This window comes from Ambystoma mexicanum, chromosome 8 (assembly GCF_040938575.1).
Source record: "Ambystoma mexicanum isolate Mex_15411 chromosome 8, UKY_AmexF1_1, whole genome shotgun sequence".
Taxonomy (NCBI): Eukaryota; Metazoa; Chordata; class Amphibia; order Caudata; family Ambystomatidae; genus Ambystoma; species Ambystoma mexicanum.
The window spans coordinates 327,465,789-328,593,829 of NC_090929.1; the positions used below are offsets into that span (position 1 = coordinate 327,465,789).

General features: G+C 46.7%; 2 protein-coding genes across 2 annotated transcripts; one reads left to right on the forward strand and one right to left on the reverse strand.

The window, feature by feature from the left end:
- Nucleotides 1-138,214: 138,214 nt before the first annotated feature.
- Nucleotides 138,215-231,801, forward strand: EDF1 (endothelial differentiation related factor 1). The gene is made up of 5 exons (XM_069609752.1): nucleotides 138,215-138,424; nucleotides 161,036-161,087; nucleotides 198,723-198,883; nucleotides 201,797-201,890; nucleotides 231,280-231,801. Exons 1-5 carry the CDS (start codon nucleotides 138,347-138,349, stop codon nucleotides 231,339-231,341), a joined length of 447 nt encoding a protein of 148 aa, XP_069465853.1. The 5' UTR covers nucleotides 138,215-138,346; the 3' UTR covers nucleotides 231,342-231,801.
- A 231,034-nt stretch (nucleotides 231,802-462,835) lies between these two features.
- Nucleotides 462,836-961,211, reverse strand: MAMDC4 (MAM domain containing 4). The gene is made up of 31 exons (XM_069609267.1): nucleotides 961,208-961,211; nucleotides 961,022-961,120; nucleotides 953,963-954,136; nucleotides 913,617-913,742; nucleotides 901,238-901,383; nucleotides 894,033-894,117; nucleotides 892,544-892,660; nucleotides 887,220-887,336; nucleotides 881,646-881,743; nucleotides 880,151-880,315; nucleotides 831,322-831,412; nucleotides 757,581-757,736; nucleotides 700,592-700,663; nucleotides 694,914-695,045; nucleotides 680,878-681,008; nucleotides 667,490-667,668; nucleotides 659,718-659,925; nucleotides 658,008-658,260; nucleotides 655,578-655,721; nucleotides 653,615-653,749; nucleotides 607,075-607,202; nucleotides 602,879-603,098; nucleotides 585,705-585,842; nucleotides 571,953-572,071; nucleotides 570,051-570,141; nucleotides 531,916-532,062; nucleotides 510,273-510,407; nucleotides 496,154-496,281; nucleotides 476,361-476,478; nucleotides 472,198-472,373; nucleotides 462,836-466,584 (listed from the first exon to the last, which is right to left on the reverse strand). Exons 1-31 carry the CDS (start codon nucleotides 961,209-961,211, stop codon nucleotides 466,555-466,557), a joined length of 4,062 nt encoding a protein of 1,353 aa, XP_069465368.1. The 3' UTR covers nucleotides 462,836-466,554.
- Nucleotides 961,212-1,128,041: the final 166,830 nt, after the last annotated feature.

Genomic DNA, 1,128,041 nt, shown 5'->3' on the forward strand with positions numbered 1-1,128,041 from the left:
CAGAAGAATTCTACAACATTTGAAGTAAGGAATTACTGCTCAATGGGGTGGAAAGATTGAGAGTGCCGATGGGGGGTGAAAGGAATGAAAGCGCGAGGTGGTTGAAGGAATGAGAGCATCAGGGAGGTGGAAAGAATGAGAGCGCCAGGGGGCTCGAATGAATGATATGGCATTTTGAAGAAATCTGAGGCACGGTAAGTGTAACCAGCTTTATTCTGGACCCAGAGCAGGCAACCACAACAAGCCGCACTGAAGGAAAAACTAACTGGCCTGTGTGGAATGTTGATCCATCAACAAGGAACAGCATTCCACACGCGCCAGCCAACAAGATATCTTCTCCCCTTAACCCCCCAAACACACCATAAGTTCAAACATATAACAGTAGATAAGGAAAACATAATTAGGAAAGAAACAAAAATTAGCGATGCAACAAACTGTAAATACTACATTAAAGTGACCCAGCAAGGGCAATGCGGAAGCAAATACAATGCACTGACTACAATAAAACAAATTACCATATAATGCAATGATAACAACTAAGGCGTCAGTTATCACTTACTCTGACACTCGCTAACGCACATAGGGCCTCATTACGAGGCTTGCGCTGACGGAATGAAGGGGGCCGGTACGGGACTGGCCCCCTTCATTCCGTCAGGGCTGATTTCAAGCTTCCCATCGCGGGACCCGGATCGGACGTCTGGAAAAACCAGGCATCCTTTCCGGGTCCTGCGAGGGGAAGAGGGAGGTAACAATGGGACACTTATAATGTGCCCGTTGTTACCTCCATCCCCATTCCCATTGAGCCCTATGGGGGCTCGAATGGGGAATGGTTCCTGCAAGGAGGACCTATCGGGTCCTCCTATGTCAGAGTGACCCGGTAAATCCCCATTGCAGGAACCCGGAAAAGGACCCCGGTTTGGAGGCCTATAGTCTCTGAGTTTAACAGGAGGCCCACAGCTCCTAACCGGACGTCCCACGTCCCCACCACTCTCCTCAGACAGGTCACATCCTTTTCCTACCTGCATGCCATCCACAAACTAATCTCCACCCACAACTTCCCCCTCCAAATCATGAGCAGCAGCAACATCTCTCAGCCGCACACCATTCTTCTCCAAAACACGAGCTTGCTGAAATTTGTGTGCAAAATCTAACACATCGCCATCATCATCACAACCAGACATGGCACCCTTATCCACCCCAGTTTTACTGCAATCTAGGACCACAATACGCCTTTTGCTCCACTTTGAGCCATCCTCCAACTGTACATATCCCTTTCCACATTTCACTACCCTCATGGAAGGCAAAAATGCACTACCTCCTTTCGGAACAAATCTGGGATTCTTTACACAGACTACATCCCCCACCTTGACCTGCAACTCCTTTCTATCCTTTTGATTCATCTTCACAGCCACCTGGCGTGCCAATACTCTCAGTTTGTCATGCCGCCGTCCTTTGGTGGCCGCTGGCGGTTATGGAAGGCTTGGCGTTGGCGGCGCCATTAGTTGTTCCGTGTGTTTTTTCTTTTCACTTCCTGGTTTGGCGGTCTAGTCTTTTTCTTCTGTGTTATTTTTCCTTCCGCTTCCGGTTTATCGGTCTAGCCTTTTCTCTTGTTTCCGTATTTAACCACGCCCCTCTCTGGGCTCTGTGCGTTGCAACTTGTTTATTTCGCTTGTTGCCGTGCTACTGTGTTTCCTTTACTACTCCTAATACTTGGTTCTTTCAGTAACTAAAAGCAGTGTGTACTATTTACTGCTTCTTCCCTTCCTTTTTTATCCTGTTTACTCCGTTCTAAAGCTTCCCGTGCCTTTCGGGGCTCTTCTATTCCTCCCTGTTCTCCGGATCTCGTTCCGGTATCTGGCAGTGGTGTTTATTCCTCCATCCCGGGTTTTCCCGGCTTCTCATGCTACAACTTCAAATACGACAGCTTGACTGCTTCGGAAAGACTTTCCTGCCTATCACCTGCATTCCGGACTCTCCAGTCAACTCCTCCAGCACACATCGGTTATCAACAACATCCGGCGAGAGGTTTTTTAAGCGGCTGCTTTTTTCCTCTCTTCCTGGCGTCTTCGGGACGGGGCCGGCTGTTTTCCTGTTTATCAGGGAATCAGGGTGGCTTCTTCCCGCGGACGACCTTATCTCTTCACAAAGAAGAAAAGACCAAAGAACAAGACCTACAGACGGGGTGATCTTCTGGAAGAAACAGGTGAGGAGAAAGGGGAGGAGGACATAGACATATCTGATTTGGAGGAATCTCCGTTACATCCCATCACCTGTGACACAGTTGTACACCATTTAGATCCAACTCACATGGTCCACCACTGTCCAATACCAAGGTCCTCAATCTAGATCCAGGCTTCCTTCTCCTCATCAATTCAAAAGGTGTCCTACCCGTGCTTACAGACGGGGTCCTGCGATAAGACTGAATGGCGTCCCTGGAATCCTCCTTTTCAGTGACAATTTGCACACTCGCTCTGGATGCCTCTATGGCCCTGGCGATCTCCATGACCTTGTCCAATGGCGGGTCGCTTTCAATCCAAAGTCTTTCCATAATCTTCTGACTGCTAGTCTTCATCATAATTTGTTCTCTTATGTATTCATCAAGAATCCCCGAAAATCTACAAGTGGCCATTAATGCCCACAAGGCCATAACATATGCATCAATAGACTCGCCCGACCATTGCTCTCTGGAGAAAAACTTGTAGCGATCCAGGACTAAGTTGATTCTCCTACCAAAACGACCTTCCAGCTTTTTTAAAGCAGTCTCATATGCGCTCACCACTCTTTCGCCTTCACCACTACCAGGAACCGTCACTTCCTCTCGTGGCAAATGGCGAAAAATTCGCAAACCCTCAGTGCCAATGCAGTTTAAAAGCGCTGCTTCCTTTTCATCGTCGCTAAATTTTGCACCCCCAGCTGCCCTCAAGTACACTTGAAAGAGTGAATCCATAGGTCCCATGGGGACACCGGTTCACCAGGAGCTGGTAAAAATGCAGGAGGGGGTCTGGCAGCAGTGTGAAACATGATGATGGCACACGCAAATGATACAGTTGATGTGGGAGGAACACCTTAGCCACACTTGCCCTTTGTGAAAGACAAAAAATAAAAACACTTAGCCAGAACCAATGGACTCTCCCCCAGGCCGACTTTGAGCAATTTAGTATAGTTGCGTGCCAACTGTCACCATACCTTAACTGCAAGGGATCTCGCAGATGAAAACCAAGCCGGGGATGACAACGCCGAGAATGTACCAAGGATGGACACATGAATAGAATGACACTGTGTGCCTATTCACCAAACACACATGCAATCCATAGATGCAGGGTACTGCAATGCCCCCTCCAATTCAAACTCGGCTCGTGTGACGTTCGCGTGGACGGGGCTGGGAACACTCCTCCAATGTGCGTCCCGCCCCCACAGCTTACTTGGACCAAGCGGGACACAGAAACGCCTGCGGAGCGTGTCTATGCCACTTTTCGCTCAGCCAGCTTCAGCCACGCTTCCCAGGGCGGATGCACCCGGACCGCCCGCGAGACTGTAGAGGTGCCTGCAATGCCACCCGAACTCCCACGGGCGTCAGGCACTGGTCCGTGACAATGGTACCTCCTACTGCTGTCAAGCTGCAGACGACAGCCGCTCCTTCAACTTCTTCCGCTGCTGGGATGGGCCCCACGGCGACAGCCCCTCCTTCGGCTGCCCCCACCGATACAGCAAACCTCGGCCCCCAGAGCTTGCGGCAGAGCCTCCGCACGCCTCCACAATCGAAGGCAGCACCAATTTGGCCCTGGTCCCGCAATGTAGCTCACTCCTCGGCTCACGTTGCAGGCTGCTGCGAGGCCCAGCCCTGATGCGGCCTGCGGCTCCTGCTCCCGCTGTCTTGGGCCAAGACTGCCCTCCACAGCAGACAAGGGAACGGCAGGACGTGACAGCAGTCCCCGCACACGTGGATGGTTACAGGGTCCAGATTTCCTCAGTCGCCAGTGAAGAAATCTGAGGCACGGTAAGTGTAAACAGCTTTATTCTGGACCCAGAGCAGGCAACCGCAACAAGCCGCACTGAAGGAAAAACTAACTGGCCGTGTGGAATGTTGATCCATGAACAAGGAACAGCATTCCACACGCGCCAGCCAACAAGATACAACACATTTGTAATGAGCCTATACACAAGTGTATCAAGGCGCAACGAGTCAAGGAAGGGGGAACAGAGGGAACACAGAGACAACGATCTTACTAGGCCAAATGACATTGAGATCGCAGGGGAGGGGAAATATGCAAGGGGAAAGGGGAGGGGGCAGTGCTGTACATGGGATCAAAACAATAATAAGATGTGCGGCCAGCAGGTGGCAGGTGCAAGGGTAAGTGCAGACAGCAGGTGTCCAAAAGTGCAGGTAGGGGGACTATAGAGTTACAGATACAGGCCCAAGTGCAAGGGTTGCCGGGGAGGCAGTCCGGGTGTGCAACTGGACATGCAGGGATCTCTGCCCAAAATCAGAGGGCAGCTAGGGGACCAGTGCAGTATCAGACAGGAAATCAGCAGGGGAGAGGAAGAGAGAAGGCAGAAGCAAAGGGGAGGTCTTGAGGTGCTTCCGGAACCGGAGATGGTTCTCATCAGAGAGGCAGGGAGGCTGTTCCAGAGGGAGGCCCCAGCTGAAGAAAGAGATCTACCACCAACTCGTTGCTTGGAGAAGCAACTGACCCTGAGGGAGGTGGAGGTGGAGGAGTGAAGAGCTCAAGTAGGAAGGTATTTACGAAGAGAGAGTTGGAGGTATTGAGGACCCAGGCACCAGATGGCCTTGTGGACAATGCAGAGGGTCTTGAACTTAATCCTTGCAGCCACTGGGTGCCAATGCAAAGATTTCAATACTGGAGAGATACAATACCTGGGCTTGAGGCCAAGGACAAGTCTTGCAGTCCTGTTCTGGATGAGTTGCAGAGGGCAGAGTGTAGAAGCAGGCAGATTTAGAAAGAGGCTATTGCAGTAGTCCAGCCTAGAGAGAACCAGAGCTCTAGAGACAGTGAGCTTCTGTGTAGGAAAGGAGGAATACCTCTGAGAAGGTGCAGTTGGCAGTTTGACTTCTTAGAGCCGTCAGAGATGTGAGGAGAAAAGGAGAGTGGAGTCGAAGATGATCCTGAGGTTCTTAGCCTCACACGTGGGAGCAGGAAGAGGGCCAAGGGAGGCCGGCCAGAGAGTGACAGGAAAGGATGGTGCAGGTGTGCCGATGAGGAGAATCTCTGTCTTACTGGCATTGAGGCAGAGATCGTTGGCGGCACACCACTCCTGGATAGCAGACAGACAGTCATAGATGAGAGAAGGAGAAGAGATGGCAGGGAGGAGCCTACAAACAAGCTGAGTGCCATCCGCATTGCACTGAAAGTTGGAGCAGAGAGCGGCAATGCAACAGATTCAGTGTGAAGATTAAGCTGGGAGATGACCAGCTTTTCCAGAAGTTTGCCCAAGAAAGTGGTGATGAGATTGGGCGATAGTTAGCCGGGCAGGAGGGGTCAGCTAAGGATTTCTTGAGAAGAGGGTGCACAAGAGAGTGCTTCAGGGGGGAGGGCAAGGTTTCAGTGGCAAAGGAGTGGTTGCAGAAGTCAGCCAGGGCAGGAGCGAGGGTGTCAATGTGGTCCTTGATGGTTTTGGAATAACCTGTTTTGATGAGACTTTCATAGATCAGACTTGTCTAGAAACCTCATCAGGGGAGAACGGAGGAAAGGAATGAGGGAGGAGAGAATAGAGAGAGGATGAGAGGGTGAGCAGGATGCCCTGGGATTTTGAGATGAAATGAGAAGCCAGGGCCGTGCAGAGGACCTGATAGGGGTCAGGAGAGGTAGAGACTGCAGCAGGATTGGCCAGCTCCTTGCAGATTTTAAAGAGTTTGGCCGAGTTGTTAGATGCTGTAGAGACGCAGGCTTGGATGAGGGCTCTCTTCTTAGTGTGGACAGAGAGCCAGTATTGCCTTTGGAGCAGGCGGCAGGCCAGTTTGTCAGAGGATGCGCAAGAAGCTCGCCATGTCCTCTCAGCCACCCTGCACTTGCGTTTAAGGGTGACAAGGCCAGAGTTATACCAGGAGTTGAACTTGGCTTTGGGCTTTGGGCTTCAAGCGGATCCTTATGACAGGGACAAACACATCAAGAGTATCAGAGATAGAAGAGTGGAGCATGGAAAGGGCTGTGTCAGGATGTGAGTCAGCCAGAGGAGGAGGAGGGGGAGGAAAAGTGGCGGCGAAAGTCTCAACTGACACATGCTTCATGGGTCGAATGACCGTGAAGGTAGGTGGCAGTGCTGGAGTTGGCTTGGCCTGAGGGGTAGAGAGGGAGAGATGGGAGGAAAGGAAAAAGTGATCACTCCAGAAGAGTGGAGTGGTGAGGGGGCTAGAGAGGGGGAGGTCAGAGGAGATGAGAACATCCAGAGTGTGCCCTGCAGAGTGAGTCGGGCCAGAGGGGAGAATAGAAAGAGAGAGAGTTGAAGAGGTCGCAAAAGAGTCCAGAGGAGGGACAGGAAGCATCCAGGTGGATGTTAAAGTCTCCAAGAAGGAGGGGTTGAGTGGTTGAGGCCAGGAGGGAGGAGGAGCGGTCCGCCCACTCAGAGAGGAAGGAGGTGATATGACCAGGTGACCGATAAATAGTAACCACGGGAAGAGAGTGGGCAGGAAAGAGAGAGAGCCTGCAGACAAGACATTCGAAAGAGGGGTAGGCCTGCATAGGAAAGACAGAGGCAGGAATGCACCCCGATAAGATCAAGGCTAAGGCTACAACCCCTACAGAACGATTGGATCTGGGTGCAGAGAGGATCTTGTAGCCATCAGGGAGGAGAGTGTCAAAGCTTGTAACAGAGCTGGCCGTGAACCATGTCTCGGTGAGACCGAGCACATTGAGATCAAGTTCTTTCAGGAGGCGGCAGATGTCAGAGGAGTGTTTGACTGCTGAGCGAGATTTGAGAGTGGCACTATGGAGAAGGTTGCCAATCTTGAAAGACTTCCGGGGAGGGGTACAAATCAGAGGTATGACCTGCGGATGTGTAGAAGGAGCCTGAGGGGTAGAGAGGATGGGAGAGGGACAGGAGAGGGAGGAGGAGAGCGCAAGGTAGCCAAGGAGGAGGCAGAGGGGGGATGCAAGGAAGCCAAAGAAGGGAGAGAAGGGACAGCAGGAGAAGAAAGGAAATTGATGAGGCGCGGGAATCGTCTATCAAAGAGGAGAAGGTTGGCCTTGAGGCCTTGGACCAAGTCTGTGCCATTGAGGTAAAAATTAAAGATGACCTTTGAGGAGTGGAAGGGGGCCACCCACCGGGTGCCACCATTAATGGGAGAAGAAGAGAAAGGAGAGAGCACAGACACCATATGAAGAGTCTGTAGGTCTGATTAGGGAACGACAAAGAGAATGTCAGTGAGGGTCTGTCTGGAGGAAACACTGGTATAGGTGTCAGCGATAGGGAGGCCTGGGTTGGAGACCAGGATATCCTTATTGAACTTCTTCCTACCAGACTTAGTGAGGAGAGCAGGAAAGTCGATAGAGAAGCAGTTTGAAAAGATAGGAGAAACAGAGAGCACCATAGGGTAGGTGGGGGAAGAGAAGAGAGGAAGAGGGGTGAATGGGAAAGGTTGGGGGGAGACACTAGGGGAGGACACAAGGATGGGTGCAAGCAGACGAGACAAAAGGGACAAGACAATAGTGGACGATTGACTAATTAGATAAGAACTCAGATGGAAGAACAGGCAGAAAACAAGGCAGTCCGGTAAGCAAATCAGGTTACCTGGGCATCAGGAACAGAGCAGTCATTAAAAAGAGAACCTAGAGGAGGGTGGAGTGCAGCAGAACACAGAACAATATGCAAAAGAACAAAGCAGTCGATAAATGTAAACCTAGAAGAAGGAAGAATGCAGCAGAACACAAAGCAATACAATGCAAAACAGGGCAGTCACTGAGGAAGAGCAAAGGGGGCGCATGGGTGCAGGAGGCTGGAGAAGGGGGGGTGCGAGGCACATCCGATAGGGAGTTGCCAAGGAACACACAGTCATGGAGGCGCCGCTACGAGCGAACCGCACACACATGCTGCGGCGCGAGAATAACACTTTTACAAATGCACAACTTAATGTGCCACTGACCACCTGTCCTCTCCCCGTTACCGGAGATGTTGATGTTGCTGTTGCCTGATGATGGTGGGAATGGCCTGTGGGGACAGAGGGAGTAAACACATGTTGGTGCATACTTACCTGCTGTGTGAGGTTTGTGCCCTGGGTCCAAACAGGAGTTGCCCTTTTCTTCATCTGCCCTTTGCTTCAGAAGCCCGGGTGAGAGACACCCTTGAACTAAGAGTTAAGAGTAGAAAGGAAGAGGCACAGCTAAGAAGGTGGAGGCCAGGTGACCTAGATCCACTTGCACCTGCTCCCCAATGAGAGTGCCAGGGGGCTGGAAGGAAGGAGAGTGCCAGGTGTGAGAAACCTGAAGGTACTCTCACAACCACTCCCTATGAGAACTTGAGGGTATCTTTGAAATAGAGCTTAAGGGTATTTCGCCAGCATGTGCAGCCCCGGGGTGTAGGCCTTTCCCCCCGGGTAAAGAACCACTCAGACAAAGGTCCATCGTCTTTGGGCGCGCACTAACTCTGTGTGCGGCAATGCCCCTTTTATTGTTAAGCGTGCAACGGCTTAACATTGCTGTTGCACTGTCACATGACTGCATAACATCCCTCCTTTTTCGTAGGAAACAATTAAAAACACATTATATAATGGTTGTTAACATAAACTCAGTGCTAGCTGGTCCAACGTGGGCAAAAGAACATGACATGGCTACAAACATGGCAGTATACAGTGGCTTACAACAGTGCATTCCCCCGAGTATTCGACTTCCGGATGATCTCAGTCCACTACTCAGACATTACAGAGTCCGCGAAATGTGTTGGACACCTCCGGTTTTCCCGACTGGGATATCATCCTCCTCCGCCCTCCCCCACTGCCCGGTCACTTACCAGGGTTGGGGCGTCACACTCCCAGGTGTCCTCTGGTTCCTCATTTCTTGCAGGGTTCGGTGGTCTCTCCCTTACCTCATCCGGCATTTCATCATTTCCCCCCACCCTTTTAAAGAAAATCGAATTGCATGTCACCGTCCCTCTCGCATCTGCTGCAGTAACAATGAATCCCTTTACTTGGATGATGTCCATGGGACAGTGTTTATATGTGAGGGAAGGTTTCCCCTCATGATGTCTGTTTTTGACCAGTACTGTGTCTCCTACTGCTAGGTCAGGTAGTCTCAGATGTCTCTGCAGGTTCTCTCTTTCACTGTGTACTCTTCTATCTTCGAATACTCTTTCATAGTCGATGCCCCAGGGCCCGAACTTCCACCTCTGGAATGAGAACTCGAGGGTATCTTTGAAATAGAGCTTCAGCCAGTGCTACTCCCGTAGTACTGTGCAGCGTGGATCGGTACTCACGCAGGAACTGGTACAATGTCCTCTTGAGAGAGTTCCCTTGACCTTGTGCAATGCAGAACACTTTATTTAGAGTGTGCATGAAGCGTTCAGCCTCCCCATTGGCATGCGGGCAGACCAGTGTTTTCTTATGATGTGTGATCTCACACTCCTCCAAGAATTCAGCAAAGCACTCCCCTTGGAACAGGGGACCATTGTCTGAACATATGATCCTTGGAAAACCGTGCGTTGCAAAAATCTTTTGCATCACCTTGGACACCTGTTCAAACGCTGTGGACTCCACCAGTTCCACTTCTGGATACCTTGACCACTGGTCAATCATTACAAGAAAGTGTGTCCCGCGGCCTGTAGAACCAAAGTCCATGTGTACCACATCCCATGGCTAGGCGCTGTGGGGCATGAATTGGATTTGTGTTTGTCTATTGGCAGGTGCTGCTGCTTGGCACCACACGCACCTGCTGATGAATTAATGGACACTCCCTTCCAGGTTGGGAAACTACACCTTCAGGCGTAGCCTCGATTTTGTTTTTGCTGCCCCTTGATGTCCACTATGCGCCAGTACAATCACCCTTGTTACCAATGCCAACGGAATCACCAGCTTGCTTCCTCGTGGCAGGAGTCCTTCCTCAGTTGACGAGAGTTCATGTCGTACCTTCCATAGCTGTTCCATTTCTAGCTGGGCTTCTTGGACCCTCCGGTGTAAGTTTGTCAGTACGGTTTTCGAGTCGCCACTTGCCATGGCCGCCTTCACCAGGTCAAAACACTCATCCCGGTTTGACGCTTCTGCCACTTTCTGGATCGACAGTGCCACCAGTTTGGCCACCTCAACCACTACCTGGACGTGGTCTTCCACTTCCTCATTCTCCCTGGGATGTCGTGAGATGTAGTTTGCAGGGTTGTGAGACCCAGACCTGTACACCAACTGTACTCGATTCTCAGGGGTGGCTTCGATGACGAGCCCACCATGATTGGCAATAGCAGCTTGTGATCTGTGACTACTGTCACAGGTTTGCCCAGGACTTAGATAAGGATGTGACGGCACCCCCATAGGACCATCAGCGCTTCCCTTTCAATTTGGGAGTACCGTGTCCTCTGCTGGACAGGGCCTTGCTTGCATATGCCACCGGTCTCACATGTCCTTGCGAGTCTAGTTGTGACAGGACTGCCCCCAATCCTACCGGACTGGCGTCTACCACAATTTCAGACTCCTTCTGTGGGTCGAAAAAAGCCATGGTTTTGGTACCAGTGAGTGCCTGGTTTATGGTTTCAAAAGCTTCTTGCTCTTTCTACATCCATTCCCACACCTTGTCCTTTCTGGTGAGTAGTGGGAGGGCTTCAGATATGATGGCGAGATTCGGGATAAAACACCCACAATATGTGACCATTCCTAGAAAGCTTCTGATTTCTGACATACTTCCTGGTGGACTCGCTTCTTGAATGTCCTGAACCTTGCGTGGGTCGGGCAATATGTGTTGTGCGTTGAGAGTCGTGAAGATATAGGAGACCTCCGTCCCCAAGTGCCGCACAGGGAGAGTCACTTATCACTCCCTGTGCAACCTTTGAGGCCACAGGTGGAGAAGATCCGAAGCCGGAACTGAAGTACTAGGAACCCCAAGGTAGCTGTGGAAAAAGGCAATGATTACAATCCAAGCAAGCAGGGCATAACGAGTAATTAAACAAAGAACTAGCAGGGTCTTACCGGGGACTTGATGGAAAGGACGTAGAACCTGAAAGGGAGGATGGTTCCAGGACTCACTCAGGCAAATTATCGGATAGGACCAGATGTAAATCGTCAGTCTCCACCTGGAGAAAGTTGTACCGAAGTACGGGTCCCAACAGTTGGATTGCAACCACCACTAGGGAGATGTGACCCAGCGTGCAGCGAGGCGATCTGGAAAATCCAAGAGAAGTCCGTTGAGCAGAAAAGATGGGTCTGAAGCCAGGAAGAGCCGTCCGTGGAAGAACAAAGAGCAAGATCCAGAGGGAGTCCGTGATTCAGTCCGAGGTCAAAGAACCGTGTTAAACAGAGGAGCCGGTGTCGCCGTAGCCAAACGTGATCCGTAGGAAGTCCAAATAACAAGAGCAAGGTTTCAGGAGGCCGGGTAAGTAGCACGAGTAAGTTCGCCAGTCAGGGTCTCCAAGGAAATCAGCTGTGAAGCGTGGAGTACAGGTACTGCCTGGTTTATATACGTTCACTTCCTGGTCACGTGACGATGACTGGAGTCACGTGACCGTGAACCCGGGGCACATGACCGTATGGAAGAGTCACGTGACCGGGCCAACACGGTACGAGGGATCAAGCGGCTACCTAATCTCCATGGCAACTGCCAATGGAGAAACGGCCGCAAGCGTGACTGAACAGCGTGCGGCGATTGTTTCGTCAGCGCGCGAGCCACACCGGGTTGCCTGTGTGAGCCCTGGGGGACAGGTGGAGGAGAGTGAGCGCTGGATAACGGGGCATGGCCGGAGGTATGGGCATGCGGGGCATGGCCGGAGGTATGGGCATGGCCGGAGGTACGAACCGAAAACATGACAGAGCCCCCCCCCAAAGGCCCACGACCCCGTGGGAACGAAGGATGCTCCCGGTGAAACCGAGCAACCAACCGGGGGGCCTGGACATCCGAGGCAGAGACCCAGGAACGTTCCTCCGGACCATAACCCAACCAATCGACCAGGTACTGCAGGTGACCCCTAAGATAACGGGACCCTAAAATGTCCGAGACTTCGAAAACATCAGGCACCTCCAGGGAAACAGGGGCAGGAGAGGGGCGGAGACGGGTCGAGGAGGGACAGGGCTTGAGGAGGGAGGTATGGAATACAGGATGAACCCGCCAAGAGGAAGGGAGAACCAGGCGATAGGCCACCGGGTTGATGACCCGGGAAACGACATAAGGACCCACGAAACGGGGCAACAGCTTGCGACAACCTTGTAAGTGGAGATGACGGGAAGACAACCAAACCCGAGAACCAACGGGATACAAGGGCGCCACGGTACGCCTAGCGTCCGAGGAGGCCTTCATGGAAGCCTGCGCCTCCTGCAGATGAGCGAGGACCTGGGCATGGAGGGACGTCATATCCCGAATGCAGGCAGCGGCGGCAGGGTTCTCAGAGGGTGATATGTCAGGGACAGGGAGGAAACGGGGAGGCTGACCATACATGGCATAGAACGGAGAGAAACCCGTGGAAGAGTGCGTAGCGTTGTTGTAGGCAAACTCAGCATAACGGATGTTCCGTAACCAGGTTGTCTGTTGCTGCAGCATCAAACAACGCAGATACTGCTCCATGGACTGGTTTGTTCTTTCCGTCTGACCATCGGTCTCCGGGTGGTAAGCGGAGGAGAACCGTGCATCGATACCTAGCAGAGCGGTCAAGGCACGCCAGAAACGGGAAGTGAACTGAGAACCACGATCGGATACCAGGACAGACGGAAGGCCGTATAGGCAGAAAACGGAATCAAAGAATAGTTTGGCCAAGGCAGGGGCAGAAGGGATACCATGACAAGGGACGAAACGAGCCATTTTGGTGAAGACATCGACCACCACCCACACGGTGTCATAACCCTGAATCCTGGGTAAATCGGTCACGAAGTCCATGCTCAGAGTGTGCCAAGGCTTTGGTGGCACGGGTAATGGGCGTAATAGTCCCAACGGACGGCCCCTACGATGCTTGCCCTGAGCACAGACTGAGCACGAGTCGACGTAACAGCCCACGTCCCGTCTCATGGAGGGCCACCAACACCAGCGTTTTAAGAGATCCAAGGTGCGGGCCTGGCCTGGGTGACCATTGACCGGGGCATCATGTGACCACTCCAGGGCTAGGTTTCTGGTGTCAGCGGTAGGGAGGACTAGACGGTCCTGTACATACGGTAGACCGTTATGAAAGGAGGGATCCCATTCTGACAAATGATCGGGGTGATTTTTTACCCAAGAGCGGATCTCCTCGAGCAGAGGTAGAGGAGGAGTACAAGTACAGATGACATGTCCCCGGGGCAAAAGTGTGTCAGGAAATACTGGTAACGAAACCCCCCCAGGGGAGCGAGACAAAGCGTCTGCCTTACTATGCTCAGAACCAGAGCGATGTTTAATCTGAAAGTCAAAAGCGGCGAAGAACAGGTGCCACCTGACCTGTCTACTGTTTACGCATTTCAGGGCTGCCAGGTCTTGCAAGTTTCTGTGGTCGGTGTATACCGTGACCTTATGTTTGGCCCCCAACAGGTGGTGACGCCAGGTACGAAAAGCGTCCATCACCGCCAACAACTCTTTTTCTGTGACGGTATAATGGGTTTCTGCAGGGTTAAACTTGCGTGAATGAAAGGCCACAGGATGAAGCCGACCTGTATTGGGACAGGCTTGTGACAGGATAGCTCCCAGTGCGAAGGAAGAGGCGTCAGCCTCAACTACGTACGGCTGGTCAGGGTCGGGGTGCTGGAGCACAGGGGCAGTGGTGAAGGCGTTCTTTAACGCGTCAAAGGCCTGCTGGTGCATCACCTCCCAGTTGAACGGGACAAGAGGACTGGTAAGGGAAGTGACAGGAGACACAAGAGAAGAAAACCCAGAAATAAAACGCCGATAGAAATTGGCGAAACCCAAGAAAGATTGTAGGGATTTCAGGGTTTTTGGTGTTGGCCAGTCAAGGACCGCCCGGACTTTGGCATGATTCATGGCCAGACCACCAGGTGTAATGTTGAACCCCAAAAACTCCACGTTAGTTACATGGAACAAGCATTTTTCGGGTTTCACAAACAACGAGTGGTGTCGCAGCCGGGACAACACTTCTCGTACATGTTGGACATGTTCCGTCAATGTGTGAGAATAAATGAGTATGTCATCAAGATACACCACCACAAATATGTCCAAGATGTCCGAGAAAATGTCATTCATGAAATGTTGAAAGGTGGCCGGGGCGTTGCATAGGCCGAAGGGCATGACCGTATACTCGTAAAGGCCATACCGCGTACAGAAGGCGGTCTTCCACTCGTCTCCCTTTCGGATGCGGACGAGATTATAGGCCCCCCGCAAATCCAACTTGGTATACATGGAGGCATGGGTTAACCGGTCTAGCAGAGGAGAGATGAGTGGAATCGGGTACCGGTTCTTGATAGTGATGGCATTGAGCCGACGGTAATCCACACAGGGGCGGAGGTCGCCCTCTTTTTTGGGCACGAAAAATATGGGGCTGGCTGCAGAGGATCTAGACGGTCGTATGTGACCCAGGTGCAGCGCCTTGTCGATGTACTCTTTAAGAGTCAGATCCTCCGACACGGACAAAGAATAAATGCGGCCCGAGGGTACTACAGTCCCGGGAACCAGGTCAATCGGGCAATCATATGGGCGGTGAGGAGGGAGTACTTCGGAGGAGCCCTGATCAAATAGCATGCTGTAATCCTGATAAACCACAGGAATGTGATTGGTGACTAAACCCACTATGTGGGAGGCAGGGGGGATAACATCGCCCAGTAATGATAGTTGGGCAACCGCACCAAGAGCCCCTGCCGGGGTGTCAGTCTCTATGTCTGTAGGTAGACAGAAGTTCTGACAGAGCTCGGATTCGAAATGTATTTGTCCTGTTCCCCAATCGATATGCGGGTTGTGCTCTCATAACCATGGTATGCCTATGATGATACCGAACTGGGGCATGGATATTAAATCAAAGTGGAGGGTTTCTCTATGGGTCGATTGGATGGTCAGGACGAGGGGAGCTGTCTGTTGCTTGATGGGACCAGAAACAAGCTCAGTCCCGTCGACTGCTTGAACCGGTTCGGGTCGGTGTTTGTTGATCAAAGGAAGATTCAGTGTCTGGGCTAGGGTGATATCGATATAGTTCCCGGAGGCCCCGGAATCTATGGTGATCTGTACGGGGTGAGTGATACCAGGGGCAGGCTGTATGGTAGCTTCTACCTGGATGGGCCTGATTCGACCAAACGACGGAGTGTGACTCGGGGAAGGGCGTGGAGAACTCGATCCTACCCCCGTATCTAGGATCGAGCTGGACGAAAATCCGGTTTCTTGGATTTGGGTTTTCGAGGACACTCCTTGACTAAATGCCCCCCCAATCCACAGTAAAAGCAGGCGTTCTCGGCCCTTCTGCGCTCTCTTTCCCTTGAGGTGATGGGACTCCTAACACCCCCTATTTGCATAGGCTCACTGGTGGGTTCAGTGTAGGACGATGAGACGGCAGAGCCGGCAGACCGGGAGAATCCGGCCTCAGCCCTGCGTTCAGAGCGCCGTGCGTCCACTTGGAGTGCCAAATCCACCAGAGCCGGGAACTGAACAGGTAGGGACGGGACCATGGCCAGAGCGTCCTTCATAGGGTTGTTTAGACCTCTATAGAATACTACCGATTTTTTGCTTTCGGGCCATGAGGTCTCAGCTGCTAGTTGATTGAACCGTGTGATGTACTCAATGAGGGAGCTCTTACCCTGTGATAAATCCAGTAATTCTAGATCATGGGATTGCGCTTTGTATCTGGTGTCAAACACCCTGGACATTTCTGTTATTAACTGGTCAAAATCATAGAGGGCAGGATGATTGTTTTCTAACAGCGGGTTTGCCCAAGCAGCGGCCGTGCCGGCTAGGTGAGATAGAGCGAATGCCGCCTTGGTGGTGGGGTCAGGAAAAACAAGGGGCCGACACAGAAAGTGTAATTTACACTGGTTAAGGAAGGTCCTAAACTTCCTCGGGTCCCCCTGGAACTTTTCTGGGGCAGCCAAAGGAAAGGGAGAGGGCAGGACCACCGGAACAGGAGCCGAGGGAGCCGGGAATGGGTGTGCAAGGGGTACAGAAGCTGGAGCGGCGTCACCCAGCTCTGGGTCTGCGGGCAGGGGATGTTGGGCACTCTGTAATAGGTCGAGACGCTGATGGACTGCTGCATTAGCAGCCACCATGTCGGCCCGTAGTACCGTAAGTGCTTGGATTACAGCGGCCAGGGGGTCTTCAGCGGCGCCCTCCATATCTCACACGACTAGGCTTCACAGTCTGTTGTGCGTTGAGAGTCGTGAAGATATAGGAGACCTCCGTCCCCAAGTGCCGCACAGGGAGAGTCACTTATCACTCCCTGTGCAACCTTTGAGGCCACAGGTGGAGAAGATCCGAAGCCGGAACTGAAGTACTAGGAACCCCAAGGTAGCTGTGGAAAAAGGCAATGATTACAATCCAAGCAAGCAGGGCATAACGAGTAATTAAACAAAGAACTAGCAGGGTCTTACCGGGGACTTGATGGAAAGGACGTAGAACCTGAAAGGGAGGATGGTTCCAGGACTCACTCAGGCAAATTATCGGATAGGACCAGATGTAAATCGTCAGTCTCCACCTGGAGAAAGTTGTACCGAAGTACTGGTCCCAACAGTTGGATTGCAACCACCACTAGGGAGATGTGACCCAGCGTGCAGCGAGGCGATCTGGAAAATCCAAGAGAAGTCCGTTGAGCAGAAAAGATGGGTCTGAAGCCAGGAAGAGCCGTCCGTGGAAGAACAAAGAGCAAGATCCAGAGGGAGTCCGTGATTCAGTCCGAGGTCAAAGAACCGTGTTAAACAGAGGAGCCGGTGTCGCCGTAGCCAAACGTGATCCGTAGGAAGTCCAAATAACAAGAGCAAGGTTTCAGGAGGCCGGGTAAGTAGCACGAGTAAGTTCGCCAGTCAGGGTCTCCAAGGAAATCAGCTGTGAAGCGTGGAGTACAGGTACTGCCTGGTTTATATACGTTCACTTCCTGGTCACGTGACGATGACTGGAGTCACGTGACCGTGAACCCGGGGCACATGACCGTATGGAAGAGTCACGTGACCGGGCCAACACGGTACGAGGGATCAAGCGGCTACCTAATCTCCATGGCAACTGCCAATGGAGAAACGGCCGCAAGCGTGACTGAACAGCGTGCGGCGATTGTTTCGCCAGCGCGCGAGCCACACCGGGTTGCCTGTGTGAGCCCTGGGGGACAGGTGGAGGAGAGTGAGCGCTGGATAACGGGGCATGGCCGGAGGTATGGGCATGCGGGGCATGGCCGGAGGTATGGGCATGGCCGGAGGTACGAACCGAAAACATGACAATATGCCTCCTTCATGGAAAATTAACCTAAAGAATTCTAAGCGTTGTGGCAAAAATTTGCATTTCTTCCTGTGTAGGGTAAGGCCCAGTTGTTGAATCCTTTCCATCGTTTTTTCTAGTCTGTTCATGTGTTTTGCCTTCGAAGCCGCAAATACAAGTATGTTGTCACTAAGATTAATGATGCCCTCCAGCCCCGCCAAGGCCCCTCAAATAACGTTCTGAAACACCTCAGCCACTGAGGATACTCCAAAGCTGAGGCGCTTGTACTGATATAGGCCTCAGTGGGTTGTAAATGTTGTGATATAGCGGAAGTCCAGGTGGTGCTCCAGCTGGTGGTAGCCAGACCTCAGATCTTATTTTGAGAATACAGAGGCTCCTTGCAGCTCTCCAACCACATTGTCCAACGTCGGGGTTAAATGTCTCTCTTGATACCTATGTTGGGAAGCCTCATATCTACACATATTTGCACCGATCTCGGCTGCTTTGTCTTCTGCGCTACTACTATGGGGGAGACCCATGGGGTCGGTCCCTCCACTCTCTCGATAATATCTAAATTTACTAGGTTATCAAGTTCTTGTTCCACCCTTCCTCTGAGGTGGAAAGGTATCTGACGATGATTAAGGACTGTTGGGAAGACTGACTTGTCGATATGTAGTTTGATTGGCTCACCCTGCAGTTTTCCAACACCCGACGAACCCATCCTTGAACTTCTCCAGGACTCCATTAATTTCTTCGACGTATACTCCTAATGCGAAGTGCACAATCCCCAAAGCCTCCGCTGCTGCACAGCTCAGCAGGGAGTGTTTGCTAATGTCCCTGATGAACAATTTTGCTTTGATCTGTCGTCCCTCATGAGCCACTATGGTAGCGAAAACACCCTTGAGAGGAATGGGTTGCATGCCTCTGAACGTTAAGATTCTTGCTTTTGCCTTGGTTAGGGGTGGCAGCCCCGGTAGTGCTTAATAGTGTTGAAACGCCATTACACACACCGACGCCCCTGTGTCCACTAGTACTGGCGTCTCTGTCCCTTCTATGGTTACCATGCAGATAGACTGTCTCCTTTTCTTGTTTTGCAGTGAGTCAATGCTTGAGATGAAGAGTTTCTCCTCCTCATCTTCTTCCTCAGCCAGGTCCCGCTCTTCCACTTCTTGTTCTACCACAGCCACCTGTCGCTGTCGTCTCAAGGCATCGACTGACATCTGACTCGGTCCTCTGGGAATTGCCACCGGAGTGGGGGCCTTGCACATTCTGGTGAAGTGTCTCATCACTCCGCATTGGCCACACACTCGCCCTTTTGCTGAGCATTCTCCTGCATTTGGGAGGTCATATCCGCACTTCACGCAGTGTGCAGGGTTCTCTCCTCTCTCCCTCGTAGGGTTCCACCGTGGCTTCCCCGCTGTGGCACCTTGCTGCAGGCCCACTGCACAGACATCCTCCAGCTTGAGCGACTTGATGGCCGCGTCCATCTTGGTGGCACGCACCTCCGCCAGTTCGTATGACCTGCCCATCTCTAGTATGCAGGCTAGTGTGAGTGCAGGCTCACATAGTACCTGGCATTGCAATTTTCCTGAGGCACAGCCCTGTATTAGCTGATTCTGGACCATCCCCTCTTCGTTTTCCCAAGCACATATTGTCGCTAAGGGTCTGAGGCGTCCATAGAACTTGTCCAGGACTCTTCCTCTTTCTGTTTGGCAGCACACATGACAAACCTCTCGTAGTCTTGGTTTGCCAGAGGCAGGAAATGCTCTCACAGGCAGTCTGCTTCCCTGCTACGCAGAAGGTGAGCGAGGGCAACAGGAGCAGCCGCTGTGAAAACGCAAAGTGCCGTTGAGCGTCAGAAGACAGAGAGAGACCAGAGCGCTTCCAGGACCGCAGGCAAGTGATGGTCCAAGTGAATGTGAACTATATTGAATACCGAACTGAATTGAAACTACTCATTGAACATATTGAACACCGAACTGAAATGAAACTACTAATTGAGTATATTGAACACCGAACTGAAAGGAAAGTGATATTTAAATAAGATCACAGCATACTAAACACTGACTGAGAATTTGAAGTTAAACAGACACACTGAATGTCAGACTGTATTTAACAATCATTTAAGTATTCTAAAGAACAGTGTAAGAAAGGCCCATACATCTATGTTAAAGCAAATACAGATGCAGAAGAGTGTTACAGTAACCAAAGTGAATACATGTGTGAGAAGTCAGGAGCCAGAGACAGAAAAGCCGGGGAAGGGCCCAAACAAAGTTAAGGGAACTCATGATTGCGCCACCTGTTGTGGGCGGACCCTGTGGTCTGACAACTACGCCTAGACCAGGAAGCTCTCACTGTGAAGATCACCAACATTGCAAATCAAGTCAATAAGAAGCTTAGGGTTCCTGGTTGCATGACCTGTAGTGGGTGGACCGTGTGGTCTGTCAACTGCGCCTAGACCAGAGAGGCCTAAATGATGACAAGCAAAGGACATTGGAAATGATTCCTGAAGAACTGTGAACCAATTGGTAAAGCAAGTTAGAAGGTGGATCAAGTAGACATATTATTTTCTTGTATTGAACATTGAGTGAATGAAAGCAGTACAAGTGCTGCCGTGAAATCTTGGGGAAGGGAACCCTGAGAGTTGAAAGAATTATGAAATGCTGTCTTGGGCAAGGGAACCACAAAACATCCTTGGGCTAAGAACAGCTGAGACTTTACTTTTAAATTCTATTCTGTTGGCTAAAGCCCCACACCACGTTTTCTCTAGATGTGAGGATAAGCATAGACTTTTGACACAGACAGACTTTTGATTTGGACTTACAGACACAGACTTCCCTTAGTTTTATTTAGGCAGCAGAAATCCCTAACTTAGCTGTAGGAGGTGTTAGGCCTTACACCATCATGATATTTGAAATAAAACATTCTTTGAAAGTTGAAATCTGTTGTCTGTGTCATCTCTTGATGCCATGCCTATCTCACAAGGGGGTGGAAAGAATGAGAGCGCCAGGAGGTGGAAGGAATGAGAGTGTCAGGGGAGGTAAGGAATGAGAGTACCAGGGGAAGGAATGAAAGCACCAGGGGGTAAGGAATGAGAGTCACAGGAGGGTAAGGAATGAAAGTGCAAGGAGGGGGAGGAGGGGGGAGGAATGACAGCACAAGAAGGTGGAGGAATGATAAGTCAAATGATAGGGTAACCCGAAAATCTGCTTTTGCTGGAACTTTCCCGGAATTGGGCCCTTTTTTTCCCCCGTTCTGAATTTCAGGAGAGTAGCTACTGGGGCGGAGCGCAGTGGAGAGTAGCTCGAGTAGAAGCAGTCTGTGCAGGCTACCCTTGGTCTGTTGTTTCTGCTTACTATTTTTGGAGGCGGACCCTAACCATTTCACAAAAACTCAGCTACTTGCGGAGCGCAGCAGAGAGTAGCGCAAGTAGAAGCAGTCTGTGTGGGCTACCCTTGGTCTGTTGTTGTTGCTTACTGTTTTTGGAGGCAGCCCCTAACCATTCCACAAAAACTCAGCTACTGGCAGAGCGCAGCGGAGAGTAGCACAAGTAGAAGCAGTCAGTGCGGACATGTTGGCGTGTTGAGGCTGGAGTACGTCTCGACTGACTGTGCAGTTACGGAGTACGGCCCCAGAAAACATTAGTTGTCACTTGTGTGACATACATCCTAGTGAGTACGTTGTTCTCAATGCAAATCATGAAGCTAGGTTTAGCAGATCACTGCAAGACCGTCAGAGGACACAGAACCCAACCGGGAACGGATGCTATCCAGCTGACCCTTACCAACACCTAAATCAGAGACCCACACGAGATATCCGAATACAATCAACTGCCTTGAGAAAAACCATTGGTTGAAACACGTGTCGGCATTTAAAAATCCTAAGCATGTAGGTTCATGATTTGCATTGAGAACAACGTATGCACTAGGATGTATGTCACACAAGTGACAACCAATGTTAACCAACGAACGTGTGTGAACAACTGACATAATAAAATTCAATATTTTGTCAAAGCCTAAAAGGTGTACAATATTATTGAAGAATAACCTAACGTACTGTCAATTGAAAACGGGTCATTACCCGATCCAGCGCCAATGTACAAGAGGGTTCCAATCCCAGCAAAAAACATATGCAGAAAGATCTAGACAAAATATCTACATTGGAATTACTGAACTCATTGTCACTGGTTTATACTACACTATCCAGTGAAGATTTTTTTCTTACTGGAACAAAAATTATGGAAGATTGTGAAGCGGAACCCGAAATGGAAGGGGTAGCGGGACTTCACGGCCTTGTGGCAGTCGGCCGCGAGACAGAAAGGGTATCTCCATCCCGCATATCCTTACCTGACTTCGCCGGCTCCGGCGTCGAGGGCTATGGCATGGGGTCCGGGCTGGTGGCAGCGAGCCTGCAGGAGACGCGGGCAGCCACGGAGCGCAGACCCACGCTCGGCGAGGCGGCCTGCTCTGAAGGGGCCGGGATGTGTTGGCCCATGTGGAGAGAGGGAGGAGAGTGGCCGGGGTCTTCCAAGGCGGGGGGGCCTCACGGAGCGACCAGAACTGGGAGCGGATTTCCCCTGACAAGCGGGAGAACCAGGTGTTAGGGAAGCCGACAGCAGCCTTTAATGGAGGCGGGACATGGCTGAATCAACCAATGGGAAGCCCAATAGACAGGGAAGGTTTCCATTGGGGGGGGAAACAAGTCAATCACATCAAATAAAAGCCCGGGAACTGTTCTACAGTTTGTTGTTGCTTTTTCTAGTCATACGGAGAGGACGAGGAGAGAAGGAACGACTGGTGGGCCTATCCAGACACAAAGGAAATTTAGGAGTGCTAAGTTACATCCCTGGAAGGCTACCTGAGAGTGAAGTAACTTTCAAGGAGTTAATGGACTATGATTTCTTTTGGTTACACTTTATTTGAATAAAGCCTTATTACAGCAAAAAAAAAACAATCTGGTCCGAGTCTTGATTTCTACATTGGTGACGAAGGTGGGATCTCCGACAACGCGATGGAGACCCTAATTAAAGCCCTGACGGATGATCAACAACAGTTGCAGCAACTAATACAGCTGCAAACACAACAAGCGGCGGCGGACCGCCAGGCATTCCAGCAAGCCATCCAAATGCAGGGCACCTTACAGACCACGGCCCAGGACAAACAACACAAGACCATTACCAGACTCACAGATGCTGTGGCCAGCACAAGGGACTAACCCATGGTGCCGTCCACCCTACTCCAGAAGTATAAGGAAGGGGAAGATCCGTCCTTCTTTTTCACTAGTTTTGAAAGAATTGCAAGAAATGCGCAATGGCCACCTGAGCGTTGGGGATATATGTCGCTCCCCTGCTGTCCGGAGTAATGCAGGGAGCATATCAGGCGGTGAACCCGAATGGCAATACTCCATATGGGAAAATCAAGGCGGCCGTACTGGATCGTTTAGGCCTGAATGAGGAGGCCTACCGCATCCATCTAAGGGACACCAAGTTAAAAAGCGGAGAGAGTCCCAGGCAGTTATATTAGCGCATCAAAGATCTGACGGAGAAGTGGATGCAGTCACCCACACCAGCTAACCAACCCCTCCTGGACAAAATAATACTAGAACAATTCATTGAAGCCTTGCCAGGCCCGATGCAAAGATGGGTTAGGCAACATCACAGGCCTACATTGGCGGAAGCCGTGGACATTGCGTCGGCTTACCAAAAGGCCGGATATAGTCGCTTTCCCACCACTAGTATACCAGGAAGGATGACCTCATCTAGCATTGAACATCCGGTACAAAGGGCCCCAAGAGTGACACACACCAGATGGAGGCCATTAGAGGAAACTTTAAGGAAGCCAGAAGAAAGGAAGATTGGAAATGAGGAAAAACAGTCTCCTATCTCGCCGGGTTTTGACAGCCCCAATGCTCTGAATGCAGTGAATGGGGCCACATTGCCCGATTCTGTCCCAGAAGGAAGACTGCCAAGCCTATGGAGATTGGCTATATGAAGCCTCAGCCAGAAGAACGCCGACCGGGGACATACATCGTGGATATAAGGGTGGATGGAAGGCCAACTCGGGCACTGCTGGACAGCTGGAGCCGACAAACAGCCATATCTCCAACCGTGAGTAATACACCTAATTTACCTAACATTTCTATACCGATAAGGTGCATACATGGGGATGTAAAATCGTACCCGGTGAAGGAGATACAGATAGAGATGAACCATGAAACCACTCAGTTAAAGGCTGTCGTTCCTCCTGCCCTACCCACCCCGGTGGTCCTAGGAACAGATCTACCTCATTTTGATAAAGCACTAAAGGCCCTAGATGAGGAAAGAGGGATGGGGTACAACAACAACACCACAAAGTTAGGTGACCCCAGAAACCCTCCCGGACATAAAAGACGGAATAGACTAGAGTGGTGCCAAGCCAGTTACATGACCCGACCCATCGACTGGAAACCCGAAGATCATGAAGATTCCTTGAGGGGGGAAACCCTGACATATGCCACCGTTCGGGTAGCACGTGAGAGAGCGGCTAATGAGAAAGATCCAGACGTGACGAAGGGACCTGGCTTCCTATTCCATCATGTACCGTAAATTCAAGGCGGATGATGGGGATGTAAAGGAACAACTGGTATTACCTAAACCACATAGGATGGTCATAATGCAGCTAGCACATAACCACCCCTGTGGTAGACACATGGCATCCCTGAAAACACAGCAGAACATTCTGAGAAGGTTCTACTGGCCAGGCATATATGGTGAAGTAGCTTGGTTCTGTAAGGCTTGCCCCACTTGCCAGCTAACCAGTGGCGTTTTACCCTCAAAGGCCCCTTTGCAGAAGATGCCCCTTATTAATGTTCCTTTCCAACGGATATGTATGGACATCGTTGGACCAATAGAACCCACTTCTCGAGGATACAACTATCTACTAGTCATTGTCGACTATGCTACGTGGTATCCGCAGGCATTCCCCTTGAAGGGAACATCAGCCCGACAACTATGCGATCAGCTCATTCCCTTCTTCGCAAGAGTGGTATTACCCTCAGAAGTTATTACCGACCAAGGGACCAATTTTATGTCCACCTTACTTCGGCAGGTATGCGAGAGACTGCAGATTCATCAGTTACGCACCTCGGTATACCATCCCCAGACCGATCGCCTTGTCGAGAGATACAACAAGACGATAATGAAGATGATACGGAGAGTAACCGGACCAGATGGGAAAAACTGGGAACGCATATTGCCCTTGGTCTTGATGGTATTAGGGGACACCCCACAGTCGTCTACCGGCTTTTCTCCATTTGAGCTCTTCTTCGGAAGACAACCCCGTACCATATTAGATCTTGTAAAGGCGGAATGGGAGACTTTGAATGAGATCACATTAACGGAGTACACCGAAGAGCTAAAAGAACATCTGACAGCACTCCGTTCAATGGCCGAGACAAATCTAGGACAAGCACAATTAATCCAAGAGAAAAACTACAATAAAGGAAGTCGGATGAGAACATTTCAAATGGGGGATCAAGTACTAATCCTACTACCCACCAGCTCTAACAAACTGTTGGCCAGATGGAGAGGTCCTTATGAAGTTAAGGAAGGTCTCAGCCCGGTGACATATCGGATCCACCAGCCCGATCGAACCACACCAGACAAGGTATATCATGTGAACTTGCTAAAGGCATGGACCACGCCTGTATTAGCAGCAACAATGGACACCAGTGAAGATGCCTCAGAACAGAACGTGAATCGTAAACGAGGCAAGCTGGAGGATGTTCAATGGGGACCATTTTGACACCTTCCATGAAGTCCGAACTTTTGACCAGACTGGCACCCTTTAAAGAAACATTCTCAGCCTTACCAGGAATAACGGGTATAATCGAACATGAGATCAAAACTGATCCCGGACAGACTGTCAGGCTAAGACCCTATCGTATTCCAGAAGCAAGAAGGCTAGTTATCAAAAACAAGGTGGAAGATATGCTCCGCATGGATATAATCGAACCGTCAGCCAGCTCATGGTCCTCCCCGATAGTACTGGTACCAAAGCCGGACGGTACAATTAGGTTTTGTATGGATTACCGACAACTGAATTTGATTTCCAGTTACGAAGCATATCCTATGCCACGGATGGACGAGCTGTTGGAAAGGCTCGGATCCGCCAACTACCTAAGTACGTTAGACCTAACCAAGGGCTATTAGCAGATTCCCCTGAAATCCAGAGACTTGGAGAAGACTGCCTTTAAAACACCCCAAGGTCTATATCAATTTAAGGTTTTACCATTTGGTTTACACGGAGCCCCGGCTACCTTCCAGAGACTGATGGACGTCATACTACGTCCCCATGAGAACTATGCTGGGGCTTACTTGGACGACATCGTCGTGTATAGCACCACCTGGAGAGACCATCTACATCACTTAGAACAGGTGATGACTGAGTTATATAAAGCTGGCCTACACATCAATCCAAAGAAAAATTTATTGGGGGCGCACGAAACGAAGTATCTGGGACACCTAGTAGGCGGAGGCACCTTACGACCCCAATTCTCAAAGATCAAAGCCATTCATGAGATTCCAACACCTACTACAAGAAAACAAATTCAAGCCTTTTTGGGTTTCATCGGCTACTACCGAAGGTTTATTCCTGATTTCTCCACGGTGGCAGCTCCCTTAACCGATGCTTTAAGAAATAAAGGATCTCCTGATCTAACAAATAATACTGCTGCTTTGGAACCTATCGATGTCCTGAAACGAAGGATCACTTCGAACACAGTACTTCGGTGCCCCGACTTCCGTAACCATTTCTTTCTTCAGACAGACGCATCGAACCACGGACTTGGAGCGGTGCTTTCGCAGGAACAGGATGGTGAACTTCAACCGGTCTGTTTTGTAAGCAGGAAACTCATACCTCACGAGGAGGCCTATTCCACTATTGAGAAAGAGTGTTTGGCCATCAAATGGGCGGTGGAAACCCTCAAATATTATCTTTTAGGTCACTGCTTTACGTTGTATACGGACCATGCACCCCTACAGTGGCTCGCAAGACATAAGGACAGCAACCAGCGTGTACTCAGATGGTTCCTGTCTTTGCAACCGTTCAATTTCCTTACCTTACACAAACCTGCTGGATTCCAACTGGTGGCCGACTATCTGTCCAGGAATGGTCCCTTGCCCGATCGGCCAGGATTTGTGATGGGGAGATGTGAAGCGGAACCCGAAGTCGAAGGGGTAACGGGACTTCACGGCCTCGTGGCAGTCGGCCGCGAGACGGAAAGGGCATCTCCATCCCGCATATCCTTACCTGACTTCGCCGGCTCTGGCGTCGAGGGCTATGGCATGGGGTCCGGGCTGGTGGCGGCGAGCCTGCAGGAGATGCGGGCAGCCGCGGAGCGCAGACCCACGCGGCCCGCCTAGCTCCTCTCGCCCTCAGGGGAGACGCGGAGGGAGAGATGGCTTGCTCGGCGAGGCGGCCCGCTCTGCAGGGGCCGGGATGTGTTGGCCCATGTGGAGGGAGGGAGGCGAGTGGCCGGGGTCTTCCGGGGGGGGGGCCTCACGGAGCGACCAGAACTGCGAGCGGATTTCCCCTGACAAGCAGGAGAACCAGGTGTTAGGGAAGCCGACGGCAGCCTTTAATGGAGGCGGGACAAGCCTGAAACAACCAATGGGAAGCCCAATAGACAGGGAAGGTTTCCATTGGGGGGAAACAAGTCAATCACATCAAATAAAAATCCGGGAGCTGATCTACAGTTTGTTCTTGCTTTATCTAGTCATACCGAGAGGACGAGGAGAGAAGGAACGACTGGTGGGCCTATCGGGACACAAAGGAAACTTAGGAGTGCTAAGTTACATCCCTGGAAGGCTACCTGAGAGTGAAGTAACTTTCAAGGAGTTAATGGACTATAATTTCTTTTGGTTACACTTTATTTGAATAAAGCCTTATTACAGCAAAAAAAACGAGTCTTGATTTCTACAAGATATATGTTCTAGAGCAGCACCAAAAAAAGCTACTCAGAAAAGGATCTCAAAGCCCTGGTATACACCAGACTTGTTACCATTACGTAAACAAGTCAATCGGACAGGACATAACTGGCAAAGATATCGAACGGAAGAAAATAGTGCTAAAGCTAAAATAGCCCTGATGAACTACAAAAAGGCTATGTTTGAGGCAAAACGAAATTTCCTCCATAAAGAAATCTGTGAAGCTGAAAATCACTCGAGAGAACTTTTTGCAATTATTTCCGAATTCCATCACCCAACTAGTAATAATCTGTCGATCAATTCATCATTGATTCAGGCCAATGCCTTTAATAGCTTCTTTGTAGATATAATTGCTACAATCAAGAGCAATACTGCAGCCTTGAACCCTACTCCTTTCGTCCCAGTGCATTTGAGCACAAATTTAGACATGGGAGATCATGAGCAAGTGGTTCATCGTGTAAAACAATTTAATTTTCACCACGTGACAGTAGACAATATACACGTAATGTTAAAAAAGTGGAAACCTACTAATGACTGCCTATTTCCCCTAGCAGCAGTTGCGGCAAAGCATATGGCTGAGGAAATTGCCACCTTTGTCACTACTTTTGTAAATAAATCACTAGATCAAGGATCAGTGCCAGATGTATTCAAATATACTACACTGACCCCTCTCTTAAAAAAATCCAACTTGGATCCACTGGTTCTCCAAAATTATAACCAGATTGCCGGTATTCCATGACCGGGGAAGATATTGGAGAAAGTAGTGACTCAACAACTGCAAGCATTTGTTGAAGAGGAACTTCTTCTAGACTCCTTGCAGTCAGGGGTTCGTCCAAAGTTCGGTACAGAGACAGCTCTGTTGGCAGTATATGATGAACCTTTGAAGGTGGCTGATCAGGGCAAGCTTTCACTTTTGGTAATGCTTGACCTGTCAGCCGCCTTTGATAAAGTCAACCATACAATTCTCTTAGAGAGGTTGAGGACAGTTGGGAGGGTCTCTGAGCATGCCATTCGATGGTTCAGATCCTTTCTTCAAAATCGGCAACAATGTGTTAGATTAGGATGCTTTATGTCGTACCCATGTATTGTGAACTTTAGTGTTCCACAGGGCTCATCATTATCGCCACTTCTCTTCAACCTATATCTTTGTTTGATTATGGAAATTTTGATACGTCATGGAAAACATTTCCAATCATATGCTGACTGCACTCACATTTTTATTACAGTTGATAAAATTGAGGAATCTCTTGCTAAGATTGGTGATTGCCTTCAGGAGATTAGCGAATGGATGGCTTCCAATCAATTGCAATTGAATGCAGCCAAGACAGAATTTATTCTGTTTGGCCCTGAGCATCGCTCAATTATTATAAAAAAATCAGCCACTCCCTAAACTATTGGGAGTTGAACTTAAATTCTCAACCAAAGTTAAGAATTTAGGCTGCATTTGGCAGGAAAATCTTGGAAGTGAGAGTCAGGTGGGATCCAAGGTGAAAGCTATCTTTTATTCCTTGAGACTCGTCCGACAAACTCTCCCATATATTCCAGAAGGCGATCATGCTATGGTGGTGGGAGCCCTTACAAATGTCCGACTAGATTAATGTAACAGCCAATTGGTGGGCATCCCAAAAAACCTGCTTAGTAGACTGCAAAGGGCACAAAATGCAGCGGTTAGGTTGGTTTGTGGGTTAAGCAAATCCTCTCGTGTATCATCATCACGCCGTTCGCTTCATTGGCTATCGGTTGACGACCGCATCAAGTTGAAGACAGCCTGTATGGTTGTAACAATTATGGACAGGAGACTATGCTTGTTTTGCAATAATCTTTATTATTGCCGTATGGATGATCCGGGAAAAGACAATAACTGAGGTGTGGTACATAAACAACAAACTGAAAGTTCTGGCGGTTGCTTCACCGTGGGGTTTTTCCTTCCCCACTCGCCCTTGTGATAAGGCTGTGGTCCTCTAACTCGGGTTATCTGGGTAGGCCCACCACTCGGGGTTGCCTGCTTGCTCCTCGGTGTCCTGTGAAAATAACAGACAGCCTTGTTTAGAAAAGGCGGGCCTTTATATACTTCCCTTGGTTCAAATCCCCACCAATGAGCAGACGTCTTGCCTAGCTCGTTTGTTATTGGTTGGGAAGGATTGGCCCCGCCCCCCTTAAAACCGGGTTTCCCTGCCGTCCGTTTTGCCTGCCCCTGCAGCATGGAGACTGCTCCTGAAGTGCTTGCATCGGCGGCATCCATGCGGCGCCGGGACTTGGGCACATAGGGGTGTCCTCTGATGTCGGGATTCTTGCTCCTCCTCGGCCGGGGGCCGCGGTCTGCATCCTGACAAGGTTCCCGCCCCCTTCCCAGTCCGGGTCGGCGACTCCAGTAAGGTGAGTAGCTAACCCCACCGTAGCGTTCGGCGGGGCCAGTTCCGCTCCTGTCAGGACCGCCGAGTTCGACCGATGTGTGCGAATCGGTGGCTTTTCCCAAGGCCGCTTCCGGCACCTCTTCACACATACTCACCCCGGGATCTGGCCGATCGGGCCAGTGGGAGCATCTGGACAGGTAGTCCGCCACCAGCTGAAACCTGCCTGGCCTATGCAGAGTCAGAAAGTCAAAGGGTTGTAGGGAGAGGAACCAGCGAAGAACCCTCTGGTTGGTATCCTTGTGTCGGGCAAGCCATTGGAGAGGGGCATGGTCCGAGAACAACGTGAACCGACGACCAACCAGATAGTACTTGAGGGATTCAATCGCCCATTTTATGGCCAGGCATTCTTTCTCAATCGTGGAGTACGCCGACTCATGTGGTAGCAATTTACGGCTGATGAAGCAAATGGGCCGCAGTTCCGATTCTTGTTCCTGAGACAGGACTGCGCCCAAGCCCTGGTCCGAGGCATCGGTCTGGAGGAAGAACTGCTTCTGAAAGTCGGGACAACATAATACCGGATCAGATGTGATCCTCTCCTTTAGCAGGTCTATGGCCTTTAGGGCGTCTTTGTTATTGGTCAGGTTTGGGTTCCCTTTGAGTCTTAGCGCATCGGTGAGTGGCGCGGCTATGGCAGAGAAATCGGGAATAAACCTCCTATAATAACCAACGAGCCCCAGAAAAGCCCGTATTTGCTTCCTGTTCACAGGTGTTGGGATGCGATGAATGGCCTCAGTTTTGGACATCTGTGGTTTCAGCATTCCACCCCCGACCATGTGGCCGAGGTACTTTGTTTCGTGAGTTCCCATCGTGGTCTTACTGGGATTGATGTGAAGGCCGGCTACGTGTAGGTCGGCTACCACCTTTTCCAAATGGTTCAGATGATCCTCCCAGGTTTTGCTGTATACGATGATATCGTCAAGGTAGGCCGCTGCATATCCCTCATGCGGTCTTAGGATGATGTCCATAAGTTTTTGGAAGGTGGCTGGTGCCCCATGTAGGCCAAAAGGAAGAACCTTAAACTGATACAGTCCCCTTGGTGTGGAAAAGGCGGTTTTTTCTTTATCCTTGGGTCGCAAAGGGATCTGCCAGTATCCCTTTGTTAGGTCTAGCGTACTCAGGTACCGGGCAGCCCCGAGTCCCTCTAACAACTCGTCCATCCGTGGCATGGGGTATGCTTCGTAACTGGACACGCTGTTCAGCTGCCTGTAGTCCATGCAGAAGCGGATTGAGCCATCAGGTTTAGGGACCAGAACGATGGGCGACGACCAAGCGCTGACTGAAGGCTCAATGATGTCTAGTTGCAACATTTCATCCACCTCCGTGTTTATGATTTGTCTCCGGGCTTCGGGTATCCGGTAGGGTCTGAGCCGTACTACTTGTCCGGGCTCTGTTTTTATCTCATGCTCAAGTAAATTGGTTCTCCCTGGTAGGGTGGAAAAGGATTCTCTGTAGGGTAGTAGCCTATGCATCAGCTCCCTTCTCATGTGTGGCGATAGGGCGTTCCCCCACTGGACGCGGTCCAGCGAACCGGGGTCTGGGTTCGCGGTTTCCAATGTTTCTATGTCTCCGATGGTTCCTAGTGCTGATACCCGGGGTTCATTCCACTCCTTCAACAAGTTAATGTGGTATATTTGATCCGGGTTGGTTCGGTCAGGTTGGTGCACCCTATAGGTCACGGGACTGAGAACATCCGTGATCTCGTACGGGCCTTTCCATCTGGCCAGTAATTTGTTGGCGCTGGTAGGTAAGAGAACGAGTACCTTGTCTCCTGGGCTGAACCTTCTCATTCTGCTCCCTTTATTGTAGTTTTTCTCTTGTATGTTCTGGGCATGAGAAAGGTTGGCTTCCGCCAAAGCACGCAGTGCGCTTAAGTGTTCCTTCAGTTCCTCGGTATATTCGGTTAGGGTCGTTTCTTCGGAGGCTTCCCATTCTTCCTTAACCAGGTCTAGGATAGTTCGGGGTTGTCTCCCGAACAGGAGTTCGAAGGGGGAAAACCCCGTGGAGGATTGGGGTGTGTCTCGAAGGACCATCAGAACAAGAGGTATCGCCCTATCCCAGTTCTGGGCACCTGGTCCTGTCACCCTTTTCAACATTTTCTTTATCGTTTTGTTATATCTTTCGACTAAGCCGTCGGTTTGGGGATGATACACGGATGTTCTTAGCTGCTTGATGTGTAGGCGTTCACACACTTGTCGCAGTAAAGTCGACATGAAATTCGTCCCTTGGTCAGTGATGATTTCTGAGGGTAAGCCAACTCGGGCAAAGAAGGGTATGAGTTGATCACATAGTTGTCTGGCTGACGTCCCTTTAAGGGGAAATGCTTCAGGATAACGTGTAGCGTAGTCGACTATGACCAGCATGTATTTATACCCTCGACTGGCTGGTTCTAATGGACCGACAATGTCCATGCCGATCCTCTGGAATGGTACTGTTATAAGGGGCATTTTTTGTAGAGGAGCTTTGGCTGGTTTTACTCCGCTCGTTAGCTGACAGGTAGGGCATCTTTTGCAGAACTGAGCCACCTCGCCATAAATTCCCGGCCAATAAAACCGTTTGAGTATATTTTGCTGTGTTTTCAGCGAAGCCATGTGGCCTCCACAAGGATGGTTGTGGGCTAATTGCAGCACTATGGGGCGTTGTTTCTTGGGTAAAACCAACTGTTCCTTAACAGTCCCATCATCTGTCTTGTATCTTCGGTACAGTAGACCCTGATGAAGCACAAATCCTGGTCCCCTGGAAAGATCCGGATCCCCTTCCTGTGTAGCCCTCTCCCGGGCTACCTTGAGGGTGTTGTCCGTTAGGGTTTCTGTCCTGATGCTGTCTTCATTATCCTCTAGTCTCCAGTCGATTGCTCTAGTCGTATAACAAGCCTGACACCAGTCCATACGGTTTCGTCTCTTTTTATTGAGGGTTCTTGGACTAGGCATGCCCCTTCCCGGTTCTGACTCGGGACATACTTCCCTTCTCCCCTCCATCATCAGTGCCTGGTCAAAGTTAGGTAAATCAGTCCCTATGACTACCGGGGCAGGCAGAGAAGGTAGGACGGCAGCCCTCACGGGTGACAACTCCCCATTAATTTCGATAGCCACATTTTTCATCGGATAAAGTTTTATATCTCCATGAATACATTTAATAGGTATGGACACGTTAAGTAAGTTGGGTTTGCTACTTACATTAGGTGATATGGCGGTTTGCCGGCTGCCGCTGTCAAGTAGACCGCGTGTGGGTCTGCCGTCCACTCGTATGTCCACGATGTAAGGACCGGCTATGCTCTCTTCTTGTAGCGCGTGCAGGTACCCGATATCCATTGGTTCAGCGGATCTTTTCCTGGGACAGAACCGGGCTATGTGGCCCCATTCGTTGCACTCAAAGCACTGCGGTTGCCGATATCCCGGACTGGTCCCAGCGGACTTGTCTTCAATTCCCGACCTCTTCTCGTCTGGCCTCCGAACCGCCTCCTCGGGTTGTCTCCATCTCAACTGTTGTGGTCTGACCCCTTTGGTCAGCGGGGCATCAGTCGTTGGTACTGCTATGCGGGCTGTTATCCCTGTGGGTGGAAACCTGTGGTACCCAGCTTTTTGATATGCAGAGGCAATGTCCACCGCTTCAGTTAGGGAGGGTCTGTGATGTTGCCTCACCCACCTCTGCATTTGTCCTGGTAGGGCTTCTATGAACTGCTCAAGGATAATCTTTTCAAGTATCGGTTGAGTTACGACCGTCGGAGCTGACAGCCATTTTTCCACCAGGTCTTTTATTCGATAATACAGCTGCCGTGGATTTTCCCCAGGTCGTAACTTGGTGTCCCTTAGTTGGATTCGATAGGCCTCTTCATCAAGGCCAAGACGATCCAGTACAGCCGCCTTTATTTCACCATAGGGAGTATTCCCGGTGGGGTTTGCCGCCTGGTAGGCTCCTTGCATGACACCTGACAACAAGGGGGCGACATATTGTCCCCATCGTTCGGGGGGCCACTGTGCGTTCCTGGCTATTCTTTCGAAGCTTGTAAAAAAGAAGGCAGGGTCCTCGCCGTCTTTGTACTTCTGTAGTAATGCGGATGGGACCATAGGTTGTGTCCTAGAGCTAGCCACCAGCTCGGTTAGCTTCGATATAGTGTCATGATGTTTGTCCTGTGCAGTAGTTTGCACCGTGCTTTGTACCTGCAATGCCTGCTGGAAGGCTTGGCGGTCGGCAGCTGCTTGTTGGTTTTGTATCTGAACCAACTGCTGCAGTTGCTGCTGTCCTTCCGACAGCGTTTTTATCAATGCCTCCATCGCGCCGTCGATATCCCACCTTCGTCGCCAGTGTAACAATTATGGACAGGAGACTATGCTTGTTTTGCAATAATCTTTATTATTGCCGTATGGATGATCCGGGAAAAGACAATAACTGAGGTGTGGTACATAAACAACAAACTGAAAGTTCTGGCGGTTGCTTCACCGTGGGGTTTTTCCTTCCCCACTCGCCCTTGTGATAAGGCTGTGGTCCTCTAACTCGGGTTATCTGGGTAGGCCCACCACTCGGGGTTGCCTGCTTGCTCCTCGGTGTCCTGTGAAAATAACAGACAGCCTTGTTTAGAAAAGGCGGGCCTTTATATACTTCCCTTGGTTCAAATCCCCACCAATGAGCAGACGTCTTGCCTAGCTCGTTTGTTATTGGTTGGGAAGGATTGGCCCCGCCCCCCTTAAAACCGGGTTTCCCTGCCGTCCGTTTTGCCTGCCCCTGCAGCATGGAGACTGCTCCTGAAGTGCTTGCATCGGCGGCATCCATGCGGCGCCGGGACTTGGGCACATAGGGGTGACCTCTGATGTCGGGATTCTTGCTCCTCCTCGGCCGGGGGCCGCGGTCTGCATCCTGACAAGGTTCCCGCCCCCTTCCCAGTCCGGGTCGGCGACTCCAGTAAGGTGAGTAGCTAACCCCACCGTAGCGTTCGGCGGGGCCAGTTCCGCTCCTGTCAGGACCGCCGAGTTCGACCGATGTGTGCGAATCGGTGGCTTTTCCCAAGGCCGCTTCCGGCACCTCTTCACAATGGTATTCAAATTTTTGAATGACTCAGCACCAGACTACTTAAAAGACAAACTGGAGCTGTACCAACCGTCTAGATGCTTACAATCTAAGGACCAGGCTCTCCTAGTCATCCCCTCCTCTTCATTTGTTCCAAGAGGGGACAGAAGATTCTCAGTCTTTGGTCCTAGACTTTGGAACAGCCTACTGAGGGAACTTAGGACTATGGAGTCCCTGTGTCTTTTTCGTAAAGCCTTGAACATTTATTTATTTAAATAAGTCTAGCCAGCCCCTGAAAATGATTGTGTCCTACAGATATAATTATCCTACACCTATGGATGGAATGTGATACTATTACAATTCTAGATACGTTCAGTAAAAAGTCATCTGCGCCATTATACGGTTTATTCTGTTTCGAGCGCGTTACAAATACCCAAATCAAATCAAATAAAATATGCTTATGTCAGTAGCATTGACCAATGGACATCAGTAACATTTTGTGGTTAATACACTGCTATAAATATTGCAATTCACAAAAAAACTGCTTGGCTCCCAGTGTTTGTACAGTTTGCTCTGATTAAATGATTAATCATTTGCCCCTTTAAAGAGAATTTGTCTAAATCTGGGGGTGTGGAGACTGGTCTACTTTGCTTCTAGATCACGACAAAGTAAATATTTGGTTTTGGTAGTAGACGGTCTCCTGGGCCATTTTGGGGGATCCTACATACCATATCAAGTGGAGGAGTGCAACATTAATAATGCCTGGTAGGGGGGGCGTGGCCAGCAACGGGACGATGAGGACGTGTGTTCCTGGCGCTCCGACGGCCGCAGCAAACAGCCTGAATAAATAGCCTGCTACGAGTGACAAATCCTCCGAAAACACATACCCTCCTGAAGGCAAGTGCCCCTAGCACACTCAGAGAAAATTCCAGGCCGAAACGCACCGTTTTGAGCGAGTTCGGAGCGGCGGGAAGGAGGCGCTGCGCTCGCGGCATCGCACGATCAAGATGGCCGCGCTCACCAGAGTGAAGCGGGACGGCGGGAAGGCGCTTTGAGGGAGAACCGCGACTATCCACCGCGGACCGCACAGCAAAACGACCTGTTTGCTACGCCTACATAAATCAACAAAGCTGCTGGGCGGCAGCCCCCGTGTGGTCTGTGGAGAGGCTCTGGCCGGTGAGGGCGAGAAACTTACCGCATGCCCCACACGGCACGGCAGGGCCAAGGTCGGTGGAGAGGGGCCCGTGAACTGGCTGGGGAGGCGAACTGGTTGCCCACCACACACCGCGGCGAACAAGGAGAAACGGCTCCACCGAGTGGGGCACAGAGGACTGCCCCGGTGCTGAGACTGGTGAAAAGTATTGCCGCCACCCCTCTACAGCAGTCCGGACTGCGATACACATTGGCATTCGACATGGGCAAAGACAAGTCCAGAAGACTGATATCCCAGAGCAGGATAGATCAATTTACTATGCCGACAGCTAACGGCCAGCCAGAACAAGAATATGACCAAGCAGACGCCATGGTGGGAACAGAGGGCACAATATCCCTAAAGGACATCATGGCGGCCATAGCCGACTCGCGTGCCTCCATGGAGCAGAAAATGGATGGCATCAGCATGGACGTTTCCCTCCTGCGACACGACCTCCAGAAGCTGACATCGCGCACCGGCGAGGCAGAACAACGCATCTATGGTGCGGAAGATGGAATAAGGAACATAGAACAGCAGTTAGCTAGAGTCACAACACGATTAAAAACCATGGAGGAGCGAGTGGATGAGAGCGAGGGCAGATCCAGGCGTAATAACGTAAGGATCCTGGGGCTGCCGGAGAAAGCGGAAGGCCCACATATGGAGCTATTTCTGGAACAGTGGCTTACAGACATGTTTGAAGACAACACGTTCTCCAATTTCTTTTCCATTGAACGAGCCCACCGAGTGCCGACGGGTCGTCCAATTCCGGGCGCCCCGCCTCGCACAGTGATTGCCAAACTTTTGAACTATCGTGATCGTGATGCGCTGATCCAGTCCGCAAGGGCGAAAGGCACCCTCACCTATAACGGATCCAAAATAGCATTCTTCCCAGATTACACCAGGGAAGTGCAAAAGGCTAGACACTCGTTTTACCCATTGAAAAAACAACTACAATCCCTCAAAGTGAAATATGGCCTGATGTTCCCTGCCCAACTTAAAATTTACCATTGAGGCACAACAGTCCACTTCACCGACCCGGGAGAGGCGAGGAGATGGGCAGAACAACACATCAAGGGAGACTGGACGGCAACGAGGGGCAACAGAAACAGAAACAGAACACCCCGTGCCCGGCCGGGTCCTGAACCGCCAGATCAACAACCGCCTGCACCGGGAATCGCACCACAGCTGCAGGGATGACAGCACCAACTCCCGGAAAAGATGCGAACAGAAACACTCGAGACCCGACTGTGCGGGGCTTAAGGTACTTTATAACAACCTTATACTGAACATGTATACAGACTAGCTGCGAAGAGGCACACAGCTAAGCGGCCAGCCCAGATGGAAGCCCCCCCCCTTCCCCTGGTGTGACACCGCACCGGGACACGACCGGAGCCTACACATAGAGACACAACCCCGAATAGTTTATTTGTTCATTTGTTAGCGGGCGCACTCAGCCACGGTTAGCTGAGGTTTGTTTCGTTGAATGTTCGGGCGACAGATGCTTCGAGTTAGAAGGAGTATAGGGTGGGGGATGCGAAGTTTGTTTAATAACGGTTTTGTTCAGAAAAGGGTCCAAAGTTCAAATCTAGAACGCTATGCCACAACACTATCAGCAAACGACATGTGCTCATGGTGCTATCAGCCAGTGATCAACCCGCACTCTTTACCAAATGGCCTCCACTAACACTGATACCAGGACCCTACGACTCCTAACCTGGAATGTTAATGGGATGGGAGGTGGAATCAAGAGACGACTTATCACACAACTCCTAAATCGGCACATACCAGACATAGGGGGTCATTCCGAGGTTGGAGGTAAGGGATTACCGGCGCCTGTAAGGGCACCGATGGCGGTAATCCCTTACCTCCGTATTCCGAGTTCCCTTTGCGGGTCCCTCTTTACCTCCTGCTTTTAGCAGGAGTAAATTACGGGACCCGCAAAGTGACCTTGGAGTAAATTACGGCACCGTAATTTACGGTGCCATAATTACCTCTTTCCCCATTCCCATTGAGCCCTATGTGGGCAGAAATGGGGATGGGGAAGGGCTATGGTGAATGGGGAATTACCGGTCCATCCAACCTTGGAATGGACCGGAAATTACTCCATTCACCATGCCGGTATTCCATGGAGTAAATAGCTCCATGGTTGCCAACCATGGAGCTATTTACTCCATGGTGTAGTCCTAACTCGGAATGAGGCCCATAGCCTTCCTAACTGAAAACCACTTAGCAGGCACTACATGTACCCTATTCAAACGCACCAACTACAGAATTGCAATACATGCTGGGTTCACCACAGGCTCCCGTGGGGTGCTTATATTAATACACAAACGATTACCCCTGACCATGACACGGGTGACCCAAGACACTGGCGGCAGGTACACACTTATTACTGGAACACTATGGAACCAGACGATAGCCCTACTTGGGGTCTACTCGCCACGACACTGCTCACCACCCTGCTACAGGACATAACACCTCTGATCTCGGGAGATAACTCAGACCTACTGATAATTGGGGGTGACTTCAACAAAGTCATGGAGGTGGGGATGGACCGCTCACACTTGAGAGGAAGAAACACCACTGTTCGAACCAAATTAGCAGCGTTCACCACAGCTATGGGACTGCAGGACGTGTGGCGCGACCTACACCCAGACACAAGGGAATACTCCTTCCACTCAGGGGTACACGCCTCCTTATCGCAATTAGACTACTTCTTTCTGCCCGGGCTGGAGGCTCACAGGGCCACAAAAGCAACTCTACTGCCGCGCGGCATATCAGATCACTCCCCCCTGCTAATCGAGCTTAACATGGCTAGACGACGTCCGCCCCCCTCCTGGCGCTTAAATAACTATTACTTAGGCCTCCCAGATTTTCTGGAGCAAGTACAACAAACGACAAAAACTTACTTTGAGTTAAACACAGGATCAGTAGATGATCCGGAAACCCTGTGGGAGGCACTTAAACCGGTGCTGAGGGGTGAGATCTTAGCATGGTCTGCTGCACACCGAAAGAAACACCAACAGAAATTGGTAGAAGCCGAAGCACAAGTGACCCAGGCTGAACTAAACCACCTAGCACTAGACCAACCAGGAACAAATCGAGCACTAACACTTGCCCAAAAACGTTTACAGAATGTTGCGTTAGACAACGCTAGGCAGGCACATATGACGACGAGAGCTATAATATATGAGACCGGCGATAAAGCCGGCAAAATGCTGGCATGGCTAGAGAAACGTGAAATAGGCAGCGGCCAGGTCAGGGCGTTAAGATCACAAGGAGCTGAAGCCTTACTGACCGACCGTGACATAGCCGAGGGCTTCGCAGCCTAATATACGGAGCTTTACAGGCCGCCCACATCGCCTATCAATAGATCGGTACTAGATGACACAGCCCTCCCCACTCTAAGCGCTGAACAGCAGGCTCTACTTGAGAAAGATATCACAGAGGAGGAACTGATAGCGGCCATGTCGGAACTCCAGACGGGAAAGACACCAGGGCCAAATGGCTTCCCGATTGAGATGTGGCGTAAACTCGGGACAAATGAAATTGCCCCCCACCTACTGCGAATGTTCCTACAGTGCAAGGAGAGAGGACGCCTACCGACGGACCTCCGGAAAGCCACGTTAATAGTGATTCCTAAAGCAGACAAACCGCCAGACCTCTGTAGCTCATATCGAGCAATCTCACTTATCAATAGTGAGACCAAAATACTAGCAAAAGTACTGGCCAACCGCTTACAAAAGGTCATCACAACACTAATTCACCCCAACCAGTGCGGATTTATGCCGAAATGGTCGACCCGCATGAACATTCATAGACTACTCACTGTAATAGAGAATGCACACACCACCCGAGGCCCCCTGGCTGTACTAGCGATTGACTTCGAAAAGGCTTTCGACTCGGTGTACTGGGAGGCAATTTGGGAAATAATGGGCCGGATGGGGTTTGGTCCCCAGTTTTTGAGCTGGGTGCAACTCCTATGTGAATCCCCCGAGGCACAAATGAGAGTGAATGGGTGGCCATCGCACACCTTTAAGCTCGGGAAGGGAACTAGACAGGGATGCCCATTATCCGCCATGATATTTGCCCTGACTGTGGAACCGTTAGCAGAGGCACTGAGAACGTCACCGGCCTGGTGTGGTATTCAGTGGGAAGACGGGCGTGAGGATAGGGTCTCCCTGTACGCGGATGACTTGCTTCTTTACTTAAAAGACCCACACCAAGCCTGCTCCATGATTGTAGCTATACTGGACAGCTACAGTACATTCAGCGGGCTAAGAGTAAACTGGCCCAAATCAATACTGTTCCCAATAGGCACCACAACTTTTATACCACCATCCAACTGTCCCTTCTGCTTAGAAACCGAGCAGTTTAAATACCTTGGTATACAAATCACTAACGACCTGAGCAGTTACGTGGCCAACAACCTCCACCCGATAACAACCAGATTCATAGAAGATGCTAGGCACTGGGTCTCCCTCCCATTGACCCTACTGGGAAGGGCAGCATTGTTCAAAATGATGGCTCTTCCGCGCTTCCTATACATTCTACAAAATGCCCCACTACACATCCCGGCGAAAGAATTTAAAAAGATAGACAACACACTGAGGAAGCTCCTCTGGAACAACGGACATACCCGTATTGCGCTGGGTACTCTGCAATGCTCGATTTGGGAAGGAGGGATAGGGCTCCCCCGCCTACAGTCCTACTACTGGGCTAGTCAAATGGCAGTGGTCAACGACTTGCTGCATGGGGACACCACGTTGCCACACAATAGACTGGGGAGTGTCAGAGAACGCGCTAGACCTCAAACTGAACTCCTTTACAAAGCGATTCGTAACTCAGCCCCACAATCTATGCTATCGCACATTGCCTGAGTATGGACAGACGCGCACACGTTCCTGGGATGGGAGGGGAAGATCACTCCACTACAGCCTCTGTGGAACAACAGGAATCTACCCGAGGTAAACAAGCTGCCGAGATGGCGTACAGGGTCACAACGTGATATCAGTACATTGGGCGATATCGTAGAAGGGGGCAAATTGGTGTCCTTTGAAACCGTAGAGTCCAGATTTCACCTCCCAGGCACTGAACGGTTCCAATATGCGCAGATGCAACATGCCCTACAAGCCCACCTCCCGGCACTTGAAGACATGGCTGAAAGCACTCCCCTCGAAAGAAACATAGTTGAGGCAAGCATAGAGGCCAATGTAACGTCCACCATGTATAATGTCATCACTTCCTTTGCCACCACTGAACTAACCAGCCTAAAGGGCAAATGGGAAAGAGACTTAGGACTCATACAACCAGAGGACTGGGTTGGGGCCCTCATGTACCCTCGGGAGGTGGCCATTTCGGGCAGACATAGACTTGTCCAACTGAAAATTCTGCATAGGATTTACTACCCCAGGGTGGCATTATATCGATGGGGGAAAACATCCGACCCACATTGTCTCCGATGCAAGAGGGAGGAGGGAACCTTCTTTCACATACTATGGGACTGCAACCATATACGACAATACTGGCGATGAACTCTCACGGGTACTGGGGAGAACGATACACAGAGACCCAAAGCTACTCCTGCTCGGGATAGAGGAGGAGGGAGAGGTATCTAAATACGAGAAGTTGCTTTTATCGACGGCCTCGGCAATAATTAAAAGGAACATTGCACAACTATGGGGTTCGGAAACTACGCCACAGTACGAACAATGGGTGATGGACGTCAACATATGCATTGCGATGGAAAGGAGAGTATATGCAGCCAGGGAATGCCCGAGGAAAGCAGATACGATATGGAACAAATGGGAGGAAGCCCAGTGACTGCACCAACCTGAGCAATGGATGGTGGGGCACAATGTGCAATGTGCAAAAGTACTCTAATCTGGCATGTAGTGTGAAAAACAACAGACACTGCAAGACCCGTTTTTCTCTTTCTTTTTCTTTTTCTTCCTTTTCTTCTCTCTCTTCTTTTCTTTCTCGTTTTCTTTTTACCTGACCAGGGACTGTTCCACTGGTCATACAGGTTGTATGTTTATAAGAAGAATGTATGTTTTATGATGTTAAATCGGAAAATACAATAAAATGTGTTATCAAAAAAAAAATAATGCCTGGTAAAGCATCTACTAAGCCCAGGAACCAGAAACAGCAAACCCTACGTAAAACAACCATAAAGATGCAGTGAAAAAGAATATAACGAGACCTGTTCCGCTGCTGCCGAGAATGGTGCGGCTCAAAACAACAGTGCAGCCACAGGCAGAATTAGCACTTACTTCCAAGCGGTCGACACCCAAGGCAAATCTGGGGGACCACAGGAGGCTGTTGGAACACTGTGCCCCTGGATAACACGAATAGCGACTATGGGGACATAGACAACAACTCATTACTAGCAGTGTGCAAAAAATGTACTGGAACAGTGGCCAGATGTGTAACACCAATTGCGGCTACTGAAGGATTGCTACCTCCTGTTGAGATAAATGAGGTTACTAAAGCACTAGTACAAGTAGATGCCACAGAGTCAGTTACCACTCTGAAAAGCCCTGAGAATGCGATAGCTGTTGCTCCTGAGGTCATATTATGAAGCCCCTGGACTATTCTGTCCAATTAGCAGCGACTATCTATGTAACCAAACCTATTTCCGGAAACCATTAAAGTCACGGTCGATGAAGGGGCTGCTACAAAAAACTAGACGTGCCACAGTAGCATGCCCGATCCCAGCAATAACACTAGCGCTGCAGATGGTGTACTAAACTTTGCAGTCAAGGTCCTGCTTAAAGTGTGTGGGGTTATCCTGGGGGAAGTGAAAAAACAGGGAGAGGGTCTGGGGCAATTGAACAACAGCCCTTTAAGTAAGTGCAGGTGCATAAATGGTATTGACCAGATTGAACCAGGTATAACAAATGCATCTGGACAAGTTAACGTAGAACAAAAAATAATTTGAATACCCACAGACATACATACGCAGGATGAAGTTGATGAGGTCAACAACCTCTCTATGTACAAAACCTGTAAGGAAAGGCACCTGGCTAAACGGGCCAAAATTAGAAGACAAGCTGCTACTAGGAAAACCTTGACAAGGGCCCAAACAGTAACTGCAGAGCCACTAAACTCCACTTCTATTATGCCGGAGCAAGCACAAAATAAGAAACACAGGCAGACCCTTAACCAAAGAAGGGCCATCGTGCAGAAGCCACTTGGCACATTGACAAGTTGGTTATTGGCTGATGAGTCACAAGCCATAAGAATCGATATTGTAGTTAGGACAAGAGGTGAACTGACCTGCTTGCTCGCGACCATGATCTTTTGGGCCCAGAGACTGCATGCTTGCATGCACCTGGTACAACAGGGCCCACGTCAAGTGTGCAAGCCGCACCCAGTTACTTTGGGCGGAGGCCCTCTGACATTTACGGGCAATCGAACCAATAGAACCGATCTGCCCAAAGTTTGTAAAAGTATACCTGCATTGAGAGTTTTATCATCAGCAGATTTTAGTTTTGTCGAACCTGTGAAATTCAATGGAGGCAATTTTGTAAGAGTTCATTGTGTTACAACTGAGGTATCATCATTGGTACGCAGTTATCAACAATCCATCCTGAACGTAGAATATGTGGTAGATTGCCCAACACATGTACCCACCCCACAGGTGGTAACCGAGAAACCATTTCAGATCTCTGTCTCAACGCCTGTAAAACTGAGATCCTTCCCATTGGTACCACTTCTTCCTCTTTCTTCCCTTCACTCTGGCCTTCCTCCTTGGCTTCTCCCCCCGCTCCTTCAACTGAAGCCAGAAACCTTGGAGTCATCTTTGACTCCTCTCTCTCCTTCCTCTCTCACACTCAGGATATTGCCAAGAAGTCCCACTACCAGCTCTTCCTTCTCAAAGGAATTCCACCTTTTCTCACTTTTCCGCAGAGGCTCAATGTGACCCAAGCCCTAGTTCTCTCGAGACTTGACTACTGTAATAGCCTTCTGAATCTTCCTTCCTCCACTCTGTGACCCCTTCAGCTTATCCAGAATGGAGCAGTGAGACTTATCCGTGCTCTTAAGCCCAGAGGCCGCATCTCTCCTGCTCTTAAAAGTCTTCACTGGCTCCCGGTTGCTGCACGGATTAAATTCAAATCCCTCTGCATCATCCACAAGGCTGTCTGGGTCCAAGGACAACACTATCTTCAACTTTATCTCACTAAATACTCTCCCACTAGACCTGTTTGCTCCTCTGGCACCAACTATTTGTGTGTGAAGTATTTTGCTAAAAAGAGGGCATGGGGTTGCTCACTTTCCTCTGTGGACTCCCTCCTTTGGAATAGCCTCCCTCTGCCCCTCCGCGATGAGCAGGACTTTCTCAGAAGCTTCTTAAGACTTTCCTCTTTTCCTCCTCCTTCCCACATTCTCTCCTCTACTAGTCCCACAGTTGCTGAATCAGTGTCCTTGGCCATTATGCATCTTCGGGGCCTTGACCTCCTTCACCAATTACTCCCAGCTCCTGTCTATCCACAGCACTTTGCATCTGCACACCCTCCGCTCTAGAGACTCGCACTTACACCTCCCGCGGCTCTGGCCATGTAGCACTCAACATTCCTAGCACTTCCTCCATGGCTCTCCCACGAGCTCAGAATCCCCAGCACTTACCCCCTCTTCCCTCTTCCTTTCTACACTCGCACATTCTGAATACTCACAAGGCATAGTAGGTTTGTCCCTCTTCCTCTTCCCCTCAGCTCTTAATATTGTGTTGTAATGTACCCTCCCCCCCTCCCTGCCCTGCGGGCGCCTTGAAACAGTATATTCTTATTGTATAAGCGCCTAACAAGCAAACAAATAAAATAAATAAATAAATAGCCATGCCCAAAGGTGAGGATAAAGGGAAAGGAGGCGGTACTGGAAGATGCCATGGATGGGAATGGTTCAAGATATTTTTAATGCATCAACTGTCTTAAACTAAGTGAAAATTAAAGGTTGCTAGTTGGAATAATAGGGGGCACACCCACTTCATGGATCCAACAGGCTCCCTTCCCTTTCTCAGTGAATTCAATGTCATCTTTCTGCAAGAAACCTGGATTACAGCCACGATCCACTTAGTGTGAAACTGTAAATGTAATTGCATAGCCCGAATAGTATGTATAGTATGTTGGCCAGAAGCAAATCGCATCATGTGACAAACATTGCAAACTATGAAACCTGAATGTGACCATTGGGGGTCCATTTTGTAAATGCCTGCCATTTTCTTTTCTGTAACTCTTTGCAAACATATTCTGTGCGTCAGACCACACACGGTGCGAGGCCATAGCTTGAACTCTGAATGCTAACGTAGACAGGAATGTGAAACCATGCAGAAATACATTGTTTTCTTATTCGGTAAAGCCTTGAAGCTGTACAAAAGCAGCGGCTAATCAGAACCCCAGGTGCCAGCCTGTATTGCAAGCGCTGTTGTAACAGGCAGTTAAATGAGAATTATATGCAACTAACGGTGCTCCTTCACGGAGGATGGTATTTCTCTGCTTCAGAACTGTCTGACCTTTAGCCCATGAGCGCAGCGAACAGATAACGTTGGTTGGAATGTCTTCCTGCTAGAACATGATATCCTTCCTTGTGCCGATGCCCCGTGTTTCCCATAACAGAAAACTGTCTCTGCAGCCTCGGCTAGAAATACTAATGTTTAGACTGAATGACGTAACGTGCATAACTGTCAATTACCGAACCCTAGCTTGTATGTCACGTATAGGGGCGGACCGAATAATACTGTAGAATGATGATGTATTATGTATATATATGACTGCTCTATCGCGGCTCGCTCTCTCTCCTCTCACGGTGTCTGGGAACACACGCCGTGAGGCGTTGAGACCCGGTCGGCCGTCTGAGATACTCTGAAAATAAACCAGACCTGTTTGGGAAATGAACCTCATGACTGGCGTGTCATTAGTATATGGTTATTGTGCCTTTATTCCATATATGGTCTTACAAAAATGGCGCTCGAACAGGCACCATCCGTGTGATGCTCCATCGCGTACGTTGAAGGCAAGGACTAGTGGAGGATGAAGCTGTCGGACCAGGATCGGAAGGTGTTCGGGGTGCCCCTGCAGAAGTGATTAGAGACTCCTTTGCAGATCTGTACACAGCCGAACCCTGATCGACGAGCGGCGCCCAGAGAGCATCAAGGCGAGGGTCCTGGAAGCGAGGCAAATTGTGCCAGACACGTGGTTGTGCCGATTCTTGATTGCGCCTGTATACGGGCGAATTGCATCCTGAGAGACTAATTGATTGATCAGGTGAGTCATGCCCCGATTCTTAAACGTCCTGATATTGGTTGAGTGTTGCACTTGCAAGTACAAACGCCCAGGTGAAAGAGCTAACCATGCCTGGGACATTGTCTTCCTATCTAGTGAGATTTTTTCACTGCGGTAGACAGTCTTTGGAAACTGGCCAGGCCGCGCCACCCGAGGGGTCACCAGCATACGATATGTACATTAAATACGGTATAGGAGCAATAGTGTTTAATGCGATTTGGCATAGGCAGACCAGACGTGTATCAGACCTTCAGTGGCCGAATAATGGGAGCTTCGAACTAGCACGTATAGAACATTTGGAATCAGTTTCGCTACAGAAAAAGGCCAGACCGGCAGCGTTCGACGCTGTAAGGGACTGGAGGAAGGAAGCGAATCGACACTTGAAGAGTAGAGAGAAACACAAACGTAGACACATGTCAAACATAGAGAAAGCGCTAGAGCATGATCAACAGAAGCAGACAGAAGCCATTAGGAACATGGATGGGGCCTTCCAATTAGACATACAGAAAATATATCCTTCACAAGATTTGTACACATCAGACGAATTGATAAATAAGATACCAAATGAGTGAAGAAATGATCATCCAAGTACTGACCCAGTTGCACCGCCTCCCTATGTATCTCCTCCTGTTGCTATTCCCACGCTTCCATCTGCACCTGCAGTAACCATCCCATCTTTGCCCATGACATCATTTCCTCCACCTCCTACAGAGCATGAGTTATACGCTTTAGCTGGCAGTTCTGCACCAATGGGGCCTGAAAGAGGAAGTATTAGAACGACAGGTAGTACGATAAGCAAGGAACGAAAAGACGAACTAAAACAGTGGGCTGAGACGTATATTGATGATGGCAATGAAGTGGCTGTGCAAAGTTCCATATCTGATCATAGAGGCCCTGGTGAACAACAGGTATTGTTAGAATATATGGGAGATTATCTTGTTGATGTATGGAGTGACAGTGGTACCGCAAGAGTTGCGTGATGTGATGGTCCTTTCAAATTCGCAAGATATTGCAGCGAAAATACGAGAACATGTAAGGCGAACATTTATGTTTAAGCGAGAACTTGATCAATTGCATAAAGATATAATGAGTAAGCATGAACCGCATATGTCATATGCCCAGAAACTATTTCTTCCGCCATTGAAGCCTGTTAGTGAAGCGATGCGAATTTGTATGCGAGATGCGCTTCGATGGATTATGGATGTTGCTATTTCCCCGATTGAAGTGCATGATACGTTTAGTCAATACATACCAGAAATGCAGAGAAAGGTGTTACAGGTTATGGTGGAATATTTACAGGATGAATGCATGAAGAAGAAAGTTTGTTGTCCTGCCGATTTGATGATGATTTATAAAAGAGCATTTTTGCCTCACACCGGAACGGCTGCTTTTTCCCTTGATTTGGTTTTGCTGCTTAATAGATGCACAGATGTAGAATCCCCTACTTTGCAATTACCTATGAGGGAGGTGCCTCCCACGTTTGTCCCGAAAGTAGAAGTTGCTGCCATAGGACAAATTCCAGCGCGAACTATAGAAGCCCATTATATTGCACAATGTGTATATGTCCCCTTTTCTAGGCAAGAAGTGAACACTATAAAACAGACGGTCCCTGACATTAGGAAAAATCCTGCTGGTTTTTATAAGGAAATTGAATCCGTTTTAAATTCATCTGTTTTTACACTGAGTGACATTGATTTATTGTTCCCTGTGATTCTTCCTGCTGACATATGGAAGCAAATTAGAAGTATAAATGATGTGTCGGTGCTAGGCGATACATGGGAAACTTTGATCAGAGTTGATAGTGAGAGAAAGGCTGGGGAGAAACCTCCACAAGTAATTTTAACTTTGCCCTCACAAATAGTAGCACAATTGAAAAGTTTAGTGCCTGAAAAAAGAATAGTTTGGGATAAATTGACTGCTTGTCTACAAGGCAAATCGGAAGGAGATGTATTTGCAGATTTTAGTGGTCAAGATCTAAGTACCGAACCTGGGAAGAGATTATTTGTTGATAAATTTGTGCAAGGATTGTTACCGGAAATTTAGACATTACTAATGACATCTGAAAGCGCATGGCAAGCAAAATCACAAAGTGAAGTATTACATATGGCCCAATATTATGAGAACCGAGTATCTTCGGAAAAGGATAAGGAAATAAGGAAGAAAGGAGATTTGAAAACAAGAGTGCTACTGCAGCAGGTAGCCAAAGGTAATAGAGGTGGTGGAAATGCACTGTCTAGACTGCAATTTGCATTATCATCCAACATGCAAGGGGTTCCGATAGGTATAAATCAATGTGCCTATTGCAGACAAGAAGGCCATTGTCGAGCACAGTGCCCGCAATTACAGAGGTTAAATGGGACTATTTCGAGAAGATCGTTTAGAGGTCGTCCCGGAATAGCGGGCCAGAACCGAAGTCAGATGCAGTCACAATTTCAGGATAATCAGGTTAATCAGAATCAACAACAGAACACCATGAATGGGACACATGTTTTTGATAATCCCTCTAATGCATATTACTCTGGGACTTTACATCTGATGATGCACTGTTCCAGTAGGACAGCCCGAAGCAGGGTTTGCAACCAGTGCCTATTCCCCTTGATCAGAAAGGGCCCTACGTAGAAATGAAGGTTGGGAATAGGGAGCACATTTTTCTAGTCGACACAGATGCACAGAAATGTTCGATCGACCATCAGCGGGTTCCAAATATGCCACTGTCAGGGCATAGAAATGTTTCAGTAGGGTTCTCAGGTACACCAGTAATTAGTCCAGTTTCACAACCAGTGCCAATCCGACTAGGTCCATTCACTGAATCTTGTCCATTTCTTTTGATGACAAACTGTGGTGAAAATTTGTTGGGATTGAATGTATTGAAGAAATTGAATGCAGTAAGTTATTGTTTTCCTGATGGAGTGTACTTGACGATTTCACCACAACAAACTCCAGTATCGCAATTTGTGTCTCTGCCATTCCCGACTGAATTGAGGGAAGTACCAACTCGTATATGGGCAGTAAATGATAATGATGTAGGATGTTTAAAAGTAGAACCAGTAAAAATTATTTTGAAAGAAGGAATTACGTTACCGAGTATTCCGCAATACAAAATCTCGATTGAAGGTGAAAAAGCTTTGAAATGCATTGGGCCTCATTCCGAGGTTGGAGGTAAGGTACAAACCATGCCGGTAATGATTTACCAGCATGGATTTCCGCTCCATGCCATTCCGACCCTTCAGACCGTAAATTACGGCACCGCAAACAACAATGCCGTAATTTACGGTCTTGGGTCGCGCGCGCACACCACCATGGCGTAATCAACGGCATGGCGTAAACCGGAGCTGATCGCAAGTTAGGAGCACACGTAAATAACGGTCTCCTTAAGGCCGTAAAGTACCTTACCGGCATGGAGTACATACAGGCATCTCAGAGAAGGAGTTAAGAACACACAGCAGTGGTTTCCACAGCCACAGGTGCACACAATCAGCACAGGTGTAGCCAATGGAGTCTAGCACAGCACAAAATGAGCATACCCACACACCACACCCTCTCCCACACCAAGATGATACCAATAGTAGTGGCACAACTGGAGCTGGAGGCCTTGCTTGCAAGGCAGTAACAACAACAACCACAGCCCCAACCACAGAGGACACACAGGAGGAGACGGAGGGTGAGACAGGCCCAGCATGCACCACCAGTGCATCCACCGTTACCACGCCGGCAGCCCCCAATCCCTCGCATCTGAGCCACCTCCTTCAACCTAACACCACATCAGATCCACACCCTGTACGGGCTTGACCATGACACCATCACCACCATAGTGGACCTGATACATGACGACATAGTGAGTTTCATTGAATAAAGCTCTGCCATCCCCCCTCCACTGAAGGTAGTGACTGTGCTCCACTTCCTTGCCACAGGCACCTACTGGCACACAGTGGGGCACATGCATGGTATATCACAACCCTTAATTACCCGGATACTGAACCAAGTGCTGGATGCCCTCCTCAAGCACACAAGGGACTACATATACCTACCACGGACTCCCCAGGATGCAAATGTTGCCTTCCATGCACTGTGAGACATCAAATGACACCTGCGCAATGATCAATGTCCACTCCGTTTTACATTATGAACAACCAGTGTATTGAATAATTGTCATGAAACGTGTACAACAAAACCTCCACCACCCTCCCCCTCCCCCCAACTCCCAAACACACCCTCACTCCCCTCCCCCTCACCCACAACAACCCCAGAATAGTGCCATAAGGCCAACATAGGCCACATGTGTGTGCCAGCATGTTCAAGGCGTGCCCCCAGAGCCAGGGGGATCCATGTTGGGCCGGCGCAATGTACGCAATGAGCGTCAGAGCGGGCTGGTCTGGGTGGAGGAGCACTGTGACGGTGTGTCCTCCTGCTGGGGCTGTCGTGTGGGAGGTGCAGCCTCCAGGGCATCCGCGATGCGTCCCAGGACCGCACACAAGCTATTGCTGCTGTCAGTGACCGCCTGACGCATCTGCCTTAGCTCATCCAACCACTCCACCCTGCCCTGGCGGGTGTCCTCCATGAACACATTGATGAGGTCCGTCAGCTGATGTGCATGTGGTTCATCAATGTATGTAGGTACATTCCTGGTGGGTCTTGGGCCTACCTGCCCTGGCATGGCCTCAACTGGTGGAATAGGTCCAGGATCTGCCGGAGCACTATGGCCAGGTGTTTCCTGCTCCACAGAGTCACTGCTTGATGGCAGGGGGACATTGGTGGGCTCCGGGGTGTGGACTGTGGGGTAAAAGTCCTCCTCAGTGGCACCACAGATCGATAAGGGGCTGTCCACATTCTCCTGGGTGGCCGTAGCTGCCGACTCCCCAGCTATGCTTGATTCTGCCGAACTTGGGGTGTCTAATGTGGCAGGTGCCGAGGCAGGGAGGGATTGTGGTGGTGCATCCTCCACTGGTGTTTGTGGTGCCTGGGTGGTTTTCTTATTCCGTGCGGGAATGCTCCGGGACCGGCCTCTGCACGTGGAGGTGGATGGACGGGTCGTCTGGGTATCCCCGCTGTCATGATCGGTGCCTGTGGGGGTAGAGGAGAGGGACAACATGAGTGATTGTATGATGCGCTAATTGCATAGATCGCTGCATTCACATTTCTGTAATTTGGGGTTTGTGGCCCTCTGGGCGTTGCAACAGTACTAGTACATATGAATGTGAATTGAATGTACGCATGTGTGCGCATGTGTCGGAGTGACTCATCCTGCCATAGTAATGTGCAGTCTGGCTCACACACTGCCGAACCTGATGCACAATGTGCATGATGGAATGTGCAAGTTACTGCACTATGGCTGATGTGTGTTATGTACTTGCACTTGGCCCTTGATTGCGTTGCAGTTGACTCTGCATTAGTTGGATGGGGGGGTGGCTACATGACAAGGTGCCTTTTATGGCCCTTGGGGGAGTCTACATCATGCAATTGCCATTGGCAGTGTTGACTTTGGACACTCACCTCCATCGGCAGACGACGTTGCCCCGCAGTCCATTTCACCGATGCCCTCTATGCATTCCGTGCCAATCATTGCGGCGCATGTCTCCTCCCATGCCTCAAGTCGCACAGGGGAACTTGGGCCCCCTCCAGTCTGCATGGCCTGACTCCTGTTGGCAGTGAGGAGTCCCCGCACCCGCACCCGCAAGTCATCCCACCGCTTGCGGCAGTCCTTGGGGGTGCGAGGGGTGGAGCCTACAGCGCTCACCCTTTGGGCGGTTTCTGCCCAGATGTTCTTTTTGCGGATAGTGGACTCCCTCCGCAAGTCTGGGCTGAACACCACGTCAGCGTGTTCTGCCAGGTAGTCCACCATGACCTGGAGCTCATCAGGGCAGAATCGCTTCTTGCGGAGCCGGTCCGCAGACTTCTTAGGTGCTTTAGGCATAGTTCCTGGGTTCCTGATGCTTTCCCCAACTTCGGATTGCTCTCAAGGGTGCTGCCTGATGAGGATGGCAATGGATTGTGTTTTTAAAGATGGCCGCCGCGCTCCTTCCCGTTCCTGTGCGATGACGTAATTTCCGGTTCCGTTGTTTTGCGGTGACCGTAATTTACGGGATCCGTAAATTACGGTCCCCGTTATTTACTGTCGCTGCTGCTTCCATGGCGGTGTTGTAATGTACGTGTCGCAGCAGGCCGGTAGGGGTTTTTCGGGGGTTTTTGCGGCATGCCGCTAGGTACTTTTCCGGCATGGCGAAAAGCGCGTGTCCGCGAGGTCGGAATGGGACGCAATTAGCGGTCTGTCACCTTGCCGGAGTCGTACTTTACGCCATGCCGGAAACGACCGGTACTTACCTCCAACCTCGGAATGAGGCCCATTGTGTCTGACTTCATTTCCAGAAATGTAATTGAGGAGATTTCTGGTAGTATTTGCAATAGTCCGATTCTTCCAGTTTACAAGAAAGGAGGTAATGAAATCCCTTACCGTTTTATAATTGATTTACGCGCAGTGAACAAAATTGTTGCTCCACAATTTCCGCTGGTCCCCGATGTCACTACAATTTTAACTATGATCCCAGCTTCTGCATCACACTTTAGTTTCATTGATTTGAAAAACACATTTTTTAGTATTCCCGTTCATCCAGACAGTAGATATTTGTTTGCATTTACGTTAGGAGGCCGTTCATTCACATTCACACGTATTCCACAGGGTTACACTGAAAGTCCAAGTATTGACAGTAGAGCATTAAAGGAATAGCTAGATATGCTTGAGTTACCGACAGGCAGCATATTATTGCAGTATATTGATGATCTGCTTATAGCAGCAGATTCAGAAGACATTTGCAAAGAAAGCACTGTCTTACTATTGGCACATTTAGTGGCACACGGTCATAAGCCATCATTGAAGAAATTCCAGTATTGTCGAGAGGAGGTGGGATAGGAGGTGGCCTATTTGGGCTACCTCCCATCGAAGGAGGGAAGAAGATTGACACCAGAACGTATAGAATGCATCTCTGATATGCCTACTCCAAATATGCAAAAGGAAGCCAGGCTTTAATTGGCATGGCTTCATATTGTAGGCATTGGATTCCCATTTTTTCTATGATTGTGTCATAAAGTGATGAATGTCACAATGATCTTACAATTTAAACAACTGGCAGGTTAGTGGAAAAATGGATATATGAGATATATAGGTATGGTGATTACCCTTAAACAGGAACGAAATATGGGAAAAGGTGCCAGCCAGAGACTTCAGAGGACTTCTGAGAGAGTAAGGAAGGTTTTGATGAGAACAAGTAAGATAACTAAAACTGAATAGTGGAAAGCCACTGGGAAGTCTTTACCTGAGAGGAATGGAGGGCGGAGCTAGGAGTTGTTTCGATAGAACAGAGTTTTGCACGGGCGGTCTCAATACCGGGGTAACATAAGCCTGTAGCTATACGAAGGAAAAGAGATCAGTAAGTCGGGAAAGGAAGAGAAAACGGGCATTTGATATGTCAGAGAATTCCGAAATAAGCTTACCGCCCTCCGAAACGAGACCGGTAGGCAAACTTTGGTGAGAAGGAGATGGAGTCCGTGGAGTCGGGAGACAGAGAGGCAGTGGAAAATGCACTGAAATTCAGACAGAGCAGAACAGATTAGAATGCTGAAAGGTAGTGTTTAGCAAGCCGTATCAGGATTCCTAGATGCGAACTTACGTAGCGTTGTTGAAGCAGAGTAGCAACGCAATTGTGTGCTGATCACAGGAACAGATATACCTACACTCGGGTAGGGAGACAGCACTTCCTGGAAACCGAGTCGTGCAGAATCTAGACCCGCAACTCCAGTTACGGCGGCCATCTTACTAGGAAAAATGGCCGCCACCTGTCGTCCAACGGTCCATCGATGCCACAAGGACCACCGCCTTCGAAGGGGCGTGACAGTATGCCCCCTCAAATGCCCCGGGCCACCCGGTTTATACGGATGGGACCGAAAAAACCGGCGGACCAGAGCCGGAGCATGTACAGCCGATGCAGGTTCCCAAGAACGATCAGCCGGAGAATACCCCTTCCAGTCAATCAAGAACTGCAGACGGCCCCGAAAGAGACGAGAATCACAAATACCAGCCACTTCGTATTCGGGACCCATCGGGGTGATGACAGGAGGGGGTGCACCCATCCGTACTCGGGAAAAACGATCCACCACGTCCTTCTTCAATTGCGACACATGGAAAACAGGATGAATCCTGGACCAAGACGGAGGGAGCTTGAGCTTGTACGCAGACGACCCCATTCGTTGCAAAACAGGAAAGGGACCGAAGTATCTCGGGGACAATTTGGACGGCACCAGATGACGAGGCAAAAATCGGGAAGCCAACCAAACCAAATCTCCTGGCACCATTTTTGGAGCTGGAGTGCGATGTTTATCAGCAGAGCGTTTGACACGGGCCTGGGCATCCAGAAGAGAGGATCTGGCTGTTCGATGTCCCAGCTGAATAGTATTGATGAGATTGTCTACATTGGGAAATCTAGATGCGGAGACTGGACCGCTGGGAAAGCACTGAGGGTGGTATCCGTAGGAACAAAAGAAAGGGCTGAACCCCAAGGCTGAGTGTCGAGAGTTATTATATGCAAATTCTGCCAAAGGTAACAAAGAACACCAGTTGTCTTGCGATGAAGAGATGTAACAACGCAGATAACCTTCAAGGGTCTGATTTAGACGTTCCGTCTGACCATTTGTCTGCGGGTGGAATCCTGAACTCAATGCTCGGGAAATATGCAAACTCTTGCATACCTGCTGCCAATAACGAGATGTGTATTGGGAACCTCGATCAGAAACAATGGTCTCAGGAAGTCCGTGAAAAGAGAAAATCCGTGAAAGAAAGACTTTTGCCATCTGGGATGCGGTAGGAATCCGCGGAAGTGGAACAAAATGTGCCAATTTCGTGAAGTAATCTATTGTGACCATGATTACTGTGCAACCGTCCGAGAGTGGCAGATCGACAATAAAATCTGTTGAGATCATTTGCCAAGGACGGTTAGGAACTGGCATTACTGAAAGGAGGCCCGAAGGGGCAGATCGCGGGCATTTAGATTGCAAGCAGACGGCACAAGCGGAAACATAATCTAGGATGTCTCGATTCATTTCCGGCCACCAGAAATTACGCCGGATCAATTCTTTAGTATTATCCACACCTCTGTGACCAGCTAGGTAGGAGTCATGACAAAGATTTAGAACCGTTCTTCGTAGTTCACTCGAAGGGAGGAAAAGCCTTTTGTTATTATAAGCACATCCTTGGACCAAAATGAGTTTCCAGGTTGTCAGAAAATATGGATTCAACTGGATAAATTGCAAAGTTGAGTTAGCCACGTTTTGCAGAAATGTGGTAACTACGTGCACGAATGTGGCTCTGGGAAACAGAGGCTCTGTTCGGAAAGGCGTAGGGGAGTTATAATCCTTTCTAGACAAAGCATCTGCCTTGAGATTGGCTCTTCCGGGAATAAAGGTAAAAACAATCTCATACGGTGAAAAGAAGTGTGCCCAACGTGCCTGTCGGCTATTTCGGGTCTGAGCATATTGTAGAACACGTAAATTACTGTGATCAGTTCTGACCTCAACTGGGTGTCTTGCCCCCAACAGCAGGTGTCTCCATTCTTCAAATGCCCTCTTTATGGCTAGTAGTTCTTTTTCAAGCACTGAATAATTTATTTCAGAGGGAGACAGAGTCTTAGAAAGATAGGCTACAGGACATTCCATTCCTTGATCATTTTCTTGGAGCAGAACTGCACCAAGGGCCTGATGAGACGCGTCAGATTCAACAATGAATCTCTTGGTTTGATCTGGAGTAATCAGAATGGGTCCTGTGAGGAAATGCTCCTTCAGTCTCTCAAATGCCAGTTGAGCCTCCTCTGACCAAAAAAATCTTTCATTCTTTTTAAGAAGAGCTGTCAGTGGGAGAATTTCTTGCGAATAATGTGGGATGAAACCTCTATAAAAATTTGTAAATCCCAGAAATCTCTGTAGATCTTTGATGCACGTCGGTATAGGCCAATCAGTAATAGCTGAAACTTTCCTAGGGTCCATGGCTATCCCATTTGCAGAAATTATGTATCCTAGGTAGGCAACCTGGTTCCTGTGAAACTCACATTTCTCTAGTTTGCAATAGAGATGATTGTTAAACAGTCTCCGTAGGACTTCCTTTACGTGCTGACAGTGATCCGATGGGGATGTAGAGAACACCAGAATATGATCTAAGTAGACAATTACTGAATGAAGAAGAATGTCTGAAAATAGGTGGTCCATAAAGCGTTGGAAGACAGCGGGGGCATTGGACAAGCCGAACGGCATTACTTTATATTCATAATGTCCCAAAGGAGTACGGAAAGCCGCCTTCCACTCATCGCCAGCTCGTATACGGATGAGATGGTAAGCCCCGCGGAGATCTAGTTTTGTGAAAATGGTAGCTCCTTTAACGGCTTCGAGTATATCGGGTATGAGAGGCATTGGATAGCGATCAGGGATTGTGATCTTATTCAATCCCCGATAATCTATACACGGTCTGAGTTCCGTAGATTCTTTCTTGGGGATGAAGAATAAGGAAGCACCAGCTGGTGAGGTGGATTCTTGAATAAGTCCATTGTGAAGATTCTTTTGAAGATATTCCTTAAGAATTTCACGTTCTCGTCCTGATAGGACGTACATGCGACCGAAAGGAATCGGTGCATCAGGAACTAGTTCCAAGGCACAGTCATCTCTCCGATGTGGGGGTAGTTCGGCATATTCTGAATCAGAAAATACTGTCTGAAATTGCTTGTATTCGAGGGGTAATTCCTGAATATGGTTCAACATAGAGATGGAACCCGTATTTTCCAACAAGGAAACAGTAGGACGAAACCCAACAGCTCCGTCCAAGAGACAGTGCGTCAAACAATGTTCGGAACCCAGAAAAACAGTGCCCGCCTTCCAATTGATATAAGGATTATGGGTACGAAGCCAAGGTAACCCTAAAATTACTGGATAGTGTGCTGTACGGATTACATCAAAGACAACAGATTCTTGATGGGAGGAAATATTCATCCGCAAAGGTATTGTTTGTTCCTTTATGGGTCCTGAAGTTAACGGACTACCATCCACCGACTCAACTGGTATTGCCAAGGTCTTAACTGAACACGGTATATTATGAGCGGTCTTCCAGAGGGTATCAACAAAATTCCCCGCGGCCCCACAATCTATTAAGGCCGTGACCAGAATGGGAACAGAATCTCCCCATTTGATTTGGACTTGCAAAGCCATCATAGTAAGATCGGGGATCTCTGTTACTTGAGATGATGGTATCATAGAGGATGAGGAACCTGTTACTGATTCCCTAGCCGCGGTTCCCCTTGCGGTTGGGAAATGGCGTTTCCCTGTCTCTTGACTGGGATTAGAAGACAATCTTGAATAGTGTGTTCCTTGGAACCACAATACATACATAGCCCCTTGACTCGACGTCTATTGCGCTCTTCTGGAGTAAGACGACCTCTGGTAGTTCCTATCTGCATAGGTTCTTCCGTCTGAGATTTTCCTAAATTAGGGTAGTATGTAACAGGTTGTCTCACGGGACGGCCGCGACGTCGTTCCTTTATTCTTTCTTGCAATCTGTAGTCCATCTGCATGACCATGGTGATTAATTCTGCCAGATTTGGAGGTCTGGGTACTCGGGAGATCTCATCTTTTAACTCCTCATTTAACCCCCTGCGGAATATAGTGATCAGAGCATCGTCAGCCCAAGACGTGCCAGCTGCTAACTGCTTAAAATTGGTGATGTAGGACAACAGATCTTGAGATCCTTGTTTGAAATCCAATAACTGTTCTTGGGCTGAAACCGTGATTTCTTGACGGCTAAACATGGCTCTTAGACTATTCAAAAAGGCAGGGTAAGAATCTAGCAAGGCATTATTTGTAGTAACAAGAGGCGTGGCCCATGCTAAAGCAGGACCTGTTAAATTTGCAATCATGTGTCCTACTTTATCACGGTCACTATGAAAAAAGGCGGTCTTGAATGAGAACTGAACTGTACAAGCTTCAATAAAGGCCTTGAGTTTATGAGGATTACCGTCGTATAAGCCACCCGGAATTGGGCTAGGAGGTATCTCAGAACAACTAGGGACTCTGCCTACCTGTTGTCGGAGATAGGCATTCTCCTGTTTTAGAGCCTGCACTTCGGCCGTCAACGCTTGTACAGCGGTGATTATTTGTTGTTGTTGGGATGCGTCCATATTTCCTTGTAACCCTGAACCCCTGAGATAACCTGCTCAGAATTTCTGAAAGCTCAGTTTAAATTTCGAATCTCAATAATATCTTCTTTAAAGTGGGCGTTGCTAACTGTCATAAAGTGATGAATGTCACAATGATCTTACAATTTAAACAACTGGCAGGTTAGTGGAAAAATGGATATATGAGATATATAGGTATGGTGATTACCCTTAAACAGGAACGAAATATGGGAAAAGGTGCCAGCCAGAGACTTCAGAGGACTTCTGAGAGAGTAAGGAAGGTTTTGATGAGAACAAGTAAGATAACTAAAACTGAATAGTGGAAAGCCACTGGGAAGTCTTTACCTGAGAGGAATGGAGGGCGGAGCTAGGAGTTGTTTCGATAGAACAGAGTTTTGCACGGGCGGTCTCAATACCGGGGTAACATAAGCCTGTAGCTATACGAAGGAAAAGAGATCAGTAAGTCGGGAAAGGAAGAGAAAACGGGCATTTGATATGTCGGAGAATTCCGAAATAAGCTTACCGCCCTCCGAAACGAGACCGGTAGGCAAACTTTGGTGAGAAGGAGATGGAGTCCGTGGAGTCGGGAGACAGAGAGGCAGTGGAAAATGCACTGAAATTCAGACGGAGCAGAACAGATTAGAATGCTGAAAGGTAGTGTTTAGCAAGCCGTATCAGGATTCCTAGATGCGAACTTACGTAGCGTTGTTGAAGCAGAGTAGCAACGCAATTGTGTGCTGATCACAGGAACAGATATACCTACACTCGGGTAGGGAGACAGCACTTCCTGGAAACCGAGTCGTGCAGAATCTAGACCCGCAACTCCAGTTACGGCGGCCATTTTACTAGGAAAAATGGCCGCCACCTGTCGTCCAACGGTCCATCGATGCCACAAGGACCACCGCCTTCGAAGGGGCGTGACAGATTGTGAAACCCATAGTGGCATTGACAAGGAAGGATGTTACCTTACCTTTGCCATGGAACATGGAGTGTCAAAAAGCTTTTGACCTGCTCAGAGCTGCGTTATGCTCAGCTCCACTTTGGGCAAGCCAAATTATGAGAAGTGTTTTATGTTGTTTGTACATGAAACTAATGGATGTGCTTTGGCTGTTTTGACTCAGGAACACGGGGGCAGAAATAGACCATGCGGTTATTTCTCTTCCACGTTGGATCCTGTTGCATGTGCTTTGCCATGTTGCTTGTGAGCTGTTGCTGCTGCTGCCGCGTCAGTAAAACAAACTGAGGGGATGGTTTTTGGTCACTCTTTAACCGTGATGGTACCCCATTCGGTAGACGTTCTTTTAAATAGAACGCAGACGCAACATTTCACATTGCCCGACTAACAAGGTATGAATTAATCCTATTTGCACCGCATATTCAAATTAAGAGATGTTGCTCTTTGAATCCGGCCGAGTTATTGCCCCCTGCAAGTGAAAAAGGGAGTGAGAAACAATTATCACATGATTGCTTAATTATTACTGAGCAAGAGACAAAAGGAAGAATTGATTTAACTGATTTACCCCTGAAAGAGCCAGATGGAGAATTGTTTTTTGATGGCTCCTGTTTTAAATTACCGAAAGGCATATCAACTGCTGCTTATGCCATTACTACACTGAAAACTATTGTAGAGGGCAAAATAATCCCACATAACTCAGCACATGCTGCGGAAATAATAGCTTTAGCCAGAGCATGTGAAATTTCTGAAAACCTTAGTGGAACATATACACTGACAGTCAATACGCCTTCGGGGTGGTCCACAACTTTGGCCGATTATGGGCTGAAAGGGGTTTTCTGACGTCACATGGAACTAAGATTCAATATGGCACTTTAATAGTGAGACTGTTGTCAGCACTTGCACTTCCCAAGCGATTAGCAATAATGAAATGCAATGCCCATAAAAAGATAACGTGTAACGTAAGAAAGGGAAACGCATTTGCAGACAGAATCGCGAAACAAACTGCCACTGATTTTCACACAAAAATGTATGTTGAGAGGGTGTCCTGCATGATAGAGGATGGAATTGAAATACAAGCCGAAGCCACTCCTGAGGAAATAAAACAATGGTCCGAGGGTCCAGTAGAATTAGATCCCGAGGGTTGTTGGGTAGACAAAGAAAACAGTAGATGGATGTTGCCGAATGCATATGTTATGGCAATGGTTACTATGTCCCATGGTCCAACACATATATGTGCGAAAAAGATTTATCAGCACCTTGATTCTGTATGGTACAATGACAACATTATGAAAACTGTTGAGGGATTGGTTAAAAATTGCATGACTTGTTTGCAACATAACATTGGAAAAGGAACAGTGACACCAGTAGGAAGCTTTGGTCCTCCCTCAATGCCTTTTGAGGTCATTCATTTTGACTTCATAGAAATGGAGAGATGCCACAACTTTAAATATGTCCTTGTGTCATGTTCTCTGTCATGTCCAATCGTTCACCTGCTACTGTTCCAAGTTCCCACATGCACTCCCAACAGCAGCGACAGCAGCAGCGGCACAGCCGCAGAGGTTTCCCGGCTGGTGGACCAGTGTCTTTGCGCCCCTTTCCACAGTGGCGGTTGCCATGGCGACTCCTTCACGCTCCGCAGCGAAACAAGGGCGTATGGAAACCCACGTGTCACATGCCCGGAAGACGCCCGCAACACCAATCCCTGTCTGTGTTGCATTCCAAGTGACACACAGCTGCGGTCACATGCGTCACATGAGCACGCTCGTATTTGAAAAAGGGCGAGCAAACATGGAAACATTGCTTCACAGCTTCTTCACAGAGAAGTGCTTGGCGTTTTGGATTACTCTTGTTATTCACATACTACCTCGATCACGGAACGTTTGCTTGGACTCTTTTTGGATTTTCCCTACCTAGATTTTGGCGTGCTCTCTGATCACCTGGATTTTGACCACTGGCTTGGATACTGGACTTGGTACTTGGAATTCCCTGTCTCCAGTTCTGTCTTTTGGCTCCTGACCTCGGATTGTGTTTTGGATTGATCACGGATTACGTTCTTGTTCCATACCTAACTCAGGTGTCTCCCGGAGTGCCATTAGAACACCTCAGCCTGCCGCTGCTGTCAGCATACTACCTGCCTACGCCTACAACTTCCCACCTGCCCACTATAGGTAAGCTGCTGTTACATTGTCACTACTGTCCCTACCATTGTTGTCAATTATCACTGCTTAACATAACGCTTCATTGCCTTACAGTGGTCAGGGGGTTCTTCCTGCGTTCCCGGTTCCAGGTTGACGACACTCTACACCTGTGGCCTCAAAGATTGCTCGAGTAGTGTTTTTGCTCTTACTCGTGTGGTACTTGGGGACGGAGGTATTAGTTATCTACACGACCATCAAGTCAGAACAGACTGTGAAGCCTTGTGGTCGTCCAGATAATGGACACCTCAGCTTGGGACCCTGTGACTGCTCTAATGCAAGCAGTTACAACACTCAGGACTGACATGGCCGCCGCCACCATTGCACTCAGGACTGACATGGCCGCCACTACTACTGCTATACATCACCACCTTGACACCCTACAAAGTTCCCATCATCCTCTGCCTGCAGATTCCGAATTTGGGGATCCTTCCCCATCACAGAACCCGACTCCTGCCACGCCACCCCCTACATCAGCTGTCCCTGTGGTTATTCCAACACCATTTCCTCTTGCAGCCCCCGAAATATATCAGGGAGACCCCAGAAAGTATCGCACTTTTCTAAACCAATGTAAACTCCACTTTTTGTGCCGACCTCAGGCATTCCCTGACTCAGTAACTAAGGCTGCATTTCTGCTTTCCCAATTATCAGGTGTGGCAGCCACTTGGGCTAACCCTCTGTTAGAGAGTGGTCATCCTGCCCTTTACGATTTCGATCTATTAGTCAGTGAAATGGCCAAGGTTTTCGATACTAGGTACAAGGCGCAGTCCCGGGATATGGAATTGTTGGACCTCACCCAGGGCAGACAGTCGCTCATAGAATACATTACTCGGTTTAACCAACTCTCTGCTGAAACCTCTTGGCCCGAAAACAAAAAGGCAGTAGTGTTTTATTGCGGTCTGCGTAACACTATGAAAGATGCATTGTCAATTGTACCGTCTCTCCCATCCGTCTATGCCGACCTGGTTGACTTGGTATTACAGTTGGACACGAGACGGACCGAATGCAGGGCGGAAACAGGACTGTCACACCTCCCACCATCACCCACACCGGATCCTACTTGTGAACCCATGCAGATAGGTGGGGTACGCAGTCCCATTACCCAGGCCGAACGAGAACATAGGAGAACAGACAATGCCTGTTTCTACTGCAATCTCAACGGTCATTTCATTAAGGAGTGTCCCCGTCGCCCAAAAAATAAGAGTCTGGGTTTTCAGAAGACTCGCCCTTGAGATCAGGGGTTGGGGCGAGTCCTTCACAAAACCCCTTTGACCTTGCCTTTGGTCCTGTCCGGCCCGTGATGGTCCAGGCTTCATTGAATCCTACCACAGGCAACACGCATCCAGTGCACATAGTGATTGATTCAGGGGCTATAGGATGCTTCATAGACATCGCACTAGCCAGCTTCTTCACGGAGAACTGCTTGGCGTTTTGGATTACTCTTGTTATTCACATACTACCTCGATCACGGAACGTTTGCTTGGACTGTTTTTGGGTTTTCCCTACCTAGATTTTGGCGTGCTCTCTGATCACCTGGATTTTGACCACTGGCTTGGATACTGGACTTGGTACTTGGAATTCCCTGTCTCCAGTTCTGTCTTTTGGCTCCTGACCTCGGATTGTGTTTTGGATTGATCACAGATTACGTTCTTGTTCCATACCTAACTCAGGTGTCTCCCGGATTGCCATCAGAACACCTCAGCCTGCCGCTGCTGTCAGCATACTACCTGCCTACGCCTACAACTTCCCAACTGCCCACTATAGGTAAGCTGCTGTTACATTATCACTACTGTCCCTACCATTGTTGTCAGTTATCACTGCTTAACATAACCCTTCATTGCCTTACAGTGGTCAGGGGGATCTTCCGGCATTCCCAGTTCCAGGCTGACGACACTCTACACCTGTGGCCTCAAAGATTGCTTGAGTAGTGTTTTTGCTCTTACTCGTGTGGTACTTGGGGACGGAGGTATTATTTATCTACACGACCATCAAGTCAGAACACCTTGTAGTGGTCTGTGCATTTAGCAAATGGATAGAGGCCTATCCCCTGAAAGATTGTTCAGCTATGTCAACAGCGAAATCCATGTTAAAGGAATATTTTCCGAGGTTTGGGCTACCCCGTGTCATATGGTCAGACAATGGCCCACATTTTATAGAGGCCATGATATTACAGATTTGTGCAGGCCTCCAAATTGATAAACAATTCCATTCAGCCAGACACCCGATGAGTGCCGGTCTTGTGGAACGGCAAAACGGTATCTTGAAAAATAAGCTGCCAAAAATATGCGCCAAAAGTAATTTGAAATGGCCCAATGCATTACCCCTAGCCTTATTGTCCATGCGCACGCCTGTTCAAGCAAGGACTGGTCTCTCCCCCTATGAGATAATCATGGGAAGACCAGCCGATGTATCGAATGTGCCACGTCCAAAAAGATTGAAGGGTGTAGAATATCCACTACTTACTGAATATTGTAAACAGTTGACTCAAAACTTGCATTTGATTCATCAGCAGGTGCAGGAGGCTCTTCCTGTCAGATACACAGGCCCAGGACATTGTCTGTAACCGGGGGAATCAGTCCTAGTGAAGAACTTTGAGAGAAAATCTTCACTTGCACCACAATGGAAGGGACCTTACCAGATACTACTGGCCACACAGACTGCAGTTCGAGTAAACAGTTGAAAGCACTGGATTCATGCAACACACGAAAATAATTCTGTTTCCTTTGCCACATGAGAAAGAGACCGATGATCCTGACTTACAGAGTAAACCAGCCTTGATTGATCACAAAGACATCGCCGAAATTCAGCCGGAACTACTTCCTGAGCCCGAGACGGGGCCTGGGGAGATTATAACGAAAATTGAAACATCAGTGTTACCTCAACATTGTTCAGCTGCTGCCTCATCATCACCAATTGATTCGCCAATTGGCAATGTTTCGCCATCTTCTGCAAACAACGATAGTGCGTCATTCATTGATCACATTGTACCTGGAGCTTTAAGGTACAATCTGTGTCCACAAATTCGGAAGTAATTGCAAACAGCCTTTGTTTCTGGCTCACGGACGGAGCTGGAAATGCAGGCCTAGGGAAAGGGAGCGTATGAGCTGTATCAGATGAGAGCTCTGACACGAGATTTCCTGGTGCTATCATTGAAAGTGAAGGGCTTTTCAACCTAGCGTGAACAAGCAGGGGCAAAGGTACCAACACTATGAAAAATTGATATTGATACTTGCTCCTGCCTTTCAGAGCCTTTGAGGTAAACACCAGCTTGCTGCCATCTCAAGCAGGCTAATCTGAACTTGCTTGAACTCTGCTGATTAAACGTGTGTTGCCCTGGGAGACTTTTTCGACGGAAACGGAGAAACTTGTGAAATAAGTCCTTATAGATCATGCCTGTATTCGCTCCTGCTGCCCCCTGCGCTGATGAAGACACTAATGGAACTATAGACATTGACATTGAATCTGGTTCGAGAAAGACTTGGTCCACGAAGAGTAAACTGCTCCTGGTTATCATATCTATCTGTATTGTATCTACACTAATTATAATGTTTTGGTACTTAGAAATTATACATCCCATGAACACCCTATTGCCCACTGTCAATGCTCCCACCATGAAGATCCCAGCTCATGTGCTTTCTTACACTCTTCCTCCACGAGATGTTAAACACAGAAAAGGTTACAATAACAATACTGATTATGTATATGACAGATGCTATCCTAAATCAATCTAATTGTTGGGTGTGTTCGCATTTACCCCAGGATGGGTAAAGAGGAATGGGTTGGTATATACATCCTCTACCCCTCAGTACTGCCTGTTATGCATCATTAAGAGCTCTAATTTTTGGGAGATGCAATGATAGTGTCACTGAAAACTTTAATGGAACGAGCATAAATGAATTTGAAAGATTGGTATTGACACCTTTGGGTTGTTCCGTGTTTACAAATAGAAGCAAAATGAACACTATATCGACCAGTCCCATTGATAGACTCCCTAGGCCTTACCAGTCCCTAATTACTTTCAAAATGGCTCCGGTTGGAAACAAAGATGCCATGCCTCCCTCCTATACTATTAACCATAGTCCACATTCTGTTCCATTTTGTTTGCGGAAAAAAGGTTCCCATATGGTGGAAACATTTACCAGATGTATGAATACTGCTGTACTTGAGCACGAAGATAAACCATTATATATAGGTGGGTCTGTCTATTTCGTGTGCGGGGACCAAGCTTATCCATGGTTACCAAGAAACTGGGAAGGTACCTGTTATTTACGGATACTTTTAACTGGTGTATTTCTCGCTGCAACCTCTGAAATAGCAAAAATATCCAGATCCTGACCACGACGAGATCATACTGCTGGGCAAATTTTTGGGGACATAGCTAAATCATTTATACCTTTTTGGGGACAGGCAATAAACTCATGAACTATTAGAAAACTGTCCAGGGTGTTAGAAGAAACTATTAATTGAACCACTGACATACTGTACAACATGACACTGGAACAAAAAGTAATTAGGCTAGTTGCACTTCAGAATAGAATGGTTCTTGATATTATTTTGGCTGACTGTGGAGGTGTATGCAAATGAGTGGGATCAGCGTGCTGTGTTTTTGTTAGTGACTCCTCCCCTACAATATTTGAAGCGATTAAGAAATTACACGTTGTAAATTCTGAAATCCATGTTCCCACAGGTGGCTGGAATTTAAATTTGAGTACATGGTTCTGGGAACTGTTACGATCCTGAGGATGGAAACTAGTTGCAATTTTGGTTATGACATTTAGTATCCTCACATTCTGCTGTTGTTGCATACAATGTTTGCCAGCCATTTGCTCTATGATTACAAATGAATGTGCACAGATAATTAGTACAAAGATTGTTAAGCCCACACCTCATATGATAAATGGTGATCTCAAATGTTAGGGAGAATTCTCTGTTTAGGCTGAATTTCCTAACCTAGTGAGTCCCCCAGCAGCTTTGCTGGATTTTCGGGGTTTATTTTTTTCTCCTGCCAAGAGTGAGACTCTTTTACCCTCACTCTTGGGCATGATGTGAGTGTGTTTCTTTGAATCTAGATGTGTTTAATGGGCTATGGGGTCTTTTACTCCATAGGGCTTCATGTGTTTTTTTGATGTGTGTTACACAGCACCCTCAGTGCAGTAACACAGGGGTGTCATAGTGACCCCCAGTATAGACTCCATACCCTGGAACTGCCTACTGTCTCCCAGGGCATGTAAAGTCACCATTGACTTTTTTAATTATTTACGGTAGCCTCGAACATACCGCCCGTTTATTTAATTAATATTAATTCTCCGGTTGGTATTTTTTGCCAAAACTTGATTCTAAAATGGCGTTTGTGTTCTCTTCTGTGACTCCAACCCAAGTCGAGCCCTTTGTTCCACTTCTTGGCGGGCTTCTCCACAGAAGCCCTCCAAAGTGGTGCCACTCTGTCTGGGGTACTTAGGAGGGGTGGAGGGGGATTTAGGCACCCTGGACTGAGTTGCCTAGTCAACTCAAGTCGCACTCCGTCCTGATTGGCCCAAGTGGTGAGCCGGCCGGCTCACCACTTAGCATGTTTGAGTGACAGCTAGGCTGAGTGAATGGGGGTTTTCTGCATAAAAGCAGGGCTTTGGGGACTGGAACTTCAGAAGTCGCCACAGGACTTAAGAATCTGACGAGGGAGAAGCTGAGCCGACCTGCCACGATGCCACCGCCGGTGGAGCCCTGCTGGACCGCCTCACCACTTTTCCCAACGACAGAGGAGATCTCCCGCCGGAGAGTCCTCTTCCTTTGACTGGTGTGGATAACCAGTTTCACCGTCTTTTCGCCTTCCCGACGTACCTCGTGGCCGCCTTGCATGTGCCAAGCACCCCGGCAACCAGGATACCACGTTTTACCACGACCGCGAACAAAGGTACCACCTTTAACTGGAAAACTCTGCGGCTGGTTTCTTCCCTGGTAGTGCAACGACCTTCATCTTTCCTCCAAGTCGAGATCTTCTCTTCCCCGGGACGACGACGCGACTTGCACCCACTGCCAGGAACAACTGCCACCGCTGGAGGATCCTTCCCACTTAAGGTACCGTGTCCCGCCAGGCTTCCCTTGCTACCGACTGTACGGGGTAGATTTAGCCCCCGGCTTTCGAACCTGGGTTAGCCTGGGACACCCTGGCTAAACTTTCCCAAACCTCTCTAAACTCTTTTTGAACTCTCTGCAAGACTTTCTAAGCCTAGTGTAACTGTGTGATCTTGGGCGCATTTGTGCTCTGCTCTCTCTAAGAGTGGGCCCAGCCTTTGGACTTTGGCTCAGCAGTGACTTTTGCTCTTCTGCCTTGCTAACAGTGTTCCTAAATCTTAGAGTGGTGTACCTTTCCATATTCTGTCTTTTTCCCTCCCTTTCTCACAAACTTATTGGAGTGCCATCTAGTTAAGCGCTCACCTCTGTATGAAAATAAGTGGTGTTTTACTGAGACTTATCTGATAAGGAAAAAGGAGTGTATATATTACAATAGTAACTGTGTTTAGAGAGTGCTGGAGTGTTTCAAACAGTGGCCCTCATTACGACCCTGGCGGAAATCGAAAAACGATGGCGGAAATGCAATACCGCCATCGAATAGCGCTCGGTGCGATCATGACCCGTCACCATAAAGTACGATGCCATTAGCGACACCGTAGTGAACGCCAACGCTAACTGCACCAAGTACGCGCACGCGCGCCATGCCAAACCGTAATTACCACCATGGCGCAACGGTACGCGAATTCTGACCCTAGCGGACATGCACCTAACGCCATCAAGCATGGCGGAAAGTACCATTCCGCCATGGTGAGAAGTACGGCATCGCGAACCAACCGTAAACGGCCCTACTGAGTGCCTGTACACCACTCCCTGGCCACATTGCACAACTCCTCGTAGGTGCAATGAAGTCACACAATGCAACCAGTGAAATGTACATGTCACCCATGCCTGCCAACGAACAAATGAACCTCAAGAGGGGCCAACGGGAGCTGCAGGGCACAGATGGCACGAATACAGAAGCTACACAAATGGACATGACCTCAGTCTCCCTCCAAGAAACGCACGCAAACACAGGCACCTGTGACCAGCCATATTCTGATAATCACATCATACCACCAATCCACCTGGCTGACCGGCATCTGTTACACAAAAGCTAATCCCCCGCCCCTGAGCATGACATCATTAAAACAGTCGTAATGGCAGCCCTAATCCCTGACCTCACTGGGCTCCGTAGGCAAACGCGCCCAGCACAGTACCACGCAACTATACTCCGAAGCTGGAACCCAATGCAGATCTCCTCACAATACATCGCTCCCCAAATAGGAATATGCCACATCACTTGCAAAGAAGAACGCTACACGGTTCATATCAGAATAGAAATTTAATGCACAACAAATTCACCAAGCCCATACAGCCATTAGGCCATGAACCCCAAAATATAATTCACCATTGTGGGCTGCATCCGCAATAAATGACCAGCTACTTCTTGTGTGACGCCCTGTTCCCTCATGGTACACAGGGGCTACATTCTCGTACGAAAAGGCAACATGGAAGCGCCTCGAACCGCAGGGCCGTCCCATTAGGGAGGCACTAGTCCAGCTGAAAGGCCGAAATGTTGCTCCTAGCCACTAGTACTGCGTAAGGGCATGTGGCCCATTGGCGATCGTCCCATAAGATCGTAATGGTGCTCCACTGATTAACACGAAGCAGCAGGTGCCGGGAGTAAAATCCATCTGCAGGAGTGGCATACAGATGGCAGTGGCAAAAGGGGAGGAGATACCTGTCACCCAAATGAAATGAAAAAGAATAGTATGGGCATCAGAACTGCATTTGAATTACTCACTTCAATGATCACACAAAATCCACAGCCATATGCATGCTAGCCCACTCCAAGGGATCATCACCACCCAAAAACCACTTGCGAATCATAACTATCTATATCGAGGTGAAAACACTATTACAAACGAGTGTTACTGTGCATGCGTCTGTCAAAACAGAATCCATCAGATGGGATTAGTAACGTGCATAGACACAAGTGTCTGAAGGCGCGTCGAGACAGGGAGGGTTCAACAAGGCCAGATAGACGATGGTCCCACTATGGCAGCCCTGCATCACATAGCGCAGGGGAGGTGGATAGATTCCAAGAAGCCCCGTACATGGCAAACTCTGTATGAAATCATCTGTCCATGCATCCATACATCATTCCCTCATCCCGTAATGAAAACGCCTGATTTCATACTCACATAACATGTGAAATTTCCATTGAGTCTGTGCGTTATGCAGCCTGCAAAATCCACTGTGCTCCAGCCCGTAATTCCAGTGTTGTGAAGTAACATGTATTTGGGAACGTCCGGCCTCATCGTCCACTACGCTATTGCGCATCCCATACCATTCATATCAATCATTGCATTCTCGCCATGGCCCCTGTCCCAAGGACATTGAACAATAGAACGTTATATTTGCAGTCAGACCTGTGGGCGTCTCCTCGCCGCTAGCTGAAAACCGAAAGCGCTGTCCTTCGAATTCCTCATTTGCAACATCACGTCGAAAAGGCATCTGTGGCCGCTTGCAATCACAAATTAATCCATCTAGTGCGGCTGTGTGTGAAAATGGCAACTGGCTTCACTCACAAATGGGACTCCCCGCCCGTCGGTGAACCTCGGTAAAGTGCTGCATGAGGGTCCACCGTAACTCGAGTACTACGTTCCACTGACCCTTCAAAAGTCTGTTCGCGACTGCAAAGATAGTATGTGAACCAATGGGACCATAGCAGAATGAACATATGAACCAATATTACACTGCCATCGGGAACAAATACATGATTGTAATAGCAAGATGCCATTCGTCGAATTGCAGCGTTGTGTGCGGGACGTGCTCGCCCAAAGGGGATTGCAGCTTGCACAGGTGGAATGAATCACCACAGGTGGAGGCTATACAGCCTGAAAACACATAAATTGCACACCCAACCCCCTCACACAACCACACCCACTCAGAAATGCTACCGGCAGGACTAGCGATGTTGGCCCTGGGGGACCTGATAGCACTGCAAGTACTCCAACTTCAAGAAGAAGACGAACCCCAACTACTACAACAACCGGCCGCACGGAGGAGACGCAGGAGGAGGAGGAGGGCAAGGCAGGGCCAGCAAGGGCCGCCTGCACAGCCACTACCACCACGCAGGCAGCCCGCAATCCCACGCCTCCGAGCACATCCGTTCGACCTCACTGATGAGCAGATCCACACCCTCTACCGTTTGGACCGGGACACCATAACCGCCATTGTGGACATGACACAGGCTGACCTTGCCAGCATGATAGATAGCCCAACCGCCATCCCACCCCTACCGAAGGTGGTGTCTGTACTCCACTTCCTGGCCACAGGCACCTACCAGCACACAGTCGGACAGTTGCATGGCATTTCACAGCCACTGTTCTCACGGGCACTATTGCAAGTGCTCGATGCCCTCCTGAGGCACGCAGACGACTACATCTCTCTACCGCGCTCGGAGCAGGAAATTACGAACACAAAAGTGGGATTCCATGCACTTGGCGGCATACCGGGTTGCATTGGTGCCATCGACTGCACCCATGTGGAATTGGTCGTCCCACATGCCATGGAGGCCCAGTACCGCAACCGAAAACAATTTCATTCTCTGAATGTACAAATGGTGTGTGACTCCAACAGGATCATTACACATTGTTGTGCCCGATTCCCTGGATCAACCCATGATTCTATGGTCTTGAGGAACTCTACAATACCACGCTACATGGAGCGACACGCAGGGAACAGATCCTGGCTACTCGGTGAGTCTCATTTCAAGCATGATAATGTGGGGTATGTGATGCGCCAATGACCTAGCAGGAAGGGGGGGGGGTGCGTACGTAGCAATGTCATTCCTCAAACATCCTTTATTGTCCACATACAGGTGATGCTGGGTATCCACTGAAGAGATGGCTCCTTACACCACTCCGGAACCCACAGGACCAGCCTGAGGAGGACTACAACCATGCCCACTCACGTACCCATGTAGTCATAGAACAGGCATTCGGCCTACTGAAGACTCGTTTGCGCTGCCTCAGCAGGTCTGGCGGGGCACTCCTGTACCGCCATGAGAAGGTTGCAAAGATGGTCATGGCATGTGTCATGCTACACAACATGTGCGTACGTAGAAATGTGCCCATGCCCCCTGACGCAGAACTGCAAGCACCTGAAGATGGTCATGATGAGGGTGGGGATGTGGCAGCACCTCAAGGAGTCTGCGAGGCACAGGAGGGCCGTGACATTCGTCAGCATATCATAGATGCATGCTTCTAGCACTCACGCCTGGTGGCTGATACATGGACACGGGACTTGTGGCACTGTGTGTGTCCGGAACATGCACAATAGGGACTGTACGCCTATAATGGCCTCGTACACAAAGATCAATGTCCACACATCTCATTGGATGATCGTGCATTGTTTATGGCATATGTGAAATCATGTTACACACCCCATCGACCCGCCACCCAAGTGAGCCCAACACACCCCCTCCACCCTCCTACCTCCCCCCCGAACACCAGTGTCCAGAGATGCTCATTGTCAGTGGGCAGTCGCTATTGCAAGCCCCCTCTCCGGGTATCAGGGGCACCCCTGCCTGTGGAGCGCAGGTTCCTCCCTGATCTACGTTGGGGGCTGCCCTGGACGGAACTTGCAACGGATGATGTCTCTGCCTGCTCACGTCCATGCATGTCCCTAAGGGTTTGTGAGAGCTCAGTGAGCACACGGCGCACAGCGGCAAGTTCGGCACATACGTCTTTGGACGTCGCATGCAGTTCCCCCCTCAGGCTCTCGGTGCTTCTCTCCATTTGTACTCTCAGGCTCTCGGTGCTTCTCTCCATTTCTAGTCTCAGGCTCTCGGTGCTACTCTCCATTTGTGCCCTTAGTGTCTCTGTACTTCTCTCCATTTCTGCCCTAAGTGTCTCAGTTGATGTTTCTATGGCTGCCTTAGTGCCCCCACATTCATCGGCATGGTCCTTGAGGAGCGTGGCCAGTTGCTGCTGTTGCACGATTACCTGGTCGAGGGACTGTTGCCTCTGCTGTGCCATGGCCATTTGCGGTGGTGTCACAGAGGGGCTGGTCACCTCATGTTGCCTTGCCACAGGGCTTGTGGGGGATGGCCAGTCGTCGTCTTGTGGGTGCCCCTGCGTGGTATCCTCATGGTGTACGGGATGGAACAGACAGGGGGATTGAGACAGGTCATGGATGGATCTGACTTCGACATCCCCGTTTTCTGTGTCGGAGCATGCTGCCATTAATGCAGTGTCACCTATGGTGCTGCTGCCACCAGAAGCAGTGCCTACTGTGGCATCCATTGGGGGTACCTGTGGTGGTGCTGTTGTGGGCATGCTGGGTGCTGGGGTGCCTGTTGGAGTTCCCTCCTGTGTGCTGCCACTTGATTTGTCCTGCTGCCGTGTCTTGATGCGTGCAGCTGAGGTGGAGGGTCTTTGGCCGTTGGTCTTGGCCCTCTTTGCAGGTGTGCTGGTAGGGGTGTCCTGGAGCTCGTCGTTTGAATCGGACCCTGTGGTGGAGTAGAAGAGGGCGAGCGTTATTGATGGGTCTGTGGGAATTGGAATGGCAATGTATCACATGCATTGGGGTGGTACCTGAGGGTGATTTGGGTTGGGGCTTTGGAGGTGGTTTCTTTTTTGTGTGGAGTGAGGGTGCAGTTGTTTCGCAGCCTGCAGTTAGGGTGTGCCTGCTGCACGTGTAGAGGGTGTTTTTAGGATTTTTAATTATTTATGTATTTAATGTGAGTTTTAAAGTGTGCTATCGGGCCTATGTATGTGGACGTTCTCCTGGACATGTGTTACTGTTGCACTATGTGGACACGTGGTAATTCACATGATTGGACATTGTGGTTTTAGCATTGTTTTATTTGGGACACCTACCTGATTCTTCGGATGTCTGCACTCCTTTCTCCATCCCTCCGACTCCCTCTATACTCTCCATTCCAATGGTGGAGGCACAGATTTCTTCCCAGGGGGTCAGCTTGATGGGTGATTCCGATCCTCCCCCGGTAGCTGTGGCAATGTTGCGGTTGGCAGAAAGTATGCCACGGACGCGGATCCGCAGGTCGTCCCATCGCTTTCTGCATTGCTGTGGGTTGCGGTCCCCACCGCACTTACCCGCTGTGCCACCAGGGACCATATGGCCTTCTTGTTCGCAAGTGCCGTCCTGGTCATTTGCGTGGAGAAGACGACGGCAGCATTCTCCTGGAGGGTCTCTGTGAGCATGGTGAGTTCCTCACGGGAGAAGTGGACCTGCCGCTTGCGGTCGCACGCTTTCTTCGCTACTTTTCCCATTTTTCTTGGTTTCACTAGGGTGGATGTCGGGTTGGGATGTGTCTCAGGGTAGTATTTTTAATGGTTGTGTGGAAATAGTGTTTTTATAGGTGTACGGCGTGATGTTTCCCGTTCCGGGACCATGTTTTTACTTCCGTTTCCGTATATTTACGGTCACCGTACTTTCCGATTGCCGCTCATTGCGGTGACCGCTAAGAGGGGTGGCGGAATTGCACCTAGGGCGCCGTACGGCGGCGGTGTGGGCCGTTTTGGGGTCATTTCCGCCATCGCGGACTTTGCACTTCCGCCATGGCGTGGTGCTCATGCCCGATGGGTCGGAATGAGCCGCACTTTGCTCCGTCGTGCAATGACGGAAACGCTATTTACGCTATGGCGGTCCGGTCGGTTGCTTTCCGCCAGGGTCGTAATGAGGGCCAGTGTGTTTTTAAATAAATAATTATATACTTTGATACCAAAGCTCTGGTCAGTGTTTGCTTGTATTGGTGTGTCTGAGTGCCTATTGTGTATAGTTTGCATACTGCCTAACTCTTTTTGAGAGAAGTCTGACTGCTCAGCCACAGCTACCAGGTAAATCTGGGTGGTACAGACTGCTACCAAGTGGGTTTACTGCTAACACCTGTAGTCCTAAATCTTTTGCAGTGTTCCCTAAGGGAACTGCACAGGTTTCTGCCTAACATCAAACATGAAAATGAAATAATCAAAGAGTTTATGGAAATCAATATCTCTGATAATGATTATGATAGCGACATGGGTAGTTCGGAAAGTGACACTTGGTCTGATGAGGACGCAATGTTCGGATGATGATGCTATTGGCTTAAGGCCAAAAGGAGGGTTTGTGAAACTGTAAATGTAATCGCATAGCCCGAATAGTATGAATAGTATGTTGGCCAGAAGCAAATCGCATCATGTGACAAACATTGCAAACTATGAAACCTGAATGTGACCATTGGGAGTCCATTTTGTAAATGCCTGCATTTTCTTTTCTGTAACGCTTTGCAAACATATTCTGTGCTTCAGACCCACACACGGTGCAAGGCCATAGCTTGAACTTGAACTCTGTCTAACGTAGACAGGAATATGAAACCCTGCAGAAATACATTGTTTTCTTATTCGGTAAAGCCTTGAAGCTGTACAAAAGCAGCGGCTAATCGGAACCCTAGGTGCCAGTCTGTCTTACAAGCGCTGTTGTAAAAGGCAGTTAAATGAGAATTATATGCAACTAACGGTGCTCCTTCACGGAGGATGGTATTTCTCTGCTTGAGAACTGCCTGACCCTTAGCCCATGAGTGCAGCGAACAGATAACGTTGGTTGGAATGTCTTCCTGCTAGAACATGATATCCTTCCTTGTGCCGATGCCCCGTGTTCCCCATAACAGAAAACTCTGGCTCTGCAGCCTCGGCTAGAAATACTAATGTTTAGACTGAATGACGTAACGTGCATAACTGTCATTTACCGAACCCTAGCTTGTATGTCACGTATAGGGGCGGACCGAATAATACTGTAGAATGATGATGTATTATGTATATATATGACTGCTTTACCGTGGCTCGCGCTCTCTCCTCTCACGGTGTCTGGGAACACATGTCATGAGGCATTGAGACCCGGTCGGCCGACTGAGATACTCTGAAAATAAAACAACTGTTTGGGAAACGAACCTTCCAACTGGCGTGTCATTAATTGTGAAGAGGTGCCGGAAGCGGCCTTGGGAAAAGCCACCGATTCGCACACATCGGTCGAACTCGGCGGTCCTGACAGGAGCGGAACTGGCCCCGCCGAACGCTACGGTGGGGTTAGCTACTCACCTTACTGGAGTCGCCGACCCGGACTGGGAAGGGGGCGGGAACCTTGTCAGGATGCAGACCGCGGCCCCCGGCCGAGGAGGAGCAAGAATCCCGACATCAGAGGTCACCCCTATGTGCCCAAGTCCCGGCGCCGCATGGATGCCGCCGATGGAAGCACTTCAGGAGCAGTCTCCATGCTGCAGGGGCAGGCAAAACGGACGGCAGGGAAACCCGGTTTTAAGGGGGGCGGGGCCAATCCTTCCCAACCAATAACAAACGAGCTAGGCAAGACGTCTGCTCATTGGTGGGGATTTGAACCAAGGGAAGTATATAAAGGCCCGCCTTTTCTAAACAAGGCTGTCTGTTATTTTCACAGGACACCGAGGAGCAAGCAGGCAACCCCGAGTGGTGGGCCTACCCAGATAACCCGAGTTAGAGGACCACAGCCTTATCACAAGGGCGAGTGGGGAAGGAAAAACCCCACGGTGAAGCAACCGCCAGAACTTTCAGTTTGTTGTTTATGTACCACACCTCAGTTATTGTCTTTTCCCGGATCATCCATACGGCAATAATAAAGATTATTGCAAAACGAGCATAGTCTCCTGTCCATAATTGTTACACTGGCGACGAAGGTGGGATATCGACGGCGCGATGGAGGCATTGATAAAAACGCTGTCGGAAGGACAGCAGCAACTGCAGCAGTTGGTTCAGATACAAAACCAACAAGCAGCTGCCGACCGCCAAGCCTTCCAGCAGGCATTGCAGGTACAAAGCACGGTGCAAACTACTGCACAGGACAAACATCATGACACTATATCGAAGCTAACCGAGCTGGTGGCTAGCTCTAGGACACAACCAATGGTCCCATCCGCATTACTACAGAAGTACAAAGACGGCGAGGACCCTGCCTTCTTTTTTACAAGCTTCGAAAGAATAGCCAGGAACGCACAGTGGCCCCCCGAACGATGGGGACAATATGTCGCCCCCTTGTTGTCAGGTGTCATGCAAGGAGCCTACCAGGCGGCAAACCCCACCGGGAATACTCCCTATGGTGAAATAAAGGCGGCTGTACTGGATCGTCTTGGCCTTGATGAAGAGGCCTATCGAATCCAACTAAGGGACACCAAGTTACGACCTGGGGAAAATCCACGGCAGCTGTATTATCGAATAAAAGACCTGGTGGAAAAATGGCTGTCAACTCCGACGGTCGTAACTCAACCGATACTTGAAAAGATTATCCTTGAGCAGTTCATAGAAGCCCTACCAGGACAAATGCAGAGGTAGGTGAGGCAACATCACAGACCCTCCCTAACTGAAGCGGTGGACATTGCCTCTGCATATCAAAAAGCTGGGTACCACAGGTTTCCACCCACAGGGATAACAGCCCGCATAGCAGTACCAACGACTGATGCCCCGCTGACCAAAGGGGTCAGACCACAACAGTTGAGATGGAGACAACCCGAGGAGGCGGTTCGGAGGCCAGACGAGAAGAGGTCGGGAATTGAAGACAAGTCCGCTGGGACCAGTCCGGGATATCGGCAACCGCAGTGCTTTGAGTGCAACGAATGGGGCCACATAGCCCGGTTCTGTCCCAGGAAAAGATCCGCTGAACCAATGGATATCGGGTACCTGCACGCGCTACAAGAAGAGAGCATAGCCGGTCCTTACATCGTGGACATACGAGTGGACGGCAGACCCACACGCGGTCTACTTGACAGCGGCAGCCGGCAAACCGCCATATCACCTAATGTAAGTAGCAAACCCAACTTACTTAACGTGTCCGTACCTATTAAATGTATTCATGGAGATATAAAACTTTATCCGATGAAAAATGTGGCTATCGAAATTAATGGGGAGTTGTCACCCGTGAGGGCTGCCGTCCTACCTTCTCTGCCTGCCCCGGTAGTCATAGGGACTGATTTACCTAACTTTGACCAGGCACTGATGATGGAGGGGAGAAGGGAAGTATGTCCCGAGTCAGAACCGGGAAGGGGCATGCCTAGTCCAAGAACCCTCAATAAAAAGAGACGAAACCGTATGGACTGGTGTCAGGCTTGTTATACGACTAGAGCAATCGACTGGAGACTAGAGGATAATGAAGATAGCATCAGGACAGAAACCCTAACGGACAACACCCTCAAGGTAGCCCGGGAGAGGGCTACACAGGAAGGGGATCCGGATCTTTCCAGGGGACCAGGATTTGTGCTTCATCAGGGTCTACTGTACCGAAGATACAAGACAGATGATGGGACTGTTAAGGAACAGTTGGTTTTACCCAAGAAACAACGCCCCATAGTGCTGCAATTAGCCCACAACCATCCTTGTGGAGGCCACATGGCTTCGCTGAAAACACAGCAAAATATACTCAAACGGTTTTATTGGCCGGGAATTTATGGCGAGGTGGCTCAGTTCTGCAAAAGATGCCCTACCTGTCAGCTAACGAGCGGAGTAAAACCAGCCAAAGCTCCTCTACAAAAAATGCCCCTTATAACAGTACCATTCCAGAGGATCGGCATGGACATTGTCGGTCCATTAGAACCAGCCAGTCGAGGGTATAAATACATGCTGGTCATAGTCGACTACGCTACACGTTATCCTGAAGCATTTCCCCTTAAAGGGACGTCAGCCAGACAACTATGTGATCAACTCATACCCTTCTTTGCCCGAGTTGGCTTACCCTCAGAAATCATCACTGACCAAGGGACGAATTTCATGTCGACTTTACTGCGACAAGTGTGTGAACGCCTACACATCAAGCAGCTAAGAACATCCGTGTATCATCCCCAAACCGACGGCTTAGTCGAAAGATATAACAAAACGATAAAGAAAATGTTGAAAAGGGTGACAGGACCAGGTGCCCAGAACTGGGATAGGGCGATACCTCTTGTTCTGATGGTCCTTCGAGACACACCCCAATCCTCCACGGGGTTTTCCCCCTTCGAACTCCTGTTCGGGAGACAACCCCGAACTATCCTAGACCTGGTTAAGGAAGAATGGGAAGCCTCCGAAGAAACGACCCTAACCGAATATACCGAGGAACTGAAGGAACACTTAAGCGCACTGCGTGCTTTGGCGGAAGCCAACCTTTCTCATGCCCAGAACATACAAGAGAAAAACTACAATAAAGGGAGCAGAATGAGAAGGTTTAGCCCAGGAGACAAGGTACTCGTTCTCTTACCTACCAGCGCCAACAAATTACTGGCCAGATGGAAAGGCCCGTACGAGATCACGGATGTTCTCAGTCCCGTGACCTATAGGGTGCACCAACCTGACCGAACCAACCCGGATCAAATATACCACATTAACTTGTTGAAGGAGTGGAATGAACCCCGGGTATCAGCACTAGGAACCATCGGAGACATAGAAACATTGGAAACCGCGAACCCAGACCCCGGTTCGCTGGACCGCGTCCAGTGGGGGAACGCCCTATCGCCACACATGAGAAGGGAGCTGATGCATAGGCTACTACCCTACAGAGAATCCTTTTCCACCCTACCAGGGAGAACCAATTTACTTGAGCATGAGATAAAAACAGAGCCCGGACAAGTAGTACGGCTCAGACCCTACCGGATACCCGAAGCCCGGAGACAAATCATAAACACGGAGGTGGATGAAATGTTGCAACTAGACATCATTGAGCCTTCAGTCAGCGCTTGGTCGTCGCCCATCGTTCTGGTCCCTAAACCTGATGGCTCAATCCGCTTCTGCATGGACTACAGGCAGCTGAACAGCGTGTCCAGTTACGAAGCATACCCAATGCCACGGATGGACGAGTTGTTAGAGGGACTCGGGGCTGCCCGGTACCTGAGTACGCTAGACCTAACAAAGGGATACTGGCAGATCCCTTTGCGACCCAAGGATAAAGAAAAAACCGCCTTTTCCACACCAAGGGGACTGTATCAGTTTAGGGTTCTTCCTTTTGGCCTACATGGGGCACCAGCCTCCTTCCAAAAACTTATGGACATCATCCTAAGACCGCATGAGGGATATGCAGCGGCCTACCTTGACGATATCATCGTATACAGCAAAACCTGGGAGGATCATCTGAACCATTTGGAAAAGGTGGTAGCCGACCTACACGTAGCCGGCCTTCACATCAATCCCAGTAAGACCACGATGGGAACTCACGAAACAAAGTACCTCGGCCACATGGTCGGGGGTGGAATGCTGAAACCACAGATCTCCAAAACTGAGGCCATTCATCGCATCCCAACACCTGTGAACAGGAAGCAAATACGGGCTTTTCTGGGGCTCGTTGGTTATTATAGGAGGTTTATTCCCGATTTCTCTGCCATAGCCGCGCCACTCACCGATGCGCTAAGACTCAAAGGGAACCCAAACCTGACCAATAACAAAGACGCCCTAAAGGCCATAGACCTGCTAAAGGAGAGGATCACATCTGATCCGGTATTATGTTGTCCCGACTTTCAGAAGCAGTTCTTCCTCCAGACCGATGCCTCGGACCAGGGCTTGGGCGCAGTCCTGTCTCAGGAACAAGAATCGGAACTGCGGCCCATTTGCTTCATCAGCCGTAAATTGCTACCACATGAGTCGGCGTACTCCACGATTGAGAAAGAATGCCTGGCCATAAAATGGGCGATTGAATCCCTCAAGTACTATCTGGTTGGTCGTCGGTTCACGTTGTTCTCGGACCATGCCCCTCTCCAATGGCTTGCCCGACACAAGGATACCAACCAGAGGGTTCTTCGCTGGTTCCTCTCCCTACAACCCTTTGACTTTCTGACTCTGCATAGGCCAGGCAGATTTCAGCTGGTGGCGGACTACCTGTCCAGATGCTCCCACTGGCCCGATCGGCCAGATCCCGGGGTGAGTATGTGTGAAGAGGTGCCGGAAGCGGCCTTGGGAAAAGCCACCGATTCGCACACATCGGTCGAACTCGGCGGTCCTGACAGGAGCGGAACTGGCCCCGCCGAACGCTACGGTGGGGTTAGCTACTCACCTTACTGGAGTCGCCGACCCGGACTGGGAAGGGGGCGGGAACCTTGTCAGGATGCAGACCGCGGCCCCCGGCCGAGGAGGAGCAAGAATCCCGACATCAGAGGTCACCCCTATGTGCCCAAGTCCCGGCGCCGCATGGATGCCGCCGATGGAAGCACTTCAGGAGCAGTCTCCATGCTGCAGGGGCAGGCAAAACGGACGGCAGGGAAACCCGGTTTTAAGGGGGGCGGGGCCAATCCTTCCCAACCAATAACAAACGAGCTAGGCAAGACGTCTGCTCATTGGTGGGGATTTGAACCAAGGGAAGTATATAAAGGCCCGCCTTTTCTAAACAAGGCTGTCTGTTATTTTCACAGGACACCGAGGAGCAAGCAGGCAACCCCGAGTGGTGGGCCTACCCAGATAACCCGAGTTAGAGGACCACAGCCTTATCACAAGGGCGAGTGGGGAAGGAAAAACCCCACGGTGAAGCAACCGCCAGAACTTTCAGTTTGTTGTTTATGTACCACACCTCAGTTATTGTCTTTTCCCGGATCATCCATACGGCAATAATAAAGATTATTGCAAAACGAGCATAGTCTCCTGTCCATAATTGTTACACTAATATATCGTTATTGTGCCTTTATTCCTTTTATGGTCTTACATTAGAGGGTTACATACTAGGCCAGCAAACTGTAGCAAAGGGCCCTAAAGGTCGACCTTATGGTGGCCTGATCATAGGTATTAAACAAGGAGTCCCCTTGAATAGCATAACCGTGGCCACAAATTCCAAGAATGTATTGGCTTGGAGAGGCAGTAGTAAATGGGGTAAATGAGCCTACAGTGGTACTGTTTATTAACATCTATGCACGTCCGAATATTGAGAATCTTGACGAGATTCATGTGATCATTGAACAAACATGTTCGAGTTGGGCTATGGTGGGTGTAAGGAACTCCTGGTGACAACAGTAAAGATAGACACAAGTGATCACAGATCAAGGGTGTTTATTGAACAATAAATTCAGTGTGGAAAAATGCCGAAACTAAAACTAAGATGGGAGAAAGCGTCAACCATCAAATAAAAATAAGGCAGTCCTTGTGGCACTGTGTCAAAATAAAAGGCCTGTACTAACAAAACCTATTACCAGTTTCCTACGCTAAATACAAAAGAGTATGGGATAGGGTTTCCAATAAAGAAAGAAGTGTTCTCAAATCATAAGTCAGGATGTGGTTGCCAGGGTTCTCCCTTCACCACGTTTTCAGCACAGGACAAGATGGATTTCCTGAGCACAGCACACACTCGAGCTTTTCCCCAGAACGAGCCGACAGTAGCACACACTCGAGCGTTCCCAGCACAAGCCGACAGTTCCGCTCCAGCTATCAGGTTCTCAGATGGCTTAAAGTCTCTTTCCAATAAAAAGTGTCTTGCCCTCGAGAGCCTGACAGTTCACAACAACAAACACACAAAGTTCTAGTCCACGTATGGCTTTGGGTGATGGCTTCACCCTTGTGTCCCCCTCTTCCGGGTGCAGACCTCTCACAGTCTTTTTTGACTACTTCTGCAAATGCTTCTGGGTGACGGATTCACCCCTGGGTGCCCCTCTTCTGGGCGCAGACCTCTCAGACACTGTAGTTGACGACTTCACCTCTGGGTGCCCCTCTTCCGGGCGCAGACCTCTCACAGTCTTACTTGATTATTTCAACAATGTCTTTACTCAATGTACTTTGGGTGCTGACTTTTCACCCCTGAATCTCCCTCGGCCGGGCTCAGATCGAATGTTAGCCTTCTTCCGCCGGGTTTACTATGGCTTTCCTCTACCAACATTTATTAGCAGCATTCACAATAGTTCACCGTGGACAACTCTCTTCTGGTCGTACTCTTTGGTGTCTTACTTTTCACCCTCCTTCATAAGCTTTCAGCCTGCTTCACATTCATCAAATACAACATTCATTTTACTTTATCACTCTTTGGGACTCACTCTTCTTAGCTTTCCTTTGGCATCCCTTCATCAGGTTCACATTTGCCTTTCCACAATATTCACAGTCTTATTAGAAAGCGGGACTCCCTTCCTCTAGCTTTCTCTCAGCATCCCTCTTTCGGGTTCGTACTTGCCACAGTTCATAAGACAGTCTCTTGGTTGCACTATGTCAAAGCCTTTTGAATGTACAAGGGGTTTGGCTCAACCTTCGTATATCCCCTTCTGCCACTTCACTCTGGCCTTCTCAAAGCTTCTTGGTACTTGCAATTTCAAAAAAGGATTTGGTCAGAGTATTTCGAATAAGGGTCAACGTAGCGCCAGACCACTCTGCACCTGGATCTTCGCTGCTTTCCCCTTTTTAACTCAAGCACACAAGTCCTTTATTCATAGTTCACTTGTTGCTGTTTGCAACCTTGAGCTTCCCCGATTTACTGGCTGTGTTGTACCCGCTGGCGTCTCTCATCACTGGAGGATACTTTTACGATAGTCAGCTTGCCTGACTGCCTGGGTTATCAGCTCGGGAGGCCTTGTATACCGTTGACATCCACTGCACCACACGTCCATTGTTGTCGCCCCTTCTAGTCTCTTTGCCTTGCGTCTCCATTTGAATTGGCGGTTCTGTATAGCTGTTCCCTCATGCGGTTGGCCTTGCTCATAGTGTGCTCTCTTGCTCCACCTTTTTTCCCTGTGGGGAAAGGAGAGGGCCGGCAGGTGTGTGCGAATAAGGTTAAGGTCAATTGCCTGACTTTGCCTGACCCTGGCGTTGGGACATGTCAGGTAAACAGTTTTAACATTACTTTTATCACTGTATAAGATAGTGTTTGGGCCTCATGCTAACCTTGCTGGTCCGGAAACAACGGTGCTGGTAAGCTTACCGGCAAGCTTACCGACAGTGTTGTTCCCGGACCGGCAAAGTACAAGTCTGGTGGGCGGATGCCATCCCGCCCGGCAGGTCTTACTTGCCGGGCGGACCAGCACCCGCCCACAGACTTTCACAGAAGCACTGTTATTACCAGTGCTGGTGTTTCCGTGGTCCCCATTCTCATAGAGCCCATTTGGACTCTATGGGAATGGGGAATAACCTATTACCGGCACCTGACTTTCTGGCCGCCGAGGTTGTAAGACCCTGGTGTTACTGGCAAGTCAGGCGCCAGTAACTGTTTAAGGGTCCAGCGACTACCTGCCTGTTTTACTGGGCAATGGACACAGATGTTCACAGTGCTCTGTAGCAAAAAAGCTACATCGATCTGGCAAATTCTTTCCAAAGCCAAGGGAGACACTCAGGGTTATATCATAAATCCTATACCAGAGTGTAAATGGAGAGTATACATCAGGTCTAAATTTGTCACAATAGCAGACAGTGGGACAAAAATAAAGCAAGAGGGGTTTTTGCAACTGAATCTAAACTTTAATGATATCTACTCTGCTATAATAAAGTTAAAGGTATCTAGAGCTCCAGGGCCAAATGGGCTGTCCAATGCTGTACTAAAAGCTGACCCAAGTGCATGGGCATATGTGCTGAATATCCTTTCCGAAAAGGTGTGCAAAGAAGAAGTTGGCTAAGTGCTACGTTACAGCCAATATAAAAAAGGGGGATAGAGTCTTCCCGGAGACTTACACACTCCTATCACTATTAGATGTGATGGGCAAACTGTTCAGCACATTTGTACTGCACGCTCTACAGATTTGGGTAGACGAAAACAATGTATTGGACTTTCTCAAACCGGCTTCCACCCTGGCACCGGAACTACACATAATATTAGGTTTCTTGATATTCTTATAGGTGACACGGCAGCAAAGGGGAACCCTGCACTCTATCTGATATGGGTGGACTGTAGCGATGCATTTGACACTGAACAGAGCGTGGCTATGGCAAAAGCTATGCACATGGGGTTGTCCTGAATGGTTGTTGGAGGCACTTAGTCAACTAGATGCAAGGAATAGCGTTCATGTGTGTCTGGACAACCTAGGATCCAAAACGGCATCCATTTTTCTAAATAGGGGGGGTCAGACAAGGGTGTGTACTGGCCCCTCTATTATTCTGCCCCTACCTGGCCTATTTGCCGCTAAGGTTACTGGCGGGGCAAGGTTAAGATAGGCTCTCAACACATCGCTAGCTTATTGTACGCTGACGATCTTGTCTTGCTCGATCGCACAATAAGGGGTGTAAAAAACACATTTACAGGGTAATTCATAGAATTTCACACAAAAGTGGCGCACGCGGCTGGCACACAGTGTCCCCGTGCGATACACTGCGCCAGCCGCGTGCGATAAAATCCATTTCATCGCACAGCGTATTCATGGATTTTAGCCTCCAAAACCAGCCGTGGCGCAGAGTGGCGCAGCGACCCTGCAGCAGAGCCAGTTACGCCCCCAAGAATGCCCTTGCGCAAGGAAAAGCCATCAAAATCCCCAATTCATCGCAAATGTCTGCGCTAACCCTGGACCAGTTCACAGGGCTGCCAAACAGCAAACGCCAAGCGGGAAACGTGTATTTCAGGGGTGCGCAGGAAGTTTCACACACAAATTCAGCAGGGTACGTGTATTTCAGGGGTGGGCGGGAAGTTTCACACGCAAATTCAGCAGGGTATGTGTATTTCAGGGGTGCGAGGGAAGTTTCACACGCGATTCCATCAGGGTACGTGTATTTCAGGGGTGCGCGGGAAGTTCCACACGCGAATATCCTGTGTACGTGTATTTCGGGGTGCGCGGGAAGTTTCACACGCAAATTCAGCAGGGTACGTGTATTTCAGGGGTGCGCAGGAAGTTCCACACGCAATTGTCCTGGGTAAGTGTATTCCTGGGGTGTGCAGGAAGTTTCACACGCAAATTCAGCAGGGTACGTGTATTTCAGGGGTTCTGGGGAGTACTACACGTGAATTGGCCATGTGGGTCCTCCCAGGTGTTCGCTCTACAACCTCCACGGCCCCTGCAGGCAGCCCACACCACGGGGGACTACCCTGCACCCCTGCTCATGTCCCGCAGGCAGCCCATCCACCATGGGCATGCCCCCGAGCCAAGCCACATGTCACCTTGTACTACTGATCAACAACGCATGTCCCCAGCACCCCCACCCCCCAGCAGTGCAGGGCACCCTCCACCATGCCCCCACACATGTCTCCCAGCACCCCCACCCCCCAGCATCCAGGGGCATCCTCCACCAGGCCCCCACTCATGTCCAACTCATGTCCCCCTGCACCCCCGCCCCCCAGCAGTCAGGGGCACCTGCCAGCAGGCCCCCACACATGTCTCCCAGCACTCCGCCCTCCAGCACTGCAGGGCACCCTCCACCAGGCCCCCACTCATGTCCAACTCATGTCCCCCTGCACCCCCACCCCCCAGCACTGTGGGGCACCTGCCAGCAGGCCCCCACTCATGTCCCACTCATGTCCCCCTGCGCCCCCACCCCCCAGCAGTCATGGGCACCCTCCACCAGGCCCCCACACATGTCTCCCAGCACCCCCACCCCCCAGCATCCAGGGACACCCTCCACCAGGCCCACACTCATGTCTCCCAGCACCCCCACCCCCCAGCAGTGCAGGGCACCCTCCACCAGGCCCCCACACATGTCTCCCAGCACCCCCACCCCCCAGCAGTGCAGGGCACCCTCCACCAGGCCCCCACTCATGTCCAACTCATGTCCCCCTGCACCCCCACCCCCCAGCACTGTGGGGCACCTGCCAGCAGGCCCCCACTCATGTCCGACTCATGTCCTCCTGCACCCCCACCCCCCAGCAGTCATGGGCACCCTCCACCAGGCCCCCACACATGTCTCCCAGCGCCCCCACCCCCCGCATCCAGGGGCACCCTCCACCAGGCCCACACTCATGTCTCCCTGCACCCCCACCCCCCAACAGTGCAGGGCACCCTCCACCAGGCCCCCACACATGTCTCCCAGCATCCCCACCCCCCAGCAGTGCAGGGCACCCTCCACCAGGCCCCCACTCCTGTCTCCCTGCACCCCCACCCCCACCAGTCAGGGGCACCCTGCACCAGGCCCACACTCATGTCTCCCTGCACCCCCACCCACCAGCAGTGCAGGGCACCCTCCACCAGGCCCCCACACATGTCTCCCAGCACCCCCACCCCCCAGCAGTGCAGGGCACCCTCCACCAGGCCCCCACACATGTCTCCCAGCATCCCCACCCCTCAGCAGTGCAGGGCACCCTCCACCAGGCCCCCACACATGTCTCCCAGCACCCCCACCCCCAGCAGTACAGGGCACCCTCCACCATGCCCCCAGACATGTCTCCCAGCACCCCCATCCCCCAGCAGTGCAGGGCACCCTCCACCAGGCCCCCACTCCTGTCTCCCTGCACCCCCACCCCCACCAGTCAGGGGCACCCTCCACCAGGCCCACACTCATGTCTCCCTGCACCCCCACCCACCAGCAGTGCAGGGCACCCTCCACCAGGCCCCCAGACATGTCTCCCAGCACCCCCAGCCCCCAGCAGTGCAGGGCACCCTCCACCAGGCCCCCACTCCTGTCTCCCTGCACCCCCACCCCCACCAGTAAGGGGCACCCTCCACCAGGCCCACACTCATGTCTCCCTGCACCCCCACCCACCAGCAGTGCAGGGCACCCTCCACCAGGCCCCCACACATGTCTCCCAGCACCCCCACCCCCCAGCAGTGCAGGGCACCCTCCACCAGGCCCCCACACATGTCTCCCAGCATCCCCACCCCTCAGCAGTGCAGGGCACCCTCCACCAGGCCCCCACACATGTCTCCCAGCACCCCCACCCCCCAGCAGTACAGGGCACCCTCCACCAGGCCCCCAGACATGTCTCCCAGCACCCCCACCCCCCAGCAGTGCAGGGCACCCTCCACCAGGCCCCCACACATGTCTCCCAGCACCCCCACCCCCCAGCAGTGCAGGGCACCCTCCACCAGGCCCCCACTCATGTCCAACTCATGTCCCCCTGCACCCCCACCCCCAGCACTGTGGGGCACCTGCCAGCAGGCCCCCACTCATGTCCCACTCATGTCCCCCTGAACCCCCACCCCCCAGCAGTCATGGGCACCATCCACCAGGCCCCCACACATGTCTCCCAGCCCCCCCACCCCCCAGCATCCAGGGGCACCTTCCACCAGGCCCACACTCATGTCACCCAGCACCCCCACCCCCCACCAGTCAGGGCCACCTACCAGCAGGCCCCCACACATGTCCCCCAGCCAACATGTCATCACAATCTAGATCCCTGGGCCTAATGGGCAGCCTCCAAATGCCAAACACCCACCCGAGTATTGCATCCACCCACTTAGAAATGGCAATTACATGATACAACCCCAATGGCAAGTTTGTAAATGAACACATGTCCCTCACATACACACAATAGGTGTCAGTGAATGTCAAAACCCATATCATGATATGCATGAAACCAACAAGATGATACTACACATTGAAGTTTGAAGAAAAAATATGTATTAAAAGCAACATAAATTGAATCAAAAATAAACAAACGAAAATGGGAATTAAAAAAAGAAAGCAGCATGTCCGTAAAATAATGTAAAACCACAAATCATAATCCAAAGGAAAGGTGTCCAAAGTCACAGTTCACAAAAGTAAATTTTCCAATGGAAAATTTAAATCGAAAACAATTGCTCTATGGGTAAATCATAAAAAAAAAAATAGAAAATCCAACAGTCAACTATATACAGATAAACAATCCAGGGTCCATGATCCCAACAGAAGAAATGAAACCTATCTAATAACACTACCTAATAAAAAAAACTATATAAAAAAATGTGGCCCAGTGTCCAAAAGGTCCAACAAAAATGCAAAACCAAAGGAAATCTAACACTAACTACAGAACTATTTACAAGGGCAGCGGGCCAGTCCGACGGCTCACTTGGGGATGTTCCGGGCCAGGGCATCATCGAACTCCTGCTCAATGACCCGGAGGCGGTCCTCCTCCATGGCCCCGAGGGTCCGCAGGGCCGTCGACATGTTCACCTCCAACTCCCTGCGGATTGCCTCGAGGCACTCGGCCCGCCTCAGGGCCCTACGCATGGAGTTCTCCGCCCTGACCATTGTGAGCCGTGCCTCTTCTGCCCGCTGCCGCTCCGCATCTATGGCGTGGCCCAACCGCTGCCAAACGGAAGACACTTCCCGTCCTGGGTCCTCCTGCCCTCCGGCCGATGCCTGCCCCTCCGATGTCGAAGGCCCCGAGCCATCATGGCTCCCACCTCGTTGCTGCTGCTGCTGTGCCTCTGCCCGTGCCCTGGCTCCTGCTGCCTGCACATCCTCCACCGGCTGGGGTGCAGTCGTTGATGTGGCCACCCCTGCTGGACGTCCGACTCCCGACTGTGGCAGGGATGCCTCCTCCACCAGCCTGGCTGCACCGTCAGAGGCAGCTCCACAGGGCACCCAGGTGACTAATGGGTGGGAAGATGGCACGGAGGACGACTGGCGCATAGGGGGTTCAGTTGAGGAGGGGGTCTGAGCAAGCCCATCAAACGGAGGAATCCGGCCTGGGTGACCTGTCCCAGTAGGCCGACGCGGTCAATGAGCCATTCGAGATGACGTGCAGTCTCCTCATGAAAAGACTGCAGGTCACCTCGCATGGCCCGTTGACGCAACGCCACACCAGTCAGGACAAGCTCAACTCGGACCCGGATAGCCACGTCCGCAGGCAGAGGAAGGCAAGTTGTTGTGAGCTCATCCCCTGCCTGAAAACGGGTCTGGACGTAGGCATCCTTGCTGGTGCAAGATGATGCAGTGACAGGATCAGGGACAGGATTGCACACAGGCACCTCCGCGGCAGCCTGTGCTGCCTCCTGTCCCTGGTCCTGCACTGCACCACTAGCACCAGTGGAATCCCCACCTCCAGACCCTGTCTCTGTTGCTTGCACGGCCTCCTCCTCCACCAAACCCCCAACCAACCTGGATGACTCCGTGCCATCTTCCCCCGTTGGGCCCTGTGGGGTCCCAGCTGCCCCTTCTGCTGCCGAGGAGTCCAACTCCGACCTCCGCCTCTTGGACCTCCCCCCGGCAGCTGCGGCCTGGGACGCGGCACCGGACTCCTCACTCCCCGACGAGATCACAACCTGGGAGGGGAGCCGGGCCTTGCGTCTCCGGCTGGCGGTGCGATCCCCGCCGCTGTGCTCCACAGCACCTTCTCCTCCCTCTTCATCAGTTGACGCTGCAGACAGGGAGAAATAAAACACAGGCATGACAGTTGTACATGAGTGGCATTGGTAAACCTCAGACATGGCATCACAATCGCCAACACACAGGTCATTTCAACTTGCACACATGAGACATACCACAGCCACATCGCAACTGCCAGCACCATCCATACACATACAACAGCATGAGCAGGCAAAGGTGAGCCAGACATCACATGCAACACAGGGAGAGCACTACACATGTACACACACCACCACACTTGCATGCATGTGTACACCTCTGCCAACTGTCGCAGTGTTCAGATCGGCATCCATGTCACATCTGCCAATCAGGCTTCCACATCCCGCTGTCACATGCATCCATGTTGCATCACTGTTGCACCCTTGTCAAATACACACACATGCACATGTACACAGTGCTGATACATGCAGCTGAAAACAACATCCATGTGTGACATCACGAACATGCCTACTTACATACACATTCATCCAAACATGTGTGCCCACACAACTGTATTTGGCATGCAAGCCTACACACACAAGCACCATCCATGTCTCACACATGACAGCCCTCGCATTTGTTAGCCTCACGGCCCTGTGCACTCCCACCCATACTTGGCCCCATACAAACACATGTGCAACCTGCACACTACTGGCACATCACCACACGCACAGCTTACAATCATGATGCATGTACACTTACCGCTCGACTCCAGACGGGTCTGCCTCTCAAGGACCTGGACGTGGAGCGCTGCGGATATGCGTTCCAGGACCCTCATCTGATAGTCCGACAAGTGGCCCCGGCGCACCTTAGCATCCGCTGCCTTCAAGAGGCGCCGGGCCTTGTTGAGGGTCCTGGACCTGAAGTCCTCCCAACGCTTCTTGACATGTTGGAAGTTGCGGACTGCCACCCCCTCCGCGTTGATGGCAGTCACGATGTCCGTCCAGATCCGAGTCCGTCCTTCCTTGTCGGCGCGCAAACTTCCGAAGAGGGCATCATACTGCCCCAGGACTTGCTCCACCAGGACACCAACTTCGGTGGCAGTGAAGCTGGTGCCCCTCTGCCTCTCTGGCCGGGGGTTGTCAGTGGTGCCAGATGTTGAAGTGCCCGACATGACAACCCCAGAGGCAGGAGTGGGTGGGCAACTGGGTCCTGGGGCTGGGCTGTGTAGCGATGGAATCCCAGTCGGGAGTCTTCGGTTCCAGCAGGGGTGGTCACAGCAACAGCACCCCTGGCTGATGTGCAGGCACCAAATGGCAGGGCACGTGGGCAGCAGGCAATCAGGCAGCAGCAGATGGCAGGTGGGAGCGTGCTCGGGGCTCTGGGGGGCAGTAATTCGGCCTTCTGGGCAGGAGCGTGGTCTTCCGTGTGCTTACGCTTGGCCAGCTTGATACGGAGTGATTTGGCACGTGAAAATCCAGCACGTCTGTGTGTAATTCGAGGAAAGGGCCTTAGCGCGTAAGCGCGTCAGCACACGTACGCAAATTCATTGGCCCAAAGGCCCCCAGCGTGAAGGCGCGTCTATGAGGTTACGCGCACGTGCGTTTTCCATGGCGCGTAGAAAAAATAAGCACGTCAGAGTGTCATAGCGTGTAATTGGTGGAAAGGGCATCAGCGCGTATGCGCGTCTGTGACGTGCGTGGGTGGGCATTTCCCTGTACACGGGTGCATGTTACACGTCCAATGACTGCACGTCAGAGTGTCAGCTCGTGTGATTGGAGGATGGGGCCTTAGCGCGTACACGCGGAAGTGACACTGGACGTGTGGGCATCTTGAAAAGGTACGTGCAGAACGCCATTTCCTTGTACGTGCTTTTCGTGGAGCGCGAGTGGGTGAAATCTGTACTTCTTGTCGGTTCACACGTGATTTACTTCACGGCGTTCCAAGTTCGTACTCGCTGTTACCTCTGACAGCTTTTTCTCTTCTTGTCTTTTTCCTGGGCCTGTTTCCTCAAACAGCGTTCACTTCTCCTGTTGTCCTGTCTCCTCAGACAGCGTACAATTCTTCTTTTGGCGGGGGTGTTGCCAACGCGCTCACACGCAAATTTTTCACGCGATATTTCCTGGCAGACGGTGAGTCGCGCACGTATTTGACATCTGTGCTTGCCCCGTGTGTTGCCTACCCCTTCATAGGTCAGTCTAGGTTGCGTGTGACACGCATACGTTAATTTTTGTGTTTCTGGGTGCCACAGCATAGTGCAGGTTTTTTTTTCCATGCACGTGGTCTAGGAGGGGTTGCGTGCACATTATCTCTCTTTTTCGGGGTGCCTGTGCGTTGCGTGACCCGTCATCTTTCCCCAGGGGTCACATACAGCCTTGCTAGAGCACTAGGGTACAAATTCCATCTAGTACCCTACCCCTTTGACCACCAATTGCCCAGGACAATAGTTTACTGCAACTCCCATACGCACAACAACATCAGTGCCATGGTTGGGAGGCCAGTAGGCGGTAAGGGTGACAAAGGTGGGCGAGACACAAGAGGTGGCCGTGGTGGATATGGTAGGGGACGTGGCCAGGACTTGCAGGGTGCCCCTAGCCCCCCATGTGTGGGTGACCAGTCAGGGACACCCATGTCCCCCCCCCTCTGGTTGAGGGTAACGTGGCTGACACCATCCCTGCTCAGCCCTTGTTGGACCAGCCCATTGTGGCACCAGACCTGGCATTGGGTGACTCCATGGCTGACTTCCAGGTCAGCAGGTCTAGGCCAAGTGTGGCGGTCCACGTTGGTGTCACCAGCCCACGTGGATCAGGGGCAGCCATGTCAACTGCTGCCCCGAGTAGGCAGGGTGGGGAGGCTGCAGGGGCAGCTGCGGCTCCATCCACCCCAGCTCTGAGTGTCCCAGCCAGGACAGTGTTGGTCCTAGTCCATCCTGCTGACGTTCCCCCTGACTACATCACACTTCAGCTAATGCCTGCACCAAGTACCATGGTGAGTGTTCATTCCCACTCTCCTAGTCCACAGTCCACCGGGGCTCCTGCCCCTAGTGTCCAGAGCGGCGTAGGACACTCAGTATCACCACCACCTTCCAAGCGGAAGAGGAAGAGTGCTCGTCCAGTACAGGCTGATGCCCCAGACACGGCTACACAGTCCGGCCCACCAAGGAAGTCCAGCTTCAATCAGGTCGAACTTGATGCACTTGTGGAGTATGTGTCCACACATGACAGCGAAATGGTGATTACTGCAGGATGCAAGACCACACCTGCACAACGTCAGGCACACTGGCAGACCATTGCGGAACTCATAAGTGCCCTTGGATTCGTGAGGCGCACAGCTAATGATTGCTACATGCGCTGGAATGACCTTAAGCGCAGGGCAAAGAAAAATTTGGCCTCAAGTCATGCCGCAACTCTAGTGACTGGAGGTGGGTCTCCGGCAGAGGACATAGAACTCACTCCACATGAGTATGTTGCTGGGACCTACGTCACGGAGGAACAGATCAAAGGCGTGGGAGACCTGCCAGATTACGAGGCATTGTCCGGTGAGTGCACATGCATGTGTGTGTCATCCATGTGCATGGCGTGTGTGTGAGTGCTTCTGATTGAGTGCCAGGTGAGGGGGTGTGTGCCTGAGTGGTTTGGGTCACCCATGTGCTTCATCCAATACATTCTGTGCACCAGGATTTGGGTGTTGTAGTATCCCTTCTGGCAACAGTAGACATTCAGCCCAACCTGACGCCAGTTGCCCTTGAATTGTCATTTTGCCACAACATAGTTGCATGTTATTCTGTGTTCATTCAGGCTGATTGTCTGCATTCCACCACTTTCACTAGGCATTTCTCAGTCCTATTGTCACATGTGTGACATGGCTAGGGTACATGCCATCTGTGTGATGGCATGTGTCATGTATGTGTATTGGACATGCCAATCACAGGCCAATGTGTGATGGCACTGCTAGGCAGCATGCAGCAAATGTGTTGGTCTTCCATCTTGGTGTCATCAATGTGTGCCATTTGCCTCCCCTTTATACGTAGTGACAGTGCATGCATGGGAGGGTTGTAGTCATGTGGTACATGTGTCAATGAAGTACTGTTTCTGTTGCTTCTCAGCCCGAAGTGTGTTCCATGGTGCTAATGCCTGTTCCCATTTCTTTTCTTTCATGTCTTTGCAGGGGATGACGCACTTGATACTGCTGGGGTTGTTGAGATGGTGCAGACCCAGGAGGGGTCTCAGGCCTGAGCGGGCACCAGTGAGGGACGTGGTGTGGTGGTGGGTGAGAACCCACACTTGCTGCAGGCTGTCATCTCAAGGGGTGTCTCTGGGTGCACCTCCCCCGAGCTCTATTCAGGTGTCGATTCGGATGATGAGACCTATGTGCCGTCGCAGGTAAGTGTTTCTGGGAGGGATTCTGTACTGTCCAACCCACCTGCACCAGGGGTAGAACCCTCAATGGGGATGCCAGTGTTGGTAGGTCCGCCTTTGGTGGTTACGGATGCAGGGTCACACTCCGCTACATCTGATCCTGTTCCTGGGCCAGCAGATCAGAGGGGGAATGCAGTCCTGAAGCCTCAGGCAGTGCCAGCACAGCAAGGCGCAGTTTGCCTTGCCCCAGACAGGTGTGGTGCCCGCCGATGCGGTGGCCGTACACCACCTGGCAATACTGCATGGGAGCAATCCATATACGGTATGGCAAACCAACAGGCAGCATCAACTGAGATGATGGCTCAGGCCATGGATAGGGTGGCCCCTTCCATTGTCCCCCAACAAAGGCTAATTGAACAACTACAGCAGGCAACAGACTCCATTAGCCATTCACAAAGGGAGGACATGTTGGCGTCCAACAGGGACAGGCGGGCGGCACTGAGACTCTGCGGGAAGCCATTTCTATTGAGTCCCAGGGCCACAGTGAAGCCCTGAGGGTGGAACTCCGTCAGCTCAGGGCAACTCTGGTTGAGCTTGAGGCTTCAGCTAACACAAGGACAGAACAGCAGCTCGAGCGGCTCACATGTACGCTCTCAGCTGAGATGCAGGCAACTAGGGCGGAGGTCCGGGCATCCCGTGAGTTGTTGCATGGGGACCTACGCACAATTATCCTCCAGAACCAGACCTTCCACACCCGCATGCTTGCTGCCATGGAGGACCAGACTAGGGCTTTGCGTGGGCTGCCTCCCATAGTGCCACCACCTCCTGATGCAGCTGCAGAGGGTGAGGAGAGCAACAGCAGCAATTCTCCCACAATAGGGTAGCCGTGCAGGCCATGAGCCCATGGAGGTGTTTTTTTTTCCGCAAGATTCACACAGGTGGGTTTTGGTGTGCACCCTGTCCTTGTACCTCCTGGGTGGCCTCCCCCCCCCGGGCCCATTCATGGCCATTTCTGATTTTTGATTTTTGATTTTTTTTGTTTTTGAATCTTGATTTTTTTGACAGTGTGTTGCCTTGTGTGGCTCCCGTGGGCATACGCTGTATTGTGACTGGGCACATGCAGGCTTGTCCTGAATTTGGGTCAGATGCTTGGGTTTGTGTGACACACCCCTCCTGCTTCCCGTTTCCATGGACTTGCAAAGGGTGTGCCCAAGTGACATTGACTTACACAGTGACGTTGGACTCCCATATGATGCGTGACCAGTCTGAAGTCAATACTGTGTATACATTCCTAGTGCATATTGTGGTTGTATTGTACACTGTATGGTGTATTGATATGTGCCTCTGCATCCTTCTCATCCTCCTGATTTGCAGGTCCATTTCTCATGTCTTCACAAGGCGGTCTACTTTGGAACTGGAGTCCATGTTGTAAGCAGTGCACCTACACTCTTGTGTGGCGCTAACAATGTATAGTTGGAAGTGTTCGAAGTGCTGGTATTATCAGGTAGTGAGGCTACCAATTTTTTAAGTCCGTACTGTCATGTTTATGGTAGGTTGGAGGTTGTGGAGGCGATTGGTATTATTGGTAAGTATTTGCTAATGTGTGTTGTTGGTCCTGCATTACTGTGAGCATTTCATGTGTGGCCAGTTTCCATTAGGGACACTGTAGTTGGTGGCACTTTGGTCATGTTGTGGGGATTAATTTGTTTGCTCTCACATTGCATGACATGCCAGGGTGTGTTGTGTGGCCATGCCGGGGAGGGGTTGGGTGACATGGCACTGTTCTCATGTTGTATTTTGCAAGTGGGTATTCATTTTTGCTGCATGGAAGTGTGTCTTTTGATGACACTGCATTGGTGGTGTTTGTGTAGGTAGGGATGCACACATTGTGACACTTCCAGGTGAACAATCTCAGGCTGCTATGGTTCTGACAGTTGACTGTCCCTTGATTCATCAGAATTGTCAGATTGAGTTATCATTGATTGTCAGATGGTATGTGCCAGGGCTGTGTGCACTCCACAGGGGTGTGCTTTCTATGTGAAGTAATTAGCCACCAACTGCGTACGGGCTGCCTCACCCCGTGCCCTTTCCCCTCCCATGCGCAGCGGGCGTGCATGTGGTTGGGGATGTGGGGCTACCACCATGTCCACAGCCAGGCCCCGGCGTGTTGCAACATTGTGCAGGACACATGCTGCCACTATGATCCTGCACACTACTGGGGGAGCGTATAACAGCTGCCCACCAGAACGGTCAAGGGAGCGAAAGCGTTACTTGAGCACTCCGAATGTGCGCTCCACTATGCCCCGTGTTGCAATATGGGCTGTGTTGTATCTTACCTCGGGAGGCGTGATGGGGTTCCGAATTGGCGTCATCATGTGTGTGCTCAGAAGGTAGGCACTGTCCCCTGGGGAGGTGGTGATGGGGATCATTAGTGGGGTATTGGCATTACTCTGTATCTTTCATGCATGCGTGTGCTGTGGCATTTCTACTCACCAAGCAGCCATGCATCGCCATGCCGCCCAGCTTCCATGTCCTGTAAATGCCATGATAAATTCCCTCACGTTTAAATAATGTGTTCATGGTGTTAAACACACTATGCCTTCATCAGTGAAGGAGATTGTCATATTCAGTTTTGCCATAAAATCTTGGCCTAGTATATTAACTGGTGTCTGTCTCAAATACAATAATGGGATGCACATATCACATTCTCCTATAGAGACTGGCAATTTCTCAGTAAAAGGAACTCTACTTGTAGATCCTTAGAACCCTTCAGCATTCATGGCATTACCCGATAATGAAAATGTTCGCTGCCATATACATGAGCGAGTTTCACCCGTGTCTACTAAAAAAGAAAAGGATTAGCATCCTATAGTGACGTCAACCCTCTGTTCCTCTTGAGGATTAGGCATCACAGATAGTACAGAACACATCAAGTAACCCAGTGAGCTGTCCGATTGTGGATACATGCTTATCCCTGTACCCGTAAAAGGATTCCCACCCTCAACAGTGACACCCCCTATTCTAGGAGTCAGTAACTGCCCTGTGTTTGCATTCTGCAGTATCTGCATGGGTGCATGCTGAGACTGCCCTTGTGGCGGATTCAATGGTGTTTGTGCTTGATACACTGTCTGATCTTGGCCAACCCCGTCCCTATTTTGTGACCTATAATCAGACAGATAAGCTGTCCCCCCTCTTGAGAACTGCCCATTCTGTACATACCCTTGGCTGCCACATGTTCGCGCAATGTGCCCTGTCATTCCACATGCCCAACATACAGGAGGGAGTCTCCTAATTTGCCCTCCTTGCATGCCCTGGTTATCATTCTGCATGTTCTGAAACTCACCTTGGTTATTCTGAAAGTTTCCCTGATTATTCTGGAAGCCCATTCCGCAGAAGCCTCCCCTACCTCTTGGTATAAATCCATTATTGCTCTGATCCATCTGCCTTTGGTTATTCACCTGTGGCAAACATGCTGTTTGCTGCACTCCTGGGCTGGCCCTTCTCCACTAGTTAACATTGCCCCTTCTATAGCATATTTCGACAGCTTCTTCTGCACTAATTTTGCTTCCTCGATCTTCCTCGGTTCTGGTTGTGGGTACAACATCTCCCCATCTGTTCTGGATCGCAGATTTTTGGCCGACTTCCTGTCCCGGTTCAATCGGTTTGGAATTTGGGGGTTAGAATCTCTGCCTCCCTTGCCCTGGATGACTAGGTGGCTTCAGTGTGCAAGGCTGGTCATTATAAGCTTTGCACTCTGCGTAAGGCTCTGCCCTTTATTCCTGGCGAATGTCAGGCTCCGGTGGTGGCTGTGTTGGTTTTGAGCCCTCTCAACTACTGCAATTCCCTGTATTTAGCTTAGCCGTATTATTTGATTAACAGACTCCAGCTACTGCAGAATGCCGCTGCCAGATCCATACATCGCCCCCCGATAGGATCCCGTATGTCCCCTCTGCTGAAGAAATTGCACTAGTTCCCTTTTGCTGCTCGGATCTTCTTTAAGTCCATGTGCATTGTGCACCATGCTTTCTATGGCCTAGGAGCTGAATACTTGCAGGCCAAATTTGCACATTATGTGCCGACTTGCCCCCTGAGATCTCAATCTGCTCTTCTTGTAACAGTTCCCTGGTTCCGACTGTCATGTAAGGGGGGCGAGCCGGAAAGGCCTGGAATGATCTTCCGTTGGCCTACGGAGACCGGTGGATCTTTTTTCTTTCTGCAGATTACTGAAAACTACCTTGTTTTAGATTTGCCCTGGAGTCTGCTATATTAAAACTCTGCTACTCATGCGATAGCGCCAAGATGCCCCCGGGTGTACGTGCGTTTTACCAAGTTCACTTAATAATAATAATAATAACTCCTAGCATCGTCTCTCCTGCAACAGGTGGCAATGATGTGCAATAGTCAACTGTATTTCTGGCCATGGTTTTGCCTCCATTCCCACCAATTTGTTTAGCTGTCTCTGTACTTTGTCTGGCAACCCCTGACATAATATATGATGGAATACAGGTATAGATTTTCCCCACGCCTCTTGAGTTTCCAAAGTCCACTCCTCTTGAAAATTCTGAATGTAAGCAAGAGGATCCTTCCCTTCCTGCATCTTTCGTGCCATTATAGCTACCATATCTGACGTATCAGGATATTGTACTTGACGCGCTTTCCAGACTGCTGCTCTACAATTATTAAATGGTGCTCCATCATGAGCTGTATTTTGTGCAGTGACACTCGCGTATCTTGCTCTCGACCAAATGTCATCAGCCCTCTCTCCAAGTATAGTGGCTAGAAGACCCTTAATGTCCCCTATAGCTAACGTATTTCTTCCTGTCATTTTCTCTAATTCATATATCCATTTCCCGGCACCAGAGGTCAAGCTCAGTAGTTTACATCTTAAGTTATTCTTATCCATCTGAGGCCGCGGTATATATATTGAGGTCTGGCTCCTCCTTTTTCTAGAAAGGGAAACTGCGAAATCCCAAACTTGCAACTGTTTCCCATCGTCTGCCTGTCCATAGCAGGGAAAATGGCCCTGCATCGTCTTCTTCCAGGTAATGACCTTAACCTGCTCACATAGGGTGGCGAGTCCCCCCTCTCGCTGAGAGATCGCCTCACGGGTTGACCTGGCCGTGCCATAAGCTCTGGCGTCCTCGATTTAGGTAGGTCCAGATCTGACCATCTCACTTCCTTGTCTATCTTAGAACACTCCTCAGGACCACATGCACCAGCGCCCTCTTCCCCACAGAGGTTTTTCCTTTCTTCATCTGACATGTCTTGCCCCCAACTAGTGTGGCTATCATCTTTTTTATCTCTGTTTAACGTTAGCCTGTCCAAAGACAAGGCTTTGTGCTCGAGGCTGAACAGACCCCCTTATTTGCTTCGTGACTAAGCACCTTCAAATCTATCATCTTTCCCTTTATTTCTCAATTCACTGTTTGTACTCATTTTGTGATAAACCATGTCGATTTTGTCCCCAATGCTTCTCATATCAAAATGTTCCTCCAAATCTACTCTAGAGGATCCTGGCAATGGTTATTGTGCTGGGAAGAACTTCTCTTTGTTCTCTCATGCCACTACTGGATTGGGTTCCATTAACTCCTTCTCCATGCGATTGATGTTGCGTTCTCTCTGCCTTCTCTTTCGTTCCATTTCCTCATCGCACTCTCTTTGTTTCTTTGCTTCCTCCCTAACACTTTCTTCTTCCTGTCTTTTCACTTCCCTTCTTTCATTTGCCCTACACACTTTGTCTTTGCATTCTTTTATCTCTTAATTTCTGTTCTTCCCCTTCTTCCCTTTTCTTTTCTATTGCCTCGTTCTTCGAGTGCTCTTTGCCTGTTGTCATACTTTCTTTGCTTCTCTGCTCTCTCCTGTTCTTTCAACTGTTCATCTTGATACAGTTGTTCCTGCCTTTCTCTACTCTTTCTTTTATCCTCGTCCTCTTTCATTCGTTCATTCTTTTTTCTCGTTCTCTATCTTTTTTTATCTTGCTCGTCTTGATCTTCCCCAATATCTGACCGCCCATCCATTCGTTCTGTATGAGCGCTACCTCGTCAGTTTTGTCTTTCTCTCTTTTCCATCTCTTTATTTCTCGTCCTATTTCCAAAGACATACCCGGTCGGTTACTTCTCTCCTTGTCCCTTCTGGAATCTCATCAGTGCTACACGCAGGCAACTCATATGTTGGATTGCAATACCCTGTCGCTGCCTTGAGCTCTCTTAATGGATATATTCTGTCTTCTTTCGTACTATCACCATTTACTTCAGGCATGGCAGGGGGAGCAGAAGGCTCAACATCCACTTCTTTACACTGGTTAAACATCCAGTCTTCAGGAGGCAGGACTTCCCGTTCCTCCTGGTACATCTTCCAAAGCTCTAAGCTTGTCAGGTATTGGCAACATTCAAATGGGTTGTGCCGCAATAAGGATAAAGCTGTTACTAAACGTGGGTGTACTGACTCTCGTGTATGCAAAGGATCCGTGGTTACTGTTCCTTTAAGACTTCGGCTGCCGGGAGCTTGGTGGTTGGCATGGAAACGTTGGCGCCCTGCCGGTACTTCCTGGTTTCGCCTAGCACGCTGAGGAGCGTGGCACACATCATTTGACCGCTTATTTAATCCCCGCTTTACATCATACCGGCGCTTCTGAATCTTGTATTCTGACGGCGTTGCCTTTGTCCCTAATATTCTTGCTTCTGTCCCTTGTTTCTCCTGTTTCTTTGGCTCTCCCATTGTTGACCTGGACTGCTCTACGGCTTGCTTTTGGAATCCCCGTCATTCTGTTGATCTTTCCGGCTTTGTCGACCACGGATCACTATTGGAATTGCCTCTCCTTGCCCCTTGTACTTTTGCTGTCCACATTGCTGCTCGACCACGGACCGCTATTGGAATTGCCTCGCCTTGCCCCTTGTATTTTTGCTGCTCGCATTGCTGCTCGACCACGGAACGTTTTGGATTGCTAAATCACTCGCCCTGTTTACAGCGGAACCCTCACGAACCTCCGGCTCTGCCGTTGCACGCATCCTTTCTTGGACTCTGCTGCCTGTTTTGCAATACTTCATGACTTTGGATTGCTAGTGTTCTTGCACACTCCGGTACACGGAGTAGAGACTGCTTTGGTGTACCATTTAGGCGTCCGCGTGCCATCGGGTTAGGTTTGTGGATTTTGGACCTTTTAAGAACCTTTTGGATTTTCTCTTGTTCTTCCTGTTTATTCATCTGGTGTACACTGTTTGTGTCTGGACTGCCTCGAAGTTACTTACCCGGTTTCTACAGCCTTCCGGTGTCTCGTGATACTGAACAGATTAGTGATTGGTTTTGTTCTTGTTAATCAAGTACTGCTATGAATTGCATTGTTCTTATCATTGCTCTTCTTGCAGTTGCCTGGGGTCTTCACCTGTGCTCCTGGGATACATCTTGTCACAGTATCCTGTTCCCTGTTGTTCCGGGTTCGTCGTTGGTACTCCATCTTTTCGCCAATCCGCTGTTCTGGTTGTTCAGTTCATCAACCAGTTTGGTAGATTGGCTAGAAGAATTCCTCGGCTACACTACGAGGGCAAGAGCACGTCTGACATATTCAGAAGCCTTTTATAATGGATGCCAACGACTCCTTGGCAGCCATCATGCAAATGGTGGCTGAATTGCGTACTGAAATGGCCAACGTTCACGCTGCCACCGAAAGACGCATGAATGAGCTGCAGGCAGGAATCCAGTCTACTGGTGCGGGGGCGTCCTCCCCCGCGGTTGCATCTGGGTCTGGATTACCTCCTGCCAGTCATGATTCCGGACCCGTGTACATGACCGCTCAGTTTCCCCTGGCTCCGCCAGAGCGGTTTACAGGGGACCCCAAGACATACCGTACCTTCTTAAATCAGTGTAGGTTGCACTTTCTGTGTAGGCCGGCCTCATTTCCGGATTCTACCACAAAGGCGGCCTTTTTGTTGTCGCACTTGGGTGGCACGGCAGCGGCATGGGCTAACCCGCTACTGGAAGGTAGCCATCTCTTGTATAATTGTGACGCATTGATTGATGCTATGAGTCGGGTTTTTGATACGCGGTATGCCACGCAAGCTACCGACTTGCAGTTGCTGGGGTTACAGCAGGGAAACACCCCTCTTTTGGCATATTTGGTCAAGTTTAACCAGTTGGTTGCCGAAACTAATTGGCCAGAGGAAAAGAAAACATCCTTGTTCTATAGAGGGTTGTCTGATTCCCTCAAGGATACTCTCTCCGCGGTACCTGTGATCCCTACTGCCTTTCCTGAGTTGCTCGATCTAGTATTACAAATTGATTCTAGACAAGCAGAGAGAAAGGCGGAAAGAAGACCACCTCCTCCACTTATGAATACCGCTTCAATACCCGTAGCTGGACCCTATGAACCTATGCAAATAGGAGCATTGAGAGGTCCTTTGTCAGCTGAAATCAGGGAACACAGGAAAAAGAATGGTCTTTGTTTCTATTGTGGATCATCAGAACATTTATTGCGCTCATGTCCAAAGAAGCCTGTCAAGAAACAGGGAAACGCGAAAGCCCGGCAATAAAAGGGGTACAGTTGCCGGGTGGTTTTCGTAGTGACCCCATCATGTCTACTCCTTACTGTTTATCCGTTACCCTTGCTTCCGCCTCTCTTGGTAAGCGGGTGGTTCCAGTTGTTTTGGATTCCGGTGCCACAGGCAATTATATTGACACTGCTTATGCCCGGGAGTTGGGCATACAGGTTGTTCCCAAAGACTGCCTAGAGGTCATGAATGCGGTTGATGGCTCATCCCTTGTTTCTGGTCCAGTGACTGAACTTACTTCAGAATTGGTCATGAGGACGGACTGCGGTCACACAGAAAAAATCACTTTTGATCTCATTTCTGCCCCACAGTTAAAAGTAATCCTTGGGCTTCCATGGTTGAAACTACACAACCCGGTTGTGGATTGGCACTCTGGGGAAGTGAGTTTCTTTTCGGACCATTGTGATCGGCTCTGCTTGACACCAGGTCAGAAATCCTCCAGCCCTAGCGATGCACTTATGGATTCAGCCTCCACTATCGGGGCTGTTGTTAACACTCAATTACCTCCGGAGTATCAGGAGTATCAGGATGTGTTTGACGCAGGTGGGTCAGAAATCCTCCCTCCTCACAGGCCATATGATTGTCCGATAGAACTGGTTCCTGGGGCCAAGATACCATCAGGCCGGATTTATTCATTAACACCTAAAGAAGACATCATTCTTAAGGAATATATTGACAAATCCTTAAAGTCGGGCTTCATTCGGCCTTCACGTTCTCCTGCAGCTTCCCCTTTGTTCTTTGTCCCGAAGAAGGAGGGGGGACCTTCGCCCTTGCATTGATTATCGGGCCTTGAATGCTGTTACAGTCAGGAATCAATATCCGATTCCCCTAATATCGGTTTTGCTCGATCAACTTGGCTCGGCCAAGAGGTTCACTAAACTGGATTTACGTGGGGCGTATAACCTGGTACGCATACGTGATGGGGATGAATAGAAGACCGCTTTTAAGACTAAGTACGGTCTGTATGAATACACTGTAATGCCGTTTGGTCTACGTAATGCCCCGGCCACTTTCCAGTATTTTATTAATGAAGTATTTCATGATATGCTGGATCAGTTTTTGATCGTTTACCTGGATGACATCCTGATTTATTCTCCCACCTACGACACTCATGTTGTTCATGTTAGCAGGGTTCTACGTCTACGTGACAACCATCTTTATGCTAAACTGGAGAAGTGCATGTTACATGTGCAAGAGGTGGAATTCCTAGGTTATAGCATCACCAACAAAGGAGTTCAAATGAGCAGATCCAAGGTCTCTGCCATTTTGGATTGGCCAGTTCCCAACAATCTGAAGGCGTTGCAATCTTTTCTGGGATTTGCAAATTTTTATAGGTGATTTGTTCAGGACTTTTCAGCCATTGTATGTTCACTTACGGCCTTGATGAGTTCTAAAACTTCCTTTCACTGGAGTCAGGAAGCACAACATGCCTTTGACTGTCTGAAATCTGCTTTCACCTCAGCACCAGTACTCCAACATCCCGATCCGACCCAACCATTCATTGTAGAGGCAGATGCATCGGATGTTGCTTTGGGTGCTATCCTTTCTCAACATTGCCCGGATGATACTGGTCTACATCCAGTAGCCTTTCATTCAAGGAAGCTTACGTCTTATGAAAGGAATTATACGATCACAGAGCGTGAATTGTTGGCTATCCGGGACGCCTTTTTGGTATGGAGGCATCATTTGTTGGGTTCCCATTTACCAGTTCAGGTATTCACCGATCATAGAAATCTATTGGCTCTTCAATCAGTTAAATGCACAACTGCGCGTCATGCACGTTGGCAGGAATTCTTTTCGATGTTTGATTTTACTATTTCCTATCGCCCTGGTTTTCAGAATTCTAAGGTGGATGCTCTATCTCATCTTCATGGACCCGCAGAATCCTCTCACATCGCCGGTGCACCTGTGTTACCCACCCAGGTGGTGTGTGGATGCTCCTTTCGACCGTCACTTAAGTGCAGGCTTCAGGAGTGGCTTCGAACCGATCCGCCAGAAGTGGCCGAATACAGTTTGGAAATAGTGCATTCACTGCCCTATAGACAGGGTAAGATATTTTTGCCGAATCTGGAAACGCGACGCACTGCCATACAATGGTGTCATGATTCCTCGTTGGCTGCACATCCTAGTATCAGGGAGACTGCGGATCTATTGAAAAGGTGGTGTTGGTGGCCATCTCTGCTTCAGGACGTTACTGAGTTTATTGCCACGTGTTCTGTTTGCGCTCAGTGCAACTCCTCACATAGCAAACCGGTTGGTCTCTTACAACCGATGCCTCTTCCAGATCATCCTTGGTTGTTCATTTCCATGGATTTTGTGGTGGAACTACCTGTGGTGGAAGGTTTTGACACGATTTGGGTGGTCATTGATTACTTCACAAAGATCGTAGTATTTGTACCTTGTCAGGGGATCCCGACAGCTCCCAAACTGGGGGATCTCTTTTTACGGAACATATTCAGGTTGTTTGGTCTACCTTCTCTTATAATCTCTGACCGTGGTCCTCAATTCACCTCACGCTTCTGGAAGGCCTTGACTGCCGCCTTGGGTATTGAGGCTCGGTTTTCTAGTGCTTATCATCCTCAGACGGATGGTCAGACTGAGCGCCTGAATGCCACTATGGAACAGTACATAAGATGTCTCATTTTTCAGCGCCAGGAATATTGGGTTTCTGTTTTGTCCTTGGCTGAATTTGCCTATAACAATTCCCTTCACACAGCAACGCAGGTTTCTCCTTTCTTTGCCCTTTATGGTCAGCATCCGCGTTCCTTGCCTCTTGTTCCAGACCTGCCGATACATAATCCTGCTGCCCTTGCCTGTGTTAGGGACATCTCCGACACTCATGTCAATGTGAAACGGCATCTGATGGTTGATCAAAAAAGGGCCAAGGTTTATGCGGACCGACATCGTTCCCCTGCTCCTGTCTATCAACCAGGCATGAGAGTGTGGTTGTCTACACGTAATTTGCGCTTGCCGGGTCGGAAGACTTTGCTCCCACGCTTCATTGGTCCTTATGCCATATCGCATGTCATTAACCCGGCTGTAGTGCATTTGGTTCTTCCGCAATCATGGAAACTTCATCTAGTGTTTCACCTGTCTCTGATTAAACCATGCCATCCCGCTACCCGCCTACCGTCTCATCCCCTGCCTGTCAGGGTACAGGGTGCAGTGGAGTACGAGGTATCAGCGATCTTGGATACCAAGGTGCGGAATGGAAAGAGGCTCTACTATGTTGACTGGAAGGGTTACGGTCCGGAGGATCGTACCTGGGAACCGGCAGAGAATGTTCATGCCCCATTGTTGTTATCTCGTTTTTGGAAGGCTCGGAGGGTAGGAGCATCTTTGGTGAAGGAAACTGTCAGGTATTGGCAACATTCAACTGTGTTGGGCAGCAGTAAGGATAAAGCTGTTACTAAACGTGGGTGTACTGACTCTTGTGTATGCAAAGGATCCGTGGTTACTGTTCCTTTAAGACTTCGGCTGCCGGGAGCTTGGAGGTTGGCATGGAAACGGTGGCATCCTGCCGGTACTTCCTGGTTTCGCCTAGCACGCTGAGGAGCGTTGCACACATCATGTGACCGCTTATTTAAGCCCCGCCTGTACATCATATTGGCGCTTCTGAATCTTGTATTCTGACACCGTTGCCTTTGTCCCTAATATTCTTGCTTCTGTCCCTTGTTTCCCTGTTTCTTTGGCTCTCCCATTGTTGACCTGGACTGCTCTACGGCTTGCTTTTGGAATCCCCGTCATTCTGTTGATCTTTCTGGTTTTGTCGACCACAGACCACTATTGGAATTGCCTCGCCTTGCCCCTTGTACTTTTGCTGCCCACATTGCTGCTCGACCACGGACCGCTATTGGAATTGCCTCGCCCCTTGTACTTTTGCTGCTTGCATTACTGCTCGACCACGGAACGTTTTGGATTGCTAAATCACTCGCCCTGTTTACAGCGGAACCCTCACGAACCTCCGGCTCTGCCGTTGCACGCATCCTTTCTTGGACTCTGCTGCCTGTTTTGGAATACTTCATGACTTTGTATTGCTAGAGTGTTCTTGCACACTCCGGTACACGGACTAGAGGCTGCCTTGGTGTACCATTTAGGGGTCCGCGTGCTATCGGGTTAGGTTTGTGGATTTTGGACCTTTTAAGAACCTTTTGGATTTTCTCTTGTTCTTCCTGTTTATTCATCTGGTGTACACTGTTTGTGTCTGGACTGCCTCGAAGTTACTTACCCGGTTTCTACAGCCTTCCGGTGTCTCGCGATACTGAACAGGTTAGTGATTGGTTTTGTTCTTGTTAATCAAGTACTGCTACGAATTGCATTGTTCTTATCATTACTCTTCTTGCAGTTGCCTGGGGTCTTCACCTGTGCTCCTGGGATACATTTTGTCGCAGTATCCTGTTCCCTGTTGTTCCGGGTTCGTTGTTGTTACTCCATCTTTTCGCCAATCCGCTGTTCTGGTTGTTCAGTTCATCAACCAGTTTGGTAGATTGGCTAGAAGAATTCCTCGGCTACACTACGAGGGCAAGAGCGCGTCTGACAAAGCTAGCTATCCTCTATTCTAGCTTCTTTCCAGTGTACGCTGCTTGCAAGTATGTCATCATATGTGGCAAAACTGCTTTGGAAAGTGATCCCACTTGTGGCCATGGCATGAACATTTTATCTGCCGTGCCCTTATCTCATTCTTCACTGTATTGCTTAAGCTTGGGCGCGTGTTTTGGCAGCTGTGTGCACAGGTGTATGAGCAGTGTAATATCTTCCATCGTGACTCGTCACAATTGACTGTCAATACTTACCGTTCTTTTACACAGAAAAATACTTTTCAGAAAATAATACAATATGAGCGTGCACCAATTGTCGCAGCTCAAAGCCTCTATGTCATGTTTTATTTCAGTCTACATATTCAATGAACACCATCAATCAATTACATAAATAAATAATTAATTTTCAAATCTGAGTGCTTCCACCACAGTCTATTACTTTTCGTTTTTCAATATTTCATCATTTCTTTACCACATAAAACATATAAATCAAACAAACAGACAGACTGGCCGGCCCCAACATAAATCGCTGCATGGGCTTCTCGTGGCTTATTCTCTCTGCCCCTAAATTACTCCGATCGGAGTGTGAATTGTTCTCTTTAATGATCCTCGATCATTCATAGTATAGGTACGTCCACTTGAACTCTAAAACAACTCCTTCTAGATGTCCTTGACTTAGGATTCTGGGTTTATCATATGGATCGCTCCTCGTCCGTATACCTTAAACTATGACGCTCTATGTCTTAAACAAAAATACCTAACCAACCCTCCATTACTGTTTTCCTGTTATCACTCTTCCCACTCAGTGCTCATTCATTGTTCGCCACCTCTCTCAGCCTACTCACCATTTGCGTTTTCAGCTTCTAACCCTCTGGATCGCATCCTCCTCAACCAGCCGCTTCAGCCTTTGGTCCGCTCAGCTTCCTGTAGAAATTGGGAGGGGGATTTTGTGAAAGAGGGACCCGTCCCACCTATCTTTTAGTGACTTTGTCATGACCACTGTTAGGGGGCACAAGCTGTGCCACAAGCAGGCTCCCACCAGAACCCTGAGGGCCTAGAAAACCACTGCAAAAGGGCTCCTGGAGCCAGTACTGGCTCCTTTGGGACCAGGCTCATATGTGGTAAGGTGGGACTGTTCAAACTAGGTCCCATTTATGTACATGGGCCTTTAAATCCAACATGGAAGCAACCGCATGGCTCAGTTCCTGTGAACCAAACCATGCGGTCTAGTGTCTTGGGTGTGGCTTGGGCCTGGAACTACTTTACCTGGTACTATTTTACATGGGCCATATAAACCACACTCAGGCTGCAGAACACGCTTCCCGTTATTCTGCATCTAGCAGCGTGACGCTCGACGTGTCCAGCTCCTGGTCTTCAGCATCCTGTAAACCTGCAAGAACAAGATTACTTGTTTTACGTGCATCCTGTGGAAACCGAGAGAAGAAGAACATCACCTGTGAGTACTAGCTTGAGGTATCACAGCATCCCGCAGCCACAGCTCCCGTTCGAACTTCGCGACCTGCAAAGCAAGAAAGGGAAAAACAATATAGAACGCGCGTGCTTTCAAAACATCGAATGCCATCATTCTTACCTGAATTCCATCGCGCTATGCAGCGCTTCCATCCGGAACTCCACGGCAACACCCTGCAAGAGAAAGGGGAGAAGTTCAGATTCGCCTTCAATATTGAACATCGGCAAAGCGCTTAACTTACCTTGACGGATCCCTGGGGTCAGTTTTCAACGTGCTCTCATCCACTCGAGTACCGCAGCAGCCTGTGAGGAGATGAAGAGGAGAACACAGGTTAGCTACAAAAGACAATAAAGAACACCACGCTTCGCGCTGCTCCTTACCTTAAAACTTGCCTCTTCATCCGGTCCCATGTCATTCCATCACCCGTCTTTCTTTTGCAGGATTTTTTGCTGCAGATTTTTTGCCACAGGATTTTTTGTGGGGGGTTACCCCCTAAACCCCCCTTCAAACCTATTTAGAATCTAGCACCCCAAACCCCCAGAAACATTATATCCCTCTACCCACCCCCCATATTTTTCAATGTTTTTTTTCGCGTCAAAAAATGCAGCAGAAAAAAAACGGCGATGAAAGGACGTCGTACCCTTCATCCAGCATGACAGCATCAAGTATTCGCACCTGAAAAGAAGACGATAAAGACATTAAGGGGATTCCATCATAAAACAGAACTAAGACTTACAATTCACCAACCTACCTGCCTACCAGCAGAGTCGGGGTCACAGCAGGCCTGGACCCGGAAAAAGGCACACTGCACCAGTAAAGCAACTCGGGCAGATCGCCAACAAACGTCAAGCGCCCCTGCACCAGACGCAGGACGGATAGCTCACCCTACAAACAATTAAGGAGAGAAAGGCTCAGTGGGAGAGGGGTCGGTCAGAGGGAGGTGGGAGATTCACCCGCTAGAGACAGTTATCACAAATCCTCCCTTCTGTGATTGCAGATTCGTTATTCCGCGCTGAGCAACTATGTATCCAGGGTTCCAGATCCCAGAGCCTTCCAGACGCCCCCGGGGATATCAGGTGAGCGTTACAGACTTGCACGTTTTACAGGGAGCTTCACGTTCCTCTAGCTAAATGACAGAGGACATCTGAGATTTCCGAGACCCTTAAAAGCCTACTAAGGTCGATGGGTCAGAACCATCATCTCTGCTACAATGTGAACCTGTGTACCCAACACAAGGCCCTTTAAGACGAGATAGCAATACTTTGAGATAGATGGGAATTACTCAAACATCAATAATCAAACCAACTCAGGAAGTTGGCAAAGTAAGTCTGTTTTAATTTCAATTTTCTAAACCAGGGAGTTACAACAGACATCAACGACGTACCTTCAATTTCGCTCACAGTTTTCATAAAAAACATGACTTTTATAGTAAAAGCTCATCATCAATGACATCAACCTACATGGCAAACTACAAAACCCTACTTGGGAAAGTGATAGGCTTAGAGGGAACATCTAGGTATACGTTCCATACTTGTCCGGGAAAGTGATTGGGTCTCTAACATCAGGTGGGCAACTAAGCCCTCCTCTAGTACATGTCATCTATTTTGTGACAAATTACACAACGATTAATTGGCTCTCAAACTATAGGGTTCTTTGGTACATGGCCCTCTATAATTGCTTGGCACCCTCACACCCACCTGTAATATTCCACACGCAAGCAGCACGCAGGCTTATACCCCAGGTGCTCGTGGGCTGGTCTTGACCATAGCTTCCCACCTAATTAGCCTGCCATCTATGATCACTCTTGCCATCTGCCAGTCAATTAGCCTTTGAACGTGGCCTTGATTTTGTACTCTGGGCCTGAGAATTGTCATATTGTCGTGAATGCCTGTGTGGCTTCCTCAATAGGTACCTTACTTCCATGATTCTTTGCGGTATAGGTATCTTCACTGGTACTGCACGTGTCTCACACTCTGGCTCCCAACAAATAGGCAGCATGGTAGTGGAGCTTGAGATGGGGGTACTTGGCTCCTTCTCTACAGTTTCTTCGGTTCTTCTTCTGGGCCATGTATCTGGTGGGAGGGGGAGCCCGGGTAGGATTCAACCATCCCTCTTCAGTTAACCGTCACTGAGACAGGACCGCACCATAGAATCCAAATTCCTGATCTCCGTATGAGAAGTGTAACAATTGCTGAGCTGGCCAGGCAAAGGGAAGCGCGTGCTATCGAGAAGGTAAAACCGGGTAGAGGGACGGATGGTTACGTCCCCGAGTTAAGCAAATTCCGGAAGCCAAAGGGGCTTGACTAAAGTGAGCGAGACAGGAAGCTGGGAAAGCCAAAAGGGCTACGGGAGCCTGGGAAACCAGATTGCTCGACACGGGCAGACGCCGAAGAGACACTCTGCTGAGTTGAGCAAATCAGAAGGCTTTGGGGAGCCCAAGAAAAATAAGTAACAATTTTCAATACTTGGAAAACAGGGAACCTGGAGGGTTCAATTACTTGCTCCTCAATCAAGAACTATTTGAAAGACATTGGGGGTCATTACAAGTTGGGCGGTAAGGGATATCGGGCACCGGTAAGGAGACCGGTGCCGGTAATCCCTTACCGCCCAATTCCGAGGTCCCTTAGCGGGAGCCTCAAAGAACGTGTGGTCAGACCACATGTCGTTTACAGGTCCCGCTAAGGGACCAGGGCGCTAATAACGGTACTGCAAATTGCGGTACCGTTATTAGCTACTTCCCCATTCCCATTGAGCCCCATTGAGGCTCAATGGGAATGGGGAATGGCATTTGGAATGGGGACTTACTGGGTCCGCCTAGGGCGGAATGTCCCGGTAAGTCCCCACTCCACCAGACCGGACCCAGACACGATTTTAGAGGCAGCTAATAGCACCATGGCTACCTTCAAAGTCGTAATGAGGCCCAATATCCAAGCTGGTGGAATCGGTAACGTGATTTTAATGAATGACAAAACAACAATTTCATTTTTAACGAAGCAAAAACATCTAGAAAAATCATCCTACCACCCCCACCCCTTTTTTTATTTCTTACTTTCACCTCCACCACCCAAACTACTATTTCCATTCCCAACCACATATATATAGTTTGAAAAATTGTTTTTTTTTTTCATTGTTTTGGGTTAGCTGAAAATTCCATTCGTTGTTTTCAATTCGTTAAAATCACTGCATACCGGTGGAATTGCAAGAGAATGATTTCTCCTTTGAAGGAACTGGAACCACTGGATGTGCATAAAGACTTAAAACTTGTTATAAGGAACCTGAAGAGAGGACTGAAAACCTTGCTTTGATAAACTATTGAAAACCCATTTTAGACTGATGAAAAGTACTTCGGAGCAACCCTGTTTTGACTTGAGTGTCGTGTAGACCGTTGAGACCTCTGTCCCCAAGTGACGCACAGGGGAACCAAAAGAAACCCGCTGTGCGACCTTTGGGACCACAGGTGGGAGATGTTACTTCCCGGATCCACGGAACCTCTGGAACACCGATGCTGCTGCAAAAAGAACGAGGTTAAGTACCAGGCAAATACAATAGATCACAAGAACTAAAGGATCTGAATAGTCTTACCTATCCGATGTTTGGAAAACCAGGGAAACCTAGGAGGGAGGTTCGAGACTCAGATGAGAGGCGGTCCCCAGAACAAGAGGGAATGCGGACAAGCGTGGATACAGGATAAGCCACCTGTAGAGCTGAAGGCGTAACTTAAATTCCCAAACGGGCAATGGCGTAGAAGTCCAACAAAGTACGAAGGGATGATCCGAAGGCAGGTGGGGGTCGTGTCGAGATTCAGCAATAGGTAAGTAGTTCCAAGCAAAGGTACAAAAGGATAATCCGAGGGAGTCCAAGTGAGAGTTCCAAGATCAAGGTAAACCAATAGTGTTATCAAACGTAGCGCCAAACAGGGTCTGAAGACAGCTGAGAAGCGATGAGTGCTCCGTGCATTAGGCTTTATATACTGTGCGCTTCGGGGTCATGTGACGTCCACCAAGGTCACGTGGGAAACGCCGCTCTGAATCACGTGAGCAAATGAACGATCGACGCGGAGGTGTTCCACCGCCCCTTCTGCTGTATGTTCTCCATGGCAACTGCCAATGCAGGAAGGGCTGCAACCGAGCCCGTAAATTGTACCTGGTACGGAACTTTCGGTCCTTTGGGTAAACCAAATCACATGAGTCTCGAACCCTGGAGGGAGTCATGTGGGAAACCGAGGAAGGTGTTGTGGAGATGTTAGCAGTGTTCTGGTGTGCAGAGGATCTTCTAACATAGCCCCTCCCCAACGGCCCACGACCCCGTGGGCAGGACGGGTGATCCCTATGGAACCGGGCTACCAACCGAGGAGCGTTAAGATCCAAGGTGGAAACCCAAGAACGCTCCTCCGGTCCATAACCCTTCCAATCCACCAAATACTGGAGCCTACCCCTAAACCAACGGGAACCCAAAATAGTTGACACTTCAAAAACATCAGGGGAGGCCAGGGACACAGGGGCTGCTGGGGCCCGAAGGCGGGAAGAATCAGGACATGGCTTGAGGAGAGAGACATGAAAAACAGGATGGCTTCGCCAAGAACTCGGGAGAACCAGACGAAAAGCCACTGGATTCACAACCTGAGAGATCACATACGGGCCAACAAAGCGAGGCAGAAGTTTCCGACACCCCACCAGGCGAAGGTGACGGGAAGACAACCACACCCTGGAACCCACAGCAAGGGGAGGAGCAGCCAAGCGCTTGCTGTCAACACGGGACTTCATAGAGGCCTTTGCTTCAGTAAGATGGACCAAAGTACTAGCATGAACAGCAGACAGATCCCTAAGACAGGCGAGCCGCAGGATTCAAAGAGACAGAGGCGTCAGAGACAGGCAAGACCTTGGGGTGTTGGCCATAGAGGGCGTAGAAAGGAGAAAAACCTGTAGCAGAGTGAGCCGCATTATTGTATGCGAACTCGGCAAGCCGTAAAGCACTCAACCAGGAGGACTGCTGCTGCAGGATAAGACACCGAAGATACTGCTCCATAGATTGATTCGTCCTTTCAGTTTGCCCATCAGTCTCAGGGTGATAGGCCGAAGAATACCTCGTATCGATACCAAGTAGTTTAGTCAAAGATCTCCAAAAACGAGAGGTGAACTGCGACCCACGATCGGAAACAATGACAGAAGGAAGCCCAAACAACATGAACACAGATTCAAAAAACAACTCAGCCAGGACCGGGCCGAAGGGATCCCCTTACAAGGAACAAAGCGAGCCATTTTTGTGAATGTGTGCACCACCACCCAGATGGTGTCAAAACCCCATACCTTGGGGAGATCGGTCACGAAATCCATCGTCAGTGTATGCCACGGTCTTGGGGGTACCGGAAGCGGAAGCAACAGGCCAATTGGACGACCTCTTCGATGTTTGGCCTGAGCGCAAACAGAGCAAGAGTTGACATAGCATTCCACGTCGCGCTTCATAGAGGGCCACCAGCACCAGCGCTTTAGGAGATCCATAGTACGCTCCTGGCCGGGATGGGCATTAAAGGGGGCATCATGAGACCATTCAAGGGCCAGGTTACGGGTGTCAGGCGTGGGAAGGAACAGGCGATCGTGCACGAAAGGCAAACCATCACAATATACGGGATCCCACTCCTGCAGTTGGTCAGAATGATTGCTCGTCCATGCTCGCACAGAATCCAACAGTGACAGAAAGGGAGTGCAGAGACAAATCACATGACTCTTACCAAGAACAGTATCGGGGAAGGTTGGCAACTCGACTCCACCCGGAGAGCGTGACAAGGCATCCGCTTTTCCATGAGTGATTCCAGGACGATGAGTAATGTGAAAATCAAAGGCGGAAAAGAAGAGATGCCATCGGACCTGTCTGCTATTGATGCACTTTAAGGAGGCCAGATCCTGTAAATTCCGATGATCGGAGTAGACAGTGATTGGATGCTTAGCCCCCAGGAGATGATGGCGCCAGACACGAAAGGCGTCCATGACAGCCAGAAGTTCCTTCTCCGTTACAGTATAATGGGTCTCAGTATTGGAAAACTTGCGGGAGTGGTATGCCACCGGGTGCAACTTGCCTGTCGTAGGACATGTCTGAGACAACACCGCACCGAGGGCAAAAGAAGAGGCATCCGCCTCGACTATGAATGGAAGATCGGGATTGGGGTGCCAGAGAATCGGTGCGGTGGTGAAAGCGGTTTTCAAAGCCTCAAAAGATTCCTGATGTTCCTTTTGCCACCGATAGGGTACTTGAGGGCTGGTCAGAGCCGTAAGTGGGGCCACAATTGTGGAAAAGGATGAAATAAAGCGCCTGTAAAAATTGGCGAAGCCCAAAAAGGCCTGCAAGGTCTTGAGTGTCTGAGGAACTGGCCAATCTAGGACTGCCTTAACCTTGGATTCGTTCATGGATAGTGCCCCAGGGGTAATGTGGAAGCCCAGAAACTCAACAGACGTTTTATGGAATTGACATTTCTCGGGTTTGGCAAATAGGGAATGTTCCCTCAGACGGGATAAAACCTCCCGAACATGCTTTACATGGTCATCAAGATTCCGTGAAAAGATCAAGATGTCGTCCAAATAAACAACCATGTATATGTCCAGAATGTCCCTGAATATGTCATTCATAAAACGCTGGAATGTTGCCTGGGCATTGCATAGACCGAAGGGCATGACTAGATATTCATACAAGCCGTAACGGGTGCAAAAGGCAGTTTTCCACTCATCACCCTCGCGAACACGCACTAGATTGTATGCGCCGCAAAGATCCAGCTTGGTGAAAATGGAGGCATGGGATAAGTGGTCCAGAAGAAGGGTGATCAAAGGAATTGGATACCTATCCTTTTTCGTGATGGCGTTAAGACGCCGGTAATCCACACAGGGACGTTGTCAGGTTTCGTGGGATTTGGATGAATGAGGTGAAATGGGGATATGATTAACATAAAGTATGGTTTGGGCCTTAACTTTCTGTGCAGAGTGTGGAGAGCTTCCCAAGTCAAAATGGAGAATTCCAAAAGGATCAGTGATTGGCCAGAAGTAAAAGAAAGGCATTGTTGGAACATTCTAAACCGCCTTTCATTGTCAGAAGCCCAGCTGGAAGGTCTTATGTTTGGAGCTCTTAAGTTTTAGAAAACTTTAGTTAGGCCCTTGTGCCTAATATTAGTTATTTGGACCAGGAAAGTGTTGGAGATTTAAAAAGAAACTTAGAAAACGTTCCGGTGAAAGAAAGAAGCAAGCTAAGTGATTTCATTATCTTTTATGGAATTTTATGATTATCAAGCAGGAGTTAAATATCAAAACTATTAATTAACTTGTTCCTGTTTTTCTTAGTTTTTGTTTATATAGTAGTTCTTTTTGTTCTTTCAAGAATTTATTTTTGAACTTCTAGAACTGTATTTAAATTAATTGAACTGCGTCACATTATTTTTGCACCTGGCAAATTGGAGTGTGGAGGTCTGTTATTCATTTTAGCGTCGTGTGTTTTTTCGGCCGTATAGAAGTTTATTGAGTACTGTACCTTTTGTCGGTAACAGTGCTTTTCTTAGCGTCGGACTAGCGTTAGAAATCTTACACTGTCTGCGCAAGTGACAGTGTGGTAGCCACGCGACTCCGAGGCGTTATGTTTAATTTACTAACATTCTAACCTGGCGCGTGATCTTCACTGGGCTGCCTCTTCAAGGATTAGTCTCCGGAACTGAGGAATTTCTCCTTTCCTGTTTGAGCAATTCATATTAAGAAGAGTGGAAGACTATTCCTTTACGCATGCGCCCAAGCCAGTTTCATTTTTGAACTCAATTCCTTGTTCATGTGCGCTTCCATTTTAGAAGGAGTAAACAATATCTTCACGCATGCGCATATTCTGGTAAAAGGAACGCTTCTTTTACGAGCGATCTTCTTTGCAAGCAAAAGATCCAATTAATGAACACTTTTACACATTCAGAAAACAAACAATTTTAAATTGAATAGTTAGAGTGTCATTCTTGGAATTTGTGTTGAAGCTAGACACCAATACAAACTACATGTATAATATTTCCAGCGGGTGGTTTGGGCAAAAGACAGTTGAACTGCTTGAAGACAAACTCCTTAAACTGAGAGAGATTAGCAGTTTTTTGCAAAACCGAATTGAAGAAATCAGTAAGAGCATCTAAGACTCTATTTTTATGTTTTCTTCAGTAGAATTCATACACGTCCTCTACGTTATTCACAGAGGATAATCAGGTATGGTGGCGTGTTTATTTACTTAAATTTATAAAGAGAAGTCAGAGCCAAGGAATTCAAAGGTTAGTGACTAAAGTGAATTGTTGTTATTTTCACCAACAGGTTGGCAGATAAAGAAGCTGAGCAACACCTGAAGTTTATTATTTTGTCCCATTTTCCCCCTTTCCCTTGGGGGTGCTCTCAACTGAACTGTTTGATACCAGTTAAGAGGTTAGCATCCAAAGGGGACTGCGGGGGTTCAGCAGCTTCCGGGGACAACATCAGATTTGAGAAAGCCTGACAGTATGAAAGGCCAGAAAAAATAGTCCTCCTAAGCTGTCATGAACCCCGAGTTCTCAATGGAAGCGTTAAGTGTTTTAGTGAGGGAATTACAGGAGGAATTAAAGGTGGCATATCAAGAGAATAAAAAATTAGGACAACGAGTAGATGAGTTAAGTGAAAAGGTGGCACAGACGCAGGGAATTGGGAGAGAAGAATTTCCCCCTGAATTGGTAAGGGCTGGTGAGGAGAGAGGTGTGGGTAGAGGTGATGGGGCAGAGGGAGGTTTTAGGGCATTAGTTATGCCAGTACCTTTGGCAGCTCCAGAGCGTTACTATGGAGATTCAAGTAAATATCAGACATTTGTAACCCAATGTGAGTTGCACTTTCTTAGTAGGCCCGAACTATTTCCCTCTGATGCTTCCAGAGTTACTTTTATGATGTCTTATTTATCTGGAGAGGCTTCTACTTGGGCAGGTTTATTGGTCAGGCAAAAGAGTTCATCTTTAAAAAATGTTTCTCTTTTTATGGAAGAATTTAAGAAAATGTTTGATAAAAGACAAATGTCCTTAGAAGTTGATGGGGAATTATTAGATTTGCGTCAAGGAAACAGAGACTTGGTCACATATATCACACAGTTTAGGTCTCTGGTTTTAGAATCCCAGTGGCCAGCAGAGAAGAGGTCTTCTCTTTTTTATAGAGGTCTCAAGGAGGAATTGAAGGATGCCTTGTCCAGTGTAGCCCAACGCCCTTCTTCTTGTGAGGAATTGATTGATTTAGTAGTTCAGTTGGACTATCGTATAAGTGAAAGAAAAGCAGAAAGGCGTCGTTGTACTCAGGGGGAGGTGAGGTCAGTCACTAGAGGAGATCGTTCAAGGCTTGAGGTGGGTAGTAAAGAAGTGAAACCAAGGTTAAATGATCAACAAAGTAGAATAAAAGGTCCTTTATCAAAGGAGGAAAAGACTAGGAGGCGTGAGAATAATTTGTGTTTATATTGTGGTAGGGGCGGTCATTTTTTAGGAAATTGTCCCTTTACACCCAAAAAATTTTCATCAGCCGGAGGAAAAGGACAGCAAGTTGCAAATACAGTTCAGTCAGCGGTTCCACACATAACTGTAAATGTATCCTTGTATTTGAAGGAGGAAAGGAAAGGGTATGGACCGGTAGTGATTGATTCAGGGGCCACCGGGAACTTTATGGATTGGGGAGTAGCTAAGGCATTGGGAATACCACTTGTGAGGAAGGAAGTTGTGGAACAGGTTCGGGCTGTAGATGGAACTTCTCTTTCATCAGGTCCTATAACTCATGAAACTGGTGTTTTGGTTATGGAATTACTTGGAGGTCATAGAGAAGAAATTTCATTTGATTTAATTGATACACCAATTTTGAAAATAATTTTAGGCATGCCATGGCTAACCTTGCATAATCCTCAAATTGATTGGAGTAGGCGAGTGGTAGAATTACAGTCTAGTTTCTGTTTAGAAAATTGCCTTTTGAAAGGTAATCCTGGGAGGGAAGAAACACAAGGTTTGGTTTCCTTTTTTCTAACTGATGCAGGTATTACAGGACATAATATAGGAGCGGTGTTAGGACATCTTCCGGAGTGTTATCAAGGGTACAAGGAGGTTTTTAATGAAAAGGAGGCAGGAGAATTACCTCCACATAGGAGTTTTGACTGTAAAATTGATTTGGAGCCCGGGGCGGTTTTACCAAGTAGTCGAGTGTATGCATTAACTGAAAAGGAGAATGATTATCTTAAAGAGTACCTTGCAGAAAATTTGGCTAAGGGTTTTATTCGTCATTCTCAATCTCCAGCCGCATCTCCATTATTTTTTGTACCAAAACCAGATGGGTCTCTCAGAACATGCATTGATTATAGAGCTGTGAATAGGATTACGATCAAAAACAAGTATCCTCTCCCTCTAATTTCGGAAATCTTGAATCAGGTCCAGGGAGCCACAATTTTTTCCAAACTAGATTTACGTGGTGCCTATCATCTGGTGAGAGTCCAGGAGGGTGATGAGTGGAAAACGGCATTCAAAACCCGATTTGGGCTTTATGAGTACTTGGTAATGCCTTTCGGTTTATGTAATGCACCAGCTGCCTTTCAATTCTTTATGGATGAAATTTTAAGAGATTTTTTAGACATATTCGTAGTAGTATATATTGATATTTTGATTTATTCTCAGGATTTAGAGTCTCATAAAATTCATGTGGGAAAGGTTCTACAAAGACTCAGAGAGAATCATTTGTTTGCTAAATTAGAAAAATCCCAGTTTCACACTAATTCTGTGGAATTTTTAGGATACATTGTTTCTCCCAAGGGATTGGAGATGAATCCGAACAAAGTTCAAGCCATCACGGATTGGCCAGCACCAACGAAAGTAAAAGAAATTCAAAGCTTTTTAGGTTTTGCAAATTTTTACAGAAGATTTATTGAAGGATTTTCTCGGTTGATTACTCCCATAACAAAACTCTTAAAGAAAGGTGCCAAATTTGTGTGGTCGACAGAGGCAGAGGAGGCATTTCAAGAATTAAAGAAAAGGTTCAGTTCGGCCCCTATTTTAATTCATCCAGATCCATCTCAGCCTTTTTATGTAGAAGCGGATGCATCGAATCTTGCCATGGGGGCTGTTCTTTCTCAGAGACATCGAGAGACAGGACAACTTCATCCAGTGGCGTACTATTCTAAAAAAATTTCTATGGCAGAACAAAATTATACCATCTCAGATCGAGAATTATTGGCAATCAAGTTTGCTTTTGAAGAGTGGAGGCATTTTTTAAAGGGAGCAAGACATACTGTGACTGTGTTAACAGACCATAGAAATCTGCTTTTTTTGAAATCAGCTAAGACTCTCACACCAAGGCAGTTAAGATGGTCATTGTTCTTTGCTGATTATGATTTTGTAGTGACATTTAAGCCAGGTAGGCTTAATGGAAAGGCTGATGCTTTATCACGTCAATTTCCTGGAAGTGAGATGGAATCAGAAAAGGAGATGATATCTATTATCGATCCATGCTGTTTTATTTCTGCCGGAATACAGAAAATTGAGGATGTTAAGGAAGAAGTTCGAAAGTCCATGTCAATTGCACAAATGGAGGAATGGGTTCGAAAGGATCCGGTTCGAAAAATTGAAAAAGGATAGCCGTTTTTTGAAAATAAACTTTACTTACCTATTTTGGAATTGCGAGAGAGAGTAATAAGAGACTGTCATGAATCTATGCTGTCCGGACACCCAGGTTTTAGAAAGACGCTGGAATTGGTCAGGAGAAGCTTCTGGTGGGAAAAAATGCGTCAGGACATCTTAAATTTTGTAAAAACCTGTGCTATTTGCGCTCAAATGAAGAATCAAACCGGAAAACCAGTCGGTTGTTGGAGCCGTTGCCTATTCCACCTCGTCCTTGGCATACAATCTCCCTGGACTTCATTACAGATCTTCCTTGTGACAAGGGTTGTACATCTATTCTAGTTGTGGTGGACCTCTTGTCAAAAGAGGCTCACTTTGTTCCAATGGAGGGAGAGGTTACTGCAGACGTTTTGGCCAAAGTCTTTTTGCGAGAAATAGTTAGACTGCATGGTCTTCCTAATCAAATTATCTCAGATAGAGGTCCTCAATTCATTTCTAGATTTTGGAGGGTTTTTTGTAAGGATTTGGGTGTGGAAGTCAGTTTATCATCAGGTTATCATCCCGAGACCAATGGACAAGTAGAAAGGGTAAATCAAGAACTGGAGAAATATCTGAGGTGTTATCTACAGGCAGGGGAAGAATGGGTGGATTTGATTTGGCTTGCCGAATTTGCTTATAATAATTGTGCTAAAGATTCAACTAACATGTCTCCGTTTTACCTTGGAAGAGGTTTTCACCCACGGTTTTTAAGTTTTGAAATTACTGAAGAGTCAGAGAATCCTGGAGTTGAGGTTCGATTAAAAACTATGAGAAAGAATTTGGAAAGAGCAAAAAGGGTACTTTTCGATAGTAAACAGAAGTACAAAAGATTTGCAGATCAAAAAAGGAGGTTGGGTCCTAAATATGAGGTTGGTGACTTGGTTTGGCTTTCGACTAGACATTTGAGAATTAAGGGCAAAAACAAATTTACTCCACGTTTTGTAGGTCCATTTAAAGTAGAAAAGGTGATCAATCCAGTGTCAGTACGGTTAAAATTACCTACTTCCTTGAAAATTCATTCCACCTTTCACATTAGTCTATTAAAACCTGTTATTCAGGGGACTAGAGTTGTACATCCACCTTCACCAGTTCAGTTAGAGAATTCATCTGAAGAGTTTGTAGTGAAAAGAATTGTAGATTCCAGGAGGTTAAGAGGGAAATTACAATATTTAATAGACTGGGAAGGTTTCGGACCTGAGGAACGTACATGGGAGGATGAGGTGAATGTGCATGCACCACAATTAGTCGCAAAATTTCATAGAAAGTATCCTTCTAAAGTTGGCCCTGGGACAGGGCATTAAGGGGGGGGTACTGTCAGGTTTCGTGGGATTTGGATGAATGAGGTGAAATGGGGATATGATTAACATAAAGTATGGTTTGGGCCTTAACTTTCTGTGCAGAGTGTGGAGAGCTTCCCAAGTCAAAATGGAGAATTCCAAAAGGATCAGTGATTGGCCAGAAGTAAAAGAAAGGCATTGTTGGAACATTCTAAACCGCCTTTCATTGTCAGAAGCCCAGCTGGAAGGTCTTATGTTTGGAGCTCTTAAGTTTTAGAAAACTTTAGTTAGGCCCTTGTGCCTAATATTAGTTATTTGGACCAGGAAAGTGTTGGAGATTTAAAAAGAAACTTAGAAAACGTTCCGGTGAAAGAAAGAAGCAAGCTAAGTGATTTCATTATCTTTTATGGAATTTTATGATTATCAAGCAGGAGTTAAATATCAAAACTATTAATTAACTTGTTCCTGTTTTTCTTAGTTTTTGTTTATATAGTAGTTCTTTTTGTTCTTTCAAGAATTTATTTTTGAACTTCTAGAACTGTATTTAAATTAATTGAACTGCGTCACATTATTTTTGCACCTGGCAAATTGGAGTGTGGAGGTCTGTTATTCATTTTAGCGTTGTGTGTTTTTTCGGCCGTATAGAAGTTTATTGAGTACTGTACCTTTTGTCGGTAACAGTGCTTTTCTTAGCGTCGGACTAGCGTTAGAAATCTTACACTGTCTGCGCAAGTGACAGTGTGGTAGCCACGCGACTCCGAGGCGTTATGTTTAATTTACTAACATTCTAACCTGGCGCGTGATCTTCACTGGGCTGCCTCTTCAAGGATTAGTCTCCGGAACTGAGGAATTTCTCCTTTCCTGTTTGAGCAATTCATATTAAGAAGAGTGGAAGACTATTCCTTTACGCATGCGCCCAAGCCAGTTTCATTTTTGAACTCAATTCCTTGTTCATGTGCGCTTCCATTTTAGAAGGAGTAAACAATATCTTCACGCATGCGCATATTCTGGTAAAAGGAACGCTTCTTTTACGAGCGATCTTCTTTGCAAGCAAAAGATCCAATTAATGAACACTTTTACACATTCAGAAAACAAACAATTTTAAATTGAATAGTTAGAGTGTCATTCTTGGAATTTGTGTTGAAGCTAGACACCAATACAAACTACATGTATAATATTTCCAGCGGGTGGTTTGGGCAAAAGACAGTTGAACTGCTTGAAGACAAACTCCTTAAACTGAGAGAGATTAGCAGTTTTTTGCAAAACCGAATTGAAGAAATCAGTAAGAGCATCTAAGACTCTATTTTTATGTTTTCTTCAGTAGAATTCATACACGTCCTCTACGTTATTCACAGAGGATAATCAGGTATGGTGGCGTGTTTATTTACTTAAATTTATAAAGAGAAGTCAGAGCCAAGGAATTCAAAGGTTAGTGACTAAAGTGAATTGTTGTTATTTTCACCAACAGGTTGGCAGATAAAGAAGCTGAGCAACACCTGAAGTTTATTATTTTGTCTCATTTTCCCCCTTTCCCTTGGGGGTGCTCTCAACTGAACTGTTTGATACCAGTTAAGAGGTTAGCATCCAAAGGGGACTGCGGGGGTTCAGCAGCTTCCGGGGACAACATCAAATTTGAGAAAGCCTGACAGACGTAAGTCCCCCTCTTTCTTAGGTACAAAGAAAATGGTACTTGCAGCTGGTGAAGTAGAGGGGCGGATGTGTCCTAGTCGTAGGGCGTTCTGTACATACTGTTTCAAAGCTTGTTCTTCCGAGGGGGAAAGAGAATAAATCCTGCCCGAAGGAATGGTAGAATCCTGGATTAGTTCAATCGGGCAGTCATATGGTCTGTGTGGAGGAAGCACCTCGGAAGAACCGCGATCGAAAACTGACTCGAATGCTTTGTGCTCAGAGGGAATCCCGGTAACTACCCCTCCGACGGTGTGGGAATTCACAACCTCTGATCCACCATCATTCAATGTGAGTTGAGCAAGAGCTCCCAAGGCCCGTGAAGGAGTATCTGTTTCTTGATGGGTTGGGAGACAATAGTTCTGACAGATATCACCGTGCCTGTTTGCCAATTAATCAGAGGATTGTGTTCACGCAACCATGGTATTCCTAATATGATACCGAATTGAGGTGTGGTGATCAAGTCAAAACTTAGCGTCTCTGTGTGAATGTCTTGTATGGTCAATAATAGAGGAGCAGTTTGGTGTCTAACGGGACCAGAGACTAGTGCAGTGCCATCTACGGCCTGAACCGGTTCAGGTCGGGTTTTTACCACTAAAGGTAGATTGAGAGAATGGGCTAAAGCAATGTCTATGTAGTTCCCAGTGGCACCAGAGTCAATGATGATTGTGACTGCGTGAGAGATACCCATAGAGGGACAAAGAGTGGCCTGTACAAAGATGGGCTGGACACGAGCAAAAGCAAGAGTGGTACCCGGAGATGAGGACTGGAAACTCGACCTGGTCTCCGGATCTAAGGTCGAGTTGTCTGAAAAACCTGAGACTTCTTGGGACGTCGAGGGCATTTCTTAACATAATGTCCCGTGGTGCCACAATAAAAGCATGCATTATCCACCCTCCTACGTTCTCTCTCGGATGTCGTGATAGGGCTACGTAAACCTCCCACTTGCATAGGTTCCTCAGTGCTGGAAGCAGGGGTACTGACAACTGTAGGATGAGAAAGACCCAACTCAGCTCTGCGCTCTGATCGACGTGCATCTACCTGCAGGGCAAGATCCACTAGTTCCTGATACTGAGTGGGCACGGAAGGAATCACTGCTAAGGCATCTTTCATTGAGTTATTCAACCCCCTATAGAATATGACCGCCGCTTGCTTTCTGGCCATGATGTCTCGGCGACCAATTGGTTGAAACGGGTGATGTAATCTATCAAGGTCCCTCTACCCTGGGTTAGCTCTAACAACTCCAGATCCCTAGACTGTGCCTTGTGTCGGGTGTCGAAGACTCGAGACATCTCTAAAACTAACAAATCAAAGTCATAGAGAACCGGGCTATTGTTCTCCAGTAAAGGATTAGCCCAAGCGGCAGCTGTTCCGGCCAGGTGGGAAAGGGCAAAGGCCGCTTTAGCAGTGGAATTAGGAAAGGCCAGAGGTCTACACAGGAAGTGTAACTTGCACTGATTGATGAAAGTCCTGAACTTCTTGGTTTCGTCTTGATAACGTTCAGGAGCGGCCAAAGGAGAAGGGGTTGGGAGAACCACCGGAGTTGGAGCTGGGGTACTTGCCAACGGAGGAGGTGTGGTTGAAGTGGCAGCATCCCCAAATTCAGAGTCTGCAGGAAGGGAATGCTGAACACTCTGTATGGAATCTACCCTTTGGTGAATCACTGTGTTAGCGGCGGCCATATCTGCCCTTAATACTGTAATTGCCTGAACTAAAGCAGCTATGGGTTCTTCCGTGGACCCCTGCATTATCTAACACGACTATATGGCTTCTCAGTCTGTTCTGACTTGAGTGTCGTGTAGACTGTTGAGACCTCCGTCCCCAAGTGACGCACAGGGGAACCAAAAGAAACCCGCTGTGCGACCTTTGGGGCCACAGGTGGGAGATGTTACTTCCCGGATCCACGGAACCTCTGGAACACCGATGCTGCTGCAAAAAGAACGAGGTTAAGTACCTGGCAAATACAATAGATCACAAGAACCAAAGGATCTGAATAGTCTTACCTATCCGATGTTTGGAAAACCCGGGAAACCTAGGAGGGAGGTTCGAGACTCAGATGAGAGGCGGTCCCTAGAACAAGAGGGAACGCAGACAAGCGTGGATACAGGATAAGCCACCTGTAGAGCTGAAGGCGTAACTTGAATTCCCAAACGGGCAATGGCGTAGAAGTCCAACAAAGTACCAAGGGATGATCCGAAGGCAGGTGGGGGTTGTGTCGAGATTCAGCAATAGGTAAGCAGTTCCAAGCAAACGTACAAAAGGATAATCCGACGGAGTCCAAGTGAGAGTTCCAAGATCAAGGTAAACCAATAGTGTTATCAAACGTAGCGCCAAACAGGGTCTGAAGACAGCTGAGAAGCGATGAGTGCTCCGTGCATCAGGCTTTATATACTGTGCGCTTCGGGGTCATGTGACGTCCACCAAGGTCACGTGGGAAACGCCGCTCTGAATCACGTGAGCAAATGAACGATCGACGCGGAGGTGTTCCGCCACTCCTTCTGCTGTATGTTCTCCATGGCAACTGCCAATGCAGGAAGGGCTGCAACCGAGCCCGTAAATTGTACCTAGTACGGAACTTTCGGTCCTTGGGTAAACCAAATCACATGAGTCTCGAACCCTGGAGGGAGTCATGTGGGAAACCGAGGAAGGTGTTGTGGAGATGTTAGCAGTGTTCTGGTGTTTAGAGGATCGTCTAACAAACCCAAAGGGAAAGGCTACTGCTCTGGCTAGTTTTTATGTTACGTTTTTTCTAATAGTGTTAGGGCCAGATAGGAATTAGGTTTTGGACTGAGGACTATTTTGATTTGGACAATTGACAAGCACCCTTTGTTTAGTTTTTAGGCAGGGAAAACCCCTTAATAGCAGTAGTGACAGGTAGGCATTTTTTCTTTATTTCAAATAAACACCCTTGACATGTTAAGCTCTAGCCCGATTCCTTCTTCTGGTTCGCCACAATGGTTACAGTAGCTTGTGCGTAAAGTTCTGCATCTCCGTGCACAGATGATTTGGGATAGGGTTCCAGGGTGGTGTTCTCTGGACTGATCAGGTTGGCTGGATTGCCGTCCGTTCACCAAATTAATCCAGTGGTGCTCTGGCCCAGATTCTCAGAACTTTTAACGGGAGCTGAATTTTGGGGTCGGTCTCTCTGGTGGTGTAAACGGTTCAATGGGGCCAGGGGAGGTTCCGGTTCGTCTTCTTCGATAAAATGATTGGCTAGATACTGCAGGTCAGTTATTTTCACTCAATAATATAGCGGGACATCATCAGGATTAGTTGACACTCTGTGGTTCATAAGTGCAATCTTCATAGTTTCATCATTAGGTTGCTTGGGACAGAACCTGGAAATGGGCCCTTTCAACACCTCACTATCTCTGGGTGTGGTGCAGCCCAGTCTTCCACCAAAGTTGGTGCAGAAGGCCTTGCCTCGGATTCGGATGTTGCTGGCGTGAGGACTGTTCTGCTTAGGGCTTTGCATTGCCGTTTCTTCAGGTCCCCCAAAGGGCTCCCTAGAATACATGGCTCTTTGATGTGCGTTGGCCATTTGAATTGCTTCCTTCAGCATGTAGGGGAGATGGTCAGGAATCAACAAACTGCTCCAAAACCAACATGTCTTTGACTTTGTCAAACGCTTTGTTTTTTAACCATTTATTAAGTAAATCCCTTACTCTATATGACATCTGGCATGGCATTTCATCTTGACTCAGTCATACATGTTTCAGGTATTTGCAGTAGTGTTCTCGATCTTGCCCCAACCTTTCTGGAATACCCTGCTTTAGTTCTTCATAGGGAATCCCCTGTAAGGGTTGAGTGCTTGAAAGGCCTGCTGTTTTCTGCTGTGAGTAGCAGAGCAGTATATCAGGTCTGGCAATCTTGATGCCAACCTTTGGTCTCGAATACCCGCTCAAGATTTAGAAAGAAATGCAGCAAGAACCTCTCCAGCAACCACATTTTTAAGGATTGCAGCTGTTCTCATCTTTTGGTGATGACTGCCCTGCAGGGCTGTAAGAGTTTCCTGATGTTGGGGGCTAATAGCCAGTTGACCTTCCACCAGGGCCTTTAACGGGTGTTGGGTTTTTTCCCTGACACAGGGGTCTTCCTCTGATGGAATACGTTTCTTCTCTTCATCCTCGTCTGAGGGTTTTCTCCACTGGTGGAATGCGGAGCTACTTGCAAGGCTTGACAATCTGCATCTACTGGCTGGAGCCTATCTTAGTTGACAAGTCTTTTCCGGGGCCTCTCATTTATGGTCCAAGAGCTATTACTTGGCTCTGCGGCCAGGGTGAGGACATTTTCTTGCAGGATCGGCATGTGTTGGATTGGTGTCAGAACTGGCTGACTCCGTGGAGTCTTGTGATTCTTCAGGTAGGGGACCAAGACTTAGGAACAAAGGTTCCGGGACGATAGCTCAGGGGCAACGCATGGGTTTTGGAAGCAAGACAATGCATAGCAATAGAGATTTGAATCCCGGGCACACGCTTAGAAACCGGTCAGTATTAGAAAGTTATAAAACAACAATTATAGTTATAAATGAACAATTATGATTATCTCCCAGACTTCTATGTCCCAATGCTTGGTACTGGCGGTTGCCCAAGACTCTCCTGTCTCAGATTTCTCATCCATTTTCCCCTTATATGGTCCCTGCTCTAATGTCCCCAAAGTTATGGATGTTGTGACATTCAGAACCTACTTGGTTCTATTCTTACACTATCCCCATTTCTAGCTGTCACTCTCGCTTGCCTCCTCCTAATCTACTCCCTCCTATTCAACCCGCTGTCTCTCCGCTCTCCCTGAGAATTTCTGCAGTCTGTCTCTAGAAACTACCCCTGCCCTGATATGACATGGCATTTATAATGCACCAATACACAAGTGTCCCCCTCTGCTGTTACTCCATACTAGACTCCTTGTCTCCTCCCCACCTCTACTCTCCCCTTTCCTCCATTCTAGTATGACACACTACTCCCTTCTCCACACTACTTCTCGTCCAATCTCCACACTACTCCTCCTCCCCTCTACACTTCTACTCCCTTCTCCATGCTACAATTCCCCCCGGCATGCTACTACTACTCCCCTCTCCATGCTTCTACTCTCTCCATCCACACCTTCTCTGAGTCACCAACCAATACCCCACCTTGTACACTCCAACAGTTCTGCTCTATACTCCTCTGCTCTGTCCTTCATCCGCCTGTACCCATGGTTCTACTGCTCCTCTGTTGACTTTACACAAAAACCCACCCGCTCCAGTTTCCTGTCCTCCCTTTTATCTTCTCCCCTGCCCCTCTGTTGGCTCTGTCCCACTGTTCATTCCCTGGGCCAACTCCTGTTTGCCCTCTTCCCCAGGGAGGTGTTGCAATCATGCAAAATTCAAAGGGGGTTTTAAGCCTCATCCATTTTCCATTTGCAGGACTGCCTGTCTCCAGCAATGGCCATCCACAACAGTTAATGAACCAGTTCATTTGGGGATCTCTCGGCTAAGTACGAATGCCGGCTTGGTAATCGTACCACTTTGCGGTCCCCCTACAGGTGAGCGTAATGTCTTTGATCATGTGAATGCCACCAGGTGCTCCACACCGTGACTCACACTTGTGTTGTCCGGGCTGGGGTCGCTGTCTCAGCGTGGGTGGATTTGGATGTAGTGCGCCACTCTCAGGCTTGCTGTGATATTCCAGCTGAGGTGGGTCACGTAGTAGCTTACTTTTTTCAGGCTTGGTCTCTCTCTGGGTACTCGCTGGCTGTCCTGTTACGACTACTGATGCTTAAAACCTACAAGACAAAGAGAAAGACACTGGACAGAATGGTGCTGTGCAGGCATGGTGTGATTTAGTGGCACTGTTATCATGCATTCAGGCACATGGGGGAAGGGATAGGGACTGGGCCCTCCCAACTCCCACACTCCGGCTCTGGGGTAGGACTGGCTCTGGCATAAACCCTGGTATGCCTCCCACTCCAGGCTGAGTGCGGTCCTTACCCTCACCTGACAGGGACACAGCTGTGGCCCTGTCACAAAGGTTCCAGTACATTCCAAGTCTGGTCACCATTCCATTCCATTCCGATGGTTTATGGTTGGGGTTTTCCGCGTTGCGTTAAGGTGCATTCTGCGACTCGCAGTTCAGTTATCCTGCTACCTTGTCTGTCTTAAGTAAGACTGAGATCCTCCTCATTGGAACACCAGCTCCCTACTTTCCTATCTCTCTCTGGCCGCCCACTCTGGGCCCTCTCCCTGCTACTACCTGTGAGGCTAGGAACCTTGGGGTCATCTTCGACTCCAACCTCTCCTTCTCTCCTCACATCTCTGACGTCTCTAAGAAGTCAAACTATCAGCTGCACCTCCTCAGAGGTATTCTTCCTTTCCTCACTTTCCCTCAAAAGCTCACTGTTGCAAGAGCGCTGGTCCTCTCTAAGCTGGACTACTGCAACAGCCTCTTTCTAAATCTTCCTGCCTCTACTCTCTGACCTCTACAACTTATCCAGAAAAGGACTGCAAGGCTTGTCCTTGGCCTCTAGCCCAGGGATCGTATCTCTCCAGCTCTGAAGTCTCTTCATTGGCTTCCAGTGGTGGCAAGGATTACGTTCAGGACCCTCTGCATTGTCCACAAGGCTTTCTGGGGCCTGATGCCACACTATCTCCAACTCTCTTTACCTAAACATCTCTGTTCTTGAACTCTCCGCTCATCCACCTCCAACTCTCTGCAGGTCAGTCGCTTTTCCAAGCAGAGAGTTGGGGGCAGATCTGTATCTTTGGCTGGGGCCTCCCTGTGGAACAGTCTCCATGCCTCTCTTAAACTTGAGCAGAACCACCTCCAGTTCCGGAAGCAACTCAAGACCTTCCTATTCACTTACGCCACTTTCTCTTTTCCACTCCCCTGTTGACCTGATTGCTCCATGCACTGATCACCTGGCTATCCTCTGAACTTGGGCCAATGCTCCTGCATGTCCAGTTGCACTTCACACTGCCTCCCTGCTCCCCTAGCACTTGTGGTCTGTATCTGCAACCCTACAGTCTCTTCTCTCCGCACTTATGAGCCACTCGTCGACTGTACTTTTTGAGTTACCTGCACTTAGCCACACTTGATTTTCCTGCACTTCTCCCTCTCCACCCCCCCGCACTTCTCCACTTCCACTTCCCTTCACTTGCGCAATCTGAATGACAGAGCGCTAGTAAGATCGTTGTTTTGTCCTCCCTATGTTCCCCCTCCTTGTCTTGTCCGCCTAGTGTACAGGCATGTTATAAATGTCATATCATATCTTGTTTCCTTGCCTCTGGAATTCCTGTTAGGCTTTGCCAGGGTTAGGTGTTCACAGGGCATCTTGTGTTCTGAAAAAGAAGAAAAAGAGTCTGATCGGTAAAGAGATAGAGTCAGTGGTGCTAATATTGCTAATATCCCTGCCCATATTCAAGTATTCTGGGAGCCAGGAACTGTGATCCCTCTCACATCCACCCACCCCTGAGGTAGAACCGCCATTGCACCATGGCTGCGCCTTGATGCACTGAGTCTCACTGATAGTATCAATAAAACGAATCAAGTAAGGTTGCCAAGAAAACACACAAGTCTGTTCATAACAATATAACTGAGTTAATTAGCGCTGGGAAATAAGTCCTACAGCTATACAAAACACCTGCATATATCACAGACTACAGGACTAGCAGTATTCCCAAAATCTGATCCTAACCGTCCTAAACCGCCTCAACGATTTAAATTCATCCAAGTATCCTCCCTCGAAGTGGAAAACATTATAGCCTAACTTAAACCCTCCAATTGCCAAGGAGATTCTTGCCCAGCATCTACCATTAAAGAAGCTGCTAGTGAACTAGCCCCCTTTATCACCACGCTTATCAACGCATCCTTCCACACATGTACCGTCCCCACCAATCTGAAAAACTCATGGGTACTACCGCTTCTAAAGAAACCCTCTCTAGATCTGAGTATCCGCACCAACTTTTGACCTATCACGACAGTCCCCTTTCTAGTAAAGATCATCGACAAAGCGGCCGATATCTTACTTAGAGACTAATACCTTACTAGGACTCCGACAATCTGGCTTCAGACCCCAACATGGCACAGAAACAGCCTTGATTGACCTGAAGATCCAGATTGACGACTGAAAAGACAAAGGTAAATCTGCCCTCCTGCTTCTGTTGGATCTGTCAGCGCTTTTGACATAGTTGATCATAAGGTGCTTTGCAAACATCTATCATCAGCGGCCCATTTCTCAACAGAGGCGACTGCATGGAATCCTTCGTAAACAATAGATCGATGAGAGTTTTTTCACCCTCAGCAGCTGCCGATCCTATCCCCATAACTTGAGTACCAATTTCAGTTGGGTGATATTGTAAGTAAATATGTGCTCTGTAAAGCGCTTTGGATTAAGGTGCTATATAAATAACACATCATTATCATTATAACTTGTGGAGTCCTGCAAGGATCATGTGTTTCACCCACAATGTATAAAGTGTTCACCAAACCATTGTTTGATGACCTAGACCATCTGGGTGTCACCTACACTAACTATGCAGATGACACCCAGATCCTTATACCTCTGACAGGCGACTACAAGAAAGATCTAGCATTGGTTAACAAAATATATTTCATCATTCAGGCTTGGATGGCACTACCCTTCCAAGCCTATCGGAAGCCGGCAGGCATAAGACGGCCCTTCCTGGAAAGGCCCTGAGGGTAAGGCTGACAACTGTCCAGAGACTGTCCCGAGCTGACCAGAGCCCAGGGCCATACCCCCTGTTCGTATTCCCTGAGACTGTGAGTAGCCTATGACTGCCTAAATTTACTGCATTTGCAAAGCTACAATGCACAAACTCAACTTAGTTGCCCCATTACTTTAAGGCTAATACTGAGTGCCATTCAGCGATAGCCTCTATCTCACAGCCTGACTCCTGATGCACCCTCAACTGTGCACTCTGCATTCTACTGTACATGTACTTTTACACTTTATTCATTCCTCATTGCCAATTTGAATCTATGTGATCTATTGTTTGCGTACTTTGAACTATTGCCTTTCTGGCTCCTACTACAAACACTTCTGTGGTATCTGCTTAGCCCCCACAGTATATAGCGCCTGGCTCTTATGCGACTCCACCAGAATTGCTAGACTCACGTTGCCAAATATGCTAATTGCCAGTAGCCCTACACTACAGAACCCCAATGTTTGCACATGCTTCTCTAGCCCTAGTGTGAATTCTGTATCTAGGTGAACCCTGTTTGCACATGCTTTTCTAGCCCTAGTGTGAACTCTGTATCTAGGTGAACCCTGTTTGCACATGCTTCTCTAGCCCTAGTGTGAATTCTGTATCTAGGTGAACCCTGTTTGCACATGCTTCTCTAGCCCTAGTGTGAATTCTGTATCTAGGTGAACCCTGTTTGCACATGCTTTTCTAGCCCTAGTGTGAACTCTGTATCTAGGTGAACCCTGTTTGCACATGCTTCTCTAGCCCTAGTGTGAATTCTGTATCTAGGTGAACCCTGTTTGCACATGCTTTTCTAGCCCTAGTGTGAACTCTGAATCTAGGTGAACCCTGCTCTTTTATGCCTCCTCTAGCTTAGCGTGAACTCTAAACCTAGGCGAATCCTTTACTCAATTGTATCTGCTCACACATGCATCCTTAACTGTTGCGTTAACTCTGAATCTAGGCAAACCCTTTTGACTAATCGCTTATGTACTCGCTATCACTCACCCCTGCCTATTACAGTAACTGACTTGTAAGTGCCTGTATCTGTCCACTAGCCTCCAGCCCACCTACTCCTGCCTGCTCCCTGCGCCCTGCAAACGTGCATCTAGCGTGCCTGTTTTAGTAATGTGCGCTTAGGTTGCTCGACCTACACTAGGCTACTATTATGTATCTACCGCTACTCTAGCTTCACTCTAGATACTGTTTTAGCTTACAACATGCTGGATAACTGCTTATCTGAGCCTGACTGCTTATGATGAATACCCACTTGGCATCAGAGGTCAATACCGCCTGATAGCACCCTGCCTTAGACTATCCCAATTGCCACCTTTCAGCCTACCATCCGTCCTTATTCTGAACATAAATCCATTTCCTACATCTAGCCCTCACACCCCTCCTAAGCGCCAGACCACCTACCTTAGGAATACACCCTGCTACAACTAACTAGCATGTCTCCCCTGCTCAGTAGTTGGCTTGCCTCCTCCCTGCTCCTCTTAATCACCATAGTACTGTCCAACATGCCGCCTCAACATCCAACTACCATGTGTGCGACCTTACCTAACTCCAATTCAACTAACAGCTCACCGCTAATGATAATTGAGGCATCTCTAGTGCTACCGACTAGCGTCCCTTGCACCACTATAGACAGGAAAACAAGACTCAGAGCTAGACTAGCCAAAATCCACAAGCCACTCGCCCGTTCCATGCCTACCACAAAGAGACCTAGCTCCACTCCCACCAGCCCAAACAACCTCAAACTTAAATTATCTCTGAACCACCATAATAAATCTCTACTCTATCCCACTAACTAGAGAAGTACTAAATCCACACAGAAATTGTCGGCCTCTACTACCACTACACCCATAGTGAGCCCCCAAATCAAGGGAGCTCTAATCAACGCTAGATCACTAGTAGCTCATGCAACTGAAATTGTAGACCTAATTATCAATGAAGACCTGGACCTCCTTGCTATCACAGAGACCTGGCTCCATCCGGCAGCTGGCCCCATGCTTATGTTAGCAGTCCCTGATAATTACACCATCCTGAGACAAGACCGACCTAACTCTAGAGGAGGTGGTGTTGACAGCATTCATCAATGTAGCCTTCCTATAAGAGTAGGTACCACCATTAGTGTCCTTTCGTGCAAACTACTCTCAGTCAAAGTTCCCATTACCAATGCCCAAACCCTCAACATCCATGTGATCTATCGCCCGCCAGGCCCATTAGGCACATTCGATGAGGATTTTAACACTATCCTATCCACCAACCTAAAAAACGCCACAAAGGTGCTCGCCCTTGGAGACTTTAACATGGGTTTCAACGACCCCGAAGACCAAGCCGCCATCACCACGCTTAACACCCTCACCGAATTAGGATTTACTCAAAGAAGCCTGAAACCCACCCATGGCAAGGGCAGAATACTTGACTGGGTGGCTGACTACAACTGCTTAGCTAACATCACTGACATCTCACCACTAGCCTGGACCGACCACCACCTGGTATCGTTCTCGCTGTCCACCACTAGACCTCTCCTCCTATGCAGTCCAGTAGGGCCCCACCCACACTCACGAGAAACAAAAAGAGCATCACGGTGGAGAGACTTATCCCCAACCTACTCCCCACACTCAACACACTCCCTGACAACCTGGATCCTGAGACCCTGGTTGAGGAATAAAATAAAATTATGTCCACTTCCCTGGACTTAATCGCCCCTCTCAAACTCAGGCCAAGCAAGCCCAAAACACACTTGAACAAATGGTACACACCATTCCTCAAAAACTTAAGACAGCAAAAAAGAAACTGTGAAACCACCTGGAAAAGAGACCCATCAGTAGCTAATAAAATCAAACTCACCAAACTAGCGGCCCTGTATAAAAAAGAAATCCTCCTAGCAAAACGTACCTCCTTTGACTCCCGTATCTCCCAAGCCAGTTCAAACATGAAGGAACTATTCTCTATTGTGAAAGAAGTAGAAACCCCCATAGAACCACCAGACACTTGCATTAAAGACAAGAACTGGTGCACCCAAATCCAAAATGCCTTAGCCAACAAAATCGCTACTCTACAAAATAAAATCTCCTGTAAAAAAGCATCCTTGAACAACCCTGTCTTGTCCAAGCCACCCGAGAAGCAGAATACTAGCGAATATACCCGATTCAATTTCACCAAAGTGACCATCTTCGAAGTTGAAAAAATTATCCTGTCCTTGAAGCCCTCTAATTGCCAGGGAGACCTGTGTCCAGCACAGCTCATAAAAGACGCTGCCCGCGACCTCTCCCCATTTATCACGAAGCTAATTAATGCCTCCTTCACCACTGGATCTATCCCAACTAATCTAAAACAATCCTGGGTATTACCATTACTAAAAAAACCTACACTTGACCCAGCTACCCCTACTAATTATAGGCCCATAACAACTGTACCATTCCTCCTAAAAATCCTGGACAAGGTCGCCTATGTTCAAATACAGAAGCACTTGGAAGAACACCACCTGTTAGGAGCCAGACAATCAGGCTTCCGACCCCAACATGGCACTGAGACAGCTCTTATCAACCTTAAAACACAGATCGATCTGCTCAGAGACAATGGCCAAGCAGCCTTACTCCTCCTCCTCGACCTCTCTGCAGCATTTGACCTGGTCGACCACTCGGTCCTATGCACTCACCTACACACGGCCGCTCACTTCTCCCCCGAGGCCATTACATGGATTAGTTCTTTCTTCGATGGCAGAACCATGAGGGTTTTTTCGCCTACAGATGCTGCAAACCCCATACCCATCACCTGTGGCATACCACAGGGTTCTTGTGTCTCCCCTACACTGTATAACATATTTACCAAGCCCCTTTTCGATGATCTGGATCATCTCGGTATCACCTACACTAACTATGCAGATGATACCCAGATCCTCCTTCCGCTTTCTGGAGATTATGGAAAGGATTTGGCCTTGGTGAATAGGGTTTACATCATCATCCAGGCTTGGATGGCCACTCATGGACTATGCCTGAATGATGATAAAACTGAACTCATCACCTTGGGTACCACTGCCAGCCTAAAGAAATTAAGCCCAGCCTACTCATCCTTCATGATCGATGGCAACATTATCAGAGTGGGACACGAAGTCAAAACTTTGGGCTTCTACCTGGATTCCACCTTCTCCTTTAACAGACAGGTGAACTCACTAGCCTCCTCCACGGCTTACACGTGTAAATTGATCCGTGCAGCCAAACCCTTTCTATCCGATACCAGCTGCCTGACCCTGGCCAGAGCCCTCATACTATCCCGCTTAGACTACTGTAACGCGCTTTATCTTGGGTCCGCCAAAGCCACCACCAACAAATTACAAATCCTCCAGAATAACGCACTCAGAGAGGCCCTGGGCATCTCCAGAGGAGACCACATCACAGCACACAGTCAACAGAACTGGACCCCTATCACAGACAAAATCTCTGTAAAAACTGCTTCACTCACCCACAAGTCCCTCAATAACACGGCTCCTATCTACCTATCGACAGATTTCACAGACCGACATCCTTGAGACCGACAAGGACAGCATACAGAGACTGCCTCTCCGTCTCTAACTACAAACGCTCCACCATAGGAGGTAACAGCTTCCCAGTGAAAGGCGGGTAAACTGTGAAACTCCCTACCACCCACTCTTAGAACGGACTTACCCTACCAAAATTTCCGTTCCAAGATGATGTCGTTGTCTAAACATACTGAGCCATGATCTGCTTCTCCCTCTTGTCACTTGGACATACCGTGTACACAATTGTTAACTGTATAGATGTATATACTCCTTTCTTTTCTTTTATTATTATTGTGCATATGCTATGTATATATTTTGCTTGCAACTAAGCTTAGCAAATTCCTGTATCTGCTGCGCCTTCTTACCCTAGGGTATTCCGGCGCATTACAAATAATAAACAAACAAACAAACACATTGTCTGTGCCTGAACGAAGAGAAGACTGAGCTGCTACTCATAGCCACCCCTTCCAATCAGAAGAAACTGAGTAAGCAATATCTCTCCATCATTGATGGCAATGACATTAAGGTGGCCAGAGAGGTAAAAACCTTGGGTTTCTACTTAGACTCCTCCCTGAGTCTTTGTAAACAAGTTAGTGCCACAGTGTCGGCGACAGCTTACACTTGTAAGCTGATCCACGCCTGTAAACCCGTTCTCTCCACAGCAAGTTGCATCACGTTGGCTAGAGCTCTCAGCTTGTCTAAAATCGACTACTGCAATGCACTATACCAAGGTAGCAGCAAATATATCGTTAATAAACTCCAGATCCTCCAAAAAAATGCACTTAGAACAGCCCTAGGCATCTCCAGAAGACAGCACATCTCTGGGTTTAGACGTGACAACAATTGGTTATCCATTAAGGACAGAATACAACTCAAAACAGCCTCCCTGACCCACAAGTCTCAATAACTTAGCCCCCCCCACTACCTCAATGAAAAATTCACAAAGAACAACTCTTCACGCCCCACAAAGACCATCAATACTGGCTGCCTAAGAGTCCCCAGGTTTAAATTGAAAAATGCAGGTGGCAGCAGCTTTCCTGTCATGGCGGCCCAACTTTGGAATTCCCTATCCACCACCCTTACAGCTGACCAATCCTTCTATAACTTCAGGAAAAACACAAAACTCTGGCTCACCTCCAAAGACTTGCCAAATTTTTAGATGTCCTCAACTAGGACTCCACTAAACTCGTGCCATTTCTGTATGTTATATATTTGCCTTGTACAATCAATGTTTGCCGTATGTCTACAAACGGTGTCTACTATGTATCATATTGTAATATATTGTACTGTACTATAACTGGTAACTCCTTTGTATTGTAACTAAGAAAATGCACATTGTTGTAACGCTACCCGAGGGTGAGTAGCGCTTTATAAATAAACAAACAAACAAATAAGGCAGATCAGCACAGGACAAAGTCTGTGCAGCAATCTACTCCACTAATATACCTGGAACGAACCGTGTGGCCCAGACCCGTTAGAACTCTTCGTAGCTGCTTAAATAACATAACCGATGATGATCACGTAAGAGTCGAATTACATACAACGCTTTATTCCGATAATTTGGTTCGATCAAGCTACTGAACACGAAAAACAGATATTTTGAGTTGCTATGTTTAGATAACCAATCAAACGTCAAGAATCTGAAAACAATATGTCGTCTCCTTACACCAATCAGCGCCCAGCATCTTGGATTCGTAGTTGTTAGTATTGACCAATAAAACGTTTCTAGGGTGTGACGGACATCTGCTTGGCCCCATCATATTTCAGAGGTGGGATTTCCGGTAAAGACGCTTGCGCACGCGCGTTGACAGAAGAAGCCATTCTGTAGTTGGTAACGATCGCACGCAACCCTTGAACGCCACCGTACAGCAAAGCTATGGCAGACAGTGATTGGGATACCGTGACCGTACTCAGAAAGAAGGGTCCAACCGCTGCGCAGTCCAAATCCAAGCATGTGAGAGTGGGGTTTGGGAGGGGGCACGCATGTGATCTTTTACTGGGTCAGGTACAGAGCTGGGCCAAGTGCCTGAATGCAGGATTCGGGCTGAGCCACGCGGGGACGTTTCGTTGTTAAGAGATGCTTTGTCGATTTAAACATATTCCGAAATTATTTACTAGGCACCGTTCATATCCTGCATTGAATACCGACATCCCAGCACTGTTGATGGTGCACTGTGCTGAGGGCCCGACACTAGAAACTTCTGGAAGACTTTCTACTTAGGCCAGCGCTAGGATTAAACGGCACATGAGATCAGGTTATGTGGCAGCTGTAAAGGATTTGTATGGATGCTGTACCGCCAGTATTTTTCAAAGCTTTGTTGAACGCTATTTGTTCCCGCAGCGCGAGGGTGTGGTTACTTAATACCGTGTTCCCAGTTATAGCGTTGACGTATTTTATTGATGCTGATATGTATGCCGTCAGCGCTTGGGGATTTTCTTCCTTCCGGAAGCTAATGTAATCGCGTTTGCTTGTCTGCTTTCTTTGGTAAACCCGTGCTACAACTCTCAGAAAATATCCCTTCGCCAGCGACTTAAATCAGCATGGTGTCTGATCGTTTGATCAACATATTAGGAGGTGCGCGATGTACTGCAAATTTAGGAGTAGGTGTGGGAGTTGACGAGTGCGAAACGTGGTGTGTGCATGTGAAGAACTGAGGGGGCAGGTGTCTAGTAGCTTGTAACATGACGTTTTTACCACTTTCCCTGATATGTTGAGTGGCGATGCGTAGTTTGGCTGTGAGGGGAACACACATCCACTGCCCCTAGTAGGCATCCTTGACCAGAGATGGCTAAGCTGAGGCACAGAATCGGAGATCTGATTGGGGGGGGGTGGAGGGGCAATGGATGGCGTAGAGCTCTTCCAGGTGGTGGAGGTGGCGTGTCCCGTTTCCTTTCCAGCGCATTTTCCCTGTTGGGCAGCGCGGTGCTGCTAGAGGAAACTGTTATAAGCTGTGCTTCCGGAGGCCCAGCATGAGGGGCTGGCTCCGGTCCAGGAGGCCACGCGGCCTTGAGCGCGGCGTGGGCAGGAGCGCTGAATAAACACACGCACACGCTGATCTTCATTCGCCCGGAACTGCCTCCCACTCCAGGGGGTGGGGCTTTTATTTAGCTGCCCTACGTCACCGCGCTGCGGGACGTAGGGCGGGTATAACATTCCTCCTTTATTTCAAACCAACCTAACAAACAACATGCTCAACTATAAACTCCTGCCACTGTTCTTGTCTTAGCATACATAGTCATTGAGCCTTGCAGGCGGTCTCGTGGTCTTTCTCAGACTGTACCGCTTCGCTTGGGGGCTGTCCCCACTCGGTTCATAAGTCTGCTCACCTTCGCTGCATGTGTCCTCACTGCTGGGCGGTCTCGGTGATTGCCAGCTGCGATCCCCTGCGGATTCTTCCTCGGGGTCTTGCGCTGGCACGTCGCTCGTTGTCGTCGTGAGGCCCCTCGCAATCCGTCCAGAGATGCTGGGGCACGGGCTTGAACCAGGAGGCGTTCCTTGTTACTTTCCGACCTCCCCGGGTGACAGTTATCATGGTCCCGCGCCGGTTGCTGATAGTCCATGGCAGTTCCTCGTACCTGGTGTCTAGCTTGGATTTCGTGGGGTTTCGCAACATGATTACTTGGTCACCCACTCTGTGGTTTGAGGGCCTTGCTCTTCTCTTGGCGCTCATGTGAGCGTTGGCACGTGTTCTCCTCGTTTCCACGCGTGCATTGTCGACGTCGTCAGGGGTCCTGCTTGGATGATGGGGAATCGATGAGTTGATGATAGTTCCAAACATAAGGTCAGCAGGTGGTATGCCCGTGGTGCTGTGGGGGGTGACCCGATAGTTCCTTAGGAACCGGAATAGGTCGATCCTCCACGGGCTGGCGTTTGCCTTTGATACTCTGAGTACCTTGTTGATGGTCCTCATGAATCGCTCGGCGTCCCCATTAGCTTGTGGCCACCTTGGAATGATGTGGTGGTATTTAATGCCCAGTTCCTGTAGGTATGACCTGAATTCCTCCCCTGTGAACGGGGGTCCATTGTCACTCTTAATGGTCGTGGGCAGACCATGGGTGGCAAACATCTTTTCTATCACCGGGATGACCACTTCCGCGGCGGTGGACTCCAGTATCTCGACCTCTGGATAGCGTGAGTGGTCATTGATTGCCACCAGTAGATGTAGACCCTCTCTGATTTTGCAAAAGTCAATGCTGATCGCTTCCCATCGTGCCCGGCCACGCTCGGCCGATAGGATTGGTTCTGGGTCTGGTGGCCCACTCGTTATTTGGCAGGGTAGACATGTGTTCACTAGGTCCTCGACACGATCGTCGATGTGAGGGAACCATACCCTGTGTCTGACCCAAGCCTTTGTTCTTGCGAGCCCTTGGTGTCCTTCATGCGCTAGGGCAACTATCCTGTCTTGCAGCCTTGGGGGTATGATGATGCGGTCACCCCTTAGCAGGAGCCCTCCCTCAGTGATTGAGAGGTCTTGTCGAACCGTGAACATGCCTGCTGGGAACTCCTTGGCCCCCTCGGTTCTGTTGCGTGTGTGCGACATGAATTCTTTCCAGTTGCCTGACATGATGGCATCTTTTACCAGATCGCAACAGGGGTCATTTTCGGTTTCTGTTGCAATGTCCTCAATGTTTATCGCTTTGGGCCTCATGGTGTGGACTACTTGACAAATGTGTTCCTCCGTTTCTTCGGCGACTAGCACTTCCTGCTGGGTGGCTGGTCGTGGGTGTCTCGACAGGAAGTCCGCGGGGTTGCCACTGCCCGGTTGGTAGACAAGTTCGAAGTTGTACTGCTGGAGGTGTGGCAGCCACTTGGTGATTCTGGCTGGTGGGTGCGCCGATGACCCAATGAAGATTGGTAGTAGGGGCTTGTGGTCAGTGATCGCCGTGAACTTGCGCCCATATAGGTACATGTGGAAGTGTCGACACCCCCATAGAACGGCGATTGCCTCCTTTTCTATATGGGAATACCTTTGTTCCGTTGCTGTGAGCGCCCTGGATGCATATGCAATCGACCTTTTTGTGCCCTCTTTTGTGACTTGCATCAGGATTGCTCCAAGTCCCACTGGGCTGGCATCCACAAATAGTTCTGTCGGGAGGTCCGTGTCGTAGTAGGCCATCTTGGTATCAGTTGATAGGGAGTCTTTTATGCTCTCAAATGCTTTCTGGCATTCGGGCCCCCAGTCCCACTTGGTACTGGCCTTTGTTAGCTCCCGCAGCGGTTCGGATAGGGTTGCTAGGTTCCGAATGAATCTGCCACAGTAGGTGGCCATTCTCAGAAAACTGCGCACCTCGGTGGGAGACGTTGGGGGACTGGCAGCTTGGATGTCCGCCACTTTCTGGGGGTCTGGTGATATCCCGGTGCGGTCGAACCTGTATCCAAAAAGTTATTTCTGGTTTTAGGAACTCGCACTTCTCTCGATGAATTGTGAGTCCGGCGTTTTCCAACCTGCCCAGTAGTGTCTTGACTCTCGTGATGTGTTCCTTGGTGTCCGGTGCATGTATTAGGATGTCATCGCTCACGTTCAATACCCCTGGTATGCCTCTGATGACCTCCTGGATGGTCTGTTGAAAAACCTCGGCGGCCGATGATATGCCGAAGCTCAGGCGCTTGTACCTCCTCAGACCTAGGTGGGTTGAGAAACTGGTGATATAGCGCGACTCTGTGGAGCTTAAGCTGGTGGTACCCCGCCTTTAGGTCTACCTTCGAGAACACACACGATCCAGTGAGGTCGTTGATGATTTCATCAATTGTGGGTGTTATGTGTCGGTCTCTTTTTATGGCTGCATTGGGCAGGCGCATGTCAATGCAGATCCGGGCTGTTTGGGCTTCCTGGTGACCACCATCGGGGAGACCCACGGTGTTGGTCCCGTGACTTCTTCAATAATGCCAGCGGCTTCGAGTGACTAACTCCTTCTCAACCTGTTCCCTCATGTGGAACGGTGTCCTTCGGTGTCTTACCGCACGTGGTTGCACTGATTGATCAATGTGTAGTTTGATGGTCTTTCCCTTGAGACAGCCTATCCCCTTCTGTAGCTTGGGGTGTTGCCTGAGGAATTTCTCGACCTCGGACGTGTCGTCAATGTGGCATATGAATTTGACCACGCCCAGGTCTTCAGCCGCATCTCCACTCGGCAGGCTTTCAATTCCCGCCTTGACAACATAGATCTTCGACCACAACTTCTGTTTGCCATGCTCAAGAGTGGTGCGGAACCTCCCGATGACTGGTAAGGGTCTCCGACTGCCGTAGGCAAATAACCGAGTGTCTGTGGATTTTAGCTCGGGTGGTGGTACGAGGGTTTGGAAGACGGTGGTTGGCATGACGTTTACCGAGGCCCCCGTGTCAATGGTCATCTGTATGTCCTGGCCTTGTATGTTGACCATGCATTTTCGTCGCCTGGCGGTTCTTTTCGACGGTGCTGGCCCTTGGTTCAGTGTCGATACTAGGTATACCTTTCGGCCCTTTCCTTCGTTCTCCGTGCCTGCTGTTTGTCGTAGGGCTGAGAGGTCATCCCCTTCCTCTTCCGTCGAGGAGTTGACTACCGCAACCCTCCTCGCGCTGGCTTGTTTCTTTTTTTCGATGACCCTTTTTCCTGCGGAGGCTGTAGTGGCGTGTTCGCTGATCTGCACACTTTCGCATAGTGATCCTTCCTGCCACATGCTCTGCACGTGGTGCCTTGCGCCGGGCAGTTTCGCCTTCCGTGCCTTTGACCCCCACACCATCCACATTCTGTTGGTCCTGGTGCTCGAGGCTGCCACCTGTTCTGGGTGTAGCCGCTGCCACTTTCGCTTCTCGTTGATTGTCTGTCCGAGATTTGAGCGACCATCGCTGTGGAGAGTGACGGCTGGAGTTTTTGTAGGGTCGCTTCCATGTTGGCGGCCCTGGAGTGGGCAAGCTCCCTCTGTCGACCCAATTCCAGGATGCGTTGTAGAGGGATGCCCTTTTCACTGAGCACGAGACGCCTCAGCTTCTCCGAGTGAATTCCATTTATGATTTGCCTCCTAATCTCCCTTTCAGTGTTCGTAAACTCACACGACATGGCCAGCTTCCTCAGCCTTGTGTGGTAGGCGTCGAGAGTCTCATCGGTGGCCTGGATGGTCGTGCAAAAGATAAAAGTTTCATAGTCTGGATTGAGTTGCGGGAGAAAATGTGCTGTTAGCGCGTCCTTTGCACTCCGGTATGCGTCTTGGCCGTCATCCACATCCAGGGAGTTGAAGATGCGCAGCACCTCGTCGCCCACGCTGAGGAGTAGATGCGCTTTCATATTTCTGGATGACGTGATGTCCTTACATTCCATGGCCATCTCAAACTTTTGTAGCCATAGTTGCCATCTGGGCCCACTGGATGATGGGTCGAATGGTTGGATCAACGTCGATGAACTCCCCTGCGTGCGAGGCGGTGGCGACGCCATTGACAGGTTTGCCGCCATCCTGGACGGTGTTGAGGGTCCAGGGGTAGGTGACCCAGTCGCCATGGTGTTGCGTGCGCTTGGTCAACGATTCTCCGCCCTCTGGGTTCGTGCGCACCCTGTGGTGAGGCAGTGTCCCACGTGGTGACAGTTCCTACCGGCACTTGTGTTCCGATTGATTTGCGCTTCGTGGCCTGTGTGCCATGCAGGAGACGTTGTGCAGGTGATGACCGGGAGAAAACAAGAGAAAAAAAAAAGTCACCCCCTGAGGATGAGGTGTGGGAGGGGAATGAAGAGAAATTTTTTTTTTTTTGGGGGGGGGGGGGTCACGTGATCGTGGGGGCCCCCACCGGGTGTCCAAAAATGTACACGGAGCGTCCGTGTGGCATCCGCGTGTGAAATGGTGGTGGAGCGCGTGGATGCTCGCTCACTTCCTCGTCGCCATTGTTATAAGCTGTGCTCCCGGAGGCCCAGCACGAGGGGCTGGCTCCGGTCCAGGAGGCCGCGCGGCCTTGAGCGCGGCGTGGGCAGGAGCGCTGAATAAACACACGCACACGCTGATCTGCATTCGCCCGGAACTGCCTCCCACTCCAGGGGACGGGGCTTTTATTTAGCTGCCCTACGTCACCGCGCTGCGGGACGTAGGGCGGATATAACAGAAACGTACAGTGCCTGGCCACGACAAAAACCTGACGCTCATATATGGCATACATGCCCAATTTAATTCAGGAAATATTAGTCCATCCTTGGTTTTAACTTTGTATTCTGGGATTTGTAGTCCTAGGCTAGTAATGGGGAAACCCAGGACTGACTTCAAGTCCCAGAATCCAAAGTTAAATCCTGGACTATCTCTCAAATGGAATGGGGCACTGTTGGCATGTATGTATCTGCATATGGGAAGCTAGTGTGTGATTTCTCCGTGACTGTCTGGACGGCTACGCAAAATGTACTGCATGTGACTAGTGATGTTTCCGTGCAATAACATCAGAGTACATCACGTGTCTTCTGACGAACCACCCGACAGGGAGGCGAGGAAATCGAACGATAAAAGGGCATCCAGTGGCTTTCAGCAGGTGTGGTAGGGTGAGACCTGCACCCCATTTTACTCTGGTCACCCCTCCCTGGAGTTTACACTGATAACCTATTGGTTTTCTCCCCCATGTCTTCGATTGTGCTTCAAGGTTTGACCATGTACGCGTTGCCTCTTCATTAAACTTCCTTGCTTTTAATTAATTGTACGAATGTTATATGTATTTGGGGAAAGGAACTACTGGTCTAAAAATTAGGGCGTGGCTTTACTTGGTACAATTGGAGTTGAAATTCTGCCTTGGAGTTTACTTGCAAAATAGACAAATTGCTGCACTGAAAGCATAACCTGATAAGATGAAACAATTACTGTAGTTTTATTTTTAAACCTGCTCAAAGAACATGTCATAATGTGCATAAAGCAAACCTCCCTATCCACCATGTCAAGCTAGTAGACATCATGAGTATAAATGAATCTTTAAAAGGGGACTCTCATATATTCACTTTAACTGATTTGTACATTGTTTTTAGTTAACTGTGGTCTTTCCATTCAGGGAGATTCCATCCAGGATTGAGATGGATCTAGGAACTGCCCGTGACCTCCGACAACGTTACTTTGCGTATATAAGCACTGTCCTTTGGGCATCCATTCGCCCTGGCTTCCAGAGCAAAGGGAAAACTAAGCTATGGGTTGCTACTATATCCTTTTTTTCTGTTCCCTTTTTGCTATGGCTTGCCCCACATGCGTTGCTTACAGTGCACAAACATTAATCCAACTTCAACACACCTACAACTATTTGCACGCACCTGCGAGTAATCCTGGCTTCCCAATTATTGTATTGTCTCTCCGATAATCCTCTCCCCCGCCCTCCAGTACTGAGCTACTCTTCAAAATGCTAGCTTGCTGCTAGCGCTGGCTTCTTCTGAACTCTTTAAAGCAATCTGCTGCCTACGGTCCAGGTTCACGCTATACACAAATATATAATGCATTCACTCCTGCTGCTCCTCCTTTTCGCCTCTCCAATCACGCTGCCAACTTCCTCCTTCCTATCCCTGTTATAAATCGCTGTACTCCACCTTCTCCTAGCCAAGCAAGCTAACCACGCCTCCTCTGTAAACCTATCCACCTCACCCCTCTTCCTGAGACTCAACTTGTATATTATTCCTTACCTAATCAACTGAACATTGCACTGCTCACACTGTATGCACCACAACTTTCTTTATCACAGACTACTTTAACTCCAGCTCTTTCTTGCTATCACTGAAACCTGGATTTCTCCATCTGAAACTGACTGTCGGCCCTGCACGACGACTCCAAACTATCCTTCAGTGACACTCCTCAACTGACTGCTAGAGGTCGAAGCATCGGACAACTACTCTTCCTGCCTCAATCCCTCACAAATCTCCACCCTCTTTTTGAATTCACCATCTCCACAATTGCTCTGCCTTACTCGGTTCACATCATATTCATCTGTCGCCTTGTCCCACTGGACCATTCTGTGTTCTTTAGCAACTCCTTTATTATTTCCACTAAACACGACATTTTCTTAGGTGACTTTAACCCTGGCTCTCCAACCACTTCTCAGAAATCTTAACTTGTCTTTACTTGGTGATCACGCTCTCCACTCTATCCATAACGTAACTCTTTGGATCTCATAATCAGCCCCTAATACTGTTGCACCATCCATATCTGAATTGGTTCCACCACATTCTCCTTTCCTCACCACTTGCTTCAACCTTTACCAAAAGGAAATCTAAACCTTCTGCTGTCCCCCCACCCTCATTTCTCTCCAACCTACAGTTCTTGCTCTCATCACACACAATGCCTCTTCCACCAACACTGCCTTCTCCAGTTTCCAATCCCTACTATGATTGATTCTCCTCTCGCCCCTTCAGCATTCTCAGCCATGGGTCACCCCACTCAGACGTGCGTTGGCTGCTGCGCAAATGGGAGGCCAACCCACTCGCACGAGGACCTGCAACTCTACTTCTCTGCCCTGAACTCTCTCAAGTCCACTCTTGATAAAGCGAAAATGGAATTCAACCTAACCCTCACTCGCTGTCGCTCAAACCATCCTCTCCGGCAACAGGGCACCCTAAACTCACTCCTCCTAAGTCTGTGATCAGTTCCACTCCTACAGCTAATGACTTAGATGAATACTTTGCTGCAAAAATGTCCAGAATTTGAATCTCCTGACCTCCTCGCACGCACTTCTACTCTACCATCATCCTCTGCCTCGATCTTCATAGTCACACTAATATGATTAAGTGCCATCTCTACTGATGTCCCCGATCAGACCCTCTTACTCCTCAGCTCATCAAGCCTATTGCTCCTTCTCTTGCTTAGCTAAACTCTTCAACCTGTCCATCGATGCTTTACATCTGTTTTCAAAACGGCCACTGTTGACTTGTGCCTACTGGCTTTTCGACCCGTGTCTCTCCTTACGCACTAATTTAAAGTGCTCGATGGTTGTGTTCAACAGTCTTACGAGTTTCGTAGACATCCACAACCTTCAAGACCCCCTACAAGGAGGTTTCCATTCAGTCACTCCACAGTAACTGCTGTGTCCAACTTCATGACCACTGCTAAGCACTCCCACTTCCTAATTCTCCTTGATCTGTTTGCTGCCTTTGACACTGTTAACTCCGACCTCCTTAATACTTTCTTCTTGGGATTCGCGATCGAGCCCTTGCCTGCCTGGATTCTGTCTCCTGGAGCAACACCTCTCACCTTGTTCCTCTAACTAGTGGTGTTCCACAAGGCTTTTGTCTTGGGTCTGCTCCTCTTTACACTTTACACCTATTCTCTTGGGGCACCCATCTCCTCCTTTGGGTTCTCGTACAAAGTCTTTGCAGTGGATACCCAAATCTTCTTTTCCTGAACTCTCCTAATCTCCATCAATTTCAAACCGTCTCTCCCATTAAATATTTCATGGCTTCACACTGTCTGTTTAACTCTAAGACAGAGATGCTCTTCTTCCCTGCCAAAAGCTCTTGTGTCTCTTCCTATCCATTTCCCAACCGACTCTCTTCTACTCATCAGCTAGAAACCTGAGCATCATCTGACCTTTCTTCTCGTAATCTCAGCTCTACCTCCTCAACTGCTCATTTCCCCATCCCATGCTTCCTCTCTTCAGCTCTTTCCTTCTTGCTCCACTTTCATGGCATTCTCTTACCCTGCACATCCGAGAAACAGTCTGCATGAATTTGTTCAAAACCAAACTAAAAGCCACTCCTTGCTTCAGTTACCCTGTTAACCTAACTCTCGTCTGCCTGCTAGCTGACATGTTTCCCCACATTCTCTGCCTCCACTCTTGCACTTCACCCATCATGGTCGCATCCCAAGCACAGCTGGCCGTACTGCCTCCCTGCACTTGTCCTTAATCCATTTGTCCCCGGTGACCAATCTGATTTCTTATCTATCAAAAGAGCATTGTTCCTCTATAAATTGTTAGTAAGCTTATTAAGAGGATCCTACTGCAGCCCTCAACCTCTCTGCGTGTGTCTGTCAGGCCAGGAGCAAACATTTCTTTTTCATAGTTTTGGTGCGCAAGCTAGCCCAAAAATCCCCAAACCTGAACATTTCAGCACAAATGGGTTTTATTAGCACAATCGGGCAACCCTGATAATGATGCTGGGCGGTGTGGTAACTATGGAAGTGGCTCCCCTAAGTAGATGGAGCTACACAATCTCTGCCCCCCACCACCCCCAAGAAGTGCTTTGTGGCGCTGCACAGTGAACCTTGACTGCACAGAAGAAGGTACTCTTGCAGTGGGTTTGGACTGGTGCCTTATTTGTGGCATCGCACTGGGGAAGATTTGTGCAATTTCTGGCCGGCCATCTGGGAGTTTGTTCTTGGCCTCCTGTTTCTGAAGATAGACATTAGTGCTGCAGGCAAAGGAAGCCTAACCATGCACTGTTCATCTTCGTTTTATGCTGTGCTGGTTTCATTGCTATGCTCACTGCTCCAGATAAGATTTGGAGTTTATTTTAATTCGAAAGTAAATGCCAATTCATGAGAAAATGTGAAGTGAAGTATTTCATCTATTGAACAGGTGAATAAAGTTGTGTAGCCCCACATATGGTGTGGCTGTCGCGGGGTCCATAAATTACCTGACGCAGTGGCCCTCATCCTCATGGTTATAATTAGTGCCTCGTTAGCTCTGTTTAGCTCAACATATGGGAATCTGTACATTATTCATCCCGGCCATATAATTTGAATTAAGCTCAAGTTGTGCTGTTATATTGTTAGCTTTTGCATTACAACTGACAGGCTGAAAGCAATTCTTAAATTGATTTATACCCTCTGGCTGGTACCCCCTCGGAAGTCCCACCCTCCTTTTTTTACTGTAGGACCTGCCAACCTTCCCCACTACTAGTCTGAAGAATTTGCAAGACTAGTATTAAAAGGAAACTCTCACTATGAAATGTTCTGCTCACCTTTCCACATTGGTACTTCCAGAGCGCTCATCCTTTAAGTGGGGGTCCTGCTCTTTTATAGTACCCCATATGCACTTGGACAACTATCCGTTTGACTTGGTGCACATTAATGCTGGATGGGGAAGCATTAATTAACCTGCAATAAGTTGTAATCACAATATGCAGACACGAAAAAAGTAAATGCATGAAAAATTCAGTGGTTTGTCCTTGATCAATACTGCAAGAGAAAGTCAGACTGTGGCATCCTGTCTGTTTCTATTCTCCGAAAAAAAGGAGTACCAATGAACTACTGCTGCCAGGTGACTCTAGGACACATCAGCGCAACGTTGTACTTGAGACAACCAAGTCTTCGTATTTGCGGGCCATAGATTGTGGCAAAGGGTATGAGGAGTTCCTGCACCTTCAGACTCTGGCTTATTTGAGGAGCTGCTACAATTAAATTAGTCAAAACAGACCCTCTTCGTGGGATTACATTTTTGGTACAAAGCATAATGATCTAAAATACATCCTCATAGAAAACACTGGACTAAAACGTGTCCAGTGCATACAAAGGCACAGGATGCAAAATGTGCACTGAGCACTAGCTAGACTCTCGGTTAAGAAATTGTTGCCAGGAGACGTTTGCTTTTGCTTCCCAACCAGTACACATCGGGACGAAAAAACATGTTCTTTGGTCTAAATCTATTTATGAATCTGGTTTATGTTAATGATGCTCCCTGATCGTGGCATGACGTAACTGGGATTAGAATGCAATGTGATCAACCTCCAGTTTATTATATTTTGTGACTGTTCTTCTAATACAATTCAGAAATTGTCTGATTTGTTAGTTATGTTCCCAATCTTAGTGAGTGATGGAGACTCCCTAGCCTTTTCCCAGGCAGAGGGAACAGCTCAGAGCTGCAGCCTAAATGAATACTTGCACTACAGAAAAGCTGAAAAAATATATTTTTCGAGGAACAAGTTTGGCAGAGGTGGAATGGGCTCTACATTGGAACCAACTTTCATTTGAGAGCACGTTGTATGGTAAACGTTCCTTTCTTTTACACTGAGCAAAAGAGGTCATAAAAATGCAGGAGAGACCCTCACTACCCCCATCCCCCTACATGTAGACCCACAGGTCCTGCGGCAGCAGCCCTTTAGTTATGGTTAAGCTACTCAACTCATGGAAAGGGCATTTTTTGGTCAGCTTATAACTTCGGCCCCAGCTCCCCAGAATGAATCCTCACAGAACTAAGTAATTTATAGACCCCAAAGGTTAAAGCGATTTTTGTCCAGGGAAGCAAAGTTATAGGATGTCCCAAAATATGTGGAAATCATAGATGCATGGAAATGTGCCTACCTCTACAGTCCAACCTGCTGGATGGATTTTCACCAAATTTGCACCAGGGGCGGCGGCTTGGTTCTGAAGTGTGCTTTTGTAAATTTGGTGTCAAATCTGTTTTAACATTTTTTAAATTGTCAAAGTAGATATGGGTCCGGTCCACAGGCTCACTGAAGACACACCTGGGCCAATCTGGTCCAGTGTGATGTCCATGGACGACATATGCACCCTCTGATTGTATGGTTAAACACGACCGGCATCATATTTTTGGATATAACCACCATGTTTGATCCACGACAACCGCCATTGTCTGCTGTCAATAGAGCAGCAAGGAACAAGTGTGGAAAAGACATGTGGGGTATTTGTTGGCTTTAATGGGGACGGGCAACGGAATGAAGTTGATATGGAGCTGTTTTTCAAAGTGAAAAATGATTCCGCCGACAATTCTTACTGTCTGCGGACATTATGAGGATGACGGGGGGCGGGGGGGGCAGAGGGGGTTCTGGGTGAGTTTTGTTATTTAAAGGTGTATTGTACTATTGTGGTGGTTGTGGCTAGATTCTTGGGGGCATGGCAACAGTCTAGTATAGTAATTATAGGTAATGGGAGTATACAGTTGTATTGATTTTATATGCGATTTGATTGTAGCAGTACAATTGAGGCTAGTGCTCCTTGATGTCTCTTCTGCCTTTGACACAGAACCAAGAGTTACATGATATCTTTAGCGCCATGGACCGGGCACTGGACTGGCTGATCTTTGATTTCCGTGGGGTAATGAGGAAAAAAGAATCCTTCGGGACAAAGAATCCTTCGGGACAGAAGGATACGAACGTCTGAATATACACGCTCACCAAGACTGATCCACTAGGACAGCACTTCAACACAACCCTGACCGTGAACCACCCAATGCATTAACCGACCAGGGTCACACTAGATCACCTGAGAATAGATATGTATGTCCCAGTCCCACACCTGAAGATTGGGTTCAGACGCACCCACCAATCCAAACTATACTCAATGGGATACAGTTGGATCAGCGCAACACCACCAAGCTGAGTTGGCCCACGAGGAACCAGCAACATCCGAATCCACTGGTATGCAACTCTAACGGAATCATAAGTACCTAAACCAGGATACAGACCACTAACCCAACCTTCAATCTTCTGAATACTTAAACCCACGCAAAACCACACAACCCTCTCCCAGCAATCCGCACGCACTTTACCGCACCAACAACACAAACTGCACCCACAGCTCTCGAGGCCTTCTTCGGTTCCGATACTAGCACCAAAGCCCAGCACTCGGTGTATACCGAGCTGAAGCTGCCAACAGCGCACCACTTCTTCCTCTCTCCTCCCCTCCTCCCGACTAACCCTACCCACCCTTCCTGTTTCAGATCCGCCAGAACGCCTGGGGACCAATTCCGTTGGTGACAGTGCGCTATACAAGTACCACTAACATAACATTAACTACCCTTCCCAGCTGCAACGGACCGCTTGCAGGTAAACGGTAAGGTGGTGTACAGAGTACCCCAGGGTTTTATCCTATGATTGTGTTCTTCCGTACCTATTTCGTACCTCTGGCTCACCTGATGTCCTTAATGAGACACAGCTTTGCTTAAACTTCCCTGGACTAACTTGTTCTCCTCGTTTTTTATCCCTGATTGTCTGACCCCCATCAAGGCGTTGTGTGCAGCTAACATTATGTACAGCTAACAATCTGTCTTAATGCCAGTTTGACAGATCTTTCCTATTTTGACACCTGTGCCATGTTTATCTCCTACTCTCAACATCCTGTGAGGCCAAAAACCATGGTCTTGTCCTCATGCGTGTTTTTATTTTTCCACCTTACATTTTGCAGCTTTGTAAAGAAGGCCCATGCTTTCACCTTGACCTCCTTAGGCATTGTACAGTTCCTTGTTGCCCCCTGCACCCCAGAAGCTTAATGTTTGTAGGGCCCTGGTCCTGTATAGGCTGGACTACTGCAACAGCCTCTTCTTTATGCCCCCTTTGGCTAATCTAAAATAGGGCTGCAGGACTTATTCTTGGCCTCAAGCCCAGGGATCGTATCGCTGCAGCCCGAAAATGTGTACATTGGCTCCTGCTAATTGCATGGATGAAATTCAAGATCTGTATGCTTGACGAGGCTTTGTGGGGCCTGGGACTACATGTCCAGCTTTGTTTTCCTAAATACTACCTGGCTAGTTCCCTCAGCTACTGTAACTCTACTATGCTTGTCGAATGCTTTTTAAAACCGAGAGCAGGGGGCATGTATGTATTTGGCGTGTGCCTCTTTGGAACAGCCTTGCTGCTCTTATGCTCGAGCTGGACTTTGGAAGTTCTGTAAACTTCTGACTGTTTTGCGTTACTGTATACAGTACAGTTGTCTTGGAAAGATGGGGTCAACTGCCTCTTTTATGGCTTGCAAGGTAGTTGGTGGGAATTTTCTGCCTCACAGGAGTAGCCTGTGTGGTGGCAGTATTGGTTGAAGATGAGGTAGAGGAAAACAGTACTAGTTCCTGCATGGCGGCGGTCCCGCAGGAGTACTGCCCAGGTTGTCAGTGAGGGAGTAAAACACAGTGCATTTCACATTGGTAGCCTTGGGTACACCCCCCCCCCCCCCCCCCACAACAGCAAAGAACTGCCACACCCGGGATTCTCTCTGGGTGCTAGAGGTAGGAATTTCCTCTACCTCATCTTCCTGGTCCTCCTGATGTGTTTTGCATCATTGTGCTTTTTCTGTTGTCTAGGCCCTCCAGCTGGTGGTGGCGGTTCCTGCGGAAGATGGATGTCAATGGCTGATGCCATTTTTGACTTTGCGGGGGTGTCTGGGTAATAAATTCTGTGCCGATTTGCGCAAATCACACCTCTGCCTATTCCCACGGGTATCCTCTTTTCGGAAATGCATGGGGTTCCCTGTTTTCCTTGGTGGCCTGGACACCCGAGGCCCATATCTGTATGGTGTGCCCATCTGGAAAAATCGTGAAATTCAGATGTCTGAAAAGACTTGGTTAGGGTTCAGCTCTGCCCTTGTTGCCCAGGGAGGTGCACCCACACATGAGGTAACGTTTTCATCGGTACACGTGTGGGAATGCGGGAAGGTAAATTTGTTGTGGTTTTCATAACCCTCACAACATTGGTTTTCCCAATTTACACATGCTAAGTGTATCTGTTCAGGACATGAGCATACAACTCCTGTGTACCATGGCTCGGTGTTTGGCTTGTGATGTTGCTAACAATACAAAAAATGCGTGCTTTCCTAACGGCAAGAGTCGGGAATGTAGCGGAGCATTGCTTTTCTCAAAATTCATGGAAGGCCTTGCTGTACCATGTCTAACGCATACCTTTTTTCGGTCATTTTCTTGCTTTTGCCCCTACCTAGTTGTTGCCTGACCTACGCAAATCACCCCTTCCTAAACTTGGAATTTTGTCTACTTTTCAGAAATATGCCTTTCTGTCCTCCAATTCGGCTTTCCTACCCCGTCCATGCATGTCCAATTGGGCAAAATCGCCTACCTCTCAAAACGGTTGCTAACCACATCAAAAATGTTTTTACGTTTTCAACCTGTTCTTGAAAGCCAGGAAATTGGGGAATTCAGCAAAGCAAACCATTTGTTCCTAGCTCTTACAAGGAAAAACCACGGGCTTCTTTGTACATTTTATTCGCATTTTCTGAAATGAAAACACATTTTCGCCCTTTTTGGTTATTTTCTCTCACCCCCCCCCTTGCAGCAACCTAGGATTCATGTGTGGCGTTACGACCGCCTACACGTGGGGGGGGGGGGGTTATATATGTGCACTGTGAGCTGAAATCAAATCCTAAAGGATAGAATTTTAGACTTTTCACTAAACAAAACTGCCTTGCCCTAAATGTTAGTCAACAAACCAGTGGCCCAAATATGACGTGATCCATGACATTTGTGATATTTTTTTTGTTCAGGGTGTTGGCAGTGCACACTGGTGGCACAAGTTACGGTTGCTTAGCTGGGGTGTTTCGGTTTTACTTGTAATCGTAACGTCCATTTAACAAAGTTTATTCACGGAGATGCATCTTTCAAAGTTATGCTGAGTTTAATAAGGCTTTAGGAAAAATCTTTCACCTGAAATGGGGAAAATCCATTTGAGCCAAGTTGCACATTCCAAAACACAACCTAGTAGCCATCACTGGAAGTTCACTTCTAGTTCTGAGCCACAACAAGGCATTGTGGGTATGCTAATTAGCACAAATGCAAACCTCTCTCCAGGAAAGTTTTTGTCGAAGTGGGCAGTGCTACTTTATATATGGTTTATCAACCCATTATACATGGCTTAATCCACCCAAGACAGACCTTTGCAGAGGTTGATATGTATAAAAGTAGCACTACCATCTTGGTCAAAGACTATATATGTGTATGTATTACAGGGCCTGCAGTAGTGGCCCTGTAGCTAGGGTTAAGTTGCTCAGCCCATAGCAAGTGCACTTTTTGGGCATCTCATTAACTTTGCCCCCCACCCCAGGACCAATTCTCAGTTTTCGAGACAGGGGCTCAAGTTGTGGGGGTTCCCAAGAGGCTTTTTTTCCTCTAGGACGCAATGGAAAGAGTTTGCGTCTACGGCCTAAGGATTTTTAACAAATTTGCGGCAGGAGGGACGGCTTGGTCCTGAAAGTGTAAATTTGGTGTAAAGCCGTCCAGTTTTATTTTATTCAAAAGTTGGTTAAAAGTTGATCTGGGTTCGGTCCCCAGACTCGCTCCGATTGGCCAAGAGGGCAACATGATCACGGACATGAAGTGTCAGATTTTTGGAAGCATCTGCCATGTTGGATTCAGACATCCGCCAGTGTCCATGAACATCGCGCTAAAAACCTATTGAAAAATGACTCTTCAAACAATCTATGGGGAGATATGCGGGGTGGGGGCAGGGGTTGATGAGGCTGGGATATGGCTGTAAGAAGCCAGAAAACTGTTTCTCAGCCTCAAAGTCTCTTAACAGTCCAGATGTTTTTTTTTTTTAATTGAAGGTTCTTTTGTTTTTATTGCAGGAGAGGTTAGAACATATGGTGGGGAGGGAAGAGGCACCACTAATATGCAGGGGCAGGTGGACAGGGGAAGATGTTGCGCATGTGTTCTAAGGTAGGGGGTAGTGTTTCTCATGCTCCTTGATTACAGGTTCAAAAGCACTTTAAGATTCCCCGCCACCCCCTGGAGTGGTGTGTTGCAGTACATGCAGAGGACTGTTGTCTTTGAAAGATATGGATCAACAGCCTCTTATTGCTTGCAGGGTAGCTGGTGGGATTTTGTGTCCCACAGAAGTAGGCTGTGGTTACAGTATTGGTTGGGGAAAATGAGGTGGAGGAAGACTGCCTACTACTTGCTAAGAAAGGAACAACCAAGAGCATTGCAGTGGATGGATTTGGTGTGGCGGTGCATGGAGGTGGTCCTGTGGGAGTATTGTCCAATTAGTCTGCGACTGATTACTAAGTTGCACTCTGCATTTCACTTTGGTAGCTTTAGCCTTTGGTACGTTCCCAACATTGGTAAAGAACTGCCCCACCCATGATTCTCTTTGGGTGCTAGATGTAGGCACTTCCTTAGCTTCTTGGTCCTGTTTTTGTTGTGTAGGTCCTGCAACTGGTGGTGGCTCTTAGGGAGGAGGGATGGCAATAGCCGATGGCTTATTTTCTTAAAGATAAAGAGCAGTTTTGCTAATCTACTTCCAAGTATGTGCTTTGTATTCATTTAATGGATAATGAGTAAGAATGTGTAGGAGCTGTGCATGGGTACTTTTGAGTTTCTAGATCAGTAGAAAATGCAGTAACTGTCCTCGATGCACAGACCCAATTGTGGAGTGTGGACGCCTTCACAGACATATCGATGCGCGCATGGTCACATGGCACTGGCCATAATGTTAAGCCTTTTGCTGATGTCGATGGATACTAAAACAGTGGAAGAAGTTGCTGAATTGTTAATGATGCTAGAAGGTGGGGAAATGGCATTTTAAGGTGAAACTTTGTAAATTTGACATGTTGCTATATTGGAGCAAGTGTGATAATTTGTAGGAAAATAGCATCCACTGGTAAAAACCCATGATTCACTGAAACTTTCTTGGGGACGTTATGGTTAAGTTGCACTAATAAACCTATGAAATTCACTAAAATAAACTTAAGTCGCCAGTTATGGTAAGCTAAGCAACAATAGCTTGCGCCACCACTGTCGGACCACCCAGCTTAAGGCGATTTTTGCGATTTGCAAAAAAAAGGCAAAATTTGCCTTTTCCCGCTATGGCGGCTATAAATCATTAAATGAGTGCAAAAAAGACACATTAGCTTTATGTATCTTTTTCACGCTCATTTAATGATTTATAGCATCCACAGAGGGGTTGCCAATTGCTGCAGCTCAAAGGTTAACAACTCCACTGAGCAAAAAGCAAATAAACCGAGGGGATTCAGTTCAAAGGTGTGAACCAGGGTTGACACCACTGAATTCAAGCCCCTCCATGGAGCTGATCGAGCTGTAGCCCTCTCCCCCCTCCACACCCCAAAATGTTAGGCTGTGGTGACTCAGCCTGGCTGTCCTAAAGAGCGTGGCCAGACAGAACGGGACACAAATGACAAAGGCCTTGCAATTAATTACCATAGCAGCAGCTGGCAATTCCTATACACAGTTATGTTAAAATCAAGTCAATACTGTTGGATTTGCAAATGCTTGTTTTTAGCAGGACTTCAGTGAAGGACACTCATAGAAATTATCTTGGGGAAGGAACCCACGTTTTGTGTTTGGCAGAGGTACTGGACCTGATTATGTGTAAGTTATTCTAGGCAGGGTCTGCACTGACACCAAGCTTGCCGAGACCAAGCTTCGGCAACAGCAGTATCCCATATCCTCTTCACATGGCAGCAAGCTCCTGTAAAGCGTATTGCTGCCACAGCTGTGCTGTGACCCTCACCAGTGATGTGGCCTGTCCACCGCACTAAATGACTTAAAGGATTTAAGGTGCCAGGAAACCTGGCAGGATTACTGGCGAGCGCTTACTGGATCCCTTGAGCTTAAGAAGCATCTTGAGGGGCCCCTTCCCCAAATAACTGTTACTGTGGAGGATTAAGGCTTTGGGAGCAACTCGCAGAACACTAGTAGCGATGGACCGACTGTGGGAGCACCTCAGAGTGTTATGCGGTTTTGAGTGCTTCCAGAGGAGCAGGCAGTGAATCTGGTAGAAAGCTGGAATAGGAACTGGGAAGGAGGTGATTTTCAGACGCAGGTGACCCACAGTGAAGACTAAGAGCTAAAGGAATTACATAAATGCCCTGATTTATGCAAAACCATTCTAGCAGTGCGCAGCAACGGACTGGGAGTATAGATCTGGGGGACGAATGCTGGCGAGGGAAGTGCCTTCAGCCTTGGAGGCAAGCCAGATGGCCTGCAGAGGATGCTCCTGTCCTCCGCTGAAGGGAGGATTCTCATGCCTCATTTGGATGGGAGACTGAGTCTTTTTGAGATTATCGTATCGACGTTGTCATCTTTAAGATACACCTTCCATTTACTTTTATAGGGATCCCACCACCCCCATGCCATCTTTGGATTTCCTCTTTCTTCACTGCACTCACCCACTATCTATACCCAACGCTTCATCCCCAGTCTTTTAAAATGTTTGATTTTGGTACTTATCTGCCAATTTAGGCTTTGAGGGTGTTTAGCTCCACTTCAATGTCATTGTTTTGAAATGTGTGGACCTAACCCCGGAGGACTCCCCGTACACATTGGGTTCACATGCCATGACTAAAGAGTGGTAGTGAAGCAATGATGGGCTTCCAGAAATGGACCATAAGGGTTACCTTAACTAGGGACAGGTGTGCCTGGACGCACCTGTGTGAGAGGATCTCAGTAGGGGGATAGCAGAAGGGGCGCATTTTAGAATTTAGGTAGATCAGCAGAGCTGTGTGTGCCTGTATGTGGCTACATCCCAGTACTGAAAATGCAGGGGTTATAGCTGGGCAGCATTATGAAGGTACCAAAGCAGGAGTTGCGTAGAGTGCTGAAAGTCAGGACTGAGGTCGACTGGTAGCTATATTTAGGCACCCACAGAATAAAAGAGGAGTTGCAAGTCAGGACTGATGTGATTAGGGGAGATGGGATTGAGACCAAGTACTGAAACTGATGTAGCTCAGGAATGGACAGGGGTGCTCGGAAAGCTATGCAATCAGTGCCATTATAGTGCTTATAAATCAAGTGGCAGAAGGCATTAACTCAGACTGCTTTGAAAAAACAATGACTGGCATTTCAGGCTCACAGTTTGATGCTATTGCTTGATAAAGTTAGCTCAAAGGTTTGTTAAAGGATCTCCATCACCTCAAACATTCCTGTTTCAATGTGCAACACTCTGTACTGTTCAAGTTCTCTGTTTTTGGATAAAAAAGATGTTAAATGATGTATTTTTCAACAAATAATGGCGCAAAAAATGCAGTTGTGTGCTGCAATTTTTTTTTTTTGTGCCGCAAAATTTTCCATTTCATGCCGCAATATCCTGGAGGGTCTGCACTGTGCACTGCAAGACTAACACCAGGACAGCAATGATTACATCACCTGTAATTGACCTCACTGACCTCACATGTCCTTACAAGCGGTTGTGTTCATAATGTTAACAAGATGTCGGGTGTGATCAACAGACCATGAACAATCTTGTATTGGGAGTGTTAATACAGGAACCTAATCATACATAAACGTAGGCAATGGCTGCAGCATGCACCATAGAATTACAAGATTTAATCTTATAATTTTGGGTAGTACAATAATGAATGCTACGTATCAGTTTTGAGTAATGTTAACATGAAATAACTAGCTAACAATTGAAGACTTAATACACACTTGTGCTAGTACAAACAATACATATGAAGACAGAAGCACATACAGGGAAAGTAAGGAAGAAAGAAAACGCATCATCAGAAAATGGTAACATCAAGTTTATCTTCATGTATAAAAATGAATTGTTTGAGGCCTGCTTATGTCCCCATGTGTGTTCACCATGAGCTGAGACCAAACCCTAAGGAAAGTACTTTAAGAACAAATTACAAGGTTATGGTCTAGATGTATAGCATGAATTTTAATATTCTGACTGAACAAAACCACCTGGCCCAGATATGTGATGTCATCTCTGATGTCGTGGGTGTGTTTTAGCAGTGCACGGTGGTGGTGCGAGTTATGGTTGCTTAGCTTACCATAAGTGGTGAACTTGTAACCATAACGTTCCTTTAACAAAGTTATTTCTGTGTAAAATATATATATTTTGTGGTCACAGTAATGGTATGCCTATTTCTGCTAATGCACGTTTTTAGTACAGCTTGTGAACCATCTTCCCCTTGTACCCGCTCTACAAATCAGACTGCAGAGCTCTCATCTGATTTCTTTTTAAGATGTTGGCCCATATGCGCTGCATACGCTCTGCCTTAATCTTAGTCCTTTTTACGATCATGCTTCCGCATGAGGTAGTATCCCTTGTGGCAAGCGTCGACTCCCCAACACCCCTGCAGTTCCCTCCCTTTTTGGTTTCCTCCCTGCAAAGACCAAAATCGATAACGTCGACTTGCTGCTCCCCGTGATCTAGCGTGTAGGGGTCTTCTCTCTCTGGCTAAGTCAGGTTTTTGCGGGAGAAAGTTGAGCCTGTAAATCTTGGGACTATCGCAATTCTGTTTTAATGTGCTTGCTGTCTTATGTTAGAAATCAATATTTCCCCGTTAATTTTCAACAGTCTACATTTGTTCTACCTGTAAAAAGGTTGATGCATGAAATTGAACTGTTTTTTTAAAACCTCGTCAACGAACGTTTCCAATAATGGCCACTCCTGCAAATGTTCTCTATTTACTGTCACTTGAGTGACCTTTTGAACTGCCACAAATTAGTGATTTAAAGTCCGGGAAGCGACAAGTTACCTGGCAGTGTGGGTTACTCCTGGAATTCCCAGCTGTTGATGTTCTCCACCGAAACTTGTATAAAGATGCAGTTTGTTTTTCGTAATATCTCAACTTTCCTATTGCAGGTTGAAAGATAGTAATTTGGTGTTGTATGAAATTTAAACAGATGTTTAGTAAACTGGTGTACGGTTGGCTACAAATCCCTATTGGTGTTAACCCCATAACCCGCTTTGTACGGAGCTGCCCTCCTGCTGGCATGCCATCGCAAGTCTAGTGCATAACTATTTTGTTCCCATCGATCTGTATGGGAACATCTGGAGCTTTGAAAACGCTTGGCAATTTGCCCCATTGCAATTAAAAAAAAAAGCACAATGTAAGGGATTCTTGAGGCCATATACATAACCTGTTTAAACCGAGCATCTGACAACATGACTGCTATGTGTATATTTGCAATTCAATGTTGACGTTTTTTATTTTTTTGCCATTCAGGCAATTGCCTCTGCACAGAGAAGAGGGGAGGAGGTGGAGACTTCCAAAAAATGTGAGTAGCTTTTTTTAGGTTCATATATTGGTGTTTGTTTCTTAACGGTCGGTGGCAGCCACAGGCATCTTTTACTCTTCTGTGAACTACTGATGTGTACCACATGATTTCTTAGCAGTAAATGTACATTTATTTAATTCCGAAAATTGACAGTTTTTATATAAAATGTCTAAGCAGTAGATCCAAATGGTCAGGAAGACAAAGACTATATTCTCCAGCATGGGGTCTGGCATGGATTTGCATGCTCATGAATATTCTCAGTCAGGCTGGGAATCCTCAGTAAAGAAAAAATCAGTTTCAGTTTAATTTCTTCTGCGGGATGTTTTACCCATGCATCCAAGCCCTACCTCAAAAACTGTGCAGTACTGGCATTGAAAACATCATGATGGCCAGAGATTCCCAGAAAATGCCCAGGGAAATGCATGAAGAATAGGCTGCCACTCATTTTTGCCGATGTTATGGGCACAGAAGGGCACTGCCTAAAACCACCATTGGACTACCCACACAGTAGTCTGAAAACATTGGGAATGGCAATGCTGATTGCCAAAAGCAACCTAGAATTGTGGGGAATTCATTTTCTTAAATCCCAAAAAAGGGTGCAGTACCAGTACTCACCACTATCAGAAAGCCGGCGTTTAAAACTGAATAAATGAACCCAAGGCAAGCCAAAGAAAGACTTACTGAGAGGTGGATACAATCTAAAGTTATATTCTGAAGTGACTTGAAGGTTTATAACAAGACTGGCTGAGCTGTGGATTTCAGCAGTTTAAGTAAATTTGGACTGAAGGACACTAAAAACCTAAATGTTTAAAAGAAATGAGTGACCTACTTTTGAGTGTCACATAGGTTGCAATTGTTTAAATGTCATAGTTTTAAACTTGGAATCAGCATCCTTGCTGCATATGTAAAAAATTGTCTTGACTTTGGGGAACAAAAGTGACATTAGCTGGGGCCTGGCTTAAGGAACTGAATTCTGCCCACCAGCTACCCCCGACAGGAGTTGAGACTTGCACAACAGCTGTGTTCCCAGGCCTATCTGCCTTTTGCTGCTCCCACCAAAAGGGATATGACACTTCCCTGATTGAATTACCTGGGCTCTGCAGGAAATTGAACAAAGCCCTGTCCTGACTCAGGCAAATGTTTTATTATGGGGGCCGTAAAAAGTGGCTTCCTCCTGGAAGTGAAGGGGAGGAGCACTGCCTGTGAGAGCAAGCTGGCTTGGCAGAACTGGAAAAACCAGAAATTCGACCTTGTGCTGGGGGGAAACCACACCCCTGTAGCCAGAATATGGTTTTAGAAAAAGATGAATAACTCATAGAGCGGACTTGCGAAAATTATTTAAATGATACCATAATTCTTGTGATGTTTCTGCCCACATTTTAAGAGGTTTTTAGAACCGGTGGCATGATCTGGGGGCAAGCTAGCAGTTAAGAGGGTGTTACTTAAAATGTATGCATGTTAAAAATCTGACACTTCATCAAGTAATGTCCATACTCCTTGCGCACATGTGTATACATTTGGGGTAATGTCTGATATTGGTAACTTGACCAAAAAGTGAAATATGTTGCCATTTCTGAATGCAAGCTCCCAGGAAGAGCAGATTTGGACAGGGTATACCTCCTGTGATATGTGATGGGTGCATGTAATTTTAAACAAATGTGTACCTGTGGAAATATGTCTTTTTGATCAAATATAGATTGTGTGTAATTTGACTGGGGTGGGTTCTCTGTATCATAAAAAGACCTCATCATGATGACACTTCATTCCCCCAATCAAGGGGAAGAGGATGAAGTGGCCAATGACAAGTGGAGAGGGGTAGAGCCTAGTGATACTGCACACACCCATTTTCAAAACACATAAAAGCAGACAGCCAGGACAGATGGGGACATTCAATTCCATTTGCTGCAACGCGCTCTGCCGGACCATACCACATCCAGAGATCCAGACTTTACCTCCATCAATCTCTAGATAAAGCTGTACAGAAAGATCCAGACTTCAAATCTATCAATATCCAGAACCAGAGACCCAGACCAGCAGACCAGCGCTGACCCAGACCACTGTTAGCAGAACCAGAGAGCTGACCCAGATCACTGTGAAGTGCAGAGACAAGACCAGAGTCCAGTCTAAAACCTGACCAGATCCGTGGCGAGGCCCATTTAATTCAAGAATATAGTGTGAGTACCTAGCAGAACTGTGCAGAACCAATCTCTTAGTTAAAATAATCTAATGCAAGCTATTTTAACTTGAGTAAAGCTGTCACCTGTCATTTGTAAAGCTGTCACCTGTCATTTTCTAGTTGCAAGCTGCACTTGTCACTTTGAATTTTAACCTTCCAAATCCGAAAAACTACCTTTATTTAATCGCTCATATCTCCGTGACCGTTTGTCCTAGAGACTTGCAGTAACTTTCATCTGGAAGCTGAGATCCTAGGCTGTCCTAGGACCCCAAAATGATAGTGCTAGTCCTTGTAGTTCCTCTGTAATCGCGAAAAACGCACTTGCGAATTTGCCGCGATTTGCAAATTTCTCAACGTGTGAAAACAGCAGTTTTCTTGCTTTCAGTTGCCAAAAATTCGTTTAACCTGCTAGTTACTCCTAGATCCTTGCTAAAGTGAGCCTGGACTAATATTAACTTGATACCACTCACCCTGAACCTCTAGAGGGAATTAAAAGCATTTTAGCATATTTTTCACTTCATTGCCAGCACATATAAAAGCATTTTGGGCCTGTGTTTCCAACTTCTGTAGTCTAAGCTTGCTGGGGTGAACTGAATTACAGTTGATTGCATTTCTGAGAACTGTGTGCTTTCCTTCCATTTCCTTGCATTGCATAAAGGGGGGAGGGGATTGCCAGAGAAAAGTGATTACATTGTTTTGTTGAATGCATATTGAGTATTTTCTGTACTGCATTTTCATTCCACCTTGCATCCGTTTGAAACCATAAAGTATTGTTGCTATCTTATCCATCCTATAACCACTCATTGATTATAAAGAAGTGTGCTAGTGCCAGACTATCCATTATTTATTACTGCTCAGATTCAGTGTGATATTCAATTATTAAATTATTATAAAGTGTGATATATCTATTGTTTAAATTATCAAATAAACCTTTTAACTTGCAAAACAGAACTACTTCTTGGGTCAGGGGGATTCCTAGAGAGGGGTGTTATATAGGGGTAGTCATCCAGAACGCATGAACTGGACATAAAGATATATCAATAAGGGTTTCCATTCAGTATCCCAGACTAGGCATTGACTTAGCTGTAGTGTTGAATTGAATCCTCTTACAAATTGGGGGCTCGTGCCGGACGTTTGGATTAGATCTATCACTTGTGCAGATTAATACAGCGTGCCAGCTGACCAGATACACATATCCGGTCGGAGCACACGCTGTGTTACGCTGTAAAGCACTCCTCAAAGGAATGCTCTAAGGAAAAGGTCTGTTTTGCAAAAATATAATATAAACTTCTCCAGCATTGGATCTTTCATGGATTCACATGCTTTGAATATTCCCCGTCGTCAGGCTGGGAATCCCCGGTACATTATATAGACCCTTTCCCGTAGGAAAACTTTTTCGACGCTTATGCGTCCCATCCACCTCGTTTTGTATCATGCGTGCCCGTACCGTCAGGATGTCATGATATAAATACAGGCCCCGCCCCCACGCTCCCTCAGATTTCAACCGTCTTTCAAAGTAGTGGGATCCTCGTGTTTACTACTAGTGAAAACTAGGTTGTTTTGTCTGTTTCGCTTCGGCGAAGTTCAAATTCTGGAGAATTATGTCTGGAAAGGCGTTATTTCGCCCGTGTGCAACCTGTGGCCTCAAAAAGGTTTATGAAGGAGACGGCCACATGGACTGTATCTACTGTCTCCACCCGCACCACACGGCGGATACATGTGAGATATGCAAGGGTTTCTCCCAAAAAACCCTTACGGACCGTAAAAGAAGGCTGGTCGACTGGCTTAATGACGGAGCAGGTGCCTACCCGGCTTCGGAAGTTGGCTCCACGGCCTCCAGGAGCAAGTCGGAGCCTCCATCGAAGAAGGTACGGCCAGCAGAAATTCGCGCTGAGGACAAGCATAAGGGGAAACATGCTGGATCCTCCTCACATAAAAAGCCCTCCTCCTCCTCCTCATCTAAGACGGAGAGGCTAGCGCTGTCAAAATCCTCCTCAGGGGACCGTCCCAGGTCTTCCATGAGTCGAGAAGCTTCAGCCGGGAAGTCGGCATCGAAATCGACGACGAAGTCTAAGGGCTCGACGACGACGACTGGCTCGTCGACCTCGGTGTCATTGACGATGCCTATTACCGTTCAAGCAGCAGCGGTTGGGATTCCCTCGTCGACGGAGACTCAGTCTATGGCTTGGCTGCCTGAGGTCTATGACCCGATCCCCCCTGAGGTCTTACTGCAGCCAGACACGGCCTGCTCGGCGGAAGGTGAAGGTGACATGGTTGTGCAGCCATCGGATTTAGGCTTACGGCCTTCCACGTCGACGAGTGCGAGCGGGGGTATGGTACCTATATCATCCACGTTACTGACCCCCCCAGACGGTTTTGTCTCTGGATGTGCTTAATACTCTTCAGAAGCTCCTGCAGCGGCTGGATACGCAGTTCCCTCAACCTGGGACGTCATCGTCACTTGTGTCTGTACCTTCCGTCGACGAGCAAACGTGTACGGCTCGCTCGACGGCGAAACACCCATCGGCTCCCCAGGCGGTGAAAGATCGTCCTCGAGCTCAGGAGGAGGGTGAGTTGTCGGAGTCCGACTCTATCCTGGATGACTCGGGGTCAGACATCTCCCTGTCACCTTCGAGGGACCCAACATGGAATTCGGATGTAGAGTTGGAGTCTTCGAGGAGCCAGACACAGCCATCTCCCCCTGATGATGTGGGAGCCTTCCATGCAATGATGGGGAAAGCTTGTTCCGAATTCGGCTTGATTCCTGAGGAACAGAAGAAAGACGGTTTCCTTTTTGACCATATGGGTCAAAGGAGAAAATCTGTATTTGCCATCCCAATCCTTGACCACGTGTGGCAAGAAGGTCTCAAGACGATGCGCCATCCGTTCTCTGAGCCAGCCATAAAGGGACGGATCGAGAAAAAGTTTAAAGCTCCGGAGTCCACTCCAAAATGTCTAACATCACAGCCTCTGTCTGACTCGGTGGTGTCGGCGGCAGCGGCTAGGAAGGCCAGGGTCCAGCAAAAATGTTCAACGCCACCGGAAAGCGAGGCTAGGAGGCAGGACGCCTTTGGAAAGAAGGTGCTCTCGGTTGGAGCGACGAAAGTAAGAGCAGCCAATTCCTTAGCGATCGTGTCACGATATGATAGGGAAATGTGGCACAAACTAGCCCCTATCCTAGAACACCTGCCAGACGAACACCGGAAAGCAGCTATGTTACTGGTGCGGGATGGCGAAGAGGCCTCGAACCACGCTATTAATATCGCAGTTGACCTAGCAGAGTCTGGCTTCAAACAAATCAACCATGGAGTAGTGCTTCGTCGACAAGCGTGGCTCAACCTTTTAACTTGCAAAACAGAACTACTTCTTGGGTCAGGGGGATTCCTAGAGAGGGGTGTTATATAGGGGTAGTCATCCAGAACGCATGAACTGGACATAAAGATATATCAATAAGGGTTTCCATTCAGTATCCCAGACTAGGCATTGACTTAGCTGTAGTGTTGAATTGAATCCTCTTACAAATTGGGGGCTCGTGCCGGACGTTTGGATTAGATCTATCACTTGTGCAGATTAATACAGCGTGCCAGAATGTACTACTTTCCGCCCTGAAGTACAGTACAAAGTCCTGGACATGCCATGCAAAGGGGAACACCTGTTTGGCGAAAAGGTTGATTAAGCGCTGAAAGGGATGAAAGAAGACACGGATACTGCTAGGTCCCTCGGCGCCCTTCAAACGGGTAGAAATTTTCGCTCTTTTCGCCCCTTCAGGGGTGCTTCTGGAAACTCCCGCTTTGGAGCCTCGAGGGACCGTGGATTTAACAGGCCCTCGTACTCTTCACAAGGGTTTAGACGAGCGTCCCAGTCGGCACGTAGAAGCAGGGACTATCAGGCCTCCAGGCGGCGAGGCTCAGGTCCGTCGTCAACGAAGAACAAGCAAACCAGCAACCAATGACGGCCTTTGGAACGTCCTGGGGGGGTCGAGTCTCATCACTTCGACCGACCGATGGAAATGCATCACCACAGATCGATGGGTCCTAGACACGATTCGCATGGGTCATGCGCTGCAATTCAAAGACAAGCCTCCGCGTCTTCCTCCTTTATTCTCGACACAGCCCCACCTCCGAATCCTACGACAAGAGGCGGCGCTTATGTTGCGAAAAGGGGCGGTAGAGAGAGTTCCTGTGGCACAGGAAGGACAAGGAGTTTATTCCAGGTTCTTTGTGGTCAAAAAGCCAAACGGCAAATGGAGGCCCATTCTCGACCTGAGGGTACTCAACAAGTGGCTAAAGAGCCTAAAATTCAAAATGCTAAAGCTCCAAGAGGTTATCAGGTCGGTGCAACCCATGGATTATCTATCATCACTAGACCTTCAAGATGCTTATTTTCACATCCCAATACGCCCACGACACAGGAGATATTTAAGAGTCGTCGTCGGGAGAAAGCATTTTCAGTTCAAGGTCCTCCCGTTCGGGCTCAAGTCCTCCCCCGGGACGTTCACCAAGTGCTTGGCCCCTATAGCGGCCCATTTAAGGAAGGATGGTCATCATGTCTATCCATATCTAGACGACTGGCTGGTCAGAGGTTCATCCAAGGAACAAACACGAGACAGTCTACGAGCCACAATGTCCATTTTACAGGAACTGGGCTTCGCAATAAACTTCAACAAGTCCTCCGTAGAGCCTTCGAGGACCTTGGTCTTTCTAGGAGCGGAGTTTCATACACACACAAGCCTGGTGAAACCATCCAGCGAAAGAATTCAGAAACTTCAAAACAAGGCGTCGGAATGGAGAGGCGGTACCAAGGTCTCAGTGCGCAAGTACATGTCCCTGCTAGGGACCATGTCGTCCTGCATTCCGTTGATAAACAACTGCCGTCTGTTTGAGGCCTTGCCAGGAATTTCTAGCGGACCGTTGGGCGCAGAGCAGAGGTCGCTGGTCCGACAGACTGGTCGTCGACGAACAACTAGTTCAAGCACTCGGCTGGTGGAGAGTGTCTACTCATCTAACGAAAGGGATGCCTCTACTGGAACCAGAGTTCCAAAAGACGGTGGTGACGGATGCATCGCTGAGCGGATGGGGCGCTCATCTGGATACGTTACAGGTACAAGGCCAGTGGTCTTTGCAGGAGTCCTCCCTGCATATCAACCTGCTAGAACTGAGAGCAGTGCGATGGGCTCTGAAGTCTTTTCTTCCTCAACTGAGGGACTCGGTGGTGCGTGTCATGACGGACAACACCACTACGATGTTCTACTTGAGGAAACAAGGAGGGACACGTTCCAGGTCCCTATCGACGGAGGCACAGAAAATCTGGCATTGGGCCCTGCAACACAACATGCAAATCTTAGCGTTCCACCTACCAGGAGTGAGAAACGTGGAAGCCGATGCCCTCAGCAGAGAAATGAACGAAGTTCACGAATGGGTGCTGAACGACCAACAACTTCAACAAGTATTCAAGGAATGGGGACACCCTTCCATAGACCTGTTTGCAACGAAGAACAACAAAAAATGCCATCAGTACGCAAGCAGATGGCCTCAGCAGGGCTCACTGGGGGATGCGTTCTCATTCCCATGGACGAACAAATTCCTGTACGCATTCCCTCCATTTCCCCTTGTCCGGAGGACGTTGCAATGGATCCTCAGGTACCCATGTCGGGTAATTCTGGTGGCCCCATACTGGGCCAGACAGGTGTGGTTTTCAGACCTACTACACTTAGCGGCGGCGGAACCGATGAGATTCCAGAAGACCCCCGACCTGTCTCGACAGGAGGGTGCCGTTTGGCATCACGACCCGGACAGCCTCAAGTTGACGGCCTGGCTCCTGACTTCGCCGAATTTGGTTGGCTAACGATTCCGGAGGACTGTCGGCGTATCCTGCAAGAGCACCTTCCACAAACGCCTCATACGCGTACAAATGGAAAAGTTTCTGTCAATGGTGTGAGGATCAACCAGGTTTGGACCCGCAATCGATTAAGCCGGAACAGCTCCTTCCATACTTGCTGTTCTTAGCTCAAAAGGGCCTGTCGGTGTCGTCCATAAAAGTACACCTAGCAGCCATTTCCAGGTTTACTCGTCGACGGCACTCGGCACCATTGTTCAGCGACCGCCTGATTAAGCACTTCCTTAAAGGCCTCTTTCGGAGTTTCCCTCCAGAGAAGAAATTTCCGCCGGAGTGGAGCCTCAATCTGGTCTTAACGTCTCTTATGAAGCCTCCTTTTGAGCCAATGTCATCATCGTCTCTAAAGTTTCTGTCGTGGAAATTGGCCTTTCTGGTGGCCATCACTTCAGCCCGACGTATTTCAGACGTTCAGGCTCTAATGGTAGACCCACCATACTTACGATTTTTTAAAACCAAGGTAGTCCTAGCCACTAACCCAGAGTTCATACCAAAAGCTCCTTCGGTGTTCCATAAACACTCCTATTGTGTTGCCTACGTTTTTTCCGGAGCCATGCTCGGGAGCGGAGCGCATGCTACACACATTGGATGTAAAAAGGGCTCTCAAGTTTTATCTTCATCGTACGCAACCGTTCAGAGAAACGAGACAGCTGTTCGTGGCCTATGGTTTGGGGGCTAGAGGAAATGCCATTTCAAAGCAAGGACTATCAAGATGGGTGTCATCTACCATTTCGTACTGCCATTCCAGGGCAGGGAAGCCTCTTCTACGACGGCCAAGAGCTCATTCAACTAGAGCAACAGCATCGTCGACGGCACTGTGGGCCGGAGTCCCTCTAGGGGACATCTGCATGGCGGCTACCTGGGCGGCTACACACCTTAACCCGCCATTACTGCCTGTCGCAGCAACATGCCGAAGACACCCGGATGGGACAGGCGGTGCTTCGACACCTATTCCAATAAGGTAAGCCCCGGCTGCGGGGTTGCATCCTGTGGAATTTATGACTGTATGTGGTTCGTTTTTCCTATGTTAACTATTACTGATGTATACATGATCATAGGGAACGGCCTTTGGGAAGAAAGTATATGGGTTTGCATGCACGCCTCCTCTTGGGGGTGGTACTGCTATGTAATCTATTCAAAGCATGTGAATCCATGAAAGATCCAATGCTGGAGAAGGGAATAGTTTCTTACCTGTAACTCCATTTCTCCAGCATTGGTATCTTTCATGGATTCACATGCGCCCACCTGCCTCCCCTGAACATGCAAACCGGTTCCCCCACTACTTTGGGGGCCGAAATCTGAGGGAGTGCGGGGGCGGGGCCTGTATTTATATCATGACGTCCTGACGGTACGGGCACGCATGATACAAAACGAGGTGGATGGGACGCATAAGCGTCGAAAAAGTTTTCCTACGGGAAAGGGTCTATATAATGTACCGGGGATTCCCAGCCTGACGACGGGGAATATTCAAAGCATGTGAATCCATGAAAGATACCAATGCTGGAGAAATGGAGTTACAGGTAAGAAACTATTCCCTTCTGTAAGTCAGGAAGGAACTAAAATTCCAGAATGACGACCTTGGTAGATATGAAAATAGCCAGAGAGCACTTCTTACATAAGTTATTTGTGAGAGGTGAGTGGACTCACCAGGACCGCATGGTCTGGTTGCAGGCCATCACGCAACAGGTCACGGAAACAGGGTCAGATATATGGAGAGATCAGGGTCCCTTACATGTGGCCCTGAGTGAACTATACATGGCTCCTAAAGCTAAGGATGAACAAGACAAGATGGTTAGGATAGCGGCATACCTGTACCTATATATGGGAGACATGCAGGATAAATGTACTGAAAGCCAAGATCTGGCGAATAAGCGACAGATGGCGTTAGAGAAGGTCCAATCTGACCTGGTCTCTTCTGAGCAGAGGCTGCAGGGGAGCCAGGAGTCAGAAAATGAGTAGACAGCACATCATTAAAATAAAGAGGGATATGGACATTCTGAAACAGGAAAAGGCTGACCAGGATACCAGATTTCTGGCCTTGCAGGAGGAGTACCAAGAAGGTTTGGACTCCCTACTGCAGAGCCAGAAAAAGCTGGAGCAACAGTTAGACTTCAATAGGGCATGTGCTGAGCAGGTAGTCACCCTGCAAAGCCACCTAGATAGGGAGAAGGCAGAGAGCAATAAAGTGATTCTGAAAGACCTGGATACCCAGGCAGAGTTTGATCAGGAGCGCCAGAAAGCTGGTGCCTTCCAAAGGCAAAGGGACGACCTGGCGGCACAGATGCAGGCTCTTTGTCAGGAAAGGGATACCTTAGGCCAGGAAGTCTGCCACTTAAATGGAAGAAAATCACCTGGCCCTCCAGGGACTGGGTGACCTCCAAAAAGAACACCAGAACTTGTTAGAGCACACCAGGAAGGTGGAGGATGCTCTGGCAAGAAAGGAGCAGGCCAATAGGGACACAGCTCAGGAGGTAACCCTCCTGCAGCAAAGACTGGCCCAGTGCTCCAGGACCAATCAGGAAACGCAGAGAGAGAATGAGGCTCTCTGCCAGCACAATGATAGGCTCCAACAACAGGTAGCGATGCAGGAGAGACTGATAGTCTAGTAAGGCCTTAACTGAGGAACTGAAGGCGCAGGCTCTTGCATTGCAACAGGGAGCAGGGGCGGATAGAGATGAGGTTCACTGGGAAAGAGAAACTCCTGAGCATAATCCCAGGAGCCCTAGTACCAGAGGCCTTTATTTCTCTCAGTCCCTGGACTCTGCCTCCCCCATGTCCCCTGGCGCACATGAGCACAGGGCCACAGGGATGGCAGATTACTATCCAGCCAGAAGCAGGGGGCTCATAGGCAAGTACCACCCAGGAATGGAGGGGCGGGCATCCGGGTATGGGCACCCAAGCACAGTGCAATTTGATGGGGAACCCCAGGAGAGTAGGCCCATTAAGGGCATCCGGAAAACCTCTGCCCAGTTAGGTCAGTGGGGGGGTACCCACCAAATCCTGGCAGCAAGGAGGGATCTGAAGACTCCTCTGAGGGGTACAGGACACAGGAGACCAGGTCCCCACATTCTGCCAGCCATTCCCAGGCTTGCAGAATCCGGGAAAATCTGGAAGAACAGACGGGAACCTCTGGGAGCAGTGCCTCTGAGTCAGAAGATGAATGGACCAGGGTTACCCGAACCAAAAAGGCCAATCAGGCAAAAAGGGCCTTGATTAAGGACCCATTGAAACAGATTAAGGCAATCAGGAGTGTCATCAAATCATAAGAACGCCAAGTACTCTGTTTGGGAACACTTGGAGCTCTATGAGCAAATGATGGAGACTTCATTTGAAGGACAGCCAAAGCTGTATCCAATATGTAAAGTGGACATTCTCCCCAGAGTACTCCAGTTTCTTTGCAGGGCTGGAGGACCAAAATCATTTAAGATGGTCCACCTATAAGGCGGCCATCTTGAAACATTTTTCTACTCATAGAAATCCTCAAGAGGCTCGCAAGGCAGCCTACAATTTACAATGTGGGGAGGATCAGGCCCCACAAGAATTTGTGCAGGAGTTAAAGCGTGCTTTTGCACAGACCACAAGAAGGGTGCGCACGGATAGCAGAGAATTTATTAATACGTTTTTCCATGCCTTGCCCAAATATATAATGACCCAGCTCGTGAGAGATTTTCATGAGAAAAGATCTTTAGACTGGGTCATTGAACAGGCTACCCGGATCTATGAGGTGCAGAAGTCCATAGAAAATAAAAGCAATACCCAGAAAAATCCCAAAACCAACAGCACCCCTGCTGCTGCCAAGGTGGCAGAGGTAAAGGTCACCCCCGTTTTGGATTTGGAGATAGGGGGGGCCTAAAAACCTACCAGCACCTAATAATGCTAGGCCCAGAAGGTCCTCGGGCCAGTCACAGACAGGGAGCCAAGGAGGCAGCCCCACAAATGGGGTCCCTCGCTCTCCTGATTATGTAAGTCCCCGTTACAAGGGAAATCGACCCATCCTGGGTTATGTGTGGACTCCTCCAGCCCAAGGGGGGGGAATCCAGCCAAGCACCTAACCCAGGGAACTTCCCTCCTAACTTCCCACTGGAGGGCAGAAATTCTCCAAATCCTGGGCAGAACTTTTTCCCCAGGTATCCACCCAACTTCCAGCCCCAAAATCCTACACCCTTCTTTCCCCAATTCCCTGAGCCCAGACAACCGAATCCGGGAGAGGGGAGGCTAAGGGTGGAGGGGTATCCAAATCCTCCCAACCAGGGGTACGTACCAAAGAAGGGATTGCTACCCTTCCCGGGATCAGCCCAGGGGAGAAAACAGGGCCCCGTATCAGCCTGAGCGGGTTTCCCAGATAGAGTGCCAGGTCCAAAATATGGCACGGGATCTGGGTCACATACTGAGGGCGCAGCAGAACCCTCAGATGGGCATGCCGGCAGGGAACGCACCCAACTCTGGACCTGGTGCCCCAGAACAATGACGGGGGCAGCACCCCGATAACTCACCGGTTCCCAGGGAGGAGGCACAAAGGGAAGGGGGGTGTAAAGCCTTGGAGGAAGCTTCCTTCCTCACTTGTAAACAGCCCCTGGAAACCCAGGAACAGGAAACAAAATCTCTTGCCCCTGAAAGTCTGCCTCCTAAGGAGCAGAGGGGGGGGTAGGAGAAACAAAAGACCCAAACGGACTCAGTTTGAGGAGGAGGTACAGATCTTCCAATTTGAGGGAGAGGGATCCTCAGAGGATCCTGGGAAAAGGATCTTCTCCTTCAGATATGGGGGAACTCCTCCCAAAGAAAAATAGGTCCCAAGGGATTCCAATCCAGACTGGGGAGATATGGAGACTGAGCTACCGCCGCCCATCATCTCATCCCAGAACCCACAATACCAAAATCCCCTGGTTCAAACCCATCCTGATGACTGCCTCCAAAAAGGGGGGGGCGGCCCGGAACCGGAGCCAGGGGAACCCACAATGGCTCTGATCTCCAGTTGCCAACTTTTTCTTTCAGATTCCCAAGGCTCTCCACAGAATTCTGCCCAAATCTCTTCGCTAGCGATGTCCAAAACTAGAAAGTTAGCCCACCAGTTGTCCAAAAATGTGCATTATCTGTGCCCCCTTGAGGAGAAGGAGGGAAGATATTATGCCCCGGTAAAAGTACAGGGGCAGGGTACGATTTCAGCGCTGGTGGACACGGGATCTCAAGCTACCCTTCTGTCCAGAAGGGCCTTTGATGAACTGAATGCAGGAAGGGGAGGGAATTACCAAATTCCTCTCACCCCTCTTCCTGGACAACTGCAGAACTTTGACGGGAAGGAAATTCCCGTTGAGGGGACTGCAGACTTGGACATTAAAATTGGGCGACACAAGTTGAAACACCCAGTCATAGTTGTGACTCCAGAGGGCACCCCTGGTTTACTGGGGAATGACCTCCTGAGGAGGTTGTCACCCTTAATAGATTGCGTAAACAAGGTCCTCTGGACCTAGACTAGCCGACCAATAAAATTAAAACAGAGTGTCAACCATGTTAGTTTAAACGGCACCTGCCACATGGTTGAAAAAAAATCTGACCAAGTAGAATTTCACTTCCAGAATAGTCAAATTCCAGACGTGACAGTAATAGCAGTAGGACAACAGACTGGTGATGGAGGGTCCTCTCTATTTCTGAAAATCAACCTTCCTTCCAGTCTAAAGTGGTACTCCACGCTGGAAGGGAACACTAATCCACAATTAGAAACTCCCACTCCTAGAGTCCAGAAAGATGTGAAATCAGCTCAGAGCCTGGCTGATATTCAGCAAATTGGAGAGCAGTTGTTCATCCCTGTTCAGTTAAATGATGGGAAGGACTCTGTTCTCGCTCGAGTGTGTGTGAACAATGGTAAGAGCTTCATCAGCGAAGCCATGTTTCGCCAACTCCCAAAAGATCCAGCCATTCCCACCTTCAAACTGATAGACAAATGGGAAATGGACCTGGAAGCACCTAATTCCAAACATCTCCTGCCAAGCAGGTGTATGCTCAAATCTCCATTGGCAACAAGAGCATAGTCCACAATTGTTGGGTCGTGCGAGACGTCCATGCCGCCTTTTACTTAGGCAGTGACATTCTCAATCGCTTTGCCATTAGTTTGGACCTAATAAACTTCAAAGCTTGGTCCCGATTAGCGTATAATCCCATGGGCTTTGATGATCCAGAAAAAGCATTTAGGTCAGCTCAATTGCTACCTTATGCAGTTGAAATTCAGATCAAAGAGGAAGTCACCATCCCTGAAAGGACCCGACAATTCTCCCTGGAAGTGAAAGTTAAAAAGAGGACAATATTTGCAAAACCCTGATGCTTACATACATCTAAATGCTTCTCTCCAACAGCAAGGGTTAGGGGTAAACCCAACTCCATTAGTCAACATAGAACATGACACCATTCTAATAGAGGTGGATAACAGCGACTTAAAGAGGGTATCCAGTCATAATTTCGAATACAATATATTCGAATACAAAAATGTCGAAAATATTTAGTCGAAAAACAAAAATGTCGAATTACAAAAATGTCGAATTTTTTTCGATTTTTTTTTCGATTTTTCGAATGAAGTTAATACAAGGTAAGTGTTTAAATGTGTTTTATTATTTATTATTATTTCTAAACATCTTTTACTTAGTTTTCTTTAATAGTAATAGCATTAAAAATCTTGAATAAAAATAGTAAATAGCATGTACTATGTAATATTTTAAATAAAATAGTAGTTAAATAAATATATATATTTAATGTAAACTGCAATTATAAATAAATAATTAACAATTGCAAACTGTAACGTTAAACATTTAGTATATTTTTTCGTCAATAGATGGCGCTATTGTTTTACAAATGAGAGATTGTCCATTTGTGTACATATGGTAATAGCATGCTACGTGAGGTTGCGTTGCACTACGTATACGTAGGCGCCATTTTTAAAGTTCATTCTCGCCGCGGTTTCATCGTGTTCGGGTCTCCCTGCGTTCCTGTGGATTTTTTTTTGGATCTTCGATTTTTTTTTACCCCTTCAAATGGATGCAATGTGGTTTTTTTTTTTCTGGATTCGATGGATGTTCAGCTTGGATCGAGGATTTTTTCGCAAGGACTTTCTTGGGACGTTTATATTTTACTTTCTGGATTCGATGGATGTTTCGGTCGGATCTTGGATTTTTTCGCAAGGATTTTCTTGGGACGTTTATATTTTACTTTCCTGGATTTCACTCTTTTGGATCGCAATCGTGGATTTATCTTTGGATGGTGTTTTTCATTGTGTTACTTTTTGCATTTTGGGTTCCTTGGATGTTGCTTCGTGGTGATTTTTACGGGTTTTCCCTGGAATTCTCATGGGGCAGTGGATATTTCGCAAAAAAACGTGAGTATTTTTAACATTTTAAATTGTAAGCTATTGAATCAAGGTAATTGTCTTTGTCATTTTCATTAAAATTTCGTACTATTTGCTCTAGGCGTTGTTCATAGTCTCTGTATTTTTTCTTTTTTAACTCTGTGTTTGCTAGTGAAATTGCTTGACAGATTCGAAACTCCTGATGTGATTGTTCATGATTTAATTCCTTCAAAAAATGCCACAAATTGGGATTACTTGTGTTGAACGTTTTGTTGGCTGTGCCATCCCTCAAGTGCATTGTTCGTCCTAGGTCGTCCTTCCAAGGTTGCCTCGTAACAATTCCACAAGTTTATAGTGTATTTTGGTCTTCTTCTGGTTCCATTTCTTGTTAGTTGTCCAATCCATGTATTTTCCATGTAATCTAACAGGTCTGCATTTTCTTCTTCATGATTTTTAAAATAGTCAGTGTCAATCAAATGTTCATAGAAATTTATAACCTGATTTTCTTTCACAAATGCCAATCCGAATATTTTTTTTACGTGATGTTGAAATATGCTGTCCTCTGTGTATTTGCTACTTAGTCCAATTTTTTGTAGTTTTTTCCATATCGACTGAGTAAAATGAAAGAAGCAGCCTTGTATGTTAGAATCAGGGTAAATTGAAGAAAATGCCTTAATCTGCGCTAATTCAAAATCCATGATTATGTTTTTTGGTTTAGAATTGGGTACAGTGTCCTTGATTTTGTTTAACATGATTCTGTAGCTTTCCTCATTTTTTTTGGGCATTAAAACATAAACAAGTGGAATCAGTTTATTATTTATTGTTCCATGTATCGAATATAATTGTTGGAAGGGGTTTGGGCAGGCTTTGAAAGTTGCATCACCTTGCCACTGGGCACTTTCACTCAGATGCTTTAAATTGGTTTCAGTAGAAAATATCAACATTTTTTCGTCTCGTATATCAACTGTGGAATGGTGGAACTGTTCTCCTTTAGCTGTCACTGCAAACACTTCTGGTATGTCTATTTCATTGTACGTTGTAGGTGCCGGTGGTAGATTTTCTTTTTGCTGCTTTGTGCGATTTACTGTGCGTTGCATATCTTTTTCGCTAGGCATCTGTGCAGATATGTGTGTGGGTAACGTGTCACATACCGTCGATATGACCAAACCGCTTGCTTGACCGGGGTTTTCTGTTGCCTTTCTTTTGAGCTCTTGGAGAGTCTGTTTTATTTCTATTTTTGTTTTGTCCGGTAGATGATTGTGTTCCCCCTTTATATTCGTATTGGCACTGGCAACTATAACACGCGCGGCACATTTTGACCGCCCATATTCGATGCACTTCCAGTACGAGCGGTCATTTTTCTCCAATTCTTTATTATAAATGTATCCGTTCCATATCAGCTGTTTTCCGCCTTTTTGTGAGGCTATGTACTCAACCCTTTCTGTCATGTTCAATCTAAAGTAATAGAAAAAACCGATTTACTATCTTTTCCATACACTAATAATAATATATTTTACAATTTAAATATCGTGTCACATAATTTTTTTTTTATATTACCTTATTGTTTGCCTGACGTAGCCGAATCGAATATACTTCAGTTCGCTCTGACTCTGGTTCTGTCAGCTAATGACAGTTGTCCACAACCGTCATCTGTCCCTTTGGTGTTTAGGCAAGGTTCTTTACTCGTGGGTGTCACACATTGGTTTAACCCCTATGACCCTTGATTCTATGTGGTATTCGTTAGTCATAATGTACTTTATTTTCAGATTGGCAAACTGTTATGTTTGGTGGTGGAGAGGGTGGTGGGAGAGTTTCGGCGTAGAGGTAACGGGGGGCTGGGGGGGGGTAACCCCCCCCATAAAAATGGACGATTAGTATCACCTCACTTCGCTCTGTTAGCATTATCGTTCGACTTTTTTTTCGACATTTTTGTTTCGACTATTTGACATTTCCCATTATATATATATATATATATATATAATTTCGACATTTTTGTTTTCGACATTTTATTTTTGTATTTCGGTATTATTTTTTCGACATTATGACTATGAACCCTTAAAGAGTATTACTCTAGCCGCAGGCACCATTATTGGAATGGCGGTTGATGACCAACATTTTTCCATAGATTTAGGTAATGAACTGTTAGGGCCAATCCCCAAGGACTGCTTTGACAGTGATGACCATACAACACCAGACAGGATTTTTACCCGGCATGGGGGGGGGAACTATGGTGTACACTTCCTGCCCTTATGGTAAGGAAGATTTGACTTGTGACTTCAGGAGGGATGAGGTGATTTTCCAAGTCCATGAGGGCTGCCTTTCCCACCTGAAGCCTCCAGTCCAAATCAGCACTCTGACCAGGGACTTCTCCACCCAGCTGGAGGAGGCCGCGGAGATAGCCAAACCAGAAGTCTTCCCAGGCTTCAGGCAGATGGTGGAAGAGAGAGTCAACCTAGCTGGTGCCTGTGTGACTCTGGAACAAAAGCAAAAGTTGAAACAAGTTTTCTTGGATTTCCAAGATCTTTGCGGTAGACTCATATGACTGTGGTCGCACTGACATCCACACAACAACAATCCCCACGGACCCTGGCATGACTCCAGTGTTTGTGAAGCAATATCGCTTGCCTCTCGCATCAATGGAGTCCCTTACTGAAATAATTAAGAACCTTGAGTCCCGGGGAATAATCCGTCCAGTCCACAGCACCTTCAATAATCCGGTGCTGGGAATATTGAAGCCAAACGGCCAGTGGAGACTCTGCGCTGACCTCAGGGAGCTCAACAAACGGGTCCATACTTCCCGATGGCCTCTGCCCTACATTGACCAAGGGCTGGCCCAGATCCAGGGGTCACAGGTATTCACTGCAATAGACCTGACCAATGGATACTGGAGCGTGCCGGTCAGTAGGGAGGACCAATACAAGCTGGCTTTTACCTTTGGGGGCCAGCAGTATACATGGACCCGGACTCCCTTCGGATACCTTAACTCCGGTAATGAGTTCAATATTTTCCTACATAAGGCCATGCCCGACCTGGGTGCGAGGGGTAACCTGGCTTATGTAGATGATGTCCTCATCAAAAGTTCATCTGTGGAGGAACACATAGCGGAGATCCGTTATGTTCTGACCCAGTTGAGGGCCGCCGGAGCAAAGCTTTCCTTTCAGAAAGCACAGTGGTGTAGAACCCGTGTTAATTTCTTGGGGCATGAGATTACTCCTCAGGAAAAGAAAGTGGAAGCACTTCAGAAACTGAAAGACCCCACAACTCTGCGGGAACTAAGGAGCCTCCTTGGACTGACTAATTACAGCAGAAAGTTCATTGAGGGCTACACAGAGATCACCAGACCCCTGATTCATCCCCTGAAGGGGGGGGGGGGTCAAGTGGGAATGGGGTCCAGAACAAGCCGAGGCAGTAAGACAACTCCTCTCACAAGCGCCTTGCCTCGCTTACCCTGTCGGAAACAAGGAGTTCTTCCTGGAGACGGGGTTCTCTAATACGTGCTTGACGGCAGTATTATACCAAAAGCATGACAAGGTCAATAAAGTAATCTCCTATGCGAGCAAAACTTTATCCTCTGTGGAGGAAAAATTCAACGATTGTGAGAAGGCACTCCTGGCAACGGTGTGGGCATTGAAGAATTACCGCCCGTTTATCCAGGGGGAACACATCATAGTGGATACTCCACACCAGCCTCTGCAATATCCGGGCCGGAAATGTGAGTAATTCCCGAATTACTTCCTGGATTCTTGTCAATGCAAGGCTTTCCTGTGGAGGTCAGATATGGCCAAAACAAGAAGTGTCCCCTCGCGCAAGGTCTGGCTGACTTGCATGATTGTGCCAGAGAAAACTGTCTCGAGGACGAAAGTCTAAAAATAAAGGACAACATGGAGGCATACCTTAATTCCCCACACAAAGTCTTTGAAGAAGACAAGTGTGAGGGAATGCCCACTGTCTATGTGGATGGATGCTCTTACCATGTTGACAACAACGGGGAGAAAGAACTGGTGGCTGGCGTAGGGAATGCATGGGTGAAGGAGTTCCCAGAACCCTCCGCTGGATACAAAATTGGTCCCCGAAGTAGTCAGGTGGCAGAATTGATGGCTGTGCATCAGGCCATCCTCACTGCTGTCCAGCATCAACTCCACGAACTGGTCATAATCACAGATTCGGATTATGTATGGAACGGGTTCGTGGAGCACCTGGTTAATTGGAAAACCAGAGGCATGTTATGTGCTAACAACAAACCCTTGAACATGGGAAGTTGATCCAAAACATTGATGATCTGGTCACCTCGAATGAGATGACCATCTATTGGAAAAAGATCAAGGGTCATTCCAAAGTAGAGGGACCAGACAAAACTGGAAATGACTTAGCTGATCAGCTGGCCAAAACCGGGGCCATCCAAGGGGATAGCTGGCCAAAACCGGGGCCATCCAAGGGGATCTAATTGAGATTGAGTCCCTGTTGGGGGAAATCCAGGTCACTGCTATAACTAGGTCCCAGACAAATGCTCACAACGACCTTTCAATTGCACAATGGAGTAAGGAGACCCCTGATGCTGATTTGATTACAGCTCAGAAGGGGGATCCAATAATTGGTAAATTTTACCAGCAAGTTGAGGACCCTGAGAACTTTCCCCTGACGGATACTGATTACATTGGGAAAGAGGACCTAAAGAGTGTTGATGAAATGTCCAAAAATGTTCCGAATCCAAGACTGTTTGCTGGTAAGGAAATCCAAAGCTGGCCACGATCAGTGGGTGGTTCCTACCTCATTCCGAAGCCTGATGTTAAGTCACGCCCATGATGCGGCCACCGCCGGTCATAGGGGGTTTCACACAACACTGGAAATCTTAAGAGAGGTTGCATACTGGCCACACATGGGGCAGGACCTTGACCAATACTTGAAGGGGTGTCTTGTGTGTGCACAATTTCAGCCATCATCCCTTACGGGATGACACTGCCATGGTCAGATTTACAAATCGACTTTGTAGGCCCCGTGATTCGCTCTGCTAGAGGGAATAAGTACATGTTGACTGTGACATGCTTGTTTACCAAGTGGGTGGAATGTCTCCCAGCCCCAAATTGCAAGGCAGAAACTGCAGCTGCCCTGATGATTAACCACATCTTTTCCCGTTTCGGTCTACCTCAAAGGATGGAGTCAGACAGAGGTAGCCACTTCACTAGTGAAGTAATGACAAAGATGTGGGAGATACTGGGGGTCAAAAGGAAGTTGCATATTGCTTACCGGCCAGCTTCTTCTGGGGCAGTAGAGAGATATAACCGAACCATTGTGAGCATATTAAAGAAGTTTGTGGCAGATTCTGGGCCAAGTTGGGATATCCGATTACCTCTGGTCCTAATGGCCATCCGATCTACCCCTTCATCTGCAACCAAAATGTCACCATTCGAGTTGATGACTGGACGCAAGATGGTGCTTCCTCAGCATTTGCTCTACAAGACCAAAGAGCAGACACTGATAAATGCCTCCACAACTCATGAGTATGTGGAGAATTTAAGGAAACGCCTTCAACATGCTTTTGCTTATGCTCAGCGAAATCTAGAAAGATCAGCTGATAGCATGAAGACCCACTATGACCTGAAGACTTCCAGGAAGGAATATCAGGTGGGGGACCGGGTCTATCTATACAATTTCCAAAGGAACCAGGCCAAACGGCGAACATTTTTGCCTACATGGAAGGGACCCTTTGAGAGTATAGATAAAATCTCCCCTGTGGCCTACAAGATCCGCATCCCCAAAGGCGGTTTGGCAGAGGGGGAAGTGGGTCCACATTAACCAGTTGAAGTGTTGCCATCCCAGGCACACTCTGGAATCCTAGAGGGTACTGTCTCAGATTAATTCAGTTCGAACTTAAAATATCCTACATATCGCCTATCAAATTCTGAGTTTCTCAATGTGGGTGTTTTTGTTTTTGAATACAAAAAGAAATGTGCATGTTCATATGTTTTGACTATAAACTTATATGCCACCCCACTATATCAATGGTGGGGGAGAAATGTCCATGAATAGGTATTGCCGCTCTTCCTTTGTCGTCCTAGGAGAAAGAAAACCTGGAGACGGGCCAAGGAGGACGATCCGGAGACCGGGAGCAGAGACGCGCGGGGCTCAGTGTACCGCCCAATACTACCATCAGGACCGGCGAGGAGAACTGATCGATCAGTACCGGATGGAGGAAAAGATGCTGAACTGTGCCATCTATTGGAAGAAGATGAGGAAACATCCCAGGTCTTGCGAATCCCATTAGTGAAATAGAATGGCCATCGCAAGAGGGGGGCTTGTGGGATGTTTTTACCCATGCATCCAAGCCCTACCTCAAAAACTGTGCAGTACTGGCATTGAAAAGATCATGATGGCCAGAGATTCCCAGAAAATGCCCAGGGAAATGCATGAAGAATAGGCTGCCACTCATTTTTGCCGATGTTATGGGCACAGCCTAAAACCACCATTGGACTACCCACACAGTAGTCTGAAACCATTGGGAATGGCAATGCTGATTGCCAAAAGCAACCTAGAATTGTGGGGAATTCATTTTCTTAAATCCCAAAAAGGGGTGCAGTACCAGTACTCACCACTATCAGAAAGGCGGCGTTTTAAAACCACCAGATTTTGTTTAAAACTGAATAAATGAACCCAAGGCAAGCCAAAGAAAGACTTACTGAGAGGTGGATACAATCTAAAGTTATATTCTGAAGTGACTTGAAGGTTTATAACCAGACTGGCTGAGCTCTGGATTTCAGCAGTTTAAGTAAATTTGGACTGAAAGACACTAAAAACCTAAATGTTTAAAAGAAATGAGTGACCTACTTTTGAGTGTCACATAGGTTGCAATTGTTTAAATGTCATAGTTTTAAACTTAGAATCAGCATCCTTGCTGCATATGTAAAAAATTGGCTTGACTTAAACTGGGGAACAAAAGTGACATTAGCTGGGGCCTGGCTTAAGGAACTGAATTCTGCCCACCAGCTACCCCCGACAGGGGTTGAGACTTGCACAACAGCTGTGTTCCCAGGCCTAACTGCCTTTTGCTGCTCCCACCAAAAGGGATATGACACTTCCCTGATTGAATTACCTGGGCTCTGCAGGAAATTGAACAAAGCCCTGTCCTGATTCAGGCAAATGTTTTATTATGGGGGCCGTAAAAAGTGGCTTCCTCCTGGAAGTAAAGGGGAGGAGCACTGCCTGTGAGAGCAAGCTGGCTTGGCAGAACTGGAAAAACCAGAAATTCGACCTTGTGCTGGGGGGGAAACCACACCCCTGTAGCCAGAATATGGTTTTAGAAAAAGATGAATAACTCATAGAGCGGACCTGTGAAAATTATTTAAATGATACCATAATTCTTGTGATGTTTCTGCCCACATTTTAAGAGGTTTTTAGAACCGGTGGCATGATCTGGGGGCAAGCTAGCAGTTAAGAGGGTATTACTTAAAATGTATGCATGTTAAAAATCTGACACTTCATCAAGTAATGTCCATACTCCTTGCACACATGTGTATACATTTGGGGTAATGTCTGATATTGGTAACTTGACCAAAAAGTGAAATATGTTGCCATTTCTGAATGCAAGCTCCCAGGAAGAGCAGATTTGGACAGGGTATACCTCCTGTGATATGTGATGGGTGCATGTAATTTTAAACAAATGTGTACCTGTGGAAATATGTCTTTTTGATCAAATATAGATTGTGTGTAATTTGACAGGGGTGGGTTCTCTGTATCATAAAAAGAGCTCATCAGGATGACACTTCATTTCATTCCCCCAATCAAGGGGAAGAGGATGAAGTGGCCAATGACAAGTGGAGAGGGGTAGAGCCTAGTGATGCTGCGCACACACACACACCCATTTTCAAAACACATAAAAGCAGACAGCCAGGACAGATAGGGACATTCAATTCCATTTGCTGCAACGCGCTCTGCCGGACCATACCACATCCAGAGATCCAGACTTTACCTCCATCAATCGCTAGAGAAAGCTGTGCAGAAAGATCCAGACTTCAAATCTATCAATATCCAGAACCAGAGACCCAGACCAGCAGAGCAGAGCTGACCCAGACCACTGTTAGCAGAACCAGAGAGCTGACCCAGATCACTGTGAAGTGCAGAGACCAGACCAGAGTCCAGTCTAAAACCTGACCAGATCCGTGGCGAGGCCCATTTAATTCAAGAATATAGTGTGAGTACCTAGCAGAACTGTGCAGAACCAATCTCTTAGTTAAAATAATCTAATGCAAGCTATTTTAACTTGAGTAAAGCTGTCACCTGTCATTTTCTAGTTGCAAGCTGCACTTGTCACTTTGAATTTTAACCTTCCAAATCCGAAAAACTACCTTTATTTAATCGCTCATATCTCCGTGACCGTTTGTCCTAGAGACTTGCAGTAACTCATCTGGGAGCTGAGATCCTAGGCTGTCCTAGGACCCCAAAACGATAGTGCTTGTCCTTGTAGTTCCTCTGTAATCGCGAAAAACGCACTCGCGAATTTGCCGCGATTTGTAAATTTCTCAACGTGTGAAAACAGCAGTTTTCTTGCTTTCAGTTGCCAAAAATTCGTTTAACCTGCTAGTTACTCCTAGATCCTTGCTAAAGTGAGCCTGAACTAATATTAACTTGATACCACTCACCCTGAACCTCTAGAGGGAATTAAAAGCATTTTAGCATATTTTTCACTTCATTGCCAGCACATATAAAAGCATTTTGGGCCTGTGTTTCCAACTTCTGTAGTCTAAGCTTGCTGGGGTGAACTGAATTACAGTTGATTGCATTTCTGAGAACTGTGTGCTTTCCTTCCATTTCCTTGCATTGCATAAAGGGGGGAAGGGATTGCCAGAGAAAAGTGATTACATTGTTTTGTTGAATGCATATTGAGTATTTTCTGTACTGCATTTTCATTCCACCTTGCATCCATTTGAAACCATAAAGTATTGTTGCTATCTTATCCATCCTATAACCACTCATCATTGATTATAAAGAAGTGTGCTAGTGCCAGACTATCCATTATTGATTACTGCTAAGATTCAGTGTGATATTCAATTATTAAATTATTATAAAGTGTGATATATATCTATTGTTTAAATTATCAAATAAACCTTTTAACTTGCAAAACAGAACTACTTCTTGGCTCAGTGGGGTCAGGGGGATTCCTAGAGAGGGGTGTTATATAGGGGTAGTCATCCAGAACGCATGAACTGGACATAAAGATATATCAATAAGGGTTTCCATTCAGTATCCCAGACTAGGCATTGACTTAGCTGTAGTGTTGAATTGAATCCTCTTACACTTCTAACAACAATCACTGAGCTCTAGGTCATACTGCCGCCAGCCAATGACTGCCCTCTACCTAAACCCCTCCTCTAGCAGGCATCTTCAGATTTTTACTGCACATTCAAGTGTTGGGAGTCCTCGTGTTTAGCTTTCGAGCTTTAACTGTGTTTTTGGAAAGGGTGTACAATCGGGCCTTGTGCTCCATCTATTAACTGGGACCAGTTTTTGGATTCTTCGGGGCCCCTCAAGGGCGGATTTCGTAGTTTCTCTTCGTGGAGGCTTCCAGAAGTTTCTCAGGCCTATGCCACGTGCACCATGTCGGAGAAAAAGGATTCAACTCCCCTGGATTAGCTCCAGATGTGGCTTGTGGCATGTATTTTTGGACAAGCATTCAGAGTGCCTTTACTGCCTGTACCCGGCGCACAAGGAGGAGGGTGTGCTTTTTGCCAGGAGATATCCCCCGCAAGATGAAGGATCGGCATAGGTGGCTGAACAAGTGGCTACAGGCCAAGGACCCTGCTCTGGGTGGGTCCCAACAGCATGCCTCCCCCAGTAAGGCTGAGCGTGCTTCAAGTCCCTCCCGCAGGGGTCCAAAAGCAGTCCACTGCCACAAGGTGCGCGGTTGCGACGGGCTCCCCAGCAGCCAGGGCGCATTAGTCTCCAGCCTTCACCTGTCAACGATCAAGATCTTCGGCCAAGAGTAAATCGGATCTGGGCAAGCTCAAGAGAGGCCCAAGTCCGCCCTACTGTGAAGTCCAAGGGGGAGCGGGGCTTGGACTACTCAATTCTCCCCCCAAACCCCCCCCCCCCCCCCCACACAAACGCAGGCCAAACGGGACAAGGCTCCAGCCCTGACCGAGAGGGCCCAGGTGCACCGGGCGAAGGCCCAGCCTTCCATCGAGGGCCGCCTACGGTCCCACAGGACGTGACCCCCCCCCCCTTTAAGGCCAGGGTGTCCCTGCTCCCCAGGAGGGAAGTTGCTTTCCGGCCCATAGAGAAGAAGATGCCCGTCATCTCCCAGAGACCTTCACCACTGTAAGCAAATGGGGTGGGGGGTGCGGAGGCCCTCCAGGGTACAGACATCTTCTCTGAGGAGCAGCTCACCGTCTGCAAACCATCCAGGAGGAGGGTAACGTAGGGAGCAGGCCCAATATACCTTTCAGCCAAAAGGATTTGTTTTGCATTTAATGCAATCCCTTAAGTCATATCATCTGACATTTTGTATGTATTTACAAGCCCCCTTCCCCCTGGATCACAGCATAGCCTCCTGCCTCGTTTGTCCTTCGGTACGCCTAACCAGGCACCCTTAAGGTTCATAACTGGACTTTTCTTCATCCGCAGAAATCCTTTGTTCAGTCCGGCAACCGTTTCATTTTTGTTATCTGAAGAACGTTTGGATACATGGTACAGTTCTCGGGCCAACTCCCACCTCCTTCTCAAAGCATCTCTTGTGTACCATCACAATCATCCCACTTGGGACAACAAGCAAGTTGACAAAGGCTTTTTCGGGGGGGGGAGATCTTCAAAGCTGGACACACCCTACACCCTATTTACCATTTCAAAGCAGGAGGGTCTCGCTTGCCACCAAGTGCTGGAACTGCCTCCCTGCCTTGAGCGGAAGAATCATACTAGATCTTCAGCAAAGGCCTGAGAACTTGGATGTTCACTTAATCTGATCCTCCTCCCATTTCACTCCTGTCTTGTTTCTAACAATGCACGATGATTGTGAGCTCATGGCAACACGTGTACTTATGCTTTGGTAGCCATAATTATTAACCTATGCCTACGCCTTAAACATGGGCCCCATGTAACTGGTGAAGTGCCCTGATGCCAATGGGTTTGCACGCACTCTACAAATGAAAAAATGTACTTAACGGTACTGGTTCCAGCACACATTAATATACAAGTTCACTCCAATATTATAGTTGATGCCAGAGGCAACAGGCCTAGTTCAAGGGGCACTGCCTTGACGGGACTTTATGTAGTTCATCCTAAGGTGCATCACCATATATAGCCTTCTAACCATTTAGCCCACTGTCACGTTCTGAAGTTTAACATAAGCAATGCTAGCCAGTAATTTCTGTTTATACAAGGAGACATGCCACTGAGACTGTATCAATCGCGTGATGCAAAGTTATTAATGAGGCAGCCGCCTTCGTATGTCTTTAAAACTTTTCTCTGGTTTCCCTTTTTCCGTGCAGATATGAAAACGCAAGTAATAGTTTTTTGTTTATATGCCAATTTCTTAGGCTAATTCTCTAGACTGCTGTCCTCTTGTTGCCAAACATCAAACTTTGGTTTAGACATATTGACCATCAGGCCTTTATTTAATAACTCACTTAATACCAAGCTCTGTTTCTAAGCGCGGATGTGGGATTCAATCGTCAGTTGCTCTGCATGGTCTTGCTTCAAGACCGGCACGTTGCCCCTGTGCTATCCTCCGTTACTTTACTGCTGCATACTCCATGTTTGCCAGTGCACTTGTAGTGATGCCAATGAACATGGAATCAAAAACGAGATAGTCATAGGCAAGAAAAAGGTGATGTTGCCTAGCGAGGTAGAACATTACCCTTATCCCCAGCTCCGCTTATATCCTCCATAAACAGATTAAATAGAACAGGAGTGAGCACACACCCCTGTTTCACGCCCCTCTGAAACGAAACTGTGGCTGATGGCTCGCTCTGTCCCATCGGTCTTACCCTGGCCACGTTGTTTGTCGTGCAGCAATTGGCAGGCACCGAGTAAATGCTTTGACATATAAAGCAGTTCTAATTTGGCCCAGGTTTCACCCGCTCTATAACCTCAGAGGCAAAATCAACAAACCACATATGCAGGGGCAACCGATTTTACTCTTGCCTGCTGAATCAGGCTGTTAACCAACCGGATGTTTGCTGTTGACATACCTTTTCTAAACCCTGTTTGACAGTAGCTCAGAATTTGATTGTCCTCCACTTAATATTTTGTAGGACCAGAGTCATTCTTATTTGCAACAAAAAGTGACAGCCTATAGTCGCCAGTCTTATCTACCAGGTTGATGTGACTGCGTCCAAGAGCAACGGATGCTATTACTTTCAATCACCAAGTGGAATAACTGATCTAAGATGGCTGCACATCTTTCAGGGTTTGCCCACATTATTCTAATCTATGATCAAGGATAGGCGTCCCAACCACGTAGACCCATGGGAGTAATGGAACAAGCAGCCAAAGGGAGTGATGTCACGTGGGATAAGTCGCTAGAAAAATCAAGCGAAGTAAATAACTAAGAGCCCAATGAGGGGATAGGCCAGGTCGAGCATAGTATAAAATCAGATTATCTTTATTATTCACATATTAAATCACATAACACGTAGTACTGAATCCATGGTAAAACAGCATAAAAACACACAATGTTGAATATGTACAAATAAAGTGCATAACTGCTCCCATCCCGTATTGCAGGCTGATTATTTGGTAGTGTGAAACCCCCTGGGAAAGGGGGGGGGGGAATTTAGGAGGATCCCCCTATGGGGCCCCATTATCCCCAGTTGCAAATTGAATTTAAGAATGATCAGACCAGCTTATAGTGCAGAAATGATAAATTGCTAACTGCCGCACTTGTCACCATTTCGACCTAAACGGTCACATTATCCTATTCGACACCCCCATCTGGGCATGGTGCCTGAGATGTTTTAAGGCCATGTATAATCTCTGCAAGATCATCCTCAGTAAATTCTAATTTCATTAGAGCTGGCCATTTGCTTTACTGGGGCAGGTTCCTTCATTTTCTTGCATAGGTACTCCACCCAAGCCTCGCAAGTGCCCTGATGGCTTGCTGTTAGGCAAGATTGTATGCAGTACCCATAGGGATGCAAGATTGTATGCAGTACCCATAGGGATGCAAGATTGTATGCAGTACCCATAGGGATGCACTATAACAACCCTGAGCGCCTGGCAGTAGTAACTCAACGTTTGTAAGTCTGTACTACACAGGTTGGTAGTGTGGACGAGTAGCCAGGCTTATCTCAAGAGGGGTCGGTGTGAGCTGTAGGGGATTTAGAGGTTCGCAATGACAAGTATTCAAGCAGACACTTACACAGGGTTTCTTGATGATAAAATTATTTTATTTACCGCCAGTTAATATAAGCCTTCAGAAGGGAGCAATGTAAAACACCACACAAATACTTCAAAATTATACATTCTCTTACGTTAAGCATCGGTAAATACCCACTTGGGATGGCATACAGCAGAGACCTACACCCTCAGGTGACTTCAATTGCTAGGGTGTTGTTGACATTAATGTATAACTGTTGGCATTCAAATTTTAAGAACAAGCAAAAAGGGAAACTATTAGAGCAAAGAATATACCACAAATATTTCTTAAGCCGGTAAGTCATTCAGTTAAAACGGGCGATGCCAAAGTCAATGGGCCAGACTCTATATGGGCTGAAGTGCTTCTTTGAAGGTAATTAGAAAAGTCTTTGCACAATGTTTCGTAAGTCTTTGAATCAATGTAGGCCCGCATGCTGTTAGACTTGAGTAGGAGAAGATGCAAGCAACTCTACAGCCAGAGATGGTCTCTTAGACTTTGTACAGTACCTTGAAAATAAAGATGCAGCAGATGAATCCTGTTCCTGTGCAGCTCAATGTTCCTGGGCCTCAGTTGTGGGGACAAGAGGGAGGATGTCGGGTGACTCCTGCGCTGGGACGGTCAATACTTGCAACCGGCAAACTTCACTTTCAGTGGGTGTTCAGTATTTCAGCTCCTCACGTCTACCGCAAATGGCAACACTGCGTTTCTTGGCTGTCGAGATGGACTTTCCTTGCTTCTGCGGTCCTGAGTCCTGCTTCCTGGGAGTCCGGAGGATCTTCCTGGAGCTCTTTGCCATCTTAAAAGCAATGCACACAAACTGGTGGTCCTCTCCCTGGCTCTACGGTTTCCAGCAACAACTCTGTAGAAATTCAACCAGCTCAGATGGATGTCCAGGTGGCTTACTTTGGAGTTGATTGGTCCTTGCCGGGGCTTCTGTCAATACAAACTTGGCATTTTGGCACTGCAGCAGAGCTTCACCAGGCAAACGGTCCTGGAGTTGCAGCAGGTGTCCTCTTCAAGCTCTTCTTCGGTTCCTTCGTCCAGTGGTCGACTCTGCCTTCCAAGCCAAAAGACTTGGCTTTTTATACAGTTTGCTCCCTTTCGTTCCAGCCTAGTTGTCAATCACCCAGCAGGGTGGCTGTCCTTGCCATTTGGGTGTCCTAGGGGACTAAGCACGGAGTTTCGGGCACCTCCCTCACTGCCTACCCCCAGACACCCTGGAGCCAGAGGTGGGCTTGATTTGTGAATCCCACCAAAGGCAAAATGAACAAAGGGACGGAACGCGGTTTGGCGCGCAGAGAATCTCAAGAAGGACCTTGCCACAAAGAAATGGGGGAAAGACGGGCCATTTTGACAAAAAATGGCACCCTTGGATGCTTTACTGCAGCTGCGAACGTAGCCCGCGGTAAATGCACACACAGTAGTACAAAACCACTGCCACCAGCCATTCAATGAGGAAAGGGTAACATATGAGAAGTTAGACAAAGGGGTACTAGGTAACCCCTCCAGCACCCTATTGTAAGATGAAAAATGTAAGTAAAGTCAATTTCACTTTACTGCTTTCCCTAGAAGGTATTTAAACCTTGGGGAAATCTAAGACTTCCTGTGTCACTGCACTAAAGGGGCTGTGTGCCACAATGTGAAAGATGCCTTTGGAGTTTGTCCAGGTCCACAACCAAAAGTTGCTAAGGTAGAGGGAATTGGCACATTTCTGAAAATGCAAACATTTACCATCCCCCTTCTTAATGACCTATATATTTGCCAAGCCTTATTTCTGGTGGACATGCTATAGCTTTTCAGCCAGTTTCGACTTCACCTCTTTCAGACATCCAACGAATAGCATTGGCTCTCCTTATAGCCTGGCGCAGAGCTCTCCCATAATCCATACAGGGGGGGGGGGGGGGGGGGGTTTGTCAAGGTTTCTGGCGCACAGAAATGTGGTGTTGATCGAGGTTAACCATTCCACCAACTCAACTGCCAAATTTAAGCCTTCAAGATCTATCCCGTTATTAGCCATACATTTAGTAATTCCCCCTCAAGTCTTCTGACCAACCCATCCTATTGAGGCCATTTGCCCCTGTACTGCCCCATCATGTCCTTTCTACTTTTGTGGGTCATGTTAAAGAGGCAGTCAGAATTGCATGGTTGCTATATTTCACAAAGACACAAAGGAATAACCTTGAACCGTTTTTCCTAGTTCTTAACTTAAGATGGTTTGGGGTCTTTTATCCAAAAGTCACTAGTTCCAAAGATTTACTTTTCCAGGTAGGTTTATTAAGAGATTAGGGTCCAAAATATAGCTAGAGTTGCGTGAATTCACAAACGCTAGGTTAGCCCTCGGAAGGGATCCTTGACTATGCCTCCAAGTGAGGATTTTATGACTTGGACAGAACTTTCTCTTACGCCAATGTAACACTATGGAGGGCAGAGGTAGAAATGGGTATCTTAACTTGCCCTCACTGAGTCACTTTTCCAGAGACCACTGATGTGGCTGCATATTCTGTTGGGGAAACAGTCTTCTGTGCTTGGTCCTGTAGGAAGGCTTGTGCCACTGGTGCAGAAGGCCATTCCGGATGCAGGATTTAGTTTCTGCCGGTTGTACTGTTTGGTATTTTGTTCCAGATGCCTCCCAGTAGAACGCCCAAATAAGATTGGTCTCCCGTTGTTTCCGCAAAGTAAATTACTTTGTGGGAATTGCTTTGAAATTGGGTATGCATTTGTCTGGGAAATTTTGTTCTAACATGGGCGAGCTAGGAAGGCAAGTCTAACCGCGACAAGGGAATCACTTTGTGTCACCGTGCATCAGTGGCTGCCGTCTGAAAATACCTGTGTCCATTCTTGTCGTGAGCGGGGCCCTGCATAGAGGTCTGCTGCTTTCTTCAACTGGGAGACCTTTCACCAGCATTCGACACTGACTGGAGTGCCGCTCGAACCTCCAACCCCTCGGAATCGAGGGCTGAGGCTGACAGCAGGAAAAGGCAGGTTGGTTCAAGGTGGCAAGTCTCATGAAGAATCGGAGTACGGGGGTAGCGGGCGTTGTAGCAATAATTACCTGACACCTAAATTCCCTTTTAGAAGCTTGGTAACTTTTAGAAACATATGTCTTACTTGTCTTGCCATTGCTTGTTCACACACCCCCCTCAAGTTGGGATATGTTTGTTAGCTAGTTTAGCTCGTCCCCTAACCATTGCATCGGTTCACTGCACTATTATTTCCAGCCTCATAAACTATGTGGAAATTGAACTTATGGGGATTTCTGAAGTTAGGATTGAATCTCTGTGGACTAGTAATGCTAATGATGTGTTCCATTTATGTTTTTGCCCATCTCCAGTAATTGTATATATGCATTTGGCCAGAAGTAGTGTATTTAAGTGTGTTCCTTGACTGCTTTACTGTGTGCTCCTGTGGACCCCATACAAGCTCACCACTTCTTGTTTGGCTTCATCTTTAGTTGTCCCTGTCACAATATAGGTTGGCCTTCTATACTTCTGTTACCAGTCTGGCCTGCTCAATGAAACACAGCTCACCCTTCATTCCTTTTGTCAGGGCTCTACTCTTTTCTCTGTTCACTGCAAGTTCAAAGGGACTAATGGGGAGAGTGCATCAGTAATAATCGATCCACTCGAAGACCTGTGTGCGCTAGCCAAGGAATGTTGTTTTTCAAATAACTGCAAACAAGAATTAATCAGGATGACTTTGCGAATTATTTTGGGCAAAGACCCGTTTTGTTTTTTTATAGGGCATTCTTGCAATTACATTCCTAAAGTTACATGATGCACTATTACCATACTACTACTGCAAAAGACTGCTTGTCTCCTTGTTTTTCAGTAAGGTGTAGTCTAAATCTGACAACTAGATTATTTTTGAAGAGGCAGGTGCATCTCATAGACGGTGAACCCTTTTGAAAATGTAGATCACATGGCCAAATGCTTTAGATGACAGACCCAGTTCTGAGATGTTGGTTGCATACATCTGCAACTGGTGCTCAACCCATGAACGGATTTCGCCCCAACTCCCTATTTTGGCACCCTATTTATACCAGCTACCCTAAAAGTGAGATGTCTGCAAATTGCAATATTCTGTCGAGTTTCTCTGCCTGCTTTGCCATCCACTTAGCTTAGTCTTGCTTTCCTTTTTTTCATTTTTTTAAAAAAAACTTTTTCCAACATGTTTTACTTAGTTTTAGTTTTTACGGTATAATCAGAAAACAAAAAGAATTGGGGTAGTTGCATTCATTTTTATGATGTGTATTTTACCCCACAAACTATTCCATTTCAACCTTACAAAATACAAACGCCACAAGTGAGCAACATATTTTCTAGATAAATAATCAACAGCATAAATAAAAACCAACCCTACAAATGAAGGAAAGTAAAGAGAAAGGAAAATAAGAGAAGGAAAACCGAAAAGCAATTGGCCAATGGAACCACAAGTGCAAAATCAATGAAACCTCGAATCAATAGATCATATGTACAAATTAACATTTCAAGCGCATTTTCCAACTACAGAAATGTTCCATTGCGTACAGAAAATTAAATTCAGCCGTAAACCTCCAGGAACCTATTCCAAATGTCCCAGAATTTCTCAGCATCATCCGCATTCTTGTAAATTGCCTTTTCATAAGTTGAAACAGTCAAAAGTTCGTCTTGCTTTCCTCTTAATGAATACACTGTTAACTAGATGCTTGAGCAAAGTAGTATTCAATACTTCATTCAATGCATAGGCACAGCCCTACTGCATTACCATACACTGTAGTTAGCCGCTCGAGCTCTGTTCTACGATTATGATTGCAGATGGCTACTAGCCAGCCATACACGCTACTTGTCACCCCAATTCTGTACATACACCAACCACACAATTTCTTACTCGCCAAGTCAAATGTCACTAGCTAGTGTTGAGTGCCCATGGTGAACCCTGATTGCATTATATAAGTACTTGTGGAAGTTTCCCAACCCAGAGGCTGGGAACGCAAGAGGAAGCCGCATGTAGCTGCCTGCATTTCGGGGCAGCCTGCTGGGCCTCTGCCCAGGCTGAATCTCCAACGAAGTGGAACTCCTTCGGGGCCCCCACCCACTGTCGCCCACACTAATGAACTGCACATGCCTCCCTAATTACAGGTCTTTAAAATGGTTGTTTCCAATTATGGACCTACATGTAGTTCTTTTTAATTGAAGCTGAAATTATGCAAAGCGTGGCTTTCTGTGTTGTATTATTGGTGTCCATTATGTCGGCTGAAGTAAAAGTCACTTTCGTGGGTGCACAGGGCTGGAATGCTTTTTGGCCATGGCTAGTTTGGCTTGAGGGCTATTACGGTCCTCCCTTCCACCAAAAGTGATATTTAACACTAAGTTGATATCTATAACCGGCAAGGGCCAGCTTGTCCACGTAGTTGACAATAACACTGCCTGATGCAACACATACTATAACATTGAACATTCTCCTTGCATAACATGTGCTGGGGTAAGCATACAAGCTATTGCCCTGTGAAATCAGCTGCACAGAGCCCTTTACTGAAGTGCCTTTTTTATGAGAGCTATTTCGTGCAGCTAACCTTTTTTAGACTCGTCACACACACTAGTACACACATGCTGTACTGTTCATTTTAGATCTTGGGTACAAGTACATTCTGAGGATTAACCATATTGTTTCAACATTTCAAATACTTTCGATGACTTTAATTGGCAATCAATTTTTGAAAACTTATTTATGCCTTGGCTTTACTTCAAAGACTAGGGTTCTAGGACATAAATATGCTGGGAGTGGAAGGGGGGCAGCTCCATGAAATCTATAGTGGGAAGACTGCAAAAAGAAATGTCCCTATTATCGGTGAACAGATGGGATTGCTGCTCTGCCACTCAGCTTTGGTAGCCTGATTCTTGAGCACTTGACAAGGCTACTGAGGACATTGCCTCATACAGGTGGAGAGGGAATGGTACTCTGAAGCAACACTACAGCAAATGGAAATCTAATCCCCCCCCCTCACACCGCCCTAAATGCCAAGCTGGATACAGTCCGATCTGTTATATTCTCTTTCACTAAATTGAGATTGCAAGTGGGCACTTACTGTACCTACATTGCTGCTCTTGAGTAATTTCTGAAATTTGAAGACCAGTCTTTCTTGGTTGACAAACCCTGTGGCTACATGGCATCAGGAAGGACTTTCAAATCTCTTCCATCCTGCTAAAGAGACTCTCAATTCTGTGGCTATAGCTCATTAGCAGTTGGGCAACTGCAATTTCTGTTGGTTACGCTTGCAAGGCTTCAGGTGCTGCTTTGCCATTCTGAGCCCTACCCAGTTTCTTTCAGAGTTGTGCTTTGCACTCTTCCTTTCTGCCTGAAGTTCACACAGCTTTTCATAGCAAGAGATTTCCTATGGACTTCCTATACCACTGCACGGATTCAGACACTTAATAACCTAGACTTTGCAAGGCACTTCAGTTGTACCTAGATATGGCCATTTGGGCGTGACATATGTTTGTAGAGCACACCAAACAATTGGGCATCAGGGCGCAGGTTGCTAGCAAACGGTACATCATACAAAGAGATGTGGGGAAGCTCGAAGGCAGGTAAAACTGCCTGAAAAACTTCGATTGACAGATCAATTGATACCGAAAGGCTTTCACTTATCCAATTGGACTTATGGTGTCTTAAGTAGATTTTTACCGACATGAGCCAATTGCCAACATTTTTTAGCTTATTTTTTTGCTTTCTCCCCATAGGCACTCTTTCAATGCTCGCGAAAGGACTAGTAGGCACAGCTAGCAGTTGTGGCATGTTTGGATAGTCCTTTGTCCCAGGCAAGCATGCTGGTTCTTTGGTAAACTTTTTCTTATGGGGTGGCCATGATGTGACTGCATAGTGTATTTGTTGTCCTAGCACTAATTGATTGTTAGCAGATCCATTGTAAGGTTTTTAAATTTCTCATGCTGTCACTGAGCACTAATAGTTTTCATAACTCGAGGTGATTCATTAACCTTGCAAGTGGACGCTTGCCCTGAGCGCTTAACTAGTCAGCTAGCTACTTGCTCACAGTAGCATATGGGCAATGTAAAAGGTGCTGTTTTTACTATCTGGCAAAAAATGAACATAACTTTTTAATCATGCTGCTCCAATAGTAGTACTACCTGTATTGCCATTACTGTAGAACTAAAAAGGCTGACGAATGGTACTTACGTTTAGGAGTCGGTGGTGGTGGTAGTACTATAAGTGATGCATGCAGTACTAACGGCACTCTGGCCAGCAGTAGTACTACCACTAGCCAAATCGGCTATCTTTCCCTGTCCAAGAAACAATTATGGAATGTTCCTGGAGAATGCTCGCTTCCCTATCCTTGTTTCTGCTTCATCTATTTTGCCTTTCTCGCTTCCAACTCTTGGCTTTATCGCCTGATATTTGTCCTGGCAGATCTTGTATCAAGTAAATAACGGTGCACCTGTTGCCTCTTCCTTTGACCTACTTACCAATGGGGTAGCTCCGAACACTTCTCAGGGCACCACGCATCATTTGCCACTAATAATGCTGACTCCCTCTTTGATCACATCGGAATTCGAGCTTGTCACATATCTGCATTCGACTTCATTTTTTTTGCTCCGTTTTATCTCCTTTGCAATGTCTTCACCACCTTCAGGGTTCTATATCTAAAATGTGACGAGGGCGTAGTGCTGCGAGGCTGCTACTGTTGTGATTGGCGCAGTATAAAAGTGATTAATATAACTAGTAGTATTAACTTTAGTAATGTCAGTGCTGGTTAGATTACTTTTTTTTTACGGGGGACGGGGGCATTCTTGTCTTGGTTTTCAGTTTGGGATTGCTGCAAGATTGGCGAGTATTTTCCTGTGGGTTTGGTGAAAGACAGGATCGCGAAGTACAATGTATGTACCCTGGTGACAGGAGGAGCAGAGGGATGTTGTAACGAGAGGGGCTAAATGATCAGATATACTTGGTGCAAAGTAAAACATTTTGTCTTTACTTAACATCTTGGCTGCTGTAATGGCGCGAAGACTGCACCTCTCTAACTTTGTTTGCAAGGTGAAAATGCTTAGTCATCCACATGATTACAGAAATGGTGAAGATAACTTGGATGACATTGGCTGATCGGACGCCCCTTCAATGTGCATACTGTTTTTGACTGCTTTTGCTGGTTGTAGATGTTACTTGTTGCAGAAGTTATCTGTTGTATGTGCATGGACAAGGAGTCTTGGTAATGTTGATTACAATTTTGCACCTTGTTTGCCTGCTTTGGTTTCTACCCTTTTCTAAAATGTGATTACATTTTTTGTTTTTAAATGCTCCGTAGCATGGCCTAAACATATTGGCTTGCTTTCGTACAGGTCATTAAAGATTGTTTCGTACAGGGTTGTGCAATGTTTTTTTCTCCTGATTTTGAAGTGCCAATGCCTTGCCCAGTCCAAAGGCTGAGGTAAACTGCAGCTGATGCAAGAGCAAGTGAACAGTGCGCCTTTGTATATTCTATTTTCAGTAATCTTGATGATTATCTTCCTTGCAAGAAATATAAGGTGGGTATTGCCATGCAAAATGAGGTGCTGAGCTAGTTTATTTGGCTCCTGTTTTTGCTCGTTTATTAGAACCTTATGACCAGGTTACCCTTTGGAATCATGCTATATTCAGTTCCACAGTTGATGCTCTCCTTTGTTCCCCTTTCCCTCTGACTTTTACTAATCCATCTGGCAGTGAGACTCTTCTCCCCCCGCCCCCCTCCAGAGGGGTCGTGGCCAACTTTTGTTCTAGGTTGCAAGTATCCAGAGCTTGATTTTTGGGTCGAGTTTAATGGATTATGCGTGTTTGGTGTGATCAAATACCTTATTGGTAGATCATTTGAGAGAGTTGGACAAATGCTGCCTCTGCCAATAATGATGAATTTTTATTTGATTGTAGGGTCTGCGGGCCAGAACAAGCAGCACACAATAACTAAGAACACTGCTAAACTAGACCGTGAAACTGAGGAGCTTCATCATGAAAGAGTTCCTTTGGAGGTCGGCAAGGTGATCCAGCAAGGCCGGCAGACTAAAGGGCTCACACAAAAGGACCTCGCCACAGTAAGTCTTGGTTGGGCTTATTATGCTACTTCTTACTTGGACGGGCCTCCCTAAATAGCTTGACTTGTACCCCAATTCAGCAGTTATTCCTGAAGTGGAACATAGCATGATATTTTTTCTTGGTATTGACAGTGGTGGATGTACCAGTTTGTGTTTTGCTAGGCATGCTTATTTTCTAAAGGTTGCTCACGCATGCATTGTTCTATAAGAATACTTTGTCAAGGCAAGCAGCAGGTCCATCAACCCATAACATGGGTGTTTGCAGCGTTATGGCTTAAGCCAGCATTTGTAGCTGCTGCTGGCTCATGCTCTGTTGCCTTCCCATGGTTTTCAATGGAGAATTCACTAGGTCACAACTTGCGCTATTTAGGAATGTGGTGATATAACCTGAAATGTTCACCCTGTGTTTTCCCGTACTGTGAACTGCCAATTTGTGCAGTCGCTTTAAAGCTTTAGCAATGCTCTGCACACTCGACCCACATGTGCATACCATGCACATTTTAATTGGAGCACAACACTTTGGAGGTCGGGAACAGTTTAGTAGTGGTTCGCCTGCCTTCTGTCAGCTTGACAGGCTTGGGAGCTTTTTGTTCTTATTCATTTTTCCAAGTCTTTGTCAAAACTTTCTCCGTACACTGCTACAGTAGTTTTGCAAATTCAGCCCTAAGCATGCCATACGTAACCAATTCAAGAGATTTATTGGTTGGGGTGGCATTTGTCTGTGGCTGACCTCCCCCGCCCCTCACTAACTGCCCCAAATCTGTTTTGATCAAACTTCCGTTTGGTGACCACCAGTGTTTCGTTATCTTGTCTGTGGTTTGGGGCCAAGGACATGGTGCTGTGCCAGGTCCTGCCGAAGAAGGGACCAGTAACTGGCAACTGTCTCATTCCTGGAAGGTTGCAGGCTGTCCAATTTAACGCATAGGAACAGAACTGGGATTGACGGGGCCCTTCAGTGCTGCTAGAGGTACAAAAGTCACCTCTGTGGCAGAGCCTTGGCCTGCTCATTTTAAGGGTGGCCAATCGGGTCAAAAAAGGTGATGGAACCTATCAAATGGAAAGTTTCTTGTTCTGACTGTAATTGCTGCAGTATTGAACAACTTATTGAACTGATATTCAGAAAGGTGCTTCAAAGATAGTCATCTAGACATTGGTCTCGGGTGTGTCCAAGTACTGAATCCTCTGAAAACGGTTCCTCTCTGGCAATTTCTGCACTTTGAGGAATTGTCTCTCGTCTAAACAATCTCTTGGTTTCTCTGAAGGCTTCCTCTGCGGTTATCCTTAAAACTAGTGCTTACATTTTAATCAATGCTGAAGGCTTCTATCTTGTATTGTTACCAGAGCCTTCTGAGGGCCCATATACCCTTAGGTTACAAAGCTGGAATGGCTTGTAGGTGAAGGGAGGTGCGTAAAGCTTTGTAGTTATTGTGGTAAATACATTTGTCTTTGTTCCAGAGCTCCTTAGACGTGTCCCTAATACAGAGGCAGCTTTTCAGACCCACATTTTTCCAGGGTTCATCCTCTGCAAATGTAAGACTAAATCCACTTCAGATTCAAATGCTGATCCTCTTGCGTATAGCTCTCCAATGCCGCTTGTGTTAAATGTTCATCATGCACTTACTACAATGATCATTCCAACTCAGTTCTCGCCTCTATACCAATGAAGCACGCCGCATGTCTAGTAATGCAACCTAAATGGTGTTACAGACCATGCTCCAAGAATGTCCTCTACTCATTTGTAGTTAGGAAAACTACTGCTTGCTGCTTCTGAATGCTGCAGCCCCCTCCAGTTTCGGGGCCAACTATGGCAGTTCCAAATTTCAGTTTCTTTATGGGTTCTTTGATCTCAAGCAATGGGTCATCCGGTCAATCTTCCACCACAGACCGGATGCTGCTTCTGCTCAGAACTGCATAACGTGAATGTTTGTAGGCATTTTAATTTAACAAGAACCAAGACAATTACTCCAGATCCTACTTTTGCCACTCATGGTAACCTGCCCCTCCGTAGAAAGCATTTAAGGCATTCTTACCTAGATTTCTTCCTGCATCTCCTGGAACACTTCATGCAGATTTCACAAGCGAAAAGTAGCAATGGTGGATTTTGAGATTTCCATTGTCCATGAAATTTGTAAGTCAGACACTTGGCGCCCCAAGACTTTTGCTAGCATTATTTGTTTGTTGCATTCTATAGGGAATGCAGCATAAGTATTTCTCGGCAACCTGCACATCTTATGTCATTGCCCCCCCCCCTCCTCCTCAAACCCGTGTTTGTTTTTAATCTGGTTTCTATTTTTTCAGGAATGGGGAGAATGGGTATGAAGAGCAATTTAAACTGCATTTTGTGTTGCCTTTATTTTTTCTACTGCCGAACACAGCCCCCCCCTGCCTCTCCCCGCCAGCCAATAGCTGGTTGGCTCTGCTCCCGAGTCAATTTTCTGCATCAAGGCCTCTTTCCAAAGACTCACGTTACAGCTTGTTGATTGGCGCATCTGTGGGGGGAGGTGTGGGGGGGGGGGAGGTTGATTAAGTTTCAGAGGCTAGGAAGTGTCATGCAATCTAATCAAGATTTTCATTTTTTCCTTTACTTTGTTCGCAAATAGCCAACCTTTTCAGATTGGTATGATTTTCACTTTAGCTTCCTAATGTGTAGCAACTTAACTGCCAAAAAGTAATGCCATGCGAAGGACCATTTATAAAAGGCAACATTTTTTAAAATTAAACTTTCGCCCTCTCCCAATATTCCGTTAACTGCCTGCTGAGACCTTTCAGGGAGGTCCCACCCCCCAATCATCCCTCCACAGTGAGAGGCTTGAAAGTGCTTGATCCCATGTAGTTGATGGCCACCATTGCAAACTGTATTGCTGGACATGTACTGTGTACTGAAACTGTGTTTAAAGCAAATCTTTTCTTTAGCTATGTAATGAGAAACCGCAAGTTATTGCTGACTATGAGTGTGGAAAAGCCATTCCCAGCAACCAAGTGATGGGCAAGATTGAACGTGCCATTGGTGAGTAGGATTCTCTGGTTGATGGGATTGTATTTTTTTTTGGGTGTGGCTGTTGTGCTGAATTTGTAACCTAGACGATCCATGGAGGTTTTCCTTTTACAGTGCTGATGAGGAAATGGCTTGCAAAAATTACCAGTCTTGAAAGAGCACATCTTTTCTTCAGACCTTTTAGTTTGACACGGTAACACTATAATTTGTTTGTGTAATATAGGAGTTACACATCTTCCGTTACTAGCTCGGATGATTACATGACAATGCTGTGCATCATGGGTGCAATACCTTGGTTGGGCCAGCAGAGCCCTTAATGCCCCCTGAATCGTCCATGTAATTTACAATGCTCTTAGCACCAGGTGTGGGGTAAGGTACCAGCAATTTCTTCAAGACATGTTATAGGAGTTTAGTAAAACCATTCAACTGAGGCAGTATAAGACTCCACTCTGGGCTGTACCACCTGATAGTTAGGGCGGGCTATCACAAAACACATTAGGCTTGAAGGTGCCCCTAAGCGTAACCTTATTTGGAACGTTACACCTAACGGTAGTCCTAGGGAAATAAAAACCAAGTTACTTTTGGATTACTTGCAGTAATACAAGGGTAGTAGAGACCCTGACAGTAGTTCCATGACACTCAGCATGAAGTTGCATAGGACAATATACATTTCTGAACAGTGGAACACTTATTCTATGAACAGTATACGCCCATAACTGATTCAGTAAGTTATTCTAGGGGAGTTGGACCTTGGTGTTTAAATTACAATTGATTTTCAGTGCAGACTATAACTTATTTCACGATAAGTTATAATCGAGGTAAGTAAAACCTAAAGTTTAAGGCGCTGCTAGCAACCTAAAAGGTAAGTATGACCTAGGCAAACTTATTATGGACAGGCTAACAGTGCTTCAGGGAAGCGAGACCCAATTTGGGACACTCGTACAATTATCTTAACGCAAATAAAGTGAAACCAACAGCATTTCTTTTGGGAAGAGGCACCCAATTCACAGGTGAGTAAACCCTTTACCTAATTTCTGTTATGGCGAAGAGTTACTTTAAGAATACTTAAAGCTGTGTTCCTTCAATATCTGGCAGAAAATATAAGGTGTAATGTTTGTAACTTCACTTGGAGTTTAAAGTTGCCAACTAACTCACTTACAAGTACACTTCAACACTTGTTTTACCTTTGAAGGCAGACCCCCTTAAAATATCCAGCCCTGCCCAATCTATTACAGGAAATGTGAGGAAGAAGATGAATGGTCTATGAGCCAACTGTAATCGGGGTGAAATGGGGCCCAGTTGCAGGCAAAGTTCAGAGTTCCAAAGTAAGACTGTTCCTACAAGATTCTACGAGTTAGTTGAGGGTCCAGGGACTTTAGAAGACACCATAGGAGGAGGATTACCAATCACAGAAAACGCCCTAAAACTACACCAGAATCACAAGTGACCTAAATACCCAAGCCATCACAATACCTCAGCAGAGGATTTTGCAGCCGGCGGACTTAAGTTATGTAGCCAATAACCCCAGTCATTTAATTCCTTCAGTTGGGACACTGGACTTTTGCAGCATGGATCATGGGTAGGGCTCTAGGCAAGTTTTTCCTTGTGGCTGGATGCGCTGGCACCTTTTTCAGGACCACAGAAGACCGAATATCGCTGGTTGAATTCTTGTTTGCAAGGCCCAGCACTCTGATGAGGTGACTTCTGCTCATGTCTCTGGAGATCCAGAGATGATGCCCACAAAGTTTCAGCGAGATTTGGAAAACCATGCACCTCACAATGGCTTGAGGTCCCAGGGTATTGCAGCCCTGCAAGGGCGCAGCACGACGTGGGATGGCTCAAAGTAGTCTATTGGGGCCCACCAGGCTCTGGGTTGGAGTTTTCAGAATCCCCAGGTCGATTGGGTGGGTTTTCAATCCTTACAGCCGGCCTCCCAGTTGAACTAGATTCTCAGTCTGGCTGGAAGACGGGCACTGCTGAGTTTTGGACTCCTCCCTCGCTGCCTGCCTTCACAATTGCTCTGGTTGTGGGGGGGGGGGGGAAGTTTCCACAGGACGCATGCAGTCTATCACAATCACACCAATAGTTCCTGCCCTGGAGGTACCTCTACCAGGTCTGTGCAAACAGCCTGTGATAAAGTTGCACCGAATAGGTTCACTGCCATCAGCAATTAAGTTTGTCCTTGTAACATTAAATTCAGTATCTCACCAGCACTCCACATAAGGTGGTGGTAAAGGGGGAGGATGCTGGTCTCGCCTAATAAAATGTAAAAGGAATCCAAAGATCCTTTTTACCCTTGGGAACCATAGTTCTCAAAAGTTAGCCAGGGAGCCATTGGGGCAGCCCAGCAACAATAGGCATTTATTGCCAAATAAATTATGGAGAGTCCTAATGAACCCATAAAGAGATTTTGTGAATGTAGAAGTTACCACTCGGAGGTATAAGGGAAAAATAATCTACCAGTAGAAGTGAAATGATCTAGGGTTGACACAGGTCTGCAAGATTTATTACTACACTTAACGCTCAAATGTAGTATGGCAGCCCACACCCAAGGGGTGCAGTAGGGTGGCTTTCGGGTACAGACTCTTGTTCCACAAGTGTCCACACTAAAAATCTTATATATTTACATAAGACAAGAGCTGAATAAACACACTTAAGGTGTGAAGTATAAACTTTCAAGATGAGTTTAGAGTTCAACAAAGAGCCTTTCCTAAAAGGGGATAATGCAGTTACTGTTAAGGAACACTTGTGTAGCTGGGGGCAGTCTTGGGTGGGGTAGAATTGTCCCAAAGGAGCATAGCTTGAGTTCCAGTGAGCTCAATCCACCAAATACCCATATCTGGTCCAAGGATGAAGAAATAAACCGAGAGGTGTTAGGGGAGTTTCTATAAAACTATTCTTTGGTATACAGGTTCTAACTCTTAGTATAGACTTGTACTAACAGATCTGGTAGAATGGCAGTGTAGTCACGCTCATCTTGGAAGGAGCAGGTATCGAAATTAATGGATAAGCAGCTGCTAGATGACCAGGGACCAGTAGCTAAAACTAGGGAGGATAACAAAGGGGCAATGTGTTCGCCTTGGAAGCAAGACGCGGAGCAACACTGGTTTGATCCCCGGGTCCACGCTTAGAAACCGCTGGGTATTAAGCGTGTTCTAAATAACCGATCATATCAAGGAGCTTGTACATATATTTTACTGCAACATAGCATAACTCACAGGGCAATGTGTGGGCAAGGATCAGAATTCCTACAAAAGAAAATAACAATCTAAAAGTCAATGAGACCCCTCAGGTCAAGCAACGAAATCCGCCTGGAACTAAAACCATACACTGTAAGGCACCGCCTTCTACCACTTAGCTGCAAAAACCTGGAACATCCCAAAAGAAAACGCCAAAGATAACCTAACATTCCGAAAATTACTAAACTTGGCTCTTCAATACAACAGACTAAAACCGAAACAACCGAGACTAAACCAGAAAGGACACTGACAAGCTCCCAGAACCGACTGAGAAGCACCAACGCCACCTGGATGGGGTGATGCCGGGCAGAGTGGAACATAGGTGATACCCAGGAAGACTGAGTCAACAACCCCAGCCAACCCTAACATCTTCAACCGCCTCTAGCGGCTACTAGGTACACTGGGCTGTGGAACTGTCGAGATACGAACCATCAAGGTGTGGACACTGGCAGGTGCACCGGCCATATAAGTGGGAGTGAGGAACATGTGGGGTTGTTGGGGAGGCTGGTGGAGGTGGCAGCAAGATGTGAAAGGTGCCTCGAATTCAGAACGGGCTCAGACCTAACCAGAGGCACAGGGTGCAGACGCAACCAATTATGCAATTCCCAACTCTTTAAGGATAGAGATGCCAACTAACCAATTCCACTAACAATTTCCTCTTTTGCATACACATCTCAAACTCAAAACCAAACACAACCACAAACCTACAGCACAACAAACAGCACAAACTTCACTACACAACAGACCCGCACAACATTTCACGACTACTCTGGGCCGCTAACACCCCAGGCCCAGCCAATGGACCCACCGGGCTGAGGCCGCCAACAGCACATCACTGCCCTCTTGCACTTTTTCCATCCTCCTCCCAACTCACCCACCCTCCCTGTTTTCAGAGCGCCAGGGGACCACTCCGGTGGTGATAGTGTGTGGTATAAATGTCCTTTAACATTAACATAAGAAGCAAAGAACTTTGTCCCTTAATTGACGCAATATGCTTTACTGTCTTATGTGCCCTTGTTCCAAAAGCGCAGAGTTAAACAATGGTGTGCTTGTTTGGTATCAATTGGCCTGGGAAGCCAGAAGTAGCTCCTGGTAGCTGTTGTCAAGCTAACTAGGCTGGTCAAGACCACAAGCAAGAGCTAAATAGCTTACAGCTCCATTTTGAACCCTGGAGGAGGATGTGAGCTGTAGGTTAGTACACTGAACCCAGGTAATACAATATTCTAAAGACTCATTACACACAGTTGTGTCAGACAATTTATTTTCTTACCTACACAAGGTAGGTAAATTTAAACTAAAGAACACAGGAATTAATAATACTTTTCAGAGGTGAATGCTTCAATAGTAGTTGCTTGTGGTTATTATAGAGAATCGCAGTAATGACATGTCTATTTTATTTGTAAGTTGCTTATGTATCAAATTGTTTCAAAGCACCCACAGGGCAAAGGGGAGGGAACATGGTAACACAAGCAAGAATAAACAGATCGGGTGGGGCGGGGGGGTGGTTCTTGTAGGCCTTGTGAGCATTCAGAACATCAAGTGCAGGGGGTGAAGATGTAAGGGGTGAAGCGGTAGGAGTTCCACAGAGGAAAGTGCCAAGGAAATTTGTGTGCACCTAGCAACCTCTGCCAGCCACTTAGGCAGGTGATCACTCTGCAACTGTAAGTGCAGACCTGTGAAACAGGGGTGCCAGAAGGCAAGTGCTGAGGGTGCAGGTGGTTGGGCGGAAGGCTGGGCTCCCAGAAGGACACAAGCTCAGACCACCAATCTCAGCCACTGGGGGTTTAGCACAGGAGTGAGGGGAGGAGGTGAAGATGAGGAGCTTCTAGAATTTGCAGAGCTGTGGGTGGGGGGGCGGGAGGGAGCCAGCCGAGGAGTGATCAGCCACCAGCTCGCTGCTTAGAAAAGCGCCTGGCATGCAGAGAGTTGGAGCCAGAGGAGCATAGGAAGTATCTCCGTCTTGCTAGCAATTGAGGGAGTGCTGATTGGAGGCACACCAAGACTGGATAGTATATGGGCAGTTGGGAATGGTAGCGTAAGAGAGTAGCATCAGAGGGAAGCTTGAAGGAGTTGGGTGTCCTCTGCATGACACGAGTGACGTGAGAAAGTGGAGATGAGGTGAGTGAGATGGACATTGAAGAGTCAGGGTGAGATGTTAGAGCCCTGGGGAACGCCACAAGTGGAGATTGTGGTAGGAGAGGGGTCCCGGGATGACCTCAGTGAAATTATTGTCAAAGAAGGCGGGGGGAGGGAAGAGTGCTCAGGATGGCTGGAGTTTGTGCAGCACAAAGGGTTGCCAGTAAGTGCAAAGGGCCTGGCAGGTGAGGTGGAGACTGCAGAAGGATTGGATAGTTCCTTAATGATTTCAGCTGTGTTGGAAGATAGAGACGCGCCTGGATGTGGACCCTCTTCTTGGCAAGAATGGTGAGACATTCTTGCCTGTTTATCAAAGGCTGAGCCAGTGGTCTGGCACTTTTGTTCTGCAGCTCTGCATTTGCGCATTAAGGTCTGCTAGATCTGAGACGTACCAAGTGCTTGACATGTTTCGGGCAGATCCTCATTGGGGCAAGCATGTTGAGTGTTGGAGATGGAGGTTGCTAAGAGCAGTTGGTGGTAGAAGAGGGTGGGATGAAGGGATGCAAAGGCAGCAACTGACACTAGTTTCATCGGCCGATGTCTGTGAATGTGGTTAGCCGGTGGAGGTGCAATGGTTGATGGGTCCTAGGTTGGAGGAGAGATTAGTAAGTGGGGCGGAGAGGGGTTCAGTGAGGATGTGGGTAGGACCAGAGGGGAGAATGGAGAGTGGTGCAGAGTTCCTGTGGATTCCGTGCACGAAGAGTTGTGGTGGATGTTGAAATTGCCCAGTAGGAGTTTAGAGTGTCAGAGGGGCAATCGGCCCGTTCAGAGAGGAACAGGGTGATGGAGCCAGGTGGCCTGTAGATGGTGGCAATGGTCAGGAAGGAGGTGGGAGAGATGACCAGCTTGCAAACCAGGCTCTTGAAGCAGGTGCATTACTGGGTGGGTATGAGAGTAGAGACCCACTCAGGGAAGATCAGGGCAACCCCCAACGCTGGGACGGTTAGGCTTAGAAATCTTGTAGCTGTCGGGGAGGAGAAGTCACTGTGACTGAGCTGGCATTGAACCACCTCTCGGTGAGAGGATATTTAGGTCCATGTCTTGTAGGCAGATGCCAGCAGTGAGCATTCAGCGTGGCTAGATGAAGCGGGGCTCTGCCTTTATCTGGGGGTGGGGTTACAGTGGTGTGGTACACCACTCTGAGGTGGGGGAGGAAGGAGTAGCAGGAATGAAGTTGAAGGATTGTTCAACACCTGTATTCGAAAAATTCCCCAACTGCGCACATATGCAGTACAAGGAGGTAAAGAAGGTAATGGTTGGGGCAGTAGAAAATTTGCTTTAGCACCACTCCATACACCATTAGTGATTTAGTGGATGGACATCAGCGGGTGCACCTCCAATCCTAAGACAGGATCTTAGGAGAGGGTCTTGGCAGATGGGGCTGGCGTCTGCCTGCTGGCTCCCCGGATTGGATTTTGGGTTGGAGACTGGCCAATCAGTGAGGCAAGCTGGGATGGCAGAGGAAGCACTCTTCAAAACCAGGCACAGTGGCCATATTGGATCTGAGTTGATGTAGTGGATTCATGTTGCCCAACTGGCCTAGAAGACGGGTTTGCACCTTCAGAAAGCAGATCCACGAATTTTGCTTGAATAAACAGTATTCAGGGATCATTATACATGGAGCAAGTTGGTAGTGCTTGCTGCTCCAAATTCGATTTTTGATAGTTGGTAGTGATGGCATGGTAAAACCCAAATGGGATTACCTCAACAGCAGTGCCTCGCTGGTTCCAGGGGGTGTCAAGCCCACAATGCTCCTGGCAGCCTCAAGTGAAGAAAATGGAGAGAAGCAGGCTTGACTGGGGTCTCGTGGGGACTTGGCCAAGGACAGATTTCTGACCCCGAATGGCTCTGGGGAGGGGGGGTGTCTAGGGACTTACTGGCCAATCATACCATGGCAACTATTTTCAATGTAGTTTTTCTTCCACATTCCAGGTTTTGGCCTGTCTCTGCCAGAAAATTGTGCATGGTCTGGTATAGTAATGGGTCATGCTTGAGGGGAACAAGTTTGAAAAGAGTAACCAATATGTACAGTGAAATACAGCAGTCAATGTAAGGTAGTCTGGCTGCTATAGTTTATTCAGTTGAGCTAAAACACCTGAATCTTTCTGTACACCCGTCAACCTCATTGACTTCCGTCTGTCTTCTGAAATACTTGCATTCACATGCACGTTTCCTTCCCGCGACTCATCTTTGCCATCATTGACACAAACCAGCATCAATGTGTTTACATTGTCTTAAATGTGCCTTGTGCTGTGGGCCTCACCACAGTATCTACATAAGCAAGAAGTCACTGATCTTACTTGGTGTTAGGGAGAATTCTCAGAAGAATTCTCAAATTAGCTAATTCCTCCGCCTTGGACACCCAGCAACTTTTTTTTTTTTACCTGGAGAGAGCAAATTTTTTTTCCCACCTGTATGTATTTTAATGTGATGTCTGAGCTTTGTGTTTCTCCAGCATGGGGTCTGGCATGGATTCACATGCTCATGAATATTCCCCGTCGTCAGGCTGGGAATCCTCGGTAAAGAAAAAACCAGTATCAGTTTCGTTTCTGATCTGTCTTTCGTAGTAATAACCAATCACTGGTCTCTGCGTCATACTGACCACAGCCAATGACTGCCCTCTACCTAAGCACCGCCTCTGGCAGCCATCTTCAGATTTTTACCGCACGTTCATGTGTTGGGATCCTCGTGCTATTGCTCTCGAGCGTTAGTGCTATTTTTTTCGCGTTTTTTCACAAAAACTCGATTCTTTCGGTCAAAAGAGCCTCAAACTCCACCGATCCTACATCCGATCAACGGGGACCCGTGTCGGATTCGTCTGCGCCCCTCAAGGGTGAAGATTTCGTCGAGCTACACTTCGGAGGACTCCAGAAGCTTCTCAGGCCCTGTCTCGGAGATGGCCCAGGAGAAGGGAAGCTCGACGCCCGGAAAGCTGTTCAGGGTCTGCCCTGGATGCCAGCTGCAGAACGTCTTTAAGGAGGACGAACACTCTTTCTGCCTTTATTGCCTTCATGAGGACAAGACGCACGTGGAGAAGGACTGTGCGTTTTGCGGCAACATGTCGGAACGGACCATGAAGGACCGTCATCAACGTCTCGCCAACTGGCTGGAGGGTAAGAGCCCGTCTGGCGAGAAGAAGAAGAAACCCGAGCGGTCTTCTAAGACCTTTGAGGGCGCCCCGGCGACGGGGGCCCAACATAAGGCTAAGCACCGCGAGTCCGCTGGCACCGGGAGCGCCGAACGGTCGGGCTCTACGGGCGCCAGGCAGGGCGCACCCTCCCCGGCACCATCAACCACGAGCCAACGCTCTGGGTCGGGTAAGAGGAAGGCCGAGCACCCGGCGAAACTCCTGGAGAGGCCCCGGTCGAGCTCTAAGGCAGAGGAGGAGCGTGGCAGTGCCCCCTCCCTCAAGGATAAGGCGGTGAGCGCACCTAAGGTGGTGAAGGCCTTGATCCATCCGACCAAGCCCTCTATCGAGACGGTCGCGGCGGCCCTGGCTCAGCCTGTGGAGGCTGCGCCAGTGGTAGCGACCTCGGGGCCCAGAATCTCCCTGCCTCCTCGGAGGGAGTCTTCTTTTGTGCCCATCGATAGGACCCCCGTGAAACCCCCCGTGGGGAAGAAGGGGGGGGCAGGGCGTCGTCGCAGATTCGGCCTCAACCTCAGAAGAGGAGCTGATCGAGGTCTTAAGCCACGGCCTAGGCGTGGAAGAAGGCCTGCCCGTCGGAATGGACCCCGACGCAGGTGACGACGACGACATCGTCGAGGATACCGACGGGGCCCCTGCTCGCCCGTCGGATTCCCCTCTGCCAGCGCCGCAAGACAACTCGGCGGCCATTTTGTTGGCCATACAGTCCTTATGCTCCGAGATAAGGACGAGACTACCGTTACCGACAGAAGAACCTTTCCCGTCGGGGGATCCAGAACCGGGACCTTCTGGTGTTCCCCCTGCCAAGAAAAGAAGGATTCATCCACCACCTCCTTTTCAACCGTCGCGCCCCGTCCAGCCCTCTCCCCCGTCCACCCGAGGGGATGATACGGGGACTGACACGGCAGCGACGGGTACGGACGACGAGGCATACGACGAGGATATTCCGTCGTCGCCTCCCGCCAGGGCTTCTCCGCCCGACGAGATCGGATCTTTCCACTCCATGATCTCCAGGGCTTCCGAGCTTTTCCAACTCTGCCCTGAGGAGAAGAAAAAGGAAGGCTTCCTTTATCAGCGGCGCGAGGCCAAGAGGAAGACGGTCCTCGCAGTGCCTCTGTTGGACGACATTTGGGATGAGGGCCTTTCCCTCCTCAAGAACCCTTCCACGACGCCAGCTAGAAGAGACCGGTACGAGAAGAAGTACCGGGTCCCGGACACGGCCCCCCTGTGCCTCCGGGCACAGCCTACCCCGGATTCCGCCGTCTCCGCGGCAGCCAGGAAGAAAGCGGGGGGGGGTGCGGCCTCCACATCGACTTCCCCGCCGGACGGCGAGGGAAAGAAATTGGATGCTATGGGACGTAGAGTCATCTCGTCGGCAGCGACGACGATTAAAGCGGCCAACGCCTTGGCTATCGTGGCTCGCTACGACAGGGAGCTCTGGTACAAGATAGCTCCCCTGCTGGATTTTCTGCCGGACGACAAGAGGGCGGAGGCCCTGGAGATCCTGCAGGAAGGTGAGGTGGCCTCGGACCACGCCATCACTGTGGCGACGGACATCGCCGACACTGGGTTCCGCCAGTTGGGCAACGGCGTTTGCCTTCGACGTCGTGGATGGCTCAAAGCTACGGATTTCCGGCAGGACGTCCAGACCAGAGTCCTGGACATGCCCTTCGACGGGAACAACCTGTTTGGGAAGACAGTGGACGATTCCCTTCAGGCCATCAAGGCGGATACTGAGACGGCCAGGGCCCTCGGAGTCCTGCAGCAACGTCGGACGCCCTTTCGGAGCAGCGGAGGCAAGGGCGCCTCCAGAGGTTCCGGCGGCGGTTTCGCTTCCTACCGTCAAGCGGCCCGCTCGTCGTCGCAAGAGGCCTACAGAGGACGAGGCAAGTCTAGCGGACCCCGCCGTCGTCGCCCAGGAGGTCAAGGCGGCAAGGCCGCGTCCAAGCAGGATTGAACCGGCTGTGGGGTCGGGCCCCCACCGGAGCACCCCGGTGGGAGGCCGGCTGGCGGGCTTCGTCAGCGTGTGGGAGTCCATCTCCACCGACCGTTGGGTTCTGGACGCCCTGGCCCGGGGTCACGCGCTCGAGTTTCAAAGAAGGTGCCCGCGTGTCCCCCCCGTGGCCAGGAAAGAACTTCACGTCCCTCAACTTCTCCTGGAGGTAAAGGCGATGCTCAGAAAGGGCGCCATCGAAATCGTCCCAAAGAGGCTTCGGGGCTCCGGAGTTTACTCGAGATACTTCCTCGTGAAGAAGAAGACAGGAGGATGGCGCCCCATCCTAGACCTCCGACGTCTGAACAAGTTCATCAAGGCGCAGAAGTTCCGGATGGTCACCCTCCAGCACGTCCTGGGCCAGCTGGAGGAAGGGGATTTCCTGTCGTCGTTGGATTTGGAGGATGCCTACTTCCACATTCCCATCCTAAAGGGGCACCGAAAATTCCTCAGGTTCGTGGTCCAAGGGCGTCATTACCAGTTCAGAGCCCTCCCCTTCGGACTACGGTCGGCACCCAGGGTATTCACCAAGTGCCTCGCACCGGTGGCGGCGCAGCTGCGCCGCGAGGGGATCCACGTCTACCCCTACCTGGACGACTGGCTCATCCGCGCCAAGACGAGGGAACTCGCCGTGGTTCACACGGCAAGGACCGTCCAACTCCTCACGGACCTGGGATTCTTCGTGAACTACGCCAAATCCCACCTGGTGCCCGCGCAAGTCGCACTGTTCCTCGGAGCGAGGCTCGACAGTGTCCCTTCTGGCCTCCCCGTCGGAGGAGAGGACCAGGACCATCTTGGGCAAGGTGCAACGGATGTTGGTGGCCGACGCGGCCAAAGTGAGGTCCATCAAGTCCCTCCTCGGGATGATGTCTTCCTGCATCTACCTCATTCCCATGTGCAGGCTCCGGATGCGCCCGTTGCAAGAATTCCTGGATGCGCGCTGGATCCAGACGACGGGCAGCTTCGAGGAAAGGATCAAGCTCGACGAGAACTTCCGACGAGCGATACGGTGGTGGGGCACCCGCGCGCATCTGACGGCGGGCATGGACTTCCAGACCCCAGCCCACCAGGAGACTGTGACTACGGATGCCTCCCTGGAAGGGTGGGGAGCGCACACCGAAAATCTGCACGCAAAGGGACTCTGGCTCCCGACGGAGAAGTCCCTGCATATCAACGTCCTGGAGCTCCGTGCAGTGTTTTGGGCCCTCAGGTCTTTCCTTCCGTCCCTCAAGGGCAAGGTGGTGAGGATCTTCACCGACAACACCACCACCATGTTTTACATCAGGAAACAGGGCGGAACCAGGTCCCCAGCGCTGTCCAAGGAGGCGCAGGACCTGTGGCATTGGGCCGTCGCCCTAAGGATTTTTCTGGTGCCGTTTCATCTGGCAGGGATAAAAAACACCATCGCCGACTCACTCAGCAGGGAGCTGCGCTCGTGCCACGAGTGGGAACTACGGCAGGATCTGGTGGATCGCCTCTTCCGACGGTGGGGCACACAACAGATCGACTTGTTCGCGACGGCGACGAACACCAAGTGCCGTAGGTTCACCAGCAGGTTTCCCCAGATGAGGAGCATGGGCGATGCTTTCTCGTTCCCCTGGGAGGGCCTGTTCCTCTACGCGTTCCCTCCCTTGCCTCTGCTAATCCGGCTAATCAACCTGCTCAAGAAGTCACGGTGCAGGATGATCCTCGTCGCACCCTCATGGCCGAGGCAGATATGGTTCCCGGACCTTCTGGACTTGTCAGCGTCCCCGCCGATCAAACTGCCGGCGGACCGGATCTACTCTCCAGGGAAGGAGGCGCCATCCTCCACCACGACCCGAAGTCGCTGAACTTGCAGGCCTGGCTCCTGCAGCGCTAGAGTTTGGAGGATACGACATACCGGCCGACTGCAGAGAGATTCTTGCAAAGGCCAGGGCGTCCTCGACTCTTAAATGCTACGGACACAAATGGAAGAGGTTCTCTGTCTGGTGCCACGCACAGAAGATAACCCTCTACGGATTACGGTTCCCCAAGTACTGCCGTACCTGCTGACGCTGGCCAAAGCTGGCCTGGCACACGCGTCCATCAAGATTCATCTTGCTGCGATCTCCAGATACACCAGAACCACGGGACGGACGTCCTTGTGGTCTCATCGCCTGGTGAAAGAGTTCATGAAGGGACTGTTCAGATCGTTCCCGCCGGTGAAGGCTCCGGCCCCGGCGTGGGAGCTCAACGTGGTGCTGACCAAGCTCATGGGACCTCCGTTTGAGCCTCTGCACTCGGCCCCGTTGAAGTTTCTATCGTGGAAGACTGCTTTTCTTGTGGCCATCACCTCCGCACGACGAGTGGGAGAGATCCAGGCCCTTTCCTGCAAGGCCCCGTACTTGACTTTCCACGACACGAGGGTAGTGCTCAGGACGCACCCCTCCTTCATGCCCAAGGTACCGTCGGACTTCCATCTCAACGAACCCTTGGTGTTGCCTGTATTCTTCCCGTCGCCTTCGTCGCCGGCTGAGAGGACTTTGCACTCGCTGGATGTAGCTAGAGCGCTGAAGTTCTACGTGGACCGCACGAAGTGTTTTCGGAAGACGTCACAACTCTTTGTGAACTTTGGACCTGTCAATCAGGGGAAGGCTCTCTCGAAGGCTTCCATTTCCAGATGGCTCTCCGGCTGTATCATGTACTGTCATCGGTTGGCAAACCGACCGCTGCCCGGCCGTCCGAGAGCCCATTCCACCAGAGCGATCGCAGCTACCACGGCGTTCCTTTCTGGTGTGCCCCTGCTGGACATATGCAGGGCTGCTACGTGGAGGTCGACGCACACCTTCACGAGATTTTACTGCGTCGACCGGGATTCCAGGGAGGAGTCCAGGGTCGGCCAAGCAGTGCTGCGCAACCTGTTCGCCTGAGGTGAGCCTGGTGAGGAGGTAAGATGCTTAATGTTGAGTTTGATGCTATGCTTAATGTTGAGCCTTTGCCACCTCCCGTGGTTGTGCATGTGTGTACTGCTATGTATTCTTTATTCATGAGCATGTGAATCCATGCCAGACCCCATGCTGGAGAAGGAACAAGTTACTTACCTGTAACTGTTGTTCTCCAGCATGGGTCTGGCATGGATTCACATGCGAACCCTCCCGCCTACCCCTCTGCGGCTCTTCACTTGGTCATACTGCCACTTCACGTGCTTCCAAATCTGAAGATGGCTGCCAGAGGCGGTGCTTAGGTAAAGGGCAGTCATTGGCTGTGGTCAGTATGACGCAGAGACCAGTGATTGGTTATTACTACGAAAGACAGATCAGAAACGAAACTGATACTGGTTTTTTCTTTACCGAGGATTCCCAGCCTGACGACGGGGAATATTCATGAGCATGTGAATCCATGCCAGACCCATGCTGGAGAACAACAGTTACAGGTAAGTAACTTGTTCCGTCTTTGTGGGTGTAAACTCTATTTGAGGTTCCCCCCTTCTGTTATGTTTACTATTTACTTGGTTAGCATCACATTTGTCATATGCTAAATACAGTGCCATGTTAGGTGTGGCTATAATTTGACAGCCTAGCCATAATGTGTTTTTTTTTTTTTTAAACTCGCATGCCAGATATAAAGATACCAACTGACTGATCCAGGATGTGGCATATGCTGAGGGCAACCTTGCTTGCCTCCAAAGCAGATGATCGCTAATATGCAGTTGTAAATACTATATTTGGCAGTCATTGTTTCATGTCCTGTTCCTTCCTTGTAATACCTTGGATACAAGGTATGTAGTTGTCAAGCAGTCCCACTAATGGCTGCACCTCCTCAAAGTGACTCCTCCCTTTCTCACTTCCAGAAGCTGTCGCAAGCCCTGGTTCTCTCTAGGCTGGACTGCTCACAGCCTCTTTCTCAATCTGCCTTCCTCGACAATCTGCAACTAATTCAGAACAGGACTGCAAGACTTATCCTTGGACTCGAGCCCAGGGACGGTATCGCTCCAGCCCTGAAATCTCTCCACTGGCTGTAAGGATCAAGTTCAAGACTCTTTGCATTGTCCACAATGCTTTCTGGGGCCGGCGGGCACTGCATCAAATGCTCTTCCAAAATACCTTCCTTCTCGAGACCTTGGCTCAGCTACCTCCAACTCTAAGGGTTGGAAGCTTCTCCAGTCAGAAGGGGCAGCTCTGTGCCTCCTTCTGGAATGGCCTCCCTGCCCCTCTCAAACTGGAGCCAAACCACCTGAAGTTCCGGAAGCAGCTCAAAACTTTCTTCTGCTTCTCTCCCTTACTGACTTACCTGTCTGCTGTACCGACTGGTTGCTTGGCTACCCTTAGTCTCACTGGGTACCAGGCTCTTGATCGGTCACCCTTGCACTGCCTCCAGGCCTACCATGCACTTGGCGGCTGTAACTGTTACCCTGCAGTACTTGGTTGCCTTGCACTACCCAAAGCTGCGCTGCCCTGGCTACATTTACTTGGAGCATTGCTGCCCTGTTCTGTCCCCTTCTCCTTTTACTTCTCGTTCTCGCACTTGTAACACAAGGCCTAGTAAGATAGTTTGCCTTGTTCTCACTCCCTTGTCGCAACCCAGAAACACGTGTGACAGGCGTGGACATCATATCCTTTGTATAGTAGTCTATTGCACTGGTGCTGATTTGCCAAGCTCAGCCTCAAATGCCCAGTAATGTGGTCAGTGCTTCATGAATGTGTAGTCGCCACTAGTAATGCACTGGCCATACAATTCCAGTTTCTGACCTCAAATACCTCTGTAATAACATCCAAGACCAGTTAATGTCCTTTTTCCCATTATAAGCCAAATGCTGCCTTAAATGCCCCAGTAGTATGTTGGAATCCCTATTATGTGCAGCTTCAAATGCCCAGGAATTGCCTCAACAGTTGGTTAATGCCTTACATGTTCATTTGCTGTGCCTAGCATGACAGCATGCTAGGCACGCTCCAAAGGACCACAGTAACTACAGTCATTTTTATTAATGTCTCACTTGATGGACTACCTTCAGGGCCCCAGTAATAATCCAAGCAGTTATTTAGAAACCCATTTCTGATGCTTGTGGATCTGCTTAGAATAACATGCTGTGCATATAGTTCGACATCTAGTGGTAATCTTGAGTATTGACTTTTTTTTTTGAAGATCGATAGTGTTCCTCACGTTCAGGTCTACTTCCCTATCTGTGACGTGTAGTGTAACCAAAATCCCACGTGTTGAGGCCCCCCCCAGATTGTTTTTTTCTGCCAAGCTAGTTGGTCGCTTATCCAGAGTTTGTAAGTTTATATTGATATATGTATGCCTACGGTTCAACTTCACTATGCCTTTCCCCCACCGTTGCTTCCCACTTCAGTCTGCAGCCATGGCTCTGATTCGGAAGCAATTAACCTTTCTGCAGAGCCTATGCGCTAAGTGCCTGTTCCTGCCCCCCTCCCTCTGTACCCAATGGGCAGGCTGTTGGCACTGTTATGGGAAGTCTCACCCCAGTGACCAAGGCACCCACGCACCACATGGGGGGTGGGGGGCGGTTGTGCTCGAGTCCTCAGTGCCCATAGGGCCACTGAAAATTGACCACCTTCTGAACCTAGCGGTTCTGCGCCCTCCCTACAACCACAGCATGCAAATGGACATAAGACTCCTGGAACAGTTGGCCTTCTAAAAATAGTCTGCTGCCATAGACCCGCCGTCCAAGGGTGCTTGAACGCTGAAGGACTGTGGCACTGCCTTCCGGTGTGCCGAAACCCATCTGCCATCAATACTGCTTCCAATGCTTTGCAAGAAGCTTTCGGATACCCTTTTGGCAGCTTGGGGCTACAAAGGCACCACTTCTCCCTGAGAGGACTATTCTGAGGCCCCTGAGCCTTACATAAGGGTTCATCCCCTTCTAGACAGCCCTTCCCACCTCCTGACTTCAGCTTCCTCGGAATGGACATGGGGAGGTTTGAAAGGTGTATGGCTAACCTGGCTGAGTTAATCGGCTTTTCAGATCAGTATGACTGAGCCTTGAAGAGACCCAGGGAAGTGGACTCTTGCACCATCCCCTCAATGTCAAACTTCCCTCCCCCTGGTGCCCAGTTTTCATCTTTGGAGGAACGTCCCTGATGACCCAACCCAGGGGGTTTCTTATGAGTGGTTTGACTCCTGTGTATGAAGACCCAGACTGTAATCAGGCAGGGGACCAGGGCTCGTGGCACACACTGCCACTGACCCAGGTGGCATCTGTCTGGATCCCCCCCATCCCCCACTACTCCACCAGAGATTTGTTGCCAGTTGACTACCAAATGCTGTTCAACTTACTCTTAAGCGCACAGCAGACCATTACAAGATTTCTATGCACGAAGCCGACTGACTTGTGGAGGACATCCTAAAGTTGAAGACTCTGGTTAGCCAAGCCATCCCCTTATTAAATTCTATTAAGGTGCTTGGTCCCTTCTTTGCTGTCCCTTACACGGGCAGTCAATGCCCAGGTGACATTTTTTGCCCATCCCCCCCCTCTACATTCTGGGTCATGCCATACCAGACTCTTGGTTGTAACGACCACTTGCAAAAAGCCTGGATCAGGGATCCTGGCAAGTAGGCTCTCGTAGAGGCAGTACTCCCAGGGGCTCCCTGGCCTCCACCTCCAGGTGATTTGCCGTTACGGGTCCGCTACTACGCTTCCCCTGTTGGGTGTCACCTGTCTTCATTCATCCACACCTGGGAGGGGATCACTTCAGAACAGTGGCTTCTAAAGACCATTGCCCACAGGTATTGTATAGTTTCTCTGACCATCCTGCTGGAAGAAGTTCAGGTCCTGCTGGAAAAAGGCACCATTGAAGTTGCCCCCCCACCTTATCCAGGTAAACAATTGCATCTATTCAGTGTTCCTTGTACCCCAAAAGATATCGCAATGCGCCCTGTTTTAGACCTGCGAACAAGTGTCCAACCTCCAAATTCAGGCTGACAACACTTCAGGGAAATCCCACTGCTGCAGCAGGGGATAACATGATCACATTAGACATGAAAGATGCATAATTTCAATGTTGGCCAGCGCAGAGTACCTCAGGTTCACTCACTGTCAGTTAAAGGTCCCCCAGCTCCCCTCCAAATCATTGTGAATACCCTTGGGGGTGAGGCAAAGGCACTGGTAGGCGGTCCATCTGAGTCATCTCTACCTCGACGACTCTCCAGGGGATTCGTACCGAACATGCCAGACCAATACCCAGAAGACAGTATAATCTCCTTCAACCCAGGATTCTCTAGCAAAAAATAATAAATTTAACCCCACCCCCCTGCCCGCCAGGTCACCTTCAACACAGCGCATGGTGTGGTCTCCAGCAGTAGCGGCCAATTGCATCAACCTGTTGGAACTACTAGCTTTGGTCAAGGCCCTGTCGGCTTTCCAGACACTCTTCTAATCCTCGCAGACAGTACCACTGCATGTACAAACAAGGGGCACGCACTCTCTAGGGCTATCCAGACTGTCCCGGAACATCTGGAAGTGGGCACTCAAACACATACTCCGCAGAGACACCTCCTACCCATAGAGCATAAGTGGCAGCTACAAGAGGGATATCTTACTCTACGGTTTTGTAGAATGGGGCTTCCCAGAGATTGCCTTATTTGCTACCCTGGGAAACACCCAATGCCCAGATTATGCTTAGGAGACCCACAGAACTGCTCCAAGGGGAACGGTCTCTGGATAACCTGGTCTGGGAGATTTGCCTACGGACCCCCATACGCCTTAACAGAATAGTGTACAGGAACCAGTCACACTGATCCTGGTAGCACCGATGTGGACTCAGCCTCGGTTCTCCGATTTTATGGCAAGGTCAGTCTCCCCGATCAGGAAGCTGCCATGCCTGTACAACATGCGGTCTCTGGCTCAGGGAGGGACACTACATCCATGCCCCAAACACAATTTAGCAGCCTGGCTCCTGAAGTCCTAGGGTTCGTGCACCTTCAACGCCCTCAGATGCAAATCCTACCACCAGACATTGCTACTTCAGTAAGTGGAAGCGCGTTGTTACCTGGTGTAATACTGAGGGTGTCCATCCTATTGATTTCCTAAAGATATTGTCCAGTACCTAACTTGCCTGTTAGAGTCGGGACTAGCTTTCAATTCTCTAAAGGTCCACTTAGCTGCTCTTTTGGCACACACTGCATCCCAGAGGAAGGTTTCATAGTTTAAGATTCCTGTGATTAACTTTATGGAGGGGGGGGGGACTTCATGCCCCCCCCCCCCTTATCTCGAACCCAGCCCCCTGATGGTACCTGAATGTTAACCAGACTCATTTTGAACCATTACACAAGACTAGCCTTAATGGACTCTCCTACAAGAACGCCTTCCTAGTGACAATCACCTCTATAAGAGTTTGGGAACTGCAGGCCCCTTCAGTTCAGGACCCCTTTGTCACAATTCACAAAGACGAGGTTTTGCACGCACACCCACGCTTTCTTGAAGTTTCATGTTAAGTCCATAGAACTACCCACCTTTTTTCAGAACCCCACTAACGTGGCAGAAAGGGAACCCTGTCTTTAAATCACCATTTCCAAGTGGATCATGAACTGCATCACTGTTGCCAAGCGATCTACCCATCATGCCTAGAGCTCACTCTACTCTGGGCACAGAGGATACAATAGCATTCATTGCAAATGTTCCTCTAGATTCCATTTGCAGAGCAGCAACCTGGAGTTCGGTACACACCTTTACAACACACTCTAGGACTTATTCTCAGGTGGGACAAGTTATGCTTAGACAGCCATCTTTGCTACTGTTCCTTCACACATTCCACCACCATCTCTGGGTCCTGCTCGCTAGTCCATGCACAGCATGTGATTCTAAGCATATCCACAAGCGTTGGAAGACCTACATGACTCACTAATCTTATTGCTGATTGTATCTGCTTAGATTCACATCCACCCACTCTTCCTCCCCTTTTGGAGTAGAAGGAACATGGACTTCTTACACCTTCTCTTCTATACTCGCTCATGCAGACTAGAAGGCTCCCTCACGGCAGAAAAAACAACCGGTGGGACCGCTGCATGAGGGGTTTTGGATACAGTACACGCGATGGATAGTTGGTCACGCCCATGTACCTTTTTGATAAAAGATGCAATACGCTGTGATTACCCCTAGATCTCAGACTATATGCACCACATGTGAATCTAAGCAGATGTGTCCAGGGAGAGCTTTATAGTCTGAGCGCGTACAGAAGAGAAGGTAGAAGTCTGTTCCTTCTACTCCAAGATGTCAGAATACTGAAGTAGTGGGATCCTGCAGGAGTGAAGCTGGCCCACCTAGCCCCCAAGCCTGCCTGCTCAACAATCCTGCTTCTTTAAAACTATTGTCCAGGCAAACCCAAGGGGAATGGAGAAAACAAGACCAGAACTCCCACTGCAGGTACTTCAGACTGTCTTCACTGGAGTGATTCAACACAGAAGGGTTCCTAAAAGGAAAAATGCAACTTTCTATATAATGTCTTTAATTCAATCTAAACTATACTCTTTGACAAGTCTTAACTCTAATTACCTGTTGCCTAAGCTTGTTTTGCCATTAGGCTTAAAGTATATTCATATTGTTGACGGTGGATAATTGGATTATAATGTCTTCAACTTGACTATCTTCACTCAGCTTTTCTTGAATCCTTAAAATAATGCCCAAGCAACATTGTTATAAGTATGAACTAATTAATTCTGGTGTGTGATTAGTAAAACTAAATTCTTCCTTGTAATGTTACCTGCGATTTTCTTTGTATCTGAAGCCTTATTGAATTCTTTAGGAGATATGAAACTAACTTGATCAGCTGACAAAGGTATTATATACAGTCGCGTAAGAAAGAAAATGCAACTGACAATTATTCGTAACGCTCATTTAATAATACGAAGCGTAACGCAGGAAAAATGAAGTAAAACTGAAGACGTCCACAAAATGGCCACGACGCACTTGCAACGTACAAAGGTCCTTTCCTTTAATCTGTGCTTGCGTGTAGATCAAAGCATTACGGCAACGACGATACAAACCCAAAAATACAATGTTAGTTCCTATGTTACGATTGGTTATTTTACATTGGTACAACAGCGGTTACGATCCGCACGCCACCTTAATAGAGGTTAAGAACTTTTTACATAGAAAACTCGTGGCAACTTTTTCATGAATTTTCATTTCTTTTTAAAAAAAAATGAAATTCTTGTTATCTTCAAACAAATACGAATTTCTAGTTCATTGAAAAAATATCAATCCACAACAGATTCTTCATAAGTCTTAGAAGGAAAGATTAAAGTCTTTGAGTTCATTCAAAACTTTATCTCAGTCATAGGAACTATGCAGTTCTGCTCAGCTGTTCAACATTCAGATCTCCTGGAAATCTTCAATAGATTTTCTGCAACTTGCTTCTTGAATAAAATCTAGTATGAACTAGAAATAATTATTTCTTTTAAATAACTATTTTACCCGGAGCTCCAGAAAAACGACCTACTCTAGTGAATACTTGAAAGGCAGTTGAGAATTGTTAAGAACATTCTAAATGACATCACAATGCTGCCTGCTGTAAACTAAACCAATCACTGCTCTGAAAGTGTTCCACCATCTTGACTTGGGGGCATTTCATCTTTATAATTGAAAGTTAGTTATGGGTAAATAAACTAAACAAGGTAATGTTCTATTCTCTAAACAGAATTTATTATACCACCCTCCCTTTCTAACTTTCCTGGAATAGTATTTGACCTACCCTATTCTCCTAAGAACCTTGTCAATGTGAGGCACAAAATGTGAAAACCTGACACAAGAGGGGAGGAAGGGTGGGTGCATGTGAATCTAAGCTGTTACAATCATGTTAATGGACATTTGTACGCACTATCGCTACCGGAGTGGTCCCCTGGTACTCTGGCAGCTCTGAAAGAGGGGAGGTTGAGTTAGTGGGAGGAAGCAGGAAAAGTGCGAGAGCAGTGATGTGCTGTTGGCGGCCTCAGCCCAGTGGGTCCGTTGGCTGGGCTTGGGGTGTTTGCGGCTGGTAGTCGTCGTGTACTGTTGTGCAAGGCTGTGTTTTTGTTTTGTTGCGATGTAGTGAAGTTTGTGCGGTTTGTTGTGCTGTAGGTTTTGGTTGTTTGGTTTGGAGTTTCAGAGGTGTATGCAGAAAGGAAAATTGTTAGTAGGGTTAGTTGGTTTGCATCTATATCCTGAATTGATGCGCTCGGCTTGCGTAGTCTCCCCTGATGCGGTTCTGTCCTGATCTGGGTCCGACTGGCATACAGGTTCCTTACTCCTCTGGTTCCCCACCTCTAACATGCTCTCATAGCTCCCCTTATCCTCCCTTCCCCTGTGGCCAGTGCACCTGCCAATGACAACCTCTCAGGTAGTGGGGTGATTGCCAAGATCATTCCACATCAGTGTGGTACCTGGCAGTAATTAAGGGGCGGGCGAAGGTGTTGGTGGGATTGTCTGAGGTAGTTGACTCAGTCTCTGTGCGTGCCGCTTGTTATTTGGTGTCACCCATCCAGGTGCCGTGCGAGTTACACTTGGGTCGGATGTCTGTCTTTCCGGTTTAGTCATCCTTTTTTCAGTTTTGGTTTCCAGGGTTACTCTGTGCTGTTGTAGAGCCAGGTTTTTAGTGATTTCCTGAATTTTAGATGTTCAGTGTTTCTTTTGGGATGTTTCAGGTTTTTGCGGCTAAGTGGTAGAAGGAGGTGCCTCCAGGTTTTTTTCTAAAGGTATGGTTTGAGTTCCAGGTGGATTTCGTTGCTTGATTGGAGGGGTCTCGTTGGTTTGTAGGCTGTTTTCTTTTGTACGAATTCTGCTCCTTGTCCGCTGATTGCCCTGTGCGTTATGCACATTGAGTGTTTTTAGGGCTGGAGTGATGTGGTCTCTTCTGGATAGTTTGAGGAGTAGTCTTGCTGCTGCATTTTGGATCTGTTGCAGTTTCTTCAGGAGGTATTCTGGTATTCCGAGGTAGAGGCTGTTGCATAGTCGATTTTTGACATGATTAGGACGATGATGGAGAGGAAAGGTAGAATTCTTCTTGCCGTTTGGAGGAGGAAAAAGCATTTCTTCACTGGTGCATTTGTGGTTCCAGGGTTAGGTTGTTGTCCATTAGGACTCCCAGATTTTTTTACTACCTTCGATGGTGTGGTGCGTTTCCAATTTCTGTAGGCCATGGGATGGTGGTTTCATTTTCAGTCTTTGGATACGATCAGGATTCTGTCTTTCCTGGGTTGATTTACAGGTTGTTGGCATCCATCCAGTTGAAGACTTTTAGACAGTCGGTTAGGGTTGAATGGTCGGCATCGGTGTCTATGATTTTTGTAGATCTGCGTAGTTGTAACATGTAATGTTGTATATTTTGAAGATTCTGATGACTGGAGTCTGCTAGATGGTGAAATATAGTGGAGATAGTGAGGATCCTTGTGGTACTCCAGTCGTTAATTCGTGGGGTGGATTTGAAAGGTTTTATCCATACGGTTTCTGTTCTGTCTGCTAGGAATGATTTGGTCCAGCGTAGTGCTGTCTGTTATGCTTATGTCTTCTAGTCTTTTGGTCAGGGTGTCGTGGCTAACTGTGTCAAAGGCTGCGGGAGGTCGAGCAGAATAAGGGCTGAGGTAGTGTTCGAGTCTGCGTTAGTTTTGAGGTCGTCCCAGATGGATGATGGTGCTGTTTCTGTTCCTATCGCTGGTCTGAAACCGATTTTGAGCTTGGTCCAGCAGGTGGTGGTTTTCTACGTGTTCTTGGGTTAGTTTATATACGTAGGTTTCTAAAGTTTTGCTGCGTAGGGGATGTTGGAGATCGGTCTGTAGTTGGAAAGGTCATCTACGTCAACACTTGTGTTTTTGAAGAGTGGCTTGATGTATGCTGATTTGAAGATCTTCGGTACAGTCCTGTTAGTGATAGACTGTAGTGGTCTGCTGGCGATCTTTGTGCGAGGATTGATTTGTAGATGTCTGGGGGACATGGGTCCATGGGTGATCCTGCTTTCTTGCGTCGCTTTACCAGCATTGTGAATGCCTCTGCTGATATTTCAGGAAAGCTTCAGAGTTTGTGTTGTGGTTCCGTGTTCGGTTCGGTTGGTCACTTTTGGATGGTTTGACGGATGTCGTTTTTTTAAGGTGATCTGCCAGGTTGTTGCATAGTCTTTCTGAGGGGGTTGGGGTTATCGTAGCCTGGTGGGTTTCTCATTTCTTCAGAAATTTATAATCGTATGTCTTCCAGGGGCTGTCGAGCAAATCCTACTGTACTGCTATCCATGTAATGTGTGGTCTCTACTGCCAACTGATGCCATCATATTAAGCCCATATGCTAATGTCACCCCTTCCACCCACCTTGCCTGCCTCATGTATGTACAACACAGCCACAAATGTGCAGGTGCTGTCCCGTCTCCAGATTCACCCACCTGTCCACTTTTATGTTTTGGCTTCATTGGCAGGCAATTCTTTCCTACTTCGTGAAACAACCCTTCTCCAGCATGGGGTCTGGCATGGATTCACATGCTCATGAATATTCCCCGTCAGGCCGGGAATCCTCAGAGAAAAAAATCAGTATCAGTTTCGTTTCTGATCTGTCTTTCTCAGTAGTAACCAATCACTGGTCTCTGGGTCATACTGCCCCAGCCAATGACTACCCTCTCCCTAAGCCCCACCCCTGGCAGCCATCCTCAGATTTTTACCGCACGTTCAAGTGTTGGAGTCCTCGTGCTTAGCTCTCGAGCTTTTGCTGCGTTTTCGTGCTTTTTTCAGGAGATTTTTTTTTTTTGGTTACAAGAGCCTCAAGCTCCACCGTTTCTACTTCCGATCAACAGGGATCCGTTTCGGAGTTTTCTACACCCCTCAAGGGTGAAGATTTCGTCGAGTTACGCTTTTGGAGGATTCCAGAATTTCCGAGGCCTACCCCGGACATGGCCCAGGAGAAAGGGAGCTCGACGCCCGGGAAGCTATTCAGGACCTGCCCTGGATGCCAGGTTCAGAAGGAGGATGAGCATTCGTTATGCCTCTGTCTCCATGAGGACAAGATGCACAAGGAAAAGGACTGCGCGTTTTGTGGAAACATGTCGGAGCGGACCATGAAGGATCGCCACCTCCGTCTCGCCAACTGGCTGGAAGGTAAGAGCCCACCAGGCGAGAAGTCTGAGCAGTCTTCTAAGTCCTGTGAGGGTGCTCCGGTGACGGGGGCCCAACAAAAGGCTAAGCACCACGAGTCAGCAGGCACCGGGAGCGCCGAACGGTCGGGCTCCTTGGCTGCCAGGCAGGACGCACCCTCCCCGGTGCCATCAACCACGAGCCAACGTTCTGGCTCGGCTAAGAGGAAGTCCAAGAACCCGGCGAAGCTTCTGGATAGGCCCTGGTCGATCTCGAAGACTCCAGCAGAGGGGAGCGAGGCTCGGACCCTTCCCCCCCCCCGAAGGTGAAGGCCGCGGGCGTACAGAAGCTGACGTTAGCCGTGATTCACCCTGCTAGGACCTCGATTGAGGATGTCGCCGCGGCCCTGGCTCAGCTACACCAGTGGAGGCGCCCTCGGGTAGGCTCCCTGCCACCGCGGAGGGAGTTGTCTTTCAGGCCCATCGAGAAGACCCCCACGAAGTCCTCGTGGGAAAAGGGGTGGGGGGGAGGGGGTGGTGGCCTTCGTGGATACGGACACCGTCGTTTCTGGCGCCGCAGGACACCTCAGCGGCCATTTTCAGTCCTTATGCTCTGAGATGAGGACTAGGTTGCCCCTTCCCCCGACGGAGGAACCTGAGCCAGACCCGACAGAGGATCCGGAGTCAGGACCTTCGGGGAGCCCACCGCCTAAGAGGAGGACGATGCATCCTAGGCCGCCTCTGCGGCCTTCTCTGCCTCCCCCCGATCACCCCCCCCCGGTCCACTACCCACGGGGATGATCCAGGCATGGACACGACTACGACGGGTAAGGATGACAACGGAGGCGACAACGGGACGTGGACCCCTCCCCACCCCCCCATCGCCCCCCCCCCCCCGTCGCCCCCTGCCCGGGCTTCCCCGCCCGACGAGATTGGATCCTTCCATGCAATGTTCTTCAGGGCATCCGAGCTCTTCCAGCTCTGCCCTGAGGAAAAGGAGGGGTTCCTTTACCAGCGGCACGAGGCTAAAAGGAAGACGGTCCTCGCCGTACTGCTTCTTGATGACATCTGGGATGAGGGGCTCGCCCTCAAGAACCCTGCCACGGCTCCTGCGAAGAGGGAACGGTACAAGAAGTACCAGGTCCCTGACGCTGCCCCCTTGTGCCTTAGGGCGCAACCTACCCCAGACTCGGTCGTTTCGGCGGCGGCCAAGAAGAAAGCGGCGGGGTGGCGCGCATCAGCCTCGACTTCAACCTCCCCTCCAGACGGCGAGGGTAGGAAACTGGATGCGATGGGACGACGGGTCATCTTATCTGCAGCGATGATCGCCCTGGCCAACGCCCTGGCCATCGTATCCCGCTACGACGGAGTTGTGGTTTAAGATCGCCCCTCTGGATTTCCTTCCGGATGCCAATAGGGCTGAGGCCCTGGAAATTTTGCAGGAAGGTGAGATTGCCTCGGACCACGCCATTACGGTGGCTACGGACATCGCCGACACCGGTTTCCGTCAGTTGGGCAACAGCGTTTGCCTGAGACGACGAGGATGGCTCAGGGCGACGGATTTCCGCCAGGATGTTCAGACCAAGGTTTTGGACCTGCCCTTCGATGGAACCACCTTTTTGGCAAGGTGGTTGATGAATCCCTTCAGGCGATCAAGATGGACACGGAGACGGCCCGTGCACTGGGGGTGCACTGGGGGATGCTCCAACAGCGACGGCCGTCCTTTCGGAGCTCCGCAACTTTCCAAAATCCCACCTGGTCCCGTCGCAAGTCACCCTGTTTCTGGGAGCACAGCTCGACACAGTGGCGCGGCCGGCCTCACCGTCGGAGGAAAGGATAAGGACCATCCTAGGAAAGGTGCAACGTCTACTGGCCACAGACGTGGCCAGAGTGAGGTCTATAAAGTCCCTCCTCGGAATGATGTCCTCCTGCATTTATCTGGTGCCCCATTGCAGACTTCAGATGCGGCCCTTGCAAGAATTCCTCAACGCCCACTGGATCCAGACGGGCAGCTTCGAGGACAGGATCTCGCCTGACGAAACGTTCCGTCAGGCAATACGATGGTGAGGTGTCCGTGCTCATCTGACAGCGGGAACAGGCTTCCTAGCCCCGGCCCACCAGGTGACGGTAACAATGGATGCCTCCCTGGAAGGTTGGGAGCGCACACCAGGGGCCTCGACGCGAGAGGCCTTTGGTGCTAGGAGAAGACTCTCCACATCAACATCTTGGAGCTCCGCGCAGTGTTCTGGGCCCTCAGGTCCTTCCGTCCCTCAAGGGCAAGGTTGTGAGGATCTTCACCGACAACACCACCACAATGTTTTACATTCGGAAGCAGGGCGGAACCAGATCCCCCTGCCCTGTCCAAGGAAGCCCAGTATCTGTGGCATTGGGCCATCGCCCAAGGGATGTTTCTGGTACCCTTTCATCTGGCAGGGATAAACACCATCGCCGACTCACTCAGCAGGGAGCTGCGCTCGTGCCACGAGTGGGAACTGCGCCAGGATCAAGTGGACCGACTCTTCCGACGATGGGGCGAACCCCAGATCGATCTCTTTGCGATGACAGTGAACTCCAAGTGCCGGAGGTTCGCCAGCAGGTTTCCCCAACCGAGGAGCATGGGCGATGCTTTCTCGTTCCCCTGGGACGGCCTGTTCCTTTATGCATTCCCGCCGTTGCTACTCCGGCTCGTCAACCAGCTCAAGAGGTCCCCGTGCAGGATGATCCTCGTTGCACTGGCGTGGCCGAGGCAGATCTGGTTCCCAGACCTTCTGGACTTGTCAGCGTCCACACCAGTCAAGCTGCCGACGGACGCGGATCTTCTCTCCAGAGAAGGAGGCGCCATTCTTCATCATGAACCAGAGTCGCTGAATTTGCTGGCCTGGCTCCTGCAGCACTAGAGTTTGGAGGATACAACATCCCGGCTGACTGCAGAGAGGTTCTGGCAAAGGCCAGGGCATCCTCAACTCTCGTGCTAGGGACACAAATGGAAGAGGTTCTGTCTGGGGCCGGGCACAGAAGATTAACCCTCTGCGGATTACGGCCCCAAGTATTGCCGTACCTACTGTCTTTGGCCAAGGCTGGCCTATCTCACGCTGCCATCAAGGTACATCTGGCTGCCGTCTCAAGTTACACCAGAACTACAGGACGGGCGTCCTTGTGGTCTCATCGTCTGGTGAAGGAATTTATAAAAGGACTGTTCCGATCATTCCCGCCGGTGAAGGCCCCAGCGTGGGAGCTCAACGTGGTACTAACTAGGCTCATGTGGGGGGGGCCCCCCCATTCGAGCCTATGCGTTCAGTGCCGTTGAAGTTTCTGTCGTGGAAGACAGCATTCCTCGTGGCCATCACCTCTGCACGACGAGTGGGAGAGATCCAGGCCCTGTCTTGCAAGCCTCCATACTTGACTTTTCACGACACGAGGGTGGTGCTGAGGACGCACCCCTCCTTCATGCCCAAGGTGCCGTCGGACTTCCACCTCAACGAGCCCTTGGTGTTGCCAGTTGTCTTCCCGTCGCCGGCTGAGAGGACTCTGCACTCGGATGTAGCTAGAGCGCTGAAGTTCTACGTGGACCGCATGAAGAGTTTCCGGAAGACATCACAGCTGTTTGTGAACTTTGGACCTGTGAATCAAGGGAAGGCTCTCAAAGACTTCCATTTCCAGATGGCTCTCCGGCTGCATCATGCACTGTCACCGGTTGGCAAACTGACCGCTGCCCGGCCGTCCGAGAGCCCATTCGACCAGAGCGATCGCTGCTACGGCGTTCCTGTCTGGTGTGCCCCTGCTCGACATCTGCAGGGCTTCTACGTGGAGGTCGACGCACACCTTCACGAGATTCTACTGCGTCGACCGGGATTCCAGGGAGGAGTCCAGAGTCGGCCAGGCAGTGCTGCGCCACCTGTTCGCCTAAGGTGAGCCTTGTGAGGAGGTAAGAGTTGAGGTTGTTGGTTTGCTTTATATTGAGCCTTTTGCCACCTCCCGTGGTTGTGCATGTGTATACTGCTATGTATTCTTATATTCATGAGCATGTGAATCCATGCCAGACCCCATGCTGGAGAAGGAACAAGTTACTTACCTGTAACTGTTGTTCTCCAGCATGGGTCTGGCATGGATTCACATGCGAACCCTCCTGCCTACCCCTCTGTGGCTCTTCACTTGGTCATACTGCCACTTCACGTGCTACCAAATCTGAGGATGGCTGCCAGGGGTGGGGCTTAGGGAGAGGGCAGTCATTGGCTGGGGGCAGTATGATCCAGAGACCAGTGATTGGTTACTACTGAGAAAGACAGATCAGAAACGAAACTGATACTGATTCTTTTTTTTCTATACCGAGGATTCCCGGCCTGACGACGGGGAATATAGATGAGCATGTGAATCCATGCCAGACCCATGCTGGAGAACTGTTACAGGTAAGTAACTTGTTCCATACTGCTTCTGTCAGCTGTCCTCTTCTCACATACCAGCATTATCCTGCTGACGTGGGGAGGGTGGAAAGAGGACTTCACCCCCTTCACTTTAAACTCGAGCAACCATTAGAAATGCTCACATGGGGTGGGGGGGTGGACAAGCTGTGGAAACCTCTATAAAAAGCCCTTTGTTTTTGCGTTTGGCACTGCCCTGGTGTTCAGAACCAGAGGTGTCAAGCAAGTTGCCAAGGATATCTGCTGGTGACCACAAGATGCCCACGTCACTACATGATTGCCTGAGCAACTTTTATACTAGACATAACTTTTACTGTGGTTGAAAAAATTCTCTGGGGAATGGAGCATGAAACCCAGTGTAGGACAAAACTGAACATGTATGGGGATTTTAGGTTTAATGCTTTCTCTAACCTTGCTGCTTCCTTCTTAATTGTGCCATTTTAATTTACGGTTTCTCCCTCCTTTTCCAGGTCTTAAACTTCGTGGGAGGGATATTGGAAAACCTGTCGATCCGTTGCATCCAAAGAAGTGAAAATAAAGCCTCGAAGTCAGTTAATCCAGCTGATCTCGATGTCTGGTGTCATTTAACTACCAGGCCAACCCCTCCCCATCCCTTGCTTCCCCTCATCCCTTGCCAAGTATGTGCTCACGTGGAGGCTGTGTAATAAAGTCCTGGCAAGTCTTTATAACTATTGTAAAAAAGTATGAACGCAAATGTACAGATATTATTTTACTCCTATTCTAATTTCTTTTTTCTAAAAGCTGTTGAAAACCAGATTAATTTCCATGGATTCCTTAAACATGCAAATATCCTTTTTGTCTTGAGGGTTTGGGCATCTTCTAAGTTGATACCTTTTTAAGAGAAGATAATTGATCAACAGGAATGTGGCACTAACCCACATAAATCTGTTTCATGAATGTCACTGAAAGCGTGTTAAACCGCTGCATCTCTTCACTGTATTAATTTAGAATAAAGTTGTTAGCCTTCGCTATTTGGCCTGTTTATTGTATTTGTCTGTTTTTTTTGTACATATGAAATAACTTCCAGCTGCCTAAATCTTGGGGATGATATAGGGGTGTAGGGCAGAGGTGCACAATATGTGGGGCGACGGTGTCCCTCCAGAACACTATGGCCTTTAAGGTCACCTGAGTTTAATGAAGTCTTGCCTAAAGTCATTTTGCCTTTGCGCAGCTTTCAGTTCTATAATAAATTAATCAAAGTAGTAATGCCAAGAAAAGGCACTATCACCCAGGGTGCAGTTAAAAACCATGCAATAAATTAAAATGTACATCTCCAACCCATGCTTTACTTTAACTTTGGTTATATTTATTTTTTTCTTAAACAATACTGGAATTTTCACATTCCATTTTTCCTTCCCATCTACACCCCCCCCACCGCCACCCACATAGGCTACCATGATTGTCCGTCCATCAGGACTTTTAGGACTAATAGTGAGACCAGAGACTGAGTTTTCCTGGTGTTGTGCGCTTAGATCACCTTTCTATGCACTCTGTCTCCACCAACACAGGGGTGCCTAGGGGGAGGGTGGGTGGGGTCAAACACCATCATGTGTATCGGCTTAGAGCCAAAGTTTTTCCTCACTAACCAAGGAGCCCCACTCAAGACTCATCATTTACCATGGCTGTCTATTTGTCCTAGACACATGTTCCCCCATTTTAGTCCAGTTGCTTGCTTCTCGGTTGGAGTGGTTTGTCCTATTTTTGGGCCAGGGCTTACCTTCCAGCTCACAACATTGCTTCAACATGGGAACTTGGAGTGTTCAGCATCTGCTGTTCAGGTTCCTAGTAAAACCTGAAGGGGCACAGGGTTGGAGCCACACTGACGAGATACTTGATCCAACTAAGGCCTTCAGACCAGTAAACCTGCACAGATGGACACTCCCACCACGTGGTACCATGTGCCCTGCTGGTCACACTCACTTGGGCAGTACGGGGGAGGATCCCTTGAACATTTTGGATGGCATCACAGGGGGTAAGTGCCAAGAATGAATGATTTTGAAGGTGTTACATGGCTGACGTATACAGGTTTCCAGCAAACATTAGCTTAGATTTTTCCCCCATGTATCGCCTATCTCCTCCCCTGCCTTAGTCTGCCAACATTGCCTGAACTGCTGCCTCCCCTCCAGCGCAACCGTGACTCGAATCCTGGACAGTACTCACTTTCTCAGTGGATTCAGATAATTTCTATCTAAGGGGATGGGGGCACGGAAGGTCAGCCAGAGGACCCCATAATGAGCTCCGTGTGGAAAGCCATAAGGGTAGAAGAGGTTACATGCTTCCACAGTCCCCATAGCACTGATGGGGTCTGGTGAGTTCTACCATGGGGTGATATCTTGTTAGGCTGGGCCCACAAGAGGTCTCTGATTTTTTTTTTTTGATGGGTGTACATGTTGCCATTTTATATAGTGCTCTGTATATCATTGGTATGACCTCAAAGCGCTGGTATGTTGAATGTCTTCGGGAACTGTAGTTCTGGTCCGAGGTATGTGTACCAGATGTGAGCAGCTGATGTAATTTCTGGATGGTAGTTGCATCCTACCATTAGGTGTGGTGCTGAAGATATCCGTTGGATGTGTGCAGTCTGGTGGGTGGACACCCAGACTTGGCTCTGGCTGTGTTAGGCCTGAAGGACGCATATGTGAGCAACTAGGCCTAAATGTGCTCGGCTCGCTGCGTTTTATTAGGGTGATTAGGTGTTCATGGGGTCGTATTTGTATGTGAACAGCTAGGCCAATTAATCTGGGAGGTATATCTGGTCTAGTTGAATGATGGTGTATAGTAGAGAGTAAGCGTAGTGATGTGATATAATGGTTATCTTTAAAGTGCCCAAGACCAGCGACACATGGCCACATAGACAGAGGCTGGGGTTACAGTGACAGGAGGGGGATACAGAGATAGATATATATATATATATCAGCAGCATGGGGAACAGGAAAGAAAGGGTACACATTGGTACACATGTGAGGCATGTCAACATTTACATTCGCATTTCTATCCAGATGCAATTCAGGCTAATGGTCCCAGTTCCACCCAGGTGTGGGACATGCCAACATTTGCATTTCTATGTAGAAGCCACTTGGGCTAATAGTCACAAACCTGCCATGGTCCGGGGAAGGCTAATGGTCACAAATCTAATAGTGCGGTATTGCTACATTCACAATCTAGTAAGGGTCTGGGTAAGCTAATGTTCACAGTTCAACCTAAGTGTGGTATTGCTAACGTTCACAATCCTGACAGGGTCTGGGGCAGGCTAGTGCTGCACAGCAACATTCACAATCTAGTATGGGTCTGGACAGGCTAGTGATCACAATTCTAAGTGGGGAAGTGTGGCATTGCTAACTTTCACAATGCTATCTAGATGGGAGGCAGGCTAAGTTTCACAATTCTAAGTAGGTGAGGCATTGCTAACATTCATAGTTCTGAGGTAAGGTAGTGTTGAGTGGCAGGGTCTTCCGGAGTAGAGTAGTGGGCTGGTTGGGAGGAAGCAGGGGGAACTTTGCAAGGATGCGTGCGGGTGGGGGGGGGGCCTGGGTAGCACATTTTAAACACTGGGGCAAATGGAGGTAAGGGGCCACAACACTCAACTGCCCGGGATGTTGGGAGGTGGAGGGAGAAGAAAGGGATGCAATGGGGTAGATGCAGCCACACTAGGGGCATGGGCCTACAAAATAAGTTCAAAATACAATATTGGGCAAAATGTACTACACGTGGGCCTGGGGGCTACAACAAAAATACAATTTGGGCAAAATGGAGGCACGAGCACCAGTGCACTCGCATGTTTTCTTGGCAAAAGGATTCCAGCAGGCTTCTATGTATGACCAATATATCCCCATATAATCCCTTAAATGTTCCGTAACCTGCTGTTGTGCTGCCTTGTGATATAATCTGAAGCCCAGGAGGCCCATGTCCTTGGGGTCAATGTGGTGTACTTGCTTCTAGGCCTTTTCCCTTTCCGTATAAAGTGGCTCACTGTGGTTTGGAGTTTTGTAAAGGACTCGGAAGGGAGACCAGTATAGGGGGTGGGGGAGGATATTCATTTTCACGGACACCATCCGCCCAAACCAAGAAGGTGAGGGGTGCCCAGTGAAGGAGATTTAATCGTATTTCTTCCTGGCTGGGAGGGGTGGGGTGTAGATCAACTGCCAGTTTTGATAGGTCTTTAGGGAGGCGAATGCCCAGGTATGGGGAGAATGAGTCCTCAATTCTCATGCCTCAGATTGTCTTCATACCTGAGTTCACTGAATCTTCTGCTGCCATGGACATCACACTGGACAGGGAGATTAATTTTCAGGCCCGAGAACCTAACCAAATCCTGTATCTGAGATGAGACTGGGGAGAGATTCTGATGGGTTCGTCATGTAACACAGGATGTCGGCAAACGAGTTTAAAATCTACCCCTCATATTGAATTCCTGTAATCTCAGAGCATCCAGCAAGTGGGAGATGGGGCATCCCTGCCTTGTCCCTCTAGATAGGTGTTTGGGGGAGGAGATGGCACTGTTCAGACACCTTTGCAGTGGGGCAGTTGTATATAGCCAATATTCCCCCTACAGTTGTTGCTTAGCCCCATCTTTTGCAGGACTTTACCAACGTACTGCTACTTAACCCGGTCAAAGGCTTTTTCTGAGTATTGATATCCAGTGTGCTTCCAGCCCCCTACCTTACCTCATGCATTAGATCTATGGACTTCCTAATGTCTGCTCCCTGGTGCCCTGGAATAAATCCCACCTGATCTCCATGAACCAAAGGGCCATCTGGTGACCAAGTCTGTTGGCCAACAGTTTTGCCAGTATTTTGACGTCTATTCAGCAGGGTAATGGGTCTAGAAGACGGGCACTGGGCTGGGTCCTTACCTTCGGGATCACTACTGTCAGCGCCTCCAACATGGATTGAGGGGGGTGGGGGGTTGGGGGTTGGGGGGGGAAACCCTGTCTCGAGTATGCTGTTGAACAATTTTGCCATGAACAGAGCCAAGGTAAAACGGAACCTTTTGTAAAAGATACCATAAAGCCTGCCTTACCCGGGGTGGTGCCTAATTGTGTATCACTGCCTGGGCTGTAATGGGCGCTTCCATGGTACCTGCCTTCTCCACTGGGAGGTGTGGGATTGGGAGGGTGTCCCAGAACTGGCCGACTGCTGACCTGTCACCCTTGTATTCTGAGATGTATGTAGTGTTTCGTAAAATAATTGAAACTCCTCAGCTATTTGTGGGCTTTCCAGGAGGTGCCCGCCCCTTGAGCGATCACACACCCTCCTACACCTTCTGGTCTCTCAACCTCCATGCCAGTATTGTATTAGCTTTATCCCCCTTTCTCCCTGCTTCAAAAATTAGTTTCCTGTTTGGCTGACCATGAGGGCCTTCAGCTTGGTTTTATATTCTTGCAGTTTAGCCAATTTCCCTGGAAAGATTTGTTCAGTCCCCCCCCCCCCCCCCCCCCCCCTGTCTAGACTAAATTTTCCCCCTGAGGTTCTTCTCGTGCTCTTCTCCTGGAGCCCATTCCTATTGGGACACCCCTGATTGTGGCCTTAAATGCATCCCAGACCTCTGCCTCCTGCCCATAGTTGTTTTAAAAAAAATTCTAAAATCTCCTTCAGGAGAGACTGGGCTAGATCTTTGTCCCTTAGCAACTGGTTGTTGCATGACCACTGGGTGCTGTGGTGCACTCACTGGGGCACCCTAATTCAGACTCGCCAGGGTGTGGTCAGACCACGGGACTACCTCCAGTGTCTTCACTCACCCGATCCAAGAGGGGGCGGGATATAATCTATCCTTGAGAAAGTGTTATGTACCTTTGAGTAGTGTGAATGGAGTTCTGACCCTGTCCCTAGTGTGGGAGTTGGACACCCCAACTCCATTTTAACTTTCTGAAAGCATGTGGAAGACCTCTTGTGTTTGAGTTCTAGTGTAGGGGCCTTAATCCTGTCACTTTTGGGGTGCATGACCATGAGTCCCCACCTAATCAGTGAGCCTTCAAAGATTTGGATTTCGCACCTGATTGCTGGTCTTGGCCTCATTTGGACAGTAGATTGAAATCACTGAGTGGGAAGCCCTTGATATCCCACTTCACCATTACAAACCATCCCTCCAGATCCTGCGACTTTGCTGTCAATACAAAGTGAAGCTTGCTAGACACTAGTAGGGCTACTCCCTTTTTATATTTTTGTTTGGGTGGATGTGTGGAATACTCCCCCCCCCCCCCCCCCCCCCCCCCCCCCCCCCCCCCCCCTCTCTCCCTCCTATGGACTGCTCTTTCAGGCACGGTTCCTCCCCCTTTGCCATGGTCTCTGAATTCCTGTGATTGGACCTGCTTTCTGGTAGTGTGTAAAAGAAGTTCCCCCAACAGCCAACCACCCCCTTCCTGGTGCCTGCACTGATTGCCCCCACCAAAGCTGGCATGACATGAAACCAATAAACTTGTTCGTAGCCACCTCCACATGGGGAGGCTTGAGCCCAAACCTCACAAGCTAAACTGCACTGCCCCTTCTGTAGGGTATTGAGTCCTCGGGCTCAGGTTGGTGGATGCAGCGGGGTGACTCGAAGTTCCGTTTTTTAAAATTCCTGTGTCACTGGACAAGTGTCCACAAACCCATTCGTCTTCTGTGATTCACTCAGACCACCCCAGGCTCCATCATAGCATCTGATGGGGCGTCACCCAGCAGCTCTTGTGAAACTCTTTATATATAGTCTTCTGTCACAAGGTTGTATTTGTACCTCTCGTACTCTAGGCCTAGGAAAAGGGAATCCCATCTGTATCGAACTCCCTTGGTATTGAGCCCAGCCCCCTCCCCCCCGCCCAACCCCTCACTCCCACTGACTCTTGACTTCAAGTTGGTGACTTAAGGCGCTGTCCAGAGTAGTCACTGGTCCACTTCCCTTATTACTGGGTGCTCCAGCAGGGCAGTGTGAGGAAAGCAACTGGCTCATTAAGGAGTCCAGTGGCCCTTGGGTACTTGTAGGCACAAGGGTTGTTGCAGGATTGCCGGTGGGGGTCACCTTGAGTTACAGGCCTAGTGGGCAGCCTTGGGCCACCTGGGAGCGTTGCCTGGGGAAAATTGAGCGCTCGTGCAAACGCTTCAGTGCCAAGCGGGCTGCCTGCCTCCCTGAATTCCTCCCCACTTTCAGGTGGGGACATGGTATGTGCCCAACTGTTGCCTTGTGTCCTTGGGGGTCGGGCCTCTTGCGTCTGGAGAACCTGGTGAATCTTGGTCCTCTTCTCCTGCTCCGTTGGGCTTGGGGGGGGGGTGCAAGGCTGGGTATCTGGGGGGCCCCCCTCACGCTGCTACAGCAGCTCCCCTGTTAGGGGGGGGGGCTGAGGAGGTGCAGACTGGTGGGGGCGGCCCTGGAATCTGTCAAACAGCCTGAGGCTTGAAGCTCCGTTGCTGATTGGCTTTGTGTTATGGGGGCCCGCTATGGACACCCAGTGGGCCCCCAGAGTGCCATGGTCACCATCACACTACAGGCCCAGTGCCTGTGGGGGTTGGGGCCTGCCCTGGACATATGGCAGGCCCCCTGGTACTACCAGACATCTGCACGAAAGGGGGGGAGGGGCACAGCCAGCCATGCACCTGACTGGGCCTCTGTGCTGGCATGAGGGTCCCACGGTATTGGGGCATGAAGGCCTGTGCCTCCCAAAAGAACTGACTCCGTCACTCCTCTTCTGGAGTCTGCAGCTGGTCTCCTCACGTGCCTGCAGGGCTCCCTTTTCGTCATGGCCCATCTTAATGGGGGAGGGGCACATCCCCTTAAACGGGCACCACACAGAAGGGTTCATCACACAACATCCCTCCTTTTCATAAAGAACAAAACCAGTAATGCAACGTACCTAATGTTCCCCCCCTTTCTCCCCCAAATTAGAGAATGACATTACTTCAGAGTCGGAACAATCTTGAACAGGATGTGCTACCACCACACATGGTCTCACCCCATCTTATATACAGATCACCCACTGATCTATCACCCTCAGGTGACAGTCACAGGGGGTTGCATAGGTGGATGGTTGGCAGTTGGACTGCACGTTGCATCCCTTTATTAACCTGGGGTATGGAAATGCCGCCATTGTATGACACTCCTGGATAGCTACTGATGCCCTATAGAGCACCCCTACCAACTCTGCAGGAGCCCAGTTTCACCTCACCGTCCTTTACTGAGACCACACCAAGCATGTAAATTCTATGCAGGTACACGGCATCAAACGCAAGTTTACCGAGTCCTCTTAAAGCAATGGCGGGACGGCAGGAGACCAGTTCCATCACCCATCGGCGTCTGTTCAGGACCACTTCCCCAGGACCATTGATGTTAGTTCAAAACCAGCAAAGCCGCACCTGGTGGGTAATGCCTAGCTCCTTGATGTTGTGGGCGGTCTGTGCAGAAATCCCTTCTCAGGGTCCAGGTCCCTTGTTGGTGCAATTCAACCGCACGTGGCCTGTGCCAGAGGCCACATTGGCAAAGTCTGCCTTGAGGGCATTTCAGCGAGACGCTGCTTGCTGGGCGTTGGTTGCTAGACGGCCTGCTAAACGGGTACAGGGTGATGGGACAGCACTCTCCCCTTTCTCTGCACTGTTTCTCCAATCTGCGATGTGCTGCTCTCCTGGGCCACGTGAGGGTGCACAAGCACTCCAGAGGAGCTGCAACCCTTACTCTGCCCTTGCAGTGGATGTCCGGGCCGCCCGTGATCGTTGTTTGGATCACAGCCATAGGTTGAACTAAGGGGGCCTGGTAGGTACCTCAAGCCTCCAAACCCCCCCCTGGCATCCACCCCCTTTCCCCCTCCCCAGTCAACGTTTGCCTGGTCCTTCACTGGGATGGCATGCTGGGGAACATTAGTGGCAGCCAGGGTACCATCAGTGGCAAGTAGTTCGGGTCACTAGCTCCCTGGTCCTTGGACAGGACTGTAGGGGACACTATCCGCATGGTGTGGAGGCCACTTGTACGGCAGGCCGGGTGGCTTCTGTGGCAGGGGAACTTCCATGACAGGGTGCTCTGTTTGTCTGATAGCCCCGTGCCGGGAGTTGATTGCTTAGTTTTGGGCCTTGCCTTGTGACTGCTGGTACAGTGCACAGGTTCTTGTCCAGCTGGCTGTGCAGGAATTGACTGATGTTCCAGGAGTGTAGTGCGATTCAGTCTCTCGGGTCAATTGGCAGCGCAGAGCGCCTCTTATCCTGTGCTTGAAGATCTTTCTCTTGTCCGGTCCTTCGTGTGCAGTATCAGAGGCACAGCATTGTTCGTGGGGTGTGTAGTGCGCAGAACGCAGGCTACTCCACTACCTTGGCTTGGATTTCTGATAAGCATGAGGGTGGAAGTCGGACACTAAAGGCCGTGGGGCCACTGTCGGCGCTGATGCCGCAACTCTGCATCATAGCTGGTGCCGACATGGACCACTTTCAGTCTGCTCTCACAGGATCATGTGCACAGACCACCAGTGGCACCCTGGCTATGGGATCTCGCTACCCTTGCTTATGCTGCCTGAAGGCTCAGGCTCCTGCGATATGCCTCCATTGTTGATGCCTGCAGAGCAAGCATACTACTTGCCTTCTGTTCTGATGTGAAACCCTTTCTTCTCTGCCTGGAGGGCTGTAATTGGCGCGGCAGCCCAGGACACCACCGCAAAGGTTGCAAGCATCGAGCAGCAACATCGCCCGCATGGAGGTCAGCTGCCCCCATCTTGAGGAGCATGCCCGTTGGCCTGGCCCTGCTGTTTTGGGGAGGAGTACTGAAAGTAGGCCCCCCTGGTCATGCCCCTATGCATGGAGTGCGCTCGTGTGGCCAGGGAGGGAGCCTGCCTGCAAGACCCAGTGGCACCTGCCGCTGTCACGGGGAACAGTTGGCAGCCCCGCTGTGCTGCGGGCAAAGGAAAATAAGATGCCAGGTGACCAGTGCTGCACAGAGCCCCCCCCCCCCCCCCCCCCAAGTGGCAAACCCCTGAAGAGGAAGCTGGCTCGCCGGGAAAGAGGTGAGCTGCCCGCCCCTCACCACCTCTGAGCAGAGGAAGCCTGTCCTGCGGCCGCAGCCGCAACGAAGAGGAGCAGCCCCACCCACACGCTGCACAACACGAAGCGGCTACACACGCGGCATCCGCCGCATGATGAAGTGAGCTGCCTCTCCCCCGCATGCCTGTCGCCACTCCGCCCGCGGAGAGGAAAGTAAATGCTCTGGAATGGAGCGAAGAAGGAAGGTGCTGCTCCCTGGCACACGGCTGCCGGCGGTGAGTGCCACACTGTTCAGGTGGGAGCTGTAAATAAAATAAAACCTAAGGTGCGCTCTAGGCTGGTGCTGCCCGCTTGTCCCCAGGACAGTCAACTTGCACCTCAGTGACTGGGGGCCTGCAGCCCCATGGCAATGTGTAGAAGCCCGGGGACACATCGGCCCGCATATCCTGGGCCCATGTTGCGCACACTGTCAGTGGACTCTTCCAGCATAGCCAGATCAATGGCGAGGATAGAAGGAGCAGAATGGAAAGGAAGGGTTGCAGCTCTCGCGAGTGCTTGTGCACCCCCTAGACATGTATCTCCGACACCCTGCCATGGAAGCCACCTGGACTGCCTGCTCTACAAGTGGCCTCAACACCATGCAAGCCACTGCAGTCGCCCTGTCTGCCCCATAGGTGGGGGGGGGGGGGGGGACACCGAACCACCAAGGTTCTTGAACGGCCTGCCACTGGTGCCGCCACGCATGCCAGGTGGACACAAAACTGAACCGACACCAAGAGGCAGCACAACAGATCGGCAATGGGTTGCAGCTCATGGCGAGTGCGTGTGCGCCCTCGGGTGAGGTGGAAGAAAAGGAACACTCCTGGTTGGGTTAACATTGCCGGAAAAGGGGGCGAGTGGGGTCTGTCACCCCACACCCTGTTGGTGGCAGGTGGAACAGCCCAGACGCCCAGAGATATGTGGAGTGCTGCCCTGCCCACAACGGCAAGGGACTATGCCGATGTGGCCCCTGGGACCTACCGGGCGCGGCTTTGCCGGCCGTGAACTGTACTGTTACTTGGCTTTAAGAGGACTCCGTAAACTGCGTTGTGATGCTGTGAACCTGCATTGTATGTATATGCAGTGGTCTCAGTAAAGGACAGCAATGTGAAGCTGTGCTCCGGTGTTGGGTAGGAGCGTCCTACAATGGTGGCAATTCCGTACCCGAGGTTAATAAAGGGTTCTGTAATTTGCGGCCCAACTGCCAACCATCCACCAGAGAAGGGCCCACTGCGACTGGCACCTGTGGGAGGGGGATGAGTTGACAGAAGGGGACAGTTAAGTCAGTTGTTTGGCGGTACAATGGTTAAGTTATGTTGGAATCACACGTTTGTTCCCTATGAAAAAAGAGGGATGTTACGGAGTGGACCTCAGATATGTTTCCCCTTTAAGGGGGCGTTGTACCTTTTATACTGTGTTGCCCTTTTAAGATGGGCCATGACTACGTGGCCTGCAGGCCTGCCCGGAATACAAGGGGCCTCCCCATGGCGAGCCTGCATGTCAGCAAGATTAGCCTTGCCATCTACTGAGGCACTGAAGCCTCCCCAGTGCTGGTGTCCCATAGCACTGCAGGGTGGGGCTGGTATGATGTCCCATGGCCAGCCTCCAACCTCCGAGGCCCCGGGCCTCCTGATGCTTGTGACCCATAGCATCCAACGGAGGAGCTGGTTCGATGTCCCATGGCCAGCTCCATCCCATAACAACCCCCATCCACAGAGGGCCGTGGCGTATTCGCCGGCAAGGCTCCCCCATTGTCCTTTGTCTTCGCTGCTCCTCCATCAGCAGTGATGGACGCCGCAAACAGCTCACTTCCCTGCAGCAGGGGACTGCCAACCACGTCTCCCCCGCCATCTTCAAACAAAGGGAAGCGAGAACACCAACCAGAGGAAGGTGACAGACTGGTTTCGGTCCTCGTTGCCAGTGTTAGGGTGGCCGCTCTGAACACCCAGCGGGCCCCCTAGTGCCATGGTCACTGGCACTCTACAGGCTGTAGGGTATTTTGTGGAGATTTGGGGCCTGACGGTATTTTATTACCGCCGAAAAATAACTTAGCAATAATCACTTTGTATTCAGATTTGGCCATGTGCAACAATAATACAGTGGACATGCATTATTTCAGCACCCAGACATGCATATTTGGTATACGTGGTTGGTGGTATTTTGGTGAGCATAATTCCCTTGTTTTATTTGTGGCCCCAATGTCCAGAATCCCTTATCTTTGCTTAGATTTTTCGTGTAATCACTAGAGAGACCTCAGACCTACATTTTAGGAATACCACATTTTCAGTGTTAGTGTGCCACCATGGGCGATCTCACTGACTTATTTACGACAGAGAGCTATATGTGGTAATTTTGTGGTAATTTCCACTACCTTATATACGGTAGGGAACTATGTTCAGAGAGTCCCTCTTCCCGTTGGCTCATGTACATCCAACGAGCTATGCTACAAACAATCACTCTCAACTCTCCATACTGAATATGATCATGCACACATCTGTCTTAAAATGACAATTGCATTGTTTAAAAATCTCCCCTCATCAGCACTGTATTGGTAAATAGAAGACACACCACCCGTCTGCTTTCAAATATTTTTCTGTATTATAAAAGTTGCATTTAAACACGATCTCACTCTTTACAGAAATAACTAAAACAGCACATTAACAGCATTGTCTGAAATACACTGGAAAAAAAAACTGGCAGAGAACAGAACATAATTTGCAACATTAACGTGTGATTAAGGCATCGGAATCTCTTTTCCTACTCTGACTGAACATTCTCGTCTCGTACACTCAGCTCTCACACTTATGTAATTACCTTATCTGTTCAGTCAAGTTTTCTTTAGCTGTTCTCTTTCTGAATGTGGCTCCCTTGAAGATTAACCCCAGTAAAAAGGATCGCCTTTCCTTCTCAAACCGGGGTCATTGCCTGGAATTCTCAGCTTTTGCAGATAGGAATGCTCCAACCAGGAAAAATAGGTCCTTCTCCCAGCTCTGCCAAATCTTGACTCTCCTTCTCTCTCCTCAAACTCCCCCCAGCAAAACTCTGATCACTCCCTCTAGCATGATACTTGCTATGACGCTGCTCCAATCAGAATCAATCATGCCATCTCCTCCTTCTCTACACAATGGCTCATTTTTATAGTAATACTTTGTAACCAACTGATTTCCTGTTCTTTCGAGCTCTTTTGCTTCCTGTAATTATGTGGACAGGGCAGCAGAGAGGAGAAAAAAAAAATGGATGTGCGTTAAGTTCACTTTCAGAATAGGCCTAATTTTGCAGTGGAGACACATTTTTATTAGTGGATTATGTTTCATTAGTCAGGTTAGTTATAAGTAAGGTTAGTTATTATTTTCAAATGTGTCTCTCGCACCATAGGCATTTCAGGTGAAAAATAGTGTGCATTTTTGAATGTGCACGTGTGCTTTTAACTGTAAAAATAGATTTGCATCTTATATGTTAAAATCGTTTTTGACTGAATGGCCTGTCTTTCCTTGTTAATCTGGTAACACATATAGCAATGCACCGCACCCTTGTGGTGGTGCTGCAAAAAAAAAATTGCTACCTGTGCAGTAGTGCTGTACTCTGTGCTGTTTGCTACCTGTGCAGTAGTGCTGTACTCTGTGCTGTAACACGCCAAATATCCTTACATACCCTCCTTTTTGTTTTTAGAATCTGGCTACGATCCAAACCAATTCCTAAAAACAATTTGTTCTTTTTCTTCTTTTCACAATATAGCAATCCAATAAAATGAATATCCATGTGCATCAATGAAAAAGTTGCAATCAATACAGTATTTATCTGAGTTCATTAGTTTACAAAATGTTCTACATTTGCCTTCTCAGTGGAAGTGGCATTACTTTAAGTTTAGATTTTTCAAGTCAATTAAAAACAATGAAATAAAACAACTAACCAAAACAAATAATTAATATAACAAATTAAAATAAATAATTAAAATAATAAATACATGGAACTCCATATGTCAGCACTCTTGTCTGCCTCTGATATGTCCCGACCAGCGATGTTATTTGGTTCATTAGAGTACACTTTCATCTTGGCAATCTTAGATCCATAGGAGTCATCTTTTTTAGCATTCTGGTTATCTTGTCTTCACCTCCACCTGGAGGCAGGCATCTTTTGGTCTTCATCCAGGGGACTCCAGGACTCCATCGTCTCCCGTGGCCTCTGATCCCGGAACCTCCGACCAAATAATGTTAATTTTCTAAATTAAATAGAAAATAAACAAATTAAGTACATAGCACAATACTAACTTCACCCTTTTGCCAAAAATAAAACATGCTTGGTAAAAATATTTCGTTTTTTTTTTTTTCTGAAATTAAACACAAGTTAAAAGAAAACAAGCACACATAAACAGCATTCAATATTTAATACATTTTCTCTCTGCACACCAACCATGAGCTTCCGTTATATGTGCATTTATTTATTTTATATTATATATTTTTACATATACTACAGTGTTTATGTGCCATCATAACAATCAACTTTTTTAACTCCTTTGTCACTGCCTCCTGATTACACCCATTTTATTTTCTCTTTTTGTGTTCAAGGGACTTTATCTGTTTCTACATGCTCAAGCTGCCTGATCTCATGCCTGGGATGGCATGGTTTGATTTGATTTACATGGACAAACTGCTCTATTGCCGTTTCACCTTCATTTTTCAAAATTTTATACACTACAGGAGAGACCTTATCTATAATTCGAAATGGCCCCTGCCAGGCTGCTAGAAATTTAGAATTTTTCTGTTTACTTTTTCCAAAATGAAACTTGTATACCTGATCCCCTACACTGTATTCCTTTACTGATGTCTTTTTATCATAATACGATTTTGCACTGTCAGCAGCTCTTTCCAGATTTCTCTGCACAAAAGCAAATGCATGTTGCAAATGCCTCCTCAGTTCATCAATATATTCATGAACTGTGGATGCACTCACAAGGGTTTGCTCATGTGTTCTGTATAGTAGGTGTTGTGGTAACACCATTTTCCTACCTGTTAAGACCTCATGGGGGCTAACACCTGTTGCTTTGGCAGGAGTCGACCTGATTGCCATCAAAACCAATGGTAAACGCAAATCCCAGCTGGAACCTGCTTCTGCCACAAATTTCTTTAAAATATCGACAACAGACCTATTGCTTCTTTCAACTGTACCTGAAGACGCCGCCCGATATGCGATATGTAGTTTCCTTTTCACACCTAGTATTTGCCATACCTTACTCATTAGAGGACTTGTGAAATGACTTCCTCTGTCTGACTCAATTCTTTGTGTCAACCCAAACCTTGAGAACACATGGTTCACCAGCAACGTGGCTGCTGTTTGCGCACTACAATCTGGTGCAGGAATGCATTCAATCCACTTCGACATCAAACATACCACACTCAAAATATAACGGTGTCCCCTGCTCGACCTTTTTAAAGGACCTACATAGTCTATTTGCAAATCTGACCATGGGAGAGTTAGGCCTCTTCATCAATGGTGCTCTATGCATTGGTGAAGCAGGTTTAAATTGGGCGCATACTAGACATCCTCTAGTATATAATTCCACATCTTGGGACATATGTGGCCAGTAAGCATAATCTTTTAGTATTTCTAATGTTTTTTGTGAACCTCTATGGCCTGCGGTTATGGCATCATGTGCATGGTGTAGCATTAGTCCTCTGAATGAAAGGGGTACTACCCACTGTATTTGTCCTGTTATGGACTCTCTAATCATGAGTCCATCCTGTAATCTAATTCGTGTTTTGTTCTTTAATAGCACCCTCAACTCTTCTTTTCCCATACAGTCATTTTCTGTTAAAGGATTTTGTTCGGGATCTATCAAATGATTATAATAGATTCCCAAAATTTGATCATTCTTTTGTGCCTCAATCAAATCTTGGTCTGGCGTGTCATGACTCCACTGCACCACCGGTTGATCTACCTCCTTTGGTGCTTTAGAACGTGTGACTGCATCAATTTGTATTTCACCCATTAAATAATCAATAGGTAGCAATTCTCCCATCACAGCCCCAATCTTAGCCAGGTGGTCTGCCTTATCATTTCCCTCCTTATCCTCTCCTGGTGTTTTTAAATGCCCACGAATTTTTCTCCAGTATATTGTTAACTCATTCTCTGACACCAATTTGTCTATGGCTTGTATCATTTTTCCATGCTTAAGTGGCTTTTTGTTATATGTAACCATGCCTCTTGCTTTCCAACCAGGCAAATACTCCACAAAGCTATTCCGTGCATAGTCGGAATCAGTCACCAGGACAATTTCACTGCACTTTTTATCAACTGCAGTAGCAATTGCTTTATAAATGGCTGCCAATTCCGCCACCTGACTGCTCCTATCTCCAATCCTCATCCCTATACTGGGGACACCTTCACATTTCAACCAGACATTTCCTATTCCTGCCACTAACTGTTTATTACTGTCATTTTCAATGTGAAAAGCACAACCATCCACATATACAGTTGGCAAATCCTTGCATGTTTTTTCATCAAAAGCTTTGTGTGGGGATTGTTCAAATTCCTGTAAACTAGTTTCTACTTCCATTTCATTTGGTATTTGTTCAGCTGCACAGTCATGTAAGTCAGCTAACCCTTGAGCAATTGGGTTCTTTTTATTTTGTCCATATCTCACTTCTACGGGAAAACCTTGTAATGCCAGCGTCCATGAAGTGATTCTGGATTGCGCTAGATTACCTGATCTAATTCTTTTACTCTCTAAAAATTGCAAAGGTTGATGATTTGTTTCAATAATTACCTTTTCTCCTTGAACAATGGGGCGGAAATGTTGTAGCGCCCACACAGTGGTTAATAGGGCCTTTTCACATTCATTAAATTTCATTTCAACTTGGGGAAAATGCCTTACTTGCATATGCAATGGTTTTGTGATTCAAATCGTGTTTTTGTGATAACACTGCTGACATACAATGTTCAGAAAAACCTATTTCTATAAAGAAATCCCTGTCCTTTGTGGGGTATGCTAAACATGGTGCCTTTACAAGACATTCCTTTAATTTAGCCACTGCATCAGACTGCCCCTTTTCCCATTCCCAGGGAGTATTCAGTTTAAGCAGTTTAGTCAATGGTTGAGTGATTTCTGCATAATTTTCAATGAACTTTCTGTTATAGCCTGTCATCCCTAATAAACTTTTTACTCCTTTCACATTTTTAGGATCTTTTAATCTTTGTATGGCCTCTATTTTCTTCTTTTGTGGATTTAGCCCATGTTCAGTCACTTCATGTCCTAGAAAGTTCACTTTTTTCTTGCACCATTGTGCTTTTTGCAAAGATACTTTGGCGCCTGCTTTCTGCAATTGGCCAAGTACATGTCTTATTTCATCAAAATGGCTTTTCAGGCTTTCATTTTTTATCAGGACATCGTCCACATAAACTATTGTTCCTCTTTCCGCTGCATCCGGCATGGCCTTTCTCAAAAATATGCCAAATTCACTCCCACTATTGATGTACCCGAACGGAGTTCTAAGCCAGGCATATTGAGTCCTGTCAAATGTAAAGGAAAATAAATGTTGTATCTCCTCTGCCAATGGCACGCACCAATATCCAGAGGTGAGATCTAATGTGGTAAATACATTTGAACCATGTACCTGAGCTAGGCCCTGATCAATGAATGGCAGTGGCCATCTAGATATTGGTACTCTTTTATTTAACTCTCTCAAGTCTGCACACAGCCGCCATTTGGCTTCAATACACCTAAAATAGGTGTATTGGATGTGCTATGAATGGGCCTGATGATTCCCCGTGATTCCAAATTTTTAATAATCTCTGCCAATGATTCTAAACATGCCAGCAGTAGTCTATACTGGCGTACAAACACTGGGTTTCTACTACACCCTTCTGGTAGTGTGGTCACATGTAAATCAGTTAAACCACAATCATAAGCATCTTTTGCAAATACATCCTTAAACTCCATAAATATCTCCCTCAGATTGTCCCTCTCCTCATTGCTTTCACATGCATCTGCTAAGGAGATCTGCTCTTCTACCATTTTGGAAAATTCTGGAAAATCTTCTGGTAAGGGAATCTCGGCGCTTTCTTCTAACTGTGTGGCTGTGTCTTTTTGTAAAGCTGCCACTTTTAAATATTTTGGCATATCAGCTTCCACTTCAATGGGCTGATTTTCTGTTTCATTTTCATTTAAATTAAATATTATGCAATCCTCTTGATGGCAGCACACTGTCATTTGAATCATAGGGATACACAGAATGAATTTTAAATATTCCTTTGGGCTGAGAGTCCAGGTGTTCTGGCAACTCGCCCTTGGCATCTACATATTTTTCAGGAATATTCCCAATCACCATGTTATTTAAATCTGCCTTATAATGTGATTTTTGCATGGCCATTCCTAATGGAGTTTTCCTCTAAATGAATATCCTGACAACCTTTATTATTTACCATAATTTTTACAGATCCCTCACCAATGTCTACCAATGGAATGTATTCATAATCCAGGCCTTGCTGTTTTATGGATTCATTCAGGCATACAAATGCATCAGAGCCTTTCATCTGCTGTCCATTTTTGCATTTCAGTGTTATTGCAAACTGTTTTGTAAATGCAGGAATAATAGTATTTTTCCTCATTTGTAATTAGATTGCATAAGGAACCAGTTGTGCACAATGATAAGCCCTTCTTTTGTCTTCAAATTCAGGTGCCGGACCACCTAGGCGTGACCATATTTTTTGATTAAGGAAATCTAACACCATACACATTCTGTGCATGATGTCATTTCCCATGTAAAATTCATTTTGTGCTCCACTCACTATCCATACATTATGGTGAATTGTTTTCTGCCCAATGCTAATTTTAAGCATGCATCTGCCTGCAATTCGGTTTTCAAAGTCTGAACTGTCCAAGCCAGAAACATATTGGTTTTTAATCCTAAATCTCGGGATTTCTTCCCTTTCCATTATTTTTTGCAACAATTTCTCATTAATGAAACTCCTTTCATGTTCAAGCGCTAAAGTGGCTTTTATTGTTTTAAAATAATCATTTATACCAACATGAACCCATGGTTGCTCATCTTCCATGTGTATTTCTGCCAGAGTGGTAATGTGTTTTTCTGAATCTGTTTTAGGAGCAATATTCTGTTTGCACGTTTTCTCTTTTAGATAAAAACATAATGTGTGCTCATCTATGGCAGTCTGCCAATCTTTCCTTGGGTCCAAGTATATTTGTACAGGTAGTTTTTCATTGTCGCTCTGCATTTTGTCTTGACACATTAATATGACAGTGACACTAGGTATGCAGCTATTCTGGAGATATACCTCCACAGCATCATTTGTTTTGGCAACGGTGTGACATTCATTTATATTGCTGTTTTGTGATTTTAGTTTCTTAGACCTCAATGGTTTTTTGGTTAAGGACCACAGCACTCCATTCACCCCATCTATGAGAGGAGACAATCTTTTCAGGCAATCTGTCCCCATCAGAAATGGAATTTCACAAATAGATGTGATCAATACCTCTTGTTTCATTCTGTGCTTTCCTATTTTTATGTCAACCTCAGTTACACCTATGATGGGCACCTCCTCCCCATTAAAGTTATGCACTGGGCCTTGATTTTCCTTCACTGTGATCTGACTCTGTGGAGGTCTCCCTTCATTGATACTCTTTACCAGCTCCTTGGACATAATTGTGGCCTGTGCGCCAGTGTCAATCATAGCAAAGGTGTGGCATTTTTCTTCTACAGTGATGGGTGCATAATATCTGTCCTCAACTTCCTCTAATACACATAAGAAATGTGAATTCTTACTGATTTCAGGGCTCACCTTTCTCAGGTCTTTTTCACTTTTGGCTAAGCACATTGGTAAATGGAAAGACATTTTTCCCTCCTTTTTACCCATTTCTGCGCGAGAGATTTTATTCATTTCTCCATGTTCAGAGGTTTTTTGGAGTGTGGCCACTGTTCGCCCATCCATCTGGGTAACATCAGAGACCACATTACAATCCTCCAACTGAACATGTGTAACAACATCATTCAGAAATTTGTCATTTTTTAATTCTGTGCATTTGCGATCATTTAGTGTGATACCAGCCCTTTCAGCCTCTTCAAAAATATGTGGCTCAAAGAATTCTTCAGGTGATTGACTTGTACCCTCCTTGTGAGTATTTCCAAAACAGATAGCTATCTGCCTCCCAACACCTCGCAGTGTACCAACCGACACAGTGAGGAGAGTGTGCTGGACATCTAAACACCGACATTTATACGATTTCTGCAATATTGTCCAGCCTTTCTTCAGATTAATATTTCATGGGCTAGAGTTCATGCCTAGTTCACGTGACAGATGTTACAATATTATGCAAAGGATTATACAGGTTTACATTTCCATGAAAGTACAATGATGCTATAGGTTCTTGAATCCGCGGTAAGCCTCATTTCAAGAGTCAGTACAATGCAGTTCAGCTAAGGCATACGATCGACGTTTATTCTTCATTGTTTCAGTGTTCATACAAGGATGAGGCTTGTGAGCGCAGACAACACTTGAATGGCAGTTTGTATGAAGCAGAAGGTTTCTTTGAACAGTCGGCTCTCCGTCAACCTAAACATTAATAGAACTCAAAGGTTGTTCAGCTCGACAGCAAGACGAAAACACAGTCCACCATTTTAGAACTTGAGCTGAAATCAAAATGGCGGTTGAGTCTTAAAATGATGGCGAAGTCAACCCAAAAATCCGAACTTTGCAACGTGGTTTCTTCCTAACGCGAATGGGTTTAGGCCAATATTCATAATAAGGAGGCACTATATGATTATGGTTCAACAAACCCTCCTTTTGGCCTGAGCAAGAGCTTTACTAAAACATCTGCTTTACTTAAAACCCCACGCTTCAATGTCCGTACATCCAGAATCATTCTTCAAAAATATCAATCGCCATTAGATCCTTGACAGTGATATCCTTCACAAAAACATTTGTCATTTTCTTGGGTGCACGTATCCTTGGCCCTAATGTACCTACAGTTTGAGCACATCATCCCCATAACATTGAACATATGGCAGGAAGACATTGTATGCAACAAAATAGAATACCAAGGATTACCACTAAGGCTGAAAAGAGTTTCCATCCCCAAGACTGTAAAAAGTCCCAGAACCAAGCACTAAGATCCCAATTTCCTTCGGGAACATGTACTTCTGTACTTAGGATGTGCATATTTTGTATTGCCTTTAATATGGTAGGGGAAGAGTCGGGCACAAAAACACAACAAGCAGATCCCACCAATTTACATACTCCACCATGCTCATCCAGGATGATGTCTAACTCCATCCGGTTCTGTAGAGCCACTAATCTAATTGCTTTCTGTTCTAACGTCATATTGTATAGTATATTGGTGGTTCTGTTGATGGTTCTCTGCAATACTCTTGCCAGTCTCCTAATATCCTCGGAATTCATGATCTGTCCCCAAAATAGCACAAAGGATTTCGCAACATCACCCATGACCTGCGAAGGAGTATCACCATTCTCCTCCTGCCTTGGATGAGCTCTAGAGACCTCAGAGGTGCTAGCTACAAACACCCCTGGTAGCAAGATACCCTAATAGCAAGTACCCTGCCATTCTCCAGCATGGGGTCTGGCATGGATTCACATGCTCATGAATATTCCCCGTTGTTTCAGTTTCGTTTCTAAACTGTCTTTCTACTAATAACCAATCACTGGTCTCTGGGTCATACTGCCCCCAGACAATGACTGCCCTCTACCTAAGCGCCTTGAAACACTTGTGTATAGGCGCGTTACAAATACCATATCATATCATATATCATATCAAGCCCCTCCTCTGGCAGCCATATTCAGATCTTTACCGCACGTTCAAGTGTTAGGAGTCCTTGTGCTATAGCTCTTGAGCTTTTACTATGTTTTGCCTTTTTTCTAAGAGTTTTCTCTTATTTTTAGGTCCATTTGAGCCTCCAGCTCGACCGATTCTTCTTCCGATCAACAGGGACCCGTTTTGTACGCCCCTCAAGGGCGAATTTTCGTAGAGTTTCTCTTCTTGGAGGATTCTGGAAGATCTTTGAGGCCTACCCCGCGTGGACATGGCCCAGGATAAAGGGGACATGACGCCTACTGGATCCAAGCTGTTCAGGAGCTGCCCTTGATGTGGATTGCAGAATCTATTTGAGGATGAGCACTCCCGGTTCCTCTACTGCCTTCACGCTGACAAATTGCACATGGAGGACTGTGCGTTCTGCAAAAACATCCGTCCGGGCCATGAAGGACTGTCTTAAATGACTCACTGGCTGGAGGCGAAGAGCCCAGCAGCAGGTGAGAAGTCTGAGTGGTCTTCTAAGACCTTTGAGGGCGCTCCGGCGACGGGGGCCCAACAAAAGGCAAAGCACCATGAGTCCGTGGGCACTGGGAGCGCCGTTGGTTCAGACTCCACAGCTGCCAGACAGGGCGAGATGTCCCTGACACCGTCAACCACGAGCCAATGCCCTGGCTAGGGGAAAAGGGAAGTCTGAGAACCTGGATAAGCATCTGGAGAAGCCCCGGTCGATCCCGATGGAGAAAGCCAAGGGAGGGGGGGGGGGGCTGAGGCGGTGATCCTACTCACCCCCCCTAAGGTGAAGGCCTCAGACGCAGGCAAGGTCGTGATGGCCCTGATTCACCCAGCGAAGGCCTCAATTGAAGGAGTCGTGGAGGCACTGGTGAAGCCTGTGGAGGCTATCCCAGTGGAACCGACTCCTGGGCCTAGAGGTTCCCTGCCACCCCGGAGGGAATAATCTTTTCAACCTATCAAGAAGACCCCAGTGAAACCCCGGGAGGGGAGGGGCGCGGTAGCCGTAACTGACACAGATACCACCTCTGAAGATGAGCTGGTTGGCGTCACAAAGATCCTGGACAAGAAGTTCGAGGGAGTCCAGTCCTATGGGAGGGATCCTGATGAGGTGGATGTAGAGCGCAATGGTGGAGCTAGCGAGGAGCTGCGGGCCATGGAGGAGCCCAGACCCCAGCTGTCGCAACCGATGCCTACGCCACAGGACAACAAAGGAGCGATCTTGATGGCCATCCAGACCCTGTGTACGGAGATTAGGACGAGGTTGCCCTTGCCCCCAGCGAATGATCCAGCGGCGCCTGGACTGTCGGGAAGCCCACCGAACAAGCGGAGGCGAATTCATCCACCCCCTCCTATCCAGCCTTCACCTAAGCCAAGGGATGAGACGGGAACGGAGACTGACGACTGTGTTGATGACGGGACGGATCTCCCATCACCCCCTGCCAGGGCATCGGAGCTTTTCCTACTTTGTCCCGAAGAGCAGAAGGAGGGTTTCCTATACCTATGATGGGAGGCCAAGAGGAAGATGATCCTCTCAGTCCCGTTACTAGATGAAATCTGGGAGGAGAGACTATCGCTGCTCAAGAACCCGTCCATGGCTCCTGCGAAGAGGTACCAGTATGAGAAGTACCGGGTCCCAGATTTCCGCCTCGATGTGCCTCAGAGCTCAGCCGTCCCCGGATTCAGTGGTCTTCGCGGAGGCCAAGAAGAAATTGGCAGGGGCGACGGCATCAACTTCCACTTCCCCACCGGACAGCGAGGGGGAAGAAGCTGGACGCCATGGGATGACGAGTCATCTTGACGGCAGCGACGACCATCGAGGCCACCAACGCCCTTGCGATAGTGGCACGCTACGACAGGGAGCTGTGGTTCAAGATTGCGCCCCTCCTGGATTTCCTGCCAGACAAGAGGGCGGAGGCCCTTGAAATCCTACAGGAAGGCGAGGTGGTGTCGGACCACACCATTAGGGTGGCCACCGAGATCGCCGACACCAGTTTTCGCTAGATGGGGAAACGGCGTTGTCTCTGCCTGTGCGTGTGGCTCAAGGCCACCAACTTCCATCAGGACGCTCAGACCAGGGTACTGGACATGCCCTTCGACAGGAACAACCTGTTCGGCAAGGCAGTAGATGAGTCACTGCAGGCCATCAAGGCGGACACCGTGACGGCCCGGGCCTTGGGTTCTCGGCTGTCCTTTCGGACCCCCAGAGGCAAGTCGCAAGCTGCCTCCAAAGGATTTGGTGGCGGTTCCACATCGTACCGTCAAGTGGCCCGCTCGTCATTGCAGGAGGCCTACAAAGGCTGCAGCAAGGCCGGAGGACACTGTCGTCATCGCCGCCAAGCAGGCCAAGGTGGCAAGGCCTTGGCGAAGCAAGATTGAACCGGCTGTGACGTTGGGCCCCCACCCGAGCATCCCGGTGAGAGGCTGGCTGGCAAAATTAGTCAGTGCGTGGGAGGCAACCGTTGGGTGCTGGATTCTCTGGCCAACGGGCACACTCTGGAATTCCAAAGAAAGTGTCCCCGTCTACTACCCGTGGCCAGGAAGGAAAACCATGTTCCACAGCTACTTCTGGAGGTACGAGAAATGCTGAAAAAGGGCACGATGGAATTCGTCCCGAAGAGGTTCCGGGGCTCCGAGTATACTCTCGGTACTTCCTCGTCCAAAAGAAGACTGGCGGTTGGCGACCCATCCTGGACCTTCGCTGCCTCAACAAATGCATCAAGTCCCAGAAGTTCCAGATGGTCACCCTTCAGCACGTGCTGGGACAGCTGGAGGAGGGCGACTTCCTGTCGTTGCTGGACTTGGAGGATGCTTACTTCCACATCCCCATACGCAACGGACATCGAAAGTTCCTACGGTTCATGGTCCAAGGGTGGCACTACCAGTTCAATGGCCTGCCCTTCGGGTTGAAGTCTGCGCCGAGGGTCTTCACCAAGTGCCTGGCACCGGTGGCGGTGCGGCTGCGCCTGCAAGGGATCCACGTATATCCCTATCTGGATGATTGGCTCATCCGAGCAAAATCAAGAGAACTCTTCGATCACACAGCAAAGACCATCGGCCTGCTCACGGAACTGGGATTCTCGAACAACTTTGCAAAGTCCCACTTGGTACCGTCGCAGAACGCCTTGTTCCTAGGAGCCAGACTCGACACAGTGGCACGGTTGGCTTCACCGTGGGAGGAGAGGGCGAAGGCCATCCTGGGCAAGGTACAATGGCTGTTGGCCAGGGTGAGGTCCATCAATCCCTGCTCGGCATGATGTCATCATGCATCTACCTCGTGCATCTGTGCAGATTGCGAATGCAGCCACTACAGGAGTTCCTTGATGCCCGTTGGATGCAAGCAGCGGGCAGCTTTGAAGACCCGATCTCCCTCACCAAAAAGACTTTCTGCCAAGCGATCCGGTGGTGGGCAACTGCGCGCATGTAGCGGCGGGCATGGACTTCCAGACCCCAGAACATCAGGAAATGGTGATGACGGATGCCTCCCTGGAGGGATGGGGGGGCACACACTGGAGATCTCCACGCAAGAGGCCTTTGGCTCCTGGAGGAGAGGTCACCACACATCGTCCTGGAACTCTGAGCCGTGTTCTGGGCCCTCGGGTCCTTCCTCCCGTCCTTCAAGGGCAAGGTGGTGAGGATCTTCACCGACAACATCACCATGATGTTCTACATCCGGAAGCAGGGAGCACCAGATCCCCAGCCCTATCCAAGGAAGCACAGGATCTGTGGAAATGGGCCGTGGCCCAGGGGATGTTCCTGGTACCCTTCCATCTGGCAGGAATAAAGAACACCATCGCCGACTCGCTCAGCAGGGAGCTGTGCTCTTGACACGAGTGGGAGCTTTGGCAGGATCAAGTGGATCTCCTATTCCGACGATGGGGCAATCCCCAAATAGATCTAATCGCAACAGCGACGAACACCAAGTTCCGGAGGTTCGCAAGCAGGTTTCCCCAGCCGGGGAGCATGGGAGATGCATTCTCCTTCCCCTGGGACGGCCTGTTCTTGTATGCGTTGCCACTGTTGCCATTGCTGCTGTGACTCGTCAGTCAACTCGGACGGTCCCGGTGCAGGATGATCCTCGTCGCACCAGCGTGGCCAAGGCAGATCTGGTTCCTGGACCTTCTGGATATGTCAGCGTTCCCCCCCCTCCCTCCCCTCCCCCAGTCAAACCGCTGATGGACGCGGATCTTCTTGCCAGGGAAGGAGGCGGCATCCTTCATCATGATCAGGGATCGCTGAACCTGCAGGCCTGGCTCCTGCAGCAGTAGAGTTTGGAGGGTACGATATCTCGGCGGACTGCAAAGGTGCTTGCAAAGGCCAGGACGTCCTCGACTCTTGTGCTATGGACACAAGTGGAAGAGGTTCTCTGTCTGGTGCCGTGCACAGAAGATCAACCCTCTGCGGATTACAGCCCTTCAAGTGCTGCCGTACTTGCTGTTGTTGGCTAAGGTGAGGCTGGCTCACGCCTCCATTAAAATCCATCTGGTGGCTATCTCCCGCTACACCAGAGCTCTGGGGCCGTCTCGGTGGTCTCGTCACCCGATGACGTTCATGAAAGGACTGTTCTGCTCCTTCCCTTCGGTGAAAGCCCCAGCGCGGAAGCTCAACGTGGTGCTGACCGGGCTCATGGGTCCCCCATTCGAGCACTTGCGTTTGGCACCGCTGAAGTTCTTATTGTGGAAGACAGCGTTTCTTGTGGCCATCACATTCGCACGAGTGGGAGAGATCAAGGCCCTCTCCTGTAAACCTCCATACCTGACATTCCACGACAAGGGTAGTGCTGAGGACGCACCCCTCCTTCATGCCCAAGGTGCCGTTGGGCTGCTATCTCAACGAGCCCTTGGTGTTACCTGTTTTCTTCCCGTCGCCGGCTGAGAGGACTTTGTACTCGCTGGATGTGGCTAGAGTGCTGAAGTTGTACGTGGACCGCACAGAGTTTTCAGAGGACTTCACAGCTGTTTGTGAACTTTGGACCTGTGAACCAAGGGAAGGCCCTCTCGAAGGCTTCCATCTCCAGATGACTCTCGGGCTGCATCATGCACTGTCACCGGTTGGCAAAAGGACCGTTGCCCGGCCGTCCGAGAGCCGATTCAACCAGAGCGATCGCTGCTACCACGATGTTCCTGTCTGATGTGCCCCTGCTGGACATCTGCAGGGCTGCTACATGGAGGTCGACGCACACCTTCACGAGATTCTACTGCGTCGACTGGGATTCCAGGGAGGAGTCCAGAGTCGGCCAAGCAGTGCTGCGCAACCTGTCCGCTTGAAGGTGAGCCTGGTGAGGAGGTAAGAGATGCTTAATGTTGAGTTGTTGAAATGCTTAATGTTGAGCCTTGCCACCTCCCGTGGTTGTGGATGTGTGTACTGCTATGTATTCATGAGCATGTGAATCCCTGCCAGACCCCATGCTGGAGAAGGAACAAGTTTCTTACCTGCAACTGTTGTTCTCCAGCATGGGTCTGGCATGGATTCACATGCGAACCCTCCTTCCAACCCCTCTGCGGCTCTTTTCTTGGTCCTACTGCCACTTTACGTGCTACCAAATCTGAAGATGGCTGCCAGAGGAGGGGCTTAGGTAGAGGGCAGTCATTGGCTGGGGGCAGTATGACCCAGAGACCAGTGATTAGTTTCTGAACGGTCTTTCTACTAATAACCAAACTGATTTTTTTTTCTTTACCGAGGATTCCCAGCATGACAGGCAATATTCATGAGCATGTGAATCCATGCCAGACCCATGCTGGAGAACAATAGTTACAGGTAAGTAACTTGTTCCATCGCTCGGTAGCCAAGGATAAGCATTATTACCACAGACAAAATAAACGGGATCAGCTACATACAAAGGCCTGTCCTCACTAGTCAGATTTGCAATATTGGTACAACCCTCAAAAGTACACATTGACTGAGAACCATCCCTTTGTATGCAGAAGGAAACACAGGTGAGGCTGTGATTAATAGTGTAAGAAGGATGCATGGCATCCCTGTTGCCTAGAGGAGCCATCTTGAAAGAAATCAATGATTGGAAAGGTCTAGAAAATCTATCGGAAGGACTAATAGAAGCAACATTGAGTTTACTCCTATTCGCAAAAAGGGAACATCCCAGAGGAGTCAGGACTCTTCTTTCAAACGCATTCAAATTAGTCCCATCAAAGTTCCCAGAGATGCTATTATTCCAACAACCAAAGAATAGTGCCCTTAAAGCGTTGCATGCAGTAGTCCAAGATAGAGGATGAATATACCAGCCCAATCCTTTTTCCCCATGTTGTGGCAAATGCGAACATATCCAGCAATTTGTTCTATACAAAATCGCATGGGTCACATTCATAATTAATAAAAGTGTATTGGTGTGGTAACTCTGTGTTGGGAATCCCTAGAAGGTAGAGTGTGCAGGTGCACGAAAGGAGAAGACCTAGTGGGCACACTCTCGGTAGGTAATAACGTCTGAAGTGGACGCACCCCCTCAATATACCAAAACCCAAGCGCAATCACAATGGTTAGACCAGTTAACATAATTACAAGAAAAAAGTAAGTCCTCAAGGACCATGATTTTTGATGTCCAATGTCTTTGTTGGCCACACGATCGACCGGTTGCTTCGTACGAGTAGAGTTAGCGACAGGCATTGTTCCTCAAAGTTCACTTCGAAAAAGTTTCAGCAACAAACTCCTTAAGGTCATTGATTGGTGATCTCCTGACCATGTGATTTATCTTGATTTAAGATAGCTTAGCCAGTCCCGGCCACTTGTGTTTCAGTGAGAGAGTGGCAAGGGACTAGCTCAAAAGTGATTCCTCGTTGGCACAGCCATGCTGTGCTGTAAGTCTAGTGCCGTCGGCGCAGATCGTACCTCAAGACTCCAGGTACGGCGTGATCTGTGAACAGAGTGTTGTTGTTGTTTTCTGATGGAAGTGATGCAACGGATGCAAGATTACTCAAGGGTGCCGACGTATTTAAAGAAGAATTCAAAGACAAAGCAGCCCCATGGGCTCAGGAAGAATCTCCGAAACACCCTTGGTGGTGTTCATGACAGGTTTATCTCGTGAAGCAGAACAAACGATTTCATTCTTTTCTTCTTCGTCGAGTGGCAAAGGAAAAGGTATTTTCTTGACGTGCGTCGTGTATCCAGTGTCGTTTTCCAGCTACTTGTACAGCGGTCTGTGTGGCCAACAACATCCGAAACGGTCCTCCAACGCGATGCGAGGCTGGATGCTCTTTTGAACACTTTGGTTAGCACCCAGTCCCCAGGTTGAAGTTGATGACCTGGCCCCTCGTATTTTACTGGGAGGGCTTCTCGCACCAGTTGATAAATCAAATACAAGTTTTGAGTTAACTGGTCACAGTATTCAGCAGGAAGCAAATTCTCCACGTCTTTCAGATTCTTGGGTTTAGGCAAATTCCAACTATTAGCTGGTCACCCCATTACAATTTCATAGGGGGGAGTGTCCAGTTCTAGTCTGTGGGGTCGTCCGCATGGACAGTAAAACTACCGGTAAGGCATCTGCTAGCTTCTTTAGGATACCATTATGGCGTTCTACAAGTAATGTTATTTTGCATTTATATAGCACCTTGTATACCATTTGGTATGGTCTGAAGGCGCTGGTAGGTTGAACGCCCTTGGGAACCGAAGTTCAGATCAGTAGAGAAAGTAGAGGGAGTCAAAAGGTGCGTGTGCGCACCGGCTACGTGTGCAGCTTGTGTGGTATTCGTGTAGAAGCTGCTTCTTAGCGGTAGGTGTGGTGGTTGACAGATCAGGAGTATGTTTTGGTTCTGGCAGGATTTATCCAGACTGGATGTGGCTGCGTTAGGCCTGAGGAGAACGCCTGGCTGGGGGGTGTGTAACCAGCAGTTTTTACTTAGAATGATGTGGAGTGAGAGGCGGATGTTGGTATGAGATGTTGGTATGAGAACAGTTATACCAATGGTGTCATAGTATCCCTGTGTTCTAGTTGGGTGGTGATGTAAAGGAGAGAGTAAGCATGATGGTGTGATATGATGAGTTATATGCTCTTTCAAACGTTATCTGCATTCCAAACCATACTATACACGTCACGCAATTCTATGCGCTCCACGCACTCATGTATTCCATCCTGCCCTGCGCTCTCAGGTCCGCCCTGCGAACTCTAGTCTATACCGCTCATCCTCACTGCACTTGTCTGTTTTAATCACTCGTGGTTTCGCACACCCAACATGAATATCTTGTTACTTAGTACTCATCCGCTTTATGCCCTCACGCGTGCTATGCGTTCCCTGTTTTACGCACTCACCCCCTCTAGGTACTCATCCTCTCTGCACTCATTTGTTTTAATCACTTGTGGTTTTCACGCATCCAGCATGAATATCTTGTTCTATATAATCAACTCTACACTCACTTGTCATATACTTTCATTTACTCAGAATATTCATCTACTTCAAATATTATTCCGTTCCATACACCTATCCACTCCATACACCTATCGGCTTCATAAATTTAACCGCTCCATGCACTCAATCTATCCATACACCCATCTGCTGCATACACCTAACCGCTCCGTACACCCATCCGTTCCATACACCCATCTGCTCCACAATCATCCGCTCCATACATTCATCCGCTCCATACACTCATCCCACTCATCCGCTCCATACTCATCCGTGCGCTCTATACACCCGTGCGCTCTATACACCCGTGCGCTCTATACACCCGTTCATTTCCAACACTCAACTCTTTATAGTCATCCACTCCCTACACTCCTCCGGTTCATACCCTTGTCCGCTTCCTACATTCGCCAGGTCTGTACAATCGTCGGCTCGGCGATAAACACACTCTCCGCATTTCCGCATTCATCAGCTATCTAGACTCATTGGCTCTACATACTCATCCTTTTAACATATTCATCTGCTCTGCACACTCATTCTGTTCTTGCTCATCCGATCTGCACATTCATCTGGTCTGCGTGTTCTTGTGTTCTACTCGCTTTTCTGAAGTTTACGCACTCGTCCGCGTTACGCATTTATCTCCTCTATGCACACTGTACTCTACGCATTCAGCGCCTCTGCGCACTTGTTTGTCTCAGGGGCCAAGGCGAGCTGAACTCAACAGCAGGGGGAGCTGACAGCTGGCGAGTTCAGGAATGAGTGGCACGGGGTGCCGATACTGTGCACTCACCCACTCTGCGCGCACACTCCCTCTGCGCACTCACCCCCTCCAGCGCACCACGCACTCATCTGCTCCAACGCACTCATCCGGTCCAACATACTCATCCGCTCCAACATACTCATCCGCTCCATGAACACTCATCTGTTCCATGGACTCATTCCCTCTCCACACTCATCGGCTCCATGCACCCGTGCGCTCCATGCACTTCTCAGTTGATCCGCTATCCACACAATCATGCGCTTTACTTGCCTGTCCTGCAGAGACCTGCAGATATGACCTGGAGCTGTCACCTGCTCTACAAACTCATCCATTCCACATACTCATCTGTTATCCGTGTTATACGCTCGTCTGCTCCACATACCCGTCCGCTCTGCACACTCATCTGTTAACATGTTCATCCATTCTATACACTCGTTCGATTTACTTATTCTTTTGATTTCCAATCATTCGCTATATAGCTATCTGTTCTTTCGGCTTCATCAATTCAAACTGTCATCCATGCCATTCACTTCGTTCACTCCTCATGCAGTCTGTCCATTTCAGCAGTTTAACTTTCTATACTGTTTACAGTTTCTGTATGATTTACTCTTATTAACCCTTGTACTGCTTTGATCTATTTTATTCGTTTAATTCTGTTTATCCTTTTAGTTTATAGTAGGAGTTATTAGATGTCAATTTCTCGCATCAGTGGTTTGATTGGATTGGTGTCATGGAGTTCTTGTTAGTCTGTTTGGGGTAGTAAGGTACGGGTTGGTTTTATGGGAAGAGCCAGGTTTTCAGCAGTTTACGGAAAGACGGTAAATCCTCAGTTAGGTGGATGTGGGGTGCGAGTGAATTCCATAGTGTAAAGGCCAAGGCTGAGAATGATGCGCCGCCTAGCCTGACTGAGTTAGTCTTTGGTATGACTAGGAGGCCGGCTGAGCTCGACCTTAGGGTGCATTTGGGGTGATAGGGTTTTAGTTTTTCTTGAAGATATTCAGGTCCGCTTTTATGCAGTGCTCGATGGGAGATGCATAAGGTTTTGAAAGTCACCCTACGGGCTACTGGAAGCCAGTGCTGCGTTTTAAGGGCTCGGGAGACGTGGTCTCTTGGGCCAAGCGCAAGTAGCAATTTGGCTGCCGCGTTTTGTGCTCTTTGGAGTTTATTCAGTTGGTACGCGTGGATTCCGAGGTATAAGGGGTTTGCGTAGTCCAGTCTTGATATGATTGATTGGACGGCGGAGAGTCTGTTGGGAAAGGAGATATGGAAAGATGCGTCTGAGGGTTTTAAGGTGGTAGTGGCAGGACTTTGAGACGTTGTTGACTTGGCGTGAGAGAGTTAGGTCAGAGTCCAGGGAGCACCCAAGATTTTTCACTGATTTGGAGGCGGTCGGTGAGTTGCCCATAGCGGCTGGCCATGGTAGTGGGTGCGGAAGAAGTTCTGAGTTGCCAGATACCATGATTTCCGTTTTGAAGGGGTTTAGCAGGAGGTGGCTTTGGGTCATCCAGAGTTCTATGTCAAGGAGGCAGGAGGCCAGGTCAGGTCAGAGATTGAGTTTTGAGTTCAGGAGTTTTGGAATTAGCTGAGTCGTCGGCATAGTTGTAGCATAGGATGTTGTGTGAATGGATGATCGGAGGGTGGTCAGGTAGAGATTAAACAGGAGGGCAGATAGGCATGCTCCTTGTGGGTCTCCCATGTCGACCGGTCGGGCTTGGGAGGTATAGGCGGAGAGTATCGTTATTTGGTACCTATCTTTGTGGAATAAAGCTATCCATTTAAGAGCGGTTCCACAAATTCCTGGGGAGTGGAGGCGGTCTAGTAGGATTGAGTGATTGATCGTGTCAAAGGCGGCAGATAGGTCAAGAAGGATTAGCGCGGCGCATCCGGCGGAGTCTGCCGTCATTTTAAGGTCAGCCCAGATTGAGGTTAGGGTGGGTTCTGTTCCGTGGCAGGCTCTGAAACCTGATTGGGTGGGGTCTAGAAGATTGTTGGCTTCGACAAAGGCATTTAGTTGGGAGTAGGCGGTTCGGTCAATGAGTTTGGCAAGGAACCTGGTGTTTGAGATTGGGCGATAGTTTTTGGGCTCGAGAGGGTCGAGCAAATTTAATTAGAGGTTTGACGTGAACCATTTTGAATGCGTCGGGAAAGATACCAGAGGAAAGGGAGGCATTTATGATGGATCTTGCGTGTTCTCCTGCGCATGTGGATGTGAACATTTCTTTGAGGGTTGTGGCTGGTCAAGGGTCCAGCGGCGAGCCAGACGGTTTGCGGGCAGATAGAAGTTTGGGAAATTGCTTTGGTGATATTGGGCTAAAGGATTCGAATGTTGGTTGTGTAGAGGTCGCAGCTGGTGGGCTGGCCAGTACGGGCGGAGAATTGCCTGGTGGATGTAAGAGAGCCAGTTTGGTGGTTAGAGTTTTTGTTCTTTCGAGAGCTGTGGTGTAAAAGTGGAGGGAGAGTGAGTCGCACAGTGATTGTGAGGGGGTCGGGATGGTCGTGACGCATGCCGGGTTGGTGAATCCGGAGATGATTTTGTGGAGTTCTCTGCTTGGGTTTTTGCAGTTTAGGATTCGGGAGTTGTAGTGAGCTTTTTTTGCTTTCTGGATTTCAGCCTTTTACTGATAGAGGTGGCGGCCAAAGTGGCCCTGTTCTCCAGGGTTTTGTCTGGCACTCTGTGTCTAGCCGAATGGAACCATTTATCGATAACAGTAGTGATAAAATGTAGACCATTATCCGACCAGATGATTCTCGGCAAACCAAACCTAGGAAAATATTCTGTAGCATGGTTTTCGCTGTTGTCATTGCTGTGGCATCTTTCACAGGGAAGGCTTCAACCCACTTGCTAAAGGCACAAATGACTACCAGAACATACTTATAGTTGTAGCAGTGTTCCATTTCGATGAAAGCCGAATTGAATCACTTCAAAGGGCACCGAGGGGGGACTAAAACTACCCTGCGGTGTCGATGTATCCTTTCCCACATTATGCTGTAAGCATACCATACAGTTTTGGACAAAACTGTCATCAGTCTTTGAAATGTTCACGTTTACCGAGACAGGTTCTAGTAATTTACAGATTTTCCTAGCACATATGAGTAGGACCGTGAGCCATTGTAACCATAGCGGTGACACATGCATTCGGTAGCATCCATCTTTTTCTATCGCCGTCCACCCAACAACCTTCTTCATCCAAACTTGCTAAACCGTCAGCCCAGTGTTTAAGTTCTTTTGCAGTGGCATCAGCTTGAATATCTTTTATGGAATTGATCTATTGTTCAAATATTCGTAGTTTCTTTTGTTGCATACATTTCTGAACATAAATCAATAGCAGTCTGTTTAGCTATCCTGTCAGCAAAAGCGTTTCCTCTCCCTACATTGTCTGTTACTTTCTGATGTGCGGCGCACTTCATGATTGCTAGTTGAGTAGGAAGCGCAAGTGCTGAGAGTAGCTGAACTATCAAGGAGCCATGTTGGATTTTTGTTCCGTGTGAGGTCAAGAAACCTCGTTCTGCCCATAGTCTACCAAAGTTGTGAACCACCCCAAAGGCATACTGGCTATCTGTAAATATATTTACTCTAAGCCCTTCGGAAAGTTCACAAGCTCGAGTCAATGCGATGATCTCTGTGGCCTGCGCAGAGTTATGTGAAATTCTCTTGGTTTCCACAATTGTGCTTAATGTGGTGTTGGCATAAGCAGCAGTGGATGTACCATCTGGAAGTTTGAAGCAGGAGCCATCACGAAACAGCTCCCCGTGTTGAACATTCAATGGTGTCATTTAAATCAATCCTGCCTTTGGTTTCTTGCCCTGTAGTATAGAGGCAGTCATGTGACATTTCGTCACTGCAAGCATTATCTTGCAAACACACAATAGTTCAGCCGGATTCAATATGCAACACCTCTTAATTTGAATATGAGGTGCAAATAGGATCAGTTTGTATCTTGTTAATTGCGCGGAAGTAAGGTTTTGCATTCTGTTTAATAGAGTGGGGTACCATCACAGTTAAAGAGTGACCTAAAACCATATCCGCATGTTGTTTTACGGACACAGCAGTAGCAGCGACAGCTCTAAAACATTTTATTGTTTATTTAGTTGTAGAGCGCACCGTGCCGTTAGGCAAAGTGCATGCAACAGGATCAAGTGTGGAGGAAAAATAACCGCACCGTCTATTCCCCCACCCAACCCAATGTTCCTGCGTTAACACAGCCAAAGCACATCCATCGCATTCATGCACATACAGAACAAAGGTCTTGTCATAATTTGGTGTGCTCAACACAGTGCAGTCTTGAGCAGATCAAAAGCGTTCTGGTGTTCCAAGTTCCACGGTAATGACAAAGAAATACCCTTTGTCAATGCAAAAACAAAGAGTGATGGCTGGAAGGTTTAGAATGAATCTTAACCACTGGCGTTGCTCTGGGCAACCCTCCAGACCACCGATCTTCGCCTGCCAAGCCATTACAGAAGGGGAAAGACCATATGCAAATCAGGCTTGGCCCCACCCCAAAAGGGCCAGTCTTTGTCAATGCCAACATTGGTTTTATCACTAGTGGAAAAATTAGGGCTCTACTGTCTACAGTAAAAAGCCCTTCCTATCCATGATCTGACCTTTCTGTATATTTGGGACAGACATGATAGAACATCTTTTTATCTGTTCAGGTGTCAATCTTCTTCCCTCCTTTGACAGGAGATAGCCTAGATAGGCGACCTTCTGTCGACAATATGGAAACCTTTTCAATGAAGCTTTATGCCCATGCTCTGATAGGTGAATAAGCAACACAGTACCCTCTTTGCAAGCAATGTCTGAGTCTGCAGCTAAGAGAAGGTTGTCAACGTATTGCAACAATGTACAAGTGGAAAGCAACTCAAGTGTATTGAACTGTTCTTTCAAAGCCCTACTATAAATGCTCAGACTGTGTACCCTTGTGGTGCACAAGTGAATGTAAACGAGCGGCCCCCTAGGGTGAACGTAAACAAATATCTACTATCCACGTGTATGGGAATACTAAAGAAGGCATTCTTAAGATTCACCACACTGAAATGAGTAGCAGAAGCTGGGATCCTTGTTAATGTTGTGGTTACATCAGGCACAATAGGAAATTGTGGAGCAACAATCTTATTGATGGTGCGTAAATCAATGATAAAACGAAAAGGAATTGCGTTATTGCCTTTTTTATACACCGGTAAAATCGGGCTATTGCACAAACTTCCTGCAATTTCCTCAATTACTCCATGGTGGACAAAATCAGAAACGCTGCTCTTCAGAGCTTGCTCACCATCAACTGAAATCTTATATTGTGGAATATGTGGCAATTTAGCTCCTGGTTTCAAAACAATTTTAACAGGCTCAATATGCAAAATGCCAACATCATTGTCATCAACCACCCATAAACACGCTGGAACTTCACTAAATGCAGGCGGTAAAGTTCCAGTCAAAAACTGTGAGACCGAAGATTGCTGGGGTGAAATCGTCAAATGTACTCCATCTGAAGAACAATGAATGACTGCATTTAATTCATTCAACAGATTCAACCCCAACAAATTCTCACCACAATTCGTCATTAGAAGAAATGGACAATAATCTGTGAATGACCCCAGTGAAATCGGTACCGGACAAAGAAACGGGGCTAACCACTGGCATGCCAGAAAACCCTACAGAAACGTTATTCTGCCCTGACAGTGGAATATCTGTAACCCGTGAATAATCAATGGAACACTTCTGTGCTCCCGTATCTATCAAAAATAGATGCTTCCTATTCCCCACCTTCATCTCAACGTAGGGCCCTTTCTGATTGACGGCAATAGGCATTTGTTCCAGACCCTGCTTTGGGCTGTCCTAACGAAACAATATATCATTGAAAACAAGATCTTCAGAAAGATAGGCAGTTGAAGGATTATTGACAATATTTATGCGATCTATGGTAGGTGCTGATTATCTTGCGAGAATGACTGTGGATTTTGAGCGAACTGGCTTCTACCAGGACCCCCTACCCAGGGTGGCCTCTGGATCGTCTACCCATGACACCATATGTGTTATTCGACCTCTGCTGAAGGATCGGGCATTGTGCTCGCCAATTACCCTCTTGTCTGCAATACGCACACTGGTTCATGTGTACAGGACCCAACTGTGCAGTACTTTGTGGAACAAACTGACCTCAAAACTGTGTATTCCCACCTCTAATTCCTCTATCAGTTGCAATAATACTTTGGTTTTCAGGTCTCCCTTTTTCTTTTCAATCCTCTTTTTTTCATTATTGACCCAATTTTCTTAATACTGAGCCATATGCAATACTTCGGACTGTGATTTAGCTTGCCAAGCACTTTCGGAAGTCATGATTTGTGATTGGATATCAGGCAACAATCCACGCACAAATTTATCCACAAACGGCCTTTTTCCTGACTCAGTACTTAAATCCAGTCCGCTGAAATCTGAAATTACTTATTTGAACTGATTAAAAAATTCAGTAGTACCTTCAGATTTTCCTTGGGTACAAGCAGTGAGTTTGTCCCAAACAATCCTTTTCCCTGGAACCAGAGTTTTTAATTTCGCTACTATCCTGTCTGGCAAAGTCTGTATCACTTACGGTGGTCTCTCACCAGCTTTCCTTTCTCTGTCTAATCTCACCAAGTTAACCCACATGTCACCCAGCCCTGCTTGATCGTCTACAGTCCTAATCTGTTTCCATAAATCAGCTGGTAGGATCACAGGAAACAACAAGTCTATATCACCCGGAGTGAAAACTGACGAATGCCAGACAGATTCTATTTATTTGTAAAACCCTGTTGGATTTTTCCTAATGTCTGGAATCGACTGACTAATAGTGTTCACTTCCTGTCTGGAGAACGGAACATGAACAAATTGACACATAGTGGGCTTCAATTGTAGTGGCTGCTATACCTGCTGCAGCATTAGCTGGAATCTCAATGCCAGAGGAACCTCTCTCATAGGCAACTGAGTAGTAGGCAATTCCGAACGTTTGTTAAGCAATAATCGAGCGCTAAAGTGGTGGAAACAGTATCGGGTGCAAAGGCTCTTATAAATAATCATCAATTCTGCGGGACAGCATATCTTTTTCTTTACACATTCATCTTGCAGGTATTCTACCAGCACATGTACCACTTTCTTCTGCATTTCTGGAGTATACTGACTAAAGGTATCATATACTTCTATGGGAGATATCGACACATCTGAAATCCATCTAAGCGCATCCCTTGTGCAAATTCGCGTCTTCATTTTTTGATTTACAAGGAGAAAAGAACCCTTTCTGCATGTACAGAGCATCCAATCTATCACTATCATTCTGCAACTGTTCTAACTTCCTTCTTAACTCAACCCTCTCGACATGTTCATTTGCTTTCTCCACTGTATCCCTTGAATAGGCTAAAACATTTAAATCCCTCAACCTTGTGGGACATCCATGTCCGTCAAATTATTCCACATTACAGCCAAGTGTATTCCCATCCCCTCAATAAAAACATTCTGTTCGGGAATATTTTCTAGATCAAGAAGTGTAGCTGAGACAGCTGATTTTTCACCTTTCTCTATACATTGCGTAGCCCATACATACAAATCTCTCTTCTTATCTTCTGAAACTGTACGAAGAAGCACTACTTTTGATTCAGCACTCACCCATTCATCTGCTACAAGTGGAGCAGAACCGCTTGGGAAATAGAGAGTAGACAAATCCTGTACAACAGGTAGTGGAGACACTACCGTTTGCAACAAAGACTGAATCACAGTAATAGTCTGTAAAGGTTGAGATGCAGAAGGAGAAACAATAGGAAGTGGAGCAACAGCTGCTGGGGGAGGAACAACGGGAGGAACCAGAATTGCTACGGGAGGAGGTGCAACAGCAGGAAGAGGTAAGACAACAGGAAGAGGTACATAGGGAGGTGGTGCAGTGACACCGGACCTACGTTCATTTGAGAGTTTATCAATTAGCTCATCTGAGACCTGAAAATCTTTAGATGGACATATTTTCTGTACACCAAGTTGAAAAGCCCTATCCATGTTTCTAACATACTGACTGTTTTGGTTGATCATAACATAATGCCTTTTCAGAATTTGACATATGACGAAGTGCATGCTTCTCTTTACTCTAAGTTGTTGCATAGCCTCTTTTTTCCAATTCTGAATTGCATCAAATGCTGCAGGTCTAGCTTTTTTTCTTGAACAATATGGACTCTAAATACTCTATTCGGGCAATCTCAAAACTACTATTGGCTGGCCACTGAAATTCGGCAGCATGTCTAGTTTGTCTGTGCCAAATATCTTTGAATACTATACTACCAATGCTGTACTTATAGTACATGCTGGCGGCCCCTCCTGTGGCGCCGGTCGGCCAAATTCCAAAGATTGTGTGTGCCTGCAGAATAATCCCCTGAAACTGACAGACAATTTCCGAGGCATATCCGATCACTGGTGTTACCTGGTGTCGTTTGTGCTCGCGAGTACAAATCTGCAACCAAATCTCAGGATACTTTGAAATCAGGGGAGTCGTGCCACGATTCCTAAGGACTGAGGAGGTCCGATTGGATTACAAAGGACTCTTGTGGTTGGTGATTTTGGCAAAACTGCCCACCTTGATATATGGACCCTCGTCAAGATGCCTTCTCGGGCCGCGTGCTCACCGTCCAGGGATTGGATTATGCAGTACTGTCTAGGTATAATTTCTCATACAAAGGGGCCCCCTTTTTCTCACCGTCCGATCCCGGTCCGATAGCCGCGTCTTCTCTTCAACGAGGTGGGATCAATCTTGAGGGTCCCTATATGGGCGCCATCTGAAAGAATAAAGCAATATCGAGCCTGAGTACCACAAATGAAATACACCAATCACAGGCTGAAAAGATACAAGTGTATTTTATTACTGTACAGTTTACAAAGCAAAACAGGTAGCTATCTGGCTCCCAACACCTCGCAGTGTGTACCAGCTGACACAGTGAGGCGAGAGAGTGCTGGACATCTAAACGCCGACATATTTATACTATTGCTACAGTATTGTCTAGCTTCTCCAGGTTAATATTTCACTGGCTAGAGTTCACGTGACAGATGTTACAATATTATGCAAAGGATTATACAGGTTTACATTTCCATGAAAATACAATGATGCTGGAGGCTCTCGAATCCTCGGTAAGCCTTATTTCAAGAGTCAGTACAATGCAGTTCAGCTAAGGCATACGATTGACGTGTACTCTTCATTGTTTTGGTGTTTATACAAGGATGAGGCTTGTGAGTGCAGACAACACTTGAATGGCAGTTTGTATGAAGCAGAAGGTTTCTTTGAACAGTCGGCTCTCGGTCAACCTAAACATTAACAGAACTCAAAGGTTGTTCAACTCGACTGCAAGATGAAAAGACAGTCCACCATTTTCGAACATGGAACATGAGTGGAAATCAAAATGGCGGGTGAGTCTTAAAATGGCGGCAAAGTTAACCCAAAAATCGGAACTTTGCAACACTGTTTTCTTCGTAAAGCGAATGGGCTTAGGCCAATATTCATAATAAGGAGGCACTATATGATTACAGTTTAACAAGAACACAAAGCACAGTGAGCCTGTGAGCTGTGGCTGGGGCTGTCTGATACCGAGTTGTGCCTGTGGAGATGGCCAGAGTGAATTTTGATGTGTGAGTAAGTGCATGGGTAACAGGAGACTCGGGGTAGCGGGGACACACAAGGAAGGGAAACGGAGGAGGGAAACATGGGACTGCCCTATTCAGATAGCCCCACGCCCTATATGTGTTGAGAATTGACCCAATAATGTTAGAAATTTTGATAATATAATTTTTAGTGGGCCCAGTAGATTGCAGGTGAGTGTTTCCATGGGTGGCCCGTGGAGGCGACATTTGACAGCAAAATAATAGAAAATAAGTTTTCGTATCTATTGACAAAATGCTGCAAGGGCTCTAAGTTGCAGGGTAGATGGAACATACTGGGGTTATGAAACTATATGAGGAAAAAAAAGGTGAAAGGGGGAGGTTGAAGTTGTGGAAGGGAGCAGACCAAGCTCATTGCCTCCTCCCTATGGTGTCTAACCATTGTTCTGGCCTGCTGCAGGGTACACTAATCCCCTGTTGGAAATTCCAGATGGGGCCTGAGCAAAAAGGGTAAGGGGGTTCGGGGGGAGGGAGAGCAGTGGACAAAGACACACGAAGAGAGCATGCAAAGAGGGGGAGGGAATATCTAGCAGATATAGTGAAGAATATGTGACGACAGGTGGATGTGTTATTCAGTGAAGTGGAGAGGGTGATTGAAGAGGAAGTTTGAAGGAAAAGTTAGGGAGATAAAGGGGAATGAATGGCTATCAGGAAGAATAAAATGGAAATAAGACGAAGGGCTGATGTGGCATCAGACGATGGATTGAAGGGATGAATGGAGTGAAGAAGGCAGAGGAAGAAAATGGGGTTAACTCAAGTGACTGCACAGCTAGGGATGGGGGGGCCTTGAACATGGCCCAAGAAGTGAGTACTGCTGTTACTACAGAAAGGGAGAGGGGACGTCCATTACATGCTATGGCAGACAATGGACAGGGACAATCTAATATGCAGCCTGCCTTTCCTCGTTGCATGGGCCAGTAAATGGATGCAGGTGCTCGAAAAAGACAGCATGATGCTAGTGATTGGGGACATGAAAAGCTTGTTCGCAGCAATAATAGGAGAGCCGGCGGACAAAATATGGAACCAGGCAGGGTACAAAGTTGTGAAGTTGAGCACAAATGCTCATGACGGTTCTCCCTTTAAACTGCTGAGCACATGTTTGGGAGATTCTGAGGAGTATGCATCCTGATAGTTATGACTTGGGGACATTGATGGCTAATAAAATTACTGACACAAGAGGCTCAGAGGTCTTGGGGTGAATGTATACGCTTGTTCTATCACATACTGATAAAGGAACCACTGACAGAAGTACAGGCATCATTGGATTATATTGTGGGCATTGAAGCTAAGGAGTGGCCAGAAATGCAGGGAAAAATAGTGTATTATTGTAAATGAAAGCAGGAGAGAGGCAGGCAGCAGGAAATGCTGCCATAGCGGCGAATGAACCAGTACAGAAGATCCTGGCTAAATATACCATGGGAGGGGCATTATAGGCATCCGACATCACTCCAGTGGCACCTGCCCCACACGGAGGGTTTCATGCAGGGAACATGCCACAGCAAGGGAGCTACATTCAGCTCCAGTACACACCACAATGGGGAACACTGCCACCGGGTAATTACATGCGGGGGGATTCTTCCAAATGGGCAGAGGGCGCCCACAGCAGGGGAGATGGATCTATAAGATCAGGGTCCTTGGACTGTTATGTATGTCAAAACATGGGGTACCTGCCCTTTTGTGCAATCGGCATGAGCAATTGAGGCAGCTCGGCTACAGGGATTCGGCACACCACCACAGTGGCAGCAGGTCCAGCTTCTTCTAGTACAAGCACAAATGCCCAAACAGGGGTTCCAGCTATGAAACAACCACCAGCCGTAGCTATGAGAAGTGAAGTGGTGCTGGAACAGAACATGGTGCTCCACTACACCTGGGTCAGTGTTGTGGGGAGGAGGGGGGGGGCTGCCTTTCCCTTTTTCACCAGCCAACTTGTATAAGCACCATACAAATGCACAAATAAATAAGTAAATTGTGTTCTGATGCTTATTAATCTGCTTAGAATCACATGCTGTGCATATAGTCTGACATCCAGTGGTAATCGTGCAGTTTTGCATCTTGTCTTTTGAGAATCTAAAGGGGACGTCGACACGGGAGTGCCTGTAACACTATCACTAATGTGACGTGTAGTGTACCCAAAATCCCTCACGCATCGAGGTCCCTCAGATTATTTTTTTTTACACCCAGCTATCTGGCCGCCCTAATGTGGAGCTCTTCATAAAACATTGCATTATTGTTATATTTCTTGACCTTTGGCTGTTTATTCTCATTGTCCCTCCCTTTGACTTCTGATTCCTGTTCCACTGCTGATGACGGAATTTCAACGGCTGTTGATCCGGTCGGCGCTGCTGACCACGTTGCTGGCCCTTCTGGCCGGCCTATACAGTAGGGAGAGTGGGGTCGGGGTTGTCATTCTTTTCAAGAATGCCTTTCCTTTTCCCCTCTTTGTCCCTTGGGTTTGCCGTTGCTATCATGATCCTGCGCTATGGACAGGACTCCATTTAGAATTTGTCCTTCCTGTAAGGCAAAATATCTGTGGAAAGACCAGCACCATCGGTGCAATAATTGTCCTCCCCTCGACCACAACGAGGTATCATGTGCGGCCTGTAAACTCCTACGCCCCAAGACCATTAACTAGTGCTGTTTGAAGCAGTGAGCGGCCTACGGTATGTCGCAGGCTGAAAGTAATTACCCCGCCGCCACAGCCGCCAAGTGTGACAAAGGGATTAGCGATGACCAAGGCTCCACTTCGGAAGCCATTGACGTTAAGGCAGAGAGTTCTCGATCTGCAGCATCCATCCCCGATCGGCACAACGTGAGTCCTGCTATGGGGACAATACATCCCGGTGACAGGGATGCACCTGATTCCACCACTAAGCACACAACCCATGGTTCTGCTTTGGCGGTTCAGTTGAAGCGCTCCAAAGCGCCAACGGGCACGTTGGAAACTTCGGTGGTTCCTGCTGATCTTTAGGATCGACAGCCCTCCCTGCATGCGTGATAGCGGCATGTGTCTGGGCAGTACACAAGTAAGGGTAGTAGAACCAAATCACACGCTGCTGTACAGACGCTTCAGAAGAAAGCGCTGACACCACTTAAGGCCCTGGTGGTGCTGAAATACACTGCACAGCCACCGGTTCAACTGTCACACCAACCTGTAACCCTCAGCATCAGCGATGGAATCACTTCAGTGGTTAAACAAAAGGAACAGTCGAAACAGAAATAACGGCATAAAGACGCATCTAGAGACGCGTCACAATGCCTGGAGACTCGAAAAAAGTACTCTGAGAGCCCTTTTGTCTTTATCCAAGACATTAGAAGGAAAATCTCGACACTCTGGAGAGGAAAATTGGCAAGAAAATCCCTTTCCTTCCCTGGACTCCTCTGGTTCATCATCATGGACCAGGGAGAAGTTTGAGAGGTGCATGAACAGACTAGAGAAGTTTGTTGAATTCTCAGAGACGTTTTCTCCCAAGAGGTCTCGTGAGGAACTTGCTTATACGCATGTGGCTAAGTTTCAGAGGAATTTTGAAGATCCTCATGAGAGAATGTTTATGACCTTACTGATGACGTGCCTATCAATACCTACGTACCGGATGATGATCCCTATGGGGACCCTACTGATGATCCTGTTGATCCCATGGATAATTGGGAAGACAGCCATCTGGTTGATCAACCTGGGGCCTCTCCTACCCCGGACCATGACGCTCTGTATGGATTCCCCTCCTACCACTCCAGTCCGTCAGACCTCACCTGTGGATGATCTGATGGCGTTTAATGCCATCTTAGAGAAGGCGGCTGAACATTTTCAAATCGCCACACAGGAGGCTGTGCAGGATTCGGATTTTGTAGAGGACATACTGAAGGAAAAGCCTCATGTCAGTCAGGCTGTTCCCTTATTGAACTCTATCAAGGGCTGTCTGGCGCCTTCATTACAGCAGCCCAGACCAGGGTGGTTAATCCCAGGGTAGAGACGTTGTTTTGCCCTTATCCGACTGACCCCCTTTATAATAAAGGGCATGCCACCCCGGATTCCCTGGTAGTTAAGACTACGAGAAAGAGGGCAGGTATCCCCCTCTCTACTCGTGAGGCACCACCTGACAAAGAAGGCAAACAGTTGTATGCACTGGGGAAAAGGGTTAAGACTGCTGCTGCATTCTCCACCCGAATAGCCAACAACACCACTCTGCTGGCTAGCTACTCAGATTTACACTGGAACCTGCTGCAATAGGGCCTTCAAGAGGTCCCTGAACCAATGCGGGCTAGACTGCTCGCGATTGTATTGGAAGGCAAGCAAGTTAACCACAACATTCTTAAAAACACTTTGGACGCTGCTGAAACAGCGGGAAGGACCTTGGCCCAGGGTACGCTACTGAAACGGCACGCCTGGTTGATGAACTCTGGTTTTAAGCCTGAAACCAAAGCAGCCTTAATAAACAAGCCATTTGAGGAGACCAACTTGTTCGGCAAGGCAATGGACGAAGCACTTGACACAGGTAAGGAAGAACATGAGACTCTCAAGACCTTAAACCAGATTACCCAATGGCCTTCACAACAGAAAGGGGGCAGCTCTCGTTGTTCCTTTCATGGGCAATCTCTCTCCCCTCAAAACCACTATGGTTCAGGAAACAACTGGTCTTCAGGACACGGATCTAACAACACCACCACCATGTATCCACCTAGAGGACAATGCTGGGAAAGGGTAGAGGCTGGAATTCCACCTCCAAAGACTCCTCGGCCCCAGGTCAGAAATGACCATCGGATCCGGGTCCCCTCTCAAATTACTCCCCTTTGGCATTGCCTTAGCGCCAAGGGAGTTTATGAAGGTATTGGCAGCAGCGCACCTGCACAGAGCTTCCGTTTCGGTTTACCCTTACCTCGACGACTGGCTCATAACCGTGGAGTCATACGGAACATGCCTGTTGAACACTCAAAAGATGATAGACCTCTTATTCAGCCTGGGATTCTCAAACGAGAAGAAATCCAGCCTAGACCCCAGTCAAGTCGAACAGTTCCTAGGGGCTCTGATTTGGAAAGAAGACGGCTTCGTCTCCCCCTCCAACGAGAGGGTTCAAAACATGCTGTTTCAGATCTCTCAGTATGTAGCCGGTCGAGAGGTGACAGTATGCAAAGCCATGCGACTGTTAGGAATGTTGGCGTCCTGCATTTACTCAGTTCCTCACGTGTGTCTGCGTCCCATGCAAGAGTGTCTCAACCGCCAGTGGTGTCAGGCCAGCCCTCTTTCTCTCTCTGCAGTGGTGGTCGAGGGGAAGACCTTTTGACGGGAAAGACCTTAACCACCCTTTGCAGTAGGAGCCACTCTTACGATACGACAGGCTCATCTCTCATGGGGTGGAGGGCTCACTGCTTCAGCAGATGGTGCACAGCGTGTGGTCTCCGGAAGTAGCATCCAACCACAAAAACATGTTGGAGCTGTTAGCCGTATTCAAAGCACTGAAAGCCTTTCAGACACAACTACAGGGGAAGACCGTCCTGATCCTCAGAGACAGTTCCCCTTTTGATCGGTTCTGGAGGTACCTGGAGGCGTAATAACTGGCACCAAAATAGCATTTCTGATGTTTGTATCTGCTTAGATTCACATGCGCACACCCTTCCTCCCTGCTCGGGTGGAAGGAACATCGACGTCTTACTACTTTCTCTCTTTTATGTACTCACTCAAAATAGTCATTAAGCTCCCTCATGGCAGAAAAAAATACAATTGGAGGGACCTCGACATGTGAGGGATTTTGGGTACACTACATGTCACGTTAGGGATAGTGTTACAGGCATGCCCATGTCGACGTCCCCTTTCGGTTCTCGAAAGACAAGATGCAACACTCTGCGGTTACCACTAGATGTCGGACTATATGCACAACATGTGCATCTAAGCAGATACAATCATCAGAAATGCTCTTACGGTGAGTAATGCATACCTTTCAAAGTGCCTTCAGGGCAACAGGGAGGGAATTTAGAAAAGAAATGCAAATATGACCATGAAAGATACAGGTGGACCTACTGGGCCTTGTGAGCATTCAGAATGTGCTACTGCGTTGAGCGAGAGAAGGGATGAGTGAGTGGGGGGAAAGTACTAGGTGTACCAAAGAGGGAAGTGCTATGGAGTAAGCAGATGTTAAATGACTTGGTGAGAGTGGTCAGCTGCCAATAAATAAGTGCAAGTCTATGGAGGCATAGGCCAGTGGGTGCCAAGGTAAGTGCTTGGAGCGGGCAGAGGCTGAAGCCGTTTGGGTGTGGGAGGCCAGGACACATAAGGGCCCTGTTCACCAATCTCAGCAAGTGTGGGGTTTAGCAGAAGAAGGGAAGGAGGAGGAGAAGAGGAAGGTCTTGAAGAGCTTCTGGAATTTGAGGAGATCTTACTCAAGAGAAAAGGGGGAGGCTGTTCCATAGGAGGGAGCCTGCTGAGGAAAGAATTCTCCATCAGCTCGCTGTCCAGCGAAGAGCTTGACACACACAGTTGGTGCCGAAAGGGAGGGATAGTATTTAGTGAGAGCCAGTTGTTGATGGTGTGGTCCCTGGCCCCCAGACAGCCTTATGAATGGCGCAGATAGATTTGAATTTGATCCTTGCAGCAACTGGGAGACAGTGGAGAGATTTTAGGGCTGGAGAGATGTGGTCTCTGGGCTTGAGTCCAGGGATAAGTCTCACAGCCCTAGTCTGGATTAGGTGGAGGGGTCGTAGAGAAGTAGAGGGTAGATTAAGAAAAAGGCTATTGCAGTAGTCTAGCCAAGAGAGAACCAGAGTGCTAGAGACATTGAGCTTCTGGGGGACAGTGAGGAAACGAAGAATGTCTTTGAGGAAGTTGAGTTGAAAGTGGACCTTCTTGGCAAGGTCCTGAATGTGATGGATGGATGGAGGGAGGGAGGGAGGGAGGAGGAGTTGAAGATGACTCTGAGGTTTCTGGCTTCAGATGAAGGAGAAGGGGAGAGCCCATAGAAGATTGCCGGAGTGTGGTGAAGAAGGAGGGAGCAGGAGTTACAATCTGAAGGATCTCAGTCTTGGTCGCATGGAGGCATAGATGATTGGAAGTACACCAGGACGGGATGGTAGATAGGCAGTCAGGAATGATGATGGAGGAGGTAAGGTGAGAATCAGTGGGAAGTTTGAAGAAGAGCTGTGTGTCATCTGCATGATGCTCGAAGTTGGGGGAGAAGGTGGAAATGAGGTATGCAAACGGAGCAAGATGGGTGTTAAAGAGCCAGGGAGAAAGGTTGCAGCCCTTTGGGATGCCACAGGTGGAGATAGAGGTGGGAAGAGGAGGAGGAGCCCAGAATAACCTGGGATGGACAGGAGGTCAACCAGTCAAGTGCGCGCTCCAAGATACCTAGGGTGTCGTGGAGCCGTTTTATGAGGATGGAGTGGTTGACCGTATCAAATGCAAAAGAGAGATCAAGTAGAATGAGAACAGCTGGAGAGTTGGATTCAAGAGATGTGAGCAGTTCCTCGCTGGTGTTCAGAAGAGCAGTTTCTGTGCCTCTGGATGCTTGGAATCCAGATTGATGGTCATGCAGGCAACCAACATGTTCAGCGTGCTGGGTCAATTGGGGGTTGAGGGGGAGGAGAAACCAGCTTCTCCAAGAGTTTCCCAAGGAAGGGGCTGATAGATATGGAGTGGTAGTTGGCTGGACAATACTTGTCTGCAGTAGGTTTTTTTCAGGAGGGGGTGCCCAAGGGAGGGATTGAGGGAGGAGGGGAAAGATCCAGTAGCAAAAGAGTGGTTGCAGAAATCCGCAAGTGCAGGGGCAAGAGAACCAATATTGTCCTTAATGGTTCTGGAGGAACACAGGAGACCTGTTTGGAGCATACCTTCATGGAGCGGACAACTCTGGTGACTTCATCAGGTGTGATGGGAGAGAAGGAGAGAAAGGCAGAGTGGGAGGGATAGGTGGCCATAGGAGACAGGGGGAGAGCGAAGGGGAGGAGGAGAGGGATGCAAGGCTGCTCAGGATGTCCTGCAATTTTTTTTTTTATGGTGAAGTGTGTGGCCATTGCATTGCAGAGGGCCTGGGAAGGAAGAGGTGAGGAGACTGCAGAAGGGTTGGCTAGTTCCTTGCAGATTTTAGAGGTCAGCCGTGTTTTTGGTGCGCCCGAGACACAAGCCTGGCTGTGGGTCCTTTTTTTGCTGTGAATGGAGAGTCGGCATTGCTTTTGGACAAGGCGACAGGCTGGTTCGTCAGAGGGAGAGCCTGACGTCTGCCACATCCGTTCCGCAGCTCTGCACTTGCCTTTCAGGGCTGCAAGTTCAGAGTTGTACCAGATGTTCTGCTTGGCGGCATGTTTCAGGTGAGTCCTAATCACTGGGGCAAGAATGCCAAGGGTATTTGTGATGGCAAGATGGAGGTTGCTGAGAGCAGAGTTGGAGGTACCTGTTGGAGATCTGTAGTGGGGCTGAAGGTAGATTTGAAGGCAGCAGCTGACACACGTTTCATTGGATATATGTTCATGAGCGAGGCTGGCAGGGCTGTCGGAGGTGCGGTCCGAGGGCTGAGAGGACCCAGGTGAGAAGAGAGAAAGGTCTGACCAGGAGAGTGGGGGTGGCAAGAAAGTTCCTTGATACTAATCGAGGAAGAAACCAAGGCACTCCAATGGGAAAATCCCTATGTTTTGTATATCCATAAATGTAAATAAAAAGAATTTCAAGACAAGCAATTAGTCATGGTTCAGGAGCCTAAGGAATTTTATTAAATCAAATAGTACATAAACATTAATCTCTGTAAGTTGCCTCAGTATTAGAGTAGATAATTAGAAAAAATGCAACCAATTAATTCATGCTGCTCAAACTTCAAAAAGAAATGTGCCCAAAAATGTTGTTGTAAGTAAAGTAATTTTACATGGCTAGAGTTCATACAGGATAGGACTACAACAAGTACTCTGATAGTTATTAGTTCTGTAGTAGATGAGCTGTCCTGTTTAAACAGTACGTCTTTCGGGAAGCACTCCCTTCTTCAGGTGTTTGGAGCTCACTCCCTTCCTGCAATTAAGAAGGTAAATTTAACATGAGTATGAAACTCAACTAGAGATCATCCATAGGTCTCAGAAATAACTATTTAATTAATTTGATAGGTCTGAAGAGTACCAACCTGGTAGTATTATGTGTTAGGTGACAGAGTGGGGTGATCAGTGGGGGTGGGGTGGGGGGTGTTGGTGGGACGAAGAGTGAAAGAGTGTGGATGAAGGCATCAACAGTGTGTCTTGCTGAGTGGGTAGGACCAGTAGGGAGAATGGAAAGGGAGAGCGAGGTGCAGAAGTCACGGAAGATAGTGGATGCTGTAATTGAGGAGTCAGGGTGGATGTTGAAGTCACCCAGGAGAAGACGTTTAGAGTGGTTGTGAAGGAGAGCGGAGGAGAAATCGGCCCATTCGGAGAGGAACAGGGTGGTAGAGCCAGGTGGGCTGTAGATAATGGCTATGGTCAGAGAGGCCCATATTGCAGCAATCTGGGGGCCCCAATGAGAGTCCGAGTAGCCAGTCCTTGCAGTAACTGAGGACTTTGAAGAGGAACCTGAGTTGGCAGTGAAAATAGGACCAAGAGGTTCTTCTTTCTCATAGACCCAGTAGCTACCAAATCATGCATCAGGGAGGGGAATTCCCATTATTAAACAGTCATGGATACGCAGGGCCTCGCCTGGTGGGGGGGGGGGGGGGGGGGAGAGTTAAGGGGATGGGCCTGGTTCCAGTTACAAATGATGTCCTCCTCTCAATAGGGACGCAGCATCTTGTGGTGCTCCTACTGTACTCCAAAGAGACCCCTATGAATATACTGGGGATGGATTTGCTCAGCAAGTTTAATGCAACTGTCTCCTTCGCGGAGAAAGGGATAGTGTATACCATGGCAGGCCTATATTACACACATGTAGCCAGCCTCCTCTTGGCAGCACATTCCCAAAGCCTACTGCGAGCACAGCCCTTGTACCCAAGCATTTTCTTGTACGAGGTTGAGATTCTGCTAGGGTGGGGATACAGGGAAAGGTGTTCTGATTGGCTTCAGAATTCTTATTCAAACTGGAGTGGCAGAAAGATTACATAAAATGAACCACTCGTGCTGCAACTGGAAGAGATGGTAGTACACAAAGACATGGTGATTCTGTGTGGGACAGACGGGGATGGCATGGCATGGCATGTAGTGCTATACATGGACCCAACACTGGCAATTACAGGAGTAACAGATGAACAATTGTTCTCCGATAAGGAGAAGGGAGAGGGAGAGGGAGATGGTGTTTCAGATATAAATACCTTGTCCAGTGCAAGTAAAGGAGAAACTGATACCAATACTAACACAGTTAGAACACAGAGGGAACAGACACACAGAAGAAGATCTCCAGTGCAAGTAAAGGAGAAACTGATACCAATACTAACACAGTTAGAACACAGAGGGAACAGACACACAGAAGAAGATCTCTAAGTACCAGAGATGATATGGACCAAGGAGCCCCACCATGTAGGAGTACAGAAGGGAGTGGGGGCAGTCAAAATAAATTTGAGAGTGGACTGCTTCCTGGGCAAAGCAATTTCTACTGTCCAGAGAAGCAGATGATGGAATTTACTCTGCCCTAGACACCTGTTACGCTCACCTGGTGTCCACGGGGGCGGCAATATGAACTGGGCTGTTGTTACCTCTTCCAGCGACACACGGGGCGCCGAAATGATGGACTGGACTGGACCACCCAGCTCAGCTTGTTTTGCCCATATGAATATTCTTCTGTAATGGAGAAAAGGGAATTAGCCACCTGCGGGGACTGGGCGCCAACCCCACCTTCCCCCACTCCTGCGATCTCTTCCCACAAATTACTTCCGAATTCTTGCTATGTTCTCACCTGATAGTTTGGAAAGATGAGCTCTGCATACTGCCTCGAGCGCAGGGGCGCGTAGATGACCAGTTACTTCACTGGTGTGGGATGTTGGAGAGTTGCAGAACGGTATTGACTCCGTAAGGAAATAGTTTGAAAAAGAGTTCAAAAACGTCTGGCCTTCACTCTGTCCAAATTCCCTAGGTTGCCTTAATAGCTCTTGAGAAGAGTTCCAAGTAGCAACCAGTAAGATGCAGGTAAGTGTTTATGGATTCTGTTCAGTTCGATAATGAGGGACCTGGTCTAACCTGTGACCCTTTCCTTTTGCAGGCGCTGAATCGGTGGAGGTTCCGGTGATTGCGGCCTCAGGCAGTAACCAGGTAAGTCTGTAGCGGAATTCGGTTTCCCCTACTTGCGCTTTTGTGTACCCCCTGTGGTATCAGGTAAGTCCTTGGGATTGCCTTTATTGTCTGGGAATGCTCCTTTGCTCACCTTATTGTCTTTATTTCCACAGGTGTTGGAGAGCGGCCGCTGGATGCTGAAAAGCGCGATGGAATGCGGAGGATTGCTTCAGGTGAGTTCCCGTGCGGCGCTGCAGGATGCGAAGCGGCACGCGTCTGATGATTTCTTCCTTCTAGGTCAGAGCCAAGAAGATTCAGGAGTCAGGTAAGGATTGCAGGTAAAAACTCCGGTTCTAACCTTCCCTCTGCTTTCTTTCAGGTTTTCAGGAGCTCCGGCATCCAGGCGGGCGTGGCTGAAGACTGGAAGCTGCTGCAGGCACGGTGAGTGATACGCTGCAGGTGCAGAATAACGCAAAGCATGGGTTGCTGTCAGGGCGTGGTTTAAATAGCCTTGGAAGTAGTTCCAGGTAAGTATCCTTCCGCGGCCCCACCCGAGTAAAAAAATAGTTCCTAGGGAAAAATAGTCCCTCCTAGGCCTCATTTGACTTCTGGTCACTGGCAGCATGGTCTGCCTCAGGTAAGTTAGCAGCATGGTCTGCTTCAGGTAAGTCCTTGACCATGAGCCTGGCGCCCATGGCACCAGGACTGATTCTGAACTCATGAGTCTGGCGCCGTAGGCGCCAGGACTGCACCCAAATAGCCCCTACTTGGGGTTCATGGGCTTGCATTAAATGGCATGATGCCTGCTTCCGGGGTAGCTGGGCCAAACCTGGTTTCCCGGGGGCAGGCATCGTGACCACACCCTATGGCAGCAGGGCATCATCCGGCCCTCCACATCACTGTGTAACACAGCAATATACCTGATAAAGAAATCAAAGGGTGAGTCGTGGAGTTTCATCCAGGATTTATGCCCCCTGAACGATGTGGTTCAAGCAGAGTGTCGCTTGGTTCTAAACCCTGCCACAATCTTGTGGCAAAGTATTTCAGTCATTCACTTGAACACCTTTTTCATCCTATTGCACCCAGATTCAAGATACTTGACTGCATTCAGGGGGTACTGTGAGTCACCCAGCATCTTTAACAGGGTGATCCAGATGGATCTGAGGTATGTGCACATGCCAAGCACAGTGATCCAGTATGTTGATTTATTGTTCTGCAGTGAGGAAGAGTGTAGAGCAGACACGATGCTCCTTCTGACTTTGCTAGCAAAGGGATACAAGGTAGACAAAGCAAACCTGCAGTGTTGCCAGGAAGAGGTTGTTTACTTAAGACAGATGGTATCCATTGACGGGTGCAGGATAACACCAGAAAGGGTGCAGACAATACACTCCACCACACGCCCGTGCACAATAAAAGATGCAAATGTTCCCGGTGTTGTGTAACTATTGCAGGCATAGGTGTTCTAGTACTCCACATACACAAAGCCACTATTACAGGGTCTAAAAGAAGCTCAAAAGGAGAAGATGGAACTAAAATGGACAGCAGAGATGAATGAGGATTTCACAGAACTAAAAGATTCATTGGCTCATGCGCCAATGCTAGCAAATCCAAACTATGTGAGAGTAATTGTATCTGTTCTCACACTCCAGCTCAGTGATTACAGTGGTCCTCACACAAAAGTAGCCACAGGGACACACGCCAGTAGCCTACTACATTAGCACATTAGATCACGTAATGCAAGGACACATTCCCTGCGGAAAAGCGCTTGTGGCGTTTGCCATAGAAAAGGTGCTAATGATTACAATGGGGTGTCCCGTAGTACTATACGTGGAGCATGCACTATTTGCCCTCCTTGAGAAATCCAAAAGCACATTAACCACATAGAGGGCATCCGGCTAAGAGGTAATACTGACAAACCCAGCCATTGAACTAGTGAGGTGGCGAGTGGTCAACCTAGCTACCTTCATAGCAGAGGCAATAGAGGAAAGGGACTACATAAATGATTGTGCAGAGCACATATACAGACTGGAGGGTAACATACATGTGAAATAAGAGATGGGGCACATATGGTTTACATTGACGGGTCGTCAAGTATAGACCCAGAGACCGGAAGGAGACCTGTAGGAGTTGTAGTAGTGTGCACTATAAATGGGGAAAATGTAATGGCATCCCAACTGCGATTATTACCCTCGCACTATTCGGTACAAGCGGCAGCATTGGTGGCAATGATCAGTGCGCTACACATGATGGAATGGTATGCTGCCAATATAATTTCTGATTCGGCCTATATCACCTCAATAATACATTCAGAATGACCACAATGGGGGAGGAGAGTGTTCAGAAGAAGTGATGTGTCCCCTATGCAACATGCAGAATTGCTCACAGCTGAGGCCCTAAAAGTACCAGCAGAGGTGGAAATTATGAAATGTGCCACCCACATGGGTAGATAAGACAGAATATCATTGGGGAATGAAATTGCAGATAGAACAGCGAAAGAAGCAGCCTATTCACCTGAAGGAATTGCATGATGATACCCAGGTTTGAAAGAAAGCACCACTCATGGCGATAGAAAGGGATGTGGAAGGAGAGGAAGAAAGAGAGCAGCACTTTAATTCAATGTCCATGGTCCAAATAATTGAACTGCAAGGGGATGTACCAAAAGCGGAAACAAATGTGGATACAGCGTGGGTGTTCCTTGGCTCCAACCGATCTTATATGGAGACAGAATAGCAGTGGAAAACCTGTAATGCCCTGGAAATGGCTAAGTGTAGCATTAGAGCAGAGTGCTGGAGTACTGATATTGTGGGTTGTAGACTTGATGTAATTTGTCAAACAATAATTGTGTCTTGTCACTGGAGCATAACAGTGATTTATTACACACTTAAAGCCGACACAGGTCTTTTTCAAGGCTATGGTGAGTTTACAAAATGTGTAAAAATGTTCATAATTGTATGTGAACAATCGAGCAGTGAAAAAGGTGTGTTGTACAGTGTTGCATTTAGTTGTGTTGTGACATATTGGTACACAGATGAGATATGGTGATGGTGACAAGGATTTGACGGCATACAGAATGAACCCATTGCAATAGTGTGATGGTTGTGATTGACAAGGCATGTGAAAATGCATTACGATGAGTAAGATTATATACATTTGGAAATTGGTTTAATGTAATCTTGTCGAAAACATGAAAAAAAGACATGTCAAGTGGGTAGGTGGCAGTGTTAGTGAGAATTTTCATTTTTGTGCCAATTCCCTTTAGCCTTAGAGACCTGCAGCTCTTTTGCTAGACTCAGGGTTTTTAATTAACTCCAGAGAGTGAGTGAGACTTTTTTCTCACTCATGTGTTTTTCTGACTAGGATTGTTGTGTTTCTTACTGTTTAATGGAGTCTTTAAACTCCATAGGCATCTGCTTTTCGCATTGTGACACACAGCACCTTTTGTGCAGTGCCACTGAGAAATCCCTAGAGCTTCTCTTAATGTTTAACTACATTTTCTTGGGTGAACCACTGTTCCCAAGAATAGTAAGATGACTCCTTACCTTTTCTTTTGTAGGACCAGCACATACCACCCTATGTGGAGAGCTGGGGGGGGGGGGTGTGGGGCGCTTACTTAGTACCTGTTTTATGCCACTTATGTAAGATTCTCTTACACTAACTTGAATAGCTGGTGGAAGAGGTATTTCTTTTTACTACCTTGTGTCGGGTATCTGCAGGCTGATTCCTCAGCTGCAATACAGCACCCAAAGGTGACCATTTTCTCATTGTCTTCTGTTTTCCCCATTTCTTGTCAGTTTTTTCTAGGCTTTTACTCTGTTTGAATCGGGTATGAGTCCTTTGCGCATTTTGCCTTTGGTGGACTTCAACCCCGAAGCCTGTCCAGGCTCCAATGTTCTGAAAAGTCAGGAAGTGAGGGAGGGTCCTGAAACATCCCTGTCCTTTTGTCTCTTGGTGTGCCTGAGTGAAACTAGTTTTGATTGGCTCGCTTGCTGTCTAGGAGGACAGCCTCCATGCTGGCTTATTAACAGCCTACGGCTGTGAATGAATGGGAACTTGCTTAAAAAGCAAGGTTTTGGGCACTAGAGGCATAGTCGACCACTGGAGGACAGCATCTGATGAAGATGTGAAGAGATGCCAGCAGCACCCTCCTGGACCGCAAAGTGTCCGGTGAAACCCTGCAGCTGTGCTGACACAGTTTTTGTTTCAATTGGGAAGACCCGTACGGGATGGCTTCCTCCCTTGGGCTGGTCGGACCAACTGGACTTGACACAAGCTTCATTTTGGCGCAACCCCCGACTTGCTGTGACTTTCCAAGACTGCAGAATCCCAATGCAGGACCCCTGACCATCATCAAGTGCATTGTCTTCAGAAGTGCAAATCCAGCCAAAACTTCATGGGCATCCAGAGGACTCTACAGAAGCAGGAAGTCTTCATCCAGAGTCCAGGACTGAGGAATCAAGTAACTTGTAACTGGAGTTGTTCATTCTTCTTTGGTGCTGAGAAAAAGGCGCCATAACCGCAAAAGGCCGCTGAATCAAGGAGAATCCATTGCTGCAGAGCCCCTCTATCGAGTGCTGCCACAGAAGCCCACCAGATGTCCTCCCTTTCATCACCACGACCAAGGACCAGGAACAAGGGTCTGCTACATTGCAACAGGAAGGCATCCAGCTAGAACGTTTTCTTCAGTTCACAGGTACTGTGGGGCTTGGGGTAAATCTACCTTATGCCAATTGTGGTGGTTGCTTGCTTGGGGAGTACTATTTTACCCTCTTTTGAGTTGTTGACCTCAACTCACTTGCACTGGCCTTCCAGCTTGTGCTTTTTCAAGGTGGTTCTTCTTGAGCATCTGTGATTTTCTATTTGAACTACTGACTTTTTAAAAACATTTTCTAAGAGAGCATCAGAACCTTGAACTGGCCCATTGACCTTGGCTGTCCTGGCTCCCTAAAGGCCCCCTTCTGAACCTATTGGCTTTGGCAGTGCTTGTTCCCTCATAGATTGTAATTGTTGAACACTAGTATTGCTGGAATGAAAGATTGCCTGCATCCCTTTGGGAGAATCTGTTTTTATAAGTACAAAGTAGGTTCTGATCTAACTAACTGTTCCCTCCTTATAACTCAATATTGCAATGGTGATCACGAATAAGAGTTATTACTGACCTCAAATTACATCACTCAATGTGTTGGAATGTGTATAACATATGAAAAGTTACTCGCCTGCTTTATTGCCCTTATTGAAATTGAATCCTAACTTTGGGATTAATATTACTATTAGTTGCTGCTTTTTAAAGATTGTCTAATCATCCTTGTGTATATATAAATACATATTTATACTGTAAGTTTAAGTGTGTAAGTGTTTACTTGGATACCTGTATTTACTGATTTCTTTTTACAGCTCTACAGCTCACACTACCCCTCTTAAGATAAGCCTGGCTTTCAGTCACACTACCAACTTGTGTAGTATAGGCCTATATTAAAAGGTGGGTTACCTAATACCAAGAGATACGTCTTTTGAAGTCCCACACCAGTTGGACTCTACAAATACTTACCCAACAGGTACCAAGGAAGAAGAGAAAAAAGGGGGTTAGTTGCTTTAGTTGTTGCCAATGTGAATACCAGGCCCTGTGTGGCAATGGGAAAAGGTTAGCTGGTTAGACTACTTCCTTACTGTGTGTGGTATGCGTGATAATGTTGATGTGGAATAGAGCTCTTGAGTAAGGGCTCTTGTTGGGTAACCTGTGGGTTAAACATAGATGATATGCGGTCAGGTACCTGTGTGGTCTCAATTAAGGTTGAGGAGGTGCTCTCCGCGAGTTAATGACGTGGTTGGCTTCCTGGTAGGGGTGTGCTAGGACGGCCTGGCAATGGTGCCATTGGTAGAGGCTGGGTTTCTTAGCGGTACACTTAGTGCTTGCAAATAGGAATCCTATGTGCAGTATTGTGAGTGACTATAATAGTCTCATGCTGTGTGTGCTTAGTCATGTATCGAGGTGCCAACAATAACACGCAAGAGACAACCATAAAAAGACAGGACAATTGATCGCTGTCGCAGGTCAGGAAGTTTAGAGGCTTAGTTGAAGAGAACCGTTTTCAGGGATTTCCTGAATGTTCCAAGGTTTGCTTCTTGCTGGAGATCAAGGGACAAAGTCTTCCAAGATTTAGCTACTCTGGGCGCCAATATATGTCAGGGCACAGTGTGCTTGGTTTGCGATGTGAGGGAGTGTCAATATGGTTGGTCACGGGGTGGCAAGACCAAGTGAGAAGGGTGGTGCTGTGCGCATTGTCTTGTGTTGGGGCTGCCATGGCAACGTTGTGCGACTGTCACACCATGGGGAGTGGTGAAGCACATGGCCAGTGAGCATGAGGCATACGATTGCGAGGGCAAGTGGTATAGGAGAGTTGAATGGGTGGGTGGTCAGTGGTTTGGTGCTGTAAGGCTGTGCAGTCCTGATTCCCCTTTGCTGAAGGGTGTACAGGCTGCTGGTTGGAGTGTGTGGAGAATGAGTCTGAGGGGTGAGGGTGCCTCGTAGAGGCAGGGGGTGATGTAGTGTTGGCCAGTGCATGTGTGTGTCAGGCAGTTGTATCCTGGCCTGTGGGAGAAGTGCTGTGTCTGTCCAGACACAGGGATTGGGAGTGTGTATGATGGGATAACCAGAGGGCAAGGGAAGAGTTCATATTTCACAAGAAGACATTCACTTCATGCTCAGTATTTAAACCCTGGTTGACACATCCGTATTTACATCTTTGTCGATGTCTGAGCTCGCAGTCCCCTCCTCTTGTGTCGCATTTGACTGTTTCAATCCCGATTTAATTGGACATCACTTCTTTTGTCCAGTTGGTGCCTCTCTTGCCAGTGAGCTGCCAGAGGGTATAGTGCATCCTGGGAGCTTAGAAGGCTGAGAGGTTTGCGTTTCTTGTCCTTAGTTCCCTGATGGTACTCCCAGTGTACTTGAGTTGTCACACACAGATGATAATGAAGATAGCACATTTTGCTTTACAGTAAATTGATTGATCCAACGACAGTGGGTGTCATTGAAGTTGACAGACTTGGCATTTAGTGGGGGTGGGCACAGGGTGCAGGTTCCGCATTTGTGGAAACCGATGCTTTTGATGCAGTGAAATAGTTTTGGCAGTGAGACATATCTTATTTCATCTTTTGGTTTGGTCTTCATTTTAGGGGTAAGGAGTGTGTCCTTGGTAGTTGCTCTGGCAGTGTTCTTTCTTCAACATGTTTTTATTGTCATTTTGCATATACAAACAAGAATATCCAATTCCTCCCTCCCACTTCCACCCACCTGTATTAATTTTGCCGATCACAGTTATGTTAGTGCCACCCTCGGCTGGTAATGCTTACGTTACATTATGTCCAGTATTTGCAAGTTCTGCGGGCACCATTGTTTCATATAATCGTCTCGGAGAAATTCCAGTACCAGCCCCCAGTCTTGCCTAAATTTCACACCTTCACCTTGTGCTCTGTAAGTGACCCATTCCATTGCCAATACCCCCCACAGTTTATGCAACCATTCTATACAAGTTTCTGTTTCCACTGTTCAGCCAATACAGACCAGGCCGTTATAAGCGTTACCATAAATGCCTTGCGCTGGGGCTTATAAACGAGCTTGATTTCAGGGTCAAAAAAGCCACACAACCATTCCCTAGGAGTAAGTATTGAAGGGGATCTAATCATTAGTTGGATGTGATTCCCCACTTCTGACAGAACCCCATTAACTCGGGGCAGTCCTACCATATGTGTCTCCAGTTGCCTCTTTCTGTGCATCCCCTCCAGCATTCCTGTGAGACCTTTGGGAACATCCCATGCATCCTTTCCGAAGTGTAGTGCCACTGGACCATAACTTTATACAATGTGTCCCCAAGCTCGATTGACCTGGTTAGTTTCAGTATATTCCCCCATATGTTCTCCCAATGGTCTATTGGTATTGCCTCCCCTAGGGTTAGTTCCCACTTCGTCATGTTACCCCAGGTATTGTCAGTATCCAGGTCCGCCAAGATCGAATATAGTTTTGACACCATCTGCCAGTACCCTGTGTGTGAGGTGATTAATTTCTCAAAAGGCATAACTTCCTGACTAGCCGCTTGTTTTATCTCCGGGTGCGTCAGCCACTGTTGCAGTTGATAGGGCTGACTGAAAAGGATAGACTGGAGTACTATCTCCTGTTACATTTGTCAAATGTCTTACATCTGCTCCTGTAACTATATCCCCCACTTTCTTGCACCCCACACTGAGCCACTTGCTGGACGCTCCTCTCACCATTCCTGGGGAGAATTGCGGGTTTGCAACTAGCGGCATGAAGGGGGACGGGTGCGTGAAAATACTCCCCCGATCCACCTGCCGATCCCAAACATCACCGGTCACTGCTAAAACTTTATTAAAGTGAGTGTTCTGGGGTCTGTCCTGTTTATATTACCCTAAGATCCCTTCTAGGGGAGTATTTGCCACTGCCCAGGGTTTAGTTGTCTCCTCCGTAAGCCATTCCTGGACAACTGTTATGCGGCTTCATAGTATTTTGAAAAGTTCAGGAGGCCGACTCCCCTCATGTTTGGGTGCCATCAGTGTCTTCAGGGCGACTCTGGGCTGCTTATTTTGCCAGATAAATCAGGACACCACCCTATGGATATCTTTAAAAAAATGGGTGCAGGATTTGGATGGGGAGCATCACCATCTTTATTGTGGTGATCCTACCTAGCTGCGAGAACCGCAAAGGTGTCCATTTCCCCCCATCCTCCTTAACTTGGGCGAGTAGCACGGGGTAGTTTTGCTTATACAGTTTAGCCATCGTATTTGCAATGTCAACTCATAAGTATTTTATGATATCGCCAGTGATCATAAACTGGGAGTAATTGCGCGGTACAGTTTCTTGGTCCTCTGACCATCCCAGGCGCAGTATTTCCCTTAACGTAGAGATCAATGTTTCTACTTCCGTCAGGGACAGCATCATATTGTCTGCGAACGCAGCTATTTTGTGATCCTCCCCTCCAAATGGTATGCCCTGGATAAGTGGGTTTTGCCATATAGTGAACAGTAGGGGCTCCAGGTAGACTGCATATAGAAGCAGCATCAAGGGGCATCCTTGCCTGGTACCCCTCATGATATTTATGCTTTGGGATAGTGAGGAGTTAACGGAGAGGCAAATTAGCGGGCTTCTGTAGTTTGCCTTGACCATGCAAAGAAACTTAGAGCCCATCCCCATTTGTCCATGGTTGCGAACAAGAAAGGTCACTCCACCCGGCCAAAGGCCATCTCGGGATCAAGTGATATGAGTACTGAGATCACCCGCTGAATGGTGGCCTTGTCTACCAGATGTATTATTTGTCAGGTATTGTCCCATGTCTGTTGCTCTTTGATAGAACCTGCCTGATCTGTCCCTGCCGGATCCGTCCCGATCAGTGTTAGAAGCAGGGGATTTAGTCTTGCCGCCAGCACTCTTGTGTATATTTTTGAATCGATATTCAGCAGGGCGATGGGATGGTATGACCCACGATTTGCCAGGTCCTTGTTGGGCTTTGAAGAAACCATGACCTATTCCTCCATCATCGACTGCGTCACACTTCCCTTCCATCTCATCGAGATGAACAGGGTCACAAGCCTTCGGCTCAGTTTCCAGATGTATCTTTTATAAAAGCTTGTCGGGAATCCGCCTGGACCCGGAGCTTTATTTACTGGCAAGCCTTTAATGAACGCCTCGACCTCTTCCACCTGTATGTCCTCCTCAAGGCGTTCCCTGTTTAATGGTGTATGTTTTGGCAGTGGCACCTGGCTTAGATATTGTTCTATCGCTCGCTGACCAGACGTATACATGGCGCTATAAAACTCAGCAAAAGCCTCCGTTATTCAGAGTCCGTCACCATCGCCCCATCCGGTTGTCCCATGTGCATGATGGTGCGTTTGACCTCCTTCCTCCTGAGCTGTCTAGCTAATAGCCAACTAACTCTGTTAGCATGGATATAGTACCTCTGTTTTGTACCCAGGAGAGCCTTTCGCCCTACCGGCACGTAGCAGGTCTAACTGGCTCTTAATGGCCTACTCTTCTTACCCACTGCCCCCGCTATGGCTGACATTACCCCCTCCATTTGGGACTCTAAATCTTTCTCCATCGCCTCCCTCTGCTTCGATTTTTGGGCCTTGAGTTAGCTCCCCCGTATCACTACTTTAAAGGCCTCCCAGAGGCCTTCCTGCAACATCTCCTGGTCTGCATTAGTATCAAAAAAGTAATCTATTTTCGTGCACAGTTCTTCTACCATCACTCTGTCCTGTAGTATTTCCATGGGGAAGGTCCACGCCCATAATCTCCCTCCGAGGTGCCCACCCACGCATGGTTACCATCACAGGCGCATGGTTTAACAGCGCAATTGCTCCTATTTCCACTTCTTCTACTATCAATTCTGGATAAGGTCTGGTACATGTGGGAGAAGCAGGTAAACCCCTGTTGCCCCTCCCTTTTCACCTGCCAAACATCTCTCCGAGCCAGACCCTCAAAGCCCTCTTGCAGCACCTTGGTGGGAGCCATCCTGTTATACCCTGTTATACCTTGTCCCTGCCCCACATTTGGCATGTAAACTGTCACTACAATAATCATTCTATGGCCTATCTGCACTTGCAGGAACAGGTATCTTCCCCGTGGGTCTGCCTGGGTTCACTTTACCTCTGCTTTGATTGACTTTTTGAACCCTACCAGTACCCCCGCTGTTGGGAACTGTCTGAATTATACAGTGGCCCTGTCCGATTTTCGGATGTGTGTTTCCTGCAGCAGTATTATATCTGCCTGGTCCCACCTAATCTGAATCTCTACCTTTTTGTGCTTCATTGGGGTGTTCAGTCGCCTCACATTGTGTGATAGAATCCTAAGAGCAATGTCTAATAATTAGTCTGCTTCCCCTTTGCCAGTGCACCCCTCTCATTGTGCCCTTCCTCTGGCATCTCCAGCAGAGTGGGTCTCCTGCGCTCCCTTCCCTCTTTGTCAAGCCCCCTCCTCCTCCTCCTCCTCCTCCCTCCCTCTCTTCCCCCCTCCATTATCCCACCCCTCCCGGTCAGGGCCAAAGACCCTATGAACTACACCTCCAATAGAATTCCAACATCTCTCTTGGCCTCCATTTCTCCTCTTGCGCCTCTGCTCCTAGCAACCCCACCCTCACTTGATTCTCCCCTTATTATTGTCACCTCATTCACCTCACACCCCTGCCCCCAATACCATTCTTGTAAATCGATCCCTTTGCCCTTTTTCATTCCCCGTCCGCACCCACATTCTTCTGAGGACCTTTCCGTTTTTCCGCCCTACCCCCTCTCCTCCCTCACTCCCCGCACCACTCCCATGGTCCCCCACCCTCTCCCGAGGGGAGGGACCTGGCTGACGTGTCGGTTCTGTTTCTTCCTCTTCCATGTGCAGGAGCTACAGTCCTTCCGCACATGTTGTAGCACAATGCTGCACACCATCACCGCAAACAGAAGGGCAACGGGAAATGTCCACGTGTAGGGGATATGCTTGGCTATTAAGGCCTTTGTCACGGGGCCCATCACTCTCCTTTTTTGCAGGGTAGAGGGCACCAAGTCCTGGAAGAGCTGGACCTTTGACCCATTTATCGATAAGTTCACTTGAGCTCTTGCTGCAAGTAAAATGTCCTCCTTCATTCTATACTACGCAAAGGCCCCTAGTAGATCTCTTGGTCTCACTCCTGGCCCGGCCTCTTAGGGTCCTCCCTATGGATCTGGTCAATTTGTCCTCGGGTTGGGTGTTTGTCAGCAGGGATCTGAAGCATTGTTGGATCGTTCCATTGATCTCTGCATCCAGGATAGTTTCATTAAGGCCTTTCACCTGTATGACTTGTGTGAACGGTTTTGTAGGTCATCTGCCTGGAGCTCCAAGTTGTGGGTAGCTCTAGCGACCTGCTCAAGGAGCTTGCTATCTTGCCTCACCTCTTCTGAAATTTATGACCGCCCCTGCTCTGTGACCTCCACCCTTCCACCAAGCTCCTTCGCTTCACCCCTCACTTCTTTCAGGGAGCTATGCAGTTCCTCTCTGAGATGTAAATTGGTCCTGGAAGGTGGTCACCATCCATCCTTCCAATTCCTAGAGGAACTCTTTCAGATCGTCTTTGTTGAGGGCCATATTGTGGGTGTCCTTATTCTTCTCACTCTCCGATAGCTTCCCCTCAAATACCACAGAGCCCTCATCCCCCCTTTTGCCTCCAGCAGTGCTCCAATTGGTGCCCCTGGAACTCAGAAGGAGTCTTATGTCTGGCTGGGGTATGCTTCCCTTGGGCCCTGGCATCTAGCAAGACCCCACCTCCAGTCACAGCTCTCAGGACCTGAGCTTCCCCCTGGCTCGCCGTTGCAGGCCCCCCCACCGACCCCCCCCCTTCCTGGGGCCGGTTTCAGCTCTGACTGGTCTGGTCACATGTCCCCTGCTTGTAAGGCCTCCCCTTGGCTTCTAATGGCTACTCTCCTGCATTGGTGGATCACTTGGAGCTCCCGGGGTTGGGCCGCTATATGCTTTAGCTGCAGCAGTTTACCTAGATGCCTCGCAGCGTACCCCCCCGACCCCCACCTCCGCTGCTCCCCCTTGGTCTGCCTTCCATTCTCACTTGTCTGCCTGCCGAGTGAATGCGGGGGGCGTAGTCTCTGAGGGGGCTCCTCAGCCTGTGAATCTCTCTGGGGGAGAGTTCTCCCTCTAATGGTATATACTACTGACAAATCAAAGGCATTGCTATGGGGCAACATACACCCCGGAAGTGGCTAACCTTTTCGAGAACCATTACGGACAGTTTTTTGCATTTGCTAACCCAGGCTTCAACTGATATATTACATGGCCACACTAGTGGCCATGTAGTTATGGTTAAGTTGCTGTTGCCATAGTGAAGAGCACTTTTTGGGCGGCTTATAACTTGGCTCCCCCTGGACGAATCCTTACCAAAGTTTGCAAAAAAAGTATATGGGCCACTCTGAATTGATTGTTATCAATTTTGCGGTAGGGGCAGGGGCTTGTTCCCGAAGGCGTGCTTTTGTAAATTTTGTGAGAAATCCTATTGTAGTTTCCTTTAAACGATCAAAAAGTAGCACTCTAACAATTAGTGATATCTATGTCCGATCCGCGGTCCCACTTCCCTGTTCGCTAAGTGGAGCATATTTCGATTGGCTAATCTATGGCATGCTGTACGGCAAGATGTTGCGCTTTCAATGATTGGTTCTGCCGCAGCGTCAAGTGTGTAGCATTCTTTTGATACGGCTGCCATGGTCATTTAGTTTTTGTGTAGTACGCCGAAATCCCCGCAAACAAACCCTCATGGAACACTGTGTCCAAAGGTAAGCATTACTTGTATGTGGCAGTAGAAAGTGAAAGTGATTTTATTCTTGTTACCACTATCGTTCCATGCAGTGAAACTTGGTGGGCAATGTACGACAAGTCCTTACTGCGTCTATGTAAGAAGCCACCACCAAAAGTACTGCGGTTAGACTGGCGTACTATATTTTGGAATATGAGGCAGCCACCTGCATGGTTTCGTAAACACAGCGCGTCTGCATGTGGTCGGGAGTAACGGTTCTCATGATTGACTGCTGATATGTTGTTGCAAAATGAGAATGTATTTGCGTTCGGAGTGAAGGTCAGTTCATTTTATTTCATTTTTTCAGTAGGCGCTCAGTATGGTCGCACATGTACCAAACCTCATAAGGGTCAATTGTTTTTCGACCTTGACGTACAGGGAACTGAGACAGAAAGAATGTAGGGAGTCACAGTTTGTGAAACATTCCCTTTGATAAGTTATGCTTCAAAAAGGTTTGTGAAGCACATGAAATATCAGTTCCCGAGGAGGTCTTCTTGCAAACAACTACTGTGTAACTGCGGAGGCCGAAATGGAGGCGGTGCATATCATGTAAGCTTATTTTTCAGGCCTGTACACCAAACTGCCATTATTTACTTAGTCTGAAAACAAACAAAAAAATTATTACTGTAATGCATTTGGAAGTGTGTGTGTCGTTGAAATTTCAGATTGCACATTACCGGCGTCTGTACGATGTCACTACAATTTCCAATATTACCTACGCAATTTATGTGGCATTGATATTTTTTCACCTAATATGCAGATTGTACATTGTCACCGTTTGTAGGGAGTCAGTACATTTCCCCATATAACATTAATTGTTTAGAGAAATGTTATGTGTTACACCTTACATTTCCGCAAAGGCTTCGTATTGACAAATCTTTTTTGTCATTTTACCCTTAGCTACTTCCTTCCGTATTGCGAATGTCATGGAATGCAGCATCCGAGTGATGGTTTTTTTAATCGTCAAGTGCAGCTATTCATCACTGGTTGTATGTGTGTCATCATTGAATGGGATGACCGCATCGGACCTCTATGTCCGTACGGAGTTGTAGCAGATCATAGTCCGCAGCCATTCACGTTGCCTTGTAAATCACTGTGACAGGAATACGCCTACTGTGTCAACAATGCATAATTTCATTGTGGTTGAACAACAACGTCACCATTGCCACTAACAATATAAGTAACATACCATACTTTCTGATGGACTACATCACAGCGATTTACGCCGTCTTGTGAATGATTGTGAGAGGAAACTGACTGTGTCGCCCCTGCATACTGTGTGTGTGACAAAAACTGTGGTGCCAAAGCATGGTGACTGTGTGGGAAAACATCGACGTGACTGTCAAAATTAACATTTTCGTTGTGCAGAAGAGGCACAAACTTCGAATTTCTTTGCAACTGAGAAAAGGGCGATGATTTAGCGCTGTGCATTGTGAAATTAAAGTACCTTACTACTTTTTACATGTTAGTGGTTTTTACCCATTTCATGTTCCCCTTCACAATCTGCCATGCTACGTTGCAGGTTGCAGCATGTTCTTTAATAGGTGCCGTATTACAGTGCGTAAGTCTTTATGGAATCATTTGTTTATGCTGCCAAGGTACGTTATCCAGAACGCTATTGCATATCACTTGCTTTGGCAACGTAAGGCTCAGGGCCATCTATTATGCTTTCGTGCCGTTAGGGTACTTTCTGTTACACAGATGCCCCAATTACCAAGAGCACGTCTGCATGAAGACGCTATGTTGTCAGATTTGTTATCTTTCTAAAAGTGGAAAAATTAGATCAGGTGCAGTTAAAGTGTTTGCTGTACAGAAACGTTTCAAAAGCAATGCTTCCTTATACCTTCTCACTACACATTTCTTTACCTATTTCACCTTGTGGCACTTACACAAAAATGTGTGCACAGGTCAGTGGTAATGGTGTTACTTTGCAATATTTCTGCCATTAGTGCCCTTCACAGGGTTTGTTGTGATTTTGTCCACACATTATTGGACTACTTCTTTGGCTTCTGTTTGCACATTTTTGCCAAACATATTCCCTGTATTTTCCACACATTTATGGAAAGGTCATTGAGCACGAACAAACACCTTTGTGTTTTACATGTGAAAACACTACCACAAGTGTCGTCATGTTCATAAGAAATCAATGGTACGCCTTTTGTCTCTGAAGGGTACGCTGTAGGTATGCTTACTGACCACAATGTCGGGGAGGTAAATACTGCCATTTTCTGGTTGGGACAAAACATTGCATTGCAGTCGCCATGTCCACCAGGCACTGGCTTTCTGTTAAAGGTGTTGCTGATAGCCACACATTTTAGAACGAATACAAATCTTCTTCGCCCACTACGGTCACACGTTTTCCTTTTTTACTTTCTGGCAGCTGTAATGGAAAGTGGAAAGACTTTCTATGCAATGGCCGCTGTCCCTTTTCATGCTGGCCATCTTGGAAAAGGATTTGTTTTCTTCAAACGGGAACGCCGGAGGCGTTCCGGTTGAAGATAAAAAAAAATCCTTTTTTTTTTTGTTGCAATGGGTTAGTGCCGTAAAATCTGTGTTGGTAATGACATTGAACCCCCATTTTTTTTTTTTAGGGTGCAATGGGGTTTACTGATTCAAAGACCTCGGTATGCACTCTTGCTTCTATTGTGGTGCAAACTTGCCCTGTTAAGTTGTGAACGGCAATTGTTTGTTACAAGTTCGTACAACAATATACAATGTCCTTACGCACTATCAACGACTCACCCATATTATTGTGAAGTGTGTATCAGTTCTGCACCATGTGGCCATGCTGTGCAACAGCATATGCTACTGTGCAATTCGTACAAAGGTGGGCAGTGAAGTCAAATGTTGCTTTACAGTATGCTTATGTGTTACTATTGAAATCCTTCTAAATGCTCAATAAAAATGTTGGTGAACTTATGTTATGATTCACTTACAGTACTGCCAACCTATGCAAATCATTAAAAAAACGTTTCTCAAAGGGACATTATGGTTACGTTGCTCTACTAAAAACGCCCAAAATTCACTACAAAAAAAACTTGTTAAAGGGACGTTATGGTTAAGTTGCCCTATTAAAAACCTTTGCCATTCTGTACAAAAACTTTGTAAAAAGGACGTTATGATTACAAGTAAAATCTAAAAACCCCTGAAAATCGGGAGTTACGGTAGGCTAAGCACCCATATTTCCCATCAGCACTCTCCACTGCTACCACTACCACCCCGAACATAAAAGATGCCACCACACATGTCATTGATGCCATCACTGACGCAATCACATCGTTAGCCCCTTTCTTTTATGTCAGCTTAGCAACCATAACTCGCGCCACCACCGTGCACTGCTAAGACTAACACCCAGGATATCAAAGATGACATGACAAATGTCATTAATGACATCACTGATGACATCAAATGTCTGGCTTACTTATATTGTCATTGAAAAATCTAGGCCAGGTGGTTTTCTTCACGAACATTCACAATATAAAAATTGAAAAGGTGCTGTACATGAAAACGTTTACCTTCTCATATGTTAAAGTACATGCCTTAGGGTTTGCTCTCAGATCATGGTACACATGCATGGGGCAATAGGAGGCATCCAGCGCAGACTTAATTTGCATACAGGAAGATGAACTTTAATGCCATTAACCTTTTTTGATGATGATGTTTCTTCCTTCATTTAGTTTCCCTGTGTGTGCCTCTAATTTGTATGCATTGTGGGTCTTCATATGTATTCTTTCTACTACCACAAGTGTATATGCAGTCTTGCATTGTTAGCTAGTTATTGCATGTTTACCATTACATAAACACCCCTCACATCTTGCTGCTAACATAATACTCACAACCCTTTGCAGGTAGGCATTTTTAATTGCCATTATTTTCACATGTGATGTCATCAGTGATATCAATGACATTTGTCATGTCATCTTTGATATCCTGGGTGTTAGTCTTAGCAGTGCACAGTGGTAGAGCGAGTTATGGTTGCTTAGCTGACATAAAAGAAAGGGGTTAGAGATGTGATGGCGTCAGTGATGGCATCAATGACATGTGCGGTGGTATCTTTTATGTTCGGGGTGATAGTAGTAGCAGTGAAGAGTGGTGATGGGAAAAATGGGTGATTAGCCTACCATAACTCCCGAATTTCAGGGGTTTTTAGAATTTACTTGTAATCATGATGTCCTTTTGACAAAGTTTTTGTACAAAATGGCTTAGGTTTTTTATAGGGCAACTTAACCATAATGTCCCTTTAACAAAGTTTTTTTGTGTGTGTGTGTGTATATATATATATATATATATATATGTATATATTACATGGCCATGTAGTTATGGTTAAGTTGCTGTTTCCATAGGAAGAGCACTTTTTGGGTGGCTTATAACTCCGCCCCCCCTGGACGAATCCTCACCAAACTTTGCAAAAAAAGTATATGTGGCACTCTGAATTTATTAGTAAAGTTTGGTGAGAAATCGTCCAGGGGGAGGGGAGTTATAGGGGGGTCCCCAAAACATCTTTTTCTCCCATAGACTGAATGGGGCAAAACCTTTGCGCACGGCTACAGGTGAAACCGCTGGACGGATTTTGACGAAATCTGCGGCAGGTACAGGGGCTTGGTCCAGAAAGCATGCTTTTGTAAATTTTGTCACCATACATGCAGTACGTTCATTTATAATTATGAATAAGTAGGTCTGAAAAAAATAGTGATATCTATGTTCACGCCGCAGTCACACTTCCCTGTTCGGTCGAGGAACAAGAAACCGATTGGCTAAGGGGCTTCCGTCATGACCGCGTACACGCAACGTCTTTGGCTGCTGCGAGACATCTTCTGTGTCAGATGGTTTGGATGCGTCCGACATCTTGGATCCGCGGAAAGCGGAGTAACAAACAGCATACACATGCTTTTTTCATTACCCTATTTTGCTTACTTCCAATACTCTAGGCCCTGGCCACAACCACCGTAGCATGTGCCAACCATGCATACACCCCTTGTATTGCATTTTCATTGGCAAGTTGTGGAGAGTGCGTGCAGTGTTGGGTGCATGGCCAAAGGCCATGTACCCAAAAACAAAGAGTTGGTTGTGGGGACATCCTGGTCTCTTGGGTGCAAGGCCGAAGGCCATGCACCCAATAATACACTTATACATACTTTATGACATATGTTCTGTGGCCTCCTTGTACGCACAGAAAATGAGGGGTCCAATAGGGTCAGTATTTCAGCCCACTGCACGGGGGAGTTGTTAGATTTGTAGGGACACGTGCATTAATGTTTCCAATGGCTATTATTATCTTCATTAGTACGCTGCCATGGTTGGCACATGCTACGGTGGTTGTTGCCAGGGCCTAGAGTCTTGGATGCATGGCCGTCGGCCGAAGGCCTTACTTCCAAGACTTTAGGCCCTGGCCACAACCACCGCCGCATGTGGTAACCATGCATACACCCCTTGTGTTGCATTTTCATTGGCAAGTTGTGGGGAGTGCGTGCAGCGTAGGGACCATGGCCGAAGCCCATGCCCCAACAAGAAAGTGGTAAGTACTACACTTGGAAGACACTGCACACCCATCCCATGTAAGATCTACAGACATACACCTAGGAGGGAAGCCTCTGGGCAGAGGCACTGAAGGATAACATACCTATAGAATAACCGCCACTACCACACATCACCGAGGTGGTTGTGGGGAGACCCTGCAGTCTTGGGTGCATGGCTAAAGTCAATGCATGCAATACTGAAGTCATAAGCAGTGGAGTTTCAAGTTAATATGGGTGTGGTGGATTCTGGTCGTTGTTTTGATGCCCTAGTTTCTTCACTTCATGGCTGCAGACGATGGTCCCAAAAGTAAATTTATAAGCAGCTACTTTACAAGGACCATGTTTCACATATGCAGTGATGGTTGTGGATAGGACCTGTACTCCTTGCAACTTGTTTGTAAGGCGTAGGTGGTAGGTTACTCACCGCAGATGAAAGGCCAGCCTACAGGCACTGCAGCATATTACTACCACACATTAGGCGAGTACATTCCCATGTGTAGAAAATGCCTGCCAATATACTTACGCCTTACTTTGTTTAGAATGCAGAAACATTTTTTTGTGTTTGGTTTTTGTACTTGGCAGAAGTATCACTTTTTCCATTTCTGTGATGAAAGAAAAAGGTGTGTTAATGTTTGCAGATTTTCCAAATGTACCACATTGCTTAATAGACAGTTAATTATTTTTTTAGACCCTCATTTTTACTTTACAAACCAGTGTACTGTGCATGGCGCTCAGTTTCTGTGTTTGCTTTTCGAATCCTTGTGTCTGGGGAAAAAAATCCTTGTGGGATTAAAAAAACCTTCATTTCTTATGCAACTAAGTACTTCATTTTTTCCTTTCAGTGCGTTCTTCATTTTTCTGATCAATGTTATGTTTGTTGCCTTCCTGCCCATTTTTATCAACAGTTAGATACCTGTAGGCGTATCCAAACTGTGCATTTGTTCCTACAGATTTTCGATACTCATTCATTTGTGTCGTTGACATATCCTGTTTCCTGTATCTTTCCCATTAATGTTTTCTTTGTTGCCTTCCTGCCCATTTTCAACTACAGTTGGATACCTATAGGCATATTCTACCTGTGAATTTGTTTCCAACAATCTGTGATAACCACTTATTTATGTCATTCTTCCATCCTGTTGAGTAGTTAGATACCTGTAGGCGTATTCTAACTGTGCATGTGTTCCTACAGATTTGTGATACTCAATCATTTGTGTCGTTGACATATCCTGTTTCCTGTATCTTTCCCATTAATGTTTTCTTTGTTGCCTTCCTGCCTATTTTCAACTACAGTTGGATACGTATAGGCGTATTCTGCCTGTACATTGGTTTCTAACAATCTGTGATAATCACTTATTTGTGTCATTCTTCCATCCTGTTTCATAGTTGGTTACCTGTGGGCGTATTCTAACTGTTTGTAGTCTTTCACTTACTTTGTTCACAATTTTGAAGTGCACATTATTTCGTAAAGTTTGGCTTCAAGAACATCAAATACGCATTTGTTAGGTTAGCTGGCAACCTCTGCTTTAGAGTAATGGTGCTATCATTACATTCAAACCATCCACTATTCTTTTTAATGTATGCAGAGTAGTGGCCTGCATTGGTTGCAGCTCCTGCATGGTAGATTATTCCTACTGTTGTAAAGGTTTTCTTTCCAAGTGACACTTGACCGTGTGTAAATCCAGTTAGTTTACAGTTGTTTTTCGTGCCATCTGCATTTCAACGTAGAAGCATAAGTATTATGTAGGCCCTATGTGATTGTATCGGCAAGGTAGAGCGATTGTCTGATTTGCAAATACTACATAATCTGCCATGGTTTGCATTTTGTACAAGTTGCTGAAAAGAATGCTCTCAGTTTGGTATGGAAATATACACAAATCGCTCATTTGGGATTTCTTCCTGTATCACTTTGTTACAGAGAGTGCATGTATGTTTTCACATGTACGAAATTTGGAAGATTTCATTTACAGGTATAGTTTTGTTTTCCAATACTAATAGTATGTACATTAGAAATTCTTGTGGATCTTCTTGTGAGTTCATAGTGAATCTCACCATTCCAGCACAGTCCAATTGTTGCCTTACTCCATAAACACTGTATGTGTTGTCAGGATTGCTTGTTGCATTTCTATGCAGTACTAACATTTGCAAACACAATTGGTCTGTGCTGTGCAGGTAAATATTGTTAACAATTGGTGGCAATTGAAATAGAATATTCATTGCAACATTTGCATAGCAACTTACCCCACTTTCATTTGTAAATTTGAATGGACCAGCAAGTTCTGTACCTGAGTGCATTTTTCGGTTTTTCTGTTGCTTCTTTGCTGACGTGCCTGGTTCACATTCCCTAATTGGTTCTTCTATGTTTGCGGCAATTGAGGAAACTTTAGCTTCTTTTCTTTTTTTTTGCAGAATTTCCTGTTGCATTCTGTTGCATTTCTGTTTCATTTACTTTTCTTTTACCACGTTTCACTTTATCTGGAACAGGGTATTGTTTCAGATGAGGGGTGTAAAGTGAACGCAATTTATTGTATTCTAGAATGCAAGGAATATCAGCTTTGACTTTACTTGAATCAAAGTTAATTAACAAAAGACCTTCACGTGTACGTAAGCGTGATAATGCTACGTAGCTCATGCCTTCCTTAAACACTGTCTTTCCTATATCTATCAATGCCTTATCTAGGGTAAGACCTTGGGATTTATGAATGGTAACTGCATATGCAAGAGTTAGAGAAAATTGCTCTCTACGTACATACATGTCTTTGAAGAGAAGGAATCGAGCCATTGAGCACCCTATCCTCTTTACTCCTGAAACGTTATCAAAGCGAATATTTACAAACTAAATAATGTTATCACGTGGGTATGATTGAAAGCCAACAACTGTGCCCAGTGCTCCATTAACTAGCCCTTGCTCTACGTCAAGGTTGCGTTAAAGCATTACTCTACAATTTAATGATAATTTCAATACTTTTTCCAACCCAGCTGTGTTGGAGATTGAATGTTCTAAACTATTTAGTCTTGTTGTGGCTTGCTCACACATGGGTACTGTCAAACCATGTATGTCTAGTTTGTCTGTGGCGCTAATTTCTATTATTGCTTGCATTTCTTTCTTTAGCATTGTTTCATTGAATTTGAAACAGCTTGCAAGAGTTGGCATTAAGGCCATACAATTGACATTTTTGTGCACTATTTGTTCCATAACATCAGTTGCGCATGCATTATCGCCATAACGTGCATGTATATGCCACTTTTTCAATACAGCTTGCGCTTCTTGCGATAATACACCAACTCTAATACTTTTTAAGATGTTGGCATGAGTGAGATCTGCAGATTGCCGCATGTTCTCAGTTAATACTCTGTATTGGAAATGTTGCCAAAGGTTAACATTGCCTATGCTACCAACAGTTTTCCGGCAGAGTTTGTGGCTTAAGGTTTTCAAAATCGGTTCACCTTTTACTGGTGTCAATTGTAGAAGATCTCCAAAAACGATAATGTGTTTCCCAGCAAAGAGTTCTTCCTTATTACTTTTAAGTACTTCTTGCAATCTGAGATGAATCAAAGCAAACATTAGATTGGAGACAATGCTCACTTCATCTATTAGTAGAATTTTCATTTGCTTCAATACTCTCCGTAATTCCATTGCAGCTTCTGCAGAAAGTTTGTAGTAGTCTAACTTATTTTGATGCTCTACTGGAAGCAGTAGTAATCGGTGTAAAGTCACACCGCCTATGTTGTAGGCCGCTAAACCTGTGGGGGCTGTTACAACAGCTGACAGTTTGTTGTTTGTCAATTGCTGCAGGAACTTGCTAATAATTTTGATTAAGAATGTTTTCCCTGATCCAGCTTCCCCACTGACGTACAGAAGTATAGGTTTGTAATTTTGGCAGGTACATTCTTTATTTTCATGCTGTACGCCATGCACAATTTGTTTTGTTACCTCTTGAAAAATGGTGCGCTGATCGTTAAGTTTTCCTTGTTGCACAGTTAAGTCCTCTGTATCTTCCTGATACTGATACATGGTATTTTCTACTTCTGCCATAGCAACTTCAGCCTCACTTGCTATCAGTGGTTGTCCTAATGGCTCTTGACTTCCTGTTACAGAAGGTTGACTACTGTCGGAAGAGTCTTTATCTAGTTGGGCCTGAATTTCTTCTTCTTGTTGCTGCTCATTGTGTAACATTGTTTTGTACTGCGTAAAGTTAACATCGGTGATGGTGCTTTCATTTGCTTTGAAAGCATCTTCATAGCCCTCATAATTATCTAGTATGTCTTCCTCTTTTCTCCATCGTTTGAAAAGTTGTAAAAGAGACATGTAATATAGTTCTTTCTGTTGAGTTTTTAATGACAACTTCACATGATTAATTAAGCTTTGTTTGTTAAGTTTACCTAAGCTCCCTTCACAATCGGTCACTTTATATCTATGTTTACTTTAATCAGGTTTTACTTTATTTTTGTATGCAAAGTTTTGAGCTATGTGGTATAGACACATGCTTTCCAGAGTGGTGGTACTCTTGTTCGGATAGTATGTGTCCAGTACATTGTTTTTCAGCATGTCTTGGCTGTTGGGATCATTTCTGGCAATAGTTTCTGTGTCCTCATATGATTTTAGCACTCTTTTTGTAGATTTTGCAGGACCAAGACTGAGCCATACTATGTTGTCTGATTTTCTGGACAAAGCAGTGCCGGTTAAAAGATCTGCTGCTTCATAGGCCCCACATTCTCTATGAGAGAGCATTTTTATGCCTAGGCTGTACAATTTCTGTGATAATGTTTTTTCCGATGCTAGGTCATCCCAGAGGTCTTGAAGCTCTGTTTTTTCTGCTTTTGTTAAGTAGGCTGTAACATATCGTGCAACAGCAGTTGAATTGTCTGCAATGTACTGCACATCTATGTTTGCATTCCATAATAGGGCAATGATTGCATTATAATCAGTAATATATTTTGATTCTTCTGTTCTTTTTATGTAATACGTGTTCTTAAGTGATTTACCTTTAACACAATGTCGAACTGAAGACATGAAGTTGTTTACTTCACCTGTTTCTGTAACTGGTCTGGGGAAACCAAAGCGGCATTTGATGTAGTATTTATCTTTGTTTTTGTATTTACGGTGGCAATATTCGCCACATTTGTGTCTTTGAAATTGTAAAATCTGCCCATGCAGCTCACTATGACTCTGTTGTGAAGGGATTTCACATGTGACATATTTTTGGATAAACTGCAAAACAGTGATATCACTGTCGTGGCCAGATTTCGGTGCACCTTTGATCCAAAACAGCATGTGAATATGTGGTGCTCCTCTCGCTTGATATTCTTTTCTCCAAAATAAGTGTTGCACTTCTCCAAGGGGAGGAACAGTTTTATTGTAAATAAAGTGTAGCATTGCAATGAAACGATGATGGAAATATCTTGAGACATTAACTGGATCTAGAGAGCAAAGTTCTCAAGGTGTTAATATTTCTATGTTGTTTTTGTTGCTGCTTGCTATGCATAGGAACTCATGCGAATCTTCCCATGCATATTCTGCACAACTTAGCGTAACAAAGCAAGTTGGTGGTCCAAGGTTTCTGATCATGCAATGCATGTCTCTGTGCCGTCTAAACCAGTATTCCTTTGTACCGCGCATGTTTGCAAACAAATTTGTTATACTTGATTGTAAAACCTCATCTTTTTCTTGTACTTTTTGTATTAACTGCATAGCTCACATTTTGAAAGTGCATTCCAGATTTAAGAATGTGTGCAACTCCATAACATAGTGTTGCTAATTCACTTTCGTACAGTAGGTGGAATATGTATTCCACATTTTGTCTAAATCTGGGATCTTGGGAATACATTCGTAATGAGTGGTATTCTGATGCCCCAATCTGAGTGGGTCTATCATCGTACCTCCCACCTTTGCCAGTAGGAAATAGCAGTGGAAAAGCATGTGCTTCTATACTTTTTTTACCAAATACTCATTGGTGACCCTTTGGTTTGTCGCATTTGGTAAGTTTCTAGTGCATCATCTATACTTTCATTGGAATGCAATGGATGAATTGTGTAATGGTCTAACAGAGTGGATACTGTAGCCGGATCCAGAAGTTCAAATTGTCCAGTTTCTGATGGCTCTTGAATTATTTCAGTTGTTTGCCTTAAGCTTTCATCAATATTTATTTCCTTGTAGTACTCATTGTTGTCTTTTAGATATTGCAATGCTGTGTAACTTTGTGTAAGTCTACTAATTGTTGCCAATTTTTCTTGTCCTTTGTTGGTACTCCATTTACCAAGACTATTAAAGAATGCTCTATTGAACGTTCCACTCCTAGAGTGTGTACATTTTCCGTTAGATCTAATGGCAAGTACTTTGCCACGAATGCCTTTTACTTATTCAGAGGGAGGTAAATTTGCTGTTTTTGCATGAAGGCGTATAATTGCTTGAAATGGGTGAAATGTTTGAATTATTATGCTCTCATACAAATTGAGCTGTTGCAGGATTTTTGGTAATGGAAACAATTCCACATTATTTGTAATTGCACGTGAAGGATTGGGGTTGGTGTCTAATTTTGCAGTGGAGTAACTGCAACGTATTAGATGTTCAGTTACTTCATATTTGCTTTCAGCTAAAAGGTACAAAGCTAATTCAAACCATTTAGAGTCTTCATTGTTTTCTATTTTGTATGCTATGTCCACATTTTTTGTGTTCCTTTTGTAAAACGTTCTGCGGCAACATACACACATATGGTTTGGTACTTCGGCCGATGACCTTTTAAATTTTAGTATTTCTTTTCTGTATGTGTGTAATAGAAGGTTGCTATGTGCAGAATTGTCACTAATATGCTCTAAAACTGTTGCATTTTCTACGTGGCTCTCACTTCCAAAATACTTTTTCTGAATACGGTCCATTTCTTCTTGTAAGTATTTGGGTGTACCATGCAGAAGAGTGGTATTTAAATTGCCTAATTCTGAAGCTGGGCTTTTTGCACAATATATTTTATACACTAAATTTCGTACTTTAGAATGATGTACTGATATTCTTTTGATGTCATGGAAGGTACATTTGCAAATAGGCCCAGAAGTCCTGTGTGTTTTCGCACTACACAAATATCCATATTTTGCAGCACTTTGATTTTACTTTTGTCTTTACCTTTTACATATTGATTGAGGAACACACATAAAGATTTGAAAGCTTTATTTGGAATGGCACACATTGATGTGTACGGCCATTTGTATACTGGACGGTGTGGTTCTGCTGAATCGGGAGGTAATTCTGAGTTTTCAGAAGACAGTTTGGTAAGCAGTGTTTCTTGTTCCATGATGGTAGTATTGATTTTCTCATACCCACGTCCACTGCTATGAATGGCAATTGTGTTTGTTTGATTTTGTTTGTATGCTTCTTCATTGATATATGGCTCTGTGGTTGTTATGTGACTCCATTCACCACCACAAACATGCAAAAAAATATTTTTGTTCACATTCCGTTTATTGCTGAGTTTCATTTGTAGTTTGGTACTTACTTTTGTTAGTGCTTTCATCCTTTTTAACACTAAAATGAACAACTTCCTTTTGAGAAGGATTCACTTTCCATGACTGCTTGCAGAATTAACTTTCTACGGTACGTTTTAAGGGGTGAGGATAACTTTGGTCCTCTTCTTAGTAAATTCTGAAGGACTCTGTGACAAAACATTTTTGCTAAAATACTTTTTTTACTATGGGTTCTTCTTACACTATCAGGATTATTAGGAACATTGTTAGCTGTACTGGCAGCCGTTTCTTTGACATCATTTCTGTGTTTTGTGATACTTTTTGATGGAGGACGCACAGTTTTGCCAGTTGAGACTTCTTTTATTATGTTACCCAATTGCATTAGGTGGGTTGTACCAAGATTATCCCCTTACTCTACAACAGGTGGATGCTTACATTGGGTACCTTTATTCTTATTTGCTCTAATTCTGCGTTCCTTTCTATGGAGCTGCTTTTTGGTAGGCATTCTTTGGTGTCTGTTGAGAAAAAAAAATATTCTTTGGTCTGTTGTCCAATGTATGTGTGCTGTGTGCCTGTGTGCCTAAGTGTGAAGGGCAAACTCTTTGGCACGGTGTTTCAACGCACAGTGACCTCTAACTATCATTTTGGTAAAGCTACTTTACTGTTTGCATAGTAGTACAATGTACTTTAGATGAGTACACAGTGCCCTACTTGTGCCGAGAACCATTATTAATAACCAAAATGGCAAAAACTTACTACCGCGACTTATTTTGACAATCTAACCTTCTACGGATTTCCTATGTCATTTCAGTACCAAGCACACAGCCATTTGTCATCCATTCCACCTGTTAATCTTTGTCCTATAATTGGATATTTGTAGGCAGAATGGTTTACAAATGAATGTTTCCTTTGGTGCCCAAAGTAAACAAATAACCCACGCAGCCTCTTTAAGGAAAAGTTACAATATGAAGGTTGTACTGTACTTACTTTTTTGTGGAAGATGCCAAGGTTTCTTCGGATATGTCGTCTGCAGTGTAGATGTTGTTGATTCTCAGGAGAGTAGTCATTACTGTGACTTAAAAAAACAATATCAATTACTTTGTGTGTTTGCAGCCGTCATGATACTGCAGCCTTTACTTGTACTTCTTTCGTCATACAATTCAACTTTCATGTTTCAACCCAATCCACGTGCACATTTCACTTCTCTCTGCGCCCTCTTTGTATACTACTTTCAATATGGTACTTCAAAGTCCTTCAAAATATCTATCTTTTTTTAGGGATTTGGAAATGCCTTGTTCTTTACAAAGTGTACTATGCATAGGAGAGAGGTTTGTAAGCGATAGGGCATTCACTAGTGTCATACGATCACATTGCAAGTAGCATTACTGTTGGCAGTACAGAGGACAGAACTGCGCCATTTTCACATACAAAATTAAGGTCTGCCCTAAATTATACTTCTCAACTCTCACGCTTTTGGTGGGTGTCACCCGCCTTGTAAAGGGCAGACTCACCCGCCAAGCCTCCTGCACGGCCATTCATTCCAATGGGCGTGTCACCCGCCAAAAACAAAATCGGCTCATTTCACCTGCACTTCACACAAACATGGTTGAGAGCTATGCCTAAATAGGCATGCTTGCAACGCATGTACAGGTTATGCAGAAGAAAGTAAGCAGTCGTGCAAATTGTTAATGGCATTCTTGCACTTTACAAGGGGGAGCGTTATGTGCTTCCTATGGAAACTTACCGACATTATTTTGTCTATTTCACATTATAAGGGTTCCACATGTACTCCTGATTAGAATGAACGTACCTGCACTCTATACTGATGCATGTGGTCATGCATGGAGCTGTACGTAGAAATTCGCAATCCTTGCACAGTACTTGAGAAGTAGGTGCTTTGCAATGGTATGCGATTTCCATTAAGGATCATCGACAGTATTTTTGAAGTGTGCAATGATGATGACGGAGTTAAAATTAGCAAGGTTCTATGTGATTGGTGGCTGATTGTGCACCCGCTTAGTTGTGTCCAATGATGTAATCGCTTTGGTACCGCTGTAGAAAGGGTGGAAGGACTGGGTAAGAGTTACGTGCCGCACGTAGGTAAGGCTTGTCTGCTGGTAGGGCATGTCACATAAGGGTTTCTACAGCTAATACTGCATGGAAAGACGACTGTAGCCATCAGCCAATTAAGGGGTCGATTCATGGAATTAATGTGCGCAGAAAATTCCCGCGCAGAGGTGCCAAAACGTGCGATTCGCAGTGCAAGTGCGAAAATCGCAGGGAAACCAGCGCACATCGATTCATGGAAGTCCGTGCACGAGAAAAACATTGGATGTGCGCCGCGCACGCCGGCGCACAGGTCATCCAACAGCGTGCGCCACTGCCACTGCGAAATTGCACATAGCGCGGCGCACATCACAAAAGTAGGCGGAACACGGGGCGTAACACTCGGAATGGGGAACAACGCGTGAAAATATGGGCGTCACGGGGGAAGTACAGGGGGCAAGTGCGCGGAACGCCCACACACGCTCGCCTACAACCCGTATTCATGGAATCGAATAGGGCAAACCAGCGCACGGTCAAAGACGCGCACAGGGCCAAACAAGTACGCCACAAGAAAGCAGGCGGTAGCGTCCCTGCGCCTGAAAAAAATGTGCGCCAAAATGTGCGATAACAAAAAGCACCCATATACAGCCATGATAAATGGTCCATACAGTGGCCCTCTAGGACAAATGAGGTGCAAAGAGGTACCGACAAACACGGACACCCGCTGTGAGAAAAATAGCGTGTGCGTGTGTACCTGGGTGCGCAGGAAGTTCCACACGCGATTGGCCTGGGTACGTGTACTTCGGGGTGCGTGGGAAGTTCCACATGCTATTGGCCTGGGTACGTGTACTACGGGGTGCGCGGGAAGATTCACACGCGATTTCAGCAGGGTACGTGTATTTAGGTGGTGCCTGGGAATGCTACACGTGATTTGGCTGTGTGGGTCCTCCCAGGTGTTCCCTCTACACCCTCCACGGCCCCTGCAGGCAGCCCACAACACAGGGGACTACCCTGCACCTCTGCTCATGTCGCACAGGCAACCCATCCACCATGGCCATGCCCCCCAGCCAACCCACATGTCACCTTGCACTACTGATCACCAACACATGTCTCCCTGCACCCCCACCCGCCAGCCACCAGGGGCAGCCTCCACCAGGCCCCCACCCATGTCTCCCACCACCCCCACCCCCCAGCAGTGCAGGGGCAGCCTCCACCAGGCCCCCACTCATGTCCCCTATCATCCCCACCCCCCAGCAGTGCAGGGACAGCCTCCACCAGGCCCCCACTCATGTCTACCACCACCCCCACCCCCCAGCAGTGCAGGGGCAGCCTCCACCAGGCCCCCACTCATGTCCCCCCTGCACCCCCGCCCCCCAGCACTGCAGGGGCAGCCTCCACCAGGCCCCCACTCATGTCTACCACCACCCCCACCCCCAGCAGTGCAGGGGCAGCCTCCATCAGGCCCCCACTCATGTCCCCCTGCACCCCCACCCCCCAGCGGCAGCCTCCACCAGGCCCCCACTCATGTCTACCACCACCCCCACCCCCCAGCCACCAGGGGCAGCCTCCACCAGGCCCCCACTCATGTCCCCCTGCACCCCCACCCCCCAGCAGTGCAGGGGCAGCCTCCACCAGGCCCCCACCCATGTCTACCACCACCCCCGCCCCCCAGCAGTGCAGGGGCAGCCTCCACCAGGCCCCCACTCATGTCTCCCACCACCCCCACCTACCAGGGGCAGCCTCCACCAGGTCCCCACTCATGTCCCCTATCACCCCCACCCCCCAGCCACCAGGGGCAGCCTCCAGCAGGCCCCCACCCATGTCTACCACCACCCCCACCCCCCAGCCACCATGGGCAGCCTCCACCAGGCCCCACTCATGTCTACCACCACCCCCACCCCCCAGCCACCAGGGGCAGCCTCCACCAGGCCCCCACTCATGTCCCCTATCACCCCCACCCCCCCAGCCACCAGGGGCAGCCTCCACCAGGCCCCCACCCATGTCTACCACCACCCCCACCCCCCAGCCACCAGGGGCAGCCTCCACCAGGCCCCCACTCATGTCTACCACCACCCCCACCCCCCAGCCACCAGGGGCAGCCTCCACCAGGCCCCCACTCATGTCCCCTATCACCCCCACCCCCCAGCCACCAGGGCAGCCTCCACCAGGCCCCCACCCATGTCTCCCACCACCCCCACCCCCCAGCAGTGCAGGGGCAGCCTCCACCAGGCCCCCACTCATGTCTCCCACCACCCCCACCCCCCAGCCACCAGGGGCAGCCTCCACCAGGCCCCCACTCATGTCCCCCTGCACCCCCACCCCCCGGCACTGCAGGGGCAGCCTCCACCAGGCCCCACTCATGTTTACCACCACCACCACCACCACCCCCCAGCCACCAGGGGCAGCCTCCACCAGGCCCCCACTCATGTCCCCCTGCACCCCCACCCGTGCAGGGGCAGCTTCCACCAGGCCCCCACTCATGTCCCCCTGCACCCCCACCCCCCAGCCACCAGGGGCAGCTTCCACCAGGCCCCCACTCATGTCCCCCTGCACCCCCACCCCCCAGCCACCAGGGGCAGCCTCCACCAGGCCCCCACTCATGTCTCCCTGCACCCCCACCCACCAGGGGCAGCCTCCACCAGGCCCCCACCCATGTCTACCACCACCCCCGCCCCCCCAGCAGTGCAGGGGCAGCCTCCACCAGGCCCCCACTCATGTCCCCTATCACCCCCACCCTCCAGCCACCAGGGGCAGCCTCCACCAGGCCCCCACTCATGTCCCCCTGCACCCCCACCCCCCAGAAGTGCAGGGGCAGCCTCCACCAGGCCCCCACTCATGTCCCCCTGCACCCCCACCCCCCGGCACTGCAGGGGCAGCCTCCACCAGGCCCCCACTCATGTCCCCTATCACCCCCACCCTCCAGCCACCAGGGGCAGCCTCCACCAGGCCCCCACTCATGTCCCCCCACCCCCCAGCAGTGCAGGGGCAGCCTCCACCAGGCCCCCACTCATGTCCCCCTGCACCCCCACCCCCCAGCCACCAGGGGCAGCCTCCACCAGGCCCCCACTCATGTCTACCACCACCCCAGCCACCAGGGGCAGCCTCCACCAGGCCCCCACTCATGTCTCCCTGCACCCCCACCCACCAGGGGCAGCCTCCACCAGGCCCCCACCCATGTCTACCACCACCCCCGCCCCCAGCAGTGCAGGGGCAGACTTCCACCAGGCCCCCACCCATGTCTACCACCACCCCCGCCCCCAACAGTGCAGGGGCAGCCTCCACCAGGCCCCCACTCATGTCCCCTATCACCCCCACCAGCAGCCTCCACCAGGCCCCCACCCATGTCGACCACCACCCCCACCCCCCAGCCACCAGGGGCAGCCTCCACCAGGCCCCCACCCATGTCTCCCACCACCCCCACCAGTGCAGGGGCAGCCTCCACCATGCCCCCACTCATGTCCCCTATCACCCCTGTTAGGCAGGAAACCTGTGCAGTTCCCTCTGGGACCACTGCAAAAGATTTAGGACTACAGGCGTTGGCGGTGAACCCACTTGGTAGCAGTCTGCACCACACAGATTCACGTGGTAGCTGTGGCTGAGCAGTCAGACTTCTCTCAAGAAAAGTTGAGCAGTATGTGGAGTATACAAAATAGGGCAATTCTTCACAGCAAGACAAGCAAACACGCAACGAGGCTTAGTGTAAAGATATTAAGGTATTTATTTATAACAAAATGTCTATGAAAAACACTAAGGCAAATCACAGCAAACAAATCAAACACAATTACTCTACGGAGTAGACGATCAATCCCCCTAGCAATATCGACAACTCTAGGTTCTACTGGTACCACTTATTTTCAGACAGAGGTTTATACCTCAACCCAGATGACACTCGAATATTAGTTAGGACGGGAGAGAAAAAAGATAGGCAGGTTACGAAATCAACACAGTTCGATCCTATCGGATAAAATGCAAGGCAGGAAGGCAAGAATCACAATAGATCGTAAAGTTCAGAGGCCAGGCCCACTCGGAGAGAGGCAAGGCGCGATGTCCCAAAAAGTCTCTAGTGGAGATGCATTCAAGTCTGTATTGCAAATTGTTATCGGTGGATTGAAACAGTTCAGAACAACGAATGAGAAAAGCTTGGAGGCGACCCAATGGAACGGAGAGGATTAAGACACCTCACTCGAACCGATCGAAAGGGAAGCCAGGCGAACACGGTACCTTGTTGTGGAGGGCAGCTCCGGCGGGGGCAGTTGTTCCTGGTGGTGGATGCACGTTGGTTCTTTGCCAAGAGTAGAGATGATCTCGTCGTCGAAGAAAATGAAGTCCGGTGCACCACCAGGGAAGAGACCAGCCGCGGAGTGCTCCGTCACAAGGCACCACCTTTTGGTCGCGGTTCAGGGGTAGTGGCTATCCGGTTGCCGAGGTGCTTCTGCACGGGCAATTCGACCACCGCGTCCTGAGGCGAATAAAAAGCAAAGGGGACTGGTTGTTCCCACCAGTCAGGGGAAGAGACTCTCTGGCAGGGAGATCTCCTCTGTCATCGGGAAGTGGTGAGTCGGTTCCGCAGGGCTCCACCGGAGGTGTCGTCGTGCAGGTCAGCTCAGCGTTACCCTTGTCGGATTCTTAGGTCCTGTGACGACTTCTGAAGATCCAGTCCCAAAAGCCCTGCTTTTATGCAGAATACCCCCATTCATTCAGCCTAGCTGTCAATCAACACATGCTAAGTGGTGAGCGGGAAGGCTCACCACCTGGGCCAATCACTCCAGAGTGCGACCGGAGTTGGCAAGGCAACTCGGTCCAGGGTGCCTAAACCCCCTCCCACACCCATGTGGTAACCCAGACAGAATGGCACCACTTTGGAGGGTCTCTGTACAGAGGCCCGCCAAAAGTGGAACAAAGGGCTCAACCTTTGGTTTAGGAGTCACAGAGACGAACACAGACGCCATTTTACAAACCGAGTTCTGGCAGAAAATACCACTCGATAAACTTATTTAAGATAAGTAGATCGGTGGTACGTCAGAGATTAATGAGAAAAAGTATCAATCTCCAACAATGGGACGAGTCCCATAGGGTTATGTTCGGGGACGAACATAACAAGTAGTTTCCACTGCCACCAGCCAAAACTCGACGAGGGGGGACGGGACAGTGCCCCCTGGAGTAACAGATCCAGGAGTAATCGAATTACCCCTACTAGTACGTCCACAATAAGATGGTTTGTACTAGTTCTGTTAGTAAATTTAGGTCTAGTAAAGCCAATGGTGACTTCACATGCCCGGGGAGACAGTAGTCAGTCCCCGGGTATGGAGTCTATGGTGGGGGACCCGCTATGGCGCCCCCGTGTTACGGCACGTAGGGTGCGGTGTAACACACATAGAAAAACATATGAGACCCTATGGAGTAAAAGACCCCATAGCCCATCGAACACATTGACATTTCAAAAGGAATTACAAACATACATGTCCAAGAGTGGGAGAAAAGAGTCTCACTCTTGGCAGGATGGAAAAAACAAACTCCAGAAATCCAGCAAAGCTGCTGGGGGACTCACTAGGTTAGGAAATTCAGCCTAAACAGAGAATTCTCCCTAACAACCCCCACCCCCCAGCCACCAGGGGCAGCCTCCACCAGGTCCCCACTCATGTCCCCCTGCACCCCCACCCCCCAGCCACCAGGGGCAGCCTCCACCAGGCCCCCACTCATGTCCCCCTGCACCCCCACCCCCCAGCCACCAGGGGCAGCCTCCACCAGGCCCCCACTCATGTCTACCAACACCCCCACCCCCCAGCCACCAGGGGCAGCCTCCACCAGGCCCCCCACTCATGTCCCCTATCACCCCCACCCCCCAGCCACCAGGGGCAGCCTCCACCAGGCCCCCACCCATGTCTCCCACCACCCCCACCCCCCCAGCAGTGAAGGGGCAGCCTCCACCAGGCCCCCACTCATGTCTCCCACCACCCCCACCAGGGGCAGCCTCCACCAGGCCCCCACTCATGTCCCCTATCACACCCACCCCCCAGCAGTGCAGGGGCAGCCTTCACCAGGCCCCCACTGATGTCCCCTATCAACCCCACCCCGCAGCCACCAGGGGCAGCCTCCACCAGGCCCCCACTCGGCCCCCACTCATGTCCCCTATCACCCCCACCCCCCAGCCACCAGGGGCAGCCTCCACCAGGACCCCACTCATGTCCCCTATCACCCCCACCCCCCAGCTGTGCAGGGGCAGCCTCAACCAGGCCCCCACTCATGTCCCCCTGCACCCCCACCTCCCAGCAGTGCAGGGGCAGCCTCCACCAGGCCCCATCTCATGTCCCCTATCACCCCCACCCCCCAGCAGTGCAGGGGAAGCCTCCACCAGCCCCCCACTCATGTCTACCACCACTCCCACCCCCACCCCCCAGCCACCAGGGGCAGCCTCCACCAGGCCCCCACTCATGTCCCCTATCACCCCCAGCCACCAGGGGCAGCCTCCACCAGGCCCCCACCCATGTCTCCCACCACCCCCACCCCCCAGCAGTGCAGGGGCAGCCTCCACCAGGCCCCCACTCATGTTCCCCTGCACCCCACCCCCAAGCACTGCAGGGGCAGCCTCCACCAGGCCCCCACTCATGTCTCCCAGCACCTCCACTCCCCAGCCACCAGGGGCAGCCTCCACCAGGCCCCCACTCATGTCCCCTATCACCCCCACTCCCCAGCAGTGCAGGGGCAGCCTCCACCAGGTCCCCACTCATGTCTACCACCACCCCCACCTCCCAGCAGTGCAGGGGCAGCCTCCACCAGGCCCCCACTCATGTCCCCATGCACCCCCACCCCCCAGCACTGCAGGGGCAGCCTCCACCAGGCCCCCACTCATGTCTACCACCACCCCCACCCGGCCCCCACTCATGTCCCCCTGCACCCCCACCCCCCAGCCACCAGGGGCAGCCTCCACCAGGCCCCCACTCATGCTACCACCAGCCCCACCCCCCAGCCACAGCCTCCACCAGGCCCCCACTCATGTCCCCCTGCACCCCACCCCCCCAGCAGTGCAGGGGCAGCCTCCACCAGGCCCCCACTCAGGTCCCCCTGCACCCCCACCCCCCAGCGGCAGCCTCCACCAGGCCCCCACTCATGCTACCACCACCCCCACCCCCCAGCCACCAGGGGCAGCCTCACCAGGCCCCCACTCATGTCTACCACCACCCCCACCCACCAGGGGCAGCCTCCACCAGGCCCCCACTCATGTCTCCCTGCACCCCCACCCCCAGCCACCAGGGGCAGCCTCCACCAGGCCCCCACCCATATCTACCACCACCCCCGCCCCCCAGCAGTGCAGGGGCAGCCTCCACCAGGCCCCCACCCATGTCTACCACCACCCCCACCTGCCAGCAGTGCAGGGGCAGCCTCCACCAGGCCCCCACTCATGTCTCCCACCACCCCCACCCCCCCACCCACCAGGGGCAGCCTCCACCAGGCCCCCACCCATGTCTCCCACCGCCCCCACCCATGTCTCCCACCACCCCCACCCCCCAGCAGTGCAGGGGCAGCCTCCACCAGGCCCCCACTCATGTCCCCTATCACCCCCATCCCCCAGGTGCAGCCTCCACCAGGCCTCCACTCATGTCCCCTATCACCCCCACCCCCCAGCAGTGCACGGGCAGCCTCCACCAGGCCCCCACTCATGTCTACCACCACCCCCACCCCCCAGCAGTGCAGGGGCAGCCTCCACCAGGCCCCCACTCATGTCCCCCTGCACCCCCACCCCCCAGCACTGCAGGGGCAGCCTCCACCAGGCCCCCACTCATGTCTACCACCACCCCCACCCCCCAGCAGTGCAGGGGCAGCCTCCACCAGGCCCCCACTCATGTCTCCCACCACCCCCAGCCACCAGGGGCAGCCTCCACCAGGCCCCTACTCATGTCTACCACCACCCCCACCCCCCAGCCACCAGGGGCAGCCTCCACCAGGCCCCCACCCATGTCTCCCACCACCCCCACCCCCCCAGCAGTGCAGGGGCAGCCTCCACCAGGCCCCCACTCATGTCCCCTATCACCCCCACCCCCCAGCCACCAGGGGCAGCCTCCACCAGGCCCCCACTCATGTCCCCCTGCACCCCCACACCCCAGCCGCAGCCTCCACCAGGCCCCCACTCATGTCTACCCCCACCCCCCAGCCACCAGGGGCAGCCTCCACCAGGCCCCCACTCATGTCCCCTATCACCCCTACCCCCCAGCAGTGCAGGGGCAGCCTCCACCAGGCCCCCACTCATGTCTCCCACCACCCCCACCCCCAGTCACCAGGGGCAGTCTCCACCAGGCCCCCACTCATGTCCCCTATCACCCCCACCCCCCAGCAGTGCAGATGCAGCCTCCACCAGGCCCCCACTCATGTCCCCCTGCACCCCCACCACTGCAGGGGCAGCCTCCACCAGGCCCCCACTCATGTCCCCTATCACCCCCACCCCCCAGGGGCAGCCTCCACCAGGCCCCCACCCATGTCCCCCAGCCAACATGTCACCACAATGTAGATCCCTGGCCCTTATGGTCAGCCTCCAAATGCCAACCACCCACCCGAGTATTACATCCACCCACTTAGAAATGGCAAAAACATGACAGAAGCCCAAATGCAAGTTTGGAAATGAACACATGTCCCTCACATACACCCAATGGGTGTCAATGAATGTCAAAACCCATATCATGATATGCATGAAACCAATGAGATGATACTACACATTGAACTTTGAAGAAAAAATATGTATTAAAAGCAACATAAATTGAATCAAAAATAAACAAACCGCAATAGAAAATTAAAAAAAAAAACTGCAAGTCCGCGAAATAATGCAAAACCACAAATCATAATGCAAAGGAAAGGTGTCCAAAGTCACAATCCACAAAAGTAAATCCAATGGAAAATTAAAATCGAAAACCATTGCTTCATGGCGAAATCATAATAAAAATTGAAAATCCAAAAATCAACTATGTACAGATAAACAATGCAGGGTCCATGATCCCAACCGAAGAAATGAAACCTATCTAATAACACAACCTAAAAAAAAATAACTATATACAAACATGTGGCCCATTGTCCAAAAGGTAAAAAAAAAAATGCTAAACCAAAGGAAACCTAACACTAACTATATAACTATTTACAAGAGCAGCGGGCTAGTCCGACGGCTCACTTCGGGATGTTCCGGGCCAGGGCATCATCGAACTCCTGCTCAATGTCCCGGAGGCGCTCCTCCTCCATGGCCCCGAGGGTCCGCAGGGCTGTCCACATGTTCCCCCCCCCAAACTCCCTGCGGTTTGCCTTGAGGCACTCGGCACGCCTCAGGGCCCTCCGCATGGAGTTCTCCGCCCTGACCATCGTGAGCCGTGCCTCTTCCGCCCGCTGCCGCTCTGCATCTATGGCGTGGCCCAACCGCTGCCACACGGAAGACACTTCCCGTCCTGGGTCCTCCTGCCGATGCCTGCCCCTCCGATGTGGAAGGCCCCGAGCCATCATGTCTCCCACCACATTGTTGTTGTTGCTGCTGCTGCGGCTCTGCCCGTGCACTGCCTCCTGCTGCCTGCACATCCTCCGCTGGCTGGGGTGCAGTCGTTGATGTGGCCACCCCTGCTGGACGTCCGACTCCCGACTGTGGCAGGGATGCCTCCTCCACCAGCCTGGCCGCACCGTCAGAGGCAGCTCCACAGGGCACCCAGGTGACTGATGGGTGGGAAGATGGCACGGAGGACGACTGGCGCATAGGGGGTTCAGTTAAGGAGGGGGTCGTAGCAAGCCCCATCAAATGGAGGAATCCGGCCTGGGTGACCTGTCCCAGTAGGCCGACGCGGTCAACGAGCCATTCGAGATGACGTGCAGTCTCCTCATGAAAAGACTACAGGTCAACTCGCATGGCCCGTTGACGCAACGCCACACCAGTCAGGACAGGCTCAACCTGGACCCGGATAGCCACGTCCACAGGCAGAGGAAGGCCAGTTGTCGTGAGCTCATCCCCTGCCTGAAAACGGGTCTGGACGTAGGCATCCCTGCTGGTGCAAGATGATGCAGTGACAGGATCAGGGACAGGATTGCACACAGGCACCTCCGCAGCGACCTGTGCTGCCTCCTGTCCCTGGCCCTGCACTGCACGACTAGCACCAGTGGAATCCCCACCTCCAGACCCCATCTCTGTTGCTTGCACGGCCTCCTCCACCAAACCCCCCACCAACCTGGATGACTCCGTGCCATCTTCCCCCGTTGGGCCCTGTGGGGTCCCAGCTGCCCCTTCTGCTGCCGAGGAGTCCAACTCCGACTTCCGCCTCTTGGACCTCCTCCTGGCAGCTGCGGCCTGGGACACGGCACGGGACTCTTCACTCCCCGACGAGATCACAACCTGGGAGGGGAGCCGGGCCTTGCGTCTCCGGCTGGCGGTGCGATCCCCGCCGCTGTGCTCCACAGCACCTTCTCCGCCCTCTTCATCAGTTGACGCTGCAGACGGGGAGAAATGAAACACAGGCATCAGGGCACTGTACAATGGACACATACACACATGACAGTTGCACATGAGTGGCATTGGCAAACCTCAGACATGGCATCACAATCGGCAACACAAATGTCATTTCTACATGCACACATGAGCCATACCACAGCCACATCGCAACTGCCAGCACCATCCATACACATACAACAGCATGAGCAGGCAAAGGTGAGCCAGACATCACATGCAACACAGGGAGTGCACTACACATGCACGCACACCACCACACTTGCATGCATGTGTACACCTCAGCCAACTGTCGCAGTGTTCCGATGGGCATCCATGTCACATCTGCCAATCAGGCTTCCACATCCCGCTGTCACATGCATCCATGTTGCCTCACTGTTGCACCCTTGTCAAATACACACACATGCACATGTACACAGTGCTGATACATGCAGCTGAAAACAACATACATGCATGACATCACGACCATGCCTTCTTACATACACATTCATCCAAACATGTGTGCCCACGCAACTGCATTTGGCATGCAAGCCTACACACAAGCACCATCCATGTCTCACACATGACAGCCCTCGCATGTGTTAGCCGCACGGCCCTGTACACCCCCACCCATACTCGGCCCCATACAAACATATGTGCAACCGGCACACTACTGGCACATCACCACACGCACAGCTTACAATCATGATGCATGTACACTTACCGCTCGACTCCAGACGGGTCTGCCTCTCAAGGACCTGGACCTGGACGTGGAGCGCTGGGGGTATGCGTTCCAGAACCCTCATCTGATCTTCCGACAAGTGGCCCCGGCGCCCCTTAGCATCCGCTGCCTTCAAGAGGCGCCGGGCCTTGTTCAGGGTCCTGGACCTGAAGTCCTCCCAGCGCTTCTTGACATGTTGGAAGTCGCGGACTGACACCCCCTCCGCGTTGATGGCAGTCACGATGTCGGTCCAGATCCGAGTCCGTCCTTCCTTGTCGGCGCGCACACTTCCATAGAGGGCATCATACTGCCCCAGGACTTGCTCCACCAGGACACCAACTTCCCTGGCACTGAAGCTGGTGCCCCTCTGCCTCTCTGGCCGGGGGTTGTCCGTGGTGCCAGATGTTGCAGTGCCCGACATGACAACCCCAGAGGCAGGAGTGGGTGGGCAACTGGGTCCTGGGGCTGGGCTATGGAGTGATGGAATCCCAGTCGTGAGTCTTCGGTTCCAGCAGGGGTGGTCACAGCAACAGCACCCCTGGCTGATGTGCAGGCAGCAAATGGCAGGGCACGTGGGCAGCAGGCAGCAGCAGATGGCAGATGGCAGGTGGGAGCGTGCTCGGGGCTCTGGGGGGCAGCAATTCGGCCTTCTGGGCAGGAGCGTGGTCTTCCGTGTGCTTACGCGTGGCCAGCTTGATACGGAGTGATTTGGCACGTGAAAATCCTGCACGTCTGCGTGTAAATCGAGGAAAGGCCCTTAGCGCGTATGCACGTCAGCACGCATATGCGATTTCATTGGACCAAGTTAGATCATAGTTATTAGATAGGTTTCATTTCTTCGGTTGGGATCATGGACCCTGGATTGTTATCTGTATATAGTTGACTTTTGGATTTTCAATTTTTATTATGATTTCGCCATGGAGCAATGATTTTCGATTTTAATTTTCCATTGGATTTACTTTTGTGGACTGTGACTTTGGACACCTTTCCTTTGCATTATGATTTGTGTTTTAGCATTATTTCGCGGACCTGCTGTTGTTTTTTTTTTTTTTAATTTCTATTATTGTTTGTTTATTTTTGATTACATTTATGTTGCTTTTAATACATATTTTTTATTCAAAGTTCAATGTGTAGTATCATCTCATTGGTTTCATGCATATCATGATATGGGTTTTGACATTCACTGACACCCATTGGGTGTATGTGAGGGACATGTGTTCATTTCCAAACTTGCAATTGGGCTTCTGTCATGTTTTTGCCATTTCTAAATGGGTGGATGCAATACTCGGGTGGGTGTTTGCCATTTGGAGGCTGACCATAAGGGCCAGGGATCTACATTGTGCTGACATGTTGGCTGGGAGACATGTGTGTGGGCCTGGTGGAGGCTGCCCCTGCACTGCTGGGGGGTGGGGGTGGTGGTAGACATGGGTGGGGGCGGTGGTAGACATGGGTGGGGGCGGTGGTAGACATGGGTGGGGGCCTGGTGGAGGCTGCCCCTGGTGGCCTGGTGGCCTGGGGGGTGGGGGTGGGGGTGGGGGTGGGGGTGGTGGGAGACATGAGTGGGGGCCTGGCAGAGGCTGACCCTGCACTGCTGGGGGGTGGGGGGTGGTGGTAGAGGTAGACATGGGTGGGGGCCTGGTGGAGGCTGCCCCTGGGGGGTGGGGGTGATGGGAGACATGAGTGGGGGCCTGGTGGAGGCTGCCCCTGCACTGCTGGGGGGTGGGGTGGTGGTAGACAAGGGTGGGGGCCTGGTGGAGGCTGCCCCTGGTGGCTGGGGGTGATAGGGGACATGAGTGGGGGGGCCTGGTGGAGGCTGCCCCTGGGGGCTGGGGGCTGGGGGGTGGGGGTGGTGGTAGACATGGGTGGGGGCCTGGTGGAGGCTGCCCCTGGTGGCTGGGGGGTGGGGGTGGTGGGAGACATGAGTGGGGGCCTGGTGGAGGCTGCCCCTGCACTGCTGGGGGTGGGGGTGGTGGTAGACATGGGTGGGGGCCTGGTGGAGGCTGCCCCTGGTGGCCGGGGGGTGGGGGTGGTGGTAGACATGGGTGGGGGCCTGGTGGAGGCTGCCCCTGGTGGCTGGGGGGTGGGGGTGGTGGGAGACATGAGTGGGGGCCTGGGGGAGGCTGCCCCTGCACTGCTGGGGGGTGGGGGTGGTGGTAGACATGGGTGGGGGCCTGGTGGAGGCTGCCCCTGGTGGCTGGGGGGTGGGGGTGATAGGGGACATGAGTGGGGGGGCCTGGTGGAGGCTGCCCCTGGTGGCTGGGGGGTGGGGGTTGGTAGACATGGGTGGGGGCCTGGTGGAGGCTGCCCCTGGTGGCTGGGGGGTGGGGGTGATAGGGGACATGAGTGGGGGCCTGGTGGAGGCTGCCCCTGGTGGCTGGGGGGTGGGGGTGATAGGGGACATGAGTGGGGGGACCTGGTGGAGGCTGCCCCTGGTGGCTGGGGGCTGGGGGTGGTGGTAGACATGGGTGGGGGCCTGGTGGAGGCTGCCCCTGGTGGCTGGGGGGTGGGGGTGATAGGGGACATGAGTGGGGCCTGGTGGAGGCTGCCCCTGGTGGCTGGGGGGTGGGGGTGGTGGGAGACATGAGTGGGGGCCTGGTGGAGGCTGCCCCTGCACTCCTGGGGGGTGGGGGTGGTGGTAGACATGGGTGGGGGTCTGGTGGAGGCTGCCCCTGGTGACTGGGGGGTGGGGGTGATAGGGGACATGAGTGGGGGCCTGGTGGAGGCTGCCCCCGCACTCCTGGGGGGTGGGGGTGGTGGTAGACATGGGTGGGGGTCTGGTGGAGGCTGCCCCTGGTGGCTGGGGGGTGGGGGTGATAGGGGACATGAGTGGGGGCCTGGTGGAGGCTGCCCCTGGTGGCTGGGGGGGTGGTAGACATGGGTGGGGGCCTGGTGGAGGCTGCCCCTGGTGGCTGGGGGGTGGGGGTGATAGGGGACATGAGTGGGGGCCTGGTGGAGGCTGCCCCTGGTGGCTGGGGGCTGGGGGGTGGGGGTAGTGGTAGACATGGGTGGGGGCCTGGTGGAGGCTGCCCCTGTTGGCTGCGGGGTGGGGGTAGACATGGGTGGGGGCCTGGTGGAGGCTGCTCCTGCACTGCTGGGGGGTGAAGGTGGTGGTAGACATGGGTGGGGGCCTGGTAGAGGCTGCCCCTGGTGGCTGGGGTGCAGGGGGACATGAGTGGGGGCCTGGTGGAGGCTGCCCCTGGTGGCTGGGGGTGGGGGTGGTGGTAGACATGAGTGGGGGACTGGTGGAGGCTGCCACTGCACTGCTGGGGGGTGGGGGTGATGGGGGACATGAGTGGGGGCCTGGTGGAGGCTGCCTCTGGTGGCTGGGGGGTGGTGGAGGCTGCCCCTGCACTGCTGGGTGGTGGGGGTGGTGGTAGACATGGGTGGGGGCCTGGTGGAGGCTGCCCCTGGTGGCTGGGGGGTGGGGGTGATAGGGGACATGAGTGGGGGGCCTGGTGGAGGCTGCCGCTGGTGGCTGGGGGGTGGGGGTGGGGGTAGACATGAGTGGGGGGCTGGTGGAGGCTGCCCCTGCACTGCTGGGGGGTGGGGGTGGTGGGAGACATGAGTGGGGGCCTGGTGGAGGCTGCCCCTGGTGTCTGGGGGTGCAGGGGGACATGCGTTGGTGGGCAGTAGTGCAAGGTGACATGTGGGTTGGCTGGGGGGCATGGCCATGGTGGATGGGGTGCCTGCAGGACATGTGCAGGGTAGGCCCCTGTGGTGTGGGCCACCTGCAGGGGCCATGGAGGGTGCAGAGGGAACACCTGGGAGGACCCACGCATGCAATTCACGTGTGGTGCTCCCCACGCACCCCTGTAATACACGTACCCTGCTGATTTTGCGTGTGATACTTCCCGTGCACCCCTGTAATACATGTACCCTGCTGGAATCGCGTGTGATACTTCCCGCGCACCCCTGAAATACACGTACCCTGCTGATTTTGCATGTGATACTTCCCGCGCACCCCTGATGCACACGTAGACAGGACAATCGCGTGTGGAACTTCCCGCGAACCACTGAAATACACGTTTCCCGCTTGGCGTTTGCTGTTTGCTAGCCCTGTGAACTGGTCCAGGGTTAGCGCAGCCCTTTGCGATTATTTGGGGATTTTGAAGGCTTTTCCTTGCGCGAGGCGTTCTTGGGGGCGTAACTGGCGCTGGTGTAGGGTCGCTGCGCCACGGCTGGTTTTGGATGCGAAAATCCATGAATACGCTGTGCGCGGAAATCGATTTTAGCGCACGCGGCTGGCGCAGACATTTGCACGGGCACGCTGTGCACCAGTCGCGTGCGCCACTTTTGTGCGAATTTCTATTAATTACCCTGCAGATGTTCACATTACTCTTTTGTGTCGAAAGACGGTGCACACACTGAAAATGGCAGAGGTGCAGAGGGTCGGTGTTTTGCTGCTCGGAGACATTTTTGTGCAAGACTTACAACACTATGCCGAGAATAGGCATGTGGCACACCATTTCAATGTGCGAGGAGTGGAGGTGGTCTGGAGGACTGATGTCAATGCTGCGGGAATTCTGCAAATTTGCAGAGACATGCGTAGAATGACCAATCCTCATGTGGTAATTTTACACTACGGTGCTTGCCACTTGGGATACCTGACTTCACGTACTTTGTTGGCAGATGTGGCACAGTTGGTTGAAGCAATCATGACCATCTTCCCAACATCCAAAGTTATTTTTTCTGCTTTACTCCCCAGACTACAATGGACCAACACTTCTGTTTTCTGTCCAGATCAAAGCATGGGAGGTGCATCATCAATCGCGGCATGCGTGCATTCATGCTGCGAGCTGGTATGTTTTTTTGTAGCCACGATAACATTGCTCCCAGCAATGCGCATTACTTTGAAGGAGATGGCGTAGCACTATCCTCTTTGGGAAATGCAATGTTCTTTTGGGACATAAGGCTTGCTTTAGAGAAGGTTCTGTAATGTTTGCAAGAGTAAAGCAAGTACAAAAAAAATGCATAAAATACCACATGTCTGTACGATATGTGGCCAAAATTTTTAAAAAAATCAGCTCTTCTCAGAGCCTACCTTTAAGGGGGAAAAAGGGGATTAGTACTTTAATGTACCGTCATCACTCTCTGCTCTTCTACATGTCCGCGAACATGGCGGTAGTTAACTGCCAGCACACATCACCACCGGGGACTGAAGGGTGGAGCCGCATGTAAATGAGAATGAGCGGCGCTAGGGATTGGTCCATAAAGTTCAGTAGGTGTGTTCTGACCAATGTACTTTAGTAAGACCATCTTCTCCCTCACAGGACACCACACAGCCCTGGCTTTCCTACCTCGGAAACAGGTTTGATTGTGGGAGACTCATGGATACATTGGCTGAAGGTGCATGCTGAAAGCTGCAGTTTATCTACAAATCTCGGATTTCCACATGTGGAAGTGCACTGGCATGGCGTGCGCGGCATGAGATGGCTGGACTTGGTGCCTCATTATGTTACTTTACAGAGAGAGCGTCCTCCAGATATACTCATCATTCATTGTGGCGGAAACAGTTTAGGCCATGTATCTGGAATTTCTTTACAATTTGCCATGAAGGAAGGACTCGCGAAGCTCATGGACATGTTTCCAAATTGTCAAATACTTTTTTCCCGTATTGCCCAAAGACAAATATGGTTGCGTTCTTCTGCATTTGGTCCACAAATGCAGAAAGCGAGACGCAATGTGAATAAGGGTGTGTGTGCCTTTTTAAGAGATGTTGGTATGTCCTCTTTCACAATGAAAACATTTTGTTTCGTAGCAATTTCATTTTCCGCAGAGATGGAGTCCACCTAACATATGCAGGCAATCAGATGTTTCTTCACAATATACAAAATGCATTGCGCCCTCTTTTGCAATCACACTAACCTATATGACAATCCGTTTCACCCAATCCACTCCGTTTCAACCCACACAACACACCACCAAAAGGCTCTTTTCGGAGCTGCCCCTTACTCTCAACGTACACTTTATTGCGTTTGCTCCGCTTGCACCCTCCCTTTTTGCCCTCTACGACTGTCTGCAAACTTTTGCTGAACTCCGCAGGGCTCTAAGGCCTTCACTTCATAGTTCTATTGTTACACTGAGAAAGGCGGCTCTGAAAAGAGCCTTTTCTGTCATTTTTGTTGTTTTTACGTTCATTGATTAACAGCACTCCACACACTAGGAGAAGAGGCGAGAGGAGGGTAAGGAAGAAACACCAGCCACGGGGATAAGAAAGGGTAACTGAACAGATACATATTAAGGGTGATCTTTATTTAGGTAAGGAGCAAATCTTCTGGTGCTCGCCGACTGCAGCCTCAAAAGCACTTCGAAGACTCTCACCCCTGCACAGTACCGCATCACAATAAGTGCACACTACTTCTTACTTCGAAAGGTAAGGGTCCACAGCATTGCGAATGGCTTGTGAAGCAGCTGAAGGGAGACGCTCCCCCCGAGTGTCTCTTGTGGTGGGAGGATCGGATTCCGAGTATGCTGTGGAGGAACTCAATTGACTACGCTCTTCACATGACACCACCTTGCGAATGTCTGCAGTGTGGAAAGAAGTGAGGTGGCGCTTCATGATTGTCGTACCAAAACTGTATGCTCCAAATCTCCCGCGACTCAATACCACATCACTCTGGTTACACTTCACCATGTTCACACGTGCTTTTGGTACGTTCCCATAAACGGAAAACAACCGCCACACCCACGACTCCCGGCGTGTGCTCCTAATGCGGATTTCTTCCACTTCATTCTCTTCTTCAATCTCTACATCCTCACCCAAATATCTCTCTGCAGGCCCTTGGTGAGGTGGTGATGGTGACGGGTTTTGGGGTGGTGCAGTAGCTAATAACCCAACAGAAGCCATGGAAGCCATAGTAATTTGTTTCCTTTTCGTCACTACAGCAGTAAAGGCAACGCACCTCTATCTGCTATAGCTAGAAGGACAATGAAGATGCGCTCCGGGGGTGTGACCTTTTGAAGGGGTGCAGGGGTTGCCTCGTGACCATCTTCATCCTTACAAAGCGGTACACTAATTCTTACACAGCAACTCCTGAGAAGGCCTATTGTTTGGGATGTGTGAAATTACATTTTCCCACTCCACAATACTTTTCCTTGTGTCTACAAGTTCATTTTTAGTGTTGCGGAAGCACACAAACTGCAGAAACTAGTCCCCACGCTCAGCGTAGGTGCGGTCACAAGATGACGTCCTCAACACATCCGCCCCCTTCATGAAAGTCCCCTGGACAGCAAATGCAAAGAATCACACATGTGCATGCGCACAAGTGTCCTACGGACAGTGTTCGGGTTCTCAAAGTACTTTAAAGTGCAACACAAGTGAGACGGACAGGTAGGAACTGGCGCAATGTTGCCAATCCTTTCGTTTGCACTGCGCATGTGCTCACATGCTATGTTCACTGTACGGACAGTTCCAGTGTCCTTAGGATAACTCCATTTTGTTTGCCTACGACCTTGCCGCCGACCGTGCCTGTTCTACATATGGCACCATTTTGACTGCGCCCAATACGAACCGTTATACTGTCCTTCACACACTCCCTTTCTACTCATTTGCACCCATTCCGGACATCTTGTGTGTTCTACCACCATGTATTATCTCATTCCCAAGCGGTACGCCGAGTTAGTATATCCTTTGGACACCCCTTTCTGTTTATGTACACACATTGTGAAAAGATGGTGCTGTCACACATCACATCCATCTTACTTGGCATTACACAGCACCCACATTCCATTGCTTGCTGATAGGTCGAACAGGCGTACTGTTTGCGAACATTTTACGTCTTTTTAAAAAAAAAAAGAAATTAAACACCTACTCTATCTCTACAACTACTGTACAAAACCATTTACTATATACACAAAAACACACATCAATCTAAAGAAACAGCGGGGGAAGCGGACACTGAAACAAATATGGGGGAATTTGGATTTAACACGGTCTGGTTTTGAGGGGAAGATTTGTGAGGGGAAGAAGGGATGGATACTTAGTCGAAACGTCTATTTTCCTGTTGCAGGTTTGGGGATGGGTCACTAGGGAATGGAGAAGCAGGGCAGGTGCAGGTGGGGCAATGGTACCGAACTTTCCCCTCTCACAACGTCCTCCACAAACTCCTGTGAACTTTGAAAATTGTCGTTCAAAACATCAATTTTTGACTCTATCCTTTTAATTCTGTCTTCTTCTATCTCGTCTGTTGCCCTTTCCTCTTTTTTTTCCTGGTCTGTTGAAAAAAGAAAATACGTGCCTATAAAATACTCGTCACTATTCTCCATATGCAGACCAATGTGCACCATTGTTGTCATTGTCTTCAGACATTTCCTCCTTTGGGAAATATTCCTCCAGCCACTCCAAAGTACTAGCGATTTCTGAGTCAAAACAACAGAAAGAAATTATTATTTCTGCACCACATACCAAAATAAACCACACCCACTTCAAAAAAATGACCTGCACTCACTCTTTTGCTGTAATCTCCCTTCTTCCAAATGCGTCCGTCCACTATTGATGTCCTGGGTGTTAGTCTTAGCAATGCACGTAGAAGGCACGAGTTATGGTTGCTTAGCTTACTATAATGGGGGAATGCGCAGTGGTGTTTGGTTGCACTGGGAAGTGTAACATGCCTTTTGTGACATTTTCTTAACTGAACGTACATATATATGTATGTCAGGGAAGGTGAAGAAAGGGGCTAAACAAGTGATGATGTCATTGATGTCATCATTGACATTTGATTTGACATCTTTCATGGTCTGGGTGTTAGTGGTAGCAGTGCACAGGGGTGGTGGCAGGGTTGGGGGCTTAGTTTACCATAACTGTTGAATTTCAGGGGTTTTTCGGTTTTAATTTGAAGCCTAAAGGGGAGGGGGAAAGTTTTTTTTAGTGAAGTGTACAGGTTTTTGTTGGGGCAACTTAACCATAACGCCCCCTCAACAGATTTTTTTGTAGTGTGTGTGTATATATATATGTATATATATTAGTACAGTACAAATGATCTGGTACGGCACATTGGATCAGCTCGCCTCCTTTAAAGGATATCTCAACACCAACTCCTTTGGCATTGAATTGACAGGGAATCGGAGCTATGATACTATAGACTTCGTAGACATCAGAATTACTACTGACACTGTGGACTTACACACCACAATGTACAGAAAACCAACAAAGGTTAACTTTTTGCCACCAGCTGCCACAGAAAGACCGTCATACAAAACATCCCCACAGGGGAATTCACCTGTGCAAAAAGAAATTGCAGCAATGACCCAGTGTACCAACTCCCCAGGGAAAGGTTCATCAACAGAGGATACAAACACAAGACAATTGAAACTGCAATGAAAACTGCCACAGACACACTCCTTACCGCTAATGTGAAGAACAAACCAAAAGATGAAATAACAAGATATTTCACTCCGTTCCACCAAGACAGTTACACACTACAGAAAATGCTCAATTCAATTAACACTGGCATTTGCTAGCTATCGATGCAGACATCCAGAAATGGATATCGGCAAGACCACAATTTTGTTTGTTCACAAAAGCACCTACCCTAAGAACAATCCTGAGTCCATCGTGCATGGCAGCCATCCAACAAGTAAGTCAAAACTGGATCACTGCCTCGAAAGCATCTGGTTTCCACATATGCGGAACCTGCTCCATGTGCCACATGCACTAAATGCCAAGTTTGTCAACTTCAATGGCACCCACTGTCATCGGATCAATCAATTCATTAACTGTAAATCAAAATGTGTTGTCTACGTTATCATCTGTGTGTGCAAGCTCAAGTACATTGGGAGTACCATCAGGGAACTAAGGACAATAATCTGAGAACATCTCAGCCTTCTAAGCTCCCAGGATGCAAGAAACCCTCTTGTGGCTCACTGGCAAGAGAGACACCAACTGGACAATAAGAACGATATCCAATTCATCAGGATTGAAACAGTCAAATGTGACACAAGAGGAGGTGACCGCAAGCTCAGACTTTGACAAAGAGAAACAAGACTTCTATGTAAATACATATGTGTCAGCCAGGGTTTAAATACCGAGTATTAATTGAATGTCTTCTTGTGAAATATGAACTTTTCCCTTGCCCACTGTTAACTATACCACCATACACACACCGACCACAATCCCTGTGTCGGGACTGACACTGTGCTTCTCCCACAGGCTGGGGTACCACCGCCTGGCACACAAGTGCACCTGCCAACACCACAATACCACCACAATGCACTTTCACCTCCATTCTCCACACACCCCAACTAGCAACCTGTACACCCCTCAGCATAGGGTAATTAGGACTGCACAGCGTTACAGCACAGAGCCACTGACCACCCACCCCATTGCCCATTGACTCTCCTATACCACTTGCCCTCCCATTCTTATGCCTCAGGCTAACTGGCACTTTGCTTACACCCCGCCCCCCACAGTTCACCAGTCGGTCACACAACTGCCATGTCAGAACCACACAATCCAATGCGCACAGCATCGCTCTTGCCCCCCCTGCCCCCCCTGGTCTTGCCACCCCATGACCAGCCATATCGACACTCCCTCACATCGCAAACCAGGCACACTGTGCCCTGACATGCATTGCCACAACCGTACACCTATATCTGGGGGTACCATGCCCATAACTAACATGGCGCACCTCAGCCCAGATTTCAACTGAGAATAAAGTGTACTCGTGTACAGTCCGTTTCTTCAAAACTGTACCTCTATTACTCTATACTTCACAGCACTAACATATTGATTGTGAATTACTGCACTCGACCAGTCTTCTGACCAAAGATACATCCATCTAAAGACTAGAATGGTATAGATCAGTTCATCAGTACAGAAGTGACACTCTGAACCAATCAGATGTGTGCTTCTACTTGGCCAATCGGACGGAACCAATGTATACTTAAACCCCACACACAGATGGTGGCCGGCGCTGTGACTGCTCATCTTTGTGCTGAGGCCCCACCGACCTGCAAGGTAAATCCTATGCACCTGTTATGGTCCATAGTGCACGTTGCGATCATTTCTCCTTTCACAGCCCAGGCCTCCTCTTAAATGGATTAAGGCACCCTGCCCTCTTCTTTTTGTGCAATCTTATTTTGCCATGGCCAGTTTCGCCCCTGCCCATGCTTAGTGTACAACAGCCACGCCCCCCACTACGGCACACAACCTGCTGTACCTGCTTGTTAAGCCCACTAGGCCTGTTGTGGTCCTTTTTAACAGAACCACACATCCTTACTATTCCTAATATTGCATACAGAGCCCAACGTAGTGGCCCACATGCTCCAACTGGCCCACCCCGCCTGGGAGCTTTTGCATCTATCGCCAGCCACCTTTGCCCCCACAGCCTAAGCCTATAGATATGTACTGGCGGCTGCTATAACTGCATCCACAAATCATCTGGCTGTACCCAAATATGCAATATACACAACTATGTCGCACAAATTATTTGCAGCAGTTGCACCATAAGCAGGGCAGGCCTAACAGTGACCTCAACATACTCTGCCCCATACGTCGGACCCTCATCATACCGAGTGCCAGTCCACCAATTAAACATGACTAAGCACACACAGCATAACGCCATCAGTATATTATAGTCCCCCCACGATGCTGCAGGCAGGATTCCTATTCGCAAGCACTAAGTGCACCACTCAGGAGCCCAGCCTCTACCCGTGTCACCATTGCCAGGCCGTCATAGCACCCCCCCCACCACGCAGCCCACCATGCAATATTAACTCCCAGAGAGCACCTTCTCAACCTTAATTGTGACTACACAGGTACTTAACTGTATATCATCTATGTTTACTCCACAGGTTGCCTACCAGGAACCCTTACTCAAGAGCTCTATTCCACATCAACATTATCACACATATCACACACTGTAAGGAACCAGACTAACCAGCTAACCTTTTCCCATGGCCACAAGGGCCCGGTACTCACATTGGCAACAATGAACGCAACTAACTCCCTCTTTTCTCCCCCTTTTTCTCCTCTTCTTCCTTGGTGCCGTCTACCCACATGACATGTCTTTTTTTCATGTTTTCGACAGTTACCTTAAACACTTAATTTCTAAATGTATATAATCTTACTCATCGTAATGCATTTTCACATTCCTTGTCACTTCAAACCATCACCATGGCACTATTGCAATGTGTTTGTTCCGTATACCGTGACAATCCTTGTCACGATCACCACATCTCATCTATGCACCAATATGTCACAACACAACTGAATTTAACACTGTACAACACGGAACAACTCAACCTTGTTTTTCATTACTTGATTGTTCACATTTATTAAATCTTTTGCACATTTTGTAAATTCACCACAGCCTAGAAAAAGACCCATGTCTGGTAGAAACATGTGTCACCTTTAAGTGTGTAATAAATCACTGTTCTACCAGTGACAAGACTCCTCATTTATTGTTTGACAAATTAAGTCCAGTCTACAACCCACATCATCAGTACTTGAGTGCCCTGGTGAATGGGGTTCTTAAAAAAAAAACACACATCTCCAACTCACTGAGACGAAAGTACACTGTTTCTCAAGAACCTCTCACTGACAGCAGGACCCACTCCTTACCATCATGCTCAGCGCAGTGATCTGTACATTCTAGTGCTCTACCCCCAATTCTAGTAGCATTAGAGCAGCTATGCTACCCCACATCCAAAGAAACTATTGCAGCAGAAATAAATGAGGGGTGGTATGTGCCTAACTTGCATGAGAGAGTGGCAGAGTTTGTGGGGAATTGTATGAAATGTTCCAGTTTTTGTGTGGCCATACTCTGAAGAAAGTGCAGGGAACAATATCTTGGCTGGAAGGGCCCTTCTGGCACTTGCTTATCGACTACGTTGACATGCAAGAAAGGTGTGTCTCCTATCGGTACATGATGATAATTGTCCCTTCTTACGTTGGCTTGAGGCTGGTCCCTGTACAAAGAACAACGCAAAAAGTGCAACAGAATTCTTGGTGAGGGAGGTGTTCCCAAGATGGGGAATACGCGAAGAAATAAGGTTGGATGATGGCCAACAACTTTTTGGAGGAAATTGCGCAACTCATGAGAATAAAACACAAACTTTCCACAGTGTACCAGTGCAAGCAAACTGGAACCTGGATTGTAGAGCGAATTAATGGCCTACTAAAAGAATGCTTGACAAAGGTAACCTATACTGTATGCTGAAACTGGGTTTTTTCCTTTGGCCGTCTCCTTTTTGCCCTACGCAAATAAACATTTTGCCGCAAGAAGTGACCGTAAAGGAAGGGGGATGTCTGATGCATTTGTCTATGCATAACAAAGGGCTATTTCAGGGACATGAAGTAGATGGGAGGATAGCTCAGCAGCAACGTGCTCGCCCTCGAAACAACATGAAACAAAGCAACACAGGTTTGAATCCCCGGTCCGCGCTTAGAAACCTCTGGGTATTAAGCGCGTTATAAATACACAACTAAGAGAAACGTGTTCCTGTAACAGCGCCTCGATGCCCGCGGGCTGTGTGAGCGCTTTAAAAATGCAAAAAAAGAATTGATGAAGGGGAAGATGTTTTGGAGGAGAACATCATACAACTAGAAAGCATGGCCCAGTTTGAAGCATCCAAACATAGGATATATTAGAATATAAAACAGAAGGACCCAGAAAGGAAAACAATTGCAAGCTACCCACAAGAGAATACTGTGCAACAACAAGAGCAAGGAATGATATTGCATGCAAATAAGAGGTTTTGTGTATCACAACGAAAAATGTGAAAGAGGGATTGGTGGGGTTTGAAGAAAGGGTTGTGCAGAGGGTAAATGGGGAGTGTGGGGAGATATGATACAGCAACATACATGCCTTAACCTAGATAGATGAAAAACACCACCCCGTTAATACAAAACCACTCACACTGTATAATTTATGTTGAACAAACTGAACAGTGGTGCTCTGGATGAACACTGGGTGTGTGAGGGCAATGAGCATTGCAGCGTTGGAGAGAGGGACTGCTGCAGTGATGGATGTCTGGTGGGCCTGTGGAACAAAAGCATATGCCCTGCTGCCACCAGATTGAGGCGGTGTGCGTGCACTGGTTACTTTACACAGCCCCGCATTGGTGGGGCCTTGTGCAGGTTTGGCACCATTTGGTAACGTGTTCGCACAGAAAAGACACAGGAGGATACAGGGCCTCGCAAGACATAAGAGGAGTGACCCAAGACAACAAGGAGAAAGAGGGCCAGCAACTACATCTCTGCAAAATGCACCTAAACTTTGAATGCTATCCCACCACATTTTAGACTCTTCAGGAAGGCATCTGTGTTCTTCACCTCCCTCCTGCTGCCTGGGTTGCAAACCGCCACTAATGCCAAATGGATCCAGATGACCAGATATGAGTTAGTCCAATTGGTTAATGCAACGGGAAAGGGACTAAATGCAGTCTGAGAGTTGCTTGGAGATTTGCGCCTAACGACTGTCCAAAAACAGATTAGTTCTTGACTTAATGACAGCAACAGAAGGGGTCGTGTGCCACCAGGTTGGCAGTACATGTTGCACCACCAGACCCACAAATTATGCAGCAAACTGAACACTCACAGAGGCTCTTAAGGAGATACGGACAATACACAAAGGATGATGAAGGAAACACAGGACATTCTGTCGAACACCTGGTTGGAGAACCTATTTGTATTGGTACCGAACTGCTTGGCAGCAATGTTCAAAATAACTGTCCCCCTCCTTGTCATGATCCTCATCGCTATCTGTATCCGCTGGTGGGTCATAGGATGGTGCAACTGCTAGCAGAAAAGGACTGGATTTATAAGGAATGCCAGTAAAATAGAGCTCAATGTGTTAGGTGAGGGACTGGCGGGTGTGAATGGAAGGGAGGATGAAATTGAGAGAATGTATACAGCATCCCCACAGGATTTAGAAAACTACGAGGTCCTGTGGGGTGAGTGCTCACGGAGAAAAAATATTTTTGGGGAAATATGTAGGAAGGATAAGAAGAAGAAGGGGAACATGAACAGGGTCACAAGGGTGTGGGAAAGAGATATTGATTGAAAGATGGATCGCAATGGGAGAATGAATTGAAAGTGCTGAGCCAGCGCCATGTATGGGGTTGGACCTACAACCTGCAGGAGTGAGCAAGGGGGGGGAATAGGGCACCGTAAAGGGGCGTGAGGAAAACATGGCAAAACCAAAATACAGACATAGCATGAGAAGAAACCATGTCGGGGAATCATGGGAGTGGGGACGTCTCACATATATAGTAACAGCCCAAAGGGCCTACATATAATTAGTAATCAATAGAGATGGCCTATCTTAAATAGAATACACTCAATCCCGCCCCATGCATATGATCAACCTTCCATGGGTCGGTGGGGGAGCGGAGTTCACTCAGCACATTACTGGCAGGCTGAGCCAGCTGCAACCTCACTGGGTGATGCCAAAACGGGGCAGCAAGCCAATCCAGCGGGCACTCGGGATGACGGGGAGGTGGAACTGAGCCAGTGATCTGTTCACAGGGCTACAAATGCCGATCGACAGGTGGTTATGTGAATTGAAGCTTAGCGGTGTGGCATTCCTGGAGGAACCACCTAAGCAGTATGTTTTGTGTCCCAGGGAGGTGGCCAGCCTTCAGAGTATCAACTACAAACAGTGTGAAGGCCAACATTCAGAAGGTACTGTGTGACTGTCTCCCTTCCCACCAGAAGCAGGATGTCTCGTGCCCCAGTTGCAACGGTGCAGAATAATAAAGCCCCAGGGGTCAGCACAAATGTTTTATTACTAATTACAAATTGTTCCGGGGAGGGGTGAGAATCGCTGTGGCGCCACACAAGAGGGATGTCTTGGGGATATTGTTGATCTGGCTGCTCCAATCACGTTTGACTAACCTACGCACAGCACTAAGGATGTGACATACCGCAGCCAATGACTGTCCTGGGAAAGATGGAAAATATGTACATTCTAACTGTAGCAGTTTCAAATGCTTGGACTATTCTGCTTACCCTATAAAACTAATGTTCGTTGTGCACCCTTTTGTCAGCTCTCATCACCCAGTGCCAGTCCACTGTCCTGTTTGATTTGTGCTTACCTATTGTAATAAACAGTGTTACTTCTTGCCCGGTGTGTGCTCTTTTTGACTACGAATTTTCTATGTTGTGATCAGAGGATCCCTGTATGCAGCTATCTGAATCATCACTGAGAACATTGTGGTTAACCAACATTCATATACATACTGCAACCGGCTTACCATTTGGACATCATGCATGCACAATGAGCATGATGAGCATGCTGCTGCAGGCTGCTCTGTGTGCTGCACTAGGTGACAGGTGGAAGTACATTTTTAAATCAAACTTTGCATCTTTCACCTGGTAGTCAGTCAAAATCTCGAAACCAAAATAACGCATACAAAAAGACCGAAAAAAAAAATATCGAAAAAAAAAATATCGAATTTTTTATTTATTTATTTATATATGTTTTTGGGGTCAGGTAAGTAAAAAAAAAGGGGTAAAATAAAAAAAAAATGAAAAAAAAGGGGGGTTGGGGGGGGAACCCCCCCATTTAAAAAAAAAACACATTGAAAAAAAAATTCGATATTTTATTTTTCGGCCTTTTGTATTCGAGATTTTGGTTTTCGAGATTTTGGTTTTCGATATTATCACTATGAACCCTGCATTACCAATCTGATATGTATGCCAGGGGCAGAGGCATATTTTAGTGCTGGAGGACAGGCGGCACCGGAGTGGGGAGCCAGTATTGTAAACAATGCAAGATCAGTGGCAGCGGGTGAATATTTTAAGTGGAGGAGTGTTCACCTTTCCCATAAATTGGAACGAGCCTCCGAGCACCGCAAAGAAGCCCTTAGTAATGTAGGTAGTCTCTTTAGAATAATGCTTTGAGATGGTCAGTTTTACAGCCCCATTTTTCTTTAGGGAAGCACATGAAAAAAATTGGATGCAAAATTAAGGGGGCCACTAACGAGGGGAGGGGGGCATAATCGTGAGTCTCTGCAAACATGTATTTAGCACTCGCCATGGTCTAAGGTGGTCCTGTTTGCTCCCAGTCTCCACATTGTAAACAAATATAGCTGTGTTTAAATAACACAATCCCACTCTTAAACAATTCAGTCAGGCTCATTTTGTTAAAAGTGCTCATTGCATGCAGGAGATGACCAACATTAGCACATGAATGGTCGTGGATTCCTTACATGCAATTTTCCACAAAATGGAGTCATCGTCTTTATTTTTTTTTACTTGGTTTTGTAAACTATTTAAAAGCTGGGTACACAATTTGGAGACAGCATTTCCAATGAATTGCTATGTTATGCAGCCACTTTTAGCAGGTGTTAAATGCAGGTGGTTTCCATTTGAATGCAGCAATTTTATACCAGCAAGAAAATCTCATGAAGGCATAAAACTATGTGGTTTTTAAGGTATAGCAGGAATGAGGAGGGGGGGGGGGAAACCGTATTCTTCTGTACCGTACTCCCAATTTCCCTGCAATAGATTTTTAAAATGCTCTAGAGGGTTGAAACAAGTGCAAAGACTTAAGCCTTTTATGTCTTGTTTCACACTTATTTTTCTGCACTGTGGATTTTAAAATAATCCAAAGTGGGTACAATACCTTCCTTCTGTAAATCTCCTATAGGAAAGAGGGGACACATAACATTCGGCTACTTTGCATAAAAATCATACATCTTATTGGGAACATAATGAGTGATCACAAATGTTTATATTAGACATATATGTCTGTGATAGTGATTTAAGCTGAAAGCCTTCCAAGCACATAATTCAAACTGGGCTTGGGGTACCTCTCCCTGGCATAGCAGTCCTAAGGACCCTTGAGGCAGATCACATAGAAACATAGTCCTACTCTGTCAGGTTTGGATTAAGTCTGAGTGGGAGAAAAAGTCAAATAGCCAGCAAAAATCATAGGGGGCTTTTTATCAGGTAAAACGTGCACTTTCTAATGCCTTGGATAGATGAACAGAGTCTTCAAATTCTCCCTTCAATTGTAACATGAGGAAAGCAAGTGCAAGCCTTGCAAAATATTAAAGGCCAAAAGCACTGCTGGACAGCCTAATGGGGTAGGGGGCGGGTAAGGCAGAAATGCTGTTTATGCTGGAAGCGGACTACAAAAAGAAACCCATTTGACTCCTTATGACGGCACAGATAATACCACTACCCATAGGGTGAGGCTCACCAGTTCCACTTCAGCTCTCCTACAGTGCCCTTGTGAAGTATCAGCCCATTACTACCGATGATCATGAGATGGTTGGGGCAAGGCATGTAAATCCAAATAATGACCAAACCATCAAAGGAACCTACAGGAAGACACACACGGGCTTGAGACAGAAAGAGACGTCTTTGTAACAGGCCCTGAAAAATCCACAGGTAAACAGTTGGTTATAAACATGGTTTTAGTCAGTCCCAAAAGCTAACACCCAAGAGGCCTGATGTGATTCCTGAGAAAGGACGTGCCTCTGAAAGTAATGCTGGCAAATCAATGGGAAAGCAAAACAAAGAGGTGATGGGTGGAAGGTTTAGAATTAGTCTGAAACTTCTGTCAATTGCTCTGAACAACCCTCCAGACCATCCTGCCTTGCCTGCCAAGCCGTTACATAAAAGGGAAAGACCATATGCAAATCAGGCTTGATACAGCCCAAACTGCTAGGTCACATCCCTTCTGCACAAGGCCACAAGCATCCGCAGATATGTTTAATCGGTCCCAAAAACTAACACCCAAGAGGCCTGATGTGATTCCAATCTTGGCAAGTCAATGGGAAAGCGAGGGCTAGTGTTGAAAGGCAACATGGCGCCAAAAGACTGCATGGTGCCTTCAATACATACCACAGGAGACATAGACCACTGACAGCTGTATGACCTTGAAACAAGGTTTTGTTTCTGAAAGAAACACTAAGCACTATTTTCTAGCTACACAGAGCTGTTGCTATTTGAGGGTCAAGACTCTGAAGAAGAGGTGTGTGTCTCCCCTTGCACTTCCATGGGTCTAGACACAGAAGCCTTTACCAATTGTCGAGAAATGCTTTTGATCCAAGTATTCTTGAAGACTGTTCATAACCTAATGTAGGGAGAAACAGGTAGGGATAGAAGGGCAGAGAATGGCCAATCTGCTGCGCCTGTAGGCCTAATGCACAGGAGGAAGAGCATTTCAGGATGGGGCAGAGAATGCTTTATAGTTCTACATTGTGGGTTCTCCAGATGACGTGGGGCCCCGTCCATTGACACCAAATGACAATCTGCCCTAGTACCATGCAATAAGAGCAGCGACGAGGCCTTAACATGCGGAAGACTAAAAAGGTTATCCTTGCAACACTCAATGAGCTCTCATGCCCATTAAAGTTTGCATCAGCAACTACTAGACATTTTGACTTTATATAGAACATAAGTAAAATCGTTCACCACAGGATCCAATTCTTATGAAGGGCCACCCGCGTGCTGGCTCCATGATAGTCTGTGCAGTCAGAGGATAGATATGGGCCTCTGGAATAAAATCTGAGGTAACTGTGGATGCACACACACTCGTGTACTGGGAAGAAAGATGGCCTCTAAGGCAGTGTTTAACATTTGTAGTGTTAATGCTGCTGCATTACCTGCAAGGAATGGCATCCCAAATGTATGCAAGAGATTCACCCCTTTATTCAAATGTGGTAAGGGAGCTAGAGTCACAAGCATCAGGCATCCTACAATAGGACCAAATTACGTCTAGATGTAGTGGCAACTGCAGGAAGATCAGCACCCCCTGGACTAGTGAAAGTGGTTCTTTTGGCTCAGAGTGGGAGGCTTCTGACTTGAGAAAGAAGCACCTCAATATGCCATTCCATGGAAAACATGTGTTGGATGTCCCCATCATCGTAATAACACCTAAAGCAGTATACTCAAGGATGTACCAATCAAGAGACAGAGGACCAGGATTCTCCGTGTTCCCTCAAACCCTTTTCCTGTTGGTGTAAGAAGTACATAGTATGCCCACAGATGGAATGAAAGTACCACATGCAAATGGCTCAGACAGTAAGACACTGATGAGGCATACAGTCCCTGCTCTGTTAGCAGAGGTCAACGTCCTCTTGGCCAAGGCAACCATGGGTGTACCAGTGGAGGAAATGGCGGGGAGTGTAAATAAGCCACATACCTATTCAAAAGAAAGACCATTGGGATCAATACTAGTCCAATGACCATGCACCATATTTTGGAGGTCACACATTCAGAATGAATAAACTGCAAGACGTCCAACCACAATAGACCTGGAAGATGTTTATATATATGTCAATGCAGCTGAGCATTGACGGTGCCTACAAATTAAGGTGGGTGCTTGACATTTGCATATCAAAGTACTACCATTTCAAATACCCCAAACACCATGAGTGTTCACAAAAGAGCGATTGGTGGTGGCAGCTCGCCAAAGATGCTTGGATCTTGGCACCAGCCTTGCCAGATATCTGATAAGTGTCACAGCTCCTACAGTGGCACTCTATCTGGACACCCACCATGGGTATCTGGACACCCACCATGGGTCAGTAGAAATCCAAAGATAACCAACCAATCCTTTGTCCTTTTGATCCCAAAATGTCCAGCAAGTGGGGCTTAATGTGCCAACTGCAGTAGGAAGGGCCTCACAGCCTGGGGCACCGCCAATGTCCTGTGGATGTGCAGTGTGGACTCTACGGGCTTATGGTAAAGGAGTCCATCTTGCCAGAAGATACTATGCTTCCCAGAGGGCGCTTCCTCCAACTGGGAACAGGCGTTACCCTTTAGAAAAATCTGCCCTAGATGGTCCACACACAGCAAGTATGTTTTTTTTGTTATCCATTTTTGTTAAACCTCTTTTTACATCAAACTTACAACTTGCATTGATGTTTTTCTTTAACAACAGAACTGCCTATTTGCCAACACTTAGTACATGATACGGAATGTGTGATGCATTATACATCCTACAAACACAATGTCGGAGCTCAGTAACTCTCTCATCTTCCCCAAGTGTACTCTCTTCTATATCTTATGCCTTCCCACCTACTATAAACATATATATAGCCATAGTTGTGTTCTGTCCATGTACCAGCGTACCTCCTTGATCAGTCCTTTGAGGTACATCTGGCTGGCCTTCTAAGGGGATGAGGTGCATAAATCTAGCCGAACTAAATGCACAGTCCAATCCTTTAACATGCTAAACCTAAAAGAACATGAACAAAACCAACAAACATAAAAGAAGAACAGAACAAATCAAACAATCAGAGGGAGCTGATGACTGCTCTCTAAAAGTGGTGACCTCCATCCGTTGCCTTTCATTCTTGCTCCATACTTTAGTACACTGCCTTTCCTCGGCCTAATGTGTGTCGGCAGGTGGATAGAGAGGGGCGCGGGGTCAGGTATCCCCGGATTTACTGCAGTCCCTCCTGCACCTGTTAATCTAGGAATCTGCACAGTGCTTCAGATCTACCTGCAGAAATCTACCCCATGTATTCTGGAATTCTGTTTCTCGATCTTGGAGTCGGTAAATGTATCTTTCATATGCTGCCATTTTTAACAACTCTCCTTCCCAAGTTGTTGTCTGAGGTGTCTCCTTATTTCCCCATAATATAACTATGCCCTGCTTGGCTACTAGTAAGGCTGTACTGAGCCAGCAAGCTTCCTGTCTTGTGAGACTAAGCTCTTGTTATGGACCTCTGAGACTGTGAAGCAGTGGTTGACGTCAGTTTCTTCCTTATTGTGTCCTGCAGGGATTCATGTATTTTTTCCCAGTATGTTGTGAGCTGCGCACATGGCCACAGTATATATAAAGTGTCTGCCTCTGACTCTCCATACGTCCAACATGTATCCCATTGTGAGTGTCCTGCAGTGTGCAGTCTTTTCCAGTACCACCCCTGTAGGATTTTAGTTGCGTCCGTTTTAGCCAAACTAAATGGCTTTTCCGTGTTTTGAATTACTTCCGGGCATTGAGGACCCCCCCCAAACACCAGCGCCATACAGAGCCAAGAGTACATACGCTTCTCTGTAAATGCATGCACTATAGTTTGGGGGATACGCCTCCTAATTTATTCCCATAGCTCAATGTGGATCTGTTGACCTGTGAAACTTTACTCGCTTGATTTCTAATGCACGAATTCCATTCAAAATCGTGCGTCATCTAGGTAACAGAATGAACTTGCCCAATCCATTTTCCTTACTGTCACCATTATTGGGCCACCAACCGACTTTAAATTACCAGTACACACGTCTTTGTACTTACTTGCATTCATTTTGTGAAGTCCCTCTAAACCCCATATACTCTTTGAATCCAGTGACCAGTGTTTTCAAAGCATGTTTTGTTCTTGTGTTCAGAACAGCGTCATCTGTCTACAAGAGAGAACAACTTTTTTTGGCCACCCATTTTAGGGATGCCGCTAGTTAATTTGGCCAATGCTGATGAAAGCAAATGTGTATATATAGATTAAAAAGCAATGGCACTAAAACACTGCCTTGTTTTACCCCATCTGTTGACCGTAATGCCTGCATTCATTTGGCTGTTATCTACTCTTGCCGACAAATTTTTATGCATTTTGACCAATATTTGCAGCATTGCGGCTGGCATACCAACGCCACGTAAGGTAGTCCAGAGTGTGTCTCAATTTACGCAGCCAAACGCCGTTGATAGATCCATGTAGCTCAAATAGATCAAGCTCCTATACCCTGGAACATATTTATCTAGGATCAAACTTACGTTCAGGATTTGATCGTTTGTAACTACACCCTCCCAGCAGCCATATTAAAAATCGAAAAGGTTCTGTTTGCTTGTGCCAAGCCCAGTATCTTTCCATGCAGGACCCGGCCAAACCATTTGGCTATGGTATGAATGAAAAAAATAGGGCTGTATCGCGCAGGATACACTCTGTTGCCTTTCTTAAAAAACAGTAAAATATCTGCTTCTTTCAAGCTTTTCGGAAAATTCTTCAAATACAATAACATTTTAAATATGTAGAAATAGGCAGTCAAACTGTTCTTTCATGCTTAAAAAACCCTATGGGAACCAAGTTTGGTCCTGCCGACTTACCATCTTAGATAATGCTTTCCCAACCTCGGTAGAAGAGCGTATTATAGGGTCACTTATAGATCTTGACATTTCCTCTTTCTCTATATACACGAGATCACTATCTGTTTCCTGTAACACTGATTCATCACCCAGTGCATTATATAATGTAGTAAAGTGCTGTACCCATTTTATGGGGCCCACCTGATTGGCCATAGCGAATAATGATTTCAAAATGTTCACTGAAACCAGCTGCAACTACTCTCCAATAAATCCTTTGGTTGCCAGATGCTGCGGCCTGTTCTGGGCTTGTTGTGCACCTTCTTTGAGTTACCTGGGCTGTTGGATTTTGTCTCCTTTGAGTTGCTCCTTTGGAACCATGGAATATTTTAGGATTGGCCTCTATCCACATTATTATGGAAGTTTGTGTGGGTGGCCTGAATTTGTCCTGCAATCATATTTTTTGTTAATTATTTGCTCTCTTATATGGTTCATTAAATCACTTTATTTCTCCGTTGGTATTCTTTTGCTCCGGTTCATCTCTATTCTTCCTGTCTATCGCTTGTCATCATTTTATCATTGTATGCCATGTCCTTCATTTTTGTAAAACGCTATAAATGTAAAAAAAAAAAAAAAAGGAAAGCACATGCTCTCTCCAGCTTCTCCTTGGTTTGCTCTGTGGCTTCTGCCCGTGAACGTAAAGAAATCTGAGAAGCCCGCGGCGGAGACAAGGGCACGGCTATTTACTGCTGTGCGGCTGGGTGGCCATCTGTTTGGATTTGCTTGAACTGTACTTACTGGGAAGCACCGCTCCAATTCGCATCAGTCTACCGGCAGGAGCCGATAGCAGTTGAAGAGAGCAGTTTGCTTCCTCATCACGTGACAAGCGTCACCTGACTTTTTCCTGAGTTACGCCCACTGGAAGTGCCTTCATTAGCAGTACTCCGTGACCCTTGCGGCGAGAAGCCCGCGGCGGAGACAAGGGCGCGGCTGTTTACTGCTGTGCGGCTGGGTGACCATCTGTTTGGATTTGCCTGAACTGTGCTTACTGGGAAGCGCTGCTCCAATTCGCATCAGTCTACCGGCAGGAGCCGATAGCAGTTGAAGCGATCGGTTCGCTTCCTCATCACGTGACAAGCGTCACCTGACTTTTTCTGAGTTACGTCCACTGGAAGTGCCTTCATTAGCAGTACTCTGTGACCCTTGCGGCGAGAAGCCTGCGGCGGAGACCAGGGCGCGGCTGTTTACTGCTGTGCGGCTGGGTGGCCATCTGTTTGGATTTGCCTGAACTGTGCTTACTGGGAAGCACCGCTCCAATTCGCATCAGTCTACCGGCAGGAGCCGATAGCAGTTGAAGCGAGCGGTTCGCTTCCTCATCACGTGACAAGGGTCACCTGACTTTTTCTGAGTTACGCCCACTGGAAGTGCCTTCATTAGCAGTACTCCGTGACCCTTGCGGCGAGAAGCCCGCGGCGGAGACCAGGGCGCGGCTGTTTACTGCTGTGCGGCTGGGTGGCTATCTGTTTGGATTTGCCTGAACTGTGCTTACTGGGAAGCACTGCTCCAATTCGCATCAGTATACCGGCAGGGGCCGATAGCAGTTGAAGCGAGCGGTTCGCTTCCTCATCACGTGACAAGCATCACCTGACTTTTTCTGAGTTACGCCCACTGGAAGTGCCTTCATTAGCATTACTCTGTGACCCTTGCAGCGAGAAGCCTGCGGCGGAGACCAGGGCGCGGCTCTTTACTGCTGTTTGCGGCTGGGTTCGGCGGTAAGTGCTGTCTTCTCAGCAATACAGCCAAACAATACATTCTTCTATCCCTGTACCTGTCTTTGTTTGAATAATTACTAAATGGAACTCACAAAATCGAGTACCCGACTTCAAGGGAAACTAGAAGAAACGGTTGCTATGGCAAACAAAAGCCTGATTCAAACAGAGATAAAAGGAAAGCAAACGTCCAAACTAAACTCCAATCCTCAGGTATTTATGACGGCAGAAATATACCAGTCTGACTTTCAGTCACTGCAGCCATTAGAAATTTTACAAGCACCTGTACACATATTACCATCAGTGCCTACATCGCAAATCACTGAGCCCGAGTCCCATTCCCCGCCACCTCAAACAAATCATGCTTTTCCTCCCTACACCTTCCCTACCCCCATTTCGAATTTGTCTACATTTACAACTCCTACGGAACTTTCTCAGACAGAAATGAAACCGATTACCCAAGACAAGATGTATAGACCAACATCTGATATCCTTCATGAACCTACACCATCGGTTTCCATAAAACGATCCTGTCTCTCCACATTGCTTCCTCGTCAACCTACTGAAATAGCGTGTAAATCCAATCCAGAGGACACTTGTTACACACCAACCCTTCGGGAACGAGCAAAAGCAGCCAAACAACAATGGCAATCGACATATCAACCGATAGATTCGACATATAGTGAAAATTCCAAACCTCTATCAGTTCGCATCGCGCGTCTTTCACTCGATATAACCGAGATTGATGAGATTATGGATTCTCAGGAGAAAAGGGAGGAAGTATTTGGAGCAATCCTCAATTATACTCCAATCCAAAAAATCAATACATCGACACCCATTGCACCGAAACGATCCCAGGCGTCCCTAAAAAATTCCTCAAGGTCCACCCAAGAACTAGTGGAGGGCGAAACGTATTCTTCACATAAGATCTCTGAAGTATTAAATGTCTCCCCTGAGCTACCGGAAAGATTACCAACTACGATGTTGGATCTCCAAAACTCGTTAGTAGCTGTACTATCTGTAGCTATGATCCCTTTTCTCAAAATACAAGAAGCGATGGTGGACTCGACTAAGGATCAAGCTACTTTGTTAGCCATGATCATGACAAAGCAAACCCATTTAGAAAGTTTCATTGGAACAATTCAGGAACGCTTGAAATATGAAGCAGAGGCATCAAGAACATGGCAAAGTCGACTGGCGGAAGTTGCGATAGTCGACAGTGCCGATAAACAAAACTTCATGGAGACTGTATCTTTAATTACTAAAAAAATGATGGATGAAAAAATCAAAAAACAGTGTCAGGTGCTGCCAAAATCTTCGTGGACAACAAAACAAACCCAAACTGCAACTAGTACAGTGCAACCATATCTCCTCAAAATAGATCAGTGGACTCAATATGAAATACAACCATACAACAGTGGAACAATGGAACCTGTTCAAACAATGACTACCCCTAATGGTGAACCGGCAATATGCATCCCGTTCGATATTTTTGATCTGACCAAACGAGGCCTTGTGGGAAAAGAACCGCAGCCCAAAACAAATAAAAGAAAAAGCTCAAAAAAACCTCAAACAGGCTCATGGGCATTTCTAAGAAAAATGCAATCTGTGCAAAAATCATTGCCAGAGAACACAACTAAAAATGTATCAAAACCGACGGTAAAGATCCCAAGACCGGTAGCTGTTGTCGCAATTACTCCAACTGTCAATATAGTGAGCACGACAATTAAACATGATGAGCACACTCAGCATGAACCACTAGATGCTTTGCTGGCGGTAATCAATCAAGATAGCCCTCTTAAAGCGCCTAAAGCATCGTCAGTGATTGAGAGTGGTACTGAAGACGACTCAATTGATGATGACTCCATCCTTACTGATCCTCAAGACGATGTACTGATTGTCCTTGATGAATGCAAAGAATCATCTTTCGAATCTTCACATATAAGTTCTTCCACTCAGGATTCAAGAAACAACATTTCTTTGGGATATTCAGAGGTGTCAAATGACGAATTATGGTCACCTTCAGAAACAAAAAAGAAACCAAATATCAATGTGACCCAACCCCCCCAACTAGATCCACCTCTGGTCAGACCAACTTTTCTCAATCCAACGAAAACATCCTATGCTTTTAGAATCTCTCTAACTCCAATTGCGATAAATAGCGATGAGCCAGTAACATTGAATAGAGCCAATGTACTACGCCTACTAAACGCAATCCCACAATTGGCTCAGATTGGTTCCCGAGACATTGATGTGATCCTTTTCCCCAACAAAGAACAAATGGAAACAGTACAGATTGACTTCTCTTGTGAAGAAATAATGCACTGCGTACTTTCTACTAAGCAGCAATTGGAGATTCTGGGTTTTGAAGCTGAAGAAATGTTTGTTTCGAGTTTAATGGCTCGGGAAAAATGCAGCAATAAACTTGCAATGTTTGATTCTTATCATAATAATAAAAGGAACAAACAGAAAATGACACAAAATATACAGAAGAATACTAACGACTCGGCTTCCAAGTTGCGACACACTGATGGGGAAAACTATTCGCCTTACACAAATGATGCTGTGAAGAGACGAGGGATATGGCGCGACCAAGAATGGAATCCTGAAAACAAATTAAGATCCGATACGAGAGACGAACAATGGAGTCAGAACAGGAAAACCCATCTATAACAACCAACAGGAACAACTACCCAATTGAGCCTAGTGTCTCTATGCTCTTGGAACACTAGAGGGCACAAACACCTCTTCAATGAAGGCTCACTAGCTCTTGGAACTGACATAATTTGCTTACAGGAAACTTGGTTAAAGGAAGAGGTAGTCTGTGAAGGTTTTATAACCTTGATGAACCCTGCAATTACTTCACAACAAGTCAGACCGGCATCAGGAATGTTGATCCTCGTAAAAATCACTCCTTTCTGGACAATTATATCACGGAAGAACATTCACTCTTGGGCGCAATATATGACCATACTCATACCGACCCCATACAAAGATCCAGATCAATGCACAAAATACAGTTTGGTAACCATCTTCAATATCTATTGGAACCCGACTGCGATGAATGACAATAAGTTCCTAGATTCCATATATGATGAAATTGATAATATTGCCTCCTCCAACAACGGAGCTGAATTTATCATCGCAAGAGACTTTAACATCCATTTATTTAGCAGAGAAGGGCATACATTTGACTCCAATGCATTGTCAGCCAGAGCCAAAAAATGGGTTAAAGAATTATCTATCCGTAACATATCATTAATAGAGCCTGCTGTGAATAATAAAGGTGTGCCTCTTCCGACATGGTCGTGAGAAAAAACATCAATAATCGATTATATCTTTACATCGGAAGGTATAAGAAACCTAATTACTTCCACTGCTAATGTTCCACAGTCTACCAGTGATCACCACCAAATATCAATTACATGGGACACAGTAAAAACAAAGTATCCACAACTAACCTTGCCAGTCTTGGAAATCTATAATGGCCTTAATAAACTTTGCATCAAAAGTCATCAAATACCTGGTTTATTATCAACATTTAAGGAGTCCTTGCTTCGGGATCAGTTAAAACTGAACTACGGATGGTTACTGGAGAAATACCATCAACCATGGCACAAGAACAACAAATGAAAAAACGCACATAGACATCAGTTCACCTCAGAAATTGCGTTGAAGAAAAAACTTCTCCAAAAGCGAATAAGGCAGTTAAAAAAAAAAGAACCTGATTTTGAAACTAAAATAAAAAGAGAAAAATAAAAACACTCAAATGCAATCAAAGCAATTAAGGCCCTAATGCAACAGAATGATGCAGAAGCAATTTTAGCTGCACTCAAACAGAAAAACACGAGGCAACTATGGTCATTGCTAATTGATTCACCAAAAGCAACTTTCATGATTCAAGAAGTAGAAGCTCAGGAATGGATTAATCATTTCACAACCCTCTATAACCCAAATCTCGATGTCCCTGTAACTGATTTAGTTCAAGAAGAGGGTGCCTGGAATCTCAACTGGGACTTAGAAGATGTAAGAAATACCATCATGGCCTTGAACCCCTCTCCAGCCCCTGGACCCGATGGATTATCAAATGTTGACCGCAAAGCAAGTCCAAATGAATGGGCAGCCTTCTTCACACTTCTTCTTCAGCTTATTGAAAATACAAAAGAAATCCCTCATAGTTGGACGCTGGCTGTTTTGATCCCAATCTTTAAACCTTGTGATCGTAAAAGCCCGGTAAATTACAGACCTATAGCGTTGCTGGATCCCTTAGGTAACCTATTTGCGGGTTATCTGGTAAAAAAACTTAACAACTGGGCAGAGGAGAATGGAAGACAAGAAAAAAGGCAAACTGGTTTTGTCAAGAAAATAGGAACAAATGTCAAGCTCCTATTATTGAACTTGATAAAATATGAGGCAATAAGCAAGAAACACCAAGTATATGCCATCTTTATAGATTTAAAGATGGCATTTGACTCGGTTAACAGGCAAAAGCTTTGGTCCAAACTCGCAGCCTGGGGATGTCCATCTTCTATTATGAACCCGATCAAACAACTTTATTCAAACACCTCTGTCAGAGTCCGGTTAACCAATGATGGGGTGGTGACAAACCCCATTCCTACTTGTAACGGCTTAAAGCAAGGATGCCCCTTGGCAGCCTGCCTTTATAATCTGTATACTTACGAATTCGGCGAAAAAATCCAAAATTCAGCGGCTAACCCTCCAAAGATCAACAACGAGCCTATACAGACGCTAATATACACCGATGACATCATTATTTTGGATAAAACTGTATCGGGTCTACAAAAATCTCTTGACAAAGCTCAAAATTACATGCTCGAAAATTACCTATTGATAAATAGCAACAAAACTAAGGTAATGAAACTCGCATCGCGAAAAAATAATAAAAACCAACATACCCTAAAGATATACCTACAAAGAGAAGAGATCGTAACAACCAAGGCAATGAAATACCTGGGTGTAATGATTAATCCTTCTTTAAATGAACAAGAGTGGAAGAACCATATTGAGGGAAGAGCCAGATTCCCTGGCTAAACAAGGCTGCTTCTTCCATAGAAAATACGGAACGTATTCAATAAAAGCCACAATAGCCTTGTATAAACAAAAAGTAATCCCGATCTTGACGTATGCAACCGAAACTCTGATCAATCAACAAACAATGAACTGGCCCAGGTATGAAGTATTATTTTGGAGGAAAACTCTATCTCTTCCAAGGTCTTTTCCGATGTCGAGAATTCGCTATGAATTAGCCATCCAATCCATTAAATCAATAGTTCTTTGGAAGCAAATGGATCTTCTCAGGAAAATAATTTCCAAAGACAAGATCCCATCTTTGGAAATCCTGAGAGAAAAGAGTTCAGCAGTTCATATCACAGCACTGACCAAATGGTCTTCTGAAATCAAACTGAAAATGCAAGGTGAAGATATCTCTGAGGAAATGTTGATTAACAGACCACAGTACGCAAAGCGTAAAATACAGACTAATGACTGGATCAAAACCATCGCTGATCAAAACAAATACAAACGATATCTAAAATGTGAAATTGAAATAAGAGGTCTCCATGAATAGCCTGCCTATCTAAACTACTTCCCGGATCGCAACATACCGCATCTGTTTCTACGCTTTCGATTTAACATCCTACTGACTCGGGAATAGCAATCTATGATGGACAAATCAAACAAAACAAATCCTGATTGTCGCTTTTGTAAAGATACAAACATCAAGGAAACTCTATTTCATTTGATTATGATCTGCCGGCACTGAAGGAGCAAAGATCCTTGTATAGAGACTATTTCGGGATATCACACAAACAATTGACAACTCAAGAAAGATGGGACAATTTATCAAGAGGACAAGACAAATGCCTAATTTTGACAATAATTAAATTTTGGTTGGAAATCACCAAAGAAAAACAAAATGAATGAGTGAAATGCAAGCAAATAATGATCTGTGATTGATGTTCTTTTTTCATTTTTTCTTAATAATGTAATACTTTTGTAACACAAAAATCAAAAGTTTGTAAAATCAAACAAAACATTTTAAATAAAAAATAAAATTTAAAAAAAAGTAAAGAAATCTGCCTTGACTGCCCCTCAGGAGTTGATCTTTACAAGCTTCAACTGGAATTCGGAACAGGTTCAAGTCTTTCCTACCCGAGAGAGGATTAACCCTTTTTCTAAATCATGCCAGCATTTCAGCACTGTTCTTTCTAGAGGCTCGTGGGGTAGCTTTGCTGTATTCCTGGCTCAAGATGCAGAAACTACATTTCCTGTGAGCCTCATGGTCCCATATCTCTCTAGCTGCAGTCAACACTTCTTCAAATTCCACAAGAGATGCGGCCAAACCCCCTTTGGGGGTGCCAGCCTGAAAATTGTATGGTGAGAGAGTCCCGTTTTAGGCGAGGCCCCCTTCTGTAAGCATTATGACCGAACTCTCCCTTCTGGGATGGAGAGCCACCTTCAACACCCTCCAGACACATGATCTCTGGTCGCTGGAGGACTACCAGGACTACACCAATGTTAGCTTTTATGTCGCATGGCTGACTTTGTGGCTTTAAAATCATTCTTGTCCAACGTTGCACAGAGAGTGTTATTGGTCCTGATGCAACACCACTGCATTGTTCTATGTGAACAAGTAAAGCAGTAGCAAACCTCTGCCTGTGACTGAACTGGCAGTGGAGCTGTGGTAATGGGCGATGCAGTGCATCATTTTCCTTGAGACCCTGCATTTGCCTGGAACTTTGAAAGATGAGTTGTTTCACCACAGCCACCTCTCCTTCACCGGCCAGAAATAAGAGCTCCATCCGCACATTCTTTCCTGCCTACAATTATTTGCTGGTTTGTCTACTTCCTTTTGGAGAGCTATTCAATCCAAAAGCGCCCTCCTCGAAAGGGCCTCCTTGTGCAGGAAAAGGCTGCATCAGTGGTCTTCCATAGCCATGTTCCAGGGGAGCGCTACGGCACAATGACGCCCACTCAGTCAGCCTTCTATAAACATTACTCTATTGATGTCTATTGCAGGGCCAACAGTCTGGTTGGTCAGTTGAAGAGAATCGTATTGGCTAACTAAGGCATAGGCTTGTGTTTCCTTCCGGGATTCTGTATCATTTTGCTCCCTTTCTAAGATTGCCCACATTTCTGTCCACCCTCCCAATGCTGCTTTGACAATTTCCCCCTAGGTTTGGGGATGCGATTCCTCCTAAATGCTGCTTGTGCAATACCACCTCTTTGTATTGCTTATTTTGGGGCTAGGGGTGGGTCACCACATATCTCTTGTCTTGCGACTCCCCGATAAACCGTCCCGACTGCCTATTCTTGTGTTTCTTATCCCCATAGCTGGCCTTATATCCTTGTGCACCTTACCCTTTTTTTTAGTTTTGGCTATTTTGGTTATATGCCAAAAATATTGCACTGGAATACAGCTAGAAAGGAGGAACACACAGCTTGTTGTTGGTGTTTTGTTATGTACCCACCCATTGACTGTCTATGGCCATGTTAATCTCTATAGCTATTCCCACCCACTACCTGCCCAAAACACTTCCCCCAGCATCACTTCGAACTTGCTCTATCAAGCAGTAACATCAGACTATAGCCTGCCAGTGGTATTTCTAAGCAGTCTTCAGAATTAATGTTTTAATTGTAGCTGTAAATGTGCTACTGGAGTAAATAATATGTTTTAACATAGTGTACCTTCGGTCACATAATTTAGATCTGTTCGCTGGACGGAAGTTCTTCTAAAACCAAGCATTGAGAAAGCCAACAGTTTTGGCTCCTGTATCAATGTTAGCTGGGTATTTGCCAGGCTCTTCTATCATATGCTCAGGCGACCACATCACTTTCTAGCTCTGTTTCTGACTTATTGTTAGGTAGTTCCGTTGTGGTAGGGCCAGGGAAATGCCCATCCCATGCCTACACAAAAGCCAAAACTGTTGTTTTTGACAATGCTTGTTCTGTCATGCTCTTGCCCCTAAATCACCATGCCTTAACTGGCCCGAGGTCTTAGCCCGAGTTCTACTGCATATGTGCAATAACCCTCACATGAAATTTGGTCTGTCTACCCTGAAGTCGGGAGTCGGTGACTCTAGATACATTTTCTTTGGTGACGCTAGATAACCTCGGGCCGATCGCGTGTGACGACGATGATACGTTTGGATGTTTGCCCTATCAACCTTTGATGATATTTTCTGTTCCTACCATGGTCACCACGGGTAATGGGGAATCAGAGTTTGATTCCACAGAGGGAGTCTAAGAAACGGCTACCACATCCAAGGAAGGTAACAGGCGTGCATTACCCACTCCGGACTCTGGCAGGAAGTGATGGCGCCCTATGCACATGGGTACTTCCCTCTCTGGTGTCTGCCCCCGATCTGAATCTCCATTTGGAGGATGATAGCGTTTTGAGTTACTCTAGGGCCCTCATAAAATCGATCCTTTTCCTTCAGTTACAGGTGAAGGAAGCCTAGTTACTGGACCCTACCATCCATTGCTGGCTGGAGACTATGGCACTCATTACCGTCAACCTCTGCTTACTGTTTCCACCGTCCGATAGCCCGATAATACCGAGACATTATGGGCAGCGGCAAAACTGTAAGGCTCCATTCCGATGGATTCCCATAGGAATGGGAATGGGAACACTGAAGCACCGGCACCATTGTTAACGGTGCCAGAGCTTCATTGATATATCTGTCAGTAGGGGCCTGAAGTTCCAGCACGTCAGGCCTGCAGGTAGTTCACTGCTCTTACAGGCAGACTCGGAGTATGCCGGTCCGGAAAAGGTGCTGGTAACCATTGTTACCTGTACTTTTTTTCCAGACCGGCATGCTTGTAATGAGGGCCTATTTGTACATGAAGAGACACCAATGGAAGTCTGCACTGCAACCCCGCTGGCATCGCCCCTACCCTACCTGCTTGTACTTACCAGGCAGACAGCTGTCAAGTGCCTGGGACTTCCGTCCTAGGCCCATGCATCCAAGTGCTGGAGAGTTCAGCTGCACACCTTCTCCTCAGAAACTACCTGTCCTGGAACTGCTTATTCACTTTTGTCCATGCTCGATCCTTCAATCAATTCTGGAACAAAGACAGCTGCCGATTCCACCACTTCCTCTCTACATGCATGCAGATGTAACCCCCGGCCCAAATGGGGTCCTTTCAGGAAGGGGGTTATAGGCAAATGCATGTAGCGGATAAGGTAAAGGAAGAGCAAAAAGAAATAACTACGACACAGGGGTTTTAAAAGTCTTTATTTGAATGTGTATGTGCTTGACTGGACTTGCCTGACTATGGTGGACACCTAGAACTCTGGGACAATGGACAGGGTTTCCCTGCCTGGAAGAATGGACTTATCTGAAAAGGATTCCAAACGGGAATCCACTGAAGGAAAGACAGTTAAAGGTGTCATTTGGAAGAAGAGGAAAACAGAGCAAGGCAGACACAGATATAAACAGAAATAAGGAAGGAGGAAAGAAGAGAAAGAAGTAAGATTAGCACTCCTTGGGGACCACAGCCTCGAGCAGCCCTCAGGGCATCACGGAGGTGTCTAGCCGGGCTGTGTATTCCAACTGCAGCCCAGCAAAAAATGAAAGGCCCTGGGCAGCATGTCGGGTGCAACCCATTTGAAGAAGCACCCCCAGCCCAGGGCCATAGGTGTGAGCCGAACCTGAGACAAGCAGCAGCTCTGGGGCGTATGAGGTAATGGTCTGTCGGGGCCAGTCCAGGCGGGACGGGGACAAGGGAAATCCTGGCCCGTATAGCAAGTGTGCGGCCTATCGAAGAATGACGACCCAGCCTGGGCCCACGTGAGCGGGTGTCCCCGAACCAGGACATAGCTTGTGAGTTATGGTCCACCCGAGGGCCGGACAGGTGGACCGGAGAAGATTCAAGCCCTGGGCCACGTTGTGCGTGGTGGCCTCAGTGAAGGTAGTATAGTGGGAGTGTGGGGAAGCCATCCTGCCCAGGTGGTGAAGAGGAGTATCGACCTGAATGGTACCAGAAGCATGAGCCAGGCTGCCAGCCCATCTGGGGGGCCTTTGAGCAATCCCCTATCCTGCACTGCTATGAAGGAAATTAATAGGGCTGTCAAACCCCTTCATAATAAGCACTGCTACAGAGAAAAGTTAACCCATGGACTGCTACGGAGGAAATGAAACAGGGCTGCCAAAGCCCCAAAGGAACAAGGCTACATAAGCCTAAATCATTCAATCCACCGCCACAGAAGAAAACACAAGTTCATACTTCGGATGGGTTATTTCACCCAAAGGCAATTTGCTATCTCGTGCAAGCCACCCACGGCAGGGTGGGGTTTAACAAATTGAAGCATGACAGCTGTAAGTGAGGAACATAAGGGTACCATACTTTATAGAATTATTGCATTTGTGACCTGACTGACCAAGTGTAGACTAGGGGCCTCATTACAAGGTCGGCGGTAACCCGCCGGTGCTACCAGCAGGTTGCCGCCAACCTCTTAAATCGGTTCCGCCGCCTGAGATCCGGAGCCACTGGGACATTACAAGTCCCGGCGAGCCGGTACATCAGGGGGCGGAAACTGTAAGTCGCCATTCTCATGAAGTCCTATAGGACCCCATGGGAATGGGGACACAGAAGCACCAGCACCGTTGTTAACGGTGACACTGCTTCTCTGAAAACTATGCCTGCAGGGGCCGGTGCTCCCGGCAGGTCAGACCTGCTAGGAGCACTGGGCCCTGCAGGCCTTCTCGTAGTCTGGCGCTACGGAAAGGGTGCCAGTATGTTGTTACCAGCACCCTTATTTCAGGACCCTCAGACTTGGAGTGAGGCCGTAGGACTGGAATTTAAGGGCAGACTGCAGGTGCCAATGTTAGTTAAAGAAATGTAAGAGAAATGTGCATTGCGGGAAAGGGGAGGTTGTGAAGTACAGAATGCAAAGCCCAGAGTGTGAAGATTGGGGTACCTGCTTAACGTTCACATGTAGAGGGGTTTGTTCAAAGCAAACCTTTTAACCTGTATACGGAGAAGCGAAAGGGAATGGGGAATATGAAAAGGGGCCAACAGAGAAGCGAATAATGTGTGAAAGCATGGCTTATGTTGTTATAATAATATTATCGCCGGCATGGGTTGGAGAACTTCCCCTCTTGTGTGCTGTGCCTTATTCAATATCACAACCCCAGAATTACGGGCCATCACCTGTAGTAACAATATTTAATCGCAGGTTCCACAGCGCCTCACCTTACCAGCTGGACTGGGGTGGTTCCAGTGTGGTCCATTACTGGCCAGGGGTAGGTTTAGGATTGCGCAACCCAAGGCCATAAAACTAGGGGCACATAGACGTCCTGAGGAGGATCCCACTTCTAATTGAATTGTTCAATATTATGGGATTAGTCCAGAAATGACTGTTTACCCAGCTCCAGTAAGCCCTGGAACTACTTCAGCCTCTGGAACCGCCTCTAGATTAGAGGCCAATTTTAGCCTGCCAGAGAGTCTGCAGCCAGCCCTGTGTCACTGCTTTACTGGATCTGGTCTCCCCCACTCAAGGGAGATATACCATTTGCCCACACAAGGGCTATTCCAGACGTGAACAAAAAGAAGGAAGACAAAATTGGTTGACTGTTGTTTGTCCCTTCTCGGGGACCAGGAAAAAAGTTGTTGGAAATGTTTCAGCGATATGCCCTGCTCAGGTTTCCTGTTACATCTGAGCTGCTGGCCTCTTCCTGGTGATAAGCAGTCTCCATATCCTGCTGCAAATGTACGGTTGCCTTTAATGATATCTGACTCCTGAGCTGCACAGAGATCATTTGTGAAATAAACTGCTTTTCTGAACTAACAGCTGTTTGTTGATCCCAATTGACTCCATTTCTGGGCTGGACATTGGAGGAAAGGAACATTTAAACACTGTTCCTTTTCAAAATGTAGCTTTAGCTCAAAGACTAGTTGCGTCTAAATCATTGTCACATCATGATCATTTGTATAGCGTTTCTAGTTTTATCCTTCACCACTAACATTTTTTCATGTAATTATTTATTTTCAGGATTACATAATATGTACAAGAAAGATCAAAGCTCACCAATGGACATTGAACATTAGAACAATTCAATTAATCATTCAGTCAGAAAGAACTATGTACAACACCATTAAATACAAACTATAACAACTCCCCTTCCCAACTCAACCCGATGTTCAATCCCCCCTCCCCCTGTGCCCCCTCCTTCTCTCCCCCAGCTCCACATTTATCACATTTTGAGTCTAGTACAACAATAAAAACTTCTCCCAGATCTTCTCAAACAGTGAGATTTTCCTTTCTCTTTTATATATAACTCTCTCCATCCCGGCCAGATTATGCATTTCCGTAATCCAAACGTCTATTTTCAGTGGTATAGCAGATTTCCAACTGGTCAAGATTAATTTCTTCCCCATCATCGCACGTCTGAATAATCACTTCTTCTGGCATAACGTTAGCTCCTCCAACAACTCATCACTCCCCAACACCAAAGTTTTAAAATCAAAGTCAAACTTCTCTGCTAGTACCTTCTCGCCAATCGCACCAAATTCCAGCCAAAATCCTCTCATCTTCTTACAATCCCACAACATATGCTCTAGGGTACCAGACTGATGCACACATGCCCAACAATCAGAGATGTCCGAAAGACCTCTCTTTCACAACTGTTCTGGGGTTCAAAAAATCCTGTTCAAAATCTTGATCTGACGGGATCGTTCACCAAGCCCCAATAAGCAGTGTCTGACATTCTGGCACATTCTTGACCACAGCTCATTTGAAATGCTGCATCCAATTCTCTGACTCCACTCTTCCCTCAGGGAATCATTTCCCTCAATCAGACCGTAAACCCTGCTGGTCAAGCCCCTCTCCCTCAGCTTTGGTTTAGTAGTGAACAAATCCAGATTCAGCCCAGCCCCCAACTCAACTTCACCAATAGCCCGCCTGAGTTTTCGATAATCTGAGATTGTGAAACCAGTAATATTATATTGCTCCTAAATTTCTGTGCAGTCAGCCACTTTCCATTCCTGAAAAGATCAGCAATCCACCTTACACCACCTAGAAACCATTCAGGCCAAAAGATAGTCTTTCCGTCCAATTGAATACCTGGATTCATCCATAATGATGCCCCCGGATCCTTAAGTGCATTTTTTTTATCAAAAACTCAGTCAGTTTCTTCCAAGAGTTCCTCAAACAAACAGTCAAGGGATCCTTCACACATTCAGACCTAGATACTGTGGTTAAAATCACCCTGGGTGAAAGGGGCCCATTGTAGCTAGCTTCCTCAGTCACCCACTCATCTGGTTCGGCCGCAAGGAAAGCAACCATTCAGTGGCCAAAGGCTCAATAGCAATATCAAACAACAAAGGGGACAGAGGGCACCCCTGTCTCGTACCCTTCTCAGAGCGAAAGTGTTTGATATGAAACCATTGGTATTAATATCAGCTGTTGGATCTGTGTACAGTAGCTTTATCCAAGACACAAAGTTCCCTCCGAACCCCATTCCATGAAGCACCGAGAATAGGAAATCCCAATTTACCAGGTCAAATGCCTTTTCCGCATCTAGGGATAGGAACGCAATGTCTTCTCGAGAGTCTGCTGCCATCGATATTGTTTGGATCAACTTCCTACTGTTGCTCGAAGTCCGTCTTCCCTTCACAAAGCTCGATTGATTCACATGAATCAGTCCAGGAAGCAATTTTTCTAATCTTATGGCCAAAACCTTAGACAGAATCTTATTGTCTGTATTCATCAGACTAATTGGTCTGTAACTTGTGGGGAGGGTCTCATATTTTCCTTTTTTTTTTTTAAGAAAGACTGTGATCATTGCGTGTCTTGTGGTCGGTGGTAAAGAGCCTGTCACCATAGAAGCTGTAAACATGTCTTTCAGTAGATCCAATGCAGAATTTGGCAATAATCTGTAGAATTCCACCGGTAGACAATCAGGTCCCGGCAACTTTCCGATGTTCAATTTACTGATGGCTCTTTTAATTTCTTCAATCGTTATTTCCTCCTCCAGTCTTTGTGATGCACACTCAGCAAGCTTCGGGATCTCTAATCCTCCAAGCAACTGCTCACCATTGCCAGAGATGTCTGGTTCATTTTGGTACAACTCGCTGTGAAATTTTTGAATGACATCATTGATTTTCTTCGGATGAAAGGATATCTCTGCATTCTGATCTCGGTTTGATGTAATGGATCTTTCTGACTACCTTCTTCTCAGCCTATACACCAACCAGCGGTCGCACTTTTCTCCCTTTTCAAAATATGTACATTTCTGATGAAAGTTACTGCGCTCTACCCTGTCTGTGATTAGCGTCTTTAGTTCTTTTTTCAGCTTCAGTAGCTCTGTTGCCATATCAGATTGCGGGGGATTAACCATGACCTTCTGTGATAATGCCTGAATCTTCAACTCAAGTTCTAATCGATTCTTCTCATATTTATTCTTCTGCCCGCATGTTAAGCTGATAAGGATCCCTCTCAAGGTACACTTGAATGCCTACCACACAGTCTCCGGACGAAGCTCCCCATTATAATTCTCTTCCATAAAGTACTCTATTTCCGCAACTATTTTCTCCACCACCTCCACATTGTGTAAAAGTGAAGTGTTCATCCTCCACGTGTAGGATTTGTGCAAAGTGGAATCGAATTTCAAATACATGACAACATGTGCACGATCAGTCAGAAGAATGTTACCAATTTCACTTGTCCTGTAATTCTCAGTCATTTTCCCAGCTGTTAATAACATGTCTAGTCTAGAATAAACTGCATGTGCCCCAGAATAGAAGCTATATTCCCTTGCCAAGCGGTGTTCCAACCTCCAGTTATCTTTCAAGTAATGTTCTGTAAGCAGGTCAATCAAAGCCAGATAATGGTTGTCATTGTTTCTATGTGGCCTACATTTGCTCTTGTCCAGTCTTTGATCCAGGACTACATTAAAATCACCCCCCAGAATGATATCTTGGGAACCCAAGTCCCGTACAGTTGGTGCGACTTTTCTAAAGAAGGTCCCATCATCTACTGACGGTGCATACACATTGCATAATATCACATTGGACCCTTGAATTTTAATCAACAAGGCGACCATCCGTCCCTCTCGATCTGAAATTCCTCTCAAAACTTTTATTTATGGGAGCATTCTTCCTTATTAGAATTGTCACCCCTTATGATTTAGAATTATAAGAGGATCCATAAACATTCCCTAGCCACCCTTTCTACAAATGTTCGAGTTCCCCTTGCAAAAGATGTCTCTTGAATAAAGCAGATATTATTCTTCAGATGATCGTTCAAATAAGTCATAATTTTCTTTCTCTTATTCACATTATTCAAACCATTCACATTCCATGTGACAACACACAATTCATCTCCCGGCTTCATCATTCTATTCATACCACTCAGCTCGATCGATCCCAACTCACGAGCAGGTACTAGACTCAATAAAACACATTTGTAAAAATGAACCCTAACACACCCCCTCTGAAACACATGCAAGACACCAGCAACAACTGTAATGTAGAATATGAACAATACATTCCAAAGGGTCCCATGCCCTGGGCACCTCTCCTAAATCCGCTTGAACTCAAGCTTAAATCTGAAAACAAGTACAAAACCCAAATGATCCAACCATTTTCCCCACAGGTAAGAATATCAACACTACACTAAGGAAAGAGGAATTCAAGCCACAGTGTAATTTTCTAGAGATATCGCCCCTAAGCCCACCTAAATCCCCCACCCGGCGCCTTATGAATTTACTTGAAGCCCTAGGTAAATAACCATACTCTAGAGGATCATGAGTCCCTAGACTTGAAATCACAATATCAAACTAATCCCCATCCCCTCCCTACAATAAATTCATTAACACATCCTAAAAACCACTCACACTCCCCCATCATCAAATCCAATCACAAACCACCACCTGAAAAGGAAATGAGGCATTAGAAATAAATATCAATACAATGAAGTGTAAAATGAATACAACTGCATTCCAATAGCTGGATCAAATAAATACTACCTTCCCTAGAAATCATTTTAACAAATTCTGCTTTAGCTGTCGTATGTTAAACGTGCCACTTCACTATTCAATGAGCGAGGGATTTGTAGGTTGCATTACTCAACACGCTTCTCCCAAGCCCTCCAGACCTCATTGCCCATGTGAGTATAACTGCAAGACTCTTCCAATAACATGTAAACCTCCCCAGCCCCCCACCATGGATTGTCCAGGAACAGCGCTAACCCCCCACACAGCAAGCTTAGCTGCATCAGACGGGCTCTTCAAAGACTAAGTATAACACTAGTAGGGCACCCCAATAGAGAGCCGTACCAAACCCTCATAGGATTCGTGAAGTCTTCTGAGTTTACAAACACCCCGGTCAAAGTATCTACAATCCCTGCCACCAACCACCTCCCAATTCCGTATTCAATAGCCAAATTGTACAACATGAGTCTCGAAAGGTCACTCTTAAATTCCAGAAAACTCAATTAAACTGCATTGTGAAGGCTACCAGCCCACACCATACCGCCAACCCAGGTCCTCCACAGGGCCGAAAACATGAATAGGCAGTACAGTAATATATTATAAAGCTACATTTCTCTCAATTTTCCCTCCTATAGACAGTGCATATCCTAGGAAAGTTGCTTTTCATTAATTAGACACTATTTCTTGATTAACAGATGTCCAGGATGTGAAAATCTCCCAAGTTCTCGGGCCGACCCCAGAGACCATAGATGATCTTGCTCCTCCCCTGGATCTCAGGGAGGGGTATGGAGTCTCCTGGTTTCCTCATGCATGTTAATAATGCCAAATAGCACCCTTTACAAACATAGTGAAGCTAACTCTGGTCATGTCATCATCTAATATCTTTATAGATGTTAATGGAAGGGAGGATACGTTGTAGAATAAAAAGGGATGGTAGGGGGACAGAGCTGTAGAAACAGTATGTGAGGCGGTAGTTTCTGTATACCGACTCCAATGTTCATGTTTCATCAGACTCGGCAGACTTGTTCCGGCCCCCTCAATAAACTGTGCAAGGGGTGATTTCTGATTGTGCGAATGAATTAGACGACTCTTTGGGATTGCACTGGATGGGGCGCATACGCGGATGAAGCAACCGGGCGGGGGGCGGAACTGCAGGCGGTGGCTGGAGCAGCTGGGCTTGAGTGCAGGCTCATCAGGCTGCCCTGTCCAAGGGATCCAGCGCAGTATGGGGACACATGAGAGCTATTCGGAAGGGCCCGTCATTACCCTACATTAATAGTGCAAAGGGGACCGCCAACCATAATCTCACAGCTGGTGATCCTCCTTACGGTCCCAATTTTCGAGATCCTCGCTGAAACATACCTTCACTCACGCCCGGAGCACCATCCCTGCAATCGGCAATGATCGCTACGTTTCAGAGATGAAACTGGTGCAATGTGTATCCGGAAACCAGTATTCACCCCCGCAGCGAACCCCTCCCAACAGGTCAGCTGACACACGCGCGTCACAGGCACGCATTAGGGTTCTCTTCTCTAATCCCCATCTCAACACAGCTATCGAAATTAATACACCGACCGCAGTGAGCATTCTTTAAATTCCGAAAACGTTTAACTGTTTCTAAAAGTCGGTGCCATTTTCTGAGTAAATTCTGATGCAAATCCATCCAAATACAAATAGAATAAATAAAGTATAAGCAGTGTAGTATTAATTATACGTCCAGTGGGGAGAATACAGATCCAAACCTGATTATGGCCTCATTTTGGAGCTATTTTTTAGAGTATCCAGCCATCCTAGAGCTTCTTTAGGGTCAGACGTGGTCCTCTCACCATCAGGAAGGAATTAAAGTCAGCAAGTTAGCTCTTTTCAGAAACACCTTAACACCCATAAACTTTGCCAAGTCTTTAGCTTCCTTGAAGGATCTCCTGATCAACAGTGTTTCTTTCGGGTAATCTGGATATATGAAAATTGGATTCCCTTTAAAACAGGCATTTTCTTGTCCCTCACAACTCTCAAAATATTCTCCTTTGGTCTGGTGTTCATAAGAGAGATCAAAATCTGTCTAGCTCTCGGGCCAGCTTTTCTCCCCACCCTATGCACGTGATCAAAGTCCTCCAGAGTGATACGATCATAATTGAAGCAGTCCTTTAATATGTCAATCACAAAATGGATCAAATTCTCGTTGTTTTTCTCTGCCATTTCTTCAATCCCCACCAATCTCAAGTTCTTACTTCTCATTTTTAAATCTATCTCCAGGTTCTTCTCCTTACCTTTCTGCAACTTCTCCTTCAATTTGTTGTATGCTCTGAAGCTGCGGGCAATTTCTGTACCTATAGATGTAGAGCCATTCTCCAGAACAGAAACCCGGCTGTCCAACTGAGAGACCTTCAGAGTAAGATCTGCCATGGAAGATTTTACTCCCCCAACATCTTGAGCCACGTTCATCAGCAGGGAATAGATATCCTGAGGGCTAGGAGTTTCACTCATCTCTGAGGCTTGCTTTGGTTTCTTAGGAATCATGTTTTCAGCACTATCAATCTTTTTCTTTGAGTTCATCATCAATGATGATATCAATTGAAGGAGAGGGCCAGGAGCTGCAGGATTAAGCTGCTGCCTGCATTCTGGAATCCACTAACATTATTCCATTCAACACCACATGCTACAAAATCATAGGGCTCTTACCCACACCACTGGGTTGACAGCAGAAATACCTACCTCCATGCAACCTGTCAATACACCTGCTTTCAGAACGTTTCTGATTGTTGAATCTGCGCTCATTTACCTCACAATTTGGCCTCTGCATTCCCTGTAGCCCCTGTTCCTTTTAACTGGGGATATGTATGCAGTGATATTAGACTAGGTTCCCACTCATGTGGTGCTGAACCCTGTACTGGCCATAATTCCCAGCTGGGGTTTACTGGCCCTCCTGATGTTCCACCCTTCACAGTTTCCAAAGAAATCTGCTTCGATTTACTGATCCGCTCCAGCTACAGGTCTCCTATGTTATACCAACAAGGGCTCTATATGCAAGCAAGTTCATGTATGTCAAAATTGTCTTTCCACAAGCACTGGTATGACCATTAACAATGTCACTTTCTCCTTTGACAAAGGCTTACTTCTGTGGAATCTGAGTAGGCTACATACAGGGGGACTTACATCATATGTGAAGTCAAAGCTTATTCTTGGTTGCTAATGGATTGGAGTGGGAGTTGCTTGATGGGTTACATCATGCCTGCTGTCCGTTATGCTTCCACATTTCCCTAAGCCTCCAGATGGAAAATTGGGGTGGGAAACATTCATTGATGGTATGGAATATATAATGCCTGGATTGGGTGTCAAGCTGATGCGAGATAGCCTTTAAACTGTCCCTATAGCTGGAGAATGTAGTCAATGATACCAGTATATTTCTTTTCCATATCATGCATGAAACAGGTAGCCATCCATATTATGGTACTGCAAAATTGAATGGCGTTGAATAACATCTTGGCATCGCCTGTTGGAACAGAATGTTGCACATTTATTCCTGATTATAATAACCCCACTGACATCATTTGCCACATGCATAAAACTGCAGTCACTCTCCAAGAGGACACAGGATCGATTTGCGCACTTGGTCCATCTAGGGTTGGACTGCCCAGCTGGCCTCGGTCATTGGTTCAAGCAATTAGCTTTCACCCACCTTGGGATCGTGTCCACTTGAGGATAGCCCTGTTGCGTGGCTGGCTCTGCCCTCCAAGCAGAGTGGAGGCCCGGCAGCCTCAGTAGTTCTTCACTGAGCACGTTTTCTTCTAGCAGTCCGGGACGACGACCGTACTGTGGGGTGCCGTCCCATGCTCCACCACGCCAGTGGTGGAAGCATTTGCGGCAGGCAACGCCTTTTCACTCAAGTTGTACCTAGGCCTTACCTCCCCCTCACACTACTCTGTGGTGGTGCTGGCTGAGCTGCCGACACCCGCATGACCGACATGTCCACCCAACCTGCATGTGTTGGGGCAATGCTCCGATGCTCGGGTCATGCAGATGGCCCTGAGGGTGATAAGGTCAGCCAGAGATGAGTGCACGGCTCCCCCGTCCCATTGCCACCCTCCAGCAGGTGCGGCTATCTGGTTGATCCTGTCCACAACATATGCTTGTTTCAAAGATTAAGCCATGCACTTGTAAGTACACATGGCCAGTACAGTGAAATTGCAAATGGCTCACTAAATCAGTTATGGTTCCTTTGATCGCTCCATCTGTTACTTGGATAACTGTGGTAATTCTAGAGCAAATACATGCCAATGAGCGTTGACCTCCCAGGATGCATGCATTCATCAGACCAAGACCAATCCTGGTTCGCCTACGGCTGCTTTGGTGACTCTGGATAACCTCAGACAGATGGCTTGTGACGGTGACGATACATTTGGATTTTTGCCCTGTCATCTTTTGATGGTACTTTCTATGCCTACCATGGTCACCACAGGTAACTGCGAACAAGGGTTTGATTCCAGAACGGGAGACTGAGAAACTGCTACCACATTCAAAGAAGATAGCAGGCGTGCAAATGACCCACTCCCGATTCAGGGAGGTAGTGATGAAAAATAACAATGCAGGACTCTTTTGAGGCCCTGTTATTGGAATGAGTACACTTTAAATCCTTTAACAAGGATCCATTGGAGGGCAAGTCTGGTGCTAGCAGCCACAGTAATTCCAGTTCCAATGGTGTATATTAAAGTTGCTGCAGTTAAAAAGCTTGTAGTTGGCTCTTGGGATGGTTGCAGGTGGTCTACTGCGAGGCGAGCTACCCCAAGTCCCAGCCGCTGCCTCTCAGTACCCCCTTGATGCTCTTGACTGAGTGTCCTGGGGATCGGAATCGTTTACTTTGAAAACATTAGAGTGTTCAAAGTAGGCCAGTCGCCTGAATACTTCAGCAAAAAATAATGGAATAGAACTCTAGTTCTATTTTGTTGGTTTTCGGAACTGTGAAATAGTAGTACTAACTACTAACTACCCCTGCATCCCGCTCGTCTCCAGCACACCTCCCACATATCACACATGCCCTAATGGGCCAGCCTTACTTCACGCAAAACACCCAACCCACACATCAAAAAAAAGAACAGGCTGCCGCAAAAAAACAACCAAACCTAGACACTGTATGTAACCCCTCCGGACACAATAACCCCAGTGCACACAGAAAGCGGACACGCACAGACGCCAGTTTCTCCTGGTTCTGCAAGCACCAACAGAAAAGCACCACCTCTATCCTATCCATCTCCCCCCCCACTAACCTACCCCACCCAGTTTCTCACAGAGCCACGTGAGTGTCTGGAGACTATGCAAATGGTAGAAGTGTGCAGTATCAATCAACATAACATAACATTACCTCTCACTAGTCCTTATGGTCTTTTTAACACAAGCTCCTTTGGTTCCCTACGAGCTTCAATGTCACCTGTAGTTGTGTTGGTCTTTGCCTTCCTGCTAGGAGTGTATTGTCTATTTCTCCTGGCCAAATTTGTATTCTCCTGTATGCAAAAAAGACCACTGGGATCCTCACGGTTCCTGAGATGTTACTTCTCATGAAGACCTCTGAGTACTTGCTGAACAGAGATTTTGGCATGCATGATTTATACACACAAAAATATTAGCGGGATGAGATTAATGAGATGCTCTCATTAAGAGGGACTGTGGATAAAAATAAAAAGTTAAAAGCATGTTATCCGATGGTGTATTCTAAGGTGGAATCAAGAAATGTAATGCCACGTTAAAGAAAAAAACAATATTAATGTTGCTTCTTTAGTTAGGCCAGACCCATGTAAGTGTGCTCTGCTCTGTTTACTGATGCGACTCCATGTTCGCTGTGAGATGCTCGCACGGCTTGTATGTATTTCTGGTTGGCACATATAAGCGAGAATTCTCTCACCGCATATGCTCTGCATTGTTAGACTATTTTTAAAGAATCTCACCATTATAATTGGTCCAGTTGGAACTGGATCACACTGCTTCACAGTCGTAAATAGATAACGCCCGTCATATATCAGTAACGAGGGCAGCTGCTCTTATCATGTGGTCCTCCCCACATGTGGCAGAAAGAATTGACTGAGCGATGGGTTCTCTTTTGAAACTGTTAGATAAGAAGGAAGTCGAGAGCTGCTTCCTAGAATCTGTCTAATGAGCATCTATTAGTACGCCCTTCTCATTTGATTCCATGTGCCTCGAAGCGAATACCACCTGCTGCATTTTGGGAGGTGCATATTTGGCCCTGGATTTGCTTTTGGTGAGCTGTCCTGTTGATATATGTTTTTGCTTGTCTGCTGCTTCACCATTAAAGACGTTTGCCAATCTACCCCTATTGGGGTGTGTTGAAGGACTTGTTTTTCCCTGTCAAGATGGCTCCTTTCCTATATACGTTTTCCCACCATTATTTCTAAAATGTAGCCAACAGCCTGGTATGGCCTGGGCAGATGGAAAAGAATTGACCAGCAAAGCCAAGTGCAGTGCCGAAGCCGCGCATACTCCTGGTTTTGCTACATAAATAAAGAATACTGTTTTTCATGCTGGCAAATAGATCCAGTCCAGAATCCTTTAGAAGGAATATCCTAAAGGTATGACTGAAAGGGGACAATGGACTAGGAATAGGGTAGTCACAATGAGTAACTTTTTCTATATTTGAACTTTACATGGCATATGGTCATGCCTAGTGTATACTGTTAGGGGTCAGAAAGAAGAGGTTTACACAAGGTTGTCATGTTTGTAACAAAGATATTTATTAAAAGAAAAAGGGTTGCAAAAATGCCTGTCTGACCTTATGCTAATTCCCTGCCTATAAACCAAAACTAAGGATCTGTCAGGATGTCAATTAAACCGCCCTTGTGTCCAAAACGTCCTATTCTGACCCTCACACTATAAACACAATGACAATGTGCAAGGGAAATATCTTCAACTGTCCAAAAAGTGTTCACAACTGAAATAGGTAGATCCCTTGCTACCAGAGGATGGATCCCATCCCCTGGATTCTTAATTAGAAGAAGAATTGTCACTTTTGAAAACAGTTCCTTGGTGTCTTGTTTGGACTCATAAGATTGCTGTTTAGGCAACCAAGTCTTTAATAGTCTTTCTTTAATGCTACTTTCTCCTTGGTCTATAGCAATATCTTTCTTTAACATCCAACTTTCCCTGGTTCAATAAATAAATGCCATTCTTTCCTTTAACATTTCTTGGGGCTTGCAAATTGCCTGGTTTACTCCACTGCCAGGTTCCTTTATGCAATGCCTACTGCCTGGCGTATGCTCCTGCCAGGACTCTTTTAAAAAAAATTTTTTTTTTTTAAATGTACATTTTTATTGCCATTTTTATAAACAAACTTTTATGTAATCCCTCCTCCCTCGCTCCTGTCCCAACCGGAATCCAAATTTCCATCCATTCCACCATGATGTTGAATTGTCAATCCCCTAAAATATTCTTCGTCTTGGTCCTTCCCAATGTTTGTCACCTCCTCTCCATAGAATTCCTTGATTCCTCTTGTCAGTTTTGAGAGGTTCATACCAATCCAAGCAGTCTCATCTTCCTCGGGCACCAGGCCATTCTGGCCTCCTTCTGAAAACATGTCAGTACTAAATCCCAGTCTGCCAAAAATACCTGGTGATCTCCCTGAATAGCATAAGAGACCCACTCCAGCACCGCAAAATGCCACACCTTCCCTACCCATTCATGTTTCATTGCTGGATCTCTTGGTTTCCACTTTTGTGCCACAACCAAGGCGCCTGCCAACATTAGAATCATGTATACCTTGCATTGAGCTTTCGAGGATAATTCATCCAGTATCCCACCTAATCACAAAATTGCAAGGCCTTTGTTACCTATGCCCTTAACTCTCATGGTCTCCTCTATAGCCCCTGTTTCAAATCCTAAAACGTTTGGGCGTGCAGCCATTCCCACCAAATGTGACTCCTTGACCCCTCCATTTCGTATCCCCTCCAACACGGATTGGCAACCGCTGGGGAGAACCTATGGAGTTTCACTGGTGTAATATGCCATTGACACATCAACTTTACCCATATTTCCTGTAATTGTATCGACCTGGTGAGTCGAGGAATACTCCCCCATAGTTGATTCCACCCCTCTTCCTCAATCGGTAGGCCCACTGATGTTTGCCATTTCCTCATATAGCGCCGGACTCCTGGCTCCTCATTTTTCTTAATGTGTCCATAAATTATTGCCACCGTGTGTCTGTCCCCGGAGTCTGTTAATAAAAGCTTTTCAAAGGATGTTAAGACTCTTGTCGCTGCCTTTTTTATTACCAGGTTCACCAGCTAGTGTCTTAATTCAGTGTACCAAAACCTCTCCCCTTCGTCCAATATAAAGTATGTTTTACATTGTTGAAAGGAATTGATCTCACTTCCCATAAACCTATCCCGTATTTTGTGACAACCCCCCTTTTCCCATTTGCCAAAGCTCATCCCACTCATCCCTGGGGAAAATTAAGGGTTATGCAATATTGGGGTAAATGGTGATGGGTAGGCGATGAGGCCTGTTCTATTTACCAAATCGTCACACAAGTCCCCAACTAAGGAGACTAGTGTACTACGATACATATTAGGTGGTCTATCACTTTTCGGCTTCCAGGGAACCCCCTCAAGGTGGCCACCTACCACTGCTTCGTCCATTTCCCTCCATCATTTCTGCCTGTCGTCCTTTAGCCAGTCCCTGAGCACTCTAGTCTGTGCCGCCAGATAGTATACCCTAAAGTCTGGTTCTCCCATACTCCCCCTATTTCTTGCCATGGTCATAACCAGTCTTGCAACTCTGGCCTTTTTGTTATTCCATATGAACTCCCCTGTGTGCTTCTGAATGGTTCAGAAGAAAGATTTAGGAACCCTTATTGAAAGTGTTGTAAAGTAGTACAAGGGTTTCAGAAGAATCGCCATTTTGAGAACATTTATCCTTCCCAACCACAATATTGTCAGTGGGCCCCATTCTAGCAACATCTTCTTAATGACCCCTATTAGGGGGGGTAGTTAGCTTCATATAAGTCTTCTGTTGTTTTAGCTATGTTCAACCCTAGGTATTTTATGGAGTTGCCTGCCAAGTATATGGAAAAGTTTCCTTAAGCTCCTGTTCCTTCTCTGCCGGTATCGTCAGGTTCAAAACCTCAGACTTGCATATATTCATTTTCAGGCCTGCGACTGCCCCAAGGGATTTAGCACCCTATTCACTGCTCTGAGGGAAGTTATCGGATCCGTTAATGTTAATAACATATCATTTGCAAATACGGCCACTCTATGGTTCTTACCTCCGAATGAAATTCCTTTTATGTCTGGGGTTTCCCTTATTGTGGCCAAACAAGGCTCTAAATGGATCGCATACAACAGTGGGGGCAGTGGGCACCCCTGTTTTGTCCCCCTCGATAATCGGATTACCCCTGATAGTTGTCCGTTATTCAACAGACACAGTGTTGGACTATGGTAATAAGCACTTATCATAGATAGAAATTTGGCTCCAAACCCCATTCTTTCCATCGTGTGAAACAAGAACTGCCACTCCACTCTGTCAAATGCTTTTTTGGCATCCAGCACCACCAGGAGGGTCGGGACTCTCTGTTTATTTGCCTTTTCCATCAAGTGTGTAACCTTCTGGTGTTATCTCCTGTCTGCCGGCCCAAATAAAACCTGCTTGGCCCGTGCCTATGCGTGTCTGAAGAAATCGATCTAGACGGGACGCCAGAATTTTTGTATAGATCTTTGCATCTATATTAATCAGTACTATCGGCCTATATGAGCCGCAGATGGTTGGATCTTTCCCAGATATAGGGCCTCATTAGGACCCAGGCGGTAAGGGGTTTACGGCGGCGTAAACAGCGCCGACCCTTACCGCCTGATTCCGAGGTCCCTTAGCGCCATGGAGGTTTTAACACCTGCTTTTAGCAGGTGTTAAAATCCATGGCGCTAAGGGACCTTGTTGTTAATTACGCCACCGTAATTTACGGTGGCGTAATTAACGCCTTCCCCACTCCCATTATGCCCTATGGGGCAAAAATGGGAATGGGGAAGGGTAAATGGGGATTGGGGACTTACCGCCCCGCCAACCTCGGAATGGGGCGGTAAGTCCGCCAACCACCATGGCGTAAACGTAGTTTACGCCATGGTGGTAAAGGTACGACCCAGGCGGTAACTTACCGCCTGGGTCGTAATGAGGCCCATAGATAGAGAGTAGCACCACCTTCGCCTCTTTCATTGTCGGTGTAATTCTCCCCACCACTCCAAAATTGTTGAAGAGATGGAGTAGATGGGGAATTAGTTGTTCCCTGAAGGTCTTATAAAAATCTGCCGTGAAGCCATCTGGTCCCAGATATTTGCTGAGTGGTAATGATGCTATGGCTCTGTGGATATCGTCCACTGTTATATCCTTTTCTAGTCCTAGTTTTGCATCTCCTGTTATTACTGGTAGATCGCATTTATCTAGATATTCTAATTGTGACTTTTCAAGGAGGTTATCAAATTTGTATAAGTCTGAATAAAAAGCTGAGAATTCTCAAGTTATCTCTGTAAGGTTTGAGCTCTCCCCTCCCCCTTCCGTTTTAATTTGTTTAATTGTTGTAGCTGTCTCTTCCTTTCTTAGTAACCCAGATAGTAAGTGATCTGCCTTGTTGGCCTTGAAATAATATTTCTGTTTAAGATTCGACAGTGCTCGTACTGCCTCGCTTGATTGAAGGATTTCCAGTTGTCCCCTTGTGGACCTATATTCCTGACTAATTGTACCAGTTGCTCCTATGCCCATCTTGGATATAACCTGTTTCAATTTCTCTGACCGATCTTTTTCTAGGAGTTTGCGCTCTATGTCTCGTCAGGACTTCAATGCAATAATCTTTACTCTTATTGTGGCTTTAAATGCGTCCCACCTCATATGTTGGTTTGTGTCCCCCTGTTTATTGTCCCAGAAATATTCCTCTATACCGCCTTTTATCTCCTCCTGTAGTATTACATATTTGAATATATAGGCACGATATCTCCATTTCCATAGCCCCGGGGATAAATCTTTCCTTCTCACAATCAGAGTTATGGGAGCGTGATCCAATAGTGCTATTGCACCCACCTCTATCTCCGATACCAGGCCCAACAAAGACCTCGAAACCCATACATAGCCAATCCTAGAGGATGTTTTGTGGACAATTGAGAAAAAAGTGTACCCCTTTGTGTTGCCCCTCATTTCTCTCCAAACATGCACCAACGAGAGCCTACTAATTTTCTCCACCAGCTCTTTCGTGGGCTTAATCGGAGTATGTGTCTTACCCATGCTTCTATCCATCCCCGGGTCCAACACTATATTAAAATCCCCTGACAACTTTATTTTCCCCTTGGCGAAGCCCTCCATTCAGTTCATCATCCTCTGTATGAACCCATCTTGACCAAAGTTAGGGGCATATATCGTGGCTATTGTATATAGTTCCATCCTCCTCTGCACTATTAGTGCCACGTATCTCCCCTATGCGTCTTTCTCTCAATTCACTACTGTAAGGCCGAAGTTATTCCACAGAGCAATCAGCACCCCTCCTTTTTTACATCTATTGTTGGATTGGAACAATTGACGGTATCCCTGTAATCTTATTCTATCTTTATCCCTAGATTGCACACGTGTTTCCTGCAGGGTGAGAATATTTGGTCCTTCTCTATGTAGGTATCTTTCTAGCTTCTTTATTTTAACTGGAGAGTTTATCCCATTAATATTAAATGAAATCATGCGTAGAACATTGACCCTAGTCATTTTCTAGCCAACTCAAATGGATTCCTATATACTTTTTGGATTCTCGATTGGGGCCCGTCTCCCCTCTCCCTACCCCCTCATATACCCCCAATTCTGCCCCTTTAGTCCTCCCCTCCCCCTCACTGGGTTTAGCCCCACCTGATTCGCCCTCTCGGGGGTTGAGCCCATACTGAAACCCAGTCTTGACCAGTGCAGGCTCTCCCAAGCCCATTAGTAGATCCCAATTCCCACCGTCCCCCTCCCCAGCACTGTCAATTATCCTTTGACCACCCTCCACGGGCCATCATGTTATTACGTACTCTGCCTTTGTGTTTCACCTTTTCAATCGGCTTTAGAGTTGTTCTTCGGGGTTCTTTGCTTCTCAAGTTTCTGGTCTCTGGGCTCCCTCTGATCCATAGGGGCACCTTTTCTCTTGGTCCCAATCCTTTATCTTGATCTGCCTTTACAGGATAGGATCGCCCTGTACTTACTCTTCTTCTTCGATCCCAAGATCTTCCTCACAAGTGGAAATGCAGTAATGCCGCCCTTCCCATTCAAAGACTAGACCGAAGGGAAAGGTTCATTGATACTGAATGCCTCTGTCGCGAAGAACACTCATCACCGGGTACATCTTTTTCCTTTCGAGCAGAGTTATTTGGGACAGATCTTGAAACAGTTGTATATTGGATCCATTGTATGTTATCTGCTTCACTTTCCTTGATGCCACCAGGATCTCTTCCTTTTGACTGTAATCATGCAGCGCCACCAAAACCTCTCCTGGTCTCGCTCCCAGCTCCTTCCTGAGCTGCCCCACTCTATCAAGTTTGAGTATTATGTCACTGTCATCTTCCATTAACTCTGCAAATATTTGTTTGTCACTGCCTTTAGATCTTTGCCCTGCACCGCCTCTGCCAGCGCCTTTATTCTAATGTTCAATCTAATGTTCAATCTCATGGACCTATTTTCAAGGTCCTCCGCCTGTATCGCCGGATTGTGAGTTGCGTTTGCTAGCTGTTCAACCAGCTCTTCTGTTTTACGTGCATCTTCTGCCAACTTGTTGAGCCGGAGCGGGTTGGAGCGGTCGCCGTAGCCCCGTGTGGCTTGTTGCTGAGGCTGCCTCCCGAGCCCCATTGGGCTCCAGTTAAGCCTCCTGTTATTTTTTGTAACGTTTTGTTGTTTGTGCTGCTAGCGCTCCGTGCGCGTCTGTGTGCTGCCCCCTGCCCCCTCCCTCCCCCTCACTTCCTGGTCCTCCTTCCCCTCTCCATTCCCGCCTCCCTTCCCGCCCACACCCCCCTCCCCTTCCTCTCCCCCTGCTTATATCCCACTCCCTCTGGGCAGCCCCCCTGCCCGGCAGCCCCCTAGGCCAAGGGCCCCTTTAGGCAAAGGGCGGCTCCTACGACTGCGGCTCCCTGTGTGTCTGCAGGTGTCCGCAGGGGACGCCAGGCGCCTGTTCCACCTGTTCTCCGCTCTCCGGCCCACCCCTCCTCACCTTGCACACCTCATCCGCATGATGCCTCACCCCCCCTATTCCAATTTATTGGTTAACTAGGGTGCTTTTCTCCCCTCGCAGGATTCTCAAACTTAGGTGGCCCTGACCTACTACGCATTACTGTTTGCTCTGCATTGTGTTAAACTAGGGTGCTTTTCTCCCCTCGCAGGATTCTCAAACTTAGGTGGCCCTGACCTATTACGCATTACTGTTTGCTCTGCACTGTGTTAAACTAGGGTGCTTTTCTCCCCTCGCAGGATTCTCAAACTTAGGTGGCCCTGACCTATTACGCATTACTGTTTGCTCTGCATTGTGTTAAACTAGGGTGCTTTTCTCCCCTCGCAGGATTCTCATACTTAGGTGGCCCTGACCTATTACGCATTACTGTTTGCTCTGCATTGTGTTAAACTAGGGTGCTTTTCTCCCCTCGCAGGATTCTCAAACTTAGGTGGCCCTGACCTATTACGCATTACTGTTTGCTCTGCATTGTGTTAAACTAGGGTGCTTTTCTCCCCTCGCAGGATTCTCAAACTTAGGTGGCCCTGACCTATTACGCATTACTGTTTGCTCTGCATTGTGTTAAACTAGGGTGCTTTTCTCCCCTCGCAGGATTCTCAAACTTAGGTGGCCCTGACCTATTACGCATTACTGTTTGCTCTGCATTGTGTTAAACTAGGGTGCTTTTTCTCCCCTCGCAGGATTCTCATACTTAGGTGGCCCTGACCTATTACGCATTACTGTTTGCTCTGCATTGTGTTAAACTAGGGTGCTTTTCTCCCCTCGCAGGATTCTCAAACTTAGGTGGCCCTGACCTACTACGCATTACTGTTTGCTCTGCATTGTGTTAAACTAGGGTGCTTTTTCTCCCCTCGCAGGATTCTCATACTTAGGTGGCCCTGACCTTCTACGCATTACTGTTTGCTCTGCATTGTGGTAAACTAGTGCCCTCCACTCTCTTCTTGTCTGCATACCCGTGTCGTCCGCCTCCCCTCCTACTCCATGGTGCTCTCTATCTCGCCTATCTACTCTAACTGCTTCTCCATTGACTATCCTGCTCTCCTCACTAAATCCGGTAGGAAAAAGTTTAAAAAGGACATCCTGGTCTCCAACCCAGGCCTCCCTATCGCTGACACCTACACGAGCGCCTGCTCCAAGGAAACTCTCACTGACATTCTCTTTTTCGTGCCTTCACCTGACCTATGGACCCTTCACATGGTCACTGTGCTCTCTCCTTTCTCCACCTCTCCCATTAAAGGTGGCACCCGTTGGGATGTCCTCTTGGCCCCTTTCCACTCCTCCAAAGCCATCATTAATGTCTATGCTAACGGGACCGTCTTGGTCCAAGGCCCTCAGGCCAACCTTCACCTCTTTGATAGACGCTTCCCTTGCCTCATCAACTTCCTCTCCGCTCCCGCTGTCCCCCCTCCTCTGTCCTCGGCTACCTTGCCTCTCCCCTCCCTCCCTGCCCCTTCTCTTGCTCCCTCTTCAACTCCTTCTCTAACACCTCCGCAGGGCGTACCTCTGATCTGTACCCCTCCCCGGAAGTTTTTCAAGGGTGGCAACCTTCTCCACATTGCCACTCTAAACTCTCGCTCTGCCATCAAGCACTCCTCTGATATCTGTCGCCTTCTTGAGGAACTGGACCTCGACGTCCTCGGTCTCACTGAGACTTGGTACACTGCCAGCTCTGCCACCAGCTTCGACACACTCCTACCTGACGGCTACAAGATCCTCTCCGTGCCCAGGCCCAACCGTTCAGGGGGTGGTGTTGCCCTTATCTTCCCTGAGTGGATTCATGCCACTGTCACTCCTACGCAGACCTACTCCTCTTTTGAATGTCTTGTCTGCCGACTTTCTCTCTCTCCTAGCCATTCCCTTACCGTGGCTACTATCTATCGGCCACCTGGTCAAATTTCCTCCTTCCTCTCTGAGTGGGCTGACCTCTCCTCCTCACTCCTGTCCTCAACCACCCAACTCCTCTTTCTCGGTGACTTCAACATCCACCTCGATGCCTCCTGTCCCCCCACTGGTCTCTTCCGCGAACTCTGCAACTCTCTCTCACTCTCTATTCTCCCGTCTGGGCCTACTCACTCTGCAGGGCACACTCTTGATGCTCTGATCTCTTCTGACCTTCCCCTCTCCCTCCCTCTCTCCACTCCTCTCTCTTGGGGCGATCACTTTCTCCTATCCTCCCACCTCTCCCTCCCTACCCCACAGGCAAAGCCACCCTCTTCACTGCCACCCACCTTCTCGGTCATCCGACCCATGAAGCGCATGTCAGTTGAGGCTTTCGCTGCTACCTTCTCGCCCCCTTCTCCCCCCTTGGCTGACTCCCACCCTGACACAGCCCTCTCCATGCTCTATTCCTCTATATCTGATACTCTCGATATCCTTGCCCCCGTCATGAGAATCCGCCTGAAGCCCAAAGCCAAATGTAACTCCTGGTATGACTCGGATCTCGTCTCCCTAAAACGCAAGTGCAGGGTGGCAGAGAGGAAATGGCGTGCTTCATGCTCATCCTCTGACAAACTGGCCTGCCGCCTGCTCCAAAGGCAATACCGGCTCTCCGTTCTCACCAAGAAGAGAGCCCTTATCCAAGCCCGCATCTCTGAGGCATCAAACAACTCGGCCGAACTCTTTAAAATCTGCAAGGAGCTGGCCAACCCTGCTGCAGTCTCTACCTCTCCTGTCCCCTCCCAGGCCCTCTGCACTGCACTGGCCTCGCACTTCATCTCAAAAACTCAGGACATCCTGTCCTCGCTCTCCTCCTCTCTCCTCCCTCCCTCTCTTCCCGGCTCTTCCTCTTGCTCTCTTGCAGCCACCCCTCCGCCCTCCTTCTCTGCTTTTCCACCTTTTTCTGCTGATGAGGTTTCCAGACAAGTCCGATCTATGAAAGCCTCGTCTAAACAGGTTCACCCCTGTTCCTCCAAAACCATCAAGGACCACATCGACTCCCTGGCTCCTGCCCTAGCTGACTTTTGCAACCACTCTTTCGCCTCTGGAGTCTTCCCATCCCCCCTCAAGCACTCCCTTGTGCACCCCCTCCTCAAGAAACCCTCTTCCGACCCCTCCTGCCCGGCCAACTATCGCCCAATCTCCATTACTCCCTTTCTGGGCAAGCTCCTGGAGAAACTGGCCATCTCCCAGCTTAACCTCCATGCTGAATATGTTGGTAATCTTCATGACCATCAATCCGGCTTCAGAGCGGCCAGAAGCACGGAAACTGCTCTCCTGAACATCCGTGAGGACCTGCTCCTGAACCTCGATTCCAACACTCCCTGTGTTCTCATTCTGCTCGATCTCTCCTCTGCCTTTGACACTGTCAACCATGCCATCCTGCTCAACCGTCTCCGTGATAACCTGGGTATCACTGGTCAGGCTCTGGCATGGCTGACCTCTTTCCTTTCCGGTCGACCCTCCCAGGTCCAAATGGGCTCCTTCCTCTCTGACATCTTTTACTCCACCTGTGGTGTCCCCCAGGGATCCAACCTCTCTCCCTGGCTTTTCAACCAGTATCTGGCACTCCTTGCCCACCGCATCGCCGCTCTCTGCCCCCACTTTCAGTGCTATGCGGACGATACCAGCTCATTTTCAGGCTACCCTCGGCCTCCTCCTCTCCTTCCCTCATCTCCGACTGTCTGTCTGCTATCCAGGAATGGTGTGCCGCCAACGAACTCTGCCTTAACGCCAGTAAGACTGAGATTCTACTCATCGGCACACCCACTCCCTCCTTTCCTGCAGCTCTCTGGCCGGCCTCCCTTGGCCCCCTTCCTGCCCCTACCTGCAAAGCTAAAAACCTCGGGGTCATCTTCGACTCCACACTCTCCTTCTCTCCTCATATATCTGACGTCTCTAAGAAGTCACACTACCAGCTGCACCTCCTCAGAGGTATTCTTCCCTTCCTCTCCTTCCCCCAGAAGCTCACTGTCTCCCGAGCCCTGGTTCTCTCAAGGCTGGACTACTGTAACAGCCTCTATCTTAATCTGCCTGCCTCCACTCTCCGCCCTCTGCAACTTATCCAGAACAGAACTGCGAGACTTGTCCTTGGCCTCAAGCCCAGGGACCGTATCTCTCCAGGACTGAAATCTCTTCACTGGCTCCCAGTGGCTGCGAGGATTAAGTTCAAAACCCTCTGCATTGTCCACAAGGCCTTCTGGGGCCTGGGGCCTAAATACCTTCAACTCTCTCTTCCTAAATATCTGCCTTCACGAGCCCTTCGCTCATCCGTCTCCAACTCCCTCATGGTCAGCCGCTTCTCGAAGCAACGAGCTGGGGGTAGATCTCTCTCCGCAGCAGGGGCCTCCCTCTGGAACAGCCTTCCTGCCTCCCTGAAACTTGAGGAGAACCATCTCCGGTTCCGGAAGCACCTCAAAACCTTCCTCTTCGCTTCTGCCTTCTCTCTCCCTCTCCCTTGCTAAACCTGCTAAACTCCCCACTGAAGTCTGCACTAAACCTGCATCTGGGCCACTCTGTGACCTCGGTCCAGGGCCCAGCCACTCTCCACTTGCACTGCCTCCCTGGCTCCTCCTGCACTGTGGGACTGTCACTGCATCCCTACAGCCCCCTTCCTAGCACTTGCTCTGCACTTACCTCGCACTTGCCACCAGCTGGCCCTTTTATTTATTATTTATTATTTATTATTTTATTACGCTACTTACCTTGTACTGCACTTTCCCCCCCACCTCCTCCCCCTGCACTTTCTCCTTTTCCCCTTACCTCTGCACTTGCACGATCTGAATGACACCTGGCCTAGTAGGATCGTTTGTCTGTCTTCCCCTTGTTTCCCTCCCTCCCTGCCTCGTCGCGCCTTGAAACACTTGTGTATAGGCGCGTTACAAATACCATATTATATCATATCATATCAACTCCTGGAGGGCGTTCTCTTCTCGTTCGTGTCCACCCTTTTCTCAATCTTCTTAATGTTCCTTTGATTTCGTTCAGTGCAGATGCCAGGTCCTCCCAAATTGTATCCATCTGTAACTGTACCATCCCAGTTATCCTATCTCCAAAGTCTTGGAATTATTGTCTCAGAATATTGTGCATTACGGCCTGGTCGTGCCCAGCTTCTTCTTGGGTTCCCCCATGATTCTTTTTTTCTGGGCTTACACCCCCATCTGATGGGGCTCCCATGCCTCTTTTCCACTGATTTTGGATACTGCTTTCCTGGTTTTTTAACTTCCCTTTTGGCATATTCTGAGTTTATTTCCCTCTTTTCCTGGACATTCTTAATTCCCCTGGGGAATGGGAATATGTCTGGAGCTGTTGATGTGGCCGGACTAAATTGCCCTTCCCAGTCGTTGGAGTTTCCTAATCGTGTGTGTTCCAATGAGTCTTCTTTGTTCCTCGCCAGAATAGTACTATGAGGTTTTTGGCTCCGTAGGGCCTCCGGAGCTCTTCTCCCCTTTTAAATGGCCTCTCTTACATATGGCAGCTTTCTTCAAGGAGCACCCACTCGATAATCAGTCAATGCAGAGCGTTGTTGAAGATGTCGGGCTTCCGGAAGAGTTTCCTTCTTTCCTTTTATCCACCCCACTTCTGTCCATAGTCTAATGAGTTCAAACGCGGGTAAAGGGGTCTAAATCTCTCCGCGCCCCACGGGCTATGAGTAATTTGCCACCCATCTTGAGATCAGGGTCTTCCTTGCTATCCTCCACACTTCTGGGGACCCCCCACTCCTCACCTTGGTTGTAATTCCTCTCCACTTTCTCTGGCTTTCCCTCGGCCCTCGATCTTCTTTCGGCTGGTATAGCAATCCCTTTTCAGGGATGCTTCCTCTGTTCCTTTCTGTCAGTGAGAGGGATGGGGCGGGTATGTATGTGGAGTTCCCCCATTTCCTTCCCCTGAATTGTGTTGTTTTTTGTAGATTTCTTGAATCCCCTTGGCCGGCCCCAGTCGCTTCAGCTTTGTGTACAGTTCAGCCGTCGTGGGCGGAAGGGTTGTCCCCTTCTCACTTTCTGCAGATTTTGATTAATGCCGTCCGCCGCAGTCTCCTTTTTTACCGCTCCGGTCTTCATAAGCTCTGATCGCTAACCAGAGCCCACCAGGCCCTCTCCTTCTCCACTGTGCATGCTCCATCACCTGAAGATTTGTCTTATAAGGAACAAATGAGTGAGAATTATTTTATATTCCTGCTCATCACACTCATAATATTGTGCAGGATTCTGATTGTTGGATCTGCTTACAGCTACATGCGTTTGTGGGGGAAGGGATGCCCCTGCAACAGATACTGTTACCTTTTTTTCCTTCCTATTTTGTGTTCTATTTAGTTTTCTTGCGTATTGAGCTGGTCCATACCTTCAGAAGGTTGTCTTTAGGATTTAGCACCCAGCACAGTACTGTATTGAATCACAAAAGTACATTTTCTGATTTTAAGGAAAATGTCCTTAAAAAGGGCCGATGCGACCTGGTGACTGTACCCAATGCTACCGTTCCCCTTTCTTCCAATTTCTCTCCTTTTACTGAAAGTACAGACCTTCTTGCCCCCTTTTCTCCCAATCAGCTCTGTGTGAACTCCACTACCACAAACCTGATTTCATTTCTTCAAATAAGAAACATAAGCGTCCAGGGTAGTATCTGTGTAGAAGGTTCTGGGTCCCATGATGTGGGATATAGCTTAGATTGCAACATGACCTATCATATGCCTGTTTTACAACCTTCTGTGGATGCTGCCATATATGTAGGGGATTCTGTTTACTTTATCTGTGGTGGCAGAGCACACACATGGCTTCCCAAGGGCTGGACAGGACGTTGTCACCTAGGATTTGTCTTGCCAGCCATATCTATTAAACGCAACACTGCTGTCCCACAACCTGCCATTAAACCCCTACCACACTGCCGAAGGGATGTGGAGGACCAAGGAGACTCTGCTGCTGATATTGCAGATGATGTGCTGAAAGCTTTTGTACCCAGGTATGGCCCCGCTATGACCTCCGGTAGTATTAGACGATTAGCTTGGCTTTTGGAGGCCACAATCTCTGAGACAGCAGATGCTTTGGAAAACATAACAGCTGAAATGCAAGCCATTAGGTTAGTGGCCCTTCAGAAGAGGATAGTGCTAGACATGATGCTAGCTGAGCATGGAGGGGTCTGCAAAATCATAGGGTCTTCCTGCTGCTCTTATTTACCCGATGCTTCCACCTCTGAGCATGAGTCTATCAAAAGTCTCCATGGGATTGGTTCCCAAATATATGAAGACACCGACACATGGGACATTTCGCATTCCATTTGTGGTTTCTTTAGCCTATGGGGCTGGAAAATAGGAATGTTGCTGCTTACGGTGATCCTATTAATCTTAGGATGCTGCCTCTTTGCTAATTGGTTGCCAGTATGCTGCCAGTGGCTAGCCCAATTGTGTGCCCCCTGGCTAAACCCTGTTGCCAATGGCAATGCCCTCTTGATGCAAGATGTTACTATACAAGAGATGATGCAGATAGATATTACTGAGATAGACATTATTGGCGCCCCTTTTCCTCCTCCGCCTTCCCCTCACAACGCTAGTAAAGATGCTGACTATGTGTCACATGTGATTGTCCTGGAAGAAGACATATATGAAACTGTTCCGTGACTATGGTCTAAAACTCTTATTGTAGAACTAATGTTCATAAGGGCCGTTTGTGGAAAATGGATTCTGTATTATATGTCCATTAGTTCTTACTTTATAAACTGCTAAAGCCATTTTGAATGCTTTCCTAACTAATGACTAGGCCTTGCCTCGCAATGTATTTGCCATGCACACAGTGCACAATACAGGCCGCAGTCAGAAACTCGCTTGGCTAAATGCGTAATACAAAGATGTGAACTTTGGACCCCAATAGTCTGAACATTAGGACATTACAGATGTAATTCATTTTGCAGAACTTTTTCAAGATGTTTCCTCGAGTAACTGCAAATGCTAGGGCTAAGCGTACATATAAATAAATGCCTGACACAGACTTCCTGTTTCTCAAGGGAAGCTTGCTAGCTGTTAAAGGATGCTGAACCTTCGCACAGAGCACATGCTATTTTGAAACAACTGTAAAGAATGAATTATAAATCTGTTATACATATGGCTGACATGCAATGTATATTTCCATACATAAAATCTTGACGCAAAGAATGTTTGTGCAGACTTAGCATGATAAGATGAACATGCAATGTCTACAGCTTTGCACGTATTATCTGGAAATTAAGGTATACATATGTAACCATTGTGCATTGACATCAGAGAGACTTATGAAGGCTTGCCTATCATGTCTTTCCCAATTAAGTGAAATTAAATGTGGTTTGCAGAATGCAACTTTGCCTCTGTGTTGGGCTCTCATTATTCTGTTTCCTTCCATTCTTTCCAGACGTGGCTGAACCCAGAGTGAATTTGTAGATGGTTTAAATTAGTTATTTTGGAGTTAATGTTAGATACTTTCTCTGTTAAGCACACAATAGATTGTCCCCAATTTGTTAATTTCATTTTAAACAAAATAGGCATTTTAGTCATAGACACACTCAGGTATCGGCCAGTATATATGAATCATAGGTGACACTAAGATAGGTGGAAAGGAAGAAAGAAGCAGTCATTCTATTATATTAGAAAAAGAGAAAATTCAGTAGCAATTGTTTTTAGGAGGTAGGAATGCATAAAGAAAGGACATAGTTGTTATAAGGTTTGCCTGAGGAGGCAGTACTGATGATACAAATGTACTTATTCTTTAAGAAACTCATTCAATTTTTATATTGCAGCTGGAATGGAGGCACCTGCACTCCAGGTGATTGTTGGCAACTGATCCTGCGAGTAGGGAGAAAAAACCCATGTTGTCATGAAAAGGGTTTTTGAGGGACCCAGCCAGATGCCCAGTTGCAACTAAACTTGAAGACCTTTTTTTCTTATGAGACTCCCCCATACTTGTGTTCCCCAGAAACAATCAATGCCCCTGACTATTTTACGTGAATGGAGAAGATTGAGAGATCGAGTCCTCTGTGGTCACAAAACAGTGAATTCAAAAAGACAGGCCTATGAATTAAGAGGCCCTTGAACTTGCTGCAAAGCAGCCCAAAGGACAAATACAAATAAAAAATGGACTGAATGGAGAAAGCCCTTGGACTTGGAATAAGGAAAATAAGGTGAATGGGGTGCAAGATGTGCCAATGGAATTTATTTATTTTATTTATTTATTTGGATTTATAAAGCGTGCAGTGCCCGGGGGCAACGTGGCGCTGTTACAGAATATTCACTTGAAGCAAGTTGTGATATTTGTTACATAGTAGACATTGAAATGACAGTGTTGACAGTGGTTCCGAGGTTACAGAGGAACAATGATGGGGAGGTCAGTAATGTACGGTTAGTTAAACAATTTTGTTTTTAGAACTTTTCTGAAGGCGGTGAGGGAATCTTCCTTTCTTAGATTAAGCGGAAGAGCGATCCATGCTTTGGGGGCTAGTAATTCAAAGCTGGTTCCTTCAGCTTTGGCTCTGTTGAATGTTGAGACTGAGAGTCGGTGTGAGTAATGGTCACGTATTGGTCTATGGACTGGGACCTGGTGTATTCTCTAAGCTAGGTAGGCTGGGGCAGTCTTGGCAAGGCATCTGTGCGTGATCGTGAGGGCCTTGAATGTTATGCGTTCTTTGACTGGGAGTCAATGAGCATCTTTTCTTGCCTGGGAGATGTGCTCTATCCTAGGGATGCTCAGGGCAGCTCTAAGGGCGCTGTTTTGTGCAGTTTGTAGTTTGCTGAAGTTTTTTGCAGAGGTGCCCAGGAGCAGGATGTTGCAATAGTCCAATTTTGTGCCGATAGTGGCTGTTGCAATGTTGAGGCGGTTCTCTAGTGATGGGTAGGGTCTCGCAGCATTTATAATTTTAGATGTGAGGGCTGCTGATGATGATATGGCGCTGACTTGCCTATCCATTGATAGGGTGGAGTCGAGGTAGACCCCAACGGTTTTCACTGTAGCAGAGGTGGTAAAGGTAGTGTTCTCAATGCTGAAGGAGCTGTATTTGTCGTCCAGTTTCTTTAGGGATTCTTTAGGTCCTACCAGTAGTATTTCTGTTTTTTCCCCATTTAGACATAGGACATTGGCAGCCATCTAGGCCTGGATGCGTGCTTATATGTGTTGGAGAGTTTTGAGGTCTTGCTCATAGTTCCCTGTTAACGTGAGAAGAATTTGTGTGTCATCGGCATAGTTGGTGAAGGCTATGCCAAAATCTTCTAGATTGCGGAATAAAGAGAGAGTGAACAGATTGTATAGGGTAGGAGAGGTTCACGAACCTTGGGGGACTCCACAACCGAAGGGAGATGGAGAAGCGGACGCCTGGTCTGAGAAGACTCTCATGGCTCGACCATCCAGGAAGGATGTGATCCAGGCAGTGGCTTCTTGGGAGAAGTGGGCTGTGTCCGTAAGATGTTTGCATAGGATCTTGTGGTCGACCAAGGCAAAGGCCGCCGAGAGGTCTAGGAGTAAGAGGAGTGAGGAATTGCCTTTGTCCATGGCTTCTAGTAGCTGGTTCTTGAGGTCAAGTAGGTCTGACTCTGTGCCGTGACGGGGGCGGAAACCAGATTGCCTTTTTCCAAGGATATTGTGTGCTTCTAGGTAGGCCTGGATCTGTAGATATGCGGCCTTGTCCAGAATTTTCAGCAGGAATGGCAGGGTAGTGATTGGACAGTAGTTGTTAGATAAGAATAAGATGAAGACTAATTTAAATGTGCACGTTGGAAAGTGTAGGAACCAAGGAAGTGTTTGTGCATGGTAAAATGTTGCACGTGGAAGGAACAGTAGAAAATGGGCTGGTGGGTTCCCTCAAGGAATGAGTGAATGTCCTAAATGATCTCTCCCGATTCTTGTGGTGGCTGAAATAAATTGTTGTGCATGTTATTTTATATTTAATTGGGCAAAGGGTGGAAACCAGACAGGAGCAAAACAAAGTTATTGTTTGGTGCTACGTACATACAAAGATTACAAGAGGGCGAAATATATGCCAGAGTCTTTTGAGAAAAAATAAATACTTACATATATATCTTAGATTCGGAGAATACAATATGGTTGAAGGCACTGTTGATTCCTTAGAAGTGTCTTTTATGATACTCTCATGTTGAGACATTACATTGACGGGGGGACTGAGATAGGGATGCATAGGTACACTGTATATGGGGAAGGGTGGACACTGGGTGGTTGAATATTAAACACTGGTGAATATTGACCAGAGGGTGAAAATGTATACTGTTGGGGCGCCGCTTCGACCTGAAGCGTCCCCTAGTAGAAGGCCCTGCTTGCGCAGGAAGGATACGCGGGAGCCGGGCATCATGCAACTTTCTTTATTCACTACCTCGGCGGAACTGCTGAACCTGCCCTCGTCCCTCCCCTACCCCTGACTTCACGTCCGGGACGTCATGTCCTGTGGGACCCAACAGGGGTCCGCCCACACAATGATGTGGGCAACCTGACATCTCTGCCCTTTTTAACATGTTAGTTGAGGGGCTCCCTTCTTACCCTCTCTCCTCGATGAGTCGCATCGGCTTCATACTACTTCTCTGCGGCCGGGTTGTCTTGCTCGGGGTCGGTTCGTCCCTGGCGAGTGTGGAGAGGGGCGCCTCGCCTTCTGACTCTTCCCCGTCTCCTTGGTACGCTTCTTCGCGTGGTCTGTCCTCATCGCTATCTCTGTCCCAGGTCCATTGGCCTGCTGGAGTCAGTCTAAATCGTTTGAAGTGCGAGCTGTTCCTGGTTATCGTTGAGCGGTCGTCTCTTTGTGCTGTGACCATGGAGCCCTTCTTGTGTGTCACGACCAGGGGCGTGGGTGCAAAGGTGGCTTCCTCTTTCCGATTCTTGGGTTGCCTGAGCCATACTTCGTCTCCTGGTTGCATTATGTTCTCCCGAGCCCTTCTTTTCCTGTCTGTGATCTCTTTTGTCTTCGCTTTCCTCGCGGTGTCATTTGCTTGCACTTCTTGTTCAAGTGGTGTTGGATCTTGTGGTCTCGGGTCTTCAGGTAGTCGCGTGGTGACCGGTCTTCGGAACATCAGGTCTGCGGGGCATACTCCCGTCGTGCTGTGGGGGGTGTGCCTGTATTCTCATAGTAATTGATTGAGGGCCTGTTCGAATGGCTTGTTTTGCACATGCGCTATTTGGAGGGTCCTCTTTATGTTGGCCATGAATCTCTCGACCATACCGTTGGCCTGTGGCCATCGGGGGGGTTATGCGTCGATGTTGAAACCCCATGTATTTTGCAAATTGCTGAAAGTCTTGACTTATGAATCTGGGACCGTTGTCGGACTTTATGATCTTGGGGATGCCATAGGCAGAGAGCACCCTGTCGATAACTGGAATGACACATGCTGTGGCACTGCTCTCTACTATTTGGGCGTCCGGGTATCTTGAATGTTCGTCCATGAGTACAACCACAAGTGTCCCGTTGTTCAGTGGTCCGAATAGGTCTATTGCTAGCTCTTCCCACACTTTGTTTGGTAGCGGTGAGGATTGTAATGGGTTTGGGTGTGGTGGGGGCGCCACTTGCGCACAAACGTGGCAGTTGCCCACTATGGTTTCCACCAGGCGATCGAGTTGAGGGAACCAGACTTTCTGGCGAAGGAGGCGCTTTGTGGCGACTACGCCCCTGTGTCCTTCATGCGCTAGGTGTACTATCCTCTCCCGGAGCGTTCTCGGGACGATGACCTTGCAACCTTTTAGTATGACATTATCCTCTACCACGGTCAACTCGTCGCGGACTTGATCCAGCCACTTGATGTCTTCCCTCGTGGTGTCCGATTCCCCTCTGGCTTGATGTTTCATGAGGGCCGTCTTGTCCATCTGTAGGCAGTGTCGGGTGATTCGCAGCGCTGGGTCTGCTTCTGATTGGATTGATAGCTCCAACCACCCTACGGGGAGTGGTTGTAGGTGGTGTATGATGTAATTTATGTATGCGTCCGCTATGGACGGTTGAGACGCCGTCGTGGGCATGGGATGCCGGGAGAGATAGTCTGCTGGGTTTTCTTCCTTTCCTGGCCGGTGCTGTATGATGAACCTGTAATCCTGTAAGCGGAGGCCCCATCTGGCAATTCTCGGTGGCATCCTGGCCTTCGGGCTGCCGTATATGGTGAGTAGTGCCTGGTGGTCCGTGATGATGGTGAACTCTTGCCAAACAGGAAGAGATGAAAGTATTCGCAAGCCCAGACGACCGCAAGGCTCTCTTTTTCGGCCTGAGAGTATGCCTGTTCTGTGGTCGTTAGGCTCCTGCTGGCGTACGCTACCACGTGCGTGATGTGTGGCTCCTTGGGATCTTTCTGGTTCAATATGACACCTAGTCCCACCTGGCTGGCGTCCACTATCAGCTCGGTGTCACGACTGGCATCAAAATATGCCATGTCTTCTGCCTGTGCGATGGCCTTTCGTATCGCTTCGAACGCTGCTTGACACTCCTTCGACCACGTGAATGGCGTGTCCTTCCTGGTGAGTAGGCGCAGGGGATTGCTGACTCTGGCGTAGTCTTTCAGGTATCTGGAGCAGTAGCTGGCCAGTCCTAGAAACGACCTGAGGTCGGTGGTGTTTACGGGGGGCGTGGCTGAGTTGAGGGCCTCCACTTTCTCCGGGTCGGGTCTCATGCCTTTATCTGAGAAGATGTGCCCGAAAAACCTCAGCGATCCTTTAGAGAACTCGCACTTGGACTTGTTTAAGGTGAGCCCTGCGTCTTCCAGCGCTTGGCATACCCTGTGTAGTGCTAGGTCATGTTCTTCCTGTGACTTGCCGTAGACTAGGACGTCGTCCGAATAGTTCAGACAGTTAGGGACGTGCCTGATGACTTTGTGAATCTCCTCCTGAAAGATCTCGGCTGCCGAGGATATGCCAAAACTGAGTCTTTTGTATTGAAACAGGCCGAGATGAGTGACAAATGTGGTGATGTAACGGGATTCCGGCGCTATTTCAATTTGGTGGTAACCTTTTGTGAGGTCTAACTTGGAGAAGATCCTCGCCCCGTGAAGGAGGTGAATCATGTCTGTGATCCTGGGCGCTTGATGCCGCTCCCTTTCGATGGCTGTGTTGGCTCTGCGCATATCGACGCATAGCCGTATGGATCCTTCTGGTGACTTCTTTTGGACGGGGATGATGGGCGATACCCATGGCGTCGGGCCTGTTACGGGTTCTATAACATTCATTTTGATGAGCTTGTCCAGCTCCTCTTCCACTTGTCTCTGGATGTTAAACGGGATGCCTCGATAGTGTTGGGCCACTGGTTTGACCTGAGGGTTGATGTTGAGGTGCACTTTCCGGTTTCGCAGCTTGCCTAGGCCGGTGAAGAGTTTTGGGAACGATTGTTCGATTGAGTCCGGTTTTGTGAAGTACTTGTGGGCCATCAACTGGTATAGGATGTGTACCAGTCCCATGTCCACTGCTGTCCGGAAGCTCAGTATACACCCGCTGTTGGCTTCTGTGTCTAAAATGTACAGCGGGATCTTCGCCGAGTGTCCTTTGTGTGTGCATCTGGCTGTGATCATGCCTTTGCATGGCATGGGTGTCGTGGATCCATAGGGGTATATGTCAACCGTGGCCTTTCTGATCTTTGGCTGGGTGGCCAAAGACTGATATGCGCTTTCACTGATAATGTTAACCGTCGCTCCGGTGTCCACGAGAAACTTCAGTGGGGTGTCATTTACCTGGAGTGTCAAAATGGGGCTGTGTTGGGTGGCCGCCGTGTTGTCCTGTAGGGCCCATACGTAACCTTTCCTTCTCTGATCCTCCTCTGACGAAAGGGTGTCTGTACTGGTGGGGGATCTGGTCTCCACGTAGCTCACAAAACGGCGCCTATGTGATCTTCTCGTGTCCTCTGATGACCGTTTATCTTCGCGTGTATATCTACTTCTGCGGTCGCCTTCTTCTTTCCTGGAGCGCCGTCTTTCGCTGTCTACTGCCGCTCTGGGCGGGCTCTGTGGGGTGGGCCGGCGCCTCTCTTGGTAGCGATGTTTGGAAGTTGAGTGGGTTGGGGCGTTCTTACACATGGCCCTGTAGTGGTCCATTCCCCCGCATGCGGCACACTTTTGCCCTACAGCCGGGCATGTTCCTGTGTGTGGGTATTTATAGCCACATTTAAAACATGTGGCATCGGGGTGTTTGTTGGCTTGACTTGGGTGGATATACAGCTTATTGATCGCTTCAGTGTTGTCACTGGGTTGGTGTATGCACACTTTTCCAAGGCTGTCCAATTGCGAGTCCACCGCTGCTTCCATGCGAGCCAGCGCCAGGATTTCTTCTAGCGATCGTTGTTTCTGTAGAAGTTGTTTGCGAAAAGGCTGTGAGAGGCATCCAGCTATTACTTGGGACCTGAGCGCCTCTTCATTGGAGTACCTATGGAATTCACAATGTTTCAGTTTGATGCGTAGTCACATCACAAAACTGTCTATGGATTCCCCTTTATCCTGTCTTGTTGTGTGGAACATGTGGCGCTCATAATCCACATTTGTATGTGGTGCGAAGTATTCGGACAGCTTGGCGTGTAGCTCCCCGTATGTGACTGTTTCTACGTTCAGCAACTCCCCCGCAATGTCTCTTACCGCTGGTCCCACTGCCATGAACAGTGTATTTTTCAGCCTTGTGTCGTCCGTCAATCCTATGGCACCTGTGTAGAACTTGAAGTCCCGTAGCCATATGTTCCATCTGGGCCCCAGATTGGATGTATCTCTGATTTCAAATGGGTTGGGCATGTGCATGACTTGGGCTGCTCCTTCCTGGTGTGCATGCTGGTTGTTGTCTTGTGCTGTGTCAGCGTTTCCAGACGCCGGTCCTACCCCGCCTGAGGAGGACGCTGGCGTGGTCGCCGTGTCCGACATGACTGCGTAGCAGTGAAGAGTTTGTGTGGCGCCTGGGCTGTGCTTGGGCAGTAGCCTTTCTGCTGTGTGAAGTGTCTTATATCTCCCCACTTCACCGCTTCCTTGCGGCGCGGCCTTATTACTTGGCCCGCGCGGCCTGCGCGGCTTCACTTCGCAAGTGGGAGGGGTTGTATGGACTTGCTCTTGCTCCACTCCCTGCTACAGACCGGGCGCGCCGGCACGCCTTCGCGTGCGCACCCACGTGTGGAGAACAGGTCCGTATCACGCGGGAGGCGGGGCCGCGTGTGGCGAGGGCTCCCGTGATTCCGGAGCGCCCGTGTGCCGTGGGCGCCCTTGTGAATCTTGTGGGCTTTGTCACGCGGGAGGCGGGGCCACGCGCACACGGTGCTCCTGTGATTCTGGTGCTCCCGTAGGCCGAACTACAGGCCTATGTCATGCGGGAGGCGGGGCCGTGTGAAGTCAGCCGTCGTGCCCGAGGTGCGCCGACGCGCTGAACTGCTCAGCCGCAGACCTCGGCACGGTGCCAGAGGCGATCCGTGCCCGCTCGTCGTCAGTGTTGGGGCGCCGCTTCGACCTGAAGTGTTCCCTAGTAGAAGGCCCTGCTTGCGCAGGAAGGATACGCGGGAGCCGGGTATCATGCAACTTTCTTTATTCACTACCTCAGCGGAACTACCGAACCTGCCCTCGTCCCTCCCCTACCCCTGACGTCACATCCGGGACGTCATGTCCTGTGGGACCCAACAGGGGTCCACCCACACAACGATGTGGGCAACCTGACATATACGAGGTGCCAAACCCTCCCCCCTCAACTGAGTATAGATACCATGATAGGCAGATCAATGGTTCTATTATTGCAGAAATCAGGATTATAGTGCCTTTATTTAAGGTAAACAGTGCACATGGCACTGCGCATATTTGGGTTAAAATGATCCAGGAATTGAAGGGTGCTTTAAATGTCACGCATATGCCATGAGTATATAAAAAATATATTATGAAAAAGGGATACAAAGTGAGAAATGTTTAAATTAATAAATAATGGCTCCCTTAAGGAGTAATACAGTAGGCAGACAGAGATCTATTTCAAAATGGATGATTCAAGTACAAAATGGTGTCCAGGTTTAAGGCAGGTGTGGAAAACCCTGACTCATGCTGACAAGCAACAGAGGTTAATACATGAGATAGTCTTTGGCAGCATCTTGCAGTGAGATAATTGGGTCTGGAAGGTTAACTTGGACTTGGCAGGAAAAGCAGACAAGTTTAATGATGAAGTCTATGTTATACTGAGGAGAGCACAGTGTGTCCAGGCAAGTCTAAAAATAAGCTTATCAGTTTGTGCGTCAGGAAAAATAGTGGATGCCAACTATGCTATGCTTTCCAGATTGTGTCTTGTAACTGCACCTAATAAAGGCTGCTGAGAAGAAAAACTCCCGGGCGCCTGATTTCCTCCTGTCTCTGTCTCTGAGAAGTGTTCATAGATGCAAGATGCGCTCATAAATGCAAGATGCTTGATGGGATGGGAAGAGTATCCCTGTTCAATATTCCCACCAAGAAAGGGCCTTTGGTCCTGTCTCAGACCACTGGAACACTCCCAGAGTGATTAATAGCTGCTGTTCCTTAAAAGTTGCCAGTGCCCACTTCCCTTAATCATAGAAGTTGTCACATTAACCCCAATAGTGGATAGCCCAAGCAGGTCTATTGTCTGCATCCCTCGAGTGCGAGCCAGATGGTGCCCGCAGACCTGCAGTTGGCTCATGGGCTACGGGGCTGAACTTCCCTTTAAAAATAAATGAATACATATATTTCATTGCCTGCGGTAGCGGCTGTGTAGTTATGGTTAAGTTGCTCAACTCATAGAAAGAGCACTTTTTGGGCGACTTATACATTTGCCCCACTGGACGAATCCTCATCCAAAAAAGTATATGTCCCCCTCGGATTGATTCTGTAAAGTTTGCTGAGGTTTCACCCACAGGGGGCAAAGTAATAGGGTGGGTCCCAAAATGAATGGTTTTCCCCATAGATGCAATGGGGAAAAAAATGTGCTCACACTTACAGCCCAAACCACTGGATGGATTTTCCCAAAATTTGCGCCAGGAGCAGTGGCTTGGTCCCAAAAGCATGTTTTTGTAAAATTGGTGCAAATCCATGTCCTTTTTTTAAAAAACAGCCAAAAGTAGGTCCCAAAAAATGTGCGATATCTGGGTCCGGTCCGCAGTCTCACTTCCTTATTCGGTCCACGGACACCCTCCTGGGCCAATCAGAGAGCGGCGTGATGTCGTCGGACATCGTACATGCCCGCTGATTGGTAAATTAAAACAAGAGGTGTGCCATAATTTTTTAAATGGTCACCATGTTGGATTTGCGAACTGTGCCTGTTGTCCACAGACATTGTGGTAAAAACATATAAAAAACACAACATTCCACTTGTCAAACTAATGAAACAATCTCTGGGGATTTGAGGGGTGATGAGGATGGGATGAGATATGGCCATTAAAAGCTAGCCAAAAAACAGGTGATTTTTCATCTCCGAAGTCCACGAACAGTCCGGATGTCGGGGACAGCCCTGTGATGTTCGCGAACATCTCAGATGTTGGGGGGACATCCATACATATTTCTCCATTACAGGGTTGGTGAAAAGCAGTTTTTGGATGCCTTATAACTTTGGCGCCACTCAAAGGAACTGCTTAAAATTTTGCAATATCATGTCAGTCCTGAATAGTTCTGCAAAGTTTGGTGCTTTTTCACCAAGAGGGAGCAAAATTAGAGGGGGGACGGATCCCAAAATATTTTAAAGGCTTATACATTTGGTGCCATTTGACAAATCTGCACACACATTTGCAGAAAGATTCCCAGATTTGAAGGTTTTTGCAAGGTTTGGTGGGATTTTGTGAAGAGGGGGCGTCTCAACATTTTTAGATTGCTTATAACTTTGTTTCCGTTTGACAAATGTGAACAAAAGATTTCAGAAAGATTATAGATCTAAACCTGAATGAGTGTGCAAAGCCTGAATGGATTCTGTATCGTGGGGGCTAAGTTATATGACTATTTTATGTACATACATTTTGACACTTTTCAAAAAATAAACATGCACGGATTTGCAGCGAACTCGTGCATTGAGCATTGGCAAGTTCCTGAAAGCATGGTTTTGCAAATGTGTTATGTTTTATTTTTTGAAAAGTGTCATAATGTAGGTACAAAAAATAGTAACATACAAGCATGGTATTGCAAATCTGTCCTGTGTTTTTTTTTTTTTACTAAGGTGTCAAAATTTAAGTACAAAGAATTGTGATATAACTTTGGTGCCTGGGCAATGGGCCTGGCCCTGAGCAAGGATGAATGCCTACTCTGATTTACTTATTGGCTCATAAGTTTTGGGAGGATAGTTCAGGGGCAACGTGCTAGCCTTGGAAGCAAGACGACACAGAGTAACACAGGTACGATCCCTGCGTCCGCGCTTAGAAACCTCTCGGTATTAAGTGCGTTATAAATAAGCTATCATGTCATGCAGCATGCGTGAAGCTCTAGGTTTAAATGGGAAAACAAATTCTGCTATGTTTGTTAAAGGAGGTTTACAGTTCCTTCATGTATGTTGAAAGAGGAATTTTTAATAACGTATATACAGTGATGTAACATCATGAAAACATTTTACTCCTATGAAATTCAGTGAAAAAACTTTGTTAAAGGGATGTTATGGTTAAATTGCACTAATAAAAACGTATGCTGTTATAGGGACGTTATGGTTAAGTTGCAATAATAACCTATGAAATTCAGTGAAAAAACTTTGTTCAAGGGACATTATGGTTACAAGTAAAACCGAAAAACCCCAGTCATTTGGTAGTTATGGTAAGTTAAGCAGCCATAACTTGCACCACCACTGTGCACCGCTAAGAGTAACACCCAGGACATCAAAGATGACATCACACATGAAATTAATTTTGATGAAAAGTCCCTACAAGGGGTTCCGTTTATAATGTTGGTAACAAGATGTCAGGGGAGAATGGCAGACTTATCATGAAATACTTAATGTGTTAAAGAATGTACTCATCTAAACAAAACATTATATTAGAGTGTTGTTGTTAATACAGGAACCTAATCATACATACGCATAGGCAATGGCTGCATCATGCACCATAGAAGTACAATATTTTTAATCTGGTGATTTTGGAGAGTAAAATAATGAATGCTACCTTTATCAGAGTTTTGAGTAATGTTAAACATGAAATAAATAGCTAATAATTCAAGACTTACTACATACTTGTGTTCGTACAAACAATACACATGAAGATCGACAATGCATACAAATCAGAGGCACATGAAGGGAAACTAAAGTAAGGAAGAAAGAAACAACTTCACCAGAAAATGCCAATAACATTAAAGTTCATCATCATGTATAAAAATCAATTGTGTGTTTGAGGTCTGCTTATTGCCCCATATATGTGCACCATGAGCTGAAACCAAACCCTAAGGAAAGTACTTTAAGAACATACAAGATGGTTAACTTCAAGATATATAACACATTTTCAATATTCACATTCTGACTGTCAGTGAACAAAACCAAGTGGCCTACATATGTGATGTCATCAATGATGTCAACAATGGCATTTGTGAAGTCATCTTTGATGTCCTGGGCATTAGTATTAGCAGTGCACGGTGGTGGCGTGAGTTATGGTTGCTTCGCTTACCATAACTGGCGAATTTCTGGGGGTTTTCAGTTTTACTTGTAACCATAACATCCCTTTAACACAGTTTTTTCACTGAATTTCATATGTTATTAGTGCAACTTAATCATAACGTCCCCTTAACAATGTTTTTTCACTGAATTTCATAGGTTTTTATTAGTGCAACGTAACCCTAACATCCCTTTAACAAAGTTTGTCTGTGAATATATATATATATATATATACGTTAGTGGCTGTGTAGTTATGGTTAAGTTGCTAATGCCATAGGAAGAGCACTTTTTGGGTGGCTTATAACTTTGCTCCCCCTGGACGAATCCTCACCAAACTTTGCAAGAAAAGTATATGGCCTACTCTGAATTGTTTTGCGAAGTGTGGTGAGGTTTGGTCGAGGGGGGGCAAAGTTATAGGCGGGGTCCCAAAATGTCTTTTTTTCCCATAGACTGAATGGGGAAAAAACTTTGTGCATGCCTACAGCTCAAACCGCTGGACGGATTTTCACCTAATTTACGGCAGGAGCAGTGGCTTGGTCCCGAAAGCGTGCTTTTGTAAATTTGGTGAAAATCCATCCAGTAGTTTTTTTTAAAACGACTAAAAAGTAGGTCATAAAAGATTTGTGATATCTATGTCCGCTCCGCGGACACACTTCCCTGTTCGCTCCAATCGGCTTGCGTCATGTCCGCGGACATGTGACGTGTCCGCTGATTGGCTGGAATGAAGCGTGAGGTGCGTCGGATTGTTTTGATAAGCCCGCCATCTTGGTTCCGCGGACATCTGCGGACAGCGCGGCGACGAACGGGGAGAAATACAAGTTTGGCAGTGTGTTGGTGTGCAAGAGTGCTTGGGGGGGGTGGGGGAGTAAGAGATGGGTCAAATTCTGTGTTTGTTTAGGTGGCAGGCACCCCTGATGTGTTCGTCATGTCCGCGGTCACCGCGGCTGTCTGTTCGCGGACATAAAAAATGCATTGCAGTAGCCCATATAGCACAGTTAAATTGCTTGATTCTATGGGTGTGTTATGCTGCGGTGGTTGTGGCCAGGGTCTAGAGTCTTGGGTGCATGGCGAAAGAAATAAAACCGACCTAAGAAACTACCTAATAAAAAAACTATATACAAATGTGTGTGGCATAGTCCATTCACCACAAATCAAAGGAAAAGGAAACCTAACTCTAAAAACTATTTACAATGGCTCACTTCCCGATTTCTCGGGCCAGGGCATCATCGATCTCGTGCTCGATGTCCCGGAGGCGGTCCTCTTCCATGGCCCCGAGGGTTCGCAGGGACGATGACATGTGGACCTCCAACTCCCTGCAAATTGCCTCAAGGCACTCGGCCCGCCTCAGATCTCCGCGTGGATTTCACCGCCCTGACCATTGTGAGCCGTGCCTCTTCCGCCCGCTGCCGCTCTGCATCTATGGCCTGGCCCAAACGCTGCCACACAGAAGACACTTCCAATCCTGGATCCTCCTGCCCTCTGGCCGATGCCTGCCCCTCCGATGTTGAAGGCACCGAGCCATCATGGCTCCCACCTTGTTGCTGCTGCTGTGCCTGTGCCCTGGCTCTTGCTGCCTGCAGGTCCTCCTCTGGCTGGGGTGCAGTTGTTGAGGTGGCCACCCCTGCTGGACGTCCGACTCCCGACTGTGGCAGGGATGTGTCCTCCACCAGCCTGACCGCAGGGTCAGAGGCAGCTCCACAGGGTACCCAGGTGATACATGGGTGGGAAGATGGCATGGAAGACGACTGGCGCATAGGGGGTTCAAGTGAGGAGGGGGTCGGAACAAGGTCCAGCAAACGGAGGAATCTAGTCCTGGTGACCCGTCCCAGTAGGTCAACGCGGTCAACGAGGCATTCGAGATGACGTGCAGTGTCCTCACGAAAAACACTGCAGGTCACCTCGCATGCCCCGTTGACGTAACGCCATCCCACTCCAGACAGGCTCAACCCGGTCCCGGATAGCCACGTCCACAGGGAGAGGAAGGCCAGTTGTTGTAAGTGGATCCCCTCCCTGAAAATGGGTCTGGACGTAGGCATCCCTGCTGGTGCAGGATGATGCAGTCACAGGATCGGGGACAGGATTACACACAGGCACCTCTGCAGCGGCCTGTGCTGCCTCCTGTCCCTGCCCCGCACCACTAGCACCAGTGGAATCCCCACCTCCAGACCCCGTGTCTGTCCCTTCCACGGCCTCCTCCTCCACTAAACCCCCCACCAACCTAGATGACTCCATGCCATCTTCCTCTGTCAGACCCTGTGGTGTCTCAGCTGCCCCTTCTGCTGCCGAGGAGTCCAACTCTGACCTCCGCCTCTTGGACCTACCCTCGGCAGCTGCGGCATGGGACGCGGCACCGGACTCCTCACTCCCTGACTAGATGACAACCTGGGAGGGGAGCCGGGCCTTACGTCTCCGGCTGGCGGTGTGATCCCTGTCGCCTTGCTCCACAGCACCCTCTCCGCCCTCTTCATCAGTTGACGCTGCAGACAGGAGAGATAGGACACAGGCATCAGGGCACTGTACAATGGACTGATACACACATGACAGTTGCACATGAGTGGCAGTGTCACACTTCAGACATGGCATCACAATCCCCAACACACATGTCATTTCAACTCACACACATGAGCAATTCCACAGCAATATTGCACCAGGCAGCACCATCCATACCCATACAACAGCATGAGCAGCCGAAGGTGAGCCTTACATCACATGAAACAAGGGGAGTGCACAAGACATGCACACATGCCACCACACTTACATACATGTGTGCATCTCCACCAACTGTTGCAGTGATGAGATCACCATCCATGTCACATCTGGCATTCAACCTTCTACATATCAGTGTCACATGCATCCATGTTGCATCACAGTTGCACACTTGTCAAATACACACACATGCACATATACACAGTGCAGATACATGCAGCTGGAACCAACAACCATGTGTGACACCACAACCATGCCAACGTACATACACAGTAATTCAAACATGTGTGCTCCCACATCTGCATTTGGCCTGCATGCTTACCCACACATACACCATCCATGTGTCTCACACATGGGAGGACTCGCATGTGTCAGCCTAACGCCCCTGTACATACACATCCATACATGGCCCTACAAAAACACATGTGCAACCTGCACACTACTGGCACACCACGACACACACAGCGTCCAATCAGTATGCATGTACACTTACCGCTCGACTCCAGTCGGGTCTGCCTCTCAAGGACCTTGACGTGGAGCGCTGGGCATATGCGTTCCAGGACCCTCATTTGGTTGTCGGACAGGTGGCCCCGGCGCCACTTGGCATCCGCTGCCTTCAAGAGGCGCTGGGCCTTGTCGAGGGTCCTGGACCTGAAGTCCCACCTGCGCTTCTTGACATGTTTGATGTCCCGGACTGCCACCCCCTCCTCGTTGATGGCAGTCACGATGTCCATCCAGATCCTGGTCTGTCTTTCATAGTCGGCGCGAGAACTTCCAAAGAGGGCATCATACTGCCCCAGGACTTGCTCCACCAGGACACCAACTTCCCTGGCACTGAAGCTGGTGGCCCTCTGCCTCTCTGGCTGGGGGTTGCCAGTGGTGCCAGATGGTGGTGTGTCCGACATGGCAACCGCAGAGACAGATGTGGGTGGGCAACTGGGTCCTTTGGCTGGGCTGTGGAGCGATGGTATCCCAGTCGGGAGTCTTCAGTTCCAGCAGGGGTGGTCACAACAAGTGCACCCCTGCAGATGGCTGATGTGCAGGCAGCAAATAGCAGGGCACGTGGGCAGCAGGCAGGCAGGCAGCAGCAGATGGTAGGTGGGAGCGTGCTCGGGGCTCTGGGGGGCAGTAATTTGCCCTTCTGGGCAGGAGCTTGGTCTTCCGTGTATTGTTGCATGGCCAGCTTGATACAGAGTGATTTGGTATGTGATATGATATGGCATTTGTAACGCGCCTATAAACAAGTGTTTCAAGGCGCGACGAGGCAGGGAGGGGGGAACAAGGGGAAGACAGACAACGATCCTACTAGGCCAGGTATCATTCAGACCGCGCAAGTGCAGGGGTAGGGGAAGGGAAAAGTGCAAGGGGAAGGGGAGGGAGAAGTGCAGTACAAGTAAGTAGAATAAAAATAAATAAATAAATAAGGCCAGCTGGTGGCAAGTGCAAGGTAAGTGCAGACAAGTGCTGGGAAGGGGGGGCTGTAGGGATACAGAGACAGTCCCGCAGTGCAGGGGATGCCAGGTAGGCAGTGCAAGTGGAGAGTGGCTGGGCCCAGGACCGAGGTCGGTGAGAGTGGCCCAGTTGCAGATTCAGTGCAATTTCAGTGTAGAATTTAGCAGGGGAGAGGGACAGAGAAAGCAGAAGCAAAGAGGAAGGTTTTGAGGTGCTTCTGGAACCGGAGATGGTTCTCCTCAAGTTTCAGGGAGGCAGGAAGGCTATTCCAGAGGGAGGCCCCTGCCGCGGAGAGAGATCTACCCCCAGCTCGTTGCTTTGAGAAGCGGCTGACCCTGAGGGAGTTGGAGACGGATGAGCGAAGGGCTCGGGAAGGAAGATATTTAGGAAGAGAGAGTCGAAGGTATTTTGGCCCCAGGCCCCAGAAGGCCTTGTGGATAATGCAGAGGGTTTTGAACTTAATCCTCGCAGCCACTGGGAGCCAGTGTAGAGATTTCAGTCCTGGAGAGATACGGTCCCTGGGCTTGAGACCAAGGACAAGTCTCGCAGTTCTGTTCTGGATGAGTTGCAGAGGGCGGAGAGTGGAGGCAGGCAGATTAAGATAGAGGCTGTTACAGTAGTCCAGCTTCGAGAGAACCAGGGCTCGGGAGACAGTGAGCTTCTGGGGGAAGGAGAGGAAGGGAAGAATACCTCTGAGGAGGTGCAGCTGGTAGTGTGACTTCTTAGAGACGTCAGATATGTGAGGAGAGAAGGAGAGTGTAGAGTCGAAGATGACCCTGAGGTTTTTAGCCTTGCAGGTAGGAGCAGGAAGAGGGCCAAGAGAGGCCGGCCATAGAGCTGCAGGGAAGGAGGGAGTGGGTGTGCCGATGAGTAGAATCTCAGTCTTACTGGCATTAAGGCAGAGGTCATTGGCGGCACACCATTCCTGGATAGCAGACAGACAGTCAGAGATGAGGGAAGGAGAGGAGGAGGCCGAGGGTAGCCTGAAAATGAGCTGGGTATCGTCCGCATAGCACTGAAAGTTGGGGCAGAGGGTGGCGATGCAGTGGGCAAGGAGTGACAGATGCTGGTTGAAAAGCCAGGGAGAGAGATTAGATCCCTGGGGAACACCACAGGTGGAGAAGACGACGCCAGAGAGGAAGGACCTAAGTTGGACCTGGGAGGGTCGATTGGAAAGGAAAAGTCAGCCACGCCAGAGCCTGACCAGTGATACCCAGGTTATCACGGAGACGGTTGAGCAGGATGGCATGGTTGACAGTATCAAAGGCAGAAGAGAGATCGAGCAAAATGAGAACACAAGGAGTGTTAGAGTCAAGGTTGGAGAGCAAGTCTTCACGGATGTTCAGGAGAGCAGTTTCCATGCTTCTGGCAGCTCTGAAGCCAGACCGATGGTCATGAAGGCTACCAACAGATTCAGCATGGAGGTTAAACTGGGAGATGGCCAGTTTCTCCAGGAGCTTGCCCAGGAAGGGAGTGATGGAGATTGGGCGATAGTTAGCCGGGCAGGAGGGGTCGGAAGAGGGTTTCTTAAGAAGAGGGTGCACAAGGGAGTGCTTGAGGGGGGATGGGAAGACTCCAGAGGCGAAGGAGTGGTTGCAAAAGTCAGCCAGCGCGGGAGCCAGGGAGTCGATGTGGTCCGTGATAGTTTTGGAGGAACAGGGGTGAACCTGTTTAAACGAGACTTTCATAGATAGGACTTGTCTGGAGACCTCGTCAGCAGAAAAAAGGGGAAAGGCAGAGAAGGAGGGAGGAGGGGTGGCTGCAGAAGGGCCAGAGGAAGAGCCGGGAAGAGAGGGAGGGAGGTGATAGGAGGAGAGTGAGGACAGGATGTCCTGAGTTTTAGAGATGAAGTGAGAGGCCAGTGCCGTGCAGAGGGCCTGGGAGGGGACAGGAGAGGTAGAGACTGCAGCAGGGTTGGCAAGCTCCTTGCAGATTTTAAAGAGTTCAGCCGAGTTGTTAAATGCTGCAGAGATGCGGGTTTGGATAAGGGCTCTCTTCTTGATGAGAACGGAGAGATGGTATTGCCTTTGGAGCAGGCGGCAGGCCAGTTTGTCAGAGGATGAACATGAAGCACGCCATTTCCTCTCTGCCACCCTGCACTTGCGTTTAAGGGTGACGAGATCCAAGTCATACCAGGAGTTACATTTGGCTTTGGGCTTCAGGCGGATTCTCATGACAGGGGCAAGGATATCAAGAGTATCAGATATAGCAGAGTGGAGCATGGAGAGGGCTGTGTCAGGGTGGGAGTTAGCCGAAGGGGGGCAGGGGGGCGAGAAGGTGGCAGCGAAAGCCTGAACTGACACGCGCTTCATGGGTCGGATGGCCGAGAAGGTGGGTGGCGATGATGAGGGTGGCTTTGCCTGAGGGGTAGGGAGGGTGAGGTGGGAGGATAGGAGAAAGTGATCACTCCAGGAGAGAGGAATGGAGAGAGGGACGGAGAGGGGAAGGTCAGAAGAGATCAGAGCATCAAGAGTGTACCCTGCAGAATGAGTAGGCCCAGACGGGAGAATAGAGAGTGAGAGAGAGTCGCAGAGGTCACGAAAGAGTCCAGTGGGGGGAGAGGAGGCATCCAGGTGGATGTTGAAGTCACCAAGAAAGAGGAGTTGAGTGGTAGCTGACAGGAGTGAGGAGGAGAGGTCAGCCCACTCAGAGAGGAAGGAGGAAATTTGACCAGGTGGCCGATAGATAGTAGCCACGGTAAGGGAATAGCTGGGAGAGAGAGAGTCGGCAGACAAGACATTCAAAAGAGGAGTAGGTCTGCGTAGGAATGACAGTGGCAGGAATCCACTCAGGGAAGATAAAGGCAACACCCCCCCAGCACGGTTAGGCCTGGGCACGGAGAGGATCATGTAACCATCAGGTAGGAGTGTGTCAAAGCTAGTGACAGAGCTGGCTGTGAACCACGTCTCAGTGAGACCGAGGACGTCAAGGTCCCGTTCCTCAAGAAGGCGACAGATATCAGAGGAATGCTTGATGGCAGAGCGAGAGTTAAGAGTGGCAATGTGGAGGCGGTTGCCAACCTTGAAGGACTTCCGGGGAGGGGTACAGATGAGAGGTACGCCCTGCGGAGGTGTAGAAGAAGGAGATGAAGACGGAGCATGAGAGGGGGCAGGGAGGGAGGGTAGAGGCAAGGTAGACGAGGACAGAGGAGGGGGACAGCAGGAGAGGAAAGGAAGTTGATGAGGCGTGGGAAGCGTCGGTCAAAGAGGTGAAGGTTGGCCTGAGGGCCTTGGACCAAGACGGTCCCATTAGCGTAGACATTAATGATGGCCTTAGAGGAGTGGAAGGAGGCCAAGAGGACATCCCAACTGGTGCCACCATTAATGGGAGAAGAGGAAAAAGGAGAGAGCACGGAGACCATATGAAGGGTCCATAGGTCAGGAGAAGGCCCGAAAAAGAGGATGTCAGTGAGAGTTTCCTTAGAGCAGGCACTAGTGTAGGTGTCAGCGATAGGGAGGCCTGGGTTGGAGACCAGGATGTCCTTTTTAAACTTTTTCCTACCAGATTTAGTGAACAGAGCAGGATACTGAATAGAGAAGCAGTTAGAGAAGATAGGCGAGATAGAGAGCACCATGGAGTAGAAGGGGGTGGGGGGAGGACAGACGATGCGAGAGCACGCAGACAGGAAGAGAGCGGCAAGCACAGGTTACCACATTGCAGAACAAACAACGGTATGCGAATTAGGTACACAGTGGTGGGGCCACCTAAGTTTGAGAGTCCTGCGGGGGGAGAAAAACCCTAGTTTACCACATTTTCAGAACAGACAACGGTATGCAAATTAGGTACACAGTGGTGGGGCCACCTAAGTTTGAGAGTCCTGCGGGGGGAGAAAAACCCTAGTTTACCACATTTTCAGAACAGACAACGGTATGCGAATTAGGTACACAGTGGTGGGGCCACCTAAGTTTGAGAGTCCTGCGGGGGGAAAAAAACTCTAGTTTACCACATTTTCAGAACAGACAACGGTATGCGAATTAGGTACACAGTGGTGGGGCCACCTAAGTTTGAGAGTCCTGCGGGGGGAGAAAAACCCTAGTTTACCACATTTTCAGAACAGACAACGGTATGCGAATTAGGTACACAGTGGTGGGGCCACCTAAGTTTGAGAGTCCTGCGGGGGAGAAAAACCCTAGTTTACCACATTTTTCACTAGAGACAACGGTATGCGAATTAGGTACACAGTGGTGGGGCCACCTAAGTTTGAGAGTCCTGCGGGGGTAGAAAAACCCTAGTTTACCACAACTGTGACACAGTGAGGTGAGGACAACATGCAAGTGCAAAGGCCAGGTGGGGTGGGCTGGGCGAGGAAGGGGATAGCAAGTACTGGCGCCAAGCGTCCCCTGCGGACACCTGCAGAGACACAGGGAGTCGCAACTGTAGGAGTCACCCTTGGCCTAGGGGCCCTTAGCCGCAGGGGCTGCCGGGCAGAGGGCTGCCCAGGAGGGGGGTGGTTATAGGAAGAGGGTGGAGAGGAAGGGGAGGGGGGTGTGGGCGGGCAGGGAGGCGGGAGCACGAGGAGGACCAGGAAGTGGGAGGGGAGAGCAGGAACAGACAACGCGCTCAGAGCGCGGAAGCAATATTACAAAATGTGCAGATTCAACTCACGGAGGCCCGATGGGCCAGGAAGGGCAAGCAAGGCCTGCAGTTCCCTCAAGGGCTACCGGCGACCGCTCTCCCACGTTCAGCTGGACAAAGAAGCGAGCAGGGGGAGCGGGCGTCGAGTAGCCCAGAGGGAAGGCAGCCACACAGCCAATCAGAGGGGGGGCGGTGGGCGGGCAGAGAGGCGGGAGCACGAGGAGGACCAGGAAGTGGGAGAGGAGAGCAGAAACAGACAACGCGCTCAGAGCGTGGAAGCAATATTACAAAATGTGCAGATTGAACTCACGGAGGTCCGATGGGCCAGGAGGGGCATCCAAGGCCTGCAGTTCCCTCAAGGGCTACCGGCGACCGCTCCCCCACGCTCAGCTGGACAAAGAAGCGAGCAGGGGGAGCGGGCGTCGAGTAGCCCAGAGGGAAGGCAGCCACATAGCCAATCAGAGGGGGGGGCGGGCGGGCAGGGAGGCGGGAGCACGAGGAGGACCAGGAAGTGGAAGGGGAGAGCAGGAACAGACAACGCGCTCATGTGAAAAAATTGCACGTCTGCGTGGAATTCGAGGAAAGGCCCTTAGCGCGTAAGCGCATCTGTGACGTTACGCGCACGGGCGTTTCCCTCGTGACTTGGGCATAGTGGTTCAGCGCGCGTGAAAAAACTGCACGTCCGCGTGTGAATGCGTGTAATCCAAGGAAAGGGCCTACGCGTAAGTGACGTGACGCGCGCGGGCGTTTCCCTCAGCACAGGTTAAAGGTGCGTGGGGCCAGCAGTTCACTGAATGTGCCTTTCGTGGAGAACGACGTGTGTTGCTGCTTCGTGTTGTTTCGCGCGCCATCACAACTTCACAGCGGATCGAGGATGTATCTCTTCTTTTGGTGGGGTATTGGCGACGCGTGTTTTTCATTATCACGCTTGTCAGACGGTGAGTCGCGCACGCTATTTTTACCACTGCGGGTGCCCCTGTGTATCGCACCCGTTTTCGAGGTCATAGTAGCCTGCGTGTTCCACGCGTATGTGTTTTTCGTGTTACTGGGTGCCACCCCATACTACGGGAGGTTGATTCCACGCACGCAGGCTGCAGGGTTGTGTGCATGGTTCTACTGCAGTTTTGGGGTGTCTGAGCGTTGCGTGACCCGTCACTATATCACTGGAGTCACATACAGCCTTGCAGGTGCAGGGGGGCTGTTAACATCTTGCATCCCACCCCCTTCACTCCAATTGCCCAGGCCAATTGTGGTGTACACCTCCCATTGGCACTCCTCCATCTGTGCCGGCACTACTCCATCTGTGCCATGGTTGGGAGGCCACCAAAGGTGAGGGGCGCCTCAGCTGGGCATCCTCCTCGTGACGGGCGTGGTCAGGGATGTGACCAGGGAGTAGGGGGACTCGAGGGTGTCCAGGGTGGCCGCAGATGGGGAATAGGCAGGGGTGCACCACTTGAGCATAATGTTGTGCGATGTGTCGGTGCAGTCTTGCCACCACCCCCTGTGGTTCCAGGAGATGCAGCTTCTGCATCTGGCGCTGGCGCCCATGTGACCCGGCAGTCTGTTTCATCGACTGCCACGGGTCAATGGTAGTGGTAGCTGCAGGTGCAGCTATGGACACCACCACCCAGGCTCAGGGTCTGCCAGCACAGGCTGCGTTGGCACTTGAAGAGCCCTTGGAAGATTTCCAACAGGCCAGGAGGGAAACCATAGGTGCACGCAGGGCTGCCCTGACCAAGACACGTGTCCCTGGGGCAGTAATGTCATCTGCTGCCCCGACCAGCCGGGTGTTGGCAAGTGCAGGGGCAGATGCAGCCAACAACACCCCGTTTGTGAGTCTGCCAACCAGGACAGTCGCGGTCAATGACCCTGCCACAGCAGATGTTGATGCGCAGGGCCCATTAGAGGGCACCCAGCTACCACTGACACAAGTCAGGCCTTTGGTCGACCCTCCACCTGCCACTCCTTTGGCTCAATCCACCGGTGCTACTGGCCATAATGATCAGGGTGGCATTTGCCAGCCAGGGTCTGCGCCACAATCCAAGAGGAGAAAGGTTGCAGCTGCAGCACTGGCTGGGACCCAACACACAGCCACGACCTCCAGCAATTCGTGGAAGAAGCCTTTCTGCAACCAGGAACTGGACTGCCTCGTGGACTACGTGCTGGGCCACACCCGTGACATGCTAGTGGGTCCTAATTTTCAGACTACGGCTGCCCACTGGAAGCAAGTTGCGGAACATGTGAGTGCATTGGGCCATGAGGTGCGCACAGCGCAAGAGTGCAAAAAGCGTTGGAATGACCTCAAACGCAGCGTTAAGGCTAAGCGTGCCTCAAATTACAACTTGACTCTGGTGACTGGCAGTGGGCCTGCAGCTGAGCAGGAAGACCTCTCTCTGCATGAGTCACTCATTGCAGAGTTCATAACATCTGAATTGGTCGAAGGAGTGGGAGAGATGCCGGACTTTGATGCACAGTCCAGTGAGTGTTGCTGCGTGTTTGTTGTGGACATGTGTGTTTCACTTGTGTGATGTGTTGTGCATGACTGCCACTACATGTCACGTGTACATGGTTCTGATGTGCAAGTAATGCAATGCTTCCCTGATGCATGTCTGCTCTGCTGGATGGTGGACATGTGGAGCAGACAGGGACTGTCCGCATCACCACTATTGCACCCTACTCACATGCTGGTCACCAGGATGCCCCTCACTGGCCCTTCAGCATGTAGCGTGGGGTGACCTTCCTCTCAGCCCAGGGACTATGTCATAGCATGACTGACGTGCATGTGTCCTGTGCCTGCATGCGGGTACTCCATGTAGGCATGCTCCCTTGCCCCTCCACCCCCCTCTGCACCCCAATTCCACCTTAACACTGGTATGCTTCAATTTTGCCGTTGAGTACTTCCCTGTTCATGCGTCCTGTGTACATGCTGACTTCCAGCAGCCAATCTGCCAGACATATGCTGTGTGGTACATCCTTTGTACTTGATGAAGGACTGTGCAGAGGTCAGATGCCCCGCAGGGACATGAGTGCCCATTCATGCTTCATGTGTATTCCACTCATGCCCCTATGTGTCCTTGACTGGATGATCATTGTAGTAGGAGTCCAGGGGGACCTACATTGCATGGCATTTCATCAGCCTTCCCATTTCCACTGTGGCTCAGTCCTGCGTCACACACATGTTTAGGGTGTGACGGTCTGTGTGGGTCACAGGCCTCAGCCTGCTTAATGGCCAATGACTCTGTCCAACTGGTGTAGTGTCTTCTTCACACGTGGGTGTACTCCAGAGGTTTCATCATGTGTCCTGCTTACAGTCCCATCATCATTTGCTCTGTTGTCACTTGACTTCCATGATGCAGTTGATGCTAGTCAACACTGTCTGTCAATACAAAGGTCTATGTTCAGCCTTTTGATACCATGCTAGGCATCCCTGCATTTGCACTTGGGGGGAGGGGTGGTTTACTTGTAGACATGCTACCCATTGAATGCACATTGCACGTGATGCCTGAAGTTGACCTTGCACTTCCTTCACATTTTCTGACACACATCATGAAGTTCTTGTACATGTAGATAGTGAGTAACATACATATTTGCTGCACTGCATCGACCCACTTCAGGGCAAACTGACACCTTTCGACATGCCTAATCACAGAAGCAGAACGAAGCAACAGTGTACAACCATATATTAGGATTTCCCTGGTGACAGTTCTTTAGTTGAATGTCTAATATTTATTTAAATGTTGTCTGCATGAGTAATCCTCAGATCCATGTGCAGCTGCTACACAGAAACAATTTTAAAACAAAAAAGATGTGAGATATATATTCTTACTCCAATGCCACAAGTTAATTAGTTGAGTTAAGTTCAGTGAGTATTCAAGATTAAATATAATAAAGACCAAATTCAAAAAATAATTTCCACATTCCAATGCTGTATTTCTGTTGTGCTGTTTATTTCAAATTCCACATGGTATCATTACATTTGTGAATTGATTATCCAAATGTTCATTTCAGTTCCACAAGTTATTATCACTTGTGTGCATGTATTATCCAAATGTTCATCTCACACTTGCTTGTTGGTTTAGTAAACAAAAATAACTTCTTCATTTCCAATGTCTATTTTCCACTCTCTACACGTGTTTCCCCATCGCTTTACAATGGTTCTTCAGGAGAGTAGATAAAAAAAAAACGATTTAATGAGATGAAAAAAGAAAAGAATAGGACCATTGTCATCATTGTATTTCACAAATAATTTTGCCTATACCAAAATCAATGTATAGTGCTTACTTTACTCACCTAAATAGATCCTTCAAATAAACCTTATTAATGGTAATTCCACTTTATCCAAGTTAGTTGTGTGATGCAATCTTTATTTCTATTGGCTGTTCCTTAATACAAGATATTTTGCTGAAATCAGCTCTCTGTTACTGACTTGTTTCTTGTTCTGAAAGTACAGAGAAGGCTTAATTTATTTATAGAATTTTCTTTAATCTTATACAGATTCAATAATGGCTTTGGGGTTTAAATTAAAATTACCACCATCAATATCTCCTAAGACTGTACTGGGCTAAATGCTCTTCCCTTTGGTTTCCAAACGTTTTCACTGCAAAGATTTGTCCTTCCTGGTACCGGTTACTCAACAGAGTGCTGCTGAATGCTTTCGCAGCTCCTCTGTGCCTTCATCTTCTTTTTATACTGTATGCGCGGGTCGTGATGACGTCATCATGCTGCGCTCCACGTTACCAAACGCAACGTGATGATGTCATCGCGTGCCCTCGCGCCTAATGGCCATTTTGGTTTGTTGTTTTCATTATTTTGTATTTTCATCCTTTAGATATTCAAACAATTTGTTTTAAATTGCTAGGTACTGATGAAGTATAAATTCGTCCTTCCTGGTATTGGTTTACTCAGCAGTGCTGCTGAATACTTTCGCAGCTCCTCTGTGTCTTCGCGTTCTATTTTTACTATATGCGCGAGTTGCGATGACGTCATCATGTCGTGCTCCACGTTACCAATTGCAGCGTGATAACATCATCGCGTGCCCTCGCGTTTGGCGGCCCTTTTGGTTTGTTATTTGCATTTTTTGCATATTAATCCTTTAAATATTCAAACGATTTGTTATAGATTTCTCGTTACTGATGAGGTATAAAGTATTATGTTATTTCCTTATGAACAAACCGTTCTTCCTCCTTACCAAATGAGATTTAACTAGGTTTTACTCCTATTATCTAAGTATTTGCTAGTTCGGAGTATAAACCTATAGGAAATATTCAAAACTAGGGTGTTTGTTCCTTATTTTTAAATCCAGTTTTAACCACAGTTAAAGAACACATTGTAGCCATCATCAATTACTGAGTTGGCGTTATCTTGACTATATATTGTCATAGATCACTTTTTCAAAATTAAAACAAAGCAAATTATATATTTCTTTTTCGAAATGATAATTCAAAGACTGTTGTACATTTAAAAATGTTAAATCAAAGCCAATTGTACATCTCAGTATCCTTATTCAAACCAGTTGTACATGTGTCCATAATGCATATCCATTTGCATTCCTGCTTTCTCAGGATGTCTTCCTTATTTCCTCCTCTTGGTGGTAAAGAAATTTTCTCCAAGCCAAAAATGTTCAAAGATGTAATCTTGTTACCGGACCTGAGAGTGCGCAGGCAGGAGGCCAGCACTCACCCCAGAGATAAGTTTCTGTTTGTCTTCCATTTGAGTAATTTGTTACTATGTGCATGAAGATCAGGTTTGGTGTACTTGTGTATGTGTTAATGTGAGTGGTACAGTTTGTGCATTTCCTACTTTCCCACGTGAATCCTACTCCCCTCTCCTGCCCCTCATTCCGGTTCTCCAGTGTAGCAATGCCTGTCCCGACTGCATATCCCCGACCCCCCTTCCCCACCAGGGTCTCAGAGGCCTGTGTGAGTTTGACCTTGCAGGCACCCAGCCACGGTGGGGGTGCTTGGTTCGTGCCACTCCTGCACCTGTATACGGGAGCAGTGACAGTACACATCAGTTTGTGGTGCATTATTCTGTGTTATGTACCACACATGGTACACATCCTGTTGTGACATTGTTTTACTGTGCTACCTTGGTTGTTACATCATTGTGGTAGTACTTTGGCTTTGTGACGTATTGCTACTTCAAGTCATCTGCTGGAGGGTCTTCTGGTTTGTTTTGCTGCATGCAGGCTTTTTGCTTGGCTTTTGTGTTGGCCTGCTTTGAGTTCTCCTTGATGTGGTGTTTTTGCAAGTCAAGGTGGCATCTGAGGGTGCTGGACACTTTTTGCACAGAAGGTGGGAGATGGTGACAAAGGGGAAGGGTGATCCTGTGGCCAGGTGAACTTCAAGGATGAAGGCTAGATAACCCAGGTGCAGTTGTTCAGTGGGTCATGGAGATTTGTGAGGTAGGGGGGGTGTTTTGTTGTTGACAGTTGCCTTGCCCTACAGTGTGATGCACACCCTGACATTGTAATTGCAGTATCCTATGCACATGATGTCTTCTGCTGATCAATGCCTGTTCATGTGTTGTGTTTACCTTTCAGCTTGTGACTTGACATGCTGGGGTGTACACATGGTGAATGTTCACATATGATGTGTAGAGGAAACTGATGGTCACTTGATTGCACATGCATATATTGAGTGCATGTCCCTACTGACCCACCACTCTCTCCATAATCCACTACATGTACAACCACCCTTCCATGTCCACGTGTACACTCTGTTTGCCTTCTGGTGCCCACTGTGTGCCTGCAGCACATGATCTATGACCAATTGTGGATCTTGTACATGCATAATTTGCTTTTTGATGTAGTTTGTCGCTTGGATGTGATGCTCAGGGTGTGCATCACACACAATGGCTGTTCACTATGCTGTGCGCTGAGCAGTGTGTTGCATGAGGTGGGAACGGCACACAGAAGCTGCAGTGTTGATTTTGCAATGCACAATGTGCATGTAGACAGGCATTCATTGTTATGTTACAACTAAAACTGTTGGAATGCATTTGGGTATGACTTCTTTTGGGTGGGAGGTTGTTTGTCAGTCATTTCATCTGATTCCATGTCAGGCATCATTGTGTGATGCCACTTTACATTTTTCACATGTCAATGTGTACCTTATTGGTACTGTGTTGGTGTATAGATATTGCTTGCCATGTCATGTTGTGGATTGGGAGGGTTTGGGTGACATAGCAGTGATAGTCATGGCCTGTTTTGCAGGTCTGTGTGATTCACACCTTGCATGTGTGCCGTTTGGTCACACAGGATTGCTTATGTTTAAGTAGCTAGGGATGCACACAATGTGGCACTTCCATGGCAACATTCTCAGGGTGGTAAGGTTGTGACAGTTGACTGTCTCCTTGACATCATCGATTGTCACCTGGTATGTGCCAGGCCTGTGTACACTCCGCAGGGGTGGGAGTTTAGGTGAAAAATGTGGCCACAAGCTGGGTCTGGGCTGCCTCGCCACGTGCCCTGTCCCCTCCCATGGGCAGCGCCTGTGCCTGTGGTTGGGGATGTGGGTGCAACACCATGTCCACCGGAACGCCCTGCCGTGTTGCAACATTGTGCAGGACACATGCTGCCACAATGATCCTGCACACTACTGGGGGTGCATAGAGTAGCTGCCCGCCAGAGCGGTCAAGGGAGCGGAAGCGTGACTTGAGCACTCCGAATGTGCGCTCCACTATGGCCCTGGTTGCAATATGGGCAGCGTTCTATCTTACCTGGGGTGGTGGGGTTCCGGATTGGCCTCATCATGTGGTTGCTCAGAGGGTAGGCACTGTCCCCTGGAGAGGTGATGATGGTTGTGATTATTGGGGTTTGTGTATTTGTGTGTGTGTGTGACATGCATGCATGTGCACAGGCATTTGTACTCACCTAGGAGCCATGTGTCGCCATGCTGCCCAGCTTCCAGGGCCCGGCTCAGGGCGGCATTCTGTATATAAAACTGTCATGGGTGGAGCCAGGGTAGTTTGCATAGACAGAGGTGATGATTCCCTTTGCATCGCATACCACCTGCACGTTGATGGAATGCCAGTGCTTGCGGTTTCGGTAGATGTGCTCAGTGGCCCTAGGTGGACGTAGGGCCACATGGGTGCAATCTATGGCACCAAGCACTTTGGGGAAGTGTGCCACCCTGTAAAAGTCCTGGACAATGGCCTGCCTTTCTGCGGGTGTTCTGGGCATGTATATGTGCCTGCGGTCTGAGGGGCGCGCTGTCATGATTGCCAAGACCTGGTGTAGGCAGCGTGACTGCATGGCCTGTGAGACCCCCCCCACTATGGCAGAAGTCCGCTGAAATGACCCAGTGGCCAAAAAATGCAGGACATTGAGCACCTTCACCAAGGGGCTCAATGCTTGGGAGCAGAGGGTGGGGATGTAAGGTCATCTTCCCACTCCCTGAACAGGTCTAGGATGATACGAGATGAAAACCTATACCTGCCATAGACCTGGTCGTCGCATCCCAAAAAGGCTTGTCCGGGGTGAAAAAATGCGTGCCCTGGCTATTCTCCTCCTCCTGCGGTGTCCCACGATCAGTGCTGCGACAAATGTTTGTTGTTTGCGTGCACTTTCATACTGCGCACAGGGACGCTTCCACCTGCCTTCCTGTGGCGGACGTGTTGACGCCTATGCGCGTCTTTTGCCGTGCGCAGTTTTCCCGTATCCGGATCTATGAATACGGGTTGTTTGCGTGAGTGTGGGCGTTCCGTGTTGTTCCCTGCAGTACTTCCCCAGGTACGCCTTCTTTTTCACGCATTATTCCCCATTCCACGTGTTACGCCCACTGTTCCGCCCACTTTTGTTGTGTGCGCCACGCATGTGCGCTTTCGCTGTGCGCGTAGCACATGCCGTTTGATGACGTGTGCGCCCGCGTGCGCCACGCACGGATTTGGCGCACAACCAGTGGTATACACACGCACAGCGCCTTCCTTGAATTGCACACGTGCGCGTCCGCTTGCTTTCTCACGCTTGCGACACCTTGCGCCTGCTTGCACTGGGATTTTCGCGCACGTTTGTTCCATGAATCGGCCCCTGTATGTTTTGTCAGGATTGTTGCTTGCATTTCTATGAAGGGCTAACATTTGCAAACACAATTGGTCGGTATTGTGTAGGTAAATGGAATAGAATATTTATTGCTACATTTGCGTAGCAACTTACACCAGTTATGTTTGAAAATTTGAATGGACCAGATAGTTCTGTGTCCAAGTCATTTCTTCGGAGTGTGTGTTGCTTCTTTGAAGAAGTACCTGAGTTACTTTGAGTAGTAGATTCTTCTTTGGTTGTAGTAATTGATGAAGTATTACCTTCTTTTACTCTTTTTGGAGGATTTGCAGTGAGATCCTGTTGCATTTCTGTTTGAAGTAGTTTTCTTTTACAACGTTTTCCTTTCTGTGGAACAGGATACGTTTTTAGATGGGGGGTGTACAGTGAACGTAGTCTATTGTATTCTAAAATGCAACGAATATCAGCGTTTATTTTACTTGCATCAAAGTTGATTATAAATAGACAGTCAAGTGTACGTTAGCATGATAATGCTACGTAGCTCATGCCTTCTTTAAAGACTGTGTTCCCAATATGTATCAATGCTTTATTTAGGGTAAGACCTTGTGATTTGTGAATGGTGACTGCGTATGCTAGAGTTAGAGAAAATTATTCTCTGCGTACATACATGTCTTTGCAAAAGAAGGAATCGAGCTGTTGAGCGTCCTATCCTTTTTAGTTCTGATAGTTTGTCAAAGAGAATATTGACAAACTGAATGTTGTTGTCATGTGGGTATGTTTGAAAGCCAACAACTGTACCAAGTGCTCCATTAACTAGTCCTTGCTCCACGTCAAGGTTATGTTTAAGCATTACTCTACAGTTTAAAGATAATTTTTATATTTTCTCCAAATCAGCTGTGCTGGAGATAGAGTTTTCTAAGGTATTTAGTCTTGTTGTGGCTTGTTGACACATGGGTAGTGTCATACTATGTACGTCCAGTTTGTCTGAGGAGCAAATTTCAATTATTGGTTGCATTTCTTTTTTCAACATTGTTTCATTGAATTTTGAACAGCTTGCAAGAGTTGGCATCATGGACATGCAAGTGACATTTTTGTGTGCTCATTTTTCCATGACATCAGTAGCACATGAATTATGGCCATACAGTGCATGGATGTGCTGGATTTAAATATTGATTGTGCTTCTTGAGGTAGTACACCAACTCTAATACTTTTTAAAATGTTGGCGTATGTTAGGTCTGCAAACTGGCGCATATTTTCAGTTAATTCTCTGCATTGGAAATCTTGCCAAAGGTTGACATTTCCTATGCTGCCAACAGTTTTATGACAGAGTTTGTGCCCTAATGTTTTAAAAATAGGTTCACCTTTCACTGGTGTCAATTGAAGAAGATCTCTGAAAACAATAATGTGTTTTCCTCCAAAGAGCTCTTCGTAGTTTGTTTTCAGTAGTTCTTATAATCTGAGGTGAATCAAAGCCAACATTAGGTTGGAGACCATTCTCACTTCATCTATCAGTAGCATTTTCATTTCTTTTAACACTCTGCGTAGTTCCATTACAGCTTCTGTAGAACGTTTGTAATAGTCTAATTTGTTTTGGGGTTCTACTGGAAGGAGTAGTAATCGGTGTAAAGTGACACTGCCTTTGTTGTAGGCAGCCAAACCTCTGGGGGCAGATACAACAGCTGACAGTTTGTTGTTTGTCAATTGTTGAAGGAACTTGCTGATGAAAGAGCATGTAACCCATCATATCACACCCCACGCTTACTCTCTTCTTTACACCACCACTCAACTAGAACACAGAGATACTATGACACCATTCGGTATAACTGTTCTCATACCAACATCTCCCGCTCACTCCCCATCATTCTAAGTAAACACTGCAGGTTACACACCCCCAAGCCAGGCATTCTCGTCAGGCACTAACGCAGCCACAGTCGGTCTGGATAAATCCTGCCAGAACGAACACATACCCCTGATCTCAACCACCACACCTACCGCTAAGAAGCAGCTATTACACGAATACCATACCAGCTACACACATAACTGGTGCGCACACGTGCCGTTGAATCTCCCTACTCTCTCTCTACTGACCTGAACTTCAGTTCCCAAGGGCGTTCAACCTACCACCGCCTTCAGACCATACCAATGGTATATAAGGCGCTATATAAGTGCAAAATAACATAACATAACATAACATGATTTTGATTAAGAATGTTTTGCCTGAACCTGCTTGACCACTGACGTATAGTAGGATAGTCTTGAGTTGTGAGGAACTTTTCTGTATCGATATCTTGCATTTGTACCTTCGCGACCTAATTTGTACAAGTGTTGCTTGTAGTTATCACTTAAATATTTGTTCTTTTATCTCTTTTTTTCCTTATGTAGCTGTTTGTCGCATGAGTGTAGGCTGATACGGAGACATTGAGTTCCTCTACTCCGTTTGTAAACTTAAAAGACACACACACATGTGCCTGCACTACTTTGCGCCAATGATAGTTGAAAGAAAAAGTTCTTATTCCAATCAGTTGTTTTTGTCCATTTTTATTCTTATTCTGTTTGAAAATCAGAAGTTTTAGCCCTATTGGATGACATGTGTTTCGGCGTTCATGTTCCGCCTTTTTCATATCCGGGCCTTTTTAAGATTCATTTGTCCTGTAAGGTTTAGCCAAGTCCTGGGTTCAATCCCACCTGAAAATTATGGAGTTCCTGCCTCAAGCGTTGCGGTCGTTTCTCTCTCCAAGAACTTTTTCTTTCAACTATCATTGGCGCAAAGTAGTGCAGGCACATGTGTGTGTGTCTTTCAAGTATAGTAGTATAGGTTTGTAATTTTGGCTGGTACATTCTTTATTTTCATGTTGTACACCATGTGCAATTTCTTTTGTTACCTCTTGAAGAATGCTACGCTGCTCATTGTTCAGTTTTGATTGCAGTACAGTTAAGTCTTCTGTATCTTTTTCATAGTGGGACATGGTGTTTTCTACTTCTGTCATAGCTAAATCTGCCTCATTTGCTATTAGTGGCTGTCCCAGTGGTTCTTGGCTTCCTGTTACAGAAGGTTGACTACTGTCGGGAGTGTCCTTATCTAGTTGGGCCTGGAGTTCTTCATGTTGCTGTTCATTGTGCTACATTGTTTTGTACTATGTAAAGTTTACATCAGTTATAGTGCTTTCATTTGCTTTGAAAGCGTCTTCATAGGAGTCATAGATATCTAGTAACTCTTCTTCATTTCTCTATGGTTTAAAAAGTTGTAGCAGGGACATGTAATATAGTTCTTTATGTTGAGGAGTTTTTAATGACAATTTGATATGATTAATTAAGCTTCGTTTGGTAAGTTTCACTAAGCTGCCTTCACAATCTGTCACTCCATATCTACCTTTTTTTTCATCGGGTTTTATATTATTTTGTATGTGAAGTTTTGGGCTATGTGGTATAGACACATGGTTTTCAAAGTGGTACTCCTGTTTGGGTAGTATGTGTCTAGTAAAATGTTTTTCAAAATGCCTTGGCTGTTGAGATAATTTTTGGCTATTGTTTGATTTCAGAACTCTTTTTCCAGATTTAGCAGGACCAAGACTTAGCCATACTATATTTTCAGATTTAGTACCGGTTAAACGATCTGCAGCTTCATAGCAGCCACATTCTCTATGAGAGAGCATTTTTATGCCTAAGCTGTACAATTCTGAGACAATGTTTTGTCCGATGATAGGTCATTCTAGAAGTCTTGAAGCTCTGTTTTTTCTACTTTGGTTAAGTCGGCTGTAACATATCTTGCAACTGCAGTGGAATTATCTGCAATGTACTGCACATCTATGTTTGCATTCCATAAGAGGGCAATGATTGCATTGTAATCATTGATATCTTTTGCTTCTTCTGTTCTTTTTATGTAATATGTGTTCTTAGGTGATTTACCTTTAACACTATGTCTAACTGAAGACATGAAGTTGTTCACTTCACCTGTTTCTGTAACTGGTCTAGGGAAACCAAAGCGGCATTTGGTGTTGTATTTCCCTTTATTTTTGTATCTGCTACAACAATATTTCCCACATTTGTGTCTTTGAAATTGTACAATTTGTGCATGAAGATCACTATTTGTTGCTTCCGATGGAATTTCACAAGTGACATATTTTTCGATAAACTGCAAAACAGTGACATCACTGTCTAGACAAAATTTAGGAGCATCTTTAATCCATAAAAGCATGTGGATATGTGGTGCTCCTCTGGCTTGGTATTCTTTTCTCCAAAAGAAGTGTTGTACTTCTCCGAGGGGAGGAACAGTTTTATTGCAAATAAAGTGTAGCATAGCAATGAAGCGATGATGGAAATATCTTGAAACATTAATAGGATCTAGAGAGCAAAGTTCTCCCGGTGTTAGTATATCTATGTTTGTTTTGTTTTTGTTTGATATGCGTAGGAAATCATGTAAATCTCCCCAAGCTTATTCTGCACGACTTAATGTAACAAACCAAGTGGGTGGGCCAAGGTTTCTTATCATACAACGTACATCTCTGTGACGTCGGAACCAGTACTCTTTAGTACCACGCATGTTTGCTAACAGATTTGTAATGCTTGATTGTAAAACCTCATCTTTTTGTTGCACTTTTTGTACTAATTGCGTAGCTGAAATATTTTGAAAGTGGGTTCCTGATTTCAATGTGTGTGCAACTCCGTAACATAGAGTTGCTAGTTCACTTTCAAAGAGTAGGTGGAATATGTATTCCACATTTTGTCTAAATCTGGGATCTTCAGAATACATTTGCAACGAGCGGTATTCTGATGCTGTTATCTGAATGGGTCTTTCATTGTACCTTCCTCCTTTCCCAGTAGGAAAGAGTAGAGGAAAAGCACGTGCTTCTATACTTTTTTCCCATATGCTGATTGGTGATCATTTGGTTTGTCGCATTTGGTACGTTTCTAGTGCATCATCTATGGTGTCTTTAGAGTGTAATGGATGAATTGTACAATGGTCTAAAATATTGGATACTGTAGCAGGATCTAGAAGTTCAAATTGACCAGTTTCTGGTGACTCTTGAATTATTTCAGTGGTTTCCCTCAGGTTTTCTTCAATATTCATTTCTTTGTTGTATTCATTATTGCCTTTTTATATTGCAAGGCTTGTCTAACTTTATGTAAGTCTACGAGTTGTTGCCACATTTGTTTGTCTATTGTAGGTACACCATTTACTAAGACAATTAAAGATTGCTCTATTGGACGTTGCACTCCCAGAGTGTGCACATTTTCTTTTAGATCTAATGGTAAATAAACTACTTTGCCACAAATGCCTTTCACTAATTCAGAGGGAGGTAATTTTGCTGTTTTTGGTTGAAGGCGTATTATTGCTTGAAATGTGTGCACTGTTTGAATTATGATGCTCTCATATAAATTGAGTTGTTGCAGCGGTTTTGGTAGTAGGAATAATTAGTATTTGTGATAGCACGTGTAAGAGTTTGGTTGTTGTCAAGTTTTATAGTGCAGTAACTGCAAAGTATTAAGGGGTTAGTTATTTCATATTTGTTTTCTGCTATAAGGTAGACAGCTAATTCAAACCATTTGGAATCTTCATTGTCTTCTATTTTGTATGTTATGTCTATAGTTTTTGTGTTAATTTTGTAAAAAGTTCTGCGGCAACACACACACACATGGTTTGGTACTTCAGCGGATGTACTTTTAAATTTTAGTATTTCTTTTTTGTATGTGTGTAGTAGAAGGTTGCCATCTGTACAATTGTTGCTTGTTTGTTGTAAAGCTATTGCATTTTGTAAGTGGCTTTCACTTCCAAAATATTTTCTCTGGATATGCTCTATTTCTTCGAGTAGGTCTTTGGCTGTACCATGTAGAAGATTGTTATTTAAATTGGCTAGTGCTAAAGCAGGACTTTTAGCATAGTACAATTTATAGACTAGATTTCTTATAGTTGAATGATGTGTTGATATAATTTTGATATGATGGAAGGTGCTTTTGCAAATAGGCCCTGAAATGCAGGCTAATGAATGTCCTTGTAGTCCTGTGTATTTGCACACTGGACAGGTATCCATATTTTGTAGCAGTTTCATTTTGATTTTGTCTTCGCCTTTCACATACTGATTGAGGAACTGGCGTAAAGATTTGAAAGATTTGTTGGCAATGTTACACATTGACGTGCATGGCCATTTGTATACTGGACGATCAGGTTCAGTCGAATGGAGAGGTGATACTGAGTTTTCTGGGGATATTTTTGTAAGCCGTATTTCTTGTTCCATTATGGTATTATTACTTTTTTCATACCCTCGTCCACTGCTATGTATGGCAATTGTACTCACCTAGGAGCCATGTGTCGCCATGCTGCCCATTGAAATATGGTTCTGTGCTTGTGGTGTGACTCCATTCACCTCCACAAATATTTAAGAAGTTATTTTTGTTTACATTCCATTTATTGAGAAGTCTTTTCTGTAATTTAGTAGTTAGTTTTTTTAGTGGTTTCATTCTGTTTAACACTAAAATAAATAACTTCCTTTTGAGAAGGATTGCACTGTCTATCAAAGCTTCTAAGATTAATTTTCTACAGTAGGTTTTAAGGGTTGTGCATGATTTGTCTCCTGTTTTTATAAGATTCTGAAAGACTCTGTGGCAGAACATTTTTGCTAAAATACTTTTTTTGGTATGTTTACTTGCCAGTACATCAAGATTTATAGGAGCAGTAGTGGTAGCTGAATTCTTGTTAATCACTTTCTGTTTCGTTTTACATTTTGATAGAGGAGGTAAAGTTTCTGTACTGGAGGCTTGTTTTGTTTCGCTTAATGACTGCATTAGCTGTTTTGTTTGAACTTTTTGTACAAATTCTGCTAGAGATGGATGTTTATTTTGGACACTTTTATTTTCATTTTCTCTACTTCTGCGATGCTTTCTACACACTTGCTTTTTGATAGGCATTCTTTGGGGTCTGTTGAAAAAAAAGGAAGGCATGGGTTGGGCTGTTCTGCAATGTATGTGTGCTGTGTGCATGAGTGTCTGAGTATGATGGTAAGGATTTATGTGGTGGTGTGTGATTGTGCATTGGGCAGCCACAACTAGTTGGGAAGGCTATTCTACTATTTGTGCGTTACTCTACTGGGGTTCAGATGACAGTAGAAAGTAAGCTAGCGGTAAGGAGAAGCACTAATACTAAATCTAATGGTATAGAATTAAAACAGTTCTTTGTTCTGTAATACTAACATTCTAGGGGCTTAGTTATGTCATTTGTGCACCGAAAAAGGGAGATTTGTGCGCCATTCTGCCTGCTAATCCCTGTTTAACAAATGGGGATTTGTGGGCAGAATGGTGTACAAATCTGCGTTTTTCGGTGCACAAATTCCATGAATCAACCCCACAGTGTGTTCGAGTAACAGTAAGAATATTATGGTAGTGTTGCACTTACTCTTTTTGTGTGGAATGAGCAGGTTTCTTCTGAGTTGTTGTTTGTACTTCAGATGCTGCTTTTCAGGAGAGTGGTCTTCATTGCAATTGTAAAAGAAAGAAGTTAGTAATTGTGTGTGTTTATAGCAGTGATGTTAATGTAGACGTTGAGTTTTATGTTTTTGTAGTAGTGTTCTTGTTTTATATATGAACATAGTGTGTGCATGCAGTTTCCTTTGACTATCTGCAGCCTTTATATTTTACTCACAATATGCTAGTTCAAAATGCTTTGCAAATGAGTAGAATACTAAGTGTATGAAACTCACTTGGTTTTTTAAGGGTGTGTTATTGAATGTTAGGAGAAAGAAGAAATAATGATATACTTATTTTGCAATTTTTATAAGGTAAATGGCAGATACTGTATAGAAAAGCATGACATGTATGCATTTGTGAAGGTGTGGGTAATAAATCAGAAGGATGTGATTTACAGGCAGAGGTGTTATTGCAGCTGGGAGCTTTTCAATGATAGTGTCTATCTGTGTGAGTGTATGAAGATGCATGATCTTATCCTGGCTGTGTGTAATTTTATAATACACTACTAAGTGTTTTTTTTTACAATTATACTGTTATTTCTCCCATCTTCTAATATTATAATTTTTCAGATAGCTGTGTGTGTAAACATTTTTTTAGATTGCAGACAGGTTTGGAAGTGACTGTTGATTATAGTGGATGGGAAAAATGACAGTAAGTTTGTTTTATAGGTTATACAGGTTAAGTGGCAGTTACTCTGTTTATATGCATTCATAAGAGTTGTACATGTACTGTGCAGAAAATATGCATACCTGTAGTTTGTATTCATGCATGTGGATATGCATGCAGCTGCAAGTAGAAATCTTGGAGACTTGTAGAGTAGGTTTTGTAGTAGGTGCTGTCCAATGATATGAGACTTGTACTCAGAGTGATCAACAGTACATTTGAAGTGCGGAACTCTGATGATGGAGTTAGATGTAGAGGTCTTGGATGTGATTGGTGGATGGTTGTGTGACTGCTTTGCTGTATCCAATGAGGGAATGGCACAGAGAGTGATGTGTAAAGGGTAGAAGGGCTGTCTAAGAGTTACTTGCTCCGCGGACACCGCGGCTGTCCGCAGGCAGGGTGTGCCACATCCGGGGTTTTCCAGCAAATCCTGCATGGAAAGGGGACTGTAGGGATCAGCCAATCAGATGTTGAGGTTGTGGATTTGTCTTCAAAGAGACTGTGTGTAGTGAAGATGGTAGAAGTGGAGAAAGCCAGGGTGTTGGTGCTTGGAGATATGTTTGTGCATGGTTTACAGCAGTATGCTCATGCAGGCATGTGGCAAACAATTTTGATGTTAAAGGAGTGGAGGTGGTGTGGAGCACTGTGCCTGATTGCAATGTACAGGGAATTGTACAAGTTTGTGAAGATATCGGCAGGATGAACAGTCCCCATGTGGTAGTTTTACACTATGGTTCCATTTGGTCTATGTCAGTGTCCCTACTTTGTTGGCAGATTTGGAACATTTGGTTCAAGCAGTAATGAACATCCTTCCAAATACCAAAGTAATTTTTTCTGGATTAGTACCTAGGGCAATATGGGACAATAGTTCTGATTTTTGTCCTCAGCAAAACATTGCTAGGTGTGCAATCAACCGAGGCATGTGTGCTTTCATGCTTAGAGCTGGTATGTTCTTCTGTAATAATGAGAATATTGATTCCAGTAATGCTGTTTATTTTAAAGAAGATGGCATCTCTTTATATTTTACGGGAAATGCCATGCTGTTTTGGAATGTAAGGTTTGCTTTAAGAGAAGGTTATGCGAAGATTTTAGGAGTAAAGTAAGAAAAAAAAATACAAGATAACAGGTGTCTGTCAAGCATCTGCAAAAAAAAACGTCTCTTTTCAGAGCCAACCTCAAAGGGGAAATGGGGCACACTATTTAAATTTACATTCACCACGCTCACATTTTCGATATGTCCGCGGACATGGCAGTAGTCCACGGACATCGAAATCACTAGCTAGGGGTTCAGTATGTTCTATGTTACATGTATATAAAGTCAGGGATATTATGGTTAAGTTGTGCTACTAAAAATATGAAATTCAGTAAAAAAATTTTGTTAAAGGGACATTATGGTTAAGAACACATCGCATGTCTGCGGACATCACGCAAGCCGCTCGGCCAAACAGGGCACTGTCCGCGGAGCGAACCGGGAAGTCCGTCCGCGCAGCGAACGGAGATATCACTAATTTTTGTGCCTTACATTTTGGTCATTTTAAAAAAAACTACTGGACGGATTTACACCAAATTTGCCAAAGCACGCTTTCGGGACCAAGCCCCCGCTCCTGCCGCAAATTTGGTGTAAATCCGTCCAGCGGTTTGGGCTGTAGGCGTGCGCAAAGTTTTTTCCCATTATGTCTATGGAAAAAAACTAAAGTTTTGGGACCCCCCCTATAACTTTGCCCCCCCCTTGACCAAACCTCTCCAAACTTTGCAAAAACATTCAGAGTGGGCCATATACTTTTTTGCAAAGTTTGGTGAGGATTCGTCCAGAGGGAGCGAAGTTATAAGCCACCCAAAAAATGCTCTTCCTATGGAAACACCAACGTAACCATAACTACATGGACGCTACCGCGTCCATGAAATGTATATATATATATATATATATATATATTATTGATGGATTACCTTAAACCTTAGCGATCCACTAATAACACTAACAATGGCCACCAGCTATTTCGGCCATAGAATGTGGCTGCAGACTCCTCAAACAGCGAGAAAGGACCACATCCCTCGAAACCATAGAGCTCTCCTTTCCTGCTCTTAGATATAAAGCTGACAAATGTATTGAGTGCGCCATATGTGAACAAGCAACCAGTGGGTTGCAAACCGCATCGCTTTACTATTTTCTTTTGTCCTATGTGACGCTCTCAATAAAACTGAAATTTCTTATGCATTTTAAAATAAGCAGCTTCAGAGTTTGATTTTGTTTGCAATTTGTGGTAAGCTATTAGAGTGCAAGTCCCCTACGCTTCCTATTGCGGCATGTCCAGGTTATATATATATATATATATATATATATATATATATATATATATATATATATATATATATATATATATATATATAGTAGAAAAAACTTTGTTAAAGGGACATTATGGTTAAGTTGCGCTACTACAAACCTATGAAATTCAGTGAAAAAACTTTGTTAAAGTGACGTTTGATAGACACTGCAGGTGGCTACCTCAAATGCCACACTCTAGGGGGCGCCAGTCTCACTTCAATATTATTTTAAATACATTGTAACACAGACATGAAGAGCACCTCCAAAGGTACCGTATGACTTTCGTGACAAAAAAACATCCGTTTTTTGCTTCTTGCTTCCACATCCCATCCCATCCTCATCAACCCTCACCTTTCGAAACAGTATTTGATAAGGTTAACAAGTGCAATGTGGTGTGTTGTTGTATGTTTTTTCTGCGATGTCCATGGACACCAAAACACGTTTGAAAGATGGCGGGCGCATCGGAACAATCTGACGCACTTCACGCTCTTCACCATCCAATGAGGGAACGCGTCACATGTCCGCGGACTTAACGCAAGCCGATTACCCAATCGATGTCCTGTCCGCGGAGCGAACAGGGAAGTGTGTCCGCGGAGCGGACATAGATAGCACTACATTTTTCAGACCTACTTTTTGATTGTTTTAAAGAAAACTACTGGATGGATTTTCACCAAATTTACAAAAGCACGCTTTCAGGACCAAGCCGCTGCTCTTGCTGCAAATTTGGTGAAAATCCATCCAGCGGTTTGGGCTGTAGGTGTGCGTAAAGTTTTTCCTCCATTTAGTCTATGGGAAAAAAAGACGTTTTGGGACTCCCCCTATAACCTTTCCCCCCCTGGACCAAACCTCATCAAACTTTGCAAAGAAATTCAGAGTAGGACATATACTTTTTTTTTTGCAAAGTTTGGTGAGGATTCGTCCAGGGGGAGAGGAGTTATAAGCTGCCCAAAAAGTGCTCTTCCTATGGAAACAGCAACTTAACCATAACTACACAGCCACTACCATGGCTGTGTAATATATATTATAGGGCAGCGGTTGACGCCTTATAGTTAAGGTGAGTGACTTGATCCATAGGAAATGCAAACAATTCTATTGCTAATAACATTTTACTTGCAGAACGGATTTGGCTGATATTTTCAAAACAAAAAGTGTGACAAGCCGCCCCCACCAGACTGGACCTTTTGGGAAAGATTTGTTAAAAAATGAAAACGTAATTAAGAAAGTAAAACAAGCTTTTTTCGGCCTACTCACATTCATTTTCCCATAAAGAAAAGCTCAACAACTTGGGCACAAATCGTTGACTTTATTTCCAGTTCAGGTTTGGGGTGAATCTGTCCAAGGGTAAAAAGAAATATTTGATGGGGAAGGAGGTGCCCCCTGCTCCCAAAAGAATAGCTGTATCTCCCATGGTACTTTACAGCAGATGAAAAAGCAGCAATGTATTCCCATAATTCTATTGTTAATAACATTTTACTTTCTGGGTGGATTTGAATGATATGATAGGTTATTTATAACGCGCTTAATACCCAGAGATTTCTAAGCACGGACCCGCCGATCGAACCTGCGCTGCTCGTGTCGGCTTGCTTCCAAGGCGAGCCCGTTGCTGCTGAGATATCCTCCAACTTGAGGATGACATTTCAAAACAAAACATTTGTCAAGGGCCCCCACAAACTGCTAACTTTGGAAACAATTCATTATAAAATTAAAAGATTGTAAAGAAAACAAACACCACCGTTTTCAGCCCATTAATTTTCTCGTAGAGAAAAAGTGCAGTTTTCTTAACGGCCGTAGTGTAAAAAACCACTGGGCATAGTTGGGCCAAAAAAGAAACAACTTGGGCACAAAACGTTCACGTAATTTTCATGACCGGTTTGGGGTAAATACATTCAGTAGGGTTTGAAATACTCGACAGAGAAGGGTCCTTAAAACCTTTAAATCTGCCTTGGTGCCTTCTAGCAGAGGGGCTGAGAGAGGCTTAAAACTTTTGACTTGCTGGATGCAATTTTCTAAACAAAATGTTTGTCAAGGCAACCCCCCACCCAAAATGGAAATTTTGGGAACAATTTGTTAAAAATTGAAAAGGTTGTTAAGAAAATATAAAAAAGCAGTTTTCAGCCTACTCCGATTAATTTTCCCATAGCGAAAAATTGCAGTTTTGATCAGCCATACCATGAAAACATCTGTGCAGATTTGGATCAAATAAGAAACAATTTGAGCACAAAGCATTGACTTTTAATTTCCTTGACTGGTTTGGGGCACATCCATCAGTCCTTTTTAAAGTATTGCACAGGGACTAAGGGGGGAAATATACCCAAATGTCACCTTCAGAACTCTGACTGCCGAAAATTCCTTCTTTTTCATTTTTTTGACCCCCCTTATACCACATATATATGTGTGAGGGGGATACAACACAAGTATGTGGGGGGATGCTGGGGTCTCCCTTCTATGTCGAGTATTTTAAAACCTACTGAATGTATTTACCCCAAAACGGTAAAGAAAATTATGCGTAAAGGGGGTGAAAATAAAATCGTCAGACTTCTGGGGGTCACAGTAATCACATGGATCCGTTAGGAGTGCCCCATCTTCCTTAAAACCTTAATACATATATCAGCCTTAGTGCTTGGTGCTTTACAGCAGAGAGGATGAGAGACTTTTCAGATTCAAGTGATTCCCGCGATATTACCGGAAGAAGTCATAAATGAAAGAACTCAAAATGCTATTTGGAGGAGGAAAATGGATGCCATCAAACGACCTTACAGAGTCTAATAACGTTCTTGACATCAGAAAGAAGCTCAAAACTCTTCTGTTTATGTAGTCACTACTGGGGGAACACTGATTGTTTTGAACGACAGCACTTACAGACTCCATGGCCGAAGGGCATAGCTAGTGAGACCTCAAGAAACTATGTAACATGTTCGGCTGCTGCCCATGGCTGAAAACCATGGCTAGTGGGCCCAAAAGAAAACTATTGGTGCAACTTGTACAGTGGCCACTTCAGAAGGCCATAGCTAGTGGACCCAGAGGAAACTAAGGTATAACAAAACCCTTGAAACTCAGTGAAAAACCATTTGTTAAGAGAGAGTTAAGTGATCATATTTAAAGCAACAAAACCCCTGAAATTCAGCACTCGCATGTCAATCAAGTCCAACTCGGAGAAGAAAATGCATCACACAAACTAAACAGTGATGGGGGTAATGGCTAGGAGAGGGGCAGGGAGGAATAATATTTTAGAGTGGTCCATGGAAAAAGAAGGGGGGGGCACTTGGTAAGTGCCTGTGAGTACATTGAAGAGTTTGGGATTTTTTAGCATTATCGGCGGAATACCGGAGGAATCCCACAGGGTACAGTTATGGTATGCTGGATGTGCAGTTTGTTGCCATTATTGGGTGAATCTCACAGGCAGGGGGTAATGGGTTTCTGTTCCAAAGGTCATGGCTAGTTGGCCCTAATGAAACCTATTGGTGCAACATATATAGTGACCATGGTCAAAGGCCATGGCTAGTGGGTTTAGAAAAAACCTATTGGTGTAATATGTGCAGTATCCCCCGCCAAAGGCGGTGACCAGTGGCCATGAGCAAAGGCCATGCTGAGTAGGCCCCAAAGAAACCTATTGGTCCAACACGTACAGTGGCCACGGCCAGAGGCTGTGGCTAGTGTGCCCCAAAGAAACTATAGTATAACAAAACCCTTTAAAATCAGTGAAAAAGCTTTAGTTAGGAGAGAGTTAAGGTGATCAGACTTAACGTAATAAATGCATAGCAACAAAATCTTTGAAATTCAGTGAAATAAACCTTGGTTAAGAGAGAGTTCAGGTGATCATATTTAATGCAACAAAAACCCCTGAAATTCAGCAACCGCATTTCGAGCAAGTCCACCTTAACTAAGTGCCCACTTTTGCGCTGTGTATGACCACACTGATGACATCACAAATTACATCACTGGTGACATCACTAATTACAGCATACATGACATCACCAATGAGATCAATAATTACATCAAATGTGACATTACTGATTAAATAGATCTAGCAAAAAGTACCCATACTCCACATGGGTTCTGTAGAAAGGCCCTTAATAATCTCACTTTCTTTGATTTTGGATCAATTTGTCCAATAGATTTATGCTTTTTGGGGAGGAGAAAAGCATAGAAATTACCCAAAATGATAACATGTCCGGTGCCCTGCGATGTGCTGTGGTGCAAATATCTCAGAAACGGTGCATTTGATAACTAGCATATACATAATGTTTTTAAATAAAACCACACAATTGGCATTTCTTCACAACTACCCCTCAGTTCTTTCTCTGGACTCCCCGGTACCCACATTAGCCAAACATTGAGCATTTCACTGCAGTCAATAACACATATGAAATGATATGGAATTTATAACGCGCCTGCCCACAAGTGTTTCTAGGCGTGACAAGACAAGGAGGGGGAAACAAGGGAGGACAAAATAACGATCTTACTAGGCCTTGTGTCATTCAGATTGCACAAGTGCGGGGAAGAGGGAACGGGGAAAAGTGCCAGGGGGCAGGGGAACGGGGAGGGGCTGTTAACTCATAAGTGCAGCCAGCAGGTGGCTCATAAGTGCAGAGAGAAGGGACTGTAGGGTTTCAGATACAGACCCTTAAGTGCTGGGGAGCCCGGAGGCAGTGCAAGGGCAACTGGAAATGCTGGAGCCTGGGCCCGAGTACAGAGGGTGACCAGGTGACCAGTGTGCAGAGCAGTCAGGTGCATCAGCAGGGGAGAGAACGAGAGAAAGCAGAAGCGAAAAGGAAGGTCTTCAGTTGCTACCGGAACCGGAGGTGGTTCTGCTCAAGTTTGAGAGAGGCAGGGAGTCTGTTCCAGAGGGATGCCCCAGCTAAGGAGTTAGATCAGCCCCCAACTCTCTGCTTGGAGAAGCATCGGACCCTCAGAGAGTTGGAGGTGGATGAGCTGAGAGCTCGAGAAGGAAGATGTTTTGGAAGAGAAAGTTGGAGGTAGAGCGGCCCCAGGCCCCTGAAAGCCTTGTGGACAATGAAGAGGGTCTTGAAGTTGATCCTTGCAGCCACAGGGAGCCAGTGAAGAGATTTCAGAGCTGGAGAGATATGATCCCTGGTCTTGAGGCCAAGGACAAGTCTTGCAGTCTTGTTGTGGATAAGTTGTAAAGGTCGAAGAGTAGAGTCGGGAAGATTTAGAAAGAGGCTGTTGCAATAGTCCAGCCTAGAGAGGACCAGTGCTCTGGCGACAGTGAGCTTCTGGGGGAAAGTGAGTAAAGGAAGAATACCTCTGAGGAGGTGCAGCTGATAGGTCTCGGGAGGATAGCTCAGCAGCAATGTGCTCATCTCGGAAGCAAGACGACACGGAGCAACACAGGTTCGATCCCCGGGTCCGCGCTTAGAAACCTCTGCATATTAAGCGCAATATAAATATCATATCATAGTTTGACTTCTTAGAGACGTCAGAGATGTGAGGAGAGAAGGAGAGGTTGGAGTCGAAGATGACACCAAGGTTCTTAGCCTCACAGGAAGGAGCAATAAGAGGGCCCAGAGTGGGCGGCCAGAGAGAGTGAGAAAAGGTTGGAGCGGGTGTCCCAATGAGGAGGATCTCCGTCTTACTGGAATTAAGGCACCGATCATTGGCGGCACACCATTTCTGATGTGTGGCAGCCATCTCTGTTCTTGGTAGTGTTTGAAGTAGTTCCCGGTGTATGCCACATGCAGTTTCCAACGGATGGTCCTCTCATGAGTATGAAAAAAATCCTTGGGGGGCATGGCTATGAGGCCATGGAATTGGACGTGTTTCACGACAGGCTCCCACAGATCCTGAATGAGTCGTGCGGAAGTAATGCTAAATGACACCAATGATCAACTAAACTGGTTGTGCACATAAGTGAAGCTGCGCTGCAGACCTGGAGTGCAGAACTCAAACAGGACGGGAACGTGATAGAGTTTTAGACATTAATGGAAGATACAGGAGTGCATCGGGGACAATATATTACATACGCAAGGTTAATAAAGATGATTAAGGGCAGGTGGGCAAGTGGCCAGAGGCGGTGCTAGCTCAACAACCCGACGTGGTCGTAGAAACCTTCTGTGAGGTGTCCGAAGGGGGCCATAAAGTTTCTCTGATATATGAGCGGCTGATGTCTAGAGTCGGGAAAGAGGTGACCAAGATGAGACGAGATTGGGAGGAGGGGGGGACACCAATGGGGGACGGGCTGTGGATGAGGACACAATGTTACCATAAAAAAGTATCCAGAAACATAAGTTTGCAACAGATTCAGTTGTTTGTTACCCACAGAGTGTATATGACCCCTAAAAAGATGGTGCATATATTCTGGGTGTGCCCTAAAATAAGGGGATTCTGGAGGGAGGTGGTGCACCTATTGGTAGAAAAGGAGATAAACTTAGACATAGGGCCTCATTACGAGAAAGGCGGTAGAGGGTTAGCAGCGCCGGTAGAGCTGCTGGCGCCGTTAACCCTCTACCACCTCATTACGAGGTCTGCTCGCGTGTCCCGCTAAGGACGTCTGGTAAAACCGGGCGTCCTTAGCGGGACCCGCTAGCAGACAAGGATGCTAACAACGGGCCTGTCATTAACAGGCCCGTTGTTAGCATCCTCCCCATTCCCATTGAGCCCTATGGGGGCTCAATTGGGAATGGGGATGTACCGGGTCCGGGTCCCAGGAAAGGGAATTACCAGGCCCTCCATGGTTGGAATGGCACGGTAATTGCTCATTCCTGGAACCCGGACCCAGTACCCGGTATGGGGGTGGCCATGCCGCTAAAAGCTGCATAGCTACTTCCATACTCGTAATGAGGCCCATAGACTCCCTGTGGGCAGGTATGATCGGGGGTTCCCCAGGCCAAGCAAACTCAAACATTTGAGCAAGCTTAAAGACCTAGCGTATATACTGGCTAAATGCAGAATAGCGATGATCTGGAAAGCAAGCAGAAGACCAAGATCAGAAGCCTGGTCGCACGACCTCCAGAAAAGGGCGACTGACGAAACAATGGCTTTGGCACGAAACAATGGCTTGGAGCGGGGAGGAAGAAGCAGATACTTTGGTAGCTTGGAAACACCTTGTGGCAACTTTATCGGGAACTGGTCGGGGAAGCTTGCAGGTAGATAGTTCCTCAGGGGCCGAAAACGAGGTGATGCCCACAGGAATAGGTTGAAGCACAGAGGAATGTGGGTTAGGCTCGCGGAAGGGGGAGTGGAGGAGGGCTGGAGAAAAACAAAATGGGGGTCATTACGACCCTGGCGTTAAGGGTTTAACGGCGCCGTAAAAGGTGTCGCCGCCGTTAAACCCTTAACGCCTGATTACGAGGTCTGTTTGCGGGACCCGACCTTAACGGCTGGTTTTACCAGCCGTTAAAGTAGGGTGCCGCAAAGGGACCTCGGTGCTAATTACGGTACCGCAATTTGCGGTACCGTACTTAGCGCTTTCCGCAGTCCCATTGAGCCCTATTGGGCGAAAATGGGAATGGGGAAGGGCCATGGTGAAATGGGGAAATACCACCCCGCCAACCTTGGAATGGAGCGGTATTTCCCCATTTCACCATGGCGGGCTCGTTACAACACCGGCACCAACCATGGTGCTAATAGCGCCATGGTTTAGCGCCGGGGTTGTAATGAGGGCCAATGTGTTTATGTGAAAAAAGGTGAATGCATGTGTGGTATTCCATTGTATAATGTTTATGTTTACATCAATCAAAAAAGGCTTTAAAAAAAAAGAGTATGAAAAAATCTTGGGGCTGAGGAAGGCCAAATGAAGAAAAAATATCATCATCACCCTCCTATATAGATCAGTCTATGGGCCTCATTACACGGAAGGCGGTAATGGTTAACGGCCACCGTTAATGGTAACGGTGACCGTTAACCATTACCGCCTTACTACGAGGCCCCTTAGCGGGTTGGTGCTTTAACTCCTGCTTTTTGCAGGCGTTAAAAACCAACCCGCTAAGGGAACTCAGAGCCAATTACGGCACCGCAAAATTGCGGTGCCGTAATTAGCGCCTTCCCCATTCCCATAGAGCCCTGTGGGGCAGAAATGGGAATGGGAAGGGCAATGGCGGAAGGGGGATTTACCGCCCCACCAACCTTAGAATGGGGCGGTAAATCCCCTTTCCGCCAAGGTGGTGCCGGTATTTTACCGGCATGAGCCATGGCGCTAATAGCGCCATGGCTCACCGCCTTCCGTGTAATGAGGCCCTATGTATGTGAAATCCGCTTATGGCCACAACAGGATCACCTTTTGATCCACTTGATACAGATGGATATTCCAACTCTGGATTCAGTCTGCATCTCCTTGCAGCAGTGTTGGAGGGTACCTCTGCGGGAGTTTGTAGGACTGCCTGCATGGTACTAGGCTGACTGTTCCACAAAGTCTGGGGTGGCTGTGGGGTGTTTTTTTGAATTATTTTTAAAACGGCCTTGTCAATCCTCATAATTATTGTATTTTGCCTTATAGAGCATTGCATGTGTGGAAAATACTTTGTGGAATTAGTTTCTGAATTTTTGGACAGCTATGGTATAGTCTGGGTATGTACTGACCCTATTGCTTCCCACGAACATCTCCTCATTTTCCCTAGCAGCCTGGAGAATTGTGCTCCAATCCCAGTCATTTAAGACCCTGGCCACAATTGGATGCAGATTTGCCCCGGGAGGGGTCCTGGGTCCATGCGCTTGATGTGTCATATAAACCAGGAACATGTTTGAGAGTTTTGCAGTAGGAAGCAATCAATTGATCATATTTTCAACAGGGTGCTGGGCGGAATGGGCATTAGGTGGCCAGCTTTACAACACCTAAAATTCAGAAATGCAGAAATGCATATAAGGTATGTTGAGAGCGTCCCTCCTTGCCCTCAGTCCTATCAATCGTCGTTTTCAGTCTCTTCTATGATACAGTGGTGCCATTTGTTGCTCCAAACCGATTTTCCATGTTGGTGATCCTGCCAGAAGGCATGCCGTGTTGTTGCATAAAATCTCATGCTGCATTCACAGCGTCTCCTTGCCAGTCAGAATCTTTCTCATGTTGTGCATTTCTTTCTACATGCTAGAGAAGTCCATGCAGCATCTGCCCGTGCTTTCCTTGCAGGACTGCGAGTTCCCGTTGCCTGGCTACCCCGCATCCTGTGGTGAGGAGGTCAGGGTTCTTGGGTCGCTGTAATATCCTTCATTGTTTTTTGCTGCTTTTGTCCATCTTTTTTCATCGCGCCTTGTTGCTGGCTAGTTAAAGTGCTTCTCACGGGTCAATTTTCACTGGTGGGGGTGGGGTTAATGTTTTTTCTTGATGTTCTTCTGCGGTATAAAGGAGCTTTCTAAGGTGCTGCTGCTCAGCTTGACAGCAGCATGTGACCCCCAAGCAGGGGTGGAGTCAGCTTCAAAATAATGGGGATGCTAGATGACAGTTTTGAAAGTTGGTAGTGAGTGTGGACCATTAAACCCATTGCACTTTTGTCCCCCACCCTCCTTTGAGGCCAGGAGTCTCAATAGCTTTTTGAGGTTTCATTGTCCCATTAGGTGCATCCTTCACACCAATTCCGTACTTATTTAGCTTAAGAAAGATGCTAATCATGGGAGGCACAGGCCATCTAAAAGTTGAGCCCAACAGTTGAGCCTTTAGCATCATCATAGGGCTGTGGTCTTCACACTTTATTATGCCAACCCCCCTTGAAAGTTTAGTTTTTAGAGGTGAGCCCCCCACCTATCCCTGGTCATGGGGTCAGCTGGTACCTTATGAAGGGGTTTGCAGTGGGCAGCACATGCCAAGATACCACCTTAACCCTTTCTAATGCATGGGTAGTATAGCTCAGTGGCAACGCTCTAGTCTTGGAAGCAAGACGACGCAGAGCAACACAGGTTCGAATCCCTGGTCTGTGCTTAGAGCTTAGAAACCTCTTTGGTATTAAGTGTGTTATAAATAACCAATTATACTACTAAATCTGTTTATTCTTGAAGGGTAGGACTAGCTTGGATGTCTTTGAGAGGTATCCTATTAAGGTGCAGATGACATTTGGTTTGCTAGGAGGGTGAAATTGCATACCAAGGAGGACACCACGAGAACCCTGTGGCAGGAGGATTGAAGGGGAGGTTGCTCATTGCAGGTGGATGGCAGAGGGCACAATGTAAAAGATCCAAAGCCTGATCACTGAGGATAGAATTTACACAGCAGGGAACAGGCTCACTTAGAACACATGTATATTGTGTTTTGGATTCTAAATGTACACTGCCTTTTATTCTCCCTCATCACTTTTCTTTTGCTGTTCACGCTCTCCACTATCTATACATTCCTCACACTCTCTCCACTGTTCTTTCTGTCCCTCCCCTGTGCTGTCACCCTTCTGCCTCTCCCTCCTTCAGATGCCTTGTCTGTTCTCTTACTCCCTTTTCTGATCCCATATTTCCTCTAGCATTCTTTTTAAAACAAATGTATTTTAATGGCATTTATCAAGAGAATACATACAATCTCAAGACATTTATTCATGTCCTGCTACAGGAAGCGCCAACATACAGGAATATCAATGCAATAACCTGCCCAACTCCCACCGCTCCCCCCAGTTACACCTCTTATATATGCATGCCAACCACCCCTGTCAGGTCTACACAACCTACTATCAAGTAGTTCCGGCTACTACTCTATGTCACCCCTATTAGCTAAGGACAAATGTGAGTAACCAACCGTTAGTAAATTTAAGAAGGCCTGCCATCGGAAGGGTACAGCAAGCCATCCAAAAATATTGCCCATTGGAAATGTTTACATGTGCATATGTCAACTCTAGTCGTATCAACACCGACTCTGCTCCAACCCATTTCAGTAAGTCTCCCTGCCAATCAGCGATCGTGGTCCCTGTGGACTAAACCATGATATAGTCTTGACCCTGGCGAAGAGGCACAGAGCTAAGCCAACAAATCCATTCAGCTGTTTTTTGGGTTTACTCTGAGGGAATTGTTCCAGTAAGCACATCAGCAGTGTCAGGTTGATCCACGTGGCCCACATATCTTTTATCTCTTCCAACACTGCCTCCCAAAACTGTTTCAAGCGCATGCATTCCTATGCCATATGAAGAAAACCCAAGTCCACTTCCTCACACCTCGGACATTCTGTTGGCATGTTGGGGTTCATTTTATGAAGCTTTACTGCATTCAGGTATCTCCTCTGTGATATTCTGTATTGCTCGAGGCCTAGTCGGGCATTATGAGACAATGCCTTGGTGTAGGAGAACATTACCTACCATTGTTTGTCCTCAAAAGGCCTCCTTACATCCCACTTGCAGTCCACGTCCTATTCCGAGCTCAGAGTTCGCCACTTTACCTAGTAAAAGATCATAAATCGTGGAGATGGGGCAGCACCCGTCACCCCTCTTTCATTTCTTGATCATTTCTCGCCTTCATTCCCTTACTAGTTAGTGTCCTTTGACTTTTTTTTCGCTCCTTCCTGTTCCTTTCCTATCATTCCTTTCCTCCCACATGGACTTAAAATTTTGTTTAACTTCTTCCCTTTATCCCTACAATTCTGCCATCCCTTTCATGCAGTCTCTTGGTTCTCTCTGACCTCCATTCTGTCTCCTCACTCACTCTTTCTTACAGTCCTTGGATCAGCCTCCCGCACATTGTTTCTTACTATCCCTCATTTTCTTTGTCTTTCACTCCCTTTTGTGCCCACTCTTCTCTCCCACCCATTCTCTCTCTCCTTTCTTCTCCTTTTGGTCTACCATATTTTCACCTCATGTTTTGTATTTTTTCTCTCTTACTCCCCTTTTCCAGAGCACTGAAGTTGCCACATGCCATCCATGAGCAGGTCATCAAGTCCTGGTGTTTCCTTTCCAGCAATATTAATGATCCCAGTTGGCAAACAATAAAGCCTGGACTGGATGACCGAGTTGTATACCACATGCACAAACTCTATAGCCCCGCGTCACTCTGGTGTGCTGGTCTCTCACTCCCTCCCTATCTACCCGTATTTCTATATACCTCTTTCTTTCCCTTCCCCTTTATCTTCCCGTCATTCAATCTCTTGCTTCTGTCACACACACATTCTCTTGCTTTGAGTTCGCCCCTACTCATTATATTGCTTCTATCAATCTTAATTCCCCACCTTTGCAAATAAAGCATCCGATAATGGCCAAATCGGCTCAAAAACTTGTCAGTCTATTAAAGAGAAAATCGCCTTCGACCTTACCCAGTGTAAGAACAGTATGGACATCTGCCTATAGGTGGAATCTTTTGATGATATTGTATCACAGGTTACACCAGATAGGTTTGATATAGCCTGCCAGACTGCGGTGCACGTTGAAAGCATGTATAAAGCTTGCCAATGTGATTTGTCCGTTATGCAGCCAAACTCTTATATGCCGGGCACACAGGATCAAACTGTTTCATTGGATTGTGATAGTGTTGCTGGAAATAATAGATAGCTATCAACAGTGACGTGCCCAGCTGCCACTGTCCTTATGGTGGCTGCTCCTGGAGTCTCGGTCTCTGCGGTTTCTTCATTTGTGCATATTCCTACTTATCTGAAGGACGCCAGTGACAGTATGGCTAACTTTCCTTTTGAAAAAGATATCTGCATTAGAAAATCTAAAATTACTGAGATTTCTGAAGCTGACCTAAAACAGTTGGTTAGTGATCACAGCAATCTTATTATTACGAATGATGATAGACCGGAGAGACAAGAAACCAGAGAAGCCTGTAGAAATAAGGTCTTGTTCTGGTTGCGCAGCAGAATGGGCCCTGGTTGTGTCCGAGCCCAAGACCTCAGATTTTCACGTAGGGTTCAAGTGAGGACTGGTGCCCTGGGGTCAACAAAGAGTGTATTGCCATTGGTTGCGGCCAGGCAAATCTCCCCTGCTTTTGGAGACTGTGCAAATATGTTAATTTTACATATTCCTTGACTAATCTAAAAATTGTTTTGGATCAATTAGAATTCGTTTTTTAGCTATGTTCTCATTCTGTGATGTTTTGTGTTATTCATTCCTGTTTTTTGGGGATATGTGTGACCCCAAGACTTGTATTCTTTTTGGTATGTTTGGTGTGTGTTTCCGTGTTAGTAGCACCCCTACGCCTTCGGGCCGATGCTGTGGCGCTACATACACAAATAAAATAAACTTGTATCTGTCTCTTCTGCACCCCCCTCTCTCTCCCTCATTCACTCTCTCATCCTGTCTCTCACTCTTGCTCCCCTTCTCTATCCCCTGTCCTTCGCCCCTTTCATGTCTGTGGCTGGCACTCTTCGCCCTTTCCGTGTTGTTACTCCCTCCTCCTTTGCATAGGCTGCTGATGCCTTTGTGCTTTTACTTTTGATTCACTCTGCTCTTTCACCTTCTCCCAGCCCCTTTTCCAATTTGTTGTCTCTCCTTTCCGTGCTTTCCCTCTTTTTAACAGCCAGAGACAGTTGTCGCAGCGTACCCCTCTTTCAGGGCACTCTGCTGCTGACTTCAGTAACCAAGAGATAAACACAGTCTGAAACCTTCTTTCAGGCTGTGGTTATTTCCATTAATGGTGTTACACTCACCTGGCTCCCACAGGGGCGTCGGTCGGACCCGGACAGCTGCGGTCTCCACCCACGTGATGCGTAGTGCAGCGATGACTGACTGAATCTGCCCTCCTAATCTTGTCTGCTTAACCTGTAGAAATATTCTCCTGCAAGTGGAGAGATGGATTTAGCCACTTGTGGATTCAAGTGATGGCACCCTCACAGTCCTCCCCAACTAATCATCTCCGAAATGCCCTCACAGCAATCTCACCTTATATTCTTGAAAGATGAGCTCTCCATCCTGCATGGATTTGCAGGGGTGCGTCGATTCCAGTTACTTCACTGGTTTGAAGGCTCAGGAGAGTTCCGGAGAGTATTGACTCTGAGGTTCCTGGTGAGGACCAGTAAGTATTAAGTTCATGGAGTTCAATATGTCCGATGTTCACTCTTGTTCCCCCCCTTCCTTTCTTGTCTTGCAGCTGGCTTGTGAAAAGATGCTCTTGTGGCAGCTGGTGGCGCTCAGGTAAGAGTCTGTATTACCCGGCGATGTCCGGTACATATTGCACGAGGAAAACGTGTTGTTTTGTCTCTCTTTACAGATGCGGCACGTGAAAATATGGAGAGTCACAAAAGGATGCCTCCGGTGGTAAATCAGGTAAAAATATGGTGGTAAGAATTATATTTGTTGGTTCTCTCGGCTCACCTTGTGGTTTTCTTTTGTCTCCTAGGTGCCGAAGTTCGGCGAAGAAATGATGGAGGCAGCGCCGACCCAAAGGATGCTGTGAAGACTGGTGAGTATGGCGCGGTGCTCCAGCTGGAGGTGCGGCGTGTGCAGAAATGATGTTCTTTACAGGTCCGGACACAAGATGGATCCAGAATCAGGTGTGGAATAGAAATAAGTTCGTTTTCTTACCTTGTCCCTTTCTTTCCTCTTTGTTTTAGGAGCTCCGGATTCGAGGCGGGCGTGGCAGAAGACTGGATGCATGCTGCAGTCACGGTGAGTGTTACGCATGCTGCTGGATGCAGAATAACGCAAAGCGGGTGTTGCTGGTCGGGCGTGGTTTAAATAGCCTCAAAAGTAGTCCCAGGTAAGAAGTCCCTAGAACCACACCCGAGTAAAAAATAGTCCCTGTAGAATAATAGTCCCTTTCAGGCTTCATGTTGGATTGGAGTCATTTGCAGCATGGTCTGCCTGAGATAAGTAATGACTATGAGCCTGGCGCCTTAGGCGCTAGGACTGAACCCAGATAGCCCCTAGCCGGGGCTGCTGAGGTTTTACTAACTGTCTAGATGCCTGCTCCCGGGGCTGATGGGCTTGGTCCGGATGCCTGGGGGGAAGGCATAATGACAAATGGGCCCATTTGCTGCACAGAGCTTCAGGCTCAGATGAAATGTAGTTAAGGCTAGTTTTGATGGTGCTTCACGTGGTGGGATGTGTCGTGCCTCGTGCCCCTCCCCAAGGGAGTGAGCAGCACAGAGTGAATACCACTGCTGTTGGGGAGGGTCTACTGCTATTGCCTCAGCAGGCCTTTGTCCCGTGCCACTGTGTTTGCTGCTGCCATGACTTCCAGCTAATAATAGGTCTGGATGTCACTTCAGAGTGATGCCTATTGCCTCAAAGTGGTAGGGCTTGAGCTCTCCGAAGACCACGCCTGCCGCTGCCTATGCCCCCAAGCCATGCCTTCATGTTAATAATGGGTCTGGATGTCACTTCAGAGTGATGCCTATTGCCTCAAAGTGGGAGAGCTTGAGCCCTCCAAAGACCACGCCTGCCACTGACCATGCACCCAAGCCTTTCATCTTTTTAACCTCCGCATAAGCAGTTGTCAGATAGGGGCATGGCACTCCTATATATGTGAGGCAGACTCGGCCTTAGACCGGGTATGCTCGTGGGCTGCAGAGGTACTCTGGATCCCGGAGTGTTGCAAATGTATCCATTCTATTTTGTTGCTTCTCGGATTGCTCATAATTGCGTTTTGGGACCTCTTGCATGCTTCTTGCTGCACGTTTCTTGACTATTGCAAGTTTGTATATTTGTATTTATTGTGTTTATATAGCGCTTTAATCCAAAGCGCTTTACATTATAACAAGTTACATAGACAAATATAACAGTAGAAGCAATTTACAAGACATGAATCAAACCAATAAAACAGTAGGTAGAGCATTTAACCTGTGAGGGTAAGTAAGGGAAGAAGAGGAGGGAGACAGAAAGGGCATTAGGGTGAGGATGTAAGGAGAGAGAGGTGAGGGTAAGGGAAAGGAGCAGGTAGGGGAGGTGAGTATGGGAAGATGTGAGGGAGGAGAGAGAAGTGAGAGGGGGGTAAGGGTATCAGGGCGGGGAATGTAGACGGAGTGATTTCAAGGAAGTACAGATGGAGGAAAAGGTATTGATGGAGCGGATAGAGAGAGGGAGGGGGTTCCAGTGTGGGGGGGGGCTAGGAGCTGAAAGGAGCAGAAACGGGAAGAGGCACATGGGGAAGGAGGAAGGGGGAACAGTGAGAAGGAAGCGATAAGCGGATCGAAGTGGAGCGGGAAGGGGTGTAGAAAGAAAGGAGTGAAGAGAGATACGGGGGGACGAGGTCATGAAGAGATTTAAAGACGAGACAGAGGAAATTAAATTTAAGTTGTGAGTGAAAGGGAAGCCAACCAAGGTAAGAACGCGAGGAGGAAATGGAGTTGTGAGGAGCAAGGAGACATAGGGTACGGATAGCCGAGTGGTAGAGGGATTTGAGGGGGGCGAGATGAGATGCAGGGAGTCCAAAGAGGATAGAGGAGCAATAGAAGAGGCGAGAGAAGATGAGCGAGGCGATTAAAAGTTTAGTGGCATGGAAGGTGAGAGATGAGCTGACTTTATGAATGTTGAAGAGGTTGTAGCCACAGGCGCGAGAGGTAAGAGAAATGTGGAGGGAAAAGGAGAGGGAGGAGTCAAAGTGAATGCCTAGGTTGCGAGCGTGTGAAGAGATAGGGAGATTAGTGTGAGAACTCGAACCTTTGATACCCCTTTTTTCCAACTCCTCACCTGAATCTCCGGTGGAGTCCTTCCGTCTAGGCTTCCTAGGTTCCTTGCTCTTCTTTTGATGCAAATACAGACGTGACTCCCCGGAGGCCACCGTGACCGGATGGGAACCAAGCCCCAGGAGCCTCCCGGGAGTCAGCCCCCAATTTCAGGGAAAAAGCTGTGAGGCTAGAAAAAACCCTGTTCAGACGGAGTCCTTCCTTCAGAATGTGGCAGTGAGTTCGTAGGTAAGATAGTTCAATGAAGCTGACACTCTGTTCCGAAATTCCCGGGAAGGGAGTCCATTTAGAAGTTCAGCTCTGTACGCCGGAGGCGGCGGCAATGAAAGGAACAGAGAAGATACGAAACTGCAATCCAAAAGTAACAGTAGACTTTACAGAGGAGCCCGAAGGCGTCCGGTTGGCTTGACAGAGGAGCCCGAAGGTAGGTAGACGGGTATCCTGAGAATTGTGAATAACGAGGGAGTACAGGGAAAAGAAGGGGAGCCGAGAGAGTACTGAGGGGGGAAACAGGAAATAGAGGACAGAGAAGGGAAGTACAGAGACAGAAAAGGGAACGGAAAGGGAGAAACTGCCAAGGACGGACAGATACAGAGGAGTTTAAGGCTTACCTCTCGGTGAACTTAACAGGGAAAAAATACCACAATAAATAAACCCACAAAGACTCGAACCGCGGTGAGAAAAGGGAGTAACTGCAAGGGAATACAGGATACGGAAAGATAATTAGAATAGCCCGAGAGCTAGGAGACAGCGTTGGGGACTTTACAAAGTAAACAGATACAACGCACCGAAGCATCGGTGCGTCACACGTAAATACGTGCCGGCGGCCATCTTGGAGGAGGCATAGACCACTGAAGACGTTCCTAGCCGCCATATTAAGTATGTCTCCAGCGACTCCAGATCTTCCACGGGCGATGCATTACAATTAGAGGGGGGAAAGTGGATACAAGGTGAAGGAGAGGGAGGGGGAAGAGTGTTGGAGGGAAAGAATAAGATTTCAGTCTTATCAGTGTTGAGGGAAAGGAAGTGGGATGACATCCAATTTTTAATGGCAGTAAGACAGGAAGAGAGTTTAAAGTGAAGGTCAGGAGTGAAGGAAGAGAAGGAAAGGAAGAGTTGGGTGAGAGATACCGAAGGAAGAGATGATGGGGGCAAGAAGAGAGGTGTAAATAGAGAATAGCAAAGGGCCAAATACCGAACCTTGTGGTACGCCGTAATCCAAGGGGAGAGTGGATGAGATACGACCGCCCCAGGGGACACCAAAAGAGCAGGAGGAGAGGTAGGAGGAAAGCCAGTTGAGAACAGAGATTTTGAAACAAAAGGAAGAAAGAGTGTTGAGAAGTAAGGGGTGATCGACAGTGTTGAAGGCAGCAGAGAGTCAAGGAGGATGAGGACAGAGGATTGCTTACAGTATCGAGCAGAGAAGAGGGAGTTGAGAACATAAGGGAGAGCAGTTTCAGGGGAGTGTTTAGGTCGGAAGCCAGATTGAGAGGGAGGAAGAAGGGAAAGGTTAGAAACAAAGGCTGAGAGCTGGGAGTAGGCTAGGCGTTCAAGTAATTTAGAGAGGAATGGGAGTAGGGAGATTGGACGGAAGTTTGAGGCAAGAAGAGGATCGGCAGAAGGTTTCTTCAGAATTGGTATAATAGTAGCGTGCTTGAATGCAGAGGGGAAGGTAGCTGAGGAGAGACATATGTTGAAGAAGGAGGTTCAGTAAGGAGTGAGAAGAGGGTAGATTTTCGGGATAAGGAGGGTGGGGAGAGGGTCAGTAGGGGCAGACATAGGATGGGATTTGGACAGGAGAAGGGACACATCAGAAGGGGAGATGGGCGAGAAGTCAGACATGCAAGCTGAGGGAGAGATGAGGGAAGGGGAAGTGCGGGAATAAGAAGGAGAGCAGAGAATGTTTTAAAGAAGAGAGAGAATCTTGGAGGAGAAGAAGTCAGCAAACTCAGAAGGAGAGGATGTGGTTAAGGGGTCAGGGGTAGGCGGGGGGAGAAGGCGAGAGAGGGTTTGAAAGATACGACAAGGGTGAGAGGCTTGGAAGTGGAGAAGGTTAGAATAGTAGGAACGTTTAGCAGAGCTGAGGCAGGAGTCATAAAGAGAGTGGTAAGAGAAATAGGAGGTTTGATTGGATAGAGAGGGACATTTGAGCCGGTGTCGCTCGAGGCGACGGAAGATACGCCGCATGGAGAGAAGTTGAGAGGAGAGCCATGGTTGAGAGGGTTTGCCAGTAGGACAAAAGGAGGAGAGGGGGTAAAGTTGATCAAAGGTGGAGGAGATAAAGGAGGAAAGAGTGGATAGAGCATCATTAGCCGAGAGAGAAGAGAAATCGGGCAGGGGAGAAGAGAGGAAGAGCAAGTGTCGATAAAGAGAGAAGGACTAAAGTTGCGAAGGTCGCGTCGAGAGAAAGAGGTAGGGGAGGGTACAACAGCAGAAGAAGGGAGAAGGGGAGTAAGGGAGAAGGAGGGTAAAGCATGGTCAGAAAGATAGTTGGGTAGTGTAGAGATGGTGGAGGAGGGGTAGGAAGAGTTAAAGATAAGCTCAAGAGTGGAGCCAGAAGAGTGGGTAGGAGAAGAAGGGAGAGGAGAGAGTGGGTAGGAGAGGGAAGGGGCAGGTGATAAGGGGGTGGAAGGAGGGGAGGAGTAGTGAGGATGGGAAGAGAGGAGTCTAGCAATGCGCATGACAAAGGGGATGAGAGTGAGCTGTGATGAGGAGGGAGTAAAGGAAAGAGGGGGAAGGTGTGTAGAAGAAGAAAGAATGAGAAAGAGAGAGGAAGGCGTCAATGGGGGAAAAAGCAATCAGGATAGGGTATGCAAATCTCCGATCAGTTGGATCGGATGGGGGAGGGGGATCAGTGGAAATAGGGGACCTAGAGGTGGTGGGTTAGCAGTCAGGAGAGCTCAGGTAGGAGCAGGCAGATCGCTGATCAGAAAGGGCCAGTGGTAGCAGATAGCCAATGGGGGATGAAGAATCTTGGAGGTGGCATGGAGGGCAGTTGATTGGAGGGGCCAGGTAGTGACCGGCGGGCCACAGAGATAAGATGGGAATTAGGTAGTAGCAGGAGGTCACAGTACAGGATATCTCAGGTGGAAGCAGGCGGTCCACGGAAGATGAGGGAGCCAGTAGGTGGTAGGAAGGTCAGCAGATGGGAAGGGCCAGGCAGTGACAGGCAGACCGTAGAAATAGAATGGGCTCAGGTGGTGGCAGGAAGTCCACAGTACAGAGGTCAGATGGTAGCAGGCGTCCTGAGGAAGCTGAAGAACCCTGGAGGTAGGGGTCCATGGGCGGTAGCAGGTAGATCACAGTGCTTAGAGTCCCGAAGGTAGCGGACAGTGCGTGGAAGATGAAGAGCCTTAGAGGTGGCAGGGGCCAGGCGGCCCGAGGAAGCTGAAGAACCCTGGAGGTAGGGGTCCATGGGTGGTAGCAGGTAGATCACAGTGCTGAGAGTCCCAAAGGTAGCGGACAGTGCACTCCCCCAGCGGGAAAGGACTGTCCGACGCAGAGAAGACTGTGTGGCAAGGGCAATAGGAACACAATGCTCACGTAGCATATGTAGAGACAAGAGCAGTAGCATCACTCCTGTTGAAGTGGAGGAGGCATGGAAGCCCCCCAGTGAAGAACCAGGCGTCCAGGCAGGAGCTGTCACGTTGGGCTGCCAGGTAGCAGGAGGACCATTATCCCAGGGAGACCCCGCTAGAGGAGGGGCAGCCAGCAGATGGGAGAGAGGCAGGAGCGGATAAGAGCAGAGCCCTGAATTGACCTCACCAGCAGTGTATATCATTGCTTGTCAAGTTTATTACATAGGGAGAGTGGAAGCACTGCATGATGCGTCCTCCCAGCTCCTCCACATCATGTGGCCTCAACCTTACCCATCATGAAACTGTTTTATAGTGGCGATGTTGGCATATGTTGGGGATACAGGCATCATGAACATGTTGAATAATTCTCCTGTATTCTGTTAATGACCTGCCCTCTATTGGTTTTTTTCATGTTACTCTGCTGACCCATTTAAATTATCTGGTTTTCATGCCATTTTCCTCAAGGCTTTGGGAATGCATGTTTCGGCCAAGTAGTGACAGGCAGACTCTGCTTTTGGGCTGGGGAACTAAAGACGAGGTGTTCAGCTCAGAAAATGTCTCTGTGTCCCAGAAGTCACGTTATTAGCAAAAGCTCTGGAAAGATGTGCTTACGTTTAAATATTTAGACTTATAAAACCATTTGCTGCTCTCCACCCTCGATGAGATCTCACCTAGACACACGGTTCTTAGCACTTTGACGTCCCATACGGCCTTCCCGCCTTGTAAGAGAGAGCAACCTTTCAACCCTATGGGTGTTCGCGACGTTGGTAGGGAAGTGTAATTATGATTTTTCGTTTTCACTGTATTTCATTTTGTCATACCATTCATTATTGTTGGATAAGAATCCTTTAGGTTGCCGGTAGAAACATCAGTTTATCTAATATTATCTTTAATCAACTCAATTACTTTTTTATTTCTGTTCTTATTATTTTGTATTAAGAATATTGGTTTACATAAACCTTCACATATATAACAAATTATAAAAGGATTAGAAAATACAATATATTTATACAAGGAGAATTAAAACAATTCAATTATACAATAAGTTGTTTTTCCCATTCATCGACTACTAACAAATATATCTCATTTCAATCTAATACCTCCTAAAAGATGTTACTGAATACATTCAGATAATAATTGTTCTATCTGACTCCAGAGTCTATATACGATGTTTATAAATACTGAGGATTTAGCCGAGATGATTTAGGACCAAAAAGGTCAGTAGAGCGAGACTACAAGGTGTGCACAGATGTGATGTAACAAAAAGCGTTCTTTGACTATAATGCAGGACAGTGAGTCAACAGATGTCTAGTACTTTCCCACTCTACTGAGCAGACCCTACACAAATGTAATTCATATGATATTTTCAAACAAGGGCCTAAGATCATCAATGAAGGGAGAACATTCTATCTGAGAAGCACAGCAAATCTGTGCAATTGTCTATCAGGAATGTGTAGTGTCTAGTTAAAGGGCTGTAGAAAAGAAAACCCTTGTTGGCTGTGCTCAGTCAATGCTTTCTTCCCAGACAAGTATTCAACATTAGTGGCACATTCACATTCAGAGGCCTTTGTAGATAATTTTTTCTTCAAGATGGTACAATTTGATCTAATATCTATGGACCAATTAATTGTCTCATGACATTTTTGGTAGTTTACAACAAATTAATTCAAAAACTTGTTGCGCAAGTTAGTAGCTTTAATCCACATACCATGATAACTTCAGAGAGTAGATGACTCCCAGGGCAGTAGCTTGTGATAGAATAAGCTGCGCTTAATTTTCTGCAGGATCTCCAATGACGTCAAACTAAAACTCAATTCTAATGGCTACAATAGGGAGCGACTTGGGGAGGGCCAGTGCACTTCTCCATAGCTTGCCCTCCAGCCAACTCATGTTTTTTTCCCGAAAGAGTCTCGAGTCCGTATAGATGCAATAATACTTGTTTTGTAGATTTTTTTCAGGCCTTCTAGAGAAAAGCCACAACTTGCACTCAGAAAAATCTTTATTATCCTAAACCTATTGCATATATTTGGGGTGACATAATTACACATTGGCGAACCTATTGAATGACCACTTTATTTCAAATAAAAGAACATGTATTGATAAAAGCATAAATAACACAACTAGTTACAATAATCATCTAGAAAACATTAAAACAATGTAACAATAGTAAATACACCTCCTAGAGCTTTGAGTAGTCAGTGAGGCCAAGGCTGAGCAGAGCCAGCCTTATCTGGAGGTGCGACCACACAGAGAATATGGTGAATATGGTGGGCCCAGTGCCTAAGAAACGCTGCTGGACCCAGACTGCGAGGGAGGAACAAATCATCCGTTCGCAAGGAGGTAGATGAGGAGCAAGGAAGCGCTGAGATGAGCAGAACACAAAACTCGCTTGTGTCCAGATGGGAAGCCAGAAAGCCATGGAGAATCTCACAGCTATGTAGCAGGCTCCACTTCAATGGAGCATAGCCCACAACATAGAAGGTACACGGGTTTCTCATAGTGGAGGGGTGCAGAGAGACCAAAGAGTGAAAGGGGAAGAAGGGAGAATTACCCTAACCCAACAGGGGGATAAAAGCCTGAAGAGAGAGAGAGAGAAAGAACCAAGAAAAAATAGGGGTTACGGTAGCCCGAGATACCCGAATATTGTAATCAGCCAAACGACTCACAGAACTTATCGAGACCCAAGAGAGGCATATGGAAAGAGGGTTTACCAATAACCCTTCCTAGATAAGTCAGACATTGGAACAGAGAAACACAAAGTGCGGGAGAGGGGCAAAATAAGACAAGTGAAGAACAAATTTGAGGGGAACACACAGACAACCAAGATGCAAATCTTGTGGGGGAGAAACACGCCCAAATGGTGAAGAGGGATTAGGGGGTTATCCCCCCACCTACGACAACTTGGACATTTGATCTATTCAGGAGCTTGAGACTTTATTTTGTAAACTTGAGAAACTTTTGGAACTTTGACAGATGTTCAAGAACTGTTAAACCAGGGAGAATTGTTCTGTACGGATAAGCACTGGATCCAAAACCAGGAGGCCTTCCTGGAAACCCTTAGAGAGATTGGGGTGAAGAACTCTGAAGGGAGGACACTCTTCCTATTTTTCTTTCATATTTATTCTAACTGGTAGGGCCAGATTAGAGGATAGGTTTTTGGACAGAGGACCATTTTGTTATTTTGACTATTGATGAGCACCTTAGGATAGTTTGCTAGAAAGGGAACTCCCCTTTTAGCAAAAGGGCTAGGAAGTCATTTTCCTTTTAAGTTAAATAAAACCATTTGATAACAAGAGCTGGTGCAAGGAATTTTGCCACCCTAAGCAAACTGTCAGATTGGTGCCCCCCCACTCCACTCCACTCTAGACCCTAACCATTCTCAACCAACCGCCCTCGTCCTCATGTTGTTACCGATTGCCGCAAACCCATTACCTCCACCTAACACATTGCTCACGTCTTCTTCTGTGGATATATCCCATTGCACTTTTCTTACTGTCACATCTACTCAGAGTGTTAGGTTTCAGAAGTCAAATTGTGTTTCATAAGTACAGGTTTATTAAACGAGCCAATGATACTATAGCAACAACAATGTGTGGATCTAATCCTTTCTGTTAATTATATACAGGCAATACAAGCAGTAGAAAAACGATTTTGGTAATACATTCTAGACACCTGTGCACAGTTATGTCAGAGGGAGATTAAATTAGTTGTCCAGGATCACACACTTTGGGTAAACAGTGAAGCAGTGATTTTAACCCACTCTGCTTTTAAGCACTTGGCCACAAACCTACAAAGATGTATTTGGTACAAATATTTTAAGTTTTCAATTTGTAGGTTCATATATATTCTCAGAATGCAAATTAGTATCCGGCGAGAGCGAAGCAGAATGCAACACGCATTCTGATTGACTCTCGCCGGGCCCTTACCCGGCCGGGAATCCCTCCGTCGGGATTCCACAGCCTTTGTCCCCAGCGGGAGGTGTGGCAGCCCCTCAGCCAATGAGGAGGCTCGAGCGGGGCCATCCCCGCTCCGAGCCTCCCCGCGGCTGAGAGGCTGCCTTCGCCCCCCACCGGGGACTCGGGTAAGTCTTTTTTATTTTATTTCCTTCCCTCCCACTGCCCCCCCAACTTACCTTCTCGTTCCTACGTCCCCGGCGGGGGACAAGGGAAGCCTTCAGCTGTGTGGAGACTCGGAGCGTGGCCACCCCCGCTCTGCGCATTCCACACGGCTGGAGGCTTCCCTCGTCCCTCGCCGGGGACGCATGTAGGTTTTCTTTTGTTTTGTTTTTGTTTTCTCCCCCCCATCCCACTCTCGCCCTCCCAACCCCTTACCTTCTTTTTGATCCTTTTTCGGGAGCGGACGCGCTGGGAACACCTATGTTCACAGCGCGTCCGCTCCCGATGGCCGCCATGCAAAGGGAAAATGGACTCCGTTTCCCTTTCCATGGTGGCGGCCATTTTCTTTTTTTTGTTTTCTCCCCAAACGCCGCTTCGCTCGGGGCCTTACCTATGGGCCCCGGGGCATTACCTGAGTCGGAAATGCCCCCGACGCTCGGGTTATATAGCTTAAATAATACACGCCTAAAACAATTCCTTTTAAAACCACTGTACTTCCCCCACTTTCAGAGACACACTGAAAGAAGTTGTGTAATAAACTAAGTTAGGTATGGAGATAGCGTCACAAACTGCTTGTTATGCACTTTTGTTGCATACGTTAAGAACTTGTCACTATCTTCATAAAGATAACCTTTTCATTGTGTGCACCTCCACAGATTGAAAGTCCCAAAATATCGTCCTCCCCGGATCACATCGCCTATAACTCCCCTCCCCATGACAATAGTTTCTGCTTATAGATGGCACTTTCAGTTCCACCTAATAGCCAAAACGTATAATGAGATGGTGTAGGGCTAACCAGGATGAACCTGGAGGACCACCACCCTCAAGCCCTCATTGTGAAGGATGTCCCCGGGTTGACCTACTCACACTGGAATCTGTGCATTTATGACAGCTTTTCTAAATAGCAAGTCACCCTCATTCTGTGTACTACAGCTTCAAGGATCCTTCTGTCATAATTCATGTCTCAATATTTGCCCGACACTGGAATACCAGGGAACTGCCAGACTCCTTTACAGGCAAAGTTTCCAGAGGTGACGCCAGCATGAAGCACAAGATCACACGTTGCTCAGTTGTCATGGAGTCTGTCCTCCAAGGTAAAGGAGGAATAATATGTTGCTGTCTGTGCTCAGTAGAACCAAGTCAGCTCCTTAACTCTCTCATGTCAGATACAGTGAACTTGAGACCCACCACCTCATTTGCGTAGCATGCAGTGCCTCTGGTATACGTCAGAACTATCAAGAGACTAGTATAATACCCACACTGTGAATTACAGCTGTTGACATAACATCGGAGGGGTCAGCCACCGACAAACCAAAATCACCCAAAGCAATTCTGTTGGAAACATTCCCACATGAGAGCCATGACCGCACGGAACAGCCCTGTCAAAATACCCCTGATTCCCAAGCACTACGGTGAGATCTAGATCCTCGTGCCTGGCTATGGGATGGCCAATGAGTTCATAGTGGCCTGGTAAACGGGAAAGGCAATGGGTGAAAAATCAGACCAACAAATCACAAACTTCCTCCAGAGTGACATGTGTGGACTGGGGTCTTTCCCAGCACAGGGTACCACATTACCACTCTTTCCACCACATGCAAGGGCCAATATCCTCTATTGCATCCCTCGAACACACCCGGAAAGATAAAAGCGATAGCCACAATCAGGCACAATATTTCATAAAAGATACAGGAAAGATCAAAATATAACACACTTAAACACTCTAGCAAACAGCACCTCATCACAACAGTGGTACAGTTGGAGCTGGCACCACGTTGATTACGGAGGGAGCCATCCTTGGCCAGTCTTTTCCCAGGCATGGTGTGCCCACTCTGAGGCACCAGCCTGCTGGTCTTTCATGGGTCACCATATTTTGCATAGCAGCATCATAAATGTATTAAAGGTATATGTGATCAAGAGTCATCCCTGCTCCTGCCAAGCACCACCTATAGGCTGAAACTATTGCATTAGAGTACAGCCAGGAGGGTAATGGGATGTGTTCAGGGACACAAAACATGTAGGTGTTATTTGGTTATTTGTCCAGCTGCTAATCCCCATGGCCATTTCACCCACTTTCTGCCTCTACCCGTTATAAGCACATTCTCTTGGAATCTCTTTAAGCTAGCTTTATCAAGAAGTAGCGTTAACCTTTGGTTGAAATGCCTGTCAGAGTTATTTCAATGCAGTCTTCTGCGAATTGATGGCTTTATTGGATCTTTACATGCACTACTGGTGTAATATTAATATCTTTACCAACTGTACAAACAGCCACTTGATTTATATGCAGTGTGCATGTCCTTCACTGACATTCTGTTAAAAGCAAGAATTACAAATAGGTTTGGCCTGCTTATAGATATTAAATAATCATTTGCCAGGTATTACTGTTATATGCCCAGGTACTTGCATCATTTTACAGCAGCTGCCAATAATTGCCAGTTAGTACCATTACAGCAGTACCTGGAAAATACGTATCCCCATCCTACACAAAAGTCAAAACCTTTGGCATTGCCAATGCTTTTTCAGTGGTTGTAGTGTTCTGTAGCATTACTCATAAACTAATTTAGGAATTTCTACCAAACGAATAAGCAAGTGATCGAGCCTTCACATCTCGCCTTCCGCAAGGCCATCAAAACCAGACTGTTTGTCTAAAAGTTTTTCTGTACTACCGCAGTCCAAATGTTACCCTGCTCCTTGAACTATGTAACCAAGAAGGGCGATTGTAATCAAGCCTCCTACCTAAATAGTGTGAATAATACATGTATGCGTGCCAATGTAACCAATGCCCAACTCTGTGTTGCAACTAAGACATCTTCCTGTACCAGCGCCTCGATGCCCCTGGGCTGTGTGAGCGCTTTATAAATACAAATACATAAATAACTAAAATAAATAAATCTAGGACTTGTGATCACTGCCCACTCTGTAAATCACCAACAAATCACAGAGCCTTGCAGTTCTCAATGCTGCATTTATGGAAGGCTCAGGTCCTGGAAATTATTTATGTCTTTTTAAGTTTATTTCAAATTGTGATGCTCCATAGGGACACCACTTCAAGGTCACAAATGCAAACAATCTCAAATGACAGCCCTTACATGTGCTGCTGGGCAGCTGTGGCTGTCCCCTAATACAGAATGAGGGGAGTGGAAAAGTGTGAGCTCTATGACTTTAGCCAGACTTGCATTGATTTATTCACCTGCGGGTGGTTTTGTCTGTTTTTGTGTTCTGTGTATACTTACTCACTGTAGGAAATGCAAGGCGGGTACTACTTAATGGCCCAGGGACAAGCATCCCTGAATAGCCCACCAACAAACCTGGTGAATAGGCATTTATCCTTCAAAGTCAAAAAGCCATACTCATCTGCATTTTCAGCCAGAGTCTTACTTTCTCATGTATGTAAAATGTGTGATGTTTAATGGCCGGACTAGCAACGGACTAGCAACGCTGCCCTTGGTGCTTCACCTATGGTCACAGATATGATGGACTGTGATCCCTGCTGTGCAGAGGATTTTGAATTTATCTGGTTAAGGGTCAGCGCTGGTGTTTTCAGGTGCTTCATTAGCCCATGGGTCCCAGACTCCATGGGGCGCTGGTCTGCTGCACACAAAACGCCTAAAATGCGATCATATCAGATGAGCCAGCCCAAGTACAGGAGTCAAGTCAACCACCACGCGGGGGCTGATGTACCATCCAGAGGGGGTAAACATGTACACACTGATGGGAGGGGTTGATGGGACAGGGAGATTAGTTTTGATGGTTGGATAGAGGCATTCTTACAAGTAATAGATATGCACAGAAACTGCAGAGGCACCGTAGAGAGGGGTATCAACAGAAACAGGGACATGGGTTTAACACAGAGCTGGGGGAAAGGGGTTTATTGTCTCACCTGATTAATCTGCTCCTTCGGCTAAGGCACTAGCAGGAAACTCTTCTCGTTCCGCAGCTGCCTCACTTTCTCCATGACGTCCCTTTGAATATAGTGGGATGCCTGGTACTTACTTCTAACGACGCACAGAAGACAGACAGAGCAGAGGGGCACGTGTGCTCCGTTCGTAATGTGCAGGTGCCAGCCAGCTCTGTCACACCCATGATGCCACTCGTCACCCAGGCCTGACCCAACCCCAACCTTCACAGCACCGCCTGGTCTCTGACTCAGCAGCTGCCGGCTGCCGCCATTGCCAGCCTGCAGACATTGTACAGGGCCGGTGCTATCACAGGCAAGGCAGCATAAACGTAGTGTGAGTTAAAGCAGCATTTTGCCGCTCTAACATTTTGCACATATAGGCAAGCACCTAACCTTGCCTAGTGATAGCACCGACCCTGTTGATAACATATCCTCTGGTCTGAGTCCTTTTTCTGGCTTGCCACGGCCCCCTTTTCTTATATCTTCACACTATTCATCTTGCATCTCTTATCTCCTCTTTGGCCCTCAAAATCATCTCATCTCATCATTTCTATGCTGACGATATGCAGCTCTTTCTCTCTTTCACTTTGTTTTCCCCCTCTATTCACTCAACTCTTTCCTCTTGTCTCCTTGCTATCCATTCTTGGATGTCGGCTCCTTGCCTCATTCTTAACCCCTCTCAGACCAAAGTTCTCTTCTTTCCTGCCACTACAGCACCTTCTTCGTAACCCCCTCCTATCTTGTTTCCTACTTCCCTCCCTCCTATGTCTTCCTCTGCCCTTAATCTTGGTGTCATTCTCAACTCCTCTCTTATATTCTCTTCCGACATCTCTGTTCTCACCTGGTCCTGCCGCTTCCAGCTTTTTTACATTCGCAAAGCCAGACCATTGCTTTCCTTTAATGCTACCAAAATCCTTCTCTCTTCTCTTGTCTTTTCTCTTCGTCTACCTCCAACCCATCGTTCTCCTCTTTGCTCTGTCTGTAACTCATACACCGATCTTCTCTTCTCTCTAGCCTCCCATGACTCTATTTCCCCTGCACTTAATGAATCCCAGTTGAGTCAGGCTTACTGCATAATTTCTTTGCTTGGTTTTCATATGCCTTCATGTCATTGCTCGCCCTACCCCACCTCTGTCATTTTTTTCTGTTTCTACTCGCTTCCTTCGCTCTCAATCCCTTTCTATGCTTACTGTTCCCTATACCCTGTGCTAAATCCTGTTTGTATTCTTTCTCCCTACTGGCCCATAAGCACTGGAAAGCTCATCCCCTCCCTCTCTGATTACTCTCCCCTTTTACACTCGTTTGCTCACACCGAAAAGTCACTTGCTCAGCTGCTGATTTGGCTTGGAAATTTTTGTTTACATGATTTGTACCACTTTTTAATTGTATGTATAGCACTTTGGCATATAGCACTATATTAATAAAGTTAAAATTCAAATGCCCTGTCGAAGCACTGTGCAGGCAGGACCTGCCCTCACCCCACACAAAACAGCCACCAACACACGACTAGGCCTTGCAGGATTATGCAATAGCATGACAGTATTTTGCTCTAGCAAGTAAGTAATCCCCTAAGAGAGGACTACAGATACCACAATGCATAGTCAAAACATGCCTGCACAGGCAATAGAACAGTTTACCACGGCACAATGATAATGCAACAGTGCCAGACAGTGTACGCTGCAAACCACCAATGTCATTCCATAATGACAACGTCACGCCCCTCAGGGCACATGCATAACAGCCCTGTACAGGGCCACCACAGACAACATGTTCATTGCTAATCCTGTCACAGGGCATGAATGTTACAGCTGGGGGTTGAGGGATGCGTGAAAGGGCAATCCCAAAGTGACATTTCATGTGTACCCCCGTAGTGCATGACACATCAAGTAATGTAGGGATATACAACGATGTTGTGCACCAATGTGCCCTAACTTCATCAAGAGAGTGTTCATCAACTTGCCATGCAGAAATGCCACACATCCTCCCGTTTCTAGTACTGAAACCTGCGATCTTGCCCTTGCAGATGATTCTAGATACCCACCTTTTCCATGGCTGATGACACCTGTGCACAATCCACATAAACCATGGTAGGTGGCCTACAATGAGGTACACATTAGGACCAGGCTGCATATCAAGCAGATTTATGGCCTACTGAAGGGATGTTTCCAGTGTCACTATCTGACCGTAGGGGCCCTGCTGTATAGGCCAGAGAAGGTGGGGGACATCTTTGTAGTCTGTGCCATGCTGCACAACATGTGCATCATGCAACATGTCCCTCTGCCCCCAGATGTTGACATGCCTCCACAGAGGACAGCAACACACATGTTGCTGGTAAAGTGCTGCCACGCAGTGAAAGTGTTGCAGACAGCGATGGCCTTCTGGTGCGGCATGAACTCATAGACCATTTCTTTTCGACACATTTCTTTTCACCAACCTCTCTCATTTGTACATAGCCACGTATTGCTCTCACTCTAGTGCTTGTGTTCAAGTTGCCATATTTATTTTCTACAGTGCAAAACACCCATGTCCTCCCACCTCCCTCAATCCCCAACACACATGCTCTCCCAATGCCCTCAATCCCCAATGTCACCTTGGATTCAGGCAGTTATTGTTTATGTACAAAAAAGGTAGTAGGTGCCCCTCTCTAGAAAGAACATGGCATGATAACCTGTTCTGTGGTTTTTTACCACTATGAGAGTCCACAGCCATCACTTTTAGTTCACTGTACTTTTCACAAAGGAGGAATAACCATTTGCATATCAGTTTTTGTCCCGCCCACAATGGGTCCAGCACTGAAATGCAAGGCAAACCTCCTTTGAACATGAGTACCTACAGCAACCCCATATACGTGTTTCAGCCTTTTTGGGCCTCATCAGTGAGGTGGAGCTGTGCCTCTCTGAGCACAGTAGGCATGGGGTCCATGTCTGGGTTCCCCCTGGTAACTTAGGGTGACCAACCCCAAGTTCCAAACAAAAATACAAAAAAGGTAGCAGGTGCCACTCTATAGAAAGAACATGGCATGATAACCTGTTCTGTGGTTTTTATCCTCTGTGAGAGTCCGCAGCCATCGCTTTTTGCTCACTGTACTTTTCACAATGCAGGAATATCCATTTGCATATCAGTCTGGATATTCCTCCTTTGTGAAAAGTACAGTGAGCTAAAAGCGATGCTGCAGACTCTCACAGTGGGTGACTGACTGCAGGGCAAAAGCAACAGAGTATGGGGGAGGATCACAGGAGAACGAAGGCCTTCACAGGGTGGCTTGGACGAGGGCAGGTAAACTCCTGTCCCACCACTGATGGGTGACAAAGAGCCTGTGCTGGAGACCGATAAAGGGTTCCTGGCAGTAGTGGTCACCAATGGTAATCCTGCTTGACTTGAACCACACACACCCTTGGCATTTGAGTTGAGGGATGGTACAACTGGAAAGGCCATTGCTGGATTTAAGGTAGTAATGGGAGCAGACGTAGGGGCAGGTAACTTGGTTGTAGTGGCCGGTGCAGAGGTAACTATGGCAGTGAAAATGCTGGTAGAGTGGCAGCTGCTTATGATATGATATGGCATTTGTAACGCGCCTATTCACAAGTGTTTCAAGGCGCAACGAGGCAGGTAGGGGGGGGGACAAGGGGAGACAGACAACGATCCTACTAGGCCAGGTGTCATTCAGATCGCGCAAGTGCAAGGGTAGAGGGGACTGGGAAAAAGTGCAAGGGGAAGGGAGAGGGGGAAAGTGCTGTACATGGTTAGTAGAATACAAGATAAATAATAGGGCCAGCTGGTGGCAAGTGCAAGGAAAGTGCAGGACATGGTTAGTAGAATACAAGATAAATAATAGGCCCAGCTGGTGGCAGGTGCAAGGTAAGTGCCGGGAGAAGGGGCTGTAGGTGGGAGGATAGGAGAAAGTGATCACTCCAGGAGAGAGGAGTGGAGAGAGGGACAGAGAGGGGAAGGTCAGAAGAGATCAGAGCATCGAGAGTGTGCCCTGCAGAATGGGTCGGCCCAGATGGGAGAATAGAGAGTGAGAGAGAGTCGCAGAGGTCGCGAAAGAGTCTGGAGGGAGGACAGGAGGCATCGAGATGGATATTGAAGTCTCCAAGAAAAAGGAGTTGAGTGGTTGAGGACAGGAGTGAGGAGGAGAGGTCAGCCCACTCGGAGAGGTGCGTATATCTTTGAGTTCACCATGTGACCCGCCTGGATTATTCTTCACCACTCCCGCCCACTCCTTCTGGCATGACAGGGCAAATGGCAATAATGAATAAACCATCTGCCATGAAACTCGGCACCAGCCGTAAGGTCGACAGATTCTCTCCGCCTTTGGTTGTGGTGGCTGCAGTACAAAAACACTGAAAGCTCAGGGCATAAGTCCATCAAAATATCAGCCCACTGTTCGGTGTGCTCTGAAGCACACGCTTTGCTGCACACACAGGTGACTCATTCCAAGCACGCTGCAGGAAAGACCACTGGCAGCCACAGTGTCAACGTTCCTTTTTTCTGGATGGCTCTCTTTCTCTGCCTTGGTATCTTTGGTGTTCCTGGTGGAGAGCGCATCTAGTAGTCTCTTTTGGGACAGTCCTGGGACACTACCTTTGGGCAGGTGTCTGATCACGAACTGTCCGAACAACTCTAGAGGTACTCCTCCCCCCACACCTTCATATTCTGAGAGGAAACCCACTTGGTGTACATGCCCCCCCTCAATTCTTTGGTACAGTACCTTAGATGTTCACACAACAATCGGTCAGCCACCTCTGGCAATACCCGTTTCAGCCTTTTCCGGTTTCAGTTGCGGGATGGATACGAACTGTATCTGTTATGTGGCAGGGGCCACAATGTTGCAGAAGTCAACAACAGTAGTTGTTAAACCCCTTACAATCTTTTTTTCCTCCTGCCTCTTTAACGACATAGTCACTGATGATGCGGATGAGTGCTGATGGTCTTTGGCTCTCAGGCTCATATACAGTTCCTTCACAGGTTTTCCCTCCAGTGACAATGTTGGAAGGGGCATTTGGCAAGGTCATGGACTTGGACTACATGCTGAATGACTTCCCTGGTCAGCGAGGTAGCACCTGCTCCTCTGGACTCTAGTGTCTACACCAGTGCTTACAATTACTCCTTTCATCCCCTCTGGCTCCTTGCTCCGGTGGCTGGTCAGGCCCGGCTGCCCATGCCTCTAGTCCCAGTGACACAAACCTTTGGGTTGGAGTCGCAGTTCCAGCAGGTGACTATGGTGCCAGACACAAACCTCACTCTTTCTTATCAAAGTCTAGGTACTCCCACTCTTAAGGAAATTATGGATGGGGCTGAAACATATGGACTGTCTTCGCAGAGAAGGTGAGTTGATGGATTAGTTGAGGGTTGTGATTGAAATCTGGAAAAAGCTAGCATTATCTCCTCATGTGCAAAAGATAAATGAAAATACTGTATAGGGTTACACTGCACGAGACACTGAGCCTTGTGTTTCCATTACTCATACATGGCCATGAGGACGTTCCCTCCAGGGACACGAACAGTTTGCGAGATCGCAAAAACAAGCCAGACATAAGTCTATGCCCCCTTCTGGAAGCTTATGATAAAGTCTTGGAATCCTCCACCCCCTTCACTTGGATGGAGCTCTTTGGAGTGGAGATGAATGAGCAGCTGCATGGGTACCACAATTAAATCCCTGTATGTACCATCCAAGCTTCCAGCCAAGCCAGAGTCAGGCCAAGGAAAGGTCCACCCAGACCATGGTCTTCCAGGCCCATTGGCAATGACTAGACTGGCCCTACCGCAGAGACCATAGAAACCAGTGTCAGAGTTCTATGGCTCAGCGGCCTTCTCAGAAAAGGACTGACAACTTCCTTTTTTATCTGGGAAGAACATCTTTCTGAAGGAAGGAAGGTGACCCTGTACTTGGTGTATGGCGCTAAGCCATACAATACCCCTGAGTTCTTAACATACAATCAACGTGCTCCTAGATGTAAATCACAGAGAGGCTGCTTTGGCTAAACCACCTGCTTTCTGTAAGCATTGCGTCTATGCTCCAGCTCCAGATCTGAGGCTCTTTTCCTCCAGGCAAAGTAGAGTAGTTGCTGTTATCCCCCTATAATTACTATTGGAAATGTGATTATTTTCCCCAGGAATCTGGAGAAAGGGTGACAGCATGTACATATATGTCTATATAAGTACATATAGCTTCTCTAGCACTTCATATTGTATAGATTCATATGCTTATTTGAATATTCCCTGACATCGAAGTGGGAATCCTCCAATGATTTGTTTTATATTTTCCCTAGCACTTTCCCACGTTACCCTCCTTTAGTAAACCTCCTTTAGCTCTACTGTAAATCTTTTTAAGGCTACAGCGACTTGTTTTGTTGCAACAGCCACCAGCCCTGTTGACCTCCTAAGTACGCCCCTAGGAGATCGTACATAGGTTTCTTACAGCATGCTCAAGCGTACCTCTAGAGAAGAATTTTCTTACTTGGTTAGAGAGTGATATTTTTCTTTATGACAGCCTCTGAGCCAGGAACAGCAGAGAAGATGACAGAAACAAGGAGTAGGAGCCTCTATAAATGTGGGCAAATAAATGTCTCGGAGGAAGATCCACACAAGAACTGTTTATTATTTATATCCTCACCATAAGGTGCGTGCCTGTGACATCTGTCAATCCTTTTCAATAGACCCAGAAAAGAAAGGGCAATTAGAATTCTTTATGCAGAATCAGAACATGGTGCTTTTGGCATGTCAAAGAACACGCAAACAAAGCTCAGGAAAGCAAGGTTAGTCGAATAATAAAAAAAAAGCTGCAGACATCTACACCCTGCCCACACCTCTCAAAGATATGCATCCTTTATATCGAATATTTTACATAGAATTGAACATATCTCGAATATTTTTTGACGAAACATTTTATAGAAAATGCATTTAGGGGTGTGGTAAAGGGTTAAAGATTTTTGGGAGATGGTTGGGGTGGGGTTTTAGGCGTCGGAACTGGGTTTTTTGGGGGGACCCCCCACAATAAATAAATAAATAAGGGTATTCTCTATAAAATGTTTCGTTATATAATATTCTATATATGTTCATTCTTTATAAAATATTTCGGTATAAGGACATGCAACCCTCTCAAACCACTGTCTGTGTGAGATTCCGTTGTGTTCCACTGCAGACTTGAAGTTGGCTATCCCTGACATCAATCACTGAATCTGCTGCTACTCAGGGTGGTTTGTAACCGTCGGCTCATCCAACACAAGACTATCACAGTAATTGCCACCATTATCTGTGACACTAAGACAATCCACATCAGTGCCTTCATAGAATTCTATATCATTTTTACCTTCAACGTCACCATATTGACCATACTCAGCACCTAGAGCAGCAACGCTAGAGACATCTGCGTCAGTTCAATCAGCGCCATCATGGGTACCGGCAACATCAGGATGCCAAAGCCGATCCCTCCCACCACTGGTGAAAGAGGGGTGATCACCATTGGAGACTTGAGCATCAGCCTTGGCATCGCAGGCTAAGGAAAAGACATTTGAGTATCAGGTCCAAGAACAGCCGAAGGATATTGAAATCAGACTAGAGGAGAAGGCAAGGGAAGGAGAAGAAAAGAAGGAAGCAAAAAAAAGCAAGACGAGGAAAAAAGGAAACAGCTGCAGGAGAGAAATGAGCAGGGAGTGAAAGAAAGAGAAAATCACAGGGCAGAGTCAAGACCCCAGTGACCCAGAGACTGAGTTGCTTCTACTAGGGAGAAAACATCTCTTCAATGAGAGCTATACTCGCAGAGAACAAGGGGAGGAAAAAGGCTAATTTACAACACCATAAACAACCTATCCTGAACCGTACAGGTGAGAGTATCCTTTTAGAAAAAGAAGTGACAAGAGGAGGCATAGACGTGTACTTTGTAGAATGTGTAAGCCCTCCACAGGAAGGAGAGACTTTCATTTTACAGACCAACCACAGGGGTATCCATCAGCCCATGAGGAGAAAACCTGAAATGATTACATACGACCAAAGGATGTCCCCATTCCATCGCCTCACAGACGTTCGATATTTGAGGACTCACTCTCATACATCCCTCTGATACAGTGCGCGACCAAGGAATTTGAACTCCATGCCCAAAAAGACCCAGAAGATGGTGGGTACTTCTTCGCATTTGGGTGGGTGGAGGACAAAGCAGGGTGCTCCACCTCTATGCTAAGGAACGTTTGGAAGAAAGGCCTCATGGTTTCTTAAACACTGCCACAGTGCTGTTTCACATGGAGAAGAACTGTATGGTTTAAACATGTGTGTAAGAGGTCTCGCCATACCAGACTCGGCTGTGGTGTCTGCAGCACAACAACAGTAGTTTAATCCAGTCTATGTGACATAAAGGCCACCTCATAAGAAGGAAAGAAAAACGGAAAGCACTGGATAAACATTTTTCAAGTGAGCTTCCTTAATTATTAGAGCTTCCCAGGCAGTGGTGATACTAACCAGGTGTGATAGATATCTGTGGGGAAAAACATCTTAATGATGCGTCCCTATCTACCGGAAGACTAGAAAAAAGAAAGCAGGACATTTTACAAGCAGTCAAGTTTGCCTCTAAGTATTCTATAAAGACAGTTCTGGAGGTAGCAGACACAGGGATCTGTAATATGAGTATTGGATAACTCCTCCTTGGGCAGCCATGGTTGCAATGCACAGACTTTAGACCAGATGTGCAAACAAAGTCCAGGTGTTTGGCAGGGTGATGGATACTGCTTTAGCAGGGGTAAAACCAGACACCGATTCAGCTGAAGGCTTGTATATGGAATGTGTTGCTCACCTGACTCATGCCAGTGCCCTTTGAACCTGTGTATTATGCAAACTTAAAACGACACTTGGAAGATGGCATTCCTTGTAGGGATAATGCTAGCACGCAGGGTCAGTGAAGTTTCAGGCTGTATTGGCAACTGAATTGTACATCAGGTTCCAGCCAGACCAGGTCGCACTTTGGACCCATTTTATAAATGAATTTCTGAAAACAACTTGCTCAAGCAGAAGATAGCTTTCTTAAGGAAAGGTTAATACTGAGTTATTACAGCTGTAACAAAAAATCCTTGTGTCTGCCTTAATCTGCAGTAACATTGCTCAAATAACGTGTTGTAACTTGGCAACATGGGTTTGGCGCTGCCGCTTTTATCAGTGCAAGATTTTTTTGGACATCCATTTTATATCTTATATGTTATCCTGTTTCCAGTGATAATTCTTGAACACTCTGATAACGTGGTGTAGTTATCAAATAGACGACCTCATCTTTGTTGTAAATGTCTTGTGCGGAGCTTCATTAGTCAATATACATGCAGTCATTACCCTGGATATTGTTGGATGTTAGTAGACTTTTCTCATCGTATTTCAGGCACAAATGGCTACCTGTTTCAGCGTGTTATCCATTACTTTAGGAATTAAGTTACAGCCCAGTCTCCAAGGATATCCAGGTAACGGATTGTATCCCAGTACGCACCGCGTGCCAGTCCGTTTTATGAGACTTTAGATAGTTCCTATGTTGCTTCCTAAAATGGTCTTACTACCCCATTAGTGAAGAAGTCCTTTTGGCAGTGTTCTCTAAGGACCTTTCAGCCGCAGCTGAGCGGTGGTTTGGAACGTTAGGTGTGTAAAGGGCCCTGAGCTAATACACTGACAGAACTAAGGAATTCAGGCATACTTTGCAACTAGCTATTGCTTATGGTGCATCCAAAAAAAGCACCCTCAGTCTCTATGGCCGCAGCAAATAGATACGGATCGGCGTTAGAGAGTGAATTTAATGCAGGGCTATCATATCCAGCACCTTATTTCTAGAAACTTTTGTTAACTTATTTCCTTCTGTCCTTATTTGGTAATCCTTAGCACATGACAATGAAATGATTGAGCCAATTACATAGACTCCCGATAGAAATATTAAGAGGGATTACAATGGGATCTGCGTGAAATGACCGAATGCAAAAGTCCGAGCTTTTTGTTTTCTTCAATTTTTTCGCAAATATATATGTGGGGGAGACCCCCCACAGCCCCTCAATTTACCCCTATACATTTTTATTAACTTTACCCCCCCCCATATATATCTGTGGAAAAATGGGGGTCGGAACTTTGGCGGTCGGACTTTTTGCCCTCAGTCATTTTGTCCTATTCCGTACCATGTACCATTTATTTCAGACAATGGCAACATTCTGAATAGTGATGGAAAACATCAAGAAGCACATTGAATAGAATCAACTAGGGTGAGTAATATATAAGAATGCTCTAGAAGCAGAATGTCAATGTACTTATATTGATGATTACACATCAATCAGGGTTTCCCATTATATTTATTGTATATATCCTTGTTGAAGATGTAAAGAATTGTAATCAAAAGATCCTCCAGAAGATCCACATCTAAAAGTGTGGCCAAACACGTGTTGGGAACTACAACCATGTAAAGAATAGCAAACAGGCATAAGAAACACAGTAATTCATACTGATAACTATAAGGACTTCAATAGAGACTTAAATCAGAGAAAATAGAAGTCATATTGAATGTTAGAAGACCATACATGCACAGAAAATCCTGTAGGACAACTAAGGACCCAAGAAATATGTGCAGCAACATATGAATTATATACAACTTGAAACCAAAGAGTGAAGTCAATAAATAGCAATTAGACTAACTAAATCCTTTGTTGGGCATTACTTTAACTATACGCTCATCCTCTATGACAAACCGAGCGCAGAAACATGACCCCATACAGCCTTCATGCTTTATATCTGTTATAGGACAGGAACACTAACTGGGCTTAGGCACTAATAAAACGGAAGAAGACTTGTCACCACAACATATGAAATTTGCCTGTCAACCCCCTTTCTCAGAACAGATGGATTATGGACTGCATCAAATACTGCTGGGTGGCAACGAAAGGACTGTTACCAGGCAGGATGACGGTCATTCCATGAGAGGGACGGCTGCAACCTCTGCATCCCTTGCAATCTCCCCTTGAGATCAACTGCAGATCAGCAACCTGAAGATCGATGAGGGTGTTCTGCATGCACTATTGCACTGAACAAGATGAAATATTGGATACTCTGGTGGGATGATGCATCTTGCAAAATCTCTTCAAATGAAGAGCAACATCTGGTACCACCTCCTGGGCACATATTGCTTGCTACTCCATCTACATTCTCATAACCATGTGAAACTATAAAAGATAAAATGCTGGAGAAGAACAGGATTTATTAATAAGGTGTAGCCTCCAGCATTACTATATTTCATAAATTCACATACAACCCTCCTGACCTCAATGGAGGTTGTGCTTGTGCAACCTTCCTATGCTTTGAATCTGTGGTGCAAGGTGTTAAGGGTGGAGGTCAGCAGAGCTGGTGGCAGTAGGACCCATGACAATTTTGCCACAGAATGTTTGCAAGACGCGACCTCCCCTATCGTTGGTGTCTCTTGCCTGTAAAAGGGCATTCCTGCACACCATTGCAATGAGAGCTTGTGCTCTCATTGCAATGACTGCATTCATAACTGCTCCCACTGCATTCACAGCTATTGCTGTGAATGCACTCGAAGGATCTGATCTTTCAGGAGATCAACTTAATTTTCTAGCAGTTCTTTCACAGTTCAAGTCCTTCTCTGTCCGATACGGAAGGAGCTTTATCCAGGTGCTGCATAACACCTCTGGCCACTTTCCAAAGATGAGTGTGATCAATGAGAGCTCTACACCAGAAAAGTGAAGACCTCCCCTCCCCAAAAATGTGGGTTCATTCTCTTAACATGTAATGGCGTCAATGAGCTAAATAGCAGGATGTCTTCTCCATGGATTTTTTTTCCACCTTCTCCATGGATTTTAACACATCCAAAAGGTATTTAGGAATTAAACAGTCTTACAATCGAGTCTAGCTCCTGGCATTCCTTGTGTGTTCTCGGTCACTCACTGTCTGGGATGTTTCCGTGTCTCCTATGCTTCTTTCCTTTGCCTTTGATGTCTCCCTCTTTCTCCCTTGTCAGCTTGTTGGTGGGAGATTCTCTTCAAATGATCTCCGGTCGCTGCAGTCCAATCCTCCGAACCCAGGCCCCCCAGCCACTTGAACTGTTTGATAGGTTGGGAGGATATGAGGCCTCCTACTCCTGACATAGAGGGCTGATACTGGTTCCCAACCCCTTCTGCTTTCCTTCCTCCTCAACGATTTACAATAATCTCATTCTTCGGGAATTCTCCTCTGGTCCCTCTTTCCTCCTCCTATCCCTCTGGTCCTCGCTCTAATCTCCGGTCACCTTACTGATACTTTGCCATATGTTTGTCCCTCCTCCCCTCTAGCCCACCAGGTGTTTGATGTACCTGAGGTTCTTGCTTCTTCTGATTAAGCTTGTTAGGCTAGCACTTCTCTCCTTTGTCCCTTCCCCTAAATGTTCTACTGTTCACCATCTTTCTCGGGTCTTTTTAAAATCTCAGATCTTCATATGACACAGCTCCTTCCTGTAGCTTCACCTCCTCCTGTAGCTGCATCTACGTAGAGGCAGATGCATGCTGCTGCCCCAAGAGTAGTGCCACCATAAGTAAGTGCCTAGCACGCAGAATATTTGCTTCATCCCAGTTCACGGATCTTTCGCAACTGCGTGTGGCAATAGATCATGATCTTGGCAAAAAGACAGCCCCATGGTATTTTCTAATTTTTATTTGTATTTATAAACCTGCAGAATTCAATGACCACAGGTCTGATGCAAGAGTAAGTCGAGAACAAGTATTTTTAGTCTTTCATTACATTGGTTCAGCAGAGTGGCGATTACTACACCCTGGCTCAAGGGAAGGCAGCTTTAACAAGCGTTGCTATGGTAGCCCACTGTCAGGCCCAATGCTCTATTAAAGCGGTAGGAATGGCTTGTTGTAGTTTTTACAAGCCAAATGGGAACCTTTTGTTACTTCTTATTTTTGCAAATTATGGGCACAATAAAGGAGTGCGAAAGATGAGGGGAGTGATAAATCTTTCCAATTCCAAAACATGATGTGAAATCCCTGAAAATTCGGGTTTTCATAGCAATTAAAATCAATTTTCATGCTTCGTTTTCTGTGTAAAATGTATGCAATTTGCCAGAAAAGCATGGATTTTTATTGTCGAGACAGAATTAAATACTTGTAAATCTAGCAAACCGTCAGTGCCGTTTTTCGCTCAAAGGATGAAAATAAAGTTGTGTCTTTGCTCGCTGAAATGCTGAGATATTCACCAAAATTCTATAGAATTCACTGAATTCCCCCAGATGGAAATGTTTTAACCAGGCTTAAGTCATTTAACTGGTCTGTAGCATAAAAGTCTTTGCCACACAGCCGATTGCATGTCCATTCTTCCACTGTGCACAAGGCCTTTGTAGCTGGATTGATTTAATTTGCTCAAAACCATTGTAACCCATTGGAAAAAGGAAAACATGAAGTTAAACATCCTGGTTAGAGGCGGAATAATGATGCCACCATTAATGATCTGAAGGCAAGGAATCTTGCGAAGCCTGTGAGTGTCTATATCTCCAATGAGAGAAGATTTGCTTTCCTCCCCATCAATGTCCTTTCTTTGTAGAAATGGGCGTGCCCCAACCATCTGATGTCCTCTTCAGCATCTCACTGCCAGATGCTAATCCACAGGAATATAGGAAAAGTTGTGTTATGGTTCCCAGGTAATTGCATGGAGGACCTTATTGATAACCAGTGTTGAATGTGGAGACAAGACTCCATGTGTATGCAACAATGCTTTATGAGGAACCAAGCAAGCAGCCATGTTCTACATTTGCGGATGTGGGTAGCACGAGTGCAAAGTTGATGAAATTTGAAGACAATGCTGGATGTTCTTCTTTTGAGGGAGGTTTGTTGGGAAGCATTGTTGCAATCAGACCTTTACTGTTCATCGGGCTAGGGCACAAACTGCTTTTTGTTCTTTCTTCAATGCTTGCGGTGATTTTCTTTGGTCCCAACCTTTATAAACCATTGTTCTGATGCAAGGAGCCATACCAGCTTTGGATTGGTGGGTGAGCAGGGTCTGGGCTTTCCTCAGGAGTCATCAGAGAAACTTACTGTGTCCTGAAAACAAGCACAAACAGTGTTTTATACATCAGGCGGCCAAGTGAGAATCATGGACTTGAATATCAAACACAGAGTTTAATGATTCTGAGCGATGCTTTCTGAAATGGATCTTATTAGGGCACAGGCATGTACACCAACTTCCCTTAGGGTCATGCAGGATGCGCATCAGGAGTCAAACTAAGGATGACTAGGGCTCATGAGTAGGACACACATGAAAAGGCCATTCATTGGGTACCACTAATTTAGGAGTTTCTGTTATTTTAGTATTTTTGTGATGGTTTTCTAATCATGTGTTCGGGTCATCAGAAGAGTATGTCTGACAGTGCTGGATGAGCCCATTGGAACATTGGAGGTGGGACAATGTTGCTGGGGTGCATTGAAGACGTTTCCCCACTCTTCCACTGTTTCTCTATTTTCCATAGTTTTCTTTCATCTAATTCTCCCCTTTCCCTCTCTCTGAACCTGAAGATGCAAAATGACAACTGCTGAATATTTTCTAAAGATTTCTGCAATGTATGTACTCCTGATACCTTCTACACTGTAACTACCAAATATTCCCATGCGTTTGGCATTGGTGACTGTTTAGCTGGAGTTAAAGGACTATTTAGTTTGGTTAAAATATGTTGGAAAACTCCAAAATGTCCTGTTGACCTTTCCATGGGTGAACTGGATGGTTTTGGTTCACTTTTTAAACCATTTCTAGCTCTGTACATTCAATGACCCCTGCAAGCAGGGCTGCTTTGAGTATTTTTCCTGCCTTAAAGTTGGATTTGCCCCCCCGCCCTCCTTCTCCAACATGTGAGTGAACGTTGCTGCTCGTAGTGGCAATCTGGGACCCCTCTGTTGACAGCCTTCGAGAAGGACCCCTGCTGTTTTCTTACACTAGAACAGGCCCATGTGCTTCTATTATTTCCCACTACGTCACAGGAACACAAAGCTTTTTTTTGTATTTCTTGTTGCAGAGGAACTCACTGGAACACAGCAAAATCATCACGTGAAGGTTATAATCATTAAGTGACAAAGGAACAGATATAAAGTGCAAACACAAGCTAAAATCCAAAAATGGTGTCAGCTCCAGTCACAATTATGTGGTGAAAAGGCAAATGATAACCTGTGCCCATTAACCTCTGAGATGCGTTGTCTAATATAAAGGCGGCGTAGGTTAATTTCTGGCTCAATATGAAAGACTTACAATAATTGATCAAGTGTACGTGGTTCGGGCCCCTCTGCATTTTATTTTCAGGGCACACCAGTGTTAGAAGACATTTTGTCATTCAACTTTAATACTGGGTCCATATGGTCCGAGGAGCTGGCGGTGTTCCAGAGTCAGAGGGGCTTGGCAGAGACTGACAAACTTCAAAAGTGATATACAGTGTTTATATCGAATCCTGTATATTGAAGACCCTATATATCTAATCTTTTATCTTGAAAACCTTTATATTGATTATATTTAGGATGGGGTAAAGGTATATTTATATTTAGGGTGGGGTAACCATTTTGTGGGTAAATGGTTGGGATGTGTTTTTAGGGGTGGGAAACAGGGGCTTGGGGGGACCCACCTTAAAAAAATGCCTTCACTATAAAGGTCTTCAAGATAAAAGATTTGATATATGGGCATTCGGTATACATTTCCTCTGTATAAAGACATGTAACCATCAAGAGTGAGACACTTCAAGAGAGGCCCACCTGCTCAGAGCTTCAGAAATAAGGTTATTCAGTGTAGACTTTGAAACCTTGGTTGGAGGAACTGTTTGGGATTAGTGAAACAGAGAATGCAGGAGGCTGTAGAGATCATTTTCTCAGTAGAGACTGCCACGCTCATTGTTTGTTTAGGTCTTCGGATGAGCACACTATGAGGCCCTGTGGCCGCCTCAACTTACCTATTGCTTAGAAAGGAATGTATGAAGATGCCGTGAAGGAACCCGTCCATGTTAGCTGAAGTGACTTACCTTGTATACTAGATTATGTCATATAACTTACTTAACAAAAGTCATTCTAATTGATATTTTCAAAATTTCTAATTTGCAGCAGGTATTATCTTAACAAACCAGACATTCTTCATCAAATGTGATGCCCATAAGAATCTCAACCAACAGTATTCTTATTGTTAACAACAATGCTTAATTACCTCTTTGGTTGCAACATGGTGGCCAACTAACAACATGCCCTTTCTTTGTTGTTGCAAGTATTAACTAACACACAGAGATTGCGCTCTCAACGCTGACAGGGCCTCCATTGATGCAGAAGCTATAACTTTGTAAGGCACTGCATATAACTTTCTTTTCTTAACTTTTATTGTTACTATTTGGGCAAATTAAGACCATTGCCACTATCATATACCTAAAGACCATCATTAATTATCTTACCTTTTCAGAGACTTTCCGAATTACATTTTGGAGCCTCTTTCTAGCACCAGGATCGGACTGGCCTATAGGGCAACAGGGCAATGCCCGAACCAAAAATGCAAAATGCTACTGTGCGCCTGTTTTTTTGGTCAAAGTGGTCCACTTTTTTGGCCAATGAGGGCCAGTTTGATGAGTTACTATGTGGCTAGTAGCTTTGACCATTGTTGCTGATTTGTATAAATATTCTTTAAATTGCACAATTTGCATCACATTTTATCAAAAAACTCTCCCTTGGGTACTATTCAAACCGTGTCACAAAAGGAGTGACTTGCCATTTGCAACTGTGGGCCACTTTTTCAATGGTGCCTGAGACAGTTGTATACCCCAGTACGACCCTTTCTACCACCGGGGCATACTTATTGATTCAAAAGATGTCCAATTTTAAAGTTGCTATGACATTTATTGACCTAAATTTGAAGATATTAATCAGTCTTTTTTTTTTGCCCATAAGTGACTTATGATCATTCATTCATACCTCCATATTGTGCATTTGGATAGGATGGTTCATTGAATTTCCCAGGTTCCAAAACCATTAGGCATGTTACATGAATTAAAGAAAATACTTTATATAGTTACTTGTTGAATAAAGAGCCCGCATGTCTTGTATGTTACATGGCCCAAAGATAAATCCAAAGGTCAGTAAGTTGTTACAAGCAGGCATTAGTATTGGTTTTCTTTAGCAATCAGAACTGCAATGTGATGAGCTATACTTCTATTAATACAAACGTTACACACATTTATCCCAAAGATTTACAGCATCGAGCACATTCGAATACAATGTAGATATTTCTGATTTGGCATGTGTTGGTCTTGACAAAGCACGAGGAAGTCTTAATCGAATAATACGCTTGAAACGTGTCAGTGCCTTTTTAGTTTGTTACGTTAAGGTTACGTTTTTATACTATATAATTAAACTTTATTGTTAGCAATTGGACTAGTATTGGTTAAGATGCTGGTGTTGACAAGCACATCACATTTAATGTGGAATGCCTGGGTGATTAAACAAATGTCTTGAAAATCAAAATCAAAATCATTTGATGGAAATTTGCGGAATAAATGATGACATTTGCTTGACAATGAAGGAGAACAACCAGCACATTGCTCAGACATTGGGCCTCATTACGACCCAGGCTGCGGCGCCGTTAACCTATTAGCGTCTAATTACGAGGTCCCTTTGCGGGACCCGACCTTAACGGCTGGTTTTACCAGCCGTTAAAGTAGGGTGCCCCAAAGGGACCTTGGTGCTAAGTATGGTGCCGCAATTTGCGGCACCGTACTTAGCGCCTTCCCCATTCCCATTGAGCCCTATGGGGCAAAAATGGGAATGGGGAAGGGCCCATGGTGAATGGGGAATTACCACCCCGCCAACCTTGGAATGGGGCGGTAATTCCGCCATTCACCATGGCGGACCCCGGCATGGACCATGGTGCTAATAGCACCATGGTTTAGCGCCGGGGTCGTAATGAGGCCCATTGACTGCTCTGCAAGCTGCCGAGTCCAGTTAGAAGACCCTTTGTGCTTGGTATTGGTTATAAGGTGGACTAGGCCGTTGTGGGGTTCAGGCTGAACTCCTTTAGAAGTTATCTGCATAACCCAGCCATGCGCTGCCATCAGTATCTACATGAGCAGAAGTTGAAGAGGACATCAGAGAGCACGAGTGAGCGCAGGCCAGGCTGCAGTATTAGAGTATTTACTTAACAGAGGATCGGTTATATTGGTGGGATGGAAGAGCGGATGGTACTATTACACTCTGCAGAACAGCTGGCGAGAAGTGAGAACACACTTTTCAAACACATGTTGTAGCGTAGGTTTGGGGTGACCGGGCCATTTAGTCGGCTGCCTGGGCACTCTCTATTCAAGTGCCACGTGGTGGAGGCAGGTGCAGAGGTTCGCAGTCTGGGCAGGTGGAGGACTTCTTGACACTTTCCAGGTGATGCCCCGGGTATCGAGAGCTGAAGGTCCTGAGAGTTGCTAAACAGACATGGCCTCACTCCAGCCGATACCTGGGTACTGCTGCAGGTGGGGGGTTCACACAGATACAGCATCTTGGCAAACAGTTGTTCTTACTTTACGAGATGCATAGGCCGTGTGCACCTGCGGACAAGGGGTGTTGAAGATGAAACGTTGAAGAGCAAAGACAGACTCCAAAAGCTAATTGTACACATTGTGATAGGGATTTCTGTATTAACAGACATAGGGTCACTCCTTGAAGACTGCTTCAAGCTGGGAGGTACCTTCTTACTGACTGCTACGCGTGCTTTGGAACCCCAGAGCCAACAATGATCACCAATTACAATCTCGCTACAGAAACCTGGGCACAGTGCACTGGGGAGTGGACGAAATTCTAGGGTTACAATATCTCGATGGAGGCTTCACTGCCTTTTAGAAGCCTCTTCAGCATTGCAAGCCCTAGGGTTGCGGTGTCTGAGACAGAGGTAGAGTTGCCCAGCGCAGACTTTCCTAACTTCGAGCAAACTGCTTATTACGACAGATCGGGCTGAAGGTTCTGGGGGTGGGTGAAGCTAGAAAACTGCAGACCTAGCACTACTCGTGGGCACTTCCGTATCCGTAGTAGACTTGGCAAACCTGCACCACCATGCCCAAGGAGATGCCTGGATACTGCCCACTGGCCTTAGTCTCGGGACTAAGCCTTAGTGTTGGGAGGATAGCTCAGGGGCAACGTGCTCGCATTGGAAACAAGACGACACAGAGCAACACAGGTTCGATCCCCGGGTCCGCTCTTGGAAACCTCTGGGTATTAAGCGTGTTATAAATAACCTATCATATCATATCATTCCTTCAGAAAAGTCTTCTCTGTATAATTTATAGGCCATAACCAAATTGTGCTGGGAAAGCTGCTGGCCAACAACAAAGGTTCCATTGCGTTAGGTATTGCCAACATAAAATATAGAGTCACAAGGCACAGCTGTGTTGCGAAGTTTTAAATAGCCATTTCAGTGGAGGTGTTTCTATTTCGGTAAAAATATCACATGAAAGGCCTCCATTTCCATCGAATGTCTCAAAATGCAGCCTTGTGCTTGCCCTCTCATGATTGCTAATCCCGGGTTTTTTTCTCACACCATCTCGGAAACTGTTGTGGTCCTTGGTGACAAGGAGAATTACCGTACTGCTATGCTACCTCCAAAGATGTCGTTCTCATGCCGTGGGTATCAAAATACCCACATTAAAGAGTGCTGGGTTTTACCTGCTGAAATGTGAGATTGTCAAAGCCGGCCAGGCCCTCCACGCGTGCTGGTTCCTCAGAATGCTGCGTTTGCTGCCTCTTCCTCACCCAGCGCAGGACTGCAGCAACAGCAACAACCAGCAGAATGATCCCCAGGAGGACACCAAACACGATAATTGCCGTGTTGTCCGTCCTCTCTGCAAACAGAAAGTGTAGAGCATTGTGAGTTTCCTCAGCCAGTTATGCATCCTTCATAATTTCCACAAAGGTGAGATTAGGGTGGAGTTCACACAGCTGAATGGAAAAACAACCCACACACATTAAGATCAACAATCAATCACTAAAGCATGTCACCATCACACTCCCAGATAATTGCTAAGCAGAGCTATATATTTGCACGTGAGCATTGGCGGCTCTTCCATCGTGGATGTTGGGTGACCGGACTGGAGCCAAGATCACAGCGGACTGCTCATTCTCACAGCAGTAGCGGCTGCACTGAGAGCGAGCAACTTCTCCGCTGCACCCAGAACAGGCAAGTCCATGCATGCCCATGTGTGGCAATGTGCAATCCTGAGGGCGTCACACGTGCACAATGACGACTCTCCCCATAGACACGAGCGGGACTGTGCTGGCGCATACACTGGAGTGAAGGCGGACATGGTCTTCAACTCAGTGGCACATCCAGAAAGTGAACCCGGAAGTTGCATGGATGAAACCACCTCTCCGTGCTTCCTCGTTGTGCTACCAAGAGGCCAGCAGCATTGCCTGTCGCGTCTAAGGGGTGGGGGGAACTGAAGGTGCTATAGTCCCATGTCTTTTGGTTGCAGCCGTGGATAAATGCTTTGGGGCTACAACCAAAAGGCTAGCTAGCCCCGAATCCCGATAGTCCCAACATTAGCGTAGCTTCAGATCTTTTCAGACCTAGAAATGCCCCTGAGAAACCGCAAGGATAAATATTACAATATGTCTGTGTGGGAGAATGCATTGCTTTTAATATGAGACATGTGGAACCATTTATTTATTTATCTAACCTAACTTGCAAGTACCCCCCTTTGTATTCGCAACACATGATAGGGAGGCTGCAAGGGAGAGAGGGCTGGAGTGAGAAAGGAGGCTATGGGGAAGAGGAGAGAGGGACTGAGACAGGAGCGAGAGAGATAGAACAGGAGAGGGGAAGCTGAAGAGTCAGTCAATCGGGCGGGGGAGGGGTGTCTGGCACTACCCAGTATTTGGGGGGTTGTGTTGGCCAGTGGTGGAAATTGAAAAACATTGGTGGGGAATCCTACAAAGGCCGAGTTTGGGGGGGTGGCAGAGCCAGAGGAGGCAGGGTTAAGGGGGGGAGCTGTCAGTTGACCTCCGATCAAAGGAAATGTCCAAATTAATAGTTTCAAATGGCGCTATTTCTTTCATGTTGCTTCTTTTCAAAACTATATATCAATTCCACTTTAAGCCACTTCCATGGCACTGGTGATGAGTTACTTCACTACGCGGATAATAGTTTTGACCAGTGTTGCTCAGTAAATATTCTTTAAAATGCACAACATGCATCCTATTTTATATTTTTAAAAAAAATTCCCCTTGGGGAATTATTCAAACACAGTGACTTCTGTTCGCCATAAGCAACGTTTTCCTTTACTTGAACCACACCAGGCACAGCTCCTGCATCTCCCCTCTGAAAGCAGTTGGGTGACTGCATTGTGTGTGATGTTAATAGAGGTATTTGTTTATGCAATGTTTGTCGGATACCTGTATCTGACAAACATTGTATAAATAAATAAATATACAGGTATCTGACAAACATTGCATAAATAAATACCCCTATTAACATCACACACGATAAATAAATAATCCAGGTCCATGTATCCGACAAACATCCCATAAATAAATAAATACATAAATAAATAAATAAACTGGGTCTCGTGGCTGAAGACCGGGTTGTGTCTGAGGACTGTAACTTCCTATTGTGACCTCTTGATGGGGTCACCAGAGGAAGTTACAGTTTGCTCGCATGCACTTTTTTTTTCCTTCTCCCCAGCGCAGAGCAGGGGTTTGGGGCGGCTGACTCTGGCCAGATCTGAAATCCGGCTACACATCTGGTGCCGGATCCGGGGAGAGCCGGCCCAATGACCAGCGTTGGTGTTGGGCTAAAGAATATGGATTCTTTTTGAAACTGGTATAAATCAATTTTCAGGAGGCAATGTGAAACTGGCAAGGCAATGTTTGGAGACTAATGCAACTTGTTAAAGTGTATGACTGGAATGTATGCAACTTGCATGGCAATGTTGAAACTGGCACAGTAATTTTATTTAGACACTGAGCTGCATATACATTTTTGGGGGGTAAATGTGAAACCAGCATGGTAATTCTGGGGCATATAGTCCTCTGCATGAATATGTACTAAATGAGTTGGAGACTGTGCATTCACAGAAATGGGTGTGTAGCCATGTGTGTGTTGCCACTTAACTAAGTGAATCAGAGTACCTTATCCCGTGTGATAGGGAAGTTATCTGTATTGAGGGAGGCCGGCTGGGTTATGGGGTACAAAGTCTTTTGGAGGCATATTTATTAGGTCAGTTGCAGGGCATTCTGGGAAAGAAGTCCAATGTGGATATCTGCACTATAAGAGGCAGAAAACATTCTGGACCATGTTTCAGAGGACAGCTGTATTGAGGCAGTGTGCATTCTGGGAAATGGTTCCACCTCGGAACTGTGCAAGATAATGCATTCTGGAACATGTAGTCCTGTGGTGGAATTTGAACAACGGGGGAGGTGAATACAAGGGATATGCCTTCATGTGAGGGAACCCGTACTGTATGAGATAGTGAATTCCTGTGGTGAGATGATATCAGGACATACAGTCCTGCCCGGATATCATTCCTGCTTGGGATACATTGTATTGTTGGCAATTAAGTCCTTTTGGACCTCTGCGCCATTTTAGTCTGAGTGATATGTGGGCCATGTATAACTCGTGTGCAGTTCTGCATAATGAGGCAGAATGTATTCTAGAGCATGTTTGAGTGTCTGCACTGAATGAGCTGAGTGTATTCTGGGAAGTGTGGTTCTGCCATGCCTGTGTACCTGGAGATGTAGCAAGCATTCTGACATTTGTTTCGGTAACTAGACATATGATGGAAATCAGGGCATGTGAGGCTGTAACTAACTTTCCAGGCTGCCTTTGGCATATGGGCTGCACCTAGAAATGTGATGGCTGTATTCGCCACGCAAGGCTGAACCTGGGCATACGCTGACTGCGGATGCGTGTATTTTGCTGCACCTTGGCAAGGCGCTCGGCCTCTCCACGCGAGGCTGCACCTAGCATGTGATGGCAGCCCTTGCACATTTGAGAATGTCTCTGTGTTTGCTTTTATCATGTAGTTGATACACTCACACATAGACTACACATTTAAAAACAACAAAAAAAACACATGACAAATTGAACGTGTCCGCCAACATAATTTATGATCACTATGTGAAGCATTCACCTTTACAATTCCGCACCACCTGAGCAATAAAACAGAAATGGAATTAATCGCAACAATCTTAGTTTGCAGTTTATGCCAGCTTGCCCATTGTGTTTTTATGATTGTCTGTAAGAGGTTCTAGGGGCTAGTATCTAAATCTTCGGGCAATAAAACATGACAAAATACCCCTTTAGAATTCTAGAAGGCCATATTCAATTGAACAAAAACATGTGTTGGTCTTCAATTACCTTTGGATGTTTTCTGCATATACCGTGGTTGTCATAGTAACTGTATGTTAAAAGTTTACTATGACCCATTCATTTTGGGCAAGCTATCATCCTCAGTTTGATTCGATTTGTTTACATTTATTTATATACAAAATCTAATGAAAATAAATATGAAATGTACTGAGAAAACTAGAAAAACAACAAAGACATCCTGGTTGTCAACTTTGAGATCCATTAGCAGTAATTTTAAGATAAGTGATGCCGAGTGGATGCTGTACGCCAATTTCAATATGTCTTTAGAACCATACAAAAGGACAATAGGATTGAAAGAAGTTAGCTTCGAATTCGGAGCAAATTCCACAACTATGGTGTGTCCCATCAGAAAAGGTGAGCTGCATACATTTTAACTGAAGAATTTGGGGATTTCCTGCTTCAGGTGCTGTTGGATGCCCTGGGGACCTTAAAACCCTGCGTCATGATTTGCCCCTGGTCTTACCTTTAGTTTTTTCCTCTTCCTTGATAGTGTCACAGTTCCCTCCTGCAATGTACTCAATGTCATCCAGCGCCACAGGTCCAGAAGCACCCAGGACTCCTTTGGCGGCTTCAAAGACAAGCTGTAGTAAGTGGTAGAAGAATTTGATAAGCACCGATACAGGACGTAGGCGTGTTTCACAAACCCCAAACTATGGAAACTTTATGAAACAGAAAGAGAGGACATTGAAATGTATACACCTTTCAAAATATTGCACAGATGACTGTGCAACAAACCTATTTAGAAGGATATTTATCATGGATTTATACCACCATTCAAATGAATTCACCCGACTATTGCTGCCCCCAATGGCCAAATGAACCTGGGAACATGCATGTTCTGTTATTCGGCCCAGCCCAGAGTGAGTGAGGGATGGACGCTTTTTAAAATCAAGAGAATTTACTCAACTTTGTCCGCTTTTCTCCATCAATTATTAGTACAAGGTAGGGCTGACTGCTGGCCTTTACATGACGCCCCCTTAATACAACGTGGAAAGACTCCATCATATGACATTTGCTCCAGTAATTAAACCTAGTTCTCTTCTTTGTCAGATTCTACACTTAAAAAGGAAGTCAACTTTCCTCAAGGTATTCATCCAAAGAATATCTCCTTTACTCCTTTCAGCATGCTACACTATCCTCACTGGGCTAGTGCTCACCCACAGTCCTCCTGTTCAATACCCAAGGAGTCATGGCAATCGGTTATCCCATGGAGGGGGATATGAATATTACCAAGTCATTGGAAAATACATCCCCTTCCCCGAAGGTACCAAATATTACTGATCAAACCGCTGATCCATGAAAGAAAAAACACACCCATGTATGCTTGCAAACTAAGGAACCTTTTTTAACTGAGAGAAGCAGAATGAGGTCATCACGCAATATCGGCCCACAGAACTACTGTGGAAATCCATAATAAGCCTGATCTGGGAGGTGTAGCCAGTAGTGATATGTGAATATGCTTGTAGTAGCTCAGGTGGTGGCCCTGCATATTTCCAGAGGGGTCGTTCCCTTTGCCTCAGTCCACGCCATTCCTCTGTTTGACCAACACAGAATGCTCTCTGTAGGAGCTGAACCCACAAGGGAGCAAGGTAGCAAGATGGATTCTTAATCCAACAACTGATGGCGAGAGTGTAAGCCTTTTGCCCCTTGTTAACCTTCCCCAAGGTGACAAAAAATCTGTTGCTGGTTTGAAAGGGGTAGATGTCAGCGTGGACATCCAATCTCCTCATTCAAAATAGGCCCACCTCTCAAGAAGTGAGTGCACGTTTGTCTGTAAAGCAAGTTTATTGTATTCAAATGGCTGGGAGGGGCTAGATGACTCCGTAGAGACAGAACTAACCAGATTCTCTATGAACCCCACACAGGTTACACCTTATATACATTATTGCAACATTAAACACACTCCCACATATTCCCTTACAAAGTCATCCCCCAAACATGATTCGTTAACTCTAAACAAGGAAATCTAATCCCCCTCAGTTCCCACACCCTCATTGGATACATTCACTTAACCACCATCCCCTTTTGACATGCATTTACATTAGTTCATAGCTACAGCTTAGCCCTTTTTGGGATCTTCCATAGTCGGTCGTGACATCATCGCATGGTTACATATTCATGTACAACAATCCTAATTTATTACAGGCTCCATCTGGCCAAGGGCCTCTTAACCCCGGGAGTGATGCACATGGCTTTTACAAGGACACTTCAAAAATATGAGGAGGGAGCAAAATAAACATGCTTCCTTTGAACCAGTGATAAACATCTTATCCACCCAGACTTGCTGACGTCCCTGGTACCTCTCGTTTCACGCTAATCTATAATGGCTACCATTTCAGCATGCTTGGCCTCTGGCTACATCCTCATAATTTTCCTGAGAATGTGATCTAAACCCATAAACCATTTGCCAACTCTGCCCTTAAACTCCCCTTGCTATCGGTTTATTACTTGGCCCAATTTGGTCTCGGGAGGATAGCTCAGGGGCAATGTGCTGCCTTGGAAGCAAGATGACACGGAGCACCACAGGTTCGATCCCTCGGTCCGTGCTTAGCAACTTCTGGGTATTAAGCACTTTATAAATAACCTATCATATCATATCATCCATGGTCACTGAATAACAAACTCCCATGTTCTCAGGAAGATTGCATCACCTGTCCACAATAACACCACGTGGTAAGCCCATGCCTGGCCGCAACTGGTTATTGCAGTTGTCCAAATGCAGTTAGCTGCCTTTCCCCATCCTTCAACCTCGATCAGCAAGCTTCCTAGGTCGCACAGAGTTTATCTCACCACCCCACGTTTCTGCAGCCTACACAAACCCCAACTATGAGGTACACGCAGTATCCAGCCTTACCATGTATTTATGTATTCACTGTGTACCCCTTGTTCCTCAACTGTCTCAAACATATTTTCCTGCAAACCCCCATGTATATATATGTCTATACATGTATGTTCAAGACTCCTGTGTCCCTTCACAGTGGCTTCCTAACCCGCAAATGTCCTTTCTCGCATGCACATATAAATCTCTTTGCTTCCCATCTTTAGGCGCTGTATTGCATGCCACACAGCTACATTGTATTTCCACTTTATCTGCAGACTTGTTATTATATTGCTACGTGTGTGCAAATCTAAAATGTATCAACTATACATAAAATTACACTAATAGTAACTCTCATCCCATTCTCATTAACTACACTAGAAACACACTAAATTGCAACATCATGCTAAAATCACGGCTACCCCAGCCACTAATATGGCGCGCACAATGCAAACCCTTCTTTCCCATTGAAACCATTATTGACCATCCCTACAGAGGCCTTTTCCAGGTGAGGATAGACCAAATGCCCAGATAAAAGAGGAGTTCCCCATCCACGAGCGTAAGGTCAGCTGGAAGGGAAGGGAGAACTATATATTGATGCATATGAAATGTGGAGACCACCTTGGCCTAAATGTGGGGTTGCAGCAAGGAGTGATTGTCAAGTTTAAGTAAATAAGGGCTGACCTGTTGGTGAAGCTGAATCACTTGTTTGGGTTACAAGGGTTGACAGCGCTGAAATGCGAACACTGCCTCTATGAACATCCGCCGACTTGGATGCACAGGGTGGCGTGTACTCACAGGGCAGAGCCCAAGGTAAAACCCTTTCGGGTAAAAACCCTTCGTTATGCTGGAGGTGTTTTCCAATTACCCCATTGCAGAAACCAGGAAGGAGAGAAAGAAGTCAAGCAGGGACAAGGCAGAATGACTGGAACTCTCATGGGGATCTATTGAAAACAACAGAAGCGAGAAAAGGAGCCAAACAGATTCAGCGAAGGAGGAGGAGGGGCTAAGAAGTAGAGAGGCAAGGAGGCTGGGGGGCTAGGAGCAAGGGTAAACAAGGAACGCATAAACTGGAGCATCAGTGCTTGCAGAAAAGAGCGAAGCAACGCAAGGAGCTTAAGACTGGTTTGGTTCTTATGTGAATAGTATTGCCGGCAAGTCACATGAGTCATTCTGGAACACGGCATCCATCTTGGGAAACACTAGACCGGGAACCGAATCTTCAAATGTTGAGAAAATGGGCCGCCATCTTGCAGAGGTGTATCTCCCATATAGATGACTCTTCCTCCACTGCTGCCATAGCGACCACGTGTGTGACCGATTCCTAAGAGTGATTGCACCTGGTGGTACCACCAAATAAGGATGAGTGCAGAGAAGGGGCCCTAACTCGTCGACCCTTCTGACAGAGGTGATAGCAATCTGAAATATGGTTTTAAGGGACAGATATTTCAAAGTTGCCAGAGCAAAGAGACTCAAGGGAAGGTCATACTTTGGATTAAGGGGTTTGATCCAAAGCCAAGAGATAGGGAAACTCTGCCAAAGCCTGGTATTTATGACTTCAGCTTGATTGGAACCAACCAAAGGACCCCCAACGGCCTTGGAAGCTCTTGACTAGGCCCTGAGCAAGGAATGGGCCAGAACTAAGTCAAAACACATTTGTAAAAAGCGAGTAATGACAATTCAGGGAAAGGATGGAGTTCATGCTGCACCAAGTTACAAAAGCTTGCCAGCGAGGGAATAGGGTCAAGGGTATAGGTCCTACAAAAACCATGGTCAGCAAGAGAGTGGAAACCCCAAAGGACCTCATGCTTGACCACTGCTGCCCATTACCAGTTGCTGTTCTGCTCAATGTTCCCTTGGAGCATAACCAGGGAGAGAGACCTTGGAAGAGGCAGAAGATGGAGTTGCCAACTGCAGAAGGGATGAGGAACCCACACCTCCTGGTCCAGTAAGACATGATCACTAGGACTCCACCCTGCTGCACTTGATCACACTCAGGACCATGGTGATCAGGCGCATGAGAGGGAAGGCAAACAGGAGCATGGCTGGCTGGCCAGAGGTGGACAGAGTATTTGTCCTGCATGATCCCTTCTTTAGGAACCTCTAACAGAAGAGGGGGAGTTGGCATTTGACCACAAAGCAAATAGGCCAATGTCTGGAAGGTCAAAGAGCAGAGTGATCTTCTTGAAGGGTGCCGAGTAAGTACCATCTCTTGGGACGTTGGAATTACCTTGCTTGGGGAGTCTGCAAAAGTATTCTTAATTCCCCTGATATGATAAGTTTCCAGTGACAGCAGGTTTCTCTGTGTCCAAGAACCTATGGAGAGGGTGATTGTTGCCAAGTATCAGGATCCCACACACCATGGCAATTTATGTAGGCAATTGTTGTCATGCTGTTAGTCCGGGCCCTGACCGATGTGTCCTTGATAATTAGTAAATGGAACAACAGAGCCCAGCCGATGGCTTCCTGCTTCCGCCAGTTGAAAGTTAGCAGAGATTTCTAGTGGAACCAGCACCCCTGCGAATTTGTGCATGCACAGAATGTTTCCCAAACCCTGGTCTTTGCATCCATTGTTATCAATGCTGGGAGGGGAAGCTTAAGAGTGAACCACTCCAAATTGTTTGCTGTACTCAGCCACCACAGAAGTGCAGAACTGATTTGAGCTGTGGCCGAGACAGTACTCTTGTAATCCATGGAATATGAGGTACATTGTGCAGATGAGCCCGCAAGATGGAGACATGTGCATGGGATGTTGTAGATGGAGGCTGCTATCAGACTCTGGATCATCAAACACCTCCAGGCTGTGTCATGCCTCAGCTGGCAAAGATGAGACATTCCTGAGGATGCATCTGCTACTTGTTTCTAGGGGGAGCGGGGGAGAATTTTCCATTTTCCCTGGTCTGGAATCAGACTTAAAAAATAGAAATCTTGAGATAGAACTGGCTGGGATTGTTGTATATTCAGGAGAAATATGTGTAATGTTAAGAAGTGTTGAGACCTGGAACCACCATTTTCTATGTTTAGCTGGGACGACCCCAGGATCAATAGGCCAGCTAACTAGGGATAGAGGACTATTCCCTCCTCATGCAGTTCCCCATCTCCCCTAAGTGTGCAAGGATATTTGTAAGCATCCTTGGGGCTGATCTTATGTGTAAGGGAAGTACAATAAGCTGGAAATGCGGGGCCCCATTTGTGAATCCCAGAAACCAGTGATGTTAGGGATGTACCTGGTGGGCTTTGCTACTAAGAAGATCATGCAGTAACAATACTGACCCCTGGCCCTCGGTTGAACTGGCTGGTCAACATTCTTTACCAAAATGTCCTGAATCTCCTTTTAAAGATAGGCCTTCTTTTGAGGATTCCCGGGCCATTGTGCGCTCTTTCATCCTGTGCCAGAAGGGCAGAAGTCAACATTGTTTGGCTATCCATGCCCCATGATTTCCAGGACCTAGGAGTGTGATAGAGAGTGGGGCTATTGCTGGTAGAATAGCTGAAGCCTCCCCCCAGGCTCCGGATGGAGACGGCCCACTCAGGAACAAGATGAATTTGGTGGCATGGTTAGCCTGCTCTTCTGATTGAGTACTCTCTGCTTTCTCAGGAAACAAATTGCCACAGGTCCAGCCCATTCTGGGCTCTGGGGAAGCTGGAGTGAGGGAATCTGGTCTTTGTGGTGTGCGACCTCTGCTCCCGGTGAAGAGTTCCTGAGTACTTCTCTTTGTGCATCCTATAAACCTTCTTCTCAAGGTGTTGCCCAAAGAGCTGAAAAGGTGAAAGAGAGCAATTGCCTTCTTAGATGCATCCATCTGTGCCTCCTGGCTAAGACTGAAAGCATCATGGTAAAAGCTGCTGTGTGCTCTGATGGTTCACATTGTCCAAGAGTCCCGTGCAATCTGCCCCCAGCTCCATTTGTGTGTAGATCTTCTCAAAACCAATCAATTTTCCTGTCCACTGGATCCCAAACTGTCACCTCTTCGGGAGGCATGAATAGGTGCCTGGTCAAACTTGTCATCAGATAGTCAACCTCCAGGGAGAACGAAAGGAATTGTTCCTCACCCTAGAGGGGGAACAGCTTATTCATGAACCTATTGTGATGAATCCTGTAGAGTCATCACTGATCCCCAGCCTAAAGTCCTCTCATGTGGCCCAGCGAAGGCAACCGCTACCTGATCCTGACCCTGGGGGTAATATTATGAGGGAGGATCACATGGGAGGAGATGGCTGTTGGGGAGAAGTGGTGACTCCCTTAGGAGAGGCACAATATTCTTCTTTTTGTGAGGATAAATATCCTATAATCCCCAAATATCTGATGAAATGCTTTCACTGCACAAGTCGCTCCCATGTTAAAACCCAAAGAACATTATGTGAGAAACCACTTAAACAGAATACGTTTTCCACCTTAGGAATCTATCGGTCACGTGTGATGTCCCCTGATTATAATGGTTCTGTCTTCGGTAAAAGAACTAAACCCAATATCACTGCACATAGTATTCATATGACATTTTTTGTTTCTGATAAACTTAAGTCCAACAAACAATTGGAAAGTTTAAAAACTTTATGGACTTCACTACCCATAAGGTCTATGGTACTGGGACAAAGAAGCAGAGTGAAGAGTTAATGTGGTGGTCACCAAGGCCCAACACTAAGGCTATAGCCTTATCCTGTCCTGCCCTGTCCAGGCCAGTCTGGGCGTCAGGCCACCCTCTGCACAACCGCTTCTCTGTACCGCATGGACATATATTCCTCCACACATTCCTGGCAGGAGATAAGCTCACTCTGCATTCCTGCGTGCCTGTGAATGTGCTTCCAAATTCATCAGCCAAACAGTTCATGCAGGCTATCCCCAAACCACTCCCAAACATCACCACCATCCCTGTCCACCCCACTCCAGCACTTCATATACCGCCTTCACCATTCCTGCCCTCGGCATCCTTCTACAGCAAAAAGTCTATGTCCACCACTATCTCGCCCTCATTACACTCTTCGACAGGAGTCATGACTACTGACCAGAACATTGCACCCACCATCTTCCTGCCTCCCGCCTCACAGATTACATACCTGCATCACTCCCGGCCCCCTCCCGAATGCCCTAACTCTTTCAGCCAAGAGCCACATCGGCCTCCACAGATCCTGCTCACTAGCTCTCCTAAATCTCAAACCCTGCTCCCTAAGCCCACACTCTTCCTACCACCTGTATGCCATACTCACGCCTGATCTCCTCTCCCTCTCAGCAATCCAATTTCAACCACAGTACCTCACGCTCTTGAGATACATGCACTGTGTCCCTTTGCCTGGACCACTTCAACCATATGTGCACTCAGCCTGATCAGAACCTACCTGCCTACCTGCACCATTGAACTGCACCCCAGGCCCACACCTCCCATCCCCCATAGAGTTGAAAATCCTTCAAGACACAATCCTACTGGCTACGTCCTTCCAGCCCAGCCAGGTACCTTCTATGCCCACACGCTTTGACAGCACTGCCTCGCATCCTCCACAGGTCCAACAATATCTACATTATACTAGGTGACTTCAACCTAGGTTTTAACGATCCTACAGACCACAAAGCCACCTCATTGGTCCAAGCATTCCTCAACATAAGCCTTACCCAACTTGTTACGACCCCCACAGACACCAAAGGGCGTACACTCGATTGGGTCTTATCTACCAACGCCACTATCAACATTTCAGATGTCAGCCCAGTACCCTGGTCTGACCACTACCTGTTCGATTTTAAGTTACACCACACTAACCTCACCGAGAACTCTACCCTATGGCCAACACAGATCCTGTCCAGAAGTACCAAGAAACACTCCCATGATACCCTCAAACCTACCTTACTTTCCCTCCTTGACGTTCCTCCCTCTGACTGCAAGAACTCCTCCACACTTGCAACCCACTACCACCAGTACCAGCGCCTCCTCTCCATGCTTGATCAACATGTCCGCTTGAAAACAAAACTGTGAAACCTTTCAAGGCCGCGAACCCCTGGTTCACAGATGACCTGGTTACCCTTCGCAGAAAGAAACGAGCCATTGAACACCTGCACAAGAAACAACCTTCCCCATCCTCCGCCACCCTCCTCGCCACTGCCTGCAAAGACTACAAAACAGCTATCTTTGCCACCAAAGCCGCCTTCTATGATAAGAGAATCACTAACGCCAGCTCCAATTCCAAGGAGCTCTTCACCATCTTGAGAGAATTCGAAAATCTGCATGTCCCCATCGGCCAAAATCAAAGCAGACAAGGATTGGTGTACTACTATCCAAACTGCCCTCTTTACCAAAACTAACATGTTATGTATTAAAATCACCTCCAAGAAAGCATCATTAGCTTCCAAACCCACATCCAAACTCTCCTAACCATCCCATCAGGCCAACACAGTCCTATCATCCAGAATGAGTTGCACCCCTATTTCACATTCCTCCCAGTCACCCATGTGATGGTCCTTGACATCATCCAGGCCCTTAAACCCTCCAATTGTAAGGCAGACACATGCCCAGTGCACATCATCAAGCTTTGGGCGCTGAGACTGACCCCTTTTATTACTGGCTTTGTCAACGCCTCATTTGAAACCTGCATAGTACCCACCAGTGTTAAGGCAGCATGGGCCACCAATCCTGCTGTACCCACTATCTGCAGACCCAACACTCCAGTGCTCTTTTTGCTCAAAATACTTGACTGCATTGCCTACCTTCAATGCCAACAATTTCTGGAACAACGCTGCATCCTAGGCTCCAGACTGTCAAGCTTCTAACCTAAACACAGTATCAAAATGGCCCTCCTAGACCTGAAAATACAACTGGACAGTGCCTGAGTTACAGGAAACCTTGCCATCTTAATTTTCCTAGACCTGTCGGTGGCCTATGACTTGGTTGACCACAACCTCCTGTGCCACAACCTTTCCTCTCTCTTTCCGAGAGGCTGTCCGATGGATCAAATCCTTCCTTAGTGATCGCACCTCTAAAATCTTCATCAAGTCCTACTCCACTGACCCCATGCCTGTCCCTCTTGGTGTACCCCAAGGCTCCTGTCTCTCCCCCACTCTCTCCAGCCACACCACGACGTTCCGGCGAGCCATCCACCATGGTAAGGCTCCCTTGCCCCTGAGCACCTTTGCCTGTAGAAAGACACCCGATTTTGCACAAGGCTTTGTGCACGGGACCACGACATCGCTTTGCCTGACCTCCTCTGCCTGACCCTATGATGCCGGGCGCAGCGCGGCGCCATATCGAGGCTGGTGTCTCGTTGCTAGGCTACTAGCAGCCTTTGAATAGGCCACATCTGCCGGCAGGCGGAAACGCCGGCGGCCTCACCTGAAGGCCCCTGTTTGCCCCCTGTTTGCACGCTGGAGCACGCTACTCTGCCCGTGCTCATACCTGCAGTATGATCTCTATGCCACCATCACAACTGAAGGCCGGTGGAGTAGGAGATCCCGCAACCCATTGCAGGAGCAGCAGGTTTCAGGAGCGTCGGTCACGAGCCCTGCCAAACGTAAGGTAGGCCTTATGCCTCCCCTAGTTGTACTCCAGATTCCAGCCACTTGCCTGTTTTTTTCTCTGTCCTAGAACGCTTGGGCACCCATATGGGCCCTCTCTAGCATACGGCATCCAGCCTGTTTACCATTGCCACATGTAGAAACAGTACATGTATCTCAACTTCTACATTGTGCCCTATGGTCGCTAATAGACCACATTTGATCTGTACTGTGCCTTATGGTCGCTAATAGACCACATTTGACTTGCATTGTGCCCTATGGTCACCATATTTGACTTACATTGTACCCTATGGTCGCTAATAGACCACACTTGCCCTGTACTGTGCCCTATTGTGCCCCATGGTCGCTAATAGACCACATTTGATCTGCATTGTGCCCCTGGTCGCTAATAGACCACACCTGCTCTGCATTGTGCCCCATGGTCGCTAATAGACCACACTTGCCCTGTACTGTGCCCTATTGTGCCCCATGATTGCTAATAGACCACATTTGCTCTGTACTGTGCCCTATGGTCGCTAATTGTCCATATTTGATCTGCATTGTGCCCCATGGTCGGTAATAGACCACACTTGACTTGTATTATGCCCTTGTGCCTTGACACTGTACCCAGCATGACAGCTGCATCTAGCCTGCCTGTTCTTGGCCTTCTCAAATTGCTACTGAAACTGCACCTAGCCTGATAGCTGCATCTAGCCTGCCTAGTCTTAGCCACCTCAATTGCCACCGAAACTACTCCTATCGGATTATCATCCAGTCACTTAGCATGTACTCCCTGGGTCTTGCCTACAGGTCACCCTGGCTACCATTGTATATCGCCCTCCTCATCACATTAGGAATACAACCACCTAAAACAAGCACCAAAGTTAACACTCTGAGTCCTTGCACCACGTCCTATTCCACCCATCGCACCTGCCATATCATGCTCAACACACAACAACCCAATACTGGACTTAAAATGACCCACTATCCAGATAGCACCACCCTACAAAGGCCATGCAACACTGTAGACAGAAACCTTAGACTACGTGCTCGCCTGTCCAAACTGCATGAGATACCAGCCAAGAAGGCTGAACTATCAAAATCCCGAAACAAAATACAGTTACCCCTGAAGGGTATTACGGAACCTACTAGGAAACAGCCTAAGCCCAACAGACCTAAAATAAATAACTCCAAACAGGCAACAAAAGGTAGTCATAACACCACCAGCCCTAACTTAGCTGACCACAAATCATATCTCAAAGGTGCACTTATAAACGCCAGGTCGCTAGTCGCACACGCCACAGAGATCTCAGATATCATTGCTACAGACAACTTAGACTTTTTGGCCATCTCAGAATCCTGGCTACATGATGCGGCTGGCCCAGCCCTATCACTAGCAGTCCCAGACAACTATACAATCCTACGTGCGGACAGACTTACCTCCCGAGGTGGAGGTCTAGCAATCATAGCTAAAACTAGCCTGGACATGAGGATCATCACTACTACCAATATGCAATCCTGTGAATGCCTCACGGTCAAAATAGCCATCGCCAACTCCCAAACCCTAAACATCATCCTCATCTACAGACCACCAGGTCCTATTGGAACCTTCTCTGAGGACATCTCGACATCCCTGTCCAATAACCTAAAAAATACATCCCAAACAATAGTGCTAGGAGACTTTAATCTAGGCTATAATGACAATAAGGACACCCAATCGTCAGCGATTGCTCTGACCTTGAAAGAGCTGGGATTCATCCAAAAAGTTGAACTACCCACCCACAACAAAGGTCGCATCCTTGATTGGATAGCAGAACATAATTGCAAAGTAAATATTACGGATTCTGTACCGCAGATCTGGACTGACCACCACCTGCTATTATTCTCAGTGACAACCCACCGGGTCACTGCCCCGTCCTCACTTGCCCCACCCCTGCCAACGAGAAATAAAAAACTAATGACAGTAGAAAATCTAATGCCCGTTATAATACCTAAATTAAACTCACTACCCGACTGCATGGACCCCAATCTGTTAGTCGAACATTATAATGCAGCCATGTCCTCAGCCCTGGATCACATAGCCCCGCTCAAACTAAGAAATAGCAAACCTAAAAAACACCTCAATTCTTGGTTCACGCCCCACCTAAAAAATCTTAGGCTGGCCAAAAGAAAACTTGAAACTATTTGGAGACTTTCCCCATCAGTCAAAAATAAACTCAACCTCTCCAAAGCCTCCTCCCAATACAAGAAAGAAATATTATTAGCCAAACAAGAAACCTACAATACTAGAATATCCAACTCAAAATCTAGTGTCAAAGAACTGTTCAGCATTCTGAAAGAATTGGAAACACCCATTGTACCCCAAGAAAACTGCACCAAGGATAAAAAATGGTGCTCTAGCATACAACTTGCCTTAACAAACAAGGTAGCAAACCTACAAACCAAAATTGCCATCAAGAAGGCATCACTAACACCACACATCCCTCAGAGCTCAGCGCCACCGCCACAGCCCAAGTTGGGAGCCTGTTTCTGCTTCTCTAAGGTATCGCCCATAGAGGTAGAAAAGGTCATCCTGGGACTCAAACCGTCTAACTGCAAAGGCGACCAATGCCCAGCACAACTCATCAAGGATGCTGCGAGAGAACTGTCGCCATTTATAACCAAACTAATCAACTCTTCCTTCACCTCAGGCTCAGTACCGATCAACCTAAAAGAGTCCTGGGTACTGCCACTACTAAAGAAGCAAACCCTTGACCCTACCATTCCGACTAACTTCAGGCCCATCACGACTGTGCCCTTTCTCCTAAAATTTTAGATAAAGTGGCTTACTTGCAAATTCAAAGCTTCCTAGAGTCTAACCACCTACTTGGAATCCGTCAATCAGGATTCCGCCCGCAACATGGGACCGAGACAGCGTTAATAGATCTTAAGGCCAAATAGACGATTGCAGAGACAATGGCCAAGCGGCCCTACTTCTCCTCCTGGACCTATCAGCGGCATTCGACTTAGTGGACCACACAGTCCTCTGTAGTCACCTCGACTCGGCAGCCCACTTTTCAAAAGAGGCCATAATTTGGATCAAGTCATTCCTGAGTAATCGGACCATGAGAGTCTTCGCTCCATCAGCCTCAGCAGATCCAATCCCCATAACATGCGGTGTTCCACAAGGGTCTTGTGTGTCACCCACCCTCTACAATGTCTTCACGAAGCCTCTCTTTGATGAAATGGATCATCTGGGTATCGCCTACACTAACTACGCAGACGATACCCAGATCCTCCTCCCGCTCTCAGGAGACTACGCCAAGGACCTGGCCCTAGTGAACAGGATCTATAGCATCGTTCAGGCATGGATGGCCACACACGGCCTATGCCTGAACGATGATAAAACTGAGCTTATCATCCTGGGCACCACTACCTATATATCCAAACTCAGCCCTGAGTACGACAGCTTCATTATTGATGGGAACATCATAAAAGTAGCGCATGAAGTAAAAACCTTAGGATTCTACCTAGACGCCACCATGAACTTTACCAAACAAGTTAACTCTCTAGCTTCTGCCACCGCATATACATGCAAACTTATCAGAGCGAGCAAACAATTTCTCTCCACAGATAGTTGCATTACACTTGCCAGAGCCTTGATACTGTCCAAATTAGACTATTGTAATGGACTTTACATTGGAGCTAATAAACAGACCATCCACAAAATTCAAGTGCTCCAGAACAATGCCTTGAGAGCAGCACTCAAGATTAATAGAAACGAGCATATATCCTCGACAAGAAGAGAATACAAATGGCTCGCCACCGTAGACAAAATTCATCTCAAGATCGCTTCCCTCACCCACAAATGTATCAACAACAAAGCTCCACCTTACCTCATGGATAGATTACGCAAAAGGACCTCTTCCAGACCTACCAGAATAGCCAACGCAAACTGCCTCCAAGTCCCGCGTTTCAAACTTGCCACTATAGGAGGAAATAGCTTCCCGGTCAAGGCTGCGCAGTTATGGAACTCCCTCCCGCATGATGTCAGAGAACCTCAGCCTTTCGCAAAATTTAGACAAAACCTCACTAGGTGGCTGAGAGCCAACGACAGCTAACTAGTCCACTTGTCACATTGTACATTACTGTATATAACTATATATTACGTGAACAGGAGCATGCTCCTCGCTCCCCTGTTCTGATCCCTCCTTGCTCCCCTGTCCTTGATCTTTCCCAACGACAGCTAACTAGTCCACTTGTCACATTGTACATTACTGTATATAACTTTATATTATGCGAACAGGAGCATGCTCCTTGCTCCCCTGTCCTTGATCTCTCCTTGTTCATATCTGCTTGCTGTAATATTGCTGATGTCTATGTCTACACTTCCTGCCTTTTCCTGTACTTGCAATCAGCCGAGCATATCTGTAACCAAGCTCAGCGCATCTCTGCACCTTCATCTGATTTCTATGTACCTGTAACCAAGTTGAGCATATCCTTGTCTGTTTGCGCCCTGATACTCCAGGGTATGGCGCGCTATACAAATAATAAACTAAACTAAACTATAACACCTACACCAAGCCCCTCTTTGACATCCTTGACGCCATTGGTGTCACCTAAACCAACTTTGCAAATGACACACAAATCCTCAACCCCATCTCAGGCAACCACATCACTGACACAAATACCATCAACAATGTCTACTGCACTTTCCAAAACTGGATGAGCACTCACAAACTCTGTCTCAATGAAGAAGACAGAACTACTCACAGTAGGATCCGCCATGCAACTAAAATCTCTCGACCCATCATATGCCACCTTCCTCATTGACAGCACAACCATACCCGTTCTCAAACCTGCCAAAACCCTATGAGTCCATCTTGATGCCAAGTTACATATGTCCAGACATATCAATGCACTTGCCTCCTCAACAGCCCACACTGCCAAACTCATTTCGCTTAGCAGACAGTTTCTAAGTCCTAACAACTGCCTCACTCTCTCAAGAGCCATTATCCCGAGGAACCTGGACTATTGCAATGCCCGGTTCAAAGGCACCTCCGCAGCTAACCTAGCCAAGTTACAACTTCTGCAAAATAAAGCCCTGTGTGCCACCCTCAGCCCCTGCAAATCGGACCATATATCTGCTACATGTCATGAGGTTCACTGGCTACCAATAAAAGCATGTATTGACTTTAAAACACCATTGCACACTGCTGCATTTACAACAAAGCTCCAAATTACCTGAACAATCGCATCAGCAAAAAAACATTATGGTCGCTCCCTCCGCTCCTCAGACCACTTCTCCCTGGAAATCCCTCGCTTCAAACTTGCCAGAGCGGGCGGTGTTCATTTCAGCACCACAGTCCAACTTTTTGGAGCACTCTGCCTGTGCATATCAAGAATAAACAATCTTACCCAGCCTTCAAGAGTCTGCTAAAAAAATGGCTGTTCAATAAATACGAGTAATGTTTCTGCTATAACCATGTGCCGTGTGAGTATCCCTCCACCTCTTTTCCACTGCCTGGACTGACTGCTCCTTACCTTCTCTGTGCAAACGCTGTGAAACCCGTGGGTTTGGGCGTTACATAAATTCAATAAATAAAATAATGTGGAACAGGGACAACTTTAAGCTAAAGATGCAGACTAGTTGTTTTGAGAATCGTCAACTGTGTGGTAGATTTAAGAATGGTGCGTTTTACCATGCAGTGGAAGGAGAGGAGAAGGAGGTAGTTGCAGTTTGAAGGAAGGAGAAGGAGTGGAAAGCCACAGAGAACACAGAGTGGGAGACGAGATCTGAGGCAGAGCCACAGAGGTGAGCCGTGCTGAAAGAGGAGGACGCTCATGGGCACCCACCTGGAGGCATCGTATACCGGGAGAGAGAGACTCTGGTGGAAGTCAGCTGCTGCAGGACCCGACGAGACGTGGTCTTGTGGAACGGCAAAGGTTCCATTGGCTGAGGCATGAAAGACCAATGCAGGAACCAAGAGATGCTCTGTGTAGTTGGGGCTATTGGCCCAGCAACGATTCTTCATTAAAGACACACGTTAAACCATTGATTCACCCAAACGAAGTTGGGTGCCCTGAGACGTTTTATAAAGTTAAAGGACACTTGGGGAGGCAATTTGAATACCAACGAAGTAGAAAAGAAGGACAAAAAGGGTACAATTCCTCTCACATGGAATGTCAGGTTGGGGAAACCTGGAACCTGCATTGCCACCAGCCAATAGACTTTGAAGAGTTATAAAGTTAACAGACGCTTGGGGAGGCATTTTGAATACTGACCAAGTAGAAAAGAAGGGCAAAAGGGGTACAATTCTCCTCACATGGGATATCAGTTTGGGGAGATCTGGAACATCCATTGACACCAGCCAAGAGATTTAGAAGAAGAAACATAAGGGCAAAAAGGGTACCATTCTCGTCGCATGAGATGTCAGTTTCGTGAAACCTGGGACCCACAGTGCCATTAGCCAAGAGACTATAAAGAAGAGACAGAAAGGCAAGCATTGTACAATTCTCCTCATATGAGATGTTGGTGTGGAGAAATCTGGTCCAAACATTGCCACAAGCAGAGAAACATTAACAATTGTGTGAAGTTGAAACCCTTTTCTGGCAGGTGATTAAACCAGAAAAGGAACACATTGGTGAAGGTTGAAGTGTAAACATTCCTGGCAGGTGGAACCAGGAAAGGAACATATTGTGTAAAGTAGAAACCATACCTGGCAGACGAGTAAACCAGGAAAGGAACAAGCAGGTGAAGTTAGAAGTAGAAACCATACCTTGCAGGCGAGTAAACCAGGAAAGGAACAGTTACTTTAAAGGAGTGTACTTTGTTGTTAGAAAAAGTGTTGTGGAAAGAAAATATTTGCTTTATCATCCTGACAAACTATTGTACAACAAGAGACATTTGCTTTGCTATTCTGACAAAAGTATTCTACAGGAAAATAATGTTGTCACATCCTTCTGATTAACCATTTTCACTTCTTGAGAAGCATACTTTATGAAAGAAACAGCTGCTTTGGTTTTGAAGAAGTGTTTCATAGAAGAGAAATTTATTTTGCAAAAATTGAGCAACGTGTTGGATGAGACATTTTGCGTTGAACTAAATAGAATACTGTTGGAACAGAGCTCTTTCAAAAGTCTTCCTGAAAGGGAAGGGAATCAAACACTGGAAGCAAGCACTGCTCTGTGGGAATTATAAGTTTGAACCATTGTACATTTTGGTTGAACTGGAAACAGATACATTTACCTTACACACTTTGGTTGTATATGTTAGTGTGAGGGTCTGATATATTTGGACACAAGGTCAGTTTTATTTAGCTTTAGTTTGCTAGGTTTCAACATTCTTGTTGGGATAGGGCCAGATAGGCCTTTAGCCCATTCTCTTTTATTTTTAATAAACATGCCAAATGTTGAGAAAACGCCAACTTTGTGTCCGTCTCCCATTTCTGACCCCTCACACTGGGCACTAATATGCAATCAGGGTCCTTCCACTCCTTAAATGTTTTGTTAATGATTTCTCAAATAAGAAGGAGCGTCTTGACATTCTTCTTAACTTGACTCACCGTGGGCTTTGCATTGGGGGTAGGGGCATCCTCCTTGGAAAATTCCATGTGCTGGGTCACATGCCTCGCAACTTTGCTCACATAATCTTCCTCCAGGTACTTGGCCCTATGCTTTTTCGATGAGTCCTCAGGGAAAGCGAGTGAGGAAGAAGAGGATGACGGAGAAGAAGGCATGAGCCTGACTTGAACTCCCTGATCTCTGTCTGCACCTCCCATCCCTTTCCTCATGGAGGGTCTCCCTAATAAGGGGCTTCAGCCTCTTCCATGAACTAGACCTGTGGCTTCTGTGAGAAGCTCCTTTTGGAGGGGTAGATCTAGAGATATCCATCTCTGCTGCTCTGCATGATTACGAGTTTTAATATCTGCAACAATAGCTGGTCAAGTGGCACAGCGAGTAGAGCGCTCACTTTGACATTCCTGCAGAGCATGCTACCGCAGGTTCGAATCCCGGCAGGGCCAAACTCAGCCTTTCACCCTTCCGAGGTTGATAAATGAGCACCACACACCGTGGGTAATAATAAGCAGCGCTCAGATACCTGAGGGTTCGTAGTGCTATATAAATGCCAAATTATTATTATTATTAATGCTAGATGGCCACAAAGTAATAACTAACTAAACAGTCTGCGCATGCGCGGGAAGGGCACGCTAATTAGCCAGATGTGCACATGCATCAGTGAGCAGTGGCTTGACCTGTACTCTTGCGCATTAACCTTCACATGCAAAGGTATTTCTCTCCAGCTCCCGGCTTCCCAAATGTGGACTGCCGGATGAACGGGAAGCACCATTCCATTCCGCAGCCCGCTCCCATTTCCCTTGACTGCGAGCCTCCACCCTAGTGCAGAGTTCTGACACAATTGGCGGCTAGTTTCCCACTGAGACCCCTGCCCTCAACCCAGCTTGAGGTAAAGTGTGACCCGCTTACTGACCTAAAGACCCGCCCACCAAGATTCTACAACCACACCCAGAAATAAGGCCTTAGGAGCCATTGCTGCAACAAAGGCGAAACTGGAGGCGGAGCAGACAAGCCCTGCGGGGCCCTCCCAGTAGAAGGGATGTCTGGAAGACAGCAAACAAAACAAGAGGACTTATATATCCTGGAGGTGGGCAGGGGTCTGGAAACAAAATAAGGTGTTCTTTGGAAGAATGTCTGGGGGAAGGCAGACTGCCTCATAAGTATGGCCTGGGGAAGGACATGAGGAAGTGGGGTAATATGCTTCTAAGGATGGTGAAAGCTGAATACAACTGACGAGCATTATCTCTTTGTAGGGGAACAATGTAATTGTGAGAGCAATTCAAGATCCAGACTGCCATGGCATTGTTCTCTGGGGTGTCCATGGAGCCTGATAGTTCTCAGGATTCAACCTGCCATGCCATTGTGCCAACAGCTCTCCCCACAGCCTCCCAGCGCTCCACCCTCACTGAGCTTAGTCCTCCTGTGCGGAGACACCGCTGCCTCATGCATTTCCGATACTGCTCCCTTAATTCACTTATCCTTGGCTTCATTATTTGACCTATGGATAGTATAGAAACTATAAAAAGACTACTTACCAGAACCCACTGTCTGTTGCTCAGTGGCCATAATATAAAGTTGTTTGTAGTAAAAATGATGGCTATTGCCTAGCCCCTGGTCCCGCAACCAGGTGCTAATAACTTAATTACTCCCAGCTACTGGAAATATTGGCAGATATCAGGCTCATAAAACAGGCGTGCTTCTGGGTACAACTGTCCGTATTTCTCACGGCTGCAGGCAATGATGCTTAATTATCACACAGGATGCAAGGTCAGATCCTTCTTAACCAAAGGGCTTGCTTGGAATGTAGACATTATTAACTAGGGGCATCAACCCACAATTTCCAAGCAAGCTCAGCGGGGTTAGCCTCAACTTCTGTCTGCACCAAAACTACTATCCCCTTTACCATCACTCTACGCCTCGGCTCCACTTACCATCGACGTACCTGGCACCATCATTCAAGCGACTGGCCTTTTTGCCCCATGGGACAGCCAACATGCACTCAAGCAACCACTTGGATGCTTCCATTGACTCTGTGCTTTTCTGTGGCTACTATCCTAGTGACTTTGCGAGGGGGTTTTCTGAATGAGTGAAATGTTTGTGCCCAGAACGTTTAGAGCAAAAACATGTTCCAGGTCAATCTTGGAACTCGAGTGGTTGGACTGGGTTCTAGGAGCCTTATGGTGCATAGTTGCATATTGTAAAAGCTGTTAAAGGCCCTCCACCCTCATCAGTTCTCTTCAGGACAGTTAGTGTGAGTTTCTGGTCCTTATACGGGCAGCAGAGCCTGCACCTGTGGGGTATGAGGATATACTGAAATATAATCTGTAATAAACATAATACATTTTGTCTGCCACTTTCCTTGCTCCAGTCCCCCCTTTCAATATTTCCTGTTCTCACTGGAACGTACCTGAAAGTCCACAGAACTGGTTACTGTGATGTTCACCTGTTGCCAGCCTGTACTGCGATGCCCTTGAATGCGCCACAGGGTGAGTTGTCCTGCTGAGCTGTCGGTCTTAACTCTCAGTTCGCCTGGATCTATTCCAAGTAAACACAATCCAATGAAAAGAAAAGAAAGGACATTCTTTGTTAAAGACAGGTGTATCCTGAGAGAACCATGCATGGCTTGCGTGTAGCAGGTATTCACTTTCAGAGCTATGCTCTCTAGTATGCGCATGTTACCTGTGCGGGGCATAAACTGTTTTCTTAGGAGGCAAGACACCAGGCAGCATACTGGCCCTACAGATCTTACCATGGACTGAGAAAACCACCCCTCCCAACCCTACTGTGACAGTAACCACTGAATACCTGCAACCAGTACACACTACCACAGTCATTATGACAGAACTATCCTGTGTTTGACATACTCCATGCAAAGGAAGTTCAAAAGGAACATTACAAATGTTCTTACTAACGAGCAACAAAAAGTTGCACACAGGAGGGTGAAGCAGAAAAGTCCATGACGCTTATAATCGAAATGTAAGGACACAGAACAATGCTGCAAATCCTTTCTTTCGACCCTTCGCCTGCACCCAGGCATGCCAGTAATGATGCCGGCCTCATGGATCACGTTTTGAGGGATGCCGCAGGAATTGAAACAGGTGACATGTAGGTGGGATTGTTCAAGGCAGTTTAATGAATTGCACTTCCTCTTACAAGCCTTCATCTAATTGCTAATGGTGACTTGAGACCTCTAACCCGGAGCATATGCATGGGGAATTGAAGCGTGTTGCTATATGGTATTTGATGAACTCTTCAATCACTTGGCTAGTTGCTCCTCTAGGCAGGATTTAAAGAGAAGTACAGCTGTCAGGCAACCTTTGTGTTCTCTTTGACAGCTTCCTGAAACTTTCCCAGTTCATCACAGCCACCACTGCTACCACAGCCAGACATAATCTTCTCAACATTACAAAACTTTGCACACAACTCATGTGCTACTCCACTAAAACTCTTATCTCTGCACTTAAGCTCTGCAAATTGGACGACTGCACATGCATACTGGTGGGCCTACACCTGTGCTCTTTTGTTCCCCTCAACAAAATGCTCAACTTTTCTAGACAAATCGTTTTTTGACCTGCCCAGATCCTCCTGAATCTCTACGTTCCTTCACCATGCTCGATGGCTGTTCATGCAAAATTGCACTCTGTTTGAATTTCTCTTACTCGAGTTTAAATCCATCCCCCTACTACCTCAATGACTGCATCTCCCTGTTATCTCACAGGTCCTTGTCCCTTTACACCCTATCAGTGGCCCTTCTCTATTCCACCTCCTGCTTTTGCTCCTGTAGCCTATTTGACCATCCTGCAGGAATGCTCACCCCCAGCCATCAAAGTCATCTCTCCATTGGAACTCTTCAAATGAGGCTCAGACTACACCTGCTAGCGATGAAAGCCTCCCACACCTTTCCACCCACCTAGACAAACTAAGTACCCAACCCACCCCTCCTGCATTCTGCCCTCAAGACTACTCCATGCAATTTGTAAATACTGATCTTAGGCTGTCAATGTTAAAAAATGTCACTGTTCCTCATATTTGTTCCCACTGTTATGCCTTCACCAGCCTGCATATGTCACTCAATCAAACAATGCGCTTATGCCCTTCCCCTAGGAATGCTCCAGATCTTTTTTAGTCACTACTTTGTAGGCCATTTCTATTCCGAATTCCCCCTGTTTATTAAATAAATATAAATCCAAAAGTTCAATGAGAGGCTACATGCGGCCCTTAAAGTTCAAATGTTGGAAGTGTGCAAGGAACGCGTGCAACACTCCACATGTATTGCTGCTTTATTTACACATTCACAACAGCAACATGAATGGGATTTTTAGGCTGAGGAGTATGACAAACATAGACAAGACGTAAAGCGAAGTCTGTGGGTCAACATGAAGCCTCTGCACTACTGTGGTGTTTACTTAAAAGTGTCAAATATTGTTACTGATTCTGCTATTGTTACCAGAATCATTGGGGTAGGCCACAAAACTGGCCCAGAGGGAAGCCCCAGCCGAGGAAAGCGATCTACCCCCCTGAGAGGGTACCACATGTCTCGTCTTGTTATATGGTGATGTCATGCATCTCCTGACATTTGGCCTGCTGCTGTCATCTGAAAAAAGTGCTTTTCTCTGTGGGCAGCACATAGGTGCCCCTGTTTTAAGAGTGGGGCTTCCTTAAGGTGCCTGCTGCAGCCAAGGCCGGTCTTACACCAGATTGCACCCCAGGTGGGAAGCATCATTGGCGCCCCTCCATCCCAAAAATAGTATGTTACAAATGTTGTAAATAGGGCCCTTGATAAAGAACTAGATGGAAATACAAATTCAAACAAAAATGCATACATTAGATACTATCGTAAACACACAATGCCCAATGACAAGCTCTAAACCCCTCTTCGTCAGCACTTGGCTGATGTGGACGAACCAGTGTTAGAAGGAAATTAGGTGATAACACTTCTTTATACCCTATGGGAAGAGAAAACAGAGTTTGTAAAGCAGGCACTGCAAAGCACGTATTTTAAGCCCTAGTCTTTGAATATATTGAAAGACTGCTGAGTGGAAACCTGGGGGCAGTTGCTTTGGGTCCCCTGAGGCTCGCTGTCCCTTTCATTTGAAAAGGTTGAAAGGCCTTGACACCATCCCTGTAAAACAATTGTGATCACAAAGATACTCGGTCTTCTCTTAAATGTGTGTGTGCAGAGAAAATGTACACCTATTCCAAGGGCAGAGCACATTTTTACATACAAGTAACTCTTTTCGGAGACATTCCCCAAATCTTTAATTCAACATCTTCAAAAAGGTTGTTTGAATAATTGTGGGCCAACTAAATGTAATAGTAATTTCAGAGCTAATACATCAATGTCTCTTCATCAACCACCAGCAGGCTAAAATAAGATATTCCCATCACCATCATCATCACCATTACCACCACATGTTGAGAAAGCCAAAAAGGGCTGACAACATGGTAAAGTTGCAGAAACCAGAACCCTGAGCAGATTGGTTAGTTCTAACAGGAGGCCTCCCGACTGAACCATTGCCCTGAAAAAGAGGTTTGAAAGTGCTGTTCGGGCTCAACGACAAGAGTTTCCTGGTATGAGCTACTTTAACGGCACATTGATATAACAATCAAGATTTGTAGTGCGTCTTCTTCTTGCACCATTGTGGCAGGTGCTCAACAGAAGGCACTAGACATTGCTCCACTTTTGTACTTTTCGGGGAGGTTCCATGAAACAGCTTGTTTAAGATGACCAGGCATTGCCCCAGGCAGACAGAGCGTACTTTGTACCCATGGAGACTGCACCGAGGTTGGGTTTGATGTACTGACTTCGCCACTTCTGCTGCAACAGAACATAACTACCTCAGCAATGAACGCTAAACCTACACCATCTACACCCAGTGATCCACCTGCTTGTCTTCCAAAAAGGATGTTGTTGTCAGGCAAATGCAGCAAGGATGAATGGTGCGCAATGTGGGAGGATTAGAGGGGATGCCACTCACTTAACATTACTTTAAAAGGGTGTTGTGTAGAAAGGCACACAGTAACCACACCAAGAAGCTATGCACAAAAGCATCATCAATGATTATACAATCTTGACAATCAAAAATCTGATGCCCAAATACCAAACTCATAGTCCATATTATCACCCACGTTTGGCATTTCACCCAAGGTTATTCTTCTTTGGCATATTTTGCACTTTTCTATGTTCACTTGCTTTATCATGGATTACATGTTTTCCCAGTCGTTTAAAGGGATCTATGTGATTATTGCAATGGCCGAAAATTACGACTTTTATTTTAACCCTTTACACCACATATATATGCGGGGGAGACACCCGCACCCCACCATATTAATATTATACTCTAAACCCCCCCCATATATATGTGGTGAAAGGGGGGGTTAAAAAAAAGTTGCCATTTTCTGCCGTTGCTCGCAATTCCCAGGTCGACATTTTGTACGATTCCGTTTAAAGCTTCCCTATACGTTCATTATTAAAGTAATGGAATGGTCCACTTCTAGAGCTCAGCAATATATCTGTCACCTTGATGCATGTTTCCTTGCAACTAGCTATTGGTCCAAATTCATTGTGTTTTGTATCACATTCTTGGACGACAACAACCAGACATTGGAAAATCATGTTTATAGCAATAATAAAGAGAATTCTTGCTGTTGATGAATGTCCAGCCAGCACCTCTGCCGTCTGCATTCAGAATCTGGGGGCATAGCTGTTAAAGAGCACACAATATGGACAAGTGGTGAAGCCCAGAGATGGACCATGGGCTCCTAGACCCTCACTTAACCATTTAATATCCTGGAATGTAGTGGGAAAAGTCCTCACCATTCACCAAAGCAGCATAGTCTACTCCCACTGAGTCATGCATTGCCTGTCTTTGCATCAAGCCGTGCATTTTTGAAATGTCAAAATTAACTCACAGGATTTAAAAGCACTTTTTGATGTTTACTTGTGTACTACTGTCTGTCAGAATAACCCCCAGGATACCAGGCTATCCCAGGCAGTACGTAATACACCGAATCATTTTTTATGTTCTTAAGGAGGGTGTGGGGGTGAGGGCGAGGGATCATTGTGGTGGTCGGCACCCAAATCTTACTTACCCAAATAAATACCATACGGTCATGGCACAGGGTCAGCCTCTCCCTCACTGGAGCTGCTTGCTTGCTCGTTGGAGTTTTTGGCCTCCTCCTGTCCTGCTGCCCCCCTGAGGACCTGCTGGCAGCTGTTCTGGGCCTTGATCCTCCAAGCCCAATGATGGTGAACTGGCAATGAATCTAAAGTTTCTTTAGAGTGTCTGTCCATCCCGTCCTGATGATCTGACTGAACACAGCCAAGCCAGCCCAATAATCGGCCCTCCGCCCCCCCTGCCTGCAGTGCATTTGCTAAGGAGGAGGCATGTGCGGTTGCGCCTTGCTGGCCACAGACTGACAAGCTACAAATGTTGCTTTTAACTAGGAGAAGCTGAATAGCCGATTATAAAATCAATCTGGTGCTAGCCTTGCTTTGCTGGACAGCACCAGCAGCCAGAGCCAGGCGTCATGCAGTCCGTGGCAGTGCTCTCGCTCTCAGACTGAGTCAGATTTCGAGTAGCACTTTAAAAAATGTTTTTTTACATAGATAACGTTACCCCATGGGCCTGTGCTGGTGTAAACGTGTGTACTTTCTTAAATCAAATGATGTAGCAGCATGTGTGTTGATCCTCTCAGACTGCGCTGACTGGCGCCCGCTAGAGGCTGGCACGTCAGGCAGCTACCTGTACTGGCTTATGCAAAGACTGGCCCTGGCTGCAGCGGTTAGGGGACAGTCTGGCGCATGTTGCAGTTCAGACCGCGACTCACTACAATGGCGACCAGTGTGTCTTTTAAAGATGCTGGTCATCCTGGGTGTGATTCCAAGGAGACTTAGAAAGGCTTATTCTTAATCACAAGTTCTTCCTTTAAATGCTCCCCCAGCATAACGGGTGAAGCTGTGTCATTGACACCTGCCGAGGGATCCTTGCAGACTAAAGGAGGACACAGATTCGGATTATGTTGATAATGGAGGGAAGCACATTGCCAGCGATGCCATGCAAGCCCTGGTTTTAGTTGATCAAGCAACTGAAGGCTGCTAGGAAGCATTCCCGAAGGCTGGTAGGCAATCGCATTCTTCGTCATCTGCAGCACACAGGTCTCCCAGATTGTCTAAAGAAATGTGGTTGGCAGCTCTGAAAACTGATGCCCAACTATACCAGGAAGCATAACAATGCTTCAAGCTACTCCTTTGCTGGGATGTCCAAAGTGAGTTATTCCTTGGAAGGTCATGCTCGGTAGTATGGCAAGCATGCACAGTCAGCAGCTTGTGCCTTTGTTGAATCATTTGTGACCTTTATAGGAATAGGGCATGTTACGAAAACACCCATTACTGGCTACTTGCTGTTGTATCACTGCAGTCGAAAGGCTGGTCTATAAGGAATTCAACATGACTGTGGTCCCTCCTATCTTGGGAAAACCCTGTGTGTTGGGTCTTTCCACCTCTTAATGTTTACTCTGTGCTACATAGCCTCTTTGCCCGTTCCTCTATGGACTAACGGACTTACTACATGAAGGATCTTACTCTGTTATGAACATTGTTACAAAGGTAGCTAACTCCCTTGTGCCATCTAGTCGGCTCATTCGCTCTAAAATAATTTCAAAGCTGTGTTTTTGACGGTATGAACAAGGGAATGCTGTTCACACCTATAGCAAAAGATGCAAAGACAGGTGCCTTTCCTCCAGTGTGGCGATCAGTAGTCTACAAGGTCTGCTTGTCGTCTAGGAAGTCATTACACCCATGCAATATCTCTGTAACGCTACAGTGCAGCCAAAACCTGTTTCCCTCTCACCATTCCTGGAGACCAAATGGCTCGTGAGTCTGCTGGATTATGATTATGTATACTTCAAATACTGAAAGTAGGGGTTTTCCGTTCAGGGGGAGGGCATGTCCTCCAGATCTAAGTGTACACATTCACAGGCTTCTTTAAATCAGAAACTGAAGTGTTTTGTGGCCAAGCTTGTGCCTGTGGAAGGGTGGCACCAGTAAGACCTAGTCCTACTCATCTCCCCTCACATTCAGGTCCTTAACATAATGGGAGTACTTCTCTTTTACAGACAATTGTGCCTCATTAGAAGTATGCCGGTCTGGAAATAAGGGTGCCTGTAGCAACGTACCAGCACCCTTTCTGGACCACCATATTACGAGAATACTGGTAGGGGCACGAATCCCCCGGAAAGCCTGATCTGCCGGGAAATCTGGCACCACTCTCTCACTGACGCACCGGCCCTGTTAGCAACAGTGCCGGTGCTTCAGTGTCCCCATTCCCATGGAGAACTCCATGGGAATGGGGATTTACCAGGGCCCCGGGATATTGGGCGTCAGAATTAGTGTTACGGGGTTGGCGGCAACCCGCCGGTAGTACCAGCGGGTTACCGCCAACCTCGTTATGAGGCCCAATGAGTTTCTCTGTATGGTTAATCATAACTAATTAATGTACTTTTTACTTTAATTTTAAAATGTTATTAGGCGCAGCCAAAGTGGCCCGGAGGCAGTTTCTTAGGACTGAAGGTAAGGCGTTCGATTTTGCTGGGACATCTGCCCAGAAAGCGCCCCTTCTGACCAGTTCCAATGAAGTTTTTGGAGTTTGTAGATCTTTATCACAGTTTGACCAGAGGGTGCACACCACCTGTTTGTATTTTAATCTTTTGGAAATATAAACAGGAAAGGACACATTAAGGGATTTATACGTAATGGTGAGCAACCTAAATTCTATACTTTCTGCGATAGGTAGCCAGTGTAGCTTCCGTTTCTCCCCCTGGATTCTGGAGGGACCCTTCCACCTCTGCCATCAGACACCTTAAAAAATTAAGTTCTGATGGCGGGTGGGCGGGGGGTGTTCAAAGCTTAGAAGAAAAGAAGGTCTTTCCAATGCTCCCCACGGTAGAACTAACTAAACCTGGTTAATATTCAATACATCTTCGGGTCCAGAAAGTATTAAAGGGTTTCTTAATAGTGATGTTGCAATCTGTTTAAGGTTCATTGGCCTTTCATGATGGAGTAATTTTAATGCATCATCTTGCTCGTTTTGCCAAGTCACTGGCGGACGGTTTTGACCTTGCAAGCTGCTCACCTGTGCATTGACCTATAACCGCAACTTTATAGTGTCTTTACATCTGAGATTTATTAACTGCATTTGGCCAAGCGGTGCTGTTTGGCCGCTCAGCTGTCCTTGACCCCACTCTACCCACTCGATGATATTCATGAAATTGCTGATTGTCATTGTTGTGCTATTGTACGGCTGTACTGGACGTTCCATGTTGTGTCTCTTCACCAGTCGTATCACAGTACTCCTCTGGTGTGCAGTGTATTGCAGCACTAGGGTTTCCCCATCAGCTACAAGAAATCCAGGCTCCTTCCATCCCTGTAGCTGGATTTATTGGGGGTTCTATTCAGTATTACCCAAATTGACCTTTTACAATTGACCTTTTACACAATTTACCTAATTATAGTGGTCCTAATTGACCTTCTGAACAATTTACCATTATATTATTTTAGTTATTTTATATATGTATTGGATTGGTTTTGGATTATAAATAATATAAGGGGATTGGGTGGGGGGTTGCGGGGGGTTTGGATGGGGTGAGGGGTTGCGGGGGGTTTCCTCCCGCATATATGTCCTTATTGACCTTCTAAATTAGGTCAATTCTCCCGAGGTCAATTCTCCCGAGGTCAATTTTCCCGAGGTCAATTGTGAAAAGGTCAATTAGTATACAACCTTCTATTCTCTCTCACCCCGATCTGGGTTTTCTTTCCGCCAGAGCACCACTAGGTGCCACAGTCTTATATCAATGGGAGGGAAAAGGGTGCAATATTTCTCATAACCAATCTGTTTCCTATACTCATTCTTTGGGTAAACCTTAATCTTTAGCATTGTAATTTGTGACCCAAGAAGCAACCTTTAAGCAAATCACCTACACCAAGCGTGTCTTTAATCATTGACTTTTGTCTCCATAGTGGGTGACGGAAGAGATAATGGAACTGTAATAATCCGCAGTAGCATGATTGGATCGCACTATAAATGAAACCTTAACTCACGCTACACCCCTGCTCCACGACAACGGCTGTAAACATTAGCTAGTTAGTGTGCTGTGCGAAGTAGTTGTGTAGCGTGAGTTAAGGTCCAATTTGTGATTTGATTGACTTTGTTTACACTGTGTAGCTCATTTTAAATGAGCCGTAACGGAAATCAAATGATAAAAGTCATGCGTAAGACTTTTACATATTAGATTTCCATAATGGCTCCGTTTTATTCATTTGAATGGTGACTCGGAGGGGAAGACAGTAACTTCCGATTCCACCACCCCTTCCCAACCGCCACACACGTCATATATTACCTTTGGGTTAGGAACGCTATATAAATAAATAAACAAACAAACAAATACTACAGGATTTGTGGCAGCATGGATTTTCATGCTGGTGCAAATGCTGTGGATTCCACCTGCTTTTTATACCAGCAAAAAGCAGGCAGACTCCGTAGGAATGCATTGTAAATGCTGGCTGCCAGGTGTACATAGCAGACAGCGCTTGGTGGCTTGCACTCCACCATGCAAATGATAAAAATTAGGTACGGGGACTTCCAACATCAGTCGCATAGTGTTTATAGTAACCTTAATGTTGGCATTTACGTTTGCAGAATTGACTTTTTATCGGTAGTATGCTTAACTCTTTAAAAAAAAAGATGTTTCCAAGTTATTTATGAAGCTACTACAAAGATTCATATATATTTATACATAAGCCTGACAATTGAAATGAGAGAGCAACAGGTTACCTTGACCCCTACCCTCCCCTTGCCCCACCCCCCCCAAAAGAACCCTAACAGTGTCATAATCATTGGAGCAGCTGCTATGTATCTGTTAATATTATTTCTTAGCAATACACCAGAGCCTTTCTGTGTACATCCTTATTCCTTTAATACCATCATATCTCTGAACACAACAACCCACAACCTTCCATAGTCCCTTCCCATCATTCTACATTCCAATCCCTCACTCTACAGTATTAACAATATCAATATATGCATATAACAATATAACAGCGGCCATGGGGAAGCCAGTTGAAAAAAAACATTTATCTGTTCAGTAATATGATTATAGACTATATGACATGTTAATTCTGTACGGAAGCCCACTTGGAACCTGTGTGCTGCTGCCTGTGGTCTGCCAGGTTTTGCATGAGGCACGAGGGAAATAAAACAGTCTTTGTTATTGAAAGGTTAACCGGATGATTTGCACTCGAGCCAATTAGGATATGCCAGTGAGATTGAGAACTTGGAATGTGCTCATATTTGCTGTATGACTGCAGCATCTCATGAGCAAATAAGATTCACAAAGATGTGTTCAAGTGCATGCGAGAGATGCTCCAATTATGCTCCAAAATGTCCCCAGATGTGCTCCAGTCAAGGCTTCGCGAATACAGTATGAAGAATCAGGTGCCACTGAATCAGAAATGATCATGAGTATCTCCTCATTTGCTCTTATGCAAATCTCTGAATCAGGCCCCAGGTTATTTCCTTTTGAAGGATGGAACATGCCTCAGGATAAGAGTGCTAGAATGTAGTAAGTGGGAAGGGAGTTAACCTTGCAGTATTTCTCGCAATATGGGTGGACATAGCTAGCAAAAGGCATGCTAGGTAGGCTTTAGGATTTGAATTGGATTATTTAATGACCTGCTAGCCAGTGAATCTGGCCCAGGATATGAGACATGTGTAGAATGATTTCACAGGCCCCAGCTAGAAGAAATGTCACAGCATTCTGGGTGAGCTGGAGACATTTCCTCAAAAGAGCAATGCCTCCCAGATAGAGGGGATTCAATGGTCCCGTCTGGAGGACAATGTGGCAGACACAACAGAGAAATGAAGAGAACAAGCAGGAGCTAGATTAGGACTTAATCTGAATCGTAGAGGTGTCTGTGTAAAGACCGGAGGGGGGGTCTGCACTTCCGCTCTCTATATGGTAGAGGGGAGGCACAGAGACCGCTGCCAAGATTCTCTATTATTGGTACATGGTCGAGCAATCAAGGCCTAGCTTCTCAGGAGGTGATGTGAGCTGGTTCTTAAATACAGTGTAGTCCCCGAGCACCCACGAAGGAATGTCCACACACTGTATTGGTTAAAACACAGTCTTTATATAATTAATATTCAAAGTCAGATACACGATCACGATAACTCACTTTGTACTCCGAAAATCAACAATGGTAAACATGTACAATTCTAAAGTGGTACCACTAACGTTACTCGATCTTATTAAAGTGCATACGGTCAGAATGACACACAGATCAAAATAAAGAGGCAACCAGCAGTAGAGAGGGGAAGGAAAGCAGGATAGTTGAGCAATAGGCAGAATATTGGGAACTACTGTTAAACACAGCTCTGTGTGGAGATCCCCCCACCTGGGCAACCTGTAGAAGAAAGATACAAGCCCAGGCCATATATTGTTCACCCTTAGACTGCCCAATGGTTCTGCAACCCCAAAGTACCTTGGTGTTTTAGCGTTCTGCGTCGGGGAAATCGACAACCCTTCTTGAGTGTCCTCCCTTTCAGGCAGGAGTCACAGGTCGTCGAATGTCCGACGGAGAACAGGTCGAGCTACAACGGTGAAGTGGCCGCGTCGTTCCTATCAGCGCTCGTTGACGGGGAAGCGTAAATGTCCTGTAAGGAAGAGGCAAGCGGGGCACCTCGGTGTCGATAGTTCTGGACCGCAAAGAGTTGAAGAACTGTGGCCCAGCAAGGGCATCGAGTCGTCGGCGTCTCTGTGGTGTTTGGGTGGCGCGAAACCCACCGGTGGATACTCCTCGGCGTGTCGACGGTCAGGCCTTCTCCAGTAGGATACAGCGGTGACGATGCAGACGAGAGAGTCCTTGGATCAATGAAGTTCTTAGGCAACGGGAGCACGGCGGCTCCAGTCGGCGACGGCGGTCGGCGACAGTGGTGGACAACAGTCCGGGCGATTCTCCTTGGAGTTCCGCAGCAGTCCCCGTATCGGGTCGGCAGCCTGTCGAAGGTCTGTCTACCAGGGAGCTTAGGCAAAGATCAGCTGTGCACGATGGGCCCTCATAGCTCAGGAAGAGGACGCCTTACCAGTTGCTCTCTGGGTCAGTCCTTGAAGCACAGCAGCTTGCCGATTGCGAAGGAGAGCAACAGCAATTCTTCTCGTCCAGCAGGACTCAAGGTTAAGCTTCACTCCAGGTACTCGTCGTAGTGGACTTCAGCTTCTGAACACGATTCCTAGCAGTGAGAGGTCCCCAGATATACTGTTGATCTCCCATTCATTCCGCTGGGTCGCACTCAAGCATCCAATCACGACTACGGGCATTCATGCAGGCAGGCAGCCAATCAGGCACACAAGGTATTCAGGCCCTTCACTTCTCTACAGACACTTACAACCAGTTATGTGTATTGGGACAAGTACCGAGCCATTCAACACTCCAAGCTGCATTCATACCGATTTCGGGCAGGGCTGTCTCAACCATTGTGTCAAGCACCAGATACTAGACAGCCACAACAAAGAATGTATATTCGTCGCACACTCTATTCTCCCAGATCCCACCCACGGCCGTACCCACAACATACGGTCATTGAGAAGGCTCCAGCCAGTCTGGTCGGCACTTCCCCACACTACCATATACGGAACTTCCACCCAACAGTCAGTCAGGGCGAAGGGACAGAGGCAGGGCTTTCCGGGACTTCGGGAAGATCAGGGTAACAGGTGATGGAAGGCAAGAGGCCATGGGGGCCATTTTGTTTCCATCAGGAATCTACCGATTCCAATGACAGGGCCTGGGCATCCCAAAATGGAGGACACTCAGGGCACCAGTCATTTCAGCACGGAGCTGCCACCAGCCCGTACCTTTCTCTGTGGGTCACACACAGGAGCCCAAAAACATACACTAGGGGCACAGGGTTGTACCTCTACCCATGGGTGCCATAAGGGTATCCCACGGGTCCGTTCACCAAACCAAAAGAGAGAGAGCTGCACCGCCAGGAGTCCCGCATGAACTCCTGCGCAGAAAACACGACAGAACACACGATAAAAAGCAGTAAAGGACAAGGATACAGAGGCCCTGTCCCTCCGATGCATTACCAGCATCACAGTCAGGATACCAACACAAAAAATCAGCACTGCAGAATCCCCAGCTGAACCAAGTGCCAAGCGCAAGAGCAATAATATGTGAAATCCGAACCCTAAGAATGGGCAAAAGGGAAGGAAGAGGACAGACACAAGCATGTAGCAACCTGTGGCATCCAGTCACTTGCAAATGCGACAAACCAAACGCGAAAGGCACCAAAAGCTAGGGGATCCAGGAAGCATACTAAAACGGAAAAGCACATACATGGGGAGTAAGTATTTAGTAATGTTTTACCACATCACAGTCCCAACGTGGCTATTCAAAAATATAAACATCTCCAGGTGTTATCCTTAGCCACCAAATTTGCCAACTTCCACATGGGGAACCCTTGTGGGAACACCATTCCCATCAATCTTGTCAGAACCTTCTGTTGCTGTCCCACACTTAAATCTAAAGGGATTTTACCTGGTTGGAGATGTCAGAGACCCACCTCCTCCTGCAGGCCCTCACCTTCTGCCTTCAGTTCCTGGCCTCTGACTGGTAGCCATAATCAGGCAGACTCAACTCTTTCATGTATGTTGGGCAGGTGTTGGTGTGGCCAGGCCTTTTTGCCACTGGTCTTACACCACGGGTAGCGATGCAAGGTCTTTCTATGATGACTAGCTGCTGGCCCTCAGGCACATCAAGTCACCAAAATGTCATGGGTAGTGGATATGACAGCACACAGCCAATGACATGGCAGGAAGTATAGAAGTATATCCTTATAACCTTTGCTACTGATATTACCACAGGAAGTGCAGAGGGCACTACCTCCATATGCCAGTACAGAGCTATGTTTTTGAAAGGTATTTTGACGTCTGTTGCACCTGCCCTTGGAAGTTAGTCAAGCATATGTAGGGTTCAAATACTTGATCATTCAAGTGAAACCTTTCAGAAAATTAGATTATTTGCAAATATTTATTTCTGATGTTATTCACAGTTGAAATTCCATTATCATGATTAACAACCAATAGATGTTTCTCACTGGCGTGATTCATCAAGGTAGGGCTTAAATACTGTTTGCCCAATTATAGGAGCCCGGTCGGTGCCAAGTGCAGCCAAGCATTCAAAATGATGGCTTGTGTGACAAAATTAGTGTTTTCAAAAAGTAAGAGAATCAATTGACCCACATAAGATATGCATATGTGTGGGCAACCCATGAACAGGAAATGTCCTTGGAGGGCATGCCCTCCTGTGTCCATAGCCCAATGTATTGTGATGGGTGCCCCTTGCCAAGTCCAGGGTTATTTGTATACTATCTCAATCAGGGTGAATGTGTCAGACAAATGAGTGCCCTCTGAAAGCTATGGAGTGGTTAGACCATGGGCCGGTTACAGGAAAAAAAATAATTAGTACTTACACAATTCGTCTTCAGAATCTGTACGGAACCAGAATTTGAGGCAGGAGCCGGTGGTTGATGGGAGTTCTTCACTCATCAGCCAGGCAGAGGTCTCCCCAGCGTTCAGTTGGTTAGTGTCAATGGAAATGTAGTGACCTAAATAAGAGGAAAAACACAAATACGGATGTTATGATCTCAAAGTGTTGACTTTCATGGGCATCAAAAGATTATGGCTACCCACAACAGGATGTGTGTCCTTCAAAAAAACAAGCATTGGCAATGCCAACTGTTTGGGCTATTGTGTAGGCATGGGAAAGGCACTTGCTAGGCACAGCCGTAGTGGTATTAAATGCCATTGATGGTAGCAGGTACACAATAGTGCGAGTACATGGGCATCTAATAGCAGTGCCTAGCAAATGTCCAATACTTACACATAAGCACTGCGTAGGGGTACAGGTGATACTCTGTGTGAATAGATCATGAACAGTCACATATGCACGCTGTGGAAATGCAAAGATGAAGATCTCCCTTGTACATGGCTATTCACTGATCATTCGCTTTTCTTTACACTGGGAAGGCATCTGTGACAAATGATAAACCATGAATAAAGTACAACAAAATGATACATAAGCTGAACGCTTTGTGCAAAATCTCCCAAGTGGAGGCAGCAGAGCAGCATGAGATAACATATGGTGGCAACAGCGTGCTAATATCTCAGTTATAAGGCAATTAAGGAATGACGACGAGGCATGAGACACAGAAAGGAAGCTGCAGAAAGGCATGAGAAAAAGAAAAAGCTGCAGACAGGCACGAGACGAGAAAAGAAAACTGCAGAGAGGCACAAGACGAGAAAAAGCTGCAGAGAGGCACAAGAGAAGACAAGAAAGCGTGGACCAGTGGCAACCACCAGCAGGAGCAAAGTGGGACGAGTGGTAGCACCGGTAGACCTCTGACAACAGAACTGGGAGATAATTAACAGCGCTGGTTAAGTATCAATCTTTGGGGACCAGCATCAGCCAGACCACCAAGCCCGAGACTGCTGGCCGTGCACTGGGGCACGGCCAGCAGTCTCGGGAAAAAGCTGCAGAGAGGCACAAGAGAAGACAAGAAAGCGTGGACCAGTGGCAACCACCAGCAGGAGCAAAGTGGGACGAGTGGTAGCACCGGTAGACCTCTGACAACAGAACTGGGAGATAATTAACAGCGCTGGTTAAGTATCAATCTTTGGGGACCAGCATCAGCCAGACCACCAAGCCCGAGACTGCTGGCCGTGCACTGGGGCACGCAGATAGCTAAAGTTGTGAAAAGCAATGATGGGCAGCGGTAGCCAGTGCTGTCCACAAAACTGGTGATAGTTAACGGAGCACCCACAGCTAGAGCAGCAGGGGACGTGCATGTCGCTACCCTGTTGAGACATACATCGTCTGAGGGGACCATTAGTGCACAGTTGGCACTACATAATAGTATGTAAGCGCAGTGGGGTCGCCTGTCAAAACAGAGGTCATCACAGAACAGCTGCGCATCTGTACTCACAGCTGAAGAGCAGCAGTGCCCATTAAAACACAGCAGGAGAGCAACATCGGCCAGTGCAGCAGCATCCGGCACACCCCAGCAGGAGGGCAGCAGCACTGACAGCACCAAAACAAGACAGCAGTGTACTCAGTGCAGGAAGGCACACACATCCAGTGCACGCAGAGCAGGAGGTCCGCTGCAACACAAGGAGGGAGCTAATAGGAGGGCAGCTGTACACATCATAGTGGCTAGCCGGGTCCAGGACACCAGCAGCACTGCTGACATCTAGGTGTCACCAGGAAAGTGGTGTATATATCTGTAACGTCCTGTCTCTATGTTTAAGGAAGTGTTCACCCCGTCCCATTTTGATGTTTTCCTGGGAAGTTTGCGGCACGGGGCATGTCCCGTGCAGGAGGGGTGTCCAGTTAGTACGCAGTTGATATTACGATTAAGGAGGCGACAATTCTATGTCAAGACACAGAGGCGCGTATTATGCTTCTCTTCCTTTACTCAAACTCGAGCATCATACAGTATAACAGTTTAACTCGTCAAAGAATAACACATCCAAAAAACTACATTTGCCATTAAGTCTTTTGTGTGCAGTTCATTCTTTTGATGTCCATCAAAAACAAAAACCATGTAACTCCTTCCACCAATCACAACATATACTGTCCTTTATCCTCCTTTACACTCCTGTGTCCTTCCTCTTTCTTTGCTGCTCGGGCAGCCAGTTAAGTACCTAACATTACGTTACTTTACTGATTGAAAGGTTTATGTTAATGATCAATTACATGGGTTTGATGTTTGTATAAGCGCAGCGAGGGATTACGCGTGCAGCGTTCAGAGCAGTGGTGGAGCATATCCGCAGGGATTTAAGTGATTAGAACGCGAACTCGATGGGACGGATAGTTCCGGGGAACTATAGAGGGCACTGTAGTCACAGAAGTATGAGGAGCACGACTGTGACTCTTAAGGGTTCTGGTGCTCCTTGTCTGTTACCTCCATGACGTTTCAAAGATCACCACAAATTCGGACACAGTGTTTAGACAAGAAGTCATTTTAGTCATTTCCCAACGTTCGTTGGAGAGAAGGAGAAAGGAAAGTAGGAGCAAAGCATCAAGTGTTCAAGGATTGCAAACAAAGTGTGAGGAAGAGCGTATTAACCACATGACACTGCCATCTAGTGGCCAAAAAAGGCACAGCACCCTTTGGGAAAGTAATACACACATTGAACACGCCAGAAAAGCTACAATCTGCCCTATAAAGATATTGAGATGGGTACAGGCCCAAGACACCTGTGAGTATTGTTTGATACAGTGGCACTACTGTCCCATATTAATCCCAGCTCGAGCGAAGAAGGCATGGCTCAAGTGAGCCAGAAAGGATGCAACCTGGCATGGGGGAGATACTGCAACAAGCCCTGAGTCATTCCATGGGGCACAGTTCTCAACTGGCAGTCATGGAGGACTGGATTACGTTCTCCAGAGGAATGGAAGAGCTGAAGGGGATAAGGGGTACAGGAATGGATAAAGGGGGAAGGAGAAAAGCCTGCAAGGCCGGTAAAGGCAAGACCACCCCTGCCCGGGCTTGCCACGGAAAAGTAAGGACAAACGCACACTATAACCTGGAAAGGAAAAGAACATAAATGACGTGATGACACCTCTGATAGCTCAGAGGGGTATGACGAAGATGATTGGGGGAGCCCATCATTGGAGGAAGAGGTAGAAGTTATATCTTCGGAAGAAGAAGAAGATAGAGCTCCTCAGAAAAAGAGAACAGAGGACAAAGAGGAGGCCGTAGATGAATTTGATCCGGACGCACTCATAAACCCTAGGTCCTATGAATGGGAACCTCCGTTCAAGATTGCGGCATATATAAAAAAGAGGCTACGAACACCACTGGCAAAAGAAGTCAGAAACAAATTGAGGGCCGAATACCCAAGGCCACACCTGCCAGAAGGGATTGCAGAGATGCCGGACATTGATGACCGCATGTCCACGTTCATGGGGAGGTACGTGAAGGATATAAAGAAAGTGTTAGACAGATCCTGGCGATAATGTCAAGATAAAATGTTAGATGTGGTTGGACCACTTACAAAGATAATGGAGATGGCAGAAGAGGCGAAAGGTAAAAATTAACCTACCGACCCAACTATTTTATCGCGATTATGGCGGAAAGAAGAAGGTCAATTCTGGTCAAGATTGATCCCAAACTGAGTGAGTTGGCCACATCTGAGGCAGCAGCTTCAGCAAAAGGGAAGCTCTTTGGAGATGCCTCTATAAAAGAGCTAACAAAATTCGCTTACTCTTAAGAAAGCATTTGGCAGACAGGTTTTTGACAGGGCTGGAAGAGGCAGGGGCCGCTCCGCCAGCCGTTTCAACAGTAACAGGTTCCAAAGTGACAGAGACCACTGCAAACAGGATGAAAGAAAACCAAACCCATTCTTCCCATCAAGAGGAAGAGGAAGAGGGCAGAGAAACCCCAGAAACCAACATCAGCCTAACACAGGTGGGGAGAAATCTGCAGGCGCAGAAACTCAAACGCATATTCACGCAGTAGGGGGGAGAGTATGAAAATGTGTAGAGAAATGGAGATTGATCTCTTCAGATGCTTGGGGTTTAGACACTGTTCAGGGCTTCCACATAGATTGGATAAGTTTACCAAAACAAGAGAAATGGCCGAAGTTATTAATGATCAGCATAGCAGACGAAGAGTAACTAGATACAGTAATAAGAGAACTAGCACAGAAAGATCCTATAAAACAAGTAACAAACATAGGAGACAGCTTCATAAGCAACATGTTTCTAGTGAGAGGCCGTCACAAGACAAGGCAGATAATAAGCTTAAGAGAACTAAATACGTTCGGAGTCTATAGATATTTCAAAACGGAGGGCATACACCTGCTGAGAGACATTTTGCAACAAGGGGATTGGCTTGCGAGAATAGATCTCAAAGACGCTTATCTAACCATCCCTATGGCAGCAGAACAATAGAGATTTCTGAGGTTTCACTGGCAGGGGCAGGTTTGGGAATTCACCTGCCTACCATTCGGTCTAGCATCAGCCCCTTGGTGCTTCAGAGAAAGAGGGATCAAACTAATCATTTATCTGGACGACATTTATATAATGTGCCAGGAAAAAATGCGGATCAAGGAACAGATAGAACTTACTACAGATTTGTTACAACAACTTGGTTTCCTAATAAACTGGAATAAACTGGGAGAATTCAAGCCTGCAGGCAGACCAGAACATGATATTTTTGGGCTTCAGAGTAGACACAGTACAGGGAACGTTAAATCTCTATCTGAGCAAGGTGAATGACATAAAGAAAGAGATAAAGAACAGATTAACATCAGAGACGATATCCCTGAGAGAGCTAATGAGAATAGTGGGATGCCTAGCTTTGTCAATACAGGCAATATTCTCGGGTCCTCTACATTACAGGGCCCTTCAGAGACTGAAAATCCAACACCTCAGGAGGGGAACATCTGTCTATAGAGGCGAAAGAGGAACTGCAATGGTGGTTGCAGCACATGGGTGCCATGGATGCCTGGAATGGAAGGGCAATATTTGGCTCATCCCCGGACCTAGTGATAGAATCCGATGCCAGCAGGTGGGAATGGGGAGCCAGATCCGGTGATCTGTCGACAGCGGCAGATGGTCAGGAGACCAATTAAATCTACACATAAATTGCCCAGAGCTTCTAGCAGGATCCTTTGTGGTGAAATGCTGGACACAGGAGAGGGCACGATGTTGCGTACTCCTCAAGATGTACAACATGTCAGCAGTTTGTTATATAAACAGACTGGGAGGCATGAGGTCAAAGATGTTAGCAGTGCTAGCGAAAGAGTTTTTGCATCTGTGCCTACAGTGAGGCATATCAGTGATGTCAGAATACCTGCCAGGCTGTCTGAACGAGGTAGCAGATTGGAACTCAAGATTCCTCAGGGATGCCAGCGATTGGAAGCTGGACAAGAGTGTTTTCCAGGCACCGATGGAGAGATGGGGTCCATGCAGAACAGACCTCTTTGCAACAAGGTTGAACAAGCAACTTACTTGGTTTTTTCAGCTGGAGACCAGACCCAGAGGCGGAAGCGATAGACTCTTTTCTGCAACAGTGGGGTCCGAGCAAAGATTGCACTTTCCCTCCATTCGCGATGATCGTGAGGACTCTAGCGCAGGTGCGGAGACAGCGAGTATCCATGGTACTAATTACGCCGGATTGGAGGAGTCAAGCATGGTTCCCGGACCTGCTAGAGATAACCTACGACAATCCGATAGTATTGCTGAAATTAGACCTCCTAGTGAGGGACCCCACAGGAGAAGGTCATCTACTAGTGAGGACAGGCAGCCTCAGCTACATTGCATGGGCAATTTCAGGGGAGCCTGGACTAGGCCAGGATTATCGGAAGAAGCTGAACACATTATCGATGAGGCTTAGGCACCTGGGACCAAGAAGGCATACAGAACAGCCTGGTCAGGTTGGCACATTTGGTGTGTGGAAAGGGACATACATCCCACTAGAACAGATGTAGTGCATGTAGCTAATTATTTGGCACAGTTAGCAGCCCAGGTCAAAGCATATAGAACGATTAATACAGCCCGCTCAGCTATTTCTGTGGGACACCCAAGAATTGAGGGGTTAACCGTGGGAGAACACCCTTTAGTTTGCAAACTGTTGAAAGGGGTTAGAATAATCAGAGCTCCAAAGCATATATATGAACAGGTATGGGACGTAGACAAAGGGCCTCAGTAAGGGTTTACCGGTACCGGTATTTTACCGGTACCGGTAAACCCTTACCGCCTTACTACGAGGTCCCTTTGCGGGTTGGGGAATTTAACGCCTGCTTTTTGCAGGCGTTAAAAACCAACCCGCAAAGGGACCCGGGAGCTAATTACGGTACCGCAATTTGCGGTACCATAATTAGCGCCTTCCCCATTCCCATAGAGCCCTATGGGGCAAAAATGGGAATGGGGAAGGGCAATGGGGGAAGGGGGAATTACCGCCCCACCAACCTTGGAATAGGGCGGTAATTCCCCTTTCCACCAAGGTGGTGCCGGTATTTTACCGGCATGGACCAAGGTGCTAATAGCACCTTGGTCCACCGCCATCCATGTAATGAGGCCCAAAGTCTTGAAAATGTTCCTATCATGGGCAGACAATGACAAACTAGGAAGGCATTATCAGCCAAGCTATCTATGCTATTATGTTTACTGTCATGCAAGAGGGTATCAGACATAAAGGCTTTAGAGATCAATAGGAAGTCATGATCTTCGCAGGGTATTACCTTTGATTTAGTGAAGAGGACCAAAACGTGGTTGAGATCAAAATCATATCACGCATTCTTAGAACAACCAAAATGATGCCCAGTGACATGTATTACAGCATGAATAGGGGAAGGAGACCCCAGGGGTAAATTAGTTATTCATAGCCATAAGGAAACCGTTTGGGGCAGTGGCGACAGCCAAACTGGCGAGATCGATTATATGGGTGATGACACAGGCTGGAGTAGGTACAGATTCCTATGGGGCACTCTCAATGAGAGGAGCAATGGCCTCTAAGGCTTTCCTAGCAGGGGCCAGACTAGAGGACATCATGAAGGCAGCAGACTGGTCGAATGAATCGACGTTTAAAACCTTTTATTTTAAGCCAGTGAAAAAATAGCTATGTTGGTGGCAAGTAAGCTTTAAACAAGTCTCTGTGTCTTGACATAGAATTCAGATTTTCCACACATACGTTACAGAGTCATAATTCTATTAAAGATACTGAGGAGAAGGATTATCCCACCCAATAATCGATGTTGTAAATTTAAATGTATTGCATTCTGTGATGATAATACTATAAAAGATGGTATTGTTGGCAAAAGATATATGGGAAAGTTTTCATGTCGATTACCCACCCTTGGTACAGTAGTCTGAAATATTGTTTGTGTTTCAGGTTCTCTGGTGGAGAATACATCTAATGGATCATGAGGTCAAATGTTTATGGAAACATGAGGAGCAACGACAGTGGTACAGATTCATTCAAAACCTTCCACCCATTACTTTTGTGGTCACAGTTTGTCTCACAATGTGACGGAGGGTATGCCCAGAAGTGGGTCCCTTGCTCGCTGCGCCATAGGGAACCAAGCTGCACCTCACTGAGGAGGCCAAACAAGGCCGAAACATCTCTGGGGTTGCTTGTGTTTCCGTGCAGAGGGGACCTGGCCTAGTAGTTCGGGCTGGGCTGCTACCATTGGTGGCAGTACCAGACTGATTTGCATATGACTGGACCCCTTTTGCAATGGCACAGACCGGCTAAAAAACGGTGGCGTGGAAGGTTGCCCAGAGCAACGCCAGTGGTACAGATTCATTCAAAACCTTCAACCCATCACTTTTGTGGTCACAGATTACCCACCCTTGGGACAGTAGTCTGAAATATTGTTTGTGTTTCAGGTTCTCTGGTGGAGAATACATCTAATGGATCATGAGGTCAAATGTTTATGGAAACATGAGGAATAGAAGGTTGAGCATTACAGCATTTACATGTTGGGACGCAAGGTTGAAATTAAAGTTGGACACAGACAAAAAAGAGGAAGGACACAGGAGTGTAAAAGAGGATTAAGGAAAGTTTATGTTATGATTGGTGGAAGGAGTCACGTGGTTTTTGTTTTTCATGGACATCAAAAGAATGAACCACACACAACAGACTTTATGGGAAATTAGTTTTTTGGATGTGTTATTTTTTGATTAGTTAAACTGTTATACTGTATGCTGCTCGAGTTTGAGTAAAGGAAGAGAAGCATAAACCTTTGCCTCTGTGTCTATAATACAATTATGACATTTATTTAACATATTATTATTATTACTAATTATTATTATATGTGTGAAAAATCTGATTTCAACCTTGCTCTGTGTCCCCTCTGATTTATTGAAGTGTCTGACATAAACCTGTTCTCAGCTGGTGTTTGCATTAGCCCTATAACAATATCTCTGTCCTTGCTTTTTGTACACCTCTGCAAAGGGGATTCTAATAATACAATGAACTCTGGCATGTCTTATTCAAATGAAGACTATCTAGTTCCCTTCTCAGCGAGGCGTAAGAAACCTTTCATCCATCAACCTTGAAACAGGCTGGCTCTGCCATTCATTTCCTGCCTCTAACGTATCCCATTGCAAAGCACTGATGCCTTAAATTAAACGTTCTCTGCTTCACTGCAGTTTCTGGCACAGGGGACAGAACTCTCCAGTGTCACAAATAATTAGACTGGCGCTCGTGGTCTGCACTGGCTCATGCACATACAGTGAGGAGAAAGACGTCATCGGCATCGGCCCATGAGGCAGAGGCATCTGGAGAACTTGCTGCAACAAAGCAAAGGCATGAAATGGCTGCACGGGAGCCATTCGACTGAACAGGTTTGTGCACCCTTAATTATATAACCTACAATAGCAAAAGTAAGCAGCCCTTCTGCCTGACTCTCCCTATTAAGTAAACCAGGACATAAAAATGCTTACGTCTGATGTTGTGGGCTCCTGTTTTGACTGAATTAAAACTGCAGACTTGCAAATCAAGTTTAAAGAACGCACACAAATTAAGTTGGTCTTCTTATTCAGCCACTATTTCACAGAAAGATCAGAAGCGGCAGCCGTCGTTATTGTCGTTATTTATTTCAAGTCAGTGTATTCAAAAATAACAAGGCGTGGTACGCACCGTTTAGGGTACTCTGATATCCCGAATTAGTCAATGCTTGATTTATATTTAAATAAAAACATAATTGCAATAAAAACATGGTGAACGTGATTATTTATACATTAAAAACATTATCACACAATTTAAGGTTAAAAAAAGCATACGGAAAAATATATAAAAGTGAATAATATCAATTATTATAATTACTTTAGCAATTTAAAAAAAGATTATATACGAGATGCATGGTATCTTTCCCATTCAAAGACGGCCGCTAGTTTTGGCTTATTTCCAGAGAGCTTCCAGATGGCTGTCTCCATGGAAGAGCTCACACAAAATTAAAGAGTTCAGAGATGGGCAGGAATGGGTGGGATTATCCATAGGGATTACATTGGCTAGGGGCAGGGAATGGGAGGGATTACTACTGTGTATCCCTCCTCAAATATCATCTCCATTGGAAAAGCATTACAGACCCTCATTCAAATCCCTCATTTGAAGCTCTTATGTTAATGACAATAGTTTTGGCTTTAAAGGTAGCACTTTCAGCTCCACCTAATAGCCCAAACAGAAGGGTGACGCGAATCTGAGAAAAAACCCAGCGAAACCCATTAAGCAATAATCTAGATCAGAACAATCTTAATGTTGAAACTATGTAATTTGTGAAAATGTTGAATGGGAAATATAAAATGTACATAATGCTGAATTAGAAACACTGAAAAAGGAAAATTGAATGAAAAATGCCTTGATGTTGTGAATTATGTTTCTGTTGCATTTTCAAATTTACGACAAAGTCTAATAACAGAGTAGAGGCTTGGGGCAGTGAATGTGATTTTTTCTACACAAGCAATATTAATTTTACGGGTCTATGGCCCTTGGAAAGGAGATTTTTAATGGGGGCAGAGAAAAAGAAGGTTAAGTTCTGTGTAAAAGGAGCAAGAAGGTTCTCCTCATTTGGTCTTTGGTGTATGCATTTTCATTTTTATCTAAATGTATATTCGTATTTTACTTTTGATTTTCTACCAATTCTAATTCGATATGTATGTATTCTATATTTTCACACATAATTTTTCCATTTAGGATTTCCTTCTAATCAACATAATTCATTTAAATTTGAGACACAGATTCTAATGAACTAAAAACAATGTTTTGCTGCTAGAACCTTTTTCCAAGAATCAAAATGCATACTGTTATGCAGGATATTTTGGAGGCCCCAGTGAAATGTGGATATTAGATTTTTTCTATCACCAGCGTACTAAAGCAGGGGGGTAGGTGATCTGTGTGTGTGTACATGCATATGTGAATGCAGTCAGTAACATGGAGACAAACAGTGAACTGCTCATTCATTTGCTAATGAACACTAACACTCTCCTTTGCCAAACTATTGCCATGAAGTTGAGAAGGATCAATATTAGGCAAACACATAGCTTAAGGCTTTAAAATTAGGTATTGTTACACACGTGGGCCAGTTTACGAAAATTTAACACAGCAACAGGATATCTTTGTCTTCGAGTTCGAATAATGAAGTCTCTGAGTTTCCTATTCTTCAATTCGAGGATAATCCCTAAGTATGCATTCTCAGTTATTGGTTACTCATTGTCTTGGGGGCATGAGTATCTCCAAACATCTTTCTTGGTTCCTTGTTCCGTAGATATAGGTCCTCTGCTTCTAATCCTGCACTCCTGGGAGACCCCTACACCTGGAACCTGGGGTCCCGCATTCGTCCCTTCCTTAGGGTCCTGGCGCTAGTCTCCAACACCCCATTCTTATATACCTGCATGATATATGACAAAAGTTTTATGCCTAAGGGGGCCTCTCCTGTTCCTCCTGTACTCAACGCTCTCTTGTAGTCCTCCTTCATCTCCACATGTACTGCCTCAATGCTCTGCAGAGGCTTGTCCTTCCACTGCCTCTCATCTCCCTTCTGTCATGCTTGTAGTATGTATGCTCCTTTTGCACACGCTTTCATCTTTCTTTCTGCTAGTCCACCTCTCCTACTCCTTCTCTTTGCCTTTTTGTTCTCAAAAATCCTTCTTCCTCCGGGCTTTCCTCCATCTTACTTCTAAATATTCTCCTTTCCTCTGTTGATGTTGCTGCCAACTGCCTCTATTCTAGTTACTCCTTCCTCTCTTTCTTTAGCACTCCCTCCTTACTCGTTCTGTGTTCCTACTAACCACCACCTCACCCTTCACACCCTCAAAACTATTTTCTTGCACTCTGGCCATCTCTCTCCAGCCTCCTGCCTCCTGATCAACTACCCCTGTCTTGCCTCCAACAGTGGCCAACGCCACTCTTCCTCTTCTTCCAAATACCCACCCAGTCATGGAAAACCCAGTGGCTTCTATAGCAGCTTAGCCCCACCGCTGAGGGACCCACTCGTTTAACCATATTCAAGGGTTCAGGTTCAAAACATGTTTGGTTAGGTACTAATGGCTTGTGTCTCCTCTGCTGCCTTTGAGGCCTGGTCAGTAAGTGGGGCTTATACAGTGGAGCTCTGTGAGCTACGATCACAAACATCATTTTTTATTTGCACATGTGTATCAGACTAAAACATTTCTTAGGGTGCAGTTCCTTGCACATATATTTTGTCTGCAGAGCCCAGTGTTCTTGCAGCAGGCAACGTGTTACTTTGAAAATCACTTTCCCCCCAGTGGCACTAGTGTAACCATGTGAGGAGCTATGACCATCCTGGCAAGACCCCTCACCCCTTGGGAGAGGGGCGTCCCTCTATTCCCATATGTGATACCTCTTGGTGATAATCACACTGAAGGAGTGTGTGCATTTTAGACAGTCTATCCTTGCAGGAGCTACCTTTAAAGGGGTAAGGGCATGTTCTCACCCTGTGATGAACCCCTGCTGAACGGCTGTGGCATTCTGGGGTAACTTGAGAGATCCTCCCTGCACCTCTCACTGGCACAGGATTACTTAGCAAGTCATGGCACCAGGCACCCGGGGCCACCCCACCCTTTACCACAATGATTAAGCAGAGGGCTTTGTCGCTCTTTCCTTTCTATGAAATCCTGTGCTGAGGGCTCAGTTATAACCTCAGTTACCAGTGCTTGGATGGTGCTGATCCTGTTGCTTGCTGCTTCCAAAGTCTCGCTGGGGAATTCATTTTTTAGGCGTTATGTGAGCCAAGATGGCCCCAAAGCCCTCTGTGGGGTCATGGCTGGAACCAAAGAAATTTCTCCTCAATCCTGGCCTGGCTTCTATGATTAATTTCCATGCAGATTGCTTTAGGAAAACCTGACCTCTCTTAAAACCTTAATGTATAGCCCTGCAAAGACCAATGAAGTGGAACCCCCAGGTCGGTAATTGAAGAAAGAAATCCTGGTGCGTGAAGCCATGCCGGGGATCCTGAAATATTAAAAACAAATAGAAAATCGGATCCCCAATGCAAGTGGCACCAGGGATCCCAAGATAATAAAAAAACAACAGAAAATCAGATCCCCAAGGCGAGCTGCACCGGTAACCTGCAAAAAAGAAAATGTTAGAGTAAGGGAACCTCACACGTGGGCACGCAAGGATGCCCTTACACTAAAATAGAAAAATAAAACAGTCACCAGCGCGAGAGGAGTACTGGTGATAGTTGGAGAAACCCTTCAACAGGGTTAGAAGCTCTCCGCTCCGGCGACTGCTGCAGACTGGGCGTTAGCCTCAAGAAAGGCACTCCCCTGACATTCAGGGGAGTGCCTGATCAGCATCTTGGCCACCCCCCAGGCGGCACATCCACCACCACTGTGCCCAGGCCAATGTTTTACGCACTCCCCATAGCTGGGGAGTGCCCAAAATGTGTTTTTATCGCTCCAGGCGGCTGATTGTAAATTAAGGGCCACCCCCGTTCAGGTGGCCCACCAGAAAACCCTGGGTCACACCTGGCAGGTGTTGCCTCGGAGTGCTGGGCTGCACCTGACAAACGCAGCCCAGCCCATATTAAGACTTTGGAGCCCTAACACACTGTTGCTGCTGTTACCTGCCACCGCCTACTGCCAGCCCTTCAAAGTCTTCGGGGTCCCCTGCATGGTTGCTGCTGTTGCTCCCTGTTGCCTTCTGCCACAAGAGTCACCACTGAAAAACACAGGAGGAAAGCAGAACCCGAGAGCAGCCGCAAGGACATTGAGACAACCCTGGGCTGAGGGGATTAATTCCGACCACTTGTGGACCTCACCATAGGGTACCCACCTGCCCAGAGGAGCCAGAAGAACCCCACCAACTTTGTGGACCATCTATATCATGCACGGGAGCCCTCTGGTGAGTGTTGGACTGACCGATGCCAGCAGGCCTTTGAGGAGCTCACTACAGCACCAGTCCTGGCCTACGCGGATCCGCAGTTACCTTACATCATGCGTGTGGACACAATCTGTTCTCTACCAGAAGGCCATCGGTGAGACTAGATCGGTCGCTTTTGCCCCCGAGGCCTGCATGCAGCGTAGAGAAATTACCCAGTCCACAAGTTGGAATTCTTGGCATTGAAGTGGGCCATCACAGAGAAGTTCCAGGATTACCTCTACGGTGTCACCTTCACAATGAAGACTGACAACTCCTTTACATATGTGTTGAAGTCGGCAAAGCTGGATGTTACTGGACACCGCTGGCTCACTGCACTGTCCACATACAACTCCATTCTACAGTACAGACCTGGATGGACTAACTCTCTCAGAGGCCTCATGCTCAGCCGGGTGATACAGCTGGATCCACCTTGTGGAAGGAGTTGTCTTCAGCAGGCATCAGAGCTATCTACCAGGCTGTGAGTCAGCAGGAGCAAGGCAGAGCCAGGAGCGTGGATTGCTTGGAATCCTCAGCTGAGGCAGCACCCACCATCAACTGCAACATCACCAGTCTAGTGGTATCTGAGCTACTGCGTGTGACCCAAAATGAGATCTGTATGTCATAGCTAGCGGATCCTGGCATCACTCCGTTCCTGAAAGCCAAGACCACGGGAGCGGATGTGTCCAGAGATGTCCTTCATGACACAGAGCAAACTGCAATGCTGAAGGAGTGGAAGACTCTCGTGCAGAAGGATGGAATTCTGTACAAGGAAAGCAAAGTTGGAGACCGGCTACTACATCGCCTGGCTTTGCCACAGAGATTCAGAGCAGTATTGTATGCAGTCCACGACCAGCACGGACATCTTGGCAGTGACAGAACCTTTGAGTGGTCCAAGGTTTGTCTGGCCCAGATTAGCATCAGATGTGGAGTAGTATTTCCAGCACTGTGCTAGGTGTGTCACGAGGAAGACCGCGGCTCATCCTGCATCCAAAATTCAATATTTTAAAACTGAAACTGCCCGACATAAAAGCATGAATGGAAGATCTTAATTTGGAAACTGAACAGTTTAGTCAATCAGTGATATAACTGTGGATGGGTCAAAATGAATTGGCTGAAAATAATTCTTCTTGAAGTGGAAGTATAAGTAGGACCCATTCTGTACAGACAACAGAGAAACCATAGGACATAGATAACATCCTACCCTAACCATGTTTTGGTTTATAGAAGATTGCACTGCGATGGCACAAGGAACTGTTTACTCGAGTCCTACAGGTGTTAGTTGACTCCTCAGCCGCTGTAGGTTCGAGCAATGAAAGGTGGGACACAGGAGCTCTGTTGCTACAAAAATGGTGAAGCAGGGATGTTCCAAGGTACCCCTCTTTATTTGCATTCTTCCAAACATTTTTATAAAGCTGTGTACCAAGGGTATATGTGCTGGCCCATATTATTTTCTTCTGTATGCTGATGAAAAGGGCTGATGATAAGGAACTGTACACCTCAGTTTTCACCTAAACCCGACTAGAGAAAGTAATTACTTTAAGAATCATAAGTACAAGTGGAAGTTTTAGAAAAACATGAAGAATATGGCTTCTATACCCTGCCAGAAGGCTGACATGGCCTTTAACGGCCCACCAGCCTGAGCTAAGGCAGGCCAGAGTGATGTGAGGGCCTCAGCTCGGGCTGTGGGTGTTGCCTGTGGTGCAAATGGCTTTCTTAATTTTCCACCAGAAGATCCACGGTGCTAGTGCAGCCGATCTCCCGGTGAGAAATAGAAAAAAAAGAAAAAAAAGATGGCCACTGCCATATGGCGGCTGACAGTTGGGAAGAGCTCTGGGACCGGAGCACAATGCTCCGATTCCGAAAGGTATGTGGCAGGGGCTGGGAGGCAACAGGAAGGGCCTCGGGTGGCTGGGAAAGTGGGCAGGGATTATGATATGATAAGACATTTATAGCGCGCCTATAAACAAGTATTTGAAGGCGCGACGAGGCAGGGGAGGGGAGCAAGGGGGGACAAGACAATGATCTTACTAGGCCAAATGAATTGGGATTGCGCAAGTGCAGGGGAGAGGGAAGGGGAAAAGTGCCTGGGGAAGGGGAAGAAGTGCAGGGGAGAGGGAAGGGAAAAAGTGCCAGGGGAAGGGAGGAGAAGCAAGTGCAAGATATAGGATCAATACAATGAAAAATGAAGTGCAGCCAGCATGTGGCAGTGCAGGGGTTAAGTGCAGACAACAAGTGTTAGATAAGTGTAGGAAGGGGGACTGTAGAGTTGCAGATACAACCCCAAGTGCAGGGATGCAGGTGTGCAACTGGGAGAGCAGGGACCTGGGCCGGTGGTTCAGAGGGTAGCCAGGTAACCAGTGCATCGTCACCCACTGTTCCAGCCACTTGATTGGCTGAGCATCCTTCCTGGGTGCGAATGTGAGTTTACTAAGGTTGCCACTGTTTAGGGGTGTCAACCCCTCCCCCCACAACTAAGCACAGATAACATGATAAGCAGATCAATGGTTCCATTAATGCAGAAATCAGGATTATAGTGCCTTATATTAAAGGTAAAAAGTGCACATGGCGCTGCAATATCTGGGTTAAAATGACCCAGGAAGTGAAGGGTTCTTTAAATATCACACACATATCATGAGGAAGAGATACAAAGTGAAGAGTGCTTAAATAATTAAATAATGGCTCCCTGAAGAATTAATACAGTAGGCAAACACATATATATTTTAAAATAGATGCCTCAAAGAAAATGGTGACCACTTCTAAGGCCAGGTGTGGGCAAATCCTGACTCATGCTGATAAAGCAATAGAAACCAACACATGATATAGTCTTTGGCAGCATTTTGCTGTGAGATAATTAAGTCTGGGAGGTTAATTTTGGAACTTGGCAGGAAAGGCAGACAAAATTGATGATGGAGTGAGATAAAGGCAAGGGAAATTACCAATTTGAACAGACCAGCTGCATTATTTGGCATCATAAAATAGAGACTATTCATTTCCCCATGGTATAAGGGCTAACTAAACTTGGCAGGACCTCAAAAGGTAGATGTGGGAGTGACAGTGATGTGATTAAAACTGTTTTGGGCAGAAGTTGAGAAATGTTATAATGTGTCTAGCTGGGTCTAAAATAGCCAGTCTGTGCACCAGACAGCAATTGTCAATGATAAGTATGACTAATGTGGGCTTGGTATACAAAAGACTATAAAAGTAGAAGAGAGGCATTATATCTTTGAGAGTGTGTTTGAAGCATCTCTTGAATCTACACCTAATAAAGACTTCTAAAGAGACTCCTCCAAGTGCCGGCTTTTTCTTTTTTGTTTCTGTCTCTGAGCTAGAATTCATGGATGCCAGAACGCTTGATGCGAAGATATCCCCATGTTCACTATGTTCTTATATAGTACTTCATAGCAGATTTCTCCTCCTTCAAAATCCTGTAACAATTGCTGTTTAATTACCTAACTTGATGGTGCTCTAGTTATTGACTTCTAACCAACTATCATCCCATCACCACAGTCCCTTTCCTCCTCAAAATCATGGACAGAGTAGCCTATCTACAAATACAGGTGTTCCTCCCACCAATCAGGCGTCCGCCCTAAGCATCGAACAGAAACAGCACTCCTCAACTTCAAAAAACAGCTCGACAGTGCCAACGACAGCAGTACCATATCACTGCTCCTACTACTCAAACTCTCTGCGACATTCGACCTCGTAGACCATAAGATCCTTTGCCAAGCTCTGACCGCTGCCGCGTACTTTTCCCCTGAAGCCACTAAATGGATCACCTTATTCTTGTCAAAAAGATCCTCCAGGGTATTCATGGGGGAAGCCACTGCCTCACCGACACCTAACTCCTGCAGAGTGCCCCAAGGCTCCTACCCTGTACAACATTTACACCAAGCCCCTGTTTGACCACCTCGATGCCCTGGGAATATCATATATCAACTATGCCGACAACACCCAAATTCTCATCCCCCTCTCCGGAGACCACCAAAAAGACACTCTCAGAATTAATGAAATCTACTAAACCATCCAATCCTGGATGGCAGCACACAGTCTTTGCCTAAGTGACGAAAAAATGGAGCCCCTGCTCATTGGCCCCTTTGCCCTTCTGAAGAAACTCCCCCAGAATCTCCCTCATTCATCATTGACGGTCATAAGATTTGCATTGCCCCCTTTGTCAAGACCCTTAGGGTTTACCTCCACTCCTCTCTTAGCATGACTCTCCAGGTCAACCTTGCTGCCTCAACATCAGGATATGCAATCAAACTCATCAACAGCAGTAAACCCTCCCTTGCCCTCTACTATCCGGCTTTAAGTTACACTGGCACTAGTATGATCCACTGGCTCCCTGTTAAGGACATGGACAGAATTAACTTCAAAATTCTCTCCCTCCCCCACCGAAGTCTGTCCGATGATCCCCCAGGCTACCTATCTGATAAACTCAAAAGACAAGCCTCAGAAAGACCAACAAGAACTGCCTACAGCCATCACCTTGTCACGCCTAGGTTCAAGCGTTCAAAAGCGGGCAGCTCTAGCTTCCCTGTCCAGGCACCTGCTCTTTGGAATAAACTACCCCCTCACCTGCAAAGTGAACCCTCCTACAACATCTCCAGGAAGCATTTGAAACTCTCCTTTTCAATTGACACCACTCGCCCCTTCCTTACCAATCATGATCTATGTCTGTTTTCATGGTAACTAGCGCGCAGATGCCTACGGACTGTGTGCGCTGCTATAAATGGACAAATAAAAATATATATATATTTTTTAAATGATGAAATGCTGAGAGGTCTATGCTGGTATTTGGACCTGTGCCTGCAGGTTTCCCTGACGGTGTATTCTGCTTTATCTTGCCTTTCTTGAGACCCATGGAGTTGGCAAGTTTATCTTACTTTGGTTAACATCTTGTTATCTATTGTGTATGCCTTGGTCCTGAGGGTCTGTTTGACCATATTTTATCCTGATTTGACCCTAAAGTATGAGCAGCTCCATCTTGCCCCCTCACCCCCACTTTTCCCAGAATGTAGTCAGGTTTATCTTACCCGCCTTGTTCAATGTGATGTGGATAGTGTTTGCTTACCCTTCTTGACCTCAGAGTGAAGTTAATGTTTTCTTACCCTTCATGGTCCCTAGAATGATGTCTGCTTTGTCTTATCCTCCTTGGTCACCAGGAGGATGATGCTTGCTTTACGTTATCCTCCCTGGTTCCCATGATGACGCCTGATTCATCTCCCCCTCCTTATTCCTAGGGTGTAGTTGAATTTATCCTGTGAGGCCTACCTTTTCTTACCCTGCCTGGCACCAAATTGTGATCTGCTTTTTCCTACCCTGCTTGGTTCCCAAAATGTGGTCTGATTTTTCCAAGTTGATAGCTGCCTATAACACACTCCTTAGGCTCCTGCTATGGCATCTGTTTTTGATTACCCTTCCATGTTCCAAAAGTGTGGCCCCCATTTTCTTACCCTCATCCCTGGTCCTCAGGGTGATGCCTGCTTCATTTTACAATCCTTGAAACCCAAGAGGAGGTCTGCTTTATGTTACCCAACTTGGTAATCGGGAAGGGGGTAGAGTGATTTTTGGCAAAATGAAAACATTTGACGAATTATGGAAAATAAGCTTTCTTTGCAAGCCTTGAGAAGGAATCCCTCCAGTGGCAGCAACCCCTGGTTCGGGTTGAGTAAAGCTGCTTCAATTCTGGCACCTTACCAGATTGGGTGCAACTAGAGGCTCCTGTCAGTTTACCAGGCAAGCAGTGCCTGATTGGGACTGCAGTGGTAATCGTTTCGAACTAGTGCAGGGCATCATCTGTGCTGGCTAAGCACTATTCTTAATCCTTGTTGAGAACGCGAGGAGCTAAGTACAGCTCCTAGCTGCTGTGGAGGTGTATGTGGAGTGACTTCCTTTTGTGGATCATTTAAAATCCCTGAGGCAGTGCGCTTGGCAAAGCACAGAGCAAAGTGCGAAGCAGGGTGCTGCTTTGTTGCTTGGTGTAAGAGGCAGGAGGAGGAAACCTCTGCCACACAGCAGGGTTAGTGTGACAACGTGTGGAAATCCCTAAGCAAGAAAAGTACCCTTTGCCTGATCCGTGGAGTTAAATGTGTGCCTACTGTGCATCATGTATAATTTGAGGGAGCGAAAGGGGGGCTCTCAGACCAAGGTGTTGCCGATGGAAGCACCATTGTTTTTTTCAAACAGACGCGACAGCATGAGTTTGGTGGTTGCAATGCCGCTTCCTCCCTCTCCTACTATCGATTCTGACAGTTTGCCTCCGACATGTGCATTCACAGACATTCAATAATCATTGGGCCAAAGAAAAGGCTCTATATAATTTCTGAAACACACAATTAATGACTATTTTCTTACTCGCTCAAGCACAGTAGTAGTCTCTCAAGTGAGCGACTTTGGCTCTTTACTCCAACAATTAAAAAATCAAATCTTAGGGAAATCAGCTCCTTCAGAGGGGTGAGGGTAGAGGACTGACCTGAATACATCTCAATTATCAGCCTCATTGCTGAACACCCCTCATATTTTTACTGGAGCAGATTTAGCAATCTACTGTTCAGAAGTTCTGATTGAAGATGAATCAGAGGTTATGAATACTGGAGTGGATGATTTTATGTCATAGTATGAGATTAATGGCTTTATATTCTCTTTTAAGTAAGGGGGGGTTGGGATGGGGGAGTGTGTTTTATGTATTGTCCTTTGTCCTGATTTGTCTTGTTCTCTTGTTGATCTGTATTGTTGGTATTTATGTGATTTCAAATTGATATGTTGGTCCTTTACTTTGCTTTGTTGTTGCATATGTTTTGTTTTCTTTTTGTATTTTTACTGTAATTATTCATTCTTCGGAATCAATGCATGGTTGTAATATATTTTGTGAAAATTATAAATAAAGTGTTTAAAAAAAAAGAATACTGGAGAAACTAGCGGTAACAAGAACTCGGACCCAATGCCCTGATCTGATGTGGCAGAGGTAGTTGGATCCCTGTTGAATTCCTTACTCAATGAAGGAAATGAATGAGGGACTATTGGATGAACTAAAGGGTCAGACAAGAATATTGAACCTGAATGCTGTGTCCCTCAAAAAATTGAGCTCCGAGAATTGGAGACAGATAGGACTACCATGCTTGGGGCTGGTGGAAAAAGGGTTGGAAAGAGAAAGGGCCTATAACTAATCCCCCTGTGAACCTTATCCCCCTACAGGTTGAAGGGACAGTGAATGTAACAACAGAAAATGAGGTGGCCAAGGACAATGGATCAAGGAAGGTCGCGAGTATGAGTGGTAAGGGTAAAGCTAAAGGGAAAAGGAAAAAAAAGAACAACAATATCCAATCAGGCCCTAAATCATCTAGAAAGTTCCTAAGGGCTCTAATAGAGTTCTTTAGGAGACAAAAGGATGTCTCACTCAATAGTAATATGTCATTGGTGAATTCTGATTTAGCCCTGGCAACATCAATGACATTTGTTAGTCCAATGCAATAGTTTGCTGAACCAACGTATTACGATATTTGCAAAATGTCTGCCTTTTGTGGAAAGAGTAGATGGAGATCTGTTGTGGCTATCTTTGCAGAATAGGGCCTCAAATGCCATGTTAGTAGCAGCAGTAAGATTTCTAAATGCATGTAAATTATGTAGATAATGAAGTGTTTTAAGATTTTATTAAGCACTCAACAATGCAGGAGCATATATGCCCGTATGAGCTTTGTTGGTGTCCTTGTTTTATAACAATTGTGCTTCTTTTTTCTTCTTTTTTTTTCTCTTCCTTATTTTTCTTTTTCCTTTTCCTTTCTCTCTTTGGATATGATTTGCAATTAACTGTAGAATTGTAAAGGTTTAAATTGTTTTAAACCAAACAGAATTAAAACAAATAATTAAAAAAAAATGACTATGATTCTTTCCCAAAATGAGTGGTCCCCACATATCCAAATCACACTCCTCCTCTTTCCCTCTCCTTGGCCCTTGCCTTTTTTCTCTTGTTATGGTCCTTGGCTACAGTTTTTCTCATTTCCCTATGTTTGTCTTGCCTTTCACATTGCCCTATTTATGGTCATCAAAGCAAGAACAATTCTGAAGTCATGGTCAGTCAGTTATTCTCATCAACATGACTAAACACGGTCCCCAGCATAAGGTTGATTTGATGTTTGCTGCTGGGTTTCCATGGTTAAGCCGACTTTTAACATTGGTCAACTGCGTGCGATCTGGTCCTCAAAGGGTGGTCGCTTTCTCTTACCGTCTTTGGTCCCCAGGGTGTGGTCCGCTGTGGGAGAGTGGTCTCCTCCCTGGCCTGCCCCGCTGCTCCAGTCCCAGTCAAGGCTCCTTAGTTGCCTGTGTTTCATTGTACTCCAGCCACAGGAATCCAGCTCGAAATCACAAGTCCCTGTGAAGAAGCAGAACTCGTTATAATTGGATTGGATTGGATTAAGTGTTGCCAGCCGTATAGTGTTACTCACTGCTAGCCCTGGATACATCCAGAGCCATGCAAGATGCGTGCAACTGCATACATGAGCTAAGGGCTTAAGGGATTCTCCTTATCCATGAATTAGTCAGATGAATTGCTGTTAACAAATAAGTATTTGTGGTGAACGGAGAGAAAGAGCAGACACGTATGACAATCTGCACAAAGTGCAACTTGGTTTCCTTCCAACAAATTACAAAGTGGTATCTTACTTTGTGGTAGGTTTTATCGTGGATGGGGGAATAGATGGATATATGTAGAGGGGCAGGGACGGTAGAGCATTAGGAACAGGTGAAGGAGTGTGATGGGGTTCTTGAGGGAGACCCCCGTTAGCAAAAAATGTAAAACCCATCAGGAACTATTTCATGAAGTAACCTACCATTTTGTAATGTGTGGGTAAGAAATCATGTAGAACCATGTAAATACTATCCAAAGACGCCTTATATCCATAACAGGCAACGGCAACAGGGGTTATCGAAAATAAAAATGACCATTAGCGTGGGAATCAACACCGTATAAAATAGGAGACTAGTTGATGAAAGGACCGTCCTATGGAACATGAAACACCTTAATGCAACCGGCTGTGAAGAGCTCGTGCCCCACCAGCAGGACTTTACAATCTTTGGTGCTTAAGTATCGCAGGAGAGTGACTGACACTACTAGTTCTGTTGCTGGTGACAAACACATGTGCAAACCCAACAGGAAAATCTGGGTGTGCTAGAGGTGGCTTCTCGCACAGTCTGTCACGCCTAGGGAGGTAAACACAATTTCACATCCAGAGCCAAAAAGCCTAGTCATGCTCTTACATGAGGGACATCTATGAGAACAGCACCGCCCAATGCTGCCAGGGGCATGTTAGACAGCTCTTAGCATTGATATGTCCATGATGGGCACACATGCAAATCAAGGACATTTCCATAACTGTTTTTGTTTCCTCCCCTGTTACATAGTTGGAAATGTGTAAACTACAGTTACAGTGGCAAGCCTTTTGAGGGCAGTCACTGCAATTTTGATCAAACAACCTACGTTGGTAGGGGACTGTCCCCAATCCCTCACCCTACTGGGGTCTTTCAGCCAATGGCTATCTAGATGTTGGGCAGGGGTGCAGAGTATTCAGGTGCTCTGCGGCCTGGGCACCTTCCTCCCCCTCGGAAAGGCAATCTATGCCAAATGTCCCTATACTTATAATGGCACATCCCTAAAATCTGGCCACTGGCACCCCCGGTAACTTACCGCCTGGGTCGTAATGAGGCCCACAGATATAGGGCCTCATTACGACCCAGGCGTTAAGGGTTAACGTCGTTGTTAACCCTTAACGCCTGATTCTGATTTTAACGGCTGCTTTTAGCAGCCGTTAAAATCCATGGCGCTAACCTGCCATGATGCTAATTACGCCACCGTAATTTACGGTGGCTTAATTAGCGCCTTCCCCACTCCCATTATGCCCTATGGGGCAAAAATGGGAATGGGGAAGGGAAAATGGGAAATGGGGATTTCCCGCCCCACTCACCTTGGAATGGGGCGGTAAATCCGCCATCCACCATGGTGTAAACATAGTTTACACCATGGTGGTAAAGTTGGCGCAATTAGCGCCTGGGTTGTAATGACCCCCATAGTCTATTGTTGCTCTTGAAGTGTCCCACTCCCATGTGGGCAATCGATCGATGTCTGGGAACGCTTTGTCTAAATTATGAAGTTCATGTGAGTTCATCAACTTTGACCATGCAACTCCTCTTTGAGCTGCTGGTCTTAAGGTCTGATGTGAGTTTTTAGGGTTGAATTGAGTCTGGCACGTTGCATTGATGTGGCCAGATATCAGAGAGTAGGAGGATAGATGGACAGTTAGTGCCTCGTCGATTGCTTCTTCCAGCATGTCTAGATATGAGGAGTCGCTGATGACCGCTGGGTTCCAGTAGGTATTTGCAATTATGAAAGATGAAAAGTTTCCTTTACTATCCTTGGCCTCTGGGTATGTCCATCTGGCTTTAAACATAAGGAGAGATGGATTGCTGATCAGTGTTGCTTCCAGTGTGAAGCCACTTCCTGGCGATAAGGAGATTTTGTAGCCCTCTAACATCAGGGCTTGTGTGAGCCAAGTCTCCTGTAGACACAAGATACCGTAATCCGCTAACTATATGTCCCCTTGAGCCATCAGGTGCGAGTGGCCCCTGGTGTTCCATGAGCCCAGCTGAACGAGGGACCTAGATGTAATGTCCAAGCTGGTAGGTTGAAGGTTGGGCTCATGGTCCAGGCGTTGCTATCTTTATGTTTGCCTTACCTGGGCTTTTGGTAGCCAGGACCCTATACTCTGTGTGGAGGGGGTCTTGGCCGCTTGATCAGCAGATGGCATTGATTTAGGCACCGTTTTCAAGATCGTTCTAGTTATCATAGAAGTGCTGCTTGAGTAATTCCACTTCGTGAGTTCTCTGGTGGCGGACCTGGCAGGTGCCAGGTGTTTTGATTTGTTTTCTTTTGTCTCTTGGCAGTTCTTGTAAATAACTCTTTTTGTGCACAGCGTTTGTGCTCCGAGGCCCCTCCATTGCATTGAGGTCTTTCGAGGCAATGTTTCGGGTTTCCTGAGAGCTCCTTGTTTCCTGTCGGTGGACACTATGGTCCCCACTAGACACTACTCGGCCAGGCGAATTTAGTTGTGGCCACTTGCTCTTGTGACTGGACCTTCTTGCTCTAGAGGAGTCAGTGATGTCATATTCCATTTTCAACAAAGCCTTAGTTTCTTCTTTTAGGAGAGAGTACATTGATTTTTACGCAATATAGAGGTGATCTATGGGTTTACGATGAACCTGGTTAGGGTCCACAATAAGTAAATCTTCTGTTTTAATACGCCGCAAGTTTGGAATAAAGTCGAATAACTTGAGCACAGATCTTCGATTTAGAATGACGTTGTTGTCATTCCCTGGGATCTGCTCCAGCTTGAGGATCCATTTAGTCTTTTCTTACACCTTTTCCACCATGTTGTACTGATTGGTTCTGAAAATATAATGCATTCTTTCATGTCTTTTCAAGGAGGATGGGCGTTTAGTTGGGAATCTATGGTAAGGGGAAGATCGCTGGTTGTCAGGGCTGGGACTGAATTTCTTTGAGGTGCTTTCTTGTTTTTGTCTGGTTCCCATCGTGTTGTCGTTGCCACGGCTTTTACTTTTCGGTGACTGGCTACCTTTGTCATTGAGCACCGGAGTTAAGGTCGAGTCACTCTACCTTATTTTATTTGACAGCTTTGTACATCGCTCCTCCAGGGTTAGGAACGCTCGGTCTTCCTGCTCCTCCCCAGTCTCTTTGCTTGTGTCGTCAAGGAGAGGAAGGGTGACCCTGGGTAATACGAGTGGGCTTGTGGGCCTCTCGTCCCGTGGCGTGTCATTGGACAAATGTTGGCTCAAGTTCATCATTGCCTCGTCTTCGAGGAATTCCTCTGCTGTCCTCGGTGAAGTGGTAAGAAGTGTAATTTCACTATGTGCCACCATTGTCTCCTCTGCCGCCTCTTGATTTGAGACTTTATCGCCTGTAAGAACCAGTCTTGAGTCCGGCTTGTTGGATGAAGTTGCAGGGCCCTTAGAACAGGGGATATTTCTAAAGACTGGTTCTAGGGGCTTTTCTTTGTCTATCGTTGGTTTTGATGTTGGTTTTTTGTTTAACTTCTCTCTCGAAGGTTTAGGCCCCGGCTTCTGTTTGTTGTGGCCTGTGGCAGGATGTGTCAACTGAGTGGCCTCTGTGGTGGTTGGCATTGGCTCTGAGGCCTGTACGGACCTTGATTTAAGAAAACATGCTCCAAGGTTGGAATTAGCCATCCCAGACTCTCTTTGATTATCCATAGTCAAGTCAATCGTGGATTCTGTTTGTGTGCTGGCTGTCTTTTTCGCCTCAACAAGAATTGTCAAGGTTGTTGAAGGTGGAGGAAAGGTTGGAGTATCCAACCCACACAAAGCTGGATATGGGCCTGTTTTCCCCATTGCAATGATGTATGCTTCAAGAAAGATCAGTTTACTGTTCATCATCGCTTGGATTGTCATATGATCTTTATGATTGTCACTGACAGCTTCATATAGCTTCATGAAAGGTGGTAACGCTATCATGACCACCGACATTATGGAAAAAATGTCGGCTTTCTTTGGAGGTTTTTCCATATGCGTCGGATTTGCAGGGGTAAACGCTCTTATTTTCTGCGGCGTGTCTGCCAACAAGGGTTGTCTCACTGGACGCTGATGGTTATTCATTTTTTCGGAGTCCAAAGAGTTTCTATGATTTACAGCCGATGACAAAAGAAAGGCTGTTTGGTGGGTTAACCGGGAGGTTAGACTGGAAGTTCGCAATCCTTTGTCCCGTGTCTCTTGCCTTGTTTGGAGTAGCTATCGCGGATAGTTCAATGATAGCTGTCTCAGGTTTTCAGGTACACCCCCTCGCCGAGACTGTTTGAGGTCTAGCACTCGTTTTGCAGGGGAGGTGAAATTCAACGGCTGTAGATGCTTCTTCACTAGAAGGAGAAAGAGCCGGAGCGGTAGGCTTCACTCCTGGGGTAATGGAAACCCCTTCAAGTGGCTTCTTTGGGTTGGAGTTTCTTACTTCTCTTTCCTTTTCTTTAAGGGGTGAAGTAGATAATATGATTGCAGGAAGACCCTCCTCCGAAGTTTCCCCCTCCGGCATGCTAGTAATTACTTCTTTTGACCCGGAGTCGTCGGTCTGTTCATTTGCGTGGATTATTTCATTAGCGTCTGGGAGTTTACTTGGGAAACGGGACCTTTGTTCCTCTTCGATTCTGCGGCACTTGGTAACGGGAAGGCATTCCTTTAAGGCCTGGAGGATTTCTGCATCAGAAAGTTCTTCTCTATATGCCTTGTTTGTTTTTTGTTGAGATTGAAAGTTACTTTTGAGGCTGTTGCCATCCTCTGGGCACTGCAGGTCTTTTTTTGTGATTGTAGATATAAGGATCCTCCCCCTCTGGCTGGCTTGGAGAGTTTTCTTAATGAACTTCCTTGGTTGTATTTCTTTTTACTCAGAGCCTTCGAGGAGCCACACGTTCTCCTTAAAGTTGTCTCAATCCGTGGAGAAATCTTTCTTTTTCTCTTTGCCCCATTCAAAACTGAGCTAGATGAAATCCCTAATAAGCAATCTGCCGGAGGGGTCCTCTCCGGGCTTCGTAGGGTTAAAATTGTGTCCGTGTGTTGGTTTGTGGAGTGGACCAGTGCCTTCACAGTTAATGCGAGGCCTGGCCGTAACACCACCAGCGTCTCCACTCCGCCCCTCGCTCGTGAACAAGGCGCCTCCCGCCACATCCCCCTGCAGCTCCACAGCGAGAAATTCCTGAGAGGTCAGTGATGCATGAGCACTCGGGGGGGCCGGGTATTGTTGTCGGGTAGTGGCTGAGACAATATTGGATGTCTCTGACGCCAGAGTCGAAGAGACGGCCTCTGAAAGTCCTGAGGCACTAGCTAGGGTTGTGGACTGATTTAGAGCCGAACAGGCTTCAATGTTGGGTGAATGCACAATGTTTATGACAATAGGTGGCAACAGGTCTCCTTTTGGAGTGGATGGTTTCCGCTCACCTTTTTTGAAGGTCGTAGTCTTTGGGTCGGCAGGCGGGCCGCCCTCCGCCACCAGACGGGGGTGCGAGTTCCTCAGGTGGCAGCTGTCATCTTCATCCAGGAGGGAGCACGCAAGTGCCTTCCTGTCAGGCCTGCCTGGTATGACTGCAGGACTGCCACTCTATGCCCACTCCGCGACCGCTCTGCGGTATTGGTGTGCTTTTATGTGGGTCCTCCCACACAGTAGAAAGCACAGACAGACTTCCACAACAACTGCAGCAGACAAAGTTCAGGGTGGACTGCAGGACTGCCACTCTACGCCCACTCCGCCCTCTAATAACGTGAACGCGCCTTCCTATCAACCCCTTTATTAGTGGGAACAGGACCACCTAGTTCCCCCAACCCATCTCATCTCTGCCCTCCATTTTGCTGTACTTATTTCCATTAGTGAAGGCATATTTTCAAGAGAGGGATCCATCTTAACCTCCTTACCTGAAAGCACCTTTCAAACCCTCCTCTGTCATGTTCACCTGCTCTAAACCATACTGCTGCTGACCAGAATGGTTTTACTTATTGATTTCAGTTAACTTAAGTTTTTAATCAGATTAAAAGTCAGGTTATTTTTGTTCACTCGATTTGTAGCTTCTTTTTCTAGTAAAAGTTATTTTTATTACTTAATTTTCATTGTGTTTAATTTTTGCAGTTATTTTAAACTACAGGATGGCAGCAAATGGCAAAAGTGCGCAAGAAAAGGTGTGAGTGAGGATATTATGGAATACCCCCACATTCCTTTGTGATATTTCTTTCACCCATTCCCCCAACTCACTTTTTCCCTCTTCTCACTTTCCCTTTTCCTCGCCTCCTTCAGACTACGGTTTGGTTTAGCACCCTGGGGCGGGGTCACAATTTTCTCAACCACGGACAAGACTCTGCGCATTAAAACCACTAGGGTGGTGATTTGTGCAAGATAAAAGCCAAATAACATAACATAACACTCGGATTGATGGACTAATGCAGTAAGAAAGGCCCCTCGTAATTGCTTCGACCATAACAAGAGTCTTGGACCTGAGGCTCTCTCCAAAACATACTTTGCTGAGCTCTCAGCTAGGGGAAGTGTAGATGGAGGCCCAGCAATACATTGTTCATAGGAGTGGATACAAAACAAAGTATTTTCTTGAAAATCACTGCAGGAATCTTGGTATATTGTGAACTTTTTGTGGACAAAATCTGCTGTATTAGGTCAATGAAAACGCTGGTGGGTTTTTGTGCTGCCACAAAAATGGAGTTCCAGGATAACATTGCCTCATGCATATCGCAAGTAGGGGAGTGGGCTTGCTTTTAGAATAGTATCTTCCTGTGCTAAAATACAAATGATCCAGTGAACCCTCAGCTTGTTGTACTGCTGGTACGCACCTGGGGCACTGTTGCACTCTACAGATTTCTCCATTGAAACAATGTTAATAACTTGGTTTCTTAGATTATCTGGCCTTTTGGCTCCCACGCTGCATGCATTGAGCCCTAATTTTCTCTACCTGGCATTACTGGCTAGTCAGAGATGCAATAGTGTGGTGGTGACATTCAAACTTCCCCCCAGAAGATGCGGCTCACGAGTAGCTGGCGCGGCTTAGGAGCACACAAGTTAAGTTTATGTGCACCACTCTGCGACAAACAGATACAAGAAAGGGCATGCTGAGCGCAGCTCCTCAGGCACTTACTGAATACTCATCTCCTGAGCGTCTGCCACGAAACACACCTGATTGGGCTTTGGACAAGTACACCTAGCTAAATGGGACCAGGTGTACATATTGAAGCACTACACTTCATGTTATTTCATCTACAGTAATGCACTGCTCCTGGAGATTACTACTAATATGTCCTTTCCAGGCACATGTCCTTACTTACAAAAGCCCCCCAAAACCCTACACCATTTAATGAGTCTGATAAACCTGACCTTCACTGTATTTGAATCACAACACTCTTCTCTATAACGCGCTGTATTGCTATTTTTGATTTACCCAGGGATGAGCAGCCAGACCTTCTTTTTGTTATAGCGAGTCCTTGCTGTACAAGATCTACAACTTGTCATCAGAAACAATCATTTTTGTGTTGATCTATCGTCCTCCTCATGCGTCGTTATTCTCGATATTTGCTGTGGAATTGATATCTTGATATCTAACTGTTCAACACATCCATCTGCTAGTTTTTGGGGAGTTGAATATTTGGGTTGACCTTTCCTTGGCCACTACCTTACATGTTGAAACTGAAGTACCTAATCTTTTTCACTTTGTGGTAGGCCCTGCACATAACAAAGGACACACTCTGCATCTCATCATCTCCTGATTCTGTAAGCAATGCCTCACCATCCTGCCCCATTGAAGAGTGCAGGCTGCCTGTCACATTGAAGTATCAGTAGTGCCCACATTTAAGAGTGTAGAGAGGCAGATGTACATGTCATCTATAGTGCCCGCCCCCTCATCTCCGTCATATTGGAAGAAAGTAAGCAAGTAGAGAAGACGAGGCTGCAGGGCCGACATGCGCTGCAGTACAGATTCATGAAAGAACAAAGGGTACTTGCTTGGCTTAGGATGAAGGATGCCACAGTGAGAAGCAACTACAGGGAATGAAAGGAGTCGAAGAGGATTTTCCATGTACGTAAGACATATTTCTCTTAGATTAGGTAAAGGAGTGAACATTTGGGAGTGCCAAGTACTGAACAATTAAAGATGCTGAAAGCACATGTAAGAAGGAGCAACCAAGTCTCCAGAGGCCAAGAGGAGTAATGGCACCCAACATAATTGAATTACATAGACTAAATAGAAGGACAGAATGGACAAAATCATGGTCTCCTCACTCGTGGTGCAGGACCAGAAACCAAGGCATATTCATAAGGCTCTAGACGAAGATAGCAATGTACTTTCACTCCTTTCAAAGTTCTGAGGAAGAGAACAGTCAGCAAGGTCAACTATAGCGAAGAAGCCTTGTCTTAGGGCCTAAAAGATATGAGATGGTAGGCTAATTAGCTAAGAAAGGCAGTTGTCTGACGTTGTTCCTCTGCACCTGGGTTTTGTTGCTTTCGTGTTGCTAACGAGCCAAATTTCCAAGTTTGGAAGAGAGTGCCAACCAATCATGAGGGCCTATGTGATGATTGACTATACATTGTTGCAGAAGCCTATCCGCTGCTGGAATTATGCTATTATCTATATTTGATGTAAAGGGTGTTTGAGGCATGCCTACCAGATAAGGGGCAGCCAATGATGTTACTAACGCTTATCTATACTGTAGCTATATATGTTCCCTTAACCAATCCCTCTGCCTTTCTAGATTTGACTGTTTGCCACGTAGGATGATGTCATTGCTGACGTACGTTGAGGTATAAAACCTTTTGTGTAATGGAAACATGTTCTGAGCGAGTGAGCCACAATCTGTTTGTTTGCCTGATGTCCCTACTTTATTAAACTGATAATAAAGTAGTATTTTGCCATATCCTTTGAATCTGCATGGTTATTTGGGACTGAAATCATTTATTTGGTAATTCCATTCGGCACTTGGAACGCTCCAGCTGCTATTGCACAAGAGGGTGACAAGTACCTGTAGAAAAGTAACAGCCTTAGATATCATGAACTCTCATTGCGATCCACCTATCTCAGCCACTAAATAACTTGATTTAACACATTTAACAGAACTGCTGGACAACTGGCTGTTTATAGCATTTGGCAACATGAAACACACATCTGGAAAAAACTTGCACACACATTTCACCATGAGTTCTCTCCCCGTCAGACAGAAGCGAACCTTATAAAATGATAGAATGTGTGGAAATGGTAGCAGCATTACAATCTCGAGGATAGAACAACCTGCCCAAGCCATCTTCACCATTATAGAGCAAGGACGCGTCAAGAAGAAATGGCATATCACACCAAACTCTTGCCAGAAGATCATTCACCACAAAAAGTAATCATTCCATATCTCAACTGAATTCAGAGCCCCAGCAGTTCTTATTTCAAAAATGGTCCCCTTCAGAAATTCAAACTTTTTTATGCCGAGCTCTCCTCCACCCCCGAGTACAAATGTTGTTGTGGAGGCCCCCCTTGACTAAGAATATTGTTGCTGCCCCCCCCCCACGAGATGGCATATCTGCTTATATTTTATATTAAAACCGGAGCCCCCACCCCCCGAGTCCCTTCCGCCCCCAGGGGGCCAGCCTACAGTTTGAAGACCAGTGGTCTAGCTAATGATTTAAGTGCTAAGATTACAATCGTCTTTAAAGCGACTTCCTTAAATCAAAACTCACAGGGCATTCGTGATCTTACTCTCATTAAGGTCCCGGCTCTGTTAATTCAACATTTCTCTCCTCTTGAACCTTCTGACATTCACAAAGTGGTAATTGCCAGCAAATGCACAGGCTCTGCCTTGGAATGTGGGCCCAGCATTACTCTTCCAGGCCATGATTCCCCATTCCACTGAGCTATTCCATATTGTAATGTTGTCATCCGTCCCTCATACAAGGATGTTTGGAAAAGAGCTCTGGACACTCCTCCACCAAAGAAGCCATCTCTTGACTCGGGTGGACGAACCTCTTTTTAGACGAACCTCTATTTTACTGTTCCCAGCCCAGCTATAGGAAAAATCGGCAACAATTGAGCTCCAGGCGTTCACAGAATCCAACAACATCTTACACACGCATCAAGCAGGAGTCAGACCAGACAGGTGAACTATATCTCTCCTAACATCAGCCTTTGATGCTCATGGGATCAGATCAGACACTGGTAATCTCACTCTCTCTTTCTCTGCTATCATGTACCGGGGCCAGAGGAGCACACACGCTTCTAGTCATGATCCACCAATTCTGTCCTCCGGGGAACCCTCAAAGTTGTGGGGTGTAATGGTGTTCTCAGTTGCGCAGAACAATAAAGCGTAACATGTAAGGTCCAGACCCACCTTTTGGAGTTTGGTGGTGTTTCACTCAAGAGATTTCTTTTAGATAAATGGGACAAACAGTAGATTTTGCAGCACAATTTTCCAAGAAATAGGCTAAAAAAATAAACAAATAATTTACAGCAGTTTTTCAGAGGCAACTCATGGAATATACAAATGCTTGAGGGTCTGCCAAGGAAGTCAGGGTCTGGATGCAACAGCCCTAATAAAGAATTAAAATAAATAGTGCCAAATGGTGCCTTTCTAACCACAGTTTCGCAAGAAAATGAATTAAATGCGAACAGCTCAATTTTTACTAAATAATCTCATTGTGTCACCAATTTCAGAAACACCAATTTTGCCCCCAAGTACTTTTGTTCTATATACTAGTTTTCTTATTTTAGATAAAAATACACATTTTGGCTCAGATTTTCAACTTGTAATTTCCATTAAGTACTCCATTTGCCAACATATGCCAGCAGCAAATTCATATGGCAAGGCTCAGCCTCATATAGTCATCTATAGTGTACCATGTTCAGATGTGGCTATAAATGGCGGTCGCCATCATGTTATGCCCAGAAACGGATTTTCCAATTCATTACCATATACGCCAATGCATCACAATAATAGGCAAGCAACAGCTTCCCATGCCCATTATCAGCCTCCTCTTGCTATGCACTGCCACAAATGCCCATGCATCACTATATATGCCCATGTCCAGCAAACATATGTCAGAAGTAGTCCACTGGCAGGCATACCTACCTTCCGTGCCCCAGTTCTGCCCACCAAAAGATATGAAATACTTCTGAATGCTCACATGCACAAGCAGGCGTCACATTAACACTCTGGGGGCTTGCAAAATTACCCCATGGCATACATGTTTGTTAAGGAACGTGAAGCATGAACAGCCCCAACAAGCGAAACATATGTTGCCCTTTCGGAAAAATCTAACTACAGTTATTTACATACAATTTCAAACTCATCTTAATGACATAAAAGCTGCTAAGCTTAGAACATAATGGGCTTACATACAAACCTACAGCGGATTCCACACAACGTCAAACGTCAAGAGGGGGCAGTGTTCAAGAAATCTACAAAATGAAACTGAACTAGTTCACGCGGGAAAAGATACAAAGAGGAGATGACTGCTGATCAACTTGCAGATAGATAGATCTACCTTCACCAATGTCTACTCACCTAGCCTTAAATGTAAGGCTCCAGTACAGATCCCAAATGACCTTGGGCCTCATTCTGAGTTGGGCGGTAAGGGTTAACGGTCACCGGTAAGGAGACCGGTGCCATTAAACCCTTACCGCCCAATTCTGAGGTCCCTTAGCGGGAACCGTTCCTTCACGGGTCCCCCTAAGGGACCAGGGCGGTAATTTCGGGCCTGCTATTTGCGGGCCCGTAATTAGCGCCTTCCCCATTCCCATTGAGTCCTATGGGGGCTCAAATGGGAATTGGGAATGGTTGGTTGAATGGGGACTTACCGGGTCCGCACAGGTCGGAATGACCCGGTAAGTCCCCATCCAACAAGACCGGACCAGGACCCGGGTTTGGAGGCAGCCATGGCGCTAATAGTGCCATGGCTACCTCCAAACTCGGAATGAGGCCCCTTGTCTCAGGTGACTGCGATCATATGATAATCAGTAGCAAGATCAACTTGTAAGTCCAGATCACCTCTTTGATCAGAGTATCCCCTCCCCAACCAAAGTTCCCAGAGGACAAAATACACTGCACCAGTTTATGGAACCACTTAGAATAGAAGATGCATGTATCTAGCTAAGCCTATCTCCCGCGACAACAACTTTGTTCCACCTCTTCACACATCATGTTCATGTTTTGACTTTTACCGGGAGACATACATGTGGCTCACTCAGATACCAGCTGTTCTATAGACCCTCATCACCTTTTAAACCATGCACCAGTTCACTTAACTTTTAAACTTCTTCCCTATTTGGATCACACCTATACCTGCTATGCTATTACTAAGAGTCAGCAGATTCAGAGAGAAAATAAAAAATGATATCAAGCTCTTGCTGGACAGGAACATGGGTAGCACGGCCCAAACAATCATGGTCTGGGTAGGTCTTAAGGCGTAATTATATGTGGCTTATTCACTGAAGAATGAGCAAGGTTTATTTGCACCATGAAACAGAGGCTCAGAAGACGTTGGCCTCTGAAAAGAGATTGAACTAACAAAATACAATGCCAACCAATACTATACACAAAAGGAAGAATTGTACACGTTATGAATGAAGGGTTGAACACAGTGGTACATTCATAACATAGATATTGAGGGAGGTGGATTCATGTAAAGCAATGTGTGCAATCAAAGGCGGTTTGGGCCTGGTCTGCTTTAAAAACATGATTACCAAGGTTTTATGAACTTCTATGAAGAGCTACGCAAGGTGCCCAATGAAGATGTGCAGAAAGTAGAGGTATTCCGGAACAGCATAGAAAACTCAACGCTAAACGATGAAAACAAGGCGAAATTAAACTCAAGCACCACCCTGGAAGAAGTCTCACACAACATACATTAAAGCTAAATAAATATGTGTGCCTGGGTGGTCTGACAACAAATATCTACCAATCCTTTTTCTCCTACAAGCATCCCAATCTTTCTGGTGGCCATACAAAAAAATTGAAAACTTCACAAATCATCCTCGATTCAAAACCTCACAAAGGTCAAACGCACAGTTAGAGAATTACAGACCAGCGTAACTGATCAAAAACAAAGGTAAACCTCCACCAAAAATCTGGCCAGACTGATTCAACAACATCAGGGAGATCATAGAGCAAATTGTTTTGATCAGACAGAGGAAGGGCTAACCTAACATGACACTATACAATGGGTGAGGAAAACGCGCGACCTCCACATGCTGGTGTAGAGGAGCAGGTGACGTCATCTCTAATGCCCGCCCCCTCCCCTCCGTCATATTGAAAGCAAAGTAGGAAGACTTTGTGCATGGCAGCAGGTATCATCCCAATATCACACTGTGGGCCTCATTATGAGTCCGGCGGTAACCGTGCCTGAAATTCCGGCAGGTTACTGCCGGACTCGTATTACCATTCCGCCTTCGTGATTCCCGGAATTACTGGGACATTACGACCCCGGTGACCCGGGAATTCCGGAGGCAGAATTCGGTAAATCCCCATTCCCATTGAGTCCAACAGGACTCAATGGGAATGGGCAAATGGAAACACCGGCACCATCTCGTGATGGTGCCGGTGTTTCCACGTCTGCCTGCAGGCTGGTGGTGTTAAACCCGCCAGGTCAGACCAGGCAGGAATGACACCTCCGCCTGCAGGACTCGAGATCACCCGGTATGGAAACAACGGTGGCGGTGGGTTTACCGCCACCGTTATTTCCATGCCAGGTGACTCGTAATGAGGCCCTGTGTGTACGAGAGACTTTATGCACTCAGACAACAGTATCAAATGTGTCCTCGCACTGAAGTGGCGGAAGAATGTTAGCATACAACATTAAACATAGAAGAGCTGTAAGTGCGAACAGATAAGAGTGAAGGGAAGACACGATGACGCACAGAAACACCATAAGAATACTTAAAAAATGAAGGAGTAATCCAAGTAACAAAGTAATCAAGTATAAAGAGATGAAGAAATCATCTATGCTGAGAAGACAAGTGAGATGATGCTCAACAAATGTACATATGCAGAAACGCAAGGGAGATGAGTTACATAAAAGCTTAATGCAATAGAAACTATAACATGAGTAAAGCGACCATGACAGAAAGATGGACGTCGGATCGTGTCAGAACTACCTCAGAGACAAAGCAGGGACGCAGATCAGAAATGCTGCAGAAAACAGCTTCCTGCGAAGGACAAAGAATATCTGTTTTACTAAGACTAAGGATAACACAGACAGACATAATTGGAAAGAACAAGGCGAGGTAACCAGGATAAGCTATGAACGAAAGGCACATTTCTCTTAGATTAAGCAGAAGCGAAAACATATAGAAGTGCCAAGTATTGGATAATCAAAAATGCAGGAAGCACAAGTAAGACAGAGCAACCAAGTCTCCAGAAGCCAGAAGGAGTAATAGCACCCAGCACAATTAAATCAAATAGCAGTAAGTAACAGGTCGAAATGGACAAATTCATGGTCTATTGACGCCTGACTCAGAAGTTGTAAACAAGGTCTATTCATTAAGCCTCAGACAAAGATAGTGGTGTACTCAGACTCCCTTAAAAATCCCAGAGAAGAAAACAGCCAACATGATCAAATACAAAGGAGAGGTCTTGGCTTATGGTTTAGCTGATGAGAGATGGTAGACTAATTGGCCAAATATGGGAAGTGGTCTGACGTTGTTCTCTGCACCTGGGTTTCGTTCTGTTCACGTGCTGCTAGCGAGCCGAATGTCTAAGGTTTGGAGAGTATGCCAACCAATCATGAGTGGCTATGTTGCAACATGCTATAGAATGTTGCAGAAGCCAATCTGCTGTTATTATTTTTATAATCTGTAAATACCTATTTCGAGGGGTGCCTACTAGATAAGGGGTAGCCACTCATGTGATTAACACTTATACTTACTATAGGTATATATATTCCCCTAACCAATCTCTTCCCTTGAAAGGTTTTACTGTTTGCCAAGTAGGATTATGTCATAGCTGATGCACATCGTATTATAAGGTATTTGTGTAAGAGAAAAGTAAACAAGAGTGTGTGAGCTGTGACTTGTTATGCTTGCCAGATTTCCCTACTTTATTTTTAGCTGACAATAAAGTAATACTTTGGCATATTCTTTGAGTCTGTCCGGTTATTTGGGTCTGAGGTCATTTATTATGGTAATGCATATGAGATACACTCCAAGGTGCTAGTGCACACTGGTAAGCCGGGATGCATAGAAAGCATTTAACTAGGTTAATAGGGAAGAACTGCTCAGAATAATGTACTGATGAACTTGGGTGAATGCCTCTGTGCAAACATAAGATCTTTATATATTGATCAAGTTCTAGACTAAGCACCAATAGTCTACAGTCACAGGAAGAAGCCATCAATCAGGGTACATTATCTTCGCCCCCTTCAACTAATCCAGAATAGGACTGCAAAAATTATCCTTGGCCTCAAGCCCAGGGACCGCATCTCTCCAGCCCTAACATCTCTCCACTGGCTCCTAGTTGCTGCAATGAAATTCAAGACTCTCTGCATCATCCACAAGGCGTTCTGGGTCTGGGACCCTGCTACATCCAACTCTCTCCCCCAAATGCCACCCTGCTAAAGCCCTTCGGTCCTCTAGATCCAACTCTCTGCAGATCAGACATGGGGGGTGGATCTATCTTCAGCAGGTGCCTCCCTCTGGAATGGCCTCCCTGCCCCTCTCATAGTTGAGCGGACCTCCTTAATACGACATAGGGCCTCATAACAAGTTGGCTGGTGCAGAATTGATGTGCCGGTATTACGTTTATGTTTCTGCACTAGCCAATTAATTAACTCCAGCTAATTGCTGGAAGTAATTCAGGCACTGTACCGTCAAAACACAGCCGGTATTACCAGTGTTGATAATACCGGCATCATGAAATGATGATTACCACCATCACTGGCACTCATAATCCGTCAGTAATACCGCCAGACTGAGTGCCAGTAACGGTATTACCATTTATTTATTGGTTATTTATTATGCGCCTATAGACTGGTGGAATTACCGCCAGGATACCGGCACATTTGTAATGAGGGAGTCCTCAAACCACTTATGATCACAACCAATGCAATTAAGAACAGCAAGGGGGTGACAAGAGGGAATCAGGACTACAAAACACTACTTTTCACAGATTACAAGATCTTGACAGCCTCCTCACTCCTTGGCCAGGTAGATAATGTCAGTAATGTTGCATTAGCCTCAGTTCATCACCCTTATCACACTCACACCAAAGAGATACGGCTTACCTTGCGAAAGAACCATTTTTTAAGACTTCGTCTTTCACTGTTCTGTATTCCCCACTGCTAAATCCCCCACCAAAAGAGCCAAGAAGGGGAAAACCCTCATCCTGTTGTTTTTCTGTACGTGATGGGATGAGAGGGCATGTCAGCAGCTGGTTGCAAAGGCATGTTGACTAGCAAAAGGCCTGAGTTCTTTCCATGGCTGTAACTCTGCAGGGACAGCCGATGCCTCCTGCGACCCTCTGAGGGGCCCTCGGGTGAAAGGTGAAGATGCATATACAATGCATGAAGAGGAGCGCTTTGGTCAGGTGGGAACCCATGTCAATAGAACGTGACATGGACACAGCGCGCATGACATCTCATTACTGATACAATGCCCTGGGGAAGTGGTCCAAAGACACAGATAAGCTGAGAGCACACAGCAAGCCAGTATCATACATGCCAACATTCCGAGGCACCTGAGAGGGAGTTTTCATCTGAGAAATCGGGATACATAAAGTTTCCCATAGGAATGATTTGGAGCTAGAATTATTTCAGGTGGGAGAACATGCAAAACAGCAGTATTTTTCACTGAAAGGTTGTGAGTCTCCTGCCTTAATTGGGAGGGTTGGCATGTATTCAGTATGAAAGAGTGCTTAATTCACTTTCTGTGTATTTTGCCATTGTCACTGTTCAGTGGAGATTAGGACACTAGCATGTTTGGCTTGATGGGGCATAATGAGGAAATATGTCTGTAAATCTGACAGGCGCCGGATACTCCCCTATTCATGTTCTCACACACAAAAGTGGAAGCAGAGATCTAGAGGACTGCATTATTCTCAACATGAGTGCAGATGCAACTGTGTCAAGAACCAGAAGAAAACCAAATAAACCACTGACACTGCAGACCCCTTAAAGCATTGAAGAGGGAGCCGGGATCCAAAGACCACCCCTGCCCCCCACCAAGTTCATGACAAGACGGAAGGCTAGAAAAGCCTGCAACCACCCATTTTATTTCGTACAAATTTCAAATGGACCAATGATCAACAAATACCCTCTTAGTCAGCCATACAGACCAAGTGCGGTACAAATCTATCCATGTGTGGGAGAAGAGCCAGAGACCGTGGTCAGAGACTCCTACATGGACAGCCTCGACTGAACATCGAGAAGCCACGGTGCAGACTTCACTAGTGACACCATGACATAGCAGCGTTAGACATGAAGCACATGTGCAGTCTGCACAGCACCACACAAACACACTCCTGAATACATGAAGAACATGAGTGCACAGTTCTATAGTTCGAGGACAGATACATATACTGTTACGCTCACCTGGCTCCCACAGAGGCGTCGATCGGAACTGGACAGCTGCGGTCTCCACCAATGTGACGCGTAGGGCCGAGATGACGGACTGGACTGGCCCAACTAGCTTTGTTTGCTTGGCCCGTAGGAATATTCTTCTGATGATTTGAAAAGATGAGCTCTCCATCCTGCATTGAGCGCAGGGGCGCGATGATAACCAGTTGCATCACTGGCTCGAAGGAATTGGTGAGTTCCAGAACAATATTGACTCCAAGATTCCCGGCAAGACGCCGTAAGTATAAAGTTCAGAAGAGTTCAAAGGCCTGACTTTCACTCTTGTCCGATTCCTTGCAGGTTGCAGCTTGACCCTAATGAAGAGTTCCTCGTGGCAACCAGTAGTATTCTGGTAAGGATTTGTATTTTCCAACACAGTTCGATAAAATAATGCCAATATGTAACTTGTTGCTTTCTCCCTTATTCAGGCCCTGAGAGAAAGTATGAAGTCTCGGGGAATAATACCTCCGGTGGTAAAATCAGGTAAGTCTATTGTAGTGAGGAGGGTTCCCCTTGTTAGTCCCTTTGTTTCACCTTGCTGTCCTTTTGTTTCCCCTTTGGGGCCGGGGTTCAGTGAAGATGCAGTGGAAGCTGCGCCGACCCGTGAAGAGGAATAGTACCCCTGGTGGTAAAATCAGGTAAGTCTATGGGGGGGTAACTAATATTCCTCTGTGCATTCCCTTGGCTCACTTTTCTGTTCTTGTCTTCTCCTTAGGTGCCAGAGTGCGGCGGGAACATGCAGGAGGATGCGGTGGAATGTGAAGATGCTGCGAAGGCCGGTGAGTTCAGCGCGGCGCTGCAGCAGGCGAGGCGACGCGCATAAATAGCTTCTTTCTTCCAGCTCGAAGGCGCGATGGATCGGTAATTCAGGTAAGGATCAAAGGTATTGCTCTAACCTATTCTCCTTTTTTCTAGGAGCTCCAAACACGAGGCGGGCGTGGCAGAAGGCTGGATGCAGACTTGCAGGCATGGTGAGCGTTACACTGCTGGATGCAGAATAGCGCGAAGCGTGTGCTGCTCTTCGGGCGTGGTTTAAATAGCCACCAAAGTAGTCCCAGGTAAGTATTCCTCCCCAGCCCCGCCTGAGTAAAAAATAGTCCCTAAGTAAAGTAGTCCCTTCCAAGCCTCTTTTGGCTTGGAGCTCTTGCAGCATGGTCAGCATCAGGTAAGTTTGCAGCATGGTCTGCATCAGGTAGGTTTTAATCTATGAGCCTGGCGCCTATGGCGCCAGGACTGACTCTCCATATGAGCCTGGCGCCATAGGCGCCAGGACTGGACCCAAATAGCCCCTAGCAGAGGTTGTTGGGCTTGCTTGGAATAACTTGATGCCTGCTTCCGGGGTTTCTGGACTTGGTCTGGGTCCCCGAGGGTAGGCATCATGACAGCACTCCCCCCAAGGCCCCTCCTAAAGTCGTTCTTCCCTGTGGTTTCGGTTTGTCTGGGAAATTTCGGTGGAATTATTTCACCAATCGGGGTGCATGAACATGGTCACTAGGCTCCCATGACCTTTCCTGTGGTCCGTAACCTTTCCAGTCGATTAAATAAAAGAGTTTTGACTTTATCAGCTTGGAGTCCAGGATGTTCTTAACTTCAAATTCGGGTTCTCCGTCTACAAGGATAGGGTCTGGTGGCTTAGTTAGTCTTGTCCCTGTTTGCACTGGCTTCAAAAGTGACACATGAAAGACGGGGTGAATTTGCATATTAGCAGGTAAGTCCAACTTGACAGCCACCGGGTTGATAATGGCCTTAATAGAGTAAGGTCCCAAATATCTGGGGTTAAAGGTCCGTGTTCCCTTTAGAGGTATATGTTTTGTGGCTAACCATACTTGGTCCCCTATCAAGTATTGTGGAGTATCACTTCTATGCCGATTAGCATCTTTCTTGTATTTTTCTTTTGCCTGTTTTAAATGTGTAGTTGCGTCCTTAAAAGCTTGTGTAATCATAGCGTGCAGATGGTCCACTGCGGGCATTTCTAAGTGTTGGGGTGAGTCAAGGTCTGAGGTTCGAGGATGGTGCCCATATAAGGTATAAAAGGGGCTTTGTCCAGTTCCAGAGTGTACTGAATTATTGTATGCATATTCGGCGATCCAAAGAATGTCTTTCCAATTACTCTCAGTCTGATGTAACATACAACGCAGGTATTGTTCAAGAGTCTGGTTGGTCCTCTCCATTTGATCATCGGTCTGGGGGTGGTGACTGGTCGATAACCTCACATCGATTTGCGCCAATTGACAGCATCTTTTCCAAAAATGTGAAATGAATTGACTGCCCCGGTCAGAGACCAATATGGACGGAAATCCGTGTATGTGAACAATGTTTTTGAGGAACTCTTTGGCCAGGATTGAAGCTGAAGGTAATCCCTTCAAAGGAATAAAGTGGGCCATCTTGGAAAAAAGATCCACAATAACTAGAATGGTGTTAAATCCATTGCATGGGGGTAGATCAGTAATAAAGTCTAACAAGGTGTGCCATGGTGTAGGCGGAATGTCTAAAGGTTGTAAGAGTCCAGCTTGTTTTTTCTTTTGACTTTTGTTTTGTGCGCAAATGCCACAAGACATCACAAATGATTTAATATCCTTTCGCCAGGTGGGCCACCAGAATTGTCTTTTAACTTTAGCTTCAGTTTTTGCAATACCTGGGTGCCCCTCCATTAGGGTATCATGATAACGGGAAATGACTAGCTCTTGTAGTTCCCTGTCTGGCAGAAATAGCCACCCTTGGTAATAAGGCAGATCATTGGTGACAGAGTAGTCCGGGCCTTTTTTTACCCAGTCCTGCAGGGCTGTAGGATCAAAGAGTTGCTGGATCTTTACCTGAATGTCTTCTAGTGTCTGTAGAGTAGTCATGCCAAGAATTCTTTGTTCGGAAATTATAGGTACTGGTTCTGGGTTCACTTCTGCCTCTCCCATCCCTATTCGAGATAAGGCGTCTGCTTTACCATTCTTACAACCTGGTTGATAGGTTATTACGAAATCGAACTCACCAAAGAACAATGCCCATCGGAGTTGACGTGACGATTGGGCCTTGGCTGTCTTTAAATACTGTAAGTTTCGGTGATCACAGTAATGGTATGGCTGGCACCGAGAAGATAGTGCCGCCAAGCCTTGAAGGCGGTTTTAATGGCTAATAACTCCTTGTCGGTAACCGCATAGTTCAACTCGGATGCCGAGAACTTTCTGGACCAAAATGCTACTGGATGAAGCTGGCCAGTTTCAGGGTCTTTTTGAGACAGGACAGCTCCCATGGCTAGACTGGATGCATCAGTTTCCACTATGTATTGAAGTTCAGGGCGCGGGTGCTTTAATACAGGTGCAGACGTGAATTTCACTTTCAGCTCTTGGAAGGCATTTTCAGCTTCTTCAGTCCACATAAAGCGTTTATTTTTTCGCAAGAGTGCTGTGATGGGATGTACAACATGTGAAAAATCCGGGATGAATCTGCGGTAGAAATTGGCAAAGCCGAGCATGCTTTGTACTCCTTTAACTGATCTTGGTGATGGCCACTTAAGGATTGCGTCCACCTTTCGTGAGTCCATTCGGACTCCCTTTGGGGTCAGGATAAACCCAAGGAATTCAACTTCTGTGGCATGAAAAACGCATTTTTCCAGTTTTGCATCTAGTTTGTGCTGACGCAATTTCTCAAGGACTGCTTGGATGTGCTTCACATGGTCAGATTCTGAAGAGGAGTATACTAGAATATCATCGATATATACGACAACACAAATGTCAATGAGTTCACGAAGGACATCGTTCATGAAGTATTGGAAGGCTGCTGGTGCATTGCACTACCCGAAAGGCATCACCTGGTATTCGATTAACCCATACTTAGTGCGGAAAGCAGTCTTCCATTCGGCACCTTCTTTTACACGTACCAGATGGTATGCCCCTCTGAGATCTAATTTAGTGTATATACAAGCATCCTCACTTGGTCTAGTAGTTCAGGGATCAGAGGCAATGGGTATCGGTTCTTAACAGTTATCTGGTTCAATGCGCAGTAATCTATGCACGTTCTGAGGTCACCTTCCTTTTTGGGCATGAAGAACAAAGCTGAAGATGCAGGGGACTTGGATGGGCGAATAAAGCCATTGGCAAGGTACTGGTCTAAGTATTGTCATAGGTGAAGGTTCTCAGGTTCTGTAAGGGCATAGATCCTGCTACAGGGGGTTGTGCACCGGGTATGAGATCGATTTGACAATCGTACGATCTGTGAGGAGGTAAGGTGTTTGCCTGTTCTTTTTGGAAGACATCCTGGAATTCTTGGTATTCTGGAGGTAGTTGCATGACTGCTGTGGTTACTGTGGCCAGGCCTGCTTTCTGATTTTTCTTTGGGTAACAGGTTTGTGCACAATCCGGGAAGGTTATTCTCTTCTCTCGCCAATCAATACAAGGATTATGTGTTTCCAACCAAGGTATGCCCAGCATTATTTGGAACTGTGGGGCTTTGATTAGATCAAACACAATAGTCTCTCGATGCCCATCCTGACCCAATAGTGTCATCTCTGCGGTGGAATGAGTTACAGGCCCAGAGGCAATTTCAGTTCCATCGACTGTGGTGATGACATCTGAGGTGGTTTTTCGGCAGAGAGGTAGATACATCCTGGAAGCCAATTCATAGTCCACATAGTGTCCTATGGCCCCGCTATCAATGTATGCCCTTACTGCGTGCATAGGCAATGGCTGCCCTGGATCTACGAGGACCATTTGTATGATGAAATGCGATGTCTTAGTATCCTTCTTCAAGCTCGGCAAGCGGACCTCTACGCTTGTCTGGCATGGTCGTTTCCCGAGTCTGACTCCATATGGCTTTTATCAGCAGCTCCTACCACCTTCCTGGGTGGTTTTACAGGGCAATCCTGTAGAAAATGCCCAGAAGTTCCACAATATAGACACAATTGCATTTGCCGTCTCCTTTCTCTTTCCTTCTGGGTTAAGGATCCTTTAACCCCTCCGATTTGCATGGGTTCTGAAGCATCTGCTCCTTTGGGGTTAGCGTGGGTTTTGACCAACACCCGATTCTCAAACTTGGCTCGATCAGCCTTTCTGTTCTGAAGTCTGTGATCTAACTGGACCACTAAGTCTATATATTCAGCGCAGTCTTGAGGTGGGTTCACGACTTGAGCCAAGACATCCTTGAGTTCTCCTCGAAGCCCTCGATGAAATAACGTGATTCATTTTACCTCAGGCCATCCAGTTTCCACTATCAACCTATTAAAGGTTGCGATGTAGGATAGAAGGTCCTGGTTACCCTGTCGTAGGGACAAACGTTTGTTATCCAGGGCCTGTCCTTGGGAGTGCCGGGCAAATAGTCTTTCCATGCTCGTTTGAAAGCCCTGAAAATCGCGAAGAATTGGGTCATCCTGAGTAACTAGTGGAATTGACCAATCAGCTGCACTGCCGCTGTGATATGACAATACAAAGGCTACCTTGGCTAGATCATTTGGGATGGCTCCAGGTCTGCCTAAAAAGTGCAAGCGGCATTGGTTCATAAACACGGCGAACCTTTTGGGACCTCCGGCAAAGCGTTCAGGTGGAGCGAATGGAATATTTCCTGGTAGGTTTATTTGCACAGGGTTACTCGATAACACAGGAGCTGGATTTCCCCCGGAACCAGGTAGGGGTGCTTGTCCAGCCTGGCTTTGCAATAGTTGCCTAGCAAGGTCATCAGTTCGCTCCTTTGACAAAATCAGTTCTCTCCTAAGAGCATTGGTTTCTTGATGGGCGGAATGCACTTCAGCCCTCAGTTCCCCTAGTAATTGGGCCAATTGGTCAGTCTCTGAGGTATCCATAACGCCCGGGTGGGAATTTGTGGGTATGCTTTGCATTCTGTTACGCTCACCTGGCTCCCACAGAGGCGTTGATCGGAACTGGACAGCTGCGGTCTCCACCAATGTGACGCGCAGGGCCTAGATGACGGACTGGACTGGCCCACCTAGCTTCGTTTGCTTGGCCCGTAGGAATATTCTTCTGATGGTTTGAAAAGATGAGCTCTCCATCCTGCATTGAGCGCAGGGGCACGTTGATAACCAGTTGCTTCACTGGCTCGAAGGAATTGGTGAGTTCCAGAACAATATTCACTCCGAGATTCCCGTCAAGACGCCGTAAGTATAAAGTTTGTAAGAGTTCAAATGCTGACTTTCACTCTTGCCCGATTCCTTGCAGGTTGCAGCTTGACCCTGATGAAGAGTTCCTCGTGGCAACCTGTAGTATTCTGGTAAGGATTTGTATTTTCCAACACAGTTCGATAAAATAATGTCAATATGTAACCTGTTGCTTTCTCCCTTATTCAGGCGCTGAGATGAAGTCTCGGGGAATAATACCTCCGGCGGTAAAATCAGGTAAGTCTATTGTGGTGAGGAGGGTTCGCCTTGTTAGTCCCTTTGTTTCACCTTGCTGTCCTTTTGTTTCCCCTTAAGGGCCGGGGTTCGGCGAAGATGCAGTGGAAGCTGCGCCGACCCTTGAAGAGGAATAGTACCCCCGGTGGTAAAATCAGGTAAGTCTATGGGGGGGTAACTAATATTCCTCTGTGTATTCCCTTGGCTCACCTTGCTGTTCTTGTCTTCTCCTTAGGTGCCAGAGTGCGGCGGGAACATGCAGGAGGATGCGGTGGAATATGAAGATGCTGCGAAGGCCGGTGAATTCAGCGCGGCGCTGCAGCAGGTGAGGCGACGCGCATAAATAGCTTCTTTCTCCCCAGCTCGAAGGCGTGATGGATCGGGAATTCAGGTAAGGATCAAAGGTATTGCTCTTGTTCTAACCTTTTCTCCTTCTTACTCCTTTTTTCTAGGAGCTCCAAACTCGAGGCAGGCGTGGCAGAAGGCTGGATGCAGACTTGCAGGCACGGTGAGCGTTACGCTGCTGGGTGCAGAATAACGCGAAGCGTGTGCTGCTCTTCGGGCGTGGTTTAAATAGCCACCAAAGTAGTCCCAGGTAAGTATTCCCCTCCAGCCCCGCCCGAGTAAAAAATAGTCCCGAAGTAAAGTAGTCCCTTCCAAGCCTCTTTTGGCTGGGAGCTCTTGCAGCATGGTCTACATCAGGTAAGTTTGCAGCATGGTCTGCATCAGGTAAGTTTTAATCTATGAGCCTGGCGCCTATGGCGCCAGGACCGACTCTCCATATGAGCGTGGTGCCATAGGCTCCAGGACTGGACCCAAATAGCCCCTAGCAGGGGTTGTTGGGCTTGCTTGGGATAACTTGATGCCTGCTTCCGGGGTTGCTGGACTTGGTCTGGGTCCCCGGGGGTAGGTATCATGCTGCCCCCCTAGAGAACAAGAAAGAGAAAAAATCCTTCCACTCTAACTCCTGGTTCACAGAGGATCTCCAATCTCTGCGTACAGGCAAATGCCAAGCACTCAAAAACTGGCAACGTAAACCCTGTGATAACACAAAAGAGATATTCAAAGCCATAACTAAAAAATACAAAGATGCCATCTTCTCTTGCTAAATCTGAAGCCTACAACCACTGCATCACCGCTGCTAACTCCCAATCTAAAGAACTTTTCAGTATCTTTAAAGAACTAACCGTACCACCAACATGCCCTGATGAGATCATCAAAGACGAGGCATGGTGCACAGCCATACAATCAGCCATGCTTGAAAAAATGAACCTCCTCCAAAAAAAAGATATCCCACCACTACAACACTCTACCGAAGCAAAATACACAAGTACAGATGAAACACAGTGTTGAAGATAGCAACCAACCTAAATTCACCTTCACGGAAATCTCCGAAACCGAGGTCATTAACATCCTCAGACATCTCAAACCCTCACAGTGTAAGGGGGATGTATGCCCCCCAAAAATCATCAAAGACTGTGCAAAGCAGCTTGCCCCTCTCCTCACAGCATTCATCAATGCTTCATTCAAGTCAGGCATAGTCCCAGACAGCCTCAAAGAGGCCTGGGTGCGCCCCCTCCTAAAAAAGCCCACATTAGACCCTGCCAACCCCAACAATTACTGACCTATAACCACAGTCCCTTTCCTTCTGAAATTACTTGACAAGGCCGCCCACATACAGATCCAACACTACCTTGAATCAAATGCAATCCTAGGTAAAAGACAATCTGGGTTCCGCAAGGGACACGGAACTGAAACCGCCCTCCTAGATCTCAAGAACGAAATCACAAACATCTTAGACAAAGGTAAGCCCGCACATCTTCTTCTCCTCGACCTCTCAGCTGCATTTGATCTAGTAGATCACACCACACTCACTAGCCACCTTACGCATGCAGCACACTTCTCCATGGACGCTGCATCTTGGGTAACCTCTTTCCTACAAGGCAGAGCGATGAAAGTGTTCTCCAACACAGCTCATGCCGCACCTTCCATCATTCACTGTGGGGTGCCTCAAGGCTCCTGTACCGCCCCCACTCTATATAACCTTTTCACCAAGCCACTATTTGACAAGCTCGACACCATGGGGATCACCTACACCAATTACGCTGACGACACGCAGATACTTCTTCCCTTGACAGGAAACTACCACCAAGACGCCACTGCCCTTCAACTAATCTACTCCACCATTCAAGCATGGATGGCCACCAACTGCCTCTGCTTGAATGGGGATAAAACCGAAATCCTCATCCTAGGCCAGAAACCCACCCTTTCCAATCTCAACCCTCTTTACATCAACTTTAACATAGACAATTGCGTCATCCCAGTCTTATCCTCAGTCAAAACGCTAGGAGTACACATAAACGCCACCCAATCCATGGATAAACAAGTGAGCTCCATAGTCTCAGCCTCGGCGCTAAGCACCAAACTCATCAACGCAATAAAGCCCTTCCTGATGAAAGATAACTGCCTGTCCATCGCAAGAGCCACCATAGGAGCTAAACTGGATTACTGTAATGCTCTCCTAGCAGGCACCTCCAAGAATAACATATCCAGGCTCCAAATCACTCAAAACAACGCTCTCAGAGCAGCCCTCAGCATACCAAAAAGAGAGCACATCACTCAAGCTAGGAAGGCTGTCCACTGGCTCCCAGTCAAAGACAGGATCGCCTTCAAAATTCTCACCACCACGCATAAATGCGTTAACCACACCGCACCACCCTACCTATCCGAAACCCTGTATAGATCACAATCTACAAGACCAATCAGATCCACATACACCAACCTACTTACCATTCCTCGCATCAATAGAACTAAGGCTGGAGGTATAGGCTTCCCCTACCTTGCACCATAATTTCTGGAATGCGCTACCAACATACCTAAGAGCCGAAACATCACTACTCTCCTTCCCCAAACAAGTTAAAACAGCCCTCTTCAACTAACATGTTCACTGCACCTCTCTCGTGCTCAATGTATGTATGTCATAAAAGCACAATCACTGCCCAATGTAACCACGGGCATATTCTGTATGTAACTAAGTTTGAGAAACACTGTAACAAGCGCCACGATGCCATCGGTCTGCTGCGCGCTCAACAAATGCGAATAAATAAATAAATAAATAAATAAATATACATACTGTCATTGCTCTTATTATTTTGTCATTAGCCAAATGCAGTAATGCAGAAACCGCAAGGCATAAGAGATCCTGAGCGAGCTTGCTGATGCTTAAAGCCAATAGTCGAGTGGACATACAGGAGTGCATATGGAACCTAATCGAACCACGTATAGCTAACCCATAGGGAATGTAGTATAACATGGACAATGTAAAAACCACATTTTAAGGTTTAAGAAAATGATAGCAGGCCTCAAATCACTGATCAGGAGATGAGCTGACCCGATTCAGACTGGACAGAGAGCAAGGCGAGTGAGACAAGGCCCACAGCCAAGGTCAAGAGATATGAAGACATTCCAATCCATAGATGGCAAAGGCACCAGCTGCAAAGAAACAGAATACATCCTCACAATTCAGAGCTGCAGAGCTTGACTTTGTGGTCTATAAACACATGGTACAGCTGAATGGAACAATGGACAGTCTTCCATGGTGGGAAAGAGAAGCCAGTCCCAGAAGCCAGATGCAGATCGCAACAAGTGTTGTACTGTGAGGAGAATATTCTCATAAGGCAAGGTAGTGTACACAAGTTACAATACAGACACATAATCGTTAAAATTACCTGGAAGAGGTACACAGCGAGCTGAGAACTCGTTCGAGTCCCAGTCCCGGGGGTATCAGCTCTAGCCAATCACAGTTTAGCATTCCAGGGGTGGGTAGCAACGGACAAGAACCAATGGTAAGCCCACTACTTTGCAACAATGTAGTAGAGAACTGGGGATGGGACAGACCAGCCACTTGACATATAAGAGCCAGTAGAATAATACGTATAGATGACCATAGAGGTTATTAGACACCCGATGGCCAACCCCTCACAATGATAGGTTTTTGGAGAAGGGTCGAAGTAATGACGGAGTAGTGACGTAGTTTTGTAGTAAAACTGGTCTGTGAGCAAGGAGACCTCGAGAACTACTGGAATTCATCTGTGTTCTTATATCGATCCCTGTTGGTTTTATTTGTAATAAACTGCAGTTTGAACTTGCCGTTGACTGAGTTCACCGTGTATACTTGGGGAGGGAGTTGGGCTCTCCAAGTCTGCAGATTTCCAGCATCGCTCTGGCATACCTGGAAGTTCATCCCAACAGCGTGTAACAGAAAGCTCTATTTGTACAAGCTGTGTATTAACTCTAAACATACATGAAAACCTCAGCTTAAGTATTTACTGCATAAGTATGTTTGCTTACATGTGCCAATCAGCCTTGGATTCTCCTTTTCTTTATCTTTTTAAAACAGAACGAAGTTTTCAACATTCAAGCTTCTGTAAATTGTTCTTCTTATATCTGATGAGTACATAACTGCTTACTATGCAATTGTCACTGAACTATCTATCCTACTAAAATCGTTCTTCACTTTTATTTACAGGGAAAGAAAATGTTGAGCAAGATTTTTTGTGGATGTGCACACGCTAGTTTTAAGTCTGTTTTCGCTTTCTATATACGTTCCGTGACCACGCAGCACGACGTGCTAGGTTCTTCTCTCTTTATTTCCATGCTCAGCTCACTACTAATGTGATGTTGCTCCTTCTCGATGCCTAGCGTGACACCATATGCCACCACCACAGGCATGCACCGCAATGTTCAGCCTCACAACGTGCACAGAAAACAAGCTCCACCGTACTGTGGCTTCACTCTTACTCAAGCTCCTTTATCTCTCACTCATTTCCAAATGCCAATCCAGCGCTGCCTCTCACTTTGCACCGTGCTGAAGCTCTATTACAAGCACTGAAGTTAGGCACGGTTCACGTAAAAGCTTCTTCCACAATTGAATTGGTTTCACTTTTTACACTCTAATAAACTGTTTTAAAAGATTTCTCCAACTAATGCTCAAAAGTTTACGACCTTTTCACAGTCTCTTTTCACTTTCCTTTGAAAATGTACTCTTCCTTCACAATAAACTCTGCAATTACTTTAAACGTAAAAGGAACAGTTCCACCAGTTGACTGGACTATGTCCCAACAAGTTGCTTAGGTATTTTTTTTTTTGGGATGTTTTCTTAAGTCTTATGAAAGGCCTAAACGCTGGAGCTTGCCAGAGTGGCTCCTTCCTCTTGAACCTCTTCTGATGAAAGACAGTTTAGAATTCTCTCAGAGTTCCAATTGGCCTACCTCACTCATCTATAGAATCTTCAATTCACTCCACCATCTTGCCTTGGGCACATTTATCCTTCCTGAAACAAAATGGTTAAGGAAAAGCTCTGCTGCGTATTACTTCCATTAACCCTTACTGCACCTAACCCGCCTAGGATTTCTGACCGATTGGAGCCTGGAATCCATTGGCAGGTCCTCCCCAAATTCCTCATTTTGAGGCCAGCTCTGGGGTTTATTCCCATGTTTTGTTCAGTCTTTCATTTTGAGCAGGAAGTTATCTGTCCCACTTTAGGTTTTTCGACAGGGTCCAAGGAAGGGGTGAGGTTAGTCCTTCTGTATGTACAAGGGGCAGTACTACAGCACCTGGCTCAGATGGAATCCGTTTCTTTGTGCAATAAACATTTAGTGACATTTGGTTGTAAGAGGAAGGGGTGTAACACAGCCATCTTCACCATCAGCTTTTGGATCAGAGTAGTGATAATGAATGCCAATAAGAGGGTGAGCAGGACCCTCCATCCCATGATTCAGGGGAGGTATACAAGGGCTATCACAACCTTTTGGGTGGTGTTACTGGCTGTCCCTATGAGTGATATGTAGGGCAATGACTTGGGCATAAGCCGCAACATTTATCGATCACTATAAGGTTTCGATTCCAGGTTCTGAGAATCAGGCAGTGAGCAGTCAGTGAGTGCTCTGTCTGGCGGTTGCGAATTCATAAATCTCGAAAGGATTGGGGTTCACTCTAATTAAGGGTGCTGCAGTGAATCATTGATCTGATATTTCTCTTGAAGCTTGATTTCCTTTCTCAGCTTGGTCTGTAGTATGCTCTCTTTGATTAGGAAGTTGACGAGAGAGGGGAGTTTTGTGTAATGTGTAGATTACACGAGGTAAACATCCTTTGTCGCCTTACGCACATCCCAACCTCCCTCCTGGGAGCTCCGGTTTGTAGAATCTGACAGGGTTAGAATACTTGGAAACCCCCTCTTTTTGGCCCAATGTAGGGGAGGTGTATGAGAAGCAGAGGAAGTGTGGAAGAGGAATTCTTACAATTATTGCTTCTATCACAAAGTCGGAGTCACCTCTTTGGTGAAGAAGGTGATGAGGATTAGTAGCTGACCTATTGAGGATTGCCCAAAGTAACTGAGACAGAGTACAGGGTGAACTAGTTGAAATCAAGCCGTATGCAGATTTCCCTATATTTATTCATAGAAATACATGAAAAGACAATAAAGAGGTAATGAAACCGAAGAGGTATAGGTTAAGGAAACCATCCAAGCGAAGGTAGAGAAGGCACAATAGGGGAGCGAGGAGGGAGCAGAAACTGAAGATACATTCCAGAATTAAAAGTACAGTTCAGTGGGAAAAAATAATACCAGAAGGCCAAGAAGAAACAAGGCACAGAAGCCAAGACAGACAATAATTAGGGTAATATTCAAAGCAGAGAAAGTAATACAATCCTATGTCAAGACCCAGAAGCTCGGATTATATGATTCCATTATACTTTACTATCTCGAGCAGCACAACAATGACAAACCATTTGAACAATAAAGCGATATAAAACTACATGTTCCATGAAAAACGAATCTTTAGTAGTTCTCTTGTTATTGGTCCTTAAATAAGCACATGACCGTATTCCTCCAATAGTCCATCAGTGCATTAATAAATGTGTCCCCATCTTCATTCCTCCTCTTTCTTTGGTGCTCGGGCAGCCCCTTAAGTACAACTATAAGTATATTTCATTCAAATTGTGCTTGATACTGTGAACGTGTGTGGCAGCAGTGCAAAGGTTAGATTAGACGTGGAGAAAGTGCAGCGTGTCAGGGAAGAGCGGCGGAGCATATCGGCAAGCAGGTTTTGTTTTATTATTGGTTTATCGGTCCACCGGATGATTGGTGGGTTGGTGCACATCATCCTATTGGATGGGGAAGCGCCTGCGTGGGTCCGCCCACGCATTCAGTAATTTAGAAGAAGAACTCCGGAGGCCACAGGAGGTGAAACTGACACAGGGGGCAGCACAGTCACGGAAATCGGGTGAGACACGTCAGGGAATACACATTTCCGATGCGACTCGACCACCGTAATTCTGTAACTGCCAGAGCTTACCCTGTTGGTGGCAGAGCGAGAATGCTCTGTGAGAGTGTACAGTTGTTTCAGGCATGAAGAGGAACAAAGCTCGAGCTTCAGAAATACAATATGCTCGACAGAGCGTAACAGTGCCACCTGCTGCTCACATAATAAATATTGCGAAAAGCAATAATTTATCTGACGGGCGCAGTCCCATGTAAAACCTGATGGGCATTAGAAGCCGTTAGAGACCACAGCCCTCCCAACTGTGTGGATAAATGGGCACCGTTTCAAGACCAAGTGCACTGTATTTGAGTTTGTTTTGTGGCAAAATACATAGGAATTTAATAACATGTGCAGCTCCAGTGAAGAGGGTAGGGCTCAAGTGAGCCAGAAGAGGAGCCACCCCAGTATGGGGAATGTCATTCAAAAGGCCCTGGGGACCAGCTTGAGGGGATCCCAGCAGCTGGCCATTATGGAGGACTGGATAAAGTTCTCTCAGGGTATGGAGGAACTGAGAGGGGCAAGTGGACACGGCACAGATAAAGGGGGCAGAAAAAGAGCCTGTAAGGCGAGAGACACCAAGACCACGCCGGGCATGACACAGAAAAAAGATATTAAGAATAAAGCTGTGAAGTCCAAGAGGAGAGTGGGCAGGTGGCAAGACTCATATTCTGAGAACACAGAGGAAGATGACGAGTGCCAAGAGCAATACTCAGAGGAGGAAGTAGAAGTGATTTCATCATCAAATGAAGAGGAAGCTCCTAAAAAAAAAAGAAAACAACAGATGTAGAGGAGTATACAGGAGATGAAGCTGCCACAAAGGGCACCACCGGCGAAAATAGCCTCATATTTAAAGAAACGGCTGAGAACACCATTAACAAAGGAGGCCAGGAAAAAACTTAGGGCGGAATGCCCAAGGTCCCATCTTCCAGAGGGTATAGCAGAAACCCCAGAGATAGACATAACAATTGTAGCATTTATCAGCAAGTATGCAAAGGACATCAAGAAGGGGCTAGATATGTAATGGCGATCCTGCCAGGACAAGATGTTGGACGTTGTGGGGCACCTCACCAAGACTTTTCAAATGGTGGCGGAGGCCAAAGAAAAGAGCAAGGTCATCGACCCTACGATACTAACAGGTTGGGCCCAGAGGCCGATATGCCTGTTAGGTAACAGGAACAGTGAGTTCTTGACAGAGAGACGCAAATCAGTCTTGTTAAAAATGGACCCCAAGCTCAGTGAGCTAGCCACATTAGATGCAGCGGCAGCTGGAAAAGGAGCTTTTTGGCGACTCCTTTATACAGGAGCTCACAGCATTCGCAAACTCATGCGCAGTCATTGACAAGGCGCAAGCATCACTGAAGAGGGTGTTTGGAAAGCACATTTTGGGCAGGCTGACAGACTAAGGGGCGGCTCTGCCAGCTGCTACGCATATAACATGTCCTTCAACGACAGGAGGTAGGAAGAGCAAAAGCCCAATCCTTTCTTTCCATCAAGAGGAAGGGGGAGAGGAAGAGGCTGGAGGCATCCAGAACGCCAGCAACATCCTAACTCAGGTGAGAACAGTGAGTCAGAGATCCTGTGTGATAGAGAGAGACCCTGCAGTAGGCGGGAGACTGGCACAATGCGTAGATCACTGGCACGATTTATCATCAGATAACTGGGTCAGAAATACAGTTCAAGGGTTTCTGATAGATTATCACTCCAGCTCATTGCAAACAAGATGGTCGAACGAGCTGGTACAGAACACAGCAGACAGGGAGCTCTTAGACACAGAAATAAAGGCCTTGGTGCAGAACGTGGCCATCAGACTGGTTTCAGACCAAACAGAAAGCTTTGTTAGCAATATGTTTTAAGTCAGAGGGAAACACAACCTGAGACCAGTTATACATTTAAGAGAATTGAACAGCTTTGTGCTATACAGACACTTCAAGATGGAGAGTATTCATCTCCCGAGAGATATATTGCAGCAAGACGATTGACTAGTAAGGATAGAGCTCAGAGATGCATACCTGATGGTACCAATTGCTGCAGAGCATAGAAAATACCTAAGATTCCAATTGAGGGGGCAGATATGGGAATTCACATGTTTGCCCTTCGGGCTAGTGTCAGCCCCATGGTGCTTCATGAAATTGATGAAGCCAGCAGTGACGTATCTAAGAGAACAAGGAGTAGGAGTGATTATCTATTTAGATGACATTTGCATAATGTGTCAAGGCAGAGAGATGATCAAGTAACAGGTGGACACCACTTTGGAGCTACTAGGGAGATTGGGCTTCCTGAGAAGAAGTCAATACTGTGAGAAGTCAATAATGAAACTAGAGCAGCCCATGGAGTTTCTGGGATTCTTGATAAACACCCCTCAGGGTACACTAAGTCTACCGGTACACGAGGTAAACAACATCAAAAAGGAGATCGGGAACGCTCTAACCAGAGAAGTGATATCGATCTGAGAGATAGCCAGGCTAGTGGGACATTTAGCGTCCTTGATAAAGGCGATTTTCCCAGGCCCACTCTATTGAAGAGCCATATTAAGAAGGGTGCATCTTCGAACAGAAAATTCCTCTGTTGCAGGAGGTCAGAGAGGAGATGGAGTGGTGGCTGCAGCATATGGAGGCATGGAACGGGAGGGTAATATTTAGCTCATCCCCGGACCTGATAATAGAATCTGATGCCAACAGATGGGGCTGGGGAGCCTGGTGCGGAAACCTGATGACTTGGGGGAGATGGTCAGAGAAAGAATTGGATCTACATATCAACTGCCTGGAGCTTCTGGCAGTCTCATTCACAGTGAAATGTTGGACTCAGGAGAGAGTCCAGTGTTGCATTCTCCTCAAGATGGACAACGTGTCCCCAGTAAGATACATAAACAGATTAGGCGGCACAAGATCCAAAATGCTAGCAGAGCTAGTGTAAGAGTTCTGGCACTTATGTCTCCAGAGAAGGCTATCTGTGACAGCAGAATACCTGCTGGGCCGTATGAACGAGGTAGCAGACTGGTACTCCAGGTTCCTAAGAGATGCCAGTGATTGGAAGCTGGACATGACAATGTTCCAAGGAATGTGTTACCTCGGTTTTCCAGCTGGAGACCAGACACCGAGCCAGAGGCGACAAATGTATTTCTGCAAATCTGGGGCCCGAGTTTGGAATACGCCTTCCTGCCATTCTCTATGATAGCGAGAACACTGGCTCAAGTGAGGAGGCAACAGGTATCAACAATCCTGGTGACGCTGGCATGGAGGGGCCAAGCATTGTTTCCAGACCTGCTAGAAATGGCGTAACAAGCATAGAGTAAAGTAAAGTACAACAACCCGATTGCACTGCTCATGATCGACTAGAGCATTCAGGACCCGGCGGGAGGAAATCATCCTCTAGGGAAGGGCAAGCAGCCTCAACCTCATTGCGTGGGCGATCTTGGGGGATCCTGGGATAGGCTGGGATTATCGAATGAGGCAGAACACATCATTGAGGAATCCTGGGCTCCTTTGACCAGGAAAGCATACAGGTCAGCATGGTCAAAATGGCATAGCTGGTGTATGGAGAGGAAAGTTCATCCAGCTAGAACAGATGTAGCGCATGTAGCAAATTGTTTGTCCCAGATGTCAGTGCAAGGCAAGGCATACAGTACTGTTAATATGGCCCGCTCAGGATTTCAGCTAGAAGGGTGAACAGTGGGGGATAAACCCATTGATTTGCAGACTGCTGAAAGGTGTCAGACTGATTAGACCTCCCAAAGGAAAATATGAGCAGTTATGGGAGTATTAAAGTCATTCACAACATGGCCGGACAACAATGAGTTATCAGCTAAGGTTACAATGCTACTATGTTTACTGTCATGCAAAAGAATATCTGACATAAGAGCATTAGAGGTCGATAGGAACACATTTACACCTGCAGGGCTGAATTTTTATATATCTAGGATAACTAAAACAAATCCGAGCAAGGTAGATTATACCTCATTCACGGGGCAGCCTAAGTTATGTCCAGTAAGATGTGTACAGGCAGATATAAACATGATTAAAGACATATGGCCCGCAGGAGTATCTCAGCTGCTCATTGCCCTGAGGGGGCCTTTTCGGGCAGTGGCATCAGCCACTCTGGCAAGATGGAAGAGATGGGTGATTACGGCAAGCATTGACATTACGTGTCATGGCGCTCACTTAGCGAGAGGAGCAATGGTGTCCAAGGCATTTAGGGTGGGCACCCGACTGGAGGATATCTTGAAGGCAGCAGATTGGATAAATGAGTCCAGATTCAAGACATTTTATTTCAAGGTAGTCGAAAAGGTAGCAAGCTTGTAACAAGGTGGTAAAGAAGCTTTAAACAATCATAATCCGAGCCTCCAGGTCTTGACATAGACTTCAGATTTTCAACACATTTGTTAAAGAAAGTCATAATTCTAGTAAAGACACAGAGACAAAGAATTATTCCACCCTCTTAATCGTGAAATGTATGCCATGATGTCATTTTGTTGATGCAATTGATATTGATATTGATATTTTATTTGTATTGCGCTCATACACAGGTGTTTCAGAGCGCGACGAGGCAGGGTGGGAACAAGGGAGAACAAAAACAACGATCTTACTAGGCCCAGTGACATTGAGAATGTGCAAGTGCAGGGCAGAGGGAAGGGGTAAAGTGCAGGAGGGAGGGGGAAAAGCGGAAAGTGCTAAGCAAGGGAAAGTAATAACAACAAAGTGGCAGTGCAGCCAGCAAGTGGCTCGTGCTAGGCTTAAGATGCAGACAGAGGGTGTCTGATGAGTGCAGAAAAAGGGGGTATGTAGGGTTACAGATACAGACCCAAGTGAAAGGGTTGCCAGGGTGCGTTGCAGGGTGAGCAAGTACCTGGGATTGAAATCAGAGGGTAACCAGGTGCACAATGCCAAAATAAGAACAGATCAACAGGGGAGAAGAGAAGCAAAGGCAGAAGCAAAGAGGAAGGTCTTGAGGTGCTTCTGGAACCAAAGATGGTTTTCCTCACGTTTGACAGTGGCAGGGAGGCTGTTCCAGAAGGAGGCCCCAGCCAAAGATATTTTGGACCCAGGCCCCAGATAGCCTTGTGGACAATGCAGAGGGTTTTGAATTTACTCCTTGCATCCACTGGTAGCAAATGGAGAGATTTCAGAGCTGGAGAGATACGATCCCAGGGCTTGAGGCCAAGGACAAGTCTCGCAGTCCTGTTCTGGATTAGTTGCAGAGGGCGGAGAGTAGAGGCAGGTAGATGTAGAAAGAGGCTGTAACAATAGTCCATCCTAGAGAGAACCATAGCTTGGGAGACAGTGAGCTTCTGGGGGAAGGAGAGGAAAAGCAGAGTACCTATGAGGAGGATCAGTAGGAAGTTTGACTTTTTAGAGCCATCAGAGATGTGGGCGGAAAAGGAAAGTGTGGAGTCAAAGATGACCCCGAGTTTCTTAGCGTTGCAGGTGGGGGTAGGAGGAGGGCCAAGGGAGGCTGGCCAGAGAGTGAGGGGAAAGGATGGTGAAGGTGTGCTGATGAGGAGGATCTCTGTTTTGCTGGCATTCAGACCAAGATCGTTGGCCACACCCCAATCTTGAATGGCAGTTAGGCAATCTAGAGATGAGAAAAGCCGAGGAGATGGCCGAGGGCAGCCTGAAAATGAGTTGAATGCCATCAGCGTAGCACTGGAAATTTGAGCAGAAAATGGCAATGCAGTGGGTGAGAAATGCCAGGTATTGGTTGAAAAGCCAAGGCGAGAGGTTAGACCCCTGGGGAACACCACAGGTAGAGAGGGATCCGATATCAATGGCAATGTCCTGGCCACCTGGATGACAGATCCCCGGTCAACGGTCACCAGTCAGGGAGACACCTTCGCAGGAGTGAGGGGTTCGACAGGTGGAGAGGCAAGCATTAGGCCTCAGCATGGACCACAATGAAAAGGGTCATTCACTTAAACAAAGGCCACATCAACTTCTCCTTGCCTATGTAATTTCAAGGTGACTGGCCATGAGTTGATGTTGTGGATCCTCACCCCTCCTCCCCTTGGTAAACGACCTTCCACTGCAAATCTCTGTCAAGTTTCTTCTTCCAATGATAGCAGCAGTACATTTTCTGTTGCTTCAAATGACCTTGTACACATGGTATTTTGCATGCCCACCTAAATAAACATCACTGTCCAACCTCCCTGCTATGCAATTGTATCAGACTGTCAATGTTGCAGCTACTTAGCCAGCTTATGAAGAACCATACACATTAGCATGCAGTGTGATTTCCAGAGGATTACCAATTCAAAAAGTGGTTGGACTAGGTCTCCTAAACCAGTCACGGGAGCCAGCCTTCATCCTTAATAGAAACCTTGCAAGAGGGTTTTCCCAAATTGTGCCTTCTGGTACATTGCTTCTTAACAATGTCTCCCTTTGTATTTGTTCCAAGCAGATGTCTTCGTCACAAGCGGCCACCTGAAAGGCACTCACTGATTGTGGTTGGCAAGTTCTCTGAAACAGTTTGTAGTTCTTTAAATGGTCAGGTCTTGCTTGTCTGCTAATGCACCCTCCGCCTCTACAGAGGGGCCGTAATAAGCAGTGAATTTCTTAAGATGATTGCCGTTGGTCACTTACCTGGCTTGGGGCAGCTCTTGCGATGTAGCTGTATATCATCCACTGCGATAAACGAGAGGTCTGCACCAGCTGCTACGGCTTCCAGGGTTACCTGCAGGTGGAAAGGAGATCCAGGGCATCACCTCTAGTCTAGCAAAGTGAGATAAACACTGCAGGATGGGGCAACATAAGCCGGGGCTTGCAGACTTACTGAATAATACAATTGACACGTTTTCAGAATTTCACAATAGATACGCATGAGGCAAGTTTAGATATAAGGTATTTTATTGTAGAGATTAATTAGTTTCAAATATGTTGGTCATTTCGAAAACCAGGCTGGCTGGGGTTTACTCTTCAGTGGCCCATTTCTAAGACTGTAAAATGTTCCCCCCATTGGCATTAGCAGCCTTATATACTCAGCCTGCAGGTGAAATGTCTTTCTGAATTCCTTACTGGGTATCAGGTAATATTCTCCCCATAAATAATATCACCATATATATGGTCGCTGGGAAAGGCCATAGGCAATATTATTTATGGGGATAATTTATGGGGTAAATCGGAGCAGGTGCTGTGGGGGTGTCGCCTGCTCCCTTAAAAAAATATGGGGACTACAGGGATTAATATCGCTGCAAAAAAACGGCGGCATTCTTGTATGGCGACATTTGTGCAGGGATATTAACACATGGAACCCCTCACATTTGCTGCAGTTTGGGCAGATGTGTCCAACTAGAATGCAATTGTTCTCACGGCAGTTTTAGATATGGTTATTTAAGCACAGCCACACAGGGAGATGGCTATGCGTTTTGGCACCAGGATGGCTTTCCACAGTTATAATGAGAAACAAACATTAAAATGCAGTGGCTCGGTTGATTGTCTCAATCCATTTCTAAGTAGGTAAGTGGCAGCAACATCTCACCAGGTACTATGGGTCTAATTCATGGAACTTTTAGCACTGGAGCAAAGTGACTTTGCACTGCCAGCAAAGACCCTGATTCACGGAGCGATGCAAAAGTACTCTTTGCATTGCCCATTGAGCTTCTACAACGAGTACTCTTGTAGTGCAAAGTCACTTTGCACTGCGCTAAAAGTTCCATGAATTAGGCCCTTAATACCCTACTCGCTGACATTAGAGAGACCAAAGAGAGCATGGGCATGTTGTCTGAAATGCACTTTCATTATGACAAGGTGGATGAATATTAAAGGGCAACATGGTGAAATGTAGCTTCCACTGCTCTTATCAGGTGCCCATCACAAGCACTAACACTCACGCCCAGGTTCGACACATTAACTTAGAGGCAGGTCAGTTTGTAGGGTGTGATACATGTAAGCAGTAAAAAGTGACACAGTCACACCTAGTTGAAACCACAATCTACATGCATCTTTTGAAGTATTTGAAGTATCTCTCTGTTGTTGCCACCCCCAATTTTAGATGCTTTCTTCATAGTTCTCGAATGTCCCCTGTTTTGGCATCCAATTCTTCTACTCTGGGACTGCTCTTGCTGCATAGATTTGGCTTCTCATGTGTTAACTGACCGCTGACTTCTGCAACATGTCTTTGGCATCCTCTCATCCACATTCCTGTAAGCCCATAACTTCCCTTTCCTCTACTCCGAGGTCTTCTGCCACTTCCACTGAAACACAACCTGTCCCGTTCTCTTCCACACAACATCTGCCTTTCCCTTCTCCACACCACCATACAACTTTCACTTGCACAGCGCCATGCTGTTTCTCTCCTGCATCACATTACTTTCTGTCTCATGCCGTCTTCCTTCCTCCTATCCCATTCCAGCTCCTCGATTCTTTCTCTTTTAGACCATCTTGTGCCACTGTTTCCTACACTACCTTGCTCCCTTCTCCCTCACAGCTTCCATACACCAGCATACTGACACATCTTTCATCCCCCATCCCATTCATGGTGATTACCATCCACTGAGTCTCTGATTGGATGCTGACGCTGGTGTAATGCCAGGTGGCCCCAGGGTTCTTGCTGATGCTCAGCACTTGCTTCTTCTTCTGCCCCTCCACGTAAATATTCAGGGTGCCTGAGAACATCAAGAAAAGAAGAGACCATCATTGACAAATGTATTAAGAAGAAAGGTATACCACTATGCACTAGGTAGCTTCTACCAACTCTTTACTTGGTACTATCCTAGCTGAACTTCTGTAACACAGTCTCTGTAAGCAAGAGATCCAGATGTTATCCACAATCAATTGGCCAGAATATGCTTGAATTCACATCACCTCTGATGAGCCGCAACACTGCTGCCCCCCAGTCGCACAGATAATGCAATTCAGAATAGTGTGCATTGCCAACACAGGCGTTGGGAGAGGTGTATGATTTATGTGGAGGCCTGATCCCCAATGCACACCGAGCTGAAATCCAAATTGAGCAAGGTGTGCAGGGGGAACACTATCAAGTGTAGGTCCCATGGCTCCAATCAATATCTAGGTGACCAACCAAATCTTTTCAAGAGGGTATTAAACATTTTCCCTGGTACTGTTAGGCCTCGCCTCTTCCTTTGGGAACTGGTACCTGCACTTGCACAAGGGAACCTGCAGAATCTGCATCAGACCAGATGAGAAGGACCTCTGAAGCAATGATTGCCACACAAAAGCTGGCCATTAAACTCAGCGGCCTAAACAACGGCCAGCTTGCATTGCCAGTGGCCAGAGTGGATGGCCTATTGAGTTAGGGCTGCTAGGTGTGATCATAGTCACTCTCCCTTTCCTAACAAGTTAGAGGCTCTCTCAAATTGGACAGCGTTGTGCCTTGCATTCCATTTACAGTTGAACTCGTAAACATGGCTGGTCGCCAGCCAGCTACCACCACAGAGCCCATGTTGTGGTGGCCTGAGAGCATATTGAGCTAAGGGCTTGTTTAGGTCGTCTGTGGTTACCCTGCAGGCCACAGATGCCAGTCCCAGAAGGCCAAACTCATTTTTTGGCCTTCTAGTGTTGGTAAATTGAGTATCCGGAAAGTGATTAATAATGACAACAGTGCTACAAATAAGCAAAACAAAAACCATATTAGCAGACAGATTACAAAAAACAAAGCTTTAGATATGGGTCTTTAGACATGGCCCATACTCACAACTGCTGTTGCGTGTTGTCTGATTCAGTGAGAGCCTGCATGGCTCCATTACATAATGAGAAGGACTTGTAGAAGGTTGGCGAGGTGTCTGTGTGGCACAAAAGAATTTGAAAAATGAACACAAATGTGGGCACATTTCTGCGAACTGTTCTTGCAAAGAGAATCTGAATGTGGGCGCTAAAGATGGCCACATTCAGATGCCCTTCACCCCCACACTGAGCAATGGCATAGATGGTGGTGAAATGCACACCAAGAATTAACACATGGGACGGGCTTTTGCAACGCACACTGCTCTGCGCCTGACTGAGACAGAGGCAGGTGACTGCACAATTGGTAAAAAGCTCATTTCTGACCCTTTCATGCATTTTCGTCAGATAGCAGCTGTATGAGCCACTGCTGTCCCACTTGTATTTCTATTCCCTAAACAGGGATAGAGATTTTCATTAATTTTTATACATTTCCTTTGAGTTCCAGTTACTGAGCAATGCGCTTCCAGCATGTCAGTAGTGAGAGACTTTCGTACACACTAATGTGTCAATATTGAGGAAAATGCGATACAAGATTTCCCATGACAATGCGCAATAATCATACGTCAAGTCCTCCTGTCATGCAGTGGTTTTGGATATCATGAATAATACCCTGGGCTAAAATGGCTGCTAAGAAGGTGGCAAATTTGCAAACGGTTAAACCCACTGTCTTTGAATTTGAATTTGAGCTAACGTGCTATTTAAATCATGTTAATGGCGACCGCGAATAACTGTGCAGTGATACTTTGAGAGTAGGCAAACATGGGCTTGTGACAGCATAAGGCAGTCCCTTGGCATAGATCTAAGCTGGGGAGACATTTGCTTATGCACAGTAAATGTAAAGCATCATACAAGACGCAAACAAAGAAAAATGAATTACATAAAAGATAACCTTTGCTACATAAAGGTGTTAAATAAAAGAAAAACGAATGTGGGTAGAAGCAAGGAAAGACTGGCCTGCATTATCTATAAAGAGCTTTCGTCACATAGATTTATGTCCCCTCTAATGCATCATGAATATAATCACATGATCTAATGAATGAATGGCTTAGTATGCTAACCATATATCTTAGGATTTCTGGCCTCAGGGACTGAGCATTTGCACAGCTATCCTTACCTTGAGACCCATCTAAAACTCCACACAGGAATTGGACCCAACAGAATGGCTGACAATACAGCAATTTTAATTTTAGATCTAAATCATAAGGCCTTCCAAATCAATATATATATGGTTCAATGTTACAACATTATTTATGTTAAGTCTTGGGACAAATGTTAATGGCACCAAGCCCAGTCAGCATTATGTACTTGCGATTCAAGCCTACACACCTTTTAGCACAGACATATTTGGGAAATATAAAGATTTCTGGTCATTCACATGTTTCCAGAATGCTCTTTGGTTTTAGGTGAAGCAGTCTAGGGCCCTCATTGGTACTATTTGTCCTCTTGCACTTTCTCATTGAGCTATTTCAAAAGAGTACAACAAGAGTGCACCAGGCTATTTATCTTCGAATGATAACTTTCTACCAGAAACCTATGTATCTGTTTTTTCTAGGTTTAGATAATGTGCTTCGCTCAGTAAGACACGTATGGCATTCTTATTATTACCGAAATATATACTAGAAGTGTTTACAAATGAACATTGTAACATTATAAAAATGGTCAGTTTACAATATTACAACAATTAAACCATTTCCTTTTTCGTTTTTCTTTTATAGCCGATTTTGCAAAACAAACACAGCTTCCTCCACAACCCCCATACAATCTGTGTTTTTCCTCTGGCGTGCAGCTGTCAGGAACTGCGGGAGTTGCTCTAGCAAATGTTCACCTGATAACTTGACTCTCACCCACGTAGAAAGAGAGAGAGAGCGCAACAGTGGTGGTGAGAGAGAGGGAGAGCAAGAGAGAAGGATAGAGCACAGAGAGCGCAAAGAGTGAGAGCTAATGATAGAATGAGAGAGCAAGAAATTGTGCTAGAGTGGTAGACTGACGTATGATACGCAGGGTACAGCTAGTTAGAGAATATTGTATATTTTATCTGTTTCAGATTAAAGAAAGTGAATGTCGCAGGGTTTATTTTTGTATTTTATTGACATTTATAAAGCGCTTTTGCCAAAGTGCTGTACAAAGTCTCTGGAGGATAGCTCAGGGGCAATGCGCTCACCTTGGAAGGAGGAGGACGTGGAGCAACACAGGTTTGATCCCAGGTCCGTGCTTAGAAACCTCTGGGTATTTAGCGCGTTATAAATAACCAATTATAACCGTAGCAATAATATGGTACAATTCACATGAGGAGGAATAATAAATCCAGGCAAAACACATTTAAGGGGTTGGTGAGGGTTGGTTGAGAGAAAGTGAGTTATTAGATGAGTCCAAAAAATGTGATGAGAGGAGTGGACAGGCAAGGGGAGAGCGGTCTAGAGTTTTGGGGCAAAAAGAGAGAAAGATCGAAATCGAGAAGAAGTACATGAGGGTTTTGGGATGGTGAGTAGGATGAGGAATTGGGAGCGGTGGTGCGAGAAGGACAGTAGAATGAAAGTAAAGATGAGCGACAGAGAGGCGCAAGACCATGAAGACATTTGTAGACTGCAGAGGGAAATGAAAGACGAGACGAGATTCAAAAGGAAGGAGAGAAAGAAAGAGAGAGGGAGAGAGGGAGAAACGGAGGAGCTAGGGGGAAGTTAGAAAAGGAGACAATAGCTGAGTTATAGAAAGAAGATAGGGGGTGAGTTGGGAATGTGGAAGTCTGACCAGAAAAGATGATCAATAATCAAGATGGGAGAAGATAAGATAGGAGAAGACATGAGACGCTCTGTATCATGAGAAGAGAGAAATTGGCAAGCTCGCGGAAGGTTATGAAGATAGAAGGGACACGCTTGTGCAGTGTTGGAAATGAAAAGTGGGAATGAGAGAACGGAGTGAAAGAGTACACCAAGGTTGCGGGCTGATGGAAAGGGAGGCCAGTGGGAGGATAAGGGGGAGATGAGGAAGAGAAGAAAAGGACCTCTGTTTTGGAGTGATTAAGGTGAGGAAACGGAGAGTTCGTCCAGGATTGTACAGCAGCGAGGCAAGAAGAGACAGAAGTATGGAGAGAGTCCGGAAACGAGGAAAGGGAAAGACGATTTGAGAATTGTCAGTGTAGAAGTGGTGTGAGAGGTTAAAGGAGTCAATTATGGAAGAGAGAGGGAGAGAAAAGTAAGGGCTAAGAATTGAACCTTGAGGGACACCGTAGAGTAAAGGGCAAGAGGAAGAAGAGTGTCCCACCCAAGAGGCAGCATAGGAGCGGTCAGAGAGATAAGAGCAGAGTCATTGAAGCCCAGGGTCTGAGAGGCCAAAAGAGGCCAAAGAGGATCGGAGAGTAGGGCGAACAACTGTACTGAATGCAGCTGAGAGATGCAACAATATAAGTATGGAGGATTGCTTAAACAGTTTAATTTCTTAATTTGAATGTGTGCTAGATGTAATTCAGTATCGAAACAGGGAAAACATTTTATTTGCAAAGCCAAAGGTAATATTTTGTCCAAAAAGTGATTTGAAGGTATGCCTACGTGTCTAGGATTAATGGTGATACTCACGGCACAATAGATCTACTTTGTCTGGAGTGGGAATTGTGCTAGGCAATTTTTTGATACATATGGTGCTATTAATTTGTTGGAGTTGCAACCACTGTTATGTGTGTCATGATAGCCAATGGGGAAAATAAATGTAAATGTATAACCATTAATTGGATAACAGATTTGAATATGCTGTATTGTTTCATCTTCCTTAGACCTGTCAAGTGCATGCAGAGTCATAACATAGAGAGGCACAGCTCCACCTCACTGATGAGGCCTGATTAGGCTGAAACACGTGTCTTGGGTTGCTGATCGTACTCTTGTTCAGAGGAGAATTGCCTAGCATTTCGGTGCTGGATGTCATGATGCCTACCCCCGGGGAACCAGACCAGGTCCAGCAACCCCGGAAGCAGGCATCAAGTTATTTTGAGCAAGCCCAAAAACCCCTGCTAGGGGCTGTTTGGGTGCGGTCCTGGGGCCTATGGCGCCAGGCTGATAGAGTAGAACTTACCTGATGCACACCATGCTCTAGAGCTCCAAGCCAAATGAATCTTGGAAGGGACTATTTTACCTAGGGACTATTTTTTACTCGGGTGGGGCTGGGGAGGAATACTTACCTGGGACTACTTTGGAGGCTATTTAAACCACGCCTGAAGAGCAGCACATGCTTCGCGTTATTCTGCATCCAGCAGCGTAACGCTCACCTTGTCTGCAAGCCTGCATCCAGTCTTCTGCCACGCCCACCTCGAGTCTGCACCGCCTAGAAAAAGGGAGGAACAGAAGGAGAAGAGGTTAAAATAAGAGAAAAACCTTCGATCCTTACCTGAATTCCGGATCCACTGCACCTTTGAGCTGGAAGAAAGAATCATTTTACGTGTGCCGCCTCGTCTGCTGCAGCGCCGCACTGAACTCACCGGCCTTCGCAGCATCCTCACGATCCACCGCATCTTTCTGCAGGTTCCCGCCGCACTCTGGCACCTAAGGCGAACACAAGAACAGCAAAGGTGAGCCAAGGGAATAAACAGAGGCAATAGCAACTACCCCCATAGACTTACCTGATTACCGCTGGTGGTACTATTCCTCTTCACGGGTCAGCTCAGTCTCCATTGCATCCTCGCCGTACCCCGGCCCTTATGGGGAACAAAAGGACAAGGTGAGACAAAGGGACAAACAAGGGGAACTATTCTCACTACAATTGACTTACCTAATTTTACCGCCAGAGGGATTATTCTCCGAACTTCATATTTTCTCTCCACAGCAAGCCACAGGTTACGTTCTGGCCTTATTTTATTGAACTGTGTAGGATAAACCAAATCCTTAACTGAACTTCGTCAGCTACCACGAGGAACTCTTCGCTGGGGTCAAGCTGCAAACTGCAAGGAATCGGACAAGAGTGAAAGTCAGACATGTGAACTCTTACGTTCCGGAGTCAATATTGTTCTGGAACTCACCAATTCCTTCGAGCCAATGAAGCAACTGGTTATCAACGCGCCCCTGCGCTCAGTGCAGGATGGAGAGCTCATCTTTTCAAAATATCAGGTGAGACTTTAACAGGGGACATCAAAGGTGATCTGTGGGAAGAACAGTGGGGAAGAACAGCGGGGGTGGGGGGATTTACGCTGAACCCCACGGGTGGTTAATTCCCTTTCTCCATTTACAGAAGAATATTCCTACGGGCCAAGCAAACGAAGCTAGGTGGGCCAGTCCAGTCCGTCATCTCGGCCCTATGCGTCACATTGGTGGAGACTGCAGCTGTCCAGTTCAGACCGACGCCTCTGTGGGAGCCAGGTGAGCGTAACAGAACACAAAGCCTACCCACAAATTCCCACCTGGGAGTTATGGATACCTCAGAGACTGACCAATTGGCCCAATTACTAGGAGAACTGAGGGCTGAAGTGCATTCCGCCCGTCAAGAAACCAATGCTCTTAGGAGAGAACTGATTTTGTCAAAGGAGCGAACTGATGGCCTTGCTAGGCAACTATTGGAAAGCCAGGCTGGACAAGCACCCCTACCTGGTTCCGGGGGAAATCCAGCTCCTGTGTTATCGAGTAACCCTGTGCAAATAAACCTACCAGGAAATATTCCATTAGCCCCACCCGAACGCTTTGCCAGAGATCCCAAAAGGTTTGCTATGTTTATGAACCAATGCCGCTTGCACTTTTTATGCAGACCTGGAGCCTTCCCAAACGATCAAGCCAAGGTAGCCTTTGTATTGTCATATCTCAGCGGCAGTGCAGCTGATTGGTCAATTCCACTAGTTACTCAGGATGGCTCAATTATTCAGGATTTTCAGGGCTTTCAAACTAGCATGGAAAGACTATTTGCCCGGCACTCCCAAGGACAGGCCCCGGATAACGAACTTTTGTCCCTACGACAGGGTAACCAGGACCTTCTATCCTACATCGCGACCTTTAATAGGTTAATAGTGGAAACTGGATGGCCTGAGGTAAAACGAATCATGTTATTTCATCCAGGGCTTCTAGGAGAACTCAAGGATGTCTTGGCTCAAGTCGTGAACCCACCTCAAGACTGCGCTAAATATATAGACTTAGTGGTCCAGTTAGATCACAAACTTCAGAACAGAAAGGCTGATCGAGCCAAGTTTGAGAATTGGGTGTTGGTCAAAACCCACGCTAACCCCAAAGGAGCAGATGCTTCAGAATCCATGCAAATCAGACAGGTTAAAGGACCCTTAACCCAGAAAGAAAGAGAAAGGAGACGGCAAATGCAATTGTGTCTATATTGTGGAACTTCTGGACATTTTCTACGGGATTGCCCTGTAAAACCACCCAAGAAGGTGGTAGGAGCTGCTGATAAAAGCCATATGGAGTCAGACTCGGGAAACGGCCACGCCCAAAAAGCGTAGAGGTCCGCTTGCCGAGCTTGAAGAAGGATACTCAGACCTTGCATTTCATCATACCAATGGTCCTCGTAGATCCAGGGCAGCCATCGCGTATTCACACAGTAAGGGCATACATTGATAGCGGAGCCATAGGAAACTATGTGGACTATGAATTGGCTTCCAGGATGAATCTACCTCTCTGCCAAAAAAAACCACCTCAGATGTCATCACCACAGTCGATGGAACTGAAATTGCCTCAGGGCCTGTAACTCATTCCACCGCAGAGATGACACTATTGGGTCAGGATGGGCATCAAGAGACTATTGTGTTTGATCTAATCAAAGCCCCACAGTTCCAAATAATACTGGGGATGCCTTGGTTGGAAACACATAATCCTTGTATTGATTGGCGAGAGAAGAGAATAACCTTCCTGGATTGTGCACGAACCTGTTACCCAAAGAAAAATCAGAACGCAGGCCTGGCCACAGTAACCACAGCAGTCATGCAACTACCTCCAGAATACCAAGAATTCCAGGACGTCTTCCAAAAGGAACAGGCAAACACCTTACCTCCTCACAGATCGTACGATTGTCAAATTGATCTCATACCCGGTGCACAACCCCCTTGTAGCAGGATCTATGTCCTTACGGAACCTGAGAATCTTCACCTGCGACAATACTTAGACCAGTACTTTGCCAATGGCTTTATTCGCCCATCCAAGTCCCCTGCATCTTCAGCTTTGTTCTTCGTACCCAAAAAGGAAGGTGACCTCAGAACGTGCATAGACTACCGCGCATTGAACCAGATAACTGTTAAGAACCTATACCCGTTGCCTCTGATCCCTGAACTACTAGACCAAGTGAAGGACGCTTGTATATACACTAAATCAGATCTCCGGGGGGCATACCATCTGGTACGTGTAAAAGAGGGCGACGAATGGAAGACTGCTTTCTGCACTAACTATGGGTTATTCGAATACCAGGTGATGCCTTTCGGGTTGTGTAGTGCACCAGCAGCCTTCCAATACTTCATGAACGATGTCCTTCGTGAACTCATTGACGTTTGTGTTGTCGTGTATATCGATGATGTTCTAGTATACTCCTCTTCAGAATCTGACGATGTGAAGCACGTCCGAGCAGTCCTTGAGAAATTGCACCAGCACAAACTATATGCAAAACTAGAAAAATGCGTTTTCCATGCCACACAAGTTGAATTCCTTGGGTTTATCCTGACCCCAAAGGGAGTCTGAATGGACTCACGAAAGGTGGATGCAATCCTTAAGTGGCCATCACCAAGTTCAGTTAAAGGAGTACAAAGCATGCTCAGCTTTGCCAATTTCTACCGCAGATTCATCCCAGATTTTTCACATGTCGTACATCCCATCACAGCACTCTTGCGAAAAAATAAACGCTTTATGTGGACTGAAGAAGCTGAAAATGCCTTCCAAGAGCTGAAAGCGAAATTCACGTCTGCACCTGTGTTAAAGCACCCGCGCCCTGAACTTCCATACATAGTGGAAACTGATGCATCCAGTCTAGCCATGGGAGCTGTCCTGTCTCAAAAGGACCCTGAAACTGGCCAGCTTCACCCAGTAGCATTTTGGTCCAGAAAGTTCTCGGCACCCGAGTTAAACTATGCGGTTACCGACAAGGAGTTATTAGCCATTAAATCCGCCTTCAAGGCTTGGCGGCACTATCTTCTCGGTGCCAGGCATACCATTACTGCAATCACCGGAACTTACAGTATTTAAAAACAGGCAAGGCCCAATCGTCACGTCAACTCCGATGGGCATTGTTCTTTGCCGAGTTCGATTTCGTGATAACCTATCGACCAGGTTGTAAGAATGGTAAAGCAGACGCCTTATCCCGAATAGGGATGGGAGAGACAGAAGTGAACCCAGAACCAGTACCTATAATTTCCAAACAAAGGACTCTTGGCATGACTACTCTACAGACGCTAGAGGACATTCAGGTAAAGATCCAGCAACTCGTTGATCCTACAGCCCTGCAGGACTGGGTAAAGAAAGGCCTGGACTGCTCTGTCACCAATGATCTGCCTTATTTCTAAGGGCGGCTATTTCTGCCACACAAGGAACTACAAGAGCTAGTCATTTCCCGTTATCATGATACCCTAATGGAGGGGCACCCAGGTATTTCAAAAACTGAAGCTAAAATTAAAAGACAATTCTGGTGGCCCACCTGGCAAAAGGATATTAAATCATTTGTGATGTCTTGTGGCATTTGCACCCAAAACAAAAGTCAAAAGAAAAAACCAGCTGGACTCTTACAACCTTTAGACATTCCGCCTACACCATGGCACGCCTTATCGTTAGACTTTATTACCAATCTACCTCCTTGTAATGGGTTTAACACCATTCTAGTTATTGTGGATCTTTTTTTTCCAATATGGCCCACTTTATTCCTTTAAAAGGACTACCTTCAGCCTCAATCCTGGCCAAAGAATTCCTCGAAAACATTGTTCGCATACTTGGATTTCCGTCCATGTTGATCTCTGACCGGGGCAGTCAATTAATTTCACATTTCTGGAAGAAATGTTGTCAATTGGCGCAAATCGACGTGAGATTATCGACCAGTCACCACCCCCAGATCGATGTTCAAATGGAGAGGACCAACCAGACTCTTGAACAATACCTGCGTTGTATGTTACATCAGACTGAGAGTAATTGGAAGGACATTCTTTGGATCGCCGATTATGCATACAATAATTCAGTACATTCTGGAACTGGACAAAGCCCCTTTTATGCCCTATATGGGCACCACCCTCGAACCTCAGACCTTGACTCACCCCAACACTTAGAAATGCCCGCAGTGGACCATCTACACGCTGCGATTACACAAGCCTTTAAGGAGGCAACTGGACATTTAAAACAGGCGAAGGAGAAATATAAGAAAGATGCTGATCGGCATAGAAGTGATACTCCACAGTACCAGATAGGGGACCAAGTATGGTTGGCCACAAAACACATACCTCTCAAGGGAACGCGGACCTTTAACCCTAGTTATTTGGGACCTTACTCTTAAGGCCATTATTAACCCGGTGGCCGTCAAGTTGGACTTACCTGCTAATATGCGAATTCACCCCGTCTTTCATGTGTCACTTTTGAAGCCAGTGCAACCGGGGACAAGACTAACCAAGCCACCAGACCCCATCCTTATAGACGGGGAACCCGAATTTGAAGTTAAGAACATCCTGGACTTCAAGATGGTGAAGTCAAAACTTTTTTATGTAATCGACTGGAAGGGTTACGGACCACAGGAAAGGTCTTGGGAACCTAGTGACCACGTGCATGCGCCTCGATTGGTGAAAAGATTCCACCAAAATTTCCCAGACAAACTAAAACCACAGGGAAGAACGACTTTAGGAGGGGCCTTGGGGGGGAGTGCTGTCATGATGCCTACCCCGGGGAACCAGACCTGGCCAGCAGCCATCAAGTTATTTTGAGCAAGCCCAAAAACCCCTGCTAGGGGCTGTTTGGGTGCGGTCATATGGAGAGTCAGTCCTCCATAGGCGCCAGGCTCATAGAGTAGAACTTACCTGATGCAGACCATGCTGCAGAGCTCCAAGCCAAATGAGGCTTGGAAGGGACTATTTTACCTAGGGACTATTTTTTACTCTGGTGGGGCTGGGGAGGAATACTTACCTGGGACTACTTTTGAGGCTATTTAAACCACGCCTGAAGAGCAGCACACGCTTCGCGTTATTCTGCATCCAGCAGCGTAACGCTCACCTGCAGGAAGCCTGCATCCAGTCTTCTGCCATGCCCGCCTCGAGTCTGCAGCTCCTAGAAAAAGGGAGGAACAGAAGGAGAAGAGGTTAGAATAAGAGCAAAACCTTCGATCCTTACCTGAATTCCGGATCCACCGCGCCTTCGAGCTAGAAGAAAGAAGCATTTTACGCGCGCAGCCTTGCCTGCTGCAGCGCCGCGCTGAACTCACCGGCCTTCGCAGCATCCTCACGATCCACCGCATCCTTCTGCACAAGAACAGCAAAGGTGAGCCAAGGGAATAAACAGAGGCAATAGTAACTACCCCCATAGACTTACCTGATTACCGCCGGGGGTACTATTCCTCTTCACGGGTCGGCGCAGTCTCCATTGCATCCTCGACGAACCCTGGCCCCTAAGGGGAACAAAAGGACAACAAGGTGAGACGAAGGGACAAACAAGGGGAACTCTTCTCACCACAATAGACTTACCTAATTTTACCGCCGGAGGCATTATTCCCCGAACTTCATATTTTCTCTCCACACCTGAATAAGGGAGCAAGCCACAGGTTACGTTCTGGCCTTATTTTATTGAACTGTATAGGATAAGCCAAATCCTTACCTGAACTTCGTCAGCTACCACGAGGAACTCTTCGCTGTGGTCAAGCTGCAAACTGCAAGGAATCGGACAAGAGTGAAAGTCAGACATGTGAATTCTTATGAACTACATACTTTACGTAGTCAATATTGTACTGGAACTCACCAATTCCTTCGAGCCAGTGAAGCAACTGGTTATCAACGCGCCCCTGCGCTCAATGCAGGATGGAGAGCTCATCTTTTCAAACCATCAGGTGAGACTATAAGAGGGGACATCAAAGGTGATCTGTGGGAAGAACAGCAGGGGTGGGGTGATTTACGCTCAACCCCACGGGTGGTTAATTCCCTTTCTCCATTTACAGAAGAATGTTCCAATGGGCCAAGTAAAGGAAGCTAGGTGGGCCAGTCCAGTCCGTCATCTCGGCCCTACGCGTCACATTGGTGGAGACCACAGCTGTCCAGTTCAGACCGACGCCTCTGTGGGAGCCAGGTGAACGTAACACTGGACTGCCCCTGGGCAGGACAAAAAGGGATATGCTGGGATATTTCTCCTCCGTGAAAGGGACAGTGAGCTAAAGACTTGGTTGAGACTCTCCCAGAGGCCACCCACCCAAGAACAGGTCAATGGAACGGCTTTGTGCCAGTAAAGGGACTCCCAGAACCCCCCTTGTTTTGCATATTAAGTAACTTTGGGTTTCCCCCTAAATTACTAGGGGGATCCGGACGTGGACCCCTTGCTCATTGTTCTTAGAGAGACACATCTCCACCTCACTGATGAGGCCCGACTAGGCTGAAACACGTGCCGGGATTGCTGTTGGTACTCTTGTTTAGAGGAGAATTGCCTAGCATTTCGGTGCTTGACTGCCCAAGTGGGTGGGACCAGACTGATATGCAGGGATATTTCTCCTCTGTGAAAGGGACAGTGAGCTAAAGCCTTGGTTTAGGCTCTCCCAGGGGGCCATCCACCCGTTTTCGTGCTAGTAGAGAGACTACCAGAACACTCCTTGTTTTGAAAGTCAGAACATACATTGGATATGATTGCATATTTGGTCCTGAAGAAGGTGTGGTCAATCATAAGGCTTGATACCCTGAAACAAGCAGAAGGTCGACCAAAGGTTCATGTTTTAAGAGTTTGCCTCCATAAAACATAATTCAATGAACACATTATGCATTAAATGATGCAAAACCCAACAGCAAACAGGCAGAAATATATGATTGAATACATTACACTTGTCAGCATTATGTATGTTTCATTTGTTATGTTTGGATTAGTTTAAATGGAGATAAGTGTGACAGTAGGTAATGGTTGTGGGAATACTTTCAGGTGCATCATTAGATGTTGTTTTAATTAATATGTGATATGAATGAATATCTGTCTATACATAGAAAGGAAGGTAGAAGGAGGGAGACAGGACGTGATGCAAAAATGCAACTGAAGGGGTGTCGACGTAAGAGGAAGGGGAGGAGCGAGAGAGGAAAGAGAGAAATCAATACAGAAGTTGTGATGAGGGATGATGAAGATGGTACAGTCGGGAAATCAGAACAGAGGGGTAAAATGATGGTTGATGAGAAAGCATGCAGAGGTATTTTAAGCCTTGTGGTAAGAGTGAAAAAGAGAGTGACATCCATGGTTGTAACTCAGCTGTTTAATAGAATCCCTAATTCTGCACATTATGGATGCTGTGAATTGGTAATTTTAATGGTATCATCACCCTACTACTTATCAATGGTTTCAAAGAATGGCCATGTGCAGCTTGCAGTACTTGGTAGGTTCTGTGTACCTTCAAGCTCCCAGAGAAAAGAAAATCATCATGACGGCCACCTCTTTTTCCGGGACTCACCTGCATTACTGTGGCTCAGGTGGTACCAGAGCCCAAGGCACCCATCTCCAGAGAGGGGCTCGTGCTTCTCCGAGCTCATTGTGGCCGTCTTCCCACTGGCCATTGCAGCCTTGCTCGTGTCCACGATCATATAGTGCCCTGGAAAAGAGGGACACAAACAATGGTTAACTAGCACATGCTACCCCTTGCAATTTTACCTGGAGCAAAAATGCATTGACAACATATGTTTTTTGCACTAGGGCAGTTTTTGCCCTAGTGCTTATAACATGCCCAACTGCACTTGCCACAGTAAAAAGGTTTTCTAATGTGTTCCATCATTTTTAAAAATAGTGCTGATACCAGGCAAACCTGCACTTGCACTGGTGTAAAGTTTCTGTTCTCTGGCCCCTGATGGGCTAAACCCACTTGCCACACTCACTCTGTATATTAAAACATATATCACTTGGAAACTACACAGCCTCCCACCTTGGTGGTATGAGCTCTTAAGGGGTACGTTAGATGTATGTGAGTGGGTAAGCAATGGCAAGGAAGATATTTTCCTTGTCTAAGTGTCCTTCAGGAGACATGTTTCAGTCCAATCCAAGCTGGTGGAAAAGAACCCAATGTTGAGTGTTCGGCATGTATGCCAGGCAGAGCTGGGTGTCGGGGGCGAGGTGTTGTGTGGCATTTGAAGAGGACTAACCATACTGGCTGAGTCACAGAACTTAGAGAGGGGGCATTGCCAGAGCCTCCAAGTCATTGAACCAAGAAAGACTAGTGAACTTTCTCCTCCCAAGTTCTGTATACAGTTATGCTTCATTAATTAAGCCTGAGGAAACAGGAAAAGAATTAAGGTAAAGGAATCTATCATTTCTTGGAGAGATAAAAGAAAGGAACTATCCTTACAGCCTCTCAGCGAGCACGCAAAGGCAAACAGGTATTTAAGGTTTTCAGGGGAAGGTGTTTTGCCGAAAAGGAGACAAAAATCAAAAGATTAACCAGTGCTTTGTATGTTTTACTCACTTTAATACTTTATTTGGAATAAAAACCATAAAGTACATATAAAAACAAACATACAAGACAAAGAAATTAATTAAGACATCACCATTTTACAGATTTAAAACATTTTCAATAAACTCATCTCCGAAAGTAAAACACACAAAAGAGTGGAGAGTATACCCGCATCCTCATTAAAATCAAAATTTTAAATTCAAAACCTGCCAAAGGATCCTAAAATGTAATCACTATAAAAAGGTAATTTAACTCACGTTAATCTTGTCCATATCCAATAACTTCGACCTATGAACATAATGGGCTAATGCAAATACAATGTGGTGTTCAGTAAAAGATTTGCAGAACTGCATGGCTTCGATAGTGGATCGAAGATTAGCTATCCTAAAAGAGGTCTTAAATAGCGGATTCTCAGATATTTCAGTTTAACACAGATAAAAAAAAATGGATAACAGTTTCCATGCCTGAGCCACATAATGGGCATATTCCTGATCCACCGGGACACCTGGATTTGTAAAGGATGCTAAATGAAGCGTTCCCATCCTGACCCAAATATACAGGAATTTCTCATGTGGTGGTTGAATGAAATTGAGGTAATGTCCAAAACCAAAGTCTGTCTTATCCCCAATATAAGCTGGTCCCAATTTAAGACTTCTAGCTACGATCAACATCAACTCTTTGTTTCTGTCAGGTTTCCCTACTTAAGTATGTATGAGTAGTTATTTATATTTTATTGATTTCATTATATTCAGTGAAATTTGGGTAGTTGGGCCTTAACTGGAACCATTCATTGTGTGGAAACTATCCCAGCCCAAGATAGTAGTCCTCTCATGGCATCCTGATTGGCTAGGGAGTGCATAAGGTCAGTTGCTGGACATTCTCAACTGCCTTTCATTGTCTTCTGCCCAGCTGAGAAGTTCAGGAATTAGGAAGCTCGAGGGAAAGAGGGGTCTATCCTTGTCAAGAGACTGATCAGGAAGATAAACTGGAGAATCTAGATTGCATTGTGTTATGAGGAGCAGTAAACAGGACACATGTAACAGGACTTCCAGAGCCAAAGCTAAGTGAATAAGTTTATTTAGTTTCATTTTACTTGAGAAAAGATATTCTTTAAGTAAGGATTTGAAAATCTACATGACATATGCAAGTGAAGCTGTTTTATTTGCCTGCGTATTGTTTTTATCTTTGCAAGCCTTGTTTTAGATAAGGTACCGTTCGTTCATTATGAACAGTCGTTTTTGAGGAAAGGCACTACACTTGTTACATTACGTTGCCTAGGAATGTTTTAATGTCTTGGCTTCCTCCTGGAAAGCTTTCTGTTGACACGCGAGCAATGTAGAAACTTGCGCAGGCTATGTTACTCGCTTTGGGTAGATGAAACGCTTGCACGCAGCGCATTGAGCTTTCCCTGAGGGGATAAGGGCTCTATATGTCCACGGGCAGCGTGATGGCATTACCCGAGGCAAATTAAAGCTTCATATCTGCGTGTGCAGCACAGTGACTAGTTTTTAATGATAAAGGAGAGAAAGTTAACACAGTGACAAGTTCCAGCCACAGAGACAGAGATAACATGATAGGCGGATCAAATGGTTCCATTATTGCAGAAATCAGGATTTAAGGTAAAAAGTGCACATAGCACTTTGTATATTTCGGATAAAATGACCCAGGAAGTGAAGGATGCTTTAAATATCACACACATATAATGAGTATATACATATATATTATGAATATGGGATAGAAAGGAAGAAATGCTTAAATAAATAAATAATGTTTCCCTGAAGGATGAATACAGTGGCAGACTGAGCTATATTTCATAATGGATACCTCAAGCACAAAATGGTGTTCAGCGTTAAGGCCAGATGTGAAAACCCTGCATCATGCTGCTAAGCAAAAGAGGCTTACACCTGAAATGGTCTTTGGCAGCAACTTGCTGTAGTGAGATAATTGAGTCTGAGAGGTTAAACTTGGAACTTGGCAGGAAAAGCAGACAAGATTGATGATGAGCTTAGACAAGGCAAGGGAAACTTGGATACATTTATCTATGTTATTAATAAGGAGGGCGTACTGTACTTTATGTAGACTAATTTGAGAAGCCAGCTGCATTATTTGGCATCATATAATAGAGGTAATTTATTTCTCTACAGTATAGAGTACTAAGTGACTGGACAGGACCTCGAAGAGTAGATAAAGAATTGACAGTGATGTGATGAATTTGTTTTTGGCAGGAGTTGAGAAATGCTATAGATGTGTCTAGCCAGGTATACAAATAAGCTTATCAGCCTTGTGCGTCAGGAAAACTAGTGGATGCCAACTATGCTAATGTGGGCTTGGTGGGCATCATATAAGCCATTGTATCATAGTACAGTGAGTTTTTTTCTCTGGCTAAAAGAACCTATCAGATACATGCTCTAACAAACTAGTCATTTGCACGAGGATGTTGCATCATCCAACTAGCCTACATAAGCAGGTTGAAGGCAAAATGTTGCTGGGTGCTTTTCCAGAGTGTGTCGTGTAACCACACTTAATAAAGAATTCTGAGAAAAACTCCCAGGCGCCTGATTTTCTTTTTGCTTCTGCCTTTGCCTCTGCGAAGTGTTCACAGATGCCAGAAGCTTGATGGAATGGGAAGAGGACCCCCTGTTCAATACTGGTTTTACAGATAACAAATGTCCTGCTGGGCTAATGTTCAATTCCAAATGTAGGAGTGCTGATGGTGAGCTCTGTGGCAATAACAATCATTTTTTTAAAAGCCTTTTCTCTACTTTCTCCAATGCACCTATAATGCCGTAGCCCCAAATGTCGGCACCAAAGGTAGAAGCTGTGATCACCTGCTTTCGGTATAACTCCAGAGTGGGCGATATTGCCCCTCTCCCATGTTTTTCAAAAGAGGAATTAGTAGCCCCACCAAATGTTCCCAAATTAGAGCTGGCCTTACCAAGTTGAGAAGACCATCCACAGTTCTTGTGGAATCTAACCCGTGGCGACCAGGAGCATCACTAGGGACACCTCAGTACATGCAGGAGCATGTTTATTCAGACTGCCGTGTAGGCGACGACCTCCCCACTAAGATGTCCACCCCAGGTGCCAGTAAGTGCAACTGTAAGGCACCAGCTCTTGTGGAGCAACACGATTGGCCAGAATTCCAGCAAATAACCAGCCATGACCGAAGCTGGATGGTGTAGCCGGATGGCACTAAAGGCCGTAGCTTAAGGCTAACGGCATTCTCTGCAGCTCTGCTGCGAGCTGGAGCATCACATGGGACACCTCAGTACATGCAGGAGCATGTTTATTCAGACCGTCGTGTCTAGGCGACAACCTCCCTGTTAAAATGGCCACCCCAGGCGCGGGAAGTGCAATTGTAAGGCACTGGTCCCTGTGGAGCAACACGATTGGCCAGAATTCCAGCAAATAGCCAACAATGACCAAAGCCGGATGGCGGAGCCGGGCGACACTAAAGGCTATAGCTTAAGGCTAATGGCATTCTCTGCCTCTCCCCCCTGCTCACTGCCATTGCCGCACATCAGCCCCTCCCCACCCTGTTCGGGGCAATCCCGAGCTGAAGAACACCCAACCACGCACAGACATCCAGGCCGATGTCGATTCAACCCTACTTCAGAGACCAGGTACCAGCCATCTTTGTGAGCACTATCCTACTCCACCCTACAATGCCCTATTCCTCTGACTATGTCACTTTCCTTACCTTGCTACTTGAAGATACTTCCCTCTCTCTTCCTAACCCATGTTCCTTAAATCAAAGGAATATAGGCCAGAAATCGCGTAGTATGCAGAAATACCCTCTGCTAACAGCCAAGGCACTACCCATCCACCGAACCTCAGATACTTTCGTCTTCTGCCAAATACCACTGCCTCTGACGCGATGCAAGCCCAGAGCCTCACCTGCCCCTCAGAGCACCATAAACAGGCGCTCACATCTCCATGGCAGCAGCGTCAATGCTTCCCCCAATTGAACCATACAAGCAGCGCCTATCAGGGATTGATCCCCTTAGCACCCAGTATAATGCAGCCAACTTTCACCCTGAGCTACGTAGCCACCCTGCGAAACCACCAATCAAGGCCACAGCCACAGCACATCCTGCCGCCCCTACAAGAGACAAAGCCACAAGTAATTCAGCCCCTACAAAACACATATCAAACAAGCCCTCTGTTTTTGGCCTACTACCCATCACAAGCACAACTAACCCCAGAAACCTTGTAAGCCCTCACACACCAGGGGCCTGATTCATGGAAGTGTTTTATAATGGCACGATCCCATAGGAAAATGTTTCATGAATCAGGCCCTAGATCTCTCTGTCTCTCAGAACATTAAGACATCACGCACCTCAGAACTTGTTGCACCCAATGCCTTCAAAGTTGTAGGTACACATTTCTGTATCATATGCTTCCTTAAGCACCACAAAGATAGCTGATTTATCATTCACCCTTGAGCCTGATGCCAATACTCTGCCTGCCTATTGTCTCCACTATGCCTGTTGCCATATGTATTAAGGGGCCTGCTGCCTCTACTATGCCTGCTGCCATATGTATCCCGGAGCCTATTGTCTCCATTATGCCTGCTTCCATATGTATGTCGGAGCCTATTGTCGCCACTATGCCTGTTGCCATATGTATTCAGGGGCCTGCTGCTTCTACTATACCTGCTGCCATATGTATGCCAGAGCCTATTGTCTCCACTATGCCTGCTGCCATTTGTATGCCAGAGCCTATTCTCCCCACTATGCCTGCTGCCATATGTATTCATGGGCATGTTGCCTCCACTATGCCTGTGCCATATGTATGGCTGAACCTACTGCCCCCATTATGCTTGATACCATATGCATGCCTGTGCCTGCTGCCCCCACTGTGCCTGCTGCCATGTGTATTCAGGGGCCTGCTGCCTCCTGCAGCCATATGCACACCTGAGCATATTATCTGAACTATTCCTAATGCCTCCAGCTGTTTATAACCCAGCGCCCCGGCTATTGCATATGACTCACACTCATCAAAGCTCACCACCTCTGCAAGCAAGAACAGGTCTAGCAAACGCCACTCACCTGCAACCCCAATGTAACAGCCAAGGCTATCCCTGTCCTTAGCGAGACCAAAACAGATGCACCTACAACGCACCTCAGAGGAGCACTTAGCAATATCAGATCCCTCCTGGCCCATGTCCTTGACATATCTGATCTTATCATGGCAAACAATCTAGACCTATGAGCCATCACGGAAGCCTGGATGCATGCAGCTGCAGGACCTTCCCTCTGACTCGCCATCCCAAACAACTACACTGTCTTCTGAAAGGACAGACTGCTTACTAAAGGAGGAGGTGTGGCTGTCATAGCCAAGAATTACTTAGATATTAGAGAAATGCCAAACCAACTATTTCGCTCCGGAGGACTGCTGTCTATCAAATTATCCCTATCCAAGACTATCAGACTAACCATCCATACCATCTACAGACCTCCTAGCCCTTTGCTTTCCTTTGAGGAAGACATTGTACTTCTACTCTCCAACAACACTAAGCTTCCCTCTAAAATTATCCTTTTGGGTGATGTAAATTTAGGCCTTAACGACCCTGCCGAGAACAATGCACTGGCCATAGCCAACTCTATTGAAGCATTGGGTTTCACACACTGCAATATAACATCGAACGCCCTATGCCCCTTGACTGGCCATAATGTTATCTCGTTCTCTTTTCCTAAAAATAATCAATCAAGTGCAACTCTGCAAGCTGCACCAGCCAGCCTCTCAAGAAATGCTTGCAACATCATGCCAGCGAACATGCTCCCATTATTGCAACCCATAGTGAAATACCAACACTCAACTAGCGATCCTAAATCCATGGGAAAGTTATACAAACAAACACTCCTACTAGCCATCGACAAAGTAGCTCTCCTGAGGACATGCAAACCTAAAGCACTAGCTCACCTACGTGCTTGGTATACCCAAATCTCAAAGCTATATGCTCCACCAAGCGAGCTGCTGAAACCTTGTGGAAAAAGTCCCTGTCAGCTGCCAACAAGAACTCATTATTTCATTGGCCAAATCCTACAAACAGGCCATCCTCGCAGCCAAAAGCTCAACCTACAATGAGCAAATTCAAAAGGCCAATTCTGGCCCTAGAGAACTCTTGGCCATCCTGTGAGAACTGGAATCACCAGTCACTTCCCCAGATAGCTGCCTTAAAGACCTCACATGGTGCTCCAACATTCAAAAGGCCCTAACGGAAAAAAATCCCTTACTCCTAACTAAAATTGAGACAAAAAATGATAAACTACCACTAACTGACACATGGCCCACCGCCCTTCCACCACCCCATCGATTCTTGGAACCATTAAAATTCAAGCTAGTATCTACGCCAGAAGTCACATAAATTATCCAAGGCCTGAAGCCCTCCAGATGCCAAGGCAATATCTGCCTACCCTCCCTCATTAAAGACTGTGCAACGGAACTCGCCCCCTTCATCGCATCGCTCATTAACAACTCCTTCTCCTCCAGCAACATCCCCACCAACCTAAAAGATGCATGGGTACTTCCACTCCTAAACAAGCCTAGACTATATCCAAACATCCCCACTAACTACTGTCCCATTACAACAGTGCCCTTCTTACTCAAAATACTAGACAGAGCAGCATACCTACAAATCCATAAACACCTTGAAACCAACAATCTCCTTGGCCTGCGCCAATCTGGTTTCCGCCCAGGTCATGGAACTGAAACAGCACTACTGGACCTAAAAATCCAAATGGGCGAAATCATTGACAATGGTAATCTGGCCATCGTCTTTCTACTCGACCTTTCTGCAGCATTCGATTTAGTGGACCATACATTCCTGTGCCAACACCTCTATTCAGCATATTTCTCGCCCAAAGCCATAACCTGGATAGAATCCTTCCTCTCCAACTGAATAATGCGGGTTTTCTCCAATACTGCTACAGCCCCCCCAGCCTTAGTCACCTGCAGGGTCTCACAAGGCTCCTGCGTCTCCCCAACTCTGTATAATAGTTTTACAAAGCCACTCTTGGACTTACTGGACGAGCAGGGTATCTTCTACACTAACTACGTGGATGACACCCAGATTCTCCTTCCCATCACAGGCAATTACAACACTGACTCCACTGCTCTGAGCAAAATTGACCAAATCATCCAAGTCTGGATGGCTGAAGATGGACTATGCCTAACGACAAAAAAACAGAGTTACTCCTTGTAGGTACTCAAACATGTCTTAATAAACTAAATTACGACTACAAATCCTTTGTCATAGACGGGAACAATGCCTTAAGAGCAGCCTTGAATATTCCAAAAAAGAGCAGATCTCATCAGCCAGACGGAATGCCCACTGGCTGCTGGTACGCGATCGTATGAGGTTTGAAATTCTCTCACTTATGCATAAATATCTAATCAACACCGCCCTGTTATACCTATCTAGCCAATACACCACATATCAATCCAACAGACCCACCCTGGCAGCTTACTCACACCTCTTTACCATCCCCAAACCTGGCTATTTACACAAGACTCTTAAATACTCAGAGACCACTTTTCTCCATCAGGTAGACCAATTGTTCACTTACATAAGTGACAATACCATACGTCTGGCCTGCGCCTTCCTGTAACCAGCCAACAGCAACCAGCAACCAGACACATGTGAAATGTAATTTGCTTTGTTATCATGTCTATAAATGTAACCAGCGAACAGATGCTTGTGGGCTAGGAGCGCTATATAAAGGTCAAATACATAAATAAAAATTCCTAAATAACCGTAAAACCTCGCCTGTTCTAGTTTTACTTTCTTGTACATAGATATAAAAATGTGTATACTTTGTGAACTGTGGTTTAAACGGTATTTGCATATTGTTCATTTTTATTTGACCGAATGTTACATTTGAACGGATTTGGCCAGTAACATTCGATCTAATAAAAACGAACAATTAGGCTAATACATACCAAACATGTGGAGCAGTAGGGTTCTGGGGGTGTTCTCCTCTCCCTATGTTCGGTATTTGTTAGTCTTGGGGGGTTGCAGGGGTGTCCGTCGCTTCCTCAATATTGGAGGCGGGGGACCGAAAAAAAAGAGGAAAATGGGACCCTGCGGTGTAAGATCTGACCCGCGTTAGAGGGATGGATCTGACGCCGCAGGGCAGAAGTGGACCAGGCGACGAACATAGAAGTAAGCAGGGAAAGGGGACAGTGAGTGGCGGGTGGGTGGTGGGTTGGTATGAGCTTGTTTAATCATCTGAGAATTGATCGTATGCGGGCTGTTTTTTTCCGAACAGTTTGCCTCAATCAATTCTCAGGCGATCAAACACCCCCAAACTGTTTAAACACCAAGATGTTTGTTTTATCGGTGTTCAGTTGTAATCCCAGGGTCTCAAATGTATTTAGAAATGTATCCAGTGTTGTTCTTAATCCTTGTGCTGAGGTAGACAATATCACTGCATCATCAGCATAGAATAAAGCTGGGTAGCTGTCATTGCCCATTTTGGGGTAATCCATACAATGTTGACTCAAAGCCTTAATTACGTCTTCAATATATATATATATATATATATATATATATATATATATATATATATATATATATATATATATTGAAAAGGAGGGGTTCAAAGACACAGCCTTGTCTTACCCTCTTTCCCACATCAAATGAGTCAGTTAATTCTCCGGCTAACCCCAAAACGTACAACTGTCTTGGTATTAGCATACAACAGCCAAATGGCAGTGATCAATTTTCCCTCATAATCCTCCACAGGATTTCCCTTGAGATACTGTGAACCGCTGTCCTGAGATCGACAAATATAGCATATAGCTTCATTTTCAGCAACATGCTGTACCTCTGGATCAACAGGAACAGACAAAAACTTTGGTTGACAGAACTCTTATGTTTTTTCAATCCTGCCTGCAGGTCACTAATAGTTTTATTTTCTTCGACCCAGGATTTCAGTTGAGGTAAGATTTCCCTAGCGTATATTTTCCCCACACTATCAATGAGTGAAATGGGATGATAATTAACTGGCACGGCCATCCATCCCTTTTTATATATCAGTAAAAATACTGCTTTTCTCCAAGTGGCAGGGACTGTCCCCAATCTCATTAAAGCATTGAAGATTTTACACATTATTGAGCCCCAAACATTACCTTTATAAAGGTCAACCGGTATCCCATCTGGCCCAGATGCTTTCCCACTCTTTTGACTTAAAATTGCCCTCATCACTTCCTCATTATTAAACTGAAGAATCTCATCCCCAGTGCTAGCTAATGCACTAGAGTTCAATATCACATTCCAAATCTCTTGAGATTTGCCATATAGATTTGCAAAAGGCTCTCGCCAGAAACCTGCCGTAATACAACACTGCAGACTTGTTTACCCATTCACCTCTTTCCTGCAATCAATTTCCAATAGGAGATGAGATCCCCTTCTTCCTAGGCCTTAATGAGTGTCTCCCATCTTTGGTTAACATAATCTTTCTTTTTTATTGCTACTATAGATGTGTAATCATTTCTATGCGCTCTAAGATGTAATTTATCCAGTACCATTAGGCAGACCATTATCCTATTATTTGCATCCCTGCAAGTTTGATCATACCAACCAGATATGGCTATTGCAAGTTTCTTTACTCTAGAGGCTGTATAAGTCATAAGCGGGGCCAGGTTCTGCAACATTTTATTAATCTCAGTCAGCATCTCCCAATCAAAGGTACTGTCTGAGCAAACATTTGCAAGATTTTCCAAAATGGCATTGTATATGGAGGGCTTTAAGTCTTGCTCAATCACTCCAATCCACTTCAATGATTTATGTGCATGACAAGTAAGAACTATAGCTTCTGCCATCCCCTGATCATCATACAGTGGATTCATTATTTTTTCAAATTGGATCAATACACTCAAGGGTTTGTGGTCACTTTCAACTCTGTCATGGATTCTAAAATTACCTATCCTCGCCCAGCCCGTAGCCAAAGTCAGAATGTAATCTATAATGGATACACCATTATGTCCGACGAAGGTCAGTTTTGCTGGTTGTTCTTCTAAAAACTGACCATTGCAGACTCTGAGCTCCATGTTGTTCAGATAGCGGGCTGTATCCATACCACTTTGGTGCACCCGCTTTGGCCGCTGAGTTATCAGGGTGGGGATATCCCAAGCACTCTCCTGGTCTTCCCAGAGCCCCTCTAGCTCCCTTATGGGTTCTAACTGCATATTTAGGTCACTTGCTACAATTGTGCGGGTCTTTCAGTGGTTAGACCCCTTCCAAGAAATAACCATTCATAAATCTTTTCTACCACCTGTAGTCCAGTGGATTCAGATGGTCTATTGTAAACATTAAATAAGTGGATCCACTTGTCATCTCCTGCACAGATAGCCAAATGCTGGAGTTTCCCAATACCTGTTGCGCGGACCGTCGCTTCCCAATTTAATGTAGAATCTAGCCAGATAAGAAGCCCCCCACTTGGTCTACCTTTAGGGCCTTTTTTAGCCGGAACATGAAAAAATCGATATCCCTGCAGATCTACCTTATATATAGCCCATGTTTCTTGTAAGAGGACCAGCTGGAACTTCCTCAGAAATTCAGCCCAGCATATGCCCTTCAAATTCTTTGCCATTCCAGCTATGTTCCATGAGAGAAATTGGCAGCATGTATCTAAGTAAGGAGTACAACAAACCCACTCCAGTCAGTCCACCTCCTCCAACCCTCCATCGACCGACATCCCTCCTTGTGTTCCCCCTCCTCTGTGGTATACTTAGTACTGAGGGACAACTGGCTGCTAGTGGGGCAAGATATCTACAATCTATGTTTCCTTGATCTTTGTATGTAGGGGTATGGGGGCTTATGAGAATCGTGGTCAACGCTGGGGGAAGTACTCAAACATCTATTGCCAAAATTCCATCTACCAGATCCCAGGAGCGCCAAAACACATGAATATAATCAGCGTGGTGATTAGGCATTGAAACCCGAGAGCATTGTACTATATCTGATCTTATTATGGATAGACACCCCTTGATGTGTTTTATCCAATACATGCACTTGTTTTCAATGCCTTCTCATCCTCAAAAGCATTTCGTGAATGTTTCAGGACATTAATGATTGTTACTAAAGGTGATTTTCTGAGGCGGCCCCTACATTTGTCCTCCATACTCCTTACTTTCGGTAATATAGGGATTCCCAATTCCATTATGCATATTATTAACTCTCAGAATCCCCGAGCAGGATAAGGATTGTGGGGCATTATGTTTATGTACCAAGCTTCTGTAAGGGACCGAGGTACACTCCAAGAGTTTTTGATCTCGATTACGACCGCCCCCAGACTTACCCAAAGTACTTTCCAGATTATCACGAGTAATAAGTATTAAGTAATCTTCTTGATTGTAGAAATTGTTAGTCTGAGCTTATTTAGGGGCAATGCACCTTTAAACTCCATATTATCAATCCTAGATGACAAAGTAACAACATTTTCCTTTAATACTTTTATCTTGCCGACCAGATCTCTCGGGCAATTACCCAATTTCTCTGCAGCTAGTGACCTGATTTCTACTAGAAAATCCCTGATCTCTGTATCAAAAAAAAAAAATAATTCACATAATCAGGACATAACTCACTCACACGGGCTGCATTATTTCCCATTATAACCTTGGTATCGATTTCTGGGGGCGGGTGGGGTCCACCTGATGGCTTCCTCCCTTTTGCTCTTTGCTCTTTTATTTTTAGCAACAAGCCTCTTCTTGTAGGCTCTCTTGGGGCCTGTAAGGAGGGCATGGTATCAAAGTAAGACAGACACAAGTGATCAAGGGTGTTTATTGAACTTTTCAGGGGTGTGAAATACGCCTATTTAAACCTAAATCTAAGATGGGAGCAAGCTACGACCATCAAATAATAAAATACAGTCCTAGGAGAGTCTAGTCAAATAAAAAGGGCCTATACTAAAATAAAACTATTGCCAAGCCTTACAGCTATGCTACAAAATAGTGTGGGATAGTATTCACAAAAGGAAAGAAGTGTTCACAAAATGATAAGTCAGGATGTTTAGGCCATGGGCATCCTTTCCCCATGTTTTAGCACAGGACAAGGTGGGTCGCTCAAGCACAGTACACTCCTGGGTTTCTTTGGCACAAGGTCACAGTTTCTTTCAGTCGGGTTCAGACCAACTTACATTTTTAGGCATCCCTCAATCGGGTTCACATTTGCCCCAACAATCTTCTCCGGTGGATTACTGTTCACGCAAGATTCCTCTCTTCCGGGCTCAGATCCCTTTTCTACAATTATTCCCCCTTAGTCGGGCTCAGACCTATTTGAGTTTCTAGACAATCGAAGACTTTCAAATGTGCACAGGATTTAACATAACCTGCCACAGGACCTCTTCGCCATTCACAGGTGGGTACCAAACAGAGACCATTGAGTGAGCACCCACGTGACGCCGGGCCACTCTGTGTCTGGTGCCTATCTTGGTTCTACAAAGTTCAATTGTATACACATTCTCTTTCTTCATACAATGTTGCTGCTTGCAACCTTGAGCATAACACAGTCCGGTCTGCTATCAGTTTTGCCAACTCACCGGCTGTGCTGAACTCGTTGGCGATACTTTTCTGTCGGAGTCAAGGACAGTACCATGGTGAAAATCGCTTCTCCACACCTTGGCGATCATTGCGGGAGGGTCTTGGGCACCTTTGACACACACTACACCGTTCATCAGCTGAAATACCCATTCTTATGTTTCGTTTCCTTGAGGCTTCTTGAAAGTCGCTGTTCTGTGTTGAAAAGGGCAAGGGTAATTCCCTCCTTGTCGTCATCTCTGATGTCGCCACCTTTCTCCTCGGGTTAAACTGCCATCTTGGAATTGCTGCTTCCTTCTGCGTTTTGCCTTGCTCAGAGTGTACTTTTGTGGTCCGCTGTTTGGACATGTCAGGTATACAGCTCTGGTTTTAGTCCGTTGTCGCTCGTAATGAACTGTCCATGAGAAATTGTGTCGGAAAAGGGGTGGGAGGTTGAGTTTCTAGGTATCCTACCTGGTAGGATGGGGAAAAGGTGTTATAAGGAAGGGGATACCATGTCTCACCCTTCAGTGTCCCACTCCCACTCCCTTAAGACCCCCATACAGGTGATCTTCCCACACTGGACCACCCCCAGGAACTGGATCCAATAGCGATGCCTGTGTCCTGGAAAACTGGTTGACAGATCCCCGGGGACTAGCTGGTGAGACACCTCCAGGTTTCTCACAGGCCCTTGACCGGAATTGGGGTTATTTCTTCTTTGTCCTTGAGAGCAGAAAATGTGTTTCTCAGGGGGATGCCAGGGTCTATCGCAACCACATCAATGGGTTCCACTACACTTCTTAACACACTCCTAAGATCTTGAGTTTCAATTCTAGTTAGTCTGCACTCCCAGTTCAGATATTTCAATAAGAGAGCCCACCTTTTCTCCATGTGAATGGCATTCAATTATGCGGTTTGCTTTACTTTGGGAACCTTGCCCACCCTACCATCAATAGGGAATATATAGTTTTCCCTGCTGTCCTACCTAGATCTTATTTCCACCTCAAAAAAGTCTATTGGGTCCTTACTTGGCCTGAATGATCGCGTGTTATAATAATTTGGCGTGCATAATGCAGGTTCAGCAAATGAGATCAGCGGATGATCACAGTTCCCATCTGCTGCCACACTGTTAAACCCTGCCCCCGCTATAGTTCCTTTTTTAACCAAAGTACCTTTTTTATCATTGAGGCCCTCAATTTCATTTAACAACCCCTCAATCTCAAATATGAGATTATTAACTACCTTAATTGGCTTGACCATTCTCGTTATTTGTTTTTGCGTTTCTTCAGGAGAAATAGAAGTGGCAGCCTTCCTCTTAGACATAATTATTAAAATCAGCAAATACTAGTTTCTCTTGATACTCAATATGAGATATTGTACTCAATTACACAGAGAACACTTCTTATTCTTCTATAGTACACTGCAATCCCACTTAAACAACACAAACTACATCCTATCTATAACAACAGCACAATAACAATGTAATAGCAATATGATAATGTCCAAGAAAAAAATGTCCAAGAAAAAAATGGTGTCTGCAAAATCAGAAGTTCAAAGAACAGCACCAAACCAGTGTTTAAAATTCCAATCTGAGCACTTTTAATACACTTTTATGGGTCAGTATTGGTGAACGTAGGAGTATTTACTATTAACTAGTGACTTCAGTGCTCTTAACAGTTAGTTTCGTATGTGCACTAAAGCACTCTGTTTTTACGTCGTAGAGTAGGCAGGCAGCAATGAATAAAATCAAAAGGCTGATTCTACGTGGCTTGTCACTTGTTACAATACAACTTGGAAATACAGGTAGCCGCGATGAGGAACAGAAGACGAGGAGCGGGGATGAGCCTGAAGGCTCAGCCCCACAGGCACACAGTCTAACCTGCCCCTGAACGACGTGAGCACTTAAACACTGTAAGCACTGGACCTTTTCCCACAGCTCTCCCTAGTGCACCCAACAAGATCCAACAGTCAGAAAAAGAAAATACACAAATCGAGTGCATTCACTTACACATTGGAGATCACCCGGTGCCAGGAGCCGAAAGGTTCCTCCTTGGGATCCACTCTACCGGCAATAGAAGATTCACACTCCATACCCCCTCCAACACCGAACACCATGCAGCGCCAAACAGTGTACCCTTTCCCCGCGCGTGCGTAGCCCGTCCGGGGCAGTCAAGCTGGATTTAAACATAAGGGGAGGGGGGGTTGCCACAGATTTCTTCCTGCTCCAGAAGCTCCTCCAAACACTGCACACTTTCCCTGTATGTTTTACAGATATCCAGTTTGTGAAGCTGAGGGCGCAAGGCAGGGACAATCGGGAGCTAATGTTTGTATTTTTTTTATCGATGAGTCCTTCCGTCTGTGATTGGTTTTGCATGCAACTGAAAACAAACAAGTAGCAGACAGGGGTGGAGGGGTTCAGTAACTCCCACAGGATCAGGGAATTTGGATCTGACATTCGCGCAGCGCCTCCACTAATAAGGCGTTGCTTGTTCCTCCTCCACACCAGGGTTCTCCATGGGCTGTACATTAGTACAAGATGAATACTGGAGTACACCCAAAATAAAATGTCATTAAATGATAGGGAAACTCAGGTGGGTCTGACTAATGCACAGACAGAGGTGCCAGGCTTTATCAACATTAGGTAGACTTATCGGTGGGTACTACCCACATTCAAAAGAGAATAGGTGCAGTGGTTATTATTTGATTGGCCTGCCACACTGGTCTACTCACATATGAGGAGACTAGATTGGACCAGGTTTCAGAAAAACTGAATGTGTAACTGCCATGTGGTGATCGCTGATGGCGAACATTTCTAAATTATTTTCAACTGGTTCTGCATTAAGCGCTCTGTTGAGCATGCTTATAAATGTAATGTATTATGGCTACACAGAATTCACGAACTACTTTGTATTGTAGGATTAGTTATGCAGAGTCACATGAGTTAACCCCTGAAGAGTGTACAAACTGCCCAGTGGTAGCTAAGACTATTTACTCCAATGCTTACCAACTCTTAACAGCAGGCAACATTTGCAGGTTCTAACATGCAGGCAAACATCCCACGCATTTTTATAAAATTAGGGTAATAACCTGATGAATGTTATAAAATAACAGCAAATACCTTATGCAGGCAGTAAAACCAACCACTCAGAATAGCCAGAAAATAGCCCAACAATAGATGGGGTAATGGTTGGGATATAGACACTGAACTTAGAAAGAGGTGTTGGTCAATAAACAGTTCCTAAAACAATGCTTTGAATCGGAGTTTTATGTCCTATCACTCTAGTCAAGCTCAACTGCTGTGGGGTGCCCAATAATGACAGGGGGATTGGTCCAAGGGGAAATGAGTAGTATTATTTAAGGGCTAGTGACCTTTAAAGCACAACAGGGCTCGGGCGCTGGCACTTTGGAATATGGCCACAAATCTCAACAGGCGGGGACCACCTGTGAATGGGCAACACTAGGATTTCGACCAGATTTGTGCTTGAAGTTGCACAGGCCAGTACGTGTATGAAGAATGAACACTAGGACATCTGCAGACCTTCAAGTACCATTAACACATCGATGTGAAATCTTTCTCAAAAGCCTACGTCTCATTCTTTCTAAGGCCTTTGTGACTATACTTCCATCCACTTCCCTTCACCATTGGCCTGAGCCACTCGTACCCATGCTGGTCTCCGTGGTGTGATCTGTGGAGGGGCCATTTTTGGTGGTGCCACTGATGCTCTTCATTCGGACCCATGGATTCTTCCCCTGGATGGAATACCCACACAGGCCAGCCTCAAAGGAGCAGTCAGTCTGGGCTATGCAGGACCCAGAACGCAGGTTGATATCGTCGAGTGCAATGGCGCCAGAGGACCCGCCACTCAGCGATTCAAAGATCAGCTGTGGGGGAGAGGTAGCACAGAGTGTTAATCATTCAGAGATTTTGAGATGGGAGACACACAGCACTCAACCAAGGAATTCTGAGAGGAAAAGCAAACGCAGTCAATATATACCTTGGTTATCCAGGGCCAACCACTGAACACGTGCCTCGGCACCTACTTCATTGTACAAGGTTCCTCGCGGCATCCCACAGACACTTACCTTGTCTGCATGTGCCATGCAAGGAGTCAAACCTTTAATCTCAATAAAAGGACAGCCTGGTCAAAAATCGGTTTGCAAACGTTTGGTAATGTGACATTTTGAAAACATTCTTAGATGGACAAGTTAAAAGTGGATATAACATCTTTAAAAGTATCCAAAAGTTTCAGGCATTCCACTGACCCTAGCCAAACCAGCACCTTCACAATATTAGTTTACAAAAGGAACATTGTACAGAGATTTAAATTCTGGGGTTCCATGTCTTAAAATCGCAGCAAAAATGGGCGTGAATGCAAAATATGGCGGCAAAAATGCTGTGGTTTTGCCGCCAAAATCATGTATAGGATGCAGGTGACACCCCCGCAATCCCTGGACCCATTATACCATGTAAGGGGAGCGGGGGACACCCCTGCAACACCCGCTCCCCTTAAATGGTATAATGGGGTACACCTTTACAGAGTCAATCCACAGCATTTTTGCTGCGATTCTTTTTCCGCCTACATTTTTGCCGCGATTTTATTACCTGATACCAATTCTGGAATGTAACTCATTGGTAACTTTACAACTTGTACCTATGAGGTTTTGTTAGCTGGTTTATTTGCAACTTCTAATATGATTTGGACGCATGTGACTTTCAGGAAGGAGGGGTTTAAGAATAATAACATGGTACAGAGCTGGACTAGGACCAACATTAGAATTGGGCACACAAAAAGTGTGGCACACATTTGCATACTGCAATTTGTGAACTAGCAAGAAAAACTGTTTGTGTTTTACCTGGGGATGCATTTTTAGGAGAATGTGTGGCAAATGGTGCATTTTAAAGAATAGTTGGCTAGTAACATTGGTCAAAGCTACCAGAGGCACAGAGCGCCATTCATCAAACTGGCCCACATTGGCTAACTAAACAAACCTACAATGTCCTGCTGGGCTGATCCTTCTGGCATTGCCCCATAGGACAGTCAGAGCCTGATATGAAATCTAAGAATATGACAGAGAGCCAGGCCATTAGCCCTTTATGAAGGACAGTGCTCTATGCAGTATTTGGCATTAACACTGATATTACTCTGGCCCTTTTACCTTTGGGCAATGGAATATTTAGAAGCACTTGCATTTCCTGGTTCAGCATCAAAATGACACAGTGTGTACCACACGATGAGACTGCCCTTTGCCATCCAGTCATTCTATTTTTTTCAAATTGTCTTTGACACTATTGGGGCGTGCATTCAGTGTGCCAAATGCAAGAGAAAATTCAAGTTAAAGAAGTCCCAATTACACGAGACAGAAATCACACAGAAGGCCAGGCACCTAGCCAATATGCACTCACACGCTTTTTTGCAAAGCAGACAAAGGGACAGATACATTTCTGAGAACCTCCCATGAAGAAATGTAGACGCAACGTATAGCGCGCGCGCGCGCACACACACACACACACACACACACACACACACACACCCACCCCCCCCACCCCCCATAGCTCATGTAGAATAATGACGGAGACGAATGTGTAATAGAGTATTAGGCTTCAAAACACACATAAGAGTAAGCAGGATATAGACACAGTGCATACCCCAAACAGTAATGAGAACTTTTATTAGAAACACTAAAGCTAGTGATCACATAAACATAATATAAGTGCATCTGACATTTGTTAGTTGTTTGACATATAGAGTACACCTTGAGGCAAAAGGCTGCTTCGTAATCCATCCAGTATTAGTAGGCCGCAGAAACACAGATTATTCAACACAATAAAATACACCCAGTTCAGTTTTTCTCAGAGATACACACCCATGTTCAGTGGCCTCGGACAGGGTGTAAAGCCATACTGCGATTAGTCAGGATAGAGAGTTGCAGCTCATTCCCAGGCTTTGAATGGGAAGCAGTGATTCAATTAGATGTTACAATCTTGAGCAGATCCCACGAGGGAAGAGGGAACAACTGCACAGGGATTGGCTAGGAGTAGGAGGTGCAGCAAGTTCCCAGGCATGGAACAGGTGAAACATGTCACAATCAATGTGCCTTTCCATCGCTTCAGAAACTAACAAGAAGAAGGCCACAGCCTGGCGAGAATGAGGTAATGAGCAGAAGGGTGCACAAGACAAAGTCGATCAAGGGAAAGACACACACTGCCCCCTGAAGGAAGACATCCACCCAGGAGTGAGATCACGAACACTGAACATGAGCACTCCAACCCAGTAAATGAGGAGATAGGTATTAATGATTACAGAAGTAAAGAGTTAATTAAGTACTATAGGGAATGTAGTGAGGAAGACATAAGACGATCTGACATCCATTAAATGATATCTGTTCATAAGCATTAGGATCACTCAAGCCCACCCACACATAAATACACAATTTACATGTGCACATGGTCCTAAAGCAAAAGGCCAGAAGTACACCCCATGAGGTCATGCACACACGTCATGGGAAAGGAAGCAGAAGGGTTGAAGACGGGAAACATGTTTCCAACGAGAAGTCACAATATTGACTGTCAGTAGAACAGTCACAAGGATGAGAACAGTAAGTTGGTGCCAACCTTTGGGTTCCATGAAAAAAGGATGTGAAGTATTCTTTTTTGTTACCACACTGTCCACACCTCACACAGGGATTGGTTGTTTGTGGTGTAAGCAACCCACCCATGGACGTTTGAGATGAGACAACTAAAGAATAGTCGAGTTATATGCTGCAACTCTTCAACCTGTCTGCTCTCCAATCAAAACTGAGAAACTAGATGACCCCATCATTAGCTCATCGTCAGGAGGAAGTCACTAGCACTTGGGTTCCATGAAAAAGGATGTGAAGTATTCTTTTTGTTACCACACTGTCCACACCCCACACAGGGATTGGCTGATTGTGGTGTAAGCAACCCACCCATGGACGTTTGAGATGAGACAACCAAAGAATAGTCAAGTTATATGCTGCAACTCTTTAACCTGTCTGCTCTCCAATCAAAACTGTGAGAAACTAGATGACCCCATCATTAGCTCATCGTCAGGAGGAAGTCACTAGCATGGTCACAAGGGATAGGATGGCCAAGAAGGATAGGTATTATATAGATTCACCTACAGCACAGCCAATCAGCAAATGTTAATGTACTTGTATCTTGTAAATCATTTTGAAAATCAACTCCACTTCTCACTATATAAACCGTCATTTAATGATGTCATGTTGAACGTTTCGTGACCGAGGATACATGTAATAAACTTTTGTTTTTCTTGCTCATTGGATTATTTCATATGATTCGGGTTTTTGTGCCTACAGTACAATATTATTTTCTTCCTTTTAAAATTTGAGAAATATTGTTAGGAATGTATTAAAACAAAGGATGTGAGTCACAATATAGAGAACAATTAAGTGTGAAACACATGTTGACCAGTATATTCTAAACATAGTTGCTATTAAAATGGAAAGGTTCTTGCACTTTATAGAATAATACTTGTAACTGTGGGAAAATATCCAAGGTCTCGGAAGACAGCAAGAAATTGGTGTATACATTTGTTGGGTTTATTTAGAAATAAAGAGTTTTTTTCTTCTTTAACACTTCTTGTTAGTGAGCATGTCAGTAGATATCAATCTTTCTCAACTGTGCATTCTACCACTGATTTCAGAATGGTGTAGCACATGGTATGTTTTCGACATACAACCTTCTCAACACTTCCTGGATTGTGTTACTGATATTCTGGAAAGTTCTATGTACTGCTTGATGCAGTCGTTCTACTGCATGTGTGTTTGCTCGATGAACCAAACAATGAATGCCGTCTAGGTATTATTTGAGCATTACCTGGTACTTGGCTTCTTTGGGGTTGAGGGTTTGGTATCCGAGGTGCCAGGCATTCCCGTGGGTCCCTGTCCTGGTCCAGAGGAGACTCTCTGCTTGGCCATCATATCTGATCATCAGGTTCAGTGTGCCTGTGACAAAACAAAAGGGGCTCAGGTGATGATTCAATGAGTCCTAGTCTGAGGCAGCTCTTTCTACATGGTTTGTGTATTTGTGTACATCACTCCGACCCAATCACCAGCAAATACTATATACACATTTAAGCAGCTAATTAGCATACACAATTGATGACATGACACATTTTCTTTCAGCCATGGGATGAATGGGATATCTATATTGAGGCGCAACTGGTTGTTGCGACGGATTGAGCTGGCCAGTAACGGGCCACTTGCCCACGTTTATAGGCTGAGCAAAGCAAGGGTCTTCAAGGTAAGCTGAGGGCTGTCACCTTCCTGGTCTGACGGCAACCAATAATACCATTAGAACCTACCAGGAGGTGGGTGCGTGGCGAGAGTCAGACAGTAACTTTTTTTAAAACAGAGGCTCGGAGAAAGGCTGAGCGGGGTAGGAGGGCATCTGCAGCATATTCACCAAATTGAGAACTCAGACTGGCACGGAGCACAGGAAAAGTTGGGGCACAGTATGGAGAGTAGGCTTGTGGCAACACTAACCCACTGCTGGTATAATGGGCCCCTACTCACTGTAAAAGAGGATCTGTAAATTTCATAGACTAGAGGGAGGCCAATGAATGGCGAGAAAATTGTAGCAAGGGCTTGGAGCAGAGCAGGGAATGTGGGTGTTTATTGCCAGATTCAGCCTCTGTTCCTGCTTCCTGATTGGTCAGTGGAAATTCCAATCGTGCTAATATTGCAGTATACTAGGTCAAATGATGCATGAATAATTTTCTTCCCTGTGAATGGGACATCTGCCAGGACATGAAATACACATCTTTTACTTTGAAAGTATGAGACCAGGTTACATTATGGCATTATCGGCCTAAGTATTTGCTGGGCAGAAGCCAAGATTGTCCCCATGGGACTGGTAGTTTGTACTGCCATACACTGCAGTGTACCTCATAGCTTGTTAGTGTCAAGTTTCTATATTTTGCGGTTTAACCTTTTTTCTCACCTCTGTGAAGACAGGTTTTTGCTTTAAAATCTGTATCCAGTATTGTTTTCAGAGTGATTTTCAGTCACTGGAATCGGAGGCTTGGTGCACCGGATGTATAGTTAATGTGTATGGTTACCAAATTCAGGTTCAAGTTCCAAGCTCCTGACTTTCCCCAGACCTGGGTTCAAGTTCCACACCCTTATCTTTTCCCTTTCACTCCAAGCATCTCAGTTGGCCTCTTATGGACAATCAAATTGACAAGTGTTCCCAATCCCCCCATTGCTCCAAATTAGTGATCAGGTTTTGCATGCACGACCCTCATGGAGGCACTGGCATATGCTCTTACTGTTGGGAACTGTTGTGATCGGAGGGCCCACTGTGGTGGAGTGCGGGCCCCTCCTAGATCTGGGCCCTGCGCGCTGATGGATCGCGCAAGAACGGACACTGGAGACGTCCGCCTGTTCCGGCGCTCCGGCGCGAACTGCTGCCGGGCGCCGCCTTTATTAACTGGCGCGCATGCGCCGGCTCGCGGGCCGCGCATGCGCGTTACGTGTACCACGTACACAACATCCCTCCTTTTTCCCCTCAAACAACAAAACATTAAACATGGGGAGCCAACATGGCTCAAAACATTTTATACTTAACAGACTTGATTGCTCAGGCTGCTGAGTCCATAATGAAGTCTTGGAACCTTTGTGGGGGGCGGCGCCCTTCCCTGCGGGGGTACCTGGGCGGGCTCCTTTTGAGGTTCTCTGGCCTCCCAGGATCTCCGGGTGGTTCAACGTTTTCCGGCGGCGCTTTTGCCGCCAGCCTTTGGCCGGGATCCGGTTCTTCTTCTGAGGCTATTGGTCCTATGCGTTTGAAGAAGGACACATTTCTGGTCACCGTCCCACGCGCGTTCGCCGCCGTGATCATGGATCCTTTGCCGTGAGTCACTCCCATCGGTTGTGTTTCATAAGTCATTGAGAGTTTCCCTTCCGGCTTCCTGTTTCGGACAAGGACGGTGTCTCCTACTGCTATCTCTTTCTCCGGCAGCCTCCGCCTCGTTGTCTCACTCTCGTTTCTCGCGGCCCTGTCTGCTGCCACCTGTGCGTCATCGATCATCCCTGGGCATCGTTCTCCCGCTTCCGGTATCAACCCTCTGGGTATTCGCTTGAACAGTGCCTCGCGGGCGCGATTCCTGTGGACTGATGTGGGGTGGACCGGTACTCACGGAGAAAGTCGATTAGGTTGTGGCGCAGGTCTTCCCCACCATTGACAGAGATGCGAAAATTTTTGTTAAGCGTCCGCATGAAACGCTCAACCTCTCCATTGGCCCTCGGCCACAGCGGGGTCACCTTTCGGTGCTTGATGCCTCGTTCTGCGCAGTATCTGGCAAAACGCTGTCCTTGGAACGGGGCTCCATTGTCTGAGCAGATCTCAAGTGGGAAGCCGTGGGTGGTGAAAATTTTGTCCATGGCCAGGATGGTGTGATCGCTGGCGGTGGATTCCACGAGTTCCACCTCCGGGTACCTCGACCACTGGTCTGTTACTACTAAGAAGTATAGGCCTCTACCGGTCGAGCCGAAGTCTGCGTGAACATGGCTCGAATGGGCGGGCTCTTTTCCGCCGGACTCGCGGCTTGGCAGGGGATGCAGGTCCTCACAAATTCGGTCACCCTGTGTTCCAGGTCGGGGAACCAGACCTTCAACCTTCAGCCTTAGGCGCGCCTTCATCTTAGCCATGCCTTGATGCCCTGTGTGGGCTAGCTGGAGGACTCTCGTGACCAGGGACCTGGGGATCACGATCTGGTCTCCACGCAGTAGCAGGCCGTCCGTGGACACCGAGAGCTCGTGTCGAGCCTTACACAGTAGTTGTAGGTCTCTCTGCACCTCTGGGTTTCTTCTGGCGTTGTTCAGGAGGACGTCCCGCCATTCCCCCGTGGCTACCGCTCTTTTCACTCGCAGGAATGCCTCGTCAGAGTTCGAGTCATCCGCAATGTCCTCCCTCGACAGGGCCACTGGCAGGGCTGATTCAACGACGAGATGCACTGCGTCCCCAGCGTCAGACAACTCCACAGGATTCTGGGCGTTTCTCGTGCCTGGGTGGCGGGACAGGTAGTCCGCGGGGTTGTGGGTGCCTGGGCGGTACACCAACCTGACGCCGTATTCGATGAGTGACAGCATCCATCTTTCGATACGGGGAGGTGGCTTGGAAGATGTGCCAGACAGGATGGGAATCAGGGGTTTATGGTCTGTGACCACGACAACAGGTTTGCCGAGGATGTATATCCTGAAGTGTTTGCACCCCCATAGGATGGCAAGGGCCTCTCTCTCAATTTGTGAATAGCGCCTTTCCGTGTCGGTGAGGGCCTTGCTGGCGTACGCTATGGGTCTCATGGCCCCCAGTTCGTCGGCCTGCATGAGGACTGCCCCTAGTTCTACAGGGCTGGCGTCAACTATGATCTCTGATTCCCGGCTGGGGTGCAAATAGACCATTGTCTCCTGCTCTGACAGGGCCTCTTTGATGGTATTGAAGGATCTTTGTTCAGACGCTGTTCGTTGCCACGGCACGTCATTTCTGGTAAGTGCCCTCAGTGGTTCTGATAGGGAGGCCAGGTCTTTGATGAATCGGCCGCAGTAATTGACCATCCCCAAGAAGCTCCGAACTTCTGCTGGAGATGTGGGTGGAGGTGCATCTCTTATGTCTTTTACTTTTCCGGGGTCTGGGGAAATGCCGCCCGCATGAAAAGTGAACCCGAAGAATTCCAGCCGGTCTTTAAGGAACTCGCACTTTTCTTGGTGCAGGGTTAGGCCTACCGCCTGGAGCCTCTCAAACGTGCGCTCTAGCCTTTTAAGGTGTTCGCTCTCCGACTTGGCGAAGACTAAAATGTCGTCGGACATGTTAATGACACCCTTCAGACCGGACAACGCACCTCTTATGGCGTTCTGGAAGACCTCAGCCGCGGAGGAGATTCCAAAGTTAAGTCTCTTGTACTGGTACAACCCCTCGTGCGTCGTGAACGTCGTAATGTACCTCGACTCGGGGTGTAGTTCCAGTTGATGGTAGCTGGATCTGAGGTCCAGTTTGGAGAAGACTTTGGCGCCTTGGAGTTCACCGACGATATCATCCAGGGTGGGTGTGAGGTGGCGCTCCCTTTTGATGGCGGCATTTGGGAGCCTCATGTCCACGCAGATACGCACAGCCCCTGGTTGTTTCGGCTTTGGGGCTACTACGATGGGCGAAACCCAAGGGGTGGGGCCTTCTACCCGTTCGATGATGTCTCGGTCAATCAGCTGTTGCAGCTCCTCCTCCATTTGGGCCCTCAGGTGAAATGGAATTCGGCGGTGTTTGAGGGCTGTCGGCCTTACAGACTTGTCGATGTGCAGGCGGATAGGGTCTGCGTTCAGTTTGCCGATGCCCTTGAAGAGACTCCCGAACTTGTGTAGCATGCTTTTCAGATCGGCGTGGTATACCCCAAATGTGAAATGGACAATGTCGAGCGCTTCCGACGCTGCACAGCTCAGCAAGGAATGTGGGCTGGCGTCGGTGACGAAGAATCTTGCTTTGATGGAGTTTTGCCCATGAGAGACTGGGGCGACAAACGCACCCTGGATGGGTAAGGGAGTGTCTCCACCGAATGCATATATCCTTGCTGTGGATGTTGACAGTTCTGGTGGGCCTGGTAGGGCTACATAATGTTCGGTGGCTAGCACGCAGACTGAAGCTCCGGTGTCAATAAGGATGGGGGTGGGAATGTCATTGATGTTGACGGTGCACGTGGGTTGGCGCCTCGTGCTGGGACCTTTCGCGATGCTGGAGATGAAGAAAACTTCTTCCTCCTCCTCTTCTTCTTCCGCGAGGTCTAGGTCCTGCAGGCCCTGATCAATCGAGGAGATGCCTCTCACTCTGCGAGTACCACCTCGCCCCACTCTCTCTGGTCCTCTCGCAGCTGCAAAAGGGGAAGCCGCACGGCACATTCTGGCAAAGTGACCCGGTGTTCCGCACCGGGCGCATGTCCTCGACTTCGCCGGGCAGTCACCGCTGTGGGGGAGGTCATACCCACAGTTCGAGCATGATGGGGCGTTGCTTGGTGTGGACGTGGCGTCAGGCCTTTTCGGCGCCCATCTCGACCTACCCGCAGCTGACCGTCCTACTGCGAATGCGTCTTCGTTGTGTCCTGGTCGCGAGGCAGCGTCCATTTTCGCGCCTCTGGCCTCTGCTAGCTCATGTGCTCTGCCCAGGTCTAGAATCTGCTGGAGGGTCAGGCCGGGCTCCCTCAGTACTTGCCTCCGAAGTTTTCCGGAGCTGCACCCCTGCAGTAGTTGGTTGCGGACCATTTCCTCCTCGTTGGCCCATCTGCAGGAGGTCGCCAGGTGTCTCAGGCGGGCGCAGAATTTGTCTAGGGGCTCATCGTCCAATTGTCTCTCAGCGCCCATGACAAACCTGTCAAAGTCTACATTGGCCATGGGTAGGAAGTGGTCTTTGAGTGCCTGCTTGACTGCGTCGTATGTGACCACGGGGATGACGAGGGAGTCGTAGATCTTGTGGACTTCTGCGCCTGCCGAATAGATCATGGTTGCAATCTTTTCGTCATCATCGTCTACCCCAGATGCCCTAAAGAACATGTCCAGTCTTTTGACCCACAATAGCCACTTCGGGCCTAGCTTGGAAGGGGGGCCAGTGGCATCGAATTCTGGCATGGGGGCTAGGGAGCTGCGAGCTCTGCGGGGGATTGGGGCTGCGGCACCCTCATCGTCAGCACCTTCACCCATATCAGTGCCACATACTCACAGTTGGCTGTCTCGGGAGAGGATGGCTTATCTCGGCCTCGTGGTAGGGTTGGGTGCGAAATCCCCTTCTTTCTTCTCGGTTGCCACAGTCTTGCGCCTGCAGGACTGTGGGCGTTCCAAAAATTATTCTTTGGTGTCTTCCGACGCCGTTGGCGAGTGGCGCACGAGCACCCTGTTGGGCCGCAACCACTGTCGCCACGTGTGACGGGGAGCGGGTGAAAGAAAAATGTCCGCCGGTGCTCCGTGGGTCCGTGACACGGCAGACTTCCGTCACTCCGTGGTCGTCAGGCACGGAAGTGGACCGTACCTCCTCGTCGCCAGTGTTGTGATCGGAGAGCCCACTGTGGTGGAGTGCGGGCCCCTCCTAGATCTGGGCCCTGCACGCTGATGGATCGCGCAAGAACGGACACTGGAGACGTCCGCCTGTTGCGGCGCTCCGGCGCGAACTGCTGCCGGGCGCCGCCTTTATTAACTGGCGCGCATGCGCCGGCTCGCGGGCCGCACATGCGCGTTACGTGTACCACGTACACAACAGGAACTCAGGAAAGACACTATGTTCTGGGGTACCGCAAGTAAACAGGGATCTACGCCTTAAAAGACTTCTAAACTCATTCTAGACAGCATTTTTCCAAAATTTCAGAAAAACACCGTGACTATACGTTTACTGCACATTTGGCAGTAAACAAAAATGTTGAAATGCCATTATACCGTACAGGGGGAGTGGAGGTTGAGGGGGTGTTCCGTGGTCCCCTTGCAGTGATAAGGGGTTCGCAAAGGCAGGAATTGTGGCAGTAAAACAAAGATGTAATCACTGCGCGCCTGCTTTTTAGCATTCAGAATTTTCCTTTGTGGTATTTTCGGCCACGCAGTGATCACATAGATCCTTCTAGACCAGGTGACAAATGGTTTGAGTAATTGAAGTTAGGTATTTCTGTTCCAGAAAACATCACAATAAATGGCTCATCATCACATAAAATCATAAAAATGGCAGCATTTATATACGTTAAATCAAAGGAACAGAGAATAATACAATCAAGGAAAAGTCAAATGGAAACAGTTGGTCTTCTAAAATCTGTTTAAATAGATCCCTGGTGGTTGGGTGGTTCAGACTCTAAGCGCTTCACTTCAGAAGACAAGCTAAGAGAGGAACAGTAGTCAAGGCGTAAGAACACAGGAGTAGATATAAGTCATTTTATGGCATAAAAGTTCAAGTATGACACGAGGTTAATGAATTTGTGAGTCAGGAACACTTAGAAGAGTAGTTTCTGCAGAGTGGAGTGGGCACAACCTGATTGCGACTTGGGGAGTACAGAATTACTTTTTGGATAGGAAGAGATATGAGAGTAGAGGACTCGTTGAAGTATTTTTGAGAGAGAAGAGAGATAGGGTGAAAGTTAGATGATGAAGAATCAAGTAAGGGTTTCTTAAGAATAGGTATGATAACAGCCTCCTTAAAGGCACATGGAAAGATAGCTGAGGGGAGGGAAGAGCCGATGAGAGAAGTGAGAAAAGGCAGTAGCAGAGGATAGCTTTAAGGGTTGAGAGTGAAAGGAAGGGGGGTTAAGGGGAAAGCAGTAGTGTGGTCTCAAGTGAGATAACAAGCAGTGTTAGGGTTGGAGAGATGTGAGAAGGTGGATAGCGAGAAAGTGGAGTAAAAGGGGGAGGGGAAGAAGTGTTTACAGACCGAGAAGAGCAAAGTATTGTGACTTTGTGAAGAAAGGAGATAGAAAATAAATAGAAGGAACTAGGTAGTATGCTAGCATGAGATTGGAAACGTAGTCCTTTCTTGCAAGTAAGAGGTAATAATCATAGAAAGAATGCAGAGAAGAGAGTAGAGTAAGATTAGTAGAAGATGTCGTTTTCTTCAAATTCCGTTTGGCTCGATGCAAAGAGGGACACAAAAAGAGAAGGGGAGGGGTACGCCAGAGCCGGGTGGAGTTTACACGAAGGAAGAAAAGGCCGAACACGGTAAAGGGAATCAATGGTTGTTGCAGGACAAGACTTAGAGAGGATAGTACATAATTTGTTGGAAGAAGAGAGAAGTCAGTAAGTGACAGTAGAGCACAGAAGGGAAGAGATACAGTTTGAAGTTTTGTAAGAGGAACATTTACGAAGGTTAAAGAAAGAGGGTGTGGTGAGAGGGTCAGAAGGGTTGGGACAGTAAATGGTAAATGAAAGAAGATGGTCAGATGTGGAAAAGAAGAAGCAGAGACGGGGCGGAAGGGGCAATTGGGAAAAAGATTAGGCTGAGGTTGAATCTTGATGTATGAGAGGGAAAGGAGTGAAGCTGGGTAAGATTGAAAAAGTCAGTTAGTGGAAGAAATCTTTAGGTTGAATGGGTAGACAAGAGATGAACATTGAAGTCTTCAAGAGGAAAGAAATGAAAGGAGGAAGGAAGAAGAGAGGAAAGAAGGGAGTCATGGTCATCACATAAGACAGAAAGGGGACCAGGTGGGTGATAGCTAATTAGGAAAGTGAGGGGTTGCGGTTAAGAGGAGATGTAGTTATATTCAATCGATGAGAAAGATGGAAGAAAAGTAGAAAGAAGAGCAATGGTGTAAGAAGAATAGAATAGAATACCAGAACCACTGCCTCTGCCAGAGGTACGGGGAGTGGTAGAAATGTGCAGAGCTTGTGAGAGATGTAGAGGTAACAGTATCTGAAGGAGGATCCAAGTTTCAGTAATACAGAGAAAATGTAGGTTAGGTTTAAGAAAACTGTCTAGCATTTTTTGCGTTATATTGCAGTCAGATTGTGTATTGGGAAGCACAATAGACACAGGGGAAGACGGAGGCACAGGAAGTGGAATAGAAATTAAATTGACTGGATTACGCGAACGAGAAGAAATATGCCTTGCAATCTGGGGGACCAGTAGGCTGGAATAGCAGTGGGCATTAAGGAAAGAGAAAGAAGAACAGTGTGTCAGAATCTGAGCAGCCATGTTCTGCACTACTTGGAGCCTCTATCCCGACACACATAGAGTTATTGCTATTATTGGAATGTGTGAAGCTGAAAGCAGGGCATATTCAATTGGAACTCCGAGTCAATAAGAATGGGTGCAATAGGGTAACAAGGAATGTCACCACAGATGTGATCTGGACTGCATGTGATATTTCTGGCCCAACAGTACTGGCCAGCCTTAGAAAGAGGAGCTAACAATTAATTATTCATGATATGGCCAGTTCTCCATAAAAGTGCTCGGTGGGGCCAACTGTAGTTAATATGCAGGCCACAGAGTTGGAATCCTGGAATGACTGGCTCAGACTTTCATCCTCCCCATGGCATTATAAAAAGAACCTTTGAGTTGAATACCAAGAACAACTAATACCGAGACAGTTCGGTGTGTGATGTGCACTATAGAAATGTCCCATGTTGATCTTAGGGCCCTTTAGGAATGTGGATTCAATGGATGGGTTCGGAGAATAACTCTGAGTCCAAACAACCAAACCAACTCAGGAAGATGGCAAAGTACTCAGCTACAACGAACATCAAAGGACGGATGCTCGATTTCTCTCAACAATCACTTCATAAAAACATGATTATATACTCAAAAATATGTCAGAGGTGATGTCATACTACGTGGCAAATAATGAAAAACCTACTAGGGATGGGATAAGCTTAAGGGGAACATCTAAGTGCACATTATATAGGAACTATGATTGTGATTGGCTGCCCACTGTCAGGTGGACAATATGTGCCTACCTCTAAAACATGTCATCTTCAAAAACATCAAGTACACGGTTTCTGATTGGTTTCTCAAACTATAAGGTCCTTCGTTATATGGACCACTACAATTGGTTGTCACGCTTGTGCCATGTGTGGAACATTCGGTTCACTTAGCAGCATGTAAGCTCAGACCCAAGTGTAAGGAGATGGGGCCTGACTCTACCTCCCCAACCAATTAGCCCAGCATTTCTCATCACCCAAGCCTTCTGCCATGGAGATTGTCTTTGAACTTGGCCTTGCAAAGTATCATTTTCTCTGAGAATACATGGGAGTGTTCGGGCACTCACTATCATTGTTCTAGGACTCCAAGTTCAACTCTATTTTCATCCTTGGCTCACGTGACAGGAAACCATGATCTGGTCCATTGTGCAGGGTTTGAATGTCTTAAATAAATAAAACTTGGCATTCTTGGTGTTCTTTCTTTGCACCTTAACTAGAGATGATTCATTCTTTGCATGTTCACTCCTTTCTAGAATAGATAGCTGACCTTGGCTGCTTCAGTCTTTACTCCAGGCCAGACAACCTCGCTGTGCAGCTTCACTATTCAGCTTATTCTTACTGCTACACAATTTCACTTTCTTCTTCATAGGTCCTGGTTTACTAAAATTCATGATACCGATGTCCAGCTTCTATACAGTGGCAGATTCGCCTGCATTCTATTCACTACATATAACCAGCTTCTATGGAGACTTTTAGGGTAATTCATAGAATTTCGCACAAAAGTGGCGCATGCGGCTGGCGCACAGTGTCCCCATGCGATACACTGCGCCAGCCGCGTGCGAAAAAATCAATTTCATTGCACAGCGTATTCATGGATTTTAGCCTCCAAAACCAGCCGTGGCGCAGCGTGGCGCAGCGACCCTGCAGCAGTGCCAGTTACGCCCCCAAGAACGCCCTCGCGCAAGGAAAAGCCATCAAAATTCCCAATTCATCGCAAATGTCTGCGCTAACCCTGGACCAGTTCACAGGGCTGCCAAACAGCAAACGCCAAGCGGGGAACGTGTATTTCAGTGGTTCGCGGGAAGTTTCACACGCGAATGTCCTGGGTACATGTACATCAGGGGTGCGCGTGAAGTAATACACGCAAATCCATCAGGGCACGTGTATTCCAGGGATGCGCGGGAAGTATCACACGCAAATTCAGCAGGGTACGTGTATTTCCGGGGTGCGCGGGAAGTATCACACGCGATTCCATCAGGGCACGTGTATTTCAGGGGTTGCGCGGGGAGTACTACACGTGAATTGGCCGTGTGGGTCCTCCCAGGTGTTCCCTCTACACCCTCCACGGCCCCTGTAGGCAGCCCACACCACAGGGGACTGCCCTGCACCCCTGCTCATGTCCCGCAGGCAGCCCATCCACCATGGGCATGCCCCCCAGCCAACCCACATGTCACCTTGCACCACAGATCAACAGCGCATGTCTCCCAGCACCCTCACCCCCCAGCACTGTGGGGCACCTGCCAGCAGGCCCCCACACATGTCCAACTCATGTCCCGCTGTATCCCCACCCCCCAGCACTGTGGTGCACCCTCCACCAGGCCCCCACTCATGTCTCCCAGCACCCCCACCCCCCGCAGTGCAGGGCACCCTCCACCAGGCCCCACTCATGTCTAACTCATGTCCCCCTGCACCCTCACCCCACTGCATCCAGGGCCACCCTCCACCAGGCCCCCACACATGTCCAACTCATGTCCCCTGCACCCCCACACCCCCAGCATCCAGGGGCACCCTCCACCAGGCCCCCACTCCTGTCTACCACCCCCTCCTCCCCCCCAGCAGTGCGATTCGCCTGGGTACGTGTATTTCAGGGGTGCGCGTGTAGTCTGACATGCAAATTCATCAGGGTACGTGTATTATGGGTCCGCGTGAACTTCCACACGCGATATCAGCAGGGTACGTGTATTACGGGGTTCGCGGGAAGTTCCACATGTGATTGCCCTGGGTACGTGTATTCCGGGGTTGCTTGGGAAGTTCCACACGCGATTGCCCTGGGTACGTGTATTTCGGGGTGCGCGGGAAGTTCCACAAGCGATTGCCCTGGGTACGTGTATTTCGGGGTGTGCGGGAAGTTCCACACGCGATTGCCCTGTGTACGTGTATTTCGGGGTGCGCGGGAAGTTCCACACGCGATTTCAGCAGGGTACGTGTATTCCAAGGTGCGCGGGAAATTCCACACGCGATTGTCCGTGGTGCGTGTATTTCTAGTTGCGCGTGAAGTTTCACACACGATTTCAGCAGGGTACGTGTATTCCAAGGTGCGCGGGAAGTTCCACACGCGATTGTCCGTGGTGCATGTATTTCTGGTTGTGTGAAGTTTTTCACATGCGATTTCAGCAGGGTGTGTGTATTCCAAGGTGCGCGGGAAATTCCACACACAAATCCAGCAGCCTACGTGTATTCCGGGGGTGCCATGGAGTCCTACACGTGAATCGGCTGTGTGGGTCCTCCCAGCTGTTCACTCTACACCCTCCACGGCCCCTGCAGGCGACCCACACCACAGGGGACTACCCTGCACATGTCCCGCAGGCAGGCCATCCACCATGGTCATGCCCCCCAGCCAACCCACATGTCACCTTGCACCACTGCCCACCAACGCAAGTCTCCCTGCACCCCCACCCCCTGCATCCAGGGGCACCCTCCACCAGGCCCCCACTCATGTCTACCAACCCCCCACCCCCCAGAAGTGCGATTCGCCTGGGTACATGTATTTCAGGGGTGCGCGTGTAGTCTGACACGCGAATTCATCAGGGTACGTGTATTATGGGTCCGCGTGAACTTCCACACGCGATATCAGCAGGGTACGTGTATTACTGGGTTCGCGGGAAGTTCCACACGGATTGCCCTGGGTACGTGTATTCCGGGGTTGCTTGGGAAGTTCCACACGTGATTGCCCTGGGTACGTGTATTTCGGGGTGCGCGGGAAGTTCCACACGCGATTGCCCTGGGTACATGTATTTCGGGGTGTGCGGGAAGTTCCACACGCAATTGCCCTGTGCACGTGTATTTTGGGGTGCGCGGGAAGTTCCACACGCGATTTCAGCAGGGTACGTGTATTCCAAGGTGCGCGGGAAATTCCACACGCGATTGTCCGTGGTGCGTGTATTTCCAGTTGCGCGGGAAATTCCACACGCGATTTCAGCAGGATACGTGTATTCCAAGGTGCGCGGGAAATTCCACATGCGATTGTCCATGGTGCGTGTATTTCTAGTTGCGCGTGAAGTTTCACACACGATTTCAGCAGGGTACGTGTATTCCAAGGTGCGCGGGAAGTTCCACACGCGATAGTCTGTGGTGCATGTATTTCTGGTTGCGTGAAGTTTCACATGCGATTTCAGCAGGGTGCGTGTATTCCAAGGTGCGTGGGAAATTCCACACACGAATCCAGCAGCCTACGTGTATTCCGGGGGTGCCGTGGAGTCCTACACGTGAATCGGCCGTGTGGGTCCTCCCAGCTGTTCACTCTACACCCTCCACGGCCCCTGCAGGCGACCCACACCACAGGGGACTACCCTGCACATGTCCCGCAGGCAGGCCATCCACCATGGCCATGCCCCCCAGCCAACCCACATGTCACCTTGCACCACTGCCCACCAACGCAAGTCTCCCTGCACCTCCACCCCCCTGCATCCAGGGGCACCCTCCACCAGGCCCCCACTCCTCTCCCCCTACACCCCCACCCCCTGCATCCAGGGGCACCTTCCACCAGGCCCCCACTCCTGTCTCCTAGCACCCACACCCCCCAGCACTGTAGGCCATCCTCCACCAGGCCCCCACTCCTGTCCCCCTGCACCCCCACCCCCCTGCATCCAGGGGCACCCTCCACCATGCCCCCACTCCTGTCTCCCTGCACCCCCACCCCCCAGCAGTGCAGGCCACCCTCCACCAGGCCCCCACTCCTGTCCCCCTGCGCCCCCACCCCTCCACCCCCCAGCACTGTAGGGCACCCTCCACCAGGCCCCCACTCCTGTCTCCCTGTGCCCCCACCCCCCAGCAGTGCAGGGCACCCTCCACCAGGCCCCCACTCCTGTCCCCCTGCACCCCACCCCCAGCACTGTAGGGCACCCTCCACCAGGCCCCCACTCCTGTCCCCCTGCACCCCCACCCCCCAGCACTGTGGGGCACCCTCCACTAGGCCCCCACTCATGTCCAACTCATGTCCCCCTGCACCCCCACCCCCCTGCATCCAGGGGCACCCTCTACCAGGCCCCCTCATGGACAACTCATGTCCCCCTGCGCCCCCACCCCCCAGCACTGTGGGGCACCCTCCACCAGGCCCCCACTCATGTCCAACTCATGTCCCCCGGCACCCCCACCCCCCAGCACTGTGGGGCACCCTCCACCAGGCCCCCACTCATGTCCAACTCATGTCCCCCTGCACCCCCACCCCCAGCACTGTGGGGCACCCTCCACCGGGCCTCCACTCATGTCCAACTCATGTCCCCCTGCACCACCATTCCTCAGCACTGTGGGGCACCCTCCACCAGGCCCCCACTCATGTCCAACTCATGTCCACCTGCACCCCCACCACCCAGCACTGTAGGGCACCCTCCACCAGGCCCCCACTCCTGTCTCCCTGCACCCCCACCCCCAGCACTGTGGGGCACCCTCCACCAGGCCCCCACTCATGTCTCCCACCCTACCTCACCCCCCAGCAGTGCGATGTGCCTGGGTACGTGCATTCCAGGGGTGCGCGGGTAGTCTTACACGCAATTTCATCAGGGTACGTGTATTATGGGTCCGCGTGAACTTCCACATGCGATATCAGCAGGGTACGTGCATTCCAAGATGCGCGGGAAATTCCACACGCGAATCCAGCAGCCTACGTGTATTCCGGGGGTGCCGTGGAGTCCTACACGTGAATCGGCCGTGTGGGTCCTCCCAGCTGTTCACTCTACACCCTCCATGGCCCCTGCAGGCGGCCCACACCACAGGGGACTACCCTGCACATGTCCCGCAGGCAGGCCATCCACCATGGCCATGCCCCCCAGCAAACCCACATGTCACCTTGCACTACTGCCCACCAACGCAAGTCTCCCAGCACCCCCACCCCCCAGCATCCAGGGGCACCCTCCACCAGGCCCCCACTCATGTCCCCCTGCACCCCCACCCCCCTGCATCCAGGGGCACCCTCCACCAGGCCCCCACTCATGTCCAACTCATGTCTCCCTGCACCCCCACCCCCCAGCACTGTGGGGCACCCTCCACCAGGCCCCCACTCATGTCCAACTCATGTCCCCCTGCACCCCCACTCCCCAGCACTGTGGGGCACCCTCCACCAGGCCCCCACTCATGTCCAACACATGTCCACCTGCACCCCCACCCCCCAGCACTGTAGGGCACCCTCCACCAGGCCCCCACTCCTGTCTCCCTGCACCCCCACCCGCAGCACTGTGGGGCACCCTCCACCAGGCCCCCACTCATGTCTCCCACCCTACCACACCCCACAGCAGTGCGATTTGCCTGGGTACGTGCATTCCAGGGGTGCGCGGGTAGTCTTACACGCAATTTCATCAGGGTACGTGTATTATGGGTCCGCGTGAACTTCCACACGCAATATCAGCAGGGTACGTGTATTCCAAGGTGCGCGGGAAATTCCACACGCGAATCCAGCAGCCTACGTGTATTCCGGGGTGCCGTGGAGTCCTACACGTGAATCGGCCGTGTGGGTCCTCCCAGCTGTTCACTCTACACCCTCCATGGCCCCTGCAGGCGGCCCACACCACAGGGGAATACCCTGCACATGTCCCGCAGGCAGGCCATCCACCATGGCCATGCCCCCCAGCAAACCCACATGTCACCTTGCACTACTGCCCACCAACGCAAGTCTCCCAGCACCCCCACCCCCCAGCATCCAGGGGCACCCTCTAGCAGGCCCCCACTCATGTCCCCCTGCACCCCCACCCCCCTGCATCCAGGGGCACCCTCCACCAGGCCCCCACTCGTGTCTCCCAGCACCCACACCCGCCAGCACTGTAGGGCACCCTCTACCAGGCCCCCACTCCTGTCCCCCTGAACCCCCACCCCCCAGCACTGTAGGGCACCCTCCACCAGGCCCCCACTCCTGTCTCCCTGCACCCCCACCCCCCTGCATCCAGGGGCACCCTCCACCAGGCCCCCACTGCTGTCTCCCAGCACCGCCACCCTCCAGCAGTCAGGGGCACCTGCCAGCAGGCCCCCACACATGTCCTCCAGCCAACACGTTATCACAATCTAGATCCCTGGCCCTTATGGGCAGCCTCCACATGCCAAACACCCACCCAAGTATTGCATCCACCCACTTAGAAATGCCAATTACATGATACAACCCCAATGGCAAGTATGTAAATGAACACATGTCCCTCACATACACACAATGGGTGTCAGTGAATGTCAAAACCCATATCATGACAAGCATGAAACCAATGAGATGATACTACACATTGAAGTATGATGAAAAAATATGTATTAAAAGCAATATAAATGGAATCAAAAATAAACAAACGAAAATGGGCATTAAAAACAAAAAGCAGCATGTCCGTAAAATAATGTAAAACCACAAATCATAATCCAAAGGAAAGGTGTCCAAAGTCACAGTTCACAAAATTAAATCCAATGGAAAATTAAAGCCAAAAACCATTGCTCCATGGGTAAAATCAAAATAAAAATAAAAATTCCCAACAGTCAACTATATACAGATAAACAATCTAGGGTCCATGATCCCAACAGAAGAAATGAAACCTATCTAATAACACTACCTAATAAAAAAAACTATATACAAAAATGTGGTCCATTGTCCAAAAGGTCCAAAAAATATAAAAAAGCAAAGGAAACCTAACACTAACTACAGAACTATTTACAAGGGCAGCGGGCCAGTCCCACGGCTCACTTTGGGATGTTCCGGGCCAGGGCATCATCAAACTCCTGCTCAATGTCCCGGAGGCGGTCCTCCTCCATGGCCCAGAGGGTCTGCAGGGCCGACGACATGTTCACCTCCAACTCCCTGCGGATTGCCTCGAGGCACTCGGCCCGCCTCAGGGCCCTCTGCATGGAGTTCTCCGCCCTGACCATCGTGAGCCGTGCCTCTTCCGCCCGCTGCCGCTCCGCATCTATGGCGTGGCCCAACCGCTGCCACACGGAAGACACTTCCCGTCCTGGGTCCTCCTGCCCTCCGGCCGATGCCTGCCCCTCCGATGTCGAAGGCCCCGAGCCATCATGGCTCCCACCTCGTTGCTGCTGCTGCTGTGCCTGTGCCGTGCCCTGGCTCTTACTGCCTGCACATCCTCCACCGGCTGGGGTGCAGTCGTTGATGTGGCCACTCCTACTGGACGTCCGACTCCCGACTGTGGCAGGGATGCCTCCTCCACCAGCCTGGCCGCACCGTCAGAGGCAGCTCCACAGGGCACCCAGGTGACAAATGGGTGGGAAGATGGCACGGAGGACGACTGGCGCATAGGGTGTTCAGCTGAGCAGGGGGTCGGAGCAAGCTGCAGCAAACAGAGGAATCCAGCCTGGGTGACCTGTCCCAGTAGGCCGACGCGGTCAACAAGCCATTCAAGATCACGTGCAGTCTCCTCATGAAAAGACTGCAGGTCACCTCACATGGCCCGTTGACGCAACGCCACACCAGTCAGGGCAGGCTCAACCCGTACCTGGATAGCCATGTCCGCAGGCAGAGGAAGGCCAGTTGTTGTGAGCTCATCCCCTGCCTGAAAACGGGTCTGGACATAGGCATCCCTGCTGGTGCAAGATGATGCAGTGACAGGATCAGGGACAGGATTGCACACATGCACCTCTGCGGCGGCCTGTGCTGCCTCCTGTCCCTGGTCCTGCACTGCACCACTAGCACCAGTGGAATCCCCACCTCCAGACCCCATCTCTGTCGCTTGCACGGCCTCCTCCTCCACCAAACCCCCCACCAACCTGGATGACTCCGTGCCATCTTCCCCCGTTGGGCCCTGTGGGGTCCCAGCTGCCCCTTCTGCTGCCGAGGAGTCCAACTCTGACCTCCGCCTCTTGGACCTCCCCCCGGCAGCTGCGGCCTGGGACGCGGCACCGGACGCCTCACTCCCCGACGAGATCACAACCTGGGAGGGGAGCCGGGCCTTGCGTCTCCGGCTGGCGGTGCGATCCCCGCCGCTGTGCTCCACAGCACCTTCTCCGCCCTCTTCATCAGTTGACGCTGCAGATAGGGAGAAATAAAACACAGGAATCAGGGCACTGTACAATGGACACATACACACATGACAGTTGTACATGAGTGGCATTGCCAAACCTCAGACATGGCATCACAATCGCCAACACACATGTCATTTCAACTCGCACACATGAGCCATACCACAGCCATATCGCAACAGCCAGCACCATCCATACACATACAACAGCATGAGCAGGCAAAGGTGAGCCAGACATCACATGCAACACAGGGAGTGCACTACACATGCACACACACCACCACACTTGCATGCATGTGTACACCTCTGCCAACTGTCGCAGTGTTCAGATTGGCATCCATGTCACATCTGCCAATCAGGCTTCCACATCCCGCTGTCACATGCATCCATGTTGCATCACTGTTGCACCCTTGTCAAATCCACACACATGCACATGTACACAGTGCTGATACATGCAGCTGAAAACAACATCCATGTGTGACATCACGAACATGCCTACTTACATACACATTCATCCAAACATGTGTGCCCACACAACTGCATTTGGCATGCAAGCCTACACACACAAGCACCATCCATGTCTCACACATGACAGCCCTCGCATGTGTTAGCCTCACGGCCCTGTACACCCCCCCCCATACTTGGCCCCATAAAAACACATGTGCAACCTGCACACTACTGGCACATCACCACACGCACAGCTCACAATCATGATGCATGTACACTTACCGCTCGACTCCAGACGGGTCTGCCTCTCAAGGACCAGGATGTGGAGCGCTGGGGATATGCATTCCAGGACCCTCATCTGATCGTCCGACAAGTGGCCCCGGCACCCCTTAGCATCCGCTGCCTTCAAGAGGCGCCGGGCCTTGTTGAGGGTCCTGAACCTGAAGTCCTCCCAGCGCTTCTTGACATGATGGAATAGTCGGACTGCCACCCCCTCCGCGTTGATGGCAGTCACGATGTCCGTCCATATCCGAGTACGTCCTTCCTTGTCGGCGCGCAAACTTCCGAAGAGGGCATCATACTGCCCCAGGACTTGCTCCACCAGGGCACCAACTTCGGTGGCAGTGAAGCTGGTGCCCCTCTGCCTCTCTGGCCGGGGGTTGTTAGTGGTGCCAGATGCTGCAGTGCCCGACATGACAACCCCAGAGGCAGGAGTGGGTTGGAAACTGTGTTCTGGGGCTGGTCTGTGGAGCGATGGAATCCAGGTCGGGAGTCTTCGGTTCCAGCAGGGCTGGTCACAGCAACAGCACCCCTGGCTGATGTGCAGGCAGCAAATGGCAGGGCACGTGGGCAGCAGGCAATCAGGCAGCAGCAGATGGCAGGTGGGAGCATGCTTGGGGCTCTGGGGGGCAGTAATTCGCCCTTCTGGGCAGGAGCGTGGTCTTGCGTGTGTTTACGCGTGGCCAGCTTGATACGGAGTGATTTGGCACGTGAAAATCGAGCACGTCTGCGTGTAATTCGAGGAAAGGGCCTTAGCGCGTAAGCGCGTCAGCACACGTACGGGAATTCATTGGCCCAAAGGCTACATCACACTTCAGCTAATGCCTGCACCAAATCCCATGGTGAGTGTTCATTCCCATACTCCTAGTCCACAGTCCACTGGGGCTCCTGCCCCTAGTGTCCAGAGTGGCGTAGGACACTCAGTATCACCACCACCTTCCAAGCAGAAGAGGAAGAGTGCTCGTCCAGGACAGACTGATGCCCCAGACACGGCTACACAATCCGGCCCACCAAGGAAGCCCAGCTTCAATCAGGCCAAACTTGATGCACTTGTGGAGTATGTGTCCGCACATGACAGCAAAATGGTGATTACTGCAGGATGCAAGACCACACCTGCACAACGTCAGGCACACTGGCAGACCATCGCAGAACTCATAAGTGCCCTTGGATTCATGAGGCGCACAGCTAATGATTGCTACAAGCGCTGGAATGACCTGAAGCGCAGGGCAAAGAAAAAGCTGGCCTCAAATAATGCCGCAACTCTAGTGACTGGAGGTGGGTCTCCAGCAGAGGACATAGAACTCACTCCACATGAGTATGTTGCTGGGACCTACGTCACGGAGGAACAGATCCAAGGCGTGGGAGACCTGCCAGATTACGAGGCATTGTCCGGTGAGTGCACATGCATGTGTGTGTCATCCATGTGCATGGTGTGTGTGTGAGTGCTTCTGATTGAGTGCCAGGTGAGGGTGTGTGTGCCTGAGTGGTTTGGGTCACCCATGTGCTTCATCCAATACATTCTGCACACCAGGATTTGGGTGTTGCAGTATCCCTTCTGGGAACAGTAGACATTCAGCCCAACCTTACGCCAGTTGCCCTTGAAGTATCATCTTGCCACAACATAGTTGCATATTATTCTGTGTTCATTCAGGCTGATTGTCTATATTCCACCACTTTCACTAGGCATTTCTCAGTCCTATTGTCACATGTGTGACATGGCTAGGGTACATGCCATCTGTGTGATAGCATGTGTCATGTATGTGTATTGGACATGCCAATCACAGGCCAATGTGTGATGGCACTGCTAGCCAGCATGCATCAAATGTGTTGGTCTTCCATCTTAATGTCATCAATGTGTGCCATTTGCCTCCCCTTCACACGCAGTGACAGTGCATGCATGGGAGGGTTATAGTCATGTGGGACATGTGTCAATGAAGTACTGTTTCTGTTGCTTCTCAGCCCTAATTGTGTGCCATGGTGCTAATGGCTGTTCCCATTTCTTTTCTTTCATGTCTTTGCAGGGGATGACGCACTTGATACTGCTGGGGTTGTGGAGATGGTGCAGACCCAGGAGGGGTCTCAGGCCCGACCGGGCACCAGTGAGGGACGTGGTGTGGTGATGGCTGAGAACCCACACTTGCTGCAGACCATCATCTCTAGGGGTGTCTCTGGGTGCACCTCCCCCGAGCACTATTCAGGTGTCGATTCAGATGATGAGACCTACGTGCCGTCGCAGGTAAGTGTTTCTGGGATGGATTCTGTACTGTCCAACCCACCTGCACCAGGGGTAGAACCCTCAATGGGGATGTCAGTGGTAGGTCCGCCTTTGGTGGTTACGGATGCAGGGTCACACTCCGCTACATCTGATCCTGTTCCTGGGCCAGCAGATCAGAGGGGGAATGCAGTCCTGCAGCCTCAGGCAGTGCCGGCACAGAAAGGCGCAGTTCGCCTTGCCCCAGACAGGTGTGGTGCCCGTCGACTGGCAATACCGCATGGGAGCAATCCATATACGGTATGGCATACCAACAGGCAGCATCAACTGAGATGAGGGCTCAGGCCATGGATAGGATGGCCACTTCCATTGTCCCCCAAGAAAGGCTGATTGAACAACTACAGCAGGCAACAGACTCCATTAGCCAGTCACACAGGGAGGACATGTTGGCGTCCAACAGGGACAGGCAGCGGGCGGCACTGGAGACTCTGCGGGAAGCCATTTCTATTGAGTCCCAGGGCCACAGGGAAGCCCTGAGGGTGGAACTCCGTCAGCTCAGGGTAACTCTGGTTGAGCTTGAGGCTTCAGCTAACACAAGGACAGAACAGCAGCTGGAGCGGCTCACACGTATGCTCTCAGCTGAGATGCAGGCAACTAGGGAGGAGGTCCGGGCATCCCGTGAGTTGTTGCATGGGGACCTCCGCACAATTATCCTCCAGAACCAGACCTTCCACACCCGCATGCTTACAGCCATGGAGGACCAGACTAGGGCTTTGCGTGGGCTGCCTCCCATAGTGCCACCACCTCCTGATGCAGCTGCAGAGGGTGAGGAGAGCGACAGCAGCGATTCTCCCAGAATAGGGTAGCCGTGCAGGCGATGAGCCCATGGAGGTGTTTTTTTTCCCGCAAGATCCACACAGGTGGGTTTTGGTGTGCACCCTGTCGTCGGACCTCCTGGGTGGCCTCCCCCACCCCCTGGGGCCCATTCATGGCCATTTTTTATTTTTGATTTTTGATTTTTTGGACAGTGTGTTGCCTTGTGTGGCTCCCGTGGGCATACGCTGTATTGTGGCTGGGCACATGCAGGCTTGTGCTGAATTTGGGTCAGATGCTTGGGTTTGTGTGACACACACCCCTCCTGCTTCCCGTTTCCATGGGCTTGCAAAGGGTGTGCCCAAGTGACATTGACTTACACGGTGACGTTGGACTCCCATTTGATGTGTGGGCAGTCTGTAGTCAATACTGTGTATACATTCCTAGTGCATATTGTTGTTGTATTGTACACTGCATGGTGTATTGCTATGTGCCTCTGCATCCATCTCATCCTCCTAATTTGCAGGTCCATTTGTCATGTCTTCACAAGGCGGTCTACCTTGGAAATGGAGTCCATGTTGTAAGCAGTGCACCTACACTTTTGCGTGGCGCTAACACTGTACAGTTGGAAGTGTTCGAAGTGCTGGCATTATCAGATAGTGAGGCTACCAATTTTTTAAGTCTGTACTGTCATGTTTATGGTAAATTGGAGGTTGTGTAGGTGATTAGTATTATTGGTAAGTATTTGGTAATGTGTGTTGTTGGTCCTGCATTACTGTGAGCATTTCATGTGTGTCCAGTTTACATTAGGGACACTGTAGTTTGTGACACTTGGGTCATGTTGTGGTGATTAATTTGTTTGCTCTCACATAGCATGACATGCCATGGTGTGTTGTGTGGCCGTGCCGGGGAGGGGTTGGGTGATATGGCACTGTTCTCATGTTGTATTTTGCAAGTGGGTATTCATTTTTGCTGCATGGAAGTGTGTCTTTTGATGACACTGCATTGGTGGTGTTTGTGTAGGTAGGGATGCACACATTGTGACACTTCCAGATGAACAATCTCAGGCTGCTATGGTTCTGACAGTTGACTGTCCCTTAATTCATCATAATTGTCAGATTGAGTCATCATTGATTGTCAGATGGTATGTGCCAGGGCTGTGTGCACTCCACAGGGGTGTGATTTCTATGTGAAGTAATTAGCCACCAGCTGCGTACAGGCTGCCTCACCCCGTGCCCTTTCCCCTCCCATGCGCAGCGGGCCTGCATGTGGTTGGGGATGTGGGGGCACCACCATATCCACAGCCAGGCCCCGGCGTGTTGCAACATTGTGCAGGACACATGCTGCCACTATGATCCTGCACACTACTGGGGGAGCGTATAACAGCTGCCCGCAGAACGGTCAAGGTAGCGAAAGCGTGACTTGAGCACTCCGAATGTGCGCTCCACTATGCCCCGTGTTGCAATATGGGCTATGTTGTATCTTACCTTTGGAGGCGTGATGGGGTTCCGAATTGGCGTCATCATGTGGGTGCTCAGAGGGTATGCACTGTCCCCTGAGGAGGTGGTGATGGGGATCATTAGTGGGGTATTGACATTACTCTGTATCTGTCATGCATGCGTGTGCTGTGGCATTTATACTCACCAAGCAGCCATGCATCGCCATATCGCCCAGCTTCCATGTCCCGGTTTAGGGTTGACATCCTGTAAATGAAGCTGTCGTGGGTGGACCCTGGTTAGTTGGCACATACTGAGGTGATGATTCCCTTGGAATCGCATACTACTTGGACGTTGATGGAATGCCAGTGCTTGCGGTTTCTATAGATGTGCTCAAATGCCCTGGGGGGACGTAGAGCCACATGGGTGCAATCAATGGCACCTAGCACTTTGGGGAATTGTGCCACCCTGTAGAAATCCTGGCTGACAGCCTGCCTTTCTGCATGTGTTCTGGGCAGGTATATGTGCCTGCGGACTGATGGGTGTGCAGTGATGATGGCCAACACTTGGTGTAGGCACCATGACTGCGTGGCCTGTGACACCCCCCCCCACTATGGCACTTGTCCGCTAAAATGATCCGGTAGCCAAGAAGTGCAGTACATTGAGGACCTTCTCCAGGGGGCTGAGTGCTTGGGAACACAGGGTGGGTGATGTGAGGTCATCCTCCCACTCACTGACCAGGTCGAGTATTATGTGTGGTGGAAACCTGTACCTCCCATAGACCTGGTCATCAGGCATACCAAATAGGATGGTTCTGGGTGTGAAGATTCTGGCCCTGACAATCCTTCTCCTCCTCCTGCGGTATCCCATGGCCACTGCTGCTAGGAACGGTATATTCATCCTGGCGTCTGAGCTTGTTTGTTGTTTTCACACTCTTTTATGCTGCGCAGGACATGCGTCTGCTTCATGCTGGCGTACGTGTTTCCGGATTGGACCTTTTTCTTTTTTGCGCGTTGTAGGCGACCGTGTAAATCTTCCCGCCCACGCCAGGAATACACGTAACATGCTCTCCCAGGCCCAGTCGCGAGTAAATATTCCCGCGCACCCTGAAATACACGTACCCAGGGCAGTCGCATGTGGAACTTCCCGCGAACCCCGTAATACACGTACCCTGCTGATATCGCGTGTGGAAGTTCACGCGGACCCATAATACACGTACCCTGATGAAATCGCGTGTAAGACTACCCGCGCACCCCTGGAATACACGTACCCTATCGCACTGCTGGGGGGTGGAGGGGGTGGGAGGCATGAGTTGGACATGAGTGGGGGCCTGGTGGAGGGTGCCCTACAGTGCTGGGGGGTGGGAGTGCAGGGGGAGATGAGTTAGACATGAGTGGGGGCCTGATGGAGGGTGCCCCTGGATGCAGGGGGGTGGGGGTGCAGGGGGACAGGAGTGGGGGCCTGGTGGAGGGTGCCCTACAGTGCTGGGGGGTGTGGGCGCTGGGAGACATGAGTGGGGGCCTGGTGGAGGGTGCCCTACAGTGCTGGGGGGTGGGGGTGCAGGGGGACAGGAGTGGGGGCCTGGTGGAGGGTGCCCTGCACTGCTGGGGGGTGGGGGTGCAGGGAGACAGGAGTGGGGGCATGGTGGAGGGTGCCCCTGGATGCAGGGGGGTGGGGGTGCAGGGGGACATGAGTTGGACATGAGTGGGGGCCTGGTGGAGGGTGCCCCTGACTGCTGGTGGGTGGGGGTGCAGGGGGACATGAGTGGGGGCCTGGTGGAGGGTGCCCCTGACTGCTGGTGGGTGGGGGTGCAGGGGGACATGAGTGGGGGCCTGGTGGAGGGTGCCCTACAGTGCTGGGGGGTGGGGGTGCTGGGATACATGAGTGGGGGCCTGGTGGAGGGTGCCCTACAGTGCTGGGGGGTGGGGGTGCAGGATGACAGGAGTCGGGGCCTGGTGGAGGGTGCCCTGCACTGCTGGGGGGTGGGGGTGCAGGGAGACAGGAGTGGGGGCATGGTGGAGGGTGCCCCTGGATGCAGAGGGGTGGGGGTGCAGGGGGACATGAGTTGGACATGAGTGGGGGCCTGGTGGAGGGTGCCCCTGACTGCTGGTGGGTGGGGGTGCAGGGGGACATGAGTGGGGGCCTGGTGGAGGGTGCCCCTGACTGCTGGTGGGTGGGGGTGCAGGGGGACATGAGTGGGGGCCTGGTGGAGGGTGCCCCTGGATGCAGGGGGGTGGGGGTGCAGGGGGACATGAGTTGGACATGAGTGGGGGCCTGGTGGAGGGTGCCCCTGACTGCTGGTGGGTGGGGGTGCAGGAGGACATGAGTGGGGGCCTGGTGGAGGGTGCCCCTGGATGCAGGGGGGTGGGAGTGCAGGGGGACATGAGTTGGACATGAGTGGGGGCCTGGTGGAGGGTGCCCCTGGATGCAGGGGGGTGGGGGTGCAGGGGGACATGTGTTGGACATGAGTGGGGCCTGGTGGAAGGTGCCCCTGGATGCAGGGGGGTGGGGGTGCAGGGGGACATGAGTTGGACATGAGTGGGGGCTTGGTGGAGGGTGCCCCTGGATGCTGGGGGGTGGGGGTGCTGGGAGACATGAGTGGGGGCCTGGTGGAGGGTGCCCCTGGATGCAGGGGGGTGGGGTGCAGGGGGACATGAGTTGGACATGAGTGGGGGCCTGGTGGAGGGTGCCCCTGGATGCAGGGGGGTGGGGGTGCAGGGGGACATGAGTGGTGGCCTGGTGGAGGGTGCCCCTGGATGCAGAGGGGTGGGGGTGCAGGGGGACATGAGTGGGGCCTGGTGGAGGGTGCTCCTAGATGCAGGGGGGTGAGGCTGCAGGGGGACATGAGTTGGACATGAGTGGGGGCCAGGTGGAGGGTGCCCTACAGTGCTGGGGTGGGGGTGCAGGGGGACAGGAGTGGGGGCCTGGTGGAGGATTCCCTGCACTGCTGGGGGGTGGGGGTGCAGGGAGACAGGAGTGGGGGCATGGTGGAGGGTGCCCCTGGATGCAGGGGGGTGGGGTGCAGGGGGACAGGAGTGGGGGCCTGGTGGAGGGTGCCCTGCACTGCTGGGGCGTGGGGGTGCAGGGAGACATGAGTGGGGGCCTGGTGGAGGGTGCCATTGGATGCTGGGGGGTGGGGGTGCTGGGAGACATGAGTGGGGGCCTGGTGGAGGGTGCCGTACAGTGCTGGGGGGTGGGGGTACACGGGGACAGTAGTGGGGGCCTGGTGGAGGGTGCCCTGCACTGCTGGGGGGTGGGGGTGCAGGGAGACAGGAGTGGGGGCATGGCGGAGGGTGCCCCTGGATGCAGTGGGGTGGGGTGCAGGGGGACAGGAGTGGGGGCCTGGTGGAGGGTGCCCTACAGTGCTGGGGGGTGTGGGTGGTGAGAGACAGGAGTGGGGGCCTGGTGGAGGGTGCCCTACAGTGCTGGGGGGAGGGGGTGCAGGGGGACATGAGTTGGATATGAGTGGGGGCCTGGTGGAGGGTGCCCTGCACTGCTGGGGGGTGCGGGTGCAGGGAGACAGGAGTGGGGGCATGGTGGAGGGTGCCCCTGGATGCAGGGGGGTGGGGGCCCAGGGGGACAGGAGTGGGGGCCTGGTGGAGGGTGCCCTACAGTGCTGGGGGGTGTGGGTGCTGGGAGACAGGAGTGGGGGCCTGGTGGAGGGTGCCCTACAGTGCTGGGGGATGGGGGTGCAGGGGGACAGGAGTGGGGGCCTGGTGGAGGGTGCCCTGCACTGCTGGGGGTTGGGGGTGCAGGGAGACAGGAGTGGGGGCCTGGTGGAGGGTGCCCTACAGTGCTGGGGGGCAGGGGTGCAGGGGGACAGGAGTGGGGGCCTGTTGGAGGGTTCCCTGCACTGCTGGGGGGTGGGGGTGCAGGGAGACGGGAGTGGGGCCCTGGTGGAGGGTGCCCTACAGTGCTGGGGGTGTGGGTGCTGGGAGACAGGAGTGGGGGCCTGGTGGAGGGTGCCCCTGGATGCAGGGGGGTGGGGGTGCAGGGTTACATGAGTGGGGGCCTGGTGGAGGGTGCCCCTGGATGCTGGGGTGGGGGTGCTGGGAGACTTGAGTTGGTGGGCAGTGGTGCAAGGTGACATGTGGGTTGGTTCGGGGGCATGGCCATGGTGGATGGGCTGCCTGCGGGACATGTGCAGGGGTGCAGGGTAGTCCCCTGTGGTGTGGGCCGTCTGCAGGGCCCGTGGAGGGTATAGAGGGAACAGCTGGGAGGACCCACACGGCCAGGTCACGTGTGGGACTCCCCGGCACCCCCGAAATACACATAGGCTGCTGGATTCGTTTGTGGAATTTCCCGCGCACCCGGAGTACACGTACCCTGCTGAAATTGCGGGTGGAACTTCACACGCACACCGAAATACACATACCCTGCAAATTCACGTGTGATACTTCCCGTGCACCACGAAATACACGTACCCAGGGTAATCGCGTGTGGAACTTCCCGCGAACCCCGTAATACATGTACCCTGCTGATATCGCGTGTGGAAGTTCACGCGGACCCATAATACACGTACCCTGATGAAATTGCGTGTAAGACTACCCGCGCACCCCTTGAATACACGTACCCAGGCAAATCGCACTCCTGGGGGGTGGGGGGGTCGGAGACATGAGTGGGGCCCTGGTGGAGGGTGCCCCACAGTGCTGGGGGTGGGGGTGCAGGGAGACAGGAGTGGGGGCCTGGTGGAGGGTGCCCTACAGTGCTGGGGGGTGGGGGTGCAGGGGGACATGAGTTGGACATGAGTGGGGCCTGGTGGAGGGTGCCCCTGACTGCTGGTGGGTGGGGGTACAGGGGGACAGGAGTGGGGGCCTGGTGGAGGGTGCCCTGCACTGCTGGGGGGTGGGGGTGGTGGGAGACATGTGTTGGTGGGCAGTAGTGCAAGGTGACATGTGGGTTGGCTGGGGGGCATGGCCATGGTGGATGGGCTGCCTGCGGGACATGTGCAGGGGTGCAGGGTAGTCCCCTGTGGTGTGGGCCGCCTGCAGGGGCTGTGGCGGGTGTAGAGGGTGTAGAGGGAACAGCTGGGAGGACCCACACAGCCAATTCACGTGTGGGACTCCCCGGCACCCCCGAAATACACGTAGGCTGCTGGATTCGTGTGTGGAATTTCCCGCGCACCCGGAGTACACGTACCCTGCTGAAATTGTGTGTGGAACTTCACGCGCACACCGAAATACACGTACCCTGCAAATTCACGTGTGGAACTTCCCGCGCACCCCGGAATACATGTGCCCAGGCCAATCGCGTGTGGAACTTCCCGCTAACCCCGTAATACATGCACACGCTATTTTTCACACAGCGGGTGTCCGTGTTTGTCGGTACCCCTTTGCACCTCATTTGTCCTAGAGGGCCACAGTATGGCTCATTCATCATAGCTGCATATGGGTGCTTTTTGTTAGCGCACATTTTGGCGCACATTTATTTCAGGCGCAGGGACGCTACCACCTGCTTTCTTGTGGTGTACTTGTTTGGCCCTGTGCGCGTCTTTGACTGTGCGCTGGTTTGCCCTATTCGATTCCATGAATACGAGTTGTAGGCGAGTGTGTGGGCGTTCCGCGCACTTGCCTCCTGTACTTCCCCGTGACGCCCATATTTTCACGCGTTGTTCCCCATTCCGATTGTTACGCCCCGTGTTCCGCCTACTTTTGTAATGTGCGCCGCGCTATGTGCGATTTCGCAGCGGCCGTGGCGCACGCCATTGGATGGCCTGTGCGCCGGCGTGTGTCGCGCACTTTTTCAGCGCACATCCAATATTTTTCTCGCGCACGGACTTCCATGAATCGATGTGCGCTGGTTTCCCTGCGATTTTCGCAGTTGCACTGCGATTTTCGCACTTTTACTGCAAATCGCACGTTTTGGCACCTCTGCGCCGGAATTGTCGGCGCACATTAATTCCATGAATCGGCCTGTTAGTCTACTTGTGTTTCAGCGTCTGTACAATTATTGAACTGTTGATTCTCTGCAGTACCTTGTGCACATGTAATCTTCCTTTTTGTATTTAAATGTTCTCTTGATTCTTTACTTCGTCATACATTTTTGTAAGATCCATACATCCTCTACAGCCAGTATCATGAGACATCGTTCATACTCTCTTATGACATCACAGGCTTCTTTCTTTACTCTTTTTTTATATTCCTTCAGGGAGTTCCTCCCTCAGATTGTCGTCCCTTTGGGGATACATTCAATAGGGTTGTCTCAATGGTTACCTCTTTTTGAATTTACGCTGCAGTTTTGGCACAACAGCTGGTGTCAAACACGGCACGATCTCAGGCTTCCAATATATGGGAGGTAAGGGGGCGGAATTTCCTGCAGAGGCATGCAGCTGCTCCTCTACATTCCCCCCTCTGGTCGAATCCTCAACCACCTCCTCAATCGTTTCCACATCCTGATATTTTCTCTTGAAAAAGTGTTTCGTTGGCGTCCATATCTTCATCACCTCCCTCAGTGTGCCGGCTGATTTGACATGTTCATATACAATCCAGGTCATGCAGTTATATTGTCCATTCGGAGTACAATAGATTCATCATCCCACATACTTCTTATGAGTCTTTGGATATAGGAATTTTGTTCCTTCAGGTGCTACAATGCTGGCCTCTATGTAGTTCCTGACAGTGTCATCAGTCAGCCCCTTGGCGTTAAGTTCAGGTTAGATATCGATCTTGATCTTCATTCCCACCACTTTGTTTGCTGTTTTCTTGCATAGGGCAATCACTATCCTGACTATACAGAATCCAACATCACCAGCACCAATATTACGCCAAGAATCTTGGATATATTTGCCAATCACTGCGGAATCCACGAGAACAGGGAGGCAAACCAACTGTCATCTTCAATGTATTTCGTCTCATCTTCCATCTTGTTATGTAGGTCTGTCAATAACACTATGGCCTCTGTCAAGTGTCCCCTTTTGTTGCTCATGAGAAGGTATGAATGTGCAACATGATGGCACCGATTTTGGCACAAACTCCTCCTTCCATCGGTGTGATCATATCAAGGACATATCGGTTATGGAGGGTCATCAGTCATACAGCTCTCAGCGCTTTCTTAATAGAGTTAAATCCCTTTATGGTAGCATTGATTGTCTGCAGAAGCTCCCATCTAGTGATCTGTAACCACTTGACTTGGTGTTTGCCACTGATTGGATCCCATGCATGAATATAGTCATTAGTATTGTGGCAGTCTTGCTGAACAACCTGTGTTCTTCAGCAATCGAATCATACGCTGTTATTGATTTGGCTGAGAAATATTTTTCTATTTATGTCTGACGGAGAAGTTCAAGCGATCTTCTTTTTCTCAAATGGGAACCCACATTTGGAAATTCACCAATGTTCAGGTCACTCTAATGAGTCACTAGTGTCAGAACATGGATGAGCACCAAAGAACACACTACGTCCCAATCATTGGGCAACCTCATATAAGCTCTAGATCCACCAGCCCAATATCAATCCATAAGGATGGCTGTCCCTTCTCCCATCCTAGAAACATCAATTGTGGATTTACATTCTCTGTTATATCTCACGTGATTCTTCCCGTGTCTTCGGAAGCACAGTGTCGGATTAACTAATGGGATTACAACTACTGGGCCTGATTCATCTTCAACCCATGTCAACAGTTTGGAATGCTTGGCCCATGACTTCAAGCATCCATTCACCTTCTGTACTTCTTGTACGTGATCTGTTTTCAACAGATGAGCTGCGCAAGACATCATTCCTTCTTCCCAACCCTTCTTGGAATTCACTCATCCATAGATCAATATCAAGTTTGTTGACAACATCCAGGTGATCTGGCTATTTCTGTCACATTGGGGCAATTCATTCTCTTAAGTTCTTGAATGAAAAACTCATCCTGCCCTGCAGCAGGATACACAAGCATCTTGCTCTTCCATACAGGCTCCTTTTCCATTTGTAATGTGTTGATGTAGCCATCCTGGTATGGAAACAACCATTTTGCTCTCCATCGCAAGGTCGCCCAACTTCCTTGAAATTGTCCTTGAGTAGTACATGTTGCAAGGTGACTGGGGCACCTTGCATTGTGCTCTGGAACCTGTCTTGCAATGAAAGTCCTAACTGTATTCATGGCCTAGGGAATGAGGGAGCAGACGTAGCAATCATCCTTAGATGCTTTTTCCCCAACCTTTATCATGTGTTGGTACCACATGTTTTTCCCCAGGAGAGCTTTGTTATCTGGATATGTATTTATCCCTTCACTATCTTCTTTTGCATCTCTTTTATGTCTCCCAAAATACATATAGTAAACGTAAATCTTGTCATGTATACATTTCATAGTGGAGCGAACCATAAGGACCTTTCCTTCGGCGGAAGTTCTAAGATGATAGAGACTGTGAAAGATGAGGACCAGAAAGACAACGAGAACAATCATGCATCTATATATCATACATAAGAATCTGGGCATCCATCTCTCACGCCACCCTACTTCTTGTTGAATTTGTTCATTCTCGATAACTGTGCCATTTTATTCAATAATCATTTTTAATACAATCATCAAATTCCCTTATATTTACAACTGTAAAATGTGTTCAATTGTAGCAATAAGAAGTCTTCTTATCACTGCACCGTTTTTAGGATCTTGCAAGAAAGTGTGAATATTAACGTCTCTTCTAACAAGAGCAGGGTAAGACTGAAGTATGAACACAAATACAGCAAGCACAAGCCGATGAACGTCACTATCGCCAGGTACCATATGTTTGATCGCTTAAAACAAATATTCTCCACAAAATGAATCTGGATACTGATCTCGTTTCCAATTTCTGATCAAGAACTGATGTTTAGGCATAACTCTGATGTATTATTTTCTGCTTCCATATGTATTTCTAAAAGTTCCTGGAATTCTCTGCAAGTCTTTTCACTCTCTGCTAAAATATCTATAAGGTGTGTCTATTGAATTCCAGTCCAAATAAAGTATATGTTAATCACTTGTTGCTTCATTGTCCTTCTTCTTAGTAATTGATGGGGTCTGCACACGTGGACATTCTTCCTCTTGTCTTGCTTCTGGATCAGCAGCGGTGTGAGGGAAGGTCTTACCTTTATAAATCTTCGCATAACCCAGCTGCAGCCAATATCTTCTTCCTTGTACCTTGGCAGTAGACGGGGACACTTCTTCGATAATAAAAGGGCCATAAAAATGTGGCTCATGCCACCTCCTGGTAAAAATGTAATCAATGCAAGGTCCCCAGCATATAATTTAGGTGGTGGTAATAGTTTGCTTGGATTGGTTGCCAAATTAACTTCTACTGTGTTCTTAGACCGACCCCCCCTGGTGCTTGACTTGATCTGAAATTAAAGAAATACTAGGGGTCATACATGTAAAATAATCATGCATCCCATCACTTAAAGACTTAGCTACACTCTGGGTATCCATCTTATTCCTATACGGAGATGTAGGGGCGTTCTCATTCAATGTTGTGTCAGTAGTTCATGCGGGGTGAGGTGGTGCTCTGATCTGGGCTGATTCCAAAGGGCATATAAGGCTACGGGTAGGCAATACAGCCATCCCTTTTTCAAAGTAAATTTAATCTTGGCAATCCTTTCTTTGAGGGGGCCGTTGAGTCTCTCACATAACCGGTTCGCTCGCAGGTGATAAGCAGAAGAAAACGTATGCTTTATGTTTAATACAAGCCCTATCTGTTCAAATAGCTCATTGACAAAATGCGGCCCATTATCGGATCTTAGTACTTCACACACACACCCCACCTGAGGAACTCTTCACACACTAAAAACATTGCTGCACAAGTGGTATTAGGGTCTGTACACAGACCTGCTTCGATCCACCTAGAAAAGGGACACACCACCACTAATAGATACCTATATCCATTACATGTCTGCAGCATATCGACATAGTCAATATCTAAATGCTGAAACAGAACATTTGGTCGAGATATTACTCCTCTAATCATTCTAAGCGCATGCCCGGCAGCAAACTTTTGACACATGATGCAATTTACAATAAATAATGCAAGGTTTTCCAACAAATTAGGAATGAACCTGTATGCTGAAATACCAGCAGCAAGATTTCTCTAGTTACATACGTGGTGTAATGCAGCTGTTCAAGTGGGACTTTCAATAAAGTTACTGGCATCACTGGCTTTCCAGTGCTGTCCTGTCACCATAATGCTTCCATGGGGAATAAAGAACACCCCCCTCGCTTCCATATTTCTTGCTCTTCCTGGGGTGCACTTCCTTGAATCTCTGTTAACTGGGTTATTGCCAATTTCTTAAACCAGTCTTGTTCTAACATTGTTGTAACTGAATTTTCTTTGATACTCTCACTATCAAAACCTGACATTTCTGGAGAATATTCAACCGTTTTGCCTTCTACATCTGCGGCTTTGTTCCCGCAAGAGATCATATCTGTTAGCTTAGTATGAGCTGCGCATTTAACAACTGCTATGACTACTGGGAGTTGTAGTGCCTTAATGAGCCTATCCAATAAGGGAGCATGCTGCACTGGAGAGCCATCTGCATGGAGGTAGCCCCTCCTTTTCCAATGTGACAATCCTGCGTGTACGGTTGAGGTCACGTAGGCGGAGTCACTGTACACTGTCACTTCCTGCCCTTCATGTTTTTTAAGTGCGACAATAAGTGCTACTAATTCTGCTGCTTGAGACGGTAGCCTTGCATTTGCTACTACTTCAAACTCTCCATTTAATCTGTCTTACTAATGCTGCGCCTGAATGCCTTTCACCACTAATCTGGTCAATTTTCGAAGAACCATCAATGAAGAGACTTTCCCCTCCTGCTAAAGCATTCTCCTTCACATGATGATATCATCATAAAATTCAACATAATTAGCACAATCATGCACATGATCGCCTTTTCCTATTGGCTCAGATATGAACGTAGCAGGGTTAACTATTTTACAGCTTACGATTTCAATCACTGGGTTAGAAATAATTATCTCATAAGCTGAAGTTCTTTGGTATGTCAATGTGCCCCTGGGTTTCTCTAGGAATAGCAAATACAGCATGCTCCACGAAGAGGGACATAGAGCAGCACATAATAATATTTGTGGACTTCTCGATTGCGAACGCGGCAGCTGCCAAAGATTGTTCACAAGGGGATTGTCCTCTCATAACAGGGTCTAAAATCCCACTGTAATATTCTAAGGTTTTGTACCCCAATGTGGTTCCTTGTGTAAACACTGCTGTCATGAATGTCCCATTTGTGTATGAAAACAAATATAATTGCTCAAACAATTGCTCAAACAGGCTGTGAAAACTGCCTTTTTCAACTCTTCAAATCCTTTCTTCATTTCTTCAGTCCATTCTACTTTTGTTTTACGAAGGTGGCCTTCTTTAATGCTTGCAGAAGCGGTCTCGTGTATGTGCTATAATCAAACACTCAGGCTCTTACATAGTTGCACGAACCCAAAAACGGTTGCATCTGTCTCACTGTGCTTGGTTTTGAGGTTTTCATAATTGCCTCAGCTCTCTCAGGTGTCACTTTCTTTCCTTCATGTGAAATCAACTGACCTATGTATAACACCTCTTCATGGCCATTGTTACTTCTCCTAGACATCTACCTTGTATCCCTTGTCTGCTAGAATAGTAATTAATCGGATAGAGTTGTGTCTGCACTCATCTTGTGTGGTGCTGCAAATCAATATGTCATCTACATACTGTATCATCTCACTTTTGAGATCATCATTGCCTAGATCCATCTGTAGGACTCTTTTAAAGATCGATGGGGACTCACAGTACCCTTGAGGCAGCCTAGTATGTTTTAGTCTCTTTTGGCGAAACGTAAATGAAGTCAAGTCTTGTGAATCCTTGTGCAATGGGATCGAGAAAAACGCATTTTTCAAAACGATCACTGTGAAATATCGAGCTTCCATTGCAATACTGTCAAGAATCACTGGTGGAAGCTGTGGCATTACTGGAGACATTAGTCCAAGGAACTCTCTACCCGCTCTAGTCCTCATTCAAGGTGGCGGACTTAGGTATTTAATCAGACTCCGCCCCCTACTCAGTGCGTTGTATCTGTTTTCACCCTTACAGTGCTCCGCTGCTTACTCTGTTGATATTCTACTTGTGCCTTTCTTCTGTACTTCTAGTTCTTCACTTGGTAGTTCCGCTCTTGTACCCTCTCTTGTTTCATTCTACTTTACTTTTCGTATCTGTTTGTCTGTTTTACTTCGTTCTATCTTTTGTCGTTCTAACGGCATTACTCGCCTACCTTAGCCTCCTTTCGGTTTCTTGTTTCTTTTCCGCGGCACTCCTGCGATCCTATCGGCATTCGTAATAGCTTCTTCTGTTCCGGCGCTGTCTGTGCTTCTATCCCTTGGTGTTCTACTGCCATTCTTTTCTTACCTGACTCATCCTTCGGATTCAGGTTTCTCTCTGCGGCGCTCTGCAGTTCCATCTGTGGGAAGGACAGTGTGCATGACAGCTCTCTCTGTTCCTGTTCAGCCCATTTCGTTTTCTTTCTAGCTTACCCTACTTACAAGTTCGGAGGGACCAAAAGCCTAAAGAGAAACAACCATCAGACAAGAGGAAGTCCCGTAAGAAGACAACTTCCACTACCAAGGACAGGTCATCCGAAGAATCAGGTGACGAGGAGGTTTGGGAAGAAGGGCAGAGGCCTGACAGATACTACACAATATTGTCGCCGGGTTGGGAACTAAAGGAAACTCAGCATCTACAATCTGGTTAAGAGGTCTCATGTCATGGATAAATCTACACGACACCCCTTTAGATTTCTTAATCGATACACTACAGTATTACACAATGATTCTGATGGCACCAGCATCCCCTGTTCCATTAGTGCCAAAATAGTCTGAAGTATGCCTTCATCAGCTTCTCGAGACATTGAGTACTGTTTTGCTCGAGGTAAAATAGCTCCTGGCTTAAGCTTTATACCCTTTATACCTCTTCTATACTCTTCAATAAACCTACGTCATAGGGGCCTGTGGTCCATAAGGCACCCGACACCTTTTCAAGATCATCCTGAAAAAATGCTGGTCGTTGCCGCATTATCCCCATTCACTGTGGGACTTTCCTTTTCTCTATCCTTATCCAGTATGTAATGCTCACAAAGAACACAACTCCATCCTGGAATGGAGCACACTATTCCTCGATCAGTAAAAAAAAATTGTCATGTTAAGTTTTGTCATTAAATCCTGTCCCAAAATATTAACTGATGTCTGTGGTGAATATAACAAAGGAACGGACATGTCATATTGCCCTATGCAGACTGGCAACTTATCAGTAAAAGGAACTCAGCTCGTAGCTCCAGAGAACCATTGACCATTCATGGCAATACCTGACATTGGATATTTTTCTTCTCGTATACACGAACGAGTTGCTCCAATGTCTACAAGAAAAGAAATGGATTTGCCTCCTATCGTCACATCGATCCTTGGTTCCTCTTGGGGGTCTGGTGTCACAGATAGTACTGAACACATCAAGTCACCCTGTGAGCTGTCCTATTGTGGATACAAGCACATCCCCGTCTCTGTGAAAGGATTTCCTCCTACCACAGTGACACCTCCTATTCTGGGTGTCAATACTTGTCCTGTGTTTGCATACTGCTGTGTCTGCAGAGGGGCTTGTTGCGACTGCCCTTGTGGCAGATTCATTTGTATTTGTCCCTGCTGTTGTACTTGTTGTACTCACGCTGCTTGTGTCTGATAAGATGTGTGATCTTGGGCAAAGCTCTCTCTAATCTGCGTGCTGTATGGTGGAGGATAAGCTGTCCCCCTTTTGGAGAATTGTCCATATTGCACACTCCCTTGGCTCCCACATATGAGCGCAATATGTCCAGTCATTCCACAACTCCAACATACTGGGGGAACTCTTCTGTTAATTCCTCCTTGATTATATCCTCCCTTAGTACTCTGGTTCTCATTCTGTATATTTTGAAATCCACCTCCTTTTCCTCTATAACCCATACCTCTGCCTTGTGGCGCAAACCCATATCCACCTTGGTCCATCGGGTGTGAATTATTTGCCTGTGATGTACCCATTGCTTCCTGCATTCCCAAGTCTTCTCTGCTTGTCAGTACCGCCCCTTCTATGGCAAATTTTGTAAATGTTTTCTGAACTAAAGTGAAAAAGTGACATGAAACTGTACAGATGGAAAAGTTGTTATGATGTGAACTGTTTACTATGCTGTACGGCGAAATGTTACAACATTTTATAAAAATGTGTTTAAATAAATACAAAAATTAAAATAATAAAATAAAACACTTTGCTTCCTTGGTTTTCTTATTGTCATCTTTCTTCTTGTTTTTCTCTTGTAATAACCGACAATGAAGTACTATTGTAACTGCATTTCAGCCCATGGCTTCGCTTCCATCCCTACTTGTTTCTTCATCTGCCTCTGTACTGGCTCAGGCAACCCCCGACATAAAATCATGTAGAATAATCCCGGTGTGGGAGTTTCAAGCTACCATTTCTCCTGAATATCCTGAATGTAAGCAGGATTACTCATCTTCCTTCATTTAAGTGTCATAATTGCACCCATATTTGATGTATCAGGATACTGTACTCTGAGAGCCCTCTACAATTATTGAACAGCACTCCATCATGCGCTGTGTTCTGTGCAGTCACACTGGAATATCCCCCTCTTCTCCATATGTCATCAGCCCTCTCTCCAAGAATGGCTTCCAGGAGACCCTTTATTTCCCCTACGGCCAGCGTATTTCTTCCTGTTATTTTCTCTAATTCATTCGTATATCAATTTCCCAGCGCCCAAAGTCAAACTAGGGAGCTTCCATTTTAAATTGTCCTTGTCCATCTGTGGCCATGGAATGCATCGCGTTTTTGCACCCCCTTTCTCCAACAAGGGAAACTGTTTGAGCCCTGTCCTATAGTCTGATCCCACTATTAGTCTATCCATGGCAGGGATAATCATCCCTGTCTGTCTACTAGTCGATAATGACCTTAACCTGCTTACATATGGTGGCAACACTCCCTTCTCACTATATGATCATCCTCGGGGATGCTCAGGATATGCTATGGGAACTGGCGTTCTATCTTTAGACTGTTCCAGATCCGACATCTCACTTCCTTATCCATTTGCAGACTTCCTTCAAGGGCGCATGCACTCCCTCCTTCTGCCCCAAGACTGGACTCTCTTTCCTTGTCTGACATGTCTAGTCCCCAACTACTATGACTGTCAGCCCCTTCACACTTATCTAAGTTCAGCCTGCTCAAAGACAATGCTTGACGTTCATCACTGAACAGGTTTCTCTCCTCACTTTGTATTTGTGGTACTGGGGATCGATCACCGTTCCCTCGAGTTCCATACTCGCTACTTCACCTTAACTGTTGATAACCATATCGATCCTTTCTCCAATACTTTCCGCATCAAATCTTTCTTCTTCTAACGCTACTCTGGATACTGCTGGCATTACTTCCTTTATTGGAAGAATCCCTTCCAATCTGTCCCATCATATTTCTGTGCTCTACCTCATTTGTTCTTTACAAATGAGACTGGCAACGAGACCTCGCTGTCTCCTTTTTCGTTCTATTTCTTCATCTACTTCACTTCGCTTTCTCGCATCCCTTCTAATTCTTTCTTCCACTTGCCTTCGTTCTTCTCTCTTCCTTGCTCCTTCCCTTCTTTGCTCTTCTTCCCTTCGTCTCTGTAATCTTTTGTTCCTTAGTCTTTGTGCTTCTTCCTCCTCTCTTTTTCCTTCCTTTCTGTCTCTTTCTTCTATCGTTCTTTGTCTAATATTGTACTTTCTTTGTTCTTCTGCTTGTTCTTCTATTTTCTCTTGTTCTTCCTGATATATCTGCTCTCGTCACTACCACCTTTTCCTTTTCTGCTCATCTTCTTTTAATCTCTTCTCTCATTCTTTAACTTTTCTTTCTTGTTCGTCCTTATCTTCTCTTTGCCTCACTTCCTCGATACTTTTCCCATCTATCTTGAGTAATATCTGTCTTCCCATCCATTCATTCTGCATGAGCGCTACCTCATCAGACTTATCCTTTTCTCCGTTCCATCTCTTAATCTTCCTGTCTATTTCTGTTGACAAATTCAACCGCTCTCTCTTTTCTTCCTTGTCTTGTATGATCATATAAATACTTCCTTTCTCTTATTCTCTTCCAAACTACCATCACTTCTATAAGTGGGGGGTCCATATATTGGATTACTCTCCCCTGCCGCTGCTTTCAATTCCTTTATAGGATAAACTGCTATCTCTTCCGTAGCAACCACCTTTGCCTCAAGCAAGGTAAGGGGAGCTGAGGGCTCAACGTCTTCTCCCTTATGCTGGTTAAGCATCCACTCCTCAGGTGGTGGGTCTTCTCTTTCCTCTTGATACATCTTCCAGAGGTCTAAAATTGCTAATCTTTTCTCTAATTCCTTCCCTTTGTGCGCAGCGTGCAAGTATGTGGTCATGTGTTGCAATACCGCTCTTGACAATGATCCCCCTTGTGGCCACAGCATGAACATTTTATCTGCTGTGCCCTTTACCCATTCTGCACTATACTGTTTGAGCTTGGGCATATGCTTTGGCAGTGTCTTGCATAGGTGCATAAGAGGAGTATCCCCCATAATGACAAGCCCCAATTGACTGTTGATACTTAACAGACTGTTAAATAAAACTTTTACCTTTGCTTGAATCAACATTTTTCAAATGTTTTAAAACAACAAATATGAGCAAGCACCATCAATCGCTGCTCAATCATCTTATTTCAATACCCTATCTATTCTCTTGATTGGCACCAATCGCTTTGCTATACCTCAATTGCTGTTGCTCCTCAAAGTTTTACATTTTTCACAATGTCTATCGCTCTTCGATAGTTTACTCAACAAACAACATTCAGACCAGCCAACATTACACATTTTAAACACTGTAATCACCTCTTCCCTCGCCTTTACTTTTTACACTGTACAGGGTTTGAGACATCACCTTATGTAATCCTGATTACGCGTTTTATGTTTCACTCTTCTCCCGTTGGGATTTGAGATGTCTCCTTCTGACTCCCTTGAATTAGGCCTTCCTAGGTGGTCTCTCCTATCTCTACAATTATTTCCTGTTACTCAAAATTATTACAATACCCTCCCGTTATTTGCCATAACCCTTAGTTTACTCACCATTCGTTAATCAACTTGAGGCCTTCGGTGTAGACTGCTCCTTCAATCCAACCGCTTCGCCTTCTGTCCACAGAGCGCCTGTGGAAACCGGGCAGGAGTTTCTTCAAAGGGCGACCTGCCCACCGTCTCAGTCCTTCTTGCAGGTTTATTTCTATCGGCCGCTCTCCACAGGAAACTCTACGATCTTCCAGCTAATGGTGGAGGATGCCTGATCATCCAAAACTCTGGAGACAAACTAGTTTGGATCTTTCTGAACTATCCACTGCTACCATGTGAGCTTAGGCTGCTCTCAGAACCTACAATAATGGTCCCCATCACAAAGGGATTAGGTTTCTCCTCGCAGTAGTCTACATATGCAGCAACCTGGGCCTTGTCACCCGATAGTAACGAGAACTCAACCAGATAATTATTGAATCTGTAGAGCAGAGGACACATTGTTTCCTAGCAGGAAAAATGGTCATTGGTCCATGACCTCTTGAGCAATATTACATTGTAATATCCCAGCCACCATATATATGCTGTGTTACAGCATAGACAATCAAGACCCTGCAGCAGTAAACTCTGGCTTGTGATTGATCTTTTACTGATCTGCTAGGAGGCAATGCATTTGTTTCAGTTACTTGTTTTCAGTTTTTGGATGTTACCTTAATTCAAAGGTTACTGCAGCCTTGCCAACTTTGGAGAACATTTGTTCGGTTTCTGTCCCCAAATAGAATTAGCACTGCTGACTCCTTTGAAATGAAATTATATTTTATTTATTTCGCACTCGTACACAAGTGTTTCTTTGGCGTCACAAGGCCCCACCATGCTATCTCTAAGTCACACTGTAGAAAGAACATGTAATGTATCAAATGATATGATATTTTATTTGTATCGCACCCATACACAAGTTTTTCAGAGTGTGACGGGGCAAGAGAGGGGAACAAGGGAGGACAAAACAACGATCTTACTAGGCCTAGTGACTTTGAGAATATGCAAGTGCAGGGGAGAGGGAAGCGGGAAAGGGTGAGGGGCAGGGGAGGAGTGGAAAGTGCTGAACACGTGAAAGAACAACGACAGGTAGTGCGGCCAGCAGGTGGTAAGGGCAAGAATAGGTGTAGACAACAGGTGTCTTATAAGTGAAGGAAAGGGCTGTAGCATTGCAGATACAGACCCAAGTGCAAGGGTTGCCAGGAGGCAGTACGGGTGTGCGGCTGGGCAGGGTTCTGGGCCAGAAATCAGATGGTAACCAGGTGCACGGTGGCAAATAGGTCAGCAGGGGAGAGGAAAAGCGAAGGCAGAAGTATAGAGGAAGGTCTTGAGGTGCTTCCGGAACTGTAGACGGTTCTCCTCAAATTACAGAGAGGCCGTGAGGCTGTTTCAGAGTGAGGCCCAAGCTAAGGAAAGAGATCTACCCCCAACTTGTTGCTTGATGAGGTTGGATGAGGTTCCATCCGGTTCCTGAAGTGTGTGCTGTATGTCTTTTAAATAAAATCATGATTGTGGGATTAAGATGGAGACAGTAGTGGCACTCTTTTGAATCTCAGCGCTTCTTTGTGAATCATGCAATTTCCTTGGTTATTACACCAGCACAAGTCCACAAATCCTAAAATGTGTCCTGCTTGAGGAATCTCATTAAAGTAAAGATTACATTTTAATGAAAACACTAAGGTGTTCATTTTGACATGACCTGGGATCGACCTCCACCTGCCCATAACACCCTTACCTTATGCCATATGGATGGCAAAACAGAAGAGCTACTTCTATCCTGATGGCTAGCACTTGGAATAGTACAGCAACACTGAGCTGCTACCATGGATAGTCTCAAGGTGTGTCCTTTTCCACCTACATAGGCCAGTGGAATCCCAAATGTTCCTAGGGGCAGCCAGTGGCATGGAGAACCTGAGGCATTCCCCTCCACATGGCACACGCTTATCCAGGCATAAAGGAATTCTGGGGATTCTCATGAGTATGACACACATGCACAGGAGGGCTGGCGGAACACCTGTAATTTAATTTACACACAATACCCTTAAGTTTAAGCCAATTTCCCCCTGATATTCAGGTGACTTTGCCCCCCACAAACCCTTCTGCTGTGTCTGGTGGTGTCCTTGGATTACTGGGTGGATTCAGCGGGTCGGAACCACAATACAGTGGAATCCTGTTCATCCCAGAAAGGGGGGCAACTATGGCTCCCACCACCACCACTTGCCATGCCTGACTGCTATATAGCTAATGGGGTGTTAGCTGATACAACAATTAGATGCCAGGTTCTGGCTTTGGAGGTATCCTAGAAGACAGGCAAGGGTGTTAGTGAATCTAGAAATACTATAGGATCTAGGAAGGAGTCTTGGTGGCGGTTTGTGTGAGAGCATGGGGAATGATACATGCTTTCTCATTCAGGGAGGTGGGCCAACCCCTTTCCAAGATGGTGGAGACTCTTCGCAAAACTGATTGGATGAGAAACTCTGATGAGCTAATTTGGAACATTGAAGACAATTCTAAACTGCCTTTCATTCAGATCAGTCTTTGAGGAGGTCGCAGTTTTCAAGACTTCAGAAGAATTGAAGAAAGTAACTAAGAACAAAAGTATTTAGGACGATGAAGAAGAGAAAGAAATTCAGAGAAAGACACTCCATCAATCAGAGAAATAAGTGAATCCAAAACCCATGCTATTTTCAAAAGACATTAGTTGCCTTCAGCTGAAACTGTAGTGCCTAACTGTATAATAAGTTAATTACAGGGCACATTTGTAATGTTAAAAGGGAGTTGTAAAGTCTAGAGGGGGATATCTGTACTTCTGTCCTCTATATGGTAGGGTAAAGGCACAGAACACCCCAGCAAGGGTCTCAATTTGGTAGCAATGGGCGAGCAGCGAGGCATAAGCTTTCAGGTGGTGATGCAGGTTGGTTCTTAAGTACACAGCTTCTTTATGTAAAATAAGGGTTCAGTAATATATACACATATAAATAATAACACTTTGTACTTGGAATACTTATTCAAAGAATGTTAAATACATACATTCTATGTGGTATCACACATGACTTAAATCCAGTAATAGATGCATTAACTGAAGATAGTTTTAAATAGGCAGGTAGATTCTTAAGTCAGGTATACCAGCATAGAATAGGGAAGAAAGGCAGGTTAGTTATGAATAGTGGCAAGTGGCAGAATGGTTTCTTAAGACTAGACAAGTAATTCTGAGTGAGGATCCCCCACCTGGGCAACCTGTAAGGGAAAAGTTAGGGAGTAATTTATGTTGTCTTTTATAGCCCAGTCCAATAATGTTCAATAACCTTGTGCTTTCTTTTAAAATGTTATACCACCCTAAAGTACCTGAGAAGTCACAGGAGAACAGGATCCAAGACGAAACCCGGCCCCCTGGATGTCTCCTGAGGCTAGAAGATGCTTTTCCTCGTCAAAGTATGTTTGGTGCCTTGGCAGGCGAAGTGGCAGAGTTTCTCTGCTTTACTCAATGATTCCCTTCAAGGATGGACCCCCTTTGGAAGATGGAGCCACTGGGATGCTGAGTCCAAGAATAAAAAGGAACCAAAGTCTTTCTGAAGTGCAGCAGTTTGGCTCCTCGTGGTGCTCTCCTTTGGTCGACGACTTCTATGACTGTAGAAGTCCTGTGAAGAATAAACTTGTTGTGGGCTCCTTATAGGGGTGGCAGATGAATGTAAAACCACTGCGATCCTTCAATGACTTCTCGTGGCGACAGGTGCATAGGTCACTTTTGGTATCGGGATATTGCAGTTATCTGACCTTTGGGTCTTTGGTGCTGCAGCCACAACATGGGCCTCTGGATGGCTTCTGGCAATGTGGACTCGACTACTGGAGTGGACCTTGGACCCTCACCAAGTCTGGACCCTCAGGACATCTTCATTAGCTTCTCGTGTCGGGAAACCCACTGATGGACCCTCCTCTACTTCCAGCGACTCTGGGCTCTCTGGTGGGAAAAAGTGGTCAGGGATGATGGCAGGGATGTCCTTTGAAATGTTCTTAGGCAGTTTGGAACTTTCTCTGTTCCAGGTGTCAAGCAGCACTATGCCAGGGTACCCCCTCTTCTGGGCAGCGGTACGCATCAACGCCTTCCAGCAGTCATGAAACGATCCTCCCAACCCTGGGCAACACCAATGGACTTCTCTGGCTCGAGATGTCCGGCACTCCTCTTCTAGACTTTGAATACCCTGTTCTCCGGACGGCAGACACAAAGGAATGGCTTCCAGGATACTTCGATGAATAGCAGCAGCTTTGCACAATGGTCCCTCATAGCTCAGGGAAAGGTCTAATTTGCAGGTCATCTCTGGATCAGTCCTTAGGAGACACAACAACTTTCAGATTAAAGTGAAGAAATGCAGCAGCAGACTTATCCTCCAGCTGGGCTTCCAGGAACAGCTTCTTCTTGCTTGAGATTCGTTTTCAGTTCTGAACAAATTTGTAATTGAGAGGTCCCCAGATATTCACTTCTGTTCCCCATTCACTCTGGCTGAGCCAGGCTCAGTCAGCCAATCACACAGAAGGACATTCATGCATGCAGGCAGCCAATCAGGTTCACAGGCATTCAGGCCATTCACTCTGCCCAGACAAAGAATGTGGAGTGGGGCAAGTAACCAGCCTTTCAGCACACTACACTGCATCCATGTCAGTTTCAGTCAGGGCTGTCTCATTCATTGTGTCACACGCACAGAAACCAGACAATCACAATAGAGAATGTGAATTGACTCCCAACTCCATTCACCACAGAGATCCACACACCTGGGAAGGCTCCAATCAGTCTGACTGTAGGCAGCCCCAGCGACATATTCCACTCAACAGCCAGTAAGGAGGAAATGGATCAACAGAGACATATATGGTGTTTCCACCCAACAGCCATTCAGGAGGAAGAGACGGAATCACGGCTTCCCAGGACTTTTGGAAACAAGGTAAAAGTCATTAGAAACCAGGAGGCCACAATGACCATCTTGCCTTTGTGTTGTAATCCATTGATTCCTATGGCAGGGCCTGGGTATCCCAAAAATGGAGGACACTCAGAGCCACTCAGAGCCACTGCCCATTCCTTGCTCTGTGGGCAACACACAAGTGCCAAGAAACACACATAAGTGGTACAAGGGTGTACCTACCCATGGGTACCATAAGGGTATCCGATGGGTGTTGTTCACCAAAAGATAAAATGAAGAGCTGCACCGCCAGAGGTCCAGGCTGGACTTCAGTGCAGAAGACATAAGGAAAACACACGCAGAGAAGTGGCAGGAGACGGACTGGAGGCCTTGTCACTCCATAAGGCATTTCCAGCATCATCACAGCAGTCATTTTAAAACTAAACTGCAGTGTTCTGTAAAGGGACTGCTTTCAGGAGTGAAGATGTGAACGGAGCGTGTTAATACATCAAGGAAGTGCTTAGAGCACATCGCTAACATCAGGATCGTATTGCTGAGCAATTAGGAGTTAAGACTTGTTGGGCAAACCTTTGTGGAAGCTGCTCGTAGAAACGATCTATGCTCAAGGGTGATAGCAATTGATTGCGCTGCGTGATGAACGCTGGTGGACTAGAGAAAAGAACCTAGTAGCGTGGGAAGACCGCAGTGGCACGCTGTCTTAAAACTAGACAGTGTGGCGAGCGTGGTGAACATTAACACATCATCATTGCCTGGCAAACAGAGAGCAGCACGCTGAAGGTCGAATACTATGCCAGATAATAGCCGCACTGGAACACCGTCTTTTATTTTTGAATACAAAGTGCGTCGAAATTGTGACTGACAGCACGGGAAGCGCAGTGATATTTAGAAAGGGAAAATAAATTCCAACAGTAGTCTGTGAATAAAGAATTTACAGGAGATAAGTGACTCCACGTTCTCTGGAACCAAATTGCATGCTGTGTCAGTACTTACTGACATTTTTTCAAGCCTTCCAGTTGCTCTTAGGTGGCTATCAGGAAAATAGGAATAAACATAGTGTGTATAACAGTGACTTAGGGCCTGATTCACCAAAGCGTTTTATAATGGCGCAATCCCATAGGAAAACGCTCTGTGAATCAGGCCCCTAGAGTATAATGTTCAGAATAGGGAGAGTCATTAAATCTTTGCATTACTTCAGTTGATTGAATATCCAAGGCTGAGGTGCGAATGCTGAGAGGTGGAGAACCATGGAGTCGAGAGCTGCAGTTTGTTATTTTGTCCACTTTCACTCCCCCCACCCCCAGACGTGCCAAGTCTGCAGTTGTTTATGAGCATAGTGGGCTGCGCATAAGACATTTCCATAGGAGTTAGTGCAATTCAACAACCCTCACAGGACTGGCAAGCTGGGACCTTGCAGTAGACCTGCCTCACGATGGTGGAAGGAGCAAAGACTCTGACATGATGGCCTGACGGATCTCCAACCCTACCTCTCTTGTTATCGGCCAGGGGTGCAATTGTCAGGCCAGAGGGACAGGCTCCTTGCCCCAAGATTTTAATTGTGGGCGAAATACTCTATAAATCAAGGGACCACTAATCTCCCTTTAACTGGGAGTGTCAAGATCTCGATTTCACAGAGAACAAGAGAAGACGCTTACCAATATGAGGTCCATACATGTGATACCAAAACGAGAGACACAGGGTGCCCTGATTTTTCTTTTGCAGAGAGGTGTGAAGTCGGGTTCTTGTGCCACGCTGCAGTCCAGAGGAGGCATCCGCATATACAAAGCCACCTAAAACAAAACACATTTTATTCAAGTCCCACAGGATTGCAAGTCGGGAAATGTCCTGATGGATTTACACTGGAAAGTGGAATTTAATTTTTCTCTAGGCAAACAACTTAGATCCAGACCCATTTTCTCCATGTGGTTACCATTTGATGGCTAACTTGCCATGCACTATGGGGTTTAGCAGGAGCTCTCAGCCTGGTAAACCAAGGAAGGAAGCCTATAATACACAGAAACATAACTACACTGGACACGCACTTCCTGTGTCTTCGCAAAATGCAGATATTGACCCTTAGTATTATCATATTGACTGCATGGCACTTTGTTTCGAATCCATAGCCTTCAACAAAGTGGGCCAAATTCAAACCAGGCCTGTAGTAACGGGAAGTAATGGAAAGCTATAACCATGAATGAAAAAATACACTCATGTAGTACAGGTATGTTAACGCAAACATATGGCGGCTGTCCAGTATCCCTGTGTAACCTACGTGCGTGATTTTGCTTCAGTTACAAGTGGGAAGGTATACACCAATTGGTACCTGCATTGGTACGTGTGGTGCTGTGGTGTGGTGCTGAGGCCAGCGAATCAGCAGTCAGAGTGCAGTTTCCTTGAACCCCTCAAGAGGCATGTAGGCAGGTGGATGTAGATGGCCATGCCAATATCCTTGCTATAGGTAATGGGAGCACCTCTTCTTTCAGGATTCCTAATCTGATGCCCTTCTCCAGCAATAAATCCTCACTTGTGCGGAACAGTTCTGCAGAGTAGGCATCACTGGCACACGGTTTCCTTCAGCACTGCCCACCCATGTTAGGTATTTTATTGCCAGAACTCAATAAAATGTAGCCGTGTGGCATACGCATCGTGACTTGAGGCCAGAGCCCCATACACCTACAGTGGAGGAATCGTACATCTTCCTTTATGCAGAGCTGTGGCATGTAGCCTTCCATAACATCCGACCTCAAACACATATTTCCTCTTGTAAAGACCTTTGTAGCATTTGCTTTGTTATTGTTTTAGCTAAGCCAGATCCTATTGGATTGTAGCTTGTATTCTGTAATTATTTATTTCTTGAATTGTCTACTTTTCCAACTGTTTGATGGTTTTATCAAATCCAAATAAACATGTATACATGCAAGTAATATAAGTAAGACCATATGACCTGTTATAGCTCAGAACTCCAAAGAGCATCTCCCAGAGATGTTACGGGCATAAACCTACCACAGAGCTGTAGCACATGGATAGATGATATATATGTCTTTGCTGAGACAGATCACACAATGTAGAGTCGCGTAGCAGATACAACAAGCAAGCAAGTACATTAACCGGGGTACAAACTGAACTGGCACTAAAGCTAATGACTCTATAACGTACCCTCTCCCACTGTCCCTAAACAAAAATAGAGGAATCTTAAAGAAATGTCCTCCCCTCTAACAAAGCCACAACAAAGGAATCTTAAAAACATAACATCCACTGGGCCACATCACTAGCCCCGAGATCTTAAAACATCATTTTCTCCTCCAATTCATAGATGTAGCACACAGATCTTAAGATCACAACTTCCTCTGGCCAGGGCTGTAGCATGAGGACCATGGGAACCTAACGAAGGACTATTGAATCGCTGACGTCCTTCCGACATGCAGAGCTTTCCTCCTTCCCCCATTTCTGTAACTCTGTACCAAACCCCTTTCTTGCAGAAGACTGTGGTGCTAGCCAGCTAGGGTGGTGCTACAGAACTCCCATATATGCTCTTGTAGGCAATGGCAGGCCATTCTGCTATTGCCAGAGGCTATGGGAAGCTGAACCATAAACGCAGGACCTGTAAAACATACATACCACTGCCAGTAGTGTGATCAAATTGTGGTTTGTTGTTAGAGACAGGACCTTGTTCCCCTTTGGCAAGTGCCCATTCAAAGTCATCCCTTTGGTCCTGGTACCATCCACACATATCCGTCTCAAAGTTGCAAGAGACTTCAGCTGCTGATAAAACAGGAAACAAATCTCATCATTTGTAGAATATATACATTCGGTTCACCAACATCCTCAGTGATTGTCTACAGTTGGTTATCTGGTCCAACTATTTGGATAGTTATACAATGTACGCCAATCTCAGTACTTGGTATACCCAAAGAGGGCCATATTCTATGTGGAGTACAGTAAAAAGCATGAGTAAAATGAATGCATAAAATTATTACGAGTGCTTCATTTTCATTCATTTGTGCGGTGGGGAGGGGCATGCCACAGAATTACTGTTCCTGTCTCCCCGTACAAATGCGGAAGCGTTTACACCAGCATGCCTATGTATTCTGTCTGCTTCCATAAAATTCATTGTAAATGTTGTTTGGCCGACGTAAATGTTAGGTAGCATTTACTCAATGTGTACTTCTAAGTGTAAAAACAAAGGTGTGCAGGCCGTTATGCAGTTACACCTTTGGCCCTTCATAGTACCAATGACTAAAATTGCATGGAGGGGGCCTGCTTGCAACTAACAGCAAACGTAATAAGTCCCCTGTGTAATTTAGTCGGACCTGGATCATGAGCTCCACAGTATGCACACCACCAAATGTACATATATTGGGCATCATTACAAGTATGGAGGTAGCCATGGTGCTATTAGCGCCATGGCTACCCCCATACCTCATAACGGGTCCGGGTTCCCTGAATGGGGACTTACCGGGTCATTCCAACCTTAGAGGACCCGGTATTTCCCCATTCAGGGAACCCATCCCCATTCCCATTCGAGCCCCCGTAGGGCTCAATGGGAATGGGGAGGGAGCTAACAACGCGGCGGTAAGGGGTTACCGGCACCAGCATCCTTACCAGCGCCGTTAACCCCTTACCGCTGACCTCATAATGAGGCCCATTGTGTGAGTGACCAATATCTAATCTAACCTATCTCACCATTGATGAACTAACTACTGACTCACATGCTTAGCCTGTGAAATTAATGTTCTCTAAAAATACAGTTTGTGATCTACCACTTCCTCAAATAAGTCACTAACTACATGTTTATCATGCAACCTACTACTGACTACATAACTATGTGGTGGCCTAGTACATGCCGACATGTCCAGTAGGTGGCATACCCTTCACCACCCTCATATGCATTTGTGAGCCACCAATGACTGTCAATTACTTTGTGGCTTATCATTTACCCATATATCCACTTGCCCAGCCTTTGGCCCACACATTCCCATGGGGGCTTCCCATTGACATCCATATCTAGTCTTTGACGTACCATTGACACACTAGTACAGTTTGTGGTTTATCAATTACTCACATACAGTATCCAGTTTGATAATGACATTTTGCAAATTTTTGCAGCCTGTGATCTAACATGAAATCAATCAAATAGTCAGTTTCTGACCTATAACTCGCCCAAATATCTAGCCCAGGGCTTGTCAATGACCTATATATTCAGCATGTCACCTACCATCAACCCTGACATCCATTATGTGGCCGACTGATTAGCAACATAGCCCGTTTGTGACTAAACATTGCGGCAGTTTATGGCTTAGCCCTGACACATATCTATTCTTTGCTGTACCCCAGCCCCGAATATGCCGTTTGTTATTTTTTTGTTTTACCAATTGCCCAGACATTCTTCTAAAATGGTACCATTGATCCACATATCTAATGCATGACTACCATGGCTACCATGCAGGCACACAGCTGGTTTTAACCCAGATATCCTACATTCCCAGTTGTGGCCATGCACTGACCCATGTATCCAACATTAACATGTCAACATTCCCACAGTCCATACAGTGTAAAGAATACATTGATAGAAAACCTCTTACATATAAAGAGATAACCATTTGACATTACTTTGTGACACTGATCTATGTAACTAGGCCATTGGCATCAGTGGGATAGTGGTGCCATTATTTTTTGGCATTGTTTCATAGGCAGACGGGAGTAAAGCAAATAATATAAGCACAATAACTGTCCTTAAACATGAGGCAATTGAACGTGATTTCTGTTAGTACAATGGATATTGTTATGTGTAAACTGGTGCTAGACAAGTGGGCTGCAACCTTCGGCTCTCCAGATGTTTTGAAATACAGCTCCTATAAACCTTAGCTAGCAAAGTCAATAATGAGGGATACTGGGAGTCATAGTGCAAAACATATGGAGAGCAACAGGCTGCAGACCCCCGGGCTAGAATAAAGCAATACATTTTCAGTGAGGTTGATCAGTGCCACCCTATAATTTCTTTGCAGATGGCACACCTCTCTGCCACTGGTTGGACTAAAGAAGACCTACTTCTGACATTAGTTGAGTCTAGTTTGCAGTCCACAAAACTGATGTTAGCAAGACCAACGTTTAAATTGATGTCGATGTGGGGAGGCACCCAGCCACGGATCATGACCTGTTGTGAGGGAGAAAAAATGAAAGCAGGTGAGGTGAGGAATTCCAGATGCATTTCTTGTGCCATTGCAATGCCTGTTTTATAAACCAATTGAAGGCAGTGCCTAGTGATAATTATTACAGAATATATCCAAATGCAAGAATTTGACAAAACACGTCAACTTGCACGTTCGCAAATACTGAGTGTTACCATAACCATCTATTCCAATCTACCCAACCCAGATGCTCACTGGTGCTCATTATTTCAGGGGTCTGCAACCTTGGGCTCTCCAGATGTTTTGGACTTCAATTCCCATGAGCACTATCCAGCACAGTCAATGGTGAAACATTATGAGGGCTGTAGTGCAAAACTTCGAGAGAGTCGCAGTTTGCAGACCCCTCCGGGTATTGGCAAACAGCACAGCCACACATCCCTCTAGGACAAGTATCAAGGTAAATGATTGTCCTGATTTGAATGCTTCAGCGTCTACTCTCTCCTGTTCCTCATTAGGTCAGAAAGAGATTAAGGGCAAGGGTCACGTAATCCGCAGAACAGAGCAAATGCCACCATGTTTGAAAGTATTTATTATTGCAAGGGAACATCTCCAATCACTATTCCAGTTGCTAAATTAGTCTAAGGAACAAAGAACATCATTTTATTTTCCAAATAGAGTTCTGAACCTCTTCCAGCTCTTGGCTCACTTTCCAGCTCACCTTCCCCAAATTTAAAGCGGTTTCAAATAACCTCAAGCGTTCCCTTCCCCAAGAAGACAATATAGTCCCGAAAAACCCTCAGGGTCCCTTCCCTAAACAACAATACAGTTCACAACGTCTCAGGGTTTCCCTTCTCCAAGATGTCAGCTCTTCCAGCTTACAAACTTAAAATCAGTTCAAGTCTCTTGATTCTACAAACCAATTCAGGTCGACTTTTAATATTGTTCGGGCTCTTCAATAGTTTATGCATTCGGCCATCTTTCACATTCACTTCAGCAATCTAGTTCACAAGTTGAGATTCTTTGTCTTTACTTTCCTTGGCTTTTCCAAACAGGGTATCCTCGGGCTTGGCACAGTTGTCAGACCACACGGTCCACCCATCACAGGTCTCGTAACTGATAAACCTAGGTTTTCTCGCCCACAAAAGTTTCTTTCTCACTGCACCTGTGCTTGGTTCACATTCACTTTGGATTCTCCTGGACAGTCTCTTGGCTTTGCCACAGTGTGTTCTGCCGCACAACTCACTTTGTGGTGCTCACTCTATTCCACCACCTTGCTTTCACAATCTTCATAAGTGCTCATTACTTGTATTTTCACTTTATTCATAAAGCTTAATTCTTTGTCTTTAAGGGTTCATTACGTGTGTGTCACACATACTTTAATTTCATTTGTAGGTTTATCAAAGCTTTACGTTAGTTCGGTATTTAATAATGCTTGCAAAACCTTCCTTTAGTTCGGTATCCAATAATGCCTGTTTATATACTCAGGTTCCTTCACTTATAGTTCAATGTTTGCTCGGTATTCAAAAACCCCTCACTCTGGGTTGACCATCACTTGCACACAAATTTCAGTTCAACCAGCATTACCATATGCCTAGTTGTAGCCAAAGGAGCACCCCGGTACGAATGTTACCTTCAATTCACTCACTGGTCTCCTCTGGGCATCTTCTCTTTTCTTGTCCCTGATGTTTTCTGGCTTCGGGCATGCTTCTCTGGAGCTCTGCGAGCAGTGCTCGCCATCTGCAAACTTCGCTGTGGGTTGCCGGTAGCTCTGGTCTTCACCAACAGATTCTACTGGTGGTCTGCAGCACTCAGGTGTCTTCCGTGCCTCACACCTCTGGCTGTGAGCACAAGGCAGAGGAGACTCAGGCAGCTTTGACCCTCTCATGGCCCACTCGGGACCCGGCGCCAAAGTCGCTCCCCTGCAGTAGCTGGCATCCTGGCCTCCAGGCAGGACTCTCACCAGCAGCCCACTTCTGAGCAGGAATTCTCCACTCTCAGGCCCGTCTCTCCCAGCCCTGTGTCTCCTGCTGGTTTCCCCTTCCTTGCTGGCGGCTCCACCTTTTATGCACCTGTGACCTTTTAACAGGTTGCTGGTGCAGGCCTCAAGCCCAATTGCCTGACCACAATTACTAGTGTTCTCTGGACATGCCTGACCCTTGCAATAGTTTCCAGGCCTCTTCCTGAATGTTTGTGTGTAAAACTCTTAGTCGCCTCTTCCTCGTCCCAGTACTATAGTGATATAATGGAGGGGAAATAAGAGGAAATGGCTGGCAATAACCTATGAAGGTAGGGGGAGGTTTGGGTTTATTATCACAAGGGAAAGGGGGATACCATGCCCCATCCAAAGACATCCTCTCCCCAATCCCCAAGGACCCTCCACCCAGGTGATCCTCCCTCGCATCTCCATCCCCAGGGTCAGGATCCAAGAGTGAAGGACTTTCCCTGGCCACCTGAGAAGAGGATTCAAGGGGAGTAGGCATGAAGATGCCCTCTGATTTCTCACAGCAGCTGCACACCATTTATTCCACACTGACTGCACACATACCAAGTGCACCCAAGCCCATTTTACTACATTACTCTCTCCACTGACCTGGACTGCAGTCCCCGAGGGCGTTCAATCCACAGCACTTTGGAATCACACCAATGGTAAAGGGCGCTTATGCCCCATAACATAACATAACATAACATAACATAACATAACATAACATAACATAACATAACATAACATAACATAACATAACTCAGCTTCAACTGGGGCCAAACAAACACCAAATGCCAACCATGCACATCACAAGCACAGCATTACTTTGCTGACAAGAACTGTGCATAAACGTTTTGTCACCGTGTTAGAACAGTTTAAAACAATCATAGAAGTTCGGTGTAGACTCACATGTGTGTGGGTATACAATCTGTCTTTCTTTATTGTGATAGTGGCTGATAAAAGTCAACCTTACACAAAAGTTTTAAAAAAAAACATTGTCACTTAACATTTTTAAAAGAACAATAAATACAACCACAATAATAATTCCTTTTTAAATTACAAACACATAAAAACGATTAATTCATGAACATCACTTTCAATTAATCAATCAAAACCTCCCATTTACGTGAAATCAAAAACACATTGTACACATAGCAAACTTCAACCCTGGTATTCACCCTCACCCCCACCCCCCACCCTATTAAAATACATCATTGGAAAAGTACAGCAAATCAACATCCGATATAACCTGTAATCCCTTGATTAAAAGCACTTATCAATATTGACATAATAAAATACATTACACATTGGGCCTCATTACGACCCAGGCGGTAACCATGGCGCTATTAGCGCCATGGTTGCTGCCGGAACCTTACCGATTCCACCATGGTGAATGGAGCAATTACCGCCCCATTCCAAGGTTGGCAGGGGCGGTAATTCCCCATTCACCATGGCCCTTCCCCATTCCTATTTTTGCCCCCATAGGGCTCAATGGGAATGGGGAAGGCGATAATAACGGTACCGCAAATTACGGTTCCGTTATTACCTCCAAAGTCCCTTTGCGGGTCCTGTCCTTACGCCTGGTAAAACCAGGCGTTAAGGGAGGACCTGCAAAGGGACCTCGGAATAGGGCGGTAAGGGATTACCGTCATCAGTGCCCTTATCGGTACCGGTAATCCCTTACCGGTACCGGTAATCCCTTACCGGTACTGGTAATCCCTTACCGCCCGGGTCGTTGTCAATTATCTTAGCTTGTGCTAATAGTTTTAGAGAAGCAATTGTTAAAAGTGTTTCCTCACCACTTGTCAACCTCGAGAATAACTCCACCTTGTTCACATAATCAAGGTTCCAAAATAATCTTTTCAAGAGAGAGCAGCGCTCTGCATCTAATGCCTCACACTCTACCAGTATTTGTTCCCAGCTTTGGACCGTACTAGACTTATTACGTGGCGAACAATTGCCCACTACCGTAAATGTATTATTTCCATCCCCTTCTCGCACGCGCTGAATTTCTCCTGTTAATAAGTTGAGCCTCAGTCTTAGGAATTGTCCCCTCCAATAAGGATTGGTGAACCTTCTCAAATACAAAGGCATATAGCCTATAAGTATCGCAAAAGGGAAGAGACTTTTGTACAATTTATATGAATCAGTCTTCTCCAACGTTGTGCACCAAACTGATTCTCTCAACTTTTTCCTTACCAGCAGGGGATTGGCTATTAATAGATCCTTGGACACATTGCACTCTCCTCATATTTGATTTGCAGCTTTGGAAAAAGGGACCAGCTGAATGGACCGCAAATCCCTTAAAGCTGCCCCCAGATCATAGTTTAAAGTCCCCTGTGAAGTATTTAACAGGAGACCATACAATGGTAACATTTTCCTTTTAGGGTACATCTCAATGAGGCCAAACCCAACTCCTGTTGCACAGCAACGATTGGAAGACAATTTGGCAAGTTTAGGGTCTTCTTCCAGATGAGCGCCTCTACTCGATCATAATCCATTTCACGAAATATAGATGCTATTTCCGTTCCATACATTATTGTAGGCACTACCTTCAAGTTGTAAAAATGTAACATTGGAACCAACCTGCAAAATTTCTTATGTTTCTTGGTCATCTGGACTTCCCTATTCCGCCTTCACTTTTAGTCTGCCCCAAACATTCTCCTTATTAGGTGTTTCATCTAAAACAAACCCCAAATTGACAAGGTTCAATCTAGGTAACGCTGTTTCATTTTGCAGCAACCTTCTAAAACCAAGAGGCTTTCAGCCATTCCCACTGAACCTTAACACATTTGTTTTGGAACAATGTATTACTCATTCATTTTGCAGGTTATAGCCAGTAGGGCGTCTGGAAAAGCCCAGCGTGCAGTTTCGCCCAAAGGCGAGAGCGATTGACTGTGTCAAATGCCATGGAAAAATCAATAGCCAAGACAAAAACCTGACGCGATGAGTTATTCCACTCAAATTCTTGTACAGTGGAAATGACAAAACCATTCAGCGAAGTCAAGATACCCATTCTAAAGCTGGTCTGGAATTTCAACAAGCGTCCAGCATCCACTTCCCATGTTTCCAATTCCTGCAACAGTAAGCTAGCAAAGATTTTACTTTCACTATCCAGCAGCCATGTAGGCCAGTAGTTGTGCAGGCTGTTCCTGTCACCTTTCTTAAAATTGGGAACAATCACAGAACACTTACTTCCACAAGCTTGGGGTCTTCTTGTTTCCCAAGACTGATGAAAAGATCAAAAACAAGATAACTGCCTATACCCTTGGGTTGAACTTTAAGATAACATTTGATAGTCAATTAGGTACAGCTGCTCTCACATTTTAAGCCTTTATGATAAGGCCTTAAATAGTATCCACCCCCATGTTCAAGACCCACGGGCTATTAATAACTGCAAGCTCCACTGATACCAAAGGGCGCCTATAGATCAATTCAAAATGTTTACCCTATACCTCCCCAAAGATGGGGTTATCTTGTTTATCATCCTGTGGACAAACTAGAGCATTCACCACCCACCAGAAGTAACATGTATCCTTATCAATAACCATGCGTAACATTCTTTCACCTTCTAAGAGAGACCAATAATACATGTGTGACTTATACCAGCTCTAATATACTAGTCTTAATTTTTTAATCCGTTCCCTCATTGATTCCAAACACTCCTCCTGGGACCTTCTCACATGCCGGATTTCCCACTGTAGTCTCTTTGTCATTTCCTGTACCATTTGATCAAACTGATGTGTGGGCAGCCTAGATTTCCTGGCCCCCCACCTACCAGCTACACAGCATCTATCCAGTGGGAAATTAAAGGAGCCCATCTTTAATATATCAATTTTGTCTGGTAAAGACATGGAGGTTATCATATTGGCAAAAGGTTCCTGGCACCTATACCCTCTACAAATCCTTTCCCCCAATCTATTCCCACCATTTGATAAAACCATATTAGAGAATCCAGTCTGAACATTACATTGGGTTCTAACCTCAAATTTAGCTATTAACGGATTATGGTGACTTAAAGTTGTCTGTGGGATTTTCAGTTCCAAACAAGCACTGCACAATCTATCTGACACCATAATATAATCAATACACGAAGAAGTAAAAGCATTCTTCCATGTATCTTTCGTGGGTATATCTCCTAGAACATTACCATTAATAATCGATAATCCCTTCTTATCGAAAAAAAAGCCATTCTTTACCGTCCAGTCGAGCATGTGTTGTTAATCGCCCACGACCCTCACTCTCCGAACATAAAGCATTCAAATCACCACTCAACACCAGTGATCAACGTGACCGGTGGGGGTTGGGAGCAGTGCTCCTCTACTTTTATTTTTTAAGTTTAACTGTTCCTATACTTTTATTTTAAAAAGAAACCATTCCAGAATGGTTTCGTTTTAAAATAAAAGTGTAGGAATAAGTTGAATCTAGCACATTCCCTTAAACAGCAGGTTTGTTTGTTTGGGGGTTTGGATAGCACCTAGGAGGGAGGGTGCTGATGGAGTTAGTGGAAAGCGGGGGCAGGCCAGCAGGGAACATAGTTCCACTACTTCTTTTCGTACACTTCAACCACTCCTCAACACAATGTGAACACCAGATTGCTTGCAACAAAAATCTTCACAAATTTGTGTTAGGTTAAATAAAATCTGAGTAAATTGGACACACTTAGGGTTACTATAGATATTCACTATCAATACCGGGGATTCATTTAGCACATTCTTCAATCTTACTATACAGGCTAGTATACTGTAGACCTAATTCAAGATGACCTTTGACTCCAGAAAAATGTCATTCTTTATTGCTGTAATCAACCCACCTGAGGGTCTGACTCCCCGAACCTTCTCTGCCGGTTGCTGAAAGATCATATAACCATCCAAACCTACTGCCTTGATCAACCACATCTCTTGAAGTATTATTACATCCGCTGCCTCCAAAAAGTTACTTCTAGATAGGCTCATAAAGCCCAGGGAGTTTCAACTGATATGGGAAAACAGCTTAGCAACCTCCTCCATTGCTAAAGCCCCGTCCTCCTTTCACTCATTGGGATCCAGCCCCCTGGTAAAATCCTGGGGAGCCAATTCCAAACATCCCCAAACGCCTAATAGATTGCCCCTTTGTTCTAGAGCTGAATTACAATTCCTTGCCCCATCACAAGTCACTCTCAATTACCTCATCTGACCAAGCTGGTATTCTCTTCCCAGAAAAAATGAGTCTTCCTCCCTTCTTCACTCCTTATGGCCTTGTAGAGGGTACAAGTCGTATTCAAGATGTCTCACAAGGTCAGCCATGCCATTATCAGGTTCACTACCAATCTAGATTTCATACATGTTTGAACTACCCCTGTCCGCCTGATATTCGGAAAGAATATTCACTCAATATCCATGGTACTAATCAGGCGTAACTGGGGGATTTCATGTAATAACTTCCACACATTACTACGATTTAACAGTACTTCTTCAGGAATAGCAAAGAGGCACTCCAACACTAAACCTTTCCTCTCATCACAACTTGTTACCTCAGGCATATTTCCTTTATTGGAGAGTTGTTGGTATCCCCCCCCCTCCTCAAGTACCAAAGTATTCTTACTGTACAGAAAGCCTGCAGACCCCACATTATTCGAACAGGCTTTGGTTTTCCCAGCAGGCTACCTTGACACGTACAACCTGGAGCCACAGGCCCAACTGCCTTGGATATACAATAATTTAATGTTAATTTTGTATTTATATAAGACTATGAACCCTCAGGTATCTGAGCGCCCTTATTATTACTCATAGTGTGTGGTGCTCATTTATCGACATCGGAAGGATGAAAGGCTGAGTTTGACCGTGCCGGGTTTCAAACCTGCGTTGGCAGGTTCTGCACGGATGTCAAAGCGATACACTCTGCTTGCTGTGCTATCTGACGATCACCTTCAATTACTGTCCTAGACAGTGAATTACCTAATTGGCAGTCCTGATAGTCCTTTTCATCAGCCTGTAATGCATAGGGCCTTCTAGGAACCCTATCTAGATTCAAAGCCCCCCAACAAAACTTGGGTTTGCCTCCCCACTTCATTCAAGATAGCACAAGAACTTTGATTTGGAAACTCCACACTTCTCAAAATTACTTCCGCCCCGGAAGGAAAGATGATTATCTTCGGTCACTTCTTGCACCCTATCCGTTTCAATACACATGTCGACTCCCTTGCCCTTTAAAGGCTGGGAGTTCCTTTGATCACACTCAACCCTCCCCTCCTCAATACCAACACATGACTTCTCAACTACTGCCACTTCCCCCCCTTTGTCCTGGGAGAAGAGATTTGCCCACTGCACCTCTTTTTTTGTTTTTTTCCATTTGAATTTTCTGACTGTAAAACACTAGGAGTTCTTACATTAGCCGGGACCATGGCAGCTGACATTCCAGGTTCTGCTTCTCCCTGCACCCCAATAGAACCTTTATGAGGGGAAAGTATAGCTTCATAAAAATTAAGATTCCTAAGATAGTTTCTTGAACTCCTATTTTCCCCTTCTTCTTTTTCTTCTTTTTAGGCAGTTGGTTGTCACCCCCTACCTTAACTTGTTTTTGGGAGTATGAAGAGATAGGGGGTCGATCACCAGTACCACATTCCCTAACTTTATCACGGGGAGCTGTTTATCTCTGGGCAGATAACTATGACTGATGTCAGAGGGCCATCCTTTGGCTTCTGAGTAGGGTCTTCCAAAGCAACCCTCGATGAGTCCCATGTATTTACTAGATATTTACAATGGCCCTTTACCTCCTGCACACCCAGTTTTATTTTGCTCAGCTGCAAAGTATGTGCTTCTGACTCCACCTTTTTGTTATCGTAGAGATTGGAAAAGGAACTAAGGAGCATATTTAGAGCTGAAAGCTCTGGTGCAGTTAATCTCATCTGCTCATCCAGCTCCCTCAAAGTGTAATGCACACCCCGTGAGGTCTGATGCGTACCTTGGGTTGGAGCGGCTCCCTCTTACCCCCGCCAAGCAAACTAGTTTCATGCTCAGTGAGGAATGATAATCCTAGATCCCCTCCACAGAAGCATCCATTTCCCCCTGAACAACACCCTCCAGGGATGTCATATTCGGAGGATCATGGTTGTCTACCAAGTTCAGTGCCATCAGACTTATACTTTTGTGCCTCATCAAAGTTCGCTTCTATGTCATTTCATCGACAGTCCCTAATAAGATGGGTTGTTACGAATTATTTTTACCAAAAAAACTCAAAATGTATTTGTTTAAATTTTTGAGGGGTTCTCCACATCCCCTATTGTATTTTCACTATTCCCAACCCCCACCACTTAAATACACTTTCCCACCCACGCCTATATTTTTTTAATGAGTTTTTTCTGCAAAAAATATTCATTAAAAAACCCATGGAATAATAGACTGTTGATGAAAGGACGTTGTACCCAAAGTTCTTTGCCCTACTTCTGGTCTAATGCCGGTACTGTTCCCAGGCAACGGCCTTTTGCATCACCACTGAAGAAAAAATCCTCCATCTTCATTTGCTTGGTAATTGCTTTCCCAATATCAAAAACAGCCGCAGATTTATTCACGTTCTCCTTCCCGATGACTGCCTCCAATATAGGATTGATAGCCTTAACATCCTGATTTGGACAAGACACCGGCACACTTACAGAGTCATAGATTACACTCATCCCGTCACCTGCAGTTTGAATCGGTGAGATAGGCCCCCAAATAGTGAGGGCTAAACAATTATTGCGTGCGACTCCTACACCCCCATTTAATTGGCACAGGCAAGGTTTTGTTGTCACAAAGTCGCTATTTCCCCACACTCTATGTTGTTCGTAGTTGCAGCCTTCCTACAGATCCCATCTGTGTCTTCCTTAGGAGACTGAATGAGAATATCTTGCGCCCTATCGGTCCCTTGACATGCAGACCGGTAGGACGCCCCTCCCCTCACAGGGGGCCTCCTGCCACAAAAGTAATGGGGCCCTCCAGAGCCAGCCCCTGCATTGCAATACTATTATATTGGCCCCTAGTAGTGGCCTCTTCTCTATCAACATGTACTGCAGAGCGAAGAGAGCCCGATCGGCGCTTACTTCCCAAGTCATACACGCTTCTCCTCATCGGAGTATGCCAATCTTAAGTCAAAAATTTGTTACAGTGAGGACTGGTAACCGACTATTTCCACGGGCAACCGTACACATTTTCACCGGAGCAAAAAGGCTGGCGTCACACATGACAGTTCACGGGTTGTGTAGGGGAGCTAGTCCTTTAATTCCGTTCTAGTAAACTTTGGAGCCAGCCGGGATTATCATCCACCTTCTCCACAAACATACAGACGTAGCACATTGCCGCTCGCAGTGCAAGAGCCACTCGGTACAGCACTGACATAGCAGGGAAGCCTGCCGATATACAAGGCACCGGCTTCCGGGTACCCCAAGGCAGACCAGGGGAAACCACTTCACTGGACTGCTGCGACTATGTCAATGCTACATCCTTTAAAACAGTGCATTGCTTTTCCAACTGCTCTGTCTGCAAGCGAACACTCTCTAGTGTACACCTCCAACTGGTAGATAAGACATTGCAGTACTGCATTCCTTGCATGCCAGACTTGGATTGTTAAACAATGGCTTCTCTCTCTTCATTTTCTTGCATAGCATCTGATGAAGATCTTTGGGACTTCAGAAACGAAGACATTTTTCCATTACAGCATGATATTTTCAATTAGTCCGATAAAAGGAATAACCTACTATATTCTGCCGATTTCCTTTGCTACTCATTGTGCAATCTTGTGTTAATGTCCATTTGCAAGATTCTGTAAAAGCTTTGCTGTTCAGCAACAATAGGGATCCAATGGTGCCAGATAACCAACCACCCTGCTTGACCGTATGTCTCTATTGTGGATGAAAGAAACACTGGAAAGAGAGCCAAAAGGCCACACTTCCTGGCCTTCTTCTCTGTTTACCATAATACTGCCACATGGAATGTCAGTTATGCTGCCTCCAAAGTTTGTTACCTGCAGGGGTCAAGTCCTAAAAATAAAAGTGTGGGGACTCACAAACAAACGCTATGGGATGTCACATCGCCAGAAATTAGCATATCAAGGTAAAATATGCACATTTCATAAAATTGGCTTTGCATAACCACCCAAATTTCACAGGACAAATTGCATTTGCCTTTCATTAAACCAACATCCATGCAAAACCAAGAGAGGATATTTTCTTCTAATACTGTTTTTGAAAACGTTAAAAGGTGTGCATGTTTTAAACTCCAAGAGCCAATACATATGTTTTCCCTGGAACTCGCAGAACTGAAATGAGACATTTAACCTTTAGTTGTTTGTTATTTTTCATCAGGTTATATAGTGCAGTGGTGACATGTGCCGCCTGCAAGCCTGACGACTATGGTTCGGCTTCAGTTCATAAATTCAATGAGGACATTCAATGCTTCTCATTTTAGCTGGGGGGGGGCTGACTCCACCCTCTGAAAAAAGTGGGTGGCTCTGTCCACCCACATGTACTTTCGACTTGAGCCCTGGTTACCTGACATTTCATTAAGCTACTAATTGCAATAACAAGCAGCAGTCATCGGTTAATAGAGCATTTTGGTTGATCCAGTTATATAATAAAACAATATGCCCCGAATGGCGGGGGCATTACCGACTCAGGTAATGCCACAGGGCCCATAGTTATAGGCCCGAGCGAAGTGAGGGCCTTAAAGAAAGCCCCGGGGCCTTACCTGAGTCAGTAATGGCCCCGCCGCGAGGGGCATATAGCTATTAGTACCCCGGCCCACAAGAACTGCGTGACCGGGGCAATAAAAGCTTTTTTTTTGTCCTGAAACGCTTTGGACAAAAAGACAAAAGAAAATGGCAGCCGGGAATTAGGACCGAAAGAATTCATTGAAAATATCAATCATTTATATGGCCAAACAGTCGCTCAAGTCAAACCGTGTTGACGCATCTGATGTCAATACATTTTAACTAACATTGCAGTACATTATAGTAACTTAATGGTTCTCATTGTTGATTATATTTCAAAATTGTTTTTCTCTACACTTTTTCAGTGTTATTTAAATGTATTTTTTCTTTAAATCTTCAGTACACGAGGACCTCTGCCGCAAGTCTTTATGTTCACTATGTGAGAGGGCACTTCACCAATAGCTCTCGATAACACATTTTGAATTAATTTGAATAACCTTAATTGTTGTGAACTTTGAAATTTAGGAGTATTGCGCACTCACTGTTAAAAAGTGAATTAAGTCATCCACCATAGTGTTATTACAGGCACAAACAGGTGTTATGGCCTGGGTCTTACTCCTAGATCAACTAATAACCACTGAGGCTAGTGGTAGGTGACTTGTTCTGAATTGGAATATTAAACCCCTTTTACCTGGGTTGACAAACCAGTTGGTATAATTCTCCACACTCAGTTGTGGATCGTGCGCCAGAAAGAAATCGCACAATAGACTTTTCCATTTTGCAGCTTCACTGGGTTAGTTCTTTATTCTCTACTAGCTGTACCCGGCCACGTGTTGCTGTGGCTCAGTTTGGTTAAATGGAAAAGAAAGAAAAGAGAAAGCACACGTTTCTAATATGTTTAATTTCAAAATGCTTGTGGGTATACAATATTTTTTGTTGTTCCATTGTCTGTGCAGCCCTACCCACACTCACCCACCCCCTCTAAGTCCCTACCCCCACCCACCCAACCCCCCTCTCTGCCTACCCCCACCCAACCCTCCTCTCTCCCTACCCCCCTGAACCCTACCCTCCCACCCACCCCCTCTCTACATACCCCACCCACCCACCCCCCTCTATGCCTACAATTGAATCAGCCTGGTTAAGTGGAAAAGAAAGAAAAGAGAAAGCGCACGTTTCTAATATGTTTAATTTCACAATGCTTGTTTTTAATCAATGGCTCTGGCAGTTCTCCAAGTTGAGGCAGTTTAATTTTTCCGGCGGCGCAACATTCCTTTAGTTTCTCAATTAAATTTCAGAGCCTTGCAATAAGGACACACTTCATATTTAGTATAGCATGTGTTGCTCTTACGTCCAACAGATGCCGCTGTTTTTCAAGAAAAGCATGTTTTAACCTGTCACAGGTGTGACATCTGTATGATAGAGATACATAAAAACATGCGCGTATCTGAATGCATCATTGTGTCAAAATTTCAAAGCAATTGGTGAAGAACTTTCGGAGATTTAAGATTTTGAACAAACGAACATTTACATTTTTATTTATATATATAGATGAAGGCTGCTTTAAGTTTTGAAGTAATAATTGCCACTTCCTCAAATGGCCTAAGTAATGAATTACTGACACCCAGTAAAAAGGAGGAGTTGCTGTATTGCAGCCAAGGGTTGCGACACCCCCACATTTGATATCATTAGGTCGTTCATGAGCCAGTGTGAAAGATGATCCTCATTTGCTTTGGTACGCCACAGTCTTGCCATAATATTAGTGGTTTCAGACTTAAGGTATCAGAAATATACCCCCATCTTGCTTCCAAGTGCAGCAGATATGGAAGAACACCCAGTAGTAAACCGAATAACCAGCGCACAAACCCATTTTCTTTGCATTGAATTGGGGTTATACTTGAGTGACTCCATATTTCAGCCACAAAACTTGCAGTTGGTGCAGCTTTGGCACTATAGATGGGGCACGCGGTCTCCAGAGAACACCCACCTGAGTTCTTGCTAAATCTCAAAACTGACCCAATTGTGCTAATTTTGTTGCACAGCTTGCCACCTGTGAATCCCATTTCATGTTGTTTTTAATAACAATCCCCAGGTAGGAAAATTCATTCACCCCTTCCAGAGTCCCCGTGGCTGTAAAAATCCTACGCAATTTGCCCTTATGATGACCCATGCACATCACCTTTGATTAACAATATTGAGGCTTAAATCACGGGCTGCTATAAACTCAACGAAACCAGAGACCAACAATTGTAATGCTTTGGGTGTTCATGCGAGTGAAACCACATCATCCCCGTAACCCAAAGCACAAATGAATCTACCTGCACCTTATGGCGTGTCTGCTGCTATGGTCCGTAACTCACTGCATAAAGAATTTATATATAAATTAAACAATAGAGGTGCCAGGAGGCAACCCTGCCTGACGCCTCATGTAGATTTAATAGCCGGCGGCAAATCACCCGTACGATATATGCAGCCCTGAGCACTCAGATTTTCCTGCAAAGATACCAGAATGTTTAAAAGGGGTTTGGGCAGACCACTAGGAGACACAAAATCTCAAATCTTCTTCCGGTTTACCTTATCAAAAGCTGAGCTAAGACCCATAAAACCCAGATATAACAATATGCCATTCTGTAGTATATATTTGTCTAAAATTAAGGGTACATTTAAAACGTGTTCTATAGTGCCCACTCCCCTGCGAAAGCCATACTGCTCCATTTGACAGGATCCACTCAATTAATCTTTTATGGATCAATCTCCTGTACCATTTTGTAGATTAATCAATCCAGGAGACAGGTCAATAGCAGGATGGATTGGCCCCCTATCTCCCTTTTTTAAAAACGGTACGATTATCGCCTTCTTACAACTATCTGGTCACTGGTGAGAGAATGCGTCTACTGAATATGTTGAACAGTTTTGGTAATACTGGGACCCAAATTAGTGGATTTAATTTTAAAATATCTAACCTAACCATGCCACTCCCTGGTGTTTTCCCATTCGCCAAGGCAAATAGAGGTTGTTGCACTTCAGGAGTAGAAAACACTAAAGGATCGTCTTCTCCAGACGACGTCCCAAATAAAGTTGTTGAATAATCCACGACCTACACATGCACTTGTACCTGGGTAAGATTATATAATGTAGAAAAATGATTCACCCACTCACTAGATGCACTAGGGCTAACTAACTCATTTTGTTCATTCTCCATTCTGCTCGCAACTATCTTCCAAAATATATCAGAATTCTTGCTTTGGACAGTGTTCTCCAGATCCCTCCATACTTTGCGCTTCAGTTTCAGATGTTTATATTTTAATCTCGCATTACAGATTGCAGACGTATTTCTAGCGCACTTTTTTACAGCACTAATGAGAGTGCCCTTCAACCTACTACATTCTTTTGTATACCACGTTGCCCTCTGTGGTTTTTGAGGACAATAGTGAGAGAATCTTGTTGAAATAGTTTTCGCAGACACCATTAAGTTGTCAAATAGCAATAAGGCATCCTCGCGTGTACTATCACGTGTGAGGCCGCCTTTGGTTAAAGATAAAGCACAACCGACCAACTTGTAAAACAGTTGCCTTTCACTTATATTATCCCATTTTATTGGCCTTACTACCGGACCCTGCCTTGAGCCTGCCAACCTTTTATTAAGAATGGTATTACCGCACCCAGCCCCAAGCGTCTGAATTAAGGGATCATGATCGCTTTCCGTCCCAGTGTCTAAATCTGAGCTCAGATATACAAAGCCAGTCCTGGACTGACAGAAAGAAATAATCAACTCAGGTCAAATGTTAATTTGATTTTTTTTTATAGGTATCAGTTCAGTAATACTTCTCTATATTTTGGGGAGTGTGTTATCACAAATGTATCTGTACTTACAATTTGATAATGGGCCTGGTGTCTCTAATCAGTTCCTTTTCATTTTCCTATAAACAATGGACTAAAATAGATGTAGTTGAAACTGTAAAAATTGTTTTATGTTTTATTTTCCTCTATAGTGCATGGAACTGCATTGGGCCTGATTATGAGTTGCAGAGAAATTATAGGAAAATACATTTACTGTTAACACCACTAAACCCTGAAAATTTACGGCAGGATTAGGAGTGGCAGTGCTAGTGCTCATTTTGAGGTCCATAGGACTCCATGGGGATGTTTTCATATTTAACTTGAGCAATATTTCTAATGCAGCAAATGTCATGGCTTTTACGGGAAAGTGGAGGATTTACCTCCAGCAATATGTAAATTGGCCATGTCACCTCCAAAGTGAGAATTCAATGGTGTGCTTAAATTAGGGATAATTCCGTTACTGCCAAAAAAGTCGCAGTGACAGAGTTACCGCCAGAAAAATACTGCACCAGTGAACTCATCATCCTGAATCTAAAGCCGGTCCCTTACACAGTCCTTGTCCCAAAGATGGGCCTCACTGGAGCCAGTGAAGTGTTATCAACTTTAGAACAATTTCATATTGTATTCTTTGTAATGTTTTTCACACATGATAATTCTATATCCCTATGATAGAAACATTCAACTCTATCCTGCAATTTGCTTTGCAAGTGGTTCTTTACCCCCCTTCAAAACTATAATGAAGGCTGCTTTCCCTTCTGGGTCATGAATGGTGCATGACCTCTTGCAGGATTGATCTCTCTTGAGCTCAAGTGTTGCAGTTGCATCAGTGTCTTGCACATACTTTAGTGAGGCAGAGATTGCTAGGCCCATGCTTGCTGTGCTTGGGCTACTGCTGCTGAAGAAGTCGATGTGGGCTTGAAACGTGGCATTGGAAGTCCCAAGTATTCATTAAGGAACTGTAACATTATCTGAAGATCTAGTGAAGTATGCCAGGCAGAATGTGCTTGCTTGCTTCATGCACCCTGTTAAAAATTGGAAAAGTCATCAAAAATGTTTTTTTAACTTGATCTGAGAAACTGACTGCTTAGTTTTCAAAATATTATATATAATTTTGAAGATTTTGCAATCAACAATAGTTTAACCTAAAGTTTCTTTCAAGATATTTTCAAAATTTCATTATGAAAATCTATCACTTCCCAAAAAGTCTGGTGTGTCTATTGGATGGATGGATTGTACTACGAGTGATTCTGCCTCTACGTGTGTCCTGCCTGTGAGCTGGGACAGATGCTGTCCCTTTTAAAGAACATGCTCCCTCTCTTATTTATAATAAGTTAAATGAAATACATTTTCAACCTACTTAAGAGAATAATTGAAGGTGAATACCTACTTCAGTACTGCGATGAAACCATACCCATCACCCCACCACTATACTAAAAATTCTCTGAAGCAGTTATACCACTGCTCAAAGTTACCAGACCAAAAATGCATCGAAACAATCTAATATATCAGCTGCTGGCTTAAAGTGCAGGTGCAGAGAAACCAAATAATGTATGTGAAAAATGGTTTTCCTTGACATAACTCATGGTGACAAATGCAGTGCCAAATACACATGGGAATGTATCAAACTGAAATAGCAAATTTGATGTTAAATCTGAAGGCAGGTCCAACAGCAGATAAGGAAACCAGACAGTTTCACAACATATTTTCACAACACTCCTACTAGGTGTTACACCTGTTATACCTAAAGGTGGGAATGGAGGAAGCAAAGAGAAATGGAAAAAGATGGAGGTGTTATAGACCAGATTCCCAAAACAAGGGGGCTCATTTCCGAGTTGTCCGGAATATGGTAAAAGTGCTGGTAGTAACTTTTATTGTCACTTTTACTGGACCGGTCAACTATGGGTGTGGCGGAACACATTTGCCAGAATTACTGGTGCCAGTATCAATGCATCCAGTATTACCGGCAGAGAAAATACGAGATGGGCCTGAAAACTGGCACAATGGTATCACTGGCATATCCTGAGCCTGGATTTGCCGGTAATACCAGCTGATATTTGCTGGTATTACCAACAAAAGCTAGGCAGAGATACCTCCACCTGAAAGCATGCAGTAAATGCATTCAGGTGTGGGGAATGAGGCCACAGGTGCACCCAATGTACCCAGGTCCACCCAATTCACTCTGGAAGATTACCACACCTTCCCCAAACACACTTCCTTACACCACCATGTTGCCACTGATCGCAATCAGCATTGACATGCAGCTGCTCCAGGCCAAAATAGAGCTGCAGGAGCTGGAGGACCACCATATGGAAGAAGAGGCAGTGGAGAGGAAGAGGACGATTGTGAGGAGGAGATGCCACGCAAGGCGTGCGCCCATACCCTGTGTAAGAGCCGCACCATGGACTCTCACTGACATGAAAATCCTCACCCTTTAGCTCCTTGACAGGGAGAGGATTGCAGATCTCCTCAACCTGATCCAGGAAGACACAGGGAGCAGGATTGGCATCAGGACAGCCATACCATTGCTGGTAAAGCTGGTGTCGGTCTGCACTTCCTTGCCACTGGCACGTTCCAGCACACTGTGAGCCAGCTGCACAGCATTTTACAGCTTGCATTCTCTAAACTGCTGGGTCATGTGCTGGATGCACTCCTGTGGCATGTGGCGCAGCACATTGCACTTCCCACCACCCTGGCAAAGGTGAAAGCCATGAAGGCAAGATTCTATGCGATTGCACACATGCCCAATGTGGTGGCAGACCTGCAATGCATGCATGTTGAGCTGGTGGCACCTCAGGCCTCGGGGGAAGTCTACAGGAACCGGAAGCAGTTCCATTCACTTAATGTCCAAGTCACCTGTGATGTTGACCTCATGATCACCCACTGTTGTACCCGGTTCCCTGGCTCAACCCATGATGCCATGGTCCTGCGGAATAGCATGCTGCCAGCATACATGGAGGGTCATAGAGGCCAGAGGACCTGGGCATTGGGTGAGTACATGTTCCATCACACTAACCTTGCTATACAAGTAGCATGCAGTAGGGTGGGGGCACCCACACATTGAGATTGCATGCCCAGGCAAGGCCAACTACATGCAAGACTCACCCGCACACCCAACACATGACATGCTGCAACCCACCAGAGTATGACATGAGTCATGATGCAGCAGGGAATGTTAAAAAAATGCTTCCCCAACAGCACAGCCACACATACTGGACTACAGGTACCAGAATGCAACATCACAGATCCCACTAGATGCATGGTCTGCAAGGGTGGGGGGCTGGCCACCTAGAGGCATCCAAAGTATGTCCAGGTGGTGGCCCAAGAGCCATGGAAGAAGTGCAAAGATGACTGATGGTTACCGTCCATACAAAGTCAAACTACACACTGCATAATATACACAAGGAGAGTAGTTGCTACTACAGAACCCTAGAAGTCTGAACAGCCTGCCCAGCCCCATGTACCCTTTTGCAAGCTGATTGGGGTGGGGAACAACCAGGGGTAGTGACCACCAAAACCAATTGAGCCCATGGGCCTGTCAAGGCCTGAAGAACACTGCCATACATGTAATGACATCCTGATAAACTGCAATTGAGGGACATGACATTAGCATTTGACATGGCATGTAACCACGGTAACATGTATTTGAATCCATCAACTGATCTACACAGGTGACCTGAATGTGCAACCCAGAACCCCATCAGGAACCATGCATGGGTGCAATGCACAGCCCCAAACCACCCAACATGGCATGCTGTCCTGTAAATCACTGAACATGGTAGCTACAGGTGTCGACTGTGAGCTGTGTGCAAGATGTACCATGACAGATGAACACCCCCCATAAGTAGTTGACTCCACTTGCAAGGTCTGGAATGAGTAAAAGTGTAGTACGATGACACATGGGACATACATGCACAGACTGTCTATTGAAATGCTGCTGTTACAGCCAATGCATCCACAGATCACCATGATTGACACCTATGCCTCTTCCCCTTGCAGGTGACTCAAGATACCTACGGTTTCCATGGCTGATGACTCCTCTGAGGAATCCGCTGATGCCACAACCAGGCCCAAGTCATGACAAGGGTGTCAACTGAGCGCATCTTCCTCCCTGTGGAAGACCCTTTTCTGATGCCGACACCGGACTGGGGGGTGCGCTTGTGTACAGGATGAACAAGGTGGGTCAGATAGTGCTGGCATGTTGCACAACATATGCATCTGGCGCAACATTCCCCTACCCCCGGATGTGGACATGCCACCCCCTGAGCTTGACGCGGTGGCCACCGGTGGCACACATGCACACACTGAGTATGTAGAGGCCAGGCTCAGGCGACTGGCTTACCAGGAACTCATTGACAAATTCTTTGTATGAGGAGACCAAATGTCACTACCCTTCCACCTTTGTGAAGTGAATATTGACTGCGCAAATTAAACACTGTCACTCAATATGGAATGTCCTCTCATTGCTTCAAGTGAATTTGTTTTAATCTAACAACATGCAATATTCCTACAACAGCATCGCCCCTCCCCTAAAACCCACCCTCAGCACACCATTCTCAAATACCCACCCTCAGAACCCCCTTCCCAAATACCCACCCTCAAAATCACCTCTTCAGTGTCAAAGTGTAATTTCCCTGGCCTCTTGCACTTGGGGGCCTGCTCCCGCTCCCTGGTGGTGAGGCGGCACAGTGAACGGTGCCTTCGGGTCATGGGTGTAGTGGAAGTGGATGGCTCAGACCCCTGTGCACGGATATATTGGAGGGTCAACTGAATGGCCTGGTTCAGGGACTCTGCTGAGGGCAAGGTCGAATTTGTGTACTCACACACCCTTTGGCCCAGTGTCACCATGGCATCAGTCGCATGGCCCAGTGAGCGTGCAATCCACCGGGTGCATCCCTGCAGCAGTCCCGTATTGCCTGCATTTCTTGCAGCTGCTGGCCTGCATGCACACATGTGTATGTCTGCCTGCTGCCTCTCAATGGTATCCAGCCTTGCCTGTATCGTGCACAAGTTGGACTCAGACAGCGAAGATGGGCTGTGCAGACTTGGTGGCTGGGCTGAAGCAAGATGTTGTGTCACCCTCATACTCCTCCTCCTCTTGCACTTCAGTGGAAGGGACATGGGCAAAAAGTGCCAGGAGCTGCACTCCATGTGATGGGGATAATGGTGTGCTGATGCTGGGGGGAGGGGCATTGTCCGCTGGCATGGGTGTTGTTTCCCCCTCAGGACTTGATGGTATCGCCACAGCAGTGGGTGGTGAGGTGGTGCTGGTGGTGGGCCAGCAGCCATGCCCTGCTGCTTGCTCCTGCTGGTGGGTGCTTTGGCCTGTGCAGGGGTGGGGGCAGTTGATGTGGCTGCGGTTGAGTATCCACCTCTTTGCTGCTCTTGGACAGGGTACCTTTTGGAAATGGTTTGGGTTTATTTGACCTCAAACCTTTGAACTAATCACATTTGATCAAATTTATTTGACCTTTTTTCGGTCTAAAATGCGGGAGGAGACCCCCGCAATCCACCCACTTCCCCTCAATCTAATCTATACCCTTACCCACCCCCATATATATATATGTAATTAAATTTGACAGAAAGAAATGTTTTAGGTCAAATGTTTTTAGGTCAATTATGCTAATACTGTTGGAAATGTAATGACATGTTGTTAGTCATTTAGTGGGGGATTGTCTGTGGGCTTGTATTACACTCATGCCACATAATGTGTGTCCCAGAGTTAAATATGTCAGGTGGGTCGCTTGGGTGCTATTGATGTGATTGGTGCGCATGCATGTCTGTGGTGGTGGTGCCTGTTGAGTATGTACACTGTGCATGCATGTGCACATTGACTGTTGGCCTGCTAAGGTGGGTTTTTGTTGTGGGTGTGGTGGGTTATCACTTTCTGATGTGAACGATCTTGGCAAACATGGGTGCTTGTCAAATGTCCATGTGCATGCATGCATGTTTCAGTTGTATTGCATGTGCATTGGTATTTTCACCCACATCCCGATCGCACGCTTAGAAACCAACCTCTTGCATTACGTGTGTTATAAAAGAACAGTTATAATTATAATAATTATAACTATAATCCCCAGACATGTGTGCACACTCACTGCCCATTTGCTGTGCCTGCCATGTGTCAAAACGTTTCCCATGCCCATTCTGTGCAGCTATGCTGGTGTATGCATTCAAATGGGAGCTACATGCACATGTACATGCAGTTGTGCTTACCACCATTACCTTGTGTCCCTGCTCCAGCCTCAGCACTTCCTATCCCCTCAATGCCCTCCATATGCAGGATACTGCTGGTGGTTTCCTCCCACAGCATGAGGCAAAAGGGGTACACTGTGCCTCCTCCGGTGGCAGCACACTCCCTCCTGTGCTTGGCAATGAGGCTACAGACCCTTGCCTTCAGGTCATCACACCTTTTCCTGCAATCCCTGTTGGTGCGGGGGACAGTTCCAATAGTCGTCACCCTTACCACAACTTCGGCCCATATGACACTCATCCGCTGCACGCTGGGGCTCCTTCCTGTGCCTGCTCCCGCATCTGCCAATGCGGTGAGCTTCACCTCTGAGAACTTAGACTTGCAGAGCCCTGGTGCCTGGGACCTTTTATCCTGTCAATTGTTTGGGCATGGCACCTCTGGGCCTGGATAGCAGCAGGGATAGGGGAATTCAGGGTGGATTGTGTTTTTAAAATGGCCACCACATGCCTTTCCGTTCCATCAGTGATGTATTATTTCCAGCACCGGTAATATCAGCAACAGTATTACCGGCATGCCGGTAATACCAGCAACACCATCAATGCGCCTTTATTACCGGAGGTTCGGGGGCCGGTAATTCCTGCACCTATGTCTGTATTTTCTTCATGGCTCTTTAGATAAGAAATAGTTCACTATTTATAGGAAGCAGTCATATTGTCCTGTGCTGTAGACAACCAATGCATTGTTAAAGTGGGTGGGTGAGGTGTGTACCTGGGTGTGGGAGAATGGTATGATGCATTCAACTGTCATGGGGCTTCAAGGCGGTTGTCAGGATGTAGGACTGTATATCCATGTCATTGGTGCAGGAAAATGCATCAAACAACAGGTCATCCAGCAGTCTGGGGACCTGTGGTAGCCTGAAAACAGAGAGCCTGATTCAGGACTCTACTGCGAATTGTAAACTAGGACTGTTGATAAAATCGGGCAGGGTGGGATAATATTGGCCTTTGGCTACTACACACAGCTAGATGTTTCAATTTTTCAATTTTGGGACACCAAGATGCAAAAAGTGACTGTGAAACAAAAGATATTGGCAATCCCAATTCTAGAGCAACAATTCTTTACCTGGAATGGCTGCAGTCTTTCTCCCAGAGGAATTCTAACAGATTTCCATTTTGTATCCCGCTCTCCTTGTACATACCAGGAGAGATGGTGTGTTCCCAGAGCAGTGTCTATAACGCTGGCGGAAATTAGACCTACCGAGGTAAAACAAAAACAAAAAAACAGCATTAATGGTACTACAACAACAGTCTTCAATATTCGGCACACGCTGTTTGATTCCAATTATTGACTGAATGTCACGTTCGTCTCAAGCTGTGAGGCGTAACTTTATCTACTCTATGGATGTCATCCAATATCCTCAAACTGACACTGTGCAAAAAAGAAACATGATCAGAGTTTGGGAACAGGCTTGTATCATTCTACTTCTTATTCTACGTCTTATACGGCATGATGCTAACCATTCTCATTCTAGAAGTCCGGCAGCAGGCATAAACAGTTCAGCATTCTCATTCTGGGAGTCCTAGAGCAGGCACAAACAGCTCAACAGTCACATTTCGGGAGTCAAGTAGCAAAGATTGACAGCTCAGCATTCTCATTCTGGGAGTCCTAGAGCAGGCACAAACAGCTCAACAGTCACATTTCGGGAGTCAAATAGCAAACATTGACAGCACAGCATTCTCATTCTGGGAGTTCTGGTGCCGGCAGAAACTACACATCTTTCTTGTTCTGGGAGTCCTAGAGCAGGCACAAACAGCTCAACAGTCACATTTCGGGAGTCAAGTAGAAAACATTGACAGCACAGCATTCTCATTCTGGGAGTTCTGGTGCCGGCAGAAACTACACATCTTTCTAGTTCTGGGAGTCTTAGAGCAGGCACAAACAGCTCAACAGTCACATTTCGGGAGTCAAGTAGAAAACATTGACAGCACAGCATTCTCATTCTGGGAGTTCTGGTGCCGGCAGAAACTACACATCTTTCTTGTTCTGGGAGTCTTAGAGCAGGCACAAACAGCTCAACGGCCACATTTTGGGCGTCAAGTAGCAAACATTGACAGCACAGCATTCTCATTCTGGGAGTTCTGGTGCAGGCAGAAACTACACATCTTTCTTGTTCTGGGGGTCCTAAAGCAGGCACAAACCACACAACATTCTCATTCCTCGAGCCAGTCGATTCCGTCAGTCAAATATCTTTATTCGAATTTAAAATACAATCCATAAAAGTACAAACAATTGATAATAAAACACATAATAATAAAAACACTTTCTTAAAAATTATGTGGATAAATATAATATTTAAAAGGGTCATGAAGCAAGTATAGAGTTCATCAGATACTTCCTAAGGCTCAAGGCACATCGCAAATATTGGAGCAGAGTCCAGGCAACCTCAGTGGAATTAGCATTCAGAATAAAAATCATGGCTGGCTAAAATCAAAGTTATGTAATAAAAATGTTACAGTTCTACCCCTAATTGTCTTCTAATCTGGGCAGAAAAATAAAAAATTAAAACAAATGTAAATATCAGCATCGCAAAGCAAACAGCCCGATTCATTAGAGGCTAGCGATTGGTCTCTTGAGCAGACGCAAACAGCTTGCATTCTGGTTCTCGGAGTCCTAGAGCAGAAAAGAAAAACAATTATTGATTTCTCTAGGATAAATTGTTTGTAATTTGTGTCATATGCTTGTTTTGTGTAATGAAGATAGTAGGAATGTTAAGTAGAGCAGGGATCTTATGTAGAAATGTTAAGTAGGTCAGAGGTTAAGGTTGTATGTATTATGAATATGTATGGAAGTAGGGGTGAAGGGTATTAGAGGGAGTAGAACCCTTGGCGTGAGGTAGCGGAAGGAAGGCCAGCCTGAGGCCACATAGGGAGATGGGACCACCCACAGAGGGCATCCTCTGATCTCACACTCCAGTGGGTGGTACCAGGTATTAGGGAAGGGGTCTGATGCGCCAGACTCCCGTATGCGCTTCCTTGAGTCCTCTCCAAAGAAGGGTAGGGTGATGAAGCAGATCCCCATTTAGATGGAACTCACACAAATTTTAGGAAGAGAAAAAGGGTTTTGAAATATGTAACCAGGGATTAGGTGTTTTAATAATAAAGCGGGATGCCCGTTGGGATCCCTATAAAATCCACCTTGGTGTCTTTGTCCAGTTAATGAGGTAAGCTCAGGGTGTAGCCCATCTCCTGTTATCAGCAATTTGATTTTACAGGTGCAGTGTCCCTCCCTAATCAGCTGGCCTGGTGAGTCAGGGTGGTGGTTCCCATGTGGACTGTCGCCTGTACTGTTGAGGGAGGTGGGCACCCTTGCTTGTACCATGGCCGGAAAACAGAGTCTTTAGAGATTTACACAAATTATAAATGATCCACTTTCAGGTTTTGACTGCTATTTAATTTAGTTGTTAGTGTCGTATTCCAGCTAATTTTTTCGAATTTTAGAGTAAAAGTATATAGTTAGAACTTTTTTTATATGTGTGCAAATGAATGAAATTTGCAATTAGATTAGCTATTTATTTTCAAGAAGTTATTTCCTGTGGAAGCATATTGAATCATTTTGAGGCACAACTAGTAGTTTGTGTGTTTCTGTTTGTTGTATTTAGTTGTTTGTATGTGTGGTAGTAATTGAAACTGTCCTGCCACATCTAAATAATAGTATACATTAGGTCATTGGTTCCACTCATTGTTTGTTTAGGAGTCTAGGACCAAACACAAACAGCACAATATTCCCCTTTGGTTCACGTGCGATGAGATACCAAGCTGCTAGGATAAATGTCAGAAACGGTCGATCTAGTTCTGCTAGCCATAACTGTAAACAATAATTGCAGCCAGCTGCACCCAGAATGTGATATGTAAATCTGGTGCTCTCTCTTTCTCTGTCTTTCTATCTCACTCTATGTCTCTTTTGCACTCTCTCTAGCTCTCTTTTTCCCTCTCTCGTGCTCCCCTCTCTCTCTCTCTCTCTCTCTCTCTCTCTCTCTCTCCCCCCCCCCCTCATTTTACACCTCTCTCTCATCTCTCTTACTCTCTCCGTCTGCTCTCTCTATTTGGGCGGGAGCCACATTGCCAGACGAATATTTTATACACAGAAGCATATTTGCCAGTGCCACTCCAGCCTCGATGTAGGGCAATTTTTCTTTCATGTTACTTATCATGGCTGTGTTATTTGTCAGCGCCTCGTGAATGGCTTCGTACAATTTCCCAAATGGATTTAGGGCGATTGTAAATGCCGACATGATGGACACCAGGTCAGTTTTCTTTTTTGTGGGAGACTCTTTTTCTGTGACGCTTGTTGTTTCACTTGGTCGCCGTGGTTTGGTTGGGGTTTTTGTAACTTTGTTAGGTGAACTATGATGGGATCTCTCTGAGGATCTTCTAACTGTGAACGGTGTTTCACCTTGGATGATGTGTGGAGGTTCGTTCGAGCGTCTCCCAGGCTTGCTCACAGTGTGCGGCCGGGCCCATGCATAGTTATCTTCGGCCTGGCCATTCGTGATACCACTTGTGGACCTTTCTTTTGCTAGTGGTTCTGAGGAACTCATAGTTGCGCTGAGCGTAAGAGGCGTGATGTTGTGGCTGTCTTTTGCTGAGTCGATGTTATTTCCTTCTAGGAGACTTTTTTCTCACTGAGGCAATTTGCCGTGTGTCTCAGAGTCGAGCTGATTAGATTTATTTTTTTCTACCCCGTTTTGGCCCCCAAGTAGGTCTTGTTGAGCTTGTGGGGCGTCAGTTCCCTTTGGGGTCAGTGCAATCAGGTCTGTTTTTCTCGCTTTAGTCCTCTCAGGTGGCTCTACAATCGCCTCTAAGATTTCCGCGTCGGACAGCTCTGGGTCCTGGTCTAATTTTCTCTTGTGTTGAATTAGAAAATATTCTTTTAGGGAAGCAGATATTAGGGGGGCGGGCAGACATTTTGAGCCTCCCTGGTTTTTGAATGTTGTTTTCCTCTGCTTCTTTGCCAGTGTTTTTTCTAGGAACAGACGTGGCTTCGGTAAAGCTTTTGTATGTGAGTTTTTTTCAGTCCTATTCATGATTTTAGATAAATTGTCGTTTCCTTCTTGAGATGACTCCAATGGTTCGGCGCCTGGCAGATGTTCGATTTCACCTACCACGCCAATTGTGGCTTGTGTGGGTTCTTTATCCTGATCTAGGGGCGGATGTGCGTTAGTCAGGTCTTGGTTGTCGGACCGCACCAGTGAGGTCCTCTGGTCTGCGGTGCCCGACTCCTGGGACATTTCAAATACTGAGTCATCTGAGCAGTAAGTTTGCTCCTCGTTTTCGGTGTCCCATGAGTCGTTGGAAGCAATGTTTATTTGGGTGATTTTTTGTTTCTTCATGAAGCTTTGTTTTGGTCGCTTTTGGAAGTTTCTTGACATTTTTGTTGATTGATGAACTTGGGCTGTGCTCGTCGTGCCCATCCCGGCTGTGGCCAATGATTTCGACGCAGTGTTTTAGGCTGGATTCTCCCAATTGGAGCGTGGAAGCGCAGTGCGGCTGCGGGGAGCCGGTGGAGCATTTCGCTCGTTGCCGCTGGGGATAGTGTGCGAGCCTCACCCGGCCTTTCAGGGCCCCGTAGCGACCGTCCTCCGACCGTCAGCGACGTGGGCTCCCTCGTCGAAATGGTCAGACTGCCGGGAGCGGCGTGTGTCACAGATCCCTGCGGTCGCGAAGAGGAATGTTCGAAGGTGACTTCTTTCAGTGGGGTTTTGTGAGAGTTTTCCACCTCCCGATTAGGCACGGCGGCGGAGTGTACACTTGCGCCACCCGCTCTCTCTTCTCTCTCTTCGAGCGTCACTACTGTTGTCATGGTCGCGCCTCCCAATGATCTTGGATTTAGGGGGTGCGATGCCTCGCTCGGGGGTGATGCAGAGTTTACGGGAGTCAACGGGGGGGAGAGGAGGGCCTAAAGCGCTCTCACCACAGGATACCACGTCTATGACAGGGATTCCCCTTGCCGTTTTCCGATTTTTCCCCGACTTGGTTTCTCTAGGGTCTTGAGGGTCTTGTTGCGAGCTCTGCTCGTGGGTCGATTTGCTGCTTCGAAGACGGCGACTCTGGACGTCGTCAGTCGGTGACAGTGGTGCCATGGCAGCTTGGTTGGAGCTGGGGGTTGTGTGACTGAGGGAACGCACAATATAAAGGCCACTCTTTTATAAGAGGAACCTCTTTACCTTTGGCCGGCGGCCGCCGGACACCAGACACACTGCTTCGCACACCGCGCCGCGCTCCGCGCCTGCGCGGTATCTTTGTAGGAAGTCCTTCTCGAAACAGTAGAGGTAGAAGTAGGACTGTGGAAAGCAGGAGAAGCAGGAGAAATCACTCAGCGGTCCGTCCTCACCGCTCTCACCAGACACACTGCTTTGCATGTCTTCTATAAGGACCACTATACTGCACACTTCCAGCAGTCAAAGATTATTTGGGACGCCATAGGAACATTAAACAAAGTAGCTATATTAGTTGGGCTATCTCCAGTTTTTCTCCCACACGTAAGTAATGTTGCCACTGTAATGATACTGCAATTGACAGAAATTGTCTTCGGAGGTTATAAAAAAAAACATTATTTTCTGTACCAAAAAGAAAAAAAGAACCAAACGTCATATAAGGAAATCCTGGATACACCTTTCTCATTGAAGAAGCTTCCTAGATATACTTGTGGGCCTCATTACGGGTTTAGTGGTAAATTGGTAGTAAATCCACAGTTTTACGACCAAACTCATTTACCAGTGCTGGCGCTTAGTCTTGTGGGCTTACCACGGGATTATGAATGGCAGCACAGTGGTGTTCGTCCCATTGATAAAGTCCATAGGATTCCAAAGGGATTTTTAGTGGATTTACCACAAGTGGTAATTCCCTGTGGTAAATCCAATGATATTTGGTGGTTTGGAGGTAAACCTTCCATCTTAAAACCAAAATTGTAGTACAGCAGTGTGATAATTCCGCTATACAGTTGTGGTAATGTAATTACTGCCACTCTACCACCACTTATTACTGCATCGCTGTACTTGTAATCATGTTTCAAATTGTTCCTGAAACAATTTATACTCCACAATTCTTTATCCATTGAGTCTCATATCACAGAAATTCATGTCACATCACATTATTCATACATGCTAAATGCTTAGCACATTTATTATAAACACTCAATAATCATTACTATTGTCTACTTTTGGTGACTGATGTAAAGTCTCCTAATGTTTTCAATGTACAGTCTGTTACTAAATCAGGCGTTTTTAGAATGAGGTGGAAACTGCAACAATTTCCCTTAGCACAAAGTTACAAATAAACAGCTTCTGGTCACAGCGATCTGCCTACTTTTAAAAAGCTTTGCCTTGTCTGTGGCTTAGTAGTAAGACTGCAGCAGAACATTAAATCATACCGGTTTTGCATTTTCGCTAGCCTAATGACTATCAAAGAGGTTTCATATCTTAGAAAGTACATGGACACGAACAGAACGAACACAACTCATCAACTTGATGTGATCACATCATTTTGACTCTAGCTTAGATAAAGTTAAGGGGGCTTTAAACCCATCTCTCCCCATTGATCTGAAGAGGAGGGAGAAGGAGAAAAAAGAATAACTGAAGAAGACACAAAACCCCAAAGAGTTCAACAATGGATTGAGGGAGAGCACAAGGTCAACGGTCAAACCAGAATAGATGAAAACACTTCAGGAGATTCCTATATGAAGTCTTCTGGTACGATAAGACAGTGTTTGGATTTTATCATAATAGGTGATCGTCTAATTTGGGAATCCATCATCCACACTATAAACTTGAAATTAGAAAAAGGTGCCAGTGTCTCTTAGGCATGTTGGTGTATGTTAGGCAGAATCCAGTGCAGTTCCGTTAGGGGGCACTACACCTTATTAGGACTACAGATGAGAGCAATAAATCCCTTTTGGTATCAGTCTGTACCACAAAGATTTAGCTGGTAGCTGTGGCTGAGCAGTCAGACTTATCTCAAGAGGGAGATGAGCAGTATTCAGGGTTTACACAATAGGTATCACAGTACTATGGAACAAGGAAACACTGACCAAAGCTTTGTATCAAAAATAGAATATATTTATTCTATACACATCTAGTTCAACACATAAATCACAGTGGATACAGTAAGCCAAGTTTAGTCAAGGAAAGGTATATACGACTCCCTATTCAATTGTAGACAAGTTTACGGTAGAGTGAAAACTGAGCAAAACGGCACAGTGAAAACCAACTACAAATGGCACTCTAACAATTTACCGAAAGGGAGGGAAAGCACAAGTTAAACCAAAATATCTTCAGACACCCCCTAGCAACACTTCCCTGATGTTTTGTGGACAAGTAATGCACAGTGACACTTTAGCAGAAAGATAAGTGAATACAAACTGAGCAAAATGGCACTCCACAAGTTAAAACAGTAAGAAAGAAGAGGGGTTTAGAAGATTTAGGTGCATCAACACATTTCTCATTGAAAACCAATCTAGTGAGAGCAGATCTAACAAATCAGTCAGAGTCAATAGGCCTGAGCCAGAGTCAGTGGTACAGGACCAAGAGCTTAGGAGCAAACATTTTCTTGTAGCTGCAGTCAGGTCTTTAGTAGAAAAATATTGAAAAAAGTGGATGCGAGGCAAAAGACAATGTTAAGAGAGAGGGCGGCCAACCCAACAAGCAGATAAAGGATTTAAAACACCTTTAGGGCTACCACGGAAAAAGGGAGGCCTGGCGGAACAATGTACCTTAAACGTGAAGAAGTGGCTCCTGCGGTGGCGGTTGTTCCTGGTAGTTCCTGCAGTTTGAGGGGTCCAGCAGAGGAAGAGAGGCTCTCGTCATGGAGGAAGGTTCGAGTCACTGCACTACCCAGGGATGAAAACAGCTGCGGTGCTGCCAAACAAAGTTTAAAAGGTACGCTGCTTTTAATCGCGGTCCGGGTTGATAGCTGCCTGGCTAACCGGTCTCCAAGTGCAGGGCACTACCGATTCGACCAAGGCAGGTCCGGAGAAGCGATGGGTGAACTGGTTGTTCCCACCAGCTCAAGGGAAGAAGGCTCTTTTGATGAAGATCTCCTCTTGTCGTGTGGAAGAAAAGTGGTGAAACGATCCGGCAGGGCTTCACCGGTGGTGTAGATGCTGAAGATGTCTGTGGCTTCTCTCCCCTTCGATTCCGTAGTTCCAGTGGCAACGTCTTGCTCTTCCAGTCCTCAGGACCCTGCTTTTATGCAGAAAGAGACCCATTCATACAGCCTAGCAGTCACTCACACAGTGGAGTGGTCTTCTTGGCGGGAGACCCTCCAGCCTATCAGGTTAGAGTGTGACCTGAGTTGCTCTGGCAACTCTGTCCAGGGGTTCTACTCCCCCTCCCAAACAACAGACCCACCCCAGACTCAGAGGCGCCGAAAGGAGGGCTTCTTGGCAGAAGCCCGCCAAAAGAGCGAACAAAGGATCCCCGACCTGGGTTAGGAGTATGGATTAAGACTTGAGAAAGAAGTTATATTAAAGTTCTGGCAAATAAAACCTACCGGAGTAAAGTTAATAATAAAATAAACTGGCGGTATGTTAGAGGCTGTCTGTAAAAGTAATAGCCTTAAACAATGGGAAAATCCCATAGGAAAATATTTGCGCTTGAATATTTTTGGTAGTAACCACTGCCAACAGCCAGAAACTTTAGAGAGCAGGACTTTAAGGTACCAACTCGAAAATGAAACTAAGGGAAAAACTATTAACCCTGTCCAGTACCTCCATAGTAAGATGGGTTGTACTGGTTAAGTTCGTAAGATTTGACTAGTAAAGTCAATGGAGACCTTACATGCTCTGGGAGACAGTAGTCAGTCCCAGGGTATGGAGTCTATGTTTGGGGGTCGCTACGACACCCCTGTGTCACTGCACGGAGGGTGACACATGCATAAAGATGGTTCCTATGGGTGAGAGAAAACCCCATAGGCATTAAACACAAGAAGATAGCCTAGAACACACATAGCAAAAATGCCTAAGAGTGGGGAAAAAGAGTCTCACTCTAAGCAGCTAAAAAGAAACAAACCCTTCAAATCCAGCAAAGCTGCTGGGGGACTCTATAGGTAAGGGATATTAGCCATAAAATGAGAATTCTCCCTAACAGTGTAAGATAAATCAGTTACAAGATGAGAAGAGAGGAGAGGGCACAGATTGATATGGTGCAATGTCCGGTACCCTCAGTGGTTCTTACGCAATGCAGAAGACTCAGACACTGTAAACTCACCATCATCATTCAATATTTACGAGAGAAAATGGATTGGATGCCCCATCCATGATATCACTATAAGGACAATTTCACGACCTCAGATGTCATTAGGACATTATTCCTATATCTAAATGGGTATTGCCACCAATTTCCACTGGAGAAGCAGTGGAAATAAAGGTGCCAATGAACCCTGTAGTGGGAGGAGAAAGACAAGCAATGGAACACGGAACTGTTCATAAGTATAATAGAAAATACATTTTAGGTTGAAGTGTGTCTAACACAAGAATCATGTATCTATAACAATAATTACCTTGGAGACAAATTCCCATGTCATATATCCACCTCTCTAATGAACGGCCCAATGGCTGTTGTAGTATGGAGCTGGCCAGGGTGTAGACAGAAGTGCCCTCATTTACAAAATGAGCAGCAGGCTATCAATGAGGGACTCACAAAGGAGGATACATTATATCTGTATCAAGCACCCTCTAGGGTGGGGTGAGGGAGGCTAATGCATGCATCTCTGCCTGTTTAAAATTGTGTAGTGACATTGTGAGTGAAATAGTGTTGGGCCTCATGGAACTTCTCCAACAATACATCTTTGAAAGGTTTAAAACAAAAACAGATAAGCCTTCCAATAAGACAGCATGAATGTTGCATCTATCCATGTTTGCGTGTGCACCTGAGGGAGGGACAATTACCTCATTGTCAAACAGGAAAGGCCAGATTAGCAATGACAGCACATGTCATATTGAAACTTCTGTCCACATTTCCATTTTTGTAGATATGTCAAAAAACATACCTGTAAAGCCAAGCGATGGGACACCCCAAGACAGTTCTTGACAAATGAGGGAGCCAGTAGAGGAAATCATGGCACATGCGAAGACAACTGACATAGGGGTATGAGTTAATACTCACTTAGCACATCAGTAGAGCCCAATCCATTATGTAATTCAGCGCTAGTGTATGTGCACCTGATCTGACAGTTCAACATTGCTAAAGTTTGGAAAGCTTCAGGTCTATCGTCTCTCCCCTTTCATCCAATGCTACTGTTGCTCAGCTTACCCTTTCCAAGTCTTGAACTTTGGTTTTGCATCTCTGTGAAGTGTTGCAGCATTGATGTCCGTGTATTGGTCAGCCTGACCTGTGAGTGATGCTCTCTTATTCTTTCCATCACTTTCCAAGTGGTTTTTACCTTGTACAACTTCACGATCACATATACACAATTCTGACTCTGGCCAATCGTGTGGGGGTTTAGTTGTCATGAGAATGTGGGGATGGTGACTGCTTTCATTCCTGTTAAGAGATCGCATGAAACACAGTGTCCACATGGATAGTCTGCCAACTGGCTGTCCGCCCCATGCTGCAGTTAAATATGCATATTGAATTAAAATGTTTGTACTTGATATTTTCCTTCTCTTACAGCCAAAGATGAATGGGGTTTCATGATTGTCTGTGGATTCTAGGAGATTCAAAGCATTTATGATGCGTCCCTTAATTCCTGTAGTGCATCTGGAAAAGGTTAGCACACAGGCTTGTCTTTCAGGGGCTGAGTATTTCTCTTTGGGGTTGATCAAGGCTTGCCGATTGGTGTAACATGAAAGTGTCTTGAGTACCCTGTCGGTTCTAATTAGTTCATAATAAATCAGCCGCTGCAAAGTCGTCTGTTTGGACATTTATTTTTTCTGACCCTCAGATATAGTCAATATAGCAGATTGCCCCTGTGGGACTTAGGGTGTTGGCTGCCATGTGATAACAGAGTATTGCAGTCTATTTTCTATCTCTATAATTTACTGAATAGGTGGTAATTCTGGTGATAAATCATAATGTCAAGGAATAGTAGTTTGTGTGTAATATAGTAACAGGGCAACCTCCAATGCATGCTCGTGTCATTGAGCCTGGTTGGCAATCTATTCAAGGCTGTAGACCATCCTTGACTTACAAAGATTTTTAAAATATGCTGGTGATGTGTATTGTTGGCATATATATTATCATCTACAATTGATGCTCTATAGAGATTTGATAGGGTTAGGGGCAACTGCTGCCCCCATAGCCATGCCTTTTGCTGTTAATAGAAGATGTATTTGAAGACAAAGGGCCTCATTCCGAGTCGGGCGGTAGGGGACACCAGGCACCAGTAAGGAGACCGGTGCCGGTAATCCCCTACCGCCCGATTCCAAGGTCCCCCAACAGGACCCGTAAGGCCATTAGCGAGCCCGTTATTTGCGCCCTTCCCATTCCCATTGGGGGCTCAAATGGGAATGGCGAATGGTTTGGTCAATGAGGAATTACCGGTCCCTCCAGGGTCGGAATGGACCGGTAAATCCCCATTGTACCAAATCGGAGTCGGTACCGGTATGGGAGGCAGCCATGGAGCTAATTGCTCCATGGCTACCACCATACTCGGAATGACCCCTAAAGTCTTTTTTTGTCAGGGCTAGTGTTATGGGTGCAATGTTAAACTCTGCAGCAACATCTACGGGGGAAGCCTCTCATTAAGGATTTTTTTTGGTTACAAAAATTGACTCATCTTGTAGGATGTTAGTAAATAAGGTAGAAATATCCATTTGTTTATGGACTGACTAGGTACGGAGTTACATGTATTTACATGTATTTAATCATATCATGGATGTCCTTCGCTAAGGATTTCAGTTGATGTTCTCGGATATGGGGGTCTAAGAACTTATGTATGTATTTTGATAGTCATTCATACACTGAACCGCAACCTGATACTATAGGTCTTCCTGGTGGTCTTGATATGTCTTGATGGCTCTAGGGTAGAATATGAAATACAGGCATGTGTGGCTATGCATAAATAAAGGAATTCCATTCTTGTTGGACAATAAAGCTAATGGATCTCACATTACTTTAAAATGCCAACATCTGGGCTTGTATCTCCTTAATAGGATCCCCATTAATCAAAGTCATACATTTCAGAAGCGGCCACTGCAATTCCTCCCCATTTATCAACAGGTTTTATGATCACCTCTCTGTAAGATCGCAGGTCTCCATGACTGTCCCAATCACAGGTGACTTGTGATGTTGAACGTTCCACCACCTGCAGGATGGGTCCTTTTGTTTTCAGGCGAGCGTCCGCATCATCCTTATAAACAGTTCACTTGCAATGTTTCCCTTCTAATCTCTGACCTAATCCCCAGAATGGAGGAACAATCGCCGGCATCAGCTAAAGATCATGTTTCCATATGTACAGATGAGTGTGGCTCCTTAAACTCTTTTTAGTTTGAGGGAGGTGTTTTGTTCCTTGCGTCTTGCTTTTGAAATGTACTTAGTGAAAAATAATCCCTTTGTGTTTTTAATATTTATATATGTACACAATTGTGTATGTCCATTGCAAGCTTTAGCTGTTCACGGTTTTGATGTGTCAAGGGAATCCTGCTTTTCTGCATAAAGATGCATTAGAAATTCACATGCAGAGGAACACAAAATAAAAACTTATTCTCCGAGTTCTAGGACACACAGACACACACAGACGCAATGCATGCACTTTGAGCCTTATTCTGAGCCCCACAGTAGTTTTCTTTCCCTCTGTGTATGTCTCTCGTTCCCTCATGCACACACTTTTCTGTGTCCTAAACATATAAACATACACACACAACATCAGGCATGTGCACAGTTGTCTCTCACACACACACACAACACACACACACACACATATATATATGGACACATGCGCACATACACACGGGCATGCATGACGAACCATCATCTCTATAAAGATCAGGTCAGTGAGTTCTAGAGGAAACTTGCCAACAGTCTCTATGTGCGTGAACGATGCTGGGCGTTTCACTTTCCTCAATGGAAAACTAGGATTATTTAAAATTCAAACGGACAATACAAATACATAATGGTTAACATCTCAGCAAGTAATCATCTACCTAAGCAGGCATTGAACTGAACCGAGTATACACGAACACAAAGGGGAACTATGAGATAGAATTGTGGTAGAAAAATCAGCCGAAACCGTGTGTTAAAAAATGTTGTGCTGCAATTACACAAGACGAATGGAAAAATGTAGTGGAGAAACTAAAATATGAAAATAGAGCGAGTACCAAAAATATGAATGCACACAAGAGTTTACAGAATCCGTAGACAAAATCAGAAACTATGTTTTCTCTATTCTCAACTGTTTATGCTATTTCACAAGCACAACCTTCCCACCATTTATTTCACTATTGGATTTAGCAGGTGAATTGCCCTCTCGTCCTTCCTCCAACAACCACCCACACATCTGAACAACACAGATAGGAAGTAAGTCCCCCATGGCCACCTTCCCAACCATCCAGCACTCCCAAGCCCTTCTCTCTGAAGATAGTAGTCTATCCATGACACTTATCACGGCCATCTCCCCTCCCCATAATCAACCCTGCATCTCCCCTGGTGCAATATGAATGCCTTCAAGGCCCTCTTCTACTGGCTCTCGTTATTTTCATCGAGCCCAGTGCCCCAGCTACAACATAACTAAATGCTGCACATGCCACAGTGATACTTTGCCACATTATTAAATACAAAATAATGTTTTAATCCAATAGCCAATCGTAGATAAAATATAACCCATTGTAGGGTTTGTTGGGAATTCTGGTGTCATTTTGAGCTCTTATAATATACGAATTGTATCACATATTGATTCTAAAATGTGCTACGCATAGCCGAATGGGTAATTTTATTTTTACATATGATTGTTAAATAAAAAATGAAATAAAGGTAACTCAATAAATCAGATATTGCTAAAGTTGTGCATATTACTATGTGTTGTGCATCAGTTTCCAGGAGCCAAATCTACGTTCTTACATGTATTTGTATTCGATGCTAGACATTTGTGTCATTTTAGATATTGCAGTCGAGTTTAGTAGGACTGTCAAGACAAGGGACAGCCTTTCCAAGAGAAGCTGTACAGTACCTGCATGTCCACCGTTCAGAGAGTAGGACAACTGCATGGAACAGGCCACACCCGAGGGTGGCTGTGTTGGCGAACGCATCTCGGCTGCTGTCAGCATGTGCCCCCCTGCACCTTGCAAGGTCATGTATGATTCTGTGTGGGGAAAAAAAAGAAATGTAGACTTTTCTTTAGAAAAGAGTAAATCGTGGATATTCAGAAGTGACAAATGTATCGAGTGCAGCCTTCTCACCACTTTCATTCTTATGATGAATTACTGTCAATTGAACCCTCAAAACCCTTTGAAAACACAATGGGCCTCCTTACGACCCTGGCGGAAGACCATGGTGCTATTAGCACCATGGTCCATGCCGGTAAGTTACCGACTCCGCTATGGAGAAAGGGGGAATTACCACCCCATTACAAGGTTGGCGGGGCGGTAATTCCCCCTTCCTCCATGGCCCATTCCCATTTTTGCCTCATAGGGCTCAATGGGAATGGGGAAGGCGCTAAGTACGGTGCCGCAAATTGCGGCACCGTAATTAGCACCAAGGTCCCTTTGCGGGTCCCTACTTTAAGCTGGTCTACACCAGTCGTTAAGGTTGGGTCCCGCAAAGGGACCTCGTAATTAGGCGCTAATAGGTTAACGGCACTGCAGCCTTTTACGGCGCCGTTAACCCATTAGCGTCTGGGTCGTAATGAGGCCCAATATCTATGGGAGGCTGAAAATTCCTTTTGGAACTCATTCCCCAAAGCCTCAAAGCCCAACCTTCAGCACGTTCAAAAACAAGTAAACACCTGGTTCTTCCCTAATGCTGTCCCCTAATTCCCTTCATTTTCTAGGGATATCACCAATCGCCCAAAGGCTTCTCCCATATATTGTGCTTTACACATGTCCGAAATAAGTGCACATTGAATGGTCTATCCAGTAGTTTTCAACAGTCCTTCCTCTTTTGGAATTTGTCAACTCTATCTCAGGAAGTCACCATCTCCATTTCTTTCTGGGTTTGTTTTTGTCCCTTGCCGTGTCACAAGGAGTCTTCCTCACTAGATATGTCTGGGGGGGTGCAGGGTTTTTATTTCCATATCTGTCTGTCGAATCTCCAAAATGTCTCTCTGTCTGGGATTCTCCATCGCTGGTTAATTCTGTGGGAGTCTCCTTCTAAATCTTGCTATAGCCTTTCAGGTAAATACTTTTCCTCTCTTGTGGGTTGTTTTCTACTATACTAGTGTATGCTTCCATGTATGCCCTAAGTAAATCGGACATTGACACAGTTTAAGTCATGGCTTGTCCTAGCGAGGAACCAAAGTGAAAAGTGAGGACTTTGTTTGTTACTTTGCTATCCGTATGGGGATCTGCTTGACATACAATCTACGAGAGAGGATACGATTACATCCTCACTGAGACAGGACGAGTGTTTGACTGAGTTGTGATCTAACTTGATTTTTTCTTCTCTTCTCTGTATGGGTTCAGGAGATGTATGTCAACTCCTAGGTCACCTACATACACATTTGCAAACTCCTCTTCGTGTGCTTCTGGGCACTACCTGCATATTCCCATAGGAGATAGACTGCAGGGTTGATGGCCACCTGCGTTCTTATTTGAGCGCCCCCTCATCTCTCCTCCAGTGTGGATCTCTTGGATGTTTAGTGCACAAATGCGCAAATTACACAAATCTGAGACCCGTTTCCAGCCTGAAAGATGCTTTACTTCTCAGTGAGAGATGGACAAGATGGGGAAACTAGCTGCATGCAGACCTCTGTGAATTGACAAAGCAAACCAGAGTCTAAATGTTAGGATACGGGGAACAAACACAGGTGCTTTGGGATTGCTGTGGGTGATCTACAACTGCCTAGCCAGCGGGGGACACACACAGTGTCACTAAACGTCACTCCTTACCACTTGAGGCGAGAGGATAGGACTTGGGTGACTCATAGACTGCCACCTGCTCCATGAAGTGGCCACAAAGGAGGTGTAAGTCAGGCCCTGAGGTCATCTAGTGCATCCCTAGCCTAATGGATTCTAACACTTATTGGGAGTGCAGGAAGGCCCCCTATAATGCTTTACCCAGTGGGTAAATGATCACATGGTTTCCAGAGCCACCACAGGGGCCAACTACTAACCTTGCCCGCGTATCCAGTTATAATGTCACCGGGGAAATGGCCGCCAGGTGGTGACATTGCCCTAACAATGCACCATCCAGACAATCAAACACTTTCCCCAAATATTCTAGGATTGGAGGTAATAATATATCATTCTAAAGAATATTTGGGGAAAGAAGTTTTTGGGACAGGAGGAAAGGTCGCCTACCTGGTGACTTTTTCACAGCGACCTTATCACATGGAACCCCTTCCCGATTGGGATGCATGGTTCAGTGCAAGACGAGCAGTTGACAGACCTTGTGATCCTTCACCCGTGTAGAACTAACAATATCATACATGAGACTCAGAAAATTACTGCTAACAGCAGCATCAGCCAATAGTAGACCATGCTCAAGACAGTGGCGGAGGAATACATCAAGAAGGGACCAAGAATGCCTGTAAAGCGCAGGGCAGAGTTGTGTGAAGCCTGAAAAACCAGTGGTCCAACGTTTGCTAAAGAGTTTGACACCTCACCCCCGTATGACAACCTGGGCTCCAGGGTTGGTGTCAGGTATTCCAGAAGTCCTGGAGAAGCATTGAGACATTCTGATTCATCCAATGAAAGACAAACAATACTCTACACATAGAAAAGAAACAAGTGCAGGTCACTATAAATGCCTACAAAAGACTGACTTTTTTGTCCACTGAGAAGGCAGAGTTGTTTAGGGAAGAGAAGACAGAAACCATGGTCCTAAAGAACCCTTGACCAGACTGTGCTTTACTTTCAGAATGCCACCCCTTGGCCACACTTAAACCTTAAGTCTTATTTGCTGTTGTTTCTAATAAAAGAGGCTGACCTTATAAGTTGGTTTGATATTTCTTCCTTTCTCCTTCCTCCTCCTTTTCGCTTTTATCCTCCATACTCTCTTCTATTCTCTTTTCATTTTCTCTTCTATTTTTGTCATATTTGGTTAGTCGGTAATGCAAAGCTGGGAGCCTAATGGGCGTTGTGCTACTCCCCCCTTGTCTTTCACTCAGTCACCTGTCCTCTGCTCTTTCGTGACACCAAAGTTCCTCTCTCGGGTGGCTCTCCAGAATAGAAAGGCCTATGCTTCCAGCCAGTTGGGTCAGAAAACATAGTGCTGCCTCTCCTCTGAACCTCGAGGAGCGAGAGTCTGCTGTATTCCCAAAATCAGAAACTCCTCCTGTTCACTCTTGTGTATGGTGTCTTGCCTGAATGGCACGTGGACTCTGTTGATCTCTCCCTACCCCCCTCTTTGATTCCCTCTCTCTCCAAGCTCTTCCTGATCTAAATACTTGCTCTCATTTACACTTGCATCCCCATGACGGGGTCAACACGCCCCTATTCTCCATGACTCCAGTCTTACTACGCCAGAAGCCCCAGTTGCTGGGGTAAACATATCCTTTGAATGGCCACAGAAACTATGAACCAGTTAGCACTGGTGGAACATTTCATTAATGCCAAAAATATACTCTTTCAATGCATTTTTGGACAAAGCTGCTGTTTGCCCTAGTCCTAGCAGAACTGCAAAATGGGCTGTCTTGCAAAAATACAAGAATCAGTCTAATTTTAAATAAAGTACACATTGCATGCACCCGTGTTCGCCCAGATGCAAATTTCAATATTTGCAAGGAGGAATGGAAAATTGAAGAGAACAGAAAATCAGAAAATCTCATGCAGGCGTCAAACAAACTTCTCCCAAGAAGGGAAGCAGGGCGGAGAGGTGAACTCTGCTCCATGCCGCGCCTCTTTTTGTGAGCACGAAGATGGGCTCGAGCAGAAAATGGAGGCATAAAAGCAACATGCCTTGCATTTCCATCTCCAATTCCCGCACAAACCAATTGGAAACGACCCCAATATGTCTTTTGAAATTAGCAAAAGGGCAATGGTTGGCATTTTTTTTATTTTTTAAACTGAAGCTTCTGGGCTGTAGCCAGCGCCACATGGCTCTTTATTTTTCTCTTTATTACGGTGGCGTAATTAACAACAAGGTCCCTTAGCGCCATGGATTTTAACACCTGCTAAAAGCAGGTGTTAAAACCTCCATGGCGCTAAGGGACCTCGGAATCAGGCGGTAAGGGTCGGCGCTGTTTACGCCGCCGTAAACCCCTTACCGCCTGGGTCCTAATGAGGCCCCATGCCCTATGGGGCAAAAATGGGAATGGGGAAGGGTAAATGGGTTAATGGGGACTTACCGCCCCACTCACCTCGGAATGGGGCGGTAAGTCCGCCAACCACCATGGCGTAAACATAGTTTACGCCATGGTGGTAAAGGTACGACCCAGGCGGTAACTTACCGCCTGGGTCGTAATGAGGCCCATATGTATTTTGAGTTTCGCACGCTGCAGTTCTAGCATGTTGACTGTGTTACATTTCATCTCGGTCTCCTCAGTCACTTGACAAAATTCTTGTACCTAAAAGCTTGTGTACAGTGTAGAAATGTTTGACCATAGCACATAAAGTGGCCCTTGATTTCATTGTGCCACAGTTAATGCTTTGTTGTAATGTGTGTATCTTTTCTTTCTCCTTGGCATGCTGTTCATGATGTTTGTTTGCATGTATGAGGTAACGTGTGCCCAGAGTACGGGATGCCATGTGAGTGCGCTTCTTTCCCTGCACTACTCTAAATTCTTTAATACACAGTTATGAACCCTCCCAATGGTATGTATTTTGCCAACCTCTGAAGCCTGAAAAGAAGATCCACGCAGGCTTGACATGTGGCCAACTTTGAACCAGACCTGCAGATGTACTGTCCTGCTGTTAAATCTCAGTTACCAGTTTATTGTGTAATTTGCATTTTGACTAAGAGAACATTCAGACATCTAATTGCTCATTTTAATATAGCTGTTAAGATAGCTATAGCTGGTAAGATAGCTCAGTGGGTTGAGCGCTCGCTGCTGCAATGCGTGTGTGATCTGCAGATTGCAGGTTCAAATCCTAGGAAGACCAACTCAGCTTTTCATCCTTCTGAGGTTGATTAATGAGTACCAACCCAGGTTGGGTGATATTATATGCATGTTTGTGCGATATAAAGCGCTTAAGTGTAAGTGCCATATAATAACACATCAGTATCATTTGTCCTTGAACGTCTGCTTGCAGTCACATTAATTTGGTAATATGGGCCTGTACACACTGATATTAACATTACACATGGTGATCCATTCTTGTATCAAATATATCACATATTTTTCGTAGTGTACTTAGGTACAATGCTATGTGATGCCACTTACCGTTTTGTCGAGGGGCGAAAGATTGTGTTCCATAGCTTCCCCCGATGTCACTTTGGGGTGGGACCAAATTACATCACTTCCTGATCAAGGGTCGTGGTGTCACGTCTGCTACTCCTGGCATTTTGGTAAAATGACGTCCCTGCTGCTGGGTTTTCGTGTATAAACAGACCCTCGGTTTTCTCTACCCTTGAGCAGTACTTAAAAAACTGTTTAACATCCCACACAGCACAGTACACCTGAGTAACGCCAGGTCCTCACATGGGTAGCAGCAAACACTCCGATTTTAGCTCTGTCTGCGGAGGGAAGGGGCTAAAACGTTTTACCTTCAATAAAATTGTTTTCATTGATAATGGACACGTTTGCCTTACCATTCACCCATTTCAGCCGCCCGACACTGTGATCCACCCAGTCCGTGCTGGAACTTTTGCTGTTGATCGCTCCTGCAGAATAAAACGAGTCGTGAGTGGAGTCTATTGGCATGTGGGCACACTGCAGAGCAGACATCTAGGCGACCTCCGTTCAGTAAAGATTGCCTGATTGTCCGAGGTGATCAGTCTAAACCTCTTGGGTGTTGCTTCAATCCACATACAGCTGCCCAGACACCCCTCTCCCAACACCACCAGCCTCAATGACATGTGAGATTTCTAGACTACTCAATGCTCTCTTTTTTTCCAAGTAAACTCTACCGCGATCCCCGTTCTCCACAAGCAGATTCACTTTCCCACTGGGACCTCAACGAGTGCAATGTTCTGACTGGTGAGTACTACTAACCTGTCACCTTTCACCGTCTGCCGTAGGTATGGAAGCTGCAGAAGCATCACACCCAGCATAGGAACTTCGGTCAATTGGATCTGAAGTCAGATCAACTCTGCAGTGTTGCAAGGTCATTTGCAATGGGGGCTGCTGCTAATACATTTAGAACCTTAGTTCTGGTGCGTTACAGCATTGGGGTGCATTGCAAGCATTGTGTGGATCTAACTGCTGGAGTAAAAAAAAAAAGAGTGATACCGGTTGCATTGACAGAGTGGTTGGAATCCCCCAACAGGACTATCAGTGTCTGCTGTAAGCAGATAAGCAGTGTACTCAGTGTACTAGAGACGTGTGTGCCATAGAAATGGGCAGATACGCCCAACACACAAAAAGTATAGGTAATCAATATAACACCAACAAAAAACAGGATACATCGGACACATAAGAGCTTCTAGCCACAAAGCTGCACTTGTATGCTTGTGTCAGTGACACAAGCACAGCAGTGGGCCCCCAACGCCCCACCCCCCAGGAAGGAGCTCTATCATTACTTCTCGATCTGAAGAAGAGGTTTAAGATAAATATGGAGATTTTAATTTGCATGAATTACTAGGTGCAAAGACGGCCACAAAAAGATGCCTGTTTAAGAGTTCAAATATATTTTCACTTGCCTAAAATGGGAATGGCAATCACTTTGTTTACACCCTCAGAATAATTGTATTGCCAACATCAAAAAATAAGGACTGAAACACTCACATTTGGAAATCTTAAATGGAGCCTTGACTGTAATTCACCGCATCGTGAAGCATACTGTCACAAGGCTGAGGCATACACAGATACTGACATTGAAACAAGGCTGAAGTCTTATGAAACACAAAACAGTGCTTACCTGTAAACCTGATTCGCGTAGCTGATAGAACGAGGGAGAATAGGGCCAGTCTCCACAGTGCCGCAACCGCCTGCTAGATTTAACAGCCAGCGGTTGGAAAGCCCAACGGCGGCTAACGAACAAGGAGAAAACCCCAATAAGTGGAAAAGACGCTTGACCAGATGCAGATGAAGGAATAACGCCTCAAGGATTCAACTGCAGTACAATGCTAATATCAGGTGGTAGGTACTTCAGAAGCCGGAAATACGCAGCAAGCAGCAACTGCAGGATGTCGTAGGAGGAACCAGGAGGGCAGATCAAGGAGAGTACAGCAAGAAGTCAAAGTTTCAAAGGACAAGGAACAGAGGAGAAGTGAACTGGAAGGAACTGAGAGGAGCAGGAAGAAAAAACAAGAATGCCAGGAAATAACAAGAGCATCAGCACAGGGAAAGAATAACTAGAGTGTTGCGATGCGCACTGGTGGGATTGCAGCATTCTTTTATTGCTCTATGTCCCGGTGTTCATAGCCACAGGAATGGAATACTACAGCCATCTTGAGGTGACGTCATGCAGCCGCTGGGCCGTTGCAGAACGCACAACATGTGCCGAGGAAAGACAGTTACCATCTTGGGAGAGTTTCCCATAGAGAGAACCCAAATGCCATAAGAAAAGAGCAGGAGCGCGTTGATAAGCATGGCATCTCATAACAGTAGGTATCCTCCCAAGGCGCTCCGGACCTGGCTTCCAGGGACTGCAGCCATGAAAGTGAGGGAAAAGAACAGGGGCATGAATGTCCGCAGTACGTTTCCAAGTCCGGTCGCAAAGACCATAACCTTTCCAGTCCACCAAGTACTGCAAGCGACCCTGGTTATACGGCGAGTCGCAAATGTGAGAGACTTCATACTCCAGATCATCAGAAGTCATAACAGCAGCAGGCAAAGGTTTCACTCACCTGGCATACCGATCCGGAACATGAGGCTTGAACAGAGAAATGTGGAAGACGGGATGGATCCGAGACGATGCGGGAGATAGACAGATGACAAAGGCTGCTGGACTACTCTGTTTGAGGATGGGAAATGGCACGAAATAGCGAGGAGACAATTTAGAAAGTCTCAAATGCGTTGGAAAGAATCGAGACGTCAACCAGACCAGATCACCCACCAATAAATCGGGTTGTTGAGTATGCAATAAATGTGGGCAGTCTCTCCATGTTTCTTATCCTTTTTTTATTTTGTTTTTTGTAAAAGAGTGGGACTAAAATAGTTTAGCTTTAGTATGTGAGATAATACACAGATGGAGATTAGCCTTAAGAAATCGTCACATACACATAATAACATCACATTTCTTGCTGGATCTAGGGATCTATCCCTAATAAATGTTGGGAGAATCATCTCTTGCAAAATAACAAACGTGTTATATGAAGGCCCAAAGATGGGAGTGGTGAGTAGCTAAGCCTATATGGACAATTATTGAATTTTCACATTGGTGATGAGGACTATTTGTAAAAGGTAGAAATTGTCATTGAGGGTGAACTCATTGGGGGTATATGAATTATGAGAAACGAATGATCAGTGTGACAAATCAGTGAAAAAAGTTGAATTGGATGGGACATGTTGCAAGTTATGCTATAACCCATGCTAATATGTGATAATGATAAATAGGTGGTATGGGTACACTACTGCTATGTGTAATATTGCAATTACGTATTTTGGAGATTTTATTAACTTACTTAGTTTTATATGTAGAGATTCAATGTAACTAATAGTGGATGCTGCTGTCTTTCTTTCCTTACCAATCCTACCCAAAACCAATCCCTTCCTTTCTTTTCATACAAGCACACGTAAAACATCAAATAATACATATACATATGTTGTAAATATGATGATGTGAAATATAATTTATCAGCTTGTGCAGTGAAAATGTACAATATTGAGCCCAGCTTTGAAAAAGGCCTAGGGAGCCGAAACACTTGTTAGCACATGTGAGCATTTAATGTAATATTAAGATTTAAGTATTAAAACTTTCAAGGCTGAAAAAGGTTTTTGATTTCATTATTGGAATGTCTGGTGTGATTAAGGAGCGAAACACACCTAGGGCTAAGTATATTATAAACTTCAAGTATAAATACCCTTCCAACCATTAAAGGTTAACGTTTTATCACTACAGAACGGTTACAGAGAACAGATGAATAGCGAAACTGCAAACAATGTTCTATCATTCCTGAACATTCATACTAGATATCCCTATAGGAAGAACACTCTCTCCCTATTTTAGCCAAAAGATCTGTCCCTAGGCAACGGGTGTTGTCTCGCCTTTCTAAAAGGGATAGTCAGAGGATTCACCCTATCTAACCTTCATTCATACTCAATTTTTAACATAACAATCAGGTTAAGATCAAAAGAGAAGCTAACTATACAGAAACCCAATGGCAACTATTGGTGTTTCTATCATCGTGTCAGTGACATATCCTTGTCTGGAATTTCCCACTAAGTTAACAGGGTTGGCACTATTCACTGTTGACCTAATGCTGATAAAATAAATAAAATAGTCTACAAAAGCTCAGACTAGGTAGCTAGGTAGTTAGGTGCTTTTCAGCACCCTTACATAAAAACATTTCTTGCTGTGTGGGTCCCAAAAGTATGTTGATGGACATCTTCTTCGACATGAGTCCACTCATGCTGAGTCGGGTCGACCTGGTTTGGCAAAAAGATGGTTCTTACATAGGCACAAAAGGACTGTACGCTTGTGCCTTTCATGTTCAACTGCATCCTTCAAAAAAAATCCAAATATCATCCAGATAAACAATCACAAAGTGTGATAGTAAATCTGCTAAAACCCTGTCCATGAAACGTTGAAAGGCAAAGGGGGCATTGGCAAGCACAAAGGGCATAACTCTGTATTCAAAGTGCACAAAGGGTGTTCTAAAGGTGGTCTTCCACTCATCCCCAGATCTAATTCAGATCAAGTGGTAAGTGCCTCTGAGGTCCAGCCTGGTAAAAATAGTTGCTCCAAAGATGTCTGTAATGAGAAGAAGCGGGTACATATCTTTCACAGTGACTTTATTTAGGCCTCTATAATTCAGACAAGGCCTTATGTCTGAACACTCCTTTTTGGGCACAAAACAGAGAGAAGCTCCAGCTGGAGATGTAGCGATAAGACCCTTGCATAGGTTGACATACAGGTACTCACAACGGGCCCTCTTCTCAGGTTCCAAGAGTATGTACATTCGTCCAAAAGGAATACATGCAAAGGTAATAGGTAAATAAGGAGGGAGCTGAATGTGGGAACTGTCAGCAAAAACATCAAAAAAGTCCTGATATTGTTTCAGTACCTCTTGCAGATGGTTGACAGCGGCCAAAGACTGAATAGGAAAGAAACTGCTAATCACTAATAGAATCTAGTGGGATGTAAGACAATGTTGAACGCAGTATTCAGATCCTAAAAAGATGGCTCCAGTGGACCAGTTAATGTAGGGGTTATGAACCTTTAGTCAGGGAATACCCAAGATTATTGGCTAATGAGCTGCCTTTATAAAATCTAAATGAAGCTGTTCAAGATGAGTTCCAATAAGCAACTGCTGTACAGTTGTTTCTTCTGTGATAGGCTTGGAGACCAAAGGTTGTCTGTCCACTCCTTCCATGGGCAGGCTGACTTCTTTCTTTAAACAAGCAATGTCATGGATGTTTGCCCACTGACTGTTCATGAATATGCCGGCCGCACCACAATCCACCATTCTTGTCCCTTTACAATAGTGGAGTCTGACTTGAGTACTTGCACTTCAAACACCACTAGACTGACTGCAGAATTGGAAGCATGAGAAAGAAGAGGTGAGGGACAGTGCTTCTTCTCCTCCCAGCCCATTGGACAGTTCCTTACTATATGTTCCAGAGAGGCACAGTGCATGCCCCTGGGTTCTTATTCGTTGCCTTTCTTTGTCATAAAGAGGGCCCCTAGTACTGCCAATCTGCGTAAGCTAAGATTCCTTATTTCTTTTGGTTGCAGGAACCGGTGTTAGAGATCTTGAAGTGCTATCTCGACCCTTCTTCTTTTCTGTAAATCTTTCCCGAAAGTGATAATCCAATTGTAGAATCAAAGTTATCAATTCCGCAAGTCTTCATGGTCTAGGAGCTCGGGCTACCTCATCTTTCCAGGTATCATTCAGACCCCTATGAAAAACCGTGATTTGGGCCTTGTCTGAAGCCAATTGTTTGCATCGGGTAACATATGATAGAAGATCCCGATTTCCTTGATAAAGATTCAGTAGACTTTCATAATACTATAACACGATTGGATGACACTGCGAGATACAAAAAAAACAACAACCAAAAACAATAGACCAGGACGGTTACCATCAAAAGAAAAACAATCCAGAAACACAGCAAAGAATTTCCCTTTTCCTTTGAAAAGGCTGAGATCCCTCTCCCTAGCCGCCCCTTTCCACTTTACCCTTATCGTGAATACGACACAAGTGTATGCAACCCCTTGCATTATACACTCTCTTCTCTAGGGCCATACAACAGTCCTATTCAGCAACCCATTTTGCAAGCTGTGGGCATTCCGCTGTACCCCACATTGCCGCAACTGTTTGTTTCATCAGTCCGGTGGCTGTAGACATAAATAGTTTCTCATACCTGGTGAAGGCAGTCTCTCCTCAAAGCCCCAAGAGCAGTAGCAGTGGGTCCCCAGGCATTACCAATGCCAAAACATAGTGGATCTTATCCAGACATTTCTGTCAGAAGCAGCGAACCTGCGGGCATTCCTAAAGAATATGAAAAAAGGTACCCTCCGGCCCCCCACATCTAAGGCACTCAGCATGTTCCGCCCAACCCCATTTAAATAAGGCAGTGTGAAAGTAGTAAACCCTGTGTAGTATCCTAAGTTGTATTAACCTTATGTGAGCAGAGATCCCTATTTCCCTAGGGGACAGCAAAGCATCCATTAAATCCTCTGGTTCCAATGGTCCCAGATCCCTTTCTTACTGTGTCTTAAGACTGACCAATTCCTTTGTGGCGAAGGCGGTTAGGACCTGGTAAAGGGTGGAAATAACCTTCATGTTTATGCGCTCCGGGGAGAAGATTTGCCTTTAGCCGGTAGTCCTGGAGTGACTGATACAGGGCCAACAGGGATGCCATAACTGCAAATAATGGTATCTTTCAATCCCCAGCAAGCCAAACTTGTCGCAAAACTCAAGAAATGGGACTAGCACCCCCTCCCTCACCAAATATGCCATACACCACACCTTCCAACTCATCCAGAGCCCAAGTCTAGGGACCTTCCCTAGTTCTGGGATGTGGGCATTATCCCATAGGGATTGAGCAAGGGTAGCCCTGCCTCCCCATCCCACATGATGATGGGGGTCCCTCCACAAATGTATGGTATGCTGCATCATGGGTGGGAGCAGCAATTCTTCCGACCACTATAAAGAATCTCGGTGGGAGGAATACCCGCTATGCATCCCTGTTCTACTCCAACATGTGGCAGTGATGCGTCCTCATGAAAGCAATCATTTACAACCATCAATTGGCAGGCCCAGTAGTAACTGCGCAAGTTAGGGAGACTGATACCCCCTTCCCACACCGAGCGCTGCAGTGTAGCTAAGGCAATACGGGCTGACCACCCCCCCCCCCCCAAAGAGAGCGGCATCAGCCCTGTAAAATTCAACCTTGGGGATTTGTAGGACATACAGATACCTTGGTAGGGATAACTATCCCGAATAGGGCCGCCTTCCTGAGTTGTTTCAGCAGAAGGGACCTCCAGTGAGTGACATCGCGGGACCATCAGGGTTAGAGTTTGGCTCCCCGGGTTCTAATTCTTCGGTGGACTCAGAGGATTTTGAGACCTTTCCGAGGGAGTTGAGAGTTGTTTCTGGTATGATTCAGAACCATCGACTGAAGGAACTCTCACACACCCCGAGGAAATTGCCGACCTAGCCAATGTCAGCCCAGTTAGCGGCCCATCAGAGGCTGGCCGAAGCTAGACTCCAAGAAAATTTGACAAAACTAGTTGAACTGCAAGCAAGACTCTTACTACCACAAGGGGTATTTCAACCATATCTTGAAGGCGAGAATTTAGGACATTTTTTCTTAAACTTCGAACACCTAGATAAACAACTAGGATGGGAAGAGAACCTTAAAAGATGATATTTGGACCTTTTGCTGAAAGGCGAATTACAGATATCCTATGAACTCCTTAGTCTGGCACAGGGTGCTACCTTTCTATCCATCAACGAAGGGCTGTTAAAGAGAGTGGGGCAATCATTCAATGTTTCTAGGCAGAAGTTGACGGTCATTAAATTAAACCTAGGCGAAACTCCCCTAGAAATGGGTGAACGCGTCAAAAACACCATGGCCCTATGGATCGATAGTACATCCCTAGAAGAAATGACAGAGATGTTAACTCTAGAACAATTGTTATTGTTATTGTTGTTATTGTTATTTCGCATTTATATACTGCCTTATATACCATTGGTATGGTCTGAAGGCGCTGGTAGGTTGAACGCCCTTGGGAACCGAAGTTCGGGTCAGTAGAGAGGGTGAAGAGAGTCAAAAGGTGCGTGTGCGCACAAGGTATGTGTGCAGCTGGTGCGGAGTTAATGTGGTAGCTGCTTCTTAGCGGTAGGTGTGCTGGTTGAGAGGTCAGGAGAATGTGTTCGCTCTGGCAGAATTTATCCAGCTCGAGTGTGGCTGCGTTAGGCCTGAGGAGAAACGCCTGGCTGGGGGGGTTAAACCAGCGGTGGTTACTTAGAGTGATGGGGAGTGAGCGGGAGATGTTGATATGAGAACAGTTATACCGAATGGTGTCATAGTATCCCTGTGTTCTATTTGAGTGGTGGTGTAAAGAGGAGAGTAGGCGTGGGGTGTGGTATGATATATGTTCTTTCAAATGTTCCCGCATACCAGTGCATATTATGTACGTCACACAATTTATGCGATCAGGTACACACTCGCGCATTCATAGTTCGTCTTGCGTGCTCTAGTCTATCCCTCATTTTCAGTGTGCTTCATGCATGCTCTCATGTATTCCATATGCATGCACTCCCGTCCTCCCGGCGCATGCACTCCAGTCTGCCTATGCGCTCATCCGGTCTGCACGCTCATCCGGTCTGCTCTACACAGGCTTCGGCTCCACGCAGGCATCCGCTCTACACAGGCATCCACTCTACACAGGCATCCGCTCCACACAGCTATCCGCTCCACACCGGCATCCGCACCACATGTTCTCGTCCGCTCTACATACATTCGTCCGCTACATACAGTCGTCCACTCCATACACTCGTTCGCATCCACACACGTCCACACCCTCATTCAATCTGCATGCTCATCGGATCCACACACTCATCTGGTCTATCCACTTATCGGCACAACATACTACTCGTCTGCTTGATATATTACTCGACCGCTCTACGTATTTGTCGGTTTCATACATTCGTCCGCTCCCCTCATTCATCCGTTCTATGAATTCATCCGCTCTACGTACTGATCCGCTCCATGTATTCGTCCGCTCCACTTACTCGTCCGTTCCTCCCATTCGTCCGTTCCACCCATTTGTCCGTTTCACCCATTCGTCCGTTCCACACACAGACACATACACATCTGTTCTGCAAATGTATCCGTTCTACGTATTGACCCGCTCCGCACACTTGTCGGCACCATATTCACTCACTCCAGATATTTATCGGCACCACAGACTCATCCATTCCATACACTCATTTGCTCCACCTTCTCATCTGTTCCACACATTTGTCCGCTCTACATACTCGTCCGTTCTATGTACACCGCTCTCCTCATCGTGCTCGTCCGATCCATTCATTCATCCGTTCTACGTATTCGTCGGCTCTGTTCTACGTGTTCGTCTGTTTCACTAATTTCTTACCCCTTTGTTTGCAGAAAGCCATTCTACAGTTAAATCAACCTACCCTAGCCACGGCCATTGAGACTGCACAAGACCACTCAGATGCAGCTAAACAATTCCACTCAGCCCATCGTTGGGAAGAACGGAAGGATCATAGACCTATCCACTGACCTAAACCTCAGGGAATAGATAGACAAGGGGGAACTGATCTTAAAACCAAAGATGAAAGCAAAAGGGAAGAAACAAAAGGAAGTAGACCACATCCTCCTATCTGTGTTATGTTGTGGAGAAACAGGATATGTAGCTTGATACTGTCCAAAGAACCTAAGGGACGACCTATGGAAATAGGGTGCTTAAAAGGGGAAAGAACCTGAAGAAGAGCTGGAGACCTTTAGTATATGCTTGTATTAATCCTCTATGGATTTTACCTACGAAAAGACTTGGGTAAATGGGAGACAGGTCAGGGCCCTCATCGATCCAGGTAGTAAACAAACTGCTATACAGGCCGATTGAGTTACAACCGGAGACCTGGAAAATGCGGCACCCCCTTAGGGCTACATGTATACATGGGGACAATGAAGTGTACCCCAAAATTCTGGTACACGTTAATATACGGGGTGAGACCTGTGAAATATCATCAGCCATAATTCCTGGACTCCCTGAGGAGGTTATTCTAGGGCAGGATTTCCCTACCTTCTCTACTCTCTTACAGGAAATTCCACATCCATTTGGAGATTTTCTACCCCAACATTGTTGGCAAGCAGATTACTACTCTCAAACCTCGCCAATATGGGACTGGGAAACCTCTGAGTCTAGAAAATCAGAACCACATCTGGAGAACCAATTCATAGGCTATTGTAGAGAGACCAGTAAGATCATTACACCTCTACCAATATCGGCCAACACAAACCCATCGAAAATGCAAGAGTTCTTGGACATCTCTCGGCCCTGTTCTCTCCCAGGTCCAAAACACTCAGAACCTGAATCAAGAACAGGTATATCCACCTCGCATAGGGGAAGGGAATGTGAGAAACCTGATGGTGTCTCACTTACTAGTCCTCAGCAATCTGTCATCTAGGTGGCCAGGACACGGCCATCGCTATTGGATCCAATTCCTGGGGGTGGATCAGTGTGAGGGGATCACCTGGATGGGGGGTCCTCGCGGAGTGGAAGTGGGACACTGACGGATGAGATGCGGTATCCCCTTTTTGTTAACACCTTTTCCCTATCCTACTCCATAGGATACTCAACACCTCAACACCCCCTTTCTTAATATGAACACTTTATCATGTACCGATTACCCCGAAAGACAACGGACTAACACCAGAGCCATATACCTGATATGTCCCAATTCAAGGGTCAGGCACAGTCAGGCAATTGCCACATATTTTACACACCTTAGTGCCCTTTCCCCTCCCCATAGGGATAAAAGGCAGAGCACAAAAGCACACTCAAAGGAAGGTGGAACATACGAGGAAGCAGTGATTCAAGGGCGGCAGTTCAAACGGAGGAGAAAGACGGCACAACTTGAAAGGACGTCAAGGAGGGAGTTGCCCTTCACCTTTTCAACTCAGACCCGCAAAACCTCCAAACAAAGAAACGTAAAACCGGGAATCGCAGCTGGCGGATGGTGTGACGGATGTCAGTGGCACATGGAACTCTTCCGCACTGATAGCCAAGGTGGGGAGAAAAGGTTGCCATTGTGGTACCGTCCTTGACTCCAGCGGCGGAAGAAATGCCAAGTTCTGCACAGCCAGGAGTTGGAAGAACCAGATAAGAGCCGGACTGTGTCAAGCTGAAAGTTGCAGTGGCAGCATTAAAAGATTAAAGGCAAAGACAGAAAATACCAAATGCCCTAGGGGAGGCTGACGAATGGTGTCAAGGTGGTCATACAAGGGTCCAGCCAAATCCCTTGTACAATCAAAAGTAATTGACGCATTGTAAAATAGTGAGCATTGTGAAACTGGCTTTTAAATCCGGCCTGTGTGAAGCCTGACTGGGGGCTGTGAGAAAGCCTGACTGCGGGCAAAAAGAAAGACTGACTGGGGGCTGGTTAAAATTGGACACCATTATTAGAAGGTCGAGGGGACCTAAAAACCTGAGATGGTTGTTTAAAAAGACATTAAGATTTGTGAATACGACACATGAGGGGATTGTGATTGAAAGGCAATAATGAACCCGACTGAGGGATGCCCAGAGAAAAACTGGGAGAAGTGAATCCCTCATTGTGAAAAAGGCTGGATGAACTACATTGTGGTGAGAAAGTGACCTGGCAGAGGGGAACGCCAAATGAACTGTGTGAAGCCTGACTGGGGGCTGAGAGAAAGCCTGACTGGGGGCTGAGAGAAAGCCTGACTAGGGGCTAAAAGAAAGCCTGACTGGGGGCTGGATAAGCTATTGTTGGTTTGAGTCCGACTGAGGGAGACTAGCGTAGAGAAATGAATCGGTGCCCGGCTGAGGGGGATCCATGGGTGAAAAGTAATTGCACAACGTAAAGAGAAATTATAAGGAACTACTTTTGTTTTATCATTTTGCAAAGCATCAGGCCCTCTGAAGTAAGAGACTTTGCATGAAGGAGTCTTGGACACAGAAGATGCCTGATATAGTGGAAAGAAACTGTAACCTTGTATGCTATGATATTATTGGTTATTTATAACATGCTTAATACCCAGAGGTTTCTAAGTGCAGGCCCGGGGATCGAACCTGTGTTGCTCCTTGTCGTCTTGATTCCAAAGCAAGCATGTTGACCCTGAGCTATCCTCCCGAGCTGAGTATAGGAATAGCCCAGGAGTGTACTGTGCAAGGGAGTCCTGCCTTTGTCCCGTGCTTGTAATGTGGGGAAGGGAGACTCTGGCCATAACACCCTGACCTATTATTTGTGAACACTTATTTCTCTTCTTGCGAACACTGTGCCACACTCTTTTGTAACTAGTAGTAAGGATTGGCAATAGTCTTTTGTTAGATGGGCCCTTTTTATTTGACAAGACGCCACTAGGACTGCCTTATTTTCATTTAGGTTTTTTCTCACCCTTATACAGTTTAATAAACACCTTTGAACTGTGATCACTTTTGTCTGTCTTTACTGTTGTCACCATGAGTTCCTTACACCTCCACTCCCTTGACCTTTATGGGATATTGTCAATCTCATCCCATCATCCCATGTAGTTTCTCCTTAAGTACTGAGACGAAGAGGAGGCAACGAGGAGCAGAGCAGATTTCCTATTGTAAAACCAACAAAGAGGAGAGATTTAGAGGTATGTAGTCATGAAGATCAGGCATGTCACACTAATGGGCTTAAGCAAGGTCCGACAATTGAGTATTCCTTGTTGCACCTGCAGACCAATTAGTAATAGAGAGGAGTATAAAAGGTGGAAGTTTACAATGAGAGGTGCAGGAGGTATAGGATCAGAAGGAAAAAAGAACCCAAGATTTGCTGTGCTGAGGGACGAGAATCCGAGACACTGAAATGCCTATGCGAATCCCAGCAGTCCAGCCGAGAGGATCGTGCAGGACTGGGAACCCTTGTGAGGGAAGGCAGAGAACAGGTGCTGCTAAGGAGCAGAGGCGGCGCCCAACACAAAGTCTGTTGTATGCCGAGTGGAAACTGGCGAGTTGCTCCTCCCGCCTGGGGAGAGACTGCTGAATGGATCTGCACCAACCCGGTAATTGTCTGAGGACACTGGGAACTCTGGGGCGCTCGAGAGGGCTGTTTGATCCCGCGCAACTAGGACTTGCATACATTGAATACCAAATTGGGCTAGCTGAACCCGCACAATTGAAAACTATATATACTGAATATCAAACTACATGAAAAGTGTTATTAAAGCTTGCATACCTTAAACTTGCAGTTATTGAATATTTAATTGCCTGATAGACAGGATTCCTGTTCACACAATGTAAAACTGCATTTAATGAATGCCGAACTAAATTAAAGGTGCTATCTTGAGAAATACAATGCAACATTGCATTTACTGTATATTGAACGTCAGAAAAAACACAGTTTGAATGAAACCAAGTGAATGCTGCATTTGTGAGCTATTGAATGACAAGAAAGCTGTTACTTGAACAAGATTATGAAGTGTTGACAATCACAAGAACATTCTGGGAGAGTCAAGTAGTAGACTGCCAGAAAAGCACTATAAGGTCATGTAAACAATTGAGCATCAGTTTTGGGAAATGTATGGTTGAGTGAACTGCGATTGATGGACTGTATGGTTTAACAATTGCACCTAGACCAGAAGGTTTTTTAGTACTGACAATCCCAACATCAAGACTCGAATCACAGACAAGATATGTGGTTGCTGGTTGCATGACTTGTGATGGGTCGCCCGTGCGGTCTGACAACTGCGCCTAGACCAGAAACCACTAATAGGTTGGAAAATCAGTGAGACGTGTGAACCATTGGTAAAGTTAACCGGTATCCACAGATTTGATTGGAAAAAAAAACGAATGGTAAAATTTTGGCTGCATGAAGAAAAATTAACAGCCGGAAATTTCGAATAAATTTACCGTTCGGTGCCTTTACAGTGAACAAGGTAAGGAAATGTTAGGAAAAGCAAATAATAAAGAATTTTAAAAACTACCCTGCGGCACGAGTTCTCATGCACGGAAGTGCTGGGAACCAGCGTCGCAGAGAGATGCAGGTGACGGCAGCACACAAGGAGGCGTGCCGCCCATAGGTAAGCAGGTCATCAGAAATGTTTGGGGGAGAGAAAACCGAAACATTTTAATTCAAATGACTTTCATTTTGTTGTCCTCGAACATTTCTAGTTCGATTAATTCACAGAAATCCAAGTTAATCAAAGGAAGGATCAAGCAGGCCCATGTTCTCTTGTGAACTTGTAAGCAGACGGGACAAGCCAACTACTGAAAGTATAGGGGAAGGGAACCCTGAGAGTTAAAACTGGAGACTATTTGTCTTGGGGGAGGCAGTTCCAAGACGAAAGTGTGATGTGAACTGTGATACTTGTGAACCCACAGAAGGGAACTAAAGAACTTAATCAGTCGTTATTCAAACAAGATAACATTGGAACTTTTTTGAACTTGAAACAGAGAACACAGAGAACTCTAGAGGAACTTAAATTGCCAATAATTGAACATTTATTGTTGAACACTTGTATTTGGTTGAGAGCATCTCCCCACTAGTTTTTTTGTAGTTGTGAGGACATGCATAGGTTTTGACACAAACAGACTTTTGTTTTGGACTTATCGATATAGACTTTCCTTAGATTTCTTTAGGCAGGGGAATACCGCCATAGAATAGGGTTAGTTAGGCGTTACACCATCCTGATTCTCAATAAATGTTTTGTTGTATCTCTTGATTCCATGCCTGTCTCACATATGGTGTCAGGCATGGTATGGGATGCAGGTCAACCGACAAAGGTTGGGGAACTCCAAAATATGAGAAGTTGAGTGACAGAGCTTCAGACCCTACAGTAGCCACAAAAGGATCTGTAGGGTTCAATATCTGTTGCAGAAAACAGGAGACAATTCCTCCAGAGGAAAGAAGGCTGATATCTACAGATTCAATTTTAGTACCAACCCCTGGGACTTACATCCGGTTGGCACCCAAGTCAGGGCTCGCCTGGAAGTTCAGGATAGATGTCTTGGCTGGGGTGATCGACCCAGATTGCAGAGGAGACATAAAGGTAATATTGCAAAATCACAGAAAATAAATCTTTCAGGACAAACCAGGGGATAGGATCGTTCCCCAAACTTAAAGAAGAAACTGTGAAAGTGGAGACAGAGAGAGCTAGTCTGGGTTTCGGGGAGGCAGATGAAGCTGCTAAGTCTTCACCTTTAAAGATTTGGGACGGAGAACCTGACACCCTTCCCAATTTAGCCTTTGCCCAGAGGAATGACCCTTTGATATCTGACGACTCTGTAGAGGAGCAGCTGCATGCCTCTGCAGGAAATCCCACTCCCGCCTCCCATTTGTTTGAAGCCTGAGATCATGCCGTGTTTGACACCAGTAGTTTTGCCAATACCGAAGCGTGTATTCCAAAGAAGATACCCATTGAGACAACCCTATCAAATGTATCCTCGAAGAGAGGACAATCTGAGGGAGGAACTCCCTGAAGGAATATAAAAAGAGATAGAAAATAAGACTGTGACATCATAAGCGAGTATGAACAACGTCACAGAATATTGGCCACTGAGGATGCATGGATCCTACAGAAACTAATGACGAAGAAAAAGAATACAGTGAACTTTTAGTTATGAAAAATAAGATTTCACATGCATGAAGTGCTGTCAAGAATCAAACGTTCAATAATTGTAAAGACGCTGAAACGCAAGGTAGATTAAGTCCTCATAGAAGCTGGCTATATGTAGTGAATAGAAGGCAGGCGGAGCCACCATTGTATAGGAACTGGACATTGGTATCATGAATTTTAGTAAGCCAGGAACCATGAAGAAAGGGAAATTGTGTTATAGCGAGAATAATCTGATATCGTTATGCTGCATGACAAGGTTGTCTGGCCTGGAGTCAAAACTGAAGCAGCCAAGGTCGGCTATCCATTTTGGAAAGAAGTGAACGTACGAAGGATGAATCCTCCCTTGTTAAGGTGCAAAGAAAGAACACCAAGAGTGCCAGGTTTTATTAATTTGGCACAATTAAAACCTGCAAAATGGACCAAATCGTGGTCTCCTGTCATGTGAGCAAAGGATGAAAATAGAGTTGAACTTGTCCTAGAATGACGATAGTGAGTGCCTGCACTCCCATATATTCCCAGAGACAAGGATACTTTGCAAGGCCAAGTTCAAAGACAATCTTCATGGCAGAAGGCTTGAGTGATGAGAGATGATGGGCTAATTGGGTGGGGAGGCAGAGTTAGGCCCATCTCCCTGCACCTGGGTCTGAGCTTACATGCTGCTAAGTGAACCGAATGTTCCAGACATGGCACAAGCATGCCAACCAATTGTAGAGTTCTATATATAGAAAGGACCTTATAGTTTGAAGACCAATAAGAAACTGTGTACTTGACATTTTTGAAGATGACATGTTTTAGAGGTAGGCATATATTGTCCACCTGACTGTAGGCAGCCAATCACAATCCTAGTTCCTATAGAAAGTATACTTAGATGTTTCTCTTAAGCCAATCCTGATCCCCAGCAGGTTTTCTATTATTTGCCACGTAGAATGCCGTCACCTCTGACAAATGTTTGGTATATAAATGTATTTTTGTGAAAAGATCGCTGAGAGAAATTTGAGCGTACATCTGTTGATGTTCGTTGTAACTCCCTGTTTTAGATAATTGGTAAAAAAACAGTATCTTTGCTACCTTCCTGAGTTGGTTTGGTTATTTGGACTCAGAGTTATTCTGTGAACCCATCCATTGCATGCATGTTCCTAAAGGGCCATAAGCTCATGTGGTAGCAGTGTAGATGTTTCAAAAAGATCCGAACTAGTTTGTCTCCAGTATTTCGGACGATCGGCATCCTCCGCCATTAGCTGGAAGATCGCTAGGTTTCCTGTGGAAAGCGACCAATAGTAATAAACTTGCAAGAAGAAGTGAGACGGTGGGCAGGTCCCCCTTTGGCGAAATCCCTGCCAGGTTTCCACAGGTGCTCTGCCGATGGAAGGCAAAGTGGTCGGATTGGAGGAGGAGTTGATACCCAAGGCTTCAAGTCGATTAATGAATGGTAAGTGAGACTAAGGGGAATGGTAAATAAGGGGACGGGATTGTGATATTTTTTGACTAACAGGGAAATATTGTGAAGAGAAGAGGTAGCGCCTAAAAGCCCTGACTCAAGGGAGTTAGAATGAGGCATCTCAAATCCCAGCGGGGGTAGAGTGAAATATAAAATGCGTAATCATGATTACATAAGGTGATGTCTCAAACCCTATTTAGGGTATAAAGTAAAGGCAAGAGAAAAAGTGATCACAGTGCTTATAATGTGTAATGTTTTGACTAGTCTGAATGTTGTTTGTTGAGTAAAACTATCGAAGAGCGATAGAGATTGTGAAAAATTAAAAAAGTTGAGGAGCAACAGCGATTGAGTATAGCTAAGCGATTGGTGCCAATTGAGAGAATAGATACATTGATCAAGGGAATAGACACGCAAGTAAAGAGAATAGACAGACTATTGAAATACGAGGCTTGAGCAGCGATTGATGGTGCTTGCTCATATTTGTTGTTTTAAAATGTTGAAAGGTGGTGATTTAAGCCATGGTATAAGGTTCATTTAAAGGTCTGGTAAGTATCGACAGTTGATTGAGACTTGTCATTTTGGGGGATAATCCACTTATGCACCTATGCAAGACACTGCCAAAGCATATGCCCAAGCTCAAACAGTATAGTGCGGAATGGGTAAAAGGCACGGCAGATAAAATGTTCATGCCTTGGCCACAAGGGGGATCATTGTCAAAGGTGGCATTGCAACACAAGACCACATACTTGCATGCTGCGTACACAGGGAAGAAATTAGAAAAAAGTTTAGCAATTCTAGAGCTCTGTAAAACGTACCAAGAGGAAAGAAAAGACCTGCCACCTGAGGAGTGGATGCTTAATCAGCATAAAGGGGAAAGCGTTGAGCCCTCAGCCCCCCTTACCATGCCTGAGGCAAAAAGTGTTGTTACGGAAGAAATGGGAGTGTATCCTTTAAAGGAACTAAGAGCAGTGACAGGGTATAGTAATCCGGTAAATGAACCCCCAGCTTATTGTAGATAGTCTGGAGGAGAATATGAGAAAGGAAGAGATTTTTAAGATCATAAAAGGCAAGGAAGAAAAGAGTGCAAGGTCAAATTTGTTGACAGAAATAGATAGGGGGATCAAGAGATGGAAAGGAGAGAAGGATAAGGCTGACGATATGGCGCTCATTCAGAACAAACGAATGGGAGGACAGATATTACTCAAAATAGATGGGAAAAGTATCGAGGAAGTTAGGCAAAGAAATAAGGACGAACAAGAAACAAAGCATAAGGAATGAGAGAAGAGATTAAAAGAAGATGAGCAGGAAAGGAAAATCAGGGAGCGACGAGAGCAGATATATCAGGGCAAGTAAGCAAAAATAGAAGAACGGGCAGAAGAACAAAAAAAAGTGCAACAATAGACAGAGAACGATCGAAGAAAGGGATAGAAAAGGAAAGAAAGAGAGTAGGAAGAAGCGCAAAAATTAAGGGACAAAAGATTACAAAGACCAAGGGAAGGAGAGGAAAGAAGGGAAGAAGTAAGGAGAGGAGAAGAACAAAGGCAAGAAGAAGAAAGAATTCAAAGGGATGCGAAAAAGCAAAGGGAAGTAGATGAAGAGATAGAACGGAAAAGGAGACAGCGAGGTCTTGATGCCAGTCTCATTCGTAAAGAACAAATAAGGGGAGCCCAGAATACAGTGGGATAGAGTGGATGTTATTAATTCTTCCAATAAAGGAAGTGATGCCAGCAATATCTAGAGTAGCATTAGAAGCAGTAGGATTTGATGCTGAAAGTATTGGAGAATGGATCGATAAGGCCTATCAACAGTTAAGGCAATGTAGCGAGTATGGAACTCGAGGGAACGGTGATCGATCCCCATTACCTCAATAACGAAGTGAGGAGGGAAACCTGTTCAGTGATGAACGTCGAGCATTGTCTTTGAGTAGACTGAGTAGACTGAACTTGGATAAGGGTGAAGGGGATGATAGTCACACTAGTTGGGGACTAGACATATCAGACGAGAAAAGAGAGTCTGTTATTGGGGCAGAAGAAGGAAGTGCGTGCACCCCTGCAGGAAGTCTGCAAATGGATAAGGAAGTGAGATGGTCGGATTTGGAACAACCTAAAGATAGAACACCAGATCCCATAGCATATCCTGAGCATGTCCGAGGATTATCACATAGTGAGAAGGGAGAGTCGCCATCATATGTAAGGAGGTTAAGGGCATTACCCACAAGGAGACAGACATGGACGATTATCCCTGACATGGATAGACTAATAGTGGTATCCGACTATGGGACAGGGTTCACACAGTTCCCCTTATTGGAGAAAGGAGGAGCAATACCCCAATATATTACAGGGCCGCAGATGAAGGATAACTTAAAATGCAAGCTCCCGAGTTTGACTTCGGGCACTGGTAAATGGATATACGAATTAGAGAAAATAACAGGAGGAAATACATTGGCCATAGGTGACATAAAAGGTCTCCTGGCAGCCATTCTTGGAGAGAGGGCTAATGACATATGGAGGAGAGAGGGATATTCAAGTGTGACGATGTGCATGATGGGGCACTGTTTAATAATTGCAGAGCTGATGTTTGGAGAGCACTCAGTGTACAGTATCCTGACACATCAGATATGGGAGCAATCATGACACGTAAGATGAAGGAAAATGAAGACCCTATTGCTTATAATCAGGATATTCAGGAGAAATGGAAACTTGAAACTCATGAGCCGTGGGAAAAGATAGTGGCATTATTCTATCACATTTTATGTCAGGGGTTGCCTGAGTCAATACAGTGGAAGATGAAGAAACAAGTAGGGATTGAAGCAAAGCCATGGTATGAGATACAGTTGACGAGAGTGAACCATTGTCTGTTATTACAAGAGAAAAACAAGAAGAAAGATGAGAATAGGAAGATCGAGGAAGCCAAGTTAGTTCAGAAAATGTTTTTAAGGTTGTCATAGAAGGGGCGGTACTGACAAGCGGAGAAGGATTGGGAATGCAGGAAGCAATGGGTGCATCACAGGCGAATAATCTGCGACCAATGGACCAAGGTGGATATGGGTTTACGCCACGAGGCAGAGGTATGGGTTATAGAGGAAGAGGAGGCAGATTTCAAAATAATCAAGGTGGGTTTCAAGGTACACAGAATGAGAACCAGAATACACAGGGAGGATATAACCAAGGAGGGACAAATAGGAGAGTTCCTACAGTATGTTGGAATTGTGGAATGACAGGACATATTGTGCATGTATGTGGAAGCCAAAGGAATCTACAAAATGGTCAATTGTCCAGCGGGGGGACAGCTAGCCTTATCTCATACTTACATAAATTGTTTTCTAGCCCTCTTTGATTTTAGACAAACTGTGTTAGCTAGCATTATCTCACACTTAGGTGAATTGTGCTCCAGCCCTATTCTAACTTAGACCAACTGTGTTTGTTAGCCATATCTCACACGAGGGCAAATTGTGTCAATTAGCCATATCTCACACTTGAGCAGATTGTGTGAGTTAGCCTTATCTTGCACTTGGGCAGATTGTGTTTAGCCCTACTTGAATTTAGACCAACTACGTTAGTTAGCCATATTTCACACACAGGCCAAAGGCAGTACATGAACTTTCAACAATTATAGAAAGGCAGACAATCCCATCAGGAACCTCAACAACCGTAAGTAAGACAGAACCCAGAATCAGACTATTTAGTAAAACTACTCCAATGGGAGAAACTAGGACCCCTACCAAATCCTGCCCATCATCTACCATCCCTCCACACAACCACACAAACCAACTCATCAAGGCCACACACAGCTTGAGACCACCGCCAACCACTGGCCTGACTCAGTCACTCTCAACACCCCCTACCTTACCCACAGAAAGAAAACTCATTGGGAAACCACCACTGAAAGGAACCCAACCCAAAACCAACAAGGTGGACAACTACAAGGCAGATAGAAACACAGAATAATTAACGCAGGAGGGCCTACACCCTTTTAACCGCAAATAACTCAGAACACAGGAAGCCACTCGCAACCATGAGGCAACCTGAAAAATACCAGAAGGCCAGACCATTCCACGTCAGAGAATCAGCCGACGTTAGAGAAAGCAACAAGAAAGGATATCCAAAAGGGAACCACAACAGACCCCTACCCTGACAAACTCAGACCATTATCAGAACACACAGCCACAATCATCACAGGAATAAGAGCCAACCCGAAAACAAGACTAAAATCACTCTACCTTACACCATACCTCACAACAACCGAATCAACAGAACAGATGCCCATACACAACAGCAGGACCCCATAGCAAAAAGGCAGAAACAAATGGAAGAAGGAGAAGCTGCACCCTCACTCTATACATCACCAAACCCCAAGAGAACTACCAACACCATCCTGAATCGGAAGTGGAGCATGAAATGGCCATGAACCCAATTAGAAACCTCACCAACCTATTCAATGACGAAACAAGAATAACTGAACACCTCAACAACCCAAAGACGATAAGGAGAACCATCAACACAACCACCCAAAGATGCAAACCAGAACAAATCAATTGACTACAAAGAAAAACTACACTGCAGCCTAACCAACGCCAGATCTATGCCTAAACACGCAACCGAGATCTACAACCTACTCCGACACATGGTAATTGGCATCCTATTCATCACAGAAACCTGGTTAGCTGAAACCTACAAGGTCATACTACACAGCTGCCTACATGATAACTTCAAATGCAAACAGGCAAACAGAAAAGGAAAATGACAGGGAGGACTTGCAGTAGTCAACAAAGAACACCTACAAATTAAAACAGCAGAGCCTTTAAACATCCAGAGCTGCAAATCCCTGATCCTCCACCTCACCATGGGCTCACAATCAAACCTTACATTCAAACTGGGCTACAGGCCTGCAACATACGACGCTGCCTTCACAAATGCAGTCACTAATCTAGCCATCAACCATGATCATATGATCATTCTCAAGGACTTCAACATATGGTTCGAAGAAAAGAACCCCAACTCGCAGAAAACAATAATCAGGCAACTCAAGACCTTGAACCTTCGACAGATGGTGAAAGGAGCGACACACACACCAGGACACACCCTGGACGCAATCGTCACCAAAATTAAAGTGATCACAGCAGCACTCCCCATCCAAATACTATGGAGTGATAATAGACAACGCCCATGGGGTACTGAGGAAGACGAACACATCACCTAGCTAGAAATAGGGCTTGCACTAAGAAATCAGGAGAAGCTTAGGAATCATGACCGCTGACGTAACAATTAAGGTAAAACACAGGACGGGCAACTAGGGGGAGACAAAGATCATGACTGTCGCAGGTGACACAGTTAGATGACTTTCCCAGGTAGTGGGAACTGTGATGTATTTGGATGTATGTCAGGGTTAGGGAATCTGATGCACTTATGTGGATTTCAGGGGTAGGACATGTGATGCACTTAGATGGATTTTCAGTGAGGGGAGGTGTGACACACTCGAATAGACCCATTAAAAGATTGGACAAGCAGCAAAGAACTGTGAACCATTGGTGAAGTTAACCAAAGGAAGTTTCAAGAGGGCCATGCTCTCTTGTGAACTTGTAAGAAGAAGGGACAAGCCAACTGCTGAAAGTATATCTTGGAGAAGGGAACCCAGAGAGTTAAAACTAGAGACTATTCATCCTGGGGAAGGGAGTTCCAAGACCACAGTGTTGTATGAACTTTGTTCCATTTAAACTTGGGGAAGGGTGACCCAAGGCCTTCGTGTGATGCGTACTGTGATACTTGTGAACCCACAGAAGGGAACTAAAGAACTTAATCAGTACTTATTGAAACAAGATAACATTGGAACTTTTTTGAACCTGAAACAGAGAACTCTAGAAGAACTTAAATTGGCAATCATTGAACATTTATTTTGGAACACTTATATTAGGTCGAGAGCATCTCCCCACTAGTTCTATTGTAGTTGTGAGGACATGCACAGGTTTTGACACAGACAGATTTTTGTTTTGGACTTATCGATATAGACTTTCCTTAGATTACTCTAGGATGGGAAATCTCAGCATAGCAGAGGGTTAGTTAGGCGTTACACCATCCTGAGTCTCAATAAAGGTTTTGTTTAGAAACATACATGTTTTGTCTGTGTCATCTCTCTTGATACAATGCCTGTCTCACACCCTCTCATGCTCTTTTGCCTCCCTAACCGCCTGTCTCTGAACAGTTCTGTGGGCTTTGTTATATATATGGGATGTGTGTTCACAGTGGAAATGCTCAGTGGTTACCTTGGAGATGCTTTGTATTGATGATGAGCTGCTCAGGTGCACCTGGGCAGATTATGTCACAGTGTAATGCTTCTGGAACCCCAGAGGATGTTGTTGTTTGAGAGGGTCAGTTGGTGCTGGGCTGTGGCGCTGGATGGGGGTCTCATTGTGCTGTCTTGCTCATATCTTGCTTATGCTGAATAAACTGCCATCCTGCAATCCTGGTGTGGTTTCTATCATAAAATTGGCAACGAGGATAGGATAACTCTGTAAGGAAGGCCCACACCAGTTCTGCCTGAAGTTTTGAGCAAGTTTTGAGAGCCCCGGTGGTTCGTGAGGAGCGGATTTTCCCCTCTCCGGCTCCCTAAGCGCTATATCGTTCTCCGACCCCTGCAGGGAGGCGGAGAACCACCCAGTTGAGCCCAGCGTGATTTGGAGGCAGCGGCTTCTGTTCTGCACCGCGCTTCGCTGCAGCGTTTCGGCCACTGCGTAGACTGCCCGACAGGATCCTGATGTCGATCGGGAGGGGATACGGCTGCCTGCGATCTACGCAGTATTCAGCGGTCCGACAACTGCGACGTGGAGGACCGCCCAGCTGATCACGCAAGTCAGAAAATCAGGTCTGAGAGGACTGAAGATTACAAACTATTGAGCAGTTGTCTGCAGCACTCGAGGGAAGGTTCATAACATTTTGCCCACGTCTGCTGCCAAAGGTGCAGACTTCCTGTTTGGAGGTTGCGCTCTGCTAAGGGGGAGTCATTGACAAAGTCACGTGACACGCTACCAGTGAGCGTGCATTGCGGAGCATTGGTGATACGCTTGTATCGGAGGAAACGCTAAGTGCTGTCTACTAACCGCCAGGGCCCACCAGGGAAGGCGGCAACGGCGGTGGCCGAGGTGAGACTTGTGTGTGGATGACAGTTTTTAACTGCTGTGCTTTTTCAGCCAAAAGTGTACGTTTTTGGTACTGGTGCAGGTGAAAAGAAACAGGGCAATCACGCATAGGCCTATTCTTGTACTGGCAACTGGAGCATTTTGTACTGAGGCACGTACAGGAGCACCATTGTTCTGGCAGACACAGCATTTCGTACTTTGTGGAATTGCATTTTTTGTCCGTGGAGTTAATTTAGCACAACGGTTTGAATATGGCTCTGTCTGGGGTTTATGCCCAGACCACAGATATTTATGCCCACCCCAGGTCCACCTAGAATCAAGTGGGGTCCCTGGGAGAGAGGGTTTTACATTATGTAAAAGCAACCTGTGGTAATGGTATGTCCACTGAGAGGAAAGTATCCATGTTAATAATGCACTTTCCGGGCTATGAAGGCCCAAGAATTTATGAAACACTCCCAGATACTGCAGAATTGGATTTGGAAGGGGGAGGAAATGACTTTGATGCAGCCCTGGTAAAACTTGATAAACATTTTGAATCCAAGATCAGCACTGTATTGGAGCGATACCATTTTGGAATTAGATTTCAACATGATGGGGAGTCTGTGGAAGAGTACATCACAGCGATGAGACATCTATCTTTAAATTGTAAATTTGGCGGAGCGCTGGATGAGCACATAAGAGATCAATTTATGTTGCACTGTTCAAATGATAAGATTCGTGAGGAGATCTGGCTGAAAGATGATCCTAATTTGGATGAGGTTATCGGTATTGCCAAGAGAATAGAACATACGTTGCAATGTGTGGCGAAATTGAGCACCAGGGAAGTAAAATCCTCACAAGCTAGTGAAGTGTTAAGAATTGGTGGGAAGAAGAAAGAATGTGCGAAGGAAAAAGAAAATCGAGAAGCAAGCATGTGAGAGGCAATGATGTTGTCCAGGGCAAGTGTGGGGGAAGTCAGATGGATAGTAAAATCGCTCAGAAGGATATCAAACAGGGAGGTCCAAAAAGAGATGACCAGCTGTGTTTCAGGTGTGGAAGCGCACGCCATTTGTCGACTTCTCCGGCATGCCCTGGGAGACGAGCAAATTGTAATTTATGTAAGAGGTGGGGGCACTTTGAAAATTGCTGTAAGAACTACCGCATTGGTGGGGGAAAGGGAACCATGTTTGTGGAGGAGTGTGATGTGGGGTCGTCAGGAGAAGGCGAAGAGTCTGAGTGCGAGGTTGTTACAGTGAATATGGTGAAATGTATGGAGTTTGATGAGTGCGAACACCCCTCAGCTTGGGTCAAGGTAAATGGACGGCAAGTAAGAATGTTAGCAGACTCGTGCTCTAAGATTACATTAATGTCACGTGCCACCTATGAAAACATAGTTTGAGGTCGGATGGATGACTTGATGCCGTCTGATAAGAATCCTGGAGACTACAATGGGGGAAAAATAGAGTTGTTGGAATGTTGTATGGCACATTTCTGCTTTACGGGGAGGACGACATATGGTAAGGTTTATGTCACAAGAAAGGGAGAGACCCTGCTTCGGTGGAAGGAACAAAGAGGATTGGGGATCAGACTAGATCCCAACAGTAAAGAACAAGTTTTGAATATAAGTAATGTGATGGAGAGTGATAAAATGGGAGGTGATGTGAATGATTGGATTGTGAGGTACCCAGAAGTTTTTAACAATGGTGTTGGGTGTCTCAAGGGTATGGTGCATAAAATTACAGTAAAAGATGGGAGTACCCCGGTATGTGCAAAGCTCAGACCGTTGCCCATGAATATGCGTGAAGCTGTGAGGGAGGAATTGAGGTAATTGGAAAGGGCTGGTATTATTGAACCGGCCAAAGCTGTGGAGTGGATCTCCCCAGTAGTGGTGGTTAAAAAATCCAGTGGAGAATTAAGGGTTTGTATAGACTTGAGGGAATTGAATAGGTGCGTTATAGCTGACCGCCACCCTCTTCCTAATATGGGTGAATTGTTGAGTCGAATTGTAATGCAAGTTTTTTTGCAAAACTAGATATGGCGAGTGCGTATCACCAAATAGATTTAGATATTGAATCGCGAAAACTCACAGCTTTCATTACATATGAAGGGATTTTTCAATTCCGTCGAATGCCTTTTGGGCTGATATCGGAATCATCAGTTTTCCAAAAGGTTGTGGATAAGCTGCTAAAGGGAGTGAGTGATGTTTGGTGTTTCCAAGATGATGTTCTAGTGTGTGGAAAAAGTGAAGAGGTGTTGAAGAGAAAATTGGTATATAGTTTTGAGGATATTTAAAGATCGTGGGATAAGTTTGCAAGGAGAAAAGTGTGTGTTTTGCACCCGATCTGTGGAGTATTTAGGTCATGAGATATCGGAGGAGGGGCTCAAACCAAGAAAAGATTTGCTAGAGAAAACAATGTGCAGGCGGATTATGCTTCCAGATTGAGTGTAGATGATTGCAGTGACGGTGAAGAGGACAGGTATGTGGATGTTGGAAATATGGTATTTGCCACTACTGAAGGAGTGATACAGAAGGAGGAGTGGGCGGAGGCATTACAATCTGATGAAAGGTGGAAATGTATTGTTGGTTTCGTCAGGGAGGGCTGGCCAGAGAAGAGATTGCTGTCGGGTGAGGAAAGATCATTGTGGGAAGTGAGATTGGAATTGTCGGTGAAAGATGGGCTACTATATTGCTCAGACAAATTAGTTGTTCCCGGATGTTTGGGGGTGAGATTGGTTGAAATGGCACACCAGGGTGATATTGGTGTTTGCAAAACAAAGGAAGTCATAAAAGCCGATTATTGGTGGCCGTGTCTTGATCGCGAAATTGAGAGAGTGGTTGGAGAATGTGGAGTGTGTATCAAATCAGGAAAGAACATTTCAGTTGTTGCCCAGCCGGTAAGAAAAGTGGGGGCACCCAATGGTGTCTGGCAGGATCTTGCCATAGATGTTTTGGGTCCGGTTGATTTTGGTAAGGGACGAGGAAGATTTGTTATTGCTCTAATAGACATGTTTTCTAGGTGGACGGAATTTAAGGTCCTGAGGGATGTTACAGGGCAGTCTGTTGTGAGATTTTTGGAGGATATTTTTGAGAGAGAAGGTCTGCTCAGGAGTGTCCTCATGGACAATGGTCCACAATTTACTGGTAAATTGTTTCAAGAGTATGTGTACAGATGTGGAATAAAGCATAAGAAGACTGCGCTATATTATCCGCAGGGAAATGGCATGATCGAGAGAATGAATCGTTGCATTATGGAGGGGATTAGAAGAGCGGATGCGTGGGGTATTGATCGGAAGATTGTTGTTAAGGAACGTCTCTATGCTTTGCGAATGGCACCCAATGCTGAAACAGGAGTCAGCCCGTTTCAACTGATGAGAGGGCAGAAGGGAAATGCTATGTTGTCACCTGCGCAGCTGGGTAGGGCGAGAGAAACGGATAAAGTAGTGGAGGAGGTGAGGATGAGGATGGAAGGAAGAAAAGAAAAATGGGTCAAGAAGATGAATGAGAGGTCTCCTAGGAGGAAGACAATGTTTGTTGTGGTAGGTGATTTGATCAGAATAAGGAGAGCTGTGATTCCTAAAAAGGGGGATCCGCTATATTCAGGTCCCGTCAGAGTTGTCCAAGTCCTCAAGAGAGCTGTGAGAATTGAAAGTGGTCAAGTTTGGAACTTGTCAAGAGTTGCTAAAATAAGGAAGTAAATGAGACTACATCTTAATGATTTATGATTTTGCGGTATAAGCATATGTCTGTACATTATGTTTCCTTTTGTTTCTAGAATCGCTATGCTTATTTTGTTTTGTCTGTTTCCCATTTTTTTTCCTTCAGATCGGTGATTCCTTCAAATTGAATATTTACTAATTTTATGTTAAATAAGGGGTAGGAGTGTTATATATATGGGATGTGTGTTCACAGTGGAAATGCTTAGTGGTTACCTGGAAGATGCTTTGTATTGATGATGAGCTTCTCAGGTGCACCTGGGCAGATGATGTCACAGTATAATGCTTCTGGAACCCCAGAGGATGTTGTTGTTTATGAGGGTCAGTTGGTGCTGGATGTGGGTCTCATTGTGCTGTCTTGCTCATATCTTGCTTATGCTGAATAAACTGCCATCCTGCAATCCTGGTGTGGTTTCTATCATAACAGGCTTCAACTAGGGAAATCATCTCACCCCGTAGGGCCGCCTTATAGCCTTCCCATAATACCTCCGGACTGTGTGCAGACCATCCAAAAACTCATGAAACCCCAGATAGTAGATGTTCATGCGCCATGGAGGCCTCCTCATACCTCTACCAGCATTGAGCTCTATAATCAGAGAAGAGTGGTGGGACATACCCCTGGCCAGGGATGTAACTGATCTGAGCCGATGCATGTCTCCCTGTTGGATAAAAAGGTAATCCAGCCTAGATAGGGAGTCATGCACTCCCAACAAGAAGGTGAAACCCTTATCCAATGGGTTTACTGCCCTCCAGGTGTTTACCAGCCCCAGCTCGAGGGAGATTGTTGGAGTACAAGCCATTCTACCCGTGGTGTGCATATGATCGTGTGCTGGGTCCATTACATCGTTGAAGTCTCCCCCGAGGACCCACCTATCCACCTGATAACTCCAAAGCACTGCATGGATTTCATTCAGGAGGTCCAGCGCCAAGGCTGGAGGGGCATACACACATATCATCCCCCAAAACTCCCCCCACAGCTCCCCTTTCACCAACACAAATCGCCCTCGCAGATCCTGTGTCACATCTAAGAGTTGGAAGGGAATCCATTTGTGAATTAATATCAGAGCATCCCCCCTAGAGAAACCAACATGTACCGCCGTTCGGTAGTTCATGCACTTGAAAAAACAGCACTCTGACCCTACCAGATGAGTTTCCATAAGGAGGCCGACATCGGGTGAGTACCGGTAGAGAAATTGTAACACCAGACGCCTCTTAACAGTTGACACCAGCCCGTTCACATTCCAGCTTAAAAAGGCGAGTTTCCTAGGTCCATCTACCCCGCCATACGTTTGAAACAAACACAGTATTCCAACAGAGAACTCACCCCTTGCACGCTGGTCTATACATATGACAGAAAACCCTCACAAATGTTCACCCCTCTCAGTGTCACAATCGTCGAAAGAACCCTTTTAATCCCCCTTTGTGTAAACAACAGCTCCCCCCCTGTACTTTCCCACAACTAGAAGCATCTGTCACCCAAACCCCTTAGAACCAAAACATACAACAACCCTTTCAAACATAGTCGGGGTTACCTACGAGAGCCGCCGTACACAGGAACTTCAGTTGCAAAACGTGTCACTAATATTGTCCATAGGATATCCTCCTCTACTCAACAGAACAGAGGCAGACTACCCCCCTCTCCAGTCAGCCAGTGTCCTCATGTTCTTGCATGCCACCAGCGGGACCAGCCAGGTCAGACCGATGCGCATCAAACAGCGCTGGGGACAATGCTTGGTCGTGGCTCAGATTAGCCCGGTCCCTAGGTGATCCAGAAACCTCCCCAGACAGGATATGTGTCTCCATGCAATACCAAGCGTCCTTAGGGGTGTGAAACAGATGAACCATGTCCTTGTGGTAGACCTAGAGCAAAGCCGGGAAGAAAAGAGCGCATTTAATATTTAATATTTAGTGACATTCACTTCCTTTTAACAGAGTCGAAGGACTATCTGGGCCATTGTACATCCTTTGTATAGTCTGGGAAAAAAACAATCTGATTCCCCTTATATGTGATCAGGCCCATCGCCCTTGCTATGTATAGTAGATACATAGCATGTCCTGATCCCTTTAGTTTAGTAGACGTGCTATCAAAGTGGGCGGAGGCGCTCCAGATATAGGGCGGCCGGTCGGAACTCGATGTGTCTGCTCTATTGAGAAGAAGTTTGAAAAAATATTCAATGTCATTAGGTCTATCAGCCAGCGCTCTAGAAATAATTCTATACTGGGCCCATCCACCTTCTTCGGCAGCCCAAGTATGCGCAGATTATTACGTCGAAACCTGCCCTCACTGTCCTAAGCTAGCCTTTCCAGGACGCTAAGTTTCTGTGATACAGACGGCAACTGATTTTCCATTTTCTTGAGTACGTCTTCATTATCTGATATACGTTGCTCTGCCTCCCCCAACCGCGAGGATAATTTACGAAGATCCTGCTGCAGGAAAGACACCTCTGAGGCCAACCCATCTATCTTAACCTGTATTGAGGACCTGGAGTCCCCTATGGTGCTCATGATATCCGTGAGTGATACCCGCTGTTCTTCACCTGAGGTGCCCACACTGGTCAGTCACAGCTGCTTCTTGCGTTGAGGCAGGAGGTAGAGGGCCACTCACTGTATAGGGGTCCATCTTATTCTGCAGGCTCCCCTTCCTGCGTTTGTTTTTTTGCCATCCCTGCAGGAGCCTTGTGTGCCCAGTTAGGCCTCGGCAACAGCCGTCACTCCCCCCGGACGTCCAATGCCCTTGCCAGATATCCTTGCCAGATGCAGTCGTCCGCACCCACTAGAGTATGGTCAACAAGTTTCACGGGTGCCCAGTCTGCCAATAGTTCCGGCAGAATCACAGCTCCAATCCTTGGTGCCACACTACTTGTCTATGCGTCACCCCCAAGCTGCTCCAGAGTGCACCCACCAATACTCAGGTGACCACCTCTCCTCCCGTGGTCTCCAGTTCCAAGCAATCCCACCCCCAGGGGACCACAACATGGATGACAGCTTCCTTGAACTTGCCGGTCAATTTCAGGGAGCGCCACACCTAAGGGCTCAAAGATGCTGGATTGCTGCCCCTAGTCCATCACCATCAAGTAAAGTGACAGTGGAGCCCTTTAAGGTTAGTGCACCCCCTGCGTCGGTCACCACACAGCTCCAGTCCTCTTCCCTGTTATCCAGTTATCTGCCCATTTCAGCAAAGGCCCTGGAGCGAGGGCTCAACTTCCCGGGAATGGCCACCGCCAATGTTGCAGTGGATGTGGTGCACCTCCCAGAGAGTGGCTCACGTGCAGGCGAGCCCCCCAACAGTGTCTTCACTGGGCAGCTATTACTTTGTGATGTCCGGCAGGATGAGGTGGCTAAGATTCCTGTAGATGCTGTTGTCCCCAGGAGACAGGGGGCACCCCACTCCCAACGTGTACCATGTCCCCTGGTTAATTGCTCCTGCCTGCTGTGCATGCACTCCGGTGCGGCTGCCTCCGCTCTACATGTCCTGGTTACTGCTCCTGCCGACTTCAAAAGGGCAGGCCTCCTGCCCGCCCAGATTTTGTGCCCACTGGGCCTCCCGCGCCGCGCCTGGGCACCAGCTGTTGAATGCGCACTTCTGTCACTGCATGCGACCCGGTCCAGATGACCTGGTCCGGATCACCTCTCTGCAACTCTGGTGCTCCCTCTACAATGTGCTCAGTGGGTGCCGGGTTGCTCACCAGCTCCCCAATACACACTTCTGTCACTGCCTGTGGCCGGGCTCACCTCTCTGCAACTCTGGTGTGCCCGCTGATTTGTGCTCAGCGGGTGCAGGATTGCTCAGCGGCTCCCCGCCGCTGTTTTCCACAATGACCCGGCACTGACTCCCAGCGGATCCGTTGTTGGGGCTCGCACCTTGCCTTCACCGCCAGCAGCAGCCTCCGTGTCCCCAGCCACCTCACCAAGAGGGCGCAGGATCCATCGGTGCGGGGTTCCCCTGCACCGATTTTCTTCGGAGTTGCAGCGGGATGTAGCAGAGACGTTCCGCTGCCCCGTCGATATCAAATCTCACCAGGATATTGACTGCAATTAGGATTTTTGCTTCAGGATGTCGGTGGCCCCGGCGGGGCTGCTAAGGCTCACGTCCACATTAGCCGGCTGCTCGACAGCGCCCCCATGTATCCAATTTTAGCACGGTCTGACAGGAAAGACAGGTTTCGATAAGTAAACTGAACAGTACAGACATCCAGAAATTCCTGCTGAAGTTTTCTAGAGTCCCCATCAAACTTGCCAGATGGAAGAGAACTTCCTGGACCGCTAGACTGGCTGCCAGCAATGATTTGCTTCAAAGTAGCATTTTCTGTTTTTAGGGTCTGTACTTCGGTAGTAAGGGCTTGAACTGCGGCAACCAATTGTTGAAGCTGATCCATCCATCCATCCTACATGTTACTTTTTTTTTATTATTATGTGGGCGTCGCAAAACTTTTTGCAACACAAAAAAGCAGTGCATACCTGTAAACTTGATTCGTTTAGCTGATAGAACGAGGGAGAATGGGGTCAGTCTCGAGAGTGGCTCAACCGCCTGCTAGATGTAACAGCCGGTGGTTGAAACCCCAACTGCGGCTAACGAACATGGGAAAAACACCAATAAGGGGAAAAAACCCTTGACCAGATGCGGATGAAGGCATAACGCCTCAAGGATTCAACTGCAGTACAATGCTGATATCAGGTAGGTACTTCAAGAGCCAGAAATAAGCAGCCAGCAGGAACTGCAGGATGTCGTAGGAGGAACCATGAGTGCAGATCAAGGAGAGTCCAGCAAGGAGGCAAAGTTCCAAGTGACAAGGAACAGAGAAGGGAACTGGAGAAAACAAAAACACCAGGAAACAACAAGAGCCTCAGCACAGGGAGAGGCTAACCACAGCATCGCCATGCGCAGGGTTTGCTCCATGTCCCGGTGTTCGTAGCCACAGGACTGGAATGCTGCTGCCATTTTGAGGTGACGTCATGCGGCTGCTGGACCGTTGCAGAATGAAAAACATGTGCTGAGGATAGGCATTGGCCATCTTGGGACAGTTTCCCATAGAGAGAACCCAGACGCTACCGCTGCCATAAGATAACAGCAGTAGCAAAGCAGCACGTAGGGCTTCTCATACCACTAAGGGTCTTTAATAAATAAAAGTAAGGTATACAAATGATGCATGGAAATGAGTGCAGGATGGCTGTAATCTAAGGATCCGTGAGGAATGTTTTCCTTGGGGCCAAAGATATAGGACAACAAAAGGCAAAACACCAGGTTCTAGGCAGGCAGCTTCCCTGCTTAGTTCATTCTGGCGCTCAGGTCCCTTCCCTCTTCTGCAGACTTCAAGGCTTCTAAACCTCCCTCTGTATTTCGAGATTCTTTTCCATATACAGTGCCTAAAGGTTCTCCCCCTCTTCTGGCTCAGAGTGTGTTCCCACCTCTATACATCACTCTTGTCTTCTGAGGATCAAGAGATTCTTCCCCTCTCTGCGATGCTTACCCCTGCTTCTGAGGATCAAAGGCCCCTCCCCATCTCTAATTCTCACACTTTTTTTCTGGGGATGATCACAGACTCTTCTCCTCTTTGGTGCTCCCCTTCTCTGGTTCCCCTCACTTATTTTGGGGTATCAGACAGCTCGCTTTCTTCAGTGCTTAGGCACATTTTTGGGAATTAAGGAGATTTCCTTCTATCCACTGCCTCAGTCAGGGTAATGACCCTGTTAGACTAAGGGGCACCTTGGTGGTAGCCCCCACCTTTGGGGTCCATAAGGGTCACAAACTGGCCATGGATATTAGAGCTGAATTCCCACGAAGCTCCCGATGGAGTTTGGTAAGGAATAATGTATGTCTTAGGATCTTTGAAAGGAGGAATGTGAAGTTGGTGTGGATCTTCCAGATAATAGGAAGTTGTCTGTGAGCAGAGGTTCAAAATGAATTGAAGAAGGTGGAAAAAAAGATGCCAGTGTTGAAAAGTATCCAAGGTGTCTGGCCAAGAGTGAGATATGGGTGGCTGACAAGTAGTGGCTTGTATTGGGTTTGGCAAAGTTCAGCATAAGTGCATTGTCATGTAGTGATAATCAGCGGCAGAGCGATTAGACACTGCGGATATTAAGGCCAATGAATCATCAGCTGAAGGCAATTTGGTGGTCATTGGCAAATAAGTGATATAAGAAATAGAAGGAGGAGATTCTATGGAGACTGTTGGTAGCTTAGAGTAAAAAGAGGAGGTAAGCAAAGAGCTTGGAAAAATCAACAGGTAGTGGGGCTTGCATAGAGATATAGTAAGGACCAGACATTTAGAAGGATCAATCTGCCAAGCAGAAGATGAACCATAAAAGTGCTGTCTTCAATGCCCAAAGTATCCATTTTGCCGAGTGAGTTTAGGTAGAGCTCAGACAGCATTGTTACAGTGCCGTTCCTATTGATTGACGAATAATGAAGTTATAGGTCACTATCAATGAGAGTGGTCAATTGCACTGCACTGTCATTTCCCTCGATAGAGTAGCATGTTGTTATTGTGGTTCTTGGTGGCCTCCTGGTATGGTTGCTTGAATGCCTGGCCATACAGAGTTGAGATGAGGTTCTGGTTGCCAGTAGTCGTGGCTGCCAGAAATACTTGGTGTGCTGATGAGGAGATACACTGGACATGAACCACAAAACAGCAGGTTTGCATTCAGGAAATGTGAAGTTGGGCTCACAGTCATGATTAATGTAAAACAAAAGACTTACTGGTAGTCTGTGGTCCCATAAGGTTCCTGTGGTTTGTTGTTTTGTCATGATTGAGCATGTGCCAAGGAATATCATGTATGCATGACCATGCTGATGGTAAAGTTTATATTTTAGCTAAATTAATCTTGAGACCCCAAAGCTTTGTTAAATGCTTTCAGGTCGTACAGTACAAAAGGGGATGACGTGGCTTCCTATATTTATCCCGCAACACAGGTAACAATGTTTGCAAAACGGAGTTCATTTGAGTCTTGGAGGCCCGCACATTTGCGGCTATAAAGTTCTTGCAGTCTACAGAAAAGTAGGGTTACACTCTTTGACGAACACTTTTATGGCGCCTTAACATTAGGTATAGGTGGGGAAGTTTATTTGTCTGGTAGCTGCCAATCAACAGCATCAAAACATCCTCCAGTAGTTAGGTTCAAGACCATCTCCTGAAAACATTACAGGTTCTTTCTTCGATAATTTAGGTTTGTATTATATTTTACAATAAGGAATCAAACAAAGACTGTAATTCCCTTTGCGTGTTTTCCAGAAAAAAGGATTAGAGGGGGAAGTGAGCCCCAGCACCTTTGGGTAGGGACCTACTGCAACACCATGGCCAGTTCTACTTGGTGGCCTATCAGCTCCTTTGTGCCCGAGCCCTGACAAAATGGTTGTCAGCAAGATGCAGTGGTCAGCTCACTCATTGGTGGTGGAAAGACCAAGGAGTGGGGGAATCGAAGAAAAGAGGCTTGTAGTGTGCTGTGGTGAGGAAGAACAAGACGTGTGGGTTCAATCTTGTTGAAGGGTATTCAGCAAATAGCTAATTAAGGGGGAGTTGTGGATTAGCTGCCTTAACACTAAAGACGCAAGGATTTTGGAGAAAGGGAGGAGGGGGGATGGTTGCAGTGTTTGAAAAGGTTTGTGGATTCAGTTGAGGGTTTTGAAGTAAGGGCAGACAGAATGAAGGTGTCTTGAAACAGTGAGGCTAAACGTCAGTGAGCAGTGGCTGGTTGAAGGGCCAATGGATGGTAGGTGGAATTGTAGACTGAGTGGTACCATGAATATAGAAAAGGATTCTCCTAATTTAATGATGGATGGGATTACTCATAATACAGGAAGGAACTGCAGAGAAGAAGATAAGGTGAGCTCAGATGGGGATTGGGAAAAGGGTGCAAAGGATGCAATTGGGTAAAAGGCGCAAAAGAGGGTGAGTTGGAGTGGAGGATGGAGTCCAAGGAAGGAGGTGAAAAATGTTTTCAGGGTTTGCATTTTTCAGGAGAAGACTTTTTCTACATGTTTGACAGGCTTAGGTATGTCATCCGAATGTATACTGTGCCCTGCTGTCTTTGCATGTTCCCTTGCTGCTATGTGTTGTACCTGAATGAACACAGACAGTTCTCAGTCTCACTGCGCTGAACAGTGCAATAGTGACAGGTGTTCCAAGTAATTCAAAGAAGGAGGGATTTCTCCTGAGTCCAATGAGTTTAATAACGAAGTAACCTGACACGTGTTTCGAGTCATCACCGACTCTTCATCTGAGGCTAAACATAACGCACAACATAATGATGAACAAACATAGTACAGCACAACATAAAACAGTTTGAATGAAAGTCGTCCATTGTGAAAAAAAACAATACAAAAATGATAAGGACATTAGTAAGGACATTCAACCAAAAGGGCAAACACAAGTACAGGTAGGCTAAAAAGAACAGCAGTTACAGCATATATATTAAGATAAAATCAAATAGCAACAAACGAAAATAATAAAAATAATAGGTACATAAGATTGACACAGTACCATATTAGGAGGGGATTGAATTGAATGGAGAATCCATAGGTTACGGGATGCATGTAAGAAACACGGGTAAAGAAAAAACAAGTTGCAAGGAGTTAGTTATAATGCATCCACGGAACAGCTATAGCAGCGCAGTCAAAGAGGCAAAGCCGCCAAAAAAAAACAAAATTGGAATCATAAATAAAAGGTACCTAAAAGTTGCAAGAGCTAGCCTAACCAATTAAATATATCGTGGCCAGTGCCAGATGCACTCTCTAAAAGGAAGAGAGAAGAAAAGATTTTTATTTTATATGAAGTGTTTCAATACGCTGTTCAAGCACAAATGTGAAATTAAGGAAGAACAAGAGAGTGTGAGATTAAATGACAAATCATACCTCACTGCTTCACAATTGCGGAACTCTGTAAGGAAAAAGAAATTCCCTCAGCATCACTTAAACATGGACAAATTAACGTAACAACTGTGAATGCTAAAATTCAGCTACCCGGAGTGCCAGAGGAAACCCAAAACGCAAAAGCATGGCAAAAGCAAATAAGAATGGGCAAAAGCTAAAAACTGACTTTCTCTAAACTTAATTGAGACATGCTGATGCACTAATTAGAAGTATCATAGCGGCCAGGGGGCCGTGAAAAACCGTCTTACCTGTACAATGCTGCTGAACTGAATGAAATGAAAGTAAGCCCGGACCATAGAGATAGAAACAGGACTATTTAAATACACAAGGTATTTTAGAACATGGCCGATTAGGTCAGGAAAGAAAACCATATTGTAATCATGGAAATGAAATGAATACCTCAGGAGTGAATTTGCCCCAAAAAGTAAGGAGCTTACCAAACGCTGCAAAAAGGCAGAGATTAACCTGTTCTGAATTTAAAAATTAGCAGGGCTGGAATTCCACAAAAATGTATATAAAGTGTGTTGCACAGCAAAAAATGTACTAATTGCAAAAAATGGAGCCCCGGAGGGCGCCAAGATAAATATATACTAGTAAGGCCTGAGAACGAAAGGAAATTTGAACCTCGTGCACCAATTGCTGTTGAGCTGAATAACCAAAAGGAAAAACGGGTTCATATAGATGAAGGGGATTAAACCGCAGAGAATTGCGACTACTAGAGCATGCTAGTAGGAACCAAATTGGGGAAAGATGTTAAATAAATTGTGCATCTGCCATCTGTAAATGCGCTGCTATAGAAAAATGTGAGGTAACGGAACTGCAAACAGTCATTGTAGAGGGATCACTAGACCCCACACGATTATAAATGACCACTTGGGTGTAAATAAAGTACTCATGTCCACAAAAAAAGGGAGGGAAAACATGATACCTGTGTAAAATAAAGAAGAGAACAACAGTAGGTTTTCACAAAAAGGTTGCAAATTCATGGTCTGAATTTAGACCTCTAAACACAGTACGATATTTACAGATGAGTCTCGCTTCTAACTGGCGTAATTTGAGCGTGAGATTGCCTCCTCTAGACGGCAATGACACTTTGCAAAGGCCCACAGATCGAATGTCTTCCTTACTATCTAATTGATGCAGTTTTTGCCAGTGATTGGCCAGTGGGTATTTGGATTCCTGGCTGCCAATTGTGGCGAGATGTTCCCGAATACGAGTCTTAAGGGGCCTTATGGTGCTGCCTATATATTGCAATCTGCATGTACAAATAATACAGTAGACCACAAACTTTGAATTGCAATTGAGGAATGTTTTAATAGTGTGGTCTCCTCTATCTCCAAAGGAGACCTTTGAAGTTTCCAGAGTGTACTTGCACATGCTGCAGAATCCACATTTGTGAAAACCAGCAGCACGGGCAGAGTATAACCACATAGATTTAGGAGTGATGGACACGTAAATAAAGGACAGAGTTTATTTTTAAGAGATTTCCCTTTGCTAAATGTTATATTAACAGAGGGCTCAAGCCAGTTGGCAATGTCAGAATCTAAATGGAGCAGGTACCAATGTTTCTCCAGAATTCTGTGGATCTTGTGACTATCTGAATTGTATCTAGTAATAAACCTGTTTTTTTGAGAAAGAGGCGATTCCTCGTGAGTTTTATGAGTTAGCAGATCTGCTCTTTTCAGCTGATGTACTGACATGAGTGCCTTGTCGAGGCAGCTATATTGAAAGCCCCTCTCCAAGAACTGGGATTTGATAGCTATACTTTCTTGATCAAAGTACAAGGGTTCAGAACAGTTTCTCTTAGCGCGAATATACTCTCCTTTAGGAATATTCGCTATGACATGATTTTTGTGACAGCTGTCCGCATGTAATATTGAATTGACGGAAGTGGATTTGCGAAAAGTTTTTGTCACCAACCCATTTGGAGTAACATCAATTGAAAGGTGCAAAAAATCTATCTGAGTCTGACTGTAGGTCAAAGTAAATTGTATACCCCAATCATTATTGTTGAGATAGGCCAAAAATTCAAGCAAGAGTTCTTGTGTACCAGTCCAAATTAACAAAACATCATCAATATAACGTTTCCACAGTTACATGTAAGGAAAAAAAAGCTTCATTCCCAAATACGCATTTTTGTTCAAATGAATGCATGAATGCGTTGGCCAAAGCTGGTGCGAAGCTAGCACCCATGGCCACTCCAATTAGTTGCTTAAAGTACATGTTATTGAAAACGAAAACATTATTCTGTAAAGTAAACAGCAAAAATTCTTTAACCATCAAAATGTGTTCGAAAAATGATGCAGAAAATTCACGGAAAAGAAAGTCCACACTTGCTAATGCTTTTTAAATAATGATTGGGGTATACAATTTACTTTGACCTACAGTCAGACTCACCTAGATTTTTTGGACCTTTCAATTGATGTTACTCCAAATGGGTTGGTGACAAAAACTTTTCGCAAATCCACTTCTGTCAATTCAATATTACATGTGGACAGCTGTCAAAAAAATCATGGAATAGCGAATATTCCTAAAGGAGAGTGTATTCGCGCTAAGAGAAACTGTTCCGAACCCTTTTACTTTGATCAAGAAAGTATAGCTATCAAATCCCGGTTCTTGGAGAGGGGCTATCAACATAGCTGCCTCGACAAGGCACTCATGTCAGTACGTCAGCTGAAAAGAGCGGATCTGCTGACTCCTAAAATTTGCGAGAAATCGCCTCTGCCTCAAAAAATCAGGTTTATTACTAGATACAATTCAGATAGTCACAAGATCCACAGAATTCTGGAGAAACATTGGTACCTGACTGACTGGCTTGATTCCTCTGTTAATATAACATTTAGCAAAGGGAAATCTCTTAAAAATAAACTCTGCCCTTCATTTATGTGTCCACTCACTCCTAAATCTATGTGGTTAGACTCTGCCCGTGCTGCTGGTTTTCACAAATGCGGATTCTGCAGCATGTGCAAGTACACTCTGGAAACTTCAAAGGTCTCCTTTGAAGATAGAGGAGACCACACTATTTAAACATTCCTCAATTGCAATTCAAAGTTCGTGGTTTACTGTATTATTTGTACATGCGGATTGCAATATATAGGCAGCACCATCAGGCCCCTTAAGACTCGTATTCGGGAACATCTCGCCACAATTGGCAGCCAGGAATCCAAATACCCACTGGCCAATCACTGGCAAAAACTGCATCAATTAGATAGTAAGGATGACATTCGATTTGTGGACCTTTGCAAAGTGTCATTGCTGCCTAGAGGGGGCAATCTCACGCTCAAATTACGCCAGTTAGAAGCAAGACTCATCTGTAAATATCGTACTGTGATTAGAGGTCTAAATTCAGACCATGAATTTGCAACCTTTTTGTGAAAACCTACTGTTGTTCTCTACTTTATTTTACAAAGGTATCATGTTTTCCCTCCCTTTTTTTGTGGACATGAGTACTTTATTTACACCCAAGTGGTCATTTATAATCATGTGGGGTCTAGTGATCCCTCTACAATGACTGTTTGCAGTCCCGTTACCTCACATTTTTCTATAGCAGCGCATTCACATTGGCAGATGTACAATTTATTTAACATCTTTCCCCAATTTGGTTCCTACTAGCATGCTCTAGTAGTCGCAATTCTCTGCTGTTTAATCACCTTCATCTATATGAACCCGTTTTTCCTTTTGGTAATTCAGCTCAACAGCAATTGGTGAACGAGGCGCAAATTTCCTTTCGTTCTCAGGCCTTACTAGTATATATTTAACTTGGCGTCCTCCGGGGCTCCATTTTTTGCAATTAGTACATTTTTTGCTGTGCAACACACTTTATATACATTTTTGTGGAATTCCAGCCCTGCTAATTTTTAAATTCAGAACAGGTTAATCTCTGCCTTTTTGCGGCGTTTGGTAAGCTCCTTACTTTTTGGGGCAAATTCATTCCTGAGGTATTCATTTCATTTCCATCATTCCAATATTGCGGTTTTCTTTCCTGACCGAATCGGCCATGTTCTAAAATACCTATGGTCTGGGCTTACTTTCATTTCATTCAGTTCAGCAGCATTGCACAGGTAAGACGTTTTTTCACGGCCCCCTGGCCGCTATGGTACTTCTAATTAGTGCATCAGCACGTCTCAATTAAGTTTAGAGAAAGTCAATTTTTACCTTTTGCCCATTCTTATTTGCGCACGCACGCCATGCTTTTACGTTTTGGGTTTCCGCTGGCACTCTGGGTAGCTGCATTTTAGCAATCACAGTTGTTATGTTAATTTGTCCATGTTTAAGTGATGCTGAGCGAATTTCTTTTCCCTTACAGAGTTCCGCAATTGCGAAGCAGTGAGGTATGATTTGTCATTTAATCTCACACTCTCTTGTTCTTCCTTAATTTCACATTTGTGCTTGAATAGCGTATTTAAACACTTCATATAAAATAAACATCTTTTCTTCTCTCTTCCTCTTAGAGAGTGCATCTGGCACTGGCCACGATATATTTAATTGGTTAGGCTAGCTCTTGCAACTTTCAGGTACCTTTTATTTATGATTCCAATTTTGTTTTTTTTGGCGGCTTTTGCCTCTTTGACTGCGCTGCTATAGCTGTTCCGTGGATGCATTATAACTAACTCCTTGCAACTTCTTTGTTTCTTTACCCGTGTTTCTTACATGTATCCCGTTACCTATGGATTTTCCATTCAATTCAATCCCCTCCTAATATGGTACTGTGCCAATCTTATTTATCTATTATTTTTTATTATTTTCGTTTATTGCAATTTGATTTTATCTTAATATATATGCTGTAACTGCTGTTCTTTTTAGCCTACCTGCACTTGTGTTTGCCCTTTTGGTTGAATGTCCTTACTAATGTCCTTATCAACTTTTTATTGATTTTTTCACAATGGACGACTTTCATTCAAACTGTTTATGTTGTGCTGTACTATTTTTGTTCATCATTATGTTGTGTGTTATGTTTAGCCTCAGATGAAGAGTCGGTGATGACTCGAAACACGTGTCAGGCTACTTCGTTATTAAACTCACTGGACTCATGAGAAATCCCTCCTTCTTTGAATTACTTGGAACACCTGTCACTATTGCACTGTTCAGTGCAGTGAGACTGAGAACTGTCTGTGTTCATTTAGGTTCTTAACTGTGGGTGGCATCTGGCAGTGCTCCCACACCCCTTAGCCACCTGCAGCTTTAGTGCTTCCCTAATTTCTTCAGTGTACAAGCGTTGTGGACTTTGACTTGTTCTGCCAAACCTATGTGTTGTACCTGGGTGCTTTGTGCGGCTTGGCTCATTGGTATTTGATGTATCTATATACAAAGGAGAGCCTTGTGTGCTCGTCGTGAGAGGATGTGCTGGCTGAGACTGCAGTATAGATTAGATTCTGATTTGGAGATGTTGAGTTTTGATGTTTGAGGACTGCCACATGGGGTGTTCAATTGCCTGGAGTGAGTCGCTTGGTTCGTATGCATGTAAGGGGTTGGACAGCAGATATTGAGTGTGTTAGTGTAAGGACTGGTCAGTGTAGACCCACAATTGGAATTTGGAGTATCTATCCACTGTAGCAATGTTGACATCCTCGTAGTGGTAGTAGGGCTGGCCTCCCTGGCAGTGGATATCATGCAGTGCCCTGTCCTTCATCACAGTGGAGCAAAACGGGCTAGACATCGAGACGTAGACAACCATGGGCAGCAGATGCACACCACACTAAGTACAAAGTCACAGTGGAGTGAGGTAGCAGTGCCTAATACCTTGGAGTAGCCGACAGTGGGGAAAAGCACAGTGGAGCAAGGCAATGGCACCATTGACCCCATAGCATGCGCCAGGGTGCTACCATGAAGGGATTCCAGTGGGGGAAAATCGCTCCAGTGGATGCCTCTGAGATGCTGATAAAGGGTGTCCTGGGAAGTGATGATTCAGCAAGCTTATCTAATGAGAGATTGATTGTATGGGCCCTGCCAGGGATGAGTTTGTAGGAAAAGATAAGGAATTGACCTGGTGTACTTGTTGATGCAAATGCCCCCTTCCTGACTTGGAAAACGCAACCCATCATCCTGAGATGTAGCTATCACATCCCATTACCCCAGTCTATCACCTTCCCATAACCCGCCTTTCCACTACGTCCAGCCACCATACAGAACCTCCACATGCCACCTATGCTACAAAGAGAAGGAAGGCCAATGGAAATCACCTCAGCCGGCCTCCATCGGCGAAGCCCTCCAGAGCTGCAGTTTTAAGTTGCTCGGTCCGCCCTCATAGGTAAGCCCATTGCCCTCAACAATGCACACGCTCAGACTTGGCGTTACTTAGAGATGCCTACCCTCTTCACTTCATCACATATTGTACTGCCACCTCGTACCACTTTCCTGTCACCACCAATGGCATGCTCAGGTCCCTGCCAGCGCAATCCACAGCACGGTGCTGCAACACAGTACGCTTACGAACCCAAACTACCACCACCCACTCTATTCCTACCAGCCTTGACAGAGATAAGACCACAGCCGAATGCTCCAGCACAGCCACTTCCTCCCACCAGATGCCACTACAAAGCATCTTACCTCCACTCTATCACAAGCGCCAGCTCGCACATCCACCAATATGCATAAGACCACCACCTCTTGGATAAGCCTAGATAAGCCACCTGCCCAGCTTCACCGCCATACGCTTCCATACTGCACATGTCTCTGACCTCTTGCCCCTGGTCTGGACTCCTATGGAATATTCCAGCCAACACATGGAAAGCAGACAACCTAGGGGGCATCTCATTCCCAACACCACCTACTGGGATGAAGACACAGCTACCCCACAAAATAGTCAAAACACAAGCGGCTAACACTAAACCCTCCAAGATGAGGCCTTTTGACCGCGCCAGGCCACCCACATCACAGCTCACCTCCCCACCTTGGCACCACCAAACATCGAGCTGTCTTGTTAGGCTAGACCACAAGACACAGCCTCCCACTAAATCTACCTTGACATCCACAAGCTCACAACCCCCGGAAATCAGAGTCCAGAATGCCAACCTCAGTACAGGACAACACCTTGCTAGACACCCCCACCACACCTTTACCTGTCACATGGAATCACACCCGGTGCCACCAGCCTTACTGCATCACCTAGAACCACACCCTCCACCAACCACAAATCCAGACACCCTTAATATCATCACACCCCCCTTTACAAATATCATCACACCCCCTTACAATCTGCCTTTACGTTGTGCCCTCCTCAACACCAGATCTATCACTGCCCAACGGAAGAAATCCTGGACCTCATCACTGCTGACGATCTAGACATCCTAGCTCTGACTGAGACTTGGCTTACCCCTACAGCGGACCTCACTCTCTCCATTGCTGTCCATACAGGCTATGCCATCGTCCGATGCAATAGGGTAGAAAGAAAAGGTGGAGGAGTAGCCTTTATCTACAAAGAATCCCTCTCGTTGTACGCTTCCAACACGACAAAGATCCCTAACTGCGAATCCCTTTCGGCCAAGCCAAAATGCTCACAAAACAACACGCTTACCTTATATCTCATATACCGCCCTCCTAGCTCCATTGCCTCCTTCAAAGAAGACTGTATCCAACTCATTACTACCAACCTCAAACCAGCTATGCAACTCTTGGTACTAGGTGACTTCAACCTGGGCTTCAGTGACACCAGCGACACAGACTCCACTGTGATAGCTACCTCCTGGTCAGCTTTTGGATGCACCCAAATCATTACAGAACCCAAGCACTCCCATGGCTGCATCCTTGATTGAATGCTAGATCATAACTGCAACATTTCCATCTTATTCAACAGACCATACCCTTGGTCGGACCACCATACCATCACATTCACCATACCCGTCATTAGCAAACGAGCCAAGCCAGATTCTTCCCCGAGCACCACCATGGCCCTAGCTCATGCAACTTGACTAGCATGAACATTATTCCGCTCATCAACTCACCTCTCCCCTCCACACAAGACTCCACAACCTTAGTGGACTACTATAACATCTTTCTCTGCAAGTCCATCAACCACTTGGCACCTCTCAAAGCAAAGAAATCTAAGAACCTGATCCATCGTAACTCCTGGTTCACCCCTGATATCCGTGCTGCACGTACTACAAAAAGAACTGCAGAAACCACCTGGTGCAAAACCCCTACTCCTACCAACAAGAGCCACCTCTCTATGCTGTTGCACCAATACAAACAGCTGATCCTCACTTCTAAAGCCTACACTTACAATGAAAGAATCGTTAACGCTGCATCTAGCTTGTGCAAACTCTTCACCATTCTCCATGAGTTAGAAACCACTATCCCCCGCGGATGCCATCCTGAAAGGCAACGCTTGGTGCAATAAGATCCAAGACACCCTCACAGGAAAAATCACGCAGTTACAATTCAAAATACAAGAGAAACAAGCCTCTATATTAACTGCCTGCCACCTACCCTTCTCATCTTCTGATGACATCCCTTTGTTCAAGTTCCAACCAATCAGTCTTACTGCCCTTGCAAACACCATCGCTGGGCTTAAACCATCCCGCGACAAGGGAGACACATTCCCAGCATCCTTGGTTGAAGAATTAGTGGAACCCTTACTCCCTCTTAATGTCAACATCATTAATTAATACTTCACATACTGCTCTGTACCACTGGCACTGAAGGAATCTTGGATTTCACTGCTCCTGAAAAAACCTACCCTCGACCAAGCCAGACCCATGAACTACCGCCCCCAGACTACAGTCCCCTTCCTCCTCAAAATCATGGATAGAGTCGCTTATCTACAAATACAAGCTTTCCTAGAACACCACCACATTTTAGGCTCAGGCCAGTCAAGCTTTTGCCCTGAGCATGGGACCAAAACAGCTCTCCTTGTCCTAATAAACCAGCTTGACCACGCCAAAGAGATGAGCACCCTCTCAACGCTCCTACTCCTTGACCTCTCGGCAGCATTCGACCTTGTAGACCAGAAGATTATCTGCCAAGCTCTAACCTCTGTTGCCCACTTCTCCCCTGAAACCACTAAAGGGATCGCCTCACTCCTGTCAAACAGATCCTCCAGAGTATTCGCAGGGGAGGCCACTGCCTCACCTACACCCAAATCCTATGAACTACCCCAAAGCTCATGCGCATCCCCCACCCTCTATAACGTATACACTAAGCCATTGTTCGACCATCTCGATGCCATTGGAATCTCATACACTAACTACGCAGATGACAGCCATATTCTTATCCCCCTCACTGGTGACCACCTGAAAGACAGTGTCAGTATCAACTAAATATACAAAACCATCCAATCTTGGATTGCTGATCACAGCCTCTGCCTCAATGATGAACTCCTCCTCATCGGGCCCCCTGGCCGTATGAAGCATCTCCGCCAGAAATACAAATCCTTCATCATTGATGGCCACAAGATATCTGTTTCCCCCTCTGTCAAGACCCTTGGGGTCTACCTTGTCTCTTCGCTTACCATGACCCACCAGGTCAACCACATTGCAGCAGTCAAATTGATCAATGCTAGTAAATCCTCCCAGATGACCACTAACCGCCTGAAAGTTGCCCGGGCACCTATAGGATCGAAACTTGATGACTGTAATTCCTTCCTCTGTGACCCCTCTTAAGAAAACCTCTGCAAACTACAAACAACCCAAACCAATGCGCTTCAAAATGATGTCCCTCAACCACCGATGTCTTTCGAATGACACACTGGGCTACCTAGTGGATAATCTAAAAAACACGTCCCACCAAGGTTCAAGCGCTCAAAAGTGTGGGGGGGGTCAGCTTCCCAGTCCGAGCACCCTCACTATGGAAAAAGCTACCCCCACGCTTGAGAGGTGAACCATGTCTTCAGAAAGCACATCAAAATCTGGCTATTCAACTAACCTCCCTTCCCCCTTGCCTTACTATATCTGATCTATGACTATCTCTCTGTCACCAGCGCCTAGGTGCTTATGGGCTTTGTACGCTGCTATAAATGTACAAATAAATAAATATGGCTGGACGGAAAGCTTAGTTGAGGGTGCAGGCAGCCTTTATTTAAGAATTAAAATGATATAGGTTATATAGGTGACATAGGTGCATGCTGCTTTGTGGATATAAAATGAATCAGTTGTAACTGGGCTATTGAGGATGTGAATATGGGGAGGGGATACATTGTGTCAAAGGCATCGCAGTGGGATAGGAAAAGGAGTGTGAGATGGGCAGGTTGGAAATAAAACGAAATTCCAGTGAGTACCTAATGGAAAAGCTAGTTGACTTGTGTATAGTGCAGTGTAAAACAAATGGCTTATAGAAAAGAGTAGTTGTTTATACTAGTCCTATAACTGAGGAAGGAGCCTGCAGAGGTGGAGCTGATAATGGGTGACTTAAGCGGGATGGATTTTCAGAGAACAGCGAGGTCAAGGAGTTTGTTGCCAGTTGTTGACAGAGTTAGTGTTGGAAAGTGAGTGATCTGGGCAAAGAACAGGAGTTTCCTGGAGAAACTATTGGAGTCTAGCTAGAAATACATTCTTGAACAGTAGCAAGAGGGTGGAAGGGAAGGCATTAAGCAGTATACAAAACTCATTACTGGAAGACCCGAATGTTCCTGGATGACAATAAAGGAGGCAGTAAAGTGTCTGTTCTGCCTTGGAGACAGACTGCTTTTCATTCTGGCTGTGTTTCATTGCAAGTAAGGAGATGTTGTACCCTTATGCACTGAGCTTCACCTATAAATGTACAAGCCTGCGCGAAGCCTGCGCGAAGCACGGGTGTGAAGTGTGGCAGCAAATTGTTTGTTTTTGCTGGTTTTCAGGTGGAGAGCGGAGACCACGCCGCCCAGTCAATCTACTCAGCGAGATATCTGTGGTGAGTGCCCTGTTTACTGACTTGCAATTGTAAAGATTAGTGGACCTTCAGCAAGACGTTGGGCAGGATTGGCTATTACAGCCGACTTTTTTGGCAGGGTGTTAATCCTACAGTGACCGTACACATTCTACTCAATTTCATATTGAGAGGAAAAGATTTCGGCATAGACTTTTAAAGGCAGGTTTCAAAACACCTAGTCTGCGGAAACTGGCCTCAGTAGTTTCGCATTATAGAGCCATACTTTTTTGTTATGAGGAGAACCTACCGCTCTGCGTCTGTTTTGACTGTGGCTGGACCCTTTGGGTTGCTCAACTTCCATTATTTCACACAGTGGGAGATCTAGCCTATAGCGCAAGCATCACACTTGTTTCCAAAACACTCGCTGCAGCCTGGAAAGGCTGAGAAGTGGAGGCGAAGGTAAAGTCATAAAAGTTGAAAGCTCGGTACCTGTGGGCGAGTTTATATTTATTTTTCCTTATTAGTGAGTGGAAGGAATAAAATAATGTTTTTAAGAAGTAACGGTCCAGCACCAGCTTTAGCAAGAACTACATTATCCGAGTCTGAAGTAGCTGTAATTTGTGAACCCTTCGACCAACATTCAGTAGACATGGAAAATACTATTATTGACTGCAATCAAGTAAATAAATCACTAGATATTGTAAGAAGTCCAATTACATCAACTGGGATTCCAAAACAGTGCTTGGATCATACAATCACATCCACAAATATAGGGAAAACAATTTTTGATTGTTGATTGTTTAAGGTGTGATAGAAGTTTAAGTGGAGGAAATCCAAGTTTTAAAAATGAATCTAGGGCAGAGTTTTTGAAAGGATGAATGAAGAGCATGGACATGTTTTACAAAGTGGATGGAAAACCTTTGCAATGGAGAGAAATATTCCACAGTTAAATGAATCCCTAACAGCATTCCCAGATTTATTTATTTTATCCTCAATTAGTTATAAAATGATGTGGATGGAGAAAACCAATTAGTGGATGATCTGGGATTATCATGGGAGGATGGATGCGCTGAATCAGGGCGTAACATTACTCCATCAGCATTGGGAGCACTGAGCTTTGTCCTGAACTCCCTTGTGAACGTTTTGAATTACTCAGAGAGGAGGTAAAGGGTCAAGGAAATGTTTTATTAGATGTGTAAGGTAAGTTTGAATCTTTGGTGAAAGAAGACAGGAGTAAGAAGGAAATGTTTAAGAAGTTGGTTGGGACAAATGAAGCGTGTGCAAAACAAAGTGCTATACTGGTGGAGTTATATGGAAAAGTGAGCACACGAGAGGTTGAATACGGTCAAGTACCAAAAGTATTGATGGATATAGAGGAGTTTGAAAAACTGTTGAGGCTTGTACTTACCTAAAAATCAAGACATTATGGAGATTTTGAATGTGCTCATGTCAGGAAGGAACACCGTAAAAGAACATGAGAATGTGAATAAAGAACCGGAAGTATATGGTCCTCAAATACTATGATCTAATGGGCAAATGGTAGCTCAACCGGGAGAAGGAAAAAGAGTAATCTCCATAAATCTATTCAATGACACACCACCAACCTCTTAATTTATTAATGAATGTACTAGATTAGGCTCCATTATATAGGTATAAATTAGGAAGAGATTAAGGAAGTAGATAGCTGTATTGAAATAGAACCACTCACACTGAACCCCCCCAAAAGACTAACAATATCATACCAAATCAGATTTTAAGGAAAATTGGAATGCAGCAGAAAATAGGAGAGATTTCTAGTCTAGCTCCTTCAAAGGGGAGTAATATCAATACAACTGCTTCAGTGTTTCAATAAAACAAGAGTGGGAATAAAAGGAGGAGAGTTCAGTAGGATAATAATGAGTTGGAGGAGTTACACTTGGAAGAAATGGTCCCGAATCATTTCGAAAAAGTCTGTCAGAATCAGGTAGAAGTGGAAAAATCATTTGTCCCAATATTTAGAACAGTGAGTTCTGTACAGCTATTGGAAGTACCCTCTCAATCGGGAATTTGTTTTGATAAGAAAGAGGTTTAACCTGATAAAGAAGAGCAAAGGACAGATTCGGAGCTTCAGATCCCATTGTGCAAACAAATAGCATTGCAGAAATCAGTGGAACAAGATAAGCTAGTGTGCTCTACAGGTATGTCGACGCAGAAATATCAAGAAACTGAGATGAAGGACAGCAGATGTAGGGGTCATAAAACAAGATGTGAATATATAGAGAGTAGATGGTTTGAGCGTCCACCATTAGGACCAAATAGGTTTGGGAGCGCTTCAGAAGGTTGTACCTTATCACACAGAATGGGTGGCCAAGAAGTAGTAAGCTACCCTTCTATTCAAACAGCTAGATCTACTGAAAGTGAAATGGATTCAGATAATAAGACTGACCAGGTAATACCATGCTTCATTCTGGAGTCAACACTCCCAAAGGAAGATAACATCTGTTTAAATCAACAAACGCTATTGTCAATTTTCCGGGATATTGAAGACTAAGGGCATCCTGAATTCATATGACGTTGAACGTGTTGACTTTGTGCAGAAAATGAGATTCAATAGGGTAAAAATAACTATTCCCTCAAGGGTGGTAAGGGAATTATAATTGTCAGTTACAGACGATCTGAGATTACGAGGCTTTGATCTGTATTCATGCCAGGATACAGACGGGGCCGGAGAACAAATGACTCGGTTCCCTGTTTTGTGCACAGTTAGATCAGATAGCCAGAGAGTAGTGGCTATACAAGAACAATCTAATAAGGTGGATGATTGGTCCTGGTTAGCAGGAAACCAAGCCAACCACGCGGTAGGTGGTGGGTGCAGGCCACCAGGTTTTTAGCTTATGTTCATGGAACACACATTTAGAAAATGAATCTAGTGGGGTAGCCCTGAAGGAGTTTGATGTCATATGTATGCAGGAAACACTCTTAAAAGAAGATGTTACTTTAGATGGTTATGAAGCTTTTCTACAGAAGACAGTAAAGGATCATCAGGGGAGACCTAAAGGAGGATTGTTAATTCTGGTGTGCACTTCAGCTTTCTCACAAATAGTGGTTAGGGATAATACCATGATAGGTATTTTGGCTATTGAAATATCACAAACCTTAGAGAAAGAAAATAAGAAATTGCTCATTATAAATATGTACTGTAACTTCCTGGATAACAACATAGAAGGTATTATTGCCCACATGGAAAACATTCTACTGAATTTGCATGTAGAAAACATGGGGGAAATTATTATATGTGGAGATTGTAACTCAGATTGTAGACTGACGAATGAAGGGGCAGTTACCAATCTCGATAGTCAGTGCTACTTTGGAAAGAAGCAATCCACTCAGGGACGGAAATGGAAAAAAATGTTTTAAGGATTGGAATTTATCCCGTTTTCAGAGCAATATGATTGACTATGCATGGCACAATGGAGGACAGTACTCATGTATTGACTTCATTGTTGCCACTGAGAGTCAATCATTAAGTATGAGTCACTATGAGGTAAAAAATGGTTACCCAACTGATCATCAGCGTCTGTGTCTACTTTGGGAAAGATCCCCAAGGGGATGGCATAAAATCCTGGGAATGGGGTAAGGGTTTGCATCAATTTTTGTTAGACTTGGAACTATTCATTTAGTAAAAATGGAATGACTGAAGAATGAAGTACGTTTTGATACAATTCTTTTAATGGGGAAAGTATGATATGAATTTTGACTGTTTTAAATAAATTAATAACATATGTTTGTTTGTGTATTTAATATGGCATTGTATTGATGTCATATATGCATTTGATTGTTGATATTGTATTGCTGTAATGTACTGTTTAAGGTTTTAGTTTTTAAAACCATATTTTCACAAAATCAATAAAACATTTTTTGTGCTAGCATAGGATTGGAGATAAATGGTGATATGTTTAAAGGAGGAGTGGATAGAATCTGGGGTGTGGGCAGGAGGAGGGAAGGTTGTATTAATTTAGCTGCATAGCCACAGAAGCGGGCTATACCAGTTGTTAATGACACGTAGACCAACTTAAAAGACTGAGCTAAGCAAACACTTTTATCAAGGCCTGTGTTGCCATTTTTGGACGGTATGGCCATGGGCTATAGGCCTACTGGCACCCAGGCAAGGCCTAGCTGCTATTTTGCCATTAGGAGGAAGCTGGTTGCACACGGAAATGCCATGCACTAGTGTGCTTTCTCATGTTCGTGTAAAACACGTGTAGGTAAATGTAAAATGTAGGATTGTCAAAAAAGGAGACAATTTTCCATAAAAGTGGAGACCAGAGAAAGGCAGGCTGCTGGAAGAGGAGTAGCAAGCAGAGCCAGTAGGCAGAGACAGATGGGAGCCCAAAGAGCAGAATGGAGAATAACACAGATATACAATGTACAAATAATAGAAAAGGTAAGACAGGATGAGGTCATCACATGGCTCAGATCGTAAGCCAATACTGCCTGCAAATGCCTGGGTTCTGAGCCATCTCAATGGCAGTAACTCATCTTCCTGGTGTTAATAGGAATGAGACCTCATCTGCTGCCTTGCTGGGTCTTGCGTAGGGTGTGGGTAAAGGTAAGGTGGACGATGTGGATGGATGCAGGTGTTTGAGAGTCCTTAGGCAAAAGGCTGGTTTCTGTGAGGGCAATGAAGTCCTCATAGAGGGAGGTGGAGTGTCAGTGATTAATATTGTTATAATGAAAATGTATCTACTGGTCCTTAAGTGAAACAGGAAGTGTTTGGTCCAATACTGGTGGCTTAACAGGGTGCAGGATGGAGGATTAGTGAATCTGGGTCATACGATGAGTTTGGGGAGGAAGGAGCTTTTACAGTCTGTGGGGGAAGTTTGTGGGAGCAGTGGGCTCAGGCTGGAACATGACCTTGAATGCAGCTAGATATACACTTTTTGCTGAAGTCCAATAACGTACCTGGTCCCCATCAGAGTAAGAGGAGACAATGCTGACAATTATTGTGAGTACAGTGTGAGTAAAGATTAGTAGGACTGCAAGCAAGGTGAGGAGCATCAAACGGTTGGTTTAAGGGATTGTTCATTTTACAATGTGTGAGCAAGACTGAAACATACATGAGGAGGCAGACAGCACAAATAAGCACATAGCAATAGATAAGCAAGATTGGAGATAGTGTTTTTACGTCATCTAATACATCTGTGTATGCACACGGCAGCTGTGATTGGCGTGCAAATTGGAAAACAAAAAAGAAGACAGACGTGGCATAACACAGAAATAGATAGTGTGCTGGCAAAGTAATCCCGAACCACGCAGTACACCGTGTTTCCAAACCCTGGTCTAAATGAGAACGCTTGAAAGAACAATGTGAGAGTGCTGATAAGCAGCAGAGGCTAGATGACTCGTGGTGCAGAGCAAGGCAGGGAGGGAACTCTTCAGGTCATTCTGCAAGTGGTAGTTGAACTACGGGATGACTCTCGTGCTCACAAGGAAAGTTTTATTAGCAGAGATTGCCTCCTTGTGGATGCATGCACGCCAAATACACTACTTTATATGTTTGACTATAGATCTTGAATTAAGTGGATTGAATGGTGTGACAAAGTCCCCAGACCAACCCTTATATGGAGGAAAAGCGTAGCCAAGGGGGAGGTCACTGCATTCTGATGCTGGACCTGGGGGAGTTTGGGTGAGGATCCCCTGGTTACCTGCCTTCCCCTACTGGTGGGAGGTTGGGGAGTATTATATGGTTTTCTTTGCAATTTGTATCCCTTTAAGAACTAAGTAAGATGACGGTTTCCATTACCAGACAAGACTTATCCCAAGAACGACAAGAGGCAGGGAAAGAGCTCCCCTTTGTCAAATACGCATAAGGATAGAGAGAAAACTCGCTGCCACTGGAGGGAGAAACGCAGTCCCGACACAGAGCACTTGTCTTTTTGCGCATGCGCATCAGAGAGAGGGAATTCCAAGATGGTGGACACAGTTTATCCGGACTGTTACACAAACCAAGCTTTAGAGGAGGAGCAGAAAAACTATTAAAAAAAGGCAAGGCACAGTCAAAGGACATGGGTTTCGGAGGTGGACAGAGAGTGGTGTGGTCATAGAGGAGAGCAGCAAACAGAAGAGGCAGCTGTTCTTGGTAAGGATGGAGAGGAAGGCAGAGAAGGGCGGAGATAAGGAGGAGGTGGGAACGATCTACAAGGAGAAGGAGAAGGAGGAGGTGAAGCTGGAAGTGGTATACGGGAGGGGCCATTTAAGAGTAAGGAGGAGAGGTTGGAGATTGTACAGGAGTTGGAGCTTACAGCTGGTAGATCTAAATAACTTTTGCGCAATGGAGTGGAGCATCAAAGGAGAGTGGGTAAACGATTGTGCAACCTGTGTTAGGCTCGCTCAGCCCTGATATTATGTATGTATTCTTTCCAGTCTAGTAGATACAAAGGTACAGAGAGACCCAAATATGTATGGTACTTCTTTTCTTTGGATGACACGTGATCAGAACCTGGAGGTCTTCTTCAAGGCTGATATCCTATTGTCTGCAAATATGAGGAACCACAAATTCGCTCTAACTTGTTGGGTCAGTCCCGGGGAGTGAGTAGTGTCCTAAGTAACCTTGTAGCTACTGAACTGAAATCTGCAAGTTCAGTGTAAATTGTAACTTTTAACGAGAAAGTCGTGTTGACTCAGTGGTCAGGAATGTTGAATCTACTAAATATAAAGTGAGCCGTGGTTGGCAGAATTCTGGCATGTGTCGCTCCGTGTTGTTTTTCTTCCTTTTTCTTTTCAAAGGGGAATCGGAAAGTGTTTTGGAGGGGGAAGAGAGAGACTTGAGTAAGACTTGGGGAATGGAACAGAGCATGCAGAGGAAGAAGGGAGCAAGTACATCAGAAGAGGTGGAGCATGGTGAAGGAAGACTAAGACCTGTAAATAATGATGAGATCCTCTGTAGCAGTCAGAAGAGCTGCAGGAGGAGCCTCATGCCAACAGAGCTCAACCTAGGAAGGATGGAGGTACTAACAAGGGGTGAGGCATCTAGGAGTTGGAGACTGAGAGCAAGTGAGTGAAGAAAGGGCTAGCTTAGAGCCCAGAGGGCTGAGCACAGGGCAAGGCAACGGGGTGTGGGGAGAGTTGGTGAATACATTGGAAGAATGGGTCTTTTGGGAAGGAACCTAAATGAAGCCTACAGTTTCTAGCCACGGAGATACCAAAGGCCAGCCATAACTGTGGGCATTCTTGGGGTCTCCTGTTGGACCTTTACATAGCAGGACTGCTTGTGTAGAGGAACTGTTTTTACCTATGTACTAAACTGGAAAAACGTTTGTCTGGGGAGTCCAGGAAGCCTAGCCAGCCCCTACAAGTTGTGAGTGACTTGGGAATGCTGTGAGAGTTCCACAAGAATCTGTTCTACGTTTCTTTGACAAACGGAAGAAAAGTGTAGAACCTTGCGTGGATGAAAAGAAAAGCACCCTCATCATGAGAAGTAGTGCAAGGGATACGGAAAAGAGAAAGGAAACAAAGTTAGAGTAAAAGACCCTGACGTGTGGTCATGCAAATGTTCCTTGGAGTAAAGAAGGAAAAAAGCATTACAGATGAGTGCGGAACGCCGTTAGTAAGGGTAGAAAGCCTGTAAGGTTTCAGAAGTGCTCCGCTCCACGCTGTCACCACCACCACCACCACCCATGGCTAGTAGGGGAGTGTCTGTGAGCACTGCCACCCCAGGTGGCCCATAATTACTGCTGTGCCCCAGACGACACATTTCATTTATGGCACTCCCCACAACAGGGGATCACCCAACGTTTTTAGCCCTCCTGGGCTGCGTATAACTGAAGGGGCCACCCCATTGACAGGTAGCCCACTAGCACTTCCTGGGCCACACCTGGCAGTTGTGGCCCAGGTGTAAGAGAGTTCTGGGGCTCTCCCCACGCTGCATCTAATTGCTTGGCTGGTCCTAGAATGAGCAGCCTAGCCATGTAAAAGACTTTGGGACCCCCACACACTGTTGCTGCTGACGTTTCCCACTGTCTGTCTGCCAGAACCATCTCGAGAGAGCGTGAAGACCAAGAAGAACATCAGGAAAGCGCGGCAGAAAAGACCTTGAGACAGCCCTGGCCAGGTTGTCTCCAAAGTACAGTGTTTTTTTTTATATTTTGGTTTTTAATTTTTAGATGCGCAGCTGCTTAGGGTCTAATTGTCTATATTACCCTGTGGTTCCCCCTTTTTTGTGTAAAATTGTCAACAAACCCTGCTGGGGTACAGGAAGTGAAAGGTATAAGTAAGCATATAGCAGCTAAAAGAACTGCACACCAGCATTCATTTGCCCACCTTTCTTTTGTGTGCCAGTTACTTTAACCCAGTGTCTTTTTCCTTAGGGATATTTGGGGGAAATCCTGGCCTAATCCTTGCTCATTCCTTCTCCACATCACAGCTGTGTTCACTGGGGTGATAAGCGGGGGTTGGAGACTGGTAAGAGACAGGTCAAGTCTTCAGTAAAGTTACATAACAAGTACATTGTGTGCCCGTCTATGCCTGTCTCACAAGAACGTGCATGGTAGACCCCACGCAACTGCAAGAGGGAACTAAGAAACTAAATAGTATTTAGCTGCAAAGTACAAGGAAAATATCTAGCAAAGGTGGTCAATAATATGTAGCTTGTATGTATTGAGGTGGAGCTTGTGGAATACCAGCATACCAGCAGCAGATCCAAGCAATAACTTACAGGGGAAGGTGGCTAAAGCAGCGCTGCACTCTAATTACATGCAATTATGCATGCGCAGGAGATTGCTGCAGCGCAAACCTGGCTCCAGAGGAAGAGAGTGTTGCACAAGTAGAGGGTGTGCTACAGGCAAATGGGAGTGTAATAAAGCATGGAACGTGGTGCTGCTGTTTGTGAAGTGTTATCATGTGTAAATGTAGAGTTCCTTGAAGGGAAGCGGCTTCAGTTTGTTGCTGGAGGGAAGGAGCGTGGGAACCAACCTGATGTTTATTGGTTTGTTGTTCCAGAGAGTGGCAGCGTAGGAGTGTGCTTACTTTACCTTAAAAAGAAGGTGTATGTAAGCGTAATACGTGTAGAGAAAGTGCTGAAGACACTTCTCGTGTTGGCACTGTTTGGTCTAGGCTAGGCCCCGCGGCATACTGTATTACGATTCATTAATTTAGTGACTATTCATGAAGTGCTGAGAGACTACCTACAGACGTCTATACTGTATCCTCATTCAAGCTATGATCAGCCTGAAGGCAAGTCCAGCTGTATTCCGATTCTTCTTCCCAGAACATCAATATATTGCTCACTTTTAACGCATCTAAGGTGAATGGTCTCCCTAAACTCCACAGAGTTGATCAAATTAAAATCAAAAATTGAAAACATTCCATGCATCACTCGTCAGTGCATTGAGGTGGGCAGGTATGCTCAGACATGGTTACCAAGCTTGCTGTCCGTAGAGAGTCAAGCCCCTGCTCCCCGAAGAGACCAATCCATATCTGGGTTGCTTGTGGGCTCATGCACAAGAGATGTCACTTAGCACTTCGGGCCTGGGCTACCCCTTATGGGTGGCACCAAGCCAGATTTGCATATGGTCTTTCCCCTTCTGTAATGGCATGGCAAGCTAAAAAGTAATTATTGGTGGGTCGCCCAGAGCAATGCCAGAGTTTATGGTTCCTTCAAAACCTTCCATCCATTACTCTTCAGTTTTGCATCAGATTAAAACATCATGTGTACGTGGTTGGAGAGTTAAAGGGATGGAAGCTACAGATATTTTACTCATATTGAAAACATGCTCTTATAGACTAGTTTACCTTTGTCACAGAACTTTGTATTGGGGCCATCAGCGCAGTCATCCTTAAAGTTACAGGCCTGATGTTCTGTCACAGTCTTCCCATTATCACAGCGGACCACTCCTTTCTCATAGATGCTAGCAGATTGTGTAGGTGGTGTATCAGATGGGGAATTTCCTGTGCAAGGCAACAACATAGAGGAAAGAAAAAAGTTTACAAGCAGTAAGGTCTCCTGATCAAACACACATTGTCACCTCTTAGCAGACTCTTTAGCTGCCTCTATGTAATGATACTATACGTTTATCACAAAAAAGCATGTTCATCCCAACACATTTCGAAGTGTGTACATGTTCAGAGAAAACATCTTAATAATAAAAGGCCAGATGTATGTTTGTCTGATGCTGTCATGCGCAGTAGAGGCTACCTGAACGCACAGAATGCTCTGCTAGAGGGAGCTGTTGCCTTAGCATATAGGGTGGCCCTACTGTGTGAATGAAAACCTCCACTTTGGCCCGTGTACACAGACTTGTACACTAGTAGGTACATAGTGTGCAGAGACCTGGGATGTGGTCAGCTGGTATGCGATGTGGGTATAGAACAGAGACCCAGAGGGGTACTGTCATGCCGACTCATGCTGCACACCTCCTATCTACCTCCTCAGGAGGAACAGTTACAATCACTCTTTTGGTTATTAACAAAGTTGATTATTATGATGCATTCTCAACCTGTTAAAACCTCCAGGTAAAACCTGCTCTTTTCACAGATATTTTACGGGAGGGCAGTCTTTGGGACCCAAAATCCTTCACTTTTGAGCTTTCCTTTATTGGGGGCTTACATCTTGGGCAATTGGGGTGCAGAAACATCTGTGAATGACTGAATGAGAGAAGGGTGTGGCACTTCACGCAAGAACGTGCAGTGGGAAAGATGGAATTCAGAAAATCAGCGGCCATTTGAAACTATAGGTCTGGTAAATGTAAACTGATTAACTCCCAGCAGCAGCATGCAATAACTGTGAGGGCAGTGTGTACATTTCAAGGGGCTTTAACTTGAAAAGAGTGCTCACCTCATTCTTTGTTTTCTAGAGGACAAGGCAGTTTACTGAACCTCATGTGTAGTTCATCATGCTCACCTTTCCCAGGTATGTGCTGTGCGTGAATGATGCGGTGCCGCTGCACGCACGCACGCACGCACGCACGCACACACTCGCGACTAACAGTGTTCCGTTTGTTCATTGTTCTCTTCAGTCATCTACCTCCAAGGCCTGGTCCACCTCTGTCGGAAGGTGGCCCCAGGCTGATAGCCAGAGCTGGCACATCTTGGGGCCCGAGGGAATGCAGACAGGGTAGGATCCCAATCATCCTGGGATCCCCTGTTGACATCTGAGGGTGGGCAATATAGGATCTAACAACTGGCAACGAGGATGGGATCGTGGGCTCTGATGACAAGGGTGCACCCCTTATCCCTCCACTCACACCAGCACTCCTACGAGGCCTGTGCCCGCACCCATTCCCAGGTAGAGAGTGGATTCTAGAAAGTGAACACTCCTGTGCTGAGCTCTGTGTATTTGTAGGCTTTTTACAATTGTTCTTTGCAAGGTCACAGGTAGGAAGAGGTAAACCCAATGCCTCTTATGGAAAAATTGTAGAAATGTCCTGGCAACGTAACCAGGAGTTTTCTACAACTCACCCATACCCATACCTGAGTTTGAAAATCCTAGGTGCGCTATCTCCGTAGGCATAAAACGGGTGTTCTTGGTCTTTATTTTACCACCATTAAACAGAAAGCCGATGAATCTAGAAAATCTGCAATGTTATTCTGTACAGTGCTAGGAGTTTAAACACTTTTCAAAACAATGTCATCGGCAGACAATACCATAGCGAAAACAGCTGTAGCCAACTGCTTCAACCGGCAAGCCAACACTGATTTGGAGAGCATCCAACCAAGTTATGCACATCAAACTGTGCATGAACTCAGGTGTGCCTTTCAATTAAGCTGAGGCACCTGGCCTCCACCTACACCATAGTAGTTGAAATGGAAGAGGTTCGCTCCCAAGCTATCCAAGAATGCTACTCAAACAAAAGAGACAGATATTGCGGGAATCCTGCCACCCAAAACAACAATTCCACAGCTAGGATGTTCCCATGAGCTGACAGAGAGCAGAGTGGAAGAAGATAGAGGCTGCCTTCCAACAGGTAGCAGTGACACAAGCTCAAGTCATGTCAAGAATTGCCCAGCAAGAGGATTAGAATGCACCAAATACATCAGACTAAATTACTGTGCCGCCCTCCACATCCCAACGAACGACAAGGCAGGGTGTTATGACTGCTGGTCAGCCATAGGGTTCACTCATCAAGGAGACACTGGATAGATTAAGAGGAATCAAGGATAAGAGCCCACTGGCTCCCACCACCCAGGCTCACATCTTCTAACTGCCTGGGTTGGAACCCATTCAAGTACAAACATTCCAACCTCACACTCCACAATCACAGCCTACATTCTGAAGATGACATCAGTCCAAGCACCTCATAAATAAAGGAAGTGAGACCAACCCTAACACCTCCTTTCCTTACAGCAAACAAGCACACCTCAAACGCCCATGAAGGAGACCAACCCTAACACCTCTACTCTTACTGCAAAAGGCATGCCCACCCACAACCACAATCCAGCAGAACACACCTTACTCTCTAGCAAGTTCCAACACACCCAGGAAATTGTACCATCAAGCATAACTAACATGGTCACAACAGGACCAGCCACCTCAACTACACTCCTATCCAACAAAACAACACCAAACTCCTTCCGCTCCCCCCTGCCATCAGGGAACCTCGAAACTGCCAGCTTCGAGCACCTCCAGCCCCACCTTGGTCCAACAAACCAGACTTTACGACAACCCTCACAACACACTGACCTCCTTTTATCCACCCTACCACAGGTGAATCATGGGACTGCCACCCCCAAGCACAAACTCCCCAAATCGGGACTGACCAAATCCTGCCGCAACTGGGCGAGAGGACTAACTAACAACCCGACAATCTACTCAGGAAGATCTGACCAGAAAACGGAACCACACACCAGTAAATACACACCAACTCATCACTCTGAACAGGGCTCAACAATACACAGTAAAATCATTCACAGAATCAATCACTCACCCAAGCACACCAATACTAAAAAACGACAAACAGCTGTCACTCCAGTCACTCACCACCAGCACCTAGCTGAAAATGTTGGCCAGACACTTGAGCCCCTAACAACTACACCCATCACTACCAAGGGAATACAGCCACATGGATGACATGTTGCCAGGCTCCTAGAATCAAGCGAGAGTGAACTCCAGGATGATTCCAGAAACCACAAAAATGTTTAAGGAAGACACAAAATGCAAGCGCAACTGCATCCTCAGGATCTACGCAGAAATCCCTGAAACTTCACAACTCCACAAAGCCGCAAACCAACACACATCAAAGCTCCTCAAAGCTTCAAGCAACTAGTCTCCCACTAGGCACTTACTGGACTCCGCAGAGCCACAGACCAACACACATCAAAGCTCTGCAAACCTTAAAGCACTAGCCTGCCACTAGTTGTCTCAAACCTGACCTCGAAGGGCCGCCACACAAAACACCTCCAACTCTGCAGAGTTCCTTGATCACTCCTTGGTCATTCACTAAATCTAAAACACCTTCCAAACCCCGCAGGTTTTCTTGACCAACCACTGGTCATGCACCAAACACTCACCCACTTCGCAAAACATACACCATGACACCAAACACAGTCAACCCCTCCATAGAATGTAAAGCTGCTAGTCAGCGCTGCAGTCGCCCTAAAAGAAATATTGGGTTGGACACCAATAAAAACAAGCAACTTATCACACCTACAACGCCTCAAAAATTGTTAAGCTAAATATATCATGTAATCTAATGCAACATCTCAATTGCAAGTAAAAGTTCTTCGAGTCCATGTTGCCTTGGGCAGGCAAATCAAAAACCTGCAATGCCTCAAATGTTTTTATACTAAACATATGATGTAATCGAATACAACATCTCAATTGCAAGTGAAAGTTCTTTGAGACCATGTTGCCTTGGGCAGGCAAATCAAAAACCTGCAATGCCTCAAAATAATTGTCACATCTAACATAAAATACATCACAATAATATCCTTTAATGCAGCTCACATTCTCAGTACAACATATCATACTGACTAATTAACTTCTCTGTCTAATTCACTTCCCTGACTCAGCAGTGCTTTCCAGTCACAACCTGCCAAACAATTGCTCAAATCATAATGACATTTATTTTTTTAAACAAAACTCTGATATTTCTTCTGCAAACAGTAACAAATCATACGCGACACACACCGTAACCTCTTTCCATTCATCTTAACTCATACAGATGCGACACTGTACTAATAACAATGATCATGCGAAGAAAAAAGCATTACACGGTTCCCGCTCCAGACCAAATCAGCATAGCCACAGGGTTCACTCATCAAGGAGACACTGGATACTCTGGATAGGTACTCTTAATGTTTGATTCAATGTCTTCTTATGTTACAGATCAGATGTCATCAAGTTATTAAGAGATTAAGATGAATCAAGGATAAGAGCCCACTGGCTCCCACTACCCAGGTTCACATCTTCTAACTGCCTGGGTAGGACAAACATTCCAACCTCACACTCCACACTCACAGCCTACATTCTGAAGATGACATCAGTCCAAGCACCTCATACATACAGGAAGTGAGACCAACCCTTACACAGGGATTCTGCCAAGTGTATGCTACACAAGAGTCTGACCAGGATGACTCAGAGGAGGATCTCTCAATGTCTCTCATATCCAAGCTTGGCCACAGCTCCAAACGAGGCTGTCAACAGCATTGCAAAATCCTAGTCTCTGGGACTAGGATACTGTTGTAGTGCATCTCCTTTAATCTCTTCGGGGAGGAGACCTCTCTAGTGAAGGGAGCATGTATTATGATGTCATGGAATGTTGGTCTGTGTTTTGCTTGTTTGGTTCTAAGTTGGGCGGTTGGAGGAGAGAACTGAAGGGAAGGGAGCCCATTATATGTGGGGTCTTCTTTTCTTGTTTATTAACCTAAATAAACCCAATTATATGACTTACCTGCTTCCGCATCATCTTCATAACAATGGCGACGAGGATGGGATGAATGTCTATGGAAAGCAGGTGAAGAGAAGACCCCAGCTGAGTTACGCTGCTTTGGAGAGCCCCGTGTTGAGAGAGGCGTTTCATGAACTGGATCGTGTTCCTGCTGCCGACCGCGCTGTCCAAATTTATGCTGCCTGTGCCAAACACGGCGTGAAAGGGCCAGCTCGTTTTCCCCTTCCGTGAGCGGCCTCTAAAGTGGAACGACTGTTGACGAGAGAAGTGTCCGCGTCGCATGTCCAAGGTGCCGGCCTACGCGGAGAGCTGAGTAAGCCAGCTGATCACGCGAACGTTTCAGCCCGCCAGGGGCTGTCATTTAGAAGAAACTGCCGGCGTCGAGGGAAAACTGCTGGGAGGGCCGCTCCGCTTCCTGTGGCGTTGAGCGGCCATTTGTGCGGAGGTCTTCGCGTTGGCCGCTCCGCTCCCCTGTAGCGTTGAGTGGCCACCGCGTGCTGGCCTGCGCGTATGCAGCTCCCCAACGCACCTCTCCGACGTAAAGTAAGTGCTATCCTGTTTATTATCTCCGGTGCAGCGTTCGTTGTGTGCCCGAGATAGACGGCTGAGGAAAGGCGTGGGGAGCGGTACCGTATTACTCCTAAAGGAGGGACATTGTGAGCACAACACTACCGTGAACTTTATAATAGAGGGGTATTTCACATTTTAAGGAGGAGCCTGATCCTCTCATGTGTTACTTGTTGGCAAAGTAACAAGTACATAATTGAAGTGTTTGGGCGACTTCAATATTACTTAACATTAAAGAAGACACCTGAAGAGTGGAAATTCTATTGAATTTTTATGCCAACCCCAGGCGCGGCAAGAATTGCGTGGCCCCAATGGCGCAAGGGTTTTCTGAACTACATGAAGGCAGCCGGCGGGTCAGCCTATTCCAGCGAGAGGAAGTTGGCGTTATTGCTACACTTTTTGGGTTTCGAGGGCCAAAGAATTTTTGAAACTCTACCGCAACTAGTGAGTGATGGAAGCGGGGATGAATTAAATGAGTTTGAGTCTGCATTAGTGAAGCTAGACAAGCATTTTAACCCAAAAAGGAGCACAATTCTGGAAAGGTACAATTTCCGGATGCGCACACAAGCCCAAAATGAATCTGTGGAGGATTATGTGACGGCATTGCGACATCTGGCTCTTACATGCAAATTTCAAGGAAGTTTCGACGAACATATTCGTGATCAATTCATGACACACTGTCGATCCAACAAGATACGAGAGGAGTTGTGGCTAAAGGATGAGCCGAGTTTAGATGAAGTGTTGGACTTGGCGAAACGTGTGGAACAGTCTCTGGCATGTGTGGCCAAACTTTCCAAAACTGAAGGAGGGGAGCCCAAAGAAAATAAACCGGAGGTGTTGTCCGTAGCTGAGGGAAAGAACAAGAGGAAAGGAAGAAACAGACAGGCAGGGAAGAATAATCCGGAAGATCGGAAGGGTCAAGATTATATACAGAGATTTGAAAAAAAGGAGGATAGGAAGGACGAAAGACTATGTTATCGGTGTGCTAGTGCGACACACTTCGCATCTTCTGTTGTGTGCCCAGGATGGAAAAGTACGTGCTCAAAATGCAAAAGGAGAGGGCATTTAGCATCGTGCTGCAAGAACTACCAATTTGGACAGACAAGCCAACGGAGGGTTTTATATGTAAATGAGGAAGAAGATGGAAGGTCATCAGAAGACGAAGTTGTGGTGCCGTTACAAAATGTTATTGTGAATACTGTTAATGTTGTTACGAATGGTGGGGATCTGGAGGATTGTGAACGACCTTATGCTGAGGTAATGGTAAATGGGCGTAAGGTGTCAATGATGGCTGACTCAGGGTCGAAAATAACTTTAATATCCAGGGTTGCCTTTGAGTGCGAAATGAAAGGGGTAGTAGCTGAGTTATCAGAGCCCGACATAAGTCCAGGAGGATACAACCAGGATCGTATTGATTTATTGGGTTATGTGTGGAGTAGGTTTGAATTCAAGGGATGCAGCTGTGAGGGCAAGGTGTATGTCACGAAGAAGGGGCAGTCTTTGTTAGGGTGGAGAGAACAAAAGAATTTAGGGATCAGACTCGATCCAAATCATCCAGAGCAAGTGCTGCAAATTTCCGAAGTGTCTGCGAGTCTTGATAGATACATGTCGGAGTTTGGGAAAGTGTTTGATGAGAGGTTGGGAAGGGTGAGAGGGTTTCAGCACCAGATAACATTGAAAAAGAATAGTGTGCCAATCGTGGCGAGGCTCAGGCCTGTGCCTCTAGCTTTGAGGGGGAAAGTGCAAAAGGAATTACAGAAGTTGTTGGAGTCAGGTGTGATTGAGAGAGCTGGTGGGGTTGAGTGGGTATCCCCAGTGGTGATTGTGAAGAAAAGTTCAGGTGACATTAGGGATTGTGTTGACATGCGTGAGTTAAATAAGTGTGTGTTGGTTGACAGACATCCTCTGCCCAACATGGGTGAACTGTTGACCATGGTGGGCGGAGGAAGATTTTTCTCCAAGTTAGATATGACGTCAGCGTATCATCAGGTTGAATTGGTGGAGGAATGTAGGAAGGTTACTGCTTTTGTGACACATGAAGGTGTTTTTCAATTTAGGAGAATGCCATTCGGGCTGGCGTCCGCTTCATCAGTATTTCAGAAGATCATGGATCGTTTGTTGAAGGGATTAAAGGGGGTGTTCTGTTTTCAGGATGATGTGTTGGTGAGTGGTGTAACAATGGAAGAACATGACAAGAACCTGCGAAAGGTTTTGAGGATATTTGAGGAAAGAGGTATTACTTTGAGGGGTGAAAAATGTGTGTTTGCTGTGACGAAAGTAGATTACCTAGGACATGAAGTGTCGGGCGATGGGGTTAAACCCAAGGAAGGTATGATTGATACCATTAAGAGTGTTGAGAAACCGAGAAGCAAGAAGGAGCTACGCTCTTTTCTAGGAATGACGGAATTTTATCACAAATTTGTGATAAATTATGCTGACAAAGTACAGGAGATGAGAAAGATTCTCAAGAAGGGCGCCGATTTTGTATGGAATAGCCAGTGTGACAGGGAATTTAACAGGATAAAGGAAGACATAAATATGGCTGGTCCATTAGGCTGTTTTGACACGAGGAAACTGACCATGATCACAGTTGACGCTAGTGAGAGAGGACTAGGAGCTGTGTGCTTTCACAGAAGCAGGAAGATGGTTCTGAGGAGGTAATCGCCCATGCCTCGAGGGGTCTCAAGGGAGCAGAGTTAAGGTATTCTGTTCTAGAGAAGGAGGCTTTGGCATGTTTTTGGGCTGTGGAACGTTTCAGGAATTTTGTGTGGGGAGTAGAATTTGTGCTGCGAACGGATCATAAACCCTTAAAGGCCATTTTTGAGAATAAGGGACTGGACAAAGTATCTAAGTGGCAGGGTGGGTTACCAGGATGCAGACACATTGTTTTAGGATGGAGGTCATACCCGGGAGGGAAAATATTTTGGCCGATAGTCTATCAAGGATAAGGGTGGCAGCACCTGAAAGTATGGAAAGTGAGGAAATGGAATTGGTGTTCGTCAACACCGATGGCATAGTATCCAAGCAGGAGTGGTTGGATGAAATGGAGAGAGATGACATCATAAGGAGGGTAATCACATATGTTGAATCGGCAGTATGGCCAAATAAAGCGGAATTGGCGGAGGAAGTGAAACCGTATTGGGAGGTGAAGGATGAATTATCCGTAAATGATAATATTTTGTTCAGATGGGATAGGGCAGTGGTTCCGATAGGATTAAGGAAGAAAGTGGTAGATTTAGCACATAGTGGTCATATTGGGATCACCAAGACTAAAGGAGTGTTAAGAGAAGATTATTGGTGGCCGGGTTTTGACAAGGAGGTGGAAGATCGTTTGGCAAACTGTCAGTTTTGTGTTAAGAGTGGAAAGGGAATAGCGGCCAGAAAGCAACCTTTAGTGGATGTTGGTCTTCCGTCCAGGGTATGGTGTGATATAGCCATGGACATACTTGGTCCCGTGGAACTTGGTTATGCTCGGGGAAAGTATATAGTTGTGGTGGTGGATTTGTTTTCCAGATGGGTGGATTTTAAGGTTGTGAGGGATATCACGAGTGAATGTATGATAAAGGTTCTACAAGAAATTTTTGCAAGTGAGGGTTTGCCTGAGACCATATTGACCGACAATGGGCCCCAGTTTATTGGAGAAAGATGTTCTAACTATTTGAGGAAATGCGGAGTTGGTCACAAAAGAACCTCATTATACCATCCCGAGTCAAATGGTGTGGTTGAGAGAATGAATAGGTGTGTAATGGAGAGTGTACATATGGGAGACGAGTGTGGTTTAGACAAACTAGCTCTAATACAAAACAGAATGTGGGCTCTGAGGATGGCGCCGCATTCTACGACCGGTCTATGCCCATTTGAACTCATGAGGGGAAGGAAGCCATATTCCATGGCTTGTCCGCCATGGTTGGGAAGATGTAGGGAGACTGATCTTGCTGTGGATGAGGTGAGAAGGTCATTAGTGAGGAAGAAGTCAGATTGGGTCAAGCGTGAAAATTTGAGGAGAGGAAAAAAGGAGTTGCGTGTGGAGTGTGGTGACTGGATAAGGAAAGCGGTGATAAGGAGGAAGGGGGAGTCCATTTATTCGGATCCTGTCAGAGTTGTGGCGGTTATGAAAGGAGCAGTGCGTGTTGCTGGAGGGCAAGTGTGGAATAAAGATAGAGTTGCCTCAGTGAAGAGAGGAAATGTGTGAAAGTCACATGCGGGAAACTGACCAGGAGGGAAAGCAAGGAAACGGCAACTGAGCCGTTCGTGGGGAATTGTTTTAGGTCAGATTTGAATTGTGACTTAGTTAGGGTAATATTTTGTTTTAGATCAATTAAATGTTAAATGTTATCGTAACATGCTGAAAAGAGAAAGGTGATCAGACGATATATATATAAAAAAAAAATTTAAAAAAAACGAGGGGAGATGTGTTGTAGTGCATCTCCTTTAATCTCTTCGGGGAGGAGACCTCTCTAGTGAAGGGAGCATGTATTATGATGTCATGGAATGTTGGTCTGTGTTTTGCTTGTTTGGTTCTAAGTTGGGCGGTTTGAGGAGAGAACTGAAGGGAAGGGAGCCCATTATATGTGGGGTCTTCTTTTCTTGTTTATTAACCTAAATAAACCCAATTATATGACTTACCTGCTTCCACATCATCTTCATAACAGATACTGCCACTGATTGACACAGCATATCAGTGAATGAAATGAGCAGCACAGAGTTCAAGCTGCTGAAACGGTGTCAGCTGAAACTGCGTCCACTGATCAGACTCACGAACAACAAGATTTGTGCATTTGGCAGCAACATACCTCTAGACAGTGTGGCCAAGACAACTTTCCAACAACAAAGTACCCATTGAGGGAACATTCTACATCACACTGATGGATACAACCACCCTGCTTAGATGAGACACAGAGGAAGATCTAGGACTCATCGAATTCCTGTTTGGCATGCACGTAGATGGAATTGCGATGTTTCTGGAGGAATTGAAAGAATTATTTAAAAGTATTGGCTGCCTACACTCTCACGAGATGTGACTGCACATTGGCAAGGCAGTCCACCCTGTTGTGCTGAAAAATGGGTACATGCCATTCCACTGTGCCTACAAGTGGAAGATGTGGTGCATAAAATGGAAGGAGCAGGATTTATAGACAAGGCCAGTGGGCCCACTCCATGGGTATCACCCATCACTGTGGTGCAAAAGCTGAAGTCTCCAGATCAGGTACGCATCTGTGTGGATATGCACCTGTTCAACCATGCACCCAGGAGGTAAAGATACCCAATGCTCACCCTGGATGCTCTCCGTGCCAATATCCAGGGAGAAAAGCACTTTGCAAAACTCAATCTAACAGCAGGTTATCATCAAAGCCCCTTGCACAAGGACTCAAGGTGCATAACCACCTTCTAGACCTGTACTGCTATAAATGACAGACCTTCTGTGTTTCAACCATGGGGGAGGTGTTCCAAAACACCATGTGTGGAGTTATTGCCAGGATTCCATGTCATGATCTCTGCTTCCAAAAGGTCAGGGTTTTCCCAACTCCCTTGGAAGCAGATCCATAACCCAGGTTCCGAGTGCCAACCAGTCCCAATTGGGACCTTTTGGACCCAGTCCTGGCGCCAGTGGCACCAGGCTCATAAATATGCCCAGTCCCAGCGCTGGAAGCGCCGGGCTCATAATGCTTGGGTGGACTTACCTGCAGCAGACCATGCTGCTTACTTGCCTGCCAGTTGAGCCTCTGATCCTCTTCTGTTTGGAACTACTTTTCCTGTTGGGTGGGGCAGGAGCCACTCCCTAGATTCAGAACACTGGAACTCTTCTGGAAAGCAGGAACTCTTTTCTTACCTAGGCGTGGCTGTGGAAGGAGACACCTAAGCACTACAGGAGGCTATTTAAACCACACCCGATGGATGAATCTTGCTTTGTGTTATTCTGCATCCTCTGCAGCAGAACGCTCATCGTGTCTTCTGCATCTGATCCTGGGCCTAAGGAAAAAGGCTTACCATCCTGAATCCAGTCTTCAGCAACACCTATAAAGACAAGAAAGAACAGGTTAGCATTACGGTCTTCAGTGACAGCTCTTCACTTACCTGGTCCATCGGCTGTCACCAACGCCTCGCGCTGCATTCCGGCATCTGAAAGGCAAAGGCTTACCTACTCTTCGTGCGCTCCGGAGGTCTTCACACTGCATTCCGGCATCTGAAAGACAAAAGCTTACCAACTCTTCGCACGCTCCGGAGGCTTTCGGCGCTGCATCCGCATCTGAAGACAAAACAAGGTGCGTTTAAAGACATTGGGGAACTTTAATACTCACGTGCCAATACTCCTTTCCAGTGGGTATTCCGGCACCCTGCAGCCGCTCCGAACTTGTACCTGCAAAATAAAAAGGCAGTTAGAGCGCATCGTGAAGCAGGCAACAAGCGCTTACTTACGTGCTTCAAGGCGCTTCTATTCATCACACGGGCTCCATCTTCAACTCACTTCAGCCCGTCATCCGCCATCGCCGGAACCCTGCAAAACAAGAAACATCATTACTAAAGACTTTAAAGACATTAGAATTACTCGAAACTTACCGTTCGTGCAGTAAACGACGGACAGCAGTCCTCTGAAGTCAAGAGGCCTGCTCCCCTTATCCAGTGAAGAAACTGGTTACAGCACCCTGCCCCGAGGCAGATGGAGAGCACGACGTTCACTTACCTAAGGTGAGAGCGTTAACCTTTGGGGTTCTACAGGAGAAGAGAAAGGGAAGAAGAGAGAGACATTCAATAACCCAGTCCCTTAATCCCATATTTTCTATCTGCAGACATCTTACCCTTCAAGTCAGACATACAGTGCACAGAGGTCCAGCCCAAAGAGCCAGCCGTGTGTTACACATCACCTTTGCAGATACGGTATACGCCCAGTCAAGACCGGCGCCTCTACGGGAATCAGGTGAGCGTTACAGAACACAAAGCCTACCACAAAACTCCCGTCCAGGCGCTATGGAAACCTCGGATACCGACCAGCTAGCCCAGTTACTTGGGGAACTAAGGGCAGAAGTGCATGCAGCCCGTCAGGAAACGAACGCTCTAAGAAGGGAACTGATTATTTCCAAGGAGCGAACAGATGATCTCGCTAGACAATTGCTACAGTCACAAGCCGGACAGACCCCGTTACCCGCATCTGGGGGAAATCTTCCTTCTACATCCTCTATGAATCCAGTGCAGATCAACCTACCTGGGAATGTACCTCTGGCTCCGCCCGAACGATTTTCTGGTGACCCAAAGAGGTTTGCAGTATTTATCAATCAGTGCCGGTTGCATTTCTTATGCCGGCCAGCAGCCTTTCCAACTGATCAAGCTAAAGTAGCTTTCGTGCTTTCGTACCTTAGTGGCAATGCGGCAGACTGGTCGATCCCTCTAGTAAATCAAGATGATCCGGTCCTCCATGATTTTCAAGCTTTTCAGCTCAGTATGGAAAAACTGTTCGCAAGACATTCACAGGGGCAGGCCTTGGACAATGAGCTTCTTTCGTTGCGACAAGGTAATCAAGACCTTTTGGCTTATATTGCGTCTTTCAACAGACTGATAGTGGAAACTCAATGGCCTGAGGACAAAAGGATTACGCTGTTTTATAGAGGTCTACGTGGAGAGCTCAAAGATGTGTTAGCCCAAGTAGTGAATCCCCCACAAAATTGTTCGGACTATATAGACTTAGTCGTTCAAATAGATCACAGACTGCAGAACAGGAAGGCCGATCGTTCCAAGTTTGATGCTCGAGTATTTTCCAAACCGCCAACTCCTTCCAAAGGAGTAGACCCCGGGGAACCCATGCAAATAGGGGGTCTGAAAGGTCCTCTAACACAAAAGGAGTGGGAAAGGAGAAAACAGTTGCAATTATGCCTCTATTGCGGAAACTCAGGGCACTTTCTTCGAGACTGTCCGGTGAAACCTGCCAAGAAGGCAGTAGGAGCTGCAGTTACCAAAGTTACAAACTCTGAGCAGGGAAACGACCTCGCCCGACAAGAATAGAGGTCCTCTTGCAGAGCGTGAAAACCAGTTCCGTGACCTCGCATTTCGTGATACCTATGGTCCTCATTAGCCCTGATAATCCGGATCGATTACATGCAATTGAAGCTTACGTCGACAGCGGTGCCATCGGCAATTATGTGGATCATGAAATGGTTTTGAGGATGAATCTAACTCTTTGTCCCAAGGCTGTAAAGGACGTCATTACTACGGTGGATGGTACGGAGATAGCCTCCGGGCCAGTAACGCATACCACTCAAGAGGTGACGCTAGTAAGTCAAGATGGACACCATGAGAAGATCGTGTTCGATGTGATCAAGGCCCCTCAGTTTCAGATTATTCTAGGAATACCTTGGTTAGAGAAACACAATCCTCTGATCGATTGGCGAGCAAGAACGGTCCAGTTTCCAGAATGTGTCTCTACTTGTCACCCTCCACCTGCTGTTGCACTGGCAGCAATTTCTTCAGAGACTCCCCAGTTACCTCCTGAATACCTAGAATACCAAGATGTTTTCCGGAAGGATCAGGCTAACTCTCTACCTCCTCATAGGTCTTATGACTGCCAGATAGACCTGATACCTGGATCTACTCCTCCTTGTAGTAGAATGTATGCCCTCACCGAGCCCGAGAACCTTCACCTTCGACAATACCTGGATCAATACCTGGCAAATGGGTTTATTCGTCCTTCCAAGTCCCCTGCTTCTTCAGCTTTGTTCTTCGTTCCAAAAAAGGAAGGAGACCTTAGAACTTGTATAGATTATCGCTCCCTGAACCAGATCACCGTTAAGAATAGATATCCGTTACCTTTGATCCCTGAACTCCTGGACCAAGTCAGAAAAGCATGCATATATACAAAGCTGGATCTTAGAGGAGCTTACCACTTGGTACGAGTAAAAGAGGGCGATGAATGGAAGACGGCCTTCCGCACCAAGTATGGACTATTTGAATATCAGGTCATGCCCTTCGGACTTTGCAATGCCCCGGCCGCCTTTCAATATTTTATGAACGATGTCCTCAGAGAGCTCATAGATGTGTGTGTTGTTGTTTACATTGACGACATCCTCGTTTATTCTTCATCGGAATCTGAACATCGGAAACACGTGAAAATGGTCCTCGAAAGATTGCGTCAACACAAACTTTTCGCTAAGTTGGAAAAATGTGTTTTCAACGTGACTGAAGTTGAATTCTTGGGATTCATATTATCACCTGGCGGAGTGCGTATGGATTCAAAGAAGGTCGATGCAGTTCTCAAATGGCCATCACCATCCTCCGTTAAAGGTGTGCAAAGCATGTTAGGCTTCGCTAACTTTTACCGCAGGTTTATCCCCGAATTCTCTCGAATAGTCCAGCCCATCACTGCCTTGTTAAAGAAAAACAAACGTTTTGAATGGTCTACCGAGGCGGAACAAGCTTTCCAGGATTTGAAGACTAAATTTATCTCTGCACCAATCTTAAAACACCCTCGCCCCGAACTCCCCTACATCGTGGAAACTGATGCTTCAAGCCTTGCCATGGGGGCAGTTCTATCACAAAAGGACCCGGTAACCAATCAGTTGCATCCCGTGGCATTTTGGTCCCGCAAATTCTCGCCTCCTGAAATCAATTACACGATTGCTGACAAGGAACTTCTGGCTATCAAGTCTGCCTTTAAGGCTTGGCGGCATTATCTGCTGGGGGCCCGACACACCGTTACTGTGATTACGGATCACCGAAACCTGCAATGTTTGAAAACCGCAAAAGCCCAATCCTCTAGACAACTCTGTTGGGCATTATTCTTTGCCGAGTTTGACTTCATAATTACCTATCGACCTGGTACAAAGAACGGGAAAGCTGATGCCCTTTCTCGGATGGGAGTGGAAGAACACTTGATCAACCCTAAACCTGTACCAATCATTCCCGAACAAAGAATTCTGGGTGTAATCGCCACAGAATCCATAGAGGAAGTTAAGGATAAGGCCAGGCAACTTGTAACTCCAGCAGACATACAGAATTGGCATCTGCAGGGAAAGGACTTTGCAGTAAAGGACAACTTATTGTATTTCCAAGAATGATTATACCTACCCAGCACAGATTTACAGAAAAAAGTAATCTCTTGTTATCACGATTCTTTAATGGAAGGACATCCCGGTATGGCCAAGACCTCAGAAAAGATCAAGCGCTACTTCTGGTGGCCGTCTTGGAAAAAAGATATCAGAGACTTTATAATGTCCTGTGGAGTATGCGCCCAAAACAAGAGTCAAAAGGAAAGACCAGCAGGCCTCTTACGCCCTATTGACATCCCACCTCGCCCTTGGCATACGCTTTCTATGGACTTCATCACCGATCTACCTCCATGCTCCGGATACAATACGATTCTAGTAATCGTGGACTTATTCTCCAAGATGGCGCATTTCATTCCGCTCAAAGGCTTGCCAACAGCAGCAACTCTGGCCCGAGAATTTCTCGAAAACATCGTCCGACTGCACGGTTTTCCTTCGGTTCTAATTTCGGATCGAGGTAGTCAATTTATTTCTCATTTTTGGCGAAGTTGCTGTCGGTCGGCTCAAATTGATGTGAGACTATCGACCAGTCACCACCCTCAGACCGACGGACAAACCGAGAGGACCAATCAAACTCTGGAACAGTATTTACGCTGCATGCTGCAACAAACTGAAAATACTTGGAAAGATATCCTTTGGATAGCCGAATATGCCTACAATAACTCTGTCCATTTGGGAACTGGGAAAACCCCGTTTTTTCTTTTGTACGGCAGTCATCCTCGAACCTCGGAGTTGGATCCCCTCCAAGATCTTGAAACACCATCAGTAGACTACCTGCATTCTACAATCACCGAAGCCTTTAAGGAAGCTGTTTCTCACCTTCAAAGGGCTAAAGAACAATACAAGAAAGGAGCAGATCAACATCGGAAGGAAGCCCCTCAATATCAAGTAGGGGATCAAGTCTGGTTATCCACCAAATATCTACCTCTAAAAGGGCCACGCACATTCAACCCAAGATACCTTGGTCCCTATTCCATCACTACCATAGTAAACCCAGTAGCGGTCAAGTTGGACTTGCCCCCGCACATGAAGATACATCCGGTCTTCCACGTCTCTCTATTAAAACCTGTGCAACCTCAAACCCGACTAACTAAATCTCCAAAACCTATCCTAGTTGATGGAGAACTCGAGTTTGAAGTCAAAAGCATTCTGGACTCCAAGATCTCCAAATCTAAACTATTTTACCTAATTGACTGGAAAGGCTACGGCCCCCAAGAGAGATCCTGGGAACCTGCTGAATATGTCCACGCTCCTCGCCTAATCAAAAGATTTCACCGAACATTTCCTGACAAGCCAAAACCCCCAGAGAAGCCCGGTTTGGGAGGGGCCTTGAGGGGGGGTACTGTCATGATCTCTGCTTCCAAAAGGTCAGGGTTTTCCCAACTCCCTTGGAAGCAGATCCATAACCCAGGTTCCGAGTGCCAACCAGTCCCAATTGGGACCTTTTGGACCCAGTCCTGGCGCCAGTGGCACCAGGCTCATAAATATGCCCAGTCCCAGCGCTGGAAGCGCCGGGCTCATAATGCTTGGGTGGACTTACCTGCAGCAGACCATGCTGCTTACTTGCCTGCCAGTTGAGCCTCTGATCCTCTTCTGTTTGGAACTACTTTTCCTGTTGGGTGGGGCAGGAGCCACTCCCTAGATTCAGAACACTGGAACTCTTCTGGAAAGCAGGAACTCTTTTCTTACCTAGGCATGGCTGTGGAAGGAGACACCTAAGCACTACAGGAGGCTATTTAAACCACACCCGATGGATGAATCTTGCTTTGTGTTATTCTGCATCCTCTGCAGCAGAACGCTCATCGTGTCTTCTGCATCTGATCCTGGGCCTAAGGAAAAAGGCTTACCATCCTGAATCCAGTCTTCAGCAACACCTATAAAGACAAGAAAGAACAGGTTAGCATTACGGTCTTCAGTGACAGCTCTTCACTTACCTGGTCCATCGGCTGTCACCAACGCCTCACGCTGCATTCCGGCATCTGAAAGACAAAGGCTTACCTACTCTTCGTGCGCTCCGGAGGTCTTCACACTGCATTCCGGCATCTGAAAGACAAAAGCTTACCAACTCTTCGCACGCTCCTGAGGCCTTCGGCGCTGCATCCGCATCTGAAGACAAAACAAGGTGCGTTTAAAGACATTGGGGAACTTTAACACTCACGTGCCATTACTCCTTTCCACATCTAACCCAGTGGGTATTCCGGCACCCTGCAGCCGCTCCGAACTTGTACCTGCAAAATAAAAAGACAGTTAGAGCGCATCGTGAAGCAGGCAACAAGCGCTTACTTACGTGCTTCAAGGCGCTTCTATTCATCACACGGGCTCCATCTTCAACTCACTTCAGCCCGTCATCCGCCATCGCCGGAACCCTGCAAAACAAGAAACATCATTACTAAAGACTTTAAAGACATTAGAATTACTCGAAACTTACCGTTCGTGCAGTAAACGACGGACAGCAGTCCTCTGAAGTCAAGAGGCCTGCTCCCCTTATCCAGTGAAGAAACTGGTTACAGCACCCTGCCCCGAGGCAGATGGAGAGCACGGCGTTCACTTACCTAAGGTGAGAGCGTTAACCTTTGGGGTTCTACAGGAGAAGAGAAAGGGAAGAAGAGAGAGACATTCAATAACCCAGTCCCTTAATCCCATATTTTCTATCTGCAGACATCTTACCCTTCAAGTCAGACATACAGTGCACAGAGGTCCAGCCCAAAGAGCCAGCCGTGTGTTACACATCACCTTTGCAGATACGGTATACGCCCAGTCAAGACCGGCGCCTCTACGGGAATCAGGTGAGCGTTACATTCCAGGAGTCATCAATAGGAGTGATGGCATACTTATGTTTGCCAAGACCCCATCTGAGCATCACTGTCACTTCAGAGCTGTCCTGGAGTGGCTAAAAGTCCAAGGACTCTCTCGGAATAAAAGCAAGTGCAAGTTCCACAAAGACAGACAGAAATTATTTGGCTTCATCTTTCAAAAATTAAGGGGTCTCAACGGCCCCACAAATGGTCAAATTATAAAAGCTGTCCAGGCATTTCAGAATAAATCGGATTTCCAAAGCTTCCTATGGATGATAAACTACTGTTGCAGGTTCATCCCGAACCTCAGAACACCGACAGACCACCTCCAATGCCTAGCCAAATCATCAGAACCATGGGAGGGGGCGATCTCCAAGACTCTGCTTTCAAGAATACCTAGAATGTGCTTGGCAAAGACAGGAAAATGGCATATGTTGACCAGAAACTATTCAAACAGCCGGCTGTAGAGGCCAGCCCCCATGGGGTTGGTGCTCTGCTCAGCCAACACATGCCAACAGGTGAAGTAGTTCCAGTGGTCTTTGTGAGTAGGGTTCTAACATCTCCCTTAAACCGGTTCCTTGAAGATTGAATAAGAAGGGATCACTATGTTATGGGGATGTAGACATTTCCTTCCTCCTTTACGTTGAAGGTTCTAATTACCACAAGCCACCAATGCCCCTCTTTAATTGATTCTCACTACACACAATGCCGGGAAAAGGGAAATGGACACTTTAAATACTAGAATGCTGTCCCGACATCAGGTGTTCCTGTCGCGACAAAAACATCTGCTGACTTCCTTTCCCGACACTCACAAGAGGCCACATCCAAGGAGACGTAAGTGGCTGCTCGCCTGGAGCAGAACGTGAACATGGTCACATCCAGCAACATTCCCCAGGTACTTTCTCTGGAAGAGTTGAAAGCGGCCATGGACCTAGACAAATGCATTGGTGCAATCACAGACACCTTTGCCACTGCACGCTGGAATGGGTTCATAGAAAGCCAATAACATTGTACTGAATTAGCACTGAGTGCCTCAAAAGTCTTTTTCTCAGAAAAGACAAACTAGTTTCTCTGAGCGAAGGTCTACGATTGTGAGACTCACGGATTATGATCCCGGCATCTCTGATGGACAGAGTTAACACTGGACAGATTATCGTCCCATTACATTGCCCTTTTTTGCTCAAATTTAGATGGAACAGCCCATCTCCAACTACAAACCGACTTGGAATCGCACCAACTCTTGGATGATCGCCAATCTAGCTTTCGTCCGGGTAGAGGCTATGAAATGGTTCTCCTTGATATTAAAGATTATGGTCATGTAGGATAGGTGATGCTTATCAATCTCCCTGCATCTTTTCATACTCTACTCTGCCAGCAGTTTCGTGATGTGGCTCTGGCATCCGGCACTTCAGTATATTGGCTGTGCAGAGGTGTGCAGTCTCGCTGTGTCTATGGAGAACCAGCCTGCTGTCCTTCGCTATTGTTGCCCTGAACGTCCTGTGGGAGGAGCTTCTCTTCAAAATCCTCCGACCACCGGGGCGCAGAGTCACAGGCGGTATCGGTGGAGAGGCGGTGTCCCTCACTTTTGATCGGTTTATGTGAGCCCTTAAGAATAAAACTGGTAATCTCTTCATTGTAATGATACAGTTCAGCATTTCACTGCTTGGTGACTATAAGCTCTGGTACAGGCACAGATTGTGGTTGCAGGGCTGACTTATTTTGTGAGGCATGCTTGAACATTTTAGCTTGCCTTTGAAGTGGTCCGGTTGAAGTATCTAGACTTTCTCTTTACACAGTGACTACGGGGCTGGGTGCTTTGAGCCGTGCCTGTTTATATATTAAGACATTGAGATACCGAGAAGCCTGGTGTAAACAAGCAAGGTTTGGGGAGTGCTTTCCTGTGTTTGTGATTGTTTGGTCACTATCATTCTGTACGCGGCTGCATCGGACTGATAAGAAAGAGAAGTTTGTATGGTGGCCACCCTGAGAAGTAAGGGGCTGGAAACCAATACAACCCCCCCACTTCAAAATTAATTAAGATGCTGAGAGCGTCTACTTCAAAGGCACTAGTGGCACCTATACCTGTGGATACACAGGGGGAGGATACACAGTGTGCTATTAACCGACTGTTCTACGGTGGGAAAATATACGCCTGTGAAGGCTTGGAACAACCCCCTCCCCCCAGCAAAATATAAGATGTTTATGTCGCAGACTGTGCCTCTATCGGAAGGGTCTAATGATACTGCTTGTACTGATTCTGCCCCACAGCAAGGGGGGATACTTTGTTGATTATGCTGGCAAATTAGACCAGGTGCTCTTACGAATTGAGGAAAACATTTAAGCCATTGTTCCTGTGGAAAACGGGCAGGAGGTGGACTTGGTTTCTGATGTCTCCATGCTTGCTCCAGTTTTTTCCCACGCGTTGGGAAAACGAGTTAGACTTTCCTTGGACTTTAAATCAAACCAATGGGTAATATCAGAGTCTCCAGCCCACATTGAGGCCTTAAGAGAGATTATGCTTCACCGACCTGACCCTCAGTCTACTAAGATCTATGATGACCCATGTGCCTTTGAGACAAACAATGCTGGCAATGTGGACATGGTAGAGAACAGGCAGGTGACTGTCCCTCTGGAAAAGCTTTTCACTGGGGAATTAGTTTGCTCAGTTCCAAAGCCTTGTATTGGTTCACCCTTGCAAGCCCCTATACCGCCTGAGCGGCACAGGACATGATAGTGGTGGATGAGTTTTCCTTCAGTGTCTTGGCGCGGTTGTTAGATACTATGGATGGAGGCTATGAAACTCTTAATGTTGACTTACGTGAGGTTAGGTCAATTTTGAAGGAGTTAACTGGGAAGGTGATTTCTTTGGAGGAATTCATTACTGCTTCAATTTTAAATGAAAGGCCAGTGGAAAAAATGGTTGAGAACCACCCCTTTTTGCAAGTATCGGGGGTTTAAACCCTTTTCAGGAAATGGGTTTGGGGGTGCGAGAGGGGCAAGAGGGGCCAAAACAAATGCATAGAATCATGGATGGCTGAAAACTGGTTGGGACTTAACAATGCAAACAGAAATGTTGCTAGTTGCCTCTTCATCTGGACTTTCAAAGTCTCAGGTAACCTATCCAGATGTTATACTAGGTGGCTATACCATTCAGGTACAGACTAAGGTCAAATCTTTAAGCATGACCTGTGACTCTATGCTATCTAGGCGACCTTAAAATAAATCTAACATTAGAGAATACTAAGTGGTATCTGATGTTAGTCAGGCAGATTAGGCCTTTACTTTCTCAGGATCATTGCAACATGCTAGCATCTGCATTGGTCAGTTCTAGATTGGACTACTGCAACTCACCATATGCAGGGTCCCTACATTCGATCAACCAACTGCAGATTCTGCAGAACTCCTTGGCCAGGATAGTCACATGCTCTCCAATATATGCCCACATCACTCCTATTCTTCAGAAATTGCATTGGCGGCCCATTATGAGTAGAATATGTTTCCAATGTTTTAAACTGGCACATAAGGTTCTTTATGAGTCTTCCCCTCACAGTATTAAGCAAAAATACACATGGCAGCTGTCTATCTGTCCATTACGTGCACCCACCTCTAACTATATGTTCATTCCTCACCATCTCCCAGTAGACCTTCGAAAGACTGATAATCACCTATTATTTTCGCAAAAAGTCGAAAACTCTTCTATTCAAAGTGTAGAGCTCTCTTGCTCTCTTGCTTCCTTGTTTCTGCCTGTTCTTCCTTATTAGTAGTAGAGCATTGTGAAAACTTTTTGGTAGTGGAGCCTCATCCATAAAGAAATAGAGAGAGATGTACGTCTGGCCCATGAGGGTCACCAATGGGTATGCAAGATGAAAGCCCATCTGAGAGAAAAAGTCTGGTTTCCAGGACTGGAGCCAGCGGTGGAAACAATTGTTACAAGATGCATACCTTGCCAAGAGACCGGCATCACTTCACTGCCGGCCACTCTCAGATCCATGCACAGATGAGGAAAACCCTTAAGCATCTGCCAGATGTCAGACATACCCTTGTCACAGTGGGAGAGGTCGCACATTAACCAGATGTTGAAATCATCAGATCGACAGCTGCCAGATCAGTAATCCTGAAAGTGGAGAAGATATTTACCACCCATGGCCTATCATTGACCCTCAAATCTGACAGCAGCCCCCCCACCTTCCAAGGGACTAAATGCAAGCAGTGTCTGGGTGACTTGGGCATCCAGCATTACCAGAGAATAGCCCCATGCTGGCCACAAGCAAATAGAGACGCAGAGCACTGCATGTGCACCATCAATAAGACACTGTTTAACGGCATAGTGCCAAGAAGACCCTAAAAGGCAGCATTTTGATTCCTATGTATGGGCTGTAAGGGTGAAGAAGTAAAGCTTGGACACAGAAATGACATGTTTTGAGTCATAAACATTTATTCAACATAAAAAGAAGTTTGGTAAAATGCCCTTATGTCCCTAAAGCTAAGCGGGGGAAAACGTCAGGATGTCAAACAAATAGTCACTGTCATGTCCAAAAACCCTACCCCAGACTCTAAAACTCTTAACCTGAATCTAATGTGCAAGGATATTATCTCCACTAATGATATAGTGTAAATGTTCTTTGCCAAAAAAAAGTTCCAAACCTCCCTGATGGTTTTAATAAATAAGCAAATGTTCTCTAGATAAGAAGCAAAGTTGCAATGTCCAGGGAATGACTCCTTTCTCCTGGATTTCATCTTCTTCCACTTAACTAACTAGGGGGCTGTCTCCTTATTATGGGGTATTCTTGAAAGTTCACAGCAGCACAACCAAACGCTCCATATGCCAAGCGAAGTACTTCCCCGTTCCTGGCTTCTTTTAGACTTCTCCAGAGTCCAAAACAATATTCTGTTAGCCAAGGGAGTTGTCTTCCTTTCCCTGGCCCCTTTGAAGCTTTCACAATAATCAGTGGTCGAAGTGTACAAAAGGAAGTAGTGGAACTATGTTCCCTGCTGGCCTGCACCCGCTCCCCACCAACCCCATCACCACACCCCCTCCCACACACAATACAAACCCCCAAACACATACACCTGCTGTTTAAGTTAACGTTGAGTGCTTTGCAGTGAAAGTGCAAGTTTCAACTTCTTCCTACACTTTTATTTTAAAACGAAACCATTCCGGAACGGTTTCTTTTTAATATAAAAGTATAGGAACCGTAAAACTTCATTAAAAAAAGTAGAGGAGCACCGCTCCCAACCGCTCCCGCCCTCTTCGACCACTGACAATAATGTACCACAAAACTCTTTATCTTGCTGGGTCCCAGACCCTGTATTCTCTCAGATAAAGTTCACCTTAACCTTTGGCTCTCATAAGTGTGTGTGTCTGAGACTCGCCATGCAGTAGTGTGCCGGCTTGGTTTACTCTCCTGCCAAGCATATAAATCTTCTATCTTTATCTCGACTTAATCTCTGGCTCTTATATGGGTGCGGGTCCCAGACTCACAGTTCTGAATCGTGACAGCTTGGCTTACTCTCCTGCCAAGCGTAGGATTTTATCTCTCTTGTGTTTGCAGTCCGAGACCCTTTTATTCTCTTGCTTTCATATGGGTGCAGGTCCCAGACTCGCAGTTCTAAATTGTGATAGCTTGGTTTACTCTCCTGCCAAGCACAGGATTCTGTCTATTTTACTCTTGGGGTCCCGGGCCATTCTATTCTGCTATCCTGTGATAGGGGTGCAAGCCCCAGACTTGCAGTATCTTCTCAGAGTCCCAGACCCAATTATTCAGCTCTCTGTACTCACTCCCCAGTTTCCCTCTAACCCTGCCCACGTACCTTTGTGCTTGGTTCACGTCTTCCGAGCAGCGGGATGTCTGTGCAAGGCTCTGCAGTGTTAGGTTGTTTTGTTGGTCTCGGCTTCCCAGTTCTCTTCGCTTCTCCCAGAGTGCTTTTTCTTCAGCTGGTGGCTCACAAGGTCCTGGAAAGCCCACAGGGATGTTTGGGCTATGACACGAGTAGTCCTTATGTCCTGGACTACGCTCTGTCCTAATGCCTTTCCGTGCACAGAATTCGGCTCTCCCGTTTTGCAGCCGGTGCTACAGAATCGCTGACAAAACTTCTCAGGAGAGGGGATCTCCCTCACCTGGTTTCCTTTGTCTATTTTGAATGAGTTTGTCCCTATCAGGTTCAGCAGGAAACTAGACGGCTCAGCACAGTTCTCGGGATCAATCCTCAACTCCTAGCCATCTTCTTCATCCTAGTACTTGTATTACAAATAAATGGAAGGCCAGTTGGATTCTCCTATGAGTTAATTGTTCATTATTATCTTAGAATAAGGTTAGCTTGTTATACAACAGAAGATATTAGCGTTGTTTGTACCAAGGGAAGGAGGGTGTGGCTTTGGCAAAGAGCAAGGGGGTGACAAAGCAGAAATATACAATGTTCTCTGTGAATTGTTGACCCTAATCCTATAAAGGGATTCCTCTCCCATGTGATCCTCCCCCTGTGCACCACCTCCAGGGGGACTATTGTACTGTGGAAGCATTGCCTAGGCCCCATGGGAAAGGTCCGCTAGGGGAGAAGGGACGACATCCAGAGATTCGTCACAGGGCATGTCGGACAATGCCGCACTGAACCGCTGGTGTAGCTCCAGCCAGCCGCCTGCTCAGGCGAGCGCCGCACACTGCCATCACAGCGACCCAAAGGTAGACCCTTACACAGCTGGGCACCCTGCAATATGCCACACAGTGTGAAGAGTGCAATCAAACAGAAAGCTTAGGCTGAGGGACTAGGGAACCAGATCTAGGAATAGGGGACACTGTCCAAGTAAAGAACTCACAGCCGCATGGGAAATGTAACCTACCATCTGGCCATCAGCCACCTGTAGTCACCGTCAAGGCGGAAAGCTTGGTAACTGCTTGCAGGTTTGGTGTCCATCACAATAAATTAATTGCTTTTCAAACCCCTAGGGAAAGTGAGGGGCACCAGTAGGATGGCAAGGGAGAGATCCCATGAGGAGGAAGAGGTATCTGAGGAGGAAAGAGGAGAATCTGTGACAGAGGAAGTGACAAGCAATGGACACCTGAAAGAGTAGCCACATGTACAGATGGAGGACACCATGGCAAGGGACCCAGAAGAGCCCATTGAACGCTGGTACCCCAAAGGAAGACACATCAGACTCCCAGGCAAGTTGAAGGGGGTAAGGACACCAAATGAAATTTATCCATGGTGGTGAGGAATGTGGTGGTGCTTAGTAAGCACAGAGGGTGCGCTGCACACACCTCCCATGTGCAGATGCCCAAGCACACACAGCATAACATGGTGACATGGGGAAAACACCTCCCCCAAAAGTTAAGCTGGCACAACCACTTACAGGGCTTACAGGGGAGCATAAACAGTGTCCCAGGTGTGCTATCTGAAGTCATCCAAGCTCTTGTCTACCTCTGCTGAAAGGAGGCACCAGGCTGATAAACAACTCTGGCATATCATAGTGGCACAGTGAGCACAGAAAGAGTGAGGGCCCACTTATCAGGCGCCAGGCATCACATGCTGATCTGGGGGTGGAAAATGTAGGATTTAACAAATAGATATGGGCACTACCACAAGAGTTAGCTGTCTTGAGTACAAGTAAACCTGTTTGGCTTAACAAGACTCTAGTTACTTTCCTGAGGGCACACTTGTTGCTCTGCAAATAGTCTCTCAAGATTCAAAGGAGTACTCCAGACAAAGCTCAACGAGCAGAACTGGGGCAGCACCAGTTACTGACATACATAGAGAAACAACCAGCAAAGTTTGAGATACATCTACAGAAAAGCAAAAACAAATTCTTCCAGGTCAAAACTAAGAACTCTCCTAGAAGAAGCTAACTATTTCTACTCACAAAAGAAGCAAAACAGATGTACATCACACACCGGGAAGCCCAGTCTCAGGCACAAAGCAAAATAAGTGCTGCAGGATGCAAAATTGAAGTTAACCTTGAGACTGTAGTACAGAAACTTTGTCTATGTCCAATGTTAGACAGTACACATTCCATGACTCAAATCTGCTATTGCAGGAAAGCGGAATCTTTATTCCAGACCCATTAAATCCACTGATCGTTGCAATGGCTCACATTGAGGCATGGTGTCCACCAAGAGATTGGTACGATAAAAGGTGTGGTTTCTTCAGATGGACAAACTAGTATAGGACAACCTTAAAACTGTCACACTTGACAGGCCTTAAGCCCTCAAAAGTACCGTAAACCACTTCACATGACACCATTGCCCGAAGCTGGTATGAAATTCGTATGTACTTATTGCAGTTGACAAGTACCCCTCCAGTGTAATAGACCTTGTACCAACTCCTGAGAGGCTATTAGAACACACTTCATGGAACAAAAGGCATATGTCCCGTAGAGTTGATGACTCATCAAGACATGTTTACCACAAGTAGTGACACGGACTGAATTGAATGAACAAAATAGGGCACTACGAAGCAAAGATGCTAGTGCTAAAGAAGGCATGAAACGATATGCTGATTCTATTGAAGAGCCAAAGAATCAGACATCAAAACGGGTGACGCCATCCTAGTCCGACAGCCGGTGACACAAAAACCCATGTCTCCATTAAACCTGGATGTCCTCATCGTCACTCAAACTCAGGATTCTCAGATTACACCAGCAAAGGAAGTTATGAAGAATTTGTAGTTTTTCAACAAAACACACACTACCCTGAGGCAACGGTAAGATAGTGATCAAGACAGAGGGTACTCTGGTGACAGTGAATACACCAACAGTGAAGTCATCAAGGAGAGGGATGACAATTTTGCAGTGGCTTAAGTGGCCTTCAAAATTGAGCCAAGGCCCTTAGGGCGTTGCCGTATTTAAGAGGCAACAATGACCTTACCTGAATGCTGCCTGTTAGGCCGTGCCCCCATAAGAGCCCCGGCTCGATTTTGCAAAAGGGTCAGGGACAGGGCCATGGCCTAACAGCCAGCAGTCTGGCCTGTGAAGTGTTGCCTCATGCAGCGCTGGCCCCTGCTGACCCCTGCCAGGTAACCCTTTCAATGGAGATGTGATCCCTGCATCTCTAATGAAAGGGGTGTCTGGCAAGGGGTCGGTGCGGCGACACAATGAAATGACAAGGCTTTTATTCTACAGCCTGAAGTTTTTGTGTGTAAGTGGCAGCTTCAGGATTTAGAAAAAAAAAAGCCTCACCTTTTCATTGTGTCACCACGCTGGTACCCTGCCAGACACCCCTTTCTTTAGAGATGCAGGGATCATCAGCGCCAAATCTCTAGTGAAAGGGGTGTCTGGCAGGGGGTCGGCCCAGCGACACAATGAAAAGGTGAGGCTTTTTTTCCTAAAGCCTGAAGCTCTTGATTACACGTGAGAGCTTCAGGGTTTACAAAAAAAGCATTGGCTTCCATGCGCTTGCTGGGCTGGGTTTACCAGGGGTGTGGCGACTCCCCTTGCGAGATCTCAGCACAGCGAGATCTCGCGAGGGTTCATGCGTGAAGCACGATGAAAGCGCAATTTGCACCAGAGACAGAGCAGAGGCACCAGAGCACAGCTGGCCTCGGCGCTCCTCCTGTTTTAGGGGAATCAGCCCTCCTAGAGTCTGCCATCCGCCGACCCCTTAAGCTCAGTTGAATTCCATGGCTGCAGACAGCCTCTTGGGATTTTCCAGTTTACAAGGGATACCAGCACCCCTTAACTTGTAATATGCAGTGAAGATAACTGCATGGGGCTGAGGAACAGTACTGTGAGTACTGGCCCCTTCCTTACCATGGACTCAAATACTCTTGTTTCTTCATATGTTACAGGTGTCAGAATAAACACCTTCTTTTACCACACAAGTGTCCTCTGATCATTCAACGCCACCACATAATTGGCGACAAGGAACAGGAAATACCCGCGCAGGAACCATGCACGGTGCCACACCGCCTCCCGCCTTTCTCCAGTCCCCCGGCACGCCAGCAATCCCATGGCAGCAATGGGAACGACTGTTTTCCACGTATCTGGAGGCATTAGGAGGTACTGGCTATTACCCGGCCAGAAAGTAGGCCATGCTACTTAACGCCATGGGGGTTGAAGGCTGTGCCCACCGCAAATGAAAATGCTGATGTCTTCAAAGAGGCAGTTCGCCGTATTGTCAAAAGATTCTCCAACAAAGAAAATGTGGTCCTCCACAAACTCAAGTTTTACCTGAGGAAACAGGAAGGTAATAAACCTGTCGGTGACTACATCATCGGGATGAGAGAACTAGCGGCATTGTGACTGAAATAACCTTGTTACTTCATATGTTTCAGGAGTCAGAATAAACACCTTCCTCTACCACACAAGTGTCCTGTGATCATTCAAGGTCACCACAAGGGGACTTTAGTGAGCCTCGGCAGGGCCCGTCTCAGACACAAATTTCGGAGCCAGCTGCTGCTCTGGCCCGGCTAGATCCAGCCACTTAAAGCCCTGCAGTTTTGGCATTACCATCTCACCTGAGCGACCTACGCAGACATGAAAATTACCCAGCTGATGGTTTGAAGAAATAAGGTAACCAGATTCTATACAAGACAGGGGGAGGTTGTAGTGTCCCATATGAAACTCAGACTCATCGTTATGTGAGGCAAAACTAAGTTGGGACAAGAAATAAGGTGTGGCAGGAGGGGAAGGGAGGAGTTAATGGAGGACAGGGATTATGCAGGATAAAATAGAGAGGATAAATCCACATCTACATACACTTCTTGTTTTTATTTATGTGACGATTCATTTAGAACTATAAATGCTTGCCATATGAGCTGAGTATAAAATTGAAGAGGTGACCTGGGAATTCTGTTCAAGAAGCAATGCGGTAAGTTACAAAATGGCAGCGTACAAGATTGCTTTTCATGCCATGTTCTCCCTATTATTGCAACCCATAGATGCCAGCTGTCATGTTGACACTTCAGTTCTGGGATACCAGGGAGGCTTGGATGGAAGTGATGCGGGGGGCGTGGTTAAGTTAGTACGTGCAGTTAGTTAAATAAAGATGGACGTTGCAGCAGGAACTCCCGGCTCTGTCTCTTTATTACCTCGCTACGACTTGCGCGCTAGAGGTCCATCTGTCCCTGGCAACAGTTCTGCACTGGGGACGAGGGGCTGCGCTTCCAGAGCGAGAACCCTGGGTGTGGCAGCAGCTAGGCGAGGACGCCAGTAGCCTGCCTGGGCTGTGACGGTGAACGAGGTGCCCCGCTCAGCAGAGGGAAGCCCCGGTACCGCAGAAGGAGTCAGGAGGGACCTGCCCGACCGCGGCTGCAGAGGCGGTGCCACGCCCCAAAGGGAAATTACAAATAAAGTAGTCAGGAAGGACCGTGCTGCAGCGGTGCAGGCAGTGGTCGAAGTGTACGAAAAGAAGTAGTGGAACTATGTTCCCTACTGGCCTGCACCACTCCCCACAAACCCAATTGACACACCCCCTCCCATGCACAATACAGACCCCAAAACACTTGTGCCTGATGTTTAAGGGAACATCCAGTGCAGTGCACTGAAAGTGCAAGTTTCAACGTCTTCCTACACCTTTATTTTAAAACGAAACCGTTCCGGAACAGTTTCTTTATAAAATAAAAGTATAGGAACGGTAAAACCTAATTAAAACAAGTAGAGGAGCACCGTTCCCGACCGCTCCCGCCCACTTCGACCACTGGGTGCAGGGAGGAAAGCAACGGTGAGTGAAAGATGTGATAAGGAGTCACATGATGGTGATCGTGCCCATTGGCGGCCCTCTACACACACGCTCACTCCCCTGGGGCCCTGCATAGTACAAAGAATCCATCACAGTGCTCGGACCTTACAGGCGGCCATGTGAACTGGAAAAGGGAGGCCACGTCTCTCGATAAAAGGCTGCCAAGAGGCAGGGAACAATGTCTGACCAGGATGGGCCCTAGGATGCGGCACAAGACATGCAGGTGCAAGGCCCAAACACTCCATAGGCACAGTGACTGTATAGATTACCAGACTCTCTAGTTGTACAAATGCCAGGGGCTTTCCATGTAACGGACACAGCAACATGGGGCCGAGGTGGGCCAGATGGATAAGGGACTTTGACTTATACATGGGGGCCACGGGGCCCATTGTTGAAGAGAGGCAGAAGTGCCTACTCAAACTGGTGGTAGGGCCCGCAACACGAGATATCATTGATGATATGCCCACCACGACCATCGACTCCATTCAAGATCTAAAAGGGGCAATATCAGCATATTTTACCCCACATACCAACATGGACTATGAGCGCCACCTATTCCATAGCACAAAACAAGTGAAGGGCGAGAACATGGACGCTGATGTCATGCGACTGAGAGTCAAAATGAAACACTGTGACTTTGCGAACTACTCCTACACAGAGGCCCTTCGTTCCCAAATCATTGCAGGGTGAGAGTCTCAAACATTCTGTTTGAAATTACTACAAAAAGCCTGCACTTTAAATGAAATACTGACACTCGCAAGGGTGTAAAGGGCAGTGGACTCGCAGGTAGAATGCTTCAATACCACAACACCCACAGAATCTGTGCACCGGCTACAACAATAGAGATGACAGAAAGAGTCTTTCTATTTCAAGTGCGGTTACGCGTATCCACATGAGGGTGCAAGTCCTGCGATTAGACAGAGATGTTCTGCATGCAGCGAGGAAGGACAATTCAAATCAGTGTGACGAATGACCAGAGACAGAGGGAGAGACAGGGGTAGGGAGTCGACCCCCAGATACAAACCGAGACATCTTCTCCCAGCACCACAGGCCATGGGTGCGACACCATATCCCCCGCCGAGACCCAAGCACCCTGAGCCAAAAGAGACAGAATCCAGAGAAGACAGGTACAGAAGAGAACGGAGAGACACAAGGAGGTACATCACACGAGCAAGGCCCGAGAGCAGGTCCAGACTTCACGTACGCTACCTAGTAGAACAGTCCCCGTCGGAATCCGACCTCAGGCCCTCAGGAAGCAAACAACGGAAGAAGAGTGACGTATACACCCTGAGCAGCACAGTGGCAACAGAGCACAGTCCAACACTGATCATGGGACTGAACGAAAGACCCACAGAATTCCTTATAGACACTGGTGCTACCATGAACGTGATCTGTGAACAGGTTTATAGGGAACTATCACAAGCCCCAAACTGAAATCAGAAGGTGAAATATACCCATATGGGGCTACCAAATCCCTGAAATGCCTGGGACAATTTGAGGGAGTGTGCCGATACAAGGGACAAGTGAAAAGAGTGCTCCTACACGTGCTGGCGACATCAGTTTTAAGACCGCCATAGACATGGGCCTAATACACATGCTCTGCAAGCACATGGTGCACGAATGTATAGATCCTGTGCACATGATAAAGGAGCTGTATACCAAACTGTTCAAAGGGATAGGAAAACTACGTAACAGGCAAATCAAGCTGCACATTGATGAGTAGGTTAGCCCAATTGCGCAACCCTATAGGGGCATATCAGTTAATATCCAAAGGAAGGTCGAGGATGAGCTTCACAAACTCATTGAACAAGACATCATAGAACCAGCCACGGGCCCCACTACGTGGGTCTTGCCAATCGTGCCAGTGCCAAAGAAAGGATCAGATGTCATCAGATTCTGCGTCGATATGAGAAGGCCCAATCAAGCCATTTGGAGGGAGAGGCACATGGCACCACGTATCACCAATATGATACACTTATTAAATGGAGCCAAGGTTTTCTCCAACCTGGACTTGCAAAAGGGTTACCACCAACTGGTATTGAGTCCCGAGAGCAGGAACATCACGACTTTCGTTACACACCTGGGACTATACAGGTACAAAAGGTTGAGCTTTTGGTATCTTCTGCCGCAGAGATATTCCAGGCAGAGACCCATAATGTGATCAAACACATTCCAAACCGTATAAACTACAGCAATTAAATTTTGGTGTTCGGGATGGACGTGGGTAAACACGATGAGACACTAGCCAGGGTGTGTATGGCACTAGAAGCCGCCAACCTTACCTGCCCTCAATCAGCAAAAATGCAAGTTCAGGAAGGGCACCTTAAAGTTCTTCGGCCACGTATTTTCTGAAAATGGCATGACACCAGACCTTGATAAAGTCACTGCACTCAACGAGACGCCACAACCGACCAATGTCTTGAAACTGAGGTCCTTCCTGGGCCTCACCAGTTACTGCACAAGGTAAATAAAATACTTTGCCATGGTCAGTGAGCTCCTCAGGGCACTGACCAAGCAGAACGTGGCATTCAAATGGTCGGAGAACTGCCCATGTGCCTTCACAACCTCTGCAAAAGAGTGGCTTGAGCCGAAAATATGTCCTACTATGACTCAGACTGCAAAACGGAGCTAACGGTGGACGGAAGTCCAGTGGGGCTGGTTGCTATTCTGGCTCAAATTGACCCTGCTGATCCGACACAAACCCACATAGTTGCATATGCGAGCAGAAGCCTCTCAGCCATAGAACAGGCCTATTCTCAGGCTGAGAAAGAAAGTCTTGCAGTAGTGTGCGCTTGTGAACATTTTCACCACTTTCTTTATGGCAAGCCATTCAAGGTAGTGACTGACCACCAGGCTCTCTTATTCCTCTACGGCAACCCGCAGGCCAAAATGCCACCCCACATTGCGAGGTGTGGGCTCAGGCTACAGGACTACGCTTTTGAGATAGTGCACAGACCAGGTAAAGAGGAGAATCCTGCAAACTTCTTGTCCTGACATCCCAGGAGTGGCTGTGCTCCCGAACTGTCATTGGTAGACCGGTACCTCCGGTACCTGATGCAGCAGGCAATACCCAAAGGCATTGAGCCAGCACACGTGGCCCAAGAGACAGAAGCAGACCAGGTGTGCCAGATAGTGTGCAAAGGGCTTAGATCATATCAATGGAGGAGAGCAAAAGAAAGAGGTTGTCTTGTATCAGAGGAGGTATGGCATGAAGTGGACAGACTGTTGCAAGTGAAGGAGGAGTTAGCTCTCTCCGAGGACAACCTGCTGTTGAAGGGTCACAAGATGGTGATCCCAACCTCGTTGAAATGGAAGGTGATAGAGTTGGCCATTGAGGGACATCGACGAGTGGTCTCCATGAAGCGCATGCTGCGCCAAAACATGTGGTTTCCGCAAGTAGACACAATGGTGGGAGAATTCCTGCAGCAGTGTCCCACGTGCTGCCTCCTCACGGCCAACCGGCATCCAGAACCATTCCGAATGTCTGAATTACCAGAGAGCATATGGGAGGCCGTAGCCGCTGATTTCTTTGGACCCATTGAAGGGAGGAGATACGTGTTAGCCATCATGGATGAGTACACCTTATACCCGGAAGCCCCAATTGTATCCTCAACAGCGGCTCGCCACGCCATCCCTGTAATGGACCGCATATTCACAGCCTATGGCATCCCTATGAAAGTAAAGACAGACAATGGATCCCCATTCAGTGGGCAGGACTTTGCGAGATTCAGCGAATACATGGATTTCCACCATTACAAGGTCACGCCACTCTGGCCGCAGGCCAATGGCATGATTGAATGTTTTATGGCCAACCGTAAGAGGGCCCTGTAAGTGGTGTGGCTCATGGGGCAACGTTACAAACAGGTGCTCCATCAGCTACTAAGGGACTACAGGAGCACAACACATAGCTCCACAGGAAAGAGTCTGGCTGAAGTGATGTTTGGCAGAGACACCAGAACCAGGCTATCGCAAGCTAACCCTCAGGAGGATAAACAACCACAGGATGATGAACTGTGGGAACGAGATCGAGCCACTAATAGTCGCATGAAAGAGTACGCTGACATGCGCAGGAGAGCTCGAGAACCGCTCTTGGAGGTGGGGGATGTAGTAGCTGTAAAACAACCACAGACACATAAGCACACGGCAGCCTACCACGAGGAACCCCTAATCATCACGGAAAATTAAGGTTCCATTATCATGGCCCAAAGGGACAAAGAACAGACCACCGCCAACTCCACACACTTCAAGAAGATTCCCCTAGCGGGCTCCAGGTGACTAAGTGGAAGACTTGAAATACCTGATGAATTCTTATCTGATGAATCCTATCAAGGGGATCAGGAAGAATTAGATGCTTTGAGGATCTAGATGAAAGACCAGAGGCCAGGTGTGCAGGGGACTACTCCAGCTCCAGACCACAGAGAGCATAAAATGAGCCTCAACGCTTCATTGAGGAGATGGGCTAGTGGACCAAGTCCATGATCGTATATATCACCCCGTTGGGTAACAGTTAAAATTGGGGTTTGGGGGGTGGATATCATGTTGACACTTCCGTTCCAGAGTACCAGGGAGGCGGGAGGCTGGGAGGGAAGTGACGCGGGAGTGTAGGGTTAAGTTAGTACATGCAGTTAGTTAAATAAAGATGGACGTTGCAGCATGAGTTCCCGGGCTCTATCTCTTTATCACCACGCCGTGACCTGCACGCTAGAGAGCCATCTGTCCCCAGCAACAGCTCTACACCAGCTGCCTGGCTGCAATACATTGAGGTCACCATCAGATAGTCCTGGATTTAAAGCCAATAGTGCACTGCATGCTGAGATTTGGTAGGTCCAGACTCATAGTTAGAATTGAAATTTATAGTCCTGGGAACCCAAAGTACTGTGCGCTAAAATGTCAGGACTGGCTTAAGGTGATTTTTATGACATGGTGCTTTTTGGAATCTATGGTAAGATTTTAAACAATTGAAACCTGGTTTTCAATGTGTTTGTCAATTATTTTAATTATGATTATTTTAGTTTTTTATATTTCACTTACTGTTTCTAATATATTAAAAAATTGAGTGCTAATATTGATGTCCTGTTCTATAGACCAGCACTGACTCAGCAGATCTTTCCTGAAATGGGCAGAAGGAGAGACAGTGGGCAAGCGGTGGTGGAAGGATGGCGGTTATAGGCAAGGCAAGCAGCTGGTGCTGAGTGGCAGTACCCAAAGCGAGGCCGGAGGAGAGACCTTGAGGTCTGGGTAGATTAGGAAACAGCACAAATACATCCAGCACCGGCCTCCTCTCGTAACCTGGGATTAAAGTCCCACTAGTGTTCAGAATATAATGCATGCACCTCCGTGGGTGGGTCTCTGCATTATTAATATTATGCCAGCAAGGGAGCCCGGCCTGCTGGCCCTAGATAACAGAGCTAGAAGACTGTCGCCAAGTGCCTGTGAACACGATTCATGACGGGATAGTAGAGTTGGACTGGCCTACAGGGTAATGCGTAGGCCAGGACTTTGGAAAAGCCTGTTGGGATTGGTCAATTGGATTCGTAGACAGGGCTAGGGTGGCAAATTGTGAATTCACTCTCCGGGTGCATTTGTCCACAAGGAGAGGTTATGTTACATCTGCTACTGGACTCTGTGTGCTTGCTTTCTAAATTAGGGCTCCTGTAGGGGGACCTATTCTGCCCAGGAAGGCTACTTATAAATAGGGATACAATTGAACAGGTCAAAAGAAGGAACACCTTCACACTCTCCTGTGTACCCTGGTGTCTAAAATAAATAAACACAGACACTCAAGTAATGGTATTTTACTTAAAAGATTGTTTGGACCGTATTATACATCGTGAATGGGATTGATTGATGTGTCAACATTTCTTTTCACCAAACATTACTTTCTATACCACACATATAGACCATGAAAGCAGACAGCAGTGATGCCGGTGAATGCTTGTGCGACAGAACTGAGGACAATTCAGTAATCGTCACAACATAGTAAACAGCATAATAACAAGTACAAAACAAAACGAAAAAAACATAGTATTCTTGACACAAACAGTGATGTTACACTGTAGGTAAGAGGTGCGTCTACACCAAGGTGTTTCTGCCATCTCAGGGGGCTAGATGGGCCTCGTGTCTACTACGGCATTCATCAGGACGTGGTCTGTGTGGGGGTGCTGGGTGGAAGAAATTCCACCAGGTATTTGTGTGTGGGGCCGTCAGTCGGGGCTCCTCACGTGCAGGGCTGGGATCCGCGAGGATTTCGTGTGATGCACAGTCCTGGCGGCAAAGCACGAGCGATGCTCCGTGCAGGCTGTGTTCTGCAGGGGTCTGCAAGGACTGCTGAGTCACTCCAGGACAGAAAGAAAGCGAAAGACGCGGCGTAATGTCCATCGCTCGCGCTTTGCCACCAGGACTGGGCATCACACGAAATCCTCGCGGATCCCAGTCCTGCACGTGAGGAGCCCCGACTGACGGCCCCACACACGAATACCTGGTGGAATTTCTTCCACCCAGCACCCCCACACAGACCACGTCCTGATGAATGCCGTAGTAGACACGAGGCCCATCTAGCCCCCTGAGACGGCAGAAACACCTTGGTGTAGACGCACCTCTTACCTACAGTGTAACATCACTGTTTGTGTCATCAATACTATGTTTTTTTCGTTTTGTTTTGTACTTGTTATTATGCTGTTTACTATGTTGTGACGATTACTGAATTGTCCTCGGTTCTGTCGCACAAGCATTCACCGTCATCACTGGTGTCTGCTTTCATGGTCTATATGTGTGGTATAGAAAGTAATGTTTGGTGAAAAGAAATGTTGACACATCAATCAATCCCATTCACGATGTATAATACATTCCAAACAATCTTTTAAGTAAAATACCATTACTTGAGTGTCTGTGTTTATTTATTTTAGACAACAGGGTACACAGGAGAGTGTGAAGGTGTTCCTTCTTTTGCTCTGTGTGCTTGCTACAAGGCCCTAGCAGCAAAGTTGCATGCTCCTCCACACACGTACCATGTGCATCTTGTCTAAAGTGACCAGATAAAAAAAAATATAATGTGACAGCCCATATACATAGAATTAGGACTAAAGTAAATGCAAATAAAACGGTAGTCCTACTTCTATGTCGCTGGACTGTTGCGGGTGTGTGGAGGGCGTGTGCTCACAGGCACAGGTCTCTCATTGGAGGAGAGCGGCCGGGGAGGGGAAAGTGGAGGACATGGGGGCGTGAAAAGCATTCACGCCCCTATTCACGCGCAGGAAGAGTTGCGGCTGGCCCAATTTCGGAATTGGGTCCCGGCAAAAACTGGGACTGTAGCCACCCACCCATCCAATCCCGGGACGGGTTTATAAAATGAAAAAACTCCCCGGACCCCAGGATGGAGGACGATTTCTTAGGACTGTCCCAGGAAAACCGGGACGTCTGGTCACCCTTCTTGTCTCATTGACCTCTCATACCAACCCTGTTCGATTTGTCCCACCTCACACACCAACTGAGCAGCTTGACTGAGTACTAACCCCTGGCCTCCTTTGCAGTATATCAACCCCCAGCAAAGCTTACTGACGTTTTCATGTACATTACAATATATTCCATCCATCCGTCCGTCCGTCCATCCATCCATCCATCCATCCATCCATCCATCCATCCATCCATCCATCCATCCATCCATCCATCCATCCATCCATCCATCCATCCATCCATCCATCCATCCATCCATCCATCCATCCATCCCATCCATCCATCCATCCATCCATCCATCCATCCATCCATCCATCCATCCATCCATCCATCCATCCATCCATCCAGTCATATGCATTCACACAATGACACCCATCATCCAGTTAAACAATCCTTCTCATCAACCCATCTGTCCACATAATCAAACTCCTCCATCCAACTTTCTATCCATCCATAAACAATCACGTACACATATAAAAAAGCCAGTCCTGTTGGATATGCCAATGTTTGTTAAATCTGTGATGCCACATGTACCTGTATGTGTGTCCATTTTGGCAAAGTATGTGCAATTGGTGCCATTCCATCTGTTAATAAAAACAGCAATTTCGTTAGTGTATTCTTCTAATGCACTTAAAATGACTGTATTCCTGCACCCTCATCACTAAATAGATGGCAGCAATGTGCTTGGCAGGCACATGCTTTGTATAAATGAAGACTATAGCATGTTTAGAGGACTGTGAATAGTTTCTGACCACTGGCATTGTTGCAGTTTGTGATGACCTGGAATGAGGAGCCTGACCAAGCGAAGGCGTATTTGTGGCTACAAACATTTACTTAAAACAAACTGCAATCCGATCCATCCCTAGGACTAGAGGTGGTTTCCCTACCTCAACAAAACGAAAAATTGGGCCAGTCAGGAAGTCCGTTGTGTCCAAAGAAAAGTAGCTGTCCTAGTCAATACTCCTATTCTATCCCTGTCACTTTAACATACATTACTAAGATAACGAAAGAGTTCTAATCACCATCCAGGAGAATGATTCCCTTCTCCTGGGTGGAAGTTTCTCCGAGTTCAGGTTTCCCAAAATGTTCATAACTATCCCAATTCTAGGAGAATGACACCCTTCTAGTTTTCATTCAGCTTTAGCAGTTTTTCCTAGAGTTATTTTACCTTTACTCTTTCCATCAATTATTTAAGCTCTCTCCAGGAGTTTTGTATAATCTTCACTTGAACACTGTCCTTCAACTTGTCCCGACTGAGACTCCCCAAGCTGCCCTTGACTTTTCAATGTTATACTAATGTTCTTTGAATTGCCCCCACCAGGACGAGGAGGAGACTCCCCAAGTCCTCATTGACTCTTCAATCCCCCAGTTTTATGAAACTTGTCAGATGCGGGTTGCCCACCTAGTGTAGTAGACAAATTCTTCCTCCTGATGTACCCGTCTGGTTCTAGAAAACGACAACCAGAACAGTCAATCAGTGGAAAGAAAGGATACTGTATGAGACCCAGGTACTGCAGACGTGGCAGAAGGTGACACAGTGCCGCAGGAGGAGACACTGGTAACACAGGACGAGATGCAGTTTGTGTAGAAAAGGCACTGGACGTGCAAGTGAAGTGAGTGGTTAACACAATGCGTAATATAGCAGGGTAAAACCACACTCTTAGGTGACACCCACTGACCTTATTCCAAAGATCAAGAAGCAATCAGAAGATGTAGGGTAGTATATGGAGGCTCATGCGGTCTTCTCTCAAAGAGAAAACTCAAGACTATCAGTACTGGCCCCCAATAGCACAACGATCACCACAATCAATCCCACTAGAAAGCTTACTATACTAATGTCCTCTTTCCTTCGAATGGGTAGGTCCCGGCATGATGAAGCAGGAAGACAGAATCCAATTGAGGAATAGGAAAGTCCAGAACCCTATCCCGATAGTACGAGGACGCCTTAGTACACTGTAGCAGTCTCTAGTCAGTGTACTGAGCAAGACAAGGTTCAAAATCCAAAATCCAAAATGCTTGCGCACAGTTCCAATCAGAAGTCCATAAACAATCCGGGTCGGCAACAGAGAGAGCAAGGAGGGAACAAAAACAGCAGGCAAACGGTGTCAGGAGCAAGCCGAGGTCAGGAGCAGCAGCAAAGTACAAGGGGCGTAGGCAAAGAAGGTCCGGTAGCAATCCAAGGTCGGTAAATGAGTCGAGCGAAGGAAACAGAAGGAGGCGGGCCAGATCAATTCCAAGTAGCAGTCCGGGTCGAAGTAGCAAAACAAACCAAATACACAGAGGGACGGAGAAAGGAAGGGTTCCAAGAACAGGGATACAGGATATGAGTTGTAAACAGAGTACGAAGACTTTAGCAGCGCCACCAATTTGCAATCAGAAGCACCGGAAACAGTGTGGGAGGAGCTTAAGAACACAATGTCACATGACAACGCTGCACGTTGTACGCCATGGCGGTAGGCCCAGGAAGAGTATGCAGGATGCCAGCATTGCCATGCCAACTTCCAGGCACCTGGCTGCTATGCACACTCGATTTGGCGCAAATTTTACACCCAAACATGACAGCATCCTCTCTCAAAGGAGCCCTCACCCTCCGAGTGGACCAGAAGTGAGACAAAAGAACAGGGGCATGGATATTCCCTGCAGGTTCCCAGGTACGATCCTCAGGACCACAGCCCTTCCAATCGACCAAGTAGAGACGCCTGCCCCCCCAGACTTTGGTATTCAAGATCGCGCCCACCTCGTACTCATCGGAACCCTGCACCTTAACAGGCAGAGGACGTGAAGGTAATCTGGCAAACGGATAACAGGGTTTCACTAGTGATACATGGAACACTGGATGTACCTTCCATTTGGAAGGAAGGTCTAAGCGGATAGCAACAGGATTTATGACCTGCAGTACTTTGTATGGACCCATGAACTGAGGAAGTAAGGTCTGCGGACCAGGTAGGCGTAGATTCCTTGCAGATAGCCAAACCTTCATGCCTGGACTGTAACCAGGAGCTGGCGAGCGGTACGCATCTGCACAAGACTTGGTTCATTTCTGGGCAAGTAACAGATGTTTTTTAACGATGTCATGGGTGTCCGACAAGTCCCTGAGACAATAAAGAGCAGCAGGGTTGTGCAAAGGCAGATCAGAACCTAAAGGCAAGGAACGAAAATGTTGACCATAGAGAGAAAAAAATGGAGACAAACGAGTCGCAGTGTGAAGGGAGTTGTTGTAAATGAACTCCGCCATGGTTAAAACAGAAACCCATGTGTCCTGACGTTGGAAAGTAAGACAACGTAAGTACTGCTGCATAGTGGCATTCAAACGTTCGGTTTGGCCATCTGTTTGGGGATAGTATGCACTGGAGTATCTTCCATCTACACCCAGGGTTGTGGTCAATGCCCTCCAAAAGTGAGAGGTGAACTGAGGTCCACGATCAGTGACAATAGTAGAAGGTAGACCAAATGACTTGAACACATTTTTTAAGAAGAGATCTGCCAGCACAGGAGCGGTAGGAATACAACGACAAGGCACAAACAGGGCTATTTTAGTAAAATAGTCTATAACGACCCAGATAGTATCGTACCCATCAACCAAAGGAAGCTCAAAAACGAAATCCATAGAAATCATTTTCCAAGGGCTATCTGATATAGGCATGGGTGGTAGCAAACCCAAAGGCTTGCCAAGGGGATGCTTACATTGAGCACACACGGCACAAGTGGCAACGTATTCCTTAACGTCATGGTCCATGGAGGGCCACCAGCACCACCGTTTCAGAAGGTCTATAGTTTTCCAGATACCCGGATGCGCAGCTAAAGAAGAATCATGTGTCACGACCCTCGCCCAAAACCCCATCTGGCAAACCCATTGGCCAGGTGGAGTCAGGACTCGGGTCTCTAGAGCCTGGCATCCTCTTCAAAAGCCCTCATGGGGCCAGTCCTGGCGCCTATGGCACCAGGCTCATACACCATGAAAAACAATGTGCTTGGGAACTACTTTATTGTATTGTCAGCCAACATTGAGGCATCCACATAGCTTGGTTCTTAAGAACCAAGCTATGCGGTCTAGTGTTTTGGGTGTGGTAGCCTAGGGACTACTTTACATGGACTATTTTGTTGGGGCTATTTAAACCACACCCGAGCAAGACAACACGCTTCGCGTTACTTTGCAGCTTGCAACGTGACGGTCACCGTGTCCAGCTATTCCCTCGAACCTCGGAGAAGCAGAACCTGCAAGGAGACAAAAGGAACATCATTAGCAGTAGCATCTTACCTGCAGTCTTCATCTTTAAACACTCGCAGATACTGAGAACAGCTTCCTCGAATCTGCACGCCTCCTGGACAGAACGACCTGAAAGAGGAAGATAGAGGCAACATTAAAGAAAGCAGTAGAGACATTTACAAATTACGAACTGCTCAAAAGGCTTACCTGGCTGGTCGGCTCTCGGCTGGCACCACTCCGGACATTCCACTCGCGCTGAAGAACACTGCGACCTACAAGGAAGGAAAACACATGTTAGCAAAGGCAAGACTTTGCAGCGCTGCGCATAGCGCTTACTTACCGCATCATAGCACTCTTAATGCGCCATCATTTACCAGCGGGGCTCAACCAAGCCAGTTCACCGTGCTGAAGCTCTGCATACCTAAGGGAGAAAAAAGAGACATTTTAAATAAAGAAAGGCATGCAGGATAGCAACAAAACTAAAGAACAGCAATAAGATCTACCTGAACAATATCAAACGGGCCGGCGTCAGTGAAGTAACTGGACCGCACTCGCCCATGAAAGACAACGCGCCCCTGCAAAGAAGGCAGGATGGAGAGCACGCCTAAATCTACCACAAGGCAGAACCTTCCCCGCAGACCACATCAGGGCAAAGCTGAGAAGCATACCAGCGAGTAACCCGGGTGGGTGGCGTCCCTGTGGATACCAGGTGAGCGTAACAGAACGCGAAGCCTACCATAACAAATCCACCTGGGCGCCATGGAGACATCAGAAATGGACCAATTGGCCCAACTACTAGGAGAGCTTCGTGCTGAGGTTCATTCTGCCCGACAAGAGACTAATGCCCTCCGGAGAGACCTAATAGTGACCAAAGAACGCACTGAAGAGATTAGCAGGCAATACTTGCAATCACAGGCAGAACAGACGCCTCTACCTGGAAGCAAACCAACGATACAAAATCCCACCATACCACCCACTCCGGTACAGATCACGTTACCTGGAACAGTGCCCCTGGCACCACCAGAAAGGTTCTCAGGCGACCCACAGTAGTATGCGGCATTCATCAATCAGTGCCGCCTTCATTTTCTTTGTAGGCCTGGAGCATTTCCAAACGACCAAGCTCGGGTAGCTTTTGTCTTATAATACCTGAGTGGTAGTGCAGCAGATTGGTCGATGCCGTTGGTAACCCATGACGATCCTCTATTACATGACTTTGGGGGGTTCCAGAGAGAAATGGAAAAACTTTTTGCTCGCCATGCCCAGGAACAAGCAGTAGACAATGAACTCTTGTCCCTCCGACAGGGGAATCAGGACTTGTTAACGTACATTGCTACCTTCAACAGACTGGTTGCCGAAGCTAGGTGGCCAGAAAACAAAAGAACCACGTTATTCCATTGAGACTTACGAGGCAAATTAAAGGACGTCTTAGCCCAGGTGGTTGATCCACCCAGAGACTGTGCAGAATTCATAAATCTGGTTGTGCAGCTAGACCACCGTTTGCAGGACCGAAAGGCAGACCGGTCTAAGACGGACCCTCAGACCGTGTATGTTCGACCAAGGGAAAACACACCCCGTGTACCTGAAAATGCTGTAGAACCCATGCAGATTGGAGGGATACGGCCTCCATTAACAAAACAAGAGCAGGACAAAAAAAGACAACAACAGATTTGTTTGTATTGTGGGAAACCAGGACATTTCCTGAAGGACTGTCCAGTAAAACCCCCAAGAAGAACAGTCGGGGCCACAGAGAAGGATGAAGCTAAGGAATCGGAAAACTACCAAGCTCGACAAACGTAGAGGTCAATTTGTCAAGTGAGAAGAAAGAGTTGCTGACCTTGCACTTTGCAATACCAGTGATCTTAATTAACCACCAACAGTCGTCAAGAATGCATGCCGTTGAAGCATACATCGATAGCGGATCAGTTGGAAATTATATTGATCAAGAACTGGCAGCAGAGATGGGGTTTCCTTGGTGTTCTAAGCCAACTATGGACAAGGTAACCACCGTGGATGGGACAGAAATAGCTTCCGGACCAGTAACCCAGTGCACAGCCAGGGTAACATTGCTGTGCCAGGACGGACATCGGGAGTCTATTTCATTCGATCTCATCAAGGCACGTCAGTTCAGGCTAATACTAGGGATGTCATGGTTGGTTGCTCACAACCCTTTGATAGACTGGCGGGAATGAAAATTAACCTTCCCCGGTGACTGCTCCCCTGCCCGCTATTACCAAGAGGAGAAACCCGACGTCTGTATCTCCATGACTCCCGGAGCAACAGTATCAAACCTGGGAGCAACTAATACATTGCCAAGTGAATACCATGATTTCCAGGATGTTTTCCGAAAGGACCAAGCCAATAAATTGCAGCCGCACAGGCCCTACGACTGTCAGATCGACCTTGTTCCTGGTGCACAAATCCCTTGCGGCAGGATCTACGCTCTCACAGAACCAGAAAACCTTCATTTGAAATCCTATTTAGACCAGTACCTTGCAAACGGATTTATCTGTCCTTCGAAGTCCCCCGCAGCCAGTCCTTTGTTCTTCGTACCGAAAAAGGAAGGAGACTTGAGAACCAGTATTGACTACTGCGCATTGAACCAGATCACCGTTAAGAACTGCTACCCCTTGCCACTTATCCATGAGATGCTAGACCAAGTTAAAGATGCCCAGATTTAATCCAAAGTGGACCTTCGAGGAGCGTACCACCTGGTCCGAGTCAGAAAAGGAGATGAATGGAAAACCGCCTTCTGCACTAAGTACGGCTTGTTTGAATATCAAGTCATGCTCTTCGGGTTATGCAACGCTCCTGCGGCATTCCAGTATTTCATGAATGACGTCTTAAGGGAGTTAACTGATGTGTGCACCTTAGTGTACATAGATGACATTTTAGTATACTCAGCCTCGGAACAAGATCATGTCAGGCACGTTCGTTCAGTCCTCACCAAGCTCCGTCAACATCGCTTGTTTGCAAAGCTTGAAAAATCCTTTTTTTACGTCACCAAAGTAGAATTTCTTGGTTTTATCCTTACTACAGGAGGCATCAGAATTGACGTGCACAAGGTAGATCCCATTCTGAAATGGCCTTCACCGACGTCTCTGAAAGGGGTACAGCATGCTGGGGTTTGCAAACTTCTACCACCGGTTCATCCCAGACTTCTCTCAGGTTGTGCACCCAATCACAGTACTATTACGAAAAAACAATAAAAAGTTTGCTTGGACCAAAGAAGCAGAAGAAGCCATTCAGGAACTTAAATGAAGGTTTACCTCTGCTCCAATCCTGCGACATCCTCGTCCAGACCTCCCTTATGTCGTTGAAACTGATGCATCCAGTCTCGCAATGGGGGCTGTCCTTTCACAGAGAGACCCGGAAACCGGCCAGCTACATCCTGTGGCCTTCTGGTCGAAAAAGTTCTCACCTCCAGAGATTCATTATGCCATCACGGACAAGGAACTCCTGGCTATCAAATCCACCTTTAAAGCCTGGAGGCACTACCTTCTGGGGGCCAGACACACCATTACAGTCATCACAGACCACCGGAACCTGCAATATCTCAAAACAGCCAAGGCCCAGTCCTTGCGCCAATTACGGTGGGCACTTTTCTTCGCCGAATATGATTATGTAATCACATTTCGACCAGGAGTCAGAAACGGAAAGGCGGATGCCTTATCTTGCATGGGCATAGATGAAATAGTATATACAACTCCAAACCCAGTACCTATTATACCTGAAGACAAACTCTTGGGTATCACGACAGCCTTAACACAAGCAGAACTACGAAAAGAAATCCAACGGACAATGAATCCTGATGCCTACCTCGCATGGCAAACTCAAGGGGAACAATATACCATCAAGGACCATCTACCCTTTTTTAGGGATCGCCTATATGTACCCAAGAAGGAATTACAACAGCATATTATTTCAAACTATCATGATTCACTGATCGAAGGGCATCCTGGGATCGCCAAAACCCTAGCTATGGTGAAAGAGAACTTTTGGTGGCCTACCTGGTGTAAGGACATCATTCAGTATATTCAGTCCTGCAGTGTCTGCACACAAAATAAATCACACAAACAAAAACCATCTGGTCTCCTACAACCATTGGACATTCCTCCAGTTCCATGGCACACTCACCCTTGAATTCATCACTGATCTACCTCCAAGCCAAGGGTTCAACACCATCCTTGTAGTTGTGGACTTATTCTCGAAGATGGCCCATTGTATTCCTCTCAAAGGCCTCCCAGACGCAGCCACTTTAGCAAAAGTGTTCCTGGAGGGCGTGGTTAAGCTACATGGCATCCCTTCGGTTCTGGTCTCTGATTGAGGCAGCCAGTTTGTTTCAAACTTCTGGAAAAATGTTGTGCAATGGCGCAGATCAACATACGGTTATCTACCAGTCACCATCCCCAAACGGATGGCCAAACCGAGAGAACCAATCAGACACTCGAGCAATATTTACGGCGCATGCAGCACCACGAACAAAGGAATTGGAAAGACCTACTATGGATAGCCGAATATGCATATAACAATTCTTTGCATTCAAGCACAGGACAAACGCCCTTCTATACCCTTTATGGCAGACATCCACGTACCTCTGAACTAGACCTTCCAGCCAGCTTGGAAATGCCAGCGGTAAAGACTCTACACACAACCATTACTCAGGCTTTCAAAAGGGCAAAGGAACACATTATTCATGGCAAAGAAAATCAAAAGAGATTCACCGACCAACACCGGAAAAAGGCCCCTGATTATCAAGTAGGAGACAAAGTTTGGTTAGCCGCTAAATTCGTACCCATCAAGGGAACCCGGACCTTTCATCCCAGATTCTTAAGACCTTATACCATTAAGGCAATTATCAACCCAGCAGCCGTGAAACTGGATTTACCACCTAATCTACACATCCACCCGGTATTCCATGTGTCCCTCCTGAAACCAATGCAACCCGGCACACGGATTGGGACACCACCTAAGCCCATACTTGTTGACGGAGAACCAGAATTCGAAGTCAAAGATATCTTGGACTCTAAATACTCTAGGACCAAGCTATATTATCTCGTCGATTGGAAAGGATTTGGACCACAAGATAGATCCTGGGAGCCCAGTGAGAATATCCACGCACCACGTCTAATCAGGAAATTCCATCAGAACTTCCCAACCAAACCTTGGCCAGACAGAAGGAACACCATGGGAGGGGCCTTAGGGGGGGGAGTGCTGTCACGACCCTCGCCCAAAACCCGCTCTGGCAAACCTATTGGCCAGGTGGAGTCAGGACTCGGGCCTCTAGAGCCTGGCACCCTGTTCAAAAGCCCTCATGGGGCCAGTCCTGGCCTACGGCGCCAGGCTTATACACCATGAAAAACAATGTGCTTGGGATCTACTTTATTGTATTGGCAGCCAACATGGAGGCATCCACATAGCTTGGTTCCTAAGAACGGTCTTTTGGTCTAGTGTTTTGGGTATGGTAGCCTAGAGACTACTTTACATTAACTATTTTGTTGGGGCTATTTAAACCACACCCGAGCAAGACAACACGCTTCGCGTTACTTTGCAGCTGGCAACGTGACACTCACCATGTCCAGCTATTCCCTCGAACCTCGGAGAAGCAGAACCTGCAAGGAGACAAAAGGAACATCATTAGCAGCAGCATCTTACCTGCAGTCTTCATCTTTAAACACTTGCAGCTACTGAGACCAGCTTCCTCGAATCTGCACGCCTCCCGGACAGAACGACCTGAAAGAGGAAGATAGAGGCAACATTAAAGAAAGCAGTAGAGACATTTACAAATTACGAACTGCTCAAAAGGCTTACCTGGCTGGTCGCCTCTCGGCTGGCACCACTCCGGACATTCCACTTGCGCTGAAGAACACTGCGACCTACAAGGAAGGAAAACACAGGTTAGCAAAGGCAAGACTTTGCAGCGCTGCGCATAGCGCTTACTTACCGCATCATAGCGCTCTTAATGCGCCATCATTTACCAGCGGGGCTCAACCAAGCCAGTTCACCGCGCTGAAGCTCCGCATACTTAAGGGACATAAAAGAGACATTTTAAACAAAGAAAGGCATGCAGGATAGCAACAAAACTAAAGAACAGCAATAAGACCTACCTGAACAATATCAAACGGACCGGCGTCAGTGAAGTAACTGGACCGCACTCGCCCATGAAAGACAACGCGCCCCTGCAAAGTAGGCAGGACGGAGAGCACGCCTAATTCTACCACAAGGCCGAACCTTCCCCGCAGACCACATCAGGGCAAAGCTGAGAAGCATACCAGCGAGTAACCCTGCTGGGTGGCGTCCCTGTGGATACCAGGTGAGCGTAACATCATGGCACCATTGCATGGCTGTAGACCGTATGTCAGAGTCGGGTAAATATATTTTTCCCTGTCTGTAGGGCAATGAATGGATGATCTCCAGCCTGTGGTCAGATATCTCTGAAGGAGCAGATTTCACCCAATTCTGGATCAAAACCTTTAGAGAGGGACGTAGTGTACACCCACACACCACCTGTTTAGGTAACAATAGCCTTTGAGATTGGAAGGTTTAGGAATCACATGGAGACGTGAAAGGGCATCAGCTTTTGAGTTTAATGATCCAGGGCGATATGTGATGGTAAAATTAAACATGGCAAAGAACTCATGCCATCTGGCATGGCGTGCAGTGGTACATTTCACTGATTGAAGGGCCAAGAGGTTCCTATGGTCAGTGAACACTTGGATCGGTTCGGAGGACCCCAGCAGATGGTGTCTCCATACCATAAATGCATCCCTGACCAGCAAAATTTCACATTCAGTGATCATATAGTTCCTTTATAAGGGGTGAGTTTTCTCGAGTGATAGGCAACTGGATGCAACCCAGTGGCATCCAGACAATGCTGTGACAAGATCGCCCCTAATGCTATATCCGAAGCGTCAGCTTCCACAATGAATTGCAAGGCCGGGTCTGGATGTTGAAGCACTGGTGCTGAGGTGAAGGCGGATTTCAGTGCCTCAAAAGCCTGTTGTGCCTCTTTATTCCACTTAAACAACCGTTTGGTATTGGTCAATGCTGTGAGCGGAGAAAAAATGGCAGAAAATCTTGGATGAAACGCCGGTAAAAATTGGCACAACCTAGTAAGGATTGCAAAGCCTTCAGAGTGTTGGGACAGGGCCACTCCAGTATGGCGGCTACCTTGGACCGGCTCATCTGTACCCCTTGGCTAGTGATATTGTAGCCAAGGAACTCTACCTCAGTTACATGGAACATGCATTTGTCCAATTTGGCATACACATTGTTTTCTCTCAATTGTTGTAGCACTCTAGAGACATGAACGACATGAGTGGAATATGAAGGGGAGTAGATCAAAATGTCGTCTAAGTAAACGACTAGATATTGGTCCAACATGTCATGAAACACTTCATTGATAAAGTATTGGAAAGTCGCTGGAGCGTTGCACAAGCCGAAAGGCATAACACAATACTCAAAAAGGCCATACTAAGTCTTGAAGGTGGTATTCCACTCATCGCCATCACGTATCCGTACTAGATTGTATGCTCCCTTTAGATCCAGTTCAGTGAACACCACCGCCGACCCCAGTTGTTCCAGAAAGACTGAAATCAAAGGAATAGGGTACTGGTTCCTGATCGTGACTGCGTTCAATGCACGATAGTCAATGCACGGGCGGAGGTCACCCTCTTTCTTGGGGACAAAGAACATAGGGGAAGCAGCAGGCGAACGTGAAGGGCGTATAAAGCCAGTGTTCAAGGATTTATCAATATATTCCTTCAAGATCATGTCCTCCTTTGGGGTCAAGGAATATATACGCCCAGATGGAATCTTGGGTCCTGGGACCAACTCAATAGGGTAGTCACAAGGTCTATGTGGCGGGCGCATGTCTGCACCGCGTGCGTCGAATACATCCTGATACTCCTTACACCCCATAGGGAGTACGGTATTAGTTACAGCTCCGACAGTACGGGCAGTCTCTGTGAGAGCATGGCTTGGACTAGTGGTCTCCAAGCCAGTCGTCCGACAATTGTTCTCACAGTAGTGCGAGAAAAAGTTCACCTCCCCAGAATGCCAATCCACTGCTGGGTTGTGTAACTTCAGCCATGGTAAACCAAGAATGAGTTTGAACTGTGGCACGGCTATGAGATCGAAAGATATACTTTCTTTATGTCCACAGTATGTAGTCATGACAAGGTTGGCTGTGCGTTCCGTCACCAGACCAGAGACTAGTGAAGAACCATCAACTGTGTTCACAACTTCAGGACATGATTTGGGAACAATTGGTAGCCCCAACTTCGGGCATAAGAAACATCCACACAGTTCCCTGTGGCTCCTGAGTGGAAGACCGCCATCACTTCATGTTTCTCAAAGCAGGCAGCAGAAATAGAAACAGACAAACAATAAGGGCTATGCAACGCGGGATCAATAGAAGAACTACACGGCATCTGGACCCCTTCAGTCACCGGGTTTTGGCGTTTCCCTGTTTCTTGGTGGGTTTTTTAGGACACTCCCGGAGTAGATGGTCTGATCCCCCACAGTAGAAACATAAACCATTCTTCCTCCTGTGTTCCCTCACTTCAGCCGACAAAGGGGCTCTAACCGTCCCTATTTGCATAGGCTCTGTGGATCCAGAAGCAGAAACAGGAACGGAAAGGGCAACTGGAGGTACTGTTCTCTTTTCCCCTTTCCTTGCTGCCTGCCGGGAATCAATTTGGAGAACCAAATCCAGTAGCTCTGTGAAGGCCGTGGGTATCACTGAGACTGTAAGACAAGAGGGGCATATTTCCCTGTTGGAGTCCGAGTAATCCTAGGTCAGTAGCTTGTGTGGCGTAACGTGTGTCAAACACACGACTCATTGCGTCAATGATTACATCGCAGTTGTAAAGGAGATGACTCCCTTCCTCTAATAATGGGTTAGCCCATGCGGCTGCGGTGCCCCCTAAATGAGACAACAGAAAAGCCGCCTTAGTAGTGGAGTCCGGAAAGGAAGCAGGACGACATAGAAAGTGCAGCCTACACTGATTCAAGAAAGTCCTGAAAGACTTGGGGTCTCCGTTAAACCGTCCCGGGGGGGCCAAAGGAAACTGGCCGGTCATGTAGACTGGTCCAGTGCCCTGTTGTTGAGTAACAGAACCTGACCCGGAGGCAATAGCCGAAGGAGGTGCCTCTGCCCCAAGGGGTTGAAACCCTGCCTGCAACTCATCAATGCGACGTTGCGTTGCAGAATGAGCTGCTGTCATATCATTATGCAAGTCCGTCACTAATTGCAATATAGTGGCCAATGTCTCATTGGTATCCTTTGTAAGGGCTTCTGATTATGTCAGATGCGGGTTGCCCACGTAGTGTAGTAGATGAATTCTTCCTCCTGATGTACCCATCTGATTCTAGAAAACGACAACCAGAACGGTCAATCAGTGGAAAGAAAGGATACTGTATGAGACCCAGGTACTGCAGACGTGGCAGAAGGTGACACAGTGCCCCAGGAGGAGACACTGTTAACACAGGATGAGATGCAGTTTGTGTAGAAAAGGCACTGGACCTGCAAGTGAAGTGAGTGGTTAACACAATGCGTAAAATAGCAGGGTAAAACCACACTCTTAGGTGACACCCACTGACCTTATTCCAAAGATCTAGAAGCAATCAGAAGGTGTAGGGTAGTATATGCAGGCTCATGCGGTCTTCTCTAAAAGAGAAAACTCAAGACTATCAGTACTGGCCCCCAATAGCACACAGATCACCACAATCAATCCCTCTAGAAAGCTTACCATACTAATGTCCTCTTTCCTGCCAATGGGTAGGTCCCGGCATGATGAAGCAGGAAGACAGAATCCAATTGAGGAATAGGAAAGTCCAGAACCCTATCCCGACGGCACAAGGACGCCTTAGTACACTGTGGCAGTCTCTAGTCCGTGTACTTAGCAAGACAAGGTTCAAAATCTGAAATCCAAAATGCTTGCGCACAGTTCCAATCAGAAGTCCATAAACAATCCGGGTCAGCAACAGAGAGAGCAAGGAGGGAGCAAAAACAGCAGGCAAACTGTGTCAGGAGCAAACCGAGGTCAGGAGCAGCAGCAAGGTACAAGGGGCGTAGGCAAAGAAGGTCCGGTAGTAATCCAAGGTCGTTAAACGAGTCGAGTGAAGGAAACAGAAGGAGGCGGGCCAGAGCAATTCCAAGTAGCAGTCCGGGTCGAAGTAGCAAAACAAACCAAATACACAGAGGGACGGGGCAAGGAAGGGTTCCAAGAACAGGGATACAGGATATGAGGTGTAAACAGAGTACGAAGACTTTAGCAGCGCCACCAATTTGCAATCAGAAGCACAGGCAACAGTGTGGGAGGTGCTTAAGTACACAATGTCACATGACAACGCTGCGCGTTGTTCGGTGCCGGCGGTAGACCCAGGAAGACTATGCAGGACGCCAGCGTTGCCATGCCAACTTCCAGGCACCTGGCTGCAGTTTCCTTAAAGGGCTATGCACACTCGATTTGGTGCTAATTTTACGCCCAAACATGACAGAACTGACCAGAGAACTGTTGCACAAGGTGATCTATTTCGCTCTTGTCTTTTTGTTTCAGCTTCTCAACTTTTCTCAGCCCTCTCCTGGACTTATCCATGTTCCCGTTACCTTCTCTCTGGGAACGTTTCACCGAATTTCCCAGGGGTTGCCAGTTTATTCGTCCACTTTCTTCTCCTACTCATCGTTGGGCCTCTCGACTTCATGGTCCGATTCTAGTAGCGGTTTGGGCGCAAGTTCTAGTGGTGGTTTGGCGCAAGTTTAAGACCAAAAGATCCACCTGTTACAGACCGTGCAACCAACACAGTTCCTTGTACTTTCCATGCAATTTCTTACACGGCTGTGTGGCAGGCTACTGTAGGCAGTCTTGGCATAGTTCTTGGACTGCACAGGCCACCCACCACGGGTCACACCACTACCACACTGACTCTCGCCTTCAGGGTAGCTGACTCCCAGTCGACTGATGAGACGCTTTCCAAGCGAACCTCGAGTGCTTGCACTTCACACAACTGCTTCAATGCAGTTTCCCTTTGTCCTGTTTTAACCACACAGGCTTTCTCTAAGTGTTCTTGCACGCTGATCTCTTCTCCTCGCTCTCCTCTCCCTTGTCCTTCTATACTGTTTGCCTTAAGAAATTGGGACTACCCCGGCGCAACATCAGTTTGATTCACAACAGCTTCTTGAACGCTATTCATGAATAACGGTAGCGTTCTTGGGTTCTTCTTCGTCCCAGTATGTATTACAGTGAGACTGTCTGACTTTTTTTTTTACCATAGATAGGGAAGGTTTGGGTGTTGTGATTACCCCTTTGTGTTAGGAGTTAAAGGTTCTGTTTCCCAGACTCATGTCCTTGCCCCCGGAGGGGACTTCCTCCCTCTGAGTTCCTCCCGCATGTTACCACCCATAGGGGAATTATCGGCCTCACCTCTGTAGCTTCATGGGAAGGGGTCCCCTCTGGGGAGTAGTGACACCACCTGGATGATCGTCACAAGTTCCTTTAATTCTGCATTAACTTGTTTACTTGGTTTAGTCGTTACGCCTGACTGTACTTATATGTATCTATTTATGAAGTAAATACCTGAAGGATTTCTTTGTGCACTGAGTGGTGTCTTTGTTGAGGTTTAGGCATCTTTCACACCAATCATGCCTTGTCTTATAGAGGGAAGCCAGTTAACCTGCAGATAACCTGCAGATAGTTGAACCCTGAGTTACGTATGACTGCAGCGGTGGACTGAGGATCCCAAACTTTGCATTGCTCTGTATGTGCTTTCTCCTGATTCAGTGGATGCGGTTCATCAGATTAGCACGTCCTATATTACATGGTGCAGTGCGCCTAGCATCCTTGTATCTGACATGGGGACATTTTGAGTAGGTCTTTCCTTTTTTGACACCAATGCTGAGATAAGTGATTTCACTTCCTCAGTTTTTTTCTCAAGACTCACCGACTAATATGTCCATAAGCAAAACGCATCACATGAGGATCCAAAGACTGGGGGTCCCCTGGGCAGATCTTTGTCTCAAGGGTCTGTAAAACAACACAGCTATGTGACATGAGCCTGATTGCGTCTTTTATGGTATTTCGGCTAAGCATTCCATGTTATTACTTTGCTCTTGATGGGTCTGCTTATTGGTACTTTATGCACTGAAAAGCACCACAAAGTAAAGAAAAACAGAAATAGTAAGTAAATACTACAATTTCGACAAGCTTTCCTTCTGTCAACCCAAAAGTGAGGAAAGTGAGTATCAAAAGGGCTGTATTAAGCTTAGCCCCTCTTCTTATTTATCAATGCACTGAATGCTGCAGAGAGGGGGATGGGTGGTTAATGCAATCCTTTTTTCGATGCTTCACATTGGCCATCACCTTGTGTGAGAATGTGGCTGATCTTTTTGAAAGAGCAACAGATCACAGTTTTCATGGTGACAAGATTGATTTAATCATTCTCTAGCCCACAGTCTATTTTCAGAACTATTAACCAGAGTGGAATATACAAGGTTTGAGAGTAAAAGAAAGACTACCAGACACTGGTATGATTAAACATGCTGTTTGGGATGTTTTGCAGCAATCCAATAAGGGAGACGTGATGTTATAATCTGTCAAAAACCTGTTTCTTACGTCAGCATTTCACAGACTCACTTCTTTGAAACCATTAGTTCTATTTCCAATGAATGTTCCCGTGAAATAGCCTCAGTGCGAATTTGCTGTAAAGGGATGGTTACCTTACAACCTTGCCCCGCGGGGTACTAGGATTTGTATTCAGTTATACTATGATGCAGTTTTCTTTTCGGCCCACTAAGGGGTACTCTGAACAGCCCTAAATATATTTATTCTTTATTGTTATTGGTTAATATTAACCTTTAACAAGATACAAACAATTAAAAGCTAAAAATGCATTCTTAAAATTACAAAGTAAATTAACAGCAATTAAACAGTTTACAACTAATCCCATGTGGCGTGCCATATTCTATAAAAAAAAAAAAATCTTTGTAGCCATTAACAGTTTGCCTGATGATTTCATAAAGCCAGGTCCTTAAATAAACACGCCCCATGGATAAAATACCCGAACACTCAAAGAATTACTAAAACATTAGATATATCCTAATACATTTACTACTTTTCAAATGTTATCATAGTAAAAAACAACAATCAACAATTCCTTCTTCAAGTTTCACAGTTTTTAACAATCCCACCAGCGCAATAACATCTGAAGTGGTGTGACCACATAAACAACTCCTCCAAAAAATATCAACATCAATAAATGATGATTGAAAATAATGACTAAAACATCTTAATCTATTTGAGTGATGTGCAGGGCAGGCAAAAACAGAAATGCTTCATGGTCTCCATTGTGTTGGAAACCCTGTAAAACCTAAAAACAGCATTTTATACATGCATTCCCTTATTTCTTACCAGAATCCCTTTGGTAAGCTTTAGGTTCCATCAGACTATAAGGAATTCACACCTTACAAATCTACTCGGGTATACGGCTAAGAAGCGAGCAAGCTCTCGCAATTTCTTATGGCTGTTAACAAGCTGATTCAATGAAGAATGGTTTTGTAGGTGTAGGATAATCCAAACCCATTTTCCTAAAAGGCATTTTGTGCAACCCGGTCTGTCCCTGAGCTACTCTCTATTAGAGCCAATCGCTCTAAAAAATGTATCACACATTGTACTAAGTGAATCAATAAGAATGGCGATCCATAATGCTGTTTGCTATTTTACATTTTAAAAAGATCTGTATATAGCGTATTTGAGCCGGAGTTCAACATTTTCCAACAGAAATTCAAACTATTCCAAATTGCTCGACATCATAAAGATTGCATACCCAATTCATTACGAATGACCGATACTGGAAAGGAATATGGATGTTTGAAAAATCTCCTCCATACCAAAGCCTCTAAAGAGGGCAAATAGTCTAATATCCAAGATTCAAATAATTTGATACCATAAATTAATATAGGAACTATTTGCCCCCTTCATAATATTTCAGGGCTGGGAGGAATGGAAACTTTCCGAAAGTCCCATAAATTCTGCACACTTGATTCGTCAAACCTACGTCTGCGGTATGCAGCCAATCCTTTATGCCCACCTTCTATGGTTTGTGGAAAATGGGAAATCTCAAATATACAAAGTGACTCACTTTCTCTAATTTCTCATTTCCGTTCCATAATGAATAATTATTCAATTTTCTTTTTGTCGAACAATGCCTTCGGAGTTCACTGATAAACAAGACTTTCCTGTAGAGCGCAAAAAGCATCCATGAATTTCTGTAAACCTTTAGGCGTTAAATCACAGAACAGAAAATTGTCTGCATAGGTGACCCACATACACTTTTCATTATTAAACCTGGGAGAAACAAAGACCCAATGTCAGACACATACAGGTTAAAAAGGCAGGGGGCCAAAATGCACCTCTGCATTACCCCTATAAACATAGGTATTTTCTGAGATAGTGAACCCTGATGATCCAGTCTGACCTGAATTTTAGAGTAAGTGTGCGGGACAATAATTGCCAGGTCCCTACCTCAATCCCTACTGTTACATCCTCAGTCTTCTCTTTTGGATTCGCCTGTCAAAACACTTCCTCAAAGTGATCCAACCAGGCGTGTTCGCCAACAGGATTTAATGGCATATTGGCTTGACTAAACCCCAATTCATTAACTGTTCTCCAGAAGGAGGCAGAATCCTTATTATGCATAATTTCAGTCATGATTTCCGTGTCCCTATGAAGCAGCTGACCACGATGAGCTCAAAGCCAGTTGCAATACACTTGTATTGTTTCTTATCACCTTAATAAACTCTCCATCATTACCAGAGAAACCTTTCATCACACTAATTTTGGCACTAAATAGTTGTTTTTCCTGCAGCACCCTATAAACAAATGGATGTATATGCTTAGCTGGTTGTTGCCTTTTATTTGACAATATCATCTTCAGCTGATCATCAACACATTTTTCAAAGCTGTTAAAATTAAATGTATTACATTTCCATTTTAATGACGTAGAGATCATAATGTCCACAAGTCTCCTATTAAAGAAAAATGCTCCCCTGGTTCTAGGTGACCCGATTGTTATCCTAGCCAGCCATCAAACCCAGAATTCCTGAGTTTAATTCTGTAACCAAAGGGTGGGCAAACACAGTAGTAATCAATTCTGCCACTTCATTCCATGCCTTCTTTTCTTTGAATAGTTACTGTCACATGGCTTGCCTCCTACTATCTGTAAATCAACACAAGTTGAGTTTAGGTACCCTCCTGGGAGGTCTATAACCCTGTCAGTTGAAGAAAGCCAATCAGAGACAAAAACAGCTGCCTGAATCAAAACTCGATCTATGCTACACATTAATTGTTGCCAAGGTGCAGCAACCTATGCATAGTTCCCCTTATGAGGGTGGAAATCTGCACTGCTAAAACTCCCTTCCCAACTTGAAAATAGTGACAATCACAATTCCTCTCAAGACCATATGATGGACGTCCTCGCTTTCCCTGCTCTACTGACTGGAAACTTGTGGAAAAACAATCAAACACTGTGCAGTAACCAACTTTAATGTAAAGAAAATTAGAGTTCATTTTCTCAAAACTCCAGGTTTTGGTTAGTAAGTAGATTCAAATTTCCACATGTATTCCAAGACACCACAGAGGGTTTTCTCTAATTACTAAAGAAACTGTTGGGGGGGGGAAAGGGGGCGAAGTTTATCATTCAAGGCGCTAGATAACCACGTCCAGTTCATCGAGTCCAGACCTCGCTAGACCCCTGTTCTCGCCCACAATACTTCCTGTTCTTTATTACAATCATGCCTAACTGAAACAGCAATTTCCCTCAAGGATATCCCTAAAAAAGGAATTGACCATTATGCAAGTGTGAGTGGTTCATCAGATCAAGAGAAGAGATGCCATACCCAAATTGTCTTAGGGCAGCAGATTCTCTAATCATTTAATCATATACCATTTTAGAGCATATGCCCACAATTGCAGCATCAGTTCTTACTGAGTCAAGGAAGTTAACCCTTCAGGTCTTTTGTGGATATAGCTCCCAAAATAGGTATTTTGGCTATGAAAGAAAGAACTGCCCAGGTAGATACCTTTTCTGTTGTTAAAACTAAATCCTTAGTGCCACTTGTAGTTAACCAACCTCTTTCCAATTTTGTAGATTTCTTCTTAAAACAGTTTGTTCCACTGATTCTTATTTACATCAAGGATAATACGCACATCATTAACATATTGGAGTATATGCCCTTTGATCCTGCAACACAATTCCTAGTGACTCTCGATGTTGAGAGTCGGTATACGAATATACCGCAGGGAGGAGCAATGAATATTATTGATTAGTACCCTGCGAGAGTCAACCAGAATGTAAAACACATTCTGATAGGCTCTCGCCGGGTCATTACCCAGCCGAGAATCCTTTGGCCACTGCTTTGTCCACGGCAGGGGGCGTGGCAGCCCCTCAGCCAATGAGGAGGATCGAAGCAGTGGCCATTTTCTCTGTCTTTTTTTTCTGTTCCGAAACGCTGCAGCGTTAAGTACGTTAAGTAGATATGTTAAGTACCCTGCTCTTGTGGGCCGAGGTTCTAATAGCAATATGCCCCTCGCCGTGGGGGCATTACCTGACTCGGTTATGCCCCCGCGGATCGGGGCATATTGCTTGAGTATGTGCTAGACCAGGGGGAGGAATCCGTCAGAACACTGACTGAATAGTTGTTGGAATTTACTGAAATAGCACTAACCAGGAATTTCTTCACTTTCTTCATTTCCAAAAATGATTTGTTTCTTCACATTAAGGGTAACAGCATAGGGTCTACCTTTGCCACTAGCATAGCATATTTGTATATGGTTTATTTTGAGCATAGCGATTTTAACAATCCATGTAATCAATATATGTCTAAAATATGGCTATGGAAAAGGTACATCGATGATGTCGTCATCATGATATGGGAAGGCTCTTTGTCTGAACTTTACACATTTGTTGAATGGTTGAACACCTGCACACCACACATTCACATTTCTACGCAACAAGATAACAACGGCATTTCCTTTCTTGATTTAATCATTTAGAATGATAATAATCAATTAAAATTGAGGTCATACACCAAAATAACTGATAGAAACCCGCTATTACACTGGGGTGGTTTTCATCCTTTCAACTTGAGACAAATCCCTATGGACAATTTTTGAGGCATAGGTGCAATTGCACAGATAATAGTGACTACTCTATTGAGTCCGACAAATAATAGGACAAGTTGCATGACAGAGGATACCCAAAAAAAAAAATCCTCAAGAATGCACGCAAAAGAGCCAACAGTTCACAGAGAGACAGGCTTTTATTAAACAGAGAAAGAATGGTACAAACTGACATCATCACATGTGTGACTACCTTTTGCGTTCACAGTGACTTGTTAGAAAGAACTGTCCCATTATCAAAGATACTTTAAGAAGTAAAAAGGTTCTCTTTGCCTTCAAAAGAGGGAGTAAACAAAGACAGAAACTGGACAAGACTTACTTGGAGCCCCGAGATCTAAATTTACCAGAAATGTGGGGATTCCCACAAATTTGGGATAATTAACCATGTGGTAACTGTTCCTCCTGTGATCAGACTAACATGACTAAGTACTTTATACATGGCATCAAGTGGGAACTGAGATTCCATTCAAACTGTAATTCTAGTAATGTAATGCATGTATTATTTTGCCCATGTAACAAGATTTACATTGGGCCAAACAACAAGGAACAGGTCTGTCAGATTGTCAGTACATCACTCACTTATCAAGACCAATTCAGCCTCTAGCAGAATAACAGAGCATTTTGCCCAGCATGGAGATACATTTAATGATCTGCATTGGACTATCATTGAGAAACTCACTTTGTCCCGCAGAAGGGCAGACCCTGCTAAAATTTTAGAAAATAGTGAAACTTACTGGATATCTTTAACAGACTCCATAAGAAATGGTTTGAATGAGAGAGAGGAGTTAGAGAGAGCAGTGAGCCATGTTGGCGGAACTACAATGTACAAGGTCACACTTTTCACGTGTGTGGGACAATGTATTCCCAAAAATGTTTAAAATAATGTGACCAACACAAAACCTTTGGGTAATCTTGATTAAGAGAGGCCAGTGTCCAATCTGCTTTTCATGCGTGTACTTTGTACTTCATACATGACACACATATTCATGTGTATGTGGCATCTCTTTAGCTTCACACATGAATATTCAGCATTTTTAGTAATCAATTGGAGCAGGTTTGTGCCCTCCTGGTAGCACCTAATTTATTTTGACTTTTGCAATTTCACAATATTGCCCCAGCGAGTTGAATTTGTATGTGTATTGAGAAACATCTTTTCGTCGTTGTAAAAGGTCAATGAGCACCAACCTATGGTGTGGCATTCCTTTTAGGTTTGCCAGCATTCACTCTGTCTGTGATGGCCGGGTCATGAATTTATAACACAACTTTCACATTTGCGCTTGTATGGCACTCGGACGGCCGTACACTTACAGTTAGTTCATTTCCATGGTGACTAGCTTGAGCACGCTCACGCTCGTCAGAAAGCTCAACATCAGGCGTCCTTCCGACTGGTGCTGGCCGCACAATTTGTAATAGTGGAACATGTGTGCGAACACCTACCGTTCTGAGGTCTTGCTCGCAGTGACTGTGATTTCCTTCCAGTCAATGGGAAGTCAGACGGTGACCGGAATATGTTGCAATATTAGAACATAAGCCTCCCATTTTGAATTGTTACATGCATTTTTTGCTTACTGGTACTCCCTTAGAATATTTTGCTCGCTCGTGCCCTATCTGCTTACAGACTGCTCATACTGGAGTAATATTTCCTCTTTCTGCTGACACACGCAGCATGCAGCTTTTCAAGTACCAACAAATGAGTTTGAATTCAGTATCCCGCAAAATTTAGAGGTAATCATTTCCCTCTGTATATGGTCCATTTATAGCGACTATTGCATTTTTCTGCAATGTTGAGTGTGTTTGTTAAAAGCATTTTTGGGGCTCATTCTAAGTGTGCCGGTCCATAAACGTTGTTTCTGGACCGGCATACCCCGAGTCTGCCTGCCGGAGCCGCTGTGCCCAACAGGGCAAACTCTGCCGGACACAGCGGCCACGGTAGGCAGACTATCACAGAAGCAGCGGCACCGTTAATAACTGGGACTTACAATTTACCCGCATCTGACTTTCCGGAACACGAGGGTTGTAATACCCCAGTGTTTTCCGGCAAGTCCGGCGCCAGTCAAATTTACGGGTCCATTGGCAACCTGCTGGTAGTACCAGCACGGTTACCACCAAACTCGTAATCATGCTTCTGTTTGCAGATGGACAAGAATTAATTACACTGATGTTTCAGTGTCTCTATCTTTGTGTCACACTGAGAATTTGTGACACGTGAGTGCCATACATTTTTCTGCCAACTAGTGAGAGTGGCTATTTTGGGACAAACTACTTTTTTCACACTCATGTTAGTGTCTTGTGGTGGACATTGGGAGACTGATTTAAGGCGTCCCACGTTCATCTTTTATTTAGCTTTGGGCACGCATTTTTGGCCCTTTACTATTGTGTCTTCTTCCAGTACCACCTTGAGCACTTTTTATGGCTTCACTTTCTGTACCAAAAACAAGAGGGGACCACTGGGGCACACCAGTTTGAAAATAAAACGTGCAGTCCCAACCTCTTCCCGGTCACTGGAACAATTAAAGGAGAGTTCCGGGACTTTTTTTTTATTGTCCCTACGGTTCGGCCATGTGTTTTTAAGCATAACTCGGTAGATCGTAGAAAACTTTCCTATGGACCTTACCCGACTTTTCGTCCATTAACGCACTCGAAATCAGCCGCCATTTTCTGATAATCCTATCACTTGCCGCATCGCCCTGGCTCACCTGCTTTTGCGGCACTAAATCAAATCCCCCGCCCCTGAAACAGACTTTATCAAAACATTCATATTCCCCGCCTCTATCCGTGACGTGACTGTGCTGCGTAGGCAAACGCGCCCAGGCGTCTTCTACGCGACTCCACACAGAACCCGGAAATCAACACAGATCAGCTCACACAACACAGCGCGCCACAATTCGCAATATGAAACTGTACTTTTAAATCAAACCGCAAGATTGTAAATTTGGTAAAGTACATTTATTTGACATCAAATGTTTAGAGAATATTCAGCGATTTTCTTTTTTATTTGCTCACGTTCCAAAAAGTTCGTTTTGAGGCACGCGATGTTCCTTTGCTGTACACAGGGTCTTAGATCATCTCACAATACAGCGCCACAATTCGGAATATGAAACTGTGGTTTAAAAGCAAACTGCAAGATTGTACATTTGGCAAAGTACATTTATTGGACATCAAATGTTTAGAGAATATTCAGCGATTTTCATTTTTATTTGCTCTCGATCCAAAATAGTTCGTCTTGAGGCAAGCGATGTTCGTGTGCAGTAAACAGGGTGTTGGTTTACGATAAAATAAGCTCTTCGGTCGCACTGATAATCGCATGGCTGTTCCAACAACGAGGCACTAGGCCACCACAACGGTCTGTATGTTGCATCTAGCCGTTAGTACCGCGTAAGGGCATACTTGTACTTGGCGATCGTCCCATAAAATGGTCAGGGTGGTAACGTTGTTCACGCGGAGAAGCAACTGGCGGTTAAAAAAGCCGTCCGCCGGTGTCTGGTACTCGTGACACATGCAGTAATGCATGATGTACCTGTTTGAAAAACATAAACAATGAAATTAGTCTCACCATCAGATCTTTATTAAAATTATTCATTTTATATATTCGGTCGGGAAATTATTTCATAGCTAGGACAGTGCAACTGGGTTTTAAACGTCAAGGGGGGGCTGTAGGATACTGAGACAGTCCCTCAGTGCAGGGGTTGACAGGGAGTGCAGGTGGAGAGTGGAAGGGCCCAGGACCGAGATCGCAGACAGTGGACCAGTTGTAGCAGGGGAGAGGGAGAGAGAAAGCAGAAGCAAAGGTTTTGAGGTGCTTCCGTAAAAGTAGACGGTTCTCCCCAAGATAGTGCGCGGTACAAAACAATATGCCACATAGAACGAACAAGTACAACTTAACCCGTCTTTAAAGCTACTGTATAGTAATTAAATTGCGGTATAAACTCATCTAAAGAGTTACTTACATTATATTTGCATTTTCCATTGTGTCTGTGCGTAGGGCAGCCCCGAAATACCACTCCTTCTATGCCGACGTTATTTCTTCTAATGAACGAACATGAAATGGCTTTCGTTTCTGAAATTATATTCATTATCGTTTCTTACGTGGTCTCGGCCTGTCAAGGTCAAAATACAATAGAACCTTATACTGAGTCGTGGGCCATAATGGCACCCGAGAAAAAATCAAAGCAGCTGACCTTCACTTTGAACGAGCACACATTCCTAGTTAGCTACATTCAGTGTAAGGCATTCTCACAGGACTTGAAATTTACACTCCATCTTTGCATTTTGTCTGCGTGCTTTGCAGCCCCACAGAACCATAAATACGGAGACATTCTATATTTTTTGAAAAATGATTTATATTACTGTTTGGTTTAATTTAATGCGCAAATGAACAAGGTTGGATAGATACACATATTCAATGGGCCTGCGACATGAGGAGACTCGAGAGAACAGACAATCAAATTACAATCATTTAAACCGTGATGTGTATTTCTCAATGAGCTCTGCTTTAGGTGGACATGGAACAGAGGCAATGTTGGGTGGCAATGCAGTTGTCCCCTGCACAGGTTCGTTCACAACTCCATTTATGTGCCTATCTAGGACGTCAACAATAAGTTTCTCAATAAACTCATATTGCATATCCTCAAACACTGGTTTGATCACCCATTGTTTACTTCTTTTAGTGAAGGCCTTATTGTAGCGAAGCGTCCCTAAAGTTCCGGTCGTCCTACTTTGTTGACGGCCAACATTATGGTTATGTGCCAAGACCGCTAAAAGAGTCCGATTTATCATGCCCTCCATGCCAAAATGCAATCGTTTTGGCCTGTACTTGAGGCACATATTGTGGAACACCTCCAAATCTCCTGTGTGGCAGAATTCCGTGAGTCCCCTCAAAGCTTTTGTTATAGTTTTATCAAATACAATCTTTTCAATGGCTTTGTGAGTGGGTGATGAAGGAATCAACCACTTCTTCTTCCGTGCCTCCTCTGTGGACAAATGGCCATGTTCACAATTGTGGAAATGTTGGTTCGTGTTCCATCGGTGAACGTTTGTACAGTGTGGCATTACTGACCGCCATTTTTCCAGTAGAATTTCCAACGACCCTCCACATGTTTTTGAGCTCCACCAAAGATGGTTGCTGATTGACTTGGACCACTGTGAAATACCTTGCAATTCTTTTTTTTTACCTGCAGCCGACAATTTTTTATTGATTGATTTTGCAAGATGCCAAACGTCAAATTGGTGATTTATATTTTTGTACTGTTCTCTCATTGTCTTGGCAATTGAAACGTGTCTGTCCGTGGCTATCAGGTCGATCACCATTCCCCGCGATTGTAGTTCTTGCAATGATGCTACAAAGCCAACTTTCTCCATGGCCACTGAGGATGTACTTTGTGACACCTGCACGACCACCGAACTCACAATTTTCTTACTTTCCATGTCCTGAAAGTGGTAGGTGCAGTACTTGGCTGAAAATCCTGGGCTGTCGCACTGTCCATCACCGGCTAGCCTGAACCGTTTGCCCGCGAATGTACTATCAATAGACATTTTTTCCATTCTCCAAGCTTCGCTAATGGCTGGAAATAGATAATCGGTTTGGTATTTGTAGAACTGAGTTTTCGCAATGAAATGGATTCCCACAAACTGAAAGAAAGACTCTAATTTTTTAAAACTTGAACCACTAAAAAGTGCAGCCGCTGCACAAAGTAGATTGCCTGCTGGCAGTTGTCCCAGCATAGGTTGTGCAGACCATGAGAAAGGATGATATTTTGTACAGGTGGCATGTATTTTAAGGTTAGTGCCTCGAATTGCACGAGTCACATTAATGAATGGCTCCCCACATACTTCCCCACCTACCAAATGCCCACATTTAATCCGAATAATAATATCAATCAAACAACTATCGAATACAATGAATTTGGCCTCTTTCCTTATACTGTCACTCTGCATCCCAGCTGGTTCGGCCTGTAACGTTGAGGACATGTCACTCACATGAAAGGTAGAATCTCTGATATCGTCTTCCGCTATGTTCAGTGATATTGATGGTGTTTCATTGTCGTCTACTTCATTCTCTTCCATTGCAACATCTGTTCCTTCTCCGGCGATGGGTGAATAAAACAATTTCTTCAACTTTCTCGCGGTCTTAGTTTTTGCGGGTGTGGATTCTGTGAATTGATCTCCGACTGCATCCGAACTACCAGGAGGACATTCACTATCAATGGCTGGTGGTGGTATAGCTCCGTTGTCAATCACTTCATATTCTTCCCATTGGCACGATGCTTCTCCAGTCTCAAGTCCCTGCCAAAAGGTTTGACAAGCAACATCTCTCGTTCGCTTCACTGTCTGTGTAGATCTAGTTCGTACACCCACTCGCAACTAGAGGACAGATTGGAAAAGGGGTGTTCAGTTTAAACACAACTTACAGTATTGAACTATTAACAGTGAAAAACAACATAATATAGTGACCAGGACACTAACCTTCTTTTGCTTTCTTTTCTTTGAAACTTTCTTGCCTCGAACTTCAACATCAGGACGCTGTTGCTCCGACTCGTGTGTGCATGTCTCCACTTCCTCTTGCACTGCAACGACTATGTTTTCCTGATAAGCACATCCATCACGCACTGACGCTCCATCGACTCCCTGAAACATAGAACTTTCATTAGTATGTATAATAATATCGAAAACACAAAATGTACTTGGGGACCAATACCCACGTACATCTCAATAGCAAAACACGAATGAACGCTTTGTGTAGAACATTCAAACGACAATTATTCACGCATTGTTGATCTAGTTAGATGGAACTGTCAAGATCCATACCTCGGGCTCCTCATAGACTTCCATTGATGATATTATTGAAGATGATGCTTCAGTGACTCCCTGAAACACAGTAATTGCATTAGTATGGTTTTCTATTTTGATAAAAAGAACAGAAAGTTTGTGCAGGCGTGAACGGCTCATCTAAATAGACCTGCACAAATGATCAGTTGTCTAAAATAAATAATGGATATCTAAATATGATTCGATTTGCCCGATCGTTGGAAGTGTCACCACCCAGAAATCTGCATCAACTACTAGGGGTGATGTTCTTGTAGAAGAAGCTCCGTCATCTCCCTGAAACATAGTACTTGCGTTAATAAAGAAGGAAGTATAGCGGATGTAATCACGTCATATGATTTCGCTTCATCGAACTGTCAGTATCCATACCTCGAAATGCATAAGAACATCAAGGGACGATGTAACTGCGGTGCACACTTCTGCAAGCTGTTGCGCCGACCCGTAACTGCACGCTCCCCCTTCTTCTTGGACTAATGCTCCATCGACTCCCTGAAACATAGGACTTTCATTAGTAATGAACACAATATTGAAAAAAGAAGACACATAGGAGGGCGACGACAGAAGGACATATCAATGGCTAAAAACGAAAGAAACATTGTTTGTAACAATCACGCTACAAGAATGCAAGATCTGATGATCTCCATCGATGGAACTGTCCTGAAACGTACCTCGAGCATCTGAGTGACATCAACGGTAGTCGTCAATACGTTGGACTCCTCAGCATCTCCCTGAAAGACAGTACTTGAATTATTTTGGATAACAATAATTATAACTGAAAACAAAGACTAGAGGACGAGTACAAGGGTGTACCATTAGGTAAAATAATTACACGATAAATTAAAACTATTGATTTACATGCCTAAAACAAGTCAGTGGCAGAATAGCCAAGTAAGATTACCCGATAGGCGCTTGAAGTGGCTGATGACTGCAATAACGACACGGATGGAGAATCTTCCGCCTTCATATTGAGTGGATACATAAATGGGGAAATTATTGTTAGCTAATGCTACACACTACCGCAAGGCCGAGAGATAAATACGTAAACTTGACTCACCAGTGGAGGGATGTGGACGAATAGAGTGGGAATAGCGTTTGAGAGCAATTTTCGCCTCGCTCGCGGTGTGTTCTTCTTTATTAGCAATGATGTGGAGTACATGTCTGAGCTAAAGTGCCTGCTGCAGATGCGGTATCGATCACCCCTCTTGTCCGCAAAGACTTCTAGGACTCTACTTTCAAGCTCAGAGGGTGGATATCCGCAATATCGGACCCATTCTCTTATCTGATCTATTGTCTTAGGGAAAACATGCATTATAGTACCTTCAGATTTATTATGGGTCTTCGAAGGGCAACCGCCAATGGAACAGGCAGGCATTGTGGAAAGTTCTGAAAAGTAAAGATCAACAATTCTCTATGAATACCAATGTGTTAAAAAAATAAATGACACATAAAAGGTTCAATGCAAGGTATGTTTTGGTTCTTGGAACTATACACGTTATTCACATGCGGATAAGTATTTGAATAACTTTAAAAAAATAGAAAAATAATTTGACTAAACTCAGAACATGTGACTAGTTCCTTGCATGTACTGTCTTGAACGAAAAGAAATTGGACGCAAAATGAGTATGGTACATGGCCTTACCTTGACGAGCAAACAGTTAGATGCAGGGATCAGAGTAGTTTCTTGTCGTTCACAGGTTGCAAACTGACGAGTTTCCTCGAAGTGGTCACGGAAGTTCACCGAGACGAAGAGCAGCACCTTCACGGGTTGACTAGCAAAGTGCAAAGAAGTTCTCATTAGAAATATGAAGTGGGTTATAAAGAATTCGAAACAGGGGTGTGTTTGTGAATGAATGACGTGTATATGTCGTGGCATTATGCGGTTTGCAGGGGGCCGTCCAGCGTGAGGGGGGATGCTTGGCAGGAGACACGGGGTCTGGCGGTAGACATGGGAACAACAACCCATGCTCTATAGACCACTTTGAAGTGTACATGGTCTTTGGCACCTCTTGGCCTTTATCGCTCCCTGACAGCTCCACTTGCCAGCACAAGTACCCCGGTGCGAACTGCCTTTGATAGGGCGGGGGGTGGATTGGGGCGGTGGTCCTGCAGACAAGACACAGGAAGACTCGTGAATGGAGACACACTTATGTGGATTGCAGGGGGCCGTCCAGCGTGAGGGGGGATGCTTGGCAGGAGACACGGGGTCTGGCGGTAGACATGGGAACAACAACCCATGCTCTATAGACCACTTTGAAGTGTACATGGTCTTTGGCACCTCTTGGCCTTTATCGCTCCCTGACAGCTCCACTTGCCAGCACAAGTACCCCGGTGCGAACTGCCTTTGATAGGGCGGGGGGTGGATTGGGGCGGTGGTCCTGCAGACAAGACACAGGAAGACTCGTGAATGGAGACACACTTATGTGGATTGCAGGGGGCCGTCCAGCGTGAGGGGGGATGCTTGGCAGGAGACACGGGGTCTGGCGGTAGACATGGGAACAACAACCCATGCTCTATAGACCACTTTGAAGTGTACATGGTCTTTGGCACCTCTTGGCCTTTATCGCTCCCTGACAGCTCCACTTGCCAGCACAAGTACCCTGGTGCGAACTGCCTTTGATAGGGCGGGGGGTGGATTGGGGCGGTGGTCCTGCAGACAAGACACAGGAAGACTCGTGAATGGAGACACACTTATGTGGATTGCAGGGGGCCGTCCAGCGTGAGGGAGGATGCTGGCCGGAGACATGTGGTGTGACAAGACAAGGCACAGGAAGACTATTCAATGGAGACACACTAGATTCATTTAAAAAATCAAAACAACCATTGTTAAAATATATGTTGGGTTTTATTTTAGATCTTAATTTCAATTGAACATAAATAATAAACATTACACATTGTAAAGTTGCGGTTGCAGCACATCCAGGGAAAATCCGCGGTATTGTCCACTGTCGCTGGGGAAATGTTGTCTAATGGCAAGTACCGCACAGGCAGGTATTACTCTCCGAACGCGGTGTCCGAGCCTCCCGTGAAGCCACCAAGTGAAGCAACGATAGGCCACCAGCCTGTACCACCTGTGAAAATGAAAGATGCAAACTGTATTAAAATGACAACTTTCTTATCACTGTCGATTCAGGTAAAAAATGTCATTTTGCTTTGAAAAAAATTCTATCTAGAAAATGCACAACATGGAACCAATTTACATGCATTCGAATGATGAGACGACCATGAAATAGTAGTGGCATCACTGACATCACAACCAGAGTATACTTACTCGTTACTCGGATTACGCGGACGAACAGTGCCGCAAAGTTCGTGCATAAGCACCATCATCATCCTCAACACTGTCCGTGAGAGGCAGGCTTCCCTGAACTCTGGCAGCTCGGTGATGCATTGCGGACTTGGCTCGCCTTCCGAAATGTAGGCCAAGCACCCGGAATTTTCACGGCAGCAGCAGTTCTCCTCCTCAGTTGGCATTAGCTCGCACCGATTGCACGTGCACCAGGTGGAGACGCCGTCCATGCGACATGGTCCAGGCTCTTCATCCATTGACTGGTCCTCCCAACTGCCGTCCGAATCCCCATCGTTTTCGCGTGCTTGCCTTTCCAGTAGTTCTTCCTCGGTGTACTCGGGCTCGTACATATACGGCATTATTGTAGCCATTGTGTGGTAAAGAAAGTAAAATAATTTATAGCGGTGGTACTGGTATCTGTTCACACGGGCTACAATCAACGAAGGTAGCTGACCAGAGCACAGAAACGAGTCACAGAATACTCAAAGTAACACACAGAGAGTAATGGAATCGAAAATCTGCTGCTGTGTGTTGTGAAACGGTGTGTTTATACTTATTGAGGAAAGAGGCGTCCTGCCATTTCCATGGCGACAGTTCATTAGCTGAGGCACAGCGATTGTTGACACGAAACGTGCTTTGGCGTTGGGAAATGGGCGGTACGCGTCTGCTGATGTCAGGCTCAGGGGCGGGGGATTTGATTTAGTGCCGCAAAAGCAGGTGAGCCAGGGCGATGGGGGGAAATGATAGGATTATCAGAAAATGGCAGCTGATTTCGAGTGCGTTAATGGACGAAAAGTCGGGTAAGGTCCATAGGAAAGTTTTCTACGATCTACCGAGTTATGCTTAAAAACACATGGCCGAACCGTAGGGACAATAAAAAAAAAGTCCCGGAACTCTCCTTTAAACAAAGCCACAAGGTTGGGAAAAGAGGCAACCACTAGTCTGGCGCGAATTATCAGTTTATCAGAATGCTAAACAAGCTGTACAAAGTCTGAAAAGCAAATCTTTATTCCATTAATATTAAAAAACAAGAATTGGCTGTGATACATGCAAACGTATGAATATACAAGGTACAGATATAAAAAACACAGCGACTGACTAAACATCCACAGTAAAAATACAATGTAAACAATAAAAAGGATGTGCAAAATATGCAAAAAATGTGACTCGTGTACTCACAAGGTAGAAAAAGGCTGTATTATCCAAAACCTGAACAATATCAAAAAAGTCTATAGTTTATGATCTTACAGAGTTATTAAGACTCAATATAAAGCCACTGAGTCTTACATTTGCCTTTGCAGTTCAGCATAGGCCAAAACTCAACATGTTTCTGTTCATAATCGCAAAAGTGGTGAACATTCTTCAGGAGCAGTCTATTGGGGTCACAAGTCCCTTTTTTAGCATATTTTGCACATCCTTTTCATTGTTTACATTGTATTTTTATTGTGGATGTTTAGTGTCTGTGTTATTTATATCTGTACCTTGTATATTGGTACTTTTGTAGTTATCACAGGCAATTCTTGGTTGTCAATATCTATGGAATAAAGACGTGCTTTTTGAGACTTTTACATCTTGTTTTGCATTCTGATAAACTGATCATCATTGAGGAATATTCTTGGCTACATTTGCCACACTTCTTAAGTCATAATTGGATTTAGTGTGGGGTAATAATGACTCACCCATGGGCCTGGCAAATTCTACTTAGCCCGTTTTACAAGTAGCACAATATCCACTCTGGGAGAAATGCTGGGTAACGTACCTAAAATGGTTACTTAAAAATCCCAACTCAGTCGCCTGGAGACCAACCAACATACACTGCGTCCTCCGCAGTCTGCAGTAGTCTGAGCTTGCTGCCATGCTTTCACACCAGCGCTTTGGGTCTGGAGTCATTAATAAACAATCCTCCCTCTGACAATATTAAAGGGGGAGCATCTGCAGCTGCATGAATATAGCTCCAAATGCGGTCCTCTCTCACCCCGCTCTGCAGTAGTCTGTGCTTGTTGCTGTGTTTTGTTTTTTTAACAATTTGATGGCAGTTTTCTTTTTGGCCCAGTAAGGGACACTGGTTGCGCACAATTGTGATTTCACCTCACAGTGTTCTTTATGTTTTGTAGAGGAGGCTGCATGAGCAGAGCTTGACTCCCCTAAGGTTGCAATGCAGCTTCATGAAATGATGTCCCTGAGAGGTTGAAGTTGTAGCTGTCAGTATTCTTGAGGAAGATAACACCCCGGCTGTATTCCCTGTTCTGATAGAGGCACAACATTTTCTCAGCAAAATGATAGGCAAGAGTATAATGACTCTTTTGTATGGACCGCCTGCCTGTAAATGGTCATTTGGAGTTGGGGCACGGTGCTTGCCTTTTGAGCAGGTAAGCACAAGTAAGTGGTGTTATGGGCAGCAGTAGTCAAGCAACTGGGTGACCAATCAGTCGTCCAGAGGTAAAGCATGGGACGATCCTAACTAACTTTATTACCAAAGTTTGGAATGAGTGCCATCAGGGCCCTTGTATGACAGGAATCCAGGCACTTTACACTGCATCATTGTGCAATAATGCAAGGTGATTTGTAATCCTGATGTTTCTTTTTGTTGTGTGAGAGGTTGTGGTCTGCTGTCCCGCAGGCTAACAGCTGGTGCCAGTTGGCTAGTATCCCAGGTTACCCATGGCAGATGGAGGCAGGTCTATGCCTGTTGCAGTCAGACCTACAGGTTCTCTGTGGCATGGGAAGTGCTTTCAGGTGATGGACACTGTTCTAAGGTGAGATCAAAAGGTCCCCATCCATGATACTAAAGAATGTTTGATTGTGAATCAAAGTTTAAATAAATACAGCCATGTACATCCAGGTTCACGCGTTTCATGTACGAGCCAAGGTCCACTAGTGTGTCCCCTTTGTTGTGGATGTAGGTGCAGGTTACTGCAATGCTGCACAGTGAGTTCGTATCCTGGGAGGACCATCCAGTCGCAGGGCTCTGGGAACCATCGCCACAGGTTCCAAACTTTGATGAAGCTCATATCTGATCAATATCTGCTCGGATTAGACCTACAGGTGCGGCATAGAAAATCCTTCAGGGTCATGGACACTGTACTTCAATGACATCAAGAAATACTTGTCAATGCTACTAGAAATATTTGATTGTGAATCAAAATTTTAATAACTACAGTCATTTTACATCCAGGACTGTACTGTGTTATGTTTCTTGAGTTTGAGCCAAGGTCTACAGGTGTGTGTCCATTATATCTCTCGCCACTCTGCTCCCACGCGGCCACATTTGATTAACGCACTCAGCAGGTATTGGTAGTTTTGTATTCATTGAAGCATAAGGGTGCATTTCAAATAGAAATGGCTCACAAAGTAAGGTATAGCAGAGAGCTCAGGCAGTCCTTTGGTGGGGTGCCATTACAACAAAGCATTGAGTTGAATGAGGTAGACCAGATGTTGAAGGGGTCGGAGTGGGGACCTATATCGGGGATAGGATAAGTCTAAGGACAGTATTAACATCACTGCAATTTACACAGAGTAGTCCTGCGGGTTGAAAGCAAGGAGGGTGTGTTGGGTGGTTAATTTGGATAGGATGGTGAAGTGGTTTCAGAGACTTCTTCCAAGACTACCAGATGGAGTTTGTGCCTGGTTGTGAAGGGTTGCACTGATAACATGGGTTGGGTTTTAACTGCTGGCTGTGGGGGGATGGGGGTTGAGCATTCCCATGGAGTGGGACCAATACGGAAAAGAAGCGAAAGCAGGCAAAGTTGTAGGGAAATGGGTTGGAACTGAAAGGCTGCAGAGAGATTAGGTGAGGCGAGTCAGAGGGACAGAGTGCAGTGAGATGTGGTCAGCAAGGTGATGTTTGTATGGAGCTCCACCCAGCGTGGTGACATTGGGGGGCAGATCCGATTTGAGAATACCTTAAGGACCAGATATTACTCTCCTTACCCCCTCTCGCTGCTCTGCATCTATTCTCTATTTGCTCTATCACTATCAGGCAGGCATCTTGTCTTCCATGCCTTCTCGTGCCTGTGCCTCTCCCCATATCAAACAGGCCTCAGAAGCATCATATCACAACAGTACCAGTTATTCTGTTTGTTTCTCTTTCTGCACCCCTTCCCTGTATCACACATGCACAGCAAGACTTGCTCTCATTTACATCATACACAAACCGGATCCTCATTAATACAATAAATGACCCCACACAAATGGCATGATCTGCCATTTGCACTAGATGAGGGGAACATTTACATTAATACCAAATAAGCCCCTGCTACTTTTCACGGACCAGCATTTTGGAGGAAAATGTGCTCGTTTGCATCGGATTGCCCTTAAACACGCTTGAGATCATCAACGCACACCCACTGGCAATCGAGCTCTGTGTATGTGCAATTCCTGGGAGGTAGCACACATGCACTGGATACTCGCAGAGTACAGATTTTCCAGTAAACCTCCCTCTTTATATTTTCTGTTTGATTAATGTCACACATAGCAACATGCCCCACTTCATCCAGTGGATTGCGGTACAATCCTGTTTTTTTAATTTTACATTCTGGATTATAAATTAAGACTGCAAATAAAACCAGGACTGGACTAGTGTCTCCGGAATTGAATAAGGCATGTCAACATCATGCTTTTTCTCTGATGGCCCACATGTACTCACCGTCCAACTGTATGCATCCAGGAGACAGTATGAGGTCATCTAAAGCAATGCCTGCTGTTTCTCCTTCTGCCACGTTGCCAACAATTACAATCTGCCAAGACAAAAAGTCACTCAAATCAGATATGTGGGCTACCGCTCTGAGGCTAGCATGTGTGTAGACATTGCTGCTGTACCAGTCAAATAAAAGACCACAGACATTCCACCACAAATGTCCCCTTCCCCTATGGTGCATGTTTACTATAATTATAAGGGTTGCAGAGGAGTCCACAGTCACTAACTAAATAAAAAGGGTAAGCATTCCTCAGCCTGACTACACTGCTCTGTGCTCCAGAATTTGGGGGGTACGGGTGTATTGAGCAGGAAGGGCTGGCTTGAAAATACTCACCCGTCACAGAATGTTCGAAGTAATGACACTGAGTGAAATAATTTCTATAGAACCAGTATTTTGCAAAAATTGCGTCCCCAGACCCTGATCCCCATTCTCTGGAAATTAAAAGCCCATGCCTGGGCAGCCAGACAATACTGCCTCCAGGCAGAGCCGTCAACAGTACAGGTGCTGCAAATTATCTAGGCCTGCTCAGTCTGGGGAGCAGCTTATGGGGTGTTCCACCCCTCTGTGTAGATTACAGGACTTTGCCTACTTGGGGACCACTTTTAGCCAACACCTCACTTGGAACACCAACATCTACAATCAGAGGTTAAGAATTAAGCAAGTTATCAGAGGTTTGTTTAGGTTTCGCTAGGTCTTTGCAGCAGTTCTGGGCTGGACACATGTTGGAGATTTATAGGGGCCTGGCCATTGGCACAGCAGGGCTTATGAATGCGAGCTTTGGGGCTATTGGAACGCTGCAGGGGGGACACGTTTTCCTTGCTCATCTTGTAGGCATGTCTTTTCCTACAGCTATGTATTACATATTTGGAAACGTTCTTACGTATATTTGTTGGAGGCTAAGGGTGATCCTGATGTGGCGATTTGTGTGGGTGAATAAAGAGGGAACTCTAACCAGATCAATAGTAAGGAACGTCCTCAGCCTGGGGAGTTCTCACAGAGTTGGCTGGTTATTTTATATTAAAAGAGCACTGGGCAGTATGGGATTAGCCTGTTATTTAAACAATCCAGGAAGCATAGAGAGCTTGATGATCCCTTTGCTCAAATCATATTTGTGGTCTTCTCAGGATAGTCTGTGAGAGGCGGAAAACTGCGATAAACCATCTGTCAGACTGTACCTCTCGTTGAGCCGGGCCATGGGTCCAGCTGAGTATCTCACCTCTGTCTCTAACATTTATCATCAGATATTGTTAACCGGGGCCCATTTTAATATCCTGCACCTCAAACCTATCACATGCAAATGGCCGGGGTTTTCTAACACAGGCTTTGGTCAGTGTCTGTGCGGGGAGTTGGAATCACTGCTGCATTTTGTGCTATTTTGTCCACTCTGCAGTGACATACATAAAATATATTTACAGAATGTGCTTAGAGCTAGTGGCCTACGTATATGGAGACCGGCCCGTCCTTTTCCATTGTCCCTCCCCACGATTGGAGTTGCCTTTGCTTTTACCTGCTTCCTAAAAACCCATGGCATAAAAGAATCCGCGAGGCTGTCAAATTATGTTGTATTTATGTTCTATATCGTTTCCCTCACTTTTAAAATTTGAGTGTTCCTATTTTACCATAATGATGAGAAGATGAATTATGTTTTTAGTTTTCTGATGCTATATATTGTGTTTTTTGTTGGTTAGTCGCATGTCTTTCCCTGGTGTTGGCCGAACAGAACTGCACATGCTTCCATGACCATGGGTCCCAGTGGCCCAAAAACCTTGCCGAATATGGCCGCCAGCTTTTCCATCTTGCCTGGCCCTACGGAGCTTCCTGGAGAGGCCCCATGCCATGCAGCCTGCTGATTGGCTGCATGGTGAAACGAATCCCCAGAACCAATGTAGCCGGAAGGAGCACGAGGAAGGATCCTGTCTTTCCCTGTCTTACAGGGAAGCCAGTGCCTGCCTGATGCGATCCCTTCGACCATTCTCCTGCCGCAGGTACTCCCAAACGTAAGACTAGCCTCTCTAAACTTCTTCAACACGAGTAGCCAGCTGATCGTTGTTACGTTCCGCCCTGCGTCCCGCTACGCGGTGACGCAGGGCGTCCTAAATAAAAGCCCCGCCCCCGCGTTCGGGAGGCAGTTCCGGGGCAGACCTATAACCAGCGTGGGTGTTTGATTCCTTCGGCTCCCGCTGGAGCTGCGCCACAGGCCGCGCGGCCTATTAGCATTGTGACAGCCCCCGCGCGCAGGCCGCGGGCCGACAACACAACAATGGCGACGAGGCAAGACGAACTCCAAGACAGGCTCGGTGCTGTGAAGGCACCATAATGCCACACAGCCATCGCGGCTAAATTTTTGGACACCCGGTGGGGTGCCATCACACACGTGACCCCCCCACCCCCAAAAAAAAAAAAAAAAAAAAGAATTTTTTTTTTTTTTCTCCTTCATCAATTCATGCTCTCTGCCACTAAGACCATAGTTCTTCCCTCCGGAAACTGGAGAACCAGGTGGCATCGGACATCCAACACGGGAGAGCAGCATCACAGTGTGTGGGGAGCGCCAGGCCCTGAGTTGTAACACGGCGCCTGGGTACGGCGGCACCTCCAAGGTAGGCCCAACGTCGCAGCATTGGTGGCCGTCGGAGGTACCTACGACACACGGATCAGGTCCACGCCAACATGGCGGCCGGCACATCCACGCCTGGGCCCTCCACGCCGTCCAGAATTGCGGCAAACCTGTCCATGACGCCGCCTCCACCTCGAACACAAGGCACTTCGTCGACACTGGTCCAGCCGTTTGACCCATTCACGGATCCGTCGTCATGCGGACCCAGATGGCAGCTGTGGATCCAGAAGTTCGAGATGGCGATGGAGTGCAAAGAGATCACAGCGCCCAGGAAACTGAAGGCACACCTACTACTCAGCGTGGGTGACGAGGTATTGCGCATTTTCAATTCCCTGAACGTTGATGATGGCCAGGATGGGTACCGAAGCGCGAAAGATGCCCTCACCGATCACTTCCTCCCTCAACTAAACCCAGACTATGAGACGTTTCTTTTCTGCACCACCTTACAGGCAGCGGAGGAAACCCTTGATGCGTACCACACCCGCCTGAGAAAGTTAGCCATGTCCTGTGAATTCACGAACGTGGAGAGGGAGATCAGGAGGCAGATCATCAACGGGATTCATTCGGAAAAATTGAGGCGCCTGATACTTAGCGAGAAGGGTATCCCCCTACAGCGGATCCTTGAATTAGGACGTCAGAGGGAACTGGCACACACCAGAGCGGCCAACATGGAGGCCACGCTACACAGGCTGCAACCTGCTCTCAACACGGCTATGGTAGCCCGCATCACCAACAAACAATCCTCGAGAGACGACAACAGTGGCGGATACGGCCAAAACAGGTGGCAACCGCGCATTCCGGGACCCACAGAGTGTGGCTGTTGCGGTGGCCCACGACATGGCCGTCGCAACTGTCCTGCTCAAGGCACCACATGTGGAGCATGTGGCCGGAAGGACCATTACGCGAAGGTATGCCGATCAACGGACATCCCCATACAGCCCCTGCAGAACCAGCCGGAGAAGGTCGCGACCAAGAAAAAGAAGCAAGCCAGTGCCAGAAGGGTCGCAGTGGCCAGCTCTTCCACGGAGGAGGAAGGGGATGACGTCTCGGCGATGCTGCAGGCCCCCTCCAAGGACACAGACAGGAAAGGAAGGAAGGTATACCTGGTGTCTGCCCTATGCCAGGACCGAGGACCTCGAAGAAAAGCCGCCCGAAGGCGCAAATGCATGGTCACCATCCAAAACCAGTGCATTCTCATGACCATCGACACAGGCGCTTCGGTGAACGTCATGCCTGAAAGCATCTTCCTGACTCTAAGTCCTCCACCAGAACTGAAAAGCACCGACACTCTGTTGTATGCATACGGCTGTCGAAAGCCCCTGCCGGTAATTGGCAGGTTCCGCACTACGCTGGAACACGGAAAAAACAGACTATGGTCCAAAGTCTATGTTGTGAAGGCAGGTGTTGAGAGCCTCCTGAGTGGGGACGCAGCGGAGGATTTGGGAGTGGTCCAATTCATCTGCCATGTCAACGAAGAAAAGGAAGTGGAGCAGATGCTGAACCAATACCCTGACTTGCAAGAGGGCATAGGCTGTCTAAGAGGCAAAACCATCAAACTTCATATTGATGAGACAGTGCAGCCGAAAGCCGTCCGGCACCGGAGAACGCCTTTCCACATGAGAGAACAAGTGGAGCAGGAACTCAAGGCACTGGAAGAAGCGGGTATCATTGAGGAGGTCACAGGGCCCACACCGTGGGTCTCTCCAATGGTGGTAACACGGAAGCCTAAGCAGCCTGGAAAGGTGCGGATCTGCATAGACATGCGCCTCCCCAACACTGCCATTAAAAGAGAACGCCACATAACCCCAACAATCGACGAGATTGTGGCTGACCTCACAGGGTCGAGCATATTTTCAAAGATTGATCTCAGGGCGGGGTATCATCAACTCAAACTCCACAGAGACTCTCGATACATAACAACGTTCTCTACGCATTTGGGGCTGCGGAGATACAAACGCCTAAGTTTCGGAATATCGTCTGCTGCGGAGGTGTTCCAGCAAACCATCCAGGAGGTCATCCGGGGCATCCCTGGTGTCCTCAACGTGAGCGATGATATTCTGATCCACGCCCCCGACAAAGAAACACACATCAAGAGGCTTCACGCCCTACTGGGCCGACTACAAGATGTTGGGCTCACAATACACCGGGAAAAGTGCGAGTTCCTCAAATCGGAGATCAATTTTTTCGGATACAAGTTTGGCAGCACAGGCATCTCCCCTGACCCGCAGAAGGTCGCAGACATCCAGGCGGCAAGTCCACCGATGACCCCCACAGAAGTGCGCAGTTTTTTAGGCATGGCCACCTACTGCGGGAGGTTCATCCGAAACCTGGCCACACTATCTGAGCCGCTGCGGGAACTCACCAAGGCCAACGTCAAGTGGGAGTGGGGGCAAACATGCCAGGACTCGTTTGAAAGCATCAAGGACTCCCTCTCCGCTGACACCAAGATGGCCTACTATAACACTGAACTGCCCACAGAACTGTTTGTGGATGCCAGCCCCGTGGGACTCGGAGCCATCCTAATGCAAGTCACGAGGGAAGGGGAGAAGAGACCGATTGCATATGCATCGAGAGCCCTCACAGAGACCGAACAAAGGTACTCACACATCGAAAAGGAGGCCATCGCCGTGCTGTGGGGGTGCCGGCATTTTCACCTCTACCTATATGGGCGTCATTTCACGACGATCACGGACCACAAGCCCCTACTACCCATTTTCATGGGAACATCAGCACACCCTCCGGCACGAATCACCAAGTGGTTGTTGCACCTCCAGCAATATGACTTTGATCTCGTCTACCAACCAGGCAGCGGAAACCCGGCGGATTTTCTCTCCAGGCATCCGCGAGAGGCCACTCAACAAGAGATCCAAGTAGCGGCAGAGACAGAGGAACACATATGCCAGGTGGTGCGCGCAATGAGGCCCAAGGCGGTGAGCATCGAGGAAATCGAGGCGGAAACACACCAGGACCCGTGTTGTGACTTAGTGAAAGATGCCATCCTTTCCAGTGACTGGAAGACTTTCATGAGACACACACACAACAGAACAGCGGAAGCAAAAGGGTTTCTGTCCGGCATATTCACAGTGCGGCAAGACTTGTCAGTCACGGAAGGTGGACTGTTACTACGAGGAAACCGCATCGTGATCCCGCTCAAACTACAGGACAGGATAGTGGCCCTAGCGCATGAAGGACACCAAGGACTGGCAAGGACGAAAGCCCGCATTCGGCACCGAGTATGGTTTCCCCAGATCGAGGAGCGGGTCGAGACACTCGTTAGCACGTGCCTATCCTGTCAGATAACGGGGGCCCAGCCAGACCCGGAACCCATCATATCAGCAGAACGGGGCCGCTCTCGCTGGGAGGCCATCAGCATTGACTTTTGCAAGCTCCGAGAGGGCCTCCACCTGTTGGTGGCCGTCGATGATCACTCCCGATACCCGGAAGTTGAGGTAGTTGAGTCCACAGCAGCTGAAGTGGTCATTCCGGCCCTAGAGAAAATGTTCGCAGTCCACGGGCTACCCATCTCAATCAAAAGCGACAATGGGCCACCGTTTACGGGAGAGGACTTCAAAAAGTATCTGCAGGAACTCAATGTGAAATATCATCACATCACTCCAAGACACCCCCAGGCAAATGGGGACGTAGAACGATTTATGAGGACTATCAACAAGGTGCTCAGAGTGTCTAAGGCTAACGCCAGCCCCTGGAAGGTTGACCTCTTCCGATTCCTCCGAAATTACCGGGTCACGCCCCACAGCACAACCGGCGTACCGCCAGCGGACCTCATGTTCGGCACCGTCATCAGATCCTCGATCCCGCATCACCCAAGCAGAACCCCGGACACGGTGAACGAGGAACGCACAGAGAGAAGGAGAAGGGATGCCAACGAACACATGAGCGGCAAGCGGAGAGCGAGGCCGTCCCATCATCAAGTGGGTGACCAGGTCATCATGCTACGAAACCCCTCCAAGTCAAAACTTGACACCAGGTACGAGGAACTTCCATGGACCGTCAGCAACCGGCATGGAACCATGGTAACTGTGACACGAGGAAACCGCCAAGTGACGAGAAATGCGTCATGGTTCAAGGCCATACCCCGTACCCTGTGGACCGATAAGGAGGGCCCTCGGGAAGGCGAGGACACTCCTCCCAGTGAAGAAGAGCCGGAGGCCATCCCTGAGGAGAATGGAGCGGGGGATGGAAACTGGGAGCCGGGGGATGAACCCGGCCTCGAGGGCCCGAACAGCGAAGACGGAACAGAGCCTGAAGCAAGGGGGAATGACCCCCGCGAAGGGCGATACAGACTGAGAACAACGACGAGACCGCCAGTCAAGCTAAGTGACTATGTGTGGTAACTGGTGCCTTGGTGCCATGAACCCCAATGGCAGGGTGGCTGAGTGTTGAAGAATGAAAGCTTATGTTGGACTTCGCCGTTGTTTGGCAGTTAGAGTTATGTGTTTTGTTTTGTTTTATAATAAAGGAGGAATGTTACGTTCCGCCCTGCGTCCCGCTACGCGGTGACGCAGGGCGTCCTAAATAAAAGCCCCGCCCCCGCGTTCGGGAGGCAGTTCCGGGGCAGACCTATAACCAGCGTGGGTGTTTGATTCCTTCGGCTCCCGCTGGAGCTGCGCCACAGGCCGCGCGGCCTATTAGCATTGTGACAGCCCCCGCGCGCAGGCCGCGGGCCGACAACACAACAATCGTAACCATGGTTACTCACAAACTGCCTTCAATGAAAATATTACCGACGCCCCATGAATGCCCGGAACCTCAATGTATTCTATTTGCAAAAATCGCAATTTTTCGTACTAAGACAAATGCACTGTAATGTTATGAAAGTTTGCTACAGTCGGTCCCTGTTCCATGATGTAGCAGTGTGTGCCCCCCATCCTCTCCTTGGTCACCCGTATCCCTGTTTTGTCTCCCCCCACCCCCTTGGTCGCCCGCATACCTGTGTGGCCTCCCCCACCCCCTTGGTCGCCCGTATGCTTGCTGCTGTCTCCCCCACCCCCTTGGTCGCCCGTATGCTTGTAGCTGTCTCCCCCACCCCCTTGGTCACCCATATGCCTGTGTTGTTTCCCCCCACCCCCTTGGTCGCCCGTATGCTTGCAGCTGTCTCCCCCATCCCCTTTGTTGCCCGTATGCTTCCTACTGTCTCCCCCCACCCCCTTGGTCATCTGTATGGCTGTGTGGTCTCCCCCCACCCCCTTGGTCGCCCATATGCCTGTGTTGTCTCCCCCCACCCCCTTGGTCGCCCTTATACCTGTGTGCTGCCTCCTCCCACCCTCTTAGTCACCCGTATGCACACCAGTTTGCCTTCCACACCACGCCTTCCCACCTCTCCTCCCTGTCCTATCCCATTCCTTCCTAGCCACACCTATCTAAAAATGTCTCAACGCATCAGCACACTGCTACCGCCCTGCAACATGGGGCTGGGGAACATGTCTATGCCACCTGATCTGACCTCTGCATTTACATGCTGCTGCCACCCTACGAGAAGGGGTTGGGCAACATGTCTGTGCCACTGCCACCTATCTTGACCTTGCATTTGTATGCTGCTGCTGCTCTGCAACATGGGGCTGGGCAACATGTCTATGCCACCGAATCTGACTTATGCATTGGTATGCTGATGCTGACCTGCAAGATAGGTTACGCAAATTGTATGTTTTTGCCAGTGGTCGAAGTGTACGAAAAGAAGTAGTGGAACTATGTTCCCTGCTGGCCTTCCTAGCTCTCCACACACCCCATCGCTACGCATCCTCCCACACACAATTCAAACCCCCAAACAAACACACCTGCTATTTAGGTAAATGTTCAGTGCATTGCACTGAAGTGCAAACTTCAACTTCTTCCTACACTTTTATTTTAAAAGTAAACTATTCCAGAACGTTTTATTTTTAAAATAAAAGTATAGGAACAGTGAAACTTAAAAATAAAAAGTATAGGAGCACCGCTCCCGACCGCTCCCGCCCACTTCGACCTCTGGTTTTTGCAAGCACTATGTCACTAAATAAGCCGCACCCTGCTACATGGGGATCTGTAACATGTATGTAGGGATGTCTTCACAACCACTTATGTAACCAAGTAAGCCTTCTTGAATAGCGCTGTGATGCCTGAGGGCAGTTGTGCGCTCTATAAATGCAAATAAATAAATGCAGGGGTGGACTGGCCTATAGGGAACTCTGGAGATTTCCTGGTATGCCTCTGCACCTTAGGACTCTTTTGTGTGGTAACCTATTTTATTTTCAAATATTCTTATAGGAAAAGGGTTGGGCTTGCTGAAAAGTTGTAATATGGGGCCACTTTAAACTTTTGGTTACCAGTCCACACCTGGTCACGTGTGACTTTATGTTATGTTTTATGAAGCTTGATGGATTCTTTGCCTCTGAATAATTAGATTTGACTATGCATCTTGTTGTCAGTTGAAGAGAGCGCTGTTGGGTCTGTAGGTGTGTTTTAGGACCAGAGATGCCTTGCGTGGGGTTCAGTAAGCTCCAGCTGGGCTCTGGATTCATTCAGTTGTTTTTCTTCAAACTGATCTACTGCCCTGCTATCCGATGGGTGCTGCCTATCATCAAGCAAGTAATGGAAAATGGGTCATAGAGGCAAGTTCATCTTCAGTAAACCTTTCATGTGCAAAATTCCAACACAAGCTGATCCATAAACGGAGATCGCCCCCCTTTTTGGGTGCAATGAGAGTCAGCGAATATAAGGACCCCCTGCCCAGAATATCATTGAGGCATCAGAGACCCTGGAACCATGGGAGAATGAGACAGCCGTGAGACCGGCGCCGTAAGTGAACAAGGCCACACCCTCTCCCTTACCCCCTCTGAGTGCGACATCTAGAAAAAGTGAAGGGCGCTGTGAGGGACATTTGCGAATTGACGCGCGAGGGCCAATATAGTCCCTCCTCCTGCAGTGAACACATTGAGGAAAGAACTCCCCCCACCCAGTAACACATGATAACTTTGTCAGACTTTTGATTATATGGGGCACGGAACGGCATCTATTTTCTGGCAAGCTGTTTTCCTCTTACAGCTATCTTATAACTGATTCTCCTATCGGCTTGCACTGGCGTGGGACAATGTGACCTCCTCTGGGAGGCGCTTCATATGGCCCAAGAGGAGCAGTAGTAGGCAAGATATGTAAATTAGGCTGACAATGGCTGGAGGAAGGTGTTGCCTTTCCCCCTTCTTGAGAAGCTTCGATGTACGCCGGGCTGTCACATTCCAGCTGAATATGACAGGGGAAGGCTGTAGGCTGTGTCACCCCGGAGTACAGGTGACAATGCGTTATGTGCGGTAGGGAGATGAAATGTGCCTGGAATGGCCTCAGACATTTCTTGGAGGCTGATCTCCCATCATTCATTTTCATTATTAAAAAATCAAAAAAACTAGAGGAGCAGACTCTCCTCGTGTGTATGATCGAATTCCTCACAACACCTTCAGAGGATCCTTTCTGGTTCACTTGGAACTCTAAATAAGTCATAAGGAGAAAGCCAAAAAGCATAAATTCTCCTGTTGCAGTATCAAAGGACACAAATACGCAGGCTTACAGTCAGGGCTTGAAGCTCTGCCAGGGCTCTCCGAAACTGACCTCCCTTACCAAATTTCTTTAAAAATATGAATGGCAATATTGCTCTTTGTTAGTAGATGTCACCTTCAGTAATGTTTACAATCACAAAACCAGTTAAAGAAATTTGAAATTTGAAATTTGAAATGGGAGTTATAAGAGAATACATTGTTGGATTTTTGCCACACATTGTATTAAAGTATTATCATTAGAATACCTTTAATTAGTATGCGTGAATAATGGATTTCTTTCAGAAGAACTGTGGGTTTTCATGGTGTACCTTTTCATTTGATGTTATGTCTAATATTTGAATATATTTATTCTGGTCAGAATCTTTACACACATTAACCATATTTTAATGCATCTTTTAAACCAGACTTGTTGCCCTTTTATTGCACATTTGTAAACTCAATTGGCTCTGTTAGGTCACTCCTTTAATCACACAGGCCACTTCTCTTTTAAAGCTGTATTAACCACTTGGGATTTGAGACTACACAAGACCCTTTTTAGGCCCCTCCCCCAAATATTGCATCATGATGCATTACGCCCCTCCAACCTCTCGATTTCTTATCCAGCTTAAAGCACTGCTTACAGTAGTTCTACCACCAGGCTGGGCATAGCGTTAACTACATCTCTTCTTCCAACTAGACAGCTTTTCCAACACCCAAAGATCCTTGTGCTACAATGGACAGCTGGGAACCACAGACCATGGGGGTCATTACGACCCAGGTGTTAACCATGGCGCTATAAGCGCCATGGTTGACGCCGGTATTTTAACGATTCCAAGGTTGGCAGGGCGGTAATTCCCCATTCACCATTGGGCCTTCCCCATTCCCATTTTTGCCCCCATAGGGCTCAATGGGAATGGGGAAGGCGGTACCGTAATTATCACCAAGGTCCCTTTGCGGGTCCAATCCTTAACGGCTGGTCAAGACCATCCGTTAAGGTAGGGACCCGCAAAGGGACCTCGTAATTAGGCGGTAAGGGGTTAACTGTGCCGCAACCTTTTACGGCGCTGTTAACCCTTACCGCCTGGGTCGTAATGAGGCCCCATGTCTATTCTGGCCCAAGAAATGTAGCAACGGACAAGTCGTTGAGAGTGAGAGTGACGATAACATCCTGACAGCCTGAAGTCAATGCTTCCAAAATGATGAAGTATGACACTTGGCCATGACATATGTGCCCAGGCTTGGAAAGGGATTCCTCTTCAATTATGACCCTAGTTTGTCATCTCTACATTTGAAAGACGATTGGGATCCACTGATGCTACCATCCGACACATGATCTGAACTATTCCTCTTGCCCAATTCCTTTTTCCTCTCTCCACATTCATCTTTGAACACAATTCAGATAACCTTTTAATGTGTTGATACGCACTATGTTATCTTTCTGCAAATGCACCCCTTCTTCACTTAATGAACTTCTGTTTCAGGGCCAGGGACTCTAGAGCCTGCTGGATCTAGGTTTTCGTTATACTTTATGCAGAATACAATAGAGTACATATACAAAAAATAAGGTAATTGTAATTTGCCCATTTAAAAAAAAGTGTTTTTATCGTAATTTAGATCATATCATAGTGCTTCAAATATTGGTAGATAATAAGAGAAATGAGGGTCAAGTTGGCAGAATGGAGAACACCTTGGTAATAAATGATGCTGTGAGGAATTCGACCATCCGCACGTTGGGTGTGCGCTCGCCTGAGCTATTTTTTAAATGTTTAATTAAATGGAATGATGGTAGACCAACCTCAAGAAAATGTGTGGGGCTAATCTACACAAATTTTCCTATGCTCATAGCATGATAAACACATAGACCTGTGTACTCTGGGTTCACACAGCCTGCAGGCACAGTCCCCTCTGTCATATTTAGTTGGGATATGACAGCCAGGGGTACACAATGCATCTACAGAAGGGGGAGGACAACATCTTCCCCTGTCAAGGCCAGCCTGATTAACTAACAAAGGCTCATTGGATCCACCCAGCTCTTTTGTTGGGCCCTGCAGCTGGTAGCAGCAATCTGCATATCAACTAGAGGGTAATTCAAACAAGCCCGCATAGGGCATGGCTGCATAGGTTAACAAATAAGACAGTAAACCCCAACAACATTTCATATGCATCTGTGTCAACTTGAAGTCAGCTCCCAACCTCAGTATCTATGACAGTGAGCTGTCATGTCTGGGACTGTGTGTTTAAAGTAGTTCGCCCTGCAGGAGGACCCCAGTCATAAGGTACGAGGATGTGGTTTGTAGGAGCCACAGAGTCTGATCTCACTGCAGCTTCAAGGGAGACCTGCCACTTTAATCAGGAACCACAGAGAGATCTATTAACTGGAGAGACTCTTTGATCCACAGCAGACAGGAAGGTGGGTGGGATTTAGTATCACATGTTTTCACCCCTTTATCATTCCTGTTGCAAAGCACTCTGGTTATGACCTCATGCATACAGGAGATTGCTGCTAGGGACCCCAGGATTGGTTCATTAAGGTAGGCTTCGCCTACACCAATAACTGTGGCCCATTTGGCTTTAAAGGAAGGCTGAGCCCCTCTTTTGGAAGATCATCTGAAGACTAGAATAGCAAGAATAACTCATTAGTGGACCCTGGCGAAAGGTACAGTCTGCCTTACATGTTACGCCAGTGAAGGACGGCCAGGACCTCCACAGAGGGAAGCAAAATCCCTCTTCTAAACATCTCTCAGGGAACAGAGAGAGAGACAGAGAATCCAGGGGACACTCCAGCCATTCCAGAACTGTTACCCAGCCAGCACGATTCCAAGTGATCCGACCGCGGCTGATTTTGCCGCGGCCGGAATGTTCGCATGAGAAAGGTGCAAACTACCAAAAGTTTGCACCTTTCTCATTCAAACACACTTACATACTATGGAGGCTGCAGGGGTTTCCCCCCGCAACCCCCACTCACTATACTGTGACCGGCGTGTTGCGGGGGACACCTCTGCAGCCCCCGTTGTTTTTTTTCTTTCTTTTTTTTTGTGGGTGTGCTGCAACATCCCGCTCACTATGCCACACAGTATAGTGAGAGGGGTGTTGTGTGGGACACCCCTGCAGCCCCTGCAGTCTTTCTTTTTTTATACTTACCTGCAATGCTACCACCAAAGGTTCGAACTTTTGGTGTTCGAACATTTGGTGGTAGCATTTTTCATTCGTTTTGTACGATCTGACCTTTTTTTTCAGTCCGATCGTACAAAACCGCCAGCACAAAGCGTGCCCTGCTAGGTTCTGCAGCAAGCTTCCTAGGTGGGAAGTGCCAGAAGGTCTCTGAACTCGAAACCAAGGACAAGGAAGCTGCCTGCAACTCACTCCTCAGCATTGGGCCATCTGCCTCAAAGGACGACATGAGCCCATTGAGGAAGCTGGGAGAAGTGCCTCAACGAGCATGTACTAACGTCCGCCTTAAAGAAATGTTGGAGTCAGTCGAGTTCCTCGAGCTGCAAGCGACTGCAACGCTGACTGTTGTCAAACAGCAGTTGCTTAAAGACACCAGAGACTTCTCAACCAGTGCTTCAGAACTGCCGATCAGCACTGAGACAACAATTCCTGCCCCCCGAACCCTCAAGCTGCTGTGTAGGCCAGCCTGCAGTCATTCGTCCAGCTTTGCTCGCCGAAGCGTCTTGCTGCATGATACCCGCAGGTGACTCCCTCCTTGAACTCTGTCACAGAAGCCTGGAAAGTGCCCTGAAGCCGGCTCGACCATGTTGAGCACCAAGCACACCTATAGCACAGGGTACATTGTGGTCCTTCCAAGGCCATTAGAAACATTTTAAGAACCATTGCTGCCTTTGGCTGAAGCCAAGTAACCATAAACTGTTGTGGTTATTAACCATACCGACTACTCTTCTGTCATTTTCCAGAGTGCATCCCTTTTCCTTCTTTGGAACTGTTTGTCCTCTGCATTCCTTTACAGGGGGGTTGTATTTTGTAGTGCTGCTAGAACTGTCTGTTGTGATAATAATAAAGTAGATATTTTAATACAACCCTGACTTGACAGACCCTTTTATCATTGGGTAATAATTGTATTTTTGCTGTGTTGCAACGGTCCTACATTCATTCATCGGCAGTTATTTTCTCCGCTGTGTTATTTGCTGAAACGTTTTGCCTGAAAAAACAGAATCGAATGTTTTAGATTTTTTTTGGGGGTTCCCCCCCAAGCCCATCCTCCCCTATTATTTTTTCTTTATTCTCCACCCCAACCCCATATTTTTCAGGCACAAATGTTCGGCAAAAAATTCCACTAAAAAAACTGCTGATGAATGAACATCATACTGTTGCAAGCAGTGATCCACAACCTTTCGTAGATAAGCCTGCCGTTCCATCCACGTTACCAAAATTGGACAAGGAGGTTTATAATTTGCTTGTGTTTCCAATCTGTTCGGACCCCTTCTGGTGTACTAGAGGTGTGGGGCTGATTGATGGCTTAGAAACCGATATTCATCCCTGGTGCACAAGGCAGAACCAGGTTTTTATTTCATACATCTGTGCAGAAATATTTCAGGAAACGGGCATAGTATCTCCGTCTCAAAATGGAGGCCCTTGAGCACTGAAAACACAGGGTCCTAACAGTACATCCTGGGGGCAAGTCTTTAGGAGACCACTCAAGCTCGAAGTAATACTGCTCGGCCCACCCAGGTGATGTGCCACCTCCTCTCCGGTAGTTTTCCATCGCAACTATTGTTACAAAAACTGCAGGCTCAACTGTCAATTGATCGCTGTTCTGTTTCGCAGGCAGCTAAAGCGGCCTTCACGGTCTAATGCGGGGCGTGTAGGTAGGCATAGCTAGGCATCAGATCGTGGCTTACTTCATCCTCGCACAGCCTTAGGGGCACTCATCCGTTAGCCAACCAATCAGCTCTTAGTCGGCATCACCATCCCTTAGCATGGCTGGGGCGACTGCATTGCTGCCACAATGATGGATGGCTGTGATTCTGCACCATTGCAAGAATGGACTAGTCAAATGCCACTGCTTTTGACAGTACACCAGGAAACACAAAGGCTGTAATCATACACAAAATGTATATTTACTCCCTCTCCTTTTAGCATTAATTGGCTATCATAGTTAAGAGTAGTGTTGATAATTTGTTTACATGTGGCTATAATTTATGTACTGTTTTTCTTTAACCACAACGGCAAATAAATTCTTTGGCACGCAGATGGCGGTCGCAGTGTTGCCCTGTATGGGACAGGGCGCAATTCATACAAAGCTGCAACTGACAGCAAACTCCTCTTAATATAAGGCTCTTCTAATAATACATGCTAGTATGGGGCAATGGGAAATGGCAGGGCCCGTGGCAGAGCCTCTCAGAGTGGCAGCAACAGGAGAGAGACCAATATATAGGCCTCCTATTCTCTGCATGTCACACTCGTGTTGGCCACCTCCCATGGGAGAGCCTACAGTGACGTGTAGCACATTTTTGCTGTACTGCCACTTCCTTTGGCAGAAGATGGCAGGGTTGAGAGAGAGCAAGGATATGGTACAGTGATCTGAATTTCTGCGTGCCATGCTTACCTCCATTGGTCCCGTGCCTGTGCAACGGAGTCAGGGATGCCCACCGTCTTCGGCCAACTCTATGGCTGCAGTGGAAAGTAAATGGATAGAAATGCAGCCTCCCTGCTACATTCAGGCACAGCCTGGCTACCCGTCATTGCTTTCTATGTACAGAGAGCTGAGTAGGTCAGGGGAATGGGAGTAAAGGAGCGCCACATACATCCTGCTCCTCCACACTGGCAGACTGGAGTGGGTGAGGAATGTGGCGTTCCTTTTCTCACCAACCCTTCGTATCTCCCTCTTCTAGCAGCTAGTGTGAGTACATGGGCAAATGCTGGAGTGCATGGCAAAGTGGGTTGCTTCCTGGGCAAATTCGACAGTGCCTTACAGATGATGTGAGAAATATGCAAATGCCCCTCTTCTTTTCTTTATTAGTCAAAAGGTATGGGTATTCCCTCCCTGAAGACACCCAATATTTCTGCTAGAAGACCAAATGACTGGAGAGCACTCTCAAGGGTGGGATCTTTAAGGGGAAATACTAGGTACAAATGAAAATATATATGTAGCCCCTGTTTCCCGGCCCTAACCCAAACCAAGGAGCATCCAATCCTGGCTAGGTCAGGGAAAGTTCCCATGGAAACTACCACCCCCATTCCCCAGCCCGCTGGGTAGGGAGGGGCACTGTGCCTGCTAAATAAAATTGCTGTTAACAGGAGATGGGCTACACCCTGAGTTCTTTGATCACTAAGGGTCACAGACACCAGAGTGAATTTTATAAGGATCCTAATGGGGACCCTTCTTTATTAAATAAAAACCTCTTTTATGCTTCTTATACCTTTCCCTTTCCTAGGATCTCCCTGGCGTGTGTTCCAACTGAATGGGAACCTGCTAAATCAGCTCACCCTTCCTTGAAGGAGTCTCTGGGACCCTTAAGGTGTGTTTGGCCCAACAGACCCCCTATCTAAACTCAGGTGCCACCCACACAGAGTGTGAGGCCAGAGGATGACCTCTGTGGGTGGTCCCATCTCGCTAGTCGGCCTCAGGCAGGACGCCACACTATCCCACTACCTCATGCCAATGTACCTCCCCTCTTCCCCTATTTTGAATAATGGCCATATATCGTACTCGTACTTAACTTGTAAGGCTATGACATGATATTTTATTTATATCGCGCCCATGCACAAGTGTTTCAAGGCGAGATGAGGCAAGGGAGGGGGTACAAGAGAGGATAAAACAATGATCTTACTAGGACCAGTGACATTGAGAACGCGCACGTGCAGTGGAGAGGGAAGGGGACAGTGCAAAGGGCAGGAGAGGAGTGGAAAGTGCACAACACAGGATCAAAACAAAAGGTAGGGTGGCCATCGGGTGGCAAATGCATGACTTAAGCGCAGACAACAGGTATCAAATAAGTGCAGATGGGGGGACTGTAAGGTTGCACATACAGACCCCAGTGCAAAGATTGCCAGGGGCAGTGCAGGTAGGTCCAGGGTGGACATGGGATCTGGGCCCAAATTGAAGGGTAGCCAGATGCCCAATGCAAGAACAGACAGAGATCAGTAGGGTAGAGGAAGAGAGAAGGCAGAAGCAAAGAGGAACGTCTTGAGGTGCTTCGGGAACCAGAGATGGTTCTACTCAAGATTCAGAGAGGCAGGGAGGCTGTTCCAGATGGAAGCCCCAGCTGAAGAAAGAGATCTACTGCCAACTCGTTGCTTGGAGAAGTGACTGACCCCAAGGGAGTTGGAGGTGGAGGAGTGAAGAGCTGGAGTAGGAAGGTATTTACAAAGAGAGAGTTGGAGGTATTGAGGACCCAGGCCCCAGAAGGCCTTGTGGAGAATGCAGAGGTTCTTGAACGTAATCCTCGTAGCCACTGGGAGCCAATGCAGAGATTTCAGTGCTGTAGAGATACGATCCCTGGGCTGGAGGCCAGGGACAAGTCTTTCAGTCCTGTTCTGGATGAGTTGCAGAGAGCGGAGAGTAGAAGCAGGCAGATTAAGAAAGAGGCTGTTGCAGTAGTCCAACCTAGAGAAAAACAGTGTTCTGGAGACAGTGAGCTTATGGGGGAAGTAGAGGAAAAGAAGAATACCACTGTGGAGGTACAATTGGTAGTTTGACTTTTTAGAGACGTCATTGATGTGGGGAGAAAAGGAGAGTGTGGAGTCGAAGATGACACAGAGGTTCTTAGCCTCACAGGTGGGAGCTGGAAGCGGGCCAAGAGAGGACGGCCAGAGCGTGACAGGAAAGGAGGGTACAGGTGTGCCGATGAGGATAATCTCTGTCTTACTGGCATTCAGGCAGAGATCATTGGCGGCACACCACTCCTGGATAGCAGAAAGACAGTCAGAGATGAGAGAGGGGGAGGAGGTGGCAGAAGGGAGCTTAAGAACGAGCTGAGTGTCATCTGCATAGCACTGAAAGTTTGAGCAGAGGGCGGCAATGTGCTGGGCAAGAGGTGCCTGGTATTGGTTGAAGAGCCAGGGAGAAAGGTTAGATCCCTGGTGAACACCACAGGTAGAAAGTGAGAGGGAGGAAGGGAAGGACGCAAGTTGGACCTGGTAGGGTCGGTCAGAGAGGAAAGAGGTCACCCAGGACAGGGCCTGATCAGTGATACCCAGGTTATCACGGAGACGTTTGAGTAGGATGGCATTGTTGACCATGTGAAAGGTAGAAGAGTGATCGAGTAATATGAGGACAGAGGGGAGATTAGAATCGAGGTTAGAGAGCAGGTCTTCACAGATGTTCAGGTTAGCAGTTTCCATGCTTTTGGCTGCTATGAAGCCAGACTGATGGTCATGGAGACAACCAACAGATTCAGTGTGAAGATTAAGCTGGGAGATGGCCAGCTTTTCCAGGAGATTACCCAGGAAAGGAGTGATGGAGATCGGGCGATAATTTGCCAGACAGGAGGGGCCGTCAGAGTGTTTCTTGAGAAGAGGGTGCACACAAGAATGTTTCTTGAGAAGACGGGAAGGCTCCAGTGGTGAAGGAGTTGTTGCAGAAGTCAGCCAGGCAGGAGCAAGGGTGTCGATATGGTCGTTGATGGTTTTTGAAGAACAGGGAAGGGCCTGTTTTGACAAGCCTTTCATATATTGGACTTGTCTAGAAACCTTGTCAGGGGAGAAAAAAGGAAAGGCAGAGAAAGAGGGAGGAGAGGTGGCAACAGTGGGGCCAGATGTAGAGGCTAGAGTAGAGGGAGGAGGAGTAGAGGATGAGAGGGTGGACTGGATGTCCTGAGTTTTAGAAATTAAGTGAGAAGCCAGGGCTCGGCAGGGTGCCTGGGAGGGGACAGGAGAGTTAGAGAATGCATCAGGATTGGCCAGCTCTTTGCAGATTTTAAAGAGTTCGTCCGAGTTGTTAGAAGCCGCTGAGACGCAGGCTTGGATGTGTGATCCCTTCTCGGTGTGGACAGCGAGCCAATAGTGCCTTTGGAGCAGGTTGCAGGCCAGTTTGTCAGAGGATGCACAATAAACTAGCCATTTCCTCTCAGCCACTTGCATTTAAGGGTGACAAGGTCAGAGTCGTACCAGAAGTTGTACTTGGCTTTGTGACCTTTGTGATGATTCACTAGGTCTCATCACTTCACCCCAGAGTGGAGCGCTTTCTTTGAGGCTTGGGAGGTGAGGCCCCTACCATATAGTCCTCGCAGGAGTGGTAATATGCGAAAGGACCTCATAGGAAGGGACTCCCCTCCTGGGGATAAGTACGACCACCTGGGTCACAGCCTACCCAACCCTACCATCACCCGAAAGCCCCCCATAGCAACCCCACCTTCTGTTTCCACTATTGATAGGGCAGCCATGTATTATTGCCATCCACTAACTGTATCCGATGGACCATATACTAAGACAAAGAAGAGCATAAGGAACATGAAGATAGCCCAACCAGAAAGTACTGACACGAGGTGGCTCACTGGAGACATGGAGAGTGCCCAGGAATCATTGGCAGCAGGTGTGGAAGTTATGCTGGGGCAGAGACAGCCACATACAAAAGAAGTCGAAGAAGGCCCTGTGTCGAGGAGCCCGGGAATTTCAAATCCTGGTAGTGGAAAGGACAGGCTGCGCAGCAGACGCCGGCAAGAGGCTGTGGGAGTCCGACAGGGGTCCAGCAGGTGTGGACCCCACTGCCAGCCCTGGAGAGAGAAGCGGTTGTGCGACCTTATCAAGGTGGTCCTTTCAGTCCAAAAACAGTGCTGACACTGCGCACAGAAGAGACCCGCGGAAGCTCAGTGGTGCTGACAAGAAGAAGGTGAAGAAGCAAGGAAGTTGCCAATGGAAAATCCCATCCCAGGAAGAACCGGCATGCTACTTGATCTCGCACAAAGGTAAAAGAAGAAACGGGAGACCTGGTAGGGACACGGGGCAGGCAGCAAAGTGCATCTGAGGAGGCTTACCTCATTTAAGCTCCCCTCTGCCACCTCCTCCCCCTCTCTCATCTCTGACTGTCTTTCTGCTATCTAGGAGTGGTGTCATAAAACCACTGACCCAAACCAGAGTAAAGAGCGCGTTCGAGGCGTGTTTCCTTGTCGCAATGACAGGCCTAGGCCCACTGACCCGGATCTGCGTGAAATGACCGAGTTTAAAAGTCTGACCACCAAAAGTCCTATTATCTTTTTCTTTTTTCCCCATTTGTTCACATATATATATGTGGGGGGAGATCCACACTGCGCCCCCACCTTTCGCCTATACATTTTATATTACCTTTATCCCCCCACATATATCTATGCAAACAAATGGGGGTCAGACTTTTGGTGCTCTGACCTTTTAACCTCAGTCATTTTGGCCTAACCCCACTGACCCAACACCAGCCCTAAGCCCACTGACCCAAACCAGAGTGAAGAGTGCATCCGAGGAGTGTTTCCTCATTGCAGTGGCTGTCATAAGACCACTGACCCTAACCAAAGTGAAGAGTGCATCCGAGGAGTGTTTTCTCTTTGCAGTCATAGTTGTAAGACCACTGACCCTCATCACAGTGAAAAGTGCATTCGAGGAGTGTTTCCTCATCACAGTGGCAGTCATAAGCTCACTGACCCAAGCCAGAGTGCAAAGTGCATCAGAGGAGTGTTTCCTTGTCATACTGGCAGTCATAAGACCACTGATTGATGAGTGAAGAGTACATCCGAGGAGTGCTTCCTTGTCGCAGTGGTAGTTATAAGACCACTGACCCGAATAAAAGTGAAAAACACTTCTTGTGTAAGCGCTGCTTTGAAAGGGCTGTCTACGGCTGGAGACGCGGTTCGTTCTGACTCTGCCACGTTTTGCTGCCTGAGCCTGGTCTACGCTCTGGATAATTGGTATGCTCCTGTAAAAGGCTCATAGAGACTTCTATGCATTGCATTCGACCAGTTAGCTAACCAGAACTTTTGTTTACCACTCACAGCATTTCTTGGAATTTCTTCTAAGTCCATCAGAACCCGCACTTTTGTCCCAGAATCCTCTAATACGCACAAACTCGCGCTTCATGCGTGCGTGCTTCTTGTGTAAGCGCTGCTTTGAAAGGGCTGTCTATGGCTGTCTTGGGATGGCTAAGGGTTAAGGGGGCCATTAATGCAAACTGGGTTATTGAGATACAGCGAAAAAACACGCTGTGTGGCTTAAGTAAGAAATTGAGTGCCTTGAGATTGGTTTTACTGTTTGTATTGATGTTTCGAATATTGGATGTAAAATCTTAAGTAAGCTTTGGGGGTGAAGTATTACATGTATGTGTCAAACAAGAACATTGAGTTAATCACGAGTCACTCGCTCTGTATATTTGCACAGCTGAGGGGTTTAAATAATCGAGCACGTTGTGTAAATTACTTGTTAATTAGACACACAAGTCTAGCCTGCATGTTTCTGAATGCCTTCTACTATATACATCCTTAAATCTAACATGCAGCCAGTGCAATACCCACAAGGAGTAGCAGTCGCAGCAGCCCTCATTCCGTGAGGCGGATTTGAAAAAAGCTATAACGTTAACGCTGATAAACCCAAAAAACCTGGCGGCGGCTGATATACGTTGGTTCTGTGTTCCCTGTAGCACAGGTAATTTTGGCTTGCAGTCACCTTCTTCTGTCGCACAGGTAACAACCTCGATTGTTACTGACTTGACAGAGGGAGCGAGAGGACGCATGACTATGCTTGCCTCTGGGAATACAAAAGATCATAGCAAATTGCCGGATGCAAGGTGAAGTTTTTGTGCACATCACTGCCCAAAGTCTGAGAGATGAAATGGGCATAGTGAGCCTGAATATAAACCCAAGAGAAAGGGAAGGAGTGTACAAACGACCTGGGACAAACAGTTCCACTGTTTCATTAAATGCTAACGACTCTTTCAATGATAGTGTGAACTCTTCAAGGGTCACCACGCAGCCTTCCATTATAGACCTGGTTCATCCGTCAACTGCAGACATCTCAATACATGCGAGCCTAACAGAAGATGTACATATGCAGAATTGATCAGGCTCCCCCACTATTTTTCATCAGGAAGGTTCTGAGTCACCAAATGTGTCAATATCCTTTGTTGCCCCCACTCCAAGGAGACCCATTGTGCCCCTCTTGCAAAAGAAGGAAACCAAGCATCAGTCCCTGCTGGAAATCACTTTAACAGCAATAAATATGGCAATAAGCAGTTCAGGACATCTATTTGAATCTCTGGATCATAAAATAACACACCAATCTGTTCAAATTAAACAAATCACAGATTGGATCGCCAGAAAGGAAAGTTTAAAGAACGACAACAGAATGGTTCTGGAAAAAACACCCAAACCAGTACAGCTACTCATCAAATAGCTACTCAGACGATGACACACATACAGCGTCATTCCCTGTTTTACCCGCCTTTGAAGCTGTGATCGACCAATTACAGAACAAAACTCCTCTTCAACCATCACAGAAGGGTTAAAGAAACCTCCTCATTTAAGATTATGCCGCCTCAACAAACATATGATATATTCCAAATTGATCAGCAATCTAATCAACTAAACCAGTAGGGTCGAGGAAAAACCTTGGGGAAAGTACAAACTAAGAAAACCAAAAATATGAAAATCTTAGGTTCCAATCCCAAATCTTCTTAAAAATAATTTATTCGAATGAATGTTGCATCGCAAAAGCAATCACAAAGCGGCAGTTCGGCGGTTGTGAGGAAATACAAAAACTTACGAAAGGAAAAAAAAACAGAGAGGAATATAGAAATGATAAGATCTGCGCCATACTGTCACGGCCATAGCCCCTGGCCTTGGGAATCAGGGTCTCTGGTCCTCACCACAGTGTTTCTGCAAGGCCCCAAGGGCCCAATCATACCCCTCTCGGCTGTCCTGGAGCCAGTCCTGGCGCCTTTGGCGCCAGGCTCATATGGCTGATGGAGTTCCCATTGGGGAATGGACCAACATGTCTGCCCCCACAAGGTTCAGTTCGGAACTGAACCATGCAGTCTAGCATCTAGGGTGTGGTCTGCCTTGAAGGCACCTAGGATACCTGTAGACTATTAAGCCACGCCCGAACTGTAGCATGCGCTTCGCGTTGCTCGGCACTCGCAGCATGACGTTCACTGTGACCTGTTCGCAGCATTCCAGGCCTGCATCTAAGGGAGAGAAGAAGAACACCATTATTCCTCCTTACCTGTTCGGCAATCCAGCTCCTCGTCTGCTCTGGTGTCTTCTCTGGAGCCTGTCCTCGCCAGCCAGCAATATCCTAGGGATAAGAGAGAAGAGGACAATTTATTAAGCGTTCGCCTTCCGATTCCAACGCCTCCCAAGCCTCCGCTTACCTAGTGGAGTTCTCCTGGTATTCGACGGCGGTCTGGACCTCTTTCACTCTACGTCCCATTTCCATCTGATCGCACTCCTTCCAGGAACTTCTCGGCAACCTGCAGAGGCAGATCAAACACAGGTTAGCCCAACTACAAAAATGCTCATAGCGCCGCACTGTGCGCATTCACTCACCATCTCGAGCATGGCTCTCTCCATCAGCTCGACATCTACATCATCCCTTCAGCATCTACGAGAGAAGGAGGAGATTAACAGGGCATTACTATTATGGACACACACTCTGTAAGAACTAAAGACTTACCTTAAGAGCGGAGTTGTAGCAGGACTGGACTCCAGGGCCCACGCCAGTGAAGTAACTTGGTTGTAAGGTGCCCAGCCACGACGCACCCCTACACAGAACAGCAGGACGGAGAGCGCACCTTATCGAAATACAAGGTGAGAAAAACTCTAAGGGGGTCGCTGGGGAGCACTTGGGAGGTGGGCCCCGAGAGAAGGAGATTGTGGCTAAAACAGAACTCCTGTCTTCCAGAATAGATCCACTGCAGAACGAGTATCCGGGGAGGTGAATCCAAGTCAGAAGCAATCCAGCCAAGGTGGGTGGCATCCCTGTGGATACAAGGTGAGCGTTACAGAACGCGAAGCCCAAATATAATAATCCACCCGGGCGCCTAGCATGGAAACCTCGGATACCGACCAGTTAGCTCAGTTGTTGGGGCAGTTACGCGCAAAAGTACATTCCGCCCGACAAGAAACCAATGCCTTGCAGAGAGAACTAATTGTGGCCAAAGAACAAACTGATGATCTAGGCAGACAACTCCTTCAATCACAGGCTGGACAAGCCCCTTTGCCTGGAATCAGCCCAGCAATGCCAACACCCACGAGTAACCCGGTGCAGATTACTCTTCCTGGGGCAGTTCCACTAGCTCCACTGGAGCGTTTCTAAGGGGATCCTCGACGATATGCAACCTTTATGAATCAGTGTCGTCTCCACTTCTTGTGCCGACCTAGGGAGTTTCCCAATGACCAGTCGCAAGTGGCCTTTGTGTTGTCCTACTTGAGCGGTAGTGCTGCAGATTGGTCGGTACCGTTCATCAGCCCGTCGTTCTCATGGACAGGCCTTGGACAACGAACTCTTGTCCCTCCGTCAAGGAAACCAAGATCTGTTGACATACATATCTACCTTTAATAGGCTTGTGGTCGAAGCAGAATGGCCAGAGGACAAAAGAACCACCTTGTTTCACCGGGGCTTGCGAGGGGAGTTAAAGGATGTACTTGCCCAAATAGTGGATCCACCCAAGGACTGTGCTGAGTTCATTAATCTGGTAGTTCAACTCGACCATAGGATGCAAGATCGGAGAATGGATCGAAGTAAGCCAGAGGCACGCCCCATGTTCGTGCGCCCCAAAGATCACGCCCTGCAGGGAACAGAAAGTTCTGTGGAACCAATGCAACTCGGAGGGGTTAGACCCCCTCTAACCAAAGCAGAAAGGGACAAGAGGAGGGAACAGTAGTTATGCCTGTACTGCGGAAAGGCAGGCCATTTCCTCAAAGAGTGTCCGGTAAAACCACCGAGAAAAACCTTAGGAGCCACAGACAAGGAGACACCAAACGAGGAGTCGGAAAACTACCAAGCCCAATAATTGTAGGGGTCCAATTGTCGAACGTAGAAATCCAATTACAGACCTCCCATTTTGCTTTACATGTGATCCTGGTCACCCATCAACAGCCATCAAAGATGCATTTGTTAGAAGCTTACATTGATAGCAGAGCCGTGGGGAATTACATGGATCAGGATCTTGCAGCAAAGATGGGGCTCCCACTCTGCTCTAAGCCCACCACAGAGACGGTAACCACTGTAGATGGCACCAAAATCGCCTTGGTCCCGTGTCTGAATGTACCACTGATCTCACCCTCTTATGTCAAGATGGTCACCGAGAATCAATCACTTTTGACCTCATCAAAGCACCGCAGTTACGATTAATCCTAGGGATGCCATGGCTGGTCGCACATAATCCATGGATCGATTGGCGTGCTCGAGAGTTGTTTTTTTCCCAGGACTGCACACACACCTGCTATCCCAAAGGAAGAGTAAGAATACCGGCTCATCCGCTCAGGAAGGGGCGACAAGTGTTCTAGGGGTGGTTACTACCCTACCAATCCAATATCAGGACTTTCAAGATGTGTTCCAAAATGAACAGGCTAATACTTTGCCGCCCCACAGACCCTATGATTGCCAGATTGATCTGATACCCGGTGCCCAAATTCCTTGTGGTCGTATCTATGCCCTTTCTGAACCTGAGAACCAACATTTGAAGTCTTATCTGAAACAATATCTGGCCAACGGTTTCATCCGTCCCTCAAAGTCACCAGCAGCATCTCCGTTATTCTTCGTACCGAAGAAGGAAGGAGAATTGAGGACCTGCATCGACTACCGCGCATTGAACCAAGTCACCGTCAAGAATCGTTACCCCCTAACCCTGATCCCAGAATTACTCGACCAAGTCAAAGATGCCCAGATCTACACGAAATTGGACCTTAGAGGGGCCTACCATCTTGTGCGCATTAAAAAGGGGTACAAATGGAAAACAGCATTCCGTACCAAATATGGCTTATATGAATATCAAGTAATGTCATTTGGCCTGTGCAATGCCCCTGCTGCATTCCAATATTTCATGAACGATGTTCTGAGAGAGCTAATTGACGTCTGCGCCTCAGTCTATATAGACAACATCCTAGTATTTTCGGCCTCAGAGCAAGATCATGTTAAGCATGTACGGGCCGTCATTGCCAAGCTTCGCCACCACCATCTCTACGCCAAACTTGAGAAAGGTTCATTCCACGTTACAGAAGTAGAGTTCCTGGGGTTTATCCTCACTCCAAAAGGAATGCGAATGGATATGCACAAGGTTGATGCCGTCCTCAATTGGCCAGCCCCAAGTTCATTCAAAGGAGTCCAGAGCATGCTAGGTTTTGCAAACTTTTACCGCTGTTTCATCCCAGGATTCTCACAAATAGTACACCCGATCACCTCGTTGTTAAGGAAGTGCAGCAAGACATTCCAATGGACAGAAGAAGCTGAAAAGGCCTTTCAAGAACTCAAGGCGAAATTCACTACCGCCCCAATCTTACGACATCCTCGCCCGGATCTTCCGTATGTGGTGGAGACAGACGCTTCCAGCATGGCTATGGGTGCTGTGCTATCGCAAAGGGACCCACACACCGGCCAACTACATCCTGTGGCCTTCTGGTCACGTAAATTCTCACCACCTGAACTCAATTATGCCATCACTGATAAAGAGTTCCTGGCTATAAAAGCGGCCTTCAAGGCCTGGCGACATTATCTGTTGGGAGCCAGACACACTATCACTGTGATAACCGACCACCAAAATCTACAATACCTGAAGAGTGCAAAGGCTCAATCCTCTCGACAACTACGTTGGGTCCTTTTCGACTATGTGATTACGTTCCGGCATGGAGTCAGAAATCGCAAAGCTGATGCCCTTTCACGCATGGGTACTGACGAGTTGGTGTATACACCTCCTGATCCTGTGGCCATCATTCTGGGTGACAGGCTTTTAGGTATTACAACCACTATGACTCAAGATGAGTTGCTGCAAGAAATCTGACAAGTAATGACTCAGGAACAACTATGTGAATGTTATTCGAGAGGAGAACACTATAGGGTTAAGGACCAACTGCCTTACTGCAGGGATCGGCTATTCGTGCCCAAAAAAGAGCTTCAAGAACAAGTAATCTCGGAGTATCATGACTCCCTCATGGAAGGCCACCCGGGAATTGTTAAAACCCTGGCGAAGGTGAAACGAAGTTACTGGTGGCCAACATGGCTTAGGGACGTAATCCAGTTCATCACCTCCTGTGGTATTTGTGCTCAGAATAAATCATCAAAACAAAGACCAGCTGGGCTCCTGCAACTACTGGACATCCCACTGGCTCCGTGGCACACGTTGCCACTTGACTTCATCACCGACCTACCTTCTTGTCAAGGTTATAACACCATCCTCGTGATCATGGATCTGTTTTCCAAGATGGCCCTTTTCTTATCATTTAAAGGACTACCGAACGCATCCAGTCCGGCTAAAACCTTCCTTGAACACGTGGTACGGCTCCATGGATTCCCGTCAGTCTTGATCTCGGATCGGGTTACCCAATTTGTATCCAACTTCTGGAGAAAGTGTTGTTGAATGGCACAAATAGACATTCGACTATCCACTAACCATCACCCCCAAACAGATGGTCAAACTGAGAGGACGAACCAGACGCTCGAACAATACTTGCACTGCATGCTTCACCAAGTGGAAGGGAACCAGGACATTCCGCCCACGATTGCTTGGGCCGTTTCCCATTGAGTCCCTCGGAAATCCAGCAGCAGTTAAAGTGACGTTGCCAACCAACATGCGGATACACCCGGTGTTTCATGTATTCCTCTTGAAACCAGTTCAACCGGGGACTCGAGTAACTACTCCACCGGGGCCTGTGATGATCCACGGAGAGCCAGAATTTGAAGTCAAGGACATTCTAAACTCGAAGTACGTTAGAACAAAACTTTACTATCTAGTAGACTGGAAAGGGTATGGCCCACAGGACAGAACATGGGAACCCAGTGACTACACCCATGCACCACGTCTAACACAACGCTTTCATCAGGAGTACCCCACCAAGCCGGGACCGGACAGAAGAACCACCTCGAGAGGGGCCTTAGGGGGGAGTGCTGTCACGGCCATAGCCCCTGACTTTGGGACTCATGGTCTCTGCGCCTCACCACTATGTTCGTGCAAGGCCCCAAGGGCCCAATCATACCCCTCTCGGCTATCCTGGAGCCAGTACTGGCGCCTTTGGTGCCAGGCTCATATCGCTGATGGAGTTCCCATTGGGGAATGGACCAACATGGAAGACCCCACAAGGTTCAGTTCGGGACGGAACCAGGCAGTCTAGCATCTAGGGCGTGGTCCGCCCTGAAGGCACCTGGGATACCGGTAGACTATTTAAGCCACACTCGAGCTGTAGCACGCGCTTCGCGTTGCTCTGCTCTCGCAGCGTGAGGTTCACTGTGACCTGTTTGTACCATTCCAGGCCTGCATCTAAGGGAGAGAAGAAGAACACCATTATTCCTCCTTACCTGTTTGTCAATCCAGCTCCTCGTCTGCTCCGGTGTCTTCTCTGGAGCCTGTCCTCGCCAGCCAGCAACATCCTAGGAAGAAGAGAGAAGAGGACAATTTAGTAAGCGGTCGCCTTCCGATTCCAACGCCTCCCAGGCTCGCGCTTACCTAGTGGAGATCTCCTGGTTTTCGATGGCAGTCTGGACCTCTTTCACTCTACGTCCCATTTCCATCCGATCGCACTCCTTCCAGGAACTTTTCGGCAACCTGCAGAGGAAGATCAAACACAGGTTAGCCCAACTACAAAAACGCTCATAGCGTCGCGCTCTACGCATTCACTCACCATCTTCAGCATCGCCCTCTCCATCAGCTCGACATCTTCATCATCCCTTCAGAATCTAGGAGAGAAGGAGGAGATTAACAGGGCATTACCATTACGGACACACACTCTGTATGAAATAAAGACTTAGCTCAAGAGCGGAGTCGCAGCAGGACTGGACTCCAGGGCCCATGCCAGTGAAGTAACTTGGTTGTAAGGTGCCCAGCCACAACACGCCCCTGCACAGACCAGCAGGACGGAGAGTGCACCTTATCGAAACACAAGGTGAGAAAGACTCTAAGGGGGTCGCTGGGGAGCAATTGGGACGTGGGCCCAGAGAGAAGGAGATTGTGGCTAAAACAGAACTCCTGTCTTCCAGAATAGATCCACGGCAGAACGACTACCCGGGGGAGGTGAATCCAAGTCAGAAGCAATCCAGCCAAGGTGGGTGGCGTCCCTGTGGATACAAGGTGAGCATTACACATACCCTCGCTTGGATGACCTGATCACCGAGATTACAACTCAAAAAGAAAAAGAACTTCCAAACACGGACCGAACAAAGCAGAACAAATGCTCAAAAGAAAGAAAAAAGCAAACACATAGTGAAACAAAAACAGATTTGCTAGCCATGGAAATACGCAGCAAAGAGATCAAAGAGGCCGTTGACGCATACATGGCCGTGCAAGCATCACAAGTTTTGCAACAAGTGTTGAAACATATTGAAGAATCTGCCTCGAAGAACAATTTGGTACCGGTGGTCAAGGAATGTATGTGCACTCAGCATTCTCAGAACAACAGTTTAGGAGATCACCTTCGGGAGATGAACGAACGTCCAATTAAAATCCCAGAAACAAAGTATCAACATGTCAAGGCACAAGAGCCATTAGTATCATCATTGAAGAATCCAATAAGGAGTGGACCGAACAGAAATAACAAAGCCAGATCATCACATCATACGTTTATCATGAAGTACCGTCCAGCCCTTTCAAACAATTCACATTATTTCGATCCAATATACTAAGTATTTTTGAGGACACTCCAAGGCTGGATGACATCATGTCGATTGACATAGCTCAAGTCAAATTTCCTAACTTATATGATCCATCGATGGTGAGACTGTGGATTCCATCAGGCATTGTATTAAACACCATATTGTTGGCAAAAGCGGAACTGTTTATGCTAGGGTTTATAATCACACAGGACGTTTCAAGATTACACAACTATAATACACTGATCCATACGGTGGATAAACGTGCGTGTGTCTGTCAAAATCTAGCGTCAGAGATGCCTTCAAAGTCACACAAAGAATAACTATGCGTCTCTGAGGTACTGAAGCAACAACTTAAGATAACTTGTGGAAGCATGATCAATTTGGCAAGTTGGGTCACCCGCGGGCACGTCCATGTTATGAGCTCGATTCAAAATAGAATTAACAAATTTGATATAATTGCCTTACATGAAACGTGGTTGTTACACAAACCATGTTGGAATGATGATAGCATCGCATTCCTCACAGCGATTGCCGCTTCAAATGGCAGACCAGCCTCTGTGCTTATGGTAGAAGTAAAGACAAGTTCAGCATTTACTGTACAAGAATGGGCTTCTCCAAATAACTTGATGCAGTTAGTTAAAATTTGTCATCAGCACCCGGACCATTGCATTGGTCAATTTAAACAGAAACCCTGCAGGTATTTCAGAGAAGAAATTCTTTTATGATCTGGGAAACCTATTAGACATAATTGCCAGTGATCTACAAGTCACAAACACAATACTGGCAGGAGACCTGAACCTACGATGCCTTGATAACAGGATGAAGAACTGTGAAAGCCAAACTAGATGGTCCTGCTTGATGAAGGAGAGAGGTTTTGTGATGGCAAATTGTACACTACCCAGCGATCTTCCACCACGGGAAACGTGGTCTAGAGGTTCCTCAAAAAGCATAATCTATATAACCAAGCGGACAAGTTTGAAGTAATTGATCAATCAAACAGCGACCACAACATGCTCACATTATGCTGGCATTGGCAGTTGGAGGAGACAGGTGAAATAAGAGATCCATATAACACCCCTCAAATCAACGTTAACAACGCAGGCATATGTTTCAAATGGATGTATTGCCTCAGCATTAGTCCAATTTGCGAACGGTAGTGTATATAGGAAACGTGTGGAAAGGATGGCTCATGTTATGTTTTTAAGCTTGGCCCTAAACAAAAAAAGAAAAAAGTCTCTTGTATTCAAGAAACCCTTATATATAAGGCACAGGAATTCAAAGAAGTCTAAAAAATATGAAACACATTGGCCCTCATTACGACCCTGGCGGAATTCGGAAAACGATGGCGGAAATGCAATACCGCCATCGAATAGCGCTCGGTGCGACTATGACCCGTCACCGCAAAGTACGAAGCCATTAGCGACACCGTAGTGAACGCCAACGCTAACTGCACCAAGCACGCGCGCGCGCGCCATGCCAAACCGCAAACACCACCATGGCGCAAGGGTACGCCAATTCCGACCCTAGCGGACATGTACCTAACGCCATCAAGCATGGCGGAATGTACCATACCGCCATGGTGAGAAGTACGGCATCGCGAATCAACCGTAAATGGCCCCACTGAGTGCCTGTACACCGCTCCCTGCCCACAAAGTACAACTCCCCGTAGGTGCAATGAAGTCACAATGCAACCATTGAAATGTACAAGTCACCCATGCATGCCAACGAACAAAAGAAACACAACAGGGGCCAATGGGAGCTGCAGGGCACAGATGGCACGAATACAGAAGCCATCCCAATGGACATGACCACAGTCCCCCAACAAGAAACGCACGCAAACACAGGCACCTGTGACCAGCAATATTCCGAGAATCACATCATTCCACCAGTCCACCTGGCTGACCGGCATCTGTTACACAAAACCCAATCCCCCGCCCCTGAGCATGACAACATTCAAACTGTCATATTGGCAGCCCCCATCCCTGACCTCACGGGCTTCGTAGGCAAACGCGCCCAGTACAGTACCACGCAACTAAACTCCGAAGCTGGAACCCAATGCAGATCTCCTCACAATACATCGCCCCCCAAATAGGCATATGCCACATCACTTGCAAAGAAGAACGCTACACGGGCCAAATCAGAATAGAAATTTAATGCACATCAAAATCACCAAGCCCATACAGCCATCAGGCCATGAACTCCAAAACACTTTTCACCATTGTGGGCTGCATCCGCAAGAAATGACCAGCCACTACTTGTGTGACGCCCTGTTCCCTCATGGTACACAGAGCCACATTCACGTACGAAAAGGCAACATGGAAGCGCACAGAACCGCAGGGCCGTCCCAATGGGGAGGCACTAGTCCAGCTGAAAGGCCGAAATGTTGCTCCGAGCCACCAGTACTGCGTAAGGGCATGTGGCCCATTGGCGATCGTCCCATAAGATCGTAATGCTGCTCCACTGATTAACACGAAGCAGCAGGTGTCGGGAGTAAAACCCATCTGCAGGAGTGGCATACAGATGGCAGTGGCAAAAGGGGAGGAGATACCTGTCAACCAAAAGAAAAGAAAAAGAACAGAATGGCCATCAGAACTACATTCGAACAACTCACTTCAATGATCACACTAAATCCACAGCCATATGCATGCTAGCCCACTCCAAAGGATCATCACCACCCCAAAACCACTTGCGACTCATAACCATCTATATCGAGGTGCAAACACCATCACAAACGAGTGTACCTGTGCATGCGTCTGTGAAAACAGAATCCATCAGATGGGAATGTTAACGTGCATGGACACAAGTGTCTGAGGGCGCGTCGAGACAGGGAGGGCTCAACAAGGCCAGATAGACGATGGTCCCACTATGGCAGCCCTGCATCACATAGCGTAGGGGAGGCGGATAGATCCCAAGAAGCCCTGTACATGGCAAACTCTGTATCAAATCACCTGCCCATGCATCCATTCATCATTCCCTCATCCCGGGATCGAAACGCCTGAATATTTACTCACATAACATTAGAAATATCCATTGAGTCTGTGCGTTATGCAGCCTGCAAAATCCACAGTGCCCCAGCCCGTAATTCCAGTGTAGTGAATTAACATGTATTTGGGAACGTCCGGCCTCATCGCCCACGTCGCCATTGCGCATCCCAAACCATTCATATCAATCATTGCATCCTCGCCATGGCCCCTGTCTCAAGGACATTGAACAATAGTACGTTATATTAGCAGTCAGACCTGTGGGCATTTCCTCGCCGCTAGCTGAAAACCGAAAGCGCCGCCCTTCGAATTCCTCATTTGCAACATCACGTCGAAAAGGCATCTGTGGCCGTTTGAAATCACTAATTAATCCATCGAGTACGGCTGTGTGTGAAAATGGCAACTGCCTTCACCCACAAATGGGACGCCCCGCCCGTCGTTGCAACTCGGTACAGTGATGCATGAGGGCCCACCGTTACTCGAGTACTACGTTCCACTGACCCTTCACAAGTCTGTTCGCGACTGCACAGATAGTATGTGAAACAATGGGACAACAGCAGAATGAACATGTCAACCAATGTTACACGGCCATCGGGTACAAATACATGATTGCAATAGCAAGATGCCATTCCCCGAATTGCAGCGTTGTGCGCGGGACGTGCTCGGCCAAAGGGGAGAGCAGTTTGCACAGGTGGAATGAATCACCACAGGTGGAGGCCATACAGCCTGAAAACACATAAATTGCACAGCCAGTCTCCTCCCACAACCACACCGAAATGCTACCGGCAGGACTCGCGATGTTGGCTCTGGGGGACCTGATAGCACTGCAAGTACTCCAACTCCAAGAAGAAGACGAACACCAACTACAACCGGCCGCACGGAGGAGACGCAGGAGGAGGAGGAGGCCAAGGCAGGGCCAGCAAGGGCCGCCAGCACAGCCACTACCACCACGCAGGCAGCCCGCAATCCCACGCCTCCGAGCACATCCGTTCAACCTCACTGATGAGCAGATCCACACCCTCTACCGTCTGGACCGGGACACCATAGCCGCCATTGTGGACATGACACAGGCTGACCTTGTCAGCATGATAGATAGCCCAACCGCCATCCCACCCCTACTGAAGGTGGTGTCTGTACTCCACTTCCTGGCCACAGGCACCTACCAGCACACAGTCGGACAGTTGCATGGAATTTCTCAGCCACTGTTCTCACGGACACTATTGCAAGTGCTCGATGCCCTCCTGCAGCACGCAGACGACTACATCTCCCTACCACGCTCGGAGCAGGAAATTACGAACACAAAAGTGGGATTCCATGCACTTGCCGGCATACCGGGTTGCATTGGTGCCATCGACTGCACCCATGTGGAATTGGTCGTCCCACATGCCATGGAGGCCCAGTACCGCAACCGAAAACAATTTCATTCCCTGAATGTACAAATGGTGTGTGACTCCAACAGGATCATTACACATTGTTGTGCCCGATTCCCTGGATCAACCCATGATTCTATGGTCTTGAGGAACTCTACAATACCACGCTACATGGAGCGACACGCAGGGAACAGATCCTGGCTACTCTGTGAGTCTCATTACATGCATGATAATGTGGGCTATGTGATTCGGCAATGACCTGGCAGGAAGGGGGGGGGGGGTGTGCGTACGTAGCAATGGCATTCCACATCATACGTTTCTCGTCCACATACAGGTGATGCTGGATATCCACTGAAGAGATGGCTCCTCACACCAGTCCGGAACCCACGGGACCAGCATGAGGAGGACTACAACCATGCCCACTCACGTACCCGTGTAGTCATTGAACAGGCATTCGGCCTACTGAAGGGTCGTTTCCGCTGCCTCAGCAGGTCTGGCGGGGCACTCCTGTACCGCCATGAGAAGGTTGCAAAGATGGTGATGGCATGTGTCATGCTCCACAACATGTGCGTACGTAGAAATGTGCCCATGCCCCCTGACGCAGAACTGCAAGCACCTGATGATGGTCATGATGAGGGTGGGGATGTGGCAGCACCTCATGGAGTCTGCGAGGCACCGGAGGGCCGTGACATTCGTCAGCATCTCATTGATGTATGCTTCTAGCACTCACGCCTGGTGGCTGATACATGGACACGGGACTCGTGGCACTGTGTGTGTCTGGGACATGCACAATATGGACTGTACGCCTATGATGGCCTAGTACACAAAGATCAATGTCCACACATCTCATTGGTTGATCGTGCACTGTTTATGGCATATGTGATATCATGTTGTACACCCTATCGACCCGCCACCCAAGTGAGCCCAACACACCCCCTCCACCCTCCTACCTCCCCCCCGAACACCAGTGTCCAAAGATGCTCATTGTCAGTGGGCAGTCGCTATTGCAAGCCCCCTCTGCGGGTATCAGGGGCACCCCTGCCTGTGGAGCGCAGGTTCCTCCCAGATCTACGTTGGGGGCTGCCCTGGACGGAACTTGCAACGGATGATGTCTCTGCCTGCTCACGTCCATGCATGTCCCTAAGGGTTTGCGAGAGCTCAGTGAGCACACGGCGCACTGCGGCAAGTTCGGCACATACGTCCTTGGACGTCGCATGCAGTTCCCCCCTCAGGCTCTCGGTGCATCTCTCCATTTGTGCCCTTAGTGTCTCTGTACCTCTCTCCATTTCTGCCCTAAGTGTCTCAGTTGATGTTTCTATGTCTGCCTTAGTGCCCCCACATTCATCGGCATGGTCCTTGAGGAGCGTGGCCAGTTGCTGCTGTTGCACGATTAACTGGTCGAGGGACTGTTGCCTCTGCTGGGCCATGGCCATTTGCGGGGGTGTCACAGAGGGGCTGTTGTCCTCATGTTGCCTTGCCACAGGGCTTGTGGGGGATGGCCAGTCGTCGTCTTGTGGGTGCCCCTGCGTGGTATCCTCATGTTGTACGGGATGGGACAGACAGGGGGATTGGGACAGGTCATGGATGGATCTGACTTCGACATCCCCGTCTTCTGTGTCGGAGCATGCTGCCATCAATGGGGTGTCACCTATGGTGCTGCTGCCACCAGAGGCAGTGCCTTCTGTGGCATCCGTTGGGGGGACCTGTGGTGGTGGTGTTGTGGGCATGCTGGCTGCTGGGGTGCCTGTTGATGTTCCCTCCTCTGTGCTGCCACCTGATTTGTGCTGCTGCCGTGTCTTGATGCGTGCAGCTGAGGTGGAGGGTCTTTGGCCGTTGGTCTTGGCCCTCTTTGCAGGTGTGCTGGTAGGGGTGTCCTGAAGCTCGTCGTTTGGATCGGACCCTGTGGTGGAGTAAAGGAGGGCGAGGGTTATTGATGGGTCTGTGGGAATTGGAATGGCATTGTATCACATGCATTGGGGTGGTACCTGAGGGTGATTTGGGTCGGGGCCTTGGAGGTGCTTTCATTTGTGTGTGGAGTGAGGGTGCAGTTGTTTGGCAGCCTGCAGTTAGGGTGTGCCTGCTGCACGTGTAGTGCGTGTTTTAGGGGTTTTTAATTATTTATGTATTTATTGTGGGTTTTAACGTGCGCTATCAGGCCGATGTGTGTGGACGTTCTCCTGGACATGTGTTTCTTTTGCACTATGTGGACGCATGGTACTTCACATGGATGGACTTTGTGGATTTGGCATTGTTTTATTTGGCCCACCTACCTGAATCTTCGGATGTCTGCACTCCTTTCTCCATCCCTCCGACTCCCTCTATGCTCTCCATTCCGATGGTGGAGGCACAGATTTCTTCCCAGGGGGTCAACTTGATGGGTGATTCAGGACCTCCCCCGGTGGCTGTGGCAATGTTGCGGTTGGCAGAGAGTATGCTGCGGACGCGTATCCGCAGGTCGTCCCATCGCTTACGGCATTGCTGTGGGGTGCGGGGTGCGGTCCCCACCGCACTTACCCGCTGTGCCACCAGAGACCATATGGCCTTCTTGTTTGCAAGTGCCGTCCTGGTCATTTGCGTGCAGAAGACGACGGCAGCATTCTCCTGGAGGGTCTCTGTTAGCGCGGTGAGTTCCTCACGGGAGAAGTGGACCTGCCGCTTGCGGTCGCACGCTTTCTTCGCTACTTTTCCCATTTTTCTTGGTTTCGCTAGGGTGGATGACGGGTTGGGGTGTGTTTCAGGGTAGTGATTTTAGTGGTTGTGTGGTTTTAGTGGTTTTATAGGTGTACGGCGGGATGCTTCCCGTTCCGGGCCCATGTTTTAACTTCCGTTTCCGTATATTTCCGGTCACCGTACTTTCCGGTAGGCGCACACTGCGGTGTCCGCTGTGATGGGTGGCGGTATTGCACCTAGGGCGCCGTACGGCGGCGGTGTGGGCCGTTTTGGGGTCATTTCCGCCATCGCGGACTTTGCACTTCCGCCATGCCGTGGTGCTCGTGCCCGATGGGTCGGAATGGGCCGCACTTTGCTCCTTCGTGCAATGGCGGAAACGCTATTTACGCTGTGGCGGTCCGGTCAGTCACTTTCCGCCAGGGTCGTAATGAGGGCCATTTTGTTTAAATACACTCTATCACAAGTTGAAATTCAATGGTTCTAATGTGTTAAGGCCTTTGACTAGTGTTTTAAGATTACAAATCCACAATTGTTACTTATAGGCCAGCTTATTTGTTATTTGCATAGTACTGCTTGCGCCAATTCTTTCCATGCAAAACCATGTTTATTGTTCCACACTATGGCCCACCTCCACAAAATGGAGGACCATTGGTGCATTCATATTGCGTGTTCTGATTTTCGAGCGATGCTCATTAATGCACATGTACCTCTCTTGAAGTTTTACCAATGTAAACCATTTGGCAGGGGCATTGGACCGCATAGATAACATTTTTACTTTCACAAGTAGTAAAAGTATGCAAGTCCCAAGTCTTACCTTCACAAGAATAGGAAGTAATTTTCTTGGAGTACTTACAGGCCACACATGAAGTGCACGGGTAGTGACCCAAAACCGAATTAAAGTTGGTAACTCTAATTGATTTACATTTGGAGGAAAGTCTCTGGCACGAGTTAGTTTCTGTCTTACGTTTTTACTCTTTTTTTAAAGCAAACAAAGGTTTTTGTAATTTTACTTCTGTCGAATTGAGGATTCTCCAGTTCTTTAAAATGAGTGCCTTCATTGCATGACTATGCTGGTAAAAAGTGGACACGCACACCAGTTAGTCTTGGTCAGTTGGTCTGGTTTTGGGGCAAAGCAATGACCCACAATTGGTGTACCGTACTCTCTTTCTAGAATGCCTAATCAGTTTCTTAGGACATTCACGCTCGAGGAGCCTAATTTCCATAATATCAGTGCATATAGACACTAACCAGCTCACAGTTAACATTAAAAAAAAACCATGATCTGCAATTCCCCCGAATTCAAGAAGGAACAGATTAAGCTGGAAATTGCAAGAAGTAATAGAGAAATATACATATCTAGGTATGCAAATTGACAACCAACAACTCAACAGAGCGCACTTACAAATTCTGGAAGTGAGGTTGCCAACAGCCATTTGTCAGACTAAAATGCTGCTACGCAAGCATGGTAAATTTTCAATAAGCCTGGCAATTACATATTATAGGCAAAAAACTATCCCAGTACTTCTATATGGCCTGGATACTTGGCCCATTTTAAATCAAACAATCTTTCAGAAACTAGAAGGTAAATACTGGCGAAAGATATTAAATATTCCTCAATGTATACTGATGGCGTTCTTACGGTACGAACCTGGCCTAACTTCACTGAATACCATCTTCCAATGGCGTCAGTGTGCTCTGTTTAGGAAGTGCATCCTAGCTAAGGGCCCTAGCGCTTTACTCCTATCCCTATCTGGATTCATGCTTACATCAAGTCATGGTTTTGTTGTTAAGCAGAGAAATGCAATCCTCAGCATAATGGCTGCCGCTGACCACACCTTGGATGTTCTTTTAGAGAACCCAGAGAGAGCAACATTAAAAGGTGTATCTGCACGATTGGATCAACAGATGGGAATAATGCTGTTTATATAAAGATTTCAGAGATAACCCATTTACAGGAAAAAAGCTTGAGATATGTGAACCATACTTGATTCGGCATCCATCTGTAACTCTTAGATCGGCCTTTATACGTTTTAGATTCAATCTCTGGCCGACTAGATCAGTCATGGTAAAACAAAAAATCATTAGCCGATCACTAGACTTCTGCCGTTTTTGTGAAAATGTTAACCAAAAGGAAACCTTATGGCACATTATGTTAGACTGTTCAGTGACAAGGGGCGATAGAGAGCTCCATTTGCACAAACAGTACATGCACTTTAACACGCTCGATGACAATGATAGATGGAATTTGTTTTTTAACGAAACGTATATCAATTTGTATTACAGTTATGAATTTCCTTGAAAGTGTGTTTGCATTATGAACAAGGTAAAATCATGAATTGTAACTCTCTAGTAGATTGATTCACAGACGTACAGACAGTCAAATGAGAGAAGTGATTTGGCTGATGTTACTTTATTGTGTTTACTAGATTCTGTCTACAAGCTAACAGTAAAGTCACACTAATTTTTAAAACTGGTTATTTTGTAATAATTGTGAAAATTGTTAACTGTTGTTTTGTAATTTTGTTGAAAAGTTGAGTGATCAGCTAAAACAATAAAAAAAAACACCTCAGAGGAGTGTTTCCTTGTCACAGTGGTAACAAGGAAGCCACTGGCCCAAAGCTAAGTGAACTGTGCATCGAGAAGAATATCCCTCATCCCCGTAGCAACGTGAAGATTGCTGGGGAAAGGAATCACAAGATTTACAGAAACATTTCTTCCTTGAGTGGAGCTGAACCAGGAGAAGGGAGGCATCCACATGGTGATTGAAGGACCCCCGACAGAGGTGGAAACTGTGACAAGACAAGGGGAAATTATCAAGACACCCAAAAAAGGGTGCAGGAGGAATTACAAGGATTGCCTAGAAATTTCCTTCATGAGAGGAACTGGACCAGGAGAAGTGAGGCATTCTCCTGGTGATCAAGGGACCACCGAAAGAGGTGGAAACTGTGGCGTACCAGAAGAAGGGAGACATTCTCCTGGAAGAATAACTTTGCTTTCTTTAGAACTTCCTGAGTTTAATTGTTAGGGCTAGAAGTAGGGTTTTGACAAGGACAGAAAACTTTATTATTTGACGGACATTCTGACACTTCATTAGTTACCTAGGTTGAGGCAGGGAAACCCCTCATAGAATTAGGGATAAAGGAAGTTTAGAGTTTTGCTGATATCCGGGGTAAGGTGTGGGGTGTCCAAATGTCATGTAGCCAGTAATGTCCTGAGGTTCCTAACAGGTAACTATGCAAAATGTGGTGCAGTTTGGTGAAACAGTGTGGAATTGTATAAGGAACAATGCTTCACTGAGCCACAATCCCACAAACACACAACCCACAAACCCACAAATATTGACTTTCGCTGAAATCCGGGGAGCAGGGTGGGTTGTCCAAATGTTTTGTAGCCAGTATTGTCTGGAGGGTACTAACAGGTAACTATGCAAAATTTGGTGCAGATTGGTGAAACGGTGTGGAATTGTATAAGGACCAATGCTTTGCCAAGCCACAAACCCAGTCACAAACCAAGACATTTTCACTTTTATATAGATAAATAAAAGTATATAATAATCACTATGACCCCTCCTTGTCAGACTCCTTCTTCTACACCCTCACACCCTGCTTAAAATACCCCCTACTATTACCCCCACTCTACATTTTCCCCTACTTAACAATTACCCTACATAACACTACTTAAATAAATACATACATATAACTACACATACATATAAGCATTGACTTACACCATATCTACTACATATAAGCACCATGTCACAATAGGGTGACTCCTGCGGTCAGTCACTGCTTCATAGTACCTTGAGGTCTGTCTCTGGTGGTGATGTTTCTGGGCGAACTAGTGCAGGCTGGATGTTGGTTGTATGCAGGCAATGCTGGATTGTGGGTTGGCAAAAGCTGGCTGCAGGCTGGATGGTGTGCTGGCAAAGGCTGGCTGGTCCTGGTGGCAAAATTGGGGGGGCTCTAGCCCCCCTGTCCATTCATCTTGGTGGCCCCGTCCACCACATGGGGCCATCCATGATCACTGCGCTCTTGGTGCTCCGTATAGTGCTAGGTGGCCAGCAGCATTGTTTATATATTTGGGGTGGGGTCCCACCCGACATCACCGCCGCAGCGCCCATTTGACTACTAGTGGCATCCCCATTGTCACGGGGATGCCGCCACATTTATCGCCATGCTCCTCGCAGCCATCTTAAATTGGGCGGTGTTCCCATTACAACAGGGCCACCGCTGAGCTCTGTGGCCTCTTTTGGGCCAACCGACTCTGCAATGCGCTGCAGGCCGCTGCCTTCACCGGGCTGCTCCACTGGGCTTTCTTCCTCTGGGCGCTCAACGGAACAACCCAGAACTCCCTCCACCTCCCTCCTCTTCTCCTCAGCAGCCAACCCAGGACTTTATGTTCACCACTCCCTCCTTCACCTCACAGGCTAGGCTTAGCATACACAGCCCTGGAGGACTTCCTCAAAGGGCCCAGCTCGAAGTGGGCCATCAGGGGGCATGGCCGGGCAGCCTGGTATGGGCCACCCCCCACACCATACGTGGCCTGGCCTGGGCAGCTCTTTATTGGCCCAGGCAGCACCTGGAACGCTGTCTGGGCCTGGGATACTCGTCAGGTTTGGACCCCGGATGGGCCAACATCCACATCTCATAATGGGCTATACGTGGGATCCATTTTCACCTAAGCAAACAATAGAACTACACTGAAGACTCACACATGCAAGCTGTGCAAACTGCCCTGGAAAGCCATGGTGAATGCTATGCACCATGCCACCATTTGCCTTTGACACTTGTCTGGACCAACAACCAAAGCCACTCTCACAGCTTGGATGCACCATGACGCCAGTTTATCCCTATGAATATGGGCGCCATGCTGAGCAGAGTTTCAATTTGAATATTCTGCAGGGAATTGTTCTGTCCCAGCCTGTCTCCACATACTGCACTAGGGGTCACTAAGGCGCCTGGATAGACCATTTAACGTGACCCTGGTGATGGAGTGGAGGGTATAGGGGAGCCTTTGTTTACCTTCCCCAGGGCCAACATTGGGGGCATGTGGTGGCTCCTGGCCCCCAAGTTTACTTTAACCCCATCAACCAGCCTCCATCAAGGAACGTTGTCAAATTACCTAGCCATATGTTGACAATACCTGGCAAATGGTATACCTAGGCACATGATGGCATTAGCTGCAAAACCATGTAAGTAACTTGGTATACATGGCAATACCTGTCAATACATATAGGCACATAATGACAATATGATGTGAGTAACTAGGAAAATGATGGCAGGCAATTGATGACAAGTGGTATTAGTAGCTGGGAATATGATGGCAAACACCTGAAATGTGGTTTGAGTACCTGCGTGTATTCCTGAATTCAACTTTACTTCATTCACTATGGAAACAATTATCAACATAATTCAATCTATGAATCCACCTACGAGAAGTGTAGAAGGCCGTTTGGCCCTTGAGTAGAGGATTTATCCTACTTGTGGCTCTAAAATCACCATAAGACCAAATATTCCCCCGGTTGTTGATCAGGGCCCATGCATTGATGTGGCTGCAGGGGTGCTGGGGGGTTTCTTTTGCAACTGAACCTTTGGGTAATCCAGGGTTGGGTCCGTCTTCTAGTCAGTCTGCACTGCCTATTTGTTGTGAGGATGGAGGGTTGCAGGGTGTCAATTGACATATGGTGGGACCCGCCCTGCCCCCATCTGCAATAGAGAACCTACTAATGCTATCTTGGAATGCTGCTGGGGACAATAAAAAACCTTGATGACACTACTTGGTGTAAGTTTATTGAGGGTCATGATATTGTCTCTCTGCAGGAGTCATGGGCTTTAGAGCAGGTTGGGTTCCATGGCTATCAGCCATTTTGTATAAACGCCTTCAAGGGACTAAAGGGGAGACCAAAACGCGGCATCTTGACTTGGGTTAATGTTGAGTTAAACTGGACAACCGAACCAGTTGACGTGGGCTCACTTGACTTACAGTTCTCAGTAATTAAAACCCCTGAGAGCCATCAGATTTTATTATTCAACGTTTATAATAGATCAAAAATGAAAAACCAACCAACCCCATTCATGCTTCTTTCTGACCTTGCATCCAAATGGGGCAAGGCTGCATTTACGGCCCTCCACTTATTTGTGGTGGAGGATTTTAACATGCAGCTGGAGTATATCAGGGATTTGGATGGAGTCTGTGAGGATCAAGACATTGCCTGGGGTACACCATCTTCCTAGCAGATTATCCCATTAGATCCCACCCGCAGGCAATTGATGCTATTCAGATGTTGTATGGACAGGAGATGAGAACCTACAATGGGCGATATGTAGAAGACCAGCCAGCTAGAGTGACCTACCAATCCACTTAGATTCCTCAAGGATAGTTATATTTTCACTTTAGCCCACGATTGGCCCTTGGTGAAGGATTTTAAAGTTCTTGATTGCCAAGATAGCAACCATAAGCCACTCATTCCTACCTTTCAGTTTAGAGCTGATCTTGTGACTCACCAGCTGAATGAAGCTATCGAAATCTTGGTAAAAGGTCATTTGTGGCGATCCATCAAATGGTCTAAGTTGATGTATCATGAAGGTATCCCCAAGATTTATTTGGCTGTATTGTGAGATATTGAAAGTATATGTAAGACTGAGCGCAAAGAGTGGGAAGTTATTTTAGGCTTTGAACTTTTGCTGAAAAGAATTCAATCTCTGGTTACTACTCCTGCGTCTAATATTAAGGTGAGAACCACGAGAAAAGAAGGATGGTTTGATGAGGAAACCAAGTACCAACTTTTCTCCTACATGCAAATTGGGCCACAAATTGATAGAGTTCATCTATGTGCACTAAGAAGTAATTATAAGAGTCTCATCCAGAAGAAATAAAACAGAACATAACAGCACTCGTCTGCACTTCCTTGCACTTGCCACCAACTGGCTGTTTTATGTGTTTTATTTATCTTATTTATTCCTCTTCCCATGTACTGCACTTTCCCCTCTCCCTTCCCCCCTCGCACTTTTCCTTTCCCCCCTTCCCATGCACTTGCGCGATCTGAATCGCACCTGGCTTAGTAGGATTGTTGTCTGTCCTCTCTTTGTTCCCCCCTTTCCTTGTCGCGCCTTGAAATACTTGTGTTTAGGCGCGTTATAAATGCCATATCATATCATATCGTATCAATGACAAATCGGCCACTATGCTGAGGGCTGTTAAATTAGGAGATTATGTAACCTTTTGGCAATTAGTGACTGAAAGGGTCATAAAGAGAGATGTTGCCATCCTGGTAAGTATAAGGCTTGAGATGTTGGCCAGGCATTTTGAAGATCTGTTTTGTGAACCAGTTGGGACCCCGTTGTTGGAATATGATTCCCTGTCCTGTCAGGGTTCTATGTTAGTGCATAATGCTCAGAGTTTTAGATTCTCCTTGGAGGAAATCAATGTGGCTTTAAAGTCCCAAAAAGGGGGGACAGCGCCAGCTCCAGACAAAGTGCAAATTGATGTGTTTAAGGGTGAGATTACGTTCTGGGGTCCTATTTTAAGGTGTTATTTTAATGCTTTGATTGCTTACAAGTCGGTCCCCGAGATGTGGTGTAAAGCCACGATTGTTCCAGTTTATAACAAAGTGCCCAGCCAACTACCGCCCAAAATCCTTATTAGATGCTGTTGGAAAGACCTTTGCCAAAGCATTATTAAAACAGACACAGGGATGGATGGATTCAAAGGGGCTGATAAGCCAACTCCAGATGGGGTTCCAGGTTGGATTAAGTACATTGGACCAAGGGTTTGGGCTCTTTTTAATAGTACAAAAGCATGTGGTAGTGATGTAATCTCTGCTTTATACAGTCTTTGTTGACTTGTGGATTGCCTTTGACAGTGTCCCAAGGAATCTGTTGCGGCAATCCCTAAGAGAGAGGAACATCCCAGCCCATTTATTTAATCTTGTGCAACTCCTATATACAGAAAACCAGGCAGTCAGTCGGTGTGGTCTTTCGGGCGAGGTGTCTAGGCCCATAGGAGTTGCACATGGAGTAAGGCAGGGGTGCATTCTAGCTCTCCTCCCTTTCAGCATTTATATTAATGGTATTATTGATGAGTTGGTTGAACACTGTTTAGATGCCCCGCACATGGGTTTTGAAAAGATCCCATCCCTTTTCTTTGCAGATGATGCCGTTTTCTACCACCCCAGTAGGGCTTAGGGCCTCACTCAGGATTTTTTCCAAAATGTTCAAAGAAATGGGACTCGAAATAAACACAAGCAAAACAAAATGTATGACATGCAGACCGAGCTATCTAAAGCACTCTACACTTAACATAAGTGTGGATGGGTAAATGCTTGATCAGGTCTCCCATTACAATTATTTGAACATTAGTTTTGTGGACACCTGCTAATGTGTAGCCCAGGTGACGAAAGCAAATGCTATCCTGGAAAATATTAGCCGGGGCATGAACAAAATTCCATCTAAAGCATGAAGTTGTGGGGGGGCTGTGACACCTGCCCTAGAGGTTTATAAATTCCAAGTAAAATCAGCTCCCCTGTTTGGAGCGAAAATATGCAGTTACTCAAACTCTTGGTGCCTTCTTGAAAGGGCATTTGCTGCTCCCTCAAAGCACTCAGACTATCCACACCCGAATGGAGTGTTATTTATGGCCAATAGACCTTGTGATGGTCTTGAAATGTGTATCTTATTGGTTTAGGATTTGGGGGACTCCTGGTTTGAGTAAATATCGGACGGCCCTCACCCATATTATGCACTTGGATGGGGATATGTCAATCCCTTGGTTGTGCCATGTCAGGAAATGGCCTGGTATGTTGGACCTAGTATGCTCATGGGATAATCCCTCTCAAATCCTGAGTAAGTACAAACCTTGTGTAAAAGCAGCAATTGATGCGTAAGTTAGACGATGTGTGATAAAGGCCCGTTCAAACTTGGTTTTGGGCACCCAGTATTTAGGTTGCAAATCTATCTTTGGTTTTGAAAGTTACCTTTATGTCATTTCTCCTGTGTCTGCATGGGCACTTTCTGTTGAATTCTGGTTGGTGTGCCTGAACGTTCAGAAACTCACAAAATAATTTACCAGACAGTAGTTGCCACACCTGATTTGTGGCGCTGAGGATGAATCATTCATACATTTTATGTTTTTATGTGATGGTTTAAAATTCTTGATGATTCAATATATCAAACCCCTTTTTAATACCTATTGTATTTGTTCTACTCTCTCAGCTCTCTGGTTTTGTAGATAAACTGAGAACCAAGATGTCCTCTTGCAGGAGGCTAAGTACATTCCTCGAGCTTGGCTCAAGAAAGATTCACTGATAAGACAGTTAACATGAGGTTTTTGTTTAAAATTATGTGGAATCTGCTAATCAATTGCATTTTAACCGGATGTTTTTATGCTTGTTTATTAGAAGTTTTTACGAATACATTTTTATTATATTATATTTGATATGTGTTGATTATGTACTTATGTGTTTTATGACCTGTAGATTTTAAATTGAATAAAGGATGATGATGAATTCAAATACATATCTGGGAGATCCCTGTACATCCATCATGATCAAACAGTGCGTAAATCAACAGATCCTTCGTAGAAGGAAATATCCCTGCTAATCTGAAAAGGACTTTGATCACAGCCCCTTCTTAAGAAAACAATACTTGATCCCTATCATACAGGAAATTATCGCCCATTTCTAACAGTCAGTTTCTTTTGAACATTCTGTATAAGGAGGCCACCAATCAACTCCAGGAACACTTAGAAGGAAACCAGTTGTTAAGTGATTATCAATCAGGTTTTCACTCAGGCGGGAATACCGAGACAGCTCTCCTCCAACTTAAAGATAGGCTCCTTAGCATCATGGACCAGGGCCCTTTCACTCTGTTGATGCTGCTTGATCTGTCAACTGCCTTCGATTCCCTGGGACCACACCATTTTCTTGACCAGGATGAAATAAGATGCTAATACCTATGAAAACACCTCCAAATGGTTGTACTCATTCCTGAAAGATATAATGGCCAAAATAAAACTTGATGCTTTTCAATTGGGAGAACTTGGTGTTCAATGTGGGGGTACCACAAATGTGGGGGTACCACAAGTGGCCTTCTTGATCCCAATTATTTGTAATGTCTATTTAAAACCACGGCATGACTGGCTAATGTCTCAAAACATTAACTTTCAAAATTATGCTGATGATACTCAGCGTATCTTTAGCCTTCGCACAGATAGATTAGAAACGACCTAAGAACACAGAAAATATTTTCAATAATAGAAAATACTGGATGGAAACCAATGTTTTCAATAATATTGAATACTGGACAGAAAGAAATGGGCTTTGCATGAATACCTCAAAAACCCCAATGCTTAATCCCATCTCTATATCCATCTCTGGCATCATCCTTGGTCAGCTTGGAAGAAATCCCACTCGATAAAATTAACATTGAAATATTGGCATCAGTACATGCCCTGGGGGCCTATTTTGACCCCTCTACTCTGAATGACTCAAAATGTAAAGTTCATCTAACTACCACGTGCTGGTACTGAAGCACATCGGCCTTTCATCTCGGAATATCATGCTGCATCCATAGATCCAGCAGTCATCAGCTCTAGGATGGACTAAGCAAAAGCACTTTTGCTAGGAGCACCAAAACATGTGTTGGACCACTTGCAGATAGTCTAAAACATAACAGCTAGAATCATCACTGGTACACCATACAGAGTGAACATTTTTCGTGTCCTCTGAAAACTCGATTGGTTACTGGTTTTAGCAAGAATAACATTTATAGCACGTACTATTGTATTTATATCCCTTCGTGGACTGGGTCCTAAATAGTTACAACACAAATTTCAGCTTTACTGTCTGCAGCCTACACTAAGATCTTTCTACTCCCTGACCATAGCCAGTGTCTGATTCAAATGGTCAAGAGCAATGGGACGATCTTTCTGAATCCAAGAAATTAGGTTTTGGAACTCTCTTCCAAAAGATCTTCATTCAACTGGACAACTCTTCTGTGTTAGACGTATCTCAAGACCTATCCAGATAATGTTAGTACATTGGCAAATCATAGAACCACTTGGCAAATAGCCTGAATACCTGGGTGTAACCGGTGTGGGTAAAGTAGCTGGGCATATAAAGCAACACTTGCAATTGATGCATGGACATAAAATGCCAAACGATCTAGAAACCTTGGAAACTGATGCCATAACTGGGGATAATGTTGTAACTGATCCTATGCCCGTTATCCCTGGCTTGCGGTATGAGTGTATAAGAGGGCAGTAGCTGGCAAATGGTGTGAGTACCTGCCATTCTAATGGCCACATCTGTTTAGACTGAAAATGCCTTGCCATGTGATGGAAATACAAAATGATGACAGTACTTGGGCATCGCAATAGCTGGCAAATGTTGTGAGTACTAGGCAGCACATAAAACACTATCACTATGCAAAAGCCCAAACTATTATATATTTGCGTTTATAAGATCACACTGTCATCCTTCTGGGTGCTGCAATCTTGTGAATGCAGGACATTTGCCTGAGAGGTTTGAATGCAAGTCTTGAGAGGATCCGTCAACCCTCTGACATCAGAGAGGCGGGCTAATCCTTTCAAACGTTCCCTGACATAAAATGCGACTAAACCATCTACCATTGTATATAATGTTCTCAAAATTCAAAAATCACTTTATTTTTCCAAGAGAACCTCACATTAGTAAAGCTCAAGGTTGGTGTATGTTCAGAGATGTGTTAGTCAGATGCTCTGTAATAGGAAGAGTGTTGGATAACTTCTTGGCTTGGAAGTCCCCTCTTCTGTGTCTGAGAGTAAACATACAGTTCTGGCTCAGCAGCAACATCACTCTCACTCATCTAGACCATCTTCTTAGGCTAGTACTGTCATTTCCCTCTGCTTCCTGAATCGGGATACTGTACCTGGAAATCCTCTGAGACATTGAACACCACTCTGTCTCTGAACCAATGGTTTCCCATCTCTCCTTTGTGTCCTCCAAGCTCAATCTGGTCCGGGGAAATCTGTTTGAGGTACGAAATGCTCAGGGTGATACTGTCAGATCCGGACATCAGGTAATAAAACACCAGCTAGGAACAGAAGAAATGAGCAATTGGTGAGTGTACACATGAAAGCCCGGGTTGGTTATCCTTCTTTGCCATGTTATGGGGGATGTAGAAAGTGATTTCTAATGGGAAGGCCCATTTCAGGGCACTAGGGCTCACTGCTAAATGAGTAGGCACCACTGGTCCATTCTCTACGCTCTGCCTCTGTCATTCAGGGCAATGTATCAAACATTGTTTTGTGTTATTGCATACCCTCCCAGTTACCCACATGAGCTAGGCCATCCAATCTCCCTCCGGGGTGTCAGAATGCCAATGAAGCCACACAAACCGGTGGCCCACGCAACTGCCCAAGTGCTGGGGAATGTGTGCATCTGGCACAGTGACTTGCTGTGCCACCCTTCCCTTTTGGCAACTCCCTTCCAGCAAGATGAAAGCATGGTTCTGCAAGACACATTTTACAAGCCAAAGTGAGGAGTCAGACTGGCATATGAAGAACACCATAGCAGCCCTACTGGGCTAATTCCATGATTCACATGTAGGTCATTGTCTTTTGCATGACGTGGAATGACCCATCTCCTCTGAGAATCTTCGGAAAGGTAGAAATCACTTCAAGAGTATGGGAGCAGTGAAGACAGCCTGTTCACAATAGGAGGTCAATTGTCAACTTGCATAGCAGACTGCCTTACAAACAGGCTACAGAGACCATAAGCCAGGGGTCTACTACCATCAGCTCTTCAAAGGCCCAGGCCAATATACTCAACGGCGAGTCATAGTCCCAAACATCTAGAGAGCCAAAGGTGGCAGGCCACTGCTATAACCTTACAAACATACTTTGAAAGCTGGTGTGCGGTGTTTCAATTCGGCTAATTTGATTGTCTTATTTAATATAAAATCTGCCTCTCATAAAATGTTGCAAATTACCTTCATTTTTAAGAGCACCTTCCAAGAATGCTGAGCAAGCCTGCTTGCAGCTTAACCTCATTCCCTCCAGAAGGGCTTTAGTCAGGTCAGACTGAGCTCATTATCTACACAAGAAAGCTCAATTCAGGAGTTAACCAGGCCTTCAGCGTCATGGATTGCTTGGCATAGCTTTTCTGACATGGATATGATTTGGAATGTCTAAAGAGAGGCTGCTTTTAAGGAAACAGCAGAAAAACACATTTCCAAAGAGGTCAGGAAAGATGTATGTAGATAAGGTTGCCTTATGATTTTTTAGCATTATACAATTTTTAAGTTACTTTCTAAAATGCAGACTCCTCTCCCTGAAAATTGATTAGATCCATGCGCAAACATCCTCGCTTAACTTAACCACAGAGTGATACCCAGAATAGTAATGAGAACACAACTGACTTACATAACAGGAACTGTCGGTCGTTGCTTTCAGAATTGGGCTGATCAGCCTGGCCAGGCCCCCTTTCTTGCCATTACCACTCTTCGCAAATATGAAATAACCTACCGCAAGGACAAATAATGCATTCATTATGCCTTTGTTGTGTGGTTGTAGCATGAATCAAGGGCATGTGTATGTATTGTGAAGAAGTACAAATGGATGTGTTTATGAAATTGGAAGAGACAATGGAATGCAAGAAGAAGGCCTGGGGAAAAAGGCCAACTTCCTGTTTGCTGCCTGTTCGCCGCTGGGCGCCAGTGCATTCAACCACGCTCCAAGGTACATTCCACTCCTGATCAATACTGACTCCCACTCGCTGTAGTTAATCACACATAACCTTCACCTACAGTTCGCACTCGAGGCCCCCCCGTGTTTTCTTGTATGGCGTTTTACATACTGTATCATCCGAAATGCCTATACGAAAATGCCTGAAATTAACAATACTACTGCCAGAATCAGCTCTCCTCGCCCAGCTATTCTCGCCCACTACTGGACTCCCTATTTTGTAATAGCGTTGTGAGTCTATTGAAACCTCCTTACTGTTCATCTCGTGTTGCCTACTGGCATAGCTATCCAGCCCACTGCTCACTCAGAACCCATTTGAAATTGCCTACTGCCGTTTTTTGTGCAAATTGAACTGTACCTTAGACCAGCCCACTGCTCGCTCAGACCCCATTTGACGTTTTTGTGCTGTTTAAATTGTGACTTTGGACTAGCCCACTGCCCTCTACACACACCATGCAGAACATCAGAAAGCTCCTCTACAAATTTCTCTCTGCCACCATAGCCGTGGCCCTCGCACTCTCTCAAAACTTACTGTATCCTACTGCTAGCCTCCCCATCCACACCTGCCCATCCTCACGCCAAGACACCACCGATACTCCCCACATACACACCACACCACCCATGTACACCACCACCCAAGAGCCCCGTTCCACCTCCAGCAGTCTCACCAGACTTAGAGCATGTAATCTAACTTCAGAACCGATTGCCATCCTCCATCCTCCATCCTCCACCTTTTGAAATCTCCACCTAGGAAACCGATTCACACACAAATACACTCCACACTTCAAACGCCATCTCACTCCCACATCTAGGCCCATCCAAACACCCCACCACACCAACACACCAAATACCTCCCACACATCGAGCCGCCACACTACCACCAAAATCACATCCACATTGCCTCTCCACCTCAAATGTGCCCTTCTCAATGTTAGATCACTCACCGTGCACGCCCTAGAAATAAATGATCTCTTAATCAATAACAACATTGACCTACTAGCCACCATTGAAACTTGGCTGCATGAGGCATCCGGTCCTGCCATCGCCCTTGCTCTCCCAGAAGGATACACCATTCTCAGACAAGACAGACCAACTCGTCTAGGAGGAGGAGTAGCCCTCATATTCAAAGAAACCTTCTCCCTCAGATCCATCAGCCACCCATGGCAGAGCAACTCTGATATGCTCTCTGTTAAGCTCTCGCTATCCCCAAATAGCACCATCAATATACACACACTATATCTGCCACCAGGGCTTCCATCAGACTTCCAGGGACACCTCACCCACCTACTTAGCAGCGACATCAAAGGAGCTACTAAGACTCTCCTTCTTGGAGATCTGAACCTAGGCCTCAATGACCCCAAGGACAAAGCTGCGGCCACCCTTGTCAAAGAACTCAACGGCCTAGGAATCGCTCAAAGAATCACCACCCCAACACACAACAAAGGCTGTACCCTCGACTGGGTCACAGACCACAACTGCCACACCTCTATCACTTCTAACACAGCACTACCATGGACCGACCACAACTAAATTGAATACACCTTGCCCATCACATCAAGCACCAAAAAACTCTCACCTGCTCCTCCCTCACAAGCCAGAAGCTCCAAAAAGCTCACTGCAGATAATTTACGACTGTACCTTAACATCCTGGCACTTGCCCACCCCTTCTATGATGACCCTAATACCCTAGCGGATATCTACAAACACACTCTCTCCAATGTGATCAATGCCATAGCGCCGCAGAAAACAAAAAAGGAAAAAGAACTCTCCACTCAAACTCCTGGTTCACAGCAGAACTAAAATCCATGCGCTCTTGCTAAAGAGAGGCACTAAAAATTTGGCAAACCAACCCATGCGATATCACCAAGAACTGCTTCAACCTTATCTCTCACCAATATAAAGATGCCATAACCAAAGCCAACGCCTTTAACACCCGAATCACTAATGCAAATTCACAGGAAATCTTTACAATATTTAAGGAACTTACTTCTCCCCCTAAACCCCCGACGAGATCATCAAAGATGAAGCATGGGGCGCTAGCATTCAAGCGGCCATGCTTAATAAAATGAATCTTCTACAAAAAAAAAATTCAGGACCACTACAATGCCTTACCCAGTAATATAGAGATCAATGAGCCACAACCCACTCCTCTCCCCAACAAGCCTCTCTTCTCTTTTAGAGACATCTCGAAACCTAAACTTAATAAAATCCTTAAAAACATAAAACCCTAAACATGTAAAGGGGACATATGTCCTCCTAAACTCAGCAAGGACTGCACAGATAGCCTTGCTCCCCTACTGACAGCCTTCGTCAATGCCTCATTCAGAACCAGCATCATTCCCGCCAGCTTCAAAGAGGCATGGGTCCGCCCCCTTCTCAAAAAGCCCACACTGGACCCCTCCCAATCTAACAACTACCGCCCAATAACCACCGTGCCCTTCCTCCTCAAGATCCTGGATAAAGCTGCCCATTGCCAAATCCAACAATTCCTTGAAGACCACTCCATCCTAGGTAATAGACAATCCGGCTTCCGCAAAGGACACAGTACGGAAAATGCCCTAGTTGATTTAAAAAACCAGATCACACAAATCATGGATAAAGGAAAACCAGCCCCCTGCTACTTCTAGACCTCTCGGCTGCGTTTGATCTGGTGGACCACAAGACTCTCACATCTCACCTCACCCAATCAGCAAACCTCCCCAAAGAAGCAGCGCTCTGGGTCACTTCCTTCCTGGAGGGTAGGGCCATGAAGGTCTTCTCCAACACGGCTAACGCAGCCCCCACCACCATCTACTGTGGAGTCCCACAGGGCTCCTGCTCAGCGCCCACTCTTTACAACCTATTTACGAAGCCCCTCTTCGACAAACTTGACGCCCTGGGTATCGCATACGCCAACTATGCTGACGATACCCAGTTACTCCTTCCACTCTCTGGAGTATACCACAAAGACGCTGAAGCACTCTACACAATCTAATCCACCATCCAGGCCTGGATGGCAGCCAACGGCCTCTGCCTCAATGGGGACAAGACCAAAATCCTCATATTAGGTCAAAAAGCCACTCTAGCCAAACTCGACAAATTATACTCCAACTTCACCATTGATAAAACCATCATCCCTGTGTCTACCTCTGTGAAGACCTTAGGAGTTCACTTAGACTCTACCTTATCTATGACAAAACAGGTCAGTGCCCTCTCCTCTGCCTCAGCTTACATCACCAAACTCATAAATGCAATAAAATCCTACATCTCCAAACCCAACTGTCTATCTATAGCCAGAGCAACCATTGGTGCCAAACTAGACTACTGTAAAGCCCTCCTAGCAGGCACATCTGCGAAGAACATCAACTCACTCCAAATCACGCAGAACAATGCACTAAGAGCAGCACTCAGCATCGCAAAAAGTGACCACATCAACCCTGCCAGACAGGAAGCACACTGGCTCCCAGTTAAAGAACGCATCACATTCGAAATCCTCACTCTCACTCACAAATGCCTCTCCCGCACAGCACCTCCTTACTTATCAGAGGCTATAACTAAATCCACCTCCACACGAAAAGTCAGGACTCGCTACGCCAACAAAATACACCCCCCCACATAAACAAGGCTAGAGCTGGAGGGTTAGGATTCCCCCACATAGCCTCCAAGCTATGGAACTCCTTACCTGCTGACATCAGAGCCGAAAATTCCCTCCCCGCTTTCCGGATAAAAACTAAAAACCACCCTCTTCACCTAATCCCTATCTCTCTCCTCTTCTCTGGTTCTGTATTGTAAATAATGCATATGTCAACGCAACTGTAAATAAGCCAATTGTAAAGTAAAATGTATTGTAAATAAGAAAAAGTGATCTGAAACTAAGAAATATGTTCTGTAACCAGCGCCACGATGCCTCTGGGCTGCTGTGCGCTCAACAAATGTGAATAAATAAATAAATAAACAAGATGGTGGGAATACCAGATGGGATGTTGGGGGGGGGTTCCATGTTACACTGTGTGGTGTTGTGCTACGATAGCATGCATTAACCACAATCATGGTCCACGTGTTTGGATGTAACATTGAGGCAAGGAAGAATTGTTGGGGCGAGATTGTGGACAGCTGAGGGCCCGCAGCATTTCACTAACTAGTTGTGGTGACACTGGGACCCAAGAGCATTTCTACACAGTTCTTCATCACTATAGGAGGCTACCGAAATGCCTTATTTACATCAAAGTCAGGGGCCTTAATGATGTCAAATATAAGTTATTAAATCAAGCCTCTTCTTTGTCTAAAGTAAACGACATCTTGAGAGATGGACAATTGGAGAAGAGGCAGGGAGACAGTCTTAGTAAAGAGGAAAAGTGCCACAACTCTCCCGAACTATGGAGCCCTATTTCAACAGCAAATGGTCCCGCTCCCAACAGTCTCAGGATGTTTTGTCTTCTGTTCTTTATCTTCATTTCTTTTTGTACAACATTTTACCCAAAGATAATGAGTGATCTAAATCCTCAGCACAGAATCTCTTACTTAAGCACCATTCAAAGTGTAAAGCTGTGCTTGCAAAAATGCTCTCATTTTGAAATGTTAATGCTGACATGTGTTTCGCGCGGATGTGGTGTATTCAGAAATTAATAGTTTGAAAAGTTGTTAGCTGCTGTTACGCTCTGTACTGGGTATTACTGATTAACTCAATTTTATATTCGTTAACCTATGGCAATATATGTTTTCTGCCTGCCTATCAGCTTCTGTCCATATTTGATGTAATGCTACTGTCATGCCTGCCTTAATTACATGATTATAACCAACGTAATAGCCTGTATGTTGGCCATCACCCATTGAATAAGCCCCGCTTGAACAGCAATAAGCACAAGCATCCAGTTATCTGGCATTCCTGCTTGAATCCTCACTGGAGACAAAAGCAATTTAGAAGATTGCCCGTCCTGCTTTATCACAGTTTGCTTAGCACTCTGGGACCATGCTCTTAACATGCATGCTATGTGGATCAGTCTAGATGCCTCGTTTTGAGGAGAAACAATTTACAGGGATTCAGACGGTGAATAGAGGGCAGCGTAAGCGTTGGACATCTGCATAGTTTTCCTACCTTACTGACATCACCTTTGATACATAATAAAGGTCATCCTGCTTTGCAAGATCCCATTATCCAAGAAGCTAAAGTAATGTGTAGTGCTGATGCTAGATGTTTGTGCTTAAGTGATGTGTCCATGCAGCTGCAAGCCATTTTAGGGAAGGGAGAAAGATAAATCATGCTTATTCACATACCCTCAGGAGTGTTGCTGGTGTGGTCTCTGTTGTTCGTCCGCACCCAGTTGATGGGAGACCCTGATGGTGTCCAGATGCAGAAATCATTTGTGAACGGACACATGTACGAAGATGAGCCTACAAGAAAAGCATGTGCTGATGAGCCACTGTTTGTCACTTCTTATTTTTCCCTTCTCTCCGATTGCTCCTATTCCCCTCTTAATGCCTTCCAGTATGTTATTACTTGAGAAACTGGTAGGATCCATCTTTTTACTTTCGTCCGCTCATGTGTTCCTTTTGATATTACCTCTAGGTTAACTTCCAATGCTATCGTAACAATTCTCGAGCATTCAGCAGCACCCTATGGATTTGTTTTCCCCGGCTAAAGACCAATTCTGGGCCTCTTCAATAGGGCATTACTGCACCGTTATAGCAAGAAACAAGCAAGAAACAAGCGAGAGTAACCTCAGTGACCACCAAAGTGAGGGTTACACTGGCCATGAGGAGCCACCTTTTGCTCTCCCACTGCTTAAGGATGTTTTCTCAACAATTCCCACCTTGAGTCAGTCCAAGATTATTTTGATGAACATTCAATTGTAAAAAAAGAAAACATTCTGCTGCAACAAATGTTTTATCACCAATTGCCAACATGATAAGAGTAATGTGAGGACATGGCCAACAAAAGGGTCTCAGGCTTTGGGTCTTTTCAAAGAACACTTTTTATTAATCAACTGTAAAAAGCAGAGTTTGAGGAATAAAGCAAAGTGTTCAAACATAAGTGACTTAAAAGTCCATCCGTGTGTCAATAACAAAAAATGTGCACTTCACCTATGAAGTAACAATGGGCCCAACATACTAAAAACCCTAAAGTAAATTCATCTTCCAGGTGCAGTGCTTCTTCGGCGAGGAATCAGCTGGGTCCTGCACTTTAGTTCATAATCTCAGTCCTCTGGTTGGTTGATTCATCCCTCTCTCTTGTATTTTTGGCACATTGTCCCAATCTCCTTTTGGGGTCCTGAGTTTTTTCTCTCTCGTTTTCTTGTCCAGCCTTTAGCTTCTGCGCCTCTTCTGCTTCCAGGGGCTTTTGTGCCCAAACTCCTGTTGGGGTCCATTCTCCTTTCTATTTGACCTTACCCCTGTCTTCCTTTCAGGGGTTCTGACTTTCCCACATCTTCCTGCAGGGGTTCTTTTCAGTCTATCTGGCTTCTGCCTCTTACCCCATCTGTGGGGTATTCTCACTTCTTACTTAGTGGCTCTTTTCTTGGGATTTTCTCTTTCCTTTTGCTTTGCCCCTATCCTCTCTATAGGGGTTGTGGTGTGTTCCTCTTCTCTTCAAGGGCCCTGCTTCTGCCCTGGTCTCTCTACAAGTGTCTTAGTGGAGTGTTGCCTTAGCATCTTCGTAGGCTTATCAGGGGGGGTGGTCAGCTCTTCCTCTTTTTTGATGTAGATGGTGCTGCAGTGGTGCTCCTGGGTCTATCAGTTTCCTCAGCCTCTTCTCAGGATTCTCAGATGGTCAGCTATTCTACCATTTAGGCTTAGGTGGTGCTACAGGGGCCCTGCCTCTTCCCCCTGGATCACTCAGTTTCCTCCTGGCGCTTCAGGCAGATTCCAGGCAGGCAGTGCTCCAGCATAGTCCAGGCTCCTTCACCAAGGCTTCAGGTACACACCTTATACTTTGGAATATAGGGTGAGTCTTTGTGAATATCCTCGTACATCTACACTTGTGGGGTGGTGTCCCACATTATGGTGACTAGGTATTGACCCATCATAGACGCACCTCTTGTTCAATGGTGATGGCATAATTAACCTCACTTGCTGAAGGATCACAACACTCCCATTTTGACACTCACCTGGGAACAACTGGGGAATAGCTTGGAACCATCATTAGCATTAACTGTTAATATACCAAACCAATTAACTAGCTCACTCAGTAGCCATGTATGGATAAGGTGCATCACACACCAGCTTTTTCAAATGAATTATGCAACATGTCAATTTTCCTTGGATTAACCAAGGCAATGTGTCCTTTTCTGTTCCTTCTGTTTCTCTACACCCTTCCATCTGTGACATGATATGATATGATATGATATGGCATTTGTTACGCGCCTATACACAAGTGTTTCAAGGCCCGACGAGGCAGGGAGGGGGGAACAAGGGGAAGACAGACAACGATCCTAGTAGGCCAGGTGTCATTCAGACCGCGCAAGTGCAGGGGTAGGGGGAAGGGAAAAAGTGCAAGGGGAAGGGGAGGGGGGAAGTGCAGTACAAAGTAAGTAGAATAAAGAATAAATAAATAGGGCCAGCTGGTGGCAAGTGCAAGGTAAGTGCAGACAAGTGCTGGGAAGGGGGGGCTGTAGGGGTACAGAGACAGTCCCGCAGTGCAGGGGTTGCTAGGGAGGCAGTGCAAGTGGAGAGTGGCTGGGCCCAGGACCGAGGTCGGTGAGGGTGGCCTAGTTGCAGATTCAGTGCAGTTTCAGTGAAGAATTTAGCAGGGGAGAGGGAGCGAGAAAGCAGAAGCAAAGAGGAAGGTTTTGAGGTGCTTCCGGAACTGGAGATGGTTCTCCTCAAGTTTCAGGGAGGCAGGAAGGCTGTTCCAGAGGGAGGCCCCTGCCGCGGAGAGAGATCTACCCCCAGCTCGTTGCTTCGAGAAGCGGCTGACCCTGAGGGAGTTGGAGACGGATGAGCGAAGGGCTCGGGAAGGAAGATATTTAGGAAGAGAGAGTTGAAGGTATTAGGCCCCAGGCCCCAGAAGGCCTTGTGGACAATGCAGAGGGTTTTGAACTTAATCCTCGCAGCCACTGGGAGCCAGTGTAGAGATTTCAGTCCTGGAGAGATACGGTCCCTGGGCTTGAGGCCAAGGACAAGTCTCGCAGTTCTGTTCTGGATGAGTTTCAGAGGGCGGAGAGTGGAGGCAGGCAGATTAAGATAGAGGCTGTTACAGTAGTCCAGCTCCGAGAGAACCAGGGCTCGGGAGACAGTGAGCTTCTGGGGGAAGGAGAGGAAGGGAAGAATACCTCTGAGGAGGTGCAGCTGGTAGTGTGACTTCTTAGAGACGTCAGATATATGAGGAGAGAAGGAGAGTGTGGAGTCGAAGATGACCCCGAGGTTTTTTGCCTTGCAGGTAGGTGCAGGAAGAGGGCCAAGAGAGGCTGGCCAGAGAGCTGCAGGGAAGGTGGGAGTGGGTGTGCCGATGAGTAGAATCTCAGTCTTACTGGCATTAAGGCAGAGGGCATTGGCAGCACACCATTCCTGGATAGCAGACAGACAGTCAGAGATGAGGGAAGGAGAGGAGGAGGCCGAGGGTAGCCTGAAAATGAGCTGGGTATCGTCCGCATAGCACTGAAAGTTGGGGCAGAGGGCGGCGATGCGGTGGGCAAGGAGTGCCAGATACTGGTTGAACAGCCAGGGAGAGAGATTAGATCCCTGGGGAACACCACAGGTGGAGAAAAAGATGTCAGAGAGGAAGAACCCAAGATTGACCTGGGAGGGTCAATTGGAAAGGAAAGAGGTCAGCCACGCCAGAGCCTGACCAGTGATACTCAGGTTATCACAGAGACGGTTGAGCAGGATGGCATGGTTGACAGTGTCAAAGGCAGAAGAGAGATCGAGCAGAATGAGAACACACGGAGTGTTGGAGTCGAGGTTCAAGAGCAGGTCCTCACGGATGTTCAGGAGAGCAGTTTCCGTGCTTCTGGCCACTCTGAAGCCAGATTGATGGTCATGAAGACTACCAACAGATTCAGCATGGAGGTTAAGCTGGGAGATGGCCAGTTTCTCCAGGAGCTTGCCCAGGAAGAGCTTGCCCAGGAGCTTGCTCCAGGAGCTTGCCACATGACTTTGGGTATGTAAACTTTGTCTGAACCTACTTTATATATTTTTTTTGATCAATCAATTGGCACACCAATGATGTATTGCGTTATGGATGGACAATACGTACACCTATGTTATATTTTAATTTTTGTTTTTTCTCTTTACTGAAATCACTTGTTTAACAATGTGCATACACGAATGCAAAGTATTCACACATTTTTGGTTCATGTAAATATGGATACTTTTTCAGCCTTGAGAATTACTCAGGTCTAAACACGTGTCGGCTGATGCAGTGGGAATAAAACCCACTAAAGGATGCAAATCTTCATCAACTCCTTTGACTTTTTATTATAACAATCTTATATAATTAATCAATAGAAGGCAGAGCTCGATACGGCAATCACATTTTATTTTTTGCATCACTCATCTCGGGTCTTTATGGGCAGACCTTTCTTGAATTGGCGATGCAATGTGCCATATTTGATTTAGATAGTGATCAAAGCACATTACTATGTTATATAGGTGGTAGCCAACGAGGGTGGTGGAATTATGTGGTCCTCATTATTATGCATATATGTGGTTTTCCGCTATAAAAAACCTGTAACTTTTCCTAGTATGATGAGCTCTGTGTCAGTTTGGTTCTACGGGACCGTCTGAGACTTTTGCATGCAATAAAACGTGTTTTCTTTACAAGGGCTTGCACTCGTTATTTGCAGTGTGGATTCTTTTGTGTTCTTTTTTTGACAGATCATACATAACATGCATGTGCAAGGATTGTGTATAAGTATTATGTAAAGTGTGTGTGAAGGAGTGCACAATGAATGGGGGACTGAGTGCGCATGTGAATGAGCGAGTGTGCGGTGAATGGGGGTGCAAGTGAATGGTATGTTTAAATGAGTGAGTGAGTGAATGTTGTGTAAATGTCTGTGTGTGCCCGCGCTTATGCGTAATGCTGGGCAGAGGAGCTGATTTTAGTGGGTAGAGTGTAGGAGCGGGGATGAGTGGAGGTGGGTGGGAGAGGTTTGGTTGGTGAAGGTGGGTGGCTCACTGTAATACAATCTGGTCCCCTGGTGGTTGCTTTTGCTTAAAAGGTGATGCCTGATCAGATACCTGGGCTTTAGATATAAAAATGATCAAAGCAACAAAATGTGTATGTTATCTTTAAATCCAATCACTTGGTTATTCTCACTGGCATATTGCGCTTACATAGGCCCCATGCCAGACAAGCCTTGGGATTGAACAGAGGGGGAAAAGCCTCCATGTTTGCCCCGCCCAGTTTCTGAATTGGCCCCTCCCATCACTAGTTAGCAGCCCCCCCTAAATTATTTAGGTTTCGTCCCGCCCCTGGTACAAACAGACACATTTTAATTTTCATAAATGCAGGCATTATACGTGAACAGATTCAGGGGATGGACTAGCTCCACCCTTTAGGGATGGTAACTCTATTGACAAACTGGAGGCAACCATTGGAAGTACATGGGCTGTCCCTCAGAACAATATTTCCAGCTCATGGACCTTAGAAGGTGTAAACTCACAGTTGGCTTCGTCAAGACCTGATGCGCAGTCAGTGGTACCGTCACAAACTTGGTCCGGCTCCACACATGATCCATCGGTGCAACGGAACCAGCCCCGTGGGCATGCTCTCTGAGGCTCTGCAGACAAGCAAGGAAAGAGTGAAGAGGACAATGTTATATGACATTCATTTCACAAATCAGCCAACAGTGCTCCGTTTTCTGATACCTGTGTACGAAAGTTTGAGAGATCCAGAGTCAATCTGCAGCATAAGCATCTGCTGCGCGCAGAGCTTTTGTCTATTCTGATGTGGTTCCACCGTATTTTAAAACAAAAGGAAGGTGGGAATGGGGGAAGTTTGAAATAGGTACATATTTCAAGTTGAATGTAATTTTTGCCTGGTGATGTTTTTATAAGATTACTGGGAAATTAGGCTTTTAATCTATCCAGAGAAAATACAGAGTGTGACTGACGGCAGACAGGCCAGGTAGAGAACAGGGAGATCTTCAGAGCGTGCTTGCTCCCTCTGCACTGTCAATTAACCACTTTAATTATGAAATTAGGGCATTCCAAAGATTGCTACAGAGACATGTCCCATGTCTCTTCCCAGGACACTTGTGTCAACTGAGTGGGAACCGCAGCAATCCACCTAAAGCAGAGCTTGCAAACAAGCAGGCAGTTCATGGGGCTACAGATCAGTTGCACATTGTTTTGTGGATCGTAGAATAGAGAGAGTTAGGAAAATAACACAAAATCATAAAATGAATCCTAGGTGCTGTAAGAAGCCATTGAATAGCTTGCAGTATTTCTCATATGGAAGGGGCTCTATGATGACATAGTCCATGTCCATGTTTGTGCGTGCAGGAGTCACCCTCAGAGTTGACAAGCGTATGTGACATATGTGATCTCTTTTCCTGAGAGGCAGAGGATACACACTCAAAAGGAAAGGCAATGGGAACTCATCCGTGCAAAGGGTTTGACTAGTCAAGTCTAGAGTTCAGTAGTGCTCAGGGTACCTTTGGGTTGAGATCAGGAAGAATGGAAAGCAGCACTAAGGGCCCAGGTCAAACCAAACGGATGAAATACCTTCGTGAAAAGTGCACAGTTAACTCCAGGGAATGGGCTGCAGTATTTGTGGAACTTTTGGGAAGGATGGAGTGGTCTAGCATTTACACATAGAATGGGACATTCTAAGTCTGTACTTGTCTAATGCAAAGAAAAGGTGCCCCCAGTCTCTTTTAATGTTGATTACATACAGAAGTCACAGGCTTCATGCATTGGTAAAAAATGAGCAAATCCTGAGCACAAGTGGATATATCAATGATGTCAGGAGAAGTCACATGACACAAAGTACTTGTAAGCACATAAAGCATGTCCTGCAAAGTATGGCTAGGGGGCTGTGTGCTGAGACAGAGGGGGTGCTTTATGGCCTAAAAGTATGTGCTTCTAAAACCACACATCTTCCGATGATATAGATATTAAACAAAGGTCAAAATGGGCTCCAAAGCTTACGTGGCATTGCACAGTGTTGAAAAGATACATCGTCAATGGCCACGTCCCCCCGGGCTGAAAAGTTCTGTGTCGACGAGATGGTTATCTGTGAAGACAGGGAGGAGAAAGAGAGGGGTTGAAGGGTCAGTCCTCTGCAAATTGGACTGATTCTGCACAACAATACATTCTGTAACGTATCTCTAGCCAACTACAAAGCCAAGACCCAAGGCTACACTCCCGTAAAAGACTAGCTCTTTGTATGTTATCTTCTGGCTGCCACCTGCAAAAATCCCTGGCTACAAGCAATGTTTGCGCCATTTACACACCTGAGCGTTCTCCTACATAGAGATGGGGTTCTATGCTAAAATGGTTGATGACCATCTGGATACATGAGTCAGTCACACAGCTGAAGTCAGAATGCGTCCTCGTGTGGGTACACGTCACCCTATAGGACAGCCCCCAGCTAGGGGCACTGGGAGATATGCCGATATTTTGCCAGTGTTGGTTGTAATTAAAGCTGACTGCTTCATCCCCAGGTGTTCCTCTGTAGGAGTGTATTTTGAAAAGAGGAATGTGGAGACTTAATATATATTTTAAAATTGTATTATTATTAACACATGCATTTACCCCAAAACGTGAATGTCAATGTTCCATTTTCGGAACTAAAATGGCTCCCATTGAGCGCTCCTATATTGACAGGAGTACAGACTTCTGCCAAGATGTCTCAACGTTTTCATGTTTGTATATGTTCAGACTCCTCCCAGGGCCCCACAACATTATAATGTTGCAGCGTCTTCCGACTCCTCCCAAAGACTTTGCAACATGTTGATGTTAGGGCCTATTCAGACTCTTCAGAGCACCTCTCAGAGGTTTAATGTTGGGACCTATTCAGACCCTTCCGCTAGGCCTCTCAGAGGTTTAATGTTGGGACCTATTCAGACCCTTCCGCTAGGCCTCTCAGAGGTTTAATGTTGGGACCTATTCAGACCCTTCCGCTAGGCCTCTCAGAGGTTTAATGTTGGGACCTATTCAGACCCTTCCGCTAGGCCTCTCAGAGGTTCAATGTTGGGACACATAGCTTCCTCCCAGGTACTCTCATCTGTCTGATATTTGGAGGAAGGCAGACTTCTCCCAAGGCCTGACAAAATTAGTATTTATTTATTTATTTATTGGGTATTCATAATGCGCCTATACAGCAAATGGTGTTTCAAGGCACCACAAGACAAAAGAGTGTGGACAGGGATGAAAAATAGCAAAAAAAGGTCCTACTAGACCATGTGCCATTTGCATCGTGCAAGTGCAGTAACAAAAAGTGCAGGAGAGTGGGGGTGAATTGCAGGTCAGATCGGAATGCGTTAATGCTTGGATGGAAAGGAACGAGTGGCAAGCATGCAAGTGCTCGTGGGGGGAAGGAGGGGATAAGAGAGCCCCTGGGGTAGGCGAGTGCTACGGGTGGCCGGGTGGACAAGTGCCAGGGGAAAGCAGGGCGTGCAGGGAAAGAGGGTCCACACTCTAAAGTGCAAGGATGGGTCTGGATCTGTCTCAGTGGGGTTGTAGGCCCTGACAGGTTAGCACAGGGGGAGAGTGCCAGGTAGGACAAGTGCAGGTTTGGGATGGGGGTCAGGGGAGAAGGAAGTGCTGGGGTAGACTGGGTGTGGAGTGCCTGGTGCCCTGTAAGACTCAGAAGGAACCAGGCAGCCAGTCAAAATGCGTCTGAGGGGGACATTAGCAGGGGAGGTGGAGGGCGAGATGGAAGGAAGAAGAGAAAAGCAGGGTCTTGAGAAGCTTCCAGAATTTAAGGAGATCCTGCTCAAGCCTTAGAGGGGCAGGGAGGCCATTCCAGAGGGTGACACCTGCGGCAGAGAGAGATCTAACCCCCACACTCTGCTTGGAAAAGCATCTGATCAGCAGAGAGTTGGAGCTAGAAGGCCGAAGGGCACTAGCAGGGAGGTATTTAGGGAGAGAGAGTTGGGGGTAGCAGGGCCCCAGGCCCTAGAAAGTCTTGAACTTGAGCCTTGCAACAACCGGAAACAAGTGAAAGATTTTAGGGCTGGAGAGAGAGGCAGTCGCTGGGCTTGAGGCCAATGATAAGTCTCCCAATCCTATTCTTGATTAGTTGAAAGGGGCAAAGGGAGGATTTAGGCAGATTGAGAAAGAGGCTGTTGCAGAAGTCCAGCTTAGAGAGGACCAGAGCCCTGGAGACAATGGCCCTCATTCCGAGTTTGGAGGTAGCCATGGCGCTATTTGCGCCATGGCTGCCTCCAAAATCGGACCGACTCCGGTCTGGTGAAGGGAGTAATTACCGGTCCAGTCCGAGGTCAGCGGGACCGGTAATTCCCCATTCACCAGAGCCATTCCCCATTCTTATTTGAGCCCCCATAGGGCTCAATGGGAAGGCGGCAATAATGGTACCGCTAATTGCGGTACCGTTATTGACTCCGGTATCCCTTTTCGGGTCCCGTCCTTAAAGCCTGCTAAAACCAGGCATTAAGAGAAGGACCCGCAAAGGGACCTCGGAATAGAGCACAAAGGGATTACCGGCACCGGTGTCATTACCGGTGCCCGGGCTCCCTTTGCGCCCAGGCTGTAATGACCCCCAATGAGTTGTGGGGGAAGGTGAGGAAAGGGAGAATGCCTCTAAAGAGGTGCAGCTAACAGTGGGCCTTCTTGGCAAGGTCCGTGATGTGAGGAGAGAAGGAGAGAGAGGAGTCGAAGATGACACCAAGGTTTTTTGCCTCACAAGAAATTGAGAAGCTTTCATCTTATGTACATTTCATCTGCTAGGCCAATGATTGGGAAGCTAAATAGGCAGACAATATTTTTGTTACACCAAATTCAAGATTGAGGATAACTTCAATACTTTTTACACTACTGTGCCATCTCTACATTTAATTAGTAACCGGCGAGGGACAAACAGATAGTAACAAACAATCTGATTGGCCTTTGCTGGGTCTTTAACAGCATAAGAAAGACTTACCTGATTTCTGGGGGACGTGAGTGCATTTCCCCCAAATTCCTTCCCTTTTCGTCGACTGCCCACTATGGAAAGGGGTAAAGGACTATGTGTAGTCCCTTCTCACCGATCCATGGTGACCATTTTGTTTGTTTTCTTTTTTTCCATCTCTTTTCATTGGCTGCCATGTAAAGGGAGAAGGGATTACGTGTAGTCCTTTCTCCCATTCCATGGGGGCTATTTCGTTTGTTTGCCTTTTTCCCTTTACATTTCAATGGCTGCCATGGAAAAGGAGAAGGGACTACGTGTTGTAGTCCGTTCTCTCCGAACCCTAGCGACCATTTTTTGCATTTTTCCTTCTCGAGTTGAGAAACAGTCACAACCCTGTGTCTCAACTCGATAAAAATTACTATTAGTACCCCGGTACAATGTGCTGGGGTACTTAAAGTAATATAACCCTTGCAGGGGGATCATTACTGGTCGCGTAATGCCCCAGAGCTTTCGTTAAAGCCTGAGCAAAACTGTCACCCTGTGGGAATTAACCGACCACTAATTCCCCCCCACCCCCGCCCTCTGCGGGTTCTATTGATTTTTTAAACCTACAGTTCTGCCACCAGAGTTCTTTGAAGGACAATTCAAATTAATTAAAAGGTTTCAGTTTTTTATGTATACATTTCCAAAACAAGATACATGCCAAATGTGTCGTACCTTTCATTCTCCTCATACTACAGACACATCCTTTGGATGAAAGCTCTTTTAGGTTCCCTCCAATTTTTTTGTGTAACTTAACAAAGAAACACCTGGGGCTGGACTTTTAACATGCAGTCCCATTTCTGATCAAATTAATGTAGTTTTAGCAAACAGTCTAAATCCATACCATACTTTCTCTTACCTTACAGTGGCGCATTAGCAGGGTAAGGAGTGTCAATACACATGTGTGTGATATAAACCTGTTTCCATAGTGCCAAAAAGCTTTTGAAACGAATTTACAGGAGTAGCTGTTACACAGTTTTTGTGTTTGCATATTTTCTGTTAGTATATACTGTAACGTTTGGCAGCTATTTGACCTAAGAGCTGTTGGCATGCCAAATAGCCCATGCACAGCAGCAACACACACGTGCTGTGTATTTTATCTGGATGCAAGTGGCTCAGCTGCGCTCCTTATGGGCTGATTGGTACATCTGGGCACAAACCACTAACGGAATTGTTTAAGGCACTGATCCTTTATGAAAGTTAGTCTATGTAACAGATCAGACGTTCATGCCTAATCCATTTACTTGAGCTCCTTACATTTTGAAAAGAAATTGGGGAGATTTCTCTAGCAGCTGGGAATCCATCAAAAAGCTATTTGACTGTTTCCTTGCTAAGTTTCTTCTTGGTGGACTATAGGCAATACACCTGACCTGCAATATAATGGTTTCTCATTTCATTTATTCTTCGCAATGAATACAGGAATGCAGACTTCAATTCCTGCAATGAACATTTTACCCACTTAATCAATTCTTCATATGGCCTTTGCCTCAGAGGGATAGGGGGAAGCTGACTTCAGTTCCCACAATGCACTTCTCCTCTGCTTTACCGATTTTTCACCTAGCTTCCATCTCAGAAGTCTAAGGGAATGCAGACCTTAGTCCCAGCAATGCAATCTTTCCCAATGTTGCTGATTCTACATACGGACTCTTCATCATAGGCATATAGGAATTGTAACTTCAATTCAAACCATAAAGTATTTCTCCACTTTAACACAGGCTCTACCCTCAAAGGGTAGAGGCTGTGTTCAAGTGGAGAAATAGTGTAGTGCTCACAACACAACACAATATTTCTCTGCTTTAACTGTCTGGCTTAGTGACTTTCCTTCTGTATTCCGGTGTCGCTGTTCACCGGTGCCACTCTGTGTTGCCTCCTTGCCTTTGTCTACTCTTCTTGCTGTCAATTCTTGTTTTGGGCTTTCGGTCTCAGGTGCAAGAGCCATTAATCCTGAGTTTCTCCTTCCTTCCGGTTCTCATTGCTTAGTCTCCAGGTCTTGTACCTGGGTCTCATTTCTAGTGCCCACCTTTTCCCTAGGGTTCTGTCAAGTGACTCCTCGTCTCAATGAGGCTCAGAATGAGTGTGTCTCTCCGTGTTCTCACCAGTGCTTATTGCTTCAGATGTAAAGATAAGGCAGGTTTCCAGGTCTTTTGCTCCTTATAGTGAATGTCTTGATTACCCACCAGCTCACACACTGTTGGCATTCCCGTCTTCCGCTACGTGGTTATTTCTCCTTCTCTTTCAATAGCGTGTGGTGCTCTGGTGTGGTCATGGCACTGATGATGAAATGCCTGTTGTTGTCACCCCTGGTTCACAGGCATGGAGGACACCTCATCACAATGTTAAATAGCAATCTGATAGGGCTCCATGGGATGGTCTAACACTATAGGAAGTAGGCAAAGGGGAGTGGTTTAAATATTAAGATTTCAGAGTGTGATGGGTTAAATAATGACCCTTTGAGTTCCTCACTGATACAAGGAAGGTAACATACCTTCACATCCCAGGACAATGCCCCAACAACATCAGCATAGGGCCCCACTGTTTTGATTTTATGCATCAGATTAGCTGATGAATGGAAAAATATGCAGAACCACTCCAGACATGCCTCACAACATCAGGATAGACCACCTGGATCAGCACACACCCCAAAAACATTAGCACAGACTCAGGAGTTTCAGACCGGGATTGACTCACAGGCAATGTACACAACTCACCAGCAGTCAGATGCCTACCACAGTCACTTCAAAGTAGCCTTCTTAGACCCTCACAGGCTTATCAAATCTTTCATGAAGGGACAGTGTTCTGCTAGGGCACTAATAAAGGTATAGACATGGTTTCCTGGAAGGTGGTGATTTTGTATGTGTTATGGGGTCTAATATTGGTTGGCCTTTGATATGTGTGTGCCCTCTTGGCACTTTTGGTCCTATAAGAAAAGCGTGTGGTTTCTATTTTGTGAGGTAGCAGGCAGAGAGGAAGGTTGCTTTGCCGAAATGAAGAACTGATGTCAAATAGAGAAGCCATGGTCTGCTATGAATAAGCGTCATCATGTTCATACATTTGTGATGATGTGTGTGCTGCAGCAAGTTCTACGCTACATGAAACCCAATATGTACCATTGTTTTTTTTTTTTTTAAAGGTCTTCATTTGCTTGATAGGCCTGGATGAAACATGTGCCCCAGGGTAGCATTAACTCCCACTGCCACACCCCTTGTTACCTTAAAAATAACACATACAGCTATGACAAGGTATAGTTTTGTGATTAAGGCACTGAGTTATCTCTGATCAGATGTTAACTCTCAGTTTTCTATTGACATACAATACAGTCTTTCTTTGACAAGTCTCATTTTCCCTCTGTGTCTCAGGTGCTCATTTGTATAGTAGAAATTCATTCATTCATTCATTCATTCATTCATTCATTCATTCATTCATTCATCTATTTTGTCATTTGTTATTGCACCTTTCACCATAATTATGGTCCCAACGTGCCTTCGGTTGAACGCCCTCGTAGGGACCGGAGTCCAAAAATGTGAGAGAATTTTGGAGGCACTATTATGCGTGTGAACATTTCAGCCATTACAGTTATGTGAGGGTGGCCAAGACCCTGGTAGTCACCCATGTCTAAATGGGGTGTGTATGGGCGCAGCAGAGGAATACTTTGGACTAAAGGTGGGGGATTGTGTTTAAGGAGATAGAGAGTTATGTGGGAAGCTACAGTGCGAATTTCGGTCATTGAAAGTAGCTTCTTTTTTATGGCAGAGGTGATGTGCAATAGTGTTTGAGTTATATTTGAGTGCAGGGTGTGTGGAAGTGAGCCTGAGCCTGTGCCTGCCGCTAAATTGCAAAGGTGCTGTGGACAAGAGGAGAGTGGGGTTAACTGTACAAATAACAATGCCTACTTCCTGGGTTCCATCTATGTAGACCAAGAAGTGCTACATTTCACAGGCAATCTAAGTGCTAGATGAATGCATGATACCTTACACAATTTGGCTAAATGCTGACCAACACAAATTGGCTAAAAACGAGGTAAGGTTACCTTACACAATTAGGCTAAATGCGTAATACTGCTACCTAAAACAAAAGGGCTAAAAGCAAGGTAAGGCTAACTCACACAATTAGGCTAAATGCATGATATCACTACCTTAAACAAAAGTGCCAAAAGCAAGGAAAGGCTACCATCCACAAAATGGTTAATAAAATGATACATTTTTATACACAAATAAAAAGTGAGTTAGGAAACTTTTCTTACCTCAAACTCTCCTGAGATCCTGCCTGTGTAGAAAACAATTTCCCTCCATGCGTTGACACTGCTCTTTGGGCTTTGCCAAACATCAAATATTTGGGTGGAGTCTGACACTTGCACAGAGAGGGAGCCTTTAGCAACTTCATTTAAACCTATAGTAACACAGATTGTATTACACTTGAATCAGAAGTAAGTCCTATAAAGAATTGCAACTCATCAACAACACATCAAGAATTTGTCATCAAAGGGGAAAAGCAAAATGACCATGCCAATCCCATCACACCTTAGTGGACTGCAAGCAATCGACTAGAAAGAGAAGTCAAGCATATCCCACAAATTGAAATCAGTTGGGGCCAATCAAAGTAAGCCCTAACAGGCACTTGTGGTTGGTTGTAAATGAGTGGCGAGCAGCCACCAACATTTCCAGAATCTCACCCTGATCTCTTTATGATCGGAGCCATGGAGGAGGCTACATTTCATTGTTGTCTTGTCATTGCTGCCCCTCTTTCCTCCTGTAACGCCTGGTTAAAATCTCTGTCACTGCTTCCCTCAAACTATTGTAAGTAGGGGTGCACGAAGTAGCTAATTTAATATTAGGCTGAATACCGAATAGTTATCAAGTATTCAATTCGGCCAAAGTCGAATATGAGGCCAAATAGTTGTTTTATTGAATAATTTCTGTCCCAAACCTGAAAGCACACTTAAAAAAAGAAAATATAGATCCATATTTTAAATATGTGTTCCCAGATTTAAATTATTTCTATTCATTTTAGTCAACATAGTATCCTTATTTCAGATCACAGAAGACAGGAAAGTACAGCTTTACAAAATAGCAGGGACCAAAAATAGGGAAGGATGTTGCATATGAAAAACCATTCCGACAAAGTGGAAGGCCTCACGTTTGAAAAAATAGTAAATTGCAATGAACACGATAAATATTGCTATTTGCAGTTGCCATTAGAAATCGCACACACTGGAACTGAAAATGAGTGTTAAACCTTTGCAGCTGACATAAAAATGTACAAATGGTTCCTGTCTGCTTGGGCACGACCAAATGCGAGGGTACTTGCAAGGTGAGTGGACTCCAGCTCCTGGGTATCCTGCCCCCCCTTCGGCCAAACAAGTGAGAGAACTTTCTCAGCAAGGTTGGTAGGGTTGGAGCAAATGTACTCACAGTTAAAAAAAGCCAGCCATTTTTTTTTACATTTATTTTTATTTATTATGTTTGCTTTATTACAAACCTTTCATATTTCTAAAATCCATCACACAATTTCATTACAAATCCACTTCCACAATTTCCATTGCAGTCATTTCAAAAATTAAACTGGTCAAATGAAAACGCCTAAAATTCACTTTATTCCAACATTAAAACTTTTTCCAAGAATTTCATGACTTCAAAAATCATACTCGGACTGTCCCCAATTAGGAACCTGTTCCATCACTCCTCTGCCGACAATGTGTAAACATCATTAACAAAGGCTCCCAAATACCAAAGTCTCACATTTGTTACATCCCTACCAGCCACCACCAGATGGTCTAATGATTTGCTCACCCCCTTCTTTTCACAGTGCCTACAGTCAGGATAGGTCTTCTCGATCTGCTTGAGAAGTGTTAGGACTTCTCTAGTCTGAAGAATGTTCAACCGGAATCTCATAGATCCTGGTAGTGAGAAGAGGGGAACTTGGACAGATACGCAGGAAGTTCATTTAAGGCTCTCCTTTCATACACCAAATTAATCAGTAGCCTATATTTATTTAGTTTTCCCTGCGTATCTATCCAATCCTGCCAGAGTAGATTTATCTTCACCATCGCCAGATTAGCTATTAACGCCTCGATCGAGGTGTCAATTGAATTTAACCAGCCTGTACATAAAGCTTGCAATTTCACAAATACCCAATCCTTTTTAGCACCATTTGTTTCTTAAAACCTCAAAAAGAGGAAGAGGGTCCAACAAAACACATTTCCTAAACATGGATATCGATTTCCAGAGCACAATTGATGACATTGACTGCAGCCCCAGCTCAAATGTAATGGAGACCATCGGCAGCCCTCTGGGGAGAGCGAGTACTTTTCTCCAAAACAGTTCCTCCATAAAACCCCACATTTGCCAAGGCAGATTTAAGTTTGCTTCCGCTGCATAGGTTAGGATCAGGACAATCTTTTGTTTGTAGAAGGTGAGAATTAGGATGTTTGTAAATTTACTGTACTGCTTACCTTATACTGCAATTCATCATAACCCCACATACATGATTGAGTCAACTTGCATCAGTCTCTCCGACCTCATATACCATGCAAAGCTGCCATTTTTCTTCCTCTGTGCAGCACTCAAGATAGTTATTTAAGATTTTTTAGTGCTGACTCTTGGCTCATTTTCTGTGATGTAAATCAGAAATTGATTTAATCTTCGCTGTAGACCTGTTGGGGTCGGCATATAAACCCAGGGGATAAAACAACCCTGCACTTTCGGGACAAATTCTTTTATTGGGCTCTGGGATTTCGCCAAATCTGATATATATAGATTAAACAATGCAGGTGCCAGGGGACATGCTTGCTTTAATCCTCTACATGTGTTTCTTTATTTTGAGAAAACACCATTCATTGTCAATCTAACTTGCATAAAGGTTGACAAATAAAATGTCTTTATTGCCCCTACAAGGTCTTGTGGGCACTGCCATTTTTATAATTTCTCCAATAACCTCTCCCTATTGACACTGTCAAATGCTTGTTCCAGATCAATGAATGCCAAATACATTTTTGACTTAGTCTTAATTGCTCTAAGTTTCAACAGGTTCAAGAGGAAGAGGTTTACGCCAGTGCTCTCCCCCTTGACAAATCCTGTTTGTTGTGGGTCCATTCATTCGGCTTTAATAGCCCAAGTGGTTAAGTTGCATAAGACTGAAGCATGATCTTTCCCGATATATCCAAGAGGGCGATCGTCCGATAGTTCCTAGGATAGTTCCTTGGATCATCTCTGTCGAACTTCTTGAAGATTGGGATGATCAGTGCTGTTTTCTTTGAGATTGGGACTTTTCTCGCAATCATGACTTGATTAAATAGTAAAGTAACAAAGTCGGCCCATGTGCCCACAGCTTCCTTTAACATTGAGTTGGTCAAACCGTCCATTTTTAATTAGGTCCTTCATGTCGTCTTTGTGAAATCGGAAAGACCATGTTTTAAGAGATACTAGGTCCTCTTACTTTACGTTAGAGCCGCCCAAGGCAAACAATGCTGTAAAATGGTTTATCCATGATTCCTCAGAAATCAGGCTTAATAGTAAAGCCGGCTGTATCCTACCATTATTATTTATTAATTCCCATAGATTGCAGGTATTGTTCTAACAAATGGTTTTTAGCATTGGTTCTGCATCGTGCTGCGATCTTACAGCTCTTTAAACAATCAGTCAGTTTCTATATTGCCGTTTGTGTTTTTTCACTAGAAGCGTTCGCTCACCCCTATTCAGTACTACCTAGCCTTCCTAGCCTCCTTAGATAGGCTCGAAGCAATTTCCTTGCCTCTACCAAATATTTATTGTAAATGTGGAAAGGTTTAAAGTCTACTTTCCCTTGATTGAACTTCAACAAAATCTGCGAATAACCAGACATATTCTATACCCCTGTCAGCTTCACTCACATGTTTGATGTAATTAGATGCAATTGTTGTAACATCCCAATGCTTTACCCTCAGCCTATTCTTCCCCTCAGAAACCGTATTATATTTCCTGGCTGTTTGATACCTCCCCCTGCATCTCACTTGAAGCAAATTGTGGTAGCTGGTTTCCATTGGAATCAAACCGAAATAGCTCTATAAGGTGGATCAAATTAGCAGCCACAAAACAGTAATCCAAACACACCTTCTGTTCGCCCCTGGACCAATGTGGGTTACCAGGGATGTCCCCCTTAATTTAGCCATTTAGCATTTGTATTCCCTGATCATTTGACTCTCTGAGCCACAAGGCGGGCCTCTTTTGTAATGAGCACTGAATGATTGGCTTAACCAAGGCATCTAGACACTTTATATTTAGTTCACCACAAATCACAATATATGTTGCTTTCAAATCTGTATAGAGTTCATCAACAAAGCCCATCACCAATTCAATAAACATTTCTTCCCCCACCATTGCCCCATTCCAATATAGGTTAAATACAATAATTTATTTAATTTCCTTTCGCTCTTGCCTCTCACATTTCAGAATCAATATGTGTACAAAAATATTGGGGTTGATAACTTTTGTCAGCGTTAGTCCCTGTCCTGTTTTTACCAAAGTCAATAGGCCGGAATAAGTCCTCCCGTCACCCCCTTATCTGCTTGGTTCAGATAAGTTATAAACCCCTCAAAAAGTGGTTTAGACCTTAACCACGACTCTTGTAGGCATAGGATAACATAGGCCCCCACACCTAGATCTTTGTTGCTGAAAAGGTAATTAAATCCTTGGATGTGCCATGATCCATATAGTGAGGCTTGGCCTTTATTAACCTGGCATTAGTTGTCCTTAGATGATGCTAGCACACCAGCTAGCCATGAGCAGTCCTGTGTAGTGGACTGCTTTGCTCTCACATCACAAGCCCCAACTCCCTGTCATGGTTGGGCTTTTGTACATTAAATAATCTTCTTACTGGCTAATGGTTTTTGGCTTCACTAGTTGTCCATTGACTTTCAGAATCCTTATCAGTTGTTATATAGTTGTCGGCCCATTTCAAATGTAGGCTCTTGGCTAGCTTGAGATCAGTCCCTTGTTTAGGGTACCTTCCCCATGTTTTTTCCTTTGCTTAACTCAAATCCTAAGTGAAGCATATCTATTGCCGCTCCATAAAATAGTTTTTCACCAAGGCAGTTTACATGCAGAAATACCCAATCTAATCGACTCTCGTTCAAAAATTGAAAAGCCCTTATGTCATCCGAATTTATAAGTAACAGCTTCAACACATTTCTTCGGTTCAGGATCAAGTTATCGTTTGCAGATAGTATTCTCTGTAACATTATAATGTTCTCTGAGAACTGAGTGGATTGATGGCTAGATGAAGAATTTTATACAGAGACCTTCTGCTTTTGCACACCAATCTCCATTTTATCTGAACCGGATATGTGCAATTTCAATAGTCCAGCCTTTAGTTTATCTTCAAGGGTCTGAAAAGTCTTAGTCCATGCACCCCTTTCCAGTCATCTATCCATCTGGCTGGCAGGGCTAACCGAGATAGCTGAGTCATTGCCATGCAGTGAACTCTCAATGTGAAAAGTTCTGCCACTCGTGGTGGTCGATGTTTCCTCTACTTCAACAACCCCATAAATGTCAGTGATGGCTTCCAATAATGCACTCAAACCCAGATATTTGGCAGTAGTCTTTGGTTGGTAATCATACTCTTCCTGCACTTGAATATGAACCGACGCTCCTTTGGGCACCAAGATCTTCTTGGGGATCTTCACTTCCCTTTGTTCATCACTCTGTATGTGATGAGCGATTGGCCTCGCCGGAGGTGTCTTTAAGTTTACGGAGAAATGACCTTGACCCATTCGATTTGGGTTAATGCACTGATTGAACATTTTTAGATTTTTTTTGTTGGGTTTTGTTGGATTTCAAGTTCGGTTGAGTAGATTTTGTATGTTGTTCAAATATTGGAAATGATTTAACACAGGGGCCTTGAAGCTTTTGTTTTGTCTTATTGGTTTGGCTTCCTCCAAAGATGAATTGAGGGTCGTCGTTAAGAGTTGCACTTACCCTCCATTGTGTTGCAAGGCCATTTGCTGTTTCCAGCCTTCCCCCTTATTTAGGCCACTATCAGTATTCCCCTGCGGCAAGAGGCTTGTAGTTGCCGGGACTACTGAAGTTTGAGTGCCTTGATGCTTAGATACATCAAAAGGTTGAAGCCTTTATGGATTTAGAAGGTAGCACCGGAACTTTTACAGCTATATCTAACTTCATTTTTGGTTCTCCGGCAACCAAATAACCATTTCTGTACTGGGAACTCATCCATTTGCAATCTTCTTGAAGAGCAGTCATTAGAGTGCTTTTATCTATTTCTTCTCCTCTTGCTCTCTTGCTAAGTCGCAGAGTCTATTTTGCCATTGGGCGGATGATTCTGCTTCTCTATCCAGTCTAATTTAGACAGAAGCAAATGTTTCTAGAAATATAATGTTTTAATGTACCATCCCTAGCAATGTTGCCAGATATTTAAGAGCGTCATTCAAAGTTTGGTAAACAGGGCTAAAAAAATTCTTAGTGCTGCCATTATGTTATTCTGCAGTTGTGACACTGCAGCAGATGAGAGGAAAGATTCATATGTATTCTTGTTAGGATGAAAAGCAGTCATTTCCCAAAGGTTCTGATGACATAGATGATGATGTTAAAGAATCTCGAGAGTCTCAGGTGTTTCTTCCTTCCTCAGCCTCATAGACTGTTGCTGGCGAGACCCAATCTCGGGCTTGATATTCTAACTCCCTATCATCTTGCTGTACTGAGTCCTGAGGAGTTCTGATCGTTATTTGTGGTTTGTGGTTGAGAAACAGGAACTTCTTCATTTGTTCCCAATTGGTCATGCTTTGAGGGGTTTGATGTTTGTGCTTTCGAATATATAGAATCATTTATTCTTGAAATAATCAATCTTTTTTGGGATGCCATTTTGGGTTTTAATTTTGGGTGAGCCCCCAATATGGAATGCTGCCCTCCCACTTCCCCTAACTTTGAGGACGATTCACTCGTCACACAGTTTAATATTGGTGCACAAGGAAGGGGCAGCATAGCCATGGGAAAATTCGGGGAAGGTCGGTTGCCTCAGTGAAGATGCACTCAGCATTGGCTGCCTCAACCCCACTCCCTGAAGACTCCTCACCCAGGTGATCTTCCCGCACTGGTCCACCCCCATGGTCTGGATCCAAAGACGATGGCCATGCCCTGGCCACCTGAGAGAGAGATCCCTGGGGACAAGCGGGTGAGACACTCTCTGATTTCTCACAATATTAAGCCAATAGCTTATGGTGGGAAAATAATTGAGCTACTGGATTGGTTTTGGACCACCATACAATTTAAAGACAGAATGGCCAAAGGAAATCTATACGTATCGGATAAAGGTACACTTCCATTGCCTCATCAAAAGAGACTAAGAATAAAGTTAGACCCTAATGCTGAAGAGATGATGTATGCTGTTGATGGAATGTTTGGGGGTGTATCCTCAGTTGGTGATTTGATGAACGTTGAATCTCATGAGGTTTTTAGAAAAAGATTAGTTTGTTTCAAAAATCACATGCACAAAATTGGATGAAACCAGACTCTCTTCCGGTAGTTCAAAAAGGCTAGATCTATTCCCATAAATCTTAGACACAAAGTCAAAGGTGAACTTGAAGAAATGGAGAAGAATGGTGTCATTGACAGGACTAAGTTCTCTGAATGGGTTTCGCCCCTGTTAGTTATATACAAACCGAATAGAAAGCTAAAACTTTGTATTGATTTGAGGTCAGTCAATCACTCAATTATACCTGATAGTCATCCATTACTAAACATTAGGGAAATGTTAGGCAGAATAAAAGGGGCCAAAATCATGTCCACTCTAGATTTGAGATCTGCCTACCATCAAATAGTTCTTCATCTGGATTCTAGGAATGTCACCGCATTCATTGCACCTGAGGGTCTATTCCAGTGTAAACGCATGCCCTTTAGCTCAGTGTCTGCCCCTGGGGTCTTCCAGAGGGTGATGTGTCAAAGGTTTAGTGACATCCGGGGGGTTCTAAGTTTTCAAGATGATGCGCTAGTTCATGCCAAATCCAGGGATGAGCATGATAAGAGACTAAAGAAAGTTCTTGATATTTTCCTGGAACATGGTTTGACTCTTAGCAAAGAGAAGTGTAAGTTTCATAAAACCACAATTCAGTACTTATGACATGACATTTCTGAAAGTGGTATAAGACCTACATTGAAACTTGTGAATATTATTTTGGCTTTTCACAGTTCCACTGATAAGGCTCAGGTAATTTACTTTTTGGTAATGGCAGAGCATTACTCAAACTGTATTCAGGGGTTAGCCACAACATTCGTGAATATGAGGAAATTAGTGAAAAAAGGTGCCAAATTCCAATGGGATCATGCTTGTGAAACTGAATTTAAGGCTATCAAGGGTGCTTTGAATAAAGCCCCAACACTCAGTAGCTATGACCCCAGTAGGAGATCTATAGTAATGACAGATGCCAGTAATCAAGGATTAGGAGCTGTGCTAACAAAAGTGTGTAAGGGTAAGAAATATACTGTGTCTTTTGCTTCTCAGTGCTAATAGAATCAGAGAAAAATTACTCAACAATTGAGAAAGAGTTGTTGGCAGTCAAATGGGCCACAGATACATTTCAGCCATTTTTGTGGGGCATGAAACGTACAATATGGTTGGACCAAGAAATGTTAACCACCAAGGGTCTAGATAAGGTATCCTCCAGGATTAGGAAGTGGGTGGCCAACCTGCAGGATTATGTAAGGGAGGTGGAGTATGTACCAGAAATAAAAAACAAAGCTGCAGATTGTTTGTCTCAATTGACCAATGTGGTTGAGGAATAAGGTGCAAACGATGAAGACATAGATGATCAAGAGTTGGTAATTGAAATGCATCAGGATGTGGTGTCGGAGCAGGAATGGCAGGACGCAATGTCAGAAGATGAGGTATTGAGGGACACCAAAGAACGTATTGAATGTGGAATGAAAAGCAACGAAATAAGAAGAGGTGGTTCTATACCTGATGCCATGAGACTAGTATTTGATGAGATAAGCTGGACGGGAGATATGTTGATGAGGTGAGACAAGCTAGTTCCTTCTCAAGGTGTGAGAAACACAATACTGGCTAGAGCACATGCAGGCTATCAGGGTATGACAAAGACTAAGCAGTTGTTGAGACAAGATTGTAAGTGGAGAGATTGGTGAGAGAATGTCATATCTTTGAAGAATCTGGCAAAACCTCTGTCAGGAAGGTGGAGCCAATGACATTAATGTCCATTCCTGAAATTCTGTGGGACAGGGAAGATCTAGACATTGTGGGACCGGTGCAATGTCAAACAGGTTTAACCCCTTAAGTGCCAAGGACGAGTATGCTTGTCCTTTCTGCATAGTCGTGCATAATAGCCTGTCACTTACTGTATTGTATTAGTTGGCATGTTGTCTCATTGGGTGGAGACATCATGGGTACAACATATTTGTACAAGAGTCATTGTTAAATTCCTAGATGAGGTATTCAAGAGAGAGGGACATCCATCTAGTATAATTACCGATAATGTTGTGCAATTGGTGTCAGAGGAGATGGACATTGTTTGAAAAAGCAATGGGATTCAGCATAAGCAAGTTCTATCTATCATCCCGAAACCAAGGGGATAGTACAAAGGTTTAATCGTGTCATAAAGGATAGCATCAGAGGTGCCATTGCTGAGGGGAAAGATTGGAGAAAAGCTGCAGATGAATTGGTGGTAGCGTATAGGTTCACACCTCATTCCACTGCGGGCATTTCATCTTTTGAGATTCTCTGGGGCAGGAAGCCCAATACAAAGGTTTGTCCTCGTTGGCTTAGTAGAGCAGGGGTGAGATGCGTGGATTTACAGAACATTAGAAAAAACATTAGTAAGAAACAATTACAGAATAAGATTGTTTTGATGTCCGGTAAGCTGTGAAAGAGAGGGAGTTTGTAGAGAGTGATGAAGTGTGTATTAAACTGCCTCAAGGGAGGAAAAAGGTGTGGTAAATTGGTCAGAAAGGTGCTGCATGGTGCTGTCAGAACTTCTGATGGTAATGTTTTGAACAAAAATAGAGTGTGTTGCTGTCGGGTCGACCAACGGAAAAGGAATAATAAAACGGACGATGTTTAGTACTACATCTAGCAGTAAAGATACAGGTCGGCCAATAAGAGAATGTTGCAAGCTATCTTACTTGAGGGAATATGTGGAGTGGTTTCTGTCTCCACCACTGAAGGAGCTGAGGGGATATGTGGACAACAAGGTTTGATGATTACCACTTGTAGTATAGTGTTATTACCTTCCCCATGTTAGCTTTGACTGCAGTCCAATTGTAAATAACTCCACCTGTAAATAGGTTGTGTCAGTGCATATAGTTAACTTTGTCTATTTCAAATTCATGTGAATTAAGGGTATTCTGTTGTGAGAATAATCTGTAAAGAAGGGAGATATGTAACATTCTGCACTATGTAACATCTGAACCTGGAACACTAGAATGTAGAGCACTTCAGGCAGAATGGTAACAAGATGCATCTTCCATTAGAATGTGCATCCTTAGAAGCACACGTTAATAGAAAAAGAGCTGACTTGAAGGAGGCCAGTGGGGCATAGATAAGTTATTAAATAAAGAAGACAAAAGAAACTCACCTGTCTGATGTATCTTTTCACCCAGCTCCTTCTCACACCACTAAAGGATGCAAGGCTTAATGGAATTTTCTTTGTCTCTCACTCTTCATCCGCTATCTCACAACACTGGCAGTTCAGTCTTTCTCTTTCTCTGTCCACACATCAAAGTGCTCTCATCTTTCATACCTTTCCTGTTGCGGCAGAGTGCCCTGTAATGTTATTTCAATGATTTCCCAATAAATACATTCTCAAAAGAGGCTAATATGGACTGAGAAATATCGGCAGCCTCTTCCACTGCCTGACATGGATCAGACTCACCCACACCCTAGAAGAGGCAGTCCACCTGTTGGGAAATCTTTTGATTGACAAACATCCTTGTCGCATACATCCTCACACCTGTTTCTCTGTACGCTCGCTAGCAGATTAGACCAGAGGGGAACCACAGAGATTTCCCAACATATAAATCCTCTGAGAGGCCTCTTGGGTAGGGAAAACATATACCTGACCACCTCATCCCTACTGCTCTCCACTACCTGTTGTGAATGATTCAGGTTTCTCCATAGGAATTTCCAATAGGACGAAATTATGCTCACCTACCTCTCACTCATCCTCACCACCCCATCTCTCCAATACACAAGCATATGCACCGTAGTCTGATAATGAATTGTCAATGTGTCAGACAATGCTTGATTCCATTCTCTTTTGCAATCTGCACTGCATATTGGTTCTTACAAATGAGGAGACAAGGGATTTGGTAGGATTTAAATAGCAAGAAAAGTTTTCAACTGCAGTTTGGGCGAATACTCACTCAAAGCTTGGTACACCCCTAACTGCAAAGCACCCAGTCACAGAAATGCTGATGCGTGATTATATGCACAGTTTTCGTTGAAGCTTTCCTTGCTATTCAATTAAATACAAATGCATGTATGCATGAATCATACAGGAAAACAAAGTAACATTCACAAGTTTTCTTTTTTTGCATGTTTCCTATGTTTTGAATCAATTAATAAAAGCTTTGCATAATAAAAGGAACGATTAATTGCTAATACCACTTTCCCTATTATATCCTAAAAAGGACACTTATTTGTTATTTTAAAACAATAAATGTAAAACTCATGAATAATAAAAGCCGTTACAAAAATAAAATAGTAATGTTACTTAATCCAACTAACAATTTCAAATGACTGCTCTTAGCAAAGATAATATGATAAGTGGTTGGTTAGCCGTAATTTAAAAAAAATAACTGTAGCTCTCGTCAGTGGCCCATCTACAGCTAGAAAGATGTAACAAAAGGCACTATTGCTCGACCAAAAACTGTTTGAATTATATGTATTCTTTTTTTTCTCGAATTTTATCACCAAAATGTAGATGATGGTTTGAGGTCAGACAATGTTGGTTGAGGTAGAGGTTTCTTCCCACTCATTTTGTGGTCCCAAATTCAAGAAGAAAAACAAGCAAAAACAATGTGAGCAGTTTTTTTTCTGAGCAATAGACATGCATCCTGTCAAAGGCAGGAGTAAGATTAAAATTGGCACAAAAAAATGCAATACAACCTCAAGTGGCGCATCTGAAGGGCCTCTAGGGTGACCATATATTAACCACCAAGAGGAAGTCTAGAAGGATCAAATAATGACGATTCCAGAACAAATTCGACCAGGTTTCGGTTTTGGGATTGCAATAAATAATACTTGATTTTCGAATTCACAATCTTCTGTTTTATGGGACCTACATCCAACTAATGGGCAACCCAGGACTACAATTCACATGCACAGCAATGTTGTTTTTAAAACATAGAATGGATGCAAGTACCCCTCCCAAAGAGTAAAATACACAGACATCTGCATGCCATAAATGAGGTGCACTTTATGGGCTTATGGCTGTATTTTGAATATGTTTGATGAGCTCACAAACCCAACCCCAACAGGATAACATGATCCCATGGAACCTGAATCTTTTTGACCCCATTGGAAACCCACCAAAGTTTTATAATACACCCTGTAACCCTAGGTTTGATATAAATAATGAAAAAGACATTTTTTGCCACTTAATAGTTCATTGTATGTACACTTACCTCCATCCCACATGTGGTAATGGATTCTTACTTCACAGGTTGCCGCTGCATCTCGCAATATTGGGGACCTCAGGCTGGCAGTGGCGGGGTTCTTTCCCCTGTGGGTCTCTGCAGCCATATACCAACCTATAGATAATCATACATGTGAGGAAGGTGAGGGTTAAGGCCAGGTTCTGTCATTTCTTTTGATGTGAGTTTGGTACACATTTTAAAATTCTGCATCACATTTAAAATAACTCTGAGCACGGTTTCAGGGAATTCTGTGTGTGATTTACTTAGAACGTTCCGCTACGAAATCTATGAAATTCTGCAGCACATTGAAATCATGAAGTATTCTCTGATCATTTAAAAGATTTTGAATTCATGTTAACTAATATATCCTGCAAACTAGAGTCTAGTTGGAGAGTGGTAGGCCACTATAATGTGTAGTCAACTGCGCTGATCAAAGATAGAGCTAGTACAGGTACCCTGCTGCCTGTGATGGGGTTCAAGAGGCACAGTGCCCTTCTGTCCTTAATCGTGACAGTAAAACTGGGGATAGAACGTTATTCACAATGGCACTGGGTTGTTAAGGTGAATAAAGTGAAGAGAGGGTCTCTGGAATGCCCCTCGTCACCCATATGAACATGACAGGCCGAAGGGTCAAGAACTCAAGATGCAATTCACAGTTTAGACAGCCCCAAGGAGGGCCAATTACATCCACATATGCAAACAGGTGACATCACTCTGATCATGGATACAAACACCTCACTGGATCAGATTGACTAATGACGAAAATCCATTGTGCTGACGTCATGAGTGACATCAGGACATAGCAATGTTAGTCATGAAGCAAACTCACACCAATGCACGAAGTTACATGGACACACACGTGCACACGCGAAGAACATGCTTACACAGTTCTGCAGATAGAGGACAGATACATATACATACTGTCGAAAGCCTTCATTATTTTTCTCACTAGCGAAATGCAGGACTGCAGAACGCAAGGCAAAGAAGTGATGCAGAGCAAGCTTGCAGACTCTTATTGCAACTAACCCTATAGAACTAAACGGTCATATAAGGTGCCTAGAAGAGCCAAATACTACTAACCTATAGGAAACATAGCACGTTATAAATATATAGAAATCATAGTATAACTGTAGTGAGGTTTCATGAGGCCATGGGCCTCGGGACGAGAGGCAAGGCAAAGCAGAGTTAGGCTGCCCAATGCAGCAGGTCAGGGCTCACAGCCCAGGTCAGCGATGAGCATAACATTCCTGGCCATCGGAGTCAAGGAGCAACCTGCAAGATGCAAGTATAAATCCTCACAAATTGCAGACCAGAGAGCTCGATTTCGCTGTCCTCAACCACGTGGTGCGGCCGATCCAGACAATGGTCATTCAACCGTGTTGGGAAGATGAGCAGTTCCCAGCGACAGACACACAATGAAACATTGATTCTTTAACAATGTTGCAACCCTGTGGAAAAAGTGGCAATATTGACGGTTACATTGGGAACACATAGTCTTTCTCATCACCTTGAGAAGGTGCACTGAGTGCTAATAAAAGAGCTGGTTCCCAGGCCTGGGGAGATCAGCTCCAGCCAATCAGGGAACACAAATGCAGGGGTGGATGGCAGAGGGCAAGGGCCAATGGTAATCCTGTGACCCTGCAACAATGTAATAGATTGTTTTTGGGGAATGTCAGGCACGTCACCTGACATGTGAGGGCTAATAGAATAATCTCTAAAGGTGCCATCCATTGGCACTACCACCCCAACTACCCAATCCTGTACCCTCGTAGGTTTTTGGGGAAGAGCCCCATGTTGTGACGCAGTGACTGAATAAAATTGCCCAGCACACTGCTAAGGAGCAGTGATTTCACAAGATTCCCAATGTCCTGTATGATCCATATCTGTTTGTGTGATAAATGACAGTTCTAACTTGCCCTTGGCTGAGTCCTCCGACTGTGTACTGGATGAGGGTTCATTGGGCCATGGGAACTTGAACGGTGACCTCGTTGTGTGAACGCCAGTCCCTCTGGTATACCGTAACCAACTGAAGAGTGCAAAATTCATATGTATTGTCAAAGGATTCACCCTGGGTAATAGCTGTGTTTATTTTTTTTTTTTTTAATTCAAATTTTATTGGTTTTGTAAAGGTTCGACAGCCATGTACATGCAGATAACATCTCTGAGCCAAAAAAAAGAGAGAACGATGATAGCAAATAATATTCTCATGCAATGCCTGTAGATTCTCTGAGAGTCACATATTCAACCAATAACGTCAACAAGACCCACCCTTCTTTTTTTTTTTCCTACCCCACCCCCCTACCCCCTCTTGAAATATCTGACCTGGGAGGAAAAACAGGAATAAACAATACCAGCGAACCAACCTTAAACTCATGACTTCGGGCAGATAGTGACAACATGCCCCAATGCACCGGCAGAGCGGACACCGTCTGTCATTAACGAAATTGACACGAAACTCAACAGTGTATTGCACACAATCACTTCACAGTATATATTTGGCACGGAATTCAGACCAGGCGTTCTCAACAACAGTAGGATCCCCGTGTAAAGCAGCAGTCAGGCATTCCATTCTGTAGATGCTGAGGGCAACCCCCAGCCATTCAGTTTTGGTGGGGAGCGTGGATCTTTTCCATACCATAGTGAGGCAGGCACGTGCGGCCAGCAACAGACCATGCACCATTTTGGGTGCTTTCACGACCTTATCCTCTGTCTCAGTCAGGCCAAATAGGATGAACAGCGGGAGCCCCTCCCTTACATCATCATCTAGATCCTTGATCCAGCTAAGGACCTCTGACCAGTAGGTCTGAACCAATGCACATCCCCACCACATATGCCAGTAATCAGCCCGCATCCCGCAGCCCCTCCAGCAGTAGGGGCTTACCCCCTGGTACATTTTGGCGAGCTGAACTGGATCATACTGCCATCTATACAGTAACTTGACGGCATGTAATTTATACTGACAAGATATGGATGACTTCGCCGTTCGTCTGCATATTTGTAGCCATCATTTTTGAGAGATTTGCCTGCCCATATCTGATTCCCATCTGCTCTTGAGCGCCAGTGAGGGTGTAATATCGACCTCAATCAGTGCCAGGTACATTGCACTTATCAGACCCCTGGAGCCCGTGCATGAGTCAAGGATCCTTTCAAATGGGGTGAGATCCCTCTGTAATTGTTCTCTCCATATCGTTCTTGTCGTTACCCCCTTGAGTCTCAAATACAGGAAGACCGAGAGCGTGCCTATGCCGAGCGCCTCCTGGAGCTCTTGAATGGTTATAAAAGCGCCATTGCGCCATAGTTGGCCTGCCCTCTCTAACCCCGCTTGGTACCAGGTTTCATAACTACCCGGTTCAGGGATTGCGTCCCGGATCCCTGGGGACCAAAGATGACCCAGAGGAGAGGGCCATGTCATAACCCCCACCATTTTCCTGCCTGGTTTCCATATTGACCATATCGTACCTATAATGGGGTGAGATTTAACGCTGTTACGTAATTGGGGCCCAGGGACCCATAGCCATTCGCATAAAATAAAGGGACGGAGGTGATAGTTATCTAGCGCTATCCATTGTGGCTCTAACCACTGTCTGAAATGAGGGACAAGGACCCTAAGTTGAGCCGCCCTGTAATATGTCTCTAAGTCTGGAAGGCCCACCCCTGCATTGTCTTTACGAAGCTGGAGCAGGGATCTCGGGATTCTGGGCTTTTGACCGCGCCACAGGAAGGCTAGTAACAATTTTCTCGTGTCTGTAAAATATTCCAGGGGCATTTTGATGGGAAGCATTTGAAAGAGGTATAATATCTTAGGGAGAAAGACCATTTTGATAGCATTTAACCGACCTAGCCAGGAGATGGTGAGCTTGGACCACCTTTGTATATCTTTTTGCAGGGTAAGTGACAATGGAGGGAAGTTGGCTTCATATAGGGATCCCAAGTCACGAGTGACGTTAATGCCCAAGTATCGGAGTGTGGTGAGACTGACTTTCACTCCTAGGGGGGCAAAGCGTTTGACCTCGGAATCTCTACTTTTGTCGATCGGGAGGAGGACAGATTTCCCTGTATTAATTTTTAGGCCAGCCAACTCACCGTATTCTTCAATTATACCGAGCGCGGCCGGGACCGAGTCTAAGGGGTCAGTTAGGTGCAATAAAATATCATCAGCATATAGGCCCAGTTTGTATTCCCGATCGCCTACTGTGATGCCTTTTACCCTACTGTCGTGTCTTAATTTTTGCGCCAGCGGCTCAAGTGACAATACAAATAAAATCGCTGACAATGGGCAGCCCTGCCTCGTCCCCCTTTCAAGGGGAAACCAACGAGAATAGCCTCTGTTCACCATCACTGATGTCGTGGGGGAACTGTATAGCGCTTTAATGGCGCAGCGAAGTTTCGGTCCAAGCCCGTTCGATACCAATACCCTTTCCAAAAAGCTCCATGACACCCTGTCGAAAGCCTTCCCGGCATCTAACGACAAAAGTCTCCCATTACTTGTGCTTCATGAAGTAAATGAAGTGTTTTCCTCATTGTGTCCGCGCCCTGTCTTCCAAGAACAAAGCCAACTTGGTCAGAGTGTATTAACCTAGGGAGATGTGTTTCAAGCCGAGCCGCAATGACTCTGGCATATACCTTAGCGTCGATGTTGAGGAGAGAGATGGGGCGATAAGAACTGCAATATTTTTGGTCATGACCTCCCTTCGGAATAACAGCAAGGAGGGCTTGAGAGAAGGACGGAGGTGCTTGGCCTGTGTCAAACATAGAGTTAAACAGGGATGCCAGAAAGGGGGAAATGAGGGTGGAGAATGTTTTATAGAAACCAGGGGTGAATCCGTCATCCCCATGGGCCTTCCCCGTTTTCAACCTCTTGATATCTTCTGCAACCTCCTCCTCTGTGACTGGCATATCAAGGGAGTTGGCCTCCGTGGTCGTGAGTGTGGGGGTCTGCGCCTCCTTAAGGTATGTGTCTATACTGCCCACTGGGGGGGGGTCGCACATATATAGATCTTCGTAGAAGTAGGCAAATGCTTCCTGTATGTCCTCGGGGGAGGTCACCGTCGTGTCCGTGAGAGTGCCATCTGTCCTCTCGATTAGGTCAACCCACCTCTCTGCTTTCTGTGCACGGAGACGAGCCGCCAGCAGGGCATCGGCCTTGTCGCCCTTCTCATAGTATTTTTGTTTGAGGTATTGTAGGGTCTGGGCTGTCTTACCCGCAATTAGTATTTTCAGCTCTTCTCTGAGTTGTTTAGCTTCAGCTATATACCTGGGTCTCTCAGATGGAGAGGACTGTGCGAGGCCCTGAGCCGTACCAAGCCTTTCCCTAATGCCTTTCTCTATCAAGGCACGCTCTCTTTTTTTGCAGGCACCTTCCCGCATGAGAATCCCCCTCCAGGTAGCCTTGGCAGCCTCCCACACTGACGCCTTCCCTACGTCCCCTGTGTCATTAGTAACAAAGAATTGCTCGATCTCGGTTTCCAAGGTTTCCCTGAAGACCGAGTCTGCCCATAAGGAATCGTTACATCTCCATTTAGAGTTCCGGGGGGCCAGTTCATTCCAGAGTATATCCACCATAACCATATCGTGATCAGTCCACGCAGAGGGGTATATAGTGGCCACCTGCATCATGCGGAGGAGGCCATCAGAGAGGAAAATGTAATCGATGCGCGTAAGTGTGTCAATGGGGGAGGGAGTGGAAAGTAAAGCCTCTTTCCGTCGGATGCAAATGACGCCAGCTATCAACGAGGCCATAAAGGTCAAGGGTTAATTTAATGTCTGCTTCATTCCGAGTGCTGGGTGGATCTACTGCATCGGCCTTGGTCTGTCTGTCCATTGAACTATCCATCCAGGTATTAAAATCCCCACCGAGGACCGTGTGACCCTTGGCCATGCCAAAAACCTTCTCAGTGATTTTGTGGAGAAACCTATTTTGCCCTTGGTTAGGTGCATAGAGCGTGGCGAGTGTGACTATTGTGCCCCGTATGTTTCCAACGACTATGAGAGCCCTCCCCTCCCTATCCATCCATGTGTCAAGAATTGTGGACTGAAGGCTTTTGCGAATCAGGATCCCCACTCCTGCCTTTTTTAGAATACCAGAGCTCCAATGAACGGGACCGACCTCCCGTGATGGAATCATTCTCTCCTCACCCTTTCGATATCTCGTTTCCTGGAGGAACAAAATATCTATATTCGATCTCTTGAATTCCCTGGCCACCATAGATCTCTTCATGGGAGAGTTCAAACCTTTGACATTAAGTGTGCAAATGCGTAACGTGTCTTTACAGAATGTAGGTGCCATCCTAAGTTTTGGATGAGTTTGTAAGCGGCCGGTTCGTCTGCTTCGCAGCCCGTGTCATGACTAGTATTGCAATATGTGGTTCATTTTCTATGAAGTGGGTTTTAGTTAGCCCTGTATGGATCAAAGGCCAACCTGCCCAGGACGTACAATGCCCCTTTATGTACCCATCTCGTGTCATTGCGCCCCCCAGGTCTGGATTATAACAAATAATGTGTCTCCCGCTCATCCCCCCTTCCCCTCCCACCCCTAACCCCCATGCATTCGGCGCCCGGCCCGCCCGGGTTAACATCACCCAATCGAACTCGGACCACCAGTGGAGACCGCAAAACAAGCGCTCCTATCATAATAAAAGCATATATAACTGTGAGCCCCAAACTTTTTGCTCATATATCAACATCAACAAGTCATAAATAGGAGTGCCGATCCCCACAAAAGCAATTCCATAATACCGTAAAACCAATTTGTTAATACAACTTCTGACCTCCACTTTAAGCATCGGACCAATGTCTGCCTCACCACATAAGTCTATCAGGCAACCCACGCATAGTAGTCCAATTTTGATACCTGTATGAATAGAATTAAACATTCGGATATGTGTTCTGACCCTCGAATCGAATTTACCAATGGCATATGTCGAGGATTATTGCCCCTTTAAGTGAACTGGGTTAGTTCAACCAGCGTCGGGTGACGATCTAGTGCCTAGCTTCCGCCAAGCCATTGTCCCATCATTATTTGGAGTATGTGGCATGACAAGACACTCTAGGCTCAAGTCAATGCTCCATGTCCTGGGAGTTGTTCATCCTCTGGAATTTCCTGGATCCTTGAATCCTTCTCTGCCGCGGACCCTTGGTTTTCCATTCGCCCTCCACTCTTTTCAAGTCATCAAGGGGGGGATCTTCCCCCTGGGGGCCTATCAGGTCCGTTATACAGTCAGCGACGTCTTTTTCCGAGACAAGTCTCATTGGCGAGCCTTCTCACTCGAAGGTGAGAGAGAACGGATAGCCCCAACGGTATCTGACGCCCTTTTCTTTTAGCATCTTCGAGATCGGGGAGCACTTTTTCCTCATAGCCAACGTGAGAGATGATAAGTCCTGGTAGAGTGAAATATTGGAGTCTTCTAATAAAAGTTGAGGGATGTTTCTGGCCTTTTCCAAGATTCGTGCTCTGTCAGCATAATTGTGAAAACGAGCTAGCACCGATCTTGGGCCTCCAGGTCTGCCTCCCGCTCTGTGAATACGGTCAATTCTAGGTTTGTCTACTGAGTCGTCCTTGAAGAGGAGCTTCAGAATGGTGTGTAGTGTTTGTTTTAGATCAAGTTCGGTTTCGCCCTCTCTCTCGGGCACACCAAAGACACGAATGTTGTTTCGACGCTCCCTGTTTTCGAGGTCATCGACCTTGAGACGCATCTCCTCTTCTCTATGTTCTATTTCCGCAATGCGGTGATCCAGTTGTGCCTCTAGAGTGTTCAGGGATGTCTGATTATATTCGACCTGTTCCAGCCTGTCGTCCATTTTATCCATCCTTTGCGTGATCTTATTTATTTTGCTACCGATATCCGCTCTCATGCCTTTCAGCTCAGTAAGTAGGTCGGCGACGTCCGCCTTGGTCGCGGCAGCCTCAGACCCTGCCATTGACTTTTCGGACTCGATGAAGGGCCTTGGAGGTCTAGAGGTCGGAGTAAACTTGTATCTCGCCAGTTTACTCTTAGGGTCCATGGAAGGTGGATCTCAGCTGGGTTTTGGGAAGTAATGGCGCGAGTATGGTCTTTGGACAATATTGCGCTTGTGCTAGCGATATTTTGTCCCACGGCGGCCAATCGTGGCGTAGGGTAAGGTACACCAAAAAGCCTCCGCAACAGGGAATGCTCCTCGTGTTCACATGGACCACTTGATTCCTTTTACTTCCAGGGAGAGGGACAGCAGATCGTGAGCAGGACACGGCGACCACAGCTATTACCCACTTGAAAGGGCCACTCCGGGCAGAGAGCTGGGATCGCGTTCTTTGATCCGGCAAGCTTGGAGTTGTGTGTAGGGTCTGAGGAGGGCACACGCCCTGTCAAACAGGGGCCCAACCCTCAGTCTTTCGTTGCCCAGGGAAGATCCGCTAGTGCCCCCTGCTACATAGTAACCGCAACATTATAGCTTATGCCGGAGGACTCACCAGTAGGTTCTCCGTGGCGATGTTCAGACCACAGTCTCCGTCCTCAAGAAGTAGACTTTTCACCGTTTTTGATTGCAGGCGGCCTGCGTACGTTATAGATCCTTTGATTCTGGAGTGCAAAGTGTTCCTTCGATAGTGGGTGATTTACCTGAGGAGGCACACGCCCCTGTCATGGGGGCCTTACCCTCAGCCCGGGTGGCCTTCCTGCATGTCTAAATACTTCCTGGGTGGTGGTAGCTAGTAGGTATTATGCGGTTCGCTCCAGGAACAGCCGTTAGCTGAGCCACTTCACATGTGGGGTGTGCATCAGATGTATTCCGAATGTACTGGGGAACCCACCACGTTGCGCCTGCTGTGGTCTATCCCTTTTCAAACCGTATGCTGCTCTATGCCGTGAGTAGGTTTCACCCACTCTCCTTTTCCTCTCCCCTGACCCCCGAGCACGCAGCTGTGGCGTGCAAGCACTCCAGGAGGGGGGGTGAGCGTTCCTTTGGATGCGTGGGCACTTCTTTCGGGGCCGTCTCTGCGTTCACTGGGCCTCGGCACCGTGGAAATGGGAGGAACTCTCACGCCGCGCCTGCCGCGCAGCCTTCATCAGGAATGGGAAAGGGGAGGGAGCTCCGATGCACCGGCTGCCCGATTGTGGGCCTTCTGGGCTTCCCAACGTGGCGCGAGGCAATCTCGTACTTGGCTGAAGCCCGTGGAGGAGAGAGGAGGGGCGGCCGCCTACCTTCATCCACCGAGGGAGACTCGACGAGGTCCCACCCGCGCCGTCACCTGCACGGATGCAGGCGCCAGCCCGAGAAATCCGTCCTCGACAAATGGGCAGGAAGACGAACGGGGTCCAGGAAGGCGCTCCTCGCCGCGCAGAGCAAAAGCCTGCAGCGGGTCCCTCTCCCAAGGCCAAGTTCCGTGCAGGGACCGCCGCGCATTTCAGCCTCCGCCTCGATTGTTCGTGCTGCCACGAGTGTATAGTTTCGGATTGTAGGTGCGCACGTCCGGGGCCTCAGAACGTGTACATTGATTTCCCAGCGAAATGTCCTCCGATTTTCCACGGGTTTTTTCCCAGGTGAGGGGGACACCTTCCGACGTCTTTGGCTCCGCAATCAACCTTGGGGGGGGGTCACAAAGTGGGGGCTCACAGCCACTTCCCGGACCTCAGTTGCGGAGCTCACACGGAGAGGAGACTCATCCGTGCGCCCCCTGGTGGCCGAATCCCAATAGCTGTGTTTATAACAGATATTTTATTGAAAGTTCCAGCCAACACGTGTTTCAAACCTCCTGGGTCTTTCTCAAGGCGTGTGTACTTAATTGGAGTGAATGCGGTTAAGACGATAGGTGTATTGAGTTTAGAAACTGAAAGTTTTCTTTGAGGAACAATTTTGTTTGCAGAATGAACATGTATAAATGCTGTGGATGGGCCAAAAAGTTAGCATCCTAATAAGACAATCCTGGAGGAAAATGGGGTATTTCCAAGTGACAATTCATCTTTCATGTACTGGGTGTTTGTCTTTGTAGTGTACAGTGGTGGCGCGAGTTATGGTTGCTTAGCTTACCATAACTGACAAATTTCTGTGGACTTTTGGTTTTACTCTTAACCATAATGTACCTTTAACAACGTTTTTTCATTGAATTTCATAGGTTTCTGTTAGTGCAACTTAACCATAACGTCCCTTTAACAACATTTTTTCAGTGAATTTCATGGATATTTACCAGTGCACCCTAATTTGCTACAACTTACTAATATCATGCTTACACGAATATAGCAACATTATTCTCCAATTTAGAAAGTTTCACCTTAAAACCCTGCCATTCCCCATGTTCTAGCATCATTTTAAACACTTCTATACACTTTTTCCACTGTTTTTCTGTTTGCTGAGGTTTGCGTACGTCTGACGTCATTGCAGAATTTTCAGACAGTGTCACGTGACCACGCGCTTATGTGCGGCATGATGACGTGTCTGCAAATGCATCCACACTTCACGAACCGGACCATGCATTGCGAACAGTTCAGATCTGCATTTTTCAGCTCATCTAGGAAGTGCTTTTGAAGCTGTAATCAAGGAGCATGAGAAACACTGCCCTCTACCTTATATTTAGGACACGCGGAACACCTTCCCCTATCCACCTGCCCCTCCATATGTGTGGTTGGTGCCCCTTCCCTCATTTCCCTCCCCACCTTACTTTCTGGCTTCTCCTGCAAAAATAAAAAAACATTTAAAAAGAGGGCGCTAGAGGGCCATCCAAGATGGCCGCTTAGGTCAGAGCTCCCTCGCAGCCCCGCATCAATCCTGGCTAATCCTACGGATCCGAGCGCCACTGCCCCCCTGTTTCCCGGTACATGAACTCCTGAAGTCCCCGGCGGCGCCACCTCGAAGTTTCGAGCGAAATCGGAGCTCTCAACCCGAGACGCGGCCCGAGAGGCCCGGCTGCCGTGAATCGCGGGGTCGACCACTAGGCCCCGTGCTCCACAGGCTGAGCCTCCCCACTGCAGACTCTGACGCACCCCCCCGGGCCGCCCACGAGACGGGGGGGCCAATATCCTGGCAAGGAGTCGACAGCGGCCAGAGAGAACCGGCGAGGGTCCCTGTTCGCCTTCATCCCCCCGCCAGAAGCCATCGCCGGAGCGGAAGAGTCAGACGTGAGACAGGCTCCTGCAGATCCGGCACCCAGCCGCACAACAAGAACCGCCCACACCCACCGGGCGGAGACCAGGCGGCGTCGGCCAGAGGTGTCGGCCCGGGGCCCTGGCAGGTAAGGAGCGGTGGGGTAACAGCGTTGTCCCCCCCCTTCTTCCGCCTCTGGGACCGGGTGACCGCCGTACCAGCAGCGGCAGAGCCGACCAAGCGGCACCTCCCAACTCACGGACGACCTGAACCCCTCTGTCACAAACCATCACACTGCCCTATACTCCGAGCCCCCTGAACCAAGAAAACCACTGTAAACATCTCTCGTCAAGGGCCAGCGCAGCATCTACACAGCCAACCCCCCAGCTCACAGCGAACATCCTATATCAGCCTCCCACGGAATTCCTCCAGGAGGGCCGCGCTATCAGTGCAACCCGGCCTCGACCTCACCACCGGCAGCCAAGATGGGGAAAAGCGACAAATCGCAGAGGAAGCTAAACTTTGAGAGCGGTCTGACCCCCAGAGCCCCCCACCAACCCGAGGACCAGGCGGCACCGTCGGAATGCCCCCACCAGGAGGGAACGACAGAAAACCCCTTTCAAATTAAAGAAATCCTCCTCGACCTAAAAGCAGGGATCGGCAGCCTGAGTAACAAAATGGACGGCCTCGCGTCCAAAGTCGATCTGATGCAACACCGCATGGACTCCCAGGCCGAACGCCTAACCGAGGTGGAGCAGAGGGTGTCAAATCTCGACGACAGCTCGGAAACCCTTACAAACAGAGTACTACAGCTGGAATCACAAATGAAACTAACAGCCGCCAAGTGCGAGGACCTCGAAGGTCGGTCGAGGAGGAATAACCTCCGGATAGTCGGGGTGAGAGAACATCAAATGCAGGGGAAAATGGAAGACTTCGTGGAAACCTTATGCATTACGTTGTTCGGCCGCGAGGCCCTTTCTCGCTTATTCATAATCGAGAGAGCCCACAGGATTCCTGCAACAAGACCAGCACCAGGGGCCCCTCCGAGACCCATAATAGCGAAGCTGCTGAACTACAGAGACCGTGACTCCCTTCTCCGGCTCGCCAGGGAGAAAGGCGATCTGAGTCATGATGGAGACAAAATCCATTTTTACCCCGATTTCTCCCCGGCAGTCCAAACACAAAGGAGAACATTTACAAGCGTTAAACAGAGGCTCCGCAACAGCCAACTGCCATATTCTATGCTCTACCCAGCACGCTTAAGAGTCCAGCACGAGGGAAAGGTCCACTTTTTCCAAACCCCAGAGGAGGCAAATCTGTTCCTCGACCGCCTGGGACTCCCGGATCAGAATCAAGCTCGCCCCAGACCGCAAAGGGATAGAATCCCCAGGAACCCTCCTTAAACAGGTGGATGCAGTGGAGCACAAGACCCGACACAGCTAAACTGAGTGGGCCGGATCAAATACAGCGGCATAAGTCGGGGCTGGGACACTTGGGAGGCCCCAGGCACCCCCAGCGCAGCTACCGTTAAGTTATTGTTAGCCTGAGTGGGGTCTGCCTGCCGAGGAGTGATTCCCGCGTACCGGCATGGCGACTCCTAAGGCCGAGTTTGTTTTGGGTGGGGTAAGTTGGAACCTCCCGGTGAGCATGTTCGTGGTTGCCCACCCTTGGGAGAACTACGTTATGGGCCAGTTGGGGATTGCCCGAAGTTCGAGTATTACAAAGTTGATAGAGAAATCCAGCGCCGTCAATTCCTGTTTGTCCTGCACGCTGCCTGCCCCCTACCAGACGCCGTCCTCTCCGTTGCACTGTGACCCCCAGCCGCTACACACGGACCCGGTCAGCGGCTCTCGCTCAACCAGAACGCAGCTGCCCGTTGATCTGGACATGGGCCCTGAAATAAATGCAAAGCCGCCCCGTTCAACGTCCTAACATGGAACATCAGAGGGGGTAACATCCCAGCTAAATCTAGGAAAATCCTACACTATCTCAGACGACATGAGGTAGACGTGGCAATGATTCAAGAGACACATTTCACACCGACGAGTGGCCGCCAGTGGGCCAAAAGCTGGGGCTGTCATAGATACTTCTCGTCTTACTCCACATACTCGAGGGGCGTTGCAATCCTCATACACAGGCGGCTCAGCTTCCGGCTACTACACACTGCAAAAGACGAGGAAGGCAGAGCACTTCTGGTGAATGGCATCACCGCCGGTCAGAAAGTGACCTTTGTCAACTCATATGCCCCGAATGTGGATAACCATAACAACTTCAGCTGGGTGATGACACAGCTCTCCGCGCTTGGCCCCACCACGGTCGTGTGGGGCGGAGACATGAACACAGTTATGGACCCTGCGAGGGACAGATCATCAGCTACACATCAACCAATTTCGAAAGCTGCTAATCAAATAATGGAAATCTGCAAGGCATTTGACCTACACGACACATGGCGAATCTCCAATGGCGAAAGACGTGAATACACCTTTCACTCTACAGTCCATAACACAAGCTCCCGAATCGACTATTTTTTCACCTCAACCAACAGCACTCTGATATGTGGCCAGTGCCTCATCCACCCGAGAACACTCTCAGACCACTCACCAATCTTCCTCAAGCTTCAGCCAGCCAGCCCCACCCCGCCGCTACAACGCTGGCGCTTCAAGCAGGGATCACTACAGGACGAGGTTTTTGCCTCAGAATTAAGAGAAGAGATAGACGTGTTTCTACAAGCTAACCTGGGCTCAGTCCCTTCAGCAAGCATGATTTGGGAATCCTTTAAATGTTTTATCAGAGGTGTCTGCCTCGCCAAAGAAAACGGCATTCTCAAACTCATCAGGGGCGAGCTCGCAAGCTGTGAAAAAAAACTAAAACAGCTCGAAACCCAGAACGTGAACAACGATGACCCTGGAGCTGCAGCGACATTGAGGACGGAATTGCAGAAATTCAACGACACGGCGGAGCGCGAAGCGAAATTTCTCCAACGCCCCAACCAAATCCGCCAATATGGCGAGGGCCAGAAACCAGGTGCCTTACTGGCAAATCTAATCAAAGCTGACAACAAACAGTCCCAAATCGAAGAGATCAGAACCAGCCAAGGGGTAGTGGTCCACACTGACGAAGAGATAGCGGAGGAATTCGGCACATTCTACGAAGACCTTTACAGTGCCAAGCTGCCGAAAGACTCGCACCTCCCCCTGGAATACCTGGAAGGCACTGAGCTCTACTGGGCCGAACATCACCTACGGGAACCTCTGAACGAGCTAATCTCACAAGAAGAGATCAAAGAAACCATAAAGGCACTACCGCCCTCCAAAGCTCCAGGCCCGGATGGTCTAACGGGAGAATTCTATAAGGCCTTTGCAGAACCCCTGGCTCCACTGCTGGCAGCAGTGTATGAGGAAGCGCTAGAGCTTGGAACCCTACCTCCATCTTCCCGTGTGGCCAACGTCGTCCTTTTGCACAAATCAGGAAAGCCCCCAGACAATTGTGCATCTTATCGCCCGATTTCCCTGCTCAATCTGGACAATAAAATCCTTGCTAAGATTCTGGCGAATAGACTGATGCCCCTGATGCCCGCCCTAGTGCTAGCTGACCAAGCTGGTTTCATACCCGGCCGCAATACGACCTTCGGCATCCGGAGAATGTTTGGAATCATAGAGGCACTAGACCCCACGGACCAGGCAATAGCGGTCCTACTTGATGCAGAAAAAGCATTTGACTCCGTGGAGTGGCCGTTCATGTTCATGGTCCTCACCAGAATGGGGCTGGGAGCCCGCTTTATCAAACTGGTCTCTCTCCTGTACACCAACCCACAGGCCACCATCATAGTGGGCAAAGCAAAATCAGCAGCAATAAACCTACAGCGCGGCACGAGGCAAGGATGCCCCCTGTCGGCGCTAATCTTCGCTCTGGTAATGGAGCCACTAGCTTCCAACCTGCGGGAACTTCGCCAACAAATGGGGCTCACTATCGGCCCACACAAACTTATTGTATCCCTATATGCCGACGACGTTGCACTATTTATAAGAGATCCTGAGGCCAACCTGAACCCGGTCATGAGGGAAGTCATCAAATTCGGGGCTTCCTCCGGACTGAAAATCAATCACTCAAAATCAGTCGTCTTCCCACTGACCAGGGACACGAGGCAATTCGCCGACGACTTCGGACTTGAGTGGAAATCCTCGAGGGTACGATATCTTGGCATCCAACTGTCACTGGACCCACTGGAGGTATTCCGAGACAACTATGAAGAGGTGTTAAAGTCTCTCCAAGACAAGATCGCACGCTGGAAGACACTCCCACTGACACTTTGGGGCAGGACCTCTCCAGTCAAAATGGTAATGCTGCCAAAACTGCTGTATCTCTTCAACAATATCCCAATGTTACTGCCACAATCCTTCCTGAAAAAGCTGAAAACCCTGGTTCTGGATCTACTGTGGGCTGGGAAGCCAGCCAGAGTGGCATACACAACGCTGACACTCCCCGTGTCTAGCGGTGGTCTGGCTCTACCAGACATGGAAAAATACTTCTGGGCAGCCCAAGCTCAGTACCTTAGCCACTGGTACACAAAGCAAATGATTCGCCCCCATGTACAGGTCGAGAGGGCCTTGGCAACGCCCAACTTCTTGACCGCTGTGGTGTTTGGTCGGCTTCCCGTTCCCAATCGCACAATGAACGTAATGCTTACAACATACAAGGTTTGGAAGTCGCTGGCTAACAAACTGGGGATACAGACAAGATACTCCCCCCTCTTGCCAGTCAAGTATATTCCTGGAATCCCCTTAACATCGGAGAGTGTGTTTCACCAGTGGGTCGACAAACTGCAGTACGATCCCTCGGAGACCTATTCACAGAGGAGGGCTTTCTGACCCCTGAACAGGCCAAACAGAAAGGGGGTAATTCGGCCCTAGACGTGTTCCTCTACTTCCGGACCCGATACACTCTGCAGACCCACCTGCCTGGTTTCCCGAGGCAACCACCGACTTGGCAACTACTACATGATGTCATTCAAGCTCAGGGTGAGGGCAGGCTGGTGTCGCTAATCTACAAAGCGCTGACCACCGGATCACCCAACGTGAATGCAAGAGCGAAAACGAGATGGGAACGGGCACTATCCACAAATATATCGGAGGCCGACTGGAGTCACATTCTGAAGCAAACTCAGAAAATTTCACTTAACACCCGGCTCAAGCTTATTCATTTTCATTTCCTCCACCAAACCTACTATACGCCGGAAAAAGCTAACAAGCACCATCCCGAAGCCCAGGCAGAGTGCAGAAGATGCGGGACTCTATCAGCGAACTTTGTGCACCTCGCATGGGAATGCCCGGAGGTAGCCCCATTCTGGAACCGGGTGTTGGACACGACATCCGCAATTGTCGGTGAAACGATACAACCCCGATGCACAGCAGCGTTGTTGGGGATGACGAGGTTGCTGTCCATGCCGTCAAGGAAGCTGACCGGACTCCTACTAACACTAGCTCGCAGAAGAGTCGCCATGGCGTGGGGCCGCGGCCCGCCACCATCGTACACTGCATGGCGGAAAGATGTGCTTTATTGCCAGGACACAGAAACTGATTTCATAAAATGCTTACCACTTCACGCTCGCCCGCCCGACATATGGGGCCCGCTAATATCCTTTCTAATAAGGGAGGCCGACACCACCTCCTCAGTGGATCCGTTGGTCACTGGGAACACACCCTGATACAGTTTTAACTCAGACTCTTGAGATCTTCCACTGGTTCACCAGAGGGGCGAATTGACGCAAGAGCGGGACGATATGGGGATGCAGCGGGGGCGGAGGGGGGAGTCGCAGAGGGAGGCGGGGAGGTCAGGGCACTGGTTGAAGGCGTAAAGTTAAAGCCACCCTAATGTGGGTGAGTAGTTGTTTGTTGTGTCGAAAGACCAAAAATAAAGGTTTTAAAAAAAAATAAAAAAAAAAAATAAAAAAAACATTTAAAAAGGTTCCTTTAAGAACCACCTTTCACAGTTAAAAAATAATTTAAAAAATAAGCTTATAGACTCCATCTACTTTACATTTTTCAGTAAAGTAGTTACATTCAATAAGATTCTCCAACATTCCCATTTGCATTTTCTACTATGCTAATGGAAATAATGGACAATTGTATACTAGAGCAAAAGAACAAAGCACAGGAACACATTTCTGTTCGAAATTCTTCTCTCTAGTATACAATAAACACCATAATCCATTGCCGTTTATAACTATCCACATTCTCCGCATTCCCCTGTCTAGTCCATGCCTTATTAGAAAACCTGGATTGCAAATGCACACCATCACACAAAACAGCCCTTATATTCTTTTTACTGTTATGTTTGTAACACTCCCTCATTGTCTGCTTTAAACCATTCACACATATATCCACCAGTCACTTATAAAACTCTACATATATATATATAGCCTATAAACATATTAAACTTCCACCCACCAACTGCCACTTAACAATGTTCTACAAATCTTTTGCATCTACATTTCTCATTCTTATAACAAAAATTGTGCCTAGGGCTCCTATAAATGCACATATGCACTGTGCAGTGACAGAAGTGCATAAATAAAAGGGGCAGTACGGATGGACAGGTGCTTATGGGAGCTCGGTAAGGAAGTGCCAAGGCATACCAAGGTGGGAGGCCACTAGCTAACTGCTGGGTCAGAAGAGTCCCAAGGGTGGGGTACATCTCAACTGTAAAGTCCCTTTAAAAAAGTTTGTTCTGTCCATTGAATACGGTTTCATAAGTGAAAATGTTTCATAATGTTACACCACTGTATATAAGTTATTAATCCCACTTTTAGCATATATGATACAACTATAAACATCCTTGAACAAACATATATTTTGCAACGCATACTTATGTGAGTCGTTATCAGCAGCGCATAACCCAATAGTCAAATCATAGTAGACATTTGTCCTTGCCATAGACCAGGCCCTCTGTCCCCGGCAGAAAAGTGATATCACTATATTTTGTACTTACGTTTCGACAAGTTCAAAAAGCATCCTTTCAGGTCCTTGCTGATGCTCTTTACACAGGCTGCAGCCGCAAGCTGATTTTTTTTCTTCCATTTAAACCTACAGCTTTGGCCATGCCACATGCCCCAACTTTGCTGCAATCCCATCCAGCACTCGGGGCTGCAGCCGCAAGCATATGTGTTTTTTCCCATTTAAACCTACAGCTTGCGCCATACCGCATGCCCCAATAAGTAAATCAGAGTAGGCATTTGTCCTTGCCGAGGGCCAGGCCCATTGTCCATGCACCAAACCTATATCACTATTTTGTGTTCCACTGCCCAAGGCAGAAAAGTTATATCACTATTTTGTTGTACTTGCATTTCCACACTTTCAAAAAAATAAAACACAGGACATATTTGCAAAAGCATCCTTTCAGGTCCTTGCTGACGCTCCTCGTACAAGTTTGCTACAATCCCACCCACACCCCTGACTGCAACCTCAAGCGGAATTTCTTTTCCCATTTCAACCTAGAGCTTCAGCCATGCCTTATGCCCCAATAAGTACCGCAGAGTAGGCATTCATTCTTGATGAGGTCCAGGCCCATTGTCCATGCACCAAACTTATATCACTATTTTTGGTGCTTACATTTGGGCACTAATAAAACACAAAACAGATTTGCAAAACCATGTTTTCAGGTCCTTGCTGATGCTCCTTGCGCAGGTTTGTTGTCATTCAGTACAGCACTTCAGGCTGTAGCCGCAAGCAAAATATTTCTTCCCATTCAAACCTAGGGTTCAGCCATGCTGCATGCCACAATAATCAAATTAGAGTACACGATTATCAAGTAATTGCAGGGCGGTAAAATGGGTAGATCACTGCGCTTCATCTAGTACTTTAAACAGATTACCCTGCTGCTGGTGATGGGGTTCTTCTTCAAGTGTTAGTTTTCGAAATAGAAGAGTGAGCCCTGTTCACCTGAGAACTGGGTTATTCAATGAGTAACTGTTGTCGTAATGAAGCGGTCTTCAAAAGCATTCTTGATGCTATATTTATTGTAAGAACTCAGCCGACACGTAATTCAACTCTCTAGAGTCTTTCTCAAGGCATGTGGATTGTAGGCCAGTCATTGCTGCTAGGTTGTGGAAATGAGCCCAGCATCCAATCCCAATATCTTGTCCCACTATGGTCGCAAATAAGGGTCGGTACTTATTTCAAGGGGTGGCCTGGTGCCCACGAGGGCACCTGGTTCGGCGTGCTTGGTAATTATCTGCTGATTAGCATTGTCTCAGAGTATATGCCGCAATAGTCACAACGATCTGTTGATGCAATCCTGTGCACTTTGGGCTGTAGCCACAGACATAATTTTAGAAACGGGCAGAATTTATTTTCTCATTCAATCAAACTTATCCCGATTATTTAAAACTTCTTCACAGAGCCAGTCCCTGGTGGCCATGCTCACTTTAAACCCATAACCAGTCCTTCATGGTCATGGCAAGTAGCCAGATTATCCGAGTCATGGCCAGATCTGGCCACTGCCCTTAGCCACCGGCTATACCTCAGTCACCAAAGGTATATCACAATTGCAAAACCATGCTTTCAGGTACCTGCAATGCTCCTTGCACAACTTTCCTTCAAATCCATCCATGATTTTTTTTTTAAGTGTCAAAATGCATGTACATAAAATAGTAATATAACTTAGCTCCTAGTTGACTAAATCCATTCAGACTTTGCAGAAAAATTCAAGGTTGAGTCTATTATCTTTCTAAAATCTTTTGTGAACATTCGGCAAATGGCAACAAAGTCATAATACATCTAAAACTGCTGAACCCCCCCCCTCTAATTTTGCCCCCTCTTCACAAGATCCCAGCAAACTTTGCATAAACATTCAAATCTGGGTCTTAAATCTTTTTGCAAACTTCTGTCCTGATTCGTGAAACGGCACCAAATTTATAAGACTTTCAAATATTTTGGTACCCCGTTCTACTTTTGTTCCCTCTTGGCAAAACAGCACCACACTTTGTAGAACCATTCAAGGTCACATCTAGAATGATATCACAAAATGTCAGGCAGTTTCAATGAGTCACGCCAAAGTTATACACCACCCAAAAACTGCTTTGTACCTACATTATCACACTTTGCAAAAATAAAACATGGACACAATTGCAAAACCATACTTTCGGGTCCTTGCCAATGCTCCTGTACAACTTTCCTGCTAATCCACCCATGCTTTAGTTTTTGAAAGCTGTCAAAATGTACGTAGGTTGAGTCTAATCTTTCTAAAATCTTTTGTGCACATTCGTCAGACGGCAACAAAGTTAAAAGCCATCTAATAATGTTGAAACCCCCCTCTAATTTTGCCCACTCTTCATAAAAACATTAACATCTTGGTTTTATATCTTTTTTGCAAACTTATGTGCGGATTCATGAAATGGTACCAAATGTATAAGCCTTTCAAATATTTTGGTACCCCCTCCTCTAATTTTGTTCCCTCTTGGCAAAACAGCACAAACATTCCACGCAGTTTTATTGAGTGCCACCAAAGTTATACACCATCCAAAAACCTCCGTTCACCAACCCTGTATAATGCAAAAATATGTATGGATTCCCCTGAACATCTGAGATGTTTGCAAACATTACAGCGGTGTCCCAAACTGTTTGCAAACTTCCTAGGTGGAAACCAGCTGTTGTTTGCCTTTTTATGGCCATATCACATCCCATCTTCATCACCCCACACCTCCCCAGAGATTGTTTCATTAGTTTGACAAGTGCAATGTTCTGTTTTTTAATATGTTTTTACAGCGATGTCCGCTTCTTGAATGTTTTTCAGTGCAAAAAAGGTTTCTCCAGTGTAACCTGCTGGTCTCCACAGCCCTAACTTGAGAGCATTGTGGTAATCTGTATGGCTACTCTTGTGGGAGCTGTGACCCTTAACCATGCCCCCTATGTTTTTGTAGCCTGCATTTCCTTACTTCATTAAATATTATTGTGAGCTGCTCGATCTGCTCGACATCTGATATTTATGCCTCCTATATAGGTTTTGCATATCCTGTACCTTGGGATATATTACAAAAGGTCTTTGGGAGGCTTTTTCATAATATCCCATTGTGGGCCCAGTGCACTTTGTACTTATCTGCAAATAGAGTCTTGTATCAGGCTCCCAGTTTCTTTGCTGCAGCTCTGCAGCTGAACCTTTACAGCCTCTTACAATCGGGTCTTGCAACCTGCATAATCCTTATCAAACCACTGGTTATCTCTTTCCAGACTGGGTCATCTTTTCGCTTGCAGTCTTTCTTTCATGACTAGTGACGAAACTGACAGTTAACTGGATTGAATTGGTATATCCTTAAAGTCTCCTTTTTCGGCACTCAAATTGGCGGATACATCTTTTATTCTGAAGGCTAAATCTTGAGTTTCTGTTTGCTAAAAATCACTTTGTGAAGGATTAAAATAAAGAAATAATGAAATTGGGTTCTTATATTGCGCTTCATGCCAGAGTCCAGCCTCTAAGCACGGGACTCAGACAGGACCCTCACCTTCTTCATATTTGAATCATAATTTTCATGAGGTTTGTCGATAACTTCCCACAGGATTTTGCATCTTTCGCAGTTACACTCCCTTTGTAGGGATACAACATTTAGGTGTAGCTGCAGTTTTAAACATTTCCATAATCTGGAAATATTGGCAGCTCTGGCATTCTATGTTGGGTTTGCCATAGCTCTCAACTTGCATGCTTAGGGCAGGTCTCACCCGCTGTATAGTCGGTTCATAAATACACACACACATAGCAAGGCCCAATACCCAGGCATAGGTTTCAATGCTAGTCAGATAGCAAAGCGAGTTGAACGCTCACTCCTGATATCTGTGCACAGCCTTCTGTGGCAGGTTCGAACCCTGGCAATGTCAACTCAGCCTTTCATCCTTCCAAGGTCAATAAATTGAGTACCACTGGATGGGATAATAATGCCATCTGTTATTACAGCGCTCTGAGACCCAAGGGTGTTATTATCAATGGCTTTTTATGTGCCGAAAACAAAATCTTCTGATTCCAACTGCCCAGGCCTCTGAGGTATGATTTGGCAGACTGTGAGGCATGAAAGAGTTTTTAGCTCAGATAGTCTACTTTTGCACAGAACGACGGGGCCAGGTGTTTGACTCTGGCATCCTTGGCCGCAAAGGAATGGGTCAATGCAGGCACTCATCTTTTCTTCTATGCTTTCCCCTGTACTTCCCCATACTTTCATCTTTGTATTCATATCACTGCAAATGATGGCAGAATGATATTAATAATATTTTTTTTATATAATACTTTAATCTAAAGCACTTTACATAGGACATATTTACATATATTACTATTATTACCCAATCGAAATTGGTACTCATTTATCAACCTTAGTAGGATGAAAGGCTGAGTTGGCTTTGCCGGGATTCGAACCAGCAACCTGCCGATCAAACACAGATCGCAGCAACTGTTTAACCCGCTGAGCCATCTTACCAGATTATTCCACAGGTTCCAGTGGTTCAATGGCTTTCCCTCTCATCACCTCTAGCACGCTGGCCGTCCTCTTGGTTTCTGGAAATCAGCATACATCTCTATGAACCTCATGCTGTTGTCGGTTATGAGATGATGGTTGAAAGCTAAAACATGTTTTAATGTGATTGGACATTCTTGAGCCTCGGATGTCCACTCTGCAGAAGTGTTGGAGGCCTCTGAGTTCCTGCCTTTAAGATTGTCAGGGGTGTTTTACTGAAATTTAGTGGCCTAGAACCATAGATGACATGGGCCAGGTTTCCTGTAGAATTATTACTTTGTGCATATTTAGAAAATGAACAGGGCCTGGCTCCTCTATCCTTTCAGAAAAGCCTGCAGTGTTCACTGTTAAAATGACGGCCTTTCTCCACAGATATCAAGAGAACCTGTCACTTGCATAATGAACACTGATTTTATTGCTGTGATGCAAAGAAGCTAATGCATGGCCATGCCATGTATAAGCTGGAAAATATACAAAAAACAAAGACCACAATTTCCCCTGTTGATAGTAACAAATGCCATGTGGAGGTCAACAAATGTACAGCAAGGCGTAGTCCCTGCTGCAGAAAATATTTATATCTTAAGTAGAATAAATACTTGATCAGTGGATCCTAGCTCCACTTCAAAATTTCTTGCAGCAAGATAGTATAAAGCTGTCAATCACCCACTGTTCCTATCTCCCCAGCAAGAATTTGCCATAAAATATGGTGTTGAGCAGGAGGACGGTAAGGTAATATAACCCTGAGCTACTGGGTCCCCTTTTTATGAATAGAAACAATAATGGATTTCTGCCATGATTTTTGGAACTTCACAGACCTGTAATTGGCATTACATACCAAAATGAGGAAAACATGATAATTTGCAGCATCCCCTTTATATCTAAATAATGGCTCCACAGTGAAGTATGCTTTGTGCATTTTATCAAGGCATGTTTAATTAAACACCAGGCCGGTTCTACATAGATGTAAAATGTGTTTTGATTATTCCAAACACATTTTGTCTTTAAGAAATTTCACATGATGAAACCTAAATTCTATCAACTTGTATCATTTGATGGGTGGAGTAAGGACATTGGCCATTATTAGTTGTGCAGATTATCCAAGGCGTTTATCCAAATAAAATATTCAGATTTAAATCTATTTTCCAGCCACCTGAAGGATATTTAATTATTAACTTATGTGTAAGTTAAGTCGTTTGGTAAACTTCAAATATATCTCAAAGATGTTTGGTCTTCTACATATAGAAGAACATGAAATGTATATTAAAGCAGATACCAATTCTTATGCTGGAAGAATATCCCAAAAAACAACACCATTTTCATAAAAGATGATATTGACTCTCGAAGCAACTGTATGCAGTCCTTTTGCTTTGCCAGGTCTTAATGAAATGTGGACATCATTAACCACAACATATGAGTACATCTAACCAGGCGAAGGGCCTTAATTGTGAGCTATGGTTCTCCATATGGCTGGATCAACTATTGAAATGTGTCGGCAGGTGGAGTGATATTTTTAAGGCATTCATTTTAAGTGAATGAAGACAACACACACATACTCTGGTAATAAATAAGGTTGCCATCGTATTGTATTTTAGGGTGATTGATCGTAAGTCACATGTTGGGCCTCATTATGAGCTCAGCAGTGCTGTAAAATAGTGACAGTAATTCCATTACTGCCTCCTTTTTTGTCAGTAACAGAATTGCTGCCACTTTTAATGCCCCACTAAATTCTACATCTGGCCTTAAAGTGGTAGATTCAGCACTAGCAATATGTTGCAGGTAAATCCTCCACTTTAGGGCCAAAAAATCACCAGATTGACCACGGCGGGATTACCCCATGCAGTAAATCAGTCAAATTCCTCATGGAGTCCAATGAACTCCATAAATGGGGTTCTCAAGCATTCTTGCCTAATAGTCTTGTGTTAAATCTGTGGGACCAAGCGGCGATATCATTAAACATGCATGGGGTTACCTCTGTGGGTATTATTTATTTAAAATGTTATTTACATTTTTATTTTACATGAGACTGGCATGAGAGGAATGTACAAGTTAAGAATATATATAAATGACGAAATTATAAGTAAAAAAAGAGCTCTCAATCAGCACAACGTTATCTAGTATGATCAGACTCAAGAAGCAATGGGAAATAAAGTTGTCTTAAGACATTTACAAATGGGATGCAATGAAGGCTCAAATTGTCAGGAGGCTGGAAGAAAATACCAGGCTTGTGATGCAAAGCCCATGAAGGAGTGAGTGCAAGATGCTTTTTGATTAATTAAAAGCCAAACTTTCCAATTTGAACAATTATGGGTTTCTAATGGATCTCTGTCTTCCAGATAAAATCAATATGCATGCCAAATAGTCAGGAGTTCCATAAGTCAGTGTCCAACTTGGGCCACCCCAGTCAAAAGAGTCTGGACATGCCACTACCTCTGGATGAATTACTTTTGTACTCTACGGCTGGTCTCCTTACCCTCCTTACCACCAAACACAACAATCCCCTAACTGCTCACCCCATATACTCTGCTTCTTCTATCCATAGGCATTCATCTCAAAATCGCCAAAGACTTGCAGGAGACACATAGTGTGCTTGATTGTGTGCTGCCTAAAAGCTGGTCTGCGATCTTCCATTCTATTCAGATTAGATACTTGGTCATTGATAAAGACCTCGTCTGCTTCTTCCTTACGGAAACCTGGCTTTCCGACTCCACCATCACCAACTTCACTGACCTAGTACCGTAGGCATTTAATATCCACTGCTGTTAAATGCCAGGAAGGATGGGGGAAAAGAGTTCTAGTAATTGATGAATATACCTCCACAATCCCTCCCATAAAGATTCCTTCTGTATTACAAGGAACCAACATCATACCACTAAAATTAACATTACTTGAAACATCTGCATTATTTCCATTTTCTGCCATTGGCAACCAAAATAGGTCCACTATTTCACTCACCAGCTATCCTAGCCTATAACCTATTTATCAGTTTGGTATCATCAAATCCTTGTGCAAGAGGATCGGAATATATCGTTTGAGATGCTGGCTGATAACTTTGCCAATTCATTCAAGGTTTGTTATCATCAGTGAGATATTCAGATACAGATCAGGGATGCTTCTAGGAGATTGTTGTGCCTAGTTCGTTGGGATGTGACCACAGTGTGCACTCGGGTGTAAACGCCCTGGACATTGTTATGTACATGGGTCTTGCCTCGTCCCTCACCAGTATTAATATTACGTTTGGAAGTATCATGGATTAATAATTTTCTCAATGACTTGCTAAAGAGCCACGATATTCAATGTTACTCCAGAAGTGACCAACCCTTATCGCACCATGCAAAAATTACTAGATCCAATGGCTATCGCTCTATGGCTTGTTCTGAGTTCATTTTACACTATAACACCCATTTTTGAATTTCCTTTGACTCGTTAATTCCTCTGAAGCTGGTAGCATGTACAAAAGCTCGGTAACATGCTTATTTCATGAAGTCAATGAGTGGGGAAAAAGATGATCTTTCATAGCCAAAATGAGCAAAAACAAAGCTCAGATGATTTAGAAGACGGTACAAATGCATTGACAAGTCTGTAATAGTCAGCCATTTAACTAAGACTCCTTTCCCTAGCAGAGTAGTCTCTGTCCAAAACACTGTTCATAACAGTTCCATCTCTTATCTCTGCCACAGTAGACAAATGCAAAGTAGTCCCATTGCAATATTTTTTGCAATAAACTCTCATCCTGTTTCACCACCAAAGTTGAAAAAAATAAGAAGTGTGTTCCTTGTGACTGATAAGCAGGGGAAAGCTATAACAAACGCTGCATTTTGCTGGAGTCCTGGGTGGCAGCCCACCTTGCATACATAAACTTCCTCTCTCTTCGTCAATCCAATTGCAAAACAAATTGTGAACGATAGTGCCCCCTATTTAAGGCCCCTCTGATCACTCATTAACACCTACATACTGAAAAGAGACTTTTCTGCACTCCACAACATGCCACTGTTTTCCTACTTGTTTAGAAATCTACTGAAGATCTCAATGAAGTGTGTAAATTACCGCTCCACTAATCTACCCCTAATCTACAAACTGACAAAGGGGCAATTTACAGGATCAAAGGGAGAACTAATTACCTTTAACTCTCATCTCCTAAATTAAAGTGGTAATAGCTAATCACTTTTCTTCAGCTATCTCGCCTTTGTCACTTCTCCAAGTTTCTTCCAGTGCAACTATGGAAGCTATGTTATGTTATGTTGATTTATAGCGTGCATCGCTACCGCCCTGGTGAAGTCTCCTGGCACTCACATGGCTCTGCACAAAAAGAGGGTTGGGGTTGTTAGTGAGGAGAGGATGATAGGATAGGTTCAGAACCAGGAGAAACTGGCGTCTGTGTGCGTTGTCTTGTGTGCGAGTTGGTTGTGCGGCATGGCTTATTTTCAGGGTAATACTCAGTACCTCTGTTGTGTACTAGTGTTTATGTTGGGTGTGTGAATCATGTGCGGTTAGGGTGGAAGTATAAACATGTGCACTGGTTTGTTGTATCCATAAGGAGGAGCCCATTGTCATGGTTGTTTGTTACATGCATGAGAGACTTGTGTTGGTGTGTGTTTCAGTGCATTTGTGTGTGGTTAGGCTGGGATTTTATGGACTGTCTGCACTGCTATGTTCCGTCTGAGGTTAGGTCCACTGTCTCTTAAGTTTGTGGAGTGTGAAAGTTAATGAATGCTTGGTGTGTGTATGTGTATTTTGGCTGGCCTGTAATCGTGTATGGTGGTTGCGGATTGTGCTGGAGGAGCACGAATAGGGTGGGTTGGTTAGTACATTGGTTAAAGGAGAGTTCCGGGACTTTTTTTTTATTGTCCCTACGGGTCGGCCATGTGTTTGTAAGCATAAATCGGTAGATCGTAGGAAACTTTCCTATGGACCTTACCCGACTTTTCGCCCCTTATCGCACTCGAAATCAGCCTCCATTTTGTGATAATCCTATCATTCCGCCGCATCGACCTGGCTCACCTGCCTTTGCGGCACTAAATCAAATCCCCCGCCCCTGAGCCTGACATCAGCAGACGCGTACTGCCCATTTCAAGCACGTCTCGTGTCAACAATCGCTGCGCCTCAGCTATTGACGTGTTGCCATGGAAATGGCAGGACGCCTCTTTCCCCAATAAGTATAAACAGACCGTTTCACAACATACAGCAGCAGATTTTCGATTCCATTCCTCTCTCTGTGTTACTTTGAGTATTCTGTGACTCGTTTCAGTGCTCTGGTCAGCTACCTTCGCCGCTTGTAGCCCGTGTGAACAGATACCAGTACCACCGCTATAAATTATTTTACTATCTTTACCGCACAATGGCCACAATAATGCCGTATATGTACGAGCCCGAGTACACCGAGGAAGAACTACTGGAAAGGCAAGCACGCGAAAACGATGGGGATTCGGACGGCAGTTGGGAGGACCAGTCAACGGATGAAGAGCCTGGACCATGTCGCATGGACGGCGTCTCCACCTGGTGCACGTGCAATCGGTGCGAGCTAATGCCAACTGAGGAGGAGAACTGCTGCTGCCGTGAAAATTCCGGGTGCTTGGCCTACATTTCGGAAAGCGAGCAAAGTCAGCAGGAAGGCGAGCAAAGTCCGCAATGCATCACCGAGCTGCCAGAGTTCAGGGAAGCCTGCCTCTCACGGACAGTGTTGAGGATGATGATGGTGCTTATGCACGAACTTCGTGGCACTGTTCGTCCGCGTAATCCGAGTAACGAGTAAGTATACTCTGTTTGTGATGTCAGTGATGCCACCACTATTTCATGGTCGTCTCCCACATATAAAATTACATTTACATATCATTGGAACGCATGTAAATTGGTTCCATATAGTGCATTTTCTAGATATAATTTTTTTCTAAGAAAAATGACATGTGTTACCTGAATCGACATTGATAAGAAAGTTTGGTCAGTTTAATACAGTTTGCATCTTTTTTTTTCACAGGTGGTACAGGCTGGTGGCCTATCGTTGCTTCACTTGGTGGCTTCACGGGAGGCTCGGACACCGCGTTCGGAGAGTAATACCTGCCTGTGCGGTACTTGCCATTAGACAACATTTCCCCAGTGACAGTGGACAATACCGCGGATTTTCCCTCGATGTGCTGCAACCTCAACTTTACAATGTGTAATGTTTATTATTTATGTTTAATTAAAATCTAAAATAAAGCCCAACATATATTTTAACAATGGTTGTTTTGATTTTTTAAATGAATCTAGTGTATATTCTCCTGGGAGGGTGAGGTATTTATAAACTCACCCCCCTGCCTTCCATGTAGTAGATCCTGCAGCCATCCTCTTACATTCAGTTAGATGGCCTCTCCTTGGTGAGGCCCTGCGGCAAACGGGTCTTGTCTGCACGACCACCGCCCCGATCCACCCCCCGCCCTATCAAAGGCAGTTCGCACCGGGGTACTTGAGCTGCTGGCAAGTGGAGCTGTCAGGGAGCGATAAAGGCCAAGAGGTGCCAAAGACCATGTACACTTCAAAGTGGTCTATAGAGCATGGGTTTGTTGTTCCCATGTCTACCTCCAGACCCCGTGTCTCCTGCCAAGCATCCCCCTCACGCTGGACGGCCCCCTGCAATCCACATAAGTGTGTCTCCATTCACGAGTCTTCCTGTGTCTTGTCTGCACGACCACCGCCCCGATCCACCCCCCGCCCTATCAAAGGCAGTTCGCACCGGGGTACTTGAGCTGCTGGCAAGTGGAGCTGTCAGGGAGCGATAAAGGCCAAGAGGTGCCAAAGACCATGTACACTTCAAAGTGGTCTATAGAGCATGGGTTTGTTGTTCCCATGTCTACCTCCAGACCCCGTGTCTCCTGCCAAGCATCCCCCTCACGCTGGACGGCCCCCTGCAATCCACATAAGTGTGTCTCCATTCACGAGTCTTCCTGTGTCTTGTCTGCACGACCACCGCCCCGATCCACCCCCCGCCCTATCAAAGGCAGTTCGCACCGGGGTACTTGAGCTGCTGGCAAGTGGAGCTGTCAGGGAGCGATAAAGGCCAAGAGGTGCCAAAGACCATGTACACTTCAAAGTGGTCTATAGAGCATGGGTTTGTTGTTCCCATGTCTACCTCCAGACCCCGTGTCTCCTGCCAAGCATCCCCCTCACGCTGGACGGCCCCCTGCAATCCACATAATGCCACGACATATACACGTCATTCATTCACAAACACACCCCTGGTTCGAATTCTTTATAACCCACCTCATATTTCTAATGAGAACTTCTTTGCGCTTTGCTAGTCAACCCGTGAAGGTGCTGGTTATCTGCTCTTCGTCTCTGTGAACTTCCGTGACCACTTTGAGCAAACTCGTCAGTTTGCAACCTGTGAACTGCTCCCTGTTCTACGACAAGAAACTACTCTGATCCCTGCATCTAACTGTTTGTTCGTCAAGGTAAGTCCATGTACCATAATCATTTTGCGTCCAATTTTTTAATTTATATCTATTTGCTAGTAGTCATCAAATTGCATCCATGTTTTCTTTTCGTTCACGACAGTACATGCAAGGAACTAGTCACATGTTCTGAGTTTAGTCAAATTACTTTTTCTATTTTTTGAAAGTTATTGAAATACTTATCCGCATGTGAATAACGTGTATAGTTCCAAGAACCAAAACGGACCTTGCATTGAACCTTTTATGTGTCATTTACTGTTTTAACACATTGGTATTCATAGAGAATTGTTGATCTTTACTTTTCAGAACTTTCCATAATGCCTGCCTGTTCCATTGGCGGTTGCCCTTCGAAGACCCATAACAAATCTGAAGGTACTATAATGCATGTTTTCCCTAAGACAATAGATCAGATAAGAGGATGGGTCCGATATTGCGGATATCCAGCCTCTGAGCTAGAAAGTAGAGTCCTAGAAGTCTTTGCGGACAAGAGGGGTGATCGATACCGCATCTGCAGCAGGCACTTTAGCCCAGACATGTACTCCACATCATTGCTAATAAAGAAGAAAACACCGCGAGCGAGGCGAAAATTGCTCTCAACCGCTATTCCCACTCTATTCGTCCACATGCCTCCACTGGTGAGTCAAGTTTACGGATCTAGTTCTCGGCCTTGCGGTAGTGTGTAGCAGTAGCTAACAATAATTTCCCCATTTATGTATCCACTCAATATGAAGGCGGAAGATTCTCCATCCGTGTCGTTATTGCAGTCATCAGCCACTTCAAGCGCCTATCGGGTAATCTTACTTAGCTATTCTGACACTGACTTGTTTTAGGCATGTAAATCAATAGTTTTAATTGATCGTGTAATTATTTTACCTAATGGTACACCCTTGTACTCGTCCTCTAGTCTTTGTTTTCAGTTATAATTATTGTTATCCAAAATAATGCAAGTACTGTCTTTCAGGGAGATGCTGAGGAGTCCAACGCATTGACGACAACCGTAGATGTCACTCAGATGCTCGAGGTACGTTTCTTTCGTTTTTAGCCATTGATATGTCCTTCTGTCGTCGCCCTCCTATTTGTCTTCTTTTTTCAATATTGTGTTCATTACTAATGAAAGTCCTATGTTTCAGGGAGTCGATGGAGCATTAGTCCAAGTAGAAGGGGGAGCATGCAGTTACGGGTCGGCGCAACAGCTTGCAGAAGTGTGCACCGCAGTTACATCGTCCCTTGATGTTCTTATGCATTTCGAGGTATGGATACTGACAGTTCGATCAAGCGAAATCATATGACGTGATTACATCCGCTATACTTCCTTCTTTATTAACGCAAGTACTATGTTTCAGGGAGATGACGGAGCTTCTTCTACAAGAACATCACCCCTAGTAGTTGATGCAGATCTCTGGGTGGTGACACTTCCAACGATCGAGCAAATCGAATCATATTTACATATCCATTATTTATTTTAGACAACTGATCATTTGTGCAGGTCTATTTAGATGAGCCGTTGACGCCTGCTCAAAGTTTATGTTCTTTTTAACAAAATAGAAAAGCATACTAATGCAATTACTGTGTTTCAGGGAGTTGCTGAAGCGTCATCTTCAATAATATCATCAATGGAAGTCTATGCGGAGCCCGAGGTATGGATCTTGACAGTTCAATCTAACTAGATCAACAATGCGTGAACTATTGTCGTTTGAATGTTCTACACAATGCGTTCATTCGTGTTTTGCTATTGAGATGTACGTATGGGTATTGGTCCCCAAGTACATTTTGTGTTTTCAATATTATTATACATACTAATGAAAGTTCTATGTTTCAGGGAGTCGATGGAGCCTCAGTGAGTGATGGATGTGCTTATCATGAAAATATAGTCGTTGCAGCGCGAGAGGAAGTGGAGACATGCACACACGAGTCGGAGCAACAGCGTCCAGATGTTGAAGTTCGAGGCAAGAAAGTTTCAAAGAAAAGAAAGCAAAAGAAGGTTAGTGTCCTGTTCACTATATTATGTTGTCTTTCACTGTCAATAGTTCAATACTGTAAGTTGTGTTTAAACTGAACATCCCTTTTCTAATCTGTCCTCTAGTTGCGAGTGGGTGTAAGAACTAAATCTACACAGACAGTGAAGCGAACGAGAGATGTTGCTTGTCAAACCTTTTGGCAGGGACTTGAGACTGGAGATGCATCGTGCCAATGGGAAGAATATGAAGTGATTGACAACGGAGCTATACCACCACCAGCCATTGATAGTGAATGTCCTCCTGGTAGTTTGGATGCAGTCGGAGATCAATTCACAGAATCCACACCCGCAAAAAATAAGAGCGCGCGAAAGTTGAAGACATTGTTTTTTTCTCCCATCTCCGGACAAGGAACAGATGTTGCAATGGAAGAGAATGACGTGGACGACAATGAAACACCATCAATATCACTCAGCATAGCGGAAGACGATATCAGAGATTGTACCTTTCATGCGAGTGACATGTCCTCAACGTTACAGGCCGAACCAGCTGGGATGCAGAGTGAAAGTATAAGGAAAGAGGCCAAATTCATTGTATTCGATAGCTGTTTGATGGATATTATTATGATGATGAAATGTGGGCATTCGGTTGGTGGGGAAGTATGTGGGGAGCCATTGATTAATGTGACTCGTGCAATTCGAGGCACTAACCTTAAAATACATGCCACCTGTACACAATATCATCCGTTCGCATGGTCTGCACAACCCATGCTGGGGCAACTGCCAGCAGGCAATCTACTTTGTGCAGCGGCCGCACTTTTTAGTGGTTCAAGTTTTAAAAAGTTACAGTATTTCTTTCAGTTTGTGGGAATCCATTTCATTGCGAAAAGTCAGTTCTACAAATACCAAACCGATTATCTATTTCCAGCCATCAGCGAAGCTTGGAGAATGGAAAAAATGTCAATGGAAAGTACATTCGCGGGCAAACGCTTCAGGCTAGCCGGTGATGGACAGTGCGACAGCCCAGGATTTTCAGCCAAGTACTGCACCTACCACTTTCAGGACATGGAAAGTAAGAAAATTGTGAGTTCGGTGGTCGTGCAGGTGTCACAAAGTACATCCTCAGTGGCCATGGAGAAAGTTGGCTTTGTAGCATCATTGCAAGAACTACAATCGCGGGGAATGGTGATCGACCTGATAGCCACGGACAGACACGTTTCAATTGCCAAGACAATGAGAGAACAGTACAAAAATATAAATCACCAATTTGACGTTTGGCATCTTGCAAAATCAATCAATAAAAAATTGTCTGCTGCAGGTAAAAAAAAAGAATTGCAAGGTATTTCACAGTGGTCCAAGTCAATCAGCAACCATCTTTGGTGGAGCTCAAAAACATGTGAAGGGTCGTTGGAAATTCTACTGGAAAAATGGCGGTCAGTAATGTTGCACTGTAGCAACGTACATCGATGGTCGACAAATGAGCATTTCCACAAATGTGAACATGGCCATTTGTCCACAGAGGAGGCACGGAAGAAGAAGTGGTTGATTCCTTCATCACCCACTCACAAAGCCATTGAAAAGATTGTATTTGATAAAACTATAACAAAAGCTTTGAGGGGACTCACGGAATTCTGCCACACAGGAGATTTGGAGGTGTTCCACAATATGTGCCTCAAGTACAGGCCCAAAAGATTGCATTTTGGCATGGAAGGCATGATAAATCGGACTCTTTTAGCGGTCTTGGCACATAACCATAATGTTGGCCGTCAACAAAGTAGGACGACCGGAACTTTAGGGACGCTTCGCTACAATAAGGCCTTCACTAAAAGAAGTAAACAATGGGTGATCAAACCAGTGTTTGAGGATATGCAATATGAGTTTATTGAGAGACTTATCGTAGATGTCCTCGATAGGCACATACATGGAGTGGTGAACGAACCTATGCAGGGGACAACTGCATTGCCACCCAACATTGCCTCTGTTCCATGTCCACCTAAAGCAGAGCTCATTGAGAAATACACATCACGGTTTAAATGATTGTAATTTGATTGTCTGTTCTCTCGAGTCTCCTCATGTTGCAGGCCCATTGCAATTAAACCAAACAGTAATATAAATCATTTTTACAAAAATTATAGAATGTTTCCGTATTGCAAAAACATGGCCGACCCATAGGGACAATAAAAAAAAAGGCACGCAGACAAGATGTCCCTAAAACTAACTGCAGCTAACTAGAAATGTGTGCTCGCTCAAAGTGAAGGTCAGCTGCTTTGATGTTTTGCTCGGGTGGCGGAACGGCCCACGACCCAATATAAGGTTCTATTGTGATTTGACCTTGACAGGCCGGGACCATCCTGAAAGACTAAGAAAAGATAATGAATAAAATTTCAGAAACGAAACGATGAGCCACGTTCATTAGAAGAAGTAACGTCGGCAAAGAAGGAGTGGTGTTTCGGGTCTGCCCTACACAGAGACACAATGGAAAATGCAAATATAATGTAAGTAACTTTTGATGAGTTTATACCGCAATTTCATTACTATACAGTGGCTTTAAAGACGGGTTCAGTTGTACTTGTTCGTTCTATGTGGCATATTGTTTTCTACCGCGCACTATCTTGAGGAGAAACATCTGCTTTTACTGAAGCACCTCAAAACCTTCCTCTTTGCTTCTGCTTTCTCTCTCCCTCTCCCCTGCTACAACTGGTCCACTGTCTGCGACCTCAGTCCTGGGCCCTTCCACTCTCCACCTGCACTCCCCCCCCCCTCCATGCCTCGCCACGCCTTTAAACACTTGTGTACACCCAGTAGCGCTGTCCTCGCTATGAAATGAATAATTTTAATAAGGATCTGATGGTGAGACTAATTTCATTTTTTATGTTTTTAGGTACATCATTCACTACAGTCTGTGTCACGAGTACCAGACACCGGCGGACGGCTTCTACAGCCGCCAGTTGCTTCTCCGCGTGAACAACGTTACCACCCTGACCATTTTATGGGACGATCGCCAAGTACAAGTATGCCCTTACGCGGTACTAACGGTTAGATGCAACATACCTACCATTGTGGTGGCCTAGCGCCTCGTTGTTGGAACAGCCATGCGATTATCAGTGCGACAGAAGAGCTTATTTTTATCGTAAACCAACACCCTGTGTACTGCACACGAACATCGCTTCCCTCAAGACGAACTAATTTGGATCGAGAGCAAAGAAAAATGCAAATCGCTGAATATTCTCTAAACATTTGATGTCCAATAAACGTACTTTGCCAAATGTACAATCTTGCCGTTTGCTTTTAAACCACGGTTTCACATTCCGAATTGTGGTGCTGTATTGTGAGATGCTCTAAGACCCTGTGTACAGCAAAGGACCATCGCGTTCCTCAATACGAACTTTTTGGAACATGAGCAAATAAAAATGCAAATCGCTGAATATTCTCTAAACATTTGATGTCAAATAAATGTACTTTACCACATTTACAATCTTGCGGTTTGATTTCAAAGTACAGTTTCATATTCCGAATTGTGGTGCGCTGTATTGTGAGCTGATCTGTGTTGATTTCCGGGGTCTGTGTGGAGTCGCGTAGAAGACGCCTGGGCGCGTTTGCCTACGCAGCACAGTCACGTCACGGATAGAGGCGGGGAATATGAATGTTTTGATAAAGTCTGTTTCAGGGGCGGGGGATTTGATTTAGTGCCGCAAAGGCAGGTGAGCCAGGTCGATGCGGCGGAATGATAGGATTATCACAAAATGGAGGCTGATTTCGAGTGCGATAAGGGGCGAAAAGTCGGGTAAGGTCCATAGGAAAGTTTCCTACGATCTACCGATTTATGCTTACAAACACATGGCCGACCCGTAGGGACAATAAAAAAAAAGTCCCGGAACTCTCCTTTAATCTCGACAGTACCTCCAAAGTATATCCTTAGTGCTTATCTGATTGCCGCTCAGTGGTACCCTCCAACCTGCCTGGCTGAGGTCCGCTGGCTATCTACGCCACCTCCCTAAGCTCCAGGGGGTACCTTCCCCCACTGATTCCTCTGAGTGCAATAGATTGGTTTCACCCAATAGGTCTGTAGTTGCTCGACAAGAATTATTCGGTATAATTGTGCTTGGCTGGTCTTCACAAACCTTCAGGAAGTGATGCGTGACTGAACTACCCTAACTATGTGGTGTGAAGCATGGTTAGTCTACTTGCTTAAATTTAATGCGTTACATGGCTGATCTTTCCAGAATTTCTAGATGTTGCACGTGGGGTGCCTTTCACAGATCTGTCTAATGTGAGGCATGGCTTCTTTTCGTCTATCTCTCTAGCTGCGGCGCATGACTGGGAAGGCGGAGTGGAGGGCGGTGGGGCATTTTGGTCCTCCTTGATTTCTCTGCCATTGTCCCTTTTCTGTGCTATTTTCCCTTTGCGCATTTCTTTCGGTACTCTTTGCTTTTGCTGCTATTGTCCCTTTGTGCTGGTCATTGGCAGTTGAATAACCATTTTCTTTTGTCATTTTCTGAAGGTGAGGTGGTCTTCTGTGGTTCTAATTTCCTTCAGCATTGTGTTCCATAGGTTATCAATAAAGCATGAGAATGCAGTTTCTCAGAATTTCCTCTTTCGTATTTTCTTGTCTCTATTTGGAGGTCGTAGCTTGATCTTCAGTCTATTCTTGGTTGGAAGTGGCTGATCTTAGCCTGGAGGAATTCGGCTCATTGTCTGTATAAGGATGTATGGCCAATGCAGAGGGCCTTGAATGTAATGCCCTGGCCCTCTTCGACCTTCACTGGCTCCCACTGCATGCACAAATCACCATCAAATCCTGCTGCATCATCTATAAGGCAGTCGCCCTCAAGTCACCCAGCTACCTTGCAGAGCAACTCAGCATCTTCGGCAGACAACACTCCACCAGAAGCCAGGACACATGCAGACTTGAAATTCGCTGCTGCAAAAATGAAAGAACCAGAAAACAAGCCTTCTCTGCCTGCACCCCAAGGCTATGGAACCTCCTCCCTGTCAGCATCAGACTCGTCCCCATACTCCTACAATTCAGAAAAGAACTCAAGACCCACCTCTTCATGGAATCTCTCTACCTCAACACCTAGGCCATCATATCACCCCTTGCGCCACCTGACTCGCTAGACGCTGCCCACCCATCTCCTCCCTGCCACATGGTACAGCTGTGCCCCTCTGTATCCTACCCCACACTATATATCTGTTCTGTTATTACCTCTGAAAAGAGCTCTGATATACATCTGTACTTTGTATACCTCTGAAAAGCACTCCATTATGTATCTGTATTATTGTATACCTCTGCAAAGTGCTCCATTGTTTCACGAAGCTAGGTCAGCACTCAATAAATACAATAATAATAATAATAATAATAATAATAATAATAAAAATAATAATAATGCATTTTTTGTAGGCTTCTCAGAGCTGCTGTGCTGTGGTCTCTACTGTTTAATCTCCAGAGTATCCTTGCTGCTGTTTTCTGGAAGCTTTGACGTTTTTTGCTGAGCCTTTCAGGCATTTCTAGGTAGAGACTGTTTGCATAGTCGATTCTTCCTAATATCAGGGATGTGATTGTAAGGGTTCTATGTGGAAAAGAGAGGTATGGGGGCATCCCCCGGAGGAGTCTCAGGAGATAGAAGCACTTCTTTGTCATAGCGTTGACTTGTGGTTCCAGGGATAGTCCGTTGACCATGAGCACTCCTAGGTTATTTATCACATTTGAAGCTTCCGGCTCGGCTCCCATGCCTGGCAGCCAGTCCAGTTGTGGGTTGGTTATGTTGCCTTCTGGGCATGAGACCATTGTTTCTGTTTCATCCGGGTTCAATTTGAGGTTGTTTGTTTTCAACTAGATGTAGATGTCTGTAAGACAATTGTTGAGGGTATTGTTTGGTTCTTGGGTTGTGGTTCTCTTCACAATCAGTTGTGTGTTGTCTGTATAGTTGTAGGCGGTCAGTCCGTTGGTTCAAATGATTTTCATCAAGGGGACATGTAGACGTTGAAGAGTAGGGGGAGAGGCTGGATCCATGTGGAACCCTGCAGGAGCTGTTTTTGTTGTTTGAAGTGAAAAGGGGTAAGTAAGTTCTTTCGGTTTGAAGTAGGACCTTTGGCCAACTTGCGTGTAAACTATACAAACTCTCAAACTACAAGAACCCCCTAAAAACCCATCATCTTATTCCATCATGTTCAGAAGCCAGCCATTTGCTCTGCCTCCATCCGAAAAAAAAGGATCATGTCACCTCTGACAGGTGGTCTCTGCACTGGCTTCCCATGGTTGCACAAAGGTTATTACCAAAATCTTATCTCCAATCTAATCAGCCTTATTCTTCCCTACCAACATTCAACATCCTTACATTCCTTTTGAGTCAACCTTCTTTTTGCCCACCATTTCGAATGGTAAATTAGCGTGGTCAGACTCTTTGGAATACCCTCCCTAACACGTTGAGAGGTGAACAGTCTCATATCAATATACGGCAAGTGCCCACATCCTTCCTCTTCTCCACATAAGTTCCAACTGGCTTTATGCCGCTGGATGAAAAGTGTCAAGAGATGGTTAGGCTGTGAGTGGTGCTGCGTACATTATCTTAATCATTCTCTCAGCCATACAGTGTAAAGAAGATCCCAAAGACACCTCCCATGATGCCCTTATAATCGGTGCCCAGCGCTTTAATGCATGCACCAGCAAAGAGACAGACATATCACCCTCTTTGGTGCATTATTTCCTATTCTGATAGAAAGATGTAAACAACAACAATCACATACAATAGCGAAGCAAACTCAAACTCTGTATGAAATGGTGCATTCGCATCTGTGTTAAGCTTTCTTTTCATGTTTTAGCAAACTGTATATACATCCAATTTATAATTCTCTTAGGATGTATGTGCATTGCAAATGGAGCATGTCGACAGCCTTTATTACCCTGAGACGAGGCTAAAACTTTCAAGACACGAATGTAGTAATTGATGTCCATTTTGCATTCACATCCAAATTCTGCTGCTGCCTGAATCGTTATGTATGCTTCATTCAATGTTAAAAAAATGTGAATATTAGTGTAAGTGTTGTGAAAAATGAAATGAGCACCAAGTCCAGTATGTATTATGTACTTAGTGATTTAAGCATACAGCTCAATACAATACATACTAGTCAAATACAGGATTCTTTGGTCCTTCTCATGTTCCCAAAATGCTCTTTGAATTTATACGAAGCAGGATGGACCCCCACCGTGGTGCTGTTTTTACACTTCCACTTTCTCAAAGGTGTACTTCTAAAGATTACAATATGAGCGTACAAGACTGTCTCTCTTGGAACGATAACATAGTTGTAGGTCTGAAATGGGAACTCCCTGAAAAATTAGCAAAAGGCTAGACTTTCCCTTTTCAGCAACTTTAAAAAAATGTTTTGTCTTAATTGGGGATAAAGGGGTTTACACCACTTACATTCTGTTGCTCCTACCCATGACCCTCTCTTTTACTTCCAACCTTTTTACACCATTTATTTTTTTCTCACACATTTACTTACTTTTTCATACCGACCATATATATGCATACATATGTATATATATATATATGCTCGGTATGGAAATTCCTTGGAATCTGGTCAGGAAATGTGCAATCACACATTTTGCTTTGGTTCTCTGACTGAAAGCCTGATAAGCTTCTATCAGAAAATCATTGACATGGTTAGTCTAGGCTTTGATAATGCGCTAAGAGTAACATTCTTGTTAAGACTCCAATGGAACGATCATTAATAATAAACACTGTCAAATTAAACAAATAGGCAGTTTTCAATATTAGTGCAAATAAATAATGCTAAATAATGCCCTTCCGAAATCTCAATGATGTGATAGGCCCCCCTCCCCCCCAGTCTCCCCTCCCCTCACAATCCCCAACCAAGCCCCAAGAGATCTGCTTTTTCTCTGGCTGTGCAACTGTCTACAAAGGCTAGGGTAGCTGTAGCGAAGCATGCACTTGACAACATGACTCTCACCCACACTGCACTCATCGACACTGCGCATAGAAAAAGACAAAGAGTGAGATAGAAAGAGGGAGTTATGGAGCAACATAACTAGAGGGGTAGAGAGAGAAAGAGAGAGGGAGGGACAGGGGTAGGGTGGGAGAGAGAGAGAAATAAGGAGAGAGGGGGAGAGAGAAAGAGGGAGAACTAAAGAGAGAGAGGGGGGCAAGGAGAGAGACAGGGGAGCAAAAGAGATGAGAGCAAGTGTGAGATAGAGAGCGAGGAGGGAGAGAGACATGCAGAAAAGGCACTAGATCAGAATATGATATGCCAGGGCTTGTTTGTGTTTTATTTGTCATCGTTTTTCTGAGAATATATGGTTCCATGCCAAAGTATACAAATATTTCTTTCCATTTATTCCTTCAGTGCACTTATGTCAGTGGTCTGAAAAGTGGGGGTTGTTTAAAAGGCTTACCAAAGGTGGTTCCAGAGGTGTGATCGGCAACAGGGCCAGTCCCATACATGGATATGCCTCCTCGGTCTCGAATCCATCTGTATGCGGAGAGACTCACATCCCGCCAGCCGCAAGTGTCTACTTCAAAGTCACAGGTGAAGGAAACACTAGCGGAATTAGACTCTCTGCGATAACCTGAAATAGCAAAAAACAGAGGGAAGGCTCAAGGTCTCCAATTATAACATAGCAGGTGTATTTGTAGAGCACACATTCACCCCCAGAGGGGCATCTTGGCGGTATTGACAGATAACAGATGTTTAATACTCAATGGTACTAATTGTATCGACCTCGGAAGGATGAGGGGCTGAGTGGACCTGGCAGGATTCCAACCTGTGACCATGAGGCCAGACACAGGCCCCTGTAGCGGATGCAATAGTCCACGGAGCCACAGACAGACCCGGCACTATGGGAACCGATACCTGGCCAGGATTTGGCCAGGATTTGAAGAGGCAAAGGATGTCTTAGTTTCTGGGGATACTTACCTGTTCTTGGAAGGAAAGCAAGTCATCGCGATTGGGCTAAAGAAGATAAGGATCTTCTCAAAAAGGTATTGTGCAATGGGGTTTTAGGCTGATCATTGGACGGGTTCAATTGCATAGGATCAAAGGGCTCACAATACAATGAAATTGACCATAATGAGTGGCTAGGCAGTGATACTGGTCTAATATGTCATGTATGATCAATATATCGCCAATGGATGTTGTTCATAAATACCACTGCATTCTTTCGAAAAACGTTAAAGAATTGTCAAGCCAACCTGTGTTAAAAAAAAAAAAATAATCACAAATTGTTTTAAATCCATGCAACCCATAAAATGTTGTCGCAGGTGGAAAATAAGGTGTCCTAATAAGACTTGCAACTTGAACATAAAGACTTGCTCCTTTGATAAGCATTTTGCATCTCCAAATGTAAATTTCAGTAAAAAAGGCTTTTTGAACACCAGTCGTGTACTACTGCTGAATATATCTACAGGTGAGCGGAAGTGCATTTTCTGGATACACATGTTGGTTTAGAGGGGTGTTCTCTGGTTAAAACTTTGATAGAGGAGATATTTATATCCTTTCATTTTGGATTGTTCGCAGGCACATCGAACAATGAGATACGCTCTGGTCCAGCAGCATCGCAAGCTTATTCAAGTGAAATATACACACTTATTAGGCATCCATTGAATGGTACATTAATTCATCTGCAGCCAAGCTAATTTTCCACAGCTAATTCCACCTAACTATGTGTGTTACAGATGTGTCATGACACCTTGCCACTAGCAAACGCAGCAGGATATGGACACCAATCTGTAGATGTGTCTAAAGAGTCAACAGACAGAACTCCCCCTGAGGAATGTTCTCGATCAAATGAAGGGAGACAGGCTGGGGTAGAAGAAGCAGCAGCACATGGGTCTTCATGCTGCACAATATTTTTGATAACTGGCAATTGGCAACTAGATATATGATTTTAGGTTATGTCACTAAGTCACTTATTTTGGTGAGGTGATGGGTATTTTGAACTCAAGTTGTTGAAGTTTGTGATTCATGTAGTGTATTTGCTTTGTTGATATATAAGTAGCTCCAAAGTAGCTGCTCGCTGTAGTCCGCTGGTGGAGGATGCTGCGGCTGAAAAGACCCATTTGGAAAGTTTGTTTTTTCACGCTGCAGATAGAGTGGTACGGATCTTCTACCATTAAGGACTTCTCTATATTAAGAACACTGACATTAAAGGAGCTAGAGAGTGGACATTAATGTTATTTTTATTTATGCTTTTCGGTATAGTGTTTGTGACTCCTCCCTCCTGTTTTGAAAAACCACATAACGAAGGAAGCGCACGCTCCTGCTCGCGCGCTCCTGAAAGTAGCTCCATAGTAGCTGTTCGCTGTAGTTTGCTGGTGGAGGACGCTGCGGCTGAAAAGACCCATTTGGAACATTTGTTTTATCACGATGCAAATGGAGCGGCACTGATCTTCTACGATTAAGGACTTATCTATATTAAGAACACGGACATTAAAGGAGCCAAGGAGCGGACATTATTGTTATTTTTATTTATGCTTTTAGGTATAGTGTTTGTGACTCCTCCCTCCTGTTTTGAAAAACCACATAACCCAGGAAGCGTGCGCTCCTGCGCGCACGTTCCTCAAAGTAGCTCCAAAGTAGCTGTTCGCTATTCGCGGTGCAACGGCAGCTAAGCTACAGTATGATTGATATTCTGAGTAGTGTACCCAAAGGTTAGTCTTTTATAATCAATCCCTCGTGCCTACAAAGAAGCTATTTTATGAGTAGTACACTTATTTATACGAGACTTTAACAATTCTGTGTAAACAGGAAGTTAAGCTGGTGTTAGAGGCTGTGAGTAATAGTTGGTGCTATACTTTATTGTTGAGACACTGAATGATATTGAATGAGCACTTTTGCACAGACGTGTGTGCTTACAAAATTAAGCGAAATTCCAGAGTTTGTAAAGGTGTAGAGGTCGAAAGCAAAAATGGCACCATCAGTTGAAACCAATGAATGTAATACGGACTCTATTAATGAAGTAAGTGCGGGCAGGGTAACACGTACAAGCCGTGCATGCGCACGAAAAATAATTCATAAGCAGGGTCTGCTTAACGAATCTAAAATGTCTAAAGTGGCTAACTTCTTTTCCAAAAAAGAAAATATAGAAAGTGGTTTCAAATTAAAAATGAGTAGAATAGAAGAAGAAGTTGCATTGAATGAGTTGCAAGCTGAATTAATTACAGCATTGCCGTGTGTAGGCTCTAAATTGATTACACAAATGCTGGAGAACCAAGAGGAATTAACTAATCCAAACACTCCCATGCTTAATGAGTTAGTACAATAGTGACTGAAACTGACTGCAGTGAATCCAAGCATCGACATGCAAGATGAATAACTTGCATTGCAAGTTGAAGAAGAATTTCTGGGAGAGGAAATTAATGGAAAAACAATATTCCTGAATAATATTGGGAATGCTAGTGCGATAGAGGATGAAGCTATGAATGAAAGTGAAAATGATTTGAGAGAGGTGAAGAATGTGAGAATGGAAGTATATTCTATTACTGGACAATTGGTTGAGAGGAATAGATGGCTGTTGGTTGAGAACTCACCCAGTATTGCTCGTGCAACCGTAGCAGGGACTAACATACACGAAAACAATAAACAGGAAGGAATCTTAGACATGAGCTCGATGAGCATGAATTCAAATAATATGTTTGCAGCATTAGAAAACGTATTGCCGTCTTTGGTTGATAAGTGCAAAAAAATTGAACGCAAGCTAGATGTTCACTCAATTTTATTGCACAAAAATATTAACAAAAATAGAAGAACTATGAGAGATTGCAGTACTAATGCTGAAAGGCAAAATAACAGAAGTACTGATTTAATCACTAGTGCCACTCGAACTAAACGGTATCAAACATCAGAAGAAGTGATTACTCAAAATGAATTGTTTGAACTAGAAGTAAATGATAGATATGGCAATAAAAGAAAAGTAAGACGTAATAGAAAATGTTCACAGGCAGCAATGTATGCTAACGAGCAAAAGATACAGAATAGAAATGGATGTATCAGAGTGATCCAGAGTAATGACATTATAGTGGCGACTGACGTGATAGCAACAGACACTATTGCAATAAAGAGTCCCGGTAAGAATAGCAAACAGATAAATGGTCCACAGGAAGATAATAGTAGACATGTTGCGCTCATTCATAATTCTAATGAGACTCCTAAAGTAGCGAAACACAAAAATAATAAGAACTCTGATATTCAGAAGTATCTTGAAAACAAATGAGAAAGCAAGCATACTCAGCCCAATCAAAATGTGGAAATAACTCTAAGGCAGTAACAAAACAAAAGAAAAAATAAAAAAGAAATGAGAGAATACCGGACAAGATATTAGTTGATATACAGAAAATATTCAATGAGAATTATATAAGTGATGCAAAGCTTATAGAGACTAAGAACATTGACAGCAGAAAAATCCGAATGAAACATCAAAGTCACTTGCTAATTCCCAATCACAGGATGGCTCTGAAAATTTGAATGGTGATGCTGTAAATGGAAATCCTAAACAACATGGCAACTTAGAGCAGAATAAGATACACGAATTGCAAATTCAAAGTATGGGAGATCCTGAAGATAACATACTACTGAATAGGGAATACATAATTAAGTTATGTCAGTCAAATTCCCTTGAGAATGATAATGTCTAATGATCTACGAATAGTTGATCAGTTAATAAGAACAGATAAATTAACAACTGGAGTCTGGTGTGAAAATACTTTGATATTAGAGTATATACTACAACACCATAATGAGTTAGCAAAACTGGGATATAGCTGTGAAGAAACAACTATGGAGGTAAACAAATATGCAAAACCACCTGTAACTAAGATTCAGATTAAAAAAGGTGCACCTAAACGTACAGAGTACCCAAAAGCAGATAGATCTGCAAATAGGACAAATGTGATTAGCCCTGAATTGCTACAAGTTGCAAATGATGAGATAGACGGCACCTGGCAATGGTTACCAGCAGCCTTCAAAGCACATTTTGGCAAACAGTCATAATGACAATAATGTTGTCATTTCATGGAACACTAGAGGATACTCTCATTGGACTGCAGAAGAGGGTCTTCTTACTATAATGAAGTCCACATGGGTAGTAGCCTTAAAGGATACATGGATGTGCGAGAAGTGTGAAATTGAAGGTCATAACACCACCCAAAAATTAGCATCTAAAGGTCCCAAGGGAAGACCAAAGGGAGGACTACTAACATCCTGTCGACATCCATGGATAGGAGAAGATACCAATTGGTCTACCGATCTGGTATTAGCGACTTGGTTGCACTGTGAAAACATTAAGTCATCACCTATAGTAATTATTAATATATACAATCCCCCTAATGGTAAATTTAACAAAATTAACATACAGACGGTAGACCGTATATTTGAGGAATGTGACCCTAAAACACTAATTATATTAGTTGGGGATTTTAATGCAATTATAGTCGATAATGATATAAACCCAGAAGATAAATAGATTATGGTCCAGTTGACCCATTAGTCTCTAATAAACATGGAGTACCTTGGACTAAGTTAATACAGGTGGGGTAAAGGGATACATTTTGGGGGGAAACGGTCAGGATTGGTGTTTAGGGGTGGGAAAACGGGGGTTTGAAAAAATGCATTCATTATGAAAGTTTTCAAGATAAGAGATTCGATATATGGCCATTAGTTATAACTTACTTTGATATAAAGACATGTAAAGAAAGCTGTCAAAGTGATAGTAAAGTGGAAGTAGTAGAATCACAAAAAGAAAGACGAAAGAGAAGACAAATAGAACAATTAAAGATGGCGCAAAGAGGTGCACGCTAGAAGACCAAGAAGAACACTAAAACAGCAGAAGAGAGGAGAGAAGATAAGATGAAATAAATGAGCCGGGCCTTGCAAATGGTGAAAAGATGAAAATTACAGGAATGGGCAGTAAAATAAATATGAGCAGAAAAGGAGAGCATGGAATCAAAAATGACGCCCAAGTTTCGGGCAGAAGAAGAAGTTGGAAGAATCAAAGGAGGAAAACAAATGGAAGGGGAGGAAGAGGTGGGGGACAGTAGAAGCAGGAAAGAAGAGTAACTCAGTCTTGGATGGATTCAAATGTAAAAAATGATCAGACGTCCAAGACTGGATGGCAAGGAGACAGTCTGTGAGGGAAGAATGGATGGAATTAGTGAATGGAGAAAGGGATAGAAGAATCTGAATATCATCTGCTTAAAATGTAAGATGTGTAAAGTCAAAGGAAGAAATAATAGAGGCCAAAGGAACAGCATAAAGTGTGAATAGGAGAGAACCCAAAACTGAACACTGGGACACGCTATATAGAAATATAGAAGGGGGTAGACAGAAGAGGATGTTCCTGCCCAGGAGACAGAATAAGTACAATTAGAGAGAGTGGTGAAACCAAGCTAGTACTAAGCCCTTAAAACCAAGAGGAGAGAGGATAGACAAACGAATAGAGAGATCGACGTATCGAATGCTGCAGATATATCATGAAGAATAAGCAATGAAGATTGTTTAGAATAGTGGGCAGAAAGTAAAGAATTAGAGACTGAAAGAAGAGCTGTTTAAAGAGAATGAAAAGGTCGAAAACCAGATTGATATAATGAAAGAAGCACAGAGTTCCTAAAATGAATAAAAGAAGTTTAGAAAGATGTACAGATGGAAGTAGAGAAAGAGTTCGATAGTTTGATGGAAGTAAGGGATCAAGCAAAGGTTTTATTAGAATAGGAAGAATGGAGGCATGTTTGAAAACAGAAGGAAAGATTGAGGAGCACAATTAAATATTTCAAAGTACAGTGAGATAAGAAAGAAGAAATGGGTAAATATTGGGAACCAAACAAGAGGCTGGGTATCAGAAGGAACAGTAGTCAGATAGGCATTAGAGGGAATAGAGAGAGTCTCAGTGTTAGAAGGAGGACAACATTGGACATGACACAAAAGAGGAGGAGAAGAAGAGAAGGTAGGTTTAAAAGAGGAAGAGGAGGAGATGGAAGAAGTGTCACCTTAGAGGAGATATAGGAGGCCAGCTTAGAGGCTGAGAGAAAAGATGATTCTGCGATATCAGTAGCAGCAGGAGAAAGAATATGTTTAAAATCTGAAAGAGTCCTCGTGGAATGTGAGGATATAGCATAGCGTCGATTTAAAGAGGAAGAAGGAGGTGTCCTGACATGCAGTTTCAGAAATGTTGCAAACTCTTAGCATGTTTACTGCTAGTGTGTGGCTGACAATGCCACAAAGAATACCATGCAGGGCCAAGTGTTTGGGCAAGAGGACGTTGGGTGCACTGCACACTTTCGCCGTCCTATTCCCAGGGAAGGTAGAATGAACCAGAATTATGATAATTTGCTGCTGTTCACTTGAAAACTGCATGATTTAGGAATATTTAATCCGCTTGCAATACAACATGCTATGTAACTCTGTGCATTGTCAATTTCGAAAGGACATTGTGCCGGTAAGGAGTAAAAGTGTAAGGACTCACCACAAGCCTTTTCATCCGAGCAATCCCAGCAGTCACACACAAAGTTACACTCTTTATCTGGGCCAAAGAGGCAGCCACTGCTGGACGTAACCTGCTGAGCTAGAATAAAAAGGAGACAAAAGAGGTCATCAGAGGAGATCGGCGGCCATCCTGCGACACAACTTTGCAGTTTGTGCATAACCTCACACATTTAGAGGCACATGGCGCAGACTGATTTTGTTCAATATTTGAAATCACAATAGTATTTGGTTTACTCAGTCATTGCCCATATGTTATGGTATTTTATTTTCTAAAACTGCGCCGAATCTCCACCATAGTTTTTTCAGAGCACGTCAACTTGTCCGTGAAGCGGCATATTGTGCTCCTGTCAGGGGCATCCAGGGGTTCGGCTACTGGAGAAAATAAAACGTGAAAGGGGAAGATGGGGGGAGGAGAAGCGTGGAAGAGATGCTACGAACACAGGGAGCCAGAGGTGCACAGGGGGGAGAATATGTCTATATGTGGGTTTGTGTGTGTGTTTCCTGTGTGTATAACATTGCCCTCTGAATAAATGAAGCATCAGAAGGGCTCTGGGTCCCTTGACTGACTCCTGATTGGACAATGAGTCAATCTGGTCGTCATTAACTGGTCGTCAGGTTTGACTGGTCGATTGATAAAGATTGTCGACCTGTCAGACGGATCGACCAGTTTCTGATGGGGTGAACCAGGGAAGATTATCTTGGGGGCAGGAAGCCGCGGTGGCAGGCAAACACAGGAATAAGATGGGAGCAGGAAGAGGGGTGGGAGGAGGTGTAATAAAGGGGTGGCAGTACAGTGGAGTTCAGGATGAGGGAATAGAGACAGGAAAGTAAATCAGTACGAGGGGGAATTCAGGGGGACAAGTGAGAACAGGGTGAGGTGGGGGCAGGTGGCAGGTAAACATGGGCAGAGTTGGTGGCACGGAGAGGGTTGAAAGAGGAGGTGGAATAAAGGGGAGTGGAGTTTGGGGGAGGGAATAAGGGCAGGAAAGGGGGGAAGGAGGTGAGTGTGGTTTAGAAGGCAGCCCACTGACAATTAACAATAGGGTGAGGTGAGTTATTCCAAACAATCCTTCAAAAACAAAAAAAACCTAACCTTTAATTTTTGGGGATTTCAGGGAGATGAATTTGTTTTGACAACCACAATATAGCAAACTATGTCAATATTATTTTACAGGAGTCTGCCACTTTTAAATGAGGATCAGGTGAAATCGGTCCCCATATCGGTCAATCCAGTTAGAAGGGCCAAAATACAAAGACCCCATCTGAAGAAATGGTCCTCTTATGGGGAGATCAGACTCAAGCATGTCTACAGCGCTGGCAAACAGGATTGATTTAAACATGTGTATAACTTATTTAGGCTACCAAGATCATGTATTGGCAAGCTTTCGGGATCTTCTGATCACTTCTACAGCAATAAAAGCAACAAACCAGCGCAGCTTTCGCTTCTGGAATTTCTTATCCTTGTGTTTGTCTCTTTGTCAAAAATCTATGTTCCCTTGACTTTTTGATCACTCCCTACTTTTTGGTTTACTCTTGTGTTCAGATGGACAGTTCCTGTAGTCAATCTGAAGCCATCGGTGATTCAGCTGCAATCACATGTCTTGATATCATAACCCCACGGCCAACATCATATGAAAAAAAATATGGGGTCAGTATCTCCTCTAGACAAACATGCCAAGGGAAAAGCGAAATATGATTAAATGATTAAATCGGGCTTATCACAATCTATGCAAAAATAGCCTAAAATGTTATACTTACTGCTTCCCATTATGGGAGCAGTAAGCATAACATTTTAATAATATTTTAATAATATTTGGCTTTTCGCTGGGCATAGTACAATGTTTGTCTAGAGGCGATGCTGAACCCTAGTAGTTTTCTGCAGTTTATGAACACATGAATTTCGTTTACTTCCGCTGGCCCAAATCTCTGGTATTGTTATAATGTGTGCTTTCCGTGAAATGCTTTGAGCTTTCAGGGATTGCAACATAGCTGCATGAGTGTAAAGAGTTGCTAGCTTTACAGTAGATGTGGGGCAGCCAAAGGACTCATGGGTAGGACCGAGCCTGAGTCGAGTCGTAGGGCCGGGCTTACTGCTAAGAGACACATGCGAGCCGAGTCAGCAAAGGTTACATACCTTGCAGTCTGCCTGATAACCCTCAAATGTAAATCCCATCCCTGTCATCATCATTTCTCCTTAGCTCCGATAACTGGCATCCTCCTCCCTCCACCCCCACCACACAACGCATCCCTGATGTCCTTCCTCCCTGCGCCAGTGACAGGAAGCCTATACCTGCCATCTCAATTTCGGAAGATATGGTACAGTGATACCAAGTGATTTGTTCATGATCACAAACTTTCTGTGAGATGTTATTTGATCTGAATCTGCACTTTAGACCCTTAACATCATATTTTCTTATCTCTAGCTGATATAAATGTGTTAATGTACAGTTTTACAGAGCTAATATAATGCTCTGTTTCATAACGATGACTTACAATTACACAAACCATAACATAGACCAACCTGATAAATATGTAAAACCATATGTTACATACATACAGTCATTACAGCTTTATTTTCGCCACCCTGAATGGAACACTACATGTACCAGAATGCAAAGTAATGCCAGCTGTGATGAATCCTGCAGAGTCATCACTGGCCCTCAGCATAGGATCTCCTCCCATGTGGCCATGGGAAGGCAGCCGCTACCTGATCCTAACCCTGGGGCGGTATCAGAAGGGAGGATCACATAGGAGGAGATGGCTGTCAGGGGGAAATGGTGACTCCTTCAGGAGACACGCAATATTCATCCTTTACTGAAGATGAGAATCTTATAATTCTCAGATAACTAATGGCATGTTAACATTGTTCAATTTCCTCCCATGAAACTACCCAGAGAAAATGTTATGACAAGTCAAATAATCATACTTACATGTGCACATTGGGAGTTCAGGACTTAACTACAACACACTCTCATTATCATAAGACTACCTCAGATAGAGGTCCTAACCCAATGATAGAACACTAACCTTTTTTCCATTCCCTAACTCAGACCAATCTCAGTTTTCAAAACCATCTGAATTAAATAAGTACGAAAGAGTCAACATCTCTAAGGACTTCAAGGTCCAGAATGCCTGTAGTACTGGGAAGAGGAAGAGGGGCTCAGAGTTAGTAAGGATCCAAGGAGCAACTAACCTGAATGAGCGGTCTAGTTGCTGCAAAGGAAAACACCTGAGCGGGGCATTTAAATGGAGAAATGAAACACAGCTGAGAGAAGGTGAAAACAGCACAGCTGAAGCAGACCGGAGTGCAGAGATCTCCGTGAGGGCAGCGGGGAGCCCAGCTGATGCAAAAGGGGCAGCCGGATGACTGTGCAGACTGTTTGCAGCGGGACACAGCATCAGAAGAGGGAAGCAGGCTGAAGTGGAGACGTGCTCCCATTCAGAGTGACAACTCTGCAGAGTGCGAGGTGAAGTAGTGAAGCACCAGAGCTACCAGTGCTTCAGAGGCAGAAGAAGCAATCCCCCAGAGTTGAGCGGACCTCGTCAGGATAGCGGGCAGACCACGGGAGGCCCTTCAACCTCCAGCAATCATGAAGCGTAGAAGCCGAGTCAATCTGGTGAGTTGGCCTAAAGCCAGAGGTGACCCTGGGGTGCTCCGAAAAGACTGTCTAATAATAACAGATAATTTTGAATATGAAACGAAAGAAAGTAACACAACTGCAAGGCTTAAAAATGTCCTCTTGTACAGGATACCAGGTAGAGGAAACATATAACCCACGTAGCCAATAAGCTGTACAGAAGCAGCATATAAGCTACAAGGGCGTAATTCCTCTTTTGTGGGACACCAATTAGGGGAACCTAAAACCCATATTACCCACAGCAAGAGGCTGTACAGAAACAGCACATGAGAAACAAGGGCGTAATTCCTCTTTTGTGGGACACTTATTAGGGAAAACCTACAACCCGCATTTCTCACAAGCCAAGAGGCTAGAGAAGCAGTTAAGAAGCAACAAGGGTGTCATTCCTCGTTGGTGGGATACCATTGGGGGAAAGTTGCAACCCATATTGACAAGAGTCAAAAGACTATAAAAGGAGGCAGCATTGCTCAGCTCTTCTGGCATGGGATGCCTGTGTGGAGCGTCTTGCGACAAGTATTGCCACTGTTAACAATTGTAGTTGTAGGAGTTTTGATCCTGGCAGGTGAGTAAACCAGGAAAGGGACCAATAAAAGTTAGTCCTGGCAGGCGAATGGACCAGAAAGAAGACGATGATTTGGAATACTAAATTTGTGACAAAAAGGTGTGGTAGAAAAAAAGTATAACCATAATTATCATTTCTTTATACACTGTTGTTTTATAAGAAGAAGTTGCTTGCTATCCTGAAAAAAGTAGTCAGAAGAAGAATTTGTTTGCAATCTTTTATAAACTGGTGCTTTATAAGAATAGGTTATTTGCTATCCTGACAAAGGTATTCATTTGGAACAAGAAATGTGATATGTTGATAATTGTTCAACATCTTGAAGAGAACACTTTCCTTAAATCATAAACTGCTGTTTGTGGAGAGAGGCATTGGTCTTGACAAGAAGGATATCGTGGACGATATCAATTGCTTGAAAGTGGAACAAGAGTTTTATAGGAAAGACATTTGGCTTATCGAGAAGGAAATTGTGAAGAATAATAAGTGATTTCTTTTTTGGGAAACAAGTGTTTATGAAGAGACATTTACTTTACCCAAGGGAAAGTCCTATTGGGAGAAAGGGAACTTTTGTGTTGGACTAAAAGGAACTTTGTTGAATCAGAGCTGTTCTATGAGTGTTCCTGTATTGAGCCAGGGGAAGGGAACACCACCCTGGTCACAAGGAGTACTCTTTGAAACTTATATGTTTGGACTTTTGCACTCAGGGGGTTGAATTGAAGATTGCCAAATATTCCTCATATCATTTTGTTGTTTGCGTACGTTATGAGGGTCAGAGACCTATCCTTCTTTAGTTTAGTTTATCAGATAGGGACCTTCTCGTTAGGATATGGAAAGCTAGGAGTTTATCTCACCCTGTTTAATAAAATGGAAAAATATGACAAAACTGTACTTTTGTGTCCGCCTCACATTTCTGACCCCTCAGACAGCCTAAACAATCCCTTGTGTTTTGCAACAGTGAGTTCAAGGTTTACACACACAACAACAAAACTATGTGAAAAGGTCAACTACTTGTAATCATGGTTTCACACACACTTGCAGCAGGTTATTGTGCACAACTTAAACCGTAGGAAATCTATCCCCAGTCTTTTGGCAGGTACAAGTTGGAGCAACAGGCAGCACCAATCCTTATGTCCTGAATGATGGGGGATTGAGGACAAAAACTAAAGAGCTGTGTGGCAGATGGGTAACCTCATGTCTAGTCAAACATCCCCTTTAGCCAAGGCCAGTGTGACCTCTCACTGCCTCAGACACAAACTGGGCAGTGCGTGGAGCCACTATGGCCAGTGCGCATAGCCCAGGCAGAGTAAAAGAAAAGGTCCGGGAGGGCTCCTTACACGGAAAAGGAAAATGCCCAGGGAAACCTTTTTGCCCACCAAACAGTGTAGTACATCCTCTATTTGACTTTTCTGTTAAGAGAGAAACATGGCTCATAAGTGACAGAACAATGAGCAAGTTGAGGGATAATTCAGCCTGTGGTATGGACAAAATAAATTATCAATATTGTTCTTATTTTCGGAGCAAACGTTGTAGTCTAATACACTATGAATGTGTAATATTTGTGAAGTGCACATTTAACAGATTCCCAATTGTGGCAAAGTGATTTGCCCAATATTTCACAGATGGTGAAGTGTGGAAGCCAGGTTTTCTGATTGTACATTTTGTAATTTTAGAGATTTCACACTACACATACTCCCATTGCACCTTTAGTTTTGAACCAACAAGCAATTCCTGGCAAGAAATAAACGAAGTACTACTTGCAAGTAGATGATTGCACTCAGTTTGTTTAACTGTCATTGGGGGGCAGTGTGACTTTAATGTGAATTCAACAGATGTTGAGGCAATGCTTGGCTCCAGTTGTGCTCTTCTTTCACAAAGGCAATCGAGCTGTGCGCCAGAGCCAGGAATTTGGCTCTAACCAGGCTGGAGCTGGCTCTGCCCCGCCATCTCTGCAATGTTGTGTATTAGTCACAATGATTCTTTGAGTAGGCCCGACAGATAAGTCTTGAAAGATCACATCACCTTTTTTGGTTAATTGTGAAGTTTTTATTTATACCAAGGTAAGATTTTCAACATTTATGTTTGAAGTTGAATTTTTGTCAAAATGCTCTACGAATACTGTTCTAGAAACACATACATGAGTGTGAAAACCAGTCCAAAATTCCTTATTCTGATTATATGCCCATACATTACTTTGTGTTAAAACATCAAGTGATCATTAGTAGCAGCTAGGAGAACACTAACAGAATTGTAAAAATATCTTAATAAGTTCCAAAAAGTAGCCCTACAAGTTTTTTTTGTGGGTAGGCATTTTACAGTTTATCTTTCCCACATTGTTTTGTTTTCAAAACATAAATGAGTGCCTGCCATGAGTGCTCACAAAGTATCGATACTAAGTTTGACTGCAAAAAACACATTATTCACCTCTCACGTGCAGTGATATCTTAGAACTAAAGATGACACAGTTACCAAATAGGTCGATAGATAATATATTTATTAAGTGCAAACGTATAACCAGGCAACCGGTTTCAAGGCATTAACATAAAATACAAAGACAAAATAAACAAGACTTAAAACATTTGATACAAACCATAAATGCCCAATGCAGTGCCAGTAATCTCTATATAGTTAAATCAGAAAATCGATTAGTTTGTTCCTTACACAATTCCACACTGTTGCATTCCACCAATCTGCACCACATTATGCATATTTACCTGTTAAGGACCCTCTGGACATTACTGGCTACGTGACATTTGGACACCCCATCCCTTTCCCTGGATTTCAGCCCCTTCACACATGAGACAGTTTCCTGAAATCAGTGAAACATCAACGTGGTCGTTGAAGGACTGGACAAAGTTCATTTTAAGCGTCTCCATGTAGGGACCAAAACTCGTATGTCCCTACGGCACCTCAAAAACCCTGTTTTAAGGCACTAGGATGAACTGTTTCTGAGATATTTGTACTGCAATGCACCATGCAAGGGTGAGGCGACAGGTGGGCAGAGCGCACAGAAGGTCCCAGTATACTGCAGCACGCCAACTCTCATCTCCCCTCTATGTCAGCCAGCCACACATGCCCATTCTCAGTGCAGTTTACTTCATAATGCAAAGAACATCAAGAGAAAAGTGACTGGAAACAGCAACCTACAGGATCATTGATTTTCAAAAATTGATGAGAGTATTATCATGTCTGTCTACAGAACTCGTGTGGAGTATGGGTACTTTTTGCTGGTATATACATATATAATGGAATTTCACACTGATATGATGAACCTCTTCCTATTTCCATTGCTTTTGATGGTTCTTGCTTTCTCGTTGTTCCTTTTTATGGTTGCTCACCCTTTCCTTCATCATTTCTTTTGTCTAAGATTCCTTTGTTCTCTTACTTATTTTGCTTTTTCTATAGCTTTCTTTTTTCTTTTACTCTTTTGTTTTTTTAATCTTTCTTTCTAAACAATCAAAATACAATAGAGGGCTCATGTATGCAACCATTGAGACTGGAGGAAAAGAGGCACACTAAATAACTAATCAGAAATTATTTTTCTACAGCGTGAACCATTAGGCTATTTATTAGGCTTCCCGCTTTTGTATTTTAAACCGATACACAGCACAAGCTATTCCATGTCCAGTTTTCCTGCAGTTCTTTTATAATCTTTCATCCTTTCTATTTTTCTTTTGCTTTCTATCTTTGTTTGCTCTTTCTGTTTTGCTCTTTTGTGCTTGTTCTTTGTTTCACTTTTTCTTTCATTCTTTCATTGCTCATGCTTGTTTTGGCTCTTTTGTTCGCTCTTGTTTGTTTTATGTTTCACTCTTTTGTTCTTGGTTTTGCTCATTGTTTTGAGCTTTTGTCCTTTGCTTCTTTTTTCTTTAGTGCTTTCTTTTTCATGCTCTTTTTTCACTCACTCCTTATTTTATTTCCTTCAACCTTTCTATCTTCAGTTTTCTCTAGCTAATTCGTTCAGCGTTTCTTTTGCTATATTCTCACATTATTTCTTGCTCTTTCTCTTCATTTTGCTTGTTCTTTTCTTGATTCTTTTATTCTTATTTTCATTTGCTCCTCTTTCATTTGCCTTTCTTTTTTATTGATTTGTACATAACAATACATATCAATCAGATCTATCATTAAATACAGCTGTTCTTTCCCTAGAATCCCCTATTCCCCGGCCCCTCTATCCACACATGTAACAAAATTAATTTTATTTAAGATGTGCTATGTTCATAAAGTTGAATCATATCAAACAAATGCAAACTCTTTAGCCTCAATGGATATGGCACGTTGATGATGAGATTGGAAATTCTTGCTCATGTGGCACCTGCAGTAAGGTGTGGACTGTGCCATTGGGGGACAAATGAGTAACTGCACCATCTCCTTTACATTTGATCTCCCCTCCAGCCCAAGGCTTTCCAGATGTGGGCAACTGCACAATCCATGCAGGTGTGTTCCCCTCATCTCACAAATCTTCCAGTCGCTTTGGGACTTAGAGCAGTGATTTAAACTTGCTGATGTATAGTGCCACCCCTGTACACAATTCTATATTGTGTCTTGACATGTTGAGTGCATATGGCTGTGTTGGCTTACCTTGACTGTATCCCTCCCTGTTTGGGAACAATCAGAGAACTATGGATTTTTTAGTATTAACCTTAAACCTGCAATACCTCCCAGAGTCCTCAATACAGGTGCCCCAAAAGGTGGTTGCTTTTGACAGAATCTGTTCCTGGTTGGTAACATATGGGACCAGCCAGATTGCGAATTATGGATTTGTTAGTATTGACCTTAAACCTGAAAAACCTCCCGGAATTCTCAATGTTGAACTGCACTGCACCCAGTGGCCACACATTACTTACATTCTAGCTGAAGGATTCTTGCAGTTCAGTGAGGTTCATATTAGTTATTGGGGTCAAAAATATATTTTCCTACTACTATAAAAAAAAAAATAAACAATCAACCCGGTCTAACATATTCCTCAAGATTGAATCTGGGGTTTTGTTGGCTTTATCTACAGTGTGGAGGAGTCCTAATATGTTATTTATTTCATATTTTCGGTTACAACAAACCTTTTCACATTTAACAAAAGTACAAATAAAAATATTGTAAGGATTAAAAAAATATTCACAAAATGCTCCTAACGCCAAAATCATTGTAATGTGCATATAAGACATTAGGTGCTTCCAGATGTCTGTGTTTTAATATTATTTCATCTTTTATCTTTTATCTTTCCATCATCACGCGGCATTTATGGATTTGAGTTCCACTTTTGTCTCCCTGGACAGGAGAACCGTTTGGTGAACCCTTACCAACCTGGGGATTGCCAAACTTCTGATATACATGCAGGAGTCTTTTCATGAAGATTCAAAAGTATTTGTCCGTTATGGCACAGAGTGAACAGTTGCGGGTTGCGAGGAGAGTTAGGCAAGTGTGAGTGCTTGCCTCCTCCTTTTGAACCTGTACACCAATTCTCTTGTAAGTAGTCTTGAATCTATTGGGGTGGATGTGCCTAAATGTGGGAATAGGAGACTGCCGGTGCTCAGTTACGGCTGATGATGCAGTGCTGCTAGCCAGAACCCCAACATTCCGACAAATTACTGGTTGACGAGTGTTCATGATATATGACATATAGGGCATGATTCACAGTGTTTTGTAATGGGACTGCACCATTATAAAAATGTGTCAGTGAATTAGGCCCATAGGGTCTTAATCATCAACTAGAATAAGTGTTAGGTTTTATGTGTTTCTGTCACACGCCGCTGAGCCGATTGGCGGTTGCTTCCGCGTTGGCGGCTCCGGCATAGGCCGTAGTCCTAGCACGTTGTTTCATCATACGTGCGATGTTGGTCTAGTTGTCATCCAAGATGGCGGTCGCTGGGAGGTACTTCACCACTCCTCTCCCAGCGATCGCCGCGTTGCAACCCCCTAGTTACCAGCTTTGCTGCTCTTGGTTGAAAACGCTAGTTTTTCTGCTTTCACGGCTTCTAAGCCTCTCTGTCACTCCCTTTCGGATAACTTTCTTGCGAGCCGCCTCTCTTTCTCTTTTCTTCCCGCACGCTACCTACCTTGCAGTCCTGCTGCTACTCTGCTCGCCCAGGTTTCCCGGAACGAGCCACTCTTTCCGCTCCTCATCTCTGCATTAGGGTTTCTTTTCCGCCGCTCCTCGCGGCTTCTGTTCTCCTCCTCTGAGCCACGGTCTCCCTATACGAGATCTCCTATCTCCAACCCGTGGAATACCTCCTACCAACAATATCGGAAGACTCCTGGAATTCGTGTTTCCCTGCGTGCAAAGGGTTTTTTCTGCCTTTGGGGCTTTTTCACTTGCCGCCTGTCTACGGGAGAGGAGCCCCAGGACTGCTTGTTTCAAGCATTCACTGTGGCTTCCTATCATGGTAGCCAAACGTCTCCTAAAGAGAGGAGAGATTATTGCACACGCCGCCACCTCAACCCTGAGGAGTTTGAAGACTACGAGACAGGTGAGGAGAGTGGGGAGGAAGAAGGGGTAAGAGCCAAGGCTGAACAGGACAGATTGCAACGCCAAGAAGACAGAATGTCTGCAGAGGAACAGATCCAGGAACTCTGGAAAGCAGTTCAGTGCATGTCGCAAGAGTTGCAGACAGTGAAGGCAGAGAACGCAGTACTAAAGCAATTAGCCACTGCTCACGAATCTCCGCCTGCTGAACTGCCAATCATGTCGCTCCCTTCGGGAAAATCTGATGGTTCTCCCAAGAAGATTAAGGAATTTCTGGAAGCCTGTGTGGTATATTTATATTTAGACCTCACGCCTTTGCTACCGACCAATCCAGGGTTGGATTCTTGATCTCAAACATGACGGACAATGCTCTTACGTGGGCCACCCCATTGGTGACCAGCGCCAACCCCATATTGCATGATTTTGCCGGATTCCAGGCTCTGCTAAAACAGACCTTCGAGAGGCCTGAACTTACTTTCACTGCTTGCAAGGACTTGTTGGATGTTCGACAAGAATCCTCAGATGTTTTGACCTACATTTCTCATTTCAAAACTCTGGCTGCAGGGGCGGGTTAGCCTGAGCAAGCACAGTACACCATATTCAGAAGGGGCTTAAAGGAGGAGATCAAAGACAAGCTCGCCAGGTCCTCTCGGCCACCGACCTTTGCAGACCTACTATCATCTGCATTACAGATAGAGTATCGACTTCAGGAACGCCGAGCGGAACGTCGCAGACATCGCCCTGCAGTAAACCTTCCCGATTCTATGGCTTCTATGTCGTCCTTGCCCCACTCCTCCCACTCCCATGAAGAACCTATGCAGATCGGGGCTACCAGGGGCCCGCTTTCTTCTGCAGAACGAAGACGGAGAAAAGAGAAGGGACTTTGTGCTTATTGTGGGTCCGATCAGCACATTCTTAAAGATTGCTCTGAGGTTCCAACCAGACGACAGGGAAACAAACTCCCTCGGCGCCAGTAGGGACTTGGTTCCGAGGGGCTACCTGCAACCTACTTAGTCCCTACGTTTCCCTCTCGATCACAGCTCCAAACGCCTTGGAGGATTCCAGATTGATGGTCATTCCTGTACTCATTGACATCCACGGTAGATCCATAGAGACTCTAGTTCTCCTGGATTGTGGGGCTGCCGGAAACTTTGTGGACACTCTATGGGCAGAAAAGGTGGGCCTTCACAGGTTAGTCCCCAAAGAAGATCAGAAGGTAGAGGGAGTGGACGGTTCTCCTCTCTCTTTCGGGACCTGTAACCCATACCACTGAAGAACTAAGAGTCACCATCTTTAAACATACGGAAGTCCTTAAATTCGATATCATAGGAGCTGCTCACTTTCCTATCATACTAGGAATTACCTGGCTCCGAAAACACAATTCTCAGGTAAACTGGACCAGTAATCAGTTGAGCTTTTGTTCTTCGTTTTGTAGACTACACTGTTTCCCAGAAACAAACAAGGATGACCACCAAACCATGACAGTATTAACAAGCGATCATGTGGGAGTTCACGCCTTACCACAATATTGTTTACCTTATCAAGACGTCTTCAAGGAAAGGAGACCTGCTGCATTACCCCCACACAGGCCGGAGGATTGTACACTGGACCTGGAACCTAATGCCCTGGTTCCCTTTGGCAGAATGTTTTCCTTAACCCAAACGGAGAGACAGGTCCTAAGGGACTATCTGGATGCCAACTTGCAAAACGGTCTTAAGGGACTATCTGGATGCCAACTTGCAAAACGGTCTTATACAGCCCTCCAAGTCTCCTGCAGGAGCTTCTCTGTTTTTCATTAAGAAGAGAGAATCCACCGAATTGCGGCCATGCATAGACTACAGGGGCCTTAATAAGGTTACCATCAGAGACCGCTACCCCATGCCGCTTATATCGGAGATTATAGAGGCCGTACAAGGGGCACACATATTCACCAAACTTGATCTCCGGAACGCCTACCACTTGCTTCGTATTGCCAAAGGGGATGAGTGGAAGACTGCGTCCCGTACCCCGTTCGGATTGTACAAATACAAAGTAATGCTGTTCGGTTTGGTGAATGCACCGGCTATATTTCAGCGGTTTATGGACCGAATATTCTCTGATCTATTACTGGTGACAGTCATTATCTACTTGGATGATATTCTAATCTATTCTTCAAATTTGGAAACACATATCCTTCATGTCAAACAGGTCCTGGAGCGCCTTCAACAGTACTAATTCTTGGTCAAACCCGAGAAATGCATCTTTGCAGTCTCATCTGTTCCCTATCTCGGATACATTCTCTCTGGAGAAGGAATTTCCATGGATCCCGACAAGGTTACTGCTATACTCAGTTGGTCCTCTCCTGGCAATGTCAAGGAAGTGCAAAGATTCCTCAGACTCTCTAATTTCTACAGGAGGTTCATTGCCAACTTCTTGGAGTTTGTTCTTCCCATCACAAAACTACTAAGGAAGAATACAGACTCTTTCGAATGGTCACCAGAGGCAGAACAAAGTTTTGGGAAATTAAAGAGGTTGTTCTGTTCCGCTCCCATTCTTCGCCATCCTGACCAAAATCGGCAGTTCATCGTTGAGACTGACGCATCTGCTATGGCCATAGGGGTGGTCCTTTTACAATCTTATGAGGGAGTTGAACATCCCGTAGCCTATCTCTCAAAGACCCTGTCTTCCAGCCAACTGAACTATTCGGTTCTGGAGAAAGAACTACTCGCTATAAAACAGGCTTGTGAAGATTGGCGACATTTACTCATGGGATCACGGCATCCTTTTCTCATTAGAACGGACCACAAAAATCTGAAAGTCTTGCAAAACATGGAGTGCGTCAACTCAAGACAAGCTCGATGGGCCTACTTTTTTTGCCCAATATGACTCCCAAATCACCTACCTACCCGGTTCCTACAACAGGGTAGCTGATGCTTTGTCTCGGAAGGATGCTTCTGGCGATGGTATCCCTCTTCCCCGGGAAAACATGTTTGAAAGGAACAAGATCCTGGGACTTGTTAATACCTTCTTTCAAGAAGTAACGACCGTTTTGATGTCCGAAATGCCAAAACTTCTAGGCCAATGAGGGAGGAATGATACCGAGAGGAAGTGTTTTATGGCAGCCGACTGTACGTTCCTGCCGGTACTTGCCGCGGAAAGATTATTAGTTGGTGTCACGACCTACCAACAGCCAGCCATAGAGGACTACACAACACCTTTGACCTCGTTGCTAGAATGTTCGTCTGGCCTGAGTTAAAAGAAGACATCAAGGAGTACCTCAAAGCCTGTCCGATTTGCGCCAGAGCTAAATACCCGTCTGGTAAACGCTTAGGATTGTTAACCCAATCTGAGATGCCTACGCGTCCATGGGGACTCGTTTCTACGGACTTTATAGTAGACCTACCAAAGTATGATTCTTGTACATGCATTATGGTGACGATAGACACTTTAACGAAATTTGCACATTTTTCTCCACTACCGGGTTTACCTACGGCTACCAAGATGGCAGAGACTTTCGCATGTGACATCTTTCGACTCATGGCTTACCAGACAAGATTATTTCGGACCGAGGCAGTCTGTACATCTCAAACTTCTGGAAGGCTCTGTGTTCCCGAGTCAGGATTGAAAGAGCTCTTTCTTCTGGGTTCCACCCTCAGTCTAATGGCCAGACGGAATGACTAAATGCTACCTTGGAGCAGTATCTGCGTTGCTACAGCAACCAATATCAAGACAACTGGGTGTCATTATTGCCAACAGCGGAGTTTACGTACAACAACTCCACACACTCAGCCATCGGTCTTACTCCATTTTTTTGTACTTATGGAGTACATCCTCAATCTTTTTTCCCATTATTCCCATTCCTACCAATTCTCCCACAGCTGAAGCAGTACTCCAGTCCATTGCCGAGGCCCATATGACTGCCAAACACAGTCCGGAGAGGAGTAGGAGACGAAATAAGGAACAGACACACAAACATCGGAAAGACTGTCCTGATTGGAAGAAGGGGACAAAGTATGGCTCTCTACTAAATTCCTACCAAGATGGGTTCACCCTTCTAAGCTTTCACCTCGCTTTTTGGGACCTTTTTCTATCCTATCCAAGATCAACCCTGTCTCTTACAGGTAAAAATGACCCTCCACTCGCATACATCCAGTTTTTCACTCTTCTCTTCTCAAACCCTTTGTCCCGGACCCTTACCAGCGATCAGTTCCCCGACATACTGTCCCGGGTTCCAGTAATACAGAGGAATAAAAGGTTTCTGCCATTTGTGATTCCAGATATTACAGGGAATGTTTGGAATACCTGGTCTTGTGGAAGGGATACCCTGAGTCGGAGGACTCTTGGGAACCTGTTTCCCACATAGATGGCCCTCGGTTGTTAAGTCGATTTCATCGACTTTTCCCTGGTAAGCCTGGAGTGCTTCGCACTGGAAGGGGGCATACTGTCATACGCCGCCGAGCCGATTGGCGGTTGCTTCCGCATTGGCGGCTCCAGCGTAGGCGATGTCGGTCTAGTTGTCATCCAAGATGGCAGTCGCTGGGAAGTACTTCACCACTCCTCTCCCAGCGATCGTCATGTTGCAACCCCCTAGTTACCAGCTTTGCTGCTCTTGGGTGAAAACGCTAGTTTTTCTGCTTTCAGGGATTCTAAGCCGCTCTGTCACTCCCTTTCGGATCGCTTTCTTGCGAGTCGTCTCTCTTTCTCTTTTCTTCCCACACGCTACCTACCTTGCAGTCCTGCTGCTACTCTGCTCACCCAGGTTTCCCGGAATGAGACACTCTTTCCGCTCCTCATCTCTGCATTAGGGTTTCTTTGCCGCTGCTCCTCGCGGCTTCTGTTCTCCTCCTCCTCTGAGCCACAGTCTCCCTATACGAGATCTCCTATCTCCAACCCATGGAACACCTCCTACCAACAATATTGGAAGACTCCTTGGAATTCGTGTTTCCCTGTGTGCAAAGGGTTTTTTCTGCCTTTGGGGCTTTTTCCCTTGCCGCCTGTCTACGGGAGAGGAGCCCCAGGAATGCTTGTTTCATGCATTCACTGTGGCTTCCTCTCGTGGTAGGCAAACGTCTTCTAAAGAGAGGAGAGATTATTGCACACGTCGCCACCTCAACCCTGAGGAGTTGGAAGACTACGAGACAGGTGAGGAGAGTGGGGAGGAAGAAGGGGTAAGAGCCAAGGCTGATCAGGACAGTTTCTGGTGCTAAAATGAGGTTTGCAACAATTACACTGGATGGCCATCGGCTCGCATGGTTGTATTATTTTGCTTACCTGGGAACCAGCATTTAATCATCGGCTGAACTAGAATAACTATATGTACACGCCGGTTGTCAAAATAAAGCAGTTAACAGGGGGCATCTTTAGATTTGTCAAGACTCTGAACCACTAATCAGCCAATCAAATGTCATTGATTTACAGGGGCAAGTATATTCCTCTGAGCCATATGGCAGCAAGATCTGGGCTAGGGGACCTTGGATACTTTACAAAAGGTGGATAACTCATTTCCTACCCACTTATTAGCTGTCCCGTCTTCTGTCTCAGTGCACATGACATTCTTGAACTCTGCATCTACCTATCTTACTGACTTTTTACTCTAAAACCTATTTTATTTTGGCATGATTTATGGACAGGTCATGAAAGAGAAACAAGAGTTCTAGGTAGAGATTTGATGTCTTCAACAAGATATAATAAAATATACTGGATCACATATATCCGGCCCAAATGCATAAAGTGGGTATGGGCATATGCTTTGATAAACCTGAAAATCTGAATAAAATATCTTAACACACGCTGAAATGTAAATTGCTGCAACTCCTTTCCCAGTATGGGGAGAATGGGATGATTCAGAAAACTCAAATTGGGCTCTATTTACCTTTTTTACGCTTTGAGGGGGGCTGCAGAGTACCTCTCAATGGTTATGAATTACCAACATAGGAACCTTCGAACAAAGGCGAGGTTCGATGTTCTCCATTTGGAGGCTGTGATGTATAAGTGGCAGAGGGATCAGACAGTTGAAGACAACTGCTTTTGTATTCGTGAGGAGAGAGAGACTCTGGCTAGTTTGGTTTTGTTTGAGTCTCTTAATTCAGGCACTTTGGAGCAGCACTATGTTTTTATTGGTATTATCGGAGGCAAAGCTGGCATTCACGTTTGCTGGTTATCTGAGGAGGGCTTGGATAAGAAGGACTAAATTGCTATCTGATCAAGGGGGAGATCTGTAGAGATCATAGTATTTAATTATGGGGTCTCCCTCAATCACACAGGAGTCAATTTTATTTGATTGTTCAAAGCAGAGACGTTTACTTCTATCTTACTGCTAAACCGCGTCAACTTTTTGGTATTACTATATTAAAATTTTATTTACATAGTGCCGATTTTACTTTTATTGTTGTAATGGCAATCTCAATAGCTAATTAATATGTTTGATGTTAAAGCTATATCGCTTTGCGCTTTTACATTTTAATCATCATAAGTGCTGATCTTACTTATTTGATGTTGATCTTAATATTTACATGTAACGTTTGATGTTGCTGCTATATTGATTTGCTCCTTTATACTTTCGTTCTCTACTATTGAGGACCTGAAAGAATGTTTAGAGACCTGCCTCCACGATAGACAATCATACTCTCCTGTTCCCTTTGATTACTGTGCTAGGCAAATGTTTCCTAGAACAACCTCTGGCAAGGCTACATAACTGCTTTATTTCTGTAACCGACTCATAATACGCACAATGCTCTTATAGATTCCAACTAGTTTATTTCCCTTGACGGTGCATTAGTCTAATTTGTTGTGTAGTGTGTTGTTTGTGTGACGAAGATGTGAATATCTTCCCTTATCTCCTAGGGAGAGATCTGTCCCAGGGGGCCAGGGCGGTGCATCCACAGTACAATAGTCCCCCTGGGGGTGACGCACTGGCAAGGATCACATGGGAGAGGAAGCCCCTTATGGGATTAGGGACAACCGTTACCAGAGAACACGGTATACCTCTGCTTTGTTAGATCCTCCCTCTTTCCTGAAGCCAAACTCTCCTTCCCTGTTCCCAATAAGTGCCAATGTCCTTTGTTGTAAGGTCAACCATCTTAGTATGTTAGATCTGACTAGCGGTTCTGAAAATACAAAATGCTTTCCATATAACTCCAATGCAAGTACTCTGAATAAGACCAGGAGTATGAAGATCACTCTATTGAACCTTAGTGAACGGTCTAGTCTCTCACTGCATTTCATTAGTCAAAGGAAACACAAAATATCAGAGGGAAAGCCTTATGGAGAGTGCCATGCTCTGATGGGGAAACCTGGGAGAAGCTGACCCGGCAAACAGAGGACCACAGAAGGAAATGCAATGCACAAAGGCGAACAGGAGCATGTAGGTAGTCCTAGGAGAAGGAGCTACTTCGCACACTGCCCGAGCATACCTCATGGATCTGGCAAGCCGCCGGAAAGCAACAGCTTAGCATGAGAAGAGAGGAGAGGCTGAGCAACTGCTGGCAAGAAGAGGAACCCATAGGCGGCTGGAGACAGAAGGTCCAGCCCGCGGAAGGACAATTGACTGGCGGAGACGACGCTGCCCAGAGAGAACGTCCCAAACACTGCCGGAGACTCAGAGCGAAGCACCGGTGCTCGGAAGACGCAAACCACACACACAGGTACGTGGGCAGACAGAGAGGTGCTAGAGGTCTCAGAGGAATCGGGGAACAACTGCAGAACATGAGATAAGAGGGTCTGGGAGCTGCACCTATATGAAAGCCAGAGAGTAAGAGGGTCTGGGACCCTGAGAGAAACAAAGACAGTACAGAAAGAAGCATAAGCTTGGCAGGAGAGTAAACCAACCTATTGCAGCAGTGCATTGCGAGTCTGGGACATCCACAGAATTCCTTCACCGTCCTCCCACCCCCACTTACCTTTTTTTCTGTCCTTTTCGGAAACGGAGATGCTGGGAACACTTGTGTCCCCAGCGTATCTGCTCCCGATTTGCGACAGGCCATCAGGGAAAGGAAGACACGTAGTCCCGTCTCTCCTTTCCATGGTGGTAATTCTTTTGTTTACTTTTTCTATGTTTTCAATGGCCACCATGGAAAGGGAAAATGGACTTTGGTTTCCCTTCCCATTTATTTACATTTCTTTTTCTGTTCCGAAACGCCAGAGCATTTCGGAACAGAAAAATAAATGCTTTTAGAACCCCAGCCTTATGGGCCGGGGTAGCTCGGGCCTGTTACTATGGGACCAGGGCATTACCTGTAGTGGTAATTTACCCTCCCTCCCCGCTCGGGCCTATTGTTTAAATAATACAGTGAAGTTCATTCAAGAGGTTTCTGGGAACCAAGGAGATAAGAAAAGGAAAAGAAACTACATAGGGACAAGACAAACTCCTAAAGTAGAATCAAAAGATATCCAGGAGAAAGGGGCTAAACCCTAATCTTTTAAGTAATACATTTTGGAACATTTATTTTGTCGTTTTGACCACCCAAGACATTGGGAACTTTTCTGATGGCAAGAACTGCCATTACCACTTTAGTTTGGAAAATAACACCCTTGCACATTAGATTTATGTTATTAGTGTTAGGGTCAGAAGTAGGGTTTGACATCCTGATCTTTTCCTTAGATTTCTTTGAGGCAGGGAAACCCCTCTTAGCTTTAGGGACAGAGAGACAGTACTGGTTAATAAGAGTTTATAACCAAAACTACGTCACCTTTGTGTCCGAGCCTTACTTCTGCACCCTTACATTTGTAATAGGGAATATTTATTGCCCCAATCCTGAATGAATGCTGTTTTTCATGTCCTTTATCATACATGTGATGCTTTTGTTATACTTCTTATACTCAAAACTATTAAATTCATATAACTTTCACATTCCCCAAAGGTGTTTGAAATCAAAGAAAACGCCCTACTCTCACAAATAACTTTTATGAGCCAAAATAAAGTTTTAAGTTTAGGAAATCTGATTTTTAAATACAATAAGTGTTTTAACATGGTTGAGGTGAAGATAGAGGGTATACTAGCTTGGATATTATTGCTTCAACAGGAAGGCATTGAAGAAGTCCCAGGAAACGTTGCTAAACACTCTCTTCATTCAAGTCAATTCAACCACTTCTTATGTAGATAAAGCTGGACTTCCAAACCATATAATAGAGAGGGAAGAATCTATTGATGGAATAGAAATGCTAGGGGAAGGAACGAATAACCCCCATGATTCAGGGAAAATGTCTTAATCTTAGACACACTGTGAGGGATCGTCTTAGATACTGCGCTATAAAACTTTGCTTCTGAAATGGTGTTTGTGATGTTAAAGCCCAGGTCCCTATTTTGGGTGGTTTCTAACAAGGGCACCCTATTGCTGTACCGAGTAAAGTGAGGCCTAGTTGTTCTTACCTTTAGTTAATCTCATATTGTACAATTTAGAAGAATTTATTTTTAGCTCATTTGCCATATCGCTTCCAGGCATCCCCAAGCCCTATGCGGGTGTCATCCAGTGCCACTAAAGCGTCAACACCTGCTAACCAAGAAAAGTTCAAATGTCCAAGCTTAGGAAGAACATTGTTTATGCGTATCGGGGTAGCGAAAAGTCAGCAATATAAACGTTAAAAAAACCAGGAAGTTAGCATGCAACTCTGCTTTAATCCTCTATCGGCTTTAATAGAATGAAAATATGCACTTTCATAAATGTTCCTACCTTTCAGTGTGCAACACAATAATCATTTTAAGAAACTTTTGAGGCGCACTGCAACAATGTAATTTCATCCAAGGAACCAGCCTATTCACATTATCAAAAGCGGGGTATAATCCAAGAAGGCCAGATACAGGGGTCCGTCTTTTGTGTAAAGAGCCTGATATGTGATGGCATTTAGTAGGAATCCTTTTAGAGCGGTTACCATGCCTTAACAAAATCCTGTTTGTTGGATTGAAAGAATATCAAATCAAATCAAAATTTGTGTAAATTTTGGCTCAAGCCCATGAAAGTATGTGGATTCATCAAAACACAGCAAAAACAATTAGAGCACTTTTACAGTTTCAACACATAAACAGATGTTAAAACCATGGCATACATTATCAGACAAGTTGATTACTAAAGTGCAAATCAGTGCAGGTTGTTCACTTATCTACTCCTCGATCAGTCACTCAAGATTTATTTCGAGGATATGAGATTTATTTTTCGAGGATATGAGGCCATATAAAATCATTATAAAAGTTTTCATAATCACCTTGTTACGTACAACTATAAATAAATAGATCACAATATAATACACTCAAAGAACCACATAAAACAATTAAAAACATAGCTTACAAACCAATGCTCACAGTGTGTAGGAAGATAGAAATTGAAAATTAGTGTCAAACTACCTTGAACGTGAACAATCTGCTATAGACAATTCTATTGTTTGAAAAGTATATCCATTATATAATATTTTCTTATCAGAAAGATACAGCTTATTTCCAAAAACAGACACAGTTTCTTGCGACAAGACACATCTTCTTCTATCCAAAGCTTTCATTAGGAACTGTGACAACGATAAGCTCCCCAGTGGGCTCTCTGCCCACAATAACTGTAGCAGTGCTGGAGGACATTGCACAAACTGTCTCTTAAGACAAACACCAGTGTCCTTGCTCTAATATCTCTGTACACTGGGCAAAAAAAGCACAAAGTGCAAAAGGTCCTGCTCTTGATTGCAGTCAAAAGGGCACCCCTTCCCCCCCTACCACTTGACCAGCAAGACAATGTTATTCTTAGCGGGAGGCAGTTACATCTTGCTTGTGTTAGAAGGATTCTTTCTGCCCGGTTATTTGCCCACAGTAAATAGATTTGGATTGCATCAGACGCGATAATGCAATAGCTTCTGTTTACACCCTTCAGAATTTAAATGGATTCTCCATCTTCCTTGTATTTTGGCAACAGATACATTTTTAGACAAGCAGCGGCTGCTCGGCCAATCAAAGTGGGGTTGGAGGGATAATGTTCTGCATTCAATTTCTTAAGATGCTTCCTGACATAAGGCAGCTAGAGAACTTCAAAAGCACTCCTCTTGCCTAAAATATAATTAATCAAAGAATGCTTCACCACTGTTTTAGGATTGGCCCACAACTTAAACCAGTGCAAAGCTGGCTCTGTTGCCATTTCATCTTCCAAACATGGCATACCTTGTTCTAGGTGAACGCTGTAATTTGGAGATGATTGCGGAAAATTGTTTTTAAATAGCTATTCTCAGTTACTTGAATTGCCTGTGTATTCTGATAACCCTACAATACTGCTCCATGTTTAGCCACTACCCCTGCTTTGCTGCCATAAACCCTCTTTATCAGGTCCAGTGGCTTAGAATTAGACATAGCCATAAATCTCCAGACCTGCACCTAGTGCTTGCTGGAACTTAGTTCCTTGTTTCATTATATGTGCTGCTGGTTTCAAATTGGGAGTAATACGTATCCCCAGGTAATCAAAAACAGAGACTCTTGGACTTGTTACACCACCGCTTGACATCACTGCCATCCTGGGACTCTTTCTTGATTTATGACAGGCCATTACCATCGATTTAGTGGCAGTTACCTTTATATCTAATGATGTCATAAATTCTGTGTACGCTCTGATAAGGTCCTGCAAAGCTTGTGGTGAATAAGCAATCAGGACTGTAGCATATCCTAACAGGAATAATCTTCCTCCTATTCTTGGGACATCTGAAAAAACATGCGTCAGTGTATAACAAAACCCATTAATATACAGAGAGAACAAGACATGGTCCATGATGCAGCCCTAGTACACGCAAGCCTTTACTTGAAAGTAAGATGTGCACTGTTGGTTCCACTTCGCACACAGGCTTGGGTATTTTTGTGCAAAGTAGCAAAATAACTATCTCTGCTTGACAACCTTGGGACCTGAGCACAGCTCACAGCTTTTTCCTGTTCACCTTGTCAAATGCTGTGCTCAGGTCCATAAAGGCAAGATATTGTCAGATGTTGCGCATGGCCCCAGGTAGGTTTTGGGTGGCTGTGCTGATGTCAAGGGACAAGTAAGCGCATAGAGCAGGAGGCTAAACAAGAAGGAAGAATAGGCAAGGTAATTCAGAACAATGGAACAGGAAGAAAGGGCAGAGCCTCAATGGTGAACAAGAAGGGATTGGAATCATGCACTGGACAAGCAACGAGGAATCTAACTAGGGGGGCATACACAGGTTGGATTAGGGACTACCCACAGATGTAAGGGCAGCTCAATGCCTCTGTGTAAGTTACTTTTACAGGTACCACCCCTTATAAGCCAATGGAAGGGGGAAGCAAGAGTTGCTTCCGTGTCTGGACCCTTGGACACAAACAAGGAGTGTACTTACACGAGACAAGCCGGATTGGGTCCAGACCGAACCTACAGTGGATGCCCTCTGTGGGAATAGAACACAACCCACTGTTACATTAAATTCCCTATACAAGTAAAAAGAGACAAGTGAAGGGGCAGAGGTTGCCTGCTGGAAAACCCATCAGCCAAACTCTAAACAAAGGAATAACAGAAGCACAAGTGAGTACAAGAACGGTAACATAAATAACTAGGGAAAATAGGCAGTCAAAGTAAGCGAGGTTCAGAAAGAGGAAAAACAAGTAGAAACGAATATAATTGCAATGGTACAGGAGACTGAACTGCAGTTCGGTAACAAGGAACTGAAAATCTGGACTGGAACAACAAGCGCAGGACTGAAGACAGATTACAAGGAAACTCAGGACTGGAAACCTGGAAGCTAAAGCCAGGTAACACAGACAATGGGCAAAGAGAAGAAGGAGCAGCAGGCAGGGAACATGATAATAGGTGGTAGACAGGGAACAGAGACTGCAACATGGGAGCCCGGCTGCAGCACAGGAAGCTCAGAGGAGCAGGGCAGAAGGCAGAGTAGAGTAGCAGGCTGCTAGGCAGGGAGCACAGGGCACTGGAACAGGGCACTGGAACAGGATCTGACAGCAGGAAACAGCAGAATATAAAGGCACAAAGGGATGGGGTGAACTCAATGCAAGAGCCCAGTGCTCCTTCAGGCAGCTGCTTAAATACTGCCCTGTGCTAAAGTGGGCTAATTAGCAGCACCTGGAGCAGCACACCTGAAGGTAATCCGCCTCCTCCCTCTCTGTTCCTGGGAAAGTGAAAGTAGCACTGATCTCTAGGGCTTCTGGGGATTGTGGTTCCAAGACTGATGAAAAGGAATAACCATGGAATGAGAACTGCCACACGGTGCATTATGGGAATTGAAATCCATGTTTTCGGATATAAAGATTTCTGAAAGGAAATGTTAAATAAGGATTTAGGGTCTTCTCTGAAGATGTTGGAGAACACCCTGCGAGTCTACAGACTGTGCCACACAGAGGCATAGATGCAGAAGCATGACAGTATCCCCTCTCGAAGATCCAGTGCTTGAAGGAAAAAAGGGAAAGGGTCATTATTTGTCATAATGTGCAAAATGGCAGAAAATTCCAGACACAGCTGCAAAAAACCAGCACCCTCTGTGTGTTGCTGAATGGCAGTTCTTCCAGCAGCACAAAGAGACATTCTTTATATGCTCAGAATCCTTGACTCTTTTCTTGATAAGCCATTTGGTACCTGCTGACCGTGTTCTTCAGACCTGCAGCTACAGAGTTGGTTTTAAGTAAGGTTGTAGTGCCTTTCGAGACTGGAAAGTTGAAAACAACTGGCAAATGATGTGATTTTCCTTCCTTGACAAAAACAGCATTTCGTCAGCAGCGGGCAACTCAGAAAGTGTTGGAGATAGGGGCAAATGTTCTTTTATCATAGCAATATAGTCACAGTCTCACTAGAGGGGGGAGCTGTAACTTCAATAGCAGACTCAGATGATTCCAAGCGAGCAGAAGCAGGAACTGAAGATGGTTCTCAGTCAATTGACTCTGGAAGTGCATTGAACTGTTCATTATCAGTAAATATAGACGTCTCAGGTATAGAGCCTGCTGTAGTTTGGACTGCATTAGCAGAATCACTGGAGCTTTGAAGTTGATTCGTGGCATCAGCTTGATTATTTGAGTGAAAGTGAAAAACGGTCTTCAGTTTGATTAGAAACTCTTGGAGCATCACACTAATCACAGTGTTTGTCATCAGATCTTCAAAGACTGGGCTAGAGGTCAAGTCTTCCTCCATGTTTGGAGGGATACATTTGGTTAAGGAATGGTTTGCAGTCTTTTGTGGCTGGGAAATGGAAGAAACAGAAGGTGCAACTGGACGTTTCATTTCAGGTTAAAAAATTGGCAAATCAAGGACAAGTCCACCATTCACCTCTGGGCTAAAGACTGGAGCCACAGGCAGTAGGGCAGCTGTGGTTTCTGACTCAAGGGAGGGACTGGAATCCCATGCAGAGTCTGTAGCAGAGACTAGGATATCAGTAGCAGAGCAATCTTCGTAAAAGTTGATGGCCATGGGGTCAGGAATAGTCATTACCTGATCAGTTCTTGGAAAACGTGAAAATAGACCGACGTTGGAGGTGATAGAGGAAGCTTGTAATTACATTTTGGCTTTTCTTAAATTGTAGCTGGTAATTATATGCTTTGTTCTGGGCCTCCAACTGCTCTGCATGTATTTGCATCAATCTATTTAGATCTAGACCTAGTCCCATTTCACTATGGGTGATATACAGAATGGCAGGTTCTGGACACTGTAAATGTTGATCAGGTGACAAGTACCCAAGGGAAAGATTTTGCAAATACATATATACATATTCATCATAAAGATCTTCTGTGTGAGCTGCTGGAGGTGCTCTTGTACTTGGTCCATGCTCATATTGTTTTCACATTCCCATATCTTAAGTGCTGATTTAGCAGGGATACCAGTTGTTGCAATGTGAGTGTTAGCTGCTGGTTGGGAATGGACGCTAGCCACTGGGGTTGAGCTGATAAATTCCAGGGTTTGTACTGGTCTCTTATACATGGGTTGTACCCATTTGTCTTTGGGAAACATAGTTACCTGTTTAGGGAACAGAGTTCCATAAACAAGCTTAGGGCACTGGGCAGCTAGCCATGCAGATACTGAGCAAAGAACTTGTGCAACTGGAATCCCCAATACATACTCTGGTTGCGAGTCACCACAGTGAGTGAACAATCTTTGGCTGCAGCAGTGTTTTGACATTGGGATTGAAGCATGGCAGCCAGGGATAAAGGAGTACATGTTTGTGCACAGGCTGAAAGTCGAATGCAGTGTCAGAAGAAATACCAGCAGTGTTCTCCACTGTTTGGGCTAACAATATCTGCAAAAATTAATTATCTTGCTGCAGTTCTTTACAGATAGGGACTGTGGGATGTATTGACCTACTCTGCTCTCTTATTCGGCTTCACTCTGATCGTTATGGTGCAAGAAACAGCACCAATGGCGGCAAAACTCTGGTGCACGCCAAAAACCTCCAAACCCACGTGTTTAAATGCACAAAAAGATGGATGCACAATCTGCCACCCATGGTGCATATGTGGTGGGATAGAGCGCACACTGCAGAAAAGGTGCCAGTGGGCTCCATGAACAGAAAACAGAGTGCAGAGAGAGAAGCAGCGCTTTGCAAATGAAACTCCAAAATGTGTCTATAAATGACATTTGCTTTGTTGCTAAAAACTCCAAAATGCCTATACACAACACTTCTCAATTTGCTGATTCAAAATCTTGCTTGGCGCTAAAATTCATGTAATCTAATGAAGCATGGCGAATATACAAAGTCTGAAAGTGTAAAGAGCAAAACATTTCCTCTGACAAACGGGATTGTCTGTAAACTGACAGCTCCTGTCAAAATCTGTGAATGACAGTTGTCAGATGAGTATCTGATGAAACGTTAAAGTATCTAAGCTAAAAGTCTTCCGAATTAGCAAACATAAAAGGATTGTGGCTAAAAGGAATACAGATCTCAGTTGTGTTTTTGATCCCACAGATTTAAAGCTAAGAAAGTAATGTATTTATGTTTGATGCAACAAGTTTGGTTTCTGCTGGGTTTAAGAAATTAAGAAGAAAGTAGCCTGGCTGAGCTGCAAGAAGAGGAAAAACAAGTTTCTCCCAAGGTGAGAGAAATCCTCTCAGCAGAAACTCACTGATAGATGATAATTGTGGGGTAGGCCAGACTCTTGTCTACAAAAAGAGAATGAACAATGGCAGATCATTCAGCCCAGGAAAAGGACGTGTGAAAGGGTCGTAAACTGCTCCTGGAAGGAATTCTCCAAAGGAGGGGGCTGTTCCCAGGACTCCAGGGAGACACAAAGGGCGGACCATTTGCTGTTAAGAATGAACAATGAACAATTTTTAGAGACTCATAACTTGTGATTCAAATTGGTGAAAAATATACAATGGACACATCTGTTAATCTAATTTTTGGCTGCACGTTTTAAGAGGCGGTAGAACTGTACAACGTATTCTGGACAGGAATGGCAATATATGTGGTTTTATGTACACTGTATTAATACTAGAATTGTGAAAATGTACACACACATCCCTATGTTAAACACACACATTTGTGAAAATGTGCAGAAAGTTTGGAAATTGTGTTCATGGTGAAAAGGACAACATTCTGTAGAAAGGTGACAGACAGCTGCAGGATTTTGATGAACAGATGCTACATGAAAATGGAATCTTTGCGTGTGATTTGTATACAGGTGACCAATGTAGAAATATGTATTTAGGATAAAATCCGATTTTGAAACTAGTGGCTGAGAGGAGGTTTCTAAGGACTGTAGAGCTAAACCATAAATGTGACATCATCCGTCCTTGATCCAATCACTCAGATGCAAGGCGGAGATGAGGTCCTGATCCAATTCCACGTCAAAGGGGCAAGCTTAGCTAAGCTGGCCCATACACCCATTTTGTGAGGTCATTTGAAAGGATAAATAGGGATGGCTGACAACACAAAGGGACTCACTGATTCACTCACTTTCCTAATTCCGGCGAAGCACTTTGTTCCAGCATTCAAGATCCAGCTTTAACATCCTTCCAGACCCAGATGCCAAGACTCTTGCCAAGCAGTGGAGAACTATTGACTTTCGGCAAGGCCTAAATCCTCAAACTTATTCTCACAACCCTGTGGAGCACTGTGGTGTGGGAAGGCCTTCTGAACTAGTATCCTGAAACTATCTGGCTTGCTACCACAAGGCTTGCCTGAGGAACTCGCTATCTCGCGGATTTGAAATACTCAGAAACAAGAAGGGCAGATTCTATGCGAATCCGTTGACCGGCCTGGCTGATCCAGTCCCGCGCCTGATGTGTTGTCCTTCCTTGACAGACCCAATCCATGACCAGAACTAACGGTCCAATTTAATAACTTATTCTGTAAGTATTAATAGGAAGAGAAGTGACCCATAATATATCTGCATTGTATGATCCCAATCTCAAACCCATTCCATCCTTACTTCAGGACCATGGTATTGTTAGGACTATCTTTGCGCTGGCTTTTCTCTCATCTGTGTTACTAAACCCTAACTTCTCATTGATTTGATTAAGAAAAGTAATTCCCAAACCAAAGAGAGACTAGAGTATAACACGTGAATAGTTATGAGCGGCCGTGAATAACTGATTCCTGTGTGGCATACTCTTTTTTGTAGTCCTTAACATATTATAAGAAAACCTATCTGTAGATTTAAACCCGAATTTCTGTTTTCCATTCTCACACCTATTTTGCAAAAACGCCTCTTACTAAAACCTCTATTACTCCCTCAGTTTTTATGATAGAAGCGAAATTTCAACTCCTACTTATACTTAACATCCTTAGCTATCCATAGAACCCTAGACCGCAGTGTGATTGACCTTTTGCAGCGAGAATCATATAAGGAAAAGTTTGCTGCAATTTGACATTCTGAAAGGCTTTACACGTGTGAATTATCTTTAAATTATGTCCTACTTTGACCCTGACTAAATCATTGCTTGTGATTGTTTGCATCTGTTCAAAGTGGCTCCCATAGGAATTTATAACAATTTAAGCATTTTGACCACATTTGGTGTTTTTGCTCAGTCAATATCAAAGACAATTCCAAAGACAATTTCAAAGCCATCCAGATAGTTGAAAAGTCTATTCCATTATTCTTGAGTACCTGCTCTCTCCTCACATCTATTTAATTGTCTATTGGTGGGTTGAGGGGTGCTGCAGGGGGAACCTCTAACCATAGTGCTATCTGTTCCAAACCAACCCAAAGGTATTCTTGTCTATGCAGCATTTATTTTTGTGCTAATTATTTGACACCTAGTGCATTAAAGAAAGTATGCAGTGTTCTGTCACCCCATTGGTGATTGTTGTTACCTATTAAAATATATTGTGATTTAAATTCTAAATACATAAATAAATATTTACCTTTGCAAACTAGCCTGATTCCTGGTTCAGTGTGACCGGGGGTCTCAGGAGGAGGGTGTGATGTGAGTGGTATATCGTTCAGAATATTGAATTTATAGATAAAAATAAATAAGGGTTTCATTTGTGCACTACATGCTGGGCGTGACTTGCGTGTGTGCCAGATTGAAATCACTTACAGGACTGCGGATCATAGTTACAAATGTCATAGTGGTTTAACATAGAAGGGTCAGAGAGACACGGAGTGTAGTACTGTGCTTGCAAAGATTTGTTTTCTAGGACTAGTCTGCCTTTTAAACTAAGGGTTTTGTTTGTTGTCTTTAGGAAAACTTTAGATTTAGGCAGAGGTTTCTGAAACTGAAAGGAAAGCATGTTAAATCTGTGTATGCCTTTCCCGCCTACGGGACATGAATGTATCGGCTCTTGTATTCTGTCAGAAGTTGCGCAGGGCACCCACGTAGGTTTTGGGTGGCTCTGCTGATGTCAGGGGACAGGTAAGCGCATAGAGCAGGAGCGTAAACAAGAAGGAGGAATAGGCAAGCTAATTCAAAACAACTGAACAGAATGAAAGGGCAGACCTCAATGTTGAACAAGACAAACAATAAGGGATCCCACTAGGAGTGTATACACAGGTTGGACTAGGGACTACCCACAGATATAAAGGAACCTCAATGCCTCTGTGTAAGTTACTTTTACAGGCACCACACACTGTAGGCCCATGGAAAGGGGCAGCAAGAGTGGCTTCTGTGCCTGGACCCTATGGCACAAACAAGGAGTGTACTTACACAAGACAAGCCAGTATGGGTCCAGCCAGAACCTACAGCGAATGCCCTCTGAGGGAACAGAACGCAACCTACTTTTAAATTAAAATATAGACTACAAGTAAAACAAGGCAAAGAAAGGGGCAGAGATTGCATGCTTGGAAACCCAGCAGCCAAACTCTGAACAAAGGAATAACAGAAGCACAAGTGAAGCCACGAGCAGTAACATATATAACTAGGGAAAATAGGCAGTCAAAGAAAGTAAATTTCAGAAAGAGGAAAAGCAAGTCGAACGAATCTAATTGCAATGGTACAGGAGAGTGGAATGGCAGACCGCTAACAAGGAACTGAAAATCTGGACTGGAATAACAAGGGCAGGACTGAAGACAGATAACTAGGAAACTCAGGACTGTATCCCTGGAAGCTAAAGCCAGGTAACACGGACAATGGGCAAAGTAGAATAAACAGCAGGCAGGGAACACAATAATAGGTGGTAGAGAGAAAAGGGCTATAGACAGGGAAAAATAGACTGCAACAGGGGAGCAGGGCTGCAGTTCAGGAAGCTCAGAGGAGCAGGGCAGAAGGCATAGGAGCGTAGCAGGGCTGCAAGGCAGGGAGCAAAAGGCATTGGAGCGGAATCGGGCTCAGGAAACAGCAGAATATCGAGGCTCAAGGCAAAAAGGGCTGGGAGCGAACTCAATGCAAGAGCCCTGTGCTCCTGCAGGCAGCTGCTTAAATACTGCCCTGCCCTGTGCTGAAGTGGGCTAATTAGCAGAAGCTGGTGCAGCACACCTGAAGGTAATCTGCCTCCTACCTCTCTGGTCCTGTGAAAGTGAAAGTAGCACCGATCTCTAGGGCTTCTGGGGAGTGTGGTTCCAAGAATGATGCATAGGAATAACCCAGGAATGAGAACTGCCACACGGTGCATTATGGGAATTGAAGTCCATGTTTTCGGAGATACAGATTTCTGAAAGAAAATGTTAAATAATGATTCAGGATCTTCTCTGAAGATGGTAGAAAACACCATGCGGGTCTTCAGACAGCACCACCCAGAGGCAGAGATGCAGAAGCATGACAGATATATTGATTCTCGCCTTACATAAATTGAGTTAGCCACAATTAAGTAGATATTCAAAATGTGGTTGCTAGTGCCCAAGCCTGGGTGAAAACCCAACTGAATATCTGAAAGGATGCTGTTAGCATTGACCAATAGTTCAATTTTATCTAGCAGATCCCTACAAAATATTTTAAATAGAGAATCAAGTAGCGAAATTGGCCTATAAGAGGCTGGGGCATCTCTTTGGGCTTTCTAGATTGGCTGGATTACTGCATTTTTCCAAGAGCTGGGAAAGTGTTCTACCATACATATGGCATTAAAACAGGCGTGAGTATCGGTGCCTAAAGGTCTACATCCACTCTAAATAAAACCAGAGCAATGCCATCCGGCCCTGGGGAGTGACCAAGCTTTTGGTGCCCGGTTGCTTCTGAAACATCTAGAAGCGAGAATGAGACCTGTTGTGCTCTGTGCTTACATTGAGTCACTTCAAGAACTACTTGTGTTTCGGTAGAAGGGGGCTGCTCCACTTCGATTCTGGTATAAGATAGATTATAGAGAGTGACAAAATGAGCGATCCAATTACCATCAATCAAAGTTGATTTCTAACCCCTTGCATGATCTTTTATGTCTAGGGCACAGTGACAATTGCTCCCAGAACTTCTTACTGTAATTGGTCTCGTCTGCCTCCACCAGATCTTCCGAAGCCGCCCTATCAAGCTTTTTTTTCTGCTTATCGACTACTTGCTTGTAATTTGCTCTGGCTAGACAGATCATATTTTTCTGTGATCCTTTCAGTGACTCTATCAGAGAATTTCTTGACCTCCTGCACTCTCCATCACACCATCTCACCTGTCTACGGGTGGCAATTTTGGTAACCTCTTGCTGACATTCTATGGAGATTCTGCTTCAGAAAAACTTAAACTTAACCAAGATACTGGATGCTACGTGTGGCTTGGTTAGACCCTCAATCATGACAATAAGTCTAGGTAAAATATTGTTAAAGATCTTCGGTAGGAGCTTATCTTTACTATGTTGCCATTTTGTGATATGGTTAGTACTATTAAGAATGTTTAAGCTAAGGTGGGGAATGGTCCTATTCACTTCTGTGGTGATATTTACAAATTCTAGCACTTGTGGGTGATGATCACTCAGCACATCCTCGATTATATGAAAATCCTTAATCTAATCCAATGGCAAATAGGGAAACAGCAATAATCAATTGTCATGCTACCATGAGAGCCTCTAAAGGTCGGTCTGTCGGGTCTATCGTCCTTGGTTCGACTGTTAATTGATGTCAAGCCTCATTCATACAACCAGGATGTCACCCTGAGTCCTTGCACACACGTTCTTGGGTTCATGATTTGTGGCTCGAGAACACCCAACAATAAGTCCTCTGTTTTATCCTTGTGGAGCCTAATGCCAACTTTCAGGTTGCAATCACCCGCCAAAAGCATCAGCAATGTATCTTGGTTAACGTTAAAAAGGTTCTCCTCAAACAGTTGTTTCAGATGGCTCAAGCAGTTCCCATTGTTGGATTTATGAGGACTATTGTAGAAGTTCACCAAAATAAGATCAATCTCGCATGTCATGGTGATCTTCAGTACTTGTAAACACAATATAGAATCATGAAGTTCCATAGGGTGACGTTCATATGTGTATTTTAAAAAAGAATATCAAATTAATGAATCCAAAAAACAAATTCTTTCAGTAGCAGTAGCAAATCTGCAAATACCTCACTTGTAACATCTAATAGAGCTGCCGGTATTCAGTTATTTGGATGGATCACAACTTAATCATTTTTATTGCATGGGTATTACATGCAAGGTTGTCAATTTAATATGTAGGGAACCTGTCTAATTTACATGCCCGTACAAGGTATGCAATACGTCTGCCATAGAAATGGCTGAGCTTTGAGGACAAGATTAGCCAGGCCATTAGGGCCAATTTACTAATTGCTACGTGTGAGAAACCTGAAGGTGTCTCACCTGGTAGTCCCCAGGGATCTGTCATCCAGGTGGCCAGGCCATGGCCATCGCTATTGGATACAGTTCCTGGGGGTGGACCAGTGCAGGAGGATCACCTGGACGAGGGGTCTTTGGGGAGTGGAAGTGGGACACCAAAGGGTGAGGCGTGGTATTCCCTTTTCTGTAACACCTTTTCCCCATCCTGCCAGGTAGGACACTTAGAAGCTCAACCCCCTGCCCCTCTTTTCCCGACATGAACACTTTCTCACTGAGAGCTCACTGTGAGAGAAAACGGACTAACACCCGTATCCCTGACATGTCCCAACACAAGGGTCAAGCAATTACTGATAATTACACACATCTGACTTCCATCACACATGGATAAAAGGCAGAGCGCGAAAGCACACTCTGAGCAAGGCAAAACATATGAGGAACCAGCAGTTCCGAGATGACTGTTTAACATGAGGAGAAAGGCGGCAAGACCAGAAAGGGTTGCAAGGAGGGAATTGCCCTTGGCCTTTTCAGAGGAAGAAAACCACTACTTTCACCAACCCTTGATAAGAAGAAACATAGGACTGGGAATTCAAGGTGCAGAAAGGTGAGGTGTGTGTCGAACGTATGCGGGGCTCTGCTGCATCGATAACCGAGGTGGGCAGGAGCAGTTGCCATTGTGGTACTTGTAAAGACCGGAGGGGGGTCCGCACTTCGGCTCCCTATATGGTAGAGGGGAGGCACAGAGACCCCTGCCAAGATTCTCTAGTATTGTTAGATGTAGTCGAGCAATCAAGGCCTAGCTTCTCAGGAGGTGATGCAAGCTGGTTCTTAAGTATAGTGTAGTCCCCAAGCACCCACAAAGGAATGTCCACACACTGTATCGGTTACAACACAGTCTTTATATTATTAATATTCAAAGTCATATACACGATCACGATAACTCACTTTGTACTCCGAAAATCAACAATAGTAAATATATACAATTCTAAAGTGGTACCAATAACGTTATTAGATCCCTGAAAGTGCATATGGTCAGAATGACACACAGATCAAAATAAAGAGGAAACCAGCAGTAGAGAGAGGAAGGAAAGCAAGGTGGTTGAGCAATAGGCAGAATACTGGCCCCGTACCACTGGACACAGTTCTGTGTGGAGATCCCCCCACCTGGGCAACCTGTAGAAGAAAGATACAAGCCCAGTCCATATATTGTTCACACTAGACTTTCCAATAGTTCTGCAACCCCAAAGTACCTTGGCGTTGTAGCGTACCTCGTTGGGGAAATCGGCAACCCTTCTTGAGTGTCCTCCCTTTCAGGCAGGTGTCACGGGTCGTCGAGCGTCCAACGGAGAACAGGTCGAGCTACGACGGTGAAGTGGCCGCGTCGTTCCTAACGGTGCTCATTGACAGGGAAGCGTAAACGTCCTGCCAGGAAGAGGAATGCGGGGCACCTGAGTCTCGATAGTTCTGGACCACAAAGAGTTGAAGAACTGTGGCCCAGCAAGGGCGTGAAGTCGTCGGCGTCTCTGGGGTCTTTGGGTGGAGGGAAACCCACCGGTGGATGCTCCTCGGAGTTGTCAACGGTCAGGCCTTCTCGAGCACGATACAGCAGCGATGATGCGGACGAGAGCGTCCTTGGATCAAAGAAACTCTTAGGCAACGGGAGCACGGCGGCTCCAGTCGGCGACGGCGGTCGTCGACAGTGGCGGACAACAATCTGGGTGCTTCTCTTTGGAGTTCCACAGCAATCCCCGTATCGGGTCGGCAGCCTGTCGAAGGTCTGTCTACCAGGGAGCTTAGGCAAAGATTAGCTGTGCACAATGGTCCCTCGTAGCTCGGGAAGAGGGTGCCTTACCAGGTCCTCTCTGGGTCGGTTCTTGTGGCACAGCAGCTTTCAGATTGCGAAGGAGAGCAACAGCAATTCTTCTCGTCCAGCAGGGCTCAAGGTTAAGCTTCAGTAACTCCAGTTACTTGTCGTAGTTGATTTCAGCTTCTGAACACGATTCCTAGCAGTGAGAGGTCCCCGGATATACTGTTGATCTCCCATTCATTCCGCTGGGTCACATTCAAGCATACAATCACGACTACGGGCATTCATGCAGGCAGGCAGCCAATCAGGCACACGAGGTATTCATGCCATTCACTTCTCTCCAGACACTCACAACAAGTTATGTGTATTGAGACAAGTACCGAGCCATTCAACACTCCAAGATGCATTCATACCATTTTCGGGCAGGGCTGTCTCAACCATTGTGTCAAACACCAGATACTAGACAGCCACAACATAGAATGCATATTCGTCACACACTTCATTCACCCAGGTCCCACCCACTGGCGTACCCACAACATACAGTCATTGAGAAGGCTCCAGCCAGTCTGGTCGGCACTTCCCCACACTACCATATACGGAACTTCCACCCAACAGCCAGTCAGGGGGAAGGGACAGAGGCAGGGCTTCTCGGGACTTCAGGAAGATCAAGGTAACAGGTGATGGAAGGCAAGAGGCCATGGGGGCCATTTTGTCTCCATCAGGAATCTACCGATTCCAATGACAGGGCCTGGGCATCCCGAATGGAGGATGCTCAGGGCACCAGTCATTTCAGCACGGAGCTGCCACCAGCCCGTACCCTGCTCTGTGGGTTACACACAGGTGCCCAAAAACATACACTACGGGCTCAGGGTTGTACCCCTACCCATGGGTGCCATTAGGATATCCCACGGGTCTGTTCACCAAACCAAAAGAGAGAGAGCTGCACCACCAGGAGTCCCACATGAACTCCTGCGTGGAAAACACAACAGAACACACGATAAAAAACAGTAAAGGACAAGGATACGGAGGCCTTGTCCCTCCCATGCATTTCCAGAATCACAGTACTGTCTTTGGCTCCTGCAACAAAGCTGCTCCATTAAGATCAGCACATCCGGTGAGTTGGGGTGACTGATAACAGACTGGTGTGTGTTAGAACCAAGGTTGCAAGCGGCAACATTGTATGAAGAAATCTGCAAAGAACACGAGTGAAAGGGGTATGTTATGTGCGACGTGAATATGATAGAATATCCAAGGAGTGATTGAACTTTTGAAACCAAGGTAGATGCCACATACAGAGTGGTCCTTTGAAGGACTCTGTTAGGCATCCAACTGAGAGTGTAAAAATTGTTAATTTTGAAATCGAAGTGGTCCTGCAACGGGTCAAGCCAAACCCTATGCATATTCGAAAGTCTTCTATTGCTATATGAATTGTAATTGATCCGAACCTGGCTGAGGGAGACTAATTGTGAAAAGGGGATCTGAGCCCAACTGAGGGGGATCTGGTGTGAACCATGAGTCACCCACAAAAAGCGTGTGGTACAAAAGGGACCTGAGCCCGGCAAAGGGGGATCCAGGGTGAGAGTGAATCACCCTATGTGAATAATTGGAAATTAACTTTTTGTTTGTTTGATACATCAGGCCCTCTGAAACAAGAGACTTTTGATAACTTATGAGACTTGGACATAGAAGGCACTCGTGCTTGTAAAAGAACTATGTCCTCATGCAGAAAAAAATGTCCAAGATTGTGCTATACTCGAGTGAACCACCTTGTCCAGTGCTGAATACGTAGGGAAGGGAGGCCAACTGCCTGAACAATCTGACATTTTTTGAACACTTCTTTCTTTTTCATGAACATTACCCCACACTATTTGTAATTTAGCAATATGTTTTTTTTAGTATAGGCCCTTTTATTTTGACAAGACTCCATTAGGACTGCATTATTATTATGTTGATGGTTGTAGCTTGCTCCCATCTTAGATTTAGGTTTAGATGGATGTTTATCACACCCTTGATAGAGTTCAATAAACACCCTTGAACTGTGGTCACTTGTGTCTGTCTTACTTTGATACCATGCCTTCCTTACATATGCAGATATTGTCTAAATTAAACATTCCTGACCATTTTTGTAGTTTCTCTGAATTAAGGCCGCTGAATCTCAGGTAAGATAATAAACAGAAATGCCAAAAACCTCTGAATCGCAAACCTGGATACAAAGTTCCTCCAAAATAGGTTTTGATTGAACAGAATCACCACAAGAAAAGAGAGCCCAAAATGCTTCAGTGGCTTTCTTGACCCGGATGTTTACCATTGATTCCCAATTTCATGACATTTTATACTTTTTATAATACTTGGGACATTTTTGGTAACTTTGTTTGAGAATGTGTTTAACATGGTAATATTGAGACCAAATGCGATCCTGGCTGCAAGTAGTCTCCTCTCATAACAGAACTTGTTTTTTTACGATTCTAAATGACTGAATCCAAAACAGGAATGTTACCTGCAACCATAATTGGCAGTAAATAAGCAGAATCCTTTTTAAAATGAGCAGTCCATTGACTGCATAGATTCAGAGAAATGGTGTGGCTGCAGCCCGGTTTGAGTAATTTTACCCCATTCAACATAAATTGTTAGCAGTTTCAAATTTCTTAAGATCTGCATTTAACAAGAGAATGGTAGAGGCTAGAATAGGTACTATTTTGCCAGAGAAGGAGGATGGGCAAGGATGTGTGTGTATGTGATATTAAGGCTTGGATCTAATCAAGTTGACATTGGTTTTATTATTGCACATATACGCTGTGTATCATGATTTTATGACATCAAGAATGATGTGGATATTAATGTAAATCTTGTTTTTAATGTTTTGTATTGTGAAAATGGTACTTTAATAGATATTTATTTCTGAATAAAGTTAATGAAATATGAAATATAAATTAACTAAATTAGACTCCATCCACAAAGTTAACTATCGTATTTTTAGGTTCCATGTCATTTCACCAACACCTGTTTTTCCAAGGATACAATACCGTATTTTTCTTACAGACCAATACATTTGATTATGCTTTTCATTCACCAAAGCCCTGACAATAGTCTCCTTTGTTAGATGTAATAAAAGGGTCTTATGTTCAATTTCCATGGTCACTCACTGTAGTTTCTTGTATTGTCAGATGGCAAATTGAATCAAATCCCAAGTCCCAGGCCCTGGCATATCTTCCTGGACAAAGCTATTTAACATCAACAGATGCCAAAGCTACATTTCCACCTCAATACCTTGTATATTAGGTCTAGAATGGAAACAACTTGAGAACCTGGAGCTCAAGCAGGTTCATAAAAATTTCTCATCAGAATGTTCAATAATTCTATGGCATAAATCATTCAAATCACCCAAATAACGCTGAAAGTGTTGGGTGTCTCTAACCAAATTCTTGGAACTTCAGTACATGAGCCGTAAGGGTTAGGAAATGTGCTTAATAGGTGGGCTGTAGACATAAATTAATAGCCAATCCTCAAACTTATCTACTGTGTGCCAGGCGAGGTTATATAAATAGCCTGCGTGTCATCACAAGCTGTTCGTAGCTCACCCATCGTAACATCTGATCGTTATTAAAGGCTATCAAAAGACCACTCTAAGGAAGCCAGTGTTCATTTTACAAGATGGTGGAAATCGAATCAAATCACCTAGCCCCGGAGACTAACCTGGCAGCAGCGTGTAGCAGTGCCCTTAAAGGTGCAAGAGGAGTTTCTGGGAGTCCTACTATTACAGAATTTCCAAGGTCAATCCGAGGAACAAACTAATGCCTGTACTAAGAGACGAGAATAGTGAGCTGACAAAGGGTTTAACAGCTTTTCAAGAAAACAAATGATAATCAGCAGCCTTTACCAATGCATTAACCAAGAATAAAAATAAGACCAAAATCCAAAATAAAAGCCAAGGAACTAACTGACATGGCAATCCTAGATGGGCTCCAGGGACAGTAGCATAAGCCAACCAAGAAAGAATGGATACCCGTGAATTGGAATAATGAAGCAACAAAGATTCTGTATTTGAAGAATTAATTAAAAAAAATAAGAATCCATCCAGGACTCTAAGCCATGCTTATTCCTGGAATGGCAATCCATGATGCTTATGCCAGGTCTCATAACGGTCACCACTGCACATTTCTTTTCAATCAATGTTGTTGATATGGCATTAATCCCCCATTCCAAGGGCTGGAACGGGGGTAATGGCCAGCCAGCCCAAGTTATCGAGGCCCCCGGAACCTTAAGACCTGCTCCGGCTCATTGAACAGAGGATTAAGGCCATTAGCACCTCCGGTTACCAAAGTGGTAACCTGGGGTGCTTAACAAATGTATTTTCCTTCATTCAACGGGATGCTGCAGGATAATACTTTACCAAGATTGCTGCCATGGTCATAGACGGCGGGGCTCTGTACGGAGCTCCTGTTCTATGACCATGCCAGCTGGAAAATGGAAGCTACGATGAAGGTTAAGTGGGGAGGGGGAGAATTTAAACAAAAAAAGAAAGTTGCAGGGCGTGGGGAGATGTCAGCCTGCGGAGGGGCGGCAGCCTGCGTGTCCGTGTAATATGGGCTGAAATCCCACGTTCTGGAGAACCTAATTGGCTTAGCCCCACACCCCGGGTTCTAATGGTGCTTGTTTCAGTCCATATTACAAAAATATTCCCTCCAGTCTAGGATATTTTTCTAGCACTGATGTGTATTTATTCTGTGTACCCGTTTCCTGATAAATATTAGTAATGCTTGCTCCAGTCTTAATGTTTATGAGTGCTCCATGACTTGTTAATGTCATGCCCAGTCTCATACAAGGTATGACAAAGCATTTAACTAGAACATCACTTCCAAAAGGCATCATATCAGCCCGGCAGGATGCACTGTTTGTCCCCAATCCAATGAGGTAAGTGCTCAATGTGTCACTGCTCCTATAGTGGCACACGTCCAGCTGATGTGTTATGCTACTTACTGCACTTCATCTTTCTACAGTTCGAATTATTCTTGCTGCTTACTTCAGTCCTCGCTATTAATTTAGCATTCAGAACCGAGTTGGGGGGGGGGACTTGGCCCTAAACGGATCAGCGTCGCCCTGGGGAACTGCCATTTCTTTTTAAACTAATCAGGTGCACGCTGACAACGCAAGCCAGATACCCGTTATAAAAACAAAAAAGATGGACTCCTCACAATGTAGAAAAGGGCATAAGTCCTATGGCTATTTTGTTGGAGGCTGTTGCGGGAAGTCAAAGAGGGCGTCAAGGAACCGTGCAGTGGGTAACAGGTAATTGGGGTTGTGGGTGGTTATAGGGTGGATGGGGGACTGCAACCATGGGTGGTGTGAGGGGGTTCGGGGAGAGCGGGCAACATACCGGCTAATCAAGAACACATTGCATGACGTATCTCCAGAGGGTAACAATATTGCTTATTCTAGTCCTGACAATAAACAAGACTTATTCTAGTTCTTGTTATTAATGGTGCTGAAAGAAGTCATGATTGTCATTGACCTACTTTAGTTCTTATTGTTTATGCTACTTTCTAAAATCCTCATTTATGTCGATCAATCAGATTCATATTTTTGATGCTGCTTTCTCCAGAGTTTACTATTAATGCTGTTTACTCCAGTGGTGATTGGCAATGCCTCTCATTTCGTTCCAAATTACCTGTGTTGTTTGTTTCAGTCCTCAATGATGGTTTCTTCCATCCAATTATTTCTGTACACACCCGGGGATGGAGGGAATTACAGCCTCCCATTCAATCAGGAGGCTCAGAATGGGGCTTTACACATGGTAAAACCGCCACTCTGAGCCTCCTCAGAAGCAGGAGGCTGTCATCGTCCTTTTACCCTCCTTCCCCAACCCCAACTTCTACATCCCCCACTCACCCCCTCCCCACTTACCTAGCATTCCTTTGTCTCTCGCTGGTGCCAGGAACACTCACGGCACAGCTCTGTCGCGGAATTGGGTGCCATAGAAAGAGGGATCTCCCTGATCCATGGTGGCCATCTTGCAATGTAGTTTTTTTTTCAAGTTGAGAAACGGTAAACACGCCATTTCTCAACTTGAAAAGACAACGATTAGCATCCCGGTACAATGTGCTAATAGCAATAATCCCCTCCGGATGGGGGCTTTAATCGGGGCAGGTAATGCCCCAGGGCTAACATTAAAGCCCCCGCTTCACTTAGGCTTCTAAGTTGCCTGGGGCATTACTAGGCCCAGTAAAGCCCCCGCCTATTGGGGTGCAGTGCTTGATTAGAACATGTTTTCTTTTATTTAAACAATCAAAGAGTGTAGAATGCAGGCTCCAACCACAATAGAAGCCTGCTTGCCATGCTTTTCCTTTGTTCTTCTCACTGTGTTCAGCTCTCTGTTGAATCAGCAAGCTTGCAATTGTTTAATCTACTGCAAAGGCTGATTTCCAAGCTTCCCTTTGTGATGTGTATACATTGGCTACTGGGCAAGGGTATATGGGCAAGCTCTGTCATAGGAAGCACAAGGTGAGGTTTCCATTTTCCCTTCTGCACAAGCTTCAATAGCCTTAGAGACCTTATTTTTAGGCTCTTGTTATGTGGAAGATGACCTTCGTCCTCATTAGAGGGCCTCGCCTTTGGTTCAAGACCACTAAACTGAGTGGCGGTCACCTAGTACACAATATAGCCCTCAGATAAAGGCTCTAATGTCTCATTAAACCCATTGCCCAAGATTCTAGATTTTCATTCCTGCTGCTCCTGTATTTCGGAGTTCTTTGAATGTATTCATGGTTCAAAATAGATACATAACTGCAATAACCAAAACATCTGAAAAATTGTCATCTTATTGCAGACTAGTTATATCACCATTTTAATGAAGTAATGTATTCAACTACAGCTGATATTTTCCCGTTAGCAAATGCTTCAGCTCTCAGTGCCAATTGCCTTTAAAGATACGCAAATACAACCAATAGCACAAAGACTTATTTCTAATTGGATGGAGGGTGGACTGTGGCAGGGCACCATGCATGTTTTAGATTGAGAGGCATAAAACCAGGGGCCTCATTATAAGGCTGGCGCTCGCGTAATGAAGGGGGCTGGTAGGGGACCGGCCCCCTTCATTACGGGAGCGCCGATTACGAGCTTCCCATCGCGGGACCCGGATCGCACGCCTGGTAAAACCAGGCGTGCTTTCCAGTTCCCGTGAGGGGAAGATGGAGGCAATAACGGGCCAGATGTAATCTGCCCGTTATTACCTCCCTCCCCATTCCCATTGAGCCCTATGGGGGCTCAGATGGGAATGGGGATGGGTTCCTGCAAGGAGGAATTACCGGGTCCTCCTATGTCGGAGTAACCCGGTAAGTCCCCATTGCAGGAACCCGGTAATGGAGCCCGGAACGGAGGCAGCCATGGAGCTAAAAGCTCCATGGCTACCTCCATTCTCGTAATGAGGCCCCAGGAGTTATAAAGGATAAAGTACTCCAACCCCATAGTGTTCAGGGAATGGCATGGATCCTCAAAGTTACGCAAGACAAAGGTAATCGGATAAAATATGAGTTTGGATCGCACATATGCATCAAAAGTGCGCTGACTGCTGGACATAACCACCATGATTCTGAGTAGACTCTAAAAAGCTGTGAATAAGGGCTCATATGGAAGAAAAAGTGAATGCCTCAATATAAAAAAAATGGTATACATCTGAAGCCTTTCAGCTGGAAATTCTTGAGGTGTTGTTGGATGCCTGCAATAGACCCAGACTGACATGACCTGTCGCGCCAAGGTTAAGGGCACATTGGAGCACATCTCTGAACTAAGCCTGCCTATGTTCAGACACTGCTTAAGGCATTTCACCCACCCCTCTTTATAGTTCAGTCTAGCTGGAAGGAAAGCCTACCCTTGAATTCAGTGGGTGGAACCTGTAAGGGGGTAGAAGTATGAGACGGAACAAGAGGGGGCATGGTTTTGGTTATACACTTGTATTTGTAGATAACACAAAGAAACCTATCTATCCCTAACTCCATGAGGGTTTCCCAACCTAAACCTAAAACTCAGGAAGTGTCAGAATGCCTGTCAAATAATATCCACCATCCCGCTCCAAAAGCCTATTTCTATCCATTACACTTAATCCTAAGAATGCTAAATAAAGTAAAGTCTTCCACCAGGAGAATGACTCCCTGCCAATATTCGGCATAGTTAAAAGTGCAAGGGAATGTCTCTCTTGTCCTGGCACAGTTCAAACACAAAAGATCTTCAACCAGGAGAATGTCTCTCTTCTCCTGGTATATTCAGAAAAGTTCTCTTTACAAGAATGCACAAGCCAGGGGGAATGATGCCCTTCCCCTGACATTCTGTTGACTTCTATTTTAGTTTGGCTTACAGATTCCTCTTTACAAAAAGGCACATGCCAAAGGGAATTACTCCCTTCCCTTGACGTTCTATTGACTTGTATGGTAGTTCAGCTTCCAGATTCTTTACCAGGAGAATGCCTCTCTTCTCCTGGTATCTATGGATGTATCACAGTGTTCACACTCTTTGGACAAGGGAGAATGACTCCCTACCCCTGGTTCACGACATATAACTTGTAATCTTCTTAACTCTTGCCAGCTCTACAATTCCGTTGGCCTCTGTTCCTAGGCTCTTACAGCATCCCAACGTGTTCTATGAGTTTCAGGTGCGTCCATCTGGTCACTGAATTGGGGAAAGATTTCCTTATCCTGTGTTGCACTATATTTTGGGTTCCCAACACTTATCCAGTATTCAGTGGTCTTCCTGTGGCCACTGGGTTGAGGACGTTCTCCTCTGTTGCTTCTTTCAACTATTTTAGGGTCCCAGCCTCTTCTCTGGGGGTCAGTGGTGTCTCCACCTCCACTGAGATGAAAAGTACTCTTCGGATGCAATTTCTAATCATTGTTGGGTCACTGATCCTTCTCTGGTGATCAGTGGTTTTCGCTGTCCCCACTGAGATAAGGAAGTCCTCCTCGGATGCACTCTCTATTTGTTATAAGGTCTCTGACCCTTCTTGTCTCACTTTCAGGCTCCACCACGTTGATAGCTGGACGCTGAGAGCCTTTGATTCTTCCCTTGTCCCCACCGAACCCTGTGCCTCCCATTGTATGTTGGGAGCTGCTTGCATATCACTGGTTCTTCGAGGGACTGATGTCAATCTATTTCTCGCTTTCTGCAGTCTTCGGTGGTTTTGTGGCATTTCCACATCTGTCGGCTCCCTGCAGCCTCAGCGTCATTATGGCACCACATGGTCCACCCCCTGCAGGATGTTTTGCCATTGCCTCACCTTCTTCAACTGGTCCTTGGATCCGCTCTATGCTTCCCGCTCGCATTACTCCAGCCTATAGTCTTCGCTGCTTCTGGACTCCTGCTTTAGTCAGCTTCCTTGCCTCTCGCTACTCCAGGGCTGGCTTGACCCAGCTTGGCTTGACAGTTTGTATAGTCCTTTGTCCCTTCTTAAACTTTGTTGCAAGCTCCTCCCTAGTGGAAAGCTAAATCTTCTTTTTTTACCTGTTACTTCTGTTGCAACTGTTTGGAAATCTCCATGATGTACAATGGTCAGGCACCTCAGATCTTTTCAAATAAGCCCTCTTTGGCTTTCTGATTCATGCTCACAGACAACCACGCTTGACTTACATTAGTTACTTTCATCACACTAACCCCTGAAAGGATAAGTGCACTCAGCAGATTACCTGATACCTTGCTGTCTTGGTGCTTCTTATTTATATTTGCTTGTATTTAATTTATATTGCGCAGCCAAAAGGCCCACAGGCATACGGGTGCTATAAGATGTTAAAGAGAAAGAGCCAGACACACAAACATAAACAAAACAACAACACTGGCCAAAGAATCAGTGACAGGGTGGTGAGTCGATCTGAATAAGTAGATATTTAGTTCCTTTTTGAACTCTTTAAGGGTTTTAATTTCTCTCAGATCAGGTGGGATGGAATTCCATGCTCTAAGGGATGCTGCAAAAGAGGCCCCTTTGCTTACCATGGTGATTTTGAATCTAGGCACCACCAGCAGATTCGTGTTATTAGATGTGAGATATTTCAGAGCAGGTTTCATCGTTTCCGCAAGACATTGCGGGTTAAGTCCATTCAGGCATTTAAAAGTGATTACCAAAAGGCAGAATTCTATTCAAGCTTCTATAGGGAGCCAGTGCAGCTTTTGTCTTGCCTTCAAAATATGATCTGATTTTTTCACTCCCATTACTGCCCTAACAGCACTATTTTGGATTATTTGAAGTCTCACACAGTCACCCTTAGTAGTCTCAACTAGGAGACTGCTACAGTAATCAATTTTAGAGCCTGATATGGGTGCTGATGACACGAGTGAGTTAACTTGCACTCGCATGGCTACATTTTGATCAAGATCTACTCCTAGCATTTTCACTTTCTGTTTTGTTGCAATTTTACAGCCGGCTACCTGGAAGTACTGGTATTCAAATCCCAGTTCTTTCACTCTAGTGGTGGCATTAACCATGAGTTCTATTCTTTCACTATTTAGTGCAAGTCCACTTTCTATCATCCATTCATCAATCAATCCATATACATGATTTATGGACCAAGTATTTTCTTCATGGATTCCTGATAGCGGAATGGCACACTGTGTGACATCAGCATAGTTGGTCAAACATATTATCTTCCAGTAGCTGGAATAAGGGAACCGTGAATATGTTGTATAGGGATGGCGAGAAACATGCCCCCTGGGGTACGCTGTATTGCAGCTGATTTGGACTTGCTTCTGCTGCACTACTGCAGACCCTAATAGACCTGTTCTCTAGGAAGGGCTTCACCCATGCTGCTGCATTATCACTGAAATTGGCCACACTCTTAAGTCTTTTGATAATTAGTGCTTGTCCAACAAGGGCAAATGCAGCAAACGGTCTATAGTGAATATGTTGAATGCAAAAATGTCGAAAAAAAGAATGCAGAAAAAAAAATTAGAATGTGGTTTTTTTCTAAAATAATTTTTAATGGGGGGGCTCCCCAGGGGGGGTTCCCCATCCTCAACCCCCTGTTTATTTTTATTAGCTAAACCAAAAAAAACATACAAATACAAAAAAACACACTCGCATTTTTTTAGGCATTCTTTTTTTTGACATTTTTGCATTTGACCAAATCTTTTCGACATTATAACTAGATACCGCAGCAAACATGTCCAGTAGCATAAACAATACTGGACATATTAATACTGTAATATATCGGACTTAAGATCTAACAGGGCAGTCTTTGTCCCAAAACCTGGTCTGAACCCTGACTGCTGCTTGTTCAATATAGTTGTATCAGGTGGCTGAGAATCTGTTCATATGCCACTCTATCCAATATTTTTAATAGGAAAGGGGTATTTGTGATTGGTCTATAATTTGTCGGTGTATCAAGATCCAATCTGGGTTTTTTAAGCAGTGGTGTAATCCACACCCCTTTCAATTTGTCTGGTACATGAATTTTCAGGAGTGACGCAATAACACATTTTGTAAGGATACCTATTAAAAAGGATGCACATGCTTTCACAGTGATAGCCGGGCCTATACCCCCCTTGCAATTAGTGGGATTTAGCTTACTGATAAAAGCCATCAATTCCTTTTCCAAAATAGATTTAAAGCTAAATCAATCAGTTGATTCTCTTAGCTCTTTTTCACCAATCTCAGGTCTGCACTTTTCCATAGTAATGTCTGTGAGAAACCTGAAGGTGTCTTACTTACTAGTCCCAGGGGAGCTATCATCCAGGTGGCCAGGACACGGCCATCGATACTGGATCCAGGTCCTGGGTGTGGACCAGTGAGGGAGGATCTCCTGGATGAGGGGTGTTCAAGGAGTGGAAATGGAATGGTGATGGGCGAGGTGCGGTACCCCCTTCCGAGTAGCACCTTTTCCCCATCCTACCCCGCAGGATATCTAGAAACTCTATACCCCCTACCCTTTTCCAACACAAACACTTTCCCACACTGTGTCAAACAACGGACTAACACCAGAGGTGTTTACCTGACATGTCCCAACACAAGGGTCAGGCAAAGTCAGGAAATTGACAACTACACACACCTGATGGCCTTTTCTCTTCCCCACATGGATAAAAAGAGAAGCACGAAAGCACATTTCGAGCAAGGCCAACCACACAGGGCAGCAGCTATTGTGAACCAGCCGTTCAAACAGAGACGAAAGGCGGCAAGCCCCAAAAGGACGACAAGAAGTGAAGTGCACTTGTCCTTTTCAACCCAGCCCTGCAAAGCCTCTGCAAAAGGAATCATAAGACTAGATATACAGCTGGTGTGTGGCATGGCGGATGTCAACGGTGCACAGTGGCCTCATGCAGTGACAGCCCAGGGAGGGAGTCATGCAGGCTACCGTGGTACCGTCCTTGACTCGAGAGACAAGAAACGCCAAGGAGTTCAACACAGCCGGTGAGTCTGAGAGAGCCGATAGTAAGCCGGACTTTGTTGAGCTGAAGGTTGCAATTGGCAACATATTGTGAATGCAAGGACTTGTGCGCAATGGACGTGTGTATGTTTTGAACTTTAAAGAAAGCCTAGTTAAGGTCCAAATGCAGAGTGGTCCCACGCTATGTGGACTTTCATTCGAAAGACTCTGACGAGACCTGTTTGTTGAAACAACATATCCCAAGAGGCCTTGGGGAAGGCCGGCATGAAGTGTCAAAGGGGTCATACGAGGGTCAAGCAAAACCCCTCGTACAATCAAAAGTCTTTGACACGTTGAGAAACAAGGTGAATTGTGAGCACACAAACTGTGTGTAGCATGAACAGGGCTGAGACCCAGATTTAGGTAAAGGGAAGAACCAAAGGGGTCTAAAGAGACTGTTCTGTGAAGTTTGGCAAGTGCAAACCCGACAGAGGGATGCCGAGAGAAAGCTAGGGGAAGGGAACCCCGCTTTCTGATGAGAAGAGCAAATCATGAATTGTGTTAGAAAATCATGAACTGTCTTTAAAATGACTATGTGAACCCGACGGAGGGATGCCAAGGGGGAAGCTAAAAAGAGTGAATCCCGTATTGTGTTAAGCAAAGAGAAAGCTAGGGGAAGGGAGAATCCCGCTTTCTGATGAGATTGTAAACATTGTGTTACAATGGCTATGTGAACCCGACTGAGAGATGCCAAGGGAGAAAGCAAGAGTGAATCCTGTGTTGGGATAAAGCAAGTTGAACATTGTGATGACAAGAGTGAACCCGGTTGAGGGATGCCCACAGTGAATGATTGTTGAACTTGTGATTCAAAGGCATTAGTGAACCCGACAGAGGGAGGCCAACCCTGAGAGAAGGATTGAAACCCAAGAGAGGGGAATCCTAAGGTGAAAGGTAATCACCCCACATGAAAGATTTATTGAAGTAACTTTTTGTTTGTTTTGGCACTTTAGGTTCTCTGAGGCAAGAGACTTTGGGTAACAGAGACTTGGCCACAGAAGGCCCTGATGTTTTGGAATTGAACTCTGACCTTGTGCTAGCGAGGCCCAGGAGTGTGCTGTGCTCAAGAGTCCTGTTTTGTCCCTTGCTTAAAATGGTAGGAAGGGAGACCCCAGCCATACCATCCTGACTTATCATTTTGTGAACACTTCTTTCTTTTATGGTGAACATTACCCCCACACTATTTTTATACTTAGCGGTAAGGACTGGCAATAGTTTTTTTTGTAGTATAGGCCCTTTTTATTTGACAAGACGTCACTAGGACTGCCTTATTATTATTTGATGTTCGTAGCTTGCTCCCATATTAGATTTCGATTTATATTAGCCATTTTTTCCACCCGTTCATATAGTCTAACAAACACCCGTGAACTTTGATCACTTGTCTTTACTGTTGCCACCATGAGTTCCTTACATGTCACTGTTCTTTTTTTAGAGATATACTTTGTTTGAGCTTATCAAGTTTGCCAATGATGCCCTCTTGAATAGTTGCACACCATTTAGCATTCTTGAGTGGCTCCTTATTACTTTTGGGACAAGGATTTCCAGTTCCCTAAGGATCTTGAAAAGTTCTTTCGATTTGTTTTGGGCATCAGCCCTTATAATGGCTAGTTTGTAGTTTTTGCCATGGTATTGTACGTCTCTTTGTCTGTGTCTGTTACTGCATTTTTTCCAGATGTAAAAACATGTCATTTTATGTGCTTTAAACTTCTGTAAATCAGGTGAAAACCAGGCCTTATTTTTTCTATCGGACACCAATCTCATTTTGAGGAGGCAATGGTGTTAACTGCTGTCGAGACCGTCTCTTGATATGCTTTTATTATTTGATCCAATGTTTCTAAATTAGCAAGATTATTAGAGAGTGGGGCAATCCATGCCTCCATAGTCTCAGGCTGTAATCTGCGAACATTTCTAGATCCAATACAATTTTTCTGTATTTCCCTTTTCTTCAATACTTTTGTCAATAGTTGTTAGGAAATATTTCCCTTCGGTGCAATTTTCCCTCCATCTTTGGCACCCCCAATCTTTTTGCTTTTGTTTGGCTAGCCTAACCTGACTTTTTCCAGTGGAGCACAGCCTTCAACTGCACTCCTCTGGGCTTTTGCTCATCTGTTATGGAGAAACTGACACATCCTTCAGACTGTCAGTACTGGGAAACTATGTTTCAATTTCTTGGTAACTTTTTATCTATGTGCCAAGTACCTTACCGTACCCCACATAGGGGTCCTATTGTTATATGGCCCTAGACACCCTCTAAGGATTTCTAAGTGATTGCATAAGTGTGCCTAGGACAAACTGGTGGCAGCAGTTTACTTTTATAGCATTTTTACTTCTTTTTAATGAACTTTATCGCGTTTACCGCGTTTGGCTCCAGACTGTGGCCAGTGCCAAAAATAGCCATTCCACAAAGTCTTTTTTTCTGTCCCTTTGCCTTCCCCCAGGTCGAATAGGCCCAGGAATTCCTTATTTGGGCCTGCAGCCTCCTGCGAAAACCGCAACATTCGCGGGCTCCTGCATGTCACGTGTGCTGGTGCCCAGGAAAAGGATTGGAACTGTCTGGTCCCAATTCACACTAATGGTGCCAGTATGTCTGGTATGCCTGAATGACTGGGACCACCATGGACCGTGATTGGTCCACATCTGGCATGCATGCAAGAGAGCAGATCTTCAATTGGTTATCCCAGATTTGAGTGCAAAACAAATCTTGGATAAGTGAAGGGGCTCTGCATCCATTCCAGGCCGATCAACTGAAGTTCATTCCGAACTACAGAAGGAGTCAAGTATCCTAAAACACTAAAGCAGACCTGTGGAACCACTGGAGACGTGCTGGAAGATTTGGCACCATGAGCCCGATGTTGTCCCTTTGGACCCCTGTTTTTGCATCGATCACTGAAGACCTGCAAGGGAGCTTCCACCCTTTGCAGTAGTGAGAACAACTACTTTCTACACCTCCTGATTAACCTCCCAAAGAGCCTCATCAGAAGTGTTTCTGGGCCATCCAGCGAACTGACCAGCTCGACCCCAGGGTGTCAGGATTGAGGCTGGTGGGGGCTCTAGCAGTGTGGCAGGTACCCTAATGGGGCGTAGGATTCATCCTACATTATTCCCCAGGCGTGTCCTTCATCCCTATTTCAGGAAACAGCCTCCGGGACGAAGGACAGCCCAGGAACTACGTTTCCCAGCAGGCCGAGCGTGGCACAGGCCTGCTGGGATGAAGTCAGCCACGCCCGCGCGAATGCGCATGCGCGAGCCACACCCGAAGTTCCACACTTGCGATTCCGGCCAGCAGAGAGGAAGGACGTGCAGAGCCTGAGCTCCTGACGGCAAGCCTATGCGGGGCTCCCTGCCGCCTGTTAGCCACCCCAGGCCCCACGTGTCTAATAAGATAAGTGCAGAGCAAAGCGCGCACGTTCCGGCAGCATTCTAGAGACAGTTAATTAGCGGAAGTCGCGCTTGGATTTCCGAACTGGAACCGCGCCCGAGGCGGTTTAGGAATGCATGGCGCTCCGTCCAATAACCCAGCATGAGACACCATTAACACGCGATTGTGTTCCTAGACGAAGCATGCTTCCTCTATGTGTTTAGACTGGAAAGACACCCGAGCAGAAGTGCAATTTCTAAACTATTAATCCCTAAACACCGACTCCGCTCATATGTACGCTTTCATTCTGACTTTATTCTTGCCTCTTGAAGTGCTTGTGAGGTACAGAACGTCATAGGGGTCTAGCAGCCCGAAAAGACCAGAAGACTACACGGCAGTGCCGAAGCTAAGTGCAATTTCCATTGTTACTGTAGGGCATGTTTAGAAACTGGGTATTGAATGTATCATTCTGTATGATGTAAATGCAGATGGTAGTATCATTCTGTATGGTGTGAGTGCAGACACAGCTTCCCTCCATGAAGTAATGGGTGGATAGCGGTAGAACTTAAGGTCCAGTAACTGGTTGAGGGCTCCAGTACAAAAGCCTAACATCATCTGGCATCTGAGTGTATTGTTGAATGTGAATTGAACATAGTAACTGGTCTGGGGCTCCAGTACAAAGGCCCATTCCGTCTGGTATTAGCAAGATTGCCAGTGAATGCAAAAGCACCAGGGCGGAGAACTCCAGATACAGGAGCCGGAGCTGAGGAGCATGTTACCCTGATCTTCCCCATCCCCATCCATAACTTCTTCCTCTCCCTCTTTCCGGTGTTCCCAAACAACCTCTACCCATCCAACCATCGGACCCTAACCCTCTTTCCCCCAAGGGTCAAGGCGGCCTGCGTTACTTGCTCCCAGGTACCAAGACCCAACAGGGAGGGAGGTGTTCTAGCCGTGTTTGTGCTGCCTCTGCGTTGAGAAGAAATAAGTCTGACACAGGGTATCACCTAGGAGCGCTGTCGTCCCGAGTTGACACTCAAGACCTGAGGAATCCCCGGCTTGCGGTCCTGGGCCCTCTCCCACCACATTTTGTGGTTCTAGCTCCACTCGGTCATGATTTAAGAGAAGGTGCCACACTGTGAGCATTTGCAGTCCCTATGTCGCCCTGCTGTGGTGACGGTCATTGTAGGACCCTTGCCTGCCTGCCCCCCTGTGCCATGAAACATGCTGCACTGGAACTGTCCTCTTTTCTTCATCAAGAGCTTAGAAAAGACTACTGTCCTGCCACAGATGAACATCCTGTCCTGCAGCAGCTGAGAGCCGGAGCAACATGCAACTGCAGTGATTGAACCAACAAACGACCTGGCCTAGACTGGCAAAGTTTGGTCCAGACTGTGTCGAGGGTCGGTGACTACTTGCATCACTTACCAGTGGCCCCCTGGCACAGTCATTGTTCTTTATGCACGAGAATCCCTAGAAGATAACTCATCTTAGCTGGGCTAGCCTGAGCTTCCTAGCTATTCCCTAAACTCGCAAGTTGCTCTGCCTGCAAGGGTAGACCCTCCTCAAATAGTCGGACACTGTTCTTCATCACCTAAAGGCCCTTCCTGAACTGCTATAGCTTCCTGAAGAGGACCCGCTTTCTCTCATTATACACAACTGCACGTTTGCAACACACTACTGTACTTTTGAGCACAAGGCTCCCCACTTCGTAGGGCTGGATTGGTTAAGTTAGGGATTGATTCTGAAGACCTGCCTAATGCTATATTTTTGTTAACCTACCCGTCTGTTGCAGGTTGTGGCTGTGTTTCCCCTTTACTGCATTAGGCAAAACGTAACTGTATATATGTTAAATAGTGAAAGGGGGGTGTGGTAACTGTTTTATATTACTTTGGTTTTCCATGTTTAATTATTAAGGACTATAATTAATGTATTTGCATTTTTGATATACACATGTTTAGGTGTATTCTGTGGTGTTTTACTGCGTGTGCTCATTGTGGGCTCTCGATCACTCTCACCACTCCTGAGACTTAAGGCCTCATTACGAGGCTTGCGCTGATGGAATGAAGGGGGCCGGTACAGGACCACCCCCCTTCATTCCGTCAGGGCTGATTACGAGTTTCCCTTTGCGGGACCCGGATCAGACATCTGGCAAAACCAGACGTCTTTTCTGGGTCCCGCGAGGGGAAGAGGGCAGTAACAACGGGACACTTGTAATGTGCCCGTTGTTACCTCCCTCCCCATTCCCATTGAGCCCTATGGGGGCTCAAATGGGAATGGGGAATGGTTCCTGCAAGGAGGACTTACCGGGTCCTCCTATATCAGAATGACCAGGTAAATCCCCATTGCAGGAACCCGGTAATGGAGCCCGGTTTGGAGGTAGCCATGGAGTTTATAGCTCCATGGCTACCTCCAAACTCGTAAAGAGGCCCTTAGTCTTGACCACCTGCCAAGCTACCGTGATTGGTCTGGCTTGTCTAGAAGGTTCCCCAATTCCACTAAACTAGGGCGGCCTCCTAAACTTCTGTCAGAGTTTAGAAATCCATTTTAACAACAGTACTTCAAAGTAAACAAAGAAGTGATCAGACCAGGGACACAAAGAAACACTGGACTTGGCAGTGTTGATATTGTGAATAGCTACTGTGAGAAACCTGAAGGTGTCTCCCCAATAATCCCAGAGAGTAGATCAACCAGGTGGCCAGGACACGGCCAATGCTATTGGATCCAGTTCCTGGGGGTGGACTAGTGAGAGAGGATCACCTGGATGGGGGGTCCTTAGGGAGTGGAAGTGGGACACTGACGGGTGAGACAGAGTATCCCCCTTCCTCCGACAACTATTCCCCAACCTACCATGTGGAATACACAAGCACTTTAGCCCTCCCCCATTTATCAACGCGAACACAACCACATATTATGAAGGACGACGGACTAACACTCAAGCTATTTACCTGACATGTCCCAAAACCAGGGCCAGGCAAAGTCAGGCAATTGACCAGAACCACACACACCTGACAGCCCTTTTTCCCTTCCGCAGAGGGATATAAGATGGAGCACAAGAGCACAAGACAAGCAAGGCAGACCATACTTCCAGGGTGCTAACTCAGCACGGCAGTTCAAAGCAGGATAAAGACACCGCGTGCCGAGAGGGTGACAAGAAAAGAAGCGGCCTTGCCCTTTCCGACCAAGGCCCATGAAACTTCTGCAGAAGGAATCGTAAGACTGCAAACAATAGCCAGCATATGTTACAGCAGATGTCAATGGTACACAAGTGCCTCCTCCACTGATAACCAAGCCGGGGAGAGACGCTTGTCTCCATGGTACCAACCTTGACTCCAACCAGAAAGAAAGCCAAGAGGCTGAACACAGCTGGTGAGTCGAGGGGAGAGGTGATAAGAAACAGAACTGTGCTGAACGAAAAGTAGCAAACGGCTAATTGAACTTTGAAAGTATAATTTGCGATTGATGTGAAAGGGGGAAAATCAGCCACAGAGGAGTCTGGCACCACGTTGGTGCTCACTCAGGAAACTCTGGCCGATTACCCAATTATTGAAACTATCGAAACCAGAAGGCCTTGGGAAAGGCGAGAAGAGGGGTCAAACGGGTCATACAGAGGTCTTGTAAAATGCTCTGTACAGTCAAAGGTTTTTGACCGACAGATGATTGTGAAGCTAAGGGAAGTGAATCCTGCATTGTAAGACTTGAATGTGTGATTGACAGACTGGCAAACGTAACCCCAAACAAGGGACTGACGATAAGGTATGATTGACAGATTGGCAAATGTGAACCCAAACGAGAGATGGCGATAAAGAGAGGACAAAGTCTAAAAGTCCCGAAATACAGTGTGTTGACAAGAGTGAACGCTACCGAGGGATGTCCACAGTGAACAGTTTAAAAAGACATTAAGATTTGTGAATGTCAGAAAGAAAATTGTGCTGAAAGCCATAGTGAACCCGGCAGAGGGAGGATGAACATTGAGAAGGGTCCGAGCCTAGAAGAGGGCGACTCAGGGGTGGAAAAGGACATCACCCAACATATATGTGAAAAGGAACTCTCTCTTCGTTATTTGAATACATCAGAGCCACGACGGCAAGAGACTTTTTGATAGGAAAACAAATGTAACCACCGAATGGACTGATCGCTGAAAGCGGAACTGTTCGCTTGTGCTGGGAAAGCTCGAGCATGTGCTGTGCTCCAATGTCCCACCTTGTCCCGTGCTGAAAACGTGGGGAAGGGGGTCCTCAAGTACTGCATCCTGACTTATTTGTGAACATTTTGTTCTTTCTTAAGAACATTATCCCACACTTATTTTTGTATTTAGCGTAAGGATTGGCAATATGTTTTTCTTAGTATAGGCCCTTTTATTTGACACGCCACTAGGACTGCCTTATTGTTATTTGATGGTCGAAGCTTGCTCCCATCTTAGATTTAGGTTTAGATTAGGCATTTTTCCAACCTACCTTTGCAGTTTAATAAACACCCTTGAACTGTGATCACTTGCATCTGTCTTTACTGTTGCCATGATGAATTCCTTATGTATGGTGTCAGAGTGGGATATGACTCAATTGAAACAAATTGGGGAACCATACAGTTTCAAAAACTTAGTCAAAGAGCCTCTAACACTTCCACTGCCACCTAGGAATCAATAGGATTTGATATCTGCAGTAGTAGAGAAGCTATTATCCCTCCTAACAAAAGAGGAATTATTCCTACAGACTTGGTCCTGATACCTCCTCTGGGGTGTTACATATGATTGGCCCCAAAATCTGGCCTATCGTAGAAGTTCGGGATAGATGACTTAGCAGGCAGTATTGATCCTGGCTTGTGGGGAGATGTGAAGGTTCTCTTACAGAATCATGGTGAGATCCCTTTTGAGGTACGTCGAGGAGATCAAATTGCCATGGGCATTTTAGAAAGGCTTTTATTCCCTCAGTTTAAATAAAGTGAACCAGATAAAGCAGACAAAGGCAACTTAGGCATTGGGGAAGCTGATAAATCTTGTAATATTGAAGAGGAAAAGGGAGAAGAGCTCACCATATATCCCGACCTAGCCTTTGCCAGGAAAATGAGCCAGCTCTCGCTGAAGCTTTTCTACAAGCAATCCCAGAAGGAGACGGTTTAGAAAAGGGAAGTCCATTTTTATCTTAATACACGGATTGCTTTATAGAAGGGAGACATCCACGGAAAGTCTAGTAAAAGAACAATTGTTAATTCCCAAGAGCCACCGTAAGGTTGCACTGGAGATTGTGCATTCTCGCACAACCAGGGGGCATTTAGGACAATCTAAAACCCAGGCACATATTAGTAGGAAATTGTACTGGCCAGGTATCCACACGGATATCAAAACATTCATCCAAACATGCGAAATCTGTCAAATGACCAGTACCCACATCCCATTACTTGCCCCGATAAACCCATTACCAATCATAGAAATCCCCTTTTTGAGAATTGTCATGGACATAATTGGTCCCCTAGAAACATCTCAATTAGGCAATAAGTATGTCCTTGTTATTGTGGATTATGCAACTAGATATCCAGAGGCCTACCCGATGCGAAAAAATACCACACAGCAGATCCTCAAACATCTACTACCATGTTCCTTGAGAGTTGGTTTTCCCAAGGAAATACTGACAGACCAGGGTTCAAATTTTATGAGTAAGCTTATGGCCGATGTCAAAGAGCTTTGCCACATTACCACTCTATGAACTTCAGTGTACCATCCCAAACCAATGGCATGGTAGAAAGATTCAATTAGACCCTAAAACTGATTTTACAGAAATTGGTAGACAAGGATGGTAAAGACTGGGATCGAATTATCCCATGGGCACTATTTGCAGTGAGGAAAACCCCCATAGCTTCCACTGGGTTCTCTGCCTTTGAATTACTCTATGGTAGGGAGCCCAGAAATGTCTTAGACGTGCTCAGGGAGACCTGGGAAGAACGTGAGGAGGCTACCATTCCCATCTCGCAAACCGCCAAATTGGTCCGAGACTTGGTTTCTACAAACATGGACAAGGCCCAGAGCCAACAGTAAGCCACATATGGCAAAAAGTGAACCAGGGGTCATTTTCCATAGGACAGAAAGTACTAGTACTCTAACCCACATCAGAAAACAAACTTGTCTCCAAGTGACACAGACCTTATGAAATTATAGAGAGAACGGCAACCTGTACTTACAAAGTAGCCAAACTGGACAGAAAACATAAAATCCATCTATATCACAAAAAATCTCTTAAATGAGTGGAAAGAGAACCCATCAGCCACCCATGCCAAAGTACTACCCTGTCTGGTTCCTGCAAGAGATAGATAACTTTGAATTAATCCCTCCCGAGGTATCTATTCAACAACAAGAAGATGTATAAGATGTGGTAGACTCATTTCCCGATGTATTCTCAGAAAAGCCCAGAAGCGTAAAAGGCACATATACTATATTAGAACACCTAAAGATAAAGTGGTTCATCTAAAGCCATGTCGACTCCTAGAAGCCTGTAAGCAGATAGTGATTGGGGAAGTTAACAAAATGTCAAAAGCCAGTATTATTGAACCATCTTTAAGCCCATGGTCCTCTCCTATCGTATTGGTCACTAAACCTGACCGTTCCTGGAGATTCTGTATAGATGTCCGTCAAGTTAATGCCATCTCGGACTTCGATGCATATCCAATGTCCTGCATCGATGACCTAATTGATAAACTCGGAGCAGCCACATTTCTATCTACTCTAGATTTAACCAAACAGAACTTGCAAGTCCCATACACGGGCCAGATAAGGAACAAACCGCATTCTCAATGCCTCTATAAGACTATTTCAATTTAAAGTCCTGCCTTTTGGCTTACATGGTACGCCAGCCACCTTCCAACACCTCATGGATCATATTTAACAACCCCACTCTGATTTCTTTGGAGCTTACATTGCCGATATCGTCATTTATAGTAAGGCCTGGGAGGACCATCTCTTCCATCTTTCTAACATCATGAAAATCCTCAGAATAGCTGGACTAACTGAAAACCCAGCTAAGTGACGATTGGCCCAATCAGCCGTGAAATACCTAGGCTTCTTTGTAGGGAATGGGAATGTACAGCCCCAACATGAGAAGGTAAAAGCTGTCTTAGCTACACCAACACCTAAGGCCAAAAGAGATCTTAAAGCTTTTCTCGGATGAATAGGACATTACTGTAGGTTTATCCCCAACTTTTCAGATAAAACAGCCTGGTTAACAGATAAACTTACAAATGCAGAGCCCCAGAAACTTCAGTTCAACGAAGAGAATGAGATATGCTACAACACCCTGAATCAAACTCTGTGCCAACCCCGATCCTAAAGGTAATTCAATTTTCTAAAGAGTTCATCTTACAAAATGGATGCCTCCCTTACAGGATTAGGAGCAGTCCGATCCCATGTTTGTGATGGATTAGAACATCCCATACTATTCACCAGCCACAGACTGTTCCCACGGGAAAAAAATCATTCGGTGCTAAAGCTAGAGGCCCTGGACATCAAATGGGCCATAATCCATTTTAGATACTACCTCTAAGGACGAAAATGTACACTTGTTACAGATCACTCACCCCTAGTTTGAATTAGCCAATGTAAATAGTGTCACCCTCGGGTCATGTGATGGTTTCTAGACCCACAACCCTATTGTTTCACAGTGGAACATCAAAAAGGAAAAGACCAGGGAAATGTAGATTTTCTTTCCCGGTTCCCCTTTGAAACAAATGTGGTTACATTGCATGGAGGAAGGGTATGTGAGAAACCTGAAGGTGTCTCCCTGACTAGTCCCGGGGGTCTGTCATCCAGGTGGCCAGGACACAGCCATCGCTATTGGATCCAGTTCCTGGGGGTGGACCAGTGAGGGAGGATCACCTGGATGGGGGTCCTCGGGGAGTGGAAGTGGGACACCGACGGGTGAGACACAGTGTCCCCCTTCTTCTGACAACTTTTCCCCTACCTAACATGTAGGATACACAAGCACTTTACCCCCCCTTTTCTGACACGAACATTTGTGCATAGTACGAAGGACGATGGACTAACACTCGAGCTATTTACCTGACATGTCCCACAACCAGGGTCAGGCAAAGTCAGGCAATTGATCAGAACCACACACACCTGACGCCCCTTTCCCTTCCTCACAGGGATAAAAGGTGGAGCACAAGAGCACAAGACGAGCAAGGCAGACCACACGTCAAGGGAGCAAACTCGGCACGGCAGTTCGAGAGGAGGATAAAGACGGCGCATGCCGAGTGGGTGACAAGAAAGGAAGCGATCTTGCCCTTTCCAACCAAGGCCCGTGAAACCTCTGCAGAAGAATCGTAAGACCGCAAACAATAGCCAGCATGTGTTGCAGCAAATGTCAACGGCACACAAGTCCCTCCTCCACTGATAACCAAGCCAGTCAGAGACGCTTGTCTCCGTGGTACCAACCTTGACTCCAACGAAAAGAAAGCCAAGCGGTTCATCACAGCTGGTGAGTCGAGGGGAGAGTCGATAAGAAGCAGAACTGTGTTAAACGAAAAGTAGCAAACGGCTAATTGAACTTTGAAAGTATAATTTGCGATTGATGTGAAAGGGGGAAAACCAGCAACAGAGGGGTCCAGCACCACATGGGTGCTCACTCAGGAAACTCTGGCCAATTACCTAATTATTAAAATTACCGAAACCAGAAGGCCTTGGGAAAGGCGAGAAGGGGGTCAAACAGGTCATACAGAGGTCTTGTAAAATCCTCTGTGCAGTCGAAAGTTTTTGATCAACAGATGATTTAGAAGCTAAGGGAAGTGAATCCTGTATTGTACGACTTGAATGTGCGATTGACAGATTGGCAAACGTGAACCTGAACAAGGGATGCCAATAAGGTGCGATTGACAGATTGGCAAAAGTGAACCCGAACGAAGGATGCCAATAAAGAGCGGATAAAGTCTAAAAGTCCAGAAATACAGTGTGTTCACAAGAGTGAACGCTGTCGAGGGATGTCCACAGTGAACTGTTGAAAAAGTCACCCTTACCGGTGCCGATGCCGGTAATCCCTTACCTGCGTATTCCAAGGTCCCTTTGCGGGTCCTCCCGTACCTTCTGCTTTTAGCAGGAGTTAAGTACGGGACCCCCAAAGGTACTTCGGAGGTAATTACGGTATCGTAATTTACGGTGCCGTAATTACATCCTTCCCCATTCCCATTGAGCCCTATGGGGCAGAAATGGGAATGGGGAAGGGCAAAAGGTGAATGGGGAATTACCAGTCCCTCCAAACCTGGAATGGACCGGTAATCACTCCATTCACCATGCCGGATTTGGGACAGTTTCGGAGGCAACCATGGAGCTAATTTCTCCATGGTTAGCTCCAAACCCGGAATGAGGCCCATTAAGATTTGAGTATGTCAGAAAGAAAATTGTGTTGAAAGCCATAGTGAACCCGGTGGAGGGAAGCTGAAATTGATATGGGTCCGAGCCTAGAAGAGGGCGACTCAGGGGGGGAAAAGGTCATCACCCAATGTATATGTGAAAAAGAACTCTTTGTTCATTATTTGAATACATCAGGCCCACAGCGGCAAGAGACTTTTTGATAGAAAACAGACTTAACCACTGAATGCCTTGATTGCAGAAAGCAGAACTGTTAGCTCGTGCTGGGAAAGCTCAAGCGTGTGCTGTGCTCCAATGTCCCACCTTGTTCCGTGCTGAAAACTTGGGGAAGGGAGACCTCAAGTACAGCATCCTGACTTATTTGTGAACACTTTGTTATTTCCTAAGAACATTATCCCACACTTCTTTTTGCATTTAGCGTAAGGATTGGCAATAGGTTTTTCTTAGTATAGGCCCTTTTATTTGACACAACGCCAGTAGGACTGCCTTAGTATTATTTGATGGTCGAAGCTTGCTCCCATCTTAGATTTAGGTTTAGATTATGCGTTTTTCCAACCTACCTTTGCAGTTTAATAAACACCATTGAACTGTGATTACTTGTGTCTGGCTTTACTGTTGCCACCACAAGTTGCTTCCACTACCCAGTCGAGTGTGTGACCCTTTATATGTGCAGCCTCATCAATCAGATGGGAAAAGCCAAAACTAGTAAATGTTTCCCCCAGACCTTTGGCTGTCTGGTCAATGTTATGACGCAGCCATATGTTTAAATCCCCCATCACAATGAACATCGTGGTAGACTTTAACATAGGAAGCAAGACATTACCCAATTGGGCAATGAAGTCTGGCATTCATATAGGTGGTCAACTACCATGAGCTGCAAAGATCCTCTTTTTAGGGGCTGTGTGGGTGAGGATCGTGGAACACAAAACCTAAAGAATCCCACAGAACAGCTTCCTTCCCTTTCTGCTAAGAGTGAGTTATCCTAGATGCATGCAACCCCAGTCATGTTCACCCCTTAACCAAAAAAAAGCGAATAACGATGTAATTACCAAAAATACACATTTTAATATTTGTCAAAACACTTTACACATTACAATATATCTCTCTAAAAAAATACACAACAATATGTTCAAAACACACACTGGAACTCATATCAGTGTGTGTGCATATTCTACAAATGGCAAACAAGCAAACATTTCAGATCCTTTTGTGTGCCTTACTAGAGGGTGTGTCTCTATTTAGCCCTCTACTATTATTAATGATATCCTTCTTGGTTCATACGGGAAAAAGAAACTGTACCAACACTTAAAGAATGTGTTTCTAGAACCAACATGAATCTCAAAAATAAACACAGGAATAAATCCCCATTGTATATCCTGTCGGTGCTGTTATCAGGGCACTTAATTTTTGTTATATACTGGTTCTCACATATATCTTCACGTGCCAATTGCCATAGTTTCAATATTTCTAAAAAACAAACAAACATTTCATCTTAAAAACATGGTTTTCAATTTTTTACACAAGTCATGCATAGCATCTTTTTCAACTTCATCTCCATTTCTAATGTAAGCAGAAGGATTTGGTCATTCGTGGTCTTATTACAGCCCACTACTACGTAGTTTTTCAACATTTTACATATTCTGATTCCGTACAATGTCCTGATTTCGTACAATTTTTCAACATTTTACACGTCCTGATTTCGCATTGACAATTCTGCTTCAATAGGAAACACCCAATTTCTACCAACACTGTGTCTTTTTCCTATTCATTTACAATTTGTAACCACAGACTTGAAAGCACCCCTATCATCTCTCAAGGCCTTATTAGGGACTGTGTAGTACTTGCTGTCCCAATTATATTGCCTTCCACGTTTTCAAATCAATCCTACAAGGAAGAGGAAATCATCCCCATCATTCATTTTAGATGGACCAACAAGAACAAGGCGTACCCTTACGTGAATGCTTACCTCTTGCTGATTCTCCAGAGATAAACCAACGTCGCACTGGTAACAATTCCGTACTAGCTATACGGTTCCACCCTTCACTCCTCTATTCCTCCAAGGAGGGGGCTACGCGGAGTCCCTATCCGCTGTCCACGATATTTTATACAGAAAGAAGTAAACGCCTGTATTACTGGGGACTATCGAGAAAAACACTGCACTTCTACGCCCTATTTTGCATTAGGCTTACCAAATGAAGTGTCTCCCCAGTGCCTCGCTTTTCAGAAGGACATGTGGAGTCTAAGACCTGACTGGATGTTACTGCCAGTATTGTTGCGCAATCTAATCAGACGAAAACAAGAGGGGAAATGAAATTTCTTCTCCATGGGCAAACCGAGGATATTTGTTCTTAGCGCATTCATCTTACCTTGCGAAAAGGCGTGCGTGCTTCCCGTCTTCTGTCCCTGCTATACGCTGTCACCTGGTGTGTCGAAGCGGCAGGACGATCATTATTTGTACTAAGCGATTTATAGCAAAGTGCCTCGATTCACGTGAGACACACGCTAATGCGTACATCATGTTATCACGTGATCGGCAGCCATCTTAGTGTGGGTATCATGTCCACCATCTTGGAGCGGTATTTATACTTTGGTCAATACTCCACTGCAACTGACAATGGCCCGTAAACAAGAGATCGTATGTCCCAGTCAAATATGCAATATGCTGGGTCGCGCATCATAATGATCTGATGTTTCCGTGTGTTCTATTATATGGGAGGCGGTCATCTCTCTCTATTTATAGCGTGCCTGTCTCCAATAAAGCAAGCCTGTGCTCAATAGGACGTTCCACTAGGATGATTTTTTATCTATATGTAATAAGATGTCAGGCACCATGTGCACTGTCAATACACACATATGTGGATTACTTCAGTGTCATATTTAGTCATGATCATATCATATCTCGTGACATGATGTAATTTAACCCACTATTTTTTGTAATGGATGAATAGAGACCATTCAATTGAAATGTTCAAACCGTTCCTTGCGGTATCCAAAGAATAGATCCATTTTTGTTCGGCTTGTCTCAGTTTTAAGTCTCTGTTCCCTCCTCTTGGTTGGGGACGTATCAGCTCAATAATGAACCAGCGGATGTCATCCACACCATGGTGAGCACCCTTAAAGTGTGCCACCAGGGTTTTCTCTGGTACCTGATTCTTCACACAGGATCTGTGCTCACAGATTCTCTGCCGAATTGGTCTCTTGGTTTTGCTGATGTACAGCAAACCGCACGGACACCTTATACCATACACCACCCATTTTAGAGTTGCAGTTGGTGAAGTTTCTTAGTTCCCACTTTCTACCTTTCAACTCTACATATTCCATGTTTGATGTTAATTTACAAACCGAACATCTGCCACACGTGTAATGACCCACCACCGGTGGCAAATTCCACAATGTCGGTTGGGGGCTTGAATGCCCATCCATGGGGGTTCTATAGGTATGTACCAATTTGTCTCTCAGATTAGGCATCCGGCAGAAGGCAAACCGTGGTTTATTGATGGAAAAGTCGTCGGTGTTAATGATGCTCCAGTGCTTCAGTATACACCTCCGTAAGTCGTTGCTAATAGGTGAAAATGTGGAGACAAAAGTAATCTTGTCTTCTGCAACTCGAGGTTGTGGTACAAGACAGTCCTGTCTTTGAGTATTTTTGGCTCTTTTTAATGACCTCCTTACGATGTACGATGGATAACCTCTCGCTTTTAGTCTGGCGGACAAATCTTTGTTATTTGTGTCAAAATCCTCTCTATGGGTGCAGTTTCTTCTAACACATAGAAACTGTCCAAACGGTAGATTTTGACGCAAGTATTGTGGATGGAAACTCTCAAAAAGTAACAGAGTATTTTTATCTGTAGCTTTTCTGAACAGAGTTGTACCAAACTTGTTGTTTGCATCTTTATAAATCTCAAGGTCTAAAAATGAGATTTTCTCTTTATTTGAACTAATAGTGCATTTTGATACAATGTTCTTGGTCATTGACCCAGGCAAGAAATGAATCGAGCTCTACTGAGTTCCCTCCCCACAGCATGAACACATCATCGATGTAACGTGCCCAAACTTTCATCAAGTGTTTGTATGGGTTGTGCTCAGCATAGACTGATCGTATCTCAAGGTCATCCATAAAATGATTTGCAAGATCTGGTGCGAAACTTGAGCCCATGCTTCTACCGTGTTGCTGTAAGTAAAATGTGCTCTGTTCAATGAAAAAATTGTTGGTGAGGGCCAGTCTGATGCATTCCAGAATAAAGGATGTTGGAACTGTCCTGTCCTCCCTCTTTTCTAGGTACTTTCCCATAATGGTGACACATTTCATCTGCGGGATGCTTGTATATAGCGCCTCAACGTCTAAAGTGACTAAAATGTCATCGGCTCCCACAGCTATAGTGTCTAGTACCTTGATCATTTGTGTCGTATCTTGAATGTACGAACGCATCGTTTTCACAACCGGCCTTAGAAAGAATTCAGTATATACTGATAAAGGCTCTAAAATTGAGCCAATGGCTGCCACAATAGGGCGACCAGGGGGATCCTCTCGATGTTTATGAATCTTAGGTAGGCAGTAAAAGGCAGGTTTGACCGGATGTTGCTGTGTCAAAAAAGCTTTTTCATCAATGTCTATCCACCCCTCACTTTCTGCATGGTTCATGAGGCTCTCAATTTCCTCCCAGATTCTTGGAGTAGGATCACAAGGCAAAGGTTTATAAAAAGTCACTCTTTTAAGTTGTTTCTTAACTTCTGCTCGGTATTTCTCCATGCCCCACAAAACCACCCCTCCACCCTTATCTGCTGGTTTAATCACAAACATTTTATTGTCTGCTAGATCTTTCTTAGCTGTTCTTTCTTCTTTAGACAAATTGTCTTCATGTATTTTCTTTGTCTTAATAAGTGTTTTCATCTCCCTAATGATTTTGTTTTCAAAGCTGATGATTTCCGAAGAAACCATTGAGGTTAATGGGGTGAACGTGGAGGGTGGTTTAAACCCTAAGACATTCCTGTCCCGGGGTCTCTGATTATCATGGTCTTTGAAAAAGTACCTCAAACGAATTGTACGGAAGAAGTTCCGCATTTCTACTTCAGTAGGTAGAGGTCAGCTTTATTCACTTGTACAAAGGATATACCTTTACTTAAGACACGGATTTCTGCGGGTGTCAGAATATGATGACTCAAATTGAAAATCGGAATCACCATATCGGCGGTCCCGGTTGCCACTGACGCGTTCGCATCCCGTGATTGCCCGGTTGGCGGTTCCTCCCTCGTCTGCCTCGATTCTGAAAAGGACCTCTCTGCGGATTCCCTGTGTTTGCCGGGCCTGTACTTGAACCACCATCACTGCTGTTTGATGAATCCGAAAAGGTGACAAATTTCCTAAAGGGACGTCTGTTGTTAGAGCCCTTGTTCTGGCCTTGGTTCATGTTACTTTGCGTGAAAAAGCCTGGGACTAGATAAGGATATGTAACCTCTTCCTTGTAGTTTTGAACATCTTTTTTAAATTTCCACAGCTTTTTGTCCATAGTGAAGGTCTTAAATTTCCCCATGTCCTCTTCTATTTTTTCTAATAGTTCTTTGGCATTGGGTATTATAGACTCTTCCTGGATTTTTTTTCTCTAATTCTGCTAAATCCAGTTTCTGTTTTTTAGCTTCTTCGTCTGCTGTCGATATAACCAAGATAATCCAATCGAGGGAACATTTATTTCCTACACCGCTAAAGTTTGCCATAAATTTGGGGTTGTCTAAAAAGACTCAGGGTATATTCTTCACTTGAAGGCCCTCCGGGATAATCCCTGCCTTCAAATATTCCACCATTAACTGGCCGTGGCACTCAGTAGGTATACTTTTTTTACTTTTTGAGTCTAAAGGTCTAAATCATTGGTACTGGGCGGTGTGGGATCGGCTGTTGTCGCGGTGGGCTGTCCCAGAACCGACGGCAGATCAAAGTTTTGCTTAAACTGATCCTCCGAAAAGGAGACTATGTTTACATTTTCCATACTGACAAGCTAATTAGCTCTACCAACCAAAGGGTTGTCCTATATCATCAACTTAGAAATATTGAACCTATGGCAATCGGCACGTGAAGATATGCGTGAGAACCAGTATATAACAAAAATTAAGTGCCCTGATAACAGCACCGACAGGATATACAATGGGGATTTATTCCTGTGTTTATTTTTGAGATTCATGTTGGTTCTAGAAACACATTCTTTAAGTGTTGGCACAGTTTCTTTTTCCCGTATGAACCAAGAAGGGTATCATTAATAATAGTAGAGGGCTAAATAGAGACACACCCTCTAGTTAGGCACAAAAAAGGATTTGAAATGTTTGCTTGTTTGCCATTTGTAGAATATGTACACACACTGATATGAGTTCCAGTGTGTGTTTTGAACATATTATTGTGTGTTTTTTTAGAGAGATATATTGCAATGTGTAAAGTGTTTTGACAAATATTAAAATGTGTATTTTTAATAATTACATGGTTATTCGCCCTTTTTTGGTTAAGGGGTGAACATGACTATGGTTGCATGCATCTAGGATAACTCACTCTTAGCAGAAAGGGAAGGAAGCTGTTCTGTGGGATTCTTTAGAATTTGTATTCATATAGGTGGGCAATAAACTATAGCCAGAATAACTGTGGTAGTGCCTCTGTCCGTAACTTAAGGAACAGCGTCTCACAACCCACTAGTCCCAAAATATCTGTTTCCCAGACCTCTAGGCTTACTCAGTAAATAATTGCGACACCGCCTCGAGTCTGATTTCTCTATCCTTCCACAGGATACTATATCCTGTGGGGACGGCAAGACTCAGAACAGGTCCAGCGGCCTGATGAAGCCATGCTTCCTTCTCTCAACATGCTTCCGTACTTCCAAACCATTGCCACTGCTGGTTTCTATTCCAATGTCACCTACTTCCACTCTTTCCATCGTCTTTTCAAGTATCCAACATGACATACCTTCACGCTGCTTCCTTCCCTCCCGACCTTCATCTTCGCTCGCAACACTTGGAAACTGCCTTATAGTGGCAAAGTCCCTGCGCTCAGAACGTGAATCCTTTACGATCCCATAGATGAATCTCAGAAAGTGATGTATGGGAAATTTTGAAATAATCATAGCAGCTGCCATTGCTCTGAGCTACATATTTCAGCCTTGTTGGGCCTCTTCAGTGAGGTGCCGCCTGCTTCTTTAGGCCCAGCAAGAAAGTGACCCAAGTTTGGGCATTCTCCACCCCCCTTAGAGAAACTTATGCTAGACATCAAAACGTGATGGATGAAGCACTTTGAATTAATCGCAACCACAGGCATTGTTCAGAGCAGATTTGCATATGGCTTGTCCTCTTCTGTCCTGGCAATACATGAATAAAAAACGATGGTATGCAAGGTTACCCAGAGCAAAAATAGTGGTTACCACTAATTCAAAACCTTCCATCCATTACTTTTTGTTTTTTGTTTCTGTTTTCCTCAAGGAGATAGCCTATTCCAAGATGTAAGTCCCTGGCTCTCTGCAAAATCATCATGTTAGTGATATGGCCCAATTAGGCCAAAACGTGTCTGGGGTGCCTGTGATTCTGTGTAGATAGTGCACAGTCCAAGGGTAAAGGTGAGTTGATGGTGTCCTCCTACTTTCTTTAAAGCCATGTACTCTACCCTCCTTAAGTTTATTGAAATGGGAGGTGATGTCCCCTTTACCTGTGAGTCTTTAGAGCACCATAGCAGAGCCACAGGCTTGGCTGCAATTACTTGGAATCCTGTCACTGTTAGTTTTGATCTAATGCTCATTTCAATGTCAAACACCACACTGCCCACAATTGGCTGATCAATATGTATCTGCATACAAGTAAATAAAACTGAATTCAAAAAAATAAGCTGTTGTTTCCCTTTCCTTGGGGCCTCCTTGTTTGCCTTTATAACAAAAACATACACATTATGTGAGACTGCAGATTTGAATATCATCAGGCATAGAAGCAGACTGAATGCCTCAACAAATGACTAAAAGTAGGTCACATATCACATGCTTTTTTTAATTGTATTTATAAGTCCTTAAAGTAGTAGGAGAGAGTATGCATAGACCTCAAGTTGTCGCTAAGCCTAAGCTCTTCAGACAGTCTTGGAAGTGAAACAAACATTTTTATTTTTTATTTCATTGGGCATTTGTATGGTGCCTATACACAAGTGTTGTCAGGCATCACAAGACAAAAATGTGTGGTTGGCGGGGGGGACATAGGAGAAAAAAAAACAACAGTAACAGCCGTATTAGGCCTTGTGACATTCTTACCGAGCAAGTGCAAAGACAAAAAGTGCAGGGTAGGGTACAAAGGAGGGTACACAGGCAAAGGGACAGGGCTGGGAAGGGGGAAGTGTGAGAGGGGTAGAAGTGAAGGAGTGGTCGGCCTTAAGGAGTTGAGCCTGTGCTAAGGGGAGCCACTGAGGGCAAAGTGCCAGGGAAAGGGGGGAAAGGGAAACAAGTGCGATAGACAGGGGAGACCAGATCCAGGCTTCTCCGTGAAGGGTGCCCAAGGGCAAGTGCTGAAGGGGTTGCTTGGGGAGACTGGTCAACGGGGGTCCTGGCCCCAGTAAGACTAAGGGCCTCATTGCACGGTAGGCGGTGAGCCATGGCGCTATTAGCGCCATGGCTCATGCCGGTAAAATACCGGCACCGCCTTGGCGGAAAGGGGATTTACCGCCCCATCCCAAGGTTGGAGGGGCGGTAAATCCCCCTTCCGCCATTGCCCTTCCCCATTCCCATTTCTGCCCCATAGGGCTCTATGGGAATGGGGAAGGCGCTAATTACGGCACCGCAATTTTGCGGTGCCGTAATTAGCTCCGAGGTCCCTTAGCGGGTTGGTATTTAACGCCTGCAAAAAGCAGGCGTTAAAACTCCAACCCGCTAACGGACCTCGTAGTAAGGCGGCAGGGATTTACCGGTACCGGTAAATCCCTACCGCCTACCGTGTAATGAGGCCCTAAGACTCAGAAGGGACCAGTCGCAGTGCCAGAGGGACATTAGCAAGGGAGGGGGAGAAGGAAGGAGGTGGATAAAAGTAAAGTCTTGAGATGTTTCTGGAATTTGAGAAGCTCCGGCTCAAGTCTGAGGGGGGCAGGGAGGCCATTCCAGAGCGAGGCTCCTGATGAGGAAAGAGATCTACCTCCCACTCATTCCTCAGAGAAGTGTCTGACCTGCTGAGAGTCAGAGCTAGAGGATCGAAGAAGTCTAGCAGGAAGGTATTTAGGGAGGAAAAGCTGGATGTAGCGAGGTCCGAGGCCCCATACAGCCTTGTGGATGCTGCAAAGGGTCTTGAATTTGATTGTTGCGATCACCGGGAGCCAGTGGAGAGATTTTAGGGCTGGAGAGATGCAGACCCTGGGCCTGAGGCCAAGGATACGTTTTGCATTCCTATTCTGAATTAGTTGAAGAGGGTGAAGGGAGATCCCAGTGCTTTCCTCTTTCATGAATCTTCCAGTTTCTTTGATTCTTTTCAATCTGGTTTTCACCCTGGGAGGGGCACCGAGTCAATTCACCGAGTCAGTTCTTGTGTCCGTGATTGATGACCTCACTCGCCTGGTTGATCAGGTTGGTGTTGGGGCACTGATTTTATTAGATCTGTCAGCTGTTTTCGATACCTGGGCCTGCAGATTAGTGCACATGCTAACTATGACCTAATTAAGGTCAAGAAAATCTGCATAGCCAAACAACTAATACTGCAGGCACGTACGTTTGCCAGTGGAAATGCAGGTTACTCATTGCCTGGGGTTCTGCTGTTCTACAAACAATGCTTCGTGCCATCCTTATTATATGGACTCGAAGCACTGCTAAATGGTATATCAAGACTGGAATTAGATCTTACCTCCTTGGGGGCGGGGGGTAGGGCGAGTCGGGCGAGAGGTTGCCTTTATTTAAAGTCTTGTTCTAATCCAGAAATCTAATCCACTTGTTGGCTGCAGTGGGTAGGAACCTCAATTCAGAAAAAGTTCATACTGTAGCCAATTTTTTATCATTAAACAAGACATTGGGCCTTATAACGAGGTTGGAGATAGTCTTGCTGGTAAAACTGGCAAGGCTACCTCCAAATTCGCATCCCGGTCTGGCACCCGTAAATGGGTAATTACTGGGCTATTCTGGCCCAGCCAGATCCGGTAATTGCCCTTTCGTGGGTGCCGGGCCGGGTACATCCCCATTCCCATTGAGCCCCATAGGGCTCAATGGGAATGGGGACGTTGGATGCACCAACAGCATTTACTACGATGCTGGTGCATCCAACTTGCTATGCTTGCGGGTGCCGCACTGCCCGTCAGGTCAGACCTGGTGGACTGACAGGCACCCGCGAGCACAGCTCATAGTATGGCGGTACGGTAGCAACGGTGCCGGTAGCGCTACCGGCACCGTTGTTGCCTTACCGCCATACTTATAATGAGGCCCATTATATCATTAGATCAGTTGGTCCCCAAATTTTAGCTTAAATACTCCATACATTCATCTAAAGAAATCTTTTGAAAAAATATTTGACAGATCGGACTGGTGTAAGAATTATACCCACCTGGCCACTTTAAAGGGCTATGAGGCAGTGTCTCATGTGGTCCACCGGTGCCGTAAAACGCAACCCTATCTGTTGCTCTGCCCAGACCCGGCCATTAAGACCTTTATACTCAAACCTCCCACCAACCAGCTACCAGTGCATTCAAAAAGAGGTCCTGGTGGTTGAAGCTAGATCCTGTCGCATTTGTTCCCTTAGTGGCAAACTGGAAACAGCTAGGCACGTGCTCACCCAGTGTGTAAAGTTGGGCACATATATATGATTCATTTTGGGAGTCATGTGCACAGGTATGAGGCTATACTCTCAGACCCCTTTTGGGACAGGTGTCTGAATAATGACTCTCTTGCCCTACAAATTGCACTCTTACGAGTATGGCTTCATGTGGAATTCCTCCTAATTTAGAGAGGCACATTTGATTTAACTCTACACACAGCTTGCTCCTTTTGTGGGATAAGTTGATATAAACGGACTAATAGGAGCGAATGAAATAACGAATTGAGTTTGACCCCACGGTATGAATGAAAGAAAGAATGTAGATTAACATGATGAAATGTGAGGGTCTGGGCTATCCAATTCATGCCCGGTGTACACATAGGGCATCATTAGGAGTGTGGCGGCCGCGGAATGAACGGTGCTGGTAAGGGACCGACACCGTTCATTCCAGGCCACCACATTCTGAGGTCTGCAGTGGGTCCCGCTCTGCACGCCTGCCCAGAAAAGACATGCAGAGCGGGACCCGCTAGCCTCCTCTCCATTCCGATTGAGCCGTATGTGGACTCAAATGGGAATGGGGATGTACCGGGTCTGGGTCCCGCGAAAGGGAATAACGGGCCCTCCAATGTCAGAATGGCCCAGTGAGTCCCCTTTTGCGGGATCCGGACCCGAGTTTGGAGGTAGACATGCCACTAAAAGCGGCATGGCTACCTCCAAACTCGTAATGAGACTCATAGTTTGTGGATTAATTGCACTAACAATGACATTTATGGTTATGATACTTTTAAAGTTAGACCTACTGAATCCATGACAAATGAGACAGAGGGCTGCCTGTATTATGTCCTAATCATATAATATTCTAATGACTAACGTGTACATATTTCCATTTCTATGTAATTCTTATTCTTTGCTATCACACTACATTTTATAAAGGTCTGCACTTTTAATCTATTTTAACTGTATTTCAAAATTATCATCAAATTGTATGCTCGCCCAGTTGATGGACCTTATGGTATCTAATGGGAGAATGACGCAAACTGGAAATCTCCCAAGTACCCTCTTGGGAAGAATACAATGGAAAATACTCCTATAAACAACAGGATGTGAATGTAATTAAACGTTATGTAGCCAGTTATGCAGAGGACGATTTATACGTAGGAATAGACATGCATTTTAAATTTGTTTAAATTACTTATGTGGGATTGTAATATCTGCTAATTTGGGATTTAAAGGATATTAGCTGTTGATTGATTATTGTAGATGATTTAGATTGTACTGTTTGATGAAGTTTTGAATGTGTGTGTACATTTCTTAATTGAACTAAATCACAATAAATAATAATTATTATTATTATACCGTTGATCATCCGACCCTGATCACCCGGCTGCCCTCTGCGGGTCTATCAGGCCAGGTCCTGACTTGGTTCTCTGCCTTTCCGGTAGACCGTTCCCAGTCTGTTTTCCTTGCTCACTTCTGCTCTAGGTCTGTTTCCTTGTCCTGTGGTGTCCCACAGGGCTCTGCGCTATCTCCCACTTTGTTCAACATTTATATTCAACCACTTCTCTGCCTTATACATTCCCATGGCTTCTTGTGTTACTCCTACGCTGATGACACGCAGCTCAGGCTTCATCTGGATCTCACCAGGCCTGATACTGCTGCACAGCTTAAGGAGTGCCTTGAAGACCTGGGTTTATGGATGGCTGAGAACTGGCTGAAGCTGAATGGTGAAAATATGGAGGTCCTGGTTGTTGGCACCTCCAGCCCTCTGTCTTTCTGGACCCATGTCCCATGATTTCTGGCCCCCCATTCTCGGCCCTTTACCTTCCACTGTTTCCTTTGTTAATCGATCTGGGGGTTAAATTCTCCTCCTCTCTTTCTATGTGTGATCAGGTCACCTCCGTCTGTCAATCAGGCCATTTCAAACTTAAAATCCTATGAAAAGTCTTGCTCTTTATTCCTCTGAAATTCAGGCACCCATGGTAGCCGCCCTCGTGCTTAGCAATATCGATTATTGCAATGCACTCCATCTGGCTCAACCTGCTTATCTTTTGCGCCATCTGCAGCTCCTTCAGAATGCAATGGTCAGGTCAGTACCCCACCCTCCTTTTGGCGCACATATGTCACCCCTTCTCCGCCAGCTTCTCTGGCTTCCGGCCGAGAAACAGGTTCTTTTAGGTCACTCTGTATTGTGCACAGAGCTTTTTATTAATGTGGCGCTGAATACTTGCAAACTAAATTCCTTCCTTATGTTCCCCGGAGATCCATTTGTTCTCAATCAGCCTTCTTGATCCAAGTCCCTCGGGTCAGACTCTCTCGGATGGTTGGCCGTGCCTTTTCTGTGGCAGTGGCTAAGGCCTGGAATTCACTCCCTCTGTCCCTGTACGCTAGCTCTAACCATCTCCCATTCCGCAAGGCTCTGAAGACCTTTCTGGTTTGAACTTAGCCTGCTGTATCCTGTTTGATCTTCCTGTTTGGTGAGCGCCATGATGCCAGTGGGTGAAAGTGCACTATATAAATTCATATAACATAACATAATATAACAGGGAGGAAAGAGGCAGGTTGAGGAAGAGGCTGTTGCAGTAGTCTAGCCTAGAAAGAACCAGAGCTCTGGCGACATTGAGCTTCTTGGGGAAGGTGAGAAAAGGGAGAATGCCTCTGAGGGGGTGGAGCTGGAAGTGGGACTTCTTGGCAAGGTCTGTGATGTGCGGAGAGAAGGAGAGTGAGGAGTCGAAGATTACCCCAAGGTTTTTTGTCTCATAAGAGGGTGAGGGGAGGGGGCCCAAGGAGGGGGGGCCAGAAAGTGGGTGGAAAACAGAGAGCAGGCGTCCCAATGAGAAGGATCTCTGTCATACTAGCATTAAGGCAGTGATCATTAACAGAGCACCACGCTTGGATAGCAGTCAGGCAGTTGATAATGAGAGAGGAAGGCGATGAGGTAGAGGAAGGAAGTTTAAAGGAGAGCTGTGTTTCATCAGCATAGCACTTTGCATTTCACTTTGCAACATCACTTTGCATTTCAGTACTTGTAGTACAACATTAATAAAGGGGAAAATAACACTCCAAGCACAATACCTTCCATCCACCCTTGTCTTGTCACAGTCTATATTAAAGGAAGAAGGCTCTCTGCCTTCCCAGATGGATACCAACAGCGTTTTCTAAATTGTCCAGCATTTTCCCTTGCTCCCTAAGGTGAGTATTGTTGCAGAAAACAGACATGGAACTTGAATCTCGGATTAGGTTAATTCAGTCAATCCTTAATAGCAGTACTATTAAACAAAAAAACAAACATCACACCACCCCAAGCGATCTAGGGCTCTGTTACATCTTCCCTTTGTCCTCAACTGTTATACGTTTTCAGTACAGTGGGCCTCATTACGAGTTGGCGGTCTGGGGAAAAAAGTGGAGGTTATTCCATTTACCTCAATTTTTCCTGCATTGGCGGTATTTTGGTAACTCCTCCACTTTGACTCCTAAAAGCAGCAGTATTACCATCTGGTAAATTCCACCTGAGGTAAAACAGCCAGAATCCCCAATATAGTCCTATGGACTCCATAAAATGGGGATTTACACCACCAAACCACCACATGTAATCAGGCGGTAAAACCTCTAGCGGTAATACCGCTGGACCAAGTGGCGGTAACGGTAATACCAGGCCACCGGTGGCTTAAAGAAAGACTCTCTTTGGTACTATGTGTTTGCAGTTATGATGGAGCGATGAAACCTGGCAACTAATGCTGCATTTTCGGACACTTTTATTATTCTGCTGGCTTAGTTCAGCTCTTTAGAAATGTGCTTACACTGCCAAAGGTATACCCATGTTCCCCAGCAAAGGTTATTTCAAACAAATGATGATAAAGAATATGTGTCTTAATTTCATTAAGCGTTCATATCTGGGCTAGTTATCTCTTATCACGTGAAGACTGTGGAAATGACCTTGGGGAGCCAGGATGTGATCATTTGGAGGACAATGGGGCTCATTACCAGTTTGGTGGTATCTCGGCGGTAATATCAGTGAGACGCCACCAAATAGTATTATCGTTACTGCCACTTGGTCTGGCGGTATTCACACTAGAGGTATTACCTCCAGCGGCAATACCGCTGGATTACAAGTGGTGGTTTGCTGGTGGCAGTCGTGGCCAGTTCCAGGCGCATAGAATCAAGGTAAAATGGGGTCAGGTAGTTCAGTCGCGGACACTAACCCTCACCAAACTCCCCTCCCTCACCTTCCTTCAACATGGGCTATTGCAGGCTGGGAGCATCAAATCCTTGCCCCAAAAACACCCTATGCAGGCCACAAATTCACCATAAAACTACAAGTTGCACAGTTGCAGACCCTTTACGGAACAGATTTTGTTTTTGCTGCCCCTTCGGGGTTTGAGTTAAGGTTAAGAAATGGGTCTCGCTGTTGTGGATGACTTTGAAAGGATACTGTGCGTCCAGCTCCTCCCTTGCCTCATCCCTGCATGTCAATCAAAGGAAATCATCATGATTCCTCGGCGCTCTCCCCATTTTGTCTGGCTCAGATATAGTGCAAAATGTAAGGAACTGCATCTGGGTGGGCGCCTCTTTTCTGAATGAGGACAGAAAGGTCACACTGCTCAGAATCTTGATTGAGCACTGCTACTGAACTGGTTTGGAGAACTCCGTTCAGCAAAGACTCCAGCTTGGCCTTCCATCTTCTGGCAGCGCACAACGAACAGCGCTGCCCCTCCTCTGATGCAACCATGAGATTCACGAGAAAGGTGAGAACAAGCTTTAAATGTGTGCACATGGACGACATTTGGGGGTGGCTATGGGTACCCGCTGCTACCCCTCGCAATCCCTCTAGGGCCCCTTGCCTACTGGCACTCACGCTTAGATGTCCAAGGAGGTGATGGGGGGGGTTAATGCAAAAAAAAAAACATTGTTAGCTTAAAATAACTCACTTTGGTTTAAGTGTGCTTGCTCCAATTCACATTTTGATAATTATCGCTGCTTGTACAGTGGGAGTCACTGCCATAAGTGATTTCTGAAGAATTGGACGCTTTTCCTATTTGCATAAGGAAACTACATATTTTCCACAATTGCACTTGCCATGGGATTCTCAGATGCATTATTGTGGGCTTGCCACTTTTCCTATGTATGCATGTTTGGTATATGTGCACATACAGCATATCTTTGTTTTCAGCTTACGTCTGATGGTGTATTTCTTACATGTGACACTTAATTAAAAAAATGATTTCTAGGTACTTTTGTACATTTAGGAAATCCATGTGTTTGTGCTTTATGTAGGAATGGCTCCCAGTGGGCATAGCTCTGTGAATCAAGAGTTGACCCCTAGTTATTGTGTTCCTCCTGTAGCCTTAACTGTGCCATACTGGTTTTACCCAAAAGACTTCGATAAAGTTTTGTTTCATAGTTTCAGATTTATTTAAAATGTGCTTTTGTACTTCGGATACAGCTTTACTAAACACAAACAACTCTGTCTGTTCATGAAAGAATAAAATGCTAAAATCTTAGTACGTTGCTGTAAAATTAAAGATGGACTGGTAGGAGATTTGGTCTACTGAGTGTATTGGACACAATGAAAAAGGCACATGTCCCGGCTTCTCCTCTTGATTCAACGTGTGATCCAGGGCAAATCATGTAACTTCAAAGAACTTACATTTTCTTAACTTCTCAAGCTGCGATCAGCAAAAAAGTGATTCAGCTAAGTTTCCACTATAAAAAAAAAACAGCTGAATCCTTTATCAGACTTTGCCTGGCATAAAATGACAGTACTTGGGCGATTGAGTCTTCACTTTGCAATGATCACAGCATTTGAGTTTGTCCATACGATAACTAACCAGGATGTCTGAGCGATCACCAGGTATGAGATGGAACTAAAGGGTATGTGTGGTTATCATTTTGATAGTAGTGTTTGACATGTGAGGCAGTGCTCCCCGCCTATTCTGGTCTGTTGGAAGTGCCCCCTGCGTGTCATGACTGCACCCATTATATTTTTGCACAGCAGATAGTTAAATGTGTTTAAACACCAAACGAGCAGTCTGTCTGCATTAGTACTATTTCTTATGGTATGAATCAAACACTTATTGTTTTTTTTAAAAAGATTGCTATGATATGATAGGTCATAACCCTGAGGTTTCAATGCCACTCTCTGTAATGTCACCTAGGCAAACGGTCATGTGATGTTGCTTCCTGTGATGCCATTGAGTACATAATGTCACTTTCTCTACCCCTAGCATTTTTGTGAGTTAAAAACCCTGTTGATGCGCGTTGCATAAAACGAACGCTACAACGAACGTTACTTCGCCTGCAAAGCCTCTTTTGAGAGGGTCTGGGGAGGGCACATTTTGCAATAATCTGAAGGATTCTAAGGCATACACACAAGCGTGTTTCCTAGAGACTTAATTCCATTCAGTGATGCTAACAAGCATTGCAAAAATCCTGATACGAAATCTCTTGTTTATATGTTATGAGACAGGAGGCCATTACGAGTTGGGTGGTATTTTGGCGTTAAATCTGCCGGAATACTGACTAATGGGATTACTGTAACCACCAGATTACAAGTGACGGTGGTGGAGTAAATCCCCATTTGTTCAGAATCCAATGGCTCTATGGAGATTTTTTGGTGGAATTACCGTGGCAGTAATTCCGCAGCGGTAATTGATACAAAAATGGACAGAAAAGTCAGCGGATTTACCTCCAACATATCTGGAGGTGAATGCTCCAATTTTCCGGCCAACTCATAGTTGGGCGGTGCGGTAATGCAGCGGTATATGCTAATTCCGCTGCATTTAACCCGCACTCCCAACTCCTAATGACCCCCACAGCATTGGCATCCATGTCTCTGAATTCTTGCTGATATCGTATTCTAGCTTCACCCTCGTGGTAACGAAATGGTTAATATCCCGAATCTCTTCACTATACTTCAATACGGTTAATGGCTTCTGTGCTGGACAGACTGAAGCCAATAAACGGACAAAATGTATGCATTTCAGGGCACATTTGAGAAATGTAAATACTTAGGCAGGAGTACAAACTCGTAGTAACCTGGGGAATGCATCCTAGGAAATCCTCCTTTAGAGGGACCAAGCCAGACTTTTTGACAATATTTTCTTTAGTGAAAATGTGACCCATTTTCTGACTCTTCAAAGCCCGTGCCTAAATGTAAATGAAAACGCAGTCATATGTGAGCAGAGTGGCCTGGTGACTTAAAGCAACAGTGATAACACGTCTCCACCCTTGGCCTCCCATTTAAAGATAAATGCATTTTGGGAGATGTAGTCTTGATTAACTCCATTTTAAGACATCACTTTACCTGGCTGAGAAACTACTCACCACCTGTGACATGGCAGGACTTAAAACAAGGAACTGCAAGAGGGGACACACAGGAAACAGCCCGTCTCCTGCTTCCACCCTCTCTCTGGTAAAAGTTACCAATGCCTATTAGACTGCTGCCACCCACTATCCTATACTTCAGGAAGGAGGTGAAGGCCCTTCTCTTCCTAGAACATCTTGCCAATCACTGACTGCTCCACTGAACCCCTCTCCCCCTTCTCCCTCCCAGAGCTCCCCGTCTCCTCTGCTGCCCCCATTCCAGCTACCTCTGCTCCCCTATGGGTGCACAGGTGTGTGTTTCTTGAGACCGAAGAAGAGTGCAGGTGAAAAGGGAAAGTAAAGCCATGGGAGGCAGATCACGAGGGGCGTCAGCACTTACCACAGAGACCGGTGACCAGCAGGGAGAGCAACAGGTGAGCGCGAGGCATGGTGACGGGCGCGGGCAGCTACCAAGGCGACGAGAGAACTGGCAGGTGCTGATCCCGGGCAGTCAGGCCCGCCTGACTCAGGCATCAAGAGGAAGGAAGATGTGGACTTTCATCTTCTTATCACTGGCCCGCGATTGCGCTCCCAGAGAAGACTACAGTCCATCCCATGAGCTGTGGGGCAACCATGTCACGGGCATGGCAGGAGAGCCAATCACAGCCTTCCGTGGCAGCTGCACCTGCCATCGAGAGGCTGCCCCCTGTGCAGGCGACAGGGAGGTCTGAGCAGTGTACATACAGGAAACTCGGGCCCTGTCAGGGCGCAGAGAGGCGACTGCCCAGGTCAATGAGCTCACTGTCCAGGCAAAGGCACCACCCACCCAGACGGGGCAGTTTCCCAATAACGTAGCGCTCAGGCCGAAACAGTAGAATGCTCTCGCTCGCACCACAAAGCACACACATCATGCATCCCCGCCCCAACACTATGAAACCATTGACATATAAACAAAGGTGGGTTTAATAGTTTGGAGATCAAAGTAATACAAACATATAGCAGAGTAGGCAATATTGCAAGACGTACTGTCGTGTTATTACTGTTTCCTAATCTATTTTTCAATTAAAAGCATGGCAGCCATTAAAGGCCATATACATATGTTTTTTTTTAATTTTTATTTACTGACACTCCTCTCAACAATCAATTATAGAAACTGGAACTGTAAGTAAGACCCACCCACATGGAAAGAACACACGTTTCCTTAAATGGCAAACACCTTGCAGCAAAGAACATATGTTCAATGTCCACAAGTCATACTTGCTGTCTTTGTCGATAGGCCACTACAGACCAGTAACCCACGAGCGAGGATTCAAACAGTGTGCAATGCCAGCTGATTCACTTCTAGGGATTTCCAATCATACTGAGCTTCAAGTATATCCCCAGGGTCACACAATTTGGTTAAGTATTGAAGCCAAGATATGAACCCAGTCTGCAATTCAGACTCTTGATTGTGTCTTCCCAGATTTAGTTGGTACAAATACTTGTTAATATTTGGGTTTCAAAAACGAATATAATTCTGTTTTGTATAGATGACACAAATGGCAAAATGCACCAAACTGACAATTGCTCTAGTAACATGCTGAGCACACAGAGTCTGGTTGCAGCTTTGTTGTGCCTATCATAAATGGAATGCCACTTTTCATGCATCCACCCACTTTCTGATCACTCAGAATTTACAAGGGAGGTAATACTTTATTTCGGTTTTCACTATTTACAAAGAGAAATACAATTTAATACAGATTACAAAGATAACACCCTATTTAAAAGAAAATGCTAAAAAGATAAATGATATATTTATAACCATATAAAATGATGAAAATGAAATTAAAATGTGATTTCCAAGCGCTTAAAAGCGGCGACAATATTCGCATAGATCATTCACAACACACGAATCAGCGCATAACAGAACGAAATTCATTGCGTCCAGGACAGTTCTAATATTATTACAAATAAAATGTCTTTTAAGCCACTGGCACCTTAGATCTAATAATCTTGTGCAGATAAACAGAAAGTGCTGTAAATCCTCTATGGCACCACTACCACAAGTGCAGTGCTCAGATCTAAAGTGCCACGACATCACAAGTATTTTGGGGAGATGCCACTGACAACAGTTACTATCCATCATCCACTCACTGGCAGAGTCTACTGCAATCTACTCCTAATCGCTTCTCATTTCAAATGCCCTAATCAGAACCTATGAGAAATATTTAAAAGATGCTTGGCAGCTGTGTTGGCAAGCCTCTCTGCAATCCTGTATCCGTCTTCCCATCTGATGCTGATCTCGGATGTTGGCCTCTGCATTGGGAACACCCGATCCATTGCCATCAGAGCACCTGCTCTCCAGGAAACCTTCCCAAGGAATAGCAGTGTGCCCAGGTAGAGGGGATGTTTGTACACATAGGTAAATGGGTTCGCAGCATAGCCTCACAATCAGGTTAAAGGTGCGCCCACTTCTCAGTTTCACAAGGGACTCAAGATAAGGGGCATGTTTCGGTGGTGTCTACAACAATCTACCACTGGTCGCTTCTCATTTGAAATGTGCCAATGAGAACTATTTAAAAGATGTATGACAGCTGTGTCAGCAAGCCTCTGGGCAGCCCTGTATCTCTCTTTCGGCTAGACATGGAAAGTGAAAACAAACAATAGCATCGCCCAAGGTCTTCCAGTCTGATGTTGAGCTTGAATGTTGACCTCCGAGTGCTGGGAGCACCTGATCCATTGTTATCTAAGCTCCTTCCCAAGAAATGGCACTATGTCCATGTAGCCCGTGGCTCATATAAGACCCGGCTAGCATGGGGTACATGCTTGTCCCCTAAGGAAACCTAGAAATAAAGAAACATATACCAGGGTTGTGAATAAGATACTTTATCAAATGCAGTGTGTGTGTATTTGTGTTTTGGACTAGTCCATCCAACCCAAATTCGGGCTGGATGGAATGTTGAACAAAAAAGGAAAAGATAAATCAAAGGGACAGAACTCCCCTGGCCAAGAATGGGCTGGGCAGTAGAGAAAAGAATCTAAGAGGTTTGAAAATGAAAAAAAGAGAACAGCTGAGAGAGGAAAAGAGACGAAACAGGGGAAGGAGAGAAAAAAAGAAAAAGGAACGAAAGAAAAAGAAACAGCTCCCGCAGAGTGTGAGCCACAGCCTTGAGCGGCCCCCCCAAGGGCCTGAGGAAACGGTTGTGCTGGGATGCGTGTGCTGGGCAATCCAGCTACCTTACCATGGGCCCGGGATGTGTGCCAGGGGAAATTTGGTCACTCATGAGGCCATGATGGAAGTCGGCCCGCCTGGGGCCAGGTTGCATAGGCCGATGTGCCTTAAAGGGCCCGGGCATCATGTGCGCTGCTGCCCGGGCTGAAGATCTAAGGAGCTGCCCAGCCAGGCACCTGTAGGTGGGGCAGCCGAAACCAGGCAACCCAGCCATGCCCCGTGTCGGCACACCTCGTTGCCGATGAGGCAGGCCCTGCATAAATGTCCTTCTGTGCCACGCATGCCAGGCAGCCTGGGAGGTGAATAGCAAAGAAGTTTGCTTTGCCCAGGAAGGCGGAGCGGTGAAGAAGTCACACGCTGCCCCGTTAGGCAGCCGGGGTGAAGAGCGGTGAGCAGCAAAGTTCCAGTTTGCCCCGTCGGGGCAGTCTGGGTGCGGGTGAAGAACAGTCCTGGGCTGCCATGGCAGAAGTAGTATTGTTGATGCAGGGAGTGGAGGCATGCTGGCCCGAGCTCCTGAAAGAACCATGGCTCAGGCCCATGAGGCCGGAGGTGGTGCCACGTGTGCCGGGGTGAACATAGCGGTGTCCCATGGAAACAAGGAAGACGCCTAAAGATAAGAGCCCAATTCACAATTTCTGGTGCAGGAGCAGTACAAGCGGCTTGCGCAGTGAGGGTGCGTGCACCACACGTGCGCCAGCCCCTGCGCAAAACAGCATTTTTGCGCACCGCGTATTAATGGATTTCCCGAGCCATTACCAGTCAAGGCTGAGTGAATATCCAGCAGCGCCAGTTACACCCCCAACACCGCCCCTTGTGCAGGTAAAAGCCATTGCAATCCCCAATACGGCACAAAGGCCTGCGCTATCCGTGGCCCAGCATACAGCCCCCCCTACATCGTAATTGCATGAAAAATCTGCGCGTACCCCGCTTGCGCCAGCCAAATCGCATAAAAAGGGCCTAGCGTAACCTTGCAAAATGCATACCCCGCTCGCGCCAACCAAATCACTTGAAAATGGCCTTGTGTACCCCCATGAATATGCACACCCTGCTCGTGCCAGCCAAATTGCATGCAAAGGGCCTACAGTAACCCTGTGAATATGCATACCCCGCTCGTGCAATACAAATCGTGTGAAAATGGCCTTGCTTACCCCCGTGAATACGCGCACCCCAGTTACGCCAGCCAAATCGGGTGAAAAGGGCCTACCGTAACTCAGTGAATAAGCGTACCCCGCTCACGCCAGCTAAATCGTGTGAAACGGGCCTTGTGTACCCCCGTGAATATGTGCACCCCGCTCGCGCCAGCCAAATCACGTGAAAAGGGCCTTGCAAACCCTCGTGAATACACGCATCCCGCTCGCACCAGCCAAATCGCGTGAAAAGGGCCTACCGTAACCCTGTGAATACGCGTACCCTGCTCGTGCCAGCCAAAAAGCGTGAAAAGGGCCTCGCATACCCCGATGAATACGCGCACCCGCTCGCGCCAGCCAAATCCTGTGAAAAGGGCCTACCGTAACCATGTGAATACACGTACCCCGCTTGCACCAGTCAAATCTCGTGAAAAGGGCCTTGCGTACCCCCATGAATACGCATACCCCGCTCGCGCCAGCTAAATCGCGTAAAAAGGGCTGCGCATGCTGACATCAGCTGCCAACACACCCCGCAGGCAGCCCACACCACAAGGGACCCCCCAACACCCATGACCATACCCCGCAGGCAGTCCACACCACAATGGACCCCCCCAACATCCGTGGCCATATCCCGCAGGCAGCCCACACCACAGGGGACCCCTCCAACACGCCTGACCATACCCCGCAGGCAGCCCACACTACAGGAGACCCCCCCCAACACCTGTGACCATACCCTGTAGGCAGCCCACACCACAGGGGACCCCCCCAAAACCCCTGACCATACCCTGCAGGCTGTCCCCGATTCATGTCTCCCCACCCCCCAGTGACGGCAACCTGCAGGCAGGCCCCGACTCATGTCCACCCACCCCCATAAGTGACGGCAACCTGCAGGCAGGCCCCGACTCATGTCCCCCCACCAGTGACGGCAACCTGCAGGCAGGCCCGACTCATGAACAGACACCACTTAGATTTGAAGGAATAAAATGTATTAATAATGTAAAATCACACCAACTGAAAGATAAGCATGCAAACGAAAGTATTGTCAATGAAAATGAAATGCAAAACAAAAAGGAATCAGATATTGAAAACATAGAAACTCCAAAAAATGCTCCATGTCCAAAGTCAGTCCTTCTCTTCAAAATGAAAATCATAAAAAAAACATTACCCCATGTTGAAAAAAAATCCCAAGAAATGCAAAGAAGTCCAACTATATACAAGGATGAAGGGTCCATGATCCCAAAAGTCAAAACATGAATACTTAAAAACCCTATATAAACCCTATAAAAAACGAACTATGTATAAAATGTGGAGCAAAGTCTGTGGTCTCCAAATAATAAAAAAAAGAAAGGAAACATACAACTAACTATTTACAAAGGCAGCGGGCTAGTCCTATGACTCACCATTTCCCGCAAGAGTCTCGGCCAGGGCATCATCAAACTCTGCATCAATTTCCCGGAGACGACCACTGCTCTATCCTCGAGGGCTTGCAGGGACTCCGTCATGCTCCTCTCAAACACCCTGCGAGTCTCCTCAAGGAACTCTGCCCACCTCTCTGCCCGACACAGGGTGTTCTCCACCCTGGCCATGGTGAGTTGTGCCCCTCGTGCCCGCTGCCGCTCTGCATCGATCTGCTGTCCCATTTGCTGCCACACGGAAGACATCCTTGTGCCAAGGTCCACTTTGCCCTCCTACCCGATGGCCGATGCCTGTCCCTCTAATGTTGATGGCCCGAGTCATGTCGCCTCCTACGCAGAGCCTTCTGCCGCCAAAAACCCCTGTGCCTCCAGGACTGCCTCCGGGATGATGACAACCCCCGGGGCAGTCGTGCAAGTGCCCTGCTGCAAGGTGCCTGCACTACCTCCATTGCCAGTGGTCCTGTTGCTGGGGTGACCACCTCTGCTGAACCTCCAACTCCCGACTGTGGCAGGGATATGGACTCCACCAGACTGGCTGTCGTGGATGGGACAGGTCCACACGGGGCCCTGGTGGCATCTGGGCCAGGAGACGGCTGGGAGGATGACTGGCGCACAGTGGAGGAAGAGGAGGAGGGGGTCGAATCAGTGCCCAGCACACGTAGCAAACTCACAAAAATGAGCTGAGCTAGCAAGTTCATGAGGGCCCAGACCTCTTCGTGATGACGTGCAAGCACCCGATAGGAAGCCTTCACGTCATCACGAATGCCGCCTGTGTGCCTCGCGATACCGGCTAGCATGGGCTCAACCCTATCAAGAATTGCCTGGTCTGCACGTAGAAGAAGGTCAGTTAACGTGGACTCATCCTCTACCTGCGGACCGGTCTGGCCTGAGGCATGCCCGCAGGTGCATACTGATGTAGACGCAGGATCAGGGACAGGATTAGGCACAGGCCCCTCCGTGGTGACCTGCACTGCCTCCTGCCCCTGCCCCTGGTCTGCACCAGTTGCACCTACCTCATCACCCCCGCCAAGCACCATGTGCTGGGCTGATGCGGCCTCCTCCACCTTCTCGTCCACCACCAACCTGGATGACTCTGAACCGTTTTCCGAATCGTATTGCCCTGTGGGAGCTCACCCGCCCTCCCGCTGCTGAGGAGCCCACGTCCAACCTCGCCTTCTTGGGCCTCCCCTCAGCAGCTGCGGCCGTAGTGGTGGATACGGCACCAGTCTCCTCGCTCCCGGTAGATGTTTTAACCTGGGAGGATGACTGGGCGATGCGTCTCTGCCTGGTGGAGGCATCCACACTGCTGTGCTCCACAGCGCCATCTCTGCCCTCTTCCTCCATCGCCGCTGTAGATAGGGATACATTGAACACTAGTATCAGTGTAATGAACAAATGTCTGCTAGACAGAAAGCAAATGCACATGAGTGGCACTGTCAAATGTCACAACCATCATCACCCTCCCCAACTCACAGGTCAGTGCAAGCAACACACATGCACAAACAAGCATGGCACATGCATCAAACATTCACATCCATGTACAAGGCACTGCTAGCACATCAGAAGAGGGGCTGAACCTCACATGCATCATGGCACATGCACATCAAATACACACACATCACCAGACAGTCATGCATCAGGCCATGTAGATCTCCCGCCACAGTGCACTTGTGGACAACTGGGCCGCATGAGTCAATCACGCATTGAGATGCTCATGTGTCATGCATCCATGGGGTTTGCCAGTCAAACACTCAATACACAGACACACGCACATGTACATCATGCATGTCCATGAAGGCGACATTAGCATCCGTGTCTCACACCTCTCGCATATCCAAGTACAGACACAGGAATGTAAACATGTGCAACTCGTTACATGACAGTGCACATCATGCATTGCAACACACACACCATTGATGTGGAACACGCTTGATAGCACCCACATGCAGCACTGTCATGGACATGCACACACACATCTGTACATGAGTCACGCCAGACATAAGGCCAAGGTGCACACTCCAGCCACACCTCAACATGCACTACGCTGGACAAGAACACATGGACACTTACCACTCGACTCCGGACCGAGCTGCAACTCTAAGACCTGAGCGCAAGTGCTGGGTGTATGCGCTCCAGGACCCTCATCTGATTGTTGGACAACCGGCCATGGCACCCCACTTCTTCACCAGACGCGACGAGGCGCTGGGCCTTGTTGAGGGTCCTGGACCTGAAGTCCTCCCAGCGCTTCCGGACATGTTCGTAGTCGGGGGGTTCCAGCCCCTCCATGTTGATGGCACCCACAATTTACACCCAGATCTTCCTCCGTCCATCCTTGTCGAGGCGCGATGTCACAGTGAAGAGGGCATCATAATACCCCAGGACTTCCTCCACCAGGATGCCAACTTCGTTGGGAGTGAAGCTGGCAGCCCTCTGCCTCTCTGCCGGGGGGTTGCCACTTGCCCCAGATGTTGCTTGGTCTGACATGGCAACCCCCAAGGCAGGTGTGGGCGGGAAAATGGGTCCTGGGCTGTGGAGCGATGGAATAGCAGTTGGGAGTCTTCTGTGTCAGCAGAGGTGGTCTCAGCAACGGGATCTCTGGCAATGGCTTTAGTGCAGGCACCAAATTGCAGGGCACGTAGGCAGCAGGCACACAGAGTGGGCTGGCAGCAGCAGATGGCTCGTAGGAGGCAGCTCGGGGCGTCTGGGGCAGGTAAATGGCCTTGTGGGCAGGAGCCTGGGTCTCTTGTGTGCTTTCGTGTGGCCAGCCGGATGCAGAGTGACTCCACACGTGTAAAAACAGCGCATTAGCGTGGAATCAGAGGAAAGGCCCTTAGCGCGTAAGTAACGAGACGCGCACAGGCATTGCCCTTCAGTACAGGTTAAAGGTCTGTGTAGGACACCGACGCGTGAGATTCTGCTTTTTGTGGGTTCACACGCAATTTCTTCACCACGGTTGCAATGCGTACTTCTTGTTATGGCGGGGGAGTTGCCTACGCGCACACGTGTGTGTGTTTTTCTTCATTTTTCAAGGCACACAGTGAGTCCTGCATGCATTTTTCCCACTGAGGTTGCCCCTGTGTGTCACATACCCCATTTTTGAAGTCAAAGTAGCCTGCGTGTTCCACGCGTATGCATTTTTGGTATTTCTGGGTGCCACAGCATACTGCAGGACATTACTTCCATGCACGTCGGCTACCGAGGGGTCGCGTGCACATTTTCTTTTGTTTGTGGGGTGCATGAGCATTGCGTGACCTGTCATTTTTCCCCAGGGGTCACAGACAGCCTTGCAGGAGCACAGGGGTACGTTTTCGATCACGTACCCTGCAACCTTCACCCGAATTGCCCAGGACAATTGTTGTGTGCACCTCCCATTCGCACTAGTCCATCAGTGCCATGGCTGGGGGGCCACCAAGTGGTAAGGGAGGCAAAGCTGGGCGACCTCCCAGAGGTGGCCTCGGTGGGGGACGTGGCCAGGGTGGCCAAGGTGGGGGACGTGGGCAACGTGGGTAGGGTGGTCCATGAGGGCAGTGTGTCCAGGCCCATCCAGGGACAGCTATGCCCCCTCAGCGGTTCATGGAGATGCAGCTAATGTTGCCATCCCAGCGCCCTGCAGGCCCGACAAGCAGTTCCATCTGCTGTCACAAGCCGTTCCATCTGCTGTGACAAGCAGGCAGGGAGTGGAAGCTGCAGGGGCAGCTGCAGCTGACACCACCCTGTCATGCCCCTTGCCCCTGGCCAGTCAGCTTTCCAGTTGGGGCCAGGTCAAAGGCCTTAAAACCTCATCCAAGACTCTCTTGGAGTCAGTCCTGGTGCCTTTGGTGCCAGGCTCATAACCATCATGAAGACCAACATTAGAATGGGACTATTTACTTGGGACTATTTAATTTGGGGGTGTTCAGCCAACATGGAGGCACATACATAGCTCAGTTACAAGGAACTGAGCTATGCGGTCTAGTCTTTTGAATGTGGCAGGCCTGGGACTACTTTGCCTGGAATAGTTTGGGTGTGGCAGGCCTGGAACTATTTTACCTGGACAACTTTAAGGAGCAGGACGGAGAATCCACCTTTTTACAATATTAAGGTAAGGAGAATGCCCAAGGGGGAGGAAGGAGTTGAGGCCAAGGGAGGTGGGAAAACATAAAGACAATCTGGTATTGAATCCAGCTCTCCTATATTGCAGACCCATCTTTAACCAGAGGCCTAACCAAGGGAACGGGAGAGGGTTTGAGAGTGCAAATCACCCAACCAGGACCGGGTGGCGTCCCCGTGGATACCAGGTGAGAGTAACACACCCAGGCTCACGGTCTGGTAGCCCAGCCCGGATTGGTCATGGAACAGGCAGGGGATGACTCACAGGCCTACTTCCGTGTCAGGAAGTCCAAGGCACATGGGGTGAAGGTTGCAAACACCAGGTCACGTGGTTCTGTGGCAGCACTGTCATCTGCTGCCCCGGCCAGCCAGGGTGTGGAAGATGCAGGTGCAGCTGCACCTGACACCACCCCGGCTCTTAGTCACCTGGCCAGGACTGTGTTGGTCCCGGACCTTGCCACCGAGGCAGTTGTGGCGCTGGGTCCTGGCGACAGCACCCAGCAACCAATGCCTGCAGTCAGACCTTCGGTTGTCATGTCATTGCCTGCTTCCAGTGGCCAGTCAACCTGTGCTTCAGCCCCTACTGAGTGGAGCGGCAGAAGCCACTCAAGGTCCGCACCACCTCGCAAGTGGAAGAAGCATGCTCCAGTGGTACAAGCTGGGACCCCAGACACGGCTCAGGCCTCCGGCACGTCAAGGGAGAAGAGTTTCAATGAAGTAGAACTGGACGCACTTGTGGGCTACGTGTCAGCACACGGCAGCGACATGCTGGTGACGGCAGGGTGCAAAACTATGCCTGCTCAGCGTAGGGCCCACTGGCAGTGCATCGCGGACCATATTAGCGCCTTGGGATGTGAGAAGCGCACAGCTGATGATTGCTCGAAGCATTGGCATGACCTCCGACGCTGAGCAAAAAACAAGTGTGCTGCTAATTACGCCTCTACTCTGTTGAGGGGCAGTGGGTCACCACCAGAGGACCATGAAATTACTCCACATGAGATCACTGGAAGCTTCATCGATGAGGGTCAGATCCAAGGCGTGGGAGGCATGCCGGATTATGAGACAATGGGCCTCATTACGAGTCCGCCGAGCTGGAATCCGGTGATTCGGTGATGACGATGACTCTGTTTCCGCGACCGCAAGTTGCGGAAAGAAGGGCCGATTACGGCACGTGGGTCGCGCGCAACACATCGAGGCAGAAACGGTGTCACCGCCATCATGTAAACACCCATGCACAAGGACTCTATGCCACAGAAAACGGTGCAAAACCTGTGTCTGCCCCGCCGACACGGAAACACTGGAAGCGGAAATATCATGACCGCGGGAAAAAAATCAGAAACAGAGAGGCAGCCATTATAAAAAGCACAATCCACTGCCATCCTCAGACACCACAGGTCAGAACACCTCTCTGAGACTGACAAAACATCCAACACCATCATGGCATCGCGGATGCCAGTACGCAGACAGCGCAAACAGCGCTTCAGTGAGGCTGAGCTCACAGTTCTGGTGGAGCACATTGTCGAGAAGCGAAAATGCTCTTTAGTGCAGACCAGCGGCGCGCTACTCAGCAACGCCGCAAGGAGGTGTGGGCGGAGGCAGCACGCAAGTGCACAGCGGTCGGTGTGACCACACGCTCTGTGAAGGACTGCCATAAGAGGTGGGATGACCTCAGGCTCCGGGTGCGCAACCTCATCACAGCACACCGCCAACACAGCACTGGCACTGGTGGAGGCCCTGCATCCCCTCCCAAGTTGCAATCGTGGGAGGAGCGCTGCAGCAGTGTCCTGCACCTCGAGGGCATCCACGGCATAGGAGATGCAGAGGCAGGAGTGAGCCCACCTGCTGATGCCGGTAAGTGCACAGAGTAAAAAGCCAGAAGTGTGAATGGGAGTGACCCAATGGACCCACTCACAATGCCTCCCCCCCAACCAGGGCAGGAGTGACCCAATGGACCCGCTCACAATGCCCCCCCCAACCAGGGCAGGAGTGACCCAATGGACCCAGTCACAATGCCCCCCCCCCAACCAGGGCAGGAGTGACCCCATGGACCCAATCACAATGCCCCCCCAACCAGGGCAGGAGTGACCCAATTGACCCACTCACAATGCCCCCCCAACCAGGGCAAGAGTGACCCAATGGACCCACTGACCACCCAGATGACAAGTACCACATCCCCATTACATAACCCCTGGAAATGCACACAGTGCGGGCTTGACCGGGCTTCAGTGGAAGCAGAGACACACACACCTGAGTGCATCAATAGTCACAAGTATGTACATGCAAGTGGTCATGGATTGTTCAGTGTGATGCATGTGATGGACACAGTAACATCACACAACTAACAGCATGCCCTCTGTATCCCCTCAGCCATGACAAGTGACAGCAACGACGGCCAAGAGGCAACGCAGCAGCCACCTGCACGCACCCAACGCAGCACTCCTGCCCAGGAGGATGATGCTAGCTGCTCCGGCACACAAGCACCAGCTGCATCAGGCACACCAGCAGACGCCACCAACCCCATGCAGGCACCTACCATGGCCCCGGATGATATTTCGCAGCCCATCTGCACTGCTGAGGAGGCTGCATCAAGTGATGGAAGTGCCCCGGCCATGCAGGACAAAGCAGTACAACAGGGTGAGGGGGACAACATGGATGAGCTGTCACCCATCCATGGCCTACAGTTCAGCCAGTTCAGCCCCCAAGAACTGCACAGCCCCATGCGCTCCCCAACTCCCTCCATGGCTGAGCGCAGTACACGCTTGCAGCACATTGAGCAACAACAGTCCACCCTGACGCAGCTGGTGGAAAGACAGCTGGAGGAGGCCAGGCTGCAGTGTGAGGAGGCCAGGCTGCAGCGTGAGAGCAATGCAACATCGGTGCATCAGCTCTCCAGCTCTATTGGACGATTTGCGGCCACCATTGTCACCCTGGCACGCCATGTCAGGGAAGGGAACAGTGTCCAATCCAGCATTGCGTAGTCAATGTTGGTTGCCCAGCAGGCGCTTCAAGGACCCGTGCCCATAGTCACTCCAACAGTCACCTCACCCAGCACCACCCCATCCAGCTCTGCTACTGGCAGCCCACGGAGGCGCTCCAGTTGGCTGACTGGACCCGCCAGCAAGGACACTCCTGCGCATAAGCGCCCCCGCAAATAGTGCCATGTGGGGATAGCAGTGAACATGACATTTGGGGACACCATGGGTGTAGGGGGGTGGGTACGTTTGGGTGGTGGGGGAGGTCAATTAGGGTGTTAGTTGTTTGGGGCCTGGTTGGGGGTAGGTACGTTTGGGTGGTGGGTGGGCACGGGTGTACAGCTTCCCTACCCAATGCACTTTTTTACCTGGTTTATTGATAATACAACACCTTTGAAGACAACCATAATGAGTGGACATCCGTCATTTCATTTGCAGACAATCCATGTATGCACCGGCATCGTCATATCCATGCATTGCTGTCAATGTGCAGTCTCTCAAAAGTAGATGCAAATGAGTGTATCCCGTGCTTGTTGGCCATCTTGTGCACCCCGGGAGGGTGTGGAGCCACCCCATCCCCGTCACCATCCCCATCTTCAAGTCCATCAGCATTCTCTGTGTCTGGAGGCAGAGGAATGTCCCTGCGCATGCACAGATTGTGCAGCATGGCACACACAAGCACAATTTTATCCGTCTTCACTGGGTTGTAGAGCAGTGATCCTCCAGATCTGCTCAAGCAGTGGAACCTGGCCTTCAGCAGGCTAAATGTCTGCTCAATCATGCCACGTGTGTGTACGCCTCCTCATGCCTGTTCCTTGGCCTCCATACAGGCGTCATCAGCCATGGCGTGAGTGCATATCCAGCATCACCTACATGGGATGGAAATGTGTGGGACATGTCAGTTTTTGTGGTATCATCTCTTGATCAGATGCAGTGCAATTTTGTGTCATCATTCATTCATCCATGTGGGCCAAGCAGTGGTTGGACGGATGGCTGATTGCCAATCATGGGTAATTGTTGTAGATGGTGGCATTTGGACATTGCCCAATGACTTGCTGTGCATATGTTGTTGCCCTTGCGGACAATAGTGGTTGGTAAGTATGGCTCTGTGCAATGACGTGCACACATGGAGGAGTCAATCAATGGGCTGTGATGATTTGGCTGTTGCAGGATGTCTCATGTGCAGCCGTCATGTGCATTGGGGGGGCAGTGGTGCAAAGTGTGGGTGGCTGGTCAACTTGTATGGCCTGGTGGTAGCATTGGTCGTATGTCTCATTTGGCAGGGTGTGTACTGTGCCAACCTGTCATGTGTAGCTTTGTGATGTGTGGTTTATGCTGACCGTCCATTACATGGGCCAGGGGGTGATGCATGTGCAGTTGTAGCAGCCCACTCACACAGGTCATTGGCCTGGGCACACAACACACTTCCACAGGGCATGTGCATTGGCAGTTGTACTCACCCAATAGCCATGTGCTTTGTCCAGCGTAGCGTTCCATGTAGCGTGGCAATGTGGAATTCCGCAGGACCATTGAGTCATGTGTTGACCCTGGGAAACGTGCGCAGCAATGTGTAATCACTAGTCCGGCATCACATACCATCTGTCCATTCAGTGAGTGGTACTGTTTCCTATTGCGGTACACCATCTCCATTGCACATGGTACTGTCAACTCTATGGGGGTGCAGTCTACTGCACCTATGCAATTTGGCATGGCTGTAATGGCATGGAATTTCAACTTGGTGGCAATGACCTCTGCAAGTGTACGGGTAGGGAGATGTGTTCTGACACATGGCGCAGCAGGGCATCCAGTACCTCTCCCAATATTTTAGAGAAACAGGGTTGTGAGAGCCCGTGCAGCTCACCAACTGTGTGCTGATAAGTTCTGGTGCCTAGAAAATGCATTACTGACACCACCTTCAGGAGGGGGGGATTGAGGTGGAAATGGCAATGTGGCTGCTGATGTCGTCCTCAATCATGGCGGTGATGTACATGATTGTTGGACGGTTCAGCCGGTATAATGTGTGGATCTGTCCTGGGGTCAGGTTCCAGGGTGAGGCCCTGATGCAGGGTATTGCAGGTTGCCTGCGGGGTTGTGCGACCTGCACATTTGGGTTTGGCATGGGTGCAGGGTTTGCCAACTGCCGCCTGTGCCTCCTCCGCCCCCGCCTCATCCTCCTCTGCACCATTACTGCCACCATGTGCAGTGCTGCCTGTAGGTACAATAGCCCCAGTCCCAATGCTGCTGCAGCTGCTGCCTGCATAGTTGTGTCTGGAGATGGCCTGGGTGTGGGTGTGACCCTTTTGTAGGCTCCCAGTGACCTGCAAGGTCCGCTGGGCTCATTTGGGGCACCTGTGGCCTGATTCAGCTCACCTGGCACTGTTTAACGTCATGTTCGTGGTGGCACTGATACCGCCACCGTAGCCATGGTTTTTCCGCCATTTTTATGGCGGTGTTTCCATGTCTGTGGTACTCGTGATGCCCATGGTGTTTCGTGTTGCCGGTAACTGGGGAGTTTCGCCGCCGATGCATTTTACGGGTCCCTTGATTCCGCGGCGGCGGTTTGTGGTGGTGGTTTTTCCGGGATCGTGGGTCGTGATTTCACGATCATGGAAACGGTGCCGGTATGGTTTTAGCGGTGGCATTAAGTCCGGGTCGGTTGACTCGTAATGAGGCCCAATGTCCGGTGAGTGTTAATGCGTGTATGTCCAGGCCATGTGTACTTTGCTTGGGTGATGTGTTGTGATTGAATGCCAGTTCAGGCTATGTATTCATGACTGCTATGTGTGACCCATGCAATGCTTTACTGATATGTGCTTGTTGTGAGGCAGACTGCATACAGACCATGGGCTGCACACGGAGGCAATCCTCATTACCACACCTGCACCCTCCTTCCATGTCAATCACTGGCCAGCCTCTCTTGTTCATGTTGTTGCTCCAATATATGTTTGTGGATAGCCTGTGATGAGCTTCCACTCCAATCTTGCCCTCTGTCGTTCCATGACTGACATCTCTGTGAGGTCACCCTGCAAGCTGATCCTCCTCAGGAGCATCCTTTCTTGCCTCTCTATACCCCAGCAGCTCACTGTCTCCATGGGACTGGTGATTCCCACGGCAGACTACTGCAACGGCCTGTTCCCGATATTCTCTGAATATACACTCTTCCCTCTGCAACTCTGCTAGACATGGACTGTGTGGGACGTCATTTGGCCTTGATGCAGGGTCTCTCACTCGACTGTGCTGATGGCACAGGATCACAGTGGCCATGAGTGCTCATTTATGAGCCATATGCATTTTAGGCAAGCCCCTATGGGTCCAGGGCAAAGCCCTCATTCAACTCCATCTCCGGTATTTCCTCCTTCTCATGGTATTTGATCATCCCTTTCCTGCTCACTCAGGGTCAGATGATCCTCATGCCCATTTGTTTGCGGTTCTCATCCGTGTCGAGCATGAGCCTCCCCCTGGTACAGCGTCCCTGCCCCTATCCAACTGCTGGTGTAGCTTCTCTGTGTCTGGGTGAACTTCTGATGCTTCCTCATGTGTTGTGCTTTCTGTACTCCTCTCCTCTGCTGTAGTTCCAGATGACTCAGATAACACAATTGACACCTGCCCACACTGTCTGCCACTACACAGTACTCTGATCCCCCATGTCAAGCCATGCACTGCCTCCAAGTCATTCCCCGCCCTTGGGAGCGGGAGTGGGGGGTTACTGCATCCCTACAACCCACTGTCAGCACTTTGCACATGATGACATTACTTGTTTTGTGTTTTTATTGATAGTTGAGGCCTTACACATTTACTGCACTGCACCCAAACACTTCTGAGCCCTGTTTCTACCTACAACATGCCTATGTACAACTAAATAAAATCGAATGTAAACCATAAAACAAACAATACCAAACGAATAATGTAGATCAAAACAGTGAAGTGGATAATATTAATAAATCATCAGGAAACTAGGAGATCTGGATGGACGCTTGACCAGACGAATGTGTAAGAGTGAATGAGCATGTAGAGGGGACGAGCAAAGAGGGCGGATGAACGTCGAGAACGGACGAGCATGGAGAGCGGATGAGCGTGGAAATCGGATGAGTATGGAGAGCAGATGGGTGTGGAGCATGGAGAGCGGATGAGCGTGGAGAGCGGATGAGCGTGGAGAGCGGATGAGTGTGGAGAGCGGATGAGTCTGGAGAGCGGATGAGTGTGGAGAGAGGATGAATATGAAGAGCGGAGGAGCATGAAGAGTGGAGGAGCGTGGAGAGCGACTGAATGTGGAAAAGCACAGAGCGAGTGTGGAGAACGACTGAGTGGAGAGCGCAGAAGCGTAAGATACAGTTGAGCCGGGAGGCGGATGAGTGTGAGAGCAGATGAGTATGAGAGCGGATGAGTGTGGAGAGCGGATGAGTGTGGAGAGCGGATGAGTGTGGAGAGCGGATGAGTGTGGAGAGCGCAGTAGCGTGGAGAGCGACTGAATGTGGAAAGCACAGAGCGAGTGTGGAGAACGACTGAGTGAAGAGCGCAGAAGCGTAGGATGCAGTTGAGCCTGGAGAGCAGATGACGGTGGAGAGCGGATGAGTGTGAGAGCGGATGAGTGTAGAGAGCGGATGAGTGTGGAGAGCGGTTGAGTGTGGAGAGCGGATGAGTGTGGAGAGCGGATGAGTGTGGAGAGCGGATGAGTGTTCTGAAACAAACGAATACGTGGAGCGGACGTAGGAGTGGCGCAGATGAGCTGATGGAGCGGACGATTGTGCGAAAAGGTGAATGGGTGGTGTCGGGTGAGTGTGTGGAGTGGATGTTGTGTGGGGAGCGGATGAGCGTTTGGTGCGGACTAATAGTGTTGAGCGGACGAGTGTGCAGAACGGACGAGTGTGTGGAGCAGACGAGTGTGTGGAGTGGACGAGTGTGTGAAGCAGATGAATGTGTGGCGCGGATGAATGTTGTGAAACAGATGAATGTGTAGAGCGAACAAATACACAGTGCGGATGAGTGTCTGGAACGGATAGTCACACAGAACAGACAAGTAATATTATCAGGCCAACGAGTAGTATGTTTTGCCGATGTGTGGGTGGACCGGGTGATCAAGTATCAAGACTGTACGAGTGTCTAGACAGGACGAGTGTGTACACGGGAGGAGTTTATAGACGGGACGAGTGTGTAGACGGGACGAGTGTGTAGACGGGACGAATGTGCAGAGCGGACGAATGTGCGGAGCGGACGACGTTTAACCAGACGAATGTGTAAGAGTGAACGAGCATGTAGAAAGGACGAGCGAGGAGGGCGGATGAACATCGAGAACGGATGTGCATGGAGAGCGGATGAGCGTGGAAATCGGATGAGTATGGAGAACGGATGGGTGGGAAGCCTGGAAAGCGGATAAGCGTGGAGAGCGGATGAGAGTGGAGAGCGGATGAGTGTGGAGAGTGGATGAGGGTGGAGAGTGGATGAGTGTGGAGAGCGGATGAGTGTGGAGAGCGGATGAGTATGGAGAGTGGATGAGTGTGGAGAGCGGAGGAGCATGGAGAGCGGAGGAGCGTGGAGAGCAACTGAATGTGGAAAGCACAGAGCAATTGTGGAGAGCGGATGAGTGTGGGGAGCGGATGAGTGTGGGGAGCGGATGAGTGTGGGGAGCGGATGAGTGTGGGGAGCGGATGAATGTGGAGGGCAGATGAGTGTGGGGAACGGATGAGTGTGGGGTGCGGATGAATGTGGAGGGCGGATGAGTGTATAGAAAGCGTTTGAGTATACAGAGCGGATGAGTGCGTAGGCAGACAGGAGTTCATGCGCTGGGTAGACTGGAATGCATGCACAAGAAAGACAGGAGTGCACACTTATGGAACACATGAGAGCATGCGTGAGGCACACTGGAGAAAGAATAGGTCAAGCAAGCATGAATGTGTAGGACAATCCCGAACGCCTGAAACGAACAAAATGAATAGAACGGACCTGCCCGCTCGGAACTGCGTGACATACATAATATGCTTTGGAATGCAAGGAACATTTGAAAGAGTACTTATCATAACACACCTCACGCTTACTCTCTCCCTTACACCACCACTCAACTAGAACACAGAGATACTATGACACCATTCGGTATAACTGTTCTCATATCTACATCTCCCGCTCACTCCACAACACTCTAAGTAAACATTGCTGGTTTCACACCCCCCAGCCAGGCGTTCTCCTCAGGCCTAACGCAGCCACACTCGTCCTGGATAAAGCCAGCCAGAGCGAACACATACTCCTGATCTCTCAACCACCACACCTACTGCTAAGAAGCAGCTACCACCTGAATTCCGCACCAGCTGCACACATACCTGGTGCACACACGCACTTTTTGGCTCTCTCTTCTCTCTCTACTGAGACAAACTTCGGTTCCCGAGGGCGTTCAACCTACCAGCGCCTTCAGACCATACCAATGATATATAAGGCGCTATATAAATGCAAAATAACATAACATAACATAACATATTCACTTGCGTGATGTCAAAGTGACCTAGCATTGATGTATCCATGTGCCTTCCTTCACTGTATTTCAACACCCTAGCGTTGTTGCATCCTGTGACGCATGTGTGTTTTGTCTTAGTGATTTCCATGTGCTGTCTAATGGCATGCATTTCACATGGATCATGGACAGAAGTATTTGAGTTCCATCTGGGTCTGGTTGACAGTACTGACATGGCTATGCTACGTGCCATCTGTGTGTTGGCATCTGTCATGTTTGTGGGAGGTCTATGACAGGCACAGGCTTGTGCGTATTGCCGGTGTTATGCACCAGGCAGTAAATGTGTTGGCTTGACATTTGACACGCGTCCATGTCTGCTTTCAGGGTCCCCTTCCATTTGATTGTCACTGCATGCATACCTGAGGAGTTTGTGTCATGTGTGACATGGCTGTTTCATGTGTTGGCTGCATACATTGTGATACCTATGTGTGTGGTATATGCTGTTAACGTGTGCTCATGTCCTCTTTTCATTTTGTGAGGGTGATGAGGCAATGGAAGCAGAGGAGGAGGAGGAGGTGATGGCGGAGGGGATGGAGTGTTCAGGGCCGCAACCAGGCACCAGTGGAGGCCGCGGTGTGGTAGGCCATGAACATCCATTGGTGCTCCAGACCATCCTGGCCAGGGGTGTCCCTGAGTACACCTCTGAGGATCTCTATGTCTCTGATGCATAATCGGATGTTGAACCATATGTGCTGTTGCAGGTGAGTGATTCTGTCATGGATTCTGTTCTGTCTGACACACCTGCAGTGGGCGTAGATCCCTCAAGGGGCCAATCCGTGTGTATGTCCGCCTGTCGGTTACGGATGCAGGGTCACACTCCATACAATTTTCTCCTGGTCCTGGGGAAGCAGATCAAAGGAGGAATGCAGTCCTGCAGCCACAGGCAACACTAGCACAGCAAGAACCAGGTCTCCTTGGGCCCGACAGGTGTGGTGTCTGGCAGAACTTTGCATGGGGACCTCTGTACCATCATCCTACAGAACCAAACCTTTCAGACCTGCATGCTTGCTGCCATGGAGGAGCATGCTGGGGCTATGCATGGTCAGGCACCCTTACCACGCACATCTTCTGATATTCCACCAGAGGGTGACAACAGCGACAACAGTACTCCCACTATGGCCTAGCTGTGCAGGCCATGAGCCAATGGAGGTTTTTAAAAAAAAATTCACAACATCCACACATTTGGGTGTTGAGGTACACCCTGCACCACCTCCCTCCTGGGTGCCCCCCATCCCACCTGGTCGACCATGGGCATTTTTCTTTCCTTTTTTTGTCTATTGTGCATTCATATAACAGTGTGCTGCTTTGTGGCATCCGAAGGCATCCACTGTGCGTTCCAGCTGGGGCCATACAGGCTTGTCTCGTGTTGGTGTTTGTGGCTTGGGGTACAGACACATATGCCACCCCTGCTTACCCTTTCCATGGGTTCGCAAGGATGGCAGCGTGTGACAGTAACTTACACAGAGGCATTGGGCTTCCATCATTTCTGTGGCCAGTCTGAAGTCCAAACTGTGTATACACCCCTAGTGGGGATTCATGATGGTTTCTCCAGTGCATGGTTGACATGCATTTTCATTTGTATATTGGTAAATGTGCATATTTACATGTTACATCTTCATGTATTACCTTGCCTGTCTCCATTGTTGATGCACTTCATGCTGTATGCGGTACCCTGCCACATTTTGCTTGCAGCCACACACTCAGGATGGGAGGGGTCCATGTGGTGGCTTTGTCGCATTGTGATTGGTAACTGTCTGACATTGTCACTGTTGGGTCCTGTGTTCATGATATGTTATAATGGTAAATAGGTGTTCATGTGTACAGTTTGATTTTGTTGTTGCACAGAGAGCTGTCTCTGGCCTATTTCCATTTGTCAAAGTGTACTTTGTGACAGTTGTGTCATGTGTTGTGCATACATTTTGGAGTTTTCACATTGCAGGCCATGGCATGGTGTCGGGTGGGTGGCATGGGGTTTGGGAGGGTTTAGGTGACATGCCAGTAATTGGATGTGCTGTTTTGCAAGAGGGTAGTGGGTTCTGAACCTTGAATGTGTGCCTTTTAGTCAGACGGGATTGGGTTTGTTTAAGTAGCTAGGGATGCACACAATGTAGCACTTCCAAGGACACATTCTCAGGGTGGTAAGGTTGTGACAGTTGACTGTCCCTTTGTCATCATCGATTGTCACCTGGAATGTTCCAGGCCTGTGTGCACTCCGCAGGGGTGGGATTTTAGGTGAAAAATGTGCCACAAGCTGGGTACGGACTGCCTCGCCACATGCCCTTTCCCCTCCCATGTGCAGCAGCCATGCATCTGCTCGGGGATGCGGAGGCACCACCATGTCCACCGGTATGCCCCGACATGTTCCAACATTGTGCAGGACACATGCTGCCACAATGATCTTGCACACTACTGGGGGTGCATATAGTAGCTGTCCACCAGAGCGGTCAAGGGAGTGGAAACGTGACTTGAGCACTCCGAATGCGTGGTTCACTATGGTCCTGGTTGCAATATGGGCTGCATTGTATCTTACCTGGGGTGGTGTGGTGTGGTGGGGTTCCATTTTGGCGTCATCATGTGGGTGCTCAGAGGGTAGGCACTGTCCCCTGGGGAGGTGATAATGGTTGTCATTAGTTGGGTTTGTCTATTTGTCTGTGTGTGACATGCATACATGTGCACAGGCATTTGTACTCACCAATGAGCCATGTGTTGCCATGCCTCCCAACTTCCAGTGCTTTAGGGGTGACATTCCGAATGTGAAATTATCATGGGTGGACCCTGGATAGTTTGCATAGAGAGATGTGATGATTCCCTTGGCATTGCATACAACCTGCATGTTGAAGGAATGCCAGTCCTTACGATTGGGATAGATTTGCTCAGTGGCACTAGGTGGATGTAGAGTCACATGGGGGCAATCAATGGCACAAAGCCCTTTTGTGAAGTGTGCTACCCCGTAAAAGTCCTGGACCATGACCTGCCTTTCTGTGGGTGTTCTGGGCATGTATATGTGCCTGCGGACTGAGGAGCGTGCAGTCATGATTGCCAACACCTGGTGTAGGCAGCGTGACTGCGTGGGCTGTGAGACGCCCCCAACTATGGCAGTTGTCCGCTGAAATGACCCAGTGGCCAAGAAATGCAGTACATTGAGCACCTTTTCCAAGGGGCCCAGTGTTTGGGAGCACAGGGTGGGTGATGTGAGGCCATCCTTCCACTCAGTGACAAGGTCTAGGATGATATTAGGTGGAAACCTATACCTGACATAGACATGGTCATCAGGCATCCCAAAAAGCCTGGTCCTGGGTAATAAAATGCGGGGCCTGGCTATTCTCCTCCTCCTGTGGTGTCCCACAATCACTGCTGCGAGGAATGGTACATTAATTGTAGCTGTATACATGCGTTTGTTGTTTGCGTGCACTTTTAAGCTACGTGGGGGTGCTTACGCCAGCTTTCGCCTGGCATACGTGTTTCCGGGTTTGCGCGTCTTTTGCCGTGCACCGGTTAGCCCTGTTCGATTCCATGAATGTGTGGTGTTAGCGTGCGTGTGGACATTGCAGGGATTTTGCTGCAAAACCTCCCCCGTTACGCCCACATTTTCCCATGTTGTTCCCCATTCCACGTGTTCCGCCCCCTTTTTAGGTGAGTGCGCTGGACGGTGTGCGCCTTCTCAACATCATCAAGGGGCAGACACTCCACTCAGCCACAGAGAGACAGCCCGCAAAAGAAACTGAAAAGGGGTCGCTGACCGTGGCAGTCACCCCTATTTTGTATAATGTATATTAAATGTTTCTAAGTCAATTTGATGATATGGAGATATGTAGATGAAGGTTAACTGAGGGGTAAGGATCCTGGCATGAGGTGATGCATGGCGATCTGTGTGAGGCGTCCTAGGGCATGGGACCACCCACAGAAGCCATCCTCTTGCCTCATGCAACAGTGAGCAGTACCAGGTATTAAGCAGGGGTCTGTTCCATCAGTCTGGCCTATTTGGTCTCCCTGTGACTGAGAGGGCAGGTTCTTTTTTGACTGAGCTCCCGTCAGGCACATTAGCGTGGAAATAGGAGGCAGATGGTAGAGATGTTTATTTGAAAGGGTTTCAACATACTGTATACATAACAACAGGTCCCCGTTGGGATCCCTACAAAATCCACCTTTGTGTCTGTATCCAAATAAAGTAAGGTAAGAACTCAGGATGAAGCCCATCTCTTTTTAACATCTGGTTTATTATGCAGGTGCAGCACCCCTCCCTATCCAGCTAGCATGGGGGTAAGGGTAGTGCCCATTGGGACTTCCCCCTGCCTGGGAACGGATGTGCATCCCTCCAACCCTGCTTTGCTCAGGGCTGGAAAATAGGGGCTACACATAAGTAGAGGGCTGGTTGCATCAGTAGAGGTTCACATAGTGCAAGCACAGGAAGCACTCATATCACAGGCAGTGGAACTTAGAACACTTCTCAGTTCCACAACAAACTCACGGATTAGGCTCATGTTTCAGAGGAGCAATTCCTCTCAGAACATGACCCTGTGCACCATGTTTCCACGCCCAACCACCCGCCTCACTTCTTTGCTGCCTTGTTCGCTGCCAGGGGTGCTGGCTCTGCCCCTCCGAATCCCTCTTCTTGAAATGTTCCCCTTCTTGTCCTGTTTTAGTGTCACTTGCCCCTCTCCCAGCGTTGCAGCCTTTTGGCGTCCAGGCACAATCCATTCCTTCTCCATCACGAGCTGTCCCCTATTCTTTTCTCAACGTGTGTGGGTGCTTTCATGGGGGTCACCCCTAATACCCTGTTTTTTTCTTTATACGACCCACCAGCCCCCAGCAGACAACCCCATGAATCATTTTCGACTTTGGGACAATTCCACTGGCTTGCAGTTTCCTCTGTACCCTTGGAGATGGAGCAATCCACTCCCATCAGAAAACAATAGAGCGTTGTAACGTTTGTCTGTGGAATCCTGTCTGCAAAAATCATGACCCATTCGGGAGCTCACTGCTTAACTTAAAACAAAATAACGTCCATTGCATTGCTTTATTGCACATGTAGTTTTTATCTGTACTTGATTGCAAAGTTGATCGTTTTTACGGTTTTTTAAAAATGATATCATCTAGGTTTGAAATTTGCAGATTTGTCTCTTTTAATTTTTTTCATTACTTTTCTTTTATGAATTGTAAAATACTTTGTCTGCCTTGGAACTCTTTCACCCAGTGCAGTCAGTTGGTCTCATTGTAAGCGTGGTTCTGGGAACGTTGTTGTGCTGCGAACTACATTTCCCAGTGAAATTGTAGTCTGCACGCTTATTTTCTGAATTTTCAGGTGCATCAGCGCCGGCGCGTCAGTGTCTAGTCAGTCTGTGCTAGTACGTGCTGACGCTGCTGTCGCTGGCCACCCTCCTGATTGTATTGGAGTTAAAAACCCTGAGGTACCCTGCCTTCAACACCCTTGATGCCCGGTATGGATTTAATCATACCTGATATGCCCTCTATACGCAAATGTTATATAACCCAAGATAGTGCCATTGTAAACACCTCCCATAAGGACTTGGATGTGGGGAGGGGCAAAATTCCATGGGACTCCCGCTTACTATAGAAAACACGTTTTATAGTCAGGGGAAGGAATTACCACCAAACAATGAAGGTACCTCTGTTGAAGAAAAAGGTTATGAGTTCTTTCCCACTAAAATCGCCATTACTCATGAATCTCTGAGGGATGCGGAGTCTGACTACTCCCCATTATCTTTTGCCACATATGGTCCAAAACAGCAGAAGCATGCAGGAAAACCTATACTGCTCAATGGATTAATTTTAAAGTTTCCCTTATGAATATTAGGTCACTAGGAAAGTCCGCTATAGATGTCCATGATTTTATCCTGGACAATGATATTGATCTCTTAGCCATAACTGAAACTTGGCTTAAGGATTACAGTGCTCCTATTACTGAGGCCGCTAACCCTAGGGGTTTTATTTTTAAGGACAGAATAGAGATTCAGGTCTCAGTGGAGGGACAGCACTTGTAGCTGGGGAGGAACTTCATTTCTTCCAAACTCCTACCATCTGTGAGGGCTGTGAGTTGCTGCATTTAGAAATAAACTCTTCACCAGTTCACTGTACACATATCCTTGTGATTTACCGCCCGGCTAATGAAATGCCCAATTTCAATGAGGATCTTCTGGTCATTTTAGCTAATCACAATACTCCTAACACATCTATTTTGCTTGTGGGTGACCTCAATAGGTGGAAGTGTAGTCACGCTGATAAAGAAGCGATCTCCCTTGAGCTTCACTTAAAAAATATTGTTATCCTGTTCTACAATAAAGAAGCGACACATGTTAAGGGCAACATTCTGGACTGGGCTGCGGCCAAAAATATGCAGATTGATTCTATCCATACCACCCCCTTTTTCTGGTCTGACCATTTCTCTGTGATTTTTTAAATAACTCTTCACAGGGAAACCTATTCCCCAAGGGAAACCACTTAAAAAGGTAACTTGTAGGAATACTAAAGAAATTAGACTGATCGATCTGCACCAATGTCTGCTCACTATCATGGCACATACATCAGATCTCAACTCACCAGAGTTACTGTTTTCCATATATTACTATGCCATAACTGACCTGCTTAACAGCATAGCCCCTGTTAAAACTAGAATCATTAGAGACAGATAAAATCACTGTAGTTGGTTCTCACAGCAACTTACAAAATTGAAACAAGAAAAAAGATTAGCAGAACAAACATTGAATAAAACCCTATAGGAAAAAAGTATCACTGCAAAAAGAAATGCGGAAATCGAGGAATCCTCAAGCAGCACAAGAAAACGTTTTGAAATTTTAAAAACCCTGGAAAAAGCACATTTGAAATCAGATTTGTCATCCCCTGCTGTTGATCACTGCTTTAAAGTCCAACACATTTGTCTAGATAAAATCAAGGCAGCCCACACTAAAATTATGGCTGATCCAGCATCGGTCAGCAGACTTGATAGGACCGAGATGCCTCTGTGCGAGGATGCCATGTTTCTTACTTTTTATGCCATTTCTGTCCAGCCTATGGAAGATATGCTTAGGAAGATGCGGCCCACCTCCTGTAATGGCGATACTTTGGTGGGCAAACAGAAAAGAGAGTGGGCACCACCATGTATTCAAAAATGTTCAGAATATTCAAGTAAAAATCAAATATTTCAAAAAAGAATATACATCCAATTGAAAAGGAGCTGGCTGTGACAAGTCTGGAGACACCCGGACTTATAATTGCAACACACGCTGGAGACCAAGTAATAATACTGGGTCACACAACCGCTCTCATATGGGGCCCAAGATGGGCACGTATTTATATCTGATTCACGACAATGTGTTCAAGTATCCATAATATACCATACTTCTTAGAGAAAGGAAGATGAGTCTTTCTGATTCATATCAAAAATGATTTATCCATAATAGTTCAAACAAAAAGCTATCACTAATAATCCTTAGTGAGGAAGCAGTTGCCACAATCCACATGTATTAGACTAAAAAAGCCAATGCATTTCGGAAATTATTTCCATCATCAGGGCGAGTCTAATTATATAAGTCCAGCAAGCAAGTATATAACATAACAAATGCAAGTATGTGACATACATTCATATAATGGTGACAATTCAAACAAAACATACATTGAAAAAAATGAAAGGAAACATACCAATTAGTAGATGTTACATCATGGGTAAATATCAATAGCAAAAAAGAAAAAAGAAAAAGAAAAATGCCGTAAGTGGTTTATAAGGTAAATAAATGAAACCAAAGAATATTAGGTATGGATTTACCTCATTGGTGTGGTCAGTGGTGAAAAACAGACGTCCTGCGTTCATGCCCACTCAGCAGTGGGTTGTAAATGACAATATGCACAAAGGCATGGAGAAAATCCACTCGTGCTTACAAGGAAACCAATCTGTGGATCATAAAAGATCCAATTAGATACTGGCCCTCATTACGACCCTTGCGGAATAGGAAAAACGATGGCGGAAATGTAATACCGCCATCGAATAGCGCCCGTTGCGATCATGACCCGTCACCGTAAAGTACGATGCCATTAGCGACACCGCAGTGAACGCCAACGCTAACTGCACCAAGTACGCGCACGCGCGCCTTGCAAAACCGTAATTTCCTCCATGGCGCAACGGTACGCGAATTCCGACCCTGGCGTACATGTACTTAACGCCATCAAGCATGGCGGAAAGTACCATTCCGCCATGGTGAGAAATACGGCATCGCGAACCAACCGTAAATGGCCCTACTGAGTGCCTGTACTCCACTCCCTGCCCACATTGCACAACTCCTCGTAGGCGCAATGCAGTCACACCATGCAACCAGTGAAATGCACAAGTCACCCAAGCATGCCAACGAACAAATGCATGCAGGGGCCCCAAGTGCCCTGTGAGTGGCCACCCACAATTGGCAACACACCATTGCCGTACCGATGCAGCACAGGCATCTGAAGGTGCAAGTACACCAAAATGAACTGAAGATACCATCATGACACAAAACAACAACTGTCCCCCATCGCCTGCCACCAGTGCAAATCAACATCCAAAGCAGCAACCTGAGGGAGACTGCACCAGCCCTGTACACATGCCAGTAGTCAAACCGACCATCAGCATAAGCAGGTACCACACAACTGTACCCAGGAGCCGGAACCCAATGCAGAACACCTCACAAAACATCGCGCCACAAAACGGAATATGCCACATTACTAGCAAAGAATAACGCTACACGGTTAACATCTGAATACAAATTTAATGCACATCGAAATCACCAAGGCCATACAGCCATTAGAACAGGAACTCACAAATGATCAGCATTACTGTGGGCTGCATCCGCAATAAATGACCAGCTACCCCAAGTGTGACGCCCTGTACCCTCATGGCACACAGGGGCAACATCAACCTCCAAAAAGGCAACATGGAAGCGCCTAGGACCGCAGGGCCGTCCCATGAGGTAGGCACTAGTCCAGCTGGAAGCTAGGTATGCTGCACCTAGCCACAAGTACTGCGTAAGGGCATGTGGGCCATTGGCGATCGTCCCATAAGATCGTAATGGTGCTCCACTGATTAACTCGAAGATGCAGGTGTCGACTGTAGAAGCCATCTGCAGGAGTGGCGTACAGATGGCAGCGGCAGAAGGGGAGGAGATACCTGTCACCCAAAAGAAAAAAGAAGATAGAATGGGCATCCGAACTTCATATGTATTACTCACATCATTCAACACACCAAACCTACAACCACATGCATGTTAGCCCACTCATAAGGACCAATTGCACCCAAAAACCACTAGCGAATCATAACGACCCAAATCGATGTGAATACTCCATTACAAACGAGTGTCTGTGTGCATGCGCCTGTCAGAACAGGATGCATCAGATGGGATCATCAACGTGCATAGACACAAGTGATTGAAGGCGCGTCGAGACAGGGAGGGTACAACAAGGGCAGACAGACGATCGTCCCACCATGGCAGCCTTGCATCACATAGCGCAGGGGAAGGGGATAGATTCCAAATACCCATGTACATGGCAGACTCCCAATTAAATTAACTGTCCATGCATCCATTCATCATTCCCTCATCCCGTTATGAAAATGCCTGAATATTCACTCACATTACATTCGAAATTTCCATTGAGTCTGTGCGTAATGCAGCCTTCAAAATCCACTGTGCTCCTGCCCGGATTCCTTGTGTAGTGAAGTCACATGTATTTGGGAACGTCCTGCCTTATCGTCCACTACGCTATAGCGCATCCCATTCAAATCATATCATTCATTGCATTCCCGTCATGGGCCCTGTCCCAAGGATATTCAACAATAGAACGTTACTTTTCCAGTCAGACCTGTGGGCGTCTCCACGCCACTAGTCGAAAACCGAAAGCGCTGCCCTTCGAATTCCTAATTTGCAACATCACGTTGAAAAGGCAGCTGTGAACGCTTGCATCCACAAATACATCTATGCAGTGCGGCTGTGTGTGAAAATGGTAACTGGCCACAATCACTGATGGGACTCCCCGCCGACGGTTAACGTCGGTGCAGTGCTGCATGAGGGTCCACCGCTGATCGGGCACTACATTCCACCGACCCTTCAGAAGTCTGCTCGCAAATGCAAATGTAGTATGTGCAACAATGTGACCATAGCAGAATTAGCATATAAACCAATATTCCACTGCCATCGGGATTAAGAACATGAATGCAAATGCAAGATGCCATGCGTCTAATTGCAGCGTCGTGTGCGGGACGTGCTCGCACGAAAGGCATTGCAGCTGACACAGGTGGAATGAATCACCACAGGTGAAGGCAATACAGCCTGAAAACACATAAATTGCACACCCAACCCCCTCCCACAACCACACCCACTCCAGAATGCTACCGGCAGGACTAGCGATTTTGGGCCTGGGGAACCTGATTGCACTGCAAGTACTCCAACTTGAAGAAGAAGACGAACGCCAGCTACTACAACAAGCGGCCGCACAGAGGAGACGGAGGAGGAGGAGGAGGAGGGCAAGGCATGGCCAGCAAGCCCCACCAGCACAGCCACTACCACCACGCAGGCAGCCCGCAATCCCACGCCTCCGAGCTAATCCATTCAACCTCACAGCTGAGCAGATCCACACCCTCTACTGTTTGGACCGGGACACCATAACCGCCATTGTCGACATGACACACGCTGACCTTGTCAGCATGATAGATAGCCCAACCGCCATCCCACCCCTACTGAAGGTGGTGTCTGTACTACACTTCCTGGCCACAGGCACCTACCAGCACACAGTCGGACAGTTGCATGGCATTTCACAGCCACTATTCTCACGGACACTATTCCAAGTGCTTGATGCCCTCCTGAAGCACTCAGACGACTACATCACTTTACCACGCACGGAGCAAGAGCTTACAAACACAAAAGTGGGATTCCATGCACTTGGCGGCATACCGGGTTGCATTGGTGCCATCGACTGCACCCATGTGGAATTGGTTGTCCCACATGCCATGGAGGCCCAGTACCGCAACCGGAAGCAATATCATTCTATCAATGTACAAATGGTGTGTGACTCCAACAGGATCTTCACACATTGTTCTGCCCGATTTCCAGGATCAACACATGATTCTATGGTCTTGCGGAACTCTAGAATACCACGCTACATGGAGCTACACGCAGGGCGCCGATCCTGGCTACTTGGTGAGTCTCATTAAATGCATGTTTATGTGGGGTAGGTGATGCGTGAGTGACCTGGCAGGAAGGGGGGGGATGCGTACGTAGTAATGACATTCCACAAACATCCTTTGTTGTCCACATGCAGGTGATGGCGGGTATCCACTGAAGAGATGGCTCCTTACACCAATCCGGAACCCACGGGACCAGCATGAGGAGGACTACAACCATGCCCACTCACGTACCCGTGTGGTCATAGAACAGGCATTCGGCCTACTGAAGGGTCGTTTCCGCTGCCTCAGCAGGTCTGGCGGGGCACTCCTGTACCGCCATGAGAAGGTGGCAAAGATGGTCATGGCATGTGTCATGCTACACAACATGTGCGTACGTAGGAATGTGGCCATGCCCCCCGACGCAGAACTGCTAGCACCTGAAGATGGTCATGATGAGGGTGGGGATGTGGCAGCACCTCAAGGGGTCCACGAGGCACAGGAGGCCCGTGAGATCCGTCAAAATCTCATAGATGTATGCTTCTAGCACTCACGCCTGGTGGCTGTTACATGGACACGGGACTTGTGGCGCTGTGTGTGTCTGGAACATGCACAATGTGGACTGTACGCCAAGATAGGCCTCGTACACAGAGATCAATGTCCACGCAACTCATTTGATAGATGTGAAGATTTGTATTGCAGATGTGAAATGACATTACACACCCAATCGACCCGCCACCCGATGAAGCACAACACACCCCCTCCACCCTCCTACCCCCCCCCCACACACACCAGTGTCCAATGGCGCTCAATGTCACAGGGCAGACGCTATTGCAAGCCCCCTTTCCGGGTATCAGGGGCACCCCTGCCTGTGGAGCGGCGGGTCCTCCCAGATCTACGTTGGGGGCTGCCCTGGACGGAACTTGCAACGGATGATGTCTCTGCCTGCTCACGTCCATGCATGTCCTTGAGGGTTTGTGAGAGCTCAGTGAGCACACGGCGCACAGCGGCAAGTTCACCACATACGTCTTTGGACGTCGCATGCAGTTCCCCCCTCAGGCTCTCGGTGCTTCTCTGCATTTCTGCCCTCAGGCTCTCGGTACTTCTCTCCATTTGTCCCCTCAGGCTCTCGGTACTTCTCTCCATTTCTGCCCTAAGTGTCTCAGTAGAGGTTTCAATGGCTGCCTTGGTACCCCCACATTCAGCAGCATGCTCCTTGAGGAGCGTGGCCAGTTGCTGCTGTTGCTCTACCATCTGCTCGAGTGACTGTTGCCTCTGCTGGGCCATGCCCATTTGCGGTGGTGTCACAGAGGGGCTGGACGCCTCATGTTGCCTTGCAACAGGCCTTGTGGGGGTTGGCCAGTCGTTGTCTTGTGGGTGCCCCTGCGTGGTTTCCTCATGGTGTACGGGATGGAACAAACAGGGGGATTGTGACAGGTCATGGCTGTGTCCTGCTTCGACAGCACCGTTTTCTGTGTCGGAGCATGCTGGCATGTATGCAGTGTCACCTGGGGTGCTGCTGCCACCAGAAGCAGTGCCTTCTGTGGCATCCATTGGGGGTACCTGTGGTGCTGATGTTGTGGACATGCTGGCTGCTGGGGTGCCTGTTGGAGTCCCCTCCAGTGTGCTGCCACTCGATTTGTGCAGCTGCCGTGTCTTGATCCGTGCAGCTGAGGTGGAGGGTCTTTGGCCGTTGGTCTTGGTCCTCTTTGCAGGTGTGCTGGTAGGGGTGTCCTGGAGCTCGTCGTTGGAATCGGACCCTGTGGTGGAGTAAAGGAGGGCGAGCGTTATTCATGGGTCTGTGGTATTGGAATGGCAATTGCATCACATGCATTGGGGTGGTACCTGGGGGTGATTTGGGTCAGGGCCTTGGGGGTGGTCTCATTTCTGTGTGGCTTGGGGATGCAGTTATTTTGCAGTCTGCAGTTAGGGTGTGCATGCTGCACATGTAGAGTGTGTTTGTGGGAATTTTAATTATTTATTTGTTTAATCTGGCTTTTAAGGGTCGCTGTCATGGCAATGTATGTGGTCGTTCTCCTGGACATGTGTTTCTGTTGCACTATGGGGACACGTGGTACTTCACATGGTTGGTAAATGTGGATTTGGCATAGTTTAATTTGGGCCACCTACCTGATTCTTCTGATGTCTGCACTCCTTTCTCCATCCCTCCGACTCCCTCTATGCTCTCCATTCCAATGGTGGAGGCACAGATTTCTTCCCAGGGGGTCAACTTGATGGGTGATTCCGATCCTCCCCCGGTAGCTGTGGCAATGTTCCGGTTGGCAGAGAGTATGCTCCGGACGCGTATCCGTAGGTCGTCCCATCGCTTTCTGCATTGCTGTGGGTTGCGGGGTGCACTTACCCGCTGTGCCACCAGGGCCCATATAGCCTTCTTGTTCGCAAGTGACGTCCTGGTCATTTGCGTGGAGAAGACGACGGCAGCATTCTCCTGGAGGGTCTCAGTGAGCACGGTGAGTTCCTCGTGGGAGAAGTGGACCTGCCGCTTGCGGTCGCACGCTTTTTTTGCTACTTTGCCCATATTTATTATTTTACCTGGGGTGGCTAACGGGTTGGGATGTGTCTCAGGGTCGGATTTGTAATGGTTGTGTTGGGATTCTCTATTTATAGGTGTGCGGCGTGCAGTTTCCCGTTCCGGCCCCATGTTTTTACTTCCGTTTCCGTATATTTACGGTGACCGTATTTTGCGCTGACCGCTCATTACGGTGTCCGCTTGGATGGGTGGCGGAATTGCACCTAGGGCGAAGTACGACGGCGGTAAGGGGCGTTTTGGGGTCATTTCCGCCATCGCGGACTTTGCACTTCCGCCATGGCGTGATGCTCGTGCCCGATGGGTCGGAATTGGCCGCACTTTCCTCCGTCGTGCCGTGGCGGAAACGCGATTTACGCTATGGCGGTCATGTCAGTCACTTTCCGCCAGGGTCGTAATGAGGGCCACTGTGTTTTACACTCATACTTGGTCAAAGAGAAGGATTGTAATCAGATTCTTACCTTGTAATACACAGAGAGAAACGATCCTCCACTGTGCAGCTGCAGGGCAGTGACTCAGACTGCAGTGTGAAGCCGTTGTCTAGGCCTATGGAAGATATGCTTAGGAAGATGCGGCCCACCTCCTGTAATGGCGATACTTTGGTGGGCAAAATTATTAGAAATAACGCCAACATCTTCTCTCCCTTTCTAGATCGCTTTACTAACGCCACTGTGCATCTTGGTAATATTCCCATGGAGGTTAAGAAGGTAGTTGTTTCACCTCTGTTGAAAAAGGCAGGTCTAAATCCAAAACACTTTGCTAATTTTAGATCACTCACTAACGTACCTTTCCTCTTGAAAATTGTGGATCGAGTAACGACTTTGCACCTGCAAAAATATTTAGAAGAGGCTTATATTCTACACCCATTACAATCTGGTTTCAGAGAACATCATGGCACAGAGAGTGCCCTGCTTGATCTCCAGAGCCAGATGATGGATTGTATGGACAGGAGCAAGGCAGGCCTACTGCTACTTCCAGACTTATCGGCGGCCTTTGATCTGTTGGACCACACAAAACTCCTAGCTAACCTGTCCACTCTAGGCCATTGCTCTCCATTAGCCGTGAAATGGCTGATCTCCTTCCTGTCAGGCAGAATGTCGAGAGTATGTTGGGGCAAGCATCCTCAGAATACACACCGTCTACTTGTGCAGAGCCCCAGGGAGCTTGTCTGTTCCCCGCACTTTTTAATGTTTACCTACAACCTTTGTGTGATATCTTGGACAAAGCAGGGGTCAAATTCACGAACAATGGCGATGACACTCAGCTTCTGGTGGAGCTGAGTGGTGACTACATTGAAGATGCAAAAACTGTACAGAACGTCTACCTTTTAATAAACAACTGGCTGACCCAACACTGGCTCGGTCTTAATAGTGAAAAAAATGAGTTATTGATTTTTAGATCTCCCCAAGCAAGGTTAAAACAGGGGCCAGCATATGCAAAGTTTATAATTGATGTTCATTCCAATAATTGGTGCAGACACCCATGTGGTGAGTGTTATTATAAAAAAATCCCAGTACCTCTTGAGGCTACTTACATTGGTCAAGCTGTATGTGTCAAGTAAAAACTGTGAAACCCTTGTCAGAGCCATCGTAATTCCTCGCATTGACAATTGTAATGCATTAGTCGCAGGAGCAAGCAAGAACTGTATAAAAAAGCTCCAAGTCATTCAGAATGACGCAGCCTGAATTGTTAAAGGTGTTTCAAGACAGGAACACATAACTTCGGCTAGAAGGGAACTCCACTGGCTCCCTGTCAACTGCAGGATCACTTTTAAGATTCTGACCTTGGCACACAAGTGCCTACATGGACACACTCCCATCTACCTTAAAAATGGTCTCACCCCCCCCCCCCAACCACAGTGGAGATCAGCCAGATCCAATAATACCTATCGTCTTATCTGCCCCAGGATTAAAAGAAGTCGAGGTAGAGGTTGTTCATTTCCGGTTATAGCTATTTTAGCATGGAATGACCTCCTGGTGGAAATGCGCTCAGAGAAGAGTCTCCACATTTTTTCCAAAGAGGCTCAAGACGATTCTCCTTCAATAGCTGCCCTCCCTACATATAATGATGAACTCTTGCCTTCATCTTTCACTGCTCCCCAGCCTCTTCCTCTTTCTATGTTTTGTTTTTAGTATTGTTTGTTGCTTGTCTCTCTGGTATATGTGCGCCCTGATGCCTGCGGGCTTTGGTGCGTTTTAAGCATAAATAAATAAATTAAGTAGCTCATCGCCCAGGTAGGAGATCACCACCTCAGTTGATGCAAACTCACTATGCAATACAGTATAGGGGAGACTACTTTCCAGGGACAGAATAAACTCATCCCCAGGTACAGGGGTGCTGACTGCCCCAGTGAAGGAAGGCACACTATGTACCTGTGACCTTCAGTGCTCCATTTCCCAGGAATAGAGGGGCTTAATGGTCAGTGTATAGGAGCTATGCACCCAGGTATAGATGGAGCGGACTGTCTGTGTGTTGGTGCACAGGCTAGCCAGTTAAAATTTCGAATGAACAATTTCGAATGCCTTTTTGTCGGAAAAAAAATGTCGAATATATTTTTTTTATTTTATATGTTTTTTCTGGGTTTAATTAGTAAAAATAAGGAGTCAATAAAAAAAAAAACATTAAAAAAAATTTGCTATTTTTTTCCCGCCATTTTTCATTCAAGAAAAAGGCATTCGAAATTGTGACATTCGAAAATGTCACTATAAACCGGTGCACAGTCATCAATGAGTTACAGGAAGATCTGATTGCCAGGATAGGGGAGCTCATTCCTCAAATATAGGACAACCACACTGACCCTGTGGTGGGTATCTTACTGCTTAGTGTAGGGGAGCTCACGACACAGGTACAGTACAGGAGGATCTCACCTCCAGATAAAGGATTCCAACACTGCTCCATTAGAGGCCCTTACTGCCACAGAGTAGGAAAGCACACCGTTGTGTTTCATGGGTAGCTCCCTGCCCCAGTGTCAGAGAGCTCTGCATCATGGTACTGGAGTAGTGCACCGCCTCTCTATGTAGGCCATGCACTCTTCGTGTAGGGAAAGTAATCGCTATACATGTACACAATGAGACATTACCCAAGCAAAAGTAAAACTACTGTCCTACGGAGAGGCCGATGTTGCTGCACTAATGCCCCGCAGACTCAATTTCTGAGTAGAGGATGTGGAAGAAATCAGTCTCACTTATTTATTCTGGAGATGCAAAGAAAGGTGATTTAGGAATTGGCATTCAAGTAAAGGAACGCAGCGTAGCAACCCAACCAAACCCACCTAACTAACCTAACTTGCCTGCCAGTCCTTCTATCTTTATAGCCTCAGGGTCACCTGATCCCAGAAGGTTTACGAAAACCTCCTCCTAGGCCTTCTGGCATTTTCAGCGTGCTTCCCCAAGAACAATAGAGTAATTCATGAACATTTGTGTCCATTGTCACTGTCCATACAAAAATGTGACATAATAATGATACAGTTCCTGTAGGACACAGCCCACAAGGGAGTGTAGATAACTTATGGGAACATTCTTCTGTTCCTACTGTATCAGAAGATGAATACATGTTCGCTGCTCCATGTGAGCTTCCAACAACACACATATGTCTATTGCTTTTATGAGTTCAGGCTGACGGATCCGTTGGATGTGAGCCCACGTCCTTGCTCCAGTGACCTCGGAGGGGATGGCGTGTCCCTTGTTACTGCACATACGTTTAGTGTCCATCACTGCCATCGGCCAAGAGGGGAAAGGGGGGCCTGATAAAAGTCTACTAAAAGGAGAAAAAACTAAGAGAACGAGTGGCACAATATCATAGGGATGGGGTATTCATGGCTGAAGTTTCCGATGGGAAGTTTCAAGCCCCTGTTGCACCAGAATATCCGGCACCTTCAGAGGTTTCACTTGGTGCTCTCCTTCATGTGTTAATCTATTTATTATTAAGTAAAGAATCCCTGCCCCTCAACGAACAACTCGCTGTACAAGAACATCCCACTGCTTGTGTTGCAGGTAAAGCAACTCAATTACTTGCCAAGAGGGATGTCCATGAGGGATGTCTACTGCTAGGGTGCACATGGAGAGGACAGCCGGATAGGCCGACTAAAGAAACACAGGGCTACTGGGGAGCATAGGTTACATACGGCACTCAGTGGCCAGTTCAACTTTTAAAGGGAATTCACTGATGACATGTGAAAACATCTAATTAAAACAAAGAAGGAAAAAGGGTTACAAAATAATAATAGGCAAGGATGTCATCAGATATGAGGGGGGAATGCAGTGGGGAACAGGCGTGCTGGGGGAGGGTGGGGGGAACCCATATAAAGAATAAAGTGGGGGAAACAACATTAAAAACTACTATTTGGAAGATTGAGAAAGTTATTTTTCAGCAAGATGTTTTCAGATGGATCCACTTGGCTGTTTCTTGGCCAGCAGTGTCATTGTGGTTCCATTTCTCTGCACCCTCTTTTCCGGTCCAGTCTCGCGCCTCCCAAACTCTCCAGTAGATATTGGTCTCCTGGCTGAAGGAGGAAAGCCTCTTCTACATCAGGTTTCTGGTCATCCGCCAAGCTGACAAAATTAATGGTGAGGGGGTCATGTGAGTCATACTCGAGAGGGGGGGTGGATCATGTGAGTCATACTCGAAAGCACTTGGTGAGCTGCAGGTTGCAGACCCTTGCTCTATACACTCTGCCATGACTGACCCACTATGCACTGCTTGGTGGACCAACAGATGTTGGTGCTTCTCTAGTCCGACCAGATGGGCTATCTGCTTTCTATTAGGTACAGAACGCACACCTGCTGAGTTTCTACTGGGAACATTCCAGCTGCCTTAGGCCTCAATCGGGCTTGGGGGGGGTTGAAAGAATGAGTGACAAATGTTCGAGGGAGAAAAGATCGAAGATTATTTTTTTTCACAGCTGGGCGTTCGAGCTGTTAAAACTATTTGTAAGTACCACCTGGGAATCTGCTACCATCTATGTATGCCCCCTTTAATACAGGCAGACGCCTGAGCAGGCTTGTTTAATCCAGTTGGTCTCTCCCCAGATCATTCCTTCTCTTCTCCTGAGTGAGCATAAAAAATTCAGATCCTCCTTTTTCAGACGTTACACAAGAAACTCAGGTTGATGTAAATGCAAGATCCTGCTAAGTAGCTAGGGCGCAGAGACACCAGAGGTAATGGGTTGATAATCAGATGTTGCTATGGAAGGATAGAGAAAAGAAGTACTCAGCCATGTTCTAAAAAACATGTTTGATTTGAACAGAGGCAGTGAAAACAGTCTGGAAGTGGGTTGAATAAACAGGGGGGAGATGTCAATTATATGGACGGCTGCATGGTGACACAATTTACTCGCCACTGTGTCTTTGTTAGATCACCATGTGGCTGCCAAGGTTTAGCTGGTGGAATAACAGCAGAATTGCTTTGAAACAGGGTGGCCCTTTCTATGAGCCTGCAGAATGATGGGCACTGGAAAGGGTTTATATTCTAGCCTTGACACCCAGTTTTCGGGGCTGCGCTCCCAGTTCTGTTCTTCTGTCATAAAGATCTCAGGCACGAGATGGTGGGACGGTTTTCATATCCTCACACAGGGTTCTTGAAAGCCACTCTCCATGGCTGGGGTAATTGGCTGCAGTCACTCTCTAGTGATTGTCGGACAGCTCTAGATGGGCTGGTTTTGGCTCAATTTCTCGAGGAACATTTGCAAAATTCCAAGAAACTATACCAAACCCCCAAGCTATGACTCCAGCTATGCCCAGTGTAGTCAGAGAGCGAGTACAGTCATTGACATCTCCAATACCTGTCGTTGCTCGAGTGCTAATTCAAGCACCCTTGTGTTTTGTTCAGTATGATAACACCAAAATTAAACCTGGTTTCATCAGGAGTTTGTATAGAGACAAAATTCATATGCCTCTGATTATGAATAAGATATTAAGATGGACCATCATGGACCAAAGAAACGTTATTCTCACTGATGTAGAGACGCCGGCAGGGTACGAACCTATGTAAGCCCTTAGAAGGATTGGCCTGGCTATGCCAGAAGACAGGCCGGGGGTTATAAGAGCTTCCGACCTTGAGGTCCTTTGGAGGATTAAAATTGATCAGTGGTGCACTCAGAACAAGAGGGATTGTGTTCTTGTGCTATGTGCTGGTAGTAACCCTCCATTCTCCCTCAAGCCTTGTCCAATTGTAAACTGGTAGTAGCGCTCATATAGGACCGACAGCACAGTATGGAATGCAGAATCCAGAATGTGTTCCATGCCCTTGGAGGCAAAGTCTATTCTGGTGTTTTCTCCCTGGTTTACAGTTGGAGCTGATCCTTTATGTTTTGGAACATGTGTTTTTGCCTGATTAGTCGTTTCTTAATTTTGGTTCGTTTTGTTTGTACCTCTTGTTTGTGCTCTAAGGCCTTTCTGATACAAACATTTGCCAAATGCTTCCTCTAAATTGAAACCAGTGCTTGATAATGTTATGAACTCATAGATGTTATGCTGATGCCGCAGTCTTGCTGTCTCTTTCTATTGCGCCTTATTATGCCTTCTGCTTCACTTTCATTTGTTCTTAATGGTTCAATATTTAGGTTGTGTTGCATTCAATGCTGTATGGGTTTGTATTATTTTATGTGTGTCCCTTTTGTTATTTTTTTTATTTGTATTGTTTATGTCATTTCTGTTAGCGCCTTGATGCCTATGGGTGCTTCCATGTCTTTATATCGAACCTTTTATAGTGAAACACACATATATCGAGTATTTTATAACAAAAACCTGCATACCAAATTTTTATTAGTTTTTAGGGGGGTCCCCTCCAAACCCCGGTTTACCACCCTTAAAAACCCACCCCGAACATTTCCCCAAAAAATGTAACCTTTTACCGCACACAAAAATACATTCGGTATACAGGTTTTCGTTATAAAGTACTTCACTTGCATTTGTTATGCAAATGGGGATAGGCAGCTAAGTATGGTCCGTTTTCAAATTTGAATGATGGAACTACTTTTTGGGAAAATCACTTAGCTCAGGGGTCTCCAATCTTTGGCTCTCAAGATATGCATGACTACAACTCCCATCAGCCCCACCAGCATCGTCAATGGTGAGGGATCATAGGAAAGGTAGCCTAAAACATCTGGAGAGACGCAGGTTGCAGACCCCCCACTTGGCTCCATTCCATATTCCGCCAGCAGTAAATACAGTGCAATATCAATTTGCAAGATCAGTTTTCTCCCTTTTCCCCCATGTGATAGTCTGTGCTCAAGGCCAGGAGCCGACCGTGTTCTCCTTCCTCCCCATTAGACAAATGGCAAAGGTGGCTAAAATAAATGATGAGGTCTAGTTATTCCCCAACACAAGCTTTATGCAAACCCATTTATGGGCAAGGGGAGGAGGGGCATGCGTGAAGGGTGTTGGGACAAATTTGGCCTGATCACGAGTTAGACGGTGCAGTAAAAGCACAGAGGTAATAGTGTTACTGCCGCATTACCACACCGCCCAACTCATAGTTGGGTGGAAAGTTGGAGGATTCACCTCCAGCTCTGAGCTGAGCTGACGTTTCACCCATTTATGGCACGATTACCAGAGCAGAATTAGCACTGCAGTGATTGTGCTGAAAATGCCCCATTGAGTCCAATGAACTCCAAAAAAATGGGGACTTACGCCTCCACCGCCACTTGTAATCCGGCAGTAATACCGCTGGGCTAAGTGGCGGTAACAGTAATTTCACTGGGTGGTATTCCAGCGAATTTAAGGCTGGGATACCACACAACTTGTGACGAGGCCCTTTTGTTCTTAGAGCAAAGGATAAAGAAAAGTTACCAGCAACTGAAATCAGACTATAAAAATCCTGTCCTTCACGGGTAACAAAGTGCCATCATCAGGACTGGACTGGGGCCACACAATATGCCCATGCAGCAAGAACAATTGGCCCACAAAACCTATTTAAAGAGAACCTGAGGGAGGACGTTTGATGAAATAAGTGCCAAATTGCGCTTTTCAATGTACATTTGGGCTTTGGCATTAGTTAAAACGACCAGCTGTATTGCATTAAGTTATTAAAAGTAACCCGTGTTGCTCCGGGTTGCCTCTCTTGCCGGAACATGCACCTGCTTTCTCTCAGCATTTGCTATACACCCTTTCCTCCTCACACCTCAATGAACATCTAGGGCTCATTTTGTGGGGGTGTTTCCAGGGCTGAGCCCCCGGGCTTATTTCGATTCACTAGGCAATGATTGTCTTAGACTCCGTTCAAATATGATGCAGTGGTTTGGCATCTTTGTTTATTTAACTGCCAGTCCGTCCTAGTCATACCACAAGCAAAAATAGTGTGAGCCATGCCAGCCTTGTGTGCCAGTTTTCCATTTTGAGCCAGAAGGTGACGCAGCTGGGCGCTCGAGCTGATCATGCCAGCACATTGATCTCGTAAGCTTGCATGACATTGGCACCATTCTGCTACTGTATTAACTGGCAACACGGCCACAGCAGGGTGGGTATCCCAGGGGTGTGGTGCGGTCAGCAGCCAGTGGTATCACTACATAATATCCCCAACAAAAATATTGCCGTAGATATGGCCGTTTGGTTTGCCATAGGCGATATTTTTGTTGGGGATATTATGTGGGAGCGGGGATTGCGGGGGTGTCCCCCGCACATTAGAAAATGATGTGGCGGTTGCAGGGGTGTCCCCCGCAGGGTCCATGTATGAATTTTGCAGCAAAAATATGGCGATATTTTTGCATCGCAATATTTTCACGGTGGAATTAACACATGGAACCCAGCCAGGGTGTCAGGCGCAGATCACCAGTTTAGCCAGCAGACGGCCACAGCAGGGTGGGTGGCAGCCAGGGTGTCAGGTGCTGATCCCCAGTTCAGCAGACAGACGGGCACAGCAGGGTGGGTGTTCAGCGGTGTGGTGCGGGCAGCAGCCAGGTGTCAGGTGCAGATCACCAGTTTAGCCAGCAGACGGCCACAGCAGGGTGGGTGGCAGCCAGGGTGTCAGGTGCAGGTCGCCAGTTCAGCAGAAAGACGGGCACAGCAGGCTGGGTGTTCAGCGGTGTGGTGCGGGCAGCAGCCAGGTGTCAGGTGCAGATCACCAGTTTAGCCAGCAGACGGCCACAGCAGGGTGGGTGGCAGCCAGGGTGTCAGGAGCAGATCGCCATTTCAGCAGGCAGACGGGCACAGCAGGGTGGGTGGCTCAGCGGTGTGGTGCAGGCAGCAGTCAGGGTGTTAGGCGCAGATCACCAGTTTAGCAGGCAGACAGGCACAGCCGGGTGGCTGTCCCAGGGGTGTGGTACGGGCAGTAACCAGTGCGTCAGGTACAGATCACCAGTTCAGCAGGCAGACGGGCACAGCAGGGTGGGTGGGTCAGCAGTGTGGTGCGGGCTGGAGCCAGGGTGTCGGGCACAGATCACCAGTTTAGCCATCAGACGGGCACCTAGGAGCATATGCGGCACCGTCAGTAGGACGCTGTCCTGTGACTCTGCAGGCGGGGGCACTCTGTGACCACATGAAGGGGTTTGTAAAGCAGGGCACATTCCTTTTTTCAACTGGCCAGCATAAGGTGCAGGAGAGGACGAGTGCCACGTCAACACACATTGCCACACGATTATGATCATTGCTGCACAGTCGCCGGTGCCATTGGCGGGCAGAGGGGCACCCTGCACAGACAGGGCAACAGAAGGACAGTCATCAGCCAAAGCCAAGGGCAAATCCGGGGAAAAGGACACTGCCAAGGCGTGCCTGCGCTGAACTCTGACCTATGTTTGACCTGCAGGTGAACGAGTTCAGCAGTGATTTTACATTTGTCCATCACTTTCCCTTTATTTTCTGTGCAAAGACAGCCAAGGCTTTCCACCAACCACCCCTATAGAATGAGGGTGAGTTTGATAAGGAGGAGTAAGTGCTCACAGAGGCAGCTACATACTTCAAAACACGATTATTATGCGAGGGTATTGTTACATCTGCCCTGCGTCCCGCTACGTGGTGACGCAGGGCGCACCAAATAAAAGCCCCGCCCCCGAGTTCAGGAGGGCAGTTCTGGGAATACCAGTGCTGGAGTGTGGCGTACTTTTGTGAGCTCCTGCCGGAGCTGCGACTTAGGCCGCGCATCCTACCCTGCATGCAACAGCCCCCGCGCACGCCTCACTGCGGGGCTGGGAAAAATAACAATGGCGACGAGGCGGTGCTCGAGTGCACACGCGCTCGGCAGTATATAACGTGCGAATGCCCTGCAGGCATTGCGCACCAATTTTTGGACACCCGGAGGGGGGGCAACGCGAACGTGATCCCCCACCCAAAAAAAAAACCAGGCTGCGGACGAAACCTTGGATGCCTACCACACGAGGTTGAGGAAACTAGCCATGTCCTGCAAGTTCACAAATATCGAGAAAGAGATACGGAGGCAAATCATCAATGGCATCCACTCAGAAAAGTTAAGGCGGCTTGTACTTAGCGAGAAAGGTATTCCCCTACAACGGATCCTTGAGTTGGGACGACAAAGGGAACTAGCTCACACCAGAGATGCCAACATGGAGGCTACACTACACAAATTGCAGCCCCCTCTAAAAACAGCCATGGTGGCCCAGATTACTAACAGACAATTCTCAAGGGACGATGCTAGTGGCGGCTATGCGCAGAACAGGTGGCAACCTCGCATTCCGGGGCCCACAGAATGCGGTTGGTGTGGTGGACCACGACATGGCCAATGGAACTGTCCAGCACAAGGCACCACATGTGGAGCATGTGGCAGAAAGGACCACTATGTGAAAGTATGCAGATCAGCGAGCATGACGGCACCGCCCTCACAGAACCCCCAGGAGAAGAACGCGACCAAGAAAAAGAAGCAGGCCAACGCAAGGAGAGTCGTTGTTGCAAACTCCTCAACGGAGGAAGAAGGTGATGATGTCTCGGCCATGCAACAGGATACCGGCAAGGAGAATGACAGAAAAGGCAGGAGGGTCTACCTGGTGTCTGCACTGAACCAGGGTCAAGAACCACTGAGAAAAGCTGTCCGAAGGCGGAAGTGTATGGTCACCATCCAAAACCAGCAGATTCTCATGACCATTGACACGGGTGCCTCGGTGAATGTCATGCCCTCAAGCATATTCCAGACTCTAAACCCACTACCAGATCTGAAAAGCACAGACACGCTGTTGTTTGCATACAGCAGCTGAAAGCCCCTACCGGTTGTTGGCAGATTCCGCACCACGCTGGGTCACGGCGAGAACAGGTTATGGTCGAAGGTCTATGTCGTAAAGGCGGGGATTGAAAGCCTTCTAAGTGGGGACACAGCGGAACATCTGGGTGTGGTCAAATTCAGATGCCATGTCGACATAGCCACTGAGGTAGAACACATCCTAAGTCTATATCCCAAGCTGCAAAATGGAATAGGGTGTTTGAAAGGTAAAACCATTAGACTGCACATTGATGAATCAGTACAACCAAGAGCAGTGAGGCACAGGAGAACACCATTTCATATGAGGGAACAAGTGGAGAAAGAGCTCAAGGCACTGGAATCAGCCGGCATCATAGAGGAGGTCACAGGACCCACACCCTGGGTCTCTCCGATGGTGGTAACAAGGAAGCCCAAGCAACCCGGAAAAGTCCGGATTTGCATTGACATGCGTCTTTCAAACACCGCAATTAAAAGAGAACGACATATTACACCAACGATCGACGAAATTGTGGCTGACCTCACGGGGTCTTGTGTATTCTCCAAAGTCGATCCGAAGGCGGGTTACCACCAGCTCAAGCTCCTCAGAGACTCTCGCTACATTCAACGTTCTCAACGCATTTAGGTTTGCGAAGATACAAACGCCTAAACTTCGGGATTTCGTCAGCCACAGAAGTTTTTCAACAAACCATTCAAGAAGTTATCAGGGGCATACCTGGTGTCCTGAATGTAAGCGACGACATCTTAATTCACGCTCCTGACAAGGAAGAACACATTAAGAGACTTCAAACCCTACTGGGCAGGTTGGAAGATGCTGGACTCACCATACACAGGGAGAAATGTGAATTCCTCAAAACGGAAATCACCTTTTTTGGATAAAAGTTCGGCAGCACGGGAATCTCCTCTGATCCCCAGAAGGTCGCAGATATTCAGGTGGTCAGCCCTCCAATGACTCCCACGGAAGTACGTAGTTTCCTGGGTATGGCCACCTACTGTGGCAGGTTTATCCAAAACCTGTCCAACCTTTCTGAGCCTTTACGCGAGTTGACCAAAGTGAACACTAAATGGGACTGGGGGCAGAAGTGCCAGGAAGCGTTCGAAAGCATCAAAGAATCCCTGTCCGTTGACACCAAGGTGGCGTACTACAACACCGAGCTCCCTACAGAACTGTTTGTAGACGCGAGTCCCATAGGGCTAGGAGCTATCCTCATGCAGGTAACGAAAGAAGGGGAGAAGAGGCCAATTGCTTACGCTTCAAGAGGCCTCAAGGAAACATAATAGAGATACTCCCACATTGAAAAGGAGGCCATCGCCGTGCTGTGGGGGTGTCGGCATTTTCATCTGTACCTTTATGGACGTCGATTCACGACGATCACTGATCACAAACCCTTACTACCCATTTTTATGGGCACGTCGTCACACCCGCCGGCCAGGATAACAAAATGGCTGCTCCATCTGCAGCAATACAATTTTGAACTTGTCTACCAGCCAGGCATTGGCAACCCCGCGGATTTTCTTTCGAGGAATCCTCGAGCAGCAACCCAATAAGAAATCCTAGTGGCCGAAGAGACTGAGGAACATATATGCCAAGTGGTACGCGCCATGAGGCCGAAGGCCGTCAGCATTGAGGACATTGAGCTAGAAACTCACAGAGATCCTTGCTGTGATTTAGTGAAAGATGCCATCATTTCAGGGGATTGGAAGACATTCATGAGGCACACCCATAACAGAACGGTAGAAGCGAAAGATTTTCTGTCCGGCATATTCACCGTCCGACAAGATTTATCAATCACCGAAGGAGGGCTGCTGCTAAGAGGAAATCGCATCGTAATCCCACCGAATCTACAGGACAGGATAGTGGCTTTAGCACATGAAGGACACCAAGGGCTTGCAAGGACAAAAGCTCGGATCAGGCACAGGGTATGGTTCCCTCAGATCGATGATCGGGTCGAAACACTCATAAGCACGTGCCTGCCCTGCCAAATAACTGGGGCCCCCCCGGAACCAGAACCGATTCTGTCGGCAGAACGTGGCCGTGCCCGATGGGAAGCCATCAGCATTGACTTCTGTAAGCTACGGGAAGGCCTATAACTCTTGGTGGCCATTGACAACCACTCCCGCTATCCAGAAGTCGAAATAGTTGAATCTACAGCAGCGGAAGTGGTCATCCCGGCCATTGAAAAAATGTTCGCAACCCATGGTCTACCAACCTCGATCAAAAGTGACAATGGGCCCCCGTTTACAGGGGAGGATTTCAGACAGTATCTGCATGACCTCAATATAAAGTACCACCATATCATGCCGAGGTGGCCCCAGGCGAACGGGGATGTAGAACGATTTATGAGAACCATAAACAAAGTGTTAAGGGTATCAAGGGCGAATGCCAGCCCATGGAAAATCGACCTTTATCGTTTCCTAAGGAACTATCGGGTCACCCCCCACAGCACAAAAGGCATACCTCCCGCGGACCTCATGTTCAGCACAGTCATCAAATCCTCGATTCTGCATCATCCAAGCAGGACCCCAGATGAGGTCGACGAAGAACGCACGGCAAGGAGGAGAAGGAGCGCCAATGCCCACATGAGCAACAAGAGGAGAGCGAGGCAATCCAATCATCAAGTGGGGGACCAAGTCGTCATGCTATGAAACCCCACTAAGTCGAAACTGGACACCAAATATGAAGAGCTTCCATGGACTGTCACTGACCGGCGAGGTACCATGGTGACTGTGACGAGAGGAATGCGTCGTGGTTTAAGGCGGTGCCACGCAATTTGTGGACTTATGGTGACTGCCACCAGGAAAATGAAGAAGCTCAGCCCTCCGAACAAGAGCCCGTGTCCATCCCGTATGAGGCAGGGATGGATGACAGAACTTGGCAACCGTTGATGGCGCCGGGCCTGGAAGACCCGGATAGTGAAGGTGAGCCAACCTTTGAGCCTGTGGGGGTTAGTCCCCGAGTGGCGCGGTACGGTTTGAGGACTGCCACGAAACCGCCCGCCAGGCTAAATGACTATGTGTGGTAGTTGATGCACATGGACTATGAACGATAATGGGCTGGATGTTTTTGTGTCCGATAGTGGGACAGTGTTTAAAGTTTCAGTATTTTATTGCATGTATGTAATATTTGTTTGTTTAAAATAAAGGAGGAATGTTACATCCGCCCTGCGTCCCGCTACGCGGTGACGCAGGGCGTGCCAAATAAAAGCCCTGCCCCCGAGTTCGGGAGGGCAGTTCCGGGCATACCAGTGCTGGAGGGTGGCGTACTTTTGTGAGCTCCTGCCAGAGCTGCGATTTAGGCCGCGCGGCCTACCCTGCATGCGCCAGCCCCCGCGCACGCCTCACCGCGGGGCTGGGAAACATAACAGGTATGTTATCTGTATTGACATTTGTAAACTGCACCTCTGCCAGTGGACGGCAAGTTGCACAGGCATGCTAGAAAATATCCCGTCTCTGGTGGTAAATTGTCTACACATTTTGCACGGTGGGCTTCTCGTCCTTTTCTTCCACCACATTTAGCACCTCTCAGCCTTCGCGCGCCCTCACTCTGCCACCTCTCAAACCCTGGATCGCGCATCCCTCCAACTCTCCTCTCCTGCCATCTCCAACACTTGCCACTCATTCCTGAAGCAACCCTCTCTTTATGTGTTCACCCTAGTCCCTAAATGCAGGCTTCCTTGTAAGTATGTGTGTCCCTTTCTACACTGCATAGATTTTCTTGGTCTCGTTCCATGTCCGTTTCCCCATTGTGCGCTTCTGGTCTTTATTTTATTTCGGTTTTTCTTCAGCCCTAATATTGACTTGGCACTGTTTGCATTTCTACTATTACTCTTGCATTTTTCTTTTTCTTTTTCTTTTATTTTTAAAAAAAGCCTCCTTTCAGTTACATTCACCAAATTTTTATTTGCCTTACTTTTTTGTCCCAATCCACTTTATCGCAGCTTCTCCAATACAGATATTCGTACACTCTCTCTCTTCCCCTCTCATCCTCACACCCTCCTTCCTTCCCCCTTTCCAAGATCCTCTTCTTCTCTCTCGCTACCTCCCTCACTTCCTCGTTCCTCCCTTATTTATTTACTTATTGTGCATTTGTACGGTGCTGATACATCAGGCTTATTACCACCTTCTGCTCCGCTCCACCTCTCTCTCTCTCTCTCTCCCTCTTATTCTCTATCACACTCTGGCTCTCCTCCAAGCGTTCCATGAAATGGGTGCATGCAACAGAGATGTTTCAGGGTTATGCGCCCCATCAGAATGCCTCGGGGGCACAAACATTACCCAAACACTCTAACACAGCAGACAATATACTGAGGTTTCGTTCCATTCATTGAGAAGGATTCCTTTCTGCCTTCCTTGTTGTTTAACTCCCACTGCACAGCACTTGCTGTACTAAGTGTTTAGCCCACCTTGTTTTCCCTGCTGTATCTTTGGATAGCATGCTATTGTTCCTGTGGTGCATTTGCAGTCTTCTTGATTGAGATGGATACAGCCGGATGATTACAGGCAAGAAGTGTTGGGTTATTGGACTTTAATCCAACGTGCCCGTTCACTGTCATTCACTAGCAAGCTGCAAAGTGAGTAGCTAGAATCCAGTGCAGGCAACTGCCATAGGGCCTCAAAGATCCTTGAGGGTTGTGGGTCTATACACATTCCAACTCAAATTAGAACACAGCTGTCGGCAGATTAGACCAAAAAGAAGCCGGATGGGACAGTAGAGAATATTTTGCCATCTCAGATTGCTCACCCTCTAAACTGGAGAAGACGCCAAGGATAATATTCAGGGATGTATTTGGCTTTATGATTCGGGCAAGCCTTTGCAATATATCAGGCATGATAAATATGAGACTCTTCACATGTGTTCGACTACAACTCCCATAACCCTTCACCATTGACTAAGCTGCCTAGGGCTCATGGAAGATGTACTCCAAAACCTCTGCAGAGGCGAAGATTGCAGATCCTTCTAATAGCTCATTGCATTTCTGGCCCCAAATGAAACTCAGATTGACGTTAATAGACGCACGTTGCTAGGAGGGTGATCCCATTGGAGTCTCTGGAAACATCTGCTATGTCACGGGGTGGCAATGAAGGGGGCTCTTTCAGGTTTAGTTGCACACACCTGACGCAGGTGAAATCACAACATGCATTGCTCTCAATGTGCAATAGCAGTTGGTGAGAAAGTTTGCTGGTATAGTTTGATTGCCACATTTTGTGTTGCCGAACTAATAACCAACGGGTCTGCTGTAGAGAGCTCCAAACCGCCCTGCGATCACTAATACACACATATGGGCAGGGTCAAAGTAGAAGCTCTGGCGCCATGTTGATTAGTCACTGTAGGTGTCCAATGGGCTGTTTCGTCTGGAGTTTGACAAAGAGCAACTAGCGGAAGTTTATCCAATAGAAGTATTGTCATTGTGCATCTGCGCTGATAACTGTTGCATTGGAATACATCTAAAATCTAAAAAGAATTTTCAGAATCAAAACGGAGTGATAGGACTGCTACATGCAGGTGTGGACTGGGAACCAAAAGAGGCCCTGGAAATCATTTTCAAAGTGGTCCCATACTACACATTGTCAGCAAACCCAACCCTTTCCCTATGAGAAAATGTACAAATAAAACCGGTTACCACACAAAAGAGACCAAGGGTGTAGAGGCCTACCGGGAAATCTCCAGAGTTCCCTATAGGTCAGTCCACCCCTGGCTACATGTTCGATGTCCCCTGAAGGCGGCAAATTGAGACTCGGCCTTTTTAAGGTGTCCACATTACGCAAGTATATTCCTTTGAATGGGCAGGGTGCACAGCAGCTGTCTGAGAGATACTTGCCTTGCAAACCTTCACTCCCTCTCGGACTTGGACCCTAGCAATCAAGTCATAAATGAAGGCCACGAAGCATTTATGAGCACCCAGAGTATCCTTTGACCCTTGGAGCGAGCGCCATGTTCTATTGGCTTATTATAGCTAACACATGCTCCCATGTCACGTGCGACACCTTAAGCCATTCCTAGCTTTTCATCCGACAGCACAACGAATTCTGGGGTTTGTAGGAAGTAAAGAGACATGCACTAGGGAAAATACAGTGGTTGCTGAATTCAATGCAGAGACTAAAGTGCAGATCAACACTCCAATGGTGGTCTCGGGGCAAAGCAATGTGTGGCTAGTGGGACGCAAAGAGGGGTCAATAGGGCAAAGGATCTGGTTTAAAGGGACTTCCACGAATTTAAAGAAAGACGCAGGTCACTTAATGGAGGCCCATCCAATCGGGAAGTTAGGAGGACAGACATAGGGGTGAGTAGAATCAAACAGCTGTCCCCTGAACTATAAAATCAAGTAGAATACAAAAAAATTCAATTTGTTTCTCCAGCCCTCTAAGCGCAGGACCGGGAATCAAACCTGTGCTACTCACTGTAGTCTTGTTTCCAAGATCAGCATGCTCCCCCGGAGCGATCTTCCCAGCATCTGTGGCAAAAAAAGAAGCCACTGTAAGAAAATTGCATTGGGAAACATATTTATTAGGGCAGAGATAAAAACCAATTTGCAATGACTTTTCCCAAAAATTCTATTGCTAATACCATTTTACTTGCTGGACGGATTTGGATGACATTTGCTAAAACAAATGCCTGCCACGGTCACCTCCAAACTGGAAATATTGTGGAAAATGTGTTAAACATTACTAAGGTTTTTAAGAAAGCAAGATAAGCTACTCTCATTCATATCCCATAGAGAAAAAGGTGCTTACATTGACCACCTGCAACGTGAAAACTGCTGAATGGATTTGCACCAAGTAAGAAACAAATTGGTTTGCTGTAAACCCGTCCAGTACTTTTCAAATCCTTTTATATTTCCCATGGTGCACTGCATAGGTGTCACTTTGATGCATTATCGCGGGAATGATTCACAGTGATGGCTATCGTGGGAATAAAAAGCAGCATGGGGTGGCAGCATAAATATCCTGGGAGAAATTTAGGGGGCAATGTACCACTTGCAAAGACTTTGCCCAGTGGGATCTGGTTAGTTAGCAGGCGGGGGAAAGGGAATGAATTGGATTTGACAGTAGTCCAGAGCCAAAAGCCATTTCAGTGGGCCTCCCATCTTTTTTATAAATTGGGGCGACATAGACAATGGCCACGGATGGTGGGATCTTGTTAATAACTAGGCAGGGGAGGATGTGCTTCATCATAGGCCAGTGGCCCTCGGTCTGTAGTGATTGGGATAACATGACCAAAGGCCACAGCCTGTGTGCCTTGCAGACAATATAGCATAAGAAAACCCTTACATTTTAGTGACAAAGCTTTAGTTAAGGTGACCCAATTTATCACAACAAAACCCATGAAATTTGGTGGGTGTTGGCAGTAACGACCGTTTTAACTCTGAGACCCCACCCAGTTGCTCAGCACACAACCACATACATGACATCACAGCAGGGATCCACAATGAGATAAAAAATGACATTAATGGAGGACATCTCCGGGTCGTGGTGAACTCTAAATTAAGATGGGCGCAACTTCCCACACTCGCAATATTTAATGGGTTTTGTAGCAAAAATATTTATATTTTTAAATGACCAAAACGTAAGGCAAAAAAAATTGTGATATCTATGTCCGCACCGCGGACTCACTTCCCTGTTTGGTCTGCGGACTTGTCTCCGATTGGCCAGAAAAATGTGCTGACTTTTGCATGGTCCACGGACATCGGGATGCGCCCGCTGATTGGGTGGTGAGAAAATGTGAAATGCGTCGGTTTTACTGAAACGCCCGCCATCTTGGATTGGCAGACTTTTTGGGGGTCCGCAGACAGCGCAGTGAAAACAAAAAAAAAAGCAACATTGCACTTGTCAAACTCAAAAAACAATCTCTGGGGATGCGGGGGGATGAGGATGGAATGGGATATGGCCATAAGAAGCCAAATAACGGGTTGTGTCTCCCTCCTCCCCCAACAGTCCGCGAACACTCCAGATGTCCTGGGGCAGTCCTGTGGTGTTCACGGACACTTCAGATGTCCTAGGACATCTGTACCTATGTCTGCATTACAGGGTTGGGGAAAAGCAGTTTTTGGATGGCTTATAACTTTTGCGCCACTCAATGAAACTGTATGTAATTTTGCAATTTTATTCTAGGACTAATCCTGAATGGGTTCCAAAGTTTTGTGGGATTCTGTCAAGAGGGGGGGTGTTTCAAAATATTGTAAAGGCATATAAATGTGTCATTTGACGAATCTGCACAACATTTGGCAAAAAAATTTTGGATCTAGATACAAAGCCCGCAGACACCAGGCTGGGTGGTTACAGTATTTGTTGAGGAAGATGAGGTGGAGGAAGACAGCTTGCTACTTGCTGAGACTGGAGCAACATTTCTGAGAGCATTGCGGTCATTGGATTTGGTGTGGCGGCGCATGGAGGTGGTCCCGTAGGAGTACTGTCCAGGTAGTCTGCGACTGAGTACAAAATTGCACTCAGTGCATTTCACTTTGGTATCTTTTTATCCTTTGGTATACTCCCAACAGTAGCAAAGAACTGGCACACGCATGATTCGATCTTGTTTCTAGAAGTAGGCACTTCCTCTACCTCATCTTCTTGGTCCTCTTCATTGTCTTTGAAAGTACTGCGCTTTTTTGTTGTTGTGAAGGTCCTCCAGCTGGTGGTGGTGGTGGCTCTTGGAGAGGAGGGATGGCAATAACTGATTCCATTTTTAAGATAAATAGCAGTTTTGATAACATTCTTCCAAGTATGTACTGTGTACTGATTGGTAATGGATAATGAGTACGAAAAGGTGTAGGAAGTGTGCGAGGGAAATTTTGAAGTTGAAAGTTCCTAGATCAGTAGAAAATGCAGTTCTGAACTCTCTTCGAAGCACGGATCCGATCACGAAGTGCAGACGCCTTCACGAACACGTCACCATGCTGCGCGTAATAGTATGGTCACGTGGCACTGTCCAGAAGGTCTGAGATTAATTCAGACGTTCCTGGATGTCTACGGATGCAAAATTATTTTGAAAAGTTGCAAAAAGTGTATAGATGTGTTCAAAATGATGCTACAAGGTGGGAAATGGCAGCATTTTAAGGTGAAACTTTGTAAATTGGACCCAAATATTGCTTATTGGCTAAGTATGATATTAGTAAGTTGTAGGAAAATAGCATGCACTGCTAAAAATCCACTGAAATTCACTGAAAAAACGTTGCTAAAAGGGACGTTATGGTTAAGTTGCACTAATAAAAACCTATGAAATTCAATGGAAAAACATTGTTACAGGGACGTTATGGTTACAGGTATAACTGAAAAACCTCAGAAATTCGCCAGTTATGGTAAGCTAAGCAACCATAACTCGTGCCACCACTGTGCACTGATAAGACTAACACCCAGGACAGCAAAGATGTTTCCCCCCTCCACCTCCAGTCCCTCTTTCCCCACACCTTGTACTTGCCTCTTTGCTGCCTGATTGGTTCATGACTTTGGTCGTGTGACCGGAACACTTCACCTTCACTGGCCCTCCCAGGGCAGCCTTGCTCGGGCAGCCAGCAAAGGGCCACAGGCAAAGGGCAGCTACCTTCTGGGCAGGTCCCATTCCCTGTTTACCCCTGTTTGCCTGTAGATGTTAGACTGAAAACCCTACAACTACAACTCAGATAAGGTTGTGAGGGAGTACAGCCATTACTGTCCTCTAGTAAAACCCTGTCACTCTTACATTACTACCACCTTCTCCTAACATGATGTTGACCTACACTGTGCACTATCTTGTTAGTTTAGTTTAGTTTCTTTATTTATACTGCGTGCCGAACCCTGGGGTAACTTGGCACTGGAGACATAGAGGAAGTTACAGCAGAGTATAAACATATAAGATAATAACAGTAAGCACAGGTGACCGGGTTACATGGTGGTCGGCAAAGGAAACGAGTAGAATAAGTAGTGTGTCAGACAGCGGTGGAACTCTTGTTGGCGAGCCAGGACTTTGTTTTTGCTCTGAAGGTCCAGAAGGAGGTTTCTGCTCTAAGGTTCAGCTGTATAGCGTTCAATTGTTTGGCGGCTAGGACCGGTAATCTGGAGCCGCCTGCTTTTTTTAGGGAGAATATGGGGATGGAAAGACAGTGAGAGCACAACATTCTAGTTGGTCTGGTAGAAGTGTGTTTGATGAACTTGTCTGCCAGGTATTTGGGGGCGTCATTCGAGAGGCATTTGTGGACGATGACGAGGGATCTGAGGGTGATTCTGTCTCGTACAGGGAGCCAATGGGCATCGTGTCTGAAGCTTGAGATGTGCAAGTGTCGCGGGATACTATTCTGGGCATTATTCTGTAGCACCTGCAATTTGTTCAAATTGCGTTCTGAGGAACCAAGAAAGAGAGTATTGCAATAGTAAACTTTTGAAAGTACTAGTGCTTTGGCTAGTGTAATGCAGCTGGAGGGCGAGAGGAAGGGTTTGCAGACATTGATGAGCTTATTTGTGTAAGCTGTAGAAGAGGCTGTGGCGTTCACCTGTTTTTTGAGCGAGAGTGGGGCATCTAGATAGACCCCTAGAGTTTTCATTTCTTTGGCCACAGTGATTAGGTTACTGTCTCTGTTGATAGAAGTGTAACAGGGGTCTGGTTTGTTTAGGTCGTGGTTGGGAGCCGACAAGAAGGAGCTCAGTTTTCTCGTCGTTGAGGCATAAGCCGTGTTCTGCCATCCAAGCTTGGATCTCCAGGTAAAGGTTGTTGATCCGTGTGGAATCCTTTCCATAGAAGCCTGATGGGGTGATGAAAACCCTGGTATCGTCAGCATAATTTGTGTATGTGACACCCAGGTTATCAAGGTGGTCGAACAATAGCTTAGTGAAGATAATGTATACGGTCGGCCAGACGCACAAACCTTATGGGACGCCACAGAGGATGGGGATGGGGTGGGCTGAAGCCCCCGGAGAGAATATTCGGGTGGTTCGGTCGGCTAGGAAGGATTGGACCCAGGCAGTTGCCTGGTTAGAGAAAGCAGCTGAGGCCGTCAGATGTTCCGTGAGGATCTGATGGTCGACAAGGTGAAAGGCTGCCGAGAGGTCAAGCAGCAGGAAAATGGTTAAGTTGCCCTTATCCTTTGCCTCGTCTATCTGGATTTTTAAGTCCAGGAGGGCTGTCTCTGTTCTGTGCCTTGGTCTGAAGGCAGATTGTCTAAGGCCCAGGAGGTTGTTCTCTTCCAGGTGCTTCAGGATTTGCAGGTAGGCCACTCTGTCTAAGATCTTTAGGATATAGGGGACAGTGGTAATTGGCCTGTAGTCGGTTGCGTTATTAGGGTCTAGGTTACGTTTTTTTAGAAGGGGCATGACCCAGGCCTCCTTGAGGTTGCTAGGGACTGAGCTCGATTTGAAGGAGGCATTGATTGGGGCTGTTATGAAAGGGGCCAGATTGTTGGCACCTTCCTTGATGATGGGAGCTGGGCAGGAGTCCCCTTGGCATCTGGAAGGCTTGATGCCTTTTATGATGCTTTCCACTTCTTTTGTTGACACCAGGGAAAAGGAGAAGGTGGGGGCATGTTGGAGTTTCAGGGGTGGCTGGTGGTGGAGGGGTTTGCTTTTTTGCCTAGGCAGAGCTTTTTCTGTTCGATTCTGGATTGAAGCATGGCAATTTTGTCAAGGCTTTTTGGATCCTCTCACACCAGTCTGCATCTTTCACGCAGATTTCTGAGGTTGTGGAGGGGGACTCAAGTTCCCTGAGGATGGCGAAGAGCTCTTATGTTTTAGATTTGGCGTACTCAATTCTGTTGTCATAGGTTTCTTTTTTGGCCCTGAGGATAGAGGTTTTGTAGGTGGTGGTTGCTATTGTGAGTAGCGTTTTGTTGGCCTGGTTGGGTGTTTTTCCCCAGGTGGCTTCTGCTGCTCGTTTGGTGTTTTGGAGGATTTTTAGCTCCAGGGTGAACCATTTGTTCAGGTGGGCTGCTGGTTTAGCTTTAGTGAGTTTGATAGGAGGGATGATATCTCCTGCTGATTCAAGTGTTTTATTATAGAGGTCAGCAAGTTTATCTGCATCTAGGTTGGCATAGTTTGCGGGAGTAAGGATGTTGTGGATTAGAGGATGAAGTCTCTGCAAGTTGATGTTGCGGTTATTCCTGGTGAGAGTTTGCGGAATAGTAGCTGGAGGGGTGTTTGGTTGCAGCTTTCCTTGGATGGAGAAGGAGATGGCGTGATGGTCTGAGATTGGCTCATTTATAGGGATGGTTGTGGAACAGTTGTGATCCTCTAACCAGTCCAAGGTTCTGCCTTTGTTGTGTGTTGGAGCTGTGATCCTGAGCTTGAACCCTAGTTGGGAGATGGTATTTTCCAGGGAGAGCACATTGGAGTCATTGGGATCCCCAAGGCCCAGGCTAAGGTCTCCTAGTAGGATGATTTGAGATCCTAATTTGGGATTGGTGAACAGGAGGTTGGATATCTCTTCCTGGGGCGTCTGTAAATGAGGTGCAGAAGGAGGGTGTGTGTAGCAGAAAGTTGGAACTAGGCAGACAGAAGTTCAGCGGACCAGAAGCTGGATGGAGGGGTCTTTCTAAGGCCAAGGGATGTTTTGGCGATAAAGGCTACTCCTCCTCCTTTACCTGAATCCATGTCATTTCCTTAGAATTGAGTAGCCTTCTGGGAAGGCGAGGGATAGAGCTGGGCCTGCTGCCTGGTGCAGCCAGGTTTCAGTGTTATCCATGAAATGCAGCTTGTTAGCGGATATGAGGTCTGCGATGTCTAGCGCATGGGCGACCAGTGAACAGGCATTGATGAGAGCACCTTTGATCAGGGGGTGTTCAATTATGCCGATGGGGGCTTTTTGGGTGTTGTCCAAGATTTGCGAGGCGCTTGCTTGAACTTGGTTATGATAAGAATGAGGGGGGGAGGGAGGTTTTGATGAGAGACCTGGGGGGTAAGAACCGTGCGCCGAGTCTCAGGTTTGTGTCCTTCACTGGTCAAGGGTTCCAGGGTGTGGGAGGAGCAGCAAATTGGCGTATCCATTCTAATGGCCTAATGGCGCAGTTTGGCTGGTCGATTTGTTTAGTATCGGCATACCCCATAGTTGTGGAGTGTGTGGGATGTTGTGGTGGGGGTGATTGAGGTAGTGGATTTGAGGGGCGGAGGGTAGTGTTGTTGGGGTAGAATAGGGAGAGTGCCAGTGTGCTGAACGTGGAAGGATTTGGGGGGTAGGCAGTGAATGGCATTCAGTATTATTGTAATGTTAGCCATGGTATGACACTTAGAACAACTGTGAGGGTAGCCAGTGTCCCTCACTTAGATGAATTGTGGGGGTGGACAATATGCTGCACTTAGATGAACTGTGAAGGTTAGCCAATGTACTGGCTTAAAAGAATTGTGAGGGTTAGCCATTGTATTGTACTTAGAAGAACTGTGTAGTTAACCGTTGTATTGGACACAGAAGAACTGTGGAGGTAAACCGTAGTATTGCACTTAGCACAGTAAAGATTAGCCAATGTATTGCAGATGGAAAAATTGCGAGGGTAGCCTGTGTACTGACTTGGAAGCATTTTGAGGGTTAACCGTTGTATTGCACATACAGGTATTGTGAAGCTTAGCCAATGTACTGACACAGAATTGTCAAGGTCAGCCATTGTATTGCACTTGGAAGAACTATGAAGGCTAGCCAGTGTGTTGCACCTGTATGAACTGTGAGGATTAGCCAATGTATTGCACCTGGATGAATTTCGAGGGCCGCCTACCTACTGACTTTGAAGAATTGTGAAGATTGCACTTAAAATGTAGAATTTAGCCTCGATAATGACCTAGGTTAAAGAAGAATTGAGCCTATGCTTTGAATCTAGGAGAATGTAGCCAAATCTAGGTGACTTAGAGTGTAGCTAAGGTATCATGTCTAGGTTAGTTTAAGAATGTATCCAATGCATTAAACCTTTTTGCACTCCATGTATATGGAAAACTAGCCGAAGACACGGTTACCGACCCACACACATGTCATCATACACCACGCACAACACCTCTGTCATAAAAATGCAGCTTCTGTTCACGACAACAATTTGATAGGTAACTGCACACATAAGGACTATCCCGCTCTCACATACCCTCTCTAGACTTCTCACCACCCATCCACATGCCAGCTCGACAGGGGTAGATAGCAGGGACTTGGCCACCTCTTCATATCTTCGTATTGGGCAATATGCACACACGCATACTAGCACCTCCACGAACTTCCCATACCTGGAATCGGGTCCTCCGAGTGCGTTCAACCTACAGTGTTGGTGAAGGAACTATCCAAATGACACATTGCATTAATATATCTGTGATAAAAGGGTTGTATGCTTGAACTGCTCTAAGTGTATAATGTACTCTGAGCTTAGTGTTAATTCAATTTTTCACAACACTCACCCTAACATGAATGTGTTTGTAACATTAAAGCATATATACTAATTTGGACAGCTACAGGATTTGGATGTGTGGATAAAATGGCTGCAACATCAATCACTCATTGTGGTCATTGGTCATCCATCCGTAGAATTTTAACTGCGTTTTAGGGTAGGCATGGATGTGCAAAAGCTCAGTTTGCGATGTGCAGACATCCTAAGAGAATTACATGCACAAGCAGGTGTCCCCCCCTCAACCCCCCAATCTCACCCACACGTCCAAGCTTTCTTTGAAGTGGGTGCATGCAACACAGCGTCTTCAGGATTGCAGGACACAAGGGATGATGCCCTAGCCAGAGAACGGTTCCATGAAATAAATACCATTTTGAAACCATTATTTACTAATGCCAGAAGCAATTCCCACATGTTCTTCTATGAGTGGGTTAATTCACTAATTTATCTCCAATCCTAGAATTTGGGGAAAGTGATTGTTGGTTGCACAAAGAGCAATTTGGAATAATTGGGAATAAATATGGTTTCATAAATGGTATTTTTTCCATAGATATTACTACTGGATACCTCAAAGAAACTACTGCAGTATATGGAACCATATTTACTTTTAGATCCATTCAGTGACAATGATTTATTTGTGCCTTGTTTTTTCCTGGACTCCCACTGCACAATATTTATTTAAATATTGTTTCCACCAGAGGTGTTGCTAGGGGTTTGGAGGGGAGCAAGGGGGCTTTAGCCCTGGGTCTTTTGGTTGTAGCCCCAGATAGACGCTCATGGGTTACAACCAGAAGGCTAGCTAGCCCTGAGTCCCAATAGTCCCGACATTAGCATAGCCCCGGACCTTTCCCAGACCTAGCAACACCCTTGCTTTCCACTGCTATATAGCTTTGGATGGCATTCAAGCTTTAACGCACTTTCAGTTTTGTTGATTAAGGTGGAAACATCTACATATCTCGAGATCAATGGAGGAAGGCAAGTAGTCCAACGTGAACTTACAGTGTCATTCCCAAATAAGAAGCTGCGCCCCTCCATTCACATCAGTTACAATCTCTCCTTGTTAGTGTACTGACAGTGTGCTTGTAAGTATAAAAGTAACTAGCAGAAGTACCCGTTCTCCCAACAGGTTCTGTAGACAGACATGATAACACTGATCGTTGGTCGCTGTTCCGATTCGCTTATTGCTTGATGTGCTTTGTAAATTGCACTGAGAATGGGTGCATGTGGCTGGCTGATATACCCCAGAGCAGACTTTTGGGGAGGGGGGGCGGAAGGCAAGAGTTTGTGTGCAACAGCATACTGGGACCTTCTGTGCTCTCTCCTCACCCTGGCGGGGTGCAGTTCTTTGCTTTGCATTGCAGTGCAAATATCTTGGAGCCGAGAATTCTAGGGCCTCGACCTTGAGTTTTGTTCCTCTTGTAAGGAACAGTCCTTCTACGACCACATTTATGTGTCGCCGATTTCAGGCAACCTTCACATGTGTGAAGGTGCTTAATTAGGGGGAAAGGATTGGGGTGTCCAAATGTCATGTAGCTAGTAATGTCCGGAGGGTTCTAACAGGTAACTATGCAAAATATTGTGCAGATTGGTGAAACGGTGTGAAATTGTATAAGGAACAACGCTTCACCATAAATCCTGCCACAAACAAACAACATTTTGACATATATATATATATATATATATACATACATACACAGTTGAGGAAGCTGGGGGGAGGGGGTTGAGTTGCCCAAGATTTAAAAGATAAACAGGGTAATTTTGAGTATGTGCGCAGAACGGTGTTAAATCTGCCACCACTGAATTACCGTTACCGCAATGGCATGCAGTGGAATTACCACCAATTACCATGGCGGGAGCATGCACCCACCAATGGCGCTAACAGCAATTCGATTTTGTGGAATTACCTCTGAAAACCTAGTAAGCGACTGTAATTCTGCCAAATATTGGTGGAATTAACATTACCGTCAGTGAAAGACGTGGCCATTTTGAAAAACACAATCCACTCAAAATCACCATTAAGAGATTGCCATCCAAGCCCAAAACACACCCCAAACATGTCCTCGGGTAAAGAAAGGGAAGGTGCTCATTGTCAGTTAGGTAGTCAAAATCAAAATAGTCTGTTCGCCATCCAAAAGCTACCCTACGCTGACTACCACGAAACATTGCATCAACCAACAAAACATAAAGGGGTCCCAGGAAAATGACTCTGTTCTCCTAGACAGGCCTTCTTGGCCTCAATAGTCTATCCGGAGATATCTGCTTTTGACTTAATCAGTTCCTTTAATTCCTCAAGAGGACTCTGCCACCTTCTCTCAGGTATCCCGTCTTTACTTATTTACAGTTCCTCAATTCCCCACTTCAGGGTCTTGGCCTCTACTCCTTTGGATTTCTTTTGCATTAACATCTCTCTTACTTGTACCTGTTTCACACTCATTCCAAGGAGACCAGTGTCCCCGGTTCCTTTTACCACTTTATCTTTTAAGCACTTCCACTTATGTGAACCAAAATGTAGGTTCTTCTGCTCCTTTTAATTATGTCTTGGTCTTCCCAACCACTGAGACAGGCATTACCAGTCTTTTTACTTTCTTCACTCGCTTTACTGCTTTTGTAATCACTGGGTTGAATGTGAGGAGTCTCTCAGACTTGGGACTTTTTATTTTTTACCCTGGAGTCAGTGAGACCTCTATCCCACTCTCTCATGTGTTTTTACCGGATTTGGATTTAGTGTTTTCACTGTTTTTGGAGTCTGACAAACTCCATAGGCATCTTCTTTTTGTATGGCGACACTCAGCACCTTCAGTGCAGTGTCACTGGGAATTCCTTTTGATTTTTCTTAAGGTTTAAATACCTTTTCTTGGGTGAACTACAGTTTCCAAGAATAGTAAAGTGAAATTTACTTTACTTACCTTTTCTCGTTGTAGGTCCAGCACCCACCATCTTATGTGGAGTGCTGGGGGGTTACTTGGTAGCCCCTTTATAGTACTTTCTCATGTAAAATGTTGTTACCCTCACTACTTTAACTGGCTGGTGGCAGTGGTTTACTTTTTCCTACCATTGTGCTTTTCTACCGCAGGCTGAAACCTCAGCTGCAGTACAGCACCCATGGGTGACCATTTTGTCAAAATGGCCCCAGTCTTCTTTTTTGCCATTTTCTGGTAGTGTGGTCTTTCTTGGGTTTTACTCTGTGCGTTGAGACAGGTTTGAGCCCTTTGTTTTTTCTGCCTTTGGCGGACTTCAGCCCTGAAACTCGCCCCTGGCTCGGGTGTGTCTGGAAGGACAGGATGTGAGGGAGAGCCCCGAAACCTCCCTGTCCTTTGTCTCCAGGAATGCCTGAATGCAACTAGTCCTGATTGGCCGGCTGGATGTCCTTAAAGGACAGCCACTCTGCTGTATGATTGACAGCCTAGGCTGCGCATGAATGGGAAATCTTGCTTAAAATGGGAGGTTCTTGGGACTACATGCAGAGTCGACCACTGGAAGAAACATCCGAAGAACCTGAGAAGAGAAGCCCACTGCAACCTTCTGGACCATGAATTGCCTGCTGACGCCCTGCTGCTGTGCTGACCTCCTTTGCACCTCAACAGAGAAGCTCCGGACGGAACGACTTCTCCTCTTGGGTTAGTGGGACCAACTAAACCTGAGACGAACACCAATTTGGCACAATCCCCGACTTGCTGTGCCTCTCCTTTGCTGCAGAAGCCCAGTGCTACGGGTCGAGTGTCCATAACCAAATGCAACGTCTGCCGCATAACAAATCTGGCAAAAGCTCCAGGACCCTCCTCAGGACACTCCAGAAGCAGGAAATCCCGATCCAGAGTCCCCTCACAAGAGTGCAGGATCGAGGGAGCAAGGAAAGTGAACCGTTCTACATCAGTGCTGTTTGTGAAGCGCTGAAACTGCAAAGTGCCACTGAATTGGAGAGAGCCTGTAGTTGCAGACGACCATCCCGAGTTCTGCCGAAAGAGCCCTCCAGACGTCCTCCCTCTTGTCCCTACCACTGAGGCTCAGTAACCAGGGTCTGCATGGCCGTAGCAAGACGGAATCCAGCTGGACCACTTTTCTTCTAACCAGAGGTACTGTTTGGGCTTGGGGGTACTTAGCCTCTTGCCTTAATTTGTGCTGTCTCACTTGAGATTTGCACCTGCTTAATTTCTGAGTTGATTTCAACTCCCTTTACAAAGGCGCTTGTGTACCTACAAGTGATTTTTCTGAACTCTCTAACTTTGTGCAAGACTTTTATCCAAGAGGTGCATCAGAACTATAGACAGTGTCCAAATAACTTTGGCTGTCCTGGCTCCCTAAAGGCACTCTTCTAAATCCATTGAATTTGGTATTGCTTATCCCCCCCATAGGTTGTAGCTAGTTAAATACTTTTACTGCTGGGAAAGGCTTCTCTAGACTTCTTTGGAGTATTCAGTTGTCCTCACCTTGTCTGAGAAATTGTTCTAACCTTTTTACTTCCATTAAACCTTCCTTTCTGCATCTCAAAAGTATTGGTGTGACATATAAATCCAAATACTATCCTTGTGATTGAAGTCACCTCCGGGTGTAGGAGAAGTGTCTGAAGCATATCCAAAGATTAACCACTAGCTTTATTAATTCTGAAGAATAATTTCAAAGTTTACTTGAATTGCCTTTTTAAAGAACGCTTATTTAAAACTGATGTTCATCAAATAAATAATTATTTATAACTGAAACGCAGAGACATTTTTATGGGAGGGCAAAAGAGACACTTGCCCCAGACCCCCACCTTGGAGGTGGGCCCCACAAGGCTGCATGATCAAAAGAAGTAAGATTCCATTGTTCACCAGACTTAAATAGCACGTCAGGATATTTTATGGCATGCTGCTGAGGCTCTAAACCTATTACCTGTCTGTTTCTACAAGTACATTCTGCTTGATGAATTCATTGTGTAAGTATTTCTGTGTTCACTGTGGTATACATAGTTTGTGTGTACGGCACAACTCCTGTAGCATTGTTTCCTTCCTGTAGGAATTGTGTTGGTCCTGTGCAATAGCCAAAGTTGAAATGCATATTGATAATTGGTTCAGAAGTTAGCTCAGTGTGTTAAGCACTCACTGGAGAGATACGTGTTCATATGCAAGATTAGAATAGCACTTCCCAGCCAGGCTGGAAGAGCCTTTCCTATGTCTAAAGTTTATAAAACCTGCCTGCATATGTACTTGGCTTTGCAGCACAACAGGTGCTAGTATCAGCAATGTACCTGCACCAGATGGGGGTTGCTATAAAAACAACCATCTCATCCGTATGGTGAAGGTCTAAAAATTGTTTATTCCCAATGGAGTGTTCTAAAACGAGCAGTCACATCCAATGATGATTATAAATGGTTAGTCCAAGAGGTGAATAAGTATCCAAATTCAAGACTGTGGAACCAAAGCGCTCGTGCTTTGCCAGCAGATGATACAGTCATCCTGGTCAAATCATCTAATATCTCTTACACTACTGTGGTGTCTTCTGTGAAGTTTGCCTTCTGGCATGCTGGTGGCATTGTTTAGCCCATTGCTTGATCTTTCTTCTTTTGTAGGTCATTTGCATGGAAGGGGTGGTAGACAGAAGAGAGTGGACCAGATGTTGCAGGCCTTGGGCAAGCATATTTTAAGGTCAGCTGGTTTGACACAAACAATGCTTTGCTTTTTTGTAAAAGTAAATGTTTTTTCTGCAAATTTATAAATGACAATTTCACAAGCCAGTGTTTTGGCAGTATTGAAAGCTTGAAAAGACAAACCCAGATTAAATCTGTTAAATAACATCGATTGGTATGCTGGTACTTATATACTTCCCTTGATGATGCAGAGAATGAAGCTACAATCATTCTCATTTTGTGTAACACCCTTCTATAATATTTGTTTTTTAAAAATGGCCATGTTTGTTAATGTGATTTATGTACTGTCCAAGTCAGTTTCATAAAATGAGATTATTTTAGTTCATAGTAAGAACTGGAAAAGAAAGTGTTAAAATGCAGAAATTGCAGAGTTGGCACAAATCCCGCTACACACCTTAACCAATGTGTGAGCCTGGGCCTCTTATTTAATCTTGTATTACCTAAACCTTTCAAAATTGCCAGTCCCTAAACCTTTGAAAATTGTCAGCCAATCAGAGGGATTTCCATCTCAGTGTATGATTTTCAAAACAAGCCTCACTCATGGTTTCACTGGCTAAAGTGCTGCTTCCACTATAAAGGTGAGCATTGATATATTGCAAACCACAGGCATTTGTTCCTTTGATCTGTAATGCCAACAATATTTGAAAAGAATGTCCCACTTCTAATCTCAGTCTGTCTGGATACAGACACCTTCCTGGTAACATCAAATCTGCACCCACTATCCATGCCATGCTATGTGTAGCCTTCTCCTTCTTTCCAATTGGTCTCCTCTATCCATGCTTGAGCACTTTTGCATTCTGTGAGGCAGCTAATGGGAGTTCCCGGTCTATTCTGGGTTACATGCCCCTTTTACATATGGCCCTGCATTAATACAACAGGTTGCAATACCTCCCTGGATGCTATTGATAGTCGCCTGTATCTTTGCTAGAGCAGAAGTAACCTCTTCTTAGACTGCTAAGGTTGGTCTTCAAATTCTACTTGTTTATCCTTCTGATTAGAGCAAGTATGAAGATAGTAAGGGGACATAAAACATGTTTATTTTGAATGCTGCAAGGCAGCATACCAACCTATGGGTTGTGATCGCGACGTTGGGTTGGGGGTGATTCAGATATTCTTGATCACTTAACATAATTCCTTCGGTTTGGTGGAGGGGGGCCCCAAAGATGTCGATGCCCGGGGTCCCAAAAGTGCTTAAGATCGCCCTGCTGAAACCATGAGTAGAATTGTTACTTCTATTGACTAATTTAATCTGTAAAGCTCACATTTACCCCTCTTGAGATAGGTCTGGCTGCCCAGTCACACTACCAACTTGTCTAGTTCAGACCTATACCAAAAGGTGGGTTACCTAATAGCAAGCAGATACGTCTGTGACTGCACCAATTCTTACCTAACAGTAAGTAGATAGTTCATTGTGAGGCCTGGTATCATAGCAGAAGTGGACATGACTTAAGGGAGGAGTGGCTCAGAGATGGTATGTAAGGAAGCTAAACCTATACTTGGGTTATAAAGTAGTACTTGGCCATAGCTAAGGATATAAAAGTGCAACCTAGTATAACAAACCTACATAGCATGAAATATCCAGGCAATTTACACATAACATAACAATAGGTAGCATAACAAACCTAAAACAGCAAAGTATTCCAAAACAAAGTTAAAATAGTAAAACCACATAGCAAAAACATTTCAGTGTGCAGCATGCACAACATAGCTTAACATCACTACACAGTTAGCATATATTGACTAAGTGTGGCTGCCAGGAGCAGTGGAGAGAGCCCCCAGGAAAATGCTCCACACTACATCAGGCCCTAAAACAAAAGATATGAACACCCAAAATATGTTGCGCAGGCTAACCCTTTCATTTTCAAAGTCTGTTCATCTTCAGTCTGGCTGGCAGTGTTAGAAATTGACTATAACGGAAAAACAAGCAGGGACAAGCCCCACCCTGGACATGTGTACTTGATCCATGTGATGCAGCGTCTCTTCTATATCAAAAGTGATTCATGAGTATCAGCCATTACATTCATTCTGCTAGATGAAATATGCTGGCTGTCCCAAAATCCAGCAGTCTGTATTGGGGAGACAGGCAGTTTTCTGTCTGGGGACCTCACCTTTGGAACTCAATTCTGATCAATCTTCACTCGATCGCTGAGGTGCAGTGAAATAAGGCTCAGAACTTGGGAGCTACGTCAGCTTTGGCCAGATTAGTTCTGCGTTGAACACTATGTTCCAGGGAACAAATCCTGGATATAAAGGCGGCAAGGTGCGTTCTTGTGGGCGGGGCTGTTGCTTTCCAGATGACTATCAGCAGCTTGCACGCTGCAGAAAGAACCGTGTATAAAGTTCTGCAAGCGTGGACATCCGCTACCCTGCCAGAGGTCTGTATTGTTGCAACAGGTGTTTCACTCTGGGGAGAGATGTGTGGGTATCGCCTATGTAAATGAGAAGGTTGCCTGCATATAGGGAGACCCTACGTTCCATCCCACCCCTCCACAGTCCACTCCACTCCACTGGGGATCAGTCCGCAGAATCTCTGCCACAGGCTCGATGGATAGAGTATATAGGAGGGGCGAAAGGGGGCACCCTTGGTGCGTGCCGGACTGAAGAGCAAAGGGGGCAGAGGTGCGGTCATTAGTAGTTACTGTCACCTTAGGTTCTGTATAAAGTAGGCGGATCAGGGTGATCACAGAGGGAGGAAGGCCATATTCCTCCTGGGCTAGGAACATAAAGTCCCATTGGACCTTATCAAAGGCCTTCTCCGCATCTATTGCCAGGATCGAGAGCCCTTGCCACGGTTCCTCGGCTAGGATGTGCAGAAGGCGACGGACGTTCTCCCCATCTGGTCCTCCCCTATTAAGTTTGGCAATACTCTCTCTAGCTTTTGGGCCACGCATTTCGCGAGGACCTTAACATCGAAGTTTATTAGGGAAATGGTTTTGTATGACCCACAGTCATCTTTGGGCCCCAATTTTTTTGTGGAATACTATGATATTGGCGGTCATCATTGTCTGCGGTAGGCGGCCGATCCCCTTTGCCTCTGCAAATACCTCGTGAAGCCTTGGGGCAACTTCCTCTATTGTTGTCTTGTAGAGGTCTATGGGTATTCCGTTCGGACCCGCCGCTTTGCCCGGAATCAAAGCATGGATTGCCCGTCTGATATCCGACTCTGTCAGGGGGGTGTCTAAGGCGTCATATTGTGCAAGTGTAATTTTGGGCAGTTTGATGGCCTTTAAGAAACCTTGCTTCGATTGAGGTCGGAGAGCTTCCAGATTTGTGTATAGTTGAGCATAGAACTATGCAAATCTGCGGTTGATGGCCTCATCCCCTTCTAGTAGGTTCCCCTCCCCATCTTTTATGGAGGGGTGTCCGGTAGTGAAAGCCTTAACTTGACTTAACTGTCCCTCCCGTGTTTGGTTCTCCATACATCCACCAGGCCAAGATCAGAGAGGAGGGATTTGAGAACCACCACCTTTTTTGGCCTGCCGCTAGAGGCTTGCGTCTCAGTGAGTCTGTCAAGGTCTGGGTCTAGCGTCAGGTTTAAATCCCCACCTATCAGCGTAAATCGTCTTATATGTGGTGCGCATGTACTAAATGTATGCGTGAAAAAGGCTGGACCGTCTGTTGTCGGGGCATATAGGTTGATGATTGTGAATGGGTGATGGTATAGTAATCGCTGCACCAGAACATATCTGCCTTCCCTGTACGTGATCTTAGTTTGCATTACGAGGTGAACCTCCTATGGACCAGGATGGGCACTCCTTTCTTTCCCCAGTTGGGAGCATGTGCTGCCGCCCCCACCCATGCCGGTTCAAGTTTCTACGACTCCGCCTCATTATGTCCCTGTATAGGTCTCTAAGGTGATTCAGGACGTGCTGGCGCTTAATGGGATGCCCCAGCCCCATGCACATTTAAAGTAATCAGTGTAAACCTATCTCACCGGCATAATGGGCGCTGTGCAGCCATCTCAGTCGTGGGGACCTGGCTAGCTGACCCCCCCCCACCCCATAGTATGTTTAGGTAGCATGATATGCATGTAGTGTACCTCCTTCTATGCACCGGGTCTGAGGTCTGTAATACATAACAAAAATCATTAACCATAACGGGGAGAAACGCCTCCCTGATAACATTGGACGGGTATTCTCCCCCTCCAATACAAGGCCGAAAAGCCCATGCATGGTGTCCGTGGGGGCGATCAGGCGAGACCGCGCCCATTACCATGCATAACCAATTTCCCTCTACTTGGGGTGTTGGGGTAGGGATATCCGTCCAAGTCTTCTCTGTAGGGGGTGACAGCCAGTGGGCCGCATTGGCTGGGCAGGACAGCCACCATTCCGGATCTAGTAGTTCAATGCAGGACCCCTCGGGATACTGTAGAACGATTGAGAGCGTATGCACGATGTGCGAAGCCGCTGGCACGGTTGGGGTCAGTGGGCCTAAGTGTATAGCAATGTTCCACCGTGCGAGCTCTCTGTGCCCTCCCGTTCGTGACCGTTACCTTGGATTTCCGGGGAGTCCTTTGCCAATGGGCCATGAGTCGGATTCCCTATGTCTCTGATTCGGCCCCTTCAGTGCTCAGCCCTTTTTGTTCCCTCTGTCTCTGTTCCGCTGTGGGCGAGGCGCAGGAGGTGGTGCTCCTTGAGATGTTTGTGCCCTTGGTTCCGCTTCTGGTGGAAAGTCTGTGGAGACCAAATTTTGGCGCTGTAGAAATTGCCAGGCGTCCTCTGGGTTGTCATATGAGTGCCACTGGTGCGCTATTTGAAAGCGCCATATCGCTGTGAATTTCAGGTAATGTCTTAATTCCCGGCCCCTTAGAGCCTCAAATATGGGACCAAACCCCTTCCTCCGTTGAGACACTTCTGTTGAGTAGTCATTAAAAAGTCTGATGGGGGCTGCTTCGATGGTAATTTGACCACTGTCCTGTATGCCCCGAGTATTGCCATCTTGTGTTGAAAATTCAGGAGCCTGAGTGTTATGGATCTCGGGCACTTACCGGCCGCTAGTTTCGGGATTGGGGCTCACTGAATTCTCTCGATTATAAGCTCCCTAGGATTATCAATGTGGAGGATATTGTGCATAAAAGGACTCAAAGTCCGGCCCCTGTGCATTCTCAGGAAGGCCGATCATCCTCATGTTGTTCCGTCTGGAGCGATTTTCTTGGTCCTCCATCTTTGCTCCGAGCCACTGGACCTCCCTGATTACACCATCTAGTTCAGTGGCCGTCGATTCCTGATTGTCCTCTAGGGAGCTGATGCGCTGCTCATTATCGGTCGTTCTTTCAGCTTGTATTGTGAGCCATGCCTGGACATCTTGGAGATCTCACTGTATGTCCTGGACCGTGGTGTTGGTCTCTTGGGTGCGTTGGCCGATAAGTTTAATTTCAGCAAGGATCGCTTGGAGTTGCACTGGAATGTCCATGTTGGACCTGTGTGTGGTAGACTTTACCTGAGGATCCGGTTGAGGTTGAGTATTCCCTTTTAGCAAAGCTCTCTCCAACCTTCGTGCTTATGTTGATACCCCACAATAATTTTAGGTCCGGCAAGGTTGCTTAGGCGCGCTCTCCCGGATGTAGTCTGGCTTCCGATCCATTTGTGACATGCGAGCGCTACTTCAGGGTTCCCCGCCCAGTAGATAGTCCCAGCATGGGCCCCACGCATTTCCCTCGCTCCGGCAACGGTCCGTTGGAAGGCTAAAGTTTTTGGCAGGTAGTAGCCACTAGGGCTATCACTCAGAGACGTGTGTCGCGGAATGGGGCACCCACACAGGGTGGTGATGTCTTCAGTTCTGTTGTGGCTGCCCCCCACCGTAGGGCCTCACAGGTCAACAACACCGGTGGCGGGGGCCCACCTCTTCTCCAACAGCCGAGCCCCGCCCAGAAACCCAGATATCTGGCACTGCGTCTTTGGCCGTGAAGTGGTAGGCAGTCCGGCAGGATTGTTTGGCCGTGCGCCCCCGGGAGCGGCCTAGTCTCCAGTCTGCTTGTGGCTGGCGAGCACCACCTCAGGGCTCCCGGCCCAGTGGATCGCCTCTGTATGCGCAACTGGCGTTGCCCTCTTTCCGGAGGCGGTCCATTGAGCAGCTAGGGTTTTAGCGGGTGGTAGCCTTTGGAACTGCCAAATGAAGGGGTATATTGCAGAGAAGGGCACCCTGGTAGGATGGTGTCTTCGTTGGTTCTGCTTTGAATGCCCCCCTTGCAGGATCTTTCAGACCGTGAACCCCAGTGATGGGATGAGGGACCGCCCGATCTCTTTCATTCGTGCCCCTCCTGGGTGTCGGTGCCCCAGAAACCAGTACTGTATCCTTATGTTGTTGTTTGGGTGGGGGGCACCCTGGGATGGAGCCAACGGGGGCACAAGCATCAATTTGTCCCACCACTAGGCCTCCGGGGCTCTCCAACATCAGTAGTGCGAACTACTTCTGGTGCTGGGCACCCCACTTGCGTTGTCCCCCCGCCTCACAACCCAGCTCCCCTGGCAGTGTATTGGCGGGTGAGAATGACTTCTGTGGTCTTTTGTTCATGTTCTGTGGCTACCCGCGTCTTCTGCGGCTCTGTGGTGGGGGTCCGGCCGACCCTCTGTATCGCCTCGTAATTGTAGTGAGAGGATGCTGGCAGCAGGCATCGGAGATGGCCGAGATGTAGCGCAAGTGTTATGGGTTCCCTGGGTGATTCCGGCCCGCTGTCCGTCACTCCCCTGGGCGCCGGAGGCCTCCCGGCATTTCCCTGCTGGGGGGGGTCAGGCTGACTCGCCTCATTGCCATACAGCCAGAGGGGGAGGTTACCGACCGCACAGATTGGAGATGACAGGAGGGGTAGAGATCTGCATGCGGCTCGTTGTCAACAGTACTTCTGGCCGCCGAAGGTTTCCTGGTGTGTCCTGGGGAGACGCCGCCGAATACAGTTCTCGGCAGGTTGCTGCAGGCAGGACAGCATGTCCTCTACCGGAGAGGGGCAGGTATGGGTTTGCGGCACAGCTTCTTCCGATACTTTGGGAAGGAGGGTGTGTCTCCACCCACACGCAGGCCGGTCTCCTGTGGGTTTCACTAGCCTCCCAGTGTCCGGCTACCCCTCTCCTCACCTGTCATGAAGATCACGCTTCTTCTCTCTTCTCCCCAGGATTCCCGCCTGCGTGCCTCTTGGGTCTCCCCGCCTGTAGAGCCCCCTCGGGTCCATGCCAGCACCTCCTCAGCGGTCCCTGGGTAGAGGGTCCAGCCGCGGGCTCAGCGGCGTATCTCGGGGTGCTCATGGGGCCCACAGGTGGGGCAGTGCTCAGATGTCCTCCCTTTCTCCATTGGGGCCACCCACCGGTGCCACAGTCCCCACAGCAACAGCGATGGTCGGCAACAGCTGGAAAAAAGGGCAAAGACCTCCGCTGTCGGCCCGAGTTGTGCCGGGCTTGACGATCTTGGGCACGGGTGAAGGAGTGTTCCCACGCCTGCCTTGGGCCTAGGGTTACAGCTGCTGGAGGCCTCCTTCCTCTGTATTGTCGTAGGACATCACCGTGGCGGTGTATTCAGCTGAGAGTTTCACCACTCAGTGTTTGTCTGTTCACAATTCACCTGAAAGCATTTTCTAGTATCTCTAGAGGGTTAAAGGCGGATGCTGCTTGATGCAATGGCGGGCCCACACGAAGCCTCACGGTCCTGCGGCCATCTTGCTCAGGCTCTCGAGCACCCCCCACCTTCTTCTTTTCTTAAAGCCCTTAAACTGCGTCTCTTCATTTGTTGTCTTCTATTGCTTCTCTTCTCTATATGCTTCTCTACAATCATATGTTCTTTCTCAACATCTGTCCCCAGATGCAGGTTATTCTGCCTGGCCTTTCTCATCACAAATACAAACTGCATGACCCTGAATACAAGAAACTATTTGGCAGGCCACTTCTAATCTGCATTCCTGCTCTTTTAAAAACAGGGTTTTCCAGAGCACGCTATTTTTTGGGGAGGGGTTTTATAAAGCACTAACAGGCTGCCTCCAAGCGCTTTGAGACACTGCATTATGCTGCAAAGTCAAAAGTCATTATGCTGCTCGCCTTGGCACGGCCACAACCTCCTGTGTCCTTCCCTTGTTTCTTGCCACAGCCACTCTAGCTTTCTTGTTCTTGGCCGCCTGTTCTTTGCTCGCCTTGGCCCTTTGCGTCATAACTCTTCTCCTCTTTCCAGTTGGCTCTTCCTCCTCTTCCTCGTGCCCCTCTCCTTCCTGTTCATGCATCTTCAAATCATCTTGGAACATCAATGGAGATTCGGGGGTCTCGCTTGTCCCTGGCTGCTCTTCCTCTGGCTGCGTAGCCAAGGCCTCCATCCAATTGCAGCCGTGCTTGGCCACCACCAGTTTGGCCATTGAAATAAAAGCATCCAAATCCATGTTTGTTAAATGTTTTTCACTGGCAGTCTTCAGGCAAGGCTTGCCTGTTCCTCCTGGCTGCTTGGAGCTGCGCACTCAGCGCCCCTGTGCTGCTCTCGGGCAATTTAGGAATGAGATTGCCACACAGGGCTGCACACATGTTTTTTCAGCACCGCGGTTCCGGTGCTGTCCGTGAGCAGTCAACGAAAAGTTTGTTTTACTGCCCTTTGCCACTTTTGCCCCCCAACGTTCCAGTTAAGTTGTTGAGTCCGAGCAAGCTGCCCCTCGCCTATTGTGCTCAGCACATGGCGATTTTCTTTGCCGGAACTCTGGCGGTCCCCGGTTGTGCCTGCCGACCTTTGAAGAGCTCTGGTCGCTGCCTCTGACTCTTCCGCTTCTTTCCCCCTTCCGTTTACCTTTGTCAGCTGGATGCGCTCTTTCTGTGGCCCGCCGCGGAACCGAACCGTGGCTCTGCTTGCTCTCGCAGCCGCAGCTGTGCTCCGCCGGGGTTGAGGGGACTCTTCGCCCACCCAGCCACCTGCCGACAATGCTGCAGTTTCGCCAACCCGCAGCGGTGCTCCTCTCTGGCAGCGAGGCATCCCTCTGAGGCTCGTAGGTCACGGGTCTTCTAGTCCTCACGACGAACGGTGGTGAGCACGGTGTTGTCCCGACCGCTCCTCCGTCGCCTGTGCCTGCGCTCCTCTTCACCGATTCCGCTGCTACTTCCTGCTTCCCGCTGCAGCAAGGGTTCTTCCTCCGAACGCCAAACGAACATTCTCCTCAAAACGAAAAGCTCCTTCGTAACTCCTGGGCGGTTGTCCTTCGCGGGGGCTGGATGCTGCGATTCTTGCAGATCCAGCCCGTTACAAAGAGGGAGACCCCTCCCCTTTCCATTGTCTGCCCTTCGCGGGCTTTCCCTGCGATTCGCTGCGCTTTCTTGTTTTCGCGGGCTTTGCCTGTGTTTTGCCGCTTTGGGCACGGCACCTCCCCTTTCTCCCAAGAGGGGGAGGTCAGGTGGGGGACGCTGCCCGGGTTATCGGGGGCGCCTCTTCCATTTTGTGGTGCCTTCGTCGTCACCTTCAGACACTGCATTATGCTGCAAAGTCAAAAGGTAGCATGAGATGGAAAGCTGCATGGAACTAAAGAGGCACCAGAGCATCACGGGGACTGTGCTGGGGCCCGAGTGATAGGCCCTTAATTAAGGCAGCCCCGAAAAGGCCAAATGCCCGGATCTATAGGCAGGATGCATGGCTGACGTTCAGAACATTAGCCAATGAGGGGGGCAGCTTCGATCACTTCCTACCCGAATCTCCTGCACTGCACCTGTTATATCGGATGCTAAAAAAACAGGCGTTTCAGAATTGTGCGCAGGACAAGGGGGACAGTCCCCTTTCTCCTAAAGATCCTGGACCGTGTGGCATATTTGCAAATCCAGAAACACTTAGATGTGAACAACCTCCTCTGCCTTAGACAATCTGGATTTAGACCCATACATGGGACTGAGACTGCTCTCCTAGACCTAAAGATTCAAATGGATGAGGCAAAGGATAAAGGCAAACTTGCAGTCCTCCTATTACTAGACCTATCTGCAGCCTTTTACCTTGTCGACCACCAAATCCTGGCCAAACACCTCTCCACTGCTGCAGCTTTCTCCTCTAATGCATCTGATTGGATCAAATCCTTCCTAGCGGAACGCACTACCAGAGTCTTTTTACCCTCAGCCTCCGCAGACCCAACTCCAATTCTGTGTGGCGTCCCGCAAGGCTCGTGTGTGTCACCCACTTTATACAACATCTTTACAAAGCTCCTCTTCGACCGACTTGACAACCTGGGTGTCGTCTATACCAACTACGCTGACGACACCCAAGTCCTCATCCACCTCACTGGCTGTTACGACCATGACTCTACTTACTCAACAGCATCTATCTCGAAATCCAAGCCTGGATGGCTGACAACGGTCTTTGTCTCAATGACGACAAGACAGAGCTGATGATCGTAGGCTCTCAGGCACGCCTGAACAAACTCGACCGCAGCTACTCGTCTTTCGTCATTGACAACAACACAATTAGCGTCTCCAAAGAGATAAAAACCCTGGGGGTCTACCTCGATCCAACCTTCTCCCTCAGAAAACAGGTCAACAGTATTGCATCCTCCACAGCCTACACAAACAAACATATATAGTTGCAAACCCTTCCTTTCTACAAGTAGCTGCTTAACACTAGCCAGAGCACTCGCTCTCTCCAAAATTGATTATTGTAACACACTATTCCTCAGCACTTCGGAACATAACCTCAACAAACTTCAGGTGCTCCAGAATAACTCATTAAGAGCAGCTCTTAGCCTCCCGAGATCCTGCCACATCACCACACACAGACAAAACGCCAACTGGTTGCCCATCCACGACAGAATTACCCTTCGCACCCTGGCCATCACGCACAAATGCCTCACCAATTCCGCACCGAAATATCTCGCAGATAAACTCTGCCCCCACCAACCCACCCGCATCACTATATCTTCCAACTCCTCAAATCTAATGATCCCAAGATATAACCTCAAATCAGCAGGCGGCGCCAGCTTCCCAGTTCAAGCAGCCAAACACTGGGGTCATCCCCATCACCCTCAAACAGGAACCCTACTTCCTCACCTTCAAAGCCAGCACAAAAACGTGGCTAAACAACAACCCTTCTCAGTAAGGGACCAGCCACCTCAGTTACAGATCCCAATGTAACCAGCGTACACCGTTGCCTTACTATCTGTGTATCTTGTAAATCGACCCAACTGTAACTCGCTATCGACCCAACTGTAACCAGGGTCACTCCTTCTGTTATTTACTGGTATAACCTGCTTACCTGTTGCAACCTGTAATCTACATTCTCAAGCGCCCAGTTACACCTGGGTTCCGCGCGTGATACAAATAATAAACAAATACAAAACACAAATACAAGAAGAGAAGGATGTAATGGTAAAAATTAGGGCTCGTACCTTAGAGAGATAGCTAGGGGACAAGTTAGAGCAGGGGTCTGCAAACTGCGTCTCGCCACTCCCATGATCCCTCCTTGCTGGTTAGGGAGGAGAGGAGTTGCAGTGCAACAGAGCTAGATAGCCAAAGGTTGCAGACCTCTGTGTTAGAGCAACTCCTCGCAGAGAAGGCAAGGGGGCCTGTGGAATCCATTTCTACAGGGGTATCTGTCCAATTGAATGTACCCAGGCCAACAGACATTTTACAACATAAACAATTTGACATTCTGCTGCACCGCTTTCAGCGGATTCCTTGTGGCAAAAGACACTTCAAAGCTCAGGCAACAGCAAACAGGAATCGCCCACTTGAGTAGACAATATTGCGGTGCAACACCACCAAGAAGTTTACAACACTGCACTATATTGAAAGGAAATGTGAACTGCAAAAGGATCTCGAGGGGCAAACAAATGAAAAGGCTCTCACGAGGCAAATAAAACCATCCAACTACCCTTTGCATCTCAGTCGGCAGTTGTGGAATGTAACAGCATACTAATGAAGCGCCAATGCAGTCAAAAGCAGAGTTTCCTCCACCAACCACCTGACAGAACCGGGGGAGAGCTGGTAAACTAACATAAAGGCAGTGATGGAAGGTACTATGTGGAGAAGAAAGCTGAATACTAGTTTCCATGTTCTTTTAAAGCAAAGCATACAAAGAAAAACTGAAGACAGCTATAGCAGTTTTGCCATGCCTCCATCTTGTTCATTTCTCCTCTCATGACACACTCCCTCTCTTACCTAAATCTTGTTCAGTTTCCTTGGTCTTCACTACACAGCGCATATTTCTCTATAACCTCAGAGGTCGTTTTTACTTGTCCAATATCTTCCTTTTTTCATTGCCCATCTTTCTAAAATAACTATAGCCCGAAGTGGGAGCAAGAGGTCTCAGGAGAATAGCTCAGGAGCAAAGTGCTCGCCTTGGAAGCAAGACGACACAGAGCAACACAGGTTTGATCCCCGGTCTACGCTTAGAAACCTCTGGGTATTAAGCACATTAAAAATAACCTATCGTATCAAGAGGGCAAAAACAGGGTCCAACTGGAATAAATCCATCCTTTAATCAGAGCAATTCAAAACAAGGCAGCAATCAAATGCCACAATATAATCCAGCTATAAACTCATTCATTCCTTTATTTAACACCGACTTGAAACTCTTAGAGAAGGTTCTGGCCAACAGAGTGGGTAAGGTTATCACAATAAAACACAAGTAGGTTGCGTTCTTCACACTGAGGCTAGAGAGAACATGCTCACCTTCCATCAACTTATATGGCAGAAACTAAAGCCCGAAGACTCCTGTTTAACCCTGCCACTAGAAGCCCAAAAAGTATTTGATGGGGTGGAATTGAGCTACCGGTTTAAAACCAAGGCCAAGTGTAGCACTGGTACCAGAGAAAACTCTTACAGCCCACTGTCTTCTTTTTCAATTCCTTCTCACTCTAGAATCCTTACCCATCACCATCAGAACCAATACTGGTATTATTAAATGCATCAACCCTGTCGCCATGGACACAAAAGCCACGTCATAAGCAGACGTATTCACACCCACTAGGAGATGTCACACTATTCTATATAAAATACCACAGACCACGACTAATTTCTGACACATAATAAAGCTGCTTCACTTAACATTAACACCCCTGATCTTCCTTGTTCAGGGGTTCCTATTTGAGCAGGCAAGTAGGAATCCCAGGCAATTGCACCCAAGTTTAACTATGCATTTAGCATGTCCACCGTAGAGACTGTACCTACAGGGCCAAAAGGTCAGGGTAGTCTCACTCTATGCCCTAGACATAATAAAAATCCAGACTGAATAAATGAACATTACATGCAAACTTGGAGGTCTATTTCTTTGCTATTTATCGCTCTCCCTGGTTGCCGAAGACATACGGGTGGCTATGGAACAAACAATAGCTAATCAAAGTAGAAGATGGAGCATGAGATATGAATGTCTCTCACAAGTGTGCAACCACCACATACTGTGAGATTATGTATTAGGGCACACATGATGCTCTAACGATGCTCTAGAATACAGCTTTCAAATGGAAAACATCCCCAGGAAAGGGGTACACAGGATGGGACATGTTCTACAAAACAAAGGGCACAAAGTCACCTTTGGACCATAGTAAAAAGGTTCCAAATACATACATCAGAAAGTTCAAAGTACATGAAAATTGAGAGATGCAGGAGCCAAGCTCTGTCCGGCCTGAAAGGCCACATCAACTCTTTGCATCTTCTGAATTCTTTAAATTACATGTTGGGAGACTTGTATAAAAAGACAATTGCAATAAAGAGTGTTAGCACCTATGATTATTCAGGCTATGAGAAGAGATGGTGCTCTGAGAGGAAATGGTACATTTAATTATTTCACCCATTTTGTAAAAGTTTGCCCGTACTGCCCCATTTTTCCAGCATAGAGGCAGCAGAGCCAGTTGGATTTCTGGGATCGGACTATGGGCACATTTGCTTGCAGTCACCATGTGCATACCATCCCGAAAACCTCCTAAGAAGCGTTTAGCAAGAGTGGGGTTTCCAGGAAGGGTGGTGGAATTCACGTAAAGTAACTAAACAATTCTACAAGGAGGGTTACAAAACTAACTGTAGGAAAAGAACAGTACAGGCATATCACTAATTAGCTAAATAAATGGGACTAGATCATAAATGATACACACACGAAAATAATGTACCATTTGTTCGAGCAAGATGGGGATCTGGAGTAAATTTTCGTTTATCGGGTATAGCGGGTCACATTAATCAACATCTTTTAAAGAAGCTTGCAGTAAATTGACAATTTCAAACGAAAGATTAGTATTGGATCCCAGTGAAACTTAAGAGGCAGGACTCTTTGCAGCTTTCTAATGGAGAGGTTACCCATTAAAAGACTGGCATAGTACACTGCTTATAATACAGAGCAATTGAGCAGTTTTGGCACCAGATTCCTCCCAAATTTTGAGAAGGTACTGCACGTCATAGACCTCAGGAGTATGCCAAAGCAGCTTATTACATGCATTCTCTGACGATAGTGTAGAGGAGTCATCAAATGCCTCTACCAGAAGTCTTGCTCCAATTCTTCCTATATGTTGGAAGCCGGAAATTGAGACATGTACAATACTGGTAATGGTACCTATCCCATGAAGGGTTCTCAAAACAAGGTATCCATTAAGAAAGCCCTATATACTGTACCAAGGAAGGAATGAAAGCCTCTTAAGGGAGGTCCTCAACGAAGTGTGAAGCAATGAAAGCAAGAGCCTGGTGACGTCGCATGAAGCAGAAATGATGCACCAAGAAGTGATGCCAAAGAAGAAAGTATATAAACCTTATAGATTCTAATGACAAAATAAAGAGTTGAGTGACATTTCATGTGCGGAATAAAGATTGCATGTAGAAAAGCATTGAAGAAAATGCAAATGGCCTCTTAACTGTACATATGCAGAAATGTAAGAAGACCAAGTGTTCATGATGGCTGGCTATGTGTATGTCATGACCCTTACCCCTGACCCTCACTGGCAAGTCAGCCTTCCAGTTAGGGCCAGGTCAAAGGCCTTAAAACCTCATCCAAGACTCTCTTGGAGTCAGTCCTGGCGCCAGGCTCATAGCCATCATGAAGACCAACATTAGAATGGGACTATTTACTTGGGACTATTTAACTTGGGTGTGGGGGGGGGTTCAGCCAACATGGAGGCACACACATAGCTCAGTTACAAGGAGCTGAGCTATGCGGTCTAGTCTTTTGGGTGTGGCAGGCCTGGGACTACTTTACCTGGACTACTTTGGGTGTGGCAGGCCTGGGACTATTTTACCTGGACTACTTTACCTGAGACTATTTAAACTGCACCAAACAGCAGAACATGCTTTGCGTTATTCTGCTGTGGGCAGCGTAACGCTCACCGTGTCCAGCAGTTTGATGCCAGCTTACCTGAAACCAAGGACCTGTAGAGAGAGAAAGAACACTACAAAGCTTACGTGGAATAGTATCCTGTCTTCAATCCATCGCCGACTTCAGTTCCACTCACCTGAAGGTACAAACTCCATCATCCGGCACCGCATGCATCCTGGAATACCATAACCTAGAAAGAGGAGAAAGAAAGACAGCATTAGTAAGCGTTTACTCACGTTTCCTCCCGAACGAAGAAAGCCACACAATTCTTACCTGGGTAGTCATCTCCTGGTCAGTATCATCGCTGGAACATCACGGCGCTCGGCGAGAAACATCGCGACCTGCAAGGAGAGAAAAGACACAGGTTAGCAATATAAAAGGTGAAACAGCGCTGCGCATCATGCATTACTCACCGGACAGCATCGCGCACACCGCACTTTCGCCTACCGGCCCATGCTCATCTTCAAATTGCATGACAACACCAAAATATCTTTCCATACCTAAAAGGAAAGAAGCAAGACATTATTATTCGAACTAAGAGTAACATAAGAACTGCATATGAAGACTGTAAAGCAGCAAACCTACGGAATTGCAGCAGGCCTGGATTCCCACAGGGGGCTTGCACCAGTGAAGTAACTTGGTCCCTGCTTACCCCCCACATCTAGGCGCCCCTGCCACGAGGAGCAGGACGGAGAATCCACCTTTTACAATATTAAGACCCATCTTTAACCAGAGGCCTTACCAAGGGACCGGGAGAGGGTTTGAGAGTGCAAATCATCCAACCAGGGCTGGGTGGCGTTCCTGTGGATGCCAGGTGAGCGTAACAATGTAGTGAATAGACTGCAGGAGTTGCCGCCATTATATATTTATGTGTATAGAATCTGGATGTTCCACGTTGTGTTTAGTAAACTAGGACCCCAGGGCTCAAAGTGTGGTGCAGAAAAGAAAGATGGCTGCCGATGAAGGACAAATCAGGAAAGCTTGTCTGGCCCAGTGTCAATGGTTGAGGCAGCCAAGAAACAGGTTATCTATTCGAGAAGATACAATGAATGTGAAAAGCGAGATGAGCTCCTGTTTGATGTGCAATGGAAAAACACTACGAGTGCCAATTCTTATTCGAAGAAAGGCGCTCAAACACGGTCGGTCAGATGGTTGAGATGGAAACAGACTTTGGGCAAGGAGATACGGCTGTGCTCACACTCCCTATCATTCTCAGGCACAATGAAACCTGCAAGGCCGAGTTCAAAGACAATTCGAATGGCAGACAGCAGGAGTGATGATGGATGATGGGCTAATGGGTGGGAAGGCATGATCAAGTCCACCCACAAGCTAATGGGGTACCAGCTTGTGTGCTGCTAGCGAGTGGAATATTCCAGAAGGGTACAAGCGTGCCAACCAATTGTAGAGGGCCACAAAGCCAAGACCTTATAGTTTGAGAGCCAATGAAATGTTGTGTATTATATGACAGCGAAGATGACTAGCACTAGGGCTGGGCATAAGTTGTCCACCTGATGTTGGAGATCCAATCATAATCCTATCCCCCATAGAACGTATACCTAGATGTTCCCCATAGACCAACCACAACCCCAGTTGGTTTTCTTATTTTGCCAAGTAGTATGACGTCACCTATGATGAGTTTTTTGTATAAAGTCTATGCTTGAAGGTCTGGGAAACTAACAAAAGCTACTTTGAAGAACCCTATAGTATCAGAATGAGCCAAACTCACCAGAAATGACAGGCACAAGATTGATCAGTGCACAATCTGCCTCCAAGCACTCCTCTGAATAAAAATATGTTGGTTGAACCACAGTCTGCAGCAATCCCGCCACCTGCTTAAAACTAATTTCAAATGAAGCTACAAATATTTTCACATCAATAATGCAAAAATATTAATATTTTAATTAAAGTATTAAATCATGAGTAACAATAAATATCAGGAACATGAATATTTAGTTATTGCTGCATTGTTTTCACAATGTACAATAATAACGTTATGCACAATGGGTTTTCTCCTGTGACTCTGTACAAAGTAGTTGCTTCCCTCACCCAATGGTTTCTCTCCTAAACCAAATTGGTAACTTTGCACACAATGGTGTATCCAATACAAATTTCAACGTTCAGGGGTGCTTCAAACTAATATAAAGTAAGACGTGTAAAGAGTGACAGTCTCATTAGTCTGTGTCATCCGATCATGTGTTTTGCGCACATCGCTATTTCATATGGTGAGCTTGTTAGTAATTATTAGTAAAGGTAAAAATTAGGGAGGGCAGAAAGATGGAGGCAGATGCATGCCAGTTTATTTTTTCCCATGGGGTGGAGTCCCTCAGTGCCTTATTCTAAAGGATTTCCTAATTTTGTTATTGAAATGTGGTATTTTAACAGGCATTGTAATTATCCCAAGTTAATACTTACGAGGTGCAACCTCAGAAGTGGGTTTGTTCTTTTTGCGAAAGGCTGTTACCACTTGCAGTCAACAAATAAATCACAAGCCGTACTGATTGTGCTTGAAAATAGAAAATAAATACATGCTTATAGCGACCTCTGGTGGCTGCATCCAACCACTGCTGTGACATTTTTGACCTATCCGAAGACCAGTTAGATTTAATTTACATCACAGAAACTGGTTCTCAGAGAGAATCAATGCCCAGTTATCTACAAGTGTATCAGGCTTCAAGATCATCTGTGCTAATCGCAATAGGAGAGGCAGTGGCATAGCTCTGGTGCAGAGAGACTCATTCGCAGTCCCAACACCCTTCATTGACATCATCCCAGACTAAATTGCTTGCTTTGACCTGCTCCATCTCTGTACAGCTACCCTAAACTTCCTCTTAACTTACAGACCTCCCTCCTGCAGCCGACACTTTGCAGATAATCGCACTGATGCCGCTGCCATCCTGGCCATACATCGCCAACTACTAACTTGGAGATTTCAACATCTGGCTCGAGAAAGAACACAATACTATTACAAAGTCACTTGTAGTGAACCCTGCTGTATTACACCTTAAACAGATGGGTAAGTGTCCCACCCAGATATCTGGACACATGCTGGATGGCATTTTTTTTAACAAAAACATAATCACTGCCTGCTCCCCAGTGCACCTCCGATGGGGAGAACACTTATCTATCCGATTAACCATGAAAAGAAAAACACACATCAACTCCCTATTAGAAAGACTAGAAGCTACCAAATCTACCGTCCCTGCAGATAGACCAACAACCACACTGGAGAAAAACACCACCACATTCACAACTGGATTATTTCTGCGTTAATAGTGTATAGACCCTAAGAAACCTTTCAAAAACTGTCCAAAAAAGAAACAAGCAAAATGGTCCACTCTCAATCACTTAAAAAAAAGGAAAAACGGAGTGGAGAAAATCTGGAGGTAAAACAATCTACACACTAAGAAATTCAGCAACCATCAACAGTTGCACCTTTACAGTGTTGAGGTTCTGAAAGCAAAGAAAGCACACTACTGCAAACACATTGATTCAGCTCACAGCAAAAGGGAAATGTGTCAGATGATCAGATAATTCAAAAACCAGACAGACGGCAACACAACCCTGCAACAAGAGTTCCGGGACCAGATTGTTCCACACGTCAAACAAAATATCCTCAACATCCACGATCACCTTGACAATAAAGGATGCTCCTACCCACACGCCACCAACGAGATCTCACCAACACCTCCCACTACTTCCTCTCTATTATCTTGCCTCCTTTCTGCAGAGGACCTACAAGCTACCATTGACTCATGCAACCCATCAGTATCTCCCGAGGATGCATGTACCCCAAATCTTTACAAATCGATCTATTCTCCAGACTTGGCGCCCCTCTTGCATCCTCATATCCCTCCTCTATGACTCCATCAGCACCGAAAGAGTCCCAGCTCAGTTGAAATCTGCATACATCAAACCTTTGTTTAAAAAGCCAGGAAATGACCCAACCAGCTATCGACCCATCTCAAACACACCTTTCCCCAGGAAACCTCTGAAAAAAATAATTGTATCGTCAACTCCACGATTTCATTGAAACAAGCCAACTCCTGAATGAGGCACAGCATGGATTTAGGCTTCTAGGGGTGCAAAATCAGCTCTGTGCTCCATCTGGGATACACTTAAAAACAATGTGGATGAAAACTCATCCTACTGGACATCTGTTATGCTTGATCCAAAATGGCGCGGGTGCGCAATGCATTCTGGGAGCGCTCAGAGCCATGTTGGATATTTACTTCATACCGCAGTGAAACGCTGCACACATTTTGCGGAGTGTTAGATTCACAGTGCTGAGACAAACATGCTTTTTTAAACCTGGTATGCGGTCAAGGTCATTTCTGCTGGGAAAGTTAACGTTGTTATGGTTTGCTACTGTTCTCTGTGGAGCGTGTTTTTAGAGAAGGGAGGCACTGCGCTTCTTGGGGGGAGCTCTCGATTGACCCAGCTGGCAACCGAAGGCTGTTCCTCAACTGCGCAAGTGCAATTTCCAGAATGTTCGAGAATTAACGCCCCTTTGTGGAGTGTGTATATATGCGGAAGCCTGGAGGGGGTCAGGTGAGACTTCTGCCAGAGAAGGACGCTTACGTCTGGCCTTCCTGTGAGCTGTGGTACTCTCGGCCTGGCTGTTCCCAGGGTCTTCCAGCCGCTTCTGGACGAGTTGAGGAATTCTGTTACGCTCACGGTGATGTATTTCTTTTTGACTTCTTTGCTTTTTCTGTGATCTATGTCCTTATTATTTTTATGAGTTATTTCTATGTGCTTGTAATCTTTGAATAAATAGCCGTAAAGAGCCGATTATCTTCTAAAGATTGCGTGGCTATGAGTTATTGTGTCTGTCTGTTCATGGGTTGAAGTATTTGCTCTATAATTGCATTGGTGATTTATGGTTATTGCGTGCACTTTTTGGGGAAGAGCAATACAACATCTCAGCCGCTTTTTGACACCATCAGTCACAAGATCCTCCTAAAAAGACGAGAAGATATTGCTATTAAAGAAACAGTTTTGCACTGGATCACTTCCTTCCTTATGGGTAGAAAAGAAACCACTATCTTGGGGCTCCTACAATTTGCAGCCTCGCCCACTTACCTGTGGAGTGCCCCATGGATCCACATTTTCTCCACTTCTTTTCAACATATACACACCCCTACAAGGCATCAATAAATCTGGTATCTTCTTCTACAACTATGTGGATGACAATCTACAAATTTGTGAACCACCAAACAGCCTAGACAATAAAAACTGCCTCATACAGGTGGAAGCATGGATGACAGCAAACAGACTAAAACTCAACCCTAGCAAAACAGCTATGATCTGTAATCCAACAGGCTCCTACTCCACCACAATCCCTTGGCCTTATCAGATGAACCATCATCCATATTAAGAAATCTTGGAATGACAATGAACAACACCCTCACTCTTGATCGACAGGACAAAACCATCATCAGAAGCTGTTTCTCCCAGCTATGGATGCTACGCCACACCTTACCTTGCTTAACATTCACCCACAGAGCCATGCCATAATTTCCTGAATACTATCCGAAATAGACTATTCACATAGTCTCTCTCTCAGACTCCCAGACTACCTAATGAGGAAACTTCAAAGAGTTCAAAATGCATTGGACCGACACATTCGCATAATGAAGAAATTTGAATTGCAAAGAAAGTGAAATCCCATCGGAGGTCCGCAGCGATGTACAGTTTACAGAGAACTTCAACGACACCGGGTATGAACTGCGAGTAACAGAGATGCCCTGCAATGGAGGATGTTGGAATTGATTCCTACGAAGAAGAGAGTGTGACATTAATAGCCACGAGAGTAATATATGTGAACAGCTTGGGCATATACACACAGGATAACTTCTCCCTTTTCTCTCCCTTCGCGATTGGGATAAAGCAACAGTATTTAAAGAGTATTGGAGTGTTGAAACGCTATGAACACTGCTTTGTGATCTATAATGGTCACAAGTGTTCAAAATTGTGTGAATTTAGCTCACAAGTGAAAAGCAGCTCCTTTAGCTTTGACCCCTGAAGAATGTTTCACATTTGTAGATGATGGAACTGAAACATGACATGTTGGTTTCAGAAGACATGTATTGATAAACCTATCTGAGTTAAAGTACACAGATTTTTCTGTATTGTTTCTGAAGGTGAATAGGCTCATTTGATGCTTAATAAATCGGGATCCGGTACAATAACAGAGTCCGATATAAGGACCCACCAATGTCAGGGAGCCATCTTAGAGGTCCTTTAATTTAATTCAAATGGTCTTTGAATAAACACATTTTTAACTGTTATCAAAGAGATTTAATTGTTTATTATGGTGAAGGTGCTTACAGGAGTAAGGAAAGTAGGCTTAGTGATTATCCATTTTGTAAGGAAATATTAATTTGTATGTATTTTGTATAGTGGTTACTCCTACATTAGGAGAACTAGGTAAATGTAGGTATTCCTTAATATGTATCATGTTTATGAATAAAATATATATTGTTTACTGAAGGTGTAGTACTCGCTTGCTGCAACAAATTATATGACACACAGATCCTTAAAGTGGTAATGGCAATATGAACATATCACGCCAACATTACGTATTCTCCACTGGGTACCCATAAAAACCATGTGCATCACCCATCGTTAATACCATAAGGGGACCTTTCCTGCTTCAGAAGTAAGTTTCAACACTACACTACACTCCTTCCAGAACACCTAGGTCCAGCAATGCTGCACTAGTACTGCTCCTCAACTTCAATAGGAAATGGCAAAGAGGAGCCTCTTTTCAGTTCTAGCCATAAAACTGTGGAATACTTTACACAAATCTCTCTGCCTGGAAGTGAACTACCTGACTTTCAGGAAATCTCTCAAGACTTGGATTTTCAACTAAACACTTTGGAAAAAATATAAAATAATAGCAACTGACTAAAAACTGTGCACCAGAAAGCTGGTCTAATTTACAACAAACAATTTTAAAAAAACTCTTGGCACAACCATCTGTGGGAAACCAGTTTGACTCATGGAATCTCTGCTGTGGGAAACGGTCTGCACCTTAATCTCAGTGTAAATCTACCACCAAGAGCCAGGTAGCAACAGCACCCTCTCCCTCATCCATTAACTAAAGCCTCACTACTAAAAATCGTGCATCCTTACACCGCCCAGAATCCGTCAGATAACCTCCCAGGTTTAGTGTTCTTAATAGATTTAGATCCCATACATCTTCTACCAACAATCATGCTGTTCATTTTTGCACTACACAATCCGTGGGCTGCCCATATGCCTAACCTGCCTCATCAGTACCAACCACAAACAAATGTTCATATTGTCACACAGGTAACGGGTACTTCCGACATGCATTCATCAAATCCAAAGGTTTCTGCCTCTGCCTTCCCGACTAACACACCTTGTCCTCCTTTCTTCAAAAAACATATGCAGCGAGGCCAACATTTTCGGTAGAAGGGCGCTGTACAAGACCATTTTACATTACAATACATCTTTATGCGATCAGGCTTTCCCATAGAAACGTGGAAGATGCTCTTGCCAACAATGCATATCAGTCTTTTGCTTTCTAAATCTTTGTGAAAGTGTAAGACTCAAGCATCCTCTACAGTAGTCATGGTAAGCATAATACATTGAAAATATATCTTTTACTGATGCAGGATGTATTAGTGGAGGCATACATCGATGCAAGAATTGATTAATTGAAATGTTTTGGGCTACAAAAGCATCTTGAGCCGGCATGCCTGAGTAGAGGAGGTCCCAAATAAAGCCTGCACTCCAATCGTCCATTTTGAAGTATCAGGAACGTTCACACCAAAATATGTGACGTATGATGAGCAAATAAACCAGCAAAGAGCCGCAGTAGGGCTCTGCTCAGTGCCTATCAGAAGAACAGCACCTATTGAAGTACCAATACCAAGAAAACCATGGACAGTGAGGTATCCATTAAGAAAACCCCATCAACAAAAGAAACGAAATGAAGATTGCCTAAGTACAGACCCAGAAGAAAACAAAAAGATCTTAATGGAAGACGAATGGTGACGTCACAAGGACCCGGACTGACTTGCAGATAGAAGAACTGACGACTCGAGAATGATGCAAAGAGACGAAACGCCATCAATAAGGATATTGTGAACCTAGGGTGAAAGGATGATGTCGAAATGCAAAGAAGTTTAAAGCTGTAAGCAAGATGAAGACATTCAACCATTTTACACCTGTAAATATGTTTGAAATAGAAAAAGAAAGCTAAACAAAAACAGTGCGGCTTGCTATGCTTGGTAGAAGAATAGTGCAGCAAGCACCATTATACATAATCTACCTCAAAACGAAGCACAGTATTATAAGTGTATTTCTACTTTGCAAAAGAAGCAGAATCAACCCAAGTTACTAAAGGCTAAATGAGAAAGATTCATATTTAGCAAAACGAGAAGAGACGGCTGAAATGAAACTCGGCAGAGGCAACTCGTGCCAGGAAAGCCAAGGTCATACCAATAGAAGAAGCGAACAGTAGCTACATTTAATTAAAACTAAGAACAGAATATCCTGCCTCTCAAAAGGTCAAGATAAGAAGACGTAGGCAGGTGGCAGGCTAAATGAGAATCAAATACACAAAATTGAGAGAAAAGAGACAAATTCACGGTGTAGGAATCACGTCATCAGCCGAGCAACAAGAACCGAGGGTTCACACCTACGCTTGGCACCTGACCAGGCGGAGATATCAGAACTTTTCCAGCCAGAAGATGCAGTCTCGAGGCCAACCACAGTTAACTAATTGACACATGGCTACTAAAATGATGATTGATTGTAACCATAATCAGAGGAAGGCCGGGTAACTAAGGGGCACCCCCCACCTGGCCAACCATTCTGCATGCTTCTAAGCGAAGTGGAAAAGTATGCATGGGGTTGGTGCCAACCCAATCACAATGGACCAAATAATCTAGGGTCCTATAGTCAGTAGAACCAATGGGACCTCGTACCTTTAGTGACGTCTACAGTAGTCATTTTTGGCCTAGATGCCCACCTGACAGTGTTTACCTAATCCCCCACTCCATTACCATATACAGATATAGTACCTATAGTAAAGTTACCCTTTCCTAACCAATAGAACTGCATGTTAACTTTTGAGTGTTACACATCAATGATGACGATTTTGGAGTATAAATGTTACAACTTGTATGAAGTTTGTTGGCTTTGAAGCGAGAAGGACGATCACATCGCTGCTGATATCCATAACTCCCCGTTTTCTGTACTTGTCATTAAACGGGCTCCCTTTGCCAAACCATTGAGTTGTCTTTATTGATTGGTGTTGGAGTTACGAATCTGCACCCTCATCCATTTCAAGGTGTAGCAATCTCATCTTAAAGTACTTCTGAGCAAACCTCGGCTCTATTGGCCGGCCGGGGGTCTCGGAGTACACCTGCATTTCACTAAGCATTCTCTGATGGGGTGATTAAAAATAATATAATTCCAATACAGTGCATTAGAATATTGCAGAAACAAATTGTGTGATAAGCATGTTCATGGCACGCTCTCAATTTGTTGCTTTTACAAACTGTGCGAGTTCCATTGCTGAATCCTTTATCATCTTTCCTCTGATATAGGATTTATCTGTATGGTTTCTTATAGTTGCCCACGCTACTGAATTCCTTTGGACTGACACATATCTTCAAACTTTATTATGGATAGCTTTCAGGTCTTTATATTTGAACCAGAGTATAATGAAGATGAAATGGCAGCAAGAGAAACCGATTAACTTTAGAAGCAACACAGTGGCAGAGAAGACCCAATTTCTATGACTTAATCCCAGTTGAATAAATATATCAACCTGGTGTCACAGTCAGAAGTGTCAACTGAGGCCCACATTACAGGAAAAAATATGTTGTTTGGAAAATGTGCCATGGCACGCTTATCTGACCAAAGAAGAACCCCCACACAAATATGCTTCTCTTCAAAAGGACTTCGGGACAACATTTCTTACCTTTTCTTCATGTGTCATTATTACAGGGTTCAAAATGGAGATTTGATGAGCAGGGGCTAAATCCAGCTCCTGGATGAAGGCATCCCCCAGTAGGCAGGAGCTACCAATGGGGAACCAGGAGCGAGTACCCAGCACACTACAAATCTAACTT

What these genes read in the sequence shown, in the direction of transcription:
- EDF1 (XM_069609752.1), top strand. Translation starts at nt 138,347, where the DNA reads ATGGCAGACAGTGATTGGGATACCGTGACCGTACTCAGAAAGAAGGGT. An exon ending in CGCAGTCCAAATCCAAGCAT is followed by an intron (nt 138,425 to 161,035) that starts GTGAGAGTGGGG and finishes TTTGCCATTCAG; the next exon opens with GCAATTGCCTCTGCACAGAG. An exon ending in CAAGATTGAACGTGCCATTG is followed by an intron (nt 201,891 to 231,279) that starts GTGAGTAGGATT and finishes CTCCTTTTCCAG; the next exon opens with GTCTTAAACTTCGTGGGAGG.
- MAMDC4 (XM_069609267.1), bottom strand. An exon ending in AAAGACTGCAGCCATTCCAG is followed by an intron (nt 667,669 to 680,877) that starts GTAAAGAATTGT and finishes TGTCCAAATCAG; the next exon opens with GATGTTAAGGCTATCAATCC. An exon ending in GTACCGGCATTAGACCAGAA is followed by an intron (nt 659,926 to 667,489) that starts GTAGGGCAAAGA and finishes TTGTGCTCACAG; the next exon opens with CCAGAGGTGTGAGGCACGGA.